Source organism: Hyperolius riggenbachi, chromosome 1 (assembly GCF_040937935.1).
Source record: "Hyperolius riggenbachi isolate aHypRig1 chromosome 1, aHypRig1.pri, whole genome shotgun sequence".
Classification (NCBI taxonomy): Eukaryota; Metazoa; Chordata; class Amphibia; order Anura; family Hyperoliidae; genus Hyperolius; species Hyperolius riggenbachi.
Genome location: NC_090646.1, coordinates 503045720 through 504022214, shown reverse-complemented (window position 1 = coordinate 504022214; position 976495 = coordinate 503045720). Strand labels below are relative to the sequence as shown.

The window sequence follows — 976495 nt, the reverse complement described above, 5'->3', positions numbered from 1 at the left end:
TTTTTCTTAGACTGACAGCCTGCAAGAGGCGTTATATAATGCTTGCTGGTGTCGTTGTCATAAAATCAATGTACAGAGCGTAATCAGTGGTAGCTTGCAGATGAACTTTCATGCTCAGTTAAACCAGAGAAACATATAGTCTTTTAAACAAATGCCAATTTGCTCTCTATGGAAAGACATCTTGTGGTTTTTCTTAATGGGAAACGATTGCAGATCAATGTTATATAAAGAAAAAGTTCTCCCTTGTTGCAGCCAGGCTTCCTGCGCTGCCCTTTTTCCATCATCTGACATATGTAGAATTGTATTTTGTTCTGTGACACTTCTGACAGAATGGACTTAAAAATGTGTTTAAAAGATAATATCACAAGTCATGAACTAACTGTGGCTAAGAACAGTTGTGAGGTGCAGTGATCACTAAAGAAGACAGGATTAGGAAAGGTGCATTTAAAACCTTCATAAGAGATCAGGGTGCACAATATACTTTTAAAGCCTCATAATGCACAGATTTTGGGGAATTACATTCACAGACAATACTTGTATTCTACCACAAGATGTCACTCAACCACAACCCTCGTTTAGGAGAAGAGCTCATCACATATACAAGAATGCAGGAAGCATGTGACTAATTTGATAAGGAAGTGGAAAAGACCAGTCAGAGACTTGTAACTTTATTACTAGGGTGGAAATTTGCAGCTGAAAACTTTGATCCCCTAATGCTCAAAATGCCCAGCATGACCTCTGATCTAAAGTCAGCTAACCAGTAGGGAGTTAGTCATGAACACGCTTTCTCATCTGGACACACAGGTTCACAAACGCCACTGGTCAACTGACTTCAGGTCAGAGGCCATGCTGGGCATTACGGAATAGAATTTCACTGCTGGCGAACTACACTAAATCCAATCCCTATTTTTTAAATGATCAAATCGACCACATTCCTCACCATGAGTTATTGTATTTCTGGCAAACTTCCCATATATCTCTGACTTTAGCTTTCAGCTCTTAAAAGAGGTATAAATAAAGACATTGAGGATTGGTGCACAGCATATCCATGTAGCATGAGTGTGCTGTACCACTCTGCAGGTTCCTGGCAGTGTCCACTCCACTTTAAATGATAGTGCATTCGCTTTCTGCAAAAACTTTACAAAATGAGTTTGTGCGTAGTGGAAATGTAAAAGACAAACCTGGACATGGTGAAAATGTCAGCATGCATAGGTCCATTCTGCATGTCTGTTGGCTAGCTCCTGTCCACTCTTAGTTTGAACATAGGCTTAGATTTACGGTCGTCAAAATAGGACTTTTAAAAATCCTGGAATACTGCTGTAATACATTGGCCTCAATTCACTAAGATCATGCTGAAGATAAATAAGGCAAGAGAAAATTACCTCCACACAGTGAGAGAGTTATCTTATCTCTTCATTCCTTAAATTACCTCCTCTGTAGTTAATTTACCTCCTCTGTAGTTATTTTCACACGCAGTTAATTAACAGCCTCTCTTTAACTCTGGAGTTATTTTAAGGATTGGAGAGTTAACTTAAAGACAGAAGAGTTAACTTTAGGTTTGCCTGAGGTAAAAGGTTTCCTGAATACTACATGCCTTACCACCATGGTAACAACTCTAGAAATGTTATTAAAGACAGGAGATAAGCTTAGTGAATTGAGGCCAGAGTCATTCACACAACAGTTTCAAGTTCATATTGATCATGTCAGATAATGCAGCCAGGTAATGAGAATAAAGGTGAAGTTTAGGCCAAGGCTACACAGGTGATTTTTAATCTTAGAAATGTGTACAAATAAATTCCTAAAGGTAAAATTGCTATTTACTGCTACTACAGAAGGGTCTTGGTGAAATATGGTGTAATAATGTGAATTGTTGTACTGTTTTTCATTATACTTCCTTTTATTCTTAGGCCCCTCGACTCTACATTGAAGCTATCAACAATAGTAATCATGTCCATCTGTACTGTGCTTTTCTAGACTTCAGGTTAGTGTCAGATATTTCCATGTTGATGTTATTAGTGCTTTGATATTGCAGATTAAAGATATTTTAGATGTTTGCACAAGTTAAGTTGTGGACCAGTAAAATGTGTTTATTACTACCACCTACAAGAACACAAAAAAAAAACACAATAGTGAGGAATCACAATAGTAATGAATTCTGAATCCAAAAAAAATGCACAATCTTTCCTGGTCTAAAGAAGTGAGGGTGTCCCTTTTGCAAGCAAAACTGGGGGAATGTTTGGCTACAAAAAGGGGGGGGGCTCATTGACTACCAAAACGGGGGGACTCTCTGACTACCAAAACGGTTGGCACTCTGGCTACTTAAACAGGGGGAACTCTGGTTCCCAAAATGTGGGCTCTCTGGCTAAACAAAATGGGGGGGGGGGGCTTTCTGGCTACCAAAACAGAGGCTCTCTGGCTACTAAGATGGGGGGCTCTCTGACTACCAAAACAGAGGCTCTATGGCTGCCTACAGAGTGAACTCCCTGGCTACCTACTGTACATGGTGGGCTCCCTGACTACCTACAATCAGGGGCTCTCTGGCTTCCTGTACTGGGGGGCCTGCATGTGGCTACCTAACACTGGAGGCTCTTGTGGCTATCTATACTGGAGCTCCTCTGGCTACCTACACAGGGTGGGGCAATACCTCTGGCTAATACAGGAGGCTTCTGGCTAGCTAGCTATATTGTGGGCTGCCTAATACTGAAAGCATCTCTGGCTACTGCATTGCAATAGTGTGCCCATGTCTACGGGGGGTGGAATTTATACACCCTCGCCCTGGGAGCTCTACTGCCTAGAAACTGCCCTGGGGCCAAATTATTGAAATGACTTTTTACATACTGCAACCTTAAAGAGGACTATTGATAAAAAATACAGAGCTTGCAATGGAAGGCTCGCTATCACTGCTGCAAAGGATTGGTAGGGTTAATAAATCACCTGCTTGCCTGTAATTCATTAGATGTCAGAAACTACACCCCCCTCCTCAGCAAAACCACCTCGATTTTTTTTCTTAAAGAAAACCTGAACTGAAAATTAAAAGTCAAAATAAACATACAAAAGTCACACTTACCTCCCGTGTAGTCTACTCCTCAATCTCTTCCTCCTCTCCCGCGTCCTGTTTGTCCACTGTTATCAAGGGAATTGTCCGTCCTCTATTTTGAAAATGGCCATTACCCCATAACAGCTTCCTGGTCAGCGCACTGTTAAACTGTAACATCGACCAGTTGAGCCATAGGGAAACATGGACATTACTGGGCACATCAGTTGTCCACTCATCTATAACTGACAGCAACTGATATATAACTGACAGCAACTGATATATTTCAGTTCTGACAAAATGTTGTCAGAACTGGAAGGGATCACTGTCAGAAGAAAATGGTGAGCTTCTGAGAGGAACTAAGGCAAGGTAACTATTTAATGTTCATTTGAAGTTACCTCATGTGTTTATTTTAAATATTTTTACTCAGTACAGGTTCCCTTTAAGTATTCCAAAGCTCTGTGACCACCCCACCTGCTTGCTGCTGCCCACCCACCCCAGCTTGGCAGCTGATGGTGGTTGCCGAGCTTGGTGCAGGCCGCGCCAACCAAGGTGGGGATGGCCACAGAGCTTATGAAGAAGACTTTGGGGAAAATTGCGATGGCTGTCTTGCTGATAGAGAGGCATGGAGTTTCTGACATCTAATGAATTACGAATGTGTGGGTGAATGATTACTGAACCCTACCACCCGCCAATCCTTTGCAGCAGTGATAGACAGTCTACATTACAGGCTTGTGCACACTCTTATATTTATACCAACCTTCGTCTTCAATAGCATTTGTCCAGATTATTAAATTGCTAAAGCAATTAAGTGTTGTAAAATGCTTTACTAGTGACCTATTTTACCACATTTCACTGAAAAAGACAATTCTGTTTGTTCTTTAAAAGCCATGAAATTCCTTTGATTGTTCTACTCTATAGGAGGCTCTCTCTTTTATGTTGTTGACTTTGTTTTTTCAGTATGGCATGATTAAAGTATTCTCTCTCTTGTTGTGCATAATATTCTAAGTTCAAAGTATGGCATGTGCTATTTTCATCCTTACACAGTTTCCACTAACCTCCATGACCTTGTGTTATTAAGTAAAGAGAACACTAACATGTATCTCATAGCAACTAACCAAACGCTTTTAATTGTTTTCATTGTCTAAATTGATGACAGGTGACATGGCATCTAACAATTCTTCTTTATTATCCTTCTCCTTACCTTACATTTTACACCTCCTTCGTAAACCTCCAACCAACTCTAATATCTGATTTACATAAAGAGCTATGGAAATCGAAGCAGATATAATTATAAAACGAATTAACAGTTCACTTTCCACACTTGTTTTCGTTACCACGTCCTAAAGGAAATAGTAGACTATTATTAGTTCAATATTTGAAGACACTAATAGTTCTGATAAGTTGGCTTATTATTTGGTTGCCAAGTGAACCATGTTTTACTAAGTGATGTCTATTATTTCCATTGTGTTGATTCTACAATCTACCCTCTGAAGTGAGCACTTCAGAGCCCAATATTGGCTAGAGTTTTCAGTTCTTGAGATGACAAGACAAATAACATTTATATTGCGCTTTTCTCCTGGCGGACTCAAAGCGCCAGAGCCGCAGCCACTAGGACGCACTCTGTAGGCAGTAGCAGTGAGACTTGCTTAATGTCTTCTACTGAATAGGTGCTGGCTTACTGAACAGGCAGAGCCAAGATTCGAACCCTGGTCTCCTGCGTCATTGGCACAGCCCTTAACACCATCCAACCACTGTATGAGATCCTTAGTATATTAGGATACAATGGGGAGTATACAATAGATTGTGTTAAAGCGGACTGGACCTCAGAACTTTCTCTCTGCTCTAAAAGATAAAAAACAACATAATAACCTTTATTTGTTACAGCTGATACACATCCTAAAGTAAATCTCCAGTGTTTCTACTTCCTGCTTTTTATGAAACCAAACATATTGTTAAGATCCTGTGCTTTTAAATGAGCTTATCTGTCGTGGCAATCAGGTGACAAAGGAGAGAGATCAAATTACAACTTGTGATTAGACATGCTAAACTCTCTAAATACATACAGGGTGCATTTCTCTATGTTTGCCTTCTGTCCTATGCAAGAGTTCAGCTTCACTTTAAGCAGAATTATGTTGAGTATTGTATAATGCATTGTCATGGGCGCAAATAGAGGAGCGTGGTCCCTATGACCAGAGGGGGGCCCAGAGCCATAAGGGGGCCCCAATAACTACTTCACTCTCTCTGCAAGGGTTTTAGGACCCTTGCAAAATGGGCCCCCAGGCTCTGAGGGTCACAAGGGGGAGGCAAGGGAAAGGTTGTGAATATTATGGGGCCCCATCAAAGTTTGGTGGGTGGGGCCAGGGGACCCCAGCGTCACACACATGTGATGCTGTGTGAAACTCGACATGCAGAAGTGATTGCTAGAGGCACATTGGCGTCCCGCGTGTCCCGCCACCCTGTGCCGCTATAAGCTATCCAGCCACTGGTGCATTTATGGAATTATATCCAACCATACATGGCTATCCAAGAGAAGCTGGAGGACATTTATAAAGTTGCAGAGGTTATACGCATACCATCATTGGGAGCTCACACCTATCTTCAATGACCTGGAGGAATCTGCTAAGCAGGAACTGATCTTTGAGCACTGTCTCCCTGCCGCTTACAAACAAGACTAATTCCTGTCTAAGCTTTTTGTGCTTTGCTGCTGACCTTCTAACCCCTGCACAATATCTTTCCTTTGTCTATTAACTCCTTGCTTATAACGTGCCCGATGCTGGAGACAAGTCTGCGAGTGGGACTTACTCTATTGCTGCAACATATTACGCATTTGACAAGTCTGCAATTGGGACTGTTCAATTCAACTGGTTGCTAATTGGGCTGCTGGAGTTTTATTAAGTTTGAATCCTCACTAACAGTGAACTTTTGGCTGTTTGATCTATATGGTGCAACTTTCCGAGCTGGCCTGCTATTTGTATCCATATTGATGTGTGACATCTCTACTATATGGAGTCTCCACTCGATGGGTTTTCAAGGTTTTCATCTTTGTGGGTGGGTGGGTTCTTATAGGCTGTTTGACATCCATATTTTCTATTTGAGTATTTTTCTATAATAAAGTGAATCCTATTTGCACCAATTAATACTCTTTTTCAAAGTTATTGGTTGGACTCTGATTACTTGCACCAAACGTTTTTATGATACCCCATCAAAGTTTTGCTGGGGGCCCCCATGATTTGCAATTATGCTCATGTGCGTTGCACATAATATAGTGCACTCTGCTCTACTCATCATGTGGTAAGACTTTACTCACGTTATTTTCCTTGCTACAGTTTATTGCATACACCCCCTTATGTGAACATAATACCAATAAATATGTAGTCCTTTTCAGAAGAACATGTTATGGATGCACATGTCATTAATTTCTTATTTGGTGGTTCTTGATAAAGGGTTTGGCTACATTTATGAACTCCACAAGTTCAGTCTTCAGTCTAGATATTTGTAATAAAGATGAAGTGAGCACTGTGTCCTTGGACATCGACTGCATATGATGTCAGAAGGGGCCTAAACTTGGCTGTGTTTCAATATAAGGAAATAAACACACATTAAATCCTCTCCCTACACAAAAACAACAGCGCAGGCCTCTGTACAACAGCGTAGCAGCTCCTAGTACAGAGCACATGCAAAGCTAGAGCACGGCAACACTGTATACTGGTGTTGGTGTTTGAATTCAGGACCACATGTATTCAGCACCATTTCAGCATGGAACAGCAGGATGGGGTGCATTTTATTTAAATGATAACTGTAACAAACAAGAGGGATATGGGGACTGCCATATTTATTTCCTTTAAAACAATTGCCTAGGTGTCCTGCTGATCGTCTGCCTCTAATACATTTCACCATAGACCCTGAACAAAAATATGCAGATCAAGTGTTTCTGACATCATTGTCAGATCTGACAAGATTAGTCACATGCTTGTTTCTGGTGTTATTCAAATACTACTGCAGCCATATAGACCAGAATGGCTGCTAGACAACTGGTATTGTTTTTAAGGAAATGAATATGTCAGCCTCCATATTCTTCTCACTTCAGTTGTCCTTTAACTCTGATATTTCTTCCTTCCAAGCTGGAGTTAAATAAAGCACAACCTGTCCTCCGGTTTGGTGCTGTTTGGTGCTAATGAATCCATGTGTTTTGGCTCCAAAATTTAAACTCCAACACCACTGTATGCACACCATAAAACACACTCCAGTTTTTCTGCACGTGAATCTTTAAAGCAATAGCAAACTGTCCACAGACCTAAAGTAGTGTTACGCAGTCAGCATACATTTATCTCGCATAACCATCATCTTTCTCCTCTCAAAGGGAAACATCTGCACACAGTCATCTTGCTGTTATAGTTGGCCTGCCCTTTTTTCTTGCTGCAGCCAATCAGCCTGCACAAAACTTGTAGTAACTGACTTTTTCCTCTATCCAACATTTATGATCCCATATCTGATCCCATATATGTGATATGTTCTCTGCTTCCAAGCAACCGCTTCCCATTCCCATTGTGCTGACTCTGTGTGCAGAATGCTTGCTGGGAAATCTGAAAAAAAATTACCACTTATAATTGTATTGTGTTGTATTGTAGATCACCTCTATATTCCTAACGCGAACCCTCAGTATTTTTCAAATGTTAAATCCCAAAATACTAAAGATTGGTCCTGTTATACCCATAAACAGTCCAGTATTCCAGCCATCATAAAATGTATAGCAAGGCAACACCTACATTACACACATGTGCTATCCATCCATGCATGTTGTACATGTGCATTGTACTTTTAGCAATATCCTGTGTACACATGCTGTACACTTACCTATGCACTGTACAGCCACACACTGTGCACTCATGTGCTGTACATATGCACTGTACACTTACCCACATGCTTTAGACTTACACATGTGCTGTACACTTACCCACACACTGTACTGTCTTCTAACCTGTGCTGTTTCCAATGGGCACCAATGTATAGGTAATTATTAAATTGGAAGTACATGTTAACATTTAACTGAAGTGTACAAATATATTAAAAAACCCTTTAAATAGGCCCATTTGTTAGCTATCATAGTACTGGCAGACTTTCTGTAGAAGACAAAGCAGTTAGTGTTGCTGTACAGATACTGTTGCACTCTTGTGTACCCCCAATATCCCATCCCATGCCCTTTAAAAGTAAAACAAGGCACTTATATGAGTTTGTTTTACATTTCTTGGTTTCAGCCTATCGCCTCGAAGGCCATGCTCCCAAACTAAGCATAAGTGGGTGGTGCAAGAGTGTTTTTTTCTTTTTTAAAAAGTCAGTTCCAGGTCAGGTGCCACAGGGGTGCGCATTTGCATGGGGGGAGGATATTATTATTATTTATTATTATTATTATTTAGCTTTTATATAGCGCCGACATCTTCCGCAGCTCTGTACAGAGTATATAGTCTTGTTACTAACTGCCCCTCAGAGGAGCTCACAATCTAGTCCCTACTATAGGATAGGATTGGGTCAAAGGGGATCCTGAGAAAACCAAGAGTAGACAGGAATACTACTCCAGCTATCCACTACAGCAGTGGTCCTCAAACTAAGGCCCATGGGCCAAATGCGGCCTCCTGAGACTTTTTCACCGGCCCCCACTCACAAAATGTATTACTTGTTGATGTGGTCCACTGCATCTTTAAATATTGATGTCTCGCATATAGAATAGCACTGCTGGTACCATTAATCCACAGGGAAGTCAGCGAGCAGTCATTCACTGGCTTCCAATCCAATTCTGTATCAGGTGACACTGCTGTCCAATTGGACGACAGGTTGCTCCCTGAGTATGCTTTACTGTCTGGCTAAAATAGGTTTTTCACTATCTGCACATGCTGTATCTGCTTTGGTTAAATGGGAGACAAAAGGGCTGCCTGTGTAAACAGGTAATAGTTTACACTACCTAGGTTCAATGCAATGTTTTCTACATCATACAGTATTATGTATAGTCCGCCCCCATTAGTTTGAAGTATGTTGACCCGGCCCTTAACAGAAAAAGTTTGGGGACTCCTGCACTACAGCATGAGGGGCTCTCCCCAAGAGGTGCAGTACACCCTCCTCCCTCCTATGCCCCCACTGCATCATCAGGGCTTCTCCTTGACTTAAATGATAGTTGTAACAGATTGACCAGCAAGCTCATGGTGAACCAAAACTCCTAGGAGTATTTAAGGGGCTGAAAGAGGGCAAAAAGCCTCCTTACTAATATGATAGTTGTTCATACTGGTGGTAAAGCAGTACCATAAACAATGTGCATGATAGAATTATGATGCAGTGCCCCATTTACGTGTAAAGTATTTCACTGTTATCAGTTCCAAGTGGAGGTTATCACTCTCCATGGGGGGCAGGAGGTACGTCCATTACTCACTCTATTAATTAACTGGTGCTAAAATGTTGGTTTTATTAGTAGGACAGAATCATGTGCAAAGGCTTCCATAGTAAACATTTTACCTTTATTGCTCTAGAGTTTTTAGATGATGTTTACTTTTTACTTGTCAGAAAAATAGTCACATTGCACTTCTCAGTCCAGATGCAAAGATACAGAGGAACATGGTTCACTTAAAATGTCTAATGACATAAAACCAAATATAGTAATCTGACCTTTATGTAGAACTTTAAACTCTTTGCTTCCCTGATGAGTCATATGTTAGATCACAATCAGTTGTCTTTGATCCATCTTACAGCTCCGGTTCTGGAATTTGGTCCAGTGAAGGATGTGTTCGTGTTGAAGGAGACTTGAACTACTCTGTATGTCGGTGCAATCATCTCACCAACTTTGCAATACTGATGCAAGTTGTGCCAGTTCAGGTAAGGAATGACAGAGTTTAGATGATTTCCTCATTCGGGCGCTGGACGGCACAAAATAACAGGTTTTCTTTCAGGGGGATGGAGTTTCCATGTATTTGTTTGTTAGTTTGTAGAGGTGATTGGAAAAATGTGGCATGGACATACCCTGCAGACCATGCAATAAATGGCACTTCTACTGGTGTTTTAGTAATCCAGCTACATTGAACCTAGTGTTTTTCTGTACTGTTCCATGGATGACTTTCTTATTATTGTTATTTGATTTATTCAGACTTGTCAGAATGAATGAATGCATTACCAGACAGAGTACTGTGATACTTGATCAGTTTGTTTATTTTTTACTTTTCGTACTCCTCAGCAGAGATGTCGCGAACCTCCGATTTTCGGTTCGCGAACACTGTTCGCAAACTCCTGCGGAAGGTTCGGTTCGCGTAAAAGTTCGCGAACCGCAATAGACTTCAATGGGGAGGCGAACTTTGCAAAATAGAAAAAATTATGCTGGCCACAAAAGTGATGGAAAAGATGTTTCAAGGGGTCTAACACCTGGAGGGGGGCATGGCGGAGTGGGATACATGCCCAAAGTCCCGGGGAAAAATCTGGATGTGACGCAAAGCAGCGTTTTAAGGGCAGAAATCACATTGAATGCTAAATTGCAGGCCTAAAGTGCTTTCAAACATCTTGCATGTGTATACATTAATCAAGGAGTGTAATTAGAGTACTGCTTCACACTGACACACCAAAATCACTGTGTAACGCACCGCAAACAGCTGTTTGCGTAGTGACTGCCATGCTGGACTGGTGCGCAACATGGCCAGAGTGCAGGCCGTGGCAGTGTTCAAGCCCATATGGTCGCCGGGCTGTGGTAGCTCAATGATAGAACAACAGTGACTGTCAACCTGATCAAATTTGGTCTGTCCACAATGAAGCAACGACCTTATTATCTTCTTGTATGTAGGTAGGCATAGGTAGGTGTCCCAGTAGTTAGCTAGGCATAGGTAGGAGACCCAGTATAGGTAGGTAGGTGCCTCAGTAGTTAGCTAGGCATAGGTAAGAGACCCAGTATAGGTAGGTAGGTGCCTCAGTAGTTAGCTAGGCATAGGTAGGAGACCCAGTATAGGTAGGTAGGCATAGGTAGGTGTCCTAGTAGTTAGCTAGGCATAGGTAGGAGACCCAGTATAGGTAGGTATGCATAGGTAGGTGTCCCAGTAGTTAGCTAGGCATAGGTAGGAGACCCAGTTTAGGTAGGTAGGTGCCTCAGTAGTTAGCTAGGCATAGGTAGGAGTCCCAGAATAGGTAGGTAGGCATAGGTAGGTGCCTCAGTAGTTAGCTAGGCAAAGGTAGGAGACCCAGTATAGGTCGGTAGGTGTCCTAGTAGTTAGCAAGGCATAGGTAGGAGACCCAGTATAGGTAGGTAAGCATAGATAGGAGTCCCAGTATAGGTAGGTAGGTGCCTCATTAGTTAGCTAGGCATAGGTAGGAGTCCCAGTATAGGTAGGTAGGCATAGGCAGGTGTCCCAGTAGTTAGCTAGGCATAGGTAGGAGTCCCAGCATAGGTAGGTAGGCATAGGTAGGTGTCCCAGTAGTTAGCTAGGCATAGGTAGGAGACCCAGTATAGGTAGGTAAGCATAGGTAGGAGTCCCAGTATAGGTAGGTAGGTGCCTCATTAGTTAGCTAGGCATAGGTAGGAGACCCAGTATAGGTAGGTAATCATAGGTAGGTGTCCCAGTAGTTAGCTAGGCATAGGTAGGAGTCCCAGTATAGGTAGGTAGGCATAGGTAGGTCCCCCTAGTATAGGTAGGTAGGTAGGTGTCCCCGTATAGGTAAGTAGGTGCCCCAGTAGTTAGGTAGGTATAGATAGGTGTCCCAGTATAGATAGTTAGGCAGGGCCTTGCTGGCACAGTAATAACACTTACCAAAGTCCAGCTGCAACAGATAGGGCTGTATAATGTTAGTGTCAGTGAGCAACACACAAAAAAAAACACATCAGGAAAGCATTAGAGCTCTCAAAAGAGCTGTTAAGGGGTTCTATTTTAGCAATAACAATCAGCCAGGAGCAAGCCAAGAGCCTACCGAATCTTTCCCTAGGAGAAAAAATCTGCAGCAGCTCTCCCTAGTCTGTCTATTTGCAGCAGGCACACGAGTGAGTGTCATGGCCAGTGAGCCTGCCTTATACAAGGGGGGGCTCGAGGGCTTAGTGTAGCCTGAATGGCTACAATGTGCCTGCTGACTGTGATGCAGAGGGTCAAAGTTGACCCTCATAGTGCATTATGGGGCGAATTGAACTTCCGCAAAAGTTCACATGGTCCAGGCGAACGCGAACCACCAAAGTTCGCCTGGAACCGTCTCACAGGCGAACCGTTCGCGACATCTCTACTCCTCAGACAGCACACCTCACTTGCCTTGGTCATGCCCGGTCTAGTCTGCGTGGCTGCCAAAGACTTGTAGAATCCAATAGTAAAGATGATGACCAGTACAGGATAGTTCCAACTGTAGGTTTATTCACTTGCACAGTGTGAACAACATCAGCCCGGACATGCAGGATGTCACTACAGCTCTTGTCTAGTATTTATAGCTCTTGCTGCAAGCAGCAGATAGAGGACACACTCAATGGAAGGAGCTATGTCCCTGCCGCAGCCAGGTCTGCTCACAACTACTGTCGCAGTTTCGAGTGGCTAACCGCTCTTTGTCAAGCGATAGCACTGTCGCCATTTTGAGCGCTAACAGCTCTTTGTCAAGTGATAGCATGCTATCACTTGACAAAGATCAGTTAGCCGCTTGAAACTGCGACAGTCTGTTGTGAGCAGACCTGGCTGCGGCATGGACATAGCTCCTTCCTCGTACTGCATCTGCACAGTAAGCTCCCGGAGACACGAGCGGCAGCGAGCACGCGCACGGCCACGGCCGTACAGCCACAGTTGTATTAGAGGAATAATAAGTCCGGGACCGGTGGCAGGGAACGGAGGATCTTGGGAGGGGGGTGCGGGACATGACAGCTGCAGGGGGCTGATAGAAGCCCCAGGTAAGTGTAAGTTTTTTGTTTTTAAAATCCTCCACAGAACCCCTTCAAAGTGTACCCAAGGTGATACGTGACATTATGAGATAAACATATGTATGTACACTGCCAAACATATTAACAACCAGGCTGTTTTACTTGTTTTATTTTACTGCCTGAAAGAGTTCATTTCTAGGCATGAACGTGACAGCTTTTGATTTGTCAGCACCCTGTCCGGAATATAGTAAACACCACTGATAAACAAATTACAGCAATAAAACTTTTCCTGGCAGAATACAACTTCTGAAGGCATGGAGAGATAAAATACATGGACCTTTTTCTATCTCTGGGATACTTAACAGGCTGCCCCTGATTAGAGACAGTAAAACATTCAACCTACTTTGTAAATGTTTAAAGCAGAACTAAAGATTCATAAAAAAAAAGAGTTTCACTTACCTGGGGCTTCTTCCAGCCCCCTGCAGCCGCCCTGTGCCTGCAATGTCTGGAAATGATGCTCCGGTCCTCCGCAGTGGCTTAGTTTCGTTTTCCCAGTCGTGGAGCCACTGTCCCTGCGCTTACTCGCTCTCGTTCACGTCACCGTGGCCGTCCTGCGAACTATGCAGTGCGCGTTCTGTAGTAAGCGGACTGCACATGTCCAGGACGGCCTTGGTGACGTGAACGAGAGCGAGGATGCGTGCAGAGATTGACATGAAAGTTGGCAAACCAGAAACAGAGCCACTACGGGGGACCGGAGCATTGTTCCAGGACATCAAGGGTACAGGGCGGCTGCAGGGGCAGAAGCCCCAGGTAAGTGAATTTTTTATTTTTTTAAAAAAAAATGTATGAATCTTCTGTTAAGCTTTAAATAGAAAAGAAAACCATGGGAAACTTAAAAAGTCCTTTTTAGGAGTAGAAGGATAAATATCTATATATATAATAGAGTAAGTGCCTCAACCTTCAAACAAGAAGAAGAAGTAGCGCCCTGCCCCCAGGGCCGGTCCAAGCAAAAAGAAGGGGCTGGTCCAAGCAAGAAGAAGAAGTAGTGTCATATCCAACCAAGGGCAAAGAGGGATAATTTGCATATTCAGTAGCAGTGCATTGTGGGTAACCACAAATGTTCACTTATAGCGGAATTATTGCAGATTTGCTTCTGTTTTAAGGAGGAAAATTACCGTACACCAAGCTTTGATTTTTTTAGTAGGAGGGATTTTTGGTCTCTTTTATCCCCCTATACATTCTTAGAAGTTTGGGTCACTCTGAGCTGCTTGGTTACTCTGTTGTACTGGTCCAAACCCTATCTCATACAGCCATATCAATCTCTGCTATTGCTATCATTCATGAAAGTGTTGTCGGAATGGAGAATCAGTGTGGGAAAACACTGCTGACGGTGTTTTAGACTTCTGGCTGCTGATTCATAATAAAGTATACAGGTGCGGTAGCAATGTGGAGATTCCCTAAACTAGGCTGGCAGTATGCTTGCGGAGACACGCAAGCTGCCGAGTTGAATCATTTCTCCGTGTTCCGCTCTACTGCAGCTGCCTGGGAGATCTCTGTGTCTTCATTCACTTAACATTGTTATCGCCACATCAGAGGGAGCGGTACTTCCCGACCTCACACCGCTTGCGGTGATCTTTATGAATTAACATTTTGCTAAATTTTTTACAACAATCACCGCACAAGGCGGTGATTTATCGCTCTGCTCGGTAATGTCAGCTTTTGATGCGGAAGGAGCCTTTATGAATGCAGATTTTGCTACGCGTGCGGGAAAGTCAGCTGTTTTAAGCATTTCCGCATGCGTACATGCTTTATGAATGATAGCCTATGTAGTGATGAGAACTAAAGGTCTGAAATAGGCTGTCACATGTGGGTTTGATATGACTGTGTAAAACTTAAAGCTATAGGCTTGCTTGGCTTACTAAGGGTGAAAAGGAATAATTTGCATATTTAGTAGCGGTGCATTGTGGGTAATCACAAATGTTCACTTATAGCTGAGTAATTGCATATTTCTTTCTGTTTTAGGAAGGCAAATTACACCAAGTTTTGCTTTTTTTAGTAGGAGGTATTTTTGGTCCCTTTTTATCCCCCTATAAATTACGAGTGGTTTGGGTCACCCTGAGCTGCTTGGTTACTCTGTTGTACTGGTCCAAACCCTATCTCATTCAGCTGTATCAATACCTGCCATGTACTGATGAGGACCAAAAGTCTGAAACAGACTGTCTACATGTAGGTTTGATATGACTGTGTTAAATTTAAAGCTATATGCTTGCTATATACCAGCGGCTCTGTATGCTTGCTTGGCTTACCAAGGGGGAAGAGGGGTAATTTTCATATTTAGTAGCAGTGCATTGTGGGTAACCACAAATGTTCACTTATAGCTGAATTATTGCAGATTTCCTTCTGTTTTAAAAAGGCAAATTACACCAATACAGTGTGCGGCATTTGCAGGAAGTGACGACAGTGGAATGCACGATGGAACACGGAAGAGGTGAGTCATCCCCGCCCGCTGCCTTTTACTAATAGTGGCGGCTGCTACTGTGCTTAAGCAGGAGGGGGAGTGCACATGGGGGACCCAGGTGAGGGGGGGTTCCTGCTGAGCTTAAGCTGGAGGTAGAGCACACATGGGGACCCAGTTGAGGGGGGTCCAACCCCCCTCCCCACCGCTGTGCCCAATACCCCCTTCCTGTCCTCTACCCTCTTATGCGGCGTATGCTACGCCGCAGGTTGGCTAGTAATTGTTTATTTCATCAATTTATTTTCACCTCGGGTTTACTTTAAGATGGCCAAACACAATCTAATTTTTTTCGATTTTAGTTTGAATTGAGAAATATGTGGTTTTGATTGATTGTAACTTTTGAAAAATCTGACTAATGTGTGTTTGATACTTCATTAATTATGAAAAATCAGAAAGAAATTGGTTGGGTATATAAATTACTATCTATCCTTCACCATTCAATTATCTGAACAAATTATTAGGAAGAGAGAATGGGAAAGAAATAGGACATTTTTTTACATTTCTCAATTCAGAAAAAAAGCATTTGATCTTACAATTGATTGTACAATAGCACTGTGTGTGGCCACCATTATAAATAATGACATTGTCATTACTTCTAACCATGAGGAACACGTTCCTTAAAGCAGAAAATTTGGGTGCCAGTGGCACCGTGTAAGTTTGAGCACCGACATGGGCACGCACAGGAATTATGGCTATACATGGACATGTGGGTGGTGCCCACAAGTCAGGTGTTGGGGGGATGGTTAGGGTTAGGCATCGGCAGGGGGGGGGGGGAGGTTGGTAGTGGTTAAGGTTGGTCATTGGGGGAGGTTTCTGAGTGAGAGTAGGGGGAGTTTTAGCTGTAGTAAAATATTGGTAGTATTTACTGATATTTTACTAAGAAATATTACCACTGTAATTGGTAGAATTTCAGTAAGGTCACTGATATTATACTTTAAGCTGTTGCCCTGCCCCCTTATTTCCTGGTGCCTTTTTTCACATGCCCCTGGCAAAGGAAATTACCCACGAAACCCCCACCCTACCCAAACTTAAAGTTGGGCCTGAAATTTAGAGAGGACAGAAAACAACCGGTTACAACGCCACTCAAAATAAAGAGATACAAATAAATTAAATTAAATTGCTACAACACATTGGCTACATTTAACATATTTAGGTTTAGGAGGTTTTATTGACCTTCCATGACTTTTCCATGAGGGTTTTTTTTTCTTAGGAGCAGCCATTGCATTTTCATATGGTAGCACAGTATGTGATTTGAGTTGATTTGAGATCTAGTTTTGCAATGTGCCAGAACCTATAATAATGTTTTTTCACTGCACGTAAACTTTTGTGAAACATGAACGGCCGTAGAATAGAATTTTACTTGGTTTCAGTCTCTTGATGAGAATCATTTTTCTTTTTCTTGCAGTTATTTTGACATATGATCTTTTGTAAAAGCTTTCCTGCCTTCGTTTTCAGCATTTTCCCCAAGCAGGTCTAATGAGAAATGAACTTGTCTTTATGTTTGGCAAAATTTCAAGTGGCAGGGCTTTTGCTTCCGCCTACTGTTATTTTTTTTTTTTTTGGGGGGGGGGGGGGGGGGGAAGAAGGTTACCATTTTTAAGTTTAATTTCCTGACCCCATTGGGAAAGATTGACAGGTTTCCATGGAGATGTCAGTCATTTGTCTTGGCATTTTTCCAGTATTCCAAATGTGCTCAGCTGAGATATGTTAAGCATAATCTCTCTGTACGCTCTATAATGCAGATAGGGTCCTATCCAACACAATACCCCCACCATCCATTCCTGCCAGCAATGTGTTTTTTTACAGATGAGCAGGGATTTTGATTAGCTCTATAATATGATCTTTCTGGGTTATAATTTATACGTGATGCATCTGCCATGAGCCTGTTTGGTTATGCAAGATCATTTTCTTCTCAGAAAGGTCACAGTGACTGGCTTCAGTAGACACGTGTTGCTGCAGGTCTCATATGTGTCAAAATACACTTGTACTTCTTTGGCCAAAAGTTCAGCATTTATGTGAATAGCAGGAGTAAAAATAGGCTTAAGGAAGGAAAACACTACACTATGGAAACTGGCATATAAAATTGCCCCTGTCACATTTTACTCACATCCTTATTTATAATCTAAATATGAGGTTGTGGTGCAGATATGGAAGGAAAGTGTCTTGTGCAGCACACAAATAAATACTGGGAAAGTGAGTTAGAAAATGTTATTTGCAGCAATACATCCAAAAAGAGTTGTAGCAGAACACATAGAGCAACATGATCAGCTTGATGAGGTAATTCCTATGTGTCCTTAAAGGGACCCTGAACTGTCGCTTAAAAAAGAAAACCGGACTTACCTGGGGCTATCTCCAGCCCACCATAGCCCGCGAGGTCCCCGGCATGCTCTTCGGGGTTTGGGGTGAAGTCCTGTGTGATCGCCCCCGCACTGCGTAGCTGTCGCGCTATTGCACCGGCCACCATAAGAGCCCTGTGTATGCATGGTTCTCTAAAGACTGAATCGCATGCGCAGGGCTGTTACGGCAGCTGGCGCAAAAACGAGTCCGCAGTTGGCGTGTTACTGGAGCTGCCAGCGGGACAGTGGAGGGGGCCAGGAGGATGCCGGGGACCTCGCGGGCTACGGTGGGCTGGAGGAAGCCCCAGGTATGTCTGGATTTCTTTTTTAAGCGACAGCTCAGCGTCCCTTAGGACCAATGCTGTACATAAAGGAGGGGTTTGCAATTTTACTCATGTAATCTTACTAACCATTAATTTATGGATAAGTCATATATCACATATTTATCATATTCATGTGTCTGACTTATCACAACTAGCTGGTGTTGCTATTGCTCAGTAGAGATGTGGCGAACGGTTCCCGAACCGTTCGCCGGCGAACATCTCTAAATCCATGGGGGTTTTACTACTTCCGGGTCGCTCTGACCCGGAGTAGTACGCCACTCTCTGCGCATGTGTGTGACGTCATGAGTGACATCACGCTCATGCGCAGAGAGTGCCCGGCAACAGGAGCGCGACCTAGGACGCGCTCCGCCGGGCAGCGCAGGCGTACTACTCCAGGTCATTGCGACCCGGAAGTAGTAAGAGGCCCAGAGAGGTTCGCCAGGCGAACGGTTCGGCCCATCTCTACTGCTCAGCAGCAACATCCCAGTTAAGGGAGCATATGAACAAAAACAATAAGCCCTATGCCTTCTGGACATTTTTTAATGCCCTGGCTTCAGACCAGATTATGGGCATGTTCAGCACCTTTAATCATTGGTTTAAATGTGGCAAAAGCACATGCCCTAACACCTGGGTACCATGTGCACGAGTAAAGATATGAGGGTCAAATACACAGCTGAATGGGGGCCCGGAGGACAGAGCAGCTGGGACACTATGCCTGCCCCACTGTTAATCCTCCACTTCTACCTGCCAGGTAGACACTCAGAAAGAGATATGCCACCTCCTGGTTTTTGCTGTGAGCATGAGGCCACTGGGCAGGAGAAAGGGGTTGCCTTTCAAGATGAGAGATGTGACCCAACAGGGCTTAAAGGCAGTGTGCTGAGAAGCAGTGTATATGAAATTACTTAGTCTCTCTTCACTAGAACAAACCTAATATCATAAGATGATAGACCCAAACCTCTAATGGGAGAGAGTACCTATACATCAACTCCCAGATAAAACCTCTGACAGACATTAATGTTACATTAGGTAAGTCAGAAGCCAGAAGATTAACCACTTAATGACAACCAGACTTATAAAAACGTTCTGCCAGAGCCTCTTAACGGCTCCAGGACGTTTTATAAGTTAAACAATGCTGCTGCCACTGTGCGCGTGCACGCTCCTGTGCGAGCATGTGCGTTCCCGTGCGAGTGCACGTGAGATTAGTGAAAAAAAAAAAAAACACCATAGAAAAAATACGCCTTTATTTCCAAATAATATATTATCACCATACTTTGTACTAGGGACATAATTTAAATGTTGTGATAACCAAACAAATAGGCAGATAAAATGTGTGGGTTTTATGTACAGTAGCAGTGTTTATATTAAAACTATAGGGGATGAAATTGGAGAAATATTGTATTTTTTTCCCTTGTATTTCCCTTGAAAATGCATAGAAAATAAAGTTAATTACTGAAAACAAATATCAACCCCAAAAAGCCTAATTGGTGGTGGTGAAAAAAACAAGATATAGATAATTTCATTGTGATTAGTAGTGATTAAGCTATTGGAAAATGGAAGGGATGAGCACTGAAAGGTGAAAATCGCTCTTGTCCGTTAGGGTAAAAAATGCTTTGAGGTGAAGGGGTTAACTCTTGTCAAAATGGGTAAAAAGTCAGGGGATCCACTTCAGACACGCTGGGGCAGACACTAGAGAATAAGGAAAATATGTTCCTACACTATGCAATGGAGACCTGATCTTGCAAATGGTTGATTACTGCCTAATTAGAAATCGATTGCTAGCTAGTAGCACGGGCATACCAAGTGCAAGAGGAGCCTTTGCGGCTAGAGGGGCCCACTCTTTTCTCCCTGTCTCAGACTGTGCAGAGTAGTGCAGTGGAGCTTTACCTACTCCAACGCTGGGTAGGTGGAGAGGTGTGAAGATCGGACACCTAGAGTTGAGCCGAAATTTTCGTAATTTCTATTACTAAAATTACGCATGCGAAATTTGCGATTACGATGCGAAATTACGGTAGCGTAATTGCCATTAAAATCGTAATTGAAAATACCGTAAGTGTAATTTTCAACGCGTAATTTCGCGTTTCGTTCATGCCGTAATTTCGCATTAAACGCTACCGTAATTTCGCGTTAAACCGTAACGCTCCGTATAATATAAAAAAGCCGCCGACTTTAAGGGTTAATAGCAAAGCCCCCTTAAATGCTAAGAGCCTCAAATTTGGAGAATATATTAAGGAGATCAGGAGGAATAAGTGGAAATTTTTTTTTTCAAAAAGACCTTATAGTTTTTGAGAAAATCGATGTTAAAGTTTCAAAGGAAAAATGTAAACATTTAAAAACCCGCCGACTTTAACGGTTAATAGCAAAGCCTGCTTAAAGTTTAGGAACACCAAATTCCCAGGGTATATTAAGGGGATCAGTGGGAATAAGAGGAAATTTTTTTTTTCAAAAAGACCTTATAGTTTTTGAGAAAATCGATTTTTAAGTTTCAAGGGCGGAAATGTCTTTTAAATGCGGAAAATGTCAGTTTTTTTTGCACAGGTAACAATAGTGTATTATTTTCATAGATTCCCCCAAGTGGGAAGAGTTTTACTTACTTCGTTCTGAGTGTGGGAAATATAAAAAAAACGACGTGGGGTCCCCCCTCCCAGACCTCTTTAACCCCTTGTCCCCCATGCAGGCTGGGATAGCCAGAATGCGGAGCACCGGCCGCGTGGGGCTCCGCACCCTGACTATACCAGCCCGCATGGTCCATGGATTAGGGGGTCTCGGAAGGGGAGGGGCAGCCAAGCTTTCCCCTCCCCCTCCGAGCCCTTGTCCAATCCAAGGACAAGGGGCTCTTCTCCACCTCCGATGGGCGGTGGAGGTGGAGGCCGCGATTTCCTGGGGGGGGGGTTCATGGTGGAATCTGGGAGTCCCCTTTAAAAAAGGGTCCCCCAGATGCCCACCCCCCCTCCCAGGAGAAATGAGTATAGAGGTACTTGTACCCCTTACCCATTTCCTTTAAGAGTTAAAGTAAATAAACACACAGACACTTAGAAAAAGTATTTTAATTGAACAAAAAACATAACCACGAAAAAAGTCCTTTAATATTCTTAATTAACCATTAATACTTACCTGGCCCTTTAAATAAATGATCCCTCGCAATATCCTCGGAAATGTTCTATCAGTTACAATGTAACAAAGTTATTACAATGTAACAACTTTGTTACATTGTAACTACGCCGCACCCGACGTCACTCGCCACCGCCGCTGCCGCCGCGTCTATGCTGCACGGACCCGACAGAGCTCTGAGCTATAGCTCAGATAGCTCAGAGCTCTCTAAGCATCTTTGTATTTGGGCTCCAAGGAGCCCCATTGGTCCTTAGCAGACCAATGGGGTTCCTTCTGATTTAAAGGAACCCCATTGGTCTGCTAAGGACCAATGGGGCTCCTTGGAGCCCAAATACAAAGATGCTTAGAGAGCTCTGAGCTATAGCTCAGAACTCTGTCGGGTCCGTGCAGCACAGACGCGGCGGCGGCGGCGGCGAGTGACGTCGGGTGTGGCGTAGTTACAATGTAACAAAGTTGTTACATTGTAATAACTTTGTTACATTGTAACTGATAGCACATTTCCAAGGATATTGCGAGGGATCATTTATTTAAAGGGACAGGTAAGTATTAATGGTTAATTAAGAATATTAAAGGACTTTTTTCGTGGTTATGTTTTTTGTTCAATTAAAATACTTTTTCTAAGTGTCTGTGTGTTTATTTACTTTAACTCTTAAAGGAAATGGGTAAGGGGTACAAGTACCTCTATACTCATTTCTCCTGGGAGGGGGGGTGGGCATCTGGGGGACCCCTTTTTAAAGGGGACTCCCAGATTCCACCATAACCCCCCCCCCCCCAGGAAATCGCGGCCTCCACCTCCACCGCCCATCGGAGGTGGAGAAGAGCCCCTTGTCCTTGGATTGGACAAGGGCTCGGAGGGGGAGGGGAAAGCTTGGCTGCCCCTCCCCTTCCGAGACCCCCCAATCCATGGACCATGCGGGCTGGTATAGTCAGGGTGCGGAGCCCCACGCGGCCGGTGCTCCGCATTCTGGCTATCCCAGCCTGCATGGGGGACAAGGGGTTAAAGAGGTCTGGGAGGGGGGACCCCATGTCATTTTTTTTTATATTTCCCACACTCAGAACGAAGTGAGTAAAACTCTTCCCACTTGGGGGAATCTATGAAAATAATACACTATTGTTACCTGTGCAAAAAAAACTGACATTTTCCGCATTTAAAAGACATTTTCGCCCTTGAAACTTAAAAATCGATTTTCTCAAAAACTATAAGGTCTTTTTGAAAAAAAAAAAAATTCCTCTTATTCCCACTGATCCCCTTAATATACCCTGGGAATTTGGTGTTCATAAACTTTAAGCAGGCTTTGCTATTAAACGTTAAAGTCGGCGGGTTTTTAAATGTTTACATTTTTCCTTTGCATTTAAGGGGGCTTTGCTATTAACCCTTAAAGTCGGCGGCTACCTAACATTGATACATGCGTCAACTTTTCCGCTTGGGAGCATGGCCATACGCATTAATTTCGTAATACCGACTGTAATGCGAAAATTACGAGAAAATTACGCTTACGCGAAATTTTGTGAAATCCTTCTTCATTACGATTATGTACTTACGGCCATAATCGTAATTACACTAATTACGCGAAATTTCGCGAAATCGTAATTAGGTCATTACGCTCATCTCTACGGACACCACTAAGTCGGTTCAGATCTATGGCAGGTACATTCAAAATTAATGCAATTTTACAAGATCCAGCAGCTGATTAAGGGTCTGTACACACTGCTGCGGTTGCGCTGCGTTTTTAAAAACGCATGCGTTTTTAAAATCGCAAGGTCTTTTGAAAAAGAATGAAAATCGTGATGAGCTGTACACACTGGTGCGATGTGTTTTTAGAAAACGCAATTGCAGTGCCTGCTGCGCTTTTTTAATGCGATTCCATTGCGTTTTTCAGAAGTCAGTATCCCAAAAGACTCTGCAATTTCCTGATTCCTGTTGAAATGCGAACTAGAAAAAAAGCAAAGGATTCTTTAGCCAATCAGCAATTACAAGAAAAACGCAAATGCATCAAAAACGCAGGCAAAAGCGCATGCATTTTTAAAACTACATGCGCTTGCGATTTTGCTTGCGTTTTTCAGTGTGTACAGGCCCTTAGACACCTCTCAAGACTTTGCACCATTTCTCAGTTCACTGTGTCTTCACAGTGCTTCAAAGAGGCATTTTTTTTGTTTTTTATTTAAAAGCAAAATTCAATAGCAGATCCACATATACTATTATTTTTGTTAACATTAATTAATTATGCATGTTTTAGGTTGACCACAGTAGTTTTATTTTATCTCAGGTGGTGAACTTTTCACAGAATAAGTAAAGAATATAATTGAATATATTGCAGTTATTCACAGTATAAGGCAACTAAACTCAGTCTCAGGGGAGTGTGTAACCAGTCAAGACCATTCATTGTATTGGAAATGACAACAGCCTCTGGCCATGCTATTATATATCATATGCAGTAGCTTAACTGCATATCACATACTCTACAGTATTATAAAAATCAAAGGAAACAAAATAGCAGATGCCCTATTGATATTTCCCAAACAAAGTCCCATGCTGTCTGAGTAGCTCTTCCCAATTAGTGTTTCATTTGTGATAATAGACAATAGCCATTACAGTTGAGGCAAAATAGAAATAAATATCAGTTTGGCGTGAACACAATTAAACAAATGAAGGATGGGCAATTACATTCTAAAAATATCAACCTAATATGGTAGTCATTTCTAGCTTATTGCATTTACTTCTTTATTCCATTATTTCCTATTATCAGCGAACTCTTATCATTAAGCCTCAGCTGTAATACACGTCACATCTTTAATATCAGAAATTGCAAAAGTCCATGAATTAGATCTTCAAATGACGTTACTACATCACCATACACTGTGTGGATGATATATTAACTGCATATTGTTATCTGATAAAATAAAATAAGAAAAACAATGACACATTTTTACGTCATTTAGATAAATCTTCTTTGCATCCCCCACCTTGTATTGACAACTGATGTAGTAGTATCGCTAATTAAAACTAAACCAAAGAAAGACCTGAAGAAACTTGCACAACTGGACAGCGACATCTTTTTCTTGACTACATGCAAAAAGGAAAAACTTATACCTCAAGGACTAAGGATACAGAATCCCACCCTGCATACATACAATAGCAGGTTTGCAGAAGAAATCTGCAGGAGGAGCTCGGAGAGAATACGGAATAACCTTTTAAGAGTCTGCTATAACCGTAAGAGGATTACAAAGGATGAGTTACAGAGCCTGAAACTGTCTCTGAAGGATGACCACACTGGATATACATGGGATCAACTACAGACCTTCTATGTGAAACTACAGAGATTCCTAATTAACAACAAAAAGAAAAAACTTCAGAGACTTAGAATTAAGAGTGGACGCCTGGATGCACAAGCAGCAGAAAAAGAGCAACCCACAGGTGTAATGAATCTTTCCTCTTATCAGGCTACTGAAGCTGAAATGTCAGTACTCTCCAAAGGCCTGTCATTCTGCCCTGCGAGACCCATAGACAGGATTGCACTCTGTGGAGATATGGAGGAATTTTTCAGAAAGCTGCGACTCAAGGAACACTACCATGATAAGGAAGCCTGTGATACAATGGATAATGGACCAAAACGCACCAGATCTAAAAAGAAAAAAAGATGGACCCCCAAAGAAGGAAAAAACCCGGCCCTGGATAAATACATAAACAAATTCAGACGCAGAATCTCTGACAGGATTCTGAGTAAAAGAAAGACACTGGCCCAGAACGTAACACCACAGGAGCGACAGGCCATCAGATCCCTTAAGGAGAATAAGGACATTATTATTAAACCAGCGGATAAAGGTGGTGCCATAGTCATAATGAACACCAGTGACTACATCCAGGAGGCACAAAGACAATTATCCAATACCGCTCACTATGCCAAATTACAGGGGGACCCCACAAAAGGCTACAGGATGGCACTTAATAGGATGGTTAACAGATTGCCTGCAAACATCAGACTACATGTAAGGACCCTTATCCCTGAAGAGCCTAGAACAGCCTGCTTTTACATGCTTCCCAAGATCCACAAAGAGGGAAACCCAGTCAGGCCCATAATCTCAGGGAGCGGAACTCTTACAGAGAACATCTCAGGGTGGCTGGAAAACATCTTGAAACCTCTTGTCTGTAAAAGACCCAGCTACTTACAGGATACCACCCACCTCCTGAACAAACTGTCAGCCATCGGCCCAGTACCTGAGGGAACCATACTGGCCACGATGGACGTGGAGTCCCTGTACACGAACATTCCCCATGATGATGGTATTGCGGCCTGCCGTAAATATCTTCAGGGTCAGGGCATACCTGTAAAGCCTATTACTGGACTGATCAAATTCATTCTCACTCATAATTATTTCACTTTTGGACAGGACCTCTATTTACAGCAGATGGGCGTGGCAATGGGTTCGCGATTCGCTCCACAGTATGCAAATCTATTCATGGCCAAAATTGAAGAGGAATACCTCAATGCATGTGGCATAAAACCCTTGGCCTACTTCCGCTTCATTGATGATATTTTAATCATCTGGTCCGCAAGTGAGGATGATCTTCTCCAGTTCCACAGGAACTTCAATGCCTTCCATTCTACCTTCAAATTGAAACTTACCTACTCTCACACAGAGATTAACTTTCTGGACACCACCATATACATCAGGGGTAACAACATACAAACCTCTGTGTATCGCAAACCTACAGACCGTCCCACATACCTAAGATATGACAGTTTTCATCCCAAGCACATTAAGAACTCTATAATTTACAGCCAAGCTATAAGGTACAACCGGATTTGTTCTGACAGGATGGACAGAGACAAGCACCTGGATCACCTTAAGAACACTTTCATTAAACAAGGTTATAGTCCTCCCATGGCTGAGGCCCAAATCAGGAAAGCCAGCAACATCCCCAGGACTGAACTCCTGAAATATAAGCAAAACCAGAAAGAGGAACGTGTCCCTTTGGTTGTCACCTACAACCCACACCTGGAAATCTTAAGGAGGATTGCTAAGGAACTTCATCCCATTTTACACAAGGATCACAGACTGAGAACGATATTCCCTAAACCTCCACTCTTGTCATATCGGCAACCACACAATCTAAAACAGATGATTGTCAGGAGCTCTTTGAATAGGCCTCAACAAAACGGAACATCACCCTGCCGACAAAAAATATGTGGGACCTGCAGACACATTTACTCCACTGACAGGGTAACGATACCAGGTTCACAACAGGAGTACAGAGTACAAGGTAAATTTTCTTGTGGGTCCACCAATCTGGTATATCTGATCATGTGTGCTAAATGCCCCAATGTCAGGTACGTGGGAGAAACTGGACAAACTCTGCGCAAACGTATGAATGGACACAGGCACACTATTAATGATACCAAATCTGGACTCCCAGTTGCTACACACTTTCGGTCCAACGGACACAGCATGGATGATCTTCGTGTCACTGCCCTGAAGGGCGGCTTCAAAACGTCAAATGACCGATTAATAGCAGAAACAAAATTTATAAATTGTTTCAAAGCTGTGCAGAAGGGTTTGAATAAGGACAACAACTTTCTATATTGGTATGAGATTGATGATATATGAACTGTCTCAGCCACCCTAGCTGAACTTGTGAACTAAGAATTTACGATACCTCTGTGTCAATCCTAATACCAGGTCTGTGAGCAATAAAGTAAACAAGGATCCTTATCTTACCCCATTTAGATGGTCTGTTTGTATTAAGGCATCTTAATGATGTATTTATGCTTGAAAAAAATATCTGTTTTCCCTTTTGATGTTGCATGTATATAAGCTATCTGTACCACCAGCTTGCAAACTAACAGGATGTAAACCTGACGAAGGCTGCAAGGCCGAAAGCTTGTTTATTCTTATTCATTTGTAGTTAGCCAATAAATGGTATCATCCTGATTTAAAACTTCTTAATTAAAACCAGCTATTTCTTTAAAGTAGACCACAGTCTTGAGAAGATGAGCTAAGATTCTAAATGTCCTTTCCGTAGCTGGTAGACATGATTTCATCGAGGGGAATATAGATTTATCATTAGCATATGTATTCACCTGCAGGCTTAATGATGAGTTATTTGGGAAAGTTTGTTTTAGGCTGCCTACTTTCCACATCTTCATAAAATTCATGAACTTTTGCCAAAGTCAATAGTATTTATTTCATACAATCTGCTGCCTAGAACAAAAGAAGCAGAAGTCTCAGATAAAGTGATTTACTATTTTAACGGTGCCAGCAACAGCACAGATACAGTGTGTGGACTTTTAGCTACTTATATGGGCTTTAGTTTGTTAATTATTTATAATCAAGGTGAACAGATTATTAAAGTGGAAGTCAGTTTATTTACAATACTTAAGTTCCTATAAGAGCACAGTTTATGACTTTAAACAAAAATCAATAATTTTTTCATGTTTTACAATGTAACAGAGCCAAGGTGAGGTAGGTGAAAAATGTCTTAGCAACAAGCGCCACCTTGTGGTAGGCTGGAAAAATAATACCGCTGTGACTGAAGAATGATTTTCTTAATTAATATGGGTTCAAAGCCACTTTAAAAATCCGCTCTAGTTTAAAGGACTCTATGTAAAACTAGCTACAGGTTCCTTAAATTGTTAAGCTGTATCACTGAACAAAAAAACATTAAAAAGCAGGGGTGCTCGGATACCACTTTTCAAAATCCGAATTGATCCGGATCCGGATACCCAGATATCCAGATCCGAATTGGATATCCGAATCCAAACTTTTTGGTATCTGAGTAAACTCGGATATCCGAACCCAATCCCTTTCGGAGGTCTCTCTCTCTCTCTCTCTCTCTCTCTCTCTCTCTCTCTCTCTCTCTCTCTCTCTCTCTCTCTCTCTCTCTCTCTCTCTAGGCTTGGCTGCCTTCAAAAGGGATTTTTACCATTGAAGGTGATTTTAGCTTCTGCTCGGATATCTGAACTTACTACCCGCCCGGATTTCGGATTTCAGGTCCCCCTCATTGCTACTACTACTACAATAGACTGCAGATCTGTGTGACCCACAACTCCATTCTAAAGGGAGGAGAGCATCTCCGGCGCATTACAAGTACTTACTTCCTGTATGTGCGCAGTGAAGGGAAAAGAGTGGGTCCCCTGGTAACGGTACAGGAAGTAAGTACGTCCTGTAATGCGCAGGGGCGTCGCTAGCCCTATTTTGGGGGGGCCCGTGCCCCCAATCTGTCCTGGGGTGCCACGGATCTCCCGGCTGCCGCTGCCCCACTCTGCTCTGCTCTGCTCCGCTGTCCCCGCTGCCATTCAGACCTCGATCAGCGCCGGGCGACCAGATAGAGCGAGCGCTAGGACCTAGCGGACACCGCTGATATGCGGAAGTGACATCACTTCCGCATATTTGTGCCCGGCGCCCGCTCTATCTGGTCGGGTCGCCCGCTGATCCTGAGGTCTGACGCGGCAAGGTAGGTGGGGTGGGGAGCGCGCCTGTCACTCACTACCTAACGGGGGTCCCTGTCACTCACTCACTACCTAACGGGGGTCCCTGCTGTCACTCACTACCTAACGGGGGTCCCTGCTGTCATTCACTACCTAACAGGGGTCCCTGCTGTCACTCACTATTTAACTGGGGGTCCCTGCTGTCACTCACTACCTAACGGGGGTCCCTGTTGTCACTCACTATTTAACTGGGGGTCCCTGCTGTCACTCACTACCTAACGGGGGTCCCTGCTGTCACTCACTACCTAACGGGGGTCCCTGCTGTCACTCACTATCTAAACGGGGGTCCCTGCTGTCACTCACTATTTAACTGGGGGTCCCTGCTGTCACTCACTATTTAACTGGGGGTCCCTGCTGTCACTATCTAAACGGGGGTACCTGCTGTCACTCACTATTTAACTGGGGGTCCCTGCTGTCACTCACTATCTAATTGGGGGTCCCTGCTGTCACTCACTATCTAACTTGGGTCCCTGCTGTCACTCACTACCCAACTGGGGGTCCCTGCTGTCACTCACTACCCATCTGGGGGTCCCTGCTGTCACTCACTACCCAACTGGGGGTCCCTGTCACTCACTACCTAACTGGGGGTGCCTGTCACTACCTAACTGGGGGATGCCTGTCACTACCTAAACTGGGGGCTCCTGTCACTGCCTACACTGGGGGGCTCCTGTCACTAACTGAACTGGGGGGCTCCTGTCACTACCTAAACTGCTATGGCGCTCGGACTCCAGGCACCTTTGGAAAATAGGCACTTCTATTGACCTGAGGAAGCGGTTTTGACCGTGAAACGCGTTGTCTGTGCCCCAAAAATGTTTTGATTATACAAGTATACGTCTTGATCTGTATATTTCCTATAAGGGACATCTAGAAGGTAGGATCACACCATTTTGTCTCTTAATGTTGTACCTACCATATAGAACCACATAGATTTCAATTATCCTACCGGGTGCCTCCTACCATACCTAAAAACTGTTAGTACCCCTTGATCTTAGGGGAAGATCAACGTCGGAGAATCTCCGATAGATCTACCTTTTTGGGAAGCGACCAAAAGAAGATTAAAGGCCGAGTGGGGACGGTATTTTCCCACCAGCGAAAATGAGTGGTTGCCTCAATCAGCAACCCACTCTTGTGAGTATAATACTTACTGTCTTTGTGAAATTAATTCCGTACATAATAACGTGCTGCACTAGATTGGGCTCCTGTGTTTTTGTCTTCTACTACTACTATTGTAGGAGAGTGATCCATTTGGTTGAAGAAGGTGTTTTTGGAGCACAGGTGCCTGTCACTTCTATGAATACCCATGACTGTAATATAAGTTTGGGGGTATGTAGTACTGGGGACCTGAGTTTTGATGCATGACAGGGGCACTCGGCTAAGAGGAAGACTCAGGTCGGTATTGAGTTCAGCTACACTGTAACCAAACTCATATAGTGGAGATGGATATAGGGGAGGTTAGTGTTATGAGAGGAGAGGGGAAGGTTAGGAGAGAAAAGGGAGGCTAGTGTTAGGCGTTAAGAGTGAAGGTGGTTAGGAGATGAAAGGGGGGTTAGTGTTAGAGGTTAAAAGAAGGGTGGTTAGTGTTAGGAGATGGAATGTGGTACAAGTTACAGTATTGCCAAAAACATAACTTTGCCAACTTCCAGCACCAAATAAGACACAACCATAACAAATGTACGTCATTTGGTTGTCAGTATGCTTTGGGCTAGCAAATTGCAGCATTACATAATTGACAATATTTTGGTATACCTCTGTGCTAAAAATATATTTTCTATAGCCTATTAGCAAGGCTCATACTGTATACATGCAAAACAGAGAAAATTCCCATTACATAACACATGTAACTGTTTTCTGTAACGTTTGTGGGATTTTATTTCCGTGGTCAGCGCACAGAACGCACGCCGACACTACGGAAATCCTCCACGAACGTGTAATTGAGAGAACCCAGGTTAGGTGCAATGCACCAGCAGAGGGCAATTCCCACCGGCAGATGGCGCTGTGGAGTGCAGACGAGCACAGCCTCTGCACGGCCACAGATGCCAGATGGTAATTGTACAGATTTAAAGCAATGCAGGGCTGAACAGCCCTTAAAGAGAAGAGCACAGAGACAGACTAAATGTGTGTTCCCCAAACTAGTCGCCACCCAGCGACGGTGAACACACATTCGCAGAAACAAAGCGGGAATGCAATCGCAAGAGAGACGATTGCCAGAAGTGACACAAGGCTGATCAGAACAGAACACAAGAGTAGCAAAGGCACAGCAAACAACAATGAGAAGGTAAAGAAAATAACAAATGCTAGCTAAACGCGAACAGCGCACTCATTCGCAACAGTGAACGCATTTATGGCGCGGCCTCTGCACGATATGAGCAAGAGAGACAAGCGTGCCACCCTAACTAACCAATGACAGACAAACACGAAATAGAGAATGCAAATGCTTGCTAAACCGTTACCTCACCGAGCCCACAGCAAGCATTCGTACAAGACAGACAGACGAACGGAAAACAGGAATAGGGTAGATAGGATCCACCGCTCTTCTGCCAGAGCGAGTGCGATCCGGGTTCAGGGATAGGACAGGAAGGATCCACTGCTCTTTCCGCCAGAGCGAATGTGAACCAAGTACCGAAACAGAGTTAGCAAGATCCACTGCTCTTTTCCACCAGAGCAAGTGTAAAGCAAATAGAGAAACAGATCTAGCAGGATCCACTGCTCTTTTCCACCAGAGCAAGTTTGATCCAAGTGCAGAAACAGAGCTGCAGGATCCACTGCTCTTTTCCACCAGAGCAAGTGTGATCCAAGTACAGAAATAGTCTTAGCAGGATCCACTGCTCTTTCCGCCAGAGCGAATGCAATCCAGACAGACAAACAGATGGGGCTACCAGTAGCAACCACTGCTCTGGTTAGCACCCCTGAGGCAGAGATATAGAAGGAGGCACTGCCACTACCACTAGGGCAAGTGCGATCCAGACAGATAAACAGAAGGGGCTACCAGTAGCAACCACTGCTCTGAGTAACACCCCAAAGGCTGAGATACAGAAGGAGGCACTGCCACTACCATTAGGGCTAATGCAATCCAGACAGATGAACAGAAGGGGCTACCAGTAGCAACCGCTGCTCTGGTTAACACCCCCAGACAGACAGAACAATTTCCTGTTGCTCACCGCTGGCGACAGGACCATCGCAGCAGAGAGGCAACACAGACAAAACAGATAAAGCAACCTGACTGCACTAGATGAGCTGCCTAGTGCAGTTCCAAGAATTACTCTAAGATAAACCTTAGCAAACAAACAGGGCTGATACTCTAGGAGAGTTCATCAGTAACAAACCATGAAGGATGACCAGCAAAGGATTGTGGGATCACATGGTATTTATGCTGCAAGCCTTCAAAGGAGGCGGCTAGGCAATTTGCATGTCAAATGTATGCAAATTCCTCAGCAGCAGAGCAGGTCAGAAACTTGCAAAGAAAAGACAGGTCTCTTTTCCAGAGACCTGCAGCCCTCAGACTTAAGGAATGGTCAAACAGCTGTCTGCCCGTGCAGCCAGCTGAGCGGATCGTTACATTTTCATGCTTTTAAACTCATTTAAAAGATAGCAAATAACTAAATTGTAGTGAGAGCTACTTGTTTTTCTCTTTATGGAATGTGCGCTTCTTTTCTGTAATTCGAAGTTTACACATCTTTCACATGTAAACAGTGCTTGGAAGAATTTTATTTAAATTACCATGGCTACAAATAACTTTATCGTGGTGCAGACCTTGAAGTTAAAATGCCATGTGCTAACAGGGAACTTTGAATCCTGTCTTGATCTCCCTCAAGGTATATTGAAGGATTAACTGACATTACAGAAGTGCAAATATTTCCCCTGTGAACACAGAGGTGGCATCTACCATGTTGATATTTTCACAGATAAAATTATAGAAAGAGATCAGAGATTTTCCAGAGGTACTGAAGAAACTTCCCTGAACTAATTATGGGACAGCCCATGAGAATGCATTTCTGAACTGGAATTCACTTACTTCTTACTAACATACTTTTCTTGTACAATTTCATTTTCCCACAGGATGATAAACATGTTGGCCATCAGCTTGTTTCAAATGAACATTTCTTCTTAGCCATTAGTGATTTTAAAAGCACACTAAGAACTGCAGAGTTATATAGTCACGAGACAGTACAGCCTTTGTAGGGCGTGCAGCTTTCCTCACAGTACAGTATTGTCACCTCAACCCTCATGCATTCTCCTAGATATAAGATATATCGGATGCGACTTTCTATAGTAAGGTTTATTATTATGATTGAAAATGTATACAGTACAATACATGACATTCAAGTTGCTGACTTGACTGTCTCCTGTCACTATGCTGATGTGTTGCCTAATCCTACTTATCTCCCACCCAAAATGCACATAACTTGCTGACTTGACAGTCTCCTGTCACTATGCTCATGTGTTGACTAATCCTACTCACCCCCACCCAAAATGTACATCTCAGTGCTACTTCTAAGGTCATAACTGCTCCACTTACATGTTGTTATGTAGCTCTGATCAGTTGGATTTGCTTAGAAAGGCACCACCTCTGCCTCCACCCTCAACCTCTAGTAATTGTTCAGTAAAGTGAGTGTAGCTAGGCCACAAACCCCTTCCTACCCCAATAATGTTCTAGTGTATTATACCCTGCTCCCTCCCCTCTGATACCACCATTGTATTATACAAAGCACAGCCATAATTTCCTTTCCCCAATAGCAAATGTTTTAGTCATGTCCCACTCCAGCATGTGCTGCCATAACAGCCCTGTAACAAGGACAGCCATATTGTCGCTTCAATATCAAGTGTATCCACAATTTCTTCTCTTTAGCAAGTGCTGCTATTTTATCCAGCCATGACAAGTGCAGAATAATGTACCCTTATAGCACACACAGGCACAGCCACAGCAAAGATCACCATTATGTCCTATAACATGTGAAACCACAAAGCTCCCACCATAGGTGAACAGCTCTTTAAAAATGTTATTGTATTGTGTTGTATATTATTACAAGCATAGCCATGGCTTTAATGCCTGACACCGCCCCTTCCATAGCAAGTGCAGCCACAATGCTGGATCATAGTAAATGCAACCATTATGTCCCCTCAGTAATGAGTGTAGTCATAATTTCCCCGACCACAAGTGCCTCTATGATTTCCTATCAAGATGTCACATGTCAGGTGTTGCAGATGGATGTGAGAGTAATGATGACAGGCCCCAGAAGGAGTAACTGTGTCACTTTCTTGGTCGATGTGCTGCTCTAGGAGGAGGAGGAGGAGGGTAGAGGCACTTGTTATAGTGGGTTTAATATGGTTGGTGAGCAGAGAGCCCAGAAATAGAGTTGGGCCGAACCTCCGATTTTAGGTTCGCGAACCCTGTTCGCGAACTTTCGCAAAAGGTTCGGTTTGCGAAAAAGTTCGCGAACCGCAATAGACTTCAATGGGGAGGCGAACTTTCAAAGTTTTAAAACATTCTATCAGCTGGAAAAATGATAGAAAACATGTTTCAAAAGCTCTAATACCTGGAGCAACACCTAATTGAGTGAAATACACATCACTGCTGGAGGACCCACCCTCCCTCCTCCAAGCAAGGTCCTTTATACCATTTGCCTACCTACACTAATTAGTTATGGGACAGCTGCTACACACTCTGCTAGGGAGATTTTATCCTCCCTCCTCCCCTTCTACCTATTCCCTCCTACCGGAGGGAGGAGGGTCTCTTCTGCCAGGGAATTATACTATTTTAAAAACCAGTATACATCATACCATAGCTGGGAATACATACATGAGTATACATCATACCATAGCTGGGGATACATACATGAGTATACATCATACCATAGCTGGGAATCGAACCCAGATCTCACTGTGTGATGGGCACGTCACCCTAAGCACTGTACCACTACAGAAGTAAGTGAAGCTTGCCTAAAATTTAACATTTATGCTCAACGCAATAGAACCATTAAGTTGCTTAAAGGAGAACTGTAGTGAGAGGTATATGGAGGCTGCCATATTGATTTCCTTTTAAGCTATACCAGTTGCCTGGCAGCCCTGCTGATCTATTTGGCTGCAGTAGTGTGAATCACACCAGAAACAAGCATGCAGCTAATCTTGTCAGATCTTACAAAAATGTCAAACACCAGATCATACCACAGCTGGGAATCGAACCCAGATCTCACTGTGTGGTGGGCACGTCACCCTAAGCACTGTACCACTACAGAAGTAAGTGAAGCTTGCCTAAAATTTAACATTTATGCTCAATGCAATAGAACCATTAAGTTGCTTAAAGGAGAACTGTAGTGAGAGGTATATGGAGGCTGCCATATTGATTTCCTTTTAAGCTATACCAGTTGCCTGGCAGCCCTGCTGATCTATTTGGCTGCAGTAGTGTGAATCACACCAGAAAAAAGCATGCAGCTAATCTTGTCAGATCTTACAAAAATGTCAAACACCAGATCATACCATAGCTGGGAATTGAACCCAGATCTCACTGTGTGGTGGGCACGTCACCCTAAGCACTGTACCACTACAGAAGTAAGTGAAGCTTGCCTAAAATTTAACATTTATGCTCAATGCAATAGAACCATTAGGTTACTTAAAGGAGAACTGTAGTGAAAGGTATATGGAGGCTACCATATTGATTTCCTTTTAACCACTTGAGGACCCACCCTTTACCCCCCCTTAAGGACCAGCGCTGTCTTAGCTGATCTGTGCTGGGTGGGCTCTGCAGCCCACTAGGGGGATGATGTGCTGGGGGGGTCTGATCGCTCCTGCCTGCCGGGTGTTGCGGGGGGGGCACCTCAAAGCCCCCCTCCACGGCGAAATCCTCCCCCTTCCTCTCCTACCTGGCCCCCCCTGGAGATCCGGGCTGCACAGGACGCTATCCGTCCTGTGCAGCCAGTGACAGGCTGTCTCCTGTCACATGGCGGCGATCCCCGGCCGCTGATTGGCCGGGGATCACCGATCTGCCTTACGGCGCTGCTGCGCAGCAGCGCCGTACAATGTAAACAAAGCGGATTATTTCCGCTTGTGTTTACATTTAGCCTGCGAGCCGCCATCGGCGGCCCGCAGGCTATTCACGGAGCCCCCCGCCGTGAATTGACAGGAAGCAGCCGCTCGCACGAGCAGCTGCTTCCTGATTAATCAGCCTGCAGCTGGCGACGCAATACTGCGTCGCTGGTCCTGCAGCTGCCACTTTGCCGACGCACGGTATAAGCGTGCGGTCGGCAAGTGGTTAAGCAATACCAGTTACCTGGCTATCCTGCAGATCCTCTGCCTCCAATACTTTTAGCCCTAGACCCTGAACAAGCATGCAGCAGATCTGGTGTTTGACATTTTTGTAAGATCTGACAAGATTAGCTGCATGCTTGTTTCTGGTGTGATTCACACTACAGTGGCTGGATAGTGTACTGGTTAAGGGCTCTGCCTTTGACATGGGAGACCAGGGTTTGAATCCTGGCTAGGTCAAGTACCTATTCAGTAAGGAGTTCAAGGCAAGACTCCCTAACACTGCAGGGTGGCCTCTTGAGCGCGTCCCTGTGGCTGCAGCTCTTGAGTGCTTTGAGTCTGACAGGAGAAAAGCGCTATACAAATGTTTGGATTATTATTACTGCAGCCAAATAGATCAGCAGGGCTGCCAGGCAACTGGTATAGCTTAAAAGGAAATCAATATGGCAGCCTCCATATACCTCTCACTACAGTTCTCCTTTAAGCAACCTAATGGTTCTATTGCGTTGAGCATAAATGTTAAATTTTAGGCAAGCTTCACTTACTTCTGTAGTGGTACAGTGCTTAGGGTGACGTGCCCACCACACAGTGAGATCTGGGTTCGATTCCCAGCTATGGTATGATCTGGTGTTTGACATTTTTGTAAGATCTGACAAGATTAGCTGCATGCTTGTTTCTGGTGTGATTCACACTACTGCAGCCAAATAGATCAGCAGGGCTGCCAGGCAACTGGTATAGCTTAAAAGGAAATCAATATGGCAGCCTCCATATACCTCTCACTACAGTTCTCCTTTAAGCAACCTAATGGTTCTATTGCGTTGAGCATAAATGTTAAATTTTAGGCAAACTTCACTTACTACTGTAGTGGTACAGTGCTTAGGGTGACGTGCCCACCACACAGTGAGATCTGGGTTCGATTCCCGGCTATGGTATGATGTATACTGGTTTTTAAAATAGTATAATTCCCTGGCAGAAGAGACCCTCCTCCCTCCGGTAGGAGGGAGGAGGGAGGCCAATTAAAATCTCCCTAGCATAGTGTGTAGCAGCTGTCCCATAACTAATTAGTGTAGGCAGACAACTGAGTCAAATGGTATAAAAGGACCTAGTTTGAAGGGAGGGTGGGTGGGGTCTTAAGCAGTGTGTTTCACAATAACATGTCTGCTGACAGTAAAATGGAGGCGAAAATTTTTGCTCAATACAGCTTTATGGGGCGAATCGAACTTCCGCAAAAGTTCGCCTGATGCAGGCGAACGCGAACCCCCAAAGTTCGCCTGGAACCGTTCGCCGGCGAACCGTTCGGCCCAACTCTACCCAGAAATTGAATGTCATTTTTTCTATAAGGATAACTACTTTAAATTCTCATTTCAGAGAAATGTTGGCATAAAGGGTTTCTGCTCTGTCTTCATATCTCCTAATAGGAAGGTGACATGATTGCATCCTTGTTAAAGCATTCATAGCATCAAATAGATTATTGTTGGTGGTGTTTTTTGGCTTTTGCTAACAATAATTGTAGGATTAGCTTTCAAGAGTGGCATTCTCTTGTTAAAATCAAATGGGAATTAGCACTGAAGGTGAATTCGTCCCAAATAACAGCAGTCATAAATAAGAGATTAGGAATTGAATAAGGGTAAAGACTCTGGTCTATTCTGAGCCCATTATCATCAGTGTATTAAGTACGATTTCAATTCCAAGTGCAGAACTCTAGCCTTCTTGTGTATGGGTCTAATATTGTTCTTCCAAACTATGAAATGTTCATTTAAAAGTATGTGATAATCACCTTCCTTGTTTGCTGTTATTGTGTGTGGATTGTTCTCTTATGTAGTTTCTACAAACGTTCTCCTATATACCATCCCATTCCCCAACTTGCATTGTACATCACATATGGAAAGTGTAACACTGGAGGACTGGTTTTAAATGTAACACTTGCTTTGATATATAACTATTAATATGTATTTATTTATTGCAATATAATTAGATAGCTGAAGAAGAGAGAGAAAAGCCAGAATTCAAGAGTGTACCCATCACTTTAGCTAGCCATACATCTACCAATTCTGATTCAATCGACAAAGCGATCGACTTTAGTAAGGAATCGACTTCAGTATGGTTGATCGAAAGTCAATCAACTAGTGACCCACACACTACAAATGATATCCTATGTGATTCACCTTCACATTCGATTTGACCGATGTTGTGTCTCCATGCTCTGAATGCAAAAATCGATTCAGAGTCGATCGAAGGACATGTGAACAGTAGCCGATTCCTATGACATTGACCGATATCTTGCATCCTGCTCAATCGACTAAGTTGGTCGATTCAGCATGAAATCAGCCACTTTTCATTGATTGGGAATTCTGGAACACACTCAATTCTCTCTCAATTCTATAAAATGATCGAATCGAATGGTCAATCGTACAGTCAAATCACTAGACATATGGCCACCTCTTTCACTATAGAAATATTTGGCCTTGTAGAAAATCTTGGCATCACTTGTCAGAGATGCCATTATCTTTCTGCAGGATAGAACAATTATTTTTAAACAAACTTGACAGCATTTGTATTATTTATTATTATGTGTTTATTTAGTGCTGACGTCTTCCACAGCACATTCCTTGGTCATGTCACTCACAATCTCATCTTAACCATAGTTTAATGTTCATTTCATTACCTAAGGCAAATTTTAGCTGAAACAATCTAATTAGCATTTTTTAGGAAGTTGGAGGAAAATGAAGTACTGAAAGTTATCCGAAGCAAATAAACGGGAAATGTACAAATTGTATGCAGATAGTATTCAGTCCAGGTGTTAAACCAGGGACTCCAATGCAGTAAAGTATGAGTACTTACTACTAATCATGGCTAAATGCAATGCTAGTCATACTGGTTGCAGAATCTCTTTAAAGCAAAATCCTCTTCAAAGATTGGATTGAAGCATGTCAAAGACTTTGGGCCTATTGAATAAAAAATTTAGCTGTTAGGATGTGACACAGGTTAACCACTTCAGTACTAGCGGTCTCTTGCCCCTTAAGGACCAGAGTCCACTGGCACCAAAAACCGGGCTTTCCAACGTCACGCTGCATGGAATCTCCACTACCACCTATCACGCCACTCACCTGTTACCTCAGTCCACCCGCTCTGCCGTTGCTATGATAGCAAAGCTTAGTGAGTTGGTCAGGAGCCGATTTTATTGGCTCCTGACCCTGTCATCAATGTTAGCCAATGTGATTAGATCACAGTGATCACGGGGTCAGGAGCCAATGAAATTGGCTCCTGACAGGCTCACAGAGCTCTGCTGTCATAGTGATGGCAGGGCAAGTTGGCTACGGTGAGGAAGAGAGAGGCATGATCAGTGGTAGTGGCGAGAGCGTGTGGCGGCAGTGAGGTAAATCTATGCCCTGGTAGGGATAACAACTGCCAAACACGGTGTAGATTTCAATTTGTGTCATCTGAAAGCGGTTAAATACATCATAAATTCCGATATTCTGTAAAGCATATAGTGTAAACAAAGTCTTAACATACATAAAGAAATAAGATCGGAGCTGCTAAAAAAATTTACATGTAAGAATCATCAAATATCTCTGGATTTCAAACCGATACCTTTGGATGAATGGGTAAGGGGTTATGAATGGTTACCGTTAGATACTAAAGTGAGATAGATTGAAATTAGTGGATCGGGAAAAATTGAGGCTGCCAATGAACCACGTGAACTGATTTTCAGCAGAACACTCTGCTGCCAGCATCATATAACATCAATAACCCATTCCAAAAGGTAGGGAGCCATGATGAACGGTTAACCACGCTCTCAATTATGAACGCATGTCCTAAAGATTGGTGGATATGTCCACTTGTGTACTCTACTATTACACATCTAAAAAATAATAGATGAGTTCTACTTTAATGTACTTATTAAAATAACTCTTCTGTTAGCTTCCAGTTTCTGTTGACCTTTGTCAAGGTAGGAAGGTCAATTCATTGTAAAACCATTATCTATAATATTAACATTTCATTAAATTGAATGTACATACACAGTTTTCTTCTTCCAGCTAATTAAATGCCTGGATACTCAGTCTGCTTATATCTAACTAGAGCTTTGCAATGATCAAATAACTCTGCTCTGTTACATATAATAGAAGATTATTATTTATGTTCAAACATTATTTTCAGATAAGTTGTGGGCTCTTCAACTCCTGATGAATACAATACTGCAAATTACTTAAGTACTGAACTGTACGGAATATTTTAAAACTAAAACTAAAATGAGATAGATGAGGAATAAAGGAGTGAAAATATGTCATCCATTCTTTCAGGATGATGACAGATTGAAATAATGAAACGCTCACTGATATTACTGTCAAAGTTATATTTGTGCATTGTAAAATATTCCAAATTAATTTATTTAATAAGTGGTGCAGTCTTAAATAAGAGCGAAATGCCCTTTTGACATAGTAATTGTGATACCTGTCATGGTAGATGTCTAGTAATTATAGGGAGGATTATAGACTTTTAGGGAACTTATAGTTATGACTTTTTAAAAATCTCCTCTTTTATTTAAAGCAGAACTATTACTGATTTTCCAAGTTGGCACAGGCAAATTCCTGTAAGGTCACAATATACACTAACAATAATATGAAATAGCACATGTCAGCATTGGAGGCTTACTGCTTCATCTGCTTAGCCCATTGTCTCTTCCCCTACTGTCTTCCCTACACTACCCTCTAGATTGTAAGCTTGAAAGGGCAGAGTCCTCCACCTAGTGTTTCCTATTTCGCTGTACTTTATAACATGCACATTGGTGATGTGTAAACCGTGTACATTTAAAAGCACCACAAGCTAATTTAGGCGCTGGGATAACCGAAAAAAAAAATTGGTTTAAAGGGCAAGGATATAGTGGTAGTAGAATATCAGTAAATTTACTAATATTGGTATTATTTACCAATATTTCACTGTTAACTAACCTCTCCCTACGTTCACACAGGACCTCCCTGGTGGTGTCTACACTTAACCCTCCCCATGGTGCCTAACCTTAAAGAGTAACTGTTAGCCAAAAAAAAATCAAATTTAAATCTCTATTGTAATGTGTTAAATAGTTTGCAAGGGAGCCAAAAAAGCAATGCTGAAGTTAAAAAGCAATCTAATTTTTTTGTTGTCTGAATATCATTCAGCCTTTTCCCCAAGCTGCAGAGGAGAGGAGGTCGGGCAGACATCGCACCTGGTCCTGGGCGGGGGCGGACAGACATCGGCACCTGGTCCTGGGGGGGAGAGGGGGTCGGGCAGACATCGGCACCTGGTCCTGGGGGGGGGGGGGGCAGACAGACATCGGCACCTGGTCCTGGGGGGGAGAGGGGGAGGGCAGACATCGGCACCTGGTTGGGGGAGGGGGTTGCGGGAGGGAGAGAGAGGAAGCAGCCAATCAGGATGCAGTAAAGAGTTAGGGAGGGCAGTACAGAGAAAAAAAAACCCTCTCTGAATGCTCTGCAGTATCTGTTATGCGGCCTTGCGTCCTCCTTAGGAGCTTGGGGAAAAGGCTGAATGATATTCGGACAACAAAAAAATTAGATTGCTTTTTAACTTCAGCATTGCCTTTTTGGCTCCCTTGCAAACAATTGAACACATTACAATAGAGATTTAAATTAGATTTTTTTGGCTAACAGTTACTCTTTAAGCCCCCCATGATGCCTAACCTTAACCCTCCCCATGGTGCCTAGCCTTAACCCCCCATGATGCCTAACCTTAACCTTCCCCATGGTGCCTAACCTTAACCCCCCATAATGCCTAACCTTAACCCTCCCCATTGTGACTAACCTTAACCCCCCCCCCCCTGTGGGCAACTAACCTTAACCACCCACAGGGAGTGCCTAACCTTAACCCCCACTGAGCAACTAACCTTAAACCCATAGCCACCCTTCCACTCCTCCCCACCCCTAACAACCGTAACCTCCGAAACACATTTAGGTGCCTGCTAGGGCATTAGTAGCCACAGTTCACATTGTGGGTGACCCCAGTACCCAAATTGGTATGCACCTCCTTTAGATGTTCAGTGTCAGACCACACAACAAATATGTACTGTATGTATTTGTACATAGATTGCTGAATGTGCTGATTGCACAATGTATTGAACCTCATGTATCTCTGCTTCCCACTTTTGTTTCGTACTGTGTAAAGCACTATGAAAGATGTTGATGCTGTATGGATTAAAAAATAACAATAATAATTTTATGGGTCCTTGATTTTTTTATTGGCTCACATTAGCTGGACAGCATGGTGGTGTAGTGGATAGCAGGGGCGTTTCTAGGGTCCCTGGAGATCAGTGGCACCTGTGGGCACCAGGAGGGGAGGTACATGCGGCGCGCGCAGCGCGCCGCGGCAAAACATGGGCGTGGCCATGCGGTGAGTGGGCGTGGCCATGGGTGGGGCCAAATGTACATGAACTTAGCAGCGGTGTAAGCTACGGATAACGGGCCTGCCCATCGAAATATTGGACGGAGCCCCCTGTCCTTTATTTCGATCATTTACAATCAGTATAGGCATAGATCAAAGATGTATACGCACATACAATTTTGATTGGTCAATCACTGACCCCCAATTTCCCACCCCCGTGCAGTAAGTGGGCCAACAGACAATGAATTTTATGAACAGAGCTAAAATTGGCTAATCAAAATTGTATGTGTGTACCAGGCTTTACAGCTAATACTGTACATACTGAAAGTAGCAGGGATCAGCATACAATACAGCTGGTTTACAATCAATAAAGGCACAGAGTAACACCTTACACTGTACACACTGGAGGTAAATCAGCACACAGTGCAAGCACTAGAGAACAGCGTATACTGTACATACTGTAGGCAGCAGAATTCAGCACACTGCAGCTAGCGTGCCAAAAATATGACGATCACGTTGTGTGGCGTGCTTATCGCGCCGCACCAAAAAAATGGGTGGGCCATGGACCAGAATATAGGTGTGGTAACGGGTGGAGACAAATTTACATGAACCTAGCAATGGTGGGACATCAGATTAGGACAGTGGTGGCGAACCTTTTGGAGGCCGAGTGCCCAAACTGCAACCCAAAAGTCACTTACCGGTATCTATCGCAAAGTGGCAACAGCAATTTAAACTAAATACTGTACAAACGTTTTAACTCATACATGAACATTATGGAAAATCCAAGTTGAAAATAAACTGTGAAGATAAACAATTTCATCCATCCTACTCCTGAAAAATGTATTCAATTTTTTAGAACCTCCCAGTTTTATTTTCTGTTTTAAAACGCTAAAAAAGTAGGTTTAATGCTATTGTCTCATATGATAAGGATTCAGCTTTTCCCATAGTCTCGCAGTTAGCAATCATGTGACCCCCAACAAGACATATTCAGCAATCATGAGGCCCCCAACAAATCAGGAGGCCCCCAACAAGATAAATTCAGCAATCATGAGGCCTCCAACAAATCATGAGGCCCCCAACAAGACAAATTCAGCAATCATGAGGCCCCCAACAAGACAAATTCAGCAATCATGAGGCCCCCAACAAATCATGAGGCCCCCAACAAGACAAATTCAGCAATCATGAGGCCCCCAACAAATCATAAGGCTCCCAACAAGACACATTCAGCAGTCATGAGGCACATAAATAGACAGCATTTCACATAAATAGGCAGAATGCCCCCTTAATATGGTAGCCCCCCCAAGTTAGGTAGTGAGTGACAGGGACCCCCAGGTTAGCTAGTGAGTGACAGGCGCCTCCAGTTAGGTAGTGAGTGACAGGGACCCCGATAGTGAGTGACAGGGAGCACCTTTAGGTAGTGAGTGAGTGCCAGGGAGCCCCTTTAGGCAGTGAGTGAGTGCCAGGAAGCCCCTTTAGGCAGTGAGTGAGTGCCAGGAAGCCCCTTTAGGCAGTGAGTGAGTGCCAGGAAGCCCCTTTAGGCAGTGAGTGAGTGCCAGGAAGCCCCTTTAGGCAGTGAGTGAGTGCCAGGAAGCCCCTTTAGGCAGTGAGTGAGTGCCAGGAAGCCCCTTTAGGCAGTGAGTGAGTGCCAGGGAGCCCCTTTAGGCAGTGAGTGAGTGACAGGAAGCCCCTTTAGGCAGTGAGTGAGTGACAGGGAGCCCCTTTAGGCAGTGAGTGAGTGACAGGGAGCCCCTTTAGGCAGTGAGTGAGTGACAGGGAGCCCCTTTAGGCAGTGAGTGACAGGGAGCCCCTTTAGGGAGTGAGTGAGTGACAGGGAGGCCCTTTAGGGAGTGAGTGAGTGCCAGGGAGCCCCTTTAGTGAGTGAGTGCGTGCCAGGGAGCCCCTTTAGTGAGTGAGTGCGTGCCAGGGAGCCCCTTTAGTGAGTGCGTGCCAGGGAGCCCCTTTAGGGAGTGGGTGCGTGCCAGGGGAGCCCCTTTAGGGAGTGAGTGAGTGCCAGGGGAGCCCCTTTAGGGAGTGAGTGAGTGCCAGGGGAGCCCCTTTAGGGAGTGAGTGAGTGCCAGGGGAGCCCCTTTAGGGAGTGAGTGAGTGCCAGGGAGCCCCTTTAGGGAGTGAGTGAGTGCCAGGGAGCCCCTTTAGGGAGTGAGTGCGTGCCAGGGAGCCCCTTTAGTGAGTGAGTGCGTGCCAGGGAGCCCCTTTAGTGAGTGAGTGCGTGCCAGGGAGCCCCTTTAGTGAGTGCGTGCCAGGGAGCCCCTTTAGGGAGTGGGTGCGTGCCAGGGAGCCCCTTTAGGGAGTGGGTGCGTGCCAGGGGAGCCCCTTTAGGGAGTGAGTGAGTGCCAGGGGAGCCCCTTTAGGGAGTGAGTGAGTGCCAGGGGAGCCCCTTTAGGGAGTGAGTGAGTGACAGGGAGCCCCTTTAGGGAGTGAGTGAGTGACAGGTAGCCCCTTTAGGGAGTGAGTGAGTGACAGGTAGCCCCTTTAGGGAGTGAGTGAGTGCCAGGGAGCCCCTTTAGGGAGTGAGTGAGTGCCAGGGAGCCCCTTTAGGGAGTGAGTGAGTGCCAGGGAGCCCCTTTAGGGAGTGAGTGCGTGCCAGGGAGCCCCTTTAGGGAGTGAGTGAGTGAGTGAGTGACAGGGAGGCCCCCTCTCTAGCCGCCGCCGCTCCCCCCCCTACCTCTCAGCAGACCTCAGGATCAGCGGCGACCCGACCAGATGTACGAGCGGGCGCTGGACGCACCCGCTCGATATGCGGAAGTGATGTCACTTCCGCATATCAGTGCGGGCGCTGGGTCCTAGCGCCCGCACGATTGGTCGCCGGCTCGCCGCCTGATCCTGAGGTCTGAGACGCGGCGGCGGCGGCGGCTGGAGGGAGCCGCTGACAGAGGGGGCAGCGGCGGCCGGGAGATCCGTGGCACCCCAGGAAATATTGGGGGCACGTGCCCCCCTAAAACAGGGCTAGCGACGCCCCTGGTGGATAGCACTTTCACCTTCCAGTGCTGGGTCCCTGGTTCTAATCTGGACAAGAATCCCATCTCTATGGAGTTTTTATGTTCTTCCCAGGGGTTTCCTCACACATTTCAAAAAACATATAGATAGCTTAATTGGCTTTTTCTTTAAAGTAAACTAGAGCTGTAAAAACAAGAAGATTTGATACTCACCCGCAGCTTCCTCCTGCAGCATAAACCTGTCTGAGCGCCACGCTATCCTCCCGCAGTCTGCCGTTCAGCCGCGATCAGCCCCGGTAACAGGCTCAGTCGTGTCAGTCCGGGTCTACTGCGCATGCGCGGGAGGTCTGCGAATGCACAGATGACCCAGACTGGATCTGACTGAGCCTATTTCCAGGGCTGATTGTGTCTGAACGGCAGACTGCGGGAGGATGGCGGGGGATTCAGATGGGTTTACGCTTCAGGAGGAAGCTGCGGGTGAGTATCAAATCTTCTTGTTTTTACAGCTCTGGCACACTTTAAATATACTCTAGACTATTCTAGCTATATGAATATGATGGGGATTAACTTGCAATCTTCTCTGAGGAACAGCTAGTGACAACACTATATACTGTGTAAAGAACTGCTGAATATGTCAGTTTTATATAAGTTCTAACATAAAATAAAGGTAAATAAAATAAACATTGCCTATGCAATGATGCTGAAAGTCTTCCTCACAGGAACATGATGTGTGATGTCATGTGTTATGTAAATAAAGAAGGTGATGACAGAGTGCATATCACCAGAAGAAGTCTGCTAGCCCCCCAAAAAAGTATGGATACCCTCACTGTGGCAGATTCATAAAGCTGGTCAGTTCCTTTAGTCAGTTTGCAAAAGCATCAGGGGCTATTTTATAAACGTGTAAGCTTCCTTTAGTTTGGTCTTTTTATCAATTTTATATTTTAACTATTTTGCTCAGTACAGTGAAAATTCACTTTAAATATTGTAGTAAATGGTGCTATACATTTAGCCAGCTAATGACAAGCAGCATTGTGAAACCTTCACATAGTGTCCACTCTCAGGATGCAGTACCTTATCTAACTCTCCTCTTTCTGCAGCCTTCAGATTGCTTGCTATGAGTTATACTTTATACCATGCAGGGTCAAGAATTATTTTTGTTTCTCGGTTTGCCAGGGCAAGTCATTTGAATATTCAGGAACTGGCAGTACAGTACAGCTAGCCAGTACAAAACTATTTGCCGGAATTTAATCCATTCCTGCACTTTTGTCCAAATTCAAATTGTGCTTTTGAGCTTGAAATTCTAGCAGCTGATGATAGTTTGTGTTGAGAAACTGCGAACAAGAACATACGTAGTTTCCAGACTGCTGTACAAGTATATTTAAAGGGTAGTTCCACCTTAAGCAGAAGCACAGTAGCCACTGTATCTTAGTATTGCCAAAAATCTTGTATGTATGCCTGGCATACCAAGGTGTTACAAGGTTCCGAGTTATGTCAAAGAGAATCAGAACCATCTGAGGTTTTCTTTATTGTGGGGCTAAAGGAAATATACAACACCTACTAAAAATCAATGTAAGGTACAATTTTGCCTTTAAATTAAACAGGGCCATATCAGCCCACTAGGCCCCCAAGCAATATTATCATGGGGCCCCGTGCACCTCACACCCCACTATGTATAGTAGCCAGTCATTCAATTCCCCCTTTGAAAACTGACACTGGGAGCATATTAATGTTTACCTGTTCCACCTGCATTGGATCTTCTCTTCCTCCCGGTAGGTACTCACTCTATGCTGCTATCCTTCAGCTCCTGATCACATGACATGCATTGGGAGCTGGGGGGAGGTAGCATAGAGCATGCAGCTGCTAGGGGAAGAGGAGACTCAGTGAGGTGGGGAACAGGTACAAATGTCAGCGCTCCACCATTCTACAAGGTAGGAGGGGCAGGCTCCCATAACCCCTGCCCCACCTCCCCCCTCCACAGCAGTTCTAGATGTACTGTATATTCAGCTCTACTGAGACATAGAGGACATAGAAAATGCTTTGTATATTTACTTACTGTACTGTCAAATGATTTGTTAATATTATTTCTTATGTTATGGTGAACATTTGCAAATGCTTTATGTTTTCAAGAGACACGGAAGCGAAAAAAAATGATGAGTTTTGTATGTGTTGTACAACTAAGAAATAAAACATTAGGAGCAGATACATAAGTCTAATGTTGTTTCCAGTACAGGAAGAGCTAAGAAACTCCAGTTGTTATCTATGCAAAAGAGCCATTGAGATCCACAACTTTCAAAGTCGCAGAGAGCTCTGTGTTCTGAAGGTTGTTATCTCAGCTGTTAATGATTGTATCTTCTTTTTCTCTGCTGAAAAGGGGATTCAAAAGTTCACTGCTGCTCTACAAAATCATTTAGAATGCTGAGTAGTGTGTAAACTGCAAATATTAGATAATTATGCAATGTTATAAAAAAAAAAAACTATATCACTGAAAACAAAAATATGAGAACATTATCTTTGCTACTAATCTTCTAGTAATTATCCTTACTACACATACAATTCATTATATCATAATTTTTTTTTTTTGCTTCAGTGTCTCTTTAAAAGCTAAAATTGTACTATAGACATTTCATTTTTTTTGTTATTTGTGACCCAAATCCAAAACTTTCCAGCACATCCATATAATAAAATGACAGTGTTCGTCTCACTTCTACTTGCGGCTCCAAAGGGAATTTAATTAACTGAATTGTCAGTTTCTTTAAGCCTGTTGGAGGCACAATTTATTTTTGCATTATTTCTTTATTATCCATACATGAGCTTTTGGCAGAAACCTTCTTTCAATGTCATCCAAAGCTGCATCGGAAAGAAGTTAGACTGTAATAGGATGGCAAGTAAAAGAGATGCTTTGACAGGACCTCAACACTTCATATGTAATTGAGATCATCGTTTTTAATTACCATTAGCGAAAGATATGGCCAGTTCTCTTTCAAGCTACCCAGGATTGAGGTGAGAACAGAAAGCGCTTTGACAGCACTTAGGAACATAGGGCCAAAGATTAAAAGTGCAGCAGCATCTTACCCAGTGCTAATGTTTATGAGCCCTAACAGGCCAACTCCATGTAAATACCACATGTAGGGCTAGGTAAAGTAGTAGGTAGTTGTAATGATCCGCTCAGTTTTCTGCACAGACAGACAGCTGTTTGACCATTCCTTGAGTCTGAGGGCTGCAGGTCTCTGGAAAAGAGACCTGTCTTTACTTTGCAAGTTTCAGACTTGCTCTGCTGCTGAGGAATTTGCATACATTTGTCATGCAAATTGCTTAGCTGCCGCCTTTGAGGGCTGGCAGTATAAATACCATGTTCTCCCAGAATTCTTTGCTGGTCATAATGGTTTGTTACTGCTAAACACTCCTAGAGTGCCAGCCTTGCCTGTTTGTTAAAGATTATCTTAAAATATTCTTGGGACTGTACAAGGCATTCCCTCTAGTGCAGTTGGATTGTATTATTTGTTTTGCCTGTACAGTCTTTGTGTCTCGATTGCCTTGTCGCCCAGCGGCGGTCGACAGGGAATCCTTTCTGTCTGTCTGGGGGTGCTAACCAGAGCAGCGGTTGCTACTGGTAGCCCCATCTGTTTGTCTGTCTGGATCGCACTCGCTCTAGCGGTAGCAGCGGTGGTTCCTTCTGAACTCTGTCTGGGAGTGTAGGCCAGAGCTTCGGTTGCTGCTGGCCGCTCCTCCTCTCTGTCTTGTCTTGTACGGACGCTTGCTGTAGGCTTGGTGAGGTAAGCGTTAGCAAGCGTTTGCGTTCTCTATTTCGTGTTGTGTGTCATTGGTCAGTTAGGGTGGCACGCTTATCACTGGGCGCCTAACGCGCGGTGATCGTAAACAAACGCGTTCGCTGTTGCGAATGAGTGCGGTGTTCGCGTTTAGCTAGCGTTTGTTATTTTCTTTACCTTCTGATAAGTTGTTTGCTGTGCCTTTGCTATTCTCGTACTCTGCTCTGTTCTGCCTTCTGTCACTTCTGGCAATCGCATCTCTTGCGATTGCGTTCCCACTTTTGTTTCTGCGGATGTGTGTCCACCGTCGCTGGGTGGCGACTAGATTGGGGGACACACATTAATCCTGTCTCTGTGCTCTCTCTCTTTGAGGGCTATTCTGCCCTGCTTGCTCCTGCTCATACAATTTCTATCTGGCATCTGTGGCCATGCAGAGGCTGTGCTCGTCTGCACTCCACAGCTCCATCTGCTGGTGGGAATTGCCCTCTACCAGTGCATTGTACCTAACCTGGGTTCTCCAAATTACACGTTTGTGGAGGATTTCCGCAGGGTCAGCGCGCAGCTGGTGCGCTGACCATGGAAACTATTCCGCAATCGTTACAGAATGACCAGCCAAACCGAAATTCCCAGGGTAGAGGGAATGTTCGATTTGCTTCAGATTTCATTGCCTAAGGCAAAGGCATGTGTGGATCCTAACATAGGTAGGCTCATACATTATATTAAAGCAGTTAAAAAATCTGTGCATGTTCCTGATCCCAACCGATATGAATGTTACCTTGATACAGGGTTGTTTGAACCTTCATTTGCTCCGTGGGAGTTGGGAGCTTTGATGGAGGAATTTGAATTTGATTGGAAAGCCTTTTGCGATTTTTACATAGCAAAAAGTGAAGATATTCTGAATGCTTGTCTTGATTCCATGTACATTTTGATTCATTCTGATGAGCGTGATGAGTGTTTTGTGGATCCGGTGATTTGTGTGTGGCAGACGATTTTGGATGAATTGCACACACACCAACCAATTGATTCCAATAAAGAGACACCGTTGTCAAATGATTATACCTGCCTTTCTGGGGTAAAGCAAGTGAGTTTAAACACTGTGCGACCTGAAATGAATGGGTGTGCCTCGTTTGTGGACACCTGTGTGAATTCTGATGGATTCTCTTCTGTTTGTTTGGAGCTTGAATCTGTGCGATCTGATGCCTGTTTCTCATCTAATCCTGCTATGGGGAAAATTCCTAAATCTTGCAGCCTCGAAAGTAATGTTTTGAACACCTTACAGTCCGCTCCACAGATTGCAGAGGCTTGCGCTTTGGAAGCGTCAGTTTCGCAACCTAAAGCGATTTTGGATTCGCAAATTTTGTGCGCTGACTCCTCGGATTCGGCATGGTTAGCCGAGTCTAGGGGTGAGACAGCGCTTTGCTTTTGCGAGTCTGATTCTGAGGAAAGTGATGACTTTTCACCCTGTTCTCTGGATGAGTCAATATTGTCTTGCATAAAATCTCCTGCAGTGACCCTAGAGGCTCGTCTAGGTATTGCTACTATTCTCACCTGTTTCTCTGCTATTTTAGAATCGCAGTCTGGTTTGACTGCTATGGAGGATTCTGCAAGCAGTGAAACGAAACTCAGAGAGTCAGAGTTAGTTTCACTAGATATTCCTGTGTATCCTTGTCTTGATGATGAAATTCAGTCTCAGCATATGGTAGAACCATTCCTGGGACATCTGCCCTGTCCGCAGAAGGTATTTAATGTTCGGCCCTGTAACATGAATAGTTCAGAATCCTTCTCAGAAAACTTAGAAAATGACACTTCTGAGGTCTTGTTTGATGTTTTGGAGGTTTCCAAGTTCCTCCCAAAGGGTGCAGAACTTTTAGGAGATGCCTCCTGCCCCCCAGATCCGTCTGAGGTATTGCCCACTTCAGTAGGCATTGCTATTATGCTGACTACCTTTGCAGCTCTTGTGGAGCTTCAATCATGTGTAGTCAATGATAAGTTTTTGTTGGATGCAACTACAGTCACAGAAACTTCTAAGTCTGAGTCCAAGTCTTCTTTTGAAAGACCAGTACCTGTGACCACTACTCGTGATGATTCTCTGCCCGGTCCTGGTTTTGGTCTTGTCGTGTCGGACTCTGAGGTTGGCAGTTCCCCGACATGTCCTGAGGGTTCTCTTGTACTAGTGTACCCTGATGTGCTCTGTGACCCAGAAAGCCCAAGTGTGCCTCGGTTACCAGCATGCTCAGATGCTTCCTCGGTGGAGACTTGTTCTGATATTGCCTGCCTGCCTGCATGCCCAGAAGTGGTCCCTGGAAGTACTGATCTTGATGGTTGTCCTGGTAATCCTGAACCCGGAATGGTCATAGGTTCCATAGGGGTTCTTGATAGTTCTCCATGTGAGCCTGGTGAGCGATCTGGCCTCTTGGGATCTCTGCAGAGCTTCAAAGTGTTCTGGGAGATTCCGGGAGAAATTTTACTTGGTACCCTGCATAGGATCAACAGTGGCTTTTGTGTTGAAAGGGACACTTTGAACAGGTATTGTGGCAGGTTTGGTATTTTTGGACGCTCTTTGGAAGGTGGTGTGTATTGCCTGGAGGGTGTCGATGGCTTATTCTCTGGCATTCACAGTTCTGATGGGTGTTACGCTGAGGCTTGTAGTACTGATGGGCATGTTTCGGTGGCTTCTGCTTCCGATGAGGTCGGTTTCGGGAGGATTGACTCTAGAATTGGGCCTTGTCGGGCTGACCCGACCTTCATGAGTCTTCAGTTAGAGTTTTTTGGAAACGTCAGTTTTGAGAGACGTCTGGAATCCGCCCCTAGAGGGGGGGGGGGGGTACTGTAATGATCCGCTCAGCTGTCTGCACAGACAGCTGTTTGACCATTACTTGAGTCTGAGGGCTGCCTGTCTTTACTTTGCAAGTTTCAGACTTGCTCTGCTGCTGAGGAATTTGCATACATTTGTCATGCAAATTGCCTAGCTGCTGCCTTTGAGGGCTGGCAGTATAAATACCATGTTCTCCCAGAATCCTTTGCTGATCATAATGGTTTGTTACTGCTAAACACTTCTAGAGTGCCAGCCTTGCCTGTTTGTTAAAGATTATCTTAGAGTATTCTTGGGACTGTACAAGGCATTCCCTCTAGTGCAGTCGGATTGTATTATTTGTTTTGCCTGTACAGTCTTTGTGTCTCGATTGCCTTGTTGCCAGCGGCGGCGACAGGGAATCGTTCTGTCTGTCTGGGAGTGCTAACCAGAGCAGCGGTTGCTACTGGTAGCCCCTTCTGTTCATCTGTCTGGATCGCACTCGCCCTAGTGGTAGTGGCAGTGCCTCCTTCTGTATTCTGTCTGGGGGTGCTAACCAGAGCAGCGGTTGCTACTGGTAGCCCCATCGTTTGTCTGTCTGGATCGCACTCGCTCTAGCGGTAGCAGCGGTGGTTCCTTCTGAACTCTGCCTGGGAGTGTAGGCCAGAGCTGCGGTTACTGCTGGCCGCTCCTCCTCTCTGTCTTGTCTTGTACGGACGCTTGCTGTAGGCTCGGTGAGGTAAGCGTTAGCAAGCGTTCGCATTCTCTATTTCGTGTTTGTGTGTCATTGGTCAGTTAGGGTGGCACGCTTATCACTGGGCGCCTAACGCGCAGTGATCGTGCAGAAACGCGTTCGCTGTTGCAAATGAGTGTGGTGTTTGCGTTTAGCTAGCGTTTGTTATTTTCTTTACCTTCTGATAAGTTGTTTGCTGTGCCTTTGCTATTCTCGTACTCTGCTCTGTTCTCTTGCGATTGCGTTCCCACTTTTGTTTCTGCGGATGTGTGTTCACCGTCGTTGGGTGGCGACTAGATTGGGGGACACACATTAATCCTGTCTCAGTGCTCTCTCTCTCTTTGAGGGCTATTCTGCCCTGCTTGCTCCTGCTCATACAATTTCTATCTGGCATCTGTGGCCGTGCAGAGGCTGTGCTCGTCTGCACTCCACAGCTCCATCTGCTGGTGGGAATTTCCCTCTACTGGTGCATTGCACCTAACCTGGGTTCTCCAAATTACACGTTTGTGGAGGATTTCCGCAGGGTCAGCGCGCATCTGGTGCGCTGACCATGGAAACTATTCCGCAATCGTTACAGTAGTGATGTGTGTTGTGCTAAATATACACCATCCTTTCTGTGCTAGATTTGCTGATCCGTTGCTCAAAGGTTCCATTGTATCATTGTTTGTCCCCCTCATTTCCTTTAACAAAATTCTTGATTTGCTATGTTTTCTCCATGCTGGAAAAGGGATTAAAATAATAGAGGGACCCAGAAGTCCTGGCCTGGATTTTTTTTTGTTTACTTCCTTGTTACTAGGTGGTAAATGTTTGCAACCCTCACCTTGGTAATATAAGTTACTAGCAAGGACTGCTGAAATATTACTGAATGAGCATGTATTTAAAGCCGGCTTTTACCCTGCGATACCTGAGTGGGCACTGAGGGTATCTAAATACTCTTCTTTCAAGGGGAACAGGCAGGAAGAACCCCCTCCCCTTTCTGAGTGCCCACTACCATCTAGGTAATATATGCATTTATTCACTTTCCTTTTATGTCCCAGCTTTAATAGTATATAGCAAATCGGAATTGATCTGAGATTAAACTGAAGCTGAGCTGATGGAAACTGCTAATGGACTGAAGTCAAAACTCCATCCTACGTAATAATAGGCAAGTGTCCCTGTGTCTGTCTGTGTGTCAGTGCTTTGTAGCACTGCGCATGTGCAGGGACAAGACGCAGAGACACTGCCGAGAGCCGGAGCAGAAGGGGCAGTCGTGTGTGCGACGGGCGCGCGGGGCTAGCGGCGTGCGCGTGCACGGTGGATTACTGACAGACCTAGCCCGTTTTTAAACGGACTAAGGTCACTAGTGTACCATAAACTTTACTGAGCTCCCTCCTACCAGCTCCATAACCATAAACTTGTATGTTCAGGTTACCAAAACATTTTGGTTATGCTCAAGTCAAGATATTAATTCTTGTATTTTAAATGAACTGGAAAATCAAAGACATATTATTGTTATTTTTATTCATATAACGCCAACATCTTCTGTAGTGCTGTACATAGTGCAAAGCAAATATTGGGGACATATATACATGAAATGTCATTGTACGATCATGACATGCAGCAATACAAGTACAAATACATACATAGTTAATAAGTGGTTTGATACATCACTAAAATTAGTACACGTTCATATGATAAATTACAGCAAAATAAGAATATGAGGAGGTCCCTACCCCTGTGAGCTTACAATCTAGAGGGTAGTGGGATGGAAACAATAGGGAAGGAGACGCAGGAGGTAACAGATGAAGCTGCGAGCCTCTGTTGCGACCAGGGTCAGTGAAGGATAACAAGGAGATCAGGGGTTTCAAAGAATCAGCCAGGGTGCAGTGTTCAAGGCTGTGATAATTCCTACATAAGCGGGTAGGGAGCAGTACTAGGCATGGAGGAGACATGGAGGGAAATATTGCAAAAGTTATAAGATTGTGATCTGAGAGGGGGAATGGAGAATTAATAAAAGGTGAAACTGAGCAGAGGCAAAGGCTGTCTTTAGAGTGTGGCCGTCTTTGTGGGGTGGAAACAGAGGACCACTGGGAGAGGTCGTAGGAGGAGGGGAGTGAGAGGAGTTTAGTGGTAGTAGGGCAGTTAGTGTCTATTGTCTTGGAATGTCAGTAGAAAGGAAATTAAGCCATGCAAAAAAGTGGTCAATAAAGGTGGAGGCTGGTACAGGAGGGCAGGGGTGCAGCTAAGGTTTTGTGGCCCCAAGCTGCCCATAATTTAAAGTCCCCTCCCTGAATGAAGCGGAGCAGAGCACGCCACAGTGAAAAATGGGCATTGCCCCGCCATCGAAAAAAGCAGTTTGAAGCGCGCCATGGCAAAAAGTGGGCATGGCCATGACATGATGTGGGTGGAGCCAAATACTAGCGAAATACAGGTAGTTCCCGGTTAACGAATGTGATAGGGACTGTAGGTCAGTTCTTAACCTAAATCCGTTCTCTTTTGTCCCCCTCTGTTCTCCCTGTGTCTCTTGTCCCCCCCCCCTGTGACTTCAGTTCACACTGTGCCTCTATTATGCCCTTCTGTGTCACCTCATTTCCCCCTGTGTCATCTGTTCCCCCTGTGCCTATTTTGTCCCCCTCTGTTCCTCCTGAGCCTCTTTTGTCCCCCTCTATGTCCTCCTGTGTCAACTCTTGTCCCCCTCTGTGTCACTGTGTCAACTCTTGTCCCCTTGCCCTGTCCTAGCCAGGTATAGGTGTTCCCAGTATAGGTATCCAGGTATAGATCTCCCCAGTATAGGTAGCCAGGTACAGGTGTTACCCTCAGTATCGATAAGCCAGGTACACATGGTGCCCCAGTATAGGTTAGCCAGGTACAGGTAGTGCCCTCGGTATAGGTTAGCCAGGTACAGGTGGTGCCCCCAGGATAGGTTAGCCAGGTACAGGTGGTCCCCAGTATAGGTCAGTCATGTACAGGTGATGTCCCAGGATAGGTTAGTTAGGTACAGGTGGTACCCCCAGGATAGATTAGCCATGTGCATGTGGTTAGCCAGGTACAGGTGGTGCCCTGATTATAGGTTAGTCATGTACAGGTGGTGCCCCCAGTATAGGTTAGCCAGGTACAGGTGGTGCTCCAGTATAGGTTAGCCAGGTACAGATTGTGCCCCTAGTATAGGTTAGCCAGGTGCTCCTGTCTCTGCCTCGGTCCCACAGGCTTTGTGTCCTACTTCCATAGTTACTTCTGGCAGCACCGCTGAAGTCATGAGAGGCGCCACCAGAGTCCCCATGGAGACAGGAAGTGAACCCGGCAAGGCGGCGACAAGAGGAGAGAGCAGAGCGGTGAAGGGTTTGGCGGTGGAAAAGGGGTTACGTAAGTTACCAGGGGCCGCACAGGTCAGGTTGATTAGGTTGCTTGGGTTAGTGTGTAAGGAAGAGTGAAGGTGGTCTGTGCAGGGTGTAGTAAAGTGTTTACCAGAGTGCAATGAGGTCTGGGAGAGGGTCCTGGATTGAGTGATAGATATGGCCCCAGCAGCAAGGTGAAGTAGTAGACAGAAATGAGAAAGGTGACGATATGATTTGTATGTGACAGTGTGCTATTTAAGGGAAGGGGTTATATATGGGGTTATGTATAACTTGAGAAATAAGAAAAATTCAAGACTAGAGAGGTGAGAAGATGGTAGGAGAAAAAGAGCAATGTAAATGTAATAATTGAAAAATGTTGTATGTGACAAACTTAAAGGATGTTTTGTACATTTTCTGAATCTATCAAGTGTATGTGGAAGGTGACTGTGGGAGTGTCTCTAGGCTAAATAGATACTAACTAATAAATTGCAGGAAACAATAGGTCATACCAAGGTAATTGGACATCAGCAGATGGAAGCGGCAGAGTTTTTTTAGTTCTCCTTTATTTAGGCTTGGTCTAATTCTGGTCGTCTTAAGTACCCTTAAAATAAATACTCTTTAAATGTATACCCTGCTGACCATTGACCAAAGGTCTTGCTGACCATGTGGTCTAGCAATATAGCCCTAACTTCATTTCAGGTTTGATAAGTCCACACACTAGCCTCAAAGAGGCAGGGCCAGTCTAAAGATATGCAATTGCTCACTAATGAAATAAGCAAATGGTAACACTAGGAAATAGACCCAATTATTAATGCATTGCATACCAGTTAAAGCAAGTAGATGCACAATATAGCAGTGAATCATAGAGAGGGAGGAGAGTGCATGGAAGTCATATGCAAACCTGCAAGAGAAGAATATTGTGCTGTCAGTCCAGATGGCCAGGGAGATCTCCAAGTGGTGTGTGTTAAATAGTTCTGGTCTAATTCTGGTCATGTTCTGTATCCTTAAAATTAATACGTTTTAAATATATACCATGCAGATCAAAGGTCCTGCTGACCATGTGGTCTAGAAATATAGCCCTAGCTGCATTGATGTTAACAGGCAGACAGACATATAAATTAACTAAGTGTAATTTGCACGCTATCCTCCTCCATTGCTATTCAGTCCGAGATTGCTTTATTCTCAAATATCACACCTGGAAGCTTGCAATTTTCACATTCTTATAAATGTACACAAAATGTGGTAACACAGCTAGGCTCTGCTACAAATGCAATAATATATCTGAAAATAACATACCGCAATTTATTTTTCCTGTTTCTGACCTTTAAGGGACAATGAACAGAAAAAAGATCAGTGTGACACGGGAAAGTACATTTATCTTTTACTCTTATTTTCACTGGACAGTAAAGGTCTCCAGATTAATCACGATCATTGCCGAGTTAAGATCTAGTAACCATTTCAAAACAACATGCTAATTTCACTTTGATAAAACATTGGTTTATATATAGAATAGCAAATTTACAGTAAATTGGTATCATTAACACGGATGATTATAAATTAAGTATAACAGGTGGAACTAGTTTAACATACTGTATATTTGTGCCTACATCAATGATGCTTGCTACTATCTGTGCTAAATCCCAAATGAAGCAATTTTTCCCTCTCTAAGGGCTCATTCACACCAGAAGCGCTTTTCTGAGCGTTTTTCTGATTGATTAGCGTTTTTAAAATCGCTCTCATTCGCTTTCATTAAAATCGCGGAAAAATCGCCATGGTTTTTACGTACACAATCGTGAAATCGCCATGATTTTTACGTACACAATTGTAATATCGCAGTGATTTTTCTGCGATTTTTACCGAGATTCTAATGAAAGTGAATGGGAGCAATTTTTAAAAAATGCTAATCAATAGCAAAACGCTCAGAAAAGCACTTCTAGTGTGAATGGGCCCTAAATCCCTTCTCATACTCACTTTCATGGGATGGTCACATAACTTTGAGTGGCCCCTTCTCATACCATCCTGAAGTTCTGCAGAATGTATAGCACTTGTAGAAGTCACTCCCTACCCTGATAATGGCAAAGGGAGGAGGTAATTGTAGTGTGGGAGACAGGAACACAGCTATGGCTTTGCGTTTGTCTTCTAAGAACCTTTGGGATCTCGGCTTGATGCCCATGCCCATGTGATGTCATTGCTGGAGCTTTCAAAGGGTTTTGAAAGTATAATGTTGGTTTTGGAAGTGGAAGAGCCATTCCTGGTGCTAAGTGGGAGGGCAGGGGGAGAGAGGGAGAAACATTTTTCTCTGGATATTGGTTATAAAGGAGAATTCCATGATGCATTAAATAATTAAATACCTGTATCTCACAAGTAATAACCGTTCTAGCATTACACAGATTTTAGTACCCCTTTACTCTTGGATCTACTAGTAATTAATTTTGAAAGATTACTAAAAGTGACCATTAACGATACAATTTGCTGAATGATCGTTTATGAACCATTCTTTGTATGAACGATTAGAAATTATCATTTGAGACCACTAATGGACATAAATCTCCTAACCGATCTGATCAGATTGACTGATTAGTGGTCCCAAACGATTATTTCCAATCGTTCATAGGAAGAATGATTCACAAATGCTCATTAAGCAAATTGTATCGTTAGTGGCCGCCTTCAGCTAGAGTTTTTAAAGATCACTAAAAACAGCCTTCTGTAAAGTTTGTGTGTCCTAGCCTGTGACTGCTCAGAAGACATTTCTACACATATGTTAGGTAAGATAAGCAATTTCTCCCAAGTTTAGCATGGCTATTCCATTGTTTCTTACAATTACTTTTTCCCCCTTGAGATCTTTCAAACAATCAAATTGTCTCACTTCTAGGGATGCTCCTTCGGATTTCGTGGAACTGAAATCACCACATTTCCGATGGGAAATGGGAATTCCCACCCAATTGGAAATCTGAAAACAGATTTCCGTGGAAATATCGCATTACCGCAACTTGGTAATTTTAGCCCAATCACAGAACTCGGAAGCATTAATCCAATAAAAGAATGTAGAGTTAACTGGGTAGTATTTAACCAATCAGAGGATGCAAAAATGACCAAGAAAAAAGACTCTTCGGAAATTGGAAATACTCAGAATGCAGACCTATTCACTTACCAATTTCCAGGCATTAGCCAAAATGCTGAATAAAAACAGAGTTTGCAAAACATTCTAAAGTTTTGTTGAGAATACCTTTTTGTTGAGAATAACTTTTGACAAAAAAATGTATTATTTTTATTTATAAATGTCATTCTTATTTTTTCCATAATCTATTTAACCTGTATGAAACTCTACTTTAGCATGGGACGTCCGTATGTATTTGGCACGTGATTATGGCGTAAAGGATATCTCATTAGATTCTTTCTCTGTCTCATCCCTTTATAAAGGCTGCCTTTTACTGGAGGTTCCCCACTGATACATTGGCCATTCCTCAATAGCAGCAGAAACCCTACTAAGGAAGCACATACTTTAATTTACATTAGATTGTATGGCTTTGTTAGTGATGGGACAAATATTGCTCCATCACAAGCTGAATTACTGTTGACATAACACACAACGTAAACAACTTAAGCAGTGGCCGCCAGCAAAGAACTGTTCCTTGTGTCATAAGTCTGACTGTACCAGACATTAGAACTGTAATTTTATTTCGGCATAGCTTGCTTCTAAAATCAAAATATAATTTTCATATCATTTGCACTGTTGCCATTGTATTTGGTAGAACGTCCTCACTCTACCCTCTCTGTGTGCCAAGGGTTTGACTAAATTGCCAGCGGTTTGGCTAGGTGCTTGGTTTAGGCTATAGTATAGCAGGTGCTGGGCACAGTGTAGAAGTGGGGTTAGGGTTACGTGGTGGTGGTGGGAGGTAGTGTTGGGCGAACAGTGTTCGCCACTGTTCGGGTTCTGCAGAACATCACCCTGTTCGGGTGATGTTCGAGTTCGGCCGAGCACATGATGGTGTTCGGCCAAACTGTTCGGCCGTATGGCCGAACTAAGAGCGCATGGCCGAACGTTACCCGAACGTTCGGCTAGCGCTGTGATTGGCCGAACGGGTCACGTGTAGTGTTGGGCGAACATCTAGATGTTCGGGTTCGGGCCGAACATGGCCGCGATGTTCGGGTGTTCGAGCCGAACTCCGAACATAATGGAAGTCAATGGGGACCCGAACTTTCGTGCTTTGTAAAGCCTCCTTACATGCTACATACCCCAAATTTACAGGGTATGTGCACATTGGGAGTGGGTACAAGAAGAAAAAAAATTAGCAAAAAGAGCTTATAGTTTTTGAGAAAATCGATTTTAAAGTTTCAAAGGGAAAACTGTCTTTTAAATGCGGGAAATGTCTGTTTTCTTTGCACAGGTAACATGCTTTTTGTCGGCATGCAGTCATAAATGTAATACATATAAGAGGTTCCAGGAAAAGGGACCGTTAATGCTAACCCAGCAGCAGCACACGTGATGGAACAGGAGGAGGCGGCGCATGAGGAGAAGGCCACGCTTTGAGACACAACAACCCAGGCCTTGCATGAGGACAAGAAGCGTGCGGATAGCAATTTGCATTTTGTCGCCATGCAGTCATAAATGTAATACAGATGAGAGGTTCAATAAACAGGGACCGGAAACGCTAACCCATCACAGATGTTCATTGTTCATGTTACTTGGTTGGGGTCCGGGAATGTTGCGTAGTCGTTTCCAATCCAGGATTGATTCATTTTAATTTAGTCAGACGGTCTGTATTTTCTGTGGGGAGGCGGATACGCCGATCTGTGACGATGCCTCCGGCAGCACTGAAACAGCGTTCCGACATAACGCTGGCTGCCGGGCAAGCCAGCACCTCTATTGCGTACATTGCCAGTTTGTGCCAGGTGTCTAGCTTCGATACCCAATAGTTGAAGGGTGCAGATGGATTGTTCAACACAGCTATGCCATCTGACATGTAGTCCTTGACCATCTTCTCCAGGCGATCGGTGTTGGAGGTGGATCTGCACGCTTGCTGTTCTGTGTGCTGCTGCATGGGTGTCAGAAAATTTTCCCACTCCAAGGACACTGCCGATACCATTCCCTTTTGGGCACTAGCTGCCAGAGCAGGGACAAGGTCCTCCAGCACCCAAGGCTGAGACAAAAAAGTGCGCCCCCTCCATCCCTCCCACCCCAGACATCACACACTGATTGCTATTAGACTAAGAGGGCCACAGGGCCCACAACCTCCCCAACACCTTAATATTTAGTTCTTTGGCCTGCAGTCACTGCTATGTATCCCTTTTTCTTATTTCTTTCTGCTTCATACACAATTAGGAATGACAGCTGAATAAATTGTGCGCCCCCTCCTACACTGCGCCCTGAGGCTGGAGCCTCTCCAGCCTATGCCTCGGCCCGGCTCTGCTAGCTGCGGCTTGTGTTGTTTGCTGCCCTCCTGGTCGTCCTGGGTTTGCGGAAGTCAGTCTGTCGGCGTACAACTGGCTAGAGGAGGGCGAGGATGTCAATCTCCTCTCTAAAGTCTCCACAAGGGCCTGCTGGTATTCTTCCATTTTGACCTGTCTGACTCTTTCTTCAAGCAGTTTTGGAACATTGTGTTTGTACCGTGGATCCAGAAGGGTATAAACCCAGTAATTGGTGTTGTCCAGAATGCGCACAATGCGTGGGTCGCGTTCAATGCAGTCCTAGGCCGAAGAGGTCATAGCCTAGGGTCACAAAAACCTGTTTATTTGGGCTATTTCAATGGTAGTGATGGTGACGTACATAAATCTCAGCCATGGCCGTTAGCAACGTCTGAATTTCACGAAAATGTCTCATGCAGGTAGAAGACATATTGTTAGACTTGGATTCCAAAGATGTGGTCCCTACATCTCTGCAAACCAGAGTTACAGGGGTCCAAAATTGGTAAAATCCCCCATAGGCTTTCATTGCCTCCCTATTTCACTTTCCAAAATCTCACATCTTTTCAAAGGGCAATTGCTCAGCAGTGGCAAATTTTCTAGCATTGTAGGGACCCTTAGGGGGAACATTACTGGTGAGTTTCGGGCCCCTAGGCCGAAGAGGTCATAGCCTAGGGTCACAAAAACCTGTTTATTTGGGCTATTTCAATGGTAGTGATGGTGACGTACATACATCTCAGCCATGGCCGTTAGCAACGTCTGAATTTCACGAAATGTCTCATGCAGGTAGAAGACATATTGTTAGACTTGGATTCCAAAGATGGGGTCCCTACATCTCTGCAAACCAGAGTTACAGGGGTCCAAAATTGGTAAAATCCCCCATAGGCTTTCATTGCCTCCCTATTTCACTTTCCAAAATCTCACATCTTTTCAAAGGGCAATTGCTCAGCAGTGGCAAATTTTCTAGCATTGTAGGGACCACATCTTTGGAATCCAAGTCTAACAATATGTCTTCTACCTGCATGAGACATTTTCGTGAAATTCAGACGTTGCTAACGGCCATGGCTGAGATTTATGTACGTCACCATCACTACCATTGAAATAGCCCAAATAAACAGGTTTTTGTGACCCTAGGCTATGTTCCCCCTAAGGGTCCCTACAATGCTAGAAAATTTGCCACTGCTGAGCAATTGCCCTTTGAAAAGATGTGAGATTTTGGAAAGTGAAATAGGGAGGCAATGAAAGCCTATGGGGGATTTTACCAATTTTGGACCCCTGTAACTCTGGTTTGCAGAGATGTAGGGACCACATCTTTGGAATCCAAGTCTAACAATATGTCTTCTACCTGCATGAGACATTTTCGTGAAATTCAGACGTTGCTAACGGCCATGGCTGAGATTTATGTACGTCACCATCACTACCATTGAAATAGCCCAAATAAACAGGTTTTTGTGACCCTAGGCTATGACCTCTTCGGCCTAGGACTGCATTGAACGCAACCCACGCATTGTGCGCATTCTGGACAACACCAATTACTGGGTTTATACCCTTCTGGATCCACGGTACAAACACAATGTTCCAAAACTGCTTGAAGAAAGAGTCAGACAGGTCAAAATGGAAGAATACCAGCAGGCCCTTGTGGAGACTTTAGAGAGGAGATTGACATCCTCGCCCTCCTCTAGCCAGTGGTACGCCGACAGACTGACTTCCGCAAACCCAGGACGACCAGGAGTGCAGCAAACAACACAAGCCGCAGCATCGTCACAGATCGGCGTATCCGCCTCTCCACAGAAAATGCAGACCGTCTGACTCAAATTAAAATGAATCAATCCTGGATTGGAAACGACTACGCAACACTCCCGGACCCCAACCAAGTAACATGAACAATGAACATCTGTGATGGGTTAGCGTTTCTGGTCGCTGTTTATTGAACCTCTCATCTGTATTACATTTATGACTGCATGGCGACAAAATGCAAATTGCTATCCGCACGCTTCTTGTCCTCATGCAAGGCCTGGGTTGTTGTGTCTCAAAGCGTGGCCTTCTCCTCCTGCGCCACCCTCCTCCTGTTCCATCACGTGTGCTGCTGCTGGGTTAGCGTTACCGGTCCCTTTTCCTGGAACCTCTTATATGTATTACATTTATGACTGCATGCCGACAAAAAGCATGTTACCTGTGCAAAGAAAACAGACATTTCCCGCATTTAAAAGACAGTTTAAAATCGATTTTCTCAAAAACTATAAGCTCTTTTTGCTATTTTTTTCCCTCTTGTACCCACTCCCAATGTGCACGTACCCTGTAAATTTGGGGTATGTAGCATGTAAGGAGGCTTTACAAAGCACGAAAGTTCGGGTCCCCATTGACTTCCATTATGTTCGGAGCTCGGCTCGAACACCCGAACATCGCGGCCATGTTCGGCCTGTTCGGCCCGAACCCGAACATCTAGATGTTCGCCCAACACTAGTGGGAGGGTAGTGTTAGGCATAGGTAGGGGAGGGGTAATGTGAGTGTTAGGTTTGTCAAGCTGATAATAATATATTGGTAATATTATGCCTTTTTTCCATGTACAACCCAAAGTGCAGTTTTAGCATCAATGATAGTTCCTAATAGGTTTACTTTAAATACCTTTTTGAATGATTTATCATTTTGTACCCTTCTGTTTTAGTCACTGTACACTGATTTTCTGGCCGTCCTCCACCTGGAAGATCCAGTCAGAGATGTACGGAAGCTAACAGTCACTTTCTGTATATGTATATTACGTATTGATGAGAATTCATTGGACTCAACGTACTCTCACCATAAATCTATGATTAATAGCTCCAGGTTTGGCATGATAGAACACTGCTATGCTTTTTCTGAGCACAGGTCAGAGAAGCCCATTGTCTACGTTCCATGCTATTTATATTCATACAGTCTAAATTTAATGAACTAATAAACATAGTTTAAATGAAGAGGCAGACGTTAGGAGGCAGTGAAGGATACATTATAAAGTTCTGTGTGTTTCCTCTTTACTGCATTTCCAATATACTTTTCTGAGAAGGACCAGGATCTCTTTGATGAAGAGGTCTGTAGAGCATTGTAAACCAATTAGAAACCGAAAATTAAATTATGATTTGTAAAGCTAATGTGCTGTGCAGTTCTCACCTGTCCATTCATGCGCTGAATGATCTCTCGTAATAGATGAAATCTGTATCTTCATAAACTGGCCTAATTTATCTGCTATTCTCTGGTTCATGTTGCGTGCTCCTGGCCTGTCTGTATGTGGATCACTGCAGCCATGAATCCTTATCCAAAAGTCTGAGCCATAGATGGAGGACAATAGAGCTGCACACATAGCAAGGGAAAAGTCATTAGTGCACTTTTATATCATTTCAGAGACTTATATGGGAAGAATACAAATAGGAAATGGTTGCAGATTTATTGTTTCTGCATCTTAGGGTACCCATGTATTAATCGATATAGCGGCCATATCTGCCTTCTGATTGACTGCCTGATTGATCTTTTGATCGAGTTTCAGGCAAAATCTGTCTAAGGGCCTGTTTCCATTTTCTGCACAGGAAAACTGAGGACCAATGTTAATTGATGGGCTAGTTCACACTTGTATGCATTTTTCACATGCAGAAAAAAAATTAAAAGCAATGCAAAACTGTCAGATAACTCATGAAGAAAAACTGATGCAGAAAACTGATAGACAAGTGTGGATCCAGCCTTATGGATCAAAGGGAATGGCAGAAAAATCTCGCAGCAGTAATGGCACAATGATCAGCAGGCCCAACAGACTCTCAGCCAGTGTCTCCCACCCCAAAGTGTATGTGTCCCCCGTCTGGCCCATGCTGAATGTTAAAGTCTCATCTATCTACCTGCACAACTCCTGGCCTCCTTCGATGTCTGTCATCACTGGGAGTGCCTGTTCCATGTCACAACACTTTTACACTCGGGGACAGTCCAGCAGGGCTTTTTGGCTCCCGTCACGCACCATGTAGCGCCGAAGCATGGCGCAACTATATTAGTAATGCTATAGTCCCCCATCCCCCTTCCCCTCGCACAGGAAACTTGGGGATCCAGAAATTGCCGGACCCCGAATTACTTCTCCCTCGAGTTTTGAAAACTCGGAAGGTGAATAGTATTTAACAGCCCCCTCTGAATTTGTGCAGCAGGCGGGTGAGCCGTCATTTGGCTCAGCCTGTGCCCAAAATCCCTCTGCGCCAAACTGCCATTTACGCCCTCGGCAGGCATCAGTGGCAGAGCAGTTTCCAATCCTATTGGAAATAGCTGTGCAGTGTGTGACCAGGCAATCGTACCCTCTGATCAGATTCAGTCAGAGAGGGATTTATCTAATGGTCGGTCTGGCCATACATGAGTGATGTATTGCCACTAATGTTTTATGCAGCTAGCTACCTGTTAAGACAAGTAAATCTGTTAATCAATGTGTAATATAGAAAACGCAATCAATATGACCATAGTTATTCGTAGGGAGAGATATATTCAAAATGTCATCAGTTTCATTTACTTTCGTTGAAGGCATATCTATACTGTACTGATTTGTGTTCACTCATTATTCACTGCTATGAATTTCCAGGTGTTGCTTAACTCATCAACTTTATCAATCTACCACTGATTACACTTTTTTTTGCAGTCAACATCCAATCCAAAAGCACCAAAGTATTTCTCCAACTTTGTTTTAATTTTTTGAAATTTTGAAAGCTGTGGAAAGTTTAGATCCTGGAACAGTTTTTTTTATGAGAAAAACAGAAAAAAATCAGCATCAACATCCCAAACTAATCATAGGTACAATGACCACATCTGAGTATAGACAATGTCCAAGAGTTCAGCAGATTATACAGTTATAGAGATGGCCTGAACCTCCGATTTTTGGTTCACGAACTGTGTTTGCGAACTTCTGCAAAAGTTTGGTTCACGCAAACTTTTGCGAACCGCAATAGACTTCAATGGGGAGGCGAACTTTGAAAACTAGAAAAATTTATGCTGGCCACAAAAGTAATGGAAAAGATGTTTCAAGGGGTCTAACACCTGGAGGGGAGCATGGCAAAGTGGGATAGACGCCAAAAGTCCCGGGGAAAAATCTGGATTTGACGCAAAGCAGCGTTTTAAGGGCCAAAATCACATTGAATGCTAAATTGCAGGCCTAAAGTGCTTTAAAACATCTTGCATGTGTATACATCAATCAGGGAGTGTAATTAGAGTACTGCTTCACATTGACACACCAAAATCACTGTGTAACGCACCGCAAACAACTGTTTGTGTAGTGACGGCTGTGCTGGACTGTTGCGCAACATGGCCAGAGTGCAGGCCGTGGCGGTTTTCAAGCCCAGTGCTTTAAAACATCTTGCATGTGTATACATCAATCAGGGAGTGTAATTAGAGTACTGCTTCACACTGACACACCAAACTCACTGTGTACTGCACCGCAAACAGCTGTTTGTGCAGTGACAACCATGCTGGACTGGTGTGCACCATGGTGAGAGTGCAGGCCGTGGCAGTTTTCAAGCCCATATGGTCACCGTGCTGAGGTAGCTGAATGGCAGAACAGTGACTGTCCAGCTGATCAAATTTGGTCTGTCCACAATGAAGCAACAACCTTATTATCATTGGTGTGCCCCCCCCAAGACACTCATATAGCCGGCGTTCATTGCTTCATTGTGATACGCAAGCCCCTTCACCAGAATCACCGCGGCAAGGTACTGATCATGAAGGGGAATTGGCACATGTACATGCCTTTTGTTTTGTTGTTGCAGCTGCAGTGCAGCCAGAAAAATTAGGCAGGTATGTACACGCACCAGAAAAATTATTATAGCGACCGCTGCTAGCAGGCCTTAAAAATTCAGGAATCCACCTGGAGTCCTGGACCCTGTTGGTGGTGGTGGAGAAGGCAGTCAAGCGACCTGCGGTCAGAGGTGCTGTGTGGGGAGCGACTTAATCTTGGGGCAGGCAGTCACATGGCATGCAGACAGGGATGCTGTGTGTGGGGACTGACTTAGTCTTGGGGCAGGTAGTAGGCCTCCGGGATCCATGCCTCATTCATTTTGATAAGGGTCAGGTACTGAACACTTTTGCGACTTCTCTTCTCAGTGACAATGCCTCCAGCTGCGCTGAAGGTCCTTTCTGATAGGTTGCTTGAGGCAGGGCAAGACAGAAGTTGGATGGAAAATTGGGACAGCTCTGGCCACAGGTTAAGCCTGCGCACCCAGTAGTCCAAGGGTTCATCGCTGCTCACAGTGTCTACATCCACACTTAAGGCCAAGTAGTCGGCTACCTGCCGGTCCAGGCTTTGGTGGTGGTGGGTGGATCCGGAAGCGCTAAGGCGAGGCATTGGAATAAAGAATGTCTGCATGTCCGACATCACCATGAGATCGCTGGAGCGTCCTGTCTTTGCCTGCATGGACATGGGAGGAGGATTACTGGCAGTGGTACCTTTATTGCGTTGTACTGTGACATCACCCTTAAAAGCATTGTAAAGCATAGTTGCCAGCTTGTTCTGCATGTGCTGCATCCTTTCTGCCTTCTGGTGAGTTGGTAACATGTCCTCCACTTTGTGCCTATACCGAGGGTCTAGTAGCGTGGGCACCCAGTACAGGTCATACCCCTTGAGTTTTTTTTATACGGGGGTCCCTCAACAGGCTGGACAGCATAAAAGACGCCATCTGCACAAAGTTGGATCCAGACGTACTCTCCATCTCCTCTTGCTCTTCCTCAGTGACGTCAGGTAAGTCCTCCTCCTCCCCCCAGCCACGAACAATACCACAGGAACGTTAAGCAGCAGAAGCCCCCCGCGATGCCTGCTGCGGTTGTTCTTCTGCCGCCGCCTCCTCCTCCTCCTCCAAATAAACACCTTCCTCATCATCCGAGTCTGATTCCTCTTCCCCACATGACTCTTCCTCCTCCTCCCCCCTTTGTGCTGCCACAGGTGTTGAGGAAACATCTGGTTCTGATGAAAATTGCTCCCACAACTGTTCCTCCCGTAACTGTTCCTCTTCACACTCCTCCACAGCTTGAACACCACTCTACGCATGGCACGCTCCAGGAAGTAAGCGTACGGGATCAAGTCGCTGATGGTGCCTTCACTGTGACTCACCAGGTTGGTCACCTCCTCAAACGGCCGCACGAGCCTGCATGCATTTTGCATGAGTGTCCAGTTGTTTGGCCAGAACATTCCCATCTCCCCAGATTGTGTCCTTCTACTGAAATTGTAGAGGTACTGGGTGACGGCTTTCTCCTGTTCTAGCAGGCGAGAGAACATAAGGAGGGTCGAATTCCAGCGAGTTGGACCATTGCAAATGAGGCGTCACACCAGCAACTTGATTCTCCGCTGAATCTTGGCAAAGTGTGCCATGGTCGTGTAAGACCGCCTGAAATGCCCACACAACTCCCTGGCCTGCTTCAGGACATCCTCTAAGCCTGAATACTTTGACACAAATTTTTGAATGACTAGATTCAGCACATGTTCCATGCAGGGTACATGTGTCAGCTTTCCCAAATTAAACTTGGAACTGAGATTGCTGCCGTTGTCGCACACTACGTTGCCAATCTCCAGCTGGTGCGGGGTCAGCCACTGATCCACCTGTTTGTTAAGAGCAGCCAGGAGAGCTGCTCCAGTGTGACTCTCCACTTTGAGGCAAGACACGTGTAAGATGGCATTACACCGTCATACCTGGCATGCAGCATAGGCCCTGGGGAGATGGGGCTGTGTAGCTGGAGAGGAGATCGCGGCACCAGCCAAGGAGGAGGAGGATGATGACAGCGAAGAGGATGTAGCAGGCAGAGAGGAGGGTCGAATTCCAGCAAGTCGGGCTATCGCAAATCAAGCGCCTCACCAGCAAGTTGTTTCTCTGCTGAATATCGGCCAAGCGTGCCATGGCCGTGTAAGACCGTCTAAAATGCCCACACAACTTCCTGGCCTGCTTCAGGACGTCCTGTAAGCCTGGGTACTTACACACAAATCTCAGGATTACGAGATTCAGCACATGTGCCATGCAGGGTACATGTGTCAACTTTCCCAAATTCAAAGCCGAAATGAGATTGCTGCTGTTGTTACACACCACGTTGCCGATATCCAGTTGGTGTGGGGTCAGCCACTGATCCACCTGTTTATTCAGAGCAGCCAGGAAAGCTGGTCCAGTGTGACTCTCCGCTTTGAGGCAAGATATGGCTAAGATGGCGTGACACCGTCGTACCTGGCATGCAACATAGGCCCTGGGGAGCTGGGGCTGTGTAGCTGGAGAGGAGATCGCAGCACCAGTAGAGTTGAACTGCCACTCAAGGAGGAGGAGGATGACGACAGCGAAGAGGATGTAGCAGGAGGAGAGGAGGTGGCAGGAGGCCTGCCTGCAAGCCGTGGAGGTGTCACAAGTTGGTCCGCTGCACAGCCACGTACTCCCTGGATGCCATCGGTCACCAGGTTGACCCAATGGGCTGTGTAAGTAATGTACCTGCCCTGACCATGCTTGGCAGACCAGGTATCCGTGGTCAGGTGGACCCTTGACCCAACGCTGTGTGCCAGAGATGACACCAATTGCCTCTCAGTCTCAACGTCATGGTACAGTTTGGGTATCACCTTTTTAGAGAAATAATTGCATACCACCAGCTGGTATGGTAACAGATGGCGAGCTACCAGTTCCGCCAAGCCAGCTGTCAGACGCCGGGCAAGGGGGTGACTGGCAGAAATTGGCTTCTTCCACTCAAAGATTTCCTTCCCAGACACCTGGCTGCTGTGGGCAGAGGAGCAGGAACCGCTCAAGGTCAGAGGAGGAGTGGAGGAGGGTGGCTGTGAAGGTACAAAGGAGAAAGTGGCTAAAGATGATGTACCTGAAGGAGGAAGAGTAGAAGGAGGGTGGCTTTTCTTTTGTGTGCTGCTTTTGCTCAGGTGCTCTTCCCATTGCAGTTTGTGCCTTTTCTCCATGTGCCTTCGTAAGGCACTTGTCCCTACGTGAGTGTTGGCCTTTCCACGGCTCAATTTTTGGAGGCAGAGAGAACAGATGGCATTGCTCTGATCTGAGGCAGACACATTAAAACAATTCCAAAGCGCTGAGCCCCCCTGGGGTGATGGCTCTATGGTGGCATCAGCAGCTGACGTTGAAGGGCATGTTGGCTGGCTGTACGTAGGTGGTGATACATGCCGCCGGACACTGCCACCAGCTGTTTCTGACAACGAACTCCCCCGGCTTCTTTCAGGAACTCATCTCCTCCTACTCCTCTCTGACTCCCCCTCTGAACCTCTGCTCCCCCTGTTCATCTCCTCTATTGGGAACATATGTGGGATCCGTATCATTGTCATCATCATAATCATCCTGCCCTGCTTCGCTTGTCTCAGACACCTCCAAAACGGCACCAACAGCAGGTACTTCATCATAACCCCTCCGCACATGTTACGTCCATAGTGTCGCCTAACTCAGACATATGAGGTGGTGTAACTTGCTTAGCGCCTTTATCTGGTTATAACAATAATGGCTGTGCATCAGTGATTTCCCCACCAAATAACTCCTGCGAACTGTCAAATGTAGCGGATGTGTTAGTTGGAGTAGCGCTGGTGGCTGCGGAAGATGAGGTTTCCTGTGTTAAATAGTCAACCACGTCCTGACAATCTTTGGAGTTGATGGGATGTGCCTTCTTCTGAGCACTGTACTTTGGTCCAGGGCTGCACGAAATCACATCACCATGACCTCGCAGAGACCTGCCGGGTGGCCTTCCTCTGGGTCTGCCTCTACCTCTGCCTCTACCTGTTTTGTCCGTTTTGTCTATATTGGGGGGGATGAAGTGAAAGGTATGCACTGACTTGAGTAAAACAATGTGCAGTCACACAGGTGCATTTAACAGGTATGCACGGAGTGGTATATCACACTGCGTGCACTCACATAGGTGGGTGGGTGCACTGAAGTGAACAACAGGTAGTAGTAGGTACTGTATATGCAGTAATGGGTATTACAATGTGCACCTGTCACACACAGACCGGTACCGGACAGGCAGAGTGACACTGCGTGCGCTCACGTAGGTGGGTGGGTGCACAGTAAACAACAGGTAGGCAGGGCCGGATTTGTACTCTTTACCGTCCAAGGCCAATGTCACCAGCCGCCCCCCTTCAGTATAGATAGCGAGATTACTCCTCCCCCTTCCCTCTAGTATAGGTAGCCAGATGACCCCTCCCCCCTTCCCTCTAGTATAGGTAGCCAGATGACCCCTCCCCTCTTTCCCTCTAGTATAAGTAGCCTCATAAACCCTTCCCCTCCAGTATAGGTAGCCAGATGACTTCCATAATCCCTCCCTTTACTCTACCCTCCACCCCTTTCAGTACAGCTTGCCTCCACACCGCAGCAGCCATCTGTGTCACTCACTTCTCTGCCCGTCTCCAGTGCAGTAGCTTCCTCTTCCCCTCTGTCTCCAATGCTGCCCAAGTCCATAGCAGCATGCCACAACACCAACGTGCTCAGAGAGCAAGGTGGACGCTGCACAGGTGGCTGGCAGCAGGGAGATCATGCGCTCTCCTGATCTCCTGGAATTGCAGCATTTGCAAGCTTGCAAATGCTGCACCAGTGAGTCTAATACTTTGGTGCCCTTGTTCCTGTGGTGCCCTAGGCCATGGCCTAGGTGGCCTAGGCCTAAATCCGGCCCTGCAGGTAGGTATATGCAGTGGGTATTACAATGTGCACCTGTCACACACAGACAGGTACTGGACAGGCAAAGTGACACTGGGTGCACTCACGTAAGTGGGTGGGTGCACAGTGAACAACAGGTAGGTATAAATATGCACCTATGGGTATTACAATGTGCACCTGTCACACACAGACAGGTACCGGACAGGCACAGTGACACTGCATGCACTCACGTAAGTGGGTGGGTGCACAGTGAACAACAGTTAGGTATATGCAGTGGGTATTACAATGTGCACCTGTCACACACACAGGTAGTAGTCACTGAATGTGCTGGGCCTGGCAGTGGCACACACAGTAGGGATTAGCAAGGCTGTTTAAGCAACACAAGTGTCAGTGGGACACACACAAAAAAAAATAGATCACAAGAACAAGATTAGCTTTTAAAAGAGCTGTTGTGGGATGCTTTTTTTAGCAATTAGAATCAGCAAGGAGCAAGCTAACAAGCCTACAAGAGCCTAACTAAGCTTTCCCTATGAGAGTCTGCAACAGCTATCTCTTCACTAATTACTGCAGGCACACGAGTGAGTGAAAAGCCTGATGCTGCCTGCCTTTTATAAGGGGGGGGGGGGGCTTCAGGAGGGAGTGCAGCCTGATTGGCTACAATGTGCCTGCTTACTGTGAAGTAGAGGGTCAAAGTTGCCCCTCATGATGCACTATTGGGGTGAACCGAACTTCCGGAAAAGTTTGCGGTTCTCCACAATCGCGAACCCCCGGAAGTTCGCCGGGAACCATATACAATTAGTGTCAGCGCAGGTTAAAACACAGGTGTTTGTATGTTTGTATGTTTGTATCCTGAGCAAGCTATTGCATATCTAGCAGACTATGAATCTGGGTCATCCAATTTTTATGGGCCCCTTATATAAGTCTTTTTATTTTTAGCCTTTATTAGTTTATTACTAACTGGTTAACCCTTTATTAGTTTATTAGTAATTATTGGCTAAATAAAAAAACAGTCTACACGTAGCTGTTTTGCCTTTTTTTGTTTATTGACCTCGAGTGGACAGCTCCTAGACTTGTGGAAATTGGGACATTCATGTATTGGAGAGTTAGCTGAGGACACTGGAGATCTGTGGTTACAGTCCGTTCACAGCTACTTGTTTTACAACCTAATAGTGTGTGTTTGGTGTCAGGTTGGTAAGCCTTCATTTTGCTTGATCCAGAGCATGGAGTGTTTCATATACATAGAGATTATTGCATTTCGACCTGTGCTGACACTTATTGTATAATCTGCAGGTTTTTATGAGAAACGAATAAAAATAGTTCAAGTTTTATGAAAAAAATCATGTTTTAATTTAAATGGTTATTTAAGAATAAAAAAGCAGTTTAACATACCAGGGGCTACTTGCAGTCCCCTGGAGTCACCCGAGACCCTCCAAGGAACAGCGGCGACCTGCCTCAAACCTGACCGGTGCAGTTGCTGGGAGTGTTTTGCACATGCACAGTGGCGATTTTCCCATACTGTGCATGTGCAGAACCCTGCTGTACATGGGGACGAAGTGAGGAGGAGGGTCTTGGAAGGACGGTGTGGGCACAGGATGACTCTAGGGGCTGCAAGAAACCCCAGGTAAGTTAACAGTTTTTTTTTTTTCTCTTTAGATTTCCTACAAGGTAAACATCTCCAGAAGCCTATACTTATCTTAGGAAAGAGAAAAACATAACTATCTTACATGAACATGCGCAGTATTAATAATACTGGTACAGATAATGATCAGAGAATGATTTTTGGAATGGCCACAGGGCCTCCAGGCCTAAGCCAGCTGCTACCCAAGGGACATGGAAGAGGGGTTGCTGCATATGGAAGAGGAAGCTGCAAGTTGAAAAGGGAGGCTGTAAATGAGCAACATACACAAGAGGTAGGCTGCTGCCTAATGGAGCATGAAAGACAGGGACTGCTGTACATGGATGTTGCACATGGATGAGGGGGCTGCAGGTGGAAATGGACTGGAAAAGAGATGCTGCACATTGAAGGGAGTAAAAAATGAAGTTGGTCTAGGGGCAGAGAAGTATAAAACCAGCATTATTAATAATAATAATAATAACAATGTGAATGAGACATTGCCCCAACCTTCCTCCCACTGCTACGTGACAAAGACTGCAAACAAGCTAATAATGACAACTTTAGCTACAACCATTCAATGAGAACCCAAGGTGAACCTTGGCTCAAAAATCAAGGGGGGGGGGGAGCCTCTGTATCCTGCAGAGGCTTCCCACACTATCTTCTGGTCCTCGGCCTTGGACCATCCTGCATGTTGCTACTGCGCACCTCTTCTTACACAAGCGCAGCCACACTGCAACCAGCTCCAGTTTACTGTGCAATTGTGGCCATGCTCACGCAGGCGCAATACAGCTGTGCTCATGGCTGAAGAGGAGCGCAGTCTAGAGCTTGGAATCTGACAAGAGCTTGTTGGATTTCTTTGGGGGGCCCACACAGAGCAGGATCATCCATGAGGCAACTTAGGGAAATGCCTGGATCCTAGTGGGTGTCAAAGAGCCCCTCTGCCACTTTCCCACCTCATATTACCAAAGGGATTTAAAGGGGAAGTCAAAGCTACTACCTTACCTAAGGCCCTATTTCATCTCAAGCTATCTCTGGGTCCGCGCTTGTCAATGGTGGACCAGAGGATGGTACGGGAAGCCTCTACACAGGATCCAGATACTTCCTTCTTCTTAGGTAAGTATTTTTGTCACTTTAATTACATAAAAAGTCATACTGGAAGAAATACACTATATATTTGAATGTTTACTCAAATGGAGTGGTTTTCATTTGCAGTGTTATTTATTTGGACACTTTAGTTCCATTTTAATCTACTATGTTTTCTTCAAGGGCTTGATAGATTTCAGATGGTAAGCAATTGCATCTTAGTCTGTTTTCAATCATGAATAGGTTCCAAGAAGCATGATTTTGTGGTCATGCAAATAAATATTGTCACCTTGTCAACTGGATCCAGCAGTGCCTGCTCAGTGAAGGCTCGCTAATGCCTGTGGCACTGATCATCTTGATTATTTACAAAAACTAGTGCTTTATGTTTCATAAAAGACCACAGAACATTCTCTTCCAGTACCCCGTGCTCTGTTTTTCAATAATGTTATTAGGATGTGGTCATCATTTTATACAAACACATTATTTTTATTTCTGGGCTGCCTACGGCCAGATCTGAAAGGGAACGGTATTCTGCGTAAAGTATTGTTGAGCCGTTTTCTCCCTAAAATGTCACTGGAGGTAAAGTAATGCTCTCATCATTCCTCATAGCAGGCATAGCATTGCAGATATATGACTCATTTCTCACAGATATAAATATATGTATTTTCCTAGGTTAAAATGTGAAATATTGAGGGAGAGATTTACAACGGATACAGCATGAAACAAAAATTCATATTAAGAGATAATGTATTAAATGATTGAGTGCTTTAATCTCATTGTATAAAAGTGTGCCTGCACCCAGACACCACTGGGACATTCTGATAAGTCAAAACATAAAACATCTGTGGATCGTGTCCTCCCTTATCCACTGTCTCAGAAAATTCAAATTACTGTGATAAGAACCAAGTCTTGAGGAAAGTGTTTCCAGTTACAGAGCTGTTCTGTCTTGTATGATAAGTTTCTGAAGCTCAACATCTGTGTTTTCTCAATTATAACTATTAGCTAAAAATTAATAAACACTGTATATGGCTGAACACTTCTTATAGGCTGATTCATGATATCAACATATGCTTGAACCTATACAAAGAATATTTCAGAGATCATGCCAAAGCTTTTCAGATGTACATTGAGCACTGTTATTTTAGCTTCCTCTTATTGTATAGAGTTGTTGATCAGGGCTGGTATTGAGTTCTCAAGCACTCTACAAAAAAACAATTACTTTAATGCTCCACAGTGAAAGCAGGGCTAGTGCTTTCATAGGGAGATACTGGGCAATTGTGGCAAAAAGTGCTGCTGGGGTCCTCCCAGGTCTAACCCCTAACTTTTTGTTGGTCCCCTGCAGAGTTCTCTGCAGCAAAGCGACTCACTTGCTCTGACTGGCATGCTCCTCCATTAAACCATAAATTCCCTTCTTCAACTCCCCTGGTCACATCTTCTCAGTGATCCAGCAGCATGTAATTATGTAATAATATGCACTGGGTCAGAGAAGAGAGGCGCCCTTGTGAGGATGAAAATGGGAACGCATGGGCTGATGGGGGAGCATGGCACCTGGGACAGGTGAGTCTCTACACTTCCAAAATCTTGGAGTGAGTAAATTTGCCATTCACCTAGTGACTGGTCAGAACCTATTCATTAAATCAAGGCAAGACTCCCTAACACTGAATGGTGGCCTCTTGAGCACGTTCCAGAGGCTGCAGCTCTTGAGCGCTTTGAGTCCAACATTAGAAAAGTGCTATACAAATGTTTGGATTATTATTATTATCTTTCCTAGGTTCCGATTTCAACTTAATCCATCCCGTGATTTGAGTTTCATGATTTTTAGATAGCTCAAGTGATAATTGGACATCTATGAAGATATTTTAAAGGTAATAGTAGTGCTGCTGTTCAAATCTGGGTTTGTTTATTCCAAAACCCAGATTATGTCGTGCAAAGCACTACAGCAACATTATGTCCTTCCAAGCCGGAATGAGGAAGTTTATCTGGGTTTCCGAATAAGGAAACCCAGATTCAAACAGTAACACTAGTTAATAATTTGCACAACTATGTAATGACTCATAGCAAAACATAATATACAGGATACTCATAATTACATTCATTTCACTTGGTTTCAGCATCAGAATCTCTTTTTATATCTATATATTGCTGTATATTAGTATGTAATCCCACCCAATCAGTAATGTTTAGCCTAGGCTATTATGTCACACAGATTTCTTCCCCAGAGCACTCTGGGATATCAACTGACATTCCTGCTCACTACACAGGGTAAAAATTGAATCTCACAGTGATTCACCTTGCCAGCAGTACAGATGGCGGCATCACTAATAGTTGTAGGAATATAAAACAGGGACAGGTGAGCTTTTACGATGTTCAAGCATTGATTAAATAATTTATACATGGATATAGTAAAAAAAATAAGCAATTTTAATCTTTAAGTTATATTTGATAAAGTTGCTCTTTAAGTGAATGGATATAGTAATTTTTAATTCCTTCTGTATGATGATAGTTCTGCCACTGTGTACTACAGCTATGTGCTACTTGTTCTCCACAGTACAGAGCAATTTAGACATTATGTGCTGAAAATCTAAATAGCTATACAAACAAGAAAGAAACAGGGGCTGTAAACATGATTCAGTTGATGCTTTTTATTCCATAGCCTGTCCTCGACCTCTGGTCATGCTGGTGAATTTTTAAATGGAACACAACTGCAGGACCTTCAGTCAACACTCTCACTGCTGCAAAGGTCTTATTATTTGATTGTGTCAAACCCAGTAGCGATTTTCTTTCATTGGAAAAATAACGGTGGATTGCACTTGCGAAGCATAATGCATCTTTTATACTATAGGGTATGTTTATCAATTTTCTTTATGTGAAAAATACATTTGCAATCAGTGAAATTTACTCTACGGTTCGTGTTATTTGTTAAAGTAGAAAAAAAGGTCAAAATAAGTTGACTATTGGTCAGCTGAGTTCCTAAATAGATGGTTTATTTGTAACTTGATAACAGAGAGAAATATAGAAATTGCCTAGCTAACTACTGGGGCACCCTGTGCAAGCCAGCTAGCCCCGATCCTCACTTCAATCTTCAGCAAATCCCTGACAGTGAGCATGGTCCCTTCCTGCTTCAAGAAAGCTAACATCATACCAGTCCCCAAGAAGCCAGGTGTCTCAGATCTAAACAACTACAGACCGGTTGCCCTAACGCCAATCATCATGAAAACCTTCGAAAGACTGGTTCTCTCCTATCTGAAGGGGCACACCGCCACAAAAACGGACCCCCTGCAATTCGCATACAGGGCAAACCGGTCTGTCGAGGATGCTATTAACATCAGCCTAGCTCACATCATGGAACATCTGGATAAACCCAACTCCTACGCCAGGATCAAGCTTCTGGACTTCAGCTCCGCTTTCAACACCATCTGTCCGACCATCCTGTATGACGACCTGGTAAGACTCGGTGTTGACCCGAATCTGTGCACCCGGATCAAAGATTTCCTTACTAACAGGTCGCAGTTAGTCAGGATTGGCAGCTGTTATTCCAGTCCTAGAATCACCAACACTGGTGCCCCGCAAGGGTGTGTGCTGTCTCCGATACTCTTCTCACTGTACACGAACAGCTGCACCTCATCCGCTGACTCTGTCAAACAAACAAACAAACACAGAACATTTATATCGCGCTTTTCTCCTGGCGGACTCAAAGCGCCAGAGCTGCAGCCACTAGGACGCGCTCTATGGGCAGTAGCAGTGTTAGGAAGACTTGCCTAAGGTCTCCTACTGAATAGGTGCTGGCTTACTGAACAGCCAGAGCCGAGATTCGAACCCAGGTCTCCTGTGTCAGAGGCAGAGCCCTTAACCATTACACCATCCAGCCAGTCAAGGTCATCAAGTTTGCGGATGACACCACCATACTAGGCCTCATAGGCGGAAATGGTGAGCATGAATATCGAAAGGAGATCGAGCGGATCCTCGGGTGGTGCAAGGAAAATAAACTCGTTTTAAATACGGCAAAAACTGTAGAACTAATCGTGGACTTCAGAAGAAACGCTCCGTCCCCCAGCCCTGTCTCCATTGATGGTACCGAGGTCTCCAGGGTACACAGCGCTCGGTTCCTTGGTACCACCATCACGGACAACCTGAAGTGGGAAATGAACACCTCTGTAACTCAAAAGAAAGCCCAGCAGAGGCTGTTCTTTCTCAGGCAGCTGAGGAAGTTCGGAATGTCGCAGGAGCTAATGATCAGCTTCTACTCTGCCACCATTGAGTCTGTCCTTTGCTCCTCCATCATTGTCTGGTACTCCGGGGCCAATTCAAGGGACAAGCACAAACTACAGAGGGTAATCAGCGCTGCTGAGAGGATTGTAGGGTCACCCCTGCCACCCCTGGACATCCTTCATTCATCTAGAATGAGGTCCAGGGCAATCAGGATCACTCAAGACCCCTCTCACCCAGGCAGTTGCTTCTTTGACCCCCTTCCATTAGGCCGCCGTTATAGGACCATTCTCACCAAAACCACCAGACATAAAAACACCTTCTTCCCCCAAGCGTTTGTTCTACTTAATTCATGTAATCTCCCAACTGTCATCCCCTAATCATTCTATGTACCATGTTAAAGTTGAGGTTGCTATTTCTGCACTATCGATATATGCCATCTGCTGTACTGTCTGTCAAATTGCTGTTGTGTCTATGTAGCTAGTATCTGTACCATGACGATGTTGTATGCAAATTGCCGTGTGTCCACAAAAAATTCCGGGTGCGGTCCCTGCCGCACTTGGCGAATAAAGGTGATTCTGATTCTGATTCTACCTATGCCTATCTACCTATACTGGGACACCTACCTATGCCTACCTACCTATACTGGGACATCTTTTCCATCACTTTTGTGGCCATCATAAATGTTCCTAGTTAAAGTTCGCATCCCCATTGAAGTCTATTGCGGTTCGCGAAAGTTTGCGCGAGCCAAACCTTTTGCAGAACTTTGCGACCACCGTTCGCGAACCTAAAATCGGAGGTTCGGGCCATCTCTAATAGTGGCAATCCTTAACAAACTGTTTCCTTACTCTAAATACACTTCCCTGACACTGCAGCTGTCATTGGTAGATTTGGGGGCTCTATATCTATAGAGTGCTTGGGGCCCCATGTAAAACTTACACAGGGGCCCCAAGGTCCTTAGCTATGCCGCTGCACATGATATTCATCTTATGCACATTATTTGCCTTTGTTTGTATGTTACTTTGCATAGCACTATGGAGAACAGTGGTAAATCTGTAATGAGCTGTAGGTCTCAGCACTCCTCCAGGATGTCCCTCTATTTCCTGATGCTTCCTCAGCAGATTGCTGCTATGTTCTTATCTTGTCGCATTAGTTTCTTATATTTTGAGATTAGTCCCTCTGTGGTACAATGATGTCTCCAGCTTCTCTCCCTACGTTGCCATTTCTTTACGCCCCTCAACCCGTCTTCTGTGCTTTCCTTATCAGAAGCCAGCCTGCTTTTTCATTTTCACTGAAAATGATCACATAACACCTACATTTCAAACTCAACACCACTTTTGCCTTTTCTATTTCTACAATTTATTATGTTTTTACTAATATAGTTGCCAATGTCTATTAAAAAGGAGGAATGCTGTCTGGATCATTCCCCACCCCTGTGGTGAAACTAGATTAATAGTAAATTAGATTCACAGAGAAGAATTTGCAAGACTTTGAGAAGCAGGTGCCTATATATATATATATATGGTGCCAGTAGTTTTCTGAATATCTATTTTTTTCTCTTGGGTGCTTTGATGGATTTACCTGTAAATTATACAGCCGGTCTCTGCTGATCTGTGCCCTTCAAAGGTTTACGTCTTATCTAGGTTAATTAAAGAGGTTAATAACAGAATTCCCTTGTAGGTATGCATTCACAGTCTACCTTTTGAACATGATAAACAACAATCATTTCATTAGTAGCAGGGATAAAATCTCATGTAATTAATTACTGATAAATGAATCACAAGGATTGATTGAAGGTAAAGTAATGCCTGAATGTAAATAATCACTTAACTTGTACAAATATATATATACGACTAGAGTTACAAAGTTTCAGAGGTGCAAACAAAGTTGTCTTCATGTACAAAATATACAAAACTGTTTTTCTATAGCCGTACATATTTTTGTTGGTACATGTTACAGTATTGAATAAACTGTTATAAATAGTTTACAACATTTTAAAAGTAATGGTAAATGAAAAACAGGGACCACAGTAAGTAGAATCTACGTCACATCTGTAACTCACTAACTCTTTTGTGGCGTAGATTCTATGCCACGGCTTACTGCGGTCTTGAGCCAATCGCTGATCCTGGAGGAAGTAAACTCAGCTGTCATGTAATGCAGAGTGGAGAGGTGCCAGTGATTTTTGGTGGACTGCAGAGTAGGGTGGTACATGACCTTTTTTTTTTTTTTTTATACTTGGACGAGCTTTGTTATTTGTGTTATAAAGTGCAGGCAATATTTTATCCCACTTTTCTGTTTTTCTGTTTAGCAGCTGTGGTACAGAGCTTTTCATAGCGGCAGAACAACAGGATTGGTAGTACAGACATCTGTGGCATGGTTGTGTTTGGAGAGGCTGCTTTTTATCTCCATTTACACCAGAGGGATATAATACATGGAAATGGAGAGGGGTGTGGGGTTGGAGTGAGACACATAAATGTTCAGTATTTTACTCTCTTTGCAAATATGTCATTTATTTTAAATGTGATTGGTTGGTTCTCCACATAATGGAACTTGTTTGGTTTAGCTTTAATGGTCCTCTAAGTTCTTCAGAGCATAAAAAGCAGTAAAATGATTGGCATATTTTCTCATAGTTGTTCCAAAACTGAGCTCCTCCAGTTGCTATGTCACCAGATTTAAGAGGGCCTAGAAGCAATAAGTAACGGGTGCAAATGTTAGCCACAGTCGTTTAATGCCCAAGGTTGTTAAAAGGACAGGTTTGGTTTCCCATTGTCTCCCACTTCTAAGTGCTCTGCTATGTGAGCTTTTATACTGCTGTGAATTGTAAGTCACCCCGTTTCCCTACACTTGTCAACCGGGACAGATTGATGTCTCCGGCAATAGGTTATATCATCCTTTGTATCGCTTTATTTAGGAGAAAAATCTCTTCTGTAAAGGAACTTTTAATGAGAGTTCCTACTGGTTAGTGACATCTGACAGAAGTTTCCTGAGATTTCAAAGCTCTTTTAAATTCTAATAATGTGTGCAAAATCCTTTAAAACGGTGCTATAGCCAGGTTTAATATGTATTCAGAAAATATCACTGGAGCTGCCTGGAACTCAGGGGATTGATTACATTTCTGTGTGTATGTGGTCTTCTTGGTAAATACACAATGTATTACTTTCTAGGGAGATTTAGTGTTAGATAATGTGACCTTTGTGTGTTGTTACTGAGGAATTTGGACAGCAGTAACAAACCACTACCAGGCAATTGCTACCATTACCACATACTGATAATAAATGATATTAATGCTGCTATTTCCTTTGGTAAAGATATTGTTCCCTGCGTAGTTTGCATTTACCAACCCAAAGGTCACACGTTTAAAAAAGAAACCAGTATATTATTATTTATTTATATAGCGTCAATGACTACCATAGTGCTTTACATAGTACACAACAAATAGTGGGTAACATAAAAACATGAGAGGATCAAAACTCTGTACAATCAGAGCATCGAGCAATAAAAATACATACATAGTTGAGTGGTTTGAGGCATCACCAATAGTGGTACATGTTCATATGATAAATTACAGCAGAATAAGAAACACTAGGAAGATGCCCCTGCTCTTGTGAGATTATAATCTAGAGGGTATCAGTATGTAGACATTAGGGAAGCAGACACATGGGTTAGCGGATGAGAAAGTGAACCTCCAATACTACCTACAGCAAATTATAGGCTTATCTGAACAGGTGTGTTTTGAGAGTACTTATGAAGGTTTCCAGGCTTGGAGCACAACTGGCTGGCTTTGGGTGAGTGTTCAAAAGGAGAGTTGATGCTCGTGAGAAGTCCTGTATGCGGGAGTGAGAGTAGGTTATTAAGCTAGAGGACAAAGGGTCTCCTTGGAGGAGTGAAGGTTCCAGGTGTGATTGTATTCGGAGACTAGTGAGGAAATGTTAGGAGGTGACAACATTTGTAGAGCTTTGTATGACAGGATGGCAGGATGAGTTTAAACTGGATCCTTTGCCAATCTCTCCATTGGCTATTTGTTATTACCCAAAGAGGGGTTGCATCAGATGAGTGGGAGGAGAGGTGGATGAGTTCAGTAGGGTCATAAGCCTACAAACTTGTTGCCATGTGATTGTTAACATAAACTCGGCCTATTTGTGCCAACTATGATGTGGCACTTGAGTGGCGTTCCCATAGCTTTATACTGCATTGAGGTGGCAGAAGGAGATTATTAGATTTATTTTATTATCTGGTGTAATACTGAGTGGTCTGCAGTGGTATTCAAGTAAACGGTAAATGACCAGTGTCATGGAGACATCAATTGATCATTTAGTCATCAGTCAAGGATTCTCAAATGTTATAGTTTTCAATCAGAGATCTTTCAAGCTGTCTGGAAGGGGGTGAGTTGGGGGGAGGTGCTTTCACAGACCTCCGGGTCTGTGCTTATAACAGACAATATTTTGAAATGCAAAGAAGTAAAGAAAAGTAACACCAGCAAATTTTTCTTAAATCTTAAAGTGAACCTGTGAGGACCAAAAAACGAAAAGTTTGATACCTTAGGAGAGATTATCCAGAGGCTTCCCATGTCCTTCTCAACTCCACTATTCTTGCACAGGGTCCCCCGGCACACATCCGACAAGAGGTTGTCAGATAGGTTCCCATGTCGAGGTCACACTCCCCTGCAACCATACTGAGAAAGCACAAGTGTGGCCACGTCTGTACAGTAGCATGAAAACTCTTGCGAATGAGGGGCTATGTGCTACTGTACAGGCATGAGTATGGTCCACGCCTGTGCAGTAACACAAAACCACTTGTCCATGGCTGTACACAATGAGGAGTACAGCCACGAAGAGGTAGAATGTCCTGGTCAGCAGCGTTTGTGGGGTCGAAGAGGACATAGGAAGCCTCAAAGAGGTAGAGGATCCCGTCCAGCAATTGTGGGGTCTAGGAGGACATAGTAAGCCTCTGGATTATCCAGATGTTTCTTTCTACTGAGGTAAGTATCTATGTTTTTTTGTTTTTACATTCACAGGAGAGATAGGAAGTGACAGGAATCTTAGTGGTGATACCTCAAAGAAGTTCAGATACTTTTCCACACTACTAAAAATGGAGTTGTTTTTACTGTATGTGTTTCCACTGGAGTGATTTCATCTCACCTCCTGTTCTCATTGACTTTATAAGTGGGACTCGGAAAGGAAAGGCATTCTTCCCATCTGGGACCCCAGGCAGAGGTAAAAACCTGATTCAGAAGTTAGGAGGCGACATTTTTATTGGAGTAACACTTTACAGGTTAATAGTATGCAGAGTCAATCATTTTAAAACTTTAGAGTTTAAACTGAATTAGATTGTGTTCTTTTTTTATGTCTAGGTATTGTTGTTTTTGCAGTTTGTCCTGGTTTTGTGTAATTAAAGGACACATCCGAGGAAAATAGAAAAACAAGTTCTACTTACCCAGGGCTTCTTCTAGCCCCTGGTAGCCGATATGTCCCTCGCCACAGCTCTGGTGTTCCGGGGTCCCCTCTGATGCAGATGCCGACCTTGCCAGGTCAGCATCTTCTGTGCCTAAGCAAGTGAGCGACTGCGTCAACCGCGATCACGCTCATGTGGTCTGGAGAGTTCTGCACAGTCGCAGAACTATTGCACCTGCACCAAACACTGCTCACTCGCTCAGGCGCAGAAGATGCCGACCTGGCAATGTCGGCATCTGCAACGGAGGGGACCCCAGAACACCAGAGCTGCAGCAAGGGACATATCGATTACCAGGGGCTGGAGGAAGCCCCAGGTGTGTAGAACTTGTTTTTTCATTCCCTCGGATGTGTCCTTTAACACAATATAGGCTATACAGCTTTGTTTGTTTGCCAATATTACCTTTACTTCTCCAGGCAGCCCGTTTGTGAAATATTTATTTGTACAGTGCCCAGGCCTGACAGTGTCACTGATTAAGTCGTTGCTATATAAATCAATAATATACATAAATATAGATGCTGCAAATACATTGGTGCTTTGGCACTGCTGGCCTGAGAAATGGCTCTCCAAGTCTTTTAAATGAACGAGGTCTTTGCTACACTCTTATCTATGCAGGAATTAATTGGACGCCTGACTTCAGTGCTTCTGATTCTTTCCTTTGCTGATAACTAGCATAACAAAGCCATTCATTTTCTTTTTAACATGTATTCCTGACTAAGAGCCCCGTTAGAACTTGAAACATGTTAATCACTTGTCTCTGGCTGTAGCTTAATGTCAGTATAGGCCTTACCAAGAGAGCAGGCCGGGATGGCTGTACTCTGCAATTTGCTTTCCTGATAATCTACTTTCATATGTGACAGTTTTCTGGAAAGTAAAGTCACATGACTTATTGGGCCTGATTCACAAAGCTGCGATAACTAAAAGACTTTAGGCGTGATAACCTTTGCACTAGCAAAGTTATCACTGCTTTGTGCTGTAACTCGCGTGAAGCTCCTGCACGCAAAGTTTTGCACGTGCGCAATGTCCCATAGGGCTTAATGGACGCAGCGTGCGAAGTGCGGTGCGCTGCGCACGCGCCTGCGTGATTGCGCGCGCAAAACTTTGCGCACGGGAGCGTCGCGCGAGTTACTTCAGATCACGCCTAAATTAAGTTTAGGCATGATAAAGGGCTTTTCACAGGCATGCAAAGTGTTTGCACCACTTTGTGAATCAGGCCCATTGTGTTAAAAACCTCTGTAGATGAGAATGGAGAGGATTCTGGGAAGTAAGAAATATGTTTATTGGTTAGTTGAAGAAGTAAGATTAAGTAGTTCAGGAACTGATCTTTGAAGTGAAATCCTAATTCTTTTAAGAAGTAAAACAACCCAGAGAAATGTTGCACTCAATCAAGGTAATAACATGAGAAGCTCAAGAAACTGGGTAGATGCATACAGAGCAAAATTTAAAGAAACCTCAATTCAAAGAAATTGTTGGTTCCACATATCCTCATATAAGCAAGCCCGTGACCTGTGACAAGGATCAATTTATATGGTACAGGCCCGGTCAGGACTCAACTAACCAGCCGTCTTACCAACCAGCACAAATCGCCAGTAGTACTCAAAGAGGTGAAGACCAACTTCTTGGGCTGTTTGTGGGCTCCACTGTGCTTAAAGAGAATCTGAAGGCAATTTTAGAAAACAAAAGATACTTACCTAAGGAGAGGGAAGACTCTGGGTCCTAATAAGCCTTTCCTCTCCTCCCAGTGTCCACGTTCCCCCGCAGGCTCCCCCGTTAGCAGTCCATGACCAAATTGGGTGTGGACTGCTCTGGTCGTGGACTTCTCTCTTCCGGGTTTGGGTGACTTTGTCAGCCTTCGGAAGCACTCAGGCTTCCGAGGATGGGTCCCTCCATACTGCGAGTGCCTTCTCTGGCACACTCATGCATGCCCAGTACAGAGCCACCAATCTTCAGAAGCCCGAGCACTTCCGAAGACTCTTGAAGTCTCCCGCAGTAGAAGATTCAAACTGTGGAGCCTACAGGGAATATCAGTGTTTCTCAACATTATTACAGCATATGCCACTTTATAAATTACTGCGTTGCTCAAGCACCCCCCTGATGGGAGTAACATCATGCCATGTACCCCTTTAACCTACATATTGCTTAGGAGTACTTCATCATAGTGTATAGTTTACAAAAAAATAATTAGCTGTAGTGTAAAGTACCCCCCAAAGCCCAACTAAAGTACCCCCATATCAGTGGAGTGGCAATACGGGATGCAGAGGTTGCAACCGCATCAGGGCCCTTGGACCAGAGGGGCCCACGAAAGGCCCTCCCTCAACCACAGTATTAGCTCCATGATGTTGCTATGATGGTGATGTTATATATGCTATGAATAATGGTTATCATTAACAAACTGATCCCCTCCTTTGCTTACACATCTCATACTTGTGAATATCCTTGGAAGGTATTTTTATTATTATTATGGCAGGCACCATATGAACTGTTGTTTATAGAATGCCTTTGGGGGCCCCAATGTAAAAGTTGCACTGGTTTCCGAAGCCCCTTAGCTACACCATTGTCCCATATATTGAGAACCTAGGCATTATTGTATAGCAGTCTAGTTTCTCTCATACTTCAATAGAAAGAGCCAGTCAGTGAGATAGTTACATAGTCACAGCCACAAATCCAAATGAGAGGTTTACATCCCCCCGCCACACACACACACACACACACACACGCGCACACACACACACACGCACACACACACACACACACACACACACACACACACACACACACGGCGTGCGTGGCATGTGGACAGAATTTGTCCTCCCAGCACAGGAGGACGGGTGCTGAGGGAAGGGGGGGTTGGGAGATTGGTGGCGTTGTATGCATTGCAGGGGGGGGGGCAAGTCCTAGTGCACATTTATGATGGACAGGCTAATATGTAGTGTACTAGTGTATTGTGTGTACTAGTGTATTGCATACACTAGTATGTAATAATCATACAATTTGCTTTCTAAGGATGGCCACTGAGGGAAAGAGGTATAAGCAGCAGGAAAAGTTTAATAATGATTACTAGGCGACCACTACCGCTGGCATACCAGTGAAGAGTGAATTCAGCAGCTGAAAGGTAACAGCAGGCAGAGCCGTCTCACCCACCAGGCAACTATAAATTCCTGCCTAGAGCGGCAGGAGGAGCCAGGAGCGCTGCTGAGAGTTGAGAGAATAAATGCCTCTCAGCCCATTTCTCGCCTGGAGTGACAAAATGGCTAGAGACGCCCCTGACAGCAGGCCAACGTTTCACCCCTCATATTCCCTATTGCCACTGGATCTAGTACAATAATGATAGGACAAGACCTTGCAACCATTCTCTTCTTGTAATGAAGTAGTGGCCGCCCGGTAATAGATATAAAGCCTTTGTGTAAATGCCGTCTTTTTTAATGTTATCATACCTGATGGGCTTACATGCTGCTGTCTCTGGAAATTACATTCACATATCAGGACTTATGAATTATTCACATCTCTGTATTAGCTATGGAGAGAGTCATTTACCCACGCAAAAAAAAGTATAAGCAAATAAAAGTGGTGAAGTAAAGTAAAAACATGGGCAAGTGTTTTCATTTAGGATTAAAAGCATTGTATTTACATAGATAAACAGGATCTTTTTTTTTCCTTACCGGGGTGTTCTTCTAAAACTGAAAACTAAATTACCTATCAGCGTACGTTGCGTACTTACTGGAGACCAAATTGCCTTTTTCCTGTTGTTGCTGCTGTATGTTATATTCAAATGAGCCGGTCTATTATAACAGCATATGGATTGTTCGAATGATCTTCCCTTCTTAGAAAATGTAAGTTGAGGAATTTCAGCACACTCTTGATAGGCAGCAGAGGCTATTATCTTCTAGAGCAGCGGATAGCTGAATCTCATTAACTCTGCCTGTGACACTGTTCCATATTGCTGAGAGGAAGCTTCATACAGAACGAATTCTCTTAATGGCAGAATGCTTTGGAGCTCTGTGTAAAGCTGAAATACGTAGTGAGCTTTGTGACTGGCCTAAAGTTTCTTCTATAACCACAGCAGTGATCTCCCTGTCTTTTCTTTTTTTTTAACAGAAGCTATTTACATCTCTGCTATAAAACAGCGTTACTTAAAAAGTGCATAGAGTGAATATGCAAATGATGTAGTTACCCAGCTAAGCCTCCAGAATCTCTTGATGAAAACAGATAATAATGTAGAGGCTGCTATCCGGCTTTTGGCTTATTCCCTCTTTGCCATACTTTTATTGAACTGTTACAATTTATGTGATTTCAGGATTCACTTGAAAGAAACGCTGAACAGAAACTTAAAGGTGTTCTACTGCCAATACGTTCATAGGTGTCATTTGAAAGTATGCGTATAAAGTGGCATTCAGTTAACAGATCACCATTTCTTTATTCACCTATTTTAACCCCCACCAGGGCCACTTTTAGGAATAGGCGAATCAAGCAGATGCCTGGTACGACACTTGTAGCAAGGGGCACACCAGTGAAGCATGTGATTTTGGTGCACGGGGCTCAGCTCCGAAACAAGGCGTTACGGTGTTCTGGCGACTGTCGGACGTAGAATTACATCTCCCCCCAAGTTGCGATGACGCTGAAGGGGAATCGTATTTTACACCGAGGATTTGAGCAGCTGCAGGGTGAGCTAGCATTCTGCTCACCCTGTGCCCAGCTCATCGGCGGCATACATAACTACCCCAGACCTCTTAGCCCACTGTGATTTTTGGAATTTTTATGCACAAATGCTAGTTCTATAAAGAAAGAGATGGGTGGAGATGTTAACACCTAAATAGGGTCTACTAATTAGCATAACAATGGAAGTCTACATAGCATAACATTGATATGGCAGGTGCCATTCACGGGCTACTTAAAGAATACCCAAGGTGTAATGAAAGTGTCCCGTTTTACTCACCTGGACAGTCTTCTAGTCCCCGTAGTCTTGTAGGTCCCTTGCTGACTTCCCGGTCCCCTTCCTTGATCCACAGCATAGTCCAAGACCTAGCTATGTCACGCAGTATTGTGCATGTGCTGACCCGGTGGTGCACCTGTGGACTATGGACAGTGAGGGACCTACAAGACTATGTAGTCTAGAAACAAACGCTCTGTATTCCATTGAAGTCGATGGAGTTCCCTACAAAAGGTGAACACTAGTTGGTGATCTTTTAAGTGGCAAGCCAGCTTATTGCCACTTTTTAAATATAACAATTGTCATCTATTGCAGAACTATCCACAAAACTGGTGATCAGTGAAGGCAGGCAAAGACTTATAAAACATTTCAGCTGACCAATGAGTTTTAAAAACACAAAAAAATCAGATACCTAAGTAGAGGGAAGTCTTTGGTCTTTGGAGGCTTCCCACAACCTTCTCGAGACCACAACTGGATGCTTAGACCCTTTGGAAGTTTGCGGCCACACTCCTGTACGTGAAAGTATGCAGCTGCACTGCACAGGATGGTTCATGTCTGTGCAGGAACACGAGCCACTCGGGCTCGGCAGAAAAAACTGAGCCTGATCACTTCCATGCTACTTCACAGGCACAAGCCCTGTCATGCTTCGTCGGCAAGCCCTAGTCATGGAGGTACGGGGAGTCCAGGTGCTGGATCATGGGAGTGAGGAAGATGGGGCAAGCCTCGAGGTTTCCCTCTACTGAGGCAAGTATCTGTCGTTTTTTGTTTTTAAACTTACAGGTGCACTTTAAAGCCATAAACTGGAGACAGCTGGAAAACTGTCTTGAATCATTTGTCTATGCCAGGGGTGCCCATTGTGTAGATTGCAATATACCGGTAAATCGCAAAGGTCTTCACGGTAGATCTCAATCAACCGCACTACATTTTTTATTCTGTATATACAATTGTGCTCCGAAAATTGTACATGGGTAGATCATTTTGACTTGCTAATTTTTAAAGTAGCTCATAAGCCAAAAAAGTGTGGGCACCTCTGGTGTATACTGAATGAGTTGTGTGTATGCATTCATTTATGCATGTAATGAAGGGACTAAACTGGCACAAAATGTTTCTCATGGCTGTAAATTGTTTATAAATGAAGAGGTAATTAATAGTGGTGTTAGTGATAATTACAAAAAACGTCTATAAAAGCACCACGTTCATTTCTCATCATCAACCCCTGAGTGCAAACATCACATCTTGTGACGGCACAACACAATCTTTCAGTACCTGAGCACTTTATCTGCATTATGATTCATTTTATTCATGTTGAAGACTCTTTATTCAGCTGAGATGAATAATATGTCACAAGCGTATCTGTTCATAAAAGCATTTAGAGCACTTTTGTGGGCTAGTTTAATTATTACAGCCATTAGTAATGCGAGAACAATAATGTTTACAGACCTTTTAGCTTGTCTTAGGTCTGCAGCATCTGTACTGGGATATAAAGCAGAGACCTCAGCAAACCTTTTGCTATCCTTATATTACTCCACACTTGTGAAGCGTAACCTCTCAGCCAAATCAGCCCCAGCACAGCTCTCCTAGGAGTAACTTTATTTAATAAATCTGGCTGTGATTCTGCATCGCATTTACATCTATTCTCATTGTCAGATTTTATGTTGGCTTTTCTGTCTTGTACAAAACCGCAAACAGGCAATTGTCTATTAGTCAACATTGCCTGTTTTCTCCACTTTGTCTGCCATAATGAAACATTCCATTAATTTCCTCGCATTTATGCGGGTGATTAACATGGTCTTGGCTGGTATATTGGCTCATAATAGCTTGGCATGGTTTATAGGGCAGGAATAATTCACGCTGTAACTAGCCAATAAATAAAAGCAAACAATGAATGGCCTTGGCGTTTATTGTACCTATTTCAGTCTTCTTCCTTAAAGAAGAACTCTGTTAATAGTACATGCATTTAAAATCCCTGTATGACATTTTGAGCTGCAATTTCTGAAAAAATTGTCCTAAGAAAGAAACAATAAAGGGCCTTTTTTTTAAAACTGTATGCATGCGTTTGTACAGATATGTTTGATTAGCACATTCAGTGGCACTTGCTAGAGGGAAAGGGCCACAGTGGAGGCACTAAAATTGAGAGGGGGGCACATTTCAGACATTGTTAGGACCATAGGACATAGTGTTTACAACAACTACAGGGGAAGGGGCCACAGTAAGGGTCACTACAGAAACAGGGAGAGGGCACAGGGATGGTGCTAACAGGAGGGGAGCTAGCAACAGGGGGAATGCTGCAGGGACAGGTTGGGGACCACGGAGGTGACACTTACTATGGCAAAAAATAGGTACTACAGGGACACTGTCTACAGGGAGAGAGGCAAAGTGGGGGCACTAATGACAGAGAGGGGATCGCAGTGGTGACACTATCATCAGGGGAGGGGTCAGAGTGAAGACATTAAAGTGGTAGGAATCTCAGAAATGATTCTTTGTTTTAAAAGATTATTTACAGCCTGAAACTTATTACCAGAAAAAAAAAACTGGTAGCAGAACAGCATTCAAACAGTTAAACACAGCACTTTCTTCTTCAGTGGGAAGCTTATTGCCAAAGTTTGATCCAAACTCAAGTAATTATATTATTTTTATTCTGTTTGTTTGGCTGCCAGACACTATTTGTAAACATTGCTGTGTGCTGCATCAGCTTGCAGGGATAGCACAAGGTAAAAAAGCAGAGAGAAATCTCACTGGGCGGATTAAACTTTATAAATACAACAGCTATGCAACAAAATGTAATGGCAGTTCTCAGAGCAAATAAACCGTACTTTTGGAATTTGGAATTTGTATATGGACAATAATACGTGTGCACAAAAGCAAATATAACTGTATGGGTGATAAAATGTAGGAAACCACATTTTTATTGAATATTATGTCAAAGTTTAATCCTGCTTTAATTACAGGGAGAGACATGAACTGCTGAGTAGGGGCAATGTGCATCACAAATGATGTTATATTTCATAAATAAACTATGCACTACAAACATATGAGCCTGAACTAGGACTTTAAATCATTTATTGATTCTAGAGAATTACTGTATATTGAAAAGGAAAGGTCATTATAATAATAATAATAATATTCATGTAATATACAGTAAATTACAAAATGGCTTGTGCACTAATGATGTTGATGTATTTTATTTATTTATTTATTTATAAAAGTGCTTATACTACATTTTTTAGCGTAGCCTCTTGTATGGTTATTGGATGCCAATGGTTACAAATTGACAGGCCTGGTGAACAGTCACTGCACAGGAGAAATGCAAATAGTTATACAAGATTTAATATTCAGAAGAAATTAAGTTGATTTGGACTGGTTTATAGCTGTGCATGGGAGTTAGAATTGTCCCCAAAGGTCAGACAACCTCCTTGCAACTAATTGGGGGGACAAAAAGGGGGCGGGGAGATAGTAAGTTTACTACACATGGAATCATGCCACTGCATACAATAAATAAAAACATAACATTTCTTTAAAAAAACAAACAAGTAACTAATAGAAATATGCATAAGCAAGAACATTAACCCCTCTAAAAACACTCTAAATATAAGACGGATTTCTAAATGTTTGCACTGTGGGTGGCGGGGGATAATTGTAGCATGGTTATTCAAGGGTAATGTTTTACATTTGAGAATTATGGCTAGGTTAGAGAGAGTGAAAATTATTTTACTTCATATCTGGGATGGGGCAAACTCATTGGTGGAGTTGTTGCATTTGTTGATATTTACTCAGAAGGACTTAGCACTGACAGATCTGGTTCTGATAATAACACCTCTGAGCTGTCAGTGCTGGGTTCACATGTAGGGGAGGAAGAAAAAGCAGAGACCAGAGGCGTTCCCTGTGTGTAAAAATGTCCAAAGGGAGATACACAATTATATCAAATAACTGTCACCACCTTTGGTGGCTGAAACTGTAATGCTTCAGGATGAGCAAATGTGCTTGTGCCATTTACACCCTGGTAAGAGAAGTATCATCAGGCTGCTCTCCCTCCTCCAGGGGTTCCTCTTGCTACAAATTTCTGGGTTCACGTATAAGCCCTCTTGGTGTAGAAAACAAAACAAAACAATTTAGTCTTTAGACACCTCACCGGCTCAAGAGAGAGATCTATCCTCTGCTGTTGAAAGTTCCAGGCGCAGCATCGAGAAACTCGTAGTTCAATTCCATGGATGACTCATTTTTATTTTGTTTTAAAAATATGACCATTATATATCTTTGAATTTAATGGTGTAAGTCTAAATGGAATGCATAATGGTGGGCTGTTACTAATTCCAGCTTCTTTCATGCTATTTCAGGCCAGTGAATGGGTTAAGCAGATAGATGATAACTGGGAACGTCATCATAATTATGGGCTGTCTGCAGGCAGGTGGCAATGACAAGTGCGCCAGTGTCCTATGTAGAAAAGGAGCAGGTGTATTGATTTCTGCTGCATGTAATGAGCAGTTTGGCTCAGCTGAGCAGCAGGCTGCAGTTTGAAAACCGCTAAAGAAAGATTTCACAACTTAGTTTTTAGAGTTTTTATTTTTACTTTCTGCTGGGATCTCGGAAGGTGTAATAGCACCACATTCCAAAACTACAGGAAAGGAGGCTTGACTAGGAATTTGCGCTCCACAGGCCTGCGGTGGATTAATATTACTTTGAGTTCTGAGCAGTAATTAAGCATGTCTTTGTCTACTATCTAATCCAGCAGTTACAACATCATGATAACCCTTAAAGAAAAACATTTATTTGTTGCAGCCCACAGAGATGCTGCAGAGTGGTTACTTCTTAGTTTTATGGGAGCACAAAAACCGTTAACCCCCCCCATGTTTACATATAGCCTATCTGAACAGCACACCCACAGCACAGATCAAACAGCTCAAATTACAGTGGCTCATTAGTAGCAGATATGGGAGAATTAGACAGGCTGTTATCTCTAAATACCCACAGGATGGGGTTCTCTGTGGTTTTTTCTTCTCTCTTGTGGGAGAGTTTTGGTCCTCTTTAAGTGAAGCTAAAAAGAAAACTATAAGTCTCCCTGGTAGAGAGGGTCAATGAGATGGAACAGATTCTGAGTTCATGTAGGATTATGCACATTTTGTATGCAGATGTATTCAGCTTGAAAAAGTCCAATTGAGCTCCACCTTGGTAGAATTTGATTGAGATATTTTCAAGCTGCATACATTTGCATACAAATTGCGCATAATCCTGCATTTACTCTGATTTATATACATCCCACTGACCATCTCTACTCACTGGTACATGAGATAAAGGGGGACTCTGTGCTGATCATGTCAGCCATGATAAACGGCACTACTAAAATAATCTATTTTCCTCTGTTGTGTTCCTGATATAATTTATTACATCCCTTCTTACCCGGGGTGTAACTGCAAATCCTGTGGCCTCCCAGAAAAACCTAGATGGACCCCCTAATGTTCACAACCCTTCCTTTGCCTCTTCTTGGTGACCCACACAGCCTGGGAGCCCATCCTACAAGGCTTACAAAACAAGTGTGGCCATGAGGATCTTCACACTAGTGTTGGGCGAACACCTAGATGTTCGGGTTCGCGAACGTTCGCCGAACATCGCCGCGATGTTTGGGTGTTCGCGCCGAACTCCGAACATAATGGAAGTCAATGGGGACCCGAACTTTCGTGCTTTGTAAAGCTTCCTTACATGCTACATACCCCAAATTAGCAGGGTATGTGCACCTTGGGAGTGGGTACAAGAGGAAAAAAAATATTTGAAAAAGAGCTTATAGTTTTTGAGAAAATTGATTGTAAAGTTTCAAAGGAAAAACTGTCTTTTAAATGTGGAAAATGTCATGTTTCTTTGCACAGGTAACATGCTTTTTTTCGCCATGCAGTCATAAATGCAATACAGAGAAGAGGTTCCACGAAAAGGGACCGGTAACGCTAACCCAGCACCAGCAGCAGCAGACGTGATGGAACAGGAGGAGGCGCAGGAGGAGAAGGCCACGCTTTGTGAGACACAACAACCCAGGCCTTGCATGAGGACAAGAAGCGTGCGGATAGCATGCTTTGTACCGCCATGCAGTCATAAATGTAATAAAGATAAGTGGTTCAATAAACAGGGACCACGCGGCAACGCTAACCCAGCAGCAGCAGACGTGATGGAACAGGAGGAGGCGCAGGAGGAGAAGGCCACGCTTTGTGAGACACAACAACCCAGGCCTTGCATGAGGACAAGAAGCGTGCGGATAGCATGCTTTGTACCGCCATGCAGTCATAAATGTAATAAAGATAAGCGGTTCAATAAACAGGGACCACGCGGCAACGCTAACCCAGCAGCAGCAGACGTGATGGAACAGGAGGAGGCGCAGGAGGAGAAGGCCACGCTTTGTGAGGCACAACAACCCAGGCCTTGCATGAGGACAAAAACCGTGCGGATATAGCAGCAATGCTTTTTGCCGCCATGTAGTCATAAATGTAATACAGATGAGAGGTTCAATAAACAGGGACCGGAAACGCTACACCATCCCAGATGTTCATTGGTCATGTTACTTGGTTGGGGTCCTGGAGTGTTGCGTAGTCATTTCCAATCCAGGATTGATTCATTTTAATTTGAGTCAGACGGTCTGCATTTTCTGTGGAGAGGCGGATACGCCGATCTGTGACGATGCCTCCGGCAGCACTGAAACAGCGTTCCGACATAACGCTGGCTGCCGGGCAAGCCAGCACCTCTATTGCGTACATTGCCAGTTCGTGCCAGGTGTCTAGCTTCGATACCCAATAGTTGAAGGGTGCAGATGGATTGTTCGACACAGCTACGTCATCTGACATGTAGTCCTTGACCATCTTCTCCAGGCGATCGGTGTTGGAGGTGGATCTGCACGCTTGCTGTTCAGTGGGCTGCTGCTGCATGGGTGTCAGAAAATTTTCCCACTCCAAGGACACTGCCGATACCATTCCCTTTTGGGCACTAGCTGCGGCTTGCGTTGTTTGCTGCCCTCCTGGTCGTCCTGGGTTTGCGGAAGTCAGTCTGTCGGCGTACAACTGGCTAGAGGAGGGGGAGGATGTCAATCTCCTCTCTAAAGTCTCCACAAGGGCCTGCTGGTATTCTTCCATTTTGACCTGTCTGACTCTTTCTTCAAGCAGTTTTGGAACATTGTGTTTGTACCGTGGATCCAGAAGGGTATAAACCCAGTAATTGGTGTTGTCCAGAATGCGCACAATGCGTGGGTCACGTTCAATGCAGTCTAGCATGAATTGAGCCATGTGTGCCAGAGTCCTACCAGAATCCTCATCATCCTCTTGTGAGCGTTGTGATAGTTGTTGTGATGCATCATAGTCGTCACCTTCCTCCTGGTCTGCTTCTGCTGACCATTCGCGCTGAATTGTGGAAGTCCAACGTGCACCGCTCTGGCCCTCGTCAGTGGTGGTATGAAATTCCTGCTCCAACTCCAGCTGTTCCTCCTCCTCTTCTTCGTCATAGCTGCTGGGGCCAGCGTTCCCTGAGGCGGATGGCCTGATGTTGGTACCATCACGCTGATCGTTTTCTCCTTCAGATTCCCCCAGTTGCATCATGACAGCTGTTTCCTTGATTTTCAACATTGACCTCTTCAGTAAACACAGCAGTGGTATGGTAATGCTGACTGAAGAGTTGTCACTGCTCACAAGCAACGTGGATTGCTCAAAATTTTGGAGGACTTGGCAGAGGTCCAACATGTTGGCCCAATCGGATCCACAGAAGCTTGGCAGCTGTCCGGATGCGCCTCGGTACTGCGCCATCATGTACTGGACCACTGCACTCTTCTGCTCACAAAAGCGGGCTAGCATGTGCAGCGTAGAATTCCAGCGCGTAGGGACATCACACAGCAAGCGATGGTGGGGGAGATTGAAGCGCTCCTGCATCTTGGCGAGTGTCCCCGAAGCAGTACTGGAATTTCTACAATGTTTGGCCACTCGACGCACCTTCAACAGAAGATCGGCCACGCCTGGGTATGTCCTCAGGAACCGCTGAACTACTAGGTTCATCACGTGCGCCAGGCAAGGGATGTGTGTCAGCTTAGCCAACCTTAAAGCGCGAATGAGATTACTCCCATTATCACACACATGCCCGGTTTCAGGTCCAGCGGTGCCAGCCACAAATCCGTCTGTTCCTTTATTCCCTTCCAAATTTCCTCCCCTGTGTGCTGCTTATCCCCAAGGCAGATCAGCTTCAGCAACGCTTGCTGATGCATGCCAACAGCTGTGCTGCACTGCTTCCACGATCCTACTGCTGCTGGGTTAGCGTTTCCGGATGAGGTACAGCTTTGAGATGCGTTGGAGGAGAAGGAGTCAGAGAGGTAGGTGCTGCTGTTGTTATTTAGTGGGAGGGACGGCGGTGCAGCTGTTTGCGGCGTGGGCAACACCCGCGCCGTAGCAGGTGAGGAATCGCTGCCAGGCTCCACAAGGTTCACCCAGTGCGCGGTAAGGGAGATATATCGACCCTGGCCGAACGCACTCGTCCAGGTGTCAGTGGTGAGGTGAACCTTGCAGGCAACGGCATTCTTCAAGCTTCGGGTTATTTTGCTGACTACGTGCTCATGCAACTCAGGCACTGCAGAGAGCGCAAAGTGGTAGCGGCTGGGAACCACGTAACGTGGGATGGCCACTGACATCATGCCCTTGAAGCTGTTTGTCTCCACCACTCGATATGGCAGCATTTCGCAGGCCAGAAGCTTGGCTATGCTGGCTGTTACTGCCACGGCCCGGGGGTCATTTGCTGGCAATTTCCTCTTGCGCTCAAACATCTCCGACACAGACAACTGAACCGTAGCGCTGCACACGGAAGGGCTGTTGGTTGTTGTGTTTGATGAAGACTGGGAGACCTCAAGAGCACTACTCCGGAAAGTGACAGTGTCAGCGTCGTCTGATGTTTGTGAATGTTGTGAACCACGCAATGGCTGGGCTACTGCTGCTGCTGAGGCGGGTCTGGTGGTGAGTCTGGTGAACCCAAGGGAGGCAGTGTTGCTGGTACCCTGTCCTGCCGAGTTTGCCCACAGAGTGGGATGTTTGGATAGCATGTGGTGGCTCATGCTGGTGGTGGAGAGGTTGTTAATACTTTTCCCCCTGCTCAAGCGGGTCTTGCACACCTTGCAAATCACCATGGTAACATCCTCAGTGCAGTCTTCAAAGAAAGCCCAGACTTTGGAGCACCTGCCTTGCTGGCGATTTCTGTTTGCTCCTCTTTTGCCTCTCACTTGAACTTCCACGCTTGTGGTGCCTGAAATTGCGCGCCGCCTACCTTGTGGCACAAGGCGAACTCGTGCAGCAGTGGGTTCTTCAACAGACTCATCTGTGCTGCTGCTACGACGGCGATGTTCTCGTTCACAAACAAAATCTGGGTCTCTGTCCACATTGTCCATACCCTCCTCTTCCATCTCCTCAAACTCGTCATATGTCATTGTGGGGGGCCGCCGCCGTGGAGTAGAGCTCCCCAGAACAACCTCTGCGCAGCTCACTCCAACGTCGTCTTCCAGATCTTGTCGGCCGACCTCCTGCAATTGCAACCCCTCCTGCCCATTAAGCTCTGGGATTTGGGTTTCCGAGTCCTCCTCGGACTCGCCTTGTATTTCAGTGCGCGGTGCATTTCCCACAGTTAATGGTTGTGAATCCAGGCACAACATTTCTGGCTGTTCCTCCATTGACCTTTGAAAGGTGGAAGTTTGTTGGGCTGGGAATAGCTCCTGCGAATACCCCATTGTGTCCTGAGGTAATTTATCGGACTGGTTATCTGGCAGTTGTGTGCGTGGTGTCGCTGCCGGTTGGGTCAGCTTTGTGCCCACTGGCTCCTTGTAACTGGCTGAGGACTCGGACCTCGTGCGTGATGTGCTGGTGCTGCTTAACCCACTGCTGGACGCTTGAGAGGTCATCCAAGTAATTATCTGGTCCTGTTCTTTTGGATTTGTGAGGGTTGTTGTCCTGGACAACATGGGCGGTATTGAGTGGGTTTTCTTGGGTGCTCCCCTGTGGCCTGTACGTGAACCGTCAGGGGAAACACCTCTTCCCTTGCCCCTCCCTCTTTCACCGGATTTCTTCCTCATTTCACTTATCCTTACAGTACACGCTGACTGGCAGCAGTACAGTGGCAGTACAGAAATGCTATACAGCAGTGGTGCTCACCGCCAGGTCGTGATCACGCTTACGCGTGGATTCACGACCATTTTGACGCATTCCGCCTCGGACACGAAAATCCGTGAATAGATTTTCAACCACGAAAATCTACTTCGGCTTCGCGTGAATGCGGACAGAAATCCGCATTCACGCTCGTGAAACCCGGGGCTGTAGTCGTGGTTTGCGGAAATGCGTCAAACTATGCGGAAGTGACACATTGCAGGCCAATCAGAGTGCCCCAGCCAGGCCCTAGCAACCAATCACAGGAGGGGAGCTATGCCCTCCCCTCCTGAATATAAAGCGGCGGCCATGATGGAAAAGCTCTGTCCTTGTTAGACTGTGGTGCTGAGAGGATTATCTCCAGGCCATTGTTGTTTGAGCAAGTGCATTTATTGTGTTAAAAACAAAGCGTTTTTTTTGCTAACACTGGTCTTATACTGTACACAGTTAGCTAGTCAGTGAGTGATTGCTGTAGTTAGTTGTAGTCAGTGTAGTGTAGTGGGAGTGTGGGAGTCTAGTGATTATTTAACTGTGTGTAGTGCTGTGCAGGCAGGTTCAGTGCTGCAGTGTAGTGGGAGTGGGGATTATCTGTGTGTAGAGTGCAGGCAGGCAGGTTAGTGCAGCTGCAGTGTTCACTTGTATATTCCAGTGACAGTTATACACTTGTACTATTTGCAGGCAGCCAGTCACACCGCCAGCGCCGCCACTCTCTGCCAGCGCTGTTCATTCATTCTGTCAGTGACCTTGTGCCGTGCCCAGTGCCCACTGCTCGCTCGCTCGCTGGCATATGAGCATCTCATTACACAGTGTGACATCCTTGTGTGCCCACTGCATCCTTCAGTGACCTAGTTGTATATCCAGTGCCCACTGCTGTGCCCACTGCATCCTTCAGTGACCTTGTACTGTGGCCACTGCATCCTTCAGTGACCTAGTTGTATATCCAGTGCCCACTGCTGTGCCCACTGCATCCTTCAGTGACCTTGTACTGTGCCCACTGCATCCTTCAGTGACCTAGTTGTATATCCAGTGCCCACTGCTGTGCCCACTGCATTCTTCAGTGACCTTGTACTGTGGCCACTGCATCCTTCAGTGACCTTGTACTGTGGCCACTGCATCCTTCAGTGACCTTGTACTGTGCCCACTGCATCCTTCAGTGACCTAGTTGTATATCCAGTGCCCACTGCATCCTTCAGTGACCTTGTACTGTGGCCACTGCATCCTTCAGTGACCTAGTTGTATATCCAGTGCCCACTGCTGTGCCCACTGCATCCTTCAGTGACCTTGTACTGTGGCCACTGCATCCTTCAGTGACCTAGTTGTATATCCAGTGCCCACTGCTGTGCCCACTGCATCCTTCAGTGACCTTGTACTGTGGCCACTGCATCCTTCAGTGACCTTGTACTGTGCCCACTGCATCCTTCAGTGACCTTGTACTGTGGCCACTGCATCCTTCAGTGACCTTGTACTGTGCCCACTGCATCCTTCAGTGACCTTGTACTGTGGCCACTGCATCCTTCAGTGACCTAGTTGTATATCCAGTGCCCACTGCATCCTTTAGTGACCTTGTACTGTGGCCACTGCATCCTTCAGTGACCTAGTTGTATATCCAGTGCCCACTGCTGTGCCCACTGCATCCCTCAGTGACCTTGTACTGTGCCCAATGCATCCTTCAGTGACCTTGTACTGTGCCCACTGCATCCTTCAGTGACCTAGTTGTATATCCAGTGCCCACTGCATCCTTCAGTGACCTTGTACTGTGGCCACTGCATCCTTCAGTGACCTAGTTGTATATCCAGTGCCCACTGCATCCTTCAGTGACCTTGTACTGTGCCCACTGCATCCTTCAGTGACCTTGTACTGTGCCCACTGCATCCTTCAGTGACCTAGTTGTATATCCAGTGCCCACTGCTGTGCCCACTGCATCCTTCAGTGACCTTGTACTGTGGCCACTGCATCCTTCAGTGACCTAGTTGTATATCCAGTGCCCACTGCTGTGCCCACTGCATCCTTCAGTGACCTTGTACTGTGGCCACTGCATCCTTCAGTGACCTTGTGCTGTGCCCACTGCATTCTTCAGTGACCTTGTACTGTGCCCACTGCATCCAGTGATTCATTACTAGCAACATGTCTGGCAGGGTTTCGCGGGGTGAGAGGAAAGGGAGTTCAATTGCCTCAGCCACTTCTGGGACTGCTCCACGTCCAGGGAGAGGACGCCCAGCTGTACGTGGTCGTGATGCAGCAGAAAAGGGGGCAGCAAAGCCTGGGCCGAGTCAGCGGACGCCATTGTCCAAATATTTTAAAGTTTCTGGTCCCCGTGTGGTGGTTGAGCAAATGGAACCTGACGTACTCATGAACATCATGACTTCCTCCCAGACCTCTACTGTGAGCACCACTCCAAGCAGTAGCAGCAGCAGCCAACATCCCACGCTTGTTGTGACATCCACCCCAGCACCCACTGGTCAGCAGCCCTCCCAGGATGACAGCGTTCTGTCCCTCAGTCCGGCATCTGGGAACCTGCTGATGCAAGAAGCACAGGACTTACTGGGGACTGATGTGGCAGAGATTGAGATCGGGCCACAATCACAAACGTTGTTGAGTTCTGGTGATGAAGAAGAGGGGTCTGTGTCTGGGGATGTAGGGACAGAAGAGGAGGCGGGGGAGTCAGAGGAAGAGCTGGATTATGATGATGCTGCTGATGATGACGTTGTGGACCCTAACTATGTGCAGCCTGCTGAGTCCGTGGAAGAATGGTCAGAGCAGGATGACGAGTCACCTCGGCCTAGGCAAGGATATCGCCATATGTCAGGCAGGGGCAGGGGCATCGGCAGCAGTGGGCGTGGAGGAAGTAGACAGGACACTGCTTCAGCCGGCACCACCACCATGCAACCGCCGGCAACTAATACCACACATTGCTCCGCTGCACCCTCTGCTAGTGGGGGCCGCAGTAAATTAAAGTCACCAGTGTGGGATTGCTTTGAGGAATGTACTGATGACAAAAGGTATGCGGTGTGCAGGTTATGCAGCAAAAGATTGAGCCGTGGGAAAAGTCTGAGCAAGATGGGTACCTCATCCCTCCAGGGCCACCTGAGAAGCCGCCACTGCCGCGAGTATGCGGACTTTAAGAGGAAGCAGGCACTGCTGGCAGGGGTTCCTGAGAGCAGAAGGCCCACCAGCGCAGCAGCATCCTCCCTCCCTCAGGGTCGTGAATCCCCCACAGCAGCAGCAGTAGTAGCACGCAAGCGCTCTTCCACCTCGGCTGCTCAGGACACAGACATTGAGGCTGGCAGCCAGTGTTCGTCTCTCTCCTCTGTCTCCCCTGCATCCCAGCGTCGTCAGACCCTGCTGAGCGACACCTTTCAGGGTCTGACCAAGCCTCTGCCTCCAAGCCACAGGCGGATCCGCAAACTAAATGGCTTGCTGGCCCGGGCCATGGCATCACAGCTGCTTCCCTACTCCCTGGTGCAGGAGGGGAGCGGCATGCGGACGCTGCTCCAATTTGGCATCCCCGAGTGGCAAGTCCCCAGTCGCCACTATTTCAGCAGGAGCGCGATCCCAGCACTCCACAAGTTTGCGGTGGAAAACGTGGCCCGTTCCCTGGACTACTCTGTGGGCAAGCGGGTCCACGTGACCATGGACTCGTGGAGTAGCAGATTTGGGACAGGTCGCTACCTGTCCTTTACGGCCCACTGGGTGACACTGATGGAAGGGAGGGAGGACAAGAGCGCATCAGCCCAGCTAGTGGTGCCACCACGCGGGATCAGGGGGGATGCAGAAGGGTCCTGTCACGACACTCCCTCAGCACCCGGAAAGCAAACCCGCCTCGGCAGCAGCAGCGCCAAGCCTCGGCACTGCCAAGCCCTTTTAAAATTGGTGACCCTGGGGAAGGAGAGGCTTACGGCCACCAACGTCCTGGCCGCCCTCAGGAAGCAGGAGCGGAGGTGGCTGACCCCCAGAGGCCTGGAAGTGGGGTATGTGGCAGCCGATAACGGGGCCAACCTGGTGGCAGCAGTGCAGCAGGGAAACCTCCAGCACATCCCCTGCTTGGCCCACGTGCTCAATCTTGTGGTGCAGCGCTTCTTGCGCACCTACCAGGGGATGAGCGAGCTGCTGCAGGATGCCCGGGCGGTGGTACGCTTTTTCCGCCTGTCAGCCACTGCCTCTGCACTCTTGTCCACCTTACAGCAGCAGTATGGAAGGCCACAACACCGGATGATCATCGACATGCCAGTTCGCTGGAATTCGACTCTGGCCATGTTGGAGCGGCTGTGTCAGCACAGGCTGGCTCTTAGGGCCTACATGCTAGACCCAAGTGTCCCCAGCAACCAGCAAGTCCCCATGATTACTGCCACTCAGTGGACACTGATGCAGCAAGTATGCCTGGTGCTGAGTCCCTTCCTGGAGGCAACCAAGATGGTCAGTGAGGAGCGGGCCTCTGTGTGCCAGTGGGTGCCCTTGGTTTGTCTACTGGAGCAGGCAATGGACAATTTAATTGAGCGTGGGGATGAAGCCCTGAGGCAGTTGGAAGAACAGGAGCAGATGGCAGCACAGTCCAGCTCAGAGGAGGGCTCACAGCAGGTAGTGGAAGAGTTGGAGGTCCCTAACCTGAATGAGGAGGAGGAGGAGCAGAGTGCAGCAGGCGTTGTACGTGGATGGCGGTTTGAGGAGGACAACGACATGGCACAGGAAGAGGACAGGCATGCGTTATGGGACAATGGCGAGGACGAGGAAGATCTTGCTGGCAGGGCCCACTTGTTTCCTATGGCTGTGCACATGTTGCGCTGCCTTCGCAGGGACCCCCGGGTGATCCAGATGCGTTCAAGGGAGGACATCTGGATTACCTTGATGCTTGATCCCCGTCTGAAGGAGAAGCTGGGAGACTTAATGACGCCACCCACCACCGAGCAACGCACAAGGGAGTTGAAGGAGGCCCTTGTGCGCAGACTACTGGAAGCATTCCCCCAGCCTTCCACCCCCACTGTAACTGCTCTGCCAAGCCAGCAAGAGGTGCCTGCCATTGCCACTAGCAGCACAACAACAACCACCAGCAGCAGCAGCAGCAACTGGCGCCCCGGAGACCTGAAGAGCCTAAGCAAGAGCCTGTATGCAGTGCAGCAGCCCAGAACAGAGGTGCCCGCCACAGCATCCACCACCAACCAGCACAAGCAACGACTGACCACCATGGTGTCTGACTATATGGGGTCATCCAGCGGGCTCAATGACACCGACAGCCCCGTGGACCCCTTGGAGTACTGGGTCAAGAGACTGGACATCTGGAGCGAGCTTTCCCAGTACGCCCTGGAACTCCTATCCTGCCCTCCTTCCAGTGTCCTCTCAGAGAGATGCTTTAGTGCGGCCGGTGGCGTGGTCACAGAGAAGCGCTCTCGGCTCTCCCACGCCTCTGTGGACAAACTCACCTTCCTGAAAATCAACCAGGCTTGGGTGGAAGGTGAGTTCCTGGCCCCTATTGTCGGACACAGGGGGACATGAAGTGGCTGCTGCATGTGCTGTTGTTAACTATGCCTGCCTTTATAAAGACATTTACTACCTGCCTAGTGGCTACCTTGGTTAATTTTTTGGTGTTATGGTACTACTACCAGTAAGTTGCCATGGTCCTCCTTCTGAGCTACTGACCGCCCGCTTTGTCCTCCTGACTCAGTCGCTACTACACTCTGCGTTCACACTGCCCGGGTCGCCGGGTGCATTTAATTTTTTGGCCAGCACTATGACGCTGTGCTACTTCTACTGTGCTGCTGCTGCTGAACTGACCGCCCGCTTTGTCCTCCTGACTCAGTCGCTACTACACTCTGCGTTCACACTGCCCGGGTCGCCGGGTGCATTTAATTTTTTGGCCAGCACTATGACGCTGTGCTACTACTACTGTGCTGCTGCTGCTGAACTGACCGCCCGCTTTGTCCTCCTGACTCAGTCGCTACTACACTCTGCGTTCACACTGCCCGGGTCGCCGGGTGCATTTAATTTTTTGGCCAGCACTATGACGCTGTGCTACTACTACTGTGCTGCTGCTGCTGAACTGACCGCCCGCTTTGTCCTCCTGACTCAGTCGCTACTACACTCTGCGTTCACACTGCCCGGGTCGCCGGGTGCATTTAATTTTTTGGCCAGCACTATGACGCTGTGCTACTACTACTGTGCTACTGCTGCTGAACTGACCGCCCGCTTTGTCCTCCTGACTCAGTCGCTACTACACTCTGCGTTCACACTGCCCGGGTCGCCGGGTGCATTTAATTTTTTGGCCAGCACTATGACGCTGTGCTACTACTACTGTGCTGCTGCTGCTGAACTGACCGCCCGCTTTGTCCTCCTGACTCAGTCGCTACTACACTCTGCGTTCACACTGCCCGGGTCGCCGGGTGCATTTAATTTTTTGGCCAGCACTATGACGCTGTGCTACTACTACTGTGCTGCTGCTGCTGAAATGACCGCCCGCTTTGTCCTCCTGACTCAGTCGCTACTACACTCTGCGTTCACACTGCCCGGGTCGCCGGGTGCATTTAATTTTTTGGCCAGCACTATGACGCTGTGCTACTACTACTGTGCTGCTGCTGCTGAACTGACCGCCCGCTTTGTCCTCCTGACTCAGTCGCTACTACACTCTGCGTTCACACTGCCCGGGTCGCCGGGTGCATTTAATTTTTTGGCCAGCACTATGACGCTGTGCTACTACTACTGTGCTGCTGCTGCTGAAATGACCGCCCGCTTTGTCCTCCTGACTCAGTCGCTACTACACTCTGCGTTCACACTGCCCGGGTCGCCGGGTGCATTTAATTTTTTGGCCAGCACTATGACGCTGTGCTACTACTACTGTGCTGCTGCTGCTGAACTGACCGCCCGCTTTGTCCTCCTGACTCAGTCGCTACTACACTCTGCGTTCACACTGCCCGGGTCGCCGGGTGCATTTAATTTTTTGGCCAGCACTATGACGCTGTGCTGCTACTACTACCACCAGTATGTTGCCGTGGTCCTTCTGTGCTGCTGAACTGACCGCCCGCATAGTCCTTCTCCTGACTCAGTCGCTACCACCACTGCACTCTGCGTTCACACTGCCCGTGTCCACTGACAACTCTGCTGCGATGTCATTGCTAATTGCTGCAAAAAAAAAAAAAAAATTACAAAAACCTCTCTGGAGCCTTTTTGCCGTCAGCCACTCATCCTCCTCCAGCGGTACCTTCGCCGCCAAGTGCCATTGGAACTCGCCTTCACCTCTTTGACTGCTTAACGCGTATATCCCTTTTTAAAACCACTTATTACCAATTAATAGCCCCATTTAAAGTGTTGATTTCACTTTAAAATCCATTTTCTCGAGAAAAATTTTTTTGGGGGGAATTTTTTATGTTGAAGTTATGTTGCCCCTTATCACCTCGATAATCCATGCTATTTGGGGGACTGTAGCATGTATGGGGGCTTTGTTATTAACGTTAAAAGAAAATCCGCCTCCGGGCGTGAATCCGCGCGTGATTACGCCATTCACGGGAAAAAATCCGCGTGGTTGCATGGACGTGGACGAAAATCCGCATGCGGCGGGGCCGAATGCGGATTTTTTTTTGCAACCACGCGGATTTCCGAATTCGTGGATAAGGCACATCCGAGCATCTCTGCTATACAGTACCACTATTCCCAGCAGTGACACAGAGCACAATGCTATACAGTGGCGGATGAGCGGTGTACCACTATTCCCAGCAGCGACACAGAGCACAATGCTATACAGTGGCGGGTGAGCGGTGTACCACTATTCCCAGCAGCGACACAGAGCACAATGCTATACAGTGGCGGGTGAGCGGTGTACTACTATTCCCAGCAGACACAGAGTGGCAGTAAACAGAATGCTATATTGTGTGGCTGAGCGAGGTACACAGAGTGGCAGTAAACAGAATGCTATATAGTGTGGCTGAGCGGTGTACCACTATTCCCAGCAGCGACACAGAGCACAATGCTATACAGTGGCGGGTGAGCGGTGTACCACTATTCCCAGCAGCGACACAGAGCACAATGCTATACAGTGGCGGGTGAGCGGTGTACCACTATTCCCAGCAGGAACACAGAGCACAATGCTATACAGTGGCGGGTGAGCGGTGTACCACTATTCCCAGCAGCGACACAGAGCACAATGCTATACAGTGGCGGGTGAGCGGTGTACCACTATTCCCAGCAGCGACACAGAGCACAATGCTATACAGTGGTGGGTGAGCGGTGTACCACTATTCCCAGCAGCGACACAGAGCACAATGCTATACAGTGGCGGGTGAACGGTGTACTACTATTCCCAGCAGACACAGAGTGGCAGTAAACAGAATGCTATATAGTGTGGCTGAGCGAGCGGTGTACTACTATTCCTAGCAGACACAGAACAGTAAACAGAATGCTATATAGTGTGGCTGAGCGAGGTACACAGAGTGGCAGTAAACAGAATGCTATATAGTGTGGCTGAGCGAGCGGTGTACTACTATTCCCAGCAGACACAGAACAGTAAACAGAATGCTATATAGTGTGGCTGAGCGAGGTACACAGAGTGGCAGTAAACAGAATGCTATATAGTGTGGCTGAGCGAGCGGTGTACTACTATTCCCAGCAGACACAGAACAGTAAACAGAATGCTATATAGTGTGGCTGAGCGAGGTACACAGAGTGGCAGTAAACAGAATGCTATATAGTGTGGCTGAGCGAGTGGTGTACTACTATTCCCAGCAGACACAGAACAGTAAACAGAATGCTATATAGTGTGGCTGAGCGAGGTACACAGAGTGGCAGTAAACAGAATGCTATATAGTGTGGCTGAGCGAGCGGTGTACTACTATTCCCAGCAGACACAGAACAGTAAACAGAATGCTATATAGTGTGGCTGAGCGAGCGGTGTACTACTATTCCCAGCAGACACAGAACAGTAAACAAAATGCTATATAGTGTGGCTGAGCGAGGTACACAGAGTGGCAGTAAACAGAATGCTATATAGTGTGGCTGAGCGAGCGGTGTACTACTATTCCCAGCAGACACAGAACAGTAAACAGAATGCTATATAGTGTGGCTGAGCGAGGTACACAGAGTGGCAGTAAACAGAATGCTATATAGTGTGGCTGAGCGAGCGGTGTACTACTATTCCCAGCAGACACAGAACAGTAAACAGAATGCTATATAGTGTGGCTGAGCGAGGTACACAGAGTGGCAGTAAACAGAATGCTGAGCGAGCGGTGTACTACTATTCCCAGCAGCGACACAATGACTGGGGGGACCCTGGCTAGCGTGGCTGGAGCGCGAACTACCCTGCCTGCCTACCCAAAGCTAAACCCACAGACAAATGGCGGAAATATGACGTGGTTCGGGTATTTATTTACCCGAACCACGTGACAGTTCGGCCAATCAGAGCGCGTTCGGGTCCGAACCACGTGACACGTTCGGCCAATCACAGCGCTAGCCGAACGTTCGGGGAACGTTCGGCCATGCGCTCTTAGTTCGGCCATGTGGCCGAACGGTTTGGCCGAACACCATCAGGTGTTCGGCCGAACTCGAACATCACCCGAACAGGGTGATGTTCTGCAGAACCCGAACAGTGGCGAACACTGTTCGCCCAACACTACTTCACACCCATACAATGTGCAGCCACAAAAACACCTGATCTGGAGTATCAGAGGGAGGGAAAGGTAGTAGTTGGACCCCCACACCTCTGGGCCCCGCTGAAGTTGCAGAGGCTGCAACTAGTTATGCCTCTGCCTCTTACCCCTCCGTAGAGACAGAACACACATCTGTATAACATCGGGGCCACGCAGTGTCACATGCAGGGCTGAATTTGATTCTAGCATGTAACCCAAATTGATTATATTACATTACTTAATAACTCTTCATGTGCTCAGTACCTTTTCAATTATATTTGTGTTGTACATCTGCAATATATCAATGGCAATGGGCAGGTACTGTACATATGATTCTGTAAATACATCTGCTGCACACTACCAGCTTGGAACGTTTACAACAGACTGTATGCCATGCTGTCTTGTCCTGCTTAAGCTAATCTAGAGTCAGCCCAATGATGGATGCAGCAGCATGTAACAAATACCACAAAATGTGTCAGGAACACGCATTAGGAAACTGCAATGAGCCAGATCATTTCATTCTGTCTGTCTGATTTGGAAAGATTTCCGTAGTAAAAGGTGAATAACCAATATTATGAATAACCTTGCATGGAAACAATCTATGATGCGCAGTAGGTGATAATAAATAGTGTTCTTTTATGAATACGTTGGCATTTATGGCCTTATATGATTGCTGTCTGCTTATGCAAAGTCATTGTGACATTTCCCAATCATCTTTGTAAAGTTCAGTGCAAACATTTCTCTCTCTCTTTCGCCCGGGTTCTCTAAATCTCTGCATGAATATGCGGCATTTCTTATATAGTATTTCCATAATTGTTTTCTGTATGTCACATCACTGAGAGAAAGTAAAAAGTCAGTTAGTGGACCACAGTACATTAACTTGTCAGCAGTCTGGTGGCTTTGTCAATGTAAGTGTGAGAGATCAGTGTTGGCTTAGCAGGTAACAAGATATGACTTGATTTATCATCATTGTACAGCATTGCGGTTTGACAGCACCCTATTTCTCATGATTAACTGGGAACTAAAAAAATAAATCAACTGCTCCTCCCAGCTCCTTATTGACTCTCGCAGCCTATGGTAAACCATGCATTTTGAATGGAATGACAAACACTTTAGCAATATATATATATCATTTACAATCTATTTCTTGATAAAAACTCATACCAATTTTTAAGTCATCTGTCAAGTGGCATACCTAGCAGATATGACATACTGACTCATTTTGTCCTCCTGACAGAATTGGCCGTGGCCACATGCGAGTAATATAGTGCATGACAGTTTGTATGAGGAAGAGTGTTGCCAATGTGGATGTGGTTACAAGGCACAGTTAAACATTTTCATTTTATTGTCTCAACTTCATATCCAGGTCATTATTTATTGCTTATTCATTGTGCTACCTACAGTAAATGGGCCTCTTACATAATAATTTCCCTGTCCCTGCGTCCTCCTGGGTCCCTGTGTCCATTGTGCCTGGCACACATGCGTAGCACACCGGGTGGATTTCGGGCAGCGGTCGTGGACAGGCACACGGCCATGTGCATGTGCATCTGTGGGATGCGGCCATGTGCGTGTATGTGGGACACATCTGTGTATGGGTTATGGCCGTGCGCGCATTGTGGGAGTCTCAGCCATGCACGCGAGGTAGTGGGCACACGTGCTGCATGCGCCCATTGGCCTAGTGCCCGTTATATAATGGCCGGGCCTTTTTTTTTACTAGTTTCCAATAAAAAAATGTGGTTCTCTACATGTTCTGCTTCCCCATTACATTTTCAGCCCATTACATGTTCCCATATTAAACTTATATCTAATTACCTGTCCAGTGGCTTCAGAGGCTTTCCCATGTCTCCTTTATGTGTCCCCGTTGAATGTCCTGTGGCTTTAGCATCCCTCTTATTACATGCATAAGGGACAACAACCAAACAGTAAACATATGGTAGTGTGGTTAGGCGCAACTAGGCCTCTCCATCTTTACCTAATTATCAACGTAACACCTCCCTAGTTAGGGTTTTACTTGGTGATTAATGGCTGGCATTCCACAAATAAAGGCTTCATTGGTTGAGAGAGTTTGCCCTCTTCCCATGTAGAGGCTTCATAGGTGCCCTATGAATGCTTGTTTCCAAATTAGGGTCTTCCTTGGTTGTCAGTGGATGTCCATTTCCTAAATAGGGGCTTTCTTAGTGGTTGTGTTCCCACTACCTCTCAGCGTTAGTCCCTTTCTCATTTAGGGACCCTGGTGATGAACAACCCAGCCTCCACATACCCACAACCCAATAAGGTTACATATTAGAAGCTAGCACTGGCTAATTTGGAAAGAAGTAACAATTGTATCACCATGCATTCAGAACAGGGTGTTCTAAGCACAAACCCCCTTGATCATCAGGCACTCCTGGAAGTCAATGTAGAAACCTGTTGTAGTGGGCAGTGTGTCAAAGTTGTTCATATAATCAGAAAATCAAGAGTCGCAGTGATGACCACTACATATCCACCACCTTTGATACTGGAAAGCAGCGTTTAGCTCCTGCCTGGAACCAGTACCTACCCAGTCATAAGCTAACGTGGGGAGGGGATTACAGCTGCCCAGAATCCCCCCTCAGACCAGGGTCGGTGCAGTGTCTGGGGGCAGGCTCAAGTTGAGACACCAGAATATCTGCAGCTCACAGCACTGCCCCCTTTCTTTCCCTGCTACAGTTGACTTTGGATGTAGCTGTAGCATTTGTACAGAGCATGGAGCAGCTCTGGGGAACTTAACAGAGTCAGGTATGAGCACAACTCTGTGCCCTGCTGTGTGAATGCTTTACTTTCCCCTTCATTACTAATGTCAGCTGTCCTCATGATTATCTGTATCCAAACTGCTCCTGATCGATCCCGTTGTCGATCGGGAGCAGATCGAACATGTCAGAAATAACCTGTCAGTCGCACAGGAAATTGCATTATGTGTACCCAGCATGATGTCCTACCATATTATTATACTGTATTGTTCGTGGCTGAGGGAGACCTTTCAGGAATCCCCCTTGAAAATCTTAGGTTTGCCCTTGCCAGTAAGGAGTCATTAGGAAATACTTAAAATGCCCACCAGGGTAGCTTACTGAATGTGCCGTAGGTGACTGAAGCACTCTTCAGCTATCTATACACAGGAGGAGAGAGCTTATAAATGTTAGCATTTCTTTTTTGTTTTTTCATCCTAGGCTCAACAGATACTGGGGGAGTAGGTTGTGGATTTGAAGCAACAACCACATGCTCAGACTATTATTAACAATGTAAAAAGAAATGTGTAGTTAGCAATCTGTGCCTTGCTCTCTGTTAATTTTCCTGACCGCATTGAAATTTTGCTACATTTGAAAGCTGAAGTTCACATTGTTGTTGCACTTTTGCTAACTAGAAGCACTTGTCAGTGATAATGAAAAAGAGTAAAAGCAAGCAATATTGAAGGGAAAGTGTTTTGAATCATATGTTGACAAGCACAATGAGCACAAACAACCTTATAAATATAGGCACAGTTTTTAAGCTGCAATATTTGTGGTAATAACGATGTACTAGCAGCTCTGTCACCCACCCTCTAGGGCAGTGTTTCCCAACCAGTGTGCCGCGGCACACTAGTGTGCCGCGGCATGTTGCCTGGTGTGCCGTACAGGTCTGGCCTCTCGCCAGACCTGTACCTACTTTAGGGTGCAGGAGGGGGGAAGTAGCGCTAGAAGGAGGGGCAGTGGAGGCAGCGGTGGGGAGGGGGGAAATATCCCCCCCTCCCTCACCTGGGACCCCTCCTTCTGCCTCTCTCCCCCTCCGTTTAGCGGTGGCAAGTGCGGCTCGGCGGCGGGGAGGCATACGGAGAATTACTCACCACTTCCGCGTTCCAAGCGCCGGCAACGTCAAGTCGTCACACATCTCCGCCTTCAATGCCACCCACTGTTCTTCCTGATTAGCGGAAGCACAGTGGGCGGTATTGAAGGCGGAGATGTGTGACGACATGACGTTGCCGGCGCTTGGAACGCAGAAGTGGTGAGTAATTCTCCGTATGCCTCCCCGCCGCCGAGCCGCACTTGCCACCGCTAAACGGAGGGGGAGAGAGGCAGAAGGAGGGGTCCCAGGTGAGGGAGGGGGGGGATATTTCCCCCCTCCCCACCGCTGCCTCCACTGCCCCTCCTTCTAGCGCTGCTTCCCCCCCTCCTGGGCATCTATACTGGGGGGAACTGTACTAGCTATACTGGGGGCAACGAAACTAGCTATACTGGGGGCAACGAAACTAGCTATACTGGGGGCAACGAAACTACCTACACTGGGGGCAACTAAACTAGCTATACTGGGGGCAACTATACTAGCTATACTGGGCACTATACTGGGGCACTACCTACCTATACTGGGCACTATGCTAGCTATACTAGGCACTATGCTAGCTATACTGGGCACTATACTAGCTATCTGGGTACTATACTAGCTATACTGGGCACTTTACTGGCTATACTGGGGCACTACCTATCCATACTGGGACTATACTAGCTATACTGGGGCACTATACTAGCTATACTGGGGCACTATACTGGGGTAACTATACTAACCATACTGGGGCAACTAAACTCCCTATACTGGGGCAACTATGCTAGCTATGCAGCCGCCCCCCCCCTCCCCCCCCCCCCATAGCACGGCACTGTCCACTAGGTCGCGCAAACACCCGCGCCGCCGCCCCCCCCCCCCCCCCCCCCCCGCCGCCGCCGCTCCCCGGAGAAAAATATGGTCAGAAAGTGTTCCCCGGCCCGGAAAAGGTTGAGAACCACTGCTCTAGGGTCATGGTTATAAATCACATATATGCATAGTATATTAGACAACAGATGCAGTATATCAGTTTTAGGCATTTCTAATATTGTTGAGTCTGTTAACTAAAAGAAATTGGCAGGCTGTTTCCCTCTCTTTGGGCCTGCTGCATTAACCATCTTTAATGCCTTTAATACGTCTCTTTTTAGGATTTCTCTTTATATCACAATTCACTTATTTTAAACACTCATGAGAAAACTTTAACATTAATTTAGTACCCAATTATGCATAAAAATGTATGCTTATGCACAAAATTGTGCATACATAATCACTGCAGCTCTCAAGCGCTTTAAGTCTGACAGGAGAATAGCGCTATACGAATGTTAGCATTATTGTTATTACATTGTCATCTAATTTAGGATGAAACTTATCATTTTTTTAGCTGTTTCAGATTATACAATTAAGGGCATTGAGGTCAGCTCCAAGCAAGCAAGTATTCACTAGGAATGTTCTACAAGTGTGTTTTTTTGTAAAATAAACATTTTTTTCAACTCAGATCTGCCTAGTTTTTGTCTGCCCCCTAGCAATTGTGGTTATTAAGGAGCAGTGGGAGGCCCCACAAGTGCATGGATCCCTCTCAAACCCTCGTTAGCATCATTACAGTGCTTGCCAGCCATACGTGTTGGGAAACCGCTGGTGAGTGGGGCACAGGACGAGCCAAATAATATTCCCCCCTCCGAGTTGTTCTTCAGAGGGAGATATAATTCAGGGTCTGGTGTTTGCCAGATCCCTGAATTACTCTAGCGTGGGGAGCGCTTCATAGCATTGCTGCTATGACGGCACCCAGCTTTGGCACACAGTGCTTAGCGCGGTGCGCCAAAATTACCTGCTTCGCTTGCCAGCAGTGAAGGAGTCCTGTCTTGAAAGAAGGGCACTTAAGACTCCTTTTGCCAGTGGGCATGGAAGCCCTTACAAAGCCCCCTGAACCAGAAAAATGTCCTGTAATAAGGGGTGAGGGTCTATAGGTCCTATCTGATCACCATCCAGTGTTGCTCGGATACCTCATTATCCTATTCAAGTTTGGTCGAATTCAGATAGTAAACTATCCGAATTCACTCGAAGTTCAATATCCGATGTGATCGAATATCCGATTCGACCACGGATATCCGACGTCACTATCCGAGTCTGTATTCGAGTAAAATATTCGAGCTGGCCTTAAATAGCTTGTAAAACTTGTATTGGAGGTCAATGATGCATGAAACCACCTTTTTTATGAAGAAAAACATCAAGTGATTATGTGGTGATGTAGTAGTTATAAAAAAGGTCTCAAAAAAAGTAAATTAACTTCATGAAAAGTGTTTGCATGAGAAGGTGTGTCCAAAATGGGTGTTGGAAGTCTTCATTTACGTCGTCTTCATCTTCTTCTTCTATATCTTCTTCTTCTTCTATATCTTCTTCTATATCTTCTTCTTTTTCTTCTTCTTCTATATCTTCTTCTTTTTCTTCTTCTTCTGTATCTTCTTCTTCTATATCTTCTTCTTCTTCTTCTATATCTTCTTCTTCTTCTTCTATATCTTCTTCTTCTATATCTTCTTGTTCTTGTTCTTCTATATCTTCTTCTTCTATATCTTCTTTTTCTATGTTTTCTTTTTCTATATCTTCTTCTTCTTCTTCTTCTTCTTCTTCTTCTTCTTCTTCTTCTTCTTCTTCTTCTTCTTCTTCTTCTTCTTCTTCTTCTTCTTCTTCTTCTTCTACTATATCTTCTTCTATATCTTCTTCTTCTTCTTCTTCTTCATCATCTATATCTTCTTCTTCTATATCTTCTTCATCTTCTTCTATATCTTCTTCTTCTTCTTCATCTTCTTCTTCTATATCTTCTTCTTCTATATCTTCTTCATCTTCTTCATCTTCTATATCTTCTGCTTCTATATCTTCTTCTTCTATATCTTCTTCATCTTCTTCTATATCTTCTTCTTCTATATCTTCTTCTTCTTCCTCTTCTTCTCTATCATTATATTATGTGTCTTGGTTTTCCTTTCTTTTGTATTATTTTTTGTAATATTTATTTGTGGAAATATTTTATTTTAATAACACCATAGTTACATTTGTGTTGATGGCATAATAGGTAGGTAGTGGCACATTGCAAGCCACAGCGCCTTTTTCTGTGTACCCTGGCGGTGGTAAAACACAGACATCAGCAGGAGGAGGAAGTAGTTGCAGCTATTGTAGTGTGGTGGTAATAGCTGGTAGGAGAGTGGGTGGCAGCAGAAAATAGTTCGTCTTCTGTTCTCCCTGGCAGTGGTAGCAGCACACAGACAGCAGAAGCTCAATGCAGCTACAGGAGGAGGAGTAATGTGTTTCAGGCAGTGTGATGTGACTGACATAATAGGCCCTGGTTCCTAGCGGTGGTACCAGGGCCGTAAATGAACATCATGAGGTTCCAGACAGCGGTCGTGAAGCCCACATTGTGTCCAATACACAATTGGGACAGCACAGTTTTCAACCCGGACACCTCTAAAATAATTAAAAAAATGTTTTTAATTCAAAATAATGCAGCTATTGTTGAGCGTAATAGCTGGTGGCGCATGGGCAGCAGCACCTTGTAATGTGTTCCCTGGCAGTGGAGAGGAGACACAGACAGCAGGAGGAAATATAACAGCAGGCAGCGTGAGGAGGATAAGTGTGTGTGGCAGACTGGCATTTGGCAGCAGGCAGGAGGGCAGGCAGCGAGACATAGTGGGCCCTGGGTCCTAGCAGTGGTTCCAGGGCCATAAATACACAGCATGAGGTTCCAGATAATGGTCGTGAAGCCCACATTGTGTCCAATACACAATTGGGACAGCACAGTTTTCAACCCGGACACCTCTAAAATAATTACAATTTTTTTTTTAATTCAAAATAATGCAGCTATTGTTGAGCGTAATAGCTGGTGGCGCATGGGCAGCAGCACCTTGTAATGTGTTCCCTGGCAGTGGAGAGGAGACACAGACAGCAGGAGGAAATATAACAGCAGGCAGCGTGAGGAGGATAAGTGTGTGTGGCAGACTGGCATTTGGCAGCAGGCAGGAGGGCAGGCAGCGAGACATAGTAGGCCCTGGGTCCTAGCGGTGGTTCCAGGGCCGTAAATACACAGCATGAGGTTCCAGACAGCGGTCGTGAAGCCCACATTGTGTCCAATACACAATTGGGACAGCACAGTTTTCAACCCGGACACCTCTAAAATAATTACAATTTTTTTTTTTAATTCAAAATAATGCAGCTATTGTTGAGCGTAATAGCTGGTGGCGCTTGGGCAGCAGCACCTTGTAATGTGTTCCCTGGCAGTGGAGACACAGACAGCAGGATGAAATATAACAGCAGCAGCAGCAGCAGGTGTACGTGTGTGTGCCAGTCGTCACTTCATGTACCCCTCTCGCCGACAACAGGGGCCATGAATTCGCCTTCCACCCAAGCCTGGTTCATTTTGAGAAACGTCAGTCTGTCCACAGACTTGTGAGACAGACGAGATCGCTTCTCAGTGATGACTCCACCGGCTGCACTGAAGCAACGCTCTGACAGTACGCTGGAAGGGGGGCAGGAGAGCACTTCCAGGGCGTACTGCGCAAGCTCGCTCCAGATCGGCAGGTGCTTGACCTAATACCCCATGGGATCAACAGGGGCCATGCTGTCAAGCCCGCTGAAGGACCCCATGTAGTTAGCCACCATGCGGGTCAAGCGCTGCCTGTGACTGGAGAAGGATGCTGCTGCAGGCACCTCCTCTCTAGTCCTTTGCAGCTCTACACTCATGTAGAGCTCTTGGGTTAGAGACAGCAGGTCTGTGGTGCGCGAGTGCTTGCTGCTGGTGGATGCAGGCACCTGCTGCTGCCTCTATGCTGGCTGAACAGTGGGGGTGGATGTCTGAGGGAAGGCTTCCTCCAGGCGCTCCACAAGGGACAGCTGCAAATCCCTCATTTGTTGCGCACGGTCTCCTCCTGCAGGCAGGAACTGGCTGAGCTTCCCCTTCAGACGTGAGTCCAGCATCATGCAGATCCAGATGTCCTCCCTCTGCTTCATCTGGATCACCCTTGGGTCCTTGCGCAGGCACCTCAGCATGTGCGCTGCCATTGGGAACAGTCTGGCCACGTCTGTTGGCACATTATTGGCAGCCCCAGAGCCGACATTGCTGTCCTCCTCTGCCTCCTCCACCTCATCCTCTCTCCACCCACGAACCAGTCCAGCTGCGCTCTGCTGCTCCCCCTCATCAGCAGCAAGGTCAGGGACCTCCACCAACTCCGAGCCCTCCTCCTCAGAGGTGGCCTGTGAAGCTGCCTGCAGCTCCTGCTGGTCCAAGGCTGCCGCTCCCTCTTCCACCAGTGCATACAGGGCCCTGTCCAGCACACACACCAAGGGGACCCACTCGCACACCATTGCATGGTCCCTGCTCACCATGTTGGTGGCCTGCAGGAAGGGTGCCAGGACTGAGCACACCTGCTGCATGTGCCCCCAGTCCTCCGTGGAGATCATGGACGGGAGGTTGGTGGCGGCACGCCCAGTTGCAGTGAGGGAGGCAACTGTTGCTCGTGCAACGTACTGGCTGACAGCCTGCCTCTGTTCAACCAGACGCTCCAACATCGCCAGGGTGGAGTTCCAGCGAGTTGGAACATCGAGCATGAGCCGGTGCTGTGGCAGGTGCAGCTCCTTCTGCACCTCTTCCAGGCTCGCCACAGCTGCAGGCGAGTGCCGGAAGTGACGCACAACCTTCCTTGCCACCTCAAGGAGTCGGTTCATCCCCTGGTAGGTCCGCAGGAACTTTTGGACTACCAGGTTCAGGGCGTGCGCCAGGCAGGGGATGTGGGTCAGGTCTCCCCTGCTGATGGCAGCAACCAGGTTTGCCCCATTGTCGGACACCACCTCTCCGACTCTGAGGCCTCTGGGGGTCAGCCAATTCCTCTCCTGCTCTCGGAGTTTGGCCAGGACGTGGTTCGCCGTCAGTTTGTTCTTCCCCAGGCTGACCAATTCCAGCAGCGCTTGGCAGTGGCGGGACTTCACGCTGCTGCTGAGGTGGGGGGTTTGGGCTGGTGTGGCGGAGGATGGAAGCGGATCAGAGGAACCTGCTGCTGTTCCGCTGACCCTGCATGGTGGCACCACCCACTGCGTTGTTGGTGCTGCTGCTGCTCTGACAATGCCCGATGCTGCTCCCCCCTCCTCACCCCCTTCCACCAAGCTGACCCAATGCGCGGTGAAGGACAGATAGCGGCCCGTCCCAAACCGGCTGCTCCACGAGTCCATGGTGACGTGGACCCGTGCTCCAGCCCTCTCCCGACATTGGCCATCACAGAGCGGTGAAGTGCAGGGATGGCCGTGCGTGCAAAATAATGTCGGCTGGGGATTGGCCAATCGGGGGCTGCACACATCAGGAGCGCACGCATGTCGCTCCCCTCCTGCACAAGGGAATAAGGCAGGAGTTGGGAGCACATGGCCCGTGCCAGCAAGCCGTTCAGCTGATGCACGCGACGGCTGCTGGGAGGCAGAACCCTGACCACCCCCTGGAAGGTGTCGCTGAGCAGGGTCTGGTGAGGTCTTTTGCTGGCACGGGAAGCAGTGGAGGGAACAGAGGAGGCCACTGCGGACTGGCTGCCAGAACAGGCCTCAGTGTCGGCGGCAGGAGTTGCAGAGGGAGGAGGAGCAGTGCGTTGCTGACGCACTCCTGCTGCCGACGGCTTTGCAGTGGTGGCGGGTCTGCCACTGCCAGCTTCCTTCAACTTCACGGACTCCTCATGCTCGTGAAAGTGTTTCCCTGCAAGGTGGTTGACCAGAGAGGTGGTGCCAAACGCAGAGGGCTCCTTCCCTCTGCTGAGCTGCTTGCGGCACTGGTTGCAGGTGGCATACTTGCACTCCAAATATGGAAGGGTGAAAAAATTCCATATTGGGGAGGTGAAGTTGCCCCTTCGGCTGGAAGGTGCTGCTGCCGCTGGTCTCTCTGTGGTGGTTGGGGGGGGGGGGTTCTTGGTGCGCCTGGTGGTGGCACTGGCAGAACTCGTCTCCTGATCAGCACACAGTGTGGCCTGCATACCACACCCACTTGTGATCCTGCCCATGCCTGCGATGCTGATCCTTCTAGCAAGGCCCGCAGACGCATCCTCCTCCTCCTCAGAGCTGATGACATCCCCACTCCTAGGACCTGGCAACCAGTTTTTGTACTTCACAATTTCATCATCATCCTCCCCCTCCACAAACATGTCCTGCTGGGATCCCCCAAACTCCCCTTCTGCATGCATGGGCGGATGGACAGTCACCACTGTCTGACTGTCCAAAGCATCATCCCCTAAAGTGCCCATCAGCATTTCTTCCTCCTCCATTGCCAATTCTGCCGCAACAGCACTCCATAGCCCCGCTGTGCTTGGGGATAAGAAGGTGCTGAGTGACAGGGTGCTGGTGTCGCCCGCTGGGGCTGGAGAACTGCACTCCTGCTCCTGCTCCCCAGGCAGTGCTGGGCGGCTGCTGCTGCTCTTGCGAACAGGAGTGGAGGCGGGGGTGGAGGACTCGGTTCCAGAGCTAATGGTGGCCTGCTCATCCACCATCAGTTCCACCACAGCGTCTGCGTCCTTCTCCTCAATAGGACGGCTACGACCTGGTGGTGGGAGGAACATCTGGGCCACACGCTGCTGCTGCTGTGTCTTTGCAGCGTGGCTCCCAGCTGTTGGGCGGCCAAGGCGTCCACGGCCAGTGGCTAATGGCGGAATAGCCACTGGTGCAGACGCAGAACTGCGCATGGTGGTGGTGGCGCGGCTGCCACGCCCACGACCTCCTCTCTTGGCGATGCCCTTGCTGCCCTTGCTGCCCCTGCCCAGACCGCGGCTGCCAGTGCCAGACATTGTATATTTTTAATATTATACAAATGAAAAAATAACTTAAGTATGTAAAGGCGGGTGGGACAAGTGGGGTACTTTAATGGGGTGGGACTGGTGGTGGTGGGTGTGTGAGGTGACGGACAGGTGTACTCTACAGCAGAGATCGGTGTAGCGCTAACGAGAGAGTGCGCACTGCGCACACAAAGACCCTAGCTGACGCTGACTGACGGTGTCCCTATACACAGACTACAGCAAATACACAATAGAAGTAATATATAAACAATAGGACGGGTGTAGCACTACCGAGAGGGTGCGGACAGCGCAGACGTGCACTGCGCACACAAAGACCCTAGGTAACGCGGTGACGGACGGTACCTATACACAGACTAGAGTACAGTACACTACAGTACTACTAACTAAACAATAGAAGAATCTAGCTAAATAATACAACAGGTGTGACTAGATTACAGAGGGCAGATATCCTAGCTCAGATGAGCATCACTGTCACCATCACAGTGGAATGCTCAAATAAGCAGCCCTGCCTTGGCAATGGTCTTTCTACAACTGTTGTAAAGGAGGAAACAGCTAACCACACAGGCCTTGTCAACTTTTTTTCTTCTTCAAAATAGTGGAAGTTTTGTTTCTTTTTCTCCAGGACACACATCTTAATCTGCCAGCTCTCCCATGTTGATAGAAGCCTGTTTTCATTTGCTTGACAAATCTTGTCAGTGTGCTTGCCACCAGCTTTCTTTCTTTGTTGATTACAGTCTTTTCCTAAGAAACTGACTGAAGGGAGTCAGCAATCTGAGTTTATCTTCTTCAAAATTCAGAAACCAATTTACATAATCCCATAGGTTGCACCTATGTTCATAAACTGAAGGATGATGCTGCAAGTCAATGCTTCTGGCCTTGGATTATGTTAGTGGCATGGGCGTAGCAATCACCCCTGCGACACCTGCCATCACAGGGGGGCCCAGAGGCTTTGGGGGCCCTGCCACCTCCCTTTCCCTAACCGCAAGTGCAGCCAATTAGCAAAGAAACCTCCCCATTCACTTACAAAAACATGTGCAGGAGCGTGTGTAATTATTTCCTGCTTCCAGAGGCTACTTCACAGCAGAACACTCTATACTGCCATTGGCCGGCTCCCGATCACGTGACCTACATGGGGTTTGGGGACCAAGGAGTCCCCATACTATAATTTGTGCAGGGGGGGGGGGGGGCTATTAAGTCTAGTTATGCCCCTGGTTTGTGGTGATGCAAAATTCAAATAAACCTCATAGGGCTTATTGAGTTTCTCATCGCCACCGATGTACTCAGCCGCATCATCTATACAAGTGTAACAACTAACAAGTCTGTTGCAGATCACTCTTTTCATTGGAAGCCCTTTCTAGTGCATGGCCAGCATCATAAACTTTCATTCTTCATTAACAAGTACCCCAACAGGCCAGAGGGGTCTAAAGAGCTCCTGCGACTACAAGCAGTGGACATAGTGCTTTGTGAGGTGAAGGCAGTTCCCTGGCAGCAGGCACAAAGGTGCCGGTAATCTAGTCTAAGTCTAATTGGGTCACTCAAGCTTGTGGACTCTATCCAGTCATTACCAGCTGGCAGTTACTATTGGTGGGGGACAGAGCTGATGTAGCTCCAGCACTGGACCCCTGCACTGTGTTTATTTCCCCTTTCCTCTGAGTTGAACATGTTCAAAGTTCATAGGAAAACTCTGCTCTGGGGTAATGGAGCTGGTGGTCGGAATCCAATGATCATATTAGCTCATGAGCACTGCTGATCCCTATCACACTGTTTAACACATGAGGGGCTTGATTCACAAAGCGGTGCTAACTGTTAGCACGCCTGTGAAAACCCCCTTAGCACGTCTAAACAAGCTTTTCGCGCATAAAACTTTACGCGCGCAAAACTTTATGCGCAGGGCGCTCCATGCGAAGTGCCCATTAAAGCCTATGGGACTTAGCGCGCATAAAACTTTACGCGCGTAAAACTTTGCGCGCGCAAAGTTAGCGCGCGATCTGATTGAGAAGTCCGGTGCTAACCTACTTAGCACCCTGGTTAGCGCGTCTAAAGACTTTAGACGTGCTAAGTAGGTTAGCACCGCATAGTGAATCAAGCCCCAGGAATCTTATGTTAGCCTAATGAATCAAGGTTTAATGGAGGCTTCAATAAGGTGCAATAACCTGTGGTACTTTATAGTTATAGACGGATTACTAAACTTTACTGTATTCGGAAGTGTTAATACACTATTTCAGTTCCAGTTCCTTTTGGCCAGTCTTATATTGGACCTGAACACAGAACTTCCTCTCTGCTCTAAAAGATAAGCAACAACACAATACGCTTTAAAGAAAAACATTTCTTTGTTACAGGTGATACAAATCCTGCAATAAACGTGTCTACTTCCTGCTTTCATGGAATCAGACAGGGGATTAACATCCTGTGTTTAAAAATTAGCTGCTGTGTTGAGGCAGCTGAGAGATCAAAATACAACTTGTGATTAGTCACAGATGAGGGGTAATTAGACAGGCTGAACTCTCTAAATACATACAGGGTGCATTTCTCTGTTTTCCTTCTGTTCAGAGTTCAGGTCTACTTTAACTTGTTTCCTTTTCACATGGCTCAATTTGACAAAAACATCTTTGGAAGCTAAATGGTTAATAATCCCTTTACATTCAGAATGACATATGAGTTGCAATAAGTAAGCAATCTGCCTCCTTCTTTGTTTATTTCCCTTGAGCTACAGTCAGAACAGTTTGATTTGGCTGAACAAGCAGACCCCGTGTGACTGCCAGACTCCGAAACATCCTCAAACTCCAACTCAGCCATCAACCTGGCAGATTTGTAAAGGAATCCATAAATAGCTTTGATTTATTGTCTCCTTCCTGCGCTGCGCAGGATCCCTTAACCCGTTTGGTAACCTGGATGTTTCCTAACCTTGGAGAAAATAAGGAATAATTGGAGTAGGAAGTCAGTATTAGCTCTGGAAGCAAATATGATGTTCTTCTAGAAAAAACAAGTGTAACCTTGTATCTGATCGCAGTCTGTTTATGAGCTTGTGAAGAAAAGTCTGGCATGCATGCATCACACTGAGCTGCATTACATGAATCCAATACGTATGCTTCCTTTAAAGAGACACTGAAGCGAAAAAAAATTATGATATTATGATTTGTATGTGTAGCACAGCTAAGAAATAAAACATTAAGATCAGATACATCAGTGTAATTGTTTCCAGTACAGGAAGAGTTAAGAAACTCCAGTTGTTATCTCTATGCAAAAAAAGCCATTAATCTCTACGACTTTCAAAGTCGTGGAGAGGGCTGTCTTCTGACTTTTATTATCTCAACTATAAGTGAACAGTTTTCATTAGTTCACAGACTGCTCTGAAAGAATCATTTTGAATGCTGAGTGTTGTGTAATCTGCACATATTAGAGAATGATGCAATGTTAGAAAACACACTATATACCTGAAAATAAAAATATGAGAATATTTTCTTGGCTCCTAATCTTCTAGTAATTATTCATAGTACACAACCAATTCATTATATCATATATTTTTTTCGCTTCAGTGTCTCTTTAAAATGCATTAGAATGGGAATTTAAATTAGGAAATACATTAGAACATGTGCATGAGCTAACTAAATGGCAAGCTAAAGGACAGGAGTAACAGGCGCAAAAACAGCAACGATAATATCTAAAGGCAACTAAACAGAAATCATTTAAAAGCTTTTTTTTTTTTTTTTTTTTTTTTTTTTTTATGAAAATCCTAAATATATTCAAATAATCAAAACATGCCAGGATTGGATAGTGGCATGGAGCAGCATTTTCCAGTCCAATGTGTAGGCACAATTGCTATTACCACAGATGGCGTAGCTAGAGATTATGGGGCCCCAGAGCAAAACTTTCATGGGGCCCTCAGATGCAGGCACTTTTGAGAAATGGCCACCTGCCCCTACTCTATGGGTATGAATTTATTCGGCAATTTACATTCTCATGATATCTTTATTGCATATAGGCCATGGGCACTGAGACAAAGTGAGAGGGAGGAGGAACACAAAAAGGTTAATAGTGAAAACATCAAGTACCACCTGGGCCCCCTCTGCTCCTGAGCCCCATAGCAGCTGCTATGGCTATTGCTACACCCTTGCACAGATGGTAATCAGGTGTACATGGATTATCGCCGCCGGGTCACTTTGGCACAGGGTGAGATGAAAGATGGCTCACCCTGCTTCCACTCAAATTCCCGGCGGCGTTAATTACTAATAATTACTATACCCCCTCTAAGTTGTAGCAACTCGGAGGGAGAAGTAATTTTGGGTCCGTAACTACCGACACCCGATTTACAATGCTGTGTGGCCATAGACATAACAACATTGGGGGACATTTATCAAGAGTGTCTGAGACAAAATATTAGTAGGTTTCTAGAAATCCATGCAGAAATGTCTCAGACAGTCTAAGAAATCATTAGATTCCTTCTAAAACTGTTGTAAAATAGGAGGAGCTAGGAGGAGTCTCTCAGACAGTGCTGTGTGTGAGGGGAATTGCTGTTGCTGAGGGGCCAACACACCTGCTGTATTGATAGCAGCAGGCTCTGAGGAGGAATTCAGCAGGGGGAGGAGCACATCACATATCATGTCTAGCCTGCCCTCTGCGATCATGTCTACCCTGCAATTCTACATCTGTAGAACTGCTATCAAGCACTTCTTAATCTGCACCAGTTTAGGGATGGATTTGCACTTTTCTTAACTGTAGTGCAGCTCTAGAAATCCAAGCTAAATTGCCACTTTTACCTAGGATTTAACCTCCCTGGCGGTAAGCCCAATCTACGCTTGGGCTAACCGCTAGAGAGGATCACATGGCCCCTGGAGGGTTTCTTTAAATAAAATTTGATTTATATGCTTAAGCTAGCACTTGGCTAGCTAACCATGCCCCCCAAGTCCCTCCGCTCTCCCCCAATCACCCCCGATCACCAACGTTATACATACCCCCCAGGGATCCCGCGATGGTGCAGCCTCCCAATCAGGATCGGGACTGCGCATGACGTCGATGACATCAGACGTCATGTCCGATCGCCGCCATAGTAACAACTGAAGCTAAATGGTGAAGCTGTGGCTCTCACGGGATCCCGGACGGGTAAATATTGCCGGTGGCAATCGGGGGGATCAGAGAGGTTTCGGGGGACTTGGGGGCCATACTTAGCTAGCGAAGTGCTAGCTTAAGCATTTAAATAAAATTTTATTTTAAAAAAATCCTCCCACGGACTCAGCCTCTGAAACTGAGTACCGCCAGGGAGGTTAAGAAGGTTCTTATTATCATGCAGAACTGTTCTCCCTGCTGGTTAGAACAGATTAAGAAAAAACTGTAGGTAATGCGTTGATAAATCTCCCCCACTGTGTCTTAGGCAGCGCACAGGTCAGACACATCGTGGGAAAGAGTTGAAATGACCTGCCTCGTGTAATCAGATGTATAAAGCCTATTCCACTTACAGGGGCACTACGGCGAAAAATTGTAAAATTTAAAATATGTGCAAACAGACAAATAAGAAGTACATTTTTTTCCATAGTAAAATTAGCCATAAATTACTTTTCTCCTATGTTGTCACCTACAGTAGGAAGTAAAATATGACAGAAGTGACAGGTTTTGGACTAGTCCATCTCTTCATAGGGGATTCCCAGCAAGAATTGTATTCTTTATAAAGATATTCCCTAAAAAGGATTTAAACAATAATGCTGGACAGCTTCTCTGCTCGCTACACAGTTTTTTGGCAGTTGGACAGAGCAGCTGCCATTCACTAAGTGCTTTTGAAAATAAATAAATCTCTGAGAATCCCCATGAAGAGATGGACTAGTCCAACACCTGTCACTTCTGTCAGATTTCTACTACCTACTGTAAGTGACAGCAACATAGGAGACAAGTAATTTATGGCTCATTTTACTCTGGAAAAAACATACTTCTTATTTGTATATGTTTGCACATATTTAAAATTTTTCGCCATAGTGCCCCTTTAACTGTCTTTCCCTCCATGATGCACAGTCATGCTAACCTGGCTGTGCAGCCATGTTGTTTCTTGATGCTCCCTAAAAGGGAGCTTTTCCACTTGCTGCGATCTGCTCTAAAAAGCATATTGCTTGAGTTTTGCCGATCACGACAGCACCACGATTAACATGTAATACTTACTAATGATAAGCAAAACATATTAGAAAGAATCCTTTTGAATTATGTATTTTAACACTCGACAATTACCGGTATGCGATAATTATTGGTTCATCTCTTATTAAAAATGAAAGAAACATATTAACTTATTTATATTTGTAATTTTAATTATGCATGTACACAGAGACATCCTTATCTGATGACATATTCATGCCATCTTCTTGGTGTCATACATTCTAGCGATTGTTCTCCGCTAATCCTCTCAGATGAAAAATTCTCTCCACATTAAACACAGGAGTGCTTGGCTGAGCTGAACCCTGCATCCTGAGGGCAGGTGGAAGGGGCTCCTGCTCGTGTGACTGCCCTCGCGTGCCTGGGAGCATGTAGAAAAACTTCTGCACTCTCCTTGCTGGATTCATTAATAGCATACTAAGCTGTGGGTAATGATCTGATAAGTGTAGTGTATGGTTATTTCTATAGAATGTGAAGAGCGGTTGAGGTTGATTTGAACAGCAGTGTGCTTATCTGTTTGGCATAGCAAATTTCTTTATTTCAGTATTGTAATAATTGCCATTAACTTCTTTTACTTCCCTTTCCAGCACTACTTAGAATTGAAAAATCAATTTAATAACAGTGCAGGTAGTCTAAGAAGCAGAACACTTATCATCAGTCACTACAGGAGAGATCTATGCGGCAAGTGCCGCTTGTTCATGCACAAATCTTCCCTGTCCATTACATAAATCACAGGGCCCCGGTGTCACATTACTCTTCCAATGAAAATGACAGAGAGCACATCTATTTCTAAGAGCAAGGAAGGTATATATACTGTATATGCATCTTTATACAATGGCATGATTCATTACCTATATATATAAAAATACCTTCAAACAGACTGTCATAAAACATTATAATATACTGTACAAGATAGTATTAGGTCTGCTCTGCTGTGGCTACATTTATATTAGAACTTTGGAAGTACATTTTCCACCTTGAAATATGGCATTAAGTTAGGTACTATAACAAACTACTATATCTCTAAGTAAGAATAAAGCCTGGAGATGCTAGCTGATTACAGACTTGCAAACTTCACCACTTCACCCCAAAGCAGTTTTTACCCTAACGGACAAGAGCGATTTTCACCTTTCACTGCTCATTCCTTTCATTTGCCAATAGCTTAATCTTTACTAATTACAACGAAATGATCTAAATCTTGTTTTTTTCATCACCAATTAGGCTTTTTGGGGGAGATATTTGTTTTCAGTAATGACTTTATTTTCTATGCATTTTAAAGGGAAAAACAAGGAAAAAATGAAAAAATACACTATTTCTCCAATTTCATCCCCTATAATTTTAATATCAACACTGCTACTTTACATAAAACCCACACATTTTATCTGCCTATTTGTCCTGGTTATCACAAGATTTTAATGTCCCTAGTACAAAGTATGGTGACAATATATTATTTGGAAATAAAGGTGTGTTTTTTCTATGGTGTTTTTTTCCACTAATCTCACGTGCACACACGCGGGAATGCACGTGCATGCGTGGTAGTGCGCACATTCTCTCGCGGGAGTGCATACGGTTATCATATTTGCTTTTGTGCATAAGTATTTGTATTCATTTACAAATTATACATTCCCAAAGTACACTTTTTTTGCTTTAAAAGCTGACTTTGCATTTTATTTATAACTGCTTTTTTCATGTTCTAACAAACAGAAATGCTTTCTAAATTGTCTGACTTTGTTCAGGGGACCTAGCAGTGTCAGAGAAGTGTTTATTTACATTCTTCACTTGATACAATTAAACACAAGATAACGTTATCTACAACTTCGGATGCATCCAGCTTTGCTGGCAGGGAAGCTTCTAAAGCTACGTACACACATGCGACAACGATCATTCGTTGTGAACGACGAACTAACTTTTAATTGACGAAAGAACAACCTAAGTAAAGTTAGTTTTTAAAGGTGTGTAACGATATGATCGTTAGAACAAACATTACATAACGTAAAGCAACTATTGCGCTTGCGCATAAAATGAAACGTTCCATGGAGAAATAGTGAAATGCGCATGTCAAGCCTAGTACGAACGACCGTTTCCAACGATGTATTATTTTTTCAAACGATCGTCGTTGGAAAAAATCCGCCAAGATAGATTGTTAGTTTTTAACGATCTAGCTTGTCCGTCGTTAGACTTAATGGTCGTTGGCTGCTGGGATCGCTGTCACATGACAGACAGGAGCCTGTTAGAGGCTGCACAGGACAGATCCGTTCCTGTGCAGCCTCGAATCTCCGGACAAGGGAGGGAGGAGAGGGAGGGGGGAATTTCGCCGCGGATGGGGGCTTTGAGGTGCCCCCCCCCGCAACACTCAGGCAGGCAGGAGCAATCAGACCCCCCCAGCACATCATCCCCCTAGTGGGGAAAAAAGGGGGGAGATCTGGTTGCTCTGCCTGCACCCTGATCTGTGCTGGGGGCTGCACATCCCACCCAGCACAGATCAGCTAAAACAGCGCTGGTCCTTAAGGGGGGTGGGGGGGGGGGTAAAGGGTGGGTCCTCAAGTGGTTAAGTGAGAACATTGTGTCATCTCTGTACCCTGTACCTCCTCTGTGCTTCCCTGTGCCTCCAGTGTCCCCCTCTGAGCCACCTCCATATCCCTGAGCCTTCAGTGTCCCCCTCTGTGACATCTCTGCCCCCCGTTCCCTCAGTGTCCCCTTCTGTGCCACCTCTGCATTTACTGTGCCACCTCTGTCCCCATGTTCCTTCAGCACCCCCCTCTGTGCCATCTCTCCTCCACTGTATCCCTGTGTCCCAGTTTGTATTGGTCGATCGTTAGTAAGTCGAGGACTACCTATGTAGCATACAAGTGAAGTGAGCACAGCATCTATGATGAAACCAAAATATTCCAATAACACTATTGATTGGAGGCAATTTATGAATGCTGCAGTATGCAGCTTAGATCTGCTATTAAGAAATAATATAAGAACACATACTGTAGGTATTCACATTGCTCGCACTAGAGCCTGAACCATGTTCATGCAATTTTTATGTGAATTTTTAAATGCATTCAAAAGTGTTTTCAAGGGATTATGGGTAAAGTGTTTAGAAAATATTTACAAATGCTATTCGCACATTTTTCTGAGTTTTTGTAAACACTCAGGCCTAGTGCACACCAGAGCGGTTCTGCTGCGGTTTGCGATCCGCTTTCGGGTGCGGATCCGCCAGGGTAATGTATTTCAATAGGCTGGTGCACACCAGAGCGGGAGGCATTTTGCAGAAACGCATACTCCCGGGCTGCTGCAGATTTTGGATTGCGGATGCGTTTCTGCCTCAGTGTTAAGTATAGGAAAACCGCAAACCGCTCTGAAAAACGGCACTTCAGAGCGGTTTGCCAGGCGTTTTTGTTACAGTAGCTGTTCAGTAACAGCTTTACTGTAACAATACATGAAATCTACTATACCAAAACCGCTACACAAAACCGCAAAACGCTAGCTGAAACGCTGCAGAAAAAGAAGAAAAAGCGTTTCAAAATCTGCTAGCATTTTGCGGATCTGCTAGCGGTTTTTGGTGTGCACTGGGCCTTAGAGCAAAGAAAATATGTGAAAATGCAGTCCTTTTACATACTGGGAAAAAATGCAGTGCATAAATGATACCATAAAGGACCACTGTTGGGAATAATTGTAAAATTTAAAATACATATAAACACATACAAATAAGAAATATGTTTATTTCTGAGTAAAATGAACCTAAATTACTTTTATCGTATGATTCTGGCACTTGCAGTAAGAAGTAGAAATCTGACAGAACTGACAGGTTTTGGAGTAGTCTATCACTTCATAGGGATTCTCAGCATGACCTTTATTCTTTATAAAGATACTCCCTGAAAATGATTTATACAATGATGCTGGTCAGCCTCCCTACTCAATGCACACTTTTTTGTTAGTTGGACGGAGCAACTGCCTTTAACAAAGTGTTTTTGAAAATAAAGAAAATCCTGAAAATCCCCCATGGGGAGATTGGCTAGTCTAAAACCTGTCAGTTTTGTCAGATTTCTGCTACCTACTGTAGGTGACAGCAATGTAGGAGAAAAGTAATTTATGGCTAATTTTACTCTGGAAGAAACATACTTCTTATTTGTATGTGTTTACATTTTAAATCTTACAACTTTTGCGATACTGGTCCGCATGTGACATTTATGGTGAAAGTTACACTCACCTAAAGGATTATTAGGAACACCTGTTCAATTTTCATTAATGCAATTATCTAATCAACCAATCACATAGCAGTTGCTTCAATGCATTTAGGGGTGTGGTCCATGTCAAGACAACTGCTACTCCAAGGTGAGAACTACTAACATAGGCGTTCCGCAAGGATGCGTCCTGTCCCCGCTCCTGTTCTCCTTGTACACCAACAGCTGCACCTCAACTGATGACTCTGTCAAGGTCATCAAGTTTGCGGATGACACCACAATCATTGGATTCATCAGTGGCAACAATGAAGATGCCTACCGCAGCGAGATAGACAGGATCTGCAACTGGTGCACAGATAACAACCTAGTCCTCAACGCAGCTAAGACAGTGGAACTGGTTGTGGACTTCAGGAGACGCCCACCCCCTCTCCACCCTGTCCTCATAAGGGATACCGAAGTCTCCAGGGTCCCCTGCGTTCTGTTCCTCGGCACAACCATCACCAAGGACCTAAAATGGGGGAGAACACCTCCATTACCCAGAAAAAGGCTCAGCAGAGGTTATTCTTCTTGCACCAACTGAAAAAATTTGGCATCCCATGCGAGCTGCTCAGGAGCTCCTACACTGCCACCGTGGAGTCCATCCTTTGCTCATCCCTCATCGTCTGGTACGCAGGGGCATCTGCTAGCGACAAGTACAAACTCCACCGGGTAATCAGCACTGCAGAAAAGATCATTGGTCTGCCACTGCCACCCCTCGATCTCCTCCACACGGCCAGAATGAGGACGAGGGCCATCAAGATCTCGTCCGACCCCTCCCACCCAGGCAGTCGGTTCTTCAAGCTCCTTCCACTGGGCCGCCGCTACAGTACTGTCCCCACCAGAACCTCCAGACGCCGGAGTACCTTCTTCCCCCAGGCGGTACTCCAACTGAACTCGAACCTCACATGACAACTTGTGTTTCTGTTCCTTCTGCATATAACCCCCGCTTGACTGTATGCCCCTCACAATGTTCATGTTTATGTAGCCCTCACTACGACATATGTATGCAAGTCTATGTATGTATGTACAAATGCCGTGCCATGTGCTCCAAAAACAATTCCGGGTATGCCTCTGGCATACTTGGCGAATAAAGCTGATTCTGATTCTGATTCTGATCTCCTGAACTCCAAACTGAAAGTCAGAATGGGAAAGAAAGGTGATTTAAGCAATTTTGAGCATGGCATGGTTGTTGGTGCCAGATGGGCCGGTCTGAGTATTTTTACAATCTGCTCAGTTACTGGGATTTTCACGCCCAACAATTTCTAGGGTTTACAAAGAACGGTGTGAAAAGGGAAAAAACATCTAGTAAGCGGCAGTCTTGTGGGCGAAAATGCCTTGTTGATGCTAAAGGTCAGAGGAGACTGATTCAAGCTGATAGAAGAGCAACGTTGACTGAAATAACCACTCATTGCAACCAAGGTATGCAGCAAAGCCAGGGCCGGGCCGAGGCATAGGCTGGAGAGGCTCCAGCCTCAGGGCGCAGTGTAGGAGGGGGCGCACAATTCATTCAGCTGTCATTCCTAATTGTGTTTGAAGCAGAAAGAAATAAGAAAAGGAGATACATGGAAGTGACTACAAGCCATAGAACTAGAGATTAAGGTGTTGGGGGCCCTGGGGTGCCTCTAGTCTAATAGCAATCATTGTGTGACGGCTGGGGTGGAGGGATGGAGGGGCGCACTTTGGTGTCTCAGCCTTGGGTGCTGGAGGACCTTGTCCCGGCTCTGAGCAAAGCATTTGTGAAGCCACAACACGCACAACCTTGAGGCGGATGGGCTACAACAGCAGAAGACACCACCGGGTACCACTCATCTCCACTACAAGTAGGAAAAATCGGCTACAATTTGCACGAGCTCACCAAAATTGGACAGTTGAAAAATGTTGCCTGGTCTGATGAGTCTCGATAGAGTCAGAATTTGGCATAAACAGAATGAGAACATGGATCCATCATGCCTTGTTACCACTGTGCAGGCTGGTGGTGGTGGTGTAATGGTGTGGGGGATGTTTTTTGGCACACTTTAGGCCGCTTAGTGCCAATTGGGCAACGTTTAACCACTTAAGGACTACAATCTTAAAACCCCATAAGGACCAGACACTTTCTTTCCATTCAGACCACTGCAGCTTTCACGGTTTATTGCTCGGTCATACGACCTACCACCTAAATGAATTTTACCTCCTTTTCTTGTCACTAATAAAGCTTTCTTTTGGTGCTATTTGATTGCTGTCGTTATTTTTTTATTTGTATTATATTCATCAAAAAAGACATGAATTTTGTCAAAAAAATGTTTTTTTTTAACCTTCTGTGCTGACATTTTTCAAATGAAGTAAAATTTCTATATACATTTTTGTCCAAATTTATTGTGCTACATGTCTTTGATAAAAAAAAAAAAAAACAATAAGTGTATATTTATTGGTTTGGGTAAAAGTTATAGTGTTTACAAACTTTGGTGCAAAAAGTGAATTTTCCCATTTTGAAGCATCTCTGACTTTTCTGAGCACCGGTCATGTTTCATGAGGTGCTAGAATTCCAGAATAGTATAAATACCCCCCAAATGACCCCATTTTGGAAAGAAGACATCCCAAAGTATTCACTAAGGGGCATGGTGAGTTCATAGAAGATTTTATTTTCTGACACAAGTTAGCGGACATTTATTTTTATAGGTTTTATTTCACAAATTGTAATTTTCCACTAACTTGTGACAAAAAATTAAATCTTGTATGAACTCATCGTACACCTAACGGAATACCTTGGGGTGTCTTCTTTCTAAAATGGGGTCACTTGTGGGGTTCCTATACTGCCCTGGCATTTTAGGGGCCCTAAACCGTGAGGAGTAGTCTAGAAACCAAATGCCTCAAAATGACCTGTGAAATCCTAAAGGTACTCATAGGACGTTGGGCCCCTTAGCGCACCTAGGCTGCAAAAAAGTGTCACACATGTGTTATTGCCGTACTCTGGAGAAGTAGTATAATGTGTTTTAGGGTGTATTTTTACACATACCCTTGCTGGGTGGGAGAAATATCTCTGTAAATTACATTTTTTTTATTTTCTTACACACAATTGTCAATTTACAAAGATATTTCTCCCACTCAGCATGGGTATGTGTAAAAATTATTGCCAGGGCAGTTTAGGAACCCCACAAGTGACCCCATTTTGGAAAGACAACACCCCAAGGTATTCTGTTAGGAGTATGGCGAGTTCATAGAAGGATTTTATTTTTTTTGTCACAAGTTAGAGGAAATGGATTTTTATTGTTTTTTTTTTCACAAAGTGTCATTTTCCACTAACTTGTGACAAGAAATACAATCTTCTATGGACTCATCATACACCTAACGGAATACCTTGGGGTGTCTTCTTTCTAAAATGGGGTCACTTGTGGGGTTCCTATACTGCCCTGGAATTTTAGGGGCCCCAACCATGAGGAGTAGTCTGGAAACCAAATGCCTCAAAATGACTGTTCAGGGTATAAGTATCTGGCGCAGCGGAAGTGTGCTGGGCCCATAACCCAAAGGTTGATGGATCGAAATCAACCTCTGCTAGGCATGATTTCATTTTTGCACCCCGCTTTATCGCATGCACAAAACTGTTTCCATAGCCCTGTAAGAGAAAGAGTAATAAGGGCCCTGCCATAACATAGATATTACGGTAGCTAAGACTACTCCTGGGCCTTTCTTGTAGTTAAAGAGATGAGTGAACTGTGACACCACACTTAAAAAAACAAAAAAAAAAACAAAAACAAACAGCAAACAGAGAAGCTTCCCCATATTGGAGCATTGGATTTGGTAAAGTCTTAAGCCAATGTGTTGTAAGACACAAGTAAGCTTTAGGTTAGCAGGAATGGTTGCATGGCCACCTAGCTTTTCATCCTTCCCAGGCCAGCTAGGCTGGCTTCAGCCTGTAGTGTTGGTAGTATAGTGGTGAGCATAGCTACCCTTCAAGCAGTTGACCTGGGTTTGATTCCTGGCTAATGTATTTGAGTGTGCTTTTGACATCCTACAAATCCCTGGAAGACAAGATCCTCCTCCTCCGGAGGAGGGAGCAAGGGAGGAGGGAGAATTACACTCCTTGATTGATGTATATGTTACGGCCAGAACCCGAAGTTTGGCCACTTCTAGTTCTGGCCGGCCACTTCGGGTTCTGGCCGGCCAATGCGCGAAGTGGCCGCTGCGCTGCGGCCAATGTTAGAAATGGAATGATTCCTCTGAGGTTAATGTATCTTCTGGCCGCAGCGCAGCTGCCAAACGTATAACAACTTAGTGAATTTATTGCAATTCAGCCGGCGGCAATGTAACAATTCAAGCCGCCGGCTTTTTCTCTGCCTCTCTCTCCTCCCCCCCCCGCCTCACTCGCTCTCCTATGGGCCGCCGGCGGGGACACGCGTGTCCCCCCGGAGTCGTTCGTCGCGGCAGGGGAATCCTGCTGTTCTTGCAGAGCGGGTGCTGGCAGAAGCAATGTCTTATAGTATTCCATTGTTGCAAGTATACAGCTTGTTATGTACTTTCTACCCAGATTTATAACCTATTGCCTTAAGGTGGCCACACACGATACAATAAAATGATCCGATTTTACAGCAATTCGATAAAAACGATCATATCTCCCGAAAAAAATCGAGAGATTTTTTTTCATTCGACTTAAAAATCTGATCGGATTTCCCGTTTTTTTTCGATTTATATCGATCCGGAATGCCAGATATTTTTCTTCAATTTCTTTAAAGATTGTATGGTGTGTGTTAGATTGTCAATTTATTAATATACACACCCTAGCAATTTTCTCAGTGTTTCCAATCAGTTTTATCATAATTGGGGAAAAATTGAACATAGGTGTGTGGTACATTGTTCATATTTTTGAAATGTTACAATCAGTCAGAAAAATTGATTGCAATTATTAAATTGAACAGATATTTTAAAAAATTGTATGGTGTGTGTGGCCACCTTAACCACTTCTCTACCACAGGGTTTTTCACCTAAAAACCACAGCAATTTTCACATTTAAGGGAGGCAAGGGTTAATGGGCTTAATGGGGGTATAATTTATTTAAAAAAAACCCTCACTGATGCTGATCAGTCACTAATGCTGTGTTAGTTATCTGAGATCCTCTCACGAGTGATCTCAGTAACTGTAACAGCATAGAGACTGATGCAATGTTTACACACATTCTGCATGAATGAGCACTGCCATTGGCTTTGTGAACACATGTTCACATCAGCCAATCACGGACCAGCGGGTGCCCGACGCGTATGCACATCCGCGTGCACGCGGACGCGAACGCGATCGGGCACAGCAGCAAAATAAACAGGAGTTGCCTATCTACGCCCCTGTGACTCAGGTGAAGTTTAAAGGGGCGTAGATAAGCGTGGCAGAGGTTGTTAAGTGGTTAAGATTGGCTGCCTTTGTTTTCTTATCCATTATCTAACATCCTTTCCACTGCAATAGGTTAAATATTTGACATACGGTATAGTCACTGAGCACACTGACAGTCCTCTATTGTCACTCAGAGCCATTATAAGAAGAAAAAAAGCAGCCTATCTCCAATTTGCATGAGGATGGTGGGATTGTGCACCCCTTCTACCCCCTATTGTTCCATAGTGAAACATCCATGTGGCAGGTGTGCTGTCAAGCTTCCCTCTGTGCTTCACCACGTGGATGCTGCCTTTCTTTGCATGCAAATGAGAACAATACTTACAAAGCCCTTTGAAAGAATTTACATGAATAATATAAGAGCTCGCACAGATCTGTTATGCAGAGGGATACGTTTCCAGCCATAGAATTTGTTTTACAGTGCAGGAGGTAAAGTGAATGGCGCATTTCCCATTTTATCATTATTATCAATAATGTATGCCGAACTTATCCATGAAAGAGAAACCAAATCTGTCAAAGGGGGCCCATGCATTATCAAACATTCCAGTCACTTAAAGGCATATTCAGGTATCTGAGATGTAAGCAGATACAGGCACAGCAGAGTATGACTCAGATCACCTCGGTTTCCATGCATACTAATCAGGCTTGGGAAAATTTATAATGTATTTAAATCACAAATTCATATTGAAATAGAGATTAGCTTGGGACACAAAACATATAAAAAGAAACATTACGCAAAGTGGCAAAGGTGACACCCTGGAGCGGATTTACTGAGGTTGTAGAACGCGTACGTGCAAAAGGGGTGTACGGAGATGTGGACGCCAGGTAATACTGTTAGTTTTTATTTACAAAACCAAGGTAAAAATCACAGCTTCTACCAATAACAAAGGGAGTGGAACATATACACATTTGAGCATGCGCTTAGCATAATGATGAAATGATAATTAAAACAAACCTGTCACCTCACCTCCCCCCCTCCCCCAACCACCACCCCTCCATCACTACAAACTGGATTATCATCAGGTTTTTGTACAGCTGGGTTCACATATGACATAGCGTGAAAGGCTGCATTTTATGTCAAGTTTTATGTTAATGTTGTGTGCGGTTTTACTGCGTTTTTGATGTGTTTGCGATGCGTTTTTCGTGCATTTTAATGCGTTTGTGGTTTGCATATACGAAACACATATGCGTTTTCTATGCGTTTTTATATTTCCATTTATGCAAGTCACTTGGGAGACAACAGGAATCAAAAATACAGTAAAAAAAAAATGTTGAAAAAACGCATATAAAAATGCATTTAAAACGCATGAAAATGCATACCATTGTGTTCACATTTTATTATGTGCGTTTTTGCAACATTCTTGCATAATATACAACAAAACCAGGGGTTTGAAAATGCAGCTTTGAAAACGCACAGAAAATGCATATGCGTTTTTTCCTGCGGCCCATAGACTTTCATTAGGGCTCTTTCACACCAGAGACCTTTTTCGGTGTTTTAACGCAAAGTCTATACTTTGCGTTAACCAAGGTAAAAGGAAAGTCCATAGACTTTCATTTACCTTCCACACCCGATGCTGCGTTTCGATGCGTTGCGGTACGATGCATCCCGACGCATTTTATCGTCGGGAATCGGCGTTTCCCCTTTGGGTTAATTAACTACTACTGCCGCTACTTAGCGTCGCACCGCAGATTCCCGACGACACCCCGCAACGCGTGCAGGAGCCGTTCTCCTGCATGTTTTTAGTGTGTAACCGGCCTTAGAGGCAAAAATGGAAAGACCCCTTTCTGAAATTTATTCCAGATTAATTCCCCAAACTACGCCTCGAAACTCGATTCCCGCTGGCGGACAATGGCAGGGAATCAAGCCGTAATAAGGAAGCACCGGCGGGGACGAGTGGCAATCTATCCAAGCGCACGCGCGGACGAGCGGGGATGCGCCAGCATCGAGCCGCTGGCTCGATCTGGTGCATAAAACGAGCCGTGTATGCACGGCATAAGTGTCAGAGGGAGGAGTGGCACTTCTTCCATATGATATGATCTTGTGACATACTACAAAATTACTGGTGCATAGTAGCTAAAGTGTTAACAGAGGTCATGGGTGAAAGAGTTGTACTGGATCCCAAATCCCTCCTCCTTGGCCTTTATACCGATGCCACTCTTTCTAATTACCAAATTATGCTGGTTAAGATACTGTGCCTGTATGCTCGAAGGGAACTGTTTTTAAGTGGCTCTCAGATCAACCTCCCACTAAGAATTCCTGTTTCAAGAGAGTCAATAAAGTCATGGTCTGGTATAAATTACCTGAACAGGAAGTGTCCATTGAAATTTGATAGAATTTGGCTTCAATGGTCTGAATGTATGTCCTCTCACACACCTGATACTGCTGTTTAATGGTATATCATAATGTACCCAGTATGTGGGTTTACCCCTTGTTCTGCTGATCTTCTCCTTTTGACTGCACAATGCACTGGGGGGTGGGGGGATGGGAGGGTTAGGGCTGTTGGGATTGTTTTATGTTCTGGTGGTTCACCAGTGTTGTATAAATGTTTTAAAATTCAATAACTTTCAACTGTTAAAAAAAAGAATTTGCTAATGACCCACACACTGCTAGTGAGATCCTAGTCAATTGAACACTTTTTTGGGTACCCATGTTTATGCAAGCACTGGAACTAAAAATCGATTCTGTGTTGGTTACCGGTAAATCATGTGAACATCAGCTTATTCCTTGACAATCATCCAATATTTTCTGTCCTGCTTGATTGACAAATTTTCTCAAATCGGGCAGATAATATCACCCAATTTACATTGATCAAGCACAATGGGACATAATTGATTCTCCTCCGATTTGACACCTTAACTTGACCAGTGCTTCTTAAATTGTTTTAGTACTGCCTCATCTTAAACAGAAACATATTCTTTGTGAACATATTGTACCCATTTGTTTATTCCCAACATTAGAAGCACACCAAAGACATTTTTAAAGAATGTTGCTCATGTGGTATAACTTAAGCTGGGAATAATGTCATTTTTCAAACTGTGCCAGTCATGCATTGGTCTGCTCTCTGTCTATTTCAACAGTGGTTGTTTTCTTAGTAGATGAAAAAAGAATAGGCATCTAGAAGCAGAAATGGGCTTTGTAGAAGGCCTTTGTAGCCATAACCAGAAATCAGAGCTTCAGACCTCTAGGTTTGTGAGCAACATGTCTCTTCCCATTGCCTGCCTTACCCTTCCTCCTTCAGGCCTGGAACCCACTACAAAACGCTATTGCTAATCGCAATCACTAGCGTTTTGTATGAGCAGTTTGCAAGCGATTTCATGAGCGTTTTCAGGAGCGATTTTAAAAAGTGTATTCAATTTGCCAGCGGTTGTGTAGCGATTAGCGTTTTAATTCTGATTGGTCCTTTCAATTAATTTTAATTTTATTACAGTGTGCAGTAACTTTAAAACGCTAGCAAAATCACACTGTGCAGTTTTTGATGAGGAATTACGCTAGCGTTTATATACTTTACATTGAAGAAACACTAAAGCTAATCGCTAACGCTAAACGTGAAAAATGCTGCATGTCCTGCGTTTTGTGATTTGGTAATCGCAATCTCTCCAGTGGAATTTGGCCCATCCATTAACATCAGCTGAGCGTTTAGGGAAATCGCTAGCGGTTTGAATCGCTCCCTAAACTTTCTGAAAATCACTCTGGTGGGTTTGAGCCCTTACACAGGCAAAAAACGTTAAGAAAGTTGATCTAAACTTTTCAGTTTAGGTCTGTTTAATTACATATAGGATTTTTAGCATTACCATATTTAAACCTTAAAATAGTGAATACGGTGTTAAACAGAATGCCACTGACATGAAACCTGTATTTCAGGAAGAGGTACTGGTATGGGACTGAAGCTTACTGGGTGAACATAACATTTGTGAGAAACAAGCTGGCCCAGGGATGAGGAGGGACAAGCAGTGGTGCTCAGCAGAGCTCGAATATTCGAGTAGCTCGAATATTCGAGCTCTTTTTCAGCTATTCGAACTCGAATACCGAGCTCGAATAGCTGCAGCTACTCGAATGGGCTATTCGAGTGAACTCGAATAGCCCATTCACTATTCGAGCTATTCGAGCTAACAGCGCTATTCGAGCTCGAATACCGAGCTCGAATAGCGTCATAGCCCAGATTGATGTCCTTAGAGCCAATCAGAGGGCTCCCAGGCCCTCTGACGGCAGCCAATCACAGAGGGGGACCCTGGCCAGCCCCTATCCTATAAATAGTGGCCGCCATGTTCCGTTTTTCCGTCCTTGCCTGACTTTGTACAGAGAGATATCTGCTCCTTTGTGCTTTGGCTTAGCAAGAGCTTTATTGTGGTCAACTACCTAGCGTTTTTGCTCACATACACCTCCTATACACACCTATATTGTTGTTAGTTAGATAGACATTGTATTTTAGTTAGTAGCTTGTGTGTTACATAGAGACAGACACAGCTGCTGCAGGCAAGCTTACACTGCTTTAGGCCTCAGGGCCTTGCCTGTGTGGGCAGCTGTCCTCCTGTGACTGTCCTCTGTTAGTTTATTATACCAGTGTTTCTGCTGTCCTACCTTTACTACTGAGTGATTGTATTTTGTAGTAACTGTACTAGGACACTCACTGTCACTGTTTGTTCATAGCTCCTGCGTGTGTGCGTGCACAGTACACACACACACTCTATTTCCTTCTGATTACTATTGATTATTGTAATTTCTAGTTGTACTTACTACTTACTAACTACTTACTACTAGGGACACTCAGTCACTGTTCATAGGCTAGCTCCTGTGCTGCGTGTGTGTGTGTGCGTGCACTGTCAGTACACACACTCTATTTCCTTCTGATTACTACTGATTATTGTAATTTCTAGTTGTACACTTACTTACTACTTACTACTAGGGACACTCAGTCACTGTTCATAGGCTAGCTCCTGCGTATGTGTGTGCGTTCACTCAGTACACACACACACTCTATTTCCTTCTACTTAATCTGATTACTACTGATTATTGTATTTTCTAGTTAGTGTACTAGGGGACACACTCACTGTTCACTGTTCACACTTATACTGATTACTGATTTATTGTATTTTGTATTAGTACTGTACTAGTAATCACTTAGCGATCTAATCACTTAGTGATTAGTGTCACCTCACCCACCAACCCACTCCATTAAAGTACCCCACTTTTTCACCCGCCCTTTTAAAAAACTTTTTTGTTTACGCCCAAAACATCAAAAATGTCTGGAAGTGGCAGCCAGCGCGGTTTGGGCAAGGGGAAGGGCAGCAAGGGAATCAAGAGGGAAGGGAGCAGCATTGTGGCAAGCCGCGGCCGCGCCACCATGCACAGTTCCGCAGCAGCAGCAGCTGCGTCAGTGGCTAACATTCCTCCTATAGCCACTGGCCGTGGACGCCTTGGGCGCCGCCCAGCAGGAGCAACTCACGCTGCAGAGACACAGCAGCAGCAGCGTGTAGTACCTGCTCCTATTTTCCTCCAGCCGGGTCGGAAACGTCCCATTGAGGAAAAGGATGCAGACACTGTGGTGCAACTGATGACGGAGGATGAGCAGCCTGCCATCAGCTCTGCATCCGAGGCCTCCACCCTCACCACCACCACCACCACCTCTGTTCGCAGCAGCCGCCCAGCAGGGCCTGGGGAGGAGGCCAGTTCACCGTCAGTCGCCGACCTGTCATTCAGCAGTCTTTTGACCCCAGGCATCATGAGTAAATTGTCTGCTGTTGTTGGCGATCTTGAGGAGGAGATGCTGATGGGCACTTTGGGGGAGGAGGGATTGGACAGCAAGACTGTGGCGACAGTCAAGCAGCCCATCCATGCATCAGGAGAGGAGTTTGGGGGGTCATCATCCCAGCAGGACATGTTTCAGGAGGGGGAGGATGATGATGACACGGTGACAGACAAAGACTGGGTGCCACCAGCTCCAGGGGATGTCGTCATCAGCAGCTCTGAGGAGGAGAATGCACTTGTGGGCCTTGCAAGGAGGCGCATCATTGCAAGCATTGGCAGCAGTAGGCAGGTCCCACAGCCTGCTGGTGTCTCAGGCTCAGCAGCAGCAGCAGCAGCATCTGCCAGTACCACCACCAGCCGCACCCAAGCCCCCGCCCCAACCACCACAGGGAGACAGGCAGCAGCGGCTCCAGGCCGCAGGGGGTTGTTTTTGTCACCAATCTGGCGATTTTTTACCATGCCCACAGTGTACAGCAAGTACGCCACTTGCAACCACTGTCAGCGGAAGTTGAGCAGAGGTGCAGACCCCTTAAAGTTCAGCACCAGCTCGCTCATCAACCACCTTGCTGCGAAACATTTCCACCAGCATGAGGAGTTCCAGAGGCTGAAGGCATCTGGTGCTGGCAGTGGCACCACACCCATCACTGCACAGCCTTCAGCAGCAGCAGCAGCAACAGCAGCCACCCGCCCTCCTGCTCCTCCAGCAGCACCAGCAGGAGTGCGGAAACGCACTGCTCCTCCCCCCTCTGCAACTCCTCCCGCCGACACTGAGGCCTGTTCTGGCAGCCAGTCCTCAGTGGCCTCCTCTGCCGTGTCCGCTGATTCCCGTGCCAGCAAAAGGCCACGCCAGAGCCTTTTGAGCGAGTCCTTCCAGGGGGTGGTTAGGGCTCTGCCTCCCAGCAGCTGTCGCGTGCGTCAGCTAAACGGCTTGCTGGCACGGGCCATGTGCTCCCAACTCCTGCCGTACACGCTCGTGCAGGAGGGGAGCGACATGCGTGCGCTGCTTGCTTGTGCAGCCCCAGACTGGCAGCTCCCCAGCAGACACTTTTTCGCCCGCAAGGCCATTCCTGCACTGCACCGCTTTGTGATGGCCAATGTGGAGCGAGGGCTGGAGCACGCGGTTGGTGAAAGGGTCCACGTCACCATGGACTCCTGGAGCAGCCGCTTCGGGACAGGCCGCTACCTGTCCTTCACTGTCCACTGGGTCAGCTTGGTGGAAGGGGGTGAGGATGGGAGAGCAGCAGCGGGCACAGCAGCAGCAGCAACACAGTGGGTGGTGCCACCCCGCAGGGTCAGGGGAACTGCAGCAGGTTCCTCCGATCCTCTGCCTTCCTCCGGCACACCTGGCCAAACCCCCCGCCTCAGCAGCAGCGTGAAGGCCCGCCACTGCCAAGCGCTGCTGCACTTGGTCAGCCTTGGGAAGACCAAACTGACGGCAACCCATGTGTTGGCCAAACTCAAGGAGCAGGAGAGGATTTGGCTGACCCCCAGAGGCCTCAGAGTCGGAGAGGTGGTGGCCGACAATGGGGCCAATCTGGTTGCCGCAATTGACAGGGGAAACCTGACCCACATCACCTGTCTTGCCCACGTGCTGAACCTGGTGGTGCAGAAGTTCTTGCGCACCTACCAGGGGATGGGCGAACTGCTGGAAATGGCAAGGAACGTTGTGCGTCACTTCCGGCACTCGGCTGCAGCCTGTGCGAGCCTGGAAGACGTGCAAAAGGAGCTGGAGCTGCCACGCCATCGGCTGATCCTTGACGTTCCATTTCGCTGGAACTCCACCCTGGCGATGTTGGAGCGTCTGGTTGAACAGAAGCACGCTGTCAACCAGTACCTTGCCCAGGCCACTGTTTCCGCCGCTCAGAGAAGGGACAAGACCAGCAACATCCCGTCCATCGTCCCCGATGATGACTGGAGGCGCATGCAGCAGGTGTGCTTAGTGCTGGCTCCCTTTCTGCAGGCCACTAACATGGTGAGCAGGGACCATGCTATGGTCTGCGAGTGGGTGCCCCTGGTTTGTCTGCTGAACAGGGCCCTCGATGCTTTGCTGGAACAGGGAGCGGCAGCCTTGGACCAGCAGGAGCGGCAAGCAGCTGCACAGTCAACCTCTGAGGGGGAGGAGGAGGAGGACTTGGTGGAGGTCCCTGACCTTGCTGCTGATGAGGGGGATCAGCACAGCGCAGCTGAGTTGGTGCGGGGGTGGAGAGAGGATGAGGCGGCAGAGGAGGAGGATGAGGACAGCACTGCCATCGATGTGCCAGCACACGTGGCCCGCCTCTTCCCAATGGCAGCGCACATGCTGACATGTCTGCGCAAGGACCCCAGGGTGATCCAGATGAAGCAGAGGGAGGACATCTGGATCAGCATGATGTTGGACCCACGCCTCAAGGGGAAGTTGAGCCAGTTCCTGCCGCCTGCAGGAGGAGACCCAGCGCATCAAATAAGGAGCTTGCATCAGGCCCTTGTTGAGCGCTTGGAGGAAGCCTTCCCCCAGCCTTCCACCCCCACTGTCCAGCCAGCACAGAGGCAGCAGCAGGTGCCTGCATCCAGCAGCAAGCGCCCCACAGACCTGCTGTCTCTCAGCAACGAGCTCTACAGGACTGTAGAGGCTCCGGCAGCAGTGACTACAGAGGAGGTGCATGCAGCAGCATCCTCCTCCGGTCACAGCCAGTGCCTGACCCGAATGGTGGCTGACTACATGGGGTCCTACAGCGGGCTTGAAAGCGATGCCCCTGTTGATCCCATGGAGTATTGGGTCAAGCGCCTGGAGATCTGGAGCGAGCTGGCGCAGTACGCCCTGGAAGTGCTGTCCTGCCCCCCTTCCAGCGTGCTGTCCGAGTGCTGCTTTAGTGCAGCTGGTGGCGTGGTCACCGAGAAACGCTCACGTCTGTCTCACAAGTCTGTGGACAGACTGACGTTTCTCAAGATGAACCAGGCGTGGGTGGAAGGCGAGTTCCAGGCCCTTGTTGTCGGCGAGAGGGGGACATGAACTGGCTGCCGGAAGAACCATCGTTAATGTGCCTTACCACCCTTTACCACCTCCTGGCTCCTGCTCACTAAGCCAGCCTGGTTCACTTTGACTATTACGTCGCCTGCAGCCACACATTTTACTTCTACAGTGGGCTGCTGTGTACTGCCCTTCTGCTGTCTGTCTGTCTGTGTTTCCCACTGCCAGGGTACACAGATTTACCTTCTGCTGCCACTCTGCCACCAGCTATTACGTCAAACATTTAAAAAAAAAAAAAAAAAAAGGTTTAATTTTTCTGAGGTGCCCGGGTTGAAAACTGTGTTGTCCCAGTTGTGTATTGGACACGATGTGGGCTGCACGACCGCTGTCTGGGACCTCCTGTTGTGTTTATTTACAGCCCTGGTATCACCGCTAGGTACCAGGACTATTATGTCACGCTGCCTACCTACCTGCTGCCACACTCACACTACTCTCCTCCATTCCTCCTGCTGCTGCTGCTGCCTGTCTGTGTTTCCCACTGCCAAGGGTACACAGATTTTACCTTCTGCTGCCACTCTGCCACCAGCTATTACGTCCAACAATAGCTACTCTCATTACTCCTCCATTCCTCCTGCTGCTGCTGCTGTCTGTCTGTGTTTCCCACTGCCAGGGTACACAGAATTACCTTCTGCTGCCACTCTGCCACCAGCTATTACGTCCAACAATAGCTATATCTGTGTAATTTGCTGTAAAAAAAAAAAAAAGTAAACCATTAAAAAAAGAAAAAAAAAAAGGTTTAATTTTTCTGAGGTGCCCGGGTTGAAAACTGTGTTGTTCCAGTTGTGTATTGGACACGATGTGGGCTGCACGACCGCTGTCTGGGACCTCCTGTTGTGTTTATTTACAGCCCTGGTATCAACGCTAGGTACCAGGGCTATTATGTCACGCTGCCTACCTACCTGGCTGCCTGCTGCCACACACTCATCCTCCTCCTCCTGCTGCTGAATTTACCTCCTGCTGTCTGTGTGTTTCCACTGCCAGGGAGCACATACAATGGCGCTTCCAACATGCGTGCGCCACCAGCTATTTATTACGCTCAAAAATAGCTGCATTTCTTTAAAAAACCAAAAAAAAAATATATTCTTTTTATTAATACTGTGTGATATTATTTTTAGAGGTGTCCGGGTTGAAAACTGTGTTGTCCCAGTTGTGTATTGGACATGATGTGGGCTTCACGACCGCTGTCTGGAACCTCATGCTGTGTATTTACGGCCTGGTACCACCGCTAGGTACCACACAGCCTATTATGTCTCGCTGCCTGCCTCATTGACTGCCTGCTGCCACACAATCATCCTCCTCCTCCTGCTGCTGCTGCTGAATTTACCTCATGCTGTCTGTGTGTTTCCACTGCCAGGGAGCACATACAATGGCGCTTCCAACATGCGTGCGCCACCAGCTATTTATTACGCTCAAAAATAGCTGCATTTCTTAAAAAAAATATATATAAAAGAGAAATAAGTGAAGAAGAAGAAGACGATATAGAAGAAGAAGAAGAAGATATAGAAAAAGAAGAAGACGAAATAGAAAAATAATAATAAGAAGAGGATATAGAAAAAGAAGATATAGAAAAAAAAGATATAGAAGAAGAAGATGATGAAGAAGATGAAGAAGATGAAGGAGAAGAAGTAGAAGTAGAAGAAGAAGAAGAAGAAGAAGAAGAAGAAGAAGAAGAAGAAGAAGAAGAAGAAGAAGAAGAAGAAGAAGAAGAAGAAGAAGAAGAAGAAGAAGAAGAAGAAGAAGAAGGTATAGAAGAAGAAGAAGATATAGAAGAAGAAGAAGAAGATATAGAAGAAGAAGAAGAAGAAGATATAGAAGAAGAAGAAGATATAGAAGAAGAAGAAGAAGAAGATATAGAAGAAGAAGATATAGAAGAAGAAGAAGAAGAAGATATAGAAGAAGAAGAAGAAGAAGAAGAAGAAGAAGAAGAAGAAGAAGAAGAAGAAGAAGAAGAAGAAGAAGAAGAAGATATAGAAGAAGAAGAAGAAGATATAGAAGAAGAAGAAGATATAGAAGAAGAAGAAGAAGATATAGAAGAAGAAGATATAGAAGATAAAGAAGAAGAAGAAGAAGTATATACACTACTGAACAGAATTTTGGACACAACTTCTCTTCTCTTTCCACCTTTTTTTTAAAAGGAACATCCCCACATAATCACTTGCTGTTGTTACTTGGAAAAAAAGATGTTTCTTGCATCATTCACCCTCAAAACAAGTGTTGTAAGCTATTTAAGGCCAATTCGAATAGTCAGCTTGAATAATGAGCTCGAATACCGACTTGAATAGTGAGCTTGAAGTCCGAGGTCGAATCGAATAGTAAAAAATATTCGACTCGAATATTCGACCGAATTCGAATAATTTACTATTCGAATTCGACCAAACTCGAATAATAAAAAGGGGTATCCGAGCATCACTAGGGACAAGTTACTGACAAGAAAACTTACCTCAATGGGGGTCAGGACTTACCCTCCATGCTTTTGTATCCTCCCATTACTGCATTACTCTGTCATTCCTTCTTCCTTTGCCTCCCTTTCTCAGTGACATAGTAATGTCACTGACTATGCTCAAAGCAGCTCACAATCTAATATTATCATAGTCAAATGTCCTACCATATGATTATTACGTATTTATATAGCACTGACATCATCTGCAGCAGTTTACAGAGTATATAGTCAGATGTGCCTCTAGGCACCAGTTGATAAGCCAATTGCCTTGAGCGAAGATTTATCTGGGGGCGGCTTCCAGGGGGGAAAATAGTTTATTTTTCCTGTCCTTATACACTGAAAACTGAGGGTGCGGAGATAAAAAGTTCTAATGAAATCATCTGCTGCTCAGCCTCTCCTCTCATAAGGAGTCTACAAACCTTTTGTCTACAACACTTTGTATAACATTCCCTAATTAGTTGTTTTTTCGGGATCTAGACTGTGTCTGTTCACTCCTGTCCCGCCCCTCCTTATGACCGTGAAAAGAAAACACATCAGAAGAGGAGGATGGTGTCTTTTTGGGAAGGAGGTACAAGGCATTCCAGAATGGACTGGCCTGGGGGCAAAGGGGGGAGAATTTCCTCCAGGCTTCTGGTACAGTGCCTGGTGCATTGAGGTTATTCTTTTATAAGGCATTGTGAAGCACTAGGCTGGCTGAGGAGGCTTGCCTTATGCAGAGTCCATAGAAAAAAAACTCTGTCTGCTCTCTCACCATTGTAAAGATTACATGTGGACAGCTTGTTAAGGTATTATACAGGATGAAAAGATGTTGACTGTCCCTAGACTCCAAGAGGGCTGCTGCAGCTTGTGTGAGAGATTGGCAGGGGCAGGAGTCACATTACAGGCAAGTTGCCTCTGTGTGATGTGGGACTGCAATACAGGTATGCTCTCTGCTCCATCTCAGTATCTCTCCACTTCTCTTTTCTCCCTCATTCACCTTTGCTTCCCCCTTACCCTAGTGCTGGCTGTCTTCTTGTCATACAGGAAAGCTAAATAAATGTGCTTTTCTCCCTTCTCTCTCTGGATAGTGTAATGGTTAAAGGCTCTGCCTCTGGCACTGGCAACTTGGGTTCAAACCTCAGCAAATCTTAGCTCTTCCTGCTCAGTACACAAGCACCTATTCAGTAGGAGACCTTGGGCAATACTCCCTAACACTGCTACTGCCTACAGAGCACGTCGTAGTAGCTGCAGCTCAAGCAATTTGAGTTCACAAGGAGAAAAATGCAATACAAATGTTCCTTGTCATTATCTACTTTGCCCCCCCCCCCCCCCCCCGCACACACACACACACACATCTTACCCTCACAATTTAATCACCCCAGTCTTGTTATTAGTAACCCTACCCTATAGCTGTCAATACATGCATCCATTATTACCAACAGATTATTTCACTATGATTGGATCTGGTGATTATTAACCACCCACATCGATTATACTTTTGATCAATCTGTTGCAAAAATTCATAAAAATTATGATCAAACAGTACATTTTTCAATTGGACACAGTGGTATAGAGGTGGTAGATCGGCAGCTCATAGTATTGCACTGAACCACTGTTGTAATACGATTATTTTCTGGTGAAATGCTGCAGCATTGCGATTATTTTAGTGAGGGGCGGGGGCGGCACAGGTTTCCTCGCCTGGAGTGACAAAATGGCTAGAGGCACCCCTGTATATAGTCATGTCACAATCGGATGCCTACCATAGTCATAGTCAGGAGCTTAACAATAGCTCCCATCATTTCCATCAATGTTGAGGGGGCCTAGAAGCTAAGGGGGGCTGCTCCTGCCAGCAAATATGGAGGTAAATGCAGAGCGACCACAGCAGAGCATTATATATTACCCGCTTCAGGCAGTCACATGATGGGAGCCGTATGATGACTGCACAGCATGGAGCTACACAGAAGAAGGAAGTGAAAAAGACTAGTCCTGCCACCAGTAGCAGGTCACCTAGAATGCACCACTAATGCTGTTCTGCATTTAACTCTGCATTTGCTTACAGAAGTTCCCCCCAAAGGAGAGGGGCTGCAAGACTGGGCCCGGTAGATTGTAGTTACCCCCCTGGTCACAGTCTAATGTCCTACTCAGAAAAGCTCACAGTCTAATCCTTACCATACTTATAGCCTAAAGCCAGTTTTGGTAGGAAGGAAGCAATTAACTTAGAATGTTTTTGGGATGTAGAAGGAAATTATACCTCAACATGTGACTGACCACATCACCACCAGCTCATATACTGTGATGTAGTTAATAATATGATGTGTTGCTACACATGCACGGGCTTGATTTGTACTTGTTGAGGGCGGTTGGTGAAAGTATATCTACGGCAGTGAAAGGTATAAATCTGCCCCGTATATAAGTTTCACCTTCTTTCAACTGATTCCTATATTTTCCGTCACTGCATATTTTGTGCCTAGTCATATAGGGTATGCTATCACCCCCAGCTTAGCTTAGTTCTAAGCTAGCTACAGCACCACCCATCATTATAGCCTTTTCTCTCCTCTTTCTTTAGTGTTTTTGCATTTCCTGATGATTTATTTGCATAGAGTGACCAGATTTTTGAAGGCTCAACCTGGGACGGGGGGAATTGGGGGGGGGGGGGGGGGACGCTGCGGCTAGTTCACTGTACGGTGGCCAGAGTCCCGAGGCCGGGACCTCATGCAGCCGGGGACAGCGCCCCCCGAAGGCGGGACGCGTCCCGGGTAAAGCGGGACGTATGGTAACCGTAATTTACATGAATTGTGTAGTATCGCCTTGCATTTTATAGCTGGATGTATATTAAGTGTTTGACTTTGTAGTATTTATTGGCACTCTGCATTATTGATTAATTATCACACTGTGGTTTATGCACTGATGCTTTTCTTAGGGATCTATTATTTATTTCCTGTAACCTAGATTTCTCACACAGCACAAGGAAACATTTTCTACAGTGCTACTGTATATGTAATGGACCATTTCATTATCAGGGAATATTTTAGATGCTCAAACTGAATGACTGTATTGTACATTATCGACTGGATTATGTTGCTATGGTGTTTTTAATTATTGTATGGGTATTATAATCGATGGATTAACCACTTCCCGACCGCCCACTACACAGGGGCGGCGGGGAAGTGGAGCCCTTCAGGACGGCCTCACCCACAGAGGCGGCGGTCCATTTAAGGGCATGGGCGGAGCGATCGCGTCATCCGTGACGCGATCCTCCGCCGGCGCCTGTCACCGCTCGCTCGCCGCAACATCCCGCCGGCTATACGGAAGCGCCGGCGGGATGTTAACCCCGCGATCGCCGCATACAAAGTGTATAATACACTTTGTAATGTTTACAAAGTGTATTATACAGGCTGCCTCCTGCCCTGGTGGTCCCAGTGTCCGAGGGACCACCAGGGCAGGCTGCAGCCACCCTAGTCTGCACCCAAGCACACTGATTTCTCCCCCCCCCTGCCCCAGATCGCCCACAGCACCCATCAGACCCCCCCTCTGCCCACCCCCCAGACCCCTGTTTGCACCCAATCACCCCCCTAATCACCCATCAATCACTCCCTGTCACTATCTGTCAACGCTATTTTTTTTTTTATCCCCCCCCTGCTCCCTGCCCCCTCCTGATCACCCCCCACCCCTCAGATTCTCCCCAGACCACCCCCCCAGACCACCCCCCCCTGTTTACTGTATGCATCTATCCCCCTGATCACCTGTCAATCACCTGTCAATCACCTGTCAATCACCCGTCAATCACCCATCAATCACCCGTCAATCACCCCCTGTCACTGCCACCCATCAATCAGCCCCTAACCTGCCCCTTGCGGGCAATCTGATCACCCCCCCACACCAATAGATCGCCCACAGATCCGACATCAGATCACCTCCCAAATCCATTGTTTACATCTATTCTCTCCTCTAAACACCCACTAATTACCCATCAATCACCCATCAATCACCCCCTATCACCACCTGTCACTTTTACCTATCAGATCAGACCCTAATCTGCCCCTTGCGGGCACCCAATCACCCGCCCACACGCTCAGATTGCCCTCTGACCCCCCCTTATCAATTCACCAGTGCATTAATTACATCTGTTCTTCCCTGTAATAACCCACTGATCACCTGTCAATCACCTGCCAATCACCTATCACCCATCAATCACCCCCTGTCACTGTCACCCATCAATCAGCCCCTAACCTGCCCCTTGCGGGCAATCTGATCACCCACCCACACCATTAGATCGCCCGCAAACCCGCCGTCAGATTACCTCCCAAATGTATCGTTTACATCTGTTATCTTCTCTAAACACCCACTAATCACCCATCAATCACCCATCAATCACCCCCTATCACCACCTGTCACTGTTACCTATCAGATCAGACCCTAATCTGCCCCTTGCGGGCACCCAATCACCCGCCCACACGCTCAGATTGCCCTCAGACCCCCCCCCTTATCAATTCGCCAGTGCATTAATTACATCTGTCCTTCCCTGTAATAACCCACTGATCACCTGTCAATCACCTGCCAATCACCTATCACCCATCAATCACCCCCTGTCACCCCCTGTCACTGCCACCCATCAATCAGCCCCTAACCTGCCCCTTGCGGGCAATCTGATCACCCACCCACACCAATAGATCGCCCGCAGATCCGACATCAGATCACCACCCAAGCGCAGTGTTTCCATCTATTCTCTCCTCTAAACACCCACTAATTACCCATCAATCACCCATCAATCACTCCCTATCACCACCTGTCACTGTTACCTATCAGATCAGACCCTAATCTGCCCCTTGCGGGCACCCAATCGCCCGCCTACACGCTCAGATTGCCCTCAGACCCCCCCTTATCAATTCGCCAGTGCAATATTTACATCTGTTCTCCCCTGTAATAACCCACTGATTACCTGTCAATCACCTATCAATCACCCATCAATCACCCCCTGTCACTGCCACCCATCAATCACCCCCTGTCACTGCCACCCATCAATCACCCGCTGTCACTGCCACCCATCAATCAGCCCCTAACCTGCCCCTTGCGGGCAAACTGATCACCCACCCACACCAATAGATCGCCCGCAGATCCGACATCAGATCACCACCCAAGCGCAGTGTTTCCATCTATTCTCTACCCTAAACACCCACTAATTACCCATCAATCACCCCCTGTCACTGCTACCTATCAGATTAGACCCCTATCTGCCCCTAGGGCACTCAATCACCCGCCCACACCCTCAGAATGCCCTCAGACCCCAGCCCTGATCACCTCGCCAGTGCATTGCTTGCATCTATTCCCCCCTCTAATCACACCTTGAGACACCCATCAATCACCTCCTGTCACCCCCTAGCAAACCTACCCATCAGATCAGGCCCCAATTTGCCCCGTGTGGGCTTCTGATCACTCGGCCAAACCCTCAGACCCCCTTCCGATCACCTCCACAGTGCATGGATTGCATCTATTTTCCCCTCTAACCACCCCCTGAGACACCCATCAATCACCTCCTGTCACCCCCCTAGCACTCCTATCCATCAGATCAGGCCCAATACAACCTGTCATCTAAAAGGCCACCCTGCTTATGACCGGTTCCACAAAATTCGCCCCCTCATAGACCACCTGTCATCAAAATTTGCAGATGCTTATACCCCTGAACAGTCATTTTGAGACATTTGGTTTCCAGACTACTCACGGTTTTGGGCCTGTAAAATGCCAGGGCGGTATAGGAACCCCACAAGTGACCCCATTTTAGAAAAAAAAGACACCCCAAGGTATTATGTTAGGTGTATGACGAGTTCATAGAAGATTTTATTTTTTGTCAAAAGTTAGCGGAAATTAATTTTTATTGTTTTTTTTTCACAAAGTGTCATTTTTCACTAACTTGTGACAAAAAATAAAATCTTCTATGAACTCGCCATATACCTAACGGAATACTTTGGGGTGTCTTCTTTCTAAAATGGGGTCACTTGTGGGGTTCCTATACTGCCCTGGCATTTTAGGGGCCCTAAACCGCGAGGAGTAGTCTAGAAAACAAATGCTTCAAAATGACCTGTGAATAGGACGTTGGGCCCCTTAGCGCACCTAGGCTGCAAAAAAGTGTCACACATGTGGTACCGCCGTACTCAGGAAAAGTAGTATAATGTGTTTTGGGGTGTATTTTTACACATACCCATGCTGGGTGGGAGAAATTTCTATGTAAATGGACAATTGTGTGTAAAAAAATCAAACAATTGTCATTTACAGAGATATTTCTCCCACTTAGCATGGGTATGTGTAAAAATACACCCCAAAACGCATTATACTACTTCTCCTGAGTACAGCGGTACCACATGTGTGGCACTTTTTTACACCCTAAGTACGCTAAGGGGCCCAAAGTCCAATGAGTACCTTTAGGATTTCACAGGTCATTTTGCGACATTTGGTTTCAAGACTACTCCTCACGGTTTAGGGCCCCTAAAATGCCAGGGCAGTATAGGAACCCCACAAATGACCCCATTCTAGAAAGAAGACACCCAAAGGTATTCCGTACGGAGTATGGTGAGTTCATAGAAGATTTTATTTTTTGTCACAAGTTAGCGGAAAATGACACTTTGTGAGAAAAAACTATTAAAATCAATTTCCGCTAACTTGTGACAAAAAAATAAAAACTTCTATGAACTCACCATACTCCTAACGGAATACCTTGGGGTGTCTTCTTTCTAAAATGGGGTCATTAGTGGGGTTCCTATACTGCCCTGGCATTTTAGGGGCCCTAAACCGTGAGGAGTAGTCTTGAAACAAAAATGACCTGTGAAATCCTAAAGGTACTCATTGGACTTTGGGCCCCTTAGTGCAGTTAGGGTGCAAAAAAGTGCCACACATGTGGTATCGCCGTACTCGGGAGAAGTAGTACAATGTGTTTTGGGGTGTATTTTTACACATACCCATGCTGGGTGGGAGAAATACCTCTGTAAATGACAATCTTTTGATTTTTTTACACACAATTGTCCATTTACAGAGGTATTTCTCCCACCCAGCATGGGTATGTGTAAAAATACACCCCAAAACACATTGTACTACTTCTCCCGAGTATGGCGATACCACATGTGTGGCACTTTTTTGCACCCTAACTGCGCTAAAGGGCCCAAAGTCCAATGAGTACCTTTAGGATTTCACAGGTCATTTTGAGAAATTTCGTTTCAAGACTACTCCTCACGGTTTAGGGCCCCTAAAATGCCAGGGCAGTATAGGAACCCCACAAATGACCCCATTTTAGAAAGAAGACACCCCAAGGTATTCCGTTAGGAGTATGGTGAGTTCATAGAAGATTTTATTTTTTGTCAAAAGTTAGCGGAAATTGATTTTAATTGTGTTTTTTCACAAAGTGTCATTTTCCGCTAACTTGTGACAAAAAATAAAATCTTCTATGAACTCGCCATACTCCTAACGGAATACCTTGGGGTGTCTTCTTTCTAAAATGGGGTCATTTGTGGGGTTCCTATACTGCCCTGGCATTTTAGGGGCCCTAAACCGTGAGGAGTAGTCTTGAAACGAAATTTCTCAAAATGACCTGTGAAATCCTAAAGGTACTCATTGGACTTTGGGCCCTTTAGCGCAGTTAGGGTGCAAAAAAGTGCCACACATGTGGTATCGCCGTACTCAGGAGAAGTAGTATAATGTGTTTTGTGGTGTATTTTTACACATACCCATGCTGAGTGGGAGAAATATCTCTGTAAATGGACAATTGTGTGTAAAAAAAATTAACAAATTGTCATTTACAGAGATATTTCTCCCACCCAGCATGGGTATGTGTAAAAATACACCCCAAAACACATTACACTACTTCTCCTGAGTACGGCAATACCACATGTGTGGCACTTTTTTGCAGCCTAACTGCGCTAAGGGGTCCAAAGTCCAATGAGCACCTTTAGGCTTTACAGGGGTGCTTACAATTTAGCACCCCCCAAAATGTCAGGACAGTAAACACACCCCACAAATGACCCCATTTTGGAAAGTAGACCCTTCAAGGTATTCAGAGAGGGGTATGGTGAGTCTGTGGCAGATTTCATTTTTTTTTTGGTGCAAGTTAGAAGAAATGGAAACTTTTTTTTTTTTTTTTTTTCTCACAAAGTGTCATTTTCCGCTTACTTGTGACAAAAAATAATATCTTCTATGAACTCACTATGCCTCTCAGTGAATACTTTGGGATGTCTTCTTTCCAAAATGGGGTCATTTGGGGGGTATTTATACTATCCTGGAATTCTAGCCCCTCATGAAACATGACAGGGGGTCAGAAAAGTCATAGATGCTTGAAAATGGGAAAATTCACTTTTTGCACCATAGTTTGTAAACGCTATAACTTTTACCCAAACCAATAAATATACGCTGAATGGGTTTTTTTTTTATCAAAAACATGTTTGTCCACATTTTTCGCACTGCATGTATACAGAAATTTTACTTTATTTGAAAACTGTCAGCACAGAAAGTTAAAAAAATCATTTTTTTGCCAAAATTCATGTCTTTTTTGCTGAATATAATAAAAAGTAAAAATCGCAGGAGCAATTAAATAGCACCAAAAGAAAGCTTTATTAGTGACAAGAAAAGGAGCCAAAATTCATTTAGGTGGTAGGTTGTATGAGCGAGCAATAAACCGTGAAAGCTGCAGTGGTCTGAATGGAAAAAAAGTGGCCGGTCCTTAAGGGGTAGAAAGCCCTAGGTCCTCAAGTGGTTAATGTTGTAAATCTTTAATAATTTTAAGTGATGGTGCAGTGGTTAAGCCTTGCTCTCTGCAAGGTGTTATATAGCAGGTCCCCAGTGAAATTGCCAGAGACAGCGCTTAGTGTCCTGTCCCTGTCATTATCCACAGTGTGAGCTGCTTCAGCTGGGACTCTGCATTGCCCATTATTCTAGTTTAGCAGGTAGCAGAACTAGAAGCAACACACCCTACCATGTTTATATGGGCTTTAAGTGCCAGTATTCACATTGATGCTAGGCTTATGCTGGGCATACATGGGTCGATCCGGCGGCCGATTAGCCGCCGGATCGACCCCCGCCGCGTCCCCGCGGATCGATCCCCGCTCGTCCCTGCGGGCGCTCCTAATCAGCCGCTCGATTCCCCTCTATTGTCCGCCGGCGGGGATCGAGCGGGGAATCTATCCGGCAGGTCATCGGACCTGTCGGATATTATCAATCGAGCCATCAGGCTCGATTGATAAGCCTTGCCAGAATGTCGTGTATGCCCAGCATAACACTACAAACTGAACAATCAACATTTTCAAGATGTTATTGTTTACCTGGTCTACATTTTTGTATGTATAGTTATCACTGTAACTTTTGCATGATCTGTGCCAATAGTTGGAATATCAGTAACATAATAGCCATGGTTCTTTAGTGAATGGCTGTATTCCTGATGGTGCCCTTCTAACCTCCCCTACCCTGTCCTCTAACACTAACCTCCCTACCAATATGCCTAAAGGTGCCTATACATGGTACAATTTTTTCAATTAGATAATTTCGAACGATTTTGTCCGTTATTCGAATATAAAGATTTTTTCCAACATGTCCGATCGGATTTTTATAGAAAAAACTGGATAATCACTTGTTTTTCTTGATCGAAAAAAAGATTATTTTCTACTTTCATTCGATTAGATCATTTTGGTCGAATAAACAGGAAAATCAAATGTTTTTATTGTACCATATATGGGTACCAGAACACTAACTTCCTACTCATACACCTAACACTTAAAGGATACCTAAAGTAATTGAAAAAAAGCTGGTTTAACTTACCTGGGGTTTCTACCAGACCCCTGTGGCCGCCCTGTGCTCGCTCCATTACGAACCAATACTCCGGTCCCTCGCAGCCACCCACTTTCAGTTCTGGAGACTCAGCGAGCCGATGGCTACTTCCCCTGTGCGCCCTGGTCGCGCACCTCTGCAATAACACTTCATTTGCCGGGAGTGTCCTGCACAGTACGAGATTTTCTCTTACTGTGCATCCGCAGGACTCCCCTGGTGACAGGAGCGTGATCAAGGAACTGTAGTGAAAATAACATAATTTATAAAATTATTTATTTTTTAAATATTAATTTATAGATGATTTAGTCAGTGTTTGCCTATTTTAAAATCTTTCCTCTCTCGGATTTACCTTCTGAAATGTATCACTGGTGGTGACATCTTAAGTTCTGCCAGGTGATCTGTACGGAATGTTCATTTACTGAGAGTTCTAGTCGTGAAAAAGTACCAAAAATTGGTGAAAAGTTACTATTTTGAGTACTTTTTTGCTTGCTGGTGGCTTAAAAGTCATTTTATTGATAAGGTGTAAAAAATATCACCTAGGAGAAAATTTAGAGGAAAAAAGTGAGTTGCATTTGGGCCCAAGTGCATTAACCATGTGACATAGAATAGTATTGCAGTTTGGGATCTACTTTAGCAATAAATGAATTATGTTAGTGATACCACAATTATTCTATGCCTGCACTGACTGAAGCTGTGCATCATCATCCAAGCATAAACAGATATTCATTGAGCAATATTGGCTGAATGTTTGTTGTTGTGTGATTTCAGTCAGTCAGAACACGTGGTATTCAGATTCATTCATTGTCTAAGCAGAAAAGCAACACTCATGAACAGATCCACCTCCAGTGCTACATTCACACAATAAACAGCAGCATCATTGTGCACAGACTCTTTAGAAATGAGATGGTACTGCATTTAACAAAAAATATACTGTATATACATACATTAGGTGATATTTACCTCTGCAGGGATATGTAGTGCTTCACAGGATACAAACAAGCCTGTTTTACTGGTAACACAGTAAGTGCAGAACTTCACTGCCAGCGTTTGGGTACCCTTGACAGGCTGCTCAGTGAAATACTGCAGCCATGTCAGAGGTGAGCAGACTTCAAATTACAGAACACTTCCAAGCTCTGCTGCTTACTCACCTGACCTGACTGCAGTATTTGATGCTTGTCTCTTGGAACCCTGACAGAGGATCTCAGTGGTAGTCTGGTGGAAATAAAACAAATGCTGCTGAAGGGTGAATAGCAAACAAAAGCTGTTGTGATCACTCACCTGAAAGCAATTAAACTGAATGTAATTATACTAGTAGACCCTGTAAGTTTTATTAGCTCACTGCTGCCACATGTGTAATTATTAAGGTGCATGAGTAGTTGAAGTTGAACATCTGGCTTTTTTTCAGCTTTTTAGCTACACTTAGAGCCCTTTCATACTGCAAAGTGTGTGGGATAGGATCACAACACTGCCAAAAAGTCACACTGCGCGTTAGTGTTGTGGTGCGCCTATACAGTGAAGCATATGAAACAATATAAGTAAGCTTCGCATCCACTGTAAATGCGCACGTTAGCAGGTTACTGAACAGCATGCTGTGTATTACCACATCAGAATCCACTGCACTCAATGGGTTTGATTCACTAACCGGCGCTAAGCCTTAAGACCTAACTCCGTGGATTGTGCCCATACATCGCGCACAGCCCAGCAAAGAGCGTGCGCAGCCATTAATACTGCGCGGTGCGATGATAACGTCGCACCCGCTGCCCTGTGAACGTCGCACCCGGTGCACCTGCAAATGTCTGCGCGCGCACTACGCTGGTCTGTGCGCGATGTAGCTTTGTGCGGCTATTAGTGCCCACAAAGCTAGTTTTCAGGCACTAAGTGGCTTTTCACTCCGGCACTATCACTTAGCGCCGGTTAGTGAATCAAACCCAATGTTTGTTTGTTGCAACGCAATGAACTTTGTGTGAAAGGCCTCTTACACTGCTTAAAGGAAATCTGAAGTGTAAATAAACTTATTGCATGTGTAGTACAGCTACGAAATAGAGCATTAGTAGCACAGATATGAGTCTCATATTTGTTTCCAGTACAGGAAGAGTTAAGAAACTTCACTTGTTATCTATGCGAAAGAGATTCTCTTAGCTCTCTGGCCTGGTGCACACCAAAAACCTCTAGCAGATTTTGAAACGCTTTTTCTTATTTTTCTGTAGCGTTTCAGCTAGCATTTTGCGGTTTTGTGAAGCGTTTTTGGTGTAGTAGATTTCATGTATTGTTACAGTAAAGCTGTTACTGAACAGCTACTGTAACAAAAACCGCCTGGCAAACCGCGCTGAACTGCCGTTTTTCAGAGCGGTTTGCGTTTTTCCTATACTTAACATTGGGGCAGAAACGCCTCCGCAATCCAAAATCTACAGCAGCCTGGGAGTATGCGTTTCTGCAAAACGCCTCCCGCTCTGGTGTGCACCAGCCCATTGAAATACATTACCCAAGCGTATCCGCAGCCACAAGCAGATCGCAAAACGCAGCAGAACCGCTCTGGTGTGCACTAGGCCCCTCTGACCCAACTTGAGTTGCTGTTTTCTGGAGCACTTATATATCAAAGAAACAGTTAGATACCGATTTAGATAAGATTTTTACTGCAGGGAAGTTGAATTAGCTCTGCTTGTGTTATAGTTAAAAATACAGAGTGTAATTGGAAATATGACAGAATTATGCAATGTTAAAAGCAAACAAACAACAACAACAACAACAACAAAAACCCCACAACCTATATATTTGAAAATAAAAATATGAGGATTTTTTTCTTTGCTACTAATACTAATTATCAGTACTACACATACAATTCATTATATCAAAAGTTTTTTTTTTTTTCACTTTAGTGTCACTTTAGGGTAAAAGGGCTTGGCAATTATACAGCTGAGCACCTGTTTTTCAGGTACATGTTTTCTTTTGGCATTTTTACTCCGCCAAAGCACCAACTTACTACATATTGGTCTTTTGTGCTTTGATTTGGCACTAGAGATGAAGAATATGGTGAGGGTGACTAAGGTGACTCATACTAAGGTGAGTATCAGTCAGAGATAGAGCTTAGGGTTAACTGTCATACTGGTAGAGTTACGGGATAGAGTATCATCAAAAAACACTACAGCAGAGGATCATTTTGCCAATACTCTCAAGATTGACTTTTCCTGGCATCCAAAATACTGTAACAAGTATAACAATGATACACTTCAAGAGAGTATTATTTCCACTGCATCATAGCAGCCCCTCCCTTCCTGTCTCTATGGAACTGATCTCCAATCACAAGGTTCCTATTAGTTGTTAGGGATGAGAAAAAAAAACACTCGCGGTTTCACAAAATTTTCATCGCACATATTGGTCCGTGAGAATTTCACAAATTAGTTTTGTGAAAGTGGCACAAAGATTGTACTAACAGGTTTTTTTTTTAATTTATGGTCATGTTACTTCAACTTAAAGAGAAACTCCAACCTAGAATTGAACTTTATCCCAATCAGTAGCTGATGCCACCTTTTACATGAGAAATATAATGATTTTCACAAACAGACCATCAGGGGGCGCTGTATGACTGATTTTGTGCTGAAACCCCTCCCACAAGAAGCTCTGAATACCGCGGTACTCTGGGCAAACTGCCACAATGTAACAATGCTCACAGACAGGAAATAGCTGTTTACAGCTGTCTGTAACAGCCAGAACAGCTAGAAACAGCTACATAACCTGCCCACAGTAACAATGTCACCATGTAATACATGTCAGAGAATGTGAATCTGGGAGAGGAAAGATTTTACAATGAGCAAACACTGACTAAATCATTTATACATAATTATGGTAAAAAATGAAGCACTTTTTTTTACTACATTATTTTCACTGGAGTTCCTCTTTGAAGGAATACTATCGATACCCAAGTGTTCTAAAATGACAGTGTGCAAATAATGTCTAAGTAGCTGTGTAAACATTTTCCTACTTTTTATGTTAAATATCAGAGGCAAAAGCTGTAATTTATTGAGGGTAGGATTTAGCTATATTGGGACAAATCAATTGCAGAAGGGGTGTCTGCTTCAATGCACAGCCAGAGTTGCATATCAGACTACAGAAAGCAAATATCAAACATATCAAACTCTGAAAGCAAAAACAGTATGGATAGCTGTGACAATTAGTTACATTTCCTCTGCTCTCTTCAGACACTTCAGTCAGAAACACAAGACACAGGAGCTGAAGCTGTTGGGAGCTCTCTTCTCTGTCACACACAGAGCTGCACATAGAGTTAAAGAGACAATGAAGCGGAAAAAAATATATGATATAATGAATTGGTTGTGTACTATGAATAATTACTAGAAGATTAGCAGCAAAGAAAATATTCTCATATTTTTATTTTCCGGTATATAGTGTTTTTTCTAACATTGCATCACTCTATAATATGTGCAGATTACACAACACTCAGCATTCAAAATGAGTTTTTCAGAGCAGTCTGTGAAGTAATGAACTCTCCTCTAGCAGAGGAAAAGTCAACAGTTCAATTACAGTTGATATAATAAAAGTCAGATAACAGCCCTCTCCACGACTAAGTTAGTCGGAGAGCTTAATAGCTTTTTTGCATAGAGATAACAACTGGAGTTTCTCAACTCTTCCTGTACCGGAAACAATTAGACTGATGTATCTGATCTTAATGTTTTTTTTCTTAGCTGTACTACACATACAAATCATAATATCATCATTTTTTTTCACTTCAGTGTCTCTTTAACTGATCAAGTGTGAGGGGAATTTCCCCTCTCCTCATGGCTCAGTCAGCCATCGGTTTTGGCATCAGTAAAGATTGAATGTATTTTAATAACAGTAAACAAAGAAGTTGCTACTAAAATGTATACACCAGTACTTAGCAGCACTTCCTAAACAATTCCTGTGACAATTGAAAAAAATATGTGAATCGATAGTATTCCTTTAAATTCCTGGTTCTCGTCCAATGCTTGGAACTCAATAGCAGCGCTGCTAATACAATGCTTTCGGGGATTTAAAAAAAAATCACATCCCTCAAGTGAGATCACACGCATCACAAGCGCTTACAAAAGCCTTAGTGGGTTCCAGGCCTTATGTGGCTTCATAGTAAAATTAGCTGTATCACAAAGATATCGCTAAGTGAGATTTGGGCCATTTGCTGCAAAACACAACTTGAAAATTTTGCTTTTTCATCCCTATTAGATAGACATAAAAAGAGGCAGATAGAAACACAGAATTAGGAGATCAGCAAAAAGGTATATTTCACTGATTTATGAATATTCCTAAACCAATTCAGCTGTCTCTATTCTTACTAGATTTAGAATAACGTTTTAGACAGGAGGATATATCGTTTGTCAGAGCTGAATAGTTGTCGGTTATCTAGGCTGAGCCCTGAAAGTCACTGGTGGTCACTGGGGCAAAGATAGCCTCTGACAAATACTTCTGACAAATACATGCCAGGCTAACTGCTTAACATTTTGAAAATGGCATCTAACCTTTTTGACGCCAAAGCAAAGGCTGGGAGGCATATATAGGTAATAAAACAGTATTATTTCATTACACTACTTTGCTTTAATGAAGGATTAATTACACAATACAGTACATTGTATTACCAGTTACAGCATAATTTAATTAGTAACACCAATGTGTGACTGATGAAAGGATCACACTAGAGTATACTGTAATGACATAGAAGAATTTGGTTCCAATGATTTTCTAAAATTTTACTTTAGAAGATAACATCACTTTCTAGTTATGACACTGACTCACACTTTGTAAAAAGCTGCTGAATGGCATAACATAGCTATGATGCTTGCATACCCTTCTTCTATGCCACTTAGCCTGTGTCAACATTATTATGCGTTTGCTAGAAATGAGAAAAGATACAGTCAAGTCCCGGTTATCCAGAACTCAATTAACCAGCAATCATCTCAACCAGCACAGATCATCGGCAGTTCTCACAGTGGTGAAGGTCAACTTCTTAGGACTGGTGCACACCAGAGCGGTTCTGAACCGTTTTTTAAAACACTTGCAGGGGGAAAACCGCTTGGCTAATGAAAGTGAATGTGGTGGTGCACACCAGAGTGGGTAGTGTTTTCCACAAATGCAAACTCAAGGGCTGCAGCATTTTTTAGATTTCTGAGGCGTTTCTACCTCAATGTTAAAGTATAGGAAAGTGGAAAACTGCTCTGAAAAACGCTAGATCAGAGCAGTTTTCCAGGCGTTTGTTACAGAAGTTGTTCAGTAACAGCTTTACTGTAACAATATTTGGAATCTGCTACACAAAAGCGCTCCAAAAACGCTAGGCATGTTTAGAAAATGTCTCTAAACATGCCTAGAATCGCTCTGAAATCTGCTTCAAAAACCTCTAGCGGTTTGCAAAACATTGTGACACTTCTGTGTTTGGTCTTTGGGGAAAGAGTCCGCGAGTGCCTTCTGGCTTGTGCCATGCCGCCACCATCTTAGATCAAGGCTACAAGGCAAATATGACTGTTGCCACCCAATAACCTATAACAAGGCTTTGATGCGCCCTGTAAAAGAAAGCACTCAAACAAGAGTTTTGCATTAAAGTGACACTTACGTGAAAATAGATGTATGAGATAATTAACTGTATGTGTAGTATGGATAATTAATAGAACATTAGTAGCAAAGAAAAGAGTCTCATATTTGTATTTTCAGTTATATAACTTTATTTATAACACTGCATCATTCTGTCATATTTGCAGTTTAGAAACCACACTCTGTATTTTAAGCTGTACAACAGAGCAGAGCTAATGACCATTTCAACTTTCTTGCATCATCATCATCCCAAGCTGTCTCTCACTGTTTCTTGGCTGTTTAAGCTATTTAGAATACAGGACTAAAGGTGCCCATATATCAGACTATATATGTATGGGCAGATCGACCAAGAGACAGATCTCTCTCTGATGGAATCTGATCATAGAGAGATCTGTTGCCTACCCGTACACCACAGACCAATTCCTGATTAATTTCATGCTGAATGACCTCCCAATGGTCAATGTGCCCCCCCCCCCCCCCAGTGCTCAGTGTGCTATACATTACCTGTGTGCAGCCACTGCTGGCTCCAGGCTCCTCCTTCCATACACACGCCCCATGTGGTTGCCGGAGTAATGTGGGCACGTGTGTGATGTCGCACACGCTCCCATGTGTACGTCGACAACCATGTAGGGCACATGCATAGACAGTAGACAATGCCTGGAGCCAGCAGTGGCTGCAGACAGGTAATTTATAGTGTACTGGGCACTGGGGGAGCACATTGACCATTGGGGGGACAGCGTCGGTCCAAAATTGTTAGCATTGTCAATCACCCATGTACTTGGTGGCACTGATTTTTCCATTATATTTTCCATATAATTTCCATTATAATTATCAAATGGTCGATTGGCCATGAAGACTCCTGATGTTTGGTCACCCTAAGTTGGACCAAGTTGATTGACTAGCTCAGAGAAGCTCTTTTGCATAGAAAAAAACTCAAGCATTTTAACTCTTTCTGTACTAAAAAACAGCATGAGACTTTTTTCATTGCTACTAATGCTCTATTTGTTATATGTACTACACATACAATTCATAATATCATAAGTTTTTTTTCGCTTCAGATTTGCTTTAAATAATTAAAACCATGAAACAAGGATAACAGTAATAATGATAGGGTATATCATTATTACTGTTATCCTTGTTGAATGGTTTTAATTATTTAAAGCAAATCTGAAGCAAAAAAAAACTTATGATATTATGAATTGTATGTGTAGTACATATAACAAATAGAGCATTAGTAGCAATGAAAAAAGTCAAGAAATCAAAAATTGTATTGTTCAAGAATTGAAAATCTTTACTGAAGTAGTTGCACTATAATTTACTGCATGCCCTCTGACTTCTTCTTGCCCCTAAAACTGCTGTACTGACTGAGAAAAACAAGCTCTACTTGCAACAGTAGAAGATAATGGATTTCGTCAGCTTCATACAGGTTTTTGTTTTTGCTGTTTTTTTTGGGTTTTTTTTATAAACTTCCTTGTTAATGTTTCAATGACCACTAGTGGGCAAAAATACTACTGCAGCTTGAAATTAAATGGCACCTAAGGTGAGAAGGATAGGAGGCTGACATATTTATTTCATTTTAAACAATGCAAATTGCCTGTTTTGCTGACCCTCTGCCTCTAAAACTTTTAGCCCAGAAAAAGCATGTAGATCAGATGTTTCTGACTCAAGTCTGACTAGATAAGTTGCATGCTTGTTTCAGGTGTGTGATTAAGATCCTTCTGCAGTAAGAGAGAACATCAGGATTGCCAGGCAACTGGTATTGTTTAAAAGGAAATAAATATAAGCTTATTTTTTAAAGACACTCTGAAGCGAGTCTAAATCCTTGTTTTTAACTTCTATTTCAGTTAAGCACTATAGCTAGTGCTAAAACGCCACATCCCCGCGGCAAAACGAGGGGTTTATACCCCCCAAATCCCCTCTTCAAAATCCATGACTTTCTTGGTCGTGGATTTTGCTGCCCAGGGAGGCAGAGCTTTGAGCTGCAGCTCTGCCTCCATGTAAATCTGCCCGCAGATCTCCGCCTCTCCCTGCCCCTCTCAGTGAAGGAAGATTAAGAGGGGCGGGGAGAGGTGGCAATCAGTGGGGATTGACGCGCGAAGAGGCAGAGCTACAGTCCTAAGCTCTGCCTCGAACAGGAAGCGCTCCCCGGACTCGAGGGGATTTCTGGGGTATAAACCCCTTGTTTTGCCGTGGGGATGCATCCGGTTTAGCACTAGCTATAGTGCTTAACATTAATAAAAGTTAAAAATGTGGATTTGGATTTAGACTCGCTTCAGAGTCTCTTTAATGTTCAAGCGACCACTAGTGGGCAAATATGCTACTGCAGCTTGACGTTAAAGGGCACCTAAAGTGAGAAGGATGTGGAGGCTGACATATTTATTTCCTTTTAAACAATACAAATTGCCTGTCCTGCTGACCCTCTGTCTCATAACAGTTTTAGCCCTGAACAACATGCAGATCAGATATTTTGACTCAAGTCTGACTAGATTAGCTGCATGCTTGTTTCAGTGTTGCCAACTCATCCCTTTAATTACTGACACATCTAAGTTATACAGGTTCTGGGGTGATTTGCACATAATCAGTGCCTTAACTGCATCTACCTAGCCACAAAACCTGTATAAATCATATGTGTCAGTAATTAAAGGGATGAGTTGGCAACACTGGCTTGTTTCAGGTGTGGGATTCAAATATTACTGCAGCCAGAAAGATCAGCAGGGCTGCCGGGCAACTGATATTGTTTAAAAGGAAATACATATGTCAGCCTCTATGTCTCTATCGCTTCAGTTGTCCTTTAAAGCTTTGGCACTGGACACCTTCATAAGGCTTGTTGAGAGAGTGACCATGCCCTGATGGATCAGAGCTGTTTTGGAGCCACAAAAGGAACCTACACAGTGCTACGCAGGTAGTTGTAATACTTTGGCTGATCAGTGCACTGTGCATTTCTGTCAATTCAACTGAGTCTGCACGTTGTCTCTTGTTGGAAAATAACTCAGAAGACACACAACTTCCAGTGTATGACATTTAAAAGCAGCAATCTTAGAAGCCTTGTGCCGAACATGCTTTTGCTGCGGGCGCACAGACCAGCGTACGCTTATTATGGCAAGAAAAGTGAAAAGAAAATACTGCATGACTTGAGGCTGTTTTGTTCCTCCTCACCAGTGCTATCTGTTTGTACACATGAATTATCCAGAGACGCAAAGCAAAATATGATGTGATGGCATATCCGTAACAATGTATGCATGGAAACACAATTAGTGCCAGCTCAGTGCGAAGGTTAAATTGATAAAGTTGTCAGAATGCCAAAAAGCATAAACAGATTTAATGACATTAATCAACGGTTTCTCCTGTTGTTTCTCTCTTGAACAGCTCTCCAACTCCCACAAGGTGGCGCTGTCCTCCATCAGTTACATTGGCTGCTCCCTGTCTATTTTCTGCCTGGCAATTACACTGGTCACATTTGCTATACTGTCGTGAGTAATTTTTCACATTTTATTATTTTATTTTTCTTCTCGTTCCCCGCTGAGCAAATATTACTGTTTAAAGACTATCTGAGATTTATGTGTGTTCACATTGCAGGCTAGCAATGCACGTTAACTTTAGGATTCTCTCAATCATAAATGCCATTAATTCTCGCCAACCCTTTAATTAGATTTTGCCTATATATTTGCAACAGCTGGGTGGTTTTGCTCAAATTACTTTAATTTCCTGATCAGAGGAGTTTTCCATTTGCTTTCATCACATGTTCTAGAGACGCTTTTTCTTTATTATCTCCGTTTAGCAGTCTTGGTGAGATAGAAAAGTGCGTGCCATATTAAAGGGAACGTTTGGAAATCACTTTTTGTGTTAGATAGACCAGAAAATCACATCTGATAGAGAACGAGAACCCTTGGAGTGAAACACTGTGTGTGATATATATATATATATATATATATATATATATACACAGTATATATATATATATATATATATAGATAGATAGATAGATAGATAGATAGATAGATAGATAGATAGATAGATAGATAGATTTGTTTCTCTTTTGCAAAGATATATAAAAAGAAGGATAGATTTACAGCTGAAGCAAAAAGCAAAAACTAAAAAAAATCATGTTTTAACCCAGTTATGTATTCAGTAAAGAAAGATAAAATATATCTTACTAGTAAAAAAGGCCATTGGAAGCATGACGCGCGCGCCCGAGACCTCCCCGCAACGCTTGTCTGCCCATTACCCACATTAACGTCCGCTCACGGCGCATCCATGGTCACTGCAGGAAGTCCGCCCGCAAGCACAACCTATGCACGGACACAGGAGGATGCAGGTTAAACTGATGGCATCTAGCAGTACCACACTGTGGTTAGATCAGGTTAGATACATTTTCAATAGATTTCAAACTAAAATCTATTGAAAATATATGTGCAGTGTGTCGTGGTAATAGAACCCTCTTTCATCAGATTCAGATCAGAGGGGGATTTATCTTTGTGCCACATTGGGTAGCAATCTAAAGCTGCGTACCCATGTCAGATATACAGTAGATCTTTGGAAAATGAGGAATCAGTCATCTGCATGGATTTGGCAGGAAAGTTTGAATGATGGATTTTTAAACTAGGGATGGTCAATAAGATGCAAATAATGCTGACTTGCTGCATGATTATGCAAATTCTGTATGCAAATATATGTGACTTGAAAATGGACAAATCAATTTAAACTTTGATGGGACTTGATTGATCCAATTTCAAGCTGCATAACTTTGCATACAACATTTATATAATCCTGCATCAACTATGTTGGACACATGCAAATGATCAGCTCATGGTAAAGACCCAAGAAATGCTTTCCTAGTCCATTTATGTTCTTATTCGTCATGCTTGCGTTGTGCATATTAAGAAATATCTGACAATCTCTTACTCACCTTGATGTACGAACAATTGTCAGCAGGATTGATTTGAGACACAGATACAGTCAGTCAGGTCCATATATGGGGACATCAACACAATTCTAACATTTTTGGCTCTATACACAACCACAATGGATTTGTAATTAAATGAACACAATGTGCTTTAAGTGTCGACTGTCAGATTTCATTTGGGGATATTTACATCCAAATCAGGTGAATGGTGAAGGAATTACAAAAGTTTGCATATGTGCCTCCCACTTGTTAAGCCCAAAAGTAATGGGACACAGGTCTGGAACAACATCCTATGGACAGATGAGACTAAGATCAACTTGTACCAGAGTGATGGGAAGAGAAGAGTATGGAGATGGAAAGGAACTGCTCACGATCCTAAGCATACCACCTCATCACTGAGGCATGGAGGTGGTAGTGTCATGGCATGGGCATGTATGGCTGTCAATGGAACTGGTTCTCTTGTATTTATTGATGAATTCAGAAGTGTTTCGGGCAAAATCTGCTAATATTCAGCCAAATGCTTCAAAACTCATTGGAAGGCGCTTCACAGTGCAGATGGACAATGACCCAAAACATACTGCAAAAGCAACCAAAGAGTTATTGAAGGGAAAAAGTGGAATGTTAAGCAATCGCCAATCATCTGACCTGAATCCGATTGAGCATGCATTTCACTTTCTGAAGACAAAACTGAAGGGAAAATGCCCCAAGAACAAGCAGGAACTGAAGACAGTTGCAGTAGAGGCCTGGCAGAGCATCACCAGGGATGAAATCCAACGTCTGGTGACGTATATGTGTTCCAGACTTCAGACTGTAATTGACTACAAAGGATTTGCAACCAAGTATTAAAAAGTGAAAGTTTGATTTAAGATTATTATTCTGTCCCATTACTTGTGGGAGGCACATATGCAAATGCAAATGTAATTCCTACACCGTTCACCTGATTTGGATGTAAATACCCTCAAATTAAAGCCAACAGTCTGCAGTTAAAGCACATTGTGTGTGTTTCATTTCAAATCCATTGTTGTTGTGTATAGAGCCAAAAAAGTTAGAATTGTGCCAATGTCCCGATATTTATTAATCAGACAGTATCTTTTGCAGCTAACTTTGTAGGTCTTCTACAAAATATGTTATATTGATCATTTGCAGATCGATCATGAGTTTTCAGAAGATTTTTATTTCATGTGTTTATGCATCTCTAGACTAGGTTTGCAGTGGGAATTGTATTCTGTTCCCTGCAATAGCTGGAACACAACAGGAAAGTGGTGCTGCATGTTATCTACACGCTTTGTTGCATACAGTGAAGCATACAGACAATGACAAGTATACTTCACAGTCATTATTAACGTGTGTTTTGCTGTAATCATGCCACACCATTATACCACACCTGCCGGACTGTGGACGTTGCATAGTTGGTACACTTCAGTTACAATGCAGCCATTACACCGCAATGCAATGCACCACTGTGAACGTAGCCTTACACGACAAATGTACAAAACACTATAGAAAATGGCAAAATAAGCTGTGTTAGCAAACTATTACATTACTGTGTGAATTCTGACATACATGAGCTAGTAAGAAAACAGTAAAGTGTTATAGGCATAGACAGGGTCAGACTGGGACACTAAGGGCCCATCAGGAAAATTTCAGCCTGGGGCCCACTCCTCCCCCCCTCCCCCCAGTTTGGGATCACATATACATGTACTCTAGAAATTTTGCACAAATGTCAGTTCTATATAATTAATTTGGTAGGACATTAGACTAGGGTAGGGAATAGATTGTGAGCTCAGTCTATAACAGGGAGATGGCTACATGCGGCACGTGCAGCAAAAAAATGGGAGTGGCCATGCACTGGAACATGGGCGTGGCCATGATGGGTCATGGGCAGACCCAAAAATACACAAAATAAGTAGCAATGTTATTCACAAAGAGTGGGTCTGACAAAATAAACTTTAGATAAAATAATCAAGTAGTAACATGCCTTATGATAATTCATCAAGTAGTCAAATGCCGCTAGATAAAAATATTAAGTAGTCGCACACCTCCAGATAAAATAATTAAGTAGCCAGGTGCCTTACAGTAAACAAAATAAATAGCCAGGTGCATCAAAATAAAATAATTTAGTAACCAAATGAGCCCTGAATACATAAATTAAGTAGCCATATTACGAAGAAAATAAAATTAAGTAGCCAGGTGCCCATATATATCAGTATTAGGTAGCCAGGGCTGGCTGGAGAGGGCTGGGTCCTTTGCTGGGTGCTACTACCTGCAATGCAGGGTGGCCTTAGAGCATACAGGGCCTGAGGCAAGTGTCATATGAAGGGCCCTAGAGCCTGAATATAGTTGACACACAGTCAGTGACGCAGATCCCTGGTGCCTGTAACGCAGGATAAGTAGTTTCCCTTTCCTGCGGTGCTACCCCCTCCTCTTCTGCTGCTCCGTGCAGGGCCTAGGAGGGCCCATTCAAGAAAAGGTACTAGGCCTATCGGGAAAATTACCGTGTTCTTGGTGACCCAGTCCAAGCCTGGGCATAGAGGTTAACAGAGGAAATAAATACCAGACTTATATGATGGCAAATTGAGTTTTATTTATGTAGACCAGTGTTTTCCAGGCTGTCTGAGGTCTTGTTAACACAGGCTGTAATTTAAAATGCAGTTTAAACATGCCTAGCATTTTTGGCATCTAAATAAATGTGTGATTTCCTACCATTTTCTGCTGCTTGTCAAATGTCTGGCAAAAGGTGATACTGGAAATCAGTAAAGGTATATTGTATTCTGCATTCACAGTGCTTGGAAAGCGTTTAACTACCAAGTGCTTTAAAATGCCTACATAAGTCTCTGGGCTGGGTCACACTGAATCAGCTTTTGCCAGCTATATTGCAATGGGCTGATGAGAATTAACTTTTCACGTGTCCCTATGGGTCAGTTTATGTCTATGAGATAACGCACAGATGTACACTTTTTGCCAGTTGGACAGAGCAACTGCCATTAACTTAGTGCTTTTGAAAATAACAAAAAACCCTGGGAACCCCCCATAAGGAGATGGGCTAGTCCAGTGATCTGCAAACTTGGCTCTCCAGCTGTTAAGAAACTAAAAGTCCCACAATGCATTTGCCTTTATGAATCATGACTGTGGATGTCAGACTCCTGCACTTGTTCCTTAACAGCTGGAGAGCCAAGTTTACAGATCACTGGGCTAGTCCAAACCCTGTCAGTTCTGTCAGATTTCTATTACCTACTGTAAGTGAACGCAACATAGGAGAAAAGTAATTTATGTTTCGCTTTACTCTGGAAGAAAAGTACTTCGTATTTGTATGTATTTAAAAGGTTATGATTTTCACAATAGTGGTCCTTTAAGCTACTGGACTGGGTGAGATCAATGCTGGAAGGTTCCTGCATCCATTGGACACTTAGTGAGGCACAGTTCATGGAACTGTTATCATACGTATGAGTCATATTGGCTGGACATTATACTTCTCCCTATGGGATGATTATCCACCACAATCTGCTTGCACCTTTTGCTTCTGATGCTGGATTGCGCAAACTATGCAGCTGCATGGACTAATTCAGTGGCTGTGCGTGAGTGTGGGGCAGAACGGTGCTTGTATGCTGGCTAAGGAAGTCGTCATAATGGCAGATCTATTGCATGGCTTTTGCAACTTCCCTCGTTAGCCCTAAAATTTAAATGTGTTTTTTTTGTAACTTGCTTGTGATTAGCTTACTGTGTGTTTGCTATATATTGAATAGATATAGTATTTGGTTATCTGTACAACGGCAGTGAACCTAATTTGTTTTATTATTATTGAAATGCACAGATGTAAACTGACCCATAGGGAATCATGATAAATTCCTACTCATCAGTTGTTCATTATGTTATAGCTGATTCAGTGTAATTCAGGCCTTATGTATTGTACACAGACAGGAGGAAAGCTACAGAACCATTGCCCTACCCCCCCCCCCCCCCAAATAAGACCTACCCCAAAGATAAGCCTTAGCATGATATTTTTTTTTCAGGATTTTTGAGGACGCTTGATATAAAAGCCCTACTTCCAAAATAAGCTCTAGTTACAGTTCTTAAAAAAAGTCAACTTAAACAGTGTCTAAGCAGCTACAATATACATGTATAAAAGTAAGGACAATGAGCATAAGAATGCAGCAGGACAGCAAGGAAAGCAGATACCTCCAAAAGAATCACACTTAAAGAGACTCCGTAACAAAAATTGCATCCTGTTTTTTATCATCCTACAAGTTCCAAAAGCTATTCTAATGTGTTCTGGCTTACTGCAGCACTTTGTACTATCACAGTCTCTGTAATAAATCAATGTATCTTTCCCCTGTCAGACTTGTCGGCCTGTGTCTGGAAGGCTGCCAAGTTCTTCAGTGTTGTGGTTCTGCTATGAACTCCCCTTTATGCACACTGCCTGTGTGTTATTTAGGATTAGAGCAGCTTCTCTCTTCTCTCTCTTATCTTTTACAAGCTGGATAAATCGCCCTCTGAGCTGGCTGGGCTTTCACATACTGAGGAATTACAAACAAGGGCAAAGCTGTTTGCAGGAAGAAAAGAGCAGCCTGAAACTTCAGTGCATGGGGGAAAGAAACACACAAATGATCTCTTGAGATTCAAAAGGAAGGGTGTATACAGCCTGCTTGTATATGGATGTATTTTTCTATGTGTGGACATACTGTACATCAACCTACTTCCTGTTTTGGTGGCCATTTTGTTTGTTTACAAACAAACTTTTAAAAACTGTTTTTAACCACTTTTAATGCAGCGGGGAGCGGCGAAATTGTGACAGAGGGTAATAGGAGATGTCCCCTAACGCACTGGTATGTTTACTTTTGTGCGATTTTAACAATACAGATTCTCTTTAAGATCCATGCGACCCAGAACAACAAGGCCCCTTTCACACGACATGCATTTCGTTGCGGTAAAACATTACTGCTGCAGTGTTACCATACAGTGAGTCTGCATCACTTTCGAGGTGAAATTTGGACAATGCACAGATACTCTTGCGTCATCCACGGGACCCACTGCACCGCGCTCAGGCCCATATGCAATTAACTTTTTCTCCTAAGTTATCTCCTAGGAGATCATTTTCATATGCTCTTTAAAATAACTTTTTAACATTGTGCAATTGAAAAAGTACCTAAAAGTTGGTGAAAAAGTACTATAAAAATTATTTTCAGTATTTTCTTGCTTTCTGGTGGTTTAAACAGCATTTTATTGACAAGTTCAAAAATATCACTTTTGAGAAAACTCAGGAGAAAAAGTGAATTGCATATGGGCTTCAATGTGATAGCCACATATGACTATCACTACACAACAGAAAGAGCCCCAGGTGAGTAACAATGTTCTGTTGTACAGTATCCTTTAAAGGAAGCCTGAGATTAGAGAAAGAAAAATATTATACATACCTGGGGCTTCCTCCAGTCCCCAGACTGTGCATGCCGCAACTGGCCGATTTATCGGACTGAAATGCGGAAGATCCAGGAGGTGGAGGAGGATGGCGAAAGACTGATCAGCCTGACGGGGGCTGGAGGAAGTCCCATTTATGTATAATTATTTTCTTTTGAGCCATCTCAGGTACACTTTAAGTTTTTTTCCTTAAAGGGAACTTTAACTGAGAGGGATATGGATGTTTACTTTTAAACAATACCAGTTACCTGGCAGTCCTGCTGATCTATTTGGCTGCAGTAGTGGCTGAATCTCACACCTGAAACAATCATGCAGTTACTCCAGTCTGACTTCAGTCAGAGCACCTCATCTGCATGCTTGTTCAAGGGCTGTGGCTGAAAGCATTAGAGACACAGGATCAGCAGGAGAGTCAGGCAACTGGTATTATTTTAAAAGGAGAAATCCATATCCTTCTCAGTTTAGGTTCCCTTTAAAGATGATTTTTCATCTTCTGTTTAAAACAACTTTTCAGCACTCTGCAACTGAAAAGGTTCCAAACAGTAGGTGTGCAATGCAATTACTGTCAAAATAATTCTGAGTATTTTCTTTCTTAGGCCCGGTGCACACCAAAAACCGCTAGCAGATCCGCAAAATGCTAGCAGATTTTGAAACGCTTTTTCTTCTTTTTCTGTAGCGTTTCGGCTAGTGTTTTGCGGTTTTGTGTAGCGGTTTTGGTGTAGTAGATTTAATATATTGTTACAGTAAAGCTGTTACTGAACAGCTTCTGTAACAAACCCGCCGGCAAAACCGCTCTGAACAGGCGTTTTTCAGAGTGGTTTGCGTTTTTCCTATACTTAACATTGAGGCAGAAACGCATCCACAATCCAAAAAATGCCTCACCCCGGGAGTATGCGTTTCATCAAAACGCCTTCCGCTCTGGTGTGCACCAGCCCATTGAAATACATTACTCAAGCGTATCCGCAGCCGCAAGCGGATCGCAAAACGCAGCCGAACCGCTCTGGTGTGCACTAGGCCTTACTGGTGGCTTAATAGGCATTTTATTGATAAGGTGTGAAAATATTACCCTTATCGCCCTTGTTCAATTAACTCTTTCTCCAAAGTTTTCTCCTAGATTATATTTTTACACCTTGTAAATAAAATGCCTTTTAAACCACCAGAAAGAAAGAAAATATGCAGAATACACAGAATAAGTTTGACAATATTTTTTTTTACCTTCCTTTTGGTAGGTAGAAAAGCTATTTAAACCAGAAGATAAAAAATTATCTCCTAAGAGAAAACTTAGGAGAAAAAGTGAATTGAATAAAGGCCAGTGTGCTTTTTGCACACATGTGGTAAGGTCATTGTTGTCTTTGCAAATAAAATCAAGGCAAACATGGTGACATAGTTCTTTCAACAATCCTTTTAATTTATAGATCTGAATTGAGAGGATTTTGTGGAATGTAATTTTTAATATTTGTCATTTTCAAATTATTTTTCATTTGAAGAAATATATTAAATATTAGCACAATTCTAGTTTAGTTCTATGCCTAGGAAAGTGGGTAAAGTTGCTACTAACTTCCATCAGTTAAAATAAAAATACAGTTTCTTACACTCAAGGCCTAACTTTTGATTAGTTCACAGTTCTGATGTGTTTATAAACAATATTATGTTATATTTATCATCCATTATGCTAAAAACACAAACCCCTCTGTCTTCTGATAAGTATGAGACTACCTCTTTAATAATTACCAGGGGCGTAGCAATAGGGGTTGCAGAGGTTGCAACCGCATCGGGGCCCTTGGGCCAGAGGGGGACCCGATGGGCCCTTCCTAAACTGCAGTATTAGCTCTCTATTGGTCCTGTGCTCATAATAATCACATCTATAGATACTTTGAATAGTGTAATCATTAACAAACTGTTCCCCATCCCCTTCTTGCACCTCTGACACTGTCCTTGGCCGGTTTTGGTGCGCCATATCAGTCGTTATGTATAGAGTGCTTTGGGAGGGGCAATGTAAAACTTGCATCGGGGCCCACAGCTCCTTACCTACGCCACTGATAATTACGTAAGAATTGTATCCCAATGACTCGTAAACACAGTCCATTGTAATGCTGAGCATTTGTAGTACATGAGGGCACAGTTAATAAACCGGAGTTATCTGATTATCACTGCCAATTACCTGTTTAATGTTCATGTTTACTAAATTAAGCAAAATTTCCCATAAACTCCTTTGGACTTAATCACAGTAGATGCCCTATATTTAAAAAAATGCAATTATGCTTTCTAATAAGACTTTAGTGTCCTGAATTACAAAGCTAAAAATGTAGTTTTTATTTAAGTAAGGAACTTGTCAAAGAAATCGTGGAGGTAAAAAAAAATGTATCTGCTGTAGTGGTTTTAGACAGTTTGGGCGGATATATTTCAGGCTGGGTTCGCATATGACATAGCTTGAAAGACTGCATTTTATCTCATTTTTTATGTTAATGTTGTGTGCGGTTTTTGTGCATTTTTGCAGCATTTTTGGTGTGTTTGCAAAGCGTTTTTCATGCGTTTTGCGTGCGTTTTAATGCATTTGCGGTTTGCACATGCGTTTTGTATGCGTTTTCCATGCATTTTTATATTTCCATTCATGAAAATCACGTGGAAGACAACAGCAAGTGGAAATACAGCAAAAACTAAATAAAATTTTTGTAAAAAATGCATGAAAAACGCATTAAAACGCTGTGCATCTGCATCACCATAGACTTTCATTATGTGCGTTTTGGCAGCGTTCCTGCGTAACATGCAGCAAAACCAGCATTTTTAAAAATGCAGGTTTAAAAACGCATAGAAAACGCATATGCGTTTTTATATGCGTTTTTTCCTGCGACCCATAGACTTCCAGTAGTGGCAAAAACGCAGTGTTTTCCACAATTCTAGCATTTCCGCTATGTGTGCACCCAGTCAACAATACTGCACCCTTTTGCATGTAGTCTGAACATGAAGCCAAACTCCACACACTCAGTTGCAGATCATGGCCCATATGCAATTCACCTTTTCACCTGAGTTTTCTCCTAGGGGATACTTTTTACTCTCCTATTTAACTTCTTCTATTTTACTTTCCAGCACTTTAAAAAAAAAAAATACCATCAAGAAAGTTAAAAAGTCCTACCAAAACTACTTTGAGTATTTTCTTGCTATCACCTAAGAGAAACGTAGGAAAAAAGTTAATTGTATATGGACCCATGTTTCTGTATGTGTAGGCTTCTTGAAGTGCTATTAATCACTTTCAAAGTACCATGTTGTTTCGCTAATCTAATCACTGGCCACTTCCTGCTACATAGACTATCATTGGTGTAAGCAACAGATTCTGACTTTCCCTGCCAACTTGCCGTTTTAACCTCAGGATGATGCAATCCAGGAAGCGGCTGCCAGCTTCACCCACAGTGCCTTGAACTCACTGTTTCTACTCAGCAATTTCTAGACATGTGATCAAAATATATTCATGTCACACAAAAAAGATCATATTTAACCACTAAGGGCCTAGTACATGAAAGTCAGAGCACCGAAATTTTTCAGGTCCTAACTTCAGGGGAGTACCCCCTGTTACTCTATTAAAAGCACATGCATTATTAGTATAATAATGTCTGGAGATGGGCCTTAATTGTTTCATCCATCAAAGAAGGGTCATTTAGACATATAAAATTTCCAGATTAATGTTTATACAACCAGATGTTCATAGGAAGCGTGATAGGGCTCTCTGCATCTGCCCCTTTATGAGGCAGGTAATTTGGGCACCGCTTGCTAATTTGGGCACTGCCTTGGACCGCAATGTAAATTGTGGCTACATCGGTGCCTGGTGTATTATAAGCTGCAGGAAAAAATAAGTAAAGCATTATAATGCAAGAGAAATACTTTTTAATAATTGCCCTTATTTGTATAATCATATTAGACAAGAGAAGACAAATAAAATTAATATCGTGCTTTTCTCCTGGCTGACTCAAAGCATCAGTGCTGCAGCCACTGGTGAGCGCTCTATAGGGAGTCTAGCTGAAGGTCTCCTCACTGAATAGGTTCTGGCTTACTGAACTGGAGGAGCCGAGATTCGAACCCAGGTCTCCTGTGTCACTATGTACTAAGCAAAATACTCAAAAAAGTGAGCAACTATATTTATGACTATTTTTTTATCAAAAGAGTTGATTATATTGATTACTTAGGAGAAGCATAGCAGGTAGTTAAAAGCATGGATAGCATATATTGTATATCCACACTGTATACAACTGAGAGGAAATGGACCAATCGGCACACTTAGTCATAAAACTTCATTTTATTCAGTTCATTAAAAAAACACACACAGATTAAAAAACATTAGTATACTCAAAAATATGTCCAAAGTGGCATCAGTCAGTTAGGGATGTGCAGAGGAGGATGGTCAAGGTGCTTATTCAGAACCTACCTGTACAAATTTGTTTTTGGATCCATGGCCCATATGCAATACACATTTTCTCCTTAGTTTTCTCCTAGTTGATAATTTTTCCTCTTCAATTTAAATTAACTTTTCAGAACTTTGCAATTGAAAAAAAATATTAAAAGTAAGTGCAAAAGTACTGCCAAAATTATTCTGAGTATTTTCTTGCTTCCTGATGCCTTAAAAGCCATTTTATTGACAGGGTGTAAAAATAACAACTTGGAGAAAACTAAGGAGAAAATGTGAATTGCATATGGACCCATGTATTAAAAACTGAATAAAAGGAAGTTTTAGAGCCATATGCAATTCACTTTTTCCCCTGAGTTTTCTCCTAGGTGAAATGCCTTTTACACCACCAGCAAACAAACAAATACTCAAAATAACTTGGACAGTACTTTTTCACTACTTTGTGGTACTTTTTCTATTGCAAAGTGCTAAAAAGTTAATTTAAATTGAAGATGAAAAATTATCTCCTAGGAGAAAACTCAGGAGAAAAAGTGAATTGCATATGGCCCGCAGTGTGTAGATTTTGTCATTTTCTCCCAGTTACATACAGTCAGTCATGTTTAAAATGTATTATACATTTTTTAACCTTTTCGTGTCCCACATACAGTATAATGAAGTCGCTGGCATATGCCTGTGAAAGCCAGGCGACGTGATTATGAGACTGCCGGCTGTCAGAGCTTCCAGGGTGCGCGCACGCGCGCGTGCACGAGCCGGCGTTACCCTCCTGTACTGTACGGATAGGAGTATAGGAACAAACGTTCCTTTAACCAATCCAAATGTCCTATATATGAATGATCACCGCTGCACCTCGCAGCTGTGATCATTCATTAAAAAATGTAAACAACACATGGTTTTTCGGGTGCTGTGCACGATCGCGCGTGTGCAGGCGCGTGATCAAGCGGCGTTCGCTTGTGGGAATGATTGGTATGTAGGAATATACATTCCTACAACCAATCAATAAAGTTAATAAAGTTAATATATGATAAATCACTGCTTCATTCATTGAAGCTATGATCCATCAATGAAGCCTGATCCTAGCACGCCCCCTAGTGTCTCTTTTTGCCCAGTGATTGGTGAGTGGGAATGTGTTCCCATAAGCCAATTAAAATGCTTGAAATTGTGAATGATGGCTGCTATGACCAATAGCAGCTATCATTCTTCAAATCTTAATAAAATGTTTACAAACATTTATTTACAGTAGCTCTGTCACCTCAGAAACCTGTCATTCTGTCTCTGAGGGGATTCTGATGTGACAGGAGCTGCTGATCTGCTGATCGTGAGATTAAAGTGTTTTATTGATTAAATTATATAGTTTTATACCCCATACCTAGGCCATTAACCCTGTATCTCCCATACCCTGCCAGCTTATCCCTAAGCTAAGCCCTTCTACCCACTTCCCACCTTAAAAAAGTTTTCTGGGGTTTACTTCAGTTTAACGTGTGTGTGTGTATATATATATATATATATATATATATATATATATATATATATATATATATATATATATATATATGTATATATAAATATATATATATAGGTTATACGTACATATACGTATATATTTTGCCCTACCTACCTATACCTAAAAAAAAACCCCTACCTTTTAAAAAAACTTTTCTGGGGTTTACGTTACATTTCTGGGGTATAGATTGTCCTACCTACCTACCTACCTACCTACCTAAAAAAACAAAAAAAACAACAACAAAAAAAACCTACCTACTTTTCCCAAATCCGATACTAAAATGACCAAACGGTTTTACTCGGCAGAAGAGGCATGCGCCTTCCTTCAAAACAGCAGCACAAGTGGGGAGGAATCTGAGGGCGCTGAGTGGCTACCAATAGATGACTCAGAGTCGATTTCCGATAGCGACTCTATGTCTGAGTCCGAAAGGCGACTAGCGCAGAAAGTCGGCAGAAGGGTGCAGTCTAAGGCCATCAGTGAGAGTGATTCGGGGGAAGAAGGGCCATCAGGAGTCAGAGAAGGGAGAGCAGCGGACACTGTTGCAGCAACCAGCCATAGCAGTCAGGGCGGTCAAAGTGCCGCCAGGCCACGGCAGAATAGAAGGTGAAAGGTACCTCGGAGAGAGGCGGTACCACCTGAAATGTGTGATCTTGTATGGTCTACTCCAAATATGGAAGAACCCAATATCCCCCCTTTTACTGCAAGCAGCGGATTATTAGTTGAGACCGCAAATATGGCACCTCTTGATTTTTTTCAGTTGCTGATTACTGACCAGTTCCTGGAATATATCGTTGAGCAGACTAACATCTATGCTCAACAATTTTTGGCTGGTCATCCTTCCTCTTATTACAAATCAAAATGGAAGCCCACATCCATCACTGAGCTTAAAGCTTTCCTTGGCCTGACTTTCACCATGGGCATTACATGGAAACCACAAGTCCAAATGTATTGGTCCAAAAAAACAATACATTGGATGGCTATTTACCGGGCAACAATGACCAGGGGCCGTTATCAAATGCTCACGCGATATCTGCATTTTAACAATAATGATAACGATCTCCCCTCTGATGACCCAGACCGTGACTGCTTATTTAAAATAAGGCCTCTTCTCAATCACCTCAACAAGAAGTTTTGTGAGATATACATGCCTGAGCAAAACATTTCAGTGGATGAGTCCCTGGTCCCCTTCCATGGCAGGTTAGCCATTAAACAGTACATCCCCAGCAAACGTGCCAGGTATGGGGTTAAGCTATATAAGGTTTGCGAGAGCAGGACTGGATATACATATGCTTTCAATGTATATGAAGGGAAAGACAGTCTGCTTGAGCCCGCTGGATGCCCATCATACTTGGGTACCACCGGAAAAATTGTTGTGGACTTGCTTAATCCACTTCTGCACAAAGGGTACCACTTGTACGTAGATAATTTCTACACAAGTGTACCGCTTTTTAAATTCCTGTATCCATCTGAAACTCCAGCCTGTGGTACTGTGAGGCCGAACAGGAAAGCAATGCCTCAGCAGGTCCTACACAAAAAATTGCAAAAGGGAGAGTCCTTCAGCCTCCGAAGTAATGAACTCTTGGCACTAAAATACAGGGACAAGAGGGACGTACTCATGTTGTCCACAATTCACACGGAGGCTACAGTGACAACGACATCTCAGGGAGAAACTCAAGAAAAACCAGTAGCCATTGCAGAGTACAGCAAGTACATGGGGGGTGTCGACCTCTCTGATCAGGTGCTTGCACCATATGCAGTACACCGAAAAACCAAGGCGTGTGTTAGAGTCCAGGAACTGTTGACCTTACCACTGAGATAGAACCACCCCAGCGCAGAGTCTAAGTGACCACGGGTCTTCACCAACACTCCCCTAAAGGGAATGCCGGAACACCCCCCTAATGGGGATGCCGCGCTTCGCTGCCTAGTGCCCACCAGGTTGCGCTGAGAATAGCTCCACAGTGATTCAGAGAACAGGTGAATACTGATGGGTGTAGGGCTGATGATTGCAGGCGTAGTCCACAAGGCAGGTCCAGAGGTCGGGGCAGGCAGAAATCAAGGATGGTCGGGGTCACAAGCTGAGGTCAGGGCAGGCGGCAATCCAGGGTATCGGAATCACAAGCCAGAGGTCAGGGCGGGCAGATATCAAGCGGAGTCGAGGTCACAAGCCGGGTCACAACAGGGAATCAGATAATCAAGGTAGGTAATATACAGGAAACACTAGCCAAACTGCCAGAACTAGCAGCACTGCAGAGAAGGGCAGAGCTGCTTAAATACTGGTGGCCATTAGAACTCTGGCGCCAAAATCAACGCCTGCGCGTGCGCAGTGCACAATGCTCCGTGCACGCGCGCTCCCGCGCATGCGCCGTGCGCAGCGGCGTGTGCGCGCGCGCTACTTCGTGTATGCGCGCGCAGCGCCCCGCGCCGTGCGCCATCTTGGATCTGAGAGGAACTACTAGGCCCAGCGTTCCTCCGCGCGTGCGTCTGGAAACCCCTGCCTGGGCAAGCTGAGAGTCCTTGGCCTGGTGAGTATAACATTGCCCCCCCCCTACGGGCAACCTCCGGGTGCCCCCAGGTCTAGGTTTCTGTGGGAATCTTTGATGAAACTGTTTTATCAATCTGGGAGCATGAACATTCTGGCCCGGTTCCCAAGAGTTCTCCTCCATCCCAAACCCCTTCCACTTAACCAAATACTGGATGGAATTTCTAACCCTTCTGCTATCAAGGATCTGTTCGACCTCAAATTCCTCCACTCCCTCAACCAGGATGGGAGCTGGAGGACAAGCAGTGCGTCCCGGAAAGTCACTAACCTCAACCTTCTTCAAGCAGGAGATGTGGAACACTGGATGGACCCGTAAGGATCTTGGTAAGGATAGTCTGAAGGCCACTGGATTAATCTGTTCCAGAACAGGAAAAGGCCCAATAAACTTTGGCCCAAGCTTCTTTGAAGGGCAACGCAACTTCAGGTTAGTTGTGGAGAGCCAGACCTGGTCCCCTGGTAAAAGACTTGGCCCCTCCTTTCTGCGTCTATCAGCAAATCTTTTACTCTTTTCTCGGGATGCTTTCAGAGCTTCTTGTATTTTAATAAAGTTTTCAGTGATGAAAGATATTCTTTCCTGGACTCCAGGTAACTTGGACTCAGACTTGATATCCAGTAGAAATGAGGGATGGAATCCATAGTTCATAAAGAATGGGGATTGGTTAGTGGAGGTATGGACCGTGTTATTAAAAACAAATTCTGCAGTAGCCAGTAGTGAGGACCAGTCATCCTGTGAAGCAGAGGTGAAACATCGGAGGTATTGTTCAAGAGTTTGGTTGGTTCGTTCTGTCTGACCATTCGTTTGCGGGTGATAACCTGAGGATAATGAAGAATGAATTTTAAGTTTCTTGCACAGCTCCTGCCAGAACTTAGAGGTGAACTGGACCCCCCGATCTGAGACAATGTTCTTGGGTAAGCCGTGCAACCTGACTATTTCTTTTAAGAAAATCTCAGCCGTCTCCGCCGCTGTAGGTAACCCTGGGAGAGGGAGAAAGTGCGCCATTTTGGAGAAGCGATCAACGACCACCAGGATAGTTGTGAACCCCTTAGAAGGGGGTAGTTCGACAACGAAGTCCATGGCAATGTCTTCCCAGGGCCGTTCTGGAACTGGTAGTGGGTGTAACAACCCCCATGGCTTGGTGCGGGAACTTTTGGATCGCTCACAAGTCTCACAGGTCTTCACGAAGTGTTTACAATCCTTAGAAATTTCAGGCCACCAAAAGGTTCTTAGAAGTAGGTCGAGAGTCTTGGAAACTCCAAAATGGCCTGCGAGTCTATCATCGTGGCAGGCCTGCAGGACCAGAAGTCGTGACCTGTAGGGAACAAAGATCTTGTCCTGGTGATAGTAAAGTCCATCTTTGAGAAGGAGGTCAGGAGGGTTTTCGAGGAGAGCGGATTCTTGCTGGAGGGAGGTACGTAGACTTGATTGGAGGAGTAGAAAATGTTGTGAGGAAAGTATCTTCTCTGGAACGGAGTTAGGGCTGGCCTCTGAATGGAACATGCGTGATAGCGCATCCGGTTTGGTGTTTTTAGAGCCTGGACGGTAGGTTAAGTGAAAGTTGAATCTTGAGAAGAACAGGGACCACCTGGCCTGTCGAGGTTTTAATCGTTTTGCAGAACGGAGATACTCGAGGTTCTTATGATCTGTGAAGATGAGGATAGGATGCTCTGCTCCTTCTAGCAAGTAGCGCCATTCTTCCAAGGCCGCCTTGATAGCAAGAAGTTCCCGATCTGCCACGTCATAGTTCTTCTCCGCACTGTTAAGCTTCCGGGAGAAGAAGGCAATGGGATGAAGAATATCTTTTGAATCAAACCGTTGCGACAGGATAGCTCCAACAGCTATTTCCGAGGCATCAACCTCCAAGATAAAGGGTCTAGAGGGTTCTGCGTGTCTCAAAACGGGTGCTGAGGTGAAGCAAATCTTCAGTTTTTCAAAGGCTTGCTGAGCTTCGGAAGTCCAGTGAAAGGCTTGTCGGGTACTGGTCAGCCGCGTGATGGGGGCCACAACTCGGGAGAAATTCCGGATGAATCTTCTATAGAAATTCGCAAATCCGATAAACCTTTGCACGGCTCTTCTATCAGAAGGAACTGGCCAGTCCAGAATGGATGAGACTTTCTGTGGGTCCATCTCTAACCCCTCTGGAGAAATCCTCAGACCCAGGAACTGGATAGACCCCTTCTCGAACTCACACTTCTCGGGTTTTGCATAAAGTCCATGAGTTCTGAGTCGCGACAGTATCTTCTTAACATGAATGCGGTGCTCCTCCAGAGATGAAGAAAATACCAGAATGTCATCTAGATACACAACCATGAAGTCATCGATGAAATCTCGGAAGATGTCATTCACGAAGTGTTGGAATGTGGCTGGGGCATTGCATAACCCGAAAGGCATAACTAAGTACTCGAAGTGTCCGAACCTGGAACGGAAAGCCGTCTTCCACTCGTCTCCCTCTCTTATGCGGATTAAATTGTAGGCTCCACGAAGGTCCAATTTGGAGAATATCCGGGCAGTACAGAGTCTTTGAAATAAGTCCGACATGAGTGGCAAAGGATACCGATTCTTGATCGTGATTCTATTCAGCTCTCTGTAATCAATGCATGGACGGAGGGAGCCGTCCTTCTTCTCCACAAAGAAGATTCCGGCCCCGGCTGGTGAAGTGGAGGGACGGATGAACCCCTTCTTCAGGTTCTCATCAATATAGTCCTTTAATACTTGGGATTCGGGCTCAGATAATTGATAAGTCCTTCCAAAAGGGATAGCAGCTCCAGGCTGGAGATCAACAGGACAGTCGTAGATGCGATGCGGGGGTAAAACATCTGCTCCAGACTTGTCAAACACATCCAAGAAGTCATGGTAGGCCGAGGGAACAGAGTCTTTCTTCTCAGAATTCAGGCAGAAGAGAATACCCGCCCGGGGGAAGCAACTGCGAAGGCAATAGTCTGAATGGAAGGACACTCTCCCCGTTCTCCAGTCGATAGAAGGATTGTGCATCTTCAGCCAGGGCATGCCCAGGATAATTGGGAAGAGAGGAGATGGCAGCAAATCAAAGCAGAGGTATTCCTGATGCTCCTCTTGGATAATGATCTTGAGGGGAAGAGTCTCTGTTGTGATGGGGCCAGAGTTAGTGGAAGAACCGTCGGCTAACTGAATGGTGAGTGGTACCCGTTTACACCGGGTTGGAATCTGAAGTTGAATAGCCAGGTTGATGTCTAGGAAGCAGGAGCAGGCTCCAGAGTCAATAATAGCGTTGACTTTAACGATCTCTCCTCTGGGGCCCTGAAACGAGAGAGTGAGAGGGACATGAGAGACCGCTAGGAGTTGGACAATCCTGTCTTTGCAAGGAGATGGATCAGGCTTACCGGTAGGCCTGACCGGGCAGTTCAGACGGAAGTGACCTGATGCTCCACAGTAGAGACACAAGTTGGCAGACCTTCGGCGTTGTCTCTCCTCTTGAGAGATGGCAGGACGAGCCAGTCCTAGTTGCATGGGCTCGGGGTCATCAGCAGCAGTAGCAGGAGTCGGAACAGTTGGAGAATGGGCAGTCTCAGCCATGGAGGGAAACCACAAGGGACGGGTAGGTCCGGATCTCTCCACCCGTCTTTCTCTCAGTCGTCGATCAATTTGGACAGACAGTTGGATCAGGTCTTTCAGGGTCTCCGGTACTCCCACTCGGGCTAACTCATCCTTTAAGACCTCAGATAACCCTTGTCGGAACTGGAACTTGAGTGCCGGCTCATTCCAGGAAGTGTCACCTGACCAGCGGCGAAAATCCGTCACATATTCTTCCACTGGCCTCTTTCCTTGGCGTAAAGCTTGAAGGGCGGTCTCTGCAGATGCCCCTCTTCCGGGGTCATCGTACAACTCGGCCATGGCCTCAAAGAAGGAGGCGACATTATCAACCACGGGATCCTCCCGTTCGATCAGCCGAAGGGCCCAGGCCTGAGGTTCACCCTGTAAGAGCGAGATGATAGCTCCGACCTTAGTCTCTTCACGGGAAAAGGTTCGTGGCAGCATTTTAAAGTGAAGCTGACAAGCACTCCGGAACAAGCGGAACTTAGATCGGTCCCCTGAAAACCGATCAGGTAAGGGTAATTTAGGCTCCGGTATCACACTCAGGGCGCCTTCCCCAGGAACAGGTGCCAGGTTAGCAGCTGGAGCTTGTGCCACTGCCGCAGGAGGGACAGCCGCAGGAGTCACTGGCTGGCTTCGGAGGAACTCCCGGATCTCGGAGTTCTCTTTCTGAACTTCTGCCACTGAAAGTCTTAATTGAGACACCATCTCGCACAAGAGATCCATCTGGGTTGACCCTACACCAGTATTCATAGTGGCTGCTAGTTACTGTTAGAGTCCAGGAACTGTTGACCTTACCACTGAGATAGAACCACCCCAGCGCAGAGTCTAAGTGACCACGGGTCTTCACCAACACTCCCCTAAAGGGAATGCCGGAACACCCCCCTAATGGGGATGCCGCGCTTCGCTGCCTAGTGCCCACCAGGTTGCGCTGAGAATAGCTCCACAGTGATTCAGAGAACAGGTGAATACTGATGGGTGTAGGGCTGATGATTGCAGGCGTAGTCCACAAGGCAGGTCCAGAGGTCGGGGCAGGCAGAAATCAAGGATGGTCGGGGTCACAAGCTGAGGTCAGGGCAGGCGGCAATCCAGGGTATCGGAATCACAAGCCAGAGGTCAGGGCGGGCAGATATCAAGCGGAGTCGAGGTCACAAGCCGGGTCACAACAGGGAATCAGATAATCAAGGTAGGTAATATACAGGAAACACTAGCCAAACTGCCAGAACTAGCAGCACTGCAGAGAAGGGCAGAGCTGCTTAAATACTGGTGGCCATTAGAACTCTGGCGCCAAAATCAACGCCTGCGCGTGCGCAGTGCACAATGCTCCGTGCACGCGCGCTCCCGCGCATGCGCCGTGCGCAGCGGCGTGTGCGCGCGCGCTACTTCGTGTATGCGCGCGCAGCGCCCCGCGCCGTGCGCCATCTTGGATCTGAGAGGAACTACTAGGCCCAGCGTTCCTCCGCGCGTGCGTCTGGAAACCCCTGCCTGGGCAAGCTGAGAGTCCTTGGCCTGGTGAGTATAACAGCGTGGTACAAAAAAGTCGGAATTCGTCTCCTGCAGATAACATTGTACAATGCTTTTGTCATCTACAAAGAATCGGGCAATGCGGACACATACATCAAGTTCCGGGAGGAGGTGGTTTCAGCACTGATTGGTGAATCTGCTAATACTGCGCACCCCACAGACTCTCTGGATTGTGAAGATGTGGTAAGACTTCGTGATAGGCATTTCCCTGTGTCACTCCCCTCTAATCCATTAATAAATATCCTCAAAAAAGATGTAAAGTGTGCACCAAACACCACATCAGAAGGGACTCCAGATACCACTGCCCTAAGTGCCCATCAAAACCAGGCCTCTGTGTTAACGGCTGTTTTGAAGTGTACCACACAGTTCAAAATTATTAGCGATTCATCTTTTTCAAACTGTGTTCACTATATACATTTTGTCATCTGGTTTCCGACCCCTGGATTGGCTGATGACCATTCTCCGATTTCTGACCCCTGGATTGGCTGACGACCATTCTCCGGTTTCTGACCCTTGGATTGGCTGACGATCATTCTCTGGTTTCTGACCCCTGGATTGGCTGACGATCATTCTCTGGTTTCTGACCCCTGGATTGGCTGACGACCATTCTCCAATTTATGACCCCTGGATTGGCTGACGACCATTCTCCGATTTATGACCCCTGGGTTGGCTGACGACCATTCTCCGGTTTCTGACCCTTGGATTGGCTGACGATCATTCTCTGGTTTCTGACCCCTGGATTGGCTGACGACCATTCTCCGGTTTCTGACCCTTGGATTGGCTGACGATTATTCTCTGGTTTCTGACCCATGGATTGGCTGATGACCATTCTCTGGTTTTTGACCCTGGCTTGACTGACGACCCTTCTCCAGCTTCTGACTCCTGGATTGGCTTAATTCATCCCTCCCATCTAATGCTGCCTTATAGATCTCCAGTGGTGAGTTTTTTGTCATTTGGGAATCATATATGTATGCTGTACATTACATAACCTTGCTGTACATTACAAGCCATTGCGCACCTTGAGTGCAATGGTGTACTATGCACCCAGAAAGCTAAAGGGGTACCAATTTAATCTTGAAAAGCAAGAGAATAGAATTTGACGTAAATAATATATATAATATACGTATGTATTTGACATGTATTAGGGCTAAGGCCTATGTCACCTGACTTTATTTTCATGACAAAGTGAAAAAAAACTGTAAAAAACAGCATTTTCAAAGTTATGTTCAAATTTCATGAAAACCGCATCAGTCTGACTGTTACCAAAATGGCAATATCTGAGTAGACCTGAGTCTCTAGTTTTCAGAATGGTGACATTTGTGACATATATTGAATGTTCTGATGCTCCAGGGGCTTTGATACGAAAGAATGACAATGTTAAATCTGGTGAAAAAAATGGCCTTGAAAAAGTCATTGGTGCTACTCGTGGTTAAGAGGCTGCTGTGCGCCCAAATAGCTACCTGATTATGTATATGGGGTATCATTTTAACCGTGACATGCAAGAGAATACAATTTGAGGTATATTAGGGCTAAGGCCTATGTCAACTGACTTTATTCTCATTGCAAAGTGAAAAAAAAAACAGTAAAAAAAAACAGCATTTTCAACGTTACGTTCAAATTTCATGAAAAATGCATAAGTGCGACTGTTACAAAATGGCAATATTTGAGTAGACCTGGGTCTCTATTTTTCAGAATGGTGACATTTGTGACTTGTATTGAATGTTCTGATGCTGTAGGGGCTTTGATAAGAAAGAATGACAATGTTACATCTAGTGAAAAAATGGCCTTGAAAAAGTCATTGGTGCTACTCGTGGTTAAGAGGCTGCTCTGCGCCCAAATAGCTACCTGATTATGTATATGGGGTATCATTTTAACCATGACAAGCAAGAGAATACAATTTGAGGTATATTAGGGCTAAGGCCTATGTCAACTGACTTTCTTTTCATGACAAACTGAATCAAAAGCAATACAATTATTATTTTTATATACGCTGTGCCAAGTAAAACATTTGTAAAAAGAAAGAAAAGTAACAGAATTGAAAAGAGAATACATACATTGTTACCGTAGGGACTTAGCTTTTTAAACATGTACACCATGAGGGCGTGTTACTGTTATATAATGCAAATACTGGCTTTTAATCACTGATAAACTACAATGAGAAAAGCAAAAACAAAAAATGGAAAAAATACACCTTCATTTCCAAATAAAATATTGTCGCCATACCTTGTACTAGGAACATAATTTAAATGTTGTAATAACCAGGACACAAGCTCAAATAAAATGTGAGGGTTTAATCTCTAGCAACACTTTTTATTTTCAAACTATAATGGCTGCAAACTAAGGAAAAATTACTTTTTACATTTTTTTCACCATGTTTCCATTACAATGCATAGATAAATAAAATAGTTCTTAGCAAAAAGTACCACCCAAAGAAAGCCTAATTGGTGGCGAAAAAAACAAGGTATAGATAATTTATGTGTGATAAGTAGTGATAAAGTTATTGGTGTATGAATGGGAGGAGTGTGAAATGTAGAAAATTGTTCTGGTTTTTTAGGGGGAAAATCCCAGGGACGCGAAGTGGTTAAAGAAAATCTGAAGTGAAAAACTAACTTTAGGTTTCATACATACCTTTGTAGAGGAAAGACACTATGGTATGCTCAGTCCATCCTGTTGTTTCTGAGGCATATTTTGAAAATGCAGATTAGCTATGCGGGCTTGTTTACCTAAGATTTGTTATTTTTAAGTCTCACGAGTTTTGCAGAGAGTTGAAAAGTTACTTTAAATGGAGGATAAAAAATGATTTCCTAGGAGAAAACTTAGGAGAAAAAGTGAATTGGATTGGGCCAATTGAGTCTTGTCCTGTGTTTTTAAATGTATGATTTGTCAGCACTAATTATATAAATGTTGATACAAGAAAAAATAATTTACATAGTAATACTGTAGATTATTAATTTCTTCTTCGGTATTATTTAATTTGTTTTTGCTTTGTGCATTGCATATGAACTATTTTTGTATTACTAATTTTTGCATTACTTGGCTGACATTACCGATTTCCTGTGTCACTGGGTTTATTTCACAAAACTTATTCTGTGAATCTATCTTTACTCTTTTTTATGTTATCTTTAAAATAACTTTTCAACAGTTTTTTCCAGCAAAGTAAATTGCTCTTGATTAACCTCACTTCAATAATGTTTTTCTCACCTTATTCTAGTATGTTTTTCTTTGTGCATTGCACATAAACCATTTTTGCATTATTCATCTTTTTATTACCCGGCTGGCTGGGTTTGCGTCCCTTTCTTACTGTATCAATGGAGTTGATTAAGAAAACCTGTTCCATTAATTATTTCTCCTTATGTAAAGCTTTTTTACCTTCATATAAAATACATTTTTGGCAGTTTCCAAGCACAAAAAGTTGCTCGGTCTGCATCAATCTAACTTCAATAACATCTGACGGGCCCCTTAGGTTAGCTGATGAGTCCCTCTCTGGCCCAGGACCCACATGACCACATTTATTCCTCCCCCCACAGATCTTTGCATCACATAATCAAATTTTCACAAAATATTTTCTTTCTGGAATAGCTGCATCAAATATGAAAATGATGTAATAATAGCCTAATAACTGATTTGCCTCTGCTAACAAACAAGTACAAACCTTGGAAGGCGAACTGAGCTTTAATACAATTTATAGTCTATTGTGTAGTATCAGTATCAGTATTTAATATCAGTGTAGTATCACTGAACAGGAAACCCTACAATTTTTCTCTTATTGAATCAAATTAAAGGCACAAATTTTTTGTGATTGCCTTTTCGGTCAGTCATAAAAAGAAATCACATGATAGGGAAATCTTCAATGGCAGGTTCGTGAGATTTTCGCCAAACTTCTGGTCCACCAGAACATCATAAATCAGTTTTGAGAAACTGACATTTTAATGGCCCCAATACAGGGCCGGATTTCAAGTTAGACACTGTATGATCATTTCTACAAGCAGTGGCTTATCCGCTTTAAGTGCCCTCTTTTGTCCCTCCCTCTATCCATTCATACCGGGGCTCCCTCTGCAGAGTATCGAACAGATTAGCGCACAAGAAAAAACTCACCAGCTCCTCCTGACATTCCATTGCTGATGGCTCTCTTCAGCAGCATGCCCCCAGCTTTATCACTGTGGTTCCACCAGCATCTGTGATGTGCTGGTATGTGCCGACATGTCACATGCAGACTGAAGCAATGTAGCCATGGTAAGAATGCTGGGGGGCATGCTGCTGAAGAGAGAAATCAGCAATGGAACATCAGGAGGAGCCTTCGTACGCAAATCCACTCACCACTGTGCAAAAGGGGGCCTACCAAATAAGGAAACACATCTGGCTACCTGTATGGGGGCCTACCTAAAAAGGGGACTAGAGATGGTTTGAACCTCCAATTTTGGGTTTGCGAACCTCGAACGCGAACTTCCGCAAAAGTTTGCAAAATTTTGCGTTCGCGCGAACCATCTGAGCCGCAATAGACTTCAATGGGCAGACGAACTTTTAAAACACTGTTTCTGGGAACAAAAGTGATGGAAAAGATGTTTCAAGTGGTCTAACACCTGGAGGGGGGCATAGTGGAGTGGGATACACACCAAAAGTCCCAGGAAAAATTACGGATTTGATGCAGAGCAGGGTTTTAAGGGCAGAAATCACATTGCATTTCTAAATTGGTTGCATTTCTAAATTGGTTGCATAAAGTGCTTTAAAACATCTTGCGTGTGTATACATCTATCAGGTAGTGTAATTAGTGTACTGCTTCACACTGACAGACCAAACTCACTGTTTAACGCACCGCAAACAGCTGTTTGTGTAGTGATGGCCATGCTGGACTGGTGAGCACGATGGCAAAAGTGCAGGCGATGGCGGTGTTCAAGCCCATATGGTCGGGCTGAGGTAGCTCAATGACAGAACAACAGTGACTGTCCAGCTGATCGAATTTGTTCTGTCCACAATGAAGCAACGACCTTATCTTGGGTGTGCCCCCCAACACACTCATATAGGTTATTGCTTCATTGTGATACGCAAGCCCATTCACTGCAAGGTAACAATCATGAAGGGGAATTAAAACATGTGCATGCTTTTGGTTTTGTTGTTGCAGCCGCAGTGCAGACAGAAAAATTAGGCAGGCATGTACACACACCAGAAAAATTGTTATTCTTTTTGTTTTCGGCCTTAAAAATGCGGGAATCCACCTGGAGTCCAGGACCCTGTTGGTTTTGGCGGAGAAGGCAGTCAAGCAGCCTGCAGGGCCGGCGCTACCATAGAGGCAAAGGGGGCATTTGCCCCGGGCCCTGACCTCTGCTTTGGCCCCAGCAGCGCCGACCCTGTGATATTTTTCCCCCCTCGACCCCCCTTCCTGCTCGCACTGCTCCCCGGGGCCCTGCTGCAATTAAATTAGCAGCCATAATCACCTTATCCCCATCGGGTGAGCGTGTGGGCAGCGGCTGCACTTGGAGACACTCTGTCTCCCTCCCACTCTATGACCCAGCATGTGTTTACACATGACACGCCGGGTCATAGAGAAGGAGGGAGACAGTATGTCTCCGAGTGCAGCTGCTGCCCGCCCGCTCACCCGACCGAGATAAGGTGATTTTGGCTGATAATATACTTGCAGCAGGGCCCGGGGAGCAGAGGGGTAATGGGGGGGGGCAATGATGAAGTTTGCCCCAGGGCCACAGGGCCCCTTGAACGGCCCTGGCAGCCTGCAGGCAGAGATGCTGTGTGGGGACTGACTTAGTCTTGGGGCAGCCGGGCAGGCAGAAGTGGCCGGCAGGCAGGCAGAGATGCTGTGTGGGGACTGACTTAGTCTTCGGGCAGGCAGTAGTCCTCTGGGATCCATGCCTTATTCATTTTGATAAAGGTGAGGTACTGAACACTTTTTTGACCTTCTCTTCTCATTGACAATGCCTCCAGCTGCGCTGAAGGTCCTTTCTGACAGGACGCTTGAGGCAGGGCAAGCCAGAAGTTGGATGACAGCTCTGGCCACAGGTCAAGCCTGCGCACCCAGTAGTCCAGGGGTCCGGAGTGGGAGCCTGAGAAACGGCAACCACCACACATCCAAGGAAGGATCTAATGTGCTGTATAAGTAAGGTACCTACCCTGACCGTGCTTTGCAGACCAGGCATCTGTGGTCAGATGGACCCTTGACCCAATGCTGTGTGCCAGAGATTACACCACTTGCCTTTCAACATCACGGTACGGTTTGGGTATCACCTTTTTAGAAAAATAATTGCTGCCTGGTATCTTGCACTGCAGTGTCCCAATCGCCACACATTTTTGGAAGGCCTCAGAGTCCACGAGCTGGTATGGTAACAGCTGGCGAGCTAACAGTTCTACTAAGCCAGTTGTCAGACGCCGGGCAAGGGGGTGACTGGCAGACATTTGCTTCTTCCGCTCAAAGATTTCCTTAATGGACACTTGGCTGCTGTGGGCAGAGATGCAGGAACCACTGGTATAATACAGTGTGCAGTCACACAGATGCAGTGTAAGGTTTGCAATTACTGGTATATAAAACAGTGAGCAGTCACACAGAGGCAGTTAAAGGTATGGGAATCGGTTCGATTCCGGTCCGGAGTGGGAGCCTGAGAAACGGCTACCGCCACACATCCAAGGAATGTAGCAGGCACGGCATGCAAGTCCTGCATGACTGCCAGGTATAATATAATGTGCAGTCACAGATGCAGTGAAAGGTATGCACTGACTGGACTAATACAGTGTGCAGTCACACAGATGCAGTGAAGGGTATACACTGACTGCTGGTATAATACAATGTCCAGTCACACAGATGCAGTGAAAGGTATGCAGTGACTGGTGGTATAATACAAGGTGCAGTCACACAGATGCAGTGAAAGGTACTGACTGCTGGTATAATACAATGTGCAGTCACACAGATGCAGTGAAAGGTACTGACTGTTGGTATAATACAATGTGCAGTCACACAGATGCAGTGAAGGGTATACACTGACTGCTGGTATAATACAATCTGTAGTCACACAGATGCAGTGAAAGGTATGCAGTCACTGGTGGTATAATACAATGTGCAGTCACACAGATGCAGTGAAAGGTACTGACTGCTGGTATAATACAATGTGCAGTCACACAGATGCAGTGAAAGGTACTGACTGCTGGTATAATACAATGTGCAGTCACACAGATGCAGTGAAAGGTATACACTGACTGCTGGTATAATACAATCTGTAGTCACACAGATGCAGTGAAAGTTATACACTGACTGCTGGTATAATACAATGTACTGTCACACAGATGCAGTGAAAGGTATACACTGACTGCTGGTATAATACAATGTGCAGTCACACAGGTGCAGTGAAAAGGTATGCACTGACTGCTGCTATAATACAATGTGCAGCCAGTCACACAGATGCAGTGAAAGATATGCAGTGACTGGAGGTATAATACAATGTGCAGTCACACAGGTGCAGTGAAAAGGTATGCACTGACTGCTGCTATAATACAATGTGCAGCCAGTCACACAGATGCAGTAAAAGGTATGCACTGACTTGTGGTATAATACAATGTGCAGTCACACAGGTGCAGTGAAAAGGTGTGCATTGACTGCTGCTATAATGCAATGTGCAGCCAGTCACACAGATGCAGTGAAAGGTATGCAGTGACTGGTGGTATAATACAATGTGCAGTCACACAGGTGCAGTGAAAAGGTATGCACTGAATGTGCTGGGCCTGGCACAGTATAGCAATTAGCAAGGGCCAGCTGTGACAGATAGGACTGTATATGCAGTAAAATGTGAGTACTTTGATTTTGTTTTTGTTTTTTTAAATCTACTTTTTTTCTTTTCCTTTAAACGACAGACAGTCTTTATCCCAATGTTCATTCTGTTTGTTTATCCTGCCATTGTGTGTTGCAGTGTAATCTTCTTATTATTAGTGAACAATGATAATTGATGCAAAGCAGTGCTGGTATTAAGTTGTTTAAATGCAGTTTACTTGCTAATGTTAGAACTGGTCGTTAACTACACTATTGACTGTATTCTCTTAGCTGGGTTATACTGAATGCAGAAATGCCTATATTATATTGTATGGCATGATTTTGCAGTTATGCCATGTTTCAAAAAATACTTGGGAGCATTGCTAAATTCAGTTGTTGGCGCATAAATATGCAGATTTAAATTATAAAATGCCTTTTGTTTATATTCCATTTTGTTGAAACAGAGAAAATTCAGCACCCCAATCACACATGTACATCCCACTGTGCCATTGTCTTTTACCAGCATTATAGTATATTTAAAGTGGTAGTTTGCAAATTGTTCATCCTTTACTTTTCTTCTATAATAGTTTTAATTACCTTGATTCTTACTCAGCTTCCTTCAAAAAACAATAGAAAATTATATATAATTTCACAAAAATGAGCACAAAACTCAAATCCCAGGTCTTTGCATTTATAGTGCATATTTTCAGCAGTACTTTGCAAGAAATTTCAAGAGGACCCGTAACCACTCAGCAGACCATAACAGAAAATAAAACATATTCAGGATACCCACTTTTAGGTTAATTATCCTGGTTTCAGCATCAGAAACACTTCCTGTATTTATGTATTGCAGTATATTATTATGTAGCCCTGTCCTTCCCACAGAAGCATAGCCTTATGATGTCACACAATCTTCTGCCCCAGAGCACTCTGGGAGAACAACTGACATCACTACTTACTACACAGATGCACAGGAAACATCCCATAGTGATTCACCTTGCCAGCAACAAATATGCTGGCATCGTTGATAAATTAAAAAAAGGAAATCAGAGTGAGGTAAGATTTTCACAATGACACTGACTAATTTAATAATTTATAAATTAATATTGTAAAAATAAGAAATGCTATATATTAAATTATAGTCAATAAAGTCCTTCTTTTAAAAAATCATGTCACTAACTGTCCCTTAAGTGGATGACAGTGCGAATGTGATTCATTTTTCTATATTAGTATATTCTATATTAGTTTTGAGTCATCTGGTGTGTATGGAGCTGAAACACCTTCAGGTTAGAGCATACATGTTAAACTCCCAAGCATGGGCCAAATCTGGCCCTCAGAGGCATTACATTTGACCCCCAAGAGGTTTCCCCACTTTGAATTAGGTTTGGTTCACTGTAGACTACCAGGGAAGGTGAAGCCCTGGGACACCAGGAAAGCCATATGGGGGAGGTAGAGGAAAACACTAGACACCAGGAAGCTGTATAGGGGAGGGGAGGGGCCAATAGACACCAGGGAATTTTATAGGGGAGGTGGGACCACTATACATCAGGGAACTGTATAGGGGAGGGTGAGTGCCACTAGGCACCAGGGCACTTTATAGGGGAGGAAGGACCACTAGACACCGGGGAACTATGTAGGGGAGGGCAGAGGACCACTAGACACTGGGGAAAAGTATAGGGGTTGGAGTGGGCCATTAGACACCAGGGCATTTTATAAGGGAGGAAGGTGACCAGTAGACATTGAGGTTGGCCCGCAATTGTTCCTGTGTTCAATATCAGCCCACTTTGAATTTGAGGTTGACACCCCTGGGTGAGAGGGATATCCACTATGTGTATATACTATATGCTCATAATGGGGAGGAAAATTTGTAATAAAACACTAAAAACTGATAAGGTAATTGGAAATGTCCAACAAAATGACTAGTACTAGGCAATTTTAGTTACATTATTCTGAATGAAAAAAAAAATACTTTTGATAAGCGCCAGTATACCACCACACATGTTTTCCTAGCAAGATGTGTGTTCAGACACAGAGGGTATCTCTTATAGTGATGTGATGAACTGACCATTAGCACTCCTTGCCATTCCAATGACACACACACTGTAAAACAAATAAAAAACATTTAAAAAGTTGTTCTCACCTGGGTCCTTATCCAGCCCCTAGAAGTGTGTGAGGTTCCACCCCACAGTTCCGCTGTCAGCCAGGGCTCCCATTCTCCTCTCTGGTCGATCACGACCTGCGGCCATGTCGGGATCTTCTGCGCATGCAGAAAAGCTTGCACAATTCAATCCTCACTGAACTGCACAAGCGAGGGAGCTCCATGTCGAGAGACGCACGGCGCTCCTGTGCATGCGCAGAGGATCCCGACCTGGCACAGGTCGTGGTCTACCAGAGGGGAGAATGAGAGCCCTGGCTGTCAGCGGAACTGCGGCGTGACACCTTACACACGTCTAGGGGCTGGATGAAGCACCAGAAGAGTAAAACTTTTTTTTTACCGCTCGGACCTGTCCTTTAAGGTAAGTACACCCATCTTTGATCTTTAATTTTCCAAAGACTTTTATCTCATTTGTGTACTTAGCTTTAGTTGCATGGCAGTCCAGCTAGTCTATTTAGCTGCAGTAGTGTCAGAATCACACACCTGAAACAAGCATGCAGCTAATCCAGCCAGACAGGCAACTTGCATTAGGAACACACTAGGCAGAATCGCATATGCATTTTCCACTATATGTTATGGAAAATGCATATGCAATTCGGCCTTGTGTGTTCCTACTCTTAAAGGAAATAAATATGTCAGCCTCCCGCTACATTCAGGTGTGCTTTAATCAATCCCTACTGCTACATATGTCTGTTAGGACCTTTTTGTTGGAACCTGTTTTATTCTCAAGCCTACATACCTTCTGCAGTCATTCTGGGGGATTTTTAGTTTATATAGACTAAAAAGACAAAGAAAAATTGAACTTTCAAAACACTATGATATGCATTAACGCAGACAGGAAGTGTAGCAGGGAGCACTCAAAACCAGAGGAGACAGTAGAGGTCAAGGGGTTACTCAGTACCCCATATTCCACCTAATACTGAAATGTTGCTTTGGGGTGGACTGATTCTTTTCTTTTTTTTATACCATTTCTATTGCAGACTAGTGGAAATCCTCTTCATTTTGTGTCCATTTCTGATAAGCAGATTGAAAAAGACAAGTCCATAGTTTAACTTTACTAGGAATGAAGTTAAGATGACTTCATTTATATAAATGCCTTAATTTGCATTAGTGCAAGTGAAGCACATATCTATGATAAAGAGGGTGCCATAAAGCATTGGAAAATCCAATATAGAAAGATGTGTACATTTTCTTTAAATATTCTCCAATTAGAAGTGCGTCATTTCAGCCCCACAGAGAGCACATTTATGTCATTACTGTTCACTTTAGTGATCTGTAATCATTAGTGTTGGAGATGGGAGCTCTGGCAACATACAGAGAAGTTTTAGAGATAAGTAATGAGGCTAGTCTGAGGTTTTTCTAATTTCTGTCTGTACTTTGTGTTTATAAAATTAGAGAATATGGAAAGCACGCTCAATGTATATAATGAATGTCCATTTCAGCCAGGGGTCATAAAGGTGGTTCTTCTGCCATATTAGGCCTCTGCTGGAGAAAACCAGCAATTATTTGCCAGCTACACTTACATACTCCAGATATCTCCAAGCATTGAATTTCTAAAAGCTGCCTTGTATCATGTGATAAAAGATAACAACCCTAAGGCTGGTTTCACATATGGGCCCATATGCAATTAACGTTTTCTCCGTAGTTTTCTCTTAGGAAATAATTTTTCATGTTCAATTTAAAACAACTTCCCATCATTTTATTATTTTGAGTATTTTCTTGCTTACTTTTGCTTTATATGTTATTTTATTGACAAGTTTAAAAATATAACGTAGGATAAAACTCAGGTGAAAAAGTTAATTGCATATGAGCCATGGGGCCTTATGCAATTCACTTTTTCTCCTGAGTTTTCTCCTTGGAGATAATTTTTCATCTTTTAAGCATTTTGCAATTGAAAAAGTACCAAAAAGTAGGTGAAAAGGTACTATAAAAATTATTTTGAGCATTTTCTTAATTGCTGTTGGTTTTAAAGGCATGTTATTAAAAAGTTTGAAAATATCACCTAGGAGAAAACTTTTAAGGAGAAAAAGTTAATTGAATATGGCCCATGGTGGGGTGTGATTGTCCTGCAGCAGTACCTACTGCTCTGGGCAGGACAACCACAATGCACCATTTCCCCTTGCATATTACCCTGCAGAATAGTGTGGCACAGCTCCGCCCACCAAACAGTGACGTGCTTCTTGCTTGACAGGAAATCCGTCTCTGTTTTTCACCCATTCGGTGTATGCTTCTTGCACCACTACTGCAACAAACTAATTAGATTGTTGCAGTGCCATAGCCTCCCATACAAATGCCTGCCGCCTGGTATTGCTCTTACCACTCGGCAACACAATGCAGAATTGTTGTAACCACTTCCGCCGAAACAGAAATGTTTCCTGCATTTCTCGTCCTCCGTGTAATCGAGAATACCTGTTGGTTCCCTTGTGATGTTGTCCTGTCAATTTCACATTGCCATGCATGAGGATCAAAAACTATAAACAACAAGCATAAATACTAACCGCATATGAGTCCCAAGCAACAGTTTAAAAGTGAATCTGAAGTGAAAATAAACTTAAGATATAAGGATTTGTATGTTTAGTACAGCTAAGAAATAGAACATTAGTAGCACAGATATGAGTCTCATATTGTCTCCAATACAGGAAGAGTTAAGAAACTTCAGTTGTTATCTATGCAAAAGAGCTTCTCTGAGCTCTCCGACCAAGCATGGTCTGCTACAGTGCTGTTTTCTGAGGCACTTATCTCAACCTGTTTCACACTGTTTCTTATTTCTTTAAGGTTTTACTACCAGAAGGTTCAAAGGGTAATTAGCTCTGCTGTGTTTCATCATTTAAAATACTGAGTGTAGTTTGTATTAGATATAGTATATACAGTATAATATTAGAAAATGATGCAATGTTATAAAAAAGCTATATAACTGAAAATTTAAATATGAGACTCTTTTCTTTGCTACTAATGTTCTATGAATTATCCATACTAGACATACAATTCAATATATCATAAGGTTTTGTTCACTTCAGTGTCACTTTAAATCTCTTCCAACTAGGTAAATGGAACACCAGACCAGTGTCCACTATCTATGTCAGTGATATACTTTTGGATCTCTTTTCAAATTACTGTAATTGGAAAATACAAATATCTTAGTAAAAGAGCAAAGCACTGTTACAATTTATGTTTGTATTTGAAGTCTTCATCTAGGCACGTATAACCCATTATCAATATGATCTAAAACAATTACCGTATTTTTCGGACTATAAGACGCTCCGGACTATAAGACGCACCTAGTTTTAGAGGACAAAAACCAAAGGAAAAAAATAAACTGGTGCATCTTTAGTGCCGGGCCATCTTATGGTCCTTCTCCACCCCCAAGCTGTCTCTATCTAAACTACATTGCCCAGCAAAACTATCCCCTGCTGCCCCACTAGCTACACCACACTACCGTCCCAACAACCTACACTAAACTACACTGTCCCCACAACCTAAACCAAACTACAGTCCCCACAACCTAAACCAAACTACAGTCCCCACAACCTACACCAAACTACAGTCTCCAAATCCTACACCAAACTACAGTCCCTACATTCTACACCAAACTACAGTCCCCACATCCTACATCAAACTACAGTTCCCACATCCTACACCAAACTACAGTCCCCACATCCTACACCAAACTACAGTCCCCACATCCTACACCAAACTACAGTCCCCACATCCTTCATCAAACTACAGTCCCCACAACCTACACTGTTTCCACAATCTATACCAAACTACACTGTCCCCATGACCTACATTTACCTACACTGTCCCTACATTAACCTACACTACAGTACATTTACCAGCTTGTTGGGGTACCTGATGTGGCAAGGCTGCAGCGTGATCTGGGCAGAGATGGAAGCTGCCCTCAGTGAGATCGGTCCAGGTCTCCCATCTGTGCCAGGTGAACCACTGCAGATCCGCTGGGGCTGCCCTCATGGTGCATCCGTGTGAGAGGCAGCTCCACAGGAACATCATCCAGGTCTCTGCGGCAGGGAACGGGAGCCAATGCAGGAGCTACGTGGGCCATCCGCTGGAGCTGCCCTCATTGTGCACGCGGGTGAGAGGCAGCTCCACAGGAACATCAGCGTTCTCAGAGGCGGGGTACAGCGGCAGGGAGCTGGAGCTGTTGCAGGAGCCACGTGGGTCATCAGCTCGCTGGAGTTGCCCACTAGTGCCCGCTCTACAGGAACGGTGGCCGGGAAAACAGACTGGGAGCTGGAGCCGTTGCAGCAGCCACATGGACCATCCTCTCTCTGGAGCTGCCCACGTGGTGCACGCTTCCCAGGAACATCAGCAGCGGAGGAAAAAGTCAACGGCGGGGAGCTGGAGCCGTTGCAGCAGCCACATGGACCATCCTGTCTCTGGAGTTGCCCACGTGGTGCACGCTTCCCAGGAACATCAGCGGCGGAGGAAAAAGTCAGCAGCGGGGAGCTGGAGCCATTGCAGCAGCAACATGGACCATCCTCTCTCTGGAGCTGCTACGTTGTGCGAGGTTCACAGGAACAGTAGCGGCGGGGAGCTAGAGATGTTGCAGGAGCTACGGGGGCCATCTACTCACTGGAGGTGCCCACTCCACAGGAACAGCAATGGCGGGGAAGCTGGAGCCGCCAATTACTGGGCATCCAGAAGACCGAGGGCCACTCTTCAGCCGGATGACAGCCGCTAATGAGTCAGAGCCCCGCGGCAACCCCTTGGCTACTCTGCAGTGAAAGAGCCGGATAGAATGCTGGATTCCCCCATCCATCTCACGCTGGTTGCTGCAGAAGCAAGTTACGGAGCTAGATAGGTGAGGGCTTCCGGCTATGTCTTGCCTTTGGGGGACACCTGGCTGCACATTCGGTCTATAAGACGCAGGGACTTTTTCCTCCCCTTTTTAGTGGAGAAAAAGTGCGTCTTATAGTCCGAAAAATACGGTATCTTATTTTAGATAAGTGCACTGCTTTTGACCTCAGTCAGCAGAACTCATTGGGCTCAATTCTGGTAGCATTTAGTTGATAATTACCTCATGGAATTTTATTTACCTCATGAGGTAAATCAACTTTTGAATTCTGGTAGTTTAAGTAAAGTTTTACCTCATGTCATTTCATGAGGTCATTTATGTGGTCATTTTCGACTAAAAATGTGTGGTATTTTGAATTCTGAAAAGACATAAGGAGTGTGTTTGCATGTCTTTTACATCCCATAATTAGACCTACCTCTACCACACGGTAAATGCAGTTCTGTGACTAATGCTGAGAATACACCATGAGATTTTTTGGCATATAGATGGTTCAATAGATCTTATTTTCAATCGTTTTTCTGATTGATTTCTCATAGAAGTGAATGGAAATCGATTAGAAAAACAATCAGAAAATCGATCGGACAGTAAATCTGCTGAAAAATCTCATTGTGTATTCCTGGCATAAGACTTTAGCTATGACAGGTATTAAGTATCCCCAATATAGCTGAGACAGGTATTACGTGTCCCCAGCAGTGGCATACCTAGGGCATTTGACACCAGGTGCTGGGTATTAAATGACACCTCCCCCCCCCAAAAAAAGGAAAGGAGTGAGTACGGCGTGCAGAGCAAGCCATGGCGGGTAATGCCAGGTATAGGTGCCCCCCTTATAGGTAGCGTGGATTAGTTGCCTCCAGTATAGGTAGCCTAGAATAGTTGACCCACAGTAGAGGGAGCGTAGTATCGTTGCCCCCAGTATTGGTAGTCCGGAATAGTTGCCCCCATTATAGGTAGCCTGGAAAAGTTGCCCCCAGTCTATACTATATAGTCTATACTAAATATATAGCCAGTATATATAGTCAGATCCCCTTGTATATAGCCAATGTATATATTCAGATCCCCCTGTATATAGGCAGTATATACATTCAGATCCCCTGTAAGTAGCCATCCCCCACCCCTGTATAGCCAGTATGTATAGTCAGTCACATTCCCCCATTTATGTAGTTAGTATATGTAGCCAGATCCCCCCAGTATATAGCTAGCGTATACATAGTCAGATTCCCCCTGTATATAGTGAGTATATAGGTAAATGAATTAAAATTGCTCTTAACTCCCCCCATTACTCCGTCCCGATCTCTCTGCCGCCCCCACCACTTAATCCCCCTGCAGCGCTGTGATATGTGCAACGGTAGTACTGCTCACCATCGTGGCTCTCTCCAGCGTTGATCACGCACCCTCCTCCTCCCCCATACAGCTTTGGGCTATTGTTTAACCCCTCTCCTGACCCCAGCCTCTCATAGTGCTCCGACCCCCCCTCCCGACCCCAGCCTCTTATAGTGCTCCGACCCCCCTTCTGACCCCAGCCTCTCATATTGATCTGACCCCCCTCCCAACCCCCCTACCTCTAATAGTGCTCCGACTCCCAGCCTCAATGTTGTTACGATAAGTAAAAGTGCTCAAACCCTCTTCATCTGTACTCACCCGACACCACCCACTCTCCTGTGTTAAACGGGCACTCTCCACCTTCTCCGTACAGCTCCAGCTGTTTACTGTACCAGGGACGTGGCTTGTTGATGTCATTCCATAATGGTGAGTAGTAGCACCGATACATTTTATTTTACACCGCCGCAAGGGGATCTGGTGTGATTGTGTGGGGTGCTGCGGCCAAATGGGGGGGGGGGGGTAGAGATGAAGAGGGTTTGAACACTTTTACTTATCATAACAACATAGAGGTTGGGGGTCGGAGCACTATTAGAAGCGGGGGGGGGGGGGTTGGGAGGGGGGACGGAGCACTATGAGAGGCTGGGGTCGGAGCACTATGAGAGTCTGTGGTCAGGAGGAGGGTCAGAGCACTATTAAAGGCTGGGGTTGGGAGGGGGGTCGGAGCACTATTAGAGGCTGGGGCTCGGAAGGGGGGGGGGGTCGAAGCACTATTAGAGGCTGGGGGTCAGATCACTATTAACCGGAGGCTGGGGAACGGCAGGCGGAGGGGGGGAAATTGGGGTTCCACACAGAGGTTGGGGTTCGGGAAGTTGGGGGCAGAGGTTGGAGGGAGATTACAAATAAGAAAAAATATATACTTACACAAGATTGAAAAAGCATGAATACTTTTTCACTCCTGCTTCCACCTTCCAGCATCTTAGCCTCAGCCTGCCGTCCTCCACTGCGTCTGCTCCAGTCCTCTTGCTGCTCCCTCAGTCCATCTACTTAACAGGTCAAACCCAGCCTGTTTTTAGCTGGGAAGCTGCAGTGGCGCCAAAATCCCCCACGTGAACAATTACCACTCCCACAAGCTTAAGTGCCTCACAAAACTGTCGGTAAAATACCTCACCATTTTCCCAGTGAATAGCACTCAGCATCGCATGTTTTCCCCCTGTGTCGGAAAGTTACTGAACATAATCAGCAGGTGGGAAAATGTACAAGATTGAAAAAAAATAAAATAAAAAATAATGATTAATGAATGAGGTATTTTCCCGACTACTGTTTGCTTCACCTCACATAGCTACCAGAATTGAGCCCATTGTGCTTTAAATTCTTGGAATGCTTTGATGTCTCCCTGCTAGCTGAAAATATAGAAGCTAAAAGGCCTATGTTATTGTCTCACACTGCCCTCTAGTGACAAGTGGCCATAAATATACATTACAGCAGTACTAATGATTAGCAAGGAAATGTAATAAATAAGTATTAAAAAATGTGCTTAAATAAATTGGCCTAGAACACTTGCAAGCCTCTAAATAATTTGGCTGCTAAATGGATAAAGAGACAATTTCAGAACAAAGAAAAATGCATGGAGCTGTTATAACTGTTTTGACAAGTTAACTTCACTTCACAAAACATGGACACGGGCACATTTTAAGGATTTTGTGAAGTGAAGGCTCCCTAAAAGCATTTATTTTCACTTAGCTATTATAGTTTTGAAGTCTTTAAGATAACATCATACAAAGTATACAAAGTAGACAATGCATTAACAAGGTTTACGGCCAACCGCATATCACTATTAAACCCCTAATTTATATACAGTGATTTTTACTCACTAGCATGAGACAGAAGGAGAATTGTTCTTGAGAGACAGCTGAAGTGAGAGCCGCAATTTAATATTCCCAGTGCAGAGCAATGTCAGTGAATCGGTACATTGTGCTGGCTGAAAAAATGGAAAGCGTTGAGGCAAGAAAAGTGGCATTTTAGTTTCATCCATGAACATTTAACATGTTTAGCAGAAGGTTTTGACCCACCGGACTTTTGGATGTGTAGATGAATTGTTTATGAATACCATCTGTACTGCAGTGTTCGCCTGCCAGGGTGGAAGCGCTTAGTTAGATTGTCACTTGAGGCTGGTTTAATGTTAACACATAAGAGGAGGACAGTTGTCTGCATTTAAGAGATCACAGATATCCACAGAGGGGATACAATAATTGTTACCATTAAATCAAACAGATACGGCTGTCCTAAAGCTCGGCCTCCTTGGCAGGAGAGCCTAGAATGTGTTGCTGTGTTGAAGGGACCTGGCTGCTTTTCAGGTTTCAGACAAAGTAACGGGGGCAGCATGGCGCGAACAGAAGAGCAGGCACATACGGTTTGATATTATTCAAATTTATTTTTCATTTCAGTATGCAGCCGGCCTTAATTTCATTGAAATGCCAAGTAATTTGAGTCATGTTTTCAGGATAACAATGGATTCTTGTTTGCAATTATCCCGGGTTCTGGTCTATCTATCACTGGCCACTGCACATCAGATGTCTGCACAGAGAAAACAAACATTTTGTCATCTCCTACACTGTCTTTAGATTTCATGCATCTGATTAGATGGGAAAAAAATCTAACCTGTTACTGTATAATTATAGCTGTATTAAACATGAGAATTTTGTCATGAAGACTAAGGCTAGGTTCACAGTAGGATGCTGTGTTGTGATGCAATGTTAAAGTCTCAATGCAGCGTTACAATGCAACACATAAAAAAAAGCTAGTAACGCACATTAACCATTTCAGCCCGCGGGGATTTTTCACCTTATGCATCAAAGCAATTTTCACCTCCCATTCATTCGCTAATAACTTTGTCACTACTTATCACAATTTATTGCTCTATATCTTGTTTTTTCCACCACTAATTAGGCTTTCTTTGGGTGGTACATTTTGCTAAGAATTATTTTTTTATAAATGCATTTTAACAGGATTAATACGAAAAAAATTGAAAAAAATCATTATTTCTCAGTTTTCGGCTTTATAGCTTTAAAATAATCCATGCTACCATAATTAAAACCTATGTATTTTATTTGCCCGTTTGTCTTGGTTATGACACCATTTACATTTTGTCCCTATCACGATGTATGGCGCCAATATTTTATTTGGAAATAAAGATGCATTTTTTCTATTTGGCGTCCATCACTATTTACACGCTTATAATTTAAAAAATGTTCGTAGTATACTCCCTTCAAATGCATATTTAAAAAGTTCAGACCCTTGGGTAACTATTTATGTCTTTTTTTTTTAAATGTAATTTTTTTCCATTAAAAAATGTATTTGGGTAATATTTTGGTGTGGGAAATAAACAGATAATTTTTAATGTTATTATATGTGTAAATTGTAATGTAAAAAATATGTAGATGTAGTTTTACTATTTGGCCACAAGATGGCCACCTTGAGTTTTTTTTTCTCTCCTTGTGCTTCTCGCTAACCGGAAGCACAAGGATGGCGTGGAAAATTTTACGTGCAGAAAGACTGAAGCCTCTTGTAAGAGTGCTTCAGTTTTTCTGCTGGGGACATGGATCAGTGATCTGGAACCATTTTCCCATTCACTGATCTCAGGGCTACTGGGGGACAGCACGGGGGCATGGGGGTGCGCCCGCTATCGCGCGTGGGAGTGCGCTGAAGCGCTGCACCGCAGCAGCGCAGCCGCCCAGATGTGAGCTTTACGTTCGGGCGGCAGAAATGGTTAATGCTGTGTTACCGTCAGTCCATCACATGTATAAGATACAGTGAAGCATACAGGCAATGAGAAGTATGCTTTCCTGTACCCGGTAAGGCGGTAACGTGTGTGTTTAGAGGTAACACACTGCAGCAGTGCGTTACCATAACACTACACGTTACAATGCAACACTGACATCCCACTGTGAACGTCCTATAGGCTTATCATTGCAGTGCGGTAACTGTGAACATAGCCTCAGCCAAAAAAAGGTTGACATTCCATCTTAGGTAGATGTCCATAAACTCATGACTTTGTATGGCATTTTTCAGAGATTCCAGTGGAGAGAGTTATTATCATTTTTACAGTTTATGGAGCCTAGTTTAGCTTTACCTGTTGCATTTTTTTGACATGCAGGTTGGAAATAAAATATGTCCTGATGGCCATTTATCTCAGTTCTAATTTGTTCATCTTGGAAATGGTCCAGTCACATGCAACAGCGGCTGCACATCATTGGTCTGTGGTTTCACGCTGCATACATTTGTGTAGGCTTATTGGCATCGCATTGACCTTTCTTGATAAGTAACATTGTTTTCTCACATTAATTAATGTGTATGTGTCCATTCGCTTATTCACAAATAGTTTATTTTTTCCTATGTTGCAGGTCAGTGAGTACAATCAGAAACCAGCGTTACCATATCCATGCCAACCTCTCGTTTGCCATTCTAGTTGCACAGATTCTTCTTCTGGTCAGCTTTCGTTTTATACCTGGGACGGTATGTATGCTCTTTAGTGAGTTCAAATAGGTGTGTGTGAGTGTGTGTGTGTGTGTTTGTGTGTGTGTGTGTGTGCGTGCGTGCGTGCGTGTGTGTGTGTGTGTGTGTGTGTGTGTGTGTGTGTGTGCGCTAGCCCCAAATAAAGGGAGATCTGGTCAGTAGAATATCGAGACCTGGGTGAGTAGCCTCTCATTTACACTTCTCTCAGGACTTTACATAGATTAGGCAGGAGAGAAATCCAGGCCCTGGTTACATACATATACAGTACACAAGAATTGCAACTTCTGTAAAAATGTCCCCTCTAATAAGTAATAATTTGCTAAATGATTAGTCCTCTGCCATATGACATCAAACACACTGTATACGTGTTGCACAGATATACAGATGTTATTAACCATTTCAGGACAGGTTTTGACCCTTAAAAAACAAAATAATTTTCGCATTTCAGAGCTCCTCCCATTCATTCAGCGATGACTTTATAGTTACTTATCACACTGAAATGATCTACAGTATATATTGTTTTTTTCGCCACAAATTACGATTTCTATGGGTGGTACTTTTTGCTATAAATTATTTTATGTTATATGCATTGTAAAAGGAGAATAATAGGAAAAAAAAAGAAAAAAAATCATTATTTCTCAGTTTTCAGCCATTATAGTATTAAAATAAAACATGCTTTGATACATAAAACCCACACATTTTATTTGCCCATTTCTCCCGGTTAGTACAATGTTTAAATTGTGTCCCTAGTACAATGTATGACTATAATATATTATCTGGAAATAAAGGAGCATTTTTTCCGTTTAGGGATTTTTAATACTATTTCACTTATTACAAGACTTTTTTGCAAAATTAACAGTAATATTGTCAGGCATGGACTCACCCCCACCGCCAGCGGTAGTGCGAACGCCGCGCTCGCGGCTGACGTCATCGGGACCCCGAACTTCCGGTCTGTCCCGGCGGCATCCTCCTCCGCTCAGCGTACCACCAGGAGCATGTCTCAGCAGGGCAGGGCAACGCGCGCACGCACGGAGCGTCACGCCCTTTATGCCCTGAGGAGGAAAATCACATGAGCAGGCTGCCGGGACAGTTGCCGCCTCCTTCCTGACATCATCGGGGGGGTGGAGTTTGCTGAAGTGACAGTCTGCATTTAAGCAGCAGACTGTCAGTATTCTGTGTCCGCTGTAGCGATCACACCTGTTTTAGCTCTCGGATCCACAGTATACTTATATATTGGTACTGCCAATATATAAGTACTGGAAGAAACATACCATTGTGATTTATCTGTGCCTTTGACCTTTTTGCTCGTTCTTGACCTTGCTCTTGCCTAATCCTCTTGTACTTTTGCCTATCTGATCTCCTGTTGCCGACCTTGCTGTACCTCTCGTTTTCGCCTCTGATCTGTGATACTGTACCTTGATATTCCGATCTCCTGTTGCCGTACCCCGGCTCGTTATTAAACTCCGTCCTAGCCTCCTGATTCTGTACCTTGCTTTATTGATACTCTGTTGCCGAATTTTGCTTGTTTCACTATCCTCCTCCAGCGGGCCCTTGCCGCTGGACGGAAGTTGCCACTAGCAGTGTGTCTCGCCACTGCGTAGTGCCTATTACTGTTGCACCAATCACTATACACCTTGAGTGGGCAGGGGTTAGTTTATATATCGGATTGTCGGTGAGACTGCAGCTCACCCATAATCAGATATACGTCTGTGTGCCGGTGATACTGCAGATTACCGGTAATCAGACACTCTCTGCGTCCACCTATCATCACAGATCGTGACAGTACAGCGGACCAAAAAATGGATGCTCTGGTCCAGCAGGTTAACACTTTGACGACAGTCGTCGCTCAATTAAACCAGACCGTTAAAGATCAGCAGGTCCAGCTTAACCGACTAGCTGAGGTTGTGCAAAACCTGCAAGCACCAGTTAATCCCGCTCCTGTATTACCGGTTGAACCCAAAATGCCGTTACCCAAATTGTTTTCAGGAGAACGCTCCGATTTCCGTAATTTCCGGGATCGGTGTCAATCATATTTTCAAATGCGTCCCATTTCCTCTGGTTCTGAGTTGCAAAGGGTCACGCTCATAAGAACCCTTTTACAAGGAGACTCACAGACATGGGCCTATAGCCTACCCTTGGGTCATGAGGCTCTTACCTCTGTAGAAATTTTTTTCGAAGCCATGGCGGTCGTGTATGACGATCCAGATACTTCCGCCACAGCTGAGAGGAAATTAAAAAGACTCAAACAGGGTCAGAATTCAGTGGAAACCTATGCTGCGGAATTCCACAAATGGTCATTTTCTACCAGGTGGGAGGCGCAGTCTCTTTTGGATCGCTTCCTAACGGGGTTGTCTGATTCTGTGTCGGAATTAATGCTAAGTCATCCTGAACCTAGAACTTTAGATGAGGCCATAAGTCTTGCCATCAAAATAGACCGCAGAGTACGTTTTCACAGGTCTACCAGGCAGCGACCCTTCATGCGCTCACAACCTTCCACAAGTGTTACCACTTCCTCTTCTACTGAGGAGCCCATGCAGCTGGGTCACTCTAAATTATCCGAGACAGAGAAATTGAGAAGGAGAAAAGAGGGTCTGTGCTTATATTGTGGGGACAAGGGTCATATTGCCTCTGTTTGTTCCAAGAAGCCGGAAAACTTCTCCGCCTAGGGTTAGTCGGGGGTACTACCCTGGGCGAGAATTCCGTACCTCCAAAAGATAAAATCTTATTTCCCATTTCCATTTCTTGGGACAAACAAGACATTGCACTGCAGGCTTTTATTGATACGGGCGCTGCAGCCAATTTTATGGATTATAATTTAGCACTTAAATTAGGCATACCGGTGGTTCCTCTTGAGAAACGTATCATAGTCACTGCAATCGACGATTCCCCATTACAAGATAGTCAACCTGTCTCTATCACTCCTGAATTAATCTGCACCGTTGGGGTTTTACATTGTGAAAAATTACGATTTTACCTTATCAGAATGCCTTCTTGCTCGATTATATTGGGCCTTCCCTGGTTACGGTTACATTCTCCACAGATTGATTGGTCTTCTGGTCAGTTGCTGTCTTGGTCAACCTACTGTCAGAAGCACTGCATATCAAAATGCCCTCTTCGTTCCACTCAATTAACCCCTCAAGGTTTACCTCAGCCTTATAGCTCCTTCGCTGATGTGTTTTGTCCACGATCGGCCGATTCACTACCACCTCATAGGCCTTATGACTGTCCAATCGAGCTTAGACCAGGAACCATGCCCCCTAGAGGTCATCTTTATAATCTCACGGGACCCGAAAAGGTGGCCATGAGGGAGTACATTCAGGAAAACTTAGATAAGGGGTTCATTAGACCCTCTAGATCACCCGCGGGGGCAGGATTTTTCTTCGTAAAGAAAAAAGATGGGGGGCTGCGTCCCTGCATCGACTATCGAGCTCTTAATGCCATAACGATAAAGAACCGATACCCACTCCCCCTGATTGATGATCTCTTTTTTCAGGTCACAGGTGCCCAGATCTTTACTAAACTAGATCTCAGGGGAGCTTACAATCTGGTCAGAATTAGACAGGGTGACGAATGGAAGACGGCATTTAATACTCAGGATGGGCATTACGAGTACCTAGTCATGCCCTTTGGTCTGTGTAATGCCCCCGCTGTTTTCCAAGAATTAGTTAATGACATTTTTAGGGAGGTGGTAGGGAAATTTGTGGTCGTTTATTTGGACGACATTCTGATTTTTTCTCGCAATATCAGGGAACATAGATCTCAGGTCCAGTATGTATTACAAAAGTTACGGGAGAATTCATTATATGCCAAGTTGGAGAAATGTTTGTTTGAAGTCAATGAAGTCCCATTTCTTGGCTATATCATTTCCAGATCTGGGTTAGCTATGGATAGCAGTAAAGTTGCGGCAGTTTTAGACTGGCCGCAACCAGTTGATCTAAAGGCCTTACAACGTTTTCTGGGGTTTGCTAACTATTACAGGAAATTCATAAAGGGGTACTCCGCTCTGGTAGCTCCCCTCACTGACATGACTAAGAAAGGGGCTAATGTTAGCAATTGGTCTCCCGAAGCCATTTCTGATTTTACGAGTCTTAAAACTGCCTTTTGTTCGGCCCCCATTTTGCACCATGTCGATTCGTCCAGGCCATTCATAGTGGAGGTAGACGCGTCAGAGATCGGGGTTGGGGCAGTCTTGTCACAATACTCCGGATCACAAGGGAGACTTCACCCTTGCGCGTTTTTTTCGAAAAAATTTTCTGAGGCAGAGAGGAATTACGATATCGGGAACAGGGAGCTATTAGCCGTGAAGTTGGCTTTTGAGGAGTGGCGACACTGGCTGGAGGGGGCGGAACATGTGATTACGGTCTATACGGATCATAAGAACCTGGAATATCTGAAGGGGGCTAAGAGGTTAAATCCCAGGCAGGCACGGTGGTCTTTATTCTTTTCTAGGTTTGATTTCATCATCACGTTTAAACCTGGAAGCAAAAATATCAAGGCTGATGCTCTTTCACGATGTTTTGACATTGAATCAGTACTGCCCTCCGAACCAGATCCAATTTTATCTGAGAAAATTGTCGTAGCCAGTATAGACTCTATGAGGGATATTGCCTCTGTCCTGCTTCCCTACCAACAGGATAGTCCAGTAGGGAAACCGTCTGACCTCATGTTTGTACCGTTACAGTTCAGATTACAAATACTTCAATTCTTTCATGCTCATAAGCTAGCTGGTCACCCTGGAGTGGCTCGAACTAGAGAATTATTGTCCAGGAGCGTCTGGTGGCCTTCGTGGAGGAGTGATGTGGAGGATTTTGTTGTGTCTTGTTCAGTGTGCTCACGGAGTAAACCCTCACGTGTATCTCCGATGGGTACCCTCCAGCCGCTGCCTATACCCTCCGAGCCCTGGACTCATGTATCCATGGATTTTGTGGGGGAATTACCACCCTCGGACGGTAATACGGTGATTTGGATCATTGTGGACCGATTCTCTAAGATGGCTCATTTTGTACCTTTGAAGAAACTTCCTTCCGCTAAAGAACTTGCAGATCTTTTCGTAATCCACATTCTTCGTCTTCACGGGGTTCCTGAGAACATAGTATCTGACAGGGGGGTGCAGTTCATTTCAGAATTCTGGAGAGAATTTTGCAAGGCATTAGGGATCACCCTCTCCTTTTCATCTGGGTTTCATCCCCAAACTAATGGGCAAACGGAGAGAATGAATCAGTCCTTGGAACAATACCTCCGATGTTATGTGGCAGACAATCAAACAGAGTAGGTTCAGTACTTACCATATCCTGAATTTGCCCATAATAATCTTCGGAGTTCTTCCTCTGGGTTTTCACCTTTTCAAATTGTCAATGGAAGGTCACCAAGGTTTTCATCACTCCCTGTCAGGTCCTCACCTTTTCCTGCCCTAGAGGTCTGGCAAGAGACGCTAAGAACTCTTTGGAGGGAGGTTAATAATAATTTAAGGAAAACAGTCTCGGCCCAGAAACAACAGGCTGACCGAAGGCGTTCTCCTGAGTGGGAGTTCTCTCCCGGAGATCTTGTCTGGATCTCCACTCGGCATATCGCCTTACGACAGCCATCAGCTAAACTTGGACCTAAATTTATAGGTCCATATCCTGTAGCCAAAAGGATCAATAGGGTATCTTATCAAGTGACATTACCTCAGTCAATGCGGGGAGTAAGAACATTTCATGTGTCATTGCTGAAACCCGCAGTACAGGTGGACTCTGGTCCCCCCCCTGTGCTTGTTGACGGTGAACCTGAGTATGAGGTTGAGAGAATTCTGGATTCCCGGTTTGTTCAGAATTCTCTTCAGTATCTGGTTCATTGGAAGGGTTATGGTCCGGAGGAGAGATCCTGGGTACCAGCACATCAATTTCATGCACAGGAACTCATACGGGAATTTCATGATACAAACCCTGATAGACCTTCATTGGCGCGTTCGGAGACCACGCCTCAGGGGAGGGGTAATGTCAGGCATGGACTCACCCCCACCGCCAGCGGTAGTGCGAACGCCGCGCTCGCGGCTGACGTCATCGGGACCCCGAACTTCCGGTCTGTCCCGGCGGCATCCTCCTCCGCTCAGCGTACCACCAGGAGCATGTCTCAGCAGGGCAGGGCAACGCGCGCACGCACGGAGCGTCACGCCCTTTATGCCCTGAGGAGGAAAATCACATGAGCAGGCTGCCGGGACAGTTGCCGCCTCCTTCCTGACATCATCGGGGGGGTGGAGTTTGCTGAAGTGACAGTCTGCATTTAAGCAGCAGACTGTCAGTATTCTGTGTCCGCTGTAGCGATCACACCTGTGTTAGCTCTCGGGTCCACAGTATACTTATATATTGGTACTGCCAATATATAAGTACTGGAAGAAACATACCATTGTGATTTATCTGTGCCTTTGACCTTTTTGCTCGTTCTTGACCTTGCTCTTGCCTAATCCTCTTGTACTTTTGCCTATCTGATCTCCTGTTGCCGACCTTGCTGTACCTCTCGTTTTCGCCTCTGATCTGTGATACTGTACCTTGATATTCCGATCTCCTGTTGCCGTACCCCGGCTCGTTATTAAACTCCGTCCTAGCCTCCTGATTCTGTACCTTGCTTTATTGATACTCTGTTGCCGAATTTTGCTTGTTTCACTATCCTCCTCCAGCGGGCCCTTGCCGCTGGACGGAAGTTGCCACTAGCAGTGTGTCTCGCCACTGCGTAGTGCCTATTACTGTTGCACCAATCACTATACACCTTGAGTGGGCAGGGGTTAGTTTATATATCGGATTGTCGGTGAGACTGCAGCTCACCCATAATCAGATATACGTCTGTGTGCCGGTGATACTGCAGATTACCGGTAATCAGACACTCTCTGCGTCCACCTATCATCACAGATCGTGACAAATATACTCTCCTGACATACATATTAGAAAAGTCCCTAAGGTAACTATTAATGTACATTTTTTTAAATGATGTAATTTATTTCAATTTTTTAACAAGTGTTTTATTTCTGTAACTGTGGGGCAGGGTTGGAAGGGGTTACAAATAATAATAATAATAATAATAATAATAAAAAATAAAAAAATAATAATAATACAATTTCTATGTAAAACAGTATAGTGGTATAATTAGGTGTATTTTTACTTTTTAACCACAAGATGGTGCTACTGAGACTGTGTTTCTATTAATAAAACACGGAAGAACATGGAAGTGTCGGGTCTGAGAGCTTGTGTGACCTTATCAAAGTCTCAGAAGACACAGGAACGGTGATCGGGATTGAGAAATGGATGATTCTCATATCCCGATCACAGATGGACGGGGCTGCGATGGTGGAGGGAAAGAAAGTGGCGTGGGGATTGTGAACGCGGCGGTAAGCTAGCAGTATGCATATCTACCCCCTGATCCACATGTGAAGTTTATAGTGGCGTAGAAATGCGTGCCAAGGATCCTAACGTGGTTAAAAACAATTCACTCCTATCACATTATAATCTGTAAAACCTTTAGTATACAAATAAATACATTTAATGCCAAAGTCAGTAAAGAGACTATGAAAGAAACAAAACATGAATTCGAGTTTAAGTTAAAACAAATAAATGATTGACAGACTATTGTATATGTAGTTCTGTGGCAATTCCTCCGGTCTTTATATTTAAGATTAAATATCACATTGACTTTGAGGTTTGTTTAACCTAGCCATAATGTCAAAATAACACGGAAACTGAACAATCATCACTTGACATTTAAAACAACAGTCACCGAGTGGATTTTCTTCATAAATGTAATATTTGTTTGAACAACCCAAGTTTTCTTCTTTAACTTTAAACATCAGCAAAAACTCGGTATACAGAGGCGCCAGAGTAGAGTAAAACGTTTTAAAAACCGCTTAAAAGGAGAGGGGGATGTTAAGGTGGACTCACCTCCCTCTTGAGAGGCGCTCAAACTTATTGCTTGACCCACTGAGTTGTGCTCCCATTTTTGCCTGAGGAAGCGGGGTCACGCCCGCGAAACGCGTTGCATTTGTGGAGTTGAATAAATTACTTGACAATTCTATTTTATTGAGACTCAAGTGAGTTTTCTTTTTTTGTAAGAGGGAGGTGAGTCCACCTTAACATCCCCCTCTCCTTTTAAGCGGTTTTTAAAACGTTTTACTCTACTCTGGCGCCTCTGTATACCGAGTTTTTGCTGATCTTCTAGTCCACCCTGGGTGGAGGGGTGCATCCCCATCTACTATCTACAGAGAGCGACTTCTTAACCTGAGTGGGGTCAGGTCCTAATGCTCCCCACCTGCATTTAAAGTGGTTGCCTATTGGTAACCCGTGTTTGTGAGTATATATATACATAAAATTGTATTGAACTCTTCATTTTACCTGACAATACTGCACCATATTGGGCTCTCGATTCTCTTCTTGTTTTTAAGCTTAACTTTAAACATACTTTGGCAAATCACTGCTGAAAAAAATACTTGGAAATAAAATCTGTTTAAATAAGCCAAAATAAGTGTTTGTTGCACAAAGCAATTGTATATGTAGTCAGCTAGCCAAATGTAGCATAACAAAATATCCAGGATCCAGCAAGACTCAGTAAGCCCTTTGGAGGACTGCAACCAATGCTTTCATGTCGTAATATCCCATGGCTGCCAAATTGAGGAGGGAATTAGCTCCATTTACCAAGCATTCTGTTTAGCTGTCCCCAAAGCGTGACTTGGTCCAGTGTTAACTCAGTTGCTGAAATTGGTTGGTGTGACTTTGTGTTTAGAAATGCAATCCATCTCTTTCAGAGCGGATGATATCATGTTAATATATCAAATGAAAACCCTTATAAGGAGCCTTTTCTACGTTCGGTTCAAAAGAGATTTCTTCTAATGTTGAAAGATATAGTCAATAAAAAAGAACTAGGTGACATTCACTGGTAAAGGGAAACCAGGAACGTTTGGGCGTTGCCATAGGGGCCCATACAAATTTTTGGCTTTAAGGGGAAATTTGGGCACTATATTTATTATCGGCACCTTATATTTATCATTGTTCTGCAGCGAAGGCTGTGCTTATATCGATGAGTAAGGGGGAGGGGGGTTGGTTAAGCATGTTTGGTTAAGCATATGCCTAACCCTATCTACCCCCGAACTGATCCCTAACCCTAACTAAATGGAGGCTAAAATAGGCAGTCTGGGCACTGCCATAGGTGCCAATGTTTGGGAAACTTACGTTTGGTAACGCTAAAGTAAATGGCTACCCAGAACTTGTTAAAGGGAACTTTGCATTGGGCATTGAAAAAATCTACAATTATCCCTGTAGATGACCAAAATATGTCATTTTGTAGCTAATCAAAGATAGTCAACTAGATGGAATATATATCATTCTGTAGCTGACCAAAGATGATCCTCTAGAGGGAATATGTGTCATTCTGTAGTTGACCAAAGATGATCCTCTAGATGGAATATGTGTCATTTTGTAGCTGACCAAAGCTAGTCCTCTAGAATGGAATATGTGTCATTCTGTAGCTGACCAAAGATGATCCTCTAGATGGAATATGCGTCATTCTGTAGCTGACCAAAGCTAGTCCTCTAGAATGGAATATGTGCCATTCTGTAGCTGATCAAAGTGATCCTCCAGATGGAATATGTGTCATTCTGTAGCTGACCAAAGCTACCGTGTTTTCCTGAAAATAACACCCCCTGAGAATAAGACCTAGCAGGAATTTCAAGAATTCTTGAAATATAAGACATCCCCCGAATTTAAGCCCTAGCTAGGCAGCAGCCCACACGACACTAGCAAGTAATGCTCAATACAAAGCCTGGATACAGGAGAGCAGCAGTATAATGTGAGTTCTATAGTCCTGTATGTGTCAGGCAATTTGTGTTTTTGTTGAAGCCAGCCCTCCTGATCTGTCATGATGAGCTTCAGCAGCACTTCACCTCCTCATCATTTCCCAGGACACACAGCTTATCCTACCATAGCTCTGGGGAGCCTGACAGAGTTCTCTGCTTGCAAGAAATAGACTCTTACCCACATGAGCAGCAGAATCAATTTCTTGTAAGTGAGAGCTTATATCTGCAAACCACAAGGTTTGTGTATGTTGCATGTGCTTCATCATGACATGTAGTATATACAGTATATTTTGTATAAGAAAACTACCAGTGTTTGCCCAAAAATAAGACATCCTCTGAAAATAAGCCCTAGCACATCTTTTAGAGCAAAAATTAATATAAGACAGTGTCTCATTTTTGGGGAAACACGGTAGTCCTCTAGATGGTTTTGTTTCTGGACTTGTGTGAGTTAAACAGCCTTGAAAAACGACTAAAGCTGAAAGTTATTTTATATACAATGTATCAGTCCATCATCTGCTATTCATTACCATTGTAAAAGGAATTATTATTTTGCAATTCGTCAGCCAAAGGATTAGAAAACAACAGGACAATCTGAACACTCAATTCAAACATGTAAACTATATTTACGATTTGGACAACCATAATAACCTTGTGTCTATATAATTTACACAAGCTGTCTTTCCCTGCATATTGATAATATCAGTGTGATAATGTGTAAGCTATTTGGAAATGAAAAGCCAGCTTTGTATTGATAGCAGAGGGAGATCCATATCGAGAGCATTGGAATGTTTCCAATCGTTACTTCTCAGAGACTGACTGAAGTGACTTTTATACAGTTCTACAGAGCAGAATATTGATATTTCTTGCAATAATTTCTATTTGAGCATTTTGTCATTTTGTCGTAAGAGAAATTCATAAGCCTTCTGCATTATATAGTGGTGGCTGTCATTATACTTTCCAGTTTAGCTTTAGAGAAAAGGCGAAAGTATTAAAGAAAAGAACGTGCATTCCATGCTGATGACTGGTGTTAAAAAAAAAAAAGTACAAATTGCTGATATTTTTTAAAGGGTATTTTTTATATGAATATGTAAAAGTGTAATGCAAATCTGAACTGAAAATTAAAAGTCAAAATAAACATACACACATCATACTTACCTCCTGTGTAGGCCACTTATAAATCTCTTTCCCTTCTCCTGCGTCCTGTTTGCCCACTGTGATCAATTAAATTCTTTGTCCTCCATTTTGAAAATGGACATGACCCCTTAAAGTGAACCTCCGGACTAAAAATCGACTCAGCAGCACTGAAAAGGCCTGGTGTTTCTTTAACAGTTTCACAGCATCAGAACTTTGTTTCTCTTATCCAAGCCTCATTTTTAGCTGCACAGAAGAAAACTGCCCGGGCTTTTTCCCCCTGATGTTGTGCAAATCATGATGGGATTTCTGATGTTGTTGCTCTCGTTCTGCTGTTTTGGTGCAAATTGTTTTTTTTTACATTTTGAATTTGACATTTGAAGCCTAGCGTGTGCAGCTGGGAGGGGTTATCAGGACACAGGACAGTTGGAACTGTGTCTCCTGCTCCCTGTCACCTCCTTTCAACCAAAAAGATGGCTGCCCCCATGACAAAGATGGCAGCCCCCATGAATCACAAACATTTGCCTGTTCTTTTAAAACAGAGTGGGTAAAAAATTATATTACCTATCTATTCTAATTAACATAACTAATGTAACTTAATGACAGTATGTTTGTTTAGGCTGAAGTTCCCCTTAAGCAGCTTCCTGGTCAACACACCGTTAAACTGTAATATCACTCACGTGAGTAGGGAAACAAGGACATTACCTTGCTCATCAGTTGTATTTTAAATAATAATTTAATTATTAATTATTTAAATAATATTTTACTTGGTTCAGGTTCACTTTAAGATACATAGATATCAAGTAAAATATATTTTAATAATGGTGTAATGTGGATTATTTGTTTCTAAAACATATTGAGAGTACTGTTTATGAAGAACACAGAAGAAACTAACCGAAGATTTTAGGCATTCTCAAAACATGGTCAAATATCGCCAATGAAAATGCCTTATCCCAACCATTTAATAATACCTTGTGATTTTCAGGCCAGACAAGATATCAGTTCACAGCTCAGCTCCTATGCCCCAATCTAACACCACCTTCTTCACCTTATGTGGCATGTCCCCACTTGAACGGGAGGTGAGGAAATAACACCTGCCCGACTTCGGTTACACCCAGGCCTTGTAGGTGCAAAGTATAGGAGCTGAACGTAGAGTGAACTAGATAACTTACCAGAGTCCAAGCAGGGGACAAAGAGCAAAGTCAAGTAACAATCCAAGGTCATACACATAAGATCAGAGATATCGAAGTACACAGGGGACAGGCAAATTCAGAGTCCGAAAATCCAAGGTAGGTCCAGGCAGAAATCAACAGTAATCAGGTTCCAGGCAAGGTCAGTACAGGTGGCAATCAGAGAGTAGTTGGTATCCAGGCAAGGGTCAAATACAGGCAGCAATCAGAGAGTTGTCGGTTTCCAGGCAGAGGTCGGTACACAAGCAAAATCCAATATATACAGGAGAGCACCTAGCAATTAGCACACAACCAAAGCTATCACAGGCAAGGAGCTACTGACACAGCAGGATATATATAATAGGCATCCTTCAATCAGTGGCCAGCCACACACATGCAAACACCAATCAGCTGCAGCAATACAGACCTGCCTAAGTGTCAGCTGATTAAGTATGTCAGCTGACACTAGCTTCCGCATCTCCTAGCAGCGTAGGATGGACGCAGATGCGTCCATCCCTTCTCTCTTCCTGAATGCATGCGCCTGCCCCCATTGCTAGGGACACAGGGGTTGTGAGACACACATAAGAGCGGCACTGATCCGTCCCAGGACGTGACAGGCTCTCGGCGGAGACACCCGCCTCACTGGATCCCGAAGGTAAGTCCATAACAGTGATATCCTTTACTGCCCACTAGCTCTCCACTGTTAGACTGAAAATCATTGGAAGCAGTGTTCAGTTCCAGCCTCCCTGCACTTTCTGCATCCTGCATTAAGCACTGGGGGGGGGGGGGTCCAAAAACTTGCTTGGGTGATTTTATTACCTAGCAGGTTATTTTCTCATCAGACATGAGCTTTAGCTTAGACCTGCTAAGCAGCATGTCTAGTCTCTCTAGCACAGGTCTTTCACCACACCTGGGAGTGTCCTTTACTAAAGAGGTCCACAGAGCTCCCCATCAGTCCTTGCCTTTGTAGTGCCAAACCCCCTGCAGCTCAGCCGGGCATGCCCAGCCCGGTGATCCTCACAGTGCTGGATAACATCTACTGCTCTGTTGCACCTTTCTAGAAATCCTGTCCCCATGCAAAGCATCTTTGAAGTTTTTAGCGTGACTTCCTATTGGTTTAGTTTTGGGCCAATGAGAATACTCCTTGAGGAGTATTATCATTGGTCCAGACCATAGACCAATGTGGAGCCCCAGCTGGAGCTTGAAAGTGGTGGATGTTCTGCGGAGGAGGTTGTAGTTATGATCAGCAGAGAAATTCTTCACTCAAGTTTTAAGATAAAGACAGAAGAAAGAAGCAAGGAGTTAAAGCATAAAGAATTGACAGATGGAAAACATAAGAATACAGAAGATGATTTTTTTCCCCCATAATAAAGTTAATTGATCTGTTTTTAACACTAAATAGGTGCAAGGTCAAAAGTAACCCTTTATACCTATTTACCTGAAAGAGGCAGGACATCTGGGGTCCCCTTAGTGAAATATAAGATATTGGGGGGTCTGGAAGAGAGGAGCAACAAAGCCTCCTCCTCTCCTACCGAGCCCCTGTCCATATCATGGACCCTGGGGGCTTTTGTGCAATCTGGGAGCCCTTTTTTTTATAAGGTAACCACCAGAAATACTGCCCTTTCCAGGTACATATGTATAGAAGCTCACTTTTGACCCTATTCCTATTTAGTGTTAAAAAACAGATCCGGGGAAAATAACACGCTTCTTCTGTTTTTCATCGGTCATTGCTTTCTTCTTTTACTTGTTACTTCTTTCTTCTATCTACGCCTTTAAATCTAGATTGAAGGGTCCTCAGCCGCTGGTCCCCATCTTTCACTGCTCACCCGATGTTAGCGCTACATGTCAGGCACTGCTGTCACTGTTGCTCTGTGCCACCCACAGGACTTTACATTACTGACACAGATGCCATACTCTTCTCAGTCTTCACTGGAGCCCCAGCAAAAACATCTTTGAAACTTCCACTGGGTGTCCCCCAGTTGTCCACTAGGTGGACCAATGACAATCATCCTGATTCTTATTGGTCCAAAGAGAATCAGGATGATTTTCATTGGCCCACCTAGTAGATGAATAGGGAGCCCCAGCAGGAGCTTCAAATATGCTTTGCCAGGGCTCCAGTGAGGGCTGAAAAAAGGATGACATCTGAAGCAGTCATGGCTGCGTACTGCAGGTGGCGCAGAGCGACAAGAGGCAACAGTGCCAGCAGAGCCTGGCATGCAGTGCAGATATCAGGTAATTGCTGGGAGCCTGCTAGCTTTGCGATGGATGTTAGGTGACAATGATGGGTGTGCATGCATCTCCTGTGGGAGAAAGGCAGCAGTGCTGTGGTGCTGAAGGACAGCTCCGTGCCTCAAAACATCACTCTCCATCGCTCAGTATAAGGGAACATTGCTTGGACAAATAGCTAGTATTCACCTGAGTGATGCTCTCAACAGTCGCACAGAGCTTTCCCTCTAAGGATTCCTGAGCCTAACCATCTATCACCCCCCGATGCCTAACCCTAACCTCCCCCCTCTGCTGATGCCCAACCCTAACCTCCCCCCTCTGCTGATGCCTAACCCTAACCTCCCCCCTCTGCTGATGCCTAACCCTAACCTCCCCCCTCTGCTGATGCCAAACCCTAACCTCCCCCCTCTGCTGATGCCTAACCCTAACCTCCCCCCCTCTGCTGATGCCTAACCCTAACCTCCCCCCTCTGCTGATGCCTAACCCTAACCTCCCCCTCTGCTGATGCCTAACCCTAACCCCCCTCTAATGCCTAACCTTTAAAAAAGACCTCTGATGCCTACTACCCCCTCCCCCCCCCAGATTCCTAACCCTAAGAAAATCTCTCTAATGACCTAATCCTAATTCTCCCTCCAATGACTAACCCCTACCCCCCATGCCTAAGCCTAAACCCCCCCCCCAAGGCCTAACTCTTATCCCATCTGCCCTTCTTTGCTGATAGTATAGGCTCTGCCGTAAGCAGCTATATTAATATCCATGATTAGTGACTATTACTGTTCATTTCAGTGTGAAGGTACCCGATAAAATCGCCATGAAAGATTATATCCTATGAGAAAACTTGGGAGAAAAAGTGAACTGAATAAGGGCAATTGAATATTTGCAACATCTTTGTTTAGTGAAATTATACATTTTCGTGAAAAGAAGAGTTTGCTAAAAAAAAAAAAAAAAAAAAAAAGTATTCTCATTCACCACCCATTGCTCAACTTAATGAAATTAGAAAACTCAAATACCGGTGTATGCTCATCATTAAAGAGACTCCGTAACAAAAATTGCATCCTGTTTTTTATCATCCTACAAGTTCCAAAAGCTATTCTAATGTGTTCTGGCTTACTGCAGCACGTTCTACTATCACCATCTCTGTAATAAATCAACTTATCTCTCTCTTGTCAGACTTGTCAGGCCTGTGTCTGGAAGGCTGCCAAGTTCTTCAGTGTTGTGGTTCTGCTATGAACTCCCCCATCCAGGCCCCTCTCTGCACACTGCCTGTGTGATATTTAGATTAGTGCAGCTTCTCTCTGTTCTATTATCTTTTACAAGCTGGATAAATCCTCCTCTGAGCTGGCTGGGCTTTCACATACCGAGGAATTACATACAGGCAGAGCTGTCTGCACTCTGCAGGAAGAAACAGCCTGACACTTCAGTGGAAGATAGCTGCAGGGGGAAAGAAACACACACATGATCTCTTGAGATTCAAAAGGATGGCTGTATACAGCCTGCTTGTGTATGGATGTATTTTCTATGTGTGGACATACTGTACATCAATCTACTTCCTGTTTTGGTGGCCATTTTGTTTGTTTATAAACAAACTTTTTAAAACTGTTTTTAACCACTTTTAATGCGGCGAGGAGCGGCGAAATTGTGACAGAGGGTAATAGGAGATGTCCCCTAACGCACTGGTATGTTTACTTTTGTGCGATTTTAACAATACAGATTCTCTTTAATAGGAAGCATAACAACTTACAATACATTCATTTATAATTTTATGTAAATTTTATTATTATTATTATTATTATTTATTGTATTTATAAAGCGCCAATGTATTACGCAGCGCTGAAACCTTATGATGCTTCTACTGTCAATAGTCAGCCAACTTCCTCTGCCGATGATATGGTAGAGCACTGGATACATTTTTCTTTGTTGGGTGCATATTTGCAATCAGGCCAGCAATTAATAAGCCTCACTTCTGTCCTGAATCACAGATATCCAGCCACTTATCCCTTCTCCTCTACCAAGTCTTTCCAAAAATGGCAATTAGAGGTGAATGTACTAGCAAAGAATCCAAAGAGAACAAGCCATTATCATATCTAAGATGTATAAGATGGATGTACCCAAATAAAGCAGAACCCTTGTGAATACCTAATAAAGGTCCACTATCACAAAAAAATTGTAAAATTTAAATACATACATACAAATGCATACATACACATATATGCATTCATAGAACATGTACATTTGTTCCAGAGAAAAATGCAATATACATTACTTTTTTCTTATGTCACTGTCAATTATAGTAGATTTTACAAATCTGACAGGTTTTGGACTAGCCCATCTCCTCCTGAGGAATTCTCAGGGTTTTCTTTATCTTCAAAAGCACTCACTGAAAATTGCACAGTCCAACTGACTAAGTAGGGAGGCCAGCTGACATCTTTGCATAGACACTTTTCGAGGAAGTTTGTTTGTAAAGAGTAAAGGAAATACTGAGAATCCCCTATGTTGAGATAGACTGGTCCAAAACCTCTCAGGACTGTAAGATTTGTATTACCTATTTTAACTAGTTCCCCACCGCTGTACACTGTATCTATGCCCCTGGAAGCTTAACAACCAGGGGCATAGAAACCCGTACTTGTTTGTTTACCTCACTGTTCCCAATTGCTGTGGTGCTGCCATTCGTTTTTGTTGGATTCCCACCATTCAGTGATTGGTGCGTGGGAACAGCTTGTTCCCAAACCCGATCACAGTGCCTGTGATGATTGAAAAGCTGGAATCAGCGAGACACTGGCATTTCATTTTCAACACGAAAGTAAACATTTACATTTACTACTTCCAAGTACTATTTACTCAGCAGTTCAGTGTAGCACCATCTTGTGACAAAAAAGTAAAAGTGCACCCCCATACAGTATTATATATAAAAATACATACATATTTATTCATTTGTAACGCCTTACACCACTTGCTTATAATTACCAAAATAAAAGACAAAAAAAAATGACACCATTTACAAAAATGCATAAATAGTTACCTTATGGACTTTTTAATATGCACGTCATAAGGGTATATTACTGTTAATTTTTCAAATAAAGGCTTGTAATTAGTGATATAGTATTAAAAATACTAGGGAAATGTTGTAATAACTGGGACAGTCGGGCAAATAAAATGTGTGGGTTTTATCCACAGCAGCATGTTTTATTTTAAAACAATAATGGCCAAAAACTGAGAAATAATTAATGTTTTAATTTTTTTTCTTATTATTCCGGAGAATAAAATAATTCCTAGTGAAAATTGCCACCCAAAGAAAGCCTAATTTTTGTTGAAAAAAAAACAATATATAAATCATATCAGTGTGATAAAAAACAATAAAGTTATTGGAAAAGGAATGGGAGAAGCGTGATGTGAAAGTTGCTCTGGTTTTAAAGTGAACCTTAAAGAGTAACTGTCAGGCTGCAGAAGCTAATTTAAACCTCTATTCTCCTGTGTTAAACAGTTTAGACAGAAGCCAAAAAGACATTACTAAAGATAAAAATCTCTCTTACATTTAATGTGTTCTTATCAGCAAAGCTAAGCTCCTAAGGAGGACGCAAGCCGCATTCCATACTGCAAAGCATTCTGGGGCCCTCCCCTCGGCTGCTAAGGAGAAGACGGGATCAAGTTTCAGCAGCTTCTAACTCAGTCCAGCCACAGCACAGATAAATCTCAGGGGCAGAGTACACTGCAGGAGTCAGCTATTGTTCCTAGCCACATGGCTCATTAATATTCACTGCACACTGTGTTATTCTGTACGAGCTCCTCTGTGAATAGGGAAGCAGGCAGGACATGACGACACATTTGGCTTCACAAACATGGAACCTGCCATGGGCTGTCAGGAGCATCATTCTCTGCATATACTATATAAATATTCTGTGAAATCCAAACATGGACAGTGAAATGCATATGTAATGTAAGTACAGCCAATCTTTAGCTACTGATATATGTGTTTATTTTCTCTGAGACCTTATACCTAACAGCTCCTCTTTAAGCCAGAAAAAAAAATGAGTTTTACTCACCTGGGGCTTTTACCAGCCCCCTGCAGCAGTCCTGTGCCCTCTCAGCCACTCACTAATCCTCTGGTCCCCCGCTGCCAGCTAGTTTAGTTTTTGCCGACAGGCCCGACAGGACTGGCCACGCGTTGCTTTTTCCGCATTCCCGAGTGTAATTATCGCTATTGCGGGCCGCAACGCGTACAAAAATACCCGTTGCCGCATATCTATGCGTTCGGAATGCGGCAACGCATATTTTTGTATGCATTGCGGCTCGCAATAGCGCTAATTACAGGCGGGAATGCAGAAAAAGCTACGCGTGGCCAGTCCTGACAGGCCTGTCGGCAAAAAACTAAACTAGCTGGCAGCGGGGGACCAGAGGATTAGTGAGTGACTGCGAGGGCACAGGACTGCTGCAGGGGCTGGTAGAAGCCCCAGGTGAGTAAAACTCATTTTTTTTTCTGGCTTAAAGAGAATCTGTATTGTTAAAATCGCTCAAAAGTAAACATACCAGTGCGTTAGGGGGCATCTCCTATTACCCTCTGTCACAATTTCGCCGCTCCTCGCCGCATTAAAAGTGGTTAAAAACAGTTTTAAAAAGTTTGTTTGTAAACAAACAAAATGGCCACCAAAACAGGAAGTAGGTTGATGTACAGCATGTCCACACATAGAAAATACATCCATACACAAGCAGGCTGTATACAGCATTCCTTTTAAATCTCAAGAGATCATTTGTGTGTTTCTTTCCCCCATGCACTGACGTTTCAGGCTGCTCTTTTCTTCCTGCAAACAGCTTTGCCCTTGTTTGTAATTCCTCAGTATGTGAAAGCCCAGCAAGCTCAGAGGACGATTTATCCAGCTTGTAAAAGATAAGAGAGAAGAGAGAAGCTGCTCTAATCCTAAATAACACACAGGCAGTGTGTAGAACGGGGCCTGGAAGGGGGAGTTCATAGCAGAACCACAACACTGAAGAACTTGGCAGCCTTCCAGACACAGGCTGACAAGTCTGACAGGGGAAAGATACATTGATTTATTACAGAGACAGTGATAGTATAAAGTGCTGCAGTTAGCCAGAACACATTAGAATAGCTTTTGGAACTTGTAGGATGCAATTTTTGTTACGGAGTCTCTTTAAGTGTCTCTTTAAGGGGAAAAAACATGTGGTTGGGAAGTGTAATATGTAATTGATAGGAATATGTAATTGATAGTGCATTTTACTCTTGGGATTAACATATTTTTTATCTGTATATGTGTAGCCTAATTGTTTACATTTTTCATAATAGTGGTCAACATCTGGTTTAAAAGAGCTATAACTACTTTGGTAGCAAGCACCATTTATAAAAAGTGCACAATTGTGTGTCACAACATTTTATCTTTTCTACACTACTAATGTTCTATGTATCATCCATACTACACATACAATTTATTATCTCATAAGTTAATTTTCATTTAAAGGAAACCTAAACTCTCAGGGCCCGTTTCCACTAGAGCAAATCTGCATGCAGATTTGCATAACCAATACAAGTGGATGGGGCTGGTTCCACTTGTGCTGGATTCTGTGCGGTCTGCTGTGCAGAAAAAATCTGCACGGCAGAGCCGTCAGAATTCGCATGCCGCACACCTGCACGCGAATCGCCGGAAATGTAATTTGATAGAAAAAAACGCAAACGTATTAGTCTTGTGGGTTTCCCGGCGTTTCCGCGTGCGAGACCGCTGGAAAAACGCATGTCGATGCTTGCCGCCATTGACATGGTTAAAATCGCATAGCGCAAACCGCGAGCGATTCCGCGTGAAAATCCGCATGGAAACGCGAACGAATCCGCACCAGCATGCGGATTCATTGACGCGTTTTCCGCAACAAAATCGCAACGCACAAGTGGAAACGTACCGTGAGAGATATGGATGTTTCCAGTTAAACAATACCATTTTCTGGCATCCTGCTGATTTCTTTAGCTGCAGTAGTGGCTGAATCACACACCTGAAACAAGCATGCAGCTAATCCAGTCTGAGTTCAGTCAGAGCACCTGATCTGCATGCTTGTTGAGGGGCTGTGGCTAAAAGTATTAGAGACACAGGATCAGCAGGAGAGTCCGGCAACTGGTATTATTAAAAAGGAAAAATCCATATCCTTTTCAGGGTCCCTCTCCCTTTACAGCTCTATAGAGAGCACTATATTTAGCCTGTTACCTACTGCAGACTCCTTCATAAAAATAAGTATTATTTACTAAAGCTTGCAATGCAGAAACAAATTTAATAAGTTAATAATAGAAATGTCGCGAACATCAAATTTTCCGTTCGCGGACGGTGAACACAAACTTCCGCAACTGTTTGCGAACAGGCGAATCTGGTGAATCTCCATAGACCTCAATGGGCAGGCGCATTTGGAAACCTACAAACACTGTTTCTGGCCACAAAGTGATGGAAAACTTGTTTCAAAGGGTCTAACACCTGGATAGGGGCAAGCCAGAGGGGGATCCATGTCAAAAGTCCCACCAAAAATTGAGTTGACGCAGAGTCGGGTTTTAATCCCTAAAGGGCAGAAATCACAGAACATTCCTACATTTGAGGAATAAAGGGCTGCTTTTAAATATCCCGAGTGGTAATGTAAGGGTTATGCCGCTTCACACTGACAGACCAAATGTGTGGCACACAATTAAATAATATCACTAGGAGTGGGCACAAGTGTAGGTCAGTGCCAGTGAGCTCTGTCTGTGCACTATCAGACAGACAATGAGAATATGCTGCAACAGTTTAAACACAATTGTAATGGATAGCGGAGATACTGCCGCAACAGCAAGCGGCATGGCGGCTATCTCTGCGTCTCAGCCGGCGGTCCCCGCTGCGCAGTTACATGCTGGTGCTTTGCCTGGTCCTTCAATTGCTCATAGACTAAGGGCTACACGCGCACACGCCAGGCGACAGGACCTTTATGCAACTAGAAGGGGAGTCAGCTGATCTGCCGGTCAGCTGACTTCAGCTATGCTCCGGATTGGTTGAGTGACTGGGGCGGCGCTGTGGAGCGCTTGCAGTATTTATAGGACAGGTCGTTCAGTTGCTCCGCGTCTGCTGTTGCAAATGCTACGTGTTAGCACTCAGACCTAGTCAGATCCCAAAGTGTGCTAGAACTAGCAGGAGCTGGGGATCCACACTTAGCCAGATTCTGTTGATAGCTTAAAGTACTAATTGAATTGTATTATTTGTTATGACCTTCTGCTAGCTTAACTACTCTTCTGTTTTCCGATCCTGTACCTTTGCCTATCTGATATAGTTGCCGGCTCTGCCTGAAACATTACTCTGATCTAGCTTTCTGTCTCTGTATCGTATCTGTCCGCTCGTTGCCAAATCTGCTTGTCTGACTCTCCTGTCCTCACCAGTGAGCCTAGTCACTGGTGAGGGATTCTCTGCTAGCTTCGCCTGCTTCACAGGTGACTACTAGCTGCAGTACTATCTGAATCACCTGCTCCTCAGGTGGTCAGTAGCTGCAGTACAGTCTGAATCACCTGCTCCTCAGGTGACTACTAGCTGCAGTACTATCTGAATCACCTGCTCCTCAGGTGGTCAGTAGCTGCAGTACAGTCTGAATCACCTGCTCCTCAGGTGGTCAGTAGCTGCAGTACAGTCTTTATCACCTGCTCCTCAGGTGAATATTCACTACAGTACTATCCTCTCTACCTGCTCCTCAGGTGATAGTGGCTACACTACAGTCTGAATTACCCGCGCCTCGGGTGATCAGTACACTTGTTCCACATATTTCTATCCGCACCTCGGGTGAACTATCTCACCATTGTCTGCATTTCAAGCCTGCTGGAGTTTGTACTCCTGTGTTATATAGAGATATTCCTCTCTCCCAGCTCCTCTGGGAAAGCGAGTATCTCTATCATTACTGTTGCACCATACACTTACCCTTACATTGGTTGTCCTGTTTCTGGCTATACCAGTATTATTGGTGATTCTGCAGATCACACATAATCAGGTATAGCATCTGTATTATTGGTGATACTGCAGATCACTAATAATCAGAGAAATCTGTTCTCGCTGACACCAATCATTACAGAACAGCAGACCAAACATTATGGATGCACTGCGTGAGCAAGTTGAAGTCCTGACCACCGCGGTAAACAATCTTACCGGGTTGATTAATACCCAACAGTCTCAGATTACACAACCGTCTGGGACTGTACAGGTACTTCAAACAGCCGTTGATGCAGTGCGATCCCCTCCAGTCACAGACCTTCGTATGTCCGTACCTGAAAAGTTTTCTGGGCATAGATCTGACTTTCAGAATTTCAGGAATCGTGTGTTGTGCAGATCACCAATAATCAGAGAAATCTGTTCTCACTGACACCAATCGTTACAACAATTTAGTGATATTACCAGAGGCCCTGGAGCACTATTGTGCTTGTAGTGGGCATTGGGCACAATGGTGGGTGCATGTGGGCTGTGGAGTGTCGCACACACACACACACACACACACACAAAAAGAAAAAAACAGCAGAAGGATGAAATAGCCCTCAGAAGGGCTGATTGGGGTGATTAAACAGCAATCAACCAGCAAGGATCAAAATAAACAAGCCTAGCTAACGCTTTCCCTCTCTCCAGCAAGCTCTGCCCCTTCCTCTCACTATTCCAGCCGAAAGACAGATTGGAACATGGCGGGCGCTGCAGCGTTTTTATAGGGGGCGGGTGGGTCCTGAGGGAGTGCAGGCTGATTGGCTGCTATGTGCCTGCTGACTGTGATGTAAAGGGTCAAAGTTTAGCCCAATGATGATGTACGGGGGCAGGTCGAATAGCACCATGTGCGAGCGCGAATACACAATCTTTGCCGAATAGTGCTCGCTGGCAACCTATTCGGGCCATCTCTACTTAATAGTGTTCTGTCATAACATATGTCATTGAGGCCCCTCCTCTTACATTCTGTTTCTTATAGCTTAAAGGAAACCTGAGATGCAGCAATTATAATTACCTGGGGCTTCCTCCAACCCCATGTACTCTGTTACCCCATTTGCTGTCCACTCAAGAAGCTTGGTTCTTCTACATTCTTGCCCGGTATTATCTCCAGTTGCTGTCAGTTGTGCTTAAGTGCACATGTGCGGTCCAGCTGAATGTACGCTACCATCAAGCTCCCATAGCCAGGAGCATTCTGCGCCTGTACAGGACTAACTGCACAAGTGCAGAATGCACCCAGCTATGAGAGCGCAATGGGACTACTCGCGCGGCTGGGCCATGCATGCACCCTGCATCAGGACTGACAGCAACTGGAAATATTACCGGGCAATATTATAGAAAAACAGAGCCACCTGGGAGGATGGCAAGGGAGGCAATGGAGTACATGGGGCTGGAGGAAGGCACACTTTAAAGGTTACCCGAAGTGACGTGTGACATGATGAGATAGAGATGGGTATGTACAGTGCCAAGCCCACTAATAACTATGCTGTGTTCCTTTTTTTTCTCTGCCTGAAAGAGTCAAATATCAGGTATGTAAGTGACCGACTCAGTCCTGACTCAGACAGGAAGTGACTACAGTGTGACCCTCACTGATAAGAAATTCCAACTATAAAACACTTTCCTAGCAGAAAATGGCTTCTGACAGCAGGAAAGAGATAAAAAGGGAAAATGGTTCATAGATTTTAGCTCTGACATACTTCAATGAATGTGTCATTGAGCAAAAACAATAAAACTGTTAAGACTTAAAAAGTAGATTTAAACATAAAATAAAACTGTGGAATATCTTTAAAAAAGTCATTTTTAGGAGAAGGAATCTAGATACAATCATTTATTTCATTAGTTTATGTACGCTTCAGGTGTCCTTTAAGCTGAAATATTCTTAGGCAATGTAACTCTGTAATGCTGGGCTGACATTTGATGTTGGATGGTAATTCTTTCTGTTCCTTCAAATGTACTAAATTTTTCACAGCTTCATTTCCTTGTATAAATGGCTACTTTATGGAAACTTTTTATTTTACATTTTAGCAGAGATTTTGCCTATTTAACCTTCAGGGGAAATCCAGTTCATGTTGCAGAAGTGTGAGACAACTGGAATATGAAGGGGAACGTGAAATGCTCAGTTAAAAATTCCCTTTATATTTTTGAAAGAAAGATAAACTTTTATTGAAGAAAATAATTTGACATTTATCTGTTACAAATTAATTTTGAAACATACTGCTATAGAGAAATGCTTTTAATTTTCAGTATTCAGCCAGCTATACAGTTCCAGACATGGTAGATGGTTGAAACGCACCAAGTTCTCCATTCTTGTCTGCTCTTCTTATCCATTCTTTCAACTTGATCTTCGGCTGCACTCCCACTGCACAGAGATAGCTGTAAATGATCAGATTTTACTGAGCATGCGCGAGTTCATGAACCTCACAAGTTCAGTAAATAGAGATGGCTCAAACGGTTCGCCGGCGAACGGTTCCCCGTGAACTTCTGGGGTTCGCGATTGCGGAGAACTGCAATTTTTTCCGGAAGTTCGGTTCACCCCCATAGTGGACCATTAGGGTCAACTTTGACCCTCTACATCACAGTCAGCAGGCACATCGTAGCCAACTAGGCTACACTCCCTCCTGGAGCCACTCACCCCTTATAAAAGGCAGGCAGCGCTGGCCATTTTACTCACTCATGGGCCTGCAGTAAATAGAGAAGGGACAGCTGCTGCTGCTGCAGACTCTCATAGGGAAAGATTAGTTAGGCTCTTGTAGGCTTGTTAGCTTGCTCCTTGCTGATTCTTATTGCTAAAATAGCACCCCACAACAGCTCTTTTGAGAGCTAATCTTGTTCTTGTGATCTATATTTATTTTTCTGTGTGTCCCACTGACACTTGTGTTGCATAGACAGCCTTGAAAATTCATACTGTGTGTGTGCCACTGCCAGGCCCAGCACATTCAGTGACTACCTGTGTGTGTGCCAGGTGCACATTGTAATACCCACTGCATATACCTACCTGTTCACAGTGCACCCACCAACCTACGAGAGCTGAGCGCACGCAGTGTCACTGTGCCTGTCCGCTACCTGTCTGTGTATGACAGGTGCACATTGTAATACCCAGTACAACATATACCTACCTACCTGTTGTTCACAGTGCACCCACCTACCTACGTGAGCGCACACAGTGTCACTGTGCCTGTCCGCTACCTGTCTGTGTGTGACAGGTGCACATTGTAATACCCATTCCTGCATAGACCTACCTACCTGTTGTTCACAGTGCACCTACCTACCTACGTGAGCCCACGCAGTGTCACTGTGCCTGTCCACTACCAGTCTGTGTGTGACAGGTGCACATTGTAATACCCATCACTGCATATACCTACCTACCTGTTGTTCACTTCAGTGCACCCATCTACCTACGTGAGTTGATCGCACGCAGTGTCACTGTGCCTGTCCGGTACCTGTCTGTGTGTGACAGGTGCACATTGTAATACCCATCACTGCATACACCTACCTGTTGTGTTTAGTGCACCCACCTCATCACTGCATATACCTACCTGTTGTGTTCAGTGCACCCTCCTACCTACGTGAGTGCACGGTAGTGTGATATACCACTCCGTGCATACCTGTTAACTGCACCTGTGTGACTGCACATTGTATTAGTCAAGTCAGTGCATACCTTTCACTTTATCCCCACCGATATGGGCACAACAGACAAAACAGGCAGAGGTAGAGGCAGACCCAGAGGAAGGCCACCCGGCAGGTCTGTGCGAGGTCGTGTTGATGTTATTTTATGCGGTCCTGGCCCAAAGTACAGTGCTCAGAAGAAGGCACATCCTATCAACTCCCAAGATTGTCAGGACATGGTTGACTATTTAACACAGAACACCTCATCTTCCACAGCCACCAGCACTACTACAAGCACCACATCCGTTGCATTTGACACTTCACAGCAGTTATTGTTACAACCAGATGAAGGCGCTAAGCAAGTTACACCACCTCATATGTCTGAGTTAGGCGGCGACACTGTGGATGTAACGTGTGAAGATGATGAAGTACCTGCTGTTGGTGCAGTTTATTAGGTGTCTGAGGCAAGCGAAGCTGGGCAGGATGATTATGATGATGACGATGATACGGATCCCACGTATGTTCCCAATAGAGGAGATGAACAGGGGGACAGTTCAGAGGGGGAGTCAGAGAGGAGTAGGAGGAGACGAGTTCCTGAAAGAAGCAGGGGGAGCTCATCACCAGAAACAGCTGGTGGCAGAGTCCGGTGCCATGTATCACCACCTATGGACAGCCAGCCAACATGCCCTTCAACATCAGCTGCTGATGCCACCATAGTGCCATCACCCAAGGGTGGCTCAGCGGTTTGGACATTTTTTAATGTGTCTGTCTCAGATCAGAGCAATGCCATCTGTTCTCTCTGCCTCCAAAAATTGAGCCATGGAAAGGCCAACACTTACGTAGGGACAAGTCCCTTACGAAGGCACATGGAGAAAAGGCACAAACTACAATGAGAAGAGCACCTGAGCAAAATCAGCACACAAATGAAAAGCCACCCTCCTTCTCTTCCTCCTTCAGGTGCAGCATTTTCAGCCGCTTTCTCCCTTGCACCTTCAAAGCCACCCTCCTCCACTCCGCCTCTGCCCTTGAGTAGTTCCTGCTCCTCTGCCCACAGCAGCCAGGTGTCCGTGAAGTAAATCTTTTAGCGGAAGAAGCCAATTTCTGCCAGTCACCCCCTTGCCCAGTGTCTGACAGCTGGCGTGGCGGAACTGTTAGCTCACCAGCTGTTACCCTTAGAAGCTGGTGAACTCTGAGGCCTTCTGTAAATTTGTGGCCGTTGGGACACCACAGTGGAAGATGCCAGGCTGCAATTATTTCTCTAAAAAGGAAGATACCCAAACTGTACCGTGAAGTGGAGAGGCAAGTGGTGTCATCTCTGGCACACAGCGTTGGGTCACGGGTCCACCTGACCACGGATGCCTGGTCTGCCAAGCACGGTCAGGCCAGGTACATTACTTCCACAGCCCCTTGGGTCAACCTGGTGACCGATGGCAAGCAGGGAGTATGTGGCTGTGCAGCGGACCAACTTGTGATACCTCCACGGCTTGCAGGCAGGCCTCCTGCCACCTCCTCTTCTCCTGCTATATCCTCTTCGCTGTCATCCTCCTCCTCCTCCTTGGCTGAGTGGCAGTTCAACTCAACTGGTGCTGCGATCTCTTCTCCAGCTACACAGCCCTATCTCCCCAGGGCCTATGCTGCATGCCAGGTATGACGGTGTCATGCCATCTTAGACTTGTCTTGCCTCAAAGCAGAGAGTCACACTGGAGCAGCTCTCATGGCTGTTCTTAACAAACAGGTGGATCAGTGGCTGACCCCGCACCAGCTGGAGATCGGCAACATGGTGTGTGACAATGGCAGCAATCTCCTTTCCGCTTTGAATTTGGGAAAGCTGACACATGTACTCTGCATGGCACATGTTATCAATCTAGTCATTCAAAGATTTAAGGCAAGACTCCCTAACACTGCAGGGTGGCCTCTTGAGCGCGTCCCAGTGGCTGCAGCTCTTGAGCGCTTTGAGTCCGACAGGAGAAAAGCGCTATATAAATGTTCAGATTATTATTATTATTATTAGTGTCAAAGTACCCAGGCTTAGAGGATGTCCTGAAGCAGGCCAGGAAGCTGTGTGGGCATTTCAGGCGGTCTTACACGGCCATGCCATGCTTTGCGGACATTCAGCGGAGAAACAACTTGCCGGTGAGATGCCTCATTTGCAATAGCCCGACTCGCTGGAATTCCACCCTGCTCATGTTCTCTTGCCTGCTAGACCAGGAGAAAGCCGTCACCAAGTACCTGTACAATTACAGTAGAAGAACACAATCTGGGAAGATGGTGATGTTCTGGTCACCGAACTGGACACTGATGCGAAATGTATGCAGGATCATGCAGCCGTTTGTGGAGGTGATAGCTAGTGTTGGGCGAACACCTAGATGTTCGGGTTCGCGAACGTTCGCCGAACATCGCCGCGATGTTCGGGTGTTCGCGCCGAACTCCGAACATAATGGAAGTCAATGGGGACCCGAACTTTCGTGCTTTGTAAAGCTTCCTTACATGCTACATACCCCAAATTTGCAGGGTATGTGCACCTTGGGAGTGGGTACAAGAGGAAAAAAATATTTGAAAAAGAGCTTATAGTTTTTGAGAAAATTGATTGTAAAGTTTCAAAGGAAAAACTGTCTTTTAAATGTGGAAAATGTCATGTTTCTTTGCACAGGTAACATGCTTTTTGTCGCCATGCAGTCATAAATGTAATACAGAGAAGAGGTTCCAGGAAAAGGGACCGGTAACGCTAACCCAGCACAAGCAGCAGAACACGTGATGGAACAGGAGGAGGCGCAGGAGGAGAAGGCCACGCTTTTTGAGACACAACATCTCAGGCCTTGCATGAGGACAAATAGCGTGCGGATATAGCAATGCTTTTTGCCGCCATGCAGTCATAAATGTAATAAAAATGAGAGATGTTCAATAAACAGGGACCGGAAACGCTAACCCAGCAGCAGCAGCAGCAGCAGCACACGTGAGGGAACAGGAGGAGCCGCAGGAGGAGAAGGCCACGCTTTTTGAGACACAACATCCCAGGCCTTGCATGAGGACAAATAGCGTGCGGATATAGCAATGCTTTTTGCTGCCATGCAGTCATAAATGTAATAAAGATGAGAGGTTCAATGAACAGGGACCGGAAACGCTAACCCAGCAGCAGCAGCAGCAGCACACGTGAGGGAACAGGAGGAGCCACAGGAGGAGAAGGCCACGCTTTTTGAGACACAACATCCCAGGCCTTGCATGAGGACAAATAGCGTGCGGATATAGCAATGCTTTTTGCCGCCATGCAGTCATAAATGTAATAAAGATGAGAGGTTCAATAAACAGGGACCGGAAACGCTAACCCAGCAGCAGCAGCAGCAGCAGCAGCACACGTGAGGGAACAGGAGGAGCCGCAGGAGGAGAAGGCCACACTTTTTGAGACACAACATCCCAGGCCTTGCATGAGGACAAATAGTGTGCGGATATAGCAATGCTTTTTGCCGCCATGCAGTCATAAATGTAATAAAGATGAGAGGTTCAATAAACAGGGACCGGAAACGCTAACCCATCACAGATGGTCATTGTTCATGTTACTTGGTTGGGGTCCAGGAGTGTTGCGTAGTCGTTTCCAATCCAGGATTGATTCATTTTAATTTGAGTCAGACGGTCTGCATTTTCTGTGGAGAGGCGGATACGCCGATCTGTGACGATGCCTCCGGCAGCACTGAAACAGCGTTCCGACATAACGCTGGCTGCCGGGCAAGCCAGCACCTCTATTGCGTACATTGCCAGTTCGTGCCAGGTGTCTAGCTTCGATACCCAATAGTTGAAGGGTGCAGATGGATTGTTCAACACAGCTACGCCATCTGACATGTAGTCCTTGACCATCTTCTCCAGGCGATCGGTGTTGGAGGTGGATCTGCACGCTTGCTGTTCTGTGGGCTGATGCTGCATGGGTGTCATAAAATTTTCCCACTCCAAGGACACTGCCGATACCATTCCCTTTTGGGCACTAGCTGTGGCTTGTGTTGTTTGCTGCCCTCCTGGTCGTCCTGGGTTTGCGGAAGTCAGTCTGTCGGCGTACAACTGGCTAGAGGAGGAGGAGGATGTCAATCTCCTCTCTAAAGTCTCCACAAGGGCCTGCTGGTATTCTTCCATTTTGACCTGTCTGACTCTTTCTTCAAGCAGTTTTGGAACATTGTGTTTGTACCGTGGATCCAGAAGGGTATAAACCCAGTAATTGGTGTTGTCCAGAATGCGCACAATGCGTGGGTTGCGTTCAATGCAGTCTAGCATGAATTGAGCCATGTGTGCCAGAGTCCTGCCAGAATCCTCATCATCCTCTTGTGAGCGTTGTGATAGTTGTTGTGATGCATCATAGTCGTCACCTTCTTCCTGGTCTGCTTCTGCTGACCATTCGCGCTGAATTGTGGAAGTCCAATGTGCACCGCTCTGGCCCTCGTCAGTGGTGGCAGGAAATTCCTGCTCTAACTCCAGCTGTTCCTCCTCCTCTTCTTCGTCATAGCTGCTGGGGCCAGCGTTTCCTGAGGCGGATGGCCTGATGTTGGTACCATCACGCTGATCGTTTTCTCCCTCAGATTCCCCCAGTTGCATCATGACAGCTGTTTCCTTGATTTTCAACATTGACCTCTTCAGTAAACACAGCAGTGGTATGGTAATGCTGACTGAAGAGTTGTCACTGCTCACAAGCAACGTGGATTGCTCAAAATTTTGGAGGACTTGGCAGAGGTCCAACATGTTGGCCCAATCGGATCCACAGAAGCTTGGCAGCTGTCCGGATGCGCCTCGGTACTGCGCCGTCATGTACTGGACCACTGCACTCTTCTGCTCGCAAAAGCGGGCTAGCATGTGCAGCGTAGAATTCCAGCGCGTAGGGACATCACACAGCAAGCGATGGTGGGGGAGATTGAAGCGCTCCTGCATCTTGGCGAGTGCCCCCGAAGCAGTACTGGAATTTCTGCAATGTTTGGCCACTCGTCGCACCTTCAACAGAAGATCGGCCACGCCTGGGTATGTCCTCAGGAACCGCTGAACTACTAGGTTCATCACGTGCGCTAGGCAAGGGATGTGTGTCAGCTTAGCCAACCTTAAAGCGTGAATGAGATTACTCCCATTATCACACACAACCATGCCCGGTTTCAGGTCCAGCGGTGCCAGCCACAAATCCGTCTGTTCCTTTATTCCCCTCCAAATTTCCTCCCCTGTGTGCTGCTTATCCCCAAGGCAGATCAGCTTCAGCAACGCTTGCTGACGCATGCCAACAGCTGTGCTGCACTGCTTCCACGATCCTACTGCTGCTGGGTTAGCGTTTCCGGATGAGGTACAGCTTTGAGATGCGTTTGAGGAGAAGGAGTCAGAGAGGTAGGTGCTGCTGTTGTTATCCAGTGGGAGGGACGGCGGTGCAGCTGTTTGCGGCATGGGCAACACCCGCGCCGTAGCAGGTGAGGAATCGCTGCCAGGCTCCACAAGGTTCACCCAGTGCGCGGTAAGGGAGATGTATCGACCCTGGCCGAACGCACTCGTCCAGGTGTCAGTGGTGAGGTGAACCTTGCAGGCAACGGCATTCTTCAAGCTTGGGGTTATTTTGCTGACCACGTGCTCATGCAACTCAGGCACTGCAGAGCGCGCAAAGTGGTAGCGGCTGGGAACCACGTAACGTGGGATGGCCACTGACATCATGCCCTTGAAGCTGTTTGTCTCCACCACTCGATATGGCAGCATTTCGCAGGCCAGAAGCTTGGCTATGCTGGCTCTTACTGCCATGGCCCGGGGGTCATTTGCTGGCAATTTCCTCTTGCTCTCAAACATCTCCGACACAGACAACTGAAACGTAGCGCTGCACACGGAAGGGCTGTTGGTTGTTGTGTTTGATGAACACTGGGAGACCTCAAGAGCACTACTCCGGAAAGTGACAGTGTCAGCGTCGTCTGATGTTTGTGAATGTTGTGAACCACGCAATGGCTGGGCTACTGCTGCTGCTGAGGCGGGTCTGGTGGTGAGTCTGGTGAACCCAAGGGAGGCAGTGTTGCTGGTACCCTGTCCTGCCGCGTTTGCCCACAGAGTGGGATGTTTGGATAGCATGTGGCGGCTCATGCTGGTGGTGGAGAGGTTGTTAATACTTTTCCCCCTGCTCAGGCGGGTCTTGCACATCTTGCAAATCGCCATGGTAACATCCTCAGTGCAGTCTTCAAAGAAAGCTCAGACTTTGGAGCACCTGCCTTGCTGGCGATTTCTGTTTGCTCCTCTTTTGCCTCTCACTTGAACTTCCACGCTTGTGGTGCCTGAAATTGCGCGCCGCCTACCTTGTGGCACAAGGCGAACTCGTGCAGCAGTGGGTTCTTCAACAGACTCATCTGTGCTGCTGCTACGACGGCGATGTTCTCGTTCACAAACAAAATCTGGGTCTCTGTCCACATTGTCCATACCCTCCTCTTCCATCTCCTCAAACTCGTCATATGTCATTGTGGGGGGCCGCCGCCGTGAAGTAGAGCTCCCCAGAACAACCTCTGCGCAGCTCACTCCAACGTCGTCTTCCAGATCTTGTCGGCCGACCTCCTGCAATTGCAACCCCTCCTGCCCAACTTGCTCTGGGATTTGGGTTTCCGAGTCCTCCTCGGACTCGCCTTGTATTTCAGTGCGCGGTGCATTTCCCACAGTTAATGGTTGTGAATCCGGGCATAACATTTCTGGCTGTTCCTCCATTGACCTTTGAAAGGTGGAAGTTTGTTGGGCTGGGAATAGCTCCTGCGAATACCCCATTGTGTCCTGAGGTAATTCATCGGACTGGTTATCTGGCAGTTGTGTGCGTGGTGTCGCTGCCGGTTTTGTCAGCTGTGTGCCCACTGGCTCCTTGTAACTGGCTGAGGACTCGGACCTCGTGCGTGATGTGCTGGTGCTGCTTAACCCACTGCTGGACGCTTGAGAGGTCATCCAAGTAATTATCTGGTCCTGTTCTTTTGGATTTGTGAGGGTTGTTGTCCTGGACAACATGGGCGGTATTGAGTGGGTTTTCTTGGGTGCTCCCCTGTGGCCTGTACGTGAACCGTCAGGGGAAACACCTCTTCCCTTGCCCCTCCCTCTTTCACCGGATTTCTTCCTCATTTCACTTATCCTTAAAGTACACGCTGACTGGCAGCAGTACAGTGGCAGTACAGAAATGCTATACAGTGGCGGGTGAGCGGTGTACCACTATTCCCAGCAGCGACACAGAGCACAATGCTATACAGTGGCGGGTGAGAGGTGTACCACTATTCCCAGCAGCGACACAGAGCACAATGCTATACAGTGGCGGGTGAGCGGTGTACCACTATTCCCAGCAGCGACACAGAGCACAATGCTATACAGTGGCGGGTGAGCGGTGTACCACTATTCCCAGCAGCGACACAGAGCACAATGCTATACAGTGGCGGGTGAGCGGTGTACTACTATTCCCAGCAGACACAGAGTGGCAGTAAACAGAATGCTATATAGTGTGGCTGAGCGAGGTACACAGAGTGGCAGTAAACAGAATGCTATATAGTGTGGCTGAGCGAGCGGTGTACTACTATTCCCAGCAGACACAGAACAGTAAACAGAATGCTATATAGTGTGGCTGAGCGGTGTACCACTATTCCCAGCAGCGACACAGAGCACAATGCTATACAGTGGCGGGTGAGCGGTGTACTACTATTCCCAGCAGACACAGAGTGGCAGTAAACAGAATGCTATATAGTGTGGCTGAGCGAGGTACACAGAGTGGCAGTAAACAGAATGCTATATAGTGTGGCTGAGCGAGCGGTGTACTACTATTCCCAGCAGACACAGAACAGTAAACAGAATGCTATATAGTGTGGCTGAGCGGTGTGCCACTATTCCCAGCAGCGACACAGAGCACAATGCTATACAGTGGCGGGTGAGCGGTGTACCACTATTCCCAGCAGCGACACAGAGCACAATGCTATACAGTGGCGGGTGAGTGGTGTACTACCATTCCCAGCAGACACAGAGTGGCAGTAAACAGAATGTTATATAGTGTGGCTGAGCGAGGTACACAGAGTGGCAGTAAACAGAATGCTATATAGTGTGGCTGAGCGAGCGGTGTACTACTATTCCCAGCAGACACAGAACAGTAAACAGAATGCTATATAGTGTGGCTGAGCGGTGTACCACTATTCCCAGCAGCGACACAGAGCACAATGCTATACAGTGGCGGGTGAGCGGTGTACCACTATTCCCAGCAGCGACACAGAGCGCAATGCTATACAGTGGCGGGTGAGCGGTGTACCACTATTCCCAGCAGCGACACAGAGCACAATGCTATACAGTGGCGGGTGAGCGGTGTACTACTATTCCCAGCAGACACAGAGTGGCAGTAAACAGAATGCTAAATAGTGTGGCTGAGCGAGGTACACAGAGTGGCAGTAAACAGAATGCTATATAGTGCGGCTGAGCGAGCGGTGTACAACTATTCCCAGCAGACACAGAACAGTAAACAGAATGCTATATAGTGTGGCTGAGCGGTGTACCACTATTCCCAGCAGCGACACAGAGCACAATGCTATACAGTGGCGGGTGAGCGGTGTACCACTATTCCCAGCAGCGACACAGAGCGCAATGCTATACAGTGGCGGGTGAGCGGTGTACCACTATTCCCAGCAGCGACACAGAGCACAATGCTATACAGTGGCGGGTGAGCGGTGTACTACTATTCCCAGCAGACACAGAGTGGCAGTAAACAGAATGCTAAATAGTGTGGCTGAGCGAGGTACACAGAGTGGCAGTAAACAGAATGCTATATAGTGCGGCTGAGCGAGCGGTGTACTACTATTCCCAGCAGACACAGAACAGTAAACAGAATGCTATATAGTGTGGCTGAGCGAGGTACACAGAGTGGCAGTAAACAGAATGCTATATAGTGTGGCTGAGCGAGCGGTGTACTACTATTCCCAGCAGACACAGAGTGGCAGTAAACAGAATGCTATATAGTGTGGCTGAGCGAGGTACACAGAGTGGCAGTAAACAGAATGCTGAGCGAGCGGTGTACTACTATTCCCAGCAGCGACACAATGACTGGGGGGACCCTGGCTAGCGTGGCTGGAGCGCGAACTACCCTGCCTGCCTACCCAAAGCTAAACCCACAAACAAATGGCGGAAATATGACGTGGTTCGGGTATTTATTTACCCGAACCACGTGACAGTTCGGCCAATCAGAGCGCGTTAGAGTCCGAACCACGTGACCCGTTCGGCCAATCACAGCGCTAGCCGAACGTTCGGGGAACGTTTGGCCATGCGCTCTTAGTTCGGCCATGTGGCCGAACGGTTTGGCCGAACACCATCAGGTGTTCGGCCGAACTCGAACATCACCCGAACAGGGTGATGTTCTGCAGAACCCGAACAGTGGCGAACACTATTCGCCCAACACTAGTGATAGCCTGACTCGCTGGAATTCGACCCTGGTCATGTTCTCTCACCTGATAGAAAAGGAGAAAGCCATCACCCAGCACCTGTACAATTACAGCAAAAGGACACAATCTTGGGAGATGGGGATGTTGTGGCCCAGCAACTGGACACTGATGCGAAATGCATGCAGGCTCATGCGGCCGTTTGAGGAGATGACCAACCTGGTGAGTCGCAGTGAAGGCACCATCAGCGATTTGATCCCGTACGCATACTTCCTGGAGCGTGCCATGCGTAGAGTGGTGGATCAAGCTGTGGATGAGCGTGAAGAGGAACAGTTACGGTGTTGTGTCTGATTACGCTGCCTGTGGATTTGCGCTGCCCCGCATGCACAGTAGGAGACTGTGCGGTCACTTTTCCTATTTCATAATACTGCTGATGGTTACATAATAAATATCTTACACACATCCTACACGCTTCAAATTTTCAGGGTAGGGAGGGGACCCCCCGAACTACCTCTATACCAAATTGCAGCCCCCGAGCCCCCCTGATTCCCGAGATAGGTTTCTCTAATCTATCTCCTGAACCAGCGGGGCTCGGGGGCTGCAATTTTGGAATATAGGTAGTTCGGGGGATCCTCTCCCTTCCCTGAAAATTTGAGGAGTGTAGGATGTGTGGAAGATACTGTATCTATTATGTTACCATCAGCAGCATAATTAACTTCACACTGCGCATGTGTGCTACTCAGTGTGGAGGGGAGCTTCCGGGCAGCTTGATCATACATTACAACGGCAGGAACAGTTTTGGGAGCAATTTTCATCAGAATCAGATGTTTCCTCAACACCTGTGGCAGCACAGAGGGGGGGGAGGAGTAAGAGTCGTGTGGGGAAGAGAAGTCAGACTCAGATGATGAGGAAGGTGTTTCTTTGGAGGAGGAGGAGGAGGCGGTGGCAGAAGAACAACCGCAGCAGGTGTCACAGGGAGCTTGTGCTGCTCGATATTCCTGTGGTATTTTTCGTGGCTGGGGGGAGGAGGAGGATTTACCTGACGTCACTGAGGAAGAGCAAGAGGAGATGGATAGTACGTCTGCATCCAACATTGCAGATGGCGTCTTTCATGCTGTCCAGCCTGTTGAGGGACCCCCGTATAAAAAAACTCAAGGGGAATTAACTGTACTGGGTGGCCACGCTAGTAGACCTTCGGTATAGGCAAAAAGTGGCGGACAAGCTACCAACACACCAGAAGGCAGAAAGGATGCAGCACATGCAGAACAAGCTGGCAACTATGCTTTACAATGCGTTTAAGGGTGATGTCACAGCACAACGCAATAAAGGTACCACTGCCAGTAATCCTTCTCCCATGTCCATGCAGGCAAGGACAGGACGCTCCAGTGATCTCATGGTGATGTCGGACATGCGGACATTCTTTAGTCCAATGCCTCGCCTTAGCCCTTCCGGATCCACCCTTCACCAACGCCTGGACCGGCATGTAGCCGACTACCTGGCCTTAAGTGTGGATGTAGACACTGTGAACAGCGATGAACCCTTGGACTATTGGGTGCGCAGGCTTGACCTGTGGCCAGAGCTGTCCCAATTTGCCATCCAACTTCTGTCTTGCCCTGCCTCAAGCATCCTGTCAGAAAGGACCTTCAGCACAGCTGGAGGCATTGTCACTGAGAAGAGAAGTCGCCTACGTCACAAAAGTGTTCACTACCTCACCTTTATCAAAATGAATGAGGCATGGATCCAGGAGGGCTACTGCCCGCCCAAAGACTAAGTCAGTCCCCACACACAGCATCTCTGCCTGCACGCCATGTGACTGGCTGCCTGCCCCAAGACTAAGTCGCTCCCCACACAGCACCTTTGCCCGCAGGCAGGGCCGGGCCGAGGCAGAGGCTGGAGAGCCTCCAGCCTCAGGGTGCACTGTAGGAGGGGGCGCAGAATTCATACAGCTGTCATTCCTAATTGTGTTTGAAGCAGAAAGAAATAAGAAAAGGGGATACATGGCAGTGACTGCAAGCCAGATAATTAGATATTAAGGTGTTGGGGAGGTTGTGGGCCCTGTGGCGCCTCTTAGTCTAATAGCAATCAGTGTGTAACGGCTGGGGAGGCAGGGATAGAGGGGCGCACTTTGGTGTCTCAGCCTTGGGTGCTGGAGGACCTTGTCCCGGCTCTGCCCGCAGGCCGCTTGACTGCCTTCTCCGCCACTCCAGGTGGACTCCTGAATTTTTATAATAATTGTTCTGGTGCGTGTACATGCCTGCCTTATTTTTCTGCAACAAGAAAACAAAAGGCATGTACATGTGCCCATTCACCTTCGTGATCATTACCTTGCCGCGTTGAAGGGGCTTGCGTATCACAATGAAGCAATGACTGCCGGCTATATGAGTGTCTCGGGGGGGGGGGGGGGGGAGGTGTCACACCAAAGATAATAAGGTAATGCTCCATTGTGGACAGACCAAATTTGACCAGCTGGACAGTCACCATTCTGTCATTCAGCTACCTCAGCCCAGCAACCATATAAGCTGGAAAGCCGCCATCACCTGCACTCTCGTCATGGTGCGCACCAGTCCAGCTCCAGCCCGGCCGTCAGTACACAAACAGCTGTTTGCAGTCACTGCATACCTTTCACTGCATCTTTGACTGCACATTGTATTATACCTGGCAGTCAGTGCATACCTTTCACTTGAATGGATGGCAGATTTGGCCTCCATAACAGATTCTCGTTAAAGGATTTAATGTTGATTCATCTCACATATATAGCAGGGCCTCGAAAGTACCTCGGGACGTGCATGCCATGCCTGCTGCCTTCCTTGGATGTTTGTGGTAGCCGTTCCTGCTCCTTTGCCCACAGCGTGCCTGCTGCCTTCCTTGGATGTGTGGTGGTGGTAGCCATTTCATAGGCTCCCACTCCAGACCGGAATTGAACCAGGATTCCCCGGCCATTACACTCGCAATGGCAGACTTGCCCTCCATAGCAGATTCTCTTTAAAGGTAGTACAGTCTATCAGTGTCATATACAGCAGGGCCTTGAAAGTCCTCCTGTATTGTTATTTTTGGTCACTACCTCAGGACGTGCATGCCATGCCTGCTGTCCTTCCTTGGATGTGTGGTAGCCGTTCCTGCTCCTTTGCCCACAGCTTGCCTGCTGCCTTCCTTGGATGTGTGGTGGGGGTAGTCATTTCTTAGGCTCCCACTCCAGACCGGAATCGAACCAGGATTCCCCGGCTATTACCTGTGGTCACTCGCAATGGCAGACTTGCCCTTCATAAAAGATTCTCGATGCAGGTAGTGAACAACAAGCAGAACAAGTATTTAAAAAAATAGATGTAAGTTTTAGCAATGGTAGAGAAAGAACCATCGAAAGTTGATAAGGCAGTCAGACATTACCTGACATCACTGAGTGAGGAAGAGCAATTTCACCATGGTGTGCACCAGTCCAGCACGGCCGTCACAACGCAAACAGCTGTTTGCGGTGCGTTACACAGTGAGTTTGGTGTGTCAGTGTGAAACAGTACTCTAATAACACTCCCTGATTGATGTATACACATGCAAGATGTTTTAAAGCACTTTAGGCCCGCAATTTAGCATTCAATGTGATTCCTGCCCTTAAAACGCTACTTTGCATCCAATCCAGATTTTTCCCCGGGACATTTGGCGTCTATCCCACTCCGCCATGCCCCCCTCCAGGTGTTAGACCCCCTGAAACATCTTCTCCATTACTTTTGTGGCCAGCATAAATTTTTCTAGTTTTCAAAGTTCGCCTCCCCATTGAAGTCTATTATGGTTTGCGAAAGTTTGCTAGAACCGAACTTTCGCAGGAGGTTAGCGCTAACCTAAAATCGAAGGATCGGGCCATCTCTACCAGTAAAAGGAACTATAAACCAATACATAAATACGGTCCTTTTTTCAAACTGTATATATGATCATAATAGTACCGTACATGTCTTTAGAGTTAACCTGAGCTGAATTTCGGGTTCAAAACCTGACCTCACCCTGAAGAAAGGGAAGCCTCAGAATCCTAATGAGGCTTCCCTTGGTGGTCTGAATGCCCTCCGTTGCTGCAGTAGCATGGAGCTTGCGGCTCCGGCTTGCTGCAAAGGTGCGGGCAGACTCGTGCAGCTACTGCGCAGCAATGATATAGTAAGACGAGCTGCGTGGCCTTGATATGATTAGCTACAATGCCTTGTCGGTAGCTAATCTTCAGAGGGGGGGGGGGGGTTGCAGTGGCGCTCAGCAACAAGGGACATCAGACCAGAGAGGAAAGCCTCAATAGGATCTTGAGCAGGGTTGCACGGGTAGTACTTTTTAATACCCGCCCGGATCCGGGTACCCAGATATCTGGATCCGATTCGGGTACCCGGATCTGACCTTGCGGATACCTGAGTGAATTCGGGTATCTGACCAAATTATCCGCGGGTACCCGACCTTTTCGGGTATCTGGATAGAAAAAACGGAAGTGCCCTTTAAATAGCTTTAAAAAGGGTTTTTAGGGTAAATGATGCATGTAGCATCATGGTTTTTAAAGGGAAACACTAATTTATTTTTGGTGGACATAAAATGAAAAAAAAAAGCTGTCAATTAACATCAGGACTAGGTTCCAGACAGCGGTCGTGCAGCCCACATTGTGTCCAAAGTCCAATCGCACAACTGGGACATGACAGTTTTCAGCCCAGACACCTCCAAAAAATGACACCGCAATTGTGTTTTGGGTTGAATATAGGTGGTGGTATCAGCAGCAGTGGCCTGTGGCACCGTGGCGGTGGGAGCCAGCACCAGCTTGCTTCAGCCTCTTGAACTCCTCATGCTCAACAACATGTTTTTTGGCCAGATGGGTGATGAAGCTGGAGGTGCCATACTTGTAGGGGTCACAACCTCTGCTCATCTGTAGTTTGCACACATTGCATATGGCAAACTTGCTGTCCAATGAGGGCAGAATTAAAAAATGCCAGATTGGGGAGGTAAAGATTCCCCTGCGGCCTGAATGGGATGCTGCGGCTTTTCTCCCTGTGGCGGTTGGGGGTTGAGCGGTGCGGCTGGAGGATGTGGTGGGTCCCGCATTTCACGGCCACTGTCTGCAATGCTGATCCTCCGTGCCAAACCCACCGATGCATCCTCCTCCTCAGAGTCAGAGCTGACATCCCCATCCTGTGAATGGTAGTCACGGTCCTTCATCCCATCATCAACATCATACCCCCCCTCCTCAAAACCCAGAACATCCTCCTCAAACTCCTTGCGGCTAACAGCCCTAAGTTCAATCGTGGCGCCTGGAGCGAAAAGCTCGCTGACTGAGGGTAGGCTGCCCGCTGGGGTCGACACTGACACTTGTTTGTACCTTTAAAAAGAACTATATACTCTAATGCAATCTCTAAAAGGCAACAAAAAGTCTCTGAAAAAACTTTATTGACACATGTAGACAACATCAAAAACACGGTTCTTCAAAATCACAGTGGTAGGTCTTGAAAGCACATTAAATTGGTTTGAATCAACAAATGGTTGTAGCTTTTGCGGGTATTAAACTTCAAGGCAACGACACATGTTCGTTTCGGGCTTTTGTGTAAAATTATATGTGCCCTTCATCAGGCCGTGATACCCAATTCTGTGTAGCTCAACCAAAAAAGGAAGACCAATCAGGCAAGAAGAGCCATATATTGGGGGGCGTCTGAGCTTACCAGACGCACAAGACCTTCCCAGCGGCTATAACAAGGTGCTGGGAAGGTTCCCACCTTGACTGGACGTAGATTCTACTGCTTTGGTATTCCGCATCCCGCCAATACAACAATCTTGCTGCTCTTTCCATGCTGCAATTCGCTCGTTCTGCCATCTATAAGACAGCAGAGTTCTTTGAGCAGGTCAGAAGCCACTTTCACTGGCTCCTGACTACGTGATCATGGAGAGCCAATCATATTGGCTCACACTGATAGCGTCAGGAGCCAAGGAAAGTGTCTCCTGACCAGCTGACAGCACTCTGCCATCATAGAGATGAAAGAGAGAGAGGCTTGTGGCGATGGGACAGCGTTGTGACAGGCGAGAGCGGTGGGTATGTTCGGTGATTTGTCGATATGCTGCAGTTTTTGGTACCAGCAGTCTCTGGTCCTTAAGGGGGCAGAGACTGATGGTATGGAAGTGGCTTAAGAGTCTGAAGCAAAAAAAAAAAAAAAAAAAAAGATACTTACATGAGGAGAGGCAAGGCTCTGGGTCCTATAGAGCCTTCCTGGTCTCCTCTGAGCCCCCCCCCCCCTTACCCCGCAGGTTCCACTGTTAGCAGTCTACGACCCATGAGTCGTAGACTGCTCTCTTCCACTTCTGGAGTCCTTCGGGAGTCTTTGGAAGCACTAGGGCTTCCGAAAACGGCCCGCTCTGTACTGCCCACATGCAAGTGCCCTCTCTCACGCATGCGCAGTACAGAGCCGCCTGTCTTCGTGAGCCCGAGTGCTTTCAAAGACTTCTGAAGCCTCCCATGGTGGCAGATTCAAACGGGGGAACGAGGCTAGGATACCATGAGGAGAATGGGAAGTCTTTATAGGACCCAGAGCCTTCCCTCTCCTTAGGTAAGTATCTGTTTTTTTCTTTTTTCCCCCCTTCCGACTCTTTTGCACTCTGCAATTGAAAAAGTAAGTAAAACAAGTACTGTCAAAATTAGTCAAAAAAGCATTTTCTTGCTTGCTGGTGGCCTAATAAGCATTTTATTAATAATATGAAAATATTATCTAGGATAAAACTTAGGAGTAAAAATGAATTCAATTGGGCCCAATATGTAGTTTCATTATTTGATCCGAAAGGGCATGCATACCTAAATACTGCATTCCCTACAGCAAGTATAACTGCCTTTCTGATTTCCTAAAAAATGTAATGAAAGTTCTAACCCTCACGTATGATCATTCCCCACACAGGTTGGATAGATAGTACCCTCCAAGAGAAATTATGAATGAGCCTTTGATCTTTGTTTACATTTTTTTTGATATATGCAGTTCTTATCATTTGGCCGCCAGCAGCTACAGTAGCCTGTTCTGCGCATCTGTACAACCCCCTACAGCACAGCATAATATATGCATATTATGCTACATGGTCAATATGTTTACAAGGACTAAGACTGATAACTGTGTAAACATGTTTTATAATATTTATTTTCAAGTAGTTATTGAAAAAAAATATATACATATACAGTGCTGAATATAATATGTATAACTTTGCTAAATTGTTAAGCCCTAGGCTCGCTACATGATTTAAAAAAAAAAAAATCCGGCAGCGCTGCCCCCTGGCGGTTTTTAATATACCGCCAGGGAGGTTAAAGAGAAAATTACCTTAAAGAGTAACAGAAAAAAGTTCCCCTGGGGAGTACTCACATCGAGAGGTGGAAGCCTCAGGGTCCCAATGAGGCTTCCCCCTCCCCTGTAGCTGCAGGCAGTCCCGTGCTGGCTCCCCCGAAGTCTCCCGGAATCCTCCCTTCACAAGCCCGATAAGCGCTGATAAGCGCTGATTTATTTACCTTTCCTGGCTCCAGTGGGGCGCTGTTGCAGTTTTCCGCACAGAGATAGGCAAAAGTAGCCGATCTCCGTCGGGTCTGCTCTACTGCGCAGGCGCAGGAGACTTGCGCCTGTGCTGTAGAGCGGCCTGACAGTGATCGGCTATTTCCGCCTATCTCCGAACGGAGAGCCAATACTGCGCCTGCGCTGGAGCCGGGAAGGTAAATATTTACATCACCCCTGTTCGGGGGAGCTTTATCTCCACCGCCGTGGGACCGAGGAGGACTGGGGAAGCCTCAATAGGATCCGGAGGCTTCCCCCACACCAGGTGAGTGCCCCCCAGGGGAGGATTTTCTTAGTACAGGTTTTCTTTAAACGTGGTTATTCTGCATTTTTTAGTTCCTTCTACTATATGTCATTACAGTGCCTCTTTTACTGTTTGTATATACCACCATGTATCTATAATCTTTTACCAAAATCAGTTTGGGATTGCTTTTACTTGCACTTTAGAAACACGCTGGATTGGATAGTGGACTCATGCCAAATACCTACTTGTGCTTGTAACATGCACGGCATTGAAAAGTACTTAACGATAATAATATTTTGTACTTCACTTATGGTATCTCTGATTGTAGAATATATATCGTTCCTAATCACACAGTTGGCATAAGTAATGAACATTCAGTTCCCATTTTGCTATTTCTGATTTAAAAGCAACACAAATGAGCAGACAGTGTCAGTATTTTCTGTAAATCATGAATCACTTTATGTGTCAGTTTGAAGAAGATTATTATATAAACCAAATCCACGAAGCCATTAAAGCGAGGAAAAAAATATTAGAAACAAGTGAACCCCAAACAAGTGTAAACAGTAATCCAATCCTGTATTTGGATTATATTACTTTCTTTTGTCACCATTGATGTAGAAAAAAAACCTTTCTAACATCAATTTCAGACAATTCACACCCCGGCGATTTCCTTCCTGAGATAACTGGACTGCCTTTAATCTGCAAAACTTCAATAAACATGAAGAATGAGAAGGCGCAGGAAAAGATAGCTGTGATCATGTATTAGAATAGAGAGCAGAGGCCTATCTGTCAGATTCTGTCTTCCGCTAGAAAAATGAATGCACCTGCCTTAACTATAAAAGACTATAGACAAAAATATAACCTGATCCAAAGGTCATACAAGAAGTGACCACGAAGGACCTGTCTGCCTACAGACTGTTTGCAAATTCGTATCATTATTTAGAGAAAACCTGAGGCGGGTTATATATATATACATAAAAAAAAGAAACTTACCTCCAGAGGCTTCCTGTGTCCTTTATTGGACCACTGCCGCTGCCCGCGACCCTCTTGAAGTTTGCATCTGTGCTTGTCTTCTTCATGAATGAGCACAGTCATACTTACGCAGGCACAGTACTGCCACACTCATACACAGCAGGGAGAGCAGCCATGTTAACATATCCAACAAGATCCTGCACATATGTTCCAGGGGTCAGCGCTTGCTAATGGCGAGGGTTCGGAGGACATGGGAAGCCTCTAAAGGCTTCCCTCTTCGCCGGAAAGTATCATGTTTTTTTTTAGGTCCCTTTAAAGTTTACATTCATTGTAATTTGCCTTCTTAAAACAGAAAGTATTTGTTTCAATCCAGCTTGAAGTGAGCAACTGTGGTCTCTGACAATGCGTCTCTACTGAATATGCAAATTATCTGTGTATGCCCCTGATGTCAGGCTTGCATCTAGAACAGCTAGTATATAGCATTAGCAAGCCTATAGCTTATGAAATTTACAGAGCCACATCAACCCAACATGCAGACAGCCTGTTTCAGACTGTTGGTCCTCATCAGTGCATGGCAAGGATCAACATGGCTCTATGGCTATATGGGATAGGGCTTGGACCAGTACAGCAAAATACAGAAGCAGCTCACTGTGACCCAAAACTATACTTTCCTAGTAGTTTTGGGTCACCCTAAGCTGCTTGGGTATTTGGTTTAAAGTTTAGTGACCTTATGTAGGCAAATTTACCATTCTTTTTGTCACACCTGACCCCCCCCCTCCCCCCTTCCATCCTCCAGATCACTGCAGAAAAGGAACTAGACTCCCAGCCACAAAGGGTGCAATTAGGAGTTGTATGTGCATCTGCATATGTTCCTATATTCCCTCCTCATACCGTTCCTGACTGCTTGTCTGCTACATCCTTTTTTATAACCTCTCACTTCTTAAATCCTAATATGAGTAAAACAGGACTAATAATTTTCCCACCTCTCTGCGTAATATAATAATAAATGTTAATACCCCACCCATAACTTCAGTTCCCAAGGCACAGTACTTAGGGGTAACCCCTCTATTTTATTTATTCCTCACATTCACTCCCTAACCAGCTCCTGTCATCTCCAACTCCAAAAAATATCTTGCATCTGACCTTTTATCACTCAGGACACAACTAAAATTCTCTTATAATATCCTGTTTGGACTATTGTAACATACTGCTTTACGGACTACCATCTAATATACTGGAATCAAAAGAGGAAAAGGGAAAACGCGCATCCATGCAAAAGAGTGTTCTTTATTCGATACAGTAAAAATACAGGCTACAGTACTGTAGAGGACGGGAGAGGAGTACAGGCAGATGGGGTTAGCCTGTATTTTTATTGTTTGGAATAAAGAACACTCTTTTTTCATGCATGTGCATTTTGCCCTTTCCTCTTTTGATCCAACCACTACTTAACATTGGATTACAGAACTCCATGTTTTTTTTGTCACGACTCTGTGCACTGATCCCTTCCTGGATATAATATACTGGCATCGCTCCAATCTGTACTGAACTCGGCTGCTCAACTCGTTCATCTTTCTTCTCACTCTTCCTCTGCTGCTCCTCATTGTCGAGCTCTTCATTGGCTGCCAGTTAAAGTGAGGATCCATTTAAAACCTTTAACCCTACGCCACAAAGCTCTCCCTGTACATCTCCTCACTAGTTTTCAGATACCAACCAGACTGCAATCTCAGATCTGCACATGACCTTATTTTGTCCTCCTCTAGAATCACCTCCTCGCATTCATGTACAGTATACAAGATTTCTCACATGCTTCCCCCAACCCCTTTTCTGAAATCCCCTTCCACAACACATCTGTCACTCTCCAACCTTTGATATCTTTAAATGCTCCCTCAAAGATCACTTTTTCTGACAAGCATACACTCTCCCTTAGGCCATTCCTCCATTGACCACTGGCCAAGTTGTATTCCTTATTAGATAACCTAAAAACACACTGCCTCTAGGTATGAATATTGCATACTTCTCCATCTCTTTCATTCTCCTTTCATTCTTGAGATTGTAAGCTTGCAAGGGCAGGGCTCTCTCACCCTTTTGTGTCTTATGTTACACATTTTAGTCTTCATGTTACTTTTTTCACTCTGTAAATCGGTTTACGCTATTATGTACCCCATGTTTGTTTCCTACTTTGTACAGCACCATGGAATATGTTGCCGCTTTATAAATTAATAATAATGTTAATAACTTTCCCCCACTCTATGTAAGTGCCCAGTCCAGTAAGAGTAGTTTTCCATAGCAGTGCATACCTATCTACATTGGATTAACATTTTATAGTGCACCATATCAATTGTTATGTATAGGATGCTTGGGGGGGCCCAATGTAAAACTTGCACTCGAGCCCATAGCTCCTTAGCTACACCACTGTTCCAACTTAAATTGCCTGAAAGAACAGGGTTTATGTTCCATGAAACATGTTGCACACAGGAGTTTTGCCCAAAGTTTTTTTTGTTCTCTATATGAGATCATTGTGTCCTTCTTCAGATGTAAGTCCATGACTACCTCCTTGTAAACAAATTTTAATATATTTTATTCTTGTTGGTGGCCTCTGTTCCTTGACTACATCAGTATTTATATTCCCCCTTTGGTGGAGGGGTGTCTCTTCAAATTTCCTGCACTACATAGAGCGACTTCTGATCCCGAATTGGGTCAGATTTGTTCTTCCCTTTGCCTTATACAGTGGTTCCCTGTGTGGTAACCCTGGCTTGCGAGTACCATCCCACCTTTCATATTCTATATCCCTTTAAATATTGGCATACTACTCTATTTGGGCTCTTGGTCATTCTCCATTAATATTTTTCAAGTCTAAGATGGGTATACAAACAGCAACAAAATCCCCAACCTCACATTATTTTCTATACTAAAACTAAATTCTTGAGGGGCCTTCTGTATTGCTCTCTAGAAACGATTGTCTAAAGCTTTGCTATTCTTTCCACTTTTTTCATTATTATCTTATGTATATTCTCAATTGGTAAAATGGTTGGACGGATGATGAGTGATCGCAGGGGGGTATTTCTTAATATTCAAAAGGTTGACACACAGGCATATCTGATCAAAACGAAATGCATTTTTAATATCTTGCAATTAGTGGTTAACCTTTAGCTACTCTGGGGAAAAGGTGTGACTTACTATCCATACAGATAAGTGCTAAAAAAAAATGAAGAGAAGAGAACAGTATAAGAGAATATAGATACGCTTTCAAACACAAGATACAGAAAATGTGATATTTTTTTTATACTGTTGCTTTCTAACCGCTGTCTACTTAATGTGTTTCCTTTCAGCTGCCATGCAAAGTAGTAGCAATTCTGCTGCATTTCTTCTTTCTAAGTGCGTTTGCTTGGATGCTGGTTGAAGGACTGCACCTCTACAGTATGGTGATCAAGGTGTTCGGTTCAGAGGAAAGCAAACATCTTTACTACTATGGAATTGGATGGGGTATGTTCCAGGGAATTTGTGTTTAATATCATTGATCCGTATCAAAAGGATGTAGCTAGTGAAAGGGATTGTAGCCACATAGGAATGCCAACAGCAGTTAATGAGGAACTTTACTGAAATATAGCAGGGGAAATACAAGTTAAATCAATACATTGACAAGTGAGGATTAAAAAAGTAAAGATAGATCAATAAATGAATGATACTCTCTGAGTAATTCATTCATGTTGTTTAATACCCAGTCAACCTGAAGGTCATCATCTTTACTGCTGGCATACATGAAAAAAAAACAGTCAGCACCACCTGCTATTATTTATAAACACACCCATTAACAATGTTAAAGGCTTAAAGATTTTTTTTTTATTACATATAGATGCACCGAGGGATATACTACCTCCTTGGCAGTTGGAAACAGCCATCATTTCCCACAATGCAAAGAGATTTACAGGCAATAGACTGGCCCTGACATTACACTGTGGGATGGGTTTCACTACAATATCAGCCACACAGACCCTCCTGGTGATCTTTTCAAGAAAAGTAAAGATTTCTCATGCAAAAGGCAGTATCTGCTATTGGATGGGATGAAGTTCAATCCTGGGTTGAATTTTCTCTTTAATATAAGAAAGAAAGATGGGAAAGAATAGGAAGCCATGTTGGTGCACTTAGGTTATACTTTGCAGATTATAAAGCTGAGATTATTAGAGATGAGCATGCACAGTTTCATGAGACAAAAATTGTACCTATTTGTGTCCGAGGTGGAAGCTGCAACAGGGAGGGTTCATTTACCTGAAATATGTCCTTATTCTGTGATGCTCCACACTGCACTCCATCCTCCCAACATCTCCTGGGGAGTGCCGCCGTAAGAGAATGTCATCCAGGTAAAATGAACCCTCTCTGTGGGGCCACCTCCTGGACATGAACATACAGTTTTATGTCTCATGAAACTATGCTTGCTCAACCTTAGCAATTCTTAAAGAGAACCTGTACTGAGTAAAAATATTTAAAATAAACACATGAGGTAACTTTAAATAAACATTACATAGTTACCGTGCCACCAGTTCCTCTCAGAAGCTCACCATTTTCTTCAGACAATTATCCCTTCCAGTTCTGACTATATTTTGTCAGATCTGAAATATATCAGTTGCTGTCAGTAAAATATCAGTTGCTGTCAGTTATAGCTGAGAGGAAAACTGATGTATTAGGTAATGTCCATGTTTCCCTATGGCTCAAGTGGGCGATGCTACAGTTTAACTGTGTGCTGACCAGAAAGCTGTTATGGGTAATAGCCATTTTCAAAATGGAGGACGGAAAATTCCCTTGATCACAGTGAACAAACAGGGTGTGGGACAGGAGAAAGACGCTGAGGAGTAGACTACATGGAAGGTAAGTATGACTTGTGTATCCTTATTTTGACTTTTAATTTTCAGTTCAGGTTTTCTTTAACTGCAGAGATTTAACTGCATTTCTTGATTTAAAGCTGCTGGTCTTTATTTGTTTTATGGCCTATAATCCCTGACATGATCGCTAGTGAGGGGTCACTTAACTAACTAAAGGTTAGGCAGTTTATCAGAAATGAGTAGTGGCTGTCTTTCTTCCACCATATTTTTGTTGGCGAAGTCAAGTTTTGTAAGTTTTCGTGATAAATGCAACAGCAGTCTTCCTCAGGGTCTTATGGACAACTATAGAGGTCTAAAATAATACTTGCACTTGCATCAAGACGGCAACATCTCTCCAGGCTTCTAATCTCTTTTCTGTGAAAGTTGTTGCTGGAGCTTAAGCAGATAGGTGTATGAGTATCATTGAGGTCTCAGGTATATTACCATTATACCTTTATACCTACTGGTGTCCCATGCATACACCTCAGTACAGAAGAATAAGGAGCAGAGCCAGCGGAGTGATAAACTGGTGTTTCTCAACATTAATACAGCATGTACCCTAACTAAGAAAGATGGTGTGTGCTGAGTGCCCCTATTGTGAATAATATCAATTATCACTTAACACATATACTTGTACTGTATATTTGTTAGGAGCATTCAGTATTTTGGCAAATATGTTTTTCTGATATCGTTTACTTTTAATTAACTAAAAATACATTTTTTTTCTCCGCCAAAAGTGGGGAAAAAAGTTCCTGCATCTTATAGTCCAAATGCAGGACGTTCCTGAACGCCTGCCAATATGCACCTCCAACCCTCCACAATGTCGGGGACTCCCTGTACTGTGCCCATGCAGAGAAGGACACAGGGGAACAAATGGAGGACACAGGGGGACACCCAGGGCCCAGGGGTATAGAGGAGGACAAAATGGGGATACAAAGGGGCATAGATGAGGACACAAGGAGGACAGAGGTGGACACATGGGGACACAGGAGGACACAAGGGGGACAGAGGAGGACACATGGAGACACAAGAGGTACAAAGGGGGCATAATACACAAGATTCCCCTGCACCATGAATGCACCAGGTTTAGTATATATATACACACATATATATATATATATATATATATATATATATATATATATATTTCCCCCTGGATTTTGTCCTCTAAACCTAAGCACGTAAGACCTTATGGCCAGGAGCATCTTGTAGTCCAAAAACTTACTTTGACTGACCTTAACAATCATATTTGCATTTGTGCATAAGTATTGTGATGATCCGCTCAGCTGGCTGCACAGGCAGACAGCTGTTTGTCCATTCCTCTAGTCTGTGGGCTGCAGGTCTCTGGAACAGAGCCCTGTCTTTCCATTGCAAGTTTCTGGTCTGTTCTCTTGCTGGGGAATTTGCATACATTCGTTATGCAAATCCCCTACCTGCCTTCTTTGATGACTGGCACTATAAGAGCTTTATGGTTCCCAGAATGCTTGGCTGGTCATTTCCTTTCCATGGTCTGTTCCTGATGGACACTGCTGGAGTGTCAGCCATTGCTATCTAGTATAGTTAATTCCTGGGGGTTGCTTTAGGCTCCCCTTCTAGCCCAGTCAGGTTGTATTATCTGTATTGCCTGTTCTGTCTTGTCTTGCCTGTTGCCATTGTCCTGCCCCAATGGTGGTCGACAGGAAATGGTTCTGATCTCTGTTCTTGGAGTATAGCTGGTGCAGCGGTTGCTACCAGCTATCTCTTCTGTTCTGTCTCCTGGGATCGCGCTAGCTACTTTTCGCTAGCGCTGGGGATCCTTCTGTTCTGTCTTCTGGGATCGCGCTAGCTACTTTTCGCTAGTGCTGTGGATCCTATCTCTCGTTTGTCCCTGTTTTCGTGTTTCTGTCTTGTTCGCTACGCTTGCTGCAGGCTCGGTGAGGTAACCGTTAAGCAATCGCTCGCGTCCTCTGTTTCATGTTTGTCTGTTAATGGTTAGTTAGGCGTGCTTGTCTCTATTGTGCTTATCACGTGGAGATCGCGCATAACCGCGTGCACTGTTGCGAATGAGTGCGGTGTTCGCGGTTAGCTAGCGTTGTTATTTTCCGTATCTCCTTATTGTATTTGCTGTGCCTTTGCTACCCTCGTATTATATTCTGATCTGCCTTGTGTCACGTCTGGCGATCGCACCTCTCGCGATCGCGTTCCTATTTCGTATCTGCTGTTGTGTGTGCGCGGTCGCGGGGTGGCGACTGGATTGGCGCACACACATACAACCTATCCCTTTGCTCAATCTCATTCACAATCGCCTCTCTTGCGATTGCGTTCTGCGCTTCGTACAATTCCTGTCTGGCACTTGTGGAGGTACAGAGGATTGGTTCCTCTGCACTCCCCAGCGCCATCTGCCGACAGGAATTTCCCTCTACAGGTGCGTAGCACCTTTTGCTGGGTTCCTGCAAATTATACGCTTGTGGAGGATTTCCGCCGTGTCAGCGCACGCGTTGTGCGCTGATCACGGGGAAAGTTCCACAATCGTTACAGAATGACCAGCCCAACCCAAAACCCCAGTGTAGACGGAATTTCCGATTTGTACGATTTTGTCGAATATGGCTCTTGTACCTTTAAGAGATTTAAAAAACTTGAACCTGAATCAGCAGACGAATTTTTGTCTGAGTGTACGAAACTGTTAGCGAACCCTGAATTCCAATGCACCCCAGTGTCTACCTGGGCCCCCCAAATGGTCTACATTCTGTTGGGGGGCGAAATGTCAATGTGGGGTTATGATGTGTTAAATCATACCACCCTGAGTCAAAGACCCCTGGAATTCTTGGCCTTTTTAATTCACAATTGGCTGAGATTACCTCAATTACCATACCCCCTTAATGAGTTGTTGTCAGCAGCTCAATCAGCTGTTCCATCTACTCTTTCATCCACAAAGCAGCCATCCAAAGCCTCTAAGTCTAAACGTAAAAGATCTAGGAAGGCTTCCCAGCGGAAAGATCCGTTGCCCCTAGCAACCACGAATAAAGAGGTTATTTCTGTCAAGTCTGAAATGGGCAAAACCATGCAGTATGATAATGATGTTTATAATGCATCTGCTGATCAGTTTCCAGGTTTTTTGCCCCAATCCAAAGCTTATGTGGATCCTGCTATAGGTAGGATCGCGCACTACATTAAAGCAGTTAAAAAATCTGTTCTTGTTCCTGAACTCCACCCCTATGGAGATTATTTGGATACTGGCCTGTTTGAACCCCCATTTGCTTCCTGGGATATTGGGGCCTTGCTGGAAGAATTCGATTTTGATTGGAAAGCCTTTTGCGATTTTTACATCGCAAAAAGCGAAGATGTCTTGAATGCTTGTCTCGATTCTATGTACCTTCTGATTGATTCCGATGAATGATACAAGGATGATGTGGATCTGGTGATCTATGTATGGCAAACGATTTTGGATGAGTTGCACACACACCAACCAATTGATTCCAATAAAGAGACATCATTGTCGGATGATTGTTCCTGCCTTTCTGGGGTAAAGCATGAGAGTCTTGACTTTGTGCAATCTGAAATAAATGAGTGTGCCGCTGTGGTTGGTTCCTGTGCGCATCCCGAAGGATTCTCTCCTGACAGTGTGCAGTTTGAATCTGTGCGATCTGATGCCTGTTTCTCGGATGTTCCTGCAGATTGTGATCGGCATGAGTCTGCCGGTTTCCTCAAGGATGTGTGGGATCCTTTGTCAGTTAGAAACAGATCTTTGAGATCTTCTGTCTGTGACCCTGCTATGGGGAAAATTTCTCGACTATGCAGCGTCAAAAGTAAAATTTTTATGCCTAATAAAGTTTATCCTGTTGATGTCACCATTTCTTTTGCAAATGAATCTATGTCTTATTCTGTTCGCACCTGTGCAGGCCTGTTGCCTGATGACAGTTGCTCCAGTGTTTCTGTCCTAGATGCCTTGCAGTCTGCTCCGCAGATCGCGGAGGTTTGCGATATGGAAGCGTCAGTTTCGCAACCTAAAGCGATCTTGGATCCGCAAATTTTGCGTTCTGACTCCTCGGATTCGACATTGTTAGCCGAATCTAAGAGTGAGACAGCGCTTCGGTTTTGTGAATCTGATGCTGAAGCTTCTTTGCCTTGTCCAGAGAAGCTTTCTCTGAACCTGCCCTGTACCATGAATGAAGGCATGATGTCCACTTGCATTGACATTTGCGAGTCTGATTCTGAAGAAAGTATTGACTCTCCACCCAGTACTCTGGATGAGTCAATATTGCCTTGTACAATATCTCCTGCCCTGCCCCTAGAGGCTCGTCTAGGTATTGCTGCTATTTTTACCTGTCTTTCTGCAGTTTTGGAATTGCAAGCTAGTTTGACTACTACGCAGAGTTCTGGGTGCAGCGAGATTAAAGTTAGGGAGTCAGTGTGTGGTCCAGTGAATATTCCTGTACGTTCCACTCATGATGATGAAATTCAGTCTCAGTTTATGGTGGAACCTTCCCTGGACATCTGCCCTGTTCTCAAAATAAAGTTCCAGTTTTGCCCTGTAACATGGATAGTACAGAATCCTTCTTAGACAACTTGAAAAATTATGTTCCTGAGGTCTTGTTTGATGATCTAAAGGTCTCCGAGTTCCTCCCAAAGGGTGCAGAACTTGTAGGAGATGTCTCCTGCCCCCCAGGTCCTTCTGAGGTGTTGCCCACTTCAGTAAGCATTGCTGCCTTGCTGACTACTTTTGCAGCTCTTGTGGAGCTATATTCATGTGTAGTCAATGATGATATTACAGTTACAGAAAATTCTGAATTTGAGTCCGAGTCTTCTTTTGAAAGACCAGTACCTGTGACCTTTACTCGTGATGATTTTCTGCCCGGTTCTGGTTTTGGCCTTGTCGTGTCGGACTCTGAGGTTGGCAGTTCCCCGACATGTCCTGAGGTTTCTCCTGTACTAGTGCACCCCGATGTGCTCTGTGACCCAGAAAGCCCAAGTGTGCCTCGGTTACCAGCGTACTCAGATGCTTCCTCAGTGGAGACATGTTCTGATATAGCCTGCCTGCTTGCATGCCCAGAAGTGGTCCCTGAAAGTCCTGATCTTGATGGGTGTCCTGCTAATTTTGAGTCTGGAATGATCATAGGTTCCATAGGGGTTCTTGGTGGTTCTCCATGTGAGCCTGGTGAGCGTTCTGGCTTCTTGGGATCTCTGCGGAGCTTCAAGACGTTCTGGGAGATTCCGGGAAAGGTTTTGCTTGGTGCCCTGAATACGATCAGCAATGGCTTTGGTGTTGTAAGGGACACTTCGAACAGGTATTGCGGCAGGTTTGGTATTCTTGGACGCTCCTTGGAAGGTGGTGGGTATTGTCTGGAGGGTGTCGATGGCTTCTTCTCTGGTGTCCACAGTCCTGATGGGTGTTACGCTGAGACTTGCAGTGCTGATGGGCATGTTTCGGTGGCTTCTGCTTCCGATGAGGTCGGTTTCGGATGGACTGACTCTGGAATTGGGCCTTGTCGGGCTGTCCTGACCTTCATGAGTCTTCAGTTACAGTTTTGTGATGATACCAGTTTTGAGGGATGTCTGGAATCCATCCCTAGAGGGGGGGGGGGGGGAGTACTGTGATGATCCGCTCAGCTGGCTGCACAGGCAGACAGCTGTTTGTCCATTCCTCTAGTCTGTGGGCTGCAGGTCTCTGGAACAGAGACCTGTCTTTCCATTGCAAGTTTCTGGTCTGTTCTCTTGCTGGGGAATTTGCATACATTCGTTATGCAAATCCCCTACCTGCCTTCTTTGATGACTGGCACTATAAGAGCTTTATGGTTCCCAGAATGCTTGGCTGGTCATTTCCTTTCCATGGTCTGTTCCTGATGGACACTGCTGGAGTGTCAGCCATTGCTATCTAGTATAGTTAATTCCTGGGGGTTGCTTTAGGCTCCCCTTCTAGCCCAGTCAGGTTGTATTATCTGTATTGCCTGTTCTGTCTTGTCTTGCCTGTTGCCATTGTCCTGCCCCAATGGTGGTCGACAGGAAATGGTTCTGATCTCTGTTCTTGGAGTATAGCTGGTGCAGCGGTTGCTACCAGCTATCTCTTCTGTTCTGTCTCCTGGGATCGCGCTAGCTACTTTTCGCTAGCACTGGGGATCCTTCTGTTCTGTCTTCTGGGATCGCGCTAGCTACTTTTCGCTAGTGCTGTGGATCCTATCTCTCGTTTGTCCCTGTTTTCGTGTTTCTGTCTTGTCCGCTACGCTTGCTGCAGGCTCGGTGAGGTAACCGTTAAGCAAGCGCTCGCGTCCTCTGTTTCATGTTTGTCTGTTAATGGTTAGTTAGGCGTGCTTGTCTCTATTGTACTTATCACGTGGAGATCGCGCATAACCGCGTGCACTGTTGCGAATGAGTGCGGTGTTCGCGGTTAGCTAGCGTTGTTATTTTCCGTATCTCCTTATTGTATTTTCTGTGCCTTTGCTACCCTCGTATTCTATTCTGATCTGCCTTGTGTCACGTCTGGCGATCGCACCTCTCGCGATCGCGTTCCTATTTCGTATCTGCTGTTGTGTGTGCGGGGTCGCGGGGTGGCGACTGGATTGGCGCACACACATACAACCTATCCCTTTGCTCAATCTCATTCGCAATCGCCTCTCTTGCGATTGCGTTCTGCGCTTCGTACAATTCCTGTCTGGCACTTGTGGAGGTACAGAGGATTGGTTCCTCTGCACTCCCCAGCGCCATCTGCAGACAGGAATTTCCCTCTACAGGTGCGTAGCACCTTTTGCTGGGTTCCTGCAAATTATACGCTTGTGGAGGATTTCCGCCGTGTCAGCGCACGCGTTGTGCGCTGATCACGGGGAAAGTTCCACAATCGTTACAAGTATTATTATTCATTTAGAAGTTATAGGTTCCCAAAAGTACATTTTTTTTGCTTTGTGAACTGACTTTGCATTTTATTAATAACTGGTTTTATTCATTCATTCAGGCAGACATGCTTTGACTCTTTCAAAATAAACAAAAAAAAAAAAACCAGACACTACATGTTACGGATACAACTATACTTCATCAGGTGATGAAGGATAGTTGTATCCGTAACATGTAGTGTCTGTTGTCCGCTCAATACAGCAAAGTTTTGCAGCCAGTAGTGTGCCGTCTCAATTTTTTGTTTTGTATGATGTTGTAGCTGTGTGACCAATCCAGCAGAGACTAGGCACCGGCAAATATCCAGGCTGATCCAGCTCTGGGAAACTGTGTCTCCAGCACCTTTACAAATTCTATGCTTTGATTCTTTGTCCGTGTTGAGCAGCTTCTCCACAGTCAGAGAATGTGTCACATTCCTCACTTGATACATTTAGATAAACACAAGATAACATAATCTAAAAGTTTGGATGGTCCACATTTCACTGCACTGAACGTTCAAGCTCTGTGTGTAACCTTTCCAATGCTGGTCTAGTAAAAAAAAATGCTGGTTGCATATAATATGCTGTAAATAACATTTTAGAGCAAAGATGAAATGCAGGGTTATATTCCGCTTTAATGATACTGATTTTCATTTGTAAAATAGTATTACATCCTCACAGTCTACAAAAAAATGTGGCTTTTGTCCCCATTTCATTTGCTTAGACATTAATTAGAATATATAATACATATGTACTATTAAAATACATTTCACAACAATTTCAGCTTTAGATTATGAATTCACATCAAGGACACCTAAGCTATTATTGCTAGCAATTATAACTGTCACAACATCTTTTCAGTAATATGCATACACTTTATTAACAAATACTTCATCTGAGAAATAAAAAAGGCAAACGCTCTGAAGAGCATTTTAGCATACTAATGAACTGTAATAGCTAAATGTTTTCTATTGCCTGTAAAACCTAAATCATCTTAAACAAATCTGTTCATTGTAGCTGCACGAAATAGATGGGCACAAGGCATTTCATTTTGAATCACCGTGTGAGTCTGACTCGTGCCATCAAATCATAACTCTTTGCTAGCATGGATGAAAATCGTTCATTAGCATCCTTGATTCAATACCTGAATGCAAAGTGGACCACTCAGGGTTACTTTCGAGGAGTTTTCAATTTGTTGAAAATATCTGTGTTATTAACATACATTTTAAGTACTACAATTAGTGTGCATGTGTAGTTGTCTGAATTCATTTTTTCTATAAATTATAGGTTTTAAAGAAACATGCGACATTGTAGACATTGTAAGTGCACACATTTATACTTACTTGGGGTTTCCCCCAGCTCCATGTACGCCATGGGGTCCCTCGCCTGGGTGGTTCCATTCCTGGCCGGCCTCGTAAATTTGGCAATTGTCCCTAGTCACACTCTACTGCACCCGTCACTGCGCTCGGCTCAAGCTGTCCCACGCATGTGCAATACAAAACAACTGGGGGTGACTGGAAAATTTACCAGGCCGGCCAATGGAGAATAGGAGCAGCCCGGGAGGATGGCAAGGAAGCATATAGTGTACACAGGGCTGGTGTAAGCCCCAGCTATGTATAAATGCTTGAATTTACAATTTCTCAGGTGCACTATAAGGATGGTACAAATGCTACATTGTTCTCAGCCGTTTGTGGCTGCCTATGCTGAAAATCTTGACCCAAAGTACAGGATTGTCTCGACTGAGAGCATTGTTCTCCTCCTTACTCCACTCACTGTAAACCACTCAGTCATACACCAATGAGTTGTCCCTCCCCTTCTCCATAGCAACAGAACGAATTGCAAGGTCTACAATGCATGCCAGGAGATGTAGTCATGGGGATATGAGTACAGAGCTGTACTCACACCCAGGGACTACATCTCCTGGAGTACATCATGGCACGCGTGTATTACCCTGCCATAGTGACAAATGCTGACAGAAGCTGATGATCAAGTGATGAAGATGGCGCATGCCGTACGGGGACGGGAGCAGAAGAGCAGCACCCAGTTAGTAAGAGTGCTCTCCCCAACCCCCACACCCCCAACGGATTATACCATTATGAACGTCCCTTAAAGGAAGGTTTGTTTTTTAATAAGAAAATAGAAAAAAACGGCTCAGTTCATTTTGAGGTCTGTTTTATACAAGGGAATAGTTTGCACCGCAATGCCAGAAATCCATTCATATGACCCTGCATCAGAGTTTGCTGGCAGTGTCATATGCATAGCGCTGCCACTCACACACCACCTGCATGTCCTTTGCCGCCTGTCGCTGCTCCTCACGCAGTGATGTACTACCTTCTAGACAGGAAGTACGTCACTGGGATTTCGGTCATCCCCATAGTATTTGCATTGTTCCGTGCATATAAGAACACCGCCGCCGCCAACAAATTTACATTTTTTGCATCGCGCATTGACTTCAATGCATTTTGTTGCCGCTGAAGTCGCACGGTAATGCGCTCTTTACTTTGCTCTAGGTTAGCAGGGATTAGATACTTCTGGTGTGAGGTGACAAGCATAGTGTACTTGGCCTCATTCACTTTCTTTGCTGTTGCTTTACCTTGTGTGCAGAAAGGGTAACACAATGCAAAAAAGTGACCAAGTGTAAAAGAGGCCTAAGAGTTACAGGTTGAATTTGAATATAGGGTTTAAGCTTTCTTCTGAAGGTATCAGGGCTGGTGCACAGTTGTGCTTGCCCATGATTGTGTTCGGGTCCGCGATTATGATACTGGGGTCAAACTCTTGCGATTCTCCATGATTTGCCTTTGTGATTCGCATTCAATAGAACAAGAATCACAGTGTTATCACCCCCAAGATGCTGCATGCAGCGTGTATTCAATTGATCACAATCACAAACACTGCAGTGCGAATGTATTCATAGGGATACTGTGAGAGAACACGGAAAAGCCGCCGCGTGTACTGACAGCAAGGCGGCTGATTCCGCGTCTAACGCGGCGGTCTGCACGCGGAAGCGTGCGTCTGGTAACTTGGCAGAACGCGGAAAAGCCGCCGCATGTACTGACAGCAAGGCGGCTGGTTCCACGTCCAGCATGGCGGTTTGCACGCAGCAGCGTGCATATGGTCTGGCTGAGTCTGTTAGTTCACGCAGGCTTAGGAATACGCGTGCACGCTGAAAGGCAGAACTTTTATGATGGCCAATGGGCGGTCAGCTGACCAGGCCGATCAGCTTACCTCAGAGCTGGTAGCCATTGGTTGATCACTTTGGGGTGGCGCCAGAGAGTGCTGCTCTATATATGGTTACTGCTGGCCACTCTCAAACTGTCTGCCATTGCGAACGCTACGTGGGAGCACTCAGACCTTAGTCAGATCCAACAGTGTGTTTGAACCAGGAGGACCTGGGAATTCACACTGAGCCAGATTACTTGTGTTATCATTCTGTTATACTTCAGACTAGTTCCAGGGTGTAGAGACCACGGACCTCACACCCAAGACTAGGGAACTTGTGTTATCATTCTATTATTCTTTGGATTAGTTCCAGGGTGTAGAGACCACGGACCTCACACCCAAGACTAGGGAACTTGTGTTATCATTCTATTATTCTTTGGATTAGTTCCAGGGTGTAGAGACCACGGACCTCACACCCAAGACTAGGGAACTTGTGTTATCATTCTGCTATACGTCAGACTAGTTCCAGGGTGTAGAGTCCACGGACCTCACACCCAAGACTAGGCATTGTTTGATATTTGTTATGACCTGTTGCTTTTCTGACTATCCCTCTGCTTGCTGATTCGGTACCACGCATATCTGATATTCTGTTGCCAAACCCTGCCTGCCTTGGATACTGAATCAGCCTTCCGTCTTTGTACTTTGTCTGTCCATGTGTTGCCGACCTGGCTTGCCCGACCTCGAGAGCTATCTCTCTCCACTAAAGAGATAGTCTTCAGATCAGTCAGTGACATCCACCTTCAGGTGTCACTCACTCTCTGGCCCTTCCTAACTTCAGCCTGACTCCACCCATTGGAGAGTCTCAGGCTGCTGGAGGGTTTCTGTACTCTCTCTATAGCAGTACCTCCTGTACTGCCAAAGGCCACCTGCTCATCAGGTGGATTACTCAAAGTTATACCGTTACACCAAACACTCATTATATATATATTCAGAGGTGTCCAGAGGTTAGTACTATATCTGTATTTTTGGTGATTCTGCAGATCATCCATAATCAGGTATAGATCTGTATTCTCGGTGATACTGCAGATCACCAATAATCAGATTCTCTCTGTGTGCTGACACCGATCATTACAGAACGGCAGACCAAAACCAAATGGACACACTGTATAGTCATGTTAAAATCCTGACCACCGCGGTAAACAATCTTTCCGGGGTAGTTTTGAACCAACAGACCCAGATCAGCCAGCTATTTGGGGCTATTCAGGAACTTCAATCAGCTATAAACTCAGTGCGATCTCCTCCTAGCACAGACATATGTATGCCTGTGCCCGAAAGAATTTTAGAAATAGTGTTATCATACTTTGAGTTGAGGCCTAATTCATCTGGAACCGTGGCACAGAGAATTACATTTATTAAGACTCTGTTGTCAGGGGATTCCCAGACCTGGGCATATCAGTGCTGGGCCGAAATTACGCATTAGCGTAATTACGCATCGTAATTCACTACAAATGCACCGTAAGCGTTACGTGTAAGGTTACGGTATTACGCGTAATTAATTACGCGTAGACCGTGGGTTACGTTTTACGCGTAACAAATTACGCGTAAGACAGTAAACTCCCATTGAAATTACACAGTCTGCCGTAATCGCGTAATATTACGCTCCCGTATAATATAAAAAAGCCGCCGACTTTAAGGGTTAATAGCAAAGCCCCCTTAAGTGCTAAGAGCCTCAAATTTGGAGAATATATTAAGGAGATCAGAAGGAATAAGAGGAAAAAAAATTTTTTCAAAAAGACTTTATAGTTTTTGAGAAAATCGATGTTAAAGTTTCAAAGGAAAAATAGATACATTTAAAAACCCGCCGACTTTAACGGTTAATAGCAAAGCCTGCTTAAAATTTAGAAACACCAAATTTACAGGGTATATTAAGGGGATCAGTGGGAATAAGAGGAAAATTTTTTTTTTCAAAAAGACCTTATAGTTTTTGAGAAAATCGATTTTTAAGTTTCAAGGGCAAAAATGTCTTTTAAATGCGGAAAATGTCAGTTTTTTTTGCACAGGTAACAATAGTGTTTTATTTTCATAGATTCCCCCAAGTGGGAAGAGTTTTACTTACTTCGTTCTGAGTGTGGGAAATATAAAAAAAAAAACGACGTGGGGTCCCCCCTCCCAGACCTCTTTAACCCCTTGTCCCCCATGCAGACTGGGATAGCCAGAATGCGGAGCACCGGCCGCGTGGGGCTCCGCACCCTGACTATACCAGCCCGCATGGTCCATGGATTGGGGGGTCTCGGAAGGGGAGGGGCAGCCAAGCTTTCCCCTCCCCCTCCGAGCCCTTGTCCAATCCAAGGACAAGGGGCTCTTCTCCACCTCCGATGGGCGGTGGAGGTGGAGGCCGCGATTTCCTGGGGGGGAGGTTCATGGTGGCATCTGGGAGTCCCCTTTAAAAAGGGGTCCCCCAGATGCCCACCCCCCCTCCCAGGAGAAATGAGTATAGAGGTACTTGTACCCCTTACCCATTTCCTTTAAGAGTTAAAAGTAAATAAACACACAGACACTTTGAAAAAGTATTTTAATTGAACAAAAAACATAACCACGAAAAAAGTCCTTTAATATTCTTAATTAACCATTAATACTTACCTGTCCCTTTAAAAGCCAGTTCCCACGCAATATCCTCGGAAATATACTAATCAGTTACAATGTAACAAAGCTATTACAATGTAACAACTTTGTTACTTTGTAACACCACCGCACCCGACGTCACTCGCCGCCACCGCCGCGTCTGCGCTGACCCGACAGAGCTCTGAGCTATATAGCTCAGAGCTCCCTAAGCATCTTTGTATTTGGGCTCCAAGGAGCCCCATTGGTCCTTAGCAGACCAATGGGGTTCCTTTAAATCAGAAGGAACCCCATTGGTCTGCTAAGGACCAATGGGGCTCCTTGGAGCCCAAATACAAAGATGCTAAGAGAGCTCTGAGCTATATAGCTCAGAGCTCTGTCGGGTCAGTGCGGGACGCTAAGTCCCCGCCGCCTCCCGCTGTCAGCCCCGCCCACATCTGTCACCCACATGTCACCCACATGTGGGTGACATGTGGGTGACATGTGGAAGAGGCGGGGAGGACAGCGGGAGGCGGCGGGGACTTAGCGTCCCGCACGGACCCGACAGAGCTCTGAGCTATATAGCTCAGAGCTCTCTTAGCATCTTTGTATTTGGGCTCCAAGGAGCCCCATTGGTCCTTAGCAGACCAATGGGGTTCCTTCTGATTTAAAGGAACCCCATTGGTCTGCTAAGGACCAATGGGGCTCCTTGGAGCCCAAATACAAAGATGCTTAGGGAGCTCTGAGCTATATAGCTCAGAGCTCTGTCGGGTCAGCGCAGACGCGGCGGTGGCGGCGAGTGACGTCGGGTGCGGTGGTGTTACAAAGTAACAAAGTTGTTACATTGTAATAGCTTTGTTACATTGTAACTGATTAGTATATTTCCGAGGATATTGCGTGGGAACTGGCTTTTAAAGGGACAGGTAAGTATTAATGGTTAATTAAGAATATTAAAGGACTTTTTTCGTGGTTATGTTTTTTGTTCAATTAAAATACTTTTTCAAAGTGTCTGTGTGTTTATTTACTTTTAACTCTTAAAGGAAATGGGTAAGGGGTACAAGTACCTCTATACTCATTTCTCCTGGGAGGGGGGGTGGGCATCTGGGGGACCCCTTTTTAAAGGGGACTCCCAGATGCCACCATGAACCTCCCCCCCAGGAAATCGCGGCCTCCACCTCCACCGCCCATCGGAGGTGGAGAAGAGCCCCTTGTCCTTGGATTGGACAAGGGCTCGGAGGGGGAGGGGAAAGCTTGGCTGCCCCTCCCCTTCCGAGACCCCCCAATCCATGGACCATGTGGGCTGGTATAGTCAGGGTGCGGAGCCCCACGCGGCCGGTGCTCCGCATTCTGGCTATCCCAGTCTGCATGGGGGACAAGGGGTTAAAGAGGTCTGGGAGGGGGGACCCCACGTCGTTTTTTTTTTAATATTTCCCACACTCAGAACGAAGTAAGTAAAACTCTTCCCACTTGGGGGAATCTATGAAAATAAAACACTATTGTTACCTGTGCAAAAAAAACTGACATTTTCCGCATTTAAAAGACATTTTTGCCCTTGAAACTTAAAAATCGATTTTCTCAAAAACTATAAGGTCTTTTTGAAAAAAAAAATTTTCCTCTTATTCCCACTGATCCCCTTAATATACCCTGTAAATTTGGTGTTTCTAAATTTTAAGCAGGCTTTGCTATTAACCGTTAAAGTCGGCGGGTTTTTAAATGTATCTATTTTTCCTTTGAAACTTTAACATCGATTTTCTCAAAAACTATAAGGTCTTTTTGAAAAAAAAAATTTCCCTCTTATTCCTTCTGATCTCCTTAATATATTCTCCAAATTTGAGGCTCTTAGCACTTAAGGGGGCTTTGCTATTAACCCTTAAAGTCGGCGGCTACCTAACATTGATCCATGCGTCAACTTTTCCGCTTGGCAGCATGACCTTACGCATTAATTGCTAGTAGGAATTTACGCGTAAGCCAATAACGTAACAACTTGAATTACGGTATTCTTACGCGTAATTGCGTAAGGCCAATGCGTAATTACAGACATGTACCGAAATTGAATGTCTATGCCGTAAGCGTAATTTCGTAATGCGTAATAGCGTAAAATTACGCGTAATGATCCGTAAGCGTAGCTTTTTCCATTACGATCAGCACTGGGGCATATAGTCTCCCGACAGGGCATGAGGCCCTAGCCTCGGTTGAGGAATTTTTTAAAGGAATGGCTATAATTTATGATGATCCGGACATTGCCTCTACCGCTGAGTGGAAGCTCAAGACGTTGCGGCAGGGCAAGGATCCGGTTGAAAATTACGCAGCTGAGTTCAGGAAATGGGCAGTGTCTGCGAGATGGGGGTCGTTTGCACTGTTGGACTGTTTTTTGGCAGGGTTGTCGGATGCAATTCATGATGTGATGATTGGACATCCTGAGCCCAAGTCTGTAGACGAGGCTATTTCTTTGGCCGTGCAGATAGATCGCCGTTTGCGCTACCAGAGACAAGTTTGTGGTAGGAATACTAGAAGGTCTGTCTTATACGACTCTTCTCGATCACCCTCAGACGAGCCGATGCAAATCGGGTATTCAGGGTTGAGTCAAGCGAAGACCAAAGAAAAGCAGTTTATATGGTGCTAAAGGGCCGGAAGAACGCTGCCGCCTGGGGTTAGTCAATACCATAGGCAAGCGGTCTTTATCTTTAAACAAGGATCGTCTGCTCCTTCCCTGCGCTATTACATGGGAGGGTCAGACTAGTTCCGCAGAAGCCGTTGTGGACTCCAGTTCTGCGGAAAACCTCATTGATTATGATTTCGTTAAAAAATTGGGGATACCCTTGGTCCCATTAGACCGGCAGATTCTGGTCACTACAGTGGATGACTCTCCATTGCAGAGTGGTCAGATTACCTTCCAGACCCCCTTGTTGTCATGTTGTTTAGGGGCCTTACATGAAGAGAGATTACAGTTCCTGGTGATGCCCATGGCAACCTCCACCATTGTTCTTGGTATGCCCTGGTTGCAACTCCATTCCCCACAGATTGACTGGGCTTCAGGACAGTTATTGAAATGGTCAGCCCATTGTCATCGGCATTGTTTGGGGAGAGTTGGGGTTGATGCTACCAAGATACAGGTTGGAGAAGTGACAGTACAGGTCAAAGCAGAAGCTTTAGTTAAATGTTCCGAGCCTAAGACCGACCTACCTCGAAAGGTGGTCAGGGCACCTGCGGAGACGGTGGAGGACTGGATGCCTAATCTGGGCCCTTGCCAGCGAGACATGCTAGAGGGTAAAACACTGGGTACATTACAACATTTACCAGTGTCAAGGAAACCCCGGGCTCAGAAAAATCAGACTAGTAAGAGAAAGTCTGTAGAGTGGGAGTTTTCCCCTGGAGACATGGTGTACGTATCCTCTCGGCATGGGGCCCTGAAGTGAGTATCACCCAAACTGGATCCTACATTCATAGGACCATTCCCAGTGACCAGGAAGGTTAATTTTGTCACCTATGCTGTCGATCTCCCAGCCAGTATGAGAGGTGTAAGATCAGTTCATGTGTCCTTGCTCAAGCCGGCAGTGCATGTGGATTCTGCTCCCCCCCCCCCCCCTGTGTTGATTGATGACCAACCTGAGTATGAAATTGAGAAGATTCTGGACTCACGGCTTGTGCAGAACTCTGTGCAGTATTTGGTTCACTGGAAGGGGTATGGCATAGAGGAGAGAACTTGGGTGCCAGACTGTCGTATGCACGCAGAGGAGTTAAAAGAGGAATTCCATAACTTACATCCTGGGAAGCCGGGTAGGAGATGTTCGGAGTCCACTCCTCAGGGGGGGGTACTGTGAGAGAACGCGGAAAAGCTGCCGCGTGTACTGACAGCAAGGCGGCTGATTCCGCGTCCAACGCGGCGGTCTGCACGCGGAAGCGTGCGTCTGGTAACTTGGCAGAACGCGGAAAAGCCACCGCATGTACTGACAGGAAGGCGGCTGGTTCCGCGTCCAGCGCGGCGGTTTGCACGCAGCAGCGTGCATCTGGTCTGGCTGAGTCTGTTAGTTCACACAGGCTTAGGAATATGCGTGCGCGTGCTGAAAGGCAGAACTTTTATGATGGCCAAGGGGGGGTCAGCCATTGGTTGATCACTTCGGGGTGGCGCCAGAGAGCGCTGCTCTATATATGGTTACTGCTGGCCACTCTCAAACTGTCTGCCATTGCGTGCACTACGTGGAAGCACTCAGACCTTAGTCAGATCCAACAGTGTGTTTGAACCAGGAGGACCTGGGAATTCACACTGATCCAGATTACTTGTGTTGTCATTCTGTTATACTTCAGACTAGTTCTAGGGTGTAGAGACCACGGACCTCACACCCAAGACTAGGGAACTTGTGTTATCATTCTGCTATATGTCAGACTAGTTCCAGGGTGTAGAGACCACGGACCTCACACCCAAGACTAGGCATTGTTTGATATTTGTTATGACCTGTAGCTTTTCTGACTATCCCTCTGTTCGCTGATTCGGTACCACGCATATCTGATATTCTGTTGCCAAACCCTGTCTGCCTTGGATACCGAATCAGCCTTCCGTCTTTGTACTTTGTCTGTCCGTGTGTTGCCGACCTGGCTTGCCCGACCTCAAGAGCTATCTCTCTCCACTAAAGAAAGTCTCCAGATCAGTCAGTGACATCCACCTTCAGGTGTCATTCACTCTCTGGCCTTCCTAACTTCAGCCTGACTCCACCCCTTGGAGAGTCTCAGGCTGCTGGAGGGTTTCTGTACTCTCTCTATAGCAGTACCTCCTGTACTGCCAAAGGTCACCTGCTCATCAGGTGGATTACTCAAAGTTATACTGTTACACCAAACACTCATTATATATATATTCATAGGTGTCCAGAGGTTAGTACTATATCTGTATTTTTGGTGATTCTGCAGATCATCCATAATCAGGTATAGATCTGTATTCTTGGTGATACTGCAGATCACCAATAATCAAATTCTCTCTGTGTGCTGACACCGATCGTTACAGATACATTAGCAGCAGCGCTTTGCTGATCACTGGCAATCAGCAAAGTGCTGAAAAAGCTCCCAGTGTGAACTAGACCTCACTTCATGCTGAAAGCTTAAGGTAACCATACACTGGTCGATTTGCCATTAGATCGACCAGCTGACAGATCCCTATCTGATCGAATCTGATCAGAGAGGGATCGTATGGTTGCCTTTACTGCAAACAGATTGTGAATCGATTTCAGCCTGAAACCGATCACAATCTGTGGAGCCGCCGCTCCCCCCGCCCGCGCATACATTACCTGACGCTGGCTCCCGGGCATCTTCTCCGCATCTTCTCCACGCTGCACCCACTCCATCCCGGCGCTTCCTGTGTCACTCCGTGACCAGGAAGTTCAAATAGAGCGCCCTCTATTTGAACTTCCTGGTCACTGCAGTGACACAGGAAGCGCCGGGATGGAGCGGGTGCAGCGCGGAGAAGATGCGGAGAAGACGCCCGGGAGCCAGCGTCAGGTAATGTATACCTGATCGGATCGGCCGCCGCTAGCGACGCGCTCCCTACCCGCGGACGATCGAGGGTAATTTCCCGCACGGCGCGATCGACGGACCGATCCGATTTCGGGAGGAAATCAGATCGGCGGGTGCGTTTAGCGTGAACAATTGGCAGCAGATTCGATCCCAGGATCGAATCTGCTGTCGAAACGGCCACGAATCGGGCCAGTGTATGGCCACCTTTAGTCTTTGAATCTTTTCAAGTTATCCATTATCATTCTTATTCAAGACTTTCTTTCTTAACTGATGGCTAATTCAGTACTGTTGAAAATGAAAAATGTTGCTTCACTGGGCCAAGAAATATCATTCAAGAGCCTTAGGCCAGTAGATGTGTTTTAAAACCATCTGTGCTGCTGAATTGACAAGACATATTGACAACAAAATGCATATTTGCATGCCTTAAAGTTTCATGATGTGGCAGGAGTAGCCCAGTTATCCATATGGTGTTATGTGATTGAGTGGACAACTGGAATATTGCATCCTATAGGATACAAGTGAATCATTATGTTGGTTTTGAATAATAACTTTAGGCAGCACACACAATCATCAACAATAAATAAGCTATAAACAGAGCTATTCAGGTTTGTTGTTTGCTTCAGCCTCCGCTCTTCTCATAGAAAGGAATGATTCATATTCGTTATTTTGTCTATAATTCTCCCTGAAGCTCATCAATGACACACGTTTCTGTACAAACTATATGAGTAATTGTTTATTTTCACTACAGAGCAGAAACACACAGATGGAAGCACAAGAAATTAGTGCTGAAACCATCATTGGGGCTTTAAAACTTACAGGGAAATGTCACTTTAATTATAATAATGCCATAAACATACATCAGGGCTGTCCACCCGAAGCAGAAAAAAAGGGCGCAGGAGTCCTTTCGGAAAAAAATGGCCTATTATGAAAGCCAAATTTTGTGGCAAGCAATGGAAATTTGGACGCATGGCGGTGTCCGCTATCAGACGCCTTTTACTTTTTCTTTGCTGCAAATTGCAGCTTTTATAATGGCTGCAATATGTGGCAAAGAAGATAAGATTTGGTTCCCCCAGACACCCGATTAGCAGCAACCCACACCTCTGGACATGATTGGCACATCACCATCAGCACCAAATCGCTCTGTTCTTACCACCCAGTACAGGTCCGTGTCCTTTATTGTTTTGATACGGGGTCCTTGCTCAGATACATCATCAGCATGAACTGCCCCAATCTAATTGGGTTTGTGGTGAAAGGCTCCAGCGCCTGTTCCTCATCCAGGGCAACATCATCCACCACGTTTTTTCCCCCCAGCTACGGAGTGCTAGGAGGGTTATTCATTCCATTTCAGGCAGCTTCTCTCTAGTGTCAGGCACACTGTCAGTGGTAGACAGGAAGAGACTATAAAGCTGGCCTGGGAAGTAAGGTCTTCTGTCTTGTGCATCACCACATAGTGCACAAAGCCAGAAGTTTTGCTAGGCCAGGTGATTTAGCAATATCCACAATATCCATGAGCAACTGCACAATAGGAACTATTGATGCTCCACACTTGCAAGCGGTGGGGTAAGATCAATCTGCCCTTGCAGAGATTTGGGGCAGTGACCCTGAATCTATCAGCCTAATGACACCACTGTTTGACTTGTTTTTACAAAGACAAAGTCTGAGTAGAGATGGTCAATGAATTGCAAATAAGGTCACCTAAAATTTAAATGTTATGTAAATTATATGCAGCTTAAAATTGGGCCAATAAAAATTGGAAGAAAGTTATTCTGATTGGTCCAATTTACAGCTGCATATAATTTACATGAAATGTATTTGCATCTCATTTACTATCTCTAATGCTACGTACACACATGCGACAACGATCGTTCGTTGAGAACGACGAACGAACTTTTAATTGATGAAAGAACGACCTAAGTAAAGATAGTTTTAAAAGGTGTGTAACGATCTGATCGTTAGAACGAACGTTACATCATGTAAAGCAACTATTGCGCCTGCGCATAAAAATGAGAAGTTTCACAGAGAAATAGTGAAATGCGCATGTCAAGCCTAGTACGAACGACTGTTTCCAACGATGTACTACTTTTGCAAACGATCGTCGTTGGTTAAAATCCGCCGAGACAGAACTTTCTTTTGTAGCGATTTGGCTCGTTAGTCATTTGCCTTAATAATCGGTGGTTCGTTTTTTGTAACGATCGTCGTTGGTAAGGATCGGGGAACGATCGTTACAAACGACTATAGTCGCATGTGTGTATGCACCTCTAGTCTGAGCCGCTATTAAAAGTTATATGTCCATGTCTCTCTGAATCATTCCTCAAAACCTTTTGAGCTCATAAAGTGAAATACTATTAAGACAACCCCCAGTCTCCTCTCTAACCATGCCCTTGCCACACCACAAGTCACAAATACCACAAAAGAATGAATAAGCAAAAAGATACTCTCACTCTGAAAAAGGGAGCTATGCCACTAACTTAATACGCACTGACTAAGAAGTACTACGTAGTAAATGCAGGTATGTAGTAACACAACATCAATAAAATCCCTATAGAAACCCTGTATTTTAGTGCAATGATACATTCAACAGAGGTTTTTTATGCCCACATATCACCTACCTTGGAAACAAGATAAATAGAACAGATATAATGATTTCTAGAGGAAATACTGAGAAAACAGCAATAGCAGCCAGCACTACCATGTAACAGCTGAGTGTCAGCTTGGGCTAACTAATTTGCCTATGTCTTATTTAATTAACCTCTTCGTACAACATATCTTTTTCATTTATTTTTCATTATTACTTTTTACAATATTAATGGGCTGTATTTAGTTGCAGAGCGATGCATCAGTGTTGGCTAAGCCCGAACCTGACACCAATTTAAAATTGGACCAGGCACAATGCAAAGCTTGTTTTGTAAGAATGTGTTATAAAGGTATTTCAGGAAAGTTTGCAGAAGAAGAGGGACTGTGAGACAGGCATTTGCATGTGTATGTAATTGGACATCATTTTACAAATGGCTTATGAGCATTGTACTTTAGCTGACCCACTTCTCAAAACTATATCAAAGCTAATTATAAAAAAACACATGCTCTGTGCAGTCATAATTGGAAAGCTTTAAAGTCAGTATTATTCAGCAAGACATTTTGGTAATGCCTCTAATTTCTGTGCATTTCTACTGCTATCCAATTTAGATATTCCTGGCTGACCTTTTATTTCCTTATCCTCCTAGTGCTTTAATCTCTCCTGTAACCTTTCCTTTGGTATATCACTAAGACAGTGTTATTTGGGAGGTGGTCAAACTCATGATTTGGAGCCTGATATTTTCTGCTACCGAGTACTTACAGGAAATGAAAATTACACAATTCACACCTATTCAATATTAACCCTTTGTGGGGCAGTGTTTTCTTCACATCTACATTTACCAAAGGATTGGCAAGCCAGCTCTGCTCTTAAAATGTAATCCAAACACAGCATCTATGTGAATTAACAGGAAGTAATTTTTAATCTTAAAGAAGAACTCTTAGAACATTCAAATGCACTATCGCATTTACCAAAGCTCCTCTTTTGGAGGGACAGTCCTTCTTTGGGAAACCAGTCCCTTTGTCCTTCTTTCTTATTCATTTGTCCCTCTTTCAGGACTCATGTACAGATCTACGTAAATATATGTATTTTCTACTGAAAAATGTGTTTAATAGTGTAACGATTGGTGTCAGCAATAACAGATTTTCTGATTATTGGTGATCTGCAGTATCACCAATAATACAGATGCTATACCTGATTATAAGGTGATCTGCAGAATCACCAATAATACTAGTATAGCTTGACACAAGACTACCAGGTGTGTAGATAGGTGTATGGTGCAACAGTAATACTAGTGGAACTGATCAACCAAGGAGCGGGTGATTCAGACTGCACTACAGCTATAGGTCACCCGAGGAGCAGGTGACTAAGACTGTGCTGCAGCTACCGATCGCCTGAGGAGCAGGTGATTAAGACTGTACTGCAACTACTGATCACCTGAGGAGCAGGTGATTAAGACTGTACTGCAGCTACTGATCACCTGAGGAGCAAGTGATTAAGACTGTACTGCAACTACTGATCACCTGAGGAGCAGGTGATTAAGACTGTGCTGCAGCTACTGATCACCTGAGGAGCAGGTGATTAAATTGTACAGAGAATCCCTCACCAGAGACTAGCTCCCCGGTGAGGGCAGAAGAGTCAGACAAGCAGGTTCGGCAACAGACAGTCAAGTGCAGTACAGAGACAGAAGGCTAAATCAGAGTGATATACAGGCTAAGGTCGGCAACAGAATCAGATAGGCAAAAGTACAGAATCAGAAAGCAGAAGAGTAATCAGGGCTAGCAGAAGGTCATAACAAATAATACAATGCAATTAGTACTTTAAGCTATCAACAAGTCTGACTAAGTGTGGATCCCCAGCTCCTGCCGGTTCTAGCACACTTTAGGATCTGACTAAGGTCTGAGTGCTAACACGTAGCATTTGCAACAGCAGACACTGAGCGACTGACAGGTAGGTCCTATATATAGTGAGAGCGCTCTACAGCGCCACCCCAGTCACTCAGCCAATCAGAAGTAGTGCTGGAGTCAGCTGACCGGGCGATCAGCTGACTCCCCTTCTATTCGCATAAAGGTCCAGTTGTCTGGCGCGCGCGCGTAGCCCTCAGTCTATGTGAAACTGAAGGGCCAGGTAAAACCCCAACATGTAACTGCGCAGCGGAGGCCGCCGGCTGAGACGTGGAGAGAGCCGCCATGCCACTCACTGTTGCGGTGGTATCTCCGCTATCCATTACAGTACCTCCCCCCCTGAGGAGTGGACCCCGGACACTTCTTACACGGCTTCTCGGGGTGTAACTCATGAAATTCTTTCTTTAGATCTTCAGCATGCATGCGGCAATCCGGCACCCAAGCTCTGTCCTCCAGGCCATACCCCTTCCAATGGACCAGATACTGTACAGAATTCTGCACTACTCGAGAATCTAGAATCTTCTCTATCTCATACTCAGGTTGGTCGTCAATCATCACAGGGGGGGGGGGGGAAATCCACATGCACAGCAGGCTTCAACAAAGAAACATGAAATGATCTCCCACCTCTCATGCTGGCTGGGAGATCAATCACTATGTCACGTCAATAATCTTTCTGGACACAGGATATGGGCCTACAAATCTGGGCCCTAACTTAGGTGATGGTTGCTTTAACGCCAGATGCCGAGTAGACACCCACACCATGTCGCCTGGGGAAAACTTCCATTCAACAGACCGCCTTTTTTCCGCCTGATTTTTCTGAGTCTGGAAGGCTTTTCCCAGATTCCTTTTTACAAGCACCCAAATCTCTTTCAGTGCCCTTTGCCAATCCTCCAGAGCCGGAAAAGGAGAAGATGCCACTGATATAGGGGAGAATTTGGGAGATCTCCCCGAAACCACCTGGTAAGGAGAAAAACCTGAAGAGGAACTCTTCAGATTATTATGTAGCAAAGCCAGACTGTGCCTCTGTTGTCCAATGGTAAGTGTCAGCCCCCTTCTTAGTAAGGTTGGTGAGGGGTGACACTACAGAGGAAAACACTTTGATGAATTTCCTGTAGTAATTGGCGAAGCCAAGAAATCTTTGGAGTGCCTTCAACCCTACAGGTTGAGGCCACTCCAATACAGCAGAGACTTTTTCAGGATCCATGGAGAGACCCGAGGTGGAAATAATATATCCCAAGAAAGGAACCCTAGTGACCTCAAAGAGGCATTTCTCTAACTTCGCATACAACGAGTTCTGCCTCAATTTCCTCAAAACGAACCTCACATGCTTCCGGTGTTCGGTTAGATTGGGTGAGAAAATCAGTATATCATCCAGATATACTAGCACAAATTTTCCCAGAACTTCCCTAAAGACTTCATTGATCAACTCCTGGAAGACGGCAGGAGCATTACACAACCCAAAGGGCATGACCAGATAATCGTAGTACCCATCGGGTGTGTTGAATGCCATCTTCCATTCATCACCGTCGCTAATGCGTACCAGGTCGTATGCTCCCCGTAGGTCTAACTTAGAGAAGATACTGGCATTGGTTACCTGAGCAAACAAATCGTCAATCAAAGGCAGTGGATATCGATTTTTCACTGTGATCTTATTTAACCCTCGATAGTCAATACAAGGTCGAAGCCCACCGTCCTTTTTCTGTACAAAAAAGAACCCAGCCCCTGCTGGTGACCGGTAAGGATGGATACAGCCCTTAGCCAAATTTTCCTTAATGTATTCTTGCATAGCCCGCTTCTCTGGCCCCGACAAATTATAGAGATGGCCTCTAGGAGGCATACAACCTGATCTTAACTCTTTTGGACAATCGAAACTCCGATGCCACACATCTTCTGAGGGTACTCGATGATGTTGTGGTTCCACCTGGCACGCTGCTCGTGTCCCTCGATGTCGAGTCCCTTTATTCATGCATCCCCCATGCCCTGGGGGTCCAGGCAGTGGCGAACTTTCTGGGAGAGTTGGGCGTGCAGGATGCTGCGCATAATGGCTTCATTTTGGATCTATTGCATTTTTTGCTGACAAATAATGTTTTCACGTTCGATGGTGACCGGTACCTCCAGGTGCAGGGGGCGGCGATGGGGACGACATGTGCCCCGTCGTACGCCAACCTGTATCTGGGGGACTGGGAGAGATCTCTATTTTCGGATGATGCCCTCTCTGTGTATCTGTGCCACGTTTTATCGTGGCACAGGTACATCGATGACATCTTGATCCTGTGGACGGGGTCCATGGCGCAGGTGACCGAATTTGTGTCGGCACTCAATCGCAATGATCGGAATCTGAAATTTACGGTGGAGGTACAGCCAGTATCTATCTCTTTTTTGGATATTTGTATTTTGATTACCCCTGGTGGGCATTTGGCTACGACTTTGCATCGTAAGGCCACAGCCACAAATGCCCTGCTGTGTGCGGACAGTTTCCATCCCCCACACACGATTAAGGGTATCCCGTTCGGCCAGTACCTAAGGGCCCGTCGCAACTGTTCAGATGATGCGGCGTTCTTGCGTGAAGCCGGCGACTTACGTGACAGGTTCAGAGAGAGGGGATACGGCGATAGATGTTTACAGAGGGCCTTTAACAGAGCGTGGCGAAGCAAAAGAGAGAACTTGCTCCGACCACGAACAGGGACTACCAGGAGTGCCACTGGGTCCCTGCGCTTTTTGACTAGATATTGTGCGCAGCATCCTGCACTTAGGGGTATTCTAAATCGACACTGGTATTTATTGCAAAATGACCCTGTGGTCGGACCAACGGTGCCGGCCAGACCCGACCTCACCTTCCGTAGAGCAAGATCTCTGCGGGATGGACTTGTAAAGAGCCACTTTAGTGGTGTTGCCCCCAAAAGACACTGTGCCACAATGGGGACTTACACTTGTGGGGGATGTGACTTCTGTCAATATATTCAAGTGGGTAAGGCTTTTGCCCTGTCTCGCGACAGGAGAGTGACACTGTCCCACTTCGGTAACTGTAAGACAACTTTAGTCGTCTATATATTGTTATGTCAGTGTGGCGCCTTCTATGTGGGCAAAACAAAGAGACCCCTTAAAGAACGGATGTCAGAACATATTAAAAATATAGAGAAGGGGGAACTGAGCACTCCTGTCGCCAGACACTTTTCCCTTGAACATGACAGCAGTACCAAGGGGGTCAAATTTATGGTCCTGGGTCGCATCCACCCCACGATAAGGGGAGGTAATCTGGACAGACTCCTCCTCCGTTGTGAGTCACGGTGGATTTATAATCTGCAAGCCTGTGAAGCACCGGGCCTCAATGAGCAGACAAATTATGCCCATTTCCTGCCTGTGTAGGGGTCGCCGCTGGATGCCCTGTTGCCTCCGCAGCAGGAGTGGCGCTCTGGCCTGCGTTCCCGGTGCATCCCTGGCAACTTTCTGGTCTTAAAGCCCGTATGAGTAGTAGTGTTCTTCTTAGGGGATGTTTTTTTCCCCCTTTTCCTTTTTTTGTGATCCTTGGGTTTGTATTACCTATGAGGTCACAACATTATATTTTGCTAATGGGCAGTTTTCTTTATAGTCAATGTTTGAAATATATATATTTTTGTATTAGTCATATAACCTCATCCCAGGTGTGCAGCTATAGAGCAGAAACTTAATACATGCACCTGACTGGTCTGAGATGGTGGAAACGGGACTAGGATTGGGGGAGTGTGGGCGCCTGATAGCGGTTGATAGAGCTCACCTCACAGGACAAGTGTGCCTGTATGGATCGCCTGCAATGCACGCGGTCTAGTACTGCTGTCGGGTGCGTTTCTTCTGCGCTCTTGATTTTTTCTCACTTTCCTCCTTTCCTGGGCTCCCGTTCTACACCGCCTTCCCGGCCCCGGTCATAGTGCGTGCCTCCGCCCTTTGAGCTTTGCGCACATGGATCTGTGTTTTGGTTGTAAGATGGGTGGAGCGGTGCATGCGCATGATTGGTCGCAGCTTCGTAGAAGTAGAGGAAGTTGTAGGCAATGATGGCCACGCCCCTTGAGGAAGCCGGAAGCCGGCGAAACGTCGGGGAAGCCATCCGCCTCTGCATGGGATGCTACGCCGCCCCGACCCCCACTCTGACATTGCGGTGAGGCTTTTTTACCATCAGCCTCCTCCGGTCACCCAGATCTACACCTGAACGGCTCCAGCGCCGATGGTGGCTGACAACAACCTGGATGAATGCACCCATGTACAGCACCTCAAAGCTATCTAACCAGCAGGCCTGGAGTGAGTCTCCCTTCTGCAACCTATGAGTTTCCCTCTGCAGCTCGTGAGTAGGGTGAGCTACACACTGAAGCCCTGCGAGGAACTGGTGAGATGAATATTCACTGTACATGCTGTGATGCTGTGGAGTCTTGTGCTGTCATTTATGGACATACTGGCCTAATCAATTAGACTGGCTGACCTGACATGTTATATCCTGCTTGCTGTGCTACTGCTGATGGATGAACTGCATAGTACATGTCATGTTGCAACATTAACATCAGGGCCGGATTTGTACTATTTACCGCCCAAGGCCCACTACCTCCAGCCGCCCCATGACAACAGCGGGGTTAGAATAGGGTTAGTGGACATAGGAAAGGGGATAGGTAAGCAGTACTGATAGATCAGTATATTAGGGTTAGTTATTTACAAAAATAAATGTGTGTGTGTATGTAGACTCACCTAAAGGATTATTAGGAACACCTGTTCAATTTCTCATTAATGCAATTATCTAATCAACCAATCACCTGGCAGTTGCTTCAATGCATTTAGGGGTGTGGCCCTGGTCAAGACAATCTCCTGAACTCCAAACTGAATGTCAGAATGGGAAAGTAAGGTGATTTAAGCCATTTTGAGCGTGGCATGGTTGTTGGTGCCAGACGGGCCGGTCTGAGTATTTCACAATCTGCTCAGTTACTGGGATTTTCACGCACAACCATTTCTAGGGTTTACAAAGAATGGTGTGAAAAGGGAAAATATGCGGCAGTCCTGTGGGTAAAAATGCCTTGTTAATGCTAGAGGTCAGAGGAGAATGGGCCGACTGATTCAAGCTGATAGAAGAGCAACGTTGACTGAAATAACCACTCGTTACAACCGAGGTATGCAGCAAAGCATTTGTGAAGCCAAAACACACACAACCTTGAGGCGGATGGGCTACTGCACATTCCTTTTTAATAGATTCCAGCAGTGACATGACTATGTACTCTGTAAAGTGCTGCAGAAGATGTCAATGCTATATAAATACATAATAATAATAATAATATGGTAGGAAATTAGACATATCACTATGGTAGGATTAGACTGTGAGTTCCTCTGATGACAGTCAGTGACATGACCATGCACTTTGTAAAGTGCTGCAGAAGATATCTGTGCTATATGAAAACATTATAATAATAATATGGCAGGACATTAGACTATGACTATGGCAGAGATTATATTGTGAGCTCCTTCGAGGACAGTCAGTGACATGACTATGTACTCTGTAAAGTGCTGCAGAAGATGTCAGTGCTATATAAATACATAATAATAATAATATGGTAGGACATTAGAACTATGACTATGGTAGGATTAGATTGTGAGCTCCTCTGAGAACAGTCAGTGACATGACTATGTACTCTGTAAAGTGCTGCAGTAGATGTCAGTGCTATATAAATACATAATAATATGGTAGGACATTACACTAGGACTATGGTAGGATTATATTTGTGAGCTCCTCTGAGGGCAGTCAGTGACATGACTATGTACTCTGTAAAGTGCTGCAGAAGATGTCAGTGCTATATAAATACATAATAATAATAATATGGTAGGACATTAGAACTATGACTATGGTAGGATTAGATTGTGAGCTCCTCTGAGAACAGTCAGTGACATGACTATGTACTCTGTAAAGTGCTGCAGTAGATGTCAGTGCTATATAAATACATAAAAATAATATGGTGGGACATATGACTATGGTAGGCTTAGGCTAGGTTTCCACTGCTGCGAATCCGGGCCGATTCCCTGCCCACGAATTCGGATGGATTTCAGCAGCCTATAGAAATGTATGTAAGCCATCCGAATCAGAAAAATCTGAGGCCCTGCAGCATAATTTGGTGCGGGACTGTCCGAATCCCATAGCCACGCATAGCGCGGCTAGAGGGATTCGGCTGCGAGAGGCAGCAACTGTGCCGGCATCGCGTCTCGCAAGACGCAGGCTGCTGCACAAGTGGAAACCTAGCCTTAGATTGTGAGTGCCTCTGAGGACAGTCAGTCCATTGTGCACGAAACTTCCCCGCCTGCTGCGTGACGTCACACACATGCTAATCTGTTGTCTCTCTGCCCTCCCCACATGACAACATAATGCACTAAGTGACTTCACATCTGTATAGTCTGGCTCAGCGATGTTACCCAAGGGGATTGGATCCTGATCCCCGACTGGCGACATACATCACAGGTGTGTACACACATTAACAACCCATAAAGTGCTTCTAGGTGCAGGGCTACCTAATCAGGCTGGATCAGCCAGATAAAAACAAGTGTAATAATATATTTGTAGTGAACGTATGCATATATGGCAGCTACATGGAGAGAAAGTGCAGGTGTAAGATAGATAATATATCTTGTACACAATTGGGTGCACCACTGTGCTCAGAAGACCAAAACTGCAATAACAAAAGAGCAACCTAGAAATAAACCCACAGAGAAGTGTGTATAGCTGTGTGAGGCCATGGAAAGGGAAATGACTGCTGGAGGAGGAGAAGGGGGAGAGCATGCTGCCTGATTAACGAAATGAAAGGAGTGTCAGTGACATAGATATAAGAAACTGATAAAAGCCAGTTTACAGAAAAATGGAGGGAAGCTCCAGACAGCCCTGTTTCACTGGCTCCAGGGAATGAAGAAGGAGGGGAGACAGGAAGCTTCCAGTTCCAGCTGGTCACTCCACAGGACAGCGTGCTGCAAGTGTGCTAAATGCCTGCTGTTATGCAGACACTAGCTCTCTCCCCCTCCCTCCAGCTTCTGCCTCCATGCACAGTTACCTGAATGCTGCGGACTTCTCTTCCATTCCTATCTGAATCTCCCGGGCAGCATGGCTCTTCTCTGCTCAGCCCCACCCCTCAGTGTCAGAGTGGAGAGGAGGGGCGGGGCGTTCTCCTCCGTGCAGAATACAGGAGAGACTGGAGGACTGCACGGCTGATTCAATGACCGGGATAACAGCTGATCTGCTCCCGGTGTGCGACAGCCGCCCCAGCTCTTCTGTCGGCAAGTTTCCGCCCTAGGCACCGGCCTCCTCGGCCTGTGCGGAAATCCGGCCATGATTAACATCAAGGCTTGTGTGTATAACGCTGGACATTGTCTGATACAAGCTTTTTTGCTCTTGCCTTTTTTTCCTGCCGCTGCATGGGGACATTGCATACTCTGCTTATCTTGTACGTCTAGTACGCAGCTATCGTTGCTTTCACAACTGCAGAGGTCGCCACTAGCATTAGATGCCGGCGTGTGTATGATGGTGTGACGTGGCAGTTTGAGTGGGTGAGTTGTGGCGGGGTGGCCATCCCATGTGATTTTTATTATTTTTTATTAGAAATTGTGGATTTAAATAATACATTTTGATATTTTCAATAATTTGGTATTCATGTTGGATCTTTGGGGGTGTATGTCCTACCATTTGAATTGTTTCCACTGCCAAGTTTGAATAGCGAAACTCCGATGCGGCGGGAGTTTGTCTGCTGACTTAGGACAAAACACATCAGAAAATTCTGCGTACTGCACTGGTACCCCTTTCACCTGAACCTTGGTGGCGCAAACAGCAACTTTCTCCAAACAATGATGATGACAACGGGCTGACCAGCTCAGTAGCTGACCTGAGGCCCAGTCAATCTGAGGAGAATGAAGTTGCAACCACGGTATACCAAGTATTATGGTAGAGGTTGCCATTCGCAGGACAAAGAACTGTAGTTTCACCTTATGCAGAACCCCTATATTACACAACAATAAGGGGGTCTGTGAGAGAGGCTGTCTACACTGTATCGGAGAGTCATCTACCGCTGTGATCAGAATCTGACGGTCTAGCGGGAGTAAAGGAATCCCCAATTTTTTGACAAAATCAAAATCTATAAAATTGGCTGCTGAGCCAGAGTCCACGAATGCCTCTGTGGCCGTGGCCTGACCCTCCCAGGTAATGGAGCAAGGGAGGAGCAAACGGTTATTGTTTAGTGGTAAACACGGCTCGCCTAGGGTATTACCTCTGACTACACCTAGGCGGCAGCGTTTCCTGACTTTTTAGGACAATTCTGAACTATGTGACCCTCCTCAGCACAGTATAGACTTTCTTCCTGTCCTTCTGCGATTCTTCTCCACTTGTGTTAACCTAGACTGACCGATCTGCATCGGTTCGTCCTGAGGTGATGAGGGTGGAGAAGAGGCGTAGGAAACAGATCTTACAGCATTTCTCCCACGGGTCTGTTTTTGATAGCGAATGCGGCGATTAGTGTTGGGTGAACATCTAGATGTTCGGGTTCGGGCCGAACAGGCCGAACATGGCCGCGATGTTCGGGTGTTCGACCCGAACTCCGAACATAATGGAAGTCAATGGGGACCCGAACTTTTGTGGTTTGTAAAGCCTCCTTACATGCTACATACCCCAAATTTACAGGGTATGTGCACCTTGGGAGTGGGTACAAGAGGAAAAAAAAATTTAGCAAAAAGAGCTTATAGTTTTTGAGAAAATCGATTTTAAAGTTTCAAAGGGAAAACTGTCTTTTAAATGCGGGAAATGTCTGTTTTCTTTGCACAGGTAACATGCTTTTTGTCGGCATGCAGTCATAAATGTAATACATATAAGAGGTTCCAGGAAAAGGGACCGGTAATGCTAACCCAGCAGCAGCACACGTGATGGAACAGGAGGAGGGTGGCGCAGGAGGAGAAGGCCACGCTTTGAGACACAACAACCCAGGCCTTGCATGAGGACAAGAAGCGTGCGGATAGCATGCTTTGTACCACCATGCAGTCATAAATGTAATAAAGATAAGTGGTTCAATAAACAGGGACCACGCGGCAACGCTAACCCAGCAGCAGCACACGTGATGGAACAGGAGGAGGCGCAGGAGGAGAAGGCCACGCTTTGTGAGACACAACAACCCAGGCCTTGCATGAGGACAAAAAGCGTGCGGATATAGCAGCAATGCTTTTTGCCGCCATGCAGTCATAAATGTAATACAGATGAGAGGTTCAATAAACAGGGACCGGAAACGCTAAACCATCCCAGATGTTCATCGGTCATGTTACTTGGTTGGGGTCCAGGAGTGTTGCGTAGTCGTTTCCAATCCAGGATTGATTCATTTTAATTTGAGTCAGACGGTCTGCATTTTCTGTGGAGAGGCGGATACGCCGATCTGTGATGATGCCTCCGGCAGCACTGAAACAGCGTTCCGACATAACGCTGGCTGCCGGGCAAGCCAGCACCTCTATTGCGTACATTGCCAGTTCGTGCCAGGTGTCTAGCTTCATGCCCGGTTTCAGGTCCAGCGGTGCCAGCCACAAATCCGTCTGTTCCTTTATTCCCCTCCAAATTTCCTCCCCTGTGTGCTGCTTATCCCCAAGGCAGATCAGCTTCAGCAACGCTTGCTGACGCATGCCAACAGCTGTGCTGCACTGCTTCCACGATCCTACTGCTGCTGGTGCTGGGTTAGCATTTCCGGATGAGGTACAGCTTTGAGATGCGTTGGAGGAGAAGGAGTCAGAGAGGTAGGTGCTGCTGTTGTTATCCAGCTGTTTGCGGCGTGGGCAACACCCGCGCCGTAGCAGGTGAGGAATCGCTGCCAGGCTCCACAAGGTTCACCCAGTGCGCGGTAAGGGAGATGTATCGACCCTGGCCGAACGCACTCGTCCAGGTGTCAGTGGTGAGGTGAACCTTGCAGGCAACGGCATTCTTCAAGCTTCGGGTTATTTAGCTGACCACGTGCTCATGCAACTCAGGCACTGCAGAGCGCGCAAAGTGGTAGCGGCTGGGAACAACGTAACGTGGGATGGCCACTGACATCATGCCCTTGAAGCTGTTTGTCTCCACCACTCGATATGGCAGCATTTCGCAGGCCAGAAGCTTGGCTATGCTGGCTGGCTGTTACTGCCACGGCCCGGGGGTCATTTGCTGGCAATTTCCTCTTGTGCTCAAACATCTCAGAGACAGACAACTCAACCGTAGCGCTGCACACCGAAGGGCTGTTGGTTGTTGTGTTTGATGAACACTGGGAGACCTCAAGAGCACTAGTCCGGAAAGTGACAGTGTCAGCATCGTCTGATGTTTGTGAATGTTGTGAACCACGCAATGGCTGGGCTACTGCTGCTGCTGAGGCGGGTCTGGTGGTGAGTCTGGTGAACCCAAGGGAGGCAGTGTTGCTGGTGGTACCCTGTCCTGCCGCGTTTGCCCACAGAGTGGGATGTTTGGATAGAATGTGGCGGCTCATGCTGGTGGTGGAGAGGTTGTTAATACTTTTCCCCCTGCTCAGGCGGGTCTTGCACACCTTGCAAATCGCCATGGTAACATCCTCAGTGCAGTCTTCAAAGAAAGCCCAGACTTTAACTGGCTGAGGACTCGGACCTCGTGCGTGATGTGCTGGTGCTGCTTAACCCACTGCTGGACGCTTGAGAGGTCATCCAAGTAATTATCTGGTCCTGTTCTTTTGGATCTGTGAGGGTTGTTGTCCTGGACAACATGGGCAGTATTGAGTGGGTTTTCTTGGGTGCTCCCCTGTGGCCTGTACGTGAACCGTCAGGGGAAACACCTCTTCCCTTGCCCCTCCCTCTTTCACCGGATTTCTTCCTCATTTCACTTATCCTTAAAGTACACGCTGACTGGCAGCAGTACAGTGGCAGTACAGAAATGCTATACAGTGGTGGGTGAGCGGTGTACCACTATTGTCAGCAGTGACACAGAGCACAATGCTATACAGTGGCGGGTGAGCGGTGTACTACTGTTCCCAGCAGACACAGAGTGGAAGTAAACACAATGCTATATAGTGTGGCTGAGCCGTGTACACAGAGTGGCATTAAACACAATGCTATATAGTCTGCTATATAGTCACCCCGAACAGGGTGATGTTCTGCAGAACCCGAACAGTGGCAAACACTGTTCGCCCAACACTACTGGGAGGGAACGCAGATTTTAGTACCTAAACACACGATACAACATGTTTTCCGGGGTCGGACTCTGAGGCACATACAGATGGTCCCGATCATCATCCTCATCATACAACTCTTCTCCTGAGTCTGACCCACCCACCACCTCTGCCACCCCAACATCCCCAGACACAGACCCCTCATCGTCCTCAACATTAACTTGGGATGCTGGCCTGAGCCAGACCTCCTCCTCCACATCAGGCCCCATCATCTCCTCAATGGCAGCCCTCATTAATCGCTCTGGCGACGGACTGATGGACACAACGTTCTCCTCCGGGGAGGGCTGCTGCTGACCACTGGCTGCTGGGGTGGATGTTATAGCTTGCGTGGGGCGTTGGCTGTTGCTGTTGTTGGGAGTGCTGCTCACAGCGGAGGTCTCTGGGGAACTCATGTTGAGCTCATATAGTGGTTGACGGTGAGTGGAGTATTACTGATCCCAGCAATATACACACTGACTGGCAGAGTACGCAATGCTATATAGTGTGGCTGAGCGGTGTACACAGAGTGGCAGTAAACACAATGCTATATAGTCTGGCTGAGCGAGCGGTGTACTACTGTTCCCAGCAGAATCAGAGTGGCAGTAAACAATGGTATATAGTCTGGCTGAGCGGTGTACACAGAGTGTCAGTAAACAATGGTATATAGTCTGGCTGAGCGAGCGGTGTACTACTGTTCCCAGCAGAATCAGAGTGGCAGTAAACAATGGTATATAGTCTGGCTGAGCGGTGTACACAGAGTGTCAGTAAACAATGGTATATAGTCTGGCTGAGCGGTGTACACACAATGCTATATAGTCTGCTATATAGTGTCAGTAAACAATGGTATATAGTCTGGCTGAGCGAGCGGTGTACTACTGTTCCCAGCAGAATCAGAGTGGCAGTAAACAATGGTATATAGTCTGGCTGAGCGGTGTACACAGAGTGTCAGTAAACAATGGTATATAGTCTGGCTGAGCGAGCGGTGTACTACTGTTCCCAGCAGAATCAGAGTGGCAGTAAACAATGGTATATAGTCTGGCTGAGCGGTGTACACAGAGTGTCAGTAAACAATGGTATATAGTCTGGCTGAGCGGTGTACACACAATGCTATATAGTCTGCTATATAGTGTCAGTAAACAATGGTATATAGTCTGGCTGAGCGAGCGGTGTACTACTGTTCCCAGCAGAATCAGAGTGGCAGTAAACAATGGTATATAGTCTGGCTGAGCGGTGTACACAGAGTTTCAGTAAACAATGGTATATAGTCTGGCTGAGCGGTGTACACAGAGTGTCAGTAAACAATGGTATATAGTCTGGCTGAGCGGTGTACACAGAGTGGCAGTAAACACAATGCTATATAGTCTGGCTGAGCGAGCGGTGTACTACTGTTCCCAGCAGAATCAGAGTGGCAGTAAACAATGGTATATAGTCTGGCTGAGCGGTGTACACAGAGTGTCATTAAACAATGGTATATAGTCTGGCTGAGCGGTGTACACAGAGTGTCAGTAAACAATGGTATATAGTCTGGCTGAGCGGTGTACACAGAGTGGCAGTAAACACAATGCTATATACTCTGGCTGAGCGAGCGGTGTACTACTGTTCCCAGCAGACACAGAACAGTGAACAGAATGCTATATAGTGTGGCTGAGCGAGCGGTGTACCACTATTCCCAGCAGACACAGAACAGTGAACAGAATGCTATATAGTGTGGCTGAGCGGGCGGTGTACCACTATTCCCAGCAGACACAGAACAGTGAACAGAATGCTATATAGTGTGGATGAGCGAGCGGTGTACCACTATTCCCAGCAGACACAGAACAGTAAACAGAATGCTATATAGTGTGGCTGAGCGAGCGGTGTACCACTATTCCCAGCAGACACAGAACAGTGAACAGAATGCTATATAGTGTGGCTGAGCGAGCGGTGTACCACTATTCCCAGCAGACACAGAACAGTGCACAGAATGCTATATAGTGTGGCTGAGCGAGCGGTGTACCACTATTCCCAGCAGACACAGAACAGTAAACAGAATGCTATATAGTGTGGCTGAGCGAGCGGTGTACCACTATTCCCAGCAGACACAGAACAGTAAACAGAATGCTATATAGTGTGGCTGAGCGAGCGGTGTACCACTATTCCAAGCAGACACAGAACAGTGAACAGAATGCTATATAGTGTGGCTGAGCGAGCGGTGTACCACTATTCCCAGCAGACACAGAGTGGCAGTAAACAGAATGCTATATAGTGTGGCTGAGCGAGGTACACAGAGTGGCAGTAAACAGAATGCTATATAGTGTGGCTGAGCAAGCGGTGTACTACTATTCCCAGCAGACACAGAGTGGCAGTAAACAGAATGCTATATAGTGTGGCTGAGCGAGGTACACAGAGTGGCAGTAAACAGAATGCTATATAGTGTGGCTGAGCAAGCGGTGTACTACTGTTCCCAGCAGTGACACAATGACAGGGGGGACCCTGGCTAGCGTGGCTGGAGCGCGAACTACCCTGCCTGCCTACCCAAAGCTAAACCCACAGACAAATGGCGGAGATATGACGTGGTTCGGGTATTTATTTACCCGAACCACGTGACCGTTCGGCCAATCAGAGCGCGTTCGGGTCCGAACCACGTGACCCGTTCGGCCAATCACAGCGCTAGCCGAACGTTCGGGGAACGTTCGGCCATGCGCTCTTAGTTCGGCCATATGGCCGAACGGTTTGGCCGAGCACCGTCAGGTGTTCGGCCGAACTCGAACATCACCCGAACAGGGTGATGTTCTGCAGAACCCGAACAGTGGCGAACACTGTTCGCCCAACACTAGCGGCGATCAACCCGCACCGCCAAAGAAATTGCTTCATCTATAGATTTAGGCTCAGGATGCCCTAGCATCAAACCCGAAACTGCATCAGATAAACCTGACAGAAAATAGTCTAATAAAGCATACGTTCCCCATCTAGCTGATACAGCCCATCTCCTAAATTCTGCGTCATAAACCTCCACAGAATTACGACCCTGCCTGAGAGTCTTTAGTTTCCTCTCAGCCGTGATAGCAATATCCGGGTCATCGTATATATTGGACATGGCTTTAAAGAACTCCTGAACTGAGGATAATGCCACATGCTCAGTGGGGAGATTATATGCCCAAGTTTGTGAGTCTCCTGACAAAAGGGTCTTTATGAAGGTCACTCTCTGGTCCTCAGACCCTGACAGATTAGGCCTCAACTCAAAATATGATAGCACACGGTTCCTGAAATTCTGAAAGTCAGATCTATGCCCAGAAAACCTTTCAGGTACGGGCATACGAAGATCAGTAACTAAAGGGGCTCGCACTGATTCAATAGTAGTTTGAAGTTCCTGAACTTCCCAGACAGTTGATTGATCTGAGTCTGTTGGGTATTGAGCACCCCGGTAAGACTGTTTACCGCGGTTGTCAGGACTTCAACCTGACTTCGCAGTGCGTCCATAATGTTTTGGTCTGCTGTTCTGTATCGATTGGTGTCAGCAATAACAGATTTTCTGATTATTGGTGATCTGCAGTATCACCAATAATACAGATGCTATACCTGATTATGTGGTCATCTGCAGAATCACCAATAATACTAGTATAGCTTGACACAAGACTACCAGGTGTGTAGATAGGTGTTTGGTGCAACAGTAATACTAGTGGAACTGATCAACCGAGGAGCGGGTGATTCAGACTGCACTGCAGCTATAGGTCACCCGAGGAGCAGGTGACTAAGACTGTGCTGCAGCTACTGATCACCCGAGGAGCAGGTGATTAAGACTGTACTGCAACTACTGATCACCTGAGGAGCAGGTGATTAAGACTGTACTGCAGCTACTGATCACCTGAGGAGCAGGTGATTAAGACTGTACTGCAACTACTGATCACCTGAGGAGCAAGTGATTAAGATTGTACTGCAGCTACTGATCACCTGAGGAGCAGGTGATTAAGACTGTACTGCAGCTACTGATCACCTGAGGAGCAGGTGATTAATCTGTACAGAGAATCCCTCACCAGAGACTAGCTCCCCGGTGAGGGCAGAAGAGTCAGACAAGCAGGTTCGACAACAGACAGTCAAGTGCAGTACAGAGACAGAAGGCTAAATCAGAGTGATATACAGGCTAAGGTCGGCAACAGAATCAGATAGGCAAAAGTACAGAATTAGAAAGCAGAAGAGTAATCAGGGCTAGCAGAAGGTCATAACAAATAATACAATGCAATTAGTACTTTAAGCTATCAACAAGTCTGACTAAGTGTGGATCCCCAGCTCCTGCCGGTTCTAGCACACTTTAGGATCTGACTAAGGCCTGAGTGCTAACACGTAGCATTTGAAACAGCAGACACCGCGCGACTGACAGGCAGGTCCTATATATAGTGAGAGCGCTCCACAGCGCCGCCCCAGTCACTCAGCCAATCAGAAGTAGTGCTGGAGTCAGCTGACCGGGCGATCAGCTGACTCCCCTTCTATTCGCATAAAAGTCCTGGCGTGTAGCCCTCAGTCTATGTGGTGAACAAGTGGTTACAGGCAGCACCCAACCATCTAGATGCGACGTGCTATAGGTCGTTGTCCCTCTGTCTCCAGGAACAGCAAGCAGGAACTCCAAGAGAAGAGACCCAGCACCGTCTTCAAGTGTATTATAAGCTCTTTTATTTATTTAAGGCATCAAAGAGACAAAAAGGGCAAGTCTGTGCGACGTTTCGAGAGGCGACTCCTCTCTTTCTCAAGCTGACAAGCCCTCTGAATACATAAGACACAATCAGCCTTAAATAGTCCTTGCTCCACTAGGGAGCCAATCAAAATGGTCTGGACGCCCTGTCATCAACCAATTAGGTTAAGTTCCTGCTTGCAGGCCCTCCCATCTGGTGGAGGACCTGATGGGGAACTACATCTATTTATACATTCCAATCATTTTAAAATGGCCGCTAGAGGGCCGACCAATGGGGGTAGAGCATGTTCTGAATGGAAAAAACGTCATTCAACCGTCATGCGGAAATCCGCATTGAAAATCCGCATGTGGTTGCGTTCAATGCGTATGCGTAAAAAATGTACGCGTAAAAACCATATTCCAATACTATGACCATGCGGAAATCCGCATTGGATATCCGCATATGGTTAAAATTAATGCGTATGCGTAAAAACGTACGCGTAAACACCCGGAAGCAAAAAATCGTCTAAACCATAGACGTTTCAATCCAATCGCCTATACCGGTTACGCATAAAATTGATCTTTACCGATTGAAAAATGTACATGCTCCTAACCCTAATAGGAATGAGTGTCAACAATATATAATATATAATAAGAGAAATCTGAAAAAAATATATAAAAAGGAAAAAATGACAAAACTCACGCTAGGTGTCTGGCGGCCACCCACAGCGGCGGCCAGACACCGAACGTCACAAAAAATGAATATAAACCACATCTCACCCTCCCAGACTGGCGTCCGTCTTAATCGCGGCGGCCAGTCTGAGCTAGCGAGAACAAAATTACCAATTCTGTCCCGACTGGCGTCCATCCCTGGCGGCCACTCGGGAAAGAAACAGGCAAAAAATCAAAAAATATATGCTTTGAAGGCCAGCCCGGACTGGCGGCCACATATCAGCGGCGGCCAGTCCAGGAGAGCCAACAAATCAACATAGTCAATAAATATATTTTTTTCAAAACAAATAATTTTTTGTGACGTTCGGTGTCTGGCCGCCGCTGTGGGTGGCCGCCAGACACCTAGCGTGAGTTTTGTCATTTTTTCCTTTTTATATATTTTTTTCAGATTTCTCTTATTATATATTATATATTGTTGACACTCATTCCTATCAGGGTTAGGAGCATGTACATTTTTCAATCGGTAAAGATCAATTTTATGCGTAACCGGTATAGGCGATTGGATTGAAACGTCTATGGTTTAGACGATTTTTTGCTGCCGGGTGTTTACGCGTACGTTTTTACGCATACGCATTAATTTTAACCATATGCGGATATCCAATGCGGATTTACGCGTGGTCATAGTATTGGAATATGGTTTTTACGCGTACGTTTTACGCATACGCATTGAACGCAACCACATGCGGATTTTCAATGCGGATTTCCGCATGACGGTTGAATGACGTTTTTTCCATTCAGAACATGCTCTACTCCCATTGGTCGGCCCTCTAGCGGCCATTTTAAAATGATTGGAGTGTATAAATAGATGTAGTTCCCCATCAGGTCCTCCACCAGATGGGAGGGCCTGCAAGCAGGAACTTAACCATATTGGTTGATGACAGGGCGTCCAGACCATTTTGATTGGCTCCCTAGTGGAGCAAGTACTATTTAAGGCTGATTGTGTCTTATGTATTCAGAGGGCTTGTCAGCTTGAGAAAGAGAGGAGTCGCCTCTCGAAACGTCGCACAGACTTGCCCTTTTTGTCTCTTTGATGCCTTAAATAAATAAAAGAGCTTATAATACACTTGAAGACAGTGCTGGGTCTCTTCTCTTGGAGTTCCTGCTTGCTGTTCCTGGAGACAGAGGGACAACGACCTATAGCACGTCGCATCTAGATGGTTGGGTGCTGCCTGTAACCACTTGTTCACCACTACTGCAGCTGTCTCTGGGCAATTGCACCACCATGGAAACTACTGAAATGACATCTGTCTCTGTGGATACCTTCATGTACTCGGATGTTGAGATCTCCAGGATCATTGCTGCCATTGATTCGGAGACGGACTTTCTCTCTACTCCTAATGTGAAAATTATCAAACGAGATATTGAAAGGATTTCTAAACATCGAATTTCTTTTGAATTACATGCCGCTACCCTGGGTGAATATTATAAGAAACGGAAAATACCCAGAGGTATACGCTCACATGTGGTACCAATCATGTTTCCTCGTGATGGGGAGTTCCGCCTGAAATGGGAGAAAATCTGCAACAAAGCTTCCTTTGACTCCATGATACTGACCATTAAGAGAATCCAAGTTGAACTACCTAAGCTGGACAGTAAGATTGCCTTACTAAAAGATACCTTGGGAACTTTGTTGTCTACAGATGATATCTCAGCTTATGAGGAATTTTTATCCAGAAACTTGGAGAAATACCGTAAAGAACTCGAAGGTGTTAAACGTCAGAAGTTCCAACGGGACTCACTTGATTATGAGAGTGGTTATGTATACATATGGCAGAAACAACCCTCCTCTAACTTGCCTCGTGGGCCGGGTAAACCTAGACCCCGTCCCAGAGGAGCTCCACCTAAGGGTCCACGGCCTGTACAACCTCGACCCATTCATGATCCTTTAACAACTACAGAAGAAGAGCAATCAGAATCCGATTTTTTGCCCTCGGACAGTTCGGCCAATATCCCTCTAGACGGATTAGGAGAGGTGGGAGAAAATATCAACTTGCCAAAAAGCACAAAGAAACGCGCCGAACCCTCGGGCTCTCCAATGACACTCAGAGAACGCAAGAATCCTTAGTTATTAATATCTCTTCATATGTCTTGGATGATATCCAGATTAGGGTACTCAATCGAGGTCTCTCATTCAGTATTACTAACGATGGGGACTCACTCCAATTGGAATATGATCTTTGGTCTTTTGCAAGGACTTTGAAGTTGAAATGTTTTTTTAGCAATCTTCCGAAACCCACTCAGGTTCCTTTACCAACCATGGGGCCCTTGAGACTTAAGGACACTCCATTACGAAATAAGAGCTCTTTCTGCCCCCCGTCCAACCAAGTGATTGATACATTCTTAGGGAATGTGCAACGGGACATTCAGGAGCTACAAAGATCTGGTTCTCAAGCAATGAAGAACCTCAATAAACACGAACAGGAAGCTCTTAAATGTCTTAAGGCCAATAAGGCCCTAACAATTAAGCCCGCAGATAAGGGGGACTCAGTTGTCGTAATGGACACTATCAATTATCGTGCAGAGATTTTACGCCAGTTGGGGGATAGAAGTGTTTATAGAATTTTAGATCGAGACCCAATCTGGGATCTGAGGAAGTTGATTGATCGTTTGTTAAAGAATGCTCTGGATAAAAACATCATAGACAGGGATCTAGCTACTTTCCTGGTTCAGGACAATCCTGTAACTCCTGTTATGTATGTCCTTCCAAAAGAACACAAACGATTGGTCGATCCACCTGGTCGGCCAATCGTTGCAGGTGTAAATTCATTATTTTCTCCAATTGCTAAATATTTAGATTGTATTCTTAGACCTATGGTAGTAGCTTTACCGTCTTACCTCAGGGACACTCAAGTGTTCCTGGAGGTGATTGATAAATTTGAAAATTTAGATGATGATGACTTATTGGTTACAATTGATGTAGAGTCACTCTACACCTCCATCCCTCATGATGGAGGTGTGGAGGCGGTATCTCATTATTTGCAAACCTGTTCAGATGTTTTTGATGATCAGAGACGTTTTCTTATCGATCTGTTGGAGGTGATTTTGAGGAGGAATTACTTCTTGTTTGAGGACACATTTTATGAACAATGTAGAGGTACAGCTATGGGGTCGAACGTGGCCCCTACTTATGCTAATTTATACATGGGTCTTTACGAAGATTCATTTGTGTATACAAATCAATTGTTTCTCCGCCACTCCAAGGGGTGGTGGAGATACATTGATGATGTTTTTTTGATTTGGGCGGGGCCACGTTCGACCCTCGAATGCTTTATCAAAGATCTACATGGATGTTGTCCATACATTTCCCTAACGTATACTTGTAGTACTCATTCTGTATCATACTTGGATACGGTGGTCACGAAAGTTGGTGGAAAATTGACCACCGATATATTTAGGAAATCTACTGATAGAAATGCGTTACTCCATTATAGAAGTTTCCATCCTTCCCATATTGCCAATAACATTCCAAAAAATCAATTTGAATGTGTTAATAGAATAGTGTCTGATGCGACATTGAGAGATACACGTCTGAAGGAAATGGCCAATAGATTTATTCAAAGAGATTATCCTCTAGATTTGTGCAATCCCTTTAGCCGATCCTCCCCAATTAAAAGATCACGCTCCAGACAGATCGATCGGATTCCTCTGGTCACTACTTTTTCAACTAATTCCAAACAAATTGAGAAAATTGTTAGGAAACATTGGCCTTTATTAAAACAAGGTTTTCCACAGGTTAAGGAATTTCAGGAATATCCACTCATGTCATATAGACGGGCTCCTACAGTTGGTGACACTTTGGTGAGGGCAGATATTGGCTCTCGAACTGCCAATTTAACTACTACAAGAAAAGGGACTTTTCCCTGTTTGTCGTGTCATATGTGTAATTCCATTGTTAAAGGAGATACTTTTACACACCCTACTACAGGGAAACGTTTTTCAATTAATGGTTATTACACATGTGACTCTGCATATGTTGTATATCTTCTTCGCTGCCCTTGCGTATTGATTTATGTGGGGATGACCACACAGATACTTAAAATGTGCATCTCTGCGCATAAGTCAGCTATCCGCTCGGGCACATCTGAACAAGCGGTTGCTAGCCATTTTTCTGCCTGTCGCCATAATGCTAGCCAGTTGAGGGTCCAGGTGATTGACTCTGTCCCCCCACCACGCAGGGGGGGTGATAGGGTCAAATTATTGAGACGGGAGTTGTTTTGGATTAGGAAGCTGGATGCCCTTGGTCCAGGGGGTCTTAACCGGGAGTGCGAGTTGGGTCCATGTGTGTATAGATAGATGTCTTGTTGTTTATTGTTTGGTCTGGACGCCTGGAGTCTTCTTTTTGGGTTGGTTCTGTTTTCTTTTTTTTCCCGATCCTTCCCGACCTGCGGCCACAATTGGTGGCCGCCGGTCGGGGGGGAGAGGAGCTTATAGCAAAATGTATTATTTGTTTTGAAAAAAAAAATATTTATTGACTATGTTGATTTGTTGGCTCTCCTGGACTGGCCGCCGCTGATATGTGGCCGCCAGTCCGGGCTGGCCTTCAAAGCATATATTTTTTGATTTTTTGCCTGTTTCTTTCCCGAGTGGCCGCCAGGGATGGACGCCAGTCGGGACAGAATTGGTAATTTTGTTCTCGCTAGCTCAGACTGGCCGCCGCGATTAAGACGGACGCCAGTCTGGGAGGGTGAGATGTGGTTTATATTCATTTTTTGTGACGTTCGGTGTCTGGCCGCCGCTGTGGGTGGCCGCCAGACACCTAGCGTGAGTTTTGTCATTTTTTCCTTTTTATATATTTTTTTCAGATTTCTCTTATTATATATTATATATTGTTGACACTCATTCCTATTAGGGTTAGGAGCATGTACATTTTTCAATCGGTAAAGATCAATTTTATGCGTAACCGGTATAGGCGATTGGATTGAAACGTCTATGGTTTAGACGATTTTTTGCTTCCGGGTGTTTACACGTACGTTTTTACGCATACGCATTAATTTTAACCATATGCGGATATCCAATGCGGATTTCCGCGTGGTCATAGTATTGGAATATGGTTTTTACGGGTACGTTTTTACGCATACGCATTGAACGCAACCACATGCGGATTTTCAATGCAGATTTCCGCATGACGGTTGAATGATGTTTTTTCCATTCAGAACATGCTCTACCCCCATTGGTCGGCCCTCTAGCGGCCATTTTAAAATGATTGGAGTGTATAAATAGATGTAGTTCCCCATCAGGTCCTCCACCAGATGGGAGGGCCTGCAAGCAGGAACTTAACCTAATTGGTTGATGACAGGGCGTCCAGACCATTTTGATTGGCTCCCTAGTGGAGCAAGGACTATTTAAGGCTGATTGTGTCTTATGTATTCAGAGGGCTTGTCAGCTTGAGAAAGAGAGGAGTCGCCTCTCGAAACGTCGCACAGACTTGCCCTTTTTGTCTCTTTGATGCCTTAAATAAATAAAAGAGCTTATAATACACTTGAAGACGGTGCTGGGTCTCTTCTCTTGGAGCCCTCAGTCTATGTGCAACTGAAGGGCCAGGTAAAACTCCAACATGTAACTGCGCAGCGGAGGCCGCCAGCTGAGACGCGGAGATCAGCCGCCATGCCGCTCACTGTTGCGGCGGTATCTCCGCTATCCATTACAAATAGACTTTAAACTTTATTCCCATCCTTTAAATTGATATAGCATTTCTTATTTTCAAGTGTTAATATGAAGGAAATGATGGAAAGGACCAGTGTGGTTTGAATTATAAAACAACATGGTTTTTTTATGAAATCTTTATGGTCTGTGTGATAAGGGATGGCACACAGGGGGTGTGATTAGGGGTTTGGCAGGCCATGGCTTAAGTATCCCTCTTTCTTATTTCAAAAAGTTGGGAGGTATGCCCTAAGCCTGCCCTATTTAAGGATTTACAGTTTGACAATTATTGCACATTAATCTTATGGTCCACAGAGTTTTGTTTTTTTTGTTACCTAATGTTATTAGAATGTTACTTATGGTAACTTAAAGGGAAAGTTCAAGCAAAATAAAAAAAATGAGTTTCACTTACCTGGGGCTTCTACCAGCCCCATGCAGCCATCCTGTGCCCTCGTAGTCACTCACTGCTGCTCCAGTCCCCCGCTGGCAGCTTGCCGACCTCGGAGGTCGGCGGGCCGCATTGCGTACATTTTTACGCATTGAAACAATAACGCGTAAAAATGTATGTGTTAATGGTTCTGCACTAGCGGGAATGCGTAAAAATGTACGCAATGCGGCCCGCCGACCTCCGAGGTCGGCAAGCTGCCAGCGGGGGACTGGAGCAGCAGTGAGTGACTACGAGGGCACAGGATGGCTGCATGGGGCTGGTAGAAGCCCCAGGTAAGTGAAACTCATTTTTATTTTGCTTGGACATTCCCTTTAATGAATAAATTAGCTTATTTTTTGCCATATTAATTTATACATCTTTAGTCAGTGTTAGTCCATATATTTCATCACTGTGATTTATATTCTTAACTTTATCACATATTGCAGCATATTTACTGCTGGCAAAGTGCATCACTGTGGGATGTTTGTTTGTTCTTAAGTGAGCATGAGCAGAAACATCAGTGAGCAGAGTAACTGGGGTTTAGTACATATGCTGCACTGTAACATATTCAACCAGCTTTATTCATAATCCTGCATGGTTGTGCACTTATGTGGCTTGAAATAAACCAATCAAATGCCACAGCAGCAGCAGCATTTGATTGGTCATTTTTTAAGCTGCATAACTTTGTATTAATGTACCATTACAATTTGTATCAACTCAAAATGATTCTCCTAGTAGAAAACATATACACAATTCATTTTTTCTCCTTCATTTTCTCCTAGTAGATCACTTTTCATCTTCAAAATAACTTTTCAGCGCTCTACATTTGAAAAAGAACCAAATATTAGGTGAAAATGTGCTGTCCAAATTATTCAAAGTATTTTCTTGCTTGCTGGTGGCTTAAATGGCATTTTATTGACAAGAGGTAAACATATCACCAAGGAGAAGATGTAGGACAAAAAGGTAATTGCTTGCTCGTGGTCCTGTTTGCATGGGATCCTCCTTGTTGCACTGCTTGGCTCCCCGTTCAATGAAGGAACAGGGCAAACTCTGTCCACTCCATGCTCCTTGTAATTTTGCGCTGTCACTTACATAGCAGCCACAGCTGAGAGCATTCTGGACATGTGTGCTTGAGAACGTTTACTTTACATTTAAAGCATATCTGAACTTAGATTATTAACCACTTCAGCCTTCAGTCGTTTTCACTTTATGCATCCGAGCAATGTTCACCTCCCATTCATTAGCCTATAACTTTATCACTACTTATCACAATGAACTGATCTATATCTTGTTTTTTCTGCCACCAATTAGGCTTTCTTTGGGTGTTACATTTCGCTAAGAGTCACTTTACTGTAAATGCATTTTAACACAAAGAATAAGAAAAAAACTGAAAAAAATTTAATTATTTGTCAGTTTTCATCCATTATAGTTTTAAAATAATACATGCCTCCACAATTAAAACTCACGTGTTGCATTTGCCCATTTGTCCCGGTTATTACACCATTTAAATTATGTCCCTATCACAATGTATGGCGACAATATTTCGTTTGGTAATAAAAGTTCATTTTTTCCATTTTGCATCCATCACTATTTACAAGCTTATAATTAAAAAAAAAAAAAAAAAAAAAAATATATATATATATATATATATATATATATATTTCATCTTTCCATTGATATTTAAAAAGTTTAGACCCTAGGGTAAATATTTACATTTTTTTTTTACTGTAATGTTTTTTTTTATTAAACATTTTATTTGGGTATTTTTGGGAGGGTGGGATGTAAACAGTAATTTTTTTTGTAAATATGTGTTGATTTTTATTTTTTTTTACATTTAGTTGTAGTTTTACTTTTTGGTCACAAGATGGCAGCCATGAGTTTGTTTACATGACATCACTCTAATGCTTCATACACACTTGAGATAAAAGTCTTTGGAAAAGGCAAGGTCACAGACCAATTTTACCCCATTCCATGTAGTATGAGAGCCATACTCTACACAGTCTATTCTATGGAGCTGCACTCCCCATCAGATAAAATCTTTGCAGGATGCTGCACACAAAGATGCCCGTACACACTCAAAAGATCATTATCTGCAAAAGATCTGTTCCTGCAAAAGATCCATTCCTGTAAAATGCATTCATAGTCTATGATATCTGCAGATCCTCATACACACTTGGTTTAACAGACAATCATCTGCAGATCAGATCCACCAGGATGGATTTTCAGATCTGAAGAGGATTGCCAGATATGTAGATGAAGTCTGTTAAACAAGGTGTGTATGATGATCTGCAGATCTCATAGACTATGAATGCATTTTGCAGGAATGGATATTTTGCAGGAACAGATCTTTTGCAGATAATGATCTTTTGAGTGTATATGGGCATCTTTGTGTGCAGCATCTTGCAAAGATTTTATCTGATGGGGAGTGCAGCTCCATAGAATAGACTGTGTAGAGTATGGCTCTCATACTACATGGAATGGGGTAAAATTGGTCTGTGATCTTGCCTTTTCCAAAGACTTTTATCTCAAGTGTGTATGAAGCATAAGCGTAACATGTATACTTAGAGCGACGTAGGGGGACATTGGAGTCAGAAGAAACAAAGCTTCCGAGAGAAGCTGTCGCTTTTTCTGCGGGGATAAGGGATCAGTGATCGGGCACCATAGCCCGATTCATTGATTCCTGGACTAACGATCCACGGCCAGGAGCACGCGTGCACGCGTGCGAGCGGCCGCGGGAGCATGAGGGTGAGGGAGCGCACATGGCCTCCTGGACGTAGCTAGTACGTCCAGGAGGCGAAAGTGGTTATAATGGTCTGAAAGTAAGCATTTCTACTTAGCTCTCAAAGATTAATTACAGCTTTAAAGCTACTATTCCAGAAAAAAATGCTATCAGAACTTCACTGAAATGGTTAAACAAAGCACTTTGTCCTGCTATTCAAATCCGCATCCAAACTGGATATAACAGTATCTTTTTTCTCTTGTTAGACTGTTAGTCTTGTTAGTCTTGGGAGACTGTTAGCAGTGGGGTGGGTACCACAGGGGTCTGTTCTGGGTCCAGTGCTCTTCAATTTATTTATTAATGACCTAGTAGATGCAGTAGTGAGCTATGTTGCTATTTTTGCAGATGATACAAAATTGTGCAGAATCATTAACTCTCAGGAAGATAGTGTCATATTGCAACAGGATCTGGATAGGATGGCTATATGGGCACATACATGGCAGATGAAATTCAATGTTGACAAATGTAGAGTCATGCGTTTTGGACGTACTAATGGTCTAGCACCATACAAAATAAATGGGATACAGTTGGGGACATCAAACTTGGAGAAGGACTTAGGAGTACTCATCGACAACAAGTTAAATAATCGTACTCAATGCCAAGCAGCTGCAGCTAAAGCTAACAAAATTTTGGGATGCATTAAAAGGGAAATAAAAACTCGAGATGCTAGCAAAATTTTCCCCCAGTTTAACTCTCTAGTAAGGCCACATCTGGAATATGGAATTCAGTTCTGGGCACCACATTACAAAAAAGATATTGCAGTTTTAGAGCAGGTGCAGAGACGAGCAACAAAATTGATACATAGGATGGAAGGTCTCACTTACCAAGAAAGGTTAGATAAACTGGGTTTATTTAGTCTAGAGAAAAGACGCTTTAGAGGGGATCTAATTAACATGTATAAATACATCAGAGGGCAATATAATAGCTTGGCGGATGAGCTTTTTGTCTCTAGGCCTTCTCAAAGGACTAGAGGACATGAACTGCGCATGGAGGAAAAACGTTTTAGACATTTATTTAGGAAAGGGTTCTTTACAGTAAGAGTGATTAAGATGTGAAATGCATTGCCACCGGAAGTCGTTATGGCAAACTCTATACCTGCATTTAAAGGGGGCTTAGATGCTTTCCTTGCATTGAAAGACATCCATGGCTACAATTACTAGGTAATGCCTAATGATGTTGATCCAGGGATTTTATCTGATTGCCATCTGGAGTCGGGAAGGAATTTTTCCCTTTAGGGGCTAATTGTACTATGCCTTGTAAGGGTTTTTTCGCCTTCCTCTGGATCAACAGGGATATTTCAGGGAGCAGGCTGGTGTTGTACTTTATACTGGTTGAACTCGATTAACGTATGTCTTTTTTCAACCAAAATAACTATGTAACTATGTAACAAATGTATCAACACTGCATTGTAAACAAACACTCCCTGAGAAATGTTCAGGCACACACAGAGTTCAGAATAGCTCATTCGATTTTAATATATAGGAAAAAACAGTTATAATAGAAAAAAATACAATGCAATGGCAGATTCCAGGTAAACTACACTTTGGAAACTTGTTATTTGTAGACATACAATATTGCGTGTGCACAAAAGCAAATATGATAACTGTATGAGTAATAAAAAGTAGGAAAACCCATTTTTATTGAATGTTATGTCAGAGTTTCAGACCACTTTAAAGAAAATAGAAGATCAGGGCAGCCTCTGGACTTTCTACCAAGGTAAGTATCTAATACCCCTTCATTCAAGAACAGGGTCCTTTTAAACATAATTGACAATATTGTACAATGTATTGCGCCTGTACAAAGCCTGTACAAAGCTTTCGCATGCACAACTTTTTCCTCTGTGCATGAGCAGCTTGTGCTACTGCGCAAGCGTGGCCTGTACTGGCACATGTGCAGTATGCCTGTGTTTTTACATGGAGGTAAGCGTGGCCCTGAAAAAACAAGAGGTTCCCAACCAGCAGCGGATGTTTTGAAAAGAAGCCATAGAGCATTCAGAGATAGAGATGGCCCGAACGGTTCGCCGGCGAATGGGAACCGCCGAACTTCCGGGGTTTGCGATCGCGGAGAACCGCAAACTTTTCCAGAAGTTCAAATCGCCCCCATAGTACATCATTAGGGTCAACTTTGACCCTCTACATCACAGTCAGCAGGCACATTGTAGCAAATCAGGATACACTCTCTCCTGGAGCCCCAAGCCCCCCCCTTATAAAAGGCAGGCAGCGTCAGGCATTGGACTCACTTGTGTGCCTGCAGTAATTAGAGAAGGGAGAGCTGCTGCAGACTCTCATAGGGAAAGCTTAGTTAGGCTCTTGTAGGCGTGTTAGCTTGCTCCTTGCTGATTCTTATTGCTAAAAAAGTACCTCAACAGCTCTTTTGGGAGCTAATCTTGTTCTTGTGATCTTTTTTTTTTTTGTGAATGCCCACTTGCATTATATACAGCCCTGTCAGTCAGTCGCAGCTGGCCTTTGGCCCTTGGTGGTAATTCCTACTGTGCCACTGCCAGGCCCAGCACATTCAGAGACTACCTGTGTGTGTGACAGGCAGCTGCTCATTTGTAATCCCAATCACTGCACCTGTTCACTGTTCAGTGCACCTGCCTACCTACGTGAGCGCACACATTGTTAATACCACCAGTCATTGCACTTGTTCAAGGTACCTGTGTGTGACAGGCAGCTGCACATTTGTAATCCCAATTACTGCACCTGTTCACTGTTCAGTGCACCTACCAACCTATACCTACGTGAGTGCACGCATAGTTAATACCACCAGTCATTGAACCTGTTCACGGCACCTGTGTGTGTGTGTGACAGGCAGCTGCACATTTATAATCCGAATCACTGCACCTGTTCACTGTTCAGTGCACCTACCTATACCTACGTGAGCGCATGCATTGTTAATACCACCAGTCATTGCACCTGTTCAAGGTACCTGTGATTGTGTGTGACAGGCAGCTGCACATTTGTAATCCCAATCACTGCACCTGTTCACTGTTCAGTGTACCTACCTACTTATATCTACGTGAGCGCACGCATTGTTAATACCACCAGTCATTGCACCTGTTCACGCTACCTGTGTGTGTGTGTGATAAGCAGCTGCACATTTGTAATACCAATCACTATAGTGCATACCTGTAACCTGTTCAGTGCACCTACGTGATCGCAAGCAGTGTAATATACTACCAGTCACTGCACCTGTTCACGGTACCTGTGGGTGACAGCTGCACATTTGTATTACCAATCCCTGCATACCTGTTCACTGCACCTGTGTGACCGCACGCTGTTTAGTATACCAGTCCGTGCATACCTGTTAACTGCACCTGTGTGACAGCTGCACATTGTATTGTAATACCAGTCACTGCATACCTTTCACTGCACCTGTGTGACTGCACATTGTATTAGTCAAGTTAGTGCATACCTCTCACTCCCCCCCCCCCCCAGATATGGACAAAACAACAGGCAGAGGCAGACCCAGAGGCAGGCCACCCGGCTGGTCTGTTCGAGGTTGTGGTGATGTGATTTTGTGCGGCCCTGGCCCAAAGTACAGTGCTCAGAAGAAGGCACATCCCATTAACCCCCAAGATTGTCAGGACGTGGTTGACTATTTAACACAAAACACCTCATCTTCCGCTTGTGCTACAAGTACCATATCCGCTACATTTGACACTTTGCAAGAGTTATTTGGTGGGGAAATCACTGATTCACAGCCATTATTATTACAACAAGATGAAGGCTCTAAAAAAGTTACAGCACCTCATATGTCTGAGTTAGGCGACACTATGGACGTATCATGTAAGGAGGAGGATTAAGTACCTGCTGTTGGTGCAGTTTTGGAGGTGTTTGATACAAGCGAAGCTGGGTAGGATGATTATGATGATACGGATGCCACGTGGGTTCCTAAGAGACGAGATGGCCAAGGGGACAGTTCAGAGGGGGAGTCAGAGAGGAGTAAGAGGAGACGACAAGTTGCTGAAATAAGCAGGGGGAGCTCGTCATCAGAAACAGCTGGTGGCAGTGTCCGGTGCCATATATTGCCACCTATGGACAGCCAGCCAACATGCCCTTCAACATCAGCTGCTGACGCCACCATAGTGCCCACACCCCAGGGTGGCTCAGCGATGGGGACATTTTTTAGTGTGTATGCCAAAGATCAGAGCAAAGCCATCTGTTCTCTCTGCCACCAAAAATTGAGCCATGGAAAGGCCAACACCCATGTAGGGACAACTGCCTTACGAAGGCACATGCAGAAAAGGCTCAAACTGCAATGGGAAGACCACCTGAGCAAAAGGAGCACACAAAAGCAAAGCCACCCTCCTCCTTTTCCTCCTTCAGGTGCATCATCTTCTTCAGCCGCTTTCTCCCTTGCACCTTCACAATCACAGCCAACCTCCTCCACAGGGATGAGCAGAAACTACGCCAGTGCGAATTTTCGCATCGTAGTTCGCATCTACGCATCGTAGTTCGTAGGGGAAGTCTCAAAACTACGCGTACGATTTTACGCGTAGCGAAGTACCGTTACGCGTAGTTTACGCCCCTACGTGTAGTTCTCATGTGTATTGCGAAGTAAACTACGAATGCGTTATTTGCGTCTATTTTTCCGCGTACGATTGTATGCATACAAAATTATGCATTGGAAAGGGGAATGTACGCATAGAAGAGTTACTGTTACAAGCATTTTGCAGAGGAATTCATGCGTACATTTTTATGCATACTGGCATAAGTGTCCGCATGTACTACGCTACGCACTATGCGTAATTGCGTATTTTAATGCGTATTCTAGAAAAAGCATACGAAGCAATTATTTGGTTTTGAAGCCGTAGATTGGCGAAGCGTAATTGCGTAAAACTACGCGTAGTTCCAGCGTAGCGAAATTGGCTGACTACGACCATCCCTGCTCCTCCACTCTGCCTCTCACCTTGAGCGGCTCCTGCTCCTCTGCCCACAGCAGTAGCCAGGTGTCCATTAGGGAAATCTTTGAGAGAAGAAGCCAATGTCTGTGTAAGGCTTGGTGGTGTATTCTCCACAGTCAGCATGCAACGCATGAGCTGGCGTGGAGAAGGTACACACACTAGCACAAGGAAACAGGCTATCCCTAGTATAGTGGAGGGGAGGACTGACTCCAATAGGAGATTGTGGCGCACAGAGCCGGTGCAGATCTGACAGCCACAAACAATGCTTTCGTTATAACGTCTCAGCGCAAAGTAGCGCTGAGCGCACAAACCAGAACTGAGGAGATCAGGACAGGTAGACAGAATGAACGCTTGCTAGCTAGCGGCTACTTAGCGACAGCAAGCGTCCAAAACCAGACAGACTGGAATGAGGCAGCCAATGCGATGCGACGATGGCGTGCCTCACAAAGACAGGACAGGACAGTCAGAAAATAGCAGGATTAAGATAGATGAACGTAACACAGATAAATATATAACAAGTATGTTTTCCTAGCGTATTACAATTACAGCTATCAATGAAACTATTTGTAACGTCTGACTAACATATGTATATATCGGCAATGAACCGATATATGACATAAGCAGGAACGCTGACTAGGAATGGAGTAACACAGGGAACAGGACTCAGAAGGATTCGCTATCTCTTCGCAGAGATGAACGCAATCCACAAACGGTAACAGAACAGGATTCAGAAGGATTTGTTATCTCTTCGCAGAGATGAACGCAATCCACAAACTGTAACAGGACAGGATTCAGAAGGATTCGTTATCTCCTTGCAGAGATGAATGCAATCCACGAACAGAACCAGGAGCAGGGTAACTACCTCAGCACGGGTGGTCACGGTACGTGCAACCTACCAAAACGTGCTGGAAAGCTGACTAACTGCACACAGGATATAAACAGTTCGTGTACGTATACATCAGCGACACTGATGTATCAACGTAACACAAATACAAGGAAAATAATAAACGTGCTGGTATGCATATATATTGGCAATGAACAAATATATGATGCAAAGACCAGCAAAGTATCTTTATAACAAGAAACACGATCGGGGGCTAAAGCGACAGCAAGGCAGGCTTAAGCTGAAGCTATGAAAACCCAAGGAAACCCTGCAGGAAGCAGATCTTTATACTGAGGTCATCCAATGGGAGCAGACATGCAGATTCCCACACAGGTGAATGATAATCAGTCACAAGCTGACAGCAGGGAAAGACAGACAAAGCTATGCAGTTTGCATGGAAATAGATCAGAACTGCCTGAGCTGCAGCACTACTACTTCCAGCAACAGCTGCTGCAGCAGCGATCATCACAGTACCCCCGCCCTTAAAAGCGGATTCCAGACGCTTTTCAAAACTGAAATTCCCAACAAAACAGTCCGACTGATAATTCATGATGACCGGGACAGCCCGGCAAGACCGAATTCCAGAATCAGTCCCCACAAGACTGGACCCATCAGAACCAGAACCTACAGAACCATGCCCATCAGTACTACAAGCCCCAATGTGACACCCATCAGAACCATGATTTCCAGAAGAAAGCCCTCCGAAATTCCCTGAGCGATACCCACCGCCTTCCAGGAACCGTTCAGAAACGCCAAAGCCTTTGCAATGCCCACCGGTACTGTCTTTACCAACACAAAACCCACTGTTGAACCAGTCCAAGGCACCAGGACAAGTTTTCTCAGAGACCTCCCAGAACACCTTGAAGCTCCAAAGAGATCCCCATAGGTCAGAATGCCCCTTAGGCTCACATGGAGAACTATCAAGAACCCCTATGGAACCTAGGGCAATTCCCAAGTCAGGGCCACAAGGACAAACATCAATATCAGGGCTTTCAGGGACCAGAACCATCTCTGGGCATGCAGGCAGACTGGCAACATCAGAACATGTTTCCACTAAGGAAGCATCAGAGCACGCTAACACCTTAGACACACTTGGGCATTCTGGCACACTAAGAACATCTGGGCACACTGGCACAAGAGAAACCTCTGGGCACGTCAAGGAACTGTGAGCCTCAGGGTCAGCCAAGACGGGACCAAAACCAGGACCGGCCAAAAAAAAATCATCATGACTAGACTTCGCAACTACTGGATTTTTACACGAGAATGCAGGATCAGACTTAGATGTCGCTGATTCCAGCAAAGTCAGTAACAAATCAGATTCAGGGGCACTAACAAGACAGGACAAATCTTCTGATGTATGCACTGAACCAGATAGGGACTCCACAACTACCTCTGGACTGGACAGAGACTCATTTAATATACTGGATTGGAGCTCATGAGGCGCTGCAGAACAAGTCAGTATTGCAGCAGCCCCCACTGGACTAGGCAAAACTGAGGAATTCCCTGGACAGGAAGGGGACTCTGGAACCTCTGCCACAGCGGCCAGAGAACCAGAATCTTTCAGGATACAAGGCAGGGTTTCAGGAATGCTTTCTAAATCAGACTGAAATTCTGAGACTTCTGTTATTTGACCAGAGAATCAGAATTATCCATGTTACAGGGCAAGACTTCTGAAACATGCAGAGGACAGGGCTGGAGTTCCTCGGCTGTTACAACACTGGAGAGGGACTCAACAACATTGGTTAAATCAGACTGTGTACAGGGCAAGGTATCTGACACACTTGCTGACGAGGACAATATTTCAATGGCTTCTGCTTTGCTGGGCAGAAATTCATCAAGTTTTATTAGAGCAGACTAATTCCAAAACAGCTGCTAGACAAGTGAATATTACTGCAACACCAACTGAGGTAAGCAGTGCCTCAGACCCTTCTGCTAGAGGGTTTGAAATATCCAAAGTACTGGGTGAAGCATAAGACTCTGCGACCACAGCTTCACTGGACAGGATCACTGAACAGTCCATATTGCAGGGCAAAACCATGGAAGCACCTGCTGGACAGCATAATGATTCTGTGACCTGAGTTTCATTGGAGAGATCTACAGCACAATTCATGGTACAGGGCAAATTTATTGGAACATTTTCTGAACAAGGTAATAATTCTGCGATTTCAGGTTCACAGAGCAGATGCTCTGAGCTATTCACGAAACTAGAGCGAGGTGTAGAAACAGGAAGATCAAGACACAATGTTTGCGCATCTGAATCACCATTCATTTGTAAAATTGGAAAATTCAGATGCTGGGGTTCTGAGGTTACTAGACAGGATTGCTGGGACTCGGAAACTGATGTAGTGCATCTATTGGCATCTGCTGGATCAGACAGGAGTTGAACTTTATTAACACAGGTAATTTCTGCAGAAGTGTTTGCAGAGACAGGCAAGATTTTTCTGGTGTCTGTTTCACTAAACAAAGAGTCATGAGTACTGGCTAGGCTGGACTCAGGAGTCAGCAGGACCTCTGGATTCTCTGCTGAGAAATTTGCGCAGGGCAAGGTTAAGAATGTATCAGTGGCTTCTGTTTTACTGGGAAGTAACACTGAGTTATCCATGGTACAGGGTGGAATTGCAGGAACTTCAATTTCACACAAAAAGAGCTCCGAATCACCTGCTGAATCAGCCAAAGGTGCTGAAGCAGGCGGGTCAGAACGCCAAATTTGCGAATTCGGAGTCACATAAAAATCATCCAAAATCAGTTCCCACACATCAATCAAAGGAGCCACACAGTCATACCTACACACACCAGCCTCTATTAGGTTATAGGCTGACTTAATGCATGCGTTCAATACCATTTCACTTTTTGCACTGTAAAATTGACAAAATGAACTTGAATCATTCTTCCATTCACAGACCAGGGCTTCCATCTCTCCCCTCTCGAATGGAGGATCCCATGCATACTTAACAGCGAAAAATTTAGGCTGATCACAGTCTGCAGATATGATTGTGGCAGGCACATGTATAGAGTTAATTAGCAGGTGATTGGCAGATTCCTTATTCTTAAGAATCTCCAATACCTGTAGCAAGTGTTGAACTGTAGTGTATGCAAACTTCCCTTGGTTCACAAATAAGTTGATTTGTTCAATACTCTAATATCTCATCATAATCATACTCAGATAATTCTTTTAAACAAAAATCTTTATTTTCCCTAGCCAGGGAGGAAAGTTCATTAGTAGTTTCATAAGTCCATTTAACTCCCCTGAAAGACAATTGCATTTCATTATCTGTTAATGGCAGAATCTCATTATAGGTCTCAGTCGCTAAGGATAACGACTCTGCAGATCGGACACGTTTCTTAGAACGTTTGCGTTTGGCCTTAGACCCTGCTGTTTTCCCTGCTGTTCTTGGTGATTTATTCAAGGCTGCAGGAAAATTATCAGTAACACTTTCTGCTTGCTGAACATTTTTGCAAGCAATTGAAGGAGTAGCTGATTCACCTGCTGCCAGGAGTTCATTAAGAGGAAAAGGCAATGGATCTATGCGCAACCAGTTATGGATCACAAACGCTAGAAATTCCAGCGGTCTCTCTTTCAAATCGGAATGATTGAGAACATCAAATGCCCACTGGAATAATTCCCCTTTAAACAAAATATAACTTAGTTGGAGTGCCCAGGTTGAAACAGGAGTCGCTTGGAGATCAGGATTGGTCAGGAACCTGGCACATTCAGAGAAAAACTCATTTTCTGTTTCAGAGCTAAGTTCTTCAAATTTCTTAAAGGAACAGGAACCATAATTAACAGTGTCATACTTTCTGGGAATCCCCCCCACAATGGGGATTGGTAATGGGGTTTTCATAATGTAAGGCTTGGTGGTGTATTCTCCACAGTCAGCATGCAACGCATGAGCTGGCGTGGAGAAGGTACACACACTAGCACAAGGAAACAGGCTATCCCTAGTATAGTGGAGGGGAGGACTGACTCCAATAGGAGATTGTGGCGCACAGAGCCGGTGCAGATCTGACAGCCACAAACAATGCTTTCGTTATAACGTCTCAGCGCAAAGTAGCGCTGAGCGCACAAACCAGAACTGAGGAGATCAGGACAGGTAGACAGAATGAACGCTTGCTAGCTAGCGGCTACTTAGCGACAGCAAGCGTCCAAAACCAGACAGACTGGAATGAGGCAGCCAATGCGATGCGGCGATGGCGTGCCTCACAAAGACAGGACAGGACAGTCAGAAAATAGCAGGATTAAGATAGATGAACGTAACACAGATAAATATACAACAAGTATGTTTTCCTAGCGTATTACAATTACAGCTATCAATGAAACTATTTGTAACGTCTGACTAACATATGTATATATCGGCAATGAACCGATATATGACATAAGCAGGAACGCTGACTAGGAATGGAGTAACACAGGGAACAGGACTCAGAAGGATTCGCTATCTCTTCGCAGAGATGAACGCAATCCACAAACGGTAACAGAACAGGATTCAGAAGGATTCGTTATCTCTTCGCAGAGATGAAAGCAATCCACAAACGGTAACAGAACAGGATTCAGAAGGATTTGTTATCTCTTCGCAGAGATGAACGCAATCCACAAACGGTAACAGGACAGGATTCAGAAGGATTCGTTATCTCCTTGCAGAGATGAATGCAATCCACGAACAGAACCAGGAGCAGGGTAACTACCTCAGCACGGGTGGTCACGGTACGTGCAACCTACCAAAACGTGCTGGAAAGCTGACTAACTGCACACAGGATATAAACAGTTCGTGTACGTATACATCAGCGACACTGATGTATCAACGTAACACAAATACAAGGAAAATAATAAACGTGCTGGTATGCATATATATTGGCAATGAACAAATATATGATGCAAAGACCAGCAAAGTATCTTTATAACAAGAAACACGATCGGGGGCTAAAGCGACAGCAAGGCAGGCTTAAGCTGAAGCTATGAAAACCCAAGGAAACCCTGCAGGAAGCAGATCTTTATACTGAGGTCATCCAATGGGAGCAGACATGCAGATTCCCACACAGGTGAATGATAATCAGTCACAAGCTGACAGCAGGGAAAGACAGACAAAGCTATGCAGTTTGCATGGAAATAGATCAGAACTGCCTGAGCTGCAGCACTACTACTTCCAGCAACAGCTGCTGCAGCAGCGATCATCACAGTCTGCCAGTCACTCCCTTGCCCGGCGTCTGACAGCTGGCTTGGTGGAACTGTTATCCCGCCAGCTGTTACCATACCAGCTGGTGGACTCTAAGGCCTTCCGAAAATTTGTGGCCATTGGGACACCGCAGTGGAAGATACCAGGCCGCAATTATTTCTCTAAAAAGGCAATACCCAAACTGTACCGTGAAGTAGAAAGGCAAGTGGTGTCATCTCTGGCACACAGCGTTGGGTCAATGGTCCATCTGGCCACGGATGCCTGGTCTGCCAAGCACGGTCAGGGCAGGTACATTACATAAACAGCCCATTGGGTCAACCTGGTGACTGATGGCAAGCAGGGAGTACGTGGCTGTGCAGCGGACCAACTTGTGACACCTCCACGGCTTGCAGGCAGGCCTGCTGCCACCTCCTCCTTCTCCTCCTACTCCTCCTGCTACATCCTCTTCGCTGTCATCCTCCTCCTCCTCCTCCTTCTTGGCTGAGTGGCAGTGCAACACTACTGGTGCTGCAAACTCCTCTCCAGCTACTCAGCCCAAGCTCCCCAGGGCCTATGCTGCATGCCAGGTACGACCGTTTCACGTCATCTTAGACACGTCTTGTCTCAAAGCGGAGAGTCACACTGGAGTAGCTCTCCTGGCTGCTCTGAACAAACAGGTGGATCAGTGGCTGACCCAGCACCAACTGGAGATTGGCAACGTGGTGTGTGACAACGGCAGCAATTTCATTTCAGCTTTGAATTTGGGAAAGTTGACACACGTACCCTGCATGGCACATGTGCTCAATCTCGTAATCCAGAGATTTGTGTCTAAGCACCCAGGTTTACAGGACGTCCTAAAGCAGCCCAGGAAGTTGTGTGGGCATTTCAGGTGGTCTCGCTGGAATTCGACCCTCCTGATGTTCGATCACCTGCTACAACAGGAGAAAGCCATCAAACAGTATCTCTACAACTACAGTCAAAGGACACAGTCTGGGGAGATAGGGATGTTCTGGCCGAAGTACTGGACACTCATGCGAAATGCCTGCAGGCTCATGTGGCCGTTTTAGGAGGTGACAAACATGGTGAGTCGCAGTGAAGGCGCCATGAGCGACTTGATCCCGTATGCCTTCTTCCTGGAGCGTGCCGTGCGTAGAGTGGTGGATCAAGCTGTGGATGAGCGTGAACAGGAACAGTTACAGGAGGAAGCTTTGTGGGATCAATTCTCATCAGAACCAGATGTTTCCTCAACACCTGCGGCAGCACAGAGGGAGGAGGAGGAGGAGGAAGAGTTGTGTGGGGAAGAGGAGTCAGATGATGAGGAAGGAGTTTTTTTTTTTGGAGGAGGAGGCAGCAGAAGAACAACCGCAGCAGCGGTCGCAGGTGACTTGTGCTGCTCAATGTATTGTTCGTGGCTGGGGGGAGGAGGAGAACTTACCTGACATCACTGAGGTAGAGCAAGAGGAGTTGGATAGTACGTCTGGATCCAACTTTGTGCAGATGGCGTCTTTCATGCTGTCCAGCCTGTTGAGGGACCCCCATATAAAAAAACTCAAGGGGAATGAGCTGTACTGGGTGGCCACGCTACTAGACCCTCGGTATAGGCACAAAGTGGCGGACATGTTACCAACTAACCTGAAGGCAGAAAGCATGCTGCACATGCAGAACAAGCTGGCAACTATGCTTTACAGTGCGTTTACGGGTGATGTCACAGCACAATGGAATAAAGGTGCCACTGCCAGTAATCCTCCTCCTCCCATGTCACCGCAGGCAAGGACAGGACGCTCTGGCGATCTCATGGTGATGTCGGACATGCGGACATTCTTTAGTCCAACGCCTCACCTTAGCCCTTCTGGATCCACCTTCCACCAACGCCTGGACCGGCAGGTAGCCGACTACCTGGCCTTAAGTGTGGATGTAGACACTGTGAGCAGCTATGAACCCTTGGACTACTGTGTGCGCAGGCTTGACCTGTGGCCAGAGCTGTCCCAATTTGCCATCCAACTTCTGTCTTGCCCTACCTCAAGCGTCCTGTCAGAAAGGACCTTCAGTGCAGCTGGAGGCATTGTCACTAAGAAGAGAAGTCGCCTAGGTCACAAAAGTGTTCAGTACCTCACCTTTATCAAAATGAATGAGGCATGGATCCCGGAGGGTTACTGCCCGCCCGAAGACTAAGTCAGTCCCCACACACAGCATCTCTCCCTGCACGCCGTGTGACTGGCTGCCTGCCCCAAGACTAAGTCGGTCCCCACACAGCATCTCTGCCTGCAGGCCGCTTGACTGCCTTCTCCGCCATCACCAACAGGGTCCAGGATTCCTGAATTTTTAATGCCGCTGTTAGCAGCGGCCGCTATAATAGTTTTTCTGGTGTGCGTACATGCCTGCCTAATTTTTCTGGCAGCACTGCAGCTGCAACAACAAAACAAAAGGCATGTACATGTGTCAATTCCCCTTTGTGATCATTACCTTGCCACGGTGAAGGGGCTTGCGTATCACAATGAAGCAATGACCAACAGCTATATGAGTGTGTTGGGGTTGGGGGCACGCCTGACCCAAGAAAATAGATAATAAAGTCGTTGCTTCATTCTGGACAGACCAAATTCGTTCAGCCGGACACTTAGTCACTGTTGTTCTGTCATTCAGCTACCTCAGCCTCGACCATATGGGCTTGAAAACCGCTATCGCCTGCACTCTGGCCATGGTGCACACCAGTCCAGCACGGCCGTCACTACACAAACAGCTGTTTGCGGTACGTTACACAGTGAGTTTGGTCTGTCAGTGTGAAGCAGTACACTAATTACACTCCCTCATTGATGTATACACATGCAAGATGTTTTAAAGCACTTTAGGCCTCCAATTTAGCATGCAATGGGATTTCTGCCCTTCTCCGGATTTTTTCCCGGGGACTTTTGGCGTGTATCCCACTCCGCCATGCCCCCCTCCAGGTGTTAGACCCCTTGAAACATCTTTTCCTTCACTTTTGTGGCCAGCATAAATGTTTCTAGTTTTCAAAGTTCGCCTCCCCATTGAAGTCTATTGCGGTTCGTGAAAGTTCGCTTGTTCGCATACGTTTGTGGAAGTTCACGTACGAGGTTCGTGAACCGAAAATCGGAGGTTTGGGCCATCTCTATTCAGAGATCAGAGGCTTCTTTCTACTAAGGTTAGTATTACTTAGTATTTTCTTTTAAATCTAACTTCAGATTATTCTTAGATATATTTGTCATATTAATCGTATTCAGTTATGTGCCATTTCCTTTAGTCATTTCTTACAAAAAAGGAGTAAAAAGGAACACTTTTCACTCAGTGAATAAAAGAAAACATTGCTCCTGAATTCCAGCTTCCTGAGCACAAAGGACATCAGTACGAGAAATATACAATAATACATATAATGGGGCACCTGGTCTATAAGTCTCTCTGGTTGCAACCTTAAAAATTACAGGAGCACAATCATATATAACTAGAAAATAAAAAAAAATGTGTACAGTGACTGCTTAAACCAGAAATGCTGTAACAGAAAAGTGAATTTATTTAACTGTCACACAGAAATTAAATACATAGAAGGAAAACAAAATGTCTTAACATATGGCCTAAACTACCATCAGCTATTGGTTAGTAACTTATTATTCAGACCTCAAGGTCCGCTTGGTGCAGAGTGATATTGAACAATAGCACCACAGCCCAAAATTTGCACTGTGCGTTACTGTCATGGTGCTACCACCCCTTCCCCCCCCCTCCCCCCTTTAAAAACAAAATAGTGATGCACACTTTGCCTCACTTCCAGGGCTAACGTGCCACTGCAAGGGTAACTTTTTCAATGTTGCGGTAACCCCAGAAGATGGGCTATTGCTACTTTTGCGGCGGGATGCAGCGTGTAATGCAACGCGGTAAGTGTGAGGCTGGTTTCACAGTGGGACTTTAAAGTCCCACGTTACAGCAGCCAGTAACGCAGCCTAACTCACAGCACTGTAAAATCAATGTGCTTGTTCACAGTGCACGCGTTGCGTTACATAGTAACGCAGCACGTTTAAACAAAGTGCTGCATGCTGTACTTTATACTGGGCTAAGCAGCGTTAGACTTCTTGCACATGCTCAGTAATGTTGGAGGAGGAGGTCTCCCCTCCTCCTCCGCGGCCAGCCACATGGCTAATTAATATTCACTGCACTGCAGAGACTCGTGGTGGGACTGTAGTGTTGTCCGGATCATGAACGAATCGTTCATTTGATACGGATCTTTTTTGTGAGTCGAATCATCCGGATCATCACAATAAAAGATTCGGTTCACAGTGGATGTCTGTCTGGAAGAAAAAGAAACATACAGAATGTACAGTGCAGGGAAAGTCCTGTCCTGCTAGTCATTTCACCCAGTCTGCTTCCCTAGTAAAATGATTCAAATGATTCGGTTCAAAGATCCGGACCTTTCAATGATCCGATTCAAATGATCCGAATCCTTAACAAGATCTGGACTTCCTATCACTAACCTGGAGCGGCTGCTTTGAGAGCTGCATAACGCAGCTCAATCTGACGTCCAACGTCAACACCACCATACGTTGTGTTAGGGGCACGTTATGTGACCATAACGTCCCCTAAAATGCAACGTCTTGGTGTGTAAGTAGCCTAAAAGGAGCCTCAATAAGTTGTGACCAGGAAGTCCCTCCTGGAGCACTTAGATTCACCATGTATGTAATGCATCTCTGATAATGGTGTAAGTCTGTTCCTGCTAAAATCCAGGTAGAGTATCAGGTCATCTTTAATATTCATAAAAGTATCACCACCCACAGAATTCATAGGTTCCATTTTATGTGAAGCACTTTGCATGGGACACCCAATCACGATGGGATCCATGCACTTTTTAAACTACTTCCAATTTTGATTGGTCAATGCATGGCCAATTTTACCATCTACGTGTAGTATGAGAGAGCGATTTTCTACACAATCTGTGTATAGTATTCAAAATCTGTTGGCCAACATACAGTACTACATGGAGGTAGTAAAATTGGCCAATCAAAATTAAATATGTGCACCAGGCTGAAGCCTTCTTTACTGGGGGAGGGGGAGGGAGCTGGCAGCTATGGGGGCAGCAGAGCATTATACATGACCTTTTCCTCGCCGTGGTACAGGGCCATACATTTTCTTTAGTTTGCAAGTGCCATGCAGTCAACCAATCAATATGCAGCTTCAGACAGTCCTGTCATGTGACAGGGATGGAAGACACATGGAGATTGGCTGGTGGCTACAAGGCACCTGAAGACTGAACAGGAAGTGAAGAGAACCTGTATTACTGCTGGGATTAGGTAATGTATAACACTTCACTCCACTGTCGCTCTGCAGAACACCCCCCCTCCCCATCTCCTGCCCCATGATGGCAGGATTCACGGGGGCTTATGTTGCACCCCTGGGGTAAGGATATATTGTGGGGTCACCCCAGTGAATTGGGTGATGTTGGCCCGTTTGAATTTTTCTGGGGCCCCATGGTTTGCACTGAAGGTGCAGCACAAAGATTTGAGAATACTTTTGGTTACCTCTGCACTCATACTCCTCCCTCCATCCTCCACCTTCCACCCGCTTACCATCACTTGTACAAAGAACAGGCTAATCAATGAATGACCATATATATTTTGATCAAATATCAATTGGTAGTGCCCTTGATTTTAATAGCATTCCATTGGATTCAATATTTAGAGTATACATTATATAGTTCAACATCTAAATAAACATCTATTAAAAACATTGTATCATGTACCGGTATTTGTGATGCTAAGCAGGTAATAAATTGCACCAGCATCCACTCTTACCAGATTTGTTTGGTCCTGTCTAGAACACAGGTACCTGCATATGAGAATATAAACCTCTCGCAATAGGAATACCGAAGAGAGAAAGAGAATTTTGCTTGGCTCTAAACCCATAGCAAAACATTTAAAAAAAATAAATAAAAAAAGCAGTGTGATGATAAGAGACTTCTGCTTTTTCCCAGCATGTTAGGTCTCGTACACATCATACACGGTTCCGTGCGCATTTGGAAGCACGTATGATGTGCTGAAATGCAAGAACGACAGTAGGGTATAGACAGCCTTTCTACCATTCACATCTACTGTGCTGCGCAGCAGTACGATGCACTATGAAACGCTTGTGTACTGCTGCTTGCATTTTGCCCGCAAGCGCAGAGCTGATCCCATTACTGTCAATGGATGGAATCAGCAGCGCAGTGGACAGCGGCGCAGATGGCGTGCGATTGTACATGTTGTGTTCCGATCGAACGGCCATCTGCGCTGAAGAGAAGTGAACGAGGCCTTAATGTGTGACAGAACAAGGCAAACTAAAGCAGACCTATTTTATTCATGGTTCCCCTTTATCTTCTATATCAGAAAGCATGAGACATGTGAATGTGTAGAGAGTGATAGACTCTTTTCTTGTCCTAAGTCTGTTTTCTCTATTATCTCTGGCGCTGTAGTTGGAGCACAACTAACACCATCCTGTAGCAATTTCTTCTCATAATGAATATCAGTCCTCCTTGGCATAATAATTACTACCTCAGGGTTTTGTATTTTTATTGTCTGCTGCGCAGTTACATTGAAGCTATTATTGAAGCCTAGTAATTGAGTGTATTATTACTGTCCATATTCATTTGAGGCAGCTAAAATAGATATGATGTTGATGTATAAAGCTTCCACATAACATACCCACTGCTACAGCACATTTCTTACAACCCATTAAGAAAAAAAATTGAAACGTATGAATTCAAATGTAATTGGCAAATTACTCCCTGAGAATAATTTTTGCAGAAACACTAATGCCTGGAGACGTTGGGCAAGACTCCCTAACACTGCTACTTCCTATAGAGTGTGTCCTAGCGGCTGCAGCTCTGGCGCTTTGAGTCCACCAGGAGAAAAGCGCAATATAACTGTTCTTTGTCTGCCCAGAGATGGCTAGTGAGATGCAAATGCTATGCTAATTTGAATTCAATATATAAGGGGCTTGGAATTCATTCAATCAAATGCAGAAGCTAATTATCATTTTGATTGGCCCATTTTGAAGCTGCATACATTTGTGTGAAATGGACATGACATTTGCATCAACTGAAAAGCATCACATTGACCATCTCTACAAATGCCTTAATAGACATTGGATGATTGTCTGGTTTAGTGGAAATCGGTTAAATAGCATATTTTTTATTTAAAGGGCCGTTAATATGAAACATTTAAAAATTGAAAATAGATGTGTACACATATTTATATGAAGTAGATTCTTCACAGAGTAAAATGCACCATAAATTACTTTCTTTCTATGTTCCTGTTGCTTACAGTAGGCAGTAAAAATGTGACAGATCTGACCCATTTTGGAGTAGCCCAGCTCCTTATGGGGGGATTCTCAGTATCTTCTTTATTCTTGACAAAAGCAAATCATGGAAAGGATCTATACAAAGATGCCCTTCCTACTTTCTTTTCAGACATTTGGTGATTTAGAAAATAGAAAAACCTGATAATCCCCCATGACAATACAGACTAGTCCAAATGGAAGCAGGAAATCTGGGCGCATGAGGCAAGTGAACAAAAAGGGTGCCGCTAATGACTTTCATGTTAAATACCATTTGACGGGCACCAAGCAGGAAATTTGGGTGCCCGGTGAATAATGTTTACAATGGGCACCTGGTGAATAACGTTTGCAAATATACTTTCTATTAGAGATGGCCTGAACAGTTCGCCAGAGAACTTGTTCGCGCGAACTTAGCTGGTTCGAGTTCGCGGTGAACCACGAACACTTAGTGAGTTGACCCTCTACATCATAGTCAGCAGACACATGGCAGCCAATCAGGCTGCATTCCCTCCTGGACCCCCCCTTTCTTATAAAAGGCAGCAGTGTCGGCCATGTTCTTACTCTGTGTGCTGCTGCATTAGTGAGAGAAGGGAGAGACATTGGAGAGATAGGGAAAGCAATCGTTAGGTGGTCTGTTAGCTTTCTCCTTGCTGATATTTGTTGATGAAAAGCACCCAAAACAGCTTTTTTGAGAGCTAATGTTCTGATGTGTTTTTTTGTGTGTGTGTGTGCCACTGACACTGCATATACAGTCCTGTCTGTCGCAGCTGGCCCCAGCTAATTGCTGTACTGTGCCAGGCCCGCACATTCAGTGCATACCTTTCACTGCCTCTGTATGACTGCACTTTGTATTATACAATACCACCACCAGTCAGTGCATACCATTTCCCTGCACAAGTGTGACTGTACAATTGTATTATAGTAGCAGTCAGTGAATACCTTTTCTCTGCACCTGTGTGACTGCACAATTGTATTATAGCAGCAGTCACTGCATACCTTTTCCCTGCACCTGAGTGACTGCACAATTGTATTATAGCAGCAGTCAGTGCATACCTTTTCACTGCACCGGTGTGACTGCACAATTGTATTATAGTGGCAGTCAGTGCATACCTTTTCACTGCAACTGTGTAACTGCAAACATACTTACCATAGTTATTGTTTCTATCTACGTATAGTTTCATAACTAAAACGATATTCTTGTGAAAATACAAATACGCTTCAAATAACTAAATATATAGATTTAAAAAATAATTTGACCAATGATATTGGAGTTTTAGGGTTAGGCACTACTAGGGGAGTTTCAAGGTTTAGGCACCACTGGGGGGAGTCTTATGGTTAGGCACCAGAGGAGGTCTAATGCCTAGTAATGCCTAGGTTTTTCTTGTATTCCTGTATTGTCATATTGCTGTATGTCACCCCTAAATATTGTCTGTAACCTAAACTAATGTCCAGCACTGCATAATATATTGTCGCTTTATAAATACAATAAATAATAATAATAATAATAATAATAATAATAATAGTACACACCATACAATTTTTTGTTAGATTTTTCTGCTATATTTTCTCTTAGATTATTTTCTGTAAAGTACTGGTAGAGACTGGTCATTATCTCTGGTGCATTGTCTTCTGGTTATCTCCTGCTGAGTAGAACAATGCCTATTTGCTAGGCAGATAGATGGTTAGATAGATAATTTCCAACATGTTGGAAATGATCTATCTGGTAGGTAGATCTAAAGGTGGCCATGCACTCGTAATGCTGGGAATACACGGTACGTTTTTGTACCGTGTAATCGAGCTGCTGATGGCTCGATTGATAATTTCTGACGTGTCCGATCACCTGCCGGATCGATTCCTGCCTCAATACCGCGGACAGGACAATGGTAAAAAACGAAAAGAGGATAAGAAGTGTCCGCGGGGACGAACAGGTATCGATCCGGACGCCCGCGGGGATGAGCGGGGATGCGCTGGAATCGAGCCAGGGGCTCAATTACATGGGCAAAAACGTACCATGTATGCCCAGCATTAGATTAGCAGCAGATAGATCATTAGATAGATTTCTGTTCTATCTGATGTGTTTAGGAACATTTTTTACTAGGAACAGATTTCCAATAGATTGAAAATCGATCTGATGGCATTTTTTTTGCCATCAGGTTTCCATTAGGGCCAATGCAAAATGATAAGCATATCTCAACAGATCGACCTAGATTTTCCAGCCTGCCAGATCGATTGAAATCGATCGAAATTGGCCGCAAATCGGTCAATTGATCAAATGATTCGCAATCAACCAATCGAACGATCGATTTTGATCGATTGATCGGCCAAAAATCGGCTGAGCGTATGGGCCCCTTTACAGAAAATCTAGCAGAAAATTGTATGGTGTGTACCTAGCATACTGCTGGGTACACACGGTGCATTCCCGCACTCGATGCCCCGCTCGATTCCCGGACACTCGATTATTTCCGACGTCCAATTTGCGTTTCGATGGATCGTCAGGTCGATTTGGCATTCTGTACATGAGTATCGACCTAACAATCATCGAAACGAGATCGGAAATGCTCGGAAATAATCGTGCCGTCGGGAATCGAGCGGGGCATCGAGTGCGGGAAGGCACCGTGTGTACCCAGCATTAGGGTTAGGGATAGGCAGAGGAAGGGTTCTGTGTAAGAGTAGGGTTAGGTTTAGTTGTAGTAAATTGTTGGTAATATTTACTAATGTTTTTCTACAGTTATTACAAATGTAAATGTACTATTCTTTAATTGTTATAAACAATATTTTCAGATTTGATTATATAAAGAAACGATAAAAGAAGGTTATACACAATATTATATAACTATAACGATTATACATTACATATATTTTCATTTTCAGTGTTTTATAAATTATATTTTCAGATTTTTATTTCAAGAAGAAACAATAAAATATGGTTATTGACAATACCATTAAATTTCAGCTACACCACGTGCCCTTTTTTCCAGGCGCCCTTTATTGATGTACACAGTCTAAATCCTGTCAGATTTTTACAACCTACTGTAAGTGACAGCAGCACAGGAAAAATACATTTATAGTGCATTTCACTTTTGAACAGATGTACATTTTATACAGATGCATTTTAAAGGGCAAATGAAGTGAGAGAGATGTGGAGGCTGCCATTTTTATTTTCTTTTAAAGGGGTTCTGTGGGGGGTTGTGGAAGAGAAAAGCGGACACTTACCTTGGGCTTCTATCAGCCCGGTGCAGCGGTAATGTCCCACGCCGTCCTCCTCCCATCTGCGGTTCTCCGCCGCCAGCCGCCGGTCTAAGCGGCATGGGATCCAACTGCGGCTGCGCTAGAGTGGCCGCGCACCCGCTCGCTTCCGCCTGCGTCATGGGAAGCTTACTGCGCAAGCGCAGTACAATGCTCCGTTGTACTGCGCCTGCGCAGTAAGCCTCAGATGACGCGAGCGGAGGCGCGGCAACACGCATTATTCGTCTGTATGTCAGACGAATAATAGCTCGGTGCCGGCTGCGGGGAACGGCGGATGGGAGCAGGACGTCGTGGGACATTACCGCTGCATGGGGCTCATAGAAGCCCAAGGTAAGTGGCAGTTTTTCTCTTCAGAAACCCCCACAGAACCCCTTTAAGCAATACTAGTTGCCTGGATATCCTGCTGATCCTCTGCCTCTAATTGTCACGCTTGGAGGTGTAATCTCCACAGTCAGCATACAACACATAAGCTGACGTGAAGGAGATACACACACCAGCACAAGGGATCAGGATATCCCCAGTTTAGTGGAGGAGAGGAATGACTCCAATAGGAGATTGTGGTGCACAGAGCCGGTGCAGATCCGAACAGCCACAAACACTTTCGTAATAACGTCTCAGCGCAAAGTAGCGCTGAGCGCATAAACCAGGACTGAGGAGATCAGGACAGGTAGACAGAATGAACGCTTGCTAGCTAGCGATTACTTAGCGACAGCAAGCATCCAAAACCAGACAGACTGGAATGAGGCAGCCAATGCGTTGCGGCGATGGCGTGCCTCACAAAGACAGGACAGGAGAGACAGGAAATAGCAGGATCGAGATAGATGAACGTAACACAGATAAATATACAATAAGTATGTTTTCCTAGCGTATTACAATTACAGCTATCAATGAAACTATTTATAAGGTCTGACTAACATATGTATATATCGGCAATGAACCGATATATGACATAAGCAGGAACGCTGACTAGGACTGGAGTAATACAGGGAACAGGACTCAGAAGGATTCGCTATCTCTTCGCAGAGATGAACGCAATCCACAAACAGGACCAGGAACAGGATAACTAGCTCAGCACGGGTGTTCACGATACGCGCAAACTACCAAAACGTGCTGGAAAACTGACTAACTGAACACAGGAAATAAACAGTTTGTGTACGTATATATCAGCAACACTGACATATCAACGTAACACGGATACAAGGAAAATAACAAAATGTGCAAGTATGCGTATATATTGGCGATGAACCAATATATGACACAAGACAAGCAAGTAACAACTTCTAGAACAAGAGCAGAACTAGGAGGACTCGCTGACCCCTTCGCAGAAGTCAGCGCAGTCCACACGGACCAGGAACGAGGTGGGGCACGAGCAGAGTAACAGATAGAGTCTGAGACTATGATAGCCCATGAGACATTGCAGGAAGCAGTTCTTTATACTGAGGTCATCCAATGGGAGCAGACCTGCAGATTCCCACACAAGTGAATGGTAATTAATCACAGGCTGATAGCAGGAAAAGGCAGACAATGATATGCAGCCTGCAGGAAAGGGACTGCCCCTCCACTGCAGCAGACAATGTTTGTTTACACAAGAGCATGTTAAACTGTCATTAATTTCAGAGTGACTGCAGATGGAATCAGCAACTAGTTTAAGTGCAAACCAAACTATGCAAGAAAATGCATGTAATGACATCAGAACTGCTTGGGTTACAATACCACTGCATCCAGCAGTAAACGCTGCAGACATGATCATAACATAACCCCCCCCCCCCCCCTTAAAAGCGGATACCAGACGCTTTTCAAAACTGAAACAATCTGACTGATAATTCATGATGACCGGGACAGCCCGGCAAGACCAAATTCCAGAATCAGGCCCCACAAGACTGGACCCATCAGAACCAGAACCTACAGAACCATGCCTGTCAGCACTACAAGCCTCAGTGTGACACCCATCAGAACCACGACTTCCAGAAAAAAAAAACCAGAAACTCTCTGAGCGATACCCACCGCCTTCCCGGGACTGTCCAAAAACGCCAAAGCCTTTGCAATGCCCACCGGAACTGTCCCTACCAACACAAAACCCACAGTTGAACCAGTCCAAGGTACCAGGACAAGTTTCCTCAGAGATCTCCCAGAACACCTGGAAGCTCCAAAGAGATCCCCACAGGTCAGAACGCCCCTTAGGCTCACATGGAGAACCATCAAGAACCCCTATGGAACCCAGGGCAACTCTAGAGTCAGGGTCACAAGGACAAACATCAAGATCAGGGTTTTTAGGGACCAGAACCATCTCCGGGCATGCAGGCCAACCGGCAACATCAGAACATGTCTCCACTAGGGAAGCGTGTGAGCACGCCAACACAGACACACTTGGGCACTCTGGCATACGAAGCACATCTGGGCACACCGGCACAAGAGAGACTTTTGGGCATGTCAAGGAACTGCGAACCTCAAAGTCAGTCAAGGCAGGACCGAAACCAGGACTGGGCAAAAAAAAATCATCATGACTAGACTTCAAAGTTACTGGATTCTCACTAAAAAATGCAGGATCAGACTTAGATGTCTCTGATTCCAGCAAGGTTATTAACAAATCATGTTCAGGGGCATTTACAAGACAGGACAAATCTTCTGATGTATGCACCGAACTAGACAGGGTTCCCATAACTTCTTCTGGACTAGACAGAGACTCATCAAATACACTGGATTGGAGCTCATGAAGGGCTGCAAAACAAGTCAGTAGTGCAGCAATCCCCACTGAACTAGGCAAAACTGAGTAACTCACTGGACAGAAAGGGGACACTGGAACTTCTGCCACACCGGCCAGAGAACCAGAATTTTCCAGGATACAGGGCTGGGTTTCAGAAACACTCATTAACCCGGACTGAAATTCTGAGATTTCTATTATTTTTTCCAGCGAGTCAGAATTATCCATGTTACAGGGCAAGACCTTTAAAACATTCAGAGGACAGGGCTGGAGTTCCTCGGCTGTTACAACACTGGAGAGGGACTCAACAACATTGGTTAAATCAGACTGTGTACAGGGCAAGGTATCTAACACACTTGCTGACGAGGACAATATTTCAATGGCTTCTGCTTCCTTAGACAAAGATTCATCAAGTTTATTTAGAGTGGACTTTAATTCTAAGACAGCTGCTAAACAAGTGAATATTGCTGCAACACCCACTGAGGTAAGCAGTGCCTCAGAGTCTTTTGCTAGAGGGTTTGAAGTATCCAAAGTACTGGGTGAAGCACAAGACTCTGTGACCACAGCTTCACTGGACAGGATCACTGAACAGTCCATATTGCAGGGCAAAACCATGGAAGCACCTGCTGGACAGCATAATGATTCTGTGACCTGAGTTTCATTGGAGAGATCTACTGCACAATTCATGGTACAGGGCAAGTTCACTGGAACATTTTCTGAACACGGTAATAATTCTGCGATTTCGGATTCACATAGCATACGCTCTGAGTTATTCATGAAACTAGAGTGAGGTGTAGAAACAGGAAGATCAAAACACGATGTTTGCGCATCTGAATCACCATTCAATTGTGAAATTGGAAAATTCAGATGCTGGGGTTCTGAGGTTTCTGGACAGGATTGCTGGGACTCAGAAACTGATGTAGTGCATCTATTGGCATCTGCTGCATCAGACAGGAGTTGAACTTTATTAACACAGGTAATTTCTGCAGAAATGTTTGCAGAGACAGGCAAGATTTTTCTGGTGTCTGTTTCACTGAACAAAGACTCATGAGTACTGGCTAGGCTGGACTCAGAAGTCAGCAGGACCTCTGGATTCTCTGCTGAGAAATTTGTGCAGGGCAAAGTTAAGAAAGTATCAGTGGCTTTTGTTTTACTGGGAAGTAACACTGAGTTATCCATGGTACAGGGTGGAGTTACAGGAACATTCACAAGACATGGCAGGGACTCAGTAACTGGAGAAGTGGGACAGTCTCCAATTGACAGTGTGTCTTCCCTGGTATCAACTGATTGAATCGCATAAAAATCGTCCAAAATCATTTTCCACACATCGATCAATGGAGCCACAAGGTCATACCCACACACACCAGTTTTTATTAGGTTATAGGCAGACTTAATGCATGCATTCAATACTAATTCACTTTTTGCACTGTAAAATTGACAAAATGAACTTGAATCATTCTTCCATTCATCGACCAGAGCTTCCATCTCTCCTTTCTCAAATGGAGGATTCCAAGCATACTTAACAGGCAGATCACAGTTTGCAAATGTGGTTTTGGCAGAAACATACATTGGATTATTTAACAGGCGATTGGCAGATTTCTTATTCCTAAGGATTTCCAATACCTGTAGCAAGTGTTGGACTGTAGTGTATGCAAATTTTTCTTGCTGCACGAATAGATTGATTTGTTCAATACTCTGTAATATATCCTCATAATCATACTCAGATAATTCTTTTAAACAAAAATCTTTATTTTCCCTAGCCAGTGATGAAAGTTCATTAGTAGTTTCATAAGTCCATTTAACTCCCCTGAAAGACAATTGCATTTCATTATCTGTTAATGGCAGAATCTCATTGCAGGTCTGATGCGCAGTCGCTAAACATAACGATTCTGCAGATTGGACACGTTTCTTAGAACGTTTGCGTTTTGCCTTTGACCTTGCGGTTTTTGGTGATTTATTCAAAGCTGCAGGAAAATTATCAGTAACACTTTCTGCTTGCTGCTCATTCTTGCAAGCAATTGAAGGAGCAGCTGATTGGCCTGCTGCCAGGAGTTCATTAAGAGGAAAAGGCAATGGATCTATGCGCAACCAATTGTGAATTACAAAAGCTATAAATTGCAAAGGACTTTAGTTGTCTAAACTGAGTGTGATCTAAGACATCGATTGCCCAATCAAAAAGTTTGCCCTTAAAAAGAGCACAAACAATCCAATCAGACCAGGTAGAAATTGCAGAAGCCCGAAAGTCGGGATTGGCCAGAACTTTAACCAATTCTGATATAAATTTGTCTGTAACTTCAGGACCAAGCTTTTCAAATTTTTTAAAGGAGCAGGACCCCTGACAAACAGTGTCATAATTTCTGAAAATTCCCCCCACAATAGGGATTGGTAATGGGGCTATCATAATGTCACGCTTGGAGGTGTAATCTCCACAGTCAGCATACAACACATAAGCTGACGTGAAGGAGATACACACACCAGCACAAGGGATCAGGATATCCCCAGTTTAGTGGAGGAGAGGAATGACTCCAATAGGAGATTGTGGTGCACAGAGCCGGTGCAGATCCGAACAGCCACAAACACTTTCGTAATAACGTCTCAGCGCAAAGTAGCGCTGAGCGCATAAACCAGGACTGAGGAGATCAGGACAGGTAGACAGAATGAACGCTTGCTAGCTAGCGATTACTTAGCGACAGCAAGCGTCCAAAACCAGACAGACTGGAATGAGGCAGCCAATGCGTTGCGGCGATGGCGTGCCTCACAAAGACAGGAGAGACAGGAAATAGCAGGATCGAGATAGATGAACGTAACACAGATAAATATACAATAAGTATGTTTTCCTAGCGTATTACAATTACAGCTATCAATGAAACTATTTATAAGGTCTGACTAACATATGTATATATCGGCAATGAACCGATATATGACATAAGCAGGAACGCTGACTAGGACTGGAGTAATACAGGGAACAGGACTCAGAAGGATTCGCTATCTCTTCGCAGAGATGAACGCAATCCACAAACAGGACCAGGAACAGGATAACTAGCTCAGCACGGGTGTTCACGATACGCGCAAACTACCAAAACGTGCTGGAAAACTGACTAACTGAACACAGGAAATAAACAGTTCGTGTACGTATATATCAGCAACACTGACATATCAACGTAACACGGATACAAGGAAAATAACAAAATGCGCAAGTATGCGTATATATTGGCGATGAACCAATATATGACACAAGACAAGCAAGTAACAACTTCTAGAACAAGAGCAGAACTAGGAGGACTCGCTGACCCCTTCGCAGGAGTCAGCGCAGTCCACACGGACCAGGAACGAGGTGGGGCACGAGCAGAGTAACAGATAGAGTCTGAGACTATGATAGCCCATGAGACATTGCAGGAAGCAGTTCTTTATACTGAGGTCATCCAATGGGAGCAGACCTGCAGATTCCCACACAAGTGAATGGTAATTAATCACAGGCTGATAGCAGGAAAAGGCAGACAATGATATGCAGCCTGCAGGAAAGGGACTGCCCCTCCACTGCAGCAGACAATGTTTGTTTACACAAGAGCATGTTAAACTGTCATTAATTTCAGAGTGACTGCAGATGGAATCAGCAACTAGTTTAAGTGCAAACCAAACTATGCAAGAAAATGCATGTAATGACATCAGAACTGCTAGGGTTACAATACCACTGCAGCCAGCAGTAAACGCTGCAGACATGATCATAACACTAATACTTTTAGCCATAGCCCCTGAACAAGCATGCAGCATATCAGGTGTTTCTGGCATTATTGTCAGATCTGACAAGATTAGCTGCATGCTTGTTTCTGGTGTGATTCAGACACTATTGAAGCCAAATAGATCTGCAGGACAGCCAGGCAACTGGTATTGTTTAAAAGGAGATAAATATGGCAGCCACCTTATCACTCTCACTTCAGTTCCTCTTTAAGTTTTACATTTTAATGGTTCTTTAATTCAGGCTTCCTAACCTTGTCTTCAAGTACCACCAACAGTAATTGTTTTGCAGAAAACCACCATCATTCATAGGTGTGGTAATTGAGTGAGTGTCTCAGCAAAGCTGATTAACTATCTCTTTGGATTTCCACAAAACATGCACTGTTGGTGGTACTTGAGGACATGGTTTGAAAGCCCTGTGTTTAATCCCTTTAGGCAGCCAAAAGGTGCGTACACACATGCAACTATAGTCGTTTGAAACGATCGTTCCCCAATCATTTTAAAAGACGATAGTTTAAAAAAAAGCAGCCAACGACCATTAAGTCTAACGACGGACGAGCTAGATCGTTACAAACTAATGATCTAGCTTGGCGGATTTTTTCCAATGACGATCATTTGCAAAAGTATTACATCATTGGAAAACGGTCGTTCATACTAGGCTTGACATGCGCATTTCGCTATTTCTCCATGGAACTTTTCATTTTTATGCGCAAGCGTTCGTTGTAACAATCAGATCGTTACACACCTTTAAAAGTGAACTTTACTTAGGTTGTTCTTTCATCAATTAAAAGTTTGTTCGTCGTATGTGTGTACGTAGCTTTACGCTTAGTGCCTACCTAAAATCGCTAAGCCTCAGCACAATGGCTTAGCTCTTTTAGCAGCGATTTTCACTACCGATTCTTGGCATTTGCCTAGCAATTTTAATTTAGTGTCAAGTGATTTCTGGAAAGATTGCGTTTAGCAGGAGGTACACTTTGACCTGGAAGTGATCAGCTTTTGAAAAAAAAAGCTAGGAAAATCGATACGTGCAGCGCTTGTTAAAGCGATTTTTACATTTTCATATACTTAGCATTGAACCTCAATCGCCCACAAAATGCTGCAGGACCAACATTTGCAATTGGGAAAAAATCACATCGCTTTGGTGTGCACTAGCTAATATAAATACAGTAGCCAAGCACTTTTCAAATCATTATTGTTTTTTAAAACACTCAGAAGCTCTTTTGGTGCGTATTAGCACTTATAAATATAAATTTCTTCTAAATTGATTAGGTTGCATATCAACAAGTTGAGGAGATCAATTAAAGTGAACTCGAGGTGAGAATGATGTGGAGGCTGACATATTTATTTTCTTTAAAGCAATTATACCTGTTGCTTGGCTGTCCTGCTGATTCTCTGCCCCTAATACTTTTAGCCATAGACTCTGAACAAGCATGCAGCAGATCAGGTGTTTCTGACATTATTATCAGATCTGACAAGAGTATCTTCATGCTCGTTTCTGGTGTACTTCAGACACTACTACAACCAAATAAATCAGCAGGGCTGCCAGGCAATTGGTATTGTTTAAAAGGACATAAACATGGCAGCCTCCATTTCACACTCACCTCGGGTTCACGTTAAAGCTTTGTTTAAGTGAGTATTGAGTTGGGCCTGTTGAAATGTGCATGAGGACCCTATGTTTTGTAGCTAGTCTTCTGCGTAAATGACTTATTTCCAAAGCCAGCCATGGAAGGGTTTATTCTGCTTGCTACATAACAGCTTTGCTCATCTATTACAAATACTACACTTTTAATGAAGCGGTGTTTGTAGAGATAACTTTGGCCTAAGTTTTTATGAAGAGAATATTAAAATTTCATCTTTTTGTTGTAGAAGCCTGTATTTGTTTAGCGATAAATAGCATTGCTTTTATGTCCCTCATAGAGGTCTTGTGGTCAGTTATGAGATTCATAAATCACGTTGGCACTGATATATTGGTGAAGCAATGAAACAACATATTTTGTACCGGAAGAAAATATTAACTCTTTTCTTCCATAGCCAAAATCTGCAGAACAAATTACTTAATGGTGATTTCTGATTTTATTGTCCCTATCTTAGCTGAGATGAAAAAAAAATACTTTGCGGGAAATTGTGTTTTGGGAGAAAAGCGCTGTAGAAATGTTATTGTTATTGTTGTTTAAGAAGGTTACTAAGACAACGATACTGTTGTTTACATCTTTCCACTTATATTGCTAATAATGTATTTAGTATTAAAGAAAACTTGTGGTGACAGAAGAATAGAGGTTAACAGTAGACGAGTAAATCTAGAAGTTGCACTAGTCATCTATCTTCTTTCTATCTATACATATGTAAAAAACAAAAACTGTGACTGACTCGGTAAGGGGATGCAAGAAGTAATAGTGTGTCATGTGTTTATTGTGACTGAATAGTATTGCCAGTAATGAGTTATAAACACACTATGTAGACTATATACACATGATATCCCTATAGTTGCTCACATATGTTTTGCTATTGATGTTAAACACACTTTTCGCCTAGATCTACTAAGATGGCTGGCCTCTGCTATAGGAACAAGGAGGAGGGGTTATAGAGCACCCAGTGATGTCATGATCCTGAGTGGAGTTTTGCACACAGTTACTTGTTCCAGGACAGTAAAGGTGGCCACACACCATACAATTTTTTAAATATCTATTCAATTTAAGAATTGCAATCAATTTTTCTGACTGATTGTAACATTTGTAAAATTTCAAAATATGACCAATGTACCATACACCTATGTTGAATTTTTTCCCCAATTATGACAAAAATGATTGGAAACTCTGAGAAAATTGCTAGGGTGTGTATATTAATAAATTGGCAATCTACCACACACCACACAATCTTTAGAAAGATTGAAGAAAAATATCTGGCATTACGGATCGATAAAAATCGAAGAAAACAGGAAATCCGATCGGATTTTTCAGTCGAATGAAAAAAAAGCTTTTGTGTTTTTTTCGGGATATCCGCTCGTTTTTATCGAATTGCCGTAAAATCGGATCATTTTATTGTATCGTGTGTGACCACCTTAACTCACATCAGCATGATAACCAGGAAACTAGCATGGTTAAAAAGGATTCAGCAATGTCTACCTCCATATTTATTTCACAGATTTCCATTGATCTGTATAATATTATGCATATAGTTTCTTATTTTATATTTTTTTTCATTAAACGGTTCCTTGAAAATCATATAAATCTTGTGAGATAACTTTCTTACAGGTCTATTTAATCAGGTCTTGCCCCTAGCCATCCTGTTACAGATGTAGGGTTTGTTATGTGGAATATTTAAGCCTTAGGGATTTCCAGATAAATCATATTTCCGTCATTTAGTGGGTGATGTGACCCAGAGACAGAAGATACAGCCTCACGACTCCAGCTGACATTTAACACTTACACATAACAGCAATATTACTGAGGCCGGTCCTACAAGTATATACAGTATTCTGCCTTCTTTGAACTGCTGTGACCATTCTTAGCCAGAAACAGTGATTGAACTCTCGCCATCATGATAACCAGAGATTGTTATTCCACAATGGATATTTCATAGCTACATGCAACAACCTCATGGATAAATCTAAACTCATATTTATTTATTATATTTATTTATTATCTTCTCAAACCTGTTGACTTTCTACATAGCTGTCAGTAGGATATATTGCTGTAACGGTTGGGTGTAGCAACTCAGATGTCTGATCATATGGTGATCTGCAGAATCACCAACAATGCAGACGCTATATCTGATTATGTGGTGATCTGCAGAATCACCAATAATACTAGTATAACTTCAAGGATGATATGAGTGAAGTGCTTGGTGCAACCGTAACTAGTTTGCAAGGCCTTACCAGAGGGGCTGGTAAGGTACTATCAGTACACTGACTGTACAGCTTTGAACAGACCTTCCCAGAGGACTGGAGAAGGTACTGATAGAGAGAATACAGAAAATAGGCTAACTAGTCCTTACCAGAGGAGCTGGCTAGGGACTACTGACGAATAAATAACGAGTGCTCATCAGTGGAGCTGATGAGCCTCAGAACCAATAAGGCTAGGCCTCTCCAGAAGTGCTGGTGGGCACTAGCTGCGCGAGCACTGATAAGTACGGCCAGACCTTCCAGAGGGGATGGCTACGTACTATCAGATACGGTAACTGTATAACTTGGCTAGACCTTCCTAGAGGAGTTGGCAAGGTACTATCAGTTACAGAAACCGTAATAGAGAACAGTAACTAATAGTTTGGCGAGACCTCACCAGAGGGACTGGTGAGGTCCTATCAGTACGTACAAGAGTACAAGCCCCAGCAAGCTGGAGATGCAGATACTGTGGAGATAGAATCTCCCAAGGAGCGGGTGATTCAGACTGTACTGCAACCTAGGGACTATCTAGGGAGCAGGTGTTACAAACCATACTGCAACGGATGATCACCTGAGGAGCAGGTGATTAAGACTGCACTGCAGCCTAGAGGACACCTGAGGAGCAGGTGTTACAAACAATACTGCAACTAATGATCACCTGAGGAGCAGGTGATTAAAACTGCACTGCAGCCTAGAGGACACCTGAAAAGCAGGTGTTACAAACAATACTGCAACTAATGATCACCTGAGAAGGAGGTGATTAAGACTGTACCACAGCCTAGTGGACACCTGAGGAGCAGGCGTTTCTACACTAAGAATCCCTCACCAGAGACCAGGCCCACTGGTGAGGACAGAGTGGTCAGACAGGCAACGTTCGGCAACAGAGAGGACAGTATCAGTACAGAATCGAGAGGCAAGAGGATAGCTGGTAATCAGGCAGAGGTTCAGCAACTAGTCAGATAGGCAGAAGTACAGAATCAATGAGCAGATGCAAGGTCAGAGTATAGCCAGAATCATACACAAATAATCAATAACGATATAGCAATTTCCTAGTCTAAGTGTGAAGTCCTTGGTTTCAACACCTGGGATCTAGTCTAAGGTCTGAGCACTAACACAAAAGTATTCACGACAGCAGACAGCGCCAGACTGAAGCCCGGAGGCTTAAGAAGCAGAGGAGACCTCACTGGCACACCCCCTGCAGTCAGCCAATCCGGGGCGCAGTGAGGCTCCTCTGACGTCAGCTGACCAGCTGGTCAGCTGACGAGCCTCCTCCTAGCATAAAGGTCCTGTCTGTGCGACCTTATTGAGAAAAGACAGTCCCGTCCTCGGCGTCCTCGACGCCGGAGGGATGGGCAGGGGCACGGAGGCAGCTGCGGCGGTGGTGCAGTCCGCCGCAGCTGCACTCGTTACAGTACCCCCCCCCCTTTAGGAGTGGACTCCGGACACGACCTAACCGAACCGCCACAACTCTCCTCCTTTATATCAACCCTCACAGGGTGGGAGGGAGAGGGATCCCCCCGAACAATAGATCTACCCCCGAGACACCAGGGAAGATCTAGCCTTTTTCATTCTGGAGGGCAGAGCCCATACTATGTCACCAGGTACCACCCCCCCATACCTCAGACCTTTTTCTGTCCTGCTGAAATGAGTCTAAAGCAGGGATCCAAGGTCCCTGACTCTCTGCCACCAGCGGGAGCCCTTTCTCAGGGAGGATGCACACCGAGGTGGCAGACTGTATTATATCATGCTCTGGTTCAACATGCCTTATCACAGGCGAGTGAACTGAGGGACTCACATGTAACACAGGCCTATCCTTATCAGTCCGACTTTTCTGAGTCATCGCGGTTTTTCTTAAGCTCCTTGGGAGCCAAGGCTGCTCAGATATTGGAAATGGCCGCCTAGTAACTACAGGAGCCCGTCTGTATGACCTACTCCTGGTATAGACAGGACAATTTCCAGAGTGACCGGCACTTCCCTGAGCATGACAAACATGCAGATTCTTAGGTCTGAAGTGAGGTGGTACAAATAGAGTCCTATCTGGTTTCTCCTTTGGAACCACCTGCTGAAATGGACTCAAAACAGACGCCCCCTTCCTGCAGGACTCAACCTCTGAGGCCTTAGGGGACTGTGAAGAGCATCCCTCCACCTGTATCTCGGGAGTGCCTTTAGTGATCCTCTTCAAACAAATCTTGTGACAAGAGGATGATCAGCTTGACAACTGTCCAGACCTCCAATTAATTTGAGGTGAATGCTTTTCCAGCCACGGCATACCAAGAATTATCGTGGAGGTAGACTTTTTAAGCACCAGGAACCGAATTTGCTCCTCATGTAACACTCCCATTCGACACGACACTACAGGAGTCAGAGCGAGTGGTTGTTTCACCTGCAATAGTGAACCATCCATAGCGGCAATAACCACCTGACGTTTCCCGGAAAGGATGGGAAACCCAAACTTGACGGCAAAGTCATAAGCCATCACATTCACAGTAGAACCCGAGTCTACAAAGGCCTGGGTGGAATAGACTCGATTCCCCCAGGCAATAGCACACAGAAGAAGCAAATAATTGTTCTTTAGGGGTACGCCTGAATCACTTAGCATGGAACCTTTAGCTACCCCTAAAAAACAGCGTTGATCACCTGAGGAGCAGGTGATTAAGACTGTACTGCAGCCTAGAGGACACCTGAGGAGCAGGTGTTACAAACAATACTGCAACTAATGATCACCTGAGGAGCAGGTGATTAAGACTGCACTGCAGCCTAGTGGACACCTGAGGAGCAGGTGTTTCTACACTAAAAATCCCTCACCAGAGGCCAGGCCCACTGGTGAGGACAGAGTGGTCAGACAGGCAAAGTTTGGCAATAGAGAGGACAGTATCAGTACAGAATCGAGAGGCAGGAGGATAACGGGTAATCAGGCAGAGGTTCAGCAACTAGTCAGATAGGCAGAAGTACAGAATCAATGAGCAGATGCAAGGTTAGAGTATAGCCAGAATCATATACAAATAATCAATAACAATATAGCAATATCCTAGTCTAGGTGTGATGTCCTTGGTTTCAACACCTGGGATCTAGTCTAAGGTCTGAGCGCTAACACAAAAGTATTCACGACAGTAGACAGCGCCAGACTGAAGCCCGGAGACTTAAGAAGCAGAGGAGACCTCACTGGCACACCCCCTGCAGTCAGCCAATCCGGGGCGCCGTGAGGCTCCTCTGACGTCAGCTGACGAGCCTCCTCCTAGCATAAAGGTCCTGTCTGTGCGCGCGCCCGCGCGACACAGTGACCTTATTGAGAAAAGACAGTCCAGTCCTCGGCGTCCTAGAGGCCGGAGGGACGGGCAGGGGCACGGAGGCAGCTGCGGCGGTGGTGCAGTCCGCCGTAGCTGCACTCGTTACAATTGCCCATTGATTGTTGTATGAAATTGCTGCATGTGTAGCCAGGATTTTGGTTGAAATGCTTGTTGCAGAGGAGGTAGAGGAGCCTGCAATCGAAGTAGCTACTTTGGGCATTGTAAAAGTCTTGGCTCTGCCATGGGTGCCTGTGTTAGTAGCCCCGATTAATCAATATAGCTGGAAATTTGGGCACAGAAACTTCCCCAGCGACTATTTATTGGTGCAGAGGGTTAAGAGGGAGGTGCCTATATGAGAACAGGTGAAAGTTAGATGTTCGTAAAATTACCGCATTCCTCTTTCTGAATGTATGCGCTGTATCTGCTGACTGCTGCTGATCACTGTCTGTCTGCCACCACTATTTATATAGCGTCGACATATTCTGCAGTGCTGTACAGAGTACATTGTTTCGTCACTTAACTGTCCCTTAGAAGTCTCAACCAACTGGCATAAAATGCTGGCAGCAGTACACACAGTGGTGCGGCCAACTTCTTAGGCTGTTTGTGGCCGGGCTCTGCTGTGCTTAAAGACTGGGTTCTATGGCTCTCTCACAGTTAATATACTTTCAGTTACTGTATTTTAACATTTAATACAGAGTTCATGGTATTTAGACATAGTGGGGTAATGGGGTAAAGTACTATATTAGCTAGGCCTATTTTTAGCGCTGAGTCTGAAGCAACCAGAAAGCACACTTATCTGTCATCAGCTGATCCCCATTGGCGCTGGATAACCAAGACCCTGATATATAATATATATATATATATATATATATATATATATATATATATACAGTGGTGTGAAAAACTATTTGCCCCCTTCCTGATTCCTTATTCTTTTGCATGTTTGTCACACTTAAATGTTTCTACTCATCAAAAACCATTAACTATTAGTCAAAGATAACATAATTGAACACAAAATGCAGTTTTAAATGATGGTTTTTATTATTTAGTGAGAAAAAAAACTCCAAATCTACATGGCACTGTGTGAAAAAGTGATTGCCCCCCCCTTGTTAAAAAATAACTTAACTGTGGTTTATCACACCCGAGTTCAATTTCTGTAGTCACCCCCAGGCCTGATTACTGCCACACCTGTTTCAATCAAGAAATCACTTAAATAGGAGCTATCTGACACAGAGAAGTAGACCAAAAGCACCTCAAAAGCTAGACATCATGCCAAGATCCAAAGAAATTCAGGAACAAATGAGAACAAAAGTACTGTAATTGAGATCTATCAGTCTGGAAAAGGTTATAAAGCCATTTCTAAAGCTTTGGGACTCCAGCGAACCACAGTGAGAGCCATTATCCACAAATGGCAAAAACATGGAACAGTGATGAACATTCCCAGGAGTGGCCGGCCGACCAATATTACCCCAAGAGCGCAGAGAAAACTCATCCGAGAGGCCACAAAAGACCCCAGGACAACATCTAAAGAACTGCAGGCCTCACTTGCCTCAATTAAGGTCAGTGTTCATGACTCCACTATAAGAAAGAGACTGGGCAAAAACGGCCTGCATGGCAGATATCCAAGGCGCAAACCACTTTTAAGCAAAAAGAACATTAAGGCTCGTCTCAATTTTGCTAAAAAACATCTCAATGATTGCCAAGACTTTTGGGAAAATACCTTATGGACCGACGAGACAAAAGTTGAACTTTTTGGAAGGTGCGTGTCCCGTTACATCTGGCGTAGAAGTAACACAGCATTTCAGCAAAAGAACATCATACCAACAGTAAAATATGGTGGTGGTAGTGTGATGGTCTGGGGTTGTTTTGCTGCTTCAGGACCTGGAAGGCTTGCTGTGATAGATGGAACCTTGAATTCTACTGTCTACCAAAAAATCCTGAAGGAGTATGTCCGGCCTTCTGTTTGTCAACTCAAGCTGAAGTGATCTTGGGTGCTGCAGCAGGACAATGACCCAAAACACACCAGCAAATCCACCTCTGAATGGCTGAAGAAAAACAAAATGAAGACTTTGGAGTGGCCTAGTCAAAGTCCTGACCTGAATCCTATTGAGATGTTGTGGCATGACGTTAAAAAGGCGGTTAATGCTAGAAAACCCGTCAAATAAAGCTGAATTACAACAATTCTGCAAAGATGAGTGGGCCAAAATTCCTCCAGAGCGCTGTAAAAGACTCGTTTCAAGTTATCGCAAACGCTTGATTGCAGTTATTGCTGCTAAGGGTGGCCCAACCAGTTATTAGGTTCAGGGGGCAATTTCTTTTTCACACAGCTCCATGTAGGTTTTGAGTTTTTTTTTCTTACTAAATAATAAAAAAACATCATTTAAAACTGCATATTGTGTTCAATTATGTTATCTTTGCCTAATAGTTAACGGTTTTTGATGAGCAAAAACATTTAAGTGTGACAAACATGCAAAATAATAAGAAATCAGGAAGGGGGCAAATAGTTTTTCACACCACTGTATATATATATATATATATATATATATATATATATATATATATATATATATATATATATATATATATATACATATATATATATATATATATCCAAATAACAAACACCAGGACATTTTGTAGCATCAATGGGGTTTATGAGAAAAAAAATATTGTGTGTCGTTGCTCCTTTGACAAGTGTTTCCCTGACAACGCTTCTTATAAAACATCTCATATGAGGTTCCTGTTCAAAGTCTAGCATATTTCTTCTTGTGTGTTGCTGGATCCCTGTGTATCACATTCATCAGCATGCATAGCTTTACCCTGGATAGTCCGGGGAAGTCAAAAAGATTGCAATAAGATATTTAACCAGCTGAGATCAGATGAGGTCAACCCTGAGGTTTATGGAAGGTTAACCAGGTGTCATCTTCTTTTAGAAGTTACCCAAAAGTCTCACTGAATAGTGTGATGCTAATCTTATGAACCTGAAGTAGGGTCAAGCATCAGTACATCACACTTACCATTTTCTTCATTATCAGCATTTTAATGCAATAACATCTGTACAGAATCAAATGAAACTTAGCAGAATGAGGGGGTAAAAAACATACCGTATATACTCGAGTATAAACCGAGTTTTTGGGCCCAAAAAAGTGGCCCAAAAGTTGGGGTCTCGGTTTAAACTCGAGTCATATACTCGAGTAACTAAAATACAACCCACCGCGAGCATCCCCACCTGCCACAGGAAGAGTGGAGCTTGATTGTAAGTCGCTGTCGGAGCAGAGCAGCAAGTATTGTGAGCCGCTTGCAGCGTGCAGTGTTCTGAGGAGGTGAGTGAGGCTGCATTGCTCTTTCACTTACATTTTTATTTCACTTTAACCCTTTTTGGAAATGGTCAAACAGGTACCTTAGTACCCCTATACCCATTATACCTGAGTGGGCGGGCATCTGGAGGTCCCCTTGTTAACCACTTGCCGACCAGGGGATTTTTCACTGATCGGTGCTGCATGGGCTTTACAGCCCGCAGCACCGATCAGGAGTGCAGCAGGGCAATCAGACTACCCCCCTTTTTTCCCCACTAGGGGGATGTCCTGCTGGGGGGGTCTGATCGCCGCCGGCTGCAGTTGCTTAGCGGGGGGGGGGGGGCTCTTCAAAGCCCCCCTCCGCAGCATTCTCCGCCGTCTCTCCCGCTCCCTCCCTCTCCCTCCCCCTGTGAGCTGCTGCGCAGGACGGTTTTCCGTCCTGCGCATTGAAGGATAGGCTTCAGCCTATCATATGCTGGTGATCCCCGGCCAATCAGAGGCCGGGGATCGCCGATCTGCCTTACGGCGCTGTTGCGCAGCAGTGCCGTATGATGTAAACAGCGGGGATTTCTTCCCCGCCTGTTTACATTTTGCCGACAAGCCGTGATCGGCGGCTCTCCGGCTGTTCACGGAGACACACTCTGTGAACTGACATGGAAAGTTTCCATGGTAACCCGCAGACGACCAGTTTACGCCAATCGGCGTTAGCTGGTCGTCAAGAGGTTAAAGGGACCTCTAGATGTCACCATGAACCCCCCATAAGGACTTACACACAAGGCGTGCAGGTATTTCCCCCACCTGCTCCTGGGCACTGGAGCTGGGGATACTTCTCCTGGGCACCGGAGCTGAGGATGAGCCCCTTGTCCATGGATTACACAAGGGCTTTGAGGAGAGGAGAAAGCTTTTCCACCCCTCTCTTCCATATCATGGACCATGTGGGCTGGTATGGCTCAAGGGGCTTGATAACTCATAGCACGGGCACGCACGCATTTTTGCAAATTTCCACGTGCATTTGTGTGAGAAAATTCCCGATTGTGCACGACAACGCTTGCGCAGCCGTCCTACGAATTATCACGGTATAGTGAATCAAGCCCCTGGAGCGCATCCCCACACTGTTTTGGTTTTGAATCTTGGCTATACCGGCCTGCATGTGTGACAAGGGGTTAAAGAGTCGTTGGAGGCATACGAGAGGAATCAGTGCAGGGGACTTGGGCGCAGGATACAGCCAGTATGGTTGATCCTGCTCCTGCACAAATTCCCATCTACGTTAAATACTATTCCCTCTCCAGGCTGCCATGGATAGTGGGGAATGAAATAACTCAGCTTCCAGCAATTGCTGGAGGCTGACTTATAGTGTTTTATAAGTAACTTCAGCTCGGTCTTCTGACAGCGCTGAAGTTACTCACTGCTGCACCCAAGTCTCCTGCCCTGGAATTAAAGTGTTCGGCATTGGAGGGGCACCGCACATCATTTTTTAAATTTATTTTTTGATGCAATTAGGTTTATTTGCCAGGGGTCCTTATAGAGCAGTACTGCGGCTGTACAGTGATTCCCTAGCAAAGCAAAATAAATTCACTGCTGTTTTTGGGGATAAATGTAAATTCAGTATGGATGGGTAGATATACTATCTCGCATTTAATCGCATTTAAAAAAAAGTCGTATCTTTAAAATTGATTTTTTTTTTCAAAAACTTTTGAATTTTTCCCCTTGTTCCCACTATTCTCCTTCACATACCTATCAAATCTTGTGATTATAGCATGTATTGGACTTTGCTATTAACCACTAAAGTTGACACCATTGACATCAATGCAGTTTTGCCCCAAAACTGTCGGCCAATTAGTGAGAATGTGAAAAGCAAATGTTAAAGGGGTTCTTTTGCAAAAAAAAGTAGGCAGTTAAAAAATGTGACAGATGACAGGTTTTGGGCCAGTCCATCTTTTTAAGGGGGATTCTCAGGGCTTTCTTTGTTTTCAACAGCATTTCCTGAACAGCAGTTTAACTGCCAAAATAGCAAGATACCAGCCGGCCTCCCTAATCACTTGCACACTATTATGTCAGTTAGATTTTGCAACTGTTGTTCAGGAAATGCTGTTGAAAACAAAGAAAGCCCTGAGAATCCCCCTTAAAAAGATGGACTGGCCCAAAATCTGTCATCTGTCACATTTTTTAACTGCCTACTTTTTTCGCGAAAGAACTCCTTTAAAGCACAATGCACAGTGATTCTGCAAAAAAGTTAGACAATCGACAATGCGCCAATTAGCCATGAGACTGAACTTTAAAAATGTGTCTGCTCATCCCTACTAGAGATTAGGCCAGATAAATCCATTAAGTTATCCTGAAGGGGAAAAAGTGCCCCTGGATCCTAAAGAGGCTTCCCGCATCCTCCTCAGTAGAGGTGATGCAGCGCTGGCTTCACCGAAAGTCCACTTGTTGGTGCTTGTCACCACTGCACACAGGCTCACTTGCAGCTTTCTGCTCGGGCTCTGGCAGAAATAGCAGAGCCCGATCTGGTCCGCTCTACTGTGCAAGCAAATGTCAATATTATTGTGGCTGCTTGTGCGAGGGTCCCAGTGCTGGATCTGGCTAGCTGAGGAGGACTGGGGAAGCCCCGTTAGGATCCAGAGGCTTTCCTCTCCCAGCATACAGATTTCTCAAGCTGAGCTGTCTGTGGCTTGTGAATCTCTCTAGGGTTTTTACTTGGTAGGGGGTCTTGCATTTAGAGGTCTTTCCATCTCTTTTGTGGTTTCAACTTCTCCGGGGGTTGGTATCTGTTTTTCCAGGAACTGCAGGTTCTGGATGGGTGCTGAAACTACCTTAGAATGTAGCCCCCTCAACCCCCATTCTCCCTGGTAAGCCCATTTTAGTGGGTGGATCACAGCCCGGGGTGCAGTAGTGAAGGGAGGAGCACAGGCACATGCTGAGTGCACAGGGGAGGAATGATGTTAACTCACCTCTCTTCAGTAATTGCCCCACTGTGATCATGTGACATGTAAGCACAGGAAAGACTGTTACTAATGAAATCGTAAGGGAGCGGGGGACTCTCTGGCTATCTATATTGAGGTGCTCTATGGATACCTATACTGGGGGGTAGGGGTCTCTCTGACTAGCTATACTGGGGAGGACTCTCTGGCTACATATACTGGGGGTCTCTCTGGTTTCTTGTACTTGATGGCTTTATGGCTACCTATTCTGGGTGGACTCTCTAGCTACCTATACTGAGGTTCCATGGCTACCCATATTGGGCTACCTATACTGGTGGTGGTGGAGGGGGTGCTTTATGGCTATGTAGACTGGTGAGGAGCTCTCTTGGTACCTGTAGCAGAGGGGCTCTCTGGCTACCTATATGGGGGGGCTCTCTACCTACCTTAACTTGGGGTCTCTCTGCAGACCCGTTTTTAGGGCCGTGCGGCCCGTGCCGCCACCCGGGGAGCTGTTGGGAGGTGGGCGCTGAAATGGAGGGGGGAGCCGGAGCCACGGGGAGGGAAGCCCGACCTCTCCCTCCCTCTCCTGGGCCGCCCTCCGTGCTCCCCCCTCAGATGCAGAGTGCAGCAGCAGCCAGGGAGGGACGGCTGTATACTACATACCTTCCTGCGTTCCAAGCGCTGCTCTCTCGCCGCCGGTCTCTTCCTCTCTGCCGCCTATACGATGATACACACGCTGGTTCCGGCTAAACAGGAACCAGCGTGTGTATCATCGTATAGGCGGCAGAGAGGAAGAGACCGGCGGTGAGAGAGCAGCGCTTGGAACGCAGGAAGGTATGTAGTATACAGCCGTCCCTCCCTGGCTGCTGCTGCGCTCTGCATCTGAGGGGGGAGCACGGAGGGCGGCCCAGGAGAGGTCGGGCTGCCCTCCCCGCGGCTCCGGCTCCCCCCTCCATTATGGGGGACAGCTACCTATCTAACCTACCCTGGGGGGCACCTACCTAATCTAACCTACGCTGGGGGGCAGCTACCTAATCTAACCTACACTGGGGGGTAGCTACCTATCTAACCTATCCTGGGGGGCAACTACCTAATCTAACCTACGCTGGGGACCAACTACCTAATCTAACCTATACTAGGGGGCAGATACCTAATCTAACCTACACTGGGGGGCACCTACCTAATCTAACCTACACTGGGGGGCACCTACTTAATCTAACCTACGCTGGGGGTAGCTACCTATTTAACCTATCCTGAGGGCAGCTACCTAATCTAACCTACGCTGGGGACCAGCTACCTAATCTAACCTATACTAGGGGGATGCTACCTAATCTAACCTACCCTGGGGGGCACCTACCTAATCTAACCTACACTGGGGGGCACCTACTTAATCTAACCTACGCTGGGGGGCACCTACCTAATCTAACCTACACTGGGGGGCAGCTACCTAATCTAACCTACGCTGGGGGGCAGCTACCTAATCTAACCTATACTGGGGGGCAGCTACCTAATCTAACCTACGCTGGGGGGCAGCTACCTAATCTAACCTATACTGGGGGGCAGCTACCTAATCTAACCTACGCTGGGGGGCACCTACCTATCTAACCTATACTGGGGGGCACCTACCTAATCTAACCTACGCTGGGGGGCAGCTACCTAATGTAACCTATACTGGGGGGCAGCTACCTAATCTAACCTATACTGGGGGGCAGCTACCTAATCTAACCTATACTGGGGGGCACCTACCTAATCTAACCTATACTGGGGGGCAGCTACCCATCTAACCTATACTGGGGGGCAGCTACCTATCTAACCTATACTGAGGGGCACCTACCTAATCTAACCTATGCTGGGGGGCACCTACCTATCTAACCTATACTGGGGGCACCTACCTAATCTAACCTACACTGGGGGGCAGCTACCTATCTAACCTACACTGGGGGGCAGCTACCTATCTAACCTACACTGGGGGGCAGCTACCTATCCAACCTACACTGGGGGGCAGCTACCTATCTAATCTATACTGGGGGGCAGCTACCTATCTAACCTGTACTGGGGGGCACCTACCTAATCTAACCTACACTGGGGGCAGCTACCTAACCTACACTGGGGGGCAGCTACCTATCTAACCTATACTGGGGGCAGCTACCTAATCTAACCTACGCTGGGGGGCAGCTACCTATCTAACCTATACTGAGGGGCACCCACCTAATCTAACCTACACTGGGGGGCAGCTACCTATCTAACCTACACTGGGGGGCAGCTACCTATCTAACCTACACTGGGGGGCACCTACCTAATCTAACCTATAATGGGGGGCAGCTACCGATCTAACCTACGCTGGGGGCAATTATCTAACCTGTATTGGGGGCACCTACCTAGCTAGCCTATACAGGTGGCAACTATACTGGCTACCTATATTGCAGGCACCTACCTAAATAACCTATACTGGGGGCACCTACCTATCTAACCTATGCTGGGGGCAACTATTCTGGCTACCTATATTAGAGGCACCCAGACTCGTATCTAAAGGCGTGCACATGGGGCAGCTGCTATAGGCGCCCCTTGTCACTCATCTCCAAGGGGGCGCATAAATAATCAGATCATCACCACTACCTTCCAGCAAGGTCCGAGTCCATGCTTCGCCACACATCCTGGTTCCTTCCCATGACGCATATTTTGCTGGCCGCCGGAGCTTTGCCATTAAGCGCTGGCCCATACACAGTAGTCGGAGACATTACTTTAGTTACCTCCCTGCTGCTTACTTCGTCGCCCTGACAACCCTCGCATCCCCCTCCTGATTGGATCCTGCTGCTGCCGCTGGGGCTGATGGGGTGGGAGAGCAGAGGAGAACAGTGTGTGTAGCTGACTGTAGCTGCTGCAGCCGGAGTTCCATAGTGAATGAGTGCACACTACTGATTGAGGCAGGCAGAGACAGAGACAGCCAGAGAAAGATCCGAGAGCTGCATGCCACTGTTCTCACAGCCATGAGACCGCGTAGCTGAAGTGACGCTGACCGCTATGTGTGGAGTTACTGGAGCAGAGAGAAGGAGCTCCGGACAATTTAGATAAGAGGGTTATTTGCCTTTCCTATTCTGTCTTCTCCCTCCCACTGTCCTCTCTTTTCTGAACAGTGCAGTATGGTGGTGTGATTATACATGTCCCTGCCATGAGACTGGTGAAGAGATTCCTCCATTTCCACAAAGTATTTCCCTCCTGTTGCTCTCTATCTGCCCTCTTCTTTCTCTCTCCTGTGTTTTTACCCTCTCTTTTAAGTCCACCCTGTACTTTCCCACACTTATCACTCTCTTCCATTCCCCTATCCCACTCCCCCCTCTCTCTGCTTCACTTCCCCCTCCTCTTTCTATCTATTGTCCCTCCCTTAAAAGGAACTTTCAAATGGAATGAATCTGGCTAGCTTAACTTACCTGGGGCTTCTTCCAGTCCCTTGAAGTCCCCATGTGTCCTCACTGTCATTCCGCACTGCTCTGTTCAGTCGCTGTCCCATCTAAAAGCTGGCAGAGTCCACCAGTCGCTGGCCACCACACATTCCCTACCCTGTGCCTCTTTAATCACGTTCCTATGTCTGGGAGTGTTCTGCTTATGCGCAGTAGCAATTAGCAATTTTTACTTACTAATACTGCCAGCTGTGGGAGTGCAATTGAGAAGGCACAGGGCTGATGGAGCAGCGCAGAATGATAGCAAGGAACCAGAAGGACTTCAGGGGGCTGGAAGAGACCCCAGGAAAGCAGCTGGCGATATTACATTCTCTCCAAATTTTCTATCTTGAGGCACCTGGCTGTTTTTTTTACAGGGACATGAGACTCTGCTGGGGGGGGGGGGCGCAGTTTCAGTATTTGCCATAGGCACTTTTTTACCCAGATACGCCACTGGAGGCACCCACCTAGCTAACCTGTACTGGGGCACCTACCTATCTAACTTATACCGGGGGTGCCTGCCTATCTAACCTATACTGGGGGCAACTGTACTGGCTACCTATACTGGAGGCACCTACCTGGCTAACCTATAGCGGGGGCAACTATACTGGCTCACCTATGCCTGGCTACCTATAATGGGGTACCTATTCTTGGCTACCTATACTGGGGGGACCTATACTAAGTGCAACTAGACCTGGCTAACCTATACTGCGGGCACCCATACCTTGCTTGGGGGGGGGCGCAATTTTTACACACTCGCCCTGGGTGCATTTTAGCCTAGAAACTGCACTGTCTCTCTGGCTACCTTTACTGGGGAGCCTTCTAGTTACCTATTCTGGAGGGCCATCTGGATGTCTAAACTGGGAGCAAGAAGGGGGGGGGGGGGTTGTCATTTTTCATATGTACACCCAAACCAAACTGAAACCATTTTTTTTCAAATCTTACATTTTTTTTCAATCACAGATGAAAGCGGCATTCTTGTTGTTACAGGAGACCAAAATAAACTGCTTAAAATAACCCAACGTTGTTTCTTTAAGAGTAGAAGGGATCAATCATTTAAATGCCCATGCTGTCTGTTGGTCACAGTCACTGCATTCTGTGACCACTGTATGTCACCATTGCATATACCAAAGTTTTGTTGCTGGTTTTCTATGCAGCAGTTAATTCAAAGCTGTTTCATGTTTATTTTAAAGCAATTTTCAGCTGGCTATGCTCTCTACCAATGAAGGAGACTCAAGGGGCCCTTGAAATGTAAGGTTGAATAGTAAATATCATCTTTTTAGCGCTCACTGCATTGTATGAATGAGGGGCAGCTGTTTGCATAAAGCTAACAATCTGCTATATTCAACAGATGTAATGGAAGGATAGAGAACCAGAGAGGTTCTGAAAATATGAGATTCATTGCAAAGCAAAACATCCCTCTATACAGTTTTCTTCATTATTGTTATTGTGTAAGCTCGGAATTGTATAGCTTGTACATTGCCTGCTGTTTCACACCAGCTGCTCCAAGTACCGTAATACCTTTTAGCAGACTCTGATATAAGACATTTATGTAGAGTTTTGTATTACAGAGCTGCAGATTTGATCAGTGTAGGTGAAATGCTTTCTCGAGTCTCACGGTTGTGGTAGAGTAGAGTATTGTACTGTGTTAGCAATCAGTAAAAGGAGAACATTTTGAATCAGGATGATACCATTTATTGATTATTAAAGAATAAGTGTATGGTAAGCGTTTGGCTAAGTCTTCTTCAGACTCTATTCCTGCAGACTGACGCAATGGCCCTTATTCAATTCACTTTTTTTCTAAGTTTTCTCTAGGAGATCATTTTTGATCTTCTTTTTAAAATAACTTTTCAGCACAGTGCAAAGTACAGTACCAAAAAGTAGGTGAAAACATATTGTCAAAATTATTTGGAGTATTTTTGCTAATCCCTCAAGTATTGTGAGGTATTTATGACAAATAGAGAAGACCCCTTGTTTATTTAAGCCTTACGTACCTCTCGCATGGAGAAATTGTAAATTTGGAGTTCACAAGTTAGGCCTCATTCATACTGTCAAAAGCAGATGGCCATGTGTTCGAAACGCAATGCGCACAATCGCACGGACATCTATGCTGCCGTGCGTTGCACTTCTGATCCCAATGGGTCAGTGCTGCGCTTTACTGAAAAATGCGTGCAGCAGTGCGGTGGCTCATCACACTGCTGTGCAGCACATGTAGTCTGAACATCCGATAGTGCAGTCTATGCACTTCTGATGTTCTTGCTGATCACAGTCATACCTCATACCCCTTACCAAAATGCACACAGCAACATGTATAGTGTGAACTCGGCCTAAACTTAGAAACAGAGCTAGCTAATACAATACTTATTCAAGGCTGAAAATAAATGTGTCTGTTCCTCCTCCTCCTCATTTGTTTAGTCGACTCCGACACTTTGTGACCATATGTACGTTTGCACGCCAGACGTCTGTCAGTCACGGCTTCTTTCAGCTGTTGCATAGACATGTTCAAAGCTTCACATATGCTGTTTATCCATCTTAGCCTCTGTCATCCTCTTCTTCTTTAAGGCTGCTTTCACACAGGGACGTCTGCAACGCTCCCCCAACGCACAGCAATGTAACACAAGTGGGCTGTTCACACAGCCCACGTTGCGTTACATGTAACGCTGCACGTTCTCCCGAAAGTGCAGCATGCTACGGCGTTAGAGCAGCTATAGCCGCGTTAGACTGTTTGCACATGCTCAGTGGAGGGCAGAGAGGAGCCGGGGAGAGCCAGCTACAGTAGCCGCGCACATGGCTACTTAATATTCACTGCACTGGCGGCAGCTGATTGGCCGGCGGGACCACGTGATGCGGAGTGTCTCGCTCCGCATCACGTGGTCCCGCCGGCCAATCAGCGCCACTCTGGGAGACCTTATAGGGATAGAGCCGCCTAACGCGGCTCACTCTACCGTCCTATCTTGCAGCACCATACGTTGTGTTAGGTGCACGTTATGCGACCTTAACGTGGCACCTAAAGCAACGTCTTGGTGTGCAAGTAGCCTTACTCCAATTTTTACAAGCATCAAGGATTTCAAGGATTTCTCCCAATAATCTGGTCTTCTCAATATGTGACCAAAGTATTAGAGTTTTAATAGTAGTATCAGCCCTTCTAGTGAACACTCCAGCCTTATTTATTTAAGTATTGAGGATCTTCTGGCAGTCCTGGGAACTCTCAGTAGCTATTAAAAGAATTTGGACACCTGATGCTGTAGCAACGTAGCAGCAATAAAGTGACATTTAAGTGCCTGACGCTACTGACCAAATAGCGGCAATCCCCTGCACCCTTTTACCAGGAGTTTTTTTAATATATAGTTACATAGTTATTTTGGTTGAAAAAAGACATACGTCCATCGAGTTCAACCAGTACAAAGTACAACTCCAGCTTGCTCCCTCACATATCCCTGTTGATCCAGAGGAAGGCGAAAAAACCCTTACAAGGCATGGTCCAATTAGCCCCAAAAGGGAAAAAAATCCTTCCCAACTCCAGATGGCAATCAGATAAAATCCCTGGATCCACATCATTAGGCATTACCTAATAATTAGTACATAGCAAGGAAATGAGCAGCGCTACTTAAAAACAGACTAGTGCCTACCTGCAAAAGAGTGCAAGCCCCACTTGTGGGGTCGAATACACACCGAGCATACACATGACCTGTCTACCACTGGAGGAGGATGTTGGTTTCCTGTAACAGCTTGCATGCAACCTATTAAGTACTCGTCCCTCCCACTGCGAAGAAGTCAATCCTCCATGGGAGGGGCCTAACACTAACTAAATCCTAACCTATGTATATGCATAGCCTGGGTGCGCTACCAAATAAAATAGAAAAATTGAAAATTGCGCAAAAGGTGGATCAGCGCAACACCAGGCCGCCTCCGAATGGCCTCCAATCAGAGATGCGCTGAGCCCCCCAGGAACTACAAACGCACCTTGAACCCTTTGAGCACCTTTGCGCAATTTTTGATTTTTCAATTTTATTTGGTAGCGCACCCAGGCTATGCAGATACATAGGTTAGGATTTAGTTAGTGTTAGGCCCCTCCCATGGAGGATTGACTTCTTCGCAGTGGGAGGGACGAGTGCTTAATAGGTTGCATGCAAGCTGTTACAGGAAACCAACATCCTCCTCCAGTGGTAGACAGGTCATGTGTATGCTCGGTGTGTATTCGACCCCACAAGTGGGGCTTGCACTCTTTTGCAGGTAGGCACTAGTCTGTTTTTAAGTAGCGCTGCTCATTTCCTTGCTATGTACTAATTTAATTCATTTTTTGTCAGCTGCTCCCACTTAACAGCCATGCTTTTGGTGTTTATGCAGAGCTTCTGTTTGGGTTCAAGGTGCGTTTGTAGTTCCTGGGGGGGGCTCAGCGCATCTCTGATTGGAGGCCATTCGGAGGCGACCTGGTGTTGCGCTGATCCACCTTTTGCGCAATTTTCGATTACCTAATAATTGTAGCCATGGATGTCTTTCAACGCAAGGAAAGCATCTAAGCCCCCTTTAAATGCAGGTATAGAGTTTGCCATAACGACTTCCTGTGGCAATGCATTCCACATCTTAATCACTCTTACTGTAAAGAACCCTTTCCTAAATAAATGGCTAAAACGTTTTTCCTCCATGCGCAGATCATGTCCTCTAGTCCTTTGAGAAGGCCTAGGGACAAAAAGCTCATCAGCTATTATATTGCACTCTGATGTATTTATACATGTTAATTAGATCTCCTCTAAGGCGTCTTTTCTCTAGACTAAATAAACCCAGTTTATCTAACCTTTCTTGGTAAGCGATACCTTCCATCCCACGTATCAATTTTGTTGCTCGTCTCTGCACCTGCTCTAAAACTGCAATATCTTTTTTGTAATGTGGTGCCCAGAACTGAATTCCATATTCCAGATGTGGCCTTACTAGAGAGTTAAACAGGGGCAATATTATGCTAGCATCTCGAGTTTTTATTTCCCTTTTAATGCATCCCAAAATTTTGTTAGCTTTAGCTGCAGCGGCTTGGCATTGAGTACGATTATTTAACTTGTTGTCGATGAGTACTCCTAAGTCCTTCTCCAAGGTTGATGTCCCCAACTGTATCCCATTTATTTTGTATGGTGCTAGACCATTGGTACGACCAAAATGCATGACTTTACATCTTTCAACATTGAATTTCATCTGCCATTTATGTGCCCATATAGCCATCCTATCCTGATCCTGTTGCAATATGACACCATCTTCCTGAGAGTTGATGATTCTGCACAATTTTGTATCATCTGCAAAAATAGCAACATTGCTCACTACTGCATCTACTAGGTCATTAATAAATACATTGAAGAGCACTGGACCCAGCACAGACCCCTGTGGGACCCCACTGCTAACAGTCCCCCACTCCGAGTACGATCCACCGACCACAACTCTTTGTTTTCTGTCCATTAGCCAGTTCCCTATCCATGCACACAGACTCTTCCCCAGTCCTTGCATCCTCAACTTTTGCAACAGTGTCGAAGGCTTTTGCAAAGTCCAAGTATATCACATCTACAGCATTCCCAATATCCATATTAGCATTCACTAACTCATAAAAGCTGAGCATGTTAGTCAAACAGGACCTGTCTTTAGTAAACCCATGTTGATGCTGAGAAATAAGATTATTTTCTACTATGAAGTCATGTATAGTATATCTTAGTAACCCCTCAAATAGTTTGCATACAACTGTTAAGCTTGCAGGTCTATGATTTCCTGGATCTGATTTTTTGCCCTTCTTAAATAATGGGAAAACGTGGGCTGTACGCCAATCCACTGGGACTCTCACATATGTATGTGAGAAAATAAGCCAAGGGATTAAAAAGCAGTCCCACTGTTGACTGGTGTGTGCGTGTCTGTGTGTGTGTGTGTGTGTGTATACACACACACACACAGACACACATATACATTAAGGAATAGTTACATATTTATACGTAAATGTGAATCTCGCATTTTGAGTCCTTGTTTTTTAAAAGTTGGTTTAAGAGAATTTAAATGTAGGGTTTTTTTGTACTCTGTACTTTTTTAACTCTTATGCTGCTGGGAAATGGATAGGGGGTCTAAAAAAAGATTCCTTCCATTATTTGCGTGAGAGGGGGCGGCTTTATACTTGTACCCTTAGTGGATCTGGCTGGTAGCACATATACCCTTTGATCAATGACTGAGCACCAGTACTATACAACGGTGTTGGTTTTGTATCTTCTAATAAGGCACTCCACATGTAAGCTGCTCTATTAAAGCGGACCCAAACCAAACATTTTTTTAAATTCAAAATATTTAGTTGCACCACTCTGACACATGCAAAGATTAATAAACACTCCTTCAAGCCTATGAGCATTTCAGTGCATGCTTTTCACCCTTCTCTGTTCATAACTGGGGTTATACAGGTGGCAGCCATTGGCAATTCCTCCTTTGCAGGACACCACCTACTCCACCAGTTTGCCGGTTTCTGTCCCGGCAATATGAAAGGAAGGGAAGGGTTCCTCCAATAAATATAAAATATTTTATATTTGTCATCATGCAGCTGAAAAAAGGCTGCTATTTATTATTATAATTTAGAAAATAGATTTTATTTCTGAAATCTTGTATTTTTAATTTGGGTCCACTTTAACACGTAGTGGCTGTTATTCTCCTGGAGGACAATCGGCTTGCATGTCGGGAGTATGCCTTGTACGAAAGCCCATCTTTAGCATCATGGAGAACATCTGCCTCCTGGGAAATCTGTATCTATTGCTTATCATGCTAGTATTTATCAGATAAACAGACCTGGGGCTCCGTACAGGTAGTTAAATTATTGCTGATTTTTCAGCATATATTTTAAGTGGATTCCTTTGTAAATATTGTATATCTTGTATAGTGGTGCATTACCACCTTTCTGCGGGAACTTCATGCCATATTAAATCAACTCAGTATATAATTTATAATTCCTGGTGTTCATACTTGATTCAGGCTTCTTTTGTGAGTTGCCCGGGGCCTCTTCTTTTTCTCGGCTTCCTATTTTAACTTGTGGTTGCTCTAGATTACTTTCCAGCACCAGTAAATTCTGTTCTTATCCTTTATGTAAGCTATTACAAAAGCGTGTACAGGTAGTTTTAACAGCTGCAAAGCAAAATACATGTAATAACTTTTCAAATTATAATTCATATTTATAGTGGCAGTATCCTCTTATCTGACAGTATTGTTAAATGAAGGTCCTCTACAATATATCACAGTAACCAATCAGCTCGGGGTGCCCCAAAACCACAAGGAGAGTGTAGGGGACTAAAGAGACCAAAAAGCCCTCCTTCTAAAAAGCAATGCTTAGGTGGGTTTGCCTTCTTAAAGGTTAAAGAATTTACAATAATTCAGCTTACAGTGAACATCTGTGGTTACTCACAATGCACTGCTATTGAAATACGTAAATTATCTCTTTATGCCCCTGAAAGCCAGGCTAGCATCCAGAACCGCTGGTGTCTACAAGCCTATAGCTGTCTGTCAGGTTATCTGCATGTGGGATTGATGTGGCTCTGTAAAATTTAAAGCTATAGGTGTGCTAGACACCAGCAGTTCTGGATGCTAGCCTGGCTTACAGGCAGGGAACACACTTGACTGTTTTCGTACGCGTTTTCTGCACAGAAAAACTGAGAACTCATGTTAATCAATGTGCTAGTGCACACTTACTGTGTTGTTCGCGCGCAGAAAAAAAACTGACATTCTGCATCCTGATTCTGCACATTTTGGCAGTTTTCTGTATCAATTACATCAGCTGCTGTGAAAAAAACGCGCGTGTTTTCCTGCATGGAAACACACTTAGTGTGCAGAAAAAGTATGCAGGAAAACGCGCGCAGAAAACTGAAAGTCAAGTGTGTTCCCTGCCTCAGGGGTATAAAGAGATAATTTGCATATTCAGTAGCGGTCAGGGGCGTAGCAATAGGCCCTGCAGCGCCTGCGCCCGCGGGGGGGCCCGCTCAGGGCCGTTTTTTGGGGGCTGGAGGGGTGGCAGCATGAGGGGAAAGCCTTGCCCACAGTCGGCGGGAGAGGGGAAGTTCCCCCCTCTCACTCACCTCGGGGCTCTCCCCTCTGCGCTCCGCTCCAGCTAGTTAGTGTGTGGGCAAAGGCCAGTGGGCAGCGAGCGGCAGGCAGATACATACCTTCTTCCGTGCGTTCCATCGGAGACTTCTCGCTCTAGCGGCTGACGTCACTTCCGCTTCCGGAAGTGACGTCAGCCGCTAGAGCGAGAAGGCGGCGATGGAACGCAAGGAAGAAGGTATGTATCTGCCCGCCGCTTGCTGCCCACTGGCCTTTGCCCACACACTAACTAGCTGGAGGGGAGCGCAGAGGGGAGAGCCCCGAGGTGAGTGAGAGGGGGGAACTTCCCCTCTCCCCGCCGACTGTGGGCAAGGCTTTCCCCTCATGCTGCCACCCCTCCAGCACCCAAAAACCGGCCACGAGCGGGCCCCAGGGGGGGGGAGGGGGCCCGCTCTGAAAATCTGCAGGGGGGCCCGGTGGGGCCTAGTTACGCCCCTGGTAGCGGTGCATTATGGGTAACCACAGATGTTCTTTTTAAGCTGATTTATTATTATAAGTTCCTTCTGTTTTAAAAAGGCAAACCAACCTAAGCACTACAATATTTCAGAAATGCTTTACCTGTCCTACTCATTACTCTTAACCCAGGCCAGATTTGCACTAGCTCCCCAGGCCAAATTTCTTGTTGATTCTCTTCCATGTTCAGCAGTGTCCACCATTCCATGTGCAGCCTCCTTATCCATATGCAGTGTCCATGTACAGAAGCCCCTCTGCTTCATGTACAGCTCTTTTAGGCAGCAGCACCCCTCTTCCATATGATGTTCCCCACTTGCAGCCTTCTCCTCCAATTACAGCAACACCTCTTCTATGTCCAGCTGCCCGTCTTGCATGTCCAGCCGCCCCCTTGGGGTACAGCTGCCCAAGGCCCAGGCCTTTGTGCCTTCCCAGAAATATGGCCCTGCACTTCACATGCCACCTTTGTATGTAAATCTCTTCACTAGCTTCCAATTCTCTTCACTATCAAATTTCAATTATTATGAATTGCCTTTAAATCTGATGATGTCTGAGCTCTGTGCACTGATCAGGAGACAATTTAGTTGGTTCCTCACCCAGTGATGACTGTGAGCCAATCACTCTGATTCCAAGGGCTTTGGTCCTTAAAGGGGTTCTTTCGCAAAAAAAGTAGGCAGTTAAAAAATGTGACAGATGACAGGTTTTGGGCCAGTCCATCTTCTTAAGGGGGATTCTCAGGGCTTTCTTTGTTTTCAACAGCATTTCCTGAACAACAGTTTCAAAATCTAACTGACATAATAGTGTGCAAGTGATTAGGGAGGCCGGCTGGTATCTTGCTATTTTGGCAGTTAAACTTTTGTTCAGGAAATGCTGTTGAAAACAAAGAAAGCCCTGAGAATCCCCCTTAAAAAGATGAACTGGCCCAAAACCTGTCATCTGTCACATTTTTTAACTGCCTACTTTTTTCGTGAAAGAACCCCTTTAAGGGGCAGAGCAGTGTTGTGCTAGGGCGGTTAATATTCTATAACAAGTAGCTACACTCTACTCAACTTTGTCTTTCCCATTTCCCATTCCGCCATCAAGATGTAGATTTCAGTCTGCTGTTTTTTTCCCCTTCTCTCCTTTTTTTTTTTTTTTACTATTATACCTTAGTGTCATATTTGTACTAGTCATGCATACAGAATGATAATTTGTACACTGTTATTGTTATTATTATTTGTTTTTATTTGTTGTAAAGTTTGATGTCTATTTTTATTGCAGGTTCGTCGCTGGTGATCTGCATTGTGTCTGTAACATCAGCGCTGGACAGCTATGGAGAAGGTGAAAAGTAAGTCTAATCAACATACATGCATCATGGTCAGTATACTGTAGTGTGACTATAGGCAGAACACAGCAGACAGCAGGCTGAACTATAATAGAGTAACTCCTGCACTTTAAAAGATCAATTTAATAATAGATTATTAAATCAATTTAAAGAGAATCTGTATTGTTAAAATCGCACAAAAGTAAACATACCAGTGCGTTAGGGGACATCTCCTATTACCCTCTGTCACAATTTCGCCGCTCCTCGCCGCATTAAAAGTGGTTAAAAACAGTTTTAAAAAGTTTGTTTGTAAACAAACAAAATGGCCACCAAAACAGGAAGTAGGTTGATGTACAGTATGTCCACACATAAAATATATCCATACACAAGCAGGCTGTATACACCCTTCCTTTTGAATCTCAAGAGATCATTTGTGTGTTTCTTTCCCCCCTGAGGGGGGAGTTCATAGCAGAACCACAACATTGAAGAACTTGGCAGCCTTCCAGACACAGGCTGACAAGTCTGACAAGAGAGAGATAAGTTGATTTATTACAGAGACTGTGATAGTACAAAGTGCTGCAGTAAGCCAGAACACATTAGAATAGCTTTTGGAACTTGTAGGATGATAAAAAACAGGATGCAATTTTTGTTACGGAGTCTCTTTAATAGATTTAATAATCTATTTAAAATGACAATAAAACAATAAATATGTGGAACACACCACAAGAAACAAGAACACTGCTGATCACCACCACAGCACTTAAGAGTCCTCCCACAACACACATGCCATACACTCCCCGAGATCTCTTCAATCGCCTCAGTATCGATAACCTGTGCTGTCACAAGCTGCTTTTAATGTCTTCTGTGCACGGCAATAAAATACTCATTTGAGGCTCCTTCTTAGTATCCACATACTGTATAACATCCAATGTGTACAGTAATCAAGCCTTTTAGTGTGCTCCGGACGGAGAGCGTCCTTTACTCACACACTGCAGCAGGGGATGGTGAGTCAGCTCCATCAGCTTCCGGGAGTTGCTGGAAGCATTTTTGATCTGTGTTGCTATCAGGGAGCCCGCTTCATCTGACTTACTAAACTAGCCGGTGAATTGCACAGCTAAGAGCAGCTAGCTCAAACAGGGTACAGTTCCGTGCTGGCTTCAGGACCCGTAGACCCGGAGTGACGTCACTTGTGTTGCGTACAGTACAGCCTAAGCATTTGAGGAGGTGCACGTCTCTCTTCGTCAGGGCATTCACATCACTTTTTACACAACACAACTCTGTTTCTTGGACTCTGCCTCTTTTAGTTATTAAATGAGTACATATTCTATTGCATAAATTCTCAAAGACGATAGCCATCCCTCATGGAATTCCTTAAAAAAAATCTGAAGTGCGTCTAAATTCCCGACTTTAGTATCCCCCCAAATCCCCTCTGCAAAATCCACAACTTTCTTAGTCGTGGATTTTGATGCTCATGGAGGCAGAGCTTTGAGCTGCAGCTCTGCCTCCATGCACGTCAATCCACCGCGATCCCCACCTCTCCCCCGCCCCTCTCAGTGAACGAAGATTGAGAGGTGTGGGAAGAGGCGTCGATCAGCGGGGATTGACGCGCCAAGAGGCAGAGCTACAGCCATAAGCTCTGCCTCTATGAGGAAGCGCTCCCCGGACTCAGCAGAGGGGATTTGGGGGGTATAAACTCTTCGTTTTGCTGCAGGGATGTGGCAGTTTAGCATTACCTATAGTGCTTTACATAAATACTAGTTAAAAACAGGAATTTAGACTCACTTCAGAGTCTCTTAAAAGTTTTTACTGAGGGGGTATTTCAGATCCCCCCACCCCCATTTTATGCAATTAATATGCTCACCGATCCTGTCCAGTAATTTGTGCTTGGTCCTCCCCACATGTTGCTTCTTACATTCTTACAGCCGCATTCAATCATATATATAACATCTGTGGGGTGCAGCTTAAATTCCCTGAATATTAAATTTTTGTTTGCATATTACAGTATATAAATCAACCAAACCATTTAAGCCTATGAGGTTTGGGGGCACAGACTGTTGTAGCAGCTATCTCTACTATGTTTGTTCTGTTCATGTTAGCTGCATGATACATTTAGAGAAAGACCCTTAATATTTAATTGACACCTAAACATTGCACTGGTGTACAGTCAGAGACTTTTGCTTGAGGAAACCTCTAAACCTTGCAAATTGACTTTTACAAAGAATGTATTTTATATCAGCAAGATTGAGTAGACTGGATCCCAGTAACCCCCCCCCCCCCCCCCATGTTTTTGAGCATGCACTATAAAAGGCTCCACAAGCCACTTATGGTGGGTCTGTCCAGAGATGACCCACTTTTGATCTAAAACATCTAATCTTATTTCTAAATTTTAGTCAGACTAAATTCCTTAACCCAAACTTAAATTGCTCAGATCCATACCTGATTTAACATTTGTTTGCAAAAATCCATATTGCACCTGACTTGCACTTCTGTCAACAAAAATATTAATATGAATATAATCAATAAGAAGATGAACCCCATGATTTATTATACATTGTCACATCAGATAAAGTATGGACGGCCTGCATCAAATTGATGGGTGGAATGGGTATTCCATTTACACTGCATTCTTGATTTTTTCATAAACCAAGAAATGTGAACAATTTACGATAGCGTTGGCTGTCCTAACAAAATACCACTCTTCTGCTTACTATTATTTAATGAATATGAAAAGACTATCCCATCAGGGGTGCATCACTTATGTTCACTGCATGTTTTTTCCCTTGCTGTTTAATTGCTGACTTTTATTCCTTTTTGGATTTTACAAAAGCAGAACTTGATGTGAGTCCACACTGGCTCTATAATCAGAAAACTGTTTCATAAAACAGTTTTGGAACTGAAAGGCAACTTCAAAGACACCAGTTCTGACTAGAAGAAATTGCTCCTCTTTATTGACATTTTTGAAGGCAGTAGGGTGTAGGCACTAAAACATTATTCAAACTCATTGCACATTACTGAATCACTACAGAAAGTGCTGTGTTATTTCAAAGCCAAATAAAAGCAGAGGAAAAGGAAACATTTAAAGTGGTCCTGTACTGGTCCTGTACTTCTGAAAATGCCAGCTGCCTTACTGAAATAGTTTTTTTTTTTTTTACATTTTTTAGTAACATTCTTTTTCGTTCAGAAAAATTGGTCAAACAAATACAAAATCATGGTCGACTGGATCTTCCACACAGGAAAGACAATAGTTGAACTCATTGATAGACGTGTGAAAATAAGATATTCAAATGAAATATCTTCTCAATAACATAGCTATTGAAGGTTTTTTTTTTAAGAAAAATCAAACCTTATTACTGGATCTAGTTTGTTACCCTGTCAGAAAATGGGTGGATCTTTTCAGATGGGTCTCTCTAACACCTAAGTTACCTTACTAAACCTACTCCAGAAAGGTAAGGTCCGAGGGCATGACCACCACATGTGGAAGAAAGTACCCTCATTTCCACAATTCCTAAACCATAAACCATCATAAGACATATATTTGTTTAAGTTTTGAAGGGTAATGAAAGGTTGTATGAATGACCTTCATGTTAGTGTCAACAGTTGCATAGAAGAGGCTTCCCTTAAAGAGAATCTGTACACTAAAATTCTTACAATAAAAAGCATACCATTCTATTCATTATGTTCTCCTGGGCCCCTCTGTTTCTGCCTCTCCCTGCTGCAATCCTGGCTTGTAATTGCCATTTTTATCCAGTGTTTACAAACAAAAGAGTAGCTCAGTGTGTGAGTCATGCAGCGTGTGCAGGGAGCCTGGAGAGGGTGTGTATAGCTTCTATCCAATCACCAGCAGCACAGCACATTCCAGCCTGACTGCCTCAGCCCGACAGAGCCGACAGAGGAGAGAAGATTAGATCATATAACAGAGATAACACAGCCACTGTGCAACTACGAAAGGCTGCAGTTAGACAGAGCACATTAGAACAGGTATAGGAACTTATAGGATAGAAGAAATAAGGATTAAAATTTTGTTACAGAGTCTCTTAAAGTAGGAATTTACAGCATAAGTTCCAGTTATTGGGAGTGATGTCCAATTCAAAATCCGTTTTCCAGTCCTGAAAGGTTTTGTAGTAGTAAGGCCTTCTGGGAGTGTTTATCACAATATATACAAAATAGGAAAGGTTTTCTCCTTCCAAAGGCCTGTTAGAACACCAATACTCAATATACAAATCCCGAATTGTAATAGTGATCGAATATCTTTCAAACTCACAATATGCATATCCTATTGACTATGTCTTAATTAGATAGTGGCAAGGTTATTGCAGGTGTGTGGCTTAGAAACTATTGAAGTCAACGGATCAGCACATTGACCAGACAATTTACATATTTGTAGAATGAGCCAAACTGTGCTGTAGGTAACTAAGAGTAAGATGTTTAAACTGTAGGCTTTGCTTGTTGGACAAGGAGTGGATGAACTGGCAGGAGGTAGCAGCATATGAGGAGCAAGGTGATAGGTTGAAAACTTATGCAGCAGGTTGCAGGATTAACTAGAGTCATACAAATTAAAAAAAAACACAGAGGAGGATGTTGCAATAGTCCAGATAAACATTTTAAATATGTCCTGAGCCAAGAAGAATATGATATAATAAAAATTTAGTTTTAGTTAAAGAGAATCCATGCCAATTTTGGGTTCAGAAACACATATTTACCTAAGTAGAGGAAAGCTTCTGGTTCCTCTGATCTTCCCCCACTGCCTGGGTTCCTCCTGCTGATCAGGGCCCTGCTCCTTTTCTGGCACGAGCACGGCTGTGTTGCAGCCATGCAAGTAGCGCCTACTCAGTAGCACGAAGCCACTTGTGCACAAATCGTTCTGGCTTAATGCGCAGATGTGGCCATACTCACGCAGGCACAGTACGCTAGTATTTGAAGAGGAGCGCGACCCCAATAAGATTACCGATAAAATCTTGTTGGTAATCTTTAGAGGGCTTGCAAGTGGCAACAAGGGACAGGATGATACTGTGGGAAGCCTCTATAGGTTCCAGAGTTTTTCCTCTTCTTAGGTAAGTGTGTAACTTTGTACCCAAGCTTCGGACTGAGTATACTTTAAGAATGACATAAGGTGCTTAAAGGAATACTATCGATTCACATATTTTCAATTGACACCAGTGGTGCTCAGCAGAGCTCGAATATTCGAGTAGCTCAAATATTCGAGTTCTTTTTTCAGCTATTCGAGCTCGAATACCGAGCTCGAATAGCTGCAGCTACTCGAATGGGCTATTCGAGTGAACTCGAATAGCCCATTCACTATTCGAGCTATTCGAGCTAACAGCGCTATTCGAGCTCGAATATCGAGCTCGAATAGCGTCATAGCCCAGATTGATGTCCTTAGAGCCAATCAGAGGGCTCTCAGGCCCTCTGACGGCAGCCAATCACAGAGGGGGACCCTGGCCAGCCCGTACCCTATAAATAGCGGCCGCCATGTTCCGTTTTTCCATCCTTGCCTGACTTTGTACAGAGAGAGATCTGCTCCTTTGTGCTTTGGCTTAGCAAGAGCTTTATTGTGGTCAACTACCTAGCGTTTTTGCTCACATACACCTCCTATACACACCTATATTGTTGTTAGTTAGATAGACATTGTATTTTAGTTAGTAGCTTGTGTGTTACATAGAGACAGACACAGCTGCTGCAGGCAAGCTTACACTGCTTTAGGCCTCAGGGCCTTGCCTGTGTGGGCAGCTGTCCTCCTGTGACTGTCCTCTGTTAGTTTATTATACCAGTGTGTAACGATTGTGGAACTTTCTCCGTGATCAGCGCACAACGCGTGCGCTGACACGGCGGAAATCCTCCACAAGCGTATATTTGCAGGCACCCAGCAAAAGGTGCTACGCACCTGTAGAGGGAAATTCCTGTCGGCAGAAGGCGCTGGGGAGTGCAGAGGAACCAATCCTCTGTACCTCCACAAATGCCAGACAGGAATTGTACGAAGCGCAGAACGCAATCGCAAGAGAGGCGATTGCAAATGAGAACGAGCAAAGGGACAGGTTGTATGTGTGTGCGCCAATCCAGTCGCCCTCGCCACCCCGCGACCGCGCACACACAACAGCAGATATGAAATAGGAACGCGATCGCGAGAGGTGCGATCGCCAGACGTGACACAAGGCAGATCAGGACAGAATACGAGGGTAGCAAAGGCACAGTAAATAATACAATGAGAAGATGCAGAAAACAACAAACGCTAGCTAAACGCGAACACCGCACTCATTCGCAACAGTGCACGTGGTTATGCGCGGTCTCCATGTGATAAGCACAATAGAGACAAGCACGCCTAACTAACCATCGACAGACAAACATGAAACAGAGGACGCGAACGCTTGCTTAACGGTTACTTCACCGAGCCTCCAGCAAGCGGTCGTAGCAGATAAGACAGACACACGAAAACAGGGACAAGCGAGAGATAGGATCCACAGCACTGGCGAAAAGTGGCTAGCGCAATCCAGGTACAGAGTAGCAGAACAGAAGGATCCCCAGCACTAGCGAAAAGTAGCTAGCGCCATCCCAGGAGACAGAACAGAAGGATCCCCAGCACTAGCGAAAAGTAGCTAGCGCGATCCCAGGAGACAGAACAGAAGGATCCCCAGCGCTAGCAAAAAGTAGCTAGTGCAATCCCAGGAGACAGAACAGAAGAGATAGCTGGTAGCAACAGCTGCACCAGCTATACTCCAAGAACAGAGATCAGAACAATTTCCTGTCAACCACCATAGGGACAGGACAATGGCAACAGGCAAGACAAGACAGAACAGGCAATACAGATAATACAATCCTAACTGCACTAGGGAAATCTGCCTAGCGCAGATTCAGGAATTACTCTAAGCTGATGTTCAAACAGAGAGCAAGGCTGACACCCCACCAGGAGTGTTACATAAGACGAAATCCTTATGAACAGCGAAGCATTGTGGGAAAGACATAGTACTTATAGTACACGCCTCCAATGAATGTGGCCATGCAATTTGCATGACAACGTATGCAAATTCCTCTGCAAGCACAAGCTGCAAAACTGACAGAAGCTCTTCTTTCCAGAGTCCCGCAGCATGCAAACCTACACAATGGTCAAAAGGCTGGCTGCCTGCACAGGCAGCTGAGCAAATCATCACACAGTGTTTCTGCTGTCCTACCTTTACTACTGAGTGATTGTATTTTGTAGTAACTGTACTGTACTAGGACACTCACTGTCACTGTTTGTTCATAGCTCCTGCGTGTGTGCGTGCACAGTACACACACTCTATTTCCTTCTGATTACTATTGATTATTGTAATTTCTAGTTGTACTTACTAACTACTTACTACTAGGGACACTCAGTCACTGTTCATAGGCTAGCTCCTGCGCTGCATGTGTGTGTGTGCACTGTCAGTACACACACTCTATTTCCTTCTGATTACTACTGATTATTGTAATTTCTAGTTGTACACTTACTTACTACTTACTACTAGGGACACTCAGTCACTGTTCATAGGCTAGCTCCTGCGCTGCGTGAGTGCGTGCACTCAGTACACACACTCTATTTCCTTTTGATTACTATTGATTATTGTAATTTCTAGTTGTACACTTACTTACTACTTACTACTAGGGACACTCAGTCACTGTTCATAGGCTAGCTCCTGCGTGTGTGTGTGCGTGCACTGTCTGTACAGTACACACACTCTATTTCCTTCTGATTACTATTGATTATTGTAATTTCTAGTTGTACTTACTAGTAACTACTTACTACTAGGGACACTCAATCACTGTTTGTTCATAGGCTAGCTCCTGCGCTGCGTGTGTGTGTGCGTGCACTGTCAGTACACACACTCTATTTCCTTCTGATTACTACTGATTATTGTAATTTCTAGTTGTACACTTACTTACTACTTACTACTAGGGACACTCAGTCACTGTTCATAGGCTAGCTCCTGCGTGTGTGTGTGCGTGCACTCAGTACACACACACACTCTATTTCCTTCTACTTAATCTGATTACTACTGATTATTGTATTTTCTAGTTAGTGTACTAGGGGACACACTCACTGTTCACTGTTCACACTTATACTGATTACTGAATTATTGTATTTTGTATTAGTACTGTACTAGTAATCACTTAGCGATCTAATCACTTAGTGATTAGTGTCACCTCACCCACCAACCCACTCCATTAAAGTACCCCACTTTTTCACCCGCCCTTTTAAAAAACTTTTTTGTTTACGCCCAAAACATCAAAGATGTCTGGAAGTGGCAGCCAGCGCGGTTTGGGCAAGGGGAAGGGCAGCAAGGGAATCGAGAGGGAGCAGCATTGTGGCAAGCCGCGGCCGCGCCACCATGCACAGTTCCGCAGCAGCTGCGTCAGTGGCTGACATTCCTCCTATAGCCACTGGCCGTGGACGCCTTGGGCGCCGCCCAGCAGGAGCAACTCACGCTGCAGAGACACAGCAGCAGCAGCAGCAGCGTGTAGTACCTGCTCCTATTTTCCTCCAGCCAGGTCGGAAACGTCCCATTGAGGAAAAGGATGCAGACACTGTGGTGCAACTGATGACGGAGGATGAGCAGCCCGCCATCAGTTCTGTATCCGAGGCCTCCACCCTCACCACCACCACCACCACCACCCCTGTTCGCAGCAGCCGCCCAGCAGGGCCTGGGGAGGAGGCCAGTTCACCGTCAGTCGCTGACCTGTCATTCAGCAGTCTTTTGACCCCATGCATCATGAGTAAATTGTCTGCTGTTGTTGGCGATCTTGAGGAGGAGATGCTGATGGGCACTTTGGGGGAGGAGGGATTGGACAGCAAGACTGTGGCGACAGTCAAGCAGCCCATCCATGCATCAGGAGAGGAGTTTGGGGGGTCATCATCCCAGCAGGACATGTTTCAGGAGGGGGAGGATGATGATGATGATGATGACGTGGTGACAGACAAATACTGGGTGCCGCCACCACCAGCACCTGGGGATGTCGTCATCAGCAGCTCTGAGGAGGAGGAGGAGGATGCGCTTGTGGGCCTTGCAAGGAGGCGCATCATTGCAAGCATTGGCAGCAGTAGGCAGGTCCCACAGCCTGCTGGTGTCTCAGGCTCAGCAGCAGCAGCAGCAGCATCTGCCAGTACCACCACCAGCCGCACCCAAGCCCCCGCCCCAACCACCACAGGGAGACAGGCAGCAGCGGCTCCAGGCCGTAGGGGGTTGTTTTTGTCACCAATCTGGCGATTTTTTACCATGCCCACAGTGTACAGCAAGTACGCCACTTGCAACCACTGTCAGCGGAAGTTGAGCAGAGGTGCAGACCCCTTAAAGTTCAGCACCAGCTCGCTCATCAACCACCTTGCTGCGAAACATTTCCACCAGCATGAGGAGTTCCAGAGGCTGAAGGCATCTGGTGCTGGCAGTGGCACCACACCCATCACTGCACAGCCTTCAGCAGCAGCAGCAGCAGCAACAGCAGCCACCCGCCCTCCTGCTCCTCCAGCAGCACCAGCAGGAGTGCAGAAACGCACTGCTCCTCCCCCCTCTGCAACTCCTGCCGCCGACACTGAGGCCTGTTCTGGCAGCCAGTCCTCAGTGGCCTCCTCTGCTGTGTCCGCTGATTCCCGTGCCAGCAAAAGGCCACGCCAGAGCCTTTTGAGCGAGTCCTTCCAGGGGGGTGGTTAGGGCTCTGCCTCCCAGCAGCCGTCGCGTGCGTCAGCTGAACGGCTTGCTGGCATGGGCCATGTGCTCCCAACTCCTGCCGTACACGCTCGTGCAGGAGGGGAGCGACATGCGTGCGCTGCTTGCTTATGCAGCCCCAGACTGGCAGCTCCCCTGCAGACACTTTTTCGCCCGCAAGGCCATTCCTGCACTGCACCGCTTTGTGATGGCCAATGTGGAGCGAGGGCAGGAGCACGCGGTTGGTGAAAGGGTCCACGTCACCATGGACTCCTGGAGCAGCCGCTTCGGGACAGGCCGCTACCTGTCCTTCACTGTCCACTGGGTCAGCTTGGTGGAAGGGGGTGAGGATGGGAGAGCAGCAGCGGGCACAGCAGCAGCAGCAACACAGTGGGTGGTGCCACCCCGCAGGGTCAGGGGAACTGCAGCAGGTTCCTCCGATCCTCTGCCATCCTCCGGCACACCTGGCCAAACCCCCCGCCTCAGCAGCAGCGTGAAGGCCCGCCACTGCCAAGCACTGCTGCAGTTGGTCAGCCTTGGGAAGACCAAACTGACTGCAACCCATGTGTTGGCCAAACTCCAGGAGCAGGAGAGGATTTGGCTGACCCCCAGAGGCCTCAGAGTCGGAGAGGTGGTGGCCGACAATGGGGCCAATCTGGTTGCCGCAATTGACAGGGGAAACCTGACCCACATCCCCTGTCTTGCCCACGTGCTGAACCTGGTGGTGCAGAAGTTCTTGCGCACCTACCAGGGGATGGGCGAACTGCTGGAAATGGCAAGGAACGTTGTGCGTCACTTCCGGCGCTCTGCTGCAGCCTGTGCGAGCCTGGAAGACGTGCAAAAGGAGCTGGAGCTGCCACGCCATCGGCTGATCCTTGACGTTCCAACTCGCTGGAACTCCACCCTGGCAATGTTGGAGCGTCTGGTTGAACAGAAGCATGCTGTCAACCAGTACCTTGCCCAGGCCACTGTTTCCGCCGCTCAGAGAAGGGACAAGACCAGCAACATCCCGTCCATCGTCCCCGATGATGACTGGAGGCACATGCAGCAGGTGTGCTTAGTGCTGGCTCCCTTTCTGCAGGCCACTAACATGGTGAGCAGGGACCATGCTATGGTCTGCGAGTGGGTGCCCTTGGTTTGTCTGCTGAACAGGGCCCTCGATGCTTTGCTGGAACAGGGAGCGGCAGCCTTGGACCAGCAGGAGCGGCAAGCAGCTGCACAGTCCACCTCTGAGGGGGAGGAGGAGGAGGACTTGGTGGAGGTCCCTGACCTTGCTGCTGATGAGGGGGATCAGCACAGCGCAGCTGAGTTGGTGCGGGGGTGGAGAGAGGATGAGGCTGAGGAGGCAGAGGAGGAGGATGAGGACAGCACTGCCGTCGATGTGCCAGCACACGTGGCCCGCCTCTTCCCAATGGCAGCGCACATGCTGACGTGCCTTGCGCAAGGACCCCAGGGTGATCCAGATGAAGCAGAGGGAGGACATCTGGATCAGCATGATGTTGGACCCACGCCTCAAGGGGAAGTTGAGCCAGTTCCTGCCACTTGCAGGAGAAGACCCAGCGCAACAAATAAGGAGCTTGCAGCAGGCCCTTGTTGAGCGCTTGGAGGAAGTCTTCCCCCAGCCTTCCACCCCCACTGTCCAGCCAGCACAGAGGCAGCAGCAGGTGCCTGCATCCAGCAGCAAGCGCCCCACAGACCTGCTGTCTCTCAGCAATGAGCTCTACAGGACTGTAGAGGCTCCGGCAGCAGTGACTAGAGAGGAGGTGCATGCAGCAGCATCCTCCTCCGGTCACAGCCAGCGCCTGACCCGAATGGTGGCTGACTACATGGGGTCCTACAGCGGGCTTGACAGCGATGCCCCTGTTGATCCCATGGAGTATTGGGTCAAGCGCCTGGAGATCTGGAGCGAGCTGGCGCAGTACGCCCTGGAAGTGCTGTCCTGCGCCCCTTCCAGCGTGCTGTCCGAGCGCTGCTTCAGTGCAGCTGGTGGCGTGGTCACCGAGAAACGCTCACGTCTGTCTCACAAGTCTGTGGACAGACTGACGTTTCTCAAGATGAACCAGGCGTGGGTGGAAGGCGAGTTCCTGGCCCCTGTTGTCGGCGAGAGGGGGACATGAACTGTCTTCCGGAAGAACCATCGTTAATGTGCCTTACCACCCTTTACCACCTCCTGGCTCCTGCTCACCCGCCAGCCTGGTTCACTTTGACTATTACGTCGCCTGCAGCCACACATTTTACATCTACAGTGGGCTGCTGTGTACTGCCCTTCTGCTGTCTGTCTGTCTGTGTTTCCCACTGCCAGGGTACACAGATTTACCTTCTGCTGCCGCTCTGCCACCAGCTATTACGTTCAACAATAGCTATATCTGTGTAATTTGCTGTAAAAAAAAAAAAAACAGTAAACCATTAAAAAAAAAAAAGGTTTAATTTTTCTGAGGTGCCCGGGTTGAAAACTGTGTTGTCCCAGTTGTGTATTGGACACGATGTGGGCTGCACGACCGCTGTCTGGGACCTCCTGTTGTGTTTATTTACAGCCCTGGTATCAATGCTAGGTACCAGGGCTATTATGTCACGCTGCCTACCTACCTGCTGCCACACTCACACTACTCTCCTCCATTCCTCCTGCTGCTGCTGCTGCCTGTCTGTGTTTCCCACTGCCAAGGGTACACAGATTTTACCTTCTGCTGCCGCTCTGCCACCAGCTATTATGTCCAACAATAGCTATATCTGTGTAATTTGCTGTAAAAAAAAAAAAAAAGTAAACCATTAAAAAAAAAAAAAAGGTTTAATTTTTCTGAGGTGCCCGGGTTGAAAACTGTGTTGTCCCAGTTGTGTATTGGACACGATGTGGGCTGCACGACCGCTGTCTGGGACCTCCTGTTGTGTTTATTTACAGCCCTGGTATCAACGCTAGGTACCAGGGCTATTATGTCACGCTGCCTACCTACCTGCTGCCACACTCACACTACTCTCCTCCATTCCTCCTGCTGCTGCTGCTGCCTGTCTGTGTTTCCCACTGCCAAGGGTACACAGATTTTACCTTCTGCTGCCGCTTTGCCACCAGCTATTACGTCCAACAATAGCTACTCTCATTACTCCTCCATTCCTTCTGCTGCTGCTGCTGTCTGTCTGTGTTTCCCACTGCCAGGGTACACAGAATTACCTTCTGCTGCCACTCTGCCACCAACTATTACGTCTAACAATAGCTATATCTGTGTAATTTGCTGTAAAAAAAATAAAAAATAAACCATTAAAAAAAAAAAAAAAAAAAAGGTTTAATTTTTCTGAGGTGACCGGGTTGAAAACTGTGTTGTCCCAGTTATGTATTGGACACAATGTGGGCTGCACGACCGCTGTCTGGGACCTCCTGTTGTGTTTATTTACAGCCCTGGTATCAACGCTAGGTACCAGGGCTATTATGTCACGCTGCCTACCTACCTGCTGCCACACTCACACTACTCCTCCATTCCTCCTGCTGCTGCCTGTCTGTGTTTCCCACTGCCAAGGGTACACAGATTTTACCTTCTGCTGCTGCCACTCTGCCACCAGCTATTACGTCCAACAGTAGCTATATCTGTGTCATTTGCTGTAAAAAAAATAAAAGTAAACCATTAAAAAAAAAAAAAAAAAAAAAAAAAAAGGTTTAATTTTTCTGAGGTGCCCGGGTTGAAAACTGTGTTGTCCCAGTTGTGTATTGGACACGATGTGGGCTGCACGACCACTGTCTGGGACCTCCTGTTGTGTTTATTTACAGCCCTGGTATCACCGCTAGGTACCAGGGATATTCTGTCACGCTGCCTGCCTCATTGACTGCCTGGCCTGCTGCCACACACTCATCCTCCTCCTCCTGCTAGGCTAGGTACCACACAGCCTATTATGTCTCGCTGCCTGCCTCATTGACTGCCTGCTGCCACACAATCATCCTCCTCCTCCTGCTGCTGCTGAATTTACCTCCTGCTGTCTGTGTGTTTCCACTGCCAGGGAGCACATACAATGGCGCTTCCAACATGCGTGCCTCCTGCTGTGTTTATTTACAGCCCTGGTATCACCGCTAGGTACCAGGGCTATTATGTTACGCTGCCTGCCTGCTGCCACACTCACATTATTCCTCCATTCCTCCTGCTGCTGCTGCTGTCTGTCTGTGTTTCCCACTGCCAGGGTACACGGAATTACCTTCTGCTGCCACTCTGCCACCAGCTATTACGTCAAACAATAGCTATATCTGTGTAATTAACTTGTACAAACAAAACAAAAAAAACATAAAAAAAAAAAGGTTTAATTTTTTCTGAGGTGCCCGGGTTGAAAACTGTGTTGTCCCAGTTGTGTATTGGACACGATGTGGGCTGCACGACCGCTGTCTGGGACCTCCTGCTGTGTTTATTTACAGCCCTGGTATCACCGCTAGGTACCAGGGATATTCTGTCACGCTGCCTGCCTCATTGATTGCCTGGCCTGCTGCCACACACTCATCCTCCTCCTCCTGCTGCTGAATTTACCTTCTGCTGTCTGTGTGTTTCCACTGCCAGGGAGCACACACAATGGCGCTTCCAACATGCGTGCGCCACCAGCTATTTATTACGCTAAAAAATAACTGCATTTCTTTAAAAAAAATATATAAAAGAGAAATAAGTGAAGAAGAAGAAGACGATATAGAAGAAGAAGTAGATAGAGAAAAAGAAGAAGACGAAATAGAAAAATAATAATAAGAAGAGGATATAGAAAAAGAAGATATAGAAAAAGAAGATATAGAAGAAGAAGATGAAGAAGAAGAAGATGAAGAAGATGAAGAAGAAGATGAAGATGAAGAACATGAAGAAGAAGATGAAGAAGATGAAGATGAAGAAGAAGATGATGAAGAAGATGAAGATGAAGATGATGAAGAAGATGAAGATGAAGAAGATGAAGATGAAGAAGAAGAAGAAGAAGAAGATATAGAAGAAGAAGAAGAAAATGAAGAAGAAGAAGAAGATATAGAAGAAGAAAATGAAGAAGAAGAAGAAGAAGATATAGAAGAAGAAGAAGATATAGAAGAAGAAGAAGAAGAAGAAGAAGATATAGAAGATAAAGAAGAAGAAGAAGAAGTATATACACTACTGAACAGAATTTTGGACACAACTTCTCTTCTCTTTCCACCTTTTTTTTAAAGGAACATCCCCACATAATCACTTGCTGTTGTTACTTGGGAAAAAAGATGTTTCTTGCATCATTCACCCTCAAAACAAGTGTTGGAAGCTATTTAAGGCCAATTCGAATAGTCAGCTCGAATAATGAGCTTGAATACCGACTCGAATAGTGAGCTCGAAGTCCGAGGTCGAATCGAATAGTAAAAAATATTCGACTCGAATATTCGACCGAATTCGAATAATTTACTATTCGAATTCGACCAAACTCGAATAATAAAAAGAGGTATCCGAGCATCACTAATTGACACAGGAATTGTTTGGGAAGTGCTGCTAAGTACTGGTGTATACATTTTAGTAGCAACTTCTTTGTTTACTGTTATCAATATACATTCAAACTTTACTGACGCCAAAACTGACGGCTGACTGAGCCATGAGGAGAGGGGAAATTCCCCTCACACTTGATCAGTTAACTCTATGTGTAGCTCTGTGTGTGACAGAGAAGAGAGCTCCCAACAGCTGCAGCTCCTGTGTCCTGTGTTTCTGACTGACCTGTCTGAAGGAAATGTAACTAATCGTCACAGCTTTTTCATACTGTTTTTGCTTTCAGAGTTTGATATGTTTGATATTTGTTTTCTGCAGTCTGATATGCAACTCTGGCTGTGCATTGAAGCAGACACCCCTTCTGCAATTGATTTGTCCCAATATAGCTAAATCCTACCCTCAATAAATTACAGCTTTTGTCTCTGATATTTAACATGAAAAGTAGGAAAATGTTTACACAGCTACTTAGACATTATTTGCACACTGTCATCTTAGAACACTTGGGTATCGATAGTATTCCTTTAATGCATTAATGTGGTTTGAATAAGATTGCCCCAGTCTTTTTGAAATCTCAATGGTTGTATGTATGGAAGGGTGGGTTGCAATCTGTCTCTCTCTCTTTAAAGATGGCTTATCTTCATTTACAGTTCCTTTTAACTTGCTTTCTATCATTTCCACAGCCTGATACACCCCAATGGAACAAGCCGGGAACATACACAGTGTAAACTGGCTATCTAGAGGCTGCAGCTCCTCACAGAATCTCCTGCTCAATCTAGCTATGAGAGACTACTGGGAAATTGAGCTAAGACACAATGGCCTCAATTCACCAGTGGTTACCAACCTATTTATCTAATTGGAGATAATTTACCTCCTGTGATATCTCCAAATAGCAATTCTCCAGAAGTATAGTATGAAATATCGACAGAGAGACATCCATGCGATAAATATGCAATAAATAGGCAATAAATAGGTGATAGTTAGTTGTTATTTTTTCTCAAAATCACAATTCACCAGGGAAAAAAGGGGGTATGACCATTCATTATTTTTTCATCTATTTATCCCCTAAACGTACCTGGAGATATCGGGTTTTTCTCACAGCTGCTGCAGCTCACTCTGCAGCTAGTTTACTAGCAGCACACAGTAACGGCTTATACTGTACATATTTCAGGCACCAGAGAGCAGCCCATTTACACTATTTAGCATATTAAGCAATATGAGGCATTTACCTTATTAAGTGGATGGGTGAAACGAAGGAGGAATCTGGATACATTTTTCATCGGGAGTAAATGTGAAAATGTATCCAAATACCTCCTCTATTTCACCCATCCACTTCATATTGTAAATGCTTAATATTGCTTAGTATGCAGAACGGAGGGAGGGATTTGTAATGGAAGGGCAGGGTAAAAAAACAGGGAGGGAAACCCTCTGCGGTCACGTGCTGGTAATAACCTCCTCCTCATACCCACAATCCTTTACTTCCAGCATCCAGAGAGGCAAAGTATCGTATGCAAATCACTAACACCGCATAACTATCGACCGTTTATCACACGGTTTTCGCATCCATATCAGAGCATTATCGCACCATTATCGCCTGCTACCGAACACTCCTCTATCCTCTCACAGTGGTGAATTGCAAACAAAGTGTTAAAATACAGCATGAGATAAAATACCAACCTTTTATCTCTTACTAAGGCCGCATACACACATCAGACCATAGTCTTTTGAAAATTAAAGATCACAGACCAATCTTACCACTAGTGTTGGGCGAACAGTGTTCGCCACTGTTCGGGTTCTGCAGAACATCACCCTGTTCGGGTGATGTACGAGTTCGGCCGAACACCTGATGGTGTTCGGCCAAACCGTTCGGCCACATGGCCGAACTAAGAGCGCATGGCCGAACGTTCCCCGAACGTTCGGCTAGCACTGTGATTGGCCGAACGGGTCACGTGGTTCGGACCCGAACGCGCTCTGATTGGCCGAACTGTCACGTGGTTCGGGTAAATAAATACCCGAACCACGTCATATCTCCGCCATTTGTCTGTGGGTTTAGCTTTGGGTAGGCAGGCAGGGTAGTTCGCGCTCCAGCCACGCTAGCCAGGGTCCCCCCAGTCATTGTGTCGCTGCTGGGAATAGTAGTACACCGCTCGCTCAGCCACACTATATAGCATTCTGTTTACTGCCACTCTGTGTACCTCGCTCAGCCACACTATATAGCATTCTGTTTACTGCCACTCTGTGTCTGCTGGGAATAGTAGTACACCGCTCGCTCAGCCACACTATATAGCATTGTGTTTACTGCCACTCTGTGTACCTCGCTCAGCCACACTATCAGTGGCGTAGCTAAGGAGCTGTGGGCCCCAATGCAAGTTTTACAATGGGGCCCCCCAAGCACTCTCTATATAACAATTGATACGGCACATCAAAACCTGCCAATGGCAACTACAGTGTCATAGGTGCAAGAAGGGGATGGGGAACAGCTTGTTAATGACTACCACTAGTCAAAGTATCTATAGAAGTGATTATTATGAGCACAGGACCAATACAGAGCTAAAACTGTAGTTGAGGGAGGGCCCTTCGGGGCCCCTCTGGCCCAAGGGCCCCGATGCGGTTGCAACCTCTGCAACCCCTATTGCTACGCCCCTGCACACTATATAGCATTGTGTTTACTGCCACTCTGTGTCTGCTGGGAACAGTAGTACACTGCCGCTCACTCAGTCACCCCATTACTATATAGCATTGCTGGGATCTGTAGTACTCTGCTCACCCACCCATACCATTGTACTGCCAGTCACTGTGTATATTGCTGGGATCTGTAGTACTTCACTCACCGTCAACCACTATATAGCATTGCGTACTCTGCCAGTCACTGTGTATATTGCTGGGATCAGTAATACTCCACTCAACGTCAACCACTATATGAGCTCACCATGAGTTCCTCAGAGACCTCCGCTGTGAGCAGCACTCCCAACAACAGCAACAGCCAACGCCCCACGCAAGCTATAACATCCACCCCAGCAGCCAGTGGTCAGCAGCAGCCCTCCCCGGAGGAGAACGTTGTGTCCATCGGTCCGGCGCCAGAGCGATTATTGAGGGCTGCCATTGAGGAGATGATGGGGCCTGATGTGGAGGAGGAGGTCGGGCTCAGGCCAGCATCCCAAGTTAATGTTGAGGACGATGAGGGGTCTGTGTCTGGGGATGTTGGGGTGGCAGAGGTGGTGGGTGGGTCAGAATCAGGAGAAGAGTTGTATGATGAGGATGATGATCGGGACCATCTGTATGTGCCTCAGAGTCCGACCCCGGAAAACATGTTGTATCGTGTGTTTAGGTACTAAAATCTGCGTTCCCACTTCCCAGTACTGCCCGGGTCCACGGATCCATATAATTTTTTGTGCAGCACTATCAAACTGTGGTACTATGAGTGAGTTGCCATGGTCCTTCTGTGCTGTCACACTCACCGTCTGTCTGCAGATGGATTGTTCAACACAGCTACGCCATCTGACATGTAGTCCTTGACCATCTTCTCCAGGCGATTAGTGTTGGAGGACGTGGAACTGCCCGATTGCTGTTCTGTGGGCTGCTGCATGGGTGTCAGAAAATGTTCCCACTCCAAGGACACTGCCAATACCATTCCCTTTTGGGCACTAGCAGCAGCTTGTGTTCTTTGCTGCCCTCCTGGTCCTCCTGGGTTTGCTGAAGTCAGTCTGTCGGCGTACAACTGGCTAGAGAAAGAGGAGGATGTCAATCTCCTCTCTAAAGTCTCCATCCTCAAGGGCCTGCTGGAATTGTTCCATTTTTGACCTGTCTGACACTTTCTTCAATCAGTTTTTTAACATTGTGTTTGTATAAACTGGGTATAAACCCAGTAATTGATGTTGTCCAGAATAATGAATAATAATGAATAGTGAATAATGCGCGGGCCGCGTTCAATGCAGTCTAGCATGAATTGAGCCATGTGTGCCAGAGAATCCTGCCAGACTCCTCTGTCTTCATGTTCTTGTGAGCGTTGTGATTGTTGTGATGCACCATATTCGTCACCAGCATCACTTTCTTCCTCTTCTGCTGTCCATTCCCGCTAAATTGTGGAAGTCCAACGTGCACCGCTCTGTCCCTCGGCAGTGGGGGCATCCAATTCCTGCTCCAACTCCAGCTGTTCCTCGTCCTGTTCTTTGTCATAGCTGGGACCAGCGTTTCCTGAGGCAGGTTGCCTGATGTTGGTATCATCACGCTGATCGTTTTCATCTTCAGATTCCCCCACTTGCATCATGCCAGCGGTTTCCATCTTCAACATTGATTTCTTCAGTAAACACCGCAGTGGTATTGTAATGCTGACTGTAGAGTTGTCACTGCTCAGTCACAAGCAACGTGGATTGCTCAAAATTTTGGAGGACTTGGCAGAGATCCAACACGGTGGCCCAATCAGATCCACAGACGCTTGGTAGCTAGCTGCTGGAATGCGCCTCGGCACTGCGCAAAAGCGTGCTAGCATGTGCAGCGTAGAATTCCAGCGCGTAGGGAGGGACATCACCCAGCGAGCGATGGTGCGCTAGATTGAAGCGCTCCTGCATCTCTTGGTGAGTCCTTCAGAAGCGGTACTGGACTTTTAAAAATGTTTGGTTTTTTTTCCTTCAACAGAAGATCTGCCACGTTGGAGTGAGGACTGAGGAGGACGCCGCCGACCCCGACACCAAGCTGAACCCCGGCGAACTCCAAGCAGAGGATCTTCAGGAACCCTCAAGGCTTTGAGCAAGCTGAGGAGGATCAGCAGTCCCGACGAGACCTCTCCTCATATGTGACTGTGTGCAGTGGAGTAGAGCTCCCCAGAACAACCTCTCACTTGTCACTTTGTCACTGGTCACTTTGTCACTTTTCACTTTGTCACTTGTCACTTGGTCACTTGTCACTTGGTCACTTGTCCAGATGATCTCGGTACACCTCCTGCGATTCAAATTCCTGCACATGTTGCTCTGGGATTTGGGTGTGATGAATGATGAATCTAACTGGCCACCGGAGGCAATTAAGGCCTTCAAAACATTGAAAGCAGCTTTCTGTTCCGCCCCCATTTTGCGTCATGTTGAGTTGTTGACGTCATGTTCATCCTCGGCCTCGCCTTGCATTTCAGTGCGAGGTGCATTTTCCACAGAAAAAGGTTGTGAATCCGGGCACAACATTTGTGGCTGTTCCATTGACCTTTCACAGGTAGAAGATTGTGGGGGTGTTAAATTCCTCCGAATAGCCCATTGTGTCCTGAAAACTACTCATTGCATTGCTTTGCGCACGCATTTTTTTGTCCTCATGCAAGGCCTGAGTTGCGCCTGAAAGCGTGGCCTTCTCCTCCTGCGCCTCCTCCTGTTCCATCACATCTGCTGCTGCTGGGTTAGCGTTGCCGCCCGGTCCCTGTTTATTGAACCTCTTATCTTTATTACATTTATGACTGCATGGCGGTACAAAGCATGCTATCCGCACGCTTCTTGTCCTCATGCAAGGCCTGAGTTGCGCCTGAAAGCGTGGCCTTCTCCTCCTGCGCCTCCTCCTGTTCCATCACGTGTGCTGCTGCTGGGTTAGCGTTGCCGGTCCCTGTTTATTGAACCTCTCATCTTTATTACATTTATGACTGCATGGCGGGAAAAAGCATTGCTATATCCGCACGCTATTTGTCCTCATGCAAGGCCTGGGATGTTGTGTCTCAAAAAGCGTGGCCTTCTCCTCCTGGGCCTCCTCCTGTTCCATCACGTGTTCTGCTGCTTGTGCTGGGTTAGCGTTACCGGTTCCTTTTCCTGGAACCTCTTCTCTGTATTACATTTATGACTGCATGGCGACAAAAAGCATGTTACCTGTGCAAAGAAACATGACATTTTCCACATTTAAAAGACAGTTTTTCCTTTGAAACTTTACAATCAATTTTCTCAAAAACTATAAGCTCTTTTTCAAATATTTTTTTCCTCTTGTACCCACTCCCAAGGTGCACATACCCTGCAAATTTGGGGTATGTAGCATGTAAGGAAGCTTTACAAAGCACGAAAGTTCGGGTCCCCATTGACTTCCATTATGTTCGGAGTTCGGCGCGAACACCCGAACATCGCGGCGATGTTCGGCGAACGTTCGCGAACCCGAACATCTAGGTGTTCGCCCAACACTACTTACCACCCTTCATGTAGTATGAGAGCCATACCTACACAGTCTTTTCTATGGAGCTGAACTCCCCATCAGAAAAAAATCTTTGCAAGATGCTGCACACACAGATGCTGTACAGACACAAAAGATCAGAATCTGCAAAAGATCAGTTCCTGCCAAAGATCCGTTCCTGCAAATTGCATTCATAGCCTATGAGATCTGTAGATCCTCATACACACCTTGTTTAACTGACATTCATCTGCAGATCTGAAAATCCATCCTGGTGGATCTGATCTGCAGATGAAGGTCTGTTATTAAACAAGGTGTGTATGATGATCTGCAGATCTCATAGACTATGAATGCAATTTGCAGGAACGGATCTTTGGCAGGAACAGATCTTTTGCAGATATTGATCTTTTGAATGTCTACAGCATCTGTGTGTGCAGCATCTTGCAAACGTTTGTCTGATGGGGAGTTCAGCTCCATAGAATAGACTGTGTAGGTATGACTCTCATACTACATGGAATGGGGTAAAATTGGTCTGTGATCTTTCATTTTCCAAAGACTATGGTCTGATGTGTGTATGAGCCTTAACCCCTCTCTGGTGAATTGAGGCCAATCTGTGGACTTTGATTGATTTTGTATTTGGTCTATTGAATCATTTTATGTGTTGCCAATAGTTGATTAAAATTCATACAAAGTATGTAATTTTGTAACACATAAAATGAGTAACTGCAAATTATTTGACAGTTAAATATAAACAATACTATTCCCAAAAAAATGTCAGGTACTTCAAGATATTTAAGGAAAAATAATATATATCTGTAATAGATTTTTAAGTATTGTAATAATAGAGCTTAACCGAGTTCTCGGCTTGGATGCTTCTATCTCATCAAAAGAATTGTCAAGCTTTTACATATTAAACACATTATTTAAGAACTCGCTATTAAGTATTCTGAGGCATTTAAGTACTCCATGATATCTTATAAGCTTTATAGCTAATGCCAAAAAAGGATTAGTTTAATTTAATAAAATCACTAATTTGGAAGCACTCGCAGTCTGTGACTCACTGGTGACATAAATAAATATTCACTGGAACTTGGAGATAAAATAATACCATCCCAAGAGTTAGCTTTAGAACACCAGTGGGAATTTTGTCTCTTGATTTATTTCAAACCCTTTGTAGGTTTTTACTGTGACTAGCTTCAGTACACTTTACTGAGCAATTATAAGTGAGCAATTTATCAGGGCTTGGGAGCTTCATTTTCTTTGGATCAGCAGAATATATATTCTTAAGATGTGTTTTTAAGAACTATCGTCCTCGGGTCAAGCAGTGCTGCTCTAGAAGTTAATAATTGACAAATGACGATTGGATGCCAGAGTAACGATCACAAATAATGTGAATGAGAAACAGCAGTTACTATGTAGGTTAGTGTTTGTTGACGATAGCTTGTGCTTATGATTTCATGCAGTTAGAAAACTGTTATTATTTTTTTCTTTATTAATATACAATTAGGAAAGTGCATAGTGTTTTAAAACAGGGAATACGTTACACATTCATTTAGTGTGGAAACAGTACTGGGCACAGTAGGAGATATTTATGAACATTTCAAAATAATAAGGAATAAGGAAACCACAGATGTAACTTTAAAATGTTCATTGATATTTAAAATACGGTTGGGTCAATTCAGACTCCATCCATGATCTAACCATGTAGGGTCTTCTCTTGCTAAATTGTTCCATAAACACAATCATGTTAGGACTAGTCCTGAAATTGCCTGTCTCACCTGCTTGTGGCATCTTATCTGGTGGCTTCTTTGGACTGCATAACTTCAGCTATCACGTATGGCTTTCCACAGTCTGAGCACTCTCTTGCAGTACCTGATTTCACCATTTGGTGGCATGTGACTGTACTTTGCCCTCTGACATCCATCTGCAACTATGCAGTCAGCTGTGGACATGGTATTTGAGGACTGCCAGAGATTTAGTTGCATTTAGGCCTTTACTGCTGCTTGCTGCCTGAACTCTTGACTCATGATTTATTGTTTCAGGCTATTGACCCTCTCCAACTTGGTTTTGTATATTTTTGTGTATAAATACTGTTGATTACTGGTAGTTAGTTACTGAGTATTGTTCACTCTGCTTGCCCGGCTTTTTTTTCTACTCTCCTTAAAACCCATTGTCTGAAATTGTCCCGCTCCTGTCCCCAGACCAATATCGGCCTACATGGTTGGTAAATTAAAAAAAAAGTAAAATAAACAGCCACATCATGGAAACTATATTTTAAGCAAGAAAATACTATTTTCACCTACTTTTTAGTACTTTTCCATTGTAAAGTGCTGAAAAATTATTCTAAACAGGACATTAAACATTATCTACTGGGAGTAAACCTAAGAGAAAAAGTACATTGACTCAAAGTATTGTGATGTGATACTTTGGAAATTTTAATGCTTCTAAATGACATTTTTCCTATTGTACAGTGAATTTTTTGTTTTGCCTGTTTAAAAAAATGTAAAAATGTAAAAAAAAAAAAAAAAACACTAACAGCAATCTATGTTGAAATGAAGTAAAACAATACAGAGATGTTTATCATCACTTTTATAAATAGGTCCCTCAGCCTTGGCAGACTTTTTTATTTTATTTTATTTTTTTATACATTTCTATTTCACTATAACATTAGAAAGATACATGGAGAATGTGTACTTTTTATATTAGCTCCATAATTGTACCAGGACATATTATAAATAATAGCAGGATAAGCTCATCTGGATCTGTAATGCACTAGGCTTATGTTTGCATATGCTATGGTGTTACAGCACAGCTGAGAAACTGAAAATGATTTCATCTCCAAGTGTAGAATAAGTAATGCAGAAAGAGACTGGCACCAGACACTCATTTTTCTTGCCAGAATGCCACATGTGTCTACGTCATCAAAATATGTACCCTGGGAACATGAGATTAGATCACTCCATCACCGTACAAAGAATAAACCCCTCTCAAGTTTATAGACAGAGTACAATGACAGGCATTAGCATGGTCATTTATCAAAAGCCCAGGAGAGCCGCCTTCCCAAAAACTGATACAAATATGGTATATATTTCTTTAGCTAAATCCTTCAGCATCTGCAGCAAATAAGCTGTCGACAGTGTTTCGCTTTCAGAGTTTTCTTTTTTGCTATGCTGAATCATTTTCTTTATTGAAAAAAAAGAAATTTACCCTGCTGGTGGCACCAAAGAGCTTGGCAGACCTAAAACTTTTTCTTAGAGTAGAGGGACTTTTTAACTTCTTTGTATTGCACAAAAATATTGCCTGGGGCAGCAATCTCTATCATTGATCCTTGTGCAGCTCAACTTGTGAGAAATGCAGCACCATTTTAAACTGTAAAGTGTACCTTAGAGGAGTGAATGCAAAAGTTGTATACATACCTGAGGCTTCCTCCAGCCCCCTTCAGCCTGATCACTCCCTCGCTGTCCTCCTTCACCTCCTGGATCCTCCGCTACGGTCCCAGTAACTTTGGCCAGACAGGGCCGTCAGTGCAGGCGCAGTGCAGCTGCACGCTCTCCTTCGCAGCAGTCCCGTGGCCAGGAGCATTCTGCGCCTACCCAGTAGTATTGCACATGCACATTAAACCACCGGCTCCCGAAGTTAAAGTGCCACTTTAAAGTGCACCTAAACTGAGAAGGATATGAAGGCTTCCTTTTAAACAATACCAGTTGCCTGGCAGTCCTGCTGATCTCTTTGGCTGCAGCAGTGGCTGAATCACACACCTGAAACAAGCATGCAGCTAATCCAGTCTGATTAGAAATTAGGACAGAAGTCACTACAAAGTATAACACCTCAGTTTCAAATAAATTCAACCACCGTGAGTGGATTCACCTAGTAACAATACTCCTCCTTGGAAGCAAAGGACAAACATTTCTCATGACGTGGTATGTTTATCGTGTGGGTGGGACTATTCTAATTTTTCAGGGAGGGGTGTGGTTGCTGGGTGAATCCACTTGTGGTGGTTGTATTTATTTGAAACTGATATATTACACAGTGTACTCTTTTTGTTTTTTTTTGTCCTAATACCTTAACATGGGGACCCAAAACATTTGTCAGTTGGTTGGAGGTTGAATGTGTTTATGAGGACAATACATTGATTGTTCCTGAACTCTAGTTTGCATATTCTCATTGCTGTATCTCGGACAAATGCTTATTGGATTCAGTACCAAGTATTTCTTAAGGTGTGCGATACTGGATATTTAATGTCGTTTTACTGCTAGCATTAATGTTATCTTCTTATTCAGTCAACTTTGGTTCTTCTTGATCTCTTTTACACTTATACATTTAATGCCACCATATATACACTGGTGCCTGTCATAGGCACAACACCCTCACTATTAGAAGAGCTTGAGAAGACCTGACTGATACTTAGATCCTGTGCCTTGATTTAAGTGGCACCAAACAATCAGCACTCAAGACAGGGCCATATTTACCATTAGGCACTGTAGGCATGTGCCTACAGGAGCATGGTGATGGAAAGGCAGCTCGCTCCCCTTCCCAAGTGCCTCCCTCCTGCCTAGCAGAGTGTAAATGAGAGGTTATTCACCCGAGTCTTGGCATTCCACTGACCAGATCTCCCTTCAGTCGGGGCACCACTAGCTACCTAATACAGAGGTTCCTCTAGTTACCTAATACTAAGAGGCACCTGCAGCTACCTATGATGTGAGTGGGACCTAAGGGAGAAGTGACAGCTGGGATGGCCAGCACACTTGCGGTGTGGTTCAGCGGGTGTTTGTTGGTTCATAGAGGACGAAGTCTAGGGTGGCAGGACATTTGTGCTTATAGGCTCCGGTGACGTATGTCAAGGTGAGTTTGCTGAGGCTTTCTCAAACTGTTACAGTAATGTCCAGCCAAAAAATGAGCCCCTGAGATATTAAACAGTGTAATCAATCTTGGATGCTAATAGCAGAGGCAGTAGTCCCCAGTTTGATTTAACTGAAAACATTTGAGATTAAGGACTTTTCCTGAAATCCAACTAGGAATGTCCATTGCTTTCATTCAGTTAAGGAATTACTAAAAAGTTTCATCTAATGGTTGTCCTGTCACCTGTGAATGGCGTGTCGGTATTTGGCCTCTGCACCACCATGCGTGAGAACCTTTAGAAACTCGTGTATGCTCATGTGAATATGTACATGTGCACACAATTGTTAAGGCACGACCCCAAATGCACAAATGCTGATGTTTGTGGGTATTTGTAGCTGTTAGTGCATTAAAGGCTTTACTTCTTAACCTTGGAGTTGGACATTCACTTTTTGAGCACTAGTTTCTGTGACTTGAATTCCTGTTCTTGAGGCACTGACCTTTCTTTCTTGACTTTGTTCTTGCCTTCTCCACTTGTTCTTTAACTGGATATTGCCTTCTTGCTGACTCCTGCATTGACTGGTGACTGCTTTCTGGCTCCCAACTCCCGTCTTGGCTGATAACCTTTCTCTGGCTTCCAATTCCTGGCTTGGCTGATGACCTTTCTCTGGCTTCCAATTCCTGGCTTGGCTGATGACTGCTACCTGGCTTCTGATCTCTGGTTTAATGAATGACTCCCTTTCAGAACATGACCTGCTACTCCCAATGTATCAAGAAAAATTGAGAAAATATTGTTCTTTTTATCAAACACACTACACAACACATTTTTCAAGCAAGGAAGATGCAAATTTGGTTGCAAAACGCATTGGCATATATTCACAAAGCAGCAGTAAAATTGCAGTGCTGCCTCATTTGCAAAACACACCTTATACTAGCAATGTGTGTTGTGCCATTTGTGAAATGAACACCAACACCAATTTTCACCACACAGAGCAGCACAGGGACTGGGTGTAAGAGTAGGTTCAAACTTGTATTAAAAACATATCCGTGGCTCTGCTTTTTGGCCCTGATTCAAAAACAGAGCCATGGATACTAATGTTAAAAAAAGCAGCCATCTTCACTTAAAAAAAAAAAAAACGGATCCGTCTGTGTTCAGGGGGATCCGTCTTGAAAACCTGAATGGACGGTCCGGATTTGCACGATTTTCATGGACCGCACATGTATACACGGAGGGGTAGTGACAGGCAATAGGAAAACGGATCTCCCTCTACACAGGCTGCTTTGGACACAGAAATGGATCTGTTTTCTGTGTCAGCTTGTGGGTGGGGAGGGGGCCGCCATGCTGGAGGAGGTAGGATCCAGGACGGGGGTGGCAGGGGTCAGCAGGGAGGGGGGTCTCCCCCCTCACCTGGGTCCCCCGTCCCTGACCCCCCCCCCCCCCCTCCAGCTATTTGTGCAAAATTTGTTGAAGAATGTTAAGGCAGCAATCGAGGAAACCTACCTTCTCTTCTTCCTCTGCTCGCAGCGTCACTTCCTGCAATGCCGCCCTCCAAAGTATAGAGGGCGACATTGCAGGAAGTCAAGCAGCGAGCGGTGGAAAGCAAGGAGAGAAAGTAAGCGTCCCTGCTCTAAATTTGATAACCTAGCAGAGTGCTCAACAGATCAAGATATCACTAAAACTTTAGCTAGAAAAATACATATAGGATACACATCATCATTTAATGTCCCTCTATCAACTGTATGGGGTTTTGACCCAAAAAAAGTCCACCAATGATTCCAGCAGATTTCCTCCACTCAGTGTTATCTTCAACACATAATCTTCATAAACTTGCATGAGGTTAAAATATATAGTAACACCATACGCTCACCGGACAAAGGGGCCAACCCTTTCAGATCAGCAAACAACGTTTTTGGCCTTTCCAGTATTTGTCCTGCATGCATTCCAACAGGCTCCTCAGATATCCATGCATATGAAAAGGGAAGACAAACGGACAGCAATAGTGTGATACCGCCTTATCATATAACTTCTATTGCCACCAGTGCTCCCAGTCAGCAACCTCATCACCTAGCGTGCCTCCACCACTTCTACACACAGGACTCTCACCAGATGCGGGCGCCAACCGTAACAGACCAGCAGTATAGCGTATTTGTATGTCAACACTCCAAACTTCCGCCAAGTTATACACCTAAGGCTCAAACAAGGTTGTTCATAGCGTAATTCTGTTTTATTAATATCACATAAAAAAGTAGTGCACTAACGATTTGCCGTATAAAATGCGCATATAAAACAAAGTCTCAGGATCCTCCAGCGTCTCACCGGCTCCTTAGGCTCTGCCCAACTAGTTTTGTCCCCGCTCACTACCTTAACCTTTTCGGGACCAGCCACCTACCCCCCCCCCTTAAGGACCAGGCATTTTGCGCGGGAAGGGGGTGCACGTGTTTGGGGGGGTCAGGCGGCCGGATTTAGTCTGTGGCTGCCTGAATTTGTGTCCCCCCATGGTGGCCTGGGCCCCCCCCTTCTGCCAGCAGCCTTCACTTACTTTCCAGGCTCCAGCGATGAGCCGCACGGGACCCTCTTCTCCGGCCGGCATCTCCGTTCTGTCTGACAATCAGTTCCGGGTCGCGGCTTGATGACGTCATCAAGCCGGGACCCGGCGCTGACGTCAGACGGAGAGGAGATGCCGGCCAGAGCAGAGAGCGGAGGGGGGCGCCGATCGTCACTGGAACGGCAGGGAGGTGAGTGGATCCTCTTCTTTCCCCCCCTGCCGCCGCAGCTGTCAAACTGATCACTATGATCCGACGGCGATCGTAGTGATCATGTGATCAGCAGCCATACGCGATGGCTGCTGATCACTCGGGGGAGATGTCGGCTGTCATATGACAGCTTAATCTCCCCCTCCGGGTGCGCACGATCGCGTCGGGAGCGGAAACTGTGGGCCGGCGTAGATCCTACGCCGCATCAGGCTAGAACAGCCACAAGTGCGGCGTAGGATCTCATAGAGGCGGTCCCGAAAAGGTTAAAAAGGAACTTCAGCCTAAACAAACATACTAGTGACATTAGTTATGTTAATTAAAACAGATAGGTAATTTAATCTCTTACCCACCCTGTTTTGAAAGAACAGGCAAAGGTTTGTGATTTCATGAGGGCAGCCATCTTTTTGGTTGAAAGGAGGTGACCCAGAGCATGAGACACCGTTTCAACTGTCCTGTGTCCTGATCACCCTTCCCAGCTGCTAGGCAACAAGAACAACAACATCAGAAATCCCATCATGCTTTGCATCAGGGGAAAAATGCTCGCGCAGTTTTCTTTGATGGGGTCGGAGCTTAGCTCCTAAGCAGCTAAAAATTAGGCTTGGGTATGAAAAAAAAGTTCTGATGCTCTGAAACTGTTAAAGAAACACAAAGCCTTTCCAGTGCTGCTGAGTAAATTTTTAGTCTGGAGGTTTACTTTAACATTTTAACAACTTTTGCGCTAATAGCTGGAGGGGTGGGGTTGGGGGACCCAGATGAGGAGGGGATACCGCTGTCATCGTGGCTGCTTCCCCCTCCAGTTCAGCGCCCCCCCCCCCCAGGCATACGTTTCCACGGACTGAAAACGTATGCCTCAATTATACAAAACATAATAAAAGCGGAGGAATTTTTTTCTTTAACAAACCGGATCCGTTTCAAACTGATCCAATCTGTGCAAGTGTGGACCTACCCTTATATCTAACTTCTCTAGCACTGTGGTTCTACTACATACATAAGAGCTACACACTCAGTGCTGCTATCCTCTGGCCTCCAATCACATGACTTGCATCAGTCATGTGATTGGGAGCCGGCGATTGGCAGCAGAAAGTGCGTGGTTGTGATGCATGGAGGAGACTCATAGCCCTGGAACAGGTAAATAATAAACCTTCTTTCTGCACTACTCTTTGTGGCAGGTGGGGAGAGGGAGGAGGACAGGACCCCCAAAGCCTCCCCTTTTGGTGATTGCGGAGGTCATGGGGGCTATTGTTATGCCCCTAGTGGCACTCTTTTATGGGGGGATCAGGGCTGTATTTACCATAAGGCACTGTAGGCACGTGCCTACAGGCTCCTGATAATGGAAAGGCAGCTCACTCCCCTCCCCAAGTGCCTCCCTCCTTCCTTACCTATGAAGAGCCCTGAGAGGAGTGTAAATGAGAGGTTACTCACCGACTCTCAGCATTCCACTGACAAGATCTCCCTTCAGTCAGGGGCACCTCTAGCTACTTAATACCTCAAGCTACCTAATGCTAAGAGACACCTGTAGCATGGCTGGATAGTGTACTGGCTAACACACAGGAAACACAGGCGACCAGGGTTCGAATCTCAGCTCTTCCTGTTCAGTAAGCCAGCACCTATGCAGTAAGGATCCTTGGGCATGACTCCCTAACACTGCTACTGCCTATAGGGCTCCCTAAAAGCTGCATCCCTGGTGCTTTGAGTCCACCAGGAGAAAACTGCAATATAAATGTTCTGTGTCTTGTCTTGTTTGTAGCCACCTATGACAGGCAAGGTAAGTAATGGAGAAGTGACTGCTGGGCCAGCCAGCACACTTGTGGTGCGGTTCAGCTGGGGTTTGTAGGTTCATGGAGGGTAAAGTCTAGCCTAGGATGCCAGGACATCTGTGACTATAAGCTCCTGTGATGTAAATCTGGGCCTGAGGGGATTTTTCTTCCCATTGGTTTTAATCTATCCTATATTCAGCAGAAAGCGAAGTGCATTTTGAAAAAAACAAAAAAAAAAACCCTTTCAGTTTTCCGAATATGATGCCATAACAAAATCTTCTGATTTCACTCATCTCTACCAAGCATCTGACGTAACTTTCATGTTTTATGGATGGACAAACTGACTATGCCTGGAGTGTAGCTTCAAGGTAGTCTGCTGAAATTATTTACCACTCTTGTATTTTTATGAAGTATTTTATCATGCACTGGTGCAAGCAAAGCTAACTAATGCAATGCTAATGTAAACAGAACATGATATCTCTGCTAAGAAATAATAAATAAATATTGTGGTTCTTTCTGTCTCTGGGACACATGAGACACAGTACTATGTATCAAGAGGTGGCAGATTCTCGCCAGACACAAGTGTGGGATGTTACAGATTACAGAATACATCTACAAGGGGATATATAAATCTGAGGATAGCATACTTTATCATTGTAGCCTTTGTTAATCATTATTATTTTACGTATCCTTATTTATTTGTTTTGAATGCAGACTTTACTTGTTGTTTGTCTTTGTTTTTTTACTTCTCATTAGTGTAATGGGCCTAAATTAGATTTTTCTTTTTCAGTTGCTGGCTGTCCCTGCAGAAAGGAGCAATATGGGCATTTGTGGCACCGGCACTATTTGTCATTATTGTAAGTATATGAAAATGTTGTTTCATGTTCAAATTTTGACCTGGAAACGTAGCAATAGGGATGGTCGGAAATGCCCATTTTCGATTCCACAGAAGTTCCAATTACCACCAATTTCTGTTTTTCTGATTTCCGTTTTTCCGTATTTCTGATTTTCTGATTTTTGAGGAGTATTTTATTAGTCATTTTTTTTCATCAGAGAATGCAAAAAATAAAAAATAAAAACTGGAAAAATGGAAATCGGAAAAAATGGAAAATCAGTCTTGAGATTGGTCTAAAATTACTGAGGTATTCTGATTTTTGCAGAAAAATTCTGCATTGTCTGATTAGTTAAATGCTTTCAAGTTCTGTAATGGGGCCAAAATTAACAAGTTGTTGTAAATCAGATTTCTGCTGAATTGTGTTTCCCAATTTCCAAATTCCGATCGGAAATGTAGATTTCATGCTAACAATGTGGCTAAAAAATCCATTCTCCCTCTTCTTTTTATATTTAAGTGTTTGTCACAGGCTTTTTTTTTTACCCTATTTCCATGGTCAAAAATAGCAGACAGATAAGGACTGCTGTAATTAGTAGTAGCAATGAGCAAACAAAAGCTGTCTCCAGCAGGGGTTGGGGAGATAGGACACTGCACTTCAAACAGTTTAAAGTTTAGAGAAGTCACACTTGATTGCATTCACACCTTCCCCTGGAAAAATAAGGGGGTAGGGGGGAGTGACAGCTCTTACAGCTAGTAAAAACCAGTAAAAACTGAAGAAAAAAACTGCTTGGATCCGCCCTTTCTCTGACCTCACGTCCTCTGCATACGAGGGTACGCGTCACGCGTACCCTCGTATGCGTCATCACGCAGAGGACGTGAGGTCAGAGAAAGGGCGAAAGTACCACAAGGGTACTACCGCTGAACCGCCCGCTGCCCGGCCTCCCTCAATGCGTACTACTCCTCCTCCTCCTCCTCAGTCACTTTATAGTGCCAGCCAGCCACTGCAGCAGCCAGCCACCACCACCGGTACTATTTTACTTACGTCAAACTTTTGTATGGGGAAGCGGGCAGAGGGGGGAGCGCTAGCGGAGGGGGAATTTCCGCCCCCCCCCGCGATCGGGGCATGCTCCCCCCTTATGCCTGCGACCCCATAGGGGGGCCGTATTCGACCGAACAGGGCCCTGTTCGGCCGAACAGGGGCCCTGTTCGGCCGGGCATTCAGCAGTTCGGGCGAACTCGAACAGTTTGGCCGAACACCACCAGGTGTTTGGCCGAACTCGAACATCACCCGAACAGGGTGATGTTCTGCAGAACCCGAACAGTGGCGAACACTGTTCGCCCAACACTAGTGAGGTAGCTCAATGACAGAACAACAGTGACTGTCCAGCTGATCAAATTTGGTCTGTCCACAATGAAGCAACGACCTTATTATCTTGGGTGTGCTCCCCCGAGACACTCATGTCGGCGGTCATTGCTTCATTGTGATATGCAAGCCCCTTAACCAAGGTAACGATCATGAAGGGGAATTGACACATGTACATTCCTTTTGTTTTGTTGTTGCAGCCGCAGTTCAGCCAGAAAAATTAGGCAGGCATGTACACGCACCAGAAAAATTATTATATTAGCGGCCACTTGCAGTCCTGGACCCTGTTGGTGGTGGCGGAGAAGGCAGTCAAGCAGCCTTCAGGCAGAGATGTGTGTGGGGACAGACTTAGTCTTGGGGCAGGCAGTCACATGGCGTGTAGGCAGAGATGCTGTGTGTGGGGACTGACTTAGTCTTCGGGCAGGCCTGACCGTGCTTTGCAGACCAGGCATCCGTGGTCAGATGGACCCTTGACCTAACGATGTGTGCCAGAGATGACACCACTTTTAACATCACGGTACAGTTTGGGTATCGCATTTTTTGAGAAATAATTGCGGCCTGGTATCTTCCACTGCGATGTGTGGCTTTGCTTTTGTGTGCTGCTTTTCCTCAGGTGGTCATCCCATTGCAGTATGTGCTTTGTCATCATGTGCCTTCGTAAGGAAGTTGTCCCTACGTGGGTCTTGGTCTTTCTACAGCTCAATTTTTGGGGGCAGAGAGTACAGATGGCATTGCTCTCATCTGAGGCAAACACACAAATAAATTTCCACACCGCTGAGCCCTGGGGTGATGGCACTTTGGTGGTGGCGGCCGACTGAGTGTTAAGTGGGGTGCCAGAATCAGAGCAGGAGGAGAAAGATATGTCACGCTTCCGTGCGGAAGCTGAGGAAGATGAGGTGTTCTGTGTTAAATAGTCAACTACGTCCTGACAATCTTGGGGGTTGATGGCACGCGCCTTCTGAACACTGTATTTTGGTCCAGGAACACACAAAATCATGACAGCATGACCTTGAGCAGACCTGCCGGGTTTCCTGCCTCTGCCTTTTGTTTTGCCCATATTGGGGCATGAAGTGAAAGGTATGCACTGACTTGACAAATACAATGTGCAGTCACACAGGTGCAGTGAACAGGTATGCAGTGACTGGCATCAATACAATGTGCAGCTGTCACACACACAGGTAACGTGAACAGGTGCAGTGGCTGGTGGTATAAAACACTGCGTGTGCTCACGTAGGTAGGTAGGTGCACTGAACAGGTGGTTATGCAGTGATTGGTATTACAAATGTGCAGCTGTCACACACACAGGTACCATGAACAGGTGCATCGACTGACTAGTATATAACACTGCGTGCGCTCACATAGGTAAGTAGGAGCACTAAACAGGTAGGTATGCAGTGAATGGTATTACAAATGTGCAGCTGTCACACACGCAAGTACAGTGAACGGGTGCAGCGACTGACTGGTATATAACAATGCGTGCGCTCACGTATGTGGGTGCACTACTGAACAGGTATGCAGGGATTGGTATTACAAATGTGCAGCTGTCACACACACAGGTAGTCACTGAATGTGCTGGGCCTGGCATTGGCACAGTAGGAATTACCAAGAGGCCAAGGTCCAGCAGCTGCGACTGACTGACAGGGCTGTATATGCAACACAAGTGTCTGTGGGACACGCACAAAAAAAAAAAAAATAGATCTCAAGAACAACATTAGCTCTCAAAAGAGCTGTTGAGGATGAGGAGTGCTTTTTAGCAATAAGTATCAGCAAGGAGCAACCTAACAAGCCTAACACAAGAGCCTAACTAAGCTTTCCCTATGTCAGCAGGTTCTTGCCATTCTCTAATTACTGCAGCCACACAAGTGAGTGAAAAGGCTGATGCTGTCTGCCTTTTATAAGGGGGGGGGGGGGGGCTCCAGGAGGGAGTGTAGCCTGATTGGCTACCTTGTGTCTGCTAACTGTGATGTAGAGGGTCAAAGTTGACCCTAATGATGTAATATTGGGGGCGAGTCAAATTCGCATATAGTTTGAGGTTCACCATGAACGCGAACCACCGAAGTTCGCACAAATACGTTTGCGGTCTAAGCATTTGGGCCATCTCTAATTATAACTGGGATCAAATATTGTTGTAAGATGCCATTTAAACTGTATCTACAGACTATGCTCCATACATTGCTGGGCCACAAACAAGCATCCGTGACACTCATACCATAGTATAAATCTTCCTAAGGGAACGGACATAGACCTGTTTAATGTAACGATCGGTGTCAGCACGCAGAGAGAATCTGATTATTGGTGATCTGCAGTATCACCAAGAATACAGATATATACCCGATTATTGATGATCTGCAGAATCACCGATAATACAGCTATATTGCTAACCTCTGGACACCTGGATAATGTGAGTGTTTGGTGTAACGGTAGTACTTTGAGTATAGCACAGGAAATTAGAGACAGTATGGGCAATACTGCTCTAGAGATAAGGAAACCTTCCAGTAGTCTGAGACTCCCCAAGGGGTGGAGTCAGGCTGGAAGAAGGAAGGTTCAGAGAGTGAGTGACAATAAAGACCAATGTCACTGAGTGATCTGGAGACTATCTCTTAATAGTAGAGATAGCTCTCGTGGTTGGGCAAGCCAGGTCGGCAACACACGGTCAGATAGGGTACATAGACAGAAGGCTGATTCGGTATCCAAGGCAAGCAGGGTTTGGCAACCGAGTATCAGATGTGCGAAGTACCGAATCAGAGATCAGAGAAGTAGTCAGGAAAGCAATAAGTCATAAAAGATATCAAACAATGCCTAGTCTGGGTGTGAGGTCCTTGGTCTCTACACCCTGGAACTAGTCTGATGTATAACAAAATGGTAGCACAAGTTCCCTAGTGTGGGTGTGAGGTCCGTGGTCACTACACCCTGGAACTAGTCTGATGTATAACAGAATGGTAACACAAGTTCCCTAGTCTGGGTGTGAGGTCCGTGGTCTCTTCACCCTGGAACTAGTCTGATGTATAACAGATTGATAACACAGGTTCCCTAGTCTGGGTGTGAGGTCCGTGGTCTCTACACCCTGGAACTGGTCTAAGCATAAACAGAATACAATACTAGTAATCTGGCTCAGTGTGAATTCCCAGGTCCACCTGGTTCAAACATACTGCAGGATCTGACTAAGGTCTGAGTGCTTCCACGTAGTGTTCGCAAGGGCAGACCACTTGTGACTGGCCAGCAGCAACTATATATAGTGTAGCGCTCTCTGGCGCTACCTCTAAGTGATGGACCAGTAGAAACTTGCTCTGGCGTCAGCTGACCAGCCTGGTCAGCTGGTCCCCTCTTGGCCGTCATAAAAGTTCTGCCTCTCAGCGCGCGCGCGTATTCCTAAACCCGTGTGAACTAACAGACTCAGCCACACCAGAGGCACGCTACTGCGTGCAAACCGCCACGCTGGACGTGGAACCAGCCGCCTTACTGTCGTTACATGCGGCGGCTTTTCCGCATCCTGCCATGTCACCAGATGCACGCTTCCGCGTGCAGACCGCCGCGCTGGACGCGGAATCAGCCGCCTTGCTGTCAGTACACGTGGCGGCTTTTCCGCGTTTTCTCACATTTAAAAAAAGAAATAAAAAAGTTGTAAAAAAAAAATAAGTATACAAGAATCAATGTATTAAATTACCAAAATGGACAGACATCAGTAGTACGCAGATAATTATTATTGCTGTTAAGAATTGGGCCAAAGTTACATTTTACATAAATATGAAACAAATGATTATTTGATTCAGTTCAACAATGTTGATATTTGGTGTATATTCAGGAAGCTTAGATTTGGGCATTCCTGTAATGCAGGGTGGTCAGTAGAGATGTCGCGAACCTCCGATTTTCGGTTCGCGAACCGGGTTCGCGAACTTCCGTGGAAGGTTCGGTTCACGGAAAAGTTCGCGAACCGCAATTGACTTCAATGGGGAGGCGAACTTTGAAAAATAGAAAAAATTATGCTGGCCACAAAAGTGATGGAAAAGATCTTTCAAGGGGTCTAACACCTGGAGGGGGGCATGGCGGAGTGGGATACATGCCAAAAGTCCCGGGGAAATATCTGGATGTGACGCAAAGCAGCGTTTTAAGGGCAGAAATCACATTGAATGCTAAATTGCAGGCCTAACGTGCTTTCAAACATCTTGCATGTGTATACATCAATCAGGGAGTGTAATTAGAGTACTGCTTTACACTGACACACCAAACTCACTGTGTAACGCACCGCAAACAGCTGTTTGTGTAGTGACGGCCATGCTGGACTACTGCGCAACATGGCGAGATTGCTCTTCCTCACTCAGTGATGTCAGGTAATGTGTGACTTCCTTCTCAACTTTCCATGGCATTGTTAAAAAGCTTACGTTTTGTTTTTAAATTACATTTTCTACTTGCTGTGTACTTGTTCAGTACCGCTACAATGAGAATCCTGTGGAGGCGGGCAAGTCTGCCATTGTGACCCCGGGTAATGGCGGGGGAAGGAGGGGTTTAAATCCGGTGTGGAGCCTGAGCAACGGCTACCACTACACATCCAAGGAGGGCAGCGGGCAGGCATGCACGACCGCCCGCCCCGAGGTAGTGACCAAAAATAGCAATACAGGAGGAGGACTTTCGAGGCCCTGCTGTGTATTTGAAATTAATGTACTTTAAATCCTTTAATGAGAACCAGTTATGGCGGGCAAAGATGACACCACATTCCTTTCACGAGAATCATATGGAGGCGGGCAAGTCTGCCATTTGTGACCCCAGGTAATGGCCGGGGAATGAGGGATGGAATCCGGTGTGGAGCCTGAGAAACGGCTACCACTACACATCCAAGGAGGGCAGCAGGCAGGCATGCACGCCCGCCCCGAGGTAGTGACCAAAAATAACAATACAGGAGGCGGACTTTCGAGGCCCTGCTGTGTATTTGAAATGAATTAACTTTAAATCCTTTAACGGGAATCCGTTATGGAGGGCAAGTCTGCCATTGTCACCGCGGGGAATGAAGGTTGGATTTCGGCCCGAAGTGGGAGCCTGCTGAGACCCATGCTGTAGCTGCCCTGACCGTGCTTTGCAGACCAGGCATCTGTGGTCAGATGGACCCTTGAGCCAGCGGAAGACAAACCAAGTCGAAAGCATTTGCCAAGAATGTTTTACGGAGGGCAAATTTTTTTGCCCTTTTTTTAAATTTTTGAAAATGATAGATGGTTGTATTTTTAAATTGTTTGAAAGTTTAGATGGTTGTATTTTTAAATTGTTTGAAAGTTTAGATGGTTGTATTTTTAAATTGTTTGAAAGTTTAGATGGTTGTATTTTTAAATTGTTTAAAAGTGTATCCATTCTTCCTCCCCCCAGCCATGAACAATACCATGGGAACGTGGAGCAGCAGAAGCCCCCTGTGACGGCTGCCGCGGTTGTTCTCCGCGGCTTGTCTTTTGAGGGGTGCTGCTTTTCCTCAGGTGTTCTTGCCATAGCTGTTTGTGCCTTCTCTCCAGGTGCCTTCGTAAAGCATTTGTCCCTACGTGACAGTTGGCCTTTCCACGGCTCAATTTTTGCTGGCAGAGACAACAGATGGCTTTGCTCCGATCTGAGACACACACGTTAAAAAATTTCCAAACCGCTGAGCCCCCCTGGGCTGATGGCGCTACGGTGGCATCAGCATCTGAGGTTGAAGGGCATGTTGGCTGTCTGGCCATAGCGAGTGATACATGGCGCCGGACACTGCCCCCAGCTGTTTCTGAGGACGAGCTCCCTCTGCTTCTATCATGGAGTAGTCTCCTCCTAGTCCTCTCTGAATCCTCCTCTGAACTGTCCCCCTGGTCATCTCCTCTACCGGGAACATATGTGGTATCCGTATAATCGTCATCATAATCCTCCTGGCCAGCTGTGCTTTCCTCAGAAACCTCCTCAACTGCACCAACTTCAGGTGGTCCATCATCCACATTCACACACGTTACGTCCATACTATCGCCACCTAACTCAGACGTAGGAGGTGGTGTACCTGCGCCTTCTTCTTGTTGTTGCAGTAGTGGCTGTGAATCGGTGATTTCACCACCACCATCACCACCAAATAACTCCTGCGAAGTGTCAAATGCAGCGGATGTGGTGCTTGTTGTAGCGCTGGTGGCTGCGGGAGATGAGGTGTTCTGTGTTAAATACTCAATCACCTCCTCAAGATTTTGGGAAGTGATGGCACGTGCCTTCTTCTGAGCACTGTATTTTGGGGCAGGTCCGCATGAAATCACAGCAACACCACCTCGCACAGACCTGCCGGTGCCTGGTGGCCTTCCTCTGGGTCTGCCTCTACCTCTTCCTCTACCTGGTTTGTCCATTTTGTCCATCTCGGGGGGATGCTAGGTATATGCAGTGAGCTGGGTTTACTCAACACAACAGGTAGTTATGTGCACTGATGAGGTGGGTTAAGTAAATGCAACAGGTAGTAGGTATATGCAGTGATCTGGGTTCACTCAACACAACAGGTAGTAGGTATATGCAGTGAGCTGGGTTCACTCAACACAACAGGTAGTAGGTATATGCAGTGAGCTGGGTTCACTCAACACAACAGGTAGTAGGTATATGCAGTGAGCTGGGTTCACTCAACACAACAGGTAGTTATGTGCAGTGATGAGGTGGGTTAAGTAAACACAACAGGTAGTAGGTATATGCAGTGAGCTGGGTTCACTCAACACAACAGGTAGTAGGTATATGCAGTGAGCTGGGTTCACTCAACACTACAAGTAGTTATGTGCAGTGATGAGGTGGGTTAAGTAAACACAACAGGTAGTAGGTATATGCAGTGAGCTGGGTTCACTCAACACTACAGGTAGTTATGTGCAGTGATGAGGTGGGTTAAGTAAACACAACAGGTAGTAGGTATATGCAGTGAGCTGGGTTCACTCAACACAACAGGTAGTAGGTATATGCAGTGAGCTGGGTTCACTCAACACTACAGGTAGTAGGTATATGCAGTGAGCTGGGTTCACTCAACACAACAGGTAGTAGGTATATGCAGTGAGCTGGGTTCACTCAACACAACAGGTAGTAGGTATATGCAGTGAGCTGGGTTCACTCAACACTACAGGTAGTTATGTGCAGTAATGAGGTGGGTTAAGTAAACACAACAAGTAGTAGGTATATGCAGTGAGCTGGGTTCACTCAACACAAAGCTAGGCGTATGCAGCAATGAGGTGGGTTAAGTAAACACAACAGGTACTGGGTATATGCAGTACTGGGTAGTACAATGTGCAGCTCCCTGTCACACACACAGGTAGTCACTGAATGTGCTGGGCTGCTGGCAGTGGCACACATACTATCAATTAGCAATGCTGTGCATGCAACAAAAGTGTCAGTTTGACACACAGTAAAAAAAAAAAAAGTACAGGATGAGCTCTGACAAGAGCTAGGGTGCTATAAAAGCAATAACAATCAGCCAGGAGCAAACTAAGCAGCCAAGAACCTAACTAATCTGTCCCTAGAAGAACAAGTCTGCAGCAGCTGTCCCTAGTCTGTCACTAGCAGGCACACGAGTGAGGCTAATGGCCGGCAAGCCTGCCTTATATAAGGGGGAGTGGGGCTCCACGGCTTACTGTAGCCTGAATGGCTACAATGTGCCTGCTGACTGTGATGCAGAGGGTCAAAGTTGACCCTCATAGTACATTATGGGGCGAATCGATTTTCCGGAAAAGTTCGCCTGGCGCAGGCGAACGCGAACCCCCAATGTTCGCCTGGAACCGTTCGCCGGCGAACCGTTCGCTACATCTCTAGTGGTCAGGAAATCTCGGGGGTAAAAGGCATTCTATAGGAAACATAGATTATGTAGTACTCGTCCACAAATACCTCTAAAAAAAGACGAAATGTGACTAAATGTGATTTAGCAGTAATTTCAGTCTTCTATACTTAACTTGTCAGCTCAGTGCCGCTGCCAGTAAGATAGGTGGCTATTACTTTTATTTGTTTTTTTAAATTTTTTTTTACTTTTTTTTTGTGTGTGTGTGGGGGGGGAGGGTGCATTGTGGGAGGAAGATATCTATATCTGTGAGGGGTTTATATAGTGCAGCTTTTGAAGAATTGTAGAGAATACTGCAGGCAAGGCCTGCTATTGTTAGTGTAAGCTATGATGTGTAATCATCATCATTTGTGTTGCTTTCTGCTGTCTGTTAGTGGTGTTAGTAGTATATTATTAGGCACAACATATATTACAACGACCATTGGTTAGCACTGCTGGTGGTTCACTACTGTGCATATTACACAGCACACTGCTTTTACTGTATTGCTTTCTGCTGTCTGTCATTAAGGCTCATACATTGTACAACTCCCGCCTGAACAAAATTAGGACACTCTGTAAAGGCAATTACATGAATAAATTGCCAATCCTGTAGTTGTAGAATGATGTTTGACATTGGCTGAAATAAGAATAGCCCACCCTAAGAAAGTAAGGAAGACTTTATTGGATGGCATATATATATATATATATATATATATATATATATATATATATATATATGTGTGTGTATGTATATTTAAATAGAAACATGTATATATCCACATCTATAACATATATATATACAGGGAGTGCAGAATTATTAGGCAAATTAGTATTTTGACCACATCATCCTCTTTATGCATGTTGTCTTATGCCAAGCTGTATAGGCTTGAAAGCCTACTACCAATTAAGCATATTCGGTGATGTGCATCTCTGTAATGAGAAAGGGTGTGGTCTAATGACATCAACACCCTATATCAGGTGTGCATAATTATTAGGCAACTTCCTTTCCTTTGGCAAAATGGGTCAAAAGAAGGACTTGACAGGCTCAGAAAAGTCAAAAATAGTGAGATATCTTGCAAAGGGATGCAGCACTCTTAAAATTGCAAAGCTTCTGAAGCGTGATCATCGAACAATCAAGCATTTCATTCAAAATAGTCAACAGGGTCGCAAGAAGCGTGTGGAAAAACCAAGGCGCAAAATAACTGCCCATGAACTGAAAAAAGTCAAGCGTGCAGCTGCCAAGATGCCACTTGCCACCAGTTTGGCCATATTTCAGAGCTGCAACATCACTGGAGTGCCCAAAAGCACAAGGTGTGCAATACTCAGAGACATGGCCAAGGTAAGAAAGGCTAAAAGACGACCACCACTGAACAAGACACACAAGCTGAAACATCAAGACTGGGCCAAGAAATATCTCAAGACTGATTTTTCTAAGGTTTTATGGACTGATGAAATGAGAGTGAGTCTTGATGGGCCAGATGGATGGGCCCGTGGCTGGATTGGTAAAGGGCAGAGAGCTCCAGTCCGACTCAGACGCCAGCAAGGTGGAGGTGGAGTACTGGTTTGGGCTGGTATCATCAAAGATGAGCTTGTGGGGCCTTTTCGGGTTGAGGATGGAGTCAACCTTAACTCCCCGTCCTACTGCCAGTTTCGGGAAGACATCTTCTTCAAGCAGTGGTACAGGAAGAAGTCTGCATCCTTCAAGAAAAACATGATTTTCATGCAGGACAATGCTCCATCACACGCGTCCAAGTACTCCACAGCGTGGCTGGCAAGAAAGGGTATAAAAGAAGAAGAACTGATGACATGGCCTCCTTGTTCACCTCATCTGAACCCCATTGAGAACCTGTGGTCCATTATAAAATGTGAGATTTACAAGGAGGGAAAACAGTACACCTCTCTGAACAAGGTCTGGGAGGCTGTGGTTGCTGCTGCACGCAATGTTGATGGTGAAAAGATCAAATACTGACAGAATCCATGGATGGCAGGCTTTTGAGTGTCCTTGCAAAGAAAGGTGGCTATATTGGTCACTGATTTGTTTTTGTTTTGTTTTTGAATGTCAGAAATGTATATTTGTGAATGTTGAGATGTTATATTGGTTTCACTGGTAAAAATAAATAATTAAAATTGTATATATTTGTTTTTTGTTAAGTTGCCTAATAATTATGCACAGTAATAGTCACCTGCACACACAGATATCCCCCTAAAATAGCTAAAACTAAAAACAAACTAAAAACTACTTTCAAAAATATTCAGCTTTGATATTAATGAGTTTTTTGGGTTCATTGAGAACATGGTTGTTGTTCAATAATAAAATTATTCCTCAAAAATACCACTTGCCTAATAATTCTGCACTCCCTGTATATATATATATATATATATCGGGAGCAGGGGCTGCAGGGCCTATTATTACGCCATGAAAAGGTGAGTCTTGAGGGCTTGTTTGAAAGTATTAAAGGTGGGGGTGAGTCTGATGGCTGGAGGGAGCGAGCACGTATTCAGGTCCAGATGTTGTGGTACCCATAATGTCTAAAGAGAGCTTCAGATTTCATTTGACAAACCACAGAACAGCTCCAGCTCACCTCCCTTTCAATGACCTTCTATTAGAAGTATCCAAAATGTTGGAATATCGAAAATAGGGGATGTATGGAAAATCAACATAGTGAATGCTAATAGCATTATGATTATTAATAATAATCATAATAATAATTATTATTATTAACATTACTATCTTAACCGCTATGTTAACCATGAAGTTTGATGTTGTGAGCCATGGTAGACACAAATGCTGGGAAGCTTATATCTCTTTTATTTCTATCTATTTAGGCTGCCACACAACAGTACTCTCAATACAGTTTAAGCACAGTCTGCTCTATTTATTATACTTATTGTTCCATATTGACCCTGGAAAGCAGATCCAGATATATTGTCTTTGTTTTATAATTGCACTGGGGTACATCACCACTGAAAATTTAACCATTTTCATTGGCTAAGTGGATCATACATGCACAATTATGTCACGGTTGTTACATACAAATCTTTCCTTAACCCCATCCAGGTGGAGGTCAGAAGAGACCTTTTTAAAAGTTTGTCTATAAAGGCCTTCTCTGTGATTTCTCAATGTTGTCTTCTACAACTAAGATAGTATTCTTGTTTCTGTGGAAACTGCTGATTCCTGTCTGATCGTTTGTGGGGTGGAAGTCTGTGGAACTGAGGCAGCATTACTTGTGGATTGGTGGGGAGTGGATATTGGACTCCACATTTCGGCTAAGCATAATAAAAAACAAAAAGGGAAGTTCCTTCATAGGCTTATTCCCAGACACATTGCACATTGTTCAACTTCACTTGTAATTACTAATATTGTTATTTTTGTATTCTCTGGTATCCAGGTCTCCAGAGCTTTTGTCTGCTTTATAACTTTTTTTCCCTGCATTTTACTTTACCCCCATGACCTTCCTTTGAATCTGCATGTTTTTTCCAGTCCCTTTCCCCATGTATTTCATTTTCTCATCTCCACAGTATGTCCTCCGTCAAGTCTCTAGAGTACATCCCTTCTCTCAGAACATCTTGCCAGGAATCCTTGCTGTGCATGCACAGCCTCTCCAGACAGTTATCTTCAAGCATCTTGAAACTTCTTTGAAATAGGGATTTTTTTTTTCTGTAACAAACAGACCTTAAAGGGATTGTACACAGTCTTTAGTTGTTCAGTAATATAGTAAATTATAAAAAATATATTTTTAAAGAACAGGAATTATTTTATTATTTTTTCTTCTTTTCATCCTCACTCACTCACTCACTCACTCACTCACTCACTCACTCACTCACTCACTCACTCACGTCCATCAATGAATTCAAGCAGGTGTTCATGATGAGTGAAATCACAAAGCCACCTTTGCTGATTAGTGACAGATGCTGCAACAGACGTGACCAGGTGATCTGCTTAGAAAATGTCACTCAGCTTGTCATTGCTTGTTTCCCAAGCTTATTATGATCATAAGCCAACCAATAGGAAGTCCCAGCAGTAAATTCAAACATGTCAGGTGGCAAACAGGTTCAAAGAAGAAAAAAATAATAGAATACGAGAAGAACAAAGTAGAAAGCAGAAAATAAATAAATTATATAATATATAATGAAGAAGAAAAAAGTGTAGAGATGAAAAAAAAGGATAAAGTTTTCTTTTTTCTTTTATGATATATAGGTAGGAGTTAAAAAAAACAAGAAAACTATCATTTTTTATTGGAAAGAGACAGATGTCTGGTGACCATTTATTAAGTGTGTCTTCTAGATTCTTCCATGGGATCCCCTCCATACTACCATCACAACAATTGACTAACAGGCAAAGGACATGGGGAAAAGCCATTGCCTATAAATTGAACAAAGTGTTTTGTGAAAAGGTGGGTCTTCAGTGGTTGTTTTGGCATACTCGGTAGGCAGTAGCAGTGTTAGTGAGTCTTACCGAAGGTCTCCTTACTGCATAGGTGCTGGCTTACTGAACAGGAAGAGCCGAGATTTTAACTCTGGTCTCTTGTGTCAGAAGCAGTGCTCTACAGTAGTACACTATTCAGCCACTATACAGCAAAGAAGGGGGAAAGATTAGGCACTGTTTGCTACCACACCTCTCCTGTGCCTGACATTAACTTCTCACCTCTCAGTTTCTAGAAGCCAACATTAATATTTCACCATCTCATGTCCGAACACTAACCTTGTGCATGGTCTTAACCTCCACCTGGCCCAACACTAATCTCTTCTCTCACCTGCATATACAGTAACCATCATCTAACCATAACCTCATCCCACCACCAACCTGTGCTTATCCATTAGTGCTTCCCTACTGCCCTGTGCTTAACCCTATTTTTTCTCTCTCACCCTATGCCTTAACATAACATTATTTTATGTCATGATGAATGCTGACTTCTATACTGTTCCTAACCACTATCTTCTCACCCACACTATAGCCTAACTCTAAATCCTTCCATCAATGATCCTGCTTTAAACCTCTTCCCTCTCCTGTGCATAACCAACCCCCCCCCCCCCTCTTCTTTGCCTAACACTCTCCTCCTCTATCTCCAGTGCCTAACCTTTACCTTCTTTCTATCCTGTATTTTACATTAACCTCCTTATTCTCCAATGCTTATTACAGTATCCTTTCCATCATCACCGAGTACCTAATATTAACCTTTCCTGTGTCCAGTATGCATCCATTATATGCTTTTAAAATAGCATGCTTTGAAAAAAGATTTTTAATTGTCAACCCATTATAAGAATCAAAACTAAAAAAGTGTCAATTCCCTAATTATATCACTAGCTAAATATGTTGTGGTCTAGTTTACTAAATCTAGCGATCCATTTGTTGTGTGCCCAAAAAAACTCTAAAATTTAGGTTTTGCGATGGTGCTCTCTTTGCTGTTTTGATGCATCTCTCCCATTTATAACCTAATCCCCTTATCATTGATTCCTCTTCCCAACACCCTAATGTGAACCCATTCCTTTCAATCCTAACCTGCCCCTTCCAGATGTTGTTAACCCCTTCTTAGCTCCAAACCCTAATATCCCCTTTCTTCTTAAAATGTAGCCCTAATCTTTCCCTAATGTTAACCTCTTTCTGATACCTTACTCTAATCCCCCCTATTGGTAACTCTTTCATGAATTCTAACCTTAACTGACAATGTAGACTAGGCCGGATTTACCATAAGGCACTGGAGGCATGTGCCTCCAGGCACCTGATGAAGGAAAGGTGGTTCACTCTTCTCCCCAAGTGCCTCCCTCCTGCCTTACCTATGCAGAGTTCCAAGTGGAGCGTAAATGAGAGGTCAATCCCCGGGTCTCAGCATTCCAGTGACCAGATCTACCTTCAGTCGGGAACACCTCTAGCTACTTGATACTGTGGATCAATGGTGTAGGGGATGCAAAAGGTTGCAACTGCACTGGGGCCATCTTATTCGCTTTTTATTGGTGCTTTTAATTTGTGATAATGAACACCTCTGTAAGTGCATTGCATAGTGGTAATCCTTACCAAACTGTTTCCTTACTCTGATTACACCTCTCTGACACTGCAGGTGTCCTTAGTAGGTTTTAGGGCTCCATATCAATAGAGTGCTTGAGGCACCATGTAAAACTTTCACAGGAGCCCCAAGCTCCTTAGTTATGTGTAACGATCGGTGTCAACACCCAGAGAGAATCTGATTATTGGTGATCTGCAGTATCACCAGTAATACAGATATATACCCGATTATGGATGATCTGCAGAATCACCAATAATCCGAGTATGACTATCCTCTGGACACCTATATAGTGTGAGTGTTTGGTGCAACAGTAATGACTTTGAGTAGGACCACCCGAGGAGCAGGTGGTCCTTGGCCGTATGAGAAATACCTCCCTCTGGGAAGTGTGAAGACCTTCCAGCAGCCTGAAACTTCCAAAGGGGTGGAGCCCCAGGCTGAATAGCAGGAAGGCCCTGTGGCTAAGTGACACCTAGAAGGTGGGCGCCACAAGCGGCACTGAGAACTAATCCCTCAATAGAGAGTGAAAGCTCGCAAGGTCGGGCAGGCTAGGTCGGCAACACACGAGCAGATAAGGTACAGAGACAGAAGGCTGATTCGGTAACCAGGGACAGGCAGGGTTGGCAACAGGTAATCAGATATGCATAGGTACCGAATCAGAAAGCAGAAGGAGAGTCAGGAAAGCAATAGGTCATAACAAATATCAAACAAGGCCTAGTCTTGGGTATGAGGTCCGTGGTCTCAACACCCTGGAACTAGTCTGAAGTATAACACAATAGTAACACAGTATCCCTAGTCTTGGGTGTGAGGTCCATGGTCTCAACACCCTGGAACTAGTCTGAAGTATAACACAATAGTAACACAGTAGTAATCTGGCTCAGTGTGAATCCCCAGGGGCACCTGGTTCTAACACACTGTGAGATCTGACTATGGTCTGAGTGCTTTCACGTAAGTGTTCGCAACGGCAGACAACTTGAGACTAGTGTTGGGCGAACAGTGTTCGCCACTGTTCGGGTTCTGCAGAACATCACCCTGTTCGGGTGATGTTCGAGTTCGGCCGAACACCTGATGGTGCTCGGCCAAACCGTTCGGCCGCATGGCCGAACTAAGAACGCATGGCCGAACGTTCCCCGAACGTTCGGCTAGCGCTGTGATTGGCCGAACGGGTCACGTGGTTCGGACCCGAACGCGCTCTGATTGGCCGAACGGTCACGTGGTTCGGGTAAATAAATACCCAAACCACGTCATATCTCCGCCATTTCTCTGTGGGTTTAGCTTTGGGTAGGCAGGCAGGGTAGTTCGCGCTCCAGCCATGCTAGCCAGGGTCCCCCCAGTCATTGTGTGTCGCTGCTGGGAACAGTAGTACACCGCTCGCTCAGCCACACTATATATAGCATTGTTTACTGCCACTGTGTACCTCGCTCAGCCACACTATATATAGCATTGTTTACTGCCACTCTGTGTACACCGCTCATCCAGACTATATAGCATTGTGTTTACTGCCACTCTGTGTACACGGCTCAGCCAGACTATATAGCATTGTGTGTACTGCCACTCTGTGTACACGGCTCAGCAAGACTATATAGCATTGTGTGTACTGCCACTCTGTGTACACGGCTCAGCCAGACTATATAGCATTGTGTGTACTGCCACTCTGTGTACACAGCTCAGCCAGACTATATAGCATTGTGTGTACTGCCACTCTGTGTACACCGCTCAGCCAGACTATATAGCATTGTGTGTACTGCCACTCTGTGTACACCGCTCAGCCAGACTATATAGCATTGTGTGTACTGCCACTCTGTGTACACCGCTCAGCCAGACTATATAGCATTGTGTTTACTGCCACTCTGTGTACACCGCTCAGCCACACTATATAGCATTGTTTACTGCCACTCTGTGTACACCGCTCAGCCAGACTATATAGCATTGTGTGTACTGCCACTCTGTGTACACCGCTCAGCCAGACTATATAGCATTGTTTACTGCCACTCTGTGTACACCGCTCAGCCAGACTATATAGCATTGTTTACTGCCACTCTGTGTACACGGCTCAGCCACACTATATAGCATTGTTTACTGCCACTCTGTGTACACCGCTCAGCCACACTATATAGCATTGTGTGTACTGCCACTCTGTGTACACCGCTCAGCCAGACTATACAGCATTGTTTACTGCCACTCTGTGTACACCGCTCAGCCACACTATATAGCATTGTTTACTGCCACTCTGTGTACACGGCTCAGCCACACTATATAGCATTGTTTACTGCCACTCTGTGTACACCGCTCAGCCAGACTATATAGCATTGTGTGTACTGCCACTCTGTGTACACCGCTCAGCCAGACTATATAGCATTGTTTACTGCCACTCTGTGTACACGGCTCAGCCACACTATATAGCATTGTTTACTGCCACTCTGTGTATACCGCTCAGCCAGACTATATAGCATTGTGTGTACTGCCACTCTGTGTACACCGCTCAGCCAGACTATATAGCATTGTTTACTGCCACTCTGTGTACACGGCTCAGCCACACTATATAGCATTGTTTACTGCCACTCTGTGTACACCGCTCAGCCAGACTATATAGCATTGTGTGTACTGCCACTCTGTGTACACCGCTCAGCCAGACTATATAGCATTGTGTGTACTGCCACTCTGTGTACACCGCTCAGCCAGACTATATAGCATTGTGTTTACTGCCACTCTGTGTACACCACTCAGCCACACTATATAGCATTGCGTACTCTGCCAGTCAGTGTGTATATTGCTGGGATCAGTAATACTCCACTCACCGCCAACCACTATATGAGCTCACCATGAGTTCCTCAGAGACCTCCGCTGTGAGCAGCACTCCCAACAACAGCAACAGCCAACGCCCCACGCAAGCTATAACATCCACCCCAGCAGCCAGTGGTCAGCAGCAGCCCTCCCCGGAGGAGAACGTTGTGTCCATCAGTCCGTCGCCAGAGCGATTAATGAGGGCTGCCATTGAGGAGATGATGGGGCCTGATGTGGAGGAGGAGGTCTGGCTCAGGCCAGCATCCCAAGTTAATGTTGAGGACGATGAGGGGTCTGTGTCAGGGGATGTTGGGGTGGCAGAGGTGGTGGGTGGGTCAGACTCAGGAGAAGAGTTGTATGATGAGGATGATGATCGGGACCATCTGTATGTGCCTCAGAGTCCGACCCCGGAAAACATGTTGTATCGTGTGTTTAGGTACTAAAATCTGCATTCCCAGTAGTGTTGGGCGAACAGTGTTCGCCACTGTTCGGGTTCTGCAGAACATCACCCCGTTCGGGGTGACTATATAGCAGACTATATAGCATTGTGTTTACTGCCACTCTGTGTACACGGCTCAGCCACACTATATAGCATTGTGTTTACTGCCACTCTGTGTCTGCTGGGAACAGTAGTACACCGCTCACCCTCCACTGTATAGCATTGTGCTCTGTGTCGCTGCTGGCAATAGTGGTACACCGCTCACCCACCACTGTATAGCATTTCTGTACTGCCACTGTACTGCTGCCAGTCAGCGTGTACTTTAAGGATAAGTGAAATGAGGAAGAAATCCAGTGAAAGAGGGAGGGGCAAGGGAAGAGGTGTTTCCCCTGACGGTTCACGTACAGGCCACAGGGGAGCACCCAAGAAAACCCACTCAATACCGCCCATGTTGTCCAGGACAACCACCCTCACAGATCCAAAAGAACAGGACCAGATAATTACTTGGATGACCTCTCAAGCGTCCAGCAGTGGGTTAAGCAGCACCAGCACATCACGCACGAGGTCCGAGTCCTCAGCCAGTTACAAGGATCCAGTGGGCACAAAGCTGACACAACCGGCAGCGACACCATGCACACAACTGCCAGATAACCAGACGACGTTGGAGTGAGCTGCGCAGAGGTTGTTCTGGGAAGCTCTACTCCACGGCGACGGCCCCCCACAATGACATATGACGAGTTTGAGGAGATGGAAGAGGAGGGTATGGACAATGTGGACATAGACCCAGATTTTGTTTGTTAACGAGAACATCGCCGTCGTAGCAGCAGCACAGATGAGTCTGTTGAAGAACCCACTGCTGCACGAGTTCGCCTTGTGCCACAAGGTAGGCGGCGCGCAATTTCAGGCACCACGAGCGTGGAAGTTCAAGTGAAAGGCAAAAGAGGCGCAAACAGAAATCGCCAGCAAGGCAGGTGCTCCAAAGTCTGGGCTTTCTTTGAAGACTGCACTGAGGATGTTACCATGGCGATTTGCAAGGTGTGCAAGACCCGCCTGAGCAGGGGGAAAAGTATTAACAACCTCTCCACCACCAGCATGAGCCGCCACATGCTATCCAAACATCCCACTCTGTGGGCAAACGCGGCAGGACAGGGTACCACCAGCAACACTGCCTCCCTTGGGTTCACCAGACTCACCACCAGACCCGCCTCAGCAGCAGCAGTAGCCCAGCCATTGCGTGGTTCACAACATTCACAAACATCAGACAACGCTGACACTGTCACTTTCCGGAGTAGTGCTCTTGAGGTCTCCCCGTGTTCATCAAACACAACAACCAACAGCCCTTCGGTGTGCAGCCCTACGGTTCAGTTGTCTGTCTCGGAGATGTTTGAGCGCAAGAGGAAATTGCCAGCAAATGACCCCCGGGCCGTGGCAGTAACAGCCAGCATAGCCAAGCTTCTGGCCTGCGAAATGCTGCCATATCGAGTGGTGGAGACAAACAGCTTCAAGGGCATGATGTCAGTGGCCATCCCACGTTACGTGGTTCCCAGCCGCTACCACTTTGCGCGCTCTGCAGTGCCTGAGTTGCATGAGCACGTGGTCAGCAAAATAACCCGAAGCTTGAAGAATGCCGTTGCCTGCAAGGTTCACCTCACCACTGACACCTGGACGAGTGCGTTCTGCCAGGGTCGATACATCTCCCTTACCGCGCACTGGGTGAACCTTGTGGAGCCTGGCAGCGATTCCTCACCTGCTACGGCGTGGGTGTTGCCCACGCCGCAAACAGCTGCAACGCCGTCCCTCCCACTGGATAACAACAGCAGCATCTACCTATCTGACTCCTTCTCCTCCAACGCATCTCAAAGCTGTACCTCACCCGGAAACGCTAACCCAGCACCAGCAGCAGTAGGATCGTGGAAGCAGTGCAGCACAGCTGTTGGCATGCGTCAGCAAGCATTGCTGAAGCTGATCTGCCTTGGGGATAAGCAGCACACAGGGGAGGAAATTTGGAGGGGAATAAAGGAAAAGACGGATTTGTGGCTGGCACCGCTGGACCTGAAACCGGGCATGAAGCTAGACACCTGGCACGAACTGGCAATGTACGCAATAGAGGTGCTGGCTTGCCCGGCAGCCAGCGTTATGTCGGAACGCTGTTTCAGTGCTGCCGGAGGCATCGTCACAGATCGGCGTATCCGCCTCTCCACAGAAAATGCAGACCGTCTGACTCAAATTAAAATGAATCAATCCAGGATTGGAAACGACTACGCAACACTCCAGGACCCCAACCAAGTAACATGACCAATGAACATCTGGGATGGTTTAGCGTTGCCGGTCCCTGTTTATGGAACCTCTTATCTTTATTACATTTATGACTGCATGGCGGTACAAAGCATGCTATCCGCACGCTTCTTGTCCTCATGCAAGGCCTGTGTTGTTGTGTCTCAAAAAGCGTGGCCTTCTCCTCCTGCGCCTCTTCCGGTTCCATCACGTCTGCTGCTGCTGCTGCTGGGTTAGCATTGCCGGTGACTGTCCCTGTTTATGGAACCTCTTATCTTTATTACATTTATGACTGCATGGCGGTAAAAAGCATGCTATCCGCACGCTTCTTGTCCTCATGCAAGGCCTGGGTTGTTGTGTCTCAAAAAGTGTGGCCTTCTCCTCCTGCGCCTCCTCCTGTTCCATCACGTGTGTTGCTGCTGCTGCTGCTGGGTTAGCGTTGCCGGTCCCTGTTTATGGAACCTCTTATCTTTATTACATTTATGACTGCATGGCGGTACAAAGCATGCTACCCGCACGCTTCTTGTCCTCATGCAAGGCCTGTGTTGTTGTGTCTCAAAAAGCGTGGCCTTCTCCTCCTGTGCCTCCTCCTGTTCCATCACGTCTGCTGCTGCTGCTGCTGGGTTAGCGTTGCCGGTGACGGTCCCTGTTTATGGAACCTCTTATCTTTATTACATTTATGACTGCATGGCGGTAAAAAGCATGCTATCCGCACGCTTCTTGTCCTCATGCAAGGCCTGGGTTGTTGTGTCTCAAAAAGCGTGGCCTTCTCCTCCTGCGCCTCCTCCTGTTCCATCACGTGTGCTGCTGCTGCTGCTGCTGCTGGGTTAGCGTTGCCGGTCCCTGTTTATGGAACCTCTTATCTTTATTACATTTATGACTGCATGGCGATAAAAAGCATGCTATCCGCACGCTTCTTGTCCTCATGCAAGGCCTGTGTTGTTGTGTCTCAAAAAGCGTGGCCTTCTCCTCCTGCGCCTCCTCCTGTTCCATCACGTCTGCTGCTGCTGCTGCTGCTGCTGGGTTAGCGTTGCCGGTGACGGTCCCTGTTTATGGAACCTCTTATCTTTATTACATTTATGACTGCATGGCGGTAAAAAGCATGCTATCCGCACGCTTCTTGTCCTCATGCAAGGCCTGGGTTGTTGTGTCTCAAAAAGCGTGGCCTTCTCCTCCTGCGCCTCCTCCTGTTCCATCACGTGTGCTGCTGCTGCTGCTGCTGCTGGGTTAGCGTTGCCGGTCCCTGTTTATGGAACCTCTTATCTTTATTACATTTATGACTGCATGGCGGTACAAAGCATGCTATCCGCACGCTTCTTGTCCTCATGCAAGGCCTGTGTTGTTGTGTCTCAAAAAGCGTGGCCTTCTCCTCCTGCGCCTCCTCCTGTTCCATCACGTCTGCTGCTGCTGCTGCTGCTGCTGGGTTAGCGTTGCCGGTGACGGTCCCTGTTTATGAAACCTCTTATCTTTATTACATTTATGAATGCATGGCGGTAAAAAGCATGCTATCCGCACGCTTCTTGTCCTCATGCAAGGCCTGGGTTGTTGTGTCTCACAAAGCGTGGCCTTCTCCTCCTGCGCCTCCTCCTGCTCCATCACGTCTGCTGCTGCTGGGTTAGCGTTGCCGCGTGGTCCCTGTTTATTGAACCACTTATCTTTATTACATTTATGACTGCATGGCGGTAAAAAGCATGCTATCCGCACGCTTCTTGTCCTCATGCAAGGCCTGGGTTGTTGTGTCTCAAAGCGTGGCCTTCTCCTCCTGCGCCTCCTCCTGTTCCATCACGTCTGCTGCTGCTGGGTTAGCGTTGCCGGCGCGTGGTCCCTGTTTATTGAACCTCTTATCTTTATTACATTTATGACTGCATGGTGGTAAAAAGCATGCTATCCGCACGCTTCTTGTCCTCATGCAAGGCCTGGGTTGTTGTGTCTCACATAGCGTGGCCTTCTCCTCCTGCGTCTCCTCCTCCTGTTCCATCACGTGTGCTGCTGCTGGTGCTGGGTTAGCGTTACCGGTCCCTTTTCCTGGAACCTCTTCTCTGTATTACATGTATGACTGCATGGCGACAAAAAGCATGTTACCTGTGCAAAGAAACATGACGTTTTTCACATTTAAAAGACAGTTTTTCCTTTGAAACTTTACAATCAATTTTCTCAAAAACTATAAGCTCTTTTTCAAATATTTTTTTTCCTCTTGTACCCACTCCCAAGGTGCACATACCCTGCAAATGTGGGGTATGTAGCATGTAAGGAAGCTTTACAAAGCACGAAAGTTTGGGTCCCCATTGACTTCCATTATGTTCGGAGTTCGGCGCGAACACCCGAACATCGCGGCGATGTTTGGCGAACGTTCGCGAACCCGAACATCTAGGTGTTCGCCCAACACTACTTGAGACTGACCAGCAATAACTATATATAGAGCGGCGCTCCCCGGCGCCACCCATCGCTGATCAACCAATAGCCGCCCGCTCTGAGATCAGCTGACCAACCTGGTCAGCTGATCCCTCTTCATTTGTCATAAATGTTCCGACTCTCAGCGCACGCACGCGTATTTCTCAATCTGTGTGCACTAGAAGGCCCAGCCACATCAGACGCACGCTGCCGCGTGAAAACCGCTGAGCTGGATGCGGAACCAGCCGCCTCGCTGCCAGTCCGCGCGGCGGCTTTTCCGCAATCTATTACATTATGTTACTGGTATGGATAGCTTTGGCTACATAATACTAAGGGGAACCTATAGCTACCTATGACAGGTGAGGGAAGTGACAGCTGGACCAGCCAGCACACTTGTGGTGTGGTTCAATGAGTCTTTGTAGGTTCATGAAGGGCAAAGTTTAGTGTGCCAGGACATCTGTGCCTATAGGCTCCTGTGATGTAAATCCTGTCCCGAGCCTTTACATACTCTATTCCCTAGTACTATCTCTTCTTAAGGTCCATTTTACAGTTTTCCCATATAAAACAAGTGGAAAATGTAAAACAAAACAGTAAACAGTCTATGCCTGGCCTGCTACACTGGTAAGCCCATTTGTTATATTCACTTCCTGAGGTTTTTTTTTTTTCTACATTTTACGCAACTTACACTAAAAGAGCAACACACAAAGAGCAGGTTAATATTTAAAGAGCAAGTAAAGCTGAACTGCAGTATCTGTGAAGGTAAAGATCTATTATGTGTCTGGTGTATAAGCTCTCCAAAAGCCATAGGCCCTAGGGAGCCTTCTAACAAAACCCTACCACAATAATCTTTTTATCTTCGTCACTCTCCTGATGCCTGTATACACATAAAACTTCATTTCTATGTGTGTGGTACATCTTGCTCTGAATCCATGACATAGCGCTGCTGCTTCATAAAAATAAGCTTATTTTCTATGCTCTTTACTAATTGAAATAGCGATGCAGGGATCACTATGGAAACACTAGTCAAATGGTCTCCAGTGGCACATAATTGGGTAATCCATGGTAACGCACTAAAGCCCAGATAGTGCTTTCTCTGCACACTATCTTCTGGTGTGTGAGAGCTCGCAATGACACATTTTCCTTGGCTTTGGTATTTTGACATTTTCTTATTTGAGGCAGAGGTTCCATAATACTACGTGTTACTATAAGAAATCCTAAGCCTTTTGGTTTGCAAAGGAAGCAAAGCTAGTGATTATGTAAATCAATATTTTCAATGACTTTAAGAACAGCACTGAGAAAAACAACTTAATGTTTTATTTGTTACATAATTATAATGTTAAATCCTTCCTGCTCTGAAAAAGATACCCGCGATAAGAGGAACCTGTGTATTGCATCAGAACATTTTACAGTATTTGCATAGATGAGTTGATTTTTTTTCTTTAGATTAGTGAGCAAGGTAATAGTCTTTGCAAAATCGTACGAGAAGATTGTAATGGTGGCCACTAATGATCCAATCTTTTTCAACCAATCTTACCATTTCTATGTAATATAAGGGAACTGCCTAAATTATCTATTCCATATACTCACTCAATTTACCCTTATACTACATAGATTTGGTAAACAGAGAACAAGTTCATAAACGCTCAACCCCCATGACAACACATACCAATCGGTGCAGGATCTAGAGAGCCAGTCCTTTAGCAAATACAGTGAAGAAAGGATCCGCAAACCAGGGTTGGCTTAGTGAAAAAATGTCAGTTCTTTATTAGAAAAATCCACATGACAGAAAATGTGCAATAAAATCACAGGATCGACTGACGCGTATCGGGCTTACAATCTGCCCTTAGTCATAGTCAAAGTGAACCTGTCAAGGAGGCAGCTTATAAATGGCTGAGAGGGATGACTCCACCCCTCACAAGCCAGCAGCCAGGTCCTTGAAGGGAAACATTACAGACAAATAGTAAAAGCAAACTTGCAATGTATAAAATATTACAAAAGGGTATAAAAAGGTAAGAGTAATGTAAAACAGAAGAAAGATAACCACTGGACTACAATATTATTACAATGGACCTGCGATGTTACTACAAGAAAATACCACAAGAAGAGAGGGCAGATACAAGGACTCTGTCCTTGTATCTGCCCTCTCTTCTTGTGGTATTTTCTTGTAGTAACATCGCAGCTCCATTGTAATAATATTGTAGTCCAGTGGTTATCTTTCTTCTGTTTTACATTACTCTTACCTTTTTATACCCTTTAGTAATATTTTATACATTGCAAGTTTGCTTTTACTATTTGTCTGTAATGTTTCCCTTCAAGGACCTGGCTGCTGGCTTGTGAGGGGTGGAGTCATCCCTCTCAGCCATTTATAAGCTGCCTCCTTGACAGGTTCACTTTGACTATGACTAAGGGCAGATTGTAAGCCCGATACGCGTCAGTCGATCCTGTGATTTTATTGCACATTTTCTGTCATGTGGATTTTTCTAATAAAGAACGGACATTTTTTCACTAAGCCAACCCTGGTTTGCGGATCCTTTCTTCACTATAGATTTGGTAAACTTGGATGAAAAAGATTGGATCATTAGTGGCCACCTTAAGTATAATCTACCCTGAATGTTGCTGATCTGTAATGAATTCTGCAATAGAAGCTCTCGTATTCAGATTTTCTATGTGGACTGCTCATACGCGCTCTACTATAGAAGCATTCCTTATCAAGAGACAGCAACAATCCATAAATGTATTGTCTGTGAATATGGATCATTTTGAGTCTCATCCAAAATATCGATTAACCTCTCTGGCAGTATAATTCTGTTTAAGATTGGCTTACTGACATTCAAATCCTTGCACAATCTGGGCCCTGGATACCTGAAGGACTTGCTGCAACTGCATCATCCCCCCCCCCCCACACACACACACACAATCTTACATCAAAAGGACGTAACACCTTGGTCACCAGCAGAGTCCACCTCAAAACCTTTGGAGACAGAGCCTTTTGTCATGTTGCCCCTACACTTTGGAACTCCCTGCCACACCCAATCAGGACAGCTCCATCCCTGGAAGCATTTAAGTCTAAACTGAAAAGCTACCTCTTCAGTCTGGCATTCATGAACATCTGACTATCTCCTCTGTAACACAACCCAGCCTGCAACCCTGTATTAATCTGAGACCCAACTATGCGCTTTGAGTCCTATGGGAAAAAAGCACTTTACAAATGTTATTGTATTGTATTGTATTATAATTATTTATGGATTTTAGGGTCTAAAAGCGGCACAATTTTTTTTTGCACACTTTTAGACCCTAAAACCAGGAAAAAAATCATACCACAGAGAGATCCGCAGCAGCCCTTGCACTTACTCACCTCCCTGGAATCCAGCGCTGCAATTCTCCCTCCATCCTCCGACACAATGTAACCCTGCAGTGATTGTCGACATGATGACAAACGCAATCTCACCAGAGGGATCTAGAACCTCTGAGGACCGGAAGGAGAATGGCTTTCAGTGTGGATCCCAGAGGAGGTGAGTTAAAACCCCCGCTACGCTTAAGGCTCTGCATAGACCTCCTGGCGGCTACTTCTAGTCAGGCTTGGGATCACTGCTCCTGGCTTCTTTTTTCCACCCCAAGCCTGACTCCAGGTTACCACCAGGGAGGTTAAAACATTAGATTGCCCAGCAATGCAAGCAGAGGCTGCTGGAGTTTCTGGACATTTTACATTATTCTGGCAGTGCACTCACATCTGACTGATTGTCCAGACCTCCTTTTCTTGATTTCCACTAACCGCTCCATGCACCACTGTTTTCTTGGTCGCTCTCATAATCACTTGAAGTCATGTGATCACACTATTGAGAACTTTGATGTGGCATGGCTGGATGCCAAGAGGGGGAGATTCAGGCATGTCATAGGATAGATCCCACTGCCAAGACAAGGGAAATGTTTGAAAATTCCAGCATGCTCTCTGTGCATTACCCTGCAATGAAAAAGGCACAGGAAATAGCTGATAGTAGAATATCGGTAAAATTATGTTATTCTACTACTTAAAGGAATACTATCGATGTATGCATTTATTTTTAAATGCTGTATGTTGTAGCACACATTAGGGCAAGTACTAGGAGCAATTTGATTCCTCACACAGCTGTTCCTCTCAGCTGTAAAATCCTCCATCAGTTTTGGTGTCAGTGTTGGATACAAAATGTATCTAATACTGAGCTCCCAGAGGGCTAGACCATGTCTCTGCAAAGGGGAGATGCTATCAACTCCTCAGTTTATAGTTTAATTATCACCTTGCTGAAAGAATCATGTTGATATGGTGGTAAGGGGTTAAAGATTCTAGCAATGTGTGTTTATTATCTTTGCTTCTCTTTACTGATAAAGATACTAATAATGCTAATTGTAGACAGTGGTCTGCCCCTCTCAGCAGCTTGTAAAGTGGATGCAGCCTGGAGTGAATGCCTCAAGCAGGCAGCCAGTCTGAGTATAAACACAGACTCCTGGTATAGCTAGTTATATTCCAGCAATATTCCAGCTCATTTAGTTATCTGTTACCACCTCAGATCAGCCTATTTCTCCTCATGTCTGCTGCATGCTGTGAGTGACACAGTGAAATATATTTGTGAGCTGTGTGACAGAGTAACCAAGCAGCTCAGGGTGACCCAAACTACTATGAGCTGTGTGAGAAATGAATTTTTAAGCAGGGATAGCGAGAGAGAGACCTGGGTGAATAAATAAAGTGCCCTTAGCACTAGTGGTAATGTGTACACTAATATAGAGTATTAAAAAAAAAGTCGTTTCAATCGATAGTACTCCTTTAATTGATATAGTAAAATATTGGTAATATTTACCAAGGCCACCCGCTATTTAAACTGCAGCTACAGGGATGGGGAACGCTACAACGGACTATATGGCAGTAAAAGAGGATTCTATTATTGGAGATCAAATAAAAATGGAGGGCATCATTGTGGGGGCCATGAATGGAGAGCACTATCATCACAAGATGCAGTAATGTTTGGCACCAAAGGCGTCCGAGTGTTCAGGACTTTAAAGAGCTTTTTTTCCTGCAGATTGTGATTTGGCAGGAGGGGGGGCCCAGTAGGTTTGCCCAGTATGGGGCCCAAAAATTTCTGATGGCGGCCCTGCATGCTACCACATGCATTTTTAAACAATCATAATAATTTAAGTCCATTTATATGTTATATTTTTTTTTGTGAGAGCAGACTGTAAGGAGTTACAATTTCCGCTGGCACTTGCTTTCGTTTTTTAGAGCTTTTCTTTCCTTTCTTTCTGTTGATCTAGTTAACAGCTTGCATGCGCTCACAATACCCTTCTTCTTCTTGGCTCTGTGAAAAGGATCAAGGCTTACTTACTGATACATGAATGCATTACAGCAGTTTAATTATTCCTGCGCAGTAAATTACATAGAAATGTGCTATATCACCTTCATTACAAAAGAAATGTTTTCTTACATAGCGGGGAGGGGACATAGTAATTGGGTAGTACAGCCGTGTTCTTTGTGGCGTAATGTCCCTAGACTAATTGAAGTTCATTTGCTACTCATTGTCAGTGGAGAAGTTATTTTGGTGTTTCCAGATCATTAAGTACTGTATTCAATAATTGTTTAATGTGAATGTGTCTTTGTATAGTGCTCAGGTATGTATTATAATGATCCGGAATGCTGAAATTCTGTGGATTTCTTAATAGAACAGAGTGGAAGCAGCGCACAGTGCCAAATGTGTCAGTCATTTGCACATTGCCAGAAGCCTGAATGTTTAGAATACAGCCTGAAAATTAACTCCATGTACATAGAGATAACGGATTTACAGATTTAAAAAGTCACATATTTGTTTCAGCATAGATAGCAATGTTTTCCTTTATCCTTGGTGACTTGTGTTTGATTACGTTACTGATCCAGCACTGACATGTTTAGCACCGCTGTGACCTTATTAAGCATCTTTATTTGATTGAGCTCAGTATCCATCCAATTAAGAACTGTTGTTAGCATATTCTCTGTCTCTGAGGCCGGATCAGTTTTTTCTCTCTCTCTCTGTTGAGTTTGCTCCTGTGAACTGTCCTTGGTCAGTGATATATGCCACAGCTACAGAGCTAAGCCCCAGCAGGCTGCAAATGAAAATGGTTAAGAAACAGATACTTCCGGTGATGGAATGCAATGCCAATTTTATACAATGCAGTTGTTAGAAAATATTTTTTTTTCTCCCTGAAGAAAGAGAGCTACAGATACAGTATTGCTTAATTAATGCAATAATCCCTAGATGACTACCACAGCACACTTAACAGTTCTTGTCCTTTAGACTCTCAGGAAAGTCTGCCAAAAACGTAAACTTATACACTGACTTTATAGGTGACTTTACAACAGGGCTCCACATGTGCGGAGGACGGAGCAGAAATTTTGTTCTGGATTTTGATACTGCTTGATTTCTTATCATGAATTCTTCTCGCCACATCTTGTTGTTATCAAACAGAGAAACATATCCCACTGATATATAAACAGAAATGGAAAAACACTATAAGTATTATCCCAGAGAAATGTTACGACTTCTGCTAGGTTCGCTGTAAAAATCCTCCTCTATTCCTGGCCTGGATATAGGTGTAGCAAACATACAAAGTGTATATTTTTTGATTTTGGCCCCATCATAAATGGCAATCTTAATTGTGGCTATTGTGGCGCTCAGTGTGTAGTTTGGGCACCGGACCTTAGCAGATAGCGAGGTAATGCTGCAGGAAGGGATAGATACTGTTAGGGATAGGGTAACAGATGGGTTCATTTTAGGAGCAGCTACGGGGGAGGGATGTTAGGATGAGATAGAGAGAATGTTACTGTGAGAGGTAGGTTAGGTAAAGCAATAGTAGAATACTGTCAGTAACCTTATTCTACTATCGGCTTCACCAGGCATTCACATTTCCCAACTTACATCTGTTTGTAATTGAAAATGGTACAAGAAATTGCTGGGTCTCCTAGTGGCAGTAGCTGAGGGATAGGGGCCTCAATGTGTGCAAATTGCACCTTTCAGGTGGCCTTTTCAGCTATATGTGGGCCTTAAACTTAATTATTCAACCTCTATACCCACAACAAGAAGTTTCAAACAGGCCTCACTTGCCAATATCAAAAAGGTTACTTTATTGTGAATAAGGCAATCAAGAAGTTGTGAAAACAGTTCCACTACATTTAAAACCATTTAAAAACACTCAAAGAGCTCCAGAGAGTGCACAGCAGTTCCCCACCCCATTTGCTCCATACATACACACAGCCCATTCATCCCACAGGAATTAATGCATGCATTATAGTTGTTGTCATGACTCAAAGAAAAAATTGCACGTGCAAAAAAATCCACTATTGGCTGAAAAGGTTCCAGACCTTCAGAGTCCAGTAAGAAACATGCTGTCTCCAAGTCGGAAAGTTGTCACTGTTATATCTACAATTCTTTAGCCAGCAGCAACCACTGTTGTGCACAAAGATGCAGTCCAAGCACAGCCTTCAACGTTAGTAAGCATAGACAAACAATGGTTAGTTATTGCAACAGTTCTGTAGTTTCAGCATAGCGTTAAACATGCGTATCATGCGCAGCTAGGGTCAGAGAGTCCGCTTTGTTCATCAATCTTGTTAGGGGGTTACTATGACTCAATTGTATCAATCCCCCAAGAGTATACGATACCTCTCTTTTGGCATTACTCAGCACTGCATAGTCCTGTGGATAGTTGCCGTGTGGTTGATGTGGTAGATCTACCCGCGCGCGCCCACGTGGCAGCGCAACAGCGGGGATCACACTCGCAGCGGTATGGAACAGGGTGGTGGACGAGGCCGGCCTCAGGTAGCTCCTCCCACCGACATGTTTCGGCCAATGGCCTTCCTCAGGGTGTGGCTTAGGGTGAGAAGGGGTGGTTTCTCCCTTTATACTTTGAGGCTCTGGTCACATGACTTTTCTACAGGCGCCATCTTTGTTTCTGGTATCTTTGCCCAAACTTCAAAAGGTCAGGTTTGTTCCACATATTTTTTCGACGTTTCACCATATACTTGCTTCAATAATTACTATCAGGACATTCTACATTTCTCCAAGGGAGATTTTAGTGTTTTAGAGCCTTAGAAAGGGCTAAGTTGAGAAAAGGTTTGAAAGTGTTGAGATAGGGGGCTTGCTGATATATAGGCACATACATAGGCAGGTTTCCACTATCATATGAGCACCCGTACATTCATTCCACATGTATCACATGGGCATATCGCCCCCATCATCACTACCCCTCCTTTCTTAAACGGCCATACATCTCTCAGAGGGGATTTTTTTCCCTTTTTTTTTTAGGACAATGCACAATAGAATCTCCCCACATATATATGTTAGCATACACAGTATCGGGGGGGGGTTTGTATTCAAGTCTGGGGGTGTTACTTATGCCAACATGTGACCTAACCATATGGATTCAAATAGACCGAGAAATCGATCTCTGAATTGAGACCATGTGGTGCCAGAGTCCCCAGCTTATAAATCCACATGGTCTCAAGACGCAAAAGCTCACCCTCAACATCTATCTTTCTTGCCCCCTTCACTACTGATGACAGCACTTTAACCAAGCTGCCCTTAAATTTTCCTCCATGGACTTGCCGGTAGTGTTCTCTCAGGGGGCCCTTACAGTTCTCATTTTTATTGCCTACATTAGATATGTGTTCCAAAATTCTAGTTTTAAATGACCGGGTTGTCATACCAATATAATGTAGACCACAGGGGCAGGTCACCATGTACACAACCCCTGTGGTCTCACAGTTCACAAAAGTTCCAATTTTATATTCTCTTCTGTGTCTGGCATCCCAAAACGTTTTAGTTTTATGTACAAAAGGGCACACCTTGCACCTCCCACATCTGTGCATGCCACTCGGAAGTGGAGTTGCTGCCAGCCAGGTTTTCCTATCTTCACTTTGCTTTGTATTTTTAAATTCAGAGGACACAAGTTGGTCTTTTAAGTTTTTGGCTCTTCGTGCTGTCATTGTGGGGGCAGGTCCCACAATTTCTGCGATATCGGGGGATGCCATAAGGATAGGCCAAGCCTTTTGAAGGGAGTCTCGCACTATCTCCCAATGTGACCCATACTGGGTAATGATCCTTTCCCTGTTTTGGGTTCTTGATCCATCTCTCCTGCCAGACACGAGGAGAGTCTCTCGGTCTCTTTCTCTTGCCTTTTTCAAACTTCTTCTAAGTACTCTATGAGGGTATCCCCGTTCTCGTAGGCGTAGGTACAGTTCACGTGATTCTTTGCCAAATTCTTCCTCACACGAACAGTTCCTCCTTAGACGGAGGAACTGGCCGTATGGGATGTTCCTCACCAGGTGGCTGGGATGGTGGCTGGAGGCGTGGAGAATGGTGTTACCCGCAGTTGGCTTCCTATATGTTGAGCTGGTGAGAACCCCATCTCTGACCGCAATTTTCAAGTCCAGAAAGGGGATCTCATGCTCATCACAAACATATGTCAGCCTGATATTTCTATCATTGCTATTGAGTGTTCTAACAAAATCATCTAGCTCATCTCTGGTACCTCTCCACACCACCAGCACATCATCTATGAATCTAATCCATAGTGCGGCGTGCCGTCGAAATACATCAAGTACATACACATCACGCCTTTCCCATAAACCCAGGTGGAGACATGCGTACGCTGGCGCACACGCCGCTCCCATCGATGTTCCAGCCACCTGGTGATAGAACCTACCCCCAAATAGGAAGTAATTCTCAGTTAGTACCATTCGCAGCATATCCACTACAAAGCGGTTATGATCAACCATCATTGGGTGGGCCTCTTCAAGATAGAATGTGGCAGCCTCCAGGCCCACCCGGTGGGGAATCGACGTGTATAGAGACTCCACATCGATCCCCACCAGGAGGGCCCCACAGGGCATCTTAATTCAACCAATGACCTTCAGGACATCACGGGTATCCTGGACATATGAGGGGAGACCTTGGACCAAGGTTTTCAATTTTTGGTCCACATATTGTCCAATCCGTTCTGTTGGTCCCCCGATTCCTGATAGGATCGGGCGACCGGGGGGTTGCTCTTTATTTTTGTGCAGTTTCGGGATTAGGTAGAGGGTAGGTCTAATATATTCATCCACTTTCAAAAATTCTAGTTCAGCTTTAGACAGTAAACCCTCTTCAAAAGCTCCTTGCAATCTATCATTAATCTTATCAACTAAAGGGGGGAATGGGTCACATGTCATGCTTTCATATGTCCTCTCATCGCTTAAATGGCGATGCATTTCTTTTAAATAGTCCTCTTCACGCCATAGGACCACATTCCCCCCCTTGTCGCTCGGCTTTATAACAAACCCCTTTGCATCTTTTAATTCCTGTAGTGCCTTTTTTTCTCCTTTGGTCAGATTTTGTTTGATTCTAGGATTCAGGTTTAATGTCTCCAGGTCTTTACTGAAGGTCTCTAGGAAAACAGACAGATATTTATTTGAGCTGAGGGAGGGCATGAAGTCAGATTTTTTTCGGAGCTTGGTTTTAGGTACTGATTCGTCACCAGTCTCTGTTATCACCGCCAAGTTATCATCTACATGTCCTTCATCCCATAAACTCTCCAATGCCATCAGAGCCTCTCTTTCTCCCAAACTCAAACATTCATATTGGGCTACCTCCCCCTCTATGACCGTTTTTTTATCTTTAAACATTAATTTCAACAGGACACGCCTTAAAAAAAGGAGAACGTCCTTATAGACAGTAAATTCATCCCCTCTTTGGACTGGGGCAAACGTGAGCCCCTTTGAGAGAAGGGAGATATGATGAGGCTCTAGTGGAAAGTCGGAGAGGTTCACCACATCAACTCCCAATTTTCCTGATGTTATTTGTTCTGACTCCGCCCCCTCCTCAATTCTTCCTTCTGTGCTATTGTTTTTGCCTTCCCTCCTCTCCCTTTCTGACTTGTCTCTTTGGTCCCTTTTCCTGAACCTTTGCCTCTGTCCGGGTCGTCGCTTTCCACGCTCCCTTCCTCTTCCTCCTCTACCTCCTGGTCTAAAAAAGCCACCTGTCTGTCGTTACCCTCATCCTCGGTCTCTTCTTCATAGTCATGTATGGTAACTTTAGGGGGGTTGTTTTTAGGGGTTGGATTTGGGCGTCTAGGTCGACTACCACTCCCCCTTCTTCTTGATTTTGACCGTCCCCGTTTAGGTCTGAGAGATGGATCAAATACCGTTGTCAAGTCCCACTCCAAAACATCTCTCTGAAACTTGGACTGTTTCATTTTTTTAACCGTAAATTGTGTCTTTTCTATATACACTTTTAGATTATTATTCAGTTTTTCAAACTCTGGGTCATCTTTATATTTGTCAAGTTGGGCACCGCTTGTTTCAACCAAATCTGACAGCTCCTCTAATTGCATCCTTTCCTCCTCTATAAACAGCTGTAATATGTGTAAACCTCTCTGCAAGCAATCCTCTCTCCAGGTTTTCTTAAATCTTTCAGTTAATAGATTGTCAGCTGGTGCTATTCGCTCACGTATCCCGTGAGGGATGACCTTAGCTTTGTGATAGGATTGCAAAAAAGAGACGTTCCACCTTCTTTTTAGCTGTTTTTCCACTAGGTGACGATGCCCCTTGAACAGCTGCCAGAGAGGTTCCCTATTTTTGCCTTTTTCTTTTTCATCAGTGACCCCTGTTTTAAAGAATGCGGAATCAATTTCCTCCTGTAGAACTTCTGGTAACCGATATGCCATTGTTCTTAGTTCATATGGGTACCACCTCCTCTTATGCATAAAATGTACAACAATTGGATCTGAACACACTCAGTGATTGCAATTCACAATTAATATAATAGCCCCAGAAACCTGGGATATCTTTGTATGGGACCACACTTACATGGGTTTCATAAACCCTCCTATTTGTAGTACAAGAAATTGCTGGGTCTCCTAGTGGCAGTAGCTGAGGGATAGGGGCCTCAATGTGTGCAAATTGCACCTTTCAGGTGGCCTTTTCAGCTATATGTGGGCCTTAAACTTAATTATTCAACCTCTATACCCACAACAAGAAGTTTCAAACAGGCCTCACTTGCCAATATCAAAAAGGTTACTTTATTGTGAATAAGGCAATCAAGAAGTTGTGAAAACAGTTCCACTACATTTAAAACCATTTAAAAACACTCAAAGAGCTCCAGAGAGTGCACAGCAGTTCCCCACCCCATTTGCTCCATACATACACACAGCCCATTCATCCCACAGGAATTAATGCATGCATTATAGTTGTTGTCATGACTCAAAGAAAAAATTGCACGTGCAAAAAAATCCACTATTGGCTGAAAAGGTTCCAGACCTTCAGAGTCCAGTAAGAAACATGCTGTCTCCAAGTCGGAAAGTTGTCACTGTTATATCTACAATTCTTTAGCCAGCAGCAACCACTGTTGTGCACAAAGATGCAGTCCAAGCACAGCCTTCAACGTTAGTAAGCATAGACAAACAATGGTTAGTTATTGCAACAGTTCTGTAGTTTCAGCATAGCGTTAAACATGCGTATCATGCGCAGCTAGGGTCAGAGAGTCCGCTTTGTTCATCAATCTTGTTAGGGGGTTACTATGACTCAATTGTATCAATCCCCCAAGAGTATACGATACCTCTCTTTTGGCATTACTCAGCACTGCATAGTCCTGTGGATAGTTGCCGTGTGGTTGATGTGGTAGATCTACCCGCGCGCGCCCACGTGGCAGCGCAACAGCGGGGATCACACTCGCAGCGGTATGGAACAGGGTGGTGGACGAGGCCGGCCTCAGGTAGCTCCTCCCACCGACATGTTTCGGCCAATGGCCTTCCTCAGGGTGTGGCTTAGGGTGAGAAGGGGTGGTTTCTCCCTTTATACTTTGAGGCTCTGGTCACATGACTTTTCTACAGGCGCCATCTTTGTCCAAACTTCAAAAGGTCAGGTTTGTTCCACATATTTTTTCGACGTTTCACCATATACTTGCTTCAATAATTACTATCAGGACATTCTACATTTCTCCAAGGGAGATTTTAGTGTTTTAGAGCCTTAGAAAGGGCTAAGTTGAGAAAAGGTTTGAAAGTGTTGAGATAGGGGGCTTGCTGATATATAGGCACATACATAGGCAGGTTTCCACTATCATATGAGCACCCGTACATTCATTCCACATGTATCACATGGGCATATCGCCCCCATCATCACTACCCCTCCTTTCTTAAACGGCCATACATCTCTCAGAGGGGATTTTTTTTCCCTTTTTTTTTAGGACAATGCACAATAGAATCTCCCCACATATATATGTTAGCATACACAGTATCGGGGGGGGGGGGTTTGTATTCAAGTCTGGGGGTGTTACTTATGCCAACATGTGACCTAACCATGTGGATTCAAATAGACCGAGAAATCGATCTCTGAATTGAGACCATGTGGTGCCAGAGTCCCCAGCTTATAAATCCACATGGTCTCAAGACGCAAAAGCTCACCCTCAACATCTATCTTTCTTGCCCCCTTCACTACTGATGACAGCACTTTAACCAAGCTGCCCTTAAATTTTCCTCCATGGACTTGCCGGTAGTGTTCTCTCAGGGGGCCCTTACAGTTCTCATTTTTATTGCCTACATTAGATATGTGTTCCAAAATTCTAGTTTTAAATGACCGGGTTGTCATACCAATATAATGTAGACCACAGGGGCAGGTCACCATGTACACAACCCCCGTGGTCTCACAGTTCACAAAAGTTCCAATTTTATATTCTCTTCTGTGTCTGGCATCCCAAAACGTTTTTACTGAAGGTCTCTGTCTGTTTTCCTAGAGACCTTCAGTAAAGACCTGGAGACATTAAACCTGAATCCTAGAATCAAACAAAATCTGACCAAAGGAGAAAAAAAGGCACTACAGGAATTAAAAGATGCAAAGGGGTTTGTTATAAAGCCGAGCGACAAGGGGGGGAATGTGGTCCTATGGCGTGAAGAGGACTATTTAAAAGAAATGCATCGCCATTTAAGCGATGAGAGGACATATGAAAGCATGACATGTGACCCATTCCCCCCTTTAGTTGATAAGATTAATGATAGATTGCAAGGAGCTTTTGAAGAGGGTTTACTGTCTAAAGCTGAACTAGAATTTTTGAAAGTGGATGAATATATTAGACCTACCCTCTACCTAATCCCGAAACTGCACAAAAATAAAGAGCAACCCCCCGGTCGCCCGATCCTATCAGGAATCGGGGGACCAACAGAACGGATTGGACAATATGTGGACCAAAAATTGAAAACCTTGGTCCAAGGTCTCCCCTCATATGTCCAGGATACCCGTGATGTCCTGAAGGTCATTGGTGGAATTAAGATGCCCTGTGGGGCCCTCCTGGTGGGGATCGATGTGGAGTCTCTATACACGTCGATTCCCCACCGGGTGGGCCTGGAGGCTGCCACATTCTATCTTGAAGAGGCCCACCCAATGATGGTTGATCATAACCGCTTTGTAGTGGATATGCTGCGAATGGTACTAACTGAGAATTACTTCCTATTTGGGGGTAGGTTCTATCACCAGGTGGCTGGAACATCGATGGGAGCGGCGTGTGCGCCAGCGTACGCATGTCTCCACCTGGGTTTATGGGAAAGGCGTGATGTGTATGTACTTGATGTATTTCGACGGCACGCCGCACTATGGATTAGATTCATAGATGATGTGCTGGTGGTGTGGAGAGGTACCAGAGATGAGCTAGATGATTTTGTTAGAACACTCAATAGCAATGATAGAAATATCAGGCTGACATATGTTTGTGATGAGCATGAGATCCCCTTTCTGGACTTGAAAATTGCGGTCAGAGATGGGGTTCTCACCAGCTCAACATATAGGAAGCCAACTGCGGGTAACACCATTCTCCACGCCACCAGCCACCATCCCAGCCACCTGGTGAGGAACATCCCATACGGCCAGTTCCTCCGTCTAAGGAGGAACTGTTCGTGTGAGGAAGAATTTGGCAAAGAATCACGTGAACTGTACCTACGCCTACGAGAACGGGGATACCCTCATAGAGTACTTAGAAGAAGTTTGAAAAAGGCAAGAGAAAGAGACCGAGAGACTCTCCTCGTGTCTGGCAGGAGAGATGGATCAAGAACCCAAAACAGGGAAAGGATCATTACCCAGTATGGGTCACATTGGGAGATAGTGCGAGACTCCCTTCAAAAGGCTTGGCCTATCCTTATGGCATCCCCCGATATCGCAGAAATTGTGGGACCTGCCCCCACAATGACAGCACGAAGAGCCAAAAACTTAAAAGACCAACTTGTGTCCTCTGAATTTAAAAATACAAAGCAAAGTGAAGATAGGAAAACCTGGCTGGCAGCAACTCCACTTCCGAGTGGCATGCACAGATGTGGGAGGTGCAAGGTGTGCCCTTTTGTACATAAAACTAAAACGTTTTGGGATGCCAGACACAGAAGAGAATATAAAATTGGAACTTTTGTGAACTGTGAGACCACGGGGGTTGTGTACATGGTGACCTGCCCCTGTGGTCTACATTATATTGGTATGACAACCCGGTCATTTAAAACTAGAATTTTGGAACACATATCTAATGTAGGCAATAAAAATGAGAACTGTAAGGGCCCCCTGAGAGAACACTACCGGCAAGTCCATGGAGGAAAATTTAAGGGCAGCTTGGTTAAAGTGCTGTCATCAGTAGTGAAGGGGGCAAGAAAGATAGATGTTGAGGGTGAGCTTTTGCGTCTTGAGACCATGTGGATTTATAAGCTGGGGACTCTGGCACCACATGGTCTCAATTCAGAGATCGATTTCTCGGTCTATTTGAATCCATATGGTTAGGTCACATGTTGGCATAAGTAACACCCCCAGACTTGAATACAAACCCCCCCCCGATACTGTGTATGCTAACATATATATGTGGGGAGATTCTATTGTGCATTGTCCTAAAAAAAAAAGGGAAAAAAATCCCCTCTGAGAGATGTATGGCCGTTTAAGAAAGGAGGGGTAGTGATGATGGGGGCGATATGCCCATGTGATACATGTGGAATGAATGTACGGGTGCTCATATGATAGTGGAAACCTGCCTATGTATGTGCCTATATATCAGCAAGCCCCCTATCTCAACACTTTCAAACCTTTTCTCAACTTAGCCCTTTCTAAGGCTCTAAAACACTAAAATCTCCCTTGGAGAAATGTAGAATGTCCTGATAGTAATTATTGAAGCAAGTATATGGTGAAACGTCGAAAAAATATGTGGAACAAACCTGACCTTTTGAAGTTTGGGCAAAGATACCAGAAACAAAGATGGCGCCTGTAGAAAAGTCATGTGACCAGAGCCTCAAAGTATAAAGGGAGAAACCACCCCTTCTCACCCTAAGCCACACCCTGAGGAAGGCCATTGGCCGAAACATGTCGGTGGGAGGAGCTACCTGAGGCCGGCCTCGTCCACCACCCTGTTCCATACCGCTGCGAGTGTGATCCCCGCTGTTGCGCTGCCACGTGGGCGCGCGCGGGTAGATCTACCACATCAACCACACGGCAACTATCCACAGGACTATGCAGTGCTGAGTAATGCCAAAAGAGAGGTATCGTATACTCTTGGGGGATTGATACAATTGAGTCATAGTAACCCCCTAACAAGATTGATGAACAAAGCGGACTCTCTGACCCTAGCTGCGCATGATACGCATGTTTAACGCTATGCTGAAACTACAGAACTGTTGCAATAACTAACCATTGTTTGTCTATGCTTACTAACGTTGAAGGCTGTGCTTGGACTGCATCTTTGTGCACAACAGTGGTTGCTGCTGGCTAAAGAATTGTAGATATAACAGTGACAACTTTCCGACTTGGAGACAGCATGTTTCTTACTGGACTCTGAAGGTCTGGAACCTTTTCAGCCAATAGTGGATTTTTTTGCACGTGCAATTTTTTCTTTGAGTCATGACAACAACTATAATGCATGCATTAATTCCTGTGGGATGAATGGGCTGTGTGTATGTATGGAGCAAATGGGGTGGGGAACTGCTGTGCACTCTCTGGAGCTCTTTGAGTGTTTTTAAATGGTTTTAAATGTAGTGGAACTGTTTTCACAACTTCTTGATTGCCTTATTCACAATAAAGTAACCTTTTTGATATTGGCAAGTGAGGCCTGTTTGAAACTTCTTGTTGTGGGTATAGAGGTTGTAATTGAAAATGGACCAGCTTGAAAATGGACCAGTCATTTTAAACCTAGGTGGGACTTATATTGGTCCATTTTCAAGCTGCATATATTTGCATACAAATTTACATACATTTGCATAAACTCAGAAGTATTTGCATATCATTGATTATCCCTACTTGCAAGTAGTTAATTGAGCAAGAAATAAAAAGTGAAATGAGACCTTAGCTCTCATGGTATTGCATCCTTTAAAAATGTTAATGAGTTATCTTCTTTGTCATAGACAATCACAACTTGGTCAAATGGTCTCCAGTGGCACATAAATGTGAAATGCATAGCAAGCTCTGTTTTTCCTGGGGATCTTTTATAATAAGAAGAATAAGACATATTATTGCAATACTAATGCAGTAAAAACTAAATGTAAAATCTCTTCCTCGCTGTTTGACAAATATAAATACACACGTATGTGACGCAGTACAATTATGCACTGGCAAATAAATCCTGGCACGGTTTCTGTTATGGGATCATTTTAAGAAACCATTTTAAGTGCATTTTCTTTTCCTAGTCCTTCACTGTACAGAAGTAGAAAGAGTGTAATTATTGAGTCAGTATGAATCAATAAATTACCAGGGGACAATGCTCTGTGTAACAAAGGATTTCAAGAAATGGTTTCTACACGGTAAGAGTCCTTAAGCTATGGAGTGCCTAACTGCAGTAGGAACCAACAGCAGAATCCAGCAATGGCCTGGATTTTCACACAAACCTTATGTGACCTTTGTTATTGTTTAGTGCTGCCTACTATGGGCTTGATTCACAAAGCGGTGCTAACTGTTAGCACGCCTGTGAAAACCCCCTTAGCACGTCTAAACTAGCTTTTGCACAGAGCGCATAGGACTTTGCGCGCGTAAAACTTTGCACGCGCAAAGTTAGCGCACGATCTGATTAAGAAATTTGGTGCTAACCTACTTAGCACCCTGGTTAGCCGGTCTAAAGACTTTAGACGCGCTAAGTAGGTTAGCACCGCTTTGTGAATCAAGCCCCATGTTGGCACTATCCAATAAATAATAATAGCCTATGTTTTATGTAGTGCCAACTAGTGAAAGGTGCATTTTATACTCAGCATACCACCATACTTTTGCATTTGATTGCAGAGAGTTCTGATGAGTACTAATGCATCTGTGTTTCTCTCTGTATAAGTCCAACTGCAGCCAAGCACCCTGAGCCCCATCTAATAGGCTTATATAATGGGAATCCTAGTAATATCGGTAATCATAATGGTCATAATGGGAGCAATTAAAGAGATAAACCTGTAATGGGGCAAATAAGAGGGACACCATGATAGCGGTGAAGAAATTGGAGTTTAACACATTGCTATTACCACCTCTTTCAAACACATGATAATTGTCAGCCAACGCGGCCAATAATGACCACCACTTTGGCTGACAATCGTTTGTGCAACTATTGTGTGTACAGTGGCCAGCGGACACGCAATATCTATTAAGGATGCGGTATGTCAGATCCTTAACAACCGCGGTGCCCAAGCACTACTGATCCAAATGCTATCTCCGCTCCCCCCCCCCCCCCCCCGCTTATGCACCGATCATTGTCTCTCCACCCCCCTTCATAGTAGCAGAACACCTAACTGACCAGTCAAGCACCACATTATATATAATTTATATATCATTTTCTGTATTTTTTATCACATATACACACACCATACATATACACAGGGATAGGTTGGGGGTGTTTTTGCCTTCTGTTAAAGCCACTGCATTGTCCCTTTGTTATTTTGTTTTCCACCAAGCAAGTCTGGAGACAGCTTCTAGGCATCACACCAACACCAGTGCTTTATTTGCACTCTTCAGACTATTTAACCTCCTCCCTCCCCCCCCCCCCAGAAAGGAAACAAAACATAAACAAAAACTTGCCCACTAACTCCTAGATATATGAATAACTACAACTAAAGGCCTGAGCACACCATCATGTTGCTCTGAAAAGCAGGCGGCCATGCTTTTTACAAAAACACATATGGCACCTGCATTGCTCTGCATTTTAGTACATCTTGGGCCTGATTCACAAAGCGCGAATCGCGGCAGATTGCACCGCTTTGTGAATCAGGCCCCTTGTGTTGACATAGCAATGAAAATTAACTCTAGTTATTCTTCTAAGACTTTTCTCTTATGATGGCCACCAGATCTACAAACTGACACCAGCCATCAGAATTCAGGGTTGAGTCCTAGCCCACATTATTAATCCTTGATTGTCTGCTGAAGCTAATCCTCGACAGTGGAATGTTAGCAGCTAAAAATCGACACTAAGGTGTAATGATCTGCGGGCGATTTCCAGCCAGCGCACACCATGTGCGCTGAAGCAGAAGGAAATGTAATAATCCGCGGGCGATTTCCAGCAGGAAATCGCCACAGTCACAGAAACAGAGCACCCAGTATAACTTTGCCGGAAAATTCCAACCGGCAGATGGAGCTGTGGAGTGCAGAGGAATAAACCCTCTGCACAACCACAGATGTCAGATAGGAATTGCACGATTAAGCAAGATAGAACAACAGAGGAGAATTCCAACCAGCAGATGGAACTGCGGAGTACAGAGGAACAAGTCCCCTGTACTTCCACAGATGCCAGATTGAAATTGCCCGACTAATGTAATGATCTGTGGGTGATTTCCAGCCAGCGCACACCATGTGCGCTGAAGCAGATGGAAGTCACCACAGTCACAAAAGCAACAAGTCAGAAGAAAGAAAAAACAGAGACAGACAATATGAATGTCTACCAATCTAGTCGCCACCCCGCGACGGTAGACATATCACATCATAACAGGCCAGAATGAGAAAGCTATCGCAAGAGAGGCGATTGCTATCAGCGACACAAGACTGAGCAAAGACAGAGCGTGAACGGAATAAAGAAGACACAGTAAATAACCACAATCTGAACGCCAAGAAAAATAACAAAGAACTCACTAAACGCGGACCCTGCACGATATGCGCAACAGAGACAAGCGCGTTTACGGTACGGCCACCGCGCGTTAAGTGCAACAGTGGCAAAATGTACCAACCCTAACTAACAAATGCACACAAAAAATGACGACAGACAAATAATGCAAACACTTGTTAATCGGTTGCCTCACACCAGACAACAGCAAGCGTTTGTGCCAGAGAAGACAGACTGAAGGAGTAACCAGTAGCAACCGCAGCTAAGGTTGTACTCCAAGAGTCGGACAAGGGAGATCCACCGCCTCTACCGCTAGGGCGAATGCGATCTAGGAGCGAGACCAAACGATTCACTGTCAGCCACCGCAGGTGACAGTATAATCCTAAGGACAAGACAATACAGACAGGAATGAACAGTACAAATAAAACAGAACCTGACCGTACTATAAGAAGTGCTGAACGCACTCCCCAATAATTAACTACACTAGCATATTCGCACAAGATACAAAAAGGTTGAGGCTCCAAGGTAAGTTTCCCTAATCAGAAAACTGTGTCGAGCAAGGCATTCTGGTAGGAAGTGACATTTATACTAGAAACCCTCAAAGGAAGCAGACAAGCAATTTGCATGACAAGTAGATGCAAATCAGTCAGCCTTGCAAACTGACAAAAAAGGACTCCTTTCCCTGGACTGAACCATGCAAACTGCATAGGAAACACAGCAGTCCAGCAGAGCGGATTCTGACATAAGGATTATGGAAAGTGCAGTCATATGTCCAGTAGGTGGTTTGTGCAGGAAACATTAGTTTTCTCCGAATAGCTTTGCTTTTAGTATTATAAACTGGGGCTAGAAAAATCATGTCATCAGGATATTCAAAACCATTCTGAGGCATTTGCAAGCTTTTTTCTTTAATATTTAAATCAAGTCTAATCATATTAGAATTTGTATGGTTACTTTTCTCTGATCCAGGACTTCATAAAATAAATGTCCATATTGCTTGCTTTCCTATGCTGCCAAATACAGAAATATTGCTTAATGTGACCAATAGTAGTGAGTAGTGAGGTCAGAAGATCAGCATGAATGCTACGGAAGTAGCTATACAAGGACATTTGTAGCATAATTACAGTCATTTCTGTCAAGCTGAGGGTCACATAAATGTTATTTGCCCTATATAACACATTGTTGTGGTTATTGCATTTTCCAAATAACTGGTGAGAAAGGTATGCAGTAAGAACTTCAGGAAAAAATGTTTGGGATACTGTTTTCATCATTGTTCTTCAGATTAAAAGAGCTCAATTGCAGTGGAGATGAAAATCTGATTAGGTGTTTTTTTTTTTTCTACTAGAAGGCATACATGGATTGCATGGTGCTCCTGTTCTTTGTATTCCTGGCAACAGTTCTTCTAGGTATTCATTGAAATCCAGCATTGTCCCCTTTTACCAGTGATTCACGGGCAGCAAAGACAGTGAGAGCTGCTTTGTATCCCGTAGAATGGAGGCGTTTTGAAGATGTGTCTAATGCTGATGGGAGTTCCTTTTCAAGGTTACTCTGGCTCCATGTGACATCAAATAACAAAATGCATCAGATTTCTGGAGGATGCTGAGTTTTAGTAATTGTCTTTTTTGTCATTTACGTCCTTGTGCTGTATCTGGGGAGTATATTTCGCATATTTCAACCAAATGCTGTTTTATTTTTATGTACAATTTGTATGTATGCTGGGATCCTTTTGATATACATGATACTGTATTGAAATTTAAAGGAGGTTTTAAGACCCATGTGATGTAACAGCTTTCCCAGTGTTCAGGCTTGCAGCAGATATCCTTGTTCTAAGTAAGCATTCACACTGAGCTCGCTGTGCTATTCACATTTGTTTTTCGGCAGAGCGAAAATGCATTAGCAATGACAGCCCATGTACTGTAGTGTACATCAGTGGACTCACTCACGTTTAATGCAATTTTCTGTTTGCAGTAAAAAAAAAAAATAACGTTCAAGAAAGAAGGATATGGTGCATTGACACTGTGTCTAGGGGACCATATTTGTAAGGTTGTGGCTGTGAGCCTGCAATGTGGCTGCTATCAGCGTGCTCAGATTTGAATAGTAGCAATCTACACTCAAGAGAAGGAAAAGAGTGGTAGTGGGCACTGCTGGTGAGCTTGTTTAATCATGTGCCTTTCTCACAGTGAAAATGACAACATTGGCTATCATTCATAAAAGTGCTTTCGGTAAATTAAATCCGTGCGGAGAAACACCGCTGTCGGTATTTCAGCCATGTGGGTGGTCATTCATAAAAATGTTGCCTGTTGCGGTAGGAGTGCGGAGATATTCCGCTGTAGGCTGGCGTTAGGCTGTCGGTAGGCATGCGGAAACAGGAGAAGCTGGCCGAGTCCCTCCATGCGGTGTTCTCTCTGCTGCTGCTTGGGAGGTCTGTCCCATTCACTTACATGTACTCCGCATGCCTATCACTACATCCAGGGGAGCGGTAATCCCCGTCCGCATACCGCTTGTGTAAAGTTTTATGAATTTACATTTTGTTACATTTCCGCATGGAATCACTACACAATGCGGTAATTTATCGCTCTGCTCGGGAAAGTCAGCTTCGCATGCGGAAACAGCCTTTATGAATACACATTTTGCTCAGTGTTTGGTAAAGTCGGATGTTTTTAGCGTTTCCGTGTGCGGGAACGCTTTATGAATGATAGCCATTGTGTAGTCAAAATGAAGCACATACTGGTACAGGCATTGAGACGGATGGTGGGAGCAGGGTGCTGGAAGCCTGACTGTCGTTTCGTGCGGATGCCTCCATAGACGTTCATCTCTGTGAGTCTCCATAGAAGTGCATCTGCGCAAAACATCCATCAGGCTTCCAGCCCCCACCATCCGTCCTCAATGCCTGTACTGGTATGTACTTTGTTTTGACTATACTATGTTAGAATTTTAACTGAGACGAATGCACATGATTAAACAAGCTTGCCAGCTGTGCCGACTACCGCTATTTTTCTTCTCTTATGAGGTATAAAACTTACTGTTCTGTTTTGTCACTGCACATTTGTTCCTGTATTATTCAAAAAACATGTTTTCGGTGCTTGACTCTGAGGCTGGGCACTGCTATAGCACTAATGCTATAACCCCGCGCAAGGTTATTTCTGGGTTCTGGTAATCCAAGTTGTTACTGGAATAGTATATAGAGCTGCTTGGAATTTGAGCAGCATCAGGATGAGCCATCATTCAGCTCACCATGTGCCCACTGGCGGCATACATATACGTACGCCCAATCTGGGCACTTTCTTCAGATATGTTTCAACAATCCGAGCGACAAAATTCTGTATTTCAATTGACCGCTTTACGTGGCTTTCTCTACAATTGGATAAAAAAAAAATCTGATCAAGTGATCACATCTAAGGAAAATATTGTAATGCTATAGGGCACCAAGCCTTGTATAGACATTAGACCAGTGCAATCGCGTCCATGCAAAAAGGGCATTGGGAAAAAAAGGCATGTTATGTGAACGATAAGGAGTAATAGCGTTTATAAAAATATTGTGTTGTATTTTGTTTACAATAATGTTTTACAAATTGAAAACCTAATAATGTCTATGAAATCGCAAATTGTGAACACAATAATCTTCCCTATTTTGAAAGAGAAACTTATAATTATGTTTGTTAAAAAACGATAATGTGTATAACCTTCCTTTATCGTTTATTCATATTATAAAATCTGAAAATATTGTTTATAACAATGAAAAAAAAATGTAAGTATGTTCATAATAACTGTAGTAAAACATTAGTAAATATTACTAAAATTTTACTACAGCTAAACCTAACCCTACTCTCACACAGAACCCGCCCTCTACCTATCCCTAACCCTTAGACCCCCCTGGTGGCGTCTAACCCTAACACACCCCTGGTGGTGCCTAACCCAAAATCCCCCCTAGTGGTGCCTAACCCTAAGATCCCCTTGGTGGTGCCTAACTCTAAGACCCCCCTGGTGGTGCCTAACTCTAAGACCCCCCTTGTGGTGCCTAACCCTACACCCCCTGGTGGTGCCTAACCCTAAGACCCCCCCCCCCTTAGTGATCGCTTTATTGTGTGGAGTTTGGAGAGTAATGTTTTACAAATAGTGACTGTAAAAAATATTTTACAATCTACGTTACGTACTGATCGCTTTATTTTGTGAATAGTAATGTTTTACAAACAGTAAGGGATAAAATGTTAAATAATGTTTTAGTTAGATACAATAAATATGTAAACGTTATTCAAGGGCACATTTTGTAAACTTAAATCATCACAAGCGCCGTTAGAAAACATTAACACTAAGACCCCCCTTAGTGATTGCTTTATTATGTGGATAATAATGTTTTACAAATAGTGACTGTAAAACATATATTACAATTTACTTACTGATTGCTTTATTATGTGGAAATTAATGTTTTACAAAGACTAAGTGATAACATTTAAAATAATGTTTTAGTTAAATACGATAGATATGTCTAGTATGTTTGTAAACGTGATTTGTCAAGTGATTTGTCATTTTGTAAACTTAAATCATCACAAGCGCTGTTTGAAAACGTTAATAATCTCAGGAGCTAGCAGTTAGCTAGGTGGTTTTTTTTTTTCTTTTTAGTGTATTTATTTTGTTTTTTTCACACTTTCCTGGACACTAAGTAAATGAGGTTTTATATTTTATAAAAAGTATTATCCAGTCCCCTTTTACTTATGAAAAGGAAACTCAAATACATGTATATTAAATGAACAGAGGCACCAGATTTAGTATAAAATAATTAAGAACAGTTTAAAAAGGGAGGTAATGGTAATAGCATTTGTGGAGTTACATTTGATTGTTTTGAGTCTACTTGGGGAGTTAAAGGACAACTGTAAAGAGAGTGATATCACTGGCCAACTGAGGGGGCTATTCCGGGTGTCTGGAACCTCCCCCCTGCACTGAGCTGTGTATTCAGCCAGGGAAGCCCGCATAATATAAACAGCCTCATTCTCCCTCCCTTCTTACTTCTGGTGCTTCCCTCCAGCTAATAGAATGAGAGAGGCAGCCCAGCTTCCCTCACAAGAAGATGCAGCCTGCAGTGAGAGAATGTTGATTATGGAGTCCTGGACTTTCCACAGCACAGAAGTGTCTGACATGATGAAATTAGAGTGCATGCAAGCTGGTAAATATGCACAGCATGATGCAGAGCTTGCCTGGACTCAGGGTCTGTGGGCAAACATCTGTCTGGTCTCTCCTCATTGTTATAATGACTGCATGTGTGGGTAAGGTGTATAACAAGCTGAAAAGTTTTTGACAGTCCCTAGACTCCACGAGGGCTTCTTTCTGACTTGTGTGAGAGACTGACAGGGACAGGAGTCCGATTACAGGCAAGTAGCCTGTGTGATGTGGGACGGCAATACAGATAAGTTCTCTGCTCCATCTCAGGCTATTCTCAATTTCTCTACTCCTCTCTCTGGGCTAGTGCAACGCCAAAATGACAATAGCAATCGCTAGCAATTTGTGAGTGTGATTTTGTGAAGTGATTTTCAGAGCGATTTTTGAATGAATTGCTCAAAAACATGCTACATGCAGTATACCTGCGATTTTGAAAAAATCACAACGCTGCTGTGGGAACACCCACATAGGGTAACATTAGTCAAGCGCTTTTCAAATCACTGTTGATTTGAAAAACGCTCAGAAGCACTCTTGGTGTGCACCAGCCTCCTTCATTCACCTTTGTTTCCCTCTTCCCCTAGAGCTGGCTGTGTGTTCTTGTCATACAGGAAAGCTAAATAAAAGGGCAATCCTGGTGAGGCAAAATATTATTATTTAGTATTTATATAGCGCCGCCATCTTCCGCAGATGCATATATCCCTGCATCATATGGGTATCGCTTGCGCTATGTGACACTATGTAGCATATTCCACTGAATTGTCCAAACTAAGTCTATCTCCTGTTCCTCTCTTGGGGAGTTGTTCCAGCGCTGTACCCCGTTCACATTTGCTGCTACCAGAAGCCCTCAGAAACACTCGTGTCCTTGAGTACTTCCAAAGATAGGCAGCTCCGTAATACGCCAGCGCACTTTTGTGCATGGGCAGTATGGAGCCACCTGTATTCGGAAGCATTCGGGGACATACGTGCTTCTGGACCTTTCAGGAACCCCCCCCTTAAAAATTCTGCGTTTGCCCCTGTGATATGGAGGTGTCATATTTATTTCCTTTTAAACAATACCAGTAGCCTGACAGCCCTGCTGATCTATTTGGCTGCAGTAGAGTCTGAATCACACCCGAAACAAGCATGCAGCTAATCTCGTCAGATCTGCCAATAATGTCAGAAAACACCTGATATGTTGCATGCTAATTCAGGGTCTATGGCTAAAAGTATTAGAGCCAGAGGATCAGCAAGATAGCCAGGCAACTGGTATTTAAAATGAAATAAATATGACAACCTCCATATCCCTCTTGTTACAGTTGTCCTTTAAGTTTGCCATTACCTCCCTTTTTCATTATTTTATTCTAAAACTGACGCCTCTGTTCATATATTAATTTAATATCTTGAGTCCACCCTTGGTGGAGGGGTGTTGCCCCCTGTGCTTTTCCTGTTTAGAGAGAGAGAGTTTTAACCCGAGTGGGGTGGGGATCAGGGATGCTCAAATTCGGCTTCGGGAGATATCCGGATTTTTGCTATCCGGATATCTCCCAGTAATGCTGTGCGGGCTGGGCGGGGGGTCAAGCTTACCTCTCTGACGTCTTCTTCGGTCGTCCCTCGGCGCCTCCCACGATGCGCTCCAAGCGGCGGTCACCTGATTACAAACACTTCCTCCTTCCGGGTTGAAGGAGGAAGTGTTTGTAATCACGTGACGCGCATGGAGCGCATCGTGGGAGGCACCGAGGGACGACCAAAGAAGACGTCAGAGAGGTAAGCTTGACCCCCCCGCCCAGCCCGCACAGCATTACTGGGAGATATCCGGATAGCAAAAATCCGGATATCTCCCGAAGCCGAATTTGATCATCCCTGGTGGGGATCTAATATCCCCACCTGCCATAACAGTGGTTGCCTAAGCAGTAACCTACCTTTGTAAGTACTGTACCTCTCTTTCATCTACTAAGAGTCAGTGCCGGGACAAGGTTTTCCAGTAACAGAGGCAGAGACTGTAAAATGCCCCCTCCCCCCCCTTTCCTCCATTCCTGGGCTTTAGGGCCTGTCCAGATTCATGCATTGTGCATTTTAGCAGCACATGCTGCTATCTGCAAAGACATCAGAAAGTGCATACAAAAGCACTTTCAGATGTCTCCACTCAAGTGTTGCGCTTTGATGTGTTTGAGGAACGCATCGATTAAATGGATTTAAAAAAACAACACACAATTAAACTCAATCGGTATGTTTCAAAAGTGCATCAAAACACAATGCAGTGTGTTTTCCCCACAATGCTGTTCTCTCCTATAATGCAGGATCTGTTTGCAAGGCATTGTGGTAAAAATGCATCTAAAAACGCATGCAAAAATGCATATAAATGCCTGCATTTGTGTATGCAATTTTATCTGCGTTTTTAAGAAGGCATGAATGTGGACAGGCCCTAAGGACTCATTCACAATGCATGCACGAATGCAATTTCATGCATGCGTTTCTGTCTAACAGAATGCATAAACAACGTCCAATTGAAACCGCATGTGTCACCCGCTAAGATGTTCTCTGCTGTGTTACAATGCAAAACTTGCGAAACCTCACTGTACTGTGAACGCTAACATGAAATTCTATGGACTTTCATGCTACCATGCGCATTTCACATTACGTGCACTGAGTCATTACTGACAGCAGTGCACATAGTGTGAATGAGCCCTTAGGGCTCTTTTCCGCTTAGAAATGGGATTGCAATCGCATTTACACTTTGATTGCATTTCTTCCTAATTTCCATCACCACAACTGAGCTCCTATGCAAAGTATAAGAGCTCAATCTCACCGAAATCTCAGCAGCAGGACAACGATTGCGTTCGAGAAAAAAAACAGGCTGCAAACAAATCACATTAATCGAAACGTTCGCCACGGTTTCCATCTGTCCATCTTGTGAACGATCCACTAGTGATTGGAATTGAATTGCTAAACACTGATAGTGAAAAAGGGACCTTTGTATGGGAAACAAATCGAGGAAGCCAATCAGTATTTCTAATGCTAGGAATACACTATGCGATTTTCTGTCAAATTTACTGTCAGACTGATTATTTCCGACAGGTCCAATCTAATTTCTGATCCATTTTCTGACTGATTTCCATTCATTTCTAAGGAAAATCGATCAGAAAATCATTTGGAAATCAGATAGGACCTGTAGGAAATAATCAATCTATGGAAACAATAATCAATCTGACAGTAAATCTGACAAAAAAGCTCTTTGTGTATTCCTAGCATTACACAGACCTGCCTCTTTCAAGTGCAATAAAACCTTAACCAATTCCAGATGTCAGCAACTTTTCCCGGGGAGGCTAGGGAGGAGGAGGGTTTTGGCTCTCTGCTCCGGGACCATTTCTAACAGCTGCGTGGTCTCCTGGTACAAATCAGCTACCCTCGTGTGCCGGAACACTGAAGAACATGACGCCTTGTCAGCAGGACCATTTCAAAAGTAGAGTGCCTTAACTCTGGCGGCTTTCTCCTTCTATTTGCTGGGCACTAGCAGAGAGACTGCGCATCTGTGAGAGGAACTGAGCCAGAAGCTGGGGAGGCGGGAGCAGCGAGACAATCAGCTGTGAGGCAACGCACGACAGACGTCCAGCCATCCTCAAAGGCACCCACTCCGCAGCTACTTAGGGAGGGAGAATGGGCGGAGGTAATCAGGTGGCAATTGATTGGCAGTGGGCGGACTCGCTAGTGACTGTGCGTGATACTACTGCAGAGACAGATTGTGGGCCAGCGCTTTAACACCTCCTGCTTATGCATGTAGGCCGCAGCTAATTGACGGGCAGGCAGAAATTATGGTACACCGGCGGGAAGAGTGGAGAATGCGCCCTCAAGGCCCTGCGCCCAGAGGCTGGGGCCTCTCCAGCCTCTGCCTCGGCCCGGCTCTGCTAAGAGTTATTGTATTGTGCTAATTTACTACACTATCAAGGCCTCTCAATCGCTTTTCCCCTTGTGTTTTTAAAGCAAAATGGAACTAAACATAAAGTACCTCAGTTTATGCCAGGTCTCTGTAATTGCAATATTTTAAAGTGATGAGACTGACGCTGCACCCTGGCTGATGCAAATCTGAATTCTCCTGCTGCACCAATGCGTTGCTATTGGATTTGAGATGTAATCTGCAAACAAAAAACAAAAAAAGCTGCAGAAGCAATAATTTTTCCATGCATGAATCGTAAACAGGCTATTGATTTCAATAGGCTGTGATTTGGGGTCTAAATTCGGATGCAGGAAACAGAATGAATCATGCTAAGTGATTACCTTTTAAAATGATGAAGTTTTAAAGTTCTTTATCTATAGAATTGATGAGCATTTTCAGTGCACTCAGTCTTCTGAGTATGAGTAGGGTCATGTGTCATCAATGGATTAAAGCAGGATTGTCAGCCATAAAATCACATTCCATTTACCCACTGCTCTGTGTTTATTAAGCAGTCTACAACTTGACCCTGCATTGCAGGCATTCCAATACAATCATACATATTTCTTCTGTAATATATCTTATATCAATCAGCCTGGCTATACGTGGTACATTGCTGAGGAGAGGGAAGCTTGTTATTTCCCCTCTCACATTCCTGCTCCTCACTGATTGGAAGAGGGGAGTTCAGTGTGGCACAAGGCTGAGAAGGGAGAAGCTGCTGAAATACGATCTATGTTGTGCTCTCATGTGTCTACAAAGCAAGCTAGATATGACAGTGCAGTTTCTAGGAGGATAAAAAAGACTAAAGGAGGAAATAACATCAGGATTGGCTTCAGTCAGAGGCAGCAAACATGGAAAATGCCTGTTTTCTCTTTATTTACTGTTTACAATTCCATAAAATCAAAACATGGACAGTACAATACATATGTTATGTAAGTAGAACAAGGATTTATCTGCTTATATATGTTTTTTTCCCTGGGATAAATAGCTGTCCCTCTGCTTTAATGAATAACTGACCACCAGCAAGTTAGCACATCTCACATATTCATAGAGAGATCAGCTTTGAGACACTCCTATTCCAAACGGTTTCATCTTAAAAAGAAGGCCTTTAAACAATTTTACTATTACGGCATAGCTGCATGCCGAGCTGCTCTCTTTATGTGCCTTTAGTTATGCTGTAAAGATCAAATCCCCCCATCCTTCAAACTGCAGTTTTCAATAATGTATCCTAGCTAAAGTAACCTGCAATGTTTACTTTTTTTTCTGCATATAAGTAGACTAGAAACTCAAGCAGAGCTGGTATTTTCTGTCTTCATTTCAGCAGGTGTAAAATCTGTCAGATCAATATGTAATATCATAGTAGAGTACAGTCCTAGTTTAGCTTAACTGATGATTGGAGCTAACCACTTTACTACGGAGCTGTATATTAATACAGCGTTCTCTCTGCAGTTTTCAGCTTATCATAAGAGCTGAAGTAAAGCAGCGCTCACAATTTGATGGCATACAGTCTGACAGAAAAGTGACTTTGGAATCTACCGTGACTTTGTCAGTGGGTTCTGCAGCTGCAAGGAAGGCAACCGTTGGGTGCTGTCTGAAGCCTGGTATGCATATCCAATTTTGATTGGCCAGTAACTGGCCAGCTCTACCACCTCATTTTAATATTTGAGCCAACAGGTTTTGAATACTATGAATATATTGTGTAGGTAAACTCTCATACTACATGGAAAAGGTAAAAGGGGCCAGTTGTTGGTCAATCAAAACTGAATGTGTATACTAGGCTTCAGTCTGTAGCCCAGATGAACACAATGCAATGCACTTGCAAGCATGCACCTGTGCTCATTACTCCATGGGACATCTGAGAAACTTACCAGGGTCTCCCACACTGCTGTCAGATACCTCTCCCCCCTCGGCAGAGAGAGATCAGCATCAGGAAGCAACCCTGTTTTAAAAGGGTCAAATATCTGGGTTGACTTTTACACAATGTCAACCTCTGTTTGGTTATATAAAATATCTAATATATTTGACAGATTGTCATAAGTACTGTTACATTTTGTGCTTTCTATTTTGTTATTCTAAAGACTGTGATTGTCGGATTTCACTTTGATTAATGCATTTTTATTTAAATCCTCTAACCAGGTGAATATTGGTATCCTTATTGCAGTAACCAGAATCATATCCAGAATTAGTGCTGACAACTACAAAGTCCACAGAGATGCCAATGCATTCAAGTAAGTAGTGATGATGTGACACAGAGGTGGATGCAGGAATTATTAAACGTTGTCTATTCAGATGCAATGCGCTGAACAGTAGTTTATTTAACAAAAAAGATATTGAATTCTTGATGGCAATTTAAATTCAACCATTAGGGCAGAATTATAAAAATGAGAATGAGTAATGAAAGGAATGTGCCTTATTCGTTGACCAGCAATTCAGTGTTGCCTTTCATTTTATAACTTGCACCAGAAAATGAGTTTGTTTCTGCTAAAGCCAACACAGACACTCTTCCTCGCTACGTTTTAAAAATATCGACTCCTGTACTTTCTCAAACATAATTAAATGAAATCAGGTTTCTGCAGCAGGACGTGTATTTCAGTCAAGAAGATGAGTAATGAACAGGTTGGACAAGGTTGTCCATATACTGTATATACTCATCAGCAGTTCAAGTCAGGATAAACAACCACACAAATAAAGAGTTTCTGCTGTACAGTACATTTTAAATAATGTATTGGTGACATCTACTGGCTGGAGGTAAAAACACCCCAAGGACCTCATTGTTAAGTTTCCTGCAGCTTTTGCGCTGGCTCACTCTGTGCTTGCTCAGATATAAGGGGTTAAACTCTCTCAGCTGTTGAACTGCAGGAGTCTTATCTCTTTTTGGATTTTGTAAAGAACAAATAATTTCCTGTATCGTACAGATGTGGAAAAGACATTATACTTCCATGGGCCTATTTTACTACTTCACACCTAGACCTGTTTCCCTTTATGCACTAGAGCAGTTTAGACATTTTAGCTATTCCCCTATTTAATCTGCAATAATATTATCACTATTTATGACACCTTTGTGCATTTTTTGGGGGAGAGGGAGGGGGTGGGACTAGATACATTTTTAGGTGCGATTTAACCCAATAATTATTTTCTTTACTATATATTTAAAAAAATTAAAAAAATGGACAAAGTAGAGTGTTTTACGTTTTAATTTTTCATTAATTATGATTTTGAAATAAAAAATGCTACTGTAAATTAAAAAAAAAACACACAAATTAAAGCAGACCTGAACTCAGAAGTCCTCTCTGCTCTAAAAGATACGCAACAACATAATAACCTTTAAACAAATAAAACATTTCTTTGTTACAGCTGATACAAATCCTAAAATAAAGCTGTGCTGTTTCTACTTCCTGATTCATGGAAACAGACATATTGGTAACTGCAGGTAAGGTCAGAATATGGGACCGGCACTAGATCACTGGTTACACACTGAGGGAATGGTGTAAGCACTGTGCCGCCAGAAAAAAAATTACAGTTCAATATAACAAGCGTGTAGTGAAGCAGCTTCCGGGCACCAGTTGCTATTAACCACTTCCGGACCGCCGTATAGACAATTGGCGGCCGGGAAGTGGACCCCGCAAGGACCGCCATATTGACAAATGGCGGCGGTCCTTGTAGGAGCATGGGCGGCGTGATCGCGTCATTCGTGACGCGATCGGCCGCCGGGGACTGGCTCCGCCCACCTCGTGCTGTAACCCGCCGGCCGTTTGGAAGCGCCGGCGGGTTACTAGCACCCGGATCACCGCATACAAAGTGTATAATACACTTTGTAATGTTTACAAAGTGTATTATACAGGCTGCCTCCTGCCCTGGTGGTCCCAATGTCCGAGGGACCACCAGGGCAGGCTGCAGCCACCCTATGTCGCACCCAAGCACACTGATTCCCCCCCCCCCCCTGCCCCAGATCGCCCACTCCTAAAGGTACTCATTGGACTTTGGGCCCCTTAGCGCAGTTAGGCTGCAAAAAAGTGCCAATCATGTGGTATCGCCGTACTCGGGAGAAGTAGTATAATGTGTTTTGGGGTGTATTTTTACACATACCCATGCTGAGTGGTAGAAATATCTCTGTAAATGGACAATTGTGTGTAAAAAAAATCAAACAATTGTCATTTGCAGAGATATTTCTCCCACCCAGCATGGGTATGTGTAAAAATACACCCCAAAACACATTATACTACTTCTCCTGAGTATGGCGGTACCACATGCGTGGCACTTTTTTACACCCTAAGTACGCTAAGGGGCCCAAAGTCCAATGAGTACCTTTAGGATATCACAGGTCATTTTGCGACATTTGGTTTCAAGACGACTCCTCACGGTTTAGGGCCCCTAAAATGCCAGGGCAGTATAGGAACCCCACAAATGACCCCATTCTAGAAATAAGACACCCAAAGGTATTCCGTTAGGAGTATGGTGAGTTCATAGAAGATTTTATTTTTTGTCACAAGTTAGCGGAAAATGACACTTTGTGAAAAAAAAACAATTAAAATCAATTTCCACTAACTTGTGACAAAAAAAATAAAATCTTCTATGAACTCACCATACTCCTAACGGAATACCTTGGGGTATCTTCTTTCTAAAATGGGGTCATTAGTGGGGTTCCTATACTGCCCTGGCATTTTAGGAGCCCTAAACCGTGAGGAGTAGTCTTGAAACAAAAATGACCTGTGAAATCCTAAAGGTACTCATTGGACTTTGGGCCCCTTAGCGCAGTTAGGGTGCAAAAAAGTGCCACACATGTGGTATCGCTGTACTCAGGAGAAGTAGTATAATGTGTTTTGGGGTGTATTTTTACACATACCCATGCTGAGTGGGAGAAATATCTCTGTAAATGGACAATTGTGTGTAAAAAAAAATCAAACAATTGTCATTTACAGAGATATTTCTCCCACCCAGCATGGGTATGTGTAAAAATACACCCCAAAACACATTATACTACTTCTCCTGAGTATGGCAATACCACATGTGTGGCACTTTTTTGCAGCCTAACTGCGCTAAGGGGCCCAAAGTCCAATGAGCACCTTTATGCTTTACAGGGGTGCTTACAATTTAGCACCCCCCAAAATGTCAGGATAGTAAACACACCCCACAAATGACCCCATTTTGGAAAGTAGACACTTCAAGGTATTCAGAGAGGGGCATGGTGAGTCCGTGGCAGATTTCAAGTTAGAAGAAATGGAAACTCTTTTTTTGGGGGGGCACAAAGTGTCATTTTCCGCTTACTTGTGACAAGAAATAATATCTTCTATGAACTCACCATGCCTCTCAGTGAATACTTTGGGATGCCTTCTTTCCAAAATGGGGTCATTTGGGGGGTATTTATACTATCCTGGAATTCTAGCACCTCATGAAGCATGACAGGGGCTCAGAAAAGTCAGAGATGCTTGAAAATGGGAAAATTCACTTTTTGCACCATAGTTTGTAAACGCTATAACTTTTACCCAAACCAATAAACCCTGGTCCTTAAGGGGGTAAAGCCCACGGTCCTCAAGTGGTTAAAGAGCCACCTTTATTTCATCCTCAGTCAGAGATTTAAAAAAAAAACGACAGATGATAAGCCTGACAGCCTGTTTCGCAGAGTCCAGGCTCTGCTTCTTCGGAGGCAAAGGGTGTCCTCCTCCTGTGTTCCCAGACATGTAGAAGCACATACCTTTAGCACAGTCCTTTAGATTATAAGTATGTAAGGGCAGTGTTCTCTCACCCTTTTATGTCTTGGAATTCATTATACCTTTACTCATCATGTGTTACCAATTCTGTATTTTGTTACTTTATTTTGTGTATTGCTGTACACCATTGTCTGTATTATGTACCCCATGTTTGTTTCTTACTTTGTACAGTGCCATGGAATATGTTGGTGCTATTTAAATCAATAATAATAATAATACCTGCATAGGTCTGCTGCCACCAGTCACTGCTATTGTGACTTGGAAGCTGACCAGGCTGAGGGCGGCTTCGGGCAGGCGTTGGATTGGGCAAGAAGATCCCATGAAGAGCTGGAGGAAAGAGGCCCCATACATGGCTGCTGCTGAGTGGTGTGCAGCCCTGTCAATCACAGCTGATCTCTTAGTTACTGGCGCCAATTGGCTCATGGGTGGGACCACAACGCTGTCATTGGGCCAATCACTGAACTCACTTAGTAGCTAATTGAAGGCTTCTTCGTTTATAAAATGGAGTACGCAATGAGAACCAGCTTGAAACTTGGAACCATTATCATACAATTTGCAACAATATTGCAACCATGCAAATTTAATTGAGCAAAACAGAAAGGTGAATGAGCAGCTAAAGACTAAAACACCTCAAGCCATCTTTCAGACTTTAAGGTCTGATCATCTCCAGTCTATCAATACATGCAAATTATCTTTGCAAAAGTTGTGTTGGATTCACACCCTCAGGAACAATGATCTCCTCTAGTACAACTTGTTGACACTATGCACGTGCCCAAAAAGTCTTACCAGAGGAGGATTATTTGGGGCCCTGGTCCAAGATAGTTCTCCACAGCAGGGGCCTTGATGGAGTAGATGATGTATTTGTGTTTATTTATGCATTAGCAAACCTTCCTTGTGGTCTGTCAAACATATGCCAGTCCACAAGGACGCTTGATCCTGTTGCATGTAAAGCAGCTTTGAAAGCGTATCTGACCACCCATCATAGGATGTGCTATGGAATTGTCCCTAATAATGCCAGGACAACTTTGGCAAATGTAACGGGATGGTGCTAATAACTCCTCCTCAGATCCTCTTATGAGGGAATCCCTCACGCTTTTACATCTTTTGAGTGCACAATTGGGTTTCTTGGTACTAATATATGATAGTTGGAGATCAATCTCCACCACTGACCAATGTTTCAAAAAGCAAACAAACAAACAAAAAACCTTTTGAGTACATTAGATTCCCTGCAGAAGGAAAAAATAAAGGGAAATTCTCCGCAAGGGCTGACTCTCAGGTTTCCTAGCCCAAAGCTGTGTTCTGTCCAGGATTTGAATGTGTTCTGCTGTCTTTTCTCGCAAATTCCTGTTGCAACCTTTTTCCACAAAATCATGAGAGAGCTCTGCTGCCTGTCACTAACTAATCCAATGACAGGCACAGTGTCCTTTCATCTACTTCATCCACACCAGTCTACGTACGTTAGAGTAGCTTTGGTTCCCGAGGTCACGTAACTTGAGCTGGAGCTATGCTAATGCACGTAGACTGGTGTGGATGAGAGAGAGGAAAGGACGCTGTGCCCGGCACTGGATTTGTGAGTGGCAGCATCTGCTGTGGGCATCACACTGCATATGAGTACACACGGGGGAGATGATAGAGAGCAATTGCTCTTTTGGTGGTGGCGGTGGGTGGGCAAAGAACACTGTCTGATAAGCACTGTGGAGAGGGGGAGAGAGAGGCCCAGCTTCCTTTAATGACAGTTGTAAACATAATATTGTTTTACTGGCAACTTGTGGCAATAATGTTCACATAAGTAAGTCCACTTGCACGTATATACAGGGCAGGTAGAAGGGAGGCAGGTCCCTTCCAGCTCCAGACAGAGACAAAGCAATCAGCTGGTGCACGTAAGTACAGGGCAGGTGCTGGGGAGGCAGGTGTCTTCCAGCTCCAGGCAGGAACAAAGCAATCAGCTGTTGCATGTTTGTACAGGGCAGGTGCAGGGGAGGCAGGTGAATTCCAGCTCCAGGCAGGAACAAAGCAATCAGCTGTTGCAGGTATGCACAAGGCAGGTGCATGGGAGCCAGGTGTATTCCAGCTCCAGGAAGGAACAAAGCAATCAGCTGTTGCATGTATGTACAAAGCACGTGCATGGGAGGCAGGTGTATTCCAGCTCCAGGAAGGAACAAAACAATCAGCTGTTGCATGTATGTACAGGACAGGTGGAGGGGAGGCAAGTGTTTTTCAGCTCCAGGCAGGAACAAAGCAATCAGGTGCTGCAGGTATGTACAGGGCAGGTATATTCCAGCATCATGCAGGAACAAAGCAATCAGCTGTTGCAGGTATGTACAGAGCAGGTGGAGGGGAAGCAGGTGTTTTCCAGCTTCAGGTATAAACATAGAGTTCAGCTGAAGACTTGTACTTGAGTCATTTATTCTAGCTCAAGAGGGTAAAATAATGGGGTCGATTTATACAAGAGGTCAACTTATATTCAAGTACAACAAAAATAGCACCCAAAGGAAATTTAGCTTACCCTGGAAAAAAAAGAAAAATATACGGTACTCCTGTTGATGGTTTTATGGGGGTAACTGTTGTAAACATGAATACAGTAGTAACACTGATAATGACTTTAAAAAGGCCCTCTTATTACTCCACTAATCTGGTAGCGAAGAATTTGGGGGTGATAGGGAGAGGAGAAAGCTTTATTCAAACCAAATTGTCCTTTTGGGAGTCCATAACATAAAAAATGCTTGAAATGAACCGAGAAACAACAGCTATATCCAATGCACCCTCTCAATAGTTAAATAATATTTCTGTTCTTAGCATTGCGATTTAAAAGTATTATGTAGTACAATCTCTGTCAAGTGACTATAAGCAATATGGTACTGGAATGTGCAATTTCTGCCAGCTTAGGATGCTGTATTTAAAATTCTATCTTTTCTCCCATATTACACAATCTATACATATGTTGTCTTGGAAACTGCAAAGCTTGGAGGAAGAGCATATGAAATAGTCCCCCAAGGATGAGATAATAGGTTATCCTCTGTGTATCTGGACAGATGATTTTTTTTTCCTGATAAGCTATTTTACAGTAGAATACTAATCTGTGTTTATTTACATTTTTATCAATTTAAAATGGATAAAGCATTATTATTAAAGGCTGCTGGCATAGAAGTATTGATTTCCTAACTTTTGTATTTTGTAGATTAAAAAAATAAAAATAAAGAAAGAAACAGAATGGATTTATTAAAAGGGCTGATTATAATTGAATCTTTGAAGGCAGCCTGTGAATGCTATGGCTTGACCTTCCTTTACTTACTAGCTTTATCAAAAAAGGTCTCACTCAGTCAAAACTTTATTTAGTCTGCTGCTGAAAAGCAGGCTCTATTGAATGAAAGTGAATAACTGCTGGCAGCTGAACAATGGCACAGCACACAATAAAATAACAGAAAAGGGAAGTTACAGACTGATCTGTCATATAGAATAAGAAGAATTAATTTATAACCCTATTCGGCTGCTTTATAAAGATCACAGTAAATATGTGTGCAAACAGAAAAGCTTAATTGATGATAATAGAATGAAACAGGTAAATGTATGTTTCTTCTTTAAAAAGTTATTCCTGGGGCATAACTACAAATCATATGGCACCCCAGCAACACCCTGATGGAGCCCCTTTTTCCTTCTGGGGTAACCTGAGAAGGTTCATATAGCATGTGCAGCCACCAAAGCCAGAAATGGATTAAGATGCAATGGGGCCGTAGGCAAGATAGTAGATTCAGGGATCTTTTGGTAATCTGAAGTGGAGAGAGGTCGAAGAAGGCTGCAGTTGGACCCCCTGACACCCAATGGGCCCAGGCACCTGCCTAGGTTGCCTGATGGATGATCCTGCTCTGAACATAGACCTCCAATTCTCCCCATGACAAGTATAGCCTCCCCAAATTTATAACAAGTACAACCAACCCCTCTTCTCCCCCATAAAAAGCACTGCCACCATTCCTCATTCCCTCTCATAGTAAATGCTGTCACCAGTCTCCCCTTGCCCTTTAACAACTGTGGCCACTGGCAGGAATCTGCAGAGAGTGCTGCGCAGCGGTGTTTGGATCTCACCACCCCTCCCTCCACCCCCGTCAGGATCTCAACACTTGCAGCCTGTCTTCTTCCAGTCCTCTGAGGCTCCCAGTCTCTCTGGTGAAATCACTGTTTGTCACATGATGACAGGAGGCAATCTCACTATAGAGATAGAGCACCACGCAGAGGACAGGAGGAATAAGCACCCTGTTTAGTGAGGGCATGTCTTGACACTGGTTTGTGGTCGTCACCAGGACTGACCAGGTGAGTGACTGTGACATAGAACATTCAATATGACTTCTCTGCTGTACTATTTTGCACTGTAAAGGGGGAGTTGTGGGCAGTGTCACATGATAGCTACTGGCCACCCAAGCAGACAGGACAAGTAGAGGCAGAATCTATGGTCTACTTGCCTACTATGGCAAATCCATCCATAACAGCATCTTTGTTGAAAGAAACTTTATTAAATAGCCACTATTAAAGAAGTGAAACAGCTAGCTACTATTTTCTCATTAAATGTATTTCTACGCAAATGAATATTGATATGAAACTTGCATTGGTTTTATATTCCTGATGCTTATCTTCCCAGGTTTTTTTGTGCATGAGAAATCACAAATGCAAAATTGTACATAAGTGTACAAATTGTTGTACTTCAGATTCTGCCTGCTAAGAGGGTAGGGCCTCATAAGACCAGATAAGATTGGAGTTTGTAATTGTAAGATGCACAGTTACTTAAAAACAGTGCTTGGTGGGGTTAAACCTTAGATTTTGTACTTCTTCAACAACTCTACTCATAAGGACAGCTATAGCTCTAGATATGGCACCCTTTGACTCCCCTTTTAAAATAAACATGACACCACTCCATTACTACCTGCACAGACTGGCATTGTTTAAAAGGGAATGAAGATGTCAGCGTCCGTATTCCTCTTACTTTGGTCCCATTAACTACAAATGTTATGCCTATGTATTAATTCCCATTCCAATGACACTGTGTGGTATTCTCTTTTCAGTTTTCTCATTGAGCTGCTGGAACACATTTTCATCCAGCCATAACAGAAGGCTCAGCTGTACGATGTTTTGTGTGGTAGTGGAAATACGTTTTTTTATCTGGTTGTTTTTGTTTTGTACAGGCTAAGTCTAAGTGGGCAAGCGCATAATCATTTTTTTGTCTGCAATGCTGAAGCTAAGCTTTATGAGAGCACAAAACATATCCCCGCTAACATCAGCCTTGTGTTTGATTGCATGATCTGGTTAAAGTGCTGGATCAATTATCATATCTCGAAGTCCCTCACCTCTGAATATTACTCTGAGCTACCTGTCAAGAGTGGCTTTATTTCATAAACTTCACCAACCTGCTCTCTCTTCAATCCTGTCCCCCAAGGCTGCAGACTTGCTGATGAAACACCTTTATTTTACAAACCATTTACTGTAGACACAGCTGGGGGACACAGCCAGTCTTCCCTGACATTAAAGGTTCACGTAATAGCTTCAGTGTCTTCCTCCTGTGCTTTATTTTTGGAGAGGTAAGTGCCAGCATTCTAGGCTAATCAAGTGCAGGGATCAAATGGAAGGTGAATATTTCCTGTAGCTGGCACAGATGAGGACTCACAAGTGTCACTGCAAATATTAAACCACTGCTATAGCTAATACATGGCACATGAAGCACTTATGTAAAACTGTACCGATAGCATTTGTAGGAAAAAATTGTACTTAGTTATAAAAGTGTACTTTAGTTTGCTACACTGTTTTGCTTTCTGAAAATCAGTATTTACTACAATGACTATGGGCTCGATTCACTACAGCATGCTAACACTTGGCACGACAGTGATAAGCCGCTTTGCACGTGATATCATGGACTAAGTATCATTATCACATGCTAAGTATCATTATCACGTGAAGGAAGCGATTCACTAAAGCGTGATAACTCAGTTATAACGTGTAAAAGCTTTGCATGTGCAAACGAGCGTGTAAAGCATTGTGCATGTGAACAGTTTCCACCGTTTGCATGTTAAGTTTTATCACGCAAACGGTATTACGCTTTGCGTGCTAAGTGCGAAATGCCATTGAAAACTACGGCGCTTCTCACGATCAGAAGATAGCGTTTGGCAATGGTGCTTACATTAACATGTGCGTTAATGTAATACGGCGCACGCAAAGTTTAACAAGCGTCGCTTTATGTACCATATACAGTAATAATTCATGATCTACATTCAGTTCGGGTGATCTGCAGTGACTTCACGTGATAATGATACTTAGCACGTGATAATGATATTTAGCAGGTGATAATGATACTTAGCACGTGATAATGATATGTTGCATGTGCAAAGCCTTTACACGTGATAACTGAGTTATCACGCTTTAGTGATTTGAGCCCTATATGTAAGCCCTAAGGACAAACAAAAATTTTTCAAAGTACAAAGCTTTACAATATGCAAACACAATGACAAAACTAAATAATATACAAAATGAGGGGAAAAACACATACAAATAAATTCAAGTATATACTAATTAAAGCACATCTGAAATGAAAGGGATTTGGAGGCTGACTGAATTTATTTCCAGATAAAGTAAACCTGAGACTGGAGATATAAAAAATGTATATATACTTGGGGCTTCCTCCAGCCCCCTCCATCCTGATTGTTCCCATGCTGCCGCCCTGGTGCAGGGCATACTGCACAGGCACAGTGTGGCTGTGCACGCTTCCTTGTCTTGCTCCCGTGGCCGCGAATATTCATAGTATTGTGCAGGTGCAGATTACTTCCAGCCACGGTAGCGAGACAAGGGAGCGTGCCCCTGCGCCGACTGGCCCCCGACTGGATAACTTACTAGGGCCAGTTGCGGAGGCTGCAGCAGGCAAGGTACAGTGGCAAGGGAGCGATAAGGGCAGAGGGGGCTGGAGGAAGTCCCAGGTATGTATAAAATTATATCCCCCGTATCAGGTACACTTTAACCACTTAAGCCCACAGGGTTGAAATTTTTTTACATCCGAGCAACTTTCACCTCCTATTCATTTGCCAATAACTTTATCACTACTCATCACAATGAATTGATCTATATCTTGTTTTTTCCGCCACCAATTAGGCTTTCTGTGGGTGGTACATTTTGCTAAGAGCCACTTTACTGTAAATGCATTTTAACAGGAAGAATAAGAAAAAAACGGAAAAAAATCATTATTTCTCAGTTTTCAGCCATTATAGTTTTAAAATAATACATCCCTCCATAATTAAAACTCACGTATTGTATTTGCCCATATGCCCCGGGTATTACACCGTTAAAATTATGTCCCTATCACAATGTATGGCGACAATATTTTATTTGGAAATAAAGGTGCATTTTTTCAATTTGCGTCCATCACTATTTAGAAGCCCATGATTTATTAAATCATATTGATATACCGTATATACTCGCAAGCAAGCCGACCCGCATGTAAGCCGACCCCCCCACTTTTACCCCAAAAAAAGGGAAAAAATGATTGACCCTCATGTAAGCCGGGGGTAGGAAACGCTGGCCGCGTGATCCCCCCAGTATGTCCCAGTATAGCTAGTATAGTGCCCAGTATAGGTAGGTAGTGCTCAGTATAGCTAGTAAAATGCCCCAGTATAGCTAGTATAGTGCTCAGTATAGCTAGTATAGTGCTCAGTATAGCTAGTATAGTGCTCAGTATAGCTAGTATAGTGCTCATTATAGCTAGTATAGTGCTCAGTATAGCCAGTATAGTGCTCAGTATAGCCAGTATAGTGCTCAGTATAGCCAGTATAGTGCTCAGTATAGCCAGTATAGTGCTCAGTATAGCCAGTATAGTGCTCAGTATAGCCAGTATAGTGCTCAGTATAGCTAGTATAGTGCTCAGTATAGCTAGTATAGTGCCCCATTATAGCTAGTATAGTGCCCCATTATAGCTAGTATAGTGCCCCATTATAGCTAGTATAGTGCCCCATTATAGCTAGTATAGTGCCCCATTATAGCTAGTATAGTGCCCCATATAGCTAGCATAGTGCCCCAGTATGGGTGGGTAGGTGCTGTCCCTCCCCGCTCCCCCGCGGCTGCCGCTGCTGCTATTACCTCAGGCGGCGCCGCTTCCTCTATCCCCGTCCTCCTCCGGTAACTCATTCACAGCAGCGCGCCTCTCGCTGCTGTGATGACGAGGAAACCATAGAGAGCGGCTTCCTGTAGCGGCGATGCCGTTACTATGGGAACCGCTCTCTATGGTTTCCTGCGTCATCACAGCAGCGGGGGGCGCGCTGCTGTGAATGAGTTACTTACCGGAGGAGGACGGGGATAGAGGAAGCGGCGCCGCTTAAGGTAATAGCAGCGGCAGCCGCGGGGGGAGCGGGGAGGGACAGCACCTATCCACCCATGACTCGCAAGCAAGCCGACCCCCCAACTTTTGGCCCACTTTTGGGGGGTCAAAAATTCGGCTTGCTTGCGAGTATATACGGTACTCCTTTGACATGCATATTTAAAAAGTTCAGACCCTAAGGTAACTATGTGTGTTTTTTTTTATTATTATTGTAATTTTTTTTTTTAATTTAATTATTTTTGGTGTGGGAGGTAAACAGGGAATTGTAAATGTTTGTAAATGTATTTTATTCAGTGTTAAGTGTTTTTGGTGTAGTTAGCTATTTGGCCACAAGATGGTCACAATCAAAAAGTCCTGGGAGCGATCGATCTTGCTTCCAGGCAGAAGAAAGGAGACCAGAGCTCAGAAAAGCCGCAGCGTCTGAAGAGACGCTGTCGGCTTTTCTCCGGTGGGGTCCGATCAGCGAAAGGGATTTATAATCCCTTTCACTGATTGGTGGACTAGCGGCCAGCAGTGGGGGCGCACACGGGGGGGGGCGCGGGAGCGCGCGCGACCCGCGGGAGTGCGCGCAGCCTAACTGGACGAAAATTTTCGGCCAGTTAGGCTTAAGTGGTTAAACAATGCAAATTGCCTGGCTGCCCTGATGATCCTCTGCCTCTAATATGTTCAGCAATGGACCGTGAACAAACATGCAGATCAGGTGATTCTGACAGAAGTCTGACTGGGTTAGCTGCATGCTTGTTTCGGGTGTGTAACACTTATGCAGCCAAAGAGACCAGCTGGACTACCAAGCAACTAGCAGGAAATAAATAGAGCGGCTCCATATACCTTTCAGTTCAGGTGTCCTTTAAGTTTAGACTAACGTTCATCTTACATGGACTTCTGACCTGTAGAAGGAGACTATGGGCCTGATTCACAAAGTGGTGCAAAGTGTTTTCACGCCTGTGAAAAGCCCTTTATCACGCGATTGTGCGTGCAAAACTTTGCACGTGGGACTTTGCGCGCGATAAAGAGCACAAAACGAACGATGCTAACTCAGCAGTGCAAAGGTTATCACGCCTAAAGTCTTTTAGGCATGATAACTGAGTTATCACCGCTTTGTGAATCAGGCCCTATGTGTACACCTTTCTCCTTGCTCAAGCTAAGAGAGTAAGAGAGAGGGAATCCTACTTCCTTGGCTGTTGAGAAGACTAGTAAGGAAGTCCATACAAGCAATGCAGTCCCATGGGGCAATATATACTGTATCTGTACTGTATCAAGGGCTCCTCATTCCACACAGGTTACCACTTACCATCCAACACCTCAAATCCTTTCAACAAACAAGGCAACATGGGCTCATCTGTCCTTTAGAATCTTTTCTTTATTGTATATTGCACATATTCCTCCAATTAGGCTAGAATGCCATAAATCCCAGCCAGTGACGGAGCACAACATTTTGAGGTGGCTCCAGAGGTGTTGCTAGGCGAGTGCAAGGGGGGACATTTGTCCCCGAGTGCAGCACTGTAAGGGCACTCAGCATTGCCGCCGCACCCCCTACGTGCATGAGAGGCAGATCACTGGTCACGCGAATTACCCCCTCTTCTCTCCCTGACTCCCTCCCTCATTCTGCAGAGGAGAGCGAATGTGTAAAAGTAACTGCAGAAGACTCAACGGCTACAAGGGTACCGCAATGAGGTTATCTCTCCTCTGCAGCACGCCCAGTGTCCTCTCCTTAGTAACAGCAGTGTCTCTTGTCCTGTGACGCCACTGTTACCAAGGAGAGTATGCTTGAGGAGAGATGACACCATCGCTGGAACGTCATAGCTGGTGGGTCTTCTGCTGTTGCTAACACGTCCACCCTCCTCTGCAGAGGGAGAGGGGGGGGGGGCACATCGGGCTATCTAAAGGTGGGACACATCTGGCTATCTAAAGGATTGCACATTTGGCTATCGGGGAGGGGGGGGGGGGGGAGAGGGAGGCATATCTAGCTATCTAAAGGGGGCACATATGGTTATCTAAAGGTGGAGCAAATCTGGCTATCTAAAGGGGGGGGGGGCACATGTGACTATCAAAAAGAGGGTACATTTGGTTATCTAAAGGGGGGGGGAAACATATCTAGCTATCTAAAGGGTGGCTCATCTAGCTATCTAAAGGGGGACACATCTGGCTCTCTATGGGGGAAGGGAGCACATCTGGCTATCTAAACAGCATTTGTACATTTGGCCCCACCCATGACCATGCCCACATTCTGATGCATGGTGGGCACAAATATGTCTTTGTCCCCTGGCGCTGAAAACCCTAGCTATGCCTTTGGGTGGATCCCTTCCTCGGCTGCTCTGAGACTAAATGCATATACCTCACTTTCTCTCTGTAGAAGCAAGAAGTTTTAAATTAATACCCTACTGATTTCTCTCTGTAAGGAAAACAGGCAGGTGTGGGTTAATGAACATAAAAGTACCATTCATGTTGCTATGCAGAGAGGTTTACCCCCACTCTCATAGGCAACACTGTTAGCCTTAACTAATACTGGCTTGAAAGTGAATCTTCCAATACCAATTGGTAGCATTATTAACCCCCCACTCTTCTAGAATGGCACTAAAAATGATTCACTAATCCGAGGCTGACACTTTTAAAGTGATGCTGTAGAAAAGTGGATTTAAAACCTTTCACATTTACTTCCTTTTAAACAATGCCAGTTGCCTGGCTATCTGTAACGTTTCTATTTCCGTTGTCAGCGCACAAGATGTGTGCTGACACAGCGGAAATCCTCCACAAGCGTATAATTAAATAGTACCCAGCTTGGATGCAATGCACCAGTAGAGGGCAAGTCCCACCAGCAGATGAAGCTATGGAGTGCAGACGAGCACAGCCTCTGCACGTCCACAGATGCCAGATGGGAATTGTACAGATAAAGGCAAAGTAGGGCACGATAGCCCTCTAAGAGAGAGAGCACAGAGACAGACTAAATGTGTGTTCCCCAATCTAGCCGCCACCCAGCAATGGTGAATACACATCTGCAGAAACAAAAGCGGGAGTGCAATCGCAGGAGAGAGGCGATTGCCAGAAGTGACACAAGGCTGAACAGAACAGAGCACGAGAGTAGCAAAGGCACAGCAAACAACAATGAGAAGATAAAGAAAATAACAAACGCTAGCTAAACGCGAACACCGCACTCATTCTCAATAGCAAACGCGTTTCAGCACGATCATCGCGCGTTAAGCACCCAGTGATAAGCGTGCCACCCTAACTAACCACAAGCAATACAAATGAACACAAATAGGCAGACAGACAGAATGAACGCTTGCGAAAGCACGCGATCAACACAGACAAACAGGTTGCGTAGACGCTTGCTAATCGGTTGCCTCACACCAGGCAACAGCAGGCGTAAACACAGGACAAGACAGACAGATGAGTGCAGCCAGTAGCCACCACAGCTATGGTCTACACTCCAGGAACTCAGGCAAGGAGGATCCACCGCTGCTACCGCTAGAGCGAGTGCGATCCAAACAGACAAACAGATGGGGCTACCAGTAGCAACCGCTGCTCTGGTTAGCACACCTGAGGCAGAATACAGAAGGAGGCACTGCCACTACCATTAGGGTGAGTGAGATCCAAAAAGACAAACAGATGGGGCCACCAGTAGCAGCCGCTGCTCTAGTTAGCACCCCTGAGGCAGAATACAGAAGGAGGCACTGCCACTACCACTAGGGCGAGTGTGATCCAGGCAGATGGAGCAGGCAGTAGCAACCACAGCTCTGGCCTACACTGGGAGTGTAGCTGCGGTTGCTACTGCCTGGGAGACAGACAGAACGATTTCCTGTCGACCGCCGCTGGCGGCAGGACAATCGCAGCAGAGAGACAACACAGGCAAAACAGATAATGCAACCTGACTGCACTAGAAGAGCTGCCTAGTGCTGTCCCAAGGAATTACCCTAAGATAAACTTTAACAAACAAACAGGGCTGATACTCTAGGAGAGTTCACCAGTAGTGTTGGGCGAACACCTGGATGTTCGGGTTCGGGCCGAACAGGCCGAACATGGGCCAGATGTTCGGCATGTTCGGCCCGAACGCCGAACTCAATGGGAGTCAATGGGACCCCCGAACATGCCCATTTTGGGGGCCCCATGGGGGCGCAGGCATAAGGGGGGAGCATGCCCCGGTCGCGGGGGGGGTCGGAAATTCCCCCCACCCCCTCCGCTAGCGCTCCCCCCTCTGCCCGCTTCCCCATACAAAAAGTTTGAAACAAGTTCAATAGTACCTGGGCTGGTGGCACCGCGGCTATGGTCTATACTCCAGGAACTCAGGCAAGGAGGATCCACCGCTGCTACCGCTAGAGCGAGTGCGATCCAAACAGACAAACAAATGGGACTACCAGTAGCAACCGCTGCCCTGGTTAGCACACCTGAGGCAGAATACAGAAGGAGGCACTGCCACTACCACTAGGGCGAGTGTGATCCATACAGACAAACAGATGGGGCCACCAGTAGCAACCGCTGCTCTGTTTAGCACCCCTGAGGCAGAATACAGAAGGAGGCACTGCCACTACCACTAGGGCGAGTGTGATCCAGACAGATGGAGCAGGCAGTAGCAACTGCAGCTCTGGCCTACACTCCCAGACAGACAGAACGATTTCCTGTCGACCGCCGCTGGCGGCAGAACAATCGCAGCAGAGAGACAACACAGGCAAAACAGATAATGCAACCTGACTGCACTAGAAGAGCTGCCTAGTGCAGTCCCAAGGAATTACCATAAGATAAACTTTAACAAACAAACAGGGCTGATACTCTAGGAGAGTTCACCAGTAATAAACCATGAAGATGACCAGCAAGGGATTCTGGGAGAACATGGTATTTATACTGCCAGCCTTCAAATGAGGCAGCTGGGCAATCTGCATAACAAATATATGCAAATTCCTCAGCAGAGCAGGTCTGAAACTTACAAAGTAAAGACAGGTCTCTTTTCCAGAGACCTGCAGCCCTCAGACTTAAGGAACGGTCAAACAGCTGTCTAGCTGTCCCCTCTAGGGACGGATTTCAGACGTCTCTCAAAACTGACGTTTACAAAAAACTCTAACTGAAGACTCATGAAGGTCGGGTCAGCCCGACAAGGCCCAATTCCAGAGTCAATCCTCCCGAAACCGACCTCGTCGGAAGCAGAAGCCACCTAAACATGCCCATCAGTACTACAAGTCTCAGTATAACACCCATCAGAACTGTGAATTCCAGAGGAGGACCCATCGACACCCTCCAAGCAATACCTACCACCTTCCAGAGACCGTACAAAAATACCAAACCTGCCCCAATACCTGTTCGAAGTGTCCCTTACAACACAAAAGCCACTGGATCCTATCCAGGGTTCCAAGCAAAATTTCTCCCGGAATCTCCCAGAACCCTTTGAAGCTTCGCAGAGATCCCAAGAGGCCAGAACGCTCACCAGGCTCACATGGAGAACTACCAAGAACCCCTATGGAACCTATGATTATTCCGGATTCAGATTTACCAGGACACCCATCAAGATCAGGACTTTCAGGGACCACTTCTGGGCATGCAGGCAGGCAGGCAACATCAGAACATGTCTCCGCCGAGGAAGCATCTGAGCATGCTGGCAACCAAGACACACTTGGGCTTTCTGGGTCACAGAGCGCATCGGGGTACACCAGCACAAGAGAACCCTCAGGACACGTTGGGGAACTGCCAACCTCAGTGTCTGACACGACAAGACCAAAACCAGGACCGGGCAGAAAATCATCACGAGTAGAGGTCACAGGTACTGGTCTTTCAAAAGAAGACTCGGACTCAGACTCGGAAGTTTCTGTGACTGAAATATCATCTAACCAAAACTCATCATTGACTACACATGAGTGAAGCTCCACAAGAGCTGCAAAAGTAGTCAGCATAATAGCAATGCCTACTGACGTGGGCAAAATCTCAGACGGATCTGGGGGGCAGGAGGCATCTCCTAGAAGTTCTGCACCCTTTAGGAGGGACTTGGAAACCTTCAAAACATCAAAAAAGACCTCAGAAGTGTCATTTTCCAAGTTTTCTGACAAGGATTCTGAACTATCCATGTTACAGGGCCGAACATTAAATACCTCCTGCGGACAGGGCAGATGTCCCAGGAATGGTTCTACCATATGCTGAGACTGAATTTCATCATCAAGACAAGAATACACAGGAATATCTAGTGAAACTAGCTCTGATTTTCTGAGCTTCATTTCACTGCAGACAGAATCCTCCATAGCAGTCAAACCAGACTGCAATTCTGAAATGGCAGGACAGCAGATGCAATTAGCTGCAATACCTAGAGGAGCCTCTGGGCTCCCTGCAGAAGTTTCATTGTGAGATAATATTGACTCATCCAGAGTACAGGGTGGAAAGTCATTACTTTCCTCAGTATCAGATTCGCAAAACCAAAGCGCTGTCTCACCCCTAGACTCGGCTAACAATGTCGAATCCGGGGAGACAGAACGCAAAATTTGCGAATCCAAGATCGCTTTAGTTTGCGAAACTGACGCTTCCAAAGCGCAAGCCTCCGCAATCTGTGGAGCACACTGCAAGGTGTTCAAAACATTGCTTTTGAGGCTGCAAGGTTTAGGAATTTTCTCCATAGCAGGATTATGTGAGAAACAGGCATCAGATCACACAGATTCAACCTTCACACAAACAGAAGAAAATCCATCAAAATTCACACAGGTGTCCGCAGTCGAGGCACACCCATTCATTTCAGGTCGCACAGTGTCCAAATTCACTTGCTTTACCCCAGAAAGGCAGGAATAATCATGTGACAACGGTGTCTCTTTATTGGAATTTGGTTGGTGTGTGTGCAATTCATCCAAAATCGTCTGCCACAAACAAATCACCGGATCCACAAAACATTTGTCACACTCATCAGAATCAATCAAATTATACATAGAATCAACACAAGCATCAAGGATCTCTTCGCTTTTTGCGATGTAAAAATCGCAAAAGGCCTTCCAATCAAATTCAAATTCCTCCATCAAAGCCCCAATTTCCCATGAGGCAAATGGCGGCTCAAGCAAGCCTGTATCAAGGTAAGATCCATATGGGTTGGGATCAGGAACATGCACAGATTTTTTTACTCCTTTAATATACTGAATGGCTTTGCATGGAAGGGATAGAACAGCTGACTGATTTACAGATACATACTGATCAAAAATGGGTGGTAAACAAGGCAGTTTAAACCAGTGGGAAAAAATCAATGTAAGAAACTGATAAAGATTATCCTTCCAGGAATTGCTTCTCAAAATATCATGAGCCCACACAAACAGATCTCCTTGCAATAGCGTATAAGCGAGTCGGAGAGCCGACGTGGATGGATCAATATATTGAAAAGTAGGATTCAGCAAAAATTTTACACACTCAGCAAGGAAGTCTTCCTTGGTTTCAGAATCTAGTTTCTTGAAGCTCTTAAAGGTATAAGACCCATATTCCACTAAAACATACAAATCGGAAATTCCCTCTACTCTGGGAATTTCGGTTTGGCTGGTCATCCTGTAACATTTGCGGGTTTCTATATCCGTGGTCAGCGCACAAGATGCGCGCTGACACAGCGGAAATCCTCCACAAGCGTATAATTAGATAGTACCCAGCTTGGATGCAATGCACCAGTAGAGGGCAATTCCCACCGCCAGATGGAGCTGTGGAGTGCAGACGAGCACAGCCTCTGCACGGCCACAGATGCCAGTTGGGAATTGTACAGATAGAGGCAAAGTAGGGCAAAGTAGGGCACGAAGAGGCGATTGCCAGAAGTGACACAAGGCTGAACAGAACAGAGCACGAGAGTAGCAAAGGCACAGCAAACAACAATGAGAAGATATAGAAAATAACAAACGCTAGCTAAACGTGAACACCGCACTCATTCGCAACAGCAAACGCGTTTCAGCACGATCATCGCGCGTTAAGCACCCAGTGATAAGAGTGCCACCTTAACTAACCACATGTAATATAAATGAACACAAATAGACTGAGACAAACAGAATGAACGCTTGCGAAAGCAAGCGATCAACACAGACAAACAGGTTGCGTAGACGCTTGCTAATCGGTTGCCTCACACCAGGCAACAGCAGGCGTAAACACAGGACAAGACAGACAGATGAGTGCAGCCAGTAGCCACCACAGCTATGGTCTACACTCCAGGAACTCAGGCAAGGAGGATCCACCGCTGCTACCGCTAGAGCGAGTGCGATCCAAACAGACAAACAGATGGGGCTACCAGTAGCAACCGCTGCTCTGGTTAGCACACCTGAGGCAGAATACAGAAGGAGGCACTGCCACTACCATTAGGGTGAGTGAGATCCAAAAAGACAAACAGATGGGGCCACCAGTAGCAGCCGCTGCTCTAGTTAGCACCCCTGAGGCAGAATACAGAAGGAGGCACTGCCACTACCACTAGGGCGAGTGTGATCCAGGCAGATGGAGCAGGCAGTAGCAACCACAGCTCTGGCCTACACTGGGAGTGTAGCTGCGGTTGCTACTGCCTGGGAGACAGACAGAACGATTTCCTGTCGACCGCCGCTGGCGGCAGGACAATCGCAGCAGAGAGACAACACAGGCAAAACAGATAATGCAACCTGACTGCACTAGAAGAGCTGCCTAGTGCTGTCCCAAGGAATTACCCTAAGATAAACTTTAACAAACAAACAGGGCTGATACTCTAGGAGAGTTCACCAGTAGTGTTGGGCGAACACCTGGATGTTCGGGTTCGGGCCGAACAGGCCGAACATGGGCCAGATGTTCGGCATGTTCGGCCCGAACGCCGAACTCAATGGGAGTCAATGGGACCCCCGAACATGCCCATTTTGGGGGCCCCATGGGGTCGCAGGCATAAGGGGGGAGCATGCCCCGGTCGCGGGGGGGGGGGTCGGAAATTCCCCCCACCCCCTCCGCTAGCGCTCCCCCCTCTGCCCGCTTCCCCATACAAAAAGTTTGAAACAAGTTCAATAGTACCTGGGCTGGTGGCACTGGCTGGCAGTGGAGTGAGGAGGAGGAGGAGTCCGAGTAGCAGAGTGACGTTGAGGCCGGGCAGCGGGCGGTTCAGCGCTAGTACCCTTGTGGTACTTCCGCCCTTTCTCTGACCTCACGTCCTCTGCGTGATGACGCATACGAGGGTACGCGTGATGCGTACCCTCGTATGCAGAGGACGTGAGGTCAGAGAAAGGGCGGAAGTACCACAAGGGTACTAGCGCTGAACCGCCCGCTGCCCGGCCTCAACGTCACTCTGCTACTCGGACTCCTCCTCCTCCTCACTCCACTGCCAGCCAGTGCCACCAGCCCAGGTACTATTGAACTTGTTTCAAACTTTTTGTATGGGGAAGCGGGCAGAGGGGGGAGCGCTAGCGGAGGGGGTGGGGGGAATTTCCGACCCCCCCGCGATCGGGGCATGCTCCCCCCTTATGCCTGCGACCCCATGGGGGGCAGTATTCGGCCGAACAGGGCCCTGTTCGGCCGAACAGGGGCCCTGTTCGGCCATGCATTCAGTAGTTCGGCGAACCCCGAACAGTTTGGCCGAACACCACCAGGTGTTCGGCCGAACTCGAACATCACCCGAACAGGGTGATGTTCTGCAGAACCCGAACAGTGGCGAACACTGTTCGCCCAACACTATTCACCAGTAACAAACCATGAAGATGACCAGCAAGGGATTCTGGGAGAACATGGTATTTATACTGCCAGCCTTCAAATGAGGCAGCTGGGCAATCTGCATAACAAATATATGCAAATTCCTCAGCAGCAGAGCAGGTCTGAAACTTACAAAGTAAAGACAGGTCTCTTTTCCAGAGACCTGCAGCCCTCAGACTTAAGGAATGGTCAAACAGCTGTCTGTCTGTGCAGACAGCTGAGCGGATCGTTACACTATCCCACTGATCTTTTTGACTTAGTAGTTTCTGAATCACACACCTGAAACAAGCATGTAGTTAATGTGGTCATACTTTAGTCCGAGCAGCTGATATGCGTACTTGTTCTGGGTGAATGGTTGAAAGCATTGAAGGCAGAGGATCAGCAGGATGGACAGGTATCGGTCATTGATGTCAGCACTATACAAATACTAAATAATAAAAATAGTAAATAACTAGCTGATGGCCGGGGGGTGGCCTGGGTATGTGTTTGGCTTGTGTTGGCTCCGCCAACTTTTTCTAACCCCAACACACAATTACTAAATTACTCAATGACCTAGTTTGCGAGCTTTGCAGTCTTTGGCATCAGTAATGTTCCTTGAAACTAAACAAATCTGATTGGCTGTAGCTGCACCCCCTTTTCTGAATTTGTACCCCAGTCACCCAATGACCAACTGTACCAGGTTTGAGGCTTGTGCCATTAACCTCCTTGGCGGTTATCCCGAGCTAGGGTCGGGGCGGAAAACCCCAACTAAGAGTGGTAATCACGACCTCTGCTTGGGGTAGCTGCCGGAGGCTGTATGCAGAGCAATGCGTGCAGCGGGAGCGTTTCTACATACCTCCCGGGGATCCCGACGTCGGCTGGCAAAACAATTGCACCACTTTTAGATCCTAAAATCCGGAAAGAATCATAACGCCAAGGGGGTTACCACACAAGCCTTGAAAATCAATAGGTGAATTAGTTTTTGTAGGCTCCACCCACTTTTCTGAATATTAATCCCAGTCACCCAGTGATCAACTGTGCAAAGTTTGAGATCCCTACCACAAACCGTGTAAGAATGGCTGCAGTTTACATTTTCCAAGTGAAATTTGTATTTGTCTCCGCCCATTTTTGGTTATGGGGATAACAAGTACCCTATATGTTATTCTAGGTAATGTAATATGAGTGTGCCAAATTTCATTCAAATCCGTTCAGCCATTGTTGCGTTATTGAGTAACAAACATCGAAACATCCAAACTTTTGCATTTATAATATTAGTGAGATAATGATACTTTAAAGAGCAGCTGTCAGCTATACTATCTCAAAAAACAACAACAACACATATATAAGTAGATACAGTAAATACTTTCTCTACTTACACAACATACTGTATGTATTGCACTGTCCACGTTTTGATTTTAGTGATTTTCCTACAGTAAAAAAGATAAAATCATTCATAGCATTTCCCGTTTTAACTGTTGCTATTTTGAAGCAAACCCTGATGTTTTTTCCTCCCTTACTCTCCTCTGCCTGATTGTGTATGCATTGCCCACCCTCTACTATAGAAAGTGCATTGTCTCAGCATGAGAAATATTGGCCAATCAGAGAGTAACAGAGGTGTGGGAGGGGAAAACAGGAGGGAAAGAAGCTTCAGCCAATCAGCCTGAATTAGTTAAGTCTGTGGGGAGGTAGAGAAGCAAAAAAAAGGACAACCCAGCATGCCCTGCAACTTCCTTTTTATGTACCAAATTTTGTGTGTACCAAATAAGAATCAGGTAAACTGGGGAATGATCATTTATCAACAAGAAAAGTAATTTTAACTTTTTTTTTGCCTGTTTAGCATTATTACTTGTTTATCAGATAAAAATAAAGAATTGACTTTTGATTTTTTGCCCGACAGTTACACTTTTTAAAATAAGTATGATAGTCCCTATAAGCCTTTCACTACAGATTTACTTTAAAGGATACCACAGCCCACAGGCTGTGGTAAAACAAATGCTGCTATGCATAGGGAATAGGGATGCTCATTCGGATTCCGCGGAAATGCAATTTCCGTAATTCCGATCGGAAATTGCATTTCCGCATCGGAATGCGGAAATCGGTAATGCAAGTGCGGTAGGCGGATTTCCGCCGAAAATCGCAGAAATTTCCGCCGGCAATCGCGGAAATTCCACCCGACTTTAACATCGATTTTCTCAAAAACTTTAAGGTCTTTTTGAGAACTTTTTTTTGCATCTTGTTCACAAGATTCTGTTTAACCACTTCCCGACCGCCGTATTGACAAATGGCGGCCGGGAAGTGGACCCCGCAAGGACCATCGTATAGACAAATGGCGGCGGTCCTTGTAGGGGCATGGGCAGAGCAATCGCGTCATCCGTGACGAGATCCTCCGCCTCCGCCTGTCGCCGCTCACCCGCCGCAACATCCCACCGGCCATACGGAAGCGCCGGCAGGATGTTAACCCGACGATCGCCGCATACAAAGTGTATAATACACTTTGTAATGTTTACAAAGTGTATTATACAGGCTGCCTCCTGCCCTGGTGGTCCCAGTGTCCGAGGGACCACCAGGGCAGGCTGCAGCCACCCTAGTCTGCACCCAAGCACACTGATTCCCCCCCCAGATCGCCCACAGCACCCCTCAGGACCCCCCCTGCCCACTCCCCAGACCCATATTTACACCCAATCACCCCCCTAATCACCCATCAATCACTCCCTGTCACTATCTGTCAACGCTATTTTTTTTTTACCTCCCCCCCTGCCCCCTGCCCCTTCCTGATCACCCCCCACCCCTCATATTCTCCCCCAGACCCCCCCCCTGTGTACTGTATGCATCTATCCCCCCTGATCACCTGTCAATCACCTGTCAATCACCTGTCAATCACCTGTCAATCACCCATCAATCACCCCCTGTCACTGCCACCCATCAATCAGCCCCTAACCTGCCCCTTGCGGGCAATCTGATCACCCACACCGATAGATCGCCCGCAGATCCGACATCAGATCACCACCCAAGCGCAGTGTTTACATCTATTCTCTCCTCTAAACACCCACTAATTAACCATCAATCACCCAGTGCTGGGCGTAATGGAAAAAACTACGCTTACGGATCATTACGCGTAATTTTACGCTATTACGCATTACGGAATTACGCTTACGGCGTAGACATTCATTTACGGTACATGTCTGTAATTACGCATAGCCCTTATGCAATTACGCGTGAGAATACCGTAATTCAGGTTGTTACGTTATTGGCTTACGCGTAAATTCCTACTAACAATTAATGCGTAAGGTCATGCTGAAAAGTCAAGCGGAAAAGTTGACGCATGGATCAATGTTAGGTAGCCGCCGACTTTAAGGGTTAATAGCAAAGCCCCCTTAATTGCTTAGAGCCTCAAATTTGGAGAATATATTAAGGAGATCAGAAGGAATAAGAGGAAAAAAATTTTTTCAAAAAGACCTTATAGTTTTTGAGAAAATCGATGTTAAAGTTTCAAAGGAAAAATATATACATTTAAAAACCCGCCGACTTTAACGGTTAATAGCAAAGCCTGCTTAAAATTTAGGAACACCAAATTCACAGGGTATATTAAGGGGATCAGTGGGAATAAGAGGAAAAACATTTTTTTCAAAAAGACCTTATAGTTTTTGAGAAAATCGATTTTTAAGTTTCAAGGGCAAAAATGTCTTTTAAATGCGGAAAATGTCCGTTTTTTTGCACAGGTAACAATAGTGTTTTATTTTCATAGATTCCCCCAAGTGGGAAGAGTTTTACTTACTTCGTTCTGAGTGTGGGAAATATAAAAAAAAAACGACGTGGGGTCCCCACTCCCAGACCTCTTTAACCCCTTGTCCCCCATGCAGACTGGGATAGCCAGAATGCGGAGCACCGGCCGCGTGGGGCTCCGCACCCTGACTATACCAGCCCGCATGGTCCATGGATTGGGGGGTCTCGGAAGGGGAGGGGCAGCCAAGCTTTCCCCTCCCCCTCCGAGCCCTTGTCCAATCCAAGGACAAGGGGCTCTTCTCCACCTCCGATGGGCGGTGGAGGTGGAGGCCACGATTTCCTGGGGGGGGGGGGTTCATGGTGGCATCTGGGAGTCCCCTTTAAAAAGGGGTCCCCCAGATGCCCACCCCCCCTCCCAGGAGAAATGAGTATAGAGGTACTTGTACCCCTTACCCATTTCCTTTAAGAGTTAAAAGTAAATAAACACACAAACACACAGAAAAAGTATTTTAATTGAACAAAAAACATAACCACGAAAAAAGTCCTTTAATATTCTTAATTAACCATTAATACTTACCTGTCCCTTTAAAAGCCAGTTCCCACGCAATATCCTCGGAAATATACTAATCAGCTACAATGTAACAAAGTTGTTACAATGTAACAACTTTGTTACTTTGTAACTCCACCGCACCCGACGTCACTCGCCGCTCACCCGCCGGCCGCCGCATACACTAACGCTAAGTCCCCGCCGGCTCCCGCCGTCCACTCCGCCCACACCTGTCACCCATATACATGCTGGCACCCATTGGTGCCAGCATGTATATAGGTGACATGTGGGAGAGGCGGGGAGGGCAGCGAGAGCCGGCGGGACTTAGCGTCCTGAACGGACCACAGAGCTCTGAGCTATATAGCTCAGAGCTCTCTAAAGCATCTTTGTATTTGGGCTCCAAGGAGCCCCATTGGTCCTTAGCAGACCAATGGGGTTCCTTCTGATTTGAAGGAACCCCATTGGTCTGCTAAGGACCAATGGGGCTCCTTGGAGCCCAAATACAAAGATGCTTTAGAGAGCTCTGAGCTATATAGCTCAGAGCTCTGTGGTCCGTTCAGGACGCTAAGTCCTGCCGGCTCTCGCTGCCCTCCCCGCCTCTCCCACATGTCACCTATATACATGCTGGCACCCATGGGTGCCAGCATGTATATGGGTGACAGGTGTGGGCGGAGTGGATGGCTGGAGCCGGCGGGGACTTAGCGTTAGTGTATGCGGCGGCCGGCGGGTGAGCGGCGAGTGACGTCGGGTGCGGTGGAGTTACAAAGTAACAAAGTTGTTACATTGTAACAACTTTGTTACATTGTAACTGATTAGTATATTTCCGAGGATATTGCGTGGGAACTGGCTTTTAAAGGGACAGGTAAGTATTAATGGTTAATTAAGAATATTAAAGGACTTTTTTCGTGGTTATGTTTTTTGTTCAATTAAAATACTTTTTCTAAGTGTTTGTGTGCTTATTTACTTTTAACTCTTAAAGGAAATGGGTAAGGGGTACAAGTACCCCTATACTCATTTCTCCTGGGAGGGGGGGTGGGCATCTGGGGGACCCCTTTTTAAAGGGGACTCCCAGATGCCGCCATGAACCCCCCCCCCCCCCAGGAAATCACGGCCTCCACCTCCACCGCCCATCGGAGGTGGAGAAGAGCCCCTTGTCCTTGGATTGGACAAGGGCTCGGAGGGGGAGGGGAAAGCTTGGCTGCCCCTCCCCTTCCGAGACCCCCCCAATCCATGGACCATGCGGGCTGGTAGAGTCAGGGTGCGGAGCCCCACGCGGCCGGTGCTCCGCATTCTGGCTATCCCAGTCTGCATGGGGGACAAGGGGTTAAAGAGGTCTGGGAGGGGGGACCCCACGCCGTTTTTTTTAAATATTTCCCACACTCAGAATGAAGTAAGTAAAACTCTTCCCACTTGGGGGAATCTATGAAAATAAAACACTATTGTTACCTGTGCAAAAAAACGGACATTTTCCGCATTTAAAAGACATTTTTGCCCTTGAAACTTAAAAATCGATTTTCTCAAAAACTATAAGGTCTTTTTGAAAAAAATTTGTTTCCTCTTATTCCCACTGATCCCCTTAATATACCCTGTGAATTTGGTGTTCCTAAATTTTAAGCAGGCTTTGCTATTAACCATTAAAGTCGGCGGGATTTTAAATGTATATACAGTATTTTTCCTTTGAAACTTTAACATCGATTTTCTCAAAAACTATAAGGTCTTTTTGAAAAAAAAAATGTTCCTCTTATTCCTTCTGATCTCCTTAATATATTCTCCAAATTTGAGGCTCTTAGCACTTAAGGGGCTTTGCTATTAACCCTTAAATTTGGCGGCTTTTTTATATTATACGGGAGCGTAATATTACGCGATTACGGCAGACTGTGTAATTTCAATGGGAGTTTACTGTCTTACGCATAATTTGTTACGCGTAATAACGTAACCTACGGTCTACGCGTAATACCGTAACTTTACACGTAACGCTTACGGTGCATTTGTAGTGAATTACGATGCATAATTACGCTAATGCGTAATTTCGGCCCAGCACTGCAATCACCCCCTATCACCACCTGTCACTGTTACCCATCAGATCAGAACCTAATCTGCCCCTTGCGGGCACCCAATCACCCGCCTACACGCTCAGATTGCCCTCAGACCCCCCCTTATCAATTCGCCAGGGCATTATTTACATCTGTCCTTCCCTGTAATAACCCACTGATCACCTGTCAATCACCTGTCAATCACCCATCAATCACCCCCTGTCACTGCCACCCATCAATCACCCCATGTCACTGCCACCCATCAATCAGCCCCTAACCTGCCCCTTGCGGGCAATCTGATCACCCACCCACAGCAATAGATCGCCCGCAGATCCGACATCAGATCACCACCCAAGCGCAGTGTTTACATCTATTGTCTCCTCTAAACACCCACTAATTACCCATCAATCACCCCCTATCACCACCTGTCACTGTTACCCATCAGATCAGACCCTAATCTGCCCCTTTACGGGCACCCAATCACCCGCCTACACGCTCAGATTGCCCTCAGACCCCCCCTTATCAATTCGCCAGGGCATTATTTACATCTGTCCTTCCCTGTAATAAACCACTGATCACCCATCAATCACCCCCTGTCACTGCCACCCATCAATCACCCCCTGTCACTGCCACCCATCAATCAGCCCCTAACCTGCCTCTTGCGGGCAATCTGATCACCCACCCACACCAATAGATCGCCCGCAGATCCGACATCAGATCACCTCCCAAGTGCAGTGTTTACATCTGTTCTCTCCTCCAAACACCCACTAATTACCCATCAATCACCCCCTGTCACTGCTACCCATCAGATTAGACCCCTATCTGCCCCTAGGGCACTCAATCACCCGCCCATACCCTCAGAACGCCCTCAGACCCCAGCCCTGATCACCTCGCCAGTGCATTGCTTGCATCTATTCCCCCCTCTAATCACACCTTGAGACACCCATCAATCACCTCCTGTCACCCCCTAGCACACCTACCCATCATTTCAGGCCTTAATTTGCCCTGTGTGGGCTCCTGATCACTCGGCCAAACCCTCAGATCCCCCTCAGACCCCCTTCCGATCACCTCCCCAGTGCATTGATTGCATCTATTTTCCCCTCTAACCACCCCCTGAGACACCCATCAATCACCTCCTGTCACCCCCTAGCACTCCTATCCATCAGATCAGGCCCAATACAACCTGTCATCTAAAAGGCCACCCTGCTTATGACCGGTTCCACAAAATTCGCCCCCTCATAGACCACCTGTCATCAAAATTTTCAGATGCTTATACCCCTGAACAGTCATTTTGAGACATTTGGTTTCCAGACTACTCACGGTTTTGGGCCCGTAAAATGCCAGGGCGGCAGTGGTGCTCAGCAGAGCTCGAATATTCGAGTAGCTCGAATATTCGAGCTCTTTTTCAGCTATTCGAGCTCGGTATTCGAGCTCCGAATAGCTGGAGCTATTCGAATGGGCTATCCGAGTACACTCGAATAGCCCATTCACTATTCGAGCTATTCGAGCAACTCGGCGCTATTCGAGCTCGGTACCGAGCTCGAATAGCGTCATAGCGCAGATTGATGTCCTTAGAGCCAATCAGAGGGCTCCCAGGCCCTCTGACGGCAGCCAATCACAGAGGGGGACCCTGGCCAGCCCCTACCCTATAAATAGCGGCCGCCATGTTCCGTTTCTCCATGCTTGCCTGAGACTTGTACAGAGAGAGAGTTGCTCCTTTGTGCTTTGGCTTAGCAAGTGCTCTATTGTGATCATTTACCTAGCGTTTTTGCTCACCTACACCTGCCATATACACCTATATTGTTGTTAGTTAGATAGACATTGTATTTTAGTTAGTAGCTTGTGTGTTACATTAGAGACAGGCAGCTGCTGCAAGCTTACAGGTTTAGGCCTCAGGGGGGCCTTGCCTCTGTGGGCAGCTGTCCTCTGTTTATTTCTCTCATCTATACCAGTATTTCTGCTGTCCTTTACTAATAGTATTGTAGTTATACTGTACTAGGAGTAGGACACTCACTGACTGTCACTGTTTATAGGCTACTAGCTAGCTCCTGCGTGTGTGCACTCACTCACTGTCTGTGTGTACACACACTCTATTTCCTTCTGATTACTGATAGATTATTGTTAGTTAGTTGTACTTACTTACTACTTACTCTTACTGTACCCGTAGGGACACTCACTGTCACTGTTCATATAGGCTACTAGCTCCTGCGTGTGCGCACTGCACTCACTGTCTGAGTGTACACACACAACACACACTCTATTTCCTTCTGATCGCTGATTGATTATCGTAATTAGTTAGTTCTACTTACTGTTACTACTTACTCTTACTGTACTAGGAGTCTAGGACACTCAGTCACTGTCCATAGGCTACTAGCTCCTGCGTGCGTGCACTCACTGTCTGAGTGTACACACACCCACACTCCATTTCCTTCTGATCGCTGATTGATTATCGTAATTAGTTAGTTGTACTTACTGTTACTACTTACTCTTACTGTACTAGGAGTCTAGGACACTCAGTCACTGTGTTCATAGGCTACTAGCTCCTGCGTGCGTGCACTCACTGTCTGAGTGTACACACACCCACACTCCATTTCCTTCTGATCGCTGATTGATTATTGTAATTAGTTAGTTCTACTTACTGTTACTACTTACTCTTACTGTACTAGGAGTCTAGGACACTCAGTCACTGTGTTCATAGGCTACTAGCTCCTGCGTGCGTGCACTCACTGTCTGAGTGTACACACACCCACACTCCATTTCCTTCTGATCGCTGATTGATTATTGTAATTAGTTAGTTCTACTTACTGTTACTACTTACTCTTACTGTACTAGGAGTCTAGGACACTCAGTCACTGTGTTCATAGGCTACTAGCTCCTGCGCGCGTGCACTCACTGTCTGAGTGTACACACACCCACACTCCATTTCCTTCTGATCGCTGATTGATTATTGTAATTAGTTAGTTCTACTTACTGTTACTACTTACTCTTACTGTACTAGGAGTCTAGGACACTCAGTCACTGTGTTCATAGGCTACTAGCTCCTGCGTGCGTGCACTCACTGTCTGAGTGTACACACACTAAATTTACTTGTGATTACTACTGATTATTGTAACTGCTAGTTGTACTTCCTGACTGTTACTACTTACTTACTGTACTAGGGGACACTCACTCAGTCACCTCACCAACCAACCCACTCCATTAAAGTACCCCACTTTTCACCCGCCCTTTTACAAAACTTTTGTCTATACGCCCAAAACATTTAAGATGTCTGGAAGTGGCAGCCAGCGCGGTTTGGGCAAGGGGAAGGGCAGCAAGGGAATCAGGAGGAGAGGGAGCAGCATTGTGGCAAGCCGCGGCCGCGGGCGCGCCACCATGCACAGTTCCGCAGCAGCAGCAGCAGCGTCAGTGGCTAACATTCCTCCCATAGCCACTGGCCGTGGACGCCTTGGGCGCCGCCCAGCAGGAGCATCTGCAACTCACGCTGCAGAGACACAGCAGCAGCAGCGTGTAGCACCTGCTCCCATTTTCCTCCAGCCGGGTCGGAAACGTCCCATTGAGGAAAAGGATGCAGACACTGTGGTGCAACTCATGACGGAGGATGAGCAGCCCGCCATCAGCTCTGCATCCGAGGCCTCCACCCTCACCACCACCACCACCCCTGTTCGCAGCAGCCGCCCAGCAGGGTCTGGGGAGGAGGCCAGTTCACCGTCACTCGCCGACCTGTCATTCAGCAGTCTTTTGACCCCAGGCATCATGAGTAAATTGTCTGCTGTTGTTGGCGATCTTGAGGAGGAGATGCTGATGGGCACTTTGGGGGATGAGGGATTGGACAGCAAGACTGTGGCGACAGACAAGCAGCCCATCCATGCATCAGGAGAGGAGTTTGGGGGGTCCTCATCCCAGCAGGACATGTTTCAGGAGGGAGAGGATGATGATGACCCGGTGACAGACAGAGACTGGGTGCCACCACCTCCAGGGGATGTCGTCCTCAGCAGCTCTGAGGAGGAGGAGGAGGATGCGCTTGTGGGCCTTGCAAGGAGGCGCATCATTGCAAGCATTGGCAGCGTCCCACAGCCTGCTGGTGTCTCAGGCTCAGCAGCAGCAGCAGCAGCATCAGCCAGTACCACCCCCAGCCGCACCCAAGCCCCCCCCCCCAACCACCACAGGGAGACAGGCAGCAGCGCTTCCATGCCGTAGGGGGAAGTTTCTGTCACCAATCTGGCGGTTTTTCACCATGCCCACTGTGTACAGCAAGTACGCCACTTGCAACCACTGTCAGCGGAAGTTGAGCAGAGGTGCAGACCCCTTAAAGTTCAGCACCAGCTCGCTCATCAACCACCTTGCGGCTAAACATTTCCACCAGCATGAGGAGTTCCAGAGGCTGAAGGCATCTGCTGCTGGCAGTGGCACCACACCCATCACTGCACAGCCTTCAGCAGCAGCAGCAGCAACAGCAGCCACCCGCCCTCCTGCTCCTCCAGCAGCACCAGCAGGAGTGCGGAAACGCACTGCTCCTCCCCCCTCTGCAACTCCTGCCGCCGACACTGAGGCCTGTTCTGGCAGCCAGTCCTCAGTGGCCTCCTCTGCTGTGTCTGCTGATTCCCGTGTCAGCAAAAGGCCACGCCAGAGCCTTTTGAGCGAGTCCTTCCAGGGGGTGGTTAGGGCTCTGCCTCCCAGCAGCCGTCGCGTGCGGCAGCTGAACGGCTTGCTGGCACGGGCCATGTGCTCCCAACTCCTGCCGTACACGCTCGTGCAGGAGGGGAGCGACATTCGTGCGCTGCTTGCTTGCGCAGCCCCAGACTGGCAGCTGCCCAGCAGACACTTCTTTGCCCGCAAGGCCATTCCTGCACTGCACCGCTTTGTGATGGCCAATGTGGAGCGAGGGCTGGAGCACGCGGTTGGTGAAAGGGTCCACGTCACCATGGACTCCTGGAGCAGCCGCTTCGGGACAGGCCGCTACCTGTCCTTCACTGTCCACTGGGTCAGCTTGGTGGAAGGGGGTGAGGATGGGAGAGCAGCAGCGGGCACAGCAGCAGCAGCAACACAGTGGGTGGTGCCACCCCGCAGGCTCAGGGGAACTGCAGCAGGTTCCTCCGATCCTCTGCCATCCTCCGGCACACCTGGCCAAACCCCCCGCCTCAGCAGCAGCGTGAAGGCCCGCCACTGCCAAGCGCTGCTGCACTTGGTCAGCCTTGGGAAGACCAAGCTGACGGCAACCCATGTGTTGGCCAAACTCCAGGAGCAGGAGAGGATTTGGCTGACCCCCAGAGGCCTCAGAGTCGGAGAGGTGGTGGCCGACAATGGGGCCAATCTGGTTGCCGCAATAGACAGGGGAAACCTGACCCACATCCCCTGTCTTGCCCACGTGCTGAACCTGGTGGTGCAGAAGTTCCTGCGCACCTACCAGGGGATGGGCGAACTGCTGGAAACGGCAAGGAATGTTGTGCGTCACTTCCGGCGCTCGGCTGCAGCCTGTGCGAGCCTGGAAGACGTGCAAAAGGAGCTGGATCTGCCACGCCATCGGCTGATCCTTGACGTTCCGACTCGCTGGAACTCCACCCTGGCGATGTTGGAGCGTCTGGTTGAACAGAGGCGCGCTGTCAAACAGTACCTTGCCCTGGCCACTGTTTCCGCAGCTCAGAGAAGGGACAAGACCAGCAACTTCCCGTCCATCGTCCCCGATGATGACTGGAGGCACATGCAGCAGGTGTGCTTAGTGCTGGCTCCCTTCCTGCAGGCCACAAACATGGTGAGCAGGGACCATGCTATGGTCTGCGAGTGGGTGCCCCTGGTTTCTCTGCTGAACAGGGCCCTCGATGCTTTGCTGGAACAGGGAGCGGCAGCCTTGGACCAGCAGGAGCGGCAACCAGCTGCGCAGTCCACCTCTGAGGGGGAGGAGGAGGAGGACTTGGTGGAGGTCCCTGACCTGGCTGCTGATGAGGGGGATCAGCACAGCGCAGCTGAGTTGGTGCGGGGGTGGAGAGAGGATGAGGCGGCAGAGGAGGAGGATGAGGACAGCACTGACGTCGATGTGCCAGCAGACGTGGCCCGCCTCTTCCCAATGGCAGCGCACATGCTGACGTGCCTGCGCAGGGACCCCAGGGTGATCCAGATGAAGCAGAGGGAGGACATCTGGATCAGCATGATGTTGGACCCACGCCTCAAGGGGAAGTTGAGCCAGTTCCTGCCGCCTGCAGGAGGAGACCCAGCGCAACAAATAAGGAGCTTGCAGCAGGCCCTTGTTGAGCGCTTGGAGGAAGCCTTCCCCCAGCCTTCCACCCCCACTGTCCAGCAGCCAGCACAGAGGCAGCAGCAGGTGCCTGCATCCAGCAGCAGCAAGCGCCCCACAGACCTGCTGTCTCTCAGCCACGAGCTCTACAGGACTGTAGAGGCTCCGGCAGCAGTGACTAGAGAGGAGATGCATGCAGCAGCATCCTCCTCCGGTCACAGCCAGCGCCTGACCCGCATGGTGGCTGACTGCATGGGGTCGTACAGCGGGCTTGACAGCGATGCCCCTGTTGATCCCATGGAGTATTGGGTCAAGCGCATGGAGATCTGGAGCGAGCTGGCGCAGTACGCCCTGGAAGTGCTGTCCTGCCCCCCTTCCAGCGTGCTGTCCGAGCGCTGCTTCAGTGCAGCTGGTGGCGTGGTCACCGAGAAACCCTCACGTCTGTCTCACAAGTCTGTGGACAGACTGACGTTTCTCAAGATGAACCAGGCGTGGGTGGAAGGCGAGTTCCTGGCCCCTGTTGTCGGCGAGAGGGGGACATGAACTGGCTGCCGGAACCATCGTTAATGTGCCTTACCACCCTTTACCACCTCCTGGCTCCTGCTCACTAAGCCAGCCTGGTTCACTTTGACTATTACGTCGCCTGCAGCCACACATTTTACACCTACAGTGGGCTGCTGTGTACTGCCCTTCTGCTGTCTGTCTGTGTTTCCCACTGCCAGGGTACACAGAATTACCTTCTTCTGCTGCCACTCTGCCACCAGCTATTACGTCAAACAATAGCTATATTGGTTGCAAAACCAAAAACCAAAAAACCATAAAAAAAAAAAAAAGGTTTAATTTTTCTGAGGTGCCCGGGTTGAAAACTGTGTTGTCCCAGTTGTGTATTGGACACAATGTGGGCTGCACGACCGCTGTCTGGGACCTCCTGTTGTGTTTATTTACAGCCCTGGTATCACCGCTAGGTACCAGGGCTATTATGTCACGCTGCCTACCTGCTGCCACACTCACACTGCTCCTCCATACCTCCTCCTGCTGCTACTGCTGCTGTCTGTCTGTGTTTCCCACTGCCAGGGTACACAGATGATTTACCTTCTGCTGCCACTCTGCCACCAGCTATTACGTCAAACAATAGCTGCTCGCCTACTCCTCCATTCCTCCTCCTGCTGCTGCTGTCTGTCTGTGTTTCCCACTGCCAGGGTACACAGAATTACCTTCTTCTGCTGCCACTCTGCCACCAGCTATTACGTCAAACAATAGCTATATTGGTTGCAAAACCAAAAACCAAAAAACCATAAAAAAAAAAAAAAAAGTTTAATTTTTCTGAGGTGCCCGGGTTGAAAACTGTGTTGTCCCAGTTGTGTATTGGACACAATGTGGGCTGCACGACCGCTGTCTGGGACCTCCTGTTGTGTTTATTTACAGCCCTGGTATCACCGCTAGGTACCAGGGCTATTATGTCACGCTGCCTACCTGCTGCCACACTCACACTGCTCCTCCATACCTCCTCCTGCTGCTGCTGCTGCTGCTGTCTGTCTGTGTTTCCCACTGCCAGGGTACACAGATGATTTACCTTCTGCTGCCACTCTGCCACCAGCTATTACGTCAAACAATAGCTGCTCGCCTACTCCTCCATTCCTCCTCCTGCTGCTGCTGTCTGTCTGTGTTTCCCACTGCCAGGGTACACAGATGATTTACCTTCTGCTGCCACTCTGCCACCAGCTATTACGTCAAACAATAGCTGCTCGCCTACTCCTCCATTCCTCCTCCTGCTGCTGCTGTCTGTCTGTGTTTCCCACTGCCAGGGTACACAGAATTAACTTCTGCTGCCACTCTGCCACCAGCTATTACGTCAAACAATAGCTATATTGGTTGCAAAACCAAAACCAAACAAACCATTAAAAAAAAAAAAAAAGGTTTAATTTTTCTGAGGTGCCCGGGTTGAAAACTGTGTTGTCCCAGTTGTGTATTGGACACAATGTGGGCTGCACGACCGCTGTCTGGGACCTCCTGTTGTGTTTATTTACAGCCCTGGTATCACCGCTAGGTACCAGGGCTATTATGTCACGCTGCCTACCTGCTGCCACACTCACACTGCTCCTCCATACCTCCTCCTGCTGCTGCTGCTGCTGTCTGTCTGTGTTTCCCACTGCCAGGGTACACAGATGATTTACCTTCTGCTGCCACTCTGCCACCAGCTATTACGTCAAACAATAGCTGCTCGCCTACTCCTCCATTCCTCCTCCTGCTGCCACACACTCATCCTCCTCCTCCTGCTGCTGAATTTACCTCCTGCTGTCTTTGTGTTTCCACTGCCAGGGAGCACATACAATGGCGCTTCCAACATGCGTGCGCCCACCAGCTATTTGTTACGCTCAAAAATAGCTGCATTTCTTTAAAAAAAAAATTGAAAAGAGAAATACGTGAAGAAGAAGAAGACGATATTGAAAAGGAAGGAGAAGATGAAGATGAAGAAGAAGAAGAAGATGAAGAAGATGATGAAGAAGAAGATGAAAAAGAAGAAGAAGATGAAGAAGATGAAGAAGAAGAAGATGAAGAAGAAGAAGAAGATGAAGAAGAAGAAGAAGAAGATGAAGAAGATGATGAAGAAGATGAAGAAGATGAAGAAGAAGAAGAAGAAGATGAAGAAGAAGAAGAAGAAGAAGAAGAAGAAGAAGAAGAAGAAGATGATGATGATGATGATGATGATGATGAAGAAGAAGAAGAAGAAGAAGAAGAAGAAGAAGAAGAAGAAGAAGAAGAAGAAGAAGAAGAAGAAGAAGAAGAAGAAGAAGAAGAAGAAGAAGAAGAAGAAGAAGAAGAAGAAGAAGAAGAAGAAGAAGAAGAAGAAGAAGAAGATATAGAAGAAGAAGAAGAAGATATAGAAGAAGAAGATCGAGAAGAAGAAGAAGAAAGATAAAGAAGAAGAAGAACAAGTATATACAGTAACACTACTGAACAAAATTAAGGACACAACTTCTCTTTCCACATTTTTTTTTTAAAGGAACATCCCCACATAATCACTTGCTGTTGTTACTTGGAAAAAAAGAGGTTTCTTGCATCATTCACCCTCAAAACAAGTGTTGGAAGCTATTTAAGGCCAATTCGAATAGTCAGCTCGAATAGTTAGCTCGAATACCGACTCGAATAGTGAGCTCGAAGTCCGAGGTTGAATCGAATAGTAAAAATTATTCGACTCGAATATTCGACTGACCTCGAATAATTTACTATTCGAATTCGACCAAACTCGAATTTTAAAAAGGGGTATTTGAGCATCACTACAGGGCGGTATAGGAACCCCACAAACTGACCCCATTTTAGAAAAAAGACACCCCAATGTATTCTGTTAGGTGTATGACGAGTTCATAGAAGATTTTATTTTTTGTCAAAAGTTAGCGGAAATTGATTTTTTTTTTCACAAAGTGTCATTTTTCACTAACTTGTGACAAAAAATAAAATCTTCTATGAACTCGCCATACACCTAACGGAATACCTTGGGGTTTCTTCTTTCTAAAATGGGGTCACTTGTGGGGTTCCTATACTGCCCTGGCATTTTAGGGGCCCTAAACCGTGAGGAGTAGTCTAGAAAACAAATGCCTTAAAATGACCTGTGATTAGGACGTTGGGCCCCTTAGCGCACCTAGGCTGCAAAAAAGTGTCACACATGTGGTAATGCCGTACTCAGGAGAAGTAGTATAATGTGTTTTGGGGTGTATTTTTACACATACCCATGCTGGGTGGGAGAAATCTCTCTGTAAATGGACAATTGTGTGTAAAAAAAATCAAACAATTGTCATTTACAGAGATATTTCTCCCACCCAGCATGGGTATGTGTAAAAATACACCCCAAAACACATTATACTACTTCTCCTGAGTACGGCGGTACCACATATGTGGCACTTTTTTACACCCTAAGTACGCTAAGGGGCCCAAAGTCCAATGAGTACCTTTAGGATTTCACAGGTCATTTTGCGACATTGTTGGTTTCAAGACTACTCCTCACGGTTTAGGGCCCCTAAAATGCCAGGTCAGTATAGGAACCCCACAAATGACCCCATTCTAGAAAGAAGACACGCAAAGGTATTCCGTTAGGAGTATGGTGAGTTCATAGAAGATTTTATTTTTTGTCACAAGTTAGCGGAAAATGACACTTTGTGAAAAAAAACAATTAAAATCAATTTCCGCTAACTTGTGACAAAAAAATGAAAACTTCTATGAACTCACCATACTCCTAAAGGAATACCTTGGGGTGTCTTCTTTCTAAAATGGGGTCATTAGTGGGGTTCCTATACTGCCCTGGAATTTTAGGGGCCCTAAACCGTGAGGAGTAGTCTTGAAACAAAAATGACCTGTGAAATCCTAAAGGTACTCATTGGACTTTGGGCCCCTTAGCGCAGTTAGGCTGCAAAAAAGTGCCAATCATGTGGTATCGCCGTACTCGAGAGAAGTAGTATAATGTGTTTTGGGGTGTATTTTTACACATACCCATGCTGGGTGGGAGAATTACCTCTGTAAATGACAATCTTTTGATTTTTTTACACTCAATTGTCCATTTACAGAGTTATTTCTCCCACCCAGCATGGGTATGTGTAAAAATACACCACAAAACACATTGTACTACTTCTCCCGAGTACGGCGATACCACATGTGTGGCAATTTTTTGCACCCTAACTGCGCTAAGGGGCCCAAAGTCCAATGAGTACCTTTAGGATTTCACAGGTCATTTTGAGAAATTTTGTTTCAAGACTACTCCTCACGGTTTAGGGCCCCTAAAATGCCAGGACAGTATAGGAACCCCACAAATGACTCCATTTTAGAAAGAAGACACCCCAGGGTATTCTGTTAGTAGTACGGTGAGTTCATAGAACATTTTATTTTTTGTCACAAGTTAGCGGAAATTGATTTTTATTGGTTTTTTTCACAAAGTGTCATTTTCCGCTAACTTGTGACAAAAAATAAAATCTTCTATGAACTCACCGTACTACTAACGGAATACCTTGGGGTGTCTTCTTTCTAAAATGCGGTCATTTGTGGGGTTCCTATACTGTCCTGGCATTTTAGGGGCCCTAAACCGTGAGAAGTAGTCTTGAAACGAAATTTCTCAAAATGACCTGTGAAATCCTAAAGGTACTCATTGGACTTTGGGCCCCTTAGCGCAGTTAGGGTGCAAAAAAGTGCCACACATGTGGTATCGCTGTACTCAGGAGAAGTAGTATAATGTGTTTTGGGGTGTATTTTTACACATACCCATGCTGAGTGGGATAAATATCTCTGTAAATGGACAATTGTGTGTAAAAAAAATAAAAAAATTGTCATTTACAGAGATATTTCTCCCACCTAGCATCGGTATGTGTAAAAATACACCCCAAAACACATTATACTACTTCTCCTGAGTACGGCAATACCACATGTGTGGCACTTTTTTGCAGCCTAACTGCGCTAAGGGGTCCAAAGTTCAATGAACACCTTTAGGCTTTACAGGGGTGCTTACAATTTAGCACCCCCCAAAATGTCAGGACAGTAAACACACCCCACAAATGACCCCATTTTGGAAAATAGACACTTCAAGGTATTCAGAGAGGGGCATGGTGAGTCCGTGGCAGATTTCATTTTTTTTTGTCGCAAGTTAGAAGAAATGGAAACTTTTTTTTTTTTTGTCACAAAGTGTCATTTTCCGCTTACTTGTGACAAAAATTAATATCTTTTATGAACTCACTATGCCTCTCAGTGAATACTTTGGGATGTCTTCCTTCCAAAATGGGGTCATTTGGGGGGTATTTATACTATCCTGGAATTCTAGCCCCCCATGAAACATGTCAGGTGGTCAGAAAAGTCATAGATGCTTGAAAATGGGAAAATTCACTTTTTGCACCATAGTTTGTAAACGCTATAACTTTTACCCAAACCAATAAATATACACTGAATGGTTTTTTTTTGTTATCAAAAACATGTTTGTCTACATTTTTCGCGCTGCATGTATACAGAAATTTTACTTTATTTGAAAAATGTCAGCACAGAAAGTTAAAAAAATCATTTTTTTGCCAAAAATCATGTCTTTTTTGATGAATATAATAAAAAGTAAAAATCGCAGGAGCCAACAAATAGCACCAAAAGAAAGCTTTATTAGTGACAAGAAAAGGAGCCAAAATACATTTAGGTGGTAGGTTGTATGAGCGAGCAATAAACCGTGAAAGCTGCAGTGGTCTGAATGGAAAAAAAGTGGCCGGTCCTTAAGGGGGGTAAAGCCCTAGGTCCTCAAGTGGTTAATAAACTCTGAAAATTTAGTGTTTCTAGGACTTAAAGAGAATCTGTAACAACAAAACGTCCCCTGGGGGGTACTCACCTCGGATGGGGGAAGCCTCAGGATCCTAATGAGGCTTCCCACGCCGTCTGCCGTCCCTCGGGGGTCTCGCTGTAGCCCTCCGTACAGCGGTGACGTAATATTTACCTTCCTTGCTCCTGCGCAGGCGCTCTGGCAGCTGTCAGCTGTCAGCTCCGAAGGAGGCGGAAATACCCGATCGCCGTCGGGTCCGCTCTACTGCGCAGGCGCAAGTCTCCGGTGCCTGCGCAGTAGAGCGGACCCGACTGAGATCGGGTATTTCCGCCTTCTTCGGAGCGAAAGCAGCCACAGCGCCCCCGCTGGAGCCTGCAAAGGTAAATATTGAATTGAACAGTTGGGCCTGTCGCCGGCTGTTCGGAGGGCTGCAGCGAGACCTCCGTGGGACAGAGGACGGCGTGGGAAGCCTCATTAGGATCCTGAGGCTTCCCCCACTCGAGGTGAGTACCCCCCAGGGGACGTTTTTGATGTTACAGAGTCTCTTTAAGGAGGCTTTGCTATTAACCGCTAAAGTTGGCGGATTTTTACTGTAATGTAAAATGCAGAAAATCTGTATCTGCCTATTTTCTGCATTTCACATTACAGTAAAAATCCGCCGACTTTAGCGGTTAATAGCAAAGCCTCCGTAAGTCCTAGAAACACCAAATTTTCAGGGTTTATTAAATAGAATCTTCTGAACAAGATACAAAAACAAGGTTTTCAAAAAGACCTTATAGTTTTTGAGAAAATCGATGTTAAATTCGGGCGGAATTTCCACGATTTCCGGCAGAAATTCCGCATTGGAATGCAGAAATTGGTAGCGGAAAGCGGAATCGGTAATTGGCAATGGCGGAATGCGGATTTACCCCGGAATCGGAAATTGGCATTCCGACCATCCCTAATAGGGATAAAAAGGACATACTCACCGCTTCCCTCGCTCCCTGCCGTCGGCCCCTGCTAGGTTCCTACAGCTGCCGGTACCGGCCGACTTTCCTGACCCCTGACCCAGACATACTGCGGTGAGCATGAATAAATGTATAAGAACGAACACTCCCCGCCTCCTCCCTTCCCAGCGTGTGTGCTCCCCTAATAAAGCTAGCGTGACATGCTAGCTGGTGTCGCGCTGGGAGCGCCGATTTGGAGAGAGAGCAGAGTGGGAGTGAGTTAGGATGGACAAGGGAAGTGGGCACTTCCCCCGTCCATCCCAACTCACTCCCCCTCCGCTCTCTCTCCAAATCGGCGCTCCCTGCGCGACTCCAGCTAGCATGTCATGCTAGCTTTATTAGTGGAGCGCACACGCTGGGATGGGAGGAGGCGGGGAGTGTTTGTATGGTGCCCCCGGGCAAACGCTCCACTGTATATCATAATGGTATTTCTAATTCTGTGTAAATTCCGATTTACGCCAATGCCTATTACCGATTCCAAAGATTTCTGATTTATGTGGAGTCTTTTTTTTTTTTGCAATTTTTTTTTGCATTCTGTGATTAGTCCAATGCTTCCAAGTTCTGTGATTGGGCTAAAACTACCAAGTTGTGGCAATGCGCTGTTTCTGCAGAAATCCGATTTCTGTTTTCTGATTTCGGAGGAGTCTTTTTTTTTTGGTAATTTTTTGCGTTCCCTGATTGGCCATTTGTTTTTGAGTTGACTCTCCATTCTTTGATTGGTCCAATGCTTCCGAATTCTGTGATTGGGCTAAAATTAGCGAGTTGAGGTAATGTGGTACTTCTACAGAAATCCGATATCTGTTTTCTGGTTTACGATCGTAAATGCAAAAATTTCATTTCCGTGGATTTGGAATGAGCATCCCTAGTGCTAGAGGTTTCATCATTGCACTATATTTCCCCAAGGAGTGTAATATAATTTGACCGTGCCCCAAGATAGACCCCAAACATGCCTTACTGAGGAGTGAATATGCACCTAGATTTTGGGAGGCTAGTTGAAAAGGAATACTTTCAATCTACCCCACCATTTTAAGATGCTGATGATCAGCTAGCTTGTGCCATTTATGCCTAATTGCCTGATATTTGCCATTTGTATGCAACAAGGCTGATTACCTCATTTGGATGTTAAACAGGATGTGTCATCCTCTAGAGTGTATGTTTGTGACTGTATCTTTGACGATATTTATATGTTTGCATATATGTTTTTGTAACAACTAAAATTCCACTTCAGTTGAGAAAAACTCAGTGCTTTATACTCAGCTCTATACATTGCAAGGACAAGTAACAAGCGTGAATTCAATTGACCTAAAGTCTAAAATGTTCCTAGCAGAAAAGGCCAGATGTTGCCAATCGCTGAATTAGTCCAGGTGTTTAAAATGAGTTATGAAGCAACCTGCTTTTTGATGCAAATTTAAATTTATTTTATGGGTATTTATACAGCATAAAATTGGACCAATCAGATGCAGTGGCTGATCATTTTGATTGGTCCATTTTGAAGCTGGGTACATCAGCAGAAAATGAACAGTCTCCAGTAAGCAATACTCCAAGCAGAGCATTACTGCCAAGGTTGCAAAGAAAAACTATTTTAATAACAAAGGTTCAATTTCCCTTAAAGGGCAGATAGAACTGACACTAAATCGATAAAGCTGCGCATGCCAGTGTGTGTTGTATAAGGTCCTCATACCGACTCTAGTTTGAATGGGCTTCATTCCATTGAGCTTTCTGATCCACCCATTCATTGCACCAACTGGAGCAAGTCACCTGGGGGACAAAGGGGCAGTACACATTTTCTGTCCACTAGTCTTCTCTGTAATTTTGCACTTGACTGTGCATAGCAGCCATGGCCGGAAGCATTATGTGCATGCATACTGAGAAATACACATATCTAGAATGTTTCCAGCTGCATTGCACAGCTGGATGGCAGCACAAGGTTACCCCTTTTAATTAAGGAGCACCACACGCTATCATGCAGTGGAAGGGAGTCCATCCAACCCAGAGAACAGCTAAGACAAGGACCCCGTGCTAAACATGCTGGGGTGTGTAGTTTCAGTGTCTGAGAGGGGCGCTCTGAGATTCTTGTGCCAATGAATGCAAAACCCGGCCAAGACAGGTCTCACCTGATTCAGATGCGGCTGTCAGTAAGTGCCCAGCCAAAGAACGCCTGCGTCCTTCTTGAATGCGCCGGGGACCGAGCTCTCTGAGATCATGCTGGTAGTCATGTGTAGTAGCCGCCCGTCTGGTTTCCATGACAACACACAGAGACGCCGGCTACTACACATGACTACCAGCGTGATCTCAGAGAGCTCGGTCCCCGGCTCATTCAAGAGGGACGCAGTGAAGTGCGAGCTTCCGTCAATAGACAATGGACCAAAGTATTCGCCAGGCGAATACTGCATAGCAGCTGACTTTAGCAGTTTATAGCAAAGCCCCCTTACGTGCTAGAAACACCACATTTTCAAGGTGTGTGGAGGGGTACAGTGGCTACAAGGAAAAAAAATCAAAAATACTTTGAGAAAATTGATTTTAAAGTTTCATAGGGGGAAAAAAAGAATACATTTAAATGCGGTAAATGACATATACTGTAGCAAACCTAACGGTAGTGTACATTTATTTCAAAGTTTTTTTTCATTTAGCCCTTTGTGGAAAGGGGTTAGGGGTACCCCTATACTTATTTCTCCTGGGAGGGGGTGGATTTCTGAGAGGTTCTTTCCTAAATAGGACTCCCTGATTTCACCATGAACCCCCCGCCCCCCGGGAGTTGTCACCCCCACCTCCTCCTGGGGCACTGGAGGTTTGGACATGGATTGGACAAGGGCTCCGGGGGGGAGGCTTAGCTGCAGGCTGGTATAGCTCAGGGTGTGAACCCCCACTCGTCCGAGGCTCTGCACTCTGGCTATCCCAGCCTGCACGGGGACAAGGGGTTAAAGGGGCTCATTTTTTTTTATTTCCCACACTCTGAACATTAAAAAAAATCCAAAAATAGGTAAAGTTGCCAGGGATCTTTATACAGCAATATTGCGGCTGTATAGCATTCCCTGGCTGAAGCATTGCAACTTCGGAGGGCTTTCTAGGGGGTTCGTACACACTGCAGACGGACCCCCTGGAAACCCCATCATGAAATTCATTGCTCTCTTTTTTTGATACATGTAAATTTACACTTACCGTTTGCTACATTATCTGGGATTTATGCATTTAAATGTATTCTTTTTTCCTACAAAACTACCATTGAAGTCTATGGAGATTCTCAGATTCGCCAGATTTGCACATTTTTGCAGAGATTCAGATTTGAAATTCGCGAACACAGAATTTGATATTCGGCCCACTAGTACCTGTCAAATCTCTCTCCTCGCAAGATTGACGCCATATGGTGGCGTGGAGGAACAACAGGGTCCCTCTGCCGGTCGGCAAGTGGTAAAAGGAATGCTAACAATGCCCAAGTGTTCTAAAATGACAACGTACAAATAATGTCTGAGTAGCAGTGTTAACATTTTCCTACTTTTCATGTTAAATATCAGAGGCAAAAGCTTTAATTCATTGTGTGTAGATTTTAGCTAAGTTCGGAATGTCTTATTTCCAGAGGTATGAAACTCTGCAGTCTGACCTGCTAAGAACAGTGTAATATTGAAGCAGATTATTTGAAAACAGGTATCAGGTTTCACACACTACTGTATTCAGGGCCGGATTTAGGTCAAGGCTTCTTGGCCATGGCCTAGGGCACTACAGAGCCAAGGGCAACAAAGCAGGAGCCTAAACTGGTGCAGCATTTGTAAGCTTGCAAATGTGCAATGCAGGGAGATCAGACTAGCACCTGACCGTGGTACTCTGCTGCTAGCTGCCTGTGCAGCAGCCACCTTGCTCTCTGTGCATGCTTGCATTGTGGCCGCCGGCTATGGACTTGGGCAGCTTTGGAGACAGAAAAGAAGAGTAAGCTTCTGCACTGGAGATGAGTGGAGAAATGAGTGACACTGATGGCTGCTGCGGTGTGAAGGCGAACTGGCTACCAATACTGAAAGCTGGGTGGGAAAAGAAGGGATTAAGGGAGTCATCTGGCTACCTATAACGGAGGGAAGGAGGGAGGGGTCATCTCGCTACCTATACTGAAGGGGGTCGGCTAGTGACAGTGGCCTTGGGCGATAAAGAGTACAAATCCGGCCCTGACAGTATTACAAATGTTTATGTTGCACATAAGATACATTTCCTCTGCTCTCTGTGAGAGAAAGCTCTGCCTGTCTCTGCCTGAGCTCTCTGCACACAGAGTTAACAGATACATGTGAGGGAATTTCGCCCCTCCCCTCATGGCTGAGTCTGCCGTCAGAATTTCAGCAGACTGCCATCAGAAAAATGTGAAAAGAATTAGATAACAGTAACCAAATAGATAAGAAGTGAAATGTATACACCAGTACTTAGCGCACTACTTTATGGTTGATATGATTCAGGAAAGGGCTGCTTTCTTGAGTATGAGGGCTGGGGCACACCGAGCGGGTTTTTTGGCGTTTTTGCAGCCGCTTGCGGCTGCGGATACGCTTGGTCAATGTATCTCAGTGAGCATACTCCCGGAGTGAGGCATTTTTTGGATTGCAGAGGCGTTTCTGCCTCCAATGTTAAGTATAGGAAAAACGCAAACCGCTCTGAAAAACGGCAGTTCAGAGTGGTTTTGCAGGCGTTTTTGTTACAGAAGATGTTCAGTAACAGCTTTACTGTAACGATATATGAAATCTACTACACCAAAAATGCTTCCCAAAACCGCAAAATGCTAGCTGAAACGCTACAGAAAAAGAAGAAAAAGCTTTTCAAAATCTGCTAGCATTTTGCAGATCTGCTAGCGGGTTTTGGTGTGCACCAGGCCTTACAGAGGATAACCGAAACATTTAGACAATGCTGAGTTTTCTTATTTGAAAACCAAGTTTATTTTTAAAATGTACAGACATGTATGCTCATACTTTCTCACTGTGTAGTGAACGTCATGTTTACAGCAGACACTTTCCTCACATTATTTCACCCTTTCATTAGATTAAGCTCCTTAATGTGACAACAGTACTATTTTAAAGTTCAACTAAATCCACAATTGAACAATTCAAATTCTAATAGCAATCAGGACTATAGGGTAATAAAAGCAGTTTATGGAAGAGATGTGGTTGACAAAATACCTGTCTCCTGGACCAAATTTAATTTGGCGAAAGCCATCTGTTCCACTCCCATCTGAATTAAGTTAATGGGTGGGTCAATCAGGTGTAACCATGTGAAACTCAGACTAGAAAGAGCAATCAATGCCAGACTACAGTTCCTGGCATTCCTGCATTACAATACAAAACATGTCCTACCGAGTATTTTTCGAGTCTTCGTATTGGTCTAAAATGTTCCTGGTTTTCCAATTTTCACGGTAAAACACTGCATTATCTGTCCAACTGCTGCCCTAACTATCTCTTCCGATAACCTTTTGAGGCAGCCCCCCTCCTTTCGTGTCACTACCCCCTGCCCTCTAGATTTGAAGTCTCTGGCAGGGCCCTCTGTCCTTGGGTATCATACTTGATTGTGCACTCTACCCAGAATAATGTGAACTTGTATTGTTGGGACTACTACTCCAATTTATGATCTGGCATTGTGTATCTTATAGCTTTTATTACATGAATTGTGTTGTCAGTCACCACTGTTATCATTATCTGTAATCTTATTAATGTACAGCGCTGTGTAATTTGTTGGCATTATATAAATCCAATAAATAATAACAATTTTAACTTGCCTTTAAAATAAGCCTGTCTCCTCCTCTGCCCCTCTATAGTGAACTAATGCCAGATTAACGCCACGAGATTCTTGCTCAGCTATCATTACTGCTATTCCCAATTTACAGGGAATCTGAAGTGAAAAGAAAATTGATATAATGATTTGTATGTGTAGTACATCTAAAAAATAAAACATTGTGTGTGTGTGTGAGTGTGTGTGTGTGTGTGTGTGTGTGTGTGTGTGTGTGTGTGTGTGTGTGTGTGTGTGTGTGTGTGTGTGTGTGTGTGTGTGTGTGTGTGTGTGCATATTTCTGCATTTATTTACGGTTTTCCATGTAAGTCAACATTTACACTATGGATAGTTACTTTTTCAAGCTATAAATTAGCTAAATAGCCTTTTTATTGAGGTTTAATTTCATCGCTTCCTCTAATCCCGTTCTGCAGATTTGCGCCGATTGTTCAACTAGTGCAGTCTAGTATTTTTGCAGTCAATTAACCTCACATAACTTTCTAGAAGGATTATCACTGAGCAGGTTAAGGAATGATTAGAATTACGCAGAGGGAAAACTGGTTACAGCATTTTGCCCTTTCAGTATTTATGGGTGGTATTTTGTGTAAGGCCATTAAGCATTGTATATGAAAATCCCTGGCTAATTCCACAAAATCCATGAAAGTAGCATTACATGTGATAGAAAAGCAGAGCCACAGCTTGAATAAATTCAAATCTAAGTAAAAAACAAAAAAAACAACAACCCTGAAATGTAAAAAAAAGATTGCTCAATACGTGTTCTTTTTCTCAATGTACTTCATTAGGACTTTGCAATGAACTAGTGCCAACACTTATTTAATACTTTATCAGTGTCTTGTCATGGATGGCTTGGTGAGTTGGAAAATTGTAGCATTTATAGACTATGTTAGTTTTAGAATGCAATGAAGCAGAGATGATAGATCTCACAATTAGCGATAAAAACCAATTATGGTATCATTACTAAGTTCACATGTTTTCTTCTCCTCTATTTGCATGTGACCTATGGTTTCCTTTATCTGCTTATTATCTTCTGTTAGCATAAGTTACATTTAACAAGCTATTTTAAGTGTTTGACTTTACAATCTGATACTGAGATATAACCCTGCTCTAAAGCAGTCACATGCATGTAAAGCTTCATAGGATAATTTTATCCGATAAGTGTGTGTATGTGATTGTAATTAGATACCAAGAAAAAAATCACATAGACATCTATGAATTTACTGGTTTAATTAAATCAATGTGTTGCTGTAGTTTATGCTTTAAATTGATTGTGTAGGATAATTCTAAATGTTTTTGCTGATATGGAACGAACATTACATTGTAAATGTACTTGTGAAGTATGAGTGAAGTATAATGATGCTATCTATACAACTGAACTGACATAGAGAGGAGCTAATCTCGCAAGTTCAGCCCAAATAACCCTAAAGTCAATGCAACGAGCTGGATACAGTGTATCTCCACAGCATCATTTTTATTTTATTATCATATATTGCCAATCTTTTTTTACCCAAATTTTAGGCTAAAAGTGTGTGTGTTGGGGGGCTGACTTATCTGTGCGTGCATAAAATAGGAGAGCGAGGAAAAATGGGCATCCGGTAATAAAATTATTCTTAACATCTACCAATATTCTTTTTGAAAAAGTGTAAATAGTGTAAATTATGGTAATAAAATATCTAACGCCTTCCTGACACCTAACCCTAAAACCACACGTTGGGACGCCTAACTCTAAAACCCTCCTTGATGCCTAATCCTAAAACCCCCCTTCCTAAACTTATAAGGTTCAAAAAGATACATTTCAAAATTATAATTTTCAAAAATGAATTTGTAAATACAAAAATTAATAATGTCAAAAGCTATAATAGTTTACTTTTCAAAATTATACAAAAAATCTAAAACTATTAACGTAATTTTCAAAACAATTATCATGCGCCCAAGTTTCTGCTTTGGGTGCCTAATAGCCAAAATTTACATTAGCACCTATGGGGTTCTCAAATTGTCCATTAGCCGTTGGGCGCCCAAATTTCCTGCTTTCTTATCCACGGGTGATATACTATGCGTTGTGCCCCCCTATGCATAGTAAGCAATGGATGTGTACTCATAACCAAAGCTACCTCTCCTTGCTCTTGCTTGCATCCTAACATTTCCCTAGTAGCTCCATAATTCACTGCTAGAGCTCGAGGCTCACTGTAGTCACATGACGGTGAGCCTGGAAAACTAGGGGTCGGTTTCAAAGCTGCTGGGGAGATGCTCAGACTCAAGATAGAACAAGGAGAGGTAGCTATGCTATGCTTGGCCTATTGGTGGATTACTGCATTTGTCCTATTTTTATGAGCGGAAAAATGGGGGGGGGGCTTATTCACAGATGAACCTTTCTGCGATCATATATGGTAATTTATCCATTCATTCATTATTCAATTTGTATTAGTCTTTTACAATGCTCTGTTTTATGGATAGTACGCTGAAGCACCTCTGCAATTATCTACTGTTATCATTATTCTCCAGTGCAATGTAGGTCTTCCTTCATAGGCGTTTAGTAGTGGATGAAGTGTAGACAGTGATAAATTAGTTCACCGTAATGCTGCTCCATCAATAGCCCCTCACAAGGTCATCAGGTAAAACTTATTGGGCAGACATACACCGAGGTGGATGTGACATATAGTGGAAGTGACAGCAATATGTCATCACTTCTCAAGGAGGCTAGGAGGGTTAAGGAAGAGACGTCTGGACTAACTTCCTACTACTGGCAATCGCACCACATGTGGAGATTAATTGTGCACTTCCACTTAGGGTGCTCCTGTTATCTTCCTTTCTCTGGAAGTTTTTGAATTAAGTTGTGATATTCAGGAACATTCCCAACCAACCAACCAACCACATCAATTTCTAACTTCAGCAATGGAAAATGATTTTACCTCTGATAAAGAGGTGGATGGCTGCAAAACATGCGTAAGACATTTTTTTTTTAATTTAGACATTTGTGACTTGTAAATTGGAGCTGTAAAATTGCTTTATCTCAATGGCATGCACTTTTATCCTGATTGGTATTAAACATTATATTTTATTAATAGCTGCAGAGTGGCTTCAGAAAAAACACCATAATTTGCTTGTAGTTCCTTAAATCTGCTATCTGACCTGCCAGACATATTTTCCTTTAAATTGATATGCCAAATGTGATGATAAATAAGTAATCTCTTAATTTCAGTGCCACATATTGGAAGGATTAATGGCAAATATTATTTCAGTTTGCTTTACCTCATTTTTGGACATGCAGGCATATATAATTGTGCCTTCATAATGCTGCTTAAAAAGGGTGCTGGGATTATCAAAGCTGCTACTAGTCATTCAGTTAGTGCAGGTGGGGAAAATAAGTAACAGATGTTTCTGGTCTGTATTACGATTTACTCAGACAGGCAGAAAAAACTCTAGTATACAATTTTAATGTAAGTAGCAATGCATGATTATTATTGGTGACAGTTACTGTGCTATACAATAACAAGTAGTTCCCTAAAGAACCGCACCACTCGATATAAACCTTCATTATTGATTAATATTATGGAGTGCCCCACTATGTATTGTTTTTAATGTTTTTATTGATTTTTGTACTGAATAAAGATTAATTATATTTCTGATATATTGATTGAGTGGTGCGGTTCTTTAGGGAACTACTTGTTCTTGTTTTGTGTATATGATTATCAGTTCCTTTCTGCACACTCTTGGTATTTATCCATATTTTATGGTATAGTGGATGGTGCTTGCTCAACAATTTGGTGTTTTTTCGAGTTACTGTGCTATACATCTTTTTATGGATCTTTTGTGTCTAATTCAAAATATGTGTATACCGATTCTTAACTTGCCTATTATTAAGTACATTTGTTCACGTTTACATCCTTTCTACTTTGTATGTTTCTAAACTAATAAAAAGATTGAATTATAAAGTTCTGACATTCTGGATCAAGTTCAGGGAACACCTGTACATATGCTTGATTCTTGGAGTTTAAAGGATACCTGACCGGAGGCAAAGCTACTTAAGGTAAGCACAGAGGCATGCTGGATCCATATGCTTCCATGCACTGTCCACACTTCTCCTAGCCCCCCCCCCCCCCAGTCCTAGTAATCACTCCTTGAAATATGACTTTAGGCTATAGTCAGATTTTAAGACGGGAATGGGCAGAGTGCAATGTTACTTCCTTTCACCCTCTCATTCCCTCTTCTTAAAGAGAACCCGAGGTGGGATTAAAGAATGTTATCTGCATACAGAGGCTGGATCTACCTATACAGCCCAGCCTCTGTTGCTATCCCAAACCCCACTAAGGTCCCCCTGCACTCTGCAATCCCTCATAAATCACAGCCGTGCTGTGAGGCTGTGTTTACATCTGTAGTGTCAGTCTCAGCTGCTCCCCCGCCTCCTGCATAGCTCCGGTCCCTGCCCCTGTCCCTTCCCTCCAATCAGCAGGGAGGGAAGGGATGCAGGCGGGGACTGGAGTTCTGCAGGAGGCGGGGAGAGCAGCAGACTGACACTATAGAGATAAACACAGCCAGCTCTGACAAGCTGTTTGTCAGCAGCGTGGCTGTGATTTATGAGGGATTGCAGAGTGCAGGGGGAGCTTAGGGGGGTTTGGGATAGCAACAGAGGCTGGGCTGTATAGGCAGATCCAGCCTCTGTATGCAGATCATATTCTTCAAACCCACCTCGGGTTCTCTTTAAAGGCAGTGAATGGAGCAGGGAAGAGGAGGAAATGAGAGGGTGAGAGGTGGAAACATTGCAGCAAGCCTTCCTCTTCCTTTCAAAAATTTGACTTTACCAAATGTCAAACTTTTCAAGGCATGATTACAGGAAACAGGAGGGAAGAGGAGAGGATTGGACATCTCACATGTGGCTGCAGCATGAACATTTCTCTGTGCTTACCTTAGGTAGCTTTGCCTCGGGCCAGGTGTCCTTTAACTAAACAATCACTTAAAGTGCTTTCAGTCTGCTGGCTCTTATGCATGGTACACACCATGCAATTTCTGGTCAGATAGATGGATTGAATTGATTATTTCTGACAGGTCTGATCTGATTTCCAATTGTTTTTCTGAATGATGTTCCAATCAGAATTGTATTTGGCCAGCATTCATGAAATGCACAAAGGCAAAAAAAGATAATCCTAAAGGGGGTGTGTCCTTTTCAAGGTCTAAGTTACCATAAATAAACATACTCAGAGCTAAATGGAGGGAAATATAGCTCCCAAGTCTTCATTCTGCAATTTCAAGCCCTGTGAGATGTGAGTCAGGGTGAGCTTTCAGTAACATATTTCATTTTTATTGTGTTTAAGTAGTGACGGGTTCCCTTTAGCAGTGTTTCATTTATTATGTAATGATGATTCCCCATTAAGCTTCCACGCTGTTGGTGTAAGTCTGAGTCAGATATATTATGCTAATACTTTCCCATTAGCTTCCAGTGGATAAATACAAGGAATACTAATGAGCTTTTTATTATCAGGATGTCTCCGAGTTGCTAAGAATAGTTTCCTTAACTAGAAGTCAGGAGCTGAGTAATGTGTGGGTCATATCACTTTACAGACCTGCTCTCTCTCTCATGCTGTGCGGATCAGCCATAATATATGTTAAGTATTCAAATTACAATATTATCTCAATTCAAGATGGCAGAAGCAAGGCTAATGTTTCAGTGTTAAGTTATGTCGGGGTTATCTTGCAGAGAACATGTGGTGCGGAGAAGCATTTTGAAGATTATTAATGCTTCCGAATGTTTGAAAAGAAGTTGGGACATGAAAGAGGGTTGCAAGGAGCGCATGATATGTTTTCTAAGCAGTGATTTACAATGTATTTTGGAGCTTTAACATTGAAAGTATTAGTTGTACTTATCCTTAAGCGTGCTTAAAATCTATTAAAGGGGCAGTGAGCAATAATGCAATTTTACAGATTTACTGACTTATTTTCTTAATGATTGCATGCCACCTTCAATCGGGTATTCTTGTAATTAACCTCCCTTGAGATATGATTATTTTTGGATTTAGGGTCTAAAAGCAGTGCAGTTTTTTCACATGCTTTTAGACCCTAAAAACCAGGGGAACAAAGAGATCTGCAGCAGCTCCTGTATATAATTCACTCAGACTCACGATTACCACTCTGAGCTGTGGATTTCCGTCTCGAGCCTGACTCGGGTTTACTGCTAAAGAGCTTAACCCATTCGCGTTCCATTGTTTTCACGTGAGAAATGTTCACCTCCCATTCATTAGCCTATAACTTTATCACTACTTATCACAATGAACTGATCTATATCTTGTTTTTTCCGCCACCAATTAGGCTTTCTTTGCGGGGTACATTTTGCTAAGAGCCACTTTACTGTAAATGCATTTTAACAGGAAGAATAAGAAAAAAATGGAAAAATTCATTATTTCTCAGTTTTCAGCCATTATAGTTTTAAAATAATACATGCCTCCATAATTAAAACTCACGTATTGTATTTGCCCATATGTCCCGGTTATTACACCATTAAAATTATGTCCATATCACAATGTATGGCGACAATATTTTATTTGGAAATAAAGGTGCATTTTTTCCATTTTGCATCTATCACTATTTACAAGTTTAAAATTAAAAAAAAATATAGAAATATTTCATCTTTACATTGATATTTAAAAAGTTTAGACCCTTAGGTAAATATTTACATGTTTTTTTTTTATAGTAAACCTTTTATTTGGGTAGTTTTGGGAGGGTGGGAGGTAAACAATAGATTTATAATGTAAATGTGTGTTAATTTTTTTTTTTTTTTTACTTTCAGTTGTAGTATTACTTTTTGGCCACAAGATGGCGGCCATGAGTTTGTTTACATGACGTCACTCTAAGCGTAACACACACTTAGAGCGACGCATGGGGGAGGTGACAGCCAGAAAAAGCACAGCTTCCGAGAGAAGCTGTCGCTTTTTCAGCGGGGGAGAGGAATCAGTGGTCGGGCACCATAGCCCGATACATTGATTCCATGGCTACCAAATCAGGAGTGCGCGTGCACGCGCGCGATCGGCCATGGGAGCATGCAGTAGCGTGCAGGGTTCCTGGACGTAGATTCTACGTCCAGGAACCAAAATAGGTTATGGCACTGGGAAATTCGGGCGCAGGGCAAAGCCGAAAAAAGGCTTACTCTGCTCCTGTAAAAGTCCCGGTGGCGTTAATAACTATTCCCCCTCCAGGCCGCCATGGACTCTGGGGTTAGATGTAATTCGGCTTCCAGATATTGGTAGCACCTGAATTACACTGTTTTTTGTAGTCATTTTGGCTCTGTTTTTTGATAGTGATCAAATTACTCTCTGAGTGTGGCTATATCCATAATTCACATTATTTACGACCTATGGTGCCGCATGGTGCACCCAAATTTCTCATCAATACGTACTAATATGTGCAGTAAAAAGTTACTCTACAGTTATACTAATAATAGACCAGCCCCTGTATGCTATATCTTTATAAAAAAAAAAGATTGTGAAATGTTTCCACTAATTCTGAAGTGTTTCCTTCCTCTTCCTTCATTGCAACTTGCAAGTTGTTTGGTTATACTTACCATTCTTGTGCAGATCTTGACATCACTTAAACAAACACAACTTATGTAGTAAGGGCTACTCAGGAAGTACTGTATATCACTGTGGATGGGTATTGGTGGTTCAAGGCAAGACTCCCTAACACTGCAGGGTGGCCTCTTGAACGTGTCCCAGTGGCTGCAGCTCTTGAACGATTTGAGTCTGACAGGAGAAGAGCGCTATACAAATGTCCTGATTATTATTACTACAGCACGTTTCACACTGCCTGTCATGTAACCATCATACTAACTGTATTGTAAGTGTAAAAGTCCCTTGCCTTCAGAAAATATACAGTTTAGGAGGCTTTGTTTGCTAATTAGTGGGCTAATGTGTGCTATTAATCGTTGGATGAAAAAATAGAGCTTATCTGTAAAAATAATGTTTGAAACTACTCTTTCTTGAAATCAACTAATACTAATAATAGTGTATTTAAGTGAATCTTGTCCGTGTTGCATGCTGTACTGCCACATGCTCCATTTCTGTAACTGAGGATATTGAGATATACTTTAAAAAATTTATAAAAAAGTGATTATTGAAAGTGGTAAGGTGAGACTACACTTGCATTGTCCCCTATTGCTTGCCAAATGTCCCCACAAGTCTACATATTCCTCACAACAACAATGTGTGCTCCTTAACTTTTACCTCCCTCCCCACCTGTTTACCTATTTTAAGAATACAAAGTAGCGCAATCAATATAAGTCCTTCCCACTGATCTGAAGAAAGTATACTGTAGTGATAAAGAGCTTTATTAAAGCTGACCTAAATTCTGAAGTTTGGTTCACTTAAAGGAAATCTAAACTTATGTAAGGAAAAACAAATCCCTCGTGAGACAAGTGAACTATTTTGGTAATTGATGAGTAGCTGAACAAAAAGTACTAATTGGGTGTATTTGCAGATGAGCTGCACAGATTGAGCAATAGGAGATCCTCTACACATTGCATGCTGGGATATCTGCAAAAAGCATGACTGGGAGGATCTGCGATGCCTGGAAAAGTAAACTGGCTACAGACTGAAATGCTAAAGAAATTCTTAAATTAACCTTCCTGGCGGTAACATAAAGCTGAGCTTGGGCTATGCCGCGCAGGAGGATTTCTCAGGCCCTGCTGAGCTGATTTGCTTACTTTTTTTTGTTTGAATCACGCAGCTAGTACTTTGCTAGCTGCGTGTGCATTCCGATCTCCGCCGCTCCGCGCTGAATTGCCACTGATCGCCGCGCCGTGCCGCCCCCCAGACCCCGTGCGCTGCCTGGCCAATCAGTGCCAGGCAGTGCTGAGGGGTGGATCGGGACTCCCTTAGACGTCACAACGTCCAAGACGTCGGTGACGTCATCCCGCCCCGTCGCCATGGCGACGGGGGAAGCCCTTCAGGAAATCCCATTCTTTGAACGGGATTTCCTGATCAAAGATCACCGGATGCGATCGAAGCGGGCGGGGGGATGCTGCTGTACAGCGGCTATCATGTAGAGAGCCCTAGGCTCGCTACATGATTTAAAAAAATAATAATAATTTTTAAATAGTGCTGCACTGCCCCTGGTGGTTTCTAATAGACCGCCAGGAGGGTTAAGAACCCTTAATGAAGGTTGCTTAACTGGGTGGTTTGGCTTAGTATGAACTGTATATTATATTGATCCACTGTTTCATCACAATAAAAGACACTAGCTAGTATTCAAAGGTATTCATGTGCACTATGGATTGATGTGATGAATATGCATTCTTGGCCAATCACTGGCTTGGCAAGTAGTAATTATTCCAGTCTAATAAACAGTAAGGTGATCTACTTTCATGAGAGAAGTATATTAGTACAATTATGATGGTGAATGTCTTGAATATTCACTTATTATTCTGATTGCATTTATTATTTGTCTTTCTCTGCTTTGGATCTATTTGGGCTTTGAAGTGGGATTAAAGAGAAACTGTATTGTTAAAATTGCACAAAAGTAAACACACCAGTGCTTTAGGGAATATCTCCTATTCCCCTCTGTCACAATTTCGCCGCTCCCCATCGCATTCAAAGTAGTCAAAAAGTTTTATAAAGTTTGTTTATAAACAAACAAAATGGCCACTAAAACCGGAAGTAGGTTGATGTACAGTATGTCCACACATAGAAAATACATACATACACAAGCAGGCTGTATACAGCCTTCCTTTTGAATCTCAAGAGATCATTTGTTTGTTTACCTTCCCCCTGCAGCTCTCATCCACTGAAGAGTGACAGGCTGATTGTTTCTTCCTGCAGACAGCTCTGCCTGTGTCTGTAATTCCTCAGTATGTGACAGCCCAGCTCCTTTCACAGCATAACAGAGGACGATTTATCCAGCTCTCTTCTCTCACTGACCAGAGAGCAAAGAGGCTGCCTAATGTAAATAACACACACGGGAGTGAACATAGAGGGGGACTGGAGGGGGGGGCGTGCATAACAGATCAACAACACTGAAGAGTTGGCAGCCTTCCAGATACAGGGCGACAAATCCAACAGGGGAAAGATAAGTTGATTTATTACAGAGATGGTGATAGTAGAAAGTGCTGCAGTAAGCCAGAGCACAATAGAATAGGTTTAGGAACTCGTACGATAGTAGAAAAAAGGATGACATTTTTGTTACAGAGTCTCTTTAAGTCTTTATTGTTGCCTGCATCAACATTTGGCAGAATTTCATTCAGTTCTTGTTTATCTTATAAGTGTCATAAAGGAAAGGAAGTAAGAGAAAATCAAAATAACACAGATGTAAAGTAAGAAGTAAACATTGGGGGGAGGCAAATTGCTCCATTCCATAGTACACAATTAGTGCAAAAATTAAAAAAAAAATTGCAAAACAAATTGAAGGTAATAGAATTAAAGATTTAAGGTGGCTACTAACGGTCCAATTTCTAGCAAAAAAATCGCTTAATCGATTCAAAATTCTGATTGGATTGATTGTAATTAATCTCCATTGATGGGCACAATCGATTACAAATGATTATAAAAATAGTGGTCCGATTGGATTTTGGTCAAACCAAAATTTGTTTTTTTATGATGGAATTGTAACAGACTAAGAGAACTTGGATCCTGAAGATAATAGTGCGATATTTACTGTGAAAGGAAGTTTAAGGAAACTATTTTGATTGGACCAAGGGACGGAAGGTCTATAGGGAATATTAGCTTTTTGGACTCTTTGCTTTTAGAGAAATCTATGATACTGGTGGAATAGGATTGAATAGAGGGGCCCTCTATGGTTTGAGTGTTTGAATGAAAGGAGAGTCGTGTATGATCAGATAGTTGGAACTGGTGCTTTGTATTTTATGATTTTAAAATATTTGAATAAACAGTGAAGTCTTTTTGCTCCTTAGTGCATGTTATTATTAATTTTATAACTGTAAACCTACCAAGACAAGGCCATCCACCTAAACTCACAGGACGAACAAGGAGAGCGCTGATCAGGAATGCAGTCAAGAGGCCCATGGTGACTCTGGACGAGCTGTAGAGATGTACAGCTCAGGTGGGAGACTCTGTCTATAGGACAACTATTAGTCATGCACTGTACAAAGTTGGCCTTTATGGAAGAGTGGCAAGAAGAAAGGCATTGTTAACAGAAAGCATAAGAAGTCCCGTTTGCAGTTTGCCACAAGCCATGTGGGGGACACAGCAACCATGTGGAAGAAGGTGCTCTGGTCAGATGAGACCAAAATGGAACTTTTTGGCCAAAATGCAAAACGCTATGTGTGGCAGAAAACTAACACTGCACATCACTCTGAACACACCATCCCCACTGTCAAATATGGTGGTGGCAGCATCATGCTCTGGGGGTGCATCTTTTCAGCAGGGACAGGAAAGCTGGTCAGAGTTGATGGGAAGATGGATGGAGCCAAATACAGGGCAAACTTGGAAGAAAACCTCTTGGACTGCAAAAGACTTGAGACTGGGGCAACAAGCCAGGGCAACAATGGAATGGTTTAAAACAAAGCATATCTATGTGTTAGAATGGCCCAGTCAAAGTCCAGATCGAAATCCAATCGAAAATCTGTGCCAAGATCTGAAAACTGCTGTTCACAAACGCTGTCCATCTAATCTGACTGAGCTGGAGCTGTTTTGCAAAGAAGAATGGACAAGGATTTCAGTCTCTAGATGTGCAAAGCTGGTAGAGATATACCCTAAAAGACTGGCAGCTGTAATTGCAGCAAAAGGTAGTTCTACAAAGTATTGACTCAGGGGGCCGACTAATTACGCACACCCCACTTTGCAGTTATTTATTTGTACAAAATGTTTGGAATGATGTATGATTTTCGATCCACTTCTCACATGTACACCACTTTGTATTGGTCTTTCACGTGGAATTCCAATAAAATTGATGCATGTTTGTGGCAGTAATGTGACAAAATGTGGAAAACTGCAAGGGGGCAGAATACTTTTGCAACCCACTGTATATATATATATATATATATATATATATATATATATATATATATATATATATATATACAGTATATATATATATATATATATATATATATATATATATATATATATATATATATATATATATATACAGTGCTGCCCATAATTATTCATACCCCTGGCCAATTTTGACCTAAAGTTTATTTTATTCGACCAGCAAGTAATTTTTTGACGAGAAATGACATAGGTGTCTCCCAAAAGATAATAAGATGATGCACAAGAGGCATTATTGTGGGGGGAAAAAACATTTCTCAGCTTTTATTTACATTTGAGCAAAAAGTGTCCAGTCCAAAATTATTCATACCCTTCACAAACTGTTACAGTCTGTGGGAAACTCCAAAGTTCTATACCATTCCAAATAGTCCAAGCTGTTCTAGAGCATCCCAATTACCCTGATTAATTGGGAACAGCTGTTTTAATCAACTCAACAGGTGAAAAACAGCAGCTTTGTACAGCAGGAGACATTGGCAGCGCTTCCAAACAGAGGCTGCACCTGAATTGACTACCTGCAATAGGTGTGCAGAGCTCCACAATTGTGGACTAAAATACACAACATGCATTCAAAACAGGTACAGCAAAGGAGGACGTTAGCTTCAGTATAAATAATATGTGCACAAATTATTCCCTACTAGACTTCCCCACGACGGTGACGGGTCCTCTCGGGGAAGACCTACCGCTAGTCTAACGATAAAAACATAATTTTTTCCTAGTGCTGCTAGTCATAAAATGGTATATACTTTTCCCTCAAACAGACATCAAACAAATGACAGCGCTCATAGACTGCAACTGAGGGCTCGTTTCCACTATAGCGAATCCGCATGCGGGCACCACATGCCGATTCGCATAGGCAATACAAGTGGATGGGATTGTTTCCACTTGTGCGTCGTGCAGGTGCGTTTTGGTGTGTGGGGGAAATCTGCACGGCAGAGCCGTAAGATTTCACGTGCGGCTGGAATGCGGGCGAATCGCCCGCAATGCTTTTAATAGGGAAATCGCATGCGGCTTTGTCATGCGGTTTTCCCAGTGATTTCTCGTGTGTGATTTCGCATGTAATGTTATGGAAACTTACACAGGCAGTGACATGGTTAAACTTGCCTGCTTCTTAGCCATGTGAAATCGCATGCAAAATAGTGGGAAAAACAGCATGCGGAACATCATTTTCCTACGTTTCATGTTAAATATCAGAGGCAAAAGCTGTAATTTATTGAGGGTAGGATTTAGCTATATTGGGACAAATCAATTGCAGAAGGGGTGTCTGCTTCAATGCACAGCCAGAGTTGCATATCAGACTACAGAAAGCAAATATCAAACATATCAAATTCTGAAAGCAAAAACAGTATGAAAAGCTGTGACTATTAGTTACATTTCCTCTGCTCTTAAGTCAGAAACAGAGCTCCCAACAGCTGCAGCTTCTGTGTCCTGTCTCTCTCTGTCACACACAGAGCTACACATAGAGTTAACTGATCAAGTGTGAGGGGAATTTCCCCTCTTCTCATGGCTCAGTCAGCCGTCAGTTTTGGCGTCAGTAAACTTTGATTGTATTTTGCTAACAGTAAACAAAGAAGTTGCTACTAAAATGTATACACCAGTACTTAGCAGCACTTCCCAAACAATTCCTGTGTCAATTGAAAATATGTGAATCGATAGTATTCCTTTAATTAGACATCAATCACATTGCTGTTATGATGATGAATCCTGCAGCATTTGGGTATCATAAAGAAACTGTGCAGATCTAGAGATCGCTAGAGCACTGTGACACAGTTAATTCTTTTCTGTATAATCATCAGGCAAATGTATTGAATGACAAGGCCTGGTATCTTCATACATGATCGCTCTGCTCATTGTGCTTTCCACTGACTTATTAAATGTGACTGTAAATGTCAATCCCTAGATCTACTCTCCTGTAGGGAATTATGGTTTATTATAGCCTTTTATGGATTTTCATAAAAGTATTTTAATTATGTCTTCAATGTGATGCATAGTTCAGGTTTAAATTGAGACTGATTATTGTATGCACTTTTACATTGTATTCCCAAAAGCCTTACTAACATCCAGTAAGGAAAGCAGCCCAGTATGCAGAAAGTCACAATTGCAAGAAAGAGGCTAATTTAACAAACCAATTTTTTTTAAACATCTGTTTTAACCACTTAAGGACTACAGGCTTTATCCCCCCCCCCCCCCCCCCCCCCCCGGTGGCCAGGCTATTTTTTTACAAATTAGGCCACTGCAGCTTCAAGGGCTCACTGCAGGGCCATATAACTCAGCACACAAATGATTCCCACCCCCCTTTTCTGCCCACCAACAGAGATTTCTGTTAGTAGGCTCTGATCGCTGCTGGGATATTTGTTTATTTTTTTTATTTGTTGTTGTTTTTAATACATTTGCTGTTTATTTATTTTATTTAGCCCTTCCTTCCCCTGCCAGCCATATATTGCAATCAGCTCTCATAGACATCAGCCTATGAGAGCCGATCGCTCTCTGTGCCTCTCCGGCGGACAGCCGAGTGACACATCTGTCCGTGGACCCAGTGGCGTACCTAGGGTATCTGACACCCGGTGCTGGGTATTATAAGACACCCACCCCCTCCCAAAAAAAAAAGTAAAGGGGCAAAAACGGGTGGGAATTTAACATGCGGCGCGCAAAGCGCACACGGCCAAAAAAATGGGCGTGGCTGTGACCGGATGAGGGCAGAGATAACTGTAATTTACCGTGAACCCGGGGTGAGAGTGATATGGAGGCTGCCATATTTATTTCCTTTTAAACCATACTAGTTGCCTGCCAGCCCTGCTGATCTATTTGGCTGCAGTAGTGAACTGAATCACACCAGAAACAAGCATGCTTGTTCAGGGTCTATGGTTGAAAGAATTAGAGGCAGAGGACCAGCATGACAGCCAGGCAACAGGTATTGCTTAAAAGGAGATAAATATGGCAGCCTCACTATTATTCTCACCTCGGGTTCCCTTTAAAAGTGCAACGCAAACAGTGGACCCAAGTTTTGTTGACCCTTTCCCCAGAAAATTCACATACTTGTCCAGGTTTTCTCAAGAAAATACACGTAATGTGTGCAGATTTGCCCAGAGAATACGTTCAATCATGTCAGCAGATTTGCCCAGAAAATACATGCAATCATGTCGGCAGATTTGCACAGAGAATACGTTCAATCATGTCGGCAGATTTGCCCAGAAAATACATGCAATCATGTCGGCAGATTTGCCCAGAGAATACGTTCAATCATGTCGGCAGATTTGCCCAGAAAATACATGCAATCATGTCGGCAGATTTGCCCAGAAAATACATGCAATCATGTCAGCAGATTTGCCCAGAGAATACGTTCAATCATGTCAGCAGATTTGCCCAGAAAATACATGCAATCATGTCGGCGGATTTGCCCAGAAAATACATGCAATCATGTCGACAGATTTGCCCAGAGAATACGTTCAATCATGTCAGCAGATTTGCCCAGAAAATACATGCAATCATATCGGCAGATTTGCCCAGAAAATACATGGAATCATGTCGGCAGATTTGCCCAGAGAATACGTTCAATCATGTCGGCAGATTTGCCCAGAAAATACATGCAATCATGTCGGCAGATTTGCCCAGAAAACACTTCAATTGTGAAGCAGACCTGGCCAGATTATAAACGTAAAAATATAAAAAAAAAAAAAAAACATTTACTCACCTGCAGCAGAGCTCCTGTTCCAGGCCTCCGTCCGGTGCGCAGCTCCCACGATCCTCTGCAGACAGCAACTGAAACTCCCAAAGTCTCCAGAGCAGGGCTTCGGACATTTTACTATAGCTCTGCTCTGCCACTGCGGTGAACTGACACGGCATCTATTAGATGCCGAAAGTCAGTTCACGCTGGGGGGTGCTTGGAGAATTTTAGGGGGTGCTTCAGCACCCAAAGCACCCCCCGGTGCCGCAACTGCCCCAGTATAGGTAGCTAGCATTTGCCCCCAGAATAGGTAGTTAGTTGCCCCCAGTGAAGGTAGTATAGTTGCCCCAATATAGCTAGTATAGTTGCCCCCAGGATAGGCAGCATAGCTGCTGCCCCCAATGTAGGTAGTGTTGCTGCCCCCAGTGTAGCTAGTATAGTGGCCCCCATACAGCTGCCCTCCAGTATAGGTAGTATAGTGGCCCCCATAGTTGCCCCAGTATAGCTAGTATAGTGGCCCCCGCCCCCCGTATAGCTGCCCCCAGTATAGGTAGTATAGTGGCCCCCAGTATAGCTAGTATAGTGGCCTACAGTTTAGGTAGTATAGTGGCCCCCAGTTTAGGTAGTATAGTGGCCCCCAGTTTAGGTAGTATAGTGCCCCCCAGTTTAGGTAGTATAGTGGCCCCCAGTGTAGCTAGCATTGTGCCCCCCCTCCAGTGTAGCTAGAAGGAGGGGTGACAGCAGGGATAGCGGTGGGGAGGGGGGGACATATCCCCTCCCTCACCTGGGTCCCCTCCTTCTGCCTCTCCCCCCCCAAATGCGGGCAGCGGGGCAGGCAGCAAACGGCGAGCAGGCGGGCGCGGAGAATACTCACGTTACTTCCACGTATCCGCCTGGAACGCTGCGTCGCCGTCACGTGCCTCTTCTGCGCCTCCAATGATTGGAGGCGCAGAAGAGGCACGTGACGGTGACGCAGCGTTCCAGGCTGATATGCGGAAGTGACGTAAGTATTCTCCTCGCCTACCTGCTTGCTGCCCACTGCCCCCGGCCCGCTGCCCGCATTTTGGGGGGGGGGGGGGAGAGGCAGAAGGAGGGGACCCAGGTGAGGGAGGGGGGATATGTCCTAGCGCTGCTCTTCCCCGCTCCTGCATGACTTGGGGGGTCGTGGCGACACACCCCTGGCTGTCTGGCACCCGGTGCGCCACGCCCCCTGCGCCCTGTGGTAGGAACGCCACTGCGCGGACCCCTGTACAGTGCTGCTGTAAATAGCAGTGCTGTACAATGTAAATAGACAGCGGTTTTACCTTCTAACAGTCTCCTAGCGGCGATCGCCACTGGGAGAGTGAGGCAGAGCAGATGGCGGAGCACAAAGGCATGCGATCTCCTGCAAAACATGCCCCCAGGACTGCCCACCAATTGGCATTAGGTGGTGTGGAGCGGTCTTTAGGTAGTTAACACAAATTTTAAAGACATAATATTCAATAAAAATGTGTTTTCCTTTTGTGCACAATATCATAGTCCATTTACAAATTAAAAGTTCCCAAAGTACAGATTATTTGCTCTGAAAGCCACCATTGCATTGCATAACTGCTGCATTTATATATTGTAATGTACCTAGTGAGATTTCTCTACAGTTTTACCTTCTGCTGTCCTTGCAACCTGATATAGTACACAGCAATGTTTACAAATAGTGGCTGTCTGGCAAAAGGGCAAACAGAAACAGGATAATGATATTACTTGAGTCCTGGTCTAATGGTGGGAATACACAATTAGATTTTTCAGCAGATTTACTGTCCGATCGATTCTCCAATCTTTTTCTGATTGATTTCCATTCACTGCTATGAGAAATCGATCAGAAAAACGATCGAAAATCAAATTGGACCTGTCGGAAATTATCTATCGAACCATCTATCTGCCAAAAAAATCTCATGGTATATTCCCAGCAAAACTTCGGCAATAGTCTTCCCACTGAAGAAGGATATTTATCAGGAGGATATATATTGTTTACCTGATCTACCACAATTTCATATTGTTTACCTATCTTAACGGACCACTATCGTGAAATTATGTATAACAAATAAATCTAAAAAATATTTATACTGAAGAGAATGCTAGTAGAAGGGATAGTGAAGGGTTAACAGTTAGTTAAAAAATAAATCACACTGCTCTTTACACATTCATGACAGTGTGAATGTGAGGGGAGCTTACAGACGGAGGCTATACTTGCAGGCTGTGTGTATCTGCCTGGCTAAGATCAGGAGACAGTTTTACAACTAACTGAAATGCTGTTGGACAGCTAGCAGCCCGCAGTACATTCTCTCATAACCCTTTGTATGCTCCCCTCACATTCACGCAGTGTGATTTATTGTTTTTAATTAATTCTTACCCTTCACTATCCTTTCTACTAGCATTCTCTTCAGTATAAATCTTTTTTAGATTTATTTTTTATACATTTCACAGTAGTGGTCCTTTAAATCAGTTCATGGTTCAGGGTCTATGGCTAAAAGTATTAGAGGCAGAGGATCAGCAGGATGGCCAGGCAAATGGCATTGATTAAAAGGAAATAAATATGGCAGCCTCGTATCCCTCTCACTTCAGTTGTCCTTTAAGTACAGTGAATTATCTTAAAGATTCAAGGAAGTGGCAATTGTGCAGTAAAAAAGCTCTTGTTGTGAAACCTCTTGAACCGACCTTATCGCACAACGTAACACCATCGTTTATAATGGCCTGCAGGAAATAACATCTTAGATTAGGCATCTTTCCAGAAGTAGTAAAGATGTAATGGAAATTGAGAGCACGGGCCAGTCATTTGTGTGCTGAACAGTACTGCGGCACTGGAACCTTGTTTTGCTTTTATTCACACTGGAACTTACTTACATCCCGCAACAGATCCCTAATTGAATCAATTTTCCTTCAACTACATTAGCTCCTCAGCAGAATGTAATGAGAGTGCAGATAACTCTGGTCATAATGTGGTCAAATGAAGGAAAATCAATAGATTCTATTACATGTGAATCATCAAAGAATCACAGAAGCTGGCTTCATATCTCACATATATATATTTTAACCCTTTTACTGAGCGCTAGAGCTAGTGTTACTCATGATCCATTTGTTGTTATTTCAGTATGATTTATTACACCGTAACCAGTGTACAGCAGTGCTGATCTGTGATCCCAACACAGACTCACCGATCATTCCTCATAGGGCAATAATACTGTGCTTTTCCCTCTGACTTCATTTCAGATCAATGGCTGCCTTCACTTGGAAGCAGCTGTACAAAGGTTCTCTTTATGCAGTGACATTGTTATTCAGCCTGCAGGTATATAATAAGGAATGGTAAAAAAGATAGTGATATTTAAAGCCCAAGTATGTATGAAACCATCAGGGTAAATTTGATTCATAAAAAGCATGCATTAAGGATACCCCCCCCCCTCCTCCAGTAAGTTCTGATCTGATTCGGGGTCACAGCATTAGATTGTCGCGCGGTGAGCCGCGGGGAACAGGCAGCGAGTGTTGCCTGTAGCAGGAAGTGTGACATCACTTCCTAGCGGCAGCCACCGTTATCATGCAACACTTGCTGCCTGTTCCCTGTGGCTCACCGCGCGACAATCTAATGCGGTGAGCCCGAATCAGATCAGAACTTACTGGAGGGGGGGCCGGGAGCAGAGGGGGGGCATGGAGAGGAGCATGTAACAGCGGCGAGGGGGATATACAAAGGCAAGGGGGGAAGTGTATGTGGCTATATACGCTAAAGGGGGGGTTGCCTATACTAAAGGGGGATCTGGCTACATAAACTAAAGGGGGGTCACCTACCTATACTTAAGGGGGATCTGGCTATATACATTAAGGCTTCCCCCCTCCCTACCGCTCTGTGCCAACTGCCCCCCCCCCTTCCAGCATGGGAGCTCCCACTAAGTGGGGACCTGCCTTTGTGGGGATATCTGCCACCAATCTGATTGCATTTTGTGGGGATGTCTGCCACCAATCTGATTGCATTTTGGGGTGATATCTGCCACCAAACTGACTGTATTTTGTGGGGATATCTGCTGCCAATCTAATTGCAATTTGTTGGGATATCTGCCACCAATCTAATTGAATTTTGTGAGGAAATCTGCAGCCAATCTGATTCCATTTTGTGGGGATATCTGCTGGCAATCTAATTGCATTTTGGGGTGAAATCTGCCGCCAATCTAATTGCATTTTGTGGGGATATCTGCCGCCAATCTGATTGCATTTAGTGGGAATATCTGCCACCAATCTGATTGCATTTTGTGGTGATATCTGCCACCAAACTGATTGCATTTTGTGGGGATATCTGCTGCCAATCTAATTGCAATTTGTGGGGATATCTGCCGCCAATCTAATTGTATTTTGTGGGGAAATCTGCCGCCAATCTGATTCCATTTTGTGGGGTTATCTGCCGCCAATCTGATTGCATTTTGTGGGGAAATCTGCTGCCAATCTGATTGCATTTTTTGGGGATATCTGCTGCCAATCTGATTGCATTTAGTGGGGATATCTGTCGCCAATATGATTGCATTTTGTGGGGATATCTGCTGCCAATCTGATTACAATTTGTGGGGGTATCTTCTGCCAATCTGATTGCGTTTAGTGGGGATATCTGCCGCCAATCTGATTGCATTTTGTGGGGGTATCTGCTGCCAATCTGATTGCAATTTGTGGGGAAATCTGCTGCCAATCTGATTGCATTTTGTAGGGATATCTGCTGCCAATCTAATTGCATTTTGTGGGGATATCTGTCGCCAATCTGATTGCATTTTGTGGGGGTATCTGCTGCCAATCTGATTACAATTTGTGGGGGTATCTTCTGCCAATCTGATTGCGTTTAGTGGGGATATCTGCCGCCAATCTGATTACATTTTGTGGGGGTATCTGCTGCCAATCTGATTGCAATTTGTGGGGGTACCTGCTGCCACTCTGATTGCATTTTGTGGGGGATATCTGCCACCAATTTGATTGCATTTTGTGGGGAAATCTGCTGCCAATCTGATTGCATTTTTTGGGGATATCTGCTGCCAATCTGATTGCATTTAGTGGGGATATCTGTCGCCTATATGATTGCATTTTGTGGGGATATCTGCTGCCAATCTGATTACAATTTGTGGGGGTATCTTCTGCCAATCTGATTGCGTTTAGTGGGGATATCTGCCGCCAATCTGATTGCATTTTGTGGGGGTATCTGCTGCCAATCTGATTGCAATTTGTGGGGAAATCTGCTGCCAATCTGATTGCATTTTGTAGGGATATCTGCTGCCAATCTAATTGCATTTTGTGGGGATATCTGTCGCCAATCTGATTGCATTTTGTGGGGGTATCTGCTGCCAATCTGATTACAATTTGTGGGGGTATCTTTTGCCAATCTGATTGCGTTTAGTGGGGATATCTGCCGCCAATCTGATTACATTTTGTGGGGGTATCTGCTGCCAATCTGATTGCAATTTGTGGGGGTACCTGCTGCCACTCTGATTGCATTTTGTGGGGGATATCTGCCACCAATTTGATTGCATTTTGTGGGGAAATCTGCTGGCAATCTGATTGCATTTTGTCGGAAAACCTGCTGCCATTTTACTACTTGATGAATTATTATGAGGCATGAAACTATTTGATTATTTTATCTAAAATGTATCTGGTCAGACCTAATCTCTGTGAATAACACTGCTACTTATTTTGTGTGTTTTTTTTTAAGTCTGCCCATGACTCATCATGACCATGCCCATGTTCCAGTGCGTGGTGACACTTGTTTATTTTTGCTGTGGTGCGCTGCGCACACCGCATATGGTCATATCCCTATTGGATTTGGAGACTGTCCTCAGAAGTGCTCACAATCTATTCCCTGCCATAAAATCATGCAAAATTTCTAGAGTACATGTGTATGTGAGCCCAAAATGTGGGGGGGGGGAGGAGAAGAGGGGATGGGAGGAGGAGGAAATGGGGGCGGGCCCCAGGCTAAAACTTCCTTGGTGGACCTTTAGTGTCCCAGTCTGACCCTGCCTGTGTTTTATCATCACATCTTTGCTTTCTCTTCCGCATATCCAATCTCAGTTATCTGATTGCTTGGACAAGTTTTTGCTGAACATTTTACAGTTAGTAGTCACCTTCAGGCTACTAAACTAGGGGGTAGCAACACCTAAGGCCAGTGAGAGCCTTGCGCCGCCAGTGCAAGATTTACATTTGTCCCCCAAGCATTCCATACATAACAATTCATATGGTGTTAATGATTACCACTATTCAAAGCATATATGGAACGGAAGTGATTATTACCTGCATAGCACCATTGGAAAGCTAATACTACAGTTGAAGGAGGGCTCCTAGTGGGTCCAAAACAGTGATGCTCAAATACCCCTTTTCAAAATTCGAGTTAGGTCGAATTCGAATAGTAAATTATTCGAGATCAGTCGAATATTCGAGTCGAATAATTTTAACTATTCGATTCGACCTCGGAATTCGAGCTCACTATTCGAGTCGGTATTCGAGCTCATTATTCGAGCTGACTATTCGAAATGGCCTTAAATAGCTTCCAACACTTGTTTTGAGGGTGAATGATGCAAGAAACCTCTTTTTTTCCAAGTAACAACAGCAAGTGATTATGTGGGGATGTTCCTTTAAAAAAAAAAAGTTGAAAAGAGAAGTTGTGTCCAGAAATGTGTTCAGTACTGTATATACTTCTTCTTCTTCTTCTTCTTTATCTTCTATATCTTCTTCTTCTTCTTCTTCCATATCTTCTTCTTCTATATCTTCTTCTTCTATATCTTCTTCTATATCTTCTTCTTCTTTTATATTGTCTTCTTCTTCTTCTTCTTCATCTTCTTCATCATCATCTTCTTCTTCATCTTCTTTTTCTTCATCTTCTTCATCTTCTTCTTCATCTTCTTCATCTTCTTCTTCATCTTCTTCATCTTCTTCATCTTCTTCTTCTTCATCTTCTTCATCTTCTTCATCTTCATCTTCTTCATCTTCTTCTTCTTCTTCATCTTCTTCATCTTCTTCATCTTCTTCTTCATCTTCTTCTTCTTCTTCATCATCTTCTTCTTCTTCATCTTCTTCATCTTCTTCATCTTCATCTTCTTCATCTTCTTCATCTTCTTCTTCTTCATCATCTTCATCTTCTTCTTCATCTTCTTCTTCTTCATCATCTTCATCTTCTTCTTCTTCATCTTCTTCTTCTTCATCTTCTTCTTCTTCATCTTCTTCATTTTCTTCATCTTCATCTTCTTCATCTTCTTCATCTTCTTCTTCTTCTTCATCTTCTTCTTCTTCATCTTCATCTTCTTCTCCTTCTTCTTCTTCTTCTTCTTCTTCTTCTTCTTCTTCTTCTTCTTCTTCTTCTTCTTCTTCTTCATCTTCTTCTTCTTCTTCTTCATCTTATTCTTCTTCATCTTCTTCATCTTCTTCTATATCGTCTTCTTCTTCACTTATTTCTCTTTTCAAATTTTTTTTTAAAGAAATGCAGCTATTTTTGAGCGTAACAAATAGCTGGTGGCGCACGCATGTTGGAAGCGCCATTGTATGTGCTCCCTGGCAGTGGAAACACACAGACAGCAGGAGGTAAATTCAGCAGCAGGAGGAGGAGGATGAGTGTGTGGCAGCAGGCAGTCAATGAGGCAGGCAGCGTGACATAATAGCCCTGGTACCTAGCGGTGATACCAGGGCTGTAAATAAACACAGCAGGCAGGAGGTCCCAGACAGTGGTCGTGCAGCCCACATTGTGTCCAATACACAACTGGGACAACACAGTTTTCAACCTGGGCACCTCAGAAAAATTAAACCTTTTTTTTTTTTTTATGGTTTTGTAGTTTTGGTTTTACAACCAATTACACAGATATAGCTATTTTTTGACGTAATAGCTGGTGGCAGAGTGGCAGCAGAAGGTAAATCTGTGTACCCTGGCGTTAGGAAACACAGACAGACAGACAGCAGCAGCAGCAGCAGGAGGAATGGAGGAGTAATGTGAGCAGCTATTGTTTGACGTAATAGCTGGTGGCAGAGTGGCAGCAGAAGCTAATTCTGTGTACCCTGGCAGTGGGAAACACAGACAGACAGCAGCATCAGCAGGAGGAATAGAGGAGTAGTGTAAGTGTGGCAGCAGGCAGGCAGCGTGACATAATAGCCCTGGTACCTAGCGGTGATACCAGGGCTGTAAATAAACACAGCAGGCAGGAGGTCCCAGACAGCGGTCGTGTAGCCCACATTGTGTCCAATACACAACTGGGACAACACAGTTTTCAACCCGGGCACCTCAGAAAAATTAAACCTTTTTTTTTTTTTTATGGTTTTGTAGTTTTGGTTTTACAACCAATTACACAGATATAGCTATTTTTTGACGTAATAGCTGGTGGCAGAGTGGCAGCAGAAGGTAAATCTGTGTACCCTGGCGTTGGGAAACACAGACAGACAGACAGCAGCAGCAGCAGCAGGAGGAATGGAGGAGTAATGTGAGCAGCTATTGTTTGACGTAATAGCTGGTGGCAGAGTGGCAGCAGAAGCTAATTCTGTGTACCCTGGCAGTGGGAAACACAGACAGACAGCAGCATCAGCAGGAGGAATGGAGGAGTAGTGTGAGTGTGGCAGCAGGCAGGCAGCGTGACATAATAGCCCTGGTACCTAGCGGTGATACCAGGGCTGTAAATAAACACAGCAGGCAGGAGGTCCCAGACAGCGGTCGTGTAGCCCACATTGTGTCCAATACACAACTGGGACAACACAGTTTTCAACCCGGGCACCTCAGAAAAATTAAACCTTTTTTTTTTTTTATGGTTTTGTAGTTTTGGTTTTACAACCAATTACACAGATATAGCTATTTTTTGACGTAATAGCTGGTGGCAGAGTGGCAGCAGAAGGTAAATCTGTGTACCCTGGCGTTGGGAAACACAGACAGACAGCAGCATCAGCAGGAGGAATGGAGGAGTAGTGTGAGTGTGGCAGCAGGCAGGCAGCGTGACATAATAGCCCTGGTACCTAGCGGTGATACCAGGCCGTAAATGAACACAACAGGAGGTCCCAGACAGCGGTCGTGCAGCCCACATCGTGTCCAATACACAACTGGGACAACACAGTTTTCAACCCGGGCACCTCAGAAAAATTAAACCTTTTTTTTTTTTTTTTATGGTTTTTTTGATTTGGTTGTAAAACAAATTACACAGATATATAGCTATTGTTTGACGTAATAGCTGGTGGCAGAGTGGCAGCAGAAGGTAAATCTGTGTACCCTGGCAGTGGGAAACACAGACAGACAGCAGAAGGGCAGTACACAGCAGCCCACTGTAGGTGTAAAATGTGTGGCTGCAGGCGACGTAATAGTCAAAGTGAACCAGGCTGGCTTAGTGAGCAGGAGCCAGGAGGTGGTAAAGGGTGGTAAGGCACATTAACGATGGTTCTTAGCCAGTTCATGTCCCCCTCTCGCCGACAACAGGGGCCAGGAACTCGCCTTCCACCCACGCCTGGTTCATCTTGAGAAACGTCAGTCTGTCCACAGACTTGTGAGACAGACGTGAGCGTTTCTCGGTGACCACACCACCAGCTGCACTGAAGCAGCGCTCGGACAGCACGCTGGAAGGGGGGCAGGACAGCACTTCCAGGGCGTACTGCGCCAGCTCGCTCCAGATCTCCAGGCGCTTGACCCAATACTCCATGGGATCAACAGGGGCATCGCTGTCAAGCCCGCTGTAGGACCCCATGTAGTCAGCCACCATGCGGGTCAGGCGCTGGCTGTGACCGGTGGAGGATGCTGCTGCATGCACCTCCTCTCTAGTCACTGCTGCCGGAGCCTCTACAGTCCTGTAGAGCTCGTGGCTGAGAGACAGCAGGTCTGTGGGGCGCTTGCTGCTGGATGCAGGCACCTGCTGCTGCCTCTGTGCTGGCTGCTGGACAGTGGGGGTGGAAGGCTGGGGGAAGGCTTCCTCCAAGCGCTCAACAAGGGCCTGCTGCAAGCTCCTTATTTGTTGCGCTGGGTCTCCTCCTGCAGGCGGCAGGAACTGGCTCAACTTCCCCTTGAGGCGTGGGTCCAACATCATGCTGATCCAGATGTCCTCCCTCTGCTTCATCTGGATCACCCTGGGGTCTCTGCGCAGGCACGTCAGCATGTGCGCTGCCATTGGGAAGAGGCGGGCCACGTCTGCTGGCACATCGACGGCAGTGCTGCTGTCCTCATCCTCCTCCTCTGCCTCGTCAGCCTCATCCTCTCTCCACCCCCGCACCAACTCAGCTGCACTGTGCTGCTCCCCCTCATCAGCAGCAAGGTCAGGGACCTCCACCAAGTCCTCCTCCTCCTCCCCCTCAGAGGTGGACTGTGCAGCTGCTTGCCGCTCCTGCTGGTCCAAGGCTGCCGCTCCCTGTTCCAGCAAAGCATCGAGGGCCCTGTTCAGCAGACAAACCAGGGGCACCCACTCGCAGACCATAGCATGGTCCCTGCTCACCATGTTAGTGGCCTGCAGAAAGGGAGCCAGCACTAAGCACACCTGCTGCATGTGCCTCCAGTCATCATCGGGGACGATGGACGGGATGTTGCTGGTCTTGTCCCTTCTCTGAGCGGCGGAAACAGTGGCCAGGGCAAGGTACTGGTTGACAGCGTGCTTCTGTTCAACCAGACGCTCCAACATCGCCAGGGTGGAGTTCCAGCGAGTCGGAACGTCAAGGATCAGCCGATGGCGTGGCAGATCCAGCTCCTTTTGCACGTCTTCCAGGCTCGCACAGGCTGCAGCCGAGCGTCGGAAGTGACGCACAACGTTCCTTGCCGTTTCCAGCAGTTTGCCCATCCCCTGGTAGGTGCGCAAGAACTTCTGCACTACCAGGTTCAGCACGTGGGCAAGACAGGGGATGTGGGTCAGGTTTCCCCTGTCTATTGTGGCAACCAGATTGGCCCCATTGTCGGCCACCACCTCTCCGACTCTGAGGCCTCTGGGGGTCAGCCAAATCCTCTCCTGCTCCTGGAGTTTGGCCAACACATGGGTTGCCGTCAGCTTGGTCTTCCCAAGGCTGACCAAGTGAAGCAGCGCTTGGCAGTGGCGGGCCTTCACGCTGCTGCTGAGGCGGGGGGTTTGGCCAGGTGTGCCGGAGGATGGCAGAGGATCGGAGGAACCTGCTGCAGTTCCCCTGACCCTGCGGGGTGGCACCACCCACTGTGTTGCGGCTGCTGCTGTGCCCGCTGCTGCTCTCCCATCCTCACCCCCTTCCACCAAGCTGACCCAGTGGACAGTGAAGGACAGGTAGCGGCCTGTCCCGAAGCGGCTGCTCCAGGAGTCCATGGTGACGTGGACCCTTTCACCAACCGCGTGCTCCAGCCCTCGCTCCACATTGGCCATCACAAAGCGGTGCAGTGCAGGAATGGCCTTGCGGGAGAAAAAGTGTCTGCTGGGGAGCTGCCAGTCTGGGGCTGCGCAAGCAAGCAGCGCACGAATGTCGCTCCCCTCCTGCACGAGCGTGTACGGCAGGAGTTGGGAGCACATGGCCCGTGCCAGCAAGCCGTTCAGCTGCCGCACGCGACGGCTGCTGGGAGGCAGAGCCCTAACCACCCCCTGGAAGGACTCGCTCAAAAGGCTCTGGCGTGGCCTTTTGCTGGCACGGGAATCAGCAGACACAGCGGAGGAGGCCACTGAGGACTGGCTGCCAGAACAGGCCTCAGTGTCGGCGGCAGGAGTTGCAGAGGGGGGAGGAGCAGTGCGTTTCCGCACTCCTGCTGGTGCTGCTGGAGGAGCAGGAGGGCGGGTGGCTGCTGTTGCTGCTGCTGCTGAAGGCTGTGCAGTGATGGATGTGGTGCCACTGCCAGCACCAGATGCCTTCAGCCTCTGGAACTCCTCATGCTGGTGGAAATGTTTCGCAGCAAGGTGGTTGATGAGCGAGCTGGTGCTGAACTTTAAGGGGTCTGCACCTCTGCTCAACTTCCGCTGACAGTGGTTGCAAGTGGCGTACTTGCTGTACACAGTGGGCATGGTGAAATATCGCCAGATTGGTGACAGAAACATCCCCCTACGGCATGGAAGCGCTGCTGCCTGTCTCCCTGTGGTGGTTGGGGGGGGGGGCTTGGGGGGCTTGGGTGCGGCTGGTGGTGGTACTGGCAGATGCTGCTGCTGCTGCTGCTGAGCCTGAGACACCAGCAGGCTGTGGGACCTGCCTACTGCTGCCAATGCTTGCAATGATGCGCCTCCTTGCAAGGCCCACAAGAGCATCCTCCTCCTCCTCCTCAGAGCTGCTGAGGACGACATCCCCTGGAGGTGGTGGCACCCAGTCTCTGTCTGTCACCGGGTCATCATCATCCTCCCCCTCCTGAAACATGTCCTGCTGGGATGATGACCCCCCAAACTCCTCTCCTGATGCATGGATGGGCTGCTTGACTGTCGCCACAGTCTTGCTGTCCAATCCCTCATCCCCCAAAGTGCCCATCAGCATCTCCTCCTCAAAATCGCCAACAACAGCAGACAATACCCTGATGGTGCCTGGGGTAAAAATACTGCTGAGTGACAGGTCGCCAACTTGTGACGGTGAACTGGCCTCCTCCCCAGACCCTGCTGGGCGGCTGCTGCGAACAGGGGTGGTGGTGGTGGTGGTGGTGAGGGTGGAGGCCTCGGATGCAGAGCTGATGGCGGGCTGCTCATCCTCCGTCATGAGTTGCACCACAGTGTCTGCATGCTTTTCCTCAATGGGACGTTTCCGACCCGGCTGGAGGAAAATCGGAGCAGGTGCTACACGCTGCTGCTGCTGTGTCTCTGCAGCGTGAGTTGCAGATGCTCCTGCTGGGCGGCGCCCAAGGCGTCCACGGCCAGTGGCTATGGGAGGAATGTTAGCCACTGACGCTGCTGCTGCTGCTGCGGAACTGTGCATGGTGGCGCGGCCGCGGCCTGCCACAATGCTGCTCCCTCTCCTCCTGATTCCCTTGCTGCCCTTCCCCTTGCCCAAACCGCGCTGGCTGCCACTTCCAGACATCTTCGATGTTTTGGGCGTATAGACAAAAGTTTTTTAAAAGGGCGGGTGAAAAGTGGGGTACTTTAATGGAGTGGGTTGGTGGGTGAGGTGACTGAGTGAGTGTCCCTAGTACAGTAAGTAAGTAGTAACAGTCAGGAAGTACAACTAGCAGTTACAATAATCAGTAGTAATCACAAGTAAATTTAGTGTGTGTACACTACAGACAGTGAGTGCATGCACGCGCAAACACGCGCAGGAGCTAGCCTATGAACAGTGACTGAGTGAGTGTCCCTAGTACAGTAAGTAAGTAAGTAGTAACAGTCAGTAAGTACAACTAACTAATTACAATAAGCAATCAGTTATCAGAAGGAAATAGAGTGTGTGTAGTGTGTGTACACAGACAGTGAGTGCACACACGCAGGAGCTAGTAGCCTATGAACAGTGACTGAGTGTCCTAGACTCCTAGTACAGTAAGAGTAAGTAGTAACAGTAAGTACAACTAACTAATTACAATAAGCAATCAGTTATCAGAAGGAAATAGAGTGTGTGTAGTGTGTGTACACAGACAGTGAGTGCACACACGCAGGAGCTAGTAGCCTATGAACAGTGACTGAGTGTCCTAGACTCCTAGTACAGTAAGAGTAAGTAGTAACAGTAAGTACAACTAACTAATTACAATAAGCAATCAGTTATCAGAAGGAAATAGAGTGTGTGTAGTGTGTGTACACAGACAGTGAGTGCACACACGCAGGAGCTAGTAGCCTATGAACAGTGACTGAGTGTCCTAGACTCCTAGTACAGTAAGAGTAAGTAGTAACAGTAAGTACAACTAACTAATTACAATAAGCAATCAGTTATCAGAAGGAAATAGAGTGTGTGTAGTGTGTGTACACAGACAGTGAGTGCACACACGCAGGAGCTAGTAGCCTATGAACAGTGACTGAGTGTCCTAGACTCCTAGTACAGTAAGAGTAAGTAGTAACAGTAAGTACAACTAACTAATTACAATAAGCAATCAGTTATCAGAAGGAAATAGAGTGTGTGTAGTGTGTGTACACAGACAGTGAGTGCACACACGCAGGAGCTAGTAGCCTATGAACAGTGACTGAGTGTCCTAGACTCCTAGTACAGTAAGAGTAAGTAGTAACAGTAAGTACAAACAACTAACTAATTACAATAATCAATCAGTTATCAGAAGGAAATAGAGTGTGTGTAGTGTGTACACAGACAGTGAGTGCACACACGCAGGAGCTAGTAGCCTATGAACAGTGACTGAGTGTCCTAGACTCCTAGTACAGTAAGTAGTAACAGTAAGTACAACTAACTAATTACAATAATCAATCAGTTATCAGAAGGAAATAGAGTGTGTGTAGTGTGTACACAGACAGTGAGTGCACACACGCAGGAGCTAGTAGCCTATGAACAGTGACTGAGTGTCCTAGACTCCTAGTACAGTAAGTAGTAACAGTAAGTACAACTAACTAATTACAATAATCAATCAGTTATCAGAAGGAAATAGAGTGTGTGTAGTGTGTACACAGACAGTGAGTGCACACACGCAGGAGCTAGTAGCCTATGAACAGTGACTGAGTGTCCTAGACTCCTAGTACAGTAAGTAGTAACAGTAAGTACAACTAACTAATTACAATATTCAATTACAATAATCAATCAGTTATCAGAAGGAAATAGAGTGTGTGTAGTGTGTACACAGAAAGTGAGTGCACACACGCAGGAGCAGCTAGTAGCCTATGAACAGTGACAGTGAGTGTCCTAGTACAGTTACAGTATATAACTACAATACTAATACAATCAGTAGTAAAGGACAGCAGAAATACTGGTATAGAATAGAGAGAAATAAACAGAGGACAGGAGGACAGCTGCCCACACAGGCAAGGCCCTGAGGCCTAAAGCTGTAAGCCTGCAGCAGCTGGCCTGTCTCTATGTAACACAAAAGCTACTAACTAAAATACAATGTCTAACTAACTAACAACAATATAGGTGTGTATAGGAGGTGTATGTGAGCAAAAACGCTAGGTAAATGACCACAATAAAGCTCTTGCTAAGCCAAAGCACAAAGGAGCAACTCTCTCTCTATGCAAGTCTCAGGCAAGGACGGAGAAACGTAACATGGCGGCCGCTATTTATAGGGTAGGGGCTGGCCAGGGTCCCCCTCTGTGATTGGCTGCCGTCAGAGGGCCTGGGAGCCCTCTGATTGGCTCTAAGGACATCAATCTGGGCTATGACGCTATTCGAGCTCGGTACCGAGCTCGAATAGCGCCGTTTGCTCGAATAGCTCGAATAGTGAATGGGCTATTCGAGTGTACGCGAATAACCCATTCGAATAGCTACAGCTATTCGGAGCTCGAATACCGAGCTCGAATAGCTGGAAAAGAGCTCGAATATTCGAGCTACTCGAATATTCGAGCTCTGCTGAGCACCACTGGTCCAAAAGCCCTAGTCTGGTCGCAAGTTCTGCATCCCGTATTGCACTGCCTAAAGCTAAGTAATTCACTCCAAATTACAGTATATACAGTAATTAGGCTAAATCCCCTATCCATAATTAACCTGCCCTTGTGAGTGTGTTTTGTGGGATTCTGCCTATTTATATTATGTGGGGTTGTTTCGCACTGTATGTGTGGGGTACTCTGCCTAGTCATTTCTATTTTGGGGAGGGGGGTAGGGTAACCTGCTTATTTATGTATTAAAGGACACTGTCTACATTCATTGGGTGGGGAGGGGGTGAGGCTCTACCTTATTATGTTTAGGGGTTATTATTATGCCTATTTATTTAAAATGCTGCTTATTGTTTTTTGTATCAGGAAAACTGGATAGACTTGATGGATGGATGTGTTTTTTTTTTTAACCAAAAGAACTATGTAACTTTTGTGTGAGTAAAAAAAATACTTTATCTAACTGTGTATGGGGAGAAAACCAAAGGGCCTGGGCACACTGTCATGTTGCTGAGCAGATGTCAGCAACACATATCAGTGATATACTGGGACATCAGACAATGCATAGGCACTGTCTGAACACATTGAAAGAAAATTCCATCGCTGTCCCCCATTTAATTGAATTAACATGCCAGGCTGCATATTTAGTACTCCTCAGCAGGCTTTGGAAGTACTTGCATAACTGAGTGCTAAGTGCACATATGCAGTATGGATCCACTAGTCTTAAGATGTATTTGGGGATGTGAGGACTTCAACCTAGCAGATCAAATACTGTAGCTTTAACAGGGGATGTTGCAGGAACAATGGGACACAGAAAATACCAGGAAGGCACTATTTTGTACAGAGACTTCCCTCTACTTAGGTAAGTATCAAACTGACCTGAAGCCTGTTACCTTGCTTCAGGTTCACTTTAAAGGACAAAAGTGAACCTGGCTATCCTGCTGATCTATGTGGCTGCAGCAGTGTATGAAGAACACCAGCAGCCAATTTTGTCAGATCTGACAATAATGTTAGAAAGACCTTATCTACATATGCTTGTTTGGGGTCTATGGCTAAAAGTATTCGAGGTAGAGGATCAGCAGGATAGCCAGGCAACTTGTATTGCTTAAAATAAAATAAATATGGCAGCCTCCATAGCCCTCTCGCTTCACCTGTCCTTTAAGTTCCTAGCTAAGTTTAAAGTTTCTCTTTAAAGAGGAACTCCAGTGAAAATAATTTAGTAAAAAAAAGTGCTTCATTTTTTACCATAATTATGTATAAATGTTTTAGTCAGTGTTTGCTCATTGAAAAATCTTTCCTCTCCTCGATTTCTTACATGGTGACATTTTTACTGTGGGCAGGTTATGTAGCTGCTCCTAGCTGTTTTGGCTTAAGGGCCCGTTTCCACTGTTGCGACGCGATTTCGCCGGCATTCCGACGCTTGTAAAAACGCATGCGGATGCGTTTCCGCATGCGTTTTTACCCGCGATTTCGCGTGCGATTTCGCATGGCAGGGTGCCATGCGAAATTAACCATGACACTGCCAGGGCAAAATAACATTGAAAAGGGTGCGAAATCGCAGGTAAAAACGCATGTAACAAACGCATGCGTTTTTACTATTAAATACATTAGCGGCGATTCGCACGGATTCCCGACGCAGGCAAATTCTGTGGGTCCCGTCGTGCAGATTTGGCCCGCCGCCAAATCGCTCCCGCACGCCGCACGTGTGGAAACAGCCCCGGCCACTTCAGTGTAACAAGCGAATCCGCATCTCGTCGCCGCATGCGGATTCGCTATGGTGGAAACGAGCCCTTAGAGACAGCTGTAAACAGCTAATTCCTGTCTGTGAACATTGTTACATTGTGGCAGTTTGCCCAGAGTACCGCGGTACTCAGAGCTTCTTGTGGGAGGGGTTTCAGCACAAAATCAGTCATACAGCGCCCCCTGATGGTCTGTTTGTGAAAATCATTATATTTCTCATGTAAAAGGGTGTATCAGCTACTGATTAGGATAAAGTTCAATTCTAGGTTGGAGTTTCTCTTTAAATTTCATTCAGGTGGAGTCTTTGGTGGGAGCTGTACCTGAGAACTGAACAGTGTGAAGCAAGCATGAACCAATTACTGTATAAAAAATGGAATAAGCCGGTCAGCCTGTATACAACAGCAGATGTTTTGACATCTAAACAAATGATAAACATAACGCATTTGCACTGCTGGTTGAATTTAAATTGAATGTAATAGGAAAATCTGTAGACAACATACAAACATTTTAAAATTCAATTAGAATATAGTTTGATTCATATATAATTAAGCATATTTTCTCTCTACCTCGAAATGTAGGTGATATACATTTTTATGACACCTATGTGGGAATTTGTAAGTCCCAATAATATAGAATATGGTAAACTAAATGGATTTTAAATGTAGCCGTTCCCATAAGGCATGTCTAAATATATGGGAACTGGAATATGCATAAAATGTATATTCACAGCATACAATCAATTATTTATGTGTACTGGAAAAGCTAGAAATAGCCTTGCAAATTCCTTTATGAATTATATCAAGCCATTGGGCAGACACGTTTCCAATAAAACTACAGCAGATAAGAAGCAGGAATGGAAACAATTTTAATGCCTAGTAACATTTCTGGCAAAATAGCCACATCATGGAAGCCCTATTTCTCAATTATTTTCCTCTATTTCCCCCACTGCTCCAAATCACCTCTATACTCACCTCAGCCACTATTCTCTAAGCCACCATAGCTGTGATCATCACCCCTTCTACCCTACCCACCATGCCATACACTGTAGCCACTTTCCCTGCTAATTGATAGACTTAATGTGAGGTCAGTGGCTTTAGCATCCCTTTCCCCATCAAATCAATCTGAGCACCTGTGAGGGACAGTAAATGACAAGACTATATATTCTGTAAAGCGCAGCAAAATATGTCAGTACTATATAAATAATAATATTGTTTTTAAAAAAATTGATTGTGAGCCTACAGACTTTCTTCCTCATAGTATCTGAAGCCTTTTAGGATATGATATCCCTCCTTTTGGTAAACCCCTCTGTCTTGAATGATAATCCCTCTATACTTGTCCGCCTCCCTAATGACAATATTATGAATCTTCTGTAATGATAGGAGGGTAAATTGATCTGACTGAATGCTTTGATGCTCAATTGATTGAATTATTCAGCAACCAAATGAGCAACCATTTCAACAAGGAGACCTCTGACACCATGGCATATATGTGATTAAAAGCAGACTTAATATTTCAAACCAGATGGAATGTACAATTGATAGATACTGTAAATGCAGACGTGTCATCTTCTTGCACCACTGAATTAAATATAGGTTCCACACGTGGACGTGGGATGGCAGATTTTATTTTTTAAAAGCTTTGTTTGTACTTTGTTTGCAAAAAAACCCCCTTTGCATAAAAAGTTTACTTGCATACGTGGCTAGTGCTAATGTTTTTGCCTCCTGAGCTTCTAAAGTTTATGCCACCCACCCCCTGTCAAACATCAAGTGCAGCCAGTATCTATTCCTATCCCCCCAATTCCCAATCTGTATATGCAAAGTGGGAGCCGTGGAGCACAATTACCCTTTTGCATAACCAAGTCCTGTTCTCTTCAGGATGCACTGCCCCTGTACAGTTCTGATGTCACAGACATACATCTGTGGAAAGACATACATCTCTGGAAATATGCTTCTGCACTGTGTACACAACTTGCTGGTGCTGCCCCTTGGATTTTACTGCCTGAATTTCATGAGGTAACTTCATGATAGGGCCGGTACTGTGTGCAGAGGCTTGTAAGTCCATAGTAATTCATATCTATTAGTTTTAATAAATTGATTGGTATTAAGGTAGTAAGTGAGTATTATAGATGTATATTTTAATGGCTGATGCTGTTTTATTTGAAAAGTGTAGTTCCTGGTTTACAATACATTTTGCACAAAACGTAGCCAATGCAGCGGTACTATGTAAAGCAGTTATATATTGATCCCACTACCATATTGCGGAATGTGTCTAATGTGCAGCTGCAGTGGAACTTGCAATTTGATAGGTTCGTTCATTATCTTTCAGAAGCAGCATGAAATAAACCATTGGCACTGTTAAGGAAACCAGCACACCTCTGAAATGTTTGACATGTTAAGTGGCAGCATTATTTCCCCAAGCTGTCGATTTTACAAATGACCCCTTCCAATATTATGGTCTTCAAATAATGGGGCCTGAAATTTCACATTGTTTGCACAGTCAGAAATGAGAACCAAACACAGGAAAATGTGCATTTACAGGAAAATAATGGAACATAAAGAGCTACGATTGTTGGCTTTCTTTTAAAGATGTAGGCTCCCAAGCTGTCATTATCATTCTTGCTTCATAGCTTAGTGAATCACTGACCCCAGGAAAGCATACATAATTGTACCATGCATGGCCTAAGTATGTATTTATGGTCCCGCCACTCTCTATTGTCTGCATTGTACTTTGTACAGCACCATGAAAGATGAAAATGCTATGTAAATAAAAATAATAGCAGTACAGGAAGCAGAATAAAGAACGTGCATTGCCAAGATAATTGTTCCGCATAATTGCTTCAAGACAGTTCACAGGTTTAGCCATTTTGTAAAAGGGATGGTTTGGAGCATGTGTGCATCACTTTCTTCTGTCCTCTCTGCTCACCACAATGCTATCACCAGATTGTATCTATTGAAGCTACTATTCAGACAGCACGAAAGGTGTGTACGACACCTGCATATTAGTCATGATCGTAATTAGCAAAATGACGATTTCACTAAATTTTGTGTACATTTTCGCAATTACGCCTATATGTAATTACGGTTTGCAAACTAAATTGATTTTGTAGTCATTTGTAATTTCACATAAAAATGTGCATAATTTTCACTCAATTTTGCGTAACTTTATGCCGACTTTGGAGGTTAATAGCAAAGCTCCCATACATGCTATGGACGCCAAAATTGCTACCTATGTTAAAGGGACTAGTGGGTACAAGGAGACATTTTTTTCCACAAAAGACCATATAGTTTTTTAGAAAATCGATTTCAAAAATGCAAAGGAAAATGGTTTTTAAACTTTAAAAAATGAGTTTAAAAACCATTTTTCTTTGCATATTTAAAGTCAGCACAAAATTCCGGTAAATTGCATGAAAATTAGGCGAAAAATTATGCTAAATTATGAAATACTACTATTACATACAAAATCACTTATGATTTTCCCCGTAATTTCGCATTATGATTACGATGCGTAAATACGGGTTTCGATGCGAAATTTTGCATATGCAAAATTTCGCCCACCACTGCTGCACATGTACTCGACCAAGATCATCTGGCACTCTGGATCTTTTTTTTTGTCAATGACATTGATCCTGACTGGTCACTAGAGATGATCAGGAACAGAATGATACCGTTTATTGGCTAATTTAAAGGAAAAACAGTGAATCTTTGACTAATGAGCCTTCTTTAGACTTTGTTCCTGAATACTCACAAGATGTTAGAGCACACAGCTATATAAACTTTGCGCATCAGAAGGAGATAAGTAGCTTATTTTGCAAATATAAATAGATGCCATTGTTTCAAAACGTCCTGATTTTACTGGTGGCTAACACTCTATAATGCTCTATTACTAAAATGACTCAGGAAAGAATTAAAGAGATTGTGTAACAACATTTTCAGCCTTATTTCTTCTATCCTATAAGTTCCTATACCTGTTCTAAAGTGCGGTGGATTACTGCAGCCTTTTATAGTTGCACTGTCTCTGTGATATATGTAATCTTCTTTTCTTTGTCAAGATTTGTCGACCCAGGGAATGTGCTGCCTCTGCTGTGATATGGAGAAGTTATGCAAGCCCCTTCCACACCCTCTGCAGGCTCTGTGTGTGTGCTTTGTTTATTAGTCACAGACAGGGCCTCTGTTCTCAATTTCAGCTTGTCTGAGGGGGAAGGGAGCTGCCCATGCTGAGAAACTGTGAGAATGCCTGAGTAGAGTGCAGATAATTCACTATGTAATAAAAACTTGTAGTATACTGTAACATGATATATATATATATATACATAAACATCACTTCCTTTGTAAGGCCATGTTTTTTGTTTGTAAACACTGCCTAAAACTGGCCAGGATCATGGCAGGGAGCTGCGGAAATGGCAGAGAGGGATCCAGGAGATCGCAATGACTCGATTTGTATGTTTTTTTTATTGTACAAACCAGACAGTGAATGTGTGCATGGCAAAAAATACTCACTGAACTTGAGAGTTCCGCTGTGGTAAACCCCTGGCACATCTCACAGCAGCTTGTATGTCCCCACTTATCGTACAGAGGATGGGATCATCATGTGAAAGCAGATGCTGTCATTACACACACCAGGAAGTTAGAGAGATGCAGGGGTCTCTGGAATTATGGTAGAACAGAAAAAAGCAGGAGAGATGATTTACTTTAATGCTTATCTCTCCAAGTCCTGCTCCCTTTTGCAGGCCTTTGTAGCCTTCCCAGAAATCTGGCCCTGACCATGCATGCCACTGTGCTGCCCGTATACAGAGAAGTATACATTTAATGAAAAGTATGCTTCACTGCCACTGTTAATGCATGTGTTATGCTGTAATGCACTGCATTCTCCGCAATGCTAAACTGGAGTCAACTGGATTGCATTACACCGGATGCATTCTGAACTTCTAATAGGCTTGCAATTGCAGTGCAATACTGACACTGCTATCCCCCACTGTGAACATAGCCTTAAAGCGGTATAAAACCCTGACATATTATTCAATAAATACATGTTTCCTACTTTTTATATCCCATATGGTTATCATATTTACAATTGTGCATAAGTATTATTATTCATTTAGAAATTACAAGTTCCCAAAAGTACAGTTTTTTGCTTTGAAAGCTGACTTTGCATTTTATTAATAACTGGTTTTATTCATTATGTATTGAAGGCAGAAATGCTTTGAGTTTCTGTCTGTGTCCAGGAGCTTCTGCACAGTCAGCGAATGTGTCACATTCCTCACGTGATACAATTAAGTAAACACAAGATAACATTATGTCCGCTTTCGGATGCGTCCAGATTTCTCTGCACTGAACTGTCAAGTCCTGTGTGTAACCCTTTGAATGCGGTTCTAGTAAAAAAAAATGCTGGTTGTATATAATATGCTGTAAATAATTTTTTAGAGTAAAGAAGAAATGCTGGGTTTCATTCTGCTTTAAGATTATAATCATTTGTTATTAAAATTTCAATTTTGAGCTAAACAAAAACAATAGTGAATGTGTAACTAACGTAGGATATATGTAAAAGCTATGCCACTTTCTATTGAAGTAGATATCTACAGTGCTTCACAGGCGTTTGAGATCACGCTGAGGAGTTGAGTGCACATGGAAAATTGTTTCCGTTGTAAATTATTTTTTTGTGTGAAATCACCTGTAGATGTTTATTGGCATTCTATGTACTATGTAAAAAGCTTCCAGCATCAAATCGACAAAAGTGCACGCCAATCTTTAATCTTCATCTCTATCAAACTGTTTCTTTCCTTTTTATGTTTCTGGTTGGAGCACACAGTCACAGCCAGATATTCCCTTTGATTTCCAATAGTCAATTTCGCTAGATCTTAAATGCGGTCGTGTATAGTATGTGGTAATGCAGGAGAATGGAACTCTCACCATGGAAATCTAGAGCAGCAGTTGTCAGTGAGCTCATTCAGCCAGCGCTGAGACTGCTGGAAAGTAATGCCGCAATCAGGTGAATGTATTTCACCTCCCAATGTTCCCTGCTTTAATAGGTATCTAGAAGCGTGTCTGACTGCAACACTGATCTAATCCTGTTAGCATGAATCCATGTCATTGCTCTGCTTAGCTAGAGGTCACATAGGAACACAATTCAGAAGGAGTTAGTAGATACTCTCCAGCCTCCTGCTATTCACTGCTATTAGAAATGACCGCAGCCCTCCCAGGATATTGGGGCTGATGACTACTGCAGCTAGTACTGATGCTCATCAATACAACATTCTGAGTGTACTAGTTCCATTGTCACCAACTTTATAATCTGCAATTAAACATTCCTTTTTTCCCTCCACACATGCATACCCTTAAGTGTTGATTGAATAGGCTGCAGAGCAATAAACCCCAGCTCTAAAAGTATCCTGTTTTGCAGAGAAAAATGTGTTACTTTTCCTCCTCATGTCCATGCAGCCTTGTCCTGATGCTGATGGGATGTTGTCCTGCATGGGAAGAGGATGGTACTGCTGAGGGGACATACCTGTGCTGTAGTGTGGGGGAAAAGAGAAGATAGAAATGCTTGGTGTGTGTGTGTGTGTGTGTGTGTGTGTGCGTGCGTGCGTGCGTGCGTGCGTGCATGCGTGCGTGCGTGTGTGTGTACACTGCTGGTTTTACATGGAGTAATGGGGACTGTCATAATTATTAAAGCGGAATATAACCCTGCATTTCAACTTTGCTCTAAAACATTATTTACAGCATATTATATGCAACCAGCATTTTTTTTTTACTAGACCAGCATTGGAAGGGTTAAACACAGAGGTTTAAAGTTCCGTGGAGAGATATGCAGAAGTTCAGATGGATACATTTAACTAAATAGAATGTAACAAGTGATAAATGTTACACACTCTTTGGCTGTCCTCCAGCTCCTTCTCAGTCAGAGAGAGTGAGTCACATGCCACACTTAGATACATTTATGTAAACAAAATGTATCTATGTTAGCTTCAGATGCGTCTGCAGTTCTGTCCAGGACCTTTAAAGCTCCGTGTAACCCTTCCAATGCTGGTCTAGTAAAAAAAAATGCTGGTTGCATATAATATACTGTAAAAAATGTTTTAGAGCAAAGTTGAAATGCCGGGTTATATTCCGCTTTAATGTAGGGGCTGGAGGAATCCCTGGTGTGTGTTTCAGTTTTTTCCATTGGAATGCTGAACTGCTCTCTAGGGCAGTTCAGCCTCCTGGGTGCTGGCCACAATTGACTTTAAGCTGCAATTACATGCAGCCAAATGGCAGTGTTTGGTAACATGAGTATCAGGTTTGACACATGGCAGCACTACCCAGCAGCCAAACCCCATCTCATGTCGTGTGTGAGGGCAGCAACCATTGCACTCAGGTACAACTTCATGGATGTTAGTCTGTCCACTATCTGTACTGGGAGCAGCTCTCTCATCTCCTCTATCCATCTCTCTTTCCACTCTCTCTTTCTTTGTTTCTCTCTCCTATCTTTCTCTTCTCTCTGCCAAGGATATTCTGCTGGGCATCTGAATCACTATAGAGCAGTGGAACACAACAAATACATCACAGCTCTGCTCACTTATCACGCAGACTACCCCCTCTGGTCCTCCTCCACTATGCTCTACCCCTAGATGCCCACCCCCTCCTCATGTGAAACGGGCATAGAGGTACTGATGTACCCATTTTTATAAAGAGTTAAATGCAAAATAAAAATACAAGGATGAGAAGTATTTTAATCTTAACCATAAATAATGTACTTACTTTTGTATAATCTTCAGCCAGTTTCCTCGGCAACTTCCTATGCCATCATCCTCGGATACTTACCAATCAACTAACAGCACCCACATGTCGATCCCTGCAGCTGGCACTTCTCTCAGGGAGGATTACCTTTGATCTGCTAAAAGACCAATAGGGGGTACTGGAAATAATTTTAAATATTCTCTGGGGCTTGCTTAACTTAGTATAGCAAGCCCGACACTGCCGCCAGTAGTGTTGGGCTAACCCCTGGATGTTCGGGTTCGGGAAAGTTCGCCAAACATGGCCGCAATGTTCGGCATGTTCGGGCCGAACCCCGAACTCCCCGAACATCCCGCTTTTGGGGGCCCTATGGGGTCGCAGGCATAAGGGGGGAGCATGCCCCGATCGCGGGGGGGGGTCAGAAATTCCCCCCACCCCCTCCGCTAGCGCTCCCCCCTCTGCCCGCTTCCCCATACAAAAGTTTCAGGAAGTACCGGTCCGGTGGTAGTGGGTGGCTGGCAGTGGGCGGCACTGTGAAGTGAGTGACTGAGGAGGAGGAGTCCGGAGAGTGACGCGTTGAGGGAGGCCGGGCAGCGGCGGTTCAGCAGTAGTACCGTACATTGAATTTAGCTGTTTACAGCTGTTTCCAACTGCCAAAAAAGCATGCAGCAGCTACATGGCCTACTAACAGTAAAAATGTCACCATGTAATAAATGTCAGAATGTAAATCAGGGATTTAAAAGATTTTACAATGGGCAAACACTGACTAAATCATTTATACATAATTATTGTAAAAATGAAGCACTTTTTTATTACATTATTTTCACTGGAGTTCCTCTTTAACTGTCGCTTGCAGACACTAATCCTTGTTCCATTTTCTGGCCTTCAATGAACAAACTGCCTTGTGCTACAGCCATATATTAATTCACACTTATCAGTTAGTTGTATTTCTGCACAGCAGTTCATGTGTATGCATGTACTTGGCCTCGTTTCCAAGTTGGAGGTGTGGCTTTTTAAGTGCAAGTCTTCTATGAAGGTCACTTCTTATCATAATTCTTTGGACTGTAGTTGGGTGTACCAGGGTTCCATTAGCTTCTTCCATGTATGAGCCGATGGTGCCACTGGACATCTTCCAATTGTGAAAGAGGTCATCATGAAGTGTCCTTCATCTGCTGTGCTACGTTTCCTTGGCTGATCACTGTGCTTTCGATCTTCATATCTGCTTATTTCTTTGTTCATTTTTAGAACTTTCCTTTGAAACCTTTGAAATTCCTGCCTGCCAGAGACATTAGCAATGAAAAAAGACCACCCATTGTCTTGCTGCTGTTGTGTATGTTTTGTTTTTTTCTAATACATCGAACGGTCTTCTGCAACCTCAACTTGTTAGCAGCGAACGGCTTTTCTGCTCCCAGTTTCCTTCCACCCACACAGCTGATTCTGTTTGATTTAATGATTGTATTTTAACCTATATGTTACCTTGTTGATCATTAACAGAGAAATATAAGTAGAATACACATAAAAACAACTAAAAAGTTGAAACACATCAACAGAGCTGGTGTGACACCACACATGGGTGTGTATACTGTATATATATATATATATATATATATATCCCTTGGCTTATATATATATATATATATATATATATATATATATATATATATATATATATATATATATATATATATATATATATATATATACCTTTTTGTAGATATTGACTTAAGCCTATGTGCTGGTGCAAAAGTTGCTTGAAACATAGCACTAACCAGCAATCAATATATTTATTAATCTCAAGAACCAATAGCATGCAGATAATGCACAAGCACAAAAAAAGTTGCACTTGGTCAGTCGCATGCTATGTTATAGGTTACATAGTTAACGTACATCAAGTTTTGAGCGTTTCACACTAAGAGCATTTTCGCTTTTTTTAAGCACTGGCAATTTTTAAAATCGCTTCAAAAGCACTTCTGCAATGTTTCTCTATCTGAGTGTTTTCACATGAGCGGTGAGCTTTCTTTCCAATCGCAAACGCGGTTCCTGCACCATTTTCGGAGCATTTGCGCTTTAATAGAAAGTATAAGGAAATCGCACAACGCTTGAAGAATTGCTCTGTAAAGCGATTTGACCGATGCTTTTAAGAATAAATACATTGTATTTATTAGTTCCAGGGCAAAGAGTTCACTTTCTGAGTGTTGTCAGGAAGAAAAAAAAATCGACTGACAAAAGTGCTTACAAAAGCGCTTAAAGTGCAAATCGCTGAAAGCGAAGGGAAAATGGCTTTCAAAAGCATGATTGCACAAGCAATTTATAATGTGAACTAGGCCAAAGTCAACATTTGTTTATGTCATGTGACATAGCATAATATCTGGTTTTCTCTGGACAGATGAAAAACTGATCCATTAAAAAACAATCTGTTTTCCATTTAAACTGATCAGTTTCTACGTTGGGCATTAGTTTTTCCTCTGGTTCTGTTGCATTCCATCACACCTCCTTGGTACCTGCCGCTGTCCATCCAGGTTGTCTGCCACCAGTGGCACTGATGTTTGGGTCAATGCAGCCATTCACAGGGGAACTTAGATCAATGAATGGGATTTTTTTCCCCATTCATTGATCTAGCAGCTGGCGATCAGTGGTAATCATTCAGTACAGAGCGTGGGAGGGGGGGGGGGGGGGGGGTAGGGGCGGGGGGGCGACGGGAGGGACGTAGTACCTACACCCCTGCACAGAGCTGTGGCATTTTGCAGGCGCGTAGTTACTTGTCCCGGGGGAGGTAAAATGGTTAACATTCCTCTTCAGCTTTAATGCCAGAGTAAAATCTGGAGTGATTTATTACTAGAGATAAGCCCTGCAAAGCCCCAGGGACTTGCAGGGCTTCACTTCCTCAATGAGGCAGAGCTTTAGGGTGTAGCTCTGCCTCCTCAGCAGTCAATCTCTGCGGATCGACGCCTCTCCCCGCCCCTCTCAGTCTTCTTTCACTGAGAGGGGTGGGGACGAGGCAGAGATCTGCAGAGATTGATTGAGGAGAGGCTGAGCACAGCTCAAAGCTCAGCCTCTCCAGGAAGAGAAGCCCTCTGGAGTGTCAGGGCAGCATGATCTGCGACCTGCAACGTTGTAGAACTTTGAGGGTCGTTTTCTAAGTAAATCACTCCTCTGCCACGGGGATGCGGTGATTTCACTCTGGCATTAAAGCTGAAGAGGAATGTTAAACAAAAGAACGGAAAAAAGAGACTTCAGAGTCTCTTTAACTGCCTAAGTCAGTATTTAAAGCACACAGGAAATGTAAATTAATAAAAATATCATATTGGTTTTTGTACAATATTTTGTTTTCAGCATCATATGGTAAACTCCCTGAGATGTCACACAATAACATTCGCACACAGTAGGTCTACATTCATTTTTTTTTTGGGGGGGGGGGGGCGCTCTAACAAATCATACAGTAATTAGACTAAACCCTGCTCTTTTGAACTTGCAATTTAAAGGAGAAATAGATAAGGGGAGATAATTTGTAAGAAATTGTTTTTGTGAATTAACCCCCTATAAATTGTACTTCAAGAAACTCATAGTAAACAAATAAATGTAAGCGTGCAAAGCTGACTGCAAAGTTTTAACCGAACAATGGCAAGTATTATTTAAATAAATATTGTATTCCTTTATTATTATTATCACTAGCTAAAGACCAGGTGTTGCTTAGGTATGCATTTGGTTGTTCTTGGGTCCGACCACTTTTTGTAATTTTGACACACAGTCAGTCAATGATGACCAGGTTTATGAGCATTGGGGTCCTTGGAATCAATAATGTAAGAAAGGGAGCAGTTTACATTTTCTTACAAAAATCATTCAAAGCAATCTAATTGGCTATTTTTGGCCCCATCCCCTTTTGTGAATTTGAATCCCAGTGTAGCAGATTTGAGGCCTCTGATGAGTCACGTCAGTGACTAAACTAGTAGGGCAGGGTCACAAACAAGGAAGTTATAGGAGCACAGGACAGCGCAGTATGTGGGAGTCCGGAGGGAACATGAGGCTGCAGCTCAGTTCCAATCCGGCCAGATGGCCACCGCATGGGGTAGAGCCTATTAAAACTCTCAGTTCTTGAAAACTATTGTGACTGACTGAGCATGAAAGTGCACACTTTTAACTTTTAATAAACAATCAAATGGTTTTACGCTATGGAGGCTTGTATGCGTTTATACTTTGAGGTGTATACCCAGGGAATCAGGGAATACTCTCTTGTCACGTCTTCCTGATTAAGGCTTGCAGCTATTATGAGGACTATATTATTGACAGGTTGTCATTGTTCTGTATATTGAATGTGGACTGGCTAAGAGTTGTTGTGATATAGTGGGTACAAGTCAAAAAAGAATTTTTCAAAAAGTTTTTGAGAAAATTGATTTTAAAAATACGAAGAAAAATGGTTTTTAACCACTTAAGCCCAACTGGACGAGATTTCTCGTCCAGTTGGGCTGCGCGCACTCCTGCGGGTCGCGCGCGTTCCCGCGGGCCCCCCCGTGCGCGCCCCCGCTGCTGCCCGTTAGCCCACCGATCAGTGAAAGGGATTATAAATCCCTTTCGCTGATCGGACCCCCCCGGAGAAAAGCCGACAGCATCTCTTCAGACGCTGCGGCTTTTCTGAGCTCTGGGCTCCTTTCTTCTGCCTGGGAGCGAGATCGATCGCTCCCAGGACTTTTTGATTCTGGCCATCTTGTGGCCAAATAGCAAATTGCACCTAAAAAGAAAAAAAATTACAAATAAACATATAAATATATAAAAAAAAAAACCCTGTTTACCTCCCACACCAAAAAATACCCACATACAAGTTTACATTAAAAAAAAAAAAAATTACAATAATAATAAAAAAAAAACATAAATAGTTACCTAAGGGTCTGAACTTTTTAAATATTCATGTCAAAGGAGTATATCAATATGATTTAATAAATTATGGGCTTCTAAACAGTGATAGACGCAAAACGGAAAAAATGCACCTTTATTTCCAAATAAAATATTGTCGCCATACATTGTGATAGGGACATAATTTTAACGGTGAAATACCCGGGGCATATGGACAAATACAATACGTGAGTTTTAATTATGGAGGCATGTATTATTTTAAAACTATAATTGCTGAAAACTGAGAAATAATGAATTTTTTCCATTATTTTCTTATTCTTCCTGTTAAAATGCATTTACAGTAAAGTGGCTCTTAGCAAAATATACCACCCACAGAAAGCCTAATTGGTGGCGAAAAAAACAAGATATAGATCAATTCATTGTGATGAGTAGTGATAAAGTTATTGGCAAATGAATGGGGGGTGAAAGTTGCTCGGATGTAAAAAAATTTCAACCCTTCGGGCTTAAGTGGTTAAACTGTTATTTTTCTGAGTTTAAAAAACATTTTTCTATGCATTTTTAAAAACGATTTTCTCAAAAACGACTTAGTCTTTTTCAAAAAAATTTTTGGTACTTGTCCCCACTATTCTTCTTAACATATGCAGCAATTAGTAGCAATAGCATGTATGGGGGCTTTACTATTCACTGCCATAGTTGGCATGAAATTACATGTAAATTATGCGTAAATGAATGCGTAATTACGAATGCTTATACAAAGTCAATTCAATTAACAATTCTTACAATGAACAGAGGCGCCAAAAGTATAAGATTAGATTAAATGAGCTTAAAAACCAACTTAAATGGCAAAATTGAAGGAGGAAGTGGTGGTCTTACCTCCCTCAAGCAGACACGACAACGACTGCAATTCAGACAGTCAAACACATTTATTAGGAACTCCAAAAAGAAATGCAACGCGTTTCGCAGGTTCAACCCCGCTTCATCAGGCAATATAGGGAGGAGTATCAAACAATCTGCACAAGGATTCAAATTAAGCGCCTCTGTACGCTTAATTTGAATCCTTGTGCAGATTGTTTGATACTCCTCCCTATATTGCCTGATGAATCGGGGTTGAACCTGCGAAACGCGTTGCATTTCTTTTTGGAGTTCCTAATAAATGTGTTTGACTGTCTGAATCGCAGTCGTTGTCGTGTCTGCTTGAGGGAGGTAAGACCACCACTTCCTCCTTCAATTTTGCCATTTAAGTTGGTTTTTAAGCTCATTTAATCTAATCTTATACTTTTGGCGAATCTGTTCATTGTATACAATTTTGAGTCCACCCTTGGTGGAGGGTTGCTACCCTTTCTTCCTGTCTACAGAGAGCGACTTCTTAATCCTGAGTGGGGTCAGGACAATCTCCCCACCTGCCTTTACAGTGGTTGCCTGCTGGTGACCCTGACTTGTGAGTATCTAGCAACACAAACTTATTGCCACCTTGTCCAGTACGAATTACACTATTGGGGCTCTTGGTGTTCCCTGTTTTTATCTCTTAACAATTCATAACTATGTATAATTGAGAAAATGTACTCAAAAGTTAGCATAATCGGAATTAGCAGATTACGATCATCACTACGTGTCATCATTCATCTTTTCTAGATTCGAAGCATATAAGAGCAGAGACCTCCCCGTTACTTCTTGTCTGTGGTTTACACATTACATCAAACAGCATGCATGTGCTCGTTTGTACTGTGTACATTTTGTTTATGGATTTATTAATAACTGTTGTTTTTATTACACTGTGGCTCATATGCAATTACTTTTTTTTCTCCTGAGTTTTCTCCTAGTTGATATTTTTTCACCTCGACAATACAATGCCGTTCACACACCACTAGCAAGCAAGAAAATACTCAAAATATTTTTGTTAGTACTTTTTCGCCTACTCGTTTATACTGTCTAAAGATTAAAATGGTAAATGATTGATCTAATCAGAACTGTAGTATAGCTCGGGTTTCCCTCACTGCTGGGAGTTCAAGCCACCATGTGCTTTTTCTGAAGTCGAAGAATTCTTGTAGCTCTGACTGTACGTTGCTATACAGGAGGGGGCATAACAAGGTTCTTGAGCTGTTTTGATTCTTCATGTTCATTTTACATCGTGCTCTGGAAAATGTCACTAATAATCATCAGACGGTGCTGGCAGTATATGAGGAGGAGTATAGCAGGCATCTTTCAGAGCGAGCCGTGATTTATAGACTTTGTACAGTAACACACTGACATTTGGAAAGAAATGGTAAATCAGACCTATTTGTGTCCTGGCACAGGCTGACTCAGCCATCTTTCTATCTGTCCATTAACAATAAAGAGCCAAGAATGAGACAAGTCAGGATGCAGCAGAACGAAAAGTCATTATATCTGGCCACAGGACAAAAGTATAATCTCACAGCATTTACCAGCCTTTCAAACAACTTCATGTTCCTTGGGAAAAGTGCTGTGATAGCTCTTAGAATGGACCTGGATGGACTTTAACAACTTAGGTCACGGCCTGTGTCCACTAGGACTAGCATCTTTTGCACTCTGAAGTACTGATGATTTTGCGCTTTTAAAAAAAAACAGGTCTTTTTTTTCCTCAATCATTTTTAACCCCTTTAGCTGACAGCTACTCATGCTGTACTATAAAGGTGGGATACATTAAACTTGGGTAGAAATAGTCTTCAAATAGATTTGATCAAAAGGATATGAAAAAAAAATGGTGCAAGGCTTTGTGGGGTCGATTCACAAAGCTTTCTTAATTTTCACCTTAACTGTAAGGAGAGCTTAATGCATGAGATAAACAAATAAGGAGAGATAATTGTGAGAAAACAGATAAAGGGCTTGATGCAAGTTTCAGACTTGCCAGTGCTAAACGCTGGTGAGTCCAATAATCATGGGACAATAATGTCCCTTGACAGTTGACACAATTGCATTTAACCCTAGGCTGGGTGTTAAAAAACTCACTTGAGCAATATTATCGCCCAGCGAGTGCTTTACACCCTATCCTATTACACTTTCACGCTGCCAGGAAGTGATGCATCCCGTCAGACATGAGAGGTAGCTTAGGCCTGCAAAAAGCAGGTCTAAATTAGCTAATACATGTCATTGCAGCTGCATCTGGGGGTCTCCTTTAATAGGGAGACCCCCAGAGCTTACAGTTGGTCCATTCATGCAGCCCTGAAGCCCCCGCCTTCAGCTGAACTAGGCACCCTTTTGGCCCAAAGCGATTCTCCCCGCAGCACCAATGAATATCCACCACCCCTCGCCGAAACTCTCGTTGCTGTAACTCTCTCTGAGCCTCGGCAAAGCATCTTTGAAGCTCCCACCGGGGCTCCGCATTAGTCCACTGGCTGGACCAATGAGGATTTTCATCGCGTGGATGTTCGTTGAGTGAATGCTTCTATAAGGAGACCCCAGAGCTCCCCGTTGGTTCATTCGTGCAGCCCTGAACCCCCCTCCCGCAGCTGAACCATGCACCCTCTTGGCTCCTGAGCAATTCTCCCTGCAGCGCCTCTAAACAACCACCATCCTGGCAGCGCCTCTAAGCAACCACCGTCCTGCACAGCAACTCTATTGTCATGTTCGTCAACTGCATGCTATCACGATAGATGAGCGCACATCTCCTGGGGGAGTGAGGCAGCAGTGCTGTTGTGCTGAAGGACAGCACCACAGCTCAAAACCTCGCTCCCAATCGCATGGAATATCAGAGCATTGCCAAGGCTTTCACCGGTAATCCTCATGTGGTGGCGAGGTGATAAGTAGCTTGCATTTGCAAGCAACTTATCGCTTTAAGTAGGATATGGCCCACAGAGGGATAAATCATGAGTTAAGTCAAACAAGGAGAGATAAACCATGGGTTAAAGGGAACCAGAGACACAGCACCCTCATGTATTTTACCATATAGATCAGTGAGAACATTAGAGAAAACACCTAACTTGCTTTCTGTTTCATTCTGCACTGCACAGCTTGCTTTTAATCAGCCCTGATAAAATCTCTGACTGAGAATTCAGTCTGGCTTTGCTCAGGAATATTTATAGCTCAGTCTGTGTTCTCTCGTGTCTTGTGGTGTTCAGCACGATTTCGGATATCCGAAATACCCAGATAATCTGAACTTTTTCCACTATCCGAACTTTAAATAGCAATTCGGATATTTTTTCAAATCCGAATAGACTATCCAAGCAAACTTGGATTTCCCATTTGAAATCCGAAATCCGGGCGGATAGTTAGTTCAGATATCCGAGCAGAAGCCAAAATCACCTGCAATGGCAAAAATGCCATCCAGGCCGAGAGAGAGAGAGGGAGAGAGAGAGCGAGAGAAAGAGAGAAGAGAAAGAAGAGAGAGAGAGGAGAGAAGAAAGAGAGAGAAGAAAGAGAGGAGAGGAGAGAAGAGAGAGAGGAGAGAGAGAGACCTCCAAAAAGTTGTTTTGCCATTTTCAAGTCACTTCCGGTTTTCTATCCGGATATCTGAATCCGGCGGATACTGAGGTCGGATATCCGATTCGGATCCGGATCGGAAAATTTTAAACTCGGATATCCGACCCAGATTGGATATCTGGGTATCCAGATCTGAATTACATCCAGATAGTGAAAAGTGGTATCCGAGCAGCACTGGCTGGCTCTGCTCAGGAATCATTATAGCAAAGCCAGACTGAATGCTCAGTTGGGGATTTTATCAGGTCTGATAAGAAACAAGCTGTGCAGTGCAGAATGAAACAGCAAGCAAGGTAGGTGTTTTCTCTAATGTTCCCACTGATCTATATGGTAAAATACATGAGGGTGCTGCATCTCTGGTTCCCTTTAAGTTAGATAAGGAAAGATAAAAGATTAAGCCATTGAAGGTGAGATAAATTGAGAGTTAATAAGTAAGGTGAGATTAGTCAACAGAAAAACTTTGTGAATCAGCCCACTTGTTCTGTTTCTTATGAGTCTGGACCAATGCACTTTTCTCCTAAATATTCTCCTAGCAGATACTTTTCCATCTCTAAATTAATATTAAAAAGTAGATAAAACACTACTGCCAAAATTATTGTGAGTATTTTCAGGCATGCTGGCGACTTAAAAGGTATTTTGTATAAGATGTGAAAATATCATCTTGGAGAAAACTTAGGAGAAAAAGTGAATTGGATCGGGCTATCTTTGAAAATGGATCCGTTTTTATCCTTGGTAGAGCAGTGGGAATTTTCCAGGCTGAAGGGGTTCCGATTTGTAATTTTTTTTTTAATTTAATTTTTTGTTTACTGATGAGTTTATTTATGTACATGAAATGATATTCAAAGGGCTGTAATCTTTCATGTGCATCTTTCATCAAAACTTTTGGAATTAGACAGAAGACTGAATGCATGTATGTCCAGATTACCACTGTTGAAAACTGCCATCACAAATGACTAGGTTAGGCTGCTTATGAGATTAAACCACATAATGTTTATAGTTAGGAATAAACTGTTTGTTTCTGTGGAATTGATTATATATTCTACCATATACAAACTATACAGCGGAAGGCACCAACGGACTCTGGTTTTCAGTTAGCCAATGCAATTTTCCCAGCTGCCAGTTCAGGGTGCTCCAACCAGTTACCGGTATATGTTCCCAGGAATTATTGGGGTTTTTTCTCTCCTTTCATTAAAGTGAAGCTTTATTTATCAAGAATTATCTAACACAAGCAATCCGAAGGTGATCCCTGTTTAACCACTTCCCTACCCTGGTCATTTTCCCCATTCAGCTCAGCTCTGATTACTTTGGCAATAACTTTATCAATAATTATCATAACTAAATTATTAATATATTGTTTTTTTCAGGACAAATTAGGCTTTTTTGTGGCTGATATTTGTTGTTAGTAATTACCTTATTTTCCATGCATTTTATAAGGAAAATAAGGAAAAAAGTGAAAAAATACACCATTTATCCACTTTCATACATTATAGCTTAAATGTAAACAGTTCTATTGTACATTAACCACTTAACAACCTCTGCCACGCTTATCTACGCCCCTTTAAACTTCACCTGAGTCACAGGGGCGTAGATAGGCAACTCCTGTTTATTTTGCTGCTGTGCGCGTTCGCGATCGCGTGCGCGTTCGCGTCCGCGTGCATGCAGATGTGCATACGCGTCGGGTACCCGCTGGTCCATGATTGGCTGAAAGCCAATGACGGTGCTCATTCATGCAGAATGTGTGTAAACATTGCATCAGTCTGTATGCTGTTACAGTTACTGAGATCACTCGTGAGAGGATCTCAGTTAACTAGCACAGCATTAGTGACTGATCAGCATCAGTGAGGTTTTTTTTTAATAAATTATACCCCCATTAAGCCCATTAACCCTTGCCTCCCTTAAATGTGAAAATTGCTGTGGTTTTTAGGTGAAAAACCCTGTGGTAGAGAAGTGGTTAAACCCACACATTTTATTTGTCTATCCCTCCTGTTTATTTAAACAGTTCATTTGTTTTGATAATGTATTAGATGTAACAATTAAGTAATGTATACAATCTGCTACTGTCTGCTCCTGGAATGTGTATTTTAAACTTGTTTACTAATGAACTCTGCCATTGAATTCCCTGGGAGCAGAAGAGTAGTTTGCTATAATTTATTTTCAACTCTGTAGTGATGTTATCAGGTCAGAGATAATTAAACTGTGCTATCTAAGCTTTTGTAGGGAGGACAGTGCAAAGACTTATTTTCATGTCACATGGTTAATAAAACATAAACATATTTATGCAAGGTGCCCTCTCCCAAGGCCAATTAACCTCTCATCTTTCATGCATGCTGGCATTCACTAAGCTATAGCCCCTCTAGTGTGAGATAGCCCTCCCTCCCCTGGTTTCCATTTTTAGTTGGCTGGCAGTCCTGCCCTAGTCAAGTCAGATATCCTCTTTCCCAACAGACAGTTCATCTCCACTCCCAGTTCCTCCTCAGCATCAGGAAGTTTTTCCTTACTGCCTCCTCAGCATCACCCCCCCCCCCCCACCCCTATTGTCAGTTCACTCATCTATGCGATGTTCAAAATATAGAAATTATTCTGTACATACTGTATCCACATATTTGCATCAATAGTATATGTTTTTTTTACAACTAGCATACTCTACACATTTTATTGTACATTTAATTTTCATTTTATATGAAAGAAGCGAATGTTTTTCTTTCCAATCTCTGCACATGCACATTCTTTTTTTTTAACAAATATAATAAGATTAATCATTCAATAACATTTCACCTTGGAAGGTTGGTTAATGAAATATCACTGCTCTGACCGAACAGGGGAACTGTGAACTAGTGTGGGCACACCGAAATGTCAGAACTGCAATCAATACAAAGTTTTACAGGAGGGTGTGTGCATTACACTCCCACATGACAAGACATACATTTCTAGGAAACATGTTTTTAATTTTAACACTGAAGGGTTGACCAACCTCACTATAGGTCCTTTCACCGAGTGTATGCTTAAGAAATGCACTTCGGATATTTAGGTCAGCCAATGCCTGCATATATCCCCTGTGTATCTCTTTAACTGGGGCTGAATTTATGGCACTAGAGACAATACATAGATAATATCTAAATTGCAATGAATGGGATTGGTTTCTGCTATATATTTTATGCTTCTGGATCCATAGACTATGGGCTGTGTGGGTGCTAGAGCACTATTTCACCATTTTTCTAATCCCATCTACTCCCTAACTCACCTAATAGTGTAACCCCCCACTACGCTTATTCCCACCATACTTACTGACTTCACAGTCCAACCTCCATCCATCAGGGCAGACAACAACCACAATCCACAGATCCACAAAGAGCAGTCCCAACCAGTCTCCTATTTTTTCACATCACATTACAGATACCATATGCATTGATCCAATACCATATACAGTAGGATTTCTTGATGCATCATACACTGAAGCCACATCCACCAAAAATGGTGGTGAATGAAAAGAGTCCCTACCTTGACCAGGCCGATTTTTAAGTTCTGCCCTGTGTTGCCGTGCCCCACCCCCAGCTCAGCAGCCCCAAATTAGGTAGCGGCTGCTGAACTGGGGATGGGCAACTTCAACACAGATGAGGGTGGCAAGAGCCTTGGTGGCAATTTAAAAATAAATAAATAGCCGATGCTGCATCTATGGGAGTGTTGTTTGGGAGGGAGGCAAGCAGCCTGAAGAGATGATGTCAGAACAGGTAAATAAGTATTTAAGCCTAACCCGTCCCTAATCCTCCATCATGACAGATACTTGAAGTCAAAAAAGGATCATAACAGCCAGGAGACCATTTATTACAAAGAAATAAAGATAGAATCCCAACTTGCCTCTAACTTCAAGTTTCACTTCATACAGATTTGATTTTGGGAAGTACATTTTGAAGGTTTTTTTTTCCTAACACAGCTAATTTTCTCACTTGTCAGAAAGTCCTAAGAGTTGTGCAGCTGAGGTCAGACATGGTGAGTATATATAACTTACCCATATCCTCACCGAATCTCCAATGTGACTTATGGGCTGTTTTGAAAAGCAATACAATTTGCTTTCCAAGAGTAATGGCAGGTTGGGCTAATTTCATCTAGCATGATCAATCTTTCCCAGCTTCTTGGGACTGACAGATTGTCTAGAGAGAGGCAGAAATTGGAAAACAGAAACAACGGGAAGTATTGACTTAGCGAGACTGCTTTCTTTATGACATTATAAACTTTCTCCTTTCATAGCACCCGTAATATGGTGATGTTTCTTTTCTTGTTTTATTTACTTTCTCTTTACCTAGATCATAAAATGAATAATGGAGGCTGATGTAAAAAGAAAAAGAGAGTGAGAGAGAGAGAGAGAGAGAAAAGAATGTCTTAATAAATAGCTTGGGTCATTTTTCTCTTGTGCAAATATTTTACCAACACCTCCGAGAAATATAGCAACAAGGGGATGCTAGAAGCTCAGTTGCAGCACTTTCCTTCTAAATCCTCAGAAGAAACAAATGCGCACACCATCTCCTCATCTAATCATGTCTATACCCTTCACTCTCTGCGCCATATATAATGCCACATATAACAAATCAGTCTACCTGTCCTCCTTAGTTCCTAACATTTATCTGCAGTGCAACAAGCTGAAATAGCAAATAGTAGGGCAGGCTGAGCGGATAAATACAATAATAGCGCGGTTTAAAAATGGTGTAGGGTGATGCGGATAATAACATCTTGTTAATTAGGTTATTTAACATTTTAGAAATGTCCTAAAATGTTAAATAACCTTAGTAACAAGATGTCATTACTGGCATATTTCATACATTACCTGGTCTTGTCACCTTCACTTCCTGGATAGTTTGCTGGAGTCTGCAGTCAGCCAATCACCATGCGGTGACTGAAGCCAGATGGTGATTGCCGGGAGAAGGTAATGTATACCTACAACTCTGCCTACTCTACACTGAACCCTCCCTCTACCTATGTCTAACCCTAAGACCCCCCATGTGCTTAAAGTGAACCAGAGATGAAGCACCCTCATGTATTTTACCATATATATCAGTGGGGACATTAGAGAAAACACCTACCCTGCTCTCTGTTTCATTTTCTACTGCTCAGCCTGCTTCTTATCAGCCCTGATAAAAGCCCCGACTGAGCATTCAGTCTGGCTTTGCTCAGGAATCATTATAGCTAAGTCTGTCTTCTCTGATGTCTTTTCAAGCCCAAGCCTGCCCCCTTCTGGCTTCTGGCTCTGCTATAATGACTCAACTATAAGGATTACTGAGCAAAGCTAGACTGAATGATCAGTCTGGGATTTTATCAGGGCAGATAAGAAGCAAGCTGAGCAGTGAAGAAGGAAACAGAGAGCAGGGTAGGTGTTTTCTCTAATGTTCCCACTGATATATATGGTAAAATACATGAGGGTGCTTCATCTCTGGTTCACATTAACCCTAACCACTTTACCTCTGCTGCCTAAACCTAACCACTCCACCTTCATGCCTAATCCTAACTACTCCACCCTGGCTGCCTAACCCTAACCTCTCCACCCCCATGTCTAACCCTATCCCCCGCCTAATTATACCTACTCCCTGCCACCATAGGCAGCAATAGTAAAAGCCACGAATCGATTAGTGGCGAGGAGGCTAAATTATGGTGCCCAATAAATAGCAGGCACTAGGCCCCTGCTATTTATGGGCTGCCATAATTAAACCTCCTTACCGCTAATTGCGACTTTTAATATTGCCGCCTATAGCTGCGCCATTTTTATAGGTGCATGTCCTATGCCATTTTTATCTGCTACTGGCTGGGCACCATTTTATTGTTAACTTAAAGCAGGACTCTACTTATTTTTCTTTTAACGGTCTGATGCTTTCTGGATTTTAGGGTCTAAGGGCTTGATTCACTAAACCTCGATAACTCATAGCATGGCCGCGCTAGCGTTATTGCATGTGTTTTAGCGCACAATTGCAAATTGTTACGTGCAAAAAAAGCTAGCGCGGCTGTGCTATGAGCTATCATGGTTTAGTGAATCAAGCCCTAAAAGCGGTCCAATTTTTTTGTAAGCTTTTAGACCCTATAACCAGGAAAAAATTTGAACGGCAGAGAGATCTACAGCAGCCCCAGCACTCACCTCCCCGGGATCCAGCACTGCGGTTCTCCCTCCATCCTCCGGGTGGTGCTGTAACCCTGTAGTGAGATCACCATATCTCATCATGACGACAAACGGCAATCTCACCCGAGGGATGCAGAGACTAAGAGGACAGGAAGGAGAATGGCTGCTGGCATCAGGATCCCCTGGGAGGTGAGTGAAAACACCCGCTGCGCGCTATGCTCTGCACAGTTTTGCCGGTGGCTACCACTAGTCCTGCTCGGGGTTACCGCTCCTGGCTTGTTTTTCCACCCTGAGCCTGGCTCGTTATAACTGCCGAGGAGGTTAAATTTTAATGTTACACTAGGGGAGTTATGCCCTACCTTCCAAATTGTTGGGCTAAAAAAGTATAACATGCTTAAAGCACACCTGAATTGTGACTTTTACTTAACTGGGGCTTCTTAAAGCCCCCCCATAATCTGAGGCCCATATGTGTCTCTTGGGTCCCCTGCATTGTGGGCGGTAGAATTTCCTGAGGGGGACATTGGCACAATAGGGTGGATGGAGGGGCTTTGAAGCCTGGGAGGGGAGAGTATGGCACTGGAAGAAGCCCCAGGTAAGTACAAGTAATCTTTATTTACATATGGGTAAGGGATGCTTTAGGACAAATCCCTGTCTCATCTCTAGTCACTCAACCTTCCCGCCACTAGTCAGCCATGCCACAAAGAATGAGCATAAGATGCCGATTCAAATTCAAGCCACATAGTCTTTTTTATAGGGATGGCTAATTAGATGCAAATAATTCTGAGTTGATGACGATTTGTATTCTAATGTTTTTTCAAATATAGGTAGCTTGAAAATGGACCAATCAAATATCACAGCAGCAGCAGCATGTGATTGGTCCCTTTTAAAGGCTGCATAGCAATTGGTATTATTAGAGGATTATTTGGATCTCATTGACCATCCATCCATATTTCTGTCATCAGTATTTTCCTTCATATTAACATTTGAAATAAAAGTCAGTAAGCATTATATCAATTTAGAGGATGCAAATAAAGTTTAGAAGCAGAAAAACATATTTTAGTACATAAATATTTATGTATTTTTTTACACAGTCCTGAAACTGGGACAAATGAGGAAGAAAGAGGGACAGAGAGGGATTCAGATCCAAAAGAGGGATTGTTCTCCTGAAAAATGTACATTTAAGAGCTATTCAGTACCTCGGCCAGATTATTATTGATTTCTTGACTCTGTTACTTTTCTCAGTATCAGAGTCACAAACAAAAGGATGTGAGTGGCTGATCCATCCATTGGAATCCCAAAAAGCAATACATCCTGGTAATGTTTTTAACCCCTCTAACTCTATCCAAAGCTAAAATATATACTTTGGTCTCAAATACTTTAAAGCACACGTCATTTTTTTTTAAAAACGCTAAAACCAGATACTTACCTAAGTAGTGGATCTTCCAGAGATGTACATATTATTACAGCACTTGAAAATATTGGTGCATACATGTTTCCTATAGTAGAATATCGGTCTGCTTTGGTCCTAGTGTCACTCCCCGAATCACAGTGTTCGTTTCATGCCCTGACACTGCTGCAATAAAAAACACAGTGCCCAGCTCTCCTTGTATTTCTACAAAATATTGATAATGTTACCGATATTCTACTTTTGCCTATTGTAACCTAACCCTACGCCACCGATGCTTAACACAAACCCCCTACCCACGCCTAGCACTAACATACCCCCACTGCTAGGTTTGTAAGTGCTAATGGAAACTGATAATTCGATCCATCTGCCACTAAATCACACCGGTACTGCCACTGAAACGCTAATAAGGTCTGTCCACCATTAAATCACACCACTACCATCCCTGAAACCACTAATATGATCTGTGTGGCATAATTAGATAGCTGTCACCTTCATGTAGTTATTCTTTATGGAGATCCAAAATTACTAGTCACGACTGTGCACCATAATTACCTGTATATTCCGGTGTATAAGACAACTAGGCGTATAAGACGACCCCCAAAACTTTTCAAGTTAAAATATACAGGGAGTGCAGAATTATTAGGAAAATGAGTATTTTGACCACATCATCCTCTTTATGCATGTTGTCTTACTCCAAGCTGTATAGGCTCGAAAGCCTACTACCAATTAAGCATATTAGGTGATGTGCATCTCTGTAATGAGAAGGGGTGTGTTCTAATGACATCAACACCCTATATCAGGTGTGCATAATTATTAGGCAACTTCCTTTCCTTTGGCAAAATGGGTCAAAAGAAGGACTTGACAGGCTCAGAAAAGTGAAAAAATAGTGAGATATCTTGCAAAGGGATGCAGCACTCTTAAAATTGCAAAGCTTCTGAATCGTGATCATCGAACAATCAAGCGTTTCATTCAAAATAGTCAACAGAGTCGCAAGAAGCGTGTGGAAAAACCAAGGCACAAAATAACTGCCCATGAACTGAGAAAAGTCAAGCGTGCAGCTGCCAAGATGCCACTTGCCACCAGTTTGGCCATTTTTCAGAGCTGCAACATCACTGGAGTGCCCAAAAGCACAAGGTGTGCAATACTCAGAGACATGGCCAAGGTAAGAAAGGTTTAAAGACGACCACCACTGAACAAGACACACAAGCTGAAACGTCAAGACTGGGCCAAGAAATATCTCAAGATTGATTTTTCTAAGGTTTTATGGACTGATAAAATTAGAGTGAGTCTTGATGGGCCAGATGGATGGGCCCGTGGCTGGATTGGTAAAGGGCAGAGAGCTCCAGTCCGACTCAGATGCCAGCAAGGTGGAGGTGGAGTACTGGTTTGGGCTGGTATCATCAAAGATGAGCTTGTGGGGCCTTTTCGGGTTGAGGATGGAGTCAAGCTCAACTCCCAGTCCTACTGCCAGTTTCTGGAAGACACCTTCTTCAAGCAGTGGTACAGGAAGAAGTCTGCATTCTTCAAGAAAAACATGATTTTCATGCAGGACAATGCTCCATCACACGCGTCCAAGTACTCCACAGCGTGGCTGGCAAGAAAAGGTATAAAAGAAGAAAAACTAATGACATGGCCTCCTTGTTCACCTGATCTGAACCCCATTGAGAACCTGTGGTCCATCATAAAATGTGAGATTTACAAGGAGGGAAAACCGTACACCTCTCTGAACAGTGTCTGGGAGGCTGTGGTTGCTGCTGCACGCAATGTTGATGGTGAACAGATCAAAACACTGACAGAATCCATGGATGGCAGGCTTGAGTGTCCTTGCAAAGAATGGTGGCTATATTGGTCACTGATTTGTTTTTGTTTTGTTTTTGAATGTCAGAAATGTATATTTGTGAATGTTGAGATGTTATATTGGTTTCACTGGTAAAAATAAATAATTGAAATGGGTATATATTTGTTTTTTGTTAAGTTGCCTAATAATTATGCACAGTAATAGTCACCTGCACACACAGATACCCCCCTAAAATTGCTTAAACTAAAAACAAACTAAAAACTACTTTCAAAAATATTCAGCTTTGATATTATTAATGAGTTTTTTGGGTTCATTGAGAACATGGTTGTTATTCAATAATACAATTATTCCTCAAAAATACCACTTGCCTAATAATTCTGCACTCCCTGTAGAGTTTGGGATATACTCGCTGTATAAGACTACCCCTCTTTCAATGCACACCCAAATACAATAAAAAAATCATAAATTGGTGTTATGTATGAACAGATACTGGTGCTGTACTGTATGTGGTACCCAGTATATAACAGTATATAGGTGATTGACTGGTTGGATTGGTCAACTCTCCCTGTCTACCTGTTTTCTACCTGTTTATCAGAGTGGTATAGAAGAATAGATGACACTGTGCCCATAAAACCTGCCTCTTTCTTTTATCCTATTTACATCCTTCTCTGCCTCTCTGATGTTGCTTCACTGCAATCCTGAGAGGCGGTAACAGGATAGGGCGTATCACCCGGCAGCAATGACACCCGGCGTATAAGACGATCCTTGACTTTTCAGAAGATTTTCAAGGGTTTAAAAGTAGTCTTATACGCCAGAATATACTGTACCTATCTCCACTTACATAGTTACATAGTTATTTGGATTAAAAAAAGGCATACGTCCATCGAGTTAAGATGCTTCCAAAATTTTCCTCAACCCCACCACTGCTGCCTGAGCCCCTTTATTTGTACATGGTGAGGCTCTGGTCCATATACCATCTTGATGAATATGTGTTGAGGGACCCAGCTCTGAAACGGTGTGGGGTAAGAGGATCGGGAAAGCATCTGGACCATCCAGAAGGCTCCCTCTACTGAGGTATCTATCTTTTATTTCTAGGTGACTTCTGGTACGTTTTCAATTTTTAGATGCCAAGGATGTGGATACATTGACATGGCTGCTCTTGTCATTTAGACTAACCATTTAGTCATTTAAACTAACCAGCAAGCTCATGGTGACCCAAATTAATCCATGGCATGCACTGATGAGGATCAACCAATCCAAAACAGTCTGTATGCATGTTGGATTATTATTGCTCTGTACTAATTAACAAGCTGACACATCATTGCATTCCAGCGTTTCTGGAGTTGTGTTTAGCTTCTAAGGGCAACAATGGTTAATTTGCATATATTCAGCACTGATGCATTGTGGGAGACATCTCGGAGCTCACTCCTACCTGAATTATTGCAAATTCTTTCTGTTTTAAGAAAGCAAACTTTTATTTCCCTTGTCATTTAGAGCTAATGACATAGACTGCATCATCATGCCAATCAAAGATATAAAATGCTTTTCAGGTGGCATACCTATTTTAAAAATAATACATTACAGATAAAAAAAAAAAAAATAAGCAACAGCAGATGTGGGGTTTTAAGGAGTTGAATGAGTTAGCTTTTAATAACAATTAAAATGTGACACCGTTTAGTTCTTGTGTACATGTTCAGTTATGTCGTTTGTTGACGACAAATAAAAAAAAAGTGCAGCTGTGATGTGTCAATTCAGTTGGCTTCTGCCATCTCTAATGTTTGTCACAGCTGTGACTATATTCACACCTCATGTCTATACACGCAGTTACTATACACAGTTACCTTTTAATTGTTTTCCTCAAAATATAGGCTTTATATACATATAACTCCCACGTCCGCTTTTTTTCAATTTTTTTCTGAAATATGTGAATGGAAAGGATCTATACAGATACACATGCTTGCAAGCTTCCCTACTTGTGTGTACACTAGGAATGGAATTCACCATGGCATGGGTTTACCAGTGACAAACTGCCACCCCATACTGGCCAGTATGACCTCTTGCCTATAGTCAAATGTCTAGTCTGGAATGAATTCACCACAGTGACCATGTTCACAAAACATGTTCCTGTCTGGACATGCTGGTTTTGCAAACACCAGTGGACAGCTCACTTTAGGTCAGAGGTCATGCTAGTCATTATAGAATGTAAGTTAGCCTCCGGCCTATGCTCCAGTGTATTCCATCCCTGTATACTATTTTAACAGTTGTGCCACTCCTCTGCAGTTTAGGGACTGCTTTTGGGAATAAAGAAATACCTGTCATTTACCTACTGTAAGCTGCAGCTACATAGGAAAAAGTAATTTACTGGATATTTTACTGTGGCATAAACGTACCCTACATATTGCGTACATATTTGTTATTTTTACAGTTATTCATTACAGTTATTCAGTTATTCATTACAGTTATTCATCACTACAGGGGAGCAGTTTCTGTAACCACAGGGGAGCTAAGAGCTGTGGGACCACCAACAACTTACTTTCCCTCTCTCTGAAGCAGATGCCCATTAGTGTTGCTGCTTGAGTGGTTCTTTTCGCAAATTGCATGCATTCCTGTATTAGTGAACAAGTTTCCCAAAGTCGGCACATCTTAACCACTTAAGGACTGCAGTCATAAAACCCCTTAAGGACCAGAGCCTTTTTTTCCATTCGGACCACTGCAGCTTTCACGGTTTATTGCTCAGTCATACAACCTACCACCTAAATGAATTCTACCTCCTTTTCTTGTCACTAATACAGCTTTCTTTCGGTGCTATTTGATTGCTGCTGCGAGTTTTAGTTTTTATTATATTCATCAAAAAAGACATGAATTTTGTCAAAAAAATGACTTTTTTAACTTTCTGTGCTGACATTTTTCAAATAAAGTAAAATTTCCTATACATTTGAGCGCGAAAGTTATTCTGCTACATGTCTTTGATAAAAAAAAACCCATTCAGTGTATATTTATTGGATTGGGTAAAAGTTATAGCGTTTACAAACTATGGTGCCAAAAGTGAATTTTCCCATTTTCAAGCATCTCTGACTTTTCTGCGCACCTGTCAGGTTTCATGAGGGGCTAAAATTCCAGGATAGTACAAATCCCCCCCAAATGACCCCATTTTGGAAAGAAGACATCCCAAAGTATTCAGTGAGAGGCATGGTGAGTTCATAGAAGATTTTATTTTTTGTCACAAGTTAGCGGAAAATGACACTTTGTAACAAAAAAAAAAAAAAAAAAAAAAAGTTTCCATTTCTTCTAACTTGCGACAAAAAAAAATGAAATCTGCCACGGACTCACTATGCTACTCTCTGAATACCTTGAAGTGTCTACTTTCCAAAATGGGGTCATTTGTGGGGTGTGTTCACTGTCCTGGCATTTTGGGGGGTGCCTAATTGTAAGCACCCCTGTAAAGCCTAAAGATGCTCATTGGACTTTGGGCCCCTTAGCGCAGTTAGGCTGCAAAAAAGTGCCACACATGTGGTATTGCCGTACTCAGGAGAAGTAGTATAATGTGTTTTGGGGTGTATTTTTACACATACCCATGCTGGGTGAGAGAAATATCTCCGTAAATGACAATTGTTTTCTTTTTTTAACACACAATTGTCAATTTATAGAGATATTTCTCCCACTCAGCATGGGTATGTGGAAAAATACACCCCAAAACACATTATACTACTTCTCCTGAGTACGGCGATACCACATGTGTGGCACTTTTTTGCACCCTAACTGCGCTAAGGGGCCCAAAGTCCAATGAGTACCTTTAGGATTTCACAGGTCATTTTGAGAAATTTCGTTTCAAGACTGCTCCTCACGGTTTAGGGCCCCTAAAATGCCAGGACAGTATAGGAATCCCACAAATTACCCCATTTTAGAAAGAAGACACCCCAAGGTATTCCATTAGGAGGATGGTGAGTTCATAGAAGATTTTTTTTTTTTGTCACAAGTTAGCGGAAATTGATTTTAATTGTTTTTTTTCACAAAGTGTCATTTTCTGCTAACTTGTGACAAAAATAAAATCTTCTATGAACTCACCATACTCCTAACGGAATACCTTGGGGTGTCTTCTTTCTAGAATGGGGTCATTTGTGGGGTTCCTATACTGCCCTGGCATTTTAGGGGCCCTAAACCGTGAGGAGTAGTCTTGAAACCAAATGTCGCAAAATGACCTGTGAAATCCTAAAGGTACTCATTGGACTTTGGGCCCCTTAGCGCACTTAGGGTGCAAGAAAGTGCCACACATGTGGTACCGCCGTACTCAGGAGAAGTAGTATAATGTGTTTTGGGGTGTATTTTTACACATACAGATGCTAGGTGGGAGAAATATCTCTGTAAATGACAATTATTTGATTTTTTTTACACACAATTGTCCATTTACAGAGAGATTTCTCCCACCCAGCATGGGTATGTATAAAAATACACCTCAAAACACATTGTACTACTTCTTCTGAGTACGGCGATACCACATGTGTGACACTTTTTTGCAACCTAGGTGCGCTAAGGGGCCTAACGTCCTATTCACAGGTCATTTTGAGGCATTTGTCCATTTACAGAGAGATTTCTCCCACCCAGCATGGGTATGTGTAAAAATACACCACAAAACACATTATACTACTTCTCCTGAGTATGGCGATACTACATGTGTGACACTTTTTTGCAGCCTAGGTGCGCTAAGGGGCCCAACGTCCTATTCACAGGTCATTTTGAGGCATTTGTTTTCTAGACTACTCCCAACGGTTTAGGGCCCCTAAAATGCCAGGGCAGTATAGGAACCCCACAAGTGACCCCATTTTAGAAAGACGACACCCCAAGGTATTCCGTTAGGGGTATGGTGAGTTCATAGAAGATTTTATTATTTGTCACAAGTTAGTGAAAAATGACACTTTGTGAAAAAAACAATAAAAATCCAATTTCCGCTAACTTTTGACAAAAAATAAAATCTTCTATGAACTCATCATACACCTAACAGAATACCTTGGGGTGTCTTCTTTCTAAAATGGGGTCACTTGTGGGGTTCCTATACTGCCCTGGCATTTTACGGGCCCAAAACTGTGAGTAGTCTGGAAACCAAATTTCTCAAAATGACTGTTCAGGGGTATAAGCATCTGCAAATTTTGATGACAGGTGGTCTATGAGAGGGCAAATTTTGTGGAAACGGTCATAAGCAGGGTGGCCTCTTAGATGACAGGATGTATTGGGCCTGATCTGATGGATAGGAGTGCTAGGGGGGTGACAGGAGGTGATTGATGGGTGTCTCAGGGGGCGGTTAGAGGGGAAAATAGATGCAATCAATGCACTGGGGAGGTGATCGGAAGGGGGTCTGAGGGGGATCTGAGGGTTTGGCCGAGTGATCAGGAGCCCACACGGGGCAAATTAGGGCCTGATCTGATGGGTAGGTGTGCTAGGGGGTGACAGGAGGTGATTTATGGGTGTCTCAAGGTGTGATTAGAGGGGGGAAATAGATGCAAGCAATGCACTAGCGAGGTGATCAGGGCTGGGGTCTGAGGGCGTTCTGAGGTGTGGGCGGGTGATTGGGTGCCCGCAAGGGGCAGATTAGGGTCTAATCTGATGGGTAACAGTGACAGGTGGTGATAGGGGGTGATTGATGGGTAATTAGTGGGTGTTTAGAGGAGAGAATAGATGTAAACGATGGATTTGGGAGGTGATCTGATGTCGGATCTGCGGGCGATCTATTGGTGTGGGTGGGTGATCAGATTGCCCGCAAGGGGCAGGTTAGGGGCTGATTGATGGGTGGCAGTGACAGGGGGTGATTGATGGGTGGCAGTGACAGGGGGTGATTGACAGGTGATCAGTGGGTTATTACAGGGAAGAACGGATGTAAATAATGCACTGGCGAATCGATAAGGGGGGGGGTTGAGGGCAATCTGAGTGTGTGGGCGGGCGATTGGGTGCCCGCAAGGGTCTAATCTGATGGGTAACAGTGACAGGTGGTGATAGGGGGTGATTGATGGGTGATTGATGGGTAATTAGTGGGTGTTTAGAGGAGAGAATAGATGTAAACAATGGATTTGGGAGGTGATCTGATGTCGGATCTGCGGGCGATCTATTGGTGTGGGTGGGTGATCAGATTGCCCGCAAGGGGCAGGTTAGGGGCTGATTGATGGGTGGCAGTGACAGGGGGTGATTGACGGGTGATTGACAGGTGATTGACAGGTGATTGACAGGTGATTGACAGTTGATCAGGGGGGATAGATGCATACAGTACGCAGGGGGGGGAGGGTCTGGGGGGGTCTGGGGAGAATCTGAGGGGTGGGGGGGTGATCAGGAGGGAGCAGGGGGCAGTTTAGGGACTAAAAAAAAATAGCGTTGACAGATAGTGACAGGGAGTGATTGATGGGTGATTAGGGGGGTGATTGTGTGCAAATGGTGGTCTGGGGGGTGGGCAGGGGGGGGTCTGAGGGGTACTGTGGGCGATCAGGGGGCAGGGGGGGGGGCAGATCAGTGTGTTTGGGTGCAGACTAGGGTGGCTGCAGCCTGCCCTGGTGGTCCCTCGGACACTGGGACCACCAGGGCAGGAGGCAGCCTGTATAATACACTTTGTATACATTACAAAGTGTATTATACACTTTGTAGCGGCGATCGCGGGGTTAACAACCCGCCGGCGCTTCCGATTGGCCGGCGGGTTGACGTCGCGGGTGGGCGGAGCCTATTGCCGGTGGATGCGCGCGCATCCCAGCGCGCGATCCCCGGCCAGAGAGTGCCCCAGGACCTGACGCCAATCTGCGTTACGTGGTCCTGGGGCTGCCACTTTGCCGCCGCCAATATGAAGTAGGCGGTCGGCAAGTGGTTAAAGGACACCCGAAGTGACACGTGACATGATGAGATAGACATGTGTATGTACAGTGCCTAGCACACAAATAACTATGCTGTGTTCCTTTTTTTCTTTCTCTGCCTGAAATAGTTAAATATCAGGTATGTAAGTGGCTGACTCAGTCCTGACTCAGACAGGAAGTGACTACAGCGTGACCCTCACTGATAAGAAATTCCAACTATAAAACACTTTCCTAGCAGAAAGTGACTTCTAAGAGTAAACAATAGATAAAAAGGAACACAGCATGGTTATTTGTGTGCTAGACACTATACATACCCATGTCTATCTCATGATGTCACATGTCACTCCGGGTATAAGTGTCATGCCCATGTGCTTAAATCTTTCAGTGATGTAGAACTTTTTTGAGCATTTGATGAACAATGAAGGCATTTGCTTTGGGAAATGTTCCTCCATAAAGGAACACCTAACATTTGGGATGAATACCACCATATACCAAACTTGAACAGCAACACTACTCCTGTTAAGCAATTGGCCTTCCTACAAAGCAGCAGGCCCTACAGGTGAAAAATATGTGCAGCTGGGATATGTAGGTAATAACATTTTCTGAAACATTACTTGTATACTTCCAACCCAGCAGGAGCCTTTTTTGATTCACCCTCAATGTACTTCAGATCTATGATAATCCTTTTACCATCCTCTGATCTACATAAATTATCCCTGTAGAAAGCAAATCCGACGAGAGTATTTTGCTGATAGCTGAGAAATGATAAAATGATTAATAATCATTTTTTATGACACAATGACAATACAGACTTTAATGCATTTAGAAACGAGTCTTTCACAAATAAATTGGTTGACAGCTTTGATGTACATTGATTTTTATTTTTACATAATTTTCTACAAAAAAAGGACTTATTTGTTTGAATTTTTTCTGGACCTAGCGACCCTACATATAAGTGACTATTCATGGAGCCCAATATGTAACAGGTGCTAGAAAACAGTGCCTCTCAGCCTCCGTTTCAGCTGTAGTGTTCATACGGGGGGCCCCCACATGGCGGTAACAGTGCAGTGTCATCCAAATCAATCCAAAAAGTACAAAGACAAAGCTATTAATCTGCCCTAAAGATTTCTTGACTGTACGTCTATCATGTTGAAGACCGCTTTCTTGGGAGCATAAAGGTCCACTACAATGAAAAACTAATCTCAAATGCAAGTGTACACATAAATATAAAAATTTCACCTTTTCAAGGAGGCCTACCCCACTTCAGCCCTGCCCTAACTCCCTCTGTCGAGACACTCTTGATGCACCCCCTCCTTTAGCGTCAACCCCCTGCCCTCTAGATTGGAAGTCTCTGGCAGGGTCCTCACTCCTAGTCTATCATACTTGATTGTGCACTCTACCCAGAATATGTGAACTTGCATTATTGAGACTACCACTCCAGTGTATGATCTGGCATTGTATTGCTACCTGTATTGTGTTGTGTATCTTATTGCTTATTACCTGTACCATGTTGTTGTATCTTATTGCTTATTATCTGTATTGTAATCGTATGTATTGTACTGCGCTGCATAATATGTTGGCACTAAATAAATCCAAGAAATGATAATCATATAAGATGTACATTTGTCCAATAGTAAAATGCAGTGCAAATTACCATTTCCCTATATTGGCATCACTTACAGTAGGTTATATTAATCTGACAGTTCTGAACCTCTTACCAATAGGTTTGAAACTAGCCCAGCTTCTCATGAGGGATTCTAAATATTTAATTTATTTTCAAAAGCACTCCCTGGATGAGCTTTTCCAGGGAATGATTTGAAAATAAACCCTATCAAGTAGTTTAGAGTTGTCAGATTGTGAGACAAATTTACATCTCATATGGATGTGTAAACATGTATTATATGTACATACATTTAAACATTTGTAGTTCTTTTCACAACAGTGGTTCCTTAAAGTACCCCTGAACTGAGAGGGGGTTTGATTGCACTAGGTGCCGTTTTGTGAATAGTGCTGTGACTTAGTCACAGCGCCATCCTTTCAGTTCAATGCCCCCAGGGGTCCCTTCTCTAGTCAGCCGAAACCTTCGACTGACCAGATCGTCGAATATGGGTGGGGTGGAAATGTCAGTTACCCTACCTAGGAATGCCCCCAATCATGCCCACTTGTACCTCTGTACTTTTTGACCTGTTAAGAAAAAAACCATAACTCACCTACTCTGGGTTTCCTTCTCTCTCTTTTCTGTCCTGTCAGTTCTCCTGTTCTGCCACAGTGTCTTCTTTTATCTACTGGCATTATTAGTGCCATGGTGCTGACCCAGAAGTACTTCCAGTCTACTTCCGGGTCAGCACTATAGCAGTGATAATGCTGGCAGATACAAGAGGACATGGCGACGAAACAGAAGAACTGACACGGCGTAAAAGACAGCAAAGAGAACCCGGAGTAGGTGAGTTATGTTGTGTTTTTTGTTTTTTTTAATAGGTCAAAAAAGTACAGTACAGGAGTACTTTAGCGGTCACTTGATGAGCTATATAACTTGTGACTCATACATCTGTCACAGCATACTTGGGAGATTATACATGTATATTGTGAGTTACGCTTCACTAATGTATTCCAGATAGAATAAAAACTCCATACTGGTGAAAATCTGGGACAAAATTATGAAGAATTCACATGGAGCTAGTGGGTATGCAGCACAGCAAAAGCTATAATTCAGTGTAGTATTAATGATTAACAAGAAAAAACATACTATATTTAACTTCCAAGTTTAAAACTACATTAACAAATTCATTAAATATTTGACAACGAGTACCTTAGAAAGGAAGGTAAACTTATTGCTTCTATCACCCAATGCCATCTAAAAAACATATTATCCATATGTAATACTGGAAGTTAATCAGAACTTTGTAGTTTGAATTGTTGTAGTAAGTCACTCACCAGTGCCCGTTAATTTATCTGTGCCTTTTTATATTTTAGAGATTAATCTTTTAGAGATAAACAAATCTCTGATTGACCACTTGGTTTGTAAATAAAGGCACTGATTGCCCAGAAATTACTGTCCAGTTACTTTGTTTGTTTACATTGGTGCTTGCCAACTAGAGAATTATTTACCTACTGTGATATAAATAAGGGCTTAAGACCATTTAGCATGGCCTACAAAGTGGGCAGGAAGCCTGCACTGCAGTGCTCATCAGACAGAAAGGCGTTAGCACTCTCATACATCTCACAATCACAATGTCTGTACTAGGCCTTTGAAATGTAATTTATCTATAATTGCTTGATGCATGTTTTCCAATTGTTAACATTCTACCTAGTCCGGATGACATTTTAGGCTTTTATGATGGATCTAAGGAAATTATGAATTATTTTCTCTTGTTTTGTTTTCTCTCCCTTGTTTATTTATTTTTTTGGACTGAAAGAGTGATGATTTACACTATTGCATTAATCAATTTACTTATCATTTAAAGACAGCATATAGTTTCTATATGTAGTTTCTCTACTATGTTTACTTCCTGGAAAACAATACTTTCTGAATCTAGGGATGCTCATTGGGATTCCGTGGAATTGAAATTTCCCCGTTTTCAATCTGAAATTGGTATTTCTGATCAGAAATCGGATTTGCGTGGAAATAGCACATTATCGCAACTCAGTAATTTTAGCCAAATTACAGAATTTGGAAGCATTGGACCAATCAGAGAATGCCAAATTTTTCCATGAAAATTGAATTAGACTGATTTTCACTACCGAATATTCCCGAGTTTTGTGATCGGCCTAAAATTTCACTGGTATTCTGATTAAAGCAGTAAAATTCAGCATTATCTGATTGGTCCAATACTTCCAAGTCAACTCAGAATTATTCGACCAATCAGTGAATGCAAAAACAATGACAAAAAAACTACTTGGATTATTACTAACTGAAAATCCACAGACTTGGTAAGCAGCACTGGTGGAAATCAGAATTTCTACGGAATCGGAAGTCAGCGTTTCCAGCTATCCCTATCTGAATCATTCATCTTATGTAATTTTGAGGTTCAGGCATTCTGACATTCCTTTGAGTTTCCTGTTAAGCACATTATTTCAAGGGGGAAGGCACTAGATGTAGAGGATTATTAGTATAATATTTTTTAACAAAAAGTTCAAAATTTAATCTCCAGGGCAAGTGATGCAGGACTAAAGGCTAAACAGGTTGCAACTGCAATTATCAAAGCAGGTAATTTGGGTGCCAGCAGCACTTTGGTAATATGGGCGCCACATAGCCTCCAATGTTAATTGTGGCTATAGCGGTGCCCAAGGGTAATTTGTGCACCATTAGCTTTTGACAAATAATGGGGTTAGGTAGCCGATGCCTGATAAATAGCAGTAGAGGTGGAGAATAGGGCTAGGTTTAGTGGTGGTGGATATCGGCAGATATTGTGGCGGGGGGGGGGGGGTAAGATTAGACATTAGTTGGGAGAGAGCTCATGTGAAAAGAGGGTTAGGTTAATGTTAGTAAAATCTTGGTAAAAGTTGCTGATATTTTAGTATCGGAACTAGCCACTGCCAATGGTAGAATATCATTCATTTTACCAATATACTGATGCCAACATTTCTGTGGCATCTTTTTGGATGCACACGCAAAAAGGCCCCTGCTCCAGAAAGTTAATCTAGTACCATGCAATGGTTATCACATCTGCTCTTTATTGGTGTTGTAGAGGTAATGATTACTAGTACTTTCCAATAATGGTAAGTACTCTCTTTAATAGTTATCATATAGAGTGTTCTCCATGTTGTGCTATTAGCTATAAAATGCTATTAGATAGGCCTCAGTGTAAATTTGCATTCAGGCTCATCCTTCTGTATCTACACCATTTTCCATGACTCTCTCATCCTTAGTAGTACATTTATCACACTGCATAAAGTCACAGATGTGGTTTCTAATCAGGATCTTATCTACATGGACATTTTATCATGTTTACCCATATCAGTATTCTCTGAGCACTCCAGTTTCTTCACATTTTCCCAAAAAATACTGGCAGTTTGACTAGACTATAGTAGATACACTTTATGCCACTAAAGGTGGCCAGTAATGATACAATTTGCTGAACAATCACTTACAAAGTATGCTTTGTATGAACAATCGGAAATGATAGTTTGGGACAAAACTCTGCCAAACAATCTGATCAGATTTATGAAATCAATCTTAAAATAGGATCAATTTCATTAATCTGATCGGATTGGTTAGGAGATTTTTGTAATTATTCGTGTATGTGTTACCGTTGTCAAGCGCGTTGTGCGCAGGTGCAGTACGAGGCTTCTTTTACTGCGCCTTCGCAGGACGCACTTGATGACGGTAATGAGTACAAGGATGTGCATGGCCAGGGGCCAACTCTCAGTCAGCCGAAAATGAAACAAACATGCATTTTTAGTGTGCTTTGTGCTGCAGAAAATATTAGTGCTGTATAAATGCATAATAATAGTTTAACCACTTGAGGACCTAGGGCTTTCTACCCCTTAAGGACCGGCCACTTTTTTTCCATTCAGACCACTGCAGCTTTCACGGTTTATTGCTCGCTCATACAACCTACCACCTAAATGAATTTTGGCTCCTTTTCTTGTCACTAATAGAGCTTTCTTTTAGTGCTATTTGATTGCTCCTGCGATTTTTACTTTTTATTATATTCAGCAAAAAAGACATGAATTTTGGCAAAAAAATGATTTTTTTAACTTTCTGTGCTGACAGTTTTCAAATAAAGTAAAATTTCTGTATACATGCAGCGCGAAAAATGTGGACAAACATGTTTTTGATAAAAAAAACCCCATTCAGTGTATATTTATTGGTTTGGGTAAAAGTTATAGCGTTTACAAACTATGGTGCAAAAAGTGAATTTTCCCATTTTCAAGCATCTCTGACTTTTCTGACCCTCTGTCATGTTTCATGAGGGGCTAGAATTCCAGGATAGTATAAATACCCCCCAAATGACCCCATTTTGGAAAGAAGACATCCCAAAGTATTCACTGAGAGGCATAGTGAGTTCATAGAAGATATTATTTTTTGTCACAAGTAAGCGGAAAATGACACTTTGTGAAAAAAAAAAAAAAAAAAAGTTTCCATTTCTTCTAACTTGCGACAAAAAAAAATGAAATCTGCCACGGACTCACCATGCTCCTCTCTGAATACCTTGAAGTGTCTACTTTCCAAAATGGGGTCATTTGTGGGGTGTGTTTACTGTCCTGACATTTTGGGGGGTGCTAAATTGTAAGCACCCCTGTAAAGCCTGAAGGTGCTCATTGGACTTTGGACCCCTTAGCGCAGTTAGGGTGCAAAAAAGTGCCACACATGTGGTATTGCCGTACTCAGGAGAAGTAGTATAATGTGTTTTGGGGTGTATTTTTACACATACCCATGCTGGGTGGGAGAAATATCTCTGTAAATGACAATTTGTTAATTTTTTTTACACACAATTGTCCATTTACAGAGATCTTTCTCCCACTCAGCATGGGTATGTGTAAAAATACACCACAAAACACATTATACTACTTCTCCTGAGTACGGCGATACCACATGTGTGGCACTTTTTTGCACCCTAACTGCGCTAAAGGGCCCAAAGTCCAATGAGTACCTTTAGAATTTCACAGGTCATTTTGAGAAATTTCGTTTCAAGACTACTCCTCACGGTTTAGGGCCCCTAAAATGCCAGGGCTATATAGGAACCCCACAAATGACCCCATTTTAGAAAGAAGACACCCCAAGGTATTCCGTTAGGAGTATAGTGAGTTCATAGAAGATTTTATTTTTTTGTCAAAAGTTAGCGGAAATTGATTTTAATTGTGTTTTTTCACAAAGTGTCATTTTCCGCTAACTTTTGACAAAAAATAAAATCTTCTATGAACTCACCATACTCCTAACGGACTACCTTGGGGTGTCTTCTTTCTAAAATGGGGTCATTTGTGGGGTTCCTATACTGCCCTGGCATTTTAGGGGCCCTAAACCGTGAGGAGTAGTCTTGAAACGAAATTTCTCAAAATGACCTGTGAAATTCTAAAGGTACTCATTGGACTTTGGGCCCTTTAGCGCAGTTAGGGTGCAAAAAAGTGCCACACATGTGGTATCGCCGTACTCGGGAGAAGTAGTACAATGTGTTTTGGGGTGTATTTTTACACATACCCATGCTGGGTGGGAGAAATACCTCTGTAAATGGACAATTGTGTGTAAAAAAATCAAAAGATTGTCATTTACAGAGGTATTTCTCCCACCCAGCATGGGTATGTGTAAAAATACACCCCAAAACACATTATACTACTTCTCCCGAGTACGGCGATACCACATGTGTGGCACTTTTTTGCACCCTAACTGCACTAAGGGGCCCAAAGTCCAATGAGTACCTTTAGGATTTCACAGGTCATTTTTGTTTCAAGACTACTCCTCACGGTTTAGGGCCCCTAAAATGCCAGGGCAGTATAGGAACCCCACTAATGACCCCATTTTAGAAAGAAGACACCCCAAGGTATTCCGTTAGGAGTATGGTGAGTTCATAGAAGTTTTTATTTTTTTGTCACAAGTTAGCGGAAATTGATTTTAATAGTTTTTTTTCACACAGTGTCATTTTCCGCTAACTTGTGACAAAAAATAAAATCTTCTATGAACTCACCATACTCCGTACGGAATACCTTTGGGTGTCTTCTTTCTAGAATGGGGTCATTTGTGGGGTTCCTATACTGCCCTGGCATTTTAGGGGCCCTAAACCGTGAGGAGTAGTCTTGAAACCAAATGTCGCAAAATGACCTGTGAAATCCTAAAGGTACTCATTGGACTTTGGGCCCCTTAGCGTACTTAGGGTGTAAAAAAGTGTCACACATGTGGTACCGCCGTACTCAGGAGAAGTAGTATAATGCGTTTTGGGGTGTATTTTTACACATACCCATGCTAAGTGGGAGAAATATCTCTGTAAATGACAATTGTTTGATTTTTTTACACACAATTGTCCATTTACATAGAAATTTCTCCCATCCAGCATGGGTATGTGTAAAAATACACCCCAAAACACATTATACTACTTTTCCTGAGTACAGCGGTACCACATGTGTGACAATTTTTTGCAGCCTAGGTGCGCTAAGGGGCCCAACGTCCTATTCACAGGTCATTTTGAAGCATTTGTTTTCTAGACTACTCCTCGCGGTTTAGGGCCCCTAAAATGCCAGGGCAGTATAGGAACCCCACAAGTGACCCCATTTTAGAAAGAAGACACCCCAAGGTATTCCGTTAGGTGTATGGCGAGTTCATAGAAGATTTTATTTTTTGTCACAAGTTAGTGAAAAATGACACTTTGTGAAAAAAAACCAATAAAAATTAATTTCCGCTAACTTTTGACAAAAAATAAAATCTTCTATGAACTCGTCATACACCTAACAGAATACCTTGGGGTGTCTTTTTTTCTAAAATGGGGTCACTTGTGGGGTTCCTATACCGCCCTGGCATTTTACAGGCCCAAAACCGTGAGTAGTCTGGAAACCAAATGTCTCAAAATGACTGTTCAGGGGTATAAGCATCTGCAAATTTTGATGACAGGTGGTCTATGAGAGGGCGAATTTTGTGGAACCGGTCATAAGCAAGGTGGCCTTTTAGATGACAGGTTGTATTGGGCCTGATCTGATGGATAGGAGTGCTAGGGGGGTGACAGGAGGTGATTGATGGGTGTCTCAGGGGGTGGTTAGAGGGGAAAATAGATGCAATCAATGCACTGGGGAAGTGATCGGAAGGGGGTCTGAGGGGGATCTGAGGGATTGGCCGAGTGATCAGGAGCCCACACGGGGCAAATTGGGGCCTGATCTGATGGGTAGGTGTGCTAGGGGGTGACAGGAGGTGATTGATGGGTGTCTCAAGGTGTGATTAGAGGGGGGAATAGATGCAAGCAATGCACTGGTGAGGTGATCAGGGCTGGGGTCTGAGGGCATTCTGAGGGTGTTGGCGGGTGATTGAGTGCCCTAGGGGCAGATAGGGGTCTAATCTGATAGGTAGCAGTGACAGGGGGTGATTGATGGGTAATTAGTGGGTGTTTAGGGTAGAGAATAGATGGAAACACTGCGCTTGGGTGGTGATCTGATGTCGGATCTGCGGGCGATCTATTGGTGTGGGTGGGTGATCAGTTTGCCCGCAAGGGGCAGGTTAGGGGCTGATTGATGGGTGGCAGTGACAGCGGGTGATTGATGGGTGGAAGTGACAGGGGGTGATTGATGGGTGGCAGTGACAGGGGGTGATTGATGGGTGATTGATAGGTGATTGACAGGTAATCAGTGGGTTATTACAGGGGAGAACAGATGTAAATATTGCACTGGCGAATTGATAAGGGGGGGTCTGAGGGCAATCTGAGCGTGTAGGCGGGCGATTGGGTGCCCGCAAGGGGCAGATTAGGGTCTGATCTGATGGGTAACAGTGACAGGTGGTGATAGGTGGTGATAGGGGGTGATTGATGGGTAATTAGTGGGTGTTTAGAGGAGAGAATAGATGTAAACGCTGCGCTTGGGTGGTGATCTGATGTCGGATCTGCGGGCGATCTATTGGTGTGGGTGGGTGATCAGATTGCCCGCAAGGGGCAGGTTAGGGGCTGATTGTTGGGTGGCAGTGACGGGGTGATTGATGGGTGATAGGTGATTGGCAGGTGATTGACAGGTGTTCAGTGGGTTATTACAGGGAAGGACAGATGTAATTAATGCACTGGCGAATTGATAAGGGGGGGTCTGAGGGCAATCTGAGCGTGTGGGCGGGTGATTGGGTGCCCGCAAGGGGCAGATTAGGGTCTGATCTGATAGGTAACAGTGACAGGTGGTGATAGGGGGTGATTGATGAGTGATTGATGGGTAATTAGTGGGTGTTTAGAGAAGATAACAGATGTAAACAATACATTTGGGAGGTAATCTGACGGCGGGTTTGCGGGCGATCTAATGGTGTGGGTGGGTGATCAGATTGCCCGCAAGGGGCAGGTTAGGGGCTGATTGATGGGTGGCAGTGACAGGGGGTGACAGGGGGTGATTGATGGGTGATAGGTGATTGGCAGGTGATTGACAGGTGATCAGTGGGTTATTACAGGGAAGAACAGATGTAATTAATGCACTGGTGAATTGATAAGGGGGGGTCAGAGGGCAATCTGAGCGTGTGGGCGGGTGATTGGGTGCCCGCAAGGGGCAGATTAGGGTCTGATCTGATAGGTAAAAGTGACAGGTGGTGATAGGGGGTGATTGATGGGTAATTAGTGGGTGTTTAGAGGAGAGAATAGATGTAAACAATGGATTTGGGAGGTGATCTGATGTCGGATCTGCGGGCGATCTATTGGTGTGGGGGGGTGATCAGATTGCCCGCAAGGGGCAGGTTAGGGGCTGGCTGATGGGTGGCAGTGACAGGGGGTGATTGACGGGTGATTGATGGGTGATTGACAGGTGATTGACAGGTGATTGACAGGTGATTGACAGGTGATCAGGGGGATAGATGCATACAGTAAACAGGGGGGGTGGTCTGGGGGGGGGTCTGGGGAGAATCTGAGGGGTGGGGGGTGATCAGGAGGGGGCAGGGAGCAGGGTGGGGGATAAAAAAAAAAATAGCGTTGACAGATAGTGACAGGGAGTGATTGATGGGTGATTAGGGGGGTGATTGGGTGCAAACAGGGGTCTGGGGGGTGGGCAGGGGGGGGTCTGATGGGTGCTGTGGGCGATCTGGGGCAGGGGGGGAGGAAAATCAGTGTGCTTGGTGCAGACTAGGGTGGCTGCAGCCTGCCCTGGTGGTCCCTCGGACACTGGGACCACCAGGGCAGGAGGCAGCCTGTATAATACACTTTGTAAACATTACAAAGTGTATTATACACTTTGTATGCGGCGATCGCGGGGTTAACATCCCGCCGGCGCTTCCGTATGGCCGGCGGGATGTTGCGGCGGGTGAGCGGCGCCAGGCGGAGGCGGAGGATCGCGTCACTGATGACGCGATCGCTCCGCCCATGCCCCTACAAGGACCGCCGCCAATTGTCAATACGGCGGTCCTTGCGGGGTGCACTTCCCGGCCGCCAATTGTACATACGGCGGTCGGGAAGTGGTTAACATACTCCTTTTGGTTGAAATAAACTTTGGGCAAGCCAGAGCTACTCTTTAATGTTTCACATGAATCCTATTTGGAGATGCCTGCTGTTATAATACATGCAGTTACTAGAAATATGTATCAAAGGTGTAGATAGTAAACATGTGTATAGGATATAAAGTTTAATATTTCAAAACTTATTTGGTTCCATGGTAGGCTAACTCAAGATGATGTACTGTTGGTCCCACATCAGTGGTGTTTTGTAGTCATAAATGTCAAGAGTGAATGAACACAGCCATTGAGTAAGACACAGCCAGTGGCATGTTTTAAACTGAACAACAGGTTTGATTTGGTGCTAGTGTCATCCTCTCAGTAAAGTCTAGATGTGCTTTACAGTTTTACTTTGCAACAGTCTTAGTTTGATGGGTCTCTTCAGAATGTGCCTCTCTGTCTGGGTTTTGACATAATGAATAATGACAGTGGTCATTATACTTTGTAAAATAGTGTAGCCCAGCACCTGACCATTGCTCAGTCTTTACTGATGTTTGTTGTGTAAAGAAATGTAATTCAAGGGAATTCTTTGTGACAGAAACTTACATTTTCTGCTTTTTCCCCACAGGCTAACAGCCAAAGCAGTTGCCGTGCTTCTCCCAATCCTTGGAAGCTCTTGGATTTTTGGAGTACTTGCTGTAAATGAGCATTCTATAGTATTCCAATATCTGTTTGCTGTCTTCAACTCTTTACAGGTATGCAACACATTAAGAATTTACATTGGGCTCAATTAAACAATAAATATGAGCTTGCATTAATAGCACAGATCTACTTACCTATTTATAATAAAGATTTAAATGTAAAAATAAGGTTGCATTTATTACAAAATACACTTAAATGAAAAAAGTATTATTTAAATTTGCTGACAAGAATTCCTGTGGGTACACTTGAAAAGACCAATATGGCTGCTTTCAGCGTTGTAAACAAAGACGCCAAAAGTATAAAATCAGCTAAAATAGTTAAAATTGCTTGGAAGGCAGTGGTGGACTTACCTCCTATAAGCAGACACAAAAGCTGTCAATTTCAACAGACATGAAGTTTATTGGTATACTTCACAAAATGTTGCAATACGTTTCACATGTATAATCCTGCTTCTTCAGGCAATAAAAAAGGGGGAGCACACAACAGTAGTATACCAGGGATGCACCAGGCGCCTCTGAAGCACAGAGGCAGGTGCATACTACTGTAGTGTGTGAAGCAGGACTATACCTGTGAAACGAGTTTGCAACATTTTGTGGACTATACCAATAAAATTCATGTCTGTTGAAATTGACAGTTTTTGTGTCTGCTTATAGGAGGTAAGTCCACCACTGCCTTCCAAGCAATTTCAGCTATTTTAGCCGATTTTATACTTTTGGTGCCTCTGTTTATAACACTGGATACTTGTATCCACCCCTGGTGGAGAGGTATACCCCCTTATTCCTATCTACAGAGAGCGACTTCTTAATCCTGAGTGGGGACAGGTCTAATCTTCTCACCTGCTTATACAGTGGTTGCCTAGGGGGTAACCCTGGTTTGTGTGTATACTTTTGTACTCTTTAATCAACATCCATTTACCAGTAAATACTACTCTATACTGGGCTCTTGGTGTCACTTATTTTGTAATATGGCTGCTTAGTGTCAATAAGAATGCTCAATGGCAAATTGAAATACTGATATCCTGCCAAGATGATTATTTGAATTTGCCCACCAAAGCCTCAGTGGCAACTTCAGATGCCCGCCAACGGGGTTCCAGACCATTTTAGAAGTAATGGCAATTGGTGCTCAGCAAGCTTCAATTAAGCTATTAAAGAAAACGAGGCAGAAGAATAGTAGAAAAGAATAACACAGAAGAACAGGAGATTAAAGAAGAAGTAAGAAATGTATAGATGAAAATGCTGGAGGAAGATCTACAGAAGCAGTCTACAGAAGAAGAAATCTCTTATTTTTCAACTACAGAACAAGATGATGTCACAAACTAGAATTACAATCATTGTGAAAGACAAGCCCTAGGGATGATCAATGAGATGCAAATACTTCTGAGTTTATGCAAATTTGTATACATTTTTATGCAAATATGTGCAGCTTGGAAATGGACCATTCAAGTCCCACCCAGGTTTAAATTGATTAGTCCATTTTCAAGCTGCATACATTTGTACACAAATTTGCATAAACTCAAAAATATTTACCTCTCATTGATCATCCCTAACAAGCACCCATGTAATGTTGGGTGGATACAAAAGAGAAGAAAGAAAGATACAAAGGAAAATAGGAAGATGAATATAAAAATTATACTTGTTTTTTCACTTAGTATTTTATTGTATCTTTATTTTTCTCAAACTTGTTACCCCTGTTACATATTTACCTAGGAGGGGGAGGGTATTTGAGGATATCCATATCTTTATAAGCGGCTTCCAGATTTAACCATAAATCTTTCCAGGGCCTACCTTAGTATTGGTTTCCCATAGATGTACTTACAGTAATCCTACCCTAGCATGATGTAGGTGTGAGCCTATTGTTCATAAATATGGGAAAAGGAACATTTCCAAAGGGAGTAGGGAGGGGTGGAGCCTTTGTGACCATCCTTTTGTAGATTGCCTCCCAATCTTATAGATGCGGGTTGATATTGATCCGGGGTCAAGCTCCATGTTGGGCTGTATAGTTTCTTGGTCCCATTGCCAACACAATGCACAAACTCACAGCCCACATGCATTACTGGTGTAATAAAGAGTGGTGTCACCAGTTATCACACTTCCTAGTCACTGCACATTTAAATGTGTTGTCAGGCTGGCATCCAAGCAGTGTGAGCAGTGTGATACAATAGGGAAATGTGATCCTTGCATGTTGTTTCCATTTTAAAAGGGACCTGAGGTGTGAGATCTATGGAATATGTCATATGGATTTGCTTCCAAACAATAATGTCAGTTGCCAAGCAGTCCTGCTGATCTTTCTGGTCAGTAGGGTGTAAATCATGCACCTGACACATGCATGAAGCCAATCTTGTCAGATTTGTTATAGACATCTAATAAACTTGCTTGTTCAAGATCTATGGCTTAAAGTATTAGAGGCAGAGGATAAGCAGGACAGTCAGGCAATGTGCATTATTTAAAAGGAAATAAAAATGTCAGCCTCTAAATCCCCCTCACCTTGGTTTCCCTTTAGGCCTTGTTTCCATCTATGCACTTCTGTCCGCTTCTGTCCGCTTTTCAGCAATATGTATCAATCTGTAACATTGATATGGTGATAAAAAGTGGACAGAAGCGGATAGAAGCGCACTAAGTGGAAACAAGGCCTAAAAGTGAACCTCCAGACTAAAAATCTACTCAGCAGCACTGAAGGCTTGGTAGTTTAACAGCATCCGAACTTTGTTTTTCTTACCCAAGCCTCATTTTTAGCTGCACAGAAGAAATCTGCCCAGGCACTTTTCCTCTGACGCTGTGCGAAGCATGATGGGATTTCTGATGTTCTTGTTCTCGTTCTGCTGTTTTGGTGCAATTTTTTTTATTTTGAATTTGAGATTTGAAGCCTAGAGTGCACAGCTGGGAGGAGTGATTAGGACACAGGACAATTGGAACTGTGTCTCATACTCCCTGTCACCTCCTTTCAACCAAAAAGATGGCTGCTCCCATGAAATTACAAACATTTGACTGTTCTTTTAAAACAGTGGGTAAGAGATTATATCACCTATCTATTTTAAGTAACATAACTAATGTAACTTAATGACAGTATGTTTGTTTAGGCTGAAGTTCCCCTTTAAGGTCAACGGAGCAGTGCTTGTCTATGGTAGCAGACAGTCACAATTCTAAAAGTGCAATAGCTCACACTTGTTTCCCCTGCACTGCATATTGCTTAGGCAATTGCAGTAGCACCAGGGTGAGCCACTGCATTATACAATTTCTCACCTTACTAAATTACCCCCACTGACTAAGCATTACAGGTAAATTTATGCAACGTTATACTCAGACTGTGAGCTCTATGCAATGAACTTACTCCTGAGTTTTCTCCTAAGTGTTATTTTCACACCTTGTCAATAAAATGTATTTTCATCCACCAGAAAGTGAGAAATTACTCAAAAATAATTGTAACGGGGCATTCTCACCTACTTTTTGGTACTTTTTTAATTGAAAAGTGTGTAAAAGTTATTTTTAAACAGAAGATAAAAAAAAATATCTCCCAGGAGAAAACTAAATTAACAGATTGGCCCATATGCAATTAATTTTTTCTCCTGAGTTTTCTCCTGGGTGATATTTTTAAATTTGTCAATAAAATGCATTTTAAGCCACCAGAAAGCAAGAAAATGATCAAAATAATTTTGATACTACTTTTTAATTTACTTTTTGGTACTTTTTTAGTTGATAGTAGTTAATGTGCTGGAAAGGTATTTTAATTTGAAGATGAAAAATTATCACCTAGGAGAAAACTCAGGCGAAAAAGTAAATTGCATATGGCCCATTATTTCATATGATGGATTGTATTATCAATGTCACAATTCAACAACTGAATGACCATTTTTGTCTTGTTTATTTTAGGGATTCTTCATTTTTCTCTTCCATTGCCTTCTTAATTCCGAGGTAAGATTTGTGTATTAAAAAAAGTACAGAACTAGTAACTTTTATGTGTTGCATGGGGTAGCCAAAAGACGTACAGTAGATATCACATTAACTTGATTGTAAAAAAAAAATCAAAATTATTTGCAAACCCATTTTTATCTACTTCCCTTAATACCTATTCATAAGGTGAAACAACAGTTTGGCATGACATACAATTAAAAACCCATCTCCCTGGTCCTCACTGCCTATATACTGTAGTTATCATACCTGCTCCTGACCAACATTAATACTACCTCTATCATAATTCTACCCTTCTCACAGTAGCTGATGTGGATGCAGCCATCTCTTGAGATCACATAACAATCTTGGCAGCTTTATAGTATTTTTGAGTTATACAACACCAGCATCTTCTGTGACAAAGTACGGGCAGCATGGTGGCGTAGTGGTTAGCGCTCTCGCCTTGCAATGCTGGGTCCCCGGTGCCAGTGCTGGTCGTAATGGAGAAAGCTACGCTTACGGATCATTACGCGTAATTTTACGCTATTACGCATTACGAAATTACGCTTACGGCATAGACAGTCAATTTCGGTACATGTCTATAATTACGCATAGCACTTACGCAATTACGCGTAAGTATACCGTAATTCGGGTAATTACGTTATAGTTTTACGCGTAAAATCCTACTAGCAATTAATGCGTAAGGTCATGCTGCCAAGCGGAAAAGTTGACGCATGGATCAATGTTAGGTAGCCGCCGACTTTAAGGGTTAATAGCAAAGCCCCCTTAAGTGCTAAGAGCCTCAAATTTGGAGAATATATTAAGGAGATCAGAAGGAATAAGAGGAAAAATTTTTTTTTCAAAAAGACCTTATAGTTTTTGAGAAAATCGATGTTAAAGTTTCAAAGGAAAAATATATACATTTAAAAACCCGCCGACTTTAACGGTTAATAGCAAAGCCTGCTTAAAATTTAGGAACACCAAATTCACAGGGTATATTAAGGGGATCAGTGGGAATAAGAGGAAAAATTTTTTTTCAAAAAGACCTTATAGTTTTTGAGAAAATCGATTTTTAAGTTTCAAGGGCGAAAATGTCTTTTAAATGCGGAAAATGTCAGTTTTTTTTGCACAGGTAACAATAGTGTTTTATTTTCATAGATTCCCCCAAGTGGGAAGAGTTTTACTTACTTCGTTCTGAGTGTGGGAAATATAAAAAAAAAACGACGTGGGGTCCCCCCTCCCAGACCTCTTTAACCCCTTGTCCCCCATGCAGACTGGGATAGCCAGAATGCGGAGCACCGGCCGCGTGGGGCTCCGCACCCTGACTATACCAGCCCGCATGGTCCATGGATTGGGGGGTCTCGGAAGGGGAGGGGCAGCCAAGCTTTCCCCTCCCCCTCCGAGCCCTTGTCCAATCCAAGGACAAGGGGCTCTTCTCCACCTCCGATGGGCGGTGGAGGTGGAGGCCGCGATTTCCTGGGGAGGGGTTCATGGTGGCATCTGGGAGTCCCCTTTAAAAAGGGGTCCCCCAGATGCCCACCCCTCTCCCAGGAGAAATGAGTATAGAGGTACTTGTAGTACCCCTTACCCATTTCCTTTAAGAGTTAAAGGTAAATAAACACACAAACACATAGAAAAAGTATTTTAATTGAACAAAAAACATAACCACGAAAAAAGTTCATGTCAAAAAGAGAAAAAGAGGCCTTGCACATCAATAAAACGTCACTTTTAATTGAATCGGTAAAAGGTATACATTACATCCCCTTGGAACTGGAAAGAGAGGCACAGGCAGTAGGGATAGTCGACAGCTGTTTCGCGCCGGTCAGTTACAGTGGCGCATCATCAGGACAACCTGCCCCCCCTGGGATTACCCCTTAAATAAGTGTAACACTCACCCCCTAACGAGCTGCAGCCATCATTCAGCTTGGGATGCGCCCTCCGTGTGTGGAACGCACGCCGGCAAAGAACGCCGCCTCTCTGAATGATTTCCTGGCATTGGAACGCTAAGCCGGAAGCTGACGTCACCTCCCCGTGACTTCTGAGAAAAAACACACGTCGGGTCAAAAGCGTCAAAACTGACGCAAAGCGTCTCCGCATGCGTATCACACGCACATAGGAAATAGCCATCAGAGGGCGAGCGAGGGCCATAAATCCATACACACTACAAAATAAGGCCATCCAAGTGAAAGAGTCGCTCTGCTGTCATCTTGTGGATAATTGCCCCATTGCATCCCAATTTATATAAACAGCATCAAAAATACATGGCAGCAGACAGACCCACTAAAAAATTTTTTTTTATATATATGCAAATTACAGATGGCTACTGCTCACATACTACACCATTGTCTACAGTTGCTAAGTACAGTCCATCCACATCATAAGGGAGAGAAAGTAAATTCAATTTTTAATATGCCCCAATGCAACACTATACTTATGAATACTCACCACCTTAGAGGGATGGACTGCACAGCAAGACCCATGGAAATCTAGAAGGGCAACAATTTATTAAAAAAAAAAGGGGTAATAAGGATACTAATAACAATAAAACAAAAACAACAAAAAATCTCAGATGAATACAGCCAAATTATTTCTCTCATTAAGACCCAAAGGTCCAACCGCATCAAAGTACGAGATCCAATAGCTTTCTCTCTGCAGAAGCCTGCGATGCCAATCTCCCCCCCGTTTGTCATGCCCAACTTGTTCCAATCCTAGAAATCTTAGTTTAGTCACATCACTATTGTGGGCCTCCCGCATATGTTCTATTACTCTAGGACAACCCTCACCGCTATGTACGGACCTGCAATGGGCCTGATATCTATCCTTGAGCATATTCGTGGTTTCACCCACATAAATACGCCTACAAGGACATACAAGTGCATAGACCAGGCCTCTAGTCCGACAGTTAATGAACTGCCTGATCTTGCACGTCCGTCCAAACCGAGTAAAGGTATCACCCAACTCCATAAAATTACAGCAGGAGCACCTTTGGCATCTAAAATTTCCTTTAGGGCGATTGGAACCTAGCCAGCAAGTGGTTTGAGGACTAATGAATTCACTGTGTGAAAGTTTGTCCTTAAGGTTAGAGACTCGTTTATAGGAGACACAAGGGAACAGGGTACTTTTAGATTTTAACATTTTATCCTGTTGGATTATCCACCAATGTTTTCTGATCGTTTGTTGAATGCACTGGAACATAGGAGAATATGTGAAATGCATAAAGAATCTGTTTTGTGAGTCAGATCTATGGGGCCTCTTGGTATGTAAAAGTAAGGAGGTTCTATCTCTAGAAGCAGCTCTAGCATATGCCTGTTGAATATCCTGTGAGTTATATCCCCTTAATTGTAATCTATGCCTCAGGTGTTCTGACTGTTCTATAAAATCCTCCCAACAGCTGGCGTTTCTACGTAACCTTAGGAACTGCCCATAAGGAACTCCCTTAAGGGTAGAGTTGGGATGGTAGCTATTTGCATTAAGTAAGGAATTGACTGCCGTCTTTTTCATAAAGGTTTTGGTTACTATCATCCCCTCTTGAATCCTAATGTCCAGATCTAAAAAATCAAGTTGTTGGTCACCCCAAGTATATGTGAAGGACATATTAACATCATTGGACTCTAGATAATCCATAAATAACTGGAATGATTCTATTGACCCCTCCCATATAATCAAAATATCGTCTATATAGCGGACCCAGAGTTTGATCCGATCCAGGAACCCATTCCTCGATGAATAAATGTAATCCGCCTCCCAGCGGCCCATGAAGAGGCCAGCATAGGTGGGGGCCACAGGGCTCCCCATCGCCGTGCCGACCTCCTGATGGTACCACTGTCGGTCAAAGAGGAATGAGTTCCTGGTCAGGACAAACTCCAGGCCCGCCAGGACAAACCACCGCAGAGACTCATCATCAATAACCTCAGGAATAAAGGACTCAATGGCTCCTAGACCATCTGGATGACATATTCTACTATATAAAGAGACCACATCAATTGAGACTAGATGGTACTCAGGTTGCCATTCGAAAGTTCCCAAAACGTTAAGGACCTCAGTAGTGTCACCTACATAAGACGGCAAGGACCTTAGCAGGGGTCTCAATTGAAAATCAACATATTGAGATAGTGCCTCTGTCAAAGATCCAATTGCCGAGACTATGGGGCGGCCCGGTGGGTTATTTAAGGTTTTATGTATCTTTGGGATACAGTACCACACCGGGCTGCGGGGAAATTGAGGGAGCAATTTATTTGCTGTGGCCCTATCCAGTGCACCATCCTCCACCCCCTTTTGTAATAATTTTTTTAAGTCCCCAATATATTGTGCAGTTGGATCTACAGATAATTTAGAATATGTTGATCTATCATCCAGTTGTCGAAGGCATTCCCTCCTATATTGATCCGTTGACAATACAACCACCCCTCCCCCCTTATCTGCTTCTTTTATAGTGAGGTCAGACCTCGATTGTAACCATCTTAAAGCCTCCAGTTCTTGGCGTGATAAATTAGAAGCATCTCTTGGGTATATTATAGCCTTACAGTCCTCAAGGACCTTAGAGTAGAATAGCTCAACTGAGCCCCCTGGTATCGAAGGGGGGTTGAAGATTGATCTATTCCCTATATTGTAGGGGAGGTTGCGTCCTGTCTCCACCACATTAGGAGTGTAAGCCTCCGAAAGTTCACAGAGGTCCCTCAAAGTTTCACGTTCCCAATAGTGTTCAGAAGAGCCAACTAACAGAGGTATAGTTCTCGAGTCCACAACCTGGGATTGATCTGATTGTCTCTCCTTGTTAGCAAAGAACCTATGTAATGATAACTTCCTAGTGTTCAAAAAGAGTTCCTGTTCAAACTTCACAAAGTCGAATTCCACCGTTGGACAGAAGTTTAAACCTTTGTTCAAAAGGGAGTGTACTGCATCACTCAGCTCCACCCCCGACAAATTATATACTTTTATTTCTTCCTGTTTCTCTCCGAGCGTCTCGGTTGTGGCTTGGTCCACGAGACTTGTTTCAAAATACTTTTGTGATTTCCGTTTGCCTCTCCTGACCTTCCTCTTTCCAAAGGGGCCTCATCCTCTGAAGATGTACCAGAGTGTCTAGTAGAGGCATGTGAACTATTGGGTGAGCTGTCAGATGGAAGTCTACCCTGGCTGTTGCCAGAGGGATTTCGTCTCCTCCTCCTCCCCTTGTTCCTCTTATTAGGGCTCCAGGGGGGTCTCTCACTTCTCCAAGAGAAAACCTTTTGTTGCTCATAGTCCATTCGGTCTCTGGCAAACTTAATGTTTTTATCCTTTTTAATCTGCTCCTGTATCGGGGTCAATCGGAGTTCAAACTTAGTGATTAGCAGATTTAAACTGTCCTCATCAGTGAGAGCTTCTATCAATTTTTTAGTGTTCTCTATTTCATCCAAAATTTCTTGATAATCAATCTCATTTTCCTCTATCACCAGGTCTTGGTATAGCAGTATGCATTTGTCAAACAAGACATCACATTTGACCTTTGCAGAGGGTCGAACCTTTGACTGAGATAGATGTTTGTAAAAACGTATCCCCCGTGGGGCTCTCCCTACTGCCTTATATTTCTTTAACGTGGCAATAGTCCAGTACTTGCGTACCTCTCTTTCCATTAAATTATACAATCTATTCTCAAGACTCTTCAACTCTTGAGGGCGAGGGGTGGAGCCAATGCTTATTTCTTTATTCTCTTCCAAGAAGGAATCTACATCTTTACGTCCCTCTTTGAAAGTAGACATCGCCATCTTAAAAAAGCCCTGTAAAGATTTATACAGGGTCCGTGCAAAAAAAAGCAGAAACCAGACAATCAACAATATCCAAGAAATGTTGCTTAATGCACAGGAATGGCTAAAACGTTGAAAGACACTGAGTGCAAGAGGCCAGGACCTTAGTACAACAGTTCATGTCAAAAAGAGAAAAAGAGGCCTTGCACATCAATAAAACGTCACTTTTAATTGAATCGGTAAAAGGTATACATTACATCCCCTTGGAACTGGAAAGAGAGGCACAGGCAGTAGGGATAGTCGACAGCTGTTTCGCGCCGGTCAGTTACAGTGGCGCATCATCAGGACAACCTGCCCCCCCTGGGATTACCCCTTAAATAAGTGTAACACTCACCCCCTAACGAGCTGCAGCCATCATTCAGCTTGGGATGCGCCCTCCGTGTGTGGAACGCACGCCGGCAAAGAACGCCGCCTCTCTGAATGATTTCCTGGCATTGGAACGCTAAGCCGGAAGCTGACGTCACCTCCCCGTGACTTCTGAGAAAAAACACACGTCGGGTCAAAAGCGTCAAAACTGACGCAAAGCGTCTCCGCATGCGTATCACACGCACATAGGAAATAGCCATCAGAGGGCGAGCGAGGGCCATAAATCCATACACACTACTAACCACGAAAAAAGTCCTTTAATATTCTTAATTAACCATTAATACTTACCTGTCCCTTTAAAAGCCAGTTCCCACGCAATATCCTCGGAAATATAGTAATCAGTTACAATGTAACAAAGTTATTACAATGTAACAACTTTGTTACTTTGTAACACCACCGCACCCGAGGTCACTCGCCGCTCACCCGCCGGCCGCCGCATACACGCTAGTCCCCGCCGGCTCCCGCCGTCCACTCCGCCCACACCTGTCACTCATATACATGCTGGCACCCATGGGTGCCAGCATGTATATAGGTGACATGTGGGAGAGGCGGGGAGGGCAGCGGAGCCGGCGGGGACTTAGCGTCCCTTCACCCGACAGAGCTCTGAGCTATGAGCTCTTCAAATCAGAAGGAACCCCATTGGTCTGCTAAGGACCAATGGGGCTCCTTGGAGCCCAAATACAAAGATGCTTAGAGAGCTCTGAGCTATAGCTCAGAGCTCTGTCGGTCCGTGCAGCGCAGACGCGGTGGCGGCGGCGGCGGTGAGTGACGTCGGGTGCGGCGTAGTTACAATGTAACAAAGTTGTTACATTGTAATAACTTTGTTACATTGTAACTGATTAGTATATTTCCGAGGATATTGCGTGGGAACTGGCTTTTAAAGGGACAGGTAAGTATTAATGGTTAATTAAGAATATTAAAGGACTTTTTTCGTGGTTATGTTTTTTGTTCAATTAAAATACTTTTTCTATGTGTTTGTGTGTTTATTTACTTTTAACTCTTAAAGGAAATGGGTAAGGGGTACTACAAGTACCTCTATACTCATTTCTCCTGGGAGGGGGGTGGGCATCTGGGGGACCCCTTTTTAAAGGGGACTCCCAGATGCCACCATGAACCCCTCCCCAGGAAATCGCGGCCTCCACCTCCACCGCCCATCGGAGGTGGAGAAGAGCCCCTTGTCCTTGGATTGGACAAGGGCTCGGAGGGGGAGGGGAAAGCTTGGCTGCCCCTCCCCTTCCGAGACCCCCCAATCCATGGACCATGCGGGCTGGTATAGTCAGGGTGCGGAGCCCCACGCGGCCGGTGCTCCGCATTCTGGCTATCCCAGTCTGCATGGGGGACAAGGGGTTAAAGAGGTCTGGGAGGGGGGACCCCACGTCGTTTTTTTTTTATATTTCCCACACTCAGAACGAAGTAAGTAAAACTCTTCCCACTTGGGGGAATCTATGAAAATAAAACACTATTGTTACCTGTGCAAAAAAAACTGACATTTTCCGCATTTAAAAGACATTTTCGCCCTTGAAACTTAAAAATCGATTTTCTCAAAAACTATAAGGTCTTTTTGAAAAAAAAATTTTCCCTCTTATTCCCACTGATCCCCTTAATATACCCTGTGAATTTGGTGTTCCTAAATTCTAAGCAGGCTTTGCTATTAACCGTTAAAGTCGGCGGGTTTTTAAATGTATATATTTTTCCTTTGAAACTTTAACATAGATTTTCTCAAAAACTATAAGGTCTTTTTGAAAAAAAAATTTTTCCTCTTATTCCTTCTGATCTCCTTAATATATTCTCCAAATTTGAGGCTCTTAGCACTTAAGGGGGCTTTGCTATTAACCCTTAAAGTCGGCGGCTTTTTTATATTATACGGGAGCGTAATATTACGCGATTACGGCAGACTGTGTAATTTCAATGGGAGTTTACTGTCTTACACGTAATTTGTTACGCGTAAAACGTAACCCAACGGTCTATGCGTAATTAATTACGCGTAATACCGTAGCCTTACACGTAACGCTTACGGTGCATTTGTAGTGAATTACGATGCGTAATTACGCTAATGCGTAATTTCGGCCCAGCACTGCCCGGTGCAAATCCCAGCTAGGTCAACATCTGCAAGGAGTTTGGATGTTCTCCCTGTGTCTGTGTGGGTTTCCTCCGGGTACTCTGGTTTCCTCCCACATCCAAAAAACATACAGATAAGTTAATTGGCTTCCCCCTAAAATTGGCCCTAGACTATAATACATACATAGACATAGGACTATGATAGAGATTAGATTGTTAGCACCTCAGAGGGACAGTTAAGTGACAAGACAATATACACTGTACAGCGCTGCGGAATATGTCGGGGCTATATAAATACTAAATAATAATAATAAAAAAGTACAACAGAATGAAAGGTATAACAATACAATATAAACAATGCAGCAGTTAACAGAACAAGAAAATTACAGATTATGCAGTGAATAAATCAATTACAGATTTTACATAATGGGTAAAGATATGCATGAACTTTGCAAAGCATTTTGAGACAAAAGGGGAATAGAGCCCTGGACAATTGGCTGTAAAGAGATGGGATAATAGGTGAGAGGAAGCTGTGTGTAAGATGGTAAAATAGAGGTAAATTGTCAGATTGTCCTAAATGAGAGCCTGCTTGCCTGGGGAGGTGAGTTTTCAGGTTGCCCCTAAAAAGGGTAAGTGTGGGTGAGTGGAGGATGTGTTGAGGGAGGGAGTTCCAGAGGAATGGAGAAGATCGAGATAAATCTTGTTGGCAGGAATGAGAAGATGTGACCAAAGAAGAAGAAAGGAGAACATTGTTAGGTGAGCGGAGATTGTGTGTAGGATGGTATCTGGAAAAACGTTAATTTAGAAAAGGAGGAACTAAGTTGTAAAGTGCTTTGTAGGCGAATGTCAGGAATTTTGAATTGTATCCTTTGTGTAACTGGCAGCCAGTGAAGAGGCTGACAGTGTGGGATAGGGCTGAGAAGGTGGAAAATCCTGATGTTCACTTACAAAGCACTTTACAACCTAGCTCCTTGCTATCAAAATAAACTTATTTCCAGACACCATCCTACACACAATCTCCGCTCTACTAACAATGTTCTCCTGTCTTCCTCCATGGTTACCTGTTTTCACTCCTGTCTACAAGACTTCTCTCGATCCTCTACCCTCCCCTGGAACTCCCTCTGTCAACAGATCTGCCACTCACCTACCCTTTTTAGGTGCAACCTGAAAACTCACCTCTCCAGGCAAGCATACTCTCTGTCTCTCTCTCTCTCTGGATCTCTCTTTCACTTAGGACACCCTGCCGACTGACCACCATTTTACCATTTCATACACAGCTTCACCTCACCTATTATTCTATTCCTGACCATTTAGACCCTAAGGCCAATTGTCCAGGACTTTCTTTCCCTTTTGTCTCTTAATGTTGTGTAATGTGCACATCTTCTACCATTATGTAAAAATCTGTAATTGATTTATTGACTGCATAATCTGTAATGCATCATTGTCTTGCACTGTTAACTATAGCTGTATTGTTTATATGGTATTGTTATACTTTGTATTCTATTGTACAGTGCCGCAGAAGATGCTGGCAATATAAATCAAATATAATAGTAAAGTACCAAAAATAAGGTGAAAAAGTTCTGTCCAAATTATTCTGAGCATTTTCTTGCTTGCTTGTCGCTGAAAGAGCATTTCATTAACAAGTTATGAACATATCACCCAGGAGTAAACCCCGGAGAAAAAGTGAATTGCATATGAGCCCAGGGCGCATCCATCCCTCTCCGTGCACAGTGAGGAAGTAGCAGGGTGACGTGTTATGCGCCCATGCATTTGCGCCCATGCACAGCCACACAGAAGGTGATGCCATGACTCGGAAACACTTCTGGGGTTGCAGCCATCATTGTCCAGGAAATACCGGTTTTGCGACACAGAATTGTGGACAAAAGGGAGGCGGCAGAGATGCTGTAAAGGGCTCATTTACTTTGTCTCATTTACATCTATTGACTTGCGTATATATATATATATATATATATTTTTTATTTTTTTTTTGCTTCAGATTCTCTTAAAAGAATAGAGTTTAAGAGTGACTTGGGAGTGAGCAGTTTACAGGACTTCTGATGAGAATCTATGACTGCTGCAGTCATTTCCCCCATTTATTTAGCAAAAGTTACAACCTTCTTGCAAAATGTTTTATGCATTTAAAATAATGTTCCATTAAATGCTTATACAAATTGTTCCTAAACCGGTGCTTTAAAAAAGTCACCTATAAAAAGATGGTTGACCTAAAAGTGGCAAAGAGGATTGTGGGAATAGACTGCGTGTGTGGCGGCACAGTGAATACTTGCTTATGTCTGCAAGAAACTTACCCTGCCAGTGTGATGCCCGTGTGAAGAAATGAATAGAAGTTCAAAGTCTTTCATATTTTCAGTGTCACATTAATTTATAAAATCCTCATTACTCCTGGAACTTGGCTGTCATAAATAGCCTTGAGATTTATATCCTCATTTTCTGGCACCGAAACATTTTCACACCTCGGTCTTTGTGCGCAGACTGGCCAAGTAGGTGGAAAAGCTCAGATCTAGCCCCTAGCTGCCTCAGAAAATGTTTGCATATCATTAACTTTTCCAAGTGTCAGAGGAGACTGTGTGGAAATACCAGTGTTTTTTTTCCTAACAGTTGTTCTTCTGATTTTACATTCTGTAAAACAAATGTATGACATTTGCATTAATACTCAGTTTTTATACTGTAAATGTAGAGAATCAAATGAGTCCTCTTGAGAGATTATACATATTTAGTGCTAGATCAATGCATACATCAGACTTTTTTCCTCAAGCTTGAGTCTAGGTATAAGTATATTCATATTTCACATTCTGCCCCAATACTTTCCTTTGCTGACCAAACTCTATTATTGATACAGAAATCATTAATTATTTTAATAATTTATTGTTATCAAATATTGGGCATTCTTAATCACTAGAGGACTGTAGGCTTACACCCCCCTAGTAACCAGGCTATTTTTTACAATTTAGGCCACTGCAGCTTTAAGGCCTCATTGCAGGGCCATACAAGTCAGCACATAACTGATTCCACCACCCCTTTTCTGCCCACCAACAGAGCTTTCTGTTGGTGGGCTCTGATCCCTGCCGGCATGTTTATTTATTTATTTGTATTTTTTAAAATAAATATTACTATTTGTTTTTATACCCGTTACTCCCTCCCCCCGCCAGCCAATCACAGTGATCGGCTGTCATAGGCAGCAGCCTATGACAGCCAAACGCTTCTGTGCCTCCCAGGGGGACAGCCGTGTCACACGGCTATCCCCAGTACAGCGCTGCTGTAGATCGCAGTGCTATAGGCTGTACAATTTAAGTAAACAGTCTGCTAGCAGAGTAAATGTGACTGTATTTACAATCTTTAAAAAGAGCTCATACTGTAAGCATTTGGCAAAGGTTGGCTGAATTTGGGACATATTGATCTCTGCCTCCCTTAAAGAGTAATTTTAACCCAAGATTGAACTTCATTGCAATTAGTAGCCCCTTTTCTTTTTCTCTAACGGATCATCAGGGATGACTGTATGACTGATATTGTAGTGAAACCCCTCCCAGAGTGTGATCAGTGCTGGGCGTAATGGAAAAAACTACGCTTACGGATCATTACGCGTAATTTTACGCTATTACGCATTACGGAATTACGCTTACGGCGTAGATATATATTTAGGGTTAATAGCAAAGCCCCCTTAATTGCGTAGAGCCTCAAATTTGAAGAATATATTAAGGAGATCAGAAGGAATAAGAGGAAAAATTTTTTTTTGAGAAAATCGATGTTAAAGTTTCAAAGGAAAAATATATACATTTAAAAACACGCTGACTTTAACGGTTAATAGCAAAGCCTGCTTAAAATTTAGGAACACCAAATTCCCAGGGTATATTAAGGGGATCAGTGGGAATAAGAGGAAAAATTTTTTTTTCAAAAAGACCTTATAGTTTTTGAGAAAATCGATTTTTAGGTTTCAAGGGCAAAAATGTCTTTTAAATGCGGAAAATGTCCGTTTTTTTTTGCACAGGTAACAATAGTGTTTTATTTTCATAGATTCCCCCAAGTGGGAAGAGTTTTACTTACTTCGTTCTGAGTGTGGGAAATATAAAAAAAAAAACGACGCGGGGTCCCCCCTCCCAGACTCTTTAACCCCTTGTCCCCCATGCAGGCTGGGATAGCTCCGCACCCTGACTATACCAGCCCGCATGGTACATGGATTGGGGGGTCTCGGAAGGGGAGGGGCAGCCAAGCTTTCCCCTCCTCCTCCGAGCCCTTGTCCAATCCAAGGACAAGGGGCTCTTCTCCACCTCCGATGGGCGGTGGAGGTGGAGGCCGTGATTTCCTGGGGGGGGGGGGGGTTCATGGTGGCATCTGGGAGTCCGCTTTAAAAAGGGGTCCCCCAGATGCTCACCCCCCCTCCCAGGAGAAATGAGTATAGGGGTACTTGTACCCCTTACCCATTTCCTTTAAGATTTAAAAGTAAATAAACACACAAACACTTAGAAAAAGTATTTTAATTGAACAAAAAACATAACCACAAAAAAAGTCCTTTAATATTCTTAATTAACCATTAATACTTACCTGTCCCTTTAAAAGCCAGTTCCCACGCAATATCCTCAGAAATTGGCTAATCAGTTACAATGTAACAAAGTTGTTACAATGTAACAACTTTGTTACTTTGTAACTCCACCGCACCCGACGTCTCTCGCCGCTCACCCGCCGGCCGCCGCAGCCCGCATACACTTACGCTAAAGTCCCCGCCGGCTCCCGCCGTCCACTCCGCCCACACCTGTCACCCATATACATGCTGGCACCCATGGGAACCCCATTGGTCTGCTAAGGACCAATGGGGCTCCTTGGAGCCCAAATACAAAGATGCTTTAGAGAGCTCTGAGCTATATAGCTCAGAGCTCTGTCGGGTGTGCAGGACGCTAAGTCCCGCCGGCTCTCGCTGCCCTACCCGCCTCTCCCACATGTCACCTATATACATGCTGGCACCCATGGGTGCCAGCATGTATATGGGTGACAGGTGTGGGCGGAGTGGACGGCGGGAGCCAGTGGGGACTTAGCGTAAGTGTATGCGGCGGCCGGCGGGTGTGCGGCGAGTGACGTCAGGTGGGGTGGAGTTACAAAGTAACAAAGTTGTTACATTGTAACAACTTTGTTACATTGTAACTGATTAGCCAATTTCCAAGGATATTGCGTGGGAACTGGCCCATCGGAGGTGGAGAAGAGCCCCTTGTCCTTGGATTGGACAAGGGCTCGGAGGGGAGGGGAAAGCTTGGCTGCCCCTCCCCTTCCGAGACCCCCCAATCCATGGACCATGCGGGCTGGTATAGTCAGGGTGCGGAGCCCCACGCGGCCGGTGCTCCGCATTCTGGCTATCCCAGCCTGCATGGGGGACAAGGGGTTAAAGAGGTCTGGGAGGGGGGACCCCACATCGTTTTTTTTTTATATTTCCCACACTCAGAACGAAGTAAGTAAAACTCTTCCCACTTGGGGGAATCTATAAAAATAAAACACTATTGTTACCTGTGCAAAAAAACGGACATTTTCCGCATTTAAAAGACATTTTTGCCCTTGAAACTTAAAGAGACTCCGTAACAAAAATTGCATCCTGTTTTTAATCATCCTACATGTTCCAAAAGCTATTCTAATGTGTTCTGGCTAACTGCAGCACTTTCTACTATGACAGTCTCTGTAATAAATCAATGTATCTTTCCCCTGTCAGACTTGTCGGCCTGTGTCTGGAAGGCTGCCAAGTTCTTCAGTGTTGTGGTTCTGCTATGAACTCACCCTTCCTGGCCCCTCTATGCATACTGCCTGTGTGTTATTTAGATAATAGAGAAGAGAGAAGCTGCTCTAATCAGCTGGATAAATCGTCCTCTGAGCTGGCTAGGCTTTCACATACTGAGGAATTACAAACAAGGGCAAAGTTGTTTGCAGGAAGAAAAGAGCAGCCTGAAACTTCAGTGCATGGGGGAAAGAAACACACAAATGATCTCTTGAGATTCAAAAGGAATGCTGTATACAGCCTGCTTATGTATGGATGTATCAACCTACTTCCTGTTTTGGTGGCCATTTTGTTTGTTTACAAACAAACTTTTTAAAACTGTTTTTAACCACTTTTAATGCGGCGAGGAGCGGCGAAATTGTGACAGAGGGTAATAGGAGATGTCCCCTAACGCACTGGTATGTTTACTTTTGAGCGATTTTAACAATACAGATTCTCTTTAAAAATCGATTTTCTCAAAAACTATAAGGTCTTTTGAAAAAAAATGTTTCCTCTTATTCCCACTGATCCCCTTAATATACCCTGGGAATTTGGTGTTCCTAAATTTTAAGCAGGCTTTGCTATTAACCGTTAAAGTCGGCGGGTTTTTAAATGTATATATTTTTCCTTTGAAACTTTAACATCGATTTTCTCAAAAACTATAAGGTCTTTTTGAAAAAAAAAATTTCCTCTTATTCCTTCTGATCTCCTTAATATATTCTCCAAATTTGAGGCTCTTAGCACTTAAGGGGGCTTTGCTATTAACCCTTAAAGTTGGCGGCTTTTTTATATTATACGGGAGCGTAATATTACGCGATTACGGCAGACTGTGAAATTTCAATAGGAGTTTACTGTCTTACGTGTAATTTGTTACGCGTAATAACGTAACCTATGGTCTACGCGTAATTAATTACGTGTAATACCGTAACCTTACACGTAACGCTTACGGTGCATTTGTAGTGAATTACGATGCGTAATTACGCTAATGCGTAATTTCGGCCCAGCACTGAGTGTGATGTCATGGCCCTGTCACTAACCGTTTTCTTGCTGTGAACCTCATTGCATTGTTTTCCAAATAATGGCTGTTCTCAACTGCCAAGCAAGCAGTGTCTCCCTATACGTTAATTGATTTTCCCCAGCGGTTTTGTGATGGAATGTGCTGGAGACTGATGCCCCAACATGGTCATCTGATTGTAATTATGATTGACTTCCAAATGAATTTGATCAAAATCATTGATCAGAAAGCTCTCCCTCACACAACGGCAGGGCAGTGGCAGGGTGGTAGCAGTTGTAGATAGATGGCCTACTAGTGACCTGCAGTGTTGCAATGATTTAATCGTTTTTAATCAGTGGCGTAGCTAAGAAGCTGTGGGCCTCAGTGCAAGTTTTGCATTGCGGCCCCCCAAGCACTCTATACATAGGACAACCACAGTGTCAGAGGAGCAAGAAGGGGGTGGGGAACTGTGTGTTAATGATTACTACTATTCCAAGCATCTATATAAGTGATTATTACAAGAACAGGCCCAATAAGCAGCTATTACTGTGGTTGAGAGTGGGCCTCATGGGGCCCCACTAGCCCAAGGGCCCCGATGCGGTTGCTACCTCTGCACCCCCTATTGCTATGCCACTGTTTTTAATAGATTTTATGCTGAAATCTATTAAGGATCTATTTTCAGTGTGTGGCAGGAATAGATTCCTCTCTGGTCAGATTCCAGTAAGAAAGGGCTAAACCTTTTGGGCATGTCGGGTGGCCATCTGTTAATGTGTGGTCACCTAAAAAATAATTTCTGCAGAGTTGTTTGGACAGTAATTGCAGTTTTCCGGTAATAGACTGTTGGATTTCAGCCTGCATTAAAGTCTATATCGTGCCAGTTTTGTGACTCAAGTGCTTGTGTATGAAATGCTATTAGCTGTGTACGAAATGCAAGTAGCTATAATAAACAGTCAGATGTTAGCCTTCATTATTTTAGCGAGGTGGGAAGCATAGAATGTGATTGCTCACTGGTTAGTGTGGGCTTCTGCAATTTGTACATCACTCTTCATCATATTAAAAAGTACATAACCACAGGCATAGAAGAACATGCAGCCACTCTGGAATCCAGCAGCACAGGGGGGCATTACTAGCTAGATGCATAAAGATTTATACAGGCTGTAATAGTATTTGGCAAATAACTTTGGATAAAATGAATGCGTATGTAGCCTGAGCTCCTGTCTCAGCCTGCTGTGAATGCAATTAGCATATTGTTGTGTCTATTTCTGTTTAGAGCTGCACAGGTCTCAGTAGTGAGATTACATTCACAACAAGAATTTAGGCAAAAAGCTAAATACCCAGATTAAATGCATATAGTGCAACTTTTTTTCTTTTTTGCCTGCCAAATTATTTGTAATTCTGTACAGCCAGCTCTGTGATTTACATATTGTTCTGCAGCTCAGCGTCACCAGTGAGGTGATAACTCTATTTCCTGTCTTAGTTTTGTAGCTTCCTGTGTACTCTTTGAACAGTGCATTAAAGGGACCCTAAGGTGACATGTAACATGGTGGTCAATAAAGGAAACCTTGGTAAAATTGCTGTGTGCACACAACCATTGTAACATACATTGTGCATGTGGCACAACTCATGTTATGTATGCAACATGCTCATCATTGCATCTCATACACATGTTACAGTATTTAAACCGTATTGCATAAGTGACACACACGTTGGCCCATATGCAATTCACTTTTTCTCCTGAGTTTTCTTATAGAGTCGTGTTGATCCGAAATTTTTGTAATTTTGTGTTTCCTTAACCATTTAAGCCTTCTGGACGTAGAAGCTACGTCCAGAAGGCCATTGCACTCCCGCGTGCTCCTGCGGCTGATCCTGCGTGTTCACGCACGCTCCCGGCCCGCGGTTCGGTAGCCGAGGGATCAATGAATCGGGCCATGGTGCCCGATCAGTGATCCCTGTCCCTGCAGAAAAAGCGATGGCTTCTCTCGGAAGCCTCGCTTTTTCTGCCTCTTATGTCCCCCTACGTCCCCCTAAGCGTACATGTTACGCTTAGAGTGACGTAATTGTAAACAAACTCATGGCTGCCATCTTGTGGCCAAATAGTAAAACTACAACTACCATATTTTTCGGACTATAAGACGTACCTGACAATAAGACGCACCTGGGTTTGGAGGACAAAAAAAATATACTAACCCTGGTGCGTCTGATACAGGGGTGTCTTGTGGAGCAGGGGTTGCAGGGCTGGTTGTCAACTTTTTGCTGCCTGAGGAAAAAAGGAAGCCAGGGATAGGTCTTCACAGTATGGGTAGTCAGGCATAGGTGCCCCTGCAGGTTAGGGAGCCAGGGATAGTTGCCTGCAGTGTAGGTAGCCAGGGATAGTTGCCTGCAGTGTAGGTAGCCAGGGATAGTTGCCTGCAGTGTAGGTAGCCAGGGATAGTTGACTGCAGTGTAGGGAGCCAGGGATAGTTGCCTGCAGTTTAGGTAGCCAGGCATAGTTGCCTGCAGTGTAGGTAGCCAGGGATAGTTGCCTGCAGTGTAGGTAGCCAGGGATAGTTGCCTGCAGTGTAGGTAGCCAGGGATAGTTGACTGCAGTGTAGGGAGCCAGGGATAGTTGCCTGCAGTGTAGGTAGCCAGGGATAGTTGCCTGCAGTGTAGGTAGCCAGGCATAGTTGCCTGCAGTGTAGGTAGCCAGGCATAGTTGCCTGCAGTGTAGGTAGCCAGGCATAGTTGCCTGCAGTGTAGGTAGCCAAGCATAGTTGCCTGCAGTGTAGGTAGCCAGGCATAGTTGCCTGCAGTGGAGGTAGCCAGGCATAGTTGCCTGCAGTGGAGGTAGCCAGGCATAGTTGCCTGCAGTGTAGGTAGCCAGACATAGTTGCCTGCAGTGTAGGTAGCCAGGCAGAGGTCTACTCACAAGCTGCCACGTGCGGCTCCAGGTTATGCCCGCATCGCCATCATCTAGCTGCTGCTGGTGGTGATCCGGTTAATCTATGTGCAGGCTCGCATCGGGCAATACAGGCAGTGTCGGATGTGCGGTATCCGCGTTCTTTCCTGGGAGCCCGAAGTGCTGTGTTTACATTGTGAGCATGGCCGGCAACAGAGGGGGTATCCGCTATTGTAACAGCGTGTGGCTGTTACACGCCGCTCACATTCGGGCTCCCAGGAGAGAACCGCACATGCGACACTGCCTGTATTGCCAGATGCAAGCCTGCACATGGATTAACCGGATTGCCACCAGCAGCAGCCAGATGACAGCAATGCGGGCATATCCTGGAGCCGCACATGGATTAACGGGATCGCCCTCAGCAGCAGCCAAAAGATAGTGATGCGAACGTGACCAGGAGTAGCACATGGGAGCTGGATGCACAGCAAACATGGAGCCGCTTGCTGCTTGTGAAAGCCTGGACTCGAGGCTGGAGGCAAGGAGATCTGGGACATGAGTTGAGGTAGGCTGGCTGATGTCCAGCATTAGCAGGGGCGCGGCCGTTAATTGTGATAGTCGGAGGGCAAAAGTTAGCATTCGGACCATAAGATGCACTCACTTTTTCTCCCCATTTTGGGGGGAGAAAAAGTGCATCTTAAGGTCCGAAAAATACAGTACATGTAAAAAAAATAAACACATATTTACATAAAAAAATTATAATTTACATCCCACCCTCCCAAAAATACCCATATAAAATGTTTAATAAAAAAAAAAATTACAATAAAAAAAATGTTGCCATACATTGTGATAGGGACATAATTTAAATGGTGTAATATCTGTGGCTATTAGGTAAATACAATACGTGGGTTTTAATTATGGAGGCATGTATTATTTTAAAACTATAATGGCCGAAAACTGAGAAATAATGAATTGTTTCCGTATTTTTCTTATTTTTCCTGTTAAAATGCATTTAAAGTAAAGTAGCTCTTAGCAAAATGTACCACCCAAAGAAAGCCTAATTGGTGGCGGAAAAAACAAGATATAGATCAGGTCATTGTGATAAGTCATGATAAAGTTATAAGGCCCATACACACGTCGGATTTGCGCGAACGACGGGTCGTTTGAACGTTCCGTCGTTCGCACGTTTCCGCATGAAATCCGGCGTGTGTACAGACTATCGTTCGGGAGATAAGACTGGTTACCAGCGATCCGCCCGGCGGATCGTTGGTAACCAGTCTTATCTCCCGGACGATAGTCTGTACACACGTCGGATTTCATGCGGAAACGTGCGAACGACGGAACGTTCAAACGACCCGTCGTTCGCGCAAATCCGACGTGTGTATGGGCCTTTAGGCTAATGAATGGGAGGTGAACATTGCTCGGATGCATAGTGAAAATGACTGAAGGTTAAAGTGGTTAATTACGAACGCAAATTTTGCCGCTACCACACAAATTCATAATTTCGTAATTGCCATACAAACCATAATTCAGAATTCTGTAAGCGAAATTTCAGTTTTGTAATTTCACGTTTCAGGGAAAATTCGTGTTTAACACGAAATTTCGCAATTTCATGTTTTGTATAGAAACAAATTTTATTTTAGTTATGTAATTGGACGTAATTTCGTTTCTAGTAGTAATTATGCACATTTAGGTAATGACTAAACTCAGGAAAGTCTCTCATTGATTGCAATTACTGATTGCAATTACTGATTGCAATTACTGATAATGCAAAGGCCCCTGCACCTGCTGTCACTTTAAATCAATCAGGAGGCTCTACCTGCAGCCACTTCTAAGACAGGTGCTCTTTGTCAAGGTGCATTTAGTGGTTATGCATGCTGAGCCACTTGGTTTTGGGCCTTGTAATATCTGATAATGCAAAGTGCTGTCGCTTTAAATGTATCAGGAGGCTCTGGACTGGCATTATATTGACAAGTTTGAAAATATCACCCAGGAGAAAACTGAGGAGAAAAAGTGAAAATTGCATATGGGCCCTTGTATGCATAATGGAAGTTGCCCTGCTGGTAATATTGCACTGTATTTTGTATTATTATTAGGATTTTGTGAAAAAGGTGCATTTTTTCAATTTACAAGCCTATAAAATTTTACAAGCCTATAATTAAAAAAATATATATTAATATACTCCTTTGACATGCATATTTATGAAGTTCAGACCCTTAGGAAACTATTTATGTTTTTTTTTTGTTTTTTTTATTGTAATTAAATTAATTGTGGGAGGTAAACAGCTAATTTTAAATGTAAAATAATGTATTTATTTAATAAAAATGGATGTGGGTGTAGTTTTACTATTTGGCTACAAGATGGCCACAGTAAAAAAGTCCTGGGAGTGATTGATCTCGCTTCCAGGAACAAGAATGAGGGCGGGAAACTTTTTTTTACTCAGAAAGACCGCAGCCTCTGATAAGAGGCTGTAGGTTTCTCTGCGGGGGACTTTGATCAATGAATGGGATCTATTCATTCATTGCTGGGTTAACGGCTAGTGGCAGGAGCGCACACAGAAGTGTGCGCGGGAGTGCGCGGCCGGCGGGAGCAAGCGCAGCCTATCTGGATGAGAATGTTCCTCCAGATAGGCTTAAGTGGTTAAGGAGGATAATGGGAACAAAGGGAAAAAACAATTAAAAAGACATTGTACTTTTTCAGAAAATCATTGTTAAAGTTATTATAGGAAAATATTTTCTAAATAGTATTGAAAATTTACATATAGCCCCAGAAACTGCAGTGAATTTCCTGCCTGGGATACTGTTGGTTAGCGAAACCCAAGGGCAAGTTACAGCGCTTTTTAATGCTGCTGTATTAGGAGACAAAAAAACTAAAATCTCCCAAGTCTCCTTAACCCCTTGCCACCCATTCAGGCTGGTATAGCCAGGATTCGGAGACTGGATCGTGTGGGTCTCTGCGCCCTAAGAAATTCTAGTCCACATCGGTTCATGATATGGGTGGGGGGCTTTGGGAAAAAAAGGGCAGCAAAGCCTATCTCTCTCCCCAAAAGCCCTTGTCCATGCCATGAACAGGGGGCTCTTCCCTACTTTTGGTGCCCAGGAAAAGTTGGGACTTTGGAGAAATTTTATGGTGGAATCTTGGAGTACCTTTTAACCATTTTTGCCGCTGCGATTTGAGCCTCACATCTGCAGCGGCAGCTGCTACAGCCGCAGGGACACAATAGTCATGTCCCTGCAGCTTGGGGGGCTGTGCGCGCAATCGTGTGGGCAGATGCCCCGTGATTGCAATGTTGCTGGCAACAGGGGGGATTGGCTGTGGGGGAAAAAAATTCCTCAAGCCAATCCGTATATTTCCATGTTCATTCTTAAATAGAGCCACCGCACTTCCTCCCGCTCGCCAATTCCCGCCACTTACCACCCACCGATCGTTAGATTTATGAATGGGAACAACTTCCCATTCTTTAATCTCCCCTCTAGGCCACTGTGATCGCAGGCATCCATTGATGATGCCTACGTCACTTCCCTAGTAACAATGTAGCAACACATCACTTCCTATAGTTTATTTATTGTACGCGAATAGGAAGTACTGAACAGGGATATCTTGTGGCCAAATAGTAAAATTACACCTACTGACTTTAGAGAGTCATTTTCTTTTTAAATATGTATTTCAGTAGGGCATATTATTATTAAATTATGGGTTAAAAATAAGTGATGTAAAGCTAAAAAAATGCACCCTTATTTCTAAATAAAATATTGTCACCATACATTATACTAGGAATATAATTGTAACGTTGCAATAATTGGGACAAATGGCCAAATAAAATGTGTGGATTTTATGTATGATATATATATATATATATATATATATATATATATATATATGTATTTTTTCAATTTTTCAAAATTAAGTTTGACAAAGAAGGTGAACTAAAAAAAAGAGGGTGCCAGTTCACACACACCACCCACCACCCTCCCTTCTCATTCTTGGTACTTCAAACACCATGATGGAGTTTTCAGGTAGCCTGCATTTCATTGCTTGCAAGCCTCCACTGCATGGCTCTGCACTGCAGTGTAATTGGTGGCACCACCCCCCAACACGAATGGCAGGCTGCCAGCCTGCCACCCACTGAACACCAATGGCAACTGGCGGCAAGCCTCCACTGCGTGACTCTACATTGGAGTTGAGTGAGTTGGGTGACACCACCCCTACCACGAATGACAGGCAGGCCTGCTGCCAGCCTGCCACCCACTGAACACCAATGGCAGCTGGCGGCAAGCCTCCACTGCGTGGAGGCTTGCCGCCAGACACCTGCTGACTTTTCATTTTTTGAAAATGATCATTGAAATTATAGAAATATTACCTTGAAATGTTGTTTTTTTTATAAATACATTTGTATTTTTTAATTTGTTATACATAACAAAACTATACATAAATAACTGTCAAAATATTTTTTTATCAATAACTTTCACAAATAGGCCCAAGAAAAAAATAAAATTTCACCTGTACACTGAGCCAGTCTGCCTCATGCAGCGCCCACACAACTAAGGGCCTTACTGACCTGTTAGCACTCAATCCTGGTAAATGTGGCATTTTGTCTGTCAGTGTGATGCGGACATAACCCTTACATTACCACTCTGGATATTTTAAAGCAGCCCTTTTCCTCAAATGTGGGAATGTACTTTGATTTCTGCCCTTTAGGGATTATAACCCTACTCTGCGTCAAATACGTAATTTTCCCACTCCGCCATGCCCCCCTCCAGGTATTAGACCCCTTGAAACAACATTTCTGTCACTTTTGAGGCCAGAAACAGTCTTTGTAGGTTTTAAAATTCGCCTGCATATTGAAGTCTATGGCAGTTCGCCCGGTCAAACTCAGACTTTTTCGCGTCCGCAAACCCAAAGTCTGAGGTTCGAGCCATCTCTAATAAGGAGATCCCCAGATGCTCAACCCGCCAGGTGAAATAGGTGTAGGCCTAATAATAACTAATTTCCACAAAGGGTTACGCTGAAGCAAAAACACAAATATGAAAAGAAAATTCTTAACCATAAAAACTTACCTTCCAAGTTTCAAGCTCTTGTTTTTTTTATTTTTGGGGTTAAATCTTTGTTTACAAACAAGTGTTCAACACAGGATGTAGCCATGCTATTAAGTGGTGATCCCCATCCTTTTTTTAATAACATAGTTAATTGAGCTATGAGCAGAAGATCGTACATTTGCTTCATTTTCTTGGCTAAGAGACAGGGATATGTTTTTCCTAAAGGACTCATTACAGTGCATTATCAGGTTTTCTGGTCTAACAGCAAATACTAAATTGGCATACATTTGTCCACCTGGAGCTTCACATACTGGCTTCATCTGTTACATATGAAATATTCATATCTAATATTTTACATTTACCTTATTAAAATGTTGACAAGAGAAAACAATAGAACCAGGGTACTTCAGGGACAATATTATGCAATCTCATATCTAAAATACCACTAAGCAATCGTGCTGGTGTCCTTGTGTTTATTCATGTAAAAACAGCACTGGCTTACATTTCATAACATTAGCAATTACATAATGTACATTGCAAAAGCATTTTCAGAAGGATAAGGTACAGAGATGCATAATTGGAATATATTTTATGCCTATCACATAAGACGTTACTTTAACCTTGTAACATTATTTACTCAACTTTCAGAAGTCCTTTCAAGCATGCCGGCTATTGTAAGCTATAGATCTCTTATTTCAAATAAGAAAAAGATATGATGAACAGAAAGAAACCTTTTAAACTGATAGTCACACCAAAAAATACTTCTTTTGACACCCTGTGAATGTTTGAGAAGAGTAGTGACCAATACTGTAGGCGTACTTTTAAAAAATAAAACATTGTCCTATTCTTGTCTGGTAGGATTTTCACTGCTCAGTACTTCTTGTCCACTTTGTCATATTTATCATTTCGTAATGCACCAAAAATTTTCAGTGAGTGACAGGTCTGTATTGCAGTGAGGCCTGTTCAGGATAAAAACTCATTAACTACAGATCCATACTGTTGTCATATATTACAGAATATGGTTTGGCATTGTTTTGCTAAAACTAGCAAGACTTTTCCAGAAAGAAGTATGATGTTGCTCCAAAACTTGTATGTATCGTTCAGCATTAATTTTGCCTTCCAGATGTCCAAGCTATGTATGCTTTGATCTGTGCACTGATGGCAAGTTAGATGGTTTTACTCTTAAAGTGAATCTCCAGACTACAAATCTACTCCGCAACACTGAAAAGGCTAGGTGTTTCTTTAAGGGCCCATTCACACTTGAGCGTTTTGCCGGCGATTTCGGCAAAACGCTCAAACACCAGTGCTTTTCAAAACGCTAGGGTAATAAAAGTCTATGGGCCCATTCTCATTTGGGTGATTTGTGCTAATCGACGGAAATCGCCCAAAACGCTAAACCCAAACGCGTAGCCTGCACCATTTTCAGGCGATTTTCCAGCAATCGTGTTTTAGTGCTATAGAAGCGCAAACCACGATCACTAAAAAATCGCCAGGTGTGAATGGTGATTTTTTTGGCGTTAATTGCCAAAAAAACGGCAGAGCAAAACGCTAGTAAAATCGCTAGCGTTTTGCGATCAGCAAGTGTGAATGGGCCCTAACAGTTTCACAGCATCAGAACTTTGTTTTTCTTATCCAAGCCTCATTTTTAGCTGCACAGAAGAAAACTGCCCGGGAATTTTCCGCTGATGCTGTACAAAGCATGATGGGATTTCTGATGTTGTTGTTCTCGTTCTGCTGTTTTGGTGCATTTTTTTATTTTGAATTTGAGATTTGAAGCCTAACACGCACAGCTGAGAGGGGTGATCAGGACACAGAATAGTTGGAACTGTGTCTCATGCTCCCTGTCACCTCCTTTCAACCAAAAACATGGCTGCCCCATGAAAAAGATGGCTGTCCCTAATAAATCACAAACATTTGCCTATTCTTTTAAAACAGGGTTGGTAAGAGAATATATTACCTATCTATTTTAATTAACATAACTAATGTAACTTAATGACAGTATGTTTGTTTAGGCTGAAGTTCCTCTTTAAGCAGTAGCACAGAAAACACCTCTTTCATGTTTTTTTTTCAAGAATTTCAATTTTGAATTCACTAAACCCCATAACTGTTTTCTAGTTCAATTCACTCCATCATAAATGAGCTTGGACTTAGAAAAGGTGACAAAGTTTACACATCTCATTTATATATTTTCTACTTTCAACGGTAAAGTTTTAACATGCATATTTGGATGCAGTGACAAACCATATTAACAGACAAAGGTTTTTGAAATGTTCGTAAACCCATGCAGGGATTTGTATTTTTGATTGTGGCGACTTCTAGAGCTAACGGTAAAGAAAGATTTAAAATTACTCTTTAGCATGTAAGTTGAATCCATGTAGGAACTGGTATGTCATCATAACTGTTGTTATGGTATACTTTTGTTCTATAGCTTGAGGTCTCTGTTACTAAACTAACACTTATGTGCAAGTAAAGTATATCATCACACTTCACTTTTGATGTATAGGGCACTAACCATTTGCTGCTACTTATTGTACTGTTTCTTCTTCAAGGTGAGAGCTGCTTTCAAGCACAAAACAAAGGTGTGGTCACTTACAAGTAGCTCTATTCGCAATGTCAATGTGAAGCCTTTCAACTCTGATGTGGTAAGTATCATTTTTGTTTCTTGGGGAGAACACTATCAGCACAATGGAAATTGTCTCACAATAGGGTTGCTTTATCAAAAGCCTTTAAAACTGCAGTGAACACATAGTGAGCTTGATTCACTAACTCATATCACGCCTGTTTTCGAATGCATTTTTGCATTTGCGCGAAATTGCAAATTATCACGTGATTTTTCGTGTCAAAACGTGATCGCATGCAAACGTGAATACACGCACGAAAACACCCGTGATATGAGCTATCACGGTTTAGTGAATCAAGCCCAGTGCACGGCAATATTTCCTTCACTTGCGCCTGCAAATACCACAAGTTACATGATTATCGTAACTAAATTAGCGTGATTGGGTACCTTGTTCTCCCACAGTGTTGCTTGGTAATTTTCACCAATCTCATTTTCGCATCGAAAATGCTATTTTTGATTTAGAGAAAATCTTTGTGCAAATACATTGTATTTTTTCAGTATAGTCAAAGAAAACTATTTTTCTTTCCAATACAAAAAACATGAAAAATCGTTATGTCTTCAGTCTAAAACTCAATAGTTCTGGTTTTGGTGGAATCTCACAGAGGGCCATATCCTATTCCAGGTGATAAGTAACTTGAAGATGCAAACTACTTATCACTATGCCATCGTTCAACGATTACCGTCAAAACCCATTGCCGGTTCCCTTCGCACGATGGCCGATCGTTAAGGAGCATTACTCAGGCAAAAGCCTGAGCGATGATCCCTTTACCCGGGCAATGGGGAGCAAGTCTTTACCTAGGGTTGCTCGGATATCCCTGATCACGGATTCGAGTGATCATGATCACAACTCCACCCACTTCAGAATTGGCCACAAATAGAAACGAAATATCATTTCGAATGCGGTTTTCGAGTTGAAATTCCGCATTGAATCTGGAATTTTGAGTCGAAATTTGTGATTTCCTGCCGACTTTAGCGGTTAATAGCAAAGCCCCCTTACATGCTAAAAACACAACATTTGCATGTTATGTTAAGTAGAACAGTGGGAACACTGTTACGGCTCTGGAGTGGTTTTCAAGGGGTCCGTACGCACTGCATAGGGATCCCCTGAAAACCCTGTCATTAAATTTCTTGTTCTCTCTTTATACATAAGTACATTTACACTACCGTTTGCTACTTTATCTGTTATTTACCGCATTTAAATGTATACTTTTTCCCTACTGAAACTTTAAATTCTATTTTATCAAGAACTATAAGGTCTTTTTGATTTTTTTTCCTCTTGTTCCCACTGTTCTACTTAACCACTTTGCATCCAGACCTTGTTTCCCACCTATTGATTAGAGCAGTTTTGACAGTTTAGCTATGTCCTTATTTAATCAGAAGTAATTTTATCCCTACTTATGACACCGAAATGAAATATACAGTGGTGTGAAAAACTATTTGCCCCCTTCCTGATTTCTTATTCTTTTGCATGTTTGTCACACTTAAAGGTTTCTGCTCATCAAAATCCGTTAACTATTAGTCAAAGATAACATAATTGAACACAAAATGAAGTTTTAAATGATGGTTTCTATTATTTAGTGAGAAAAAAACATCAAAACCTACATGGCCCTGTGGGAAAAAGAAATTTCCCCCTGAACCTAATAACTGGTTGGGCCACCCTTAGCAGCAATAACTGCAAACAAGCGTTTGCGATAACTTGCAACAAGTCTTTTACAGCGCTCTGGAGGAATTTTGGCCCACTCATCTTTGCAGAATTGTTGTAATTCAGCTTTATTTGAGGGTTTTCTAGCATGTACCACCTTTTTAAGGTCATGCCACAACATCTCAATAGGATTCAGGTCAGGACTTCGACTAGGCCACTCCAAAGTCTTCATTTTGTTTTTCTTCAGCCATATAGAGGTGGATTTGCTGGTGTGTTTTGGGTCATTGTCCTGCTGCAGCACCCAAGATTGCTTCAGCTTGAGTTGAAGAAAAGATGGCCGGACATTCTCCTTCAGGATTTTTTGGTAGACAGTAGAATTCATGGTTCCATCTATCACAGCAAGCCTTCCAGGTCCTGAGGCAGCAAAACAACCCCAGACCATCACACTACCACCACCATATTTTACTGTTGGTATGATGTTCTTTTGCTGAAATGCTGTGTTACTTCTACGCCAGATGTAACGGGACACGCACCTTCTAAAAAGTTCAACTTTTGTCTCATCGGTCCACAAGGTGTTTTCCCAAAAGTCTTGGCAATCATTGAGATTTTTTTTAGCAAAATTGAGACGAGCCTTAATGTTCTTTTTGCTTAAAAGTGGTTTGCGCCTTGGATATCTGCCATGCAGGCCATTTTTGCCCAGTCTCTTTCTTATGGTGGAGTCGTGAACACTGACCTTAATTGAGGCAAGTGAGGCCTGCAGTTCTTTAGATGTTGTCCTGGGGTCATTTGTGGCCTCTCGGATGAGTTTTCTCTGCGCTCTTGGGTTAATTTTGGTCGGCCGGCCACTCCTGGGAAGGTTCATCACTGTTTCATGTTTTTGCCATTTGTGGATAATGGCTCTCACTGTGGTTCGCTGGAGTCCCAAAGCTTTACAAATGGCTTTATAACCTTTACCAGACTGATAGATCTCAATTACAGTACTTTTGTTCTCATTTGTTCCTGAATTTCTTTGGCTCTTGGCATAATGTCTGGCTTTTGAGGTGCTTTTGGTCTACTTCTCTGTGTCAGATAGCTCCTATTTAAGTGATTTCTTGATTGAAACAGGCGTGGCAGTAATCAGGCCTGGGGGTGACTACAGAAATTGAACTCAGGTGTGATAAACCACAGTTAAGTTATTTTTTAACAAGGGGGGGCAATCACTTTTTCACACAGGGCCATGTAGATTTGAAGTTTTTTTTCTCACTAAATAATAAAAACCATCATTTAAAACTGCATTTTGTGTTCAATTATGTTATCTTTGACTAATATTTAACGGTTTTTGATGAGCAAAAACATTTAAGTGTGACAAACATGCAAAAGAATAAGAAATCAGGAAGGGGGCAAATAGTTTTTCACACCACTGTATATTGTTTTTTTCAAGACAAACTAGGCTTTCATGGTATGCCATGTTTTCCCTCGAACAATTTTGTTTTCTATGAATTTTAATGGGAAAACAAAGAAAAAAATAGAACAAACATTTATTTCTCAGTTTTACCAATTCCAGTTTAAAAATAAAAAGTGCTACTGTAGATAAAAAACACAAATTTTGTTTGGCTATGCTTACTGCTTATCACAAAACTTAGATTATGTTCCGGTCACAATTTATGGTGAAGATATTTGATTCTGAAATAATGCTGCAGAGTGTATTTTTCACTATGAACTGAGAAAATAAAAGTATTTTTAATGGTAAAAATCAATCTCATTAGCTCAGGGAACATATATTCCCGTTCACCAATTAGTGATGCATCAGATAGTGCCAGAAATGTGCACAGGAGCAAGCCCAATCCGGCACAGCACTGCTTCTGCTACAAGACGTATATCTACTGACCTGTGGCTTAGATGAAGTCACAGAGGACGTATATCTACTGACCTGTGGATGAAGTGGTTAACATACCCTGTAAATTTGGTGTTTCTAGCATGTAAGGGGGCTTTGCTATTAACCACTAAAATCGGCGGGTTTTCAACCGACTCAAATTTAAGGCTGGAATCCAAATCACAAGTCGGATTTTGATCATGAGTGCAATTGAAACCGGCATTTGTGATTGCGGCTGATCACAAATGCGGATTTCGACCTTGTGATTGCAAAAATCAGCTCATCATCATGAGGTAGTCCTGATCACTAGCTCATGAGGAGCAACACTGGCTTTACCCTGTGGTGCTGTCCTTCAGCACCACGGCCTCGCTCCCCACACATGCACATGCATACCTGCTGAACATCACTGCTATCTTCTGCCGCTGCATCTGGGGGTCTCCTTTAATAAGGAGACCCCAAGAGCTCCCTGTCAGGTTGTTGCAGATCCCTGAAGCTCCCCACAGCTGTGCCAATCTCCCTCTAGTAATTAACAGACCACCGAATAACTTCCACTGCAAATGCTGCTCAGTAATTACAGTGTACTGTACAGTAATAATTTAGAATTCTTCTGCAATGTACAATTTTTCTCATGTACTACAAATTGTGTATAACCAGTTTGACAGTACACACTGACCCTTATTCAATTCACTTTTTATACTAAGTTTTCTCCTAGGTGATATTTTCACATCTTATCAATAAAATGCTTTTTATAATGATCCAGGAGCCGAAGCTCAGGTTCAAAATAAGATATCAACCTGAAGAGAGGAAAGCCTCAGGATCCTGTTGAGTCTTCCCTCCATGGTCTGGTGTCCCCTGTTCCTGACCGTGGCCCCCCTCCACATCAGAGCCATGATCCTCCTCTGTTACCAGCATGAGTGTGCAGAAGCCACGCAAGAACGGACTCGCATGCGCAGTAGCATGGAGCCCGCAGCTCAGGCTTAATGTGCATGCATGGTCGTGCTCATGCAGCTACTGCGTGGCCACGCCGAAGGAAGAGAAGATGCGTGGCCCTGATATGAATAGTGGCAATACAATGTCGCTAATCTTCTGGGAGGCCATCCTCAACGAGACATCAGAGCACCGAGGAAAGCCTCAATAGGATCCTCAGGATCCTCAATAGAAGCCTCAATAGGCTCTCTTTAGGTAAGTATCGCATGTTGTACTCGAGCTTCAACTCGGGTACACTATAAGCCACTAGGAAGCAAGAAATTTTGACAGTAATTTTTTTCACTAGGCACTTTTTCAGTTGCAGCATGCTTAAAAGTTATTTTAAACACTAGCTGAAAACTTATCTCCTAGGAGAATACTTAGGAGAAAAAGGATATTGAATATGGGCCAGTTAACTTCCAATGCCTGATTTAAAGTACCATTTTCCATACAGTTCTGTTTTCTCATTTTTATCATATTCTCACTATTCTTTTCTGCATGTACCATAACTAACCATAAATTATTCTTGGTTCAATGTTTTGTACCATTAACCCTGTCAGGATTTTTAGATGATGAACACATATTTTAGCCAGTAAGATTCTATAAAATGTTGCTGCTGTCTTAAACCTCTCCAATTATTAATTCGTATTTTTTAACATATATGGTGGTGAAATATAAAAGGGTTTCCTTGTGAGGAAATTTCTGGCATCCTATATGACAGGGACCACTTTCTTTCTTTGCCTTCCAGATGAATGGGAACAGAGCCAACACATCTCCAACTAAGATGAATACGTGGGACAAGAGCAGCAATTCTGCCAACAGAATTGATTTGTCGGCAGTGTGATTATGAGAGGAATTTAACTGCCAACAAAGAAATCACTGGAGGCCTTTGTGTACACAAGTTTGTCTTCCCTTCATGCAGCTGAAAGTCCCTTCCCTTCTCCTCCCTTTTAATAATCCTCAAAGTCTTCTGCCATCTTTTACTGCAGGAATGACGTTCTTTTCCAAGCCTGGAGAAACCAATTTGTCTTCAAGCTTGCATTGCATCTACAAAAATACAGCGTCACAAAACTGCTGCTCACTATTGGCAGTAAGTGCCAGGATGCCTTGGAGACTATCTTGCTTTATGTGTTGTCAAAATATCTAAAAAAATAATAATATAATACTGTGCAATAGACTTTCTTACAACACCGATTGTTGCAGGAATATTTCCTATCATTTCTGTGATTTATCTTGAAAAAAAAAATCACAATTTTTTTCTTTTTTTTAATACCTTCGTCTTTAAAGCCAATGTGTACCGATTAAAAAAAAAAAGTCAGATACTCACCTAAAGAGAGGGAACGCTTGGACCTAATGAGTCTTCCCTCTCCTTTCCCGGTGCCCGGTCCCGCTCACGATCCCCCGTTGCAGTATTCGACCAGTTTGGTCAAATACTGCCACTTCGGAAGTCTTCGGTAGCACTCGGGCTCCCGAAGACGGACCGCTCCATACTGTGCATGCGCAAGTGCCCACTATGACGCACTCGCGCGTGCGCAGTATGGAGTGGCCCGTCTTTGGAGCCCAAGTGCTCCCGAAGACTTCCGAAGTCCCCCGCGGCGGGGGATTTGAATGGAGGATCCACCGGGCACCGGGAGAGGAGAGGGAAGGCTCATTAGGACCGAGCCTTCCCTCTCCTTAGGTGAGTTTCTGACTTTTTTTTTTTTTAATCGGTAACCATTCACTTTAACAAACTGTAATGAAAAAAAAAAGTTATGTTTATCTGTGCTATGCTGACTATCCAGTCCATGCATTTAATTTATGAAACACTTATATTGGCAGACAGGTTACACATTGAGATATTGTTTGAAATAAATGTATTTTTTTTACGTACTTAAGAGCTGTGAATAAGATGGCAGAGTGGCAGTCAACGGTTTATTTTCTTTCGAAAAAAAAAAAAGACGACGTGTCTTGGTGAGACACAAAACCTGTCAATCAATGTTCTCCTGTGAGTTATCGCTATCGTAGAAATTCTTGAAAAATCATTTAAAGTTAGGGATTATAACTACTGGTATCTTTCATGTACGGGGAAACTAACATTCCTTCTATTAAAGTTCACTTAAGCTGACCAAACTTTGAGGATTTTGGTGTGTATGTTTTAAGGTCAACTGGTTAATTTTGTCTTTGGTGTAATAATATCACGCTGTATAGAAAGAACCTGCATATTCCAGCTCTAATGGTTAATGTCTTTAATGCAGAAACGTATAAAATGCATCACTTTGTGCATTTTACAAACTAATAATAAGTAAGTGTTTGTCGCATGTTCTTAAGCACAGGCTGTGTACCAAAGTAGAAGGAGTTAACTGTCTTTATAATATCTACAGACTGGAAATATTATTAAAAGTATCCCCACACTTATGCTACTTGTTGCAGTTACTTTTCAACATCCTTTTCCCCCTGCTTTGAATCTGATTAGAAAAGCTGCTGTAAACAGGCTTTTAGTTCCTGTAGGAACTGTGTGATGGTTTGAATTTCAATTAGCTTTACACCTTGTCTTTGTACATACAGTGGCAACCAGTTTCTTCCATGCAGAGCCTTGCCATTCTAATGTATTAAAGTGTAACTGTTGGGCATAAAATCAAAAATCAATTCTTTATTTTTATCTGATAAACAATTAATAAGGATGCTAACCAGGCAGTCCAAAAGTTAAAAATCACTACTACTTTTCTTGTTGATGAATGATCATTCCCCAGTTTACCTGACTCTTATTTGGTAGATTGCCACACAAAGGAAGTTGCAGGGAATTCTGGGTTGTCATCAGACTTAACTAATGCAGCCTGATTGGCTGAAGCCTCTTTCCCTCCTGTTTTCCCCTCCCACACCTCGGTTCCTCCCTGATTGGCCAAAAATTCTCATGATGAGACAGTGCTTTCTATTGCAGTGCTGGGTAGGAGTGCCTGAAGACTGGGAGGAGGGTGGGCAATGCACATACTATCAGACAGAGGAGAGTAAGGGAGGAAATGACATCAGGATTGGCTTCAAGATAAACACAATGGAGAATCCTAAGAAGGATTTTATCTTTTTATGCTATAGAAAAATCACTGAAATCAAAATGCCAACAGTGCAATACATATCTTATGTAAGTAGAGCAAGTATTTATCTACTTATATATGTGTTGTTTTTTTCTGAGATAGTATGGCTGACAGCTACTCTTTAAAGTTGAAGAGAAATCAAGAGCCCAATATGGTGTAGTATGTCAAAATTGATTGGATAAATGAAACAGTGAGATGGTAATACTCACAAACACGGGTTACCACCTAGGTAACCACTCATTAGGCAGGTGAGGAGATTAGACCTGTCCTCACTCAGGATTAAGAAGTCGCTCTCTGTAGATAGGAAAAAAGGGGGTAGATCACCCCTCCACCTGGGGTGGACTCAAATTGGTAGGTGAACAGAGGCGCCAGAAGGATAAAAGTACATAACATTTTTAAAAAATTGCTGGGAGGAAGTGGTGGACTCGCCTCCGTTAAAGCAGACACCAAGGACTGTAAATGTATAGATATACACATTTATTGAAAATACCCCAATGATGCAACGCGTTTCACGGACACAGCCCACTTCTTCAGGCAATAAGCAGGGAATAAACAACTGTAAACAAAAGACAGAGGCATAGCTATAAATGTTGCCATAAAAAGATACAAATGGATTATTATTTAGTGTTTAAGAATAGTATTTCAAACATAGTGTTTAGTGATATGTTATAGTAGGGGGGTGATTGCAAGGCATGGGTCAGTGTAAACTACATAATGTGTATAGGGGAATGGACTAGATAATAGTGGTAAAAGGTAGTTAGTAAATCAGATTAAGTTGGTATCAAATTGACCGCTTTAGGTATATTTCAGTAGAAGGTAGGGAATGGAATAAGTTGTAGCTGGCAAGAGAGAAAAAAAGGCATGTGTAGTGGTTAAAAATAAAGATAAAGACTTACCAGCAATTCAGTTATAGCAAGCAGAGCACCTCTGTACTGTTGTGAGGTCGCTTGCTGCTTTAAATGTGTTAATGCTGGCAGCTCTGGCCTATCCAGAAGCTGCTCCAGTGTGGGTGGGTGGAGTCAGTGGCCATGGTGACAGAGAGTCCTCCAATCAGCTGCTGCCAGCTGTAAGGAGTAGATTGGTGTGCATGTGGTCTTACATAATATGCATGCTTTCTCTGCATGCACAGGGCGGTGTTGTCAGTGGGTGGAGTCAGTGGCCATGGTGACAGAGAATCCTCCAATCAGCTGCTGCCAGCTGTAAGGAGTAGATTGGTGTGCATGTGGTCTTACATAATATGGAGTCCTCCAATCACTCTCTGTCCCCATGGCCTGTGCATGCAGAGAAAGAATGCATATTATGTAAGACCACATGCACACCAATCTACTCCTTACAGCTGGCAGCAGCTGATTGGAGGACTCTCTGTCACCATGGCCACTGACTCCACCCACCCACACTGGAGCAGCTTCTGGATAGGCCAGAGCTGCCAGCATTAACACATTTAAAGCAGCAAGCGACCTCACAACAGTACAGAGGTGCTCTGCTTGCTATAACTGAATTGCTGGTAAGTCTTTATCTTTATCTTTATTTTTAACCACTACACATGCCTTTTTTCTCTCTTGCCAGCTACAACTTATTCCATTCCCTACCTTCTACTGAAATATACCTAAAGCGGTCAATTTGATACCAACTTAATCTGATTTACTAACTACCTTTTACCACTGTTATCTAGTCCATTCCCCTATACACATTATGTAGTTTACACTGACCCATTCCTTGCAATCACCCCCCTACTATACCATATCACTAAACACTATGTTTGAAATACTATTCTTATTACACTAAATAATAATCCATTTGTATCTTTTTATGGCAACATTTATAGCTATGCCTCTGTCTTTTGTTTACAGTTGTTTATCCCCTGCTTATTGCCTGAAGAAGTGGGCTGTGCCCGTGAAACGCGTTGCATCTTTGGGGTATTTTCAATAAATGTGTATATCTATACATTTACAGTCCTTGGTGTCTGCTTTAACGGAGGTGAGTCCACCACTTCCTCCCAGCAATTTTTTAAAAATGTTATGTACTTTTATCCTTCTGGCGCCTCTGTTCACCTACCAATATAGCTACTCTTTAACCACTTGCCGACCGCACACTCATAACGTGCGTCGGCAAAGTGGCAGCTGCAGGACCAGCGACGCAGTACTGCGTCGCCAGCTGCAGCCTAATTAATCAGGAAGCAGACGCTCGTACGAGCGGCTGCTTCCTGTCAAATCACGGCGGGGGGCTCCGTGAATAGCCTGCGGGCCGCCGATGGCGGCTCGCAGGCTAGATGTAAACACAAGCGGAAATAATCCGCTTTGTTTACATTTGTACAGCGCTGCTGCGCAGCAGCGCCGTAAGGCAGATCGGCGATCCCCGGCCAATCAGCGGCCGGGGATCGCCGCCATGTGACAGGAGACAGCCTGTCACTGGCTGCACAGGACGGATAGCGTCCTGTGCAGCCGGATCTCCAGGAGGGGGCCAGGTAGGAGAGGGAGGGGGAGGATTTCGCCGCGGAGGGGGGCTTTGAGGTGCCCCCCCCGCCACCCACAGCAGGCAGGAGAGATCAGACCCCCCCAGCACATCATCCCCATAGGGGGGAAAAAAGGGGGGCAATCTGATCTCCCTGCCTGCACCCTGATCTGTGCTGGGGGCTGCAGAGCCCACCCAGCACAGATCACTCAAACCAGCGCTGGTCCTTAAGGGGGGGTAAAGGGTGGGTCCTCAAGTGGTTAAAGTGAACCTCCAGGCTAAAAATCTACTCAGCAGCACTGAAAATACTTGGTGTTTCTTCAACAGTTTCACAGCATCAGAACTTTGTTTTTCTTATCCAAGCCTCATTTTTAGCTCCACAGAAGCTAAGCTCCGCCCCATCAAAGAAATCTGCCAGAGCAGATCTGATGTTGTTCTTCTCGTTCTGCTGTTTTGGAGCAAATTTGTTTTTTTTATTTGTATTTGAGATTTGAAGCTTAGTGTGCACAGCTGCAAGGGGTGATCAGGACACAGCACAGTTGGAACTGTGTATCATGCTCCCTGTCACCTCCTTTCAACCAAAAAGATGGCTGCCCCATGAAATCACAAACATTTGCCTGCTCTTTTAAAACAGAGTGGGTAAGATATTATATTACCTATCTATTTTAATTAACATAACTAATAGCCCTTCGGGCCTCTCCCGACCCCACGACCCGGGTCGGGCTCTCCAGCCTGCACTAATATGGCCGCCGGAGCTGGCTGCGGCTGTGCAGTCTGCATAGCCGCGTGTGTGGCTGCACAGCTCTAGGGCCAGCCCACCGATCCACGCTACAGGCTGTTTCCTGTTGCGTGGATCGGGGGGTTGGCCCTAGAGCTGTGCAGCCGCACTCACGGCTATGCAGACTGTGCAGCCGCGGCCAGCTCCGGCGGCCATATTAGTGCAGGCAGGAGAGCCCGACCCGGGTCGTGGGGTCGGGAGCGGCCTGGGGGGCTATCGAGCGGCGGGGACCTGGCAGAATGGCACGGAGGGAGCGGACGGCGTCCTCTGTGCCTACAAAAGCGAACCAGGTATTTCACTTTTTTTTAATATTTGGCTTTGGAAGTCCTTTAAGCATAACCACTTAAAATAATGTTCAATGGAATCCATATAAAACACGGTACCTTATCTAAGGTTTTAAGTGTAAGTACACTAAAGCCCCCTTACACATGCTAGGTTAAAGTGAGCTGAAGTAGTCAATAACGAGCACTTCAGCAGCTAATGCGGCTTGTGTACAAAGGCCCCTGACCAGTGTCTGCAGATAGGCTAGCAACCTGCCAGACAGATTAACTCAGTTTAGCATCAGCCAATAACTTTGCCTTTGCCCTTGCCTCACCCCCTGAGTCACATCGCATCTGTGCCACTCTTTTGGCCGTTCACCCCCTCCTCCCCCCCCCCCCCCCCCCCCCCACACACACACACTAAAACAGATACACATCTGTACAGCCTCTGCCCATTGATTTTGCCTGGGGGATCAGGTGTCAATTCCTGCTGAGTGAGATCAGTCAAGTATGTCTATGACCCTTAAAATTGTAACAATAACTCTATGGTCTCTGGAACCCACTTGTAATGGGACCCTTAGGCTGTACACCCTGATAATTTTACTGTTTTATAAGCATTTTTCTGATCATTACTTCTCCAAAATTGCCAATAAAGTGAAAAGTTCACCTTTTTTCCAGGCGTTGAGCACTTTTAAAAAGTTCAAAACACGAACAAATGAAAAGACATATACTGTATACACACACACACACACACACACACACACACACACACACACACACACACACACACACACACACACACACCTCTCTCACACACACACACACACACACACACACACACACACACACACACACCTCTCTCACACACACACACACACACACACACACACACACACACACACACACACACGGAAATAGAGACACGCAAAGACAAACACATACACATCCATTGCATACACTACTTTTATAAAAAAAAATGCCAAAGGAAATGTTGGCGAGTACCTGTTTGGCACTTTCTTAAATAGTGAGGCATGTAAAGAATTAACGGTAGGCCACTTTTCTGCCGTTCAGTGCAAGATGATGGCACTTCTGCTTGCTAGTCTACAAATAATAGAATGCAACAGGTACGATTGTTCAGTGCAAGTTCATTTGACTTCTATTCATCTCTGTAAGCTATACATGGTTGTTCTATTCTTGTCTTGTTTGCCATTGAACAATTCTCACATGTGAATGTGCCATTGTAAAACTGGCAAGATTTGATAAGTGAAGAACAAAAAAATGGTCATTAAATGTCAGATCACCACTTTTTATAAATTGGCCTCTACGTGTTTTTCCTCTCTCCCCCCCCCCCCCACCCTGTGTTTGTAACCCACAAACTCTTTCAGGTAGGGGTTGGGCAGCTGTTAAGAGAGGTATAATAGAACTTCTGCTGCTGAACACTTTTGAAGGACACATTTTTTTGTTAAATGGAAAAGTAAAACCTAAATAAGTTTGAATAGAAATTGTCTTTAGTCCAGTGTATAAGACAGTTAGACATTATTAGTATTGCTGCTTGTCATACTACTATAAACAATCATTCAGTGAAGTGAGTCATACAGTAAATAACACGCTTTACATATAGCCAATATAATTCTTGCCTTTTTTAACTTTTTAATGTACTAGACACAGATAGAAAGGTTCTACTGCATTGTAGAGTGCTGTCATTCAAACATGTTGATTACCTCATCAGTATGCTGCTTCTTCCCACTGTACAATATACAGGCTGGAGAGGGGGGGGGGGGGGGGGGGTCCAGGCTACACAATTCTAATGAAGATAGGGGGAAAGTTGCATCATGTTGTTGTATGTCTGTGTTTCTGAGTTTTCTCTGTGGTGTTGCTGGTCCATCTGAATACAGGACTGGCTGGCCGGAATTGAAAATGTTTGCGTCGGGTAAATTAATTCACATATATTTCATCTATGCTTAAAGCTGTTTCTCTAGACTTAAGCTAGTGTAAGGCTCTTTTGTGAAAGAGTTTCTAATGCTAAATCGTGAAAGTAACCATCATTAGTCGTACAGTATATACATATACATATGAACTGAATGTGAACCCCTAGCTTCACTTTCCATTGTCATCCCTGATAGGAAGATCTCTCATTAATAGTAACCCATATCTAGGTGCATTCTAGGTCCTAGATGAAAAGTTACCAACAACAAACCTAAAGTTAAATCTAGAATATATCCTTCCCATACACCAATTGCTGTTGTATACTTTATTCACTAAAATATAATCAAGAAATGGCTCAAAATCACTCTTTGACATGTCCAGCAAAGCCCATTCTTCTTGGGGCAGAGATCAAGGGTGTGGAGTTAGATTTGGGTGTCATACACATAGAGGTGGAATTTGAGGCCAACTGAGAAGATGAGTTTGCTAAGGGAGAGGTGTAGAGAGAGAAGAGTAGGGGGCTGGAGACAGAGCCCATGGGGGACAACTACAGTGAGGGGTGGAGAGGGATACATTGAAGAAGGTCAGGACTAAGTGTTCAGAGAGGTAGGAAGAGAACCAAGTCAGGGCAAAGTCACAGATACCAACACACACACACACACACCACACATGCTGTACAGTGCTGCACACATGCTTGTGCAGACACACACACACACACACACACACGCACATTGTACAGCACTGTGTGCATACACAAACCACACACACAAGCACTGCACAGCACAACATGCATGTGCGCACACATACACTGTACAGTGCTGCACACGTGCTTGTGTACACACTACACACACAAACACTACACGGCACAAAGTGCATGTGCGCACACACACACACTACACGGCACAAAGTGTATGTGTGCGCGCGCGCACACACACACACACACACACACACACACACACACACACACACACACACACACACACACACACACACACACACACACACACACACACACACACACACACACACACACACACACACAGTCTAGTGCATTTGTATTTGCAGTAAACCATACATCCCTAACAATAATATTACTACTTCACCTATCTGAATCATTGTAATATGGCATTCAGAAAGACAAGGTATCCTCATTATTAAAATTTAAATCTATTCTGTCTCTGCTTAGATTGGAATTATTGTTATAAACATACATTTCTTTTTGTCAGTGTATTTTAGTTTAACATATAGAGCTTGATTCACTAAGCCATGATAACTTAAATATCACACCTTATGAGAAGATATCACACCTCATCAAAGTTATCACACCTTATGAAAAGATATCACACCTTATCAAAGTTATCACACCTTACCAAAGTTAACACGCCTTTTCACAGTAGCATAGCGAGTGCTACGAACCCGCAGGGGCTCAGGGCAGGATGAGTGCCATTGCCAATTAGCAGGCATAAGTACGTAGTGCTCGCTATGCTACTCTGATAAGTTGTGTTAACTTTGATAAGGTGTGATAACTTTGATAAGGTGTGATATATTTTTATAAGGTGTGATATCTTTTCATAAGGTGTGATATCTTTTTATAAGGTGTGATATCTTTTCATAAGGTGTGATATCTTTGATAAGGTGTGATATTTGAGTTATCATGGTTTAGTGAATCAAGCCCATAATCTCAGAAAAGGTCTCAGAAATTTTCAAAAACTCTACAGGGCATAACCTGGCAGATGATACACATGGGGATGAGGAGTATATATGGAAGACGGTGGGCTGGTGCACACTGAAGAAGGGACTAGGCAGATATAGACAGGAGAGGAGGATAAAGGTGGCCATAAATTGATAGATTTGCAGCAGATTCGACCATCAGATAGATTTTTGTCAGATGCCTGTCAGGTCAAATCTGACAGGTATCTATCTGATGTGTGCCACACACTAGGAACAGATTTCCAATAGATTTCAGAATTAAATCTATTGGAAATCTATTGAAAATCGATCTAAATGCATTATTGCACCATTAGAGCCAATGCAACTCTATGGGCCATTGATCTGCTGCCAGCAGCAGATTGACCTATATTTCCTGTCAGATAGATAAAATCGATCAAATTGGCCACAAATCGATCAATCGGCTGATTGATCATGAATCGACTTGCGGCAAATCGATTGATTCAATCGAATCGATCGATTGCTGGCTGAAATCAACAGTGTATGGCCCCTTTAGGCTTTCAGAGTGTCTGTTGTACATGGGGGCGAATGTGGAGACAGTCAAAGAGGGGTCAGCTAAATGAGGTAAAAATGGGCCCCATAAGACGCATTTTGATTTTCTGTGAACGAAATGCTCAATTTTTCAATCCGAGACTAGATTATTGTTTTTTAGCATACTTGGAAAAAAAATGTTTAAACATGAGAAATAAAGTGATGATTGACTATTTCCTAAATCTGTCTATTTGTCTAAATTATATATAAATTCAGGGTGTGCATATATTAAGTAAGGTGTTTGTCTATTCACAAAATGCTAAGCTGAGCTGCTATATAAGTCTCCAAGTCTTTTTGTTACAGAATGCAACGTAGTATCAGTGGACACATCATAATGTATGAAAATAAATTTCTTGTTAGAGCTGATTTATCCTATTTTGTCTCACTTCAGAGGCTATGATTTACAGGTATTATAAAAAATGCTTGGTGATATCAAAGCTGCAATCTCCATCAATGAAATGGAAAGGACGATCCATTTGGTCCCACAGAGAACAAGCCTGAATTTTGATGTAATTTGTCATATAAATATGCAGAACCTTGGAACAGCAGTATGTGGCTGTCAAGAAAATTGCTTACCTTAAATTATTACAGATGGATCCTCAGTCCAAAATGCTAATACTCCGTGGCTCATACAATAAATTACAATGAAGTTTGCTGTAGGTTTACCTTTTCAAACGGTAGTAACAGAGATAGCAGATCTGGGCTTTTCTATAATCCAGTAAAATGTAAAAATAATAATAAAAAAAAAAGAACAGTGAGTCAACATTATATTCTATTGTATTCTTCAAGTTACTTTATTATGTAGTTCACATGACATGCGAATACTCAGAGGTTATGTATACATGCTGTGATATTTACATGACATGACTGATGGATTGGTGTAAAAGTTGCAGTAATGACAAAGTGGGGAAGCCCCCTTATTGACAGTATGGAAAGGTACAATGATTAGTAGAAAATAAATGTCTTGGCGTCTTCAGGACAGCAATGTGTGTGTGTGTGTGTGTGGGGGGGGGGGGGGGGGGAGGTACAGCCCACCATACAGGAGAGGGGCACGACCTTCTGTTTTTTTTAAACACGTACATAGACAAGAGTAGCTATGCTCATCCTGCTGATGCTGTTTTTAAAAATGGGGAGACCGGTGCTAAGGGGTTTGGTCAATTTGGATGCAAACAATCATTAATCTCCTGCACTCAATACACATACAGTAAACTGCCACACTAACATTAAAAAGACTGCAGTGTCTTTTGTACTCAGCCAATGCATCTCATTGTGGTTCCCTACTTAGAAATGGTCCCTACTCTAACTACAATATTCAGCGCTCAAGTGAACATTTTATGCTGTAGAAGTTTCAAGCTAAGGCGATTCTAGTTTATAACATTTAAACAAAAGGGACAAACGAATGCACATAAAATAGTATTTTTCTCCAGGTAGGGACAAAGTGTACCACCAGTAAATAAATGTGCTGTGTTGCCATAGGGACTACCAGACCACAATAGCTGCTTAGACACATACACAAACAAGGGTAGGTATGCTCATTATGTTGGGAAATAAATAAGGGGAAATCCGATGCTGAGGGATGGAGTCAATACATTACATGCAGTAATCATTAATCCCCAGCTCTCAGAACACATGCTCACAATAAACTGGAACTCTGACAGTAATAAAAGCAACTGAGGTGTCAGAATGGAGGATCTTAGTTTCCAAAATGTTTATGGGACAGAAAAATACTTATTTTGTAATAGAAAAAAAGTAAAAGTGAACTATGCTGAGAGATCCAGGTTTTATGTTACTTTTTCCATATTATACATGGGCAGATATGATTGGCCTGGTGAATTGTATTACTAGTCGTATACAACACTGGCATCTTCTGTAGGGCTTTTCAGAGTATAGAGACATGTCAATAACTGTCCTTCAGAGGAGCTCACTATTTACAGCAGTTTAAAAAATGTCTTGCTGTGTTAAACTACAATACTGTACACTAAGATCAGCCCTTAGTTTTCTTACAATGCCTGCCTGAACGACAGGATCATAGCAGAAGTTGCCGTGTTGCTAGGGATGGAATCTTATTAGTCACGAAGTACAGGAATAAGCTTTAAAGTACTGTTATTAAATAAAGATTTGTACTGTTTTATGATATCTCCCTATAGAAGCAAAATCAATCATGCAATAAACCAACAGTATTGATCTAAAACTGTTTATGAAAAAGAAAAGTTGTACTTTGACAGTGGGAGATTTGCAAATGCATAAAATAGACCGGCAAGGAACCTTAAACTGGGCTGGCTGTAGCAACGCAACTGATTTGTGCAAGAGTTGTGTACAACATTATATAAGGGGCAGTTTAAGTGCATAATAGTCAGATAGCTCATGGTGACCCAGAACCACTTGGAAAGTATAAGGTGCTAAAAGAGACTGTAAACCTGCTTACTAAAAAGCAGTGCTGAATAAAACCTCTTAAAATAGAAAATATTTGCAATAATTAAGCTTTAAGTAGTAAAATGTGGCTTTCCATGATGCATCACTCCCAAGTATGCAAATCATCATCTTTTTGCCCCTGAAATCCAGGCACACATTTTAAAAGGTCTGGTGTATAGCTTATAATGTATGATGTATAGTGAGCCTATAGCTATAATTTATAATACAGAGGCTCACTATTCACCAGTGGTTCTGGATGTGTGCCTCACTTTCAGGGGCAAACCACAGTTACTCACTTAACCACTTGATGACCCACCCTTTACCCCCCCCTTAAGGACCAGCGTGGTTTTTAGTGATCTGTGCTGGGTGGGCTCTACAGCCCCCAGCACAGATCAGGGTGCAGGCAGAGAGATCAGATTGCCCCCCTTTTTTCCCCCCTATGGGGATGATGTGCAGGGGGGGTCTGATCTCTGCTGCCTGCGTGTGGCTGGCGGGGGGGGCACCTCAAAGCCCCCCTCCGCGGCAAAATTCCCCCTCCCTCTCCTACCTGTTCCCCCCCCCCCCCCCCCCGGTGATCGAGGCTGCACAGGACGCTATCCGTCCTGTGCAGCCAGTGACAGGACGTCCCCTGTCACATGGCGGCGATCCCCGGCCGCTGATTGGCCGGGGATCGCCGATCTGCCTTACGGCGCCGTACAAATGTAAACAAAGCGGATTATTTCCGCTTGTGTTTACATTTAGCCTGCGAGCCGCCATCGGCGGCCCGCAGGCTATTCACGGAGCCCCCCGCCGTGATTTGACAGGAAGTAGCCGCTCGCGCGAGTGGCTGCTTCCTGATTAATCAGCCTGCAGCTGGCGACGCAGTACTGCGTCGCTGGTCCTGCAGCTGCCACTTTGCCGACGCACGGTATAAGCGTGCGGTCGGCAAGTGGTTAAAGCTGGATTATCACACATAACATCTGTTGTAGGAAGGCAACGTTCTATTCATGGCTGTATTCAAGGCTGTATTTCCCGAGAAAGTTTCAATTGTAAGGTACACCACATTTTATAATCTGTCCAAAATATACATTTATGTAAATTTGAGCAGGCCACATGATACTCTGATGCCTAGCTAGTGGTGAATACCAGAAATAATTCTGTATAGACTGGTTATCAAGTATACATGGGTTTAAAACCATTGAATTATTTCACAGTCTCATGCCAGTGGATCCACTTCTGCCAGCAACTATCCAAGGGAGGGAAAGTATTTACACACGCTGAAATTCCGATTTCATGTCATAACTACTGCAAGAGAGATGGGGATGTCACTGTTTGAGATTGCACCATACAAAAAAAGCAGCAAGGACATCATGACCCTTTTAATGTTGTGCACTAGTTGTGTCCTCAGAAGATATCACATGGGTTTGATAAGCTTGCCATTGTTAGAATTGCTCATGCAATATTTTTAAAATTGTACCTGAGCTAAAATTATTTTGGAGAAAAATAAAAGATTACTTTGAGAATTGACAACCTCCATCACCAGTGTCTAGTGGCACCATGAAGTGCTGACTGTGTGGGATACTTCCCTTACTTTCTCCCAACAACCCAATGCCATAGTCTATAGCTTTTATCTAAATCTCAAAATCAAAAAGTTTCCATTTTTGCATATGATTTATGATCCCTCGTGCCTATGGTAGAGTGAATGAGTGGTCTCTGGGACACAGGAATAGCCTGGCTATGTGTGAAGACCTGCATGCTATGGGAGCAGGCAATCAGTGAGCACTGGACAATTTCAGCACATTATGTACTATAGGAGGGAGTTCTGAACTTTAATTCATTTTTTAGTCAGTTTTACTTTAATTGTTTCTCATTGCAGATTGTAGTGAGGAAGACAAATTTAACACATTTCTTTATCCAAAAGGAATCTTGCAAGGGTCAGACAAATTTCAATTTCAATGATGTGGGCAATATACAAAAAGAGAATGTCAGACCAAATGTGGAATTCAGTAATATATATGCTGGATAATATGTTGGCGCTTTATAAATACAGTAAATAAATAAAATATAGTGTGCTAATGTGCAGTTTTACAAAGGACTGCTGCTTCAGTTTCTAGGCCATGTGGCTCTAAATAGTTATTCTGGACATCAAATCTTGTGTATTGCAGCCACAGCTTGCATCTCACACCGTCTAAATTAATCCATAAGGGAAAACTTCCATGTTTGTGTTTTCTATTGATTATGCGCCAATATTAAGCTTTCATTGCAAGGGCCTTTAAAGCTCATGATTCAGAAAGAAATTGCAACTCCAAGCACTTATAATTTAACACTGTGTGTATTTTGTATCGCCGTTTGTACTATTTGGCTTTGTTATTGTTTCTTTTACCATGTTTGTGACACGTTTAAAGCTCTACCATAGGAAGTGAAAAAAATTTAAGATGACATGCAGCTACATTTTGAAATATTGTAATTACCAAAATAGTTGTCATCTTCTCCAGCCAATTTGTCAATTTAGATGGCATTAGACAGCCCAACCAGACAGCAGATTCAAATCTATGGTGACTGCACTTTTTCTTGCTGAATTTAAAGCAAACACAGTCAACACAACCTCGTCTGTTGATTGGACTGTGAAGAGCATGAGCACACTGGTGAGATCATCATTATAGTCCATGTTTCTGTAGGCAAGCCGACAGTGCAATTGTGGGCCTGTGAAAAATTTGGTAAATTGATGTTAATTCATATAAATCATTAAATAGGTCAAATGTTTCATAGTCTAAAAGATTAGATGGATTTTGTTCATTGAAGCTGTTCATTTGATTTTTGCAGATTTCATCAGTTTGATGTGCTGCTGGCTATATTTAAAAATACATCTATGCATAACTGGACTGAATGATATATTTTGAATTCGCTTTTGGTTGGAATTTAATAGGTGTAACCAGGTCTGCCTGATGAATTAATAAAAACTTGACTCCACAGGCAAATTATTGTTAATTTATTGATGCACTCAATGATAGGAAACTCACTTGCTGCCCTCTATTAACATTACAATGACCTGTACACATTCTGTATGCAAAATCTATTGTATGTATTACTAAGAAGAGATAAACATATTTTGTTTTTCAGAAAAATAATGAAAATATGTGACATTTTAGTTGAAATGCCAAAAGCATTTCATAACATAACAATAGAAAATTACTAACAAGACGTGTGTTGCCTATAAAATCTTTGCAACCAACATAGCACATTTTTGTTGTATTTGAACACTCATAATTGCCTCTTGCATTTTTCACCATCTGATTATTATCAGTAGCAACGCCTGGCTCCATTACATTGCCCATATTAAGTGCTAAAAGTGTGCTTAGCATAACTATATGGTCATAAAAGATCTCTTTGAATAAGTTAAATTAATCACCTATTTATTTCTTAGGTTGTTCTGCCTTTGAGTTTTAAATAACTGTAATAACCATTTAAAGCATCAGTCTTAGAGTTGTGGCTGGATTTATCATTAAAGCCCAGCTCCAATCAAAACATTCCCTTACCTATCACTAACATAAGAACAGGTTATAACTCTCTGTAAACTTGTTATTACTGTCTATCTCCACTGATCTCCTTTAAAAAAATAAATAAAAAACAAGCTTCATTTTGGTTGGTAGAAATACAATCATTCAGGTACATAATTGACATAAAGGCTTAGTTTACAAAAGCCAGTTAACAGGAAACAATTTAACACAATACTACTGATCTCCTTTTTTGAAGTGACATTCAGGGATCTTACATGAGCCCAGAAATTGACGCGGACAAAAGAGGAACACAGACCACAGAGACAATTTGTTGTGACTATGCCCCATTTTACCAAACATATTTTTTTTCAGTCTCTGTCCTTAGTAAAGAGATTTTACTAATCTTCTATTACACTGAAACCTGTCACTGGGATATAGAGTGAAGGGAAGTTCTGTCCATTCTCTAATGCTTGGGAATACATGGTTCATTTTTGAGCCATTTAGATGGCTCGATAGATAATTTCCAACATGTACGATTTTTTGCCCGCTCAATTCCGCATCAAGCACAATAGAAAAAGATAAGAAAAAGGAGTGGAAGATAAGAGAATCGCCTGCGGAAAATTGAGTATGCCCAGCATTACATAGTTACAGTTATTTGGGTTGAAAAAAGACACACGTCTATCAAGTACAAAAAATTAATAAGTTACAACTCCAGCCTGCACCCTCACAAATCCCTGTTTCTCCAGAGGAAGGTGAAAAACCCTTACAAGGCATGGTCCAATTAGCCCCGAAAGGGAAAAAAAATGTTCCCGACCACAGATGGTTATAAGATAAAGTCCCTGAATCAACACCACCGGGCATTACCTAGTAATTATACCCATGGGTGTCTTTCAACACAAGGAAAGCATCTAAGCCCCCTTAAATACAGATCATGAATTTGCCATAACTACTTCCTGTAGCAATACATTTTAGCACTCTTAAAGTAAAGTAAAGTAAATCCCTTTCCTAAATACATGGCTAAAATGTTTTTCCTCCAAGTGCAGATCATGTTTCCTAGTTCTTTGCACAAGCCTAGGGACAAAAAGCTCATCTGTCAAGAAAAAAATAAAAATGTGTTTTAACTGACATTCAGTTTTAAAGGCAATGTGTAGTATATTTCATTTTCCATTTTTTGTTGATTTAGTAGGTTTAATACTAAACATAACTGCTCCTCAGAGAACAATAGGGATGTTTTTTTTCAGTCATCAAATCTGGAGATTTTGCTTTTGTGTTAGGCCCCGTTCACATTGCACGCGTTCCCGTCCGCGTTTCGGGAATGCGTGCGGGAGGCCGACACGCACGACATCAGACAGTGCATAGAGTGCACTGTCTGATGTTCACACTGCATGCGTTCCGGACCTGTGCGGTCCGGGAACGCATGCTGCATGCGTTTCCTAGCAAAACGCGCGGCTGTCCCATTCACTTTCAGTGAATGGGATCAGCCACGCAACGCACAGAGACGCACATGACGTGCGTTCCTGTGCGTTGTGTTCTGAACGGAACGTGCCTGCATTCTGTGATGTGAACGGGGCAGTTCTTTAGTTTATGTGAGAATGGCTATTATATATTCCATTGGAATTTTGGTACATTATAAGTTCCACTTTTTATATTTTATCTAGTATTTATTAAGTGGCACTGGCAACAGGTCTACATTTATAGAGAACAATGTGAATATGACATTTAGGCTGCTTCCACACAGGGACGTTACAGGCGCACGTTGGTGCGCCTGTAACGCTCCCCCAACGCACAGCAATGTAACACAAGTGGACTGTTCACACAGCCCACGTTGCGTTACATGTAACGCTGCAGGTTGTCGGGAAAGTGCAGCATGCTACGGCGTTAGAGCTGCTATAGCCGCGTTAGACTGTTTGCACATGCGCAGTGGGGGGCGGAGAGGAGGCGGGGAGAGCCAGCTACAGTAGCCGCGCACATGGCTACTTAATATTCACTGCACTGGCGGCCACTGAGTGGCCGGCGGGACCACGTGATGCGGAGTGTCTCGCTCCGCATCACGTGGTCCCGCCGGCCAATCAGCGCCACTCTGGGAGACCTTATAGGGATAGAGCCGCCTAACGCGGCTCACTCTACCATCCTCTCTTGCAACACCATACCATGCGTTAGGTGCACGTTATGCGACCTTAACGTGGCACCTAATTCAACGTCTTGGTCTGCAAGTAGCCTTATAGAAGCATCCATATCCCCATGGCTATGGCTACAAATTAAAAATTATTATATTTACATTGCTGGTTTAAAAATAAACCAAGGGTTGTTTCTGGTGGCCATGGGTTCCTTTTAAACAATTTTCATGTATGATGTCTTTAATGTAATAAAAACCCACAGTTCTCTCTATGGCCGATAACGATAAGTTTTTCTCCTACAGTTTCTCTTAGATGATATTTTCACACCTTCAATAAAATATGCCCTAAGCCACCAGCAAGCAAGAAAAGCTATTTTTTAAAGTACTTTTTACCTACTTTTTGGCACTTTTTTCAATTGCAGAGTGCTGAAAAGTTATTTTAACCACTTGAGGACTACAGTGCTAAACCCCCCTAAAGACCAGGCCATTTTTTGCTTAATAGGCCACTGCAGATTTAAGGCCAAGTTGCAGGGCCGCACAACTCAGCACACAAGTGATTTTCCCCCACCCCTTTCTGTTGGTGGGGTCTGATCGCCCCCCCCCCAGATGTTTTTTTTTAATAAATATTTTTGTTATTATTTTTCTAATAAATATGCCTATTTTTTTTCTATTTTTACTGTCCCCCCTCCCTCCTTCCCCCCGCCAGCCAATCAGCATGATCAGCTGTCATAGGCTTCAGCTTCAGCCTATGACAGCTGATCACTCCCCAGCCCATGGAGGAGGCTTCCTTAGATTGCAGCGCTGTATTAAATAAAAAGATGGCACTTTCGTCGTCTAACAGTCTCTCGAGCAGTGATCGTCAATGGGAGACTGAAGGCGGGGGCGTAGCTCCGCCTCCCAAGCGGAGATGCGCGCGCATCCGTGCTCACGATCTTCTGCAGTAGCCGGCTCCAGGACTTGACGCCAATTGCCGTTAGGAGGTCCTGGGGCTGCCACCGCGGTCACGCCCGTTGGCATGAGGCGGCCGTTAGGTAGTTAAACGGAAGATAACTATTTATCTCCTAGGAGAAAATGTGAATTGAATAAGGGCCTTTATTTCTCTTTTCTTTCTCTTTCTTGTTCCATCTCTCCCACTCAGAGCAATTCCTGATCAGTTGCATAGCTGTTGTATATTAAGCTCACTGCACAGCATATCTGTTTATAATCTGTAAACATGAAAGATGAGATACTTCTATACTTGTTCCAAGGTGTTTTCTGAAAATGTAAAGCTGTTGCTACTAATTAATGCAAAAAGGGAAAAGCATAGTTTCTAACAGAAAAAAAAAAGATTCAGGGGAACTTTAAAAACCCTTTTCACATACACTGTGGAGGTCCATTGCAGGGCAACATTTTAGGCTGTACAAAAAGGTAAGACATTTTAGATATGAACTGAAAAAACAAAAAACAAAACAACAAAACTGTAAACCAAAAGAAAAGAAAAAAAGGGACAGGATATAGTATTTACAGTATATAGTACTGACACCCATCAGATCTTCACATGCAATAAACTTTCTGAGCACATTTTTGTTCACTTTCTGGTTCACTTTAATGTTGTGGCGGAAGTAAAAGGTGAATTGCAAATTAATGGAAAATGACAAGAGTCAGAGTCACACCTAAAAATTTGATTTTCTTTGGACCAATCCTTTATTTTCTCAGAGACTAATATATCTATAATTATAATGAAGAATAATGTGACAACCTGAAAGTAGTGATATAATATTTATTAAAGGGTGTCTTTGTATGAAGAAATGTTCTTTACATTTGTATTGTGCTTGTTAATTGTGTGCACTATGTATCATTTATATGAATCAAGAATTAAAATACTTGGAATTGCAAATTGTATTTGGAATATATGTTTTTTTACACTTTATAACATCTCTTGAGATAATTGTTGCAAAATAGATGTCAACAAATTGATGACATATTTAACCACTTGCCGACCGCGTCACGCCAATGGGCGTGGACGCGGCGGCAGCCCCAGGACCGCCTAACGCCGATCTATGTAAGGTCCTTGGGGCGTGGTTTGCAGGAGACTGCGTGCACCGATGCACGTGCATCCCTGCTTGGATGGCGGAGCTCGGCTCCCAGCGGCCGCTAGGAGACTGTTAGACAGCGAAACATCTAATTACCCTGTACAGCACTGCAATCTAAGGCAACGCTGTACTGGGGACAGCTATGTGACATGACTGTCCCCTCCAGAGGCAGGGAAGTGATCAGCTGTCATAGGCTAAAGCAGAGGTACCCAAACTTTTTCAGTCAAGGGCCGGGTCAACATACTTCAGACTGTTGGGGGGCCTGAATATACATAAAATCATGTTGAAAAACATTACATTGGATCTAGGTATTGATTTCCCTTCCAGTCATGCCCGGAGGAGAACTCCCAGCAGCAGCCATTCAGTCATGTGGCACCCCGAAGAACGCCTTTGTGCACCAGACAGTGAAGCATACCCAGGTGACAACCTGCCGTCCAGTTGGACAGCAGTGTCACCTGATGCAGAATTGGAAGCCAGAGAATAACTGCTCGCTGGCTTCTACAGTATGTGGATGGGTGGTGCCAGCGCTGTGGGCCACCAATATTTACAGGTACAGTGGGCCACATCTATAAGTTATACATTTTGTCTTTAGGGGGCCAGTGAAAAAGCCTTGGGGGCCGCATCCGGCCCGCAGGCCTTAGTATGAGGACCACTGCGCTAAAGCCTATGACCTCAGATCACGCTGAATGGCTGGCGGGGAAAGGAGGGAGGGGAAATTAGAAAAATAATTAAAAAAATAGGGAAAAATAATACAAAACAAGATAAGACATAAATATTTACAAAAAAATAAACAAACATCTGGGGGGTGATCAGACCCCACCAACAGAAAGTTCTGTTGGTGAGGAGAACAGTGGAAGGGAATCACTTGTGTGCTGAGTTGTGTGGCTCTGCAGCGAGGCCTTAAAGCTGCAGTTGCCAATTTAGTAAAAAATGGCCTGGCCTTTAGGTGGGTTTAACACTGTGGTCCTCAAGAGGTTAATGTTTCCTGGTAGAAATAGTGGGCATAGTAGTCCTTAAAAAGGAACTTTACCAAAAAAATAATATTAGGGGGTTAAAAAATCAATACAAAGCAAAGTGAGAAGTTAAAAGTTAGAATAAAGGTCAAGAAATGGTTGATATTAGGCATGTAATTTGTTCACATTTCTTGATCCACAACAAGCTAGCACATCGTAATCTTTACTACAGACAAACATGAAAACTACAGTAGCAGTAACAAGAAGTACAATGGGCCGACTTCTTCAAGCTAATGGAGATGGTGACTGAAGCTGCAGAGTGCCGCTAGGCAGTGTGCTCAAAGCCAAAGCAGTCCAATTCCTCATGGGAAATTGGGTATCAGTTACTGATTGGGATGAAGTTCAATCCTGGGCTAAAGTTCCTCTTTATAAAATTGTTTTATTTTACAATATTAATTTATAAATTATGTAGTCAGTGTTTGCCCACTGTAAGAAATTACCTCACCCTAATTTACATTCTTACATTTGTCAGTGATGGCAGTATCTTTACTGCTCATAAAGCAAAGTGAGAAGTTAAAAGTTAGAATAAAGGTCAAGAAATGGTTGATATTAGGCATGTAATTTGTTCACATTTCTTGATCCACAATAAGCTAGCACATTCGTAATCTTTACTACAGACAAACATGAAAACTACAGTAGCAGTAACAAGAAGGACAATGGGCCGACTTCTTCAAGCTAATGGAGATGGTGACTGAAGCTGCAGAGTGCCGCTAGGCAGTGTGCTCAAAGCCAAAGCAGTCCAATTCCTCATGGGAAATTGGGTATCAGTTACTGATTGGGATGAAGTTCAATCCTGGGCTAAAGTTCCTCTTTATAAAATTGATTTTTTTTACAATATTAATTTATAAATTATGTAGTCAGTGTTTGCCCACTGTAAGAAATTACCTCACCCTGATTTACATTCTTACATTTGTCAGTGATGGCAGTATCTTTACTGCTCATAAAGCCAATCACTGTTGATCTCCCATAATGCTCTGGGGCTGAAGGCTGCTGACATTCATACCTAGGATAAACATCACTGTGAGGATGGATTACTTACCAATATACAGCATTATACTGTATATTAACATCAAAATGGGGTTCCTTAATATTTTTTTGTGTTCTGCTATCTGCCATGAGTCATTACAGGTCCTATTACATCTTTAGGCAAAAGTCTAAATATATAGGCTAATATCTTAGTAATTTCTTTGTAAGCAGACTATTCAATGAGGTGAATGATAAACATCCCTATGTACTTAGGCACATGACTTAGTATATCAAAAAGCAAGCCAAGCAGTTACATACACATAATTTATTGAGATGTAGTATGTGTAGTGAGTTGCATTTCCTGATCTTAAATATACATATATATATATATATATATATATATATATATATATATATATATATACACACATATATATATACATATATATATATGTATATTTAAGATCAGGAAATGCAACTCACTACACATACTACATCTCAATAAATTATGTGTATGTAACTGCTTGGCTTGCTTTTTGATATACTAAGTCATGTGCCTAAGTACATAGGGATGTTTATCATTCACCTCATTGAATAGTCTGCTTACAAAGAAATTACTAAGATATTAGCCTATATATTTAGACTTTTGCCTAAAGATGTAATAGGACCTGTAATGACTCATGGCAGATAGCAGAACACAAAAAAATATTAAGGTGAAAATTAATATTAAGGTGAAAATATTAAGGTGGTAGGTGAAAGCGATGTGACACTACTTTACAGCAGTTCCAGAATCTTTAACACACTGCTTATTAAGCACTACTGCTTCACACATTTAATTGAATCCAGTGGTATGTGCTGGTCCGGACACATACTGTGTACTTTACCTCATGCTGTGATAAAAAAACGTTTACTGGTCAGCCAATGATGGCTGTCCTGGCACACATGTCCTAGGTATTTCAACGTTGCTCACTCAGTCTTTGATGTACAGCAATATAGTAATTTATGGTTTAGCCTTAAATTGATGCTATAGTTAGAAAGTGTTGCTCAACAGTGATCAGTATGATGAGACCGAAGCCAGAATCCAATAAGCTGCAAAGTGGAGATATTTACACAAAATCTCCCACTGACTGCAGTTTATCTGATTACCCCCTACAGTATCTTTAACAGTGATATATGGCTAGCGCCTGACATCGCCACTAGGCAATATAATATATTTACAATGCATCTTCCTCATGCTCCAGGGAGCCTGACTTTATGTACAATCTGATTGAATTATACACAAAGTCACAGAGGGCATTGCTAAGGTTGGATATGGAGACTGTTTTTAATAATGATAATAAAACCAGTACAAGTTCAGCAAATAGGAAAATTTGTATTTTTCTAACTCTATTAAAGGCCAAATCTACACACAAAAAAAGACACTCAAATTTGCTGTAGTTTCTGGAAAGTTGAACAATGTTTTTTATTTTGTTTTCTTTTCGAATATTAATTTGAAAAATAAATAAATTTATATTTAGAAATAGCGGATTTAAATAACATACAGCCTAGGGGCTGCAAGCTGACCCTTCGCCCACTTTTACGAGACCCTCCTCTTCTATATCACCCAGACTACTTGTTTCATTGACTTCACTTTGAGAGCATGTAGAGAAACTATGCTATTGGCCTTTTCTAATGTATTCTCTGTGACCCAGAGCTGTTACCATGGCAGCAGAAACAGCTAACTGTGCACTTGCTTTTCCCACTAATGGTGAAGTTGATGAGTTTAAGACTTTAATGGATAATCTTTCCCAGTTTATCAAAAAGTATCAGGGTAGGCGAAATAAAAATATAATTTCAACAGTAAAGAAATACATATGACTGCTCACAATAGTCCTTAATACAAGCAAGGTATCCTTGTTGACCTCTTGCTTTTACACAATCAACTTCTTGAGAAAAGCTTGCAGCTTAATCTTTACAGCTTGAGTCTCTTCCCAAAATATTGCTGCACTTCTAATGTTAATTAGAGATGGCTCGAACCTCCGATCTTAGGTTCGCGAACCTCGAATGCGAACCTCTGCAAAAGTTCGCGTTTGCTCGAACCATGTGAACCGCAATAGACTTTAATGGGCAGGCAAACTTTCAAAACTACAAACACTAATTCTGGCCACAAAAGTGATAGAAAGGATGTTACAAGGGGTCTAACACCTGGAGGGGGCCATGGCAGAGTGGGATACATGCCAAAAGTCCCAGGGAAAATTATGGACGCAGAGCAGGGTTTTAAGGGCAGAAATCACATTGCTTTGCTAAATTGGAGGCATCAAGTGCTTTAAAACATCTTGCATATGTTTACATCAATCAGGTAGTGTAATTAGTGTACTGCTTCACACTGACAAACTCACTGCGTAACACATTGCAAACAGCTGTTTGGTAGTGGTGGCCGTGCTGGACTGGTGCGCACGATGCGCGAGAGTGCAGGCGATGGCGGTTTTCAAGCCCATATGGTCGGGTTGAGGTAGCTCAATAACAAAACAACAGTGACTGTCAAGCTGATCAAATTTGGTCTGCCCACAATGAAGCAATGACCTTATTAGTCAGGTGTGCCCCCCAACACACTCATATAGCCATTAATTGCTTCATTGTGATACGCAAGCCCCTTCACCGTGGCAAGGTAACAATTACGAAGGGGAAATTACACAGGTATATGCCTTTTGTTTTCTTGTTGCAGCTGCAGTGCAGCCAGAAAAATTAGGCATGCATACACGCACCAGGAAAATTAGTCTTTTGTCAGCAGCCGCTCCTAGCAGCGGCCTTAAAAATTCAGGAATCCACCTGGTATCCTGGACCCTGTTGGTGGTGGCGGAGAAGGCAGTCAAGCGGCCTGCTGGCAGAAATGCTGTGTAGGTAGCGACTTAGTTTTGGGCAGGCAGCAGCGGCTGGCAGGCAGGCAGAGATGCTGTGTGGGGACTGATTTAGTCTTCAGGCAGGCAGTCACACGACCTGCAGATAGAGATGCTGTGTGTGGGGACTGATTTAGTCTTCAGGCAGGCATTAGCCCTCCGGATCCATGCCTCATTCATATTGATAAAGGTGAGGTACTGAACACTTTTTTGACCTAGGCAACTTATCTTCCCACTGACAATGCCTCCAGCTGCGCTGAAGGTCCTTTCTGACAGGACACTTGAGGCAGGGCAAGACAGAAGTTGGATGGCAAATTGGGACAGCTCAGGCCACGGGTCAATCTTGCACACCCAGTAGTCCAGGGGTTCATCGCTGCTCACAGTGTCTACATCCGCAGTTAAGGCCAGGTATTCGGCTACCTGCCGGTCGAGGCATTGGTGGAGGGTGGATCTGGAAGGGCTAAGGCGAGACATTGGACTAAAGAATGTCCGCCATCACCATGAGATCGCTAGAGTGTCCTGTCCTTGACTGCATGGACATGGGAGGAGGAAAATGATTACTGGCAGTGGTATCTTTATTTCGTTGTGCTGCGACATCACCCTTAAATGCACTGTAAAGCATAGTTGCCAGCTTGTTGTGCAAGTGCTGCACCTTTTCTGCCTACAGGTGATTTGGTAACATCTCCGCCACTTTGTGCTTATACCAAGGGTCTAGTAAAGTTGCCACCCAGTACAGGTCATTCCCCTTGAGTTTTTTTTATATGGGGGTCCCTCAACAGGCTGGACAGCATGAAAGACCCCATCTGCACAAAGCTGGATGCCGACCTACTAGCCATCTCCTCTTGCTCTACCTCAATGATGTCAGGTAAGTTCTCCTCCTCCCCCCAGCCACAAAAAATACCACGGTAAAGGTGAGCAGCACAAGCGCTCTGCAATGCCTGCTGTGGTTGTTCTTCCGCCTCCTCAAAAAAACCACCTTCCTCATCCGACTCTTCTTCCCCCTCGCCTCTGTGCTGCCGCAGGTGTTGATGACAAATCTTGTTCTGGTTGTGATGGTTCCCACAATTCTTCCTCCTATTCCTGTTCACGCTGCTCTACAGCTTGATCCACCACTCTACACATGGCATGCTCCAGGAAGAAAGCATATGGTGCCTTCACTGAGACTCACCAGGTTTTTCAACTCAAACGGACACATGAGCCAGCAGGCATTACGCATGAATGTCCAGTACCTCAGCATGAAAAACCCCAGCTCCCCAGAGCCTGACCATTAACCGTAGCTGTACAGATAGTCATTGACGTCTTTCTCCTGTTGTAGCAGGTGGTTATACATGAGGAGCGTTGAATTCCAGTGAGTCCGGCTATCGCAAATAGCGCCTCACCGGAAAGTTGTTTCTCTGCTGAATATCGGCCAAGTGTGCCATGGCCATGTAGGAACGCCTGAAATGCCCACACACCTTCCTGGACTGCTTCAGGACCTCCTGTAAGCCTGGGTACTTACTTACACATAAATCTTTGGATTATTATTATTCAGCACATGTGCCATGCAGGGTACATGTGTTAACTTTCCCAAACTTAAAGCCGAAATGAGATTGCTGCCGTTGTCACACACCACGTTGCTGATTTCCGGTTGGTGCGGGGTCAGCCACTAATCCATCTGTTTGTACAGCGCAGCCAGGAGAGCTGCTCCAGTGTGACTCTCGGCTTTGAGGCAAGACATGTCCAAGATGGCGTGACACCGTTGTACCTGGCATTCAGTATAGGCCCTGGATACTGGGGGTGTGTAGTTGGAGAGGAGATCGCAGCACCAGTAGAGTAGCACTGCCACTCAGCCGAAGAGGAGGAGGACGACAGCGAAGAGGATGTAGCAGGAGGAGAAGGAGAGGAGGTGGCAGCAGGCCTGCCTGCAAGCCATGGAGGTGTCACAACTAGGTCTGTTGCACAGCCACGTACTCCCTGCTTGCCAGCAGTCACCAGGTTGACCCAATGTGCTGTATAAGTAATGTACCTGCCCTGAGAGTGCTTTGCAGACCAGGCATCTGTGGTCAGATGGACCCTTGACCCAACCCTTGGTGCCAGAGATGACACCACTTGCCTTTCAACATCACGGTACAGTTTGGGTATCGCCTTTTTTTTAGAAATCATTGTGGCCTGGTATCTTCCACTGCGGTGTCCCAATCGCCACACATTTTCGGAAGGCCTCAGAGTCCACCAGCTGGTATGATAAAAGCTGGCGAGCTAACAGTTCCACCAAGCCAGCTGTCAGATGCCGAGCAAGGGGGTGACTGGCAGACATTGGCTTCTTCCGCTCAAAGATTTCCTTCATGGGCACCTTGCTGCTGTGGGCAGAGGAGCAGGAACCGCTCAAGGTGAGAGGTGGAGTGGAGGAGGGTGGCTGTGAAGGTGCAAGGGATAAAGCGGCTGAAGATGCTGCACCTGAAGGAGGAAGAGGAGGCGGAGGGTTGCTTTGCTTTTGTGTGCTGCTTTTCCTCAGGTGGTCATCCCATTGCCGTTTGTGCTTTTTGTCATGTGCCTTCGTAAGACAGTTGTCCCTACGCGAGTCTTGGTCTTTCCACGGCTCAGTTTTTGGTGGCAGAGAGTACAAATGGCATTGTAGAGAGATAAATAAGAAACACCAAGAGCCCAATATAGTGTAGTATATATTGGAAACCGTGGATAAATGTAAGTGTGAGATAAATATACTCACAAACATGGGTTACCTCTTAGGCAACCACTGTAGATGCAGGTGAGGAGATTAGACCTGTCTTCACTCAGGATTAAGATGTCGCTCTCTGTAGATCAGGAAAGTAGGGGTAGGTCACCCTTCCACCAGGGGTACACACAGTATTATCGTAAGAGAACAGAGGCGCCAGCAGGATAAAAGGTAATAAAAATTTTAAAATTTGCTGGGAGGCAGTGGTGGACTTACCTCCGGAAAGCAGACTCAAAATACTGTCTGAATTAAACAAATACATTTATTATTGGTACCCCAAAAGATGCAACGCATTTCGCAGGCACAGCCCACTTCATCAGGCAATAAAATAGGGGACAAACTGTGGACAAAGACAAAAGACGTTGCTGTAGTGAGCCACATAAAATTAATTAAGTATGTAGTATCATGAAAATTGTATGCAACATTTTCACAATATAAACACTGGATATAAGGTTGCACAATTAAAACAAGGTTGACAGACCCTAGCATCATAAAATCCACAAAAAAGTCAGTGCATCTTGTAGCCTAAGGAATAATTCAATTTAGTGTAGAAGGCAAGAAAGTGCAGAGTGCTAACTATGTAGTGCAAAATATTGCTATTAATAAGGTGCTGTAGTGTAGTGATGGGCGAACACCTGGATGTTCGGGTTCGGGAAAGTTCGCCGAACATGGCCGAGATGTTCGGCATGTTCGGGCCGAACCCCGAACTTCCCGAACATCCCGCTTTTGGGGGCCCTATGGGGTCGCAGGCATAAGGGGGGAGCATGCCCCGATCGCGGGGGGGTCGGAAATTCCCCCCACCCCCTCCGCTAGCGCTCCCCCCTCTGCCCGCTTCCCCATACAAAAGTTTCAGGAAAGTACCTGTGGTAGTGGATGGCCTGGCAGTGGCACTGTGGAGTGAGGAGGAGGAGTCCGGAGAGTGACGTGTTGAGGGAGGCCAGGCAGCGGGCGGTTCAGCGGTAGTACCCTTGTGGTACTTCCGCCCTTTCTCTGACCTCACGCCCGCTGCCCGGCCTCCCTTAACGCGTCACTCTCCGGACTCCTCCTCCTCACTCCACAGTGCCACTGCCAGGCCATCCACTACCGCAGGTACTTTCCTTAAACTTTTGTATGGGGAAGCGGGCAGAGGGGGGAGCGCTAGCGGAGGGGGTGGGGGGAATTTCCGACCCCCCCCCCGCGATCGGGGCATGCTCCCCCCTTATGCCTGCGACCCCATAGGGGGGCCGTATTGCGGCATGTTCGGGCGAACAGGGCCCTGTTCGGCCGAACAGGGGCCCTGTTCGGCCCTGTCGGCGGCCATTCAATAGTTCGGGCCGAACCCGAACTTAAAAGGCCGAACACCATCAGGTGTTCGGCCGAACTCGAACATCACCCGAACAGGGTGATGTTCTGCAGAACCCGAACAGTGGCGAACACTGTTCGCCCAACACTACTGTAGTGTAGCAGCACAAAGTGCGTGACCGCAGATACAATTAATTGTAAAGTGCAGCAGTATAGAGCAAGTATAAGTAAAAATGCATTGCATAAAAGTATGTAGTATCAAGCAAATTGTATGCAACATTTTCACAATATAAACACTGGATACAAGGTTGCACAATTAGAACAAGGACTACAGACCCTAGCCTCATAAAATCCACAAAGTCATTGCATCTTGTTGCCTAAGGACAAACTCAATTTTGTATAGGAGGCAAGAAAGTGCAGAGTGCTAACTATGTAGTGCAAAATATTGCTAATAATAAGGTGCAGTAGTGTAGCAGCACAAAATGAGTGACCGCAGAAAAATAATCGTAAAGTGCAGCAGTATAGGGCAGATATAAGTAAAAATGCGTTGCATAAAAGTATGTAGTATCATGCAAATTGTATGCAACATTTTCACAATATAAACACTGGATATGAGGTTGCACAATTGAGACAAGGTTGGCAGACCTTAGCGGTATAAAATCCACAAAAAGGTCAGTGAACCCTGTAGAAAAATTCAATTTTATGCAGGAGGCAAGAAAGTGCACAGTGCTAACTATGTACTGCAAAATATTGCTAATAAAGTGCTGAAGTGTGGCAGCACAAACTGAGTGACCGCAGAAAAAATAATCGTAGTGTGCAGCAGTATACGGCACAGATTTAAAAAAATGCTTTGCATAAAAGTCAATTGCATAAAAGTTGTAATAGTGCGGCAGGGTATAGTGAATATAAGCAAGGGATTGTGAAATATATTTTAGGATAAAATAGTAGTAGTCTTACCAGTAGCTCGTCAGTAGCACGAATAGCGCCTCTGTGATGAAGTAAGGACACTTCATGCTTTATATATGGTGCCTGGGATGTGTCTGCCAATGGAAGGAAGCAGAGGGTGTAGGGTAGGCGGGGCAGAGATACGTGGAGGGGGACAGGCAGCCAATCGGCTGCTGCCAAATGTAATGTGGCCATTTGTATTGAAAACTACTATAGTAGTGTGTTGCTGCCATCATGTGGTTATTAAAAGGTATGGTACCTAGTGAATTAAATAGGGGGAAGAAGAAAAAAAACAAAAAAAAAAACACACACACAACACCCATACCACAATTTTAGCATATTGCATAGATTTTAGTTCAAATGCCCACTTCTGTATTTCTAAGAATTTTAGTCGGAGGATGCAATATATAGCAAAAACATAAAAATAAGATAAAAATAAACATACACAATATACACACAATATTTATATAATCATCATTAAATAAATATAATCATTAAAAGGTATGATAAAAGAGTTTTGATAAAAGAGAGCAGCAGAAATGAATAAAACGCTGCTAGATATGATAGTGAATTTTGTATTTTTTTTTTTGAGTTGCTCGTTTAGTCCCTCAGGGACGAGGGTTTTCAGAATTTGTATCCAATACATTTCAGTTTTTCTGAGACGATCAAGGGCATCCGACAAGTGAGCACGTACTGGGTCAATTAATGTAATACGAAAAAAATCGGGATCATTGTTGTGATGGGTGGAAAAGTGACGTGAGACGCTGTGAAGGGGAAATTTTGTTAATGATGTTTCTTTTGTGCTGGCCAATCCTGCTGTGTGCCATTTGGGTGGTCCGCCCCACGTACTGGAGCCGGCAGGGGCATGAAATGAGGTAAATGACATACTTGGATTCACATGAGAGGTGTCTATTGATCGGATACTGGATATGGGTAATGTAAGAAGTAAAGGAGGTGTCTGGCTGGATGAATTTGCTGGCTGTACAATGAGGTTTGTTGCATGGATAACAACCTGGAGCCTGTTGGGGTGGGGTATTATGAGTGGGGTGTGGGGCAGAGAGTCGACTGCGGGCCAGAATGTTTTGGAGATTTGGCGCTCTTCTATAGGTGATAGCTGGTTCGTGGGGTAGTAAAGGTCGGAGGAATGGATCTTGCATAAGGATGTCCCACCTGTTCTTAATGATGTTTCGTATTTGCATGTGTTGGGAATTGTAACGTGTAATAAATCTAGGTGGACCTTCTGTGTTGGAGGGGGTGGACAGATTGGTGGCGGACTTTGGTATTTTGGCTTTGTATTTGGCATCCTTGATTAACTTTTTGGGGTATTTGCAAACCGTGAACTTTTGGGTGAGTATATTGGATTGAATTTTATATTGTTGTGGATCTGTACAGTTTCTGTAAATTCTGTAAAGTTCTTATGTATCTTTGGTAGATAGTAGAATAGTGGAGTTTTGGGTTGAGTATTGATGATACATTTTTTTTTCATTCTTTGTAATAATATTATTTAGAAAGGCATTGTTGATAAAAGCTTTGAGTGTACTGTTTAGAGAAGGGGTGGGGTCAATGGAATTGCTGTCATCTGAGGCAGACACTCACAAAAATGTCCACACCGCTGAGCCCTGGGATGATGCCACTGTGGTGGTCACGACAGCAGCTGACCTTGAAGGGCATAATGGCTGGCTGTCCATAGGTGGTGATACATGCCGCCAGACACTGTCATGAGCTGTTTCTGAGGACGTGCCCCCCCAGCTTTCTTCAGCTTGTCTCCTCCTACTCCTCTCTGACTCCCCCTCTTAACTGTCCCCCTGTTCATCTCCTCTATTGGGAACCAATGTGACATCCATGGCAGTATCATCATAATCATCATCATAATCATCCTCCACAGCTTCGCTTGTATCAGACACCTCAAAAACTGCACCAACAGCAGGTACTTCATCATTCTCACACTTTACGTCCATAGTGACGCCTAACTCAGGCATAGGAGGTTATCTTGTTTTAACAATAATGGCAGTGAATCAGTTAATTCCCCACCAAATAATTCCTGCGAAGTGTCAAATGGAGCGGATGTGGTGCTAGTAGTAGCGCTGGTGGCTGCGGAATATGAGGTGTTCTGTGTTAACCATTTCTGCCACCCGGATGTGAAGCTCACGTCCGGGCGGCTGCTCTGCTGCGGTGCCGTGCTTCGGCACGCTCCCGTGTGCGTGCCCCCGTGGTGTCCCCCGGTAGCCCTGGGATCAGCGAACGGGAACATGGTTCCCGATCACTGATCCATGTCCCCAGCAGAAATACCGAAGCGCTCTTACAAGAGGCTTCAGTCTTTCTGCGCATCAAAATTTCCGCATCCCCCTTGTGCTTCCACTTAGCGTGAAGCACAAGGAGGGAAAAAAAAACTGAAGGTGGCTAAATAGTAAAACTACACCTACATATTTTTTACATTACAATTTACACATATAACAACATTGAAAATTAACTGTTTATTTCCCACACCAAAATATTACCCAAATAAAATGTTTAATGGAAAAAAAAATTACAATTAAAAAAAAAAGACATAAATAGTTACCTAAGGGTCTGAACTTTTTAAATATGCATTTGAAGGGGGTATACTACAAACATTTTTTAAATTATAAGCTTGTAAATAATGATGGATGCAAAACGAAAAACAATGCACCTTTATTTCCAAATAAAATATTGGCGCCATACATTGTGATTGGGACAAAATTTAAATGGTATAATAACCGAGACAAAGGGGCAAATAAAATACATAGGTTTTAATTATGGTAGCGTGGATTATTTTAAAGCCATAATGGCCAAAAACTAATGTTTTTTCCATTCTTTTCTTGTTAATCCTGTTAAAATGCATTTATAAAAAAAATAATTCTTAGCAAAATGTACCACCCAAAGAAAGCCTAATTAGTGGTGGAAAAAACAAGCTATAGGTAAATAAATAAATTGTGATAAGTAGTGATAAAGTTATTAGCGAATTAATGGGAGGTGAAAATTGTTCTGATGCATAAGGTGAAAAATCCCTGAGGGCTGAAATGGTTAAATAATCAACTACGTCCTGACAATCTTGGGAGTTGATGGCACATGCCTTCTGAACATTGTACTTTGGTCCAGGGCCTCACAAAATTACGTCAGCACAACCTTGAACACACCTGCTGGGTGGCCTGCCTCTGGCTCTTCCTCTGCCTGTTGTTTTGTCCATATTGGGGGGATGAAGTGAAAGGTATGCACTGACTTGACTAGTATAATGTGCAGTCACACAGATGGAGTGAAAGGTATACACTGACTGCTGGTATAATACAATGTGCAGTCACACAGGTGCAGTGAAAGGTATATACTGATTGGTGATATAATACAATGTGCAGTCACAGATGCAATGAAAGGTATGCAGTGACTGCTGGTATAACAATGTGCAGTCACTCAGGTGCAGTGAAAATGGATGCAATGACTGCTGATATATAAAACAGTGTGCTGTCACACAAATGCAGTGAAAGGTATGCAGTGACTGCTGGTAGAACAATGTGCAGTCACACAGGTGCAGTGAAAGGTATGCAGTTGTTGGAAAACCTTACTGTATCTACCTCTGTAAGATCACTAACTCAGTAAAAGGTATAACTTTTACAGCGTTGCGATCAAAAATATTGGGTATAGTGGAGTTCCTTCCCTCTACAACAGTAAAAGTTATAGATGTTGGTTTCTCTTGGAATAATCTCAAAGCACTCAGTTTTGATTTTTATATAAATTTGTATTTTTCAAAAAGCAATATATTTACAGCAGAAAAATATGAATCTTCAAGATGTTCAAAGTTCACAGTTCCATGAAATAAACTTTATCATGCAGATATTGAATTGTAGATCTAAGGTTGGTTAATGTTGCCTATTTCTGAGTATCTCTAGTAGTTGCTGAGAGAAAAAATATTCAAAAATAAGGCTAATAAAAAATGCTAACTTTCAATGCTTAATAGGCTTAGCTAAATATTCAATGCTAAGAATCACCAGAATTTAATATCAATAAGGCATACCTCTCCTCAATTATGTAGAAGGTCTCACCCCAAGTAGAGTTGGGCCGAACCTCCGATTTTAGGTTCGCGAACCGGGTTCGCGAACTTCCGCGGAAGGTTCGGTTCGCGTTAAAGTTCGCGAACCGCAATAGACTTCAATGGGGATGCGAACTTTGAAAAAAAAATAATTATGCTGGCCACAAAAGTGATGGAAAAGATGTTTCAAGGGGTCTAACACCTGGAGGGGGGCATGGCGGAGTGGGATACACGCCAAAAGGCCCCGGGAAAAATCTGGATTTGACGAAAAGCAGCGTTTTAAGGGCAGAAATCACATTGAATGCTAAATGACAGGCCTAAAGTGCTTTAAAACATCTTGCATGTGTATACATCAATCAGGTAGTGTAATTAAGGTACTGCTTCACACTGACACACCAAACTCCACTGAACAGAACAGGTATGCAGTGGCGGGTTCACTAAACAGGTATACAGTGGCGGGTCCACTGAACAGAACAGGTATGCAGTGGCGGGTTCACTGAACAGGTATGCAGTGGTGGGTTCACAGAACAGGTATGCAGTGGCAGCAGGATCACTGAACAGGTATGCAGTGGTGGGTGGGTTCACAGAACAGGTATGCATTGGTGGGTTCACAGAACAGGTATGCAGTGGCAGGATCACTGAACAGGTATGCAGTGGTGGTGGGTGGGTTCACAGAACAAGTATGCAGTGGCAGGATCACTGAACAGGTATGCAGTGGTGGGTGGGTTCACAGAACAGGTATGCAGTGGTGGGTTCACAGAACAGGTATGCAGTGGCAGGATCACTGAACAGGTATGCAGTGGTGGTGGGTGGGTTCACAGAACAAGTATGCAGTGGCAGGATCACTGAACAGGTATGCAGTGGTGGGTGGGTTCACAGAACAGGTATGCAGTGGCAGCAGGATCACTGAACAGGTATGCAGTGGTGGGTGGGTTCACAGAACAGGTATGCAGTGGTGGGTTCACAGAACAGGTATGCAGTGGCAGGATCACTGAACAGGTATGCAGTGGTGGTGGGTGGGTTCACAGAACAAGTATGCAGTGGCAGGATCACTGAACAGGTATGCAGTGGTGGGTGGGTTCACAGAACAGGTATGCAGTGGCAGCAGGATCACTGAACAGGTATGCAGTGGTGGGTGGGTTCACAGAACAGGTATGCAGTGGCAGGATCACTGAACAGGTATGCAGTGGTGGTGGGTGGGTTCACAGAACAGGTATGCAGTGGCAGGATCACTGAAAAGGTATGCAGTGGCAGGATCACAGTACAGGTATGCAGTGGGCTGAGGGCTCACTGAACAGAACAGGTATGCAGCCAGGAAGAAGTTAAGCCTAACTAATCTTTCCCTATATGAGAGACTGCAGCAGCTCGCCCTACTCTCACTAATGCAGGCACACGAGTGGCCGTAATGGCCGCCGCTGCCTGCCTTATATAAGGGGGGTGGGGCTCCAGGGGCTAGTGTAGCCTAATTGGCTACACTGGGCCTGCTGACTGTGATGTAGAGGGTCAAAGTTGACCCTCAGGTGCATTATGGGGCGAACCGAACTTCTTCCGCAAAACGTTCGCGTGCGGTACCCGCACGCGAACCACCTAAGTTCGCGCGAACCACGTTCGCCGGCGAACCGTTCGGCCCAACTCTAACCCCAAGGTAGCTGTTGTCGAGATGTGTACAACCTGCTCATCCTACCTCCCTTTTTATACCCAATTTTCAAAAATGGCTGAAAAATCGGAATTTCCCACTGACGTATATTCCATATCTTGGAATGTTTTGTGCATCATTCAACGCATCTTATTTACAAAGTCTGACATTTAACTAATGAGGGTGATATCTTAATTAATTGGGTACATACGCAGGTAGACATCTTGACTTTGTTATGACCTCTCGATAAGAGAAATGTCATGAGACACTGGGTCTCCAGAATTAAAAACATCTCCCATATCTATGTTCCATGCTTTATTTACTTATTATGACATCTGTGTCTTAATTGGCCTGAGGTATGCCCATTTCTTTCTGAAATGCTGTTGGCCATCTTGGCCCACCAAAATACATAGGCCTGTAACCAACAGTATTCAGACTTACAGTACATTAATACTTATTTAAACACTATACTATCCTTAAAGAGTAATCAAATATTGTATATGTTACGGCCAAAACCAGAAATCGGCCAATTCTAGAATTGGCCGGCCGTTTCTAGAACTGGCCGATTTGACGTCGGCCAGAGTCCAAAATGCTGGAAATTTCTGACATTGGCCGGCCAGTTCTAGAACCGGCCAAAGTCAGTCGGCCAAAGTCCAAAATTGAAAATGCACAAATTTCAGATCATTAAAGGAAACCTGTGATGTCTTTTTTTTTCACTTCTGCCAGCCCCCTGCAGCCACCCTGTGCCTGCAACAGTACTTAGGGATCCTCCGGTCCACCGCTGCAGCTCAATTTCACTTTTGCCAACTTGTAAGTCGACGGTCACTCCGCCTGCGCGGCCCTGGCCACGTGCGTCCTCGTTCACACTCTCGTCGTCGGAAGAGTCCTGCACAGGATTTTTACTGCACCTGTGAAGCACGGGAGCGTGAACGAGGACGCATGCGTCCAGGACGACACAGACGCAGTGGCCAGCGACTGAAGAAAGTGAAACTGAGCCGCAGCGGGGGACCAGAGAATCATAGAGTACAGGCGTGGGTACAGGGTGGCTGCAGGCCATTCCCTCTCACCTATCAAATCCCCCCCCCACTCTCCGTGTCCACCCCTCTTTTTGTTTATCCCCACCCCATGTGTCACCTCTGCCCCTCCATTGTCAGTGTTACCAACCCCCCGCCCCCCCTTTTTATTAGATTTCATTGACCCCATGTCTCACCTCTGTTCCCTCAGTTGCCTCGGGTCCTGAGGAGGTGGAAGGTGGGGGACAAAGCAGCTGGCCGCATGGGTACTTGCAGGAGAGCGGCAGCAGAATGAAAGATAGGCGCCCTGGGTCCTTTCAGGCCGCTCTCAGAATCAGCTGGCGGCAGGCAGAGCTGAGCGGGACTTTGCAGCTGAATCAGCTGACAGCGGCAGGAGAGTGGCAGAATGAGAGAGAGAGGGAGGAAGCCCGGGTCCTTTCAGGCTGCTCTCGATCTTGCCTGGCAGCGGAGCTGAGCAGCATCAGAGAGAGCACTAACTAAGCGGGACTTAGCTGAGACTGTGCACGTCGGAACACCCGGCAGCAGGGAGAGGAGAGCAGCTGGCGGCGGGGAGCGAAACTTCGGGACTTGGCCGGCCACGCTAAGTCACAACGCGTTCTGGCCGGCCAAAGTCCGCAATTCATCTCCATTTTGCATATTGGCCGAATCAGCCGGCCACTTCGCATTGTGACCGGCCAAAACCCGAAGTGGCCAGACTTCGGGTTCTGGCCGTAACATATATACTGATCAGCAATCTAAATAATTTCATTCTATAATTTTTTTTATGAAGAAATCATTAATTTTATAACTTCTAAAAGATTACAAATAACCACCAGATGGCAGTGTACTATTATGCATTAAACTTATAATTAAAAATGCTTTATCTGTCTGACATTTTATAAAAGTCACAATGACCTACCATAACCATAACATAATGTCTGCTGTCGTCACTAATTTCAACATAAAATATTGTTCCCAAAACAAAGAAAAACATGGCAACCTTGGTCTGTCTAGAATTGCTATCTAAGTCTCCATAAAAGTAAAAACAATTTCCCTTAGCCTGGTTAAAATATATTCTGAGCATTTTACTATTTGCACTTGTTTAAGGATTAACTCTATCTGGCATATAACTGACACTAATTCTTGAAATGCATACATATCAGGCTTATTTGAATCATCATAGTTAGGGATGCTCAGCAGAGCTCGAATATTCGAGTAGCTCGAATATTCGAGCTCTTTTTCAGCTATTCGAGCTCGGTATTCGAGCTTGAATAGCTGCAGCTATTCGAATGGGCTATTCAAGTGAATTTGAATATCCCATTCACTATTCGCGCTATTCGAGCAAACAGCGCTATTCGAGCTCGAATACCGAGCTCGAATAGCGTCATAGCCCAGATTGATGTCTTTAGAGCCAATCAGAGGGCTCCCAGGCCCTCTGACGGCAGCCAATCACAGAGGGGGACCCTGGCCAGCCCCTACCCTATAAATAGCGGCCGCCATGTTAGGTTTCTCCGTCCTTGCTTGACTTGTACAGAGAGAGATCTGCTCCTTTGTGCTTTGGCTTAGCAAGTGCTCTATTGTGGTCAATCACCTAGCGTTTTTGCTCACATACACCTGCTATACACACCTATATTGTTGTTAGCTAGATAGAGATTGTATTTTAGTTAGTAGCTTGTGTATTACATAGAGACAGCTGCTGCTGCAGGCACGCTTAGAGCTTTCGGCCTCAGGGCCTTGCCTGTGTGGGCAGCTGTCCTCCTGTTCTCTGTTAGTTTATTTCTCATCTATACCTGTGTTTGTGCAGTGTATTCTACCCTGTCTTGTCCTTTACTACTGAGTGATTATTGTATTTTGTAGTTATACTGTACTAGGGACACTCACTGTCACTGTTCATAGCTCCTGCGTGTGTGTGTGTGCACTGTCTGTAGTGTACACAGTACACACTCTATTCCCTTCTACTGAATCATCTGATTACTACTGAATCTGATTATTGTATTTTCTAGTTGTACTTACTGTACTAGGGACACTCAGTCACTGTTCATAGGCTAGCTCCTGCGTGTGTGTGTGCGTGCACTGTCTGTAGTGTACACACACTCTATTTCCTTCTACTGAATCTGATTACTACTGATTATTGTATTTTCTAGTTGTACTAGTGTACTAGGGGACACACTCACTGTTCACTGTTCACACTTACTGATTACTGATTATTGTATTTTGTATTTGTACTGTACTAGTAATCACTTAGCAATCTAATCACTTAGTGATTAGTGTCACCTCACCCACCAACCCACTCCATTAAAGTACCCCACTTTTTCACCCGCCCTTTTAAAAAACTTTTTTGTTTACGCCAAAAACATCTAAGATGTCTGGAAGTGGCAGCCAGCGGGGTTTGGGCAAGGGGAAGGGCAGCAAGGGAATCAGGAGGAGAGGGAGCAGCATTGTGGCAAGCCGCGCCACTATGCACAGCTCCGCAGCAGCAGCAGCTGCGTCAGTGGCTAACATTCCGCCTATAACCACTGGCCGTGGACGCCTTGGGCGCCCAGCAGGAGCATCTGCAACTCACGCTGCAGAGACACAGCAGCGTGTAGTACTTGCTCCTATTTTCCTCCAGCCGGGTCGGAAACGTCCCATTGAGGAAAAGGATGCAGCCACTGTGGTGCAACTGATGACGGAGGATGAGCAGCCCGCCATCAGCTCTGCATCCGAGGCCTCCACCCTCACTACCACCACCACCCCTGTTCGCAGCAGCTGCCCAGCAGGGCCTGGGAAGGAGGCCAGTTCACCGTCAGTTGGCGACCTGTCATTCAGCAGTCTTTTGACCCCAGGCATCATGAGTGAATTGTCTGCTGTTGTTGGCGATTTTGAGGAGGAGATGCTGATGGGCACTTTGGGGGAGGAGGGATTGGACAGCAAGACTGTGGCGACAGTCAAGCAGCCCTTCCATGCATCAGGAGAGGAGTTTGGGGGGTCATCATCCCAGCAGGACATTTTTCAGGAGGGGGAGGATGATGATGATGATGATGACAGGGTGACGGACAAAGACTGGGTGCCACCACCAGCACCTGGGGATGTCATCATCAGCAGCTCTGAGGAGGAGGAGGAGGATGCGCTTGTGGGCCTTGCAAGGAGGCGCATCATTGCAAGCATTGGCAGCAGTAGGCAGGTCCCACAGCCTGCTGGTGTCTCAGGCTCAGCAGCAGCAGCATCTGCCAGTACCACCACCAGCCGCACCCAAGCCCCCCCCCCCCCCCAACCACCAAAGGGAGACAGGCAGCAGCGGCTCCAGTCCGTAGGGGGTTTTTCACGTCACCAATCTTGCAATTTTTCACCATGCCCACAGTTTACAGCAAGTACACCACTTGCAACCACTGTCAGCGGAAGTTGAGCAGAGGTGCAGACCCCTTAAAGTTCAGCACCAGCTCTCTTATCAACCATCTTGCTGCTAAACATTACCACCAGCATGAGGAGTTCAAGAGGCTGAAGGCATCTGGTGCTGGCAGTGGCACCACACCCAGCACTGCACAGCCTTCAGCAGCAGCAGCAGCAACAGCAGCCACCCGCCCTCCTGCTCCTCCAGCACCACCAGCAGGAGTGCGGAAACGCACTGCTCCTCCCCCCTCTGCAACTCCTGCCGCCGACACTGAGGCCTGTTCTGGCAGCCAGTCCTCAGTGGCCTCCTCTGCTGTCTCCGCTGATTCCCGTGCTAGCAAAAGGCGACGCCAGAGCCTTTTGAGCGAGTCCTTCCAGGGGTGGTTAGGGCTCTGCCTCCCAGCAGCCGTCGCGTGCGGCAGCTGAACGGCTTGCTGGCACGGGCCGTGTGCTCCCAACTCCTGCCGTACACGCTCGTGCAGGAGGGGAGCGACATGCGTGCGCTGCTTGCTTGTGCAGCCCCAGACTGGCAGCTCCCCAGCAGACACTTCTTCGCCCGCCAGGTCATGCCTGCACTGCACCGCTTTGTAATGGCCAATGTGGAGCGAGGGCTGGAGCACGCGGTTGGTGAAAGGGTCCACGTCACCATGGACTCCTGGAGCAGCCGCTTCGGGACAGGCCGCTACCTGTCCTTCACTGTCCACTGGTTCAGCTTGGTGGAAGGGGGTGAGGATGGGAGAGCAGCAGCGGGCACAGCAGCAGCAGCAACACAGTGGGTGGTGCCACCCCGCAGGGTCAGGGGAACTGCAGCAGGTTCCTCTGATCCTCTGCCATCCTCCGGCACACCTGGCCAAACCCCCCGCCTCAGCAGAAGCGTGAAGCCACGCCACTGCCAAGCGCTGCTGCAGTTGGTCAGCCTTGGGAAGACCAAACTGACGGCAACCCATGTGTTGACCAAACTCCAGGAGCAGGAGAGGATTTTGCTGACCCCCAGAGGCCTCAGAGTTGGAGAGGTGGTGGCCGACAATGGGGCCAATCTGGTTGCCGCAATCGACAGGGGAAACCTGACCCACATCCCCTGTCTTGCCCACATGCTGAACCTGGTGGTGCAGAAGTTCTTGCGCACCTACCAGGGGATGGGCAAACTGCTGGAAACGGCAAGGAATGTTGTGCTTCACTTCCAGCGCTCGCCTGCAGCCTCTGAGAGCCTGGAAGACGTGCAAAAGAAGCTGGAGCTGCCACGCCATCGGCTGATCCTTGACGTTCCAACTCGCTGGAACTCCACCCTGGCGATGTTGGAGCGTTTGGTTGAACAGAAGCATGCTGTCAACCAGTACCTTGCCCTGGCCACTGTGTCCGCCGCTCAGAAAAGGGACAAGACCAGCAACATCCCGTCCATCGTCCCCGATGACGACTGGGGGCACATGCAGCAGGTGTGCTTAGTGCTGGCTCCCTTTCTGCAGGCCACCAACATGGTGAGCAGGGACCATGCTATGGTCTGCGAGTGGGTGCCCCTGGTTTGTCTGCTGAACAGGGCCCTCGATGTTTTGCTGGAACAGGGAGCGGCAGCCTTGGCCCAGCAGGAGCGGCATGCAGCTGCACAGTCCACCTCTGAGGGGGAGGAGGAGGAGGACTTGGTGGAGGTCCCTGACCTTGCTGCTGATGAGGGGGATCAGCACAGTGCAGCTGAGTTGGTGCGGGGGTGGAGAGAAGATGAGGCGGCAGAGGAGGATGAGGACAGCACTGCCGTCGATGTGCCAGCACACGTGGCCCGCCTCTTCCCAATGGCAGCGCACATGCTGACGTGCCTGCGCAAGGACCCCAGGGTGATCCAGATGAAGCAGAGGGAGGACATCTGGATCAGCATGATGTTGGACCCGCGGCGCGCCTCAAGGGGAAGTTGAGCCAGTTCCTGCCTCCTGCAGGAGGAGACCCAGCGCAACAAATAAGGAGCTTGCAGCAGGCCCTTGTTGAGCGCTTGGAGGAAGCCTTCCCCCAGCCTTCCACCCCTACTGTCCAGCCAGCACAGAGGCAGCAGCAGGTGCCTGCATCCAGCAGCAAGCGCCCCACAGACCTGCTGTCTCTCAGCAACGAGCTCTACAGGAGAGGCTCCAGCAGTGACTAGAGAGGAGGTGCATGCAGCAGCATCCTCCTCCGGTCACAGCCAGCGCCTGACCCGCATGGTGGCTGACTACATGGGGTCCTACAGCGGGCTTGACAGCGATGCCCCTGTTGATCCCATGGAGTATTGGGTCAAGCGCCTGGAGATCTGGAGCGAGCTGGCGCAGTACGCCCTGGAAGTGCTGTCCTGTCCCACTTCCAGCGTGCTGTCCGAGCGCTGCTTCAGTGCAGCTGGTGGCGTGGTCACCGAGAAACGCTCACGTCTGTCTCACAAGTCTGTGGACAGACTGACGTTTCTCAAGATGAACCAGGCGTGGGTGGAAGGCGAGTTCCTGGCCCCTGTTGTTGGCGAGAGGGGGACATGAACTGGCTGCCAGAACCATCGTTAATATGCCTTACCACCCTTTACCACCTCCTGGCTCCTGCTCACTAAGCCAGCCTGGTTCAGTTTGACTATTACGTCACCTGCAGGCTGTAGCCACACATTTTACACCTACAGTGGGCTGCTGTGTACTGCCCTTCTGCTGTCTGTCTGTGTTTCCCACTGCCAGGGTACACAGATTTACCTTCTGCTGCCACTCTGCCACCAGCTATTATGTCCAACAATAGCTATCTGTTTAATTTGCCTTAAAAAAAATAAAATAAACCAATAATAAAAAAAAAGGTTTAATTTTTCTGAGGTGCCCGGGTTGAAAACTGTGTTGTCCCAGTTGTGTATTGGATACGATGTGGGCTGCACGACCGCAGTCTGGGACCTCCTGTTGTGTTAATTTACAGCCCTGGTATCACCGCTAGGTACCAGGGCTATTATGTCACGCTGCCTACCTGCTGCCACACTCACACTACTCCTCCATTCCTCCTGCTGCTGCTGCTGTCTGTCTGTGTTTCCCACTGCCAGGGTACACAGATTTACCTTCTACTGCCACTCTGCCACCAGCTATTACGTCCAACAATAGCTATCTGTTTAATTTGCCTAAAAAAAAATAAATAAACCAATAAAAAAAAAAAAGGTTTAATTTTTCTGAGGTGTCCGGGTTGAAAACTGTGTTGTCCCAGTTGTGTATTGGACACGATGTGGGCTGCACGACCGCTGTCTGGGACCTCCTGTTGTGTTTATTTACAGCCCTGGTATCACCGCTAGGTACCAGGGCTATTATGTCACGCTGCCTACCTGCTGCCACACTCACACTACTCCTCCATTCCTCCTGCTGCTGCTGCTGCCTGTCTGTGTTTCCCACTGCCATGGTACACAGATTTACCTTCTGCAGCCACTCTGCCACCAGCTATTACGTCCAACAATAGCTATCTGTTTAATTTGCCTTAAAAAAAAAAAACAATAAAAAAAAAAAGGTTTAATTTTTCTGAGGTGCCCGGGTTGAAAACTGTGTGTTCCCAGTTGTGTATTGGACACGATGTGGGCTTCACGACCGCTGTCTGGAACCTCATGCTGTGTATTTACGGCCTGTACCACCGCTAGGTACCACAGCCTATTATGTCTCGCTGCCTGCCTCATTGACTGCCTGCTGCCACACAATCATCCTCCTCCTGCTGCTCCTGCTGAATTTACCTCCTGCTGTCTGTGTGTTTCCACTGCCAGGGAGCACATACAATGGCGCTTCCACCATGCGCCACCATCTATTTATTACGCTCAAAAATAGCTGCATTTCTTAAAAAAAAAAATATATATACTTTTTAATACTTTGTGATATTGTTTTTAAGAGGTGTCCGGGTTGAAAACTGTGTTGTCCCAGTTGTGTATTGGACACGATGTGGGCTTCACGACCACTGTCTGGAACCTCATGCTGTGTATTTACGGCCTGGTACCACCGCTAGGTACCACAGCCTATTATGTCTCGCTGCCTGCCTCATTGACTGCCTACTGCCACACAATCATCCTCCTCCTGCTGCTGCTGCTGCTGAATTTACCTCCTGCTGTCTGTGTGTTTCCACTGCCAGGGAGCACATACAATGGCACTTCCACCATGCGCCACCAGCTATTTATTACGCTCAAAAATAGCTGCATTTCTTAAAAAAAAAATATATACTTTTTAATACTTTGTGATATTATTTTTAGAGGTGTCCGGGTTGAAAACTGTGTTGTCCCAGTTGTGTATTGGACACGATTTGGGCTTCACGACCGCTGTCTGGAACCTCATGCTGTGTATTTACGGCCTGGTACCACCGCTAGGTACCACAGCCTATTATGTCTCGCTGCCTGCCTCATTGACTGCCTGCTGCCACACAATCATCCTCTTTCTGCTGCTGCTGCTGAATTTACCTCCTGCTGTCTGTGTGTTTCCACTGCCAGGGAGCACATACAATGGCGCTTCCACCATGCGCCACCAGCTATTTATTACGCTCAAAAATAGCTGCATTTCTTTAAAAAAAAATATATATATACTTTTTAATACTTTGTGATATTATTTTTAGAGGTGTCTGGGTTGAAAACTGTGTTGTCCCAGTTGTGTATTGGACACGATGTGGGCTTCATGACCGCTGTCTGGAACCTCATGCTGTGTATTTACGGCCTGGTACCACCGCTAGGTACCACAGCCTATTATGTCTCGCTGCCTGCCTCTTTGACTGCCTGCTGCCACACAATCATCCTCCTCCTGCTGCTGCTGCTGAATTTACCTCCTACTGTCTGTGTGTTTCCACTGCCAGGGAGCACATACAATGGCACTTCCACCATGCGCCACCAGCTATTTATTACGCTCAAAAATAGCTGCATTTCTTAAAAAAAAATATATATATACTTTTTAATACTTTGTGATATTATTTTTAGAGGTGTCCGGGTTGAAAACTGTGTTGTCCCAGTTGTGTATTGGACACGATGTGGGCTTCACGACCACTGTCTGGAACCTCATGCTGTGTATTTACGGCCTGGTACCACCGCTAGGTACCACAGCCTATTATGTCTCGCTGCCTGCCTCATTGACTGCCTGCTGCCACACAATCATCCTCCTCCTGCTGCTGCTGCTGAATTTACCTCCTGCTGTCTGTGTGTTTCCACTGCCAGGGAGCACATACAATGGCGCTTCCACCATGCGCCACCAGCTATTTATTACGCTCAAAAATAGCTGCATTTCTTTAAAAAAAAAAAATATATATACTTTTTAATACTTTGTGATATTATTTTTAGAGGTGTCCGGGTTGAAAACTGTGTTGTCCCAGTTGTGTATTGGACACGATGTGGGCTTCACGACCGCTGTCTGGAACCTCATGCTGTGTATTTACGGCCTGGTACCACCGCTAGGTACCACAGCCTATTATGTCTCGCTGCCTGCCTCATTGACTGCCTGCTGCCACACAATCATCCTCCTCCTGATGCTGCTGCTGAATTTACCTCCTGCTGTCTGTGTGTTTCCACTGCCAGGGAGCACATACAATGGCGCTTCCACCATGCGCCACCAGCTATTTATTACGCTCAAAAATAGTTGCATTTCTTTAAAAAAAACATATAGAAGAGAAAGAAGTGAAGAAGAAGAAGACGATATAGAAGAAGAAGAAGATATAGAAAAAGAAGAAGAAGAAGAAGAAGGAGAAGAAGAAGAAGAAGATATAGAAAAGAAGAAGAAGAAGAAATAGAAAAATAATAATAAGAAGAAGATATAGAAAAAGAAGAAGAAGAAGAAGATATAGAAAAAGAAGATATAGAAAAAGAAGATATAGAAGAAGAAGATGAAGAAGAAGAAGATGAAGAAGAAGATGAAGAAGAAGATAAAGAAGAAGAAGATGAAGAAGAAGATGAAGAAGAAGATGAAGAAGAAGAAGAAGATGAAGAAGAAGAAAAAGATGAAGAAGAAGAAGAAGAAGAAGAAGAAGATATAGAAGAAGAAGAAGAAGAAAAAGAAGAAGAAGATATAGAAGATAAAGAAGAAGAAGAAGAAGAAGAAGAAGTATATACAGTACTGAACAGAATTTTGGACACAACTTCTCTTTCCACCTTTTTTTTTTTTTTAAAGGAACATCCCCACATAATCACTTGCTGTTGTTACTTGGAAAAAAAGATGTTTCTTGCATCATTCACCCCCAAAACAAGTGTTGGAAGCTATTTAAGGGCAATTCGTATAGTCAGCTCGAATAATGAGCTCGAATACCGACTCGAATAGTGAGCTCGAATTCCGAGGTCGAATCGAATAGTACAAAATATTCGACTCGAATATTCGACCGAACTCGAATAATTTACTATTCGAATTCGATCTAACTCGAATAATAAAAAGGGGTATCCGAGCATCCCTGATCATAGTTAACTAAAAAATAATATAGAAGACAGGGTTTTAGTGTGGTTATAACAGAAATCTGACAGCCCCGCTAGACAGTGAAACCGGGTTTCCAGCTCCACAATTTCATCTTCATCTGTTCTTATTCTTCTCTCTCTGGTTGTCTCAGAATAAAGTCTATCAAGTCTTCAAGTTCTGGTAACTCTTGTTCATTAAGCTGAATAATGGAATCGGTATTCGACTGAGGATACCACGTTGAAAGTTGGGGCATTCTGTAATTCTCGGCAGTTCATATTGCAGGAGAACCAGTTGCAGTAGGCTGTCTTTATAAACACTTTCCACGAATTGCATGTGTTAGCATCAAAGTGTTGAAATGGATAAGCAGGCTTTCTCAAGTCTTCCATATTTATCTCTTCAACTCTCTTCTCTTAGATCAATCAATAGTAAGAATTGCAGTTTTTTAAAAATGTCTTTTAAGCTGTATATCTTTTAATGTGTTCATAGAATACTGTTCTTGTTGGAACTTTCTCGTTGCCAACTTGTAAAGCGTAATTACCAATGTGCTTCATTCAATACAGTGTATGGTTCTGACCAGGTTGTCTCCAACGCTTCATTATCTCTTGCCATATTTTTTTATTTTGTATCCTTTCTGCTGGTAGAACAATGTGCAGTCACACAGGTGCAGTGAAAAGGTATGCAGTGACTGCTGGTAGAACAATGTGCAGTCACATAGGTGCCCTGAAAGGTATACAGTGACTTCTGGTAGAACAATGTGCAGTCACACAGGTGCAGTGAAAGGTATGCAGTGACTGCTGGAAGAACAATGTGCAGTCACACAGGTGCTGTGAAAATGGATGCACTGACTGCTGGCGGTATATAAAATAGTGTGCAGTCACACAGATGCAGTGAAAGGTATGCAGTGACTGCTGGTATAACAATGTGCAGTCACACAGGTGCCGTGAAAGGTATGCAGTGACTTCTGGTAGAACAATGTGCAGTCACACAGGTGCAGTGAAAGGTATGCAGTGACTGCTGGTAGAACAATGTGCAGTCACACAGGTGCAGTGAAAATGGATGCACTGACTGCTGGTATATAAAACAGCGAATGGTCACACAGATGCAGTGAAAGGTATGCAGTGACTGCTGGTATACAAATGTGCAGTCGCCCAGGTGCAGTGAAAAGGTATGCAGTGACTTCTGGTAGAACAATGTGCAGTCACACAGGTGCAGTGAAAATGTATGCACTGACTGCTGGTATATAAAACAGCATGCTGTCACACAGATGCAGTGAAAGGTATGCAGTGACTGCTGGTAGAACAATGTGCAGTCACACAGGTGCAGTGAAAAGGTATGCAGTGACTGCTGGTAGAACAATGTGCAGTCACACAGGTGCAGTGAAAGGTATGCAGTGACTGCTGGTATATAAAACAGTGTGCGGTCACACAGATGCAGTGAAAGGTATGCAGTGACTGCTGGTAGAACAATGTGCAGTCACACAGGTGCAGTGGAAAGGTATGCAGTGACTGCTGGTATAAAGATGTGCAATCACACAGGTACAGTGAAAAGGTATGCAGTGACTGCTGCTAGAACAATGTGCAGTCACACTGCTGCAGTGAAAGGTATGCGGTGACTGCTGGTAGAACAATGTGCAGTCACACAGGTGCAGTGAAAATGGATGCACTGACTGCTGGTATATAAAACAGCGAATGGTCACACAGATGCAGTGAAAGGTATGCAGTGGCTGTTGGTATAACAGTGTACAGTCACACAGGTGCAGTGAAAAGGTATGCAGTGACTGCTGGTATAACAATGTGCAGTCACACAGGTGCAGTGAAAATGGATGCACTGACTGCTGGTATATAAAACAGCGTGCTGTCACACAGGTGCAGTGAAAGGTATGCAGTGACTGCTGGTAGAACAATGTGCAGTCACACAGGTGCAGTGAAAAGGTATGCAGTGACTGTTGGTATAAAAGATGTGCAGTCACACAGGTGCAGTGAAAAGGTATGCAGTGACTGCTGGAAGAACAATGTGCAGTCACACAGGTGCAGTGAAAGGTATGCAGTGACTGCTGGTAGAACAATGTGCAGTCAAACAGGTGCAGTGAAAAGGTATGCAGTGACTGCTGGTAGAACAATGTTCATTCACACAGGCGCTGTAAAAATGGATGCACTGACTACTGGTATATAAAACAGCGTGCGGTCACACAGATGCAGTGAAAGCTATGCAGTGACTGCTGGTAGAACAATGTGCAGTCACACAGGTGAAGTGAAAGGTATGCAGTGGCTGCTGGTAGAACAACGTGCAGTCACACGGGTGCAGTAAAAGGGTATGCAGTGACTGCTGGTATAACAATGTTCAGTCACACAGGTGCTGTGAAAATGGACGCACTGACTGCCGGTATATAAAACAGCATGCTGTCACACAGATGCAGTGAAAGGTATGCAGTGACTGGTATTATAATACAATGTGCAGCAGTTTTGACGCAAACTCATGTTGTTCGTGCTAACAAGTTCGTGTTCGAACCGTTCAGGCCATGTCTAATGTTAATATAGCATTATAAGTAGCTGGTGGTGCATGCTTTGCTGTGCAGAGCAGGAGTGTCTGCACCATGTCTCTGGACATCGCGGACCACCCAGATTTATGTTCACCCTTCAGTCAGTACCGTGGCCAATTGGAGCAGCCAATCACAGCAAGGTGTGGCAGGATGGGGCAACCAGACACACACACACACGCACACACACACCTCTCTCTCACACACGCACACACACACACACACACACACACACACACACACACACACACACACACACACCTCTCTCTCACACACACACATACACACACCTCTCTCTCACACACACATATACACACACACCTCTCTCTCTCACACACACACACACACACACACACACGCACGCACGCACGCACGCACGCACGCACGCACGCACACACACACACACACACACACACACACACACACACCAGCTTGGAAATCATTATAATAGATTCATTTTATTGCTATAGCAGCAACATCTTTTGCGGTGCTGTAAATAGGCAGAGAATGTTAAATACAATGACCTTAAAGATTAGAGAATATAGAAAATACACAGTTATACAGCTCAGCATCTAAACTATACACAAGATTTTAGAAATATATACACACATTACACAGTAGCACTGGAACACAATAAGAGAAATAACCCTGCCCTTTCGAGCTTTAAATATATGGGGATAACGGACTGGCATGCAAAAGTACACATGATTACGAAGAGCCAACTAAATTAATGAGGAGGAGAATGAAGTGACATAATAGATGAAGGAAGCTGTGTACAGCATGATGGTGTGGCTGCCACTGATAGTTTAAAATGTCCTAGGTAAAATTATAGGTAGGTTTTAGGTTGTGCTTAAAGATAGTAAGAGTGGTGAACAAGTTGTAGAAGGGAAGACATTTTGAGAAAGTCCTATATGCAAGATTTAAAAGAGGTGACTAGAGAGGCGGAAAGGATAATATCATTGCCAAAGGAGAGTTTACATGTAGGATGGTATCAGAAGAGTTTAAATATGTTAGGTGAAATTAAGCTGTAAAGGGCATTGGGGGTGAGAGTTAAGGTAGGTCACATTTGCAAGATGTAGCAAATAAGCAATATGTATCTAATATTGATCATTTAGCATCTTGGCACCCCACTCAATATTAACCTGTTGCCGCCAATTGTCGTAAAGTCCTGGGGCTGTGTTTTGCAGGAGATCGCGCGCAGGGTGCGCGCGCATCTCCTGCTTGGTGGGCGGAGCAGAGCTCCACCTTCAGTCTCTGAGCGGCGGTTGCCACTCGGGAGACTGTTAGACGGCGTAATCGCCGTCTATTTACATGTACAGCGCTGCGATCAGCAGCAGCGCTGCACTGGGGACAGCCATGTTACACAAATAAACAAATACAAACAAACAAACATTGGGGGCGATCAGACCCCACCAACAGAGAGCTCTGTTGGTGGGCAGAAAAGGGGGGGGAAGAATCACTTGTGTGCTGTGTTGTGCCACCCTGCAGCTTGACCTTAAAGCTGCAGTTGCCAATTTATTGAAAAATTGCCTGGTCTTTAGGGGGGTTTAACACTGCGGTTCTCAAGAGGTTAAATCACTTCTCAACAGAAATTGCCTGAAAATGGCTTTTCTAGATCAAACATAACAAAGGTATTTTCAACGTTTAGAGACTAAACAAAAACAAATGAAGACAATCTTCTCACAGCAAAATGGGATAAGCTGGGTGAAAAACCTTGGATATGCCTTTGTTCTGAGTGGCTATGATAAAAGTTTACGTCTGAAGAATCTGAAGATTAAGAATGTGCTGGCTTTACTTTATAGACTTTCTTCAAACAGGATGGCAACATCCGTCATATTATTAGCCTTGTGCATTTCAAGAAACCCTCTTGGCATAACCGTACAGAGTGCAGACATACACTTTTTTGTTTTCAGACCAATGCTGAAGAGATAACATGACTGAGCATCATTCAAGAGGGCCTTCCATCTCAATAACTTTTTGTTAGATTCAAGTGTTTGTATTAAATATAAATGTAATGTATTTAAATTGTCTTAATATGTGTGCCTAAATTTAGGATTTTCAGTCACATCATTTGTGTGATAGACCGCCAACTAAAGGTAGCCATACATCAGACTACTTAGCGGCCGATAGACCATCCGATTTGATTATTATATTCAAATCAGATGAAAATTGGTGCCACCAAGGGCATGCCCAAACAACAATATGACCAATTTCATGCCAAAATCAGTCGCATTAGTTAATCATACATGCTGCAAGATGTAGGGCCGATTTGCTCGATCAGGTGCACGGCAGTAACAGTGTGCAGTATTAGGACGAGCAACTAATGCGATTAAACCCCCAGCACTGTCCCACTAATGATAAATGTTTACCCCATTACCTGTCTGCAGCCTCCGGGAGGAACATTTAACATTAGGGGGATAGTGTCGGGTCGATGAAGCAGCCGGATGTGGCTTCACAAGGCCGATTCCTAATCAATTTAAAGAGACTCTGTAACAAATTTTTCAGCCTTAGTTCTTCTATCCTATAAGTTCCTATGCCTGTTCGAATGTGCTCTGGCTTACTGCAGCCTTCCCTAATTGCACTGTCTCTGTAATAAATCTTATCTCCTTTCCTCTGTCATGTCTGTCGGGCTAAGGCTTGAATGTGTGGAATGTGCAGGGCTGCTTCTGATATAGTCTGGATAGACGCGATACACACCCTCTGCAGGCCCTCTGCACACTCTGAATGACTCACATACTCTGTTTATGTGAGCCTATCACAAGCTGGTTAGTTTGTTTGTAAACACTGCCTAAAACTGTTAATTACAAGCCAGGATTGCAGCAGAGAGTGGCAGAAACAGCACAGAGGGGCACAGGAGAAAATAAGGAATAGAATGGTATGCTTTTTAGTGTAAGAATATTAGAGTACAGATTCTCTTTAAGCATGAGATTGATCTTGAATCGGCCTGCGGTGTATGGGCAGCCAACAGATCTCTCTCTAATCAGGTTCGATTAGAGGGAGTTTTGTCTCTTGGTCGAACCTGCCCATCATCACTAGTATAGCTACCTTAAGGGACTAACAGAAGTTGGCAGTATTAGAGAATTTAGACAAGAGATGAATGAGTTGTGCGATAGAGTTCAGGTTAAACTGGTGTGAAGCCAATCAGCAGATAGGCAAATAAAGAAGGGTGCTTTATTAGTCAAGTCTGGAAATTATGAGTGCATGCACAGAGGACCCCCCCCCCCCCTCACGGTGCAAAACTTTGATGAGGCCACCAATGTTCCCACCAATGTCTAATATCTACTGTATCTATAAATCTATCTATCTATCTATCTATCTATCTATCTATCTACTCAATCCAATTCACTTTTCCCCTTAAGGTTTCATCCTTTGTTCACATTTTTAAAGAGTATGTGAAAAATACTGTCAAAATTATTCTGAGTATTTTTTTGCTTGCTGGTGGCATAAAAGGCATTTTATTCATTATGTGGAAATATCATGTAGGAGAAAACTTAGGAGAAAGAGTGAATTGGATAGAGCTCAGAGGTCCATATGCAATAAACTTTTTCTCCTGAGTTTTCTCCTAGGTGTTATTTTCATGCCTTGTCAATCAAATGATCTCAACCACCAGCAATCAAGAAAATATTCGAAATAATTTGATGGTACTTTTCAATCTGCTAAAAAGTTATTTTAAACAGAAGATGAAAAATTCTGAAAGAAAACTTGGAAGATGAAGTGAATTGAATAAGGGACCAAGAGAGAAACTGCATTTCTTCTAATGCCATTTCAGGTGACACATTTTAACATCTTATTTTAAGCTGTTGCTCTGCATTTAATACATCTGACTCTGTAAGGAGACATCTGTGACCAATACTATCAAGAGATATGTGTAAGATTTAATTGCGTATCGTAACTTAGAAGAAACATGTCTCGTCCAAGTTATCACCATCCGCCCAGCCTGTTGCTCTGGGCACACACCAGGACTCTGCCTGTGATGAACAATATTATTTGGTTTCTGATTTACAGCATGTTTGCCTTTTAAATCTTTTCATTAGTTGGCAGGCTTTGCTTGGGTGATCTGCTTGCTGTATACTTCATGGATACTTATTACTATAATTGCCCTTGCTCACAGAATTTTCCTTTTCAGTAATCCCTTCTGCTCCTCACATAGAGAATCCATCTTTCATCTTGTCAAAAGCAGTTAACAGAGTGTGGGGCTCATTTATCAAAATCCCTGCAGATTAGTAACTGTTAATTTTATGCTAATTAGCATGCACAGATAACAATGCTATGTTAACTCTGTCATGGAATTAGACCTTGATAACCTTTCATCACCCTGCCATGAGCTGCTATTAACCATTGTGCATTGGTATGAGCTAATTGTATTTAAATCAGCACTAATTCTACTGCTGTTTAGAGTTAATGACTCTTGAATACTGTACATGCTCTGCATACCTTGGGCTCTGAAAGATTTGTAGGAATGTAGAAGTACTTCCCTGCATTGGAATGAGCCACTTGTGGAAATACATTTATGGGGATGTATAGTCATTTTTTTGAAATGTCTGTTTTACTTATTAATTTGTTTTAAATTAAAAAATATATTTTAAAGATATTCGTCTCCTTCTTCTTTTTCTATCCATAATAGTAAATAGTGTTGGTGTTCGAATTTGGGATAGTGATTCAGAACACCTGAATCAGCACTGAACAAGTAAGTGGACAGGGGCAGGAGGAGTTCACTGTCTTTCAGAACACCTGAATCAGCACTGAACAAGTGGACAGGGGCAGGAGGAGTTCACTGTCTTTCAGAACACCTGAATCAGCACTGAACAAGTGGACAGGGGCAGGAAGAGTTCACTGTCTTTCAGAACACCTGAATCAGCACTGAACAAGTGGACAGGGGCAGGAAGAGTTCACTGTCTTTCAGAACACCTGAAACATCACTGAACAAGTGGACAGGGGCAGGAGGAGTTTTCTGTCTTGCGAGTCACTTTGTGTTTCCAGTGACTCGGATGCTTCCTCCTTCCAAACCTTAATAGGAACTCAAGGTCAGAGACATATGGAGGCTGCCAAATTTATTTCCTTTTAAACAATACCTGTTGTCTGGCAGTTCTGATTGTCTTTCTGGACAGTAGTGTCTGAATCACTATTTGGTCTTTGTCAATTGCGCTCCCCTCTTCTCACCCTCCCCTCTGTATCTAGGCTTGCTGCAACTCAAACAGATGCTACATATACATCTCATCAATATCAATAGTGCTTATAGAGTGCGCTACCCCTTCCCAAATATTCAATCATACAAACAGTTCTCTCCAGTGCTTCCTTAAATGTCCACAATCCAAGTCCAGATACTTCCAGGGATTCTCCAGTTATTGGCACAGTTCATCTGGTTGCAAGGCTGCCTAGCCCTACAGACAGCAACTGCGCTTAGGGGGTTAACCAGCTCCTTTTCCAACGTTATGTGGTGCATCCAATCTCAAACAAAACAATGAAAAGCTATCATAGTGCAATCCTGTTTATACAGCAAACAAGTGTCCAACCGCTAACACCTCTAAATCTCCTGCTCACCCTCTGCTGCCGCTGTCCACACTCACAGACAGCTGTCCACGTTTTTAAGGGTGTGCAATCTCAGTCTCCGTGCTTTCAGTTTAAGATCCATTTCCACCGTCTGATGGCAGGTTATCAAGCATACATCTGAAAACTAAAGGACTTCCAATAGTGTAAGATCCACGATTTATTGTATAAAAAACAAGAGTTGTACTCACAAACATCAAGATAAAAAGCGCTTGTATAGTAAGAACACTCAGAGGACGTCTCCTCCTGCTGATTGTGGACATTTAAGGAAGCACTGGAGAGAACTGTTTGTATGATTGAATATTTGGGAAGGGGTAGCGCACTCTATAAGCACTATTGAGTGTCTGAATCACACATATCTGTAACAAGCATGCAGTTTGAGTCATGCAAACACCTGCTCTGCATGCTTGATCAGGGTCCATGGCTACAAAAACTAGTAGCAGTGCATCAGCAGGACAACCAGGCAATGTGCATTGTTTAAAATGAAATATATCGGCCTCCATATGTCTCTCACCTCAGGTTCACTTTGACATCCCCCTTCAGAATATAGTTTTTGCCCACAATGCTCTTTACCTGTTAAGGCCTACTGTGTATTTCATACGTGTTTCCCAGTAATCTAAATCTAGTATGAATGCTTATTAATTGCATTGCAAGGTGATACTGACATCTTCTGCCATGTTTGGTAGGCAGTTAAAGAGCATCTGAACTGATATGCGACATGATGAGATAAACATTGGCACATACAGTAGTGCTAGTCCTACAAAAAATTGTCTGAAACCGCTTTCTATTTTGCTGCATTGCAAAAAAATTAGAGTTGTTATCTATGCAAATGAGAGTGTGAACAGCTTGTTGAATATGGCATATGTCCTGAAAAATGAATAGAAGTCAAATCTCTATTATCTGCCTAGGAAAACCCTGCAGATAGCATTTAAGTGCTAAAAATGTCAGAGTTATTCCTTCTGTTTGTTCTGCAGAATCAAGGGGGTGCTGAATAGTATTGAATCTTAATCAGAAAAAAAGTTGAGCTAGGAAGCTGTAAATAGCAGTGTGTACCAGCCTATTTGTCTATATTCAATGAAAAAAAAAACTACCTATGACTTCAAGTTTTTTTATTTCAGTCCAAAGTGAACATGGCAGAATCTCTAAAGGAGTGCAATATTAAAGAGCATAGGTTCATAATCAAGGTCCTTTTTCTCCAAGGGAAATTTGCAAACCAAATCCATGATAAAATATCAGAAACTTTAGGTCCGTACACACGCCGGACTTTAGGCAACGACGGGTCCGTCGTTGCCTCCCGCTGGGTGGGCGTGCCAGCGACAGTCCGGCGTGTGTACGCTCTGTCGTCAGACTGATACGGCTGTTTCTGAGCGATCCGCCGGGCGGATCGCTCAGAAACAGCCGTATCAGTCTGACGACAGAGCGTACACACGCCGGACTGTCGCTGGCACGCCCACCCAGCGGGAGGCAACGACGGACCCGTCGTTGCCTAAAGTCCGGCGTGTGTACGCTGCTTTTGGGTAACAGTGTGGCCCTTCCTATGCACCAGCTAAATGTTGGATTGTCAATTTTACAACTGGCCATTTCAATGTTGAAAGTGAGTTGAAGGCCTGTCTCTGTGAATCCAAATGTGAAAGCCATTCATAACATGCTCATGGAGGACTGCCGAATATCAGCCAAAAGTATTGCTACATATCTGGGAATAACATGTGAGAGAGTTGGTGCTATCATCCACAATTACTTGCAAATGAGAAAGCTTGCTGCAAAGTGGATATTGAAACTTTTGACAACCAAACAAAAGAGGAGAGGTGTGGAGACAACAGTGCATGTTTTGGAACATGATTAACTGGTAACTAGAGATGGCCCGAATGGTTCCCGGCGAACTTCCGTGGTTCGCGTTCACAGAGAACTGCAAACTTTTCTGGAAGTTCGATTCGCCCCCATAGTGCATCATTAGGGTCAAATTTGACCCTCTAAATCACAGTCAGCAGGCACATTGTAGCCAATCAGGCTACACTCCCTCCTGGAGCCACTGACCCTCTTATAAAAGGCAGGCAGCATCAGGCATTGGACTCACTTGTGTGCCTGCAGTAATTAGAGAAGGGAGAGCTGCTGCAGACTCTCTTAGGGAAAGCTTAGTTAGGCTCTTGTAGGCTTGTTAGCTTGCTCCTTGCTGATTCTTATTGTTAAAAAAGCACCCCTCAACAGCTCTTTTGAGAGCTACTCTTGTTCTTGTGATCTATATATTTTTTTTTGTGTGTGTGGCCCACTTGCATTATATACAGCCCTGTCAGTCAGTCGCAGCTGGCCTTTGGTGTAATTCCTACTGTGCCACTGCCAGGCCCAGCACATTCAGTGACTACCTGTGTGTGTGACAGGCAGTTGTAGATTTGTAATCCCATCCCAATCACTGCATCTGTTCACTGTTCAGTGCACCTACCTACCTACCTTCCTACGTGAGCGCACGCATTGTTAATACCACCAGTCACTGTACCTGTTCACGGTATGTGTGTGTGACGGGTGCACATTTGTAATACCCATCACTGCATATACCTACCTGTTGTTCAGTGCACCCACCTACCTACGCGAGCGCACGCAGTGTGATATTTAAAACCACCAGTCACTGTACCTGTTCATGGTACGTGTGTGCGTGTGACAGCTGCACATTTAATACCCATCACTGCATATACCTACCTGTTGTTCTGTGCACTCACCTACCTATGTGAGCACACACAGTGTGATATTTAATACCACCAGTCACTGTACCTGTTCATGGTATGTGTGTGTGACAGGTGCACATTTGTAATACCCATCACTGCATATACCTACCTGTTGTGTTCAGTGCACCCACCTACCTACGTGAGCGCACGCAGTGTGATATACCACTCTGTGCATACCTGTTAACTTCACCTGTGTGACTGCACATTGTCTTAGTCAAGTCAGTGCATACCTTTCACTTCATGCTTGTTCCTTGCTGATTCTTATTGCTAAAAAAGCACCCCTCAACAGCTCTTTTGAGAGCTACTCTTGTTCTTGTGATCTATTTTTTTGTGTGTGTGGCCCACTTGCATTATAAACAGCCCTGTGAGTCAGTCGCAGCTGGCCTTTGGTGTAATTCCTACTGTGCCACTGCCTGGCCCAGCATATTCAGTGACTACCTGTGTGTGTGACAGGCAGCTGTAGATTTGTAATCCCATCCCAATCACTGCACCTGTTCACTGTTCAGTGCACCTACCTATCTACCTACCTACATGAGCGCACGCATTGTTAATACCACCTAGTCATTGCACCTGTTCACGGCGGTACCTGTGTGTGTGTGTGACAGGTGCACATTTGTAATACCCATCACTGCATATACCTACCTGTTGTGTTCAGTGCACCTACCTACCTATGTGAGCGCATGCAGTGTGATATTTAATACCACCAGTCACTGTACCTGTTCACGGTACGTGTGTGTGACAGGTGCACATTTGTAATACCCATCACTGCATATACCTACCTGTTGTTCAGTGCACCCACCTACCTATGTGAGTGCACACAGTGTGATATTTAATACCGCCAATCACTGTACCTGTTCACGGTAAATGTGTGTGTGTGTGTGTGTGTGTGTGTGTGACAGCTGCACATTGAATACCCATCATTGCATATACCTACCTGTTGTTCAGTGCATCCACCTACCTACGTGAGCGCATGCAGCGTGATATTTAATACCACCAGTCACTGTACCTGTTCACGGTACATGTGTGTGACAGGTGCACATTTGTAATACCCATCACTGCCTATACCTACCTGTTGTGTTCAGTGCACCCGCCTACCTACATTAGTGCACGCAAGGTGATATACCACTCTGTGCATACCTGTCAACTGCACCTGTGTGACTGCACATTGTATTAGTCAAGTCAGTGCATACCTTTCACTTCATCCCTCCCCATATGGACAAAACGGACAAAACAGGTAGAAGCAGAGGAAGAGGCAGACCTAGAGGAAGGCCACCCGGCAGGTCTGTGCAAGGTCATGCTGATGTGATTTCGTGAGGCCCTGGACCAAAGTACAGTGCTCAGAAGAAGGCACGTCTCATCAACTCCCAAGATTGTCAGGACGTGGTTGACTATTTAACACATAACACCTCATCTTCCGCAGCCACCAGCGCTACTACAAGCGCCACATCTGCTGATTTTGACAGTTCGCATGAGTAATTTGGTGGGGAAATCACTGATGCACAGCCATTATTGTTACAACAAGATGAAGGTGCTAAGCAAGTTACACAACCTCATATGTCTGAGTTAGACGACACTATAGACGTAACGTGTGAGGAGGAGGAGGATGAAGTACCTGCTGTTGTGCAGTTTTGGAAGTGTCTAAGGCAAGCAAAGCTGGGCAGGATGATTATGATGGTGACGATGATACGGATGCCACATGGGTTCCCAATAGAGGAGATGAACAGGGGGACAGTTCAGAGGGGGAGTCAGAGAGGAGTAGGAGGAGACTAGTTCCTGAAAGAAGCAGGGGGAGCTCGCCATCAGAAACAGCTGGTGGCAGTGTCTGGTGCCATGTATAGCCACCAAAAGAAAAGCCACCCTCCTTCTCCTCTTCCTCCTTCAGGTGCAGCATCATCAGCCGCTTTCTCCCTTGCACCTTCACAGCCATCCTCCTCCGCCTCTGACCTTGAGCGGTTCCTGCTCCTCTGCCCACAGCAGCCATGTGTCTGTGAAGGAAATCCTTTAGCAGAAGAAGCCAATTTCTGCCAGTCACCCCCTTGCCCGGTGTCTGCAAGCTGGCTTGGCGGAACTGTTAGCTCACCAGCTGTTACCATACCAGCTGGTGGACTCTGAGGCCTTCCGTAAATTTGTGGCCATTTGGGATACCGCAGTGGAAGATACCAGGCCGCAATTATTTCTCTAAGAATACGATACCCAAACTGTACCGTGAAGTTGAGAGGCAAGTGGTGTCATCTCTGGCACACAGCGTTGGGTCAAGGTTCCACCTGACCATGGATGCCTGGTCTACCAAGCATGGTCAGGGCAGGTACATTACTTACACAGCCCATTGGGTCAACCTGGTGACCGCTGACAAGCAGGGAGTACATGGCTGTGCAGCGGACCAACTTGTGACACCTCCACGGCTTGCTAGCAGGCCTCCTGCCACCTCCTCTCCTCCTGCTACATCCTCTTCGCTGTCGTCATCCTCCTTCTCCTTGGCTGAGTGACAGTTCAACTCTACTAGTGCTGCAATCTCCTGTCCAGCTACACAGGCCCAGCTCCCCAGGGCCTATGCTGCATGCCAGGTACGACAGTGTCACTCCATCTTAGACATGCCTTGCCTCAAAGCGGAGAGTCACACTGGAGCAGCTCTCCTGGCTGCTCATAACAAAGAGATGGATCAGTGGCTGACCCCACACCAGCTGGAGATCGGCAACTTGGTGTGTGACAACCAGAGCCGGGACAAGGTCCTCCAGCACCCAAGGCTGAGACACAAAGTGCGCCCCTCCATCCCTGCCACCCGAGCCATCAAACACTGATTGCTATTAGACTAAGATGCGCCACAGGGCCCAAAACCTCCCCAACACCTTAATATCTAGTTATCTGGCTTGCAGTCACTGCCATGTAGCCCCTTTTCTTATTTCTTTCTGCTTCAAACACAATTAGGAATGAGAGCTGAATGAATTCTGCACCCCCTCCTACACTGCGCCCTGAGGCTGGAGCCTCTCCAGCCTATGCCTCGGCCCGGCCCTGGTGACAACGGCAGCAATCTCATTTTTGCTTTGAATTTGGAAAAGCTGACACATGTACCTTGCATGGCACATGTGCTGAATCTAGTCATTCAAAGATTTGTGTCAAAGTACCCAGGCTTAGAGAATGTCCTGAAGCAGGCCAGGAAGGTGTGTGGGCATTTCAGGCGATCTTACACGGCCATGGCACACTTTACCGATATTCAGCGGAGAAATAACTTGCCAGTGAGACACCTGATTTGCAATAGCCCAACTGGCTGGAATTTGACCCTCCTTATGTCCTCTCGCCTGCTAGAACAGGAGAAAGACGTCACCCAGTACCTCTACAACTACAGTAGAAGGACACACTCTGGGGAGATGGGGATGTTCTGGCCCAACAACTGGACACTCATGCAAAATGCATGCAGGCTCATGCGGCCGTTTGAGGAGGTGACCAACCTGGTGAGTCACAGTGAAGGCACCATCCGACTTGATCCTGCACGCTTACTTCCTGGAGCGTGCCATGTGTAGAGTGGTGGATCAAGCTGTGGAGGAGCGTGAACAGGAACAGTTACAGGAGGAAACGTTGTGGGATCAATTCTCATCAGAACCAGATGTTTTCTCAACACCTTCGGCAGAACAGAGGGGGGAGGAGGAGGCAGAGTCATGTGGGGAAGAGGAGTCAGACTCTGATGATGAGGAAGGTGTTTCTTTGGAGGAGGAGGCAGCGGCAGAAGAACAACCGCAGCAGGTGTCGCAGGGGGCTTGTGCTGCTCAACATTCCCGTAGTATTGTTCGTGGCTGGGGGGAGGAGAAGGACTTACCTGACGTCACTGAGGAAGAGCAGGAGGAGATGGATAGTACGTCTGGATCCAACTTTGTGCAGATGGCATCTTTCATGCTGTCCAGCCTGTTGATGGACCCCTGTATAAAAAAACTCAAGGGGAATGAGCTGTACTGGGTGGCAACACTACTAGACCCTCGGTATAGGCACAAAGTGGCGGAGATGTTTCCAAATCACCAGAAGGCAGAACGGATGCCGCACTTGCAGAACAAGCTGGCAACCATGCTTTACAATGCGTTTAAGGGTGATGTCACAGCACAACGCAATAAAGGTACCACTGCCAGTAATCCTTCTCCTATGTCCACGCAGGCAAGGACAGGACACTCCAGCGATCTCATGGTGATGTCGGACATGCGGATATTCTTTAGTCCAACGTCTCGCCTTAGCCCTTCCGGATCCACCTCCATCAACGCCTGGACCGGCAGGTAGCCGACTACCTGGCCTTAAGTGTGGATGTAGACACTGTGAGCAGCGATGAACCCTTGGACTACTAGGTGCACAGGCTTTACCTGTGGCCAGAGCTGTCACAATTTGCCATCAAACTTCTGTCTTGCCCTGCCTCAAGCGTCCTGTCAGAAAGGACCTTCAGCGCAGCTTGAGGCATTGTCACTGAGAAGAGAAGTCGCCCAAGTCACAAAAGTGTTCAGTACCTCACCTTTATCAAAATGAATGAGGCATGGAACCCGGAGGGCTACTGCCCGCCCAAAGACTAAGTCAGTTCCCACACACAGCATCTCTGCTGCACGCCGTGTGACTGCCTGCCCAAGACTAAGTCGCTCCCCACTCAGCACCTCTGCCTGCAGGCCGCTTGACTGCCTTCTCCACCACCACCAACAGGGTCAAGGACTCCAGGTGGATTCTTGAATTTTTAAGGCAGCTATACTAATTTTTCTGGTGCATGTACATGCCTGCCTAATTGTTCTGGCTGCACTGCAGCTGCAACAACAAAACAAAAGGCATGTACAGGTGCCAATTCCACTTCGTGATCATTACCTTGCCGCAGTGTAGGGGCTTGCGTATCACAATGAAGCAATGCTATAGGCATTATGAGTGTCGGGGGGGGGGGGGGGGCACACCCAAGATAATAGGATTGTTGCTTCATTGTGGACAGACCAAATTTGATCAGCTGGACAGTCACTGTTGTTCTATCTTTAAGCTACTACAGCCCGGAAACCAGATGGGCTTGAAAACCGCTATTGCCTGCACTCTCGCCATGGTGCGCACCAGTCCAGGACGGCCATCACTACACAAACAGCTGTGTGCGGTGCGTTACACAGTGAGTTTGGTGTATCAGTGTGAAGCAGTACTCCAATTACACTCCCTGATTGATGTATACTCACGCAAGATGTTTTAAAGCACTTTAGGCCTGCAATTTAGCATGCAATGTGATTTCTGCCCTTAAAACGCTGCTTTGCATCAAATCCAGATTTTTCCCCGGGACTTGTGGCATCTATCCCACTCATCCATGCAAAAATTCGGATGTTAGGCCCCTTAAAACATCTTTTCCATCCCTTTTGTGGCCAGGATAAGTGTTTCTAGTTTTCAAAGTTTGCCTCCCCATTGAAGTCTACTGCGGTTCGTGAAAGTTCACGCGAACCAAACTCGCGAACTGAAAATCGGAGATTCGGGCCATCTCTACTGGTAACTAGTGCCATAGTCTGTGCCTCGGCCCCATATCATCTATCCGTGCCACAGTCTACGCTGTGCTGCCTGACTTTTTTTAGCGAATTTTAGTGGGAGCTTTGGAATAAATTTTATATATGTTGATACTCGACAGCCTTGTCGTCCGTTTGTGGTTAGCTGGTCCACCACCGCAACCTAAACCTTTTTAATGTTTTAGCCACTTTTATACTATCGGCGCCTCTGTACACCAATCACGTATCCAGAAGTCCACCCTTGGTGGAAGGGTGTTTTACCCTACTATTTCCTCTATCCTACGGAGAGCGACGTTTTATTCCTGAGTGGGGACAGGCTTGTTCTCCCCACCTGCTTTGACAGTGGTTGCTTCCGAGGCAACCCTGGTTTGTGAGTATAATATTTTTATTTGTTATACTTCCCATATCCTGCCATTGCATACTACACTATATTGGGCTCTCGGTCTTTTATCATTTCACTCCATCTAAGTGGGCCCTGGACTGTGTTTTGCTCCCTGCCCCACACCATCGATACTGTGCCAGTGCCTGTGCTACGCTGCCTAAACCACGTACTGCCCACTCCACACCTTCTAGACATCTTGGGCTGCTTACTTACCGGGCTACGCGCACCAGACCATCTACCGTGCCACGCACCGGGCTGTGCCGTCTGCTCCAGTCCACCTATTTGTGCCCCACACCGGGACGTGCTGCCCGCCCCATACCATCCAACTGTTGTGCTGCCTGCTCCGTACCACAGACTGTTGTGCTGCCTGCTCCGTACCACAGACTGTTGTGCTGCCTGCTCCATACCACAGACTGTTGCGCTGCCTGCTCCATACCACTTGCACCATCTGGTAGCCTCTTCACTGTGCTGCCCGCTTATCCCACCTACCGGGGCCACACACTGTGCCACCTACTGAGGAAATTGGACCATGAGCGCGAAACGGACCGCCACCCTCTCCAGAGAAGCCCTTCTTGAATGGGAACCCCTGGACAGCCCCAACCCAACACCGGGCTCTCCCCTGTGGGATGCTGTCACTGCACACATCGAATACCTCTCCACCAAGCGAGCACCAAACAAGCGCCGCCACAGAGGAAGGAGGGCGGGGGCCCAGGTCCGACTGAAAAGGAAAGGCCTACGCTCGCCTGTCCCTGCCATCCTACTAGCAAACGTCTGCTCGCTCCCCAACAAACTGGACGAGCTGCTTCTCCTTCTCGACAGCAAACCCCAGATCAGCAAGAACACCCCTGTTCTCTGTTTTACCGAGACCTGGCTGTGCGAAAGCATCCCCGACGACTCCCTACAGGTACCAGACTACAACCTCCTAAGAGCAGACCGTGATGCAGCCCTCTCTGGGAAAACGAGAGGCGGCGGAATCTGCTTTTACATAAACACCTCCTGGTGCTCCAACACCACCACTCTCCACAAGGCCTGCACCCCAGACGTTGAGCTCCTTGCCATAAACTGCAGGACACCCGGTACTCTCCGAGGGAATTCTCTTCCCTTGTCCTCGTTGGGGTCTATATTCCACCCGATGCATGCTCCAAGTCCGCCCTGCATGTACTCAGTGACTGTATCTCGCGGTGGGAAACAGCCCTCCCAGAGGCCCTGTTCATCATCTTGGGCGACTTCAATAAGGCGAACCTTCGGCACGTGAGGCCCCTCTACAAGCAGCACATCACCTGCCCTACCAGGAGCGGTAACACCCTAGATCACTGCTACACGGTTCACAAGAACGCCTACAAAGCCACCCAAGGAGCCCCCCTGGGAAACTCTGACCACAATACAGTACACCTGATCCCCTCCTACAGGAGGCTCCTAGAGACTTCAAAGCCCATCACCAAAACCGTCAAAAAATGGACTGCAGACGCCAAACTGCAGCTCCAAGCTTGCTTTGAAACCACCGACTGGACGGCTCTGGAGGCACCTACCCTTGATGAATGGGCCGAGAACATCTCCTCCTACATCACCTTCTGCGAAGAAGTGTGTATCCCGTCCAAGTCCTTCAGGGTCTACCCCAACAACAAGCCCTGGTTCAACGACAGGCTTCGCCGACTTCGGAAACGCAAAGAGGAGGCGCACAGGTCTGGCTCCTTAGAGGAATTCAGAGAAGCTAGGCTCGCCCTGAAAAGAGAACTGCGATCGGCAAAGAGGGCCTACGCTGAGAAGCTGGGGCTCTGCCTCCAGTCCACCAACACACGGGAAGTATGGAAGGGCCTGAGAGCAGCCACAAATTTCAAACCAACATCCCAAACGGCGACCCCGAGCCCTCGACTGGCGGAGGAGCTCAATGAGTTCTACTGCAGGTTCGAGCAACATTCCAACCAGCCCGTAGGCAAATCCACATCGACCTCTGACGTACTCGGCGCCCTGGCTCCTAGTGCTGTTCGGGAATCCGAGGTACTCCGGCACCTCCGGAAGCTGAATCCCAGGAAATCTTCCGGCCCGGACGGAGTGTCGTCTGTCTGCCTGCGAACCTGCGCCGATCAGCTAGCCCCTGTGCTCACCTCCTTGTTTAAACAGTCATTATCTGATGGTACAGTCCCCTCCTGTTTCAAGAGGTCCATAATTGTACCAGTCCCAAAAAAAACAGGCAGTTCCGAGCACAATAACTTCCGCCCAGTGGCCCTAACCTCTAACATCATGAAGCTCCTCGAGCGGCTGGTCCTTGCCCACCTGAAGAGGTCCACAGACGCCCTTTTAGACCCGCTCCAATTTGCATATAGGGCAAACAGATCCGTGGAGGATGCCATCAATGTCAGCGTGGCACACATCACTGAGCACTTAGACAGGCCGGCCTCCTATGCCAGGATCCTGTTCCTAGACTTTAGCTCAGCGTTCAACACGATCTGCCCTGACATCCTGATCACCAATCTGACACAGCTCGGAGTTGATCCCACTCTCCGAGCATGGATCAAGGACTTCCTGACAAATAGAACACAACAGGTGAAGCTCGGCAACTATTACTCCAGCATTCGAACCACCAATACTGGGGCTCCACAAGGCTGTGTTCTGTCACCTCTACTGTTCTCCCTTTATACCAACGACTGTATCTCATCCGCTGACTCTGTGAAGGTCATCAAATTTGCGGATGACACCACCATTATTGGCCTAATTGGAAGCAACGGAGAGCATGAATACCGGAGCGAGGTCGAGAGAATATGCAATTGGTGCAGGGAGAACAACCTAGTTCTCAACACAGCAAAGACTGTTGAACTAGTTGTAGACTTCAGGAGGAACCCTCCCCCCCCCTCGCCTGTCCTCATTGGAGGAACAGAAGTTTCTATAGTGTCATCGGTTCGGTTCCTCGGCACGACTCTCACCAATAATCTGAAATGGGGGCAGAACACCACTAAAATTCAAAAGAAATCCCAACAGAGGCTGTTCTTCCTGCGCCAACTGAAGAGATTTGGCATGCCACGGGAGCTGCTGGCCAGCTTCTATACCGCCACCATAGAATCCATCCTCTGCTCCTCAGTCATTGTTTGGTACGCGGGTGCATCGGCCAGTGATAAACATAAACTGCAGAGGGTCATAGCTGATGCAGAGAGAATCATCGGGTCTCCTCTTCCACCTCTTGATCTCCTCCACTCCGCTAGATTGAGTAAGAGGGCCACCATGATCTCCCGTGACCCCTCTCACCCTGGCAGCCACTACTTCAGGCTCCTCCCGTTGGGCCGCCGCTTCAGGACTATACCATCCAAAACCACCAGGCGGAAGAACACCTTCTTTCCCCAGGCCGTTCGGTCACTGAACTCTGACTTTCCCCAGTCCGGCCTGCACTCATAATTGCCGGGTCGACAGCTGGTCCCCGTCGCTGCCTCCTCTGTATATCTGATTACTGCATTTCAAATTGTATGTGCTGTTGTATCTGTCTATGCCATGTGTACCACAAATAATTCCGATTATGGCTCTTGCTGTACTTGGCGAAATAAAACTGATTCTGATTCTGATTCTGACATGGATCTACTGTTATACTCCTGAGTCAAAGGAACAGTCTAAGGAATGGTGGCACAGTGGTTCCACCAGGCCGAAAGAAGTTCAGCATGCAAACATAAGTGCAGAAATGGCAACCACATTTTAGGATACAAAGGAAGTTATGCTCATGAACTACCTCCCAAAGGGTTAACCATTAATGTAACATATTACTGTTCTATATTGGCAAAGATGAGGCAAAACTTCAATGAAAAACGCTGAGGAAAATTCTCCAAAAGTTTCATCTTGTTGCATGACAATGTCTTGTCACAAACTGCAAGTGACAGTATGGCAAAAATGACCTCCTTAGGTTTTCAAGTGATGACCCACCCAACCTATTCACCGACCCTGGCTCTTTCTAACTATCATCTGTTCCCCAATCTAAAAAAAAACAAACAAAAAACAACCAAACACCTAGTTGAACGATTTGGGATTTAGGCAACTAATGTTGAAAATGAGTGGTTACACCAGCAGTCAGAAGGATTCTATTTGGAGGGACTTACTGTAAATGCTGCAGGACAAATGTTGCAAGTACATTGACATCCTGGGGGAATATGTAGAATGGTGGGGAATTTCAGCTTTACAGCTTCCTTGCTCAATTTTTGTATGGGTAATGCTCAATATTTTATGGAAGCGTATGCAGCGCTCACATAGTCCACAATAATTGTATTCCTACTAAGATCACATATAAAGTTCTTTAGTCCTCTAAAACATCATATAACACTGCTTCTGATGCTTTAAAACCTCTCCCTCATACTGCTGCTCATCCGTTCCAAAATTAACCATATGAATTGCACTCACCAACGTTAGTGGCTGATTTATCAACAGTTCAACAATCAAGCTTTAGCACAAACTCCACTTTGCTCTTCCTTGCTTCCCAATGCTGTATCAGCTCATAAAAAAACATAAAAAATGGGGGGACATAGCAGAATCCAATTTCAAACAACTTTCCATACACCACATTCCCCTTTGTGAACACCGTGTTCCACTGCAAGAACACGTGCCTTCACCAGCATGCATAAAAAGGTCCAGGCTCACCAGATTCGGTCGATGACCGATCACTGACCAGCTCTCTGCACTTTGTATGCACTGTTTTAACCACCAACACTTTTGTTCCTTCAAAGCTCTTATACACTGATCAAGCACCTTTAAAACTAAGAAAGGCTTCTCATAGGGTAATACCGTTTATTGTAAAACATTAAAAGAGGCTCAAATACCCCTTTTTAAAATTCGAGTTTGGTCGAATTCGAATAGTAAATTATTCGAGGTCAGTCGAATATTCGAGTCGAATAATTTTTACTATTCGATTCGACCTCGGACTTCGAGCTCACTATTCGAGTCGGTATTCGAGCTCACTATTCGAGCTGACTATTCGAATTGGCCTTAAATAGCTTCCAACACTTGTTTTGAGGGTGAATGATGCAAGAAACATCTTTTTTTCCAAGTAACAACAGCAAGTGATTATGTGGGGATGTTCCTTTAAAAAAAAATGTGGAAAGAGAAGTTGTGTCCTAAATTTTGTTCAGTAGTGTTACTGTATATACTTGTTCTTCTTCTTCTTTATCTTTCTTCTTCTTCTAGATCTTCTTCTTCTATATCTTCTTCTTCTTCTTCTTCTTCTTCTTCTTCTTCATCATCTTCTTCTTCTTCTTCTTCTTCATCATCTTCTTCTTCATCTTCTTCATCTTCTTCTTCATCTTCATCTTCATCTTCTTCTTCATCTTCATCTTCTTCATCTTCTTCTTCTTCATCTTCTTCTTCTTCTTCTTCTTCATCTTCTTCTTCTTCATCTTCTTCTTCTTCATCTTCTTCTTCTTCATCTTCTTCATCTTCTTCTTCTTCATCTTCTTCATCATCTTCTTCTTCTTCTTCATCTTCTTCTTCTTCATCTTCTTCTTCTTCATCTTCTTCATCTTCTTCTTCTTTTTCATCTTCTTTTTCATCTTCTTCTTCATCTTCTTCTTCATCTTCTTCTTCATCTTCTTCTTCTTCATCTTCTTCATCTTCTTCTTCTTTATCTTCTTCTTCTTTTTCATCTTCTTCTTCATCATCTTCACGTATTTCTCTTTTCAATTTTTTTTTAAAGAAATGCAGCTATTTTTGAGCGTAACAAATAGCTGGTGGGCGCACGCATGTTGGAAGCGCCATTGTATGTGCTCCCTGGCAGTGGAAACACAAAGACAGCAGGAGGTAAATTCAGCAGCAGGAGGAGGAGGATGAGTGTGTGGCAGCAGGCAGTCAATGAGGCAGGCAGCTCGCCGTGACATAATAGCCCTGGTACCTAGCGGTGATACCAGGGCTGTAAATAAACACAACAGGAGGTCCCAGACAGCGGTCGTGCAGCCCACATTGTGTCCAATACACAACTGGGACAACACAGTTTTCAACCCGGGCACCTCAGAAAAATTAAACCTTTTTTTTTTTTAATGGTTTTTTGGTTTTTGGTTTTACAACCAATATAGCTATTGTTTGACGTAATAGCTGGTGGCAGAGTGGCAGCAGAAGAAGGTAATGCTGTGTACCCTGGCAGTGGGAAACACAGACAGACAGCAGCAGCAGGAGGAGGAATGGAGGAGTAGGCGAGCAGCTATTGTTTGACGTAATAGCTGGTGGCAGAGTGGCAGCAGAAGGTAAATCATCTGTGTACCCTGGCAGTGGGAAACACAGACAGACAGCAGCAGCAGCAGCAGGAGGAGGTGTGGAGGAGCAGTGTGAGTGTGGCAGCAGGTAGGCAGCGTGACATAATAGCCCTGGTACCTAGCGGTGATACCAGGGCTGTAAATAAACACAACAGGAGGTCCCAGATAGCGGTCGTGCAGCCCACATTGTGTCCAATACACAACTGGGACAACACAGTTTTCAACCCGGGCACCTCAGAAAAATTAAACCTTTTTTTTTTTTTAATGGTTTTTTGGTTTTTGGTTTTACAACCAATATAGCTATTGTTTGACGTAATAGCTGGTGGCAGAGTGGCAGCAGAAGAAGGTAATGCTGTGTACCCTGGCAGTGGGAAACACAGACAGACAGCAGCAGCAGGAGGAGGAATGGAGGAGTAGGCGAGCAGCTATTGTTTGACGTAATAGCTGGTGGCAGAGTGGCAGCAGAAGGTAAATCATCTGTGTACCCTGGCAGTGGGAAACACAGACAGACAGCAGCAGCAGCAGCAGGAGGAGGTGTGGAGGAGCAGTGTGAGTGTGGCAGCAGGTAGGCAGCGTGACATAATAGCCCTGGTACCTAGCGGTGATACCAGGGCTGTAAATAAACACAACAGGAGGTCCCAGACAGCGGTCGTGCAGCCCACATTGTGTCCAATACACAACTGGGACAACACAGTTTTCAACCCGGGCACCTCAGAAAAATTAAACCTTTTTTTTTTTTTAATGGTTTTTTGGTTTTTGGTTTTACAACCAATATAGCTATTGTTTGACGTAATAGCTGGTGGCAGAGTGGCAGCAGAAGAAGGTAATTCTGTGTACCCTGGCAGTGGGAAACACAGACAGACAGCAGCAGCAGGAGGAGGAATGGAGGAGTAGGCGAGCAGCTATTGTTTGACGTAATAGCTGGTGGCAGAGTGGCAGCAGAAGGTAAATCATCTGTGTACCCTGGCAGTGGGAAACACAGACAGACAGCAGCAGCAGCAGCAGGAGGAGGTGTGGAGGAGCAGTGTGAGTGTGGCAGCAGGTAGGCAGCGTGACATAATAGCCCTGGTACCTAGCGGTGATACCAGGGCTGTAAATAAACACAACAGGAGGTCCCAGACAGCGGTCGTGCAGCCCACATTGTGTCCAATACACAACTGGGACAACACAGTTTTCAACCCGGGCACCTCAGAAAAATTAAACCTTTTATTTTTTTTAATGGTTTGTTTGGTTTTGGTTTTGCAACCAATATAGCTATTGTTTGATGTAATAGCTGGTGGCAGAGTGGCAGCAGAAGAAGGTAATTCTGTGTACCCTGGCAGTGGGAAACACAGACAGACAGCAGAAGGGCAGTACACAGCAGCCCACTGTAGGTGTAAAATGTGTGGCTGCAGGCGACGTAATAGTCAAAGTGAACCAGGCTGGCTTAGTGAGCAGGAGCCAGGAGGTGGTAAAGGGTGGTAAGGCACATTAACGATGGTTCCGGCAGCCAGTTCATGTCCCCCTCTCGCCGACAACAGGGGCCAGGAACTCGCCTTCCACCCACGCCTGGTTCATCTTGAGAAACGTCAGTCTGTCCACAGACTTGTGAGACAGACGTGAGCGTTTCTCGGTGACCACGCCACCAGCTGCACTGAAGCAGCGCTCGGACAGCACGCTGGAAGGGGGGCAGGACAGCACTTCCAGGGCGTACTGCGCCAGCTCGCTCCAGATCTCCATGCGCTTGACCCAATACTCCATGGGATCAACAGGGGCATCGCTGTCAAGCCCGCTGTACGACCCCATGTAGTCAGCCACCATGCGGGTCAGGCGCTGGCTGTGACCGGAGGAGGATGCTGCTGCATGCATCTCCTCTCTAGTCACTGCTGCCGGAGCCTCTACAGTCCTGTAGAGCTCGTGGCTGAGAGACAGCAGGTCTGTGGGGCGCTTGCTGCTGCTGGATGCAGGCACCTGCTGCTGCCTCTGTGCTGGCTGCTGGACAGTGGGGGTGGAAGGCTGGGGGAAGGCTTCCTCCAAGCGCTCAACAAGGGCCTGCTGCAAGCTCCTTATTTGTTGCGCTGGGTCTCCTGCTGCAGGCGGCAGGAACTGGCTCAACTTCCCCTTGAGGCGTGGGTCCAACATCATGCTGATCCAGATGTCCTCCCTCTGCTTCATCTGGATCACCCTGGGGTCCCTGCGCAGGCACGTCAGCATGTGCGCTGCCATTGGGAAGAGGCGGGCCACGTCTGCTGGCACATCGACGTCAGTGCTGTCCTCATCCTCCTCCTCTGCCGCCTCATCCTCTCTCCACCCCCGCACCAACTCAGCTGCGCTGTGCTGATCCCCCTCATCAGCAGCCAGGTCAGGGACCTCCACCAAGTCCTCCTCCTCCTCCCCCTCAGAGGTGGACTGCGCAGCTGGTTGCCGCTCCTGCTGGTCCAAGGCTGCCGCTCCCTGTTCCAGCAAAGCATCGAGGGCCCTGTTCAGCAGAGAAACCAGGGGCACCCACTCGCAGACCATAGCATGGTCCCTGCTCACCATGTTTGTGGCCTGCAGGAAGGGAGCCAGCACAAAGCACACCTGCTGCATGTGCCTCCAGTCATCATCGGGGACGATGGACGGGATGTTGCTGGTCTTGTCCCTTCTCTGAGCTGCGGAAACAGTGGCCAGGGCAAGGTACTGGTTGACAGCGTGCCTCTGTTCAACCAGACGCTCCAACATCGCCAGGGTGGAGTTCCAGCGAGTCGGAACGTCAAGGATCAGCCGATGGCGTGGCAGATCCAGCTCCTTTTGCACGTCTTCCAGGCTCGCACAGGCTGCAGCCGAGCGCCGGAAGTGACGCACAACATTCCTTGCCGTTTCCAGCAGTTCGCCCATCCCCTGGTAGGTGCGCAGGAACTTCTGCACCACCAGGTTCAGCACGTGGGCAAGACAGGGGATGTGGGTCAGGTTTCCCCTGTCTATTGCGGCAACCAGATTGGCCCCATTGTCGGCCACCACCTCTCCGACTCTGAGGCCTCTGGGGGTCAGCCAAATCCTCTCCTGCTCCTGGAGTTTGGCCAACACATGGGTTGCCGTCAGCTTGGTCTTCCCAAGGCTGACCAAGTGCAGCAGCGCTTGGCAGTGGCGGGCCTTCACGCTGCTGCTGAGGCGGGGGGTTTGGCCAGGTGTGCCGGAGGATGGCAGAGGATCGGAGGAACCTGCTGCAGTTCCCCTGACCCTGCGGGGTGGCACCACCCACTGTGTTGCTGCTGCTGCTGTGCCCGCTGCTGCTCTCCCATCCTCACCCCCTTCCACCAAGCTGACCCAGTGGACAGTGAAGGACAGGTAGCGGCCTGTCCCGAAGCGGCTGCTCCAGGAGTCCATGGTGACGTGGACCCTTTCACCAACCGCGTGCTCCAGCCCTCGCTCCACATTGGCCATCACAAAGCGGTGCAGTGCAGGAATGGCCTTGCGGGCAAAGAAGTGTCTGCTGGGGAGCTGCCAGTCTGGGGCTGCGCAAGCAAGCAGCGCACGAATGTCGCTCCCCTCCTGCACGAGCGTGTACGGCAGGAGTTGGGAGCACATGGCCCGTGCCAGCAAGCCGTTCAGCTGCCGCACGCGACGGCTGCTGGGAGGCAGAGCCCTAACCACCCCCTGGAAGGACTCGCTCAAAAGGCTCTGGCGTGGCCTTTTGCTGGCACGGGAATCAGCAGACACAGCGGAGGAGGCCACTGAGGACTGGCTGCCAGAACAGGCCTCAGTGTCGGCGGCAGGAGTTGCAGAGGGGGGAGGAGCAGTGCGTTTCCGCACTCCTGCTGGTGCTGCTGGAGGAGCAGGAGGGCGGGTGGCTGCTGTTGCTGCTGCTGCTGCTGAAGGCTGTGCAGTGATGGGTGTGGTGCCACTGCCAGCACCAGATGCCTTCAGCCTCTGGAACTCCTCATGCTGGTGGAAATGTTTAGCCGCAAGGTGGTTGATGAGCGAGCTGGTGCAGAACTTTAAGGGGTCTGCACCTCTGCTCAACTTCCGCTGACAGTGGTTGCAAGTGGCGTACTTGCTGTACACAGTGGGCATGGTGAAATATCGCCAGATTGGTGACTTAAACATCCCCCTACGGCATGGAAGCGCTGCTGCCTGTCTCCCTGTGGTGGTTGGGGGGGGGCTTGGGGGGCTTGGGTGCGGCTGGTGGTGGTACTGGCAGATGCTGCTGCTGCTGCTGCTGAGCCTGAGACACCAGCAGGCTGTGGGACCTGCCTACTGCTGCTGCCAATGCTTGCAATGATGCGCCTCCTTGCAAGGCCCACAAGAGCATCCTCCTCCTCCTCCTCAGAGCTGCTGAGGACGACATCCACTGGAGGTGGTGGCACCCAGTCTCTGTCTGTCACCGGGTCATCATCATCCTCCCCCTCCTGAAACATGTCCTGCTGGGATGAGGACCCCCCAAACTCCTCTCCTGATGCATGGATGGGCTGCTTGACTGTCGCCACAGTCTTGCTGTCCAATCCCTCATCCCCCAAAGTGCCCATCAGCATCTCCTCCTCAAGATCGCCAACAACAGCAGACAATTTACTCATGATGCCTGGGGTCAAAAGACTGCTGAATGACAGGTCGGCGAGTGACGGTGAACTGGCCTCCTCCCCAGACCCTGCTGGGCGGCTGCTGCGAACAGGGGTGGTGGTGGTGGTGGTGGTGAGGGTGGAGGCCTCGGATGCAGAGCTGATGGCGGGCTGCTCATCCTCCGTCATGAGTTGCACCACAGTGTCTGCATCCTTTTCCTCAATGGGACGTTTCCGACCCGGCTGGAGGAAAATGGGAGCAGGTGCTACACGCTGCTGCTGCTGTGTCTCTGCAGCGTGAGTTGCAGATGCTCCTGCTGGGCGGCGCCCAAGGCGTCCACGGCCAGTGGCTATGGGAGGAATGTTAGCCACTGACGCTGCTGCTGCTGCTGCGGAACTGTGCATGGTGGCGCGCCCGCGGCCGCGGCTTGCCACAATGCTGCTCCCTCTCCTCCTGATTCCCTTGCTGCCCTTCCCCTTGCCCAAACCGCGCTGGCTGCCACTTCCAGACATCTTCAATGTTTTGGGCGTATAGAGAAAAGTTTTTTAAAAGGGCGGCTGAAAAGTGGGGTACTTTAATGGAGTGGGTTGGTTGGTGAGGTGACTGAGTGAGTGTCCCCTAGTACAGTAAGTAAGTAGTAACAGTCAGGAAGTACAACTAGCAGTTACAATAATCAGTAGTAATCACAAGTAAATTTAGTGTGTGTACACTCAGACAGTGAGTGCACGCACGCAGGAGCTAGTAGCCTATGGACAGTGACTGAGTGTCCTAGACTCCTAGTACAGTAAGAGTAAGTAGTAACAGTAAGTAGAACTAACTAATTACGATAATCAATCAGCGATCAGAAGGAAATAGAGTGTGTGTTGTGTGTGTACACTCAGACAGTGAGTGCACGCACGCAGGAGCTAGTAGCCTATGAACACAGTGACTGAGTGTCCTAGACTCCTAGTACAGTAAGAGTAAGTAGTAACAGTAAGTAGAACTAACTAATTACAATAATCAATCAGCGATCAGAAGGAAATGGAGTGTGGGTGTGTGTACACTCAGACAGTGAGTGCACGCACGCAGGAGCTAGTAGCCTATGAACACAGTGACTGAGTGTCCTAGACTCCTAGTACAGTAAGAGTAAGTAGTAACAGTAAGTAGAACTAACTAATTACAATAATCAATCAGCGATCAGAAGGAAATGGAGTGTGGGTGTGTGTACACTCAGACAGTGAGTGCACGCACGCAGGAGCTAGTAGCCTATGAACACAGTGACTGAGTGTCCTAGACTCCTAGTACAGTAAGAGTAAGTAGTAACAGTAAGTAGAACTAACTAATTACAATAATCAATCAGCGATCAGAAGGAAATGGAGTGTGGGTGTGTGTACACTCAGACAGTGAGTGCACGCACGCAGGAGCTAGTAGCCTATGAACACAGTGACTGAGTGTCCTAGACTCCTAGTACAGTAAGAGTAAGTAGTAACAGTAAGTAGAACTAACTAATTACAATAATCAATCAGCGATCAGAAGGAAATGGAGTGTGGGTGTGTGTACACTCAGACAGTGAGTGACCGCACGCAGGAGCTAGTAGCCTATGGACAGTGACTGAGTGTCCTAGACTCCTAGTACAGTAAGAGTAACTAGTAACAGTAAGTAGAACTAACTAATTACAATAATCAATCAGCGATCAGAAGGAAATGGAGTGTGGGTGTGTGTACACTCAGACAGTGAGTGCACGCACGCAGGAGCTAGTAGCCTATGAACACAGTGACTGAGTGTCCTAGACTCCTAGTACAGTAAGAGTAAGTAGTAACAGTAAGAAGAACTAACTAATTACAATAATCAATCAGCGATCAGAAGGAAATGGAGTGTGGGTGTGTGTACACTCAGACAGTGAGTGCACGCACGCAGGAGCTAGTAGCCTATGAACACAGTGACTGAGTGTCCTAGACTCCTAGTACAGTAAGAGTAAGTAGTAACAGTAAGTAGAACTAACTAATTACAATAATCAATCAGCGATCAGAAGGGTGTGTGTACACTCAGACAGTGAGTGCACGCACGCAGGAGCTAGTAGCCTATGAACACAGTGACTGAGTGTCCTAGACTCCTAGTACAGTAAGAGTAAGTAGTAACAGTAAGTAGAACTAACTAATTACAATAATCAATCAGCGATCAGAAGGAAATAGAGTGTGGGTGGTGTGTGTACACTCAGACAGTGAGTGACCGCACGCAGGAGCTAGTAGCCTATGAACACAGTGACTGAGTGTCCTAGACTCCTAGTACAGTAAGAGTAAGTAGTAACAGTAAGTAGAACTAACTAATTACAATAATCAATCAGCGATCAGAAGGAAATAGAGTGTGGGTGGTGTGTGTACACTCAGACAGTGAGTGACCGCACGCAGGAGCTAGTAGCCTATGAACACAGTGACTGAGTGTCCTAGACTCCTAGTACAGTAAGAATAAGTAGTAACAGTAAGTAGAACTAACTAATTACGATAATCAATCAGCGATCAGAAGGAAATGGAGTGTGGGTGTGTGTACACTCAGACAGTGAGTGCACGCACGCAGGAGCTAGTAGCCTATGGACAGTGACCGAGTGTCCTAGACTCCTAGTACAGTAAGAGTAAGTAGTAACAGTAAGTACAACTAACTAATTACGATAATCAATCAGCGATCAGAAGGAAATAGAGTGTGTGTTGTGTGTGTACACTCAGACAGTGAGTGCAGTGCGCACACGCAGGAGCTAGTAGCCTATATGAACAGTGACAGTGAGTGTCCCTACGGGTACAGTAAGAGTAAGTAGTAAGTAAGTACAACTAAATAACAATAATCTATCAGTAATCAGAAGGAAATAGAGTGTGTGTACACACAGACAGTGAGTGAGTGCACACACGCAGGAGCTAGCTAGTAGCCTATAAACAGTGACAGTCAGTGAGTGTCCTACTCCTAGTACAGTATAACTACAATACTATTAGTAAAGGACAGCAGAAATACTGGTATAGATGAGAGAAATAAACAGAGGACAGCTGCCCACAGAGGCAAGGCCCCCCTGAGGCCTAAACCTGTAAGCTTGCAGCAGCTGCCTGTCTCTAATGTAACACACAAGCTACTAACTAAAATACAATGTCTATCTAACTAACAACAATATAGGTGTATATGGCAGGTGTAGGTGAGCAAAAACGCTAGGTAAATGATCACAATAGAGCACTTGCTAAGCCAAAGCACAAAGGAGCAACTCTCTCTCTGTACAAGTCTCAGGCAAGCATGGAGAAACGGAACATGGCGGCCGCTATTTATAGGGTAGGGGCTGGCCAGGGTCCCCCTCTGTGATTGGCTGCCGTCAGAGGGCCTGGGAGCCCTCTGATTGGCTCTAAGGACATCAATCTGGGCTATGACGCTATTCGAGCTCGGTACCGAGCTCGAATAGCGCCGGGTTGCTCGAATAGCTCGAATAGTGAATGGGCTATTCGAGTGTACTCGGATAGCCCATTCGAATAGCTCCAGCTATTCGGAGCTCGAATACCGAGCTCGAATAGCTGGAAAAGAGCTCGAATATTCGAGCTACTCGAATATTCGAGCTCTGCTGAGCACCACTGCTCACATTTAAAAGATTTCATATGCGCATATCGTAAAACTCTCTGGACGTCCTCACCGCCGCATGTAACCAACGTCTCCCAGCCTGCCACGCGTCACTGCAGCACTCTGCTGCAGGGTCATATGCTTGTAATTTTTTGGGTTGCAGTGGGATCTAGCTGGAGCATCGCATCTACACAATACAATAAATAAGTGTAAAACCGGCCTTAATTGTTATTCAGATATTTTCCCATGCAAAGCTATAGGCTGATTTACTTGCATCATTTTGTTTGTTCATTTTTGATTGTTATTTGCAGGAACCAGGAAAGAAAATGTTTTGACATAACTCAATATTGCTTAAGTAATGTTACAATCACTAATGAGCTCTAATTTTTTTTATTCCTCCAAATTATAGGAACCTGGGTAATGCAAGTCAGACTGACATCCTCCATGCCAGAGGAGAGTGGGCATACCATTATCTGAAACACTTGCAGTATTGGTTACTTTTTGAGGGTCATCCCACTCACACAGTAGTCAGGTTATTTATTTCTATGTGCTTAATGTCATAGGGCTTGTTTTTGTTTTTTGTTTTGTTTTTCAAACAATTAGTGCCAATGAGCTGATTGGGCAATTCTCATGATTATGAGCTAACCCACCTTCCACTTTTGAAGATGGCCTTTTTACCCCAAGTGACTGGGTGAAGGAGTCTTTTTAGATCTTTTTTTTTTTTTTTTTTTTTTTTTTTTTTTAGCAGCTCAGTAGTCAAGAACATGAAGAGCAAAACAAATACTAAAATCCTTTAAGGATACATGAAAAAAAATCATTCCATCTCACTATTCCAGAAACACCTTTCTTTCCCCTAATCTTGTTGAAGAGGCCTCATCTTCTGACAGGCAGTCACAGGTCCACATCTTGTGTTTTCAGCTTCCCACTGTTAACAGCTGGGATTGTGTTGCTAGATTTTATACAAATGCAACTTTTACATCACTGACATCACTGATCATATTTTATGTGTTTGTTTATGATCAGCGATTCCACCGTAGAAACTCCTTCATATGTGCAAATATATCTATCTACCAGTTGGCATGCTGTTCAGTGGAACACTGAAGAGAGAAAATATGGATTTTTGTTTTAAATTTAAGTATTTTTTCCATTACCTAAGAATATACATAAATATACATGGCCTTACATTGATGTCATGGGTTTACTTCTCTGACAAACTTTTTGAAGTTATGAATTCAGATCTAGATAAGAAGGCAATAGATGGATCAAAAGCTTTTATGTTCTGCTCCACTGCCTTGAGTAGAAGCTGAAGATGCAGCTACTAGGGAAGAATTTGTGTACAAAAATAAAGAACTGGCTAACATACCGATAGCAAAGAGTAGTAGTAAACTTAACATACATAAAATAGTCAGCTGTTAATAAGCATACATTTGAAAAGGGCACCTGGAAAAAAGGGCGCCAGATATAGACAAAAACAGATTTGGCTACAAAAGGCGCCAGGTATAGCCGAGATGCCAAATTTGACTACAAAAGGCACCTGGTGTAGCTGAAAATCTAGTTTTAGTTTATAAAAAGGGATGCTGTTATAGCCTAAATTTGTTGGGCTATAAAAGGGTGCTGTCCTAGATGAAATTTGTTGTGGCTATAAATGGGTGCTGGATATAGCCAAATTTTGTTGGGCTTTAAAAGGGTGCTATTATAGCCGAAATTTGTTGGGCTATAAAAGGGTGCTGTTATAGCTAAAATTTGCTGGGTTATAAAAGGGTGCTGGATATAGCCGAGAAAAGTGATAGAGCCAAGAAACGTGATAGAGCAGAGTGATCACTATGAACTAACTTCACTTCCCTGGTGGTGCCTAACCCTAAGACCCTTGTGATGCCTAATCTTAACCCCCCTGCTGGTGCCTAACCATAATCCTCCATGGTGGTGCCCAATCTTTGCCACATTTCATGTCAAGCATATATTTTATTTTGAACTGATATAACCAAATTAACTGATATTAACAAATGATTATGAACTCTTATAACCTAATTTAGTCACCTGCTGATATAACCGATGTTGAAGTCGCATTTATATAGAGATGGCCCGAACGGTTCAACCGCGAACTTATTCGCGTGAACATCGCTGGTTCGCATCAAAATGCAAACATTATGGCAAGTTCGACCCGCATCTATACTACATCATTAGACTAAACTTTGACCCTCTACATCACAGTCAGCAGACACATGGTAGCCAATCAGGCTACACTCCCTCCTGGAGTCCTCCCCCCCCCCCTCTTATATAAGGCAGCTGCATCAGCCATTATCTTCACTCGGTGTGGCTGTAGTAATTAGAGAAGGGAGAGTTTGCTGCAGAAACATAGGGAAAGCTTAGTTAGGCTAAAGTTAGACTTGTTAGCTTGCTCCTTGCCGATACTTATGGCTAATAAGCACCCCACAACAACTCTTTTGAGAGCTAATGTTGTTCTTGTGATCTGTTTTTTTTTTTTGTGTGGCCCACTGACACTTGCATATACAGCCCTGTCAGTCAGTCACAGCTGGCCTTTGCTAATTCCTATACTGTGCAAGGCCCAGCACATTCAGTGACTACCTTTTCACTGCACGCGTGTGACAGCTGCACATTTGTAATACCAGTCCAACTATGCATACCTGTTCACGGTACCTGTATGTGTGACAGGCATTTGCACATTGTATTGATACCAATCACTGCATACCTGTTCAGTGCACCTGCATGACAGCATGCAGTATTATATTATATAGCAGTCCCTGCATACCTTTTCACGGTACCTGTGTGTGTGACAGCTGCACATTTGTAATACTATTCACTGCATACCTGTTCACGGTACCTGTGTGTGTGACAGCTGCACATTTGTAATACTATTCACTGCATACCTGTTCACGGTACCTGTGTGTTTGTGACAGCTGCAGATTTGTAAAACCAGTCACTGCATACCTGTTCACTGCACCTGTGTGACCGCACTCAGTTTTATATTATATACCAGTCAATTCATACCTGTTCACGGTACCTGTGTGTGTGACAGCTGCACATTGTATTGATACCAATCACTGCATACCTGTTCACGGTGAAAGGGCTTGCGGTTCACAATGAAGCAATGACCACCGGGTATATATGAGTGTGTCAGGGGGATGGGGCACACCCAAGATAATAAGGTCGCTGCTTCATTGTGGACAGACCAAATTCGATCACCTGGATAGTCACTGTTGTTCTGTCATTGAGCTACCTCAGCCCGGCGACCATATGGGCTTGAAAACCGCTATCGCCTGTACTCTCACCAGCACGGCTGTCACTACACAAACAGTTGTTTGCGGTGCGTTACGCAGGGAAATTTGGTCTGTCAGTGTGAATCAGTACACTAATTACACTACCTGATTGATGTATACACATGCAAGATGTTTTAAAGCACTTTAGGCCTCCAATTTAGCATGCAATGTGATTTCTGCCCTTAAAATGCAGCTGTGCATCAAATCCTGATTTTTCCCCAGGACTTTTGGTGTGTATCCCACTCCACCATTCCCCACTACAGTTGTTAGACCCCTTTAAACATCTTTTCCATCACTTTAGTGGCCACAATCAACCATTTTGGTCTATCTGGATGGATATATCCGTCCAGGTAGACTACACAGCTGCTGCAGGGCCGCGCGCATTCCTTTACGCTCCCAACGCCTTTGGCTGCCCCTGAGATCAATGAATGGGAATACAGATCCCATTCATTGATCTGTGTTCCCCTAAGAAAAACCAACGGCTTTCTCCAGAAAGCCGCAATTTTTCTGTGTCCCAGGTCACCCCTTCTGTTCCTGCAAGCGAGAGCTCTTGCTTGCAGGACGGAGAATCAAAAACTCACTGTGGCCATCTTGTGGCCAAATAGTAAAACTACATCTACATATTACATTTTTTTTTAAATATACACAATAAATTTAATTTAACATCACCTGTTTAAATCCCCACTCTGAAAAACCCCAAATAAAATTTTTAATAAAAAAACAAAACATAAATAGCTACCTAAGGGTCTGAACTTTTTTAATATGCAAGTCATATTTTTATTACGTTAGCAAAATGTATTACTTTAGCATAATTTATTACTTTAAATTATAAGCTTGTAAATAATGATAGACGCAAATTGAAAAAAATGCACCTTTATTTCCAAATAAAATATTGGAGCCATACATTGTTATAGGGACATAATTTAAATAGTGTAATACCAGAGACAAATGGGCAAATAAAATACGTGGGTTTTAATTATGGTAGCATGTAGTATTTTAAAGCTATAATGGCTGAAAACTGAGAAATAATGTTGTTGTTTTTTCCATTGTTTTCTTAATTTTCCCATCAAAAGGCATTTAGAAAAAAATAATTCTTAGCAAAATGTACCACCCAAAGAAAGCCTAATTGGTGGCAGAAAAAAACAAGATATAGATCAATTGTGATAAGTAGTGATAAAGTTATTGGCGAATGAATGGGAGGTGAACGTTGCTCGGATGCATACGGTGAGATGACATTGTAGGCTGAAGTGGTTAATGTTTGTAGTTTTGAAGGTTTGCCTGCCCATTGAAGTCTATGGTGGTTCGAAAGTTTGCATGTTTGTGAACTTTTTCCGCGTGTTCGAGGTTTGCAAACCTAAAATCGGAGGTTCGAGCCAGCCAATCTCTACATTTATATAGCCGAAAAAAAATCTTGGCTATATCCAGTACCCTTTTTTAGCCCGAAAAATCTTGGATATAAAAGGGCACCCTTTAATAGCAGAATCAGAAACCTTGTAGCTGAATCAAAAATCTCGGCCACCTTGTAGCCGAGATTTGCAGAAAATAACATTGAAGTCTAAGGAGGCACCCTTTTTACACAAATGGCTCAGCTGATACCATTAAGAATCATGTACTGCTAGTTCTACTGGGTGCAGCTGTCTTCTATTATTTTAAATTATGAAGTAGTAGTTGGAAAAGAAAGCTATGTTAAAATCTTTGCAGATGATACAAAGTGATGTACCATTATCAGCATTCACCACCAGGACAATGCCAAACTGTAGAAAAACCCTGACAATATGACTACAGTATATGGGCAGGAAGATAATATTAATGTAATGTAATGTAGATAATAGATAGCACTAATACAGGGAGCGGTCTTCTGATTTTTGTTTAATACAATTTTGGGATGCAAAGAGAAGTTAAGTAAAACGTGATGCAAGTTTATAGACTTGGTATTTGGGTTTCAGGTCATCATTTATAAATTTGACCTGAACATTGGCCATTCGGGCAGAAACAAACAAAATCAATGTGCCATTGTTTGGTTGTGAGGTTCAATGGGTAGGGCTTCTGTAGGACAGACTTCTCCATAACACATGCACTGCATTGGTGTGATGCAAAATTCCTGATTTAGGTGTTATTGAACAAAGGCGTCCACTCCTTTTTGTGTGATATTCCCCACTTTAGTGGAATCATTGTCCTTTTGCCTGCTTCCTTTGCTAGATGGGCTGTGGGCTTAATCCTTGCTTCACTCTGACAACTTTTAATTCTAACTCTGTGTCCACTTAAAAAAATGGAAATTGCACACCGGGCCCTCACCCGCTCTCTTCGCTCACTGGGTTTATAGCTGGAAACTCGGGTTGCTAGGTTAGTGCTGCTAGCAGTCGGGTGCAGTGGACACCCCTGGTTCAACACCGCGTAACTTAGGAAAGGGCACAGTGCATCTAAGAGCCAAGATTCTCAGCTTTCCAATGATATGTAGACTTCCGAAGAGTAGTAAATATCTACTAGACAGGTGGCAGTCAAATTTGGTAGATGGTATAATATGCAAGTACCGGTAGTACCTTTTTATAAATAGTTTGTTAGAGAGAGGTTTGTGGCAAATGTTTGGCTGTGGGTAGAATTTATACAACTCATGCCCCATATGAAAGACGTATAAAAAGACCTTTGTGTTGATAAAATAGTAGCTTTTGTTGTAGCTTTATTAAAAACAAGTTTGCACAGTCAACTCGCTGCCAGAGTAGTTTGATTTTCAAAGGATTATAAGGCTTTTACAGCTAAATTAATTAAATGAATGTTTAATTAACTTTATTTGATATTTAATATACATAATGAATAAATAACTAAATGAATGAATACATAAATAAATACATACATACGCGTTGATTAGCATAATTCAGCAAATTAAACAAAAGGCTTTTGTTGAGAAAGCTTGCAAGGTCCTTAAAGGGGCAGCATATGCCCACCTACAGTGACCTCTGAGCTGCCAGTAGCTTAACAAATGTGCCGCTCACCAAGGAGCGTACAATCTAATCCCTGCCATCATGTCGCTAACTGTCTTCAGAGGATCTTATAATGTAATCCCTGCCATCACTTCATTAACTGTCCTCAGAGGAGCCTACAATCGAATCCCTGCCATGTTGGGAGGGGAGGTTAGGATGCTGTTGGTCCTGGGGTAGCTGGTGACAGTGGGCCTTGGGCAGCAAAAAGTTCAAATCCGGCCCTGGATAGACATCTGATCTGCATGCTTGTTCAGGGTCTCTGACTATATGTATTAGAGGCAGAAGATTATCAGGACAGCCAGGCAATGTGCATTGTTTAAAAGGAAATAAGCATGTCAGCCTCCATAACTTCTCATCTTAGGTTCCCTTTCAAGATTCAGTTGATCTAGTTGAGGGCACAGACTAACCACAGATTCAGGACTTGTTCCTTGTTCATGTTAAAGAAAGTCTGCCCATAGAGGATGTGAACAGAGGGTCCTCCTGACCATGCCAGAGTGAAAGTCTGCACAAATAACACAGGGGAAGCAGTGGATCCCCTCCCCTGGTAAATTAGACACATTTCCAATATCCCATTTTTGGTCTTGTTTTTTGTATGCAATTGAATAAACATTTTAGGGAAAAATCTGCCTATCTTTTGGCATCCTTACTTGCCAGATCTGGTGGTATTTTGTGCACTTAATTTTAACAAAGGTATACGGAGGCAAAATAGCCTGAACAACGTATGCAGTGACTGAATTTCAAAAGTCTTTGTTTTGGACTTTTTTTTTTGTTCATAAATTTATTAGAGTACACTTGTCCTCTGTTACAGCATATAACCCTGTAATTGTGTGCTAATGGAAACCTGTTGGAAATTCACTTAGAGGTATGTACTGCTCGATGTTCTCTCGCAAAATACCTAGAATTTGAAATGTAGAATTAATGATGTCCCATGAGCTTTTGTTTGAAGAGCAAATGAAGGGAAGTAGGTTTCTGTGAATAAAAGGTGGAACAGTTTCTCCCTGACCAGTATGCTATTTTATAATTCATTTCCAATGAGATATGACGCCCCTTCCATGTTTGTTCTTTAATAAAGCAAAAAAAGGAGTTTTTTCCTTTTGTAATACCCATGCCATTTGTGGCTAACAAGTCATTTGTGTCAGCATATAACAAATGCAAGGATCAAAGGGGAATTATTAAAAAGACTGGTGTAAAATATTATCAACTGCACAGAAAGAAAAAAAACAAGACACACTATAGAGCAGGGGTCCCCAACCTTTTTCAGCCCGGGGACCGGTATCCAGACCAAACTTTTCTCTGGGGCCCGGGGGACAGAGGACGGGGGATAAGGGGAATTCCAGGGGGTGGGGTTAGTGGAGGAATCCCCCCAATCTGTATTGGCAGGAGCCCCCCTCAGATTTGGAGTGTATAGGTAAGTAGGTAGGGTATCTAGGTATAGTTGCCCCCAGTATAGGCAGGTAATATAGTTGCCCTAGTATAGTTACCCCAGTATAGTTACCCCATGTAGCTAGAATAGTTAGCCCAGTATAGCTAGTATAGTTAGCCCAGTGTAGCTAGTATAGTTAGCCCAGTGTAGCTAGTATAGTTAAACCATAGTTAGCCCAGTGTAGCTGGTATAGTTATCCCAGTGTGGCTAGTATATTTAGCCCAGTGTTGCTAATATAGTTAGCCCAGTGTGGCTAGTATAGTCAGCCCAATGTAGCTAGTATAGTTAGCCCAGTGTAGCTAGTATAGTTAGTATAGTGTGGCTAGTATAGTTAGCCCAGTGTGGCTAGTATAGTTAGCCCTGTATGGCTAGTATAGTTAGCCCAGTGTGGCTAGTATAGTTAGCCCAGTGTAGCCCGGATAGGTGTCCTGAGTGCCCCACTCTTGTTACCTTATGAGCTGGCGGCCGCTTGCACTTTTATATTCCTTGGTGGCCCCTGTCCTCCATGCTCTATCTTCTATAACAGCAGCGCATCCTGCGGCTGATAAGGAGGAAAGAAGCAGGACAGCGGCTTCCTGTGGCAGCGGTATATGCTGTTACCATGGTAACCGCTCTCCTGCTTCCTTCCTCCTTAGCAGCCGGGACAGGTTGCTGTTATAGAAGATAGAGCATGGAGGACAGGGGCCATCAAGGAATATAAAAGTGCAAGCGGCTGCCAGCTCATAAGGTAACAGGAGCGGCGGCCGCGGGGGGAGGGGGGTCAAGAGGCCAGACCCATGGCCCAGCGGGAAACTGCCCACAGACCAGCAGTGGCAGGGCCGGCCTTAGGTTTCACAGTACCCTGAGCGAAACCTGATTTTTGCGCCCCCCCCTTCATCCCCCCACCCCTATTTAGAATGATAGCACAGAACCGACAATTTGCACCACGCGTTATAGCCGCAGTGCGCACTCACCAAAAAAACCTTCCCTCAGACTCAATATAGGTAGGTGGCCAGGCATAGGTGCCCCCAATATAGGATCTCATGTGTAGATGCCCTCAATATAGGTTGCCAAGCATAGGTGCCCCCAGTATAGGAAGTCAGTTGAAGGCCTCCATCACCCCCCATGGGTAGCCTGGCATAGGTGCCTCCAGTATTGGTAGCCAGGTGTTGGTGCCCTCAGTAAAGGTAGCCAGCCATAGGTGCCCCCAGTACAGGAAATCAGGTGTAGATGCCCTCAGTATAGGCAATCAGCTATAGGCGCCCCCTTGGAAGCCGGCGCCCTGAGCGACTGCTCCGGTCGCTCAGGTCAAAGGCCGGCTATGAGCAGTGGGCCATGACCTGGTGGTTGGGGACCCCTGCATAGAGGATTGACACTTGTAAACAGAGGCATAACTAGAAATTGCCAGGCCCCTCTCTTCACTGTTACATGCTGTATAGCCTCCTTATGGCTCCCATCTCTGCATGTCATGTAACATGCACCAAGAGTCACAAGGCCACAGGGTGGGCAGCTACATTGAAGAAAGGAGTGAGGACCTGTCCTTCCCCTGGAAGCAGGTTAAGTATTGGGCTCTGCTCTGCTACTCTGCAAGTCACCACAGGAGTGGGCTCTCTTAGCTCCCTGCTCCCCTATTGTCATGCTACTACTTGTTAGGGCAGGCAACAGCCACAACTATAAGCATTCCAACAGGAAATAATCTATTTTTTTCTCAAAGCTATACGCTCTGCCTGAGTGGTCCCAGTGTGTCAATAAACAGTACTTTATTGACTTGTTTACAGTTGTAAATACTGCTTGAAGTTGGCCAAAAGTCTTGGTCATGTCAAGTGCTTATCGCATAGGATTCTCCCCTCGAATCAGAATTGTGCTGAGAGCATGCAGACTATCAAACTCAGGGTTTGTGCAATGTGTACAATCTAGCAGAAGTGAGATAGGCTTCTTTGAAAGTAATGGTTGGGGCTCATTTGCGTTCTTGTGAGCTCTGGGGCTTATTCAGATGCATTTACACTGTAATAGATAAGGAAGGGAGTAACTGCATGGAAGTGATTGAAACCAGTTACTGTTCTTTGCTGTATACCCTGGGGCTTATGGTCCTGTTTTTATACCATATTAAAGAAGAAAAGAAGGAAATGCTGAATCTGCTGACCTATATACAATCGATCTAAAACACACATTCTGTTAAGTGTTGTGTGCCCTTAGGCTTAATTTAATTAATTTAGACAATAATAGACCAGGCAGGGAGTAATATAGAACAAACTATGTGCTGTCAATGCATAATGTTGCTGACTGTTAAGAGTCCCAGCAATTTCCCTTAGTGATCCTGCAATGCAATATGCAGTATCAAAGAGCTTCCCAAAGCTGTAATTTGAAGCATTTAAGTATTTCCCATGTTGCTTTCCAACCCAAGTAAAATGTCCCTGCCCCAGCTCTGTACACAGACATACAACAGGCTTCCTATGCCATTCTGATACTATTGAGTGCTGTAGTAGCCCTCCAAAGAGCTGATCAAGTTGCCAGAATTTTTCCCTATTGACTTCAAGGGTGTTGAAAGAACAATTTGGCCTCTTTTACTAATGAATTTAAACTAAATTCTTGCTTAGTTTTTTCAAACATAAACAACGTTCAAAGCAGTTGGTTAACCTAACTGCTTATTGGGGAGACATAACACAGGAGGAGAAAGGATGACGTATATGTTTTGCTGATTACAGAAGTCAGATTTGCTGCTCACCTTGTAAATCAGAGGATATGGGTATTCAAAAAGCGTAGGAAAAATGCCACCATCTTTATTAACTTGTCATCAAGGATCACAGCAGTCATGAATTTAGACTAAAAGTAATGATCAGGCAGGTGGACGTGGAAGGTAAAATCCAGCAGCTAACAGCTTTCAGGTGAAGGACCATGAATAAGCATCAGGAGGGAGGCAAATCATCTGTTAACAGCTGGCTCTTCCCTTATGCACCCACCTGCCTGATCACTATGGGCCCTTTTCCACCAGCGCGTTTGCGCTGGCTGAATCGCAAAAACGCAAACCGCTAGCGATTTTTACAATTGCTACGGTTTGCTTTTTAACATAGGAATCGCGGTAGGTCATTTCCACTACCGCGATTCGTTTTTTACTTGATCGCGATCGCGCCGCGGAGAGACTTTTGCCGCGATTTTGCTATGCAGTGCATAGCATAGCAAAATCGCGGCCGCGAACGTCGGGGAATCGCCGCTAATTGCGATTCAGCAATCGCTAGCGTTCAGCGTGAACGCTAGCGATTGCTAGTGGAAAAGGGCCCTTAATTTCAGTCTAATGAGAATTAAGTAACTATGAAGATGGTGCCATGTTTTTGCCACTTTTTTAATACCCATATTTCATTTTTTTCCCACCAACTTCTTATTAGTTCACACAATTCACCAACATGGTGAGGAATTTTAATGAGACACTTTAACTTAGCCTCCTGGTCAGCATTTAAATAGGATATGGTTAGAAGAGACATCAAAAAGCAGATGCAGTCAAGATGATGAAAGAAGAAGAAGACCAAAAGTCTGAAACAGGCTGTCTACATGTGGGGTTGATGTGGCTGTGTAATATTTAAAGCTATAGGCTTGCTATAAACCATCGGTTCTGGATGCTAGTTTGGCTTACGGGGCAAAAAATAGATAATTTTCATATTCATTAGTGGTGCATTGTGGGTAACTACAAATGTTCACTTATAGCTGAATTATTGAACGTTTTCTTCTGTTTTGAGAAGGCAAATTTCACCAAGCATTGCTTATTAGTAGGAGGACTTTTTCGGTCTCTTTTATCCCCCTATACATTCTTAGTGGTTTGGGTCACCCCGAGCTGCTTGGTTACTCTGTCAGATTCCACCATAAGTCTCTGTAAGGACCTTCTATGCATCAAGGTGGGAATGAGCCCTATGTCCATAATATTTGACAAGAGGTTTCTGAAAGTAAAGGAAGGGACGGTGGGAGTTAATCAACCTTCTGTTGAAAAGTACCTCCAATGTTAAAGCAGGATTGTAAGATATAAAACCAAATTCTATTTAAACATGTCAGTGTGTTTAAAATGCTGCTCTCTCTGCAAGTATAAGCTTTCCAATCTATTCAGGAACCTCTCTGCTGTTATTATATTTTCTCAATCCCCCACTCTTTTCTGTGCCGTTGCCAATGACCTCCCCCCCCCACCTTCCTGCTTTTCACTGATTGGCTGAGCAGACTGCTGCCTAGCTGAAGCATGATCCTCTGCTCACTAGGGTTTACAAGCAAAGCTGAGGGGACTCAGCGATTGGAGAAGAAAATAAAAAAAGAGTTAAGGGAAGAAATGACATCAGGATTTAGCCTCAAACTGTGGGCAAAAGACATGGCTCCCACAAGGAACAGAATTATCTTCATTTACAATATACAATTCACTGAAATCAAAACGTGGACAGTATAATACATGTGTTATGTAAGTAGATCAAGTATTTATCTACTTATTTATGTTTTTTTTCCCTGGCATAGTATGGCTAATCCTCCTGCTTTAAGAACTATGTGGGATGGTATTACTCAGGGTTGGAACTCCATGCTGGAGGGTTCTGAATTCCTTGGGGATTACCAACCTGAATGCAATTAAGGGGTTTAATGGAGCTGAGGAGGACACATGCTCAATGTTTAAAAAAAAAAATTAATAAAAGGTTCCACTTTGCATATGCTTCTTGAAAAGGGAAGTCAAGAGGGGGGCTCAGCAGCTGCTGCACTGCCTGGCTGCTGAACTTTTTGGGGGAGTTCAAAAAGTGTGATTTGCCGGTGATGTGTATAGAAATGTGCATGTATGCTTTGTTTCCCTATTCACTGCAGTGGAGCCAACAGTTCAATAGCTCACACTTTTGACTCCTCATTGATGCTCGTTTAGTGCCTACATGACTCACAATTGTGACTCCTCACTGCTGCTCATATAGTGTTCAGGTGACTCACTCTTTTGACTCATCAATGATAATTGTTTAGAGCTCAGGTGACTCACACATTTGTCTCCTTACTGATGCTCATATAGTGCTCAGGTGACGCACACATTTGACTCCTCACTGATGCTTATATCGTGCTCAGGTGACTCACACATTTGACTCCTCACTGATGCTCGTCTAGTGCTCAGGTGACTCACACATTTGACTCCTCACTGATGCTCATATAGTGCTCAGTCAGGTGACTCACACATTTGACTCCTCACTGATGCTCATATAGTGCTCAGTCAGGTGACTCACACATTTGACTCCTCACTGATGCTCATATAGTGCTCAGTCAGGTGACTCACACATTTGACTCCTCATTGATGCTTATATTGTGCTCAGGTGATGCACACATTTGACTCCTCACTGATGCTCATCTAGTGCTAATGTGACTCACACATTTGACTCCTCACTGATGCTCATATAGTGCTCAGTCAGGTGACTCACACATTTGACTCCTCACTGATGCTCATATAGTGCTCAGTCAGGTGACTCACACATTTGACTCCTCACTGATGCTCATATAGTGCTCAGTCAGGTGACTCACACATTTGACTCCTCATTGATGCTTATATTGTGCTCAGGTGATGCACACATTTGACTCCTCACTGATGCTCATCTAGTGCTAATGTGACTCACACATTTGACTCCTCACTAATGCTCATATAGTGCTCAGGTGACTCACACATTTGACTCCTCACTGATGCTCGTCTAGTGCTCAGTCAGGTGACTCACACATTTGACTCCTCACTGATGCTTGTCTAGTGCTCAAGTGACTCACACATTTGACTCATCACTGATGCTCGTCTACTGCTCAAGTGACTCACACATTTGACTCCTCACTGATGCTCGTCTAGTGCTCAGGTGACACACACATTTGACTCCTCACTGAGCTTGCCTAGTGCTCAGGTAATCATGGCAGCAATACATTGATGCAGGGGCGTAGCAAAAGGGGGTGCAGAGGTAGCGACCGCATCGGGGCCCTTGGGCCAGAGGGACCCCGAAGGGCCCTCCCTTAACTACAGAATTAGCTCTCTATTGGTCCTATGCGCATAATAATGACTTCTGTAGATACTTTGAACAGTGATAATCAGTAACAAGCTATTTCCCATTCCCTTCTTGCACCTCTGACACTGTAGTTGCCATTGGCAGATTTTGGTGCGCCGTATAAATTGTTATGTATAGAGTGCTTGGGGGGCCCCATTGTAAAACTTGCATCGGGGCCCACAGCTCCTTAGCTATGCCACTGCATTGATGGATCACAATTTGTCGTCTCTCAGCTCAGTCAATTTAGGCCCCAGAAATGCTAATTATTACTTTATAGTTAACATCTTTTTTGAACAATATTTCTAATTCATCCTCACATCTCTTGCATAAACTGCCATGTTAGTCTTATATAAAAATGTTTGATTGAACAAGCAGAAAAGGAGGTCATTTTCAAACTAACACTCCATGTATGTGTAGCAGTCAATGAAAATGTGGTTGTGTAAGTGTGAAGTTTAAACAGATGGCCAGATGTATTTTCTCCTTATTAATTTGTGAATGTATTTCATACAAACATTTTTGATTCAGCTATAATGTGTGTAGTTTTAAAGAACACATCTCTTGCATAATAACTGTGAAGAGCCTTTTCTGTATTTCACTGAGATACCCAGCACAAATCTCTTATCTAAAGTGTTCAACTATTTTTACCAGCTTTCCTTCAGGTTTGTATTCATATGTCTGCTGATTCCCATTCCTTCTATTATTTCCAATCCTCATGCCAACTGTAGACATATTCATCTGACACCACTTGAAACAGACATTGGCCTCGATTCATCATTGTCTTTGAGATAACTTTTTCCAGTTTGTTAAATTACCGAATTCGAAGTTTAGCGATTTCTAGTTGTATTCATCAAGGTTTTTCGGCATTCGGTGTGAATTCGATAACAATTCGGTAAACATTCGGTAACGTGTCGATATTTCTATTTTACAGCGGTAATTTAACACAAGGCCATAAGATTCCCATGGAATTGTGGGTAAAAGGCAGTCCTTTGAGCACTACGTAGCAACATTCTGAATAGGGCTTAACACCTGGACCAGGATTCTGGAAGTGGTTGGGACAATCCCACAATTTGATAGGAGCCTTTTCTAAAAAATTATAGTGCAGCTAGCAAAATTAGTTAACCCTGGCACTGCCTGTGTTCTCTTACAAGATGATTCAAGAGAAATGCAGATGTCGTGTTATAGCAAATAAATCTATTCTCTTACAAATTTATATGGTTGCAGACCTTATTATTGCCCTTCTGCGCCTTTGAATCACTCTCAGCTGATACATAACCACTTCAAATGGCTCCATCTTCTCTGTCAGCAATGATCTGACAGGAATAACGACAGAGCAGTGAAGGAGATAACTAATCCTAAATGTAACGCTAAACCACGCCCACTTTCTTTTTCATGAATTGCACTTTCTTCCGTTTTAGCGAATCGTTACCGAGTCGTTAACGAATGTTCGCTAACAGCTTTAGATAACTTTGATGAATCCGGAAATGAAGTTAACAAATTCGGTATTTTACCAAACTGTTGTTAACAAATTTGCTAAGTGTTGATGAATCGAGGCCATTGTATCTGTGTATTATCTCTTATGTGGGTGTCCTGGTTGGTAGGTTAGTAGGGCAAGGGAGATTTCCTCTGTACTCACTTGTTGCATTGCATACGTCCTTAATTTGAGTTTCCAAGGTGAAGCAACAACAAGCTGTGTCTCTCTCTAACAGTACCATAGCACTACTTAGTGAAACAGAATGGGCTCTATTCACTAAGGGCAGGTCGGTAAAATCCTTTTGATTGTTAAAATGCCTCATTCAGTATTTTACACCGTTTTTTCAAAATTCACAAAATATTGTCCCCATGAGGCAGAAGTTCGGTCATTTCCTGAACAAACATGCCTCAATTCACTAAGCCCTGCTTGGTAACCAGCTGTGGAGCAGGTCAGTTCTGAGGCAGGGAGCTGCATGTATGAGTCGGTGTTTTCTGTCCAGTGCATTACTGACATCCCTTTAGATGTTTAGATGTGCTGTAGCCACCAGTGGGAGCTCTTCTGCATGTCAGAATACAGATTTTCACATCTAAAGAGATGCAGAAAAGCCTAAAAAAATGTCACCTTCCTCTGCTCTGTGAGAGTGAAGACCCACCCGATACCCTGTCACATCATATCAACATGAGAAGCAGAACTGTGTGACTTTCCATATTGAATTTAGTTATAAGTAAAGCTCTTTGTGGTTGTTTGTGGTGCATAAAATGTGGCGTTTCATCTGCCAGTCTGAACCAGGCCTAACCCTTACACTACCTTATCGCTGTGTACGTACGCCAGACACTTTAAAGCACTTAATTCAACAAATTTAGGAATGTACTGTGATTTCTGTCTTTTAGAGATTAAAACACGACTCTATGTCAACTACATAATTTTTGGTGGGTCTTTTGTCATGGATCCCCCTCTAGCATGCCACGGTCCAGGTGTTAGGCCCCTTGAAACAACTTTTCCAGCACTTTTGCGGCCAGAAACAGTCCCTGTAGGTTTTAAAATTTGCCTGTCCAATGAAGTCTATGGCGGTTCGCCAGTTTCGCCTGGTAGCAAACTTTTGCGGAGATTCATGTTCGAAGTTTGCAAATTGAAAATTTGATGTTTGGGCCTTCACTACATATGAAGGCTGATTTCTGCGGTGGGTTGCTTGCACCACTACTTTTAGGTGTGCAACTGGCCTCAAATTTACAAATCCACATGAAATAAAGCTTAGCCTGCTAAAGAGTAGAAAAATGGGCAGTAACTAAGCACCTAGTAAGGAGACAGTCTTCCCAGGGATGGATCTAGACCAGGTTGCGCCTGGGGCAAGGTCAGGTTTTTGCGCCTAAAGGTCAGGTTTTGGCGCCTAAACTGCCATTAATTTTGCCGCTTTTTTAAGAATTCAACAAACTGCGCCTGTGGCTAGAGACCTGCCTGCCCCCCCCCCCCCCCCTAGATCCGTCCCTGAGTCTTCCTCTCCCTTTTGACAACCAATATACACAATTAAAACTGGACTTGCAAAATAGCCAAGTAGTGCTGCTACAATGGGTTGCAAAAGTATTCGGCCCCCTTGAAGTTTTCCACATTTTGTCACATTACTGCCACAAACATCAATCAATTTTATTGTTATTCCACGTAAAAGACCAATACAAAGTGGTGTACACGTGAGAAGTGTCACGAAAATCATACATGATTCCAAACATTTTTTACAAATAAATAACTGCAAAGTGGAGTCAGTGTGCATAATTATTCGGACCCCTGAGTCAATACTTTGTAGAACCACCTTTTGCTGCAATTACAGCTGCCAGTCTTTTAGGGTATGTCTCTACCAGCTTTGCACATATAGAGACTGAAATCCTTGCCCATTCTTCTTTGCAAAACAGCTCCAGCTCAGTCAGATTAGATGGACAGCGTTTGTGAACAGCAGTTTTCAGATCTTGCCACATATTCTCGTTTGGATTTAGATCTGGACTTTGACTGGGCCATTCTAACACATAGATATGTTTTGTTTTAAACCATTCCATTGTTGCCCTGGCTTTATGTTTAGGGTCATTGTCCTGCTGGAAGGTGAACCTCCACCCCAGTCTAAAGTCTTTTTCAGTCTACAAGAGGTTTTCTTCCAAGTTTGCTCTGTATTTGGCTCCATCCATCTTCCCATCAACTCTGACCAGCTTCCCTGTCCCTGCTGAAGAGATGCACCCCCGAGCATGATGCTGCCACCACCATATTCGACAGTGGGGATGGTGTGTTCAGAGTGACGTGCAGTGTTAGTTTTCTGTCACACATAGCGTTTTGCATTTTGGCCAAAAAGTTCAATTTTGGTCTCATCTGACCAGAGCACCTTTTTCCACATGGTTGCTGTGTCCACCACATGGCTTGTGGCAAACTGCAAACGGGACTTCTTATGCTTTCTGTTAACAATGCCTTTCTTCTTGCCACTCCTCCATAAAGGCCAACTTTGTACAGCGCATGACTAATAGTTGTCCTATGGACAGAGTCTCCCACCTGAGCTGTAGATCTCTGCAGCTCGTCCAGAGTCACCATGGGCCTCTTGACTGCATTTCTGATCAGCGCTCTCCTTGTTCGGCCTGTGAGTTTAGGTGGATGGCCTTGTCTAGGTAGGTGTACAGTTGTGCCATACTCCTTCTATTTCTGAATGATCGCTTGAACAGTGCTCTGTGGGATGTTCAAGACTTTGGAAATCTTTTTGTAGCCTAAGCCTGCTTTAAATTTCTCAATAACTTTATCCCTGACATGTCTGGTGTGTTCTTTGGACTTCACGGTGTTTTTGCTCCCAATATTCTTTTAGACAACCTCTAAGGCCCTCAGAGAGCAGCTGTATTTGTACTGACATTAGATTACACACAGGTGCACTCTATTTAGTCATTAGCACTCATCAGGCAATGTCTAAAGGTAACTGACTGCACTCAGACTGCACTCAGATCAAAGGGGGGCGAATAATTCTGCACATCCCACTTTGCAGTTATTTATTTGTAAAAAATGTTTGGAATCATGTATGATTTTCGTTCCTCTTCTCACGTGTATGTTATAAACTGTTCTTATCACCTTGCTTCGACACCATCGTCTCACAGACTGTGAGATCACTTGACTCTCCACACAGCAAACAGGAAATAGACTTTCTCAGGCTTCTCCAATGTTTCCGTTATTTATTTAAGTCACAGAAAGACAGATAGATACAGTCATCATATCCTAGCTATGCAAATCTTCATGTTGCATTACAAGCTCTTGATTAGACTCCCTACCGAAGTCTATCAGGTACCTTCTTCCTACCTACGTTACACTAAACTACCTATGTACATAGCATACATTATATCAGCTTACATAAAGGAATAACATGCTTAGAGGTCCAAGTCGGCCTTGCGAGCTAGTGCAGAAGGAAGAAGCAGAAGTGAGTTCTCCATCGCTCGCTCCAGATTTAATACTGGCTAGGAAAGAGTTAAATATGACATCATCTTCGCCACCCCCTATATCAGTCTATTGGTGGACCCACTCATGGTGTCATCATACCCGCCTACTCGATTAATAATCAATGAGACATTTGACATACATGCAGGAATGTGAATATTTACAAAACATGACTGATGTTTATTGTTCCAGGCCCAGGTCAGGGAGACCTGCGGCCTTGTTCAGAACAGCTTCTTGGTATGTTCTAGTTCTTCTGACAGAACTGCAGATTTTCTCTCTTCAGAGAAAATCCCCTTAAAGGGCAGGTCTGCTCATCAAGCCTTTTTGACTAACTCAGTCCAAATAACTGAGGCCTACTTAAATTATAACAATCCCCCCTAAAACAGCTTGACCCGCAGATCCCAGCGTCTGAACCTCCCAGTACCTGGTTTCTTTCGTTTATGTTTCACTTTTCGATGTTCGTGCTCACACAACTTCTCTGCTCTCGGTGGTTACCCCTGGAAGAGAGAGAGCAAGACCTCTTGGTCTTCCTGTAACCAGGCTCTCTGGGGAAGCCCTACTTCTAAGTCCCTCAATACCACATGCTCAGCATTTGCGTCACTTGCGTATCACTCACAAACTTGCATGACCACAGAAAAGTGAAACTCGTTTGGTTGTTACAAAACGGAGCAGTGCCAGGTGCCTTCTAAAAGAGCGCCTTTATACAATCAGCTCCTAGGTACTACTAAACCTATACCCGTAACCCTGTTCATCCCTTAATTTAAACTATTGGTTCAGTAGATTGTTTATGAGGCACCAATCTCTGGACCAGGTTGATTTATTTTACGTAATTTTAACCCGCAACCTCACCTGGACAATGATGCCTAAAGTTGTCATCCCCATCCAGACGACCAGTGGGTGTAGAAAGAACTTTGGAACTGCAGATGCCCCGTCCGAGTGTCCCTGGAACATCACCGGAACCTTTGTCCACCAGGGCAGACTGGAACTCACCTGCTCATTTTTGTGTTCTACCTCGTTAAGATCACCTGTATCATGGTGAAATCTTACCTCTAACTTAGTGTACTGTTTGTTTAACCTTTGTAACAAAATGTGGTCGTCTTGGATCAAACCCTGTTCCCCTTTGTCCCATGTCGGGTTCTCTTTCAGGACGGGAACTACCCGTGAAACTTTGACCTTTAGAGTTCTCTTAACAATTTGAGAAACAACGTCATCAAACCTGGATGACAGGATCCATATGGGATCTCCACTCACACAATATGTTCCCCTTGGAAACTCCCCCTTATCGGAACAATTATGAGAATATACCTTGAATGTATCATTAGACCTTATGTTAAAAAAACAAACCTTTCCTTCAGCCACCGGAACTATCGGTTGGGCTTCAGGGTGGATCTTTTGAATGGTAGCCTCGCAGTCTGCGTTATTGAGCCCGCAGGCTTCTCCACTAAATTTGACTTGCCCCGGCCAACGCAGGTACTTCTGCAAGAATTGCCCGCATGAGGACAACTCTACTTGTTTCACCTCCCCGTCTAGCACCAAAAAAGGTTGACCTCTCAGGTCCTGGTGTAAGACATGTGTTGAGGTGGGAACTAAGGAAGTGGCGGTGCCTAAAGGAATGTTGCACCGTTTCCATTTGTTCACCCAAACATCTCGAAGCTGCCATGCAAAAGATCCTTCTCCAGAAAAGTTACTATACCTCCCCTTGTCCAATCTCAGTTGCACAGGATCTTTTTGCCTCTCCCTGACAAAATATGCCCCCAACTGTCCTGATTGGACCTCTTCCCCCCTTATGTCCTGAGGCACACTATGCACCTGAGGTCGGGAAGACTGTACTCTCTGCAATCTTTCAATTAAGAGTACCTCTTCACTTACCCAACTATCATGAGGATAAGCTGCTGCACATGGACTGTGTAATGTCGTCCCCTGTTGTGACCCGTGTAGTGTGGATGGGGTTCCCTGTGTTGGCTTTCCCTCCCCCGGGACCGCTCTCCCCACCCTCTTTGCCACCTGGCGATGTGGCTTTATCTCGATCTTTACTTCTTGTTTCGAGAACCACACACCCTCGGCTTTCCAGCCTTTACGTGTGTATAGCTGTTTCAGAGGCACTCTCTGTTGGTAGCTCCAGAGTGTGATGTTGTCCCCTGCGTCTCTCTGGTATGAGAATTGACGCCTCCTGCTCGTTCCTCTCCAATCTGGAACCATCTCACTCTGCATAACCAAGACAAGGTACCTCTGAATCACACACTCCACCTTTTGCATGTACCCATTGTACTGCAATGTCCCTTTTAACAAACCTTTGGATCGGTGCATCCATTCTGGGAGTGTGGTATTAAATAGCAGAATTACGCTGCCATTCAATTCCCACTGCCCGCACACCTGACCCTTCCGACCTTTCACCCAAGTTTGAAGTTTGATTTCTCCTGGCACAAGTGCTCTTTTCCTCCATCCCTGCATGGTCCATCTGTGCCCATCAGAGGGAGGTGTGAAAGGATCAGTACCTTTGTCACCCAACATCAACATGTTTGGGCCTTGTATTCTCATTAACCCCTTATTATACATGAGAATGTCCTCTCTTCGTTCTCCTAGGACAAACTGGCAACCTAGGATCACCATCAGCACGGTACTCTTCATTATAAAAGCACCACCTTGGGAAAGAAAAACATTAGCACTTTGCATTATGCTTTGCTCAGACAGGTTTGTTAGTCTCTTTCCGATCTCCGAAATCTCGTGTTTTAGTCTCTTTCCAATTTCAGGAATCTCGCTTTTTAGTCTCTTTCCAATCTCAGGAATCTCGCTGTTCTCCAAGCTTAGATTGGCATCTGGAACCTTTCGCTTATCCGACTGACATCTCCAGCTTTGCTGCCAGCACTGCAGCTGTCTCAATTCCATATTGCCAAACACCTGAAATCGAAATACAAACAAATCAATTCTTATTAATGATTTGGGATTCGCCCTGCGGCTTGTACTCTGTACACTTTAAATTGATCAATATATATCGTAATTGATCTCGTTGCTTTATGGTTCTCATGAACTCTGTTTACTCTTATTGGTAGATTGGAGTTAAACTTCACCCCCCTACCTCAGTACTATCCTCAGTACTTACCTGTTTAAAATATGCTCCCGCGGACTTCACCTCTGGAAGCTCGCTTCACTTTGGAAGCTCTCACCCCATTGCAGCTCACTCCACATCCCCCCCTATCTGTCCATGCGCGGCCGTCGCATGCACAGATTCCGGATGCCACACCTGTTGCTGCTTTGCAGGTGTGCCAGCAATGCTCTTACTCATTATCGCATTTACTTATCTAGAACTTCATCGCGATACCAGCTCTGCTAGAAGTTCTGTGTGTTGTACCCTTTGATCAATGTTTGCCGTGCCACTACCTAAACCACCAAAAAAAAATTGCTGCCTCCCTGTAGGAAGGAGCACTTTGCACTTAACCTACACAGGGTGCAGGGCTAAGCATACCAGCGTCACATGCCTGTATGCAGATCCCTGAATGCCCACTTGGTAGGTAGTCACATGGAAAACACCGTACTGACACACTGTCACTCTGTAAACGGCAATTCTATCATCTGTATAATTGCCCCATGAACTGCTGTCAGTCATTGTTCTTTGTGCTACAATTGATAGGAGCTGGAAAAAACATATTTGACCAATCAGTGGACGGAAAAAAAAAACCGCACAAAAAAACAGCCCAGCATAGACCTCTCAGTCAAGCTCTGGCCCTGTCCACGACAAAAACCGGAAAAAACGTTACCGCTCTGCATCAGCGGCGACGGAAACCCGTATTGGTCAACTCCCTTTTTTCCACCTCTGGCACCCCCCCTGATGCGCTGTCCCCCCTTATCTATTGGGAACTCATGCTGCCCCGCCCATCAAGGTGCCTCACTTACAGGAATAATCCCATAAGCAACCCAGTACAGATACTTCCCTGATCTGCGCAGCACTCGCAAATCACTCCCTGGGGACTATCTGACTTATACGTGTTTTCCTAGCTGGGAAACACTTCCTATCTGTGAGCCTGCAACTTGCTTGGCTCACGTATGCGGACACTCCCTGTGTCCAGACTTCTTCTGAGGAAATCATCTGGAAGCCAAGAAACCCAGTAGAATCTCTCTACTGTCCCCACTCTGGACCCCCCTCCCACCAGCTGCTTCCGTGCACGGCGCCTTGTGCCCAGCTGTGACGTGGGACCTGGGATCCCCCCCAGCACATCCTCCCCCCTGCCATCGGGGCGTGCCTATCAGTGGGCGCTTCCCGCCCCCTCCCCTGCTGATTCATCATGCAGATGGGAGTGGCTTTCTCAGAAACCCGACGCCATGTTGAGTCATGGCATGCCAGCCAAAATGGCTGCTATCAATCTCCCGTAGCAACCGCTTAATCCTATACACATTAGGAGAAAAAAACAGTTAGAACATACATACAATGTATATGCACACTAAACATTTCAGCAGAAAAAGCTCTTCCCCAAACTTAGCATACCGCTCTACACACTCTCGGATGGAAAAACATCCCAAAAGAGAAATACCAGAAATTCCACCGTGGAGTCTCCTATCTCTGAACCACAGACTCTACCCAGCAGAACATCTCCCGAACACCCCTGCTGACAAAAAAAAAGAAAAAACTACGTCCGAGCCCCATACAGTAGCACCACCCACTATCTCAGCTGTCACTCTAACTGTTGCATACCTTCAAAGTGACCCAGGTCCGTGGGCTGCGTGCATCTGTATAGCTCCCCGAGAAGAGAAAAAAAACATACTTCCGACAGCTAACACAGTGCTTTAAACCCTTCTAAAACCCCACAGCTGTCTCTCTCTCACTTTCCTCACTACCAGTCTCCTCTCTCTTCCCTCTCTCTCCTTCTCCTCTCCCCCCCCTCTACTACTCGAAAGCCTTAGCCCCCCCTTATCTCTCCTGCGGGGGACTCCCATATCTGGCAAACCTCCCAGACACACGGGAGAAAGAGAAAGAAGAGAAAAAAAAACCTGAAACCGCACGCAGCAGCCACTAGCACAACCCGAGAGAGAGAAAAAAAAAACCTACACAGGAAAACCAGTACGAACATACATTGGAAAATTTAGAGAGAAAACACTGCTGGAACAAACTGTCAACATGTAATACCAACACTTTCATTAGAATTAAACAAATTAAACACTATACTTGCCTGGCTCTACAGACTTGTACCGACTTCCAATCCGATCAGCTGACGGCAAGTTTTTTCCCACGAGTCGATGGACCTCGGTGAGCGTTTACTGAGCGTTCTCTCAGCGGATTCTCGGTCCCGAAGGTAACTTGCTCAAAACCTTTGCCTGGGATACCTCACCAAGGAATCCTTTGTTCGGCTAGATTGCGTGTACAGCACAATCCAAATAAAACCGGTCCATGACTCGCCGCTGATCATCACCCGGATTGCAGCCCGTGTGTTGGCCTTTCTCTAGCGGCCTCCCACACACTACTTATCCTCTTGATAAGTTTTCCAGTCCGCGTCAACTCCGCTTATGTCGCTGTGGAATATCTTGAAAACTAGATAACTGACTGACATCTGGCCCGGTCCTTGCCTGCCTTTTCTGCTAGACAGCGCAGCTGGGTTCACGGCACCACTGTTATAAACTGTTCTTATCACCTCGCTTCGACACCATCGTCTCACAGACTGTGAGATCACTTGACTCTCCACACAGCAAACAGGAAATAGACTTTCTCAGGCTTCTCCAATGTTTCCGTTATTTATTCAAGTCACAGAAAGACAGATAGATACAGTCATCATATCCTAGCTATGCAAATCTTCATGTTGCATTACAAGCTCTTGATTAGACTCCCTACCGAAGTCTATCAGGTACCTTCTTCCTACCTACGTTACACTAAACTACCTATGTACATAGCATACATTATATCAGCTTACATAAAGGAATAACATGCTTAGAGGTCCAAGTCGGCCTTGCGAGCTAGTGCAGAAGGAAGAAGCAGAAGTGAGTTCTCCATCGCTCGCTCCAGATTTAATAACATGCTTAGAGGTCCAAGTCGGCCTTGCGAGCTAGTGCAGAAGGAAGAAGCAGAAGTGAGTTCTCCATCGCTCGCTCCAGATTTAATACTGGCTAGGAAAGAGTTAAATATGACATCATCTTCACCACCCCCTATATCAGTCTATTGGTGGACCCACTCATGGTGTCATCATACCCGCCTACTCGATTAATAATCAATGAGACATTTGACATACATGCAGGAATGTGAATATTTACAAAACATGACTGATGTTTATTGTTCCAGGCCCAGGTCAGGGAGACCTGCGGCCTTGTTCAGAACAGCTTCTTGGTATGTTCTAGTTCTGCTGACAGAACTGCAGATTTTCTCTCTTCAGAGAAAATCCCCTTAAAGGGCAGGTCTGCTCATCAAGCCTTTTTGACTAACTCAGTCCAAATAACTGAGGCCTACTTAAATTGTAACAGTGTACACCACTTTGTGTTGGTCTTGGTCTGTGGAATTTCAATAAAATTGATTCATGTTTGTGGCAGTAATATGACAAAATGTGGAAAACTTCAAGGGGGCCGAATACGTTTGCAACCTACTGTACGTACATGTGTATGACATGAGGTGCCGACAAGAATGTGTGCATTTTTGTTTCTATTATAAAGCTCTAAACAATCACAAATTCTCTAAGTACTTATTCTTGTGTACCCAATACATACTGTTTTCTCAAACTTTCACAAAACTTTGGAAGTATAAGTTATTAATTGTATTTATATTTAATTGTAAGTATATGTGTGTCTGTATATGTAATTTTACTTTTTGGCCACTAGATGGCACTGCAAACACTCTCCTGTTTTATAGGAAGTGTTCATTTTTTTCCCTACATTTTACTGCCTCTGACTGCTTCCTGTTTTTCCTGTTTTATGAATGGACATGACCCCTGATCGGGGTCAGGTCGATTCATTCTAGGCATTGTGATTGGGTAGAAGAGCGCTCGCTCCTTTTCCCCAATCATGGATTGCTGTGTCCCAATGGTTAATGATGGTGGGGGAGGCGCACATGCGTGCACAGCGATGGCGGGAGCGAGCGACTTATTAAAACGTCCTGTGGCCGTTAACAGGCTCAAACAGGACGTTTTAATAAGGCGGCTTGCCATTAACTGGTTAACTTCTGTTCCGAGTTCATCTTTTACATTTAACAACAATAACAACTTTTCAACATCAACAACCTTTCAACTAAATAAGAAGTAGCAACTTTACATTTTTTTCACTGTTTAAAGTATGCTTCATAAGCGTGTCATGATAGAACAGCATATGGATAATTACTCGATTATTTAGGGAGTAAAAGGAAACTTCTTACATTCTGTTGTCAGTATAAAAAGCTCAGTGGTATTATTTTGTCAATCATATCTATCAACTTCCCAACTTCAGGGAAAACAATACAGATTTGCTCTTACCAAACCTTTTCATCCACAGCCTTTATTATAGCTGAGAGAAAACCAAGCTGTGTGGGAGGACTACAGGTACATTTGATAAACAAAACATTTAAAATGATTCTTAGAAAAAGCACTTCACTTTAAAAAAAAGCAAAACAAGATCCTAACTCTGCTGAGTGCTGACACACATCAATGAATTGCAGTATAATTTTGATTTGAATTATAAAATAAAAGTATGTCTTAAGTTTACTTATAGCAAATTGCTGCATGGCCATTGGTGAAATTGTTGTTTAACTGTGAATTTAGCCTACCACTCATTTAAAGTAGATAAAGAGGAACTGTAGCAAAAAGGGGAAAAAAAGTGAGAAGAGACGTCAAGAAATGATTGATATTCGCCATGTAATTTGTTCATATTGTTTGATCCACAATGAATCAGCCTGCATATTAATCATCTTTTCTACTGGTAGACATGAAAAAAACAGACTACACCAACTTCCAATATCTATAACACCCCCAACAATGAGATAGGCTAACAGTTTTTTTTTTCACGCGGTCACAAGGCTATGGGGGTTATTGTTACCCACATGGCTGATATGGGTCCTCTTTTATATCCTAGGTGTGGTCAAATACCAGGTGATCAAGGAATGCCTGAAGGAAACCCATTCAAACACAGGGAAAACATACAAATAGAGCCTGTACAAGGTCCCTCCAGTACCCAAGGCTGAGACACCAAAGTGCACCCCTCCAACTCTCCCACCCCAGCCGTTACACACGGATTGCTATTAGATTAAGAGGCACCCCAGGGCCCCCAACACCTTAATCTCTAGTTATCTGGCATGCAGTCACTGCCATGTGTCCCCATTTCTTATTTCTCTCTGCTTCAAACAGGGGAATGATAGGTGAGTGAGTTGTGCGCCACCTCCTACACTGCGCCGTGAGGTTGGAGCCTCTCTCGCCTCTGCCACTGCATACAAACTCCGTCCAGATAGTGCACTGTCTGGGATGCAAACTGGGGAACCAGTGTTGCAAGGTGAGAGTGCTATCCACTACACCACTGTTTAGTAACACTTATGACAAGCTTTACTATTCTCTCTGGTTCTGCAGTACTTTATAAGCCACGTAACCAAAGCACAAACCTCTAAAATTCCCCAATTTTGCACTTCCACCTTCTCGGTGAAAAATAAAAGAATGGCGAAGATCGAATAAATGGATTTGATATTTATAACAAGATCCCTCCAAGACTGGATTTTTGGCAATGCAGCAGCATGGTGCCTGTAGATGTTATTGTCACAAAGCAACTGGTATTCAGAGAAAAAGTTACAAGAAGAAACTTTGTTTCTTCAGCCCTCGAACCGTATTAATAATGTCCTACTGCTATTTTGCTCTGAAATGCCAAGTTACTATTAAAAGGTTCGAACAGCTGAATACAGTAGAATTATGTACTGTCATATTGCATTCTTTACAACAAATACTGTATTGGTACATCATGTCTCGCTAACGGCATCTAGAGAAAATATTGCAACTTGTTCCTAATTAAGTCTTATGCCCATGCTGCCACACTCAATTCTGTTAACAGCCTTCGATCCTTATACACTTGAACATTTAGAAACAATTACACTCATGCATTAAAGACATTGCTGGTATGATACAATTAAAGTTCTTTTTACTGCTGGCTTTAGGCTAGATAAAGAGTATGTAAACTATTTATTTAGACGTACAACTCTCTGAAAATAAAATCTAAAGGTTGTTTCAGTTAATGGGATATGACACTTTTTCATTTCAACATGCAAATATCAGTATGCGTAAACAGCTCATAAGAATATATTTTAAAGTTTAAAAAAATGGAAAACAGTTTTCTTAAAAACAACTGCATTTCAAATATTTTATGAAACATTGCAACAACCGACTGCTTTTCTTTGGTTTGTCTGTCTTAACTGTGCAACAAATTGATGGCTACACTCAAGCAGTGAATGCTCACCTACCCATTTACGTACAGTATATTATTATTAGTATCATTATTATTAAGCACTTCCGGACCAGCGCGGTTGAAATCTACGTCTGGCTTGTGGCTGCTCGGCTCTGACAGGAAGTAGATTTCAACATCGCTGCCGCTCTGTCCCCACTGCAACCCACTCCCCCTGCCATCAGTATGACGGTAGAGATGTGTGAGCCGGTCAGGAGCTGATTTCATTGGCTCCTCACCCTATCATCACTGTAAGCCAGTCCCATTGGCTTACATTGATGGATAGGGTCAGGAGCCATGAAAGCAGATCCTGACCGGCGCACAGAGCTCTGCGGTCATAAAAATGGCAGGGAGGGACCTGTAATGATGGAAGAGCGCCGTGACCGGTGAGAGCAGTGGGTATGTGTGGCGATTCGTTAGGAGGTGGCATTTTAAGGTACCAGCACTCTCTGGTCCTTTAGGGGCCAGAGACTGCCATTATGGAAGTAGTTAAACTGAAGTGGCTGGATAGTATACTGGTTAAGGGGTCTGCCTCGGATACAGGAGACCATGGTTTGAATCTCGGCTCTTCTTGTTGAATATGCCAGCACCTATTCAGTAGGAGACCTCGGGCAAGACTCTCTAACACTGCTCAGTATGACGGCAGAGATGTGTGAGCCGGTCAGGAGCTGATTTCATTGCCTCCTCACCCTATCATCACTGTAAGCCAGTCCCATTGGCTTACATTGATGGACAGGGTCAGGAGCCATGAAAGCAGATCCTGACCGGCGCACAGAGCTCTGCGGTCATAAAAATGGCAGGGAGGGACCTGTATTGATGGAAGAGCGCCGTGACCGGTGAAAGCAGTGGGTATGTGTGGCGATTTGTTGGGAGGTGGCATTTTAAGGTACCAGCACTCTCTGGTCCTTTAGGGGCCAGAGACTGCCGGTACGGAAGTAGTTAACCAGTATACTATCCAGCCACTTCAGTTTAAGGGGTCTGCGTCTGACACAGGAGACCATGGTTTGAATCTCGGCTCTTCTTGTTGAATATGTCAGCACCTATTCAGTAAGAGACCTCGGGCAAGACTCTCTAACACTGTTACTGTCCATAGAGAACATCTTAGTGGCTGCTGCTCTGGTGCTTTGAGTCCACTAGGATAAAAGTGCAATATAAATGTTCTGTGTTTTTTCTTGTCTAAACTTAGTTTATAAAGCACCTACATACTACAGAGTGCTGCATACAAGATGGGAAGACATTGCAACATTAAACAATGTTGTACAGGGACATTTCAGCATAACAGCTTTCTTAACACTTAAAGAGACTCTGAAGTCTCTAAAAAAACGTCTTTTTACTTCACTAATCTGTTTAATACTGTAGCCCTAACTACACCGCCGCATCCCCGCCACTATAAACTATCTAAGTCCCCCAAACTCCCCGGGGCACACTACGGGGAGAGCTTCCGTGTGAGGCAGGGCTATGAGCTACAGCCCTGCCTCACACGCGTCTGTCAGCGGCGGATCTCCGCCTCTCCCCCGCCCCTCTCAGTCTTCCTTCACTGAGAGGGGCGGGGGAGAGGCGGAGATCTGACGCTGACAGACGTGTGTGAGGCAGGGCTGCAGCTCATAGCCCTGCCTCACACAAAAGCGCACAGGGCAGCAAAATCCACGACCAAGAAAGTTGTTGATTTTGCAGTGGAGAGGGAGGGGGGAGTTAGAGGGGATTTAGATAGTTTACAGCGGCGGGAATGTGGCGGTTTAGTTAGGGTTAAGGTATCAAACAGATTTATGAAATAAAAAGAAGTTTTTTTAGAGACTTCAGAGTCTCTTTAACACTTCCATTTTAAACCAGAACAAATCATTCATAAGCCTGTCAACCCTGGAAAAGGGATATCCCCGTAGGAAAACTTTTCTACCGCATTGACCACAGCATTAAACACCTCAGAGTCTCAGTACTAATAGACAATTTCAAAACACAACAGGAGCAGACAGAATAGGAGTGCAAGCTAATACTACAATTTAGAAGTCTCAGGCTAGGTTCAGATGGAGCTGCATTGTGATCCTGTAAAAGCAGGAATTCCATAAGACAAGACCCAGAACATTTCTGTCGTGCTTTTCTCATTGCAAACTGAAATCGGCAGAGCTCCAGCCCTACAGTTTGCTAAGTAGGCCAGGCTTTCTCAACCACGGTTCTCTGGAACCCCAGGGTTTCTTGAGTACTCTGCACGGGTTCCTTGGCATTTCTCCCCATCATGAGGGAAGTATAATGGAGCACACTATAATAGGGGGTGCTGTAAAAAGAAGCACTAAATTGGGGGTCAGAATAATAATGAGCACATTATTAAGAAGCACTAGGATAAGGAGACAGTATAATGAGTGGCAGTGTAAAAGGGGGTGGTGAAATAAACAGCCACACCTACTTTTAAAGACCAAAATAAATGCAGGGGTTCCTTGAGATCAAAAAATTGTTTGCAGGGTTTTTTTTGAAATCCAAAAGTTATTCGCAGGGTTCCGCCAGGGTAAGAAGGTTGAGAAAGGCTGCAGTAGGCAGTAGCAGTGTTAGGGTATCTAGCCTAAGGTCTCCTCACTGAATAGGTGCAGACTTACTGAACAGGAAGAGCTGAGATTTGAATATAGGTCTCCTATGTCAGAGGACATATTAAAATGAAGCTGACAGACCCGCTGACAGGGCAGTAATACAAGTAGCCCTGTTTGGAGCCCGAACAGTGACTTGGGCCCGGCCCCCTCCGTGCTAAGTAACATACCTTTAACTGTTTCCAGGCTCTACAGAGTTAAGGTAGCCATGTTCACAATATGTCAACCCCGTATTGCCATATCCCCCCAGTTTCCTGAGTACAGCTATCTCTCCTCAGAGTCCCTAGTAAAAGCAGCCCTGACCCCCTTCCCTCCTTCCCCATGTGTCTCCTTTCCTTCATTCCATATACCCCCAGTATCCCTATTGTGTTTTGACCAAGGTTAGAACATAGGACCCTATTGCTGCAAGGCTAGAATGGTATCTTCTATCCCCTGTCACTCTCTATTCCTCCTTTCTCTTGCTGTGTCTCCACTTTACATCTTCCTCCCCTCCTCTCCTCCCTTCCCAGGCCCATAAACAATTCACTTTTTCTCCTAAGTTTTCTCCTAGCTGATATTTTCACATCTTGTCATAAAATGCCTTTTATACCACCAGCAAGCCAGAAAATACTCAAAATTATTTTGATTATACCTTTTCACCAACTTTTTCTACTCCTCTCTCCTCTCTCTCTCTCTCTCTCTCTATCATCCTATCTTTCCTTCCTTTCCTCTTGATATCTCCCTCTTTAAAATAATTCCATTAGTGTGTCACCCTAATTATTATAAGTATTTATATAGCATAGTAATAGTCTAATGTCTATTATTATTATTATTATTATTATTATTATTATCTTCTGCAGCACTTTACAGAGTACATCATCATGTCAGAAGAGCTCACAATCTAATCCCTATCATAGTTATAGTCTCATGTCCTACCATGTTATTATTATGTATTTAAATGGCTCTGACATCTCCTGCAGCACTTTGCAAAGTACATAGCCATGTCACTGACGGTCCTCACAGGAGTTCACAATCCAATCCCCAATCCTTCCATAGTTATAGTCTAATGTCCTAACATCTTATTGTATATTTATATAACACTGACATCACATTTCTTTTATTGAACATTTTTGAAGTTGGCCCTGATCACTGGTATTGAGTGCTAACAAGCACCCCACCAGTGCTAGAGAGCAGAGGGCAGTTGGTAAATGCTCCACCTTCAGCTGCCCATATGAAAGAGCCTTTACGTGGCTTTGGAAAATAACTAATTGAGGAGGTGTTGATAGATGAGTAAATGGGGAGTTGGATACTGATACATTCAGATTCAGAACGATTTCCCTTTTTTGTTAAATCAGAGTTTTTTCTTCACTTTGCAAGAATATTTCTATTGATAAGTTAACAGCCGCAAACAACATTTGTAAAGCGCTTACACTCAAAGAGCATAAGCATGGCTCAGACCAGTAATTGGTTGATTGGTAAATTGTAGTACAGACAAAGAACTCTTCAAGTCTGCAAATGCCAGGCTAAACAGGTGGCTTTTCAGTCTGGGTTTGAATAACTCCAGCGATGGGGCTGATTATACTGGGTGTAATAGGGAGTTCCAGAGGGTAGGGGCAGCATGACAGAAAGCTCTGGCTCCAAAGGTTTTGAGGTGCACTCTATGAGTGTCCAAGTTTATGAATCCTGCAGATGAGGTTGTAAGAGGTGTGGTGTAGTTTCAAGTCCTTCATGTATTGAGGGCCCAAACTGTATAGGGATTTGAAAGTCAACAGTCCAATCTAGAAAAGTATTCTCCATTTTACAATGAATGCAATTGAATTTAACTGTTATTCATTGTTATATCTATGACAATAAAACAAGAAGGTTATCTTCCAAAAAGGGTCAGCACCTCCAGTATTAATAGCTCTTTAAAACATAGCTCTTCATTGAAAAATGATTAAAAAATCATATTAAAAGTGAGTGGCTGCTTCCCACTGCTTCAGGTCAAAGTGCCTTTCTTCAGGCTGGACAACCTCACAGGTTGAGGTTTTGAGCTATGTTTTAAATATCTATTAATACTGGAGGTGCTGACCCTTTCTGGAAGATTACCCAATTGCCGTTTGAGAGATACTGAAAGACAATAGGTCTTGGCACTCTTCTTTGTTTTGCTACATGGGTGCTGATCACATTTGGACATAATAAACAAGAAGGGATTAGGTTGTTCATTGGATCCCCATAACTTAAAATAGGCATTTGCGTGACTACTAATTATCTGTGGAGACAACATTCTTAGTGCTACATAAAAATATGGAATGCTAATAGAATAAAATAAAATTTCAGAACTGTGTATGTATACCATTTGCAGCTACAGTATGTGAGATGTGGGCATAGTGTGGAACCTAATTTTAATCTATGTATGTAAAATGGTTTTCCTGGAGAGATTTAATAGCGGAATTCCTCACTTTTTTGATACACTGTAGCTTATTACCAGCAAGGCACAGAATACAAGGTTAATTTGTTAGGCACAGTTTATTATAACAGTCTTATGTTCAATCATACTATATTGTATTCTAGGTTGTTAACTGCTGCCAGGGCTGTCAAGCTGCAAATTCAGGTCATTAAAGACCTTCATGGCTTACTTTGTCAGTCAATGAAAAGGATTAGCTTGTCATATCAAGCATGCTTTCTTCTCTTAATCTAATTAAAGAGAACTAATCATCCTGCAATGAATCCAGTATGCAATATTGGAATTTATTCACACTGCCAGTCCTTGGAAGGAAATATTGATCTCAGGGATTGCAGTTCTCTGGCAACTCAAAGAACGTAATAAAGTTCAATGGAGGTTGGAGTTTCTCAAAGCTTAGATTTTTTTTTTTTTTATGAAAGGTGAGGACTATGAACCTACATTAGAGGTCTCACATTACAAGCTAGCGATGAGTCAGAAATTCAAATCTCTTTGATATCTCAAAGTGTCTATATAAAGGGATCTGAATCTCCTAGGTATTTTTCTAGATCAGTCATTTGTTCAAAAATAAAAGGAAGTCTTTCATGTTATCACCCAGAATTACAAAAATTCAAATATATGAATCAAGGCCCCTCTGGCCTCATTCAATTAACTTTTTCTCCAGAGTATTCTCCTTGGAGATAATTTTTCAGTTTCTCTTTAAAATTTTAATGGCTTTTCAGCACTTTGCAATTGAAAAAGTAGCCAAAGCAGTACTGTCAAAATGATTTTATTTACTTTCTTACTTCCTGGGGAATGAAAAATGTATTTTATTGACAAGCTATAAAAATATTACCTAGGAGAAAATTCATTGCATATTGGCCATTAACTCAATCACTTCTTTTGTTGTTATTTTTGTTTGTTTGTTTTTATAGCAAACCATTTTGCCCTTTGCCAGGCACAAGGAGGAGAATTTTGTAATATTGCTAAACACTTTTCACCTTTGCAGTTGACTGTATAATAGATGTTCACCCCTGTCTTATCAAATCTTGTGCTGTAAGGTAAATAACATCCTGTTGATTATTTAGTGATGCATAGTCAGAAACACAAGGATTAAGTGGTTATCTAATTTTACCTAGATGTAAAATTGCCAGGACTGGTGCGGCAAGCGCTAGCATTGGCCACCTCAACAACCTCCTTATCTTGACTCTGGGTAAGTTATTTCTTTATATATTCTGGCTCGTTGATTACTCAGCTAACTTCTTCACTAGACTGGACTATCCTGTCAGGATTGGGGTTCTTCTCTCACTTTTGCTATTTTCAATTAGGATTTTTTGATTTATGCACTCTGTTGTTGAACACTCCCCCCTTTTTTGCACATTATATATATTTGTTTAGTGGGGATTTCACCTAACTCTTGGTTATATTACTATAATTATACTTTGGGTCTATGACTGAATGGAGCATGTACTCAAGCTGACTTCACCTGTACTATTAGGTCTATGATCGCACACAACACTTTTTCATGCATTAATGCATTCGGTTTTCAACTTTGTTATTTATTGTAATGGATTGCAGAGATGCCGCCGTGCGGTCTGGCGGCGGGGCGGCTGTCTCCACGTTCAGAACGGCGGTTTACGCACAGCAGCATGCGTCTGGTTTGTCTGAGCCTTCTAGTGCACACAGATGGAGAGCTACGCACACGCGCGCTAGGAGGCAGGACCTTTATGCCAGGAGGAGAGGGATCAGCTGATCAGGTTGGTCAGCTGATCCCAGCGCAGTCTGTCATTGGTTGAGTGGCGCTGGGTGGCGCTGGGGAGCGCTGCACTATATATAGATCTCGCTGGTCAGTCTCAGGTTGTCTGCCGTTGCGAATACATACGTGTGAGCACTCAGACCATAGTCAGATCCCACAGTGTGTTAGAACCAGGTGGACCTGGGAATTCACACTTAGCCAGATTACGTTTGTGTTATACTTTAGACCAGTTCCGGGGTGTTGTGGCCAAGAACCTCACACCCAAGCTTAGGATTACTGTGTCATTGCTGTGTTATACTTTAGACCAGTTCCGGGGTGTTGAGACCATGGACCTCACACCCAAGCTTAGGATTACTGTGTCATTGCTGTGTTATACTTTAGACCAGTTCCTGGGTGTTGAGACCACGGACCTCACACCCCAGACTAGGACTCTGCTCTATATCTGTTATGACCCTTAGCTCTGTCGACCTCTCTCCTGCTTTCTGATTCGGTACCTCTGCATATCTGCCTACCTGTTGCCAAACCCTGCCTGTGCCCGGTTACCGAATCAGCCTACTGTCTCTGTACTTTATCTGCTCGTGTGTTGCCGACCTGCCTGGCCAACCCTTCTGGCTGTCATTCACCCCTTGAGTGTTCAGTCTGTCTGTACTGCCTGTGACACTGTTCCACCAAGTGTCAGTTAGCTGCAGGGGCCTCCTGCTCCTCATGGAGTCCTTCCTGCAGTACAGCCAGGGGCCCTATCCCTTAGGAGTCCTCTGACTGCAGTACAGTCTGATTCCCAGTTTACCAGGGAATCACTGGCTGTCTCTATCCCCTCTCTTAGGAGATAGTTCCCACACAGCCAAGGACCACCTGCCCCTCAGGTGGTCCTTGCTCGAAGTCATCCGTGTCTCCCGCCCCATGGGAGATACGTTACTGTTGCACCAAACACTTACACTCTATCAGGTGTCCAGAGGTTAGTCATACTTGTATTATTGGTGATTCTGCAGATCATCAATAATCGGGTATACATCTGTATTGTTGGTGATTCTGCAGATCACCAACAATCAGATTCTCTCTGTGTGCTGACACCAATAATTACAGAACGGCAGACCTGAAAAACAAAATGGACGCACTCAACAGCCCTCTTGATGCACTCACCACCTTGGTGGAGAATTTCATCAGGGTGCTGGACGGTCATCAGACCCAGATCACTGCCTTGTCTGGGTCCATACAGGTCCTTCAGACGGCTGTGAATTCAATGCGATCTCCTCCAGTTACAGACTTGTGTATGTCTGTGCCCGAAATGTTTTTTGGTCATAGATCTGACTTTCAGAATTTTAGGAATCGAGTAATGTCGTATTTTGAGTTAAGACCCAATTGATCAGGAACTGAGGCACAGAGAATTACATTTATTAAGACCCTTTTGTCAGGGGATTCTCAAACATGGGCATATAGCCTTCAGGCAGGGCATGAGGCCTTGATGTCAGTCGAGGAATTTTTTAAGGCCATAGCCACAATTTATGATGATCCGGATATTGCCTCGACTGCTGAGCGGAAGCTTAAGACTTTGCGTCAAGGCAAGGATCCGGTAGAAGTCTACGCAGCAGAGTTCAGGAAGTGGTCTGTGTCAGCTAGGTGGGGAACATTTGCTTTGTTGGACTGCTTTTAATCAGGGTTGTCAGACACAGTCTCTGATTTGATGTTGGTACACCCTAAACCAAAATCTATTGTTGAGGCAATCGCTTTAGCAGTATGGGTCGATCGCCGTTTACGCTATCCGAAACAAACCCGGGGTAAGAACACTGTGAGATATGTCTCCTACACCTCTCCTCCACCCGTCTCACCTCTGTCTGAGCCAATGCAATTTGGACAGTCAAAATTGACGCGGGTGGAAAGGAATCGCAGGAAAACAGAACAGCTCTGTTTATACTGTGCAGAGGAGGGTCATAAGGTGCAGAATTGTCCCAAGAAGTCGGGAAACGCTGCCGCCTAGGTGTAGTCAGAGGTGATACCCTAGACGCGCAGTCTTTACCTTTAAACGATAATCATCTGCTCCTTCCCTGTTCTGTCACATGGGAGGGTCAGACTGTTTCCACTGAAGTTTTCATAGACTCTGGCTCAGCTGCCAACTTTATGGATTACGAGTTTGCAAAAAAGTTGGGGATCCCCATAATTCCATTAGACCAACAGGTTTTGGTCACTGCAGTAGATGACTCTCCTCTGCAAAGTAGACATCCCCTGTCTCGGATCCCAGAGTTAAGGTTCAGTGTTGGGGTACTACATAAAGAGAGTCTACAGTTTCTGGTCCTGCGTATGGCAACCTCTACCATTATTCTTGGCATGCCATGGTTACAACTTCACTCACCTCAGATAGATTGGGTTTCAGGTCAGCTAACGAGCTGGTCTACCCATTGTTATCATCACTGACTGTTTAGCAAAAGTAACCATGGGTAACACCAAGATTCAGGTTAAAGGTGTGCCAAACCAATACGCAGAATTTGCTGACATGTTTTGTCCCAAATCAGCAGATAAACTTCCCCCCCACCGTACTTTCGACTGTCCCATTGATTTAAGATCTGGTTGTATGCCCCCTAGAGGCCACCTCTATAATCTATCCGGGCCTGAGAAACTGGCTATGCAGGAGTATATCAAAGAAAATTTGGCTAAGGGTTTCATCTGCCCCTCTCGTTCACCAGCAGGGGCAGGATTCTTTTTTGTAAAAAAAAAAAAGATGGAGACCTTCATCCCTGCATTGATTATCGAGGCTTAAACAAGATTACAGTGAAAAAAATCGTTATCCTTTGCCCTTGATTGACGATTTGTTCACTCAGGTTACCAACGCCAAGATTTTCTCGAAACTGGATTTGAGAGGTGCATACAACCTAGTTCGCATTAGGGACGGTGACAAATGGAAGACGGCCTTTAACACACCCGACCGGCACTACGAGTATCTGGTGATTCCCTTCGGGTTGTGTAACGCCCCGGCCGTCTTCCAGGAGTTGATTAATGAGGTTTTCAGGGAAGTGTTGTGGAAGTTCGTCTTAGTATATCTGGACGATATACTGATCTTCTTGTCCAACCTCTCAGAACATCGAAAGCATGTCAAGTTTGTCCTAGGGAAGTTAAGACAGAACCTGCTTTACACTAAACTAGAGAAGTGTCTTTTCGAGGTAACCTCTGTTTCCTTCTTGGGGTACATTATCTCTACGTCTGGCCTCTCTATGGATCCTGGAAAAGTTTCTGCTGTCTTGGAATGGCCTCAGCCTGTGGGACTGAAGGCGCTCCAAAGATTTTTAGGCTTTGCCAACTACTACAGGAGGTTTATAAAGGTGTACTCTACAGTGGTCTTGCCCCTCACCAGTCTCACCAAGAAAGGGGCTATACTTACCACTGGTCAGCAGAGGCACATACTGCCTTTTCCACACTGAAAAAACTGTTCTGTTCTGCACCCATATTAAGACATGTGGATGTCACCTTCCCCTTTATCGTGGAGGTTGATGCCTCAGAGGTGGGGGTGGGGGCTGTATTGTCTCAGCGTTCGGGTTTACAGGGTAAACTCCACCCATGCGCCTACTTCTCTCGTAGGTTTTCACCCGCAGAGAAAAACTACGATATAGGCAACCGGAAGCTTTTGGCCATCAAGTTAGCCTTTGAAGAATGGCGACATTGGCTAGAAGGTGCAGAACATACTATCACAGTTTATACAGATGATAAAAATTTGGAGTGCATAGAGGACACCAAGAGACTTAGCCCCCGTCAGGCCCGGTGGTCTTTGTTCTTTTCAAGATTCAGATTTGTAATTACGTATACCCCTGGTAGTAAGAACATCAAGGCCGACGCCTTGTCCAGGTGTTTAGAGCCCGAGACAGTACAGCCCTCAGCCCCTGAGACCATTCTACCTCAGAAGGTAGTCTTGGCAGCCACTGAGACCTGGAAGGATTGGACAGGCACTCTGAGTCCTTACCCACAGGTTGTTCCAGAGGGGAAGCCTGATGGGGTTATGTTTGTGCCACTACCCTTCCGTCTACAACTTTTACAGCTGTTTCATTCTCACAAGAATGCTGGTCACCCTGGGGCCACCAGAACCCAGGATTTACTGACCAGATGTGCTTGGTGGCCTACGTTGGCTACAGACTGTAAGGAGTTTGTAAGAAAGTGTGCAGTGTGTGCTAGGAGTAAACCTTCTCGTCAGGCCCCTTTTGGTACTTTACAACCCTTGCCAGTCCCAAGTGAGCCTTGGACCCATTTGTCCATGGATTTTGTGGGAGAACTCCCCAGGTCTGAGGGCAAGACGATTATTTGGGTGGTAGTAGACAGATTCAGTAAGATGGCTCATTTCGTCCCCTTGAAAGGACTCCCCTCGGCCCAGGAATTGGCTGATCTCTTCATCCAGCACATTTTCCGGCTGCATGGCATTCCGGAAAATGTAGTGTCAGATCGGGGAGTCCAATTTGTATCTAAGTTTTGGAGGGCTTTTTGCCATCAGCTGGACATGGATCTTGCATTCTCGTCAGGCTACCACCCACAGACCAACGGCCAGACCGAGAGAGTTAACCAGTCCCTGGAACAATTTCTTAGGTGTTATGTGGCAGATGCGCAATCTGATTGGGTAAAATTTTTGCCGTTTGCAGAATTTGCGCACAACAACCTGAAAAGTTCCTCTTCAGGATTTTCCCCATTCCAGGTAGTGTCGGGAAGATCACCTAAGTTTGCTCCATTACCAGTGGTGTCTACACCATTCCCGGCCCTGGAGGATTGGCAGAGGGCTTTGAAGGAGATCTGGGGAATGGTTAAGAGAAACTTGGGGAAAGCTTTCCAGACCCAGAAAAGACAGGCAGACAAAAGGCGTAGAGTGGAAATTCTCTCCAGGGGACTTGGTGTGGGTGTCAACTCGGCATTTGGCCCTGAAGCAACTGTCACCCAAACTGGGTCCTAGATTCATAGGACCACTCCCAGTGACCAGAAAAATGAATAATGTCACTTATGCGATTGATCTCCCAGCCAGCATGCGAGGTGTGAGATCGTTCCATGTGTCTTTGTTAAAGCCGGCAGTGCACGTGGATTCCTCTCCTCTCCCCCACCTGTGTTGGTTGAAGACCAACCTGAATATGAGATTGAAAAAATTCTGGACTCTCGCTTAGTGCAGAATTCTGTGCAGTATCTGTTTCACTGGAAAGGATATGGTGAGGAGGAAAGAACTTGGGTGCCTGATTGTCGCATGCATGTGGAAGAATTAAAGAAAGAGTTTCATGACTCACATCCTGGGAAGCCTGGTGGGAAGTGCTCGGAGTCCACTCCTCGGGGGGGGGGGGGGGGGATGTAATGGATGCGGAGATGCCGCGCGCGGTCTGGCGGTGGGGCGGCTGTCTCTGCGTTCAGACCGGCGGTTTCCGCACAGCAGCATGCGTCTGGTTTGTATGAGCCTTCTAGTGCACACAGATGGAGAGCTACGCGCGTGCGCGCTAGGAGGCAGGACCTTTATGCCAGGAGGAGAGGGATCAGCTGATCAGGTTGGTCAGCTGATCCCAGCGCAGTCTGTCATTGGTTGAGTGGCGCTGGGTGGCGCTGGGGAGCGCTGCACTATATATAGATCTCGCTGGTCAGTCTCAGGTTGTCTGCCATTGCGAATACATACGTGTGAGCACTCAGACCATAGTCAGATCCCACAGTTTGTTAGAACCAGGTGGACCTGGGAATTCACACTTAGCCAGATTACGCTTGTGTTATACTTTAGACCAGTTCCGGGGTGTTGTGACCAAGGACCTCACACCCAAGCTTAGGATTACTGTGTCATTGCTGTGTTATACTTTAGACCAGTTCCTGGGTGTTGAGACCACAGACCTCACATCCCAGACTAGGACTATGCTCTATATCTGTTATGACCCTTAGCTTTGTCTACCTCTCTCCTGCTTTCTGATTTGGTACCTCTGCATATCTGCCTACCTGTTGCCAAACCCTGCCTGTGCCGGTTACCGAATCAGCCTACTGTCTCTGTACTTTATCTGCTCGTGTGTTGCCGACCTGGCCTGGCTGACCCTTCTGGCTGTCACTTACCCCTTGAGTGTTCAGTCTGTCTGTACTGCCTGTGACACTGTTCCACCAAGTGTCAGTTAGCTGCAGGGGCCTCCTGCTCCTCATGGAGTCCTTCCTGCAGTACAGCCAGGGGCCCTATCCCTTAGGAGTCCTCTGGCTGCAGTAGAGTCTGATTCCCAGTTTACCAGGGAATCACTGGCTGTCTCTATCCCATCTCTTAGGAGATAGTTCCCACACAGCCAAGGACCACCTGCCCCTCAGGTGGTCCTTGCTCGAAGTCATCCGTGTCTCCCGCCCCACCGGAGATACGTTACTGTTGCACCAAACACTTACACTCTATCAGGTGTCCAGAGGTTAGTCATACTTGTATTATTGGTGATTCTGCAGATCATCAATAATCGGGTATACATATGTATTGTTGGTGATTCTGCAGGTCACCAACAATCAGATTCTCTCTGTGTGCTGACACCACCAATCGTTACATTTATATTGTGAATTTGCACATTGCCCTTTACGAATATGTTTTACATATTTAATCATTGCCGTTAGACAATCTGTATATGATGATATGTGATTATTATTGATACTAGACCTCTCTTATTGCACAACTTAATGGTCCACTATCGCATCAGTCTCATTATAGTTTGGCAGCATATGTGTAACGAGCGGCGGGGATACCACTGTGACGGAGAGCGTCGTGACCGCCACTGCTATCCCCGCCACTCAGACTTGCAGGACTCCACGCGCAGGCCTTTCCGCCGTGCATAGACTCAGGGCTACGCGCGCGCCCAGCGGCAGGACCTTTATTGTTTGAGGAGGCGCGTCAGCTGACCTGTGGGTCGGCTGAGGTCACTGAGCACGCTCCTCATTCCTGATTGGTCAGACTGGTCTGGGCGGGCTGTAGGATTGTCTGCCAACATAAAAGACTCAAGCTGTCAGTAGCTCATTGTCTGTTGCGAATACTTTGTGTTAGCGCTCAGACCTTTGATAGCTGAAATCAGTAGTGAAAAACATACCAATTGTATTTATCTGTGTATGACTCTTTGCTTGCTCTGACTACTCTCTCTGCCTTGCGATTCTGTACCTCTGCCCATCTGATCTTGTTGCCGACTTCTGCCTGAACTTCACTCCGAGCCTGCCTTTCGATTCTGTACCTTATCTGCCCGCCTGTTGCCTACCTGATCAGTCTGACCACTCTCACTCACCAGTGGGCCCTCGCCACTGGTGAGGTTACCGTTGAGGTTCTGTCTATAACCTCCCTCGCCACCGCTGAGGTTACCGCTGAGGTTCTATCAGTAACTTACTGTTTGCACCAATCACTACACTTTGTACAATAAAGCTAGAGACTTCTGTCATGTCTTGTACGCCTCTTGTTTACTACATCTGTATTATTGATGATTCTGCAGATCATCAAATAATCAGATATGATATCTGCATTATTGGTGATACTGCAGATCACCAAATAATCAGAAATTTGGAATCCCGCTGACATACTTTGTTACAATAAGAATATGGTGGTTGACACTATTGGGCCAGCTTTTTGTGCATATGAGAGACTCCCAGAACTGTACATCCACTATATTTGGTTGGATTTCTGGGCCTGGTGGCCACACCTTGTTTTGTTTTTCACTAAACAAGTTTTATTTATTCTGTAATTGGAAGTGGAAAAAATATATTTTTCAACTAATACATCAAATCTCTGAGTTTACTGGTGCTGGCCATGTCCAATAGCAATTTCCTAAATAAAATGTATTGATCGATGCAAACCTGCAATCTGGAAATTTAATTTATTTTTACTAAAATTAAATAAGTGGCATGTTTTTAATGTGGACCTCCACAAATGTGGTTCAACTGTGGAAACAATTTCCAAAATGCCGAAAGGGTCCACATTCTCCTGGAAAATAAAAATAATGCACAAGTCTAAACCCAATTGGACCACCACTATACCACTCAGGAATGAGATACTTCCTGCCTCCTAGACGAGAACTTACTTTAGCATGAAAAGTACAAATCTATCTTAGAACAAGAGCAAAGAATGATGCTGGAAAAAACATAAGTAAAAAAATTAAAAAGTCCTGTAGCAAAATAACCTGAAATGCTGCTATGCAATGAAGTGACCACTGCTCCAAAGCTGGTAGTATAGAAAAAAAATCCAGATTGCAGTTTGCAAGGGTACATAGCAACAACAATCTTATTTTCTGAATAAATAACTTCTTTCCTAATCACATTTTTTGGCCATAATGATCATCATTATGTTTGAAGGAAAAAGGTTGAGGCTTTCAAGCCAAAGAACACCACCTCCACCATTAAGGATAGGGATTATGTTGGGAGTGGCCTACTTCAGGAGGGACTGGTGCCCTTTCTAAAATATATGTATGTGGGTGGAAAATTATGCAGATATACTGCAGCAACTTTAAGGAAGTTGAAGCTCAGTCACAAATAGCATTTCCAAATGGACAATAACTACAAGTGTACCATCAGATTTATGACAATATGGCTTAAGAACAACAACGTCAAGGTTTTGGAGGGGTCATCACAAATCCCCTCCACTCAACCTGACTGAAAATGAGTGGGAACAACTGAAAAAAGTATGTCCAAGCAAGGAGGCCTAAGAATCTTCCTGGTTTTACCAGTTCTGTCTGGAGTAATGGATTAAAAATTGAAACAGCTTATTGGAAGAAGGTTGAAAAGGGCTACCCAAAACTTTAGGCCCTAGTTAAACATGTTGAAGGCAATGCCCCTTAAAAAAAACAATAAAATGCTTGTAAACTTGTGACCATGACCAACCAGACTTGTGATAGTCAAAAAGTGAAACAATCTGCCTGCGAACATTATTGGAAGAAAATTACGTTTGCCCTGTGCAAAATAGATGTCTTAAACTATATGCCACATTTATAGTTTGCTGCTGTAAAATCTATTTAAGGGTAATAAAATGAGATTTAAAAACTTGTGACTTCAACTGTAAATAACATTTAGAGTATTTCTACTTTATACTCATCAGAACCCGCTCACTGCTTCCACACTTCCAACTGTAGCAAACATAGACTATTTTTATCATACCATACGTTTATTTTATCCAGTTTTCAAGCTACAAGGTCTCTAGTCAGCTCACTTATCATCTAGCTTCTTGGATATAAACAGAATAATAGTTTCTTAGATGGGTGTCATTTATGGCAAGCACAGGGGTTAAATAGTTTACTGAAGCATAATGGTAAAAAAACTCCAGCACTTATCCAAGTTTGTTTATTATTCTCTTTCAATTAGACCCCAGAGAGATTGCTACAGCTGATGTGTTAAAGGGCCTATTGAAAGACTATGTACTTGCTTCCCTGCATTGTCTTTACAGCACATGTTGGATGAACTCTCATGGTGACAATTATTTCACTACAACACAGGGGCAAAAATGATGATTTAGTATGAATAGTTTAGTTTGTGTTTCTTGCTTATGGAGAGGATTTGATGGCTGGCTACTTTGACTGCAATGGAGAAAAATGATTTCTACGTATCGGGAATGTATAAAATAAACAGAAATAGAGTAGGAGCTACTTAAAATATTAAAGGAAAAATACAAGAAAAAAAATGAGCATGTCCTTAACATTTTCTTGGTGGCGGAACTTTTGGGAACAAGTATTGAGCCAGTAAAGTCAAAGTAAAAGCAGCACTAATGATCTGGATAAGCGTTACATGTCAATGACCCTGAAAGTATTACAATCAAAGGATCAGCATTGTAGCATCTTGTATTACTTAAAACGGCAACGATAATGGTACCCTCCATATTTCTCTAGGTATAGTTTTCATCTAGAAATGAAACAATAGTTTTTAATCATGTGTATCAAGTATTAACTTGTCTACTTTATATTCAACAGAAACACAAAAATGGACAAGCTGCAAAATAATAACATTTATTGAGTGAAGGTCAATAAAAAGCTATAAGGTTAATTTTGCCTCTTATTGTAACGATCGGTGTCAGCAAGAACAGATTTTCTGATTGTTTGTGATCTACAGTATCACCAATACTACAGATGTTATACCTGATTATGTGGTGATCTGCAGAATCACCAATAATGCAAATATACCAAGACACAGGACACCCAGGTGTAAGATAAGTGTTTGGTGATACAGTAAATATATATAGAGATACCTACTATCCCAGAGGAGCTGGTTGAGGGAGGTATCTCTATAGAACACTGGAATCAGTACTCCCGCAGGCTGGAGACACAGATGAATTAGTGATCGGTTCACCCAAGGAGTGGGTGAAGCACAGTAAGACAACGTATACTGATCACTCGTGGAGCGGGTGATTCAGACTGTACTGCAGCAGGTGATCACCTGAGGGGCAGGAGATCAAGACTGTACTGCAGCTTCAGATCACCTGAGGAGCAGGTGGTGAGGACAGTACCGTAGTTACTAGTCACCTGAGGAGCATGTGATTAAGACTGTACTGCAGCTATCAATCTGAGGAGCAGGTGATTAAGACTGTACTGCAGCTATCAACCTGAGGAGCAGGTGATTCAGACTGTACTGCAGCTATCAACCTGAGGAGCAGGTGATTCAGACTGTACTGCAGCTATCAACCTGAGGAGCAGGTGATTAAGACTGTACTCCAGCTATCAACCTGGGGAGCAGGTGATTACTAAACTGAGAATCCCTCACCAGAACTAAGCTCACTGGTGAGGGTAGAAGAGTCAGACAAGCAGGATCGGCAACACACGGACAGATATGGTACAAAGACAGAAGACTGAATCAGAGTGAGGTATAAGCTGAGTCGGCAACAAGATCAGATAGTCATAGGCACAGAATCAGAAGGCAGAAGAGTAGTTAAGGCTAGCAGAGGGTCATAACAAATAATACAATTCAATTAGTACTTTAAGCTATCAACAGAATCTGGCTAAGTGTGGATCCCCAGCTCCTGCTGGTTCTAGCACACTTTCGGATCTGACTAAGGTCTGAGTGCTAACACGTAGCATTTGCAACAGCAGACGAAGAGCAACTGACAGGCAGGTCCTATATATACTCAGAGCGCTCCACAGCGGCGCCCCAGTCACTCAGCCAATCCGGAGCACTACTGGAGTCAGCTGACCGGCTGATCAGCTGACTCCCCTTCTACTTGCACAAAGGTCCTGTCGCCTGGCGCGCGCGCGTAGCCCTCAGTCTATGTGCAACTGAGGGACCAGGCAAAACTCCAACATGTAACTGCGCGGCAGAGGCCGCCGGCTGAGATGCGGATACGGCCGCGGCGGCCTCTCCGCTATCTATTACACTTATATTGCAATTATTTAGATTTCTTCTCAATAGCATTGTCCATTAGCAAATTTCCAAATCCTCCATGCTTCACTCATAACCATGCCAGTTAAGGTAATTAAGTATGAATCTTGTTATTTTTTTATATAGATGTAACTAATATATTACTCTGTTTGGTAACTGGTTCTTGAATGCTTAATATGAAGCTATACCCAGTTGTCAAATATTTTAACCCCATATTAATCTAGTATTGATGCACTATACACATTTATTATTATTATTTTTATTATTGAGTAAAATTTCATCTGAAAAGGTTAAAAAAAAGTTTGATTTTTTTGGTCATTTTTCGAGGTTTACGGACCAATGTTTTATCTATTTTCCTGAAAATTGAACCAATGATGCAACCTTAACCACCTGAGCGGTCTGGACGAGCTGAGCTCGTCCAACACCGCCGGAGGTCGCCGCTCAGGCCCTGCTGGGCCGATTTTAATCAAATAAAAAGCAGCACACGCAGCCGGCACTTTGCCAGCCGCGTGTGCTGCCTGATCGCCGCCGCTCTGCGGCGATTCGCCGCGAGCAGCGGCGAAAGAGGGTCCCCCCAGCCGCCTGAGCCCAGCGTAGCCGGAACAAAAAGTTCCGGCCAGCGCTAAGGGCTGGATCGGAGGCGGCTGACGTCAGGACGTCGGCTGACGTCGATGACGTCACTCCGCTCGTCGCTATGGCGACGATATAAGCAAAACAAGGAAGGCCGCTTATTGCGGCCTTCCTTGTTTATTCTGGGCGCCGGAGGCGATCGGAAGATCGCCTCCGGAGCGCCCTCTAGTGGGCTTTCATGCAGCCAACTTTCAGTTGGCTGCATGAAATAGTTTTTTTTTTATTCAAAAAAAACCCTCCCGCAGCCACCCTGGCGATATAATCAGAACGCCAGGGTGGTTAAAGGCCTAAATCTGAAGTGAAAATAAACATGATTAATGGTAAAATAAAGACAGATAATGATTTGTATGTGTAGTACTGCTAAGAAATAGAACATAGAAGCACAGGTATCATATTCGCTTAAGCGCACATCCTAGTTCATATAAATGTCCACATAAACATCAATCAGGAGTTCTCATATGCCGTTCTTATATGCAGTTTCTTGATCTCTTGTGCCACCATCACCATGGACACCCAACAGTAAACAGACTCACCAGATGTATTGGCCACTGCTAGACTGGCCAACCATGCACAAATCCAGGAGCCTCAGTACTTCAGGATCCTGGTACCGCTGTGATGCTGTCCTTTTAGACCACCATCATTCTCCACATTATGGTACTCTGAGAGAAAGTGAGGATTGGCACAAGCGGTACTCCTTGTTAAAACACAGCTTTATTGTGTATGGCTGTACATCTTAGAGAGACAGGATACATTTCCAATATTGTTAAAAAGGTTCCTACCCAGTCCAATGTCCGGTGGGGTGAGGTGGGAGCGGTGGCTTGCCTGACGCACGTTTCGCTCGTGAGAGTGTCTTCTGAGGCTCTGCGCACCACATATTCTCCACATTATCCATGCAAAGTACCTGTCATAGCGTCAAGCACTCGGTCCATATGTTATTCCACTGGAAACCAGTGGAATAACATATGGACCGAGTGCCTGGCGCTATGACAGGTACTTTGCATGGATAATAAAGGAGAATGATGGTGGTCTAAAAAGACAGCATCACAGCGGTACCAGGATCCTGAAGTACTGAGGCTCCTGGATTTGTGCATGGTTGGCCAGTCTAGCAGTGGCCAATACATCTGGTGAGTCTGTTTACTGTTGGGTGTCCATAGTGATGGTGGCACAAGAGATCAAGAAACTGCATATAAGAACGGCATATGAGAACTCCTGATTGATGTTTATGTGGACTTTTATATGAACTAGGATGTGCGCTTAAGCGATTGTGTACAAGTTTTTAGGTCTTGCCGGACCTTGTGGTAGCGCACTCCGTTGGGACGTTTTAATTTTGCATCAGCTATAGCGCTTTGATATTATTTTACATCAGTCTCATATTGTTTCCAGTACAGGAGGAGTTAAAAACTTCAGTTGTTATCTATGCGAAACAGCACTGAGCTCTCTGACCAAGTTTAGTCGGCTACAGTGCTGTTTTCTGAAGCTCTTATCTCACTGTTTCTTGTTTAAGGCTTTACTGCAGGAAAGTTTGAAGGGTAATTAGCTCTGCTTTGTTTCGTAGTTTAAAGTGTGTAGTTTTGAGTGAGTGTAGCTTGTAAACTGCAAATATTAGAGAATGATGAAATATTATATAAAAAAAAGCTATATAACTGAAAATAAAAATATGAGACTCTTTTCTTTGTTACTAATGTTCTAGTAATTATCCGTACTACACATACAGTTCATTATATCATACGTTTTTATTTTGCTTCAGTGTCACTTTAATAACTGCATTGCAAAACACATTCTTCACACTAGTGTGATTCCCTTCAGAGATCCTAAGCGATCACGTCCTGCAATTTATGGCTCTCCTGTTGGAGGCTCTCTGTGCAAGGATACAAATTCCTGCAGACTATATCACTCACATACCAATGGTCTTTGTGAGATCTTGTAATGGATTGCAGAGACACAGCCACGCGGTCTGGCAGCGGGGCGGCTGTCTCCGCGTTCAGACCGGCGGTTTCCGCACAGCAGCATGCGTCTGGTTTGTCTGAGCCTAGTAGTGCACACAGATGGAGAGCTACGTGCGTGCGCTAGGAGGCAGGACCTTTATGCCAATAGGAGAGGGATCAGCTGATCAGGACAGTCAGCTGATCCCAGCGCAGTGAGTGATTGGCTGAGTGGGGCTGGGCGGCGCTGAGGAGCGCTGTACTATATATACTTCTTGCCTGTCAGTTGCTGGTTGTCTGTCGTTGTGAATACTAACGTGTGAGCACTCAGACCAGTCAGATCCCACAGTGTGTTAGAACCAGGAGGACCTGGGAATTCACACTTAGCCAGATTACGTTTGTGTTATTGATGTGTTATACTTTAGACCAGTTCCAGGGTGTTGTGACCAAGGACCTCACACCCAATTTTAGGGATACTATGTCATTGCTGTGTTATACTTTAGACCAGTTTCCGGGTGTTGTGACCAAGGACCTCACACCCAAGCTTAGGGATACTGTGTCATTGCTGTGTTATCATTTAGACCAGTTTCAGGGTGTTGTGACCAAGGACCTCACACCCAAGCTTAGGGATACTGTGTCATTGCTGTGTTATCATTTAGACCAGTTCCAGGGTGTTGTGACCAAGGACCACACACTCAAGTTTAGGAACACTGTACCAATTCTGTGTTATACTCTAGGCTAGTTCCAGGGTGTCGAGACCAAGGAACCCCTACCTCAGTCTAGGATTTTGTTATACTGATATGTTATGACCATTTGCTCTGTCAACCTTGCTCTTGTCCTCTATATTCGGTACCTCTGCATATCTGCCTACCTGTTGCCAGACCCTGCCTGTACCTGGTTACCGAATCAGTATCTCTCTCTGTACCTAATCTGCTCGTGTGTTGCTGACCTGGCCTGCCCGACCACTCAAGCTGTCACTCTCCCAGAGCGCTCAGTCGATCTGTACTAGCAGTAACACCGTTCCATCAGGTGTCAGCTGCATACAGGACTCACGCTCCTCAGAGAGTCCGGCCTGTTAGCAGCCAGTGGTCTCTTCCTCTGGTTGCAGTACAGTTTACCATCTGATCCCTGGTTACCAGGCCCTTGCTATCTAGGAGATAGTTTCTGCACTGCCCAGGGCCACCTGCCCCTCAGGTGGCTCTTGGCCGAGCCATTTATATCTCCCGCTCCTCGGGAGATAGCCTCCAGTTCATCTAGTACTTCACTCATTTGGTGTCCAGAGGTTAGTCATACTTGTGTTATTGGTGATTCTGCAGATCATCCATAACCAAGTATACATCTATATTGTTGATGATTCTGCAGATCATCAATAATCAGATTCTCTCTGTGTGCTGACACCAATCGTTACAGAACGGCAGACCTGAAAAACAAAATGGACGCACTTAACAGCCGTCTTGATGCACTCACCACCTCGGTGAAAAATTTCATCAGGGTGCTGGACGGTCATCAGACCCAGATCACAGCATTGTCTGGGTCCATACATGTCCTTCAGATGGCTGTAAACGCAGTGCGATCTCCTCCAGTTACAGACTTACGCATGTCTGTACCCGAAAGGTTTTCTGGTCATAGATCTGACTTTCAGAACTTTAAAAATCGAGTAATGTCGTATTTTGAACTGAGGCCCAATTCATCAGGAACTGAGGCACAGATAATTACTTTTATTAAGACCCTTCTTTCAGGAGATTCTCAGACTTGGGCATATAGCCTGCAGGAAGGGCATGAGGCTGTAACGTCAGTTGAGGAATTTTTCAAGGCCATGGCCATAATTTATGATTATCCGGACATTGCCTCCACTGCTGAGTGGAAGCTCAAGACCTTGCGTCAAGGCAAGGATCCAGTAGAAGTCTATGCAGCTGAATTCAGGAAGTGGTCTGTGTCAGCTAGGTGGGGGTCATTTGCAAAAACTATTGATGAGGCAATCGCTTTAGCAGTACGGGTTGAACGCTGGTTACGGTATCAGAAACAAACCCGCGGTAAGAACACTGTAAGATATGTCTCCTACACCTCTCCTTCACCCGTCTCACCTCCGCCAGAGCCAATGCAAATTGGACAATCCAAATTAACACGAGTGGAGAGGAATCACAGGAAAACAGAACAGCTCTGTTTATACTATGCAAAGGAGGGTCATAAGGTGCAGAATTGTCCCAAGAAGTCGGGAAACGCTGCCGCCTAGGTGTAGTCAGAGGTAATACCCTAGGTGTGCAGTCTTTACCTCTAAACAACAATCGTTTGCTCCTTCCCTGTTCAGTCACATGGGGGGGCCAGACTGTTACCAATGAAGCTTTCGTAGACTCTGGTTCAGCAGCTAACTTTATAGATTACGAGTTTGCAAAAAACTTGGGGATTCCTATACTCCCATTAGACCAACAGGTTTTGGTCACTGCTGTAGATGACTCTCCTCTGCAAAGTAGACATCCTCTGTCTCGAACCCTGAATTTGAGGTTCAGTGTTGGGGTGCTACATAAGGAGAATCTGCAATTTCTGGTTCTGCGTATGGCAACCTCTACCATCATTATTGGCATGCCATGGTTACAACTTCACGCTCCTCAGATAGATTGGGTTTCAGGTCAGCTAACGAGCTGGTTTACCCATTGTTATCATCATTGTTTAGCGAAAGTAACCGTGGGTAACACCAAGATTCAGATTAAAGGTGTGCCAAAACAATACGCAGAATTTGCTGACGTGTTCTGTCCCAAATCGGCAGATAAACTTCCCCCTCACCGTACCTTCGACTGTCCCATCGATTTGAGATCTGGTTGTATGCCTCCCAGGGGTCACCTCTATAATCTGTCTGGGCCTGAGAAACTAGCTATGCAGGAATACATCAGAGAAAACTTGGCTAAGGGGTTCATCCGTCCCTCTCGTTCAACAGCAGGGGCAGGATTCTTTTTTGTTAAAAAAAATTATGGAGGCCTTCGTCCCTGCATTGACTATTGAGGCTTAAACAAGATCACAGTGAACAATCATTATCCGTTACCCTTGATTGACGATTTATTCATCCAGGTTACCAACGCCAAGATTTTCTCAAAGATAGATCTGAGAGGTGCTTACAACCTATTTGGTATTAGGGATGGTGACGAATGGAAGACAGCCTTTAACATGCCCGACGGGCATTACGAGTATCTGGTGATGCCCTTCAGGTTGTGTAACACTCCGGCCGTCTTCTAGGAGTTGATTAATGAGGTATTCAGGTAGGTGTTGGGGAAGATCGTCTTGGTCTATCTGGACGATATACTGATCTTTTCATCCAATCTCTTGGAAATCCGCAAGCATGTTAAGTTTGTTCTAGAGAAGATAAGACAGAATCTGCTTTATGCCAAACTGTAGAAATGCCTCTTCGAGGTGACCTCAGTTGCCTTCTTGGGGTACATTATCTCTACATCCGGCCTCTCTATGGATCCAGGGAAGGTTTCTGCTGTCCTGGAGTGGCCTCAGCCTGTAGGACTGAAGGCACTCCAGAGATTTCTGGGTTTTGCCAACTACTACAGGAGGTTCATAAAGGGGTACTCTACTATAGTCTCGCCCCTCACCAGTCTCACCAAGAAAGGGGCTGATACTCACCACTGGTCAGCAGAGGCCCATGCTGCTTTTTCTACACTGAAAAAATTGTTCTGTTCCGCACCTATATTGAGACATGTTGATGTCACCTTTCCTTTTATCATGGAGGTTCATGTTTCAGAGGTGGGGGTGGGAGCTGTATTGTCTCAGAGGTCAGGCTTACAGGGCAAACTCCACCCATGTGTCTACTTTTCTCGTAGGTTTTCACCCGCAGAGAAAAACTATGACATAGGCAATCGGGAGCTTTAGGCCATCAAATTAGCTTTTGAGGAATGGCGACACTGGCTAGAAGGTGCAGAACATACTATCACAGTTTACACAGATCATAAGAATTTGGAGTACATAGAGGGTGCCAAGAGACTTAGCCCCCATCAGGCCCGGTAGTCCCTGTTCTTTGCAAGATTCAGATTTGTAATTACGTATACCCCTGGTAGTAAAAACATCAAGGCCGATGCCTTGTCCAGGTGTTTCAAGCCCGAGACAGTACAGCACTCAGCCCCTGAGACCATTCTACCTCAGAAGGTAGTTCTGGCAGCCACTGAGACCTGGAAGGATTGGACAGTCACTCTGAGTCCCTTACCAACAGGATGTTAAAGAGGGGAAGCCTGATGGGGTCATGTTTGTGCCACTGCCTTTCCGTCTACAACTCTTGCAACTGTTTCATTCCCATAAGAATGCTGGTCATCCCGGGGCCACCAGAACTCAGGATTTACTGGCCAGATGTGCTTGGTGGCCTTCATTGGCAACAGATTGTAAGGAGTTTGTAAGAGAGTGTGCAGTGTGTGCTAGGAGTAAACCCTCTCGTCAGACCCTGTTGGTACCTTACAACCCTTGCCAGTCCCAAGTGAACCATGGACCCATGTGTCCATGGATTTTGTGGGTGAACTCCCCAGGTCTGAGGGCAAGACGGTCATTTGGGTGGTAGTGGACAGATTCAGTAAGATGGCTCATTTTGTTCCTTTGAAAGGACTCCCCCCCCCCGGCCCAGGAATTGGCTGATCTCTTCATCTAGCACATTTTCCGGCTGCATGGCATTCCGGAAAATATAGTTTCAGATCGGGGGGTCCAATTTGTTTCTACGTTTTGGAGAGCCTTTTGCCATCAACTGGATATGGACCTTGCTTTCTCATCAGGCTACCACTCACAGACCAATGGCCAGACCGAGAGAGTTAACCAATCCCTAGAACAGTTCCTCAGATGTTATGTTGCAGATGCGCAATCTGATTGGGTAAAATTTTAGCCGTTCGCAGAATTTGCACACAACTGTGACGGATTGCGGAGAAACCGCCGCGCGTTCTGACAGTGAGGCGGCGGTGTCTGCGTACAGAGCGGCGGTTTCCCCGCAGCAACATGCATCTGGTTTGTCTGGAGCCCTTGACTGCAGTAGAGTCTTTCTCTACTTATTGGACCACCTGCTACCCCGGTGGTCCAATTCCTACTGTTACACCAAACACTTACACGCTTCAGGTGTCTAGAGGTTAGTTATACTTGGATTATTGGCGATTCTGCAGATCCTCAATAATCAGGTATATCTGTATTCTTGGGGATACTGCAGATCGCCAAGAATCAGATTCTCTCTGGTTGCTGACACCTATCATTGCAACAACAACCTGAAAAGCTCCTCTTCAGGATTTTCCCCATTTCAGGTAGTCTCAGGGAGATCACCTAAGTTTGCTCCATTGCCGGTGGCATCCACACCATTCCCGGCTCTGGAGGATTGTCAGAGAGCTTTAAAGGAGATTTGGGGAATGGTTAAGAGGAACCTAGGGAAAGCTTTCCAAACCCAGAAAAAGCAGGCAGATAAAAGGCGGTCCGTAGAGTGGAAGTTTTCTCCAGGAGATTTAGTGTGGGTATCCACTCGGCATTTGGCCTTGAAGCAGCTGTCACCCAAACTGGGTCCTAGATTTATAGGACCATTCCCAGTGTCCAAGAAAATTAATAATGTCACTTACGCGATTGATCTCCCAGCCAGTATGAGAGGTGTGAGATCATTCCATGTGTCTCTATTGAAGCCAGCAATGCACGTGGATTCCTCCCCCCCCCCCGTGTTGGTTGATGACCAACCTGAATATGAGATTGAAAAGATTCTGGACTCTCGCTTAGTGCAGAATTCTGTGCAGTATCTGGTCCACTGGAAAGGATATGGTGTGGAGGAAAGAACTTGGGTGCCAGATTGTCGCATGCATGCGGAGGAATTAAAGAAAGAATTTCATGACTCACATCCTGGGAAGCCTGGTGGGAAGTGTCCAGAGTCCACTCCTCAGGGGGGGGGGGGGGTACTGTAATGGATTGCGAAGACACCGCCGCGGTGGCGGCTGTCTCCGTGTTCAGACCGGTGGTTTCCGCACAGCAGCATGCATCTGGTTTGTCTGAGCCTAGTAGTGCACACAGATGGAGAGCTACGCGCGCGCTAGGAGGCAGGACCTTTATGCCAATAAGAGAGGGATCAGCTGATCAGAACAGTCAGCTGATCCCAGCGCAGTGAGTGATTGGCTGAGTGGGGCTGGGCGAAGCTGAGGAGCGCTGCACTATATATACTTCTTGCCTGTCAGTTGCTGGTTGTCTGCCGTTGCAAATACTAATGTGTGAGCACTCAGACCAGTCAGATCCCACAGTGTGTTAGAACCAGGAGGACCTGGGAATTCACACTTAGCCAGATTACGTTTGTGTTATTGATGTGTTATACTTTAGACCAGTTCCAGGGTGTTGTGACCAAGGACCTCACACCCAAGTTTAGGGATACTGTGTTATTGCTGTGTTATACTTTAGACCAGTTCCAGGGTGTCGTGACCAAGGACCTCACACCCAAGTTTAGGGATACTGTGTCATTGCTGTGTTATCATTTAGACCAGTTCCAAGGTGTTGTGACCAAGGACCTCACACCCAAGCTTAGGGATACTGTGTCATTGCTGTGTTATCATTTAGACCAGTTCCAGGGTGTTGTGACCAAGGACCTCACACCCAAGCTTAGGGATACTGTGTCATTGCTGTGTTATCATTTAGACCAGTTCCAGGGTGTTGTGACCAAGGACCACACACTCAAGTTTAGGAACACTGTACCAATACTGTGTTATACTCTAGACTAGTTCCAGGGTGTCGAGACCAAGGAACCCCTACCTCAGTCTAGGATTTTGTTATACTGATATGTTATGACCATTTACTCTGTCGACCTTGCTCTTATCTTCTGATTCGGTACCTCTACATATCTGCCTACCTGTTACCAGACCCTGCCTGTACCTGGTTACCAAATCAGTCTCTCTCTGCTCGTGTGTTGCCAACCTGGCCTGCCCGACCACTCAAGCTGTCACTCTCCCAGAGTGCTGAGTCAATCTGTACTAGCAGTAACACCATTCCATCAGGTGTCAGCTGCATACAGGACTCACGCTCCTCAGAGAATCTGGCCTGTTAGCAGCCAGTGGTCTCTTCCTCTGGCTGCTGTACAGTTTACCATCTATTCCCTGGTTACCAGGCCCTTGCTATCTAGGAGATAGTTTCTGCACTGCCCAGAGCCACCTGCCCCTCAGGTGGCTCTTGGCCGAGCCATTTATATCTCCCGCTCCTCGGGAGATAGCCTCCAGTTCATCTAGTACTTTACTCATTTGGTGTCCAGAGGTTAGTCATACTTGTGTTATTGGTGATTCTGCAGATCATCCATAACCAAGTATACATCTGTATTGTTGATGATTCTGCAGATCATCAATAATCAGATTCTCTCTGTGTGCTGACACCAATCGTTACAGATCTTCAATAGAATATTAAGTAAATATTAAAAACATTTAGTGGTGAAAGACTGGTTGTGGTGTTTGACTCATCTGCTGTTTGCATACAATACAGTGCCCTAGGAGTCCGCAGGATTTTCTCCTTTTAAGCTCCCATATAGAAGGAGCCCAAAAAAGCTGATTATTCCTCTAGTGTGAAATGAGAATGCATTGTAAAGCGGATAGTTGCTAGGGTAATGCTGTTTGTCTTGCATGCCATGCAGAACCAAATAAATCAACAGACACTGGTAACGTGTCAAGTGATCTCTCCCTTGCATCCTGTGAGGGGGGAGGTGTCACAGCTCACATCCATGACTAACAGGGTGCCCTTTACCTTATACACAACAGGCAAGAGTCTAGACTTCCTGTTTGGATAGAGACTTAGAAAACAGAAACTGTTAATCACTCAAAAGTTAGAGATTTAAGCTAATGCTCACACAAAAGCCATAAATATTGATTGCACATTCTGGGCAAGCTTGCAAGTCTATGGCACCTATTTAATTCTTTTTTTTCTCCTACTTTTTCTCCTAGTAGATAAGTTGTCATCTTTTGTTTAAAATAACTTTTTAGCACTCTGAAATTAAACAAAGTTCCAAAAATTAGATGAAGAAATACTGTCAAAATGATGTTGCATATTTTCTTGCTTGCCGGTAGGGATTATCGGGAAGAGCAAATTCCGTTCCTCCGGAATTCATGGATTCCCCCAGCGCTGAATTCCGTTGCTTTGAGAATTCCGCCGTTTTTTGTGCAATTCCGCTGAATTCCAGATTCCGGCGGAAAAATTAAAATAATCGCAAATGGAACCTTATTTATTTGCATATATCACAATGGTATACATGCTAGGCTGGCTTCAACATGTAGCCATGGAGTGTGTTGTGTTGGTGGTATAATGGTTAGGATAGCAGCCTACAGAGCGGTATGCCTGGGTTCAATTCCTGGGCCTGGCCAATGTATGTGAGTTGGCTTTTGAAATCCTACAATTCCCTAAGCAAGCTCATTTTTCTCTTGGATATATCACAATGGTATACATGCTAGGCTGGCTTCAGCATGTAGCATTGTAGTGTGTTGTGTTGGTGGTATAATGGTTAGGATAGCAGCCTACAGAGTGGTAGGCCTGGGTTAAATTCCTGGGCCTGGCCAATGTATGTAAGTTGCCTTTTCAAATGCTACAATTCGCTAAGCAAGCTAATTTTTCTCTTGGATATATCACAATGGTATACATGCTAGGCTGGCTTCAGCATGTAGTGTTGGTGGTGGTGTAGTGGTGAAGAGGGCTATCTACCAAGCATACCAAGCACACAGACCTGGGTTCAACTCCCAGCCAAGTTATTTAAGCTGGCTTTTGAAATGCTACAATTTCCTTCGAAGATGAGACCCTCCACCCTCCGCGAGGAGGAAGGGAGTCTATTGAGTAGAAATTGTTCTTATTAAGCAGAAATCAGTTCGGTGGGGAAAAAAATTTGAATTCCGTAAAATTCCGCAGAATTACATATTTTTCAGCGGAATTCCGTTTTAGCGCTATAGCAATTTCGTTCCATCGCATCGGAACCGGAATCACCAAATTCCGTCCGGAATCGTGGAATTTATAATTCCGCGGAATCCAGCGACCATCCCTACTTGCCGGTGGCTTAAAAGGCATTTTGTAAATAAGGTAAGTATGAAAATATCAACTTGGAGAAAACATAAAAGAAAAAGTGAATAAGGGCCTATGTGATCTAAAAATGACTTAAAGGAATACTATCGATACCCAAGTGTTCTAAAATGACAGTGTGCAAATAATGTCTAAGTAGCTGTGTAAACATTTTCCTACTTTTCATGTTAAATATCAGAGGCAAAAGCTGTAATTTATTGAGGGTAGGATTTAGCTATATTGGGACAAATCAATTGCAGAAGGGGTGTCTGCTTCAGTGCACAGCCAGAGTTGCATATCAGACTACAGAAAGCAAATATCAAACATATCAAATTCTGAAAGCAAAAACAGTATGAAAAGCTGTGACAATTAGTTACATTTCCTCTGCTCTCTTCAGACACTTCAGTCAGAAACACAGGACACAGGAGCTGCAGCTGTTGGGAGCTCTCTTCTCTGTCACACACAGAGCTACACATAGAGTTAACTGATCAAGTGTGAGGGGAATTTCCCCTCTCCTCATGGCTCAGTCAGCCATCAGTTTTGGCGTCAGTAAACTTTGAAAGTATTTTGCTAACAGTAAACAAAGAAGTTTCTACTAAAATATATACACCAGTACTTAGCAGCACTTCCCAAACAATTCCTGTGTCAATTGAAAAAAATATGTGAATCGATAGTATTCCTTTAAGTTGGATCATAAAATTCATATCTGTTAACATTTAACCACCTTTGCGGTATGGACGAGCTCAGCTCGTCCATGACCTGCCGCGGTGGATTGCTCAGGCACTGGTAGGCCGATTTTCAATAAAAAAAAAAAAAAAACCACTTTGCTAGCTGCGTGTTGTGATCGATCGTCACCGCTCGCCGCCAATGTGCCGCTACCCGCCGCGTTACAGACCCCCCCCCCCCAAGACCCCTTGTGCAGCCTGGCCAATCACCGCCAGGCTGCGCTATGGGGTGGATTGGGACTCCCTCCGACGCCATGACGTGGATGACATCGATGATGTCATTCCGATCGTCATCATGGCAACGGGGAAGCTCTGATCGCCGGAGGCGATCGGAAGGGGTGGGGGGATGCCGCTGCACAGCGGCTATCATGTAGCTAGCGCTAGGCTAACTACATAATTTAAAAAAAAAAAAAACTGCTGCGCCGCCACCCTGGCGATTTTAATAGAACGCCAGGGTGGTTAAGGATGGCAAGGATTTTGACAGAGTACTGTTAGTCCAGGAATATTTTACTTGAAGTCCTGATTACAAACAGTCCAAACAACAAACTTGTGCAAGCTTGTCTAGCTGAGAACTTTAAAATAATGTTTTCTCAGGAACGTAGCAATGCATTATTTAGCATCTGTGATAACAGCAGAACAAATTGTCCCATTTGTACGTCAATATCAGCTTTATCTGTAGAAATATATTGCAAAATGTAATTATAGATGAAAAAAGAAAAGCTAGGGTGGGTCATTGAGGGGAATTAAAGAACATCACATGGCTCTTTCTATATCTTTCTAGCATCAGCCCTATAATTTTGAAGCCTACAATGGGTGTTCACCTCCCGTATAATTGCTTATGCACATAGCATTGATGCTGTCAAAAGAGCTGCTGTTAAAGAACAAATGACACCCATGCTAACCTAGAAATAAAAAACACATATATAAGTAGATAAATACTACTTCTACTTACATAACAGATGTATTGTGCTATCCACGTAATGATTCCTGTGTATTTTACAAAGGAAAAGCAGAAAATCCTAGTCTAGGCAGTGGCCATCTTGCCAAGCTAATGCTGACATCATATCCTCCCTGACTCTTTTTTCCTCGCTCCTTTCTCTTGCTCATTGTGTATTCCTTAGCTGCCCTCCTCCCAGAGTCTTTTTTTTATTTACACATCCAATCACTGAGTCACCTCAGCCTTGCTTGTAAACACAAGTGATCAGCTAGGCAGGGAAATAAAAGGAAGAGGAAGAATATATTATAGATAAAAAGAACTCCCAGCATTCAAAAGAACTCCCAGCATTCAACTTTTTGGCACTGTTTGGCACTAGGGTCAGTGCTCCTAAAGTATGTGATAACTCCAAACCATAACAGCAAAAAGAGTTTTGAATGCAGGATTAGCATCTTTATCACTTAATATACTTGTGAGGAAACACGGAAAAGCCGCCGTCAGGGAGGCGGCTGTTTCCGCGTCCAACATGGCGGCACAACGCGGAGAAACCGCCGCATGCTGCATAGGCAGAACGGTGGAGTCCGCGTTGGATTGCGCACATGACAATGTTAATGACAGTGTGGTTGGACCTGTGGAGGCCGCCGCTTGCTTGGAGAGCAGCGCTGCGGGTCCTGCGCCCGAGTCAGCAGATACATTGCAAAACATGTCTGGTGTGGCTGGGACTGATAGTCCACACAGGTTCAGAAGGACGTGCACGCGCACTGAGAGGCAGAGCTTATATGACAGCCAGAGGAGAGTCAGCTGACCAAGCTGGTCAGCTGACATTTTCACCAGTTCTCATTGGTCCAGCACTTAGGGGTGGCGCTGGAGAGCGCTATAGTATATATACTGGGTGCTGGTCATTTCTCTGGTGTCTGGCGTTGCGATCACTACGTGGTAGCACTCAGACCTTGTCAGTATCTGTGTTCTAGATCAGTTTCCAAAGGTGTTGATGATCACGGAGCTCACACCTTAGCTTAGGAATATTGTATTGTATTATTTGTTATGACCTTCTGCCTGCCTGACCATTTGTAACGAATGTGGAATCGTCTCCGTGGTAAGCGCACCAGACGTGCGCTGACGCGGCGGATTTCCTCCACAAGCGTATAATTTAGGACACCCCGGCTAGGTGCTATGCACCCGCAGAGGGCAATTCCCACCGGCAGATGGCGCTGTGGAGTGCAGGCGAACACAGCCGCTGCACAGCCACAGATGCCAAATGGGAATTGTACAGATCCAGGACAAGGTACAATCAGGCAGGGCTGGATAGCCCACAGGGAACAGAGCAAAGAGACAGAACCAATTTGCGCCCACCAAACTAGTCGCCACCCAGCAACGGCGAACACACAACGGCGGAAACGAAGTAGGAAACGCAATCGCAAGAATAGCGATTGCCAATAGCGACACAAGACTGAGCAGGACAGAGCAACAGGGTAGCAAAGGCACAGTAAATCATACAATGAGAAAGATAAGGAAAATAACAAACGCTAGCTGAACGCAAACACCGCACTCATTCGCAACAGTGCACGCATTCGTGCGCGGTCTCCGCATGTTACGCACAACAGAGACAAGCACGCCTAACTAACCAAAGACAGACAAACACGAAACAGAGAACGCGAGCGCTTGCTTAACGGTTACCTCACCGAGCCTACAGCAAGCGTTCGTATCAGACCAGACAGACAAACGTGAAACAGGAACTAGGCAGAAAGGATCCACCGCTCTTCCGTCAGAGCAAGTGTGATCCAAGCAGAAACACAGATCAGAAAGATCCACAGCCGCTACCGCTAGCGGTTAGTGCGATCCAGGAAGACAGATCAGAAGGATCCACAGCACCAGCTCCAGAGACTAGTGCGATCCAGGAAGACAGATCAGAAGGATCCACAGCACTAGCTCAAGGCGAGTGCAATCCAGGTAGACAGAACAGAAGGATCCACAGCACTAGCTCAAGGCGAGTGCGATCCAGGTAGACAGAACAGAAGGATCCACAGCACTAGCGCAAGGCAAGTGCGATCCAGGTAGACAGAACAGAAGGATCCACAGCACTAGTGCAAGGCGAGTGCGATCCAGGGAAGACAGATCAGAAGGGGCTACCAGTAACAACCGCTGCACCCAGACACACAGAACGACTTCCTATCGACCACCACTGGGACAGGACAGTCGCAACAGACAAACAAACAGATAAGCAATCCTAACGGCACTAAAGAAACTGCCTAGTGCAGTCTCCAGAATTACTCGAAGATAAATTCAACAAGAAGTAGCATGGCTGACACTCTCTAGGAGTGTTTACTACAAACCCTGAAGGAATGACCAGCAAAGGACTGTGGGTAATCCCAACCTTTATACTGCCAGTCATCACAGGAGGCAGGTAGGGGATTTGCATAATGAATGTATGCAAATTCCTCAGCAGCAAGCTGCAATACTGACAAAAAGTCTCTCTCTAAAGAGACCTGCAGAATGCAGACCTGAACAGTGGTCAAAAAGCTGCCTGTCTGCACAGGCAGCTGAGCAGATTCTCACACCATTTCTCTGATTCCTGATTCTGTACCTTGCTATTCTGATACTCCGTTGCCAAACTCTGCCTGTCCATTGGATTACGTATCTGTCTCCTGAATCTGTATCTTATCTGTCTGTGTGTAAACGACCTGGCTTGCCTGACCTCGAGAACTGGCCTTACTGTTAGAGGCAGTTCCCAGACCTGTTAGTGACACCCTCACTGGTGTCACTCACTCTCTGTCCTTCCTACTCTCAGCCTAGCTCCTCCCCCGGGAGAGTCTAGGCTAACGGAAGGAACGTACTTCTGTGCAGTATTCCTTACTGCTTCTGTACCTACTTCTGAGGTACAGTCCTCAAAGTATTACTGTCGCACCTAACACTCTCTTGTCTCAGGTGTCCAGAGGTTAGAAGATATATCTGATTATCGGTGATACTGCACATCATCAATAATCGGGTATATTCTACATTCTCGGTGATACTGCAGATCACCGGTAATCAGACCCTCTCTGTGTTACACCGATCGTTACAGAACGCCAGACCAAAATACAAATGGACGCACACTCTGACCATCTGGGCGCACTTGCCACTTCGGTGGACAACATCAACCAAGTGCTGGGTAGTCACAAGACTATGATTGACGCCTTGTCTGGTTCTTTACAAACCCTCCAGATGGCAGTGAATGAGGTGCGATCCCCTCCTAGCTCTGACATACATTTGCCTGTACCTGAGAAATTTTCTGGTCACAGATCTGACTTCTGAAATTTTATAAGTAGAGTGTTAGCTTACTTTGAGTTGAGACCCCAATCTTCAGGAACTGTGGCCCAAAGGGTCACATTTATTAAGACTTTGTTATCCGGCGATTCTCAGACATCGGCGTATAGTTTGCCCACCGAAGATCTAGCCCTGACCTCAGTGGATGAATTTTTTAAAGCTATGGCAGTAATTTACGAGGACCCAGACCTTGCTTCAACTTCTGAGCGAAAGCTCAAGCTTTTGCGTCAAGGCAAGGGTCCGGTCGAGGATTATGCAGCAGAATTTAGGAGGTGGTCAGTCTCAGCCAGGTGGGACACCTATGCCCTCTTGGATTGTTTCCTATCGGGGTTGTCAGATGAGGTCTCTGATCTGCTGTTAATTCAGCCTGAACCTAAAACAGTCGATGAGGCCATTTCATCAGCCATTCGAGTCGACCGCAGGCTGCGCTATCAGAGGCAGACCCGGGGTAGTAACCATGTAAAAATGGTGTCCTACGCTGTGCCTCCAGTAACTCCACCTCCTCCCGTCTCGCCTCCACCCGAACCAATGCAAATTGGTCGGTCGAAACTATCCCAAGTGGAGCGGAGACGTAGGATGTCTGAGCAGCTGTGTCTTTACTGCGCAGAGGGGGGTCATAGAGTACGGAATTGTCCTAACAAGTCGGGAAACGCTACCGCCTAGGAGTTGTGGGGGGTAACACCCTGGGCGTGCGACTTTTACCCCTAGAGGATAAACGGTTACTTCTTCCCTGTACTGTTACATGGGAAGATAAAACTGAGGTTTTTGAGGCCTTTATTGATTCAGGCTCTGCAGCTAATTTTATGGATTTCGAATTTGCTAAGAAATTAGGTATTCCGCTCACCCCGGTAAAACCACCCATTCAGGTTACAGCAGTAGATGATTCCCCCCTGCAAAGTAATCATCCTCTGTCTCAAACACCAGAGGTGGAAGTCACTATAGGGGTGCTACATAGGGAAAAACTTCAGTTTTCGTATTACACATGACAACCTCCACAGTCATCCTTGGCATGCCATGGCTGCACCTTCACTCTCCACAGATTAATTGGGTGACCGGTCAACTAACAAGTTGGTCAGAGCATTGTTTTCAGCAGTGTTTAGTGAGGGTGACACTGGGCCAGACCAGGATTCATTTGGAGGGGGTACCAGTACAATATTCCGAGTACTCTGATGTGTTTTGTCCCAAGGCTGCTGATAAGTTACCTCCACATCGCCCTTTTGATTGCCCCATTGATCTCCGATCTGGTTGTATGCCCCCTAGGGGCCATCTCTACAATTTATCTGGGCCAGAGAAAGTGGCCATGCAGGAGTACATTCGTGAAAATTTAGCCAAGGGGTTCATTCACCCTTCCCGGTCGCCTGCGGGCGCAGGTTTCTTTTTTGTTAAGAAGAAAGACGGAGGCCTACGGCCGTGTATTGATTACCGAGGTCTGAATAAGATTACAGTAAAGAATCGCTATCCATTACCTTTGATAGACGATTTATTCACGCAGGTCACCAACGCTAAGATCTTCTCGAAATTGGATTTGCGGGGGGGGGGGGGGCATACAACCTGGTGCGAATCAGAAAGGGCGATGAATGGAAGACGGCCTTTAACACGCCCGACGGGCATTACGATTACCTAGTGATGCCCTTCGGGCTGTGTAACGCCCCGGCCGTCTTCCAAGAACTAATTAATGAGGTATTCAGAGAGGGGTTGGGCAAATTCGTCCTAGTTTATCTAGATTATTTACTTATTTTCTCAAACAACCTCTCTGAGCATAGGACTCATGTCAAGTTTGTGTTAGACAAACTAAGGCAGAACATGCTTTATGCTAAATTGGAGAAGTGCATCTTCGAGATAACATCGGTCACCTTTTTGGGGTACATAATTTCCACCTCGGGCCTGTCTATGGATCCTGCCAAGGTCTCTGCTGTTCTGGAATGGCCTCAACCTGTAGGGTTGAAATCTCTTCAGAGATTTTTAGGCTTTGCTAATTACTATAGAAGGTTCATAAAGGGGTACTCCACTGTCATTGCACCCCTTACCAGTCTCACTAAAAAAGGGGCAGATACCACCCACTGGTCTCCAGAAGCTCTGCATGCATTCTCCACTTTGAAAGATTTGTTTTGCTCTGCACCCACCCTAAGACACGTTGACACCGCCTATCCCTTTATTGTTGAGGTGGATGCCTCGGAGGTCAGGGTAGGGGCTGTGCTGTCTCAGCGGTCAGGGTTGCAGGGTAGAGTGCACCCATGTGCCTATTTTTCTCGTAGGTTCTCTCCGGCAGAGAGAAACTACGATATAGGCAACAGGGAGCTCCTGGCCATTAAATTGGCCTTTGAAGCGAGGCGTCATTGGTTGGAAGGAGCAGAACATATGATTACAGTTTACACTGATCACAAAAATTTGGAATACATCGAGGGAGCTAAAAGATTAAGCCCCCATCAGGCTCGATGGTCATTGTTCTTCTCGAGGTTCAGATTTATAATTACGTACACTCCGGGTAGCAAAAACATTAAGACAGATGCCCTGTCCAGATGCTTTGAGCCGGAGACAGCACAGCCCTCTGTCCCAGAGACCATTGTCCCACAGAGATTGGTGCTAGCAACAACTGAGACTTGGAAAGACTGGACAGAGATTTTAAGTCCCTTTCAGCAGGACGTCCCGGAGGGGAAGCCCGAGGGGGTTATGTTTATACCACTACCATTCCGTCTTCAGATTTTGCAGATGTTCCACTCACACAAAAACGCAGGACACCCTGGGGCCTCCAGAACACAGGATCTTGTTGCCAGCAGGGCCGGATTTCTGAGCAGGCTTCCGAGGCCGGGGACTAGGGCGGAGACTTTTTTGCTACTTCAAGGGGCGGGTGGGGAGATGCGCACACTATTCTCTATCCCAACAGTACAGCTTCATGCACATCTTCAGGCCCGTCTGTCAAGAGCTGCAGCTGAAAGCAAAGAGAGCATTCTCCTGCTCTTCATGCTTTTTATTAGCTGCAGCGTCTGCTTGTAGCCTGTCAGGTTATCTGGCTCTCCCCTGCCGTTATATGACACTGTGACCTGGCAGGGGAGAAGTGATCTGCAGCGGCCCCTCCTCCCCCGCCCCTCTCCACGGACACAAACACAGCAGCACGAGGGAGTCAGCCAGGAGGAGGGAAAGCTGCCTGTGCTCCATCCAGCACTAGAGATGGCAAGAAGTGTGCAGGGATGTGAACTTGCACAGTGTGTGCTAATGTACCATGCTCATGCTGGGGCATATTTTTTTTAACTAGTCTTTTGAATGGGGTCACGCAAAGTATATGAAGTGTGCTGCAATCCTACACAGTGCTGGCCACCACTACATCAAGTTAATCATGTTCTGCTTTGTAGAAAATGATGACTGTCTTTTGGGAAATCCACAATTTTTTTAAAGTAATGTCTGTATCTCACATCTTACACAAAGCTAAACTGGAGATATTATTGCGGATGCTACAGAGGCAGTGAGGCAGGAGAAGGGATGATTCAGATAAGTTTCTGTGGATGGTTATTGGGCGCTCGTTTATCTAATGTTAGCTTGTGTTAAAACACTTTTCAGCTACCAAGCAGAAGAAAAGCGTTCAGCATCGGTGCCTGGCAATTCATTATTGGGGTTGTGCTTTGAGCCCCTGTCTTCCATCTTGCACTCCCCCTCTGTACTTTACACTTTTCTCACTAGTTTTCTAGTTATGGTCTAATGTTCTACCATATTTTTAAAGTGGTTCTGTGGTGGTCTGGTGACATGACTATGTACTCTGTAAAGTGCCTAAGATGACAGTGCTGTACACATACTTATTAAAGTTGTTCTGTGGTGGTCTGGAAAAACAAAGTGTCACCCCCTACAGATATCCTGTCCTGCGCCGTCACTGACGAATCCTGTTTCCCACGCAGGTCACCGTCTCATGTGGGTATTTGTCTAACAAGACGAATGTCAAAGCGGCTGTGCAGCCATGGCCGCGCGCGTTCTTTCTCCCGCTTGCGTCTCCAGGAGCTTACTACGCAGGCGCTGTACGAAAAAACTTTGTACTGTACATGCACAGTAAGCTCCCGGAGACAGGAGCGAGGACGTGCACAGCCACGGCATTGTGAAGTTTTTTTTCGAGCGGCCATGGCTGCACAGCCGCTTTGACATTCGTGTTGTTAGACAAATACCCGCATGAGACGGTGACCTGCGGTGGGAAACAGAGGATTCGTTAGTGACGGCGCAGGACAGGATATCTGTAGGGGGCTGTTAGAAGCCCCAGGTAAGTGACACTTTGTTTTTCCAGACCACCACAGAACCACTTTAATAAGTATGTGTACAGCACTGTCATCTTAGCCACTTTACAGAGTACATAGTCATGTCACTGACAGCCCTCAGAGGAGCTCACAATCTAATCCTACCATAGTCATAGTATAATGTCCTACCATATTATTATTATGTATTTATATAGCACTGACATACATCTTCTGCAGCACTTTACAGAGTACACAGTCATGTCACTGACTGTCCTCAGAGGAGCTCACACTCCAATCCTACCATAGTCATAGTGTAATGTCCTACCATATTATTATTATGTATTTATATAGCACTGACATCTCCTGCAGCACTGTACAGAGTACATAGTCATGTCACTGACTGTCCTCAGAGGAGCTCACACTCCAATCCTACCATAGTCATAGTCTAATGTTCTACCATATTATTATTTCTGTAGCACTAACATCTTCTGCAGCACTTTACAGAGTACACAGTCATGTCACTAAAGGTACATACATCAAGTGATTCTGATTCAATCGATAAAGCAATAAAATTTATTAAGCGATCAACTTGAGTGTGGTTGATCGAAAGTCAATTGACTAGTGGCCCACACACTACAAGCGATATTCTATGTGATTCACCTTCACTAGTCGATCTGACCGATGTTGTACCACCATGCTCTGAATGATAGGTGAACAGTAGCTGATCCCTGTGCGAACAACTGATATTTTGCACATCCTGCTCGATCGACTCTCTTTCGATTCTATAAAATGATGGACTCAAATGGTTGATTGTTTAGCAAATAGCTAAATGTATAGCTACCTTAAATGTCCTTAGTCAATTTAATCACCCTAATCTCTTGATCTGTAACCCTAACTTGATACTTAATGTTATCCATTTTCCCATTATCCCATTCTCAAATTCATAGCCTCACCCTAATTTTCCCAAGTTCCTAGCCTTTAATTTCCCCTTACCGCCTTTTTGTTACTTTGACCTTACTTTAACTCCTCTATATCCCTAACCTCTCCACTTTTCCTTGTTTGTTAAACCTTCTCTAACCCCACTGTTGTCGGGGGAGGGGGGGGGGGGCGGCTGGTGTTAGTGGGCCTTGGGCGGTAAAAAGTACAAATCCGGCCCTGGTTGCCAGGTGTGCTTGGTGGCCGCCTCTGGCAACAGACTGCAAGGAGTATGTTAGAGAGTGTGCGGTGTGTGCGAAAAGTAAGCCCTCCCGGCTGGCACCTGTGGGAATGTTGCAGCCCTTGCCCACCCCGAGTGAGCCGTGGACCCACTTGTCCATGGATTTTGTGGGTGAGCTTCCCAGGTCTGAGGGCACGTGACGTCGGTCATTTGGGTGGTAGTCGACCGCTTCAGTAAAATGGCCCATTTTGTGCCCTTGAAAGGACTCCCCTCGGCCCAGGAGTTGGCCGATTTGTTCATCATCCACGTTTTCCGATTGCACGGCATTCCAGAAAACATAGTGTCAGATCGGGGAGTCCAATTTGTCTCGATATTTTGAGGGTATTTTGTCACCAAATGGGCATGGAACTGTCATTTTTGTCAGGCTACCACCCACAGACCAATGGTCAGACTGAGAGAGTCAATCAATCTTTAGAACAGTTTTTGAGGTGTTACGTGGCAGAAGCGCAAAATGATTGGGTCAAGTTCTTGCCCTTTGCAGAATTTGCACACAATAATTTGATAAGTTCTTCCTCTGGATTTTCTCCGTTTCAGGTAGTGACTGGGAGATTGCCTAAATTCTCCCCATTGCCAGTCGCCTCCACTCCGTTTCCAGCTCTGGAGGCCTGGCAAAGGTCATTTAAAGACATTTGGTGGATCGTAAAAAATAATTTGGTGAAGGCGTTTCAAAGTCAAAAAGGTCAAGCTGACAAAAAAACGTTTCTTAGAGTGGAAGTTCCAACCAGGAGACTTAGTCTGGGTGTCCACACGGCATTTGACCCTGAAACAGCCCTCAGCCAAGTTGGACCCCAGGTTTGTGGGTCCGTTTTCAGTAACTAGAAAGATCAACAATGTTACTTATGCCATTGATCTTCCTGCCAGCATGCGTGGCGTAAGATCTTTTCATGTGTCCCTGCTTAAACCAGCAGTCCATGTGGGTCCCACTCCCCCTCCTCCCGTGATGGTAGATGACCAACCTGAGTACGAAGTAGAGAAGATTTTAGACTCACGTATAGTACAGAACTCAGTACAATATCTGGTTCACTGGAAAGGGTATGGTATTGAGGAGAGAACATGGGTACCTGAGTGTCGCATGCATGCGGACAAATTAAGAAGGGAGTTCCACGCGTTGCATCCTGAGAAGCCTGGTAGGAGCTGTCCGGAGTCTACTCCTCAGGGGGGGGGGATACTGTGAGGAAACGTGGAAAAGCCGCCGTCAGTACTCAGAGTGAGGCGGCTGTTTCCGCATCCAACATGGCGGCACAACGCGGAGAAACCGCCGCATGCCGCATAGGCAGAGCGGTGGAGTCCGCGTTGGATGCGGCAGATTGCGTGCATGACAATGTTAATGACAGTGTGGTTGGACGCGGGGAGGCTGCCGCTTGCTTGGAGAGCAGCGCGGTGGGTCCCGCGCCCGAGTCAGCAGATACATTGCAAAACATGTATGGTGTGGCTGGGACTGATAGTCCACACAGGTTCAGAAGGACGCGCGCGTGCGCTGAGAGGCAGAGCTTATATGACAGCCAGAGGAGAGTCAGCTGACCAAGCTGGTCAGCTGACATTTTCACCAGTTCTCATTGGTCCAGGACTTAGGGGTGGCGCTGGAGAGCGCTATAGTATATATACTGGGTGCTGGTCATTTCTCTGGTGTCTGGCGTTGCGATCACTACGTGGTAGCACTCAGACCTTGTCAGTATCTGTGTTCTAGATCAGTTTCCAAAGGTGTTGATGATCACGGAGCTCACACCTTAGCTTAGGAATATTGTATTGTATTATTTGTTTTGACCTTCTGCCTGCCTGACCATTCCTCTAATTCCTGATTCTTTACCTTGCTATTCTGATACTCCGCTGCCAAACTCTGCCTGTCCATTGGATTACGTATCTGTCTCCTGAATCTGTATCTTATCTGTCTGTGTGTAAACGACCTGGCTTGCCTGACCTCGAGAACTGGCCTTATTGTTAGAGGCAGTTCCCAGACCTGTTAGTGACACCCTTTCACTGGTGTCACTCACTCTCTGTCCTTCCTACTCTCAGCCTAGCTCCTCCCCCGGGAGAGTCTAGGCTAATGGAAGGAACGTACTTCTGTGCAGTATTCCTTACTGCTTCTGTACCTACTTCTGAGGTACGGTCCTCAAAGTATTACTGTCGCACCTAACACTCTCTTGTCTCAGGTGTCCAGAGGTTAGAAGATATACAGTATCTGATTATTGGTGATACTGCAGATCATCAATAGTCGGGTATATTCTGCATTCTCTGTGATACTGCAGATCACCGGTAATCAGACCCTCTCTGTGTTACACCGATCGTTACAGTACTCAGACCCTTTGCTGTTGAAATTTGATTTTTATGGTGACAATACCGCTTTCAGTTTCCAAATAAAGGAACTTATATTCCAATGGACTAATATTGAAACAGCTAAAGCTGATATGCTAAAGACCGGATCAGTCCAACAGCAACGCAAATATCATTTTGTTCAACTATTCCTTTTAGTCAACAGATATTCACATGACAAGTGCACATCACTGCTGGTGCAACCTGAGCTGTTGGTCAGTGATTAAACTGACACCACCTGTGATTAAACTGACACCCACTATGGAACTCACCATAATAGCTTTACCACTGTGAGGTTGGTCAATGCTGGTGTAAGGAAACGCGGAAAAGCCGCCATCTCTCGAGGTGAGGCGGCTGTTTCCGCGTCCAGCATGGCGTCACAACGCGGAAAAAACGCTGCATGCCGCATAGGCAGTGCGGCGGAATCCGCATTGGTAACGGCGGAATCCGCATCGGTAACGGCGGAATCCGCATCAGAGGCGGCCCCCGCACAAGATACATTGCATGACAGTACTGGTGTGGCTGGGACTGATAGTCCACCAAGATTCAGACTTACACGCGCGCGAGCACAGAGGCAGAGTTTAAATAGCAGTTAGAAGGGAGTCGGCTGACCAGCTGGGTCAGCTGACAAATTCCACTGCTCCCATTGGACCAGCAATTAGGGAGGTCCTGGAAAGGTCCTAGAGTATATATACTGCTGGTTATTCACTTGCTCTTTGTCTGGCGTGCGATCACATACGTGGGAGCACCCAGATCCGTAGTCAGATCCTGAAGTGTGCCGGGACCAGCTGGAGCTGTAATCCTACACTTAGCTAGATATTTGATAGCTAAAGTACTAGTTTGATTGTGATTATATGTTATGACTTTTTGCCTGCCTCGACTATCCTCCTGAACTCTGACCTTGTACCTCGATATTTCTGATACTCTGTTGCCGAACCTCGGCTCGTTCCTAGACTCTGTTTCTGCCTCCTGATTTTGTACCCCGATATATCTGATACCCCGTTGCCGAACCCTGCCTGTACTTTGACTCCGCCTTTGCCTACTGTATTTGTACTTTATCGGTCCGTGTGTGTACGACCTGGCTTGTCTGACCTCGAGAACCGACCTCACGATTGGAGGCGGTTCCCAGTCCTGTTAGTGACACTTCTTTCTGAGTGTCACTCTCGGACTTTCCTTCCTACTGTCAGTCTGACTCCTCCCGTCTTGGAGAGCTCAGGTCTGCGGAAGGAATCCGTGCAGTTCTCCTTGCTGCACTGAGGCCTAGGCCTCCTAGTGTTACTGTTACACCAAAACACTACACTCTACTCAGGCGAACAGAGGTTAGTTTGTATATCGGATTATCGGTGAGACTGCAGATCACTTATAATCTGGTATATATCTGTATTTCCGGCGATACTGCAGATCACCGGTAATCAGATACTCTCTGCGCCCTCCGATCGTTACGAACGCCAGACCAAAAAATGCAAATGGACGCACACACTGACCGTCTGGGCGCACTTGCCACTTCGGTGGAAAACATCAACCAAGTGCTGGGTAGCCACAAGACTATGATTGATGTCCTATCAGGCTCTGTGCGAACCCTCCAGACGTCAGTTGATTCAGTGCGATCCCCTCCTAGTGCTGACATACGTATGCCCGTACCAGATAAATTTTCCGGCCACAAGTCTGACTTCTGGAATTTTCAGAGTAGAGTGTTATCGTACTTCGAGTTGAGACCCCGATCCTCGGGGACTGAGACCCAACGGGTCACCTTTATTAAAACTTTACTGACTGGTGACTCCCAGTCATGGGCATACAACCTGCCTCCTACCGATACTGCTCTGACCTCGGTAGAGGAATTCTTTAAGGCCATGGCCGTAATTTACGACGACCCTGATCTTGCGGCAACCTCTGAGCGGAAGCTCAAACTTTTGCGGCAAGACAGGGGTTCAGTCGAGGATTACGCGGCAGAATTTCGCAGATGGTCAGTCACGGCCAGATTTGATAATTTTGCCCTCATGGATTACTTCTTGTCTGGGTTGTCGGAGGAGGTCTCCGATTTAATGCTAACCTTGCCCGAGCCCAGGACAGTCGATGAGGCCATCACATCGGCCATTCGAGTCGACCGTCGATTACGCCATCAGAGGCAGATTCGGGGCAGTCACCGTGCCAGGGTAACATCATATGTGGCACCCTCCGCTGCACCCTTAGTAACGCCACCTCCGTCTGTCTCATCTCCTCCGGCCTTGCCTCCACCCGAACCAATGCAGATTGGTTGTTCGAAATTGACCCAGGTGGAGCGAAGGCGGAGAATGATGGATCAACTGCCCGAACAAGTCGGGGAACGAATTTGCCTAGGAGTAGTGGGGGGTGACACCCTAGGCACGCCACTTGCACCCCTTAAAGAAAAGAAATTGCTTCTCCCTTGTACAGTTACATGGGAGAAGAAATCTGTGGCCACTGAGGCTTTTATTGACTCAGGCTCAGCGGCCAATTTTATGAACTTTAAGTTTGCTCAGGAGTTGGGTATTCCGCTCACTCCTGTGACACCCCCCATTCAGGTCACGGCAGTAGACGATTCCCCTCTACAACGGAATCGTGCTCTGTCACAGACCCCGGAGGTGAAGGTCACCATAGGGGCACTGCATGGGGAACAATTATCGTTTTTTGTATTGCACATGTCTACCTCAACTATTATCCTAGGCATGCCGTGGTTGCAACTTCATTCACCTCAAATAGACTGGGCCACGGGTCAGTTAACCACTTGGTCACCTCGTTGTTTTCAGCGGTGTTTGGGGAAGTTGACCTTGGGGCAAACCAGATTTCAGGTGGAAGGGGTACCAGATCAGTATTCTGAATTTTCCGATGTGTTCTGTCCCAAGGCAGCTGATAAATTGCCCCCACATCGTCCTTTCGATTGTCCCATTGATCTCCGTTCAGGTTGTGTTCCCCCCCGGGGTCACTTGTACAATCTGTCAGGGCCCGAAAAATTGGCCATGCAGGAGTACATCCGTGAAAATTTGGCCAAGGGTTTCATTCGCCCGTCCCGGTCACCTGCTGGAGCAGGGTTCTTTTTTGTCAAAAAGAAAGACGGAGGCTTGCGACCCTGCATCGATTATCGCGGTCTCAACAAGATTACTATAAAGAATCGCTATCCGTTGCCACTGATAGATGATTTGTTCACTCAGGTTACTGACGCTAAGATTTTTTCTAAGCTAGATTTGCGGGGCGCGTACAATCTGATACGTATAAGAAGGGGCGATGAGTGGAAGACGGCCTTTAATACACCAGACGGGCATTATGAGTACCTGGTGATGCCCTTCGGGTTATGTAATGCTCCGGCCGTTTTTCAGGAACTCATTAACGAGGTATTCCGGGAGGTGTTGGGGAAATTTGTACTAGTTTATCTTGATGATATTCTTATCTTCTCCAACAACCTCACTGAACATAGAAACCATGTGAGGTTTGTGTTAAATTAGTTAAGGCAGAACTCGTTATACGCAAAGCTTGAGAAGTGCATCTTCGAAGTAACATCTGTTGCGTTCTTGGGGTACATAATTTCCACCACAGGCCTGTCTATGGATCCTGCCAAGGTCTCCGCTGTTCTGGAGTGGCCACAGCCGGTTGGGTTGAAATCCCTTTAGCGCTTTCTTGGCTTCGCCAACTACTATAGACGGTTTATAAAGGGGTACTCCACTGTCATTGCTCCCCTTACCTGCCTCACTAAGAAGGGGGCAGATACCACTCACTGGTCTCCTGAGGCTTTACATGCTTTTGCCACCCTGAAGGGCCTATTCTGTTCAGCACCCATCCTCAGACATGTGGATGCCTCTTTCCCATTCATTGTGGAGGTAGATGCCTCGGAGGTTGGGGTGGGGGCTGTGCTGTCACAGCGGTCAGGCTTGCAGGGTAGAATGCACCCGTGTGCGTATTTCTCTCGCAGGTTCTCCCCTGCAGAGAGGAATTACGATATTGGAAACAGGGAGCTCTTGGCCATCAAATTGGCTTTCGAGGAATGGCGACACTGGTTAGAGGGAGCTGAACATACCATCACGGTTTACACCGATCACAAAAACCTAGAGTACATCGAGGGGGCTAAGAGGTTGAGCCCTCGCCAGGCTCGATGGTCGTTGTTCTTCTCCAGGTTTACTTTCATTATTACGTACACCCCAGGGAGCAAGAATGTTAAGGCGGATGCTCTATCCAGATGTTTTGAGTCAGAGACAGCACAGCCCTCCATTCCAGAGACCATTATTCCCCAGAAATTAATACTGGCAGCCACTGAAACTTGGGAGGATTGGAGGGAGACATTGGCTCCCTTTCAGCAAGACATTCCGGAAGGGAAGCCCGCAGGGGTCCTGTTTGTTCCTCTGCCTTTTCGCCTGCAGGTTCTTGAGATGTTTCATGCACATAAGAACGCAGGGCATCCTGGGGCATCCAGGACACAGGATTTGATAGCCAGATGCGCCTGGTGGCCTTCCTTGGCAGCGGATTGTAAGGAATACGTAAAAGAGTGTTTGATATGTGCCAAGAGTAAACCCTCCCGGCTGGCACCTGTCGGTACGTTGCAGCCTTTGCCCACCCCGAATGAGCCGTGGACCCACCTGTCCATGGATTTTGTGGGCGAGCTTCCCAGGTCTGAAGGTATGGCGGTCATTTGGGTGATAGTCGACCGTTTTAGTAAGATGGCCCACTTTGTGCCTTTGAAAGGACTCCCCTCGGCTCAGGAATTGGCCGAGTTGTTTATCACTCATGTCTTCCGTTTACATGGCATTCCTGAAGACATAGTTTCAGACAGGGGAGTCCAATTCGTCTCACGGTTTTGGAAAGCTTTTTGCCACCTCATGGGCATAAAGCTATCTTTTTCATCGGGCTATCACCCACAGACCAACGGCCAGACTGAGAGAATAAATCAGTCTTTAGAGCAATTTTTAAGGTGTTATGTGGCAGAGGCGCAGGACGATTGGGTCAGATTTCTGCCCTTCGCAGAATTTGCCCAGAATAATTTCAAAAAACTCGTCCTCCGGATTCTCTCCCTTTCAGGTGGTGACGGGGAGATCACCCAAATTTTCCCCATTACCTATAGCCTCCACTCCTTTCCCAGCCCTGGAGGCCTGGCAAAAGTAATTGAAGGACCTTTGGGGGACGGTTAGAAGTAACCTGGAGAAGGCCTTTTTGAGTCAGAAGGGTCAAGCTGACAAAAGACGGTCGCTGGAGTGGAAGTTCCGACCAGGAGACTTGGTCTGGGTGTCCACACGTCACTTGACCCTAAGACAACCTTCGAATAAGCTTGGTCCCAGGTTTGTGGGTCCATTCCCGGTTGTCAGGAAAGTCAATGATGTTACTTACACCGTTGATCTTCCCTCTAGCATGCGGGGGGTGAGGTCTTTCCACGTGTCCCTCCTTAAGCCAGCAGTCCAGGTGGGTCCCACTCCTCCTCCTCCTGTCTTGGTAGATGCCCAACACGAATATGAGGTGGAGAAGATTCTAGATTCACGCTCTGTACAAAACTCGGTACAATACCTCGTGCACTGGAAAGGGTATGGCATTGAGGAGAGGCAATGGGTACCGGGGACGCGCATGCATGCAGACGAATTAAAAAGGGAGTTTCATGCCTTACACCCCGAGAAACCTGGTGAGAGTTGTCCGGAGTCCACTCCTCGGGGGGGGGGGGGTACTGTAAGGAAACGCGGAAAAGCCGCCATCTCTCGAGGTGAGGCGGCTGTTTCCGCGTCCAGCATGGCGTCACAACGCGGAAAAAACGCCGCATGCCGCATAGGCAGTGCGGCGGAATCCGCATTGGTAACGGCGGAATCCGCATCGGTAACGGCGGAATCCGCATCAGAGGCGGCCCCCGCACAAGATACATTGCATGACAGTACTGGTGTGGCTGGGACTGATAGTCCACCAAGATTCAGACTTACACGCGCGCGAGCACAGAGGCAGAGTTTAAATAGCAGTTAGAAGGGAGTCGGCTGACCAGCTGGGTCAGCTGACAAATTCCACTGCTCCCATTGGACCAGCAATTAGGGAGGTCCTGGAAAGGTCCTAGAGTATATATACTGCTGGTTATTCACTTGCTCTTTGTCTGGCGTGCGATCACATACGTGGGAGCACCCAGATCCGTAGTCAGATCCTGAAGTGTGCCGGGACCAGCTGGAGCTGTAATCCTACACTTAGCTAGATATTTGATAGCTAAAGTACTAGTTTGATTGTGATTATATGTTATGACTTTTTGCCTGCCTCGACTATCCTCCTGAACTCTGACCTTGTACCTCGATATTTCTGATACTCTGTTGCCGAACCTCGGCTCGTTCCTAGACTCTGTTTCTGCCTCCTGATTTTGTACCCCGATATATCTGATACCCCGTTGCCGAACCCTGCCTGTACTTTGACTCCGCCTTTGCCTACTGTATTTGTACTTTATCGGTCCGTGTGTGTACGACCTGGCTTGTCTGACCTCGAGAACCGACCTCACGATTGGAGGCGGTTCCCAGTCCTGTTAGTGACACTTCTTCCTGAGTGTCACTCTCGGACTTTCCTTCCTACTGTCAGTCTGACTCCTCCCGTCTTGGAGAGCTCAGGTCTGCGGAAGGAATCCGTGCAGTTCTCCTTGCTGCACTGAGGCCTAGGCCTCCTAGTGTTACTGTTACACCAAAACACTACACTCTACTCAGGCGAACAGAGGTTAGTTTGTATATCGGATTATCGGTGAGACTGCAGATCACTTATAATCTGGTATATATCTGTATTTCCGGCGATACTGCAGATCACCGGTAATCAGATACTCTCTGCGCCCTCCGATCGTTACAGCTGGCACTTGGTAAATTCCTCAAGGAGTAAATGGCTCTTGTTCATGAGTTTTTTTATGTGGCCAATGTCTACTTCTTTATAGATTGGCAAGTTTAGCTGAGTATGATGAGGATAGAGTACCTCAAAAAGAATATCGACCCTCTATTGTGTTTGAAAACCCGAACCATTGTTTCAATCCAAATATGAGTGCAATATTTTTTTTTAACAAAGATTCACTTTTTGATGGTACAACAGCTAGAGAAGAATAAAGAAGTTGGTAGCTGTGTCAGTTACTTAAAGGGATAGGGTTAACAGTGTAATGCCGGGTACACACGTTGCGATTTCCCGCGTGATTCACAGGATCGATTCGATCGATTCGATTTTTTCCAACATGTTCGATCGGGTGTCGATGGATACAGCCGTCGATTTTGCATACTTAATATGCAAAATCGATGGCTGTATCCATCGAAACCCAATCTAACATGTTGGAAATAATCGAATCGATCTGATCGTTCCCACGAATTGCGCGGGAAATTGCAACGTGTGTACCCAGCATAAGGGAAGCCAGTGGGAAAGAAGTGGGTTAGCACTTAGCACACCATAATACATTTAAATACAAATCTGTTATGTTAAGGATGCTAATTCTAGAGTGGTGGAATTAAATCAGGATGTGCTATCTAATACCCAAGGGATTGCTTGCTGCAGTGAGAAGGGAACTCTGATTAGGTGAGTAGACAAGGCAAACTGTCTAAGGGACTGTGCATACCATACAATATGTTGTCTCCTAATTGCTCAGGTTCAGCAAATAGCATGGCATAGTATAATTTTTACTACACAAAGCCTTCTCATCCATGAAATGCCCCATTTATGCCACCTCACCAGATCTTTGCTATTTCTCTGAATAAAGGAACAAAATGTGTTCAAACGATTTCCTATGCTGGATGTTTATTATCGTTATATTATGAATAAGTGGTACCTTCCAGTTAATGGGGAAAGCATTCTGAAGAATTTTCAGCTCAACCCTTTGCAGGAGAAGTGGAGGGGTTTCTAAAACTTATAAAACCTAAACTCTAATATATCTTTAAGCTCTGAGATTGCTCAAAGTAACTTGGTAGGAATATTAAAGGTCAACAGTGACTAATTAACCACTTCTCTACCACAGGGTTTTTTACCTAAAAACCACAGCAATTTTAACATTTCAGGGAGGCAAGGGTTAATGGGCTTAATGGGGGTATAATTTATTAAAAAAAAAACCCTCACTGATGCTGATCACTCACTAATGCTGTGTTATTTATCTGAGATCGTCTCACGAGTGATCTCAGTAACTGTAACAGCATAGTGACTGATACAATGTTTACACACATTCTGAATGAATGAGCACTCTCATTGGCTTTCGCAGTGCTTATTCAAACTTGTAAGCACTTTAATTGGTTGACCAGCGGGTGCCGAACGCGACCGCGCATCCGCATGCACGCGATCGCGCACGCGAACGCTCACAGCGGGAAAACAAACAGGAGATGCCTATCTACGCCCCTGTGACTCAGGTGAATTTTAAAGGGGTGTAGATAAGCGTGGCAGAGGTTGCTAAGTGGTTAAGATAGCTTTTTTGCTATATTTCTACCCCTTTTGTGTCAAAATGTGTCTGTCAAAGGTTTAGCATTAATGGTGAATAGAGCATTTTTTAAATATTATATGGTTATATATAGTTATGTAAGTATTGATACCTATCCAGGAGTCAGAAATGGTCTTGAGTGCATTAGTGTCAGGTACTTAAGATTAGGTTAGAGTCAGGTTAGCAAATCGGTTAGGCTTAGGGGAAGGATAGGTTAGGGTTAGTGCATACTGTAGGTTAGGGAAAGACATTGTTTAAAGAGAGTCTGAAGCGAGAATAAATCTCGCTTCAGAGCTCATATTCAGCAGGGGCATGTGTGCCCCTGCTAAACCGCCGCTATCGCGCCGCACAATGAGGGTCCTTTACCCCCAAAATCCCCTCCGTCCTCGCCGGGGATCTTTTCCGGATAGAGGCAGGGCTAACCACCGCAGCCCTGCCTCACGCGCGTCTGTCAGCGCGTATCTCCGCCTCTCCCCCGCCCCTCTCAGTCTTCCTTCACTGAGAGGGGCGGGGGAGAGGCGGCGATGCGCCGCTGATAGACGCACTGTGAGGTAGGGCTGCAGCCGTTAGCCCTGCCTCAACAGCAGCAAAATTTACAACCAAGTTGGTCATAGATTTTGCAGGGGGGGGGGGGGGGGTTGGGGGTGAAGGGACCCCCGTTTAGCCGCGGGATAGCGGCGTTTTAGCAGGGGCATATAAGCACTGAAGCGAGATTTATTCTCGCTTCAGTGTCTCTTTAAAGGTTGTAGGTTTTGGAAGGAAAAGGTATAGATTAAGTGTAAGATTTAGGCCAGAACTGTTAGGAAATTTGAAATTGAAAGGAGTTTGCCATTAATTAGACATATAGTAGCTGGAGACTAGGGTTAGGCCAGTTGGAGGTGGGGTGAGAAGGGGGCTTACTTGTGTTGAGCAATTAAAGCTGAAATAAAGATGATATAATAATAATAATATATATAGATTTATAATTACCTGGGGCTTCCTTCAGTCTCCTGTAGAGAGTCTGCTTGAATGCTGTCCTCCCAAGCCACTCCATTCTCCCTCAATGTGATCCGATAAGTTCCCCAGCCGAGCTCCACTGTGCACCTGGCCATGGGATTGTTATCGGGGGAACCACGCTGCCAAGACCGCTCGTGCCCAGAGGAATGTGACTGGGGAATTTACTGGCCCATGTTGTGAGACAACGGAATGGTCCGATCAAGCAGATGGTCTATATGGGGGCTGGAGGAAGCCCCAGGTCAGTGAACTGATGAAGTATAATGATGAAGTATAAAAGATACTTCATTCTTTTTTTTTTTTTTAAACTAAAATTGCTGTTTGTGTTCCAGACTCTTATAAGCATGTGTGTTGAGTGCAAGGGTTAATCATTTTTTACATGTAAATTGACAACATCCAGGGGAATAGCTAGAAATTACTGGGCCCCATAGCAAAAAAAAGTATGCCCCCCCCCCCCCCCACCCACGACCTTCCTACCCCACAGACCTCGAACCTCCCACCCAAGCATTCCTCCAGGACCCTCCACCCCAACATTCCCACACCCCTCTAAGTACAGTATAAGTAGCCAGGTCTATAGGTGTCCCCAGTTTAGGTAGTAGTCAGGAACGTAACTAGAAATCACAGGGCCCCCTTGTGGCAGCAGCAATTTAAACTAAATACTGTACAAACGTTTTAACTCATACATGAACATTATGGAAAATCCAAGTTGAAAATAAACTGTGAAGATAAACAATTTCATCCATCCTACTCCTGAAAAATATATTCATTTTTTTAAAACCTCCCAGTTGTATTTTCTGTTTTAAAAAGCTAAACAAGTAGGTTTAATGCTATTGTCTCATATGATGATGATTCAGCTTTTCCCATAGTCTCACATTTAGCAATCATGTGACCCCCAACAAGACAAATTAATCAATCATGAGGCCCCTATCAAGTCAAATTCAGCAATCATGAGGCCCCCAACATGACAAATTCAGCAATCGTGAGGCCCCCAACAAGAAAAATTCAGCAATCACGAGGCCCTAACAAATCATGAGGCCCCCAACAAGACAAATTCAGCAATCATGAGGCCCCCAACAAGACAAATTCAGCAGTCATGAGGCACATAAATAGACAGCATTTCACATAAATAGGCAGAATGCCCCCTTAATATGGTAGACACCTCTCACCTGGCTTCTGAATTCTCCTGTACTGGCTGCTGTGCCTGGCAGTACTGTTTTTGGCTGGATTGGGGATGATGTGTGGGCTGAAAGGCCTGGCAGTGATGCTGTGGCCTGGCTGGCAGTGATGCTGTGGCCGATGCTGTGGCTGGGTTGGCGGTGATGCTGTGGCTGGGTTGGCTGGCGGTGATGCTGTGGCCGGGCTGGCTGGCGGTGATGCTGGGCTGTGCTTGGCTGGTTGAAGTAAATGCTGGCCTTACTGGTGGTGATGCTGTGGCCTTTTTGACAGTGATTCTGGGCTGTTTGGCTGGTGGTGATGCTGGGCTGGCTGGCCTGGATAGTTTAGGTAGTGACAGGTGCCCCCTAGTTAAGGTAGCACCAGGAGTCCCCCAGTTTAGGTAGTGACAGGAGCCCCCCAGTTCAGACAGTGACAGAAGCCCCCCAGTTCAGGCAGTGACAGGAGTCCCCCAGTGTAAGTAGTGACAGGTGCCCCAGTTTAGGTAGTGAGTGACAGGGACCCCCAGGTTATGTAGTGAGTTACAGGGCCCCAGGTTAGGTAGTGAGTGACAGGGACCCCCAGTTAGTGACAGGGACCCCCAGGTTAGGTAGTAAGTGACAGGGACCCCCAGGTTAGGTAGTGAGTGACAGGGACCCCCAGGTTAGGTAGTGAGTGAGAGGGATCCCCAGGTAAGGTAGTGAGTGACAGGGACCCCCAGTTAGTGACAGGGACCCCCAGGTTAGGTAGTAATTGACAGGGACCCCCAAGTTAGGTAGTGAGTGACAGGGACCCCCAGTTAGGTAGTGACAGGGACCCCCAGGTTAGGTAGTGAGTGACAGGGACCCCCAGGTTAGGTAGGAAGTGACAGGGACCCCCAGTTAGTGACAGGGACCCCCAGGTTAGGTAGTGAGTGACAGGGACCCCCAGTTAGGTAGTGACAGGGACCCCAAGGTTAGGCAGTGAGTGACAGGGACCCCCAGGTTAGGTAGTGAGTGACAGGCTCCCCCCAGGTTAGGTAGTAAATGACAGGCGACCCCCAGTTAGATAGTGAGTGACAGGGACTCCTAGATTAGGTAGCGAGTGACAGGCGGCACCCCCCAGGTTAGGTTAGGCCGCCCCTCCCCCGGGCCTGCTCAGGGCCATTTTTGGGGGCTAGAGGAGGGGTCACAGCATGAGGGGAGAGCTTGGTGGCATGTCGGTGGGGAGGGGGGGTGGCCCCCCTCTCTCACCTTGGGCTCTCCCCTCTGTGCTCCCCTCCAGCATTAAATAGTGCGCGTATGCAGGCGGCGGGCGGCGGCAGATACATACCTTCCGTGCGCTCCAGCGTGGACGTTTCTCCCTCTAGTGTCTGATGCTACTTCCTGTTTTTACAGGAAGTCACGTCAGAAGCTAGAGAGAGAAGAGCATCCGTGGAGCGCATGGAAGGTATGTATCTGCCGCTGCCCCACCGCCTGCATACGCACACTATTTAATGCTGGAGGGGAGCGCAGAGGGGAGAGCCCAAGGTGAGGGAGGGGGGGCCCGTCCCCCCTCCCCACTGACGTGCCACCAAACTCTCCCCTCATGCTGTGACCCCTCCAGGTCTTAGCGGGGCATCCTGCTGCGGGGCCCTTGTGACGTAGGGCTCGGGCGGGCCCCATAGCAACGGCTATGGTTGCTATGGCGAATGCTACGCAATATCCTTTGGTACCTGCTGTCCCTTATTTAGGTCCCAGCAGAATGAGCCTTCTCTTTACCTTGTTTCTGCATTCATTCAAAACTCAGACAGCTCGCACAAAGTCCAAGAAAAGTAAAATGAAGAAAAGGAAGTAAAAAGTTGACACCACATTTCTATAAAACTTCTTTTCCTAACTGTTTGTTTTATGGCGCTGCCCCAATTTTTAAATCTTATCTGACCTGCAGGCAGTGCTGCTAAAGCATCTCAAAGCAAAACAAAGCCATATATATTGTTGTCTTTAAGCTTCACTATCAGCTTTGTTTTCACAGCACCATTTAAATCCCACCATAAATATGTCTGAGAGAGGCGGTGTTGATTTGACTATGTTATACAGCTTATCCTTCAGCGATGTTAGTGGGGATAGAGATTCCATTGATCACTGTGTAATACACAGCGAGATTCTAAGCAGGTAAAATATATGCATGCTGCTTTCCAGCTAGGCTATTTTAAATTGCAGAAAACAAATGCTGATTACCTGGCTACTTTTGCCTTATGTTAAATCACTGCTTGGATTTTTTAATGCCTCGTGACTTATTCTACTGACATGCTTGCCACAGCTGCACACGTGAAGACCAAGTAAGAGTTCAAAGCCGTGTTGAATTCTAAATGAAATTATTAGCGTGTAATCTCGGCCTTGAGCACCTGTAGCTTGAAATAAAGTGCAAGTAAACCCATTGGAAGGATATATAAACTTATCTGACATGTCTGATGCAGCCTCGGGAACCATTAGAATTTAAGTGCACTACCTCTGGGATCTCTCGGTCTCATTTGGATTTAAATCAGAAAATGCAATTTTACGAAAATGACAGTCCTTTGAAACCAGATGGAACCTGGAAAGATATGTGCTCCAGGAAAACATTTCAAAAGCTCAATCCAAAGGAGCTTGTTATATTGTCTGAAACACATTTTATGTCTGCCCTTCTCTAGTAACTGTTTGGTTGCCAGTACGGCACCTAAAAATCAGTTTAATACTATATGTTCAATGCTTGTAGAACTTAAACTGTTCATGGAGTTTTTGTGCCTGCAGATGCTCTGCAGCAACACACGGAGTAGAGGAACATGCAGTGTTGTCTGTTTTATGCATATTACATACTTGTTTGCTTTGCCATCTGCATTTTATGTGCTGTTACTGTTTTTTCTTAATATTAAAGGACTACTGGCGTGAAAATCTTAAAATTTAAAATATATATATAAACACATACAAATAAGAATTACATTTCTTCCAGACTAAAATGAGCCATAAATTATGTTTCTCCTATGTTGCTGTCACTTACAGTAAGCAGTAGAAATCTGACATTACTGACAGGTTTTGAGCTAGTCCATCTCTCCATGGGGATTCTCAGAATGGCCTTTATTCTTTATAAAGACACTCCCTGAAAAAGATTTATACAAATGTGCTGGCCAGCCTCCCTGTTTGCTGTATACTTTTTTTTGGCAGTTGGATGGAGCAACTGCCATTCACTAAGAGCTTTTGAAAATAAAAAAAAAAATCCATGAGAATCCTCCATGAGGAGATGGGCTAGTCTAAAACCTGTTTGTTCTGTCAGATTTCTACTACTTACTGTAAGTGACAGCAACATAGGAGAAAAGTAATTTATGGCTCCTTTTATTCTGTGAGAAATGCACTTCTTATCTTTATATGTTTACTTATATTTTACATTTTAAGATTTTTAAGGGGAACTCCAAATAATTGCATTGATTGGACCATTGAGCCAAGGCACCTGGAATCATTGTATGGGTTGTCAATAGAGATGGCCCAAACTGTTCTCCGGCGAACAGGATTTGACCCCTTACCTCACAGTCATCAGACACATGGCTGCCAATCAGCTAGCACCCCCTCCTGGACCCCTCACCTTCCCCTATCAAAAAGCAGTTGCAGTGGCCAAATTGGATTAATTATCTGCTGGCTGCTGACTGTTAGTGAGAGCAGGGTCAATCTTGCTACATATAGGTAGAGAAAGTAACAGCTAGGCCTATGTTCTTGTTCCTCACTTGCTGTGAAAGCATCCCAAACAGCCCTTTTGAGGGCTAGCACATTGGTCTCCTGTGTTTTTTTGTGTGTGACACCCCACAGCCCACTGACACCCAGAGCTGTGTGCACACTACTGCTGTTGCCACATTAAGTTGCAGGCACAGAACCACTCCAGTGCATTATTATTTCACTGTACGATAGTACTATTGCATTTCTCTGTGTGAGACACTCTACAACCCACTGACACCAACAGTTGTGCATAATGTGGTTTCTGCCCTTTGGGGATTAAAAGCCGACTTTGCGTCAACTCCGTAATTGTTGGTGTGACTTTTGCCGTGGATCCCCCTATGGCATGCCCCTGTCCAGGTAATAGACCCCTTGTAACAACTTTGTCATCACTTTTGTGACCAGAAACAACCTTTGTAGGTTTTAAAATTCACCTGCCCATTGAAGTCTATGGCGGTTCACCAGAATCACCTGTTCGCAAAAGTTTGCGGACGTTCGTGTTTGCTGTTTGCGCATGGAAAATTTTATGTTAGCAACATTTCTAGTTATCAATGTGTTTTGCTAATGCCTTTTTTTCATAGCCTACATGACAGTCACCATCATGTCACTTTTCCAGCTGTGGATGTTTTAAACTTTTTTGTTATTTTTGTTATTTATGGTAAGTATAGGGGCTCGATTCACAAAAGGGTGCTAACTCAATTAGCACGCCTAAAAGCTTTGGGCATGCTAACTAGGGTGCTAAGCAGATAGCACGTCTAAAGCTTTTATTGATCGCGTGCAAAGTTTAGCGCTGCCCGAAGCGCGAGAAACGTCGCACCGGGTGCGCCTAAAACGTCACACCAGGTGCGCCCAAAATGTCGCACAGTGCGACTTTTTGGCCCCGCACCCATTGCAATGTTTTAGGCGCACCCGGTGTGACGTTTCGTGCGCTACGGGCAGCACTAAACTTTGCGCGCGCTAACTTAGCGCACAATACTTTGCGCGCCCTAAAGGGCTTTAGGCATGGTAAGGGGCTTTTAGGCGTGCTAACTAAGTTAGCACCCTTTTGTTAATCAAGCCCTAGGTGTTTTACATGCTAAAATGAAATGGTATGATAGAAAAAGTCAAACTGCTATATCTGCCAAAATGTACCACGAACAATTCTGGTATTTTTTATATTACTCTAATCTTTCTTTACCAAAACCCACGCAACAGATGGAAAACGCATGGTTATGTTGTTGGGAATCCCAGAAATAAACAACCTTGAAGAGTCCCACAAAGCTGTAAATTCAAGGGTTTATACCTTTTATATGTCGCTCTCAGAGACCCCCCTCCCCACCTAAGCACGTGTTTTAATTTGACCCCTCGCCCATGTCAGCTCCTGCCACAGCAGAGAGCTAATTGGCAAACACAGGATGTTAAAGAACAAGTGACACCCATGCTAACCTAGAAATAAAAAAATACATATACTACTTACACAACTTGGTTACCTTTGACCTCCTGACATAATTTCCTCCCTCACTCTATTTTTCTCCTCTTGCTAATTGTGTATTCATTACCCACCCTCCTCCCAGAGTCTTCAGACACTCCCACTGAGGTCTATACTAGGAAATGCAATGTCATTAGAAGGAGGGGGAAATAAAGGGACAATGAGGAATCTATTATAGATAAAAAGACCCCCAGCAAGCAACTGTTTGGCAATGACAATTTAAAGGCCAGTGCTCCTAAGGTATGTGATAAATCCAAACCATAACAGCAGAAAAAGTTTTGAAAGTTCTGAATGCAGGATCAGCATCTTTATCACTTAATACACTCAGACCAGTTGCTGTTGAAATTTGATTTCAGATCCCGCTTTAACAATATGTCTGCTTCCATGAAAACAGGAAGTAGAAACACTCTAGATTTATTGCAGAATTTGTATCTGCTGTAACAAAGAAATGTTTTCCTTCAAAGCTTATTATGCTATTAAAGAGACACTGAAGTGAAAAAAATGATGATATAATTAATTGATTGTGTAGTACAGCTAAGAAATAAAGCATTAGGAGCAGAGACATAAGTCTAATATTTGTTTCCAGTAAAGGAAGAGTTAAGAAACTCCAGTTATTTTCTATGCAAATAGCCATTGAGCTCTGCGACTTTGAAAGTCACAGAGAGCTCTGACTTCTGAATAGGTTATCTCAGCTGCATTGGGCTCTATTCTCAAAGAGCCAAAAGTTCCGCAAAATTTTACCGCTATATTTCCGCCAGCGGTAAACCCCGCATTTTTTCCACATTCACTAATATTTTCCGCATGTTTGCCGCATGCGGAAAAAAAGATGCGGAAACAGCCATTATACATGCGGGAATCATGCGGTAAAAAGGTCGCATGAAAAAGTGTTTAAAAAAAAAAAGTTTAAGTCCAGCAAGCACAGCCCTTAAGCCTCCAGACTTCATTAAAGTCAATGGGATGCGGAATATATCACCTACTACTTGTAGGTGATAAAAAAACGGTAATTAACGGCGAAATGCTGCGCCTGAACATTTTTGAGAATTGATCTTTTATTGCGGAAAATACCAACTTTTGCGGAAATTTTTCCGCATGAATCCCGCACTTTTACCACACTTTTTCCGCATGCGGGAAAAACATGCGGAAAATTTAAAGAATTCAAACTTGACGGTGTTTTGGGTGCAAACTTCCCGCATGTACTTTACCGCATGCGGGAAGTCTTTGAGAATAGAGCCCATTGTGTTTTTCTTTTGCAGAAAACAGTTCAGGACAGGTCAAAAGTTCACTGCCTGTTCTACAACAACTGAGTAATGTTTAAACTGCAAGTATTACAGAATGATGCAATGTTATAAAAAAAAAAAGCTGTAAAATTGATAATAAAAATATTTTTTTTGCTACCAATGTTCTAGTAATTACCCCTACTACACAACCAATTAATGATATCATAATTTTTTTTTTCGCTTCAGTATCTCTTTAAGTATTTTATAGAGCAGAGAGGACGTTCTGAATTCAGGTCCGCTTTAATTGCCAGTCTTGTCTAGTCAAGAGACAAGAGTATCTTTGCCCATGCTGAACTGGTGAGCTGCAGAGACCGAAACGGTGGTCACACTGTTGCCTAGTCTGCTTATGCTATGTTGTTGGGCTGAGATTCTGAATCACAGATTTGATAGAAAGAAAAGTACAAATAAATAAATACTAATCTTTTTGTAGGTCACACATCTTGCATTTCATCGTTATACTCTGGTGTCTGCCTGAAGTTCAGATGATCAGTATGCGTCTATTGCCTTCCATTTGTCTCCTCTTTACTTTCAGATGACAATGTCTGAACACTGTGCTACTGAAGCAATGTAGTGGCTGAAAATCCAGACCAATCTGCATATATATGTGAGACAGACTAATTGCAATCACAATTACAGTTATGATGGCAGGAAAGCAAGCACCCAGGCATATATTCATCATCAAGTCTAATGTCATGGGCAAATAAATAGGAGTCAAAGAGTGAAGCTTTTATTATAGTCTGGACACTGTTCGCTTCCACATCATATGCAAAACAGAAGTTTGCCTTCTTAAAACAGAAGGTATTTGAGATTATTCAGGTTGGAGTGAGCCTGTAGGAATACCATAGTGCATCACTGTTGAATATGTTAATCATTTCTTTTTGGTCCTTGATAGGTAAACACACCTCCAGAACTGCTGGAATGCAATGGTGTGTCAGCTCGTTAATATAGAGGCAAACCAATCCAACATGCATACAGACTGTTTCAGATTGGTTGATCCTCATCAATGCATAGCATGGATTACTATGGCTCTATGGGGTAGGGCTTGGAACATGCAGAGTTACAGATTGTCCACAAAGCTCATGGTAAACCAAAACTCCTTGGACTATGTAAGGGGCTACAAAGGACCAAAAAGCCCTCTTACTAAAAACAGAAGTTTGCCTTCTTAAAACAGAATGCTTTTGCAATTATTTAGGTTAGAGTGAGCTTTGCGGTGTCCCCCAGTGCATCACTGCTGAATATGCAAATCGTCAATTTGGTGTCCCTGATAGCTAAACACACCTCCAGAACTGGTGGAATACAATGATGTATCAGCGTGTTAATACTACAGAGCCAAACTAGTCTAACATGCATACTGATGCTTCCACATCATAGTGACACTGCATTTTTCTATAGAGAACGTTGACTGCCAGCTGGTCACAATTTTCATCTTAGCTCTTTTATATTACTAGGCTGCATTTATGATCGGTGCCCTTTTTCTAGTGATCAGCATTATAAACCAGAAATGGTATATATATTAGCTGGATCACAGAAGGGTTTGAAATGAGTGTTTTGGATATTCACAATAGCGAGGGAATAGAATTTGTGTGGAGAGAGGCACATGGGACAGTCTGGCTCCTCTGCAAGCCATTTAATGTTTACACAATTCCCTCTATGTAACTATGTCGCATTTCAAAGATTAAACTTCTCAAACAATTCAGCTGCTGCCATATGCTAAATTTCCCTGGCGGCCCTTTTAGATGAGTTTTTACTGGATTATGAATATATTGCATTACGTTAACTTGCTTGTGAGTTTTGCTGCTAGCAATTGGAAGTAACACAAATTAATAGATTTCTCATGTTTTAAGTGACATAAATCGCAATATTTGATTAATTCAACGTGAGTAGTTTGAAGGAAGAAAAATGGGAGTGAAACACATGCTGGGCTTAATTGCATTTTACAAGGAAAGAATGAATTTTTTTAGCCCAAGGCTCGTGTTCTGATCCCGGTGTTAACCAAGGATAGGAGAACATTAACAAGGAGTTTATGACTTGGTTGCGACCTCGTTCATAATTGACTTGAAAATATTATTAAGACTTTTGGCCTGCTGGGAACCATTGGCTTTTGCTAAAAGAAAAGACATTTCAGATACCCTAGGCAAATTGTGGGATAGGAACGTAGAGGAGGATAACAACAGGTTGTTTGCTTAGGAAGGGAAAAAGCAATTTACAGACATAGTTGGAGCCTTGTTCCAATGCTGGTGAATGTATTTTACTATCAGACTCTTACAACTAATACAAATGTGCATAGCTGTGTCCAGTGTAATGGATTGTACTTCAAACACAGAAGCTGTAAAGAGAACTGTCATATTGTGTGGTTACTTATATATCTATCCCAACTAAGTGTTTTTATACAGTCAAAAGGCAGCTAGTTTTTGAAATATAAATGACATATAGATGTTAAGGTGTAAAACTACACAGGAAACATAGTAAGCCAGAAGTTATGTCAGTTCATTGCCAGAACTGGTTACTTCTATGAAATAAGTGATGAAACACTACCGAGCCACAGATGAGCATACATAACCACTCCCCCCTTTACTTCCATGGTTATCAGTATGCTAGAGAATTTTTTCCCATTAATACTTTTGGAGGAAAGTAATACTTTCTCTAAATACAAAGTGTGTAGAAGGTACACTTCTTTATGTTTTCTGCAGGTTTGCTTGCTACTATCCCCAGCTTGTGCTAGTGAACCACAACCTGATGCAGATCTCAATGGATGGGTGCAATGCGTAGATGGGCGGGGTCACATCCCGTGGTCTGAGGAGCGCTCCTACTGGTTCAAGCTGCACAGTCCTCTAGCAATAGGTATAAGAGTCTTCAATTTGCAGTTCATGCTCCTTTAAATGCAGTGCACAGTAGCTAGAGCAGAACAAATCCATACTGACCAATTGTTTTAATTGTTATTATTTCACTTTCACCACTGTGACCGATAAGTAATCAAATAAATGGAATCTGTGCTGCAATGGACATGCTCCTCAATGGACATTGCTGCTGCTCTGCACGGTCATGGTGTCAACCAGCCCCAATGCTGGGAATACACGAAACGTTTTTTTGGGCAGATTTACTGTCCGATATATTTTCTGATCGTTTTTCTGATTGATTTCCATTCACGTCTATGAGAAAATCGATCAGAAAAATGATCTAAATCAGATCGAACATGTCAAAAATCATTATCAAGCCATCTATATGCCAAAAAAAAACTCATGATGTATTCCCAGCATAAGAGGTTCATAGCTGCCAAATTGATGATAACTACTGTAATTTACAGCTTTAATGGTGTCTCATGTCATGACCTTGGAATAATGGTCCCATGATAATACCTTGGGAATTGCATTCCAATAATGAAAATTATTATACATTTTCCAAAACAAAAAGAAAAAAATATGCACACAGATTTTTCTTATTAGGTAGTAGGTACCTCCCTGGCAAAATAAATGGTTGCATGACAATTAACTATAATACGTGTCCCACAGTGAAAACAAAAACAACCACAAGCCATATAAAAAAATGCTGCAACACAAAAAAATGAAGATAAGGGCCCATAGGCAATTAACTTTTTCTCTTGAGTTTTCTCTTAGGTGATATTTTCAAACTTATCATCAATAGAATGCCTTTAAACCACTAAAGAGTAAAACATTTTATTAAAAATAAAAAATACTCAAAATAATTTTGATAGTACTTTCTTGACCTACTTTTCCATTGCAAAGTGCTGAAAAATGATTCTAAATTGAAGATAAAAAATGATCTCCTAGGAAAAAACTCAGATGAAAACGTTAATTGCGTACAGCCCAAGTTAAGAACAAAAGTTTTTACTCTACCAATAACCAATGCCACCATCACTGCTGTTTGTTTATACAAGTGTAAAAATTGGTGATTCGGCAGCCGCGGTGGATAGCTCCACCACCACGGCTGCCTCTGTTTCCCTGCCTGGTGGGTCTCCCGGGCCTCGGGCGTCTAGCACACCGAGGACGGGTTTGTCTGCTGCACATCAGGTCGCCTTAGCACGGGCGCGCGCTCACCGAGGCGACCTTTATTCAGCCAAAAGGCGCATCCCCTGACCGGCGGGTTGCGCCGTGTCATCAGGCGCGCCCGCCGTTCCTGATTGGCGGATCACAGGGGGGGCGTGCCTCAGGGTCTCCTTGGGCTCTTAAGCCCGGAGGAATCACTCGCAACTTGTCTGCTGTTGCGAATACCTTGTGTTAGCGCTCAGACCTAGATAGTTCCGGTGTGCTTTGATCCGGGAGGAAACGGGGGATTTCACACAAAATAGGAATTGTTTGATAGCTGCATTTAACTTACCTTGCTTGTGATTATCTGTGTACGACTCGTTCTGACTATCCTTCCTCTCAGTGATTCTGTACCTTAGCCCATCTGATCTAGCTGCTGACCCTGCCTGTTTTCTGCTTGCTCTCTGCCTTCCGATTCTGTACTGTATCTGCCTGTCTGTTGCCAACTCGATTAGTTTGACCATTCTACTCACCAGTGAGCCCTCGTCACTGGTGAGGTGTTCGCTGTACTGACAGTGCCCACCAGCTCCTTGGGTGAAGTATTGCTAAATCTGTCAGTACGTACTGTTACACCCAAGCACCACCTGCACATTAGCTATCATTGTGTATCTATACTTGCATTATTGGTGATTCTGCAGATCACCACATAATCAGGTATAGCATCTGTATTATTGGTAATACTGCAGATCACCATATAATCAGAGATCTGTTTTTTGCCTACACTGATTGTAACAAATTCTGTTTCTTGCTGACACCAGTTGTAACAACAAGATCTCACTTCCAAGCAGCTGGTGTGTTTATTTCCACCTTTGGGATTTGTTTATTTTGGGGGGTTTTTTTATATGGATGTAACGATCGGTGTAACACAGAGAGGATCTGATTATCGGTGATCTGCAGTATAACCGAGAATACAGATATATACCCGATTATTGATGATCTGCAGTATCACCGATAATCAGATATATCTCTAACCTCTGGACACCTGAGTAATATGAGTGTTTCGTGCAACAGTAATACTTTGAGGAGAGCACCCGTAAAGAGAGTGCAAGGCAGTAAGAGATACTGCCCAAAGAACAGGCTCGAGAAAAACAGTGACCACCGAGCCTGACGGGGACTCAATCTCTTAGCCCCCTCAATGTATTCCAAATTTTTGTGATCAGTGTAAACTGCAATCGTATGTTCTGCTCCCTCTAGCCAATGATGCCATTCTTCAAAGGCCAATTTAATGGCTAGGAGCTCCCTGTTGCCTATATAGTAGTTTTTCTCTGCTGGTGAAAACCTACGAGAAAAATAGGCACACGGGTGTAATCTTCCCTGCAACCCAGAACGCGGAGACAGCACAGCCCGCACCCCGACCTCTGAGGCATCCACCTCTATGATAAAGGGATAGGAGGTGTCGACGTGTCTCAAAATGGGTGCAGAACAAAACAATTCTTTCAGAGTGGAGAAAGCAGCCAGAGCTTCGGGGGCCCAGTGGTTGGTATCTGCCCCTTTCTTTATGAGACTGGTGAGGGGTACAATGACTGTGGAGTACCCCTTTATGAACCTTCTATAGTAATTTGCGAACCCCAAGAATCTCTGGAGAGTCTTCAGTCCTATTGGCTGAGGCCACTCCAGGACAGCTGAGACTTTGGCAGGGTCCATAGAAAGGCCAGAGGTAGAAATTATGTACCCCAGAAAGGCGACAGATGTTACCTCAAAAATGCATTTCTCCAACTTAGCATAAAGCATGTTCTGTCTTAGCTTGTGCAGCACAAATCTGACATGAGCCCTGTGCTCTGAGAGGTTAGCTGAGAAGATTAGTATATCATCTAGATATACCAGGGCAAATTTACCCAAAACCTCCCTGAACACCTCATTAATGAGTTCCTGAAAGACGGCCGGAGGGTTACACAACCCGAAGGGCATCACCAGGTACTCGTAATGCCCATCGGGTGTGTTAAAGGCCGTCTTCCACTCATCGCCCTCTCTGATCCGCACCAGGTTGTATGCACCCCGCAAATCCAATTTTGAGAAAATCTTAGCATTGGTGACCTGAGTAAATAAATCGTCTATCAACGGTAATGTATAACGATTTTTTACTGTGATTTTATTCAGACCCCGAAAATCAATGCATGGCCGAAGGCCTCCGTCTTTTTTCTTGACAAAAAAGAAACCTGCTCCAGCCGGTGACCGGGAAGGGCGAATGAACCCTTTAGCTAAGTTTTCGCGGATGTATTCCTGCATGGCCAACTTTTCCGGCCCAGACAAATTGTAGAGGTGACCTCTAGGGGGCATACAACCATACCGGAGATCGATGGGACAATCGAAAGGGCGATGTGGAGGAAGTTTATCGGCTGATTTAGGACAAAACACGTCTGAAAATTCAGCATACTGATCTTGTACTCCCTCCATGTGAATCTTGGTCTGGCCCAAGGTTACTTTCACTAAACAATGACGAAAGCAATGGGATGACCAGCTCGTTAGCTGACCAGTGGCCCAATCAATCAGAGGGGAGTGAAGTTGTAACCAAGGCATGCCAAGAATGATCGTGGAGGTAGTCATGTGTAACACAAAAAAATGCAACTTCTCCCTATGCAGCACCCCTATAGTGACTCCCACCTCTGGAGTCTGCGACAGAGGGCTGTTACCCTGCAGAGGGGAATCATCCACTGCTGTAACCTGAATAGGTGGTTTTACCGGGGTGAGCGGAATACCCAATTTTTTTGCAAATTCGTAATCCATAAAATTAGCCGCTGAGCCTGAGTCAATGAAGGCCTCAGTGACTTCAAATTTATCTTCCCATAAAATAGTACAAGGAAGAAGCAACCGTTTATCATCTAGGGGTAAAAATTGCATGCCTAGGGTATTACCCCCAACTACTCCTAGGCAGTAGCGTTTCCCGATTTCTTAGGGCAATTCTGTACTCTATGACCCCCCTCTGCACAATAAAGACAAAGCTGCTCTGCTATCCTGCGTTTCCGCTCCACTTGAGACAATTTTGACCGACCAATCTGCATTGGTTCAGGTGGAGGCGAAACGGGAGGAGGTGGAGTCACAGGGGGCGCAGCGCGGCATACCATTCTCACATAATTTCTACCCCGGGTCTGTCTCTGATAGCGCAGCCGGCGATCTATTCTGATGGCCGATGAAATGGCCTCATTGATGGACTTAGGTTCAGGCTGACTTAACATAAGATCAGAGCCCTCATCTGACAACCCTGATAAGAAACAATCTAAAAGGGCAAAGGTATCCCACCTGGCTGATACTGACCACCTCCTAAATTCAGCAGCATACTCTTTAACCGGACTCTTGCCTTGACGTAACAGTTTGAGCTTCCGTTCAGAAGTCGAGGCAAGGTCTGGATCATTGTAAATTATAGCCATGGCTTTAAAAAATTCCTCTACAGAGGTTAGGGCCAAGTCTCCGTCGGGCAGACTGTACGCCCAGGTCTGAGAATCGCCTGATAACAACGTTTTAATAAAGGTAACCCTTTGGGCCTTAGTTCCTGAAGAATTAGGTCTCAACTCAAAGTATGATAACACTCTACTCCTAAAATTTCGGAAGTCAGATTTGTGACCGGAAAATTTTTCAGGTACAGGCATATGTATGTCTGTGCTAGGAGGAGATCGCACTTCATCCACAGCCATCTGGAGGGTTTGTATAGGCCCGGACAAAGCGTCAATTAACGCCCGGTGACTACCCAGCACTTGGTTGATGTTATCCACCGAAGTGGTAAGTGTGCCCAGACGGCCGGTGAGTGCGTCCATTTGCATTTGGTCTGTCGTTCTGTAACAATCGGTGTAACACAGAGAGGATCTGATTATCGGTGATCTGCAGTATCACCGAGAATACAGATATATACCCGATTATTGATGATCTGCAGTATCACCGATAATCAGATATATCTCTAACCTCTGGACACCTGAGTAATATGAGTGTTTGGTGCAACAGTAATACTTTTAGGAGAGCACCCGTATAGAGAGTGCAAGGCAGTAAGAGATACTGCCCAAAGAACAGGCTCCCTCCAATGGCCTGAGGTTCCCCAAGGGGAGGAGTCAGGCTGAGAGTGGGAAGGACCAGAGTGTGAGTGACATCAATGGTGAAGTGTCACTGACAGATCTGTGAACTATCTCTAAACAGAGGAGATAGTTATCGAGGTCGGACAAGCCAGGTCGGCAACAGACAGACAGATCAGATACAGAGACAAGAGACTGATTCGGAATCCTAAGGCAAGCAAGGTTTGGCAACGGAGAATCAGATATAGCGAAGTACCAAATCAGAGATCAGAAGAGTGGTCAGGAAAGCAGAAGGTCCTAACAAATAATCAAACATTGCCTAGTCTTAGGTGTGAGCTCCTTGATCATCAACACCCCAGAACTAGTCTGAAATATGACAAGATGGTAACGCTAACTCCTAGTCTTGGGTGTGAGTTCCGTAGTCATCAATACCCTGGAACTAGTCTGAAGGATAACACAGATAATATACAGTATTCCTAGTCTGAGGTGTGAGGTCCGTGATCATCAACACCCTGGAACTGGTCTAGAGAATAACACAGATTCTGACAAAAAGGTCTGAGTGCTTCCACGTAGTGATCGCAACGACAGACACCAGAGAAATGACCAGCACCCAGTATATATACTATAGCGCTCTCCAGCGCCTCCCCTAAGTGCTGGACCAATGAGAACTGATAGAATTGTCAGCTGACCGGCTTGGTCAACTGACTTCCTTCTGGCTGTCATAAAAGCTCTGCCTCTCAGCGCGCACGCGCGTCCTTCTGAACCTGTCTGGACTATCAGTCTCAGCCACACCAGACATGTGTTGTAACCCATCCACTGTGCTGGACCCGGAACCAGCCGCACCGCTATCAGAGCATGTGGCGGTTTCTCCGCGTTCAGCCATACCGACAGATGTAGGCCTATGCGTGCAAACCGCCGCGTCGGACGCGGAATCTCCCGCCTTGTTCTCAGGACCTGCGACGGTTTCTCCGCGTTCAGTCATGCTAGCAGATGCAGGCCCACGCACGCAACCTGCCGCGTTGGACGCGGAATCAGCCGGCTTGCTCTGAGCACCAGCGGCGGCTTTTCCGCGTTTTCTCACAATGGAGGTTTTAGCTTTTTGTTAAATTAAAAGCTGCTGTCCAGACATATGCCCTTATTCATTTCACTTTTTCTCCTAAATTTTCTTCTAGGACATAATTTGTAATCTACTGTTTAAATTAAAAATTATTATTTTCTTGCTTTCTGGCATCTTAAAGTGCATTTTTTTTTCGATTTTGCTCTCCTGTGCCCCATCTTTGAAAGTGTCCCTCACTTCCTATTCAGGCAAGAAGAGGGGATAATCTTTCAACAGAAATGTAGGGCCTGATGATCTAAAGACCAGTAATTTTGCCCTGCATGGGCAGCTCCCTGCAATTTTACTAGTCCTAACACCAGGGGAGCACCATTACTCTATTAGCGTTACTCTATTAGCGTTACTCTATTAGAATGATTTGCAGGACTTTCCTGGCATTAGGACTGGTAAATTTACCATGCACTGTCTGTGCACAGGAAAATTACCAGCCTTTCAGGCATCAGGTCCATATAAAGCACCAAATAAAATACACATTTGGAAAGTGTTAAAATCCCTGAAATTTTTTCTTATTTCTGTTTTTTTTTTTCCTTTCTGTCCCCCAGTTTTCTTATTATAGCCTGAAAAAAGAGAGAAAGACAGTAATGGAGAGAATCTGCAGTGGAGATACAGTCATCAATGTTAAAGCTTAACAGTTTTTAATTCCATCCCACACTATCCAAAGCTACAATAAAAAATCCTGGAGTTGGATTTAAATCAGCCCTGTCCTTCACAGTAACCCTCACAGCTAAGTCGGCTGTGAGGGAGATTTTCCTGAAGCAAATGATTTTGACTGACTAAACTACGCCGAAACTAGGCATCAAAACTAGGTACTGCCATAGCAGTAATGCTATAGTGTCACGTTAATTCAAAATGATTATATTTGAAATTGTTTGTATATTTGAATTTAAGTGCTGAGCTGTTCATCCACACTGACTGAAACAGACTTGTACATACTGTATGCTCAATCAATATTGCCCTTAATGATCGTGGAACAATTTAGGGGGAACAGGCATCATTCAAAAATGTTGTCAGACTAGAGTGTAATGTACAACGGTGGGGAAAGGAGGGATGATGAGTGGAGCATGGGTGAGTGGCATCTTTTGGCGCAGAATCAAAAGAAGATAATGTGCTAATTTGTCACTCACTATTTAACAATCTGCCATAGGGCAGCTGTACACATGCTAAAGTTTAAGTCAAGATGGCACCAAATCATCATCTCATAAGTGTTTGCTCTAACATGTTCGAAGCTTTAAAGCTTACCACTCAAGTAGCTTAAACAGGTGTAGAAAACAAGCAACAACAACAAGTTCCTCATTTGTGTGGTTAATTTCTCCCAACAGGAAGAGAAAGATGCCAAAACTGTCTGTACAGAAACCTGGCACAACACAGAGTACAGAGACTGGAAAACTAATGTAACTTGGGATTACAGACAGTTTTAAAAATTCATAGCCAACTGCAAAATGAAATGGAAGGTAATGTTTGATAACATTAAACTACAAAAATGTTAGCGCAGGCCATAATACATGTTTATAGCAATTTTCTTGTGAAACTGGAATCTCTCCTAAAGATGGATTAGTGTTTGATGTGGATGCAGGTGAATGTCACGTCTATGCACTTCGCCTCACTTCACGGTTTAGTAAATCAGACTCACGGAGCATTGTTTTTAATCAGTAGGCTACTCAGTTTGATGTATTAGATCATTCAAAAGCCGGCTACCTTCATTGTGTAATGCAATGACCGAATTCTGTGATTGTTACAGGGCTTTGTTTTTCTAAAGTGTAGACAGATGAAAGTAAAAAGAATGTGATCAGGAAATTTTCGGCTGCTTTCTGTAACATTTACAAAGACAGGCTCTGGCCCTTGAAACTTACAGGGTTTCCAATGAACCTTTTGATGTCTTTTGAAATGTACAACAAGTGTTATGTGTAAATAGATGAGATATACAGCTTTCTGATCCTCTAATGATGACTTTGAACACCTTACATGTTGATCATTTACAGCAGAAAGAGACCTAACCTGCATATTTAGGCTTAATGCTCCAGTAATTTTTTTGATGATTTTTAATGAAAAAGATTCATTACCAGACAAGGCTTAATGACCAGTAATATACTGTAGTGAGGGACTTTGTTATTATCAGAAAAAAGGCAGTACAGGGATTACAGAGACTGGCCATGCGCTGATTAAAGGTCTAGATTTACATTCCAGGACAAACAGAAAACAATTAAAACATTGTCATTAACATAGAGTGTTGAATTGTCATTAAGAAATATACTGCACAAGCTTAGAAATAGCCACGGGCAGTTACTCAGCCCTAATATCTGCAAAGGCACTGGGTCTCTGCATCAGTGCCGGATTACCCACATGCCCAACAAAGCAATGCATCTATGTAAAGATTCTGATTTCTATTTAGGTGCTGGGTATTGGTGTTATTTCAATATCATGAATGATATTCGTGTGAATAACAGTTTAGCATCAGGCATGTGCATTTTGCTATTATTATTGATTTCTAACACTTACTTGCCACCTCTACCATATCCTCCAACATTAACTCTCCCTACATACGCCAAACACTAACTTTCCCGCAATGTACACCTAACACTAACCTCCTCCTCCTATGCCTAACACTAACCCCCCCTACCTATGCCTATTATAGTCACACACCAAATTATACACTTGGTGAACCATAGCCATAATTCTTCATTGCAGTCAAATGTGATGCCCCCATTTTGAATATAGGTAGAAGCCCAATTTATGCATCTTGCAAGGCAGCTGTCTCAGGCTTTGTGGGACTTTCCATTGATAATGGGGCCTCCTAAAATATAGAGTTTTAGTGAAGTGGCGTATGCAGGAAGGTAACTCACCTATCTGCTCTCCAGTAAAATATTCTTCCTTCCGCCTCCAGCTTCTCTGCCTCCATGGCTCCAGTGGTGTCTCTCTTTACATATTTTAAGATGAGAGATGTTGCTGGGGTTATTGGAGGCTGAGACTCTTGAGGACCGTACAGCTGTCTAGTGTTGCTTGGAGATAGAAAGCCCAACAGCCGCTGCGGTAGTATAATTAATAGCATTCTCCTATTGCCTCTTGGACTGAGTTCTCCCAACTTGCTTAAACACCCTTTTAACTGATAAACTGGGAGGCAAATTAATTGCTTTGCCTGAGCCCCTGGACAGTCTTAGTCTGGCTCTGTTCAGGAGCTGAATACCTGTCCTGTGTAGAAAGGGCCAGCAAATGCTCAGAAGATCAATCATGTCCTCAGCGAGTGTTGCAGAAGCATTTTTAAGACTGATCATACTGGCTGAATTAGATCCAACATTCAGGCTGGGAGCACACATAACATAGCATGAAAGGCTGCATTTTTTTTTTCTTTCAAACTCAGATGCATACCTGGTATGGGAAGCTTGTCAGCTAATGGCGTATCAGCCTTCAGCAGCTGTCCGCCAGCCAGTGGCGGCTCCAGGATTTTTTTAGGGGGTGCTATGCAGGTGCTGGACCAATTTCTGGGGTAGCTGACGACCTGCGCGGCGCAGCAAAAAATGGGTGTGGCTATAACCTGCGGCGTGCGAAGTGCGCCACGGCAAAAAAATGGGCGTGACCATGACCGGATGAGGGTGGATCTAACTGTAATTTAAAGTGAACCCGAGGTGATAGTGATATGGAGGCTGCCATAGTTATTTCTGCTGATCTATTTGGCTGAAGTAGTGAACTGAATTACACCAGAAATAAGCATGCAGCTAATCTTGTCAGTTCTGACAATAGTGTCAGAAACCCCCGACCTGCTGCATGCTTGTTCAGGGTCTATGGTTGAAAAAATTAGAGGCAGAGGACCAGCACAGCAGCCAGACTACTGGTAATGCTTAAAAGGAGATAAATATGGCAGCCTCAATATTATTCTCACCCTGGGTTCCCTTTAAAAGTGCAACACAAAGACAGTGGGCCCAAGTTTTGGTGACCCTTTCCCCAGAAAATTCTCATAATTGTGCAGGTTTTCTTAAGAAAATACACGTAATGTGAGCAGATTTGCCCAGAAAATACGTTCAATCCTGTTGGCAGATTTGACAAAAAAACACGTTCAATCATGTGGCAGATTTGACCAGAAAACATGTTCAATCATGTCGGCAGATTTGACCAGAAAATATGTGCAACCATGTGGCAGATTTGACTAGAAAATACATGCAATCATGTCGGCAGATTTGACTAGAAATACATGCAATAATGTCAGCAGATTTGATTAGAAATACATGCAATTATGTCAGCAGATTTGACTAGAAATACGTGCAATCATGTGGCAGGCAGACCTGGCCAGAAAACACTTCAATCATGTAGCAGAGTTGCCCAGAACATACACCTGGCTGGCTGCCTGTAATAGAAAAAAAGACATTTACTCACCTGAGGAACTCCTATCCCGCCCGGGCCTCCGTCTGGTTCGCAGATCCCATGATCCTCTGCAGCCAGCAACTGAAACTCCCGCGCTGAGCAGGGCTACGGGAAAATGGCGCCCGAAGCCCTGCACTGCAGACTCAAAGTCTCCAGAGCAGGGCTTCAGGTGACATTTTCCCATAGCCCTGCTCTGCCACTGCCGGAGCTGCAGGCTGCTGCTGCCAGTGATGTGACCACGGCGTCTATTAGACGCCAAAAGTCAGTTCACGCCAGGGGGTGCTAATAGGGTGCTTGGAGAATTTTGCTTCAGCATCCCCCTGGCGCCGCCCCTGCCGCCAGCACTGGGTAATGCCACCATCATGGTTTGATAGATTCATGAATAAACTTTATTATGGCATCCTATATTGATTAAATATGCTCAATTTTCCAAACTCTTCCCATACCCCTTCCTCTCTTCCTCATTCTAATCACTCTCTAACCACTCATAAACCCACGTGTAAGCTTTCAAACATTTTCCATTCCATTGTCTTTTCTCAACCATCACACCTAACATGCATACAATCAGAGTCTGAAACGAGTCTCTACCCAAACCTGTAATTATCATCTCCCCTAACAGTTCCATGCCAGTCTTACCCTCTCAATATCATGCACCAAAAGTTTATGTTTTGTCCAGGTATTTTTTTATAAGTATTTGCAATGTATTGTTATAAGATCTTAAACCTTGCGAACAGATGTGTGATAATTTACCTCATGGGTAAAATCTAATTTTGAATTCACTAAGGTGTTATAGATTTATTAGACGTTTTATAGATAAAATGTTCAATAAATCTATAACACCTTAGTGAATTCAAAATTAGATTTTACCCATGAGGTAAATTATCAAACGTTTGATAAAGTGTTTGATAAAGCTTAGTGAATTGAGGCCTAAGTCAGGTATATAGCTAGTTTTGTCATTTACCACATGCACTTCACCACCGCATAACAGATCCATTTTATTGAGCCATTCATCTAGACTTGGTGGGGGAGAGTCTTTCCACTTATCTGCTATCATTTTTTTTGCAACCTTAGTACCTACTTCTTTGATTAAGGTACTACCCTTACTACCTTCTGAGACAGTGATATCAAAAGGCCCCGTTTCATGTCATGTTTTATGTTAAAGAGAACCCGAGGTGGCATTGTATTACGTTAGTGGGGCACAGAGGCTGGTTGGGCACACTAACACCAGCCTCTGTTGCCCCATCGTGTGTCTCAAAGACCCCCCTGCTCGCCGCTATACTCCCCGCAGTGCTGGCGACACGCAGCGTGTCGCCAGCACAATGTTTACTCTAGCGCTGTCTGTCAGCGCCGCTCCCCCGCCTGCTCCGCATCGCCGCTAGCCGCCCTCGTCCCTTCCCTCCAATCAGCGGGAGGGAAGGGACGAGGGCGGGTAGTGGCGATGCGGAGGAGGCGGCGGAGCGGCGCTGACAGACAGCGCTAGAGTAAACATTGTGCTAGCGACACGCTGCGTGTCGCCAGCACTGCGGGGAGTATAGCGGCGAGCAGGGGGGTCTTTGAGACACACGATGGGGCAACAGAGGCTGGTGTTAGTGTGACCAACCAGCCTCTGTGCCCCACTAACGTAATACAATGCCACCTCGGGTTCTCTTTAAGGCTGTGTGCATTTTTAGTGTGTTTTTACTGCATTGTTGGTGAATTTGCAATGCATTTTTCATGCGTTTTGCATGCATTTTAATGCTATTGTTGTCAATATTTACATTTTTTACATGCAACAATAACTTGGGGGGAAAAGTGGGTGTGTCTTACATTTCAAAGATACAGAATAAAGTTATGCAGAGTGCGCAGGGAAGCTATATTACTGCTCCTGCCACTGCGCTCCTCTCTCCATGGCTCCGGTCCTACTTATCAGTGCATTTGTATTCTCCAATATCCACAGATGCTGCTACCACCTGCTGCTGTACAGCTCAGCCGGGTCCTCTGTACTCTTTGTGCTGATTAGCAGACTGCCTGCAGCTGTACAACTTAGCCAGATCCTCCGTTAACACTAGCGGTGCACGTGCTAGTACAGTAGTGTAGTTTAGTTTAGTGCAGTGTAGTATACCTGTAGTGTAGTGTAGTGTGCTGCTGTGTAGCTTAGTTGATAGAGCAGCAGCAGGGATTAATCCAATATAGTGTGTAGTGTAACTGGTGGGGGCAGCAGGGATTAGTATAGTGTAGCTAGGCAGTGTAGCTTAGATAGAGTAGCTTAGAGACAATTTTGGGGGGTAACAGGTCCATTAGATGCCCCTGCATGATAGACGCACATAGGTTTAGGGTTATTTTGCTGCTTTTTGCCCTCTAACCCCTGGTGTGTCTTATGTGCCGGTGCATCTTTTATGCTGAAAAATATGGTCTTTTATTACTTGATGGTGTTGTCTCACAATCACAAGTGATTTTTCACTTAAAAGGCAAAAGGCCCAGTTTTTTTAAATAATGTAAGATCTTATATTACTCCCTATAATGGTAAGAGCTTAGTCTCACTTGTTTATATTCAGGATGGGCTATTCTGCTACATGAAAATGTATTATAATGCAATCCAAGGAGAGTGAGAGGTGTGTGCTTCTGACCAGTTTCACCTGACTTATATACTGGCTGCCTCAAGTCTAATGACTCATTCAAATTTAAACTGACTCTCGTCTAATTAAAATGGCAAAGCGTTGCAAGCTGCAATCGCCTACCAGATTGTGCAGGATCTAAGGCTACCTTCCTGACATTCCTGCAGGAGTTAGCCTACGCAAATTCTTGTATCTCAACAAGGGCGCCGCGTGCAGGCCTCCTTGTACCCCCAGGAAATGAGGGACAGCGCAAGCACCCCACAAAGCAACCACTGCCCGGGAGCGCCGCAACTGCCCACCAAAAGGGGGGGGGGAGCAAGAACAAGTCTTAGCCTTAGATCCTGCACAATCTGGTAAGCGATTGAAGCTTGCAACGCTTTACCATTTTAATTAGACAAGAGTCAGTTTAAATTTGATTGAGTCATTAGACTTGAGGCAGCCAGTATATAAGTCAGGTGAAACTGGTCAGGAGCACACACCTTTCACTCTCCTTGGATTACATTGAAAATGTATTATGATGCAACAATTAGTGATGGGTTCACAAGTACATAACTAGTCAAATTCATGATTCTAATGAGGCTTAATAGCCTCAGGTACGTGGGTGGGAGAGAGGGGGTTAATTACTCAGATGTCCGGTGCTTCTATGTGTATCACACGCTCACACGCGTCCAATGGGACGTGTATCACGACTCAATACCGCACACTTCCTCCTTCCGTCCGACGGAGGAAGTGTACGGTTGTGAGTCATGGAACGCATCCTGTTGGATGTGTGCGAGAGTGTGATACACATAGCAGCGCCGGACATCTGGGTAATTAACCCCCTCTCTCCCAGCCGCACACCTGAGGCTATTAAGCCTCATTAGAATCATGAATTTGGGTAGTTATGTACTCGTGAGCCCATCACTACCAACGATATGCATGCATTTCATCTGCATGATCGCAGTTTAGTGTAAATGAAAATGATCCCTAACTTTTTTTGTACTGCAGTAGTAATTTATGAAGCTTCTCTTCCAGCAGCAATTAATTCCAATATTTCTACATATGCAGTAATTAATTCTTATGCCCTGTTCAATACGTTATCATTAAAATGTCCCTTTAGAATGCAATTAATCATAGAACTGACTTCCAGGATGCAACATCAATGACTTTTAGATTGCAAGGTAGAGGAGCTAAGCAACAAAATAGTACTTACTGTGTTTGCCATCATTTAAAGGGACTCCGAACAGTGCAGAAACTATGGAAAGATGCATATCATTTTAAAGCTCTCTTTCTCCTCTTTCCAATGATATATAAACCGCCGCCCTACGCCTTTTAGTTTTCGCTATTTTCGCAATTGAAATTGCAGCAGCCGCCATTTCATTCGCGAAAATAGAGAAAACTAAAAGGCATAGGGTGACGATTTAGGTGTCGCCAGAAAGAGGAGAAAGAGAGCTTTAAAATTATATCCATCTTTCCATAGTTACATTGTATTACACAGGGCGACTTTTTCTGCTGAATGGAGCTGCTGACACCGGGGAAAGTGTCATCCTGTGTAATACAAGTAACTATGGAAAGATGGATATCATTTTAAAGCTCTCTTTCTCTTCTTTCTGGCGACACATAAATCATCGCCCTACACCTTTTAGTTTTCTCTATTTTCGCAATTGAAATCGCGGCCGCGGCAATTTCAATCGCGAAAATAGAGAAAACTAAAAGGCGTAGGGTGGCGGTTTTTATATCATTGGAAAGAGGAGAAAGAGAGCTTTAAAATGATATGCATCTTTCCATAGTTTCTGCACTGCTCGGAGTCCCTTTAAAGCAAAAAGGTACAAGTAAGGATAATAACACATTTTACTGAATCAGATTGATTGAAAATTAAGGTTTTAAAATGCTACTTTAAATACTTTCTTTTTCTGATTTTCATTCTGAATATTGAAATTACTCTTACTGTATATACATTTAGCTCTCAGAATAAATTAAGCAGTCAAATTCTAGTCTATAAATGGAAACAATTGCAAAAAAAAAAAAAAATTTTTAATAAACAATGCATCAAGTTGTAAGCGATTTCAAAAATGCACCATGAAAAATACAGTAGGATGCCTTTACAGAAATTAGCCATTAACGTTCACAGAGTAATCTATACATACAGCCATGTATTCCAGTATTACACTGGTTTCTACAGCAACCCTATAATGAGTTCTATGAGCTAATGTGAAGCTTTGAACAAATTGCTGTCACTCTTAATGCCATGAAGGTTGTATATATGTTATGGCCAGAACCCGAAGTCTGGCCACTTAGGGTTCTGGCCGGTCAAAACTGGAAGTGGCCGGGTGAAGCGGCCAGTTTGGAAAATGGGGGCTTTTTGTGTACTTTGGCCGGCCAGAACGCATTCTGGCTGGATGTGGCCGGCCAAGTCCCGAAGTTCAGAGTCCCCGCCACCTTCTATCACCTCATCCCGCCTCGTCCACTGCTGTCTCCCCTGCTATTCATCTTCTTTCTCTGTCTCCACGCAATTCCACTCCCTGCCTGCCGTCTCCACGGCTGTTCCGACGCCTTCTGTCGGCTCACCCCCGCCTCTGCTATCTCCTCTGCTAGTCAGCTTCCATCTTCCCTGCTAGTCAGCCTGCAATGTCCCTCCCTACAAGCTCTCTGCCCTCCACTGCATCTGTTTCCCTGATGCTGCAACTCTGCCAACTTTCGCCTGCTTCCTTTCTCTTTCCGGCTGCTCCCTCCCACCAGCATTGAGCGCTCTGTCCCCTGGTAATGCATTGCAGTTTGTTACAGTGCCTGGTGTAGAAAAGTGTCACTTGAATGTGGCTATAAAATAGGCTGTTGCTATTTCAAATTGCTTTATTTCACTGCCTTGTTGTTTCAGCTTTAAATAAATTGCAAGAAAGGTGTGCAGTAGTTATGCAGAGTGGTAGGCATCTTATAAGTATTGCATGGTTTGGCGTAATGTAATGTGCTGTTTGTAAATATTTGCAACTTTTTTTTAAGGTGGACCTGAACTCTTTGCACAGGACAGAAGGAAAACATACAGAAATGCACCCTGTGTGTATTTAGAGAGTTTACTGTCTAATTACGTCTCAGCTGTGGCTAATCACCAGTGAAATTTGATCTCTCAGCTGGGTCAGCTCAGGAATCTTATTGGTAAACACCGGATGTTAACAGTATGTCTGCTTCCATGAAAGCAGGAAGTAGACACACGGCAGATTCATTGTAGGATTTGTATCCACTGTAACAAAGAAATGTTTTTCTTTAAAGGTTATTCTGCTGTTTCATATCCTTCAGAGCAGAGAGGAAGTTCTGAGTGCCTTTCATGTGGACAGAAAGGACCCTGGGATTTGTACATGTTGGACTTTGGCCGATTCACTTTGGCCATTTTAAACTGGCCGGCCAAAGTCAGAAATTCCAAACATTTTGGACTTTGGTCGACATAAAGTCGGACAGTTCTAGAAATGGCCATCCACTGCCCACTTTGGCCAATTTCTGGTTTTGGCCATAACATATACACAGCTTCCCTTCATCTGTTGTCCTATCCCTTATGCCTGGTACAGACTATACAATTTCCCATCAGATTGGCGGGTTGAATCGATCATTTGTGTCCATTCAGGTTTTTTTCAATCATTTTTCGGATCTATTTTCCGTTCACTTGTGTACAAAATTGATTGGAAAATCAATTGTAAACCTGATTGGACCTGTTGGAAATTATTGATTCGACCCAACAATCTTATAGGAAATTGCATGGTGTATTCCAGGCATTAACCCATTAGAATGTAAGGCCGATTGGCCAGGGATCTCTTTCCCCTTTGTCTTTCAATGTGGGAACATACCTTCCACCCCATGCAAACATATTTAGTTGATCTAATCATTGCATCAGCTGCAATCAACATTGACTTGCATTGTTAATTGTTGCATTGTTTATATTGTATTGTTTTACTTTTTGACCTGTTGCTTCAGAACTTTATTCTTGCTACATTAGACCCTGGTGGGCTACAGGGTTTTTCTGCCGTAGCACACGTCTGTCCCCATTGGTTTCTGGTCCACCCCACTGCTAATACATTTTATTCTGTCATACAGCACCATGGAACAGGGGTGCTCAGCAGAGCTCGAATATTCGAGTAGCTCGAATATTCAAGCTCTTTTTCAGCTATTCGAGCTCGAATACCGAGCTCGAATAGCTGCAGCTATTCGAATGGGCTATTCGGGTGAACTCGAATAGCCCACTCACTATTCGAGCTATTCGAGCAAACAGCGCTATTCGAGCTCGAATACCGAGCTCGAATAGCGTCATAGCCCAGATTGATGTCCTTAGAGCCAATCAGAGGGCTCCCAGGCCCTCTGACGGCAGCCAATCACAGAGGGGGACCCTGGCCAGCCCCTACCCTATAAATAGCGGCCACCATGTTCGGTTTTTCCGTCCTTGCCTGACTTTGTACAGAGAGAGATCTGCTCCTTTATTTGTGCTTTGGCTTAGCAAGAGCTCTATAGTGGTCAATTACCTAGCGTTTTTGCTCACATACACCTCCTATACACACCCATATTGTTGTTAGTTAGATAGACATTGTATTTTAGTTAGTAGCTTGTGTGTTACATAGAGACAGGCAGCTGCTGCAGGCAAGCTTACACAGCTTTAGGCCTCAGGGCCTTGCCTGTGTGGGCACAGCTGTCCTCCTGTCCTCTGTTAGTTTATTTCTCATCTATACCAGTGTTTCTGCTGTCCTTTACTACTGAGTGATTGTATTTTGTAGTTATACTGTAGTCTGTAACTGTACTAGGACACTCACTGTCACTGTTTGTTCATAGCTCCTGCGTGTGTGCATGCAGTACACACACTCTATTTCCTTCTGATTACTACTGATTATTGTAATTTCTAGTTGTACTTACTGTTACTACTTACTACTAGGGAGGGACACTCAGTCACTGTTCATAGGCTAGCTCCTGCATGTGTGTGTGCGTGCACTGTCTGTACAGTACACACACTCTATTTCCTTCTGATTACTTATTGTAATTTCTAGTTGTACTACTTACTGTTACTACTTACTGTACTAGGGACACTCAGTCACTGTTGATAGGCTAGCTCCTGCGTGTGTGTGTGCGTGCACTGTCTTTACAGTACACACACTCTATTTCCTTCTACTGAATCTGATTACTACTGATTATTGTATTTTCTAGTTAGTGTACTAGGGGACACACTCACTGTTCACTGTTCACACTTACTGATTACTGAATTATTGTATTTTGTATTAGTACTGTACTAGTAATCAATTAGCGATCTAATCACTTAGTGATTAGTGTCACCTCACCCACCAACCCACTCCATTAAAGTACCCCACTTTTTCACCCGCCCTTTTAAAAAACTTTTTTGTTTACGCCCAAAACATCTAAGATGTCTGGAAGTGGCAGCCAGCGCGGTTTGGGCAAGGGGAAGGGCAGCAAGGGAATCAGGAGGAGAGGGAGCAGCATGGTGGCAAGCCGCGGCCGCGCCACCATGCACAGTTCCGCAGCAGCAGCAGCTACATCAGTGGCTAACATTCTGCCTATAGCCACTGGCCGTGGGCGCCTTGGGCGCCGCCCAGCAGGAGCAACTCATGCTGCAGAGACACAGCAGCAGCAGCGTGTAGTACCTGCTCCTATTTTCCTTCAGCCGGGTCGGAAACGTCCCATTGAGGAAAAGGATGCAGCCACTGTGGTGCAACTGATGACGGAGGATGAGCAGCCCGCCATCAGCTCTGCATCCGAGGCCTCCACCCTCACCACCACCACCACCCCTGTTCGCTGCAGCCGCCCAGCAGGGCCTGGGGAGGAGGCCAGTTCACCGTCAGTTGGCGATCTGTCATTCAGCAGTCTTTTGACCCCAGGCATCATGAGTCAATTGTCTGCTGTTGTTGGCGATTTGGAGGAGGAGATGCTGATGGGCACTTTGGGGGATGAGGGATTGGACAGCAAGACTGTGGTGACAGTCAAGCAGCCCATCCATGCATCAGGAGAGGAGTTTGGGGGGTCATCATCCCAGCAGGACATGTTTCAGGAGGGGGAGGATGATGATGATGATGATGACGTGGTGACAGACAAAGACTGGGTGCCGCCACCACCAGCACCTGGGGATGTCATCATCAGCAGCTCTGAGGAGGAGGAGGAGGATGCGCTTGTGGGCCTTGCAAGGAGGCACATCATTGCAAGCATTGGCAGCAGTAGGCAGGTCCCACAGCCTGCTGGTGTCTCAGGCTCAGCAGGCTCAGCAGGCTCAGCAGGCTCAGCAGGCTCAGCAGGCTCAGCAGGCTCAGCAGGCTCAGCAGCAGGCTCAGCAGCAGGCTCAGCAGCAGCAGCAGCAGCAGCAGCAGCATCTGCCAGTACCACCACCAGCCGCACCCAAGCCCCCCCCCCAACCACCACAGGGAGACAGGAAGCAGTGGCTCCAGGCCGTAGGGGGTTGTTCTTGTCACCAATCTGGCGATTTTTCACAATGCCCACAGTTTTCAGCAAGTACGCCACTTGCAACCACTGTCAGCGGAAGTTGAGCAGAGGTGCAGACCCCTTAAAGTTCAGCACCAGCTCGCTCATCAACCACCTTGCTGCTAAACATTTCCACCAGCATGAGGAGTTCCAGAGGCTGAAGGCATCTGGTGCTGGCAGTGGCACCACACCCATCACTGCACAGCCTTCAGCAGCAGCAACAGCAACAGCAGCCACCGGCCCTCCTGCTCCTCCAGCACCACCAGCAGGAGTGCGGAAACGCACTGCTCCTCCCCCCTCTGCAACTCCTGCCGCCAACACTGAGGCCTGTTCTGGCAGCCAGTCCTCAGTGGCCTCCTCTGCTGTGTCCGCTGATTCCCGTGCTAGCAAAAGGCCACGCCAGAGCCTTTTGAGCGAGTCCTTCCAGGGGGTGGTTAGGGCTCTGCCTCCCAGCAGCCGTCGCGTGCGTCAGCTGAACGGCTTGCTGGCACGGGCCATGTGCTCCCAACTCCTGCCGTACACGCTCATGCAGGAGGGGAGCGACATGCGTGCTCTTCTTGCTTGTGCAGCCCCAGACTGGCAGCTCCCCAGCAGACACTACTTTGGCCGCAAGGCCATTCCTGCACTGCACCGCTTTGTGATGGCCAATGTGGAGCGAGGGCTGGAGCACGCGGTTAGTGAAAGGGTCCACGTCACCATGGACTCCTGGAGCAGCCGCTTCGGGACAGGCTGCTACCTGTCCTTCACTGTCCACTGGGTCAGCTTGGTGGAAGGGGGTGAGGATGGGAGAGCAGCAGCGGGCACAGCAGCAGCAGCAACACAGTGGGTGGTGCCACCCCGCAGGGTCAGGGGAACTGCAGCAGGTTCCTCCGATCCTCTGCCATCCTCCGGCACACCTGGCCAAACCCCCCGCCTCAGCAGCAGCATGAAGGCCCGCCACTGCCAAGCGCTGCTGCAGTTGGTCAGCCTTGGGAAGACCAAACTGACGGCAACCCATGTGTTGGCCAAACTCCAGGAGCAGGAGAGGATTTGGCTGACCCCCAGAAGCCTCAGAGTCGGAGAGGTGGTGGCCGACAATGGCGCCAATCTGGTTGCCGCAATTGACAGGGGAAACCTGACCCACATCCCCTGTCTTGCCCACGTGCTGAACCTGGTGGTGCAGAAGTTCTTGCGCACCTACCAGGGGATGGGCGAACTGCTGGAAACGGCAAGGAATGTTGTGCGTCACTTCCAGCGCTCGCCTGCAGCCTGTGCGAGCCTTGAAGACGTGCAAAAGGAGCTGGAGCTGCCACGCCATCGGCTGATCCTTGACGTTCCAACTCGCTGGAACTCCACCCTGGCGATGTTGGAGCATCTGGTTGAACAGAAGCACGCTGTCAACCAGTACCTTGCCCTGGCCACTGTTTCCGCCGCTCAGAAAAGGGACAAGACCAGCAACATCCCGTCCATCATCCCCGATGACGACTGGAGGCCCATGCAGCAGGTGTGCTTAGTGCTGGCTCCCTTTCTGCAGGCCACTAACATGGTGAGCAGGGACCTGTGTAATTTGCTATAAAAACAAAACAAAAAAAACCATTAAAAAAAAAAGGTTTAATTTTTCTGAGGTGCCCGGGTTGAAAACTGTGTCGTCCCAGTTGTGTATTGGACACGATGTGGGCTGCACGACCGCTGTCTAGGACCTCCTGTTGTGTTTATGTACGCCCTGGTATCACGCTAGGTACCAGGGCTATTATGTCACGCTGCCTGCCTCATTGACTGCCTGCTGCCACACACTCATCCTCCTCCTCCTGCTGCTTAATTTACCTCCTGCTATCTGTGTGTTTCCACTGCCAGGGAGCACATACAATGGCGCTTCCACCATGCGCCACCAGCTATTTGTTACGCTCAAAAATAGCTGCATTTCTTTAAAAAAAAACGATAAAAATATATATACTTTTTATTAATACTTTGTGATATTATTTTTAGAGGTGTCCGGGTTGAAAACTGTGTTGTCCCAGTTGTGTATTGGACTTGATGTGGGCTTCACAACCGCTGTCTGGAACCTCATGCTGTGTATTTACGGCCTGGTACCACCGCTAGCCACAGCCTATTATGTCTCGCTGCCTGCCTCATTGACTGCCTGCTGCCACACAATCATCCTCCTCCTCCTGCTGCTGCTGCTGAATTTACCTCCTGCTGTCTGTGTGTTTCCACTGCCAGGGAGCACATACAATGGCGCTTCCAACATGCGTGCGCCACCAGCTATTTATTACGCTCAAAAATAGTTTAATTTCTTTAAAAAAAAAAAAAAGAGAAATAAGTGAAGAAGAAGAAGACGATATAGAAGAAGAAGAAGATGATATAGAAAAAGAAGAAGAAGAAGGAGAAGAAGAAGAAGAAGGAGAAGAAGAAGAAGAAGATATAGAAAAAGAAGAAGACGAAATAGAAAAATAATAATAAGAAGAAGATATAGAAAAAGATATAGAAGAAGAAGATGAAGAAGAAGAAGATGAAGAAGAAGAAGATAAAGAAGAAGATGAAGATGAAGAATATGAAGAAGAAGATGAAGAAGAAGAAGAAGATGAAGAAGAAAAAGATGAAGAAGAAGATGAAGAAGATGAAGATGAAGAAGAAGATGAAGAAGATGAAGATGAAGAAGATGAAGAAGAAGATGAAGAAGAAGAAGAAGATGAAGAAGAAAAAGATGATGAAGAAGAAGATGAAGAAGATGAAGATGAAGAAGATAAAGAAGAAGAAGACGATGAAGAAGAAGAAGAAGATGAAGAAGAAGAAGATGAAGAAGAAGAAGAAGATGAAGAAGAAGAAGATGAAGAAGAAGAAGAAGATGAAGAAGAAGAAGATGAAGAAGAAGAAGAAGAAGAAGAAGAAGAAGAAGAAGAAGAAGAAGAAGAAGAAGAAGAAGAAGACGATATAGAAGAAGAAGAAGAAGAAGATATAGAAGAAGAAGAAGATATAAAAGAAGAAGAAGAAGATATAGAAGAAGAAGATATAGAAGAAAAAGAAGAAGATGAAGAAGAAGAAGAAGAAGAAGAAGATATAGAAGAAGAAGAAGAAGAAGAAGAAGATATAGAAGAAGAAGATATAGAAGAAAAAGAAGAAGAAGAAGAAGATATAGAATATGAAGAAGAAGAAGAAGAAATATATACACTGTACTGAACAGAATTTTGGACACAACTTCTCTTTCCTCCTTTTTTTTTTAAAGGAACATCCCCACATAATTACTTGCTGTTGTTACTTGAAAAAAAGATGTTTCTTGCATCATTTACCCTCAAAACAAGTGTTGGAATCTATTTAAGGCCAATTCGAATAGTCAGCTCGAATAATGAGCTCGAATACCGACTCGAATAGTGAGCTCGAAGTCCGAGGTCGAATCGAATAGTAAAAAATATTCGACTCGAATATTCGACCGAACGCAAATAATTTACTATTCGAGTTCGACCAAACTCGAATAATAAAAAGGGGTATCCGAGCACCACTGCCATGGAATATGTTGGAGCTATATAAATCAAAAATAATATATATTTATAGCTGACTAGCATTTTCTGCTTAATGGGGAGTATATGAAGTACAACAGACAGCACATGAGCAAGCTGCATCCTGCAGAACTGGTACATAATATCCTATGCCAAGGCCTTACAGAACAATGAATTTATGCCAGTAGTCATTGGTGTCCCTCAATATCCACCAGTAGTCATAGCTGGTGCCCAATCTGATCTGATGCCCACATAGGAAGTTCTCAAAAAGCAAATTGTGCATTTTAACATTATTACGACTAATTGAAAAATCACAGATCACAATTCTGATTATGAGCAAAATAAATTATGATTTTTCGGTAAATTTCAGATTACAATGTTGCATCATAGTTGCAAATTTTGATGTGACATTTTGATTATGCGAAATTCAAGCTCAACACTTGAATATCTACAGTTAGGGACACATTTTTTGCAAAGGTCCTGCATACCATGACCTAGGGTGCCGCTGTCAAAGGGGGTGTTTGGGCATGGTGTAAGTAGTTGCTGCATATGGAAGAGGTGGCAGAAAAAGACAAGCAGCATGTGGAAGAGAAAATCTGCCACAAAAGGAAATTGTACCTTGAAAAAAGAGGCTGCTCTACATGGATGTTTTATGTGGAAGAGAGATCGGCACATGGGATGGGAGATTGAAGCATAAGGAAGGAAGAGGGTTGCACTTGGGAGGGAAGACAGAAGAAAGTTGACCTAGGCCAGGAAAAAAAATATATAAACATTTTGCATTGTCTATCAAGTTACTAGTGCACATAAGTGGTTATAATAAGCAATTGGATACCTGAGGTTGTTAATTATGATCAATGATAGATAAAATGTATGTTGTTTAATATTTATATTATCACTAATTAAAAGGCCCATCCATTGAGAAAATGAGTGCTAGGCCTCAGCCGCGACAATCCCCACCTCCCCCTCGCAACACATGCAAGGGCACGACCCGCATGTGCACATACATGTTCCACACGAGCATAGCCACAACAAATGCGTGTGAACACACACACCCGCCAGTCTCCCTGCTCCCATCCTCCTTGCTGTTTGAAGTCGTTCTGCGTGCCGTGCATGCATGCCAGGGACAACACACAGACACTGGGACACAGGAGGACATAGCGACAGGCCTATTATTATATAGGATTAACACTAGCCGGGGTAGATAGACACACACACATACTGCTGATGGCTTCAAATTTATTATTATAGATTAATAGCTGCTGCGATAGTACTGATAGTACAACTAGTAGTTGTTATGGTAGTAGTGGCATCAACAGTAGAAATCACAGCATAGATAAATTAAGTAAATAATAATAATAATAAAATGCAGGCAGTTTTATTTATTTGTAAGTCAGAAGTGGTGTAGCTAGAGATTATGGGGCCCCATAGCAGAATTTTGATGGGGCCCATCAGACCTAGGCAGTGTTGAGCAATGCCACCTGCCTCTACCCTATGGGATATGAGTTGAATGGGCAATGTACATTCCTATGCAATGTATACTGCAAACAGTCTGTGGACACTGAGCTAAAGTCAGAGGGTGGAGATAACCAGGAAAATAAATAGTGAACACATCAATTCCAACTTGGGCCCCCTCTGCTGCTCCAGGGCCCCATAGCAGTTGTTATAGCTGCTATGGCTATTGCTACTCCCCTGCAAGTCAGCTTTGTTTGTGAGATAAGTCATGTATTATACATACTTGGACATACAGTATAAACAGTGGTTTTTGGTTGTTCTCAATGTGCTTTGTTGTGCTTTAAGCAATTTACTTACAGTTTATATAATACTATAACATGTAGTAACAAAAATATGTAATAACAAAAACACTACAGCACATTCTATACACAAGGAAAACTGACTGTATGAGATGTTTGTAACGCTACTTTTTTAAGTAGGGGACTATCTGGAATTATTAATTCAATAAAATATTTCACTAACAAATACTACATTGTGCTAATTATTTTTAAGTTGTATGCTATCATCGTTTCACCTTCATCTGTTATTGACCATTATTTGCTTCCTTTTTGTAGGTTTTATTGCTTTCAGATGTCTGATACAATTGTGTTTCATAGCAGGCTACTAACCTTCCATTCCATTTGGCTTGAAACAACAGCTTACCCTATGTTCCAAAAGAGGTTAAAGTATAAACTCATCGAGCATAGTTCTGGCACATAAAACATTCTGTTTCTCTATTATGCTGCAAGAAGAACAGTTACATTTTATGGATACTAGGATGTAAAATTCAAAACTTGGAGTATATTCCATCTGTCATCTTTTTCCGTTTATATTAGGTATGATATCATCCAGAAGGTGACTAGGGTACGTGTAAGAATCCACCAGGCAGAAATATGACAACCTGGCTGAAGGCAACTAACAAAAATACTATTCCTTGACAATTACAAGTGTAAAGAATAATATATGTATATATGTATATATATATATATATATATATATATATATATATATATATATATATATATACTTAAAGAGTGACCCTACCTACACATATGGTAGTTAAAAAGAAACCATGATCAAGGATTGAACTTCATCCCAATCAGCAGCTGTTACCCCCTTTCCCATGAGAAATCTTTTCCTTTTCTCAAACGGATCATCTCTGTACGGCTGATATTGTGTTGAAACCCCTCCCACAGTGTGATGTCAGGAACATGGTGCTGACATCACACTGTGGGAGCCTTGTTGCATGGTGGGAAATAACAGTTAGTTGCAACTGCCAAAAAAACAAGCAGCAGCTACTTCCACTGACATCACCTGCCGGCAGTAAAAATGTCCCCATATGATAGCTGTCAGAATGTAAATCAGGGAGAGGAAAGATTTTACAATGGGCAAACACTGACTAAATCTTTTGTTCATTACATTATTTTCACTGGTGTTCCTCTTTAAATACTTTGGACACATAGGGTCTGATCTGAGTACCTATGAAATAGCCGCCGGAAGACTTGTGTGCTGGATACAGCTGATATATGGCTTACCCTGCTCCTGCACATTAATTACTATTCCCCCTACAGGTCGACGTGGATAGTGGAGAATTATGTAATTCGACTTCTAGATATCGCTGGCGGACGAATTATAGTGTTTTAAAAGTAACTTAAAGGGGCACTACAGCGAAAAACTGTAAAATTTAAAATAAGTGTAAACATATACAAATAAGAAGTAGATTTTTTCCAGAGTAAAATGAGCCATAAATTACTTTTCTCCAATAATGTTGTCACTTACAGTAGGCACTAGGCAGTAGAAATCTGACAGAAGTGACAGGTTTTGGACTAGTCCATCTCTTCATAGGGGATTCTCAGCAAGGCTTTTATGCTTTATAAATATATTCCCTAAAAAGGATTTAAACAATGATGCTGGCCAGCTTCCCTGCTCCCTACACAGTTTTTTGGCAGTTGGACAGAGCAACTGCCATTCACTAAGTGCTTTTGAACATAAATATATCCCTGAGAATCCCCTATAAAGAGATGGACTAGTCCAAAACCTGTCACTTCTGTCAGATTTCTACTACCTACTGTAAGTGACAGCAATATAGGAGAAAAGTAATTTATGGCTCGTTTTACTCTGGAAAAAATGTACTTCTTATTTATATATGTTTGCACATATTTTAAATTTTGCCCCTTTAAGCTCTGTCTTCTGTAGGCACTGAAGTTACTCACTGTGCACTGCTATAGCTGTAATTCCCATTAAGGCCTCTGGTGGCGCCAGCTGCACCCAAATCTCCTGCGCTGTTTTAACAGTGCTCGCCTGATCCAATTCACTTTTTCTCCTAGGAGATCATTTTTATCGTCTGTTTAAAATAACTTTTCCACACCTTGCAATTGAAAAGGTAACAAAAAGTAGGAAAGTACTGTCAATGTTATTCTGAGTATTTTTTGCTTGCAGCCTAGTTGCATTTAATTGATAAGATGTGAAATATAACCCAGGGAAAAACTTAGGATAAAAAGTAAATTGGATCAGGGCCATAATGGAAAAAATCCTTAATGCTTGGAAAAAATGAGGGCAAAAGAAGAAGAGCAAGGCGAGGGCTAGGATGGACAGACAGTATAAGTGAAGCTATGAATATGCCTATGCAACAGCTGATGGAAGCCATGATTGACAGAAAAATCTGGTGTGTGGAAGTACGCATGATCACAAAGAGTTGGGCTGAGTATATATATATATATATATATATATATATATATATATATATATATATATATATATATATATATATATACATATATATATATATATATATATATATATATATATATATACATATATATATATATATATATATATATATGTATATATAGATATATATATATACATATATACACAGTCGGTTGCAAAAGTATTCGGCCCCCTTGAAGTTTTCCACATTTTGTCATTGTATTACTGCCACAAACATGAATCAATTTTATTGGAATTCCACATGAAAGACCAACACAAAGTGGTGTACATGTGAGAAGTGGAACGAAAATCATACATGATTCCAAACATTTTTTACAAATAAATAACTGCAAAGTGGTGTGTGCATAATTATTCGGCCCCCTTTGATCTGAGTGCAGTCAGTGGCCTATAGACGTTGCCTGATGAGTGCTAATGACTAAATAGAGTGCACCTGTGTGTAATCTAATGTCAGTACTCTTACTGTATCTGCTCCAAACATAAAGTGCAGTCCATAAAGTGCATTTATTTCTTGCATCTATTTCTCTAATAATGCTATTTTCTGTAACTGCTTTTGTCATTTGAATACGTGATGCTTGACTTACCCCAACAAATTGGTAGATAGGATAGGACCCCCTTCTCCAGTCAATACAACAACCGGTCTGTCTTGTATCTCAAGCCTTCCCTTTGGATTGGCCCAGTTCTAGTTAGGAGTCAGGACAACCAATCTGTTTAAAGAGGAACTTTATCAATATATCATAGATAACAATACATGTACTACTGGCAAAGTGCATCACTGTGGAATTTTATCTCTGTTGTTGTTGTAAAAGGAGCAGAAACAAAACCTGATCTTCCAGAGTGCACTGGGAAGAAAATGCATCATAGGCATCATAGGATACACATCACCGGGAGTGCGGAGTTGCACATACATATATATATATATATCATCCTGCTCACGTATAAAGTGCTGTCAAGTCAGGCAGAAACTGAATGAGCATTCCTGATAAATTGATAGCTCACAGACTTCAGTGGTTTTTATTCATGAAAAATGGTGAACAAATTTTGCAGTTAAAGGGACTCCGAGCTCAAATTAAAAACGAAATTAGTACTCACCCGGGGCTTTCTGCAGCCCAGTGTAGGTCGGGAGGTCCCACCACGACGACGTCCTGGCTCATCTCCTAGGCCCCACTCTGAAATGGCTGCCTGGCGGCAGCCCGGCAACACCGGGCCGAGTGTCGGGCTCCTTCTTCCACATATGACACGGCTGACATCACCACGATGGCTGCCTCGCGTCATCATGGCGGCTGGCGTGACAGTATGGCGCATGCGCGATTAAAGCGCACATGCGCCGTACTGTCATGCCGGCCACCTCGCGTCATCACGTGTCATATGTGGAAGAAGGAGCCTGACACTCGGCCGGTGTTGTAGAAAGGGTGAGTACTAATTTTGTTTTTAATTTGAGCTCAGAGTCCCTTTAACATTGAGTAGATCTGTTGATCTGAACTCAAACTACTCTACAGTGAGTAGATTTGTGTTGCAAATCTCTAATCTACCAGATTCCCTGAATAATGAACAGGTAAAAGGTATCCCTTACAAGATCAAGCACATTCTGGCCTTCAAGATTTATCAAACGCTTACATAGGCTTTACCTTTCCACTGAACAATGTGCAGACAACCAGGTTCACAGTACACAAATTACATCTTCTATAAAATAGGGATGGAAAAACACCACCATAATGTCATATTCAGTTCAGTGGTGCTATATTTTCATAAACAGAACTCGTGAATTGTTTAAAGAGAGTCTGAAGCGAGAATAAATCTCGCTTCAGACCTCATAGATAGCAGGGGCACGTGTGCCCCTGCTAAACCGCCGCTATCCCGCGGCTTACCGGGGGTCCCTGATCCCCCAAATCCCCTTGTTTCAGTGGGGGAGCGCTTCCTGGTTGGGGCAGGGCTGACCACCGCAGCCCTGCCCCACGCGCGTCTGTCAGCGCGTATCTCCGCCTCTCCCCCACCCCTCTCAGTCTTCCTGCGCCGCTGATAGACGCGACTGGAGGCAGGGCTGCAGCCGTTAGCCCTGCCTCCAGGAGCGACCAAGTCTGCGACCAAGTGTCGCAGTGGGGGGTTTGGGGGTGAAGGGACCCCCCTTTAGCGGCGCTATAGTGGCGGTTTAGCAGGGGCACAAGTGCCCCTGCTAACTATGAGCTTTGAAGAGAGATTTATTCTCGCTTCAGAGTCTCTTTAAAATGTATGGCATTCTCACTGCAGAGAAGTACAGCCAGATTTTTATTTTTAATGCGATACCACCTAGGCAGCATTAAACTGGTCCCAACTTTGTTTAGTGGCACATCAATAACCCTACACATGGGCAAAATTAGAGAACAAGGTATGCATCAACAGATGGTTCAGTGCCCTCTGGGCCAGGCATACATTAAATAAAGGTAGTGTTGAGCCGAAATCTGTGTAATTTCGCGTTTCCGTAATTACGGACACAAATTTTGCCACTATGACGTGAATTCATAATTTCTTTATTGCCATACAAACTGTAATTTGGAACTTCCATCCCGTAATTTTGCGTTCCACCGCAAAATTGCGTTTAGTGCAAAATTTCATAATTGTGTGTTTTCTATAGAGACAAAGTGATTTTAATTACGAAAATGGACGTAATTTTGTTTCTAATAGTAATGTTATGCAAATTTAAGTAATTACTAAACTCATGAAAGTCACTAATTTGATTGCAATTACTGATAATGCAAAGGCCCCTGTTGTCTCTTTAAATGTATCAGGAGGCTCTACCTACAGCAACTTCTAAGACAGGTGATCTTTGTCAAGATGCACCAAAGCGATCATGCATTCTGAGACACTTTGTTTTTGGGCCCTGCGAATCTCCACGTTAAACATTAAATTCCATTTAGTTTCCGTTACGGAAACTATCGTAATTAAGTAAAACTATTGGAAGTATGAAATTCCACATAAACGCAAAAGTTTATAAATATATGAATTTCTGATTATGTCCGTAATCGTAATTTTGCGAATTAAGTGAAATTTTGCATAATCGTAATTAGGTCATTACGCTCATAAGTAAATAAGGTGCCCATTGAAAAGAGTGCAGGAAATAACCAATAGCAGAATATCGGTAAAGTTACTGATATTCTACTACTCAATTCATACAGTAAAATGTTGTTAAAATTGACCAATATTTTACTATGACCCAACCTAACCCTACTCTCACACAGAACTCTACCTCTACTGATTCATAACCCTAAGAAGCCCCCACCTTGTGGTGCCTAATCCCAGGACACCCCCTGGAGGTGCCTAACTTTATCCCTCCAAATGCCTAAAACTAAGGAACCACCCACTCTAACACTAAAGACAACCCCCCCCTTCTAATGCCTAGCCCACAGGCATTCAGTTGATAAGCGCACCCAATAATGTAGTGGACGGCCCTGGCACCAAATATTTTATCAAGCAAACTCTTGAAAATCATGCGTGTCGCGCCCTTTTCAACTGTTCCGTAGGCTGGGCCTGAAGTACTTGCAGAGCAGAAGCTAGAAAGATACTCAAGATTGGAAATTGAACTGTGGCAGCTGGTAAGTTCTCAACCAGGATTTCTGGTATAACTAACAATATGAGTAACGTCTGAAACTACATGTGTCTAATAGAATAACTGTTGTTTAAAGGGAAATGGATGTCACATTAAATATTCAGTTAATTTATAATGTTTTTTTAATTTTGTACATTAAGTGGGTCACATTATATAATGTTTACATGACCCATGTGTACAGTAAGTGGTTTGTTGTTTACAAAACGGTTGAATAACACTGTGTATATATCAGTTTGTTTTCATCTATTTTTGAAAAGTCAAATCGAAACAATACAACACCCTAATGCTGCCATTAGCTTTGATCACTAGTCAAGTTATAATGGAAATCCTTCAATTAAAATTATACAACTAAAGTAGGACAATTAAAAGCAATATCTAATTGACACATCTCAGCTGCATAATCAATTTTCATACATAAAGTTTTCCGCATATCATTTTTCACAGAGATGTGAGTCAATACATGGCATGCCGTGTCTTCATTAAACATTTCTTTATATAAATGCATTCCATGCTAGCCTTTGAATAATGATTCTGTTCGCCTTGGAAACAAAGTATGCTTAAATGCAGATCATTTAAGGAGAGACAATTCGTTGTGTTGAAAGATTACTCTCTGTGGCATCTTTTCACATAACACAGCGGCACAAGACGCAAGAATGCCCTAGAACGATGTTTTAGGGGGCATCCGAAGTGTTACATTCCACAAGCTTTATTGTTTGTGAAGAACAAATGTGTAAAGTCTATTATACTAACAGATGTAACCAGTAAAGGTAAAACTCTTCTAAAAACACACATTTTTCATAGATGAAATGCAATAAATCCTGAAAAATTGCTACATTTCTCAACATGGATTAACAGCCCTGGGGATGATCCATATCGTGGTCATTATTATGGTTTCTGACAAGCTGCCTTGACATATCAAAACAATGTGGTAATGCAGCATACTTTGTCATTAAAGCCTAATGTAAGGAGGTTAGAGTTTCTCTCTCTCTCTCTCTTTTTTTTTTTTTTTGCTGCCCTGTAACCCCCTCAGTGAGAATGTCTGTCACTTCCTGTCCAGATAAGAAATCTGAAAATTTCTTCCGAAGTGACAGATAAATGATGATAAAGAGGAGTGACTAAACTAAATGTATTGTTGTTCCCACATTTTCTGTCTTCAGGACTTCTACTTTTTATATAAAAGCCTCAAAGCTCCATGGAGGTCAAAGGGCAGAAAGTGAGCCCCAATATCACCAATAAAGACACAAACAGCAATAAAGAAAACAACTATAGACTGGAACAAACCAGATGATGTACGTCTTAGTGTCTGGGCTTTTGGTTCTCACTTCCTAAAATGGTTGAAGGTACTATAAATCAGTTGCTTTTGTGCAGTACGAGTTTAAGTCCAACATGTTTCAGTCAGTATGGGCACACAGCAAAGTTGTTCATCGTCCCCTGTCTTTTTCGCCATTGCTACAGAACCCTTCACTATAATGATCAAAAACATCTACAACATTAGCGGCAATTCTATTGGTAGTAAAACCCACAAATTATGAATATATGCAGATGATGTACCATATTTTTCAGACCATAGGATGCACCTTTTCTCCCTAAAAGTGGGAAAAAAAGGTCACTGTGTCTTATGGCTCGAAAAAAAATCAGCTGTTAAATGCTTTACCGAATGCGGTAATGCTTGGTGAATTGAAGTCAAAGAGAGTTTTTATATTCTGGCTGAAGGAATGTGCCAGGTCAGCCCTCTGGTCTAGGGACCTGAATACATTTTCAAGCATCATCTATTGATATACCACTCCGTGCCATTGTGAGTAAGATATAAAGTCATGTAGCTCCTAGATGAAAAATAAGAAGCATCTCTAATATTTCAGTTGCTTCAGCTATACTACACAAACTTTCATCATCTGAAGTAAGAAATGACATTTACATACTGGTCCCACAGGAACCCTCAGCATAGAGAAGAATACGTGTAAAATGTAGTCTATTTTCAAATGTTATTATGACTCGAGTTAACAGCCCACAGGAGTTTATGCCAGTCCACTAACAGCCTGTGATACATCTATTTGTCTGGCTGCTGCCAGAGAGGTTCGGTTGCCACTCTGAGATTGCATAATTTACAAAATTGAATTACAGAAGCTGTAGCATTAACAGCTATAAGATAATTGTGGTTTTTTATATGTTCTGATTTGCACAAAAAAAGCTTAAAGATCTTTTCCAAAAAGAAAGATAATTTGCCTTCATGTAGAAACAGCAGTTTCCACTCTTTTACTAATAAGGCTTTGCTTTGCTGTGTCACAACTCTGAAATTAGAGCCTGCTATTTATGAATCTTACAGCTTTCATGTAAAGATGAAAAAAAAAGAATAAAGTGGCTATACCTTTTCCAGGCTAGTCATACAGACTAATAACATATCACTAAGATTTCATTGTGCCCAGGAGTTGGAGGGGAAGCAATTACAAGGAACAGCGTAAATAAAGGAAAAATCCCGAACACATCTTCAGTCGTAAATATAAATATGGCTAATGTAAGTTGTGCTGTTTAAAGAGGCACTTAAGCCAAACTTTTTTTTTAAACCTCCAAGTGTACACAATAGATGAGGGTGATAGGAGTCTTACCGCACAGTTTGTTTAGTTATCACGTCCTCTGTCTCCAATTAATCATCCCTGACAGCCAGCCCTGACGGCGCCTGTCGGCGAATGACCCAGGATTATAAACAGACCAATCTTCCTTCTCTCCCTGGGTCCTACTGCCGCCGGCGCCGCTGACTGTACTGCGTTGCAGAGTGCATGAATTGTAAGAAACGTGCGCGCGCGTATACATATATATATATATATATATAGCTATATAGATATATATATATATCTTGATAAACATAAATATGCCAAGTTGAGAATTACTATAAGATGTGACATAATTACATAATGTTGCTAATGTATCAATAAATACATTGCGTGACTTATAAAAAAATTTTTTTTTTTACCAAACAGAAGGGGCCGGCTGATGTTTCTTCCTCGCTGTGCTATGCTGTCTGCGGAAAGTGACAATCAGCCGGACACTATACGAAGTGTGTAAGCGCATGCTCCGGCAATGCCTCGGGAGCAGCGCTTATAGGTCTCTACGCTTGTGCACTCAAAGAGACAACTCAGTGCACGAGCGAGCGTAGCTAGGAAACAGGCGACGCAGGAAGCGAAGAAGCGCTGGCTGACCCGGAAATAGTTCCGGCCAGCCGCGCCATTTTGAATAAATTAAAAATAATACCCCTGCCTGTAACTACTGAACGAAAGGCTCCGCAGCGGCGCTGCACAGGCGGAATTGCAGGCATAACATAAAGGAAAAAGGTAATGTCCTTACATTGCAGAACGATCTTGGCTTAAGGTTCACTTTAAAGACATAATTAAAAGCAAATGACAAGACCTGTGTTATGCTGGAAATAAGGTGACTTATAGGTTTCTCACAGTAATTAATGAGTATGTTGGCATTCAAAGCAACCAAATGTCATTCAGTATACAGAATTGTAGAGGTTTGTGCTCCATGAGGTGACATCGAACATAGCACAAGTGGTGACTACAAAGCAGAAAATATAATACAGAGCTAATTAAACCAATGATGTCCTACATCTGTAAATTATGTTTTCATTTCGTTTTATGTTTTCTCATTCTTCTAAGTTATGGGTTTTGTTTTATGTTACCTTTTAATCAAAACACAGAAAATTCTTCCTGTTGGTATCTCATCTCAGGTGATTGGATCATATGATCCATTCAGAGTAATTACATCATTCCATGTTCACCAGTCTGCTAGATGTAGTCATTAACTGTAGCAAGCTACAGTTTCTGTAGTGCCTCTTCCTATGGTTTGGGGGAAAAAAACAAACAAAAACTACCAGTTTTGTTGAACAATTATAAATTAGTAAATGAAGCACAGCAAACTCCAGTGCCCACCCCCTGCTCAGTTTGTTAATACACTACAGGTTAATTTTTCTTTCTTTTCCCCTGGTCTAAGGCAAGTCATCTAAATTTCTATATACCACTTCTATGCAGATGATATACACATACAGTGGGATGTGAAAGTTTGGGAAACCTTGTTAAACAAACATCAAGTTTTCTCCAAGCAACAACAGGGTAGGAGGTATCCAAAAACCAGGTTGTCTAAATAATAACATATGTGTATATATATATATATATATATATATATATATATATATATATATATATATATATATATATATATATATATATATATATATATATATATGTTATATAATATTACTGTGTGAAGCGAGGGCGCTTTCTTAGTCGACTAATTATATTTTCACATTATGGTCAAAGAAAGCAATTTTTTCTTTCCAATGCAAAAATTTGTGGAAAACGTAAAAAAAAATCATTATTTTTAGTGTAAAAATTGTTTATTTTTAGCGTGAAAAAGTGTGACAAATGTAAATAAATCACAAACTCATCAAAAAATGAATTCCAATGGCATTTTCTGTCAAATTTTACATTATTTTCACAAAAATGAATGCAAAAAGAATATCATCATTTTCATCATTACTGCTGAGTAGGTACCCTTAATGCAATGGTATAGGATTGCTTTTACCAAAAATACAGTGTCCTAAGTGTCCATGACAGCACCTGTAATTCCACTAAAGTTAGTATTAGGTTAGTTTCATAGAGTGAAATGTGGTTCATTTATTATTTCCTGGCCCTTCTTTCCCTGTTAGATGGGCAGAGCAGTGCATACATTTGAAAAGGGCGCCTGGAAAAAGGGGCACCTGATATAGATGAAAAAAAGCCAGATTTGGCTACAAAAGGTGCCTGGTGTTGCCGAAAAGCTAGTTTTATTTTATAAAAAAAAAGGATGCTGTTAGTATGATTATTATGATTCCCTTTAAGTAACTTAAAGTGGTTTCCTTCTTTTATTTTATGTTGTGATGGACATCATGGGATATGAATGCCTATATTTACAAAATTAAAATTCTAAAAATATAGTTGGGTCTGAATACTTAAAGGACTTACGAGCTGAATTATAAAAGAAAAGTTAATTACCTTAGTGCACTATCGGACCTCAGATCTCCTAAAAACAAATACAGTTACTAGGTTACTTCCTCCCTCGCTCCGCGCTCATATTCTGTGCTGAGGGGGTGCGGCTGGCTTGAAGTGAAGTCAGTCATGTAGGCGGTCATGTGGTGGCGCCCACATGACGTATAAGTCAGTGTACGGAGTGACGATGGGCTAAGTGCAGAGCTGTAATCCTAAGCAGCCACATCTATTTGAATTAAGCAGGCAGCGAATTTTTAAAGCGGCAATTATAATCACCCTGAGAAAAGGTGATCCTAGGCTGGGGCCTGTGATGATAAGAGGATTAAGATAAGAGTGTGCCTGGAGAGTACAAGGGAGCCACGGATCGTCTGCCCTGAGGTTACTAAGGTAATTAACTTTTTTTTTTATAATTCAGCTCGTAAGTCCTTTAAGGGACCAGATGAAGAATTGTTAAGACAGACATGCATTATGCTGAAATGTTCAGGCAGGGTTTTTTAGATTAGAAGCCACACATCATAAATGACCCAGATTATATGAGAAACCGAGAGACAATATGGGAATGAAGCTCATTATATTATTTCCTTTTTCTCCATTCTGTCACTGTCATTGCAAGTTGCCTGGGTTCTATTTTTGCCATTAATATATAATTCATCTAAATACCTTATCTTGCTCATAAAAATCGGTGGCCAAACACCTATCATTCACTCTTCAATTTAAATATTCCTTTCCATATAGGTACTATTTCCCTGTTTCAATCTAAATGTAAAGGAGTCTACAGTGGCATCACTGCTGTTTTGAATTGTCACACATCACTAAGCTCTTAACCTGATACCTGAAAGTGATCCAAGCTCGGAACTGGAACTTGGGGCGGACTGAGAACATCTAACATCTTTTTCATCACATAACTTCCCTTATCACCTCATAATGTAGGAAAATAATTATATATAAAACTCATAGTGGGTGAAATTGCTCTCTATCTCCGCCTCCCATGGCTGCTAGCAGAGGTTAGCTTATATAAAGATATTTCTTCTGTTACACTTTTGACAGCAAGTCAAGCAAGGCCTTCTTTTTCCTTCCTCCCACTCCCTTTTTCAACTTTACACTTACTGAAAAAGAATTTTGTATAGCGAAACTGTAAGAAGGAGCATTTTCTGTTTCGTTAAGTTTTCCCACTGTCAATTTTCACACTGAAATGGACAGACCATCTTCACAGCTCATTTTTTACCCAGCTGATTGGTGTCCAGGAATTAACTGAAGGTAAACCCTTTAAGTGGCAGGAGCTTGTGCTTGCTACTGCTAAAAACATACAATGGGCAAACTTAACTTCAAATCTTGTACAGTGGCATATTTTGGGTGTTAAAAATGCATATATAAGTTTAGCAAATAAGCACCTTAGTGCTAATGTGATAAGTTTAGCAAATAAGCACCTTAGTGCTAATGTGATGTCACTGCTAACAGACCAGGCCAACTCGCATGGCTGGGTAGGAGCGTAGATGTCAAACAGGCTGCATATAAACTAACGGGCAATTCTTGATGTATGCAATCTAATTATAAGATTTGCATTTCACACTTTGGAAACTTTTACTTTGGAAACTTCTTATAAATGAAGTTGCTTATTTTTTTTCAAAACATTCATTATTAATTGCTTAGTCAAAATGTTCTTACTTCACTCTGATAAGCATTCTTAAATGTATCAATGGTGCTGACATCTTTGCTGCTGGCGAGATAAATCACTGTGTGAGGTCCTTCCACTTTCCTCCATGTAGTGAGCAGGAACATCAGTTGGTCAGTTGAGTGCTCTGGGGCAGAAGTGTGCGTGACATCATAGCTTGGGCTAAACATCACTTGGAGGGCGAGGTTTCAATATACAGCAATACATAGTTTTAAGAAGCATTTATGATACTGAAACTACAATAATTACTGAGAAATGGGTATCCTGAATAATGTTTTTATGTACTGCTATGATTTGTGGTGGGTCCTCTTTAAGGAAATTGAATTAAGGAGGAACTGTTGTGAAAATCTTAAAATTTAAAACACATACAAATAAGAAGTACATTTCTCACAGAGTAAAATGAGCCATAAATTGCTTTTCTCTTATGTTGCTGTCACTTACAGTATGTAGTAGAAATCTGACATTACCAACAGATTTTGGACTAGCCCACGTGTCGAACTCCAGGCCTGGAGGGCCAGATCCATGCCAGTGTTTAGGATGGACTGAGAAATGGAGAAATGTGTTCTACCTGATGGACCACACCTTTCCTGATTCAGACCCATCAATTCATTTGAGCTGTATCAAAAATGTGTGAGTATCTCGGCCCTCGTAGGACCGGTTTGACATACCTGGACTAGCCCATCTTCTCATAGGTGAGTTCTCAGAGTTTTCTTTATTTTTAAAAGCACTTAATGAATGGCAGTTGCTCCGTTCAACTGTCAGAATAGTGTGCAGTGAGCAGGAAGGCTGGCAAGCATCTTTGTATTAATCATTTTCAAGGAATGTCTTTATAAAGAATAAAGGCCATGCCGAGAATTCCCCATGAAGACATGGACTAACCCAAAACCTGTCGGTAATGTCAAATTTCTAATACCTACTGTAAGTGACAGCAACATAGGAGAAAAGTAATTTATGGCTCATTTTACTCTTTAAGCATATTTAAAGTGAGACATGATCTTCAATCAATAGGTTAATCTGCATACAATTATACAGATTACAGAGCTGTGCATTGCTACTTCAATAGGACACTCAGGAAGATAATTTTATGCAGATATTAATGCATATTTCATACCTTAAGATTTACATATAATGTTCAAGTTTTAGTATATCTTTAAGATGTGAAAGCTTTGCGTTAATGGGATGTTAAAAAATATATTTTTTTTCCTTTTACAGATTTTATTATACCAGTATGATTAATTGACTGTGTATTTATAGCATAAAGTTATATGTCTATAATGACAGGTTTATCTTAAAATATTAGAAATAGTAAATTCCAGTTTTCTAAAATGACACAAACGTTTTACTTTAACCGCCCTGGCCGTAACCCAGAGCTAAGCTCAGGTTAGCCACCGGGAGCTCAATACAGAGCAATGGAGTGTAGCAGGCGTTTTTACTCACCTCCCAGGGATCCAGATGCACGCAGCCATTCTACTTCCTCTCCATGGCGGCTCTGGTAAGATTGCCATCAGTGATCTCACTACAGAGTTACAGCGCCACCTGGAGGACAGAGGTCAAATTTGCAGTGCTGGAGCCCAGGGAGGTAAGTGAGTGCTGGGGCTGCTGCAATCATTCTGGCGGCATGATTGTTTCCTGGTTTTAGGGTCTTAAACATTCAGAAAAGACCCTAAAATCTGGAAATAATCATACCACCAGGGAGGTTAATGCAAATAAAAAAAATTACAACTGATATAAACATTGTGCTGCTTCAGCATTAATCATAAACCGCCTGGACTTTATTCCAGGTAAGGCCACAAAGGTCCGGGTCATGGGCATCTGCTAGGGGCAGCTAGAGAAGGAAGAGAAGTTACTGGATGTGGAAAAGGAGGATAAAAATGCAGAAAGACAGATGGAAGAGGGGAGTTGCTGCCCAAGGCAGCTGCACATAAAATAGGAGGAGAAGCTGTAGATGGATATGGAACACAGTGCTGCACATGAAATGGGAAAGGGGCTGCTGCACATGGAATGGGAGCCACAAAAATTGGCATAGGGATTGAGAAAAATATGAATTTGGTTTCGCAAACTGCAACTTACACAAAATCAGTTTCATGGTAAAAGCAGCTTTTAAGTTTAAATAAAATCCAAATAAAATTATATTTGTTTTGCTTTAAATTCATTTAGCAAAACACTGTATTTGAATATATATATATATATATATATGTAATACATTTAATATTGATGCATTCTATTTAATCTTAAAGGAGAACTTGACAATTTTCTAAATAAAAGTATCGCCCTAGTTATATCAGCTCTGGCAATACAGTTTGGTATAATATAGAAGACTTTGAAAAATGTCTGCTCAGTATCAGTAAGGCCTTGTTAAGTGACCTTTACCATGAGCAATGATCACCATGACCTGTAGCAATTCTTCCATGAAAACTAAAATCCAGCCTTGAATCATGGTGCTTACAGTAGGTATAATACAATCAAGATAAAAAACAGCAAGTATTTTCTGAGCCTGCTGCGACTTAAAGGACAACTAGCATTAAACATTCCAAATGTAAAATGCATGTATACACATATTCATGTAAGATGTACATTTTCCCCTACTAAATGTACTATAAATTACTTTCTCCTGTGTTACCATCACTTATAGTAGGTATTGCTAATTTCAAAATTCAGACAGGTTTTGGACTAGGCCATCTCCTTGTGGGGGAATCTAAAACTTTCCTTAATTCTTTTTTTAATGAACTCCCTGGAGAAGACCTATACAAATATGATGACCAGTCTAACTTCTCTAATGTCACTGCCACACGTGGACTGTGCCACAGCTAGAGAGTGATTTTAAAAATTTCCAATATAGCACCAACATGTTATGCAGCACTAGACAATAAAAAAGGTTACTGACAATGATAATAGGGGTGACAAACAGACAATAATACAGGTAATAAGTAGTAAGACATACAATGCCAAATCATATACTGGAGTAGTAGTCCAAGTAATTCAGGTTCACATTATTCTGTGAGCAGAAAGAACAATTAAGTAGGATACACAAGGAAGGTGGGCCCTGCCAAAAGCTTACAACCTAAACCGAGGGAGTGGTGACACAATAGGAGGGAGCTGCATCCAGAGGTTCTTCTAGACACTGAGAGTTAGGACATCGGCATTGGCAAGGTGGGGTAGGACTAGTCCAAAGTTGGTCAGAACAGTGTATATTTGTGGTGCTGAATAGCCCCTTGTGTGGGTTTTTACTACCCATTCTACCCCAAAGGACTGAGTGTTGGCCTGTGACTGCGTCAGAAAATGTAATTAACTATGATGAGGCCCTGATGGCAAGATGGCGGTAACAATGGAGTATAACGGCTAACATCAAGAAGTTGGAAACAGAGGGTATTTAGTGGTAATCAATTAATTCTGCAGAAATTCTCTTTAATTTGAACAAGAGGTTGATTAGAAAGTTTCTGATTGGCTGAATGTGATCCTGTGAGTATACAGTAGGGAAAACAAGTCCATGTTTTTCTCAGTAAATATATTTCGAATGGGGTTATTGACATTAAATTTACACCAGATGTAGGGAACAGTCTAAGTAAGCAGTGCCAGCCTCAATATTTTTCTTAGAAGGGTTGTTAGGAACCCCCTGCTTCTAGATTGCAATTAAGCCTCACTCCAAAAACTGCAGTGAAAACTCCACTCCCAACATGTGGAGGGATTATTTCCTGTTAATTCCAGAAAGGTGACTGGAATAAACTGGGAGGCTCACTGGCTACCTATGTTGGAGGTAGTGTTGGGCGAACACCTAGATGTTCGGGTTTGCGAACGTTCGCCGAACATCGCCACGATGTTCGGGTGTTCGCGCCGAACTCCGAACATAATGGAAGTCAATGGGGACCCGAACTTTCGTGCTTTGTATAGCTTCCTTACATGCTACATACCCCAAATTAGCAGGGTATGTGCACCTTGGGAGTGGGTACAAGAGGAAAAAAAATATTTGAAAAAGAGCTTATAGTTTTTGAGAAAATTGATTGTAAAGTTTCAAAGGAAAAACTGTCTTTTAAATGTGGAAAATGTCATGTTTCTTTGCACAGGTAACATGCTTTTTTTCGCCATGCAGTCATAAATGTAATACAGAGAAGAGGTTCCAGGAAAAGGGACCTGTAACGCTAACCCAGCAGCAGCAGCAGCACACGTGATGGAACAGGAGGAGGCGCAGGAGGAGAAGGCCACGCTTTGAGACACAACAACCCAGGTCTTGCATGAGGACAAGAAGCGTGCGGATAGCATGCTTTGTACCGCCATGCAGTCATAAATGTAATAAAGATAAGTGGTTCAATAAACAGGGACCACGCGGCAACGTTAACCCAGCAGCAGCAGACGTGATGGAACAGGAGGAGGCGCAGGAGGAGAAGGCCACGCTTTGTGAGACACAACAACCCAGGCCTTGCATGAGGACAAGAAGCGTGCAGATAGCATGCTTTGTACCGCCATGCAGTCATAAATGTAATAAAGATAAGTGGTTCAATAAACAGGGACCACGCGGCAACGCTAACCCAGCAGCAGCAGACGTGATGGAACAGAAGCAGGCGCAGGAGGAGAAGGCCATGCTTTTTGAGACACAACAACCCAGGCCTTGCATGAGGACAAAAAGCGTGCGGATAGCATGCTTTGTACCGCCATGCAGTCATAAATGTAATAAAGATAAGAGGTTCCATAAACAGGGACCGGCAACGCTAACCCAGCAGCAGCAGCAGCACACGTGATGGAACAGGAGCAGGCGCAGGAGGAGAAGGCCATGCTTTTTGAGACACAACAACCCAGGCCTTGCATGAGGACAAAAAGCGTGCGGATATAGCAGCAATGCTTTTTGCCGCCATGCAGTCATAAATGTAATACAGAGAGGTTCAATAAACAGGGACCGGAAACGCTAAACCATCCCAGATGTTCATTGGTCATGTTACTTGGTTGGGGTCCTGGAGTGTTGCGTAGTCGTTTCCAATCCAGGATTGATTCATTTTAATTTGAGTCAGATGGTCTGCATTTTCTGTGGAGAGGCGGATACGCCGATCTGTGACGATGCCTCCGGCAGCACTGAAACAGCGTTCCGACATCACGCTGGCTGCCGGGCAAGCCAGCACCTCTATTGCGTACATTGCCAGTTCGTGCCAGGTGTCTAGCTTCGATACCCAATAGTTGAAGGGTGCAGATGGATTGTTCGACACAGCTACGTCATCTGACATGTAGTCCTTGACCATCTTCTCCAGGCGATCGGTGTTGGAGGTGGATCTGCACGCTTGCTGTTCAGTGGGCTGCTGCTGCATGGGTGTCAGAAAATTTTCCCACTCCAAGGACACTGCCGATACCATTCCCTTTTGGGCACTAGCTGCGGCTTGCGTTGTTTGCTGCCCTCCTGGTCGTCCTGGGTTTGCGGAAGTCAGTCTGTCGGCGTACAACTGGCTAGAGGAGGGGGAGGATGTCAATCTCCTCTCTAAAGTCTCCACAAGGGCCTGCTGGTATTCTTCCATTTTGACCTGTCTGACTCTTTCTTCAAGCAGTTTTGGAACATTGTGTTTGTACCGTGGATCCAGAAGGGTATAAACCCAGTAATTGGTGTTGTCCAGAATGCGCACAATGCGTGGGTCGCGTTCAATGCAGTCTAGCATGAATTGAGCCATGTGTGCCAGAGTCCTACCAGAATCCTCATCATCCTCTTGTGAGCGTTGTGATAGTTGTTGTGATGCATCATAGTCGTCACCTTCCTCCTGGTCTGCTTCTGCTGACCATTCGCGCTGAATTGTGGAAGTCCAACGTGCATCGCTCTGGCCCTCGTCAGTGGTGGCATGAAATTCCTGCTCCAACTCCAGCTGTTCCTCCTCCTCTTCTTCGTCATAGCTGCTGGGGCCAGCGTTTCCTGAGGCGGATGGCCTGATGTTGGTACCATCACGCTGATCGTTTTCTCCTTCAGATTCCCCCAGTTGCATCATGACAGCTGTTTCCTTGATTTTCAACATTGACCTCTTCAGTAAACACAGCAGTGGTATGGTAATGCTGACTGAAGAGTTGTCACTGCTCACAAGCAACGTGGATTGCTAAAAATTTTGGAGGACTTGGCAGAGGTCCAACATGTTGGCCCAATCGGATCCACAGAAGCTTGGCAGCTGTCCGGATGCCCCTCGGTACTGCACCGTCATGTACTGGACCACTGCACTCTTCTGTTCACAAAAGCGGGCTAGCATGTGCAGCATAGAATTCCAGCGAACAGGGACATCACACAGCAAGCGATGGTGGGGGAGATTGAAGCGCTCCTGCATCTTGGCGAGTGCCCCCGAAGCAGTACTGGAATTTCTACAATGTTTGGCCACTCGACGCACCTTCAACAGAAGATCGGCCACGCCTGGGTATGTCCTCAGGAACCGCTGAACTACTAGGTTCATCACGTGCGCCAGGCAAGGGATGTGTGTCAGCTTAGCCAACCTTAAAGCGCGAATGAGATTACTCCCATTATCACACACAACCATGCCCGGTTTCAGGTCCAGCGGTGCCAGCCACAAATCCGTCTGTTCCTTTATTCCCCTCCAAATTTCCTCCCCTGTGTGCTGCTTATCCCCAAGGCAGATCAGCTTCAGCAACGCTTGCTGACGCATGCCATATCGACCCTGGCTGAACGCACTCGTCCAGGTGTCAGTGGTGAGGTGAACCTTGCAGGCAACGGCATTATTCAAGTTTCGGGTTATTTTGCTGACCACGTGCTCATGCAACTCAGGCACTGCAGAGCGCGCAAAGTGGTAGCGGCTGGGAACCACGTAACGTGGGATGGCCACTGACATCATGCCCTTGAAGCTGTTTGTCTCCACCACTCGATATGGCAGCATTTCGCAGGCCAGAAGCTTGGCTATGCTGGCTGTTACTGGCTGCCACGGCCCGGGGGTCATTTGCTGGCAATTTCCTCTTGCGCTCAAACATCTCCGAGACAGACAACTGAACCGTAGCGCTGCACACGGAAGGGCTGTTGGTTGTTGTGTTTGATGAAGACTGGGAGACCTCAAGAGCACTACTCCGGAAAGTGACAGTGTCAGCGTCGTCTGATGTTTGTGAATGTTGTGAACCACGCAATGGCTGGGCTACTGCTGCTGCTGAGGCGGGTCTGGTGGTGAGTCTGGTGAACCCAAGGGAGGCAGTGTTGCTGGTACCCTGTCCTGCCGCGTTTGCCCAAAGAGTGGGATGTTTGGATAGCATGTGGCGGCTCATGCTGGTGGTGGAGAGGTTGTTAATACTTTTCCTCCTGCTCAGGCGTGTCTTGCACACCTTGCAAATCGCCATGGTAACATCCTCAGTGCAGTCTTCAAAGAAAGCCCAGACTTTGGAGCACCTGGCGATTTCTGTTTGCTCCTCTTTTGCCTCTCACTTGAACTTCCACGCTTGTGGTGCCTGAAATTGCGCGCCGCCTACCTTGTGGCACAAGGTGAACTCGTGCAGCAGTGGGTTCTTCAACAGACTCATCTGTGCTGCTGCTACGACGGCGATGTTCTCGTTCACAAACAAAATCTGGGTCTATGTCCACATTGTCCATACCCTCCTCTTCCATCTCCTCAAACTCGTCATATGTCATTGTGGGGGGCCGCCGCCGTGGAGTAGAGCTCCCCAAAACAACCTCTGCGCAGCTCACTCCAAAGTCGTCTTCCAGAGCTTCTCGGCCGACCTCCTGCAATTGCAACCCCTCCTGCCCAACTTGCTCTGGGATTTGGGTTTCAAAGTCCTCGGACTCGCCTTGTATTTCAGTGCCCGGTGCATTTCCCACAGTTAATGGTTGTGAATCCGGGCACAACATTTCTGGCTGTTCCTCCATTGACCTTTCAAAGGTGGAAGTTTGTTGGCCTGGGAATAGCTCCTGCGAATACCCCATTGTGTCCTGAGGTAATTCATCGGACTGGTTATCTGGCAGGTGTGTGCGTGGTGTCGCTGCCGGTTGTGTCAGCTTTGTGCCCACTGGCTCCTTGTAACTGGCTGAGGACTCGGACCTCGTGCGTGATGTGCTGGTGCTGCTTAACCCACTGCTGGACGCTTGAGAGCTCATCCAAGTAATTATCTGGTCCTGTTCTTTTGGATCTGTGAGGGTTGTTGTCCTGGACAACATGGGCAGTATTGAGTGGGTTTTCTTGGGTACTCCCCTGTGGCCTGTACGTGAACCGTCAGGGGAAACACCTCTTCCCTTGCCCCTCCCTCTTTCACCGGATTTCTTCCTCATTTCAGTTATCCTTAAAGTACACGCTGACTGGCAGCAGTACAGTGGCAGTACAGAAATGCTATACAGTGGTGGGTGAGCGGTGTACCACTATTGCCAGCAGCGACACAGAGCACAATGCTATACAGTGGCGGGTGAGCGGTGTACTACTGTTCCCAGAAGACACAGAGTGGCAGTAAACAATGCTATATAGTCTGGCTGAGCGGTGTACACAGAGTGGCAGTACACACAATGCTATTTGGTCTGGCTGAGCGGTGTACACAGAGTGGCAGTACACACAATGCTATATAGTGTGGCTGAGCCGTGTACACAGAGTGGCAGTACACACAATGCTATATAGTGTGGCTGAGCCGTGTACACAGAGTGGCAGTACACACAATGCTATATAGTGTGGCTGAGCCGTGTACACAGAGTGGCAGTACACACAATGCTATATAGTCTGGCTGAGCGGTGTACACAGAGTGGCAGTAAACAATGCTATATAGTGTGGCTGAGCCGTGTACACAGAGTGGCAGTAAACAATGCTATATAGTCTGGCTGAGCGGTGTACACAGAGTGGCAGTACACACAATGCTATATAGTCTGGCTGAGTGGTGTACACAGAGTGGCAGTACACACAATGCTATATAGTGTGGCTGAGCCGTGTACACAGAGTGGCAGTAAACAATGCTATATAGTCTGGCTGAGCGGTGTACACAGAGTGGCAGTACACACAATGCTATATAGTCTGGCTGAGCGGTGTACACAGAGTGGCAGTACACACAATGCTAAATAGTGTGGCTGAGCCGTGTACACAGAGTGGCAGTACACACAATGCTATATAGTGTGGCTGAGCCGTGTACACAGAGTGGCAGTACACACAATGCTATATAGTGTGGCTGAGCCGTGTACACAGAGTGGCAGTAAACAATGCTATATAGTCTGGCTGAGCGGTGTACACAGAGTGGCAGTACACACAATGCTATATAGTCTGGCTGAGCGGTGTACACAGAGTGGCAGTAAACAATGCTATATAGTCTGGCTGAGCGGTGTACACAGAGTGGCAGTAAACAATGCTATATAGTCTGGCTGAGCGGTGTACACAGAGTGGCAGTACACACAATGCTATATAGTCTGGCTGAGCCGTGTACACAGAGTGGCAGTACACACAATGCTATATAGTGATGCTCAAATACCCCTTTTTAAAATTCGAGTTTGGTCGAATTCGAATAGTAAATTATTCGAGGTCAGTCGAATATTCGAGTCGAATAATTTTTACTATTCGATTCGACCTCGGACTTCGAGCTCACTATTCGAGTCGGTATTCGAGCTAACTATTCGAGCTGACTATTCGAATTGGCCTTAAATAGCTTCCAACACTTGTTTTGAGGGTGAATGATGCAAGAAACATCTTTTTTTCCAAGTAACAACAGCAAGTGATTATGTGGGGATGTTCCTTTAAAAAAAAATGTGGAAAGAGAAGTTGTGTCCTTAATTTTGTTCAGTAGTGTTACTGTATATACTTGTTCTTCTTCTTCTTTATCTTTCTTCTTCTTCTTCTCGATCTTCTTCTTCTATATCTTCTTCTTCTTCTTCTATATTGTCTTCTTCATCATCTTCTTCTTCTTCATCTTCTTCTTCTTCTTCTTCTTCTTCATCTTCTTCTTCTTCATCTTCATCTTCTTCTTCTTCTTCATCTTCATCTTCTTCATCTTCTTCTTCTTCATCTTCTTCTTCTTCATCTTCATCTTCATCTTCTTCTTCTTCTTCTTCTTCTTCATCATCTTCTTCTTCTTCTTCTTCTTCTTCTTCTTCTTCTTCTTCTTCTTCTTCATCTTCTTCATCTTCTTCATCATCTTCTTCATCTTCTTCTTCTTCTTCTTCATCTTCTTCTTCTTCTTCATCTTCTTCTTCTTCATCTTCTTCATCTTCTTCTTCTTTTTCATCTTCTTCTTCATCATCTTCTTCATCTTCTTCTTCATCTTCTTCTTCATCTTCATCTTCTCCTTCTCCTTCTTTTTCAATATCGTCTTCTCCTTCTTCACGTATTTCTCTTTTCAATTTTTTTTTTAAAGAAATGCAGCTATTTTTGAGCGTAACAAATAGCTGGTGGGCGCACGCATGTTGGAAGCGCCATTGTATGTGCTCCCTGGCAGTGGAAACACAAAGACAGCAGGAGGTAAATTCAGCAGCAGGAGGAGGAGGATGAGTGTGTGGCAGCAGGCAGTCAATGAGGCAGGCAGCTCGCCGTGACATAATAGCCCTGGTACCTAGCGGTGATACCAGGGCTGTAAATAAACACAACAGGAGGTCCCAGACAGCGGTCGTGCAGCCCACATTGTGTCCAATACACAACTGGGACAACACAGTTTTCAACCCGGGCACCTCAGAAAAATTAAACCTTTTTTTTTTTTTTTAATGGTTTGTTTGGTTTTGGTTTTGCAACCAATATAGCTATTGTTTGACGTAATAGCTGGTGGCAGAGTGGCAGCAGAAGGTAATTCTGTGTACCCTGGCAGTGGGAAACACAGACAGACAGCAGCAGCAGGAGGAGGAATGGAGGAGTAGGCGAGCAGCTATTGTTTGACGTAATAGCTGGTGGCAGAGTGGCAGCAGAAGGTAAATCATCTGTGTACCCTGGCAGTGGGAAACACAGACAGACAGCAGCAGCAGCAGCAGGAGGAGGTATGGAGGAGCAGTGTGAGTGTGGCAGCAGGTAGGCAGCGTGACATAATAGCCCTGGTACCTAGCGGTGATACCAGGGCTGTAAATAAACACAACAGGAGGTCCCAGACAGCGGTCGTGCAGCCCACATTGTGTCCAATACACAACTGGGACAACACAGTTTTCAACCCGGGCACCTCAGAAAAATTAAACCTTTTTTTTTTTTTTAATGGTTTGTTTGGTTTTGGTTTTGCAACCAATATAGCTATTGTTTGACGTAATAGCTGGTGGCAGAGTGGCAGCAGAAGAAGGTAATTCTGTGTACCCTGGCAGTGGGAAACACAGACAGACAGCAGCAGCAGGAGTAGGAATGGAGGAGTAGGCGAGCAGCTATTGTTTGACGTAATAGCTGGTGGAGAGTGGCAGCAGAAGGTAAATCATCTGTGTACCCTGGCAGTGGGAAACACAGACAGACAGCAGCAGCAGCAGCAGGAGGAGGTATGGAGGAGTAGTGTGAGTGTGGCAGCAGGTAGGCAGCATGACATAATAGCCCTGGTACCTAGCGGTGATACCAGGGCTGTAAATAAACACAACAGGAGGTCCCAGACAGCGGTCGTGCAGCCCACATTGTGTCCAATACACAACTGGGACAACACAGTTTTCAACCCGGGCACCTCAGAAAAATTAAACCTTTTTTTTTTTTTTTTTAATGGTTTGTTTGGTTTTGGTTTTGCAACCAATATAGCTATTGTTTGACGTAATAGCTGGTGGCAGAGTGGCAGCAGAAGAAGGTAATTCTGTGTACCCTGGCAGTGGGAAACACAGACAGACAGCAACAGCAGCAGGAGGAATGGAGGAGTAATGTGAGCAGCTATTGTTTGACGTAATAGCTGGTGGCAGAGTGGCAGCAGAAGGTAAATCATCTGTGTAGTGTACCCTGGCAGTGGGAAACACAGACAGACAGCAGCAGCAGCAGCAGGAGGAGGTATGGAGGAGTAGTGTGAGTGTGGCAGCAGGTAGGCAGCGTGACATAATAGCCCTGGTACCTAGCGGTGATACCAGGGCTGTAAATAAACACAACAGGAGGTCCCAGACAGCGGTCGTGCAGCCCACATTGTGTCCAATACACAACTGGGACAACACAGTTTTCAACCCGGGCACCTCAGAAAAATTAAACCTTTTTTTTTTTTTTATGGTTTTTTGGTTTTTGGTTTTGCAACCAATATAGCTATTGTTTGACGTAATAGCTGGTGGCAGAGTGGCAGCAGAAGAAGGTAATTCTGTGTACCCTGGCAGTGGGAAACACAGACAGACAGCAGAAGGGCAGTACACAGCAGCCCACTGTAGGTGTAAAATGTGTGGCTGCAGGCGACGTAATAGTCAAAGTGAACCAGGCTGGCTTAGTGAGCAGGAGCCAGGAGGTGGTAAAGGGTGGTAAGGCACATTAACGATGGTTCCGGCAGCCAGTTCATGTCCCCCTCTCGCCGACAACAGGGGCCAGGAACTCGCCTTCCACCCACGCCTGGTTCATCTTGAGAAACGTCAGTCTGTCCACAGACTTGTGAGACAGACGTGAGCGTTTCTCGGTGACCACGCCACCAGCTGCACTGAAGCAGCGCTCGGACAGCACGCTGGAAGGGGGGCAGGACAGCACTTCCAGGGCGTACTGCGCCAGCTTGCTCCAGATCTCCATGCGCTTGACCCAATACTCCATGGGATCAACAGGGGCATCGCTGTCAAGCCCGCTGTACGACCCCATGTAGTCAGCCACCATGCGGGTCAGGCGCTGGCTGTGACCGGAGGAGGATGCTGCTGCATGCATCTCCTCTCTAGTCACTGCTGCCGGAGCCTGTACAGTCCTGTAGAGCTCGTGGCTGAGAGACAGCAGGTCTGTGGGGCGCTTGCTGCTGCTGGATGCAGGCACCTGCTGCTGCCTCTGTGCTGGCTGCTGGACAGTGGGGGTGGAAGGCTGGGGGAAGGCTTCCTCCAAGCGCTCAACAAGGGCCTGCTGCAAGCTCCTTATTTGTTGCGCTGGGTCTCCTCCTGCAGGCGGCAGGAACTGGCTCAACTTCCCCTTGAGGCGTGGGTCCAACATCATGCTGATCCAGATGTCCTCCCTCTGCTTCATCTGGATCACCCTGGGGTCCCTGCGCAGGCACGTCAGCATGTGCGCTGCCATTGGGAAGAGGCGGGCCACGTCTGCTGGCACATCGACGTCAGTGCTGTCCTCATCCTCCTCCTCTGCCGCCTCATCCTCTCTCCACCCCCGCACCAACTCAGCTGCGCTGTGCTGATCCCCCTCATCAGCAGCCAGGTCAGGGACCTCCACCAAGTCCTCCTCCTCCTCCCCCTCAGAGGTGGACTGCGCAGCTGGTTGCCGCTCCTGCTGGTCCAAGGCTGCCGCTCCCTGTTCCAGCAAAGCATCGAGGGCCCTGTTCAGCAGAGAAACCAGGGGCACCCACTCGCAGACCATAGCATGGTCCCTGCTCACCATGTTTGTGGCCTGCAGGAAGGGAGCCAGCACTAAGCACACCTGATGCATGTGCCTCCAGTCATCATCGGGGACGATGGACGGGATGTTGCTGGTCTTGTCCCTTCTCTGAGCTGCGGAAACAGTGGCCAGGGCAAGGTACTGTTTGACAGCGTGCCTCTGTTCAACCAGACGCTCCAACATCGCCAGGGTGGAGTTCCAGCGAGTCGGAACGTCAAGGATCAGCCGATGGCGTGGCAGATCCAGCTCCTTTTGCACGTCTTCCAGGCTCGCACAGGCTGCAGCCGAGCGCCGGAAGTGACGCACAACATTCCTTGCCGTTTCCACAGTTCGCCCATCCCCTGGTAGGTGCGCAGGAACTTCTGCACCACCAGGTTCAGCACGTGGGCAAGACAGGGGATGTGGGTCAGGTTTCCCCTGTCTATTGCGGCAACCAGATTGGCCCCATTGTCGGCCACCACCTCTCCGACTCTGAGGCCTCTGGGGGTCAGCCAAATCCTCTCCTGCTCCTGGAGTTTGGCCAACACATGGGTTGCCGTCAGCTTGGTCTTCCCAAGGCTGACCAAGTGCAGCAGCGCTTGGCAGTGGCGGGCCTTCACGCTGCTGCTGAGGCGGGGGGTTTGGCCAGGTGTGCCGGAGGATGGCAGAGGATCGGAGGAACCTGCTGCAGTTCCCCTGAGCCTGCGGGGTGGCACCACCCACTGTGTTGCTGCTGCTGCTGTGCCCGCTGCTGCTCTCCCATCCTCACCCCCTTCCACCAAGCTGACCCAGTGGACAGTGAAGGACAGGTAGCGGCCTGTCCCGAAGCGGCTGCTCCAGGAGTCCATGGTGACGTGGACCCTTTCACCAACCGCGTGCTCCAGCCCTCGCTCCACATTGGCCATCACAAAGCGGTGCAGTGCAGGAATGGCCTTGCGGGCAAAGAAGTGTCTGCTGGGGAGCTGCCAGTCTGGGGCTGCGCAAGCAAGCAGCGCACGAATGTCGCTCCCCTCCTGCACGAGCGTGTACGGCAGGAGTTGGGAGCACATGGCCCGTGCCAGCAAGCCGTTCAGCTGCCGCACGCGACGGCTGCTGGGAGGCAGAGCCCTAACCACCCCCTGGAAGGACTCGCTCAAAAGGCTCTGGCGTGGCCTTTTGCTGACACGGGAATCAGCAGACACAGCAGAGGAGGCCACTGAGGACTGGCTGCCAGAACAGGCCTCAGTGTCGGCGGCAGGAGTTGCAGAGGGGGGAGGAGCAGTGCGTTTCCGCACTCCTGCTGGTGCTGCTGGAGGAGCAGGAGGGCGGGTGGCTGCTGTTGCTGCTGCTGCTGCTGAAGGCTGTGCAGTGATGGGTGTGGTGCCACTGCCAGCAGCAGATGCCTTCAGCCTCTGGAACTCCTCATGCTGGTGGAAATGTTTAGCCGCAAGGTGGTTGATGAGCGAGCTGGTGCTGAACTTTAAGGGGTCTGCACCTCTGCTCAACTTCCGCTGACAGTGGTTGCAAGTGGCGTACTTGCTGTACACAGTGGGCATGGTGAAAAACCGCCAGATTGGTGACAGAAACTTCCCCCTACGGCATGGAAGCGCTGCTGCCTGTCTCCCTGTGGTGGTTGGGGGGGGGGGGGCTTGGGTGCGGCTGGTGGTGGTACTGGCTGATGCTGCTGCTGCTGCTGCTGAGCCTGAGACACCAGCAGGCTGTGGGACGCTGCCAATGCTTGCAATGATGCGCCTCCTTGCAAGGCCCACAAGCGCATCCTCCTCCTCCTCCTCAGAGCTGCTGAGGACGACATCCCCTGGAGGTGGTGGCACCCAGTCTCTGTCTGTCACCGGGTCATCATCATCCTCCCCCTCCTGAAACATGTCCTGCTGGGATGAGGACCCCCCAAACTCCTCTCCTGATGCATGGATGGGCTGGTTGACTGTCGCCACAGTCTTGCTGTCCAATCCCTCATCCCCCAAAGTGCCCATCAGCATCTCCTCCTCAAGATCGCCAACAACAGCAGACAATTTACTCATGATGCCTGGGGTCAAAAGACTGCTGAATGACAGGTCGGCGAGTGACGGTGAACTGGCCTCCTCCCCAGACCCTGCTGGGCGGCTGCTGCGAACAGGGATGGTGGTGGTGGTGGTGGTGGTGGTGAGGGTGGAGGCCTCGGATGCAGAGCTGATGGCGGGCTGCTCATCCTCCGTCATGAGTTGCACCACAGTGTCTGCATCCTTTTCCTCAATGGGACGTTTCCGACCCGGCTGGAGGAAAATGGGAGCAGGTGCTACACGCTGCTGCTGCTGTGTCTCTGCAGCGTGAGTTGCAGATGCTCCTGCTGGGCGGCGCCCAAGGCGTCCACGGCCAGTGGCTATGGGAGGAATGTTAGCCACTGACGCTGCTGCTGCTGCTGCGGAACTGTGCATGGTGGCGCGCCCGCGGCCGCGGCTTGCCACAATGCTGCTCCCTCTCCTCCTGATTCCCTTGCTGCCCTTCCCCTTGCCCAAACCGCGCTGGCTGCCACTTCCAGACATCCTAAATGTTTTGGGCGTATAGACAAAAGTTTTGTAAAAGGGCGGGTGAAAAGTGGGGTACTTTAATGGAGTGGGTTGGTTGGTGAGGTGACTGAGTGAGTGTCCCCTAGTACAGTAAGTAAGTAGTAACAGTCAGGAAGTACAACTAGCAGTTACAATAATCAGTAGTAATCACAAGTAAATTTAGTGTGTGTACACTCAGACAGTGAGTGCACGCACGCAGGAGCTAGTAGCCTATGGACAGTGACTGAGTGTCCTAGACTCCTAGTACAGTAAGAGTAAGTAGTAACAGTAAGTAGAACTAACTAATTACGATAATCAATCAGCGATCAGAAGGAAATAGAGTGTGTGTTGTGTGTGTACACTCAGACAGTGAGTGCACGCACGCAGGAGCTAGTAGCCTATGAACACAGTGACTGAGTGTCCTAGACTCCTAGTACAGTAAGAGTAAGTAGTAACAGTAAGTAGAACTAACTAATTACAATAATCAATCAGCGATCAGAAGGAAATGGAGTGTGGGTGTGTGTACACTCAGACAGTGAGTGCACGCACGCAGGAGCTAGTAGCCTATGAACACAGTGACTGAGTGTCCTAGACTCCTAGTACAGTAAGAGTAAGTAGTAACAGTAAGTAGAACTAACTAATTACAATAATCAATCAGCGATCAGAAGGAAATGGAGTGTGGGTGTGTGTACACTCAGACAGTGAGTGCACGCACGCAGGAGCTAGTAGCCTATGAACACAGTGACTGAGTGTCCTAGACTCCTAGTACAGTAAGAGTAAGTAGTAACAGTAAGTAGAACTAACTAATTACAATAATCAATCAGCGATCAGAAGGAAATGGAGTGTGGGTGTGTGTACACTCAGACAGTGAGTGCACGCACGCAGGAGCTAGTAGCCTATGAACACAGTGACTGAGTGTCCTAGACTCCTAGTACAGTAAAAGTAAGTAGTAACAGTAAGTAGAACTAACTAATTACAATAATCAATCAGCGATCAGAAGGAAATAGAGTGTGGGTGGTGTGTGTACACTCAGACAGTGAGTGACCGCACGCAGGAGCTAGTAGCCTATGGACAGTGACTGAGTGTCCTAGACTCCTAGTACAGTAAGAGTAAGTAGTAACAGTAAGTACAACTAACTAATTACGATAATCAATCAGCGATCAGAAGGAAATGGAGTGTGGGTGTGTGTACACTCAGACAGTGAGTGCACGCACGCAGGAGCTAGTAGCCTATGGACAGTGACTGAGTGTCCTAGACTCCTAGTACAGTAAGAGTAAGTAGTAACAGTAAGTAGAACTAACTAATTACAATAATCAATCAGCGATCAGAAGGAAATAGAGTGTGGGTGGTGTGTGTACACTCAGACAGTGAGTGCACGCACGCAGGAGCTAGTAGCCTATGAACACAGTGACTGAGTGTCCTAGACTCCTAGTACAGTAAGAGTAAGTAGTAACAGTAAGTAGAACTAACTAATTACGATAATCAATCAGCGATCAGAAGGAAATAGAGTGTGTGTTGTGTGTGTACACTCAGACAGTGAGTGCACGCACGCAGGAGCTAGTAGCCTATGAACACAGTGACTGAGTGTCCTAGACTCCTAGTACAGTAAGAGTAAGTAGTAACAGTAAGTAGAACTAACTAATTACAATAATCAATCAGCGATCAGAAGGAAATGGAGTGTGGGTGTGTGTACACTCAGACAGTGAGTGCACGCACGCAGGAGCTAGTAGCCTATGAACACAGTGACTGAGTGTCCTAGACTCCTAGTACAGTAAGAGTAAGTAGTAACAGTAAGTAGAACTAACTAATTACAATAATCAATCAGCGATCAGAAGGAAATAGAGTGTGGGTGGTGTGTGTACACTCAGACAGTGAGTGACCGCACGCATGAGCTAGTAGCCTATGGACAGTGACTGAGTGTCCTAGACTCCTAGTACAGTAAGAGTAAGTAGTAACAGTAAGTACAACTAACTAATTACAATAATCAATCAGCGATCAGAAGGAAATGGAGTGTGGGTGTGTGTACACTCAGACAGTGAGTGCACGCACGCAGGAGCTAGTAGCCTATGAACACAGTGACTGAGTGTCCTAGACTCCTAGTACAGTAAGAGTAAGTAGTAACAGTAAGTAGAACTAACTAATTACAATAATCAATCAGCGATCAGAAGGAAATAGAGTGTGGGTGGTGTGTGTACACTCAGACAGTGAGTGACCGCACGCAGGAGCTAGTAGCCTATGGACAGTGACTGAGTGTCCTAGACTCCTAGTACAGTAAGAGTAAGTAGTAACAGTAAGTACAACTAACTAATTACGATAATCAATCAGCGATCAGAAGGAAATGGAGTGTGGGTGTGTGTACACTCAGACAGTGAGTGCACGCACGCAGGAGCTAGTAGCCTATGGACAGTGACTGAGTGTCCTAGACTCCTAGTACAGTAAGAGTAAGTAGTAACAGTAAGTAGAACTAACTAATTACGATAATCAATCAGCGATCAGAAGGAAATAGAGTGTGTGTTGTGTGTGTACACTCAGACAGTGAGTGCAGTGCGCACACGCAGGAGCTAGTAGCCTATATGAACAGTGACAGTGAGTGTCCCTACGGGTACAGTAAGAGTAAGTAGTAAGTAAGTACAACTAACTAACAAAAATCTATCAGTAATCAGAAGGAAATAGAGTGTGTGTACACACAGACAGTGAGTGAGTGCACACACGCAGGAGCTAGCTAGTAGCCTATAAACAGTGACAGTCAGTGAGTGTCCTACTCCTAGTACAGTATAACTACAATACTATTAGTAAAGGACAGCAGAAATACTGGTATAGATGAGAGAAATAAACAGAGGACAGCTGCCCACAGAGGCAAGGCCCCCCTGAGGCCTAAACCTGTAAGCTTGCAGCAGCTGCCTGTCTCTAATGTAACACACAAGCTACTAACTAAAATACAATGTCTATCTAACTAACAACAATATAGGTGTATATGGCAGGTGTAGGTGAGCAAAAACGCTAGGTAAATGATCACAATAGAGCACTTGCTAAGCCAAAGCACAAAGGAGCAACTCTCTCTCTGTACAAGTCTCAGGCAAGCATGGAGAAACGGAACATGGCGGCCGCTATTTATAGGGTAGGGGCTGGCCAGGGTCCCCCTCTGTGATTGGCTGCCGTCAGAGGGCCTGGGAGCCCTCTGATTGGCTCTAAGGACATCAATCTGGGCTATGACGCTATTCGAGCTCGGTACCGAGCTCGAATAGCGCCGGGTTGCTCGAATAGCTCGAATAGTGAATGGGCTATTCGAGTGTACTCGGATAGCCCATTCGAATAGCTCCAGCTATTCGGAGCTCGAATACCGAGCTCGAATAGCTGAAAAAGAGCTCGAATATTCGAGCTACTCGAATATTCGAGCTCTGCTGAGCACCACTGATGCTATATAGTCTGGCTGAGCGGTGTACACAGAGTGGCAGTACACACAATGCTATATAGTCTGGCTGAGCCGTGTACACAGAGTGGCAGTACACACAATGCTATATAGTATGGCTGAGCGGTGTACACAGAGTGGCAGTACACACAATGCTATATAGTCTGGCTGAGCGGTGTACACAGAGTGGCAGTAAACAATGCTATATAGTCTGGCTGAGCGAGGTACACAGTGGCAGTACACACAATGCTATATAGTCTGGCTGAGCGGTGTACACAGAGTGGCAGGAAACAATGCTATATAGTCTGGCTGAGCGAGGTACACAGTGGCAGTACACACAATGCTATATAGTCTGGCTGAGCCGTGTACACAGAGTGGCAGTAAACAATGCTATATATAGTGTGGCTGAGCGACGTACACAGTGGCAGTAAACAATGCTATATATAGTGTGGCTAGCGTGGCTGGAGAGCGAACTACCCTGCCTGACTACCCAAAGCTAAACCCACAGAGAAATGGCAGAGATATGACGTGGTTCGGGTATTTATTTACCCGAACCACGTGACCCGTTCGGCCAATCACAGCGCTAGCCGAACGTTCGGGGAACGTTCGGCCATGCGCTCTTAGTTCGGCCATGCGGCCGAACGGTTTGGCCGAGCACCATCAGGTGTTCGGCCGAACTCGAACATCACCCGAACAGGGTGATGTTCTGCAGAACCCTAACAGTGGCGAACACTGTTCGCCCAACACTAGTTGGAGGGCACTCTGGCTGTCTATACTGGTGCTGGACTACCTATACTAGAGAGAATCTCTGGTACTTATACTGGGCAGGCTTCCTGGATTCCTTTGAGGGAAAGGGGGGTGGCTCTATGGCTACCTATACTGGGCACTATCTGGCTTGCTATATGAGGATGGTGTCAAATGCTGCAATTTATAATACATTTTGGCATTTACTGGTTGTTTGTAATATTACAAAATACAGGGAGTGCAGAATCATCATCCTCTTTATGCATGTTGTCTTACTCCAAGTTTTATAGGCTCGAAAGCCTACTACCAATTAAGCATATTAGGTGATGTGCATCTCTGTAATGAGAAGGGGTGTGGTCTAATTACATCAACACCCTATATCAGGTGTGCATAATTATTAGGCAACTTAGGCAACTTATTAGGCAACTTCCTTTCCTTTCGCAAAAAGGGTCAAAAGAAGGACTTGACAGGCTCAGAAAAGTCAAAAAGAGTGAGATATCTTGCAGAGGGATGCAGCACTCTTAAAATTGCAAAGCTTCTGAAGTGTGATCATCGAACAATCAAGCGTTTCATTCAAAATAGTCAAGAAGCGTGTGGAAAAACCAAGGTGCAAAATAACTGCCCATGAACTGAGAAAAGTCAAGCGTGTAGCTGCCAAGATGCCACTTGCCACCAGTTTGGCCATATTTCAGAACTGCAACATCACTGGAGTGGAGTGCCCAAAAGCACAAGGTGTGCAATACTCAGAGACATGGCCAAGGTAAGAAAGGCTGAAAGACGACCATCACTGAACAAGACACACAAGCTGAAACGTCAAGACTGGGCCAAGAAATATCTCAAGACTGATTTTTCTAAGGTTTTATGGACTGATGAAATGAGAGTGAGTCTTGATGGGCCAGATGGATGGGCCCGTGGCTGGATTGGTAAAAGGTAGAGAGCTCCAGTCCGACTCAGACGCCAGCAAGGTGGAGGTGGAGTACTGGTTTGGGCTGGTATCATCAAAGATGAGCTTGTGAGGCCTTTTCGGGTTGAGGATGGAGTCAAGCTCAACTCCCAGTCCTACTGCCAGTTTCTGGAAGACACCTTCTTCAAGCAGTGGTACAGGAAGAAGTCTGCATCCTTCAAGAAAAACATGATTTTCATGCAGGACAATGCTCCATCACACGCGTCCAAGTACTCCACAGCGTGGCTGGTGAGAAAGGGTAGAAAAGAAGAAAAACTAATGACATGGCCTCCTTGTTAACTGGATCTGAACCCCATTGAGAACCTGTGGTCCATCATAAAATGTGAGATTTACAAGGAGGGAAAACAGTACACCTCTCTGAACAGTGTCTGGGAGGCTGTGGTTGCTGCTGCACGCAATGTTGATGGTGAACAGATCAAAACACTAACAGAATCCATGGATGGCAGGCTTTTGAGTGTTCTTGCAAAGAAAGGTGGCTATATTGGTCACTGATTTGTTTTTGTTTGGTTTTTGAATGTCAGAAATGTATATTTGTGAATGCTGAGATGTTATATTGGTTTCACTGGTAAAAATAAATAATTAAAATGGGTATATATATTTGTTTTTTGTTAAGTTGCCTAATAATTATGCACAGTAATAGTCACCTGCACACACAGATATCCCCCTAAAATAGCTAAAGCTAAAAACAAACAAAAAACTACTTTCAAAAATATTCAGCTTTGATATTAATAAGTTTTTTGGGTTCATTGAGAACATGGTTGTTGTTCAATAATAAAATTATTCCTCAAAAATACTTTTTTCGGTATGATGACGTCGGAAGTCATGTGACTGGTTAGTCACATGACTGCAGATACATGCTAACACCGCGGTGAGACGGACGGAAGGAGAGGCGGCTGGGGGCGGAGACTACGCGGCTGCTCCTTGCGGCATGGTGATTGGGTAAGGAAGCCCAGTATACAGATGTATGTTTAATTAATGAAGAATCTCCCAGGCATTTTTATATGCGGAAGGGGAAGGTCTGTTAGATAGAAGGGCTTGAGTGACAGCGCTGTGGGAGGTACTAAATTAGCATGTTAGGTGTTGCAGTTCTCCATCAGGTCCGTGGGACACCTTTGGAAGTCCTGATTGCCTGAAGGATCTTTGAATTGATTGGTGTTTTAAAGGTGGTTGGAGTATATAAGGAGGAATGATTTTAGATGTCAGTAGATGTGATGCTGAACGGCTTGAGAAAGGTTGCATAGACCGAAACAGCAGGGCTGTCGCTGTTACAGATTGCTCATCATGCTGCTTTAAATAAAGAGCTTTAATACATTTGATGGTGCCGACTCCACTGTGGACTGGTTACTCAAAAATACAACTTGCCTAATAATTCTGCACCCCTGTATATTTAATGTGCATTATCCTTTTACCATGGTTTTAATTGTTTTATAGAGTTTTGTAGTCAATAAAAATAAGATGTTTTTAATTCATCCTTGAGTGGTGCGGTGTTTATGGAACATTCTGTGGTCTTTCCCTTTCCCTTTGCATTTAGTTGTTACATGTTCCTTTCTGCACACTCTATAGGATACTATATTTAAGTGGTTTGGTTGATGGTGCTTGCCCAATTGTTTTTGTTTCAGGGTAAACTCATCCTCCTCTTTTTCATGCTCCAGCTCATCCACAGCCTGGTATGTAGCCCTCTGTATAAGAACTGTTAGCAGTTACTATGGCGAAAAAATAATTACAAATATAAAGGTGGATAGACAAGAGGACTGAGTGGAGCAACATAAGGAACAACAAAAAGAATATAGTTATGTCAATGTCTTCTCAGCTGTGTTGGATTAGGTAACTCAGATGGCAGAATTAAGAAGAACGAATTGATTCCCTAATGGTGGCCATACATGGTACAATTTTTTTAATCCAATCTTACCATTTCTATGTAGTATAAGGGTAAATTAACTGAATATACTGAAAGGATAATTTAGGCAGTTCCCTTATATTACATAGAAATGGTAAGATTGGATGAAAAAATTGTACCATGTATGGCCACCATAAGTTACCTGGAGCTTCCTCCTCAGATAACAGTTTCTCACCATCTCACCTCCTGTACCTAATAGATTTAATGTGTCTCCCCTGTCTTTGCTCGAACGACTGTCCATGCCAACTGTGCTTGCCCCTGCTTGCCCTGCTCACAACACCAATGGCAAGAGAATTATGTAGAAAGAACAGAGGCACCAGCAGGATAAAATCAGGTAATAAAATGTTTAAAAGTGCTTTGGAGGCAGCGGTGGACTTACCTCCTGTAAGCAGACACTATAAACCGTCAGTTCAAATCTAAATAAATTTTATTGGCATACTCCAAGGGGGTCGCAATTGGACTCACTCGTGTGCCTGCAGTAATTAGAGAAGGGAGAGCTGCTGTGCAGAGACCTATGGGGAAAGCTTAGTTAGGCTCTTGTAGGCTTGTTAGCTTGCTCCTTGCTGATTCTTATTGCTAAAAACTGCATATACCTACCTATCGTTCACAATGCACCCACCTACCTACATGAGTGCACGCAGTGTCAATGTGCCTGTTCAGTACCTGTCTGTGTGTGACAGGTGCACATTGTAATACCCATCACTGCATATACCTACCTGTTGGGTTCAGTGCACCCACCTACCTAGGTGAGCGCACGCTGTGTGATATTCAATACCACCAGTCACTGTACCTGTTCACGGTACGTGTGTGTGACATTTGCACATTTGTAATACCCATCACTGCATATACCTACCTATTGTGTTCAGTGGCAGTGCACCTACCTACCTACGTGAGTGCACTCAGTGGGATATACCACTCCGTGCATACCTGTTAACTTCACCTGTGTGACTGCACATTGTATTAGTCAAGTCAGTGCATACCTTTCACTTTAATGGATGGCAGACTTACCTTCTATAACAGATTCTCTTTAAATTATGTAGAAAGAACAGAGGCGCCAGCAGGATAAAATCAGGTAATAAAATGTTTAAAAGTGCTTTGGAGGCAGCGGTGGACTTACCTCCTGTAAGCAGACACTATAAACTGTCAGTTCAAATCTAAATAAATGTTATTGGCATACTCCAAGGGGGTCTAAACACGTTTCACAGGTGTAAACCTGCTTCCTCAGGCAATATAACATAGGAGCATACAACAGTAAAAGGTCCGGGTAACACCTGGCGCCTCAGTCAATAATCACTGAGGCGCCAGGTGTTACCCGGACCTTTTACTGTTGTATGTTCCTATGTTATATTGCCTGAGGAAGCAGGTTTACACCTGTGAAACGCGTTGCGACCCCCTTGGAGTATGCCAATAAAATTTATTTAGATTTGAACTGACAGTTTCTAGTGTCTGCTTACAGGAGGTAATTCCACCGCTGCCTCCAAAGCACTTTTAAACATTTTATTACCTGATTTTATCCTGCTGGCGCCTCTGTTCTTTCTACATAATATTAATTATCCACCCTTGGTGGAGGGGGATACCCCTTTTTTCCTGTCTACAGAGAGCGACTTCTTATTCCTGAGTGGGGACAGGATAATCTCCTCACCTGCCTATACAGTGGTTGCCTGGAGGTAACCCTGTCTTGTGAATATATATATTGTACTCTTTACATATATCCATTTTTGCAGTACTTACTACACTATATTGGGCTCTCGGTTTCCCTCTTCTGTACAATGGCAAGAGAATAGTGAGAGAATGACATGGCACTGTGCTCATCAGCTCAAGTCAGCATCTGTGAATATCGTGATGCCAAACAACAAACACAGAACTATGATAGCGGCCGCTCAGCGGTGGCATGGCGGCATGATGAAGCATTGGAGCATTGAGTTGTGGAGCAAAACTGCAGGTTCACCAGCCCATATACTGTAGTGATCCCGGCCAATCCCAGGTGAACTGCGAGTTGAGCGTGTAGTAGAAGGTGTAGGGTACCAGGTAGAATGTGCAGGGGGATGAGTGGAAGGGAGGATGGGATACTGCTAGATGCAATGGCATGCAATGGTGTGCAGCATGTAGCAATGGGGAGCAATTGGTGACTAGCGATAAGCCTGTAAGCAGCCAGTAGGCAGGCTCTCCTTTTACTCTCACCTGTCCTCACATCATGAGGACATCTTGTTCAAGTTCAGGGGGACCTCCAGGCTACTTTTGCCCCGGGGCCCAATTGTGGCTAGAACCGACCCTGCTGGCATTCAAAATACAGTTAGTTTGCAGTGCCTGCAGTGCCTGCATCATGTTTTCTCCCTTTCTAAATACATTCTGAATAGTCTTGGGATTTTTAATAAAATGGGAAGACTGACTTCCATCTTCCTGGTATATTATATGATTACCTTTTTTCTTATGTAGTAGTGTAAAAAAGTTTGAGCACAATTGTCAAGTTCCTATCCTATCCTTCCCAGTATCAATCAGCTGTGGCAGGGCTGGCTTTCATCAAATCAGCACCAAAGGACCCTTTAAGGCTTTTAGCACATTCACTTTCATAATGTATCTAAAAAATGTAAACAAAAAATGTAATATAGTCTGTTTGTGGAATAAATAAAACATAATTCTGCAAGTTTTAATGCCCAAAGCATCAACCTTTTTTTTTTGCCTGATCAGACACACTTAAAGGGGCACTACAGCGAAAAACTGTAAAATGTAAAATATTTGCAAACATATACAAATAAGAAGTACTTTTTTTCCAAAATAAAATGAGCCATAAATTACTTTTCTCCTACGTTGCTGTCACTTACAGTAAGTTGTAGAAATCTGACACAAGTGACAGGTTTTGGACTAGTCCATCTCTTTATAGGGGATTCTCAGGGATTTATTTATTTTCAAAAGCACTTAGTGAATGGCAGTTGCTTTGTCCATATGCCAAAAAAACTGTGTAGCGAGCAGGGAAGCTGGCCAGCATCATTGTTTAAATCCTTTTTTAGGGAATATCTTTATAAAGAATAAAAGCCTTGCTGAGAATCCCCTATAGAGAGATAGACACGCCCAAAACCTGTCGCTTCTGTCAGATTTCTACTACCTACTGTAAGTGACAGCATTATAGGAGAAAAGTAATTCATGGCTCATTTTACTCTGGAAAAAAATGCACTTCTTATTTGTATATGTTTGCACATATTTTAAATTTTAAAATTTTTAGCTGTAGTGCCCCTTTAATATATTAGTTTATTTATTTCCCACATGTATTACTTTAGTACTTTCTCCCACAACAGTTTTGTCCTTGAGGAGCAAAGAATAATACGAAGCTACTGCCATACAGAGGTTCACACACACACAGGCCTAATTTATTTCACTATGTCTCCTCTTTTCCCTGGGGTAATGCCCAATTATAATATCTACCTCCAGCTACTGATAGTAATGAATTCAATTCTGTCTGGTAATTGCTCTGGGCTGTGACAACGTTCTCCAGATGTTCTATATGGAGCACTTAGCACTGTCTTCCTTAGATGCTCCATTTAATAAAGAAATGGATTTTTGTCCATTGATCTAGGGAAAAGGATTTTGTAATGAAAAACAAATCTCTAAATTGTTCCCTAATTACTTACAACCCTCTTCTAGCCTTGCGGACACCTACTGAGGCCCATATCTCCAAAATGCAGCTGATAACGTAGGAAAAAAAAAGGGTTTCATTGTAACTTTTCATCTGTGCTCCAAATCATTGTACTCTGCATGTAGAATTCCCCTGGTGCCATGTAAAATATGCAGCATTAAATCGTCAATTCCCAGTATTACAAAATGTAAAGCAATATAAAAAGATGTATTTAATAAGGCCAAACTGTGCCTACTGATTCTAGTAATATCACAGAAGGCAAGGCCAGTGTTGTCAAAGCTTTAGTACATGCGGTAGTACAATGATCTTCAAAAAACATACTATTGGTGCCCTATGGCATCTTAAATCCCACATACAGACACAAACTATTATTATTTTTAGATTTATACAGTGCTAGTATTTTTTTTAGCGCTGTACATAGTGGAAAACAATTCGTGGGGAGCAAAGATACATTGAGAAGTTGAAAACTCGGTACAATCAGGACATCCAGCAATACAAGTATAAATACTTATATAGCTGATGTGTGATTTGAGGAATCACCAATGCTTGTACATGTTCATATGATAAATAACAGAAGAAACAAGAAACGCCACAGGGATGTTCCGGCCTTTGCAAGCTTACAATTTAGATGATAGTGGGGTGGAAACCCTAGGGGAGCAGACAAAGATTTAGCAGATGAGGCATTGAGCCTCCAGTGTTAGCTATGATAAATTATAAGCTTGTCTTAAAGAGACACCGAAGAGAAAAAAAATATGATATAATGATTTGTATGTGTAGTACAGCTAAGAAATAATACATTAGGAGTAGATACACAGATCTAATATTGTTTCCAGTACAGGAAGCGTTAAGAAACTCCAGTTGTTATCTATGCAAAAGAGCCATTGAGCTGAATGACGTTCAAAGTCACTGGGCCAGATTTATCAAAGCATTACTGACAGTTTTTTTCTTCTAAAACTGTTCTAACCAGCAGAAGAACAGTTCTGCATGATAGTAAGAAACTTCCCAAAGCCTATGTAATAGCAGCAGTTTAGCGAGGATTTCTAGAGCTGCACTACAATTAAGAAAAGTGCAAATCAATTCCTTAATTGCTGCAGATTAAGAAGTGCTCATTAGCAGTGCTACAGATAGTGCAGGCTAGATGTGATTTGTGAAGGGCTCCTGCCCCTCACTCAGAGCTTGCTGACAGCAGGTGTGTTGGTTATCTCAGCAACAGCAATTCCCCTCACACACTGCACTGCCTGAGAGACCTTCCTAGCTCCTTCTATTCCTTACAGTTTAAGAAGGAATCTGCATAATCTAGTGATTTCTTAGGGTGCCTGAGACAATTCTGCACGGATTTCTAAAAACCTACTAATATTTTGTCTCAGGCACTCTTGATAAATCTGGCCCACAGAGTGCTCTGTCTTCTGACGATTGTTATCTTAACTGTGTTTTCTTTTTCTTTGCAGAGGACAGGTCAATAGTTTACTGGGCTGCTCTGTAAATTCATTTAGAATGCTGAGTAGTGTGTAAACTTCAAACATTAGAGAATGATGCAATGTTAAAAAAACACTATATAGCTGAAAATAAAAATATGAGACTATTTTCTTTGCTACTAATCTTCTAGTAATTATCTATTCTACACAACCAATTCATTATATCATAAATTTTATTTTCCGCTTCAGTGTCTCTTTAATGGCACAAATGTTTTCTTTGTCTTGTGAAGTCTCTCAGCCTCAGTGGCAAAGCAAAAACACGTTTGTGTCTCAGTTCTTTTATTAAGTGATATAAAGTGGATCCATTTTAAAAGCAAACCTGAAGTGAAACAAACTAATGATAGCAACAATCTGTACTTCTGCTCGGAAATGGGGCATTCCTGAAGTCTTGTTTTGTGTTTAAAGATTAAAATCTTCTTTTATACTTTTGACTGTCTCAGGTTCTTGGCTGTGGTTTTTTTTTATGTTATGCAGCTCCTATACAGTGTGCACTGCAGACATCAATGGCGGTTATACACAGGCATAACGTTTATTAAAGCATCAGAGGAAGACATAGGCTAATTTTGTCTAATGCTTCAAGAGAACCTGAACTGAAAATAAAATGTCAAAATAAGCATACACAGGTCATACTTACCTCCTGTGTAGTCTGTTCCTCAATCTCTTTCTCCTTTCCTGCGTCCCATTTGTTCACTGTGATGGAATTCTCTGTCCTCCATTTTAAAAATGACCATTACCCCGTAACAGCTTCCAGGTCAGCACACAGTTAAACTGTAATATCACCCACTTAAGCCATAGGGAAACATGAACATTACCTTGCACATTCAGTTGTAACTGACAGCTGCTGATATATAACTGACACCAACTGGTATATTTCAGTTCTGACTAAATATTGTCAGAACTGGAAGGGTTCACTGTAAGCAGAAAATGGTGAGCTTCTGAGAGGAACTGACGATGAGGTTAGTATGGAATATTCATTTGCAGCTACGTCACGTGTTTATTTTAAATAATGTTCCTAGCTTCAGGTTCCCTTTCAAAAAACATTATGCCTATATCTAACCCTCTGTGGATATATTTATGCATATACTTTTCCACAGGGGTGCAGCAATAGGGGGTGCAGAGATTGTGACCGCATCGAGGCCCTTGGGCCAGAGGGGCCCCAAAGGGCCATCCCTTAACTACAGTATTAGCTTTCTATTGGTCCTGTGCTCATAATAATCACTTCTATAGATACTTTGAATAGTGGTAATCATTAACAAACTGCTCCCCATCCCCTTCTTGCACCTCTGACACTGTGGTTGCCATTGGCAGGTTTTGGTGTTTCATATCAATTGTTGCATCGGGGCCCACGGCTCCTTAGCTACACCACTGCTTTTCCTGTTGGTTACTGATTCTGCACCTGTGGTGGAGAAATAGGATTGAGCAACCTTCTATTTTATAGGACTATTCAGCTCCCATAGAGATAAATCTTGAACTATTGAACTTCTCTGTTCCATGCACCCAGATGTCTTTTTCCAAGCCACACAGAGTCGTACAACCATAATTAGTTTTCGGTGAGAGTTATGTTACAGTTTGATTGCAGTCCAACTGCAGAGAAAATGTAATTTTGAGCACTTGAGTTTAAGTATTTACAGTGAGAAAATTAAAAAAAGGAGTGTGGCCTAGTTCTCAGTAGGGATAAGCAGGCAAACCTTTAAAGGACAACTGAAGCGAGAGGGATATGGAGGCTGCCATATTTATTTCCTTTTAAACAATACCAGTTGCCTGACTATCCTTCTGACCCTCTGCCTCTCATACACTTAGCCATAGACCCTGAACAAGCATGCAGCAGATCATATGTTTCTGACATTATTGTCAGATCTGACAAGACTAGCTGCATGCTTGTTTCGGGTGGTATTTAGACGCTCCTGCAGCCAAATAGATCAGCAGGGCTGCCAGGTTACTGGTATTGTTTAAAAGGAAATAAATATGGCAGCCTCCATAGTCTTCTCACTTCAGTTGTCCTTTAAAGTATGACATCACAGTGAATTTGCAGAATTGCTGCATATTTCACTTTTTATACTTTCTCAAAGTGGCCAACAGATTTTGGGGTGAAATGTCATTAAAGTTAATGGTGCCAACTTTAGTGGTTAACAGCAAAGCCCCCATACATGCTATTATCACCAAATTTGCTTACTATGTTCAATATACCAGTGGGAACAATGGGGATTAGATGATATAATATAGGGATTACATTTTACTCTGTAAAGTGGTGCAGAAGATGTCAGTGTTATATAAATTCATAATATTCATTAGGTGAAGTAGTATGGAAAACAATATGGGTATATTCAGCAGATGAAGGAATATAATACAAGTGAAGGAATATAATACAAAAATTGAACTTTATCTTAATCAGTAGCTTATACTCCCTTTTACATGAGAAATCTATTCCTTTTCACAAACAGACCATCAGGGGGAGCTGTATGACTGATATTGTAGTGAAACCCCTCCCACAAGAAACCCCTCCCACAAGAAAAGTTCAAACTTTTGGCAGTTTCCGGTCTGTGAACCTTGTTGCATTGTGGAAAATAGCTGTTTACAGCTGTTTCCAACTGCCAAAACACATGCAGCAGCTACATCACTTGCCAGCAGTAAAATGTTCACTGGAGTTCCTCTTTAAGTTGATACTTTGTAATTTATTTGATTAGGGATTTATGATGAAGTCATGGAAACATCCAGTCACATATGTTTGTATGCTAAGTTAAAGACTTAAACATGATTTATTTAATTGCATGGTGTCCTATGGTGCCACCAGTATTCAGTGTGTTGAGCTCATCTCCTGGATCAAATCTAAAGAGCCCATCTGATAGCTATAATCAGAATGTTCAAATGTTACCTCTTTGTGTTCAAATTGAATATTTTCTAAAACATTTTTTGTTTTAAAATGGTTCCTGCACAAGTACATTAAGTTGTATGCTTGTTTTAGGTGTGTGATTCAGCCACTACTACAGCCAAAGAGATCGTAAGGACTGACAAGCAACTGGTATTGTTTAAAAGGAAACATCCATATCCCTCTCAGTTAAGGTTCCCTTTAAAGAGTACCTAAAGTGACATACAACATAAATCAACATATATGAAAGGCCCAAATCCTACTTAGTACTAGAGATGAACGAGAATGCCTCTGGCAGTCTCAGGAGAATTTTCTTGAACTTCAGGTGGTTCTGCAAATTTTTGCCAAAGCACTTTTGATAATTGTACTTGAAGAGAAACCGTGACCAAGAATTGAACTTCATCCCAATCAGTAGCTGATACCCCCTTTTACATGAGAAATCTATTCCTTTTCACAAATGGATCATCAAGGTTCGCTGTATGGCTGATATTGTGGTGAAACCCCTCCCACAGGAAACTGTGAGGACCATGGTGAACCTTGTTGCATTGTGCGAAATAGCTGTTTACAGCTGTTTCCAACTGCCCAAAAAAGCAAGCAGCAGCTACTTCCAGTGACATCACCTACCAGCAGTAAAAATGTCGCCACATGATAAATGTCAGAATGTAAATCATGGAGAGGAAAGATTTTACAATGGGCAAACACTAAATCATTTATACATAATGATTGTAAAAAGTAAGCACTTCTTTTTATTACATTATTTTCACTGCAGTTCCTCTTTAAGTTAATGCCACCTACTGTATTGGTTAATAGCACATCCCCCATACATGCTATAATCATCAAATTTGCTAGGTATGTTAAGGAGAGTAGTGGATGATTCCCATTGGTCTGTTAAGACAGTGTTCCCAAACCCTGTCCTCAACAGTGCATGTTTTGCAGAAAACCACAAAGGTAGTTAATCAGCTCTGCTGAGACACTAATTACCCCACCTGTACATGTTTGTGGTTTCCTGCAAAACATGTACTGTTGGTGGGCCTTGAGGACAGGGTTGGGGAACACTGTGTTAAGGGATCAATGGGGATCCACGGGGGCACATTAAAAACTGCTTTTGACAGGGATTGAAATAAATTAACATAGCAAGTATTGGAGTGAGGGAATCAACGTGTGTGGTTTGTGTTCATATGTGTGGCTGGTGTCTTCATCAATCAACATTCAGAGGATATTATATGCATACCCCATACCAGTTTCCCCTGGGGGGCAGGCATCTGTGGATTCCCTTGTTAAAAGCTGGGATTCAAACTGAGGACCCAGTGCTGCAAGGCATGCACGCTATCTGGTACACCACCATACTATCCACCATCACTTTACAAAGCTACCCTGATACATACTAAGCGTGCCCTGCTGTGGACATTTTTAGTTAACTAAAAACATATAGTGACATTTCCTTAACAGTTTACATCAGAGGCTTGTATGCAGTGGCATGCAAAGAGAATAAAAACAACCCATTTTTAATGTTCTGTAAGACATGGACTGTCTTGGATTCCTCCTCAGACCCTGGTAATATCTCCCCAGTGAACAAACTCTGCAATATTTTCTGCAGCAGATGGTATGTAGTTAAATTCCCTCTGGAAATAAGTGTTGTTACTGCACAGTATAAATTCTGTAATTCAGAATGGCTTGGGAGCTCAGTATTGGCTTTGTTCTTATGCGTAACATAAGGTCGCTTTTAAACACAGAAAAGACCTTGCAGGTAGAATTCAGATTAGCTGCTTGGGTCCATGTATTAAGTTTGCAAATGAAATGTCAAGTTAATATGTCTTTATATGCCAGGATATCTTATTTTTCCTTCACGATGTATAAAGCCTGAACTAGTGCAAATATTTTAAATATGCTTCCAGCAAATAATCATTAGAGAAATACTATTTAATACATTTAATCCTGTTGTTTGGTACTATGGTGTAATGCAGACAGCACAGTATTAATATGGTATCACATTACTTTGCTCCAATTAGTGTCATTAGCAACACATGGACAGTGTGGGTAATGAGGATGTTAGCATCACAAATACCAATGGGGGAAATGTCAGTGTATGGCAGTACTTATCCTACTAATAGAACTGTTCTTGTTGTCTGGCCTGACCAGTTCCCTAGCTCTATCCCATAGGACAATGCAGTCTTAATTTATTAACCTTAACGTTAAGTATATGCTGTTTTGCTTTCATTAACTCCTTACCATATTATTCTCCTTTAGAGCATACCTGACAATCTGTCAATGCTATATTCATCTCATATATTTTTGGTATGGTTAAGCTGGACACGAGAAACGTTTTAAGACAGCTGTGCTTCTATATTTATTAAGATCATAATTGCTGCATCAGTGACTTTAAGGACACCTAAACCTATCCTGTAACCTGTAAAAACTACACATGTTAGTGTGTGCCATCCGGTGGACCTCCTGTTTGTGTGGGCTCCCCTGTGTTGAGCTGTTCTGCTCCCCATTCATGGTTCTGTTTGAAGCCAGTCGAATAGAGAACGATGGAGCAGCACATGCTCTGTCCATTCCATCTTCACTGCTTGTCTGTGCTCCAATCCTGCTGTGCACAGCAGCCACAGCTGGAAGGATTCTGAGCCTTCATTCTACAGAAGTGCTGCTAACGTACTGTATGTTCTGAAGTATGTACGCTCAAAATGATCCCAGCTGTGACAGTTGTGCCCGAACATAGAGGGTGTGTGGAGTGGCCAGAATATGTTTTTGTTGTCCATTTGACTTGCTATAGTCAGCAGCACCAAAAATGGGGGGGTGGAGTGGCTCAATGGACAGGATCCCGTAAAAAAACAGGTGGACCAGGGGGTGTAAGGATATACTGCACACAATGCCATGTGTATGGGGTAATTTCAGGTGTGTTGAAACACAGCCATTTCAGTGTTGTGGGTCTTCTTATTTTTCTTATGTACCTCGCTCTTAGCTTATTTCAGTAAGTTGTTTGCCAAAATGAACTAGTTGGCAAGTAAGCAAGTTTTGGTGGCCAGGTTGCAGCTGTGTTAGGAGGACATAGCCATCAGTATCAGCCTTTGACTATCCTGATATGATATTTTATTGTACAACATGTCTCAAATTTCTGTAGAAAGTCAAACAGAAATGAAATTGTTCAAGCTATACTATTACGCTGTAAAGGCTTGAACACATTACAAGTACAGGTTTAAATGGTACAGAAATATTTTAAATGTGATATCTTGTGTAACCTTTATCAAGTGACATTAAATGACTCCAGAATGGTTCTATAGCTGGATTTTAGTGCGGCAAAATAAGCTTTTAATTCGCCATAAAAGCATTTATTGCTTATTAATATGGAATAAATGTTAATCGCTAAGATGCCTTTTACAAATTAATTGCCGTTATTGTGGTATGAATCTGCTGTAGCTTTATGATGGCCTAATTACTCTACAACATGAATGTGTGTCTGAAGTTATGGCAGGTTACGGCTATTCTGTAGTTTAACCCTTCTGTGAATCCAGACAGCAGTAACTAGAAATGTAGAGTACTTTGTTCAGGTCTCTTTAGCCTGAGTCAGAAGGCAACATTGTAAACCTCTACAGAGTTTCAAGGGCTCTCCTAGAATTTCAGCATTTCATAGTAATCAGGGTGCACTGCACGGGTTATAGGAAAACGCATTAAGATTTTTTTGTGATGGCCCAGGAAGAACTAAAAAGCACAACACATCATACTTTTAAAGGTAACCTGAACCAAATAAAATTATTTAAAATACTCACACAATGTACCTACAAATAAATATTACATACTTACCTCGCCATCAGTTCCTCTCAGAAGCTCACCCTTTTCTTCTAATAATGATTCCTTCCATTCCATTTCCATTTTTAGAACTGAAATATATCAGTTGCTGTCAGTTATATATCAATTGTTGCCAGTTATGACTGAAAGGATAACTGATGAGCAAGGTAATGTCCATGTTTCCCTCATGAGGCCGATATTACAGTTTAACAGTGTGCTGACTAGGAAGCTGTTATGAGGTTATGGCCATTTTAAAAATGAAGGACAGAGAATCCCATTGATCATAGTGGAGAAAAAAGGGTGCAGGAGTGGAGAAAGAGATTGATGAGTTGACTACACTGTAGGTAAGTATAAGGTGTGGGTGTTTATTTTGACTTTTACATTCCAGTTCAGGTTTGCTGAATGTATTCAAACAAAATGTATTAACATTACATCACTTGACATCAGAAAAAAGAAGTGTATTAATATTTCACTTTAAAACAGTGGATGGATCCATGAAATAGATTTCCTTATACTCCTGATACTTGCTGAGGCTTCCAGAGTCAGTGATGTATATATAGCTTCCATCCATCTGAAAATGGCGCCTGTGAATAATGGCGCACAGTGTTGCCGCTAATCCGTTTGCCGCTTATCGCTATTTAACGTTAAAGCCTTATTGTTATTTAGCGTTAAAGCCTTATTGTTATTTAGCGTTAAAGCCTTATTGTTATTTAGCGTTAAAGCCTTATTGTTATTTAGAGTTAACACACAGAACCCTCTCTGTACCTATCCCTAACCCCTAAACCCCCTGGTGGTGCCTAACCCTAACCACCCCCCTGGTGGTGCCTAACCCTAATCACCCCCCTGGTGGTGCCTAACCCTAACCACCCCCTGGTGGTGCCTAACCCTAAGACCCACCCCAGTGGTGCCTACCCTAACCACCCCCCTGGTGGTGCCTAACCCTAACCACCCCCTGGTGGTGCCTAACCCTAAGACCCACCCCCAGTGGTGCCTACCCTAACCACCCCCCTGGTGGTGCCTAACCCTAACCACCCCCCTGGTGGTGCCTAACCCTAACCTCCCCCCTGGTGGTGCCTAACCCTAAGACCCCCCCTGGTGGTGCCTAACCCTAACCTTGACAGTGTTACATTAAATCCATTCATCGTTTTGCAGTTAAATAACTTCTTCAGTTTGGCTTATGTAGGGCGCTATTGATAAATAACGTTAGTGTGTGCCACTATTGATAAATAACGTTAGTGTGTGCCGTTTTTCTTCTTTTTTTCCCTGTGCGCCATTATTATGCAGTACTAACGATAAATAGCGATAAGCGTATCTTTTTAATGTGGCGCCATTTCTATGCATAGGCGCTGTGCGCCATTATTCACTGATCCCATATAGCTTGGATAAATTCTAAAATGAAAAGGTCCAATTTGCATAGTGCTGTTTGAAGCTCTCTGATTATTGTTATTAGTGCACTGTATAAAGGTCCATAGCTCTATGCCATAAGTCCATGATCCTAAACTATGCTCTGCAAAATGTTTTTAATGGCCCCTCCCTGAACTTTTTTTAAACAATACATCATGCTCCACAATTGGAATAAGGTGGCCCAGCACTCTGGTTGTCATGGGCAGGTATGTGGGTGCAGAATGCTCACTGCTCAGAGCTGGTACACAGTTTTTAGATCAACAAATTCATAAAAGTGGTGATCAGCTGAGAAGACTTTTGTACTAGTACTGAGTTACTTACTTGCGGCTTCTGTGGCATAGCGGGAACTCACATATGTACAATTTAGCAGTGAGTCTCACTGCTCTCCTCTGCCGAGACGCGTCACGTCACCATGGTTCCAGCCAGCACCCCTCATGATGATGTCAAAAAGAGAGGCACTGGCCTTATCCATGATGAACGATCGCATATCAACAGGGGAGAGCAGTGAGACCCAGTGCTGGATTGTGCACATGTGACTTTCCACTATGTTGCAGTAGCGCAAGTAACTAGCGCAGACGGGGGGCCTCGCATCAGAGCATCACTGCAGGCACACTGACACAGGCACACTGACACAGAGCAGCCAAGCAGGGGAGACCCAAAGCCACTGCAGAGGGTGAGGCCCCAAGCTGCCACGTGGGTCACTTGTACCCAGGTGGCACCTCTATGCACCTCTATGCACCACATGTTGCAGTCTAATCCATATGTGCCTTCACCAAAAGGATTGCCCTGTGCCAAAATGCCTTCCTTGTAGCTCCTATATGAATATACTGTATGTACATATATATATATATATATATATATATATATATATATATATATATATATATATATATATATAATGATTTGAGAAATAATAAAGAATGGCATAATTATCATGTTCTCCAGCACAAAACATTCATTAAAAAGCCTTTGTTATCAGGCAAATCTGTTCACAGAAAGAGATGTGAATAAACTAAAGATGAACCCTTACATTTGTTTTATCTGATAAAATATTTAAAAGGAGTGAAGAAAATAAACTGAGAACAGAAATTGAGATGGCCACGGCAACTCATCAGTATTCTAGCTTTATTTTTTCCTAAATGACAGACGAAACCTCACTGATTGCAGGCTGGCTGCTATGCAACATGTTGCTACAGAAGCTCACAAATTGTCTTCTTCTTTATTTTTTTTCTCTTTCTTATAAATAGTGCTAAGAAGAATAGTTAAAAGCCAAGCTGAAGAGAAGCATTTACAGTACATAAACGGTTTTGACGTTTGAATTTCCATGGCATTTGTAAATCTATCTAGCTAATTTTGTTGTCTGCCAGATGGAACAGAAAGTCAAGTGAGACCCCTAATTACTTTTTCAGCTTATCAACTTCCCATTGTCATTGGACAATGAATTGATAAAAGCTGTTGTTTCATAAATGGCAACATTATGTATTTAGAGCATTTTAAATAGCTTTTAAAAACACTTTTTTTTTCTTCAGTTGACTGATCCACAGAAGCTGCCCAATGATTTTTAAATATGTGTACACCAAATAAAAAAGTCCCCTTTTTGTAAAGTACTCTCGGTTTTATAGGCCATGTAGGCTGGTATTGTTCAGATATCAAATCTACACATTGGCCAGCTAAACCTAAATAAGAGACAAGGGACTAAAAGACAGAGCGTGGTTTTAAAACTGCAACTGTGACAGTATGATGCAATATTATATAAAAAAAAGCAGTATAACTGAAAATAAAAATATGAGCTTCTTTTATTTGCAACTAATTGTAACGATTGGTGTCAGCACACAGAGATCTCTGATTATTGGTGATCTGCAGTATCACCAATAATACAGATGCTATACCTGGTTATGTGGTGATCTGCAGAATCACCAATAATACTAGTATAGCCTGACACTGAACAAGCAATGCGAGATAGTGTTTGGTGTAACAGTAATACAGGTGAGAGGTTCACCCGAGGAGCGGGCGACTCCGAGTGTGCTGCAGGCCGTGCTCACCTTATGGGCGGATGAGACGGACCGTGCTGCAGCCAAGGGGTATATATGTACCACAACAACGAGAAGGAATACAATAGTGCTGTACAACTGATCACCTGTGGAGCAAGTGATTCAGACTGTATTGCAACCGGGTAGTGTTTGGTGCACAGTAAAAGGAAGGGTACTCCCAATAATGCAGAACTAATGATCCCCTGAGGAACAGGTGGAGCAGACTGTAATGCAGCCTAGGAGCCAGTGATACAGACAGTACTGCAGCCTAGGAGAGAGTGACACAGACAGTACTGCAGCCTAGGAGTAAGTAACACAGACAGTTCTGCAGCCTAGGACCAAGTGATACAGACAGTACTGCAGCCTGTGGGACGGGTATCACAGACTTATCAGCAGTATTCTACACCTGAGAGGTTGGTGTAGAAAACTGGATTCCCTCACCAGTGGCTGAGCCCACTGATGCGGGTGCGAGGTCAGACAGGCAGAGTTAGCAACGAGCGGACAGATACAGTACAGAAGCGGAAGACTGATTCAACGTCAGGGACAGGCAGGGTCGGCAACGTGAATCAGATAGGCTGAGGTACAGAATTGACAAACGGAAGAATAGTCAGAGCAAGCCAAAGGTCATAACAAATAAACAATGCACTAGTACTTTAAAGCTATCAACAGAATCTAGCTAAGTGTGGATCCCTGGCTCCAGACGGTTCTAGCACACTTTGGGATCTGACTGGGGTCTGAGCGCTAACACAATATAGCTTTCTCAACAGCAGACGTGGAGCTACTGACTAGAGTTGGGCCGAACGGTTCGCCTGCGAACGGTTCCACGCGAACTTCGGTGGTTCGCGTTCGCGTCCCGCAGGCGAACCTTTGCGGAAGTTCGGTTCGCCCCATAATGCACATGGAGGGTCAACTTTGACCCTCTACATCACAGTCAGCAGGCCCAGTGTAGCCAATTAGGCTACACTAGCCCCTGGAGCCCCACCCCCCCTTATATAAGGCAGGCAGCAGCGGCCATTACGGTCACTCGTGTGCTGCCTGCGTTAGTGAGAGTAGGGCGAGCTGCTGCAGACTGTCTCTCAGGGAAAGATTAGTTAGGCCTAACTTGTTCCTGTCTGGCTGCATACCTGTTCTGTGAACCCACCACTGCATACCTGTGCTGTGAACCCACCACTGCATACCTGTGCTGTGAACCCACCACTGCATACCTGTGCTGTGAACCCACCACTGCATACCTGTTCAGTGAACCTGCCACTGCATACCTGTTCTGTTCAGTGGACCCGCCACTGTATACCTGTTCATTGAACCCACCACTGCATACCTGTGCTGTGAACCCACCACTGCATACCTGTTCTGTGAACCCACCACTGCATACCTGTGCTGTGAACCCACCACTGCATACCTGTTCAGTGAACCTGCCACTGCATACCTGTTCTGTTCAGTGGACCCGCCACTGTATACCTGTTCACTGAACCCACCACTGCATACCTGTGCTGTGAACCTCACCACTGCATACCTGTTCTGTGAACCCACCACTGCATACCTGTTCAGTGAACCTGCCACTGCATACCTGTTCTGTTCAGTGGACCCGCCACTGTATACCTGTTCATTGAACCCACCACTGCATACCTGTGCTGTGAACCCACCACTGCATACCTGATCTGTGAACCTGCCACTGCATACCTGTTCTGTTCAGTGGACCCGCCACTGTATACCTGTTCATTGAACCCACCACTGCATACCTGTGCTGTGAACCCACCACTGCATACCTGTTCTGTGAACCCACCACTGCATACCTGTTCAGTGAACCCGCCACTGCATACCTGTTCTGTTCAGTGGACCCGCCACTGTATACCTGTTCAGTGAACCCGCCACTGCATACCTGTTCTGTTCAGTGGACCCGCCACTGTATACCTGTTCAGTGAACCCGCCACTGCATACCTGTTCTGTTCAGTGGACCCGCCACTGTATACCTGTTCAGTGAACCCGCCACTGCATACCTGTTCTGTTCAGTGGACCCGCCACTGTATACCTGTTCAGTGAACCCGCCACTGCATACCTGTTGTGTTCAGTGAACCTGCCACTGCATACCTGTTCTGTGAACCCGCCACTGTATACCTGTTCTGTTTAGTGAACCCGCCACTGCATACCTGTTCTGTTCAGTGGACCCGCCACTGTATACCTGTTCAGTGAACCCGCCACTGCATACCTGTTGTGTTCAGTGAACCTGCAACTGCATACCTGTTCTGTGAACCCGCCACTGTATACCTGTTCTGTTTAGTGAACCCGCCACTGTATACCTGTTCTGTTTACATTCCCCATTCCCCTTCGTGATCATTACCTTGCCGTGGTGAAGGGGCTTGCGTATCACAATGAAGCAATGACCGGCGCCTAGATGAGTGTCTCGGGGGGCACACCCACGATAATAAGGTCGTTGCCTCATTGTGGTCAGACCAAATTTGATCAGCTGGACAGTCACTGTTCTGTCATTCAGCTACATCATTCAGCTACATCAGCCAGGCGACCATATGGGCTGTAAAGCCACCAAAACCTGCACTCTCGCCATGGTGCGCACCAGTCCAGCACGGCCGTCACTACACAAACAGCTGTTTGCGGTGCGTTACACGGTGAGTTTGGTGTGTCAGTGTGAAGCAGTACCTTAATTACACTACCTGATTGATGTATACACATGCAAGATGTTTGAAAGCACTTTAGGCCTGTCATTTAGCATTCAATGTGATTTCTGCCCTTAAAACGCTGCTTTGCGTCAAATCCAGATTTTCCCCCGGGACTTTTGGCATGTATCCCACTCCGCCATGCCCCCCTCCAGGTGTTAGACCCCTTGAAACATCTTTTCCATCACTTTTGTGGCCAGCATAATTATTTTTTTTTTCAAAGTTCGCATCCCCATTGAAGTCTATTGCGGTTCGCGAACTTTAACGCGAACCGAACCTTCCGCGGAAGTTCGCGAACCAGGTTCGCGAACCTAAAATCGGAGGTTCGGCCCAACTCTACTACTGACAGACCAGCTCTATATATACTCTACATGCTCCCCAGCTCCGCCCCAGTCACTCAGCCAATCCAGATGCTAGCTGGAGTCAGCTGACCGCGTGATCAGCTGACTCCCCTCTTAGCTGCATAAAGGTCCTATCGCTCTGCCCGCGCGCGCGTAGATCTTAGCCTGTGAGCAATGGAAGGCATAACCTGAGCATGTAAACGCGCGGCAGAGGCTGCAGGCTGACATGCGGAGATAGCCGCCATGCCACTTGACTCAGCGGCGGCATCTCTGCTATTCCTTACACTAATGTTCTATAATACAGTATACTACACATACAATTAATTAAATCATTAGGTTTTTTTCACTTTAGGTTTGCTTTATGGATCTATACCTTGTTTTTTGCCACAAATTAGGCCTTTTGTGGATAATTAAAAAAAAAAAAACACTATGTTTTCATTTCCATCTACTATAGTTTTAAAATAAACAATGCTACTGTAGAAAAAAAACACACAAACATTTTATTTGCCCATTCGTCCTGATCTCAACATTTAAAGTATGTCACTAGTGATATATTATTTGGAAAAATTGCTCTATTTTTTCTATGTTGTGTCTATTGTTTTCTCATTGTACCTTAGCAATACTTGCAAGCTCTTATATGCAAAAATAACAGTAATATACCCTCATGACATACATATTTAAAAAGTAGAGTCCCTAAGGTCACAAATTATGTATTCTATTTTAAATTATGTCAGTTTGTTAGTGCCTTTGATTCAGTTTGTCACAGTTTGTCACTAAAAATAATTCACAAGACATAGGTCTCACCCGAAAATCTATTTTTCAACTTATCACGGTTAAAATAATGCCACATATGCCTCAGTTGATAGCTAGTTGGGCATCTATCAGACCATCAACTCTGCAGTTTGTTTATGACTTTCTATAGGCCAATTATTTTTCCACAAAGTATTTTAGTGCCATTCTTTGTTTACATAGCCCCAGAAGAACCTGGACAGCAGAAAAACACCCACAAATGTCCCCATTATGGAAAGCTAAAAACCAGAGCTATTTGGGTGGGTGTTTTGTATGCTACCAACTTGTTTGATTTTGCTGACACATTCCTAAAGGTGGCCATACATGGTACAATTTTTCATTTTTTTTTTCGATTCGATAATTTAGTTTGATTACTCCGTTAGATCGAATATAAAGATTTTTCCAGCAAGTCCAATCAGATTTTTCTCGAAGAAACGGGATAATCGTTGGAATTTCTCGATCAAAAAAAATATATATATTCAACTTTCATTTGATTCGCTCATTTAGATCGAATAAATGGGAAAATCGAATGTTTTTATTGTATTGTGTATGGACACCATAAGTTTGATCTTAAAGGGAAGGTCCAAGCAAAATAAAAAAATGAGTTTCACTTACCTGGGGCTTCTACCAACCCCATGCAGCCATCCTGTGCCCTCGTAGTCACTCACTGCTACTCCAGTCGCCCGCTGGCAGCTTGCCGACCTCAGAGGTCGGCGGGCTGTATTGCGTACATTTTTACGCATTCCCGCTAGTGCAGGAACATTTACACATACATTTTTACGCGTTAGTGGTTTAATGCGTAAAAACGTACGCATTGAACCACTAACGCGTAAAAATGTATGTGTAAATGTTCCTGCACTAGCGGGAATGCGTAAAAATGTACGCAATGCAGCCCGCCGACCTCAGAGGTCGGCAAGCTGCCAGCGGGCGACTGGAGTAGCAGTGAGTGACTACGAGGGCACAGGATGGCTGCATGGGGTTGGTAGAAACCCCAGGTAAGTGAAACTCATTTTTTTATTTTGCTTGGACCTTCCCTTTAATCTTGAGAATAACATTATTTTTGAATGATGAATTTAGTTTTTTGATACCCATTTATTATATATATTATTATATTTTATTATATATATATTATTATATAAGCACCCAAGCAATCAAAATGTATTCTACAATTCATTATGATTACAATGAGGTCCAGGGTCGGACTGGACTGCCGATGGATGGGGTGGGCTGCATGGTGCCCCTGATCACCATGCAGCCCACCCCATCCATCAGCAGTCCAGTTCGAGCTGGCCGCATGAATGACTATGCCAATAGACATCTATGCAGCTAACTCCGCCCACTGATCATCATGCAGCTGGCCTCCGTCCTTTGCAATGGCACCCCTCTAGATGACCCGATCCCCATCCACATTTTTCCTTGCAGCTGGTCCTGCCCCCAGCCGTGAGTGACTTTCTCCTCTGCCCCACCGCATAATCTGGAAGCCAAGTGGGTGGCAGAGGAAAGGATGCAGCTATGCAGGAAAGATGAGCGGCAGAAACATTTTGAGCCCAACACAGGGGAGAAGGGAGCAAAGCGGAATATTTGAAAGTTAGGTTGTGTCATCCTCCTCTGGACCATCACTTCACTGACACACACCCACAACTAGCCTTCACTCCCTCCCTTCAGTCTCAAGCCCCCTCAGGCAGCCCTCACTCTCTCAGCACCCTTTACCTACACCAAGCCTAAGGCCAGGAGCCCACTGAGATCAGAACTTGCACTTTCTAAAGTGCAGGTACTTTGTGCAGCATTTTGTAATTGTAATTTGCGGTTTTGTCTCTCTGTGTCCATGTGCACCAGCTTCCAGAGTGTCATCTCAACCCCTTGCACAAAAGGTTATTGCTGCTGTGGAAGGGGGCAGGGTCTCGCCCTGGAAATCAGCGATACCAAAGTGATGCTAAAAATATGCTGTAATGGGCCCCAGGCTTAAAGCTGTTCTTACTCCCCCAATCCTCAAAATCCCACATTAGCCCCTGCTCTCCCTTTCAGATCCAGGGCCGTATCTAGATAAAATAGGACCCCTTCCCCCATTCACACACACACACACACACACACACACACACACACACACACACACACACACACACACACACACACACACACACACACACACACACACACACACACACACAATATAGTATTAGGATTGTTTTAATTTCCTCCTTCAAATCACTATGGGATGCCTTTGTCTCCCCCCTCCCTCTCCCACTCCATACCAGTGCCTGGGTGCTCTTTTCTGCCATCCCCTTTACCCCCCAATATAACAGTATTAGGTATCCTTGTCCCCTCCCTGCTCCTACCATATAGCAGTATTAGGGATGTGTTTATTCCTTTCTCTCCATAACAGTATAGGCTGCCTTTGTTATGCTCCCCTTCCATAACAGTACTGGGTGCCCTTTGCCCTCCCCAACTGACATTGAACTACCTCAGATTGACCATAGAGGCTGGAAAACCGTGATCGCCTGCACTCCCACGATTGTGCGCACAAGCACGGTGGCCACTACACACCACTACACAAAGATTGCTGCCGATAGAACTAACATTTATGTCCTAACGGTGTCAACTAGTAAAAACAAAGATGTGCTCATCTGACGTAATAACTTAGGCTTTGTTCACATCTAAAATCACAATCGCTGAGGCCAGCATTTTGCAATTTTGTGAGAGATTTTTTCCCCACTCCCTGCGCTTACCATCGGGCTATGACTTTTTGTAAAGCACTTTACAAAGCACTTTTGCAGAGCGATTTGTTTTTTCAGTTCCTGACGCAAGTCAGGAAGTGAACTCTTTGACCCGTAAAATAATAAATACAATGTATTTTTTTCTTAAAAGCGCAAACACAATCGCCACAGAAAGTGATTTTGTGAGCGTTTTGCAGTTTTTTCTATACATTCCATTATAGCAAAATCGCCCTAAAAACGGTTCAGGCCACGGTTTGCTGAGCGGAAAGCAGACGAAACACACTCATGTGAACTATCCCATTGTCAGGCTTTTCTGGTCAATAACCACAGTTCAGACTGTATGCCCATATGACTGACCCAGAGCCCAGCCCGTAACACCTGCGCAAACTCCTGCCTAATACAAAACTACAGTACACCCTGCAGGTAGATGTAGCATATAGTCTGGCAGATAGCTAATTCACCAGACAGAACTTGATAATGCCTGACAATGCAATTATGGGCACAATGGATATATATATATGCAAGATAGTCACCTGAGGCCTAGTGGGTGAGGCTAGACTTGCCAGCATGTTACTCCAGACGAGTGAATCAAGTGGCAGAAGAGCCAGGAGCTCCTGGTGACAGCAGGGGAGTCCAGATAGGAACTTTCCAGAGGTAGCGTAGTCAAAGCAAGCCGAAGTCGGTCCAGGCAGAGTTCATGCAAATCTGTGTCCAAGCAAAGGTCAATCCAGGCGGCAAGGCAAAGCGTAGTCGAGGTACAAGGCAAGGTTGGGAACAGGAATCAAGCAGAGGTTAAGCATGGTTAAGATACAAGGCAGTAGTCAGCAACAGGATTCAATAATGACAGTGAGCGCTATCCAGCAACAAGCCAAAGCTAAATGATATCACGGGTGATGACGTGGGGCGCTCACCAGGTTTAAATACTAGAACTTACCAATTACCAAAAAAACAGAATTGAAAGCAAACCAATAGTAATCCAGCGTGTCAGCTGGATCAGCTGACACACAAGCATGAACGTCAGAGTTGTTATTATTATTATTTATTGTATTTATAAAGCGCCAACATATTACACAGCGCTGGACAATAAATATATACAATGATACAAGGATGACAGACATAACAAGGTTATACAACATAGAGCAAAGTTATACATGCAAATTGTACAAAATACATGATCATGCGCTATGGGCTGGTTTGGTAGGCCCAGTAATACAAGTACAGGCTGTCATAGGACAGGAGCACATGACCCTGTAGATTACACTAGAGAAAGAGGACCCTGCCAGAGGCTTACAATCTAAAGGGTGGGGTGGAAACACTAGGTGGGGCTGTGAAATATTCAGTAGAGAGTTACTGTGTAGTAGGAGGTGGGTAGGCCATCATAAAGAGGTGGATTTTGAGGACTTTCTTGAATGTGTTGAAAGAGGGAGCACATCTGATGGGTGGTGGAAGGGCGTTCCAGAGGGTGGGGGCGGCTCTTGAGAAATCCTGCAGGCGGGCATGAGAGTGGGAGATGCGTAGATCGGTGAGGCAAAGGTTGTTGGAGGATCAGAGGGGGCGACCTGGTGTATAAGTGTGAACAAGCTCCGAGATGTAGGTAGGGCAGGTTTTGTGCACAGATTTATACGCCAGGCATAGAATCTTGAACGTTATCCTGAAATGGATAGGGAGTCAGTGCAGGGATTCACAAAGGGGAGATGTGGATACTGCTTACATCTGCGGTGCGCGTACTGGGAACGCGTCCTCCACCTATCCAATGAGGTCTGAGAAGCCTCCTGCATTCCACTGATGTCAGCGGCTTGCCAAGACCTGGAAGTCGGAGCTGAAGCCAGAGTCTCGGCATTCCGCCGCTGACCAGGCACAGTGGACCTTACACCCATAAGGATTCATTGCACAAGCGATTTTATGGCATTTTTTTTAAAATCGCCGGCGCTCAAAAAAACCCAGCAAAATGCCCTACATGTGAATGAGCCATTAAGGTCCTTGCGGTTGTTTGTGGACTGTGGTGTGCTAAACATGGGATTTTGTCTGTCATTGTGAAGCGGGCATAACCCTTACACTACCTGATGCACGTGTACACATGCCGGACATTTTAAAGCACTTAATTCCACCAATTTATGAATGTAATGTGATTTCTGCCCTTTACAGATTAACCAGTTTACCCCCAAGGGTTTTTATCCTAACGGACCAGAGCAATTTTCAGTTGTCAGTGCTCCTCCCTTTTATTCCCTAATAACTTTATTACTACTTATCACAAGAAAATGATCTATACCTCGTTTTTTTCGCCACCAATTAGGCTTTCTGTGGATAGTACATTTTGCTAAGAATTTTTTTTATTCTAAATGCGTTTAATGAGAAAAACCGAAAAAAAAGAAAAAAAATCATTATTTCTCAGTTTTCAACCATTATAGTTTTAAAATTAAACATTCTCCTGTGGATAAAACAAACACGGTTTATTTGCCAAGTTGTCCCGATTATTAACCAGCCGGGCGGTATGGACGAGCTCAGCTCGTCCATCACCGCCGGAGGCTGCCGCTCAGGCCCTGCTGGGCCGATTTTAGTGAAATAAAAAGCAGCACACGCAGCCGGCACTTTGCCAGCCGCGTGTGCTGCCTGATCGCCGCCGCTCTGCGGCGATCCGCCGCGAGCAGCGGCGAAAGAGGGTCCCCCCAGCCGCCTGAACCCAGCGTAGCCGGAACAAAAAGTTCCGGCCAGCGCTAAGGGCTGGATCGGAGGCGGCTGACGTCAGGACGTCGGCTGACGTCCATGACGTCACTCCGCTCGTCGCTATGGCGACGATGTAAGCAAAACAAGGAAGGCCGCTCATTGCGGCCTTCCTTGTTTATTCTGGGCACCGGAGGCGATCGGAAGAACGCCTCCGGAGCGCCCTCTAGTGGGCTTTCATGCAGCCAACTTTCAGTTGGCTGCATGAAATAGTTTTTTTTTTATTTAAAAAAACCCTCCCGCAGCCGCCCTGGCGATCTTAATAGAACGCCAGGGTGGTTAAACAGTTTAAATGATGTCCCTATCACAATGTATGGTGACAGTATATTATTTTGAAATATAAGTGTTATTTTTCTGTTGTGTTTTTTTTTTTTTATTCTGGCCATAATTACAAGCCCCTATGTAATAAATTAAAATTAATTTCCCACCATAAAATATAAATTAACAAAGCTGAGTCCCTAAGGCAACTATTTATTTATTTTTTTTAGCTGATTTTTTTTTTACAAGTGTTTTTTTTAGGGGGGAGAGGGTTGGAAGTGTTATTTTATTAATGACCTGTATGTACTTGAAGATGAATGTATTTTGTAGGTGTAATGTACTTTTTGGCCACAAGATGGCGCTAGTGAACACTCATAGGAAATGTTCACTTTTTTTTTTTTTTTCTTCACTTTATTTAATTGTTACTTTTCCTGTTATTGTGAATGGACGTAGCCGCTGTTCGCGGTCACGTCCATTCACTCCAGGCACTGCGATTGGGTAGAGGACCGTTCGGTCCTCTTCCCCAATCACCCAGCACGGAAGCCCGACGGAAAAAGCGGCGGTAGCGGCGGACACACGGCGGTAGCAGCGGCGGGAACGCGGGACGTATTAAAACGTCATGTTGCTGTTAATAGCGGTAAGCATGACGTTTTAATATGTTAGGTTGTCAGTAAATGGTTAAAACACAACTCTTTTTCAACTACATCATTTTTGGTGGGACTTTTGCCATGGATCTCCCTCTGGCATGCTCCCATCCAGGTGTTAGGCTCCTTGAAACAACTTTCCCATCACTTGTGTGGCCAGAAACAGTACCTGTAGGTTTTAGAATTCACCTGCCCATTAGAGTCTATGGTGATTCTCAGAATCCCCAGATTCATGAACTATTGTGGAAATTCGCATTTCCGAATCTTAAATTTGATGTACAGCCCATCACTAGAAACCTGCTGAGTGCACACAGCAAAGCAAGATCTCACCTTTCTGGTGGACATACTCCCTCCTTTCTTCCGTGTTTTTCAACCTCCATCTTAATTGCTACCTCTACTCAATCCTTGCTGGCATGTAAGTACTCACGTAACATGCTGGCAAGTCAAGGGGTAGATGAAGCCCCTGGTGAGATTACGCTCCACTGCTTTGCACTACGTACTCAGAGGTGCCTCTTTAATTGACCCTGCACTCCATATTAAGTCCCCTTAACCTTCCCAGCGTTCAATTTCCCCAGGATTTCTGTGCAAACAGTGATAAAATGTATTTTTAAAACTTTTTTTTCCCTGTAACTTGCCAAAATGTGTCAAGCAAGGGTCTAGTATACAGTGCAGGAGAGTATTGATGTGTATGCATGTTTATACTGTTCACAGCATGTTTTTTTGAACGGACATTTCTGTCCATACCGCTAGGGAGGTTAAGTGAGGAGACTTGGAGGCATATAAAAACAGCTCTAGGGTCCTAGGCAATTGTCCAGTTTGCCCCTATGGAAGCTTCATGTAACTAACTGTCCTCAGAGAAGGTCACAATCTTATCCCTACCTTAGTCATAGTCTAATGTCCTATATTATTGTAATTATTATTTATATATAAAGAAATGGCATCTTCTGCAGCGCTTTATAGAGTACATAGGTACCTGAGCTCCAAATCATGGGGCACGTGGGCCTAGTGGGTCCTTAGTGCTCCAGTCCGACCATGATGAGGTCGCATATACATAATTTGATAGCAAACTCAATGCACAACAACTATTCTCGAAGTGCGCCTATGACTATTATGTAGGCCTTTTTTTCACTCATTTTTACAGAGCCATTCTTTGTTTGCATACCCCCATAAGTGTTAAGACATCATAAAAAGGCCACAAGTGTCACCATCATGGAAAGCTAACAACCAGAGTTGTTCAAAAGTAGGTGTCTTGTAAGCTACTGACTCTGGTAGTTTTGCGAAAACATTCCCGATTTTGAGCATAACTTTAAAAATTACTTTTTCCCATGATGTATTGAGTTTTTCCCTACCATTGTTTATGTGACAGGGATCCAAGCTATAAGACAAATCAAAATTTATTCTACAACTCATATTTAATTAAAATGAGGTCACATATATGTCATTTGATAACAAACTGGATGCACAGCAATCCATTATTCTTAATGTGCACCTATAGATTTAATTGGGGAGCATGAAGGAGGCCGTGCATGCGCAGTAGGCCCTGACCGGGAGCCATAGCAGAGGAACAAGGCAAAAGAGGAGGACAGCGAGGGACAGATCAGGCTGAACAGGGCTGGAGGAAACACCAGGTATGTATACATTTTTCCTTTTCATTAATCTCAGGTTTCGTTTAGCATTTTCATGCAAAAACCATCCATTAATGACCCAACGGTAACTGGTAAATCTAATCTCTCCTTACCCTATCCATGAACACTATCTCTTCTAAAATGACACCTAACCCTAACCTCTGACCCTAATTGTTGCATAATTTCCATGGTCTTCGCACCTTTTGCAGGATCCATTTCTCAAGTTGTATTATCTTGGGGGTAGCACTGAACTGATATACCGTATTTTTCGGACTATAAGACGCTCCGGACCATAAGACGCACCTAGGTTTAGAGGACAAAAATCAGGGGAAAAAAATATACTAAACCTGGTGCATCCATGGTGCAGGGGCGTCTTGTGTAACTTCTCCCCCTCCTAAACAAGGCAAGGATGGTTGGTTTGGGAAATAGAACTCAACTCTGCTGTTATCATGATCATTATAACCATAGATAGGTTGTCACCAGGATAGGTTATAAGGTGGTTTGCATTATAGGTTCAGTTAGACAATACTTAGGGGGACTCGTTAGCTAGGTATTGTCAAAACAGGAGGTTAGCTTTCGCCTTTAGAAAGAAGGGTAGAGGCTTGGAGTAGTGTCTTTCGCTACAGCACCGTCTGTGTCCCCCTCCACCATCCCCAGCAGTAATACCCGTGCTGCAGCCTGCAAGAATAACTCTTTTGCTACATACCGTAGTTGCCTGCAGCCCCTACGGTGATGTATGTGCGGCAAGACAGAGATGACCCGCAGCCCCCAACTGTGATGACTGTGCGGCGTGATTAACTGCCCAAGGCCCCCAGCAGTGACAAAAGTGCGGTGAGATTAGCTGCCCGCGGCCCCCAGCAGTGATAAAAGTGCGGCGAGATTAGCTGCCCGCGGCCCCCAGCAGTGATAAATGTGTGGCGAGATTAGCTGCCCGAAGCCCCCAGCAGTGATAAATGTGCGGCGAGATTAGCTGCCCGAAGCCCCCAGCAGTGATAAAAGTGCGGCGAGATTAGCTGCCCGAAGCCCCCAGCAGTGACAAATGTGCGGCGATATTATCGTCCCGCATCTCCCAGCGGGGATGTACTGGTATGTGTAGCCTTGCACATTGCACTGTTTACCTCTCTAGTCGGCGCGTTCCTCGCCCGGTCTTGTCTTGTCCCTTCCTGCATCTTCGCTGGCGTCATCTCACTGCGTGACCCCGGCGCACAAGCTCTGACAGGTAACGCAGTGAGATGACGCCAGCGAAGATGCAGGAAGGGACAAGACCAGGCGAGGAACGCGCCGACTAGAAAGGTAAACAGTGCAATGTGCAAGGCTACACATACCAGTACATCCCCGCTGGGAGATGCAGGACGATAATATCGCCGCACATTTGTCACTGCTGGGGGCTTCGGGCAGCTAATCTCGCCGCACTTTTATCACTGCTGGGGGCTTCGGGCAGCTAATCTCGCCGCACTTTTGTCACTGCTGGGGGCTTCGGGAAGCTAATCTCGCTGCATTTTTATCACTGCTGGGGGCTTCGGGCAGCTAATCTCGCCGCACTTTTGTCACTGCTGGGGGCTTCGGGAAGCTAATCTCACCGCACTTTTATCACTGCTGGGGGCCGCGGGCAGCTAATCTCGCCGCACATACATTATTGCTGGGACAGTGTGGGAGAAACAGGGCACCTGGCGCCGGACCAAATATGTAGTATTCGGACCATAAGATGCACAGACTTCCCCCCCCCCCCCTTTTTGGGGGGAGAAAAAGTGTGTCTTATGGTCCGAAAAATACGGTATATACGTATATATATATATATATATATATATATATATATACATATATATATATATATATATAAAAATAAATGAATATATATATATATATATATATATATATATATATATATATATATATATATATATATATATATATATATATATATATATATATATATACACATATACTGTCTTTCCCTGAAAATAAGACTGTGGCATACATTAATTTTTGCTCTAAAAGATGTGCTGGGGCTTATTTTCAGGAGATGTCTTATATTTTTATTAGGAAGTGTCTCTCAGCAGAACATTTCTTGTCCCTTTGTATTGTGATGTTCATGGATTTGAAAGTATGCCACTGTACTGATCAGGCACCTGCCCTGTCTTCCCTGCACACAGCTGATAACCTTGCTGTATTACTGGGATGACAGGATCAGTGCCCGATTGGCACTACACCACTGTGTGCCCACTTACTGCAGGGGCAAACGCAGGATTTTTAAGGGGGGGGTTCCTGAAAGGTCCAGAAGCACGTATGTCCCGAGTGCTTCCGAATACAGGTGGCTCCATACTGCCCATGCACAAAAGTGCGCTGGCGTATTACGGAGCTGCCTATCTTTGGAAGTACTCAAGGACACTAGTGTTTCTGAGGGCTTCTGGTAGCAGCAAATGTGAACGGGGTACAGCGCTGGAACAACTCCCCAAGAGAGGAACGGGAGATAGACTTAGTTTGGACAATTCAGTGGAATATGCTACATAGTTTCACATAGCGCAAGCGATACCCATATGATGCAGGGATATATGCATCTGCGGAAGATGTCGGCGCTACATAAATACTAAATAATAATATTTTGCCTCACCAGGATTGCACTTTTATTTAGCTTTCCTGTAAGACAAGAACACACAGTCAGCTCTAGGGGAAGAGGGAAACAAAGGTGAATGAGGGAGGGCTGGTGCACACCAAGAGTGCTTCTGAGCGTTTTTCAAATCAACAGTGATTTGAAAAGCGCTTGGCTAATGTTACCCTATGTGGGTTTCTCACAGCAGCGTTGTGATTTTTTCAAAATCGCAGGTATACTGCATGTAGCATGTTTTTGAGCAATTCATTCAAAAATCGCTCTGAAAATCACTTCACAAAATCACACTCACAAATTGCTAGCGATTGCTATTGTCATTTTGGCGTTGCACTAGCCCAGAGAGAGGAGTGGAGAAATTGAGAATAGCCTGAGATGGAGCAGATAACTTATCTGTATTGAAGTCCCACATCACACAGGCTACTTGCCTGTAATCGGACTCCTGTCCCTGTCAGTCTCTCACACAAGTCAGAAAGAAGCCCTCCTGGAGTCTAGGGACTGTCAAAAACTTTTCAGCTTGTTATCCACACCTTACCCACACATGCAGTCATTATAACAATGGGGAGAGACCAGACAGATGTTTGCCCACAGACCCTGAGTCCAGGCAAGCTCTGCATCATGCTGTGCATATTTACCAGCTTGCCTGCACTCTAATTTCATCATGTCTGACACTTCTGTGCTGTGGAGAGTCCAGGACTCCATAATCAACATTCTCTCACTGCAGGCTGCATCTTCTTGTGAGGGTTGTGAGGGAAGCTCGGCTGCCTCTCTCATTCTATTAGCTGGAGGGAGGCACCAGAAGTAAGAAGGGAGGGAGAATGAGGCTGTTTATATTATGCGGGCTTCCCTGGCTGAATACACAGCTCAGTGCAGGGGGGAGGTTCCAGACACCCGGAATAGCCCCCTGAGTTCGCCAGTGTACTGGCTGTCTCTTCCTCCTCTTTAACTTCCACTGGATTATTTTTTGGGGTAGGGCTTATATTTCAAACATGCCCAAAATTCTAGCTAGGGCTCATTTTCAGGGTAGGTCTTATTTTCAGGGAAAGAGGGTATATACAGTGGTGTGAAAAACTATTTGCCCCCTTCCTGATTTCTTTTTCTTTTGCATGTTTGTCACACTTAAATGTTTCTGCACATCAAAAACCGTTAACTATTAGTCAAAGATAACATAATTGAACACAAAATGCAGTTTTAAATGATGGTTTTTATTATTTAGTGAGAAAAATAACTCAAAACCTACATGGCCCTGTGTGAAAAATAAATTGCCCCCTGAACCTAATAACTGGTTGGGCCACCCTTAGCAGCAATAACTGCAATCAATTGTTTGCGATAACTTGCAATGAGTCTTTTACAGCGCTCTGGAGGAATTTTGGCCCACTCATCTTTGCAGAATTGTTGTAATTGAGCTTTATTTGAGGGTTTTCTAGCATGAACCGCCTTTTTAAGGTCACGCCACAACATCTCAATAGGATTCAGGTCAGGACTTTGACTAGGCCACTCCAAAGTCTTCATTTTGTTTTTCTTCAGCTATTCAGAGGTGGATTTGCTGGTGTGTTTTGGGTCACTGTTCTGCTGCAGCACCCAAGATCGCTTCAGCTTGAGTTGACGAACAGATGGCCGGACATTCTCCTTCAGGATTTTTTGGTAGACAGTAGAATTCATGGTTCCATCTATCACAGCAAGCCTTCCAGGTCCTGAAGCAGCAAAACAACCCCAGACCATCACACTACCACCACCATATTTTACTGTTGGTATGATGTTCTTTTGCTGAAATGCTGTGTTACTTCTACGCCAGATGTAACGGGACACGCACCTTCCAAAAAGTTCAACTTTTGTCTCGTCGGTCCACAAGGTATTTTCCCAAAAGTCTTGCCAATCATTGAGATGTTTTTTTAGCAAAATTGAGACGAGCCTTAATGTTCTTTTTGCTTAAAAGTGGTTTGTGCCTTGGATATCTGCCATGCAGACCGTTTTTGCCCAGTCTCTTTCTTATGGTGGAGTCATGAACAATGACCTTAATTGAGGCATGTGAGGCCTGCAGTTCTTTAGATTTTGTCCTGGGGTCTTTTGTGGCCCTTAGGTTGAGTTTTCTCTGCGCTCTTGGGGTAATTTTGGTTGGCCAGCCACTCATGGTAAGGTTCATCACTGTTCCATGTTTTTGCCATTTGTGGATAATGGCTCTCACTGTGGTTCGCTGGAGTCCCAAAGCTTTAGAAATGGCTTTATAACCTTTAACAGACTGATAGTCTGGCAAAGGTTCTCATTTGTTCCTGAATTTCTTTGGATCTTGGCATGATGTCTAGCTTTTGAGGTGCTTTTGGTCTACTTCTCTGTGTCAGATAGCTCCTATTTAAGTGATTTCTTGATTGAAACAGGTGTGGCAGTAATCAGGCCTCGGGGTGACTACAGAAATTGAACTCAGGTGTGATAAACCACAGTTAAGTTATTTTTTAACAAGGGGGGGCAATCACTTTTTCACACAGGGCCATGTAGATTTGGAGTCTTTTCTTCTCACTAAATAATAAAAACCATAATTTAAAACTGCATTTTGTGTTCAATTATGTTATCTTTGACTAATAGTTATATATATATATATATACTGTGTATGTATATATATATCCGGGCCAGATTTACCAAAAGGCACTGTAGGCACGTGCCTACAGACACCTGATGATGTAAAGGTAGCTCACTCCCCTCCCGAGTGCATCCTTACCTATGCAGAATCCCCAGCAGAGCATAAATGAGAGGTTACTCACCCAGATCTCAGCATTCCACTAACCAGATCTACCCTCTGTCGGGATGCCACTAGCTACTTAAAGCTGTGGGTACCTCTGGCTACCTAATGCTAAGGGACACCTATAGCTATGTATGACGGGCAAGGGAAGTAAAGGAGCTGTGACAGCTGGGCCAGCCAGTACACTAGCGGAGTGGCGCGGCAGGGGTTTGTAGGTTCATGGGTGGGGGGGGGGAATTCTAGGGTGCTAGGAGATTTGCGCCTATAGACTCCTGTGATGTAAATCCGGGCCTGCATATATTACAGGATCTTCTTAAAAAATTAGCATATTGTGATAAAGTTCATTATTTTCTGTAATGTACTGATAAACATTAGACTTTCATATATTTTAGATTCATTACACTACAACTGAAATAGTTCAAGCCTTTTATTGTTTTAATATTGATGATTTTGGCATACAGCTCATGAAAACTCAAAATTCCTATCTCGAAAAATTAGCATATTTCATCCGACCAATAAAAGAAAAGTGTTTTTAAAACAAAAAAAGTCAACCTTCAAATAATTATGTTCAGTTATGCACTCAATACTTGGTCGGGAATCCTTTTGCAGAAATGACTGCTTCAAGGCGGCGTGGCAGGGAGACAATCAGCCTGTGGCACTGCTCAGGTGTTATGGAGGCCCAGGATGCTCCGATAGCGGCCTTAAGCTCATCCAGAGTGTTGGGTCTTGCGTCTCTCAACTTTCTCTTCATAATATCCCACAGATTCTCTATGGGGTTCAGGTCAGGAGAGATGGAAGCCTAATTGAGCACAGTAATACCATGGTCAGTAAACCATTTACCAGTGGTTTTGGCACTGTGAGCTGGTGTTAGGTCATGCTGAAAAATGAAATCTTCATCTCCATAAAGCTTTTCAGCAGATGGAAGCATGAAGTGCTCCAAAATCTCCTGATAGCTAGCTGCATTGACCATGCCCTTGATAAAACACAGTGGACCAACACCTGCAGCTGACATGGCACCCCAGACCATCACTGACTGTGGGTACTTGACACTGGACTTCAGGCATTTTGGCATTTCCCTCTCCCCAGTCTTCCTCCAGACTCTGGCACCTTGATTTCCGAATTACATGTAAAAGTTGCTTTCATCCGAAAAAAGTACTTTGGACCACTGAGCAACAGTCCAGTGCTGCTTCTCTGTAGCCCAGGTCAGGCGCCTCTGCCGCTGTTTCTGGTTCAAAAGTGGGTTCATGCTTCCATCTGCTGAAAAGCTTTATGGAGATGAAGATTTCATTTTTCAACACGACCTGGCACCTGCTCACAGTGCCAAAACCACTGGTAAATGGCCGAAGCATCCTGGGCCTCCATAACATCTGAGCAGTGCCACAGGCTGATTGCCTCCATGCCAAGCCGCATTGAAGCAGTCATTTCTGCAAAAGGATTCCCGACCAAGTATTGAGTGCATAACTGAACATAATTATTTGAAGGTTGACTTTTTTTGTTTTAAAAACCCTTTTCTTTTATTGGTCGGATGAAATATGCTTATTTTTTGAGATAGGAATTTTGAGTTTTTATGAGCTGTATGCCAAAATCATCAATAGTAAAACAATGAAAGGCTTTAACTACTTCAGTTGTAGTGTAATGAATCTAAAATATATGAAAGTCTAATGTTCATCAGTACATTACAGAAAATCATGAACTTTATCACAAAATGCTAATTTTTTGAGAAGATCTTGTATATATCCTGCTGCAAAGTAATGCAGACCCTGTTGAGAAAAGGGGGTGGGGAGAGTTTTCTGGGAAGATTGCAGTCTGCAGCTAAGGAGATTTGTGATGCAGGAAAACATTGTATAGATGTTCCATAGCAGAGCTTATTTTTCACCTGTATATGTGATTATATGCGATTCCTAATTAGCTGATAACGAATCCCATAATTCATGATGAGTTCAGTTGATTAAGAATCTTTTACACTGGTAAAAAAGTCGAATACAATAAGCTGTGCCAAATATCTGCACCGGACCAGGAATACATTTTTGCCTGGAGTTAGGTAAAACAGACAAACTACAAAGTACTTTAAAAGACAAAACTGCTGTCATTAGACAATAGCACAAATGAATTGTTAATACCATGTACTGAGAAGAGGTCAGCAGCACAACAGTAAATACCTCTCATAGGTAGCATTTACAATCCTGTTTTCAATGTCATCAAGTATAGCATGGTTGCTGCCCTTTCTTCTGAGAATATATATAGTCCATAAAATGCTCAATAACAGATAAAAGCATATCAAGTGGTAAATAGATAGCCAATTTAGCTGTGACTATACCTTGAGGCATGGAAGCAAAAGCAACATTGAGATGTAGCAGACGAGTGTAGTGAAGAGTCACAAGGAGTTAAGATCGATTTTATAGTGTCATGAGATCCGAATAAATAAGACTATACAATCTCCCCATTTGGCAAAAGGAGATAAATATTTCTGAAGGCAGTGAAGCACTGCAAGGAAACGGCATTGGTTTACAGGCTTCCTAACAACCCAAAGAAAAACAAATTTGTGTCTGCAGCATCATTATGGAATCAATCTACATGCTGTTACTCCTCTCATACTCCTAAATAATCATTTGACTCTGAGAGCATCGTTCATACGGCTGCAAGTTCTTGCAATCAAATTAGAAAAGCATTCCCCAAACTAAAATTAGCTCATTATGAAATCGTTAGTGCTCTGAGGGATGATGGCAGTAACTAAGATGAAGATGTTGATGTTTCCCAAAGTAGCATATGTGTTTCATATCCATATATTGAACTATTACCATTTTTCCCTTTGTGCTTTTGGCTACAGTTTATTTTTTTAGCAAGGGAAAACATGTTTTCTGCTTACCTTTATCTTTAAGAGCACCAAGTCTAAAAGGCATATTGAAAATAATAGAACGTTTAATCATCTAGCCCACCTATAAGTGGTGATGTATGATTGCATCCCTGACATCCATTACCTGGCTTCACATTTATCTGCAGAAAATTGCAGCAAATATCTGTGTTTGGATAATGATTAAGGCTAGGTTCACACTATGAGTATTGCAGAGCACCGACTCTATATAATGTGGGCATAACACAATGTACACTTTACACGTTCACATTATTTTTATAACATGGACAATTGCTTTGTAACATGCACTTTTTTTACACACCTAGAAACACACTTTAGAAAGTTAGGAGCACATGGTCCCTTATTATTATTATTTAGTATTTATATAGCGCCAACATCTTCTGCAGTGTTGTACAGAGCATATTGTTTGTCACTCAATTGTCCCTCAGAGGGGCTCACATTCTAATCCCTACCATAGTCATATGTCTATGTATATATCATTTAGTGTATGCATCGAAGTTTAGGGCCAATTTTGGGGGAAACCATTTAACTTAACTGTATGTTTTTGGGATGTGGGAGGAAATCGGAGTGCTCAAAAGAATCCTATCCAGGCACAGGAAGAACATACAAACTCCGTGCAGATATTGCCCTGACTAGGATTCAAACCAGGGCCCCAGCATTGCAAGGTGAGAGTGTTAACCCCAAATGCCACCGTGCTGCTCATCCATTACAATACAGAGATGTACATATGGCAGGGAGTTCTGACCCTTATGAAAAGTGATCTGGAAAGGGTTTTGCCAGAGGTTTGCTCCATAACAATTTGTGAAATATTGTGCTGAGTTCACTTTTTTTTTTTATATCAAGGAACCCAAACATTTATGAAGATAAACTACCTCTTTTCATCAAAGGGAAATATTAATGATAATATTAAAAAAAGAAGCAGCATTTTTAGTTAGTTACCTAATTTACTATTTCGGTAATCAAAATGTATACGTAAAATTGCTATGCTAAATTTGTTGAAATTTTAAAACGTCATGCAATGATATGTATCATATGTGACAGTAACTGTTGCAGTGGGCAAAGTCTTCTATATGTTTGGGGTGTGATGCTCACCTTTGGCGCTGTGTCTTCCTCTTTTCTCCAACCTGTCCTCCTGTTCTTTTGTAAAACTTTAAAGTAGAAATATTAATAACACAAAAAATGCATAGCCCTCATCCAATGGGACTCTTAAGCATTATGTCCTCCATGCCATCTGGTATGGTCAGGATGGCTGAGCCACACAGTATAGTGCCCTGCTACTAAATCATACAGCCCCTTATGGTTCATGAAATAGGAGAGGGGGTCTTTGCAGGAGATAGAGAGATAATTGTTTCTCCTCTCTTGCAAAGCCCCCATCCATGTCAAGAACAAAGGACTAATTCTCATCTTGTGCTTGCGAAGGTGGGGTAAGCCCTAATGGTGGACACTTATGAAGGAATCTGAGAGCCCTTTTATAATAAAGGGACCACCAAATGTCCAAATGTCTAGCCCTGCATTGTAGAAAAATAAGCAAAAGGGGTTAGCTTTGACCCCCTATGTGTTCATGAGAAAGTAGTAAAATAATTTTTTGGAAAAAAAACTTTTTGGCATCTGTGTACTTTTATTTTCATCTGCTTTCTTGATGTAATCTTCATCTGTATACATTTTTTCTTATGTAATATTCCACTGTATGCTTCCTTTTTTCATCTTCTTATTATTATCTTGATTGGTGGGTGGTCATCTGGTCTGTAGTTTTTCCTTCTCCTTATCACCATTTCACTTATTTAGGGACCTGTAGGAAGCTTTGAATTGTTACAATAACCATAATAATGTTACTATTATTATTATGCATTCATATAGTGTTGACATATTTTCAGAACATTAAATGGGCCAAGTTGTAAACTCCCTAATTATCCTTCAGAGGAGCTCACCATTTAATCCCATAGTGTGATGTCTCAACCACAGTCTTAGTTCTTTTTTTTGGCTGTTGTTCTTAAAGAGTATCTGAAATGTTGAAATTTAAAGATTTTATACTTACGCGGGGCTTTCCCCAGCCCCATGAGCACCGATGCGTCCCTTGAGTGCCTCCATTTGGCCACAATTAGCCACAGTAATCTGGCTCAGTCGCCCCAGCCGACTGGCGTGACTGAGCTAGATTACGGGGGCTGATTGCGGCAGAATGGAGGCACTCGAGAAGGATGGTGAGGGACGTGTCTGTACTAATGGGATAGAGGAAGCCCTGGGTGAGTATAATATTTTTTTATTTCTCTATTACAGGTTTACTTTAACCATTTCTGCTCTGCTGTGATGCCACACTTCAGCACGCTCCCGCGCGCGATCGCGGGTGCGCCCCGTGCCCCCATGCTGTCCCCCAGTAGCCCTGGGATCAGTGAATGGGAACGAACATGGTTCCCGATCACCGATCCGTGTCCCCAGCAGAAAAACCGAAACGCTCTTACTAGAGGCTTCAGTCTTTCTGCAAAAAAAAGTTTCCCCGTCCACCTTGTGCTTCCGGTGATCGAGAAGCACAAGGAGAAAAAAATAAACTCAAGGTGGCCATCTTGTGGCCAAATAGTAAAACTACATCTACATATTTTACATATTTTTTACATTACAATTTACACATATAATAACATTAAAAATGTACTGTTTATTTCCCACACCAAAATATTACCCAAATACATTTTTTAATGGAAAAAAAAATTACAATAAAAAAAACAAAAAAAAAAACATAAATTGTTACCTAAGGGTCTGAACTTTTTAAATATGCATTTGTGCATTTGAAGGGGGTATACTACAAACATTTTTTAAATTATAAGCTTGTAAACAGTGATGAATGCAAAACAGAAAAAATGCACCTTTATTTCCAAATAAAATATTGGCGCCGTACATTGTGATAGGGGCGAAATTTAAATGGTGTCATAACTGAGACAAACGGGCAAATAAAATACATAGCGGACATGCCACTGGAGGAGGGGGGCTAAGGACAGTACCTCTGGCCCCCCTCCCTGCGCTCTAACAGCAGCTGTGACATCGAGAGTGAAGGGGAGACCAGGCGGCAAATCACAGAGCAGAGAGGTGAGTGACAGAGGCTTCAGCCAATCAGGCTGATTCAGCATGCCATGTCACTTCTCTTTTGCATCTGCGTACCAATATAGAGCCTGGGGGCATGGGGAGAGAAGACCTAATCGGAAAAAAGTATGATTGATTTTAAAGTTTTGATTTGCCTGGTTAGCATCCTTTTTAACATTGTATCAGCCTGCAATAGAGAATCAATTTTGTATTTAACCACTTCCCGACCGCCTAACGCACAGAGGCGGCCGGGAAGTGCACCCCGCAAGGACCGCCGTATAGACAAATGGCGGCGGTCCTTGTAGGGGCATGGGCGGAGCGATCGCGTCATCCGTGACGCGATCCTCCGCCGGCGCCTGTCACCGCTCGCCCGCCGCAACATCCCGCCGGCTATACGGAAGCGCCGGCGGGATGTTAACCCCGCGATCGCCGCATACAAAGTGTATAATACACTTTGTAATGTTTACAAAGTGTATTATACAGGCTGCCTCCTGCCCTGGTGGTCCCAGTGTCCGAGGGACCACCAGGGCAGGCTGCAGCCACCCTAGTCTGCACCCAAGCACACTGATTTCTCCCCCCCTGCCCCAGATCGCCCACAGCACCCCTCAGACCCCCCCCTGCCCACCCCCCAGACCCCTGTTTGCACCCAATCACCCCCCTAATCACCCATCAATCACTCCCTGTCACTATCTGTCAACGCTATTTTTTTTTTATCTCCCCCCTGCCCACTGCCCTCTCCTGATCACCCCCCACCCCTCAGATTCTCCCCAGACCCCCCCAGAGCCCCCCCCCCTGTGTACTGTATGCATCTATCCCCCCTGATCACCTGTCAATCACCTGTCAATCACCTGTCAATCACCCATCAATCACCCCCTGTCACTGCCACCCATCAATCAGCCCCTAACCTGCCCCTTGCGGGCAATCTGATCACCCACCCACACCAATAGATCGCCCGCAGATCCGACATCAGATCACCACCCAAACGCAGTGTTTACATCTATTCTCTCCTCTAAACACCCTCTAATTACTCATCAATCACCCATCAATCACCCCCTATCACCACCTGTCACTGTTACCCATCAGATCAGACCCTAATCTGCCCCTTGCGGGCACCCAATCACCCGCCTACACGCTCAGATTGCCCTCAGACCCCCCCCCCCTTATCAATTCGCCAGTGCAATATTTACATCTGTTCTTCCCTGTAATAACCCACTGATCACCTGTCAATCACCTGTCAATCACCCATCAATCACCCCCTGTCACTGCCACCCATCAATCACCCCCTGTCACTGCCACCTATCAATCAGCCCCTAACCTGCCCCTTGCGGGCAATCTGATCACCCACCCACACCAATAGATCGCCCGCAGATCCGACATCAGATCACCACCCAAACGCAGTGTTTACATCTATTCTCTCCTCTAAACACCCACTAATTACCCATCAATCACCCCCTATCACCACCTGTCACTGTTACCCATCAGATCAGACCCTAATCTGCCCCTTGCGGGCACCCAATCACCCGCCTACACGCTCAGATTGCCCTCAGACCCCCCCCCCTTATCAATTCGCCAGGGCATTATTTACATCTGTCCTTCCCTGTAATAACCCACTGATCACCTGTCAATCACCCATCAATCACCCTCTGTCACTGCCACCCATCAATCACCCCCCGTCACTGCCACCCATCAATAAGCCCCTAACCTGCCCCTTGCAGGCAATCTGATCACCCACCCACACCAATAGATCGCCCGCAGATCCGACATCAGATCACCACCCAAGCGCAGTGTTTACATCTTTTCTCTCCTCTAAACACCCACTAATTACCCATCAATCACCCATCAATCACCCATAATTAAAACTCAAAGAAATCGAGCAGGCATAATTAATATCACATTATCTTAATAACCTAAATAGGTATCAATAATCAGGGGAGATAGGTCAACGACCTCAAAACTGACACTTAAACAAAAAAGAAAAAGAACCCCCTCTCTTGTGATCTGATAATAGGCAGAAGCATTCAATCAGGTATAACTCAGGACACCAAAGCTACCATGAAAAAAACCTTTATTGATGACCAGCTAATGAGTTAAAATCAATTAAAAACAAACAGCCAGACCTGGTACATATGTCCCTAAATAATAAATTAACAATTGAGTCTATTGAAAGATATCATAAGTATAGTTTCTTCTGGTTGCTCCTGTGATAAGTGAATGAAAGCGGAGTCCTAATCTTGAAAATAATGATAATAGTAATAATAATAATAATAGGGACTCCTGCTCCACAGGTCACTATCTCAGAAGGAACATACATAAATATTGAAAGTTACTGTTCTCACATCTCTCCTGCTGGAGATAAGGTGCTAGTGCTGAAAAGACTAATTGATAGACTAAGAACTCCCTAATAGAGTTAAAGTGATAACCGTGCATAATCAAATTAATTATATAAAACAAACATATTCCTGCAAAAATTTTTTGATAAACATACAACATTGAATCAAAACAGTGAAATGTGCAAACTACAACAATTGATCAAATAGCCAAGCAAATAGAGACAAGAACTGTCTTAAGGTAGAAGTTGGTGCAAGAAGATGGCCGCAATAACCAAATCTGAAGTCACCTAAAGTGCATGAATGAGCAGGGAAGGAGATCGTAAGAAGCAAAAGACTCATCAAGTAAAAGAAATGAGAGGACCAGGAAAGGCTGTACAGTGCTGCCCGAGCTGTCCCACTAGTTCCGCCGAAGCTGCCAAGGGACAATCTGATAGGGAAGCTGGCGCAGTTTAAATAATCCCCCCGGACGCGGCCGCGTCATTAGCCTAACCTCACGTGCCGTCAGAAACGTCAGCACGCAAGGTCAGGCAAGCATACATTGGAACGCATGAAGACTAGGTGATACGCATGAAGAATCTTGTTGCTGCCATCTAGTGGACTAATGAAATATTGCATAGAAAATCAATGAAAAAAATATATACAATTCTACAGATGAGGAAATTTGCCGCCACCCAGTGGAGAAGAGAAGAATAACGATTGTAACATTTCATAAAAACAAAGATTTTCACATAGTCCCCAGAGCATCCTAAGCAGATACCTGATTATTTGGAGTATACATACATGAATAGTTATAGTCTTATGCTAATAAGCATCCTATAAACTTCATTATTAATACATTTTATATATATTAAGACAAAATTTAAGACAGTATTCCAGTACATGGCCTCAATAGCAATACAGCCAGGAAACCATCAAAAAATACAGGAATAATACAAGAAAAGATTCCAATCTTGAAGAGTCCATACAGGAAAGTTCTCCCATTTCCGGCAACCGAGGCGACCCAGATCCCACACTCCTGAACCCAGAAGCACCATCCAATTGATCCTAAATGTCGGGAGATAGATAGTATGTATGAGTATATATATATTCACTCAGCCAGGGGCGTAACTAGAAATCACTGGGCCCCCCTGCGAATATTTGGATGGGCCCCCCCCCCATAGGTGCCAAATAATCGTAATGGGGCAGCGTTTCAATGTAAATTAATTGTAAAGTGGGCAGCATTTTACCAGACAATCGTAATGTGGGCCAGAAAATCGTAATGTGGGCACCAGTCACCAGAAAATCGTAACGTGAGCAGCAGTCACCAGACAATTGTAACGTGGACAGCATTCACCAGACAATCGTAATGTGGGCAGCGTTCACCAGAATATCGTAATGTGGGACAGAAAATCGTAATGTGGGCAGAGTTCACCAGAAAATCGTAATGTGGGACAGAAAATCGTAATGTGGGCAGAGTTCACCAGAAAATCGTAATGTGGGCAGCGTTCACCAGAAAATTGTAACATGGACAGCATTCACCAGACAATCGTAACGTGGGCAGTGTTCACCAGAAAATCGTAATGTGGGCCAGAAAATCGTAATGTGGGCAGCGTTCACCAGAAAATCGTAACGTGGACAGCATTCACCAGACAATCGTAACGTGGGCAGTGTTCACCAGAAAATCGTAATGTGGGCCAGAAAATCGTAATGTGGGCAGAGTTCACCAGAAAATCGCAATGTGGGCAGCAGACACCAGAAAATCGCAATGTGGGCAGCAGACACCAGAAAATCATAATGTGGGCAGCAGACACCAGAAAATCATAATGTGGGCAGCAGACACCTGAAAATCGTAATGTGGGCAGCAGGCACCTGAAAATCGTAATGTGGGCAGCAGACACCAGAAAATCATAATATGGGCAGCAGACACCTGAAAATCGTAATGTGGGCAGCAGACACCAGAAAATCGCAATGTGGGCAGCAGTGACCAGAAAATCGCAATGAGGGCAGCAGTGACCAGAAAATCGTAATGTGGGCAGCAGACACCAGAAAATCGTAATGTGGGCAGCAGACACCTGAAAATCGTAATGTGGGCAGCAGACACCAGAAAATCGCAATGTGGGCAGCAGACACCAGAAAATCGCAATGTGGGCAGCAGTGACCAGAAAATTGTAATGTGGGCAGCAGACACCAGAAAATCCTAATGTGGGCAGCAGTCACCAGAAAATCGCAATGTGGGCAACAGACACCTGAAAATCGTAATGTGTGCAGCAGACACCTGAAAATCACAATGTGGGCAGCAGACACCAGAAAATCGTAATGTGGGCAGCAGACACCTGAAAATCGTAATGTAGGCAGCAGACACCAGAAAATCGCAATGTGGGCAGCAGACACCAGAAAATCGCAATGTGGGCAGCAGTGACCAGAAAATCGTAATGTGGGCAGCAGACACCAGAAAATCCTAATGTGGGCAGCAGTCACCAGAAAATCGCAATGTGGGCAGCAGACACCTGAAAATCATAATGTGTGCAGCAGACACCTGAAAATCACAATGTGGGCAGCAGACACCAGAAAATCGTAATGTGGGCAGCAGACACCTGAAAATCGCAATGTGGGCAGCAGACACCAGAAAATCGCAATGTGGGCAGCAGTGACCAGAAAATCGTAATGTGGGCAGCAGACACCAGAAAATCCTAATGTGGGCAGCAGTCACCAGAAAATCACAATGTGGGCAGCAGACACCTGAAAATCATAATGTGTGCAGCAGACACCTGAAAATCACAATGTGGGCAGCAGACACCTGAAAATCACAATGTAGGCAGCAGACACTAGAAAAAAAAATGCACCTGTTAAAAAAAAAAACAATTCACTTACCTGACAGAAGTCTTCTCCTCTCCCGGCATCTGGCTCGCAGCTCCCCGAGTCCTCCTGCAGCACATCTCCCGCGCTGACAGGCAGAGTGCAGGGCTACGGCAAGATGGCTGCCGAAGCCCTGAACTAGAGACACAAATAGTCTCCAGTGTAGGGCTTCTTCGGCGGCCATCTTGCCGTAGCCCTGCTCTGCCTGCCGGAGACTATGCAGGCTGCTGGAGCGGGGCTGCTGCGAATGAACTGGCGCAGCGTCTATTAGACGCTGCGGCCAGTTGAGCACCTTGCTGGGGGGTCCAGAGCAGTGCTCCCCCCACGCACAGTGAGCGGGCCCCAGAGCAGCCCCGGGCCCCCCTGCGGCTGAGGGGGTCGCATCCCCGGTAGGTACGCCGGTGCACTCAGCACAAGAAACAAACATCTCCCAAATAAATCCAGACCCTGGTGTCAAGAAAACAGTTATTGGGAAGGGAGACAAGTCCAGTCCTCTTACCTCGGACCGTAGAGTTATAAGCTAGGATCACCATCTACTCACAAAATGGAGATCAAAGGTATAGATGTGTTAGCTGTCAAAAGGCCCTCCTCCAAAGAGGTATACAATTATAACACAAATGTGCATCTTCAAGACATAGGAAAGTCTGACCTCCTCACCTTAAAGAAAACCTATACTGAAAATTAAAAGTCAAAATAAACATACACAAGTCATACTTGCCTCCCGTGCAGTCTACTCCTCAATCTATTTTTCCTCTCCTGTGTCCTGTTTGTCCACTGTGATCAATGGAATTCTCCGTCCTCCATTTTGAAAATGGCCATTACCCCATAACAGCTTCCTGGTCAGCACACTGTTAAACTGTAACATCGCCCACTTGAGCCATAGGGAAACATGGACACATCAGTTCTCCTCTCAGCTGTAACTGACAGCAACTGATATATAACTGACAGCAACTGATATATTTCAGTTCTGACAAAATGTTGTCAGAACTGGAAGGGATCACTGTAAGAAGAAAATGGTGAGCTTCTGAGAGGAACTGATGGCAAGGTAACTATGTAATGTTCATTTGAAGTTACCTCATGTGTTTATTTTAAATAATTTTACTCAGTACAGGTTCTCTTTAAGGTCATACACGAGAGTTTTAGATGGACCAATCAGAAAAGCATAGAAAAAAGTATATATAGCCCAAACGTGAGAGAAAGACATTTCACTGTGGCAAGTAGCAACCCAAATTATAGTCCTCATTGAGGCCTACTGGGACCAGCGTACCTAACTTGTGTATCCAGCGAAGCTCCCATTGAAGCAGTTTGGTAATATAATTTCCTCCTCTAATATTAGGCTGTAATCTCTGTAGTCCATAGACCTTCCATCTCTCTATCCTACTGAACGAGCATGTCAAGGAATGTGCTGCCACAGTGGTTAGGATTTTACCATCTTGGTAGTCCCTAATTGCCAATTTCAAATTAGAACGGTGTTGTTGAATTCTAAACTTTAGAGGATTCTTAGTTTGGCCGACATATCTCTTGGAGCATCCACATTCAAGTAGGTATATTACCCATGGTGTCTGGCAATTGATAAAGTCATGGAGCATGACACAAGAGTTGTCCCTAAAGTTGACAACACTCGTAGTAGATGGCATTAGTGAACAAATGGAACATTTCCCACATGGGTTACTTCCCTTAATGCTCAGGGATCTCTGTGGATATGAATAATGGCTATGGCAAAGCTTATCTTTTAAAGTCGGGGCTCTTTTAGCAGTGATGGAAGGTGTTGAAGATATAAACTTATTCACTAAAGGGTCACTCTGTAGTACCCTCCAGTGTCTTTTAAGGACATCATAAATCTTGTTCCAGCCTTCATTGTAGGTCGTGATCAATCTGACTATTTCATTGGTTCCTGTGTTCTTTCTTTTGGGTTGGAGTAATTGCTCTCTCGGAGTAAATCTCGCCCTTCGCCATGCCTTTCTGATATATTTGTTAGGATAACCTCTATGTCTAAATCTTTCTGACAATTTCTCAGCCTCTCGTTCAAAATCTTCATTATTAGTGCATTTTTGCTTGATCCTCAAGAACTGTCCTGTGGGTATTCCACGTTTAGTGGCCATAGTATGAAATGAGGAAAAATGTAAAAGGCTGTTAACAGCCGTAGCTTTCCGATGTAATGTTGTGTTCAATTGCCCCTCAGGCCCCTTGAATATCTTTATGTCCAGAAAGGAAACTTCACTCTCGGAGACATTAAAAGTAAGGAAAATATTCAGATCATTGTCATTAAGAGTCGTAATGAATTCCTGTAATGAATCAATACTGTCCTGCCACAAAATAAAGACGTCATCGATGAAACGATGCCACCCCGCAATGGCGGGGTGGAATCGTTCCAACGACGACGTCCACAAAAATTCTCTCTCCCACCATCCCAGAAAGAGGTTGGCCACTGAGGGCGCACATTTGGCCCCCATGGCCACACCCCTTATCTGGAGATAGTAGACACCATTGAAAAGAAAAAAGTTATGTGTCAGCACAAATTCCAAAAGTTCAAGCAGCCACCGATTTCTCTGCTGGTTCTCATTTGACTCCATATTTAAAAAATATTTGACTGCTTGTAAACCATGTTGATGTGAAATATTAGTGTATAGGCTTTCAACATCACATGTCACTAAAAGATCTCTACCATCTAATTGTATATCACTCAATTTCGTGATGATATCCGCAGAATCACGGATGTAGGAATCAAGAGACGTAACATGAGGCTGTAGGAAGAAGTCTATGTATGAACAACACTTTTCATTAAGACTCCCTATACCTGCAATAATAGGTCTTCCTGGGGGGCTCTGTCGATCTTTGTGTACTTTGGGTAAAAGATAGAAGGTAGGGGTTACTGGTTTCTCAACCCACAGATAGTCAAACTCCTTTTTGGTTATAATCTTTTCTTCAAAGCCCAATTGAAGTAACACTTTAAGTTCCTTTTGGAAAGCTTCAGTAGGGTTGCCAGAAAGTTTTTTATAAAATCTGGCATCTTTCAATTGCCTATATGTTTCTTTTTCATAAAGAACTCTCGGCCATACAACTATATTTCCCCCTTTGTCAGCCTCCCTAATTATGATATCTGGTCTGTTGCTCAATTCTTTGAGGGCTTTCCTTTCTTCTCTAGTTAAATTATCCCTTACTCTATCATCACAAGTGATTTGTTGCAAATCCCTTGATACCAAATCAAAGAAAACCTGGACCTGGGGGCAAGAGTTAAATGCAGGTAAAAATCTTGAGGCAGGCCTGAATTGAGTCTGTTTACTTACCCTTGTGGTTTCTATTTGCTCTTCCAATAAGGACATCAAGTCCAGAAATATAGTCTTGTCTTGTTCATCCAGAGTCATTCCTTCCATTGAGGGCATTTGGGGTCCTTGATTATGATATAATTTTTTGAGGACTAGTTTCCTACAGAAAAAATAGAGATCTTTGAGTATGTCAAATGGGTCATATTTATTCATTGGTGCGAAGGTCAGGCCCTTTTTCAGGATCCCAAGTTCAATATCCGTTAAAGATATGGCAGACAAATTGATCACATTTAATGTTTCAACATCTGTATTCAAATCACCTGTTGCTCCGTCTCCCTTGTGCTTCTTTCCCACCTGGCGGGGGTCCAATCTTATCTCTTCAAGTCTCCCCAAGTGTTGGAGTACACTGCTCTCAATATTGGACTCTGTCCACTCACTGGAATCCGACACATAGTCACTGGGGGCTGGTTCTCCCTGTTTCCCCTTGGGGGCCTGAGGTGTAGGAGTGGGTCGTCTCGGTTTACGAGGTCTGTTGGGTTTTCTAGGGAAATTTTTGCCTCGCATGTTGTTTTTGTGTCTCCAGAGATATGTCCTGGAGTATGACCTTAAGGTGAGGAGGTCAGACTTTCCTATGTCTTGAAGATGCACATTTGTGTTATAATTGTACACCTCTTTGGAGGAGGGCCTTTTGACAGCTAACACATCTATACCTTTGATCTCCATTTTGTGAGTAGATGGTGATCCTAGCTTATAACTCTACGGTCCGAGGTAAGAGGACTGGACTTGTCTCCCTTCCCAATAACTGTTTTCTTGACACCAGGGTCTGGATTTATTTGGGAGATGTTTGTTTCTTGTGCTGAGTGAATATATATATACTCATACATACTATCTATCTCCCGACATTTAGGATCAATTGGATGGTGCTTCTGGGTTCAGGAGTGTGGGATCTGGGTCGCCTCGGTTGCCGGAAATGGGAGAACTTTCCTGTATGGACTCTTCAAGATTGGAATCTTTTCTTGTATTATTCCTGTATTTTTTGATGGTTTCCTGGCTGTATTGCTATTGAGGCCATGTACTGGAATACTGTCTTAAATTTTGTCTTAATATATATAAAATGTATTAATAATGAAGTTTATAGGATGCTTATTAGCATAAGACTATAACTATTCATTTATGTATACTCCAAATAATCAGGTATCTGCTTAGGATGCTCTGGGGACTATGTGAAAATCTTTGTTTTTATGAAATGTTACAATCGTTATTCTTCTCTTCTCCACTGGGTGGCGGCAAATTTCCTCATCTGTAGAATTGTATATATTTTTTCATTGATTTTCTATGCAATATTTCATTAGTCCACTAGATGGCAGCAACAAGATTCTTCATGCGTATCACCTAGTCTTCATGCGTTCCAATGTACGCTTGCCTGACCTTGCGTGCTGACGTTTCTGACGGCACGTGAGGTTAGGCTAATGACGCGGCCGCGTCCGGGGGGATTATTTAAACTGTGCCAGCTTCCCTATCAGATTGTCCCTTGGCAGCTTCGGCGGAACTAGTGGGACAGCTCGGGCAGCACTGTACAGCCTTTCCTGGTCCTCTCATTTCTTTTACTTGGTGAGTCTTTTGCTTCTTACGATCTCCTTCCCTGCTCATTCATGCACTTTAGGTGACTTCAGATTTGGCTATTGCGGCCATCTTCTTGCACCAACTTCTACCTTAAAGTGGATCCGAGATGAACTTTTACTCATTGCATAAGTGTGTCCCTTTCCTATAGTTTATAGGGCATTCCTCAAGCCAAATACTTTTTTGTTTTTGTTTTAATAGTTTAATTCCCTATAAACTAAAAAAGCCACGCCCACAGCCCTCAGAGTGCCAAGGCACTTTCAGACAATAGCAAGGGCTTGCAGGAGTTCAGTCTGGGCAGGAGGAGGGGGAGGTGTTACTAGCCATTGATTTCAAAGGCAGAGGGGAGGAGGGAGGAGGAGAGGGGACTGAATTTACACACAAGAAATCTGATACCATCTCCAGCTCTTAGCCTGTGACAATATGACAAAAAGAACATGGCTGCCCCCATTGTATCACAGGAATAAATATTCATACACTTTTTAAACTTTTGCAGCTAGATATGCTGTGTAAACTATCTAAACTTTAGATAAGATATATAGACAAGTTACTTGTTATAGTTAGTGTTTCATCTCGGATCCGCTTTAAGACAGTTCTTGTCTCTATTTGCTTGGCTATTTGATCAATTGTTGTAGTTTGCACATTTCACTATTTTGATTCAATGTTGTATGTTTATCAAAAATTTTTTGCAGGAATATGTTTGTTTTATATAATTAATTTGATTATGCACGGTTATCACTTTAACTCTATTAGGGAGTTCTTAGTCTATCAATTAGTCTTTTCAGCACTAGCACCTTATCTCCAGCAGGAGAGATGTGAGAACAGTAACTTTCAATATTTATGTATGTTCCTTCTGGGATGGTGACCTGTGGAGCAGGAGTCCCTATTATTATTATTATTACTATTATCATTATTTTCAAGATTAGGACTCCGCTTTCATTCACTTATCACAGGGGCAACCAGAAGAAACTATACTTATGATATCTTTCAATAGACTCAATTGTTAATTTATTATTTAGGGACATATGTACCAGGTCTGGCTGTTTGTTTTTAATTGATTTTAACTCATTAGCTGGTCATCAATAAAGGTTTTTTTCATGGTAGCTTTGGTGTCCTGAGTTATACCTGATTGAATGCTTCTGCCTATTATCAGATCACAAGAGAGGAGGTTCTTTCTCTTTTTTGTTTAAGACCCATCAATCACCCCCTATCACCACCTGTCACTGTTACCCATCAGATCAGACCCTAATCTGCCCCTTGCGGGCACCCAATCACCCGCCTACACGCTCAGATTGCCCTCAGACCCCCCCTTATCAATTCGCCAGTGCATTAGTTACATCTGTTCTTCCCTGCAATAACCCACTGATCACCTGTCAATCACCTGTCAATCACCCATCAATCACCCCTTGTCACTGCCACCCATCAATCACCCCCTGGCACTGCCACCCATCAATCACCCCCTGTCACTGCCACTCATCAATCAGCCCCTAACCTGCCCCTTGCGGGCAATCTGATCACCCACCCACACCAATAGTTCGCCCGCAGATCCGACGTCAGATCATCTCCCAAGGGCAGTGTTTATATCTGTTCTCTACCCTAAACACCCACTAATTACCCATCAATCACCCCCTGTCACTGCTACCTATCAGATTAGACCCCTATCTGCCCCTAGGGCACTCAATCACCCGCCCACACCCTCAGAATGCCCTCAGGCCCCAGCCCTGATCACCTCGCCAGTGCATTGCTTGCATCTATTCCCCTCTCTAATCACACCTTGAGACACCCATCAATCACCTCCTGTCACCCCCTAGCACACCTACCCATCAGATCAGGCCCTAATTTTCCCCGTGTGGGCTCCTGATCACTCGGCCAAACCCTCAGATCCCCCTCAGACCCCCTTCCGATCACCTCCCCAGTGCATTGATTGCATCTATTTTCCCCTCTAACCACCCCCTGAGACACCCATCAATCACCTCCTGTCACCCCCCTAGCACTCCTATCCATCAGATCAGGCCCAATACAACCTGTCATCTAAAAGGCCACCCTGCATATGAACGGTTCCACAAAATTCGCCCCTTCATAGACCACCTGTCATCAAAATTTGCAGATGCTTATACCCCTGAACAGTCATTTTGAGACATTTGGTTTCCAGACTACTCACGGTTTTGGGCCCGTAAAATGCCAGGGCGGTATAGGAACCCCAGAAATGGACCCCATTTTAGAAAAAAGACACCCCAATGTATTCTGTTAGGTGTATGACGAGTTCATAGAAGATTTTATTTTTTGTCAAAAGTTAGCGGAAATTGATTTTTGTTTTTTTTTCACAAAGTGTCATTTTTCACTAACTTGTGACAAAAAATAAAATCTTCTATGAACTCGCCATACACCTAACGGAATACCTTGGGGTGTCTTCTTTCAAAAATGGGGTCACTTGTGGGGTTCCTATACTGCCCTGGCATTTTAGGGGCCCTAAACCGTGAGGAGTAGTCTAGAAAACAAATGCCTCAAAATTACCTGTGATTAGGACGTTGGGCCCCTTAGCGCACCTAGGCTGCAAAAAAGTGTCACACATGTGGTATCGCCGTACTCAGGAGAAGTAGTATAATGTGTTTTGGGGTGTATTTTTACACATACCCATGCTGGGTGGGAGAAATCTCTCTGTAAATGGACAATTGTGTGTAAAAAAAATCAAACAATTGTCATTTACAGAGGTATTTCTCCCACCCAGCATGGGTATGTGTAAAAATACACCCCAAAACACATTATACTAAATCTCCCGAGTATGGCGATACCACATGATTGGCACTTTTTTGCAGCCTAACTGCGCTAAGGGGCCCAAAGTCCAATGAGTACCTTTAGGATTTCACAGGTCATTTTTGTTTCAAGACTACTCCTCACGGTTTAGGGCCCCTAAAATGCCAGGGCAGTATAGGAACCCCACAAATGACCCCATTCTAGAAAGAAGACACCCAAACGTATTCCGTTAGGAGTATGGTGAGTTCATAGAAGATTTTATTTTTTGTCACAAGTTAGCGGAAAATGACACTTTGTGAAAAAAAACTATTAAAATCAATTTCCGCTAACTTGTGACAAAAAATTAAAAACTTCTATGAACTCACCATACTCCTAACGGAATACCTTGGGGTGTCTTCTTTCTAAAATGGGGTCATTAGTGGGGTTCCTATACTTCCCTGGCATTTTAGGGGCCCTAAACCGCGAGGAGTAGTCTTGAAACAAAAATGACCTGTGAAATCCTAAAGGTACTCATTGGACTTTGGGCTCTTTAGCGCAGTTAGGGTGCAAAAAAGTGCCACACATGTGGTATCGCCGTACTCAGGAGAAGTAGTATAATGTGTTTTGGGGTGTATTTTTACACATACCCATGCTGAGTGGGAGAAAGATCTCTGTAAATGGACAATTGTGTGTAAAAAAAATTAACAAATTGTCATTTACAGAGATATTTCTCCCACCCAGCATGGGTATGTGTAAAAATACACCCCAAAACACATTATACTACTTCTCCTGAGTACTGCAATACCACATGTGTGGCACTTTTTTGCAGCCTAACTGCGCTAAGGGGTCCAAAGTCCAATGAGCACCTTTAGGCTTTACAGGGGTGCTTACAATTTAGCACCCCTGAAAATGTCAGGACAGTAAACACACCCCACAAATGACCCCATTTTGGAAAGTAGACCCTTCAAGGTATTCAGAGAGGGGCATGGTGAGTCCGTGGCAGATTTCATTTTTTTTTGTCGCAAGTTAGAAGAAATGGAAACTTTTTTTTTTTTTTTTTTTTTGTCACAAAGTGTCATTTTCCGCTTACTTGTGACAAAAAATAATATCTTCTATGAACTCACTATGCCTCTCAGTGAATACTTTGGGATGTCTTCTTTCCAAAATGGGGTCATTTGGGGGGTATTTATACTATCCTGGAATTCTAGCCCCTCATGAAACATGACAGGGGGTCAGAAAAGTCATAGATGCTTGAAAATGGGAAAATTCACTTTTTGCACCATAGTTTGTAAACGCTATAACTTTTACCCAAACCAATAAATATACACTGAATGGTTTTTTTTTATCAAAAACATGTTTGTCCACATTTTTCGCGCTGCATGTATACAGAAATTTTACTTTATTTGAAAAATGTCAGCACAGAAAGTTAAAAAAATCATTTTTTTGCCAAAATTCATGTCTTTTTTGATGAATATAATAAAAAGTAAAAATCGCAGGAGCAATCAAATAGCAACAAAAGAAAGCTTTATTAGTGACAAGAAAAGGAGCCAAAATTCATTTAGGTGGTAGGTTGTATGAGCGAGCAATAAACCGTGAAAGCTGCAGTGGTCTGAATGGAAAAAAAGTGGCCGGTCCTTAAGGGGTAGAAAGCCCTAGGTCCTCAAGTGGTTAATACCTAACAGTTACACTTTAAGGGGGTTTAGAAGGAAGGACAATTAACCACTGAACTTAAAAGTTAGTTTTTGGAATCACACACAATGCTTTTCCCCTATTAAATACCTTTCTTGCTTTATTCTCCTTCAGATTTCCTAATGCAGATAACATCTAGCACAGTTGTTGCTGCCTATACTCAGACTATGAGTTCTCTGCATTCACAAGTATATTGTTAAATAGAGAAACGGATAACACTTTTCTGGAGAACATTCTGCAAAAACACAGCATCAGCAAACTTCTTCTCTGATCAGCCTGAGTGGCATTGCACTGATTTGATGTGCTCAGTAATTATTGTACTTAGTGTTATAATTAAAAAAGAGCAATATACACTAACAACAATTACTCAGAATTGCTATGATTTCTAATTTAGAAAGACTTTATATATATGTTTAAATGTAGATTTCAATTTAACTTCAGTCTTAGGAAATGTATAAAATCTATATATAATTACCATTCTGACTATACTGTGTGGCATTATGGGTGCGGTTGCATACCAATATTCAGCAATATATTGATATAAGAAGCATATCTCATACTGAAACCAAGATGATTAAGATAAAAAAGGTATCTTGAATCTTCCTGTTTTTGCATAGGTTTACTCCAGGCAAACCTATTTCCTCCCACGTCCCAAAAATATGGAGATAAGTTAATTGGCTTTCCCATAAATTGGCCCTACTGTGGTAAGGGTTATGTTGAGAGCCCATCTGAGGAACATAAAAAGGATACCTTATCACTAATTTAAAGTAACACTATCGATCTACATATTTTTTTCAATTGAGTTAGGAATTGTTTGAGAAGTGCTGCTAAGTACTGGTGTATACATTTCACTGGCAACCTCTTTGTTTACTGTTATCAAAATACTTTCAAACTTTACTGACGCCAAAACAAAAATGACTGCAGAATGAGCCATGAGGAGAGGGGAAATTCCCCTCACACGTGATCAATTAACCCTGTGTGTAACGCTGTGTGAGAGAGAGAGAAAGCTCACAGCTTTTGTCATTGTCACAGCTTTTCATACGGTTTTTGCTTTCTTAGAAAAATACTCTGTAGTCTAATATGCAACACTGGCTGTGCATTGAAGCAGACACGCCTTCTGCAATTGATTTGACTCAATATAGCTAAATTCTACACTCAATAAATTAAAGCTTTTGCCTCTGATATTTAACATGAAATGTATGAAAATGTTTACACAACTACTTAGACATTATTTGTACATTGTCATTTTAGAACACTTGGGCATTGATAGTATTCCTTTCAATCTAAAAATGACACTGTGTGTGTGTGTGTGTGTGTGTGTGTGTGTGTGTGTGTGTGTGTGTGTGTGTGTGTGTGTGTGTGTGTGTGTGTGTGTGTGTGTGTGTGTGTGTGTGTGTGTGTGTGTGTGTGTGAATGGGGGAAGGGGTCCGATTTTATCTAGATACGGCCCTGGATCTGAAAGGGAGAGCAGGGGCTAATGTGGGATTTTGAGGATTGGGGGAGTAAAGACAGCTTTAAGCCTGGGGCCCATTACAGCATATTTTTAGCATCACTTTGGTATTGCTGATTTTCCAGGGCTTACCGCACCTCCCATGGCCCGGTGTCACCCGCTGTGACTCCCGTTCTGTATATCCTGGTCAGCTTGGTCAGCACCCTTTCACCCGGACATGCTGCACATGTGTTCTCTTTTGCTGCCTGTGACCGCGCTCGCTGGTGGAGTGCATGCACACCCTAGCTGTGATTTGAACCAGGTACTCAGCACTGCAAGGTGAGAGTGATATTCACTACACCACTGTGCTGTCCATGGAAAGGGACATCTTTTCAGAGGAAGCAGGATATTTGGGCGCATGAGGCAAGTGGACAAAAAGGGTGCCACCATTCACTCCCATATTAAGTATCGTTTGATGGGCGCCAAACAGGAAAAAAGGGTGCCCGGAGATTATTAACATTTTCAAACTGCGCTTGTGATGATTTAAGTTTACAAAATGCGCCTGTGTCTTGCGGTTAGGCACCACCAGGGGGGTGTTAGGGTTAGGTACCACCAGGGGTGATTTAGGGTTAGGCACCACCAGTTGGGTCTTAGGGTTAGGCACCAGCAGTGGGGATTTAGGACCAAATTGGGGGATCAAAGCAGGAGAAGGGGGTTTTGTGTGGTTTGGGAGGTGCTCGGACTGCAAAAGGACCAAGGGGTATGGGAAGCTTTTATACGTGGAGGGGAATCGAGAAAGGTATAAGATCAAAGATATGATCACCTGTGATACCAAAGGGGTGATATATAGACTCTTCTGCCCATGTGGCAAAATATATGTGAGCCGCACAAAAAGGTCCCTATCCAGTAGAACCGGGGAACATCTGAACAACATCATTAAGGGTTGGGAGGAGCACCCATTATCTAAACATTTCAAAATCTTCCATGGTTGTATTGTCTGTAATGTAGTTTATTACGGGATAGAGGTAGTATGTAGGGATAGCAGAGGAGGGGACTATATGGCTAAAATGTCCAAAGAGAGAGTAACTGGTTATTTGATCTCAATACTCTGGCTCCCAACGGGCTAAATGAAGAGATTGAATTGTTTGGCTTTTTTAAATGAAGAAAAGATTCATTGTATTTGAATAGATATTAGGAGAGCGTTTGGATGTGAGGAGTGGATGAGCACTCTGGTTTCCCTGTGGGCAACTGGTTTCCTTGAGGTAATTGTGAGGTTTGTTTTTTGCTATAGTTATTTTTATTTGTTCACTTTTTTATATTTACCGGTACACTATAATAAAATAAAATATTTTTAATATTTTTAATACTTCATGATATGTTAGTATATTGGAATTGATTTAATGGAATAAGGATCCAGTAGTTGGATTAGCTATTTATCTGCACTATTTAACTGCACTGATAATCTACTAAATGCTGCTCCATTGCCCTAGTTAAGCCCACCACCAAGTATTCTCCAACCTCTGCTACACCATTTTCCCTACCTATTTCACCACCACTCCCAGTGCAACAGTATGTATCCCCAACACATCGTTATGCTTACCCCCCTCATACATCCTCCTCTTTCCCTTGATCACCCGCCCTATTGGTGCCTCATGTTCTGACTCCATCTGCTCCTCCCCCTGGTCCCTTGTCCACTTCTCGCCACACATCTTAACGCCAGGCCCACTCCTGTCTCCCAGCCCCCCCATTCCCCTCCTGATACTTCCCCCCTCGCCCACCACAACAAAATTCACCCACCAAGCCTATCTCCCCACCACACCTCCCACCCTCCCCATACCCACGAACATTCTCACCCCAATTTCATTCCCATCCGCCCCATACTCAGACAATCTTTTCCTCTATCCGGCGCTCTCTGGAATGCCAGATCTATCCGCAACAAGCTTACAACTATCCATGACCTCTTTATCTGAAAAAAACCCTCACCTTTCTTGCCCTTATTGAGACCTGGCTCACCCCGTCTGACCTGCCTGCAGCTGCAGCCCTATCCTACGGGGGTCTACACCTCAGCCATACCCCAAGACCAGATAACAGGCCTGGGGGAGGGGTGGGCCTACTCCTCTTCCCGTCCTGCACTTTCTGTGTCCTTACCCCTCCCCCTTCTCTTTACTTTACCTCCTTTGAGCCCCATGTTATCCGCCTCTACCATCCCCTCCCAGCCATTATTGCAGTCCTGTACCGCCCCACCTCCAGTACAATATCGCACTTAGAAAGCCTTGCCTCCTGGCTCCCACACATCCTGTCCTCCGACCTCCCAACAATCCTCCTCGGAGACTTTAACATTCCAATTGATGAGCCTACCACCTCTGCTGCCACTCAGCTTCTCTCACTCACCAACTCCCTTGGCCTCACTCAGCATACTAACGCACCCACCCACATCGCTGGTAATACTCTGGACCTAATTTTCTCCAAAGCCATCACACGTACAAACCTGGACACTGCACCATTCCCCATCTCCGACCACCACCTCATTACCTTCACCCTCATTCCATCCACCCCTGTCCCCCTCCCCAAACTGGACGTTGGCAGAGAGATCTGAGCAACCTTGATCCCAATGTACTAGCCACTCCCCTCCACTACCTCTCCTCCTCCCTCCCCAGCCTAACCTGTCCCAATGAAGCGGCAGCTCAATACAACAGTAACCTCTCCACAGCCTTAGATCATGCTGCTCTCCTGACCTTTCGTACCAACAGTCGCCCCAACCCCCAACCTTGGCACACTGCCCTCACAAAAAAACTACAAAGGGAGACACGAGCTGCAGAACGCAAAAGGAGGAAATCCCGCCACAACCATGATTTCCTGGGATACAAGACCAAGTTGCAGACGTGCCATACTGCCCTCGCTGATAGCAAACAGATATACTTCACTCACTTCATCGCTACCCAAGCCTCCAACCCACGTCGTCTTTTTGCCACCTTCAATGCCCTACTCAACCCCACATCTCCTCCCCCAACCTCCACCCTCTCAGCCACTGACCTATCAAACTACTTCACCAACAAAATTACAACCATCCGGAGGGATATTTCTCTCCTCCACTCTATCGCCCCCGCCTCCCCACCACATCCGACTCCTGCCTCTTTTTCCTCCCTTACCTCCTTCAATCCTGTCACGGTGGAGGAAGTCAACCAACTGCTGGCAACTTCACCTGCCACTTCCTGCCCCCTAGATCCGGTCCCATCTGATTTTCTGTGCCCACATTTTTCTGGTCTGGCCCTTGTCCTCACCCACCTGTTCAACCTCTTCTCCTCCACCGGCATCTTCCCCTCCATATTTAAACAGGCCACTGTACTTCCCCTGCTAAAGAAATCTTCACTTGACCCTGCTCTGCCATCCAACTACCGCCCAACCTCTCTCCTCCCTTTTGCCTCGAAAATTGGCCCACCAATGCCTGACCAACTTTTTTAATTCCAACTCCCTTCTCGATCCTCTGCAATCTGGTTTTTGCACAGCCCATTCTACATTAACAGCCCTCACCAAAGTGGTCAATGACCTTGCCCTTGCCAAAGCCGAAGGTAAATACTCCATCCTGCTCCTCCTGGACCTCTCCTTGGCATTTGACACTGTCGACCACTCCCTCCTCCTCCACTCCCTGAAGCTAATGGGCATTCAGGACCTAGCCTTAGCCTGGATCTCCTCCTACCTCTCCAACCGCTCCTTCACAACATTTTTCAATGGCTCCTCATCCACTCCTACACCCCTCTCAGTTGGTGTTCCTCAAGGTTCCGTCCTAGGACCACTACGGTTTTCACTCTATACTGCCTCAATTGGCAAAATCATCTCCTCCATGGGTTTCAAATACAACCTGTATGCCAATGACACCCAGATATATCTCCACACCCCAGATCTTTCCTCCTCTACCATGGACAAAGTCTCTGCCTGCCTCACATCCATTTCCTCCTGGATGGCTGCCAGGTACCTGAAGCTTAATTTAGACAAGACTGAGCTTCTAATATTCCCACCCCGCACAGCTGCACCCCTCCCTGATCTGCACGTCACTATTGAAAATACTACCATCTGCCCTACCTCCCAAGCTCGCTGTCTAGGCGTTACTCTGGACTCTGAACTTTCCTTTAAACCCCACATCCAAGGTAATGCCAGATCCTGCCATTTTCACCTCCGCAACATCTCCAAGATCCACTCCAGCCTGTCCCCTGACACCACTAAACTCCTTATCCACACTCTTGTCATCTACCGCCTAGACTACTGCAATTCTCTTTTGTCTGGCCTCCCCTCTAACCATACTGCCCCACTTCAATTGGTAATGAATGTGGCAGCCAGACTGATACATTCTTCTCACCGCAGCGCCTCTACAACTCCGCTCTGTTAAGCCCTAAACTGGCTCCCCATCAGCTTTAGGATCAACTTCAAAATCCTGTGCTTCGCCTACAAATCAGTGCACAAGACCTGCCCGACCTACATCTCTGATCTGGTCCACAGGTACATACCAGCCCGCCCCTCCGATCCTCCAATGACCTGCGCCTAGTCGCACCACGCATAACTCAGTCACATGCACAATTGCAGGACTTCACCAGGGCTGCCACTACTCTCTGGAACTCACTCCCACCAGCCGTCAGACTCGCCCCCACCTTTAATACCTTCTAACAAGCTCTCAAGACTCACCTCTTCATGCTCGTATACCCCCCTACACCAGCACCATAATATGTTCTGTTAGACACCCTCTCAAAAGATGTACCTATTGTCTCCACCACCACCCTTTAGATTGTAAACCTCTGGCAGGGCCCTCCTCCCTAGTGTTTCCAGCTTGATTATGCAATCTTACTGACAATCACCCCTCTTGTGGACTAGAACAGTCTCTATTTTGACCTATGACACTGTATTGTTATCAAATCATTTGCATGATCTTGTTTTGTTGTGAGTGTCCGTATGTTCTACCTTGTATGTTAACCCATTTATCTATTGTGCAGTGCTGCGTAATATGTTGTCACTTTATAAATACAATAAATAATAATAATAATATCTCTATAAGTGTGGAGTGGGCTGACAACATCAGGGCCCATATGCAATTAACATTTTTTCCTGGGTTTTCTCCGAGGTTATATTTTCACAACTTGTCATAAAATGCCTTTTAAGCTACCAGTATGCAAGAAAATACTCAAAATCAATTTGATAGTATTTTTTTGTCAACTTTTGGGTACTTTTTCAATTCTAAAATGCTGAAAATTTAGTTTAAAGAGAAGATGAAAAGTTTCTCCTAGGAGATAACTCAGGTGAAAAAATGAATTGCATATGGGCCCAGGTGCTATACAATGTAAGGAGAAAGGCAGCCTAAATGAAGAGGATACCACTTTAAGGGCAGTTGGTGAGCACAGCGAGGGATGGACCTTCTTTGCATATAAATATGGCGACCAGTCTGGTATCACTCAATGATTCTGAGGAAGATGGACGTTATTCTGTCGAAACATGTCAATTAACCTTTGTTCTTGGAAGCAAAGAGGCGCCCTGTTTTCTCCTAGGACGTACTACCTTGCACCGACAAGATACCGTGGAACAAACAGCTACAGTACATTTACCACGAGCGGTAATCCAAACAAAAGGTGGAATGCAAGAAAGTAATCAGAGTGAGCGGCTGAGACGCATAAGAGGAAGTGACGTCTCTCCACCGGACCGGAAGTCAAATGCCGGAGCTCGCTAGATGCAATACAGAGTATAAGTGGTGCATCTTAGTATACGAGAGTAGGCTCCTGCTCCGGTGTGGAATTCTGCATCAATCCTGAGGATCTCCAGAGGTTTTAACAACATTCCTGCATGGACGGAGAGTTCCAGTTTGTGGTGAGATCATTTTACACATCAATGTAGTAGTGTAAGAAAGTCGGGCACATCATCGAAAGATCTGAACATGGTACACTAATTAACCGGACAGAAGTTGTTTAAAAGTACATATAGCTGTTCATACAGTGGATACTGTGGACGTAATAGTCATGTTATATAGATCGCCTTTGTACTCGCCCACTCAGTAATAACGTGTGTGCCATAGTACCCAGTGCTATGCATACAGGGATTTGCCTATAGAAGGTTATTCCTTTATGTGTTTTTTTTTTTTTTCATTTTTTGCGGATTATTGGTTCTGCATTTTTAGAGATTGAACTATTTTTTATATAAATAATTTTATACATTTTTATGGGAAACCAGTGTACCCCTGTATGAGAGGTTACGTGTGTGGGGTATGCATATGCAATATTTATTGCATCAATACATTTATATGACCTATAAGTGGCAGTACATTGTATATGTCCAGCGCTCCTTCTCAGTTAATTTTATAACAACAAAAGTTGTTTAGGTGATACCTTTAATGACTAACTGCAAGTTTTCAAAACAAAGTTTCAAAAGCTTGCAGAGAAATCTTGTATAGTTAGTCATTAAATGTTTCACCTCAACAACTTTTGTTGTTATGTCTTCATATTTTCTCCATGACTACAACCAGATCACACGCAACTATGTGTCCTGAAGGAGTTTCGTGACATAGTAAATATCCTTAGCCTCAGCTGTTCATAAAGTCAGGGAACAGCACCATAATATCGTTAAAAAAATGTATATATAAAATGTATTAGAATAAAGTTTTACCAGGCGCTTGGAGGGGATCAGCTATTACAACGAGCAGCGTGTAGTACTGAGGGGTCCCTTAAAACCTCATAAACAGCCAGAAAATACAAAAAATGTGTCTACACGCGCTTAAAGTTCAAATCTAATTTTTCTTTTTATTAGATAAAACTCCTCAATAAAAACCTCAATTACTTATACCAAATATTGCACTTTAAATAGTCACTCATTCAACCTGCACCACTCTTTCATGCACATACTAGAAAGGCCCTTCTGAAAAAAGTCCGATGAACTCTTTAAAAATCAAAGTCAAATTGGTCAAAAAAATTTTTTAAGTGAAAAAAGATCAAAGAGATATCAGATAATATATGGAGAACAAAAATTTTGCTTTCTCATGTAAAAGATATTGCTCAGTGTTGTCCTAGAGTAGTTCCCCTATGAAGTGTCCTATGTACATCAGGTTTCCATCACCGCATAGGTTTGTTCTTCATTCAATATGGGTTACTCGTCCTAGTTCAATCTATAAAAACAGAGGTGCCACACTCACAGTTTGGTCCGCTGATGTCCTCAGGTATTTGCAAGGTACCCTCAATGGCTCTCTCCGCCGTTGCAAGACCGAGACCGTCTGTTGTCAGACTACTCACGTTAGCGCTGGTCTCCAAGTGCCCGCCTACGTCACTTCCGTGTGGTAGACACAGTTGTCCGCTTGCCGCACTTCCAGCCGCTTCTCACTCATATTGGATATGTTCGGGTGACGTCACCACCATAGAGTCCGCTGGAGCTTATTGCACAGGATACCGCTGCGCGCTTCTGCGGATAATCCAAGTTCCAGCAAGCTCCTTAATCTTAGAGAGTGTATATATTTTAAAAAGTCTTTAGACTTTGCACAATAAGATGAATCAACTTTAAATCCTGTAAAGAGAATCTGTTATAGAAGGTAAGTCTGCCATCCATTAAAGTGAAAGGTATGCACTGACTTGACTAATACAATGTGCAGTCATACAGGTGCAGTTAACAGGTATGCACAGAGTGGTATATCACACTGAGTGCACTCACGCAGGTAGGTGGGTGCACTGCCACTGAACACAATAGGTAGGTATATGCAGTGATGGGTATTACAAATGTGCAAATGTCACACACACGTACCGTGAACAGGTACAGTGACTGGTGGTATTGAATATCACACAGCGTGCGCTCACGTAGGTAGGTGGGTGCACTGAACCCAACAGGTAGGTATATGCAGTGATGGGTATTACAATGTGCACCTGTCACACACAGACAGGTACTGACCAGGCACAGTGACACTGCGTGCACTCATGTGGGTAGGTGGGTGCATTGTGAACGACAGGTAGGTATATGCAGTTTTTAGCAATAAGAATCAGCAAGGAGCAAGCTAACAAGCCTACAAGAGCCTAACTAAGCTTTCCCTATAGGTCTCTGCACAGCAGCTCTCCCTTCTCTAATTACTGCAGGCACACGAGTGAGTCCAATGCCTGATGTTGCTTGCCTTTTATAAGGGGTGAGTGGCTCTAGGAGGGAGTGTAGCATGATGGGCTACAATGTGCCTGCTGACTATGATGTAGAGGGTCAAAGTTGACCCTAATGATGCACTATGGCGCAAATCGAACTTCCGGAAAAGTTTGCGGTTCTCCGAAGTTCACCAGGAACCGTTTGCCGGTGAACCGTTTGGGCCATCTCTAGTCTAGTGCCTTGGTTTTAGGAGTACTATTGTTGCAGACACACAACAACCCATACATTGATTGGTACTCTGGTCAACTTACCAATTGGTCTTCTTCTGTGTTCTGAGAATTGTTTAAGGAAAAGTCTACTACATAACGTAGAGATTGTGTCTGATCAGCTACCATGTCATTATAAATATTTTTCTGATGTTTTTTTCTCCTCAGTCTGCTGACAAGTTGCCCCTTCACAGACCCTATGACTGTCCTATTGATTTACTGCCAGGTACTATGCCTTCGAGGGGACATTTATATAACCTCTCTGGCCCTGAAAAACAGGCTATGAGAGAGTATATTAAAGAGAACCTCAACAAGGGTTTTATTTGACCTTCTACCTCCCCAGCTGGGGCAGATTTTTTCTTTGTTGAGAAAAAAAGATGGTGGATTACGTCTGTGCATAGACTACAGGAGCCTGAATAAGATTACTGTAAACAGATATCCGTTACCTCTTATCGATGATTTTTTTCTCAGGCATGTGGCGCAAGAATTTTCAGTACATTGGACTTAAGGGAGGCATATAATTTGACCAGGATACATCAGGGTGACGAATGGAAGACAGCTTTAAACACCCAGGATGGACATTACCAGTATCTCGTAATGCCCTTTGGCCTATGTAATGCTCCACCCGTCTTCCAAGACTTTGTTAATGATGTAGTCAGAGATGTTATAGACAAATATGTCATGGTTTATTTGGATGATATCTTGATCTACTCTCACTCATTGTCAGAACATCGGGAACATGGGTTAAATGGGTTCTTCAGAGGCTTAGAGAGAATTCCCTGTTTGCAAAACTAGAAAAATGCCTTTTTGAGGTTACTTAGGTACCTTTTTGGGGGTATATAATTTCTGACTCTGGTCTGTCTATGGATAAGAAAAAAGTATCCGCAGTTTTGGATTGGCCTCAGCCCGGAGATCTTAAGGCCTTGCAACGTTTTCTAGGTTTCGCTGATTATTATCTCAAATTTATTAGGAATTTCTCCACCTTGGTGGCACCTTTGACAGACCTGACTAAGAAAGGAGCTGATCATTCTAATTGGCCAGTTTTGGCCTGGGAAGCCTTTGCCACACTGAAAATGTTATATAGATCTCCTTTGAACTCGCCCACTCAGTAATAACGTGTGTGACTGTCAGCCATATTAGTGGTGCTCAGCAGAGCTCGAATATTCGAGTAGCTCGAATATTCGAGCTCTTTTTCAGCTATTCGAGCTCGGTATTCAAGCTCCGAATAGCTGGAGCTATTCGAATGGGCTATCCGAGTACACTCGAATAGCCCATTCACTATTCGAGCTATTCGAGCAACCCGGCGCTATTCGAGCTCGGTACCGAGCTCGAATAGCGTCATAGCCCAGATTGATGTCCTTAGAGCCAATCAGAGGGCTCCCAGGCCCTCTGACGGCAGCCAATCACAGAGGGGGACCCTGGCCAGCCCCTACCCTATAAATAGCGGCCGCCATGTTCCGTTTCTCCGTGCTTGCCTGAGACTTGTACAGAGAGAGAGTTGCTCCTTTGTGCTTTGGCTTAGCAAGAGCTCTATTGTGGTCATTTACCTAGCGTTTTTGCTCACATACACCTCCTATACACACCTATATTGTTGTTAGTTATTTAGACATTGTATTTTAGTTAGTAGCTTGTGTGTTACATTAGAGACAGGCAGCTGCTGCAAGCTTACAGGTTTAGGCCTCAGGGGGGCCTTGCCTCTGTGGGCAGCTGTCCTCTGTTTATTTCTCTCATCTATACCAGTATTTCTGCTGTCCTTTACTAATAGTATTGTAGTTATACTGTACTAGGAGTAGGACACTCACTGACTGTCACTGTTTATAGGCTACTAGCTAGCTCCTGCGTGTGTGCACTCACTCACTGTCTGTGTGTACACACACTCTATTTCCTTCTGATTACTGATAGATTATTGTTAGTTAGTTGTACTTACTTACTACTTACTCTTACTGTACCCGTAGGGACACTCACTGTCACTGTTCATATAGGCTACTAGCTCCTGCGTGTGCGCACTGCACTCACTGTCTGAGTGTACACACACAACACACACTCTATTTCCTTCTGATCGCTGATTGATTATCGTAATTAGTTAGTTGTACTTACTGTTACTACTTACTCTTACTGTACTAGGAGTCTAGGACACTCAGTCACTGTCCATAGGCTACTAGCTCCTGCGTGCGTGCACTCACTGTCTGAGTGTACACACACCCACACTCCATTTCCTTCTGATCGCTGATTGATTATCGTAATTAGTTAGTTGTACTTACTGTTACTACTTACTCTTACTGTACTAGGAGTCTAGGACACTCAGTCACTGTCCATAGGCTACTAGCTCCTGCGTGCGTGCACTCACTGTCTGAGTGTACACACACCACCCACACTCCATTTCCTTCTGATCGCTGATTGATTATTGTAATTAGTTAGTTCTACTTACTGTTACTACTTACTCTTACTGTACTATGAGTCTAGGACACTCAGTCACTGTGTTCATAGGCTACTAGCTCCTGCGTGCGTGCACTCACTGTCTGAGTGTACACACACCACCCACACTCCATTTCCTTCTGATCGCTGATTGATTATTGTAATTAGTTAGTTCTACTTACTGTTACTACTTACTCTTACTGTACTAGGAGTCTAGGACACTCAGTCACTGTGTTCATAGGCTACTAGCTCCTGTGTGCGTGCACTCACTGTCTGAGTGTACACACACCCACACTCCATTTCCTTCTGATCGCTGATTGATTATTGTAATTAGTTAGTTCTACTTACTGTTACTACTTACTCTTACTGTACTAGGAGTCTAGGACACTCAGTCACTGTGTTCATAGGCTACTAGCTCCTGCGTGCGTGCACTCACTGTCTGAGTGTACACACACCACCCACACTCCATTTCCTTCTGATCACTGATTGATTATTGTAATTAGTTAGTTCTACTTACTGTTACTACTTACTCTTACTGTACTAGGAGTCTAGGACACTCAGTCACTGTGTTCATAGGCTACTAGCTCCTGCGTGCGTGCACTCACTGTCTGAGTGTACACACACTAAATTTACTTGTGATTACTACTGATTATTGTAACTGCTAGTTGTACTTCCTGACTGTTACTACTTACTTACTGTACTAGGGGACACTCACTCAGTCACCTCACCAACCAACCCACTCCATTAAAGTACCCCACTTTTCACCCGCCCTTTTAAAAAACTTTTGTCTATACGCCCAAAACATTGAAGATGTCTGGAAGTGGCAGCCAGCGCGGTTTGGGCAAGGGGAAGGGCAGCAAGGGAATCAGGAGGAGAGGGAGCAGCATTGTGGCAAGCCGCGGCCGCGGGCGCGCCACCATGCACAGTTCCGCAGCAGCAGCGTCAGTGGCTAACATTCCTCCCATAGCCACTGGCCGTGGACGCCTTGGGCGCCGCCCAGCAGGAGCATCTGCAACTCACGCTGCAGAGACACAGCAGCAGCAGCGTGTAGCACCTGCTCCCATTTTCCTCCAGCCGGGTCGGAAACGTCCCATTGAGGAAAAGGATGCAGACACTGTGGTGCAACTCATGACGGAGGATGAGCAGCCCGCCATCAGCTCTGCATCCGAGGCCTCCACCCGCACCACCACCACCACCACCACCACCACCCCTGTTCGCAGCAGCCGCCCAGCAGGGTCTGGGGAGGAGGCCAGTTCACCGTCACTCGCCGACCTGTCATTCAGCAGTCTTTTGACCCCAGGCATCATGAGTAAATTGTCTGCTGTTGTTGGCGATCTTGAGGAGGAGATGCTGATGGGCACTTTGGGGGATGAGGGATTGGACAGCAAGACTGTGGCGACAGTCAAGCAGCCCATCCATGCATCAGGAGAGGAGTTTGGGGGGTCCTCATCCCAGCAGGACATGTTTCAGGAGGGGGAGGATGATGATGACCCGGTGACAGACAGAGACTGGGTGCCACCACCTCCAGGGGATGTCGTCCTCAGCAGCTCTGAGGAGGAGGAGGAGGATGCGCTTGTGGGCCTTGCAAGGAGGCGCATCATTGCAAGCATTGGCAGCGTCCCACAGCCTGCTGGTGTCTCAGGCTCAGCAGCAGCAGCAGCAGCATCAGCCAGTACCACCACCAGCCGCACCCAAGCCCCCCCCCCAACCACCACAGGGAGACAGGCAGCAGCGCTTCCATGCCGTAGGGGGAAGTTTCTGTCACCAATCTGGCGGTTTTTCACCATGCCCACTGTGTACAGCAAGTACGCCACTTGCAACCACTGTCAGCGGAATTTGAGCAGAGGTGCAGACCCCTTAAAGTTCAGCACCAGCTCGCTCATCAACCACCTTGCGGCTAAACATTTCCACCAGCATGAGGAGTTCCAGAGGCTGAAGGCATCTGCTGCTGGCAGTGGCACCACACCCATCACTGCACAGCCTTCAGCAGCAGCAGCAGCAACAGCAGCCACCCGCCCTCCTGCTCCTCCAGCAGCACCAGCAGGAGTGCGGAAACGCACTGCTCCTCCCCCCTCTGCAACTCCTGCCGCCGACACTGAGGCCTGTTCTGGCAGCCAGTCCCCAGTGGCCTCCTCTGCTGTGTCTGCTGATTCCCGTGTCAGCAAAAGGCCACGCCAGAGCCTTTTGAGCGAGTCCTTCCAGGGGGTGGTTAGGGCTCTGCCTCCCAGCAGCCGTCGCGTGCGGCAGCTGAACGGCTTGCTGGCACGGGCCATGTGCTCCCAACTCCTGCCGTACACGCTCGTGCAGGAGGGGAGCGACATTCGTGCGCTGCTTGCTTGCGCAGCCCCAGACTGGCAGCTCCCCAGCAGACACTTCTTTGCCCGCAAGGCCATTCCTGCACTGCACCGCTTTGTGATGGCCAATGTGGAGCGAGGGCTGGAGCACGCGGTTGGTGAAAGGGTCCACGTCACCATGGACTCCTGGAGCAGCCGCTTCGGGACAGGCCGCTACCTGTCCTTCACTGTCCACTGGGTCAGCTTGGTGGAAGGGGGTGAGGATGGGAGAGCAGCAGCGGGCACAGCAGCAGCAGCAACACAGTGGGTGGTGCCACCCCGCAGGGTCAGGGGAACTGCAGCAGGTTCCTCCGATCCTCTGCCATCCTCCGGCACACCTGGCCAAACCCCCCACCTCAGCAGCAGCGTGAAGGCCCGCCACTGCCAAGCGCTGCTGCACTTGGTCAGCCTTGGGAAGACCAAGCTGACGGCAACCCATGTGTTGGCCAAACTCCAGGAGCAGGAGAGGATTTGGCTGACCCCCAGAGGCCTCAGAGTCGGAGAGGTGGTGGCCGACAATGGGGCCAATCTGGTTGCCGCAATAGACAGGGGAAACCTGACCCACATCCCCTGTCTTGCCCACGTGCTGAACCTGGTGGTGCAGAAGTTCCTGCGCACCTACCAGGGGATGGGCGAACTGCTGGAAACGGCAAGGAATGTTGTGCGTCACTTCCGGCGCTCGGCTGCAGCCTGTGCGAGCCTGGAAGACGTGCAAAAGGAGCTGGATCTGCCACGCCATCGGCTGATCCTTGACGTTCCGACTCGCTGGAACTCCACCCTGGCGATGTTGGAGCGTCTGGTTGAACAGAGGCACGCTGTCAAACAGTACCTTGCCCTGGCCACTGTTTCCGCAGCTCAGAGAAGGGACAAGACCAGCAACATCCCGTCCATCGTCCCCGATGATGACTGGAGGCACATGCAGCAGGTGTGCTTAGTGCTGGCTCCCTTCCTGCAAGCCACAAACATGGTGAGCAGGGACCATGCTATGGTCTGCGAGTGGGTGCCCCTGGTTTCTCTGCTGAACAGGGCCCTCGATGCTTTGCTGGAACAGGGAGCGGCAGCCTTGGACCAGCAGGAGCGGCAACCAGCTGTGCAGTCCACCTCTGAGGGGGAGGAGGAGGAGGACTTGGTGGAGGTCCCTGACCTGGCTGCTGATGAGGGGGATCAGCACAGCGCAGCTGAGTTGGTGCGGGGGTGGAGAGAGGATGAGGCGGCAGAGGAGGAGGATGAGGACAGCACTGACGTCGATGTGCCAGCAGACGTGGCCCGCCTCTTCCCAATGGCAGCGCACATGCTGACGTGCCTGCGCAGGGACCCCAGGGTGATCCAGATGAAGCAGAGGGAGGACATCTGGATCAGCATGATGTTGGACCCACGCCTCAAGGGGAAGTTGAGCCAGTTCCTGCCGCCTGCAGGAGGAGACCCAGCGCAACAAATAAGGAGCTTGCAGCAGGCCCTTGTTGAGCGCTTGGAGGAAGCCTTCCCCCAGCCTTCCACCCCCACTGTCCAGCAGCCAGCACAGAGGCAGCAGCAGGTGCCTGCATCCAGCAGCAGCAAGCGCCCCACAGACCTGCTGTCTCTCAGCCACGAGCTCTACAGGACTGTAGAGGCTCCGGCAGCAGTGACTAGAGAGGAGATGCATGCAGCAGCATCCTCCTCCGGTCACAGCCAGCTCCTGACCCGCATGGTGGCTGACTACATGGGGTCGTACAGCGGGCTTGACAGCGATGCCCCTGTTGATCCCATGGAGTATTGGGTCAAGCACATGGAGATCTGGAGCGAGCTGGCGCAGTACGCCCTGGAAGTGCTGTCCTGCCCCCCTTCCAGCGTGCTGTCCGAGCGCTGCTTCAGTGCAGCTGGTGGCGTGGTCACCGAGAAACGCTCACGTCTGTCTCACAAGTCTGTGGACAGACTGACGTTTCTCAAGATGAACCAGGCGTGGGTGGAAGGTGAGTTCCTGGCCCCTGTTGTCGGCGAGAGGGGGACATGAACTGGCTGCCGGAACCATCGTTAATGTGCCTTACCACCCTTTACCACCTCCTGGCTCCTGCTCACTAAGCCAGCCTGGTTCACTTTGACTATTACGTCGCCTGCAGCCACACATTTTACACTTACAGTGGGCTGCTGTGTACTGCCCTTCTGCTGTCTGTCTGTGTACCAGGGCTATTATGTCACGCTGCCTACCTGCTGCCACACTCACACTGCTCCTCCATACCTCCTCCTGCTGCTGCTGCTGCTGTCTGTCTGTGTTTCCCACTGCCAGGGTACACAGATGATTTACCTTCTGCTGCCACTCTGCCACCAGCTATTACGTCAAACAATAGCTGCTCGCCTACTCCTCCATTCCTCCTCCTCCTGCTGCTGCTGTCTGTCTGTGTTTCCCACTGCCAGGGTACACAGATGATTTACCTTCTGCTGCCACTCTGCCACCAGCTATTACGTCAAACAATAGCTGCTCGCCTACTCCTCCATTCCTCCTGCTGCTGTTGCTGTCTGTCTGTGTTTCCCACTGCCAGGGTACACAGAATTACCTTCTGCTGCCACTCTGCCACCAGCTATTACGTCAAACAATAGCTATATTGGTTGCAAAACCAAAACCAAACAAACCATTAAAAAAAAAAAAAAGGTTTAATTTTTCTGAGGTGCCCGGGTTGAAAACTGTGTTGTCCCAGTTGTGTATTGGACACAATGTGGGCTGCACGACCGCTGTCTGGGACCTCCTGTTGTGTTTATTTACAGCCCTGGTATCACCGCTAGGTACCAGGGCTATTATGTCACGCTGCCTACCTGCTGCCACACTCACACTGCTCCTCCATACCTCCTCCTGCTGCTGCTGCTGCTGTCTGTCTGTGTTTCCCACTGCCAGGGTACACAGATGATTTACCTTCTGCTGCCACTCTGCCACCAGCTATTACGTCAAACAATAGCTGCTCACATTACTCCTCCATTCCTCCTGCTGCTGTTGCTGTCTGTCTGTGTTTCCCACTGCCAGGGTACACAGAATTACCTTCTGCTGCCACTCTGCCACCAGCTATTACGTCAAACAATAGCTATATTGGTTGCAAAACCAAAACCAAACAAACCATTAAAAAAAAAAAAAAAAAAGGTTTAATTTTTCTGAGGTGCCCGGGTTGAAAACTGTGTTGTCCCAGTTGTGTATTGGACACAATGTGGGCTGCACGACCGCTGTCTGGGACCTCCTGTTGTGTTTATTTACAGCCCTGGTATCACCGCTAGGTACCAGGGCTATTATGTCACGGCGAGCTGCCTGCCTCATTGACTGCCTGCTGCCACACACTCATCCTCCTCCTCCTGCTGCTGAATTTACCTCCTGCTGTCTTTGTGTTTCCACTGCCAGGGAGCACATACAATGGCGCTTCCAACATGCGTGCGCCCACCAGCTATTTGTTACGCTCAAAAATAGCTGCATTTCTTTAAAAAAAAAATTGAAAAGAGAAATACGTGAAGAAGAAGAAGACGATATTGAAAAAGAAGGAGAAGGAGAAGATGAAGATGAAGAAGAAGATGAAGAAGAAGATGAAGAAGATGATGAAGAAGATGAAAAAGAAGAAGAAGATGAAGAAGATGAAGAAGAAGAAGATGAAGAAGAAGAAGATGAAGATGAAGAAGAAGAAGAAGATGAAGAAGAAGAAGAAGAAGAAGAAGAAGATGAAGAAGATGAAGAAGAAGAAGAAGATGAAGAAGATGAAGAAGAAGAAGAAGAAGATGAAGAAGAAGAAGAAGATGAAGAAGAAGAAGATGAAGAAGATGAAGATGAAGAAGAAGAAGAAGATGAAGATGAAGAAGAAGAAGAAGATGAAGAAGATGAAGAAGAAGAAGATGATGAAGAAGAAGAAGAAGAAGATGATGAAGAAGAAGAAGAAGAAGAAGAAGAAGTAGACAATATAGAAGAAGAAGAAGAAGATATAGAAGAAGAAGATCTAGAAGAAGAAGAAGAAAGATAAAGAAGAAGAAGAACAAGTATATACAGTAACACTACTGAACAAAATTAAGGACACAACTTCTCTTTCCACCTTTTTTTTTAAAGGAACATCCCCACATAATCACTTGCTGTTGTTACTTGGAAAAAAAGATGTTTCTTGCATCATTCACCCTCAAAACAAGTGTTGGAAGCTATTTAAGGCCAATTCGAATAGTCAGCTCGAATAGTGAGCTCGAATACCGACTCGAATAGTGAGCTCGAAGTCCGAGGTCGAATCGAATAGTAAAAATTATTCGACTCGAATATTCGACTGACCTCGAATAATTTACTATTCGAATTCGACCAAACTCGAATTTTAAAAAGGGGTATTTGAGCATCACTAAGCCATATTACCCAGTGCTATGCATACAGAGATTTGCCTATAGAAGGTTATTCCTTTATGCATTTTTTTTTTCATTTTTTGCTGATTATTGGTTCTGCATTTTTAGAGATTTAACTATTTTTTATATATATAATTTTATGAATTTTTATGGGAAACCAGTGTGCTGTATGAGAGGTTACGTGTGTGGGGTATGCATACATTTATATGACCTATAAGTGGCAGTAAATTGTATAAGTCCAGCGCTCCTTCTCAGTTAATTTTATAACAACAAAAGTTGTTTAGGTGATACCTTCAATGACTAACTGTACAAGTTTTCTCTGCAAGTTTTCAAAACAAAGTTTCAAAACCTTGCAGAGAAATCTTGTACAGTTAGTCATTAAATGTTTCACCTCAACAACTTTTGTTGTTATGTCCAGTGCTGCTCAGCAAGATTTCGGATATCCGAGTTACCCAGATAATCCAAACTTTTTCCACTATCCGAACTTTGAATAGCAATTCGGATATTTTTCAAAATCCGAACAGCACTATCCGAGCAAACTCGGATTTCCCATCTGAAATCCGAAATCCGGGCGGATAATTGGTTCAGATATCCAAGCAGAAGCTAAAATCACCTTCAATGGCAAAAATTCCTTTTGAAGGGAAAGAGAGAGAGAGAGAGAGAGAGAGAGAGAGAGAGAGAGAGAGAGAGATTTTAAGTCCCCACATGATCAATAAGTGTTTCCCTTTAAAAAAAAAACGTGATGCTGCATGCCTCATTTACCCTAAAAAACGCTTGAAAAGCAATTTCAACCCCACTTCCGGTTTTCTACACGGATATTTAAATCTGGGTGGATATCTGGGATACTGGGTTCGGATATCCGATTCGGATTTCAAAATTTCAAACTCGGATATCCGATTCGGATCGGATATCTGGGTATCCAGATCTGAATTCAATCCGGATTTTGAAAAGGGGTATCCGAGCAGCACTGGTATGTCTTCAGATTTTCTCCATGACTAATACCGGATCACACGCAACTATGTGTCCTTAAGGAGTTTTGTGACATAGTAAATATCCTTAGCCTCAGCTGTTCATAAAGTCAGTGAACTGACATAAAGTCAGAGCACCATAATATTGTTAAAAAATGTATATATAAAATGTATACTTGGTCAGTCATTCAGTTTCCAGTGTATAATTAAAAATATATAATACAATGTGCAGTCAAAGATGCAGTGAAATGTATGCAGTGACTGCAAACAGCTGTTTGTGTAGTGAAGGCCGTGCTGGACTGGTGCGCACCATGACGACCATTCCAGCCCATGTGGTCGCCGGGCTGAGGAAGCTGAATGACAGAAGAGTGACTGTCCAGCTGATCAAATTTGGTCGGTCCACAATGAAGCAACGACCTTATTATCGTGGGTGTGCCCCAGCCCCCCCCCCCAAGACACTCATATAGCCGGCGGTCATTGCTTCATTGTGATATGCAAGCCTCTTCACCGTGGCAAGGTAATGATCAGGAAGGGGAATTGGCACATGTACATGCCCTTTGTTTTGTCGTTGCAGCTGCAGTGCAGCCAGAAAAAATTAGGCAGGCATATACACGCACCAGAAAAATTATTATAGCGGCCACTACTAGCAGCGGCCTTTAAAATTCAGGAATCCACCTGGAGTCCTGGACCCTGTTGGTGGTGGCGGAGAAGGCAATTAAATACAAAATACTATGCTGCTGCTCTGAGAATACAAAATGTATCACCTTTATTAATGCCGCTTAGAGTATTAAAATTGCACAATACAATACTGCCCAAAAAAAAACACTTAAAACAGTGCGGAGCGCTCCACACTTCAACACACAGCCATCCACATACACTCCATTCACTCTGGTACGGGTACCAATTGTCCTTAGTCTTCAGAGTGTGGAGATAGGTATAGCTGCCTGAAGATTTTGAGGTAGACCATTTGCCGGCACAACACTGACAAACAGAGGTTCCAGTTACAACAGACCGCTGTGGTGACAGGCTAACTGCCTCTTGAATCTTACCGCCCTGCAGACAGAAACATCTTCTCCGAGCCACGGTCACTTCCTGGTGCTCCTGAATGCCTCTCCACTTCTTGCTCACCCGTATAGCTTCTGGCAATGCTATAGGGAGCTTGCCCAGCCATTGCTCCAAGAGGACCAAAAGGAAGGTTTCTCCTCCGTTCAGCTCACAGTTCTACCAACTAAGCAGCCTGGCCCGGGGAGCAGGAGCAGTGTGATACAGTTTAGCTTGCTGCACGGCCAGCCAGCCAGTTCCAGCGCTCAGTACGCACAACGGGGTGTAGCCACGCCCACCGACGTGTTGCGCCTGCCCACTGCGAGTTTCGTCAGGATGCGTGGTGTGGGGGGAAGTAGTTCCTGATTTAACCCATTCGGGGCCAGTGAGTCCAATAGGTAGATCCATCTGCACTCATGTTGCAGTAGCAGCCTCTCCCTATCCCCACCCCTCCTGTTTCCTTGGAGTTTGTATATGCCCTTAAACTTAAATCCAGATGTTGATACCCCATGGGTCTCATAGATATGTTCCGCTAGGGAGCTTTTATATTCTCCGTTTGTTTTTTTGCCACAGTTGATGTTGCTCACGTGTTCTGACTTTCTCTTTTTCAGTTTCTTTGTGGTCATACCCACATATAATAGGGGGCTATGACATTGAACAATATATACTGTCCATTCACTATTGCAATTTATGAAGGAGCAAATCTCCCATTGTTTCCTTTTATGCGGTGCCTGAAAAGTCTTTCCCACTTTCACATAGTCACACATAACACACCCGCCACATCTATACATTCCCTTGCCTGAGAATTCTTTCAGCCAGGTTGGTCGTGGCAAAAGGTCAGAGTGAACCAGGTAGTCCCTCAGACTGGGTGCCCATCGGGCCACCATCTGAGGACTTTTTCCAACCATTAACCCTAATGTGGGGTCACGTATCTGTGACCAATTTGAATTGTATGGGGAGATGAATCTTGGGCATAAATCTCCCTTCGTGTGTCCCCCTCTCGTCCCTTCCTCCGCTTGTGCAATAAGTCACTGCGTGCGGTCTTTAGGGCCCTTTCTGCACCGGAACACAACACCTCATGTCCATAACCCCGGTCCTTAAATCGATCATACATTTGTGTGGCCTCACGTCTAAAGTCCTCATCATTGGAGCAGTTTCTTTGTATACGAAGAAACTGCCCCGTAGGTATTCCCTTAATCAGATGCCTAGATACACCCCCCCTCCACACCACCAGAACATCATCAATAAAATGCAGCCACATTTTTACATGTATGTCAAAGTTTGGTAAAGTGTATACATCCATCCTTTCCCACATGCCTAGATGTAAACAGGCATAGGCAGGTGCACACAACGCTCCCATCAACGTGCTGTGCACCTGCCTATAGTGGGTATCATTGAACAGGAAGCAGTTGTGCTCCAGTACAAATCTCATTGCCCTCACTACAAACTTGTTATGGACGGGGGTATCAGGGTACACATCTACCAAGAAAAATTCCATTGCCTTCAGACCCACCTCATGGGGAATAGACGTGTAAAGGCTCTCCACATCTATTCCCATCAAGATGTCACCAGGCTCCACAACCAGACCGTCCAGGAGGCGCAAGACATCATTGGAGTCCTGCACATAAGAAGGGAGGGATGTAAATAAACCCCTAATCTTAACATCAATCCAAATCGATAATTTTTCGGTCGGCCCATCAATTGCACTTACAATCGGCCTCCCTGGAGGTCTGTTTAAGTTTTTATGAACCTTCGGGATCAAATAAAAGACCGGGACTCTGTATGTACTCACTGTTAGAAATTGTTTCTCCTGGGCATTTAACACCCCTTCCTCTCCCGCCTCGTCGACCCACTCATTTACTCCAAAAGCAACCCTCTCATGAGGAGGGCCACGCAAGACCTGATACGTGTTCGTATCTGAAAGTTGGCGATTTGCTTCCTGCATATGTAAATCTCTGGACCACAGGACCACATATCCCCCCTTGTCACTCGGGCGTATTATGACCCCATCAGCTCTCTTGAGCTCATCAAGTGCCACTCTCTCACCTTTTGTGAGGTTGTCTCTTCCTGATTGTTTCCAGGACAGTTTTTTTAGGTCACGTGACACCAACTCAAGAAAACTACCCAGAGCCGGTATCGTTTGAATCAATGGATCTAGAGTGACACTCCACGTGCTCAATTAGGCTATCCTCAGACATGCCTTGACTCTGACTCCCCATATCTGCTAGCTAGGTCAGGTCTTTTAATACTTCCAGTGCTCGTAATGTCTCCAAATCCTTCAAACTCCATTTCAAGGCCCCCCTTGTGTCATCAGCTGACTGCTCATTAGTTTGGGAGATGGTCCCATCTCCTTTATTGTCACCACCATAGGTGGCCCTTAAACAAATCTTTCGCAAAAAAAGAGCTGAAGATCCTTCTGAACTAAAAACTCATCTCCTCCCTGTACTGGGGAGAAAGACAACCCCTTAGCAAGGAGGGAAATGTGGTCCGTGCCCAAAGAAAAATCTGACAGATTTATCACATTTTGAACAGCCTCAGTGGTTGGGTCCTCTGCCCTCACCCGGCAAAGGTGATCACACATCTCGCCAGAAACGGCCCGACCCAACCCACCCATATTGTCTCCTATTTGCGTTTGCCTTGTCTCGGCGGTTGAACACGCAATATAGGATTCAAATGCTGCTCTTTCTTCCTGTTTCTGCCTTTCCTGTTTCCTTTTTCTCGCTTCCTTTTTGTTTCTTCGTCGCTTTCTGCATCGCTTCCATCTAAAAAAACAACCGATTTCTGGAGGTCGACGATTCAGGAGAATCCGGGTACTCACGGGTGGTGGAGAAGGCAGTCAACTGGCCTGCGGGCAGAGATGCTGTGTGGGGAGTGAATTAGTCTTGGGGCCGGCAGTCACACGGCGTGCAGGCAGAGATGCTGTGTGTGGGGACAGACTTAGTCTTTGGGCAGGCCTGACCCTGTTTTGCAGACCAGGCATCCGTGGTCAGATGGACCCTTGATCCAACGCTGTTTGCCAGACATGTCACCACTTGTCTTTCAAAATCACGGTACAGTTTGGATATCGCCTTTTTTTTATAAATAATTGTGGTCTGGTATCTTCCACTGTGGTGTGTGGCTTTGCTTTTGTGTGCTGCTTTTCCTCAGGTGGTCATGCCATTGCAGTTTGTGCTTTGTAATCATGTGCCTTCGTAAGGTAGTTGTCCCTACGCGGGTCTTGGTTTTTCCATGGCTCAATTTTCGGTGGCAGAGAATACAGATGACATTGCTCTCATCTGAGGAAGGCACACAAAAAATGCCCACACCGCTGAGCCCTGGGGTGATGATGGCACTTTGGTGGCGGCAGCCAACTGTGTGTTAAGTGGGGTGCCAGAATCAGAGCAGGAGGAGGAAGATATGTCACGGTTCCATGCGGAAGCTGAGAAAGATGAGGTGTTCTGTGTTAAATAGTCAACTACGTCCTGACAATATTGGGGGTTGATTGGGGGTTGATGGCACTGTACTTTGGTCGAGGTCTGCACAAAATCACGACAGCACGACCTCGAACAGACCTGCCAGAAGGCCTGCCTCTGCCTTTTGTTTTGTCCATATTGGGGGGGATGAAGGGAAAGGTATGCACTGACTTGACTAATACATTGTGCAGTCGCACAGGTGCAGTTAACAGGTCTGCACAGAGTGGTATATCACACTGCGTGCACTCACGTAGGTTGGTGGGTGCACTGAACACAACAGGTAGGTATATGCAGTGATGGGTATTAAAAATGTGCACCTGTCACACACATGTGCCATGAACATGTACAGTGGCTGGTGGTATTAAATATCACACTGTGTGCGCTCATGTAGATAGGTGGGTGCACTGAACACAACAGGTAGGTATATGCAGTGATGGGTATTACAAATGTGCACACAAACACACACACACACACACACACACACACATACACACACACACACACACACAGAGATACCGCCGTGAACAGATGCAATGACTGGTATTAACAATGTGTGTGCTCACGTAGATTGGTAGGTAGGTAGGTGCACTGAACAGTGAACAGGTGCAGTGATTGGGATGGGATTACAAATCTGCAGCTGCCTGTCACACAGGTAGTCACTGAATGTGCTGTGCCTGGCAGTGACACAGTAGGAATTACACCAAAGGCCAGCTGCGACTGACTGACAGGGCTGTATATAATGGAAGTGGGCCACGCACACAAAAAAAATAGATCACAAGATCACGATTAGCTCTCAAAAGAACTGTTGAGGGGTGTTTTTTAGCAATAAGAATCAGCAAGGAGCAAGCTAACAAGCCTACAAGCAGTGCTGCTCGGATACCCCTTTTCAAAATCCGGATCCGATTCGGATCCAGATACCCCGCTATCCGATCCGGGTCGGATATCCGAATTCAAAATTTTCCGATCCGAATCCGATTCGGATATCCGACCCTAGTATCCGATCGGATTCGGATATCCGTGTTTAATCCCGGAAGTGGCCTTTAAATTGCTTTAAAAAGGTTTTTTAGGGTATATGAGGCATGTAGCATCATAATTTTGAAAATGGAAACACTGATGATGTGGGGAGTGGACTTAAAATCCCCCCCCCCTAAAAAAAATGGCTGTCAATCAACATCAGAGTGGTATCAGGAAGCAGTCGTACTGACGCAGTTGGGGCCTCCCCACAACTCGGACAGCAGACACCTCCAAAAAAAATTACACAGCTATTGTGTTTAGATAGTTGACCATGGCACTGTTGTAGGTACCACGGCACAGTAAAAAATTAGGAGAGGTTCCAGGAAGCGGTCGGTCGTACTGCCGCAGTTGGGGCCCCACAACTCGGACAGCACAGACACCTCCAAAAAAATTACACAGCTATTGTGTTTACATAGTTGACCATGGCACTGTTGTAGGTACCACGGCACAGTAAAAAATTAGGAGAGGTTCCAGGAAGCGGTCGGTCGTACTGCCGCAGTTGGGGCCCCACAACTCGGACAGCACAGACACCTCCAAAAAAATTACACAGCTATTGTGTTTACATAGTTGACCATGGCACTGTTGTAGGTACCACGGCACAGTAAAAAATTAGGAGAGGTTCCAGGAAGCGGTCGTACTGACGCAGTTGGGGCCTCCCCACAACTCGCACAGCACAGACACCTCCAAAAAAATTACACAGCTATTGTGTTTACATAGTTGACCATGGCAGGTACCACGGCACAGTTCAAAAAATAAGAACCTGGCTTCATGAAGATGGAGTCAGGAGGTTGTGGTGGTAAAGAGTGGTTAAGCAGCAAGCAGGCATAGTGATAACCACTCAGCCACTTCATTTCCCCCTCTTGCCAACAACAGGGGCCAGGAACTCACCAATTGCCCAAGCCTCGTTCATCTTTAAAAAAGTCAGTCTGTCCACAGACTGGCCTGACAGACAAGAGCGCTTCTCAGTGACCACGCCACCGGCCGCACTGAAGCACCTTTCCGACATAACGCTGGAAGGCGGGCAGGACAGCACTTCCAGGGCGTATTGCGCCAGCTCGCCCCAGATATCCAGGTGCTTCACCCAGTACTCCAAGGGGTCCACAGGGGTGTCGGTGTCAAGCCCGCTATAGGACCCCATATAGTCGGCCACCATCCGGGTCAGGTGCTGGTTCTGGCTTTGAGAGCCGGATGCTGCTGCAGGCACCTCCTCTGTAGGCAGCGGTACTGGTGTGGCATAGAGCGCCTTTGTCAGAGACAGCAGGTTTGTTGGGCGCCTGCTGATGCTGGATGCAGGCACCTGCTGCTGTGCTGGCTGGACTGAGACAGCAGGGGGGGTGGGAGTCCGGGTGAAGGCTTCCTCCAAGCGCCGAACCAGAATCCGCTGCAAGTCCCTGATTCGGCGCACAGGGTCTCCTCCTACAGGCAGGAACTGAGCCAGCTTCCCCTTCAGCCGTGGGTCCAGCATCAGGGTGATCCAGATGTCCTCCCGAGCACTCATCTCCTTCACCCTTGGGTCTTTGCGCAGGCACTGCAGCATGTGCACTGCCATGGGGAAGAGGGCTGCCATCTCTGCTGACCTATCATCTTCTGCACCGCTGACAGTGTTGTCGTCCTCCTCTGATTCCGGAGCCTCATCTTGCTCTCTCCACCCCCGCACTACTGCAGCTGCACTCCGCTGTGCCCCCTCCTCTTCAAGGTCAGGGACCTCCAACTCCTCCAAGTCCTCCTCCAACTCCTCCGAATCCTCCTCCTGCTGCACAGAGGTGGACTGTGAAGTGTGCTGCTGCTGCTCCTGCTGCTGGATCAAGGCTTCCTCTCCCACTTCCAGCAGAGCATCGAGGGCCTTGTCCAGCATGCACACAATGGTCAACCACTCACACAGCGACGCATGGTCCCGGCTGACCATGTTGGTGGCCTCCAGGAAGGGTGCCAGCACAAAGCACACCAGCTGCATTTTTCCCCACTCAGCAGGGCGGATGATGTCTGGGAGGTGGGTGGTGCCGGTCCCCAACAAGTTGGCATCCATGGTGGCTCTGGCCAGGTACAGGTTGACAGCCCGCCTCTGTTCAACCAGACGTTCCAACATCGCCAGGGTGGAATTCCAGCGTGTTGGAACGTCTATAATGAGGCGGTGCTGTGGGAGGTTCAGCTCCATCTGCACGGCTGTAAGGGTCGCTGTGGCACCACCCGAGCGGCGAAAATGACCCACCGTTTTCCTTGCCGCTCCCAAAAGAGTGTCCATCCCCTGGTAGGTGTGCAGGAATTTCTGCACCACTAGGTTCAGGACGTGGGCCAGACAGGGGATGTGGGTGAGGTTTCCCCGCTGGATGGCGGCAACCAAGTTTGCACCATTGTCGGCCACCACCTCTCCGACTCTGAGGCCTCTGGGGGTCAGCCAACTCCTCTCTTGCTCTCGGAGCTTGGCCAAGACGTGGTCTGCCGTCAGCTTGTTCTTGCCCACCGTGACCATCTGCAGCAGCGCTTGGCAGTGGTGGGCCTTCACGCTGCTGCTGAGGCGGGGTTGTTTGGCGGCGGATGGAACCGGATCAGAGCTGGAAGCTGCTGCACTTCCCCTGACCCTGCTGCGGGGTGGCACCACCCACCGTGGTGATGATGCTGCTGTCTCCTCTTCACCCCCTTCCACCAAACTGACCCAGTGCGCGGTGAAGGACAAATAGCGGCCTGTCCCGAACCGGCTGCTCCATGAGTCCATTGTCACATGGACGCGCGCACCAAGCGCATGATCCAGCCCACGCTCCACGTTGGCCTTTACAAAGCAGTGCAGTGCTGGGATGGCCTTGCGTGCGAAGTAGTGCCGGCTGGGGATTGGCCAATCCGGCGCTGCGCACTGCAGGAGCGCACGCATCCGGCTCCCCTCCTGCACAAACGAGTACGGGAGGAGCTGGGAGGACATGGCCCGTGTAAGCAAGCCGTTCAGCTGGCGTATGCGACGGCTGCCGGGAGGCTGAGCCCTGACCACAAAAGAGTCACTCAGCAGGGTCTGGTGGTGGGGGCGTTTTAGGCTTGCACGGGAAGCTGAGGAGGGAACAGAGGAGACCACTGAGGAGGACTGGCTGCCTGAACAGGCCTCAGTGTCAGCAGGAGTGGCAAAGCTGGTTATAGTGCTCTGACCTCTGCAAGGGCCAGCGCCAGCTTCCTTCAGCAGCTTGAATTCCTGATGCTCAGGTTTGTGCTGGAGGGGTGAGACCCTCTGCTCAGCTTCACATGGCATAATTTGCACGTTACAAATTTGCTATCCAGTGAGGGCAGATGGAAAAACTGCCATATTGGGGATTGGAGTTTTCCCTTACGTGGCTCAGAACGGGATGCTGCTGTGGATTTTCTCCCGGTGGTGGTTGGGGCCTGGGGTTGAGTGGTGCGGCTGGTGGTAGTCGTGCCACTGACAGATGGAGCAGCAGCCTGCGGGTCACGTACTCCATGCCCACTGCTGCTCCTGCCAATCCCTGCAATGCTCAACCTGCGTGCCATACACACTGACTCCTCCTCCTCAGAGTCAGAGCTGACATGCCCCTCCGGTCGCTGGTAGTCCGGGTCCTTCACCTCATCATCAAACTCCCCTTCGTAAAACTGCTGGGATGATGAGCCCGCCTCAAACTCCTCTTCTGCTGACACATCATGGACGGGCTCCCCCCCAACAATTACTGTCAGCATCTCAGACTCTTCTGTAAAGCCAATTTTGCTGAGAATATTTTCTCTAGGGCTAGGGCTGGTGGTGGTGGCCTCACTGTCACTGGCTTGCTCCTCGTCATGCGCCATCTGCTGCATCACAGACGCGGCGTCCTTCTCCTCCAATCTGCGCCGCTGACCCTGCTTGAAAATTGACGCAACACGCTGCTGCGTCTCTGCAGCGTGACTGCCAGTGGGTAGCGGCGGAATGACTGATGCGGCAGAACTGCTGCCAGAGGCCGCAATGTTGCTCACTCTCCTTCTGGCCTTGCCCCTCCCCCGTCTCACACTGCCAGTGCCAGACATAGTACAAGACTCACTGTCACTGATGAGTCGACGTCACAGATGATGTGTGTGGGGTACTTGGTGCACTTTTATTATTGGCGGCGGGCTTGGAAATGATCAGCAGATTGACAGACAGGAGTACAACAACTAAACACACTGACACTGCTCACTCAGCAGCAGCACAGCAGCAATAATCTGTAGTACTAGCACTGTCTGCAACTACACAATATAAAACCACAGTAGCAGTAGTAATAGCAGCCCAGCCAGCAGCAAGGAGCCTGGAGTGTGTGCACACAGACACAGCACACACAAAGACACAGGACCTAGTAGCAGTAGTAATAGCAGCCCAGCCAGCAGCAAGGAGCCTGGAGTGTGTGCACACAGACACAGCACACACAAAGACACAGGACCTAGTAGCAGGCACAGGCAGCTGCTGCAGCTGAAAGACTGACTGACAAGACTGACTGACACTAACAAATTACACAGACTAGCTAAGCTAACTACAACACAGTAAAACAGTAAAACCAGAAGGTGTTTTAGTGTTAAAACGCTGGGTTATCACTGGGATAATGTACTTGCTTCAGCCAAACACACTGGACAAACTATCTCAGTGGCAGTCACAAAGCAAGGACGAGATTCTTAACATGCCCCCCTCCTTATATACAGGAGGGACTGGCCAAGGTTCCCCTCTGTGATTGGGTGCTTGGGCTTAGGCTGGGAGCGCTCTGATTGGCTGAATGACGTCATGGACATCATGTCCATGGTTACAGTACCCGGATTCGGATATCCGATCGGTATCCGCGGATATCCGGGTTTTGCGACCAACTATCCGCATAGAGCTATCCGGATTTCCGTCCAGCTATCCGGAATCCGGATCCGATCGGATAGGCCTAAAAAGTTCGGATATCCGAGTCTATTCGGATATCCGGTATCCTGATGAGCAGCACTGCCTACAAGAGCCTAACTAAGCTTTCCCTATGAGAGTCTGCAGCAGCTCTCCCTTCTCTAATTACTGCAGGCACACGAGTGAGTCCAATGCCTGACGCTGCCTGCCTTTTATAAGGGGGGAGTGGTTCCAGGAGGGAGTGTAGCCAGATTGGCTACAATGTGCCTGGTGATTGTGATGTAGAGGGTCAAAGTGGACCCTAATGATGCACTATGGGGGCGAATCGAACTTCCGCAAAAGTTCACGGGTTCTCCTCGAACGCGAACCACAGAAGGGCTATCTCTAAGAAGAGATGGACAAGTTCAAAACCTGTCTATTCTGTCAGATTTCTACTACCTACTGTAAGTGACAACAACATAGGAGAAAAGTAATTTATGGCTCATTTTACTCTGGAAAAAGATATCGGTTGAAAAGGGCGCCCGAGCTGCCTGTATGAAAAGGGTGCCGCCATAGACATCAATGTTATTTCTGGAAATATGGGCTACAAGGTGTAGAAAAGGGCGCCCGAGTTTTGATATAGGCTACAAGCGGCCTCCCCTTTGCAGCCCATATTTTTTCGGCTACAAGGTTTTCGGCTACAGTAGGGCGCCTCTTTGTAGCCCATATTTTTTCGGCTACAATGTTTTCAGTTACAGTAGGGCGCCCCTTTGTAGCCCATATTATTGCATTTTTTGTAGCCTATGTTTTTATATGGGCTACAAGTGCTGGAAGCCGAATTATTTCATTCCCCCACTATCCATGGCGGCCTGGAGGGGGAATAGTAATTTACACATCCCGGAGTTTTTTTGTAGCTGAAGTTTTTATATGGGCTACAAGCACTGTAAGCCGAATTATTTCATTCCCTCACTATCCATGGCGGCCTGGAGGGGGAATAGTAAGTAACACATCCCGGAGTTTTTTTGTAGCCGAAGTTTTTATATGGGCTACACCAGGCGCCTTTTTTGTAGCCGAAGTTTTTATATGGGCTACACCAGGCGCCCTTTTTGTAGCCGAAGTTTATATGGGCTACACCAGGCGCCTTTTTTGTAGCCGAAGTTGGTATATATGGGCTCCACCAGGCGCCCTTTTTTACCGGCGCCCTTTTCATATAGACCCCTGGAAAAAACATACTTCTTATTTGTCTATGTTTGCACATATTTAAAATTGTACAATTTTTGCCATAGTGCCCCTTTAAGTCAAACATCTGAGCTGCATTTATGGTATATGGCTAAAAGTATAAGAGGCAGGGTCACGAGAATAGTCAAGAAATGTGCACTGTTTAAAAGGAAATAAATATGGTATCCTGCATACTGCTTTCTTCAGGTATCCTTTAAACAGCTATACTTTGCCTAAAACGCATGTTTTGCATTTCTTAGTTTCAGGTTTTTTTTTAATTATTAATCCCCTACAATTTTTTTTTCTGAGCAGCAGCTGCCTGGGGCTCTCAGCCACTGAACACTTTGCTGAACAAATAGACTCTATAATGATAATTAGAAGTAGGTGCTAAGCAGTGATCCCTGCAAAATGCTTAAGTTCTACCCTTGCAGTGGAGGTTTAGCTGTTTGTGTCTGGAATACTGAGATATTAGGAAGAGCAAAGCCCCACTAGACCAATGCAAGCCAGCCTCTGATCTGAGCACTGCTAATAATTGTATCCCTAGTGATTATAGCTGATGTCAACCGCAGTGACCTAGAGGAGAGAGACTTAATATGCTGCTGCCAACTGTTGTCCAATCATGTTGATGTTTCTATGGAAACTGATAATCTGTATGTTTACCAAACTGCAGGGCTATATTGCTATTCAGTCTGGATAGAATTACACCTGTCTTACTTTCTGTGACCACTCGCAAACAGAGGGTTAAACAACAACATATTCACCATTGCTTCAACAAGCAAACAAAAGTCATCTGTGATAAATAGACTAAAACAAAATAGATGAAGGCAAGCTGGTAAATTCATAAATCCAGACTGTGTGGTGTTACAGACGCACAAACTAAACTAGCACATGAATGTCGGGCAAAATGCTTCTGTGATATATCAAGAATGTATAGCTCCTAACTAGGGATTGTCTTATGTTCAAAAATTGATTATCTAAATATTGTTGAAATGAGATGAAAAACACAAGTGCCAAAAAAAAAAAAAAAGATACACTGAAAATAATTTAAAAATGAGAGGTAGTGGTGGATTTACCTCCGAACAAAAGACATATTTGGGTATTTACATACTTTCCGCTTCAAATTTTTTGATGCATTTCATGGGTAGAAGCCTGCTTCTTCAGACAACTGTATTGAGGTGGAAGTGTCTAGTACTACGAGACCTCAATACAGTTACTCCCTAATGCCTGAAGAACCGGCAGGGGCATAACTAGAAATCACTGGGCCCCCTGCAAAACGTTGGTCGGCCCCTCCCCCTCTCTTTCTGCACAGGTAAACCGAGAACCAATGTCATTCAATTCGCTAGTGCACACTTGAATGTGTTTTCCCCATGCAGATAAAACAGACAGCAGTGAAGCACTGCATGCATTTTCTCTATCAGTTACATTAGCTTCTGTGATGAAACGTGCATGTTTTCACACATACAGACACACATAGGGCTTGATTCACAAAACCGTGCTAACTGTTTAGCACGGGTGTGCTAAACAGTTAACATGTGAAGTGCCGTTCGTGAATCGCGGCATATTGCGGGCGCAGGAGTCCGCGAGCGGCACTTCACGTGCTAACTGTTTAGCACACCCGTGCTAAACAGTTAGCACGGCTTTGTGAATCAAGCCCTTAGTGTGCAGAAAACGCATAAAGAAAACCTACAGATGAGTTTGCTCCCAGCCTCAGCTTATTGCACTCACTCTGTCCATCTCTGATGGAGCAGAACTGGCTCTGCAGACTCCTCCAGCATCACTACAGTATACAGTACTTGGGGAGGGTAGAGAAGATGAGGGTTGGGCGCTATACACAACATCCTGCTGCACACTGATCTATCTACAGATCTCTGTATACAAAACTTTGTATGATTCATTATCAGTGGCTGAGCAGATGCAGCCATTAGAAAAATTGTGCCGAGAGCGTAACGTTTTTTCTCTCCGTGCCTTTAGTTGTCAGTTTCTCAGGACAGGGAAAGAAACTTCTCCCCCCACGAGGCCCCCTGCTGCTTCTGGGCCCCCCTGCGGCTGCATCCCTTGCATGGTCTATTGTTACGCCCCTGAGAACCAGGCTTCTACTCATGCAATGCATCAAAAGACACAAAGCGGAGTGAATGTCAATAACGATTTTTTTTTTTAATTGGACCAAATGTGTCTTTTGTTGCCAATAGGTAGGTAGAAGAAAAGGATTGGCACCAGATGACTGTGAATACCTCTAAGGTTAAAAGGTGAAAATAGTTGTACCTCCAGATCATTAGCTGTGTATACCATCAGTTTAAAGTTGGCACCAAATCAAGGAATCCAATAAAAGTCACCTTTAATACATCCTAAGATACACACCTTGCAATCTCTGTCATTTGTTTGAGGATAAATTAAAAGTGATGTTTATTGGGTTCTATGGTTTGGAGACTGGACTCTTTCCAACTTTAAACTGATTGTGTCTTTTTTCGGGAGGTAAGTCCACCATTACCTCCCATTTTTAAACTGTTTTTAGTGGGTTTTTATTATTATTATTATTATTATTATTATTATTATTTTTTGGCACCTCTTCTTTCATCTCATTTTTGCATTATTGTTTATCCACCCTTGGTGGTGGGGTATTACCCTTTTGCTTTCAGCTACTTCAAAGACTACCTTCTTTATGCCACCTACCTACACAGTGGTTACTTTTCTGATAGCCTTCAGACTTGTGAGTATTATTCTTTTGCTTAACATCTATGACCTCATCTGCATTGCTAGCTACACCATAGTGGGCTCTCAATTTTCTTTTTTTGTCTTTATTTTAATCTAAATGGTGTTGTGCACCTTCATCTCAGAGAGATGCAAATTGTGTGAGTTTTACAGAACCTATGGTAAAATAAAGCCAGTCTTTAAAATTGAAAGTGCAGCAATGCAGATTTCTTGTGGCAGGTGACATTACGTGGGAGATTACAAATCCAACATTTGCTTATCAGTCATCCTTCACTTTGGTTAAGATAACATATTCTTAAAGAACACATAATTATGGCATCTAAATGTGTTTCGTGACTGTACTGTACAAGATGTCATCTACACCGAAATGCTTACTGAAAATGTAAGTTTAAATGATCATGTTATTTTGATAAATGCCCATAAATGTCAATTTTCCTCGATGCAGTTTACACAATAGACCTTGAATGGCTATCCAGATTCCAGAGGATGAAATCACATTGGAGACAGGAAATTCATGGAATAGATAAAGAAAAATTACTTTCCACTAACGACATTTCCAATTTCTACAAGAGTAAGGATAACTAGTGATGTGTAGGGATGAGTGGCACAATTTCACAGAATCACTTTTGCAGTGGAAAGTACATTTCCCTGCTAATGAGAAATTTCTGCAGAAGTGTCATTGAATTCCATTTTGTGTCATTCTTTCAGTAAAACTGTTCCCAGCACACTTGTGCTTTCAGTTTTTATTAATTCTTTCAGTTCTATCAGCTAACTGAATGTTCTTAGGTGTCATTGCAAAGACTGACATCATATGCAGAGATACTCATCAGTCCATTATTACTTACCAATCTTCTCCAGGATATAAGGCACACAAGGTTGTTTACTGTTCATCCTGTGTGTAGGTTCTGTTGAGGAGAGGTTGGGCACTGTATCTCAGAGAGGAAAGCAGAAGCCAAGCCATTGTCAACGAATGTTGTTCCTAATCTAGGTAACTTTGCATTAGGTATGAGGCAGGGAAAGAATTTTGAAGAGGGATAAATTGGACAGACAGGACAGGAAGTGAATATTATATTTATCTGCCTATTTTTCTGTACCCTTCAGTTTTATATCAAAGAGAAGATACACAGTATGTTCATTAGACTTGTAATAACATCTCTGCTGGCCTGTAGAGTTTAGACATTACTTTTTGTTTAATTATGTATTTATTATTATTTTTTTTACAGTAATCTGTTTATCTAAGGTGTCATATTTTTTGGTCACCTTGGATTTTTTCCCATAAATGTTACCCATTATTTTCTATTCTATTTTTCATGAATGCATTTCCAAGCCCATATAGATACATCAGGCACAGGCAGCAATAGACTAGATAGCCCAGTCTATTTCACATTTTTCTTTACTTCAGCAGTAGATGACTAGAGATGTCCCAAACCTCCGCTTTTCGGTTCACAAACTTCAACAAAAAGTTTGGTTCACGCGAACTTTCGTGACCCGCAATAGACTTCAATGGGGAGGCGAACTTTGAAAACTAGAAACTCTTATGCTGGCCAGAAAAGTGATGGAAAAGATGTTTCAAGGGGTCTAACACTTGGAGGGGGGCATGGCGGAGTGGGATAGACACCAAAAGTCCCGGGGAAAAATCTGGATTTGACGCAAAGCACTGTTTTAAGGGCAGAAATCACATTGAATGCTAAATTGCAGGCCTAAAGGGCTTTACAACATCTTGCATGTGTTTACATCATTTAGGGAGTGTAATTATAGTACTGCTTCACACTGACACATCAAACTCACTGTGTAACGCACCACAAACAGCTGTTTGTGTAGTGACGGCCATGCTGGACTGGTGCGGTGCGGGCCGTGGCGGTTTTCAAGCCCAGTGCAGGCAGTGGCGGTTTTCAAGCCCAGTGCTTTAACACATCTTCCATGTGTATACATCAATCAAGGAGTGTAATTAGAATACTGCTTCACACTGACACATCAAACTCACTGTGTAACGCACCGCAAACAACTGTTTGTGTAGTGACGGCCGTGCTGGACTGGTGCGCACCATGGCCAGAGTGCAGGCCGTGGTGGTTTTCAAGCCCAGTGCTTTAAAACATCTTGCATGTGTATACATCACCCAGGGAGTGTAATTAGAGTACTGCTTCACACTGACACACCAAACTCACCGTGTAACGCACCGCAAAACAGCTGTTTGTGTAGTTTCAGCCATGCTGGACTGGTGCGCACCATGGCCAGAGTGCAGGCCGTGGCACTTTTCACGCCCAGTGCTTTAAAACTTCTTGCATGTGTATACATCAATCAGGGAGTGTAATTAGAGTACTGTTTCACACTGACACACCAAACTCACTGTGTAACGCACCGCAAACAGCTGTTTGTGTAGTGACGGCCGTGCTGGATTGGTGCGCACTATGGCCAGAGTGCAGGCCGTGGCGGTATTCAAGCCCATATGGTCACCGGGTTGTGGTAGCTCAATGATAGAACAACAGTGACTGTCCAGCTGATCAAATTTAATCTGTCCACAATGAAGCAACGACCTTATTATCTTGGGTGTGCCCTCCCCCCTCCCCGAGACTCGTATAGCCAGCGGTCATTGCTTCATTGTGATACGCAAGCCCCTTCACCACAGCAAGGTAAAGATCACGAAGGGGAATTGGCACATGTACATGCCTTTTGTTTTGTTGTTGCAGCTGCATTGCAGCCAGAAAAATTAGGCAGGCATGTACACGCACCAGAAAAATCATTATAGCGGCCGCTGCTAACAGCGGCCTTAAAAATTCAGGAATCCGCCTGGAGTCCTGGACCCTGTTGGTGGTGGCAGAGAAGGTAGTCAAGCGTCCTGCGGGCAGAGGTGCTGTGTGGGGAGCGACTTAGTCTTGGGGCAGGCAGTCACACGGCGTGCAGGCAGAGATGCTGTGTGTGGGGACTGACTTAGTCTTCAGACGGGCAGTAGCCCTCAGGGATCCATGCCTCATTCATTTTGCCTCATACATCCACACTTAAGGCCAGGTAGTCGGCTACCTGCCGGTCCAGGCGTTGGTGGAGGGTGAATCCGAAAGCGCAAAGGCGACGCGTTGGACTAAAGAATGTCCGCATGTCCGATATCACCATGAGATCACTGGAGCGTCCTGTCCTTGCCTGCGTGGACATGTAAAAAGGATTACTGGCAGTGGTACTTTTATTGCGTTGTGCTGTGACATCACCCTTAAATGAATTGTAAATCATAGTTGCCAGCTTGCTCTGCAAGTGCTGCATCCTTTCTGAATTCAGGTGAGTTGGTAACATGTCCACCACTTTGTGCCCATACTGAGGGTCTAGTAGCGTGGCCACCTAGTACAGCTCATTCCCCTTGAGTTTTTTCTATGGGGTCCCTCAACAGTCTGGACAGCATGAAAGATGCCATCTGCACAAAGTTGGATCCTCTTCCTCAGTGACGTCAAGTAAGTCCTCCTCCCCCGAGCCACGAGCAATACCACGGGAACGTTGAGCAGCACAAGCCTTCTTCGACGCCTGCTATGGCTGTTCTTCTGCCACCACCTCCCCCTCCCCCTCCAAAAAAACACCTTCCTCATCATCCGAGTCTGACTCCTCTTCCCCACAAGACTCTTCCTCCTCCTCCCCCCTCTGTGCTGCCGCAGGTGTTGAGGAAACATCTGGTTCTGATGCGAATTGATCCCACAACGCTTCCTCCAGTAACTGTTCCTCTTCTCCCCAGATCCTTCTACTGAAATTGTAGAGGTACTGGTTGACGGCTTTCTCCTGTTCTAGCAGGTGAGAGAACATAAGGAGGGTCGAAATCCAGCGAGTCGAGCTATCGCAAATGAGACATCTCACCGGCAACTTTTTTCTCCGCTGAATCTTGGCAAAGTGTGCCATGGCCATGTAAGGCCGCCTGAAATGCCCACACAACTTCCTGGCCTGCTTCTGGATGTCCTCTAAGCCTGGGTACTTTGACACAAATCTTTGAATGACTACATTCAGCACATGTGCCATGCAGGGTACATGTGTCAGCTTTCCCAAATTCAAAGCAGAAATGAGATTTCTGCCGTTGTCACACACCACATTGCCAATCTCCAGCTCAGAATCAGAATCAGAATCTTTTATTTCACCAAGCAAGACTGGGCCGTGCCCGGAATTGGGTTTGGCAAGTACAGGGCTAGTGTGAGAACGAGCAGGACATAACGATACATATATGTAAGCAGACAAACAATATAAAGGGTACAGTTACAGCATTTGGACACATTTGAACACGTATATATGAAGTGTGCAGCCGTGCGGTCAGGCTGGGTGCTACCAGACACCACTTGTCATGGTAGGATGAGGAGGGATCTAAGAGTTCTAAGAGTTCAGATAATTTACGGCTGAGGGGAAGAAACTGTTCCTGTGTCTTGTGGTCCTGGTGTAGATGGATCGGAATCCCAGCTGGTGCAGGGTCAGCCACTGATCCACCTGTTTGTTAAGAGTAGCCAGGAGAGCTGCTCCAGTGTGACTCTCCGCTTTGAGGCAAGACATGTCTAAGATGGCATGACACCGTCGTACCTGGCATGCGGCATAGGCTCCGGGGAGCTGGGGCTGTGTAGCTGGAGAAGAGATCTCAGCACCAGTAAAGTTGAACTGCCACTCAGGCAAGGAGGAGGAGGATGATGACAGCGAAGAGGATGTAGCAGGAGGAGAGGAGGTGGCAGAAGGCCTGCCTGCAAGCCATGGAGGTGTCACAAGTTGGTCAGCTGCACAGTCACGTACTCCCCGCTTCCCATCGGTCACCAGGTTGACCCAATGGGCTGTGTAAGTAATGTACCTACCCTGACTGTGCTTGACAGACCAGGCATCCGTGGTCAGGTGGACCCTTGACCCAACGCTGTATGCCAGAGATGACACCACTTGCCTCTCAAATTCACGGTACTGTTTGGGTATCACCTTTTTAGAGAAATAATTGTGGCCTGGCATCTTCCACTGCGGTGTGCCAATGGCCACAAATTTACGGAAGGCCTCAGAGTCCACCAGCTGGTATGGTAACAGCTGGCGAGCTAACAGTTCCGCCAAGCCAGCTTTCAGACGCCAGGCAAGGGGGTGACTGGCAGAAATTGGCTTCTTCCGCTCAAAGATTTCCTTCACAGACACCTGGCTGCTGTGGGCAGAGGAGCAGGAACCGCTCAAGGTCAGAGGTGGAGTGGAGGAGGGTGGCTGTGAAGGTGCAAAGAAGAAAGTGGCTGAAGATGATGCACCTGAAGGAGGAAGAGTAGAAGGAGGGTGGCTTTTCTTTTGTGTGCTGCTTTTGCTCAGGTGCTCTTCCCATTGCAGTTTGTGCCTTTTCTCCATGTGCCTTCATAAGGCATTAGTCCCTACATGTGTGTTGGCCTTTCCACGGCTCAATTTTTGGAGGCAGAGAGAACAGATGGCATTGCTCCGATCTGAGGCAGACACATTAAAAAATGTCCAAACCGCTGAGCCCCCCTGGGGTGTGGGCACTATGGTGGCATCAGCACCTGAGGTTGAAGGGCATGTTGGCTGGCTGTACATAGGTGTCGATACATGGCGCCGGACAATGCCACCAGCTGTTTCTGACAACGAGCTCCTCCTGCTTCTTTCAGCAACTCATCTCCTTCTACTCCTCTCTGACTTTCACTATGAACTGTCCCCCTGTTCATCTCCTCTATTGGGAACATACGTGGGATCCATATCAACGTCATTGTCATAATCATCCTGCCCAGCTTTGCTTGCCTCAGACACCTCCAAAACTGCACCAACAGCAGGTACTTCATCATCTTCACACGTTACGTCCATAGTGTCGCCGTCTAACTCAGACATATGAGGTGGTGTAACTTGCTTAGCGCCTTCATCTGGCTGTAACAATAATGGCTGTGCATCAGTGATTTCCCCACCAAATAACTCCTGCGAACTGTCAAATGTAGTGGATGTGGTACTTGGAGTAGTGCTGGTGGCTGCAGAACATGAGGTGTTCTGTGTTAAATAGTCAATAACGTCCTGACAATCTTGAGAGTTGATGGGACGTGCCTTCTTCTGAGCACTGTGCTTTGGTCCAGGGCACAAAATCACATCACCACGACCTCGCACAGACCTGCAGGGTGGCCTTCCTCTGGGTCTGCCTCTACCTCTGCCTCTACCTGTTTTATCTGTTTTGTCCATATCGGGGGGGATGAAGTGAAAGGTATGCACTGACTTGAGTAATACAATGTGCAGTCACACAGGTGCAGTTAACAGGTATGCACGGAGTGGTATATCACACTGCGTGCACTCATGTAGGTAGGTGGATGCACTGAACAAAACAGGTAGGTATATGCAGTGATGGGTATTACAATGCGCACCTGTCACACACACACACACACACACACACACACACACACACACACACACACACACACACACACACACACACACACACACACACACACACACACACACACACACACACACACACACACACACACACACACACACACACACACACACACAGGTACCGGACAGGCACAGTGACACTGCATGTGCTCACGTAGGTAGGTGGATGCACTGAAGTGAACAACAGGTAGTAGGTATATGCAGTGATGGGTATTACAATGTGCACCTGTCACACACACACAGGTACTGGACAGGCACAGTGACACTGTGTGTGCTCACGTAGGTAGGTGGGTGCACTGAAGTGAACAACAGGTAGTAGGTATATGCAGTGATGGGTATTACAATGTGCACCTGTCACACACAGACAGGTACCGGACAGGCACAGTGACACTGCGTGCACTCACGTAGGTAAGTGGGTGCACTGGGAACAACAGGTAGTAGGTATATGCAGTGATGGGTATTACAATGTGCACCTGTCACACACACAGGTAGTCACTGAATGTGCTGGGCCTGGCAGTGGCACACACAGTAGGCATTACCAAGGCTGCCTATGCAACACAAGTGTCAGTGGGACACACACACAAAAACAAAAAATACATCACAATAACAAGATTAGCTCTCACAAGAGCTCTTGAGGGGTGCTTTTTTAGCAATAAGAATCAGCAAGGAGCAAGCTAAGAAGCCTACAAGAGCCTAACTAAGCTTTCCCTATGAGAGTCTGCAGCAGCTTTCCCTTCTCTAATTAATGCAGGCACATGAGTGAGTCCAATTCCTGATGCGGCCTACCTTTTTAAGGAGGGGTGGGGATTCAGGAGGGAGTGTAGCCTAATTGGCTACAATGTGCCTGCTGACTGTGATGTAGAGGGTCAAAGTTGACCCTTATGATGCACTATGGGGGCGAACCGAACTTCCGGAAAAGTTTGCGGTTCTCTGCGATCGGGAACTACGGAAGTTCGCCGGGAACCGTTCGGGCCATCTCTACAGATGACATAAGAAAACATCTCTGAAAGAAGTATATTGAATTGTGAGTCGTGACCCATAGGTTTTACTTTACACCAATCAGTGACTTCTCAACTCTCAGATTGCAGTTCACTACAGTTTACTACAGTTCACATCAATGAGGTTAACAGGAGCTTTCTGCTGCCACCCCCACTCACCTTGCTCTACACTGGTGTCCTTTTTTATGCAAGTTCTAGTTGACGTTGCAAGAACATTCCTTAACCGCTAGAGGTAAATTTAATGCTATAACATCTTTAAAAAAATAAATAAAAATAACAACATATAATTAGCTGAATTTTGCCTTTTCCATTGACCAAAATGCAATTTGCTCTCTTGTCATGCTTTTGTGCATATTATTTCTTTGGAAATTTAGGCAAAGCAGGGTTGGACCACTCATCTCTGGTGATGATGAATGCTGCATCTTCCAGGCTGAAAATGAGGACTTTGTGGCTTGTTTTTAATGCACAGTTCAAAGGTCAGCATCTGTGATGGTACGGGAGCACATTAGTGCACATAGTATGAGTAGTTTTCACATGTGGGACAGCACTATTAATGTTGAATGATATATAACGATTTTGATGCACATGTTTTACGATCCAGACATATTTTTCAGGGAAAGGTTTGCTTATTTCAGCAAGACATTGCCAAACCGCATTCTGCATGTATTCTAACCATAAAAGAGTCTGGGCTCTCAACATAGTGTAGATGCTAAACTGGCCTCTGGACTCAGTCTGGATGTGTAACCCTCTGAAAATATTTGGCACATTGCGAAAATAAGAAGAACACCAAACAAGGACATTCGGCTTTAGAAACTAAAGCAATTAATCTTCCCAATTTCTAAATATTTACAGAGTGTTGTTAAAAGACAAGGTGATGCCACACAATACTAAACAAACCCTTGTCCCAATTTTTTTAAAATGCACTTCGAGCATCAAATTAAAAAAATAGCATTTACTCTTTACAAAACAATAATATTTCTTAGTTTCAACATTTGCCATATTGCTTTTGGACTATTTTCAATTAAACATATGTCTGTGTAAAACAGCTTGACATTCTTGAAAGATATAAAACTATTTATAGAGCTACTCTTTCACACTATATAATATTTTTTTTATTATTATTTTTGTCTCTTTGAAAAGTTATGCTTCTTCCTGTACCAGCATCAGAGCATCAGTGGAACAGGAAGTAAAGAAGAGTTTCACCAATGGTGACATACTGTAGACCACAGTAAATACCCCAAATAATGTACTGTTCTTCCCTCATTCTATTTTAAAGTAGTAAAAGTAGAAAACAAAGTTCTGCCTGGATTTGAACTTCAATACAAGGCATTCATGTAGAAATCTGTAATCTTTCTGAGGGATTTGGCATCGCTATATAGGCCACTGTTAACATGTTTTCAGCATTTTGTCGTGTTACAGCTTCACACTACTCTTATGCTCCCATTCATCTTGGCATTTATTTATTCTTACAATTTGCAAATATGAGGATTTTTGAGATATCCATGTGAACTAATATGGATTTATATGACCTACGTAATTAAAAGATTCTCTAATTGAGGTTAATGATTCGATTCATTTTGCTTATTAAACCCATAGAGGTAACAGAACTATATGCTTCTCTACTCCATTTAAATATGCATTAATCAATCAAATAATTAATTGGACATGATTTACATAAAATAATCTCATTTAGCTTATTTTTTGTAATCTTCCTGTGTAGTTTCTCAGCTCGTTGGCAGAGGCTCATCAACTGAGAACATCTATTTTCTTGTTCATTAAGCAAACAAAAAGGTCAGTGTGTCCTTAAATTGGAGAATTTGCAGTGAGACAGTCCAGGCACAGAATTAGGTTATACTGATTGAAGAAGGATGAGGACAATTTGGCGATTTAAAAAAAAGAAATAACCCTGAAAGTTCTGTTTTTGCCAGTTTAATGCTCTTTCAGCTACTGTGATCATTTTGTTCCATTTTATTTATCATGAAGATTACAATGCTCTGCATTAAGCAGCACTTCGTCTTTCCTGCAACCATTGTGGCAGTAGACTGTACTGTGTTCAGAATTTTATCTGTAGGCTACTCGGAATTTAGAAGCTTATTTTTAAGGTGAGCTAACAATGAGACATGTTCATTTACATTTTTAATAAAAGACTTTTATTAGGCCCAAGGGCCAAGTTTTCAAAAAAGAGCATCATACAAAAACGGAATCCCAACATGGGTTCCTTATGTGAAGTACAACATGTAAAAAAATAGTATAGTAGTTAATTCCAGTGATATCTTTAATGACTAACTGTACTTGATTCATTGCAAGATTCCAATACTTTAAGTTTCTTCTTCAGACATTATACAGAACTAAATCAGGTACAATTCTGATTCAGTTCTGTATAATGCCTGAAGAAGAAATTTGACATTTCGACAGCTTGCAATAAACCATGTACAGTTAGTCATTAAAGAGAACCTGAGCTGAAAATAAAGTCAAAATAATCATACACAGGTCATACTTACCTCCTGTGTAGTCTACTCATCAATCTCTTTTTCCTCTCCTCTGTCCTGTTTGTACACTGCGATTAATGGAATTCTCTGTTCTCCATTTTAAAAATGGCCATTACCCCAAATTAACAGCTTTCTGGTCAGCACACTGTTAAACTGTAATATCACCCACTTGAGCCATAGGGAAACATGGACATTACTGTGCACATTCAGTTGTAACTGACAACAGAAGAAATATAACTGACAACAACTGGTATATTTCAGTTCTGACAAAATATTGTCAGAGCTGGAAGGGTTACTGTAAGACTAAACTGGTAAGCTTCTGAGAGAAACTGGCGGTGAGGTAAGTATGTAATATTCATTTGCAGCTATGTCATGTGTTTATTTGAAATAATTTTACTCGCTTCAGGTTCCCTTTAACCACTTGCCGACCGCACGCTTATACCGTGCGTCGGCAAAGTTGCAGCTGCAGGACCAGCGACGCAGTACTGCGTCGCCAGCTGCAGGCTATTTAATCAGGAAGCAGCCGCTCGCGCGAGCGGCTGCTTCCTGTCAATTCACGGCGGGGGGCTCCGTGAATAGCCTGCGGGCCGCCGATGGCGGCTCGCAGGCTAAATGTAAACACAAGGGGAAATAATCCGCTTTGTTTACATTTGTACGGCGCTGCTGCGCAGCAGCGCCGTAAGGCAGATCGGCGATCCCCGGCCAATCAGCGGCCGGGGATCGCCTCCATGTGACAGGGGACGTCCTGTCACTGGCTGCACTGGACGTATAACGTCCTGTGCAGCCTCGATCGCCGGGGGGGGGCAGCAGGTAGGAGAGGAAGGGGGGAATTTCGCCGCGGAGGGGGGCTTTGAGGTGCCCCCCCCCCGCATCACCCAGCAGGCAGAAGAGATCAGACCCCCCCAGCACATCATCCCCATAGGGGGGAAAAAAGGGGGGGGCAATCTGATCTCTCTGCCTGCTACCTGATCTGTGCTGGGGGCTGCAGAGCCCACCCAGCACAGATCAGTAAAAACAGCGCTGGTCCTTAAGGGGGGGTAAAGGGTGGGTCATCAAGTGGTTAAAGGTATTACTGGAATCAATGTTTGTTTGTTTGATTCCTGAATTGGGAATAGTAAAATATCTGTATAACTACTGATATTCTACTATCGTTATCATCATGTGCCCATTTTAACTATCGCCTTTATTACATATACCCCATTGTTTAATTCAACAGCTGTGGGTGACTGCTTCACAATGGCTCTTGTTTCCGGTCTATATGTCTTGTATATTTCCATCCTACTGAACCAGTCCAAAACCAATGTGGACCTTCAGCTTAACTGAATCTGTTTGCAGTTGCCTTGATTATCCTTAAACAGAATTAATTATTATTAATACAGTTAGACCCATTAATGCAAGAAAATGCATATAGTAAGCACAATGACATTTTGATGGTGAGCCAGCAGTGAAAAGTCTTTTTCGCGAATGGATTTACCTAGAAAAATTGTTGCTTCTGAATTTGGTTAGAAACGGATGTGTATTAGGTATGTTGAAAACTTAGCATTTTAAAAGAGTGCACTTAAACCTCAATAAGCAGCATATTCCTCCTGCAGAGTAATGTATGACCACCATAATCACAATGCGTATGGGATGCAAATGAGCTACATTTATGCTAGCGCGTATTTCACAATGTCAGCATACCAGGAGTGAATGCAAATATTTGCATATACATTAAAAATGTGAAAGGAGTTTTACTTGATATATTAGAAATGTGTTTTCTACTGATTCAATATCAGTAGGAAATGCTGTGCTTACTGCAATTTCATAAGTCATCTTAACAGATCTGTACAGTTTTACTGTAATCTGAGGTATGGCAGAAGCAGTGAGTGATGTCATCCAACCTGTATGCGGATGAGCCTGGTGCTAGCGCAGAAATTAGAGGGTAGCATGCGAAGGAGTATAATGTGCAGATTCTGCTTTACCAAGTGACAACCGAGCCTGTCTGACCATTTAGGAAACAGTAAATTCGGGCGCCTGAGGCTAGTGGACAAATCAGGCGCCGCCATTCACTCCTATAATAAATATCGTTTAATGGGCGCCCGATAGGAAAAAAGGGCGCCGGTGAAAAATAACGTTTTAAAAGCGGCGCCCGGAGACTTAATGTTTTATTACTGCTTCTCATGATTACACATTATTTAATGATTTATACATTTTTAAATATTATTTTTAAACGAAAAACAGTACAATATTTTTTTTCAAACATTATTTTTAAACGAAAAACAGTACATTTTTTTTTACATTATTTTTAAACGAAAAAACCAACAGGGGGGTCTTAGGTTTAGGCACCAACAGCGGGGTCTTAGGTTTAGGCACCAACAGGGGGGGTCTTAGGTTTAGGCACCAACAGGGGGGTCTTAGGTTTAGGCACCAACAGGGGGGTCTTAGGTTTAGGCACCAACAGGGGGGGTCTTAGGTTTAGGCACCAACAGGGGGGTCTTAGGTTTAGGCACCAACAGGGGGGTCTTAGGTTTAGGCACCAACAGGGGGGTCTTAGGTTTAGGCACTAACAGGGGGGTCTTAGGTTTAGGCACCAACAGGGGGGTCTCAGGTTTAGGCACCAACAGGGGGGTCTTAGGTTTAGGCACTAACAGGGGGGTCTAGGGGTTAGGGGTAGGTACAGGGAGGGTTACTTAGGCACCAACAGGGGGGGTCTTAGGTTTAGGCATCAACAGGGGGGTCTAGGGGTTAGGGGTAGGTACAGGGAGGGTTACTTAGTAATTTTTTTTTTTTTAACGTTATTATACGTTTCAGTATTTAAACGAAAGATTAACGTTTTTACAATTGCCGATTTAATGCACATTATTTAATGATTAATAACTTTAAAAAACATTAATTTTAAACGAAATACAGTACAATACATTTTTAAACGTTATCCATGCTTATCGTTAAAAACCCGGCGCCCTTTTTTCCCAGCGCCCCTTTTTAACGTACGCGACCATTTATCTCTTCTATCATTTCATATTACCAGTAAGGCAGTTCTCTGCAGTCAATGCTTTTATTGAAAATGACTTTGATTTTCTAACTAGCTTTTTTTTTTAGTTTGTTTTCTTTAGTTTTGTAATGTCACACTTTGCTTAACCAAAGGAACAAACAACATCAAAGTTGTGCATCCGTTTAAAAGAAAGACTGTATAGAAATTGGGTCTCAGGCCTCAACCAGAATTCTATAAGATAATGGAAATGCACCTCTGCTCTTTTTTGAATTGTTAGTAGGATTATGCCTCTTGTTAATAATACAAGACAAGACCAGTATATAAACTTTAAATAATAAAGCAAGATTTAGTGAACTAGGATAAGGCATGAGGCCAACTATGGATTGCAGATTGCTGTAGCAAACAGCTTTTTTGCTAGCTTTCGCTACAATGATTTCCGGCACAATTTGTTTTTTTTTTTGGTATCCTGTGTAAATAATGTTTAAAAGATTTACTGGGTCTCTTGAGATCCATTTCTGCCCCACCCCCTCACACAAGAAGTCATAGGGGCTGGACCAGTAAAGTAGCCAATGTGCCTTTCCCCCTACTAGCGGAAGCCAAACGCCACCACCTCCCCCAGTCTTAGTTCAGCCCTCGGTTCAGGTAGCTGATTTCCCCCCAATATAAGTAGGCAGGTGTGCCCCCAATATTAAGTAACCCTCTCCTCAGTATAGGTAACCAGATTATGCAGGAGAACAGAGGCGCCAAAAGGATAAAAGGAAGATAAATGAGCTTAAAAAACAAATTCTTGGTAAATAGAGGAGGCAGTGGTGGACTTACCTCCTCCAAGTAGACACACAACGACTGTAGTAAAGACAGTCAATATATTTTATTTATGAACTCCAAATATGCAACGCATTTCACAGGTTTGATCCCGCTTCATCAGGCAATAACAACGGAGCAATCGCATATGTGGTCAGTAGAAGAGCCAGGCACCTCTGTCTCTTCTGTCTTGACAGAGGTGCCTGGCTTTTCTACTGACCACATATGCTATTGCTTCGTTGTTATTATTTGGAGTTCATAAATAAAATATATTGACTGTCTTTACTACAGTCGTTGTGTGTCTACTTGGAGGAGGTAAGTCCACCACTGCCTCCTCTATTTACCAAGAATTTGGTTTTTAAGCTCATTTAGCTTCCTTTTATCCTTATGGCACCTCTGTTCTCCTGCATAATATTGATTCCATCCTGGGTGGAGGGTTGAACACCATTTTTCTCATCTACAGAGAGTGACTTCTTATTCCTGAGTGGGGTCAGGAGAATCTCCCCACCTGCCTTTACAGTGGTTGCCTAATGGTAACCCTGGTTTGTGAGTATTAATATTTACTTTATCTAGTAACCATTTACCAGTACATATTACACTAGTGGGGCTCTTGGTGTTCCTTGTTTTTATAGGTAGCCAGATGTGCCCCCAGTATTAAGTAACCCCCTCCCCAGTATAGGTAGCCAGATGTGCCCCAAGTTAAGTAACCCCCTCCCCCAGTATAGGTAGCTAGATGTGCCCCCAAGTATTAAGTAATCCCCTCCCTAATATAGGTAGCCCACATTTATAAATAATGTTTGTGTTCTTTCCAATTATTGACAGTTACAGAAATATTAAATGAAGGTAAATTACTAGCTATTCTGTTAAAGGGGAACTTCAGCCTAAACAAACATACTGTCATTAAGTTACATTAGGTATGTTCATTAGAATAGATAGGTAATATAATCTCTTACCCACCCCATTTTAAAAGAACAGGCAAATGTTTGTGATTCATGGGGGCTGCCATCTTTGTCATGGGGGCAGCCATCTTTTTGGTTGAAAGGAGGTGACAGGGAGCAGGAGACACAGTTCCAACTGTCCTGTGTCCTGATCACCCCTCCCAGCTGCACGTACTAGGCTTCAAATGTCAAATTCAAAATGTAAAAAAAAAAAAATTGCACCAAAACAGCAGAACGAGAACAACAACATCAGAAATCCCACCATGCTTTGCACAGCATTAGGGGAAAAATGCCTGGGCAGTTTTCTTCTGTGCAGCTAAAAATGAGGCTTGTATAAGAGAAAAAAGTTCTGATGCTGTGAAACTGTTAAAGAAACACCAGGCCTTTCCAGTGCTGCTGAGTCAATTTTTAGTCTGGAGGTTCACTTTAATCTACCTACCCCTGTGCAGAGGAAATTAAATCCTGCAGACTCCACTCCTCATGGTTTCTCTTTTTCATTTGCTATTGCTGAATGGTATTATTTATGCTGAAAACACAATTTTCTGTGTACTGTTACAATAGTCTATTAAACTGTGAGCAATGCATGTAATTAAAGTTTAATAATGGTTCTCTGTTAAGCATGTGCTTTGCGACATGTTACATTCTTTAATACCAGCTAATGGTCAGTTTACCTTTTTCCTTTACTTGCAATTCACTAAATAATTCAACTCAAGTGTCTTTTAAGATATGTTAAAAAATCTACATATCTTATATACTTTCTGCACAAGCCATTTTTTTAGTTTAATGCTATTAAAAATAGCATTCCAGTTCCTGCAACGCGCTTCACAGCTTGTGCTTGTACAGTTGCTCTCTCACAGAGGTGCCAAGCTGCTATTGGACCCTAAGCTGTGTGATACTCCGTTTTGTTGATTGCCTGATGAAGCGGAATTGTGCCTGTGAAACGCGTTGCAGTGTGTTTCAGAAGTATATGAATAAATGGTTTGAATCTCAAGCAACAGCAACGTGTCTGTTTTGGTGTGGTAGGTCCACCACCGCCACCTGAATATTTAAAAAAAATGTAAATATATTTTACTCTTTTGGCTCCTCTGTACATCTTTCTATCAAGTTTTCCACCCTTGGTGGAAGGGTGGCACACCCTCTTTTCTCCCATCTACAGAGAGCGACATCTTAATCCTGAGTAGGGGCAGGCTTAATCTCCCTACCTGCCTACACAGTGGTTGCCTAAATGGTAACCCATGTTTGTGAGTATAATACTTACATTTCATATTTCCTCCCTGTTCCAATACATACTACACTATATTGGGCTCTCAGTTTTCTGCTTTATGCTCTCACACTGTGGCAAAGTTGCACTCTATCTCTTCATATTTCTCTATACACAGAACACTCACATTACTCACAGTAAGTGTCCTCCTCAGTGCTCTACATATCTAATTGGAACACCTGTGTTAGAAGCAAATTAGTCATCATTGTCAGAGTAGGCATAGTTTCAGTAACAGCAGGTGTAAGGCAAACAAAATAAATTTATATTGTACATAGATAAAAGAAGATGGAACAGTTTAGCATCCTAAAATATTATTCGTCTGTAAATTCTAACAGGGTGCACTTGCTTACTGTTTCAAAGCAATCTTTTGTATACTTCTCTATGGATGTATGTTTGCAAAACAATCTGATGCAAGAATTTTCTTTATGGTTCGGAAGCTCTTACTGTGAAAATTTTCCATTTTTTTTTCTGTTCTTAGCCACTGTCTCAAGGAGGTGCAGTTTTGGATAAAATACACTGTTTTCTTGATGGATGTAGCCTAATTTGTGTATTGTGTAGTACATCTTATTTTTTTTAAGTGACACTCAGATTCTAGGAAGTATTTCAAATAATAATATACATCAACTTAAATAACAATTAGTTAGATGTGATATGGATCTATAGGAAAATGAACATAGGCTTCTCCACTTACATCTTGCACCCAAGCCTACAGGAGAGAGCAACTGTACAAGCACAAACTGTTAAAAAACTTAAAGGGGCACTATTGCTAATTTCATCTATTTTAGTCCCCTTAACATACATATGGCTTATTGGAGTTATGCTATTGCTCAGTATATAGTCCTATCAAAATGTAATTTTACACTTGTAATAAACGATTAGAGCCAGGCAGTCACGTCAGTAGTAAAACATTTCCGACGCCAGTTCAGCATAAACCATTCTGTAGTAGGGAGGCATCTGCTACTGATCCTTGAGCTGCCGTTATTTTCAACCCCTCTGGCCAGCTCATTTACTCTTTTCCATGTTGTAACTGCACTAACTGAGCCCACAGCAGCCACCGTAAAGTGCGGCACGCATCCTCCTCAGTACAGCGCAGGATGTACCTGTACGGCTGTGTGATGATACGCTGCCTGGCTGCTAAGGACCCCTTTTGTGAAGCTGGCAATAAACCAGACAGCTATTGCTGTCCGTTTCCATGGTAACCCGACTGGCTTCTGAAGTGTGCTAGGCAGCAGCGGCGGCAGTATCAAAGAGCAGACACAAGTGCTACAGCTGTGTCCTGCTTTGTATGTTGCCATAATCATGTTGCCGCCCGGGTTACCATGGAAATGGACAGCAATAGCTGTTCGTTTTATTGCCAGCTTCACAAAAGGGGTCCTTAGCAGCCGGGCAGCGTATCATCACACAGCCGTACAGGTACATCCTGCGCTGTACGGAGGAGGCTGCGTGCTGCACTTTACCGTGGCTGCTGTGGGCTCAGTAACTGCACATTAGTGCAGTTACAACATGGAAAAGAATAAATGAGCTGACCAGAGGGGTTGAAAATAACGGCAGCTCAAGGATCAGTAGCGGATGCCTCCCTACTACAGAATGGTTTATGCATAACTCCAATAAGCCATATGTATGTTAAGGGGACTAAAATAGATGAAATTAGCAATAGTGCCCCTTTAATGTTGACCACAAGAGAAACGTCAGAACACACAGTGCATGGCAGTTTCCTGTATATGTGGCTGCACAGTCACAATCATAAAAATGTCCCCACTGACCCCCGTCCACCACTGAAAGCACCTACATTGGGTAAATGACCAACATAACAGGATCATGTGGCACTACCACCACCAGGTTCCACAACATACTCTGCTAATAGCAATTTGCTTTTCTTATTTTTCTCATCTTCTTTAATAATTGCTGTGGTACTACTACCACCAAGTTCCACAACCTACCCTACTACAACCAATAGAAGAAGAATAAAAGGAAGGAGGAGAAGGAGAGTTATTCAAGACACAAGTGCAGCTACACTTATGCCAAACTTACATGCCAAAGAGAAGAAGAAGAAGTCGTTGTTGTGTGCAAAAAAAATATTAGAATAGAAGAAAATAAATACAGGGAGTGCAGAATTATTAGACAAGTTGTATTTTTGAGGAATCATTTTATTATTGAACAACAACCATGTTCTCAATGAACCCAAAAAAACTCATTAATATCAAAGCTGAATATTGTTGAAAGTAGTTTTTAGTTTGTTTTTAGTTTTAGCTATTTTAGGGGGATATCTGTGTGTGCAGGTGACTATTACTGTGCATAATTATTAGGCAACTTAACAAAAAACAAATATATACCCATTTCAATTATTTATTTTTACCAGTGAAACCAATATAACATCTCAACATTCACAAATATACATTTCTGACATTCAAAAACAAAACAAAAACAAATCAGTGACCAATATAGCCACCTTTCTTTGCAAGGACACTCAAAAGCCTGCCATCCATGGATTCTGTCAGTGTTTTGATCTGTTCACCATCAACATTGCGTGCAGCAGCAACCACAGCCTCCCAGACACTGTTCAGAGAGGTGTACTGTTTTCCCTCCTTGTAAATCTCACATTTTATGATGGACCACAGGTTCTCAATGGGGTTCAGATCAGGTGAACAAGGAGGCCATGTCATTAGTTTTTCTTCTTTTATACCCTTTCTTGCCAGCCACGCTGTGGAGTACTTGGACGTGTGTGATGGAGCATTGTCCTGCATGAAAATCATGTTTTTTCTTGAAGGATGCAGACTTCTTCCTGTACCACTGCTTGAAGAAGGTGTCTTCCAGAAACTGACAGTAGGACTGGGAGTTGAGCTTGACTCCATCCTCAACCCGAAAAAGCCCCACAAGCTCATCTTTGATGATACCAGCCCAAACCAGTACTCCACCTCCACCTTGCTGGCGTCTGAGTCGGACTGGAGCTCTCTGCCCTTTACCAACCCAGCCACGGGCCCATCCATCTGGCCCATCAAGACTCACTCTCATTTCATCAGTCCATAACACCTTAGAGAAATCAGTCTTGAGATATTTCTTGGCCCAGTCTTGACGTTTCAGCTTGTGTGTCTTGTTCAGTGGTGGTCGTCTTTCAGCCTTTCTTACCTTGGCCATGTCTCTGAGTATTGCACACCTTGTGCGTTTGGGCACTCCAGTGATGTTGCAGCCGTGAAATATGGCCAAACTGGTGGCAAGTGGCATCTTGGCAGCTGCACGCTTGACTTTTCTCAGTTCATGGGCAGTTATTTTGCGCCTTGGTTTTTCCACACGCTTCTTGCGACCCTGTTGACTATTTTGAATGAAACGCTTGATTGTTCGATGATCATGCTTCAGAAGCTTTGCAATTTTAAGAGTGCTGAATCCCTCTGCAAGATATCTCACTATTTTTGACTTTTCTGAGCCTGTCAAGTCCTTCTTTTGACCCATTTTGCCAAAGGAAAGGAAGTTGCCTAATAATTATGCACACCTGATATAGGGTGTTGATGTCATTAGACCACACCCCTTTTCATTACAGAGATGCACATCACCTAATATGCTTAATTGGTAGTAGGCTATCGAGCCTATACAGCTTGGAGTAAGACAACATGCATAAAGAGGATGATGTGGTCAAAATATTCATTTGCCTAATAATTCTGCACTCCCTGTATATATACATTAGCCACTAATGTATATATATATATATATATATATATATATATATATATATATATATATATATATATACAGTGGCTTGCAAAAGCATTCGGCCCCCTTGAAGTTTTCCACATTTTGTCACATTACTGCCACAAACATGAATCAATTTTATTGGAATTCCACATGAAAGACCAATACAAAGTGGTATACACGTGAGAAGTGGAACAAAAATCATACATGATTCCAAACATTTTTTACAAATCAATAACTGCGAAGTGGGGTGTGCGTAATTATTCAGCCCCCTGAGTCAATACTTTGTAGAACCACCTTTCGCTGCAATTACAGCTGCCAGTCTTTTAGGGTATGTCTCTACCAGCTTTGCACATCTAGAGACTGAAATCCTTGCCCATTCTTCTTTGCAAAACAGCTCCAGCTCAGTCAGATTAGATGGACAGCTTTTGTGAACAGCAGTTTTCAGATCTTGCCACAGATTCTCGATTGGATTTAGATCTGGACTTTGACTGGGCCATTCTAACACATGTATATGTTTTGTTTTAAACCATTCCATTGTTGCCCTGGCTTTATGTTTAGGGTTGTTGTCCTGCTGGAAGGTGAACCTCAGCCCCAGTCTCAAGTCTTTTTCAAACTCCAAGAGGTTTTCTTTCAAGATTGCCCTGTATTTGGCTCCATCCATCTTCCCATCAACTCTGACCAGCTTCCCTGTCCCTGCTGAAGATAAGCACCCCCAGAGCATGATGCTGCCACCACCATATTTGACAGTGGGGATGGTGTGTTCAGTGTGATGGGCAGTGTTAGTTTTCCGCCACACATAGAGTTCCATTTTGGTCTCATCTGACCAGAGCACCTTCTTCAACGTTTACTGTGTCCCCCACATGGCTTGTGGCAAACTGCAAACGGGACTTCTTATGCTTTTCTGTTAACAATGGCTTTCTTCTTGCCACTCTTCCATTAGGGCCAACTTTGTGCAGTGCACGACTAATAGTTGTCCTATGGACAGATTCCCCCACCTGAGCTGTAGATCTCTGCAGCTCATCCAGAGTCACCATGGACCTCTTGACTACATTTCTGATCAGCGCTCTCCTTTTTAAGCCTGTGAATTTAGGTGGATGGCCTTGTCTTGGTACGTTTACAGTTGTGCCATACTCCTTCCATTTTTGAATGATCACTTGAACGGTGCTCCGTGGGATGTTCAAGGCTTTGGAAATCTTTTTGGAGCCTAAGCCTGCTTTAAATTTCTCAAAAACTTTATCCCTGACCTGTCTGGTGTGTTCTTTGGACTTCATGGTGTTGCTGCTCCCAATATTCTCTTAGAAAACCTCTGAGGCCATCACATAGCAGCTGTATTTGTAGTGGCATTAGATTACACACGTGCACTCCATTTAGTTATTAGCACTCATCAGGCAATGTCTATGGGCAACTGACTGCACTCAGACCAAAGGGGGCTGAATAATTACGCACGCCCCACTTTGCAGTTATTGATTTGTAAAAAATGTTTGGAATAATGTATGATTTTCGTTCCACTTCTCACGAGTACACCACTTTGTGTTGGTGCTTCACGTGGAATTCCAATAAAATTGATTCATGTTTGTGGCAGTAATGTGACAAAATGTGGAAAACTTCAAGGGGGCCGAATACTTTTGCAAGCCACTGTATATATATATATATATATATATATATATATATATATATATATATATATATATATATATATATATATATATATATATGGATGTATGTATACACACATATATATGGATATATCTACAGTTGTGTGAAAAACTATTTGCCCCCTTCCTGATTTCTTATTCTTTTGCATGTTTGTCACACTTAAATGTTTCTGCTCATCAAAAACCGTTAACTATTAGTCAAAGCTAACATAATTGAACACAAAATGCAGTTTTAAATGCTGGTTTTTATTATTTAGTGAGAATAAAATCTCAAAACCTACATGGCCCTGTGTGAAAAAGAAATTGCCCCCTGAACCTAATAACTGGTTGGGCCACCCTTAGCAGCAATAACTGCAATCAAGCGTTTGCGATAACTCGCAACAAGTATTTTACAGCGCTCTGGAGGAATTTTGGCCCACTCATCTTTGCAGAATTGTTGCAATTCAGCTTTATTTGAGGGTTTTCTAGCATGAACCACCTTTTTAAGGTCATGCCACAACATCTCAATAGGATTCAGGTCAGGACTTTGACTAGGCCACTCCAAAGTCTTCATTTTGTTTTTCTTCAGCCATTCAGAGGTGGATTTGCTGGTGTGTTTTGGGTCATTTTCCTGCTGCAGCACCCAAGATCGCTTCAGCTTCTACTGTCTACCAAAAAATCCTGAAAGAGAATGTCCAGCCATCTGTTCGTCAACTCAAGCTGAATCAGCTTGAGTTGACGAACAGATGGCTAGACATTCTCCTTCATGATTTTTTGGTAGACAGTAGAATTCATGGTTCCATCTATCACAGCAAGCTTTCCAGGTCCTGAAGCAGCAAAACAACCCCAGACCATCACACTACCACCACCATATTTTACTGTTGGTATGATGTTCTTTTGCTGAAATGCTGTGTTACTTCCACGCCAAATGTAACGGGACACGCACCTTCCAAAAAGTTCAACTTTTGTCTAGTCGGCCCACAAGGTATTTTCCCCAAAGTCTTGGCAATCATTGAGATGTTTTTTAGCAAAATTGAGACAAGCCTTAATGTTTTTTGCTTAAAAGTGGTCTGCGCCTTGGATATCTGCCATGCAGGCCGTTTTTGCCCAGTCTTTTTCTTATGGTGGAGTCGTGAACACTGACCTTAATTGAGGCCAGTGAGGCCTGCAGTTCTTTAAATGTTGTCCTGGGGCCTCTCAGATGAGTTTTCTCTGCGCTCTTGGGGTAATTTTGGTCAGCCGGCCACTCCTGGGAAGGTTCATCACTGTTCCATGTTTTTGCCATTTGTGGATAATGGCTCTCACTGTGGTTCGCTGGAGTCCCAAAGCTTTACAAATGGCTTTATAACCTTTACCAAACTGATAGATCTCAATTACAGTACTTTTGTTCTCATTTGTTCATGAATTTCTTTGGATTTTGGCATGATGTCTAGCTTTTGAGGTGCTTTTGGTCTACTTCTCTGTGTCAGATAGCTCCTATTTAAGTGATTTCTTGATTGAAACAGGTGTGGCAGTAATCAGGCCTGGGGGTGACTACAGAAATTGAACTCAGGTGTGATAAACCACAGTTAAGTCATTTTTTAACAGGGCGGGGCAATCACTTTTTCATACAGGGCCATGTAGATTTGGAGGTTTTTTTCTCACTAAATAATAAAAACCATCATTTACAACTACATTTTGTGTTCAATTATGTTATCTTTGACTAATAGTTAACGGTTTTTGATGAGCAGAAACATTTAAGTGTGACAAACATGCAAAAGAATAAGAAATCAGGAAGGGGGCAAATAGTTTTTCACACCACTGTATGGATATAGCTGTACCGGCGTGCGTACATACATACACACATACATGCAATATACAGTTGTATTCAAAATTATTAAATTCCCACTGAAATTGAGTGTTTTGGCCAGTTTGACATTGATTTTGATCATTTCAATCATCTTGTTTATAATTAAATCAAAGAGACACTTGTACTGTATGTCAGACAAATATAACATAACATTTATAATGAAATAACCACAAATGTCTTTTCTGTACTCACATCATTATCAGTCTTATTCAACCCCCAAGTGACATTTATTCTTAGTACTTAGTACAACATCCTTTTCCAGTTATAACAGCTTTTCAAAGTGAAGCATAGCTTGACACAAGTGTCTTGCAGCGATCTACGGGTATCTTAGCCCATTCTTCATGGGCAAAAGCCTCCAGCTCAGTCACATTCTTAGGCTTGTGCGCTGCAACTGCTTTCTTTAAGTCCCACCAGAGGTTCTTAATCGAATTTAAGTCTGGTGACTGCGATAGCCACTCCAAAATGTTCCAGCCTTTAATCTGCGACCATACTCTAGTGGACTTGGGATCATTGTCGTGTTGAAAGGTCCTACGCCTCCCAAGCCTCAAGTTTGTGACGGACTGCATCACATTTTCATCCAATATCTCCTGGTACTGAAGAGAATTCATGGTACCTTGTACACACTGAAGCTTCCCTGTACCTGCAGAAGCAAAACAGTCCAAAGCATGATTGACCCCCCGCCATGCTTCACAGTAGGCAAGGTTTTCTTTTCTTTATAGGCCTTGTTCTTCCTCCTCCAAACATAGCGTTGATCCATAGGCCCAAACAGTTGTAATTTTGTTTCATCAGTCTACAGAACACTATCCCAAAACTTTTGTGGTTTGTCCACATGACTTTTGGCATACTGCAGTCGACTCTTCTTATTGTTTGGAGACAGCAAGGGGGTGCGCCCAGGAGTACTGGCATGGAGGACTTCATTACGCAGTGTGCGCCTTATTGTCTTTGCTGAAACTTCAGTACCCGCATCTGACAGATCGTTTTACAGTTCCTCAGCAGTCACTCGGGGACATTTCTCCACTTTGCGCTTCAGGTAACGCACAGCAGTCGAAGTCAGCATCTTCTTTCTGCCATGACCAGGTAGCGTTTCAACAGTGCCTTTTGCCTTGAATTTGCAAATGATGCTTCCTGTGGTGTCTTTTGGTATGTTTAACATCTTTCCAATCTTCCTATAGCCATTGCCCTTCCTGTGAAGAGAAATCACCTCTTCTCTTGTCTTCCTGGACCATTCTCTTGACTTCACCATGTTTGTAAACACACCAGTAAATGTCTAGAAGGAGCTGAGTATCACAGTCATTTCAAATCTGCCTTATTGATGCTTATTATGCTTGATTGTTGCTCGTTAACATCCACAGGTGTTTTCAATACCTGATCAAAAACACTTGGATGAACCTCTGTTCTTAAGAGTTTTAGTCTTTAACCCCCCTGGCGGTATAAAAAATTCCGCCAGGAGGGAGCGCAGCAGTTTTTTTTTTAGTTTTTTTTTCTTATATCATGTAGCGAGCCCAGGGCTCGCTACATGATAGCCGCTGCTATCGCTTCGGCGATCTCCGATCAGGAAATCCCGTTCAAAGAATGAGATTTCCTGGAGGGCTTCCTCCGTTGCCATGGCGACGGGGCGGGATGACGTCACCGATGTCACCGACGTCGGGACGTCATTGGGAGTCCCGAACCACCCCTCAGCGCTGCCTGGCACTGATTGGCCAGGCAGCGCACGGGGTCTGGGGGGGGGGGCGCGCGGCGCGATGGATAGCGGCGATCGAGCGCGGGGCGGCAGCGATCAGTGTGCTGACGCAGCTAGCAAAGTGGTAGCTGCGTCCAGCAAAAAAAAAATTAAACAAATCGGCCCAGCAGGGCCGGAGAAAACCTCCTGCGCGGCTTACCCCGAACTACGTTCGGGGTTACCGCCAAAGAGGTTAAGGGGTTGAATAATTTTGTCAATGAAGAAATCACAAAAAAAAACATTTAATACTGTATTACAAAACCAATTGATGCCATTTTTGTTGCATTTGGTGCTTTAAAAAGTCCTTGTAAGATTTCATTCTAAACACAATTACAAATGTACACTAAATTCTCTAAAATCCTTTACAGCATTGGGGGTTGAATAATTTTGAACACAACTGTAGGTTCCATATATGCATATTGGTATGTAAGTATGAATGTATGTATCTATATATGCATGTATGTGGCTATATTTCTTCACAGACAAAGTCTCCGCTATAAGGTCCGCCATCCAACTTACAGCATCTGAGCCTAATATAGCGCAAAAGACCATTAGCAGAGACAATGTAACACCTTGGTCAAACTTCAAAGAAATTGATGAAGAAGTCACATCAAGCATCCTCCTTCATGTCCGCCTAACTACCTGTGACCTAGATCCGGGCCCAACACAGTTCATGTTGAACTGCCCCGACCTGTTCGTACCGGTATTCCTAAAAATTGTTAACTGTTCCTTAAAATCAGGGATATTTCCTGCTTTACTGAAGGAAGCAATCATCAGGCCTCTCCTCAAAAAACCCTCCCTGGACCCAGATGCAATGACCAGCTACAGACCTGTCTCTAACCTCCCCTTTCTGGGCAAGCTAATTGAAAAAGCTGTTTACCTCCAGCTAGAAGCCAAAATCCTACAAAACAACAGTTATGACCCATTCCAGTCTGGCTTCAGGAAACACCACAGCACTGAAACTGCCCTCATCCAAATATGCAACCACCTGCTCATGGCAAGAAACAGAGGAGAGTGCTCCATCCTCATACTGCTAGACCTTTCTGCAGCCTTTGATACACTTGACCATGACATCTTGATAAACAGGCTACAGGAATACTGCGGCATTGATGGCATAGTTCTTCAGTGGTTCCAATCCTTCTTGAGTGGCAGAACCTACAAAGTGTCTATGGGGCCATTCCTGTCCACCCCTGTATCACTTAAGAATGGGGTGCCCATGGCTCAATCCTCTCTCCCCTGCTTTTCACGATTTACATGTTACCGCTGGGAAAACTAATCCAAAAACATGGCCTGACATACCACTGCTATGCAGACGACACCCAACTATATCTTTCCTTCAAGCCTGGTGTGACAGACCCAACTCTAACTATAAACGCCTGCTTACGTGAACTACAGCAATGGATGAATGACAACTGGCTGAAACTAAATGCAGACAAAACTGAAGTCCTTCTGACAGGAGGGCAGAGCATGATAACAAAACAACTTAACTTGCAGTCTTCACCACTGGGAATAGGAGGCACGGATCTGCGCAGCTCTGATCATGTGCGTAGCCTGGGAGTTCTAATTGATTGGGATTTAAACTTCAGAACTCAAATCTCTGCTGTGGTGAAATCATCCTATTTTCACCTGAAGAACATTGCAAAAATCAAGCACCTCATACCCCCAGAAGATCTGCCAACCTTAGTCCACGCCTTCATCACATCCCGACTGGACAACTGCAATGCTCTCTACACTGGCCTTCCAAAAAAGGTCTTGTACCGACTACAGCTGATACAGAATACTGCTGCCAGACTGCTAACCAACCAACCCCGTCACTGCCACATAACGCCAGTCCTGCACTCCCTTCACTGGCTACCTATAGAATGGAGGGTTCTATTCAAGATCGGCCTACTGACATTTAAATCCCTGAATAATTTAGGCCCTGGATACATGAAAGATATGTTGCAGCTGCGTAGCAATCCCTACATTCTCAGATCAACAGGCTCTAATAATCTAGTCATACCCAGAGTCCACTTGGAAACTTTTGGTCCCAGAGCCTTCTGTCATGCTGCCCCTACGTTTTGGAACTCCTTACCTCAACAGATCAGGACAGCTCCATCCCTGGACGTGTTTAAATCCAGACTGAAAACCCACCTGTTCAGTTTGGCATTTGCAGAAATATAACTTTTGTTGTGTGAATACTTCATCCTACTAATTACTGAATCTGAGAGAGCCTAAGCGCTTTGAGTCCTATGGGAGAAAAGCGCTATAGAAATGTTATTGTATTGTATTGTATATATACTGTATATATGTATAAGAAAGACAATGCCTAATGCAAACAAATTTAAGTTGCAATTCCAACCGTAATAATGCGTAATTACGCATAGGAATTGGAAGTCAGATCCAACTCAAGACATAATTACTACTCAAAAAGTAATTATGGAAAAATTACAACAAAGTTATTCGAGACCAAAATCAGTCATTATGAGCACCACTAGTGACAGAACGCAATGCAACAACCACCATGAAGTGGTCTAAAGCATTATAGTCCAAGATTGACTATCCTTTATTTAGCTGTTCCAGAACTAATTACCTCGGTTCAGTTTTGTTTGAAACTGTTATTGTTGCTCTTAATGCAAATCCTAGTTTTAAATATGTAAATGTGCAAAGATAACTTTAGGCTAGAACAGAAGTGTGAGTAAGATCTACTACAGATTACTTCTGAAACTTTAGTTTGTGAGACATATCACATGCTTCTTACAAAATCAGCTAAGTGGGATTTTATACCGATTATGCTATTAAGTCATATTAAAAGGCTTTCTGCTGTCTTACTCAGAGACACTTCAATTACACATTATAATACTTTTTAGCTATAATTTTGAAGTGCTGATAAAACAACTTTAACCACTTTACCCCCCAGTGCTAAATTTCCTCGTCCCTCTGCGCACTGCTTCACCCCCAGGGACAGAGAAAGGCGCACTTATTTGTTTACTGGCTGGGAGTGGGCGGGGACCTCGCGCGCACACTCCAGCCAGCCAGCACAGCAGGTGACTAATTGGATGTTAGGAACAAGCGTTCCTAAATCCAATTAGACGCGCCGATTGCGGACACAATGGAGACTGCTTCAAACAGAAGCAGTCTCCATTGATAACAAATGAATGTAAACAAACGTGTAGCGCGCGATCGCGCGCCCCCGCGCGCACACACCCCCGCTCTGCAGTGCAATGATTGGTTATGGGGACCCCAGTCCCCAATAACCAATCATCTCACAGTAAAAAATGAATGGAAGCAGCGCTGCAATGTACAAATTGCGCTGGTGCTTCAGGGGTAAAACCCCTCCGTTGTGAAGTGGTTAAGCAACAACATAATGGGCGTTACGTTATAAAGTATTGTACAGATTATAAGAACTATTAACTTGAATGTTCTAGTTCCCTTTAGGTGTACTTTCTTCTTTGTTTACAAAATATCCTGTACCAAAAAGAGTCCTCAGGCATCAAGACTTCTGCTCAGCACCTTAGCTGTTCTGCGCACTCTCCCAAATTAGAAGTCATGGTCCTACTACCATTGAGACCACATTGGCCTTCACTTTCTACATCTTCACTAGTTCTTCGAACCACTCCAGCTTTTAATTGGCATTCTTCCTAAACTGATGTCATGTGGCACAGCTACTTCTTTCAGTACTGTCTTCTTCTGGCCGTATCTGTTTAGACTCACTTTAAATATGCATACAATAAAACAAAATAAGAGCCTGTAGGCATTCATTTGAAAAGGGCGGCTGGAAAAAAGAGCTCCAGATATAGCCAATAAATGTGAATTCAGTTATAAAAGGCCACTGAATAGAGCTGATTAATGTGAATTTGGTTATAAAATAGAGCTGGAGCGAGACGATAAATGTGAATTTGGTTATAAAGCCAATGAGTGTGATTTTGTTTACAAAAGGCAGCGGACGAATGAATTACATAAAACTCTAACTCTAATCCTAATCCTATCCTTAATCCCAACACCCAAAATTACCCACCCATGAGGGTTCCTTACCTTAACCCTCCATGGTCGTGTCTATCCTGAACGTTAGCTTAAACCCCCCGCACTTAACCTTAACTCCCCATAGTGGTGCTAACCTTAACTATGGCATTTAGTGATATTATTGTAGCTGCACTTTTTGAAGGAAATAAACAGTATTTGACATGATAGCCGATATGTGTGAGGAAAATATAGTTGTATAATTTTGTTGAGAACATATAGTCAAACTGTTCATAGAAAAAAACAGATAAAAAAAATGATGGGAAAATAAAGCCACAATGTATAGCAACATAGATGAAATGTTAATAGACGAGAAGTTGATGGGAAAATATAGCCATCGGGCCGATAGCTATTGCAGTTAAAGATAGACGATGTATGTGTGGGGGAAATATAGCTGCATACATTTGTTGAGAACATACAGATGAAAAGTTGATGTGAAAATATAGTCGAAAATATTGGTTGAAAATATAAAGCCGCATGAGCATATAGCCAAGAAAATTGTGGGTGCCTAAATATAATCAATACAAAATAATGGGCACCCTTTTCACCGCTTATAGTGGCTGCTAATCGCAGCAAATAACATTGAAGTCTATGACTCTCTGGCACCCGTTTTAACTAATACCTGTTGGTGTGTGTGCTAAAATGCTTGCAATATGTTAAGATGACCTGCAGTAGTTTCTTTTTTCTAAACAAAAACTGAATTCCACTTAATTAACGTGCCCATAAGCAGAGGATTAATATGAACTCATTGTGAACTGTGCCGCAGCATCCAATTAAATCTACAATCTGTTCAACCATGTACTGTACACCTATTATTGACATTATTTTTTATCACTGTGATGTTTACAAGAATACAGCGAGTTCGAATTGGACTATTCCTAACACTCCAAGCTATTTGGATGGTTATTACTGCATAAAGAAATCAGAGCATCGTAGAAGCCGGTGTGGATAATAGAAAAATACAAAACAACTTTTTTTTGTTTTGTAGGTAGGTCAAGGCTGGATTTATACTTTTTCTGCCTCTAAACCAATTGTCTTGTTTCTCCCTACCCATGTGCAACAGCACCCCACCCCATCCTATGTGCAGTCCCATGTAACATCCATGTTCAGCAGCCCCTCTCTTTCATGTACATCTCCCTTGTGCAGCATCTCTCCTCTTCAATATGTGGCTCCCTATTTGCAGTCTACCTTTTTCAGCTGCCTCCTTTGTGGCCTTTCCTGAAATCCACGTCCAGGGATAGGTGTTGAGACTCCTGTCACTTGGTTAGGAAACTTAACCAAGTCAGAAAGAGAGACAGTGAGTAATTCACTGAGCACAGACTGTGATGGTACCTAGGTAATTTGACACTCAGTGCTGATTATTTACAGCCCCCCCCCCCAACCAATTTTGTTGATGGGAGGGTTGATGTGCTTGGAGCGTATAGCTGCAAATTTGTTGGGATTTGGGGGGGGAAAGGAGTCACCAGAATGTGGACGGAGTTAACCATTATGAAACTCTGTACTCTATACAGTGCTGCAGAAGATGTTAGTGCATAACAAATACTCAATAATAATATGGTTAATACAGTATGCTAGGACAGTGCTGTCCAACTTCGCGGGCATGGAGGGCCGTTTTTTTTCCAGGCCACATGGGGGAGGGCCGGCAGCCCCCCCCCCCCCGGGAAAAAAAAAAACTAGCAGAAGTTTCCCCACAAAACGCATTCAGATTTGAAGCAGATTCCCCCACAAAACGCATTCAGATTTGGAGCAGATTCCCCCACAAAGTGCATTCAGATTGGCTGCAGATTTACCCACAAAACGCATTCAGATTGGCTGCAGATTTACCCACAAAACGCATTCAGATTGGCTACAGATTTACCCACAAAACGCATTCAGATTGGCTGCAGATTTACCCACAAAACGCATTCGGATTGGCTGCAGATCTACCCACAAAACGCATTCAGATTGGCTGCAGATCTACCCACAAAATGCATTCAGATTGGCTGCAGAACTTCCCACAAAACGCATTCAGATTGGCTGCAGATCTACCCACAAAATGCATTCAGATTGGCTGCAGATCTACCCACAAAACGCATTCAGATTGGCTGCAGATTTACCCACAAATACATTCAGGATTGGTTGCTTGGCTACAGATTTGCCCACAAAATACACTGAGGATTGGCTGCAGATTTGCCCACAATATACACTGAGGATTGGTTGCATATTTGCACACAAAATACACTGAGGATTGGCTGCAGATTTGCCCACAAAATACATTGAAGATTGGCTGCAGATTTGCCCACAAAATACATTGAGAATTGGCTGCAGATTTGCCCACATAACGCATTCAGGCTTGGCTGCAGATTTGTCCACAAAATACATTGAGGATTGGCTGCAGATTTGCCCACAAAATACATTGAGAATTGGCTGCAGATTTGCCCACAAAACACATTCTGGCTTGGCTGCAGATTTGCCCACAAAATGCCGTCAGATCGGCTGCTATATATTTACAGCCCCGCTCCGCTCTTCTTCCCTCCCCTAGTTCCCCCGTACCGCTGCTGCCGCCGCCTCACCTCAGATCAGCGGCGAACAAGAGATAGCAACCAGCCAGATCAGCGCACGGCAGCCGCGCTGTGAATTTAAATGCAGGGAGTGACATCATCGGTCACGTCCAGCATTTAAAGTCCCCCGTGTGGCTGCCATGCGCCAGGTGTTGGTTGGTTCCTATCTCCCGATCTATTGTGAAGTGAGGCGCGGTGGCAGCACAGGGGGTGGGAGCGGAGCGGAGCGAAGGGGAGGGGGGCTGTAAATTCACACAGCAGCCAAGGCATGGGGAAAAACATGGGGGAAAAGGATTTTTTTTTAAAGTCCCCTCAGCTCTGAGGACTCGGGAACTAACACTGCCACAGCAGGGGGGCCGCAGCAGAAGGCCTAGCGGGCCGGATGCGGCCCGCGGGCCGCCAGTTGGACAGCACTGTGCTAGGACATTAGACTATGTCTATGGTATGATTAGATTGTGAGTTCCTCTGAGGGCAGTCAGAAAAAGGGGACATACAAGAGAGGTGGATGCATAGGAGGAGGGGGGGGGAAAGAAAAAATGTCTTGTACAAAAAGGAGAAAAGTATGCTGGGCACCCGGTGGCTGCAGGGCTTGCGTGCTGCCCCAAGCAAACAAACTGTCCGTACTACACACTGCTGGCTGGATCAGGCATGCACAGAGACGTGCTCACAGTGATAAACACTGAAGAAAGATCCAGAGTAATGTGCATAAACAAGAGAGTAGACCAGGCACCGTCCTGTTATTGCATTTATTAGCCAAGACTCAGAGCCAAACAAACATTCAATAGGGTGAATAGTAGAGATGGCCCGAACCTCCGATTTTTGGTTGGTGAACCGGGTTCGCGAACTTCCACAAAAGTTCGGTTCGCGCAAACTTTCGCGAACCGCAATAGACTTTAATGGGGAGGCGAACTTGGAAAACTAGAAAAAAATATGCTGGCCACAAAAGTTATGGAAAAAATGTTTCAAGGGGTCTAACACCTGGAGGGGAACATGGCGGAGTGGAATACATGCCAAAAGACCTAGGAAAAAAAGCTGGATTTGATGCAAAGCAGCGTTTTAAGGGCAGATATCACACTGAATGCTAAATTGCAGGCCTAAACTGCTTTCACACATCTTGCATGTGTATACATCAATCAGGGAGTGTAATCCTCCCTCTCCCTCTCTCTCTCCCTCTCTTATTTTGTCTTCCAGGGATTTGTAGGCTGTCAAAAGCAAGCTCAAGTACATTGGCCAGGAATCAAACCCAGGTCAACTGCTTGGAAAGCAGCTATGCTCACCACTATACCACCATTGGCTCGGAATCGAACCCAGGTCAACTAACATTACAGGCTGAAGCCAGCCATTTCACTCATCTCTTCAACTACAAGAAAGGCCCAGGAGTAGTCTGAGCTACCGTAATATCTATGTTACGGCAGGGCCCTTATTACACTTTCTCTTACAGGGCTATGGAAACCGTTTTGCCCAAGCGATAAAGCGAGGTGCAAAAATGAAACCATGCCTAGCAGAGCATGGTTTCAATCCTTCAACCTCTGGGTTATGGGCCCAGCACACTTCTGCTGCGCCACTCTGCAGTCTACTTACAAGTTTAAGAAGGGTACATTAGTTCCCTTCACAAAACACAAAAGGCAAGGCCGTTCCTGGGTGGGCTTGAACCACCAACCTTTCGGTTAACAGCCAAATGCGCTAACTGATTGTGCCACAAAGACTGTGTATGTAGTTGCTGCTAAATGGCTATCTGGGGTTCTCTTTCGGAAAACTGTTGAACACAAAAGGCAAGGTGTAACATCCGTAAACGGATACGCATGCTATACCCGCAGCCGCCTTTGTTCCCTGTTCACAGGCCTTATTCATCCCAGCGGCATCCAGCACGCCGGGAACGGCATTGTCTCTTGCTCATAAGGTCTCTGTGATGCGCAGGCGAGACAGGACCTTTATGCTGGAAGAAGGCGCGTCAGCTGACCTGCCGGTCGGCTGACGTCGAGAGTGACTCGCTCTGCTCGGATTGGCTGATTTCTAGGGGGCGTGGTGCTGGGCTCTCCTCAGCTTCTTAAGCCTTCACTGATCATTGGCAACTCGTCTGCTGTTGCAAATACACTCGTGTTAGCGCTCAGACCTAGTGAGGTTCCTGTTGATGATAGATGTATATGCAGTGTTTGCAATATACATCTATCTATAGTTAGTTAATATTACATTGTATTCTGATAACCTGTGTATGATTCTGGCTACTCTCTGACCTTGCTATTTCTATACGATTCTGTATCTCTGCCTTTCTGACTTAGTTGCTGAACCTCTGCCTGATATTAACTACTCTCTTGCCTGCCGATTTGGTACTATCTCTGCCTGCCTGTTATCGAACCTAGCCTGTCTGACTACTCTACTCACCAGTGGGCCCTTGCCACTGGTGAGGTGCTCTTAGCTATTAGAACCTACCAGCCCCTCTGGTGAGGTTCCGACCTATTTATATAGCTCTAGTGACTGATAGTATCTTGCCAGCCCCTCTGGCAAAGACCTAGTGTTACTTGTGTTGGTAGACCCTCCAGCTCCTCTGGAGAAGTCTATACTGTGGCACCAAAACACCACACGTTACTCTCTGTTAGCTATACTGGTATTATTGGTGATACTGCAAATCACCACATGTTCAGGTATAGCGTCTGTATTATTGGTGATTCGGCAGATCACAAATAATCAGACGTCTGAGTTGCAGCACCCAATTGTTACACATGGCCATCCTGGGTGGGCTTGAACCACCAACCTTTCGGTTAACAGCCAAATGTGCTAACTGATTGTGCCACAAAGACTGTGTATGTAGTAGCTGCTAAATGGCTATCTGGGGTTCTCTTCGGACAACTGTTAAACACAAAAGGCAAGGCCATCCCTGGGTGGGCTTGAACCACCAACCTTTCGGTTAACAGCCAAATGTGCTAACTGATTGTGCCACAGAGACTGTGCATGTAGTTGTAATGTATGTAAGCTGGCTTTTGACATCCTACAAATCCCTGGAAGACAAGACAAGGAGGAGGAAGGGAGGAGGGAGGGAAGATACTCCCTGATTGATGTATACACATGCAAGATGTGTGAAAGTACTTTAGGCCTGCAAGTTAGCATTCAATGTGATTTCTGCACTTAAAACGCTGCTTTGCAGCAAATCCAGATTTTCCCCATGGACTTTTGGCATGTATTGCACTCCGCCATGTCCCCCTCCAGGTGTTAGACCCCTTGAAACATCTTTTCCATCACTTTTGTGGCCAGCATATTTTTTTCTAGTTTTCCAAGTTCACCTCCCCATTGAAGTCTATTGTGGTTCGCGAAAGTTCGCGTGAACCAAACTTTTGCGGAAGTTCGCGAACCAGGTTCGTGAACTGAAAATCGGAGGTTCAAGCCATCTCTAGTCAGCAGTCCTTCCATTCATTCACCTATAACTTTATTATTACTTATCACAACGAAACAATCTATATCTTGTTTTTTTTTCGCCACTGGTTAGGCTTTCTTTGGGGGTTACTTTTTGCTAATAATTATTTTATTCTAACTCAGTTTTAATGGGAATAATGAGAAAAAAATAAAACATGCTACCGTATTTAAAACCCACACCTTTTATTTGCCCATTTGTATCGGTTATTGCAACATTTAAAATTCTTCCTTAGTACAATGTATGGTGCCAATATTTTATTTGGAAATAAAGGTGCATTTTTTCAGTTTTGCATCTATCCCTAATTACAAGCCCATAATTTATAAAGTAATTGTAGTATACAGTTTTTATATACATATTAAAAATATTAAATACATATTAAAAAATTTCAGTCCCTAAGGTAACTATTTTTGTATTTTTTTTATTAGTATTTTTTTTTAATTAAAAAAAATTAAAATTAAAAAATGGTAACTTTAGGGGAGTGTGGGAGGTCAGGGGTTAATAAAAAAAAAGGTAACTAGGGATGATTAACTGAAAAAAAAGGGGATGTAATATTACAATTTGGCCACAAGATCTTCTCAGCAGTGATGCTCGGATGTGCCTCATCCACGAATTCGGAAATCCGCGTGGTTGAAAAAAAAAATCCGCATTCGGCCCCGCCGCATGCGGATTTGCGGTCGCGTCCACGCAACCACGCGGATTTTTTTCCGTGAATGGCGTAATCACGCGTGGATTCACGCCCGGAGGCGGATTTTCTTTTAACGTTAATAACAAAGCCCCCATACATGCTACAGTCCCCCAAATAGCATGGATTATCGAGGTGATAAGGGGCAACATAACTTCAACATAAAAAATTCCCCACATTTTTTTTTTCTAGAGAAAATGGATTTTAAAGTGAAATCAACACTTTAAATGGGGCTATTAATTGGTAATAAGTGGTTTTAAAAAGGGATATACGCGTTAAGCAGTCAGAGAGGTGAAGGCGAGTTCCAATGGCACTTGGCGGCGAAGGTACCACTGGAGGAGGATGAGTGGCTGACGGCAAAAAGGCTCCAGAGAGGTTTTTGTAATTTTTTTTTTGTTTTTTTTGCAGCAATTAGCAATGACATCGCAGCAGAGTTGTCAGTGGACACGGGCAGTGTGAACGCAGAGTGCAGTGGTGGTAGCGACTGAGTCAGGAGAAGGACTATGCGGGCGGTCAGTTCAGCAGCACAGAAGGACCACGGCAACATACTGGTGGTAGTAGTAGCAGCACAGCGTCATAGTGCTGGCCAAAAAATTAAATGCACCCGGTGACCCGGGCAGTGTGAACGCAGAGTGTAGTAGCGACTGAGTCAGGAGGACAAAGCGGGCGGTCAGTTCAGCAGCAGCAGCACAGTAGTAGTAGCACAACGTCATAGTGCTGGCCCAAAAATTAAATGCACCCGGCGACCCGGGCAGTGTGAACGCAGAGTGTAGTAGCGACTGAGTCAGGAGGACAAAGCGGGCGGTCAGTTCAGCAGCAGCAGCACAGTAGTAGTAGCACAGCGTCATAGTGCTGGCCCAAAAATTAAATGCACCCGGCGACCCGGGCAGTGTGAACGCAGAGTGTAGTAGCGACTGAGTCAGGAGGACAAAGCGGGCGGTCAGTTCAGCAGCAGCAGCATAGTAGTAGTAGCACAGCGTCATAGTGCTGGCCCAAAAATTAAATGCACCCGGCGACCCGGGCAGTGTGAACGCAGAGTGTAGTAGCGACTGAGTCAGGAGGACAAAGCGGGCAGTCAGTTCAGCAGCAGCAGCACAGTAGTAGTAGCACAGCGTCATAGTGCTGGCCCAAAAATTAAATGCACCCGGCGACCCGGGCAGTGTGAACGCAGAGTGTAGTAGCGACTGAGTCAGGAGGACAAAGCGGGCGGTCAGTTCAGCAGCAGCAGCACAGTAGTAGTAGCACAACGTCATAGTGCTGGCCCAAAAATTAAATGCACCCGGCGACCCGGGCAGTGTGAACGCAGAGTGTAGTAGCGACTGAGTCAGGAGGACAAAGCGGGCAGTCAGTTCAGCAGCAGCAGCACAGTAGTAGTAGCACAGCGTCATAGTGCTGGCCCAAAAATTAAATGCACCCGGCGACCCGGGCAGTGTGAACGCAGAGTGTAGTAGCGACTGAGTCAGGAGGACAAAGCGGGCGGTCAGTTCAGCAGCAGCAGCACAGTAGTAGTAGCACAGCGTCATAGTGCTGGCCCAAAAATTAAATGCACCCGGCGACCCGGGCAGTGTGAACGCAGAGTGTAGTAGCGACTGAGTCAGGAGGACAAAGCGGGCGGTCAGCTCAGCAGCAGCAGCACAGTAGTAGTAGCACAGCGTCATAGTGCTGGCCAAAAAATTAAATGCACCCGGCGACCCGGGCAGTGTGAACGCAGAGTGTAGTAGCGACTGAGTCAGGAGGACAAAGCGGGCGGTCAGTTCAGCAGCAGCAGCACAGTAGTAGTAGCACAGCGTCATAGTGCTGGCCAAAAAATTAAATGCACCCGGTGACCCGGGCAGTGTGAACGCAGAGTGTAGTAGCGACTGAGTCAGGAGGACAAAGCGGGCGTTAAGTTCAGCAGCTCAGAAGGAGGACCATGGCAACTTACTGGTAGTAGTACCATAACACCAAAAAATTAACCAAGGTAGGCACTAGGCAGGTAGTAAATGTCTTTATAAAGGCAGGCATAGTTAACAACAGCACATGCAGCAGCCACTTCATGTCCCCCTGTGTCCGACAATAGGGGCCAGGAACTCACCTTCCACCCAAGCCTGGTTGATTTTCAGGAAGGTGAGTTTGTCCACAGAGGCGTGGGAGAGCCGAGAGCGCTTCTCTGTGACCACGCCACCGGCCGCACTAAAGCATCTCTCTGAGAGGACACTGGAAGGAGGGCAGGATAGGAGTTCCAGGGCGTACTGGGAAAGCTCGCTCCAGATGTCCAGTCTCTTGACCCAGTACTCCAAGGGGTCCACGGGGCTGTCGGTGTCATTGAGCCCGCTGGATGACCCCATATAGTCAGACACCATGGTGGTCAGTCGTTGCTTGTGCTGGTTGGTGGTGGATGCTGTGGCGGGCACCTCTGTTCTGGGCTGCTGCACTGCATACAGGCTCTTGCTTAGGCTCTTCAGGTCTCCGGGGCGCCAGTTGCTGCTGCTGCTGCTGTTGGTTGTTGTTGTGCTGCTAGTGGCAATGGCAGGCACCTCTTGCTGGCTTGGCAGAGCAGTTACAGTGGGGGTGGAAGGCTGGGGGAATGCTTCCAGTAGTCTGCGCACAAGGGCCTCCTTCAACTCCCTTGTGCGTTGCTCGGTGGTGGATGGCGTCATTAAGTCTCCCAGCTTCCCCTTCAGACGGGGATCAAGCATCAAGGTAATCCAGATGTCCTCCCTTGAACACATCTGGATCACCCGGGGGTCCCTGCGAAGGCAGCGCAACATGTGCACAGCCATGGGAAACAAGTGGGCCCTGCCAGCAAGATCTTCCTCGTCCTCGCCATTGTCTCATAACGCATGCCTGTCCTCTTCCTGTGCCATGTCGTTGTCCTCCTCAAACCGCCATCCACGTACAACGCCTGCTGCACTCTGCTCCTCCTCCTCCTCCTAAATTCAGGTTAGGGACCTCCAACTCTTCCACTACCTGCTGTGAGCCCTCCTCTGAGCTGGACTGTGCTGCCATCTGCTCCTGTTCTTCCAACTGCCTCAGGGCTTCATCCCCACGCTCAATTAAATTGTCCATTGCCTGCTCCAGTAGACAAACCAAGGGCACCCACTGGCACACAGAGGCCCGCTCCTCACTGACCATCTTGGTTGCCTCCAGGAAGGGACTCAGCACCAGGCATACTTGCTGCATCAGTGTCCACTGAGTGGCAGTAATCATGGGGACTTGCTGGTTGCTGGGGACACTTGGGTCTAGCATGTAGGCCCTAAGAGCCAGCCTGTGCTGACACAGCCACTCCAACATGGCCAGAGTCGAATTCCAGCGAACTGGCATGTCGATGATCAGCTGGTGTTGTGGCCTTCCATACTGCTGCTGTAAGGTGGACAAGAGTGCAGAGGCAGTGGCTGACAGGCGGAAAAAGCGTACCACCGCCCGGGCATCCTGCAGCAGCTCGCTCATCCCCTGGTAGGTGCGCAAGAAGCACTGCACCACAAGATTGAGCACATGGGCCAAGCAGGGGATGTGCTGGAGGTTTCCCTGCTGCACTGCTGCCACCAGGTTGGCCCCGTTATCGGCTGCCACATACCCCACTTCCAGGCCTCTGGGGGTCAGCCACCTCCGCTCCTGCTTCCTGAGGGCGGCCAGGACGTTGGTGGCCGTAAGCCTCTGCTTCCCCAGGGTCACCAATTTTAAAAGGGCTTGGCAGTGCCGAGGCTTGGCGCTGCTGCTGCCGAGGCGGGCTTGCTTTCCGGGTGCTGAGGGAGTGTCGTGACAGGACCCTTCTGCATCCCCCCTGATCCCGCGTGGTGGCACCACTAGCTGGGCTGATGCGCTCTTGTCCTCCCTCCCTTCCATCAGTGTCACCCAGTGGGCCGTAAAGGACAGGTAGCGACCTGTCCCAAATCTGCTACTCCATGAGTCCATGGTCACGTGGACCCGCTTGCCCACAGAGTAGTCCAGGGAACGGGCCACGTTTTCCACCGCAAACTTGTGGAGTGCTGGGATCGCGCTCCTGCTGAAATAGTGGCGACTGGGGACTTGCCACTCGGGGATGCCAAATTGGAGCAGTGTCCGCATGGCGCTCCCCTCCTGCACCAGGGAGTAGGGAAGCAGCTGTGATGCCATGGCCCGGGCCAGCAAGCCATTTAGTTTGCGGATCCGCCTGTGGCTTGGAGGCAGAGGCTTGGTCAGACCCTGAAAGGTGTCGCTCAGCAGGGTCTGACGACGCTGGGATGCAGGGGAGACAGAGGAGAGAGACGAACACTGGCTGGCAGCCTCAATGTCTGTGTCCTGAGCAGCCGAGGTGGAAGAGCGCTTGCGTGCTACTACTGCTGCTGCTGTGGGGGATTCACGACTCTGAGGGAGGGAGGATGCTGCTGCGCTGGTGGGCCTTATGCTCTCAGGAACCCCTGCCAGCAGTGCCTGCTTCCTTTTAAAGTCTGCATACTCGCGGCAGTGGCGGCTTCTCAGGTGGCCCTGGAGGGATGAGGTACCCATCTTGCTCAGACTTTTCCCACGGCTCAATCTTTTGCTGCATAACCTGCACACCGCATACCTTTTGTCATCAGTACATTGCTCAAAGCAATCCCACACTGGTGACTTTAATTTACTGCGGTCCCCACTAGCAGAGGGTGCAGAGGAGCAATGTGTGGTAGTAGTTGCCTGGTGGTGGTGCCGGCTGAAGCAGTGTCCTGTCTACTTCCTCCACGCCCACTGCTGCCGATGCCCCTGCCCCTGCCTGACATATGGCGATATCCTTGCCTAGGCTGAGGTGACTCGTCATCCTGCTCTGCCTCTGACCATTCTTCCACGGACTCAGCAGGCTGCACATAGTTAGGGTCCACAACGTCGTCATCATCAGCAGCATCATCATAATCCAGCTCTTCCTCTGACTCCCCCGCCTCCTCTTCTGTCCCTACATCCCCAGACACAGACCCCTCTTCTTCATCACCAGAACTCAACAACGCTTGTGATTGTGGCCCGATCTCAATCTCTGCCACATCAGTCCCCAGTAAGTCCTGAGCTTCTTGCATCAGCAGGTTCCCAGATGCCGGACTGAGGGACAGAACGCTGTCATCCTGGGAGGGCTGCTGACCAGTGGGTGCTGGGGTGGATGTCACAACAAGCGTGGGATGTTGGCTGCTGCTGCTACTGCTTGGAGTGGTGCTCACAGTAGAGGTCTGGGAGGAAGTCATGATGTCCATGAGTACGTCAGGTTCCATTTGCTCAACCACCACACAGGGACCAGAAACTTTAAAATATTTGGACAATGGCGTCCGCTGACTCGGCCCAGGCTTTGCTGCCCCCCTTTCTACTGCATCACGACCACGTACAGCTGGGCGTCCTCTCCCTGGACGTGGAGCAGTCCCAGAAGTGGCTGAGGCAATTGAACTCCCTTTCCTCTCACCCCGCGAAACCCTGCCAGACATGTTGCTAGTAATGAATCACTGGATGCAGTGGGCACAGTACAAGGTCACTGAAGGATGCAGTGGGCACAGTACAAGGTCACTGAAGGATGCAGTGGGCACAGCAGTGGCCACTGGATATACAACTAGGTCACTGAAGGATGCAGTGGCCACAGTACAAGGTCACTGAAGGATGCAGTGGGCACAGCAGTGGGCACTGGATATACAACTAGGTCACTGAAGGATGCAGTGGGCACAGTACAAGGTCACTGAAGGATGCAGTGGGCACAGTACAAGGTCACTGAAGGATGCACTGGGCACAGCAGTGGGCACTGGATATACAACTAGGTCACTGAAGGATGCAGTGGCCACAGTACAAGGTCACTGAAGGATGCAGTGGGCACAGCAGTGGGCACTGGATATACAACTAGGTCACTGAAGGATGCAGTGGGCACACAAGGATGTCACACTGTGTAATGAGATGCTCATATGCCAGCGAGCGAGCAGTGGGCACTGGGCACGGCACAAGGTCACTGACAGAATGAATGAACAGCGCTGGCAGAGAGTGGCGGCGCCGGCGGTGTGACTGGCTGCCTGCAAATAGTACAAGTGTATAACTGTCACTGGAATATACAAGTGAACACTGCAGCTGCACTAACCTGCCTGCCTGCACTCTACACACAGATAATCCCCACTCCCACTACACTGCAGCACTGAACCTGCCTGCACAGCACTACACACAGTTAAATAATCACTAGACTCCCACACTCCCACTACACTACACTGACTAACACTAACTACAGCAATCACTCACTGACTAGCTAACTGTGTACAGTATAAGAGCAGAGTTAGCAAAAAAAACGCTTTGTTTTTAACACAATAAATGCACTTGCTCAAACAACAATGGCCTGGAGATAATCCTCTCAGCACCACAGTCTAGCAAGGACAGAGCTTTTCCATCATGGCCGCCGCTTTATATTCAGGAGAGGAGGGCATAGCTCCCCTCCTGTGATTGGTTGCTAGGGCCTGGCTGGGGCACTCTGATTGGCCTGCAATGTGTCACTTCCGCATAGTTTGACGCATTTCCGCAAACCACGACTTCAGCACCGGGTTTCACGAGCGTGAATGCGGATTTCTGTCCGCATTCACGCGAAGCCGAAGTAGATTTTCGTGGTTGAAAATCTATTCACGGATTTTCGTGTCCGAGGCGGAATGCGTCAAAATGGTCGTGAATCCACGCGTAAGCGTGATCACGACCTGGCGGTGAGCACTACTGCTCCTCAGTGGTAACTTCAGCTTTGTACTATTAGTATGGAAACGGAAGCACTACATGCACGGGATTTATGAATGGCAGTGGCGTCTGAATAGACGGCTGCGGCCATTCACAGGGGAACTTAGATCAATGAATGGGATTTGTTTTCCCATTCATTGATCTAGCGGTTAACGATCAGCGGCAATGAGCGGTGGTACCGCGCTTGGGGGGGGGGGGGGGCTAGTGGCTGTGTACTAGCCCCCCCACTCCCTTCTCAGATCTCCCACTCCCTCCCATATTGTTGCACACTATACAAACACTCGGAAGCAATATCACATCTTATATAACTTGCTACTCAATTGCATTTTAATATATTTATATATTTTTTACTATACTTATATTGCTGTAATTTTTATTATCGTTTGATCAATATGTACTGGATACATTCAATATGTATGGGATTATAATTATTTTATTATAAACTCGTAATACTGTCTAATTACACATGCACATTGTCCATGATCAGACACCAACTATGCCTCTTGTCCCCAGTCGTGTGCTCCTTCTTATTATTGCCTGATGAAGCGGGTTTAGGCCTGCGAAACGTGTTGCAGCTACCCCCTGGAGTGTACCAATAAATCTACCTTATTCTGAATACACAGCTTGTTGTGTCTGCTTGCGGGAGGTAAGTCCACCACTGCCTCCTAAGCATTTTTAAACGTCTTATTTACTGTTTTTACCCTTTTGGCGCCTCTGTTCTCCTTTCCAATATACATAACATCCACCCCTGGTGGAGGGGGATACCCCTTGTTTTTCCTGTCTACAGAGAGCGACTTCTTAACCCTGAGTGAGGACAGGATAATCTCCTCACCTGCCTATACAGTAGTTGCCTGGAGGTAACCCTGGTTTGTGAGTATATTGTTGTACTCTACTTCACAATACTTGTTACCACTACGTACTACACTATATTTGGCTCTCGGTTCTCTGTCTTTACATATGCTTTCCCAGAATGCTCAGGGGAAGGGGGGTTAAGGGGAGGGAGAAATTGGCATCACTGACGAGCCTAGGCTAAACATCACTGGGAGGGCAGGCCCACATCCAATAATTCAATACACCACAATATATAGATATAAGAAGTATTTTTGATGCTGAAACCAGGTAAATTACCATAAATGTTTGTATCCTGAATAAATGAGTGCATTTTACTATATGTCACTGCAGTGCCTCTTTAAACTTTTATCCAAGTGGAGATAAGAAGGCATGACTGCTCTTTTTGAAACATCTCAGGCTTTAAAATAAATAAAACTATTTGACTTTGGTTTTAAAGACACACAGAAATCTAATTTTGAGAATTACAATTTTCCACTAACCTACACTGTGCCTGGCTGCTTATTCCTAAAAGCAGATATGAGTAATATCTTGATTATTTCTATGAAAGTCAACAGGGCTAACAAACAAATCAGTTTTCCCCTGATCCATTATAGTTAGTAATATTCCATATCGCAGTGTGTTTGTCTGAGCAAGCCAACAGAGATTGATAAAGGCAGAAGCCATTAAAATGCTGACACCACTGGTCCTGTACGCATGGACAATCTATCATCTTCAATGAATCTGCTTATGTGGAAAGAATGCAAATGTTACAATTTAAGTGGAAATATATTAACACGCATTTAGAACAGATACCATTTGTTAGCCTATGAAATGCATGGCGCGGTTTTGTCTCCTTCATTGTCATGACCAGTCTCACACAGCGTTCTGTCCTTGCTGCAAAATCATCTAAGCGATTTCCTTTCTACCGTACACTGACTTTTAATGAGCTTTTGATCACTGGCAAATTGAAAGCAAAAGGGAGAAATAAACAGGCATTAAATGTGTCACATCAATCCTAATAATGATTTGTGATTTGTTGCAAGGCCTCCCAAGTCAAGTGCATTAAAAGATTTTTGTTTTTCAGCATGCAAAATTAGGCCCTATAAATGAGTATGCCTATTCAATCAAAATACTCCTGCAATTTGCTGTTCCTATGTAGAGTAGTTCCTGTTTTGAAGCCTGTGCTTATCAATTAAATGCAGTCAATTTTGTCAGATGTAATGTAATTTGACTAACATACGCAATATGTAGGTTTTAAACTGTGGCATAACTAAGGAGCTTGGAGCCCCAGTGTAAGTTTTACATGGGGCCCCAAGCACTCTATTAATATGGAGCCCCACAACTTATCAAGGAAAGCTGCAGAGTCAGAGAGGTGTATTTAGAGTGAGAAAACCGTTTGTTAGGGTTACCACTGCACAATGCACATATAGAGGCATTCATTTACAATATAGCACCAATGAAAAGCTAATGAGATGAGTAAAGGAGGGCACCTAGAGGGCCCTCTAGTACAGGGGCCCCAGTGTGGTTGCAGCCTCTTCTTTCCCTATTGCTACTCCACTGGATTTAAAACACAACACCCACTGTTGATACATAGCTCAATACTGAGTGATGTGCTTTATTTACTGTATGTATTGCTCATGATCATCATTAGAGCTCACTATTATTATATGCATGATCCAAATGGTTGAAATAACCCTGTGTAAAAGGACAGACGACTACTGGGCTATTAAAATAACAGAAGGTAAGGCACAAGGAAATAAGAAATCACTATCTATCAGTCAAAGATCATATAAAAGTTCACCGCAGTTCATGCCCATAAAAAAACATGCAGGCCAGTGTAGTCCAATTCATGTCAAATGAATTCATAGCCAGTCCTTAAAGCAATATCGAGGATTTCACAAGTGGCCACCTCATTGGAATAGAAAGGCTGTCATAGGGTTAGGTTACACTGTACAACAACAGTGACACCACCACCAGACCCTCAGGTGAGCAAGGTATAAGCTACCACTCAAAGAAGACAACCAGTGGTGTGTCAGGCAGCCCCCCCTCATGCCCACACTCACCCTGGTGCCCTTTGTTAACAAGAGGTATGGAAAATGCTTTCAAAGACCGGCCCACAGGACATCCAGTAGATCGGCACCCAGATTCCAGCCAATAGAAATATCCAAAAATAGTAGTGGGTGTGACTAGAATCAGCATGCCATCCTATAACTTACATAGCCAGTAAGTTTGGCATGTAGATATTGAGATGTGTTCCCTAAGGACTCTTGAGTGTAACCACATCAAACTCCATATTACTGAATATTGTAGTTCATAATGCAAGACATGTAGCGAATGAAACCACTAAAAATGACATATCTTCCTAAGATATCTGGGTACTCTTCTTTTCCCTGTCCCAACACATTTTAATATCTTCCAGAAGAAGACACTGTCATTTATATTAGGCTATAAGAGACCTTGGGCCTGATTCACAAAGCGGTGCTAACAGTTAGCATGCTGGTGAAAAGCCCTTTATCACACCTAAACTCAGTTTAGGCGTGATAAGTTTAGGTGTGATAAGTTTAGGTGTGATAAGTTTAGGCGTGATAACTTTAGGCATGATAACTATAGCACGAACTGGGTTAGCACCGCAGTGCACAGCTGATCAAAAGTTTTGCGCTAGCAAAGTCTGGTGCACTTCGCATAGAGTTTAATGCCGCTGCTTTGCGTGCAGGACTTTGCACGTGATCTAAACTTATCTAAACTTATCACACCTAAACTGGCTTTTCACCAGCATGGTGCAATGGTTATCACGCCTAAAGTCTTTTAGGCATGCTAACTAGGTTAGCACCGCTTTGTGAATCGAGCCCCTAGAATTATAAGAAAACAATTTTTGCACATCTTGTAGAGGCCTTCATCATCCTCTTGGGGTCATGGGGACCACATTTGTTAAAAAAATTACAGTAATTGTTATGGGCTGTGGAGAATTGCAACATGTTGGTTGCTCTCTCTGATTATGGTTGAGAATGGGGACCACACCTACAGTATTATCGTGGGAAGAATGGTGATGGAACTTATAATAGGCAGAGCGGTGGAATAGAGGCTGAACCTGGGGAGAGCAGTGGAAAGACTTGTTAAGAGGGGGAATTGTGGCAACACTTGTTAAAGCAAGAAAAATAGCTTTATGGTGGCTGCAACTGTTATGGAGGACAAAGGTAGAACAATAGCCCCCTTTAGCTATCTCTTGTCCCGATCTTGGGGTTCCACTCCAGCCCCTGCCATTTATGCCTCTGATTTAGGATGAATGCTGGATGTACTTTTTAGGGTGGGGGTATACTCAGGAGTATAGCTTGTGGGAAAAAATAAAAAAAAAAGGGAGGAAGCTGGGCACCCGGCAAAAATGAGGGTGAGCGACGCCCACTCTGCTGTAACATACACAAGTCTCACTTGTCTGGCCGCAACATATTATGCACAGTGACGTGCTCACAGTTAAAAAAAACACAGAAGAAAGTTCTCAGTGTTGCAAAAGATACATCAAGATGAAGAGACCGGGCACTGTCCTGTTGTTGCATTTATTTGCTACTTGCAGCCAGATGACATATGGTATTGAATATTGAAAACATCAAACCTGTCAGCAGTCTTGCATCATATATCAAAGATAGATCCAGCGAGGCTTGCGAGGGGGTGTGGTGACCAGTAGTGTTGGGCGAACAGTGTTCGCCACTGTTCGGGTTCTGCAGAACATCACCCTGTTCGAGTGATGTTCGAGTTCGGCCGAACACCTGACGGTGCTCGGCAAAACCATTCGGCCACATGGCCGAACTAAGAGCGCATGGCCGAACGTTCCCCGAACGTTCGGCTAGCGCTGTGATTGGCCGAACGGGTCACGTGGTTCGGGCCCGAACGCGCTCTGATTGGCCGAACGGTCACGTGGTTCGGGTAAATAAATACCCGAACCACGTCATATCTCCTCCATTTGTCTGTGGGTTTAGCTTTGGGTAGGTAGGCAGGGTAGTTCGCTCTCCAGCCACGCTAGCCAGGGTCCCCCCCAGTCATTGTGTGTCGCTGCTGGGAACAGTAGTACACCGCTCGCTCAGCCACACTATATATAGCATTGTTTACTGCCACTGTGTACCTCGCTCAGCCACGCTATATATAGCATTGTGTTTTCTGACACTCTGTGTACACGGCTTAGCCTGACTAATATAGCATTGTGTGTACTGCCACTGTGCACCTCGCTCAGCCACGCTATATATAGCATTGTGTTTTCTGACACTCTGTGTACACGGCTTAGCCTGACTAATATAGCATTGTGTGTACTGCCACTGTGCACCTCGCTCAGCCACGCTATATATAGCATTGTGTTTTCTGACACTCTGTGTACACGGCTTAGCTTGGCTATATAGCATTGTGTGTACTGCCACTGTGCACCTCGCTCAGCCACGCTATATATAGCATTGTGTTTTCTGACACTCTGTGTACACGGCTTAGCCTGACTATATAGCATTGTGTGTACTGCCACTGTGTACCTCGCTCAGCCACGCTATATATAGCATTGTGTTTACTGCCACTCTGTGTACACGGCTCAGCCAGACTATATAGCATTGTGTGTACTGCCACTCTGTGTACACCGCTCAGCCAGACTATATAGCATTGTGTGTACTGCCACTCTGTGTACACGGCTCAGCCAGACTATATAGCATTGTGTGTACTGCCACTCTGTGTACACCGCTCAGCCAGACTATATAGCATTGCGTACTCTGCCAGTCAGTGTGTATATTGCTGGGATCAGTAATACTCCACTCACCGCCAACCACTATATGAGCTCACCATGAGTTCCTCAGAGACCTCCGCTGTTAGCAGCACTCCCAACAACAGCAACAGCCAACGCCCCACGCAAGCTATAACATCCACTACAGCAGCCAGTGGTCAGCAGCAGCCCTCTCCGGAGGAGAATGTTGTGTCCATCGGTCCGTCGCCAGAACGATTAATGAGGGCTGCCATTGAGGAGATGATGGGGCCTGATGTGGAGGAGGAGGTCGGGCTCAGGCCAGCATCCCAAGTTAATGTTGAGGACGATGAGGGGTCTGTGTCTGGGGATGTTGGGGTGGCAGAGGTGGTGGGTGGGTCAGACTCAGGAGAAGAGTTGTATGATGAGGATGATGATCGGGACCATCTGTATGTGCCTCAGAGTCCGACCCCGGAAAACATGTTGTATCGTGTGTTTAGGTACTAAAATCTGCGTTCCCACTTCCCAGTACTGCCTGCAGTGCCCGGGTCCACGGATCCATATAATTTTTTGGGCAGCACTATCAAACTGTGGTACTATGAGTGAGTTGCCATGGTCCTTCTGTGCCGCCTGTCACACTCACCGTCTGTCTGCAGATGGATTGTTCAACACAGCTACGCCATCTGACATGTAGTCCTGGACCTTGACCATCTTCTCTAGGCGATTGGTGTTGGAGGACGTGGAACTGCCCGATTGCTGTTCTTTGGGCTGCTGCATGGGTGTCAGAAAATGTTCCCACTCCAAGGACACTGCCAATACCATTCCCTTTTGGGCACTAGCAGCAGCTTGTGTTCTTTGCTGCCCTCCTGGTCCTCCTGGGTTTGCTGAAGTCAGTCTGTCGGCGTACAACTGGCTAGAGAAGGAGGAGGATGTCAATCTCCTCTCTAAAGTCTCCATCCTCAAGGGCCTGCTGGAATTGTTCCATTTTTGACCTGTCTGACACTTTCTTCAATCAGTTTTTTAACATTGTGTTTGTATAAACTGGGTATAAACCCAGTAATTGATGTTGTCCAGATTCCAGAATAATGAATAATAATGAATAGTGAATAATGCGCGGGCCGCGTTCAATGCAGTCTAGCATGAATTGAGCCATGTGTGCCAGAGAGTCCTGCCAGACTCCTCTATCTTCATGTTCTTGTAAGCGTTGTGATTGTTGTGATGCACCATATTCGTCACCAGCATCACTTTCTTCCTCTTCTGCTGTCCTTTCCCGCTAAATTGTGGAAGTCCAACGTGCACCGCTCTGTCCCTCGGCAGTGGGGGCATCCAATTCCTGCTCCAACTCCAGCTGTTCCTCGTCCTGTTCTTTGTCATAGCTGGGACCAGCGTTTCCTGAGGCAGGTTGCCTGATGTTGGTATCATCACGCTGATCGTTTTCATCTTCAGAATCCCCCACTTGCATCATGCCAGCGGTTTCCATCTTCAACATTGATTTCTTCAGTAAACACAGCAGTGGTATTGTAATGCTGACTGTAGAGTTGTCACTGCTCAGTCACGCAACGTGGATTGCTCAAAATTTTGGAGGACTTGGCAGAGATCCAACATGGTGGCCCAATCAGATCCACAGAAGCTTGGTAGCTACTAGCTGCTGGAATGCGCCTCGGCACTGCGCAAAAGCGTGCTAGCATGTGCAGCGTAGAATTCCAGCGCGTAGGCAGGGACATCACCCAGCGAGCGATGGTGCGCTAGATTGAAGCGCTCCTGCATCTCTTGGTGAGTCCTTCAGAAGCGGTACTGGACTTTTAACAATGTTTTTTTTTTTTTCCTTCAACAGAAGATCTGCCACGTTGGAGTGAGGAGGACGCCGCCGACCCCGACACCAAGCTGAACCCCGGCGAACTCCAAGCAGAGGATCTTCAGGAACCCTCAAGGCTTTGAGCAAGCTGAGGAGGATCAGCAGTCCCGACGAGACCTCTCCTCATATGCGACTGAGTGCAGTGGAGCTCCCCAGAACAACCTCTCAGTTGTCACTTTGTCACTGGTCACTTTGTCACTTTGTCACTTTGTCATTTTGTCACTTTGTCAGTTGTCACTTTGTCACTGGTCACTTTGTCACTTGTCACTTTGTCATTTTGTCACTTGTCACTTTGTCACTTGTCACTTCTCACTTTGTCACTTGTCACTTTGTCATTTTGTCACTTGTCACTTTGTCACTTCTCACTTTGTCACTTGTCACTTTGTCATTTTGTCACTTTGTCACTTTGTCATTTTGTCACTTTGTCACTGGTCACTTTGTCACTTGGTCACTTGTCCAGATGATCTCGGTACACCTCCTGAGATTCAAATTCCTGCACACATTGCTCTGGGATTTGGGTGTGATGAATGATGCATCTAACTGGCCACCGGAGGCAATTAAGGCCTTCAAAACATTGAAAGCAGCTTTCTGTTCCGCCCCCATTTTGCGTCATGTTGAGTTGTTGACGTCATGTTCATCCTCGGCCTCGCCTTGCATTTCAGTACGAGGTGCATTTTCCACAGAAAAAGGTTGTGAATCCGGGCACAACATTTGTGGCTGTTCCATTGACCTTTCACAGGTAGAAGATTGTGGGGGTGGGAATAGCTCCTCCGAATAGCCCATTGTGTCCTGAAAACTACTCATTGCATTGCTTTGCGCACACATTTTTTTGTCCTCATGCAAGGCCTGAGTTGCACCTGAAAGCGTGGCCTTCTCCTCCTGCGCCTCCTCCTGTTCCATCACGTCTGCTGCTGCTGGGTTAGCGTTGACGCCCGGTCCCTGTTTATTGAACCTCTTATCTTTATTACATTTATGACTGCATGGCGGTAAAAAGCATGCTATCCGCACGCTTCTTGTCCTCATGCAAGGCCTGGGTTGTTGTGTCTCAAAAAGCATGGCCTTCTCCTCCTGCGCCTGCTCCTGTTCCATCACGTGTGCTGCTGCTGCTGGGTTAGCGTTACCGGTCCCTTTTCCTGGAACCTCTTCTCTGTATTACATTTATGACTGCATGGCGACAAAAAGCATGTTACCTGTGCAAAGAAACATGACATTTTCCACATTTAAAAGACAGTTTTTCCTTTGAAACTTTACAATCAATTTTCTCAAAAACTATAAGCTCTTTTTCAAATATTTTTTTTCCTCTTGTACCCACTCCCAAGGTGCACATACCCTGCTAATTTGGGGTATGTAGCATGTAAGGAAGCTTTACAAAGCACGAAAGTTCGGGTCCCCATTGACTTCCATTATGTTCGAAGTTCGGGTCGAACACCCGAACATCGCGGCCATGTTCGGCCTGTTCGGCCCGAACCCGAACATCTAGATGTTCGCCCAACACTAGTGACCAGGGGGTGATGGATGTGCACAACAGCCGTTTCGCGCTCTGTAGCGATACTCAGGAGAATGGTGACATTTGTTATGGCAGAGAAAGGGGATTATTGTTGCTGCATTTTTGTCCGGGGGGTTAAGAGGGGAGAGTTTGGTGCAATAGTGGCTATACTTACTATAGGGGGAAGAGGATGTATTGAGGTTGAACATATTACAGGTAAAAGTGTCAGGGTAGCTTCATTGTTATTGAAGAGAAATGGGCAGAGTACCTGTTATGAGGGTGCAATGATCACACTTATTATGGAGGGATGAGGGATCACAGTAGATGCATGCAGGGAGGTGGTCTATAGGATGATATTGCATCACACTTTTTCTGGGGTCCTTGTAAGTTATAGTTACACACCTGTGTGAGACACATTTTATGTAACAGTATGTCCACGCTTTCCATAACTGAGAGCATGTCCACTAGAAGCCGCTTCAGGGACAGGCGAAACACCAATTGTATGTGTGATGACTGTGGTTTATTCTAAAACCCCACCACCAAGTGCAGAGTTGACTCAACTTTTGTATGCAGTGTGTCTTGGCACTGAATAATCTTGGTGTCTTGCTTCCTCATACACAAAGGTATTGTATTTGCAAAGTAAGTTGTCGATCCCTGTACTATCTTCAGCATAGATCCTCTAAGATGTGTGGTGGGCAGTGCCACCAATACTTAATAAAGGGTATGCATAGCCAGCCACCACTCTATATACAAATAAATACAAGCAATTGTGCTCTATATCCATTGGAAAAATCCTTTCAATATTTCAGGATTTCGTGGAACCCTTTCTGCTCTGTAACCAACGTAGATGCATGTAGAGAGGTGTTTAAGGGGATGATATTCCATCAAACTTTTGCTAGGAGCCTCATGAGGTTTATTGCATGGACCCCTTTCTACTCTCTAACACAAGCCTTGGCATGCCAGTCGGTAAGTTGGTTCGTTTCCTGGATCCAAGAATGTCAGATCAGGTTGGGGGGATGTGGGGTCAATTTGAAGATTTGGTCAGAGATAGGACTAGGTTTAGATTAGATCATCCAAATTATCAGATGGGTTTAGGTGAGAACTATTAGGTAAACTTACTATTACCAATGGTTTAGATTAATTATTGTTCAGCATAATTTAGAGGCTTTCTGTGACTGCATTTCTCCACTTAAATCATGTTTCTGAATTGAAATCATCCAGTGAGGCCCAGAGGGTAAGGCCCAGAACAGAATTAGTCACATGACCTAGCAGCATGGGTTTTTAAGTACAGAGATAAAATAAGTCCTGCAGCCCCATTGGGTCATGACACTATTCACATGTGATAGAGTCCATTTAGAAGATGAAAAATGTGCAGACAACATGAAATTGGGGGAGAACTATGTAGCACCAGAAGCCTGCAGGTGGCAAGCATGCTGGGTGTCTAGAAACCTATCCTGATTGTAGGTCTATGTAAAACGAGCTGCAGGCCTTCCCACAGGCAAACACATGTGCAACCTGTGATATCGCTTCACAAATTCACAAAGTGATTTTAGGCTATTGTTTTTGCAGTTATTGATTAGGTTGTTGTTTTACCTGTTATTTCATATGTGGATGGTTTTATATAGCTCTCAGTGCAAAGTGGACTTTTTCCCATTTGTTAAATATTTTAATTGTCTTGGTATAAACAGAAACAAACCACAAAGGTCACACTAATGTCATAGTGTCCTGTGGTCAATAGCAAAAATGTGTTACAAATGCTTGAAAGCCTGTGTAGTTTTGGACTTAAAAATGATAAAAAATAACCCCCAAAGCAACAATTTATACATAGTGTTGGGCGAACAGTGTTCGCCACTGTTCGGGTTCTGCAGAACATCACCCTGTTCGGGTGATGTTCGAGTTCAGCCGAACACCTGATGGTGCTCGGCCAAACCGTTCGGCCGCATGGCCGAACTAAGAGCGCATGGCCGAACGTTCCCTGAACGTTCGGCTAGCGCTGTGATTGGCCGAACGGGTCACGTGGTTCGGACCCGAACGCGCTCTGATTGGCCGAACGGTCACGTGGTTCGGGTAAATAAATACCCGAACCACGTCATATCTCCGCCATTTCTCTGTGGGTTTAGCTTTGGGTAGGCAGGCAGGGTAGTTCGCTCTCCAGCCACGCTAGCCAGGGTCCCCCCCAGTCATTGTGTGTCGCTGCTGGGAACAGTAGTACACCGCTCGCTCAGCCACACTATATATAGCATTGTTTACTGCCACTGTGTACCTTGCTCAGCCACACTATATATAGCATTGTGTTTACTGCCACTCTGTGTACACGGCTCAGCCAGACTATATAGCATTGTGTGTACTGCCACTGTGTACCTCGCTCAGCCACGCTATATATAGCATTGTGTTTACTGCCACTCTGTGTACACGGCTCAGCCAGACTATATAGCATTGTGTGTACTGCCACTGTGTACCTCGCTCAGCCACGCTATATATAGCATTGTGTTTACTGCCACTCTGTGTACACCGCTCAGCCAGACTATATAGCATTGTGTGTACTGCCACTCTGTGTACACGGCTCAGCCAGACTATATAGCATTGTGTGTACTGCCACTCTGTGTACACCGCTCAGCCAGACTATATAGCATTGTGTGTACTGCCACTCTGTGTACACGGCTCAGCCAGACTATATAGCATTGTGTGTACTGCCACTCTGTGTACACCGCTCAGCCAGACTATATAGCATTGTTTACTGCCACTCTGTGTACACCGCTCAGCCAGACTATATAGCATTGTTTACTGCCACTCTGTGTACACCGCTCAGCCAGACTATATAGCATTGTGTGTACTGCCACTCTGTGTACACCGCTCAGCCAGACTATATAGCATTGCGTACTCTGCCAGTCAGTGTGTATATTGCTGGGATCAGTAATACTCCACTCACCGCCAACCACTATATGAGCTCACCATGAGTTCCTCAGAGACCTCCGCTGTGAGCAGCACTCCCAACAACAGCAACAGCCAACGCCCCACGCAAGCTATAACATCCACTACAGCAGCCAGTGGTCAGCAGCAGCCCTCTCCGGAGGAGAATGTTGTGTCCATCGGTCCGTCGCCAGAACGATTAATGAGGGCTGCCATTGAGGAGATGATGGGGCCTGATGTGGAGGAGGAGGTCGGGCTCAGGCCAGCATCCCAAGTTAATGTTGAGGACGATGAGGGGTCTGTGTCTGGGGATGTTGGGGTGGCAGAGGTGGTGGGTGGGTCAGACTCAGGAGAAGAGTTGTATGATGAGGATGATGATCGGGACCATCTGTATGTGCCTCAGAGTCCGACCCCGGAAAACATGTTGTATCGTGTGTTTAGGTACTAAAATCTGCGTTCCCACTTCCCAGTACTGCCCGCAGTGCCCGGGTCCACGGATCCATATAATTTTTTGGGCAGCACTATCAAACTGTGGTACTATGAGTGAGTTGCCATGGTCCTTCTGTGCTGCCTGTCACACTCACCGTCTGTCTGCAGATGGATTGTTCAACACAGCTACGCCATCTGACATGTAGTCCTGGACCTTGACCATCTTCTCCAGGCGATTGGTGTTGGAGGACGTGGAACTGCCCGATTGCTGTTCTGTGGGCTGCTGCATGGGTGTCAGAAAATGTTCCCACTCCAAGGACACTGCCAATACCATTCCCTTTTCGGCACTAGCAGCAGCGTGTGTTCTTTGCTGCCCTCCTGGTCCTCCTGGGTTTTCTGAAGTCAGTCTGTCGGCGTACAACTGGCTAGAGAAGGAGGAGGATGTCAATCTCCTCTCTAAAGTATCCATCCTCAAGGGCCTGCTGGAAATGTTCCATTTTTGACCTGTCTGACACTTTCTTCAATCAGTTTTTTAACATTGTGTTTGTATAAACTGGGTATAAACCCAGTAATTGGTGTTGTCCAGATTCCAGAATAATGAATAATAATGAATAGTGAATAATGCGCGGGCCGCGTTCAATGCAGTCTAGCATGAATTGAGCCATGTGTGCCAGAGAGTCCTGCCAGACTCCTCTGTCTTCATGTTCTTGTGAGCGTTGTGATTGTTGTGATGCACCATATTCATCACCAGCATCACTTTCTTCCTCTTCTGCTGTCCATTCCCACTAAATTGTGGAAGTCCAACGTGCACCGCTCTGTCCCTCGGCAGTGGGGGCATCCAATTCCTGCTCCAACTCCAGCTGTTCCTCGTCCTGTTCTTTGTCATAGCTGGGACCAGCGTTTCCTGAGGCAGGTTGCCTGATGTTGGTATCATCACGCTGATCGTTTTCAACTTCAGAATCCCCCACTTGCATCATGCCAGCGGTTTCCATCTTCAACATTGATTTCTTCAGTAAACACAGCAGTGGTATTGTAATGCTGACTGTAGAGTTGTCACTGCTCAGTCACGCAACGTGGATTGCTCAAAATTTTGGAGGACTTGGCAGAGATCCAACATGGTGGCCCAATCAGATCCACAGAAGCTTGGTAGCTAGCTGCTGGAATGCGCCTCGGCACTGCGCAAAAGCGTGCTAGCATGTGCAGCGTAGAATTCCAGCGCGTAGGGAGGGACATCACCCAGCGAGCGATGGTGCGCTAGATTAAAGCGCTCCTGCATCTCTTGGTGAGTCCTTCAGAAGCGGTACTGGACTTTTAACAATGTTTTTTTTTTTTCCTTCAACAGAAGATCTGCCACGTTGGAGTGAGGAGGACGCCGCCGACCCCGACACCAAGCTGAACCCCGGCGAACTCCAAGCAGAGGATCTTCAGGAACCCTCAAGGCTTTGAGCAAGCTGAGGAGGATCAGCAGTCCCGACGAGACCTCTCCTTATATGCGACTGAGTGCAGTGGAGCTCCCCAGAACAACCTCTCAGTTGTCACTTTGTCACTGGTCACTTTGTCACTTTGTCATTTTGTCACTTGTCACTTTGTCACTTTGTCACTTGTCACTTTGTCACTTTGTCACTTGTCACTTGTCACTTTGTCACTTGTCACTTGTCACTTTGTCATTTTGTCACGTTGTCATTTTGTCACTTTGTCACTGGTCACTTTGTCACTTTTCACTTGGTCACTTGTCACTTGGTCACTTGGTCACTTGTCCAGATGATCTCGGTACACCTCCTGCGATTCAAATTCCTGCACACATTGCTCTGGGATTTGGGTGTGATGAATGATGCATCTAACTGGCCACCGGAGGCAATTAAGGCCTTCAAAACATTGAAAGCAGCTTTCTGTTCCGCCCCCATTTTGCGTCATGTTGAGTTGTTGACGTCATGTTCATCCTCGGCCTCGCCTTGCATTTCAGTGCGAGGTGCATTTTCCACAGAAAAAGGTTGTGAATCCGGGCACAACATTTGTGGCTGTTCATTTATGACTGCATGGCGGTAAAAAGCATGCTATCCGCACGCTTCTTGTCCTCATGCAAGGCCTGGGTTGTTGTGTCTCAAAAAGCATGGCCTTCTCCTCCTGCGCCTGCTCCTGTTCCATCACGTGTGCTGCTGCTGCTGGGTTAGCGTTACCGGTCCCTTTTCCTGGAACCTCTTCTCTGTATTACATTTATGACTGCATGGCGACAAAAAGCATGTTACCTGTGCAAAGAAACATGACATTTTCCACATTTAAAAGACAGTTTTTCCTTTGAAACTTTACAATCAATTTTCTCAAAAGCTATAAGCTCTTTTTCAAATATTTTTTTTCCTCTTGTACCCACTCCCAAGGTGCACATACCCTGCTAATTTGGGGTATGTAGCATGTAAGGAAGCTTTACAAAGCACGAAAGTTCGGGTCCCCATTGACTTCCATTATGTTCGGAGTTCGGCGCGAACACCCGAACATCGCGGCGATGTTCGGCGAACGTTCGCGAACCCGAACATCTAGGTGTTCGCCCAACACTATTTATACAATCTAGCGATACTGCTGTGTTCTGTTCAGCAATGACACACTGACAGCGAACTAAGCAAAAATAAAAATCTGTTCAGAAATCGCCACTCATTTTGTTCTTGCCTGATGTGTGATTGGAATATGTGCCACACAACAATGACCTGAAGAGAGTGGACATTCAACAAATGCTTTATGGTGTAATCTCTCACTCGCTGGACCCAATCTATACTAACCACTTCAGGATCACAGGTTTTTCCCCTTAAAAACCAAAACAACTTTCATATTTCAGCGCTCCTCCCATTCATTCAGCGATAACTTTATTGTTACTTATCACACTGAAATGATCTATATATTGTTTTTTTCGCCACAAATTATGCTTTCTTTGGGTGGTAGTTTTTGCTCTGAATTATTTTATTTTATATGCATTGTAAAGGGAATAATAAGGAAAAAAGAAAAAAAAATGATTATTTCTCAGTTTTCAGCCATTATAGTTTTAAAATAAAATGTGCTTTGGTACATAAAACCCACACATCTTATTTACCCATTTTTCCGGTTTGTTACAACGTTTAAATTGTGTCCCTAGTACAATGTATGGTGATAATATTTTAACTGGAAATGAAGGAGCATTTTTCCATTTAGGGATTTTTAATACTTTTTCACTTATTACAAGAACTTTTTTTGAAAAATATACTCATGACACCCATATTACAAAAGTCCCTAAGGTAACTATTTATGTAAAAAAAATTAAATGATGTAATTTTTTTTTTAACAAATGTTTTATTTCTGTAAATGTGGGGCAGGGATGGAATGGGTTAAAAGTAATAAAATAAAATAAAAAAAATAATAAA

General features: G+C 44.7%; 2 protein-coding genes across 2 annotated transcripts; one reads left to right on the top strand and one right to left on the bottom strand.

Annotated features, from left to right (window-relative positions):
* Window positions 1–1780: 1780 nt before the first annotated feature.
* On the top strand, window positions 1781–605008 carry LOC137532726 (adhesion G-protein coupled receptor D1-like). Its single transcript, XM_068253608.1, has 13 exons — window positions 1781–1804; window positions 1908–1981; window positions 9772–9895; window positions 167058–167161; window positions 207964–208075; window positions 255410–255563; window positions 359447–359513; window positions 390841–390907; window positions 445128–445219; window positions 569703–569829; window positions 573643–573684; window positions 599065–599157; window positions 604344–605008. Exons 1-13 carry the CDS (start codon window positions 1781–1783, stop codon window positions 604437–604439), a joined length of 1176 nt encoding a protein of 391 aa, XP_068109709.1. The 3' UTR covers window positions 604440–605008.
* Window positions 605009–793781: 188773 nt separating this feature from the next.
* On the bottom strand, window positions 793782–794429 carry LOC137555845 (uncharacterized; the record flags this gene model as incomplete). The annotated part of the gene is made up of 1 exon (XM_068271597.1): window positions 793782–794429. A coding segment is annotated over one exon (648 nt), but the record flags the coding sequence as incomplete, so codon positions are not given.
* Between the last annotated feature and the right edge of the window lie 182066 nt (window positions 794430–976495).

Coding starts and splice junctions, on each gene's coding strand:
- LOC137532726 (XM_068253608.1), top strand. CDS start 1,781: ATGTGTACAAATAAATTCCTAAAG. Junction 445,220..569,702: donor AGAGATGCCAATGCATTCAA/GTAAGTAGTGAT, acceptor TTTTCCCCACAG/GCTAACAGCCAAAGCAGTTG. Junction 569,830..573,642: donor CTGTCTTCAACTCTTTACAG/GTATGCAACACA, acceptor TGTTTATTTTAG/GGATTCTTCATTTTTCTCTT.